Here is a 1,153,433-nt window from a genome sequence, read left to right as displayed (position 1 = left end):
AAGCAGGAGAATGAGGGGTGGGAAACAAAGTAAAGAGTCCGAAAGATCTCTGAGAGCCTTAGAGACTCCAAAGAGAAGGATGAGTTCAGGGAAACACGTTTCTTCACTCTCAGATTCTTTCCTCCTTTAATTCTCACCATTATGTACCATTCTCTCCATTTAAGGAATTTTAACTCCCTTCTCAGCACTAAGCTTGGTAAATAAACTTTAATGACTTGCAATGAATTCTACGTTGCTAGCTCTCCTGTTTCTTTCTAAAATGCAGCAGTATGTACATTTGATATTGATTTGGGTTTGCTATTTGAGTTGTTCTCATGTAGATATTTGTCAGAGAACAGATGTTTTCTCCATGTGTCTCTTGAGATGGTTTAAGCATGCCCAGTAGGGTGTGGTTCTGTAGAGGTCTCGCCCTGAGCAGACCCGTTAGTTATAAATTTCTCCGTGGTTTTTCTTTACCCTGTAGTGGCCGGGGAACAAAACCCTGAAACCTAGCAGCCGAACAGTTAAACCATTTGTTTATTTTGATTTTCCATTAAATTCTTGTGATTTATTTAAATCGGTTCTGAAATTCCAAATTGAAATGTGAAGTATTTGGCATACAAGGGGATTAAGAATCAAAATATGAATTGAATTAAATCCATTTTGCAAATCTCCAGACTTGTCAATAAATTACTTGGGAAACATGAACAGAATTACTCCTTAAGTGACTTTGCGCATCAATATTAAATCTGTGTTTCATAAAACATGGGTTTCAAGTAACTGCTTCTTTCTTGGGGCTGCACTTTAAAACTTCACAATTAAAGCCTGAAGCTCATTGAGGTAAAAATCCCAAAGTCTCCTCTAGAAAGTTCCACAATCTGTGCTCCAGAATCTGACACCAGATTCACCTGAAGGGGGACTTTCTCCATAACAGTTTCATCTCACCCTTCCTCTGAGGCAGCTGGCACTGACTGCCCCATTCTCTACACTGATCTTTCTCAGGCGCACATGTGAGCACTTGTTGGTTTCCCTCGTTAAGGTCCATTGTTTCCATCTAATCTCCCCACACTTCAGGCTGCCTTTTCCAAGGCCAGCCCCTCCCTTCCTGCACACCCCCTAAGCAGGAAATGGCATGACACGCTCACCTCCCCAGCCTTTTTAACTTCAGCCCTGTGTTTCCATAGAGGCAGGACTGAGCAGTGGTTAAGGCCAAGTGTCTGAAATCAGGGTGCCCTGGATTTAAAAACTGGCTCTGCTGTTTATTGACAGTGAGACCTTGGGCCTGTCATTTTAACATGATCTGTAAAATGAGGATGATGATAGTATCCACCTCACAATGTGGTTTTAAGAAAACACACAGGCTGGTATATGAAAAGCCCTCAGTTGCTGATCGCGGCTACTAACTAACATTCTTCCTTTGAATGTAATGCCCCTCACCCAGTCAGCAGAGATTTACTGAGTGCTGCCCATGTGCCATGCCTGGGCCTGATGCTGGAACTACAGTGGTGAAAAGATGCAGTTCTCATCCTTGAAGCTCTTACAGGCTCATGGGGAGAGCAGAAAATATGAAAGCAAGGAAACACTACCACAGGATTAACCTAAGGGTGCATTGGAGGTGCCCAAACCAAGCTTGGCCCAGGCCGAGGAAGACTTTGGAAGAAGTGAAGTCTCCTCTGAGACTTGGAGGATGAATTTGTGTTAGGAGACGAGCAGCCCAACACTGGGACTAACACATGCAAAGGTGCAGAGGTGGGAGATGCAAATCTAAGAACTGGAATCAACTTGCAGTTGTTGAGGCAGGTAAAATATGCAAGAGGAGAGAGAATGGGAGGCAAAGAAGGAAGAAGGGACCAGTCTATGAAGAACTTCAAACCAAAGGCAGTGAGTTTGGATCTTCCTGAAGCAAATAGGCAATGATAGAGTCATATTTCCTTTTCAAAAGCTCTCTATCTATAGAAAGGAAACAGGATTAGCAATAAGACCAGTGGCTGTCAGATAGTTATGCAAAGTCAGAAAGTGCCAGACTGAGATGGGAGTGGGGTGGAAACCGGCTCGGCTGTGCTCACCAAGCTGGGTGCTCTGCTGAGGAAGAAGTCTGAGGGGGCCAGCAGCTGTAGCCGAGGGACTCAAAATAAAATTAGAGCTATTTCTTGTGTTGTACATAAGAGTGATTGCCAAATGCATATGAGGCCTAGATACAAAATGAAATTGCATGAATACTACAAGAAAATATGGACAAAGATAATTTTGCAAAAAGTGTGTGAGAGATGAAGTGACTAAAACTAGGGTGGTGGCTATTGGGACAGTGAGAAGTAAGTAGAGTCCATATATTTAAAAAAAAGAAAGGAAGGAAGGAAGGAAGGAAAGAAGGAAGGAAGGAAGGAAGAAAAGAAGAAAGGAAGGAAGAAAAGCAACAGGATTTAATTAATGGTTGGTTGGATGTGGGTGGTGAGAGAAAGGGGTCAAGTATGAGACCCACTCTCTGGTTTGTGCAGCTGAGTGGATGATGTCATGGTATGTTAAAAAGCAAAATTCAACTGAGTAAATTTTAAAGATCTTACCAGTTTTATTCAATGATTCACAAATTAGACAGCACCCAATTTAGCAGACAGAAGCGAGCTCTGAGGAGCTATGCAAAATGAAAGGTTTTTATAGGCAGAAGGGAGCCAGAACAAGGAAGTTGTACATACTAGGTAAAAAAGTGGGTTGGTTCTTGCAGAGCTCTACCAGGCAGGTGACCTCACTAGTGCTGGTCATTCCTGATTGACTGGTTTAAGATTCCATATCTGGGAGAACTCAAACTATAATTAGGTCTGGGTTTGCTGATGTGGGACTTAGCATAAGTGACTCCATTTTGGGCCTGTTGTCTTGTTTTGAACAGGTGTGAGGCCTTAAATTATTACGTGCTGCCTTGACATCTGATCAAATCAGAAGGGCTTCATATGGTCTAAGTGCCAGTTCCTTTCCCAACTCTCCTCCTGCGGATAAGTTCCCCTAGCCTAGCAATCCTTCTTATCAAGGCGATCAAATGCATTTCTTTGAGTAGTGGGCTTCAGTTCCCTGCCAGCTGTGGAAGTATTCAAATAAGCCAATCGCGTCCTCTCCTGGGAACCAGGGGACACACTGCCTTCTGGGTACCGTCCAGCCAGTCAGCAGAGCCCCGTTGTTCATTGTCTTCCTGAGTGCAACCCCCAACATGGCCCTATAAGGTGTGCAGCGTCCTTGCCTGGGCTGTGAATACAGGTGATTAATAAACTGCCATCAATCTCATCTAGTCTTGGGTGTTGTGTGTTCAATCATCCCTGTAACCTAGGGTGGGAATTGCTCCTTCACCAATGGAGTGAAGAGGAGGTGATTTATATAGATGAAATCCTCTATTAAATCAGGGAACACAACAGGAAGAGCAGATGTTGAAAGGATAATGTTTATAATTTCCATTCTGGACAGGCCCAGCCCTTCACCTCTCCCTTGCTTTGTTCATCTGGTGAAATCCAAAGGCTCCTAACTCAAAGGCACTGCTTCAGTTCCCCCAGGCAGTAAAGTCCTACGTTGTTCAAACTTCGTACACAACTGTGTTACAGAGCTTGGGCTGCTGCTGATCAAAGAATGTGATTTCTCCCCTACCCAGCTCAAATCCTCAGAGGTAGGAACTGTAGGGATTTTAGGAACAAGGGTGTGCAGAAAATCATGGGTATTGTGAGTAGGAGATAAAAGAGATTGAGTTGTTCTGGCTCATTGTCAGAAAAGCAGGACGAGGGGCATGGGTGCGGGATGAGTGAGGACACACACGTGTTCTGTGCTAAACTGAGAGATAAGCTGCGGTATGCCGGATGTGCTGAGCCTGAGAGAGAAACTGATGGAGCAGTGCAGCTGGCAGTGTCTCACGGTGTCCGCTCTGTGTGTTGATGTTAGTGTAATGGAAAATACACAATCTGAAACCAGATTATCTCCTAGCTGCTGACGAGGCGGCTCTTAACATCACTTTTGGGGCCAAATGCCAGGCCCTGCAATGGGGCAATAGGTGGATTTTTTTAAAACTTACTTGTATGGATGGAGTATTTTTTTCAACTTACTCTGATACCCAGAAATGTGAAAGAGTTCTTGTAGGGTGTTATTAATAATAATAACACAAGCATTTGTTGAGTGCATGTTAAGTGCCAACACTATTCTAAGTGTTTTTTCATGTATTTGTTCATTTTTCCTTCCTTACAACATCTCTGAGAGGGAGAGTCTATTAAGTTCCTGACTTCATCAATTAAAACAAGATGCAAGAGACATCAAGTAACATGTCCATGTCACATAGCAGCCTGGTTCTAGAGCCCACATGCTTAAACACTTATGCTATGTTGCCTTTCAGAGCTTGGAGCCATACTTTTTTCATCTCAAACTCCCCCACGTCTGTGTCAGAGTACACTAACAGGATGTGTACAAAGCTTTTATTTCATTGAATGAACGAATGAATGAACGAATGAATGAACGAACAGACCTCATTAGCTAAGGCATCCACAGCCTCTGAGTGGCCCTTAGCCCCCCTTACACAAAGGTGTAATTTAAGAGGGTAGCAACAGAGCCATGGCCCCAAAACATCATGGCCCATCACCTATTGTTGTGCCATTACATCTGGGCTTTTGTTTTCTGTCTGTGCTGCAGGCTTTTCTTTCTTTAGGAACCACTTATTAAAATGAGAGAAGAGTTTGCTGTGCCACAGAAGGGTGAAGACTGATTTGCCCACTCCCTTCCCTCCCACCTTGGGCTAGAGTGCTAGAGAGCAAACAACACCCACTGTGGTCAGCAGGTGGTAGCAGCTGGGGCCATCCAGAGAGTTCCCTTCCAGCCCATTGCTCCCTGCAGGGAAGGCGAACCTAAGGGTAGGAGCCAGGCCTCTGAGTCTCTTTGTTCCTCCATCCTAGAAAGTTCTCCACCCAGAATCTGCTTTGGATATCTGGTATTTGCGGTTTTCCACAGAGATGAAAAGGTAATTTTTTAGGGTTGGGCCCTGGTAGGAGGAATATCAATTCCAAACTTTGCCCAGTGGTATCAATAAATATCCATTGGTATCAATTGATTCCCAATGGTATCAATAAATGTCCATGTTCGCTGGCATCCCCATTGGGTCATCCCACTGCAAACCGTGCTGATGGGGAGTGCTAATCAGAGCCCTTTTGAGGGCTGGGGAATGCGGTTACTCATAAAGGAAACAGATTTCAAGCTGAGGAAAAGAGAGGACCCAAATAACAAGCACCCAGGCAAAATGGATGGCTTGCTGTCCCCATCTTCCATTCTGTGTCCTTCCTCCACCCTATATTCGACTTCAGTGGGACTTCTTTGCCCAGCACGCTACCCATGCTGCTCATCCTCACCTGATTTTACCCAGGTGCATAGGAATGTGTGTGTGGTCGGTTGCGTTGTATAAAGTATTCATCCAAACTCCCATTTTCCAACCCAACTCCATGATCCTGGGCAGTATTTTTCACTCTAGGTTGCCCCCATCTTTTGGTCTCTCACAAGCCACTTAATGAAGGCTCCCTCATGGAGAGGATACCTGCTGCAACTGTCCCGTATTCTACAGTCCCTTGAATATATTTACCATGTTGCCAGTGGCTTTATTGGTGATTTCAAGAGGCAGTTGGAAAAATCCCTTCAAAATGTTCTTACCAATGACTCAGTAATGGTTTTATGATTTTTAAAGGGATTGTAGAAAATTCTAATCTCTGTCTACTGTCAGGTCTTAATCTCATTTACTTCCTTTTAGTCTTTGGTCTGGTGATCAATTATAATTACTATGATAACAATACTTAATATTTTTTAAAGACATTTTTTTGTTACTTCAAGTAATCCTTACAATAACTTTATGACATAGTATTTTTCTCTGAGGAACCAATTTCAGAGAAGTTAAGTGAGCTACCTACACTCACACAGCTGGCATGTAGAACTGAGACTCAGTTGGAACTTCCAAGGTCAGGTGCTCTTTTCCAACACCAAATTCCAGGATAAAATGAAAAGTAGAAATGTTAGCCAAGTTGTGTTCCTTTAAAAAAAAATTATGGACAATTTCACAAACAAAAATAGACAGAATGGAACAGTAATGTATGTGCTGGAGTCAGTTCCCACTACCAGCTCCCAAGACCTGGGTACACAATAGTCAGAAATTTTGCAAGCTGTCTGATAAACCATTGGTAGCTTGGAATCAGCCATGGTGGGAACATCACAGAAACTGGCAAATGCTTCAGATTAGGGCTCCCTGCTTCCCCAGTCAGTTCACCTCCCAGCTTCAAGACTGATCCTCAGCTGGCCAATCATGTTTCATCTACACATATACTCATTTCTCTTGCTCCTGATGACTTGTTGTATTGTTTTATGCATAGATACTTCAATATATATCTCTAAATAATAAGGATTCTTTTCAACTATATTTAAAATAACTACACCTAAAAGACCATATGATTTCTTAACATCATCAAATATTCAACAGAATATTTTCATACAGCTAGTTTGTTTGAATCAGTATCCAAACAAGAGTCACACAGTACTTTTTGTTAACATGTATTTGGAGTCTCCTTTAGTCAATAAGTTTTTATTTTAGTTTGCTGCAGGCTGCTGTAACAAAAATACCACAATGTGAGTGGCTTAAATCAGAGAAATTTATTTTCTCTTATAGTTTTGGAGGCTGGAAGTCCAAGATCAAGATTTCAGCAGGGTTGGGTTGATTCCTTATGAGAGCTGTAAAGGAGAATCTGTTCCATGCCTCTGTCCTAATTTCTGGTGGTTTATGGCAATCTTTGGCGCCCCTTGGCTTATAGAAGCATGCTCCTACTCTAATATCTTCCTTCTTCTTCACATCGCATTCTCTTGGTGTGCATGTCTGACTCCAGATTTCCTGTTTATAAGGACACTAGTCATACTGAAATAAGACAACGCCCTAATGACCTTAGTTAAATCTGATTATCTCTATAAAGACCCTTTCTCCAAATAAGGTCATATTCTGAGTAAAAGGGCTTGAGATTTCAACGTATGGATGGGGGGGCATAATTTAACCCGTAATAGTTTCCTTCTCTCCTCTTCTTTTTTCCCTTGTGAATTATTTAAGAATCCAGAACATTGTCCAGTTTCTTCTGGATTTTGCTGATTTCTTCCTCATTATCCCTTATAATGTGTGGGGACAGAGCCAGGAGTGCAGTTTCCAGGCTCTCGGCCTCACGTGGAAAGGTGCTAGCTCAGGTAGCAAATGTCCATCAACTGTGATTGGATGGCCATCAGCTGTGGCTAGTTGGCCATCAGCTGTAAAAAGTGAGCCATTGGCCACTAAAATAACGGCTGTGGCTACGCTAGCAGAAAATGGGGACTAGCAAGAAGATGGTGGCTGAGCTAGCAAGAGCCGATTGCAGTTAGCACGGCGGATTGCAGTTAGCAAGGGGAGTCGGTCGGTTGGCAGAAAAGAGGACAGCAGGTCGCACATCGTGTGAATCCAGCCTCCAGTGAGACTACAGTGGTATGACTCCCCTACCTATGGCTCCGTGGGTGTTCCTTTTTGGCCTCACTGTGTCCTGTGTTTTTATGTGGGGAGCGGGACCAGAGGCCCCGCAGGCAGCCCCGCACAACGAATGGCGCAGCGAGCAGTGTCTCCCGCATGACAACATGCTTCTCTGTCCCTCTGTATTTCTTGTAAACTGTCAGGCAGACCTAAACCTATGACCAGATTCAGGTATGGTTATTTTAGCAAGAATACACCAGGAGCCGTTAATGTCTGTCTCCTCTTTTGTAACACTGTGATTGATCACCAGTTTAGGGACTGGTAGCCCGGTCCATTCCATAGAAAGTTCTCCACCAGCCTTTCCTTTAATGAATTTAATAGCCATTGATGACCAGTGCTTAGAGCCATTATTTTTTTAAGGGTTGAAAAATGTAATTTTTAATTTTCTTAGTTCTTCTGCATTTATCATCTGAAACTGTCCATAAAGAACTTTCTGATATCAACGGATTGCTTATCCTAAAGCACCATTCATACAGGGAGGACAGAATAAATGTTTCAGTCATTCACTTTCCTTGTTGGTTTTCAAGATAAGTTGGTTGCCGAGCATCCTCCAAAAGGGAAAATTGGGGGCTTTTTTTAGCATTATAATTAATTCGTGGATTTTAGTCTATAATAACAGTAGTTATCTGTTATTCATTATACTTACCTGATCCACTGTAGTTATTATTTCCTTGACGCTCAAAGAGCTCTTTCAAATTGGCTCCAAATTCTTTTGACACCTCCAAAAGCCTTTGATATTCTCTTTGCTTTCTGGTAAATTAATGTGTTCTAGGTTCATTATGTATTTTTCTTGTTCCAGACTTAGAATCAGCCATTTCTCCAAGAAACACTGGCTCCTTTCAGTGGAAATCGGTACTTAGAGACCAATAACTGAGATCTAGGGAATGCTCATTAGTCGAGGTTATTTCTAGACTTTCAATGGGCAGTGGTAGGAAATACTTTCTAAGAGAAAATATATCATGAGATTACATCAATATTTTCTACTAAAATTTGGAAGTATAGTGTTTTTACTTATATTGTTTAATTTAATTTTTGAATCTGTTTTAAACTGAAAATCTTGGTTCCTAATAATGTTAATGTTAATTACCTATTTGTGCATACACACACATACACACACAAATATGTTTCAGATGAACAATACCTATTTTATTACCAAATAAATACATAATTGGAAAGAATTATTATTAATGCAATTTGAAATTTATTTGTAGTTGTTTAGTCCCTTAAGGTATAACCCACTAAAGATGTACAATTAAATCACTGTGCTTTAAATTCACATGAAAGAGTTCCTTTGGGTGTGGTTATGTCAGCTACTCAATACAAGGTCAAGTTAACTTGTTTCACTTTGCTTTTGATTTTTAAGGATTGCTTTCAATTTTGCTTTTGTAATTGTATAAAGCATGTACGTAATCCATAATCAAATCAGCAAAGCAAGGTAAATTCAGAGTCTGGCTTCCATTCCTACCTCTCCAACCTGTGCCTCTCCCACCACAAATAACCATTTTTGTTAGTTTTTATTTTATCCTACCATATAAAAAACTAAGCAAATAGGACCCGTGTGTGTGTGTGTGTGTGTGTGTGTGTGTTTCCCCTCTTTCTTATATATACAAAGTTTAGCACTTGATCTACTCTGAAACTTTTTTTCACTTAATATATCCTAGAGATCACTCTATAGAGAGAGGTAAAACACAAAAATGTGTTCCTATCATAACAACTCCAAAGTTAACAGAGACGTGAAATATTCCTATTGCTGTTAGAAGCTTTTTCATAAGTGAAAAAGCAACTGTCAGCTCAAGCTTCCTTAGGCAGCTTGTTAGAGCTCTCCGGGCCTCCTAAGTCATCCTGGAACTTTCTAAACCCCATGAGAACATTGTCTGATAACAATATCATGTGGTTGTATGGCACTTGAGTGTGTTTAAGACACAGCAGAGTTTATAGGAAGAAACTATGGAGAAGGCCAAGCTGGGGTCATTTCAGGTGTCACCTCTTCCTGGCACTGTGGCCTGAAAAGGGGTGAGTCAATTCCTCATCAAAGGATTAACGGGAGAACAAAATGAGATGAGGTCTGTTCAGGTTCTGGAAAAAAAGGCTGCACTTAAAATGTAATAGTCATTTTTCTTTACTTTTATTTTTTATTAAAAGATAGCTAACATACAATATTATATTAGTTTCAGGTGGACACCATAGTTATTCAACATTTGTATACCTAAAGAAGTGATCACCATGGTAAGTGCAGCAACCATCTGACACTGTACCACGTTATCACAATATTATTGACTATATTCCCCATGCTGTACATTACAACAGGTGTATGGCATAGTGGTTAGACATGTATGTAATTTAAGAAGTGATCCCCCTGACTAGTCTAGTACCCACCTGGCACCATACATAGTTATTACCATATTATTGACTATATTCCCTATGCTTTGCTGTACACCCCATTGACTATTTTTTAACTTCCCATTTGTATTTCTTAATCCCTTCACCTTTTCACCCTGCCCCCAACTCCTCTCCCATCTATTACTCAGAGATCTAGTACCCATCTGACACCATACATAGTTATGACAATATTATTGACTATATACCTTATGCTATACCCTACATGTCCATGACTACTGCGTAACAACTGATTTGTATTTCTTAATCCCGTCACCTTTTTTCACCCTGTGGCCCAACCACCTCCCATTTATCCCCCCAATAAATCTAGTACTTATCTAACACCATATATAGTTATTACAATATTATTGACTATATTCTTTATGCTATACCCTACATCCCCATGACAACTGTGTAACAACCAATTTGTACTTCTTAATCCCTTCCACTTTTTACCCATCTTTCCCATTCCCCTTCCAGCTGGCAATCATCAAAATGTTCTCTGTATCTATGAGTTTGTTTCTGTTGGTTTTCGTTTTTGTACTTTAGATTCCACATATAAGCAAAATCACATTGCATCTGTCTTTCTCTGTCTGGCACTCCACTCAGCACAGTACCCTCCAGGTCCATCCATGCTGCTGCAGATGGCAAAAGCCCATTCCCTCCCATGGTCAAGCAATATTCCCTTGGACATATGTACCACCTCCTCTTTATCCATTCTTCCATCGATAGACACCCAGGCTGCCTCCACATCTTGGCCATTGTAAACAATGCTGCAGTGAACATATGGCTGCACACATTCCCTTGAAATAGCATTTTGGGTTTCTTCAGATAAATACCCAGAAGTGGGATTACTGGGTCCTTCATTGTCTCTTGTTGTAGGCTTTGTTTTAATGTCTGTTTTGTCTGGTATAAGTACTGCTACACCAGCTTTTTTTTTTTCTTTTTTCTTTTTCTATTTTCATGAAATATCTTTTTCCATCCCTTTACTTTCAGTTTGTGTGTGTCTTTAGAACTAAAGTGAGTCACTTATGCAGCATATTTAAGGGTCTTGTTTTCTTCTCCATTCATCTACCCTATCTGTTGATCACAGCCCTTAATCCATTTAAAGTAATTGTTGGTAGATATGTAGTTTTTGGCATTTTATTCTTATCTTTTTTTTTTTTTTAATTCATTTTAAAGTAGTCTTTCTAACATTCCTTGTAACACTGGTTTGGTGGTGAGGAAATCCTTTAGCTTTTTCTTGTCTGGGAAGATCTTTATCTGTCTTTCAATTTTAAATGATAGCTTTGTTGTGTGCGGTAATCTTGGCTGTAGGTCCTTGCTTTTCATCACTTTGAATATTTCTTGCCAATTCCTCTGGCCTGCAAAGTTTCTGTTGAGAAATCAGCTGACAGTTTTATGGGAGCTCTCTTGTGGGTAAATAACTGCTTTTCTCTTGCTGCTTTTAAGATTCTCTCTTTAGCTTTAACCTTTAGCATTTTTTTTTTTATGATGTGTGTTGATGTGGGCCTGTTTGAGTTCATCTTGTTTGGGACTCTCTGCACTTCCTGGGCTTCTATGTCTATTTCCTTCACCAGGTTAGGGAAGTTTTCTGTCATTATTTCTTCAAATAGATTTTCAATTCCTTGTTCTCTCGCTTTTCTTTCTGGTACCCCTATAAACGAATGTTGGTATGCTTGAAGTTGTCCCAGAGACCACTTAAATAACCTCATTTTTTGGATTCCTTTTTTTTTTTTTCTTTGCTGTTTTGATTGGGTGTTTTCTGTTACCTGGTTTTCTAAATCGCTGATTCAATCCTCTGCTTCATCTAATCTACTGTTGACTCCCTCTAATGTATTCTTCATTTCAGTTATTGTTCTTTATCTCTGACTGGTTCTTTTTTATGTTTTCTATCTCCATTTTTGTTTTTTATCTCTTTGTTGAAATTCTCCCAGAGGTCACTGAGCATCCTTATAACCAGTATTTTGAACTCTGCATCTGGTAAGTTGCTTGTCTTCATTTTGTTTAGTTCTTTTTCTGGAGCTTTATTCTGTTCTTTTATTTGGTACATGTTTCTTTGTCTCTCTATTTTTTCTGCTTCCTTGTGTTTGTTTCTATGTATTAGGTAGGGGTGCTATGTCTCCTAGTCTTAGTAGAGTGGCCTTATGTAGTAGGTGTGCTGTGGGGCCCAGTGGCACAGTCTCCCTGATCACCTGAGCCAGGTGGTCCTGGTATGTTCCTTGTGTGGGTTATGTGTGCCCTCCTGTTATAGTTGAGCCTTCATTGTTGTTTGCACATCAATGGGAGGGACTGACCCTCAGGCTGATTGGTTGGGAGGACTGGCCATGACTACAGTGGAGGAGCTGTTGTGCAGGGGCTGATCCTATGGAGCAAAATTTATTTTAGCAGGGTTCTAGTGCCTCCCCAGTCTTCCCTTTGGGTGTGTTGTCTTTGGAGATGGTCAGGTAATGCTGTGGATCAGTCCGAAGCTAGCCACTGGGCCTAGCTAGCCACAGTCCCGGGGCCTCCTGGAAGAGGCCCTGCCACAGGCCAAGTTCAGCCACAGCCTGTGCCCAGCCTGGGGTCATCTGGCATGACCCACAAAGCAATCCACAGATGGTCACCACTCATGCTGAGCTTGGAGGTGCTTCGAGAGATAAAGCCTCAAACTGAGGCCAGCTGCCACTAGTGTGAGGCTTGGAGCTGCTCATCCAGAGGTACGGGACATGCTGAAGCCAGATGCTGCTTGTTTAGGTTTTGTGAAACTTTGAGAGATTTTAGGAAAGTTCACAGCCTGAGCCAAGACAGGCTGTTTGTATGGAAAAGCCACTGGAAGAGGGCGTGGGTTGGCCTGCAAGTTGGGTGGGGTGGGGATCTCATGCAGTTACCAGGGTGGGACAGAGAAACAGTGTTAGCTAGTTTGATGGAGACTCAGATGTGGCAGCCAAAGCTGGAAGTGGGGAGGATGCAAAAAAGAAGCAATGCACTCTGTCAGCACTTCTGTCTGGGAGAAAGCTGTTCTGCCAGCCCTCTCCCTGAAGTCAGACAACTCAGTTCCTCCCCATATGTTCCTGGCACCTTTCTAGCTGTTCTCCCAGTGTTGAACCTCAGAGAGAGGAGTCCATCAACAAGTAGGTCTATGTGTGGGTCCTTGAAGAGGAACACCTGGGACTCTAGCCACCCTCTGTCTCACCCAGCCACAATCTCTGCTGGCTTTTACAGCCAGAAGTTATGGGGACTTCTCTCCCTGACACCGTAAATCTGGGCTGGGGAGTCTGTTGTGGGGCTGGGACCCGTGGCTCTTCTGGGGGGAACCTCTGCAGCCAAGAAATCCCTCCCAATTTTTAACTGTCACATGAGAGTATGAGACCAACCCATTCCATATCTCTGCTCCTCCTCCCAATCTCGAGGTGGCTTCTTCTGTATGTCCTTAGTTGTAGGACTTTGAGTCAGCTAGATTTCAGGTGATTCTCAGTGACAGTTGTTCTGTAGTTCAGTTGTAGTTTGATGTGGTTGTGAGAGGAGGTGAGCACAACATTTACCTACTCTTCCATCTTGACCGGAAATCCTGTTATTTTTCAATAAGCTGTTTTCACATTCATTATCCTATCTTACTTTTCAAAACAATCTTTTGAGATAATTATCATAGCTGGCATCATTTAGTTTCAGATTAAATTTATATCACAGAGAGGTTGTATTTTTATGTACCACATCTTCATTTAATAGAAGTTTAGGTACCTAAAAATATACTCCATATACAACTCATTATGTTAATGTATTGGATTTAAATGGTGGTTTTACTATGTAAAACAAGAACATTTTAACCAAAAAATAGCTGCTTTTCTGAGAGACTGCTACTCGTAGCTTTAATTAATTTATGTGATGCTTAGTATTTAATCAAGACCATTGTTGGTTTTAACCAACAATTAAAGCAGGGTCCCTGGAGGAAAATATGGTCCCATTTGTGGCAATCTATTATTTGATTTATAAAGCAAGAAGGAACTGTGGGAAAAAGAGGGAGTATAAACTTCATTTATAAAGTAGACCTTGACTTTTGCTCTAGCTATTCCCTTTAAATTGATTGTTCCCATAATTCAGAAGTCATTTTCCTTTGAAGCAAATTTTTTCCCTGTGACCTTTTTATATAAGAGTTGAAATTATAAAATGGCATTTTTGAACGGACTCATTTTAAGACATTAAATCCAAAGTGTGTGTGCACACGTGCACATTTTACTGGTCTTCTCAACATATTTCCTTTAGCCCAGTGGTTCTCAAACTGGTCTGCCCAGTAGAATCCCAGGGGAGAGGGGATTTTAAAACCTCCCTGCACTGGACTCCAGTCCAATAAACCCAAACTGCCTTAGGTGGAACTCAGGCGTCATCATTTTTGTTACCCCCACTCCCGGTTATTCAAATATTTAGAACTGATTTAGTTGGTTAGCTTGTTTAAAATTTCAGGAAAAGATGAAGATGGTAAAATTTCCAATACTTTACTATTTTGTAACCCCAGAAACTCAGGGGCCTAAGACAATCGTACCCAATCTGGCAAATTCAGGCCTATTGGAGTTTAAAGATTTCAGTCCTTTAAAGAGGACTCTGCAGGAAATAGGGCTGAGAAAGCCACACCCACGAGATTAGATGAGGACTTTTGGGCCTTAAAATGTCAACATATTAAAAGCAACACCACCTAAGAAAACCCCCACTTGTGGCTGGAGGGCAAACTCTCCCCTATGGCTTCAGAAGAAAGACCAGGCAACAGCAGGCCAGGGCTGACTTCTGCCTGAAGGGCCAGCACCTCCCCTAGTGCTGCTCTGTCCCAGGCTCTGAGAGGTCACCGTGAGTAAAGGCACTGACTGGACTAGCCTGAGTGAGTGGCTTGGGTTGGTAGATGGTGACAAAAGTGATAAATTGCTTATTCAATCCACATCCTTCATAATGAAAAGAACCATGTCACCCTCCATTTTCTCACAGTCACAGAAGTTTAGAACCAGAAGGGACCTCAGTAGAGTCTATTCCTGTGGCTCGTCATGCTTTAAAGCTTGGAATTCTTTGTCAAAAGGAAGCTTCCACACATACCCAGTAAAGAGAAGCTGCTCAGGTTAAGATGGAGGGGGTTGGGGGGACCTAGAGCCCTGCCAACATCTTAATCCTTTCACCTCTGGTCCCCAGGGGATTTTGAAAGACCAGTTTGAAGAGCCTTGAGTCAACATAAGCTTGTATTTTTAAGGTGGAAAGTGAGGCTTTCAGAGGACTAAATTACTGGAGCATATTGCTATTCTGTATTCCTGAACGGCTTGGTGGGGACCAGAAAATAAGGTAAGGACTGAGCGGGACTAGAACCTAAGTTTGGGACTCTTTACCTGGTAGTCTTGCCTGCAGCCTTGTTTTCACAAAGAAATCAAGTCCGGCAAACTTGACATTACTACACGAGGCCAGTGGTCAGGAGAACGCTCATGTGAGGCCAGGTCAGCTGGACCCTCCAGAGTGTGGGACAGACCTAGGAGAACTGTTGCAGGATTGCTCCTTAGGTTGCTGGGTGGAGAGACTCCTGGTTGTACCAGCTCCCTGGATACCGGGCTGTCTCTTCTGGGCCTTCAGATCTGGCAATCTCTCCAGGAAATAAATGTCTGCCTTAGCTCTTCCCCCTTGTCCTCTCATCTCATAAAAGGAGCCATTCATGGAGCTTGCATGGTAGAAACCACAGAATCCTATTGAAACACCTCCCTGTTACTGAGGGGCAGTTATCCCTCGTGTACACCACATACCACAGAAAGCCTAGGCGACTCACGTGGGCCCATCTCGGACCCTTGAAGCAGAGGGAATCTCAAGTCCCACTTCTGAGCAGCCCTCTGGAGCAAGTTTTGTCCTAGTCCTGTGGCAGGTACCTTGAGGTCATGGGCTGAGTCTTTTCCACATTTTTAACCCAATAGGCCAGGGTGCAGAGGAACAGACTAAGAGTTTTTGGTTGTCAAATAAATGAATGAATGAATGAATGAATGAATGAATGCATGAATGAATGAATATAGTCCTAAACAATTACATAGCATCTTTACCATGCTGGGCACTGTTATGAGTATATTAATTCTCTCAGTAACCTATGAGATAAATATTATTATCATCTTTATTTGACAGAGGAGGAAATTAAGACCCAGAGAGAAGTAACTTGCCCAAGCTCAACTATTTGGCACCTTAGAGAGCCACGATTCAAATCCAGTCTGTGCTTCTCTCTGCTGGGCATTAACCGGTATCAGGTTCCTGGCTAGATGAGGCTAGAGATGAAGGAAGCCATAGCTTACTTCTATCGTGGGGTAGAGAGACTTGTGATGGAGCCAGGCAGGGCCTGTTCCTTCGGTTGGAGCAGAGTTGATAAATGCATTTGAAAAGGCAGCACTCTTTTTTTTTTTTTTTTTTTTTTTTTAGATATAATTCACATGCCATAAAATCCACCCTTTCAAAGTGCACAATTCGGGTTTTTGTTTTTGTTTTAGCATATTCACAGAGTTCTGCAATCATCACCATTATCTAATTCCAGAACACTTTTATTACCCCAAAAAAATCCATGCCCAGGAACAGTCACTCCCCATCGGCCCTCCCCATAGTGCCTGGTACTCGGACTGCTTTTCGTCTCTGTGAGTTGGCCCAGTCTGGATATTTCACATAAATGGAATCACGTGATATGAGGTCAAAGGCAACAAGCCTGCCTGTCTACTTTCTTTAAATGTCTCACACTCTTACTTTCTCCTTGTTTCTTCACAGGTTGTTTTGCCATAGTTTAAACAATCATCATAACAATTTACTATCTTAAAATTTTTCTTAAAAGGTGCTTAGGAAGAGCAGCTATTCCCATTGCCTCTGTTTCTCTAACCATGGATGTTCGCCCAAGGTTAAAACTAAGCTAAGGAAAAAAATCAAGGACTCAGAAGGCAGGGCTCTGACCACAGATAGAACAGGTGGCCACTAGGTGGTAGCGAGGCTGGGAGGCAGAAGTGGGATTGCCTCACCTAGACTGGCTTCTGCTGGTTTTTAACCTTCACTCAGCTGGTTCATTGCAGGCTCTGCCAACTGAGTTCTGGGTCAGAACAGTTTTAATGTCCCAAAGCCAAACTATAGCCCCAAGCAACAAAATAGAGAAATCAAAAGCAGACTGTAGTAGAGTAAGCTTTTCAAAATAAAAGTCAAAAGATGGATTTCCACCCCCATTGACTACCCACTCCCTTGACAATCATCCATCCCAGCAAGAGTCAGTAACTGACTCTTGAGTCAGTACCCATATTTTCTACCCTTATGGATTGCTTGGCATGCTCATTAAAATAAAGACCCTTGACCCCAACTCTATACATTTTTTAAAGTAAACTTATTTGAGAATAATTTTAGATTTATAGAAAAGATGCAAAGATAGCCCAGAGAGTTCCTATGTACACCTCGCCCAGCTTCCCCTAATGTTATTATCCTGGTGCTTTGTCAAAACAGAGAAATCAACATTGATGCAGTACTGTTAATTGGACTCAGACTTTATTTAGAATTCACCCGTTTTTGCATTAATGTCCTTATTCTGTTCCAGGATCCAATCCAGGACCCCCATTGATTTACTCGTCATGTCTCCTTAGTCTTCTCAGGTCTATGACAGTTTTTCAGTCTTTTCCTTGTTTTTCATGACCTTGACTGTCTTAAGGAGTGCTGGTCAGGTATTTGTACAATGTCCCTCAATTTCAGTTTGTCCAGTGCTTTCTTTCATAAAGGGTCTGGGACTACCTCAATAGATTTTTACTCAGTAAATCTAGGGAGTCCAGGAATCTAGGTTTTTAACATTACCCCAAGTGGTTCTGATGCAAGCGGTCAATATTTGAGAAATACCATTGGCCACCAAAACAAACTGCAGGAGGAGTAAAGGATTAAAATTTATAAATGTTAAAAATTGCTTTAAAAAACCAGGAATAGGGATGCAACATTTTAAACAAATGTGTGGTAATAATACTTTTCTAAGATTTGAAACATTAGTAGAAATCACAAATAAAAATATTGACACATTTGACCATGTAAAATAACTTATAATAAAAATAAAATTATTTGCCTCAAATATGATATATCTATAGAAAAGTCCTTCCAATGTAGTGGAAAAACATGAAGTACCCACTAGGTAAATTGGAAAAGATATGGACAGACAATTCCCAAAACAGAAAACATAAGGATGGAACATATTTTTGAGGAAATGCCCAATCTCATCTGTAAGCAGTTGTAAATTAAAAGAACTATTTCATACCCTCTAAATTACCAAGGTGTGTGTGTGTTTGTTTGTTTGTTTGTAGACAGGACCTTGTGCTGGTGAATTTGTGATGAAATTAGAATATCCATGGCTAGTGACATTGTCAATTTGTATAACTCTTGCGAAGCAAAATGATAATACGTATACAACCATGTACACAGCTAGTTAACAATTACAAAGACTGCAGGCCGTCATGAGAAAGTATACATATACATAAGGTACTATTGAAACAATATGAATTATTTTAAAAGGTTTGTTATGTTTAGATTTGCATTAAAATGTTCATGTTTAGACAAAAAAAAAGATATTTACCAAAATGAATTGTTTAAATTATAAAAAAATTTACACTCGCTGATCTATTCTTCATATAGTCAATCCAAATTATTTCATGTCTATCATTTCAAAAAATAAAGACCCTTAAAATAAAGGTCTTTTCATCAGCTACACTCCTACTTCATTCAGACAAATTTATAGTTTGTCTGTTGACATGAGTTGAAGGTTTGAAAGAGTTGAGCCCATGTCTGGTTTGTCCATGGCTCCTGTGCTTTTAAAAATCCCTTTGACTTTTCTTGGTAACAGAAATGGAAATAGAGAAATGAGTGGTGTGTCTGAGTCATATAAAGAATTTCCCTTTTCATAAAGAATCATTGGTATAAATAACTTTTTTAAAACTCCAAATGAATTCCAAGAGCTGCCCTTCTCTTCCTTCTTCCTTCTACCATCTGCTTACCCTGTGTTCTCCCTAAGTCCCCATTTCCCTCCTCTTCCACCACCTTACTGCCAGGCCTGGCTTGGAGAGTTGACCAAGGCAGACCAGCTTTCTGAGTTGGGCTGCAGCTAGGAGGCCGCCTTCCTCCCCCTGATATAGTCCTCCTCTGACTTGGAGCAGAAAAGCCATAGCATGGACAGCGGACCTCAGGTCTACCTAGATGGTAGGCCTTATATGAGCCTGCACTCATACGTTGAATAAGCACCAAGCACCAATAAGGCTATCACTTGGGAGGGAGCGGAAGCATCTAAATGAAGCAATGTGGGACATTTTCCTTACGATTAGAAAGTATAATTAAAATGCCTCCCTGGATGTTGTGATTACAGAATAGACCCGAAAGGAATAGTGTTAAAATATTTCCTCTAGAATTGGTCAGTGGTTTTCTAGAAGTGAGAGAAAGGGTATTTTGGTGCATCTTTCATGAGTTTAAACACTGCAACTATTCAAGAAAGTTTGCCTCTAGTTTACAAAGATATTTCTATTGAGATTTGACAATCTTCTAACTAATTTCACCTCTCCCTCCTTTTTAATTTTAACTTCTACTCTTCTTATGGCTTTGAACATTAGAAACACAAACTATTTCTCTAGGAAACGCAAATCTGTGGATTTCCTAATATTTCCCGGAAGTGTTAACCAAAAAAACAAAAAAAAATCTAAACAAAAAACAGGTTTAGGCTGTAACAAAGAATATAAAGCTTTTATTTGAACAAGAGGATTACAATCTGAGTCGCAGATTCAGTTAGCAACACAAACTGTGCCCTGGATAGAACAAAGAAAGGCAAGATTTATAAAGACAAAAACTGCAAAATGTAATTCTTTCGTGCAAATGAAGCATTGCTGGCTCAGTAAAGGGATGGTCAGTTCCAATATGCAAATGAGGGAGGTGAAAACTACAAGGAAGGAAGTAAAGTCCATCTGTGTCTATGCAGCAGTTGTTCCAGAATGTTATGCCTTCAGGAAGGCTCAGCCTGGAACTGCATTCAGCAACATGTTAGCAACTTAATAGCAGCTCTGAGAACTGCAGCGCAAGATGTGCACAGGCCCCACTTCCCTAATAGCCTCCTGACTTGAAGTTATTCCCTTAGCAATGATTATTCCATTTCCTTTCCTCCATTACCAGAAGGCAATGAAATAAAGCAGAGCTCCCCATCAGGGGTCAGAGATGTCTGGCTAGAAGGTCAACTCAACCTGTTCAGATTCTCATTGACTACATCACCCAAAGACACATAGATGAGGACCCTGAACTCAGGACAGACCCTACAGCTGACCCATGCCTTCCATTCTAGAGAGATGATAGGGTTAGGGGAGAGATGAACACTGGGGACAGTAGTGGCTGGTGTGGCAACCCTGCCCCAGGCATTCTCCCTGTGTACACAACCACAGTTGTTTCTCTGAGCACACTGGTAAAGGGCTGTTTCATTCAGCTAGTTACATAGTGTTCTTCAACCCTGTAGGCCAGTGACTATAAGCCAGAGAATTTGCTGAGATACTTTAAGGCAAATGTTTGTAAACTGAGGTCCATGGACAGAAAGTAGGCCTCTGTGAATGTGAGTGGGGAAAAAAATTACATACTTATTTTTAATAAGTATCTGTGGCTTTATAGCCAAGGGAAATCACCAATACTTTCATAGCACGTTTCACTGTTGCAGATATCTCAAAATACCAATTATGCTCATCACTTCTTCACGAGTATGGTGGTTTTAAGTCTACCACTGGAACTGGCTGTTTAATGCATCAATAAAAAAATCACCTCATTGTGGGCTGAATGTTTGTGTCTTCCCAAAATTCGTGTGTTGAAGCCCTAACCCCAGTGTGATAGTGGTAGGAGGTGAGGCCTTTGGGAGGTAATTAGGGTTAGATGAGGTCATCAGGGTGGAACCCCCGTGATGGGATTAGTGCCCTTATAAGAAAAGGAAGAGACATCAGAGCTCTGTCTCCACCATGTGAGGACACAGCAAAAAGACAGCCCACCATCTGTGAGCCCAGAAGCAGTCCCCCACCAAGAAATGAATCTGCCAATGTGTTAATCTTGGACTTCCATCTTCTAGAACAGTGAGAAATAAGTCTGTTGTTTAAGCCACCCAGTCTATGGTATCTTGTTATAGCAGTCCAAGCTAAGATACATATCTGATATGACATCACTCATTTTAAAATAATTTTATTATTTACACATAACTGGTATCTTTTATCATCTTTTGTATTCCCTTTCATGCATGTGAAAGCGCTATTCTAAGAATGGGTCCATGGACTTCACCAGAGGGGTCTGTGGTGCAAGAAACATCACAAACCCACATACGGAGACTCTCCTTTCTGTCAACCCATCCATCTTGTTCACATCTCCACTTAACAAAACCAGCTTCCTCCTGCCTCCCAGGCTGAGAAATGGTGGTTTAGAACATGGTATTCGTGAGGCCTTTTTCGGTCTTTTTTTCCCTTGTAGATCAGTGACTTCACCCACTTCTATCATCACAGACTTGTTGCTCTGAGCTCAGCCGCCAACTGACCAGTGTGTGCTTGCTATTGGAGGAGGGTGGGCTCAGAAAGCGTGAACCCAACACTCCTGAGGAAATAACCTCAGCCCCACCAGGTATTATCATTGGTGATCGCTGAGGAGAATAGCACGTGGCACACCCTTCCCAGGACTGTGGGTGAAGTGGGGGAGCATTTGAAAGGCCACTAACCATTTATTGGGAAGAAATTTTAGATTTCATCTTGATTCAATATGATTAGTTCATTTTAAAATAAAAGACCAGACAAATCCTGTTTTCAAAGTTTGTCAGCACCACTTACTAGCGATCAGACCTTGAGAAATGTATTACCTCTCCGAGCTTCAATTTCTTCATCTGTCAAATGATGAGGAAAGCTTCAGTTCTCAAAACATTCTCTCTCTCTCTCTCTCTCTCTCTCTCTCTCTCTCTCTCTCTCTCTCTCTCTCTCTCTCTCTCTCTCTCTCTCCCCCCCCCTCCTTTTTCTTCTTCTTTAGTTTGCGACCTGCCAAATTTGAGCTTTTAAATTTCAGTAATATTACTAGATGATAACACACTTCCGGAAATAGAAGTTGGGCATCTTGAGGAAAGGAATTGGAAAGTCTGTGATATTACTGATCTAAATTGTTCAGACTAAAACAGCCTGCTTTAGGACAAGATTAGGGTTACTTTTTGTTTTGCTTTTCTGTTTTTCTTTACCTAGAATCTGTGTTTCGATATGTCAGCTCTAGGTGGCAGTATTGTACCACGGAGATTTGCGGTGAACTAGGTAACACGCTCCAGGCACAGTTTCAAGTATGGAGGCTGAGGAGCCCCTTAAGGAAAATTTGAATGTGATTACTGGGTGCCAAGACTACCCTGACACTCTGTGCGCAGATCAGTTCACCAACACTGTCTCTTCTGGTTGACTGTGTTAGAGGAAGGAAAGAAAGAAGGCCACAGGCTCATCAAGACATTAAATGAAGGGAGCAATGGAATAAGTTGAGTTGATGGAGGTCTGTCCAAACTGTCATCTATACACACACAAACACACACACACACACACACTCACTCACTCACTCACTCACTCACTCACTCACAGCCTCTACAGAATATAGGCACATGTGGAGCCAGGTAAGAATGTCTCAAGTAGTTTAAAAGGGAAAAATGAAAGCCTAAAGGAGGTGTGGTAAGGTCTTAGCTCATTTACCTTACTTAGGAATGGATGAAGAGTAAACCTTTTTCCAGGGTGAAGGAAGAGAAAAGAAGAGGAGAGCATTCATGAGCTGATTAGGAGAACACATCTTGTTTTTAGGAAGTAGCTTCTTTTTCTCTAATATGTGAAATTGCTAGGATGTGTGTGCAGTATCGTACGATTGCACAGCCAGTTGCGCTCACACGGCCTGAGGCATATGTATCACTGTCCCTTCCCGGGGATGGATGGAGACGGGCTGTGTGGGGTCAGAACGGATTCGCTGTTTCAGAGCCTTGCTTATTGCTCACTTGCAGCTTTGCAGTCATATGTTGATTTGTCTCCTACTTTGAGGAAATCCAAACTTACAGATCGAAAGTGAATGGGAAATTCTTCAACAGGAAAAAAATTCCACACTTCACAAAATAGTTCACCACCAGACTCCTCCTTTACATTATTGTTGAGATTAGGAGTACATTTCCATAGCCTCTCTTAGAACTGTATTATGAGGTCATCATATCCAAAGATCTTCTTTTAAGTAGAGTCATTAGAAAGCAAAGAGGTGGGGTAGCCGGTTAGCTCAGTTGGTTAGAGCGTGATGCTGATAACATCAAGGTTGCCGGTTTGATCCCCGCATGGGCCACTGTGAACTGCACCCTCCTTAAAAAAAAAAGAAAGAAAAAGAAAGAAAGCAAAGAGGTTTATGAAAAGCAATAATTTCCATTAAGATTAGTTAGTTAGTATCACCAATGCAGATACGCCTTGGAAGTGTTTGTACAGCTGATGAATTGTCAACAGGATGAGAAACATTTCCAAGTATCCTCAGGTCTCTCCCACCTCTCTTCCTTTTTCATCCCCTACTCTTTCTCATTAGTATTAATATTATTAAGGTCGTTATTATTTCACAAAGGCTTTTACCTCTGTGTACAAGGAAAAGACAGAATTTTAACACCTATATTCCAGCAGATTGGTTTTGCTACAAAAGTAAGTGTGAGGTTGAGTGAGGAGCTAAAAGGAAAAGGCCTTTGCTCACAGGCAGCGCCCACACGCCCAGCTACCTGGAAGGTTTTACTAAAGGCAGACCCACAACTCAAGGGTCCAGACTGCTTCACAATTGCAAAAACGAGATCTGCAAAATGGTACCTTTACTCTTCCTAGGAATATTTTAATGTTAGCGACCATTTTTACTTAAATCAGTGATCGAATTCACAAATATTCCCCATCATAATCTCTTATGTTTGGCAGAAGTTGCAGACTCTGATGTCCGTTACCAATTTGAAAATCTTTTCCTTCCAAGACAATCAAAGAAGTTATAAGAAAAAAAATGCATCTCTGTTAAACTAACAAAAAGAATAAAAGCTTTTAAAACTCTGAATCTAATTTTTGTTTATTATTTTTCAGGAAAAAAAATGTCACAGAGGCCACCAACCTGGCTTTAGAGTTTGACCAATTAATGTGGAAAGCTAGAAATTTATTATCTCAAGATTGCTATGTAGTTCGTTAGCTGAGACATGGATTTATTTTTTGCTTTTTGGATAAAGTGAAGACAAGATTATGGCTTCTACTTATTTGTGTTCCTCACTGGTTCTAGCTGTGTGGAGGTCAGGGTAGGTAATTAAATGCTTGTTGATCTGATTTGTTGAACATCTAGAAGTCTTTTGCATGCGAGAACATCCTATTAGAAAGAATGCTAGACTGAGCCTTTAAAGATCCCAGTCTAATTCAAGTTCTGTGATCCTGTGACATTGTACAAATCATTTCATCTTTCTAAACCTCCAATAACCCAAAAGAAAGTTGACATTTTCCTCTCCTTTGACCTTATGAGAGAGCTATAAAATATATGAAGCAATAATATCATTACAGTATCTCATCTTTGTACAATCATTTATGATTTATAAAGTACTTACGGTATATACTCCCTACTGCATTTGGTCCCCATAGCCACAGTACAAGGGAAAGGCAACATATTATGAGTATGTATGGATGGGCTGAGAAGTTTCCAAATCTTCAAATTCTGGTTCCTTTTTGCTAAACAGTTCCTTCTTTAATTTCTGTCTCTCCTCTCACAATTTACTATAGTCAGGAAATACCAGGCCAGGCCTTCAACACTGCTTAGAAATTTCTTCAGCTAAATATCTGAGTTTATTACTTACAAGTTCTGCCTTCCACAAAACTCTAGAACACAGTTCAGCTAAGTTCTTTACCATTTTGCAAGCATTGCCTTCCCAATACCCAATAGTATGTTCTTTATTTCCATGACACCTCACTAGAGGCATCTGTAACATCCATATTTCTACCTATAGTCTCTTTAAGGCCATCTATGTTTTTCTAAATGTGCCTCAAAATTCCTCCAGCCTCTCCCCATTACCCAGTTCCAAAGCCACTTTCACACTTTTGGTATTTCTAATAGCAGCACCCAACAACCTAACCAATACCAAATCTGCATTACTTTCCCGTAACAGAGTAGCACAGACTAGGTGGCTTAAACAACAGAAATGTATTTCCTCTCAGTTCTGGAGGCTGGAAGTCCAAGATCAAGGTGTTGGCAGGGTTGGTTTCTTCTGAGGCCTCTCTCCTTGGATTGTAGATGTCGTCTTCTCCCTGTGTCCTCACATGGTCTTCCCTCTGTGCACGTCTGTGTTCAAATATCCTCTTTTTATAAGGACACTGTGTCCTTATCAGACTGGCGCATTGGGTTAAAGCCCACCCTAAAAACTTTATTTTAACTTGATTCCCTCTTTAAAGTGTTGATCTCCATAGATAGTACCTTGTGAGACACAGGGGGATTAAGACTTTAACATGTGAATGAGAAGGGAGGATACAATTTATCCCCAAATAGGCAGTAGACCCATAAATGAGAATGAAACCCACAGATGAGAATATCAATGTGCATAGAAACTTAAAGTCACACGGCTAGTATACCCAAGACCGAAATATTATGAGTTTTCTTATTCAGTCTGTTAAAGTAAAAAATATATATTGGAAGTATGCATCCCAAGTAAGTAGACCTATGAATGGTTGTTAGGGAACAAGACAAAAAGATAAGTTGTGGTTATGGGTAATGCCAATGATCCTGAAAGGACTACTACAAATTTGATGGATCAAAGCATTGCAGCATGCCTAACATTTTTTTGTAAATTGTTTGAAAAGTTAAATTCATAGCAATGCTATTATTTTAAGGCTTAATTATTTTTGTTGCATTTTTAGAATTCAGTGTTTTATCTGCCCCAGAATTGTAATCCCAGAACTTTTTAAGGGAAGCGATTATAATTTCATCTGTACACTTTGAATGATATAAATCGCTTCAAACAAAATTTGAAACTAAATCTCTGTACTCAGTGAATATAAGAATAGACACCATGAGCAGAATTGGAACTAGTTCAGTCATTATCAAGCCAACAAAATTAGTGATAAGAGCTCTGGTTAGGAGTGTATCATCTGGAGTCTGACCTGGAAATCACCCAACTCTAACTAGCTGCCTCATTGCCAAGGTCACTGGCTTTGTTTCCATGCTAGAATAAATCATCCTCTAATCATTCAGGTCGCTGCTTTGTAAACTGGGGATTAACTATCCCAGAGGCTTAGGATCACATGTGAAATGCACTTTACGAGTGAAACAGATATGTGTTTATCAAAGGTACGGGAGACATATCTTTAAATGTTGCTCTTCAAGTGTGAGTCTGTCCTTTAATTTGAAAATGTGTGTTTTAAGTATAGCACCATAGTGTATATTTATGTTTGAAAAGAATTACACAGTAGATTAAAACATCATTGTATAAACACAAAAGAGACATCAAATTGTCTTAGCTATGTCCTTGAGATCACGGGAGGGCTCCCAGAAGGAGAGAAGACCTGGATATAGGTCCTAGGAGTTGAGTTCGTCGTGAACATGTGATGCCAAATCATGATGAACAGAGCTCCTCCAACCTACATCCATGTCCTTTGATTGGGAAAGTATTTATGACTATTGGGGGCAAGGTCAGGGTAAAACAAAATTAATCAGCCTGTAAATTGTCACTCACTTGGTGGGTCCAGAAAAAAAAGGTGATTGGAATCATTCCTCACCAACATCCTTTGGGGGCCAAAGATCAGGCGTCAATGCACAGATTTCATCACTGGTCGGGACCACATCAAACCTCAAGACCCTTTTATTCAATGGCCTTCTGCACAGGACGAAAAGTACTTGTAGTTGTCAGGCGGTCCCAGTAAGGAAACAAGATCTCATGGTTACAATATTTCTCCTTGCGCTTGTCTTTGGTTCTACAATAATTAATTTAAAAGGCCACTTTAGCACTTGTGCCAAAGTATAGAAAAGTATAGAAAGTATAGAAAAATTAGATTAAAAATGCAACCAGCTGGTATCTCAACCTTCCTGGCAAATCATGATCAGAGCTGCCCTTCGGTAAGCAGCTTCAGTGCCCCACACAACTTGGCAGGCCTCCAAGGGCAGCTGGGCATTAGAGCCAGGAGAGTCAGACAGCTTTACTGCTTCTGGGGCTGAAGTGCTCTGTGCTTGTCAGTCAGTTCGTGGTTCTTCAAAGCCTCCCTAGAGGATTCTGCAGCCCAAATCTCCACCAGAGAGCCCAGTATTCCCACAGTCTCCCAATTGGTCTCCTTGCTTCCAATCTTGCTGCTCTATTCTCTATTTTCCACACAAAGGCCAGAGCAATCTTTGTAAAACCTAAGTAGGGTGATGCCACTCCTTTGCCAAGCGAACCCTCCAATGTCTCCCCAGCACAGAGAACAAAACCCCATATCCTTGATTTGGTCTGTACTACTTCCCTGACTTCATCAGCTACGACTTTCCCATTCTGTCATTCTGTGTCAAACTTATTGGCCTCCTATATCTTAAATGTCCCTCCTCAAAGACTTTGCACATTCTGTTTCATCTGCCTGGAATGCTTTTTCTTCAGATACCTCGTGGCTTGCTCCCCCATTTCATTCAGGTCTCTGGTCAAATGTCACCTTATTAGAGAGTTCCTTTTCTCCCAACTCTTTCATTTTGGAAACAATCTTAAACTTAATGATAAGTTGCAAAAAAAGAAAAAGAAAAAAGAAATACAAATAACTTTTTATTCCTGAACTATTTGAGAGTAAGTTGCCAACATGCTGCTCCATCACCCTTAGACATTTAAGTTTGGAAGACGTACAACAAGAACATTTTCCTGCATAACCACCACGCAGCCACCAGAATGGGGAAATTAACATTGCTGCATTACTGCTATCTAATCCTCAAACCCCATTCAAGTTTCACCAATTGTCCCAACAATGTCCAAAGGACTCTGCACAGAATCCTGCCTGGCAGTTACTTGTCATGGGTCTTTAGTCTCCTTCAACGCAAAACAGTTCCCCAGTCTTTCAGTGACTTTCATGACCTTCACACTTGAAGAACACAGGCAATAGAGTTTGTAGAATTCTCATCAAATTGGGTTTGTCTGGCGTTGCAAATTCAGGTTGTATACATCTTTGGCAGGAATATCACAAAAGTGATATTGTGCATTATTTGCAGGTCTCAGTGCAAAATGCGAATGCAAACCCTTGTTTAAAAATATTAATAATTTCAAGATGGAGACAGCAGAGCATTAAACCAAGAATGGGGCCCTGTGTGACAGCAAACACCAAACTCCTGCTTGCAGCCTGTGTACCCAAATGTCGAAGCTGGCCTTGTCGGCGTCCTTGACATTGCATCTGGTCAGATGGCAAACGATTCAGCTTCATCCATCACTGATGGTGTTAACTCTGATCACTCCATTAAGGTGGGTCAGCCAGGCTTCTCCGCCATAAAGTTAATCATTCTCCCTGTAGTTAGTAAGTGCTTGTGGGAAGACACATTCTGTTTACTTACTTATATCAATATGAACTCGTGGTTTCCCATTGTGGTCAATGACTCATATAATGCATGACTATCATTGTTTATTTATTTGCTATTATTTTTTTAATTTACATACAGTCCCCTTGACATTGTTTGGCGTATAATTCTATGAGTAGTAACCTGTATACAGACAAGTGTACCCTCCATCACAGTCAGGATACAGAGCACTTTCAACATCTCAAAAGAACTCCCTCAGGCTGCCCTTTTGTAGTCAAATCTCCCCCTCCTCCTAGCCCCTGGGAGCCACTTAACTTTGTCCCTAAGGTTTTGCATTTTTTAGAATATTATCAAAAAGTGATTCTACTGTATGTAACCTTTTGAGACCTGCGTCTTTCACTCAGCCTAGTGCCGTTATGATTCACTCATGTTGCTTCCTGAGTAGGTTTCCATGGTACAGAGGCACACAATTTATTTATCCATTCACCAATTTGTTATATTAAAATGTCCTTATTCAAATTAATGGTGCTTTCTGTCTTCAGACTGGATCCTCACTGGCAGAGAGTCTGCATTTTCAACAAGCTCCCAGGTGATGCAGGAGTTGCTGGCCCGGGGATGACACCAGCAAGAACAAGGCTATAGGGAGATCACTGTGCCAATGACATTCGAAAGGGGTAGGGCTGGGACCAGGGACATCAGTTGCAAAGGAGAGTATTGTGGCGATGCAGGTGAGCAATAGTGAGGGCCTGAACCAAGCCAGAGGCAGTGGGGAAGACAGAGAGGTACTGAGGAGACGACCCAGCAGGCTCGAGGGGCAGGGACACTGTTCCCAAGAACTCGGGAAGAGGAGCAGGAATGGGGGGAGGGTGCAAGGAAACAAGGAGTTCACTTGCAGTTGCTCAGTGTCCATATGCCAAGTGTGAAGGGGGTGGTGGGACATCAGGTAGAACTGTCCAGTAAGAAGCTGGCCATGCATGTCCAGACCTCGGGGAAGAGAGGTCTGGGCTGAAGCCAATGGTGAGTGTGGGTGAGATAGCCAGGGCATGAGAGGGGAGTGGAAAGCACAGAGATCAGGGAGGGCAGGCCTCGTCCTGATGCTGATTCTATCCAGCTGGCTCCGGTGAAGAGGTCCGGTGCCACTCACTTCCCCTACGCCACCCCCACTTCCCGCGACCTTCTTTCTTAGCATCTCAGGAACTTGCTCTGTGACTATAAGCCTCCAATATTAGAGGATAGTTGTTTGGATGGAAAAGTCTGGTCTTGGCTGCTTCTGTGTGGGTCCCAGGAGAACGCTGCTCCCTCTACTTTAGAGGCAAAGTGCAGTATGCACTGAAGCTCTTTTCTGTATTTCTTCTTAGCACAGGTAAGTCAAAGTCACATTTAAAAAGAGTATTTATTTATCACTGAGTAAGCTAAAGGAAATGATTACAGAAATATGCATTTATTAACAATAGTCTACATTTTCAAAGTTAAAGATTCTAATTCAAATGGCACCATAAAAAAAAAAAAAGTGACAAGCTTCCAAGACCTCAGATTCGCTTTCCCAGATGCAAGGGTTTGATGCAGATGCAGATTCTAGATGCAAGGCTTTGCGCCAGTCATTTGGTTTCTTCTGCTTCAGTCCTGCATTTCCTCGGGGTGGCCAGGAGTATAAGCATCACTTTATTTCCCTCCAGTACAGTTTTCCCCACCCCCACTCAAGGCAGTGCAAAAGCCTTATTAAAATGAAAACTTGTTCTTCACTATATAATTTAAGTAAAAGGCAATATATTAAGTATGATCTCAAATTTGCAAAAATCTCCTCAATTTTTTTCTGTAAGAAACGTCAAGGAAAATGTTTACATATTTGAAAATTCACACTGCTCCAATTCCAAGTAGGTACAAAGTACTAATTAATTAGATGAGCAGTGAGCGAAAATCAATGAAGATGAATGAATGCCAAAGGAACAGTCTGGGGCAGCGTGTCTGCTCATCTTATGATGGATGGCTGCCTACCTCTGGGCTTGCAAAGCAGTGACTTCAATTCAGCTCTAGGCTTGCCTTCTGTTGCTGCCTTCCTAAACCCTCCAACGGATCACTCACAGAAGAACATCTCAGAGGGGAATGGGCATGAGGGGGAAGTTGTTTGGCCTTTGTGAATCAAAAGCAAGACTTGGAAGGCCCCACTCCTAATTAATTGCAGGGATAAAGGTGAGTGTCTCCTAGCCTAAACTACCTGTGGGAGATGGTGAGTCAAATCCCTGAAAATCAGACCTCTGCTAGCCAATTAGCAGGTGCTCATCTGAGAAGACATGATATTTGGGGGGGGAGGGGCTGAGGAACCTGGTGGTATTTTAAAATTAGCTTTGTTCTGGGTTACATGTCCAAACTGAAGGATGTAGAAGCGAATTGTGGGGGCTGAGTTTTAAAATGCAAGCTGTGCCTTTAGAGGAAAGGTAGAAAATCAAATTGCAGCAGAGAAAAGGGACTGACTGCAGTAAGTACGGAATTTGCTAGTACAGATGTAGTTTTTCTGCATTTGGCTTTATGATCTTGTAAAAAATATTAAGAGCATGCTTCGATTATAGCAAATAGATGTTCTTCTAAATGTTTTCATTCAACATATGTGTACTGAGCATGTGTTTGTATGTTTCACTTTAGCTGCCAAGTGTCACAGCATTTATGATAAGAAACTGATATTTCCCTCGTAAATGGGAGCGATACAGGGAGATGGTGTGCTAGAGCCACTTTGTATCAGTCCTTGAGAGCCAATTTTTACATTTTCAGGATTTTTGCGAGCCAATTGTTAAATACAGCCATTATTAAAAACTAAATTGTATAAATTTACACTGAAATTATATTAAAAATAAAGGTAATAAATACTCAAAATTCATCCCTTTCTAATTATTTTACTGCATTTTGCTATCATCTATGCTCTTGAGGTTACTTTCTACTCTTACAGCTGTATCATGGAGATCGACATGACACGCTTCTGCACGCCTCTGTGTTCAGAGATGTCACGTTGGTAGCCAAATCAGGACTTGATTTATATTTTTGTTGCTTATCTGGCCTTAAGAAGATGATGAAGAAAATGTTAATCATACAAATTGAACTTAAAAGTGTGCCATATCTGTAGCGGCCTGACTCTGAGTAGCACAAAAAGTTGGGGAAATATTCTTCTAGTATTCAAAAACCATCATCTGATTCAGTGAAAAAGTCAGACATTAATAAAGAAATGAGGTTCCTCCATATGTCTTCTTTTTTTTCCTCTGTAAACAAAATCACACACCAACATTCATGTTTAAACTACACGTATTTGTCAATGCTTTGTGACTTTGCTGAATTGGATAGGAATAAACATTTTTTCATAGTCTGATTTATCAAGTCCTGGCCAAATTGCAACCATAGGTTGACTATGGAAATAAGAGTCCAGCAGAAAGCAATTAAAGCATTTTGTAAGAATCAATTGATTGGCTATGTGGAATTAACAATAAAGAGTATTGTATCTTTTATAATTATTTGTAATTGTGTGCTACACATCCTTTATAACAGTAAAATTTATTATATATATATATATATATATATATATATATATATATATATATATATTTGCACCCTTTTTTTGAAGAGCAAATTGTTGAATGTTTATCAGTGAACCCCTTTACATGGAGTTCCAATAAAGGCAAAATAAAGCCACCATCCCCACTTCACCTATATGTCAACCACCAAAATAAAAATGACTTAATATGTCCTGAAATTTTCTATAATTATTAAAAATACAAACAACCAAAATGTCCTTCGATAGATGAATGGATAAAGAAGTTGTGGTATATATACACAATGGAATACTATTCGGCAGTAAGAAAAGATGAAATAGGACCATTTGTAACAACATGGATGGATCTTGAGATTATAATGCTAAGTGAAATAAGTCTGACAGAAAAAGCAGAGAACCGTATGATTTCACTGATATGTAGTATATGAACCAAAAACAACAAAAGAACAAGACAAACAAATGAGAAACAAAAACTCATAGACACAGACAACAGTTTAGTGGTTACCAGAGGGTAAGGGGGGCGGGGGGGGGTAGATGAGGGTAAGGGGAACAAATATATGGTGATGGAAGCAGAACTGACTCTGCCTAGTGAACACAAAATGTGATTTATAGATGATGTAATACAGAATTGTACACCTGAAATCTATGTAACTTTACTAACAATTCACTTCAATTAAAATAAACTTCAATTAAAAAAAAATACGAGACAACAATCATAGATAGGCACAGGGCCCCTCGCAGAAGACGCTTGTCGCATAGATTGTGAGGCGAGACCCTGTAGGGGTGGAGTGTGGGGACAAAACCCCAAAAAACAGTTTCCAGGCTCTCGGCCTCACATAGAAAGGTGCTGGCTCGGGTAGTAAATGGCCATCCACTGTGATCAGATGCCAGCAGCTGTGGCTAGTTGGCCGTCAGCTGTAACCCGTAGGCTATTGGCCACTAATATAACTGCTGTGGCTACGCTAGCAGAAGGGAATGGGGGCTAGCAAGAGGATGGTGGCTGGCAAGCGCGGACTGCTGTTAGGCAGATTATGTAGATCCTGCTTCCTGTGTCTCCAGCCCAGCCAACAGCGAGAATATATTGGTTTGATTCCCCTAAAAAAAAAAAAAAAAAAAAAATACGAGACAACAATCATAGATAGAATGGGCCATAATATGGCACATTGTAGGCTGGTTAAATCAGTCACTTCCAAGACTGCAATATTAGGGTCTAAGAAGAAAGGTCCCCTTTTCTCCATGATGGCTAATTCCCCCACCTCTTTCACTCACAAAAGACAGTGTTCTGGAATCTGAAATCTTCCCTAGTTTAAGCACTGCTGAAAATCTCCCATCATTACATATCTAGTGACAACTGTTCATTGTTGTGGATGTTGTTGTAAATAGAACAACCAAAGTTATTTGGGGGATGCTGGAGGAGGTGACAGAGAATTGTGTCGTGGTTTGGTGGCTGAGTTATAAAATGGAAAAGCCAATAATCCAGAAGACAGGGTACTCGCTGCTGCCTCACTAGTGATCACGAGTAAGTCACAAGTGAGGATAACATGGCTGCCCATTAGATGGTAAGATGCACATGGACGGCTGATTTATTCATTGCTCTCCCCAGAGCTCTGCACAGGCTGGGCATTCGATGAATGTTTGCTGACCAAACTCGGAGATGATAAAAACAAATTCCACCTTTTGTAGATGTTGTGAGGATCACATCAGTTTGAGTATATGTAACTGTTGCATACTCAGGTTTTAAAATTATTATTTTACCAGTTTCCCCCATTAACGAACTGTTGTTTGGGTGCTTGCTCCGTGCTTTGATGTCTTCTCTCTGACCAGGAGTATCTCTGCAGACACGATCTCTGTCTTGAGCAGACCCTGAGCAAAGAAGGGTCGCACTCATAGCTGTTTTTACTCATGGACCTTTTTCACTAAAGGGTGGTGGGCTCCTTCAAGGCAGGAATCCAGGTTTTTCATCTTGGTATCCTCAGCTCTTGGGACAGTGGCTGCCATCAGGTGTATGCCCCAAGAAGAGTGAATGAAAGACTTATGAACTATATTTGATGTATTCAACTCATTTGCATCTAGACTGTGAGCCAGACCTATAGCGACAGATGAATTGTTTCACTTCCTCAGAGTTCAGAAGTTGCCGCCATTATGAGACAAGGAATATGGGCTGCATTTCCAGTAGACCAACAACCACCTCTGCGGTGCGGCACTGTGTAGGTTAAACTAACTTTTGTGAACTAGCCTAGGGATCTAACTACCATTTTTAACAGATTTTGGCCATTTAAAAAATAACCTGTGTGGACAAGACTGCTCATTCTACTACTAAAAAAAAAAAAAAAAAATGCTACCCCATCCTATCACCCAGACCCAAATTTGCCATCAGTGATGTTAGATGGCTTTGAGTGGTTTGAGTCCTGCTACCTCCAAAATGTACATCGTGCACTTCTCCAGGTGCTGGAGTTTGCACTGTGTTAATTAAATTGTAGCAGTACCACAGCAGAAAAAAGTCAATTTGAGTTCAGTGCAGCAGGGCTTGTAGGAATTGTTTTTCCCATTGTAATCACCATGCTCGTTAATATAAACACATTTAAGGCTCTGCTGATGTTTGGGGCAGGAGTCCCAAGTGCTCCAGCTGGGTTGGGGAGTGACACCCTTTCACCACACAGAGTCCTCGCCCCTCGTTCCACCCTCATTTTCTCCTGTCCTTTGTTGCTTCCTGGGCTCCCTCAGTGAAGTGTGTCTGTAGGGTGGGGAGCAGGACACTTGCTGGAGTGGCCCCCAAACAGAAGACGGTTGGCTTTCATTATCTGTATTAAGTTCTCAGAGCAACAGAGATGGCTGCAGAATGACAGAGCACGTAAAAGGCAGAGCCCATAATTAATCTTCACGGAGCGACCGATTCTTGGCAAGCTTAATAAGCGGGTGTTCACCCTGCACATCAAAACTCTCTAACTCCTCCACACATCAGGTAAATGGATATGAACCAAGGTAGAGGGAATTAGCATAGCCCACCGCTCAGAGCTGAGATCCTGCATACAAGATGGAAAGCTCCCGGGGTCTCCTGAACAGGGGTGGACACAGCAGGAAGGATGCTCACTGAACAGGAAATGGTTACATCTTTTTAATTGTGTGGCAGAGTCATTCCCTGCCTGACCAGCAGAGCAACTGCATAGAGACAGTTGTTGCTTTGCTTTAGCAAAGCGGTGTCTTTTCGCTTCCTGTCCTTTGTTTTATGTTTGTGTGGTCCTGTGTGGGAGATCACCCAGATCACTGGGCTATACGGGCTTCCTTGACTATCTTCCCCCCAAACCCAGGAGATCAGAGGATGGACAGGAAAGAGAAGGGGTTTTGCAGATGCTTGCCAACCCCCCAGGAATATATGTAAAGAAGGCTACATTTTGTGGTAGAAAGGAACAATGAACTCCCCAGAAATTGTGGGTGTGCCCACAGTCCTGCTAGGAAACAGATTGGTTGAATTAATTGAAGGGAGGTTCAAGTTCCCCAGGCTAGCTTCTTACTGGATAGTCTATTAGATTCATGTGCTTCCTGACACCTTTGGTCAAAAATAATCACACACTCCCCTCCTGTAAGCAACAAACAGATCAACATAACCTGCCACTGTCTCTCCCTTGCATTTAAAGGCGCCCCAGGAAAGCCATCCCAAGCCTGGCCTCGAAGTGTCCTTAAAGTGTTTCTTTGCCCCACGCACTGAGGCTGGGTTCATTTTAGCTCCTCTCTTTTATCTGCCCTGCCTTGCTCCTGTTTGGGAACCCAGCTGTTCTTTGCCCTCCATTCTCCATGCCCAGCAATTCAGCCAGGAAGCCAGCAGGCAGGAGAGGGAGAATAGGGGTCCTTCAAGTAGAACCCGTGTTGCTATTTAATAAGAATCACCCTCCCTTGTGTGTGCATATATAAATATGTAATGTGAACAGAGACAAAGATGGACCAGGCCTCCTGCTCCCTGTGTTAGCATTCCCAAGCTCCACACAGAGGCAAGTGGGGAATCATGGGCTCAGCAGTTGACCCTGGACTTCTGGGCCACGCCTGAAAGAAGACGAGGTTGGAGAGAGACCCCGAAGGCCGCACTCTTCCCCTCTCTGTATCTAGAAGGAATGATGCAGCATTGAGTTGGTACTGGATGTGGGGGGAAAGGTAGGAAGGTGCAAGGGAGTAGCTCAAAAGAAAATGAATGCTCTCTGCCTGAAATGCTCACTGACCCGTGTCAGCCTAACCAACTCCTACTCAACCTTCAAAGCACAGTTCCTTATTGCAGATGTCCCTCCCCCCATCCCGGGGCCCCTTCCACAGATTCCTGGCTCCATTCTGTGCTCCTAGAACAGCACTGCTCATGGTCTCCCCAGACTGTGATACAACATCATTACCAAGAATAGCTGAGTTTTACCAGCTTGTTATTCTACTCATCCGAGTCCTAAATTTGCCCTCACATTATTCCTGTGGGCTCCCAAGGCCTACTAGAAAGGCGCCCCGCAACCCCTCCCTGGGTGGACAGTCTTCACCTGGTGACGCTTTATCCCAAGTCTCCTCAAGGAAGACACCTCTCTTCTGCTCAGCAGATGTCCTTCTGAAAACTCATTCCTTCCGGGTCCCTCTGCCTCTCTGGGCTTCTCTGGTCTGTGGAGGAGCGCAGCGAAACAGCTCTCCCTCCACTCCGTGCCTTATTTCGTCATCTGAGCCTTGAAACATTCTGTGTGTGCCCCGAGTCTGTAGAGCCCCTTCACCTTCTGTTGTGCTCCCTGTCTGTAGACCCAGCCTCTCAGACCAGGTGGGAGAAGGGTGTCATGCATTTCTCTCCATGCTCCTGTGTTTCTCTTCATATCCTGGGACCAGGTCTAAGATATACTTGGTACTCATTCATTTAGTTAAGTAATATTTACACCCCACCTACTACGTGCCAGGCACTCTTCTAGGCCCAATGATACAGCCATAAGCCAAACAAAGTGCTCAATCTCATGAAGCTTACCTTCTAGTCAGAAAGCAAGCAAAAGGCAAATCAACAAATGGATATATGTAAGATAAGTGCTAAGAAGAGAAATTAAGCCAGGTAAGGAGATGAGGTGAGGAGGTGGGGGGTGCGCTTAATAAAAATGTGTTAATTTGAAACACAAATAGACCTTTATTTTTGTCCAGATGTACAAAATGTACCAGATGAATATTTGTGAACATGGGTCATTATTCCTCCATAATGGAATAATGGAGAAGTATTCCATTATTCCATCCCCTCCAGGGACGCCACTGTGGGAAAGAATAATCCATAATCCGACCAGTAGAGGGCAGCTCAATGCAAGACAATTTTCTGAGCTGAGCTAAGAGGAAAGCACCTCACGCCAGCAATGGGAAAACAATCCAGGTCATTGTCAAGTGAGTCAATTACCAAATAGCTCCCAACCAGGAAAAACTTCTTAATAGCTTTTTATTATTAAATTGTCACCAGGCCATAAGAATATTTCTACTATGTTGAGAATTTTCTTTCCTTACTTGTGCAAAACCGATAGTCCAGCCTAATAGGAGAGCACAGTTCAATTTTGGAACTGCAGGTGCTAGATACAAAGAATATGCATCCAACATTGAAGCGCGATAATAATTCTAGTAATCACTATCGTTTGTTGAGCACTTTCTTTGTACTATGCTCTATTATTCAAACATTATACTATTTACCACGCATCATGGCCACCACCAAATAATGATGTGGACATTCATACCCACTTTAATATGACAGACATTCCAAAAGTTTCAGTAAGTGGATGGGTAAATAGAAGAGCGGAGATTTCAGGCTATCCATCAAAAGCTGTAAAACCTAGACTTCAATCACTACCTAATTCTCACTTGGTAGAATTTTCAGGGCAAAAACTTTTTGAAATAAATAGCATCTACAGAAAAGAAAGGGCATTATATCCTGGAGAGAGTCATGACTCAGAGCCATGGAAGTGAAGCCCCAGTGGAGTGGCCCGGCAACCTGGAGAAGATGAGAAAGAATGAGTGAACTTTGATTTTCTTTTTCATGTTTTTATTCTACTTCATAGCGCGTCCATTACTAAAATGACACTTCACAAGAAGAACTGGCAATTCATGTAATGGTGGGGTATTTTATTTATTTCCCTTTCCTTTCCAAACATAAAACACCCGTTTTTGATCTGTATTTGTCCACAAAACCTTATATTTCTCAGACCCAACCGGAATATGCCATCAACAGTGGACTACGTGAGCACTTCGTGCGTTAGGAGGCCTCTTCAGGACAGGGAACTGAAAGTGTTTCAGTGGTACTCCATCTTATCTTCCCAGTGTCCTGCGTCCACGTTCTGCGCGCAGCCGGAGTCCCTGCAGGAGGTACACAGAGGGAGCATACACACTTGAGAAGGCTATTTTGGGTGAGTCACGGTAGACAGGAGCTTCTTTGGCTCCAGGGAAATCTCCAGTTCCACACAGGGCGTATCCAGGAGACACTGGGGGAGGCACCTGCATGGAGCACAGCGGCGCCCCCTCTGGCGGATAGGAGAAGGACCAGCTGACTACCCTGGCTTCCTCAAAAGGAATCATGAGTACACGGTGCAGAATCTAGTGTCGAGGGTGCGCACAGCCCTCCTCCCCGTGGTGACCAGCAGGTACTCTGATGTGCCCCTGTTCAAACTTTGTGAACAAAGTAGACGTTTCATCTACAGTAATAGGCCCGATCCCCCACAGTTTTATGAAACTCGGCACTTGAACAAACACTTGCACATCCATTATCATCTCATTTAAAGGAATGAATCAGTTGAGCAAAAGCAAGGTAATTCTTTCCTCAAATCTAACTGCGAATGAGCCCGTGGTTTCTGTTCATTAGGGCTTTGCCCTGCTCATTACATCTGTGTAATTAGCGTCACCTCTGCTGCCAGCCTCCTGTGGTCCTCATGCTTCCTTGGGGAGAAAGGAAACCATAAAGAAAATCAAGCTGGGGAACTGAGCCCAGCTTAGTGTCACTTGCATTGATGTGACTCAGATTCCTGGTGGATAAATGTGTGAATGTGTGTATCTGGGTCACCCACTTTTGGGTGAGTGCTTTTGGAGGTCTGTCCTCAACAAATGCCAGCCACGGGGCAAGACATGGAATCTGCCTTCGTTCCCGCAAACAAATACCTAGTTACATGGTATACGGAGAAACATATTTCAGAAGATTTGGTAAAGAAAAGGTTTTGTTGCCTGCTGCACGGCAAAACTTGGCCAAAGCACCCATGGGCATCTCCCTGGCTCACACGCCCTGTGGGTTGCCACCACCCTTCCTTACGCAGCATCTCCTGGCCTCTGGTCTCTTGGGTCCTTGGACTCTTTACATCTCATTCTTTTCTTGTCAGGGTCTTACACTGTTCCCCTCCCTTCGTCAGTCTTGTCTCCTCACCCCCACTCATTCATTCATATTTATTGAGCAGCTGCCCAGGTATCAGATACCATTCTATGTGCTGGAATAATAGTAGGAAATAAAACACAGTCCATACTCTTATGTACTTTACACTCTAGCCAGTGAGACAGACAGTAAACAGACACGTGTACAATAAATATACTATTATACTACGTAGTGAGCAGTGCTGGGAAGAGAAATGAAGTGGAAATAGGATAAGGCAAGATGGGAAGGGGAGTTTTGAGATAGGTCAGTGGTTTTCAACCAGGGGAGATTTTGCCTCCCATGGGATATTTCACAATGTCTGGAAACACTTTTTATTGTTACTACTGTAGGGGAGCTTCTGGCATCTGGTGGGTGCAGGCCAGGGACGTTGCTAATCCTACAATTCACAGGAAAAGGCCCACACAACAAAGAATGATCCGGCCCAAAATGTCACTGGGGATGAACTTGAGAAACCCCTAGATAGTATATTGTCCAATGAGGAGACAAAAGCCACAGAGTATCTTCAACACGGAACATTTAATGTAAAGAATTATGAACAGATGATTGACAGGGAGGGGAGCTGCCTGGTGAGAGTTACAGAGAATTCTGAAGAATACAGGAGCAGCGTCTGTAAGCTGAGACAGACCCCCCAAGGAAGAGCTCCGCCCCCGGAGCTGAGATCTGGACTCCCTTGGAGAGGCCAGGGCTGTGGTTCACTGACTGGCAGGGAAGTCACTGCTGGACATGCTGGAAATCTGCCCCCTGGGGAGCCAAGCGAAGCTGCTGGAAGTGGCTGAGCCCTGCTGGAAGGGGGCTGGAGAAGCACGCACTGAAGAAGCCCCCGGCTGGAGAAAGCTGCGCTGCTGCCAGAGTCAAATAGTAGGAAAGTGCACTGTGCAGGAGGCGGATGCTGGAGGACGCCATGCTGCTGCCCAGGTCAAGCAGTGGAGACAGTGTGCGCAGCCGGAGTCCCTGCAGGTGGTACAGAGGGAGCTCAGGAGACAGGACCTCAGGCGTGGGTAGGGTCTGGGGGGGGCACAGGGAGGTGGTTGGCCAGCCAGGGCTGGGGCTCGGGCTGCCAGCTCACCAAGGGTCTGCGTGCTCTGCCTGTGCTCTGCTGAATACGCTGTGCAGTAGGAGCCGGAAAAAGCAAAACCACAGCAGCACTAGAACCAGGAAAAGGAGTCCTCCAGCACCCCTTGCTGACAAAACTTACCATGAAAGCTTTTAGAGACCGTGCCATTGTTGCAGAGCAGGTACTGAAGGGTGAATTTGGAGCAGAGTGGCAATAAATTGGTAACTGCCACATGGCGGACTTCCAGACAGTTAGCACTGTTAAAAAAGTGGGGGAGGGGTATGTGGTCTCTCTGGCTTTGAAAAACTTAAAAATATCTACTCAAAAGAACACCATAACTCACATTTCTAGGTACTGAAAGAAGAAAGAAAAATCCACCTCTTTCACCATCCCATCCACCTCAGTTTCTCATAACCTGAAAACTGTAGAGGTGAGAAAGACTCAAGGCTAGCTCACCCATTTTATAGATGAGGAAAAAGAGGCCCAGAGAGCCTAAGCGATAGCAGAATTTGTAGGATTCTATGGACTGGGGCCTGGCTTTTTCTATGCATAGTGACAAGAATAGCTCGCAGGTAGAGGGCTACATTAGGTGGAGACCTGCTAGAAGGAGGAGAGTTGGAGATGAAGGATTCCAATCAATACACCTTCAAAGACTCAGGGAGATTCCTCCTGGTAGACTGCCTGATCATTTCTTATTCATGTGCTTGCTTATTTCTTTATTCTTGTCTTCTCCCACTGAAATCTACCTTCTATGAGCATGAGCTCTCTGTATATCTGGTTTAGCGCCATAGCGGTTGTCCCTAAGCCTTTCCAGGCACTCAGCAGGAGCTCAGTAACACTGAAGGAGAGCCCAAACCTCCATAGGCCAATGCTCCCTCACTAGGCAGAGGTCATGATAAAAACTCCACCTCTGCCTCTTAGCCTTGGTGCCTCTTATTCAGGTGGAAATCCCCACAACAGTTAAAGCACAAATACAGTTAAACATAGCAGCTACTTATTTTTATTGTTGCCTGAAATCAACAATAAATGAGGTGCTTTCCTATACATTATTGGATTCTTTCCAATGTATTATCAAACTCCTTTTTAATCATGAACATTCGATGGTTAATTGCTTTATTAGTTAGGCCTTTTGTCTCGTCCCAAAAGGTTGGGCTGAACCTGGTAGAATCAATGCTAGAGGGGACAGCGCTGGGTTGGGAAGGTCTTGGGATCAAATTTCATCAGAATGATGTACGTTCAGGTGACCTGAAGTTACAGCCAGGATAGCGCCAAGATTGTTATCAAGAGAACCCAAGTTCACAGCCAGCAACCACAAAGCACTTCACATCAAATCCAAAAATTGAAGAAGGAGGAGGAAGGATGTAAAGCAGAGAATGAGCAGCAGTGTCTTCATAAGGAGGGTCCAAGTAAGGTGTCGTGATTGACTGCAGGAGATGGGTTCAGCATGAACTTCTAAATGTGTTTTTTACTTGGTGCCTGTGCCAAATGTAGGGAGAACGGGAGCTTAAAGGAGCTTAAGGAGAAGGCACCCAGGGGGCCACCTCCCATTTCCTGGGCCCTGAGTGAATGAACATGGAAGAGACACATTTTGACAGGGGATTAAGTCTGACAGGAACACGCAGTCCTTTCCTCTGAAGGTTTGCCATCACTTGCTTTTAATCCCACAAGGAACTTTAATGTGGGGTGAGAAGCAGTGAAAACATTCCATAAATGGTGTGTCTTTGCCATGTTTAAATAATTATACAAAAACAAAAGCCTTTTTACTGGAGAAAATGGAAACTTTACATAAAATGGGCAGTTGAGATAATTCCCTAAATAGTTCAGAAAGAAACAGTCACACAGAAAAGGAAGCTCGGACTAAGCCTCAAGTGTATTGTCCAGTTTTAAATACCCCATCTTTCATTCAGCAAGTACTGATGTCTCTCTAAACACCTGACTTCACTAGATAATTCTGTCCTCTTCTCTGTGCTCCTGATACAGACACAATCCTTTCTCTCTCCTTAGAGAGAACCCATTGCAAGTTTCAACTACAGAGGCACCTGGACCTTTAGGAATTTCCCTTCTCTCTTGCTATTGGCAGTTTGTTTGGGTGAGCATTTCTAGCTCCTTATCAATGCAACTCAGGAGGCAGGATGTAGTGACTTCACGGGGCCTGGCGAAGAATCACTAATCAGGATGGTTCCCAAGCATGTCTTCAGATGCTTACTGTTAAATGCCTCTGTTGGCAGTGCCCTCCCCCCTGATTTTGACACAAGGAAAGATGAAAAAATCAAGGCTCCTACCCTGGCAACAGAGCTACTGCCCATGACCGCAGCTATATCAAGTAATTGGTTTTTATACAACCTGTTTGAAAGAGGACACATGACAAATCTCTCAAAGGTCAGTGGAAACAGGCTCAATCTGTTTTAAAATCTCAGTAAAGAAAAAAAAAACCCACAGAGTCAGAGAACATACAAGATTAATGATTCCCCACACTGCAGGGAGAAATCAACACCAGCTGGGGGATAGATCTGTCAGAGGGAAGAAATGCTATGGGCAAAGGCTGCAGGGAAGTTCGTTCGGTGCAGAATTTGAAATATGATATATAGATACACACAGCACCAGAGGATCATTCTTTGCAGAGTATAAATGCCCCCGAATTCATGGTCCAGCTATAGCATGTAATGTTGGGTGGTTTCTTATTTTGTCCTGACCCTGTACTTTTGTTGTCATACAATTCATATGATATGAAGTAGAAAAATTACAAATACTAGATCATGAAGGAAATGTGCTTGTATTATGCATTTTCATGGTAAACCCATCTAAAAGGTCAACTTCTTATTTACAAGGATACTTGTGTATTGAAATATTATAGAATTATAAATATACCAAGTACATATTATTCCCACGTAATGCCTAATATAGTCATTATATTAAAACTCAAGCTGGTGAGGGATTCGAGTTTAGCTTTTGTTGATATGTTGTATGACACATGTTCCCAGCTTTCCTACTGTGTAAGGCAAGAATTTCTCTAATGACAGCATGATTACCTGTTAGGAGAAAATACACTCAAACTATGTTAATGTGGTTCATTTTCGATGATATCATACCAATATAGCGGATTTTTAATTACTTTTACCAAACATTTGACTGAATTACTACCCTTAGAATTTAAACCCATGAATAATCTAATACCTAGAACTTGGGTTTGGATCCATAAGCCATAAAAAGGTACGGAGCATTTAACTTCCTTCACCAAACCTTTTACCAAAGGATGCCATACTCGTGCTATGGCCTTGGGCTTCCCCTCTCCCTGCACATCCTCATGATGGCATCCTTGGGATCACAAGTAGTCAAGCAGCAAAGGGGTCATTGCCTAAAAAGGAAAGTGAGTGAAATCATCTAATCTTATTAACCAATGTCACCCCAATAAATTTAATAATTAAAAAAGGAAAGTGAAAGAAAGCAAGAGGGCAGAGATTAACCACAAATTAAAGCAGCTATGCCCAGCTGAGGACCAGTCAGCGTTCCAGAATCTTTGACCATGAGAACTAGATAATCGCTTGGAGGTTCAGTGCAGAACAGCAGAACCAGGGGGTGCAAATCACTCACCTGGTTAATGGATTAGGATCCTGGGCAGCTAATTCCTCTCCTTAAACTCTACTGGAAGACGTCATATTTCAAAACAGAAACAAATAAAACCGTGGATAGGTAATCTCCAAATCATGAGTTAGCTCAGTCCCCAATTAAATTTCATCCAGCATAGACAGCATAAATCCAGGTAAATAAGAGGCTTTGTCAGTAACAACAAGTGAAAATACATTAATTCTCAAGTTTATGATTTTAGCCTGAAAAGTTTTTAGAAATGACAAAAAGAGGGCATACTTTATACTTAGAAATGAGGAGTGCCATGGCTCATTTATAGATAAAAGGGTCAGCTGAAAGCAGGTAGCTGGTTATTTTTAACCTGTAATTTTTTTCAGAAAATGAGAAAAAGAAAACTTTGCAGAAATGTAATTTCCAGAACTTAAAGTAAAATATTTTAGAGAAGTTTCAGATAATATTTTCTTATTGTATAACCCCTACGAGTTATAGGGGTATGTGTGTGTGTATTGGAAAGGGAGAGAGAGAGACAGAGACAGAGAGACAGAGAGAGGGAGAGAGAGAGAGCGTCTCTTGCCAGCATTTCTCATTTCTCTTTTCATCACTTTGGGTTTCTGTGTCCACCCTGCCAGCCATCACCCCCTCCCCTATACCACCAGGCCCACTTCTACTGCTCTTAGATTTCTATAAAATAGAAAAAAGAAAAAAAAAGAAATTTCTATAATTTTTGTATTTGGATAAGTTTTAAAAGAATCTTACGCTCCCTGATCTTTTTGTCTCCCTGTGGTTTCAGGAACCCTTCATAGAGATTTGGTTCTCCACCCCCCATTCTGCTGAGATTACATCATGAAACCCTTAGCATGGGGAAGAAATAAACGTCCCTCCCATAAAGAAAAGGAAAATAATCAAGTATCAAAACGTTAGCGTTTTGTTCACGTACACAACAGTTTTGATTTCTCCAGAGCTCCCTTTCATCTCAAGACATCCTAACTTTGAATGCCCACCATCTACACGTTGGCCCTTTAGATGGAAAGGAAAGATATGCTGAGCTGTCCCCTTGCTGACAGTGGTGAATACATGAGGCATAACAAAAAGTTGCTCCCCCCAAAAGGGAAGCACTGACACGGAGGAGGACTGTGGGCATGGGCCCGTGAAGTGTTATCGTCATACTTCCAATTTTAAAAATCATTACTGTACAGAAGCATGATGAGCTTTTTCTCTACTTCACTTTTCTTGCCTGTGGTCCAGTACATATGATTCTCCAAAACTTGTACCTGTCAGCGAGTGCGTGCTTCAAGAATTAGCTTTAGAAACAAAACTCCAGTATCTACCTGAGGTGCCAAAAAAATGTATACACGTGACTTGTACTCATCTTTTGTTATTGGTATATATTGAGTGTTACAATTTTAATACAGTTTTTTTTCCTTTCTTAAAATGTGTACACATTTTTTTTGGCACCCTCTGTATATATGTCCTATTTTCAAGGAGAGATTGATGTACTCTGCCATAGAAAGCCCTGGGGCCGTGCTGTCTGACAAAATGAGGCCCTAGCAGGTAAGCGTCAACATAGAAACCAGCAGAAGAGAAGTTTTACTCATGCTAGAAAACCTTGATGTGACGCTGCATTGGCATATTAGTCAGGATAAATAACCCTATAAAAACACCCCTCCCCAAAATTCAGCAGCTGGATTCAGTATAGGTTTATTCCTTGCTCGAGTCACATTCAAAGCAGATTGGTGGCTGTCTTCCAATAGGTGACTTGGGAATCTAAGTTCTTTCCATCTTATTTTGCCAGCATCTTAAACATGTGACCTTCCAAGTCATCACAGAAGGAGAAGAGAGAACATGGACCACTGCATACAGAGTTTCATGCCAGGCCCAAGGCAGGTTACCTCTCTTCTTGCCACATTTCATCGGCCAGAACCCAGTGATCCCACCCAGCTAATGACCAGGGGAGTCAGGCAATGCATTCTCCCAGTGCGCCCGGAAAAGAAAACAGTTGATGTGCAGCCAATCTCCATCTCAGGAGGTATTTTATTCAGTCTATTAAGTCATGAAACTTTGCTACATAAGCAAAGATAAGAAAGAAAGGAAAGAAAAAAAACGAAACAAGAACTTTTGTAAAATAAATAAATTTTTACAAAAACACCTGAAACTAATAAAAAAAATTAAACTAATAAAAAAAAACTTTTGTTGGTCTGATACAATCAGATCTTTGATTGGGCTCAATATCCCCAAGTGGCAAACCAAATGAGAGCTACCAAGGTGGAGACACCCAATATAGAGACCTAAAAAGTTACATTTGATTCCAAAATGCATGGAAGTCTCAGCCTACAGGAACTGTGGTACCCAAGGAGCATGCCAAGACAGGAAGCCACCTTTGCAACATTGTAATGACCAGACCTGGAGGGGAGTGTATCCATAGGGCCTTGGCTGAGAATGAAGGCAAAAGACAGTCTTGACAATTATTCCACAAACATCCTGTTCTCTAGTGAAACCAAGACCATGGCTTTAGGGAGACAATTAGATTAGACAGAGCTCTCAAGGGATTTGGAGGGACAGGAGCAGCCTTGTTGGGGTTGGGGGTCTCCAGCAGGAAGCAAATCTCACTATGTACCCCCACACACAACATGAGCCCCTCCTGTGTACCCCACCCTAGGGGATGGCACCAGTCCGTCCCACCCTGCCGACTCCACCTCTGGGCTCTGTCGGGAGTTCCTCCCCTTTACCCACCACTGCCTCAATCCAGGCTCATCATCACTCCTGGACTTCCACAACACCTTCGTCCCTGGTCTCCCTGCCTCCAGCTGGTTTCGTCTCCTCCCATCTATGCTTCCTGCTGCCATCACAGTATTCTTTCTAAAACGTAAAGCTGATCGCGTCAATCCCCTGCTTAAAACCTTGAAATAGTTTCCATCGCCTTCAGAAAGAAATTCAGAATCGTGGCTGTGACCGACAGACCTAACATAATTGGGTTCTTGCTTGGTGCTCCAGCCCTTCCCCTCACAGGGCCCCTTCTTTCTAACACCCCACTTGCGCACTACCCTCCAGCCAAGCGTTACCTCTCAAGGTTCCCAGAAGAACACAGGTGCCATCTTCTCACAGGAGGGGTTCATCTCCTTCTTCTGCCTCCAACTCCTGCCCTCTCGCCTCCCCACCCCCACATTTCTTCCCACTTGTATTTGAGAGGGTGAATGTAATGTTCCTCTGTGGCAAAGCAGCAAGAATTTATTTGAACAAGGTGCTGCCATTCATCCGGAAGTGAGAATATGACAAAACTTAAATCATAGCCCTAGGTTATTGTTTGGCAAGGATTGAGGTCAAAATGTTGTTATCAAGAGAAATATGCCTCCTTTCATGCAGACTAAACGGGCTCTGCCAGAGAAGCACTCCACAGAACAGCCTTCTAAGTTTTCTTTTATGTGCTTGGGGAGCACAGGTGGCCCTGGCATCACTGCTGGAGAGATGTCTCACTAAACCGGAGATACCCACAGGCTTTCTGCCCTTGTCCACCTTCCCAGGGCTCTGACCCTTTCCCAGCCCATTCTTCTAGAAGTCTTCAGGAGCTGGAGCAAATGCAGACACCACTGACATCCAGCTGTAAGTCTCAAGAAAGACTTAGGACTGGAACTCAATTATTCCATGGAGGGAAGCTCATCATGCCTGCCCTGAAGGAGAAGGCACGGAGGCCAAGCATTGAACAACCAAAAGAAGAGACTGAAGAAACAGGAACATCTGAAGGCATAATCAGTGAATCCTCTGCTGATGGTTCAAGGAGGGGACTAAAAGCTGACGAGTACATCCACACTCAATGAAAGGAGTTGTACCATCTATTCAGGACTTTCTAAGGGGTGCCCTGAGGTCATTTTGGTGACCTCAAGCTTATCATCATCTGCAGGCTATGCAAGAGGGGTGAGAATGATCAGGCACAAGAAGGAGGGGAGGATTTCTGGTTGCCCAAGGGACTCTGTGTTCCCTCTCCCTCAGCATGAAATGGGAGGAGGTTCTCTTTTCTTTCCTAAAACCAGATAAAGGGACTTTAAAGAAAACTGCTTAAAGAACTTGATATGACCCTAGACTCTGAAGGACCCAAACAGAGACTGGTGCCTGACCCCTGTCAATAGCACTCTGAAAAACTAAAGTCTGCCCAGCGGCCCCCCTGATGTGAGAACAAGGGGAAAAATTAGGCAATGGAGCAGCCTGTCTAAATAGAGCTTAGAGGAGTGAGTGAGCGTTTCCGGTGGACCAGAGGGGAACCTGCAGAAGGTCATGAGGCTTGAGCTGTCTTGAAAAGGGCCCTCCCCACAAGTCTGCCTAGAATAGAACATGACCACAAAAGAAGAGTCTATGAAGGGTGAACCTTCAGAAACAGAAGCTGAGAGGGGAAATCCAAATGAACGGTCAGGGGCCACCATCTGCACCACTGCACCAGTAAGCCATGCAGTGGGTAGAAGACCCCCACAGGGGGCCCCCCAGGGGGACATTTTCAAAAAGTCACAAAAATCAGAGCTCCCATTTGGGTATCTGGCCCTCCCGGAGGCAGGCAAGTATGATGGCTTCTACGCCGTGCTTCTCCTCTCTTCCTCTGCTTCCCCTTGGAGGCTGAGCCAGTCCAGGGAGGGGGAGGTGAGTGTAAGATGGAAGGTGAGGAAACACTGAAGAAGCAGGGCCCACTGCGATTCCCCCCGCTGTGGGCTTCCAAGCCAGAAACTCTACACCCGAGACACTAAAGCTTTCACAATAGATGTAGCTAGACTTTTTAAATCTATAAGGGAGTCTGTTCATTAGACCTAAAACTGACCGGGAAAGCTGTGGGATCAGACAGATACAACAGAAAGTTGGAGAAGGAAAGATGATAGGTGGTGAGAAAGCATCAGGTTCTTCCTGCTCATCCTGCCCCAAGTCCAACTCATTCAGTGAACTAGTTACAGGAGCTCCACTGGGGCAATATCCCCAATCATGTAAACCTTGGAGTTTACATGGATGAGGGAGCTTTCTGACGTCTTGGATCGCCACTCCCTTGGGTTTCAGGTGAGCCAGTAAACAAAGCTGCTCCATAACCTTAACTAACCTTTTTTAAAGTTTGTCCATGCCGAGCAAAGGGGACCACTCTGGTCTCGACTCTCCTGAAGCCACTAGGGCTGCTTAAGCAGAACTGATGATTGTGTTTGGAGACCATTCAGCCGTTAGCACAGAGCCCTGAGACACACTGTGTCTTCAGGGAAGGGAAAAGTCACATGCAGGCAGCCAAAGGAATTCTGCACTGACATCTTGGGGATTTGTTCTGTGTGCCTGGTGAAGGTTGTTGAATCCAGGCACAGGCCCAAGAACTGGAAAATGTCAGGCTTTGCTCAGCAAGTACCTTCTGTGATTGAGAGGAATGGATGAGTTTGGAGAGAATACAAATGGGACTACTGCTTAAAGCAGTTGAAAGAATCCACCAGCTTTTGTCTGACTCTTTAGAGTGAGCAGAAAATAAAAATAAAAGAGTGCTCACCTCCCATTGGTCTCTCCCTCAAGTAGTGGAGACATGACTTTTCTGTGCACATGAATTTTGCAAAATCTAAATCTCAAGAACTGGTGAAGAGCTATACCTCAGTATTCCTCCCTATGTACAGTACTTGTCTGCATATTTTTTTGCTCAGAAGTTGTGTATGTGTGTGTGTGTGTGTGTGGTTATGTGTGTGTCAGTGTACTAGTTTCTTAGGACTGCTCTAACAAATTACCACAAACTGGGTGGCTTAAAACAACAGAAATGTATTCACTCACAGTTCTGGGGGCTGCAAGTCCCAAATCAAGGTGTGAGCAGGGCCATGACCCTTCGGAAGGCTGGAGTGGAGGATCCTTCCTTGTCTTTTCCGGCCTCTAATGTTTCCGGCCCAAGTGTTCCTGGCTTGTGGCTGTCACTCCACTCTCTGCCTCTGTCTTCATATGGCCTTCTCTCCTCTTTGTGTCCATATCTTCTCCTATCTCTTATCAGGACACTTGTCATTGGATGTAGGGGCAATCTGGATAATCCAGAATGATCTTATCTTGAGATTCTTAACGTAATTACTTCTGAAAGACTCTTTTTTCCAAATAAGTTCACATTCACAGATCCGTGTTGGATGTGTCTTTTTGTGGAGGAAGGAGGGAAAAACCACATTCAACCCACTGAAGAAGGCAAAAAGATAGCAACAAAATAATAAAATATTTAGGGCCCAGGAATACAGAACTGGGGTTCATGGGAAAGTTCCTCCATTTTGGAGGTACAAGTCCGGCCCTCACCCTCACAGGGGACCCCCACACCACTGCCTCTCTTGGAATCTCTATCTCTGCATCAGTTGGAGGCATTAGGACTTAGGGGGTGCATTCCCCAGGGCCGTGCACTGGACCACACCGCTTATAACAGAACACCCTATTATAAGCAAAAAATGAAAGGATGGGGCGGAAAACAAGGGAGGGAGGGCGGGAGAAAAGCCTGCTTGATGAGTTTACAGCACTTGCTCATATATTTTACTTCTTTGTTTACTTAATTGTCTCTCTCACTACAGTAAGCAACCAAAGAGCAATAACTGTGACCTAACAAATTGTGTATCACCTGTGCTTAATATAGGGCCCAACTTAATCAAGAGAGGGAGGATTAAGTTGGAAGGGAGGGAGGAGGCTTCCTCCCTCCCTTCCGACTTGTGAAGATAAATAATGTGTTAAGATATGCAAACATTTTTTTCCCTTTCTTTTGACCACTTAAAGTACAACACAGTTCTCTCAGCCTTTACACTCTTGTTAGTGATTCTCATGGAGGGCGGGTGTGGTCAGAGTGTAAAACTTTCCAGGTAGCACTTAGGGCCTTTGTGTAGTTTGCAACCCACGCGTTCTCACCACCAGCATGAGTGACTGAGCTGCGAGCCCACGGAGGAGAAAGCGTGTGGGTTATTTTTTAACCCTCAGTGTCTGACATCTGCCTAAGCTTTTATGGAGTATAGAGCTCTCTCGTGTACATGATCTAAGTTTGATTCTCACAGCTGCTCTGCAAGGAGGTTATTATATCAGGTATCTCTATTTTGCACATGAAGAAACTGAGAGTAACCAAGTTATGGGAACCACCCAAACATCTGGAACTGGAACTGGAATCTAGGTTTTCTGACTCTCAGAGTAGAACTTATTCCATTTCACCACAAGTAGAAACACATTATTGGTTTGTGTCTTAGTGTCATAGAAAACAATGTTCTTTGTTAATACCTATAGTCTCAAGAGTCTATATTGCCAAAACAGACATCAGTTACTGATTTGATACATTGATAGGAAGAGAACAAGCTGTCACCTGCTCCCTGGGCAATAATTCTACTTAAGCTGTGTTTAATAGTACCCAACAGAGAGCTGACAAGTGATCCATTCAACTGGAAAAAGAGCAGAGTGTACTGGTACTGCCAACCCTGGAGAGACCCTTAGAAGATGGCCCTCTGAGTGTCAAGCTGGCGGAAGGAAAGAGCCCTGAACCAGGTGGCTGGGACCCCCACATTGTGCCTCGTCCCAGTCCACAGTGACAAGCTCATGTGACCAACCTTGGGAGGGTCAGTCTGTTAAGGTGCACAATTGAAAGAGCAAGATGAAGGAGACTCCTGGAGGTGGTGTGGGGAAGTGTGCTGGGCTGGCTGCCGTGCGACAGACACCAGGAGAGAAAGGGACAAAGGGCACATGTGGCTGCTCTGGGCTGAAAGGTACACCGCCGTGCTCGAGTGATGCCGTGCCTCAACCTGTTCCCTGAACCTGTGCATAATGTCACCAGGGCGTCGGCTTAGGGTGGAGATTTCTGTATACATAGTGGTGACAGCTAGAGAAATAAAAAACGGGCTAAAAGCAAATCAGGGCCAATATTGTCCATCTCCGTGCTGCCCCCCACTTGTCCCCCACCCCACCACACCCTGTACCCATAGAAGGCAATTTAGGTCACTTCTTTACTCTCTCGACTGTAAAATCCACTGGCCCCTTAATATTTGTGAAGAGGCAGCAGGATGAAGATGACATGGCAAAAAGAGAACATGTTTCAGAATCACACAAACCTAGTGAGATCCTGACTCTGCAAACCATGGGCGGTCAACTTAGTTCAGGATGTATAACTCCGCAGAGCACCACTTCCTCCATCTGCTTTGGGAAAGATGGAAAATTCCACCCCCGAGGGGGGCAAATCCCCCACGAGGCTTTTGAGGTATCTGAATAAGGTTAAAAGCTTCAGGTACTGACCTAAAGATTCCTTCATTCATCTAAGACGTGGAGTGTTCACTACACCAGGTGGCTGGTTGTACCTGACATGACAGCATAAGCCTCAGGTGTAAACCATCTCTCATCATGAGTAATAGAAAGAAGTAAGAAGATAAGGCATGCAATGACTCAATTGTGATTATTTTCTCTGAAAAATCATATCCCTTAAATGGTGTGACAAATTAAGAATCCATTTTGTAGCAAGATTTTAAAAAATCAAACTCCTACTCTCACAGTTAGCACCTCCTTGCATTAAACGAGCAAATATGACTCAGCTTAATTTGGGCCCAGGAACTTACATGCTTCCTTTCTTATTATCCCAAATCATTAGATCTGTGTTTTCTTAGTAGTCCCATTACATTGGGGCTCCATAGAGTTAGGTCTGCATGAGAGGGAGAGAGGGAGAGACGGAGAGAAGAAAGAGGAAGGAGGGAAGGAAGGAAGGAAGGAAGGAAGGAAGGAAGGAAGGAAGGAAGGAAGGAAGGAAGGAAGGAAGGAGAGAAGAGAAAGGAAAAGAAAAATCTCTTGGTTTAGTGGGGCGGCATGTTACTTCTGGTTTCAAGTTCTACCAATTAGCTAGCTCTAGCACATGGTTTTTCTTGGCAGCTTTCTGCTTCCCATCACAGATGGCATAGACGAGCCTGACTGTTGACTTTCTGGTTTTTCTTTGCTATTTCCTCTCCCACAGCTAATTTAAGAAAGTCCACAGGATACAGGCACAACTGCCAGCCCTGCCTCATTTCCCCTGCCTTTACCTTCTCCAGCCACCCACAGCCACATCTACTGCTGGTCTCCTCCAGCACCCAAGCCTGGTCACATGGCAACCGGAGAATATCAGCATCCTCAGCCACATGAACCAGTGTGGTGTGGAATTCCCATACCCAGTTCCCCCAGATGGGAACTGGTGACCGTCTGGGCTCCGGCAAGTGTGAGCACGGCCTGCCCTTGCACTTTGGATCCCCTCCACGGAGCTGGGCTTCTCCTTGGCCCTGCGTACCCTCCTCATGTACCAGTCCCTCGTCCACCCGAGGCAGAGAAGTCCTAAAGCCAGCAGTTCTTAAGCCATGTGCTGACTCTCCCCACCTCACCTCACCTCCTGGACAGCCACTCGTTTCTCAGCTCCTACCGGTGAGTAGGCAGGACTCACAGGTCCTGTGTGGACCTGCCGATGATTCCAGGCCCCACCCAGGCCAGCATCTCTGCCTGGATCACTCCTAACCCACACACCCACTTCCTTAGCTTCCAGAATGCTGTAGCTAGTCCCCTGGGGCAGGCAGGGCAGAGCAGAGCAGAACCGTCTGCTGGATGGGAGGGACAGGAGAGATGAGGCAAGACCCTGGCTAGCAGTTTCTGATGATGAATGCCAATCTGAGCCTGTGGGAATGGAAAAAAGGGAACAGCTTTCCAAACAGTGCAGATAATGGGACAAGAACGCATCACTGATGGCTGACATGACAGGACCCCTCTGCTGCCAAAGAGGGGCAGGGCACCCTAAGGGGGCTGGATACCCAAAACTAACAGCTGTAACTAGGCCAGGACTAGAACCTGCTCCTTTAAAAAAAGAGCCTTTATTAAATATAGCTCTGACCCATCACACCACTGCTTAATGACGTCTGATGGTTTCCTATTGCCTGTAAAACAGCTTGACCCACAACGTCCTTCACATTCCTGGATCAATACTGTATTAGTCAGGGCTTTCCAGAGAAACAGAACCAATAGGATGTGTGTGTGCGCGCATGCGCACATGCGCATATATATACAGCCGGTCCTCAAATAATGTCATTTTGTTCAACATAGTTTCATTATATTGATAAGGAAAAAAATTGATTCCTGGCCAGGGCCACTGTCTGTGTGGAGTTTGCACTTCTCCCCAGGTCTTTGTGGGTTTGCCCCCACATCCCAAAGATGTGCACATTAAGTGGACTGGTGTATCTAAATGGTTCCAGTGTGAGTGGGTGTGGGTGTGGGTGTGGGTGTGAGCAGCCCTCCAATGGAAAGGCCTACTGTTCTTAGTTACTATATGCAGACCCAGGGAAAAGCCCCGAGGCTGGACCTCTACTTCCATAAGCCCAGGGCAGGGAAAGACGCAAGAAAGAGGCAGGCCACTCCAGTGGGACAGCTAACAGGTTATTAAGGGAATTACATAGGAGGGCCATCTTGGGTGACCATAAGACGAAGTGGATATTCTCCATGCTTCTGGCCAGGCACCAAAGAATTATATAGGGTGAAAAGCGGCGTGGGGGCGGGGGGTAGTCACGGGTACTGGTTCAGGAATGCTAGCAGGTATGGGAAATTATTTATATGCTTGACCAGGTCAGGACAATGGCCTATTCCAGGAACCAGCACATAGTGGAAAGCATGGGAAAGGTACTGACTTTTGTCAGAATGAACAGTGATTTGTGGTAAGAAATCTCCATTCTGACCTGGGTCCAGCTAATGTGACAGACACTGGTCACATCATGACACTGTCTCTTCTGTACACCTGTCCAGGTGGTCTCCCGCCTTGTGCCCTGAGCTCCGGGAGAGGCTCCAACCATCCGCCATCTGGAATAAGTGGCTTGGAAAATAATTATCTTACTTGTTTTTATTAATCTTTCTTAAGTATATGTATAGCTCACATTTATTTTAGTGTTTAAGAGTAGAAGGGTTTTGAGTCTTTACATAGAAGTTTGGTGATGTTTTTGTGGCCAAAAATATGCGATAGGAACTTAACTCTTATTTCTATCACTTAGCCTGTGGTAAAATTGGTTTTCTTATACATCATTTCACTTAAAGTCACAGTTTCTAAGAACCTATTAACAACATTAAGTGAGGACTTACTGTATATCTATCTCAATATATCCATCAAGTATATGTATCTATATCTATATCTGGAGAAACAGAGAGATTTATTTTAAGGAACTGGTTTGTGTGATTTGGAGACTGGCAAGTTCAATATCTGCAGAGTAGGCCAGCAGGCTGGAGACCCAGAGAAGAAGTGACATTGCAGGAGTCCAAAAGCAGTCTGCTGGCAGAACTCCCTCTTCCTCAGGGAAGGTCAGTCTTTTTGCTATTAAAACCTTCAACTGATTGGATGAAGCCCACCCATATTATAGAGGGTAATCTGCTTTAAATGTCCATGGATTTAAATGTTAATCTCATCCAAAATAAACTTTCAGGAAAAAAAAATCTACACTAATATTTAATCAAATATCTGGGTACTCTGTTTGCAGCCAAAATGACACATAAAATTAATCATCACAAACATGGTTTTTCATCTTCTTTTTCAAACATGCTCCTACATGGGCCTTTCTTCTGGCCACTCAGAGACTAGTTCCTAGGACACAGCAGAACCTTCAGGAGCTCTGGGCCCTCGTTCATCCCCGTGTATTTCCAGAGCTATGTTCCTGTGTCTTAGCACATGTCATTGTCATTGGCTGTTTACCTGCCTGTTTCCCACTGGATGTTTTACCTCCTCAAAGGTCCATTTACTCTCTTATGCATCTCACACTGCCAGCATCTGACATACCGTGTTTCCTGGAAAATAAGACCTAGCCATACAAGCCAGACAATCAGCTCTAATGCGTCTTTTGGAGCAAAAATTAATATAAGACCAGGTATAATATAATATAATAAATATAATATAGTATAGTATAGTATCATATCATATCATATAATACTGCATCTTATATTAATTATTTTTCTCCAAAAGACTCATGAGAGCTGATTGTCTGGCTAGGTCTTATTTTTGGGGAAACACAGTAGTAGTTGGAAATCAAAGAACTTCAGTAGATGTTTGTGGAACAAAAATTGGTCCAGAAAGCTGAAGACTCACACCAGAGATGACGGCTGAGGGTATTGAGCATAGACTGGACCATAGACTGACAAGGAAATAAAAGTTCAGAAAGTCATAATGAAGTCCAGAATCACTCTGACTCCAGAAATCACAGAATGCTTTATCAGGGCAATGGCATTTGCATTCTGCCCCAAGGGACTTCAACAGGTAGAGATGTAGCAGGGCATTCCAGAGAAGGGAGTGCCTTTAGTTAAAGCACAGAAGCAGGGAATGTTCAGGAAAGAGTGTGTAGGTTTCCTAGAACATAGGCTACACGAAGGAGGTGTGGGGAAAGAGGCTGGAAAGGCAGGTGGGACCAGATTATTGCAGGTTGCAATGCCAGACTCTACACCCTGGGTGTACTCAGATTCAGTGGTATACCATCAAAGGTTGTCTGTCCATATCAAGCAAGGGTTAGGGGGTGACATAATGGTTCCAGCCTGGCTGTCACTTCTGCCTCTGCCCAGAAAGTTATTGGAGTGAGGTCGCTAATGTGCCAGTCCTGAAGGATGAATTCATTGATGCCTGAATGAATTAAACAGGCAGTGTCGTGTGGGGCGGCCCGCAGGGGCTCAGCTCCCGCTCCCCACACAAGAACACAGGATATGGCTAGGCCAAACAGGAACACCCATGGAGCCATAGGTAAGGGAGTCATACCACTATATTCTCTCTGACGGCTGGGTTGAAGACACAGGAGGCAGGAGCCACATTATCCACAACTACTTCTCTCTGCCAACCAACCCCACTTGCTAGCTGCAATCCACTGTGCTAACTGCAATCCAAGCTTGCTAGCTCAGCCACCATCTTCTTGCTAGCACCCATTTTGCTGCTAGCGTAGCCACAGCAGTTATATTAGTGGCCAATGGCTCACTGGTTACAGCTGACGGCCAACTAGCCACAGCTGATGGCCATCCACTCACAGTTGATGGCCATTTACTACCTGAGCCAGCACCTTTCCTTGTGAGGCCGAGAGCCCGGAAACTGCTCTCTGGGACTCTGTCCCCACACCTGTGCAAATGGGCTGTGGGCTACTTTGTAATTCCTCCACTTCTCCACTTCCCCACCCTCCATTTTGTTGCCCCTACGTCAGTCTCAGATATGATTATAAAGGAAGAGCTCCCCAAACACCTTGTGCAAGCGATTTCTGTTGCCTCTCAGCATCCAGGGAAGAGTGAATCCCCACCATACGGCTCAACTGCTCCTCTGCTTTCACCTGTCCCCCTCCTGACAGCTGTTAGGAATGCGTTTCCGGCAGCCTTTCAGGCCTGCACCTCCCCTGGGCCTGCTCTCCGTTCCTCACACCTCACTAACCTGGTCTGCAGCTGCGCTCCCAGCTCCTCAGCTACTGGTGGGCCAGTGTTGTGGGGTAGGACTGGACTCAGACACGAGTGTGCTGGCACTGGGCATAAAGCTCTGTGCATAAAATACTCAATGCCAATGTTTGGGAATACGGGGCAAAGGCTACCCTGTTGTGTGCAACTCCGGAGAGCGAGATGGCAGGGCGGGTGCTCCGATCCGGCCTTGTGTTATTCCTGCCTGGGTTTTAGCAGTTTGGCTGCCCCACTTTGCTGATTGAAGCAGAGCGTTAGGGAGGAGAAAGAAGGGCAGAGGACCAAATATCCCAGAATAGTGCTTCATTTAAGGTCTCTCAGTGAGGAAACTAGACCAAGTGATTTTTCCATTTAAAAAAAGAAAAAAGAAAAACCACCTACCCGGAGACAAAGCAAATGAATGAAAGGTGTGTTAAGCACAGAAGTGTTTTGGTAGGATAAATGATCTGCCATCAGCTTGCTTCATAAAGCTTTACTGAGGCAAACGTCTCAAGAAAGATCAGATCGTGGTAGTTTCATGGAACTCTGCTCCATCCAGTAAAACTGCAGGGGGCCAGTGATTCCAAATGCTGTGCTGGAGGTCTCCCCACTCCATATGATAGAGCATGTGGAATGTTACAAACTCCTCCTCCCCAAAAGAAGACTGAGCAACAAAACAAACACTGGATTTTGACCCCTAAGAGCCAGGAGGGAAGGGGACCCTGTAAGTAGTAAGGTCCCTCCAGCTCTGCCATTTTGTATTCGAGAGGGAGGTCCTGGCACTGTGAAAGGGGGTGACAGGTCTGTGAGGAGAGTTCACACTGGGAACAAGAAGAGTACCTTCTTCCTGAATTGTGCCATTCTCTGCATTGTCTAACTTAATCCTCACTGCAGCCTCTGGGTTAACAATGATTATCTCCATTTTTCCCATCAAAAACCCGAGGCCCAGAGAGGTTAAGTAACTTGTCTAACCTCACACAGCTGGCAGTATTTGAACCCAGTACTGTCTGAGCCTAGAGTCTGACACGCCAACCTTTTTTTAACTATCTGCCTCATGGGCTGGCCTGAGAGCTGCCATCAGCTCCTTTCTATACAAGTCCTGCCAATTGGCCACTCAGGGGCAGGGGAACAGGACAAGCAATATAGCTGAACAGAACAACCAGAACCTAAGTGTAAGGGGAAAAAAGAGGGACACAGACACGGGCAAACAATAACCCATTCATTTCCCCAGTGATGATCCCAACTCTAACCCCCACTTCTCCCAGTAGCCCCTGGGAAGGCCCATGACACATCCATAGGACCACTTCTGCTAGCCATAGATTACCATTTGCCCAAATGTTCTGGGTATTACAAATGTAAAACAAAAACAAGCCAAGTGAGACACATCATAAGACAACTAGTATCATATATAAGAACTTTTCCTTTCCCTCCCCTTTAGTTTGTGTTGCAATATGCAGGAGAACAGAGTATATTTACTCATTAATGATTGTGTTTTTCTTCACCTTTTCTACTCTCCTCTGTTCAGCTACCTGGAAAGTTAAAGGGGTAGGGATTGTCAGGTGCAAAATAAATATGGGGGAAATGTCATTTTCAAATGTCTAACCATTTTTGAAGGCCAGTTGCAAAGGCCAGTGCATAATCTGCCCCCTTTGCCAGGCTGCATGGTACACTCTGTTCCTGGGAACTCTACCCAGAGATCCGACAAATCCCAGGCTCAACGTGGTGATCTACTGAGCTGCCCCATGTCAGACATTTTCTCCCACATTGCACAAAATATTCACAAAATATGACAGGTGCCCAATTTGAAAGGCAGGATTTGTGTAGTCGAGTTTCAGTAACATGAGGTCTCGCACTCAGCACCTTTGTTTTCATTAGTTGAGAGTAAGAGAATGCAGTTGCTCCATGTGTGTGATTAAACTCTAGCAAAACTTCTTTTTAATCCATTTTCTGAGTCACTCGTTTTCTACATTTTTATTATTACTTTCCAAAATCTTTGGAGGAAGGCTCCAAAGAAGCCTAGTCTTGAATCAACTGTCTGGAGTTGTGGTTATGTGATGCCTGGCAGCCTTCTTACTGGCAGGGCGGTGGGAAGACAAATAGTGGTTTCCCATTACTGAGAGCAGTGGGGTGTAAGGATGGCTCAGTCGCTGGCAGTATTTCAGCTAAAGACCGAAGTCTCAAAACTCCCTGCCTCTGTTTGCCATTGCTCCCTAATGAGAAAACAGTACTGACTTATTCCACAAAGTCTCTGGGGAATACAACTAAAGAAAGTCTGTTCAAATGCACAGAATCAAAATACCTCCGTTTGAAAAGTCGTCTCGCATCTTAGAGTGGGTTCAGCTATCGCCTTTTCCTGGGATTGCTCTAGTCTTCTAGCATCCTTCCTCTTGCTAGTGGAAACATACTAGGATACAGTTAATACTTTCTCTCTGCTAGCAATCAAAATAAGTAAGTAAGTAAATAAACAAACAAACAAACAAATAAAATAACATCAAATGTCTAACGTTTGAAGAGAAAGTAAGCAGCTGTCAGAGCAATTTATATAAGAGACACACACTCAAATATTGGTCTACTCCCAAAATCTACAAAACCTATTTATAAAATCAGCAGTTGAATTGCTTGTGAATGCCATTCCATAGATAAATCCTGGCCAGGAATGTTGCTCCATAGTAGAAAAAGATTCTTAAGAGTCAAATGATGATCTACAAATAAAAATAAATAATTCATAGCACTATTTTCACTAGACCTGACTCCCTGTGCCTCCTTGAGTGAGTTGGTGACAAGATAATTTAAATATTCATGTGGCAGACACTTACTTTTTGTTTGTACTTCAACTTTCTTTTAGGAAATGCCTCCCCCCACCTGCCAATCCTGTGATTGCCTGGACCTGTCATTTCTGTAAATCTTGCCTTCCATGCACAGAAACGAGCATGATCTGTATCCTTGTTGTCTAAGAGAGGCAGCTTCCAAGATGCCCTCCAAACACCCTGCCTTCTGGTGCTCACACTCTGTGTAGCACCTGTCCACAGTGTACCAGAGTTAGTCTTCGTGACTGATAGAATACAACAGAATTGATGGCATGTCATTTCCAATATTACGCTATAAAAGAAGGTGGCTTCTGTATTGGCCTCTTCTCTTTTCTCCCCTCCTCTTTCACTCATGGATTAGTCACTCTCGGGGAAGCCAGCTGCTACATGGAAGGGACACTCAGGTAAGCCTATGGAGGGGCCACATGGTGAGTTATGCAACAACTAGAGAGAAACTGAGGCCTGGAAGCAACCATGAGTTTTAAAGGGGATTCTCCAGCCCCAGGAAGCTTTGAGAAGATGGCCACCCTGGCCAGAGCTTGACTGCAGCCTTGTGAGAGACCCTGAGCCAGAACCACTCAACGTAACTACACCCAGGTACCTGCCCCATGGAAATTATTTGAGATAATAAAGGTTTTTAACCTGTTAAATTTTAGAGAAATTTGATATGCAAATACAGATAACTAATACATTGGCCAGTCAGACTATGCCAAACTCCCAAACACATGGAACACAGTGATTGGTCCAGGGGTGGAAACACAATCAAGGCACAGCCAATCAGAATCCTTTGAACAATCAATATAGAGAATAGGTGACAGAAAGTCTGGCTGTTTTCTCTATGATTAAAGGAAGCCTAGAGCTGTGGCTCTAAACCACAGTGTATACTGCAAGTTTGGGGGACATATTTAATAATCACAATATATGGAAGCTCTATTGGCATTTGATGCCTAGAAGCCAGGGATGCTAAGTATCCTGTAATATACGGGGCAGTCCCACACAACAAAGAATTATTCATTCCAAATTGTCAATAGCACCCACAGTGAGAAACCCTAGGCTACAACCCTCATTGGCTTCTTTCCTTCCTTCCTCCTTTCCTTCCTTCCTTCCTTCCTTCCTTCCTTCCTTCCTTCCTTCCTTCCTTCCTTCCTTCCTTCCTTCCATATGGAATGATCTTTTATGAGAATAAAGCAAATCTAGGTGATAGTAAAAAAAACAATATATATTGAAAGAGATAAAGATAGAGTCCTGATTATAGAATTTGAATCCCTGAATTCATTCTTGCCTGAAGCTAGAAGCAGTTCCCTTTTTTTTTTATTTATTAATTTTTTTGTTGGGGAACATTGGGGAAGAGTGTGTTTCTTCAGGGCCCATCAGCTCCAAGTTGGAGTCCTTCAACCTAGTTGTGGAAGGCGCAGCTCAGCTCCAAGTCCAGTCACTGTTTTCAATCTTTAGTTGCAGGGGGCGCAGCCCACCATCCCATGTGGGAATTGAACCGGCAACCTTGTTGTTGAGAGCTCATGCTCTAACCAACTGAGCCATCCGGCCGCCCTAGAAGCAGTTCCCTTTGATCTTGTCAGCTATATGAGCCAATAAACTGTCTTCTATGTTTAAAAGAGGTTAAATTGGGTTATTGATCTTTTCCACCAAAAGAACCATGCCTGTTTCATCATTCAATCATCCATTCAAATAATATTTATTGAATGGATGTTACTATGTGACAGTCACTGGCTCAGATCCTGGGGCTACATAGTTAAAGATGGCACATTCCAGAATGACAAGGAGTTAACTAACAATCACAATTCAGAATGATATGAGGTTATTTACACACACACACAGTTTTTCTTACTGCAGTGGAGGAACATCAGTTCAGTCGAAGGGTAGGTGGAGGTAGTCAGAGAAGTCCTCACTTAGATAAAAAAGTGTCATGCGGGGTGTCCGGCGGGGCGGCCTGCGGGGTCTCTGCTCCCGCTCCCCACATAAGAATGTAGGACATGGTGAGGCCAAAAAGGAACACCCACGGAGCCATAGGGAGGGAAGTCATACCACTATGGTCTCACTGGAGGCTGGGTTTACACGACGTGCGACCTGCTGTCCACTTTGCTGCCAACCGACCAACTCTCCTCGACTCTCCTTACTCTCCTTCAGTCTCCTCCTTCACTCTCCTCGGCTCCCCTCTGTAGCCGCGGCAGTTATATCAGTGACCAATGGCTTAATGGCTACAGCTGATGGCCAACCTGCCACAGCTGACGGCCGTCCACTATCTGAGCCAGCACCTCTCCACACGAGGCCGAGAGCCTGGAAACTGCTTTCTGGGGCTCTGTCCCCACAAAAAGAAAATGGATAACTTGTAAAGGACTGTCTAGAAATGCCAAAAGAACAGGTAGAGGAGTCTTTCTTGATAAATACCAAAGTGACTCATTGCACAAGCCCTGGCTCTTAATATATTGTAGTCCTGGCTATTGAGGTTGAAATCACAGTGATTCAAGAATCACTTATAGGCCATTTGGGAAAACTCAGTGTAATAAGACAAAGCGGCATTGATCCAACAAACTGTGCCTTGTAAAGCACTCTGGTCATTTTCTTTCTCCACTTCTTTATGAGCTCTATTATTTCATCTCGAAAAATAAGACTCTATTATGAAAGTAACTCTGTTTTTTAAAAGCAACAAAGAGAGGAAGATATTCTTTCCCAACCAGACTCCTATCAAAGTAAGCAAAATCATTTTCATTATTCCTGACATTTTTACGTCTCCTTCACCCAGCACACAGAATTATGGGAGGGAGTTACATGCTATTAATTGGTGCCATTGCAATAACTCTGTTTTCTAATACCAGAAGGGAAATAAATAGTCCCACTTGTTACGGAGGCTCTCAATCTCTTGTGAGAACTTGGACTGGGTCTTGGGTATAAGTGGAGAATTTTTTTTCCACTGAATTTTTTTCCAGAGACTTCCAACTAGTTCCCCAACCCTGACCTTTCCAGGCCACCAATCAATCACGTCATAATATCTATTGGGGGTCAATGAGGGCAAGGCATTATTCCAGACACCACAAGAGAACATGGGGGAAAGAGCCACTGAACTTGATCTCAAAAAACTTACAATCTTTTTAGGGACACAATCATGAAATGATAAGAATCAGATGCGACAATGCTGGCGGAAGTACAAAGGGAGAGTAGTTAGGAGGCAGTCTGTAAATGCCCCCTGGGCTTAGAGCCACACCTACAGAACGGGTAGAATTTGATCAAGAGAGAAGGACACTCTCTCACCACCCAGCAGAACTTAGAGGAAGACAATTAGGCAGCCAAACTGAGAGGGTGTGTGCTGGAAAATAGAATCAGAGAGGCAGCGGGAGCCAGAAGGGGGGAGCAGGCAAAGGCCAGGTGCAACTATCAATCTATAGCTTCTCAGTCTCGAATCCATGCTTCTTCACCTACTCTGTGATAAGGGAGCTTTAAGCATTTCTCCTTTGCAGCAAATGCAATATTAAGCTTTGTCAGCAGAGAGCTGTGGGTCCATGCAAGAAGAAAGGGCTTCTCTCCCTGGTTCTGGTGTGCTGTTGTCTTCTCCCCACCTTGGGCTGCTTGGCTCCCAGTGGCTGTCCCCAGCCTGCTATCTAGCTCATCACTGATGGCAACCACCTGGCCATGCAGCTCCTATTGCAGACCCTGAGTGCCCCAGTTCTTGTACTGACCTGCTGGAGAGCAGGCCCCGGACACCTACTGCCCTCTGTGCACTCTCCGGGCACCTTCAGCCCACCTCTACTCCAGAGGGTGGTTTCCTCTTTCTCCCACATCCCTGGACAACACAGAGAACGTAGGCTGTGGTCACACCTTCTCAAATGCTGTCTGAACCTCAGCCTAGAAGAGTGACCCCCTTTTAACCTTGTCTTTCCATGGGTGCCATCCATCAGCTCTAGGGTATTCTTCAGGGTTTACTTTACTTCTTCATAGTTACTCCCTTGTTATTGTTCATAAATCTTTATACTAAACTTCCCATGTTCCAATTACTGTGTGGTTTCTGTTTCCCACTTGGACTCTGATTGACAGGCAGGCAGAAGAGTCTAGATGATGTGATTGGGGGGCCAGCCAGGTAGGGCTGGTGGATGTGTGTTCTAAAAGCAGGAGTGGGGGACCTGGGCCAGGAGAGCAACAGGTACTACTGCTGCTTCCTTCCTGTTCTAACTGATAATCTCAGAAAGTGAAGAGGAGAGAGTAGAGAAGCATAGAAGAGAGAGCAGAGTATGGGGGCAGAGCAAAGAAGCATGGTCTTGGAGATCTACTCATCAGGCTGTTCGGCTGCCCATCCATGCACCACCATCTCCAGGTAAGTGGCCTGGCCCTGCAGATCCAGCCTGAGAGTCACACAGTGATGTGTTTAAGAACGATGAGTCTTGGAAGTACTGGAGAATGGATTGGAGTGGATGTTGAAGGGAGTGGAGGGGAAAATAATGCAGAACCTGAGTTGACTAGCTATGGGACTGGGTAGTCCAAAAAAAGAATGCACAGCCGACTAAATGATGGCTGACAAGGTCTAAGCGACAGTGAAGGATTCATGGGGAGGGGTAGGGGAAGGAAGCAGTAGTTATTTCCAGGAAACCTCCCTTAAGAAAATAAGACATGAGGAAAGAAAGGATTGGCCTCTTTGGTGTGAGCAAGGCTTGGGCGAGCCATTGGCCTCTCTTACCTCAGCTTCCTTACTTACCCAGTAGGAACATTAATGCCTATTGCAGAGTGTGGTCTTAGGGATTGAATGCAACACACTGAGTGCCTTGTCTGGAATGCAGAAATGTTCATTACGCTGGAAAGTAGAGAGCAAGGGATGGTTGTCCTGATGGGCAAGCTTGGACCCAGGTAAGGGAGGGGAGGTGGAAGGGGCTACCCGCAAGGACAGGGCTCCTAGAATCCTGGAAAAAGAGGTCCTGGAGAAAGGAGGTACTCTGAGTAAAGAGAGACGTCAAAAAGAAGTCACACACAACTTTGCCTAGAGCTGGTGGGCTTTTGAAATTTCAGACTAATCATAGTAACATAGTTTTGGACGTTAGTGTTTTTTTCAGCAGGGAAGGTTCATGAATACATTTTCTTCATGGTAGTGTACTGCCTCATATGGGTGCATCAGAGGTCATTTCTGCTCTGTGGTCACATCCAAATGTCAGGAGATAAATGCACGTGGTACCTTTGTCAGGGAACTTCCTGCCTCTAATTTTTTTTCTTAAACCTATAATCTTAGAAAATTCCCCAAAGGTTAATTAAAAGCTTTACTTTTCAGCCTCTGGTGTATTGCGCTAAATATGTTTGTTGGTTTGGATGTCAACAGCAACTGATATTTGTGAATACCTTATGCAACATCAAAGAGGCGAGTAGAAGAGAAAAAACCCTTAGATACTGTATGCCACAGCTGAATAATTGTCTCACCTCCAGTGTTTATTAAAATAATATAATTCTACATAAGAAGCACTTTATATTTATTTACCTGAAGACTTTTAATATTCAAACAATGCAAACTTTTAAATTAAATAAAGCACTCCAGTATTCATATTTGTGTATTAGAATATAATTGATCATTGTTTGGGGTCAAGAGTAACTGACAAATATTATGTAATAAAAATAATTTTATCTGAAAGTCTTTGATGAAAACTTCTCTGTCTCTCCTCTCTGTCTCTCTCAAACATACTCACACACACTCACTCACACTCACACACTCACACACACACTGACACACACTCAAACTCACACACACACTCACACTCACACACACTCGCACTCTCACACACTCACACACACACACTCACACACACTACCACCACCCAGATGAGAAGCTGAGCAGACTCGTTCATCGCAATCTATTATATACATTAAAAAGAAGAATCAGGGTATTGGTCAAGACTTTTAACCTCTTGAACCAGGATTCTATCCTTTATTCAGATTCTAAAGATGATGATGACTTTCCCTTTGAAAGAGCTCTATTCAAACATATTCTTTTTTTTTTTTTAAAGATTTTATTGGGGAAGGGGAATAGGACTTTATTGGGGAACAGTGTGTACTTCCAGGCCTTTTTTCCAAGTCAAGTTGTTGTCCTTTCAATCTTAGTTGTGGAGGGTGCAGCTCAGCTCCAGGTCCAGTTGCCGTTTCTAGTTGCAGGGGGCACAGCCCACCATCCCTCGCGGGAGTTGAACTGGCAACCTTGTGGTTGAGAGGATGGACTCCAACCAACTGAGCTATCCGGGAGCTCAGCGGCAGCTCATCTCAAGGTGCCGTGTTCAATGTTAGTTGCAAGGGGTGCTGCCCACCATCCCTCGCGGGACTCGAGGAATTGAACTGGCAATCTTGTAGTTGAGAGAAGGCACTCCAACCACTGAGCCATCCAGGAGGCAGCTCGGCTCAAGGTGCCATGTTCAACCTTAGTTGCAGGGGGCAGAGCCCACCATCCCTTGCGGCGGGAGTCGAATCGGCAATCTTGTGGTTGAGAGGACATACTCCAACCAACTGAGCCATCCGGGAGCTCAGCAGCAGCTCAGCTCAAGGTGCCGTGCAACCTTGTGGTTGAGAGCCCGTGAGCCTTCTGGGAGGCAGCTCACTCAGCTCAAGGTGCCGTGTTCAATCTTAGTTTCAGGGGGCAGAGCCCACCATCCCTTGCGGGACTCGAGGAGTTGAACCGGCAACCTTGTGGTTGAGAGCCCACTGGCTCATGTGGGAATCAAATCGGAAGCCTTCGGAATTAGGAGCATGGAGCTCTAACCACCTGAGCCACCGGGCCGGCCCCAAACATATTCTAAAGCTATTATAACAGCTAATTTCTCAGGAAGAGGCTATGCTAATTAGGGTTGGTTCCCTTGGTTTATCAATAATTAGTTACCATTAAAAACACATTTCATTAAGTCCTTCAAATCTGAACCCTATGCTTCTATTAATGACAACACTTATGCTGAGTATTAGGGACCCACTTGGAAACACCAGAAGGAATGTTAGAGCCATTTAGCACTTGCGTTCTTGGCTTCTGCAGTGAGTCAATATGTGGGGAAATAGAACTCAGAGTTAGTGGAATCGGGGAAATCAGAGCCTGCCCATCTCCTGCAGGTAACTCTCAGCAGGCACCACGGTCCGTTGATTCCATCACCCTGCCCCATCTCCACTTTGAGCCCCGTAGTCTGCTCTGTCAAGCACCATGTTGTCACCACACTCGGGCTGTATTAGTTATTTCCTGCTAGGCTTTGCTCCATATATTCAGCCTATCCCCTTGACCCATGTGGCAACCACAGCAAGCTGAATGCCTGTCCACAAGGCATGTGTCGTGGAGGGTGTCAGGCGGGGTCTCTTCTCCCGCTCCACACACAAACTGATCCACCACTCTTGGAGAGCTTTGGCAAGCACTGTACCCTGCTCGCTGCGCCATGTGTTGTGCGGGGCGGCCTGCGGGGCCTCCTGTCCCGCTCCCCACATAAGAACGCAGGACACGGTGAGGCCAAAAAGGAACACCCATGGAGCCATAAGTAGGGGAGTCGTATCACTATATTCTCGCCGGCGGCATCCGCCTCTCTGCAATCCGCTCTTGCTATCCTCCATTTTTCTGCTAGCGTAGTCATGGCAGTTATATTAGTGGCCAATGGCTTACGGGTTACAGCTGACGGCCAACTAGCCACAGCTGATGGCCATCCAATCACAGTTGATGGCCATTTACTACCTGAGCCAGCACCTTTCTATGTGAGGCTAAGAGCCTGGAAACTGCTTTTTGGGGCTTTGTCCCCACAGCATGCTTGCTTTTGAGTCAGATAGCTGGATAGGTTAAACGCACATTAGCCATTTCCTTGTCCCTGAGTGAATCAAAAACCCTATAAAAATAACAAGAGGATGATGGAAATCCTGTGGAAAACCAGAATGAGAACAACAACAACAAAAAACCATAAAAAGAATCAACTACCAGTGGTGAGAAAGTCACAAGTAATCACGACTGAATCTTGTTTCAAGATTTAGAATCCTAGAATGCCAGGACTGGATGGAACCTTAAAGGTTATTGTACGAGGTAAGATAACTGCTAGCTGCCAAAACAAATAAACACAGCAATCTCAGTGACTTAACAAAATAAAGGTTTAAAAATGTAAGGGAGTTGGGAAAGGTAGTTTAGTCAACGTCCAGGAAGAAGAGAAAACAGGTTAGTTGGTTATCAACCAGCTAAGCTCTACCTTAGTTCCCTAGGACAATCCTTCATACCTCCCCTGTCTTAAAACACCTCATCCCCAGCTGGAAACCACGTGGCATACTCAGGACTTGATCAAACAAGCAATAGAAATTCTGGAGCTGTGGCCAGACGGCACTCCGCAACCTGTTTCAGAAAAGAAACACACCAAGTGGGTGTTAATTCTGAACTGACCCCAGTGTGGTTAGGAATGGAAGCTCTACAACCACGAGACAAATGGAAACTTGGAAAGCCAGCCCAATTTGCTTCCGGAAGGGTTGGCGCAACAGCGAGTCAACAGAGATAAAGGCCTAGAGCATGGTTTTGAGTATCTAAGGCTGAGTGACTAACAGCAGGTCAATGTGAAAAATCATTGCTAATCGATTCTTGCCTACTCATTTGGTTTATAGGAATGTTGGGACGTTTTGTAATCTGTAAAGCTTTAGACACAGGTAAAAATGTTGTCATTGCTGATTCAAATTGTTTGCATAATAGGTTTATTAGTGTATTCATTATTCCTTGGGAAAGATGGAAATAAAATGCAACACACACACACACACACATCCAACATGTCCCGTCCATTTCCACCTCTGCAGACATTTACTTCTGCTGCTCTAGGCTTATACGCTGTGCATCGGTCCTACACGCAATCCTGATTTTTCATGCTGGTTACTATAGTTCAATGTGATTCTATTGTGACACCTGTCACCTTGGTGAAAGTCAGGTTGATCTGTAGTACAGACTGTGCTAATTCCTGACAACAACGCTTGTAAACCACTCTTGTTGTTGTAAACAGCAAAACTCTGTGAAAGAGCACAGAGAGATTTCACCTATCGAAAACTGATTGTGAGCAGAGGGAAATAAAGATGGAGTCGAGGGCTTCAGAATAAAAAGAGAAGAGTGTACGGAGCGGGACCCACTCTCATGAGATGGATTTTCTTTTCTCTTTAAAGACTTTTATTAACATATAGGTAACATACAATATTATGTTAATTTCAGGTGTATATCATAGTTATTCAACAGTTCCCACCTAGCACTAATGTCAACTCTAATGAAAAATGAAGATGTCTTTTCTATCCTAAATTTGGGGAAGCCTGTAAACCTCACCCCGGCGAGCCCCATTTTGTAGAGGATATTCATAGACAGCCTTCATGTGTCAGAGGGCAACAGCAGTGCTTGTATTTAAGCAGACCCGTGTCTCTGAATTCCCTGCATGTTTCAAACACATGCACAAGCTTAACAGGTCAGGCACAGTGAGGGCTTTGGAAATACAGCTGATGACATCTGTCAGTGGAGGCAGTAAACCCACGAGAGCACTGGGGCAGGAGGGGGGTGGATTACAGAAAGGGCAGCCGTAGTGGGAGCCATCTGGGGTCTGTGACCGTTGTGGCAGGAGCAGTTGGGCGTGCTGCTGGACTGGGGCTGTGTTTCCTAGACGCAGCCAGTAGGAGTGAAGCTAGCACTGACAGCAGATGCAGAAAAAGATCTGAAGCGGTTCCACTCAAAATTAGCCTATGGTATTAATTCATTTCCTCTGATACTTAACCTCAGGTGCCATAATATAGAAAGGTAATGGAGGTAACAGTAATTTCATTGAAGTAACTTACTTTTCGTGATATGGACATGTCCATTTCCAGCATACAATGATAGATTTTTCTCTCCTTAAAAAAACAAAAACAAAAACAAAACAACAAACAAACTTGATTCCATCATTTATTTCTCTAGCTTGCAATGTGGTTGCGTTGATCCAACTAGAAGTATCTTTGGCATGCTATTTGAGGCTAATGGCTATTTCAAAGATTATGATAATGCCAGCATTTATATGATTAATACAGACATATATCATTTTATTGCGATTCACTTTATTGCATTTCACAAATGTTGTTTGTTTTTTAAAAAAAATTGAAGGCAAGCGCCTCCACCAGCAAAAAGATTATGACTCCCTTCATTGCAATACTGTCTTTATTGCAGTGGTTTGGGAGCAAACCCGCAATATCTCTGAGGTATGCCAGTACCACATACAAATGTCTAGGGGGATGCATTTTGGTTCTTATCCCGCCCACAAGAACTTATACAACAGGAAAACAGAAAAAGATTCTTGTTTTTCTAATGAAGTCAGAACATTTTAAGGCGTTCTACATAATCTAATAACTGCTTTCTGAAATAGCGGAAATCAATGTGCCCGTTTCACAAATAGAGGAAAAGAAACCTAGGAAAGAGTTGCTCAAAGTCTAGTGGCATACTGTGCAGACCACTGGGGTGGCAGGTCACCCAGGACCCATTCAGATGAGCACCTAACAAATATTTTCTGGTGATGACAGGAAGTTAACCTCTGACCCAAGGCTGAGAAACTTGTTGACGCCTCTAATTTTTACTGACTCTCTAGACTTTATTGGACTTTATGTCAGAGAGATGCTTGAAAGTACAAGAAAGGGCTTTCTAGTGTGTAAAAAATGAGCATGGAGCAAACATTCACTTTGAAAGGGACCTTTATGATTATTTTACAGAGAGGGAGATGGAGACAGAAAGCACATGGCTTCCTCTGAATACAGCAGTAGTAGTGGCAGAGCAGACGAGAATACAGACCTTCTGATTCGCCCCCCACCCTGTTCCCAGGTTGACAGACTCAAAGCTGAACCCATCTTTTAAGTCCCCCTTCAACAGAAAACAGACAGGCAGAACTAATCACTGTTTTGGTAAAGTCTGTGTGAGATCTGATCAAACGCTGCAAGGAGGTAATCTCACTGACGTTTTGATTTCTCAAATGTCAAAACATGTAAAGGATCATGAAGTTACAATTAAATCTCAGGTGAGTTGGAGAAAATTGTCAGGTATAAAAAAAAGACAGAATAAAGGAAACGAAAAAAAACCACTTTGTCTTTCTCACATCACAGCGGGAACCATAGTTGGCAGTGCCCTGTTTTCAGTGACAAGATCGAGGCAGCCACCCTGAAAACGCCTTGTCTGGCTTTCCAACTTTCACGAAACATTCCGTGAAGAAAGTTACCAGTGAAGGGCTCTGGAAAATATTTGTAGAGGAGGTAGAGAGAGGGCGAGTCCTTGAAATGAAACTTGTATATTGGGAAAATTCCAATAAAGGTGTAGGATAAGATAAGACTAACTCTCCTTATAGAATGTCATTCCTTCCACCCTAAGGAAGCCACGAATTCTAAGAAGCATTTATTCCTTGGAAGAAAGAAAGTAAAGAAGGGAAGGAGGGAGGGAAGCATATGAATCATTCATATCTGGGAAGAGACGAATGAAGGGGAGGCTGGAAGGGAGGAAAGGGAAGAGGAGGGAAGGGGACCCCAAACAATAAAGGCCATGCACTCAACAATGTGGAAACAGTGTTCCCAATGTACCCGCTTCACCTGTTTTGCCTGCCAGGCACGAGTTAGGCACAGAGAAAATGTGGTACAGTTTCTCTGAACAAATCAGTAAATCTTGTTGTATTGTAAGAAAAACAATAGATGAGCAAAATGAATTCTGAGAAACTGTAATCAGGGTGTATGTCTTAAGCTTTGTTTCTGTAGGCAGCATGACATGCTCACTTTCAAAAGAGCACAAAAGGCAGACTTGGCTGTCAAACTGCTGATGTCAAGTTGACAGCAGGACAAATCCAATAATATGACACATGGAGGTGTGCTACCAAAGGGAGAACAGGCACAGGAGGGGTCTCTTCTAAAACCATGTGTAATTTTTCATGTCAATTGGAAGATAAAAAGGGATATTTTCCTGTCTGGAAAAGAAAATATTTCTGAGTAAAATCTCTAAGAAATGCAGAGCTTCAGCAGGTATAAAGAGTCCCAACTCTGAGGTGTAAGTTTGTTCCTTGGCTCTGTGGCATCTCAGTGGGATAGGCTACTTCTTTGGGACAAAGAACAATTCCTGTAACGTTGTGTTAAAGGAGTCTTTAAGTCCCACAGATGAGTCCTTATTGGAGCAATGCAAGAGAAGAACCCGACTTTCTATTGGAAATGCTCCCCTTGAATTTAGAGAAGTCGATGTTTGTGTTCCTTATTATGCTACATAAAAGGAAGCGTCAGCTGGAGCAGGAAGCATGGCTCTATGCCCAAGAGCTTTAATGGAAACACCTGAGTACTTCTCTCAGCGCTGCCCTGAGAATTTACCACTAGAGAGCTCTGGGCTATTCTTCTACCCTCATTGTGGAAGCAGCCTGAAGCCCTCTGTTTAGGTCATAAAACAAGAATGTTAATAAGATTTTCCATTTTACTCATGTGCGGATCAGTTTACCACGGAGTTAGTCATTGGGGCAAGAATAGGAAGTGTTGCTGGGAAAAGTCATGGCAGCTGGGTAGTATGTTTCTTACAGCTGTCATGGCTCCTCATCATTCATACCTGGGAGGCCCATCTATGTCTGTTGCTATGGAGATTTGCATGGATTGAGGAAATGTGTTGACTTTTGTTTTCACCCTGGAATGTGAAATAGGAATATGCATTCTAACCTAGGCCTCAGTTATCCACCATATATATATTAAGTAAGAGAGCCAGTAAGTCAGACATCTAGGTTTACTTCTCAAATCTCTCCCCATCCATGTTCCCCCAGCTCATTGATTTCCAGCAACGAAACAACAAGTTTCTTTTATCAAGATACTTGGGCAGATAGCAGCTTGCAGAATTGGCCTCTACCACGCGCAGCTTATGGGGTCATTTCTGGCCTTCAATCTAAACTTCTATTTTCATCTAAACTTGGGCTCCCGAGCGTCCCTTCAGGTTGACTATATAGCATACGATATGCACTGGAAGTATAATGGGGAAGAAACTGAGAAAAATGGCCACTCTGCACTGTTTCTCAAACAAAACTCCACAGCCCAAACCATCTTCTATAGTTATTCAACAACACTGTGTGAACGTCTTCAACTGGAAGAGAGCTAAGTAGGTTATATTGTTACCGAACTCAGGTTCAGTGCCACTTGCTGCCCGAATTGTCCAAAACAGGAGAGTGATGAGGGTTGGTGAGGAGAAAAAGCGTCCTTTATTCGAGATGCTGACAGCTAGGAAAGATGGCAGACTCGAGTCTAAAAAACCACCTTCTCTGAGCCAAAATGATCAAGGAGTTTTAAAGGCAGGTAAATGGGAAAGAACAAAGCACAGCAGCAGGCCTCAGGGCTGATAGCTGAGAAGTCATCCCCTGGGTCTTCTAAGGCCTGAGGTCTGTCTCAATGTTATGACGTTAAATCTTACTGTCTACAGTGGAAAGTTATCACAACAACTGTTGGGAAGTTGAGTCCGGACACCTGGGAGACCAAAGATTAGGATGTTAATTAATATGGTGTGGGTAGCCTTGAGAAAGGGAATGGAATTAGTTCATCAGTGAGGGGAGAAACAAAGAGAAAATGGCTGCATATCAGGATAAATCAAATCATAAATTGGCGAAGTTTAAGTACATTGATCTACTGAGTTTCACCCTTACAATGACACACATCACAGCTGTTGAGGAGCAGGAACTTATAGCCTTGTGCCTTATTTAACAAAAGAAAGATAAGGGAGTAAAGAAACACAGGCTATTTGAATTACATTTAGAAAATACTGGTAAGTATAAAGAAAAAATGAAAATTCCCTGCACTCTGATCTATCGATACTTCTGGGAACCTGTTGCCTTCAGTCATTCCAGCTTTTTCTGCTTTTATGCCCTGCAGTTGAAATTGTATTGAATATATCAATTTATTTCCTGGTTATTTTTATTTGAACATATAAGGAGAATATTCCCACAATTACCAGAGAAACCCATTGAACAAGATTTTTTTCCCCAATAAGTTGTTTTGCCTTTGTCTTCCTATGACAGAATTATTCATCATATTTCAAACGCTTTGTGGGGACAAAGCCCCAAAAAACAGTTTCCAGGCTCTCGGCCTCACATAGAAAGGTGCTGGCTCGGGTAGTAAATGGCCATCAACTGTGATCAGATGGCCAGCAGCTGTGGCTAGTTGGCCGTCAGCTGTAACCCGTAAGCCATTGGCCACTAATATAACGGTTGTGGCTACGCTAGCAAAAAGAATGGGGGCTAGCAAGAAGATGGTGGCTGGCAAGCGCGGACTGCTGTTACGCAGATTATGTAGATCCTGCTTCACAGGAAGCAGCCCAGCCGCCAGCGAGAATATATTGGTTTGACTCCCCTATCTATGGCTCCGTGGGTGTTCATTTTTGGCCTCACCATGTCCTGCGTTCTTATGTTGGGAGCGGGACCAGAGACCCCGCCTGACACCCCGCACGACACGCTTTTATTTCAAAGTTTTGAGACCGGTTAGTTAGCATGTCGTTAGGTACACTGGAAGGTCTCTGGTGGACTACACAAAAAAGCAGCCATGTCCTGAAACTCCTGGTCCTGGAATGTCTCCTTCACTCCAGGACAGAGACATGAGAATATGCCTTGAGGTTAATAAATAATTTCAAGTCCCTTCTGGCAGACAAAGGAGCAGATTTTATAGACAGGGATGGGTCATTTCGTTAATCCCTTCAGGATGGGCAAACAGGACAAACCTGATAGATTAATTCAATTAGAAGTTTTCAGCCCCCTTCCCCAAACAGGCAAGGGAAGGTATAAAAGAGCTTTTGCCTCAGTCACTGGGCATTTGGGACCCTCTCCCGCTTGGGAGCTGCAACCTCTTCTCCTGCCTCTGATAAACTCTTCCTTTACAACTTTTTGCCTCTCTCTGGTCCGTGTGTCCATTCTTCGACTTCATGAGACATAATCCTGGCCCACACCCAGAAACTGTCAGCAGATCCAACATCACCTACATTATTTGGGCACTCAAATACTCTTACTTCAGTTTCACTGGGTTCTGATTAAGCAGGGGTTGTTAATGTGAGGATCTGGTGTTGCTGAGTTTTGTGGGAGTTTATTTGAAATCCTGAATATGAGCTGGGTGCTGGGGGACCATCCACACACACACTCAAGGTTTAAAGGGAAAACTGCTAATGTTGATGAGAAGATCTTCCCCTCAGATTGGAAAAAGACAGTGCCAGAACGTCAGGCTGACAAAAACAGAGACAAAGAGAGAGCAGAGGGATTACTGAGAAAATCAAATTAACTGCTGATCTAAATCCCAGATTATACTTCCATTAAGTACAATCAGGTTCAAGAAGCTTTTGATAGAGGGAAGCAAAGGTGGTTGGCAGTTAGTCCTCTGTGGAGCTAAAGAAACATGGGAAAGCTAATGGATTTCTAAGAGGAATTCAAGGTGAAAAGAAAGATGTGTTCTCTTTAAGCCCAGACATAGGGAATACCAAGGTTAGATGAACAATACCTAAAAAGGGTTAAGAAAGAGTGTAAATGACTATTCATTTTAATTAGACTTTTATATTTCTTGAGTTTTATATTAATTGCAGAGTTGGAAAGTGTTGGAGGTGAATTGTGTCCCCTCAAAATTCATATGTTGACATACTGGCCCCTAGTACCTAAAAATGTGACTTTCTTTGGAAACAGCGTTGTTGCATATGTAACTAGTTAAGGTGAAGTTCCACTGGAGTACGATAGGCCCTAATTCAATATAACTGGTATCCTTATGAAAAGGGAAAATTTGGACCCAGAGACTCAGGGAGAACACAATGTTAAGGTTGGAGTTATGCTGCCATGAGTCAAGGAACTGCTAGAAACTTGAAAAGAGGCCTGGAAACAAATGGCCCCTTCCCTGGTGCCTTTACAGGGAGCGTAGCCCTGCTGACACCTTGATCTTAGACTTCCAGCTTCCAGAACTGTGAGGCAATAATTTTCTGTTGCTTAAGTCATTCAGTTTGTAGTACTTTGCTACAACAGCCCCAGTAAACTAATACAGAGGAAATCCAAGAAGCTATTTCATCCAACTTCCTATTTAATGCAGAGCTCCTTCCAGGTGTGGATAGCTGTTCACCTCAGCCAGCCTCTGAGGGAAACTCCCAGGAATATGGCCATTGCCCTAGTGAGACAGGTTAGTTAGTATATTGCTAGGTAGACAGAGGGGTCCCTGGTGGAATAAACAAAAAACAGCTATATCCTGAAACTCCAGGTCCTGGAATGTCTCCTTCACTCCAGGACAGAGACATGAGAATTCGCCTTAAAGTTAATAAATAATCTCAAATCCCTTCTGGACGGACAAAGGAGCAGATCTGATAGATAGGAATGGCTAGGTTGGTTAATCCCTTCAGGATGAACAGGACAAACCTGATAGATGAATTCAATTAGAAGGCTCCAGCCCCCTTCCCCAAGCAGGCAAGAGAAGGTATAAAAGTAAGAGCTTTTGCCTCAGTCACTGGGCACCCCCATTCGGGACCCCCTCCCGCTTGGGAGCTGCAACCTCTTCTCCTGCCTCTAATAAAATGTCTTCCTTTACAACTCTGCCTCTCTCTGGTCCGTGTGTCCATTCTTCGGCTTCATGAGACACGATCCCGGCCCACACCCAGAAACTGCCGGCAGATCCAACATCATCTACATCATTTGGGGACTCACAGGAAAAATATTCCTACTTCACTAGGGGCAATGCAGTCAGGCACTTAGTAACTCCAATTATTTCTTCTGTGGGGTATCGTGTTTTTGTAATACAATTATTAGCAATATAAGCAAAGGTTAAGCTTTGTTTTTTAAAAAAATATAATGCTGTATTTCATATTCAATAAATGGATGCTGCATGGAAAACTATGTGTGCATCTGGAACTTAGCCACCTAACTAAGCCACATCACTGTCATCCACTCAGAGGCAGCAAAAGTACGGGATGGTTGGAGGGAATAACCAGACCCTGCGTTCTGGCCTCACTGACACAAACTGAAAAGCAAGAACACACTTCATATTCTCCTTTGTAGCTTGCAGAGCCTTTTGCACAACAGTGCCCACCAAGAACAAATCAATGTTAACAGGCTGGACGACTGAGTCATAAAAAGCACAATTCATGAGTCTAGCATAGTATCTTTCTTTCCTGCTACAAAAGGGCAGAGAAGGAAACAGAGCTGTGAGTCATAGGGTAATACTGGTAATGGGAAAATACCTCTGGGAGGTGAGAAACTTCTTCTTTGATACATTCCATTGCATTCTGTTTTCCAGCTGGTCACATTTCAGACTCGATTGAGAGGTAGATTGCTGCCATCTCCCCTTCAATCCCATTCAATAAGTATTTGTTGAATGAACACTGACCATTTGCCCCAGGGAGAAATAACTAGAGTGATGAGGCTAATTAATTCTTATGAACTAGCTACAAGGAGGTGCATGGGAACTAAATGACTCATGATCAGAGATCAATGCTTTAGGAAGATATGGGAAATGGATGTCATTTCCAGAATGCTTGGCTCTGGATTAAGGAGAAATTCTGTCCCTACTCCGTAACTGGAGGTCTCCCTCCAATCTCCAGTGATGAGATCAAGCCATCTCATTGTGGAAAGCAGGCTCTGTATTTTCACCCTCCAGGCCTGTTAAGAATGTTGAAGCCTCTCTGTACTGGGTGGATCCAGACTTTGTGTTTCAGTCACAATTTAACATTCACATTCAGATAAATTTAACAAATATTCCCTGAGTGGTGTTCACTCTGGGCAAGCCCCATGACAGGTGCTATAGTAGTTACAAAAATAAGGCCCAAAGTCCTTACGTGGGCCTTCAGGAGCTTGGGGAGAAAGCAAGACAATTACTCTGTCTTCACTTGCTGGCATCAGTTCGTAGGCTAACATCTCTATTTCTTTTTCATGTGGGAATCAGAGAGACCTAAGTTTATATTCTGGCACCAGTATTTACTTGCTGTGGAACACTAGACAAAATCCTAGGAGGAATTTCATAAAATTTGACAAACCAATTTAGAAATTCATAAGAAAAACAAAGGATTGGGACTAGCTGAAACAATTTTGAAGGTGATGACCAGGGTTAGGGGTCATTCACTGCAAGATATCAGAGTAAGAGCTGTGGAAGCAATTGTGATTAACACTGGTGGAATATCATGGTGGAACTGACAAAGTAGAACAATCATGCCCAAGAGAAAGCCAGAAACACACTCACATCAATGTGTGTCTGAGGTGGAGTGGAGGGACAGTGATCATGGAACCGTAGAGTGTCTTCAGACCAAAAAATGGAGCAGGCAAATTCATTGGCTATAACAGAACTTATTGTAGGGTAATTTACTTACAGGGAAGATTGGGTTGGAGTGGATAAGACAACCCAGCAGTCTGCATAGATTATTCTTCCCTACTAAACAGTGATTACACCAAATGTTTCCGTAAAATGTATGGCCAAAGTCCTAATGACTGACAAGACAAAGAAATAAAATGTAATCCGTGCCAGGCACCTCACCTCCCAGAGATCATTGTAGATGATTGCTTACTTAGCACTGATGCTAACATCAGTGCGATATTTGTCTCGGTTGTTACGCCTTTCTGGCCGTTACTGACAGGAATCTTTATGATTACATTGTGTAGGTTTATAGAACGCAGCTAATCATTAACTACAGGCCTGCGTATGCTGGCCAGGACCAGCTAGGCTAACGAAAGTTAAAGCAAGAATAGAGAAAGTGGGGGGTTTACAAAGATGCGAGTCTGTTTGCTCACATCAAACTCTACATAATGTGAAAACTTGGTATGAGAGAGGTGGCATTATAAATCAATCAGGAAAGCATGGCCTCTTCCAAAAATGGTGTTGCAAGAATTAATCCAATAAAAAATTATTTTCATTTACCAAATACTCCTCCTTCTGGGCCCAGGATGGGGCTGCACTTCCCTATCCCATCTGAAGAGAGACATGGTCACATGACTCACTTTGGCCACTGAAGATGTGCTCAGAAGATGTGTGTCACCTCCAAGCACAGCCCTAGGAGCCAGTGTGTGACTTGCCACATTCTCTTCCTTGCTGCAGGGCCCTTGGGTGCTTCTGTCTAGATAAGTGCCCATTAACCAGGGTCCCCGAGGGACTGTGATAAGCAGAGATCTTACACATGCACTGTGGACAGCAATACAAACAAGACATAAACTGGGGTTAAACTTCAGAGATTGGGGGTTCTTTCTATAATGTAACCCGGCCTCTCCTAATTAACACAGAAATAAACTCAAAGTTAAACTGCAGGTGATTAAAGACCTAGACATGGAAACTTTAAAATTTTTAGAAAAGGATACAGATAAATATCTTTATGACCTCAGAGTATAGCAGGACTTCTTTGAAAAGCTTTTAAAAATTATGAACCGTAAAGGTAAAGATCAACGTATTTGACCGCGTGCAGGTAACGTCTGCTGTTCACCAATAAATGCTATAAATTAAACAGATACGCCACAAATGAGAAAAGATACTTGCAGTGTGGATAAGTGACAAAAGATTAGTGTAGAGGATCCATAAAACACCCTGAAGATCAATAAAGAAAAAACACATAAGCCAAAATAAAAATGGAAAAAAGATATGAAAAGATAAAAAAATAGATGGAAGAACTGTTGAAATCATTTAACAATTGGCAAAACAAACATTAAAGCAATTGAAACCATTTCACACTAATCAACTTGGTAAAAATGTTAAATTTGATAATACGTAGTATTGTCACGGACATAAAGGAAAACTGCATTGAAAAGCAATTTGGCCAAATCTAGTGAAGTAGAGGACATGCATATCTTTCAACCCAATAATAATTCTTCTTCTCACTGTATTTCCTAAAGTACCCCTGCGCATTTGCAAAAGGAGATATGTAATCAGGAACATTCTTTGCAGGCTTCTTTTTAATAGAAAACAATTAGAAACAATTCAGATATCTATCACCATCAGAGTAGATTAGTAATAACCACTTGTGTCAACATGGGCAAGTCTCAAAAACATAACACTGAAAAACGACAAAAACACAATCTTTGTGGTTTTGCAGAAAGTTGTGTGGTATGTGTTCCATTTACACAAAGTTTGAAAACATGTACACTTGAATAGATACATACATACATAGTACAGTCACGTAACAGTGATGGGGATACATTCTGAGAAATGCATAGTTAGGCAATTTCATCGTTGGGAGAACATCACAGAGGCATTGACACAAACCTAGGTGTTACAGCCCCCTACACACCCAGGCTCTATAGGGAAGCCCATTGCTCCTAGGCTGCAAACCTGAACAGCATGTTACTGTATAGAATACTGTAGGCAATTATAACACAATAGTGAATATTTGTGTATCTAAACACATCTAAACATAAAAGGTACAGTAAAAATACAGCATAAAGGATAAAAAATAATACCCCTTTGCAGGGCACTTACTATGAACGGAGCCTGCAGGACTGGAAGTTGCTCTGGGTGAGTCAGTGAGTGAGTGGGGATTGAATGTGAAGGCTAGGACATGACTGTACACTACTGTAGATTTTATAAATACTGTACACCAGCATCACCACAAACATGTGAATAATGCATTGTGCTACAACATTACAACAGTACAATGTTACCAGGCAATAGGAATTTTTCAGTTCCATTATAATCTTACGGACCACCATCATATATGTGGTCCATCATTGATCAAAATACCGTTATGCAGCACATGACTATATATACAGTAAGAGTATGGAAGCTTGCACAGAAATGACCACACAATTGGAGAGAGGGGGTAATGGAGTCAGGAACACAGGAGGTTTCTAATGCAAATGTATCACTTTATGTATTAAGAAAAACGGAAACTAATATAGCACAATTTCAGATTGGACTGAGATTGGATATGTCTGGGATACAGATGATCATTATGCTGTTCTCCATACTTTTCCATTGATGAAACATTTCTCTCTCTTTTTTTTATATGACTTCCCAAAGCCTCATAATGAGCAAATGGCAGATGAACCCAGATCAGTATTTTATTCACCACCCCACACTTAGGTTAATAAATTTAAAATGAATACATCCTAACATTTCTGTACCTCTTTCTGCAAGCTCCAGCATCTTAAGACATTGGTTCTCAAATTTGGCTACAAGTGAGAATCAGTGGGGTCCCCGGCTCCCAACCCCAGCAATGCTGATTAAACTGGTCTGGGATGTGGCCGGGGTGGTAAAAGTGTTTAAAGCTTCCAGGTGATTCTAATGTGCAGCCAAAGTGGAAAACCACTGCTTTAGAAGAAATGTAGGGCAAGAACTCAGGTTTGAAAATCCGCCCACTGTGGGAAAGAACCTCAGGTCTGTCATTGCTTTATAACATTGGGTGACTGCACTATTAATTTCTCTCTTGGTACAATCAGGATAATAACATCTATTGCGTTGGATTGCTAAAAGAATTAAATAAGAAAGATGTGTATAATTACCCAGTATCTTATTTTATGGAAGTAAAAATTAGTTACTATTCTGGACGATCTTACAAGAAATAAATACGAACCAGATTGCTCAGATCCTAGGAGTGGGCTGAGCTTCTTAACTCCATCCCCACGCATGCCCCAGTCTTCCTTCTCTGTACTCTTCCATCCCACTACCTACACTGGGAAATGGCCTCTAATCCTGCTGCTGTCGCAGCCTATCTTATTTAAATGTGTGTTTGGAATTTTGAAAAGCCACAATTGCATGTGTACACCCAAAGTACAGCCCTTCAGCCAACAACTTGTTCTGTTGCATACTCAGTATTTCTTTTTAACTGGTATATTATCTCAGTGTGTCAAATAGCACCATCAAAATGATGAATGGAAATGCTTCTCATAAAAGGTTGTTACCACAGAGGGAAAGATGTCATGTTAAAAAGCCACAGTCTGTTAAACTACTTTGCTCATGAATGAGATTTCTCTTGACTTCAGAAGATTGCCTATATTTTCAAAGTCTACTGTTACTCATTCTGCATATCATGTATCACAAAAACAAATTTATGTATTTGTCATTTTCAAAACCTCTTATTTTCTCAAATCCTTCTTTCATTATGTGAGAAGAGGGGAAATGAGGAGTCTAGATACCCAAGACAATAAGTATGTAGTTTATCAGATGATTTTGCTGACCAATCTTTCTCATGAAACATAGAAGCAAAAACCCTCAACAAAATATTAGTAGGGCAAATCCAAAAATATATAAATATTATACACCAAGACTAAGTGGAATGTATTCTGACTATGCCAGTCTAGTTCAACATTTGAAAAAATTAATCAATGTAATCTACCATATTGATTAAAGAAGAAGAAATCTACCATATTGATTAGTTGAAGAAGAAAAAATATATGATCATAATAATTGATTCGGAAAAAGCATTTGACAAAATCCAATACCCATTTATGATTAAAAAAAAACTTCCAGCAAACTAGGAAAGAGGGAAGTTACCTAGACTTGGTGGAGAAAATCTATAAAACACTATGTAGCATCATACCTAATGTTGAAAGACTGAATGCTTTCTCCCAGAAGTGAAGAACCACAAATATAGTCAACTGATCTTTGACAAAGGAGCAAAGACAATTCAATGGCAAAAGGATAATCAAGAACAAATGGTTCTGGAATAACTAGACACCCACATTAAAAAAAAAAAGATCCTATATACAGACATTAAACTTTTCACAAAAATTAACGTAAAATAGATCATAGACCCAAATAGAAAACACAAAACTATAAAACTTTTGTATTTTTATTTTTAGGAGAAAACAATGGAGAAAATCTTGGTGTTCTTGGGTTTGGCAATGAACTTTATACACAATTCCAAAATCACAATCCATGAAAGAAAAAAAATCAATAAATTGGACTTCATTAAAATTAAAAACTTCTGCTCTGAAAGAGACACTGTTAAGAAAACAAAAAGACAAGTCACAGTCTGGGAGAAAAATATTTGCAAAATACATGTCTGATAAAGTGCATGTATCTAAACTATACAAAGAACACTTAAAACTCAACAATAAGAAAACAGTCTAATTTTAAAATGGACAAAAGATATGAACAGACAACTCACCAAAGGAGATATATAAATGCAAGTAAGCATATAAAAAGATATCCAAAATCATTTGTCATTAGGGAATTACAACTTAAAACAATGAGATACTACTGCCCACCTATTAGAATAGACAAAATCCAAAAAACTAATAAAGCCGATTGCTAGTGAGGATGCAGAGAAATAGGAACTCTCATTCATTGTTGGTGGGAATGCAAAAGGTACAGTCACTTTGAAAAACAGTTTAACAGTTTCTTACAAAGCCAAACATCATCTTACCATAAGATCCAACAATCATACTGCTAGATACTTACACAACTGATTTGAAAACTTACGCCTACACAAAAACTTGCATGTGACTTTTTATAGCAACTTTTTCGTAATCACCAACAATTGGAAGCAACCAAGATGTCCTTCAGTAGGTGAATGAATAAACAAAATGTGCTGCACTCATGCAATGGTATACTATTCTGCAAGAAGAAATGAGCTATCGAGGCATGGATGAATTTTAAATGCCTATTGCTGAGTGACATAAACCAGTCTGAAAAGAGTACATACTGTATGATCGTAATCATATGGCAATCAGGAAAAGGCAAAACTACAGAGATGGTAAAAAAAATCAATAGTTACCAGGAGTTTGTGGGGAGAAGGGAGAATGGAATAGGTGAAACAACAGGGACATGTTAGGGTGGTAAAATTATTCTGTATGACACAGTAATGATGGATACATAACATTATGTATTTGGCAAAACTCATAGAACTTTACAGCACAGACAGTGAACCTTAATGTATGCATATCAAAAAATCACTTAGGGCATTGTGGGAGCCCAGGATGGAATGCAGAATGTCACTAAATAATAAGTGTATTATAAATGCCTGAAACAACCTCACTCAAAAAGGCAGGGGGAAAAGGTGACTTATATAAGTAATTAGGAAATGAATGGAGTCTATAAGAACAAAAGCAAAAGGAACTATACAAAAACTCTGTACTTTAATTGATAAAGTTGTATCCCTTGAAGATATGAGTTAACAATTCGGAAATGGATGTACATGTGTACTGGAAATGAACAATTAAGTACACAGGTGGTGAATGCTGACAGCCAAATTTCTCACTGTGAGAGTGGGATTTTATAGATAAGCAAAGGGAGGAGGCTAGAATGCTCCATGTCCTAATGGAAGAGAGTTGGACACCATAGTAGGAATTCAGGTTTCATTTAACAAACAGATGGTCATACACAGAAATATTGATAGATTTGTGTATATCCAAGTCAGCGTACCCACCTGTGTGTCCTTGCTCTGCCAGCTGAAGGGACACCATCCCGTCGCAACAGCATCCTTAGTGCCTGCAGCTTGGTTTCTAATACCAGTCTCCAATGAAAAGAAGCAGGGCCCTCTGGGAAGTAGCTGATTTTAGGGCGGAGACAGGAAATATACAAGATGAGCCTGGAACATCTTGTAGTGCCACAAAGTAAGAATGTGCTCAAAAACCAAACCAAACCAAAACTCCACAATGAAGGGGCTATGTCAAAGGGAAATGAGCCATCTGAAAGAAGTCCCAGTGGCCAGACATGGAGCAATTTGAGCAACAAAATAAATAAAGTAACAGTAGGTTATAACTGGAAGTATAAAATACATATCCATGAGTCCATAGTGAAATAAGCAAATTATTGAATAAATAAATAAATGAGGGAGAAGAGACAAATCTTCCATAGAGAAAAATTCCAAATAATTGAGGTAGATCCTCTACCCTCAAAGAAATGGAGCGCAACTCCCTCTCTTTAAGTGTGGGCTGCCCACAGCGGTTTCTTTCCAAATAAGACAATATGGAAAAGGAGGCAAAAGAGTAATTTTGTAGGAGAGAAATCTGACAAACATCACCTCAGTATGTGATCAAGGTCAATACCGACCATGATATCATGTTGGCAGTACGTACTATAAGATGTGACGAAAATAGAGCTTATTTCTGTGGTCTTCCTTCCCAAACCCAGTCTGATCATGAGAGAAGCATCAGACAAATCCCAGTGGAGGGACATTATACAAAGTACCTCAAACTCTTAAAACTGTCAAGGTTTCCTTAAAATGACTTGCCAGGCTCCTTCAAACTGTCAAGACCATCAAAAACAAGGCAAGTCAGAGAAACTGCCTCAGGCGGCACACAGCTAAGGAGATATGACAAGTAAATACATGTGGTGTCCTGGATGGGATCCTGGAACAGAAAAAAAATTAGGGCAAAACTAAGGAAATTTAAATAAAGTATGAACTTGAGTTAACAACAATATATCACTATTGGTTCATTAATTGTAACAAGTGTACCATATTAATATTAGATATTAAGAGAGGAATCTGGGTCTGGGGTGTATGGGAACACTTTCTACTATCATCTAAATTTTTCTGTAAATCTAAAGATTTTCTAACATGTAAAGTTTCAGAAATGTTTATTTAATGCTGCTGGGAAGCATGACATTAAACCATTCCCAGAGTCTCCATCCCAAATCAACAAAAATCTGGGATCTTGGGAACCAGAGTTTAGGGAACAGGGAGAGGCAGCCAGTCGTAAAGAAATAAGCCGAGGAGATGAAGTATATTATTTAAATTATAAACACAATCCATGGAAAGATTACAAATAGCGTTAAGTAACAAAACTGGAGAAAAGAGTAAGTGGGAGGTCATGTGATTTAAATACTACCACTCTTAGAGAGAGGAATCCAGAAGTATTATGTAAAGTAGACATGTTAATTTTTTCCCCCACTAATTAAAAGGAAATACTTCCAGGGAATACTTCCAGCTCTACTTCCAGGGAGTAGAGCTGGGTTTGGAGAAGGAAAACTCGTATTTTTCATCCGGTAGTATCCTGAATTTAGCTCCTGAATGAGGACAATAGGATTGCTGTGATAAGGGACGACTGCACATGAGGCAGTTCACCTCAAGTGGGGCACTTGGTAAGTAAGTGCTCAGTTAAGTCCCAGACAGCAGTAAGTCCCAGCCCAGGCACTGCAGGGCTTCCATAAATGTATGCTGCAGGAAGAGGGAACAGGCTCAGATTTCTTAGGGGGTCTTCATTCATAAGCACAATGTAACTTAAAAAGTGTAGGAAATGACTTTATCGCTCAACCGAGTACTTCACTTTACTGCTTAATATATATATATATATATATATATATATATATATATATATATATATATATATATAGCATGTTATAATTTTGTAATCCAATATTAAGCAGTAATTGGCTGATGTACTAATGTCAGATACTTTTAGACAACAGACTCCAGTCTCACATTTACCTGCATAATTGAAAACAAATGATGCCTGACAAATGCTTAATTATTTCTGAATTTTATATTAGAACAATGTCAGCATCTTACAAAATAGGTTTTGATGAATAACTGGGCCATGGTAAACCTTTTCCAAGAAAAATACTGGCTTTGATGATCTGAGATTTTCAGTTTATGAGATCATTAATCATTGCAAGTGTTGTGTATCTCATTTGTGCTGGGGAGTTATTTTATACCCCTAGGACCGTGGTATGTTTATTAAACTTAAGTTAAAAAAGAAAATAATTTCTGCTCATGGCTATTCAAATTCTATTAAAAATAATTTCAAACCAGCAATCATGTTTCCATCTCTTTATTAAATATAGGACAGTAGGCTTTAAAAATAATCTACCAGGCTGCCTTGCACATTTTCAACAGCTTGATGAAGTGAGATGATACTCACACCCACTGATAAAGAATCTTTCTCTTGGGTGACATTGCTACTGAAAATGGGTGTCTCTCTTGGGATTCTGAACTCCAAGGAAGCCCATCCATGTCACAGGTAGAATCAGTACATGACACTTCATGGGCTTTTTGAACATTTTAAACCTTCATTATATTGTGTATGTATCTCAACCGTATTACAAGAAAAGTCCTAAAATTTCCGGAACCTGTGGGAGCTCGTTGGGAATCACCAACGCTAATAAATACTGTGAACATACATTTTACCAAAAGCCCCTAAGCCTGCAGTAGGAGTAAGTGGCAGAGGTGGCGAGGAGAGGAAGGGATGTCAAAAAAAAAAGCAAGCTGATTCATGCACCAGAACCTTGGAAAAGCTAGAGAATTAGAGACACCAGCTACCTCTGCAGATGTGGGTATGGAGTGGTTGGGAGGTGGCATACAGGGAATTAGCCTCCCAGATCTTCTTGCCTCCTCCGCTGGCCCAACAAAGACCAAAGCTTTCTTTCTAATGGGGTTGCATCCAAGAAGGCCTCTCCCTAGAGAGACCAGGAGCACCTAAGGGTGGAGGTGAGGAGTCCTCCTAAAAACAGAGGTATAGAATGACAGGCTCTATATTGAAAAGGGAATCCAATACCTTCCTCTCCTTGCTCGGCTTCCAAAACACTGGAATTTCCTCTGTGGAGAAATTAATCGACTCGAAAGACCTAGAGAGAGTGAGAATTGAGCATGTGCCAGTAAAACAGAGAGCCTTCCCCCGAGGCCCACTATTGAGAAGCCCCAGCCATACTTAGTTTCCAACCGGCTTGTTTAGCTCCTCACTGAACTGAAAAGACAGCTAAGAATCAGTGAGTTCAGAGATGGTTCCCCATAAAATACAAAGACCAAAATAAACAGACCAAATTAACTCAGAGGAAACAGAAAATGCAGGGAGCAAAAGAACACATAAAAACCATAGAATTAATATTCTCACTAAGGTGAAAGAAGGATACCGTGTTCATGAAATAAAAAGATAATACCATTTTTAAAAAGAACAGAAACACTCAGAGAACAAGGAAGCACTCCGGGAAATTAAAAATGACAAATAAAATTAAAGAGAAAGGTTAATAAATAAAATTGAGGAAACTTCTCGGGAATTAGATCAAAAATGAAAAAGATGAGAAATAGGAAAGATAAGAAAAATCAGAAACTCAATCAAAAAGCTTCAAAAGCTGATCAACAGGAGTTTTAGAAACTAGAAGAGAAGAATGGAGGGGAGGATAGTTTGTAAAAAAAAAGAAAGAAAGAAGAGAGAGAGAGAGAGAGAGAGAGAGAGAGAGAGAGAGAGAGAGAGAGAGAGAGAGAGAGAGAGAGAAAGAAAGAAAGAAAGAAAGAAAGAAAGAAAGAAAGAAAGAAAGAAAGAAAGAAAGAAAGAAAGAAAGAAAGAAAGAAAGAAAGAAAGGAAAAAAAATGCAAGAGCATTTCTAGAATTGAACTGAGACATGTGAATTTCCATATGGAGAGGACAAACTGAATAGCTAGCACAATAAATGGGGGAAAAGCCATATAACAGTTTTTCACTGTGAAATTTCAATAAACAAACAAAATGAAGACCCTAACAGTTTCCAAAATAGAAAAAAAAGAAAGATCACACACAAACTTAGGGTTGCAAAGCAAAGAAGCAATGAGGGAGAATCATTTCTAGTCAATTAAGCCTAAGGCTAGAATAAAGATATTTTCAGACATATAAAATCTTAAAATTTTTACCTGTTACACCTCTTTTTCCCCTCCTGCAAGCTGCTGGAGAATGTGCTTCATAAAAAGATGAATGAACAACAACAAAAAAGATGGCATGTGATTCAAGAACAGAGAATTCCCAGGATGAAAGGACATCCCTGGATGACAGTCACGCAGAAAGCAACTAATCTAGATCAGATCAGGACAGTGCAGAGCTCCGGGAGGGTAAACGGCAGATAAACTGTCATGTTTGACAGGAAGGAAAGGTTTCTGAGTAGTCAGAAACTCTGGAAATGATTCAGTTATACGTACAGAGCAATCTAGGTAAATTTTTTAATGAGGTAATAAATTCCATGGAAAATTAAAAATAGTATAAGAAGATACTGGTGGTTACAAGGGCTAAGGGATGGGATAAGTAGGGAGTTGTTGTTCAATGGTTATAAAGTTTCAGTTATACAAAATGAATAACTTCTAGAGATCTGCTGTACAATATAGGGCCACAGTTAACAATTCAATATTGTACACTTAATAATTTGTTAAGAGGGTAGAACTCATGTTAAGTGCTCCTACCTTGATTGTGATGATGGTTTCATAGGAGTATGTATATATATCCAAACTCATCATATTGTATACATTAAATATGTCCAGTTTGTATATTATGTATACCTCAATAAAGTTTTTTTTAAGAAAATGTAGAGAGATCCAAGAATGCAGAGTAGACTGTGCCTGCGTCCTTCTATGAACACATTTAAATTACAACTAAATTATAAAATAATCAACCTAGAGAACCATCTGAAATCTAGCCATACACAAGACCTATGACTGAAAATATAAAGAAGCCACATCGAGATTGGTAGGAGGGACAAGACATGAACGGGCCCCAAATCTCCGTGTGTCAGTTGAAAATCAGAAGGGATATCTTAGCTGTGGAGGTTCCCCCTGGAGGACCGAGGGACCCCAGCTCCCTACACCAAGTTCCCCAGCCTGTACTGGTGCCAGGGAGAGGAGCCCACACAACATCTGGCTGTGAAAAACAGTGGGGATTCCCCTGCTCAGGTGGGTCAGAAGGCTTTGGGAAGCACAGTTGTCCCCTTAAACTGCCCACACACAGACTCACTCACTCGCAGGCACTCACCGTGGGCTCCAGAGAAGAGATGGTGACTCAGGAGGCATCGGAGACATACGGGGAGGGGCAGGTGGCGGGGGGAGACAGAGTGTAGCTTCAGGCGGAGGACTGAAGGACATGGCATTTTCCCTGTGTGAGGTCCTCCTTCCATGCAGCTGGCAGTGGGCACCATCTTTCCTTTGTTGAGCCCACCCCCACCATGACCAAATCTGAATATGACTGGCCTGATGATCCATCCTGCTGCCTCGCTGGGACACTGCTCCACCTAACTCCCCCAATGCTGAGATACTTTCTCCATAAGCAACCAACCCCAGGTGAATTGCATTCTTTCTTGGAAAACGATTGGAGTCTGGCAGATCCTCAGCAGGCAGTGACTGGCCTTGGTGTGCTCTGAGACTTTTACTAAGTAGCTCCAGGCTCGGCACTGGCACCAAACCAGAATTTACATTAACCTGTTGACCACAACTCTTCCCACTCTGGTGATTCCCTGAAGCAAGGCCTCACTCAACTTTCATACCAAATGAGGCTCTATCAGCGGCTGAACCTTAAGGGAGCTGGCAGGTAGCACCAGGCCTCAGGGGTGTCGTGGCTTTTTGCAGAGCTACCCCAGGCCCAGTACTGGTGGCAGACATCGTTGGTTAGCAGCATGGCCTCTTCGATGTACCTCCAAGTGTAGCATAAGCAGAGACAACTGCAGATTACTTTATAGCTCCTACCAGGTAGTCCCCAAAGAGTCACAGGAATCTGGACCTGAACCGGACCCCTTCCAAGAGGCCCCAAAATCAAAATACTTGGAGATTGGCTTCAGAACACAGCAGAGCACTGCCCAATTAGCCCCACAAGTGGAACACCCAAAGGCTGGTCTCAACAAGCTTCAGAGCCCAATGGGGCAAATGTCACTTACTGTGCAAGACCCTGCACAGCAGCCTATAAGCTGTGGACATGGCCAAACCCCACAGCCAATCAGCCTGAGGGTCAATCCTACTCACTCATTCTCCAATAGCAATCAAGACTCAACTATAACAGGAAGGCACACACAACACACACAAGGGACGCTTCTGGAGCACCCAGAGCAGGCGACCATGGAGACTACCAGGGCCCCACAGGACACCTACTACATAAACCCACCCTGCCAAGGACTGGGAGACATAGCAGATCTACCTAATACATAGAAACAAACACAGAGAGGCAGCCAAAATGAGGAAACAAAGAAATGCATCCCAAATGAAAGAACAGGAGAGAACTCCAGAAAAAAGAACTAAATGAAATGGAGGCAAGCAACCTACCAGAGACAGAGTTCAAAACAATGGTTATAAGGATGCTCGAGGAACTTAGTGAGAACTTCAACAAAGAGACATAGACACCATAAAAAGGACATAGAAAACATAAAAAAAAAGTCAGAAGTGAAGAATACAATAACTGAAATGAAGAGTGCATTAGAAGGAAACACCAGCAGACCAGATGAAGCAGAGGATCAAATTAGTAATTTGGAAGACAAGGTAGCAGAAAACACTCAATTGGAACAGCAAAAAGAGAAAAGAAAGCACCAAAAAGTGAGGAAAGTTTAAGAGACTTGTGAGACAACATCAAGCATAACAACATTCGTGTCATAGGGTACCAGAAGGAGAGGAGAGAAAGCAAAGGATTGAGAACCTATTTGAAGAAATAATGACTGAAAAATTTCCTACCCTGGTGAAGGAAAAAGACATACAAGTTCAGAAAGCATAGAGAGTCCCAAACAGGATGAACCCAAATGGCCCACACCATGATAATATTTGTTTTATACATTATAATTAAAATGGCAAAGGTTAAAGACAAAGAGAATCCTAAAAGCCGCAAGAGAAAAGCAACTGGTAACTTATAAAGGAGCTCCCATAAAACTGTCAACCAATTTCTCAACAGAAACTTTGAGGGCCAAAGGGATTGGCATGAAATATCCAATGTGATAAAAATCAAAGACCTACAACCTTGCTATGTATTACAACTCTACATAGCAAGGCTAGCATTTAAAATTGAAGAACAGATAGTTTCCCAGACAAGAAAAAGTTAAGGAGTGCATCACCACCAAACCAGTACTACAAGGAATGTTAGAGGGGCTTTTTTAAGATGGAAAAAAGATCAGAATTATGAATAATAAAATAGCAAAAGCTACATATCTACCAACAATTACTTTCAATGTAAATGGATTAAATGCTCCAATGAAAAGGCATAGGAGGGTTGAATGGATAAGAAAATAAAACCCTTACATATGCTGCCTACAAGAGACTCACTTCAGATCAAAAGACACACACAGACAGAAAGTAAAGGGATGGAAAAAAACATTTCATGAAAATGGAAATGTAGGAAACAAAAAAAAGTGGGGTAGCAATATTTATACCAGACAAAATAGACTTTAAAACAAAGGCTATAACAAGAGACAATGAAGGACCCAGTAATCCCACTTCAGGATATTTATCCAAAGAAACCCAAAATACTGCTTCAAAGGGATGTCTGGATCCATATGTTTATTGCAGCATTGTTTACAATGGTCAAGATGTAGAGGCAGCCTGGGTGTCTGTCAATGGAAGAATGAACAAAGAGTAGGTGGTACATACATACAATGGGATATTGTTCGGCCAGGGAAGGAAATGGGTTCTTGCCATCTGCAGTGACATGGATGGACCTGGAGGGTATTGTGCTGAGTGGAGTATGTCAGACAGAGAAAGACAGATGCAATGTGATTTTGCTTATATGTAGAATCTAAAGAACAAAATTAACAACAAAAACAGAAACAAACTCATAGATACAGAAAACATTTTGATGGTTGACAGATGCGAGGGGGGTTGGGAGTGTGAGTGGAAAAAGGGGAAGGGATTAAGGAATACAAATTGGTTGTCAAAAAGTAGTTCTGGGGATATAGCATATAACAAAAGGAATATAGTCAATAACATTGTAATAACAATGTATGGTGTCATATGGTGTCTAGATTTGTTGGGGTGATAGAAAAGAGGGGTTTGAAGGGGAGGGTGAAAAAAGGTGAAGGGATTAAGAAGTACAAATTGGTAATTACAAAATAGTCATTGGGATGTAAAGTAAAGCACAGGGAATGTAGTCAATAATATGGTAATAACTATGTATAGTGCCAGGTGGGTACTAGTTAGGGACAATCCCTTCTTAAATTATATAAATGTTTAACCACTATGCTGTACACCTGAAATTAATATAAAATAACATTGAATATCAACTGTAATTGAAAAATGTAAAAGGGGCGGGGAAATAAAAGGGAAAAAGAGGTTCAAAGTTCTTGGTATAAAACAAGTAAGTCCTGGGGATGTAATGCACAGTATAGGGAATATCGTTAATAATATTGTGATAGCGTGGTATGGTGTCACACGGTTGTTGGACTTATGGTGATCACTTCTTTAGGTATATAAATGTTGAATAACTATGGTGTACCTCTGAAACCAATATAATACTGTATGTTAGCTATATTTTTAATAAAAATCTTTTTTTTAATCTGACAAGGTTCCCATATACTTTTATACTTGGCATATAAAAGTACAAAAGAGGATTAAGTAATCAGCAGTACAATCTTCCTCCCCTGTTCCAGAACAGAATTTAGTATTCTTTGATCTCCTGGTACCATTTCACTCTATCCTCCATTCTAGCAGCAGAAAAGTCTCACAAAGTTATGGTACATTTTGCTCTCTTTCAACTGGCGATCAGAGTTAGTCAAATTAGAGTCTGGAAATAATTTTACAATTTTTAAAACTCTAACCAGAAATAAATTTGTAATGACAATAAATTTAAACATAGAAATACATAGTTCTAGCTGAAATATCTTGAAAAATCACATCAAATTTAGTCAACAACTAATTCATCACATGACTAGGGATAATCTCCATTGCTCAGTAATGGTGAATCCTGTAAAACAGGAATAATTACCTCTAAGACAAGTAGCTTGACTTCATTATTCCATGAGAAGTCATAAATGTAGATGGTAGAGAACACAAAAAATATTTTAAATGGATAATTACCAATTTGCAGAAGACAAATATGGTTCTGTTTCATAAATCTGTGTTTCATAAATGTAAAGACTTGGGGGGGGGTGTGTCTGTGTGTGTGTGCGGGAGGTATGGAGGAGGATGGAAGTGAAAAGCACTGGGGTCTTCTATAAATGTTATTAAATCAGAAAATGGGGAAAAAAGGAAGTGTGTAAAAGGTTTGGGCTCAGCATATAACAAAAACAAATGTTCATTTATTGACTAATGGTTATTTAGCATAATAATATTTCATAGCTAAGTGTTATTTTTATTCATTTAAAATTCCATGTTAGAAGATGTTTCTTATTTATAGATATAAAACAATAAAAAGCTTTATTCTAACCTATTGAGAAGAAATTTGAAACATTAAGCCAGCTCTTAGAATTATCTGACTTAGCCTCCCATACATTTATTAACGAAGAGATAACTGATGATTGGCTCGACCAAAATGGAACTGTATTGGCAAGAATTAGGGGGAGACATTAAGTTTAGAATTATACAGCATATATTTTACTGAAGAATAATGCTTATTGATAATTTTAAAACATGTAAACTATAGATTTTATTACGTGAGCTGATTGCAGCTCTGCATACATTCGATTTGCAACTCAAAGGATTGAAAAACCTAAAAATGGGAGTGTACATAGAGAAAGTTCTGCAATAGTATGAAGACTAGGAACATATAGGGAACTATGTGGAAGAATCCACTGCCTGGAAGGGATTTTAAGAAAGGAGGGAATGGTCAGATGATGAACAAGAAATTATTCTGGCTAAACAGGATCACTCTGAAGAATAAACTGAGGAGTGAACTAATTACTAGAATAAGAAGAAAATGGAACTGCCTAAAGAGAAGAGTTCAAGAAGAAGATCTAAGAAAGATTGAAGCAAAAGAATATGAAGTCGTAAGAGAAATGACAAGTAGTCCAAACACGATTTGGAATATGATCAGAGAGCTCATTAAGCAATTTAAGCAAGAGAGTAAAAATGTGTTTCAGGTGAGTGGTAAAGAAACCCAACAGGTATTTGGAAAGTTTGAGGCCAGAGTCAAGTGCATTATTTGCAGGTTTGAAGTAATGTTATTGCACAGAAGATTTGGGATTCTGAGATTATAGAAATTGTCTCATGAGATAAAAGGTTGTTCTCCATTTAATTTTATTCCTTCAATAAAAGATGCATTCCAATATTAAGATTCACCAAAGCTTTAGACAGGTGTTGGCTTCCACGACTCTATGTCCTCCTTCACAACATACTATCTGGACCATACAACTGGACCACCTCTCTTGAAAACCTTCAGTGAGGGGGAAGTTAGTTCTCACAGAGTAACACATTACAAATCTTTGGAAAATGAAACAATTAATGCAGACAAGGATCATCCTTGGATGTTAAGACCATCAAGAAAAAATTGCTAGGGAAGATGATATTTGCATGATGCCAAAGTATCACCCCACAGATTACTTGCTAATTGCACAGGGGAAATGGAGAGACCTGGAAGTCATCATCCCAAGTGATGAGACAGTATTTCGAATGATGGGGCAACCTTTCATTTATGTCTCCTGATGTGATGCAGCACCAAGTACATAGCATCATCTAAGAAAAGGTCTTGCCCCAAATCTGAATCCAGTCATGCTTTTAGACCTACCTTTTAGTTTACAGGAAATACAAGTGATGGAAGAAGGAGTTAAACACTAACTTGAGGAAACAGTTGGACAAATCCAGAATGTGGGACATTGTACAAAATAATTAGTCTGCTTTCTTTTAAAAGTTAATGTCATGGGAAAAACAAGGTGTAGTGTCTATTCTAAAATAAAAAAGAATAAAGTACATAACGACCAAGTACAATATATGAAGCTTGACTAGATACTGGTTTGTGTTTTGGGTTTTAAAGTATAAAATATATTTTGGAAACAAGTAGAAAATTTTGAATAGATTGCACATTAAATGACATTAGGAAATGTTTTGATTGTCTTAGATATAATACCATAGTCAAATTAGAGGATGTCTCTTATTTTTAGGGGAGAGAAAAAGCAAATATAGCGAAACGTTAACAGCTGACTCTAAATGGTAACAGTACCAGTGATAATTATACAACTCTCAACTTTTCTGTGTATTTGAAAACCTTCATATAAAATCTTGAAAACCCTTGTTTTAAGTAAACTAATCTGAAATCTGCTTCCATTTGTGTTCACCGAATCATCCTAATACCGCCCCCGTCCTCTTGGCTCTGGTGACCGCATTCTCCAGTTTCCATTCCTCACTTTCCTCTGGCTCTGCTGACCCAACGCAATCCCTTTGCCCTCTCCTCTGCTTCCACGTTACAGCCTCAGAGAGTTCAGAGTGGCCATCCGTTCTCTCCCACTCTCCACTTCTCAACTCCCTTATCTTCAGGGGCTATTGAAACGGCAGAGATTCCCAAATGTTAAGTCTTCAAGCCAGACCATTTATGGGTCTGAACATAGAAACTTTCTTACCTAAATCATCGCATTTCATGGGCAAACCAAGATCGAAAATGACCTACTAAATCAGAGTTCATTCTTTTCTCTTATGAAATCCCAACCATATCATTTAAAGGGGAAAAGTTAATATGTTGCAAATCTAATGAACTCCTGATTAATTAAAATGCTTGCGGAATAACTGTTCCAGGTAATTGAATGTTTTAATTAAATTAAGTTTCAGCCACTTTTAAAAATACATTAGTCCATATCCCTACTTAGTATACACAATATTTAGTATAAAATTTAATTTTTGATTTATTCCTAAATTTAAAGCACCTTTATGTCAAAACCACAAATATTTGTACACTGAATGTACTTAGATTTGTATGATACCAAGATTTAAATGATATATATGAGCAATTGAGCTGAATCTGTATTGCCTAAGGATTCACTTGGAATTCACTGAAATTTCAAGGTTTATTCACATTCTTCTTTTTTTAATCTTTTTACACAAAAGTAAACTTACAAGGGAAGACTCAATACTAAGTTTCTAGTTTCTTAGAGGAGTAAAAATTCATAAAGTGTTTGTAGCAAAGAATAGTATACATCTAAGAAAAGGGCAGAGACGTGGAAAACATAAGACTGAAGCTTCAAGAGCAACTGCTTCAACTTTTTCAAGGACCATTAAGGTTTTGAGGAAAGCTCTAGAATATGTAGTGTTTTTGTGATGTTATCAAAAGAATCAAGGCAAGTACTTGTTTTTTTTTAATCAAGAAGAGTATGCAAAAAGAAAAAGTCTCAAAAAACGCAGAAATATGTAGAATTGTAGTTTACCTTATTGCACTGTCTCAAGTGAACTTATTTCGACTTGTTCTGTACCTCAATAGTCTCAGAGCTCATATATATAACTGTTAAATCAGTTTGCCTATCAACACAGGGTCCCATTGCCTTCCATGTCGACATGGTTGAAAATTTCTTCAAAACCAGGGTGCCTTTGAGGCCTCGTATCTGTTTTACTACCAGGCAAACGCTCATCACTCAAGGGTCTCTCAGCAGATTAGCTCAGTTCACACTCATATCATGACTAGCACGGGTAACTGCTTTCCTTAACCCGATTCTTTGCTCGTTTATGTAGAGATTTTGGAGTGAATGAAACCATAACTCTGGATTAACACATGGTACCAGTTCACTAATTAGCATAAGCATCTCACTGCTATATATTCCTAAATTATTCCTATTTTGCTTAACAATGGTCATATTTAGATATCAGGTAATTTAAAAATTTTTCTCCAACCACATAGTGATTGTGGTTAGTGATTCCCCAGCCCAAATGGATTCTATTTTGTTAAGCACCTTGGAAAAATCTGGAAAATGATTAAAACAAATTAAAATAGAAAAATGTATTAAAAGATAAAAACAACATTTTTGTTTCATTTTTCCTAATTTTTCTTCCCTGCCTTTTTTTTTTTTTTTTTAAAGCATGAAGGCTTTTTAGAAGTAGAATGGGTTAGATTAGACTTGGAAGGTTCTGAAAATCTTCAGGCACATGATAAAGGCATTAGCTGAATCAAGATTTATAGAAATTCATGTTTGCAATTATCTAAGTTAAACAAAGATCTAAAGTAATCATTAAATCTTAACAGTGAGTCAGAGAAATCAAAATTCTAGTTTGGAAATAATAACAATTTAATGGACAAACAAAACACCACAGTGAACAAAAAATTGAATCATGTCCTTTTTTCATTCAACAGCATGAAAAGCTTTTTTTGTTGTCATACATTTAAAATCTTTACAATCAAATCAACTTACTAGCAACTAAAAGAAAAAAAAAAAGACCATCACAGTACACAAAGAGATACAAGTTTAAAATTGCAGACATACAAATAAGCAAAATGCATAGTAACCATGTCCAGAGCTTTCTATAAATCTCATCATATGATAACTCACCAACTCGTCTGCCGTTACATTTCTAACATCAAATTTAACATCACCTTAGGTAGATAAAATGAGAATTTTAAAAAAAAACACAACCTCGTAAATATATAAACCCAAACCACAAAACATCTCCTAACCCTTGTATTTGCTCTAAGTACAAATGGATTTTTGGAAATTGTATTCACAATGCTATCTAAACTAGATTTTATGAAATCATAAATGTATGTAGATGTATCTTGGACTTAAATTCATTCGACCACATCCTACATATACTTTCCTGTCATACTTACCTTGGGCATCCATATTCTCAAAGTTAATAGTTATACGATTAAAATCAAACTGCTATTCTAGAAATAAATGTCAATTTTTCCTGAATTAGGAGATTGGAACTGGTCCACTGGTAACTAAATCACGCAACAAATGTTTCATCACAAACAAGTTAGAGTAGTCTGAGTAATGCCCCTTTCTAAGAGTTATAAATATTTTAATGTTGATCACCAGCAATAGGTTTTAGAGACTAAAAAGCTTTTTGTTGCCTAGTTTCCGTGGACACTCTATTCCCTCAAACCTAAAATATGCTAAACAATTTCTTCTCACAAATATATACATTCAACTGCTCCTACATCATGAAAACAAATTCATTAACTCAAGTCACATAGCTTATACTTTTATTTGAAATAAATTGTGTAAGATCTTGAAACCCTTCTAAAAAGGACTTCAACACAAGGGAAAGCACTCTGTGAAGTCGCACTCTCCATCTCCACTTTACTTCCTGGAAGGGTCTTTTCCAGTAGGGCGTCAGCTTTGTGTGTTTCTTGCCCAACCTTTTGCTTGGCCTGCTGCAACACAGTCTTGCACATAAATCTAAACCATTATATTTTGGTTTATACTCTCCTGTAACTCAGGAGAGTACAGCAAAATATTTAGGTTCTCTGCACATCAAACTGTGAGCCAGAACACCTCATTCATTGTTTCTGGGTTTCCACTGCCACAATTTACCCCCAAATTCTTATGGGATTAAGTTAAATAAGTCCACAATAGAATTTAAAATACAATGGGGGGAAAATGAAAAATCCTCATAAATTTTTAGTAACTAATTTAAATGGAACCTCATTCGGGAGAAGGGGTGGAGTTAATTGAACTATGTGGTTTAAAATTAAACTGTTTCAAGGAAAGACACAAACGAAGATTTCCATGAACAATAATTGTTCTGTGAGAATTTCAAAGAAAATGGAGGAGACTGGAAAATAAACATGGGGAAAGGCTGTGTCTCAAACACAAGTGGCCACATTCTGTCATGAAGTTTACTTTGACACAAATGGCTTAATGTTTTTAATTCTCTTTAGTAATATGGCAAAACAGATATTTAATTGATAACACATGAAGGAATGAGGCCGAGTTTCCTTTTGGCAAGGGAGCACGTGCAAAGCAATCAAATACCTCAGCCGGGGTAGCGCCCACAGAGAGCAGCATTAACCTAAGAGAAAAAACAGCTGAAGGGGGTTCTGGGGAGCACCACGAGCTGAGCTGTGGAAGGAGTCAACTCTTCAAATAGATGTGTCTCGGAACAGCCCTCCTCTGGAGTCCACCCTCCATTGTAGATTACTGATGACGATGAGAAGAGGAATCAGTTCATTCTGAACCTTCCACAAAGACCTCTCCTACAGCCTAAGCCTGCCCCCGCCACTGTCTGCCTAGCAGGACCGAGTGAAATCCTTAGTTTACACAGTTTTGCTTCTTTGCTAACACCTAAATAGATATGAACATTTGTACTTCCGGCATACAGGAAAACCAACTGTGTCAACATGTGATGGAAAACGGGCCTCAGCCATATGGCCAATGGCTTTGTTAAGGTCATGAATGCTAATCATTGAGAATATAAAGGAAAATAAATGATGAATTACCTAACTTGAAACATGGCAATGTGTGCCCCATTTCTTAGTTTGCTTATCAATTAAGAAGGTGCCATACAGTCTAGAAATTCATGACACACGCACTGGCAAAAACCATACACCATGAGAATAACAAGGCTCGAAGGGACGAGGCTGACAAATATAACCCCAAGGGTGACCTTCTTTGAGACCAGCAAGTAGATCCCCAAGGGTAAAGAGCTGAAGTACAGCAAACCAAGCAACCAAACCAACACCCGGATGGATGTCTGAAACAGCAGGGAGGTACAGTTCCACACAGTCCAGTTGTGTGACACAGTGGTGACAGAGTCGAAACTTGCAGGCCTATAAAATTCTACCACAGGAGTAGAGCTCAGAGATGGGGAGCTCTCTCTCTGCACCTCCATGATGGTTATAACCAGACAGTTGGAGGAAGTGTGAGAAGGACTGACGAGAGAGGCCAACCTCTTGGGGGTCAGCAGCAGCTCGGTGGGGTTCTCGGGCAGGCACTTTTTGCCTTTGCCTCCACAAGTCAAGTTCACGAGGATGTTGTTGTCATCGGGCAGGCTGCTGACTTCGTCATCTGGCAGGCATGTCTCAAATCTGCAGAAAGGACAGATGATGACACCTTGGGTGGAGTCGCCAAAGTCTATGATCTTATAGAGGCATTTGGCACAAACCCTGTGACAACACTCCAGCACTTTGGGTTTCCTCTGTTTCAGATTGTACCGATTATAACAGATCTTACACTCCAGCTCGTCAGAGACCTGCGACTCGGCAGTGTCTTCTGGCGGTTGACTAGCCATCTTGAATGATGCATACAATCTTTGGCCAGATGTGTCTCGTTGAAGAACTTCGATTAAGGTGTGCCTCTGAATATCACATCATCCAAACCAGGCACTGATGCAAAAAGGCAGGAAAGGTACTGACAGAAACCAGAAATCTTCCAGGCATTTTCAGCTTCTACGTATAAAGCTCTGTCTCCAATGCATATTTAAAAAGGCCATACGGGTCTGCAAAGGAAAAAAAAAGAGTGATATAGTGAAGAGTTCTAATGAAAAGTGCTTTATGGAATTTTCTGAGCTTTACCAAAAAGAAGCAATAGATTTAAAAGGTTAAATCCCTTTCATCTTTTCACACATTCCTGCCCCAGAACAGAAAATTGTTATCTTCATGCTTAGCCTTTTCAGTCCACATATATGATAGTAAAGAAGGACTTGAGAATCTTTCTTAATGGTGTAAAATACACTCCAGAGCACTGTAAGCGTGGCTAGATACAGAGATTTTTCTCTTTGAAACTTGTAACAAATTCTGGCTTCTTTGAAAATAGAATGGCACACAAATCAGAAATAGATACAGTGGTAATGAAATTCCATTCACTATAGACTAATGAAGAGTGTCATTGGTGTAAATACCAGTTGTCTAAATACCCTCATTAGTGCTTAGGAACACACAAAAGAAAGGAAATCTTAAGGATAAACGCTTACATTGTGTTTTCAGAAAGTACTTTGATAGAGATGAAAGCATATTTAAATACAGCAGACTGCTCTCACCTTCCCAGTGTAAAGGAATCTGCTATAAATGCCTTTATTATTTGACCATTCAATTTCAAACTTTTTGTTTCAATACTAGTCTTGAAACCCATAGCTGTACAAATACATTTGCTCAAGGAAGCGTGAAGCCTATGACACCTGACATAAGCATTATAAACAAGTCAAGTTCAATTCCCAAGCAAGAGAAGTAAACACAGATAACACATGCACAGTTATATCTGCAAACATGAAGAATCGTGCATGCATAACTATCAAGGAGTACTCAGCGTTCACCTACTTGCCTACTTTATTTCATATAAACTCTCTTTCTATAGTGAACAGAAAACGTAATACAGTCAATAGTCCCTAATGTTGACCTTTAGTTGCTATTACTGGCTTTGGACAAATGGCTGAAGGTTGATTTCATATGCTCATGTTAATTCTTAATTATTAGTACTAATGGAAGAGAGAAACAATATGGGAAATCTCCAAATAAATTTTATTTTGCTTTAATATATGTGGGGTTTTTTGGTAGTAATTTGCCTTAAATTATGCTTTTCTTGGAAAAAATATCAAAATGTGTTTGAATTTTTGAGCACACCCCTAAGCAATAATAGCAGAAGGCTGCTATAAGAGTCATGAGAAGGAGAATGCAACTATGCTAGAATCTAAAATTTTTCTGTGGATCATACTGCCTTCACAGAAAACAGGCAGCGGGTAGCTGAACTTGGATAATTTCTGAAATCATGAATAATTGGTAAATGAAAACATATTACCTTCCTTTTTGTTTATGACTTTAATTTTTAACTAACTTCATATAATACAAGAATGTATAATATAGTGTGTATAAGATATTCTTGGTGGAAAAAGGAAGTAATAAATCAAATCTCTGACATCAGCCAAAAAATGTAGATAGGATTTAACCAAAAAAAAAAAAAAAACAGTTTACTCTACATGAATGCATGTATTTCAAAATTGCCACCATCAGCCAATTTCTGTATCTCTCCTCTTACACAGAAAAAAGGATATAGAGACACAAACATCAACTCTCATTTTCCTTCTATGTGCCCTAAATACTTTCTCATTCCTGCTCCTGCTCCTGTTCAGCATACATGTGCCCACATCACCGCAAAACATGACTTTATCTTGCCTTTAATTCTACAAAGCTGGCTTTTGATTCTCCTGTGGGATGAACATCCTTAGGCTGATAGCCAAGGAACAAGAAGGTGTTCTGTCGCTGTCACCACACTCAGTCCTAGCTGCTTTCACAGAACGGTCCCTAGTCCTGGGCGTGTCATTTGTGATCCACTTACTGGACATCTCCCATTCATTCAGCCCTCTGGTAGCCACACGCAGACAAAGGCCCATCCAAAACGAACACGTTATAGTCTCCTTGCAGCTGCCTTCCCTCTCAGTCTTACTGCCCTCGAAACTCCAGACACGCTGAAGTAATGATAGAATTTGCAGCACTGATTCCCCTATCACCATCAAAAGGACTGATGTATGTGAAGTTGTGTGAAAAAAAAAAAGTATGTAAACATGTACATAAAGAAGAAAACAGAGAGTAAAATATTTAGTGAGGCTAAATAAGCAAAATTACATCTAAAAGCACAGAAAGCAAAAGCATACACATAGATATATATGTATATAGTTACAAGAAGCGGAGTACAGCATTAGGAATAGAGACAGTGGGAATGTAATGGCTGTGTGCGATGTCAGAGGGGTAGTGGATGGGGGGAAGAGAATTGTCACTGTGAGGGATATAAATGATAAATATCTATTACATTGTTTTGTACACCTGAAACTAATTTTAAAAAAAGAGCATGCATATAGAAACACCAACAAAAGGCCTACAATGTATGTGTAATGAAACTAGACACCTATCTTACACCACTCACAAAACTTAACTCGAAATGGATTAAAGACTTAAATGTAAGACTGGAAACCATAAAGTCCTATAAGAAAATATAGGAAAAAAGCTCCTAGACATAGTTCTTAGCAATGATTTTTTTTGGATATGACACCTAAAATACAAGCAACAAAACCAAAAATAAACAAGTGAACCTACATCAAACTAAAAAACTCCTGTACAGCAAAGGAAATGATCAGCAAAATAAAAAGATAACCTGTGGGGTGGAAAGAAATATTTGCAAACCATATATATTGTAATGACGAGCAGGGAAAAGAAGGAGGAGGGACACAGGCTAGAGTGGGGCTAATGAATTTATTTAGTAATATCTAATTAAGTTATTTAGCAATATGCAATAGCAAAAGACAGGCAATAGAATGTGTTGATGACAGGAAGTAAAGGTGATTAAGACTAAATTATATATATTGATAACAATGTCACTTCGAAGGAGTACACATACATATAAGTTTAAGAGATCCCAACATATGTTTACTATTGATCAAAAATCACTTGGCTAAATACACAAATAATACTAGTAAGGAGTATCCAAAAGCAGTCATAAGCTCTATAGGATAGTAACTATTACAGTAGATGCCCAAAGCTCACCAAACGGGGGAGAACAGCACTGGAAAAGTCATAAATCAAAACCTTGCCAGGTCTGCAGCTGAGAGAAACTCGGGCGTCTCCCACAGCGCTGCTTGCTGGTTCCCAAGAATGCTGCTGCTGCTGGCGTTGTTGTTGTTAGAAGTCAAGGAGTCTTCTGATGCTATAAGCTACAAGCTGCATATAAGTTTTCGAGGTGTTCACAATCTGAAGAATGTTGTCACTGTTGTCTTTGTTAGAAGTTAGGACATCTTCTGATGCTGTAAGCTGCAAGCTGCATATGTTTTCCAGGTGCTAATAAGTTCTCAAGAAGGCTAACCGTGGGGAACAACACTGGAGAGGTTGGAACCAGCCAGCCCTCACCAGGTTCGCGGCTGGAAGTCAGGACATCCCCTGGTGTAAGCTGCATTTTGCTGGAGGTCTTCAAAATGTTAGAATGATGAGAGATTTCTCACCAATGTCAATGACCAAATGATGAAATAATAATTATTATACTGTCAACTGAGGTCTGTCTTATATATTTTTCTCAGATGTAGCTTGGAGCCAAGTTTCTTGTTCCTGCCTCCCCCTCTGGGAATGGCCAGTTCCGGGAGGGTCCGGTAGTTACTGATATGAATGTTGTCCATCTGGCCAACGGGCCAATTCATCCGGACAAGCAACATCTACTGTTCTTGCTTGGGACCATCAGCCCAAGGTCTTCCAAAGCCTGGCAACGTGCCTGTCGCGTCGTCCTGATATAACTTAGCTACTTCTTTATTTCATCTGCTGATGAGGGCGAAACAGACAGAACAAAGAGGGAATTCTCCCAATTTTTGATCAAGAATTTCTTTAACCCTAAGCTAACCATCACCTCACAACATGGACAGAGAAACAGACAGAACAAAGAGGGAATTCTCCCAATTTTTGATCAAGAATTTCTTTAACCCTAAGCTAACCATCACCTCACAACATGGACAGAACAACAAACACCATCTCATATCTCCCTTACTCGAGAGAAAGAGACCAAACAGAAAACCTCATCTCATGTCTCCCCTGCTCAGGGAAAATGAGACCAAAGTGGGACAGAAAAGCAACCTCATCCTGTATCTCCCCAGCTCGGGAGAATGAGACCCAGAAAGCAACATCATCTCATATCTACCCTGCGTGGGAGAATGAGACCAAAGGGGGAATTTACTCAATCCCTGGTCACAGCACAGAAATCACCTCACATACAGGAACAGATCAAAGCTAATAGACAAAACCTCACACCAACCAATGAAGACAAATTTTCTTCAACATCTTCCCTACATATATGATCAGGGTTAATATCCAAAATATATAATGAACTCATACAACTCAATACCAAAAAACCCCACAAATAATCCAATTTTAAAATGAGCAAAGGACCTGAATAGACATTTTCCAAAGAAGATATATGAATAGCCAACAGGTACCTGAAAAGGGGTTCAACATCACTAATCATCAGGGAAATGCAAATCAAAGCCACAGTGAGATATCACCTCATACCTCTTAGAATGGTTATTATCAAAAAGACAAGAAATAACAATTGTTGGCGAGGATGTGGAGAAAAGGGAACCATTCTGCACTATTGGTGGGAATGTAAATGGTGTAGCCACTATAGAAAACAGTATGGAGGTTCCTCAAAAAATTAAAAATAGAATGACCATACGACCCAGCAATCCTACTTCTGGACAGATCATCCATCCAAAGAAAATGAAAACATAATGTCAACTTGATATCTGCACCCCAAGGTTCATAGCAGCATTCTTTATAATAACCAAGACACGAAAACAACGTTGGTGTCCACCAATAGATGAATGGATAAAGAACTTGTGATATATATACACATATACAAACACAACGGAATATTGTTCAGCCATAAAATGGACAACATGGATGGCCTTTGAAGGCATTATGCTAAAGTGAAATAAGTCAGGCAAGTACTGCTTGATCTCATATGTGGAACCTAAAGAAAACACACGTAGAAAAAGAGATCTAAATGTGAGGTTTCTGGTTAGCAGAGGTGGGGGAGCAGGGGGAGTAGCATGAAGGTGGTCCAAAACCAGTTATAAGATAAATAAGTACCAGGCATGTAACGTAAAACGTGATGGCTATAGTTAACACAGCTCTGCGGTACAGTCCCAAGTTAAAAGAGTAAATCCTACAAGTTCTCATCATGAGGAAAATTATTTATTTTCCTTGTTTTGTATCTATATGGGATGGTCAATGTTAACTAAACTTACTATGGTACGTCACGATATATGTAAGTCATTGTGCTGTACACCTTAAATTTACACAGTGCTGTATGTCAATTATATCTCAATGAAACTGGAAAAAATGGAAATTAAGAACGGCTTGTGTATATGAGAATACATTATATTGTCAGCATTCACAATCAACTGGTCACATTAGCACTTTCTGTAATAAGCTTCTCCCCGTTGGAAGAGTAGTAGGAATGTTCCATATCAGGCCTGTCACAGCTTCTAGTTCATAATTCAGTGAACGTACATTATTTGCTTAGACGATATTGGGTTATTATTTGAAACAAAGCTTTCTTTTTTCATAGAAACACTCAATCAGATCTTTCACCATGTGAAGATATAATGTCATGTGAGCCTACTGTTCATATTTATAAAAATTCATATGGGGGCTTAGTAAAATGCAAAGAAAATACTAAATATTGTAATAGACGATGAAAAAGATACCTGCTTTAATTGTAAGGCCGATTTTAGCAAATCCACGCTACCACCTTGAAATACTGCATCATATCCTGCCGGTGAGCGTGACACTTCTGGGCAGGACGGGCTGACAGCCCTGAGCTCTGGTAGCACCGCTGAAAACGCAGCCAGCCCAAACCTTTCTTCCTGCAATGGCATAAGACAGCATGGTGATTGTTTTTTTCTTGGGAAGTTGGGGTACCAACTGTTAGACTGCTCAATACATACTTCATCTGTTTCATTATGACGCTAAGATCCCTCAAAGAACTCGAACATATAATAACCTAAAATCTGTAACTTTATAGGGTTACAATTAGTTGGAGTTGTTATTTGGTCCTTGAAATGATATGCATTCCAGCCCGTTCCTACCCTGCCTTCACTCCATAACTGTGGACAACCATGATGATGTTCAGTGAAAGAAGCCAGACCCCAGCGAGCACATACTGTATGGTTCTATTTCGAGAAAGCTCAAAAAAACAGGCGACACTAATCTGTAGTAGGCATGCAAGTTTGGGTGGTAACACTAAAAAGAAAAGGCAGGAAGTAATCAGTATGAAAGTCCAAGCAACACATGCCTTTCAGGGGACCGAGCGTTGGGGGAGAGCATGGACCCAGGTGCCCGGAGGCTGACCTTGTTTCTCGACCTTGGTGGTACTTACGAGTGTTCCCTTTGTGTTACACCACCAGGCAGTACATTTTTCTGTACTAGTGTTTAAAAAAAAAAATTTGGCTAAACACTTTAGCTATTTTAATAGACCAGATTGTTCTGTCAGTGGGTATTTTGGATCAACTTATCCTTTTTGCCTCTGTGAGTTGCAAGCTCATTAATTTTTTTCACAACAATTGAAATGTCGGTCATTTATTTATCACCTAAATATCCAGGCATTATTGTAAATCAATGTTAAGATGGATGAAATCTTTAGGATGAGCAACTGTGGAGCATTCCTTGATGAGAACAACTGTTAAAAGTATGTCTCACCAAGTACACGGGAAAGAATCTGACATAGTAAAACTGCCTGAAAAATAAATACATGTAATTATGTGAGGTGATGAATTGTTAACTAACCTTATGGTGGTGATCATTTTGCAGTATATATGTGTATCAAATCGTCATATTGTACCCCTTAAACTCACCCAATATTACGTCAATTATATCTCAATAAAGCTGAAAAAAATAAATGCATAAGGTTTTCTTTTCCTAGAAAAATATATCACATATTCAATATATGAAACTAGTATTCCTTATTAATCACTTAAGTCTTTAATCCCTTTTATAAATCACCTGGGATAAGAATACACAAATAGATAATGACCAGCTCTAATTCTCCTAAGTCAACTTAAGCTCTTGGACGAATGACAATTTTCCCTGCCCTAACTGTATATATAGTGTTATCTGACTCAAATCTACTTCCTCCTCTGTTCAATTCCTTTGATACTGAAGATGCAAACTTGGTTTGTAGAGCGCTTTGAAGCGAAGGGCCCCAGTAGTCATCTGTTGTTTTGTTTACCTAGAATCCTTTGTCTACCTTCAGACCACACTGCTCCCTTCTCACCTGCCACTGCTTCTTTGGGGAAGTTCCCCACTGGCTCCTACTATGTGAGTGGGGTTGGGCTGTGCACACTAATCACAATACTGCACCTCCCTTCTCTCCAATGGTGTGGACTTGTGACGCAGGCCTGGCTAATGGCAATAGTCCGTTACCCTCCTGCTCGGGACCAGTCTGCGTGGGCATGTGACTCGAACCAGGCCTTTCAAAGCTCTTTCCTAGGACTTTTTCTATTTGAAGCTAGGGGAGGAGGGAATATGCTAGAAGCCAGGAGAGGGAGCACAGAACCAGGAAAAAAGATGTATGAAAGAACTGCCATGCCATCCAGACGGAGAATAAAGCCAAAAATAAAAAGAGAAGGAAAGCAGGAGGCAGAGCTACAGACTGCAGCAGAAGACAGACACCGGATGAGAGCTACACTGAGTTTTTGGCTCTAATTGCATGGGAAGGCTCCCGTGACCCATAAATCCCCTTTTTTTGCTTATGCTAGTTTTGTTGTTTGATTTCTGCGACTTATGACACAAAGAACCATGATACAATTACCATGCCATCTCTGACTGAGAATTTATTGTTTTCAGATCTAGGTTCCTACTTAGTATAGTACTCCAGAAATTATAAATAAATAATTGAATAAAACAACCCAGAGCCAATAGGAATTCTTTATTTTAAATTTTCATTTGCACATGTACACACATGCATGTGCCCAAGCATATACAAATTTATATACATAAATATAAAAAGTCATATTGTTATTTATTAGTGGTCTCTGTGTGTGTTTATGTTCTTTTTTTACTTGGTCAATTTCTTCTCTTCACTTCCCTCCACCCATATCAACCGGAATGTCACCCCAGTAACACATATTAACTACCTGGTATATTTTCTTCCATATCTATTTCCATGTACATATATTTATCCATGTACATACAATTTTAACGGCAGACATATGTACACTTTTTCCAACGCTTTTTTCTAACTACTATATTATACCCAGTTTCCTGCATCTTGCCTTTCCCATTCAATAATGGCTCATGAAAATCTCTCAATTCAACTGATAGATCTCTAAATTCCTATCTAAACAGCTGCAAAGTATTTCACCATTTGGATGTATTGTTATGGAGCCAACCATGCCTTTCCTGTTAAGCATTCATTTATCTCCATTTTTCCCCCAAAACATTACTGCAGAACACAACCTTGTAATACTTAGCCTTACATACAGATGTTAGTCTCGGGGTGTAAAGTACAGCCCAGGGAATATAGCCAGTGGTACTGTCATAGCTATGCATGGTGTCAGATGGGTAATAGACTAGTTGGGGTTATCCCTTTGTGAGGGGTGTAAATGTCTAATCACTATGTTGTTTTGTACACCTGAAACTAATAACAAAAAATAAGTAAGTAAAATAAAAAGAGATCCTGGGTCCTACAGATATACTTCTACCACATGCTGCCAGATTACTTTCGAAGACTGTAACACCTATGGCAACTAGAAATATGAGTACTCTTTCCCCCTAACAGCAAAAAATGTTTCTGAAGTTTTAAATTTTGCCAATTTGAAGGGTGACATATCATCATTTGAGTTTGAGTGTCTTATTTGCTGGCCTTCTGCATCTGCTTTTCTCTGTACTACGTCTTCATGTTTTTGGCTGATTTTTCTGTTGGGTTGTTGGGCCTTTGTAGTCAATTTGTAAATGCTTTTTGTCATTATAGATATTAAAGTCTGTCCTCTGTATTGCAAACACTTATCCAAATTTACGATTTATTGGCTTTGCTTAATATCCTTTGAAATACAAAATACTTAACTTTTCATGCAGTCATGTTTATCTTTTCTCTTGTAGCTCTGAGTCTCTAATCTTAGTTAATAGTGCTCCTAATATTGTACATGTACTAGTTATTTTCTTACAAAATTTGTCTTGCTTTATTTTTAATTTTTTTTTTCATTTTCATATATTGTATAACATAGGATTCTAATTTTATTTCCTTCCAGGTCAGCAGCTGTCTGTATCAATCCCATTTGTTGAATAATCCATTATTTGCTGATAACTAAAATATAATCTTTGTCATGCATGTATTAAATTCTCACGCATTCTGAGATCCATTTCAGACTCTCTATTATATTTCCCTGATTTATTCACCTAGCCATCGGTCTCGACTATAACAATTTGAATACCATGGTTTTTTAGTATAGTCTGATACCTAGTAAATCTCTCTTCAGTAGTCTTTTTTTATTAACTCATTCAACTATTTATTGTCAACTATATTCCAAACACAGTTATAGCGAATGAGAATTCAACAGGGAGCAAAATCCCTTCCATCATGGAGTTTACATTCCAGTGATTTGGAGGGGGGTGGTGGAAGGATTCTTTCCTCAGCTATTACTAGTGGCACTTAACCTTCTGTTACAAACTTTCAGATCATTTTATCAAATTGAAAAAACAAAAACTGTTGGGAATGGAATTGGAATTGCATCAAATGTATACTTCAATCCAAGAACATGGTATGTCTCTCATTTGTTCAAATCTTGCTTTATGTTCTTCATTAAGACATTTTCATTTTCTCCATGTTTCATGCCTTTCCTTTAAACTTATTCTTTATTATTTTTATGTGTTTTCCCTATTATAATTTTTCCCCAGTCCTCATTTCTAAGGACCTATTGCTATGATGGCAGGTGGAGGGATTTTGTTTATGTATTTTGAATCCAGCCACTTACCAAATTCTCTTATTCATTCTAATAAGTTCTACTGGGAGTCTCTTGGATTTGAAAGTTATACAATCATTAGGAAAAAGAGAGAGTTTAAGCTTGTCTTTTCTAATATTTATTCCACTTATTTCATTTTTCTTGTTGTAATGAATTCACTAGAAAATCTGAGACAATGTTAAATAATAATTCCCACAAGAACATAAGCTCCACAAATCATAGTTTTTTGTCTTCTTTATTCAGTTCTCAGAACATACAATAATAGCCAGGCCCAAAACAGTGCTGAAAAATATTTGTTAAATGAATGGGTGCATAGTAATAGCCAGACTGCTTAGTTCCTGATACTAATTGTAATTTTATTGTGTTTTGCTGTTTAGGATGACACTTACTGGTACTGTTGGTAAATGGTAGATTATATTAAAGTAGTTTTTTTCCATTCTTTTTGTTAATTTATACTTTTTATTAGTGTCTACATATTTTCTTAAATGCTTTTCCAGCATCTATTGATGTGACCATATGGTTTTTTACCTTTAATTTGATCATGTGAGGGATTGCACTGATAGATTTCCACTCTTACATTCTTGGAATAAACCTTACCTGGTCATAGCTGCATCTTCAAATAAGCTGATGGGTTTTATCTGCTAACATTTTATTTAGAATTTTCCCATCTATAGTCACCATTAAATAGGTCTCCAGACTTGCTTTATACTCTACTGAGTTTTGTATTTAAAATGTATGCTTACTTTACAAATGAATTAGGAGCTTTTCATAATCTTCTGGAACAGTTTAAATCATGGTAAAACTATTAGGTTTTGATAGATTCCATAACACTCAGCTATAATGCCGTATGATCCCACTGCCTTTATAAATGGTAGGCCTTTAATCACTTTTCCAATCTTCTTAATGGTACTGTCTCATTCAAATTTTCCACTTCTTCCTTAGTCAAATTCGGACATTTATATTGGCAGGAAATAATCCATTTCTTCTGGTATTTCAAATTCTTTGCCATAGAATTGAATTGTTATCTTTATTATCTTCTTTGAATCAGTCCTACATCTCTGATTATGTCCTTATTCTCATTTCTAGTCTTGAAAATATTTTACTCTTTATGAATTTTCTAATCAGACACATAAATCTTGTATCTATTTTATAGTTTCAAAGAACCAGCTATTATAGTTATCCTTTCTATAATTTTTTGCTTCATTAACTTCAGCTTTTATCTTTAATTATTCCCTCTTTCTAATGTAGTTTAGGCTTTTTTTGTCATTCTCTTCTCTCATTTCATAATAAGGGTGCACTTTGTCTTTATTCTTAAATAATGGAAACATCTAAAGGCTGCAAAATTTCCACTGGCCATTATGTTCATTCCATCCCACAGATTTTGGAATACACTGTGCTCCTTCTGTTGATTTCTAGATACCTTGTAAATTAACTCATTTTCACTTTTGATACAAAAGTTATAAAACATATTTTGAAATTTCCAAATAATAAAGTTTCTCTTCTATTTACTTTCGATTATTTATTTCTAACATTACAAGATTATGATCAGAGAACAAGGTCTATAAAAATCTCTTTTCCTTTGAATTTGTTAAGGTCTTCTTTGTGGTCTAGTATATGATTAAGTTTTGTAAGAAATGCAAAAAAGAGCATTCTGTATTGAAGGAACGTAAGGTTCTAGCATATCTATTAAATATAACTTTTTTATTTAGTCAATTTCTCTATCTTAGGAGTCTACACAAAGTTCAGGCAGGTTGATACAAGTGAAAGTCTTGTATAAAGTGTCTCACCATAACTATATTTGCATTTCTAATACTTTTGCTTCACACACTTAGTGGCTATGTTATTTTATATATGCAAGTTTATTTATCTCCATACTGTGCCTTTTAAAAATCATTATATAATGTCTTTCCTTATTGTATTTATGCCTTTAATTTAAATACTATCTGTCTAAACCTAATATTGCTAGCTCTGACTTTCTGTATTTGCCTGGGATCTTTGTCCGCCCTTTTATTTTCAACTTCCATCACTTTGTTTGAAGAGTTTCTTATAAACACCGTATGTCGGAGTTTTACTTTTTTAACTCAGTCTAACAGCATCAAATTTTTAATAGGAAAATTCAGTTCATTCACATTCAACGTAAAGACTTATATTTGAAATTATTCTTTCCTTCTTCAGTCAATTAATTTAGAAAAATTTCCTCTGCTACTGTCTCCCCTCATCTTGAGGTGTTTCTGATTAATTTTTTGTTTGGATGTTTTTTTGTTTGATACTCTTTTCCTGAGTATTTTTGTTAAAAATGGGTGATGGACATCTCTGGTTTCTTATATAACAGTCAATGTCATTTACTCTGACAGGGAAATGACATCTTAGCTATGTGCGTGATTTCAGGATTGCTGGCTTTTTGTCTCCACAATCTACAGAAGTTTCTCCACAATCTCTAGCTTCCTGTGCACAGATGAGAAATCTGCTGTTAGTCTGATACTTCTTAATGGTAGTTAATTTGTTCTCTCTGCCAGGAAGCTTCTAAGATTTTGCTTTTTATTCTTTTTTAATATATACAAAGATGTCTATTTTCATAAATCTTGCCTGGAACTTGATGAGCATTTGAATGTATAGACTCAAGTCTTGATTCTTAAGCTCAGAAAATAGTATTTAAGCTCAAAAAATTAATATCTTATATTAATTGAATTATTGTCTTTCCTCCATCTGTTAATTTTTCTCCTTCTGGCTCTTCTATTACTCGCCTGCTGTATTTCCTAGATCTATTTTCTCTTGTGAACTCCATTCCTTTATATTTTTGTTCTCTGCTCTAAGATTCTTCCACTTGACCAACCAAGCCACTAATTCAAGTCTCAGGAATGATCATCATCTCTTTCAATTCATTTACGGAAATGTTCGATTTGGAAAATCATGCATTTCGTCTTGAGGAAGTCTTTTTGTACTACATTTCAATCCCCTTATGTGCCTTACTGTTTTTTGTCAGGTTGTCATCTGTCTCCAGCTGTCGCTCTATCCCATTAACCATGTGTTCTATCTGTCCTCATGACTGTCTTCTCTTTGGCTGTGGTGCCATCATTTCCCTTTGTTTTATCACTGGGGTGAAGTGAGTGCCGTTCTATGAGTGGTGGGAGCGCAGAGGTCTCTCCTGCTGTGATCTAGCTGTGCGACACCAGGAAGGCGCCAGGGTCCTGCCAAGGGAAGACTTTCTGCTCCATCTCCTCACACTCTCCCAGCCTCCAAGACAGTGAGGACTCAGCTCAGGAGTTCATCTTCACCTGTGTCTCCTGTAGGAGACACACACACACACAGTCATGTACATACAATGGAGTGAAGGCGATTTTCAATTTTCTTCCCAGGGGCCCTCCAACCTTGGTAGGTCAAGCTCTTTATAGTATCCAGTGCATTCTGACCCTCCCCCAGAGCATCAGATGCCAGTCTTCAGTGCTAGCCCAGCCCAGGAAGAATGCCACCAGCTGCTCCCTTCACCCTCAGCTCCCACGGAGCTCAGGGCTTCACCTGCACACAGGGCTCTGTTGGCTCCAGAAATGCTCTGAGTCAGCAGAGGCAGACAGCAGAATTGAGAAAGGCAGAATAATGAGCCACGTTACCCTGCTATATCCCAGAATCCTTACCAACTATAATTCCTAGATTTTTCCCCCAAATATTTATCCAGATGGGAAATGTAAGAATTTGTGATTAAAGTTGTAATTTGGGGACAATATTGGCAGTTCTAATCATGTTCAGTGACTGTTACAAAAAGATACATATCAAACTGATACTCATCCCTAACTTCGTAACTATTTTTGAAAATCTTTTTATAAATTTTCCCTTCTGCACATTCTTTCGTTTTCCTTCTATAGCAAAATGACCCCAGGAATCCATAAATTTGACACACAAGGGGACAAGAATCCCTTTACTTTTCCCTTGCCTACCTTTCCTAAATAATACCATAAAAAATTGTACATTTTAATTCAGCGAGTTGGTATTAGCGCATACCAGTTATATAAAAAAGCCATTAAGTAAGAATTTTTCATATGTTTCTATTTCAAAACATTCACATATACTTCGTAAAACTATTTTGGGTCTCTCCATTGTTTTTGTCTTAGGCTGTTTTGGGTCTTCTACCTCAGTTTTTCATGATATAACTCTTCTATTTCAATTCTTAAATTTTCTTTTTCTTTTTTTTTTTTTACTATTAGGCAGTGTAGTTTATTATTTCACACAAAAGTTAGGGACCAAGGCCACAGTGCTGTTAGACACCTGCCTCCCCACCCACCCACTCCTATCCTGCTATAAAAACAGAACACAACACAACAAAATACCACGGTTCAGGCTGAGACTTCTATTTCAATTTTAAATTTATCAGTAGACCATTTTACCTAAATATCCTTTGCTCTTCCCTTATCATGGGTAGCTGATTGTTTGTAAATGGCTATAATAATTCTCCACAGTGTGTACAGCCTGTGAAATGTGACTTTCCATTCATCCCACCCACAGGTGGAAGAATCTGCTTCCCTTTCCCACCCCTTAAGTCAAGGCTGGCGTTGTGACTTGTTGTGACTAATAAAATAAAGCTGAAGTGACTCTGAGAGTGTTGAACCCTCACTTCAGGGTGCCTTGCAGCTTTTGCTCCTGCCCTCTTGGAACTTGTGTGAAGAAGCCCAGGATTGTCTCCCTGAAGATGACAAATGAGCGAGAGAGAGAGAGAGAGAGAGAGACCAACCAAACACTATCGTAGACCAACCAGCCTCGGTGAACCACTGTGATTATGACCATTGGAATGGGTGACCCCAAGAGACACCAGCAAAAGAATCATCCCTGCTGAGCCCAGCTGAAAATGCTGAGCCACAGAATCACGAGCAAATAAAATGGCTGTTGTTTTAAGCCACTAAGTTTTGAGGTGGTTTGTGTTGTAACAATAGATAACCAACACATCAAGTTCAAATATCCCTTTCCAAACAATTCCAATGCTCATCACTGTCAAGAGAAATTATTTTCTTCATTCATCAATGGCTATCATTCCTACCCAGAAGACTTTCTTATGTACTTGAAGCTGCCTGACCCGATAGTTCTTACCATTTTTGTTTGTGTTAGAAAATTCTTGGTCAGAATACAGTTTCTATACATTCTTCTGTATATGAACTTGTATCATTTCTATTATAATAATGTCTGTTAATTAAGGACAGTTTCTCTAAGGAGCTCTAAATTTTAGGGTTTCTCTAAAATTTTTAGAAACATTGCATAACCTTCACAATAGTGAAGGGCAATAAAATTCCTATTTAATAGATGTGCAAATGCCCAAAGAAGGTATGCGTTTTTTCCAAGATTACATAAGAAGTCAGGACAAAGGGAGTCCAAAAACTGAGCTGTCGCTATAATCCTATTTTATGCTTGTCCAGGGCTCTCTCCTGTGTATCACTCCACTGTCCATATAAATTACTTTTATATGTCTCAGAATGAGTTTAGTTTCTTCCAAGTAGTTCTCATACAGGTTTCATTTAGCCTGACTCATGCTTGCAGGGTCCATCAACCATTTTAATTTGGCATTAACGAGACAGGTTATATTTTTCCTTATGAAACAGCAACAACTGCCAAGTTTCAATTCTCATTTCCTGGATCCTCTTCCCATTCTCGAAAATAAACATTATTAACATTGCTCTCTATATGATGAGACAACATATTTCAAAGGGCTTTCTAACAAAAAACTGATACAAATTAAGGAATTGTCATTTTCATTATCTGTGGTTCCTGTTTTTAAGAGACGGTGTTAGATTGCTTCTGTGTTTGATTTTGTATGTGTGCAAAATGGAACATCACTCTTCAAACATTTTCATTTCTTGATCATCAGTTTTTATGACATCCTAAATTCTCTGACTAAGAACTCTATCCCCCAAAATACATGAGAGATTCTAGCACTTGCAGCAACATTCCTTTTTGTGAATAATGGAGGCAGAACATTGGTTTTTAAGCTCGGCTACTGATTAATGATACACGTTTGTCGTCACTCTAAGGTCAAGCCTCTCATTCACAAAACCCTATGCTCCAAACCTTAGAATTTATGGCATTTCCATCTCAAATGAAGTTTAAACCATACGTGTGGCATCTACCCTCAAGAAAGCCCAGTTTCTCTGTCTAGAGATTTGTAAGTTGGCTTCCAGTTAGAGTGCGAAAGACTCACATTCCTGTTAATAAGTACACCTGAAACCTATGTAACTTTACTAACAATTGTCACCCCAATAAACTTTAATTTAAAATAATAATAATCACTAATCACCAATAATATGCTGGTCTCAGTCCCAATTACCATAGTGTCCCTTAGGGAACATTAACAACATTTGTATTTTTGTATAGTGTGATAATCTCAGAATTGAGGTTTCTGCTATGTCTTTTCATTGAAAACAATCCTTCTTGCTATAAGAAAAGGCTCTAACTTAGGAAACACTATCCTAATAGGCTCAACTGGTACCAAGCACTCATTATTGAAGGATCAACAGCTGACTCTAAATGAACTTAACCTATGACACCAATAACCCTTAATGGTTGCTTAGCAGCGTGTTGAGTGCCTTCCAGAACACTTCCTTTAAAGATGAAAACTCTTACTTTACCACTCCTCTAAGACCAAACCACTTAATTTGGTGGGGAATCATACTCTATGTATTAGAATACAGTCAAGTTAATGATCGAGAATTCTAGGCTATTAATTTTGAATAAGAGGCCACTACCGACACATATGAAGGAGGGATTTATAAGGCATTGTTTGCCAGTGGTTTTAAACCAAGAAAGGTCAGCAACAAGGGAGGAAAAACAGGTACTCTTCATCCTACGTACAGTTATCCACACGTGCAACCTCAGGATCGGGATGTGCAGCCAGGGGCATGACCACACTTGCAGGCGGTCCCAAATGGAAGAACATAGCACCTGGAATCAGGAGACCTAGACTTGGAGCCTGGCGCCTAACATTGATGGTTACGTGATCCTGGACTCTGAATAACATCTGTCTCACAAGGTTATTGTGAGGATTCAATGAAATCATATAGGTATAAATATTTTTCAGAAATAAGCACTATATGGATGCTATTAGAAATTTAGAAATGAGGTACCCACTGATATTTTTACAGTACTTCAGCATTCTAAACTGGTACTAGTACTAGATATAAGAATATGCATTGAACACAATATCAAAAGGTCCATAGGTTTTCTGTCCATAGATAGAGGACAGGCCAAGTGAAGTATAATCTACCAGTTTTGCAAATAGTGATAATCTCCACTACTTGATGAGTTGAAAGGGAAACTTCATTATTTTTTCCTTGCTTATTCTTTGCTTTTACTATGTCTATGGGGCACTAACAGATGATGTATAAGTCTTGTAAGTTTAGATTGTTTGCTTGGTACCTTACACTTTACTTGGAAGAGGCGAAAATATAATTTAAGAAGAGCAAGGATTAATAAAAATACAGGCTGCAAATTACATTATTAAAAGTTACTGAGTCCTTTCTCACTAGACAAATCTCTTTGTTATTAACTCCTTCTTCCATAATTTCCCTTGGCCAAAGTTTAATAAAACTCTCTAAGCATATTAAGAAAGAATAAAATGTCTAAAGAAATTAACATAGGTGCTTTGCTCCATTTCTACAATTTCAGACTTAGGTAGAAGTAGGTTATTTTGCTGCCGATTTCTTTAAATAAAACTCTCTCTCTCTCTCTCTCTCTCTCTCTCTCTCTCTCTCTCTCTCTCTCTCTCTCTCTCTCTCTCTCTCTCTCCCCCCTTCCCCCCACCATATTCTTCTTCCAAACCAATGTAACCATCTTTCTTTTGGGAGACAGAAGTAATATACCTACTGATCAAAAAGTACACAATCATTCACCCGAAGCCATGACTGAAAATCACAGACTTTCCATGTATTTTCATCAATATATTAGTAATTGAGAGGAAAGTCATCTTCAACTGCTACAGAGACTCACTAAAAAGAGCAACAGTTGGATTTTAACTCTTGATAGACTCACGATGTAGCCTTATTTTGATACTATCTCTCATTTAACCATTCAACAAGTATTTACTCAACATCTACTATGTGTCAGGCAATGGGCTAGATGTCGGGCATGCAAAGACAAATAACACGGGATTTCTGAAAGCAGAAGCTGATTATAAAGGTAAATGGATCCTTTTCTGCCATTACCTTGTTTCACCTCTCAAAGATTTTCTACCCAATGACCATGCCCTTCCTCCTGAAACCTTCTTCTCCTTACTTCCGTGATGTCATACTTTTCCAGTTCTGTTCTTGACCACTCTTTCTCAGTGTTCTCTGCCAGCTCCTCTTATATCAACTGTCTAAATGTTGGAACACCCTTGCACTTGGTCTTGAGCCATTTTTCCTTCTCTAGCTGCACTCTTTCCTTTGGATTATCTCATTTACTCCAACAGCTTTAAATACCACCTTACTACTCCCGCAGTATTGTGTCTGCAGCTCATACCTTTCCTGTCATTTCCAGACTGCCTACTGGACACCTCCAATTGTATTCTTACAAACATTTCAAATTTAACTTAAGTCTAAGTCAAGTCTTAATCCTCTCCTCTAATCCCCACCCAACACAGTTTCCCCATCATAACTAAGGGCACCACCATTTTCTCAGTTTTTCAGGTCAAAAAGGAGGAGTCTTTGATTCTACACTGTATCTCACTGCTCACATCCAATCCATTGGCAAGTCAAGTCAATTCTACCTCCAAAATGTTTCTCCAACCTTCCAACTTCATTCAATCTTTGACCTTGCCCATTATAATACTGCCTCCCAACTGATCTTCTTGCTTCTCATCTTGCCCCACTACAAACTATTTTCTTTGCAACAGCCCAAGGTGACCTTCTAAAAATATAAATTAGATGATACTTATTGTCTATTCAATCGTTTTCCACAGAGATTAAAATCCAAATTCCATAGAGCAAGGTGTTATATAATCTGGCTGCTGCTGTCCCTATAGTCCTATCTTGAACCACTCTCCATGTTACCTTCCTGTCACAGAGACCCTTGTTAAGTTCCATAAACAGTCCAAATTCTTGCCTGCTTTAGGCTGTTTCCTTGATGGAAGATGTCCTTACTAGAAATGTCCTTACTGAGCTCATTCCTTCTCATAGACATAAACTTCAATATAAAATCCTCAAGACTGTCCTCCTGAATTACCTTATTTTAAAAATCCCTGACCTTTTATTTTTCTATGACGCTGTTAACTTTCTTCAACAAACTTCCACCCGCCCAATTTCACTAATTTGTTTGTTTGTTTGCTTTCAGTTTCTAATACTAGAAAACAACTTCTAAGAATACAAGAGCCATTGGTATGTTGTTTACCATAGTAGCACAGGCACCTATCAGAAGTCAGCACAGAGGAACGAATCATTAAACACATACCATGTGGATAACTATAGTAAACTGTCCCCCAAGGTTCCTCCTGCCTCCATCAGTTTTTGATGGTACACCACACCCTTCTAAGTGTGGGGAAGTTGGCACTTTGTCTTGATAAATATTCTTGAATGCTATGAATTTTTAATCTAGATTTTTAAATTATAAACCTAATACCCTATAATTTCCATAAATAAATGTTTGCTCTGATCAGCTAAACTTCCCAAGAAACCTTTAACCATAAAATAAAAACTGTAAATAGATTCATAAAGCATAGCATCTGGAAAGCCCTGGATATAGGTTGAAAAAATGAATGAATTCCTTTCTCTATCTTCATCATTGAAAATCCCAATTTTCATAAACACTTGTCCACATCAGCTTCAGGTTTAGGCTCATCAAACATATCCATTAATACAATTCACAGAATACAATCCCTATAGGATTGTTTCTCTGTAAATGTCTAGACATCAACCTGAAGAGGTATATTTTGTGCTTAACGCTTTTACATTTTTTCTGAATGTTCCCTTATATATTCAGCAAAACAATCACCACTTTTATATCTAAATACTCACAGCTTTCTCAAAATTATAAACACAGTAAGAGCTAGAAAGATGTTATTTTATAATATTATTCTAAAATATTTTTCATTTTCATCTCTCCCAAAAGTGTTTTGCTCACCTCCCATAATTCTCAAAAACATATCATTTCTTCTCCAGCATTAATAAAAATGGCTATAACATCTCCGGAAGTGGAGTATATTTATACTTACCAAAGTCCAACTGTACACTGACTTAGCAAAATATGACCAATCCAATTAATGAAATGTTTCAATTAATAATGGACGAAAAGCTTTTCAAAGGAAAAAAAATCACTTTCTAAATGCTACCATATTTACTAAATATCTTAATCCGCACTTGGCAAGGAGAAACAGAAATACAAATTAAATTTTTTTAATTCATTTGCCCTGAATGGCTTTTCTCAAAAGGGCTTTCAGACTCAATCTTAAAGTGCCATGTTGCAACACAGCTACATAATGTGGCACTACTGATTGACATACACTCAACTGTGAAGATTAGGAGAAAGTAAAAAGCTGCAATATTTTTTAATAAATAAAAATTATCTTTGTATAAGAAACGAAGCACACTTTTAGGAAAGATAATTCTATATTTACTACATATTAAGGTTAAGTGATTTCGTTGTGCGACAGACATACTAAACACTCCATCCTCAAAAGGCAAACCTAGAAGAGCTCTGCTTCCTTTCTTATCAGCCAAGAAAACATTGGGTCTCGGAAAGCTTTGAAGTTATGACAAAAATTGCTCCTCATTTTATCATTGAAAGAAAAACGGCTCAATTGCTGGTATCTCTGAAGATGGTCAGAATTCATCTGGAAAATCTGTAGGTGAAGAAGGGAGACTTGCAGTGGGACAAAGTATATTAAATAAAGAAAAAATGTCATAGAGTTGTCTAACACAAAGGACCGCCAGCAGACATTGGGTCAAAGCAGAGACACGGTACAGTAGAAGATAAAAATAGAAGACAACTTTTAAAGGCTTTAAACCCATCTTCAAAATCTTTCCATTATTCAGCTAGCAACCAGGGGGTCCATGAGTGACATGAATACATTTAAAAGGTACCTCAGGAACATGACGTACTCTCTTCTCTTAGATTTTATTTTCAGTTGTTAGGGAAAATAATCAAAGTTTAAACATCTTATACTTGGCAGTAAATATAGAAACATCAGATCTCAGAATTAGAGACAGAGTTCTAAATGTCACCTGCTTGTGGGGAACAACTGAAATCGTGAAAATAACACTGGCAATCTATGAGCTTCCCAAGGATGTTAGAGGAACTTAAAGAGAACGTGAGAAATGCTGAGGATACATAAAACAAGACTCAGGAACATTGTTCAGGATTGGGGAAAGAGAAGAAAGAAAAGGAATCAAGAGAATGAGAAGAAGAAAAAAGTGTAAGGAAAGTGTGAAAAGAAGGCGTCAAAACCAGCAAGTAGGTCAATGATAGGAACACTTCGAAGAAACTACAGGTAACCACAAATACCTAAGGGGCAAGCGGACCGCAGTGGGTTTAGGGTGAAAGTTTGGTTACGGCAGAGAGAAAACACAGACGATGAATCTGAACAACTAAAATAATAGAGAAAAGCAGCAAGGAGGTACATTAGAATAGTCAACTAATTAAAGTGAACTATAGACAACAATTCATGGGAGAGCATTTTGATATGTACAATAATGTTAAATTTGAGCTCTTTAAATATGTCCATATTTTTTCCACTTGGCACTAATGAAAAACCAAGGCTATTAAATCAAATTTCAGATTGTAGGCTAACTAAATAATATTGCATTACGAACATTTTAATGTCCATTTTGTTTAACAACAATGACCCAGTCATGATAAAAAGAAGTATGTTAACACAGATTTAAAAATATGTACAACTGTGAGAAAGAATCTAATCTCTGAATTTGAAAAACATTAAATGTTTCTCTCACCTAATAAAATGAATACTGCAGCATCATGTATTTTAGAGCTGCAGACAGAGACCACTGATTTATTTTATAACTACACCGAGACATTCTGCCACGGAGCTGACAATGCCTCAGGAGGGCCACAAGCTGCAGTGTGACTGTTAGCACACCAGCCATAGGCCCCTCCTGTGCGCCTGCGGGTCGTCTAGAAAAATGAAACATCAAATATGTTAAAAATCCATAATTTCATGATGATACTTTAGAAAGAAACTGATCGCCTTTGGAAGCTGCTAGGAAACCAACTCCTTATTCTGGAAATGGGTACTAATAAATAAAGGGAAAGACTTGAACATTTATCCTACTGTTCTTTTACAAACAGAGTCTTAAAGTAACCAAATAATTGATAAGGCAAAATTCTTCTTTATAGACTCATTTCGATTAATGAACAAAGGGTGATAGAATTACAATATTTTGCAAACCCTAAGGAAATAACTGATGTAGGTCAGGAGTTGGCAAATAACGGCCAGAGGGTCAAATCTGATCTGGTAAATAAAGTTCGATGGGAAAACAGCCATGTCCACTCATTTACATATTGCCTAAGGAGGCTGCCACACCAGTGAGAGAGACCATATGGCCAGCAAAGCCAAAAATATACTCACCATCCAGCCCTTTGCAGAAAAAGTTTGCCAACACCTGATCTAGACAATAATTACCAATGAGGCTAAAACCATGAAGCCAAAAGCAGATGGGGAAGTTTATAATGAATGGAACAGGCTGACAACACCTGTGCTCACTGCTGAAGTTTAATCTCACGAAGAGGGGGAGGCAAGGTATTATGTGCCCCCTGATGCCTTGCAATAGAAAGTACATAACCCACCTCTTGCCAAAAAATGGAAAATCTGATAAAAGCTCTGGCTCTAATTACCAGTTTACAGGAAATGCAGGGGATAGAAAACCAAATTAAACTACACCATGGGGACACAACTGGTAAAAATTTATATGTGGGAAACTCTATAGGCAAAGGTTCTGGTTTCTTCAATACAAAAGTTGCAAAACAAACAAACAAACAAAATGGTGAACCTATAGATTAAAAGAGGCCTAAGCGATTTATCAACTAAATACATGTGTGGTCCTTATTTGGATTCTGATTCTGATACACCAACTAGACAAAAAATTTACAAGACAATCAGGGAAATTTGAATACTGATCAGATATTTGATGACAGTAAAGAATTACCGTGCTATTTTCTGGTGTGCTAATAGTGTTGTGGTTATATTGTTTTAAAAGGCAAGTCTCTTTATTATTTTAAAGATACATACTGGCGTATTCATAGCTGAAATAAAATGACATCTGGGCTTAGTTGAAAATAATCCAGTGGGGAGAGGGGGGAGATATATGAAGCAAGATTGGCCAGATGTTGATCATCGTTAAGGCTGAGTGATTGGTAAAAAGAGATTCATTCTATCATTTTCTCTACTTTTGAATATATTTAAAGTTTTTCCATAATAAAAACATAAAAATGAAAACCACTGGCAAAGCTTTCTGTCTCAATTTTCCAACAATTGTGTTCATGGATGTTTTGTTTCTCCCCTGCCCATTGACCATGTATATCCATTTATTAACCAAATAGTTATTGAACACTTACTGGTGCTAGCAATAATCTTACCTTCAAGGAATGTACAAGCCAGAAGTGGAGCCCCACAGGTAACGCAGCTATTACAGCACTTGATAAATGCTGCAAGAGAAGGCTACTAGGAGCATGCTGTGAAGGGGAGATACAGCTTCCTGTGATCCTCATTCCCACCCCTTAATATTCTTTTGCAATATGTTTTCTATTTTCTATCTCCCAAGCAATAGAGTTCCTTTCTCTAAGTGGCCCTGACTTACCCTATCTTAGCTAGGCAATACCCTATCTATTGCCTATTCCGTGACTTGATGAAAGTGAGACACTGAATTCTGCTTCTACTCTGTTCCTCACAGGTCCTTTACTTCTATGGGGACTTACTCTGACAGACCCAAACTCCTACAATGCAATAGTATAAAATTAATAATCCCATTACAAAAATGGGCTAGGGATTTGAAAAGATATTTCACCAAAGACATACAGATGGCCAACTGGTACATGACAAAATGTCCAGTGCCACAAACCATCAGGGAAATAAAAACCACAATGAGATATTACCTCACAACCTATTAGGATGGCTACTATTAAAAAAAAAAAACGCAGAAAATATCAAGCGTTGGCAAGGAAGTGGAAAAACTGAAATCACTGCACACTGTTGGTGGGAATGCAAAATGGTACAGCTGCTATGGAAAACATGGAAGTTCCTCAGAGAATTAAGAATAGAACTACCATGTGATCCAGCAATACTACTTCTGGGTATTTAGCCAAAAGAATGGAAATCAAGATCTCGAAGCAATATTAGCACTCCTGTGTTCACTGCAGCACTACTCATAATGACCAAGATGTGAAATAACCTAAATGGCCTTCAGTGGATGAATGGACAAAGAAAATGTGGTATACACCACAGTGTACACCTGAAGCTAAAGCTGAGTAACAATGAATGTCAACTATAGTTTAATACATATATAGTCACAGGATGTGGAGTACAGCATAGGGAATAGAATCAGTGGAACTGTAACAGCTATATACAATGTCAGAGGGGTAGTAGATTGGGGGAGGGGGTTATCACTTTGTGAGGGGTATAAATGTCTATTGCATTGTTTTGTATACCTGAAACTAATAATAAAAAAAGAAAAAGGAAAATGTGGTATATACGAGGTGTGATCGCAAAATGTGATGAATGTTTCAATTAAAAAAAATTATTACACGGGCCGGCCCGGTGGCTCAGGTGGTTGGAGCTCCATGCTCCTAACTCCAAAGGCTGCCGGTTCGATTCCCACATGGGCCAATGGGCTCTCAACCACAAGGTTGCCAGTTTGATTAAAAAAAAAAAAATTATTACAGTAGAAGACACATTGCCATTAACCTCCCTCAAACTACTCCCCCTCGCTTTGAACACACTTATCCCATCATTCTTGCCACTTTCTGAAGCAGTTCTGGAAGTCCTCTTTCGTGAGTGGCTTTACTTTATCCTCCATCATGACAACGCTCCATGTCACACATCACTTCTGGTATACGGCAATTTTTGTCAAATAAAAACATTACGGTATGTCATCATCCATCTTATTCACTGTGCAACTTCTGGCTCTTCCCCAAAGTCAAAATGACCATGAAAGGAAAACGTTTTGAATCGATTCAGGACATTTAGGCAGCTACGACAGCGCAAATAAAGACACTCAGAAAAGAGGACTTCCAGAACTGCTTCAGAAAGTGGCAAAAACGATGGGATAAGTGTGTTCAAAGTAAGCAGGAGTAGTTTGAAGGGGACTAATGGCAATGTGTCTTTTACTGCAATAAATTTTTTTAATTTAAACATTCACCATATTTTTTTATCACATCACAAGATCACATCACACTATGGAACATTATTCAGCCATAAAAAGAAGGAAATCCTGCCATTTTCAACAATATGAATAAACCTTGAGAACATTATGCTAAATGAAATAAGCCAGTCACAGAAAGACACTGCAGGATTATTCCACTAATGTGAGGTATCTAAAGTAGTCAAATTCATAGAATCAGAGTAGAATGGTGGTTGCTAGGGGGAGGTTGGAGGGGAAATGAAGAGTTACTAATCAACAGGCATGAAGTTTCCATCGAGCAAGATGAATAAAGTCTAGAGATCTGCTTAACAACATTGAATCTATAGTTAACCATATGGTACTACACTTTTAAAACTTTGTTAGGAGGGTAAAGTTCATGTTAAGTGTTACTACAATATTTTAAATGGGTTATTTTATTACTAAAAAAAAAAAGGCAGAGAAAAACTGTCAACATGAAATTCAGGTATAGCAATAATAGAGGGAAACAACAAGGGGAAAAAAGCTCAGCTTATGGTTTAACACTTCCAAAACAGCATAAGAAAGAGAAGTGGTATACTTCAATCTTTGAAATTTTTAAAACACTGTAGTGATCACATTAAATCAAAAAATTTTTAAAGGTTTACTTTTTTTAGATTTGTGTTTGTTGTTTTGTTGTTGTTGTCACGTTGCTATTACTTTATTTTTGCTTAAACTGTAGTATGGGAGAAACTCAAAAGAGATTCGGCAGATTAAGAATGATGCGTTTGACAACAGAGAGCTCTGCTAAATCACCTGATGGGCCTAGCAGGGACAATCTGGAGTCACTGTCATCGCCACCTTTGCAATTTTACCTTTTAAAGTTATTCTTTAAAAAAATGTAACGGCAACACTGTGGCAGTTTGACTTTTGATAAATATATTCTGTGATAACAACATCTGAACGTAAACCCCCAAAGTGGGTCACAATCATTTTAGGTTAAACCAATCCCAGCTTTCTCTAATGAGCAGGCTGTGGGACCTTAAGTAAATCACTTGGGGAAATCACTTAACCTTTCTGGTCATGGCTGTTTTCAGTTAAGATTCTGGACTTGATGGTGGACTTGATTCTGGACTCCCTGTTCCAACATTATGGGGACCCATGATTAGGAGCAGAATTTCTATATGCATTATGATGTTTGCAGTAACTCAACTGACAACTGGGGGCATTTATATCCTAACAAAGCAAAGTATTAGTAACACTCTCATTTTCTCCTACTTAATGTTGATTAAGCCTTGCTAAATTTTCTTCTTAGGATTCGCCACAGGGTAAGCAGCTTATCTACATTAACTGTTACTAATGTAAATCACTTCTAAGAAAATCAAATTGCTATACAACAATATTAAAATGCAAGCTAATGATCAGAGGATGGCACTTTGAAGTAAAAAAAAAATCTGGGTTTAAAACCCAACTCCAAAAAAAAATAAAAATAAATAAATAAATAAAAAAATCCCAACTCCATCAATCACGAATTATATGACCTAGATCATGTTATTTAAACTGTCTGAGCCTCTGTCTCTTGATTAATATGGATATAGTACTAACCTCACAGGTTAGTCAGAAGGATAAAAAATAACAGAGGTAATGTGTCTGGTTAAACAAATATTAATTAGTTCCTTCTCCGCTATCCATGGACATTAAACTCTTCTAGTTATCCCTGGTCTCCACCCATTTCTGGTTTCATCCTAGATTTCCATTCATAAAACACCCTTGCTTGCCCTGTGTTAATGACAAAGACTCTCTCCTTGACCAACCTTTAGTCAGGGTCCTCTGAGCTCCCTACTCAACTAGGCCTCTCAACCTTGGCCTATAAGAACTACAACTTTTAGCACAATCGATTTCATCCACCTCCCACACTAAGAGAATTAAACAAACACTAGCATAGTTTCTATTAGCTCAAGGCCATGTTCCTAGAATGATGACCCAGCTCCCTGAAAAGCCTGCCTGAGAAAGCTCAATGCTGCCAAAAGAATTCACTGTTTGTTCCAGCCAAAACCTAACTATAGGCCACTGACCTCCGTTTTCTTAGAGCATTCACTTTAAAACGCTTGCAATGATAAAGCCTTTCCCTGCCCCTTTAAGATATAAATCATCTACCAACCAGAAATGTCTCCTCGAGGACCTCTTTAAAATGCAGACATCTGGGGAGCTATCTCTCCTATCTCCCATTTCTTGTGGGAGCGTAAGAGCATGATTCCAGTGGGCACCTTGCTCCAATATGCAAAACTACTTCCTGTCCTAAAGATATGAGAAGTTTGTTTCTCATCCAGGTAAGTGCCAATGAACAAACCCAGATTGCCGAACCACACAGACCAAATTCCTGGAAGGACCATCAGTATCTCTCCTGTAGCACACCTACCACAGGATCTAGAAGGCTTCCTGCCTTCTGTTTCAGTGGCACTGAGCTCAGTTTACAATAAGTCTCTCTCCCCTACCGCAGTAGTACTAAATAAAATCTGACTTGTCATTTTCTTAAAGTGTCTGGTGCAAAATTTTTCTTTAACATTAGTCACTTAGCCAACATTTACTGAATACCTCCCATGTGCCAGGTACCATACCTCTAACAATGAGCAAGATGCTGTCACCTTCCTCACAGAGCTCATACCTAGCCACAGGGACAGTGAAATACGCAAAATAAAGCAGTTAAAAGGCAGTGAGATAAGTGCTGGTGGTACACAGTTCTACTGGTATCTCAATATTCATTTGTCCAGTAGTATAACTTATTTACTGTAAAAAATCCTATTTCTCTAACTCCATCAAAAAACCATGGACTGCAAAGCAGAAACAAGCTCCATGGGCCTAATAGTGATGCCTTACACTGTATGGCATTTTGTAATTTTATCAAGGGTTGTGATATACATCTTTTATTGGATATATGCTCTTATTTAGATGAATGCAATTATATAGCACTTTATAATTCAAAAACAAATTTCACTATTTAGACATCTATAAGGTAGCCATTAGTGTCCCCTATGTGTGATTAAATATGTGTAACTCTATTAAGGCTTACTTTATATCTACTAACCTACCAAATAAGAATTTCAGAAAAAGACAAAGAACAGAAAATGGTTTCCTCTCATACATTCTCAGAAAATCATTGATTTTCTTTTTTCATTCTTCAGTGTATTATATTCATAAACTTAATACTTTGAACAACAAAAACTTTATTTTAGAATACTATAGGTTCAACTTTTAAGCTTATACTAATTCAAAATCAATGCCTATCAAACACACACACAAAGTCATTATAGTTCATCATAATCTTGGTGGTTCACTGCAGTGATACATAGAAAAACAGCTCCGAACATATTTAGGTAAGCAATTTAGAGATAATAATTTAAAAGTTTCTCAAACAATATATCAGGATAACACTGGTATATCAGAGTAGGTCAATGTAATTTCTGTGGATCTAATAATTTTTTTGAAGAGTTCATTTTTTTAAAGCAGTTTAAGATTCACAGAAAAGTTGAGAGGAAGGTACAGAGATTTTCCACATACTCTCCTACACATTCATAGCCCCTCACGTTGTCATCACTCACCAGAGTGGTACATTTGTTACAATTGATGAATAATTGTTAAAAGCTATTTTCAAGACTGATTTTTGTTTGCTTTCTATATTATAACAAAAGAATTAAATCTTAAAGAAACTAGCATAAAAAAATTAAGCATTATGTCATTTCACTAAAAAACTAAGCAAATCATTTCACGGTAATGAGTTAAATATTTGTGTTTTTCTAATAATAAATGCAAATGATGTTGGTCTTAATATTCTACAAATTAATAAAGATCTACACTACAAGTCATTATCAAATTTTTATAAAATTGCCTTATACAATTAGTTGATTTTATTGTAAGAAATAATAAAGAACTAAGTGGTTCAAAGAAACTATTCAAAAGACCTATAATATAGTAACACTGCAGGTCAGTTTATCCTTTTATACAAAACAGTCTCTTAGTTATAAACCAAGTAGAATTTCCCTAGTCCAAATTTTACAGGACAATTTTTTTTAACCTTTTCTGTCTTGAAGAGAGTCTTTGATTGTCTTTGCATCTTGAAGAGAGTCCTTGATGGTTTTAAGACAAGACCCTAATCTAGAGCAAAAAAATTGTATGATCACACATCTCTTTGTCAACTTAGGTAAAATAATGACACTAAAGAATGCTTTTGTGACATTTTGGTATTTTTCATCTGATCATCCATATCAAATGTTCCCATCTAAATATTATCCAAAATCATGGTTTATTATCAAAAACTCTGGTCCTTGTGTCTAGTGGTACTTTGAATCGTTTATATGGTAGTATTGAAGCAGTGCCTAGAGGATTTTATGGAAAATTGGGATAGTCTCCATAACCACAGCTAAATAAATAAAGCATAAACTACCTGCCTTAATCTTTTTTGAAAAAGTTATTATTAATCTTTTTTTTTCCACCCAGGGACTTTCTAGCAGTATAACTGTTACCTTACTTGAAAAGTAGTAGTACCCAAACACTTTTAGATTCTTTAGGTAGGGTTAATGTACTTTCTAAGTCAGTTCCCAGTTGTTTTATCTCCTTTACCTGCATTTATTTGGTGTTTGTCTAAAGAAAGGAAAGAGGAAAGCAAATACAATTTGTACTATTTTTGTTAAATCATTGGGTTTTAGTGGTAAACTTATTTCAGTGTCGAGTGTTAGAAAAAGAAAAACTTTGTGTCTTAGGCTGAAGAGCTAAGTGATTAAAACATTTGACTTGATGATGATGGTTTGTTCACTCTTTCAAATGAATTTTCTTTGGAAACAAATGAAGAGCAGCTCTCTTCCTTTCCTCCACTCAGTGTTCAGATGTGGCATGCTCAGGTGACCCTGCTGGATTCCAGCTGGAGCAGTATGCTACCCTTATATTTCGGTGGTTGGTTGTTCCATTCTTATATTCACCAAAGTGGGCGCAACGACATGATCCCAAAGACATACCTAGTTCATTCCAGCTGATAGCAGACCAGAAACTTTATAAATGGATGGCTTGGTGTTGCTGGAGACAAAAAACAAAGGGCCTGGTTGCGGGGAGAAAGAATGCTTTTGGAGTTCCACTTCCATAAAGAGTGAAATAATTTGTATCACACCAACTCTCCCCTGAAGAAAAGTTGGATAAAATTTACAGAAGCAATAAATTGTTAAAGGCCTTACCAACCAAAGCAATCGGGACTTGAGAGACCAACACCCTGGAGAAAAGGGAAATGCACTGAAGTGAGCCTGACATTCTCGGCTACTTTGTTTGTCAAGGCATTTGCCAATTTCTATGCATACTCGAGAGCCAAGAAACCAAGAAGAAAGCAGCAGTTCAAATTTTTGGCTTACTGCACCATGTGCTCAGAAATTAGAGTTCCGTTTACCTCCAGGAAGGACTGGAGGAGCCAAGATCCCAAAAATAAAAGGCGAGCAAAGAAGACAGACCAACATTCTGTGTAACTTTTCTCTTCAAGATTCCTAAGTGGAATAACACCAAAGCCAGGAAACCAAAGAGAAAGTGGCATATGTTAGGTTAAAATACTAAACAGAGCTTTTGGTAGAGTTCAGAAAAAAAGAAAGTGGAGTTCAGGTTCAGCAAGGAAGAAGGCCCCAGTAAACATCTCAGTTTGGGATCTCAAAAGGCTGTGCCCTAGGAATAAAGAAAAAAACAAAAGTAAAATACATGGATTCCTCAAAAAGAGTGAAAGTCAGAATCAAATGTTTTCAATCTTGACTGAATCAAAATAGGCTACCTTTACTTTGTCTTCCAGAGGAAAATTAAGTGTACTCTGAGGAAGGATAAGATTGTCCAGAGCTTCTACAATTTTTCAAATACACTGTCTGACATTCTATAAAAAAAAAAAAAGAGGAGGAGGAGGAGGAGGAGGAGGAGGAGGAGGAGGAGGAGGAGGAGGAAGAGGAAGAGGAAGAGGAAGAAGAAGAAGAAGAAGAAGAAGAAGAAGAAGAAGAAGAAGAAGAAGAAGAAGAAGAAGAAGAATTAGAATTAGAAGAAGAAGAAACACACATACTAGGGGACAAGAACAAATGAGTAAAATCCAGGGCAGAGGAGTGAGCGATGGACTAGAGAAAGTGAACCACTGGTGATCCAAATACTGAAGTTATCAGACATGGACATTAAAAGTACTATGATTAATATGTTCAAGAAAACAGATGACAAGGGAAGAGTATTACCAGAGAACTGGAATCTGTTTTAAAAAGAAAAAAAGTAAGCATCAAACAAAGATTATAAATCTCAAAAATACAATAACTAGAACAGATTTACTTCAGCATGATGGAGTGAGGAGACTGGCAAATCCTCTCCCCACAAAACAACTACAGAGTTGGTCAAAACTGGCAAAAACAATCACTTCAGCATTCTGGAAATCACAGAATAAAACAAACAGAGAAGCATATACTCATGAAAATGACTGAACTTTGGGTGAGATTAACATAATACTGTAGTATTCTTGCCTGGGGCTTCTCCCATCAACCCTGTGCCCTCCCTTCAGCATGGTAGTTCACCCAGGGCATAAGCTACTGGGAGAAACAGCAGCGTCATTGCCACTGTCAAGGAAGCTCACTGGATATAAAACGTCATTTACAGTGGTGATCTCAGTCACAAGCTAATAAGGAGAGACAACAGCTCCACTAGCCTAAGATAACAATTATGCTTGGGGGAGCCATGGACTGGCTAGTCAGGTATGTTGCTCCAGAAGTTAAGACAGCCAAAGGAGGTTTGAAAAACTTTCCACATAGCTTGGGTTGACCAGAGGCTGAGCACATACAGAGTAGAGAATAGAGTTTAACACACTTACCTATTCATGGCCAACAGAGCCTCAATACATTCACAGAGAACACGTAAGAGTGCCCAATGAAAGTAAAAACTGGAGCACACTTGAAAACAGTCTGAACTTTGACAGGACTCTGCAGCCCACATGCAGATATCTATCTGGAAAGAGTGGAAGCCTTACTAGCTTGAGATATTTGAGCACTAGTTCTAAGTAATCTTTGGCTGAACCTCTAGCTATAAAGACACAGGAAAGAGCCTTAGGAAGCCAGGTTTTAAAAATAAAAGATGAGAAAAAGAATTGAGCAGAAACATCAGCTGCACACTATGGGGAGATAGACTTCACAAATTTAAAACAGTTAAGTTGCTAATCACAAAAATAAACAAACAAACAAACCACCACCACTTTCAGGGGGAAATAAATCAGTCCATGGTTGCTATATTATCTAAAATGTCCAGTATTCAACAAAAAAAATTTACGATATGCAAAGAAACAAGAAAGGGTGACCCATACTCAGGGGAAAAAGAGCAGTCAAAAAAGTGTCTCTGAGTGACTCCGTATGTTAGATTTAGCAGAGATCTCATGCTGCAATTACAAGTATATTCACAGAACTTTTAAAAAGTTGAAAGAATTAAAAGAAAGTATAATAACAATGACTCAATCAACAGAGAATCTCAATTTAAAAAATTATTTTAAAAGAACCAAATAGAAACTTGGAAGTTGAAAATTATAACAACTGAAATGAAAATTCAGCACAGAGGCTCAATGACACATTTGACATTGAAAAACAAAGAATCAGTAATGTTAAAATAAAGATATGTTATCCAATTTGAAAAATAAAGAGAAAAACATTAAAAAAATAAATAGAGTCCTAGAGACCTGTTGGCCAACATTAAATATAATAATACTCAGATGGATAGGATAGAGAGAAAGGGGCAGAAAAAAAGTATGTGAAGATATACTGGCCACAAAATTCCAAATTTGATGTAAAAAAAAACCAATAATAATCTACAAACCTAAAAGCTCAATGAACCCAAAGTAAACACAGAGATCCACACAAATACACATCACAGTTAAACTGTTGACAGACAAAAAGCAAAATCTTAGAAGCATCAAGAGAAAAACGATTCATCATGTTCCAGCGAAAAATGAGATTAACAATTGAGTCTCTCAACAGAGACAACAGAGGCCAGAAGTCAGTGGATGATATATCCAAAGTGTCAGGTGCGGGTCAGGGGGTGGGATGGGTGGGGTTCTGGGACTGCCAACCAACTGAGCAAAACTATCTTTCAAAAATGAAGGTAGAAAAAAGGGATATTCCCAGATAAACAAAGACTGGGAGAATTTGTTCCTAGCAGACTTGCCTTGCAAGAAACACTAAAGGAAGTTCCGCAAGCTCAAAGAGAATGACTTCCAACATTAACCTGAACTGCCAAGAAGAAATGAAAAGTGTTTCAAATGCTAAATACGTAGGTTAATACAAAATATTTTATAAACATATTTTTCTAATTTCTTCCTTAAATCACATAAAATTGTACAAAGCAGTAATTATAATATTGTTGGGTTTGAAAAATTTAGAGATGCAATTGTTTAATTTTCAATATTTAGAGGTGTAATATACATGACAATAAGAATTCAAAGAAAGGGGGGATGAAAAGGAGATATATTGAAACAAAGTTTCTGTATTTTACTGCAGTTAAATTACTATTAATCCAAAGTGCACTGCTATAAATTAAGACATGTAATCCCTAAAACAATCACTAAGAAAATAACAGTACCAAACAAGCATATTTAAAAATCAATAGACAAATTAAAAAGGCCTACTAAAACTAGTTAACACAAAAGAGTAAAGTCAAGGAAGAATAGAGGTATAAAACACACATCAGACTGGCAGACATAAAACCACATCAATAATTACATTACATGTGAATAGACTAAACATTCCATTCAAAAAGCAGAGACTGTCTAACTGAATTTTCAAAAGCATTAAGAGAATTAGATGCCAGCTATAAAAGACACACTTCAGGTTCTAACATACAAATACATTGGAAGTCAAAATAGAGGAAAGATATAGCGTGTTAACAGTAAACACAAGTGAGCAGAAATGGCTATATCAATATCAAATAAAACAGACTCTAATGCAAAATATATTACTAGAGCTAAAAAGAGACATTTCATAATGATAAACCTGTTAACACATCAGGAAGACAAAACAATTATTAATGTATATACAGCTAATAATAGAAAGCAAAATCTGACAGTCATGAGAGGAGAAATAGATCATTCAACAATAACAGCTGGAGATTTCAATAACCAGCTCTCAACTGGTAGAACATCTAGACCAAAAATCAACAATGGAAGCCAACACTTAAATAAAACTATCAATCAATTTGACCTGATAGTAGAAAACTCTCTTCAATGACTACAAAATATACATTCTTTTCAAGCACACATGGAAAAGGAAATATTATAAACAATTATCTCTACAAATCAGACAATTTAGATGAAATGGACAAATTCCCCCCATCCCCAAAAAAAATACCCAAACTGCCAAAACAGACTTAAAAGAAATAGAAAATCTGAATAGACTTAAACAAGGGAAAAAAATTGAATTGGTGAGTAAAAATCTTCCCATACAGAAAAACCCAAGCCCAGATGGTTTCACTGGTGAACGCTATCTGTCGCGTCCAGCGCAACGCGGGCAGTGAGGGAACGAAAAGGGGCAGCTTTGGGTTAAGTTTTAAGAAAGAAAGAAGCAGAGACTTGATGCAGTTAAATCTCAGAAGGCCAGGGGCCTCGCAGTCAGGGTAGACAGGAGCCCAGAATCAAGCCGACTGGTGGCTTTTATTGATATTCACATAAGGCATTAGCATTATTTATTCCACGGTCTGTGAATCTCATACATCTTAATAGAAAACCTATTCGAGTCAATCACCCTTGCCTGCAGACAGGTGGACCATGAGTCTCAACTTCCCGAGGGACAAAAACATATGCATATGAATAGATGGAGAGCACCTCATTGAATCACTTCCCTTGCAGGTTTCGGGAAGGAATGCAGCCACAGAGGCTGAGGCTCTCCTTAGCCTAAGGAAGGTGGGGTCTTTGCCCACCTCTGTGAACCCCGTGGGTTCTCCTGTTGGTCCTCACGACTGCATCTGGCTTGAATTGTTCCTTCCGTGAGGAATCTTACTCATCATTGACTGTCCAATCATCTTTCTGGGACCAAACAGGGAGGCATAGGGTGCAAACACAAAGGTTAAGCAAAGTCCCTGAAAGAATCTTCTTACAGACTCTCCTTTCTATGGGGGCAGGTAGAAGGAAACAAAAGGTTAAGTTGTTGCGTGGCTACAACTATCAAAAACTTAAGGAACAAATAAAGCAAATTTTTCACAAACTCAGAAAATAAAGGGAACACTTGTCAACTCATTCTGTGAGGCCAGTATCGCCTTAATTCCAAAGCCAGATAAAGATACCACAAAAAAACTAAAAAGCAATGGTCCTCCTGAATATAAACACAAAAATGCTCTTTAAAAATACTAGCAGACTGAATTCAGCGATACAGGAAAAGGATTATACAGCTGGAACAAGTGAGATTTAACCCTGCAAAACAAGGTTGGTCTAAAATTCAAAAATCACTAAATGTAATAAACTATATTAGTAAAGATATTAATAAAAAGGAAGTTAATAAATATTAATAAAGCAGAAAAACACAATCATCTCAATACATAAAGAAAAACATTTAACAAAATTCAATACCACCTGATGATTTTTTTAAACTCTCAAACTAAGTATAGAATGGGTCTTCCTCAACCTAACAAAAGGGCGTCTATGAAAAAAACTACAACTAACATTATATAGAATGTTGAAGCACTAAGCACTTTTACCTCTAAGTTCAAGAACAAAGCAAGGGTGTCTGCAATTGCCACTAAACAAGGCAAGGTTGTCCACTTTTACTCAATCTTGTAGTGGAAGTTCTGGCTACTATGAAAAGAAGATAAGGAAGGAAGGAAACAGGGAAGGATAGAAAGTCGGAGCAAGTGAGGGAGGAAGGAAAGAAAGAAACGTATTCAGACTTGAAAGGTAGAAACAGAACTTTTTAATTTGCATGCTTTGTGATACTATACTCATATGTAGAACATAATATGGAATCCACAAACAACTAGAACTAATAAATGATTTAGCAAGGTTGCAAGACACAGGAACAAAAACAAGAATTAATGGTATTACTTCATACCAGCTATAAACTAGCTAGTAGCTACATACTAGCAACAATCTGAAAATGAAATTAACAAAGCAATTTCATTCATTATTGCATCAAAAAGAATAATGGGGGGTGAGCAAAATGGGTAAAGAAAGTCAAAAGGTGCAAACTTCTAGTTATAAAATAAATTAAGTCCTGGGGATGTAATGTACAGTATGGCAGCTATAGTTAATAATGCTGTATTGCATATTTCAAAGTCGCTAAGAGAGTAGAACTTAAAAATTCTCATAGCAAAGATAAATTTTTCTGTAACTATGTATGGTGACAAATGTTAACTAGATTTATTGTGGTGATCATTCCACAATGTGTACAAATATCAAATCATTATGTTGTACACCTGAAACCAAAATAATGTTGGATGTCAACTATACCTCAAAAAAAGAATGGGATACTTAAGAATAAGTGTAACAAAAGAAGTGCAAGATTTACACACTGAACACCACAAAATGTTACTAAAGGAAATTAAAGATATAAATAAATGGAGACATTCCCTATTCATAAATTGGGAGACTCAGTGTTGCTAAAATGGTAAGTTTCCCCAAACTGAGCTATAAATTCAACACAATCTCTATGAGAATCTCAGCAGGCATTTTTGTAGAAATTGGCAAAATTATCTTAAAATTGATATGGGAAAGTGCAGAACTTAGAATAACCAAAACAGTTTTCTAAAACAAGAACAAAGTTGTAAGATTTACACTGTTTGATTTCAAAATGTAATATAAGGCATGATATAAGGTAAGGATAGATAGATAAATAGGTAGGTAGGTAAGTAGATAGGTAGACAGACAGACAGACAGACAGACAGGAAGACAGAAAGACAGATCAGACAGAATTGAAAGTCCAGAAGTAAAACCTTACGTTTATTGTCAATTGATTTTTGACAAAGATACTAATTCAGTGAGGGAACTATAGTCTTTTCAGCAAATGGATGCTGGTAAGTGACTGGATACCAATATGCAAATAAATAAAGAGACAGACAAATAACCAAACAGACCTTTACCTCACACCATATGCAAAATTAATTCAAAATGGATCATAAGCCTAAATGTAATCATGAAAATTATCTCTTCTAAAAAATACATAGAAAATCACTGTATTTCATGGAAAATATAGAAAATCTCAGATTACACAAGTTCTTAGGTACACCAACAAAAGCATGCCATAGAAGAAAATATTGACAAGTTGGACTTCATCAAAATTAATTTTGTATTTCAAAAGAAGACACTATTTAGAAAATGAAAACACTAGTCACTGATTTGGGAAAAATATTTGTAAATCATATATATTTAATAAAGGGCCTATATCTAAAATACATAAAATACTCCTACAAATCAATAAGACAACCCAGTAAAAAAAAAAAATGGGCAAGAAAACCAAATACATTTCACCAAGAAAAACATACAAGTGGCTCAGAAACACTTAAGATACTCAACAATATTAAGCATTAAAAGAATGCAAATTAAATCACAAATTAAACTCTATATACCCACTAGAATTGCTGTAATCAATAATCGTTGACCAGGATGTGAACATTGCTGGTGGGACTATAAAATGTTACAGCCACTTCAGAAGATAGTTCCATGGTTACTTAAAACGTTAAACACACATCCACCACGTGACCCAGAAATTGGCCTCCACTTCTCTTACCTAAAAGAAATGAAAACATATGTCTACACCAAGACTTACATGAATTGTCATGGCAGCATTATCCATAGTAGCCAATAACTAGAAACAATCCAAATCTTCATTAACTGATGAATGAGCAGACTGAAGTATATCTATATAATATAATACTATTCAGCAACAAAAAAATAAAATACAAATGCATGCTACAATATAGACAAGCCATGTAAGCTTCAAAAACATTATGCTGGGTGAAAGAAGCCAGATACATAAGACTGCATATTGTATGATTCAATTAATATTAAATGAGTAGAAAAGGCAAATTTATGAAAACAGTGGCCATCTGGGGTTAGGGATGGAAGCACAGATTGCAAATAGGCTCAAGAGAATCTTAGGGTAGAGAAATGTTCTAAAACAGGACTCTATAAATTTAACTAACATCATTGAAATATATACTTACAATGGTTGAATCTTATCTCATGTAAATTATATCTCAATAAAGCTGTGACAAAATAGAAACTCAATAGATGCTTTTAAAAGCAGATTAAACATCAAGAAGCGAGCAATAACGCACTGTAAAATAAATCATTAGCAAAATTTCCAAACTAAAGCAAAGTGGATAAAAGACAATGGGAAATACAGAAAAGAGTTGAAGAGTCAAATAGGACATAGTGAAAGGGTCTAACATATATGTAAAGTTATACTTTGGGGAGCAGAGGAGAGAAACTAAACCAGAAGTAATATCTGATGCAATAATTGCCAAGAATATTTTAAAACTGATTGAAGAATCTCTATTATCCCCAAGCAGGATAAACTGTAAGAAAAATATTCCTAAGCACATTACAATAAAATTCCTCAATATCAAAGACAAAGAAAAAAATTTGGAAGCAGAGAAAAACAGCACATCATCTTCAAAGGCCCAACAATGAGACTGAGCTGGTATTTTAAACAAAAATAAACTACACAGAGAATGATATAATTAAATTACAACTTTAAAGCACTGAAAGACACTGACAACTTAGAACTCTACATGCAGTGAAAATACACTTCAAAAATTAAGAAAAAAATAAAGAAAATTTCAAACAAACAAAAATACAAAGGAACACTAAAGGGACTTTTTCCAGCACAAGGAAAATAATCCCAGAGGGAAACACAGAGTTGCATAAAGGAATGAAGAGAAATGGCAAATATAAATAAATACTAACTGCATAAAACAGCAATAATAATATATCATGTGGTTTACTCATATGTGAAATTAAAATAAATGACAGCAGCAGTACAAAAGAAAGCAGGGGCTTTTACAGAGTTAAAGTACTCTCAGAATCATGCATTGTGAGGAAAATGATTAAAGTACTAATTTAGAGTAAATGCATAAGAGAAGGATAGATGATGTAGGATAATGGCAAAAGAATAACAACAGGATATATAATTAACAAGCCAATAGAGAAGAAAATTGAATGTTAAATACTTGATTCATCAAAAAAAAAAAAGGCGAGGAAAAGGGAAGAACAGAAGGGATAATTAGAAAACAAATAGTAAAATGATAAATTTAAATCCAAGTATATTATCAATTACTTTAACTGTAAATGAACTATCAGATCTCCAAAAATTTTCAGGTGAGATAAAGAAGCAAAACCCAACCAAATGCCGCTGATAAAAGAAACAACTCAAAAATAAGAGTCCAAGAAGTTAAAGTATAGGAAAAGATACACCATGCAAACACTAACCAGAAGAAAGCTTGTATATACAGTACTAATATCAGACAAGAAGATTATAAGAACTACTACTAGCACTAAAGAGAGGCATTTAATAGCAATAAAAGGGTCCAATATAAAAAGAAAACATAAATTTGTGTGTATCCTCAAAATGTTTGAAAAAACTGATTGAATTAAAAAGATAAAAATTCATCAACACAATGAGAGATTTAGCTTATTTTTCTCAGTAACTGACAGAATAAGTAGACAAAAAACCGATAGTTTGATCAATACAATTAATAAATTTTATCCAATCTATCTGTACAGAACACTGCACCAATAACTGCAGCATATAATGTATAGTTTATTCAAGTTTACACATATCATTTACCAAAAGTGACAATATTCAGGCCATAAAACAAGTGTTAAAAATATCAAAAGACTAAAATCTTAACAAGTTATTTGATAATAATGGGATTAAGCTAGAAATCAATTTTAAAAATCATTAGAATATCCCAAATAATTGGAAATTAAGCAATAATTGTTTAAATAACCTATAGGTCAAAGCAAAAGGTACAATGGCCCTTTTAAAATACTTTAGCAGAGAACCTAAGATATGACATCAAAACTTGAGGATGCTATTAAAACTATGGCTTAAAGGAAAATGCAGAGCTTTGTCTGATATTAGTATAATCTAAGTATCGGTCTCACAAAGTTAGAAAAAGAGAAGCTAATTAAAGCCAAAAGTATTAGGAAGAAAAAAATAAGCCAAGAACAAAAATTAATGAATTAGAAAATAAGTATGTAATAGCAAAAAAAAAAAAGAAAAACCAAGTCAACATAGGCTCACAGACAGAATAAATTTGATAAACCCCAGGCAAGACTGATCAAGAAAACAAAAAGAAAGCCCAAACTGTCAACATCAGGAGTGAAAAAGGGGAACTACTCAGATCCCACAAATTTTAAAAAAAAATTAAGAGGATTTTATTATCAACTTTTACCTGTAAATTTGAAAATTTAGATAAAATAACCAAATTCCTTCAAAAACACGACCTACCAAAATTGACTCAAGAAGAAATGGAAAATCTCAGTAGGTCTATAGTTAATATAATTGTATCCATAATTAAAAACTTTCCTACAAAGAAAACTCCAGTCTTAAATAGCTTCACTGATGAATTTTCTATCAAGCATTTAAGGAAGAACTAACACCAATCTCTTTGAGAGGTGGACAAAAAAGGGGAACACTTCCCCTTTTATAAGACCAGCATATCCATGAAACCAAAACAAAACCAATTCATCACCCCAAAAATGAAATTACAAGCTACTCTGTCCCCTAAACATAGACACAGAATTCTTAAACAAAATATGCGCAAATTAAGCCCAACAAAACACAAAAATGATACCATATCTGTTGGGTTTATAAGACTACAAGATTGTTTGAATATTTTTTAATGTGATTACCACATTGACAAAATAAAGGACAAATAACTGATGATAATCCCAACAGATTCAGAAAAGCATTTGATAGAATTCAACACATGTTCATGATTAAAAATGCCTATCAAATTATAAATAAAAGAATTTTCTTAATCTGACAAAAAGTTTTCAACAATACTCCTCAGTAAGTAAACGCCATACTTTAAATATTGAAAGCTTTCCTCCTGAAACTGGGAATGAGAATGAGATAAACACATGCTATCAACACTACTATTCAAATTCATAACCAAGGTCCTAGTTAGTGTAAAGAGGCAATAAAAAAATATGAAAGTTATAAGAATTGAACAAGAAAAAATAAAACTCTTTATCACATAAAATGATTATGCACATGGAAAATCCAAATGATTCTACAAACTATTCAGACCAAGAAGTAAATGTAGCGAAATCTTTCCAATCAAGGTCAATATATCAAAATCTATTGCATTTATATATACAGACAACAAAAAATTAGAAAGTGAAACTTTAAAAGATGTAATTTACAATAACAAAAAGAATCAGCCTAATGAAAGATATGCAAGAATGCTACAGAGAGAACTTGAAAACTTTGCTTAGAGAAATTAAAGACAACTTAGAGTGGGGGCTACATTGTGTTCATTGGTTAGAAGACTCAATATTGTAAAGATGTCAACTCTCCCAAACTGATCTACAGATTCAATACAATACCAATAAAAATCTCAGCCAGTTGTTTGTGTGTGCAAATTGATGGGGTGATTCTAGAATTTATATGTAAATACTAAATAAACAATAAGAAAATGCCAAAAGAAAATCAAGAAAAACAAAATTGAAAGACTTACACTACAATAATTTAAGGCATTTCATAAGACAAATCTCCCAATAGCAACAAAATGCAGAGTCCAGAAACAAATTCACAAACATACAATTATTTAATTTACGAAAAAGGTGCCATCGCAATTCAGTGGAGAAAGGATGATCTTTACAATAAATAATGCTGGGTCAACAAGATATTTACAAAGATGAAAATCATCTTGAACTCTATCTCACATCATACACAAAATTCAATTCCAAGACGGCTGTAGACCTAAATGTAAAAGGTAAAACAAGACTTCTTGTTAGCACAGAATACCTTCGTGACACTGAGGCAAGCAATATTTTCTTAAACAAAACACAAAAAGCACTAACCTAAAGGAAAGATTTATAAATTGAAATTCATTCAAATTAAAAATTCCTGGTCATCAAAGAAACAACATTACAAGATTAAAAAGAAATCCACAGTGTAATCTGCAACGCATATATCTAACAAAGGACTTGCAGCTGGAAAAATACAAAGAACTCCATAAAAATCAGTAAGAAAAAGACAGACAAACCTTTTGATAATGGGCAAAAAACTTGAACCAGCATCTCAAAGAAGAGGCTATTCAAATGGACAATAAAATATACAAAAAGTGTTCAGCATCATTTATTAGAAAAGAAAAAATAAAACCACAATGATGTATCACTTTTCATCCACCAGTATGATTGCCAGTACCAAACGTGAGCAAGCAACTAGAACTTTCATACACTGATGTTGAGAATATAAACTGGTAACAAATACTTTGGGCAACTGTTTGACAGTATCAAAGGTAAATCATAGAGCTAACCTACCACCCATTTCAGTCCTGGGTATACACTAAACAGAAATGCCCACATATGTACTTATATAAGAATGTTCATGGCAGCACTATTTGTAATAGAGAATAAGTAGAAATGACCCAAATGTCTATGAATTGTAAATGGGTTTTAAGAAATGTCGTACATACAATAATGAAATATCAAAATGTGGGGGAAGAAAAACCAAGCTATTACTATACCTAGCAGCATGGATGAATATGGTTAGTAACAAAGAAATGGTTAGTGACCAAAAAAGTACATATTGTGTAATTCCCTTTATTTAATGTTTTAAAATAGGCAAAATTAATCAATAGTGATAGAGTTCAGACTAGTGATCACCTTTTGGTGCAGATAATGACTAAAAGAATGCAACAAATGGATTCTGGGGTAATGCTAATATTTTCTTTTCTGATGTGGGTAGTAGTTACACAGGTGGGTTACACAGTTGTTACATGGGTGTGAAAATGCATAGCAATTTTCACATAAGTCTATAACCTTATGACTTGTGCACTTTTCTGTATGCATGTTAACCTTCAGTAACAAAAACAAAACAATGCTTCCTTATGTCTATTCATGATACATACAACACAAAACAGGTAGAAGGATGTTATGATTTTGTTAAGTCTACACGAAGCACCCAGAAGGATTTTCTACAATTCAAATCTGATCATTTACTCCTCCTCTGCTGAAAATATTTTAATGTCTTCCTAATCCGGCCTCTACCTTCCTGAGCGGCCACATCTCACCCCTTACCACGCCCTCCTCCTCCCTCACCTCACTCCGTTCCCTCCCCAACTCTACCTACTCTCCAACAGAAGCCACACTATCTCTAGAATAGCCTCTGGGCTTTTAGTATGCAAAGTCCCCTCTTCCTAGCACTTTTACCTACTTGCACCATTCTAACCAGCCACATACCTGCCCCCTTGCCTGGAACACCTTTCATTCAGTGTAGATATTAATGATTCCCAAATCTGGTTTGAACACCTCTCCTACTGAGGCAGGATAGGTGGCCTAGGAAATTGACAAGCCCCCTCCAGGGTACAACTCCTCACTGGTTACACAATTAACAAGTGACTGTATCCAGCACCTGCAGCTAGAGAACAAGAACCAGTTTCATTCAGCAAGACTAATCCCTTTAACCTGACCTAGTATAGCTAATTATAATGTCATTATAATCTCATTTACATTGCGGTTACTATGACTCCCAGCATGCATCTGATGCCATGACTGTCTAAGGAGCCAAATAAGGAAGAAAGAGCAGGAAACGGAGGAACCCGCCTAATAGAAGAGGAAGACAGATATACACTTTTTGTTTGTGTATGTGATGTGCCAGGTGGTAATAGTGCTATGAAAAGAACAGGTAAGAGGGATAGAAAGTACAGGAGACGAAAAGATTATAATTTTTTACAGAGTGCTTCGGGAAGGCCATTCTGATAACATTAGAGTACAAACCTGGAAGAAAAGATGGAGTGAGCTTACAAATATTTGGAGAAAGAGCAGTCCCAGCAAAGGGAACAGCAGCGCTAAGGTCCGGCAGCCAGAGCAGGCTTGGTGTGTTTAGAGAACAGCAAGGCTGGAGTGCAATGAGCAAGGGGGAGATGCAGTGGGGGCTAGCAGGGGCCAGAGTGTGGAGGCCTCGTAGGCCCCTGAAGTGGCTCTGCCATTGATTCTGAGTCAGGAGGAACCAGTGCAGGGTGCTATTTTGTTTTCTTTTGGCGTCAGAGTCTTTTGAGCAGGGAAGTGGTAGGATCTGATTTCAAGTTCAAAAGGATTGTTCTTACTGCTACATAGGAAATAGACTGTATTCTGCCTTATAAGGGCAGAGGTTGGGAGACCCATTAGAAGATACCTGAAGTAAAACAAAAGGGAAATGGCAGTAGATTGTACTACAGTGGGAGAAATGATCAAGTTTAAAGGCAGAGTCAACAAATCTACTAAAGGACTCAATTTAAAATATTAAGGCAAAAAAGGAAAACTCAAATTATGAAGAAGTCAAGTCCCAAGTTATAGCCAAGGTACCTGAAGATGCTATTTATTAAACTGGGAAAACGGAAACAGCAGGTCAGGAGGGGACTGGTACAGGGAATCAGGAGTTCGTTTTTGAATATGTTGATGCCTATTTAGTCATGAGATGAGATCAACTACCTAAGAAATGAGGGAAGACAGAAAAGGAAAGAATCCAAAGTCTGGACTTGAAGGCACTGCAAGGTTTAGCGAGATCTGCAGAAGCCATCCAAGGACACTGAGCAGTAAAGCCAGTGATGGACAGAGCATCAAGAAAGAAAAGTGTCTTGGAGGCCACATGTGACGTGCTGGATTATTATTCGGCAAATACTCACTCCCCTTTCCTTCCCAATGGTGGTTGGCATACGCTTCGCTGCCCACTGATGTCAGGCCTGGCTATGTGAATTTCTTTAGCCAATAGGAGTGTTAGTGGCCAAGATGAAAGAAAAGGCCTTCAGTGTGCTTCTGTAGCTTGATTTTGCTCTTGGACTCCAATAACATGACACAACAAGAGCATACCCTGGATAGTCCCTTCACATAAGTCCCAGAACAAAAATGTGAGGAGTAGATCTAAATCCACTCCACAGCCAGGAGCAGGGCCACCCAACTCAGCTGATCCTAGATCAGCTCAAAAGCAACCAACCTAGGAGACCCATGAACAAAAAATTGGATGTGAGCTAATGAATTTTAGGGTGGTTTGTAATGCAGCATTACTAAAGCAACAGCTAACATATATACCAAGTGAAGAAAGTCTTTCAAGAAGAAGGGATGGATGGACTGTCAAATCTCACTGATAGGTTGGGTAAGAGGAAGATTGGGAACTGATCTTGGATTTGGCAAGGTCATTCTGAAGCACTTTCAGCAGAGTAATGGGTATGAGCCCCTAACTGAAATAGATTCAAGAATAAGAGGACAGAGAGGACAACCAAGATGGTGCAGTAGGTAAACACTGTGCTAACCTTCTCTTACAACCACATCAAAATTACAACTAATCTACAAAACAACCATCATTGAGAATCGCCTAAAATCAAGCTGAGCTGAAGCCTTTCAACTGAGGACATGCAGAAGAAGCCACCTCCAGACTGGTAAGAAGGGCAGAGACGCGGCACAGACTGGTCCCACACCTGTGTGTGACCATTAACGATCAGGAGGGCTATTTCAGCTGTGGGGGTCCTCTCATCCCCTAAAGGAGCGAGAGATACCAGCCCCACCCCAGCCCAGGGTTCCAGTGCTGGGCAGAGAAGTCCCCATAATTTTTGGTTGTGAAAAACAGCAGAGATTGTGACTGAAAGAGGCAGTTTGGCTGCACTCACAGGCGCTCCTCTTAAAGGGACTGTGCGTGGACTTCCCCACCAGTGGAATCACTGGCTCTGAGCTCCAGCGCTGGGGCAGCAGCTGGAAAGGCACAAGGGACAAATAGTGTGAATTGAGTTGTCCGGCTTGGGATGGGGTCTAGAGAGATGGCTTTCTCCTGCACTGGGGAGCGGGCAGAGGCCATTGTTTCTTTGTTGAGCCCTCACCCTCCCTGGCGCAAGAACACAGGTGGCCGCCATTTCTGAGTCTCCGCTATTCATTCGCCATGCCCTGGTGATTTGAGACCTGGCCCCACCCAACTTTTGGGCATACCCAGGCGCTTTCAATGTTTTTCTCATGCAGACCGCCTGCCTTGGCTCAAGCTGCACTCTCCTAGGGTCTCTTGAAGGTTCGTGGAACCCAGACAAACAGCATCTGGCTTGAGCATGTCCTGTACCTCTGGCTGAGCAGCCCTAAGCCGGCACTAGTGGGAGCCTGCCTTGGTTCGTGGCTTGGTCTCTCAAAGGCAGTTCCAAGCACAGCACGGGCGGGAGACATCAGCGGACTTCTTTCTGGCTCCCTCTAGGTGACACGAGATGAGGCACAGGCTGTGGCTGAAGTAGACTTACACTGGATCCCCTCCAAGGTGGTCCTGGGTCTAGTGCCCCCAGGGGCCAGCTTCAAAACGAGCTGGAGCATCACCTAGCCATCTCCAAGTATGACGCACCCAAGGGGCGGATTGGGCAGGCACCAGAGTCCTGCTGAGGCAGATCTGCTTTGTAGGGTCACAACAACACTTCCACTGTGGTCAAGGCCAGTCCTCACAACCAGTGAGCCCAAGGGTCAGTCCCTCACAGTGATGTGCAATTATCGACTAAGGCTCAACTACAAGAGAAGGGCACACACAACCCACACGAGGGACGCACCTGGAGTGCATGGCTCAGGTGACCATAAAGACTGTGCCACTGAACCCCACAGCTCACCTACTACATATGGCCACTTACTAAGACTGGAAGACATAGCAGCCCTACCTACTACAGGGAGGGAGCCAAAATGGGAAGACAAAGAAACGTGTCCCAAATGAAAAGAACAGAACAAAGCTCCAGAAAAAGAACTAAGTGAAACAGAGATAAACAATGTATCAGAAGCAGAGTTCCAAACACTGGTTATAAGAATGCTCAGTGATCTCATAAAAATGGAGATGGAAACCATGAAAAAGAACCAGTCAGAAATAAAGGATACAATCATGGAGACAAAGAATATATTACAGGGAATCAACAGATTAGATGAAGCATTTGAGGATCCAACCATGTAGAAGATAAGATAAGGTAGCAGGAAACACCTAACCAAGACAGCAAAAAGAAAAAAGAATCCAAAAAACTGAGGAGAGTTTAAGGGGCCTCCAGGACAATATCAAGTGTACCAACATTCCCATTGTAGGGATATCAGAAGGAGAAGAGAGAGAGCAAGGAATCGAAAACCTATTTGAAGAAATAATGACAGAAAACTTCCCTAACCTGGTGAAGGAAATGGGCATACAAGCCCAGGAAGCACAGAGTCCCAAACAAGATGAACCCAAAGAGGTCCACACCAAGACACATCGTAATTAAAATGCCAAAGGTTAAATACAAAGAGAGAATCTTAAAAGCAGCGAGAGAAAAAGCAGTTAGTTACCTATAAGGGAGCCCCATAAGACTGTCAGGTGATTTCTCAAAAGAAACTTTGCAGGCAACAAGGGAATGGCGGGAAATATTCCAAGTGATGAAAAGCAATGACATACAAACAAGATTGCTCTACCCAGCAAGGCTGTCATTTAGAATTGAAAGACAGATAAGGAGCTTCCCAGACAAGAAAAAGCTGAAGGAGTTCATCACCACCAAACCAGTATTACAAGGACTCTTAGAGAGACTTCTTTAAGATGGGAGGGGTTTTAAGGATGGGTGAAAGGGAAACAAATTAAGAAGAACAAATTGGGTGTTATGCAGTAGTCACAGGAATGTAGGTTATAGCATAAGGAATATAGTCAACAATATTGTAATAACTAGCTATGGCGCCAGATAGGTACCAGATCTGTCAGGGTGATAGAAGGGAATGGGGTTAGGGGTTAGTGAAAAAGATGAAGGCATTAAGAAATATAAATTCATAGTTAATGCAGTATGGGAAATATAATCAACAATGTTGTAAAGATCATGTAAGGCGCCAGAGGGACACTGGACTTATCAGGGGGGTCACGTCATAGACTGTGTAGGTGCCTGACCGATGAGCTACACACCTGAGGCTGAAGTAGAATAATATCAAATGTCAACTATAACTAAATATATAGCTATATATAGTCACAGGATGTGGAATATAACACAGGGAAGATAGTCGATGGTATTGTAATAGCTATATATGGTGTCAGATGGGTAGTAGCTTGGGGGGGGGTGGGTTATCACTTTATGAGGGGTTTAAACGTCTATTACATTGCTTTGTACACCTGAAACTTAAAAAAAAAAAAAGAATGAGAGGACAGAAATAGGGAAGAACAGTGTAAACAACTTTCAGAAAGTTTTGCTAAGACGAAGAGCAGAGAAATGCTGTAGAAGCTGAAGAAAAATGTAGGGGTTCAGTAAGTATTGTATTGTGTTTGTTTCGTGTTTTTTTTGTTTTTAGACGAGCTTAAATGACTTCAGTTTGTAACATTACAGTATGTAAACTGATTAAAACGATCCAATAGTGGGGGAAACTGATGACAGAGAAAGACCATCATCCGTGAGTGGGCAAGAGGGGATGACACACAATGCACAACAGAGGGGATGGCTGCTGAGAGGCGCCCAGTCACTTAGAGTCCCATTGGAGGTGGCAATGTGTATGGGTTCAGAAGGAGGCGAGGCCACACATGCAGTGGTGGAAAGCCCGTGGAAGTTCTCTAGAAGCAAGGTCATCTGCTTCTAGATGGATCAGGAAGGAGGAAGGGGGTACAGGTTTGAAGGGAGAAAAGAAGAGAATAAATGATTGTCTAGAAAAAGCAGGATAATGAGCAGATCAGGAAAAAGGAGGAGGGTTGCCAGGCAGCATTTGAGCTCACACCTGGATTACATTAAAGTCTTAGCATTTCCATCTAAATGGCAAACTACCTTGGATGAAACAGAGATGTCATAAGCTTACCCCACGGTACCTCCTTCAAAACTACTACTGCTGTCGTAAGCGAATTTTTTTAATTGTGTTAGAAGCCCCTCAGAAAGATAGAAAAAAGTTGGAACAGTTGAACTTAATGAAATGACATTAAAATGCCTGTCGAGCCAATCAGACACCATTAAAATTACTGTGAGCTAGAGAAATGAGGAATCCAGCTGAGTGAAAGAAGCCATCTGAAACAGTAGTGGGACATAACCCAAAGCAGATCAAAAAGAATTAGCTGAAGAATAGGTCTGAATCAGGCTTGCACTATCCACTATGGGAGCTACTAGCCACCTTTGGCTACTGAGCGCTTGGACGCAGCAAGTGCAACTAAGGAACTAAAATTTTAATTTAATTTAATTTTTATTCATTTTAATTTAAAAACTGAAGCAATGTAAAATATTTTTCTATCAGATACAACTTTACCATTTTGGCAGGACTATCATTCATTGTAACCGCTGAAAATTTAGCATACGAATTGAGATTACTCTGTAAGTGTATAGACTAGATTTCAAAGACTTCATGCAAAAAAATAAAAAGAATGTCAAATATATCATTAACAGTGTTTATATTGATTATATGTTGAAATCATGATGATATTTTGGATATGTTGGTTTTAATAAAGTTAAATTAAAATTTAAATTAAATTAAAATTAATTACTTTTTGCTTTTTTTATACTATGGCTACCTGAAACTTAACATTACATATTTTATTGGACAGCCCTGGTCTAAGAATTAAAATACTAATTCTATCTGAAAAGCATGGTTTGGAGTCACCTGTTGTCATAGTGACTATAAATGAAGGCCAAGCCTATCCACTGATGTCACGAGAAGAATTATCCAGGATCTATGCAGCCTGGGTGCAAGTATCTAAGCCTTAAATCTGTAATCAATAAGGATATTTTCATGAAAAATGGTCAAGCCATAACTTGAAATCAGAATGGAATGGTATGAAAACTAAAGCTCTTCTGAAATGGTACCTCCAGCTTATCTGAGATAATGAACTTCCTCCTAGTAGGTAAGTAACTTTCCAGTCCAGAGAAGGTCTAGAATTAAATTCAAACATGATGACGAAAATCAGACTCATATTAATACTTTTCAAAAAAGCTTAGAAATATGTTTTACATTAATTGGAACAGTTTGTGAACAATTGTTTTGTTTTTAGTGTTTAAAAGAATCTGATATAAACTCACAGATTAGCCTTATAATTCTAATCTAAAATGTGTGATAAATTTAGCCATATGATTTATTTAGATTGAAATGTTTAAGAGGATTTGGCTATGTCTATAAAATATTAATTTTATAAGTGATGGAACAGTCAAAGAAACTTAGGCTAAGTATTTGGAAAGGTTTTATTCATATGGGTCATAAATTTGCCCAATAAGCATCTGATTTGTTTAAATAGAAAGCCAAATTTATTAAATTTATATATGCAATTGAAAATATTTAAGGGTTTAAATTTAGCTAAGTTTATAAATGGGGCTGATAGTTAACGGAACTGAATCTGTTCCATCTGAACTAACGTTTCATCAAAGAAAAAGTAAAGGTGATTGCTCACATTTACCAGATTTATAAACAGAATAAGACAAATATATTGAATATGAAGGCCTAAAGAAATCTAGATTTTTATTTGTACCTGTGAAAAAATAAAATATTAGTTGTATTTCTGTACAAAAAGCTTACTTGTGATAGCTAATAATTAAGTAGCTTACAAATATTAATTTGTTTAATCCTCACAACCCAGAGAAGTAAGTAATGTTTTTCTCCCCATTTTACAGGTAATGAAATGAAGGCACAGCACAATTAAGTAGCTGCCCCAAGGTCATACAGCTGGAAGGTAGCCAAGCCAAGATTCAAATCCAGGTTGTCTGGCTTCAAAATTCATGCTATAAATCACAATGCTTTACTGACTTTCTTTCTTTTCTTTTTTTTAAATTAGTTTCAGGTGTACAAAACAATGTATAATAGTTAGACATTTATCATTTATATCCCACACAGTGATAACGCCCCTCTCTCCATCTACTACCCCTCTGACATCACATACAGCCATTACATTTCCACTGTCTCTGTCTCTATTCCTAATGCTGTACTCCACCTCTTTTAACTATATATATATACACATTATATATATATATATATATATATATATTTATATACACATTATGTACATATATATATATATATATATATAGTTGTAGTTGATATTCATTATTGTTCAGCTTCAGCTTGAGGTGTACAGTGCAGTGATCAGGCATCTACATCTTCCCTGAGGTTGTCTCCCTAATGAGACAAGTGTCCATCGGGTACCCTACAAAATCTTTACAACATTACTGATTACATTCCCCAAATTGACTTTCATATCCCCATGGTGATTTTGTGGTTACCAATTGTGCTTTCTAATGCCCTCACCTTCCCCTTTATCCCCCCTCCCCATCTAGCAACCCTCAGTTTTTCCTCTATGTCTCTGAGACTGTTTCTGATTAGTTCATTCATTTATTCTTTTCTTTAGATTCCACATATAAGTGAGATCATATGGTATTTGTCTTTCTCTGTCTGACTTATTTCACTTAGCGAAGACAAGGGAACCCTCATGCACTGTTGGTGGGATTACAGATTGGTACAGCCACTATGGAAAACAGTATGGAGGTATCTCAAAAATCTGGAAATGGAACTACCTTATGACCCAGCAATTCAACTCCTAGGTAGCTATCCGGAGAAATCCAAAACTCCAATTCAAAAATCTTTATGCACTCCTATGTTTATTGCAGCACTATATACAATAGCCAAGACATGGAAACAACCAAAATGCCCATCGGTAGACGACTGGATTAAGAAACTGTGGTACAGTTATACAACGGAGTATTACACAGACATAAAGAAGGAAATCTTAGTATCTGCAACAATATGGATGGACCTGTACTGCCTTTCATCCTGCCCTTAAATGTGGAAAAAAGCTCACATTGACAAAAAGTGTAACTAGTTGTTCATAAAAGAGAGCTTTTGCATGCTGTTGAGACTATAACTAAAAGTCCCTTGTTCCTTTTTTCTCAGTAGTTACCAAAAAAAGTTTGCACTAGGAATTCCAGGGAAAACTGAAGACGTACAGGAGAATGACCCAAAGGAGAAGAGTTTTCAAGCCTTCTACTTCATCCTGACCCTATACCCCAGACCTCTAGCATCGTAAGGGAAGGATCTCATGCAGTAACAAAGAGCCTCAGAGAAGTCCAGCCTAAGGTACACGACATTTATTGAGTTACTTCTCATTTCATTTCTTTTCATCCTATTCATCTCTATGGCCCTTTTCTGTGTTAATTCCCAATCCAGGTCACAGTATAAAATTAAATGAAATTCAGGAAAGAGAAGACAATTTCATTTAATTTTGTATTTTAGAATTCTAAAGATAGATTTAAAGGGAAGAGTTCTCCCCCTCCTTCTACCCCAAAAACCCACCTGGAGTCTGCAGCAATAAGCATAAACAAAAACTTACTTTTCTTGATTACCTCCTAGGAACCACCTCCCCTCTTTAAACTGACCACAACTCCCATTCTGAATCTGCCCCACCAGGCAGTCTGCAACTGCCACTTTTTCCAAAGCATACAAACCAGAAAGCATCTTCACTGAAGCGGGAAGTAGTTGTCTGCTGGTAATTAACAAAGCAATCACAGTCAACTTCAGATTGTGATTTATCCATACAAATCATGTTTTTAAATTTACCGACTCTGTGTGATCTTGGGTAAGGTATTTATTAGCATTTTATAGATAAGGAAACAAGAGTTATTGTGAAGATCAAAAGATAGTTTGTGTAGCATACTTAATAGAGTACTGGTACTAAATAAGTGCTCAACAAATTACATTTATGATTTAAAGAACTTACAGAACTATGCTTCATTATTTGTTTTTATGGACATCTGTCTCTCATTTATTTAATCTTACTTTTCATATAGCTTAAATGAGAAAGGCTCCCTGAAAATGTTAAATGACCCTTCTATGGAGACAGTGTAAATATGTGTTTATGAGGGGGATGAAAAGGGGGGAGAGGAGGTAAAAAACTGAAAGTATTATAAAGACAAATGTAAATGATTTCCGAAGATCCATTTTTTGCTGTCTTTAACTAGGATAATTAGAAGTTTATCCATAATTGCTAGTATAAAAATTAAGCTAGATAGTGTTCTTTATGCTTTTTATATATATCCTTTTATGACATGAACATCAGGAATCCAAATAATTGAAAATGGAATTGTGATATTTGATTTCTAATGCTGTATTTCAAATAACTAAAAGCTCAAATTAATTTTATAGTGCCCTAATTATACATTTTGAAACTTAGATAACTGAAGTACCACTACTACAAGAAAATTGAGTCCGTTTCCTATGCCCCTAAAATTGACTTTCTTCAGGCTCTCAATACTGACTTTGGAACTAGATTGAAAACACAATAATTTTATATCTCATAAAAAAGTATTCAATTAAGCAAAGCATACGTGTACCTACTTTGTCTTTGGAAATAAGTAGGACATAGTACCTTTTCTTAAGAAGCTTGAAAGTCCAGCACAAAAAAACACAGACAGACATATTTTCAAAGAACATGCTAAATTGCTTCAAAAAAAAAAAGGTACACACAGAGTTCTCGTGGACGAGAGAGAGTGACAGAGGAATATCACTTAATCCTTAGGACAGGTTAGAGTTAGCTAAGAAAAGAATAGGAGTAGTCCACATAAGGTAGTGAAAAATAGAGAAACATTTAAAAGATATATTTACATGTATATAGCAAGGCTAACACCATAGAAAACATATATTTTTAATGTATGAATACAAATAATAAGTGAAAGAACTATCTTCAGAAAGTATCTTCTCTTTGTACAGAAAATACTGGTACATGTCACAACATGCCATAAAGAAAGGCTTCTTGTTTTATGACTTTAGGTTTTGTTTCTTTTCATTAAAATAAGAAAAAAAGCCCAAGTGCCATAACAATTAGTGCCTTTAATTTCTCTACTTAAAACATATCAGTGAATTGAAAAGTAAAGCTTGCTGTATTCCTTGACATAAAGAAGTCAGGATTCTGGTACATTCTGTGTACCTTTGGGTTAATATGACAGAGAGAGCACATCAGTTTCCTCCTTAAATCTGGGGAGTATAATAGTACCTAATTCATAAGATTAAATAAATTAATATTTGTGACGTGCTCAGAAGTGCCTGGCCCAGAGGAAGCATTGGTAAGGGTCTGATTGATGGATAGAAAACAAGATGGAGCTGCAATCATATTAAACAGGGTCTGAAGAAACCATACATAACAAGAGGAAATGCCAGATAAGACCATACAGAAACATTTGATTGTAGATTCACAATTCAAGAGTTTGGTTAACATCTGTTCTTCAATACAACTATGCCTGACACATGACATAGTGATAAAACTGTGTAAAATGTCATGTCTCCCTTGAATGACTATGGTTATAAGAGAGGGAAGACGATTTATAATGTACTATCACTCAGAAACGCAATTTCTCATTTAAATATATCAAATATGTTCGGTAAACACATAGTTTTATTTCATAGTTCCCTTACTGTCCTGATTAACTAACTGGCCTACTTGACTGATTAGATTATACAATACACCCATGTGGAAAACCTTTCCTTTTCTGCCCTAATTTGTGGCGTATAATATTCAAAGTGCGCTGCACCACAATTCCAAGGAATCCCTTTTTAGTCAGTAAAGGTGGGGGAGTAAGCATCCAGAGCCAGCATCTATCTGTGTTGTAGGAGTGGCCAGCTTCTGGAAACCACGTAAACAGCCCTTGGGTAATTGCTTCAGGATTCTGGACCTTAAGGTGTTGAAGAGATTATTAGTGCCATCAGTCTTTTTTCCTCCCCGCCCCTTTACCACCAAGCCCTGCAGGCTCTCAGTGTATATTAATCTCTTTTTAAACTAACATTTTTTAACTCACTGAAGGCTCTACGTCAAGATCCTTGGGCTTTCACTTCCATTGATGATAAGGTAAAGAAGCAGGTATCTAATTCAAGACACTCGGGCAATGAGCAATCAATCACCTAACAGGATCCCGGATTTTCCTACCCATCATACAACCTCTATAAATGTCCAAAAAGTGAAATTAAGGATTAAAATATGTGTTTTTCTAAATGCACATCCTTATAAACTGAGGTTCCAATATTCTTCTGGTTGAATAACAAATTAACCAAATCATATTTTTTAAAAGCCCTGGGAATATAAAATCATTTTAAAAGCATTATGGATTGAACTGGTAAGTTTTCCCCTAAGAAAAGGAAAGCTGAAAACTAGGCCAGAAGAGACTATTTGGGTATTGTACATAATGAGTTATACATAAGATAAAACAAATACTCATAATAGTTGGAAAACAATTTCTCATCTATAAGAGCTCAGATAGCTTATATCAAGCAATATGGAGTATACAGAAGGAAACACTTGATAAATATTTGTTTGCTGATGTCCAAAACTATAGTATATGATTGCTACAAGTAAGTGACATGTAAGGAAATCAATCATTGACTTCAAACTATATTTACAACACTCCAATTATGTGCCAGACAGTATAAACGCATGCATTTTCCCCATGCACTGTGGTTTCCGAAATGGCTTAAGACATTTTATCTTCATTTTAATTGACAGCATAAAAAAAATGAAACACATACCCCAAAAGTTTTTCAACCACCATCAATCACTATTAATAATCCATATCACAAGCCACCACTTCCTATGTCTTCCCTGCTTTTCCTTAGCACAGTATTTGTAATCAATACCCACCATGCACAGCAGGTCAGGTTAACAATACCTTACATTTATTGCCCTTTTGCTACGAGGTCTCAGGGCTGGCTACGTTGTCCTCCCCAGCCACAAATCCAAACCTAAGTGTTTTGATAATGAAGAAATCATTAAAAAACTATCATCTTTCCCAAATGCGCTTTTATAAAATGTTACAGCACATTGTACTAGATGCTAAATTACCACCCAGTCATCATGTTATCACAGTGCAACGAGAAATTACAAGAGAATGTTGACCCAGAAACAGCCAATAAAGGCTTCAGTGGCCTTATGCTGCCCATGCGGGCTCATATGGTTACAAACAACAGACTTTCAACGGCAGAAGTATAATGTTAATCCTAAATTAAACATGAACATTTCTTGGCTTATTTTATGTCTTTGGGCATGCTTGATAAAGCTAAGTTAACAGAATTCTTCAGGTAAAACAATGGCTGTGGTTACAATTCTAGACCATATTTTACAATTTATACCAAAAATGGGAACCGGTTTTACTTCATAAAATTAAGACTCTTAAGCCTAGAAATGCAAACATGTTAAAGCACTGTGAATCAGTAAGAGTGACGAATGGTATTATACACCTGAGAATGTGCTGTGCTGTTCCCTACTTCCACCAGGTGGCTAATCTAAACCACGGACATAAAGCACACTTTCCATTTGTATTTCCTAAGGAGATAGATATTGTGGAATCACAGTATTTTTTTCTTTCATTATCAAGTTATGCATACATCTCTGAACAGTAGTAACATATATAAACACACCAAATTATTGTTTTTCACTGCACTGAAAAAGCTTCATTTCATGCTTCAGAGCTTGTGTAAATAAAACCACTACAACAAAGCAGTGCTTGCAATACAAGATTGTTTCTCATGTATATTGACTTTATTTTTTGGCAGAAAACGACACAGTTTTAAAGATGCCAAACTATATTAAATCTTGGGTCTTGTGTGAGCTAGCAGCAAAGGCAAAACGTAAGTCTTTATTGTGCTGAATTAACATTAGATATTTCCATTCTTCAGAAAACAAACTTGGGGCCACAGCATAAATGTTCGGGCTAGAACTCACCGTGAGAGTTCCATCTGGCTAGAAAAGTAGGTCCGGAGTCCTTGCACTTGAATGTTGGATTTGCTAACAAAGATCTGAATAAAGCTATATACTCTTCGTATTTCAGAAAGAACACAAAACATGAAATAGCATTCTATGCCTAAATAATAAGCCTAGGCTTTAATATTCTGATTGTCTTTCCTGCTTAAATGAGAAAATCCTTATTTTCTCACCTTTTTATCTTCTCAAAACAGATCTACCTCATTTTAGTCAATGTATCATTTCATTACCATTACCAAAGAGTATTTAGCAGAGCATCTGTGACTCACTCTACAAGTAAAATGCAGTTAAAAACAAAACCAATTGTGAAATAATCTCCAAACTGTTGTTGCAACTTCATCCTTTTAATGTCCAATACAATCGTCTACTGAAGTGACATTACTTAAAATTGGTAGCAAATAGGAACAGGCTTAGAAACCTAGTAATCAGCAGGCTAACAGGGGTTGAAATCCCAAAGGAGAGAAGAGGAATATTAGATAATCACTTTATGCCTGACACCTCAAGTAGCTTTAATATCCATAATTCTCATTAACTTAACTGCAATTCAAAATGATCCGTGCCATTTGGATCATTGGTTTCTTTTCATTAACTACCTTTTAGCAAAGATGTAATTTCTTGTATTCCATGTAATGTTCGCTAACTGACCAATTCCAATTTACAAATTATTTTACTAAATTGGGTATACAATTTAGTTAACTCATTTTCCAGTTATCAGTGTGACATCTCTCACCAATTAAAACAAATATTAACAAATAATTTCCTTCTGAATTGATGAGCCATATTTCTGAAAATGAGTAGTGTTCTGTCTTTCACATTAGTACACGTAAGATATTTAAGTAGCCACTAAACAGTCTTCACAATTTTAATACATTCTTTGCATCTGCAACAAACTAAATATCACGAAATGATGGCAGGCGTGGGGGCTCTCAGAAAGGCGAGGGTACATAACTTGAGCAATTCCCCAGCCAGTACCCCTATGCCCTTGGCGACGGCATCATAACCCTTATCACACTCATAAACACATGCAAACACCACCTAGCCACTTGCCTTCAGAGGTGCTTTAGATTGCTTCCTTACATATAAAAACGCAAAGCATTTTCCAGTTCTTAAAGCATGGACACAATACCTGCCAGAAACAATAGCAATGACACAGGTGCCAAGGACCTAATCTACAAAGTACTGGTCCTGCTATTAACTCTGGTATTGCTGGATGGGAAACCCGGGCTACCGTTCCCAGGTAGTTCCAGGGGCAACGACACCCTCCAGAGATAAAGGTCGTTATGTTTAAAATCCAAACGAACTTCAGAAGCACCTCAAAATGTTTCAGTCGCAGGCATAGAAAAATGAGCTCTGCTTTCAGAGATTGTAAAAAATGTCTTAAGTGTACCCCTTACAAGCCTCCCATCCCATCCCCAAAGAGAAGAAACTATGAAACATGAAACTCCAAAGATAAGATTTTCATTTTTTTTTTCTAAAAGCCTCGATAACGGGAGGGAGGGAGGGACGGACGGAGGGAGAGAGAGACAGAGAGAGAGAGAGAGAGAGAGAGAGGATGAACATGAATGTAGGTAGGTACCACCCACCGCCTCTGTAAAAGCACATCCCAGGAGAACACGGCCGGAGCTCCGAGCCCCGCGGGGCGCGGACCGTCGAGTGGCGCCAGGACGGTGGCCCGGCCGCCGTGCCCGGGAGGAGGCTCAGCCCGCCCGCGGCCCCTGGCGCGAAGTTTGCCGGCCGGTCGCTGCCGCGGTCCTCCGGCCTCAGCGCCCCGGCGGCCGGGCGGGAGGCTCCGCGACGCGGGGGAGGCCGTCTCCCAGCTGGGACGCGCCCCTCGGGGACTCGGTTGCAGCCGGCCCGGCGCCCGCTCCCCGCGGCGGGCGGACCCCCACCCCCCGGCGCGCCCCCGACCCTCCCCGGCCGCGGGCACGCTGGCCTTACCTGGCCCACGGCGGCGGCGGCGGCGGGCTCCGGGCCGAGAGCCGCTCCGGCGGCGGCGCCTGGGAGGGAGGGAGGTGCCCACGGAGGAGGAGCTCGGGCGAGAAGCGAGCGGGCTGGCGGGCGGCTTTGTTTCCACTGCGCGGAACCGCCGACCCTGCGTCGCCATGGCAACCGCGCGGGGCCCGGGGCCTAATGGGGACCCTTGGGCGCCCAAGGTCCGGGACCCACCGAGCCATCGCCGCCGGGACTCCCGCCCTTCTCCTCGGCAGTCTGAGAGCTCCAAGGGGACGAGGACCCCCAAGGAGCCGCCACCACTACAAACACACCCCTCTCTCAGTCTTCCTCGCCAAATCGTACGTCTTGCCCCAGCGAGAGGGGAGAGGGAGAAGGAGGAGGCCCAGGGTCAATCTTATTTCCTTCCTAGTAGGCACCCCCTTTGGCTTCCCACATGGGACCTTCCTAAAGCCCCCAGCACACCTTCCTTCTATGGAGCTGAACCCTCAAAATGGAAATACACTGAAGAGAGAAGAAAGAGCAGTGCAAACTGATAAAGTGTTGAGCAACTGGTATTTGGCGCTCCTGTTGCCACTGCCGCAGCGTGCACGGAGCTGCCAAGGGATAACGTACCTCCTCCTCCTTTCACCAGGCTTCTCCTCAAGTGGGTCTGGTCTCTCTTCACCCAAATCCTGTATCTATCTCGCCGAAAGCTCCAGGAGGAGAGAGGGAGAGGGGGCTTTAATTTTTAACTGTAAACACAGGATACACTTACAACCTCAACAGGCTAAAACACAACTTTCCTGGTGCATTGTGAATCTCAGCTGCTGCCACTGCTCAGCTGCTGGCTGTGATTGCTAAGCATTTACCATGAGCACTGACTTACTCTGTACCAAGGACCCGCAATGTACTGCAGGCCATGACGCTCCGAAGAAGGGAGGCAGACGCTAACCTTGGCACACGCTAGGCATCCCCTCCATGGAAATTCTTGGAGAGGGAAGGAAAAGTACTAGCAAACCTACAGCGAGGCTTCCTCTAAAGGACAGAGCTAGAGGATAGCTACCAAGGGTGAATGAGTCATCAACCTATACTATGTCTTCTTGAAAGATGGGTGACTGAGTCCAAAACCCACAGTGTCTTCATTTAGACCTCAGGGAGCATGGCATTTATTTTCTGGCATTTGTGAATCACCAAAGGAATGTCAAAAACATAATCAAACCCCAGGGTAGCTGGTGTTTTCTGTGTTTGCTACCTACCTGAGAAGCCATAAAGCAGAACAATGTTATTACCAATTGAAACCACACATATTAATTCAAGGAAATATAAGATCCATTTTATGGTGGAGAACAGAAAGCTTGTTCCTCAGAAAGAGTGGCCATTTTCCTGTAACAGGAACATTGGTATTTCCAGTTGAAGTCAAGAGACAAGGTCTTTCCTACAGGCTGATAAGCAGTTTGGCAGTGTTTGTCAAAATTTAAAATGTATATACCTTTCACCCAGCTATCTCGATTCTTAGAAATCTTTCAAGCAGGAATATACAAGTGTGCAATGATAGATGTACAAGGATGTGTGTTGCTGCAGTTTTTATAACAACAATAATGTGAAACATCTTGTATGTTCATCAACAGTGATGTAGTTAAATAAATTTAGTGCATTCATACCATATACTATGCAGCCATTAAAAAGAATAAAGTATATAAAACACACATAAAGATATTGATCTTTTATTAAATAAAAAGAGGGGATGTACAGCAATATACATGGGGTGATCTCATTTCTGTACAAAAAAGTTCTGGATAGATAGAAACACAGATATAGACACATTGATAAATCAGATATATATTCTCCGAGAATACATACCTAATTGTTAAGAGTGATTATCTCCCAAACTAGAGTAGGAATTGAAGGGATTATTATTACTTGTTACTATAAACAGCTCAGTATTGTTTGGTTTGTATGGTTTTTCTTTTCAATTAGCATATTTTAGTAATTTTTCAATGAAGAACCCAAAACAAAGATCCTTAATAAATGTTTGTTGATTTATATTTTAGTGCCTGGTTGGGGACTGAATACAGAACAATAAGGAGCTATTGAATTGTCCATCTCTGCTCTCAGATGCTGAACGTTTGCAAAATCCACACTGGGTCCACACTCAGTGATTTTCCTAGTGACCTGGTTCTGCATTATTCTGTGAGGTGGGTATTCTTGCAGACATTCATTTTGCCCAATGAGATTTAATTTTACCTTAAGGTCTGCTCCATTCTAGCTCTTAGACAAAATTACAAGATTATAAGGAAACCATCCTTCTAAAATTTGTGACCTTACCTGGTGGGGGATATTATTTAAACAGGTTAAGTGGCAGCTGTTAATCCAATTAGTTGAGTTGGAAATGAAGGAACTAAAGCTGAGAAATTATTGTATGGATGTATAACTATCCTTTCCTAGTCTCACCATTTTAAAATATGTAAAATAGTGAATTTTATTCCCTAAAAAGATCTTCTATAGTTGCACTGTCCAATTCAATAACCACTAGCCACATGTAGCTATTGAGCACTTAAAATAGGGCCACTCCAAAGTGACATGTTCCGTAAGTAAAAAATACACACCAGATTTTGAAGATTTGGAACAAAAGCCCTCAAAAAGTATATCTCATCAATAGTGTTTATATTGATTACATGTTGATATAATATTTTAATATATTGGGTTAAATGCTGTGCTCACCTCTTCCCATGACCACATCAAAATTACAACTAAATTACAAAACAACCATCATTGAGAACCACCTGAGGTCTAGCTGAACAGAAGTCCAATAACTAAAGGTATACAGAAGAAGCCATATGGAGATTGGTAGGAGGGTCAGAGATGTGAATCAGGCTAGTCCCACACACATACATGGTGGTTCAAAACTGAGAGGGATATCTCAGCTGCCGATGTACCCCTGAGGAGCAAGGGGTCTTAACCCCACACCAGAATTCCCAGTTCAGGGTTCTAATGCTGGAAAGAGAAGTTCCTATAACTTCTGGCTGTGAAAACCAGTGGAGATTGTGGCTCACTGAGACAGAGAGTGGCTAAAGTCCCAGATGTTCCTCTTACAGGATCCATGCGTAGACTCACTGTCTCTGAGCTCTAGCATTAGGACAACAGCTCAAAAGCCTCCAGGGACAAGTGGAGGAGAAACTGAATTATCTGGCTACAGGGGAAGCCTGGAGGGACAGCTTTCCCCCAGACAGAAGTGCAGACAGAGGCCACTGTTATTTTGTTGAGCTCTCCCCCCAACCAGCATGCAGATGTAGGTGACTGCCATATCTGAGTCTCCATCTACCTGGCCAACACCGTTCACCCACCTTGGTGATTCCCACCCAAATTGCCGGCCCACCCAAGCTGCTTCCAGTGGCTTTTCCATACAAATGGCCTGTCTTGGCTCATGCTGTGGACTTTCTTAAAATCTCACAAAGGTTCACAAAACCCAAACAAGTAACGTCTGGCTTTGGCATGTCCCATAACCTCTGGCTGAGCAGCTCCAAGCCTGGCACTAGTGGCAGCTGGCCTCAGTTTGTGGCTAGGCCTCTCAAGGCACCTCCAAGTTCAGCACAAGCAGTGGCCATCTGTGGATTGCTTTGTGGGTCATGCCAGATGGCCCCAGGCTGGGCACAGGCTGTGGCTGAACTTGACCTGTGACAGGGCCTTTTCCAGGAGTCCCTGAGACTGACATTCCCAGTGACTAGCTTTAGACTGAGACAGAGCGTTACCTGACCACCTCCAAGGACAACACACACAAAGGGCAAACTGGGCGGGCACCAGAGCCCTGCTAAAATAAATCCTACTCCATAGGTCAGTCCCTGATTAACAGCTCCTTCACTGCAGTCATGGCCAGTTCTCACTACCAGCCTGAGGGTCAATCCTTCCCACTAACATGTAAACAGCAACCAAGGCTCAACTACAACAGGAGGACACACACAACCCACACACGGGACATACTGGACCAACCAGCTCAGGTGGCCAGGGAGACTGTGCCACTGGGCCCCACCTACTACACAATGCCACTCTCAGACTGAAAACATAGCGGCTCTACCTAATACATAGAAATAAACACAGGGAGGCAGCCAAAATGGGGAGACAAAGAAACATGTCCCAAATGAAAGAAAGAACAAAGCTCTAGAAAAAGAGCTAAACAAAATAGAGACAAGCAATCGGCCAGATGCAGAGTTCAGAACACTAGATATAAGGACGCTCAATGAACTAAGGGAGAACTTCAACCACGAGACAGGAAACATGAAAAGGGAGAAAGAAAATATGAAAAAGAACCAGCCAGAAATGAAGAATACAATAACTGAAATGAAGAATACATTCCAGGGAATCAACAGTAGATTAGATGAAGCAGAGGATCGAGTCAGCGATTTAGAAAATATAGTAGCAGAAAACATCAATCAAGAATAGCAAAAAGAAAAAATAATCCAAATAATAATAATAATAATAATAATAATAATAATAATAATAATGAGAGTTTAAGGGGCTTCTGGGACAACATCAAACATAACAATATTCACATGATAGGGATACCAAAAGGAGAAGAGAGAGAGCAAGGAACTGAAAACCTATTTTAAGAAATAATGACAGAAAACTACTCTAATATGGTGAAGGAAATAGACATACAAACCAGAAAGTACATAGTGTCTCAAACAAGATGAACCCAAAGAGGCCCATACCAACACACATCATAATTAAAATGCCAAATGTTAAAGACAAAAAAAATAATCTTAAAAGCAGCAAGAGAAAAGCAGTTAGTTACCTAAAAGAGAGTCCTCATAAGACTGAGTTGATTTCTCAACAGAAACTTTGCAGGCCAGAAGGGATTGGCAGGAAATATTCAAAGTGATGAAAAGCAATGACATACAAACAAGATTAATCTACCCAGCAAAGCTATCATTTAGAATCGAAGGACAAATAACAAGCTTCCCAGACAAGAATAAGCTAAAGGAGTTCATCACCACCAAACCCATATTACAAGGAATGTTAAAGGGTCTTCTTTAAGACAAAAAAAATAATAATAAAAAATATGAATAATAAAATGGCAATAACTACATATCTATCAACAATCACTTTAAATGTAAATGGATTAAATGCTCCAATTAAAAGGTATAGGATGGCTGAATGGATAAGAAAACAGGACCCTAACATGCTGCTGACAAAAGACTCACTTCAGATCGAAAAACACACACAGACTGAAAGTTAAGGGATGGAAAAGATATTTCATGAAAATGGAAACAAACAAAAAAAGCTGGGGTAGCAATATGTATGCCAGAAAATTAGACTTTAAAACAAAGCCTATAACAGGAGACAAAGAAGGACACAGTAATCCGACTTCTGGGTATTTATCTAAAGAAACCCAAGACACTACTTCAAAGAGACATGTGCAAACATATGTTCATTGTGGCATTATTTACAATAGCCAAGATATGGAGGCAACTTGAGTTTCCATCAATGGATGAATGGATAAAGAAGAAATGGTACATATACACAGTGGAATATTACTTAGCCATATAAAAGAATGAAATCTTGCTAATATTGCCATCTGCAACAACATGGATTGACCTAGAGTGTATTATGCGAAGCAAAATAAGTCAGAGAAAGACAAACACCATAAGATTTCACTTATACAAAGGACAGACGATTAAGTTCACGAACTTGTTGCAACGATGTTTTTAACGTTTTTTGACATCAAAAGGACTATTCATTATGAATTTGTACCAACTGAACAAACAGTTAACCAAGTTTACTATTTGGAAGTGCTGAAAAGGCTGCATGAAAAAGTTAAATGACCTGAACTTTCCACCAACAATTCATGGCTCTTGTGTCACGACAATTGCACCAGCTCACACGGCACTGTCTGTGAGGGAGTTTTTAGCCAGTAAACAAATCACTGTATTGGAACACCCTCCCTACTCACCTGATCTGGCCCCCAATGACTTCTTTCTTTACCCAAAGATAAAGGAAATATTGAGAGGAAGACATTTTGATGACATTCGGGACATCAAGGGTAATATGACGACAGCTCTGATGGCCATTCCAGAAAAAGTTCCAAAATTGCTTTGAAGGGTGGATTAGATGCTGGCATCAGTGCATAGCTTCCCAAGGGGAGTACTTCAAAAATGACCACAGTGATATTCAGCAATGAGGTATGTAGCACTTTTTCTAGGATGAGTTCGTGAACTAAATTGTCCAACCTTGCACGTAGAATCTAAAATACAAAATAAATGAACAAACAAAACAGAAACAAACTCATAGATACACAGAACATTTTGACTGTTGCCAGATGGGAGAGGGTTGGGGGTGGATTATAAAGGGGAAAAGATTAAGAAGTACAAATTGGTATTTTCAAAATAGTCATAGGGATGTCAAGTACAGCATAATAATCTTGTAATAATTATGTATGGTGTCAGATGGGTACTAGATTTATCAGAGTGATCACTTCATAAGTAATGTAAATATCTAATCATTATAGTGTACACCTGAAGCAAACATAATAGTGTATGTCAACTGTAATTGAAAAATAAAAAGATATATTAAAAAAATGAAAAAAATATATAGTATTGGGTTAAATAAAATATATTATTAAAATTATGATACTTGTTTCTTTTCACTTTAACATGATTACTAGAAAATTTTAAATTACATATGTGGCATATTGGACAGCACTGTTTTAATTGGTGTTTATGTTAAACTAACATTAAGAAATCCAAAGTTAGCTATTCTTATTAGCTTTTCGTTAAAACAAAATATAGTTACCTGATTAATGCTTCCTAATTCATAGATATGCCATAATATAGCAATTTATGTTAAATAATTTCAACCTATTAGAAAAATGTCATATACAGACATTAGCTCATTTCTTTATGTTTTAGAAAGATTTTACTAAAGATGTTAAAGTTAGATTATCTGTTCCTAAGTCCCAGCTCTACTGTTTATCAGCAACATGACCTGGGCAAGCAGTTTAATACATCTGGTCCTCTGTTTCCACATCTGTAAAATGAGGATCGTAATGGTGCTTACCTCATTGAGTTGTGAGAATGAGAGCAATGAATGAATGAAAAACTCTAAACTACAATGCCTGATTTTATACAATGCTGAATAAATTGTAGGTATTACTATTATTATTTCACTTTGTCAGATCTGTCACTTATTCTATTAACCTTCAAGTCAGGATAGTCTATATAATAAATCTTTCATCTGCCTTTAAATAAGCTAATTGGAACTGTGAGTGAGCCATCAAAATTTAATTCTCCTCACCCCTGAACTGATTATAAAATTATTATCCAAATCAAAGAGACATTTTGATACATTTTAAGTTAGCAAAATAAATGAACAATTCCAATCACCAGATCAGCATTCATAATAATTTCATTTTGATAAATACTAAAATGTCCAGGTTTAATAAATGTAACAGATATCTAAAATGGTTTCTATTCTGTTTATTATTGTCAAATCCCTAATGTATAAAATAAATAAGTTATCCTTACTGAATTATTTGTATAAAAATTTTCTCATTCTATAATTTGGAATTTTCTTACCCAAATCCTTATTTTTTCGTCGATTATAAATCATAATAATAGCTAATATTTATTACCCACTGTGACAGAAGTCACACAGTTACTTAGTAGCAGAATTACTAGACTCTTAACCACTACGCTCTAAGAAATATCTTTAAATTATTTGAGAGCTTGAGTTCAAATATGTTTTATCCCATTAAGCTATGAGTTTTGAAACAGGCAGAGGAAAAAAAGCAAACTTCCATGTTTTCTCATTACAACCTCATTAAAGCAACAACTCCTTCTAGTCATGTTCTGACATTGTTGAATGAGTTTCAACACACTCAAAACCCATGAATAAAAATACTTCTGTTGTCTATGTCTTAAAGTTAGTTTTCCTTGTGGATAGTTTTAAAATTTGATTTGAAAAACCCAGCTCCAGACATTCAGAAGGCTTGAAAAAAGAAAAACAAACACCCCTCTGAGTCTATAGAAGGTGAAAATTGAGAACTCACAAATTCCTCTTCTCCCAATAGCTCCCCTAGGGCATTAGGTAAATATTGACTACCAACCACATCCCTGAAAGTAGAGAAAATGCCCTCCTTTAGACACTCTTCATAGTGGTGTGGATATCCTGGCTCAAAGAAGGTATATTTGTCCTTTGGACTAAAAAACTGGCCATGCAGGAGAGTTTAAGTCATATTTGTTTCAAAAGCTACAGAAGATGCCCAATTCACATGCTCAATTCTTTCCTTCATCATGGTTAATCTCTTACAGAAATAAAAGATGCAGCCAAATGACAAGATTGTTACCTAACCTGAAATGAGCTCTGTGTATAATGTCTTGGTTGACAATAGGCTGTGGACTGCCCTAATGGTCTTAGCAGTAAAGAAATAAAAAGACATCCAGCTTTCTTATCGATGCCAAACAGTTTCATAATTGCTTGTATAACTGAAGAAAACTAACTTCTCACTGCAATCCAGTCCATAAAGATAAGATGAATTTTGAAATTACCTTGCTACTTAACCAAGTATTATGAAAAATGTTGTGAATAATTGGTAGTGGTGATATATTTCACCACCTAGCTATCTGAGACATCAGTCGGTTTCTGTGTGAGAAAACATGTGCTAATTAGAGAAATGTATCTTCTAGGAATCCTGGAAAATACAGCATAAGTCGATGTGATTGAGAAGGTCTGTCTTATGCATCATTTCTTATTCTCTTGTGTTTGTTGTACAGCCCATTTAAAAATATATACATATTATTTACCAATGGGGAAAATGTCAGGGAAACAGAGAATTAAAGAAACAAATACATCACAGCTTTTTGCCAAAAGCTCCTTATGGAGAGATCCAACATGATATCTCAGCCAAAAGTATAATTTGATATTGATCAGATCTCAGCTTAAACTTTCAATGTGCTTTAATCTGATTTAAATAAGTTTTGTTTTAAATAAATTAACTTTTGGCTGTGTTCAAAAGAGTTGTATTCAGAGAGTGAGTGTAAATATGTTCCTTCCTATTCTTGGGCCATTAAGTAGAGGCTCACGCCTCTTTTTAGGGTTTCTGGCATCAGAACTTCTCCACACTCATAGCTTATCTCATTTCAGTGGCAAAAATATGTCAGAATATGAATTAGTTCCAATATTATTGGTTTTAAATTCATAGGTTATTGACTGATTGATTCCTGACACAACTGCAAATAAGCTCTTCGCCGACTAGAAATAATTTGTTTCTAGTTTCCTCATCTATAAAATGAAGTTATTGAAGACTTCTCTTATCCCCAGGTAAGTATTTCATAAGTTTGAATTAGATTGTTCAGTAAAGCTCGTTGATCAAAGGTTCTGTGAGACGCTAATGCCGTAATACTACTAGAGCGAGAGACTAGAAGAGATATCAAAGGGAAAGTATGGTGCTCTAGACTTCATTGTAACAGTAAAACTATTTTAAAGGCTCTCTTTGTGACTAGATCTTTTGAACGTTACAAATGAAGATTTCTACACCATCAAAGCCAGCCAAGGGTGTTGTGACCAGACAGGCTCTCCCTCACAGATGAGGTACACAATGTGTCCAAGGAAAGGTGCACGGCAGCATGTCCACTGATGCCTCCCCATCACTTTGAGAGCATACCTTGCTTTGCTAGATAGACACAGACCACAGGAAATGCCCCGATACGGCCTTGTTCACTGTCACCAGTGAACAGATTTAGGCAGCTGTCACCAGTGGCAGATGTAGGCAGGAGTGGAGATCTGGGACGAGTTCTGTTCAGTGGGGTGGGGAGGCCACTAGGCAAGAGTTGCCAGATACAACACAGGAGGTGCACTATTGGGGACAGACAGATACAAAACTTACTATCCTTTGTGTTTATTTGAAATTCAAATTTAACTCAGCATCCTCTATGTTTATTTTCTGTCAGGCAACCCTAGGCCGAGAGCGGAGGGAGGATTTCAACAGGTGCAGACGAGGCTCCTAGGAAGAACCTATTCTAGTGGGCAGAACAATATCTGGAGTCAACATGACCTAATCAATAGCTAGTAACGGCAGTGCAGGTAAGTGGTCAATAAAGGCAGCGAGGGCAGACGTGGGGAAGCTCGGGGAGAAGAGCACAATTAGTTATTAGAACTAGGGCACAAGGTCAAAGCCACACTAGCAGGAGCGAGCTGATGCTGAGTTCCAAAACACTGGGCTGGCGCGGTGGTTCTCAATGGTTCTGTATCCATACCACCCACAAAACCAAACACTTGAATTGGTAATGCCTTACTTTATATCTCCCCAGAGGCATTTCTCCCAACAAAGAGGTAAGGTCTGAAAAATCCACCCCAAAGCTTCTACCACATGTCACCACCACAAATGAGTTTATCCCTTCAATTAGCAATTTTGTGAAGATCATTCTTTTTTACTAAGAACGGATTTGAGGTGAGTAAGGTGAAAACAAGGAGACCCATGAATACACTAATTCAGTAGATCAGGGGAGAGATGATTTGAGTTGGACAGTGTGGGTGGTGGCAGTAGAGACAGAGAGATGTGAAAAGATTAAGGAGGCCTTTTGGAAGAAGAATGGAGAACTGTCAGTAAGGGGTTTCCTCCAGGACATAAGGGAAAGTGCCAAGAATGCCTCCTAGGTTTCTGGCCAGCCATGAAGGATTCTGTGTTAGGGGAGAAGAGCTGGGCCAATTAGATCATCTCTCCTGAAAGAAGAAACTGAGACCAGATGGTGGAAGTGGATATAGTTGAGATGTCATAATACACGGCTGGAGGTAACTGCCGTACTGATCTCAGAGCAGGAGGAAGATAAGCAACAGCAAAGAAGAAAACAGAGACAAGAATTCCATGGCCCCTCAGAGGTATAAAGGCTGGCCTTGCAGGCTTTCTTTCTGTTCTTTGAACACCTCGAGTGCATTTCTATCTGAGTCCCCTGCCCTTCTGTTTCCTAACTTGGAATGCTCTCCCCCACCCCATTTATCTCCTTTGTGTGTTTCATCTACCCACTCAAATGCCACACACTCAAAAAGAACTTTCCCCCACCACCCAATCTGAAATAGCACCCAGTTTTTTTATTATCACATTACTCTCTTCTATTGTTTTTCAAAACACCATCTTCTGAAATTGACCTACGTTTACAAGTGTCCTGTCCACCACCCCATCCTCTAGAATGCAAGCTCGCAGGCTGCAGGGACTTGTCTGTCCTTTCCACACTGACTCCCCAGCCCCTAGAACAGCACCTGGTACAGTGATCCTTCAGTAAACACCTGGTGAATGGCGTTCTGACAGATGGTTTCCCAGTTCCAGGTTCTGACCAAAGCTTGTTTTCTGCCCTTGCATACTGTAAAATAGTCATGTCCCTATAATAACCCTTTCTTTTCCTTGATCTCATTTAAATGGCTTCTTTTCCTTACCAGCAAAAGGGCTATCCCAGAACATACTTAGAAATCTAAATAAACAGAGAGGCTTGATGAAGCCTAGGGGATATGTCAACCCTTCATCAGGGGAAGAGCCACAGATTTTTAAAAATTAGAACAGATATATCAAGAGAAGGAAAATGCACTAAGTAAGATACTAGCCTACTACCTGTTAAAGAACATTAGCCAATGCAAAGATTTTATTCCTTTGCGTTGCCTCTCTTTCATGTGCAATCTGTGGGCTAGGTCAGAGATCTAGAGACGAAGAAGGGGCAGCCCCACCCCTGAAGGAAGGAAGTCTTCAGAGGGTAGATAAGGGTGACAGTGAAGGCAATACAGGTCATAAGCCCTCTGTAGCAGTCTGCAGATCGTGCTTGGGCCCCGAAGGCCACCAAGGAGGTAATTTTCCCACTGGCTCTTGAGGTAACAAAGGAAGGGAGGTCATTCCAGGTAGAGGAAACAACAGATGCTGAGATGCGGAGCCAGCATATCAAGTTCTGAGGGTTCAATTCAACATGGCCAGAATTCAGGGTATTTACAGTCTAGTGGCAAGCAATCGTATTGGAACAGTAGCAAGGGCCAGATTGTATGGGCCTGCGTAAGGAAAAGTAATTTTCTTTAGTAAAATTAAAACCCAGAATAGTAAAATCTATCCCCAGAAAAATGCTTTCCTGGTGAACAGGACATCACAGAGCCTAACTCTGTTCCCTCCCAGATTTTCTCCACCACTGGTAACTCTCAATGCTTAAGCCTCAGGGGTCTGTGGTCCTTCGAGCTGAAGAGCTGGGACTTTATTGCCTAGGTGACCACACACACACACACACACACACACACACACACACACACACACACACATCCTTTCTTGAAGGCTCTTTGAATTCTCTGTGAGTGCCTTAGAAAGAGCTTAGCAAATATTAAAGTTGACTGGGATTAATAATAAAGTGTGTTGGAAATTAAGAGGTCCGCTGGTCCCAGTCCAGGTTCCCATGGATGGATATCCCGTGTCGCCAAGACCAGCGCCATTGTTAGCTGCATCAATGACAGCTTGCCAGAGAGAGGCAGCGAGCCAGAAATCCTCCAAAGCTGCCTGTTGTGTAGGCTGCCGGAGACTGTAGAATCACAAGGGGCTTTAGTTAACTCATTTAACAGGAAAGACATTCATTGGAACTGCTTGATTTTAATGAAAACAAAACCTGTAGGCTGGGAGGTTACTCTGTCCTTTCAGAAACTCACATTAGAGATGAAAGCCTGAGTGAACTTTTTCCTCTGAGTTCTGGCCATGTGCCCCTCTCTAGCAACTCTTTATATTTAAGTTTTAAATCCACCTTCCTACTCACTTTCATTTCCACAACCTTATTAAGGCGTCTACTATACTTTATCTGAAGTATCATAATAACTTCTAACTGGCCACGTGGTCTTCAATCCCACCCCCTTCAGTCACCTCATTCATTGTTGCTGGCCCCACTTCTTAAAGCACAACTCTGAACATGTCATGCCCCCCTCCTGAACACTCTGTAACTCCCCATTGCCCCTAGAATGACAACTTTTCCAAACTCTTTTCCTCTCCATGATCTGACACTGACTTACTTTTCCCATCATAATGCCTACTACATTGTCTTAATACCACAGTTAAACTAAAATATAGTCATGGTTTATTCTACTTAGAATGCCTTTTTCTCCACTCTCCCCACATTCAAATATTACCCACCCTTCAAAGCTCACTCCAAATGCCCACACTTCCACAAAGCAATTTTGCATTTTGTTGGGGAGATGGAATCTCTCCCACCTGGTATCTCCTATAGTTCATGACCTTGTAGCTCTCTCATAGAGCTTACTACCTTACATTTTGTGCTACGGTGGTATTTGAATACGTCAGGAATAAAAATCCTAAACCACGAGGTTTGAGGTCTTATCTTTGATAATCCCATGGAGCATGGCATAGCATCTTCCCTAACATGGTGTCTTGCCCTCCACTGTAGTTTGTTTGTTGAATTAGTTAAGTATTTCATCCCACAGGACTCCCAGCCCAGGTGAAACTTTATTGGACTCATTGCTATGACATTTTATTTAGCTGTCAAATGAGAGTGCGCATCAAGTACGAGTATTTGTTTTGCCTTTCTATTTTTTGTGGAAGGTGGTGGATGGTTGTTTGGCATTTGGGGTGAAGGCAAGCTGAAGAGGTGCCAATTTGTAAAATGTGACCTGGAAATTAATTTGTCCCATTGCTCTGAAGGCACCCTTATTGGCACAAAGGCACAGCTTTGGAGTTGGAATCTGAGCTTCCTTGCCTATGTCCTTAATTACTTATGTAGGCTTCTTTTGTTGGAGGTTTTTTTTTCCATGCTTGGACTTTTGCCCTGCTTAACAGGCTTGACCATCCTAGCACTGGAGACACATTTGTCTCATCAGCTGTTACTCCTAAAGGATTTTATAGGATCAATTTGTTTAAGCAAACTTTTAATTTGGTTTTGTTTTCTCTTCAGGGAATTTATTTGTAAAACTGGAATGTGTATACACAAAATCAGATGATTACAGTGAATGAAATGCCAGAAAGAAGAAAGAGAGGGCAACCTCAAGGGACATTGGGACAAACGAATGGCAAATATCCCAGATGGTGTCTTGAATGTTTTCACATTTATAGCAGCAAATTGTTAAATTATTAAAGTACCTGTGTCTTAGTCTGTTCGTGCTGCTCTAAAACAAAACAAAACCTTATACTGGGTGGCTTAAACAACAGACTTATTTCTCACAGTTTTGGAGGCTGGAAGTCCAAGATGAAGGTGCTGGTAGATTCACCTTGATGAGGGCCCACTTCCTAGTTCATAGCTCATCTCTTTCTGTACCCTCACATGGTAGAAGGTGAAAGGCTTGCTGTGAGCTCTCTTTTATAAGAGCACTCATCGCATTCATGAGGGCTCTACCCTCCTGACATCAGTACCTCCCAAAGGCTTCACCTTCTAATCCCTTCTAATGCCCAATCCCCTTGGGCATTGGATTTCAATATATGAATTTTGGGAGGACACAAACATTCAGACAACAGCAACTTATATCAGGTAGGATGCTTTAAACTACAGGAAGGAAATAACTGACTAAAAGTAGTCCAAATAATAGGTGTTTATTTCACAAAACAAGATGTCTAGAGGAAGGCAATTCCTGCAGATCATAATATCAGCCAAAGGTGGGTTCTTGCCATGTCTCTGCCCTCCTCTCCCAGTAAGTCGGCAGTAGTCCTTCTTACAATCACAGAATGACTGGCATGGCTATAAACTTCATGTCTTCACACAACTATATCCAAACAGGGAGAAATGAGATCATTATCAAAAGGCCTCTCTCATCACGTTACTCCCTTTAATCAGAAAGGAACATTTTCCCCAGAATTCCTCAGCAGCTTAAGTCTTAGTGAATTGAACTGGGTCTCATCTCTTGGCCAATCACTGTCATAGAAAAATCGAAAAACGATGACTAGCGGAAGCCAATCACATTCCCTGGAGCGGGGCACAATGCCAGATGAAAAAAGAATTGGGGTTCTGAGAGGAAGAAAAACGGGAAATGGTTGTTGAGCTGATAAGCTACTGTACCTGCCAAATGCTACAGTATGTACTGGTTTCCATCTAGTTCCATACGGAGAAGGTACTTTGTAGGCAGTTAATCGGTACTGATAGGAGTGAATGAAGGACTTTCCATATACAGGCACACCTTGTTTTAGTGCACTTTGCTTTATTGCACTTCACAGATGTTGTGTTTTTTATCAATTGAAGACAATACCCTCCACCAGCAAAAAGATTATGATTTTCTCTATTGCAATACTCACCTTATTGTGGTGATCTGGAACTGAAACCATATCGCCAAGATATTCCCGGTAGATTAACCCAAACCCAACCAAATAATAATAATAAATTGTTATTATTGTTATTGTCATTATTATTATTATCAGAAGAAATGATGATGAAAGGCTGACTCTAAAAGACCAAAACTGTCTACCTGATTTAACCTGTTGCTTGTTTTATTGTCCTGAATATTATTATACAGGGTTACTGAAAACATTTCTCTTATGTTTACTTAAATTAAGCCGAAAGGCCATCATTATTTATTCTTTTCATGTTGGTAGCTAAATGAAATAGTGGCTTATGTGTAATTACTGGGCCTAGAGGCTTATCCTTACTTGTGAGAAAATTCCTCTCAATCTGTCCATCACCATAAGCTTTCATTCAAACTGAGTCACCCAACCTTTATCACTTCCTGCTAGCCTGACTACAGCTGTCATTTATCTTTTATTACTGCTTCACAATACGCTTCCTTCTATCCTTACTTTTTTTTATTGTTCTTTCTCACCTCAAATTTATTTTACTTACTTTTGCATGGATTGCTTGTCCCCTCGTGTCTTACATTCACATGTTCACGCAGGGTTCTTTGATCATGCTGCAATCTAACATTGCCCGCGGATGTATAAATTCCCCCTAGGGAAAGCTTCCAAGCTACAAATCAAATGTAAGACTCCAAATATCAGAGTGCTCTTTGAAGCTGTGCTTCATATTGAGCCATTGAAGAGACAGCAGTGGGGATGAACAGAGCAATTGAGCAATTCGAGGATGACTAAAATGCCAGGGAACAGAAAGATAGTTCGGCCTCAAAAAAAAACTCAGAAACCCATGGGCCAAACCGAGTGCCAATATTGTAAAGAGACAGGAGGAGCACAAAAGTTGTCAGAGGTCTGTTACAGGATGCTGATTTAGGTAAACAAGAGAATAATGAATGAAAGAGAGCTGTGAGGAGGAACAACCATAGAGAGTTTGATCAGATGCTAATTCAGAAGGCTTTCTTTGATACTCTATGACTTTAAGTCACTTGAACAGAATGTCAAGGGTTGTTCCTGCTTTCCCATCTTTCTCTTGCGTATTGCTATCCACCCACTTCCTCATTAGAGTTAACACTGAAGCAGACGTAGAATACAGAATACCTAATAGTTTCTCATATAAAAAGGAATCAATCTAACTTCAGGTGAGATCTTTCTGCAAATTTAGTTCCCTTGAAATCTTTTGATAATACATAATGAAGAATGAAATGGGCACTTCATTTCATGGACACGCTTGTATATTATTTCACTTTACCTCTCATAAATTCCCAAATCCCCAACCAATTTTGTTGCCTGCTCCTTCATTTTCTTCTTTTTAACACTCCTCTACCAGCATCTATGCATTCTGACCTACCTCTCCTCCCAGATTCAAAAACAATAACAATAAAGTTTAAGAAAAAAACTGTCTTCCTGTGTAAAGCAATGGTTCAGACTTTGTCCTTGCCAACCCTTTCAGAACTGGGTGTTATGATGCAATGGAGAGTCCCAGACAGGGAGCAGCAGACGAGGCTTCTGTGCCAGCTCCACCCTACCTGTGCCCTTCTGCCACATATATAAAATGAGAAAGGGTTTAAGTAGGTGATCATACACAAGGATTTCCTCTCTCACAGGCAGTATGGCCCATAGTTAAGAGCAGGGATTCATTCGGAGATTCTCTAGTTCTACCCAAGTGATTCTACCACAGACTCTCACAAGCTAAGTAACCATGGTCAAGATCCCTCATGCCCCCGTGTATTTCCCTAACTGTAAAATACGGAAGATTAAAGTACCAACCCACCAGATTGTTGTACAGATTCAAAGAGTTAACATACACTCAGTACTTAGAATAGTACCTGGCAAATAAATTCTACGTAAGCAGCTATAGCAGACTATGGATTCTGTCTCTTTTTTTAAAACCTTCACTGAGATATAATTCATATACATATAATTCACCCATTTCAAATGTATAATTCAGTATATTTACAGAATTGTGCAACTATCACAATTGATTTTAGAACATTTTTATCACCCCAAGAAGAAACCCTGTTCTCTTTAGCTATCAACACCTCAAGCCCCAACACCCCACTCCCCGTCCTAAGTAACCACTAATCTACTTTCTGTCTCTACAGATTTGCCTGTTCTGCACATCTCATATAAATGGAGCATACAATATGTGGTCTTTTGTGGCTGGCTTCTCTCACTCAGCATAGTGTTTTCAAGGTTCATCCATATTGTAATGCGTATCAGTACTTCATTCCTTGCTATTGCTAAATAATATTTCATTGTTTGGATCTATGCATTCATTGATTAATGAACATTTGGGTTGTGTTCATATTTTGGCTATTATGAACAAAGCTGCTATAAACACCCATGTAGAAGTTTTTGTGTTGACATAACACTTAGATTTATGCCTTGGTTATAAATCTAGAAGTGGAATTGCTAGGTCCTGTGCTAACTCCATGTTTAATCATCCAAGGGACCACAAGACTGTTTTCCAAAGCTGCTTCACCATTTTTCATCCCCTGCAGTAGTGTATGAGACTTCCAATTTCTCCACATCCTCACCAACATTTTTTGTTTTCTGACTTTTTGATTCTAGCCATCCTTATAGGTGGGAGGTGGTATCTCATTGTGGTTTTGATTTGTATTTCCTTAATAACTAAGGATGATGAGCATCTTTGCATGTTTACTGGTCCTTTGCAAGCTATGGATTCCTATAAAATACCTCTTGCTAATGCTTCAGGGGACCTTATATCACCAGAGATAGTCTGAGAGCAGATCCAGATCCTGCTTCCCATGAGTCTGGGAAAATCCAGTTTATACAATTTGGCCCCTGCAAGGTGCAGACACTAGCCATGTTCTTAGTGTTATTCCAATCAAGGGAAACTAGAAGAACAGGATGGTACATCTTGAGTTCAAGAAGGCTCCTCTTTAACTCCTGTTTCTACATAGGCCTCTTTCATTTCTATGAAAACTCTATATTCCCGTGTCTTCCAGAGACCCCAATTACCATAATTTGGGTTTTCTCAAATTCCGCTGCCTTGATGTCTTTTTCATGTGTGTTAGCCCTCCCAGTGCAAAGTCTTCAAGGATATGGAACAATTATACCTTTCTCATTGTACCTGGAAGTAATCTGTACATACTAACTGAGAAGGTCAAAGTCTTACCACATCTCAAGAAGGAGATTCTTCAACTAGCCAAAGCAGTTTAAATCAGATTTGTAAACTTGAACAAGTTGATTCACTTCCATTTTCTCATTGGTCAAATGAGATTCATAATCTCTAATTTATAGAGCTCTTGTGAGTAGTAAATGAGTTGTTGTATATAATGTATTTGGCACAGTGCTAGACAAATAATAAGCACCGAATAAAAAGCATAATATATGCCTTTTATTTTATGAGTATGTGTGTGTGTGTACAGAGGGTACAACAAAATGTATATACATTTTAAGAAAGGAAAACTGTATTAAAATTATAATACTCACTATATACCCACAATGAAAGATGAATACAAGTCACATTTGACTTCTGCAATTACAAGAGGTGCTCAAAGTGATTACCATCAACATCCAGACACTTCTGATTATGGTGAACTACTACTGCTTGAGCAACGCTGACCAAAGTGTCCACTTGTATATATTTTTTTGGCATCCCTGGTGTATATACATATGTGTGTATACGTGTGTATATATGTATATATATATTTTTTTTTTTTCATAACAAATATGTATATCAATTTATGCCTATTTTAAATCAGTCTCTCTAAAACTGTCTGTGGGTTGACTCTCCAACTTCATAGGGCCAGTGGTGCACATCAGGACTCGGATAGAGGCTGCCTCAGAATACAATTTGCCTGGCAGTTGGGAAATAAGAGAAAGGGATTCCAGACCCACAGGGACCAAATGACAAGGCTGAATTAGCAGAGGAACTTCCATTTTTTAAAGCTCAAGCTGAATGAGTAGAGGCAAAAGGCAGAAGGAACTGAGCACCCAGGGAAGCTCCAAGCCACCAGAAGAAGAATCAAAACAAAGTTTTCCTGCTCTGAAGAGAAGAGCCGCATCTCAGACAACGAACTGAAGCACCCTCCAGAGATGTAATCTGTCATCTTCCATATTCCTCACCACGGTTTTAGAACACAGGCGCCTGACAGCAACTGGCTCGAGGCCCAGAGATTCGGCAGAATGGTCACTTGCTGCCATCTATAGGTAGAACGTTAAAAGTGACGAAGCAGAAACGAAAATTTCTCACATCCATGACTTCAATTTAAATGTAATTCTACGGAAAGCACAAAATAAATTTTTTGTTTATTCATTGATATTCCTAATATGAATAAATATAAGAAGGAAGCTTTAGAATATCTGGCAACCCGATAATAAATATCATCAGATCTGCCTGAGAAGAGTGATTGGCAGATTAAGCTCTTGGTTTGAAAAATAAATGGATTGATTTGTGCAGCCCTCCACAGCCTTTAACTGGGAGAAAGCTAAAAAACAGAGATCAAATTAGACTGAGGGATTTTTAATAACAAAAATTGTAATTATTTTAACTAAAAATTAAGCTCATCAAACCTATTATAGCAAAGGTCTATTTGTCATGGTTACCATGTAATCAGGATTGTAACAATTATTTGAAAAATAGTAATTTCTCTCCACAGCTAAACACTTCTGCATACAGACAAAATAATGGACTTTAATGAGAGAAGCACAATTGTGTCCTGAAATATTTATACCAGCTTTGCAAATAAGTATAAAACATTTACCCGGTTTTCCCTCCAAACATATCTTTCAAAAGGAGAGAAAAATCTCTAACTCACCAAAAATACAAACAACAAAAGAAGTTGTTTTGCCTTATCTCGTCTGCCAATTTTAGGCAAATTGAAAATTCCAGGGTAGGGAAATAGAACAGGAAAATGGAAAGTGACAATTTTAGTTAGGGAGATGGAAGTAGACACACTTGTGCACAAAATTGTTAAAGTATTCATAATATTTCTTATTGATATTCCTATCTCCAAGCTAGATGTGAGATCTTTGAAAGCAGAAATAGTGTTTTATTTACCCTTGTATATTCCAAAGCTATTCCCAGTGCCTAAAGTTTAGACAATAAAATATTTGTGGCTATCTAAGCAACAAACATTTATTTTGCATCTACTGTGGACCATTCACTGTTCCAGGTGCTTATTCTAGGCACTGTTACAGGTGGAAGGAAGACAAAAAGGAAGGAATTATCGTGGGTTTTGAAAAGATGGGAGCTAACTTGAGCAAGGCAGTATAATATAAAGCAGGAGAAATAGAATCTTGTTGAGCAGATAAGCTGACAAGGTAGTTTTATTTGGCTAATATGTTTGCTATGGTGTGTAGCCTGCATTAATAAGAAGATGTAATGCACAAAGGCTGAATTTTGGTGGGGTATGTTGACTAAATTCAAGCGGATCAGTTGATTATTTCTAGCTGAGAAAGGCAACATCACATTTAGGGGTAAAAATAGATTCTCATCTATTTTGTTTATAACTGTATCTCTATTACTTACAACAGCTCTTGGCCAACAGGGCTCAATAAACATCTATGAATGAATACTAATATCACACTCTCCTATTAGAGGCCGTGTCTGGCATACTTGTGAAAATGAGGCCTTCAGAGAGATGGAATGATTGTCCCAAGGAGGACCATTGTTAATAGTTTAACAGAAACTATTTGAATTCCAATAGTTTAACAAGAAACTATTGGAATTCCAATAGTTTAACAAGAAACTATTTGAATTCCAACTGGTATACAAATGCTTGATTTCTGAGGTCCTAAGATTAGTCTTCCAGCCAGATCATGGTATAGTGCTCAGACCTCAGATTCCAGTCCTACTGACACTAGCAAATAAATCTACATTAAGAAACAAGTGTAGTGAATCCACAGCACCTTCACCAGCCTTTGCTGCAGAGCCTTACTCTGGCGACCTTCTGTCTGAGGCCATCTGAAGGGTTCCATGATAATCACTGAATTACATAACCTAACTATCCAAATGAGACTGCGCTTCCATCTGTTAAGGGCCACCAAAGCCCCCGTGCAAAGAATTTCAATTTAAGGAGCTTTATGTCCCAGCTGGAGCAAGAGGATTCATTCCTGTCTAAGAGGAATCATTGCGATTTTAACCTGGTTTTAATGGAAATGACTAAATTCAAATTTTAAAATGTAAATGATGTTTCAATATTGTATGCGTCAGCTCACTGAGAGAGAATGATCTTGCTAACAATTATTTTCAAAGTCACATTTTCACAGCAGTATAAGTGCATTAACAATAAACCATATAAACAAGAACTCTCATTGTAGCATTGTTTGTAAGAGGAGAAAACTTGAAACTAATCCAAATGTCTATCAAAGGAGATGAAATAAAGAAATTGTGTTATGTTCATACCGTTCAGCTTTGAAAAAGAATGAAGTAGATAGATCTACATGGGCGAATGTGACACAACATTGAACATTTACTAATAAATGAAAAAAAGATGCAAAATGTTACGCATGTTTGTAATACAACAATAACAGTAATAAATATCAGTATATGCGTGTCAAAAATCTGAAAGAATATACAACAAACTATAGGCAGTAACTCCTCTAGGAAATAGTGTTGTGCAGTAATTTTATTTTCAATCTTATTCATCTCTGCATCCTGTAAATTGTTTACCATCATCACATATTACTTCCATAATTTAAAAAAAAAGCTTCCATCTCATTTTAAATCTAAATAGGTGTAACAAATTTAAAATTAATAAACTGAAAGTTTAGAATTAGTTTATACGTAAACTGAATATATCCTTTTAGAAAGTTACCCTGTGCCACAAGCTTTGTGTATGTTTATATTATTTTGTCCAGTAATCTTTAATACAGAAAATCTTTATTCATGGAGGTGTTTATTACAGTTCTATCGTGAAAGCAGAAAACTGGAACCAACCCAAGTAGTTAACAGAGGAATAGTTAAATAAACTGCCATTCTCAATAAATATTATGCAGCCATTTAATAAGAAGTGTTAAGTAGACTATGAAATAGCATGAAATGGTTGTTATACTGTTAAGGGTAAGTGGCAAGATATAAAATTATATATTCAAATGTGTGCTGTAAGATCTCTCAAGGGAACATAAATGAAAGAAATTTACCAGAACTAAGAATAACATTGTTTAGACGGTAGCACTCTTGTTTACTTTTTTCCTTACACATTTTCATGTTTTCCCGTTTTCTAATTAACCATTCACTACGTTTGTAATGGAAAATAATGCAATCCCTGTTCTTGATGGGATATTAAAGATAGCCTGGCATTTAAATGTATTCACATTTTTTTATTTCATTCAGCTCTTGGGTTCATTTTAAGGAAAAGCAAGTTCTAATCCTACGCTGCCCCTAAATTGCTCAGTGCTCTGGAGCAAACCCCCAACCTCTTCACTCAATAACTGTAAAATTAGACTATTTCATTAGGGTAAGTGAGAAATTAAATAGCTTATGAAAAATGGAATTCCCACAAAAGGAGATCTGTTCTAGATTAAGCTCAACGTCACGGCTGAGCAACTAGATTGCTGGAGGGATCCACCATCCAACAGCAAAGTTGAGTTTCAGTCACAGTTCAGACACTTACTCAGTGAATATTCTTTCTGCCAGTTATTTAATCCCTCCATTTTTTAACTTTTTCACTGATGAAATAACTAGGTTGAACTAGAATCTGAATTTTAGACTTAGAATTTTCCTAAAATAGAGGGAACCGGAGCAGCTACTGTGTGCCAGAAAAATATTAGAGAGATGCTATTACATGTAATTGATGTGTAAAGAGATGAATAGACAAAAAGGATATAAAAGTTGACCAAGGTGACTGAGCTACCTAGGATTCAGTCCCAGTCTGTCTGAGTCTTTCTCTTTAAGATTTTGTAGGTTAGGGTGGTGTGGATGCCGAGGGCAGGACAATTTGTCCAAGGTGCATAGCACGTGAGGAGCTAGAGTTAGGGCCAGAACTCAGGGCTCTGGGTGCCAGTCATATATTTACTTTACTTTGTTTTCTATTTTTTTAAACTCAGACGCAGATCTGAGTTACTTATAGTCCTCTATTATGAATAGTTCATTATCATCAATTATCAGTATTGCCTGGTCTTTTTTAATTTAATTTTTCTCTTTTGTTGCCTATCCTCACTGTAAGTTGCCTTCTGGGAGTCTTTCTGAATCTGATATTGCAGTTCATTATTTTGTTCTTCAACTATATACTTTCTACTATGTATCCTATCTGTTGAGTTTAATGTTTTAAACCTTTTTAAAAAATATAATCAGGATATCCAATAGGTTCTCTTTTATACCTTCTTGTCCTGCATCATATTACAAATATCCTATCATTGAAGTTTTTTATTGTGCTTATTTGTAAATTCCTTTTCTATTTAATTATTTCAAATTCCTGCAGTGACATGAAAGTCAGGATAGGATAGGATGTGCTGCAGTAACAAGCAATCCTGGAAATTTCCGTGACTAACACAAACAAAACTTTATTTCTCACTCACAGGCAACTTTCCATGCTTTTCTCCAACCATGACCAGACTGCTTCCACATTGCAATATCACCATTTTGGAGTTCTTCACTCGAAGTCAAAAACAATAGGGGGGAAAAAAACATGGAGGACTCGTATTCATTAGCTAGAACTAGTCACTTGGCCTTAACCCAACTGCAAGGAAGGCTGGAACATGATAGATGAGAAACATAGACACTTGGTGAGCACCAGTTATTTCCACTACAAGGGTGGCTCGCTTAGTTTGCCATCTCTCTCTTTCATTGTGTTGTGTCCCTCAGGTGTCTTTGAGCTCACTTTCCCCTGGGAGTTCATTGTTCCCTGCCCCCATGTTGGCAAAAATGTATATCTGTGGGAGGGGCCAAGTCTAGGCCCTAACAGTTGTCATTCTTGTTAGATTTAATGAGAGGAAGTACGTGGCTCAGGACAGAGTACAACAAAGTCCCCTGCATCATAATCTGAGTTTGACCACCAGCCCCACACACACGGCCCTGCCCCTCAGGTAAGCTTTTAATTCTCTGCCCCAAGCATTGTTCAAAATAAATTTTCCCAAGAGTAATCACCTACTGTAGCTCAGGGTGTGGTGGGAAAGAAATAGAGGAAGGAATGTTGGTGGACTGGTGAGCTAGCTCCACTGCCTCCCTGATACTCTCCCTACCCCCTGTCCACAGCACAGGACAGATGCTGAAGCTGCTGTCGTCCCACAAGGCCATAGGACAAGGGTGAAAAAAGAAGAGTGTGCTCAAAGTCACAAACTGTTGAACGCAAACTTCCTTCCCCTGGCAGTTTACAACCTCCTTTTCTCTACCTGGGGATTTCCTGTTCTTCCCTTCTCAGATTCACATGCTGCTTTAATTTCTCAGGGATCCCCCAGGGTAAGGCTGGGGTGGGGAGGGAGCAGGGGTCCTTCCTAGGTCCCTGACTTGTCAGGCTCCACACTCCAGAGCATTTCTGCTGCAGCATTTCTAATGTCTCCTTGGAAATGGTTAAGATCCCTAAGATAGTGAGCTTTCCCAAAGAACACGGGACTTATTTTTTATTTCCTCTTGGAATAAGGGTACATAGTACTGGCACAGAGCAAGGCCTCAAAATATGTTGATGTGGCATGACTTGAATATCCCATTCCCCTTTGTGTGACGACAGAACCACTTCTTCCAAAATACCCAAGTCTCGTAAGTGTGGCCCAAAGTGCACATTATCATTCTTGCACGAAGCCTGAACTTGCACACCCTTTTCTCAAATTGTTGTTCATACCTGGACAGAACTTAGAAGAATCAGATAAAAGGTCAAACATGAAGGTCATAAAGTGGCTAGATTTTCTAATTTGCATCCTGCAGGGAAGTTGACTTTTATGAACATAATTAAATAGATGAGGTAGTACTGTCAGCATTTTTTGTTTCCAGGGGAAAATATGTATACTTTGCTTATAACGAGTGCTTAAAATATAATAAATATAAACATTTCAATCCTAAAAGTATAACCTAAAAGTGCAATTAAAAAGAAATCCTTATTGCTCCAACCACTTAATTGAAACACAATATATCATCAGAAAAGGGGAAAGGTAAAACTACTTTTTATTTCTTTGCCCAGTATCTCCACTGTAACAGATGCTTTGATTGCCTACTTCAAAATCATCCTCTACCTGTTTGTCCCTTACCTACCTCAAATTATAGAGGACGCAAACCTCAGACATTTGCTTTGCCAACATACCTTATAGCCCAGGTTGCTAAACAACCCAGTTCTGGCCTAAGACTTGTAAGAGAAACCTCCTTGGGGGAGTAAGTTTTATAAACCTAATAATGGACCACTCCTAAGAAGAAAGATCTTTTCCACCTTGCCCTTCCCCTCTCTTCCACTTCTTCCTACCTTCAAATGTAGTCACGATATCTGCGTTGTTGTATGATCTGGCAACCAAGAAGCAGCACAGTTTAGCAGGAAGAAGCCACACAATTAGGATACAGAGCAGAATAATGGAAGGGTGTTCTGAAAGTGTTCTTGAAGATGCTTGTCCCCAAACTTCCTGTTAATTAAGATAATGAAATGCTTTAGAGCTTGAGCACCTGTTTGTTAGTATTATGTTACTTGCAGTCAAAAATGTTCCTAAGAATTAGCATATCTTCTTTGGGAAAATGTCTTATTCAGGTCTTTTGCTCATTTTTTTATTAGATTATTTGGGTTTTTGTTAGAGTTGTATGAATTCATCATATATTTTGGGTATAAATCCCTTATCAGATTAATCCCTTATCATATCTTTGCAAATATTTTTTCTCATTCCATAGGGTGCTTTTTCATTTTGTTTATAGTTTCGCTGTGCAGAAGCTTTTTAGTTTGATGTAGTTCTACTTCTTTATGTTTGCTTTTGTTGCTTGTGCTTTTAGTGTCATGTTAAAAAAGAATATTTCCAAGACTAATATCAAGGAGCTTGTCATTTATGTTTTCTTCTAGGAGATTTATGGTTTCCAGTCTTACATGTAAGCCCTTAATCCATTTAGAGTTAATTTTTGTGAGTGGTGTAAAATAGTGGCCCAATTTCATTCCTTTGCATGTGAATATCCAGTTTATTACCAACATCATTTATTAAAGAGACTATCTTTTCCTCACTGAATACTCTTGGTTCCTTTGTCAAATATTAGTTGACTGAATATGCAGGGGTTTATTTCTGGGCTCTTGATTCTGTTTCATTGGTCTATATGTCTGTTTTTATTCTAGAACCATACTATTTTAAGTATGATAACTTTGTAGTATAGTTTGAAATCAGGAAATGTGATTCTTCCAGCTTTGTTCTTCTTTCTCAAAATTTCATTGGCTATTTGAGGTCTTTTGTGGTTCCGTACAGGTTGTTTTTTTCTATTTCTGTGAAAAATTCCTTTGGAATTTTGATAGGGATTACATTGAATCTGTGGATGGCTTTGTTTTATTTCTTTTTCATATAGTTCATTGTTGGTGCATAGAAATGCTATTGATTTTTTTTTTTTGGTTCATTTTGTAAACTTCAACTTTATTGAATTTGTTTTTTAGTTTTAATAGTTTTTGGTGGAATCTTTAAGGTATAATATATACAGTCATCCCTCATTATCCATGCGGGATTGGTCTCAGGACCCTCTGCAGAAACCAAAATCCACAGATGCTCATGTTCTTTATATAAAATGGTGTAGTATCTGCAGGTAACCTGAGTACATCCTCCCATATACTTTAAATTGCTATTTAGATTGCTATCTAGATTGCTTATAATACCTAATAAAATGTAAATGCTATGTAAACAGTTGTTACACCATATTGTCTAAAGAATAATGACAAGAAAAAGTCTGTACATATTCAATACAGACGCAACCATTGTAGGTCTAACTACATAATCCACATCAGCAACAACGTGACTTTTTTTTTTAATATTTTTATCTATGGTTGGTTGAATCCACAGATGTGGACCACATGAACAGAGGGCTGAGTGTAGAAGATCATGTCATCACCAAACAGAGGCAATTTTACTTCTTCCTTTCTGATTTGGGTGACTTTTATTTCTTTTTCTTACCTGATTGTCCTGGCTAGGACTTCCAGGACTATGTTGAATAGGAGTGGTGAGAGTGAGTATCCATGTCTAGCTTCTCCTTTGAGAAGAAAAGCTTTCAACTTTTCACCCTTAAGAATGATGTTAACTGCATCTGTCATAACTGGCCGGTATTATGTTGAAGTATGTTTTTCCATACCCAATTTGTTGAGAGTTTTTATCATAAAAGGATATTTTGTCAAATGCTTTCTCTGTGTCTATTGAAATAATTATATGATTTTTATCTTTCATTCTATTAATGTGATGTATTATATTTATTGATTTACATGTGTTGAACCATCCTTGAACCTCAGGGATAAATCCCACTAGATAATAGTGTATGATCCTTTTAATGTGCTATTGAATTTGGTTTGCTAGTATTTTGTTTAGGATTTTTGCGACTGTATTCATCAAAGATATTGTCCTGTACTTTACTTTTCTTGTAGTGTCTTTATCTAGCTTTGGTATCAAGGTAATGCTGGCCCCAGAAAATGAGTTTAGGAGTGCTCCTTCCTCTTCGATTTTTCAGAAGAATTTGAGAAGGATTTGTGTTAACTCTTCTTTACATGTTTGGAAGAATTCACCACTGAAACGATCTGGTCCTGGGCTTTTCTTTTTTGGGAAGAAGACAGCTCTATTATTTAGATGCTAGTTCATTATATGCTTCAGAGTGCTTTAACTCTAGTAATTGCTAAGTTTTCACAAATTTTTAACTTCACTAAGTATACTTTGGCTGAAGTCATATTTAACACAGTTTGTCAATCCAAAATTGAATTTATAATTTAAACGACCGCAAGGCTACACAAATTCCTGGCACAATGCATATAGGACCAGCTATTGTTAGCTAATGACTCATCCCTGAATAGCTAACAGCTCTCTAAGAACCAAATAATCGCCTGGAAAGAAAGCAAGGGAGGGCAGGTACTAGAGATGGTAGAGGCTTCCTTGACTACCTAAACAAACACTGGATCCATAGACCACCTGGGAACATGGTAAGAATTTTCATTTTGTTCAAACTTATTGTTTCTTGCCTTCTACTCATACTCATGGGAAAATCCTCAAGGAGGGGGATAAGTGTATGTTTTTAATTACCTAAATTATTTTCTAAGTACCCTGACCTATTCTTGCCACATACAATGCAAGCACTAGTCAGACATAATGTCTCGTGTCTTGAAAATGTTGCCAAATAACCTGAGATTTCAAAACCTGAGGCTTAAAAACATACCAACAGCAATGGACATATACAATGGTAAATATTTGTATTTTCATTCAGTTACTGGGTCTGTAATTAAAGTCAACAAAACAGGCAGCCTGTTGGCAAGGAAGCCGTAAAGTTAAAACAGGTTCCACATATTTTTAGCAATGTAGTAACTCTAAAAGGAATCTAAAGAAATAAACAATGGGTTTATAAAATGGGTCACAGGGTTGAAACATTATCTGATATTCTTTGTTTTGTGATTTTTCAACTACTAAGGATTGTACAAATATTCTTCAGATTAGTGATATAACTACATCTTTATTTATATATATATATATATATATATATATATATATATATATATATATATATATATATATAAATGGCGTTTATCCTCAGAGGATAAGTTCTTCAGTCACACTTATTTTGAGTAGTGCCAAAGCAAAGATGAGAACATGCAGCATATACAGATGAAATAAGTAGCTACATGTCCTATAACGTGAGGGTCATAGAAAAACTCTTTGGAAATAGAGTCTAAAACAGGGAGGCATGAAGTTGGTTCATTTGCAAGTACTCTCAGGAGATGCACCTGGAAAAAAATGATAAAGGCAGGAATTGGGCAGAGGGAGAAGCTGCTTTGCAGTGTGGCTGTGACAGAGGCCGTAGCCCATCCTTCAAAGAGCTCTGAAGCTGGCACGGCCCTTCAGATTGTCCCAAATTGAAGTAGAAGAATGTCACAGACTGAACTGTGTCCCCCAAATCCATATGTTGAAGTGCCAACCCCCATCACCTTAGAATGTAACTGTATTTGGAGACAGGGCCTTTAAACGGTTAATTAATGTTAGATGAGGTCATATGAATGGGTCCCTATCCAACAGGACTAATGTCCTTATATGAAGAGGAAGAGACACCAGAGATGTACACACAGAGAAGAAAGACAATGTGAGGACAAAGCAAGAAAGCATCTCTCTGCAAGTCAAGAGGTGCCTCAAAAGAAACCAAACCTGCTAACAGCTTGATCTTGGACTTTCAGCTTCCAGAGCTATGAGCAAATAAATTCTTGTTGTTTAAGTCATCCACTGAGATATAATCACCATGAGGACAAGGAAATAATTCACATTTCCCTTCACTGGGCACAACACCTATGGCAGCCTGAGCAGACTAATACAGAGAGCCAGGCTACTATTTGTCAAACTGGTCCTCCACTCCTGCCTGAAATTCCATCCTCATAAATTCCTTTATATAATCAGCAATTTAATTTACTCGTTCACCAAATCACCATCATCACCATCACCATCATCACCACCATCACCATTATCATCATAACCATCACCTTCTCTCTGTCAGGCACTAACAGTACAGTAGTGAGCATGTTAGCCATGGTTCCCGCCCCTTGAAGAATACAGGCAAAAAAGTAATTATGCTAAGGTGGAAAGGGCAATGATATAGGATGAACAGTGTACCGTGGAAGTGCTGATGTGGGGCACTTAATTAGACTTGGGTGGACACGGAGGGCTCCCAGATGAGTAGGCGAGCTTAGGCTGAGAGGCAGAAGGAATAATCTAGGAATAAAGAACAGTATGTACAAAGGAAGTGAGAACTGATGGCATATTAAGCAACAGAAGGGTGGAACTTAGGGTGAAAGGAGACAAAATGGTAAGAGAAGAAGCTGAGGGAGTATACAGTGCTTGGGCCATCCCAGGAGTTTGGATGTTACATGGAGAGCTATGGTGAGGCACTGAAGGGTCTAAAGCAAAGGGATGAAATAAAATCTTTTTGCAGAGAATCATCTGGCTGTCAAATGGATTAGATAGAAAATGGAGAAAAGATTAGATAGAAGATGGATTACAGATTGAGAATGAATTAGATGGAAGATGGATTGCAGGTGGAAAATGGATTTGAGAGTATGAGTGATGAAGCAAGGAGACCACCCCAGCACTTATGCAGTAAATCAGTTGAGAAAGCATGGTAGCCTCTCGTAGGGAAATCGTTGTGAGAACATAAAGAACCCTTCCAATCAGAGGCACAACTAGAGGCAGAAATCAAGAAGACTTTGTAATTGACTGACCATCAGTGGTAAAGCAAAGGAAAAGTTATTTGGAAAACTAGGAGGATGGTGGTACCCTTCCCAGAGAAAGGATTAAAATACAAAGTAAACTATTGCCCCATTAACTGCCATCATCACATTCAAACCCTGCACATTATATGTGAAAGTATTTGCAAATATGTCACCCCACTGAGATATAATCACCTTGAGGGCAAGGAAATAATTCGCATTTCTCTTCTCTGGGCACAACACCTCCTACTGCTTGATATACGTACTAGAGAAAATATAGACGCTGAGGTCAAGCAGACGTGGGTTCAAATTCCAATACCACAAATCGTTAACTACGTGAGTTTGGGGCAAGTGGTTTTATTAGGTTGGTGCAAAAGTAATTGCAGTTTTTGCAATTATTTTTAATCTTTTAAACTGCAATTACTTTTGCACCAACCTTTCTCTGAGCCTCAGTTTCCTCATCTGTGAAATGGAGACACTAACATCTACCCTACTGGGTTGCTGTGGGGATTAGTGATTATTACGGACTAGTGTATATGCTAAATTTAACATATGTATTCATTCATTCATTCATTCATTCACTCACTCACTTTTAAGCACTTGTTATGTGCCAGGTACTGTTCTAGGCTTGAGGATTCAGGAGGTACATTCCAGTAAGTGGGAGACAGACAATAAACAATAAGCCTATAAACAAGATAATTTCAGACGGTGATTAGTATTACGAAAACAACAAAACAGGTAGAGATAATATAAAGCAGGAGTCCGAATAGATGCTTCCTTAGATAAGATGATCATGGAAGGCTTCTCGGACCAAAGTACACTCAGCTGACACTGAATGATAAGCAGGAGAAAAAGCATTTTCAGGTAGAGGAAATAGCAAGTGCAAAGGTCCTGAAGTCTGCACTCACTAATTATTAATCCCCTTCTAACTTTCTTCCTCTTATTGAAGTGAATAAAATCACTCAATTTATTACGAATTCAATCTTAAGATTCCCTACAGCAATAGGCCCTTTGTCTTCAGCTATTTATATTTTGTGGCAGCAATTCTCAGACTTGCCTGGACACTATTAGGGAATAGATTCTAATTTAGCATGAGGTGGGCCTAGACTTTTACCTTATTCATAAGCTCCACACCTGATTCCAAAATTTGAGAAACACTGTGGTATACATAGGGCTGTGAACCCTAATTTAGAAATGTAGTATATTGCTCATAAATGTCCTTTTTGGAGTTTGAAATTTGATTCTTTGTTTCCTTTGTAGCTCTCCAGCCAAATTCAGAATTAGATAAGGACTTAATTATAAAGTGAGTTAGCTCTGCTCCAAGCTTGAGGAAGAAATGTGGCTGCGTTTTGGGCACCATTTCATTGGAGGTGAATATTAACATATTGGAGAAAATCCAAAGAGCAATTAAGGAGGGAAAAGAACTAGCAAAAATCATAAAACCAGGAAGTGCTATTTCCAAAAGCTGAACATACTCTGGTCCATAACGATAGGGAGAAAAATGAAATGTCCACAGGGGGATTTATAAATGCCAAGAAGAAATGCTTCAGAGGAGAAAAATGTTTCACTTATCAAGTATAAGCTTCTTGTTTTACACAGATAAAATTTGAAGTTACAAATGAAGGAACTACATCAGTCATGAAAACGTAATTTATAAAATAGAAACATAACTATTGGGCTAAGGAGACTACTCGTACATTATTTTCTGAAATAGATATGTTTTTGAAAAGATGTGATTATATTACTTCAAAACAGAGAGGAAGAGACCAGGAATGAGGGAGTGGAACATCTTCCTAAAGAGGCCAAACAAGAAGGGAAGGAGAGAGGAAGGAGGAGAAGGGAAATGATCAATGCCCTTTCCTAGGGATCCAGAAACAGGTAGCTGGGTGGGATTAGCAGCTCCCTGAAAAATGAGGTCCTGTTCCCCTTCCCCAATAAAATCTTTAAAAAAAAAAAAAATGAGGTCAATGGCACTGAGACGGGTAAAGTTAAAAGGAAGGGGCCGCGGTGGCCGCAGCAACACACAGGGTCATATGGAGTTAGCAGAAGGAGAAAGCCTCCAGAGCAGCGTCATGTGGCACTTGAGAGTAGTGGCTACAGAGGGACAGGGAGGCAGGGCAGACGGTCTTCACAGTGCCCTGAGCACCAGGGGCCACGTACTGCCAGGAAGGAGAGGCAGTCATGAGGTGTCCCAGAGATTCACACACACCCCCAACATGTGCACACACGTGCACACACACTCACACACACTTACACACCACTTGCTCACACACATACAACATACTCATACACACATGCCCCATATGCACATACATACACACTCTCACACGTGCTCACACATACTTTCTCATTTAGCCCAAAGGAAAAATTTCAAGGTGTTGCTAGCCGGAAGAAGCTGGACTACTCGGAGCCTCAAATTCGTTATTTGTCCCTTTTTTCTGTTACGACTATGAATATTCAAGTGGAAAACCAAAGAAACACCTATGATTGTAGAAACTATACTTTAAGGGAATAAATAGTGACCCAATCAGAAATGCATTACTATCTCAATTGTAATTAATCTCCAACTAGCAAGGATCCTGAAGTCTTTAAAAGACTCTCCCACAACAAGCCAAACCACAGCCTGTCCCTAGCGGAGAATAAATGGTAGTGATATTTGTGCTGGGGAAGTGGGCGTCCTCCTGTGGCTGTAATTAAAGGAGCAGAGCAGTCAGGACCAGAATTACCCTGTGAATCAGACACATCTGCAGGTTAGGAAGCTGGTCCTGTAATAACTTTGGATAACAGGAAGTTTTTTAAAAACAACGTATTTTTATTTTATCACTGTAAATCTTTCTGGGAAGTTAAGGCCCTTGTTATGATGTGAATAATACTGTCGTTCCCAGAAATATCTACTGAGGGACTCTATATATTATTCCCTGGGAATCTCTGCCCTTCTGGAGCTTATGTTATTATGGGGGTGGAGGAGAAGAGGGAGACAAAAATCAAATGGATAAGAAAAATACACAATATGTCAGATAGTGGTAAGCTCTGTGATTAAAAGAAAAATAATAATAAGTTAGAAAAAAGAATCCAGACAACCACCTCAGCTCTTCCTTCTGAGTGGTTTTCCATCTTCTTGAGGTATATCTTTTAGAAATTCCTTTAGTGGTGATGTGTTGGTGATAAACTTTCAGTGTTTATTTATCAGAACTGTCTATATGTCAGCCTTTTTGAGGAACAGTTTTGCTAAGTATGTAGTTCTAGGTTGATAATTACTTTCCTTCAGCACTTTAAATATATTGTTTCCCTCTTTTCTGGTTTCGGTTTTGCTCTTGATACTTCCACTATCAGTCTATTTTCGTTCTTTTTTGTGTAATTATTGTTTCCTCTCTACCTAGTTTAAGAATTTTGCATTGTCTTTGATGTCTTGCAATTTTATTACCATATGTCTAATTGCACATTTCCTTTTCTTTTTTTTAAGATTTTATTGGGGAAGGGGAACAGGACTTTATTGGGGGAACAGTGTACTTCCAGGACTTCTTTTTTTTTTTCCCAAGTCAAGTTGTTGTCCTTTGAATCTTAATTGTGGAGGGTGCCGTTCAGCTTCAAGTTGTTGTCTTAGTTGCAAGGGGTGCAGCCCACCATCGCTTGCGGGACTGGAGGAATTGAACCGGCAACCTTGTGGTTGAGAGCCCACTGGCCCATGTGGGAATTGAACCCGCAGCCTTCGGAGTTAGGAGCACGGAGCTCCAACGCCTGAGCCACCGGGCCGGCCCCTGCACATTTCCTTTTATTTATCATTCCCAGAAATTTGTCTTTTTGATGAAACAGGTTTTAACTTAGTTAATATTCTTTATTGTTTCATTTTCTGTTACATTGTTTTTCTCTCCTGAATTTTACCTCGCTAACTTTCCAGCTTTTCTTTTTGTCTAAAAATGTCATGTAATACCTTTGCAGCTGCATCCTTTAAGTTTAATATGTAATATTATTATCATTCTATTTTTAACATTTTTTTAATTTTCATTGTGCTTTTTTCTTTAATCCACAATGTCCTTAGAAATGTGTTTTTAAAATTTCTAAACACATGGAATTTTTAGTTTTTCTTGTTGATTTCTAACTTAACTGTGGTCAGAAAATGTGACCATTGAAATTTGTCGAGATGGACTTTATGGCCCATTCATGATCAATTTTTGTACATGTTCCATGTGTTCTTACAAAAAAAAAATCTATTCTCCAATTTTTTTGATGCAAGGGTTTATAATATGTCATAATGTGATATTGTTCGTAATATTTTTGAAATCTTCTATGTTCTTATTGAATTATCATCTTTTGACCTTCAGTAATTGAAAAGAGTGTGTTAAAATATCTCACTATGAAGTTAGATTTGTTTATTTCTTCTAATGTTTTTTTTTCTTTATGTATTAAAGGCTCTGTTATAAAGTGCACACAAGTTATTTCTTTCTGATAAATTTAATGTTTATCATGACGAAGTGACCCTCTTTATGTCTAGTAATGTTTTCTGCCTTAAGCTGTAGTTTTTCTGGTGTTAATATAGTTACAACAGCTTTCTTTGTGTTAGTCCTGGAATCCAGCCTCTAGAAGTATTGACTACACGATAATGATTGTCCAGCGGTGGTCCTTAAACAAACTCTTTAAGGATTCTCAGCTCACTCAGAACAAATGTGGAGAAGAATTATCCTTCTCAATAACTGACAATGACTTTGCGCCCACACCCCCCCACCCCACCCCCCACCCCGGTGCCCTAGGAGCGGGAGAAGAATTTGAAAGCTAGTAATTAACAGTGTTTCAGAACCTCAGGTAATTTCAGTCCAGGTGAGTAACCTGTAGTTTCATACAGCCATGAACATGTGTCATTTGGGGTCACTGTCCAGGTGGAGCCCCTCTCCCACAGCAGGGTGGGGTGTGGGCTGCCCACTCCTGCCATCACCAGTGACTCACCTGCGCTGCACCTCACGTGACCTGGTCTCACATCCCTTCCTAGGGTCCCAGCTGCTGGTGACCAGCGGCTGCTGCCAGCTTTGTCCTGTGAGACTTGGGTGGGTTTCGAGTGCCCATTGGCATTTACTCCACCAACTACGAAGGGGTGGGACCCCATGGGGTGACCTCAGCCTCCTTTCTGGTGCTCAAGTCTAACAGAGATTCTGGTCCACGCGAAATGCCAGAATTTCCACCCAGATGGCCGCTTCTCTGAGACAAGGGACCAGTACTCCCCCTGCCCTGCCCTTGATATGCCTCTGCGTGTGGCCAAGTCCCTCCCCACCCATGCAGCGTGCTAAGTTCTGTCCCACCTCAATTTTCAATTCTAGAGGGGGGTGCTCATTAACTTTTTGCATGGATGGAACAGACAGATGGATGTTCCCTTTGTCATACCAGGAAGGGCAAAGGGAAGGAAGAGTTGCCACCTCATCAATTCTGTTCTCAAAAAACAAGAAAAGAAAAAAGAAAATCCACCTGCTCTCTCCTCCACCATGCATTATCTCTTTCCCTCTAACTCTTTCCCTCAATCTCTCTCTCTCTCTCTCTCTCTCTCTCTCTCTCACACACACACACACACACACACACACACACACACACACACACAAACCGTTTTTTCCTGCAATTCTTTGCCTCACCAGGAAAAAGTCACTGTATTAGTCAGTTCTGGCTGCCAAAACAAAGTACCACAGACTGGGGGACTTAAAACAGCAAAAAATTGTGTTCTCACAGTTCTGAAGGCTGGAAGTCCCAGATCAACGTGTCACTAGAGTTGGTTCCTTCCGAGGCCTCTCTCCTTGGCTGCTTTCTTCCTGTGTCCTCTCGTGCTCTTTCCTCTGTGCATAAGCACCCCTTAGGTTGTCGCCAGAGCAAACACATCAAGCCCTAAGAGTCACAAATATTGGTGTGAAACTCCATCTTAGGGCACTCCAATGGGTGCCCTAAACTTGTCTCCAGTGCTTGTCTGTAAAACAAAATGTGGAGGTTTGGGTGGAAACAAACCTTTCCCTTACAACAGACATAACTTCCAGTCATGCAAAAAGAGTGAGCCACACATACAGACAGGAGGTTAAAAGGTGCCTGCAATCACTCACCAAAAGCAAAGAAAAAAATGAAAGCAGAAGTCAATGGTGCTCGAGCTAGGTTAGCCTCAAGATCTCACTTTGAATAACACTGCCTCGTTGGACATTTTTCTTTCACTGCCTGAAGGCTCCCTGGAAACTATTAATGAAAATTAGAGGTGGGGTTTGTTCCAGGAAGCATTCACCAAAGTAAAACTCAGAAACTTTAGCTGTCCCCCAGTCTGTTCCTCCTGAGTATCTCTTCACTACTTTTTACTTCTTGTTGAACTTCTGGAACAAAACAGAATTATAAGCTTCCCTTTATACCTACCAGAACACCATAACTTAGTAGGGTTTGTTTTCCCTTTATCCTGACTGAGACTATTAAAGCACAATAAATGGCTGCGATGAGCCCATTTTCTGTGATCCCAATTAACTTCTGCATGGTGATGCATTTTCTAGCTCAATATATCTTGTGCTCATTTCTTTAACCACTGCCAAGAGCTACTGCCTTCCTTTACCCAGAGTTCTCCCAGGCAACTGATCTCAAGTAATTGGAATCCTCACATCTTACCAGTTAAAAGGAAAGGAATGTCTCACAACCATTAGGATGGCTACTATTAAAAACACAGAAAATAACAAAGTGTTGGCAAGGATATGGAGAAATCAGAACCCTTGTACATTGTTGGTGGGAATGGAAAATGGAAAACAATATGGTGGTTCCTCAAAAAATTAAAAATAGAACTACCAGATGGTCCAGCAATTCCACTTTGGGTCTATACCCAAACAAACTTAAAGTAGGATCTCAAAGAGATATTTGTACACCCATGTTCATAACAGCATTATTCACAATAGCCAAAAGGTGAAAGCAACAAGCATCTAACAATAGATGAATTGATAAGCAAATGTGATATATACATATAATGGAATATTATTAGCCTTAAAAAGGAAGGAAATTCTGACTGGTGCTACTAGATAGTTGGTGAAAAAGTAATTATGGTTTAAAAGGTTAAAAATAAATGTGAAAACCACAATTACTTTTGCAACAACCTAATAGATACACCTCAAAGATATTATGCTGAGTGAAATAAGCCAGTCACAAAAGGACAAGTAGTACTGTGATTCCACTTACATGAGATACACACGAGTTTGGGCAATGAAGTTCACGAACTTTGTTGCAGTGATTTTGCTAACCTTTTTTAATATCAGAGAGATTATTCATTATGAATTTGTACCAATTGGCCAAACAGTTAACCAAGTTTACTATTTGGAAGTGCTGAAAAGGCTGTGTGAAAAGGTTAGACAACCTGAACTTCTCACCAACAATTCATGGCTCTTGCATCACAACAATGCGCCAGCTCACAGGGCACTGCCTGTGAGGAAGTTTTTAGCCAGTAAACAAATCACTGTATTGGAACACCCTCCCTACTCACCTGATCTGGCCCCCAATGACTTCTTTCTTTACCTGAAGATAAAGGAAATATTGAAAGGAAGACATTTTGATGACATTCAAGACATCAAGTGTAATACGAAGGCAGCTCTGATGGCCATTCTAGAAAAAGAGTTCTGAAATTGCTTTGAAGGGTGGACGAGGTGTTGGCATCGGTGCATAGCTTCCCAAGGGGAGTACTTCCCAAGGGGGGGGTGCAATATACATAGTGATATTCAGCAATGAGGTATGTAGCACTTTTTCTTGGATGAACTCGCGAACTTCATTGTTCGTAGAGTAACCAAATTCATACAGGCAGAAAGTAGAATGGTGGTTACCAGTCTAGAGGAATGGGAGAAATGGGGAGTTACTGTTTAATGGGTAAAGTTTCAGTTTTGCAAGATAGAAAAGAGCCCTGGAGATGGATGGTAAGGATTGCACAACAATGTTAATGTCACTGAATCATACACTTAAAAATGGTTAAGATGGTAAATTTTATATTACGTGTATTTGTAGCACAATTTTTTAAATTAGAAAAAATCCCTAAGTGAAGATGTAAATTTAAAAATAGAATATTTTTTTAAAGAGAAGGAATGAAGAATGAGAGTCAAGGTTAGGATGGGGGCCAGGAAAAGTGTCAGTATCTGTTAAGTATGTTATTGGTAATTTTTAAAAGTCAAAAGTCAAATGATTTTTTTCAGCATGCAACAAATTATCATTGTCAAAATATTGATCACCCCTTTCATAGTTATAAAGCAAAAATGACATGTCACCCAAATATGCCTCTCCTAAAGGCCTCAAAATGAGACCAACCCTATAGACACCTTCATCTTGGACTTCCAGCCTCTCAAACTGTGAGGAAATAAATTTCTATTGTTTCAGTCACCCAATCGGTGGTACTTTTTATGGCAGCTCTAGAAAACTAATACACAACCCTTCCTCAACAACCTTGAAGAGTTACCCAACTTTTCAACAGAGGGTTAGTTTGGTACCCTAAACAGAGTCTACTTACTAGTCTATGGCTGTACACAGTTATGGTCACTAGATTGCCAGCAGCTCTCTGGGGACTGTCTGCTGACGTTGTCTGCTCAGGAACTTTGGAGCCTGTCTATTCCACCCACATCTTCCCTGTCACTTACCATGTCAAAATGCAAGGCCTTATGGCCACATTATCTTCTCAAGTGGAAGCAGCTTATTGTACTTCACTTCTGTCTTCCCAGATAGTGGAGTAGCCACCAGGAAAGTAGAAAGCAAGAGATTCTTAACTGTCTTCTCTTTTTGCTTAATCATCAAAGTTATGGCTTTTCTGTATTTGTTTTTCTTCCTTATTTTTAAATTTGTGTTTTCTTTCTTTCCTGTTTTCCTTGTTTGGGAGCAGAGACTGTTGTTTATCAAAGACTTCTTTTGTATTAATTTGTATCCTCTTGAATCATCACTGAGTTCATGCATTTTCTAATAAATTGAGTAGAAACTAATATGTATATGTATATATATACATGTATATATGTATATATATACATGTATATATATACATATATATGTATATATGTATACATGCCTCTTCTAGTATCTCTGTCTTTTTAGTACAGACATTACATGAATATTAACTTCTCCAAAACCCACTTACATTTCAATTCTTTTATATGCAGCTAGATGGGATGCGCTTACACTGCTGATCAGAGCAGGCCATTTTAACATGGAGGGTGAGGGGAAGAGGTTTTGACCAGCTGTGTATCAATTGAGTCAAGACATTACATCAAAATGAAGAAATGCTAAGGTGGTCAAACATATGGTGATGGAAGGAGAACTGACTCTGGGTGGTGAACACACAATGTGCTATATAGATGATATACTACAGAATTGTACACTTGAAACCTACGTAATTTTACTAACCTTGTCACCCCAATAAATTTTAATTTAGAAAAATGAAATGCTATTTTTATTGCTTATTAATATTTCAAACAAACATCACTGACACTTAGCCCCCACTCTGGCCTTACCCCATCTCTGAACCTATCTCATTCCCTTACCCCACACCAAAAAAATGCATCCAAATTGTAAAAACAGTTTATTTTTCACTATCAGTTTTCATCATAGACATGCTGATATATTCCTGATCTTCATCCCAAACGCCCACTCTGTTCCATTCCCCAGACAATGATGGAAAGAAGCTCATAAAATTATGCGTCCAAACAAGGTGAGACATCAGGTGCCCACATTAACGAGAAATTGCAGCAGCCTCTTTTGGTGTCCCATGTCCCTTCTCCTGACTCACTTCTGATTTTGGTCACAACTGCAGTAGACAGTTCCTGCTAGCTTAGACTCGCACCTGCGAAGTCCACCTCAAGCCTTCACCTCCAGTCTCCATGTCCTCCTCAAGTATTTCTCTGAACTCTCAGGAGCCCGCTTGGCTCTCACAGAAACACAGCCTGGACACACAGGGCAAATAAGACTCCTAGGGTGCCCCGTAACCAATGGAGATCAGCAGAGCTGGTGGTGGATAATGCCCCACAGTCTCATCCTGCACAGACAATTTTGGGAGGTTGCCTGTACCCTGCTGGCCCAGGTGGAACTGAACCCCCATCACATGCATAACTCACCTTCCTGGCCTACCTCTTTCCACTCCTTTCTTATTGCCTAGAATCGCCCCTCCCCCAAGTCTTTGATTCAGGCTCACCTTTGAGAAGAACCCATACTAGGATGATTATTTTTTTTCAAACCTGTATGTTTCGTGTTAGCTTTTTATTTTAATGGGGCTAATTTTTTTAAATGGTGTTTTAAAAAAACACAAAACATACTAGTTATTTTCTGCAGTGCAGTGTCATTGTAACCTGAAAAAAAGTTCATACAATTTCTATTTTGCTCAATGGTTCTGCATCAGCCTACAGATGTGTAAAGTAAATCCCACAATAAGGTGTGTGTGTATGTGTGTGTGTGTGTGTATTTGTGAGTGTACATGTAGCTATTACTAATGTAGGTTCAGTACTAGGACAGGTTTTTTATTTTACTTTTTAAGCCATCTCTAAGTTCTTGCAGAATTCATAAAAAGATGCAAATAATATTTGTGTTCAAAGAGTACTTAGATATCATCTTATCCTATTTTATAGGTGGGGACGCTCAGGCCCAGAAAGTTAAGCAACGTGCTCAAGGCATCTCATAAGAATAATGGTAAAATTGGGATCAAACCCACTGATTCTGAATCCAGGTCCAGTGACCCTTCATTTATACCACATAATAAGATATTTCAAACACAATAAAGAAGCCCTTTATTTAAATGATGATAATAATAATAATAGCATTTAGTGGATACCTACTGTGTGCTCTGAAGGCTGTATCTACACAATTTCATTTACTTTACATAAACTTGAGATATGTGCAGTTACCATCCCCATGTTGCAGATGGGAAATCTGAGGCACAGAAGTATACGGTAACCTACCCAGTATCTCAGGACTAATAAGCAATGGAACCAGGGCCTCAAACTCAGGCAATCTGGCCATACAACTTAGAGTTTTCACCCATTTGCTCAAGTGAAAATGTGTCACATAATTCCTCAGCTTTATGAACATATATTTTCTTCATGTATAATCAAAGTCATGTCTTTGAGAGAACAGGAAAAAAAACATTTTAAAGTATCTTTTCTAGTTTCACAGGAACTGTGGCACTGGTTGCTTTCTTAGGAAAAGGCCAGCACTCAACTGCCACAACAGATGGCACTTTTCTTACTGCCAATGCAGTGACAGAGAGACTGGCCACAGTGATACCCTTCGTCTATAAAAAAACGTAGTCCTCTTTCTTCCTTCTCCCCACAGACTCCAGAATCCCTGAAGTTCTTTAGAATAGATGCTTCATTTAATACAGACCTAATGTCTGATGCCTGCAGTGGATATTTCACAGAGATGGCCTTTGATGAACAACTGCCAAAAAGGGCCTTCATCAAGATAAAACAGTTGAATTTGAAAGGAAATGTGTTTCCCAGGTTCACCAGTATCAAATAATTATAGATATGTGACTACCTTATGTCCATATGGATTATATTCTCAAAGCAAAAAATTATCTCAGATTCCATATCGTTCTTTAAATTATACATCTGAAATAGAAAAGACACATCTCTGGAGTCTATTATAAACTATGTTGATTAAGGAAAAAAAAGCACAAGCAAAGTAAAACCTATTCTTTTTCTAACCATATTACAAGCCATTATATATTAAAGAAGTTTCCTTAACTTGAGAAACACACTACTAAAGCAGTTAAAGGCACAAAATAACAAACGAGGCTTCATTATAGTTTTCAGTGAAAATTTCCTTGTGGATGAAATTCCTCACCTCCTTTTACAACAACATAGTAAGAAAGAATTATCAGCTTTGCTTAAAACAAACGAACAAACAAACAAACAAAAACTGATGGATGGGCAACACAGTTACTTTGAAGTATTTGTCATTTATCATAACATTGAGTGATAAATGTGAATCACACCACTGTTGATTAGAAATGTAACCCTATTGTATCCTGAGAACCCACATAATCCAGTTTTGGGAGAGCTACAAATTCCACACAAAAAATGTCCAGCAAACAAAAGTAATTGAAAATAATTCCGGGTCTTACTTTTACAGTTTCAAAAACAACAAAGAGGTTCCATTTTCTTTCATTTCTAATTCTTTGAAATTCCATAACTGCTTCCACACCTTTCATCTTCTTCTCACTCTCAATTCTCCCAAGAAACTCTGCCAACACCTTTACTTGTATCCTTTTCTTTCCTCCTTCTCTCTTTGCCTCAATGCTCCTCCCTCCTGATCAAACCCTGCTTCCCACCAAGTGGGAATATTGTTTGGTAAATAATATTCTTCTTGTATGAAAATTTTCTGTGGTATAAAATTATTCACCTCCTTATATAACATAGTAATAAAAAAATAACTTCTGATTAAAAAAAACTATTGAGGGAGCAATACAATTATATTACTTTCAACCGTGTTCTCTTTATAACATTGAGTAATAAATGTGAAAATTATGAGTAAGGAAAGTGCTCTTAATGATAGAATAATAGAAATAATAGGAAAATAAAAACTTTCTTTAAAGGAAAAACTAGATCTAGTCATATATTGTATTTGCTCAACAGTATTTTGGTTGTCCAGCTAGGCACTTATAACAAAAGCAATACCTTTACATTGAAATGTCCATAGGAAAAACAACTTTTTAAAATTGTTTTTCTGTAACTCTAATTCCTAACCTTCCCTTTCTCAGTAAAACAATTGTAATTGTGTGGGATTTGACCCTCCTCTGTTTCCCATCTTACAGCTTCGTAAAACAGAGATAATGGGGACATCACCTTGCTACCATATGGGACTATTAGATATGAGTGGTCATTCAGTCTGCTATTTTGGAAATATATTACTTCTCTACAATAAATCTGGATTTTAAAATGACAGACAATGGTTATGATCACCCACTGAGGTAAATTTTTGTATACTGGAACCCATCCAGGTGTTTCTTCCCCACCAAATGCACCTTTTACACCTTATCATTCCTCTTTTCAAACTTCTAAAACCTCCCTTCCAGATCCTTACTTTCTGAAACGACCTTGTTTCCCATTTCACTGAGAAATAGAAGAATGAGAGAACTTCCTCCTGATCCCACCACAAGTACCAACGTGCCTAAGTCACGAGGTCTGCACTCTGGTTCTCTCCGAGTTGTGAATGAACTTCAGAGGGTGCCCGTTCTCCCTGCACTCCAGGAGCATCCTCTCCTCTACCCAACAGCACTGGTTGTTGCCACGCAGCAGCCGACCCGTCTGTCTCCTCGCACCTGCCCCTAAAGAAAGGAGAGTCTGTGAGACAGATCCTTTCAGGGGCTTTGCTCACCTTTGTGCTCACACCTTGTGTCTCCCTGCTTGGCCCCAGAAAGATAGCTGGTTAGTCAATGATGGGTAAGATTCCCCATGGGGGGGCGACCCAAGCCAGACACAGCCGCGTGGGGACCAACAGGAGAACACACGGGGTTCATACATAGAGGTGGGCACAGCCCCGCACCTTCCCCTGGCTAAGGAGAGCCTCTGTCTTTGTGGCTGCATTCCTTCCCAAAACCTGCAGAGGAACTGACTCAATGATGTGCTCTCCATCTATTCATGTGCATAAAGGTTTTGTCCCTTGGGGATGTACTTATCCTGAGCCTTACGGTTCTGCTGCCTGCAGGCAAGGGTGGTTGGCTTTAATCAGTTTCCTATTGTAATGTATGGGATTCACAGATCTTGAGATTGACAAGCTTTACTTCTTTTACTTCCTCAGCTAACTAATAAAAGCCATGTGTTGGCCGGATTCGGGGCTCAGTGCTTGAGGCTGCAGTCCCTTGCCCCCACTTGCACTCTACTCTCGTCTACTGTTTTTTTTTTAACCTTGTGTTGCCCACCTCACTTCCCACAACACTTGTTGTGCTGGACACGACAACTGGTCCAGCATTTGTCTCATCTCACCCCTGCATCTGCAACTTTCCTCTCTAGAGGATCATTCTCATTAACATATAAACATACTGTAATTATTCACATTAAAAAAAATTTTAAGTTTCTCTTGATCCCACTAACCCCTCCAGCTGCCATCTCATTTCTCTGTGCTCTTCATAGTAGAACCCTTTAAAAGTGTTACTACTACAACTGCTGTCTCCAACTTTTCTTCTCCCATTCTTTTGAAACCCACTTCAATCTGGCTTTCCTCTGCCTTTCCACCAAAATGAGTTCTTGTCATTCTCACTAACAACTTTTGGGCTGCTAAAGTCAGTGGTTAATTCTCAGTCCTCATCTTCCTTGATTTGTTCAGATCTTTTGAACTAGTTGATCTCTCCCTCCTTGACACTTTCTAAACACGCCCGCCCTCCTGGTTATCCAGGTGCCTCAGGGGTTGCTTTCCACTTTCCTTTGTTAATTGGCAGGGCCCAGAGTTCAGACCTTTTTTCTTCTCTGTCTGCATTCACTCCTTTGGCCTTCTCATCCAGGCCTGCAGCTTTAAAAGACATGCTGACAGTCCAGGCCTTTCCCTTGAACACCAAGCTCAAACCCACCCGCTTGCACAGCATCTCCACTTGAATTCATCACAAACAACATAACCAGGAACAAATGCATATCCAGAAACAAACTGCGATCTACCCTCTTCCAAACCTGCTCCACTCACCATCAGCCCCATCTCCATCTGAAGCAATTCCATCCTAGTTTTTCTAGCCTTAAGGTCAACCTTGACTCATTTCTCTCACAGCATTCATCCAAACAAAGCCAATAGCAAATTTTGTTGCTTCTACCATCAAAATACAGCCAACATCTGACCATTTCTCACTACATCTACTGTTACCTGACTGGCTCTAGACACCGTCATCTTTCCTCTGGATTACTGCAGTATGCTCCAAGCTACTCTACCTGCTTCCCATTACAATCTATTTACCACACAACAGACAGGGAGCTACCTTTAAAGGTCAGTCAGATCATGTGACTCTTCTGCCCCAAACCATCCAGTGACTTCCCCTCTCACTCAGATAAAAGCCCTACTAGGGCCTCTGTAATCTCATCTTCTCCTAACTCTTCCCCCTTAATCTGTTCAATTCACACTGGCCTCCTTACTGTTCCCTACATAAGCTAAGCACACTCCTACCTCAGGGCCTTTGCACTTACTGTTATCTCAACTTGGAATTCTCTTCTGATATTTACTAGATTCTTTCCAACACTGATTTCAGGGCCCTGCTCAAAAGTCACCTCATCAGTGTTGCCTTCCCTGATTACTTCATATAAAATAGCAAACCTTGGGGACACAAAAAACCGAGAGTTGTTAGATGGGCGGGGGGGGGAGGGGGTTGTGGATGGGGGGAAGGGTGAAGGGATTGGGGGGTGGCTGGTGACCACAGGATGGCCTCAGGGTTTTTTGAGAATTACTTTGGGGAACTTATTCAATAGTGTTTGGGGATTTTGTTGGGTGTCCGATGGACATGCGTCCTATTTGGGAGACCACCTCAGGGATGCTGTGGATGCCTGGTCATGGCATTGTACACCAGAGGCTGGACATTAATGAATGCCAACTATAATTTTATGTGTATAATGTGATGGCTCGGTGTGAGGTCGGGGTGGTGGTGGATGGGGGGAGGGGAGTTCACGGTGTGAGGGATGTAAAAATAAAATAAAATAAAATAAAACTATATATAAAAAAAATAGCAAACCTATTCCAGCATTGTCTATTCCTTTTGCTCTTCTTTATTTTTTCTCTACAACATCTGTCATCATCTGTCTTATTTATTTATCCATGGCCTCTCTCTCTCTCAATTAGAATGTAAAATCCATGAAGGCAGGGTCATTGTCTGTTCCATTCACTGACAAATCATTAAGGTCTAGAACAGCTCCTGACTGATCATGACTAGTTGTTGAAAGAATAGACAAATTAATGGATGAGTGGAACACTTTTGTTATTATATTTTCCTAATGACATAGAGAAAAATTTTAAATTGTTCTAAACCAATAAAAATATCCACCACAGGGAAGTAGAACATGATTGGTAAAATACAATTTTTGGAGAAAACCTTTTGAGGAACTAATAAAAGTCATTTAAAGTTATCCAGAAATTCATTGGCTGTAAGAATGGTACAATAAAATACACAGCAATGAAATATAATGCATTAGAACAGTATATATTATTGACCTGAAGACTTGTCCATGATATAATGTTAAGTGAAAAAAATCAAACTACAAAGTAAGAAAATTAGCATCATTCCATTTTCTTTAAAGTTTCAATGACTACATTATATAAATAAATATATGGTATTTGACCATAGGAAACATAACTTCAAAAAGAATAGAATTAAAGTGGGAAATCTCAAACCTGAATTATAAACTCCTATATTGCTTACCTTATTGAAGTAAGCGTTTATTATTTTCATAACTTTTTTCAATCCAAAAAGGCTTTTAAAAGTGTGAAAGTGGAAAAGTGTTTGAGCACAAAACTATTAATGAAATGTGATGTAGATATTGAGCAGCTTTTGGATTTATGACATAGCTAAATCGAAAATGAAAAATTAAATTACCAAATGCTTGAGCCAAACTAAGGAAAATATTTAACTAGATCAATTAAAGAACCTCCATAGTTTTCTTTCATTGCTTATGCAACTCAAAATATTTTCAAATAGTTTACTTAAGTTTAGAATGCAAATATATCTAAACTGGAAAGAATCCAATTTATTTTTGAAGAAGGAAATAAAGAGATTATCAAGGAACCATTTCTTGATTTTGTTCCTATAGAGGATGATCCAATTGTTGCATTTATATTAATCTGGGGACTCTGTTAGTTTTAGTGATTTGGAACTTTCAAAGTATCATAGAGCTATGGTAGAATAAATATTATACAATAAATGGAACATATTCAAGCATAGAAGCATAAGAGAATGACGTTTAGAGAATGACAGTGCACACTACCCGGTCCAGAATCTCAATTTCTTTAGCAACAAGACAGTAAGCAGGTGCCAGAAGTACCTAATTGTTTTGACAATGTTTAAAATACACTTCTTTTACCTACAGTTTCAATCTTGATATTTGCTTCAAATTCAATTCCAAACAAATTGGATACTATATTAAACAATTAAATTCTGAACAAATTGGTGACCCCTTTATATAATATATATACATAAATATATGTATATTATTATACATATAAATACATAAATATTTTTATATATAAAATATTTATATAACATTTGCATATTATATACTTGATAATATAAAACTACAAAACTAAGTTTTTCACACTATTGGAAAAAGTGTGTTTTCACACCGTGAAAAATCTTCCTTGAATTAAAAGAAGGTAATAAAGGTTCTTGGCTGTTTGGATTAGCAATGATCCTCAAAATTTGTATTTTTTTATTATTCGCAATACTTCAAAACAAGGAATAAATAACATATTTCCACACAAAGACTTATAAGAATGTTCATAACAATCTTTTTCATAATAATAAGAAATTGGAAACAAACCAAATGCCATCAATAGGAGAATACATGACTAAGTTGTAGAATAATTATACAATGAAATATTACTCAACAATAAAAAGAAACAAATTCCTGAATTGAATTTTTAAAAAAAAGGAAATAAAGGAACTAATTTCTGATACAACCATGTGGATTAATCTCACAGATATTACACTGAAGATAGACACAAGGCAGGAGGAAGCCAAGCCCAAGGCAATCCTTACTGTATGATACCATTTGTATGAAGTTCAAGAACAGACAAAACTAATCTGTGGTGATTGAAATCAGAAAATGGTTGTTTCTTGGGAGGGGGTGGTTTATCTAAAAAACTGGAAAGAAACACAAAGGAACTTTTGTAGAGTGATGAAAATGTTCTATATTTTGTTTGGGTGATAATTACATTAGTGTATACAACTGTTAAAAGTCACCAAGTTGAAGTAAGATCTGTGGATTTTTATTATATGCAAATTATACCTCAACTTTAAAAAATTGCAAAGGACTATCGTTAAATAAAGTTTATGCCTTAGTTTATTTAACCATTCCTCTAATGTTGGACATTAATTATTTCCACTTTTTCACAATCATAAATTATAATAAACACCTTTGTGCATATATTACATTGATCCATCTGAGGTTACCAATCTTACATTTTCAACATATAAAAATGGCAAGTTCCAATGTAACAGATATTTAATATTTGGAGGATTCCCTTAGGTTAAATTTTCAGAGTTGGGTGACCTGAGCAAAATTTATGAACATAAAAGGTTATTGATATGAGGTCTGAGCAAACAATCTGGTGAATATTCAAATTTAAAAAAATTATTACAGTAAAAGACACATTGCCATCAATCCCCCTCAAAATACTCCCTCTCGCTTTGAACATACTTATCCCATCATTCTTGCCACTTTCTGAAGCAGTCTGGAAGTCCTTTTTCGTGTCTTTAATTGCGCTGTGATGGCTGCATCGATGTACTGAATCATTTTGACTTTGGGGAAGAGCCAGAAGTCACACAGTGCCAGATCTGGTGAATAAGGTGGATGAGGACACACCATAATGCTTTTATTTGACAGAAATTGTATATACCAGAAGCAATGTGTGATACGGAGCATTGTCATGATGGAGGATGATTTAAGGCACATATTTTTTTTAATTTTTATTGGGGAATATTGGGCAACAGTGTGTTTTCCCAGGGCCCATCAGTTCCAAGTCAAGTCATTGTTTTCAATCTACTTGTGGAGGGTGCAGCTCCCTGTAAGTCACACTTTAAAACACACCTTCTCTCAACCATAGCTCACATCCAACTGACAGCACCGAACAAGTTGAAACATGTCACACACTGTTACTAAGGTTTGACGTGCTGCTTCCAGTATTGAAGATCCCTGCCTTTCCATTGGATGGCACTCTGCTGCAGCATTCACAGTATTTGCTGATCACAACAGAAAGGCTCAATGTCATACATCACTTCTGGTATGGCAATTTCTGTCAAATAAAAACATTATGGTGTGTCCTCATCCACCTTATTCACTGGATTGTACCGTGCAACTTCTGGCTCTTCCCCAAAGTCAAAATGACCACAAAAGGATCAATTCAAGACATCAAGGTAGACGCAACAGCGCAACTAAAGACACTCACGAAAGAGGACTTCCAGAACTGCTTCAGAAAGTGGCAAGAATGATGGGATAAGTTTATTCAAAGCGAGGGGGAGTATTTTGAGGGGTGTTAATGGCAATGAGTCTTTTACTGTAACAAATTTTTTAAATTTAAACATTCACTTATATTTTTAATCATATCTCGTACATATTGCTAAATCATTTTCCCTAGCAGTTTTACAAATGTATAATTCCCACAAACCTTTTATGAAAGTTTCTACTTGCACCTTAATATTTTTTAATGTGATAGACACTTACATCTCTTCCACAATCATATGCACTCTCTTCTATCTTACCAGCGCTCTGTAGCTCTCTATGGCTCATATAGGAGACACATATTTGTCATGTGTGTACACATATGGGTGTGTAAGAAAACAACTGGAGGACAAGAACAATCTCATTTTTCTTTATCTCTTAGCCTGGTGCCTTGTGCATTTCATTCATTCATTCACGGAACATCTATTGCGTTCACACAATAACTGAGATACGTGCAATAGTCACTCAAAACGTTCGTGCAACTGAACACCACTAGTTTCAAATATCCTTTTATTGTACCAGTAGGTCTTAATCATTCATGCCCCAGGTTTTAAATTTCCAGATTGAGACTTCCTCATTTCTGTGCACTAATCCGGAAACAAAAACTCTGAAAGTTTAGCCTTTAAATGTGTTAACCACGTACACGCCGTTCCCTCTACCTTGTTAGTAATTCTTCCCAATGCACGCGAGCGCCATACTAAGGAGGGCTTCGGCCGAGGATAGCAACATTTTGGACAGCATGGTGAAGCAGGGATTTTCACCCAACTCTGAAAGTCGCGACGATAATTAATTTCTCTATAAAAACACCAGAGTAACGCATATGAAAACTTTGGCACGACGCACTCATTACCAACCGGGAGCAGCCGAAGCTCCCCGCGCTCCGCGAAGCCTGCAGAACCGGGCGCTGGCTCGCGCGGGGCGGGACTCGCTCCTTTCAAGGAACCTGAGACGCGCCGCGCCCCGCCCCGCCCCGCCCCGCCCCGCCCCGCCGCGCCCCGCCCCGCCCCGCCCCGCCCCGCCCCGCCCCGCCCCGCCCCTGCCGGAGCCCGGAGCCCCGCCCTCCCGGCAGGAAAGGGCGGGCCCGACGCGGCCGCCCACCCTCGCTCCTGCTTTCGGATTCGGGCCGGGCCGGGGCTGGGGGTGACCGCGCTACGGGCGAGCGCCCTGAGCGCGCGCCAGTGCCATTGACATCCTCGGGGATGGACTGTGGCCCCGTCGCCGGCGAGAGGCCGAAGCGCCCGCGGGACCGCCAGCGGCTTCTGCTCTTCCTCCTCGCCGGCCGCTGTGGGAGCCTGGGCGGCCGCGGCGTCCTGGCGCGCCGCTGCCTGTCTGCGCTTCCGGGCGGTCTCGGGGTACCGCGCCCCCGCGCCCGGGCGGCCCTCGGCAGCACGTCACGTGCCTCCGCACTGCTCCTCCTCGTGCTCGTGCCCTCCCCGCGCCTGGCGGCGGCGGCCCCGCGGCGGCCGCTGGGAGACTGGGAGCGCTCGCGCCCGGGCGCCTCGGCTCCCCTGGCCGGGCGCGGCGGCGCGCGGAGGAGTCAGCCGGGGCCCGGCCCGGGCGCCGCCTGTGCCGCCAGCGCCCTCCACCTGGGCCCCGGCCGGGTGGCCGCCCTCGCTGCCTCGAGGAGAGGTAGGGCCGGGCGGGCGGAGGAGAGGGGGCCGCGGGCCGGGACGAACTTTGGCTTTGACCTCCCTGGCGAAAGGCGGGGAGACCCAGCGGTCCGGTCACTTGAGGTCACCGCGCTCCTTCTGGGGCGTGGGGACGGAGGTCTGGGGGCCCCGCCCTTCTGGTGCGCGGTAGCCGGGGCTTCGCCCGCCAAGAGAATCAGAATTACGCGGGGTCCCGGGCGCGAAATTGGCATGGGAAGCGGGGAGGGCAGGAAGCGGAGGCACGCTCAGGTGCGGGTGGCTGTTTTGTCGGGGACTCGGCTTGTGGCTGCTGGAGTGAAGGATGTGCGCGAGGCTTGCAAGTGTGGGAAGCGGACCGCTGCGAAATGAAGGACTTGTTTACAGTTTCGTTTTAAGCCTTAATGGATTCGGTAATTCATTAAACACTAACGCCTACTCTGGCCCTTCCCTAAATACTTAGAATCTATCAGTCTGTTAACAAAGTATTTTTCTTCTTGGAACTTAATTATGGCAAAGGAGATGATACACATATATATTTAAATAGGTACATACAAATATAATTTATATATACATATACAATTTACATATGCATATATAATTATATATACATAATCTGATAAATACTATAGAAAAAACAGGTGGTAAGGGTTAGAAAATGAGGTGGGCCTCCAGTTACGAATTTAAATGACGTCACCAGAATAGGTTTCATTGAGAAGGTGACTTTTGACTAAATAGTTGAAGGGGGTGAGGGCGGTCCCTGACCTGCATGAGATTAAGGAAGTCTAAACAGGCTCAATTTACTAGATAGTAAATTGTTGACCAAAAAATCATTTTGGGTAATGTTAATGAGCAAACTTGGCAAAAATACCGATTTGGGTAGTCTATACTTTTCCATCAATAGCCATTTGTAACCCCTCTGATAGCCTTTTTTTTTTTTCCTCAACTGAACTGCCCAGTAAATGTTGGCTGCATCTAAAATTTAAGAATACCTTTGGCTGGGAGAGAAACTGATTGGTAGAGCAACAAAGTGAAGGAAGCTTTACATATTTCTGTACTTTGCCTTTTGGTGCTTTTTTTTTGACAAGCTGGAAACTTGTGATTTATTTTCCGTCGTAATTCAAAATTGTGGGGCAAAAGGAGGAGTGTTGTTCCTCATCAGTTTTCTAACGTATCAGTAAGGTGGTAATGTTGGATTAGTTTCAAATGCTGTCATTCTTCACAGAGTGTGGATGGATTCATAAGTACGGGAAACACAGCAAAACCAGTTAAGGAAACATGTAAGCCTATTATCAGCAGATGAGTTTTCTTCTTTGGTCCTCAGCCTACTGGTTTGTTTGGTGCCCAGGGTTCTCAGTAGGGCTACTTAGACTTACTGTGTTAGCAATAGGAAGTTTGTATTTAGTTCCTTCCTCTATTTAAGGCTAACTTGGGGCTTCTTTTGTAAGTATGTGTTTTTAGTATCCTTTTGATATGCAGAAGGTCCCCCAAAGGAGAATTACATATTACACTTTAACATAGCTCGGTTTTACTTGCTTCCTGGTTATTAGTGGGAATTCATGGTTCTTGGGCCTCATTTTGTTGTCACAATAAAGGAGGAAAAGTGAGTCAGAGGTGTTCTGAATGTTAGAATATTGCTGTGTTCTCAGGCATTGCCCTTTGACAAGCTGGCATTCACTTCCCTTCAGCAAGGGTTGGAGGGCCAAGTGGGAAGTGGCCAGCCCTTTCCTCCACTTTTCAGATAGCAGTGTCTTTCTTTGAAATAAGCTTGCAATTGAAATAAATTCCGATGGTTTTTGAAAAGAAAAGAAACCTACAGTATCTAAATTGGAATAGCTCTTGCTCAGAAAGTAGATGTGATACTTTGTTTGGGGGGGAGGTGTTTGTGTGTGTGTGTGTGTGTGTGTGTGTGTGTGTGTGTAAGATGTTTTGTTTTAAATTACACGAATTTTGTTTTTATGTTATTAAAAATAAGGAATTTTGGACGAGAATAATTCCATCATTCTTCACAAGCCAATTCTGGACTCACAATGTTTTCAAGCTCCCTACCCCCTGGCAGAGTCCAGCACAGTTCTAAGAGTAGTGTGGCCTGCAGAGGCAACTTGGAGACGTATATTCATTCATTCACCCATTACTTTTTCTAGAGCTAGGTCTGTTCTGTGTTAGGCAAACATTCAGGGTCTCTTCTCATGGAGGCCAATTTTTGTCTAGGACTGAAGATGAAGAATGAAGAAAGAGGTACTCATTTATGTGAAAAGAGAAGACCATAGGTGGAGAGCATCACTTGCTCCTGTGATTTTTGTGAATGTGAAATAAGATGTGCCTCCTTTAACACAATATCTGTCACCCAATAATTGGTGATACTCTTTCTATTTTAGCCGTTGTTATTGTGTCTTCTGATCATGATCCCAGGCCCTGTCCACACACATAATGGGCTCTCAGCTGCTGTGCCTGGACATTATGATTCTGCCCCCTGATCATAAGAGTCTGGGCCCATCAGGGCCTCTCAAAGATCAAGAGGTTGGGTGTGCCCGCTAACTGTCCGTGTAGCCTTGGACAGATATCTCAACCTCTCTGAGACTTAGTTTCCTTGTATGAAAAATTGTGTCATAATAGACTTACATCCCCGATAAGGATCAAATGAGTAGTATTTAGCATGGTGCCGGGCACATGGTTAGGACCTTTAGATATTAACTATTCATGTTACTGTTGATCCATTTGACTACAAGTTATTTGAGTGCCTGTTGTATACCAGGCAGTGTTCTAAGTGCCGCAAGCAGAGCAGTGAAAAAAACTAAGGACACCCTACCCCTGCAGAGCTTAGATTCTAGGAGAAGAAAGTAAACGATAAACAAGGAAATATAATGTCTGGATGGGAGCAGTGCAACAACAAGCATTACAGCAGGTTGGGTCTACTGATATAGGGTGTTTAGGAAAAGGGGTAACATTGAGCTGTTCACTGAATGTTTTGAGCTCACCTTCTAGACTTTTGTGACTTGCTTTGGCCAACAGAATGTGAATAGAAGTGATTGTTGTCACTTCTGAGTGGAACTGCAGAGCCACTGTGTGATTCGCCACATTCAAAAAAAAAAAAAAAGGCACCAACTTTGTAAAAAGGGAAGACTGTAGGTGAGGAGGGAAAGGAATTGATGTCAATTTTTCTTTCTAGACAGTTTCACGATCCAAATCTTAGAAATCATACTGTTGAATTTTTTGTTTTTAATTTTTTCTGGCCTGTAGGATGCCAGGCCCTCTGCTAGATGCTGACAATACAAAAATGGCTTAAGACTGGCTGCCCTTGGGACTCTTGGATTAATAGATGGTACAAATATGGAAATAATGTACTGAGTGTCATGATCGAGCCATCTGTACTGGGCTGAGAACACAGATAAGGGAGCAATAAAGGCTGCTCCCTGACCTGGGTGGAGTAAGCAGAGAGAAATGTAAATTTTATAACCAGAACCAGAATATAAGGGGTGCTTAGTAAATTGTCAAACGAAGAGGGGTAAAAGGGATACTTGAAATTTACCAGTTAAGAAAGGAGAGCAAGCCAAGCTTAAGGATGGAATACAGAGATATGAAAGTTCAGGAAACAGAATAGTTTACATAGATGGCTAAAAAGCAAGCTGAAAGAGTAAGTGTGGGCTAAATTGGGACACGCTTTGCATGCCTTGCCAAAGGACCTTATAGTATAGGCTAGCAGCTCTTTGAATCTAAAGGCCTCTTTTAACCATTAAATGCACACATACAGCAAAGAGTGTTGCATTTTATATTTTGTCAGTCTGCAAACAGTGAGTGGTATAGAGTGATTATTGGGTCTCATGGACTTATATTGATGCTAATTGACCACAGCAACCCTGCTCTTTCAGAGTCGCCAGAAGTTGGGGACCGCTGCTCTAAGCCTGCAGAGAAGAATCAGATCCGTGACCTGTCTGTGTCACGTTTTTGCTTACTCGCAATTTCTTTTAGAGTTTTTAGGGGTGAAGGATTGAGAATAGTTGATTAGCTGAAGTATCTTTCTGGTTATTTAGGAGACCTACTGAGAAAACCTTTGAACTTACAGTTAGTAGATGACTTATCTCTTCTACCACTCTTCTACAACACCTGGCATCGTTGAAAAGTAAGGACAAATATGTAGCAAGATTTTCATATAGCTATGTTAATTACATTTAAATGAAAGTTTTTTATATTGCTCATCTCTTTTTATTCCTTTACTGTCAAAATGTCTTTTTAAAATATGATTGTAATAGTAAGAAGCTATTACATTTAAATGTCCATCTTCACAAAATTACAAATTGGCACTGCAATTGTTCCATATTTTTTTAAAATTATTTTAGTGGTTCTTGAAATACAAAAGCCAGGAAACTATTACTATGCTACCTCCTTCAAATGAGCACCTTGAAATAAGTTTTAAAAATGGGTTGGAATCTGTGGTTAAGTGCATAGAAATTCATAAAAATGGTGATATACAAATTGTTAGGACATATCTCTCTAAACATAGGCTTTTGCAAAGACATCACCAGGAAAGAAAACTACAGGTCAACATCACTTATGAATAAGGATACAGAAATCCTCAACAAAATACTAGCAAGCCAAATCTTGCAATATATAAAAAGGAGTATACACCATAACCAGATGAGATTTTGTCCCACAAACACCAGGTTCATTGAACATCTGAAAAATCAATTTATATAATGCACCATATTAACAAAATAAAGGAGAGAGACTATATGATCATCTCAAAAGAAAGAAAATGTATTTGACAAAATTCAGTGCCCCTTCCTGATTACAAAAAAGAAAAAAAACAGTTGACAAATTAGGAATAGAAGGGAACTGCCTCACCTGATGAAGGGCATCTGTGGAAACCCATGGCTAACATCATACTTAATGGCAAAAGATGGAATGCTTTCCCTCTAAGGTCAGAAACAAGGATGTCTGCTCTCACCATTCCTCAACATTGTACTAGAAGTTCTAGCCAGGGCAGTTAGGCAAGAAAGTGAAAAGGCATCCAGATTGCAGAAATTGATAAAACTGATCCTAAAATTCATATGGAAATGCAAAGAACTCAGAATAAAAAAAAACAATCTTGAAAAAAAACCAAGTTAGAGGACACATTTCCTGACAATCTTGAAAAAGAACCAAGTTGGAGGACACATTTCCTGACGTCAAAACTTACTACAAAGTAATCAAGAAAATGTGGCACTAGCATAAGGACAGACATAAAAACCAATGGAATAGAATGGAGAACCCAGAGATAAACTCTTATATTTACAGTCAATTGATTCTGACAATAGTCACAAGACAACTGAAGGGAGAGAATAGTACTTGGACACCTGGACATCCTACCAAACAAAAGGATGAAGTTGAACCCCCATCTAACACATAACAAAACTTAACTCAAATGGATCATTGACCTAAATGTAAGAGCTAAAACTAAAATTATTGGAAGAAAACATAGGTGTAATTCTTTATGTACTGCAATTAGCCAACGATACCAAAAGCACAAGGAACAAAAGAAAAAATAAGTTGGACCTCATTAAAATTAAAAACTTTTGTGCTTCAACAGGCACTATCAAGAAAGTGAAAGATAACCCACAGAATGGGAGAGAATATTTGAAATCATATATAGGATAAGGAAGTCATCTCTAAAATATATGAAGAACTCTTACAACTCAGCAATAAAAAGATAAACCAATTTGTAAAAAATAGGCAAAGGGTCTCAATAGATATTTCTCCAAAGAAGATATTCAGACGTCCAATAAGCACACAGAAGGATACTCAGCATCATTAGACATCAGCGAAATGCAAATCAAAACCACAATGAGATACCCATTAAGATGGTTATAATAAAGATAATAACAAGTGTTGAAGATGTAGAGAAACTGGAACCCTCATATGCTGCTGTTGGAAATGTAAAATGATGTAGCCACTTTGGAAAGCAGTCTGACATAGACTTGTAAGGTTAAAGATAAAGTTATTATATTGCACAGCAATTCCACTTCTAGGTACGTATCTAAGAGAAACATGTCCCCACAAAATTTTACACCCAAGTGTTCATAGCATTATTCATAACAGCTCTTAATAACCAAGAAGTGGGAACAAGTGTCCCTCAACTGATGAATAAGTTAAAAAATTATTTTGTGTGTGTATTTATACAATGGAATAGTATTTGGCAATTAAAAGAAATGAGGTACTGACACATACTACAAGGTGAATCTTGAAAACATCATGGTAGGTGAAAGGAACCATTTACAGGATACCACATACCTTACAATTCAATTTATATGAGATGTCCAGAGTAGGCAAATCCATAAAGACAGAAAGATCAGTCAGTGGTTGTTGCCTGGGAATGGGGGACTAGGGAGATTGGGCATAATACCTAAAGAATGTAGAGTTTCCTTTGGGTTGATGACAATATTTTAAAGTTGATTGTGGGCATGCTTATACAATTCTGTAAATACACTAAAAACAATCAAATTATACACTTGAAATAGGTGAGTTGTATGGTATGTGAATCATAGCTCAAAAAAGCTACTATAATACAGATGGCCAATAGACGTATGAAAAGATGCTCAACATCCCTGATCATCAGAGAAATGCAAAAACAACCCACAATGAGATATCACCTCACACCTGTTAGAATGGCTGTCATCAACAAGACAAATAATAACAAGTGTTGGAGAGGCTGTGGAGAAAAAGGAACCCTCATACACTATTGGTGGGAATGCAGATTGGTGCAGCCGCTATGTAAGGCAGTGTGGAATTCCTCAAAAAGTGAAAAATAGAATTACCATATGACCCAGCAATCCCTCTGCTGGGTATCTACGCAGAAAATCTGAAAACACTGATCCATAAAGATATATGTGCTCTGATGTTCACTGCAGCATTATTTACAATGGCCAAGACATGGAAACAACCAAAGTGTCCTTTGATAAATGATTGGGTAAAGAAGATGTGGTATTTATACACAATGGAATACTACTCTGCCATAAGAAAAGGTGAAATAGTGCCATTTGCGACAACATGGATGGATCTTGAGATTATTATGCTAAGCGAAATAAGTCAGACAGAAAAAATCAAGAACCATATGACTTCACTGATATGTGAGATGTAAAACTGAAAGCAGCAAAGGAACAAGACAAAGAAATAAAAACTCTTAGACACAGACAACAGTTTAGTGGTTACCAGAAGATAAGGAGGGAGGAGGGATAATAGTAGAGAGTAAAGGGGGTCAAATATATGGTGATAGAAGGAGAACTGACTGGGTGGTAAACGCACTATGTGAGATATAGATGACTTATTACAGAATTGTACACTTGAAACCTATGTAATTTTACTAATCGTTGTCACCCCAATAAATTTTAATTAAAAAAAAGCAACCAGATAAGCTTTGAGGTATGTCTAATTTTATGTTGCTGAGTTGCTTTTGTTTACTGTAGGTCCTGTTTTGAACCCTGTTGTCCTTTTTTGTTCTAGAGCTAAGCCTCTCTGCTGGGTGCCTGCAGCTGGGGCGGAAAAACCAAGATTTCGCCTCTTTTGGGAATAAGAAGCTCTACTTTGACACCCATGCCTTGGTGTGTTTACTCGAAGAAAATGGTAATCCTTTCTCAATGGTCACTCAGTGCCATAGAAAAACGCTATAAATTATGACTTCTCTTATGATTTCATCTAATTTCTCATGTTTCTTTTAGGTCTACAAGTAATCTTTTGATCAGTCTTCATTTTTTTAAGTCCTCATTTTTGGTTGAAGGACATTTTTTTTTCCTCAATACAATTGAGATTTTTCTCACATATTTTGTCCAAGTGAAGTGTATTCTTGTAATGTCACTCTGGAAATACAGTATTATAGATAAAAATTTAGACACAAGTCAGCAAAACTCAGGAGTGGTTCCTATGCCAACTGTCTGAAGCACTAAAGTGATAGTTTTATTATTGTGCATCGTGTGTGGTTTTAAAATTTTTATGAAATTAAAATGTTACTGAACAGCAATTATTGGTAATATCAACTTATTATATTCTTTTTAACAAATATTCAGAGTAACATTTTCCTTTATTGCTATTGAGTTAATATAAAAGATTGCTCTGACATTTATGACATTTATTGAAAGTACACTTAATAGATAGGTAACATTCTCATATTTAATCTTATGTAGACAAATACACTAATTATAATTCTCTATACTGTGATATATATTCTCAAAATCAGAATCTTGAATATCGTAGATAATGGCTTCGAAACAAACCTACCTGTTTTTTACTTCATTATATAGTTGTTTATCCAGTTGTGCATGTTCTTATCTGCAAAGCTGCCCTTTGTAGATGTACTTCATGTGCACAGATCAAAGTGATGGAATGAATTCTGTGCTCATGTGGGGGAGTGAGAATCTCTGGGTTCAAACTCCTGTGTTCCAGCTGTATAGCCTCTGCTTCCCTTTCTTCCTTCTCAGTGTCCATTTCCTCATTGGTAACGTGGGCAGAATAAGAATCCTTTTGAGTATTAAATGAGATAATGTACTTGAATGAACGTTGGAAAAACTGTCAAATGCTGTATAGTAATTTTTATAGCTTTTCTTCTCAAACTTGAAATAGTAGGCCTTTTTTTTTTCTTTACCCAAAAACGTTTTTCATTAGTCAAAAAGAAAAGTGGAAGTGAGAAGAGGGGCATCTAAAATTATCTAGATAAGCAGAAGTCTTCCTACTTTTCTTTTTTGTGGACGTTGTGTGTTTATATTCAAGGTAACCAATTATAAAAAGAGATATTAGAGATAATGGGGGCATTTCAAGATACACTATGTGTTTGATGATATTAAGGAGCATCATTAATTTTGTGAAATGTGACAATGGCAAGGTAGCTGCAGTGGACTCAAGATAGCCACCAAACCTTCCCAATGAGAGGTGGGGTTTATTTCCCCTCCCTGCCTTTGAAAATTTATTTATTTGTTTGTTTTTGAGAAATAAAAATTGCAAATGTTTAAAATGTGATGTTTTCATATATGTACTTCCTGCTTTTCTTGATTTCAAACCTTGACCCATGAATATTTGCATATTTCAAGACCCATGATGTGAGGCACCCACTGAAGTGTAGGGTGTAAAGGTGCTGAGAGCATGATGGGATGTCAGAGTTGTCTGGGTTAGGATAAGGCCAGGAAGAACCTTTCAAGGAATATTCCATCCTTTATCATTTTCTCCAGAGTTAATGTCTCCTGATGAACAAAACTTTCTATGTATCTGTTATCTCACCAACCCTTATTGTGTTTTGTTCTCTCATTCCTACAAAAATTTAATTTGTATCTGATAACCCATTAGGTTTTCAGGTTTAACTTCTGCTTTTTCTTATCCCTTTCACATCCCATACCAGTGGTAATAAATTATAAGGCTTTGGAGTTTATTTGTTCTATTATCAGTATAAGTTCTCTTCTAGTCTCTGTTTTTCTTCATAATTGCAAAAAACCTCATGTTTAACTGTGAACTCTTAAAGTTTTAAAAACTACAAAACATACGTTCATTTTCAAAAAATTAGGAAGACAGAAAAGAAACAAGGAAAACTATTCTGAATCCCAATACCCCACAGCTAAACAATGTTAACATTTTGGAGGGTAACCTTTTGGTTGATTTTTCTAGATGTGGGTGACCCACATGTTAAAAATTAAAGGATTTTGAAAGAAATGAAGAGAGTGGGTCTTTGGAGGTCTTTTTGGTCTCCTTTAAATCTGTGTCTTTGTTGTTGTTTTTTACACTATAGTCCTATGCTTAATCTCATCTACATTGTATCAGTTATAACTTTATTCAAACTAATGTGCCATTAATTAATTACAAAAATCAACAGATTCTTCTGAAGTTCTTACAGATGGATGTATTTAATAGAGTTACTTTCCAGGGACTTGGTTTTAAGCATTTTATTAGAATTTCCAATGTGAAATATAAGTTACTATCCAAAGTTATTAAAAACAGTGATACTGCTTGAGTTGAATAGTTGTGTTAGGTTGGTGTAAAAGTAATTGCGGTTTAAAAGGTTAAAAATAATTGCAAAAACCGCAGTTACTTTTGCACCAACCTAATATAATTCAGTGCTGCATCATTTATTGAGTATCAATATTTTTTTTCCGGTTTTGGCCCCTGTCACTAGTGACTGACGAGAATTGAGGAGGAAAAATGAAAGAACTGATTTTAACATTCTGTCTTTTAACATTAAATTAACTGACAACTAAATTACTATTTGCATAGTCAATGATTTGACTGATTTATTCTAGATATAAAATAACTGAGCTTTTCTACTTAAGTAAATTATATCCTGCTAATATATACATTTTTAAATTAAGGAAGTCACATCCATTGTAGAAAATTCAGACAACACAGAAGAAAGGAAAAATTACCTCGAATCTTTGTTAAATTACAAAAGCAAATAATTGTATCTATAATTTTGAGCCTTGCTTTTTTTTTTCAGTTGACCTTGCATTGTAGGCATCTTCTGTGTAATTAGGCATTCTCTGAAAACGTGATTTTTGACAGCTAGGGAGGATGTTAAAGAACAGTTAGCCCAACCCCTCATTTTACATGAAACAGTCTCAGATGTGTTATACTCGTCCAGAGTGACGAACATATCATTGCCTGTGACTGTAGTTTCTTCATTCTTCTACCACACAGCTTTTTACCAGCTTCCAAATGTGTAAGTTTGCATTTTCTCCCTTCCTATGAAGGACTTTTGTGATTTTTTTTTTTGACGACTAGAGTCTCCTGAGTGTGATTGCCTTTGTGTGTTTGCTTAGGGTTTACTTCTCAGCAAGCAGAGATCATTGTGTCTGCATTGATCAAGATCACGGAGGCCAACATGGACATCGTCTACAAAGACATGGTCACCAAGATGCAACAGGTGAGCTTCGTCGGGGCACCTTAGCAAATTTAAAATCTATAGGGAGGATGTTATTTGTAACATACATTTTTGGATAATATGTTGAAAAGCATGTAGTAATTTTAACCATAGTTGAGAGGCAGATGGTTGCAGTGGCATAAAAAAATATGTATTCATAGTGAACTCTTGTAGAATGATACTTGAAAACTCACTGTTCCTGTCGACCGTACTTTAGTAAATGGAGACACAGCCTGAGTTACAGCGGCGTGTTCTCGAGCTACTGGTCGTCAGACTGCCACCTTTCAGCTGATTCTCTTGATGATAATACTGGACTTGAGTTTTTATTCCTTTCCTTTCCTCATTTTAACACAGAGGATGACCTTGCTGAACCTCTTTTCTTGTGTCCACATTCTTCTAGTTTCTCATTAAGATGACACCAGGTAAAAGGTGAATTTCCTAGATTAGACTGGGTTCTATGTTTTGTTCTTCTTTTCCTAGGAGATCACTCTTCAGCAAATAATGTCTCAAATTGCTAATGTGAGAAAAGACATGATTATTTTGGAGAAGAGTGAATTTTCAGCCCTCAGAGGAGAAAATGAGGTAAGACTACACAGCCACTGATAGTTATAAAATGCTTTATATTTGGACATTGAGACCTAATACACAGACACAGAAGTGCACAGGTAAGTGTACGTCTCGATGAGCTGCCATAGGGTGTACACTGCCAGTCAACAACATCACCGGTCCCCCAGAAGGCCTGCCTGTGTGTCCCCTTCCAGTTACTCCTCCCGCAGAGGAGACCACTGTCCTGGCTTTTGTTACCATTGACTGATTTTGCCTGTTCCAGAACTTCAGCTGATGGAATCTTACAGTGTGTCTGGCAGCACTAGATCCTTCTTTTCCATTGTCTACAGTGTTACATGAATATGCACATTATTCTACTGTGATGCATATTAGAATTGTTTCCAGTTTGGGGGTATTATGAATACATGCTGCTGTAAAGTATCTCTTAGTTTATAAAAATGTAGCATATGGGATCAGCATTTAAATAAGTGCTGTCTGTGCATCTTCCTTTTGTTCTCAGCCCTATTGAAGTCCCTTAAAGGAAGTTCATTTATTACCTGTTAGTCTTACAAGAAACCTTCTGGCAAGAGTCTTTCTTTTGCCAGAAAAAGGGAAAGTTTGAAACTCTCAGATGTGTCCTTGAAGTCAGCTGTTTGAAGGCAGTTAGAAAAAGTTAGAAAGAAAAATTAAAGGAGGTATTAAAGACAGCAAGGCCTCAGAAGGCAAATGTGCATGTTAAAAAAAGATTGTACCATCCTGGCATGACAAATAATCCCTTCTGGTATTGAGACTATTCAGTGATGCTATATTCTGAGTGTAGCCGACTTCGTGTTGAATGAGGGAAGAACTTGAAGTACTTGTGCATAAATACGTGTTCTACTATTTGTTTATTATCAAATTCTGTATTTTCCTTCTAGCCTCCTAAACATATCCTTGACTTGTTTCTTTTTAATGTGTTTTTAGAAAATAAAACTTGAACTCCATCGGTTAAAACAACTAGTAATGGTAAGATCCTCATTCCTGTTTGCTTGTTTATAATTAATAAACTAAGTAATAAATATGTCAAAAATAATATATATGTTCTTAAAAACTTAATTCTATGTTAAATAGTTGTGTAACATGTCTCCAAAGCACACATTGGAAGATTTATCTAAAAACAAGCCAATGAGTAAATTCCTGATGTCTGTAACCAAATTCATTGAGAACATTATGTTCTAGGAGAAATTAAATCATTTTTAAATAAAAAATTTTCTAAAATAGCCATGTGGGAACACTTAGTTTCTCTTAGAAGACACTGTCTTTAGAAAATCACATGTGATTTTAAAATGCTTGCTGTGCCAGTTTGATTTTGATTTTTAAGTGAAAATGACATTGATGTTAAAGAAGAAAAGATTTTGATGAGTGACAGAAAGAAGGCTTTATTTAAGCAATAATGTAATATTTTACTTCTTCGAGTCCATCTCTGCTTTCCAAAGTTGTCGGAGGAACAGCTTTAATCATAAATTCCACAAGGAGATTATCTTGGGAATCTTGAGATTAAAAGCAACAATGACCCACTCTGGGCTAATGTAAACATAGAAGGGGATTATTCGTATATGAAGGGGATCATTCGTATATATAACTGGGAAGTCCCAAGACAGGGCTGACTCCACACGAGGCTTGACATCACTAGTCCCCAGCTCCGTTTCACTGTGAGCCCCCTCCCGCCCCTTCCCTGGGCTGGCCCTTGAGGGTAGAAGCAGAGGAGGCAGCTTTCCCAGGCTTCACATTTTCAGAGGGTTTGGATTTCTTACTTTGGATTTGTTTCTTTGTTGTTTGCTTTCCTACTAGGATGAAGTGATCAAAGTCCGAACCGATACCAAATTAGACTTCAATCTAGAAAAGAGCAGAGTAAAAGAATTGGTACGTGTCTTTAATAAATTAATGAATTAATTTCTTTGCAGGATGGAATGCTTGGTCAAATCTAAGTTTATATACAGTTCACAAGTGCTGTTAAATAGTAACCTGTATATCATTGTCAGACAGTTTTTTAAAATTTTAATTGTGCTTTGGATTAGGGCTTAAATTTGATGCTTTCAAAAATAACATTAAAATTAAAGTCTTGGTCAAATAAAGTTTGAATCTTTTTTTTGTTTCAGAGATACTAAATGATGTGTCACTTCGGCATTAATAAAGAAATTCAATCTTGATCTATTTAAAACTGATTTAAACCTTCACAGATCCTAATTTTACAAAAGTTGATTATCTGACTTGAATAATATTAAATTATTAATATAAAATAATATTAAATTCTATGTCAAAATTCAAGATTAAAAAAATATTTCCATATTGTCTTTTTAAAATAGAGAAATCTTAATGACTTTCTTGCATTGTTTTGAAATGTAAATTCTAAATGATTATTTAAGTTATGTTAACTTGAAATTTTTAATTACAAAAAGTAGTGCTGTACATTTGTTACAATTTCTACAAGATTTGAGAAATCTTGATGACTTTCTTGCATTGTTTTGAAATGTAAATTCTAAATGATTATTTAAGTTATGTTAACTTGAAATTTTTAATTACAAAAAGTAGTGCTATACATTTGTTACAATCTACAAAATGTAGATTGTAAACAATTAAGCTGAAGGAAATACCTACCTGCGCAATAACTTGTGGGATCATTCGTAGGACTTAAGAAAACTGGAAATACAGCCCTGCTCTCCTTTGCTTTTTCAAAGATAATGCATATAAATACAATTTTTTCCCCTCAGAGTTTTCACATTAACACTTCTTTTTTTTAATGGAGATGTAATTGACATATATTAGTTTCGGGTGTACAGCATGACTCAGTTTTCATATACATTGCAAAATGATCACCACAGTTTAAGTCCAGTTAATATCCATCACTGTACATAATTACAAATTTTTTTCTTGTGATGAGAACTTTTAAGACTACTCTCTTAGCAACTTTCTAATATACCATACAGTATTATTAACTATAGTTGCCATTCTGTATATTACATCCCCATGACTTATTTTTGAACTGGAAGTTTGTACCTTTTGACCCACTTCACCCATTTTGTCCATCCCTCGACCCTGACAACCATCAGTCTGTTCTCAGTATCTGTGAGCTTGGGTTTTTTTCTGTTGTTTTAGATTCCGCATACAAGTGAGAACACACAGTATTTGTCTCTCTCTGACTTACTTCTCTTAGCATAATGCCCTCAAGTTCATCCATGTTGTCACAAATGGCAAGATTTCCTTTTTTATGGCAAAATAATGTTACGTTATTTATACATATATCACATTTGCACATATGTGTATATATATATTTACACATATGCGTGTGTGTATATACATATATATACACACTCATATATATATCACATTTTCTTTATCCATCTGTCAGTGGACACTTAGATGGCTTCCATATCTTGGCTATAATAAATGCTGCTATGAACATGGGGGTACAGTAAGTTGTATGTTTTAATAAAGATATGTGTTGGGTTTCCTCTAGTACTTTTTAACCCATCTATCTTCTTGTTTAGGCTTTATTTGAATTTGGTAACATTAGATAGATACCTGTTTGATTTTTAGGATAATGAGACGGGATATAAAGCATTTTTCACTAACACAGAACTGAATACACATGCAGAAATTGAGCACTCAAAATTGTTCACTGTCTTCTCATTTTTTTTTTTTACAATTTTCTTTTAATCAAAATATGCCAGAATGACAAATGAAGCTAATATTGAAACCGAAATAGGTACTTAACTGTATTTTGGAACTGCGTCTAGATTTCAAGAGTTAAGTTGAGCTTCGTTATACCACATAATTATGCCCATGTTACCTGTCTTTCTAGTCTTAAAACGCTTTTCAATCATGAAGATGAAATGACTTAGTATCACCAAAATATTTAATGATCACTAGCATATGACTAGTATCTGGAAGAGGAGAAACTCGTTTGGTTACCTATGTCCCCATGGGTTGTGTACTTAGCAAAAATTTTGAATTCACTTGATTTAGGAAGATGCCTATAGCTAATCAAGGTGGGAAGAAATATACCTATGTGAGATGTGAAGATGGATTAAAGCCAATGTTAATTTGTGATTTACTAACCTAGCTGAGAAGTTGTTCTTGGTAATCCTAAACTCAGGTTACTCTGAAATGCAGGAAAGTAGTATATTGTTATGAAGCTAGCATGTATTTGACATGTATTGATGAAGATAAGTTATTTGACCCTCTGATTCCTTTGTTTAATAAAGTTAATAGTGTCAATTACATTAACTGTGGTGATATTTACTGCCAGTTTCAAATGTAGTATGGCCTATGAACTGCTTTGGGATACAGGGAGATGGAGTCACATAGAACTTACTGTTAAAAATCACGGCAATGTCAAGATTTACCCTCTTCTGTCTTGTGGGAGACTTACTGAAGGCCAGAGTTTAAAGGTGTGCAGAAAATCCAGATCCACCCTGCCCTCTGGTGGTGATCTGATGCATAGTTCTCTCATCTAAAACCCTGGCATTTAAAGATGGAAATGAGCATTCTTTGATCCTATGACTGGCCCTTAGTTTGGGGTCCTGGGGTTTTTTCTAGTTTCCAAGTAATACTGTTTTTCACTTCCCCTGGTATACTTGGGGAAATTTTATACCTGGAAAGTTTCTAGATACTTCAAAAGCATTATTTTCCCCTTTAACAATATTAATGTATTAGATTTTCACTTGTTGAATTAAATCGTGATCCCCACTACTAAGGAGATATGTCTGATTTTGGTCTCAGTGTCAACAGAATTGCACTAAATCTTTGCACAGACATTAACAGCCAAAAGCAAGATAACATTTTATTATAATTCTGGGAAGAGCTATTAGTTTCTTTAGTAACACTAGGTTGTAACTATGCCTAAATGGCTTTGCTTGTTTATTTTTAATTAAAACCAACATGTGATGGTTTAGTGTATTTACTTGTATCTGTGTAGTCACATTGTGTTTTATAATCACAAAGCGACATCTATATCACAGAATAATGTTTCTTGAAACTATTTTTCCCAACAAAATATCTTTCCTGTCTTTTGTCTAAGCCTCAAGTAGTAACCAGTTTTGTGTGTAGTTATGATGGGATAGCTTGTAAAGTGAAATTATTTCCCACTTTTTTCAACTCTCTCAAAGCCAACAAGTATATGACTCAGAATCCATCTAAATTGGTCCCAGAGAATCCTTTTATAATAATGGGAGGAAACTAGAGACATCACAGCAAAGAGATGAAAAGAGAAAAGCAGCAGAGAGAGAGATGAAGGATGACAAAAGGGAATCCAGATATTGGAGTGATGAATGAACATAAATAAGAAACTTCAAAAAAAACAGATCTATAGGAGAGGGTTAGGTAGGCTACTTTATCCCAGAGGTGATTTCTAGTGTTACATATTCTTGGAAATAATTAGACCGGAATATTTAAGGTGCTAGAAAAGGAGGAGACAGAGAAAGGAATAAATCAGAATGTGACCTATGTGACATATTTGTTTCAGTATTCTTTAAACGAAAGGAAGCTGCTGGAAATGAGGACAGAAGTGGTGGCATTGGTAAGAAATGAGACTGACTTTTCTTGATCATTTTATTCATCTCTGCTTCAGCCCATGCATGGTTGCTATTGCTTGTAATGATGTGTTATTGGAAAACATGGAGGTTTAGTGTCCTAGGTTTTTTCAGTTGTGGTAAAATCCACATAAAAATTACCGTTTTAACCATTTTTCAGTGTACACTTTAGTGGCATTAAGTACTTTCCCATTGTTATGCAGCCATCACCACCATCCATCCATAGAACTATTTTCATCTTGCAGGATTGAAACTCTCCCCATTAAACACTAACTTCCCATTTCCTTCTCCCCCTAGCAACCACCACTCTACTGTCTGAATTTGACTATTCTAGACACCTCATACAAGTGGAATTATACAATATTTGTGCTGTTGTGACTGGCTTATGTCACTTAGCATAATGTCCTAAAGGTTCATCCATGTTTTAGCATCTGTCAGAACTTCCTTCATTTTTAAGGCTAAATAATAATTCCATTTTATTGCTATATGCCATTCTGATTATTCTGTCTGTGGACACTTGGGTGGCTTCCACCTTGTGGCCACTGTGAGTAATGCTGCTGTGAACGTGGGTAAGTAGCTGCTGGAGTCCCTGTTTTCAATTTTTTTGAGTATAAACTCAGAAGTGGATGGTCAGGATTTTTTTGCGCTTAACCAAATACTTGATTATCTTAATAAAAATTTAAATCTCAGTTATTGAAGAATAATAAGGAATGGAGATAGATTGCTTTATTGTATTTTTAACTCATGGCATGCATTACTTGTTTTCCATCCTCTGTTACCTTGGACCTCTGAAACCTACAAGAGACTTCCATGAGAGAATCCTGGGATGTTCCTCTGGAATAAGTTTTCTACTCATCCAGGCATTTATTTCCTTAATCATTACCTGAATTGTTAGCCATAGGGAACTATTTACTTGCCCTAGGATTTTTAGTGAAGCATTTCCAGTGCTTTTATGCATTAATGAAATATGACAACCCCTTTATAACACCCGCCAAACTCACTACCCTTTGTGGGTAATTATGTATTTAGTTTAACTGTATTATATTGGGCAAAGAACATTAGTAGGCCTTCGGTATAGCCAACCCTCATGATAATAAAACACTGGTATTTGAACATAAAAGAAGAAAACTTTTAAAAATGTGAATAGACATAGTGTCAAATCACGCACTGGTGATTTTAGATTATCCAAGACTCGATTCATTTTTGAAAAGCGTTTTTTGTATACCTTTCACTAAGAAGGATTTACAGGATGGGACCTATTCATTGCCACTGAGAACATACTGGCTTCATAATGTTAACCTTATTTGTGGAGCAATCTATAATGTACAAAAGCTTTTTTACATAGCTTACCACATTTGATTCTCTAAACAGCCTGTGTGAAGGCAGGGCTAATGGTATTTATGTTTCCTTTTTTCAAGCAGAAGGAAACAGCCCTACGTATGTTAAAGGCCCTGACCAACACAACATAGCATGAAGATAGTAGAACTAAAGACTACAGCCCAGTCTCTCTAATCTTACCCCAATTTCCCTTGACTGCACCCTATTGGGAAGGAACTCTCAGGACTGAGAGAGCAGAGGTCGTGGTATATCCCAAGACGTTTGATGCTATGAATCTCTTTGTTTTAAAAGCATGCCCAGCAAGATCGGGCCGTCACCCAGACAGACAGAAAGATAGACACTGAGGTTGCTGGCCTCAAAACCATGCTCGAGTCGCACAAGCTTGATAATATTAAATATTTAGCAGGTAAGCTGTTTTGTATCTAAGTAGTTAAAAGAAGCTGAAAAGAAAATAAATAACATTTATAAAATAAGTCAGTGACAGATAATGCATTTCACTGATTCTGACATATATTTTTTCATATTTTAATCTCTCTGAAATTGGAAGGTGTCTTATAATTTCCAGTAGATGGAGTATCATATTATAATTGGCATATTTTTTCTTTCTTAATAGTAAATAAGGAGATATTTTGCTTTTGTAATTTTTGAGCCAAAAGAGGAATAAAGATTTATGTACAAAAATATTAGCCATTATTTAAATTCAAATTTAATATTTTGGGTTGATCAATATTTTAGTAATAATAGTGTGTAGAAGTGAAATTTTGCTCATAAAGTTAAAGGGTGTGTGTGTGTGTGTGTGTGTGTGTGTGTGTATGTATACACATACATATAGTGACCACAGAATTTTTGTGATTCTGACCTTTATTAAAAAGTTTTCTTGACTACTGGATACATTTGTATTTTGAAGATAATGATTTCAAGACATGGAGATTTTTTAATGGGCAGGTGTTTCATAGAAACCAGTGAACAAGCTAGGTTTCTGGAGTTTTTTTCTTTTTTCTTTTGGTGGAAAAGTAGATAGGTGTCTGTATGTTTTCTTAATAAAATGATATTCTCTCCAGTAACTGCTAATATAACTAATACTATGCTCAATTATTTTTTTCTTACAGGGTCTGTATTTACGTGCCTAACAGTAGCTCTGGGATTTTATCGCCTATGGATATAATAAAGTGTCTATTTAAAGAGATTTCTATTGTTTTACCTTAATATCAAACTATTGTGCTTTTTTCCCCCCTTGTTTCAAATGTTAAACCTGATTTTTGTTTGATGCATATTATTTATTTTATGCAAATTATGGACATAACCAAGGCAAAGAAGTCAGGAATTGCATAATTGCTCCTTTTTTCTGTGTAGTTGACTTTATAACAGTGGGTGGTGGTGGACAAAGCATGGAAGATTCCACTCAACTGGATCAGTGAACTTGGTCTAACCTGTGGGACATACCAACAGTTAACATTTGTATAACTCTGCAATTTTAAATCCTTTGTCACATAGAGGATTTGGGTCTCCATTTAAAAGGCACGTTGGCTGTACCAAGTGCTGAAGAATCACTGAAACTAAACCTAGAGCACCACATCCTCCTTACTACTCACCCCGTCCTTAACATCATCCAACCCCTGTGTTGTTGTGTTTCAGCTCTAGTTGGTTGGTATGTTAATGATACAGCTGTACTTTACATCCACAAAAAAAAAAGAGTGTTTTCTTTTAATTCCATTTCTTAGTTACTGTTAGGGTTATTTTTTAGGTGCCTTCCAGCTGGACGATCTAGTTGCCTAATGAAGTGTTGTAATTGTAATGGGGACTCTTTGTACCTCTAGATTTATCTCCCTCCCTCTCATTTGCTCTTTCTTCCTCTCCCTCATGATTTGAGAGCTGTAATAATACTCCACTTGTGTCATTGCCTGCCTAGAAAACTTGCTAATTCTCAGCATGGGTGTCTGCTTCAGTTTGTGGGACAAGGTCTACTGGTTTTCTTCTGCTTTTTATACAAGGGAGACAGTTTTCCTTCTGTAACAATAGCTAGATGTTTAGTTAGTATATGCATTTGTTAGAAAGGCTTTTAATGAATGTGTCTTTGCTACACAGACCATAGGCTTTCAAAGTCAGAGAGCTGTCATACCAGATACCATCCAAATTTAGGTGGATTTCTTTGGTGGTTAAAGACATTCTCATACCCACCTTACCTCTATATTTAAAACAAGTAAATTTCTAGAAACAACTGGGCTTGTTTTGGAGAAGCACAGTTTCTTATTTGAATGACAGACATGTGGGACAAAATAAGCATTTTAGAAATTAAGGCACGGGTAGCACCTTTTCTGTCTTTCTCCACATGCACACGTATACATGTAGTCTGCCACAGTGGAGCAACCACTTAGAGACATCCTGATCAACCTGGTGGATTAGATACCCACCGTCACTGTTCAGCCACACTGGCAAAAAAGTTACCTTTTGTGCTTTGGATATCATTTCTAAACTTTGGAGAATATAAGTCGTTGCCTTTTTTAAAAAAAATAAATTTGTGCAGCACAAAGGTTCTAAACTCCAAATAAGTATGGAAATTAAGTACTTTTGCATTAATGGTATCAGTTTTAAAGTGAATAATACAATCTTTTTCAACTAGATTCAAAGTTACCTTAACTGCTTCATAAAATATTTTATCTACATATCCTTCCCCTTCCCAAGAAAGATCCCCAGAAAATACTGCACATTAAGCAATTGCCTTAAATTTTAAAGGCTGAAGTAAATGAGATCCTATTAAGATCCCATATTTGCAACTACTTAATGTAGTTATAACTTTGGTAAGTAAGAGTTTGAAGAAAGACACTCTTCCAAAATAAAGAATTCCTAAGAGGAGATGGTATTGTATATAATTATGTTTCAAAATAAACACTAACTTGTATAGGTTAAAAACTGAAGTGAGCTTACATCCTGATAAAATATTTTTTAGATAACATTCAATGTGGTGACATTCTTTCATCTGCCGAAAGTATTCCAAATGACAAGCCTACCGAAGATACTGGGCTGCATCAGTCCGTCACTTGATTTGGGCCACTGATTTAGCTGCAGAGTTCTTTACAAAACAGCCCCCCCACCCCGAACAATGAATTTTCCTTTGGATGGAATGGATTGTAGGTATCTGTGGAGGTTAGAAGGGTTAGGGACGATCTTCCCTGTATTTCGTCAAGTGTATTCTATTTGAAAGGTGTACGAGCCAAAAATACAAGTTTCCTCTTCCCACTGCTGGCCCAGATGTCTGAACAGTATAAGCACTGTGACGACACAGTATGACAACTTCCTGAGCTAGGAAACTTTCAGATCACCTGAGGAAATTAGGCATTAGCTCACAGAAGACGGATGATGCCTGGAAAAACTACCAGAAACCTGTGTCTAGCACATGGGGAAATTAACCATAGCTAGATCCTGAAAACACCCCTCTAGGCACAGATTCCTTAAGGACAAATGCCTAAAGCTGAAAGTCAAATGAACGGAAACTATTTCCTTTTCATGCACTAATTACTCCATTCTTAAGGGTTCCTCTGCATTCCTACTTTCTTCTCTCCCCTTGCCTGTCCTTTACTGTTTTAGAAGAACCTAAACTCTTAATTCCACTTCTTTCCTGGCCCATTAATAAGCAGAACCTGTTTGTGTGGACAGTTCTTTACAGGAAACACGAATTTTGTGCTTGTCTTATTCCTCAGCTGATTTTCTAGCTTACTACCTAACAAAACTAAATCTGAATGTATTCCTTTTTTTCCCCCTAACTATGCCAAGTACCTCAGTTGAGAAGTCACACATTCGAGAAGACAAATTTGACTCAAACCAGACATCTTGCTGAAGTTTGTCTGAACACTTTGAAAACCGAACTCCTGAGCCACCGTGGACATGACCCAGCCTGAATTGTCTCGGGCTCGGCTTGTGCTTTTCCCCCCTCTAGCCGCACTTAGTGCTGGGTTTTTCCCTCTCATGTTCTGGTCTCCTCCTTTCCAGCCATTCTGCCCGTGAATTAACCATGTAATATTAGCACGCATTTCTCTTCCCCCACCCTAATATGCTGTGTTCTAAGGATTTTGGCGTCATTTCTGAACAAATATCTGAGAGACAGCACTACAGAACTCACGTCTGGAAAACTGGCTTTAGCAGATGTTTATCAAATTGTTGTGATTTTTCTGACACTAAAGCAAAAATATGCTAACCAGAAATAATTTATTCTTTATGTATATAAAGTGTTTGAGAATGTTTAGCCTTTTATTGGAATTTTATTTTGAAAATGTCTTTCTACAGATTTATACTTACGTTCCTCTGATTATAACCAAAGCATTTCTTCATCCTTTTATTACTTACACAAATATTCAGTTTCACTTTACTCTGTATTAGAGTGAGTATAACATTTTTGTTATCTAAAATAAACTATTCAATTCTATGTGACTAATATACTTTTCTGTTTGTTCAAATTGACTATGACAGCTAGAACAACTTCTGCCTACACTGTATTTCAACTGTTATTCCATCCAATTGTATATAACACTGGTATATTATAAGAAAATATAGTACCTAAAAATTAAATTTACATAGAAGATAAATTTGAAAATAATTATTTGATTTACAAAATGTTTTTCAAAAGAATTCTTTTAGCTTGCTCGTGTAAAATGTTTGAAGGGAAGTGAGGTTTTTACACTAGTTTTTAAAAAGTGATAGAAACCCAAATCAAGCTAGCTTGAGCAAAAAGAAAGGAATTTGCTTTATTGGCTTTATATATATTATATTTATATAATATTTATATAATATTTATATTAATATATTCATATAATATTTATATTAATATATATTTATAATTTGGCTTCCATAATCAAAGTTCAGGAAGAGCAAAACGACACCATCGGAACTCATCTCTTAGGCAAACTTCAAGTGCGGAGAGCTGGAAACACCCAGCACATGCCCTACAACTCAGTGACTAGAGCGTTCCCACTTTGGAAAACCTAGAAGGAAGTATCCAAAGCAAGCAGCTGGGGCAACAGCCAGCGGAAGGGTCCCGAGAGCAGTTCATGTGGCGTGCTGCTTCCCTGAGGGCCTGTGAGCAGATCCCCCACCTAAGGGAAATCGAGCTCCCCTTGCATCAGCCTGTGCAGGCTGGTCTTGGGTGTCACAAACATCTGCTCAAGCGAAAAGCAAAGGAACACCTTAGGAAAAGGGGTACATGAAAGATAGCCCAGAAATTGTAGGTACATTTCGTTTTCTCCAACCAGAAATCTTTTACCAAAATTAGAGTCGAATTAAGTAGATTTAAGGGTGAGCCATGTTTCTGAAGGGCCCTAAATAATTTGAAAACGCAGCGTTTGTGTTTCAAATGGCGGCCATCGATGTTTCAGACGTCAGTTGTCCGCGTTCTCACCTCAATCCCACTCACCTCTGTGGTGTGCAGGCAAACTAAAACCCATTTTGTTGCCTTGGGCCTTTGATTTCTTTAAAAATAACATTTATAGCCATGGCTTTCTCTCTGGAATCTACCTCTGGCATTGCACAGCACAGCCTCGCCATTCCTTGTACAGCCAGTCATGGCTCTACCTTGATTTTGCAGTTTCCCCTTGAGAATCAGACCGTAGGGCCCTGGGGAGGGGTCGTATTGTCTGTCCACTGACAGCCAGAAGGTTCTGAGCATTGGCGTCCTTAAACAGAGCAAGCACCTCGGTCATCTTGTACATAGCAGAGGTATGTAGACAACTCTTTTTAGGCCAACACTCAGGAATAAAGTTGAAATACTGTGGGCCTTTTACGAGGTCCTAACTTTTCAGGTTTGTTTTGTTTTGTATATACTCTTTCAGTAAACCCTAATCAGTTGTTTTAAAGTCTCAGATCAGCTTAATATTAAAGCCCAGGAAACCGCACACACATTTGCAGCTTAGTGTGTCATTTCTGAAGTTACTGCCTTTAGTGTTTGTTTTTTTTTTTTCAAACTTTACTCCTCAGCCGTCTAGATTCGACAACACCCATTCTCCCAGGAGAAAAGAAATAACTGCTTAGTGGCAACTTGTCCCTTCCGACATGAAAGTCAGTGCCTAACACTGTGTATTTTTTACTATTTCTCTCTAATTTGACAGTACTTTGTGGTTTGGATGAACCTCACAGCATCCCAAGTGGTGCTGTAACAACAGGCAGTGTCTCTCAAACCTCAAGAATTGCTATCTGTGAAAACCTCTGGTTTAAGGCTTTGTGGGGAAAAGATGGAAGCCGGGAGATCAAGATACTCAGTGAACCCATGAGAGCACTTACACAATTTTTTTTTTTTAACATTTGTATCAGTTGGATGCTTTCAAGTGCAAGTAACATAAAACTAACAGTGGCTTATGCTTAATGAATTTTCTTACTTGAGTCTAGAAATAGACGATCCTCAGGGCTGGGTTGGCTGTTCAATGTTGCTTTCAATGACTCAACTCTTCTTACCTTCCTTTATGTGTTAGCTTTCAGCTTCAGCCTTGGTCACAAACCAGATCACAATATTGCTGCCCCAGCTCCAGGCATCACATCCTCACTTGGCAGCATCCAAAGCAAAAAGAGAGAGAGGTGGAAAAGAGAGGACGCTCTTCCCCTCCCACAGAAATCCCCTTATGTCTCATGGGGCAGGATTAGGTCACATGGCCACCTATGGAAAGACAGGTTGCAAAAGGGAATGTTTAGCTTTTTCAGCCTCTCTAGTAGGAGGTGGTCAAAGAAGAAGGAGGCTAGAAATAGTTGTTGGCTTGGCATGCAACAGTGTTGGTTATAGTGTTCATAAAAATAAAACAGGCCGCACACTAAAGAGAACCATACAATTAGCTTTAAGTTACCATCTTTTGGTGGCTAGAAACAGTTCAGAATGTCCCTTGACTTCTAGTAATGTGGGCAGTTTTATTCTATGTCACGAAATACTTTTACTGGCTCTCCAACCAAATCTTCAATTCCTTTTTTTTCTTTTATAAACTACTTTCCAGAATTCCACCATTGTTCTGGATTAATTTGCATGCTTGACGGGGGGAAGTCGTTCATTAACAAATTCACATTTACACTTGGGTATTTCTCAGAACTCCTCAGTATACAGGAGTATATGTCCTTAGCTTCGCCGTAGTATTTGAACCAAAGCACAGCATATCCCAAACACCACTCCCCTCACCTTCAAAGCAGCAGGGGAGCCTTCCCACAGATGCTGCACCCCTCAGTACCCACAGATTTATTTTTGCCTCAGTGGCCTTAAGCTGCATGGCACAAGCATGTCTCCTGCACGCCATCGCTCCTCTTGTTTTCCCATCTTCTGCTTTCCTCTTTTCTGTCTCTTACAAGAATAACTCAGAGATTATATCCTTATCTGAAATTCACATGGTTGCAGGAAATGTAAAAAGTAAGTCAACATTTGGTAGCATTCGAGCTTGGAGAGGGATGATGGCACAGCCGGTGGTCCTGGGGTTTGTCAGGGTGGTGGACCTAGAAAGCATTGTGTTCTGTGCCGGACAATGTGTTCTTTGCGGGACGCTGTAAATTACTGATGTATCCAATTCTTTCATGCAACCTAGGGCAGGAGTACCTGCAGAAATCTGCTTATGATGCATGTATGCAATTAAATCACAAGGTCAGGCGCTCGTGAAAACAAAAAGCTGTTGGTCGGTCAGTTCGGAATAGTCTCCATGAATATTTCTGTGACTGCCATCCATGGCTTGGTTACCGCACCAGGAAGTGCTATTAGACGAGCAGTAAAGGGTCCCCAGAGTTTAAGAAAACTCTGAGGGAAAAAGTGTAAGATTGAGATTAAGTCTATTAATATCTTCCTGCCAATTAATAAAATCATGATTATTTTGTTTTAGCAGCATAATATCTTGGTCTAGTTGCGAAACACGAGTTTTTACAAGCAGATAATTTCACAACCACTAATAACGATGAGATGGACGCCCGGGGTTCAGTTCCCAGCCTTGCCACTTTAAACAATTTAACCTTGCCAAGCCTTAGTTCCCTCTTTTCTAAAACAAAAACAATAATAATGGGAATAAGTATAGTGCTTTTGTTTACTATGTTCCAGGCACATTCCACAGCCTTTGCGTGCTCATTGACTCTTCATCACATCGCTATGAAGTAAGTTCCATAGTGATCTCTATTTCACACACGAGGAAATCAAAGCAGAGAGAGTTGAATTACCTGGCCCAAGAGCACCAGCCGCTAAGTGGTGACTCCAGATTCAACCCCAAGTATTCTGATTCCCAGGAACAGACCCTCCCCAGCTGATGGCACTTGGTAAGGCTCAAATGAGGTCAAATACGTGAAAATGTTTTGTAAACTATGAAACCATACATGCATAGGAAACAATGCAGTCTGTGTGCTATAACTGGAACTACTTAATAGTAACTACTGTAATATTATTTACACCACCACCCAAACAAGTCAGTTTCCCTTCGTATACTGCCCAGCAACCACCGCAGGGTACCAAGACAGATGAATTTAATGAGAAAGATGCAATATCCCAGCAAAAGAATATAATCCTTTGAACAGCTAGGATATAGATTGTAGTAGGTATGGAAGGAATAAGATAACCTGTAAGAAATCAGCATAGCTCACAAGTGTTATACCACAGCAGCCCTTCCTATAAATCCCAGGGTGAATGTTCCTAATTTTATTTGGAGGTCTTTATATAAAGGGATTGATGTTGACATGAAGCCCACTCTCTAAGCCTAAGATTCATCCAAAGTTGAGGCCTTAAATAATTCCTTATTGTTTAGTACCCTTTTCCTTGTGATGCTATAATTAACTAGGATATTTCATTCTTAATCAACAAACTCAACCGTGTGTAGCACTACATGAAAAAGTAAAACAAATTTCAGCTGCTTTTCAAGTTTCCCAGAAAGCTGGGCTACCAAATCCTGACCGTGCCCTTGGGGACATTCACATCTCATTCCCATCCTGTTTTATTTGTATAAAACCTTTCTTGCCTGCTTGCCGCTTTCCATGGAAACCACGTGTCTCCATCTCTTCTCAAGCAAAGCAGGACTTCAGATTTCAAGAAGGCGGGAGAAAGAGTGGCACACTGGTAGGGCACACTATGCTTTTCACCCCAATCTCTTGTGTGTTGAAAAAAAATGACATATATATACACAGACAACTTCACTAGAACAGGTGAATCCACAGAGATAAAGTAGATTGCTTGGGGCTGGGAGGTGGGGGAAATGGAGAGTGAGTGCTAATAGGACAGGGTTTCTTTTTGGAGCGATGAAAATGTTCTAAAAAATCGATTATGGTGATGGTTGCACAACTCTGTGAATATACTGAGAACCACTGAATGGCACACTTTAAAGTATGTAAATTGTATGTTGAACTATGTTTCCATAAAGCTTCTTTTTTAAATGTCCATTCTACACCTTCAATTTACAGATGAAAAACCAAAGCCAGAGCACCGTGCACTTGACTGCATGGGTCGCACGGCCAGTCCCCGGAGGCCCAGACTGGGATCCGGGAGGCGACCTCCTCCTTCAGGCCCCCTCCCTGCACGCCCACCGCGTGACTCCTGACTAGTCTCCCAGGATGACGCTTTGGTTGCTGTTAAATCCTAAATTACTTTTTATTAGGGCTCAGTGGTAACTACATGAAATAATCTAGTCATCAGCTCTATTTTTAAAATCTTTTATGAGAGGCCGAACCAAGTCCTGGTCCGCACAGGGAGAGAAACTGAACTCATCCATTTATGAGCTTGTCTCCCCAGCGGCACTGTAGGTGAACTCCCGCCACCCCATCCCCACCCTCCACTCCCCCACCCCACCCCCGCCTCCAGGCAGGGTCAGGACTTGCTGATCTCTCATCCCCAGTGGTCAGCGTGGTGCTTATGGCAACCAAGTGGGGCAGAGCCACGGATCCTGACCACAGGACCTCGTCTAGAGAGCAAGTCATTGAGGGGACAATAGGGGGCGCTGTGACACGCACGGAGGTGCACGGGTTACTCATCCAGGGCCACAGAAATGTCCGCTGTCAGGACCTCAGCCATTACCTCCCTCCACCTCCCCCACCCGCACTGGACGGACCCAGGCCAATGTAGGCAAGCCAAGCGTGCCTTAGAATTTCCCAACTGTGAGCGTCTTCTTAGACTTCCAGTGTCATCTGAGAAATGGCCATCGTTCTCTGCCCTTCCGGTCCCAGGCCCCGCCCATCTCAGGCTGCTGCAACCCTGAGGCCACTACCGTAGGACGTGTGGGATGATGGAAAGGCCCTAGACAGAATCCGGAGGCTGAACACGCTGATCTGGGCACCACAGAAGCTCTCTGAGCTTTAGCATTTCCCTGTCTATAAAACAAGGAGGTGAACCAGGTGATTTTATTGTACTTTCCAGACCCACAACTCTGATTCTAAAGCACTCAGCCTTGGAACTCAGGGCAAATAGGGCCCCCAGTACCCAATACTCATGGAATGGTAAAATTATGGAAGAGGCTTTCTGTTAAAGAATGTCCATCACTATCGTTAAAGGAATACAGGTTAGCACAAAAAGAACCTATTTTTTGAATCTAACTCATTCTCATTTACCCCCAACACTTTCCTGAATCCCCATCATTCTTTATCAAAACGTAACCCTTCCAGGAACCTGTCTAGATAACCCCATTCTGATCCATGTCCTTCCCCACCAGCTTGCTGTGGTGTGGTTAGGGGCGTGGCCTCCAGAGCCAGGCTTGAATCCTGTGTGACCTTGGGCAAATGACTTAACCTCTCAGTGCTTCAGTTTCCTCATCAGTAAAGTAGGCATAGTAACAGTACCTACGCCACAGTCATATGAGGATTAAATTAGTTTATATATGTGAACACCCAGTACCTAGAAACAATCTTGTGTTGTCTTATTATCTTGAGTGTGTTATTTCCTACTCATTGACGTATTTTATAGTTGTTTCTAAACATCATTGGGAGGACTGTCCCCTACCTGGTGTGCTTTCCCAGTGCTGACATAATGCGGTGTACACAGCAGAGACTTTAATAAATGCTTGTTTGTTTCCCAGAGCAATCTGTTTCAAATTGGGAGAAAGGCCTTCGTCTGAATTTTTACCAAGGATAATCTGCCCTTATTTTAAACTGGGTGAGTGTTGGAGGAAGAGTTGTCACTTTCTTGTTTACCTTGTTTCTCTGAAGCCTTGTTTCATGTTTTCCCTGAAAGTGGCCTTTAGCTATAGCCACTCTGGTACGGGCCCTCCCTGTACTGGGCTTCAGATTACAGGTTAAAATTAGCCACATCATCCTGTGAGGGGGGAACCAAAGAAGGCAGGAATGGGGTGGGAGTGGTACCTCCCACCTGCAGAGGAGATAGTGGTATAGCAGAATAGAGGCAAGAGCCCCCTCAAATGTTGGCATCCACTGAAGGGTCACAGAACCTACGGATCCCCAAGGTTACAACAATCCTGAATTCATACCACGGCGTATGTCTCTTGTGCAAGGTCTGCTGCTACAGTTTTGCTGCGTTGACAACTGGAATCTTCCAGATTGTTCCTTTTGTGATTACAAACTGTCTTTAGAGTAGCATGATGTGGGTGGATGCAGTTTATAGAACTACTTGGACCAAGCAGCCTACTCCTCAAAGGAACACTTGCTTTACACTCTTTCAGTGTCATTTTTGCAAAACAACATAATATGTCAATCTATTTGGGGGGGAAGAAGAGGAGAAGGACATCATTCAATTTAAATACATGAAGAATTACCAGAGCAGAGGTCAGCTCTGAATAAAATTCAGCAGGAATTACCTGTCTTTTATGCATCTTCCCTTCTCTCTCTGGACCTTTTCCTCATTTTATGGTACCCGTTCTTCTGTCAAATGTCCCCCTGCCTTCATGTATTCTCAGTATCCTAACCCACCCAAAACAAATACAAAATCCTTTACTCTCAGGAAAGGAGAAAATCTTACCTTTTTAGGCTTTATTATTAAGGTGGGCTCTGACAACAGAGAGACCTGATTCCAGTCCTAGCTCTTCTTTTTCCTAGTTGTCTGAACTACTGCAAATTACCTCACCTCTCCTATATAAAATGCAGGTCATAACGCTCACCATACCTAGTATGTGCTTTGAGCTTCAAGTAGCTAAAAAGCCAACTCAAATGGGTTTAACCATGAGGAAAGTTATTGACCCATATAATCAGAAGTTCAAAGGTGGGACAGGCTGATTGAACCCCCACTGGCTGTCTGGCACCCAGGTTCTTCCTGCATTTCTGCCTTTCATCTTCAGTGTCAGCTGCATCTTAAGGCTCTTTTCACAGTCAGAGTGGCTGTGAGCAGGACAAAGAGGGCCATTTCTGATTCAGTAGTTCCAGAGAAGAGCCTGAGAATTTGCCTTTCTAGCAAGTTCTGAGGTGACACTGACGCTGCTGGACCACACTTTGAGAACCAGTAGCAGAGACTAATCAGGAGTACCTCTGGACTGGGGTCAGTTCCCCAAGTTGCACAGTGAGGATGGGAGTGAAATGAATGTTGGAGGTCACTGTGACCTTCAAAACTTTGCAGAGTCAATGTGGAGATTGTTTCAGTAATCTATTGCTGTGCAACAAAACACTTCAAATCTTAGTGGCTTAAAACAGCAATTTATTACTATTTCTAACGGTTTGGGGTTGACAAGGCTCATCTGGACAATTTTAACTTAGGGCCTCACATGCAGTTGTAACCCGAGATTGGTTGGGGGCAGAATTATCCAAAGGCTACATTGAGCTGGACGTCCAAGATGGCCTCTCCATTCACAAGTCTGCTACCTGGTTTGGGAAGGCTGCAATCACTGAGAGTTGGCCAGGCATCTCTGTCTCCACCTCAGACCCTCCACATGGCTAGCTTGGGATTCCTCACAACATGGTGGTTTCAGGAGAACTAGATTTCTTATGTGACGATTGACTTTCCCCAGAATGACCATCCAAGAAGCCAAGGCAGAAGCTGTAAGGCTTCTCCTGATCAAGGCTTGGAAGCCAGCCAGACAGTGTCACTTCTGCCCCATTCTGCTAGTTACTCATGAGTCACAGGGCCAGCCTAGAGTCAACGGAAGGGCACCACACAAGCAGGCAGAGAGGCAAGGGTCATGGAGGAGCCGTCTTGAGGACTAACTACCACAGGGACCGAAGGTGCTCACTCATTAAAGGCCTCGGTATGAAGGTAAGTAAAGCATTTACCATACGTAAGTGCTCCGGAAACGAGCATTATTATTATTGCCGTTCTTTTCTGGGGGGAAAAGGGCCTTGCGTATTACAATTGATATGTTATTGAGGAGTTGAAAGCTTTCTCAACTAGCAAGGATTTTCAGGCACTAGCCAGAAGGTGAAGCAGTATTTTCTTGGAGTGTGATCTTTCCAGTGTCCCCCAAACCATGCTTGCAAGTAACTATTTTCTTAGCCGGGAGGAAGACCTGTACTCCTAAGTATATCTGCTATTCAATGCAAACGTTTCTTTTCCCTTGGCTTCCGTGGGGCTCCTACAGCACAATGTTGGCTTTTGATGAGAGATTTTCTTTTTTTACTCGGGCTCCTATCGATTGACTGGTTTTAATAATTATGACTGCTCTTTTATTCTGTATCAGTACTTACAGAAAAGCTAGTCCTCCAATGTCCTCATTCACGTTTCAGTTATGGAAAGTCTCTAGGACAACAACTTAACAAGTTACTCTGGATCACTCCCTTTCAGCCACCTCTATTCTGAAGACAAATATACCATCCCAATTGGAACACTACGCATCGCTTAGTTTCAGAATGGCCTCGTAGATAGGATGGTTTTTCTGTTTATCTCTGCCAAACATATATATCTTAGTTTCGTACTTACTGTTTTTCTCCTTTTCTTTAGAGTGAGAGTGAGTTGGGTTTTTAGTCAACTGCATGATCGAGAGAAGTTTGAGGAGCTTTCAGTTTTATGCGCATTGTTGGGGATGGGGGAGGAGAGGTACAATCTATAAGAGGAACCTACTGGCTCAGAGGGAAAAAGCAAGGAGAGCCTGAGGAACTAGAGTATTTGTTCTGTCAGCTAAGGTAACCATGTGGCCCTGCCAAGCTCTGATGTGTTTAGACTTGAGCTTCAAGGGGAAGATTGCACAAAGGCAAGTTCCTGGGATTTGTTCTGTGGTCTGAGTCGGCTGAGGTGTTCTCACTGGGCTATTTCTGTATAAAAAGCTGTCTGGAACCATCTGAGAACCCACTAACCACTGTGGTTTACTGCAATATATCTTCTAGTCACTCTCTGTTGCATCATTTCCCTTCCATTTTATGCTTAAGAGAATGACTGTGTGCACATGTGTCTGTCCATGTGATGTGTGTGTTCCGAAGTTATGTTACCATGGAGAATTGTTTGGAAAAGGCACCTTATGGACCATTTCAGCTGAAGATATAAAAATGCACTTCAAAAATCAAAGCTCCTCTTATATGCATAGATCCCGTCTGGAAGGACACATAAAACATTTGGTAACAGTAGTTGCCTCTGGGGAAGGGAACTGGGGGATTGATCAGTGGGCCGAGGGAGACTTACTCTTCACTGTGTACTGTTTCATTTTTTCTTTGTACCATGAGCATGTCATACTTTTTAAAAAATTAAGCCTGCAGTTGATATGCCAAGGCTGCTCTTGGAAAACATTTGCTGGCTCATATATCCTCTCTGACTCCTGCACTCTACTTCCCAGGAGGAAATTGGGGCTCTCTGAACAGTCACGGGCTGAATATGAAGAGGGAAACTGAGTGCCTTCTTGGACACTGTCCATTCCAACGGATAAAGTATGTTGATGGGTGACACCATGTCTGTCAGATTCAACTGACTTTAAACACGTTCCTATGGCAGTATGGCAGAGACAGCACAGCTCCAGGGAATACAGCGGTTCCCTGAGTGCAGGGAACTGGGCGTATATGTGATGCTGAAGTTGTCTGCCAAGCCCACAGGAAACAGGTCGTCCAGGTCGGACAGGGACGCTCCAGACTTGGTCATGGGAAAGAATATTAAACACTTTCGTAATGGGTCTCTGTGGGTTTTGATTCCCGAAGAGATGATGGCTCAGACTTCAGAAACTGTGGTGACTTTATTGTATATTCTTACACTCTCTTTGCTAAGCTTAGGACCCGCTTCCAAACCAAGAGTACAAATTATAAAGGAACAACACTCCCTTTTCCATCTTTACTATACTGGGAATTCATTAAAAGGGGGTCAACACAGAGCCTCTTGTACTCAGTATGGCCTAACTGATTGTACGGGACAGAGTTCTAGTCATTGGAAATGATTAGCCAACACAAGAGGGAAGAAAACAAAAGAAAAAAAGAAAAACACTGCCCATCACAAAAATAACTCTAGAATTGTGCAATCTGCCAACATTGGTGATTTGTGTTAAACTTGCTTTCAGCACTCTGTTAAATATACCACACCCTACCACTGAAGCCATTACGCCCTTCCTTTGAATAGCATAATAATGGGAATTAGAAAAGCGCCTGTGAATTTGGCAAGGTTTAAATGTTTCCATTAAATCTGGTAAAGGTGAAGATGGGAGAGGGAAATCTTTCCATTCATTATGCTTTGATACTGCCTGTTCATTCAAGGCTACCTTTTGGAGGTGAAGCCACGTCTTCCTGGATGAGAGAGAATGCCTGGACCTAGTATACTTGGCTGACAATATAATTTTGCTGCACAGGTTATTGTCGTGTTGTTCCAATATGTTTGAAATTATCATGCAACTTCATGTGATGCTGAATATTTTCCAATGGGAAATATTCTTATTTTGCACATAGAGCTACCCAGTCTCAAAGTTTCCTGCTAAGGACATTGTGTTACTCCATCAAACACGACAGAGCAGATGTTCCAGAGGATTTCAGTATAACTGGGAGAAATTTTCTGACTGCCAGACACTTTCGTACATCTTCATGTGTTTTTGACAGCAGCTCTGAGAGGCTGATGTCATTGATTGTGCTTTCTAAGGGAGGAAGCTAGAGCACGGGGAAGTAAGTGACTTGTATGCGCATGCCCTCTGTAAGTGACAGAGGTGGGGTGCACACCCGGCCCTTCCGGCCCAAATGCAAACTTCTTCCCTACAGCAGTGGCAATGCCTTTCAATGCTCTCTGAAGATCAAGGTGGGGCTCATAGTTTGGACATGGAGAGGGAGGCTGACCAGACCACGAGTGGCACATTGATGAGAATGAGGACCTGGATTAGGGGGCAAGGGGTCCACTAATTGACAATACGATGACATCTAGAGAGTGAGGGGTGAGATGCCTGCTAATCTAACAGCAGCTATATAGGGACTGTGTTACGGGGGGCAGGATTGCAATCTCTAGAAAAACTGAGGAAATAAAACCAAAGCGGACCCTTTGTCAAGGAGGATAGAAGCCATGAAGGCATTGACTCAGAATCAAAGTGATCAAAAGGGTCAACATCGAAACCCAAAGGCAGGACTTTTGTCACATGGAACATAACAATGGCCAATGAGGAGAATCACGTCAGAGCAAGACCAGCACCAGCCTGAATCTCTACTGTGTGTCAGGCGCTATTCTAGTTGCCATGGAAATAGCAGTGAACAAAATAAAGTCCCTATCTTTATGGAACTAGAGAGAAAATTAAGCTAGTGAGAGAAAATTAAACAAATAAACGAGGAAATATACATCAAATGATGATAAATACTGTAGAAAACAATTCAGCTGAGTGGGTGTAGTAATGTTGGTGATGGAGTGCCTGCTATTTTATGTGAGATAGTCAGGAAGGGCCACTCACTCTGGGACATTTGAGTAGAGACTTTGAAAGAAGTGAGGGAGTGAGCTATGCAAATATCTGGGAGAAGAGCCTCATAAGCAGAATGAACAGCAATTGCAAAAGCCCTGTGACAAAGGGTACTTGGGGCATTGGAGGATAAGCTAAGAGATGAGTTTCCCAGGTTGAGTTCCCCAGGAAGCAGTTTCTAAGGGGATGATGAATGCATAAAATGTTTAATAGGGTGTGCTCTTGGGATCAGCCTGTGGGAGGGATTGGAGGGGAAGGAAGCAAGATTGGGCAGAAGACAATAAGCTCTGATACAGTCCCAGCAAATGCCTCAGATAACTCAAGGAGACTTCTGAAGAGAGGATGAACCTGCAGGGCTGTCCCATTGGGGAGAGGGGGCTGGCCTCTTACGTCCCCTTGGCATTTAATTGTGGTTGCCATAGGAAAGGGGCAGAATGTGAGGCAGAGGCAACTCTCCTCAACCGAGCTCATCCTCTGTACCTGAGGGCTGTCAGCCAGCAGTACTCCGGTAGTATGTCCTCAATTCCTGAAGGGGGATCTGGGTGGCACTTCCCACCATCCACCGCATGCTGGTATGATTGGAGTAGTGACAAAATCGGCTCAAAGAGGTGTCCAGGGGCCAGATCATGCATGCCCTTGTAGTCTTATAGGTAAAGAAAGAGTGAAGATAGGGAATTTATAAAATAGGGTCACTTTAACCAAACTGCTAAAATTATTAACATTATGACGCTTAGGGCATGAGAAAAGGATTCCATTCTTGTCCTAACTAGCTTGGGAACTCAAACTTTTTTTTCAATTACAGTTGACATACAATATTATATAGTTTCAGGTGTACAACAGTGATTAGACATTTGTATAACGTATGCAGTGATCCCCCTGATAAGTCTAGTACCCATCTGACACCATCCATAGTAATTAGAATATTGCTAACTATGTTCCCTATGCTATACCATCCCCACGACTGTTTTCATAAATGTGTGCTTCTTAATCCCTTCACCTTTTCCTCACCCAATCCCCTTCCCATCTGGCAACCATCAATTTGTTCTCTGTATCTATGAGTTTCTGTTTTGTTTGTTTGTTTACTTTGTAGTTTTAGATGCCACTTCTGGATGTTTATCCAAAGAAATCCAAAACATTAATTTGAAAATATATGTGCATCTCCACGGTCATCGCAGCATTATTTACAATAGCCAAGATATAGAAGCATCCTAAGTGTCCATCAATAGAAAAATAGGTAAAAAAGATGTGGTACATATGTGTAATGAAATATTACCCAGCCATAAAAAAAGAATGAAATCTTACCATTTGTGACAACATGGATGGACCTAGAAGGTATTCTGCTAAATGAAATAAGTCAGACAGAGAAAGTTAAACTTTTGAACTTTGTAGTCCTGTGTCAATGCCAGGATATACATCACTACCTGGACATACACCAGACCTCCAGACAACCATCTGATTACCCTCTGAAGGACACATGTAGCTAAACCACCTGACATCTGTTATCAAGACTGCTATACATGACCAGACCTCCTGGCAGACATCTGACTAATAACCATGCTGGACCAATGTTAAGGTTAAAAATGCAGGACTGATAATTCTCAAGAATGTACTTTTTTTCACTATAAGAACTCTTAACTTTGTCTTCTTTGAAGCACCTCTGGGATTTTTGTCTAGCTATGTTCCCAGTTTGCAAACTCTAAGAACCTGAAGTAAATCTTTATCATTTATTCTAGCCAAAGCTTCCAAATTCTATTTGCGTTCACTTGACATAGGCCTTAGTAAAGACTTGGGCTTTTACTCCGCTTGAGGTGGGAAGCCATTGAAGGTTTTGAGAAAGGAATGTTAAGCTCTAACTTATGTTTGACCCTGATCACTCTGGCAGATAAGTGGACTAGATCGTAGATGAGGAAGGAGGGAGACATAATTCCAATAAAGAGGTGATGATGGTTTAGATCGGGGTGTCAAAACTGCGGCCCGCAATCCATTGTCAATTGGCCCGCAGCAAATTCCAAAAATATGTTTAGTTTACTTAAATCAACCAGGTGATGCAATACGTACTTCACCTTGAGTGAGTGGCCCGGCTGTTTGTGTATTTTACTGCACATGGCCCTTGGTGAAAAACGTTGAAAAAAGTTTTGACACCCCTGGTTTAGAGCAAGTGTTACTGGTAGTGATCAGGAAAAGTTGTTAGATTCTGGATATATTTTGAAGGTAGAGCCAATAGGATTTGCTGATGGATTGATTACATGTGGGATGTGAGAGAAAGGAAAAATAGGGACAACTCCATTGTCCCTCTGGAGCAACTGAAAGGATGGAGTCACCACTTACTGACTTGGAGAAACTTATGTGTGCTCATTTCCTGTTGCTCTTATGACAAATTACCAAAAGCTTAGTGGCTTAAAACGCTATGAATGTATTTTCTTACAGTTCTGGAGGTCGGAAGTCTAGTCAAGGTGTTGGCAACATTATGTTCCTTCTGGAGGCTTCAGGGGAGAATCCGTTTCCTTGTCTTTTCCAGCTTCTAGAGGCTGCCTGCATTCCTTGGCTCATGGGCCTTTCCTCCATCTTCAAAGGGCATCATCCCAACTTCTGGTTGTTGTCACATCTCCTTTTTCTCTCTCTAACTCTGATCCTCCTGCCTCCATGTTATAAGGACCCTTGGGATTGTATTGGGCACACCCACGTAATCCAGGATCTTCTCTCCATCTCAAGATCCTTAACTTAATCACGTCTGCAAAGTCCCTTTTGCCATGCAACGTATCATATGCACAGGTTCTGGGATTAGGACATGGATTTATTTGGGAGACTGGGTGGAATCAGAGCTGAAGTGTGCACATGTTAAATTGGAGCTATCTTGTTAAATATCCACGTGGCAGCGTCAAGTCAGCAGTTGGATAAATAAGCCTGGAATTCAGAGGAGAGCTCCCAACTGAAATATGAATTCGGTAGTTTTCATGATGTATATAAAGCCACGTGAGCAAACGTATCACCTAGGGAGTGAATGCAGAGAGAAGAGAGAAGAAATCTGAGGATTGAATCTCAGAATATTCCAGGCGTTGGGGGCTGGGGAGAGGAGGAGGAACCAGCAAAAAGTGACTAGTGGTGAGGTGGGAAGAGAAACATGAGCGAGTGCTGGTCGATCAAGTAAAGAAAGGGTTTCACAGCGGAGAGAATAGTCAGTAAGCTACTGAGAGGTCAAGTAAGATGAGTACCCATTAGATTTGGCTGGTGACCTCAACAAGAGCAGTTTCAGAGGAGTGGTAGGGTGAAAGCCTGGTTAAATTGAGTTCAAGAGATAATGGGAGGAGAGGAATCGGAGACGATCAGTATAAACAACTTTTGGAAGAGTTTTGTTGGAAAGAGGAGCACAGAAATGGGGCAATAGCTTGAGTGGGTTTGGGGTCAAGAGGCCAGTGAGTCGAGGATTTTCCAAGGACAATTCCAGTTCCATCCAGAGTCTGAGCTGGGTGGAGTCTATGTGCAAGCACAGAGGGAGCCCAACTGATGGTTAGAGATTACGGGGTTATAGGAAGAGGGGCCAAGAAAATCCTAGTGTGATAAGCGGAGGGAGGGAGAAAAGAGCAATAAGATATGCCTCTTTTTATACAAGGAATACCTTCCTACAGATACTGAAAAGTTGGCTATGGATTGAATTTTTTAAAAATGTGATCTCATTTTAACAATAGTGGGGATATTATTTAGAGGAAACTAGTGGTGATTTTGTGTGTGTGTGTGTGAAAAATCCTCTTCAAACATAACTGTAGTATGAGAATTTCCACGTATCAGTTTTTCCAAAAACTGGATACACCTATCATTACACTTTTGGTTCTCACTATATCTAGTATGAAACTAAATATAACTATATCATATTTTCTTTAAAGGATATTAAACGTTTCTTTAAAACCAAGGCTATCAAAATACGACTGTGAGATTATAGAATGGCATGTAGTTTTTTAAAAAGCTGACACATAGAACAGGGGAGTTATTTTCCAGATGTCACTGAATAAGCCTGGCCATGCCTGGCAATGAAGCAAGAGAACAGGAATTCAGGGCCAGAAGGCTGGTCACCCTCAGAGCCCAAGGGAGATAGATACATATCAGAGCCAGAAGGAGTGGTTTCAAGGCTTTGCGAAAGGCTTTGCAATTTAAAGGACTAGCGTCTATTATGGAGGGGAGCCTGGAGAGCAGCTCAGGGGCAGAGGGACAGAAGACGTGACCACTCTGGAAGGCTTCCATAGCAAATGGGGCTACCACCTTTGGCTTGCACTAAGAAGAAGGTGACCACCCTGTGCTTAGAGATGAGAGGCTGTAGAGGACGACCTTGGAAGTGACATCTTCAAGATGAGCAGGCCACCTCGGGGCCTTTGGCATGGTGTTCCCTCGGCTTGGACTACTCCTCCCTTCCCTCTGCCCCTGGCTCACTCTTACTCATTCTTCAGGTCTCATCCAAAATGTCACTTGGTCAGGAAAGCCTTTTCTGAATCCCCTGGCCAGCCTCATTTCACCTGAGTCCAGTTGTGGGGCCAATTAATTTGAAAGCTGCAAATACTTCTGACATAAACTTAGAATACCATGAAAAAATTTTAAAAAGAATGTCAGCCTCTCATTAAATGAGGTATCACTGAGTCCATTACAAATGCTTTGTAAGCTATACCAATTGCGTGGACGCTAAAGCCCACAGTAGTACAAGCTTCCGGCCCGTCCAGGTCTCCTGTGGGCAAGGCCCATAACGTTTCTGCCCACAGCACTCTTGCTACAGAGGTCTGCAGGGCCGGCTCTCCCTTCCTCTAGGTCTCTGCTATCCATCATCAGAGGCAGCATTCCTGAACACTCTATATAAATAGCAAGTCCACCCAGGCCACACTGTCTCCATCCTGCTTACCTTGCTTTATGGTTCGCCATAGTCTCTGATGACATCGTCACATGTTTATTTGCTTATTGGCTGACCTCCTCCTCCCGTGAGGACAGGGAGTCTGTCTTGTTCACTGCTGTATCCCCAGAGCCCGGAAGAATGCCTGGAGAATTGTCGCTGCTTGAATGAATCAGTGGCTCCATCAGTGTCATACAGCGGGGAGGGCGGGCTGCCATGGCACTGATGGGGCCCGTCACATGGGCACTGACCGGGCCCGTCACATGGGCCCTGACCGGGCCCGTCCATCCCCAGCCCCAGGCCCCCGGCCTCCCAGCCAGGAAAAGCCTCCCAACTGCCCCCGTCTCCTTTTGATTCTCTTTCTGCAGCACACGTGTGGTCACCTGGCTTCTGTTTCTTGGTTTTAGTGCATCTGCTGTCCCAGGTCTCCTCTCGCCTTGTGCTGGGTCTGATTTCCTGATTCTTCTTGGATCAACGCAAGCCCCTGACAAACAACCCATTCACTCACTGCAGTCTCCAGCTGCTCCCCTCTGCCTTAAGCTGCTCCTTTGAGGTCAGGCCCACCTGTTTTATGAGGTAGAGCATCTCAGCAGCACTATATCCAGTTCCTGAAAAGATGTCATCTGCTTGCTACTTATGCTGGGGGAAATGTCTTAAGGAAACATCTCACTCTCCTGACTGATTAGTAATTATCAGCGGTCTTCCTGAAGAAGAATATTCCAAATAATCACTGAGAAGCACTCTGGGGTTTTTGTTTGTTTGTTTATTGAGGTATAATTGACATACAGCATTATATTAGTTTCAAATGTACAACATAATGATTCAACAGTTGTATATATTGCAGAATGATCACCACAGTAAGTTTCGTTAACATCCGTTGCCAGACATATTTACAAATTATTTTTTCTTGTGATGAGAAGTACTTTGATTTGTGTAGAAGTTGCCCTTAAAACTTCCCGTTGTTTGTGGAGTCCTTCCTGTGTAAGATCTCAGGTGACATATTTTCATGAGGTTCTGACTAAAATACCAGCAGAAAATGAACATATGAGAAGACTTTACAAGGTCCTGCATCATTTGCTCTTTCAAATTTTCAGCTAGCAAGGGAAAGGACGAGAGAGAGAAACGGAGATTAGGGCATTACCTTCTGAGGCTGCCCCATCAGTGCTGTTGGTTTTCCCTCCCCATGACCAGGGCAAGACTCGGGCCATGTGCCTTCATGAGAATGCCCTACTCAGAAACAAAGCATGGGCACCCAACTTGCATAGGTCTGCTGAATTCTTACCATGTTTTCTTCTCCCAAAAGACACACATGGCTAAGACACTTCAGACCCTACTAGCCAAAGACTTTCTGTGGTTTGGATTTATGGTGTGAAAGCTGCTTCCTGGAATGCCAGGGACTACAGACAGACTGCCTTCACTCGCCACGGCCACAGCCACTGTTAGCTGCCACTTCAGGTGCAGAGCTCAGTTACGAAACACCAGCTGCCACCAAGCCATCCTTTGTTTACTTTTTGAGAGCAATGCCACCCACAGGTATAATAACAGGTGACGACGCCCCCGCAGTTAACGAGGTTTTAAGAGGTTTCACCCTGGCTTCTATGGTTGTCCCTTTACACTGGTAGGTGTCAGAAGCTTTCATCCCCAAGGCTTTCAATGCAGTATCATGGAGTCAGCACCAGATTTTTTCTGGGTGAGCTTCGTCTGAGGACACAAACTCTCTTTATGCATTGTTGTCCATCCAGGACATTCGAGGGTGCCAGGCACCGACAAATATTTGTTGAATGAATGAATAAATAAATGAACATTTTGAGATGGTCTTTGGGGACAAATAGGGCTGCAACTTACTAGCTCAGTGACTTTAGGAAATTTACAGAGCCTGTCCAAGCCTCAGTACCCCTGTATGTCTAATTGAGGATGAGAATACTACCTAGTATTTCAAGAGATTAAACATGGCTGGACAACATGGCATATAACAGTGTCTGGCTGTCATGCAGGGTGTCATGTGGGGGTCTCCTTTCCTGCTCCCCACATAAGAATGCAGGACATGGTGAGGCCAAAAAGGAACACCCACAGAGCCATAGATAGGGGAGTCATACCACTATAGTCTCACTGGTGGCTGGGTTGGAGACACAGGAAGCAGGAGCCACACTATTTGCAACCTGCCGTCCACTTCTCTCTGCCAGCCAACCTCACTTGCTAGCTGCAATCTGCCTCTCTGCAATCCGTAATCCACACTCCGCCACTTGCTAGCTCAGCCACCATCTTCTTGCTAGCCCCCATTTTTCTGCTAGTGTAGCCATGATAGTTATATTAGTGGCCAATGCCTCACTGGTTACAGCTGATGGCCAACTAGCCACAGCTGATGGCCATCCAATCACAGTTGATGGCCATTTACTACCTGAGCCAGCACCTTTCCACGTGAGGCCGAGAGCCTGGAAACTGCACTCCTGGCTCTGTCCCCACACTGGCACATCGTAAAAATCTCAGTACAATATCCTTCCTGGTTCCTGTTTCTTTTTCACCCTATTCTCCTCATAGGGCCTAAAATTCCTGGATCATAGTTTGGGAACCAAACAAGAGGAACTACTATCTTTTGTATGTCTGGGGCACTGTGGTTCAATATTATGTAAGTATTCCTTATCAGTTCCTGCAGGTATGAGCTTCTGTGATGTAAAATGGGATTTAGCCAATATAGTTTTTCCATAATAAAGTACTTTCCTATTGAAAATGATTCCTTGTTTGTAAATTATTGCTACCTAATCAACAAAGATCTGATGAACAAATTTGCATTCATATATTAATGTCTAATGATAGTATTTGCACTTTAGGAAGCATTGTTAGTGGCGGAATTTGGGGCAGCTAAGTGTAAACCAGGGTAAATATCTTTGTAAGGCATTACTGTTTAACATGTGGTCCTTGAACCAGCAGCACTGGGATCCCTTGGAGGGCTTCTTAGAAATGCAGAATCTCGGGCCCCACCAGACACACTGAATCAGAATCTGTATTTTAACGAGGTCTCCAGGTGGTTCACATGCACTGTAGTTTGAGAAGCACTGGTCTAGGGGGCCATGGGATATTGGCCGTTCTATGTATATGGAAAACATACTGTGTTAAAAACTGAAGCGGGCAGATGGATGCAGCAAAACTCCCACAGGTGACACCCATTTCCCACCTCTTTCTGTTGCCCCTCCTCCTTACCTCTACTAAAATCCACTTGTTATCATTATTAAGCTCCTCCCCCCACTCTACACACACATCTTCTCTAACAATGCCACACAAAAACATACCTCCACATACCATCAGTGGTGAATATTTGAACCTATGTATCTATTTTTACATTTTTGCCATTCATTTGTAAAAGAAAAATGGATTAAAATAAATCTGTTGTTAATTGGCTCCAATTTTCATAATAAAGGAAATAAACTCGGTTATTTTATCTTTCTAAATAAATCCCCATTTTAGTTCATTAGGAATGTCCTCTCTGAGTTGGCCTAATTTAACCAATTCTAAATCCTACATTTTTCACACATGTTTTATGCATACATTTGTCAATTCTCCTCACCCTGATATCTGTGGGAAAACTGAAAAAAGCAAAATTATCAGTTTGGGTTTCATCATGCTATAATGACAAAAAGAGAAACTCTTAAACATTTTTTTGGGTTTTGGTGTACATGCAAAATCTGGAGGATGGGAGGGCTCACTGCTTTTTCTGCATAGTAACAAAGGGGACTTATATTTCCTAAAAAATAAAACCAGGGCCACGCTCAATGGCGGAACATTCTTTCCTTGATATAGGATTCATCTGACCTTGGACCCCGAGGGAAATTGTCTCTGTAATGTAGCTACTTCATAGATAACTTAAGGAACAAGCCATCCATAGCTCTTCAGGTGGGAAAAGAAATTAAAATTAGGGGGCTCAGTATTCAGCTTCTACCATAGGGACTGTATTAGACAGGGTTCTCCAGAAAAATAGAACCAATAGGAGATCATTATATCTATATCTATATCTATTATATGTGTATATCTATCTATGTATCTATCTATCTATCTATCTATATACCGGGGGTGCCAAAAAATATATACAAGTGGACACTTTGGTCAATATTGCTTGAGCAGTAGTTCGTCATAATCAGAAGTTTCTGGACGCTGATGGTAACCACTTTGAGCACCTCTTGAAATTCCAGAAGTCAAACGTGACTTGTATTCATCTTTTGTTATCGGTATATATCGAGTATTACAATTTTAATAGGTTTTTTCTTTCTTAAAATGTGTGTACTTTTTTGGCACCCCTGATAGATATGCATATATACATATATATAGTGGATTTTATATATATATGTGTATACACACACACACACACACAAACACACACACAAAAATTGGTTCATAAGGTTATGGAGACTGAGAAGTCCCAAAATCTGCAATCAGCACTCTGGAGACTCAGGAAAGACAATGGTGTAAGTTCTAGTCAGAAGGCTGGCAGGCTCAAGACCCAGGAAGACTCAAAGTTTCAGTTTGAGTCCAGAGGCAAAGACAGATGTCTCAGCTCCAGGCAGTCAGACAGGAAGAGGTCTCTCTTACTGACAGAAGAGTCAGCCTTTTTGTTCTATGCAGGTGTTCAACTGATTAGATGAGACCCACCCATATTGGGGAGAGCAATCTGCTTTACTCAGCAGTCTACTGATTCAAACATTAATCTCATTAGAAACACCCTCACAGACACACACAGAATAATATTTGACTAAATATCAGGGCAACCTGTGGCCCAGTCAATTGGACACATGAAATTAACCATCACAGGAACACAGACTAACAATGAGGCAAAGAAGCATGTCAGTGTTGTAGTCAATACTTGAGTTTCCTGGGTGACAAGAAACCTAAGGGGGAAATCCCTTCTTGTAAAAGGGAGCATGACTTTTGAGTCATGCCAGTTTTCATTTGTTTTTTTCCCAACTAACTTTTACTAAGTGCTCCTGTTTTTTCTTTTCGTCCTGGCTTCTCTCCTCTCCTCTCTTCCCCTTCCATCCTCCCCGTCTCTTCCATCCTCTCCCCCCAACCCCGATGTGTTTTTATGTCACTTCCCTCCCCCAGCTCTCGTTCCCTTTTTCTGTTTTCCTCCCTCCCTTTCTCCATTTTTTTTTCTTTCCTGTGACTCAAAAGCTTGTGTATCAACACTCCCCCAAATCTGCTGTACCAAAGGTCACAGTGACCTACTATCTCATCGCCTATTCCAAAACACTCTTAAATATTCATCTTACCTGAACTGTTGGCCAAACTCAACACTGTTAATCCCTCCAATCTAATAGAATTTGCAGCTCTTTACTTGTGAGACACCAATCTATCTCTCTCATCCTGCCTCCAAGACTGCGTTGTTTCAGCCTCCTCTTTTTCTCTTCATCCCTTCGAGGGATCAGCAAACATTTTCTATAAAGGGCCAGATAGTAAATATTTTAGATTTCATGAGCCATATGGTACCCATCACATATTCTTTGTTTTTCGTTTGTTTGTTGTTGTATTAAACCCTTTTGAACGTAAAAGCTGTTCTTAGATGAGCACTCTGTTCTTTGTGGTTTTCCTTCTCAGTCTGTGGGTTCTTTTAGGGGCATTCCACCCACTGCCATCACTCCAACACCCCCCTGTAACCCAATAGCCTATATAGTGGTGTCCTTTAAGTTCCATCTTTCCATGAGACGGGTGTTAAGGATGCCCCACTTTCTGCATTCCAAGAAAAACTGTAGCTGTGCCAAAGAAAAAGGGCAAAGCATTTGAGCAGATGACTTCCAAAATAACAAATGTCAATGGCTTTTAAGCATATTAAGATTCTTAGCCTCACACACAATAAAAGAAAGACAAAGTAAAACCACAATGAGATGTGGTTTTGCAGTTTTGCAGAATAACAAAAATGAAAACATGATAACAGAAGACGCTGATGAGGTACTGGAGAAATAAACATCATCCTTGTAGGTGGACAATTTAGCAATACTGATCACAATATAAAATGCTCATATGTTCTGACCCAGCAGGTCCATTTATAGATAGTTATATGAGAAAGGTAGAATGGGGAATACAAGTTACTACTTGTGTTAATAAGGCATGAGGAAAATATATGCATATCCAATAGACGGTTAAGAGTGGTTAGGGTGGGGCAGAAACTAGAGTGCTGGGAGGCAAGGGTGAGGAGAAACTTGTTTTTTCACTGTGTATCTTTTTGTATTGTTAGGATATTTTTATCTTATGCATACTGTATTTTTACAAAAAAAATTAATATTAATAAATGAATGAATGGATAGATAGGTAGATAGATGATAGATATTAATAGATAGATGATAGATAGATAGATAATAGAAAGGAGAATCTTATAAACAAAAAGAGAGGAAGAGTTGAGATGGAAGAGGCCTTAAAGGTGTCTCATCCAATACCATCATTTGCTGATGAGGAAACTGAGTCCAGAGCAGCTCTGTGACTTTCCTAAGCCCTTACTGTTATTGACTAAGCTGAACTTGAGTCCAGGCTTCCTAATTCTCAGTCCAGCACCTGTCCCTCTACATCAAGTTACATCACATCTCTTAAACGACCCCCATGATGCAAGAAGTTCATCTACATATTTGAACTTGAAGAGGAAATCAAGGCAATTATAAAACTGAACATTTGCAATATATATATATATACATATATATACATATATATGTATATATACATATATATGTATATATATGTATATATATATGTATATATGTGTATATACATATATATGTTTTTAAAAAGGTCCATTTTTGTATTTTAAAATGACCAAGCATTAGATGCTTTGGTGTCTAGAGAATTGGTAGAAAATGTAAATAACGCAGAAGTGTATTGTAGTGTTGTTTCCTCAACAGACATTTCACCCTCCCCTATCATGATTGATTTGCATGGGCCCAACCCTGCTCCCAGCTCCAGAGGACACACTGATTGATCTAAACAGGCTTCCATGCCACAGTGATTTATTTAGAGTACATGTAATAGGTCCAAGCCAATCAGCACTTGCCGGTCTGCTGGTCACAGGGGTTCATTCAGAGTTGGTCCAATCAGTATTGAACCGGAAGACTTCTGCTGAGAATTATGAGACACAAACATGTCTCTGCTTTGGATACCATGGGTGTACAAATGTGAAGCCTGGAACTGCAGCAACCTTTTTGCCACCATGAGGGAATCTTGGTTAAGAATTCAACTGACACAACAAAAGGCAGAATACAGAGATGGAAAGAAGGCAACTTCTTGAAGACATTACTAAGTTGCCAAACCTGGTATTGTCAAGCTGCCAAATCACACCAGACCTCTGAACCTTCCAGTTATGTGAGCAAAAGTTCACATAAGTTCACATTGTATTTAAGCTAATTTGAGTTAGGCTTTCTGTTATATACTAGGTAGAGACCTAAATGATACATACTTAAAGTAAAAAAGTGAAAGTCTCCCCACTTCCACACCAAAGGAATAACCACTGTAAACTATCTGGTGTGTGTCCTCTTTTACATACACATGTATAGTTTGTTTTTTTTTAATGATCATCAGTTATACCACTCATGATTTTTACAACTTGTTTTGTCCCTACTCAACTATATGGCATGGATGGTTTCCTATCAGTACAAACAAAAGTACCTTCCTTGCTGCATAGTATTCCATGGTATGACTTTTACTTATCAAACCATTCTTCTAACTTTAGAATTTTAGACTTAGTCTCTATATTATAATAATGGTGTTTAATATATATAAGAATGTTTTATATATGTTATACATATATCTTCCTGCATGTATGTGAGATATGTTAAAGGGAGTGATTATATGTCTGGGCTCTGGAATCCGACTGCCTGGATTTAAATCCTGAATTCATTAATTACTAGCTGTGAAAACTCAACTTCCTTAAGCCTCAGTTTCTCCTTCTGGAAAATGGAGGTAATTATAGGCCCACACTCAACAGGCTATCTTGTGAAGGAAACTAGGTGGTCCATGTACTGCACCTGGCATGGGAACTGGTACATACCTATTTAGTGCTCAGTTAAGGTAAGCTGCTGTTATTATCATTGGAATCAATCCCTGGAATTGGCCTCTCTGGGGACAATCATGTTTACCTTTTACATGTTGATAGATGCAGCTAATTGCCCTTCAGAAATAAACCAAGTTACGCTTTCACCTCAGAGTGCTCTTTGACTCCCACTTGTACGAGCACTAGATTTTTGACAATCCAGTGGGCAAAAAAGTTATTCACTGCTGTTTTCATTTGCATTACTTGGCTCAGGAGCGGGTCCTTTGATTGTAAGCCATTTGTATCGCTAATCCACGAACTGTTTGTTCACCCTTTGCCTCTTTTCCTTTTGAGTTTTTCCTCTCTGGCTCTTTGTGTGCATTTAGGATACTAAACCTTAGTGTAATATATATGATGTAAATATTTTATTCTAGCCTGTCATATGTTTCTTAACTTTTTTAAATGTCTTTTGTTTTTTAGAAGTTTATATATTTTTTTAATGTAGTCAAATCTGTCCTTTTCTTTTTTCCTGTGGCTTCCAGATTCTGTCCTTTTAGGATAGTTTTTGTTCAGAATTTCTATGCACATTTGACTGTTCTATTTAGAGCAGGGTCTCTCCTGGGTTTAGGGCATACTATGAGATTTTTTTTTCTTTTCTGGAATAGTCTAGGCCTTCTGGACATTATTATAAGCTATTAACTGATTGGTCTGAAAAAGGTTTAGAGTGCCCAGCCTGGGTTGTTCAGACTGTGTCCACAGCGCCCTCTCCTGGGCACCACAGGAACCCAATGTAGAAAAGGCTTTGTGAGCAGAGGAAGGTAGTGGGCGGTCTCTGGTCCTCAGTTAGTTTAGTCTTTATGGAGGGCGGTATTTAGCAGTGGCATACAGGAATTATACCGGATATAGAAATGATATAATTCCCACCTGGAGGTGCCTGGAGGGAAACGAAAAAAACCGACACAGAAACAGATAACTTCATCTTTTCTGCTATGCCTGATGAACAGTCTACTCTATGTTCATAAAACATTTAAATGTAGGTAGTGATGTTGACTAGGTTACTTCATTTAGTATTACAGAATTCTACTTTCAAAAAAATGGATCCAAGGAGTTATGATCTAAGATTCCACAACAACCAAAAAATTACCTTCTAAATGAGACTAACAAAAATAGCCTGGTGTCGATGGAAGCCACTTGAACAAGAGTTAGTTTCTTGGATTCTCACTTGGGTTGTGCCCGGAGCAAGTCCTGTGATGCAAGATACACCTTAAACCTTTGAGCTTGGTGTTTTCCTAGTTGGCTCTCAGGATCTTGGGGTGAAGGGAGTTTGGGAGAGGAGGGCAAGTCAGGACAGAGATGCCTAGGGATTGTTTTGTTGTTTTGTTTCGATTGTTAAATATCACATTGAAAACTTCTGGCCTTTATATCAAACTCACGTGTGGTTTACAACGTACTTTGTAATCTGCCCTTGTGCCCACCCAGCTGCATCTTGCCCTCCTGTTTCTGTTCCCGGGAGGGACCTACATTCTCCGGTTTCTGGGAAGCCTGAGCAGGTGCTTCCCTGGCGTTCTGCTCTGCACTTCCTCCCAGCACTTCATCCACTGTTATGGGGTGAATTGTATCCCTCAAAATTCATATGTTGAAGTCCCAAACCCCAGCACCTCAGAACGTGACCTTATTTGGAAAAAGGGTGTTGCAAATGACATTAGTTAAATTCAGACGAGGTCATACTGACGTAGAGCGGGCCTTTGATCCAGGAGGACTGGTATCCTTAAGAAAGGAGGAAGTTTGGACACAGGGACACGAGGAGAGCACCACATAAAGATTGGAGTTATGCTGCCACACGTCAAGAAACGCCAAATTTGCCTGTAAACCACATGAAGCTCAGGGAGAGGCCTGGAACAGACTCACCCACACAGCCTGAGAAGGAAAAGCCCTGCCAATGCCTTGATTTTGGACTTCTGGCCTCCAGAATTTATAGACAATAAATTCCTGTTGTTTAAATCACTCAGATTGTGATCCTTTGTTACAGCAGCCCTCAGAAACTAATGCACCCATTTCGGGACTGCTATCAGGCATCAACTGGAGGCTTTTCTTGGTCCCAGTCTGGGTGACCCAACATTCCCAGGGACTCACACAGCATGCAAACCTTTTTTTGCCACCTTCCTTAGATGCTGCACCCCACATCCTAGTACACATTAAAATGCATCCACATCCCAAATTAAATATAATTTTATGGTGTGAAAGAATATGTTGTATAATGTTAATTAGAAAATGTATTATTTAAATTTATAGTTGTTTATATCGGCAATCATTGTGCATATCTGGGAATTGTAGGGAAGTGAAAAAAATCTAGCTTACAAATTGTTTTCAGATGTAATAACTTTTTATAAGTAACTAATTTGGATGTGGTCGACATAATGTTACATTTTGTAGACTTTCAATTACATATGTATTTGATATTGTCATGTTCTTTTCATATTTTGGATATTATATATATATATATTTTTTATTCAGGACTCAAACATTTTTATAATTTCTAGGAAAGCTTGCAGTCCTTAAGTTCCTATCTATGATACCTAATGAATCAAACACCCCTGAGCATCCTGAGCTTATTTCTGTTGCGGGACCTGACAGGCACTCAGGTATCACTGACATTTCCTTGTATTTCTCTCGCAAGCCTATAAATTCCTTGAAGACCAGTCTCTGCCTTATTTCTCTTCATATCTCACCCAGCATGTTGTCTAACATGCAGCTGGTTGTTCAGTAGACTCATTTAAGGAACAAATGTGCAATTTTTAACAAATTCTACCTTTTAAAGTTACTACCATGTTTCCCCGAAAATAAGACCTAGCCGGACTTATTGAAGACCAGTCTCTGCCTTATTTCTCTTCATATCTCACCCAGCATGTTGTCTAACATGCAGCTGGTTGTTCAGTAGACTCATTTAAGGAACAAATGTGCAATTTTTAACAAATTCTACCTTTTAAAGTTACTACCATCTTTCCCCGAAAATAAGACCTAGCCGGACCATCAGCTCTAATGCGTCTTTTGGAACAAAAATTAATATAAGATCCAGTCTTATTTTACTATAATATAACACCGGGTCTTATATAACATAACATAACATAACATAACATAACATAACATAACATAACATAACATAACATAACATAACACCGGGTCTTATATTAATTTTTGCTCCAAAAGATGCTTTAGAGCTGATGGTCTGGCTAGGTCTTATTTTGGGGGAAACAGGGTAAGTGTGGCAACAATTAATGTTTCTACTTTGAAGCTTAGAAGCAAGGAATAGCTAAACATGCAACAGAAAAACTCAGGACACATTTTTTACATATGAGTTCATTTATATTATGAGGACAAACCTACACTTTTACAGCATGAAGACAAAATCATTGTCATTTTGCTACTTCTAAAGAGTAGATGCTAAGTGTTGGTAAGTAATGTAAGAGGACTTCTACCTCTGTTGGCCTTTCCCCAAGGCCTTGGCTCAAGGAGGTGGTTCTGGCATTGAGTTCAGTTTAAGAGTTTAGAATAAATGCTAGAGAGAAAAGGCCCAGAGCAAAAAAACATCGACATGACAGAGGAGAGAATGAGTGGACTTTGGAAAGAAGTGGGCACGTGGGGAGGTGGAAGGCAAAGTGGGAAGAAGGCGGTTGCCTGTATAATAACAATGCTGCTGCTGATATCATAAGCAGGTGAGTGACAAAGCAGGAGCTGAGAGTTTACTGTTGCCTCAAATAACACCATGTTTCCCCAAATATAAGACCTACCCCGAAAATAAGCCCCCAATAAGATCATCAGCCAGAGGGACTCATTTAGTATGTTATGACAATGTTCCAGAAGAAGATGACATGGCTGTATTTGAATAAATGTAGCTTGTTGTACACGAAAAATAAGACATCCCTGAAAATATGCACTAAAGTATATTTTGGAGCAAAAATTAATATAAGACCCAGTCTTATTTTCGGGGAAACATGGTATAAGACCCGGTGTAATTTGGGGGGAAACACTGCATTAAATGCTGGTGTGTACTGTCTCCTTTCACCCTCCTGACAGCTCTGCAACGCACTTTTTGTTCTCCGTACTACACTCATGAAGAAACTTGGGTTTAAAGAGGGTAAGATGAGGTGGAGGTGAAGGTGAAGGTCTTACAACTGGGGATGGCAGAGCTGGGACTTGGAGTTTGTGTGGCCCCAGAGCCCACACACGTAGCTACCATCACCCTTCCAGCAATTTGTATGTGTGTGTCTGTCACTACAAGGTAGGCCCCTTGAAGGCAGAAATGTTATGTCCACAATGTGTTATAAGTAGGCTTTCTGATGTTTTTTAATGGAAGGATATCATAATTGCTTACTGAATCAATTGATTTTGACTGAGGAAAACACATCACACTCTCCAAATTCATTTCGCTCGTTGTTCATCACAATATTTATTTGAGGGCAATAATTATTTGAATCAAGACCTATTCTATAAAAATTATCAAGCACAAGCAGTGCTTAATCTTCACTAGCAGTTTCACTAGCTTTGTGTAATCCCCTCAGGAACCCTCCGGGCAGAGCAGCAGCCTACAGTCATGCAGGCTGTGACCAGTGTCCCCTAACATTGTGCAATTTTCAAAATCTGCAAACTGGATGTGATGACTCTGCCCGTAACCCTTATTGTGCCCATTTCACAGATGGAGAAACTGAGGCTTAGAGATGTTCAGGGAAACTTTCTTAGGTTCAGAGTTTAATCAAACTCATGTTAACTACATAAAACTGCAAAATGTGGTAAGATGAAGCATCATCAATTCAGTCCAGTTGCAAAGATGGGTGTAGAGAGGTGGTAGAATTTACACTACTTGTAAATTGTATGAATTATAGAGTTACTGTATTTCCCTGAAAATAGCCAGACCATCAGCTCTAATGCATCTTTTGGAGGAAAAATTAATATAGAACCTGGTCTTATATAAGACCCGGTCTTGTATTATATTATATAAGATCGGGTCTTATATTATATAAAAATAAGACCGGCTCTTATATTAATTTTTACTGCAAAAGACGCATTAGAGCTGATGGTCCAACTAGGTCTTATTTTCAGGGAAACACGGTATTTACAGAATTACAGAAGTATTTCTAAGGAAATTAGTTCTAGTACATTAAATTGCACTTAACCAATTGGTTAAGTACTATCAGAGTGTCTATCGTGAAGCACTGTCATGGTCCTTTAATGAACATTGATGTCCAATTTGCAGTCAGGAATAATTAATGTACAAAAATCCTTAAAATTACAAAGGGCTGGCTTTATTTAGTCAGCTAAATATGCCCCCTTACAATTCTATTAACTAGCTTGACAATTTATTTACTCAAAAATTTCTTCTTCGCTTACCCAAAAACTCTACCATATTTCAAATGAGTGTATTACAGTTCATAATTGAGTTTCACATAATAAGATTTTAGTATATTGTTAATGACTGAGTTAGAAAAGCCGTAGGCAGGTGCTTCAAGAGAAGAACATCTTTAAACTTTTGACAGAAGAACTCTTAACCCAACAATAAGATAGGATATAAACATGGTTTATGATCAATGTAATACAGATTTTTTTTGGTCTAATTTCTAGAATAAACTCCTCAGTTAAAAAAAAAAGTCCACAGAATTTCAAGTAAAGTTTTCCTATGCATATATTAATATTTGTTATTATTCTTATAAAACTGGTTTTAAGTGTTGCATAGGGGTTTGGACTTCAGTCTTCCCAGCCCTCAATGTGCACAAGATTCCCCGGGGGATTTTGTTACCCTGAAGGTTTGATTCAGTAGGTTTGAGATGAGGCCACAGAATTTGCGCATCTAAAATGCTCCCTGGTGAGCTGGCCAGTTACCTCAGTTGGTTAGAGCGTGGTGCTCTTAACAAGGTTGCCAGTTCGATCCCCGCATGGGCCAGTGTGAGCTGGGCCCTCCACAACTAGATTGAAACAACTGCTTGACCTGGAGCTGATGGGTCCCGGAAAAACACACTTAAAATAATAATAATAATAATAATAATAATAATAATAATAATAAAAATGCTCCCAGGTGAAGCCGATGCTGAACAGTTTAGAACTCAGGCTTGGGAAGCCACATAGCTGGAGCTGGATGAAAATTATGCCACTTATTAGATCAGTGTCCTTGGGCAAAGACCTTAACTTCTTAGTTTCCTCATCTGCGAAATGGGGTAATGCTAATAGTATGGACATCATAGGGGTGTTGTGAATATCAGATTCATTAATGAATGTAAAGCAATTCAAGCAGAAATAAAAAAAAAAACTGGCATTAGACTACACATATGGCTGTAACTTGCTCTTTTCACTTAGCAATACATTCTGGGCATCTTTCCACGTCAGTAGAATAAATCTACTCCATTCTTTTCACTTAGTAATACATCCCGGGCATCTTTCCATGTCAGTAGAAGAATATCTACACCATTCTTTCTAATAGATGCATAATATTCCACAATTGGATATATCTTGATTTGCTTCATTCCAATGGATTTTTTTTCTAAATTGTGGGAAAATACACATAACATAAAATTTACTCTTTCCACCATTTTAAAGTGTACCTTTCGGTGGCATTAAGTACATTAACATTGTTGTGCAACCATCACCACTCCCCAACTCAAGAACTTTATCCATCATTCTAAATTGAAACCCTATACCATTTAAATTATAACTCCCCATTATGCCCAGGCCCTGATAAACTCTATTCTCTGTTCTGTCTCTATGAATTTGCCTATTCTCGGTCGCTTGTATAAATGAAGTCATACAATATTTGTTCTTTTGTGTCTCCAGTAGTTTTTGAAGGACGTTTTCTCAACGGCCCTTCCTGCAGAATCCACACTCTAAATCCTGAAATCTCTGTGAAGTAGGTGGTTGACCCTATCTATGGCAGGGGCAGGAATTAGGTCTGATCGGCTGACCGTCTGTGATGTGTAACTTCCTCAGGCTTCTGACTCGATAATTAACAAAACCACCGTCACTTTCATTCCCTAAATACTTCAGGCTGTTCTGTGAGGGGGGAAAAATGACCCTCATTTTGCAGATGCAGAAACTGTGAATCAGAGACTCTAAATGACCCACCTGCTGTTAGTTAGTTAGGGACAGAAGTGGGTTATAGCTAGGTCCAACTCCAAATCTCAAGCCCTTTCTAATATCTATTAGTACAGCAAATGAAAAAGCAATCGTTTCCAGGATTTTTCAATGATATTCTGATTAATACAGGGGGAACTTAAATTAAGCAAGCCTGATAACTGAAGATTCAGCTACAGAGCCAAAATAATTGGGGTATTTACTAAACAAAAGAATTTATCACAGAACCTCTCTTGAGATAAAGCTTCTCATTTTTTACTCAGTTGTCCACATAGGGAACATTTTCACCTGCTTGTGTATTTGAGTAGATTTATACTGCCTGCTATGGTCCAGGCTACTTTTTCACAGAGTTTCTTCCTCATCATGAGTGTGTGTTGATTTAGAATGGTAGTTAAGCAAACAAAGGACTAGGAGAACCTCAAGAAACAGCTCCTTACAGAGTTAATCCTATTCTAAAACACTGCAGCCTTTCTCTTCAGTGCTGCAGAAGGAGAAAGAACACTCAGAGCCAACCACTCTGATCCCTGACATACATAACAAAAGTCAAAATGCTCGATTGGTATCTTCAGATGTATTCCCTGGCCAACCAAATGGGCAAGTGGTGTGTGTTGTGTACGCATGTGTATCTAATTACTTTATAGAACTAGACTCAAATGTTCTATTTTTTAAAAAGCAAAACATACTTTTAAATTCGTTGGGGGAAAAAATCCTCTAAAAATGGCTACAACCATCACATCTAAAAATTCCATTTCTTTCTCCTATGAGTTATCTTTTGTCTCTTGTTTTTGCCAAGAAGCAAGAGCCCTGTTTACGTTTTGCATCACTCTTCACGTGCTCGCGTTTGGGATCGTCTTCTCCAGGCTCACATGTTGTTTTGGCAGTCCGCACGCATTCTTTCCTGCTTCTGCCCCTTAAAGGAGCCATGTTCCGCTGAGTAGAACTGGGGCTGTCACCCCAGCAGTGGCAGGATGGGTGTACTGCATGTTGTGATTGCGTGATATTGTGCTTTGGGTCTGTTTTGACTAGCTGGCTTTTAGATCAGGGTGATTAGGGAAAGCTTGATAATATCGTTAAATATGATGTACAACCCCAAACCACTAAATTATCATTCATTATGAACACAAGAAGAAAGAAAAGAATGACAACACCCACAAGGACTTTTGGAAGGTGTACTGGTCAGAAGGTCAAGATTTTCCAGGTCTGATGCTTTTTAGTGACTTGGGTCAAACTCGTTAATATTTCTGTGATGATGACTCATATCCACCCCCCACACAGTTACTAAGGATTTTATTATAAGGCAAGCTTCTGATTTATTATAGGAAAGTCTGACATTCAAATCAGGTGTAGCTCTATCCACTGAATAGCTTTGAAGGATCCCAAAAAGCAACTCCCTTAAACTCCATGGCTGTGACACAATAAAAGGCTGAGGGTACATTTCACACTAGGACATTATTATTTTCTTCTTGCAGCAAAAATTGCTGCCTTTCTTAACTCACACTCTGTATCAGAAGATGATCATCATCTTTGATCCCACTTTTTCAGTGGTTTGTAAATATAATTCCATATCCATATGCAGCGAGACTCCTCTAAATTATGGGGCTTGTATTATGTACAGGGTCTAGAAAAACGGGGGTAAAATAAAGCTATCCCTCCAGTTTTATAAGCATGTCATTAACAATCCATTTGGGGTAGGTGAAATATGATGCATGTGGCTTCTGGGGTCTATGTATTCCTGAGAGACTGTGATTACTGTATATGCTAAATTATAATTCAGTACACATTTATGAAACATTTGAATGCCGTGCTTGCCTTCAGTCAAGAGACGGAACTAAACAAGAGAACAAGAGACTAAATAGCTAGTGGCAACCCTTCTGAAAAGGTTCCCATCTTTTCCTCTCCACCTCAGGATCATGTCCCCACACAGGGTGGCTGGTTTCAATCACTCAACAAGCATGTGAGAGACACAGTGAAGTATATCTAGTTCAGGAGAAAAGATGTGTGTACATAAAAGAGCTAGAGATCAATGCAAGGTCATAGAGAATCAAGCACTAGAATGTGGTAACAAAGACGTGAGTATGGATTGGAATTTTAAAAGGGGATAAAATGGTGTTTAAGGTTAGTGAGGGTCTTCTATGGAAGAAGGAACCTCATGAGCTGGCCCTGGAATGAAGGGAGGAATTGAACTCATGTAAATAACAGAAAAGTGGGAATTTCAGACTGGGAAACAGATGATCTCAAAGCAAAGCACTGAGGTAGAATGAAGACTGTGCATGCTTGTTTCTCTTTGTCCTTCCTTTATATTTGTTTCTGCTGCTTCACACATCAGAGTTCCTCCGACTCCAGCTAATAGGCTGCACATTTGTAGAATAACCACTGTACTTTACACCATCTGTTCAGGGACTGTTTTGTACCTACTCTCCTATCTTTGGGGGAGGGGAGAAGAATTGTATGTAACGAGAAAGAAATGGAATCATGAAAGAGAAATGTGCTCTTTTCCTTCATTTCCTTCCCTTTCTTCCCAAATGATTCATTCCTAAGGTATTCGACGGGGCAGAGTGAAGTGGACACCCAGGTGACTGCAGCCTGACTCCGGATACCAGAGCTCAAGCAGTGAGGAAAGCTTCTATAACAGGGGAGGGGTGACAATGGAAGATAAGAACTTGATCAAATAAATAAATATATGAAAGTTTCTCCCCATCAGAGAAGGGAGTTATGGAGATGGGAAAAAATTAATATGAACACTGTGGTGTTGTATTGGAATTATGATGTTCAAGATAGAAAAATAGCAGATAGATAGATAGATGATAGATAGATAAATAGATAGAGATAGATGGATTGATTAGATGGTAGAAATATAAACACAGAATTACATACGCATATATATTTTGTAGCAGGCAGACTTGAAGATGGTCCCCAATCATATACTTTGGTAGGTCTGGGTCTCCCCTGCCTCTTTCACGTGGAGAGGTGATGGCAGTAAGACTCTTAAGATGGCTCCCAATGATCCACACCTCCTGGTATCCATGTTTTTGTGTAATTCCCTCCCCTCAAGTGTGACAGGATGTATGACTTGCTTCTAATCAATTTAATACAAAGCAAAGTTAATAGGATGTCATGTCTGTATCATGTTACATAAGATTATAAGTCTCTCTTACTTAGAGAGTCTCTTCCATGCTGGCTTTGGAGAAGCAAGCTGCTAGGTTGTGAGTTGCCCTGTGTAGGGGCCCATGTGGCAAGGAACTGAGGGCAACCTCCAGCCAACAGCCAGTAAGAAGCCCTCGGTCCAACAAATCCACAAAGAACTGAATTCTGCCACCACATAAGCCTGGAAATAGGTCTTTCTTTAGGTGAGCCCGGAGATAAAACCACAGCCCCAGCTGATACCCTGAAACTGAGGAGCCAGCGGAGACACGCCAGGACTCCTGACCTCAAACCATAAGACAATAAATGTGTGTTGTCTTAAGCTGCTAAATTTGTGGTAATCTGTTGTGCAGCAATATATGTAGTATGTCTACCTTAGCTCTCACTGAGAAGGCCTAAGGGCAGCGATACTCCAAAAGCAATCAGCACACCTGGTACCCAGATTTGGGTTTCAAATGTCATTTTCAACTAAAAGGAACCATGGCTCCTTAGAGAAATGACTGATTCCAGGGCTGCAGCATGACAAGTACAAAATGAATCTGGAACATTTTGTTGTGCCAGAAAGTAAGGAAGTGCTCAAAGAATAATGGGGACATGTCGAAAGGACATAGATGCTGAGCTTGAAAGGGCTCCCACAGGCCAAATCAGGGATAATTTTGGCATCAAAATAAATGATAGTACTAGGATCATGAATTTATTGAATAAAACAGGAAGCCATGAGCCCATAGAGATATAAATAATCAAATGAATAAATTGAAAGTTTGATAAGAAATGAGACATTTAGATGATTTCAAATTACTTCTCCACAAACTATTGATTAATTACAAAGAGGAAAAGGACTAACCTTACAATGGATTAGCCTGGCAGATGTCACCTTTATTAGATGATCAAAGTTAACATTATCATTAATGGGAGAATTAAAATCACGCAGCACCTGTAGGACACACCGAGGGGAACACAGACATTTATACAATATTCCTGCCCGAAATACATACCTTGAATCTCCTATCAGACAAATTCAAATTGGGGGATTTGAAAATAACTGGCTTGTGATCCTCGCAAGTGTCAGGGTTGTGAAAGTCAAGGGGAGACTAGGAACTGTCATGGCTACAGAAACATGACAACTAAATGCAATGCATGGTTTTGAACTGGATCCTTTGGCTGTAAACAATGTTATGGGGGCAATTTGAAAACTCTGACTAGGGCGCAAAGATTAAATGGTGGCACTGCGTCAGCGTTCCTTTCCTGATCGTGACAGCCACGCACTGTGGCTGTGTAAAAGAATATCTTTGTAGGAATTCCACACTCAAGTATTCGAATGTGACGGGCATTATGTCGGCAACTTATTCTCAAATGCCTCAGTCAAATAAAAGAAAGTTCTTTGTACAATATTTCCAACTTTCCTGTAACTCTGTGATTGTTTCAAAGCACAAAAAAATAAGTTAAAAAAAAAGAAGAAATTCTAGTTCGGTGTTTGTCAGAGTGATCGCCAGCCTAGAAGCATCAGCGCTGCACTTGTGGAAATGCAAATCCTTGGGTCTGTTGGATCTATTCTTCAGGTGATTCTGCTGCACCCCTAAAGTCTGAGAACTACTTCATATATTCAAAACATAACATTCAAAAAGCCATTTCTTAGCTGAATGAAACTCCCACTATTGAACACACGTAACATTGGTTTTTTTGATTTGCTATCTCTACTTCCATTGATGATCCATTACGAGGCTGACAAAGTTGATACAAGTAAAGAAAGTGAGATAATAGATTTTAAAACTGTCTTTGAAAACAGAAAAAAAGGAACCGCTCTTTATTGAGAGCATGGCATACGCCAGGTTTCATGCTAGGTTCTTTCTGGTAGGAAAGAAAATCCATAGATTTTTAGGATATTCTCCAGAAATTTAAAAAGTTAAATTGAGCAGACTCCCCGACCTTACTAGCTTCACCTTCACTGAATATTTTAGTTTTTCAGCAATCTACTCAACATTCATTCAACAAAAATCTATTGATCACCTACTATGTGCCACACAGTAAGCAAAGCATCGAAAGTTGTACCATAGTAGATTCAAATACACAGTATTTGGGGGCTGTGACAAAAACCTTCATAGTACATATAATCTTTTTGTAAATAACAGCTTTATCGAGATATAATTCCCGTACCACATAATTCACCCATTTAAAGTGTACAATTCAATGGTTCTTAGTATATTCAAAAGTAGTGCAAACATCACCACAGTGAATTTTAGAATATTTTCATCACTTCAAAAAGAACCACTATACTATTAGCAATCACTCCCCACTCCCTCCTTCCCTTAGTTCCTGGCAACCCTAATCTACCTTCTGTCTCCATGGACTGGCCTACTCTGGACATTTCATATAAATGGAATCATAATATATTGATGTTTTGTGATTGGCTTCCTTCACTTCGCATAATGTTTTCAAGCTTCATCCATGTTGGAACAGGTACCAGTATTTCATTCCTTTATATTGTGAAAGGCTGTTCTATTATATAGATACACTACATTTTATTTATCCATTCATCCGTTGGTGGACATTTGGATTGTTTCTACCTTTTGACTACTATTAACAATGCTGCTACGAATATTTGTGTACAAGTTTTTATGTGGACATATATTCTCATGACGCTTGGGGACATACCTAGGAGTAGTATTGGTGGATCACGTGGTAACTCTAACTTTTTGAGGAACCACCATACTGTTTTTCATAATGGCTGCCCCATTTTGCATTCCCACCAGCAGTGTATGAGGTTTCCAATTTTTCCACAGCCTCGTCAACACACTATTCGTATATGTAATCTTGGCATCATAATGAAACTGTGAAAAAAACAACATTCTTAGAATGAAAACCATGAGGTGGGTTATAAAGACCTGGAATCAAGCTATATGAAACCAGCTTGGTCCTAGCATCAGGAAGTATTTAAGGAGTGCCTGCTTGATGTGGGGCATTCGAATAGGAAATGGGCTCTTTCAAGGTGTAGCTCTCTTGGTTGCATTAAGTAATGGGGCACCTATGACTCAGATTTCCCTGGCAAGCCAGGAAAATCTCAGGTCTGGTTCTACAGGCAGAGCAACGTGACTGAAAAATCTGGTGCTTTCAATCACCCACTGTGGGCACAGGCAAATAATAACAGTTTTGGGCTCCTCAGTGAGCCAAACAGAGATGTAAGAGAGGAGAGTACATTCAAGACATCTGTATTTGACCTAAAGGTCCAGCTCTAGGTTCAGACCCACCTTTAGGCCACTGACTGGTGACCCATTAGCCAGAGCTGACCCACAGCAGTGTTTTGTTTCACCTGTGCCATGCAGTGTTTCAAACATTCTGATTTGAATTCCTTTACACTCTCCAGTCTGTTACAGCTCCTATTGCTGTTTCATATGTAACCTGGTTCCCTCTTTTACACAATCTGTCTGGCTCCCAGAGGTATTTGAATGTGCGTGCCCTGCTTAGAATGATGCCTGAGTCATATGGTTAAAGCCTGGACAATTATTAAGTAGAACATTACTGACATCATCAAAAGGCAACTAGTCAGGTATTTACACTGCACCATCAACAAGCAGTTATTAAGCAGATAATTGTGCAACATGCTACAAAGAAAACAATAAGCAGATATGGCCCTATACCTACGAGGACCTTACAGACGAAAATAAACCACACCGACACAGACAGACATTCACAGGGCCAACAGAGAATGGAAACAGACATACAGACTGTGAAAATAAACAGGATGGAGGTCAGCTCTGAGCACGGCACCACAGCCAAACTCATGACTGTGCTTTTGCTTACACACGCATGCTGAAAATGGATTTCTTTACAAGACACTCTTCCCAGATTACTCCTATGAAAATTTGCAAGTATTTGCTGATTGTAATATGATTTGTAAGACTTGTGAAATTCCAACACTCTTCAGTAAGGCAAACATGTTTTTTGTTGTTGTTTTTTGTTTTTCTTTCAGAGAGCTCTCGTATGGCAGAGGTACTCACTGAAATGATCAGCTGTGTGCTTAGAAATGCTATTTGAAGCGGAGCCCATGCCTCCCTAAATGCTGTGGGTGCCCTGACCAGTTCCCATGACCTGCCAGTTTGCCCATCTTGGTCTGCTGTGTTAGTTGCCAATGGATCATGCCGCACCCTTCTCCAGAGAATTGCCTTGCCTGAAGGAAGCCTCCTTCCCCAGAGATGCCCAGGATGTTATGTTCCCCCAAGGAGGTAGGTGGTCTGCAGCTAATGAATTATTAATACAGGTTATAAAAGTCCTGGACTCTTGCCTAAGCTGAGGCAATTCTGCAGTGCCAGACACACTTCAGAGCTCCCTGTGGGGTCAGGCTGAAGCCAGACTTCACTGAACCCTCATTTTTACCTGGCTTTCCCCCGGCACTATCCTGCTTCCCTTATTCCCTTACAGATTTCACTTGAGAGCACTCCCTCAAAAAAATAAATCACTGGCATTAGAAACCCTATCTCAGGCTCTGCTGGTGGAAAACTGTATGTGAGATTGCTAACCTATCCTACAAAGTTATTCTTATGGGATCAGATTTTTAAATGGCTGTTAAAGCATAATACACATGATGTTAGGCATGTAATGGTTGAAAAGTAACACTCTTGAACTGGGGCAGCCAAGATGACCCTCCAATAATATGCTTAAGGCAGTTTTATGGCATTTATGCTTCTGCTCAATGGAAGAGCCATTTCAGTCATACCCCAATCATAAAATTATCTTTACATCAAACCAGAGTGCTTATAACCCCCTCTTTTACTAGAGAGAGATTGAGACAGAGAGAGAGAGAATCAATTATGAAGAGTAGTGAAACTAGATTTGCCTTATTGCGATATGCCATTTATATGACCCATGAACTCTGAAGTCTTACAAATAAAGTACATTCAAATAAAAAGCATTGCAATTTTTATGAGGGAGATATGTTATATATCACTCTGGCTTCCACAATACACAGTATACCTAATCTTAACAGCTTTGCACAACTTTTTTCCCCCTATAACCTAAAAAAGTTTCAAGTGTAAGTGAGTATGTGTGCATCGGTTTTTCTGTGGCTGCCATAACAAATTACCACAAACTTGGTGGCTGAAAACAACCAAAGTTTACTCTCTCACTGTTCTTGAGAAGTCTGAGGTCACGGGGTTGACAGGGCTGCACTCTTGCCACCTCTGTAGGGGAGAATCCATTCGTTGCCTCTTCCAGATGCTGGTGGCTATTGGCATTCCTTGGCTTGTGGCTGCAGCTCTCTCTGCCCCATTCTCACATGGTCTTCTTCTGTGTGAGTGCCTTCTCCTTCACTGTCTGTCTCAAATCTCCCTTTGCTTCTCTCTATTAGTACACTTGCCCCTGGCTTTAGGGCACATCGGGATAATCCAGGATTATCTCACTTTGAGATCCTCAGTTCAATCACATTTACAAAGACCTCTTTCCAAATAAGGTCACATGCACAGGTCCATAGGTGGATATTTGGGGAGCCATTTTGGGGTCTACCACAGCATTTACATGTGTTTGCTTCCACAACGACACCAAGATAAAGAGGGGTGTGCACATTTGAAGATTCTGACCAGGGCCATATTTGCACACTTATGCTCACATTGAACACCCAATCTTGACCCTTTAGAAGCAGGCCAGAAGGTTCTTGTCATAATTCTGGTTCATAATTTTGCCAGCACAAATTGTATCACGTGTGAGAACGTTAGTGCACTATACGGAAGGAAATATGCACTTGGTCATTGAGTAGCCTAGGCAACCACCCAATATCCACATGCCAGCGTGGCTTTGTTGTTCTCTAGTCACATAGATTATTTTCATTAAACTTATGAAATTTTATGGGGTGGCATAATATGCTATGGTGGGATTTGAAATTTAAGAATTAGAAAGGTTTTAGGCCTCTTAAGAATGGGGGCCTTAAGAATAGGGGCCTTAAGAATCAATTATCTATGAGAAGTTTTCATATGAATAGTGGCATAAGGGACATACGAGGGACTGAGAAGTTTGGTGGTATTAGGAGACAGACCAGCAATTCCACGGCTAACGCCACTCTGCTTTAATTGATATATTTGACTAAGTTAAATATTTGTAAGATAAACTAATTGCAGCTAAAGGCAGAAAAATACTAAAGAAGTCTTTGAAACAGTTTATGCTGCTTTTTAAAATACAGATGTTCTGAACCTCTTTGAAATACGACAATTTGAAAAAGACTCACATATTGCTGGGCATATTTTTCCTTGCATATATTTAAAGGCACTTAAGAAAAACAAACAAATGTTATAAAAAATTAATAAATTAATAACCAAGCATAAAGTAATATACAGCCATGATGAAAGAAATAATGAATTGTGAGAGGAATTGTGTCACTAAATTACTTTCTTTTGATATTTACTTAGATTGCAAATTAGGCCTTGCACCTTCTTTGAGGACCATCATGATAAAGGGGTGTGTGTGTGTGTGTGTGTGTGTGTGTGTGTGTGTGTGCTCGCGCGCGTTATCTCCACGCTGTAACCCAGGTACAAAGAAACTTAAATTTAGAAATTAATTCATTTTACTTATAACAATAGGTTAGCCTGGAGAATTACTTTTCCTAGAATATTAGAAAAATAGCCACAGTGTTTTTTGTCTCTATTATAGCACTTTTCATGCTCTACTCTGAAAAAAATTGGTTGTTAATAATATTCTTTCCTACAAAACTATAAACTCCTTGCAGCTAAGAACCTTAGGTTCCTTTTTTAAAAAAAATGTCCACCTGCTGCCTAGCACTGTGTATTGCGTGTAGCAGGTCCTCAAATGACTGAAGAGCATGTGACTGGAATGCAGCCCACATCTCAGTTAAATAGGGAGACGAACCCCCAGTGAAGAGGCAAGTTATAGCCCACAATGATGTCTAGCACTTCGGGGAATTATTTATCATTTATCATTTAAGGACACATCTTTTTTCTTTCCTTCTTCTATTTTTTTCTTTCTTTTTCCTGTCTCTTCCCTAACTTTGAAGTTATAGACTGAAAGTCTGTGTCCCCCCAAAATTCATATGTAGAAACTTAATCCCCAATGTGAAGGTATTTGGAGGTGGGGGCCTTTGGGAGGTGATTGGATCATGAGGGTAGAGACCTTGTAAAAGAGACTCCAGAGAGACCCCAGAAAGAAGATGGCCATCTATGAAACAGGAAGCAGGTTCTCACCTGCTGGTGCGAACGGAATCTGCTAGTTTCTTGATCATGGACTTCCCATGCCTCCAGATCCATGAGAAATAAATGATTGCTCTTTATAAGCCACCCAGTCCACGGCACTTTGTTCTAACAGCCGGAATATACGAAAACACCGTTCCTTTGGCTGCCTGCACCCTACAGAATCCACTGAATCCATGGCCATTTCACAGGCCAGTCGGTAGCAATGACTGGAAGTCAGGGAAATTTTGGGGCAGCCTTCCCATTCCATGACTCCATCAAGAACCTCATCATGCCTACTCGACAACATGGAGGGAGACATTGCAAAGGAAGTGAATTTCTCCTGTCTGCTTCTTGTTGTTACTCCATTTTGGATGGACTTTTCATATTGCTATAAGGAACAAGAAAGAGGGAATACGGAAATCAATATGTAAGAAAAAAATGTGAGTTTTGACAAATGAAAGCGTTACAGTGGACTAGAAAAAGCAGAAGGAAAAATTAAGAGGAAAATCAAGAGATTGTTAGATTAACTTGTAAAATAATTGTTAGCTCAGATTCTTTAAGACAAACTTGCAATTTTTGTTTAAATTCTTCTAGAACAGATTAATAGTTTTCTCTAAATTCAATAACTTTTCTTTTTCACATATATTTTATTAATGAACACTGAATTGTAATGATTATATTCACACATGGATATGTGTATTCCATGTGATTCTGCAGATCCTTTCACCCTGAACTCTAAGCCCCAGAAATACTATCTCTTGGTTTGTGGTTATAGCCAGCACCACCTTCCCAGTCTGGCCGAGACAGCACGCGAAGTTCTCCCTCATTAGACATTGTTACGTGGACTTGGACTCTTTGAAGCCTTTGTTTCTAAAAAGCATTAAGTGTTTCTCGAAGTCCTTGCTATTTAAAGGATGGTCCATGGACAAGAAGCAAAAGCATCACCTGGAAGCCTGTTAAAGATGCAGAATCGCAGGTCCCCCTTGGCAAATCCCCACATTCAGGTTTGAGAAGCTTACTGCTGTAATTCATGTATACCAATCTTGCCTCTCCAACTCTACTCTATTCACTGCGGGAACAGATTCAATACCGCCTCGTTCGTCTTTGTAATCCCTCTTTCCTCTTTTCCTTACTCCATGCCCAGAACTTAACACAGGGTTCCATACATAATAGTTGCTTAAATGCTGACAGAGCACTACTCCCAATTTAGACTCCATCTTGCTGTAGTTTCTTAGCATTGTTCAGCCACTTGCCACCCATTCCAATTTACCACACGTTAGCTGCCAAAAAATCCCGACTCCATTCACATATGGCATTAAGCTTGTCCAGGACAAGGGAGCAGCAGCATTGTTGGTAATAAAGTGAATTTATTAAGTCCTGGGATTTCATTGCCAGTGTCTTGGTCTTGTCATTTAGTGTTGAGAATAGTTTATAAAGAATATTGATAAAATGGTCTAGAACAGAGATCACAAAGTACAGCCTGCAGGTCAAAACCAGCCTGCTACATTTTTTTTTTGTAATAAAGTTTTATTGGAACACAGCCACATCCATTGGTTTATGGATTGTCTGTGGGTACTTTTCATTCACAATGGCAAAGTTCAGTAGTTGTGACAGGCATCATATAGCCCATACAGTCTAAAATATTTAGTATCTTAGCCATTACAGAAAAAGTTTGCCAATCTCCGGGCTAGAGTCATATTTGATGTGTATGGGGCAAGTGCAGTCCTCCTGGGTTCACCGGAAGTTGCAACGACCCTGTGATAAGCAGCTTTCAAAGATGGCCTGCAAGATCCCTGCCTTCTGGAATTCATGCCCTTGTATTATCCCCTCCCTTTGAATGTGGACTGGTTGTCCAGCCTTTTGGTCAATTCTGAGAAACACCCAGTATCTTTCCAGTAAGTTTCTGCTGCTTAAGAAAGCCAGAATTGTCTCCTATTGTTGGCTATGAGAACCTCCAGATAGATATACATCAAGATGATAGCAATACATGGTAAAGACTGAAAACACAGGGGCAAAAAGAGTGTGAAGTTAAAAGCTAATGGATTTTTAGCACTTATATCTCTATGTACAAGTTTAATATTTCATAATAAAAATTTACTTTTAATTATGTATTACAATTGTCCATTATAGAAATATTTTGGGATTTCCCTTCATGTCTTCTTGGTAACAATTTTGGCAATGTATAACTATTGCATAGCCTTGTTTCATTTAGCACATCTAAATCACTTTCCCATGTCTTCAGCCATTTTTAAGAGGCCACATAATATTTATTTTAGCTTGTTCCTGTGGAAGAGAAATGGAGAGAGTGGGTCTGAAATTGAGTCCAATATCCACTAAGTCAAGAGGGAGGAGAGTCTTTCTATTGGTTTGCCTCATTCTTTTGGCAATTCCTCTGCCCAAAGGGGGTGCATTAAAAAAAAAAATTGAACAGATGTGCTATATGTGCTCCTGCGGTCCTAATTCCATTGAGTGGGGCATACGATGCTTTCTTCAATTAGTCCCTCCATGTTGAGCATTTAGTTTGCTTCCTTATTTCATCTATTAGTACTTTCCTGTTGAACATTTGTAGGCCTCAATCTCTTCCACAGTTTAGATTTTGTTACTTGGTTTCGATTTTTTGGTGGAAATTAGTCAAAAGGCATGAACACCTTCATGTCTTTTTCTAACTATCATCAAATAGGTAGCTTTCTAAAATGACGTTATCAGTGTTCTCTGCCACCTTCAGTATTAGTGCCCATTTCACATCACCCTCCCCCAAATTAAAATCACTAATTTCTTTAGATTGCTTGTTTGGAGAACAACCAGTCACTCCTACAAAAGGCTTTTGACATAATGTCAGATATTTTTATTCTCTCAACCATTCCCAGGACATGTAAAGTTCTAAATAGTTTCAAAGTGTGCTAAAAGAAAAAAGTAACACCTTCATAATTAAAACCTTGGTGATGATTTCAAGAAAGTTTGTTGAAACCCATTTGGAACCCATTTCTTCTACCTTGGTTAGCCTTTTAAATAACATTTAAATAGAGACTGGCTTACACCTAACTCATTGTTGCTGAAATATAAATGAAAGTTTTAGAACAAGTTCAATACAAGGACATCTTGTGATTTAAAGGACATTTTGTGACTTGAAAAAGTCACAAAACAATAGGTTAGAATTGTTGGGTATTTCTATTAAAGAACAACAGGGCATCTAGCTGTCTGGGTAACTGAGGGAGAAATTAGACTAAAGGACTATTAGTTCTGGTCAGACATTGAGGGCCTTCAGTTAAATCACCACTTACCTACTCGCATCAAAACAAAGTAAATAATTCTCTACTCAGCAAATAGTTCTTTCTTATTTGGCCAAACGATTACCATCCTGACTTCTTTGGAAGCAAACAAAATACCAGAATTTATATCATGTAGTTTACACGTGTAAAGCTCAATTTTCCCAGTAAGGGAAAGGAGAATGCAAACAAAGGGACGTGGTGAAAACAAAACAGTAATGCTAGGATGGGTCAGAGAGCAACACTTGGCAAATTGTGCCAAATTAGTCGACCAAGGAAAGCACTTATTGGGAATTGCAAAGTAGGAAGTCCTATTTTTGACTCTGCTGACCTCAGTGAAGATTTCCTTGTTTTAAAAATGGCATAATTCTTTGCTACCTAACAAAGGAGCCTGTTATGAAAATTAACGAGTCTATAAAATGTTTTGACGTCTACAGAAGCCCTTCCTAACTACACATTATTACCTTGTCTCCATACAGATCATGTTCCTGTCTTTGAAGCTATGCCAGTGTTTTAGTATTCCTCTTAACACCTTCTACCACTACAAGTTCACTTTACGTCCTCATCCAATTAATTAACACCATGCTCACAATTTTAAGAGGGAGAGTTTGCGTTCAGAAATGGTTTCCATCCCCACCGTGATAATGTGAACGTGTTAAATACTGTGAAATACGAAGAGCAGTGGGCTCAGAAGGAGGGAGGCGGCCAGAAGGAGCCGGTCCTGGGGAACCCGGGGGCACTCTCCAGCGGCCGGGCTCGCGGCCGCCCCAGCGGGGCTCGATTACTTTCGCCTGGGCGACGAGCAGCACCGCCACTCCAGCGGGAACCCTACGGCGGGGAGGTGGGGCGACGACAACAAAAAGAAGTGAAGTAGGAGGAGATTCTCCCGGGGAGGGCCCGGCGGGCGGGGGAGGCGGCCGGGACTCCGCGGGGACCCCCGCACCGGGCGCCGCGCGTCTCCTCCGCCAGCGGCCTGCGGGCCGGGGACCAGACCGCGCCGCGCGGGCCGCGCGCCCCCCCACGCCGGCCCCGGGACCCCCGCGAGCCCGACCCCCCCCCGCCCGCTGCCCCGCCCCTCGCGCCGCCCGCGCGCGCCGTCCCCGCCTCCCCGCCCAGCGCCGCCCGCGCGCTGCGTCTCGCGCCGGTCCGGCCCGCCCGCCGGGAAACAGCCGCGAGAGCAGCGGCCGCGGCGGCCGCCACCGCGCTTCCTCCGCCCGCGCTGCCGCGTCTCCCCCGCCCTCGGCGCCTCGGCCCGGGCCCGCGCCGCGCGCCGGCAGCGTGCTCTGCAGGCCTCCCCGGGCCCGCCGCCCGCTCCCAGTCTCCGAGCCCCAACCGTCGCGCTCTCCCTCGGCGCGCGGCCCGCCGCCTGCTTCCGGGGCGGGCGGACTGGGCGCTCGGTGCCCGCGGCCGCAGCGACAGCGCCCCCGGGAAGCGGAGGAGGAAGGAGAGAAGAGGTAGAGGTGGCCGCAGGCTGAGTCGCGGCTGGGATGTCCGGGCAGCCGCCACCGACGCCGCAGCAGCCACAGCAGCAGCTGCCGCCGCCCCCGGCGGCCGTGGCCCCAGTCCCCGGAGTCGTGCTGCCGGCGCCGCCCGCCGTCAGTGCCGGCTCCTCTCCGGTCGGCTCGCCCGGCGGCGGCTCGGGGGGCGGCGGAGGCTTGGGGGCCGCGGCGGCCGCCCTGCTCCTCCACCCGCCGCCGCCGCCGCCGCCGCCCCCGGCCACCGCGGCCCCGCCGCCGCCCCCGCCGCCGCCGCCCCCCTCCGCGGTCGCCGCCCCCGCCAGCGCGCCGCCCGCGCCCCCGGGTCTCGCCGCGGGCCCCGGCCCGGCCGCAGGCGCCCCGGCCCTGGCGGCGGCCAGCAGTGCTGCGGCCCCCTTCCCGCACGGGGACTCGGCCCTGAACGAGCAGGAGAAGGAGCTGCAGCGGCGGCTGAAGCGCCTCTACCCGGCGGTGGACGAGCAGGAGACGCCGCTGCCTCGGTCCTGGAGCCCGAAGGACAAGTTCAGCTACATCGGTCTCTCTCAGAACAACCTGCGGGTGCACTACAAAGGTACTGGGCGTGTGTCCTGCGGTGGGAGTGGGGCCACTGACCCGGAGTGTCCCGCCGCCGCTGCCGACTCCCGACCCGCCCGCGACCCCCTCCCTCCCGGGGCTCGGTGCCCTCGGAGGAGACTCGCCGCCCGCGCTGCCGCTCCGAGGGAGGGACGGGGGTCGCGGTGAAAGGTGCGAGGGAAAGGGGCCAGGTGCTTGGAAAAGGAAGGTGAGTGCACTGCTCCTCGGCACAATGGAGCGGGGAAGCCTAGGCCAGGGCTAGGACACCTTGAGGGAATCCGGGATGACAGGACACAACTCGCTTTCTGATTTCCCTTGGAGATAAATCTTAGGGCTTGGATGGAGGAATCCATGGACCCGGTGTTGGGTTACATTGTTCTCCAGGTGGCGGTGGGTCAGGCGTTCTCCTCTTACGTGGTGGGGCGCGGGGGCGGGGGGACACGATTCTGAGGTGTAATTTCTAATTAAGGGAGAGCAGGGATGTGTAGGGGGAGGAGTAGTCAGTGGAGATTTCGTCCAGAATTAGGCTAGAGATTGTCTAGGGGGCACAAAAGGACAAGGGGCCCAAGTTAGCCATCAGTAGCTCTTATTAAAAGCAACTGGGAGGGTAAGAGAGGTGAAACCTCAGGAGTCCGCGTTTTCTTCGGGGAGCAGAAACCTACCACTGCTGATGGGAAATGCTCCGTATTTACGTGTTGGCATTATATGAAATGTGGTTGAAAACAAGGATCTTTTAAAAAACGTTATTTAGTATTTTTTTTTTTAAAAAAATTGGCTTGTGTTTTACACCTGCAGTTAAAAAAAAGCCTTAGTCTTCTGCTTGTCTCCCTCCTCCCTCATCTAGCTCAGCTATGTTAAAACAAAGCTTTAAGCAGATCAGCTGTATATAAAATTGTAAATTGCTATGGGAATTTTTGAAACGGAGCCCAAATTAATTGCATGAGTCAAGTTTACTTGTGTGGGGGGGAGGGGAAGGAACAATCCAACGTATCGGTCAGTCTGGAAACAAATCCAGTTTTTTAGGCCCCAAACCTGAATCAGGAGCTTTTACATTCAAAGCAGCCTCATTTTGATTGGCTACAAAGGGAGGGTCTTAATCAGATCGTAGTGACCAGGATATGGAGGGTATAAACAACCGTTGTGGTTAAATTCTTAAAGTATACCGGACTGAAATTTGAGAACAGCCTTGATAAATAAGTTACTGTTTAATCAGAAAGGAGAATGGCGACAGAAATTTACCAAATGATTTGGCTGCAAGGAATCACGCACAAAAATAGGCCTTGTTGAATATTTCTTCTTATCCATACCATAGATGGAGAGAAGAACTTTCAATTTTAAATATGCTCCTTAGTCTAAATGGCTGAAAATTTCAAAATATTGGACCTTTGATTTTCCTCGTTATGACATTTTGTTTATACCCTGTGAAAGCTATTATTTATTTAATTTTGTGTTTTAATTTGTGTGAACAGTGCTAGGTACGTTATAGTGTTTACCTCTGATCTGGCCATCAGAAAGGTTTTTGTTAGTCTTGACAAAACTTTTTAAATTTATGGTTGATGGTTAATAATTAGCTTATAAAACCAGAGGTAGAAGATACAGAAGATTATTGAACAAAGAATCCTAGCTTTCCTGGGTCCTGCAGTCATTTGTGATTTTAGACATGTTACAAAACAGGGCCTCAGTTTCTTCCTCTGAGTGATGAGGGAGTTGAGCTGGATAGTTGGGGAGGAAATTTCCAGCTTTGAATTTCCATGATAGCTAAGATTCATGATTACAGTTTATTTAGCATTGTAAAATGACTTGATTAGTTTTACCAACTCCTTTTACATGAAATTGATGATTTGGGTCAAAGCACATGCGTATGTGAAATTGGTTGAAATTTGGAATATTTATGACACTGCTGTCTCAATTATTTTTCCTGTTGGCTTCTTTATTAGTTTCTGTTGTGTAACACTAAGATTCATTTTCTGGAAACTTCACTTTTATAAACATAAACCATTATTTCCGGAAGAACAGATTTTGTTGTTTGTCATCCTTTTTCTTTTCTGTCCGTCTCTTCTATCTCCCCTTTGTCTCTCCCTTCCCCCTTGTCACAAATACAGTCTCTTTTTTCCCCCTTCTACTGCCTCTTCCTCTTGTCTTGTTATTTTAATGTATTGGGTGGTTTTTTTCCTGTTGTTTTTCTGTGTGCCTTCTGAGTGGACCACACCAAAAGTACTGAGCAACTCTGTCCCAGTAATAAGGGAAGGGAGCAAAGGGGAAGTGTCATAGGTAGTGGGTAATAAAACTTTGAAGTAATGAAATAAGAAGAGTGAATTTTATTTAACCTGTCATTGCACTGCATTGTTTTTATCCAAGCATTTTGAGACAATTTTAACAGTAAAACTACTGTTCACAAGGTATGCTTACATATTACAGAATTTCAAAGTATTGATGGTAATTATTTTCCAGAATGAAGGCTTTTCTTACCATTGAAATAGAAGTATCTTGGTTTCTTTTGCTCTGACCATTATTCTGATTTTAAGAGGTTATTCTAGTAAATTGGAAGCAGTATATTCCTTAAGTGATTTAAAGGGATTAATATTAAACAATGCCAGGCAAACAAAGTTGTTTGGAATGCAGAGGAATAGCAGGGTGTGTATACTATATGTTAAAATTTTTAAAAAGACCTTTTGCTTAGGAGTCGCACACTAGCTATTGATATACTCCGGGCATGTTTCTTTCCTTTTATTTTTAAAAATTTTTGTCAGCTTTGAATAAGTACAAATGTGACAAGTTTAGACTTAGTTACAATGATAACTTATTTCAACTTAAAGCATTTTAATGAATATGACAGTGGATTTGATTAGTCTAAATATTTCAGTTACAGATTGCATTTTTATATTTGTGAAGTTATCCCTACTTGGATATTTTACAAAGCATTTTGATACAAGTGAATTTGGACAAGGTGGTGGAATTCTCATTTCATATGTGAGAAGGAAAGTGGGAGCACCTGGAGGTTAGATTTTCCCAGTCACAAATAAGCCAGGATTGAAAACTAATTTTCACTGATTCTAAATTTAGTGTTCTTTCCACTATACTGTATTGCCTATTTCGATTTGTATGAGACTTAATTATCTCAAATATGTAAAATCAGTGATCACATTTAGAACTTTTGGAAGAATAGTTGACATTAAACTTACTTCTGGGGAAAAGTGTTGCCTGGAGCACACTAATGCCATGGAAAAGTCCAGACACCTTGATTGTACTGATTTAGGGCAGCTTAGAAGAAATGCAAGATAAGTGAACGTTTGAAATGATAGGAAGCAATGAAATAGGGAATTGCACTTTTTAATTGGACATTATTAACAGTATATAACCAAATAGGTTGACGTTTGGTGTGCTTAACTCCCCTCCCCTTCAATATTATCATCATTAGACTTTTAGCACTTCCTGAATTTAATTGCTTATCTGATTTATTGCACTTAAGGTTGAACAGATATCTCAACAAATATTAGCTTGTGTGCCTGCCGGTACAGATGTCTTATAACAATTATTTGCTTTATAAAGCAAAAGATATAAAAATGCTCCTCAAAATCAAGGAATTTAAAAACCAAGCTGAGCTTTTTCCAGGGATCCCTTTGCAAAATTTTGGGAAATTTAGCTTTAAAAATGCCAGTTGACAACTTCAAGACTCTGACGAGTCTAATAATCATATTTACAGAAAAATAGACAATAGTAGTGATACATTTATTGAGCAGTTGCTGAGGGCAGATGTTCTGCTGGACAATTTATGTTTACTTATTCATTCATTCATTTATTCAAGAAGCTTTTAGTGAAAGTTTATTTACTTTGTGCCAGGTTCTGGGCACTCCAAGATGCATGATACTGTCTTTGAATTCAGAGCGCAAAGGACATAAAACAGTGAGTGGAGTAAGGAAGTGTTTCAAGAGTAACATGGAGGACAGGAGGAGCATCTGCCCCAGACGGACACTGGAAGGGATGAAGTTGGTGGGTCAGGGACAGCTTTTGGAGGGGATGAGGCCAGTGGTCAGGCTCAGGGGAAGAGGAGGGGCTGGGCCTCACAATAGAAAAAGCATAGAGAATTGTTGTATATGTTTGTGTACAAGAATTATTGTAAGTGTTGTATGTGTAAGCAGTTTTGGGTTGTTGGGATTTAACTGTGACAAGGAGAAGCTGGAGAAAGATTGTGAGAGGCCTTATAGAATATTTTATTGAGCTTAGATCTTTTATATTTTAATTTTGTTCTTTTCTTTTTTTTTGGAGCTTAAATCTTATCCTGTAGGAGATGAGGAATCATCGAAGGATTTTAAATAGGAAGTGATTGGCTCGTATTTTCATTTTTGTTGAGTTTATACTACTAATTAGGAGATAGATTCAAATTGTACAAAACTGAAAAAAGCAAGCTCATTTGGAAGGCTGTTGCAGCAGACCATATAGAAATAAGGACCTGAACTTGGTCAGTGGTAGAGGTGGAGAAGAGCAGGTAATTTTTTGTGATGTTTTAAAGTAACATTGACGGGATGTGATGGAATGATGGAGAGAGAAATCAAGGCTGATGCTTGGGTTTCTAGCTCTGGTAGGTTCTTGCAGTGAACTAGGAACCAAATAATGATTGCAAAGAAATATTACAATATATTTGGAGATAAGTAAAAGTCGGAATCTTAACCATGTGGTCTGACTGTGAAAACCAGAAGAAGCCAAAGAAGCAAGCCGTACAGAAAGAACAGAAACAGGTCTTCTGGAGTTAAGGTGGCTCCAAGTTATCACAACAGATGGAATTCATGACTTTTCACTTTATTCTGCTGCTAGAGTGACTCAGCTACAGTCATTAATTCCTGGTTTTCTTTTTTCTTTCCCCCATCAACTGGCTTATTCTTTCCTTCCTGTTTCAAATTCCTGAGAGACTTACCAGATTGGCCTAGCTAACTGTCATCCTTCTTAGTTGGGTGGAGTTTTTCATTATATGTTGTGGTGTGAATTGGTGGCCTTCACTCAAGTGCAAACCTTTGTTGAATCAGCTGTAGAGGTGTGAGGGTAGTTATGAAATACAGAACATCCTCCTGGCCCAAGGATAGTCTGGGCTCCACTTCTATCAGTAGGGACAGTGTGTGAGGCAATTGCTCCTGGGAAGGTTGGCATGAACCATAATCGACCTGACTTGGGAGAGATCTAGGTCATGACTGATTTGGGAGTCACCTCTAGGTGGTAGTTGAAACTCAGAGAGTGTATGAGAGTAAGTGAAGTGAGAAGAGCAGGGGGCCATATATGGAACCCTGCATGACAGATGGAGCCCAAGAATGAATAGTTAAGAGGTACGTGGACAGAGGAGAGTGTAGTGTCACAGAAAGCTGAGCAGAGGAGTATCAGAAATGAGGAAGTGATCTTTAGTGTCAAATGCAACAGATAGGTTTAGTGAGATAGGCACAGAAAGTTTTCCACTGGATTTGGAAAGGAGATCATTGTGACCTTAGGTAGAAGGGTTTGAATTGAGTAATGGGGGCAAAAATCAGAATAAACGGAAGAGACCAAGCAGAGAGAATAGTGAATACAGATTACTCTTGAGAAGTACAGATGAGAGAGTAGGCAATACCTGGAGAAGGATGGAGGTTAAGGCAGGATTTTTTTTAATGGTTGGCTGATAGTGGAGTTCATATTGTACCTGGCGATTAGCTTCTAATGTCAGCATGTAAGATGAAAAGCCACATAATCAAAATTCTCTCTAAAACACATTTGGAAAGTACTCTTAGAGACTATTGTATCATTTCTAAGTCTCGTTTTAGTTTGATTGTGTGGGTAAAACTGAAGTGACAAGTTAGATGAGAGTATGTTAGTGCAAGGCATGGAGTCCTAATGTCTACAAAACTTAACATTTTAACATATGTAGTAAACCATACCTGTTTTTATTACCTGAAAGCTTTTAAAATTTTTCATTATGCTCACCACCAACCCCAGTGCATTACTAACAGTGATTTATAGCACAGCAGCATATATTTTATGAAAAGTGTAAACATTTTTGGGATACTGTGCCCTTATAGATTTAGGAGGAGAATATAGAGGGAAAGAATGAAAATATAAGCTTGGGAGGCTGACAGGGCTTGGAGAGAGGAAAGGGGTTCAGGAGCATAGGATGGTTAGTGTTGAAGAGAGAGTACAATGTTCCTCGGATAATAGCGGAAGAGGTGAAGACTGGTGTGGACACAGACCAGTTTGTGTAGGAAAGTGGAGAATAGAATGTGACCATATATGATGTCGGACAATTAAGTTTGCAACCTGTTGCAATGATGTTGGTAACCTTTTTTGATGTCAGAGGGGTTATTCATTATGAATTTGTACCAACTGGACGAACAGTTAACCAAGTTTACTCTTTGGAAGTGCTGAAAGGGCTGCTTGAAAAATTAGATGACCTGGAGGGTGGCCGGTTCCTCAGTTGGTTAAAGCGTGGTGCTGATAACACCAAGGTTGCTGGTTTGATCCCGTCATGGGCCACTGTGAGTGGCGCCCTCCTTAAAAAAACAAAAACAAAGAAAAACTTAGATGACCTGAACTTTTCGCCAACAATTCATGGCTCTTGTATCACGACAGTGCACCAGCTCACACGGCACTGTCTGTGAGGGAGTTTTTAGCCAGTAAACAAATAACTGTATTGGAACACTCTCCTTACTCACCTGATCTGGCCCCCAATGACTTCTTTCTTTACCCCCAAGATAAAGGAAATATTGAAAGGAAGACATTTTGATGACATTCAGGACATCAAGGGTAATGCAATGACAGCTCTGATGGCCATTCCAGAAAAAGAGTTCCACAATTGCTTTGAAGGGTGGAGTAGGCACTGGCATCAGTGCACAGCTTCCCAAGGGGAGGACTTGGAAGATGACTGTAGTCATAGTCAGCAATGAGGGATGTAGCACTTTTTCTAGGACGAATTCACGAACTTAGTTGTCTGACCTCGTATAATGGTGCACCCCATTTAAGTCTCGCGTTATGATAAAGTGGGCAGGGTAGTTTGCTCACTGAGTTCAAGCAGAGGACTTAAAATGTGAAGTGGACGAGCCACCGTGGGGAATGGGCAGTAAACGAAGGTTCCTGCGTATATTGTTGGTAGCAGTGGGGGAGCCCCGCTGACATCTTGAGTACATAGCAGTGGCTATTGGCAAGATCCTTAGACTTTATTCATCATAGGCCTAAGTGCAGGAGAAGAGAAGGTATTGATCTAAGGCTTTTGTTTTGCTGGTTGGGCATGATGGAAGGACAGGCATGTGAGGGAAGTCAAGGCTATTTGGGGGCTTTTAAGTGATTAGCATGTAGCCCCTCCTGGAAGAGGAAAAAGGAGAAAACAAACCCAGAAAGTGTCCAGGGAATTGGAATTCCCTTTTTTGGAGAGGAGTGAAGTGAAGAAGTGAAGTCATTAGAAAGGGGAGAGGAGAGGATGGTGCGTCCTAGAGGAGAGTATAGGTATTTCTGCTATAATGCCAAAAATGTGTTACTGGAAAAATCTCATGTTTTCCACAGAATTGCACTCTAAAAGTAGCAGGGCTTATGGGAAAAGTAGGTCTCGGGCAGACCACTTAAAACCTGTGGAACTTCGTAACCAGAGCCCTGCAAAAATAACAGTCTTAATAAAATACAAGCCCAGTTAAATTTCCACTGGCATTTGTGCCCAATATCCCAGGCTGCTGATCCTTCACATCCTTAAGCCCTGAGGTTTGGGCTTCATTCTTAGTGATGTGAGTGCTTGATGGGTCTACTCAAAAATAAAAGTCTGAGTCAGGGTTTAGCCCTTTTCACTTTTTTTTTAAAAGGGAGAAAATACATACCTTCAGCTATTAGAATGGCTAAAATCCAAAGAAAACCTGAAAATGCCCATTGCTGGTGAGGCTGCAGAGCAGCAGGAACTCTCAGACATTGCTGGTGGGAATGCAAAATGGTCCAGCCACTTTGGAAGATGCTTTGGCAGTTTCTAACAAAGCTAAACATAGTTTTACCATATGATCCAGTGATTGAGCTCCTCAGTGTTTATCCAACTAACTGGGAAATGAAACTGGGATGTGAAAATTTATGCCCACACAAACACCTGCACGTGGATGTTCATAGCAAGTTTTCTCATCATCACCCAAAACAAGCATCCAAGATGTCTTTCACTCAGTGAATAAACTGTGGTACATCCATGCAATAGAATGTTATTCTGTGACAAAAATAAATGAGCCATCCATCCATGCAAAGACAATGGAACTTAAATGCATACTGCTAAGTGAAAGAAGCCGGTCTAAAAAGATATTATATTGTATGATTTCAATTATATGACATTTTGGAAAAGGCAAAACTATAGAGATAGTAAAAAGATGAGTGGTTATCAAGGGCTTGAGGGGAGGGAGAAAGGGTAGAATTGACAGAGCACAGGATTTTTTTAGGGCAATGAAAGTATTTTCTGTATGATACTGTAATTGTCGAAAAATGACACTGTATCAAGCCCATAGACTTTTATAGCATGAAGAGTGAACTTTAATATATGCAAATTAAAAAATCCTTTAGAAGGGAGGGGGAAGTCCCAGGATAGAATGCAGAACTGATCACAAAAGCTTTTACAAATGTATAAAACAGCCTAAGAAAAGGGGAGGGGAAAGGTGCTGACCTAAGTAACTTTGGAAATCGGTAGAGTGTAAAACGAAAGGTATAAAAAATATATATATATATATAACTGAACTCATTGATAAAGTTGTATTCCATGGATATGAGTTTACAGTTCTGATACTGCTATACACTTATACTGGAACCGAACAATTAAAGAAATGGATGGCAGATGGTAGGAGCTAGGTTTCTCACCACTGGAGTAGAATTTTACAGATAAGGAAAGGGAGGAGGTTAGAGTGATCATGTGATGATAGATTAGAGTTGGAGACATCAGTATGAACTTAGGTTTAGTTCAATACCAGCACAGATGATTACCTATGGAAATACAGGTATGTGTACATACAGGGGTTTAGTATACACACGTATTTCTTTGCGCTTGTCAATGAGAGGACCTGTCAATTGTTACCCCAGTAACAATGAGTTTACGTAGTACCTTGAGCTTGTGTTCTAATGCCATTTGCCAGTGAAAAGAGCTAGGGCTCCTTGGAGAAATGGCTGATTCTTGGTTGGGGCAGGAAACATAGATGATGAGCCACTAGCATCTTGTAGAGCCATAAAGTAACAAACAAATGAAACGACAGGTGTTAGAATTATGTCAGAGTACCAGAGGAGCCAACTGCAAAGTCTCCCAATAGTTAAGGGGGGAACAGTTTGAGCAACAAAGTAATATTGAATTATAACCCAAGGTTTAAAATAAATATGCGTGAGTCCATACTGATACAAACAAAGAGGAAATATCTTAGCACTTTTTGACCTGTACTGCAGGTCAAAGTGCATTTCCCAAAATGGCTTAATATAATGGGAAGTGTAGCAGTTCCTGAAGCCACTAAACATTGGACATTATAGGAATGCACTTCTGTAGGATTCCCAGCCTTGTTGACGTAGGGCCTTTTGTATATTGCTAAATTTTTCTCTCTAATTCATTAATGTACCGTTTCCCCGAAAATAAGACCTAGCCAGACTATCTCTCTAATGCGTCTTTTGGAGCAAAAATTAATATAAGACCTGGTATTATATTATGCCTGGTCTTATAGTAAAATAAGACCGGGTCTTATATTAATTTTTGCTTCAAAGGACGCATTAGAATGATGGTTTGGCTAGGTCTTATTTTCGGGGAAACACGGTATTGGGAAAAGTTGCGTTATGAGCTCAATGACTTATGCCGACATCATTCCTGTATTTATCAAGTGCATATGAAGTAATTTGTATTCAAGAAGTGTGTTTTGTAGCACAACAGACTTCATGAGAATTTAATATTTTTGAGGTGGAATAGTTTCAGGTGATGTCAGAATCCAGAGTGTGGCTCCAGGAGGGAATGATGGAAGTTAGGGTGGATGTCAGTAGGAATTAAATGTAAAAATGTCCAGGAATCAAAATGCAAAAACAGTAAAATAATCACAAGTAAGTGTGAAGTGTGTTAATGTTATATGGGAAAGATACATATTGCTGTGAGGACATATAATAAAAAAGAGGTTAGACCAAGGCAGAGAGAGTAGAGAGAATAGTTGAGGAAGTAAAACTTGAGCTAAGATTTCAAGGATGAGTGGACCTAACCAGGCTGAGAGGGAAGGGTAGAGCTTTCCAGTCAGGGAATCGCTTGGGCAAGGCTGGCCTGGCAAGCATGGCTGGAGCAGAGGGAGGAGGTGGAAAAATTCAGGGGGAGGGCGAGATCAAACAAGGTTTTCAGGAAGTTTATCTTTTTCCTAGGCTAAATGGAAGGCTTTTAAGAAGGAATTTTAGTTGTGCTAAGGGATGGTGGTACATGGAAGGCTGATTTTTCTTCCCGGAAAGGCACTTGGCCACACGTCGGACCGTGGAGGGGGATGGGGATGGGCCTTCTTCACACCCTTTCCATTTCAATGAAATACATCTACAGCTTGTTGAAATAGAAAGAGCTAACCTTGCTAGCCTTAGAGTTTTGAAGCAATAAATGTATTTTTTTCCTGAACCATGTAGAAAACACTTAACATTGAAGACTGTGTTTTTGAAAAGTTTATACTTTGGTAGTGTGAGGTTTTTTGGTCACCACAGAATTTAAGGTAATAAACTTCCTGCTGATTAGCGTTATTAGAAATAGGCCCTTTACTCTGATAGTACTAGTCTCTTCCAAGAAATAGTACCGTATGAATCCTATTAACCTTACATCTAAACTTTTTCCTAGGTCTTTAAATATAAATTTAATTTAGAAATGAACCAGATCCTTTGAACATTTACAGAATTTTTTCTACAGTGTTTTAGTAGAGCATAATGAATGTAATGGAACTTGAAGAATTATGATTGTATAGTTTTTTACAGTTATTTTTGCATAACAGAAAAATGTAGGGGATCTTAATTTATACATAGATTTAACACATGATTCTACTAATTTGGGGCAAGTTATATAACCTCTAAAATTTTTCCATTTTTAAAAATGAGGTTAAATAATACCTACTGCACAGATGTTGAATGAGAAAAAATCTATACAAAAGCACCTATTATTTACAGATTGTTTATCCTAGATATTTCCTTTCTCTTTTCCCATAGAAGTAGCAAGGATAGGAGATAGGAACACATGTGAAGTGATCCCAGAATGCTCATTGTTATGAAATCCTTCCTGTGGGTTCAGAGCTGTGCTAGATCAGGCTTCTTGAATTTAAATCCCAGCACAAATCCTGGTTTGGAATTCTCACACAGCAGTATGACCTTGGGCGAGTTTCTTTATCTTTCCTTAGTTTTCTCAGCTGTGAAATAAAAATAATACCTACTTCATACATTGTTATGAACGTTAAATAAGTTAGTAAATATAGTGCTCTTAGAACGTAGTATTAAATGTATGCTAACTATCATTTTTTATTATTAAGTATACCTTGAAATTACTTTATCCCTAAAAATTTCGGTCACTTCCCTTCCAAAAAACCCAAAACCAAATATAAAAGCTAGTTGTCTTAGGATTCCAGGATTAATCAGGATTTTCTTTGGATTAGTTTTAACTGTCTAACTTTTAAAAATGCATTTAGTTTATATGACCTTTTCCCAGGCAACTCAATTATTTTAACATTTTTACTGAAAAAAGTTATTTGTTAAGAAAAAGATGTTTCGCTGAAACCATAATTTATTGAATGTCCATTTTTTAAAAAGTGAATGGTGTCCTTCAGATTTTTGCTATTGTTTTTTTCTGCTTAGCTTAGTGTAAATCTATTACCTACCTATGTTAAAGCAGTTTTAGCAGCATCTGTATATTGCTGCTTCGATTTTTATCTTCTTAGCCAAGTTTTTCCCCTCCCAGTGGTCAGTTACTTCTGCTCATGACACATTTACTTAAGGCATCTGTGAACACACGTTTTCATGGCTGAGTTCATTCACTTTCTTTTGGGCCATGTGAACATGTACTAATTTGCATTGCAAGTGTAAACTTAACTGTTTAATGATAGGGTACGCATTAGTAATTTCATGAAGTGTATGGTGAGGGAAGATATAATCTCATTAGTTTGTGATGGTTATTATATGGCTAAGATATAATTTTTAACTAAAAAGAAGATTTTTAGTTTTAAAACAATCATGGTAAATTTGAGGAGGGGAATTCTGCTACCCATGAAGGTATTGTTATAGTGTGACTGAAGGATTAATGATGTAAGTTTGTATTGGGTAAAGCATATCTAACTAAAACACCTGAGTAATGATTTAGAGTATTGTTTCTCATACAGCCTCTTTGGGAGTTGTGGAGACTTGTCTCACTCTCTTTGAGTACTTTCTGACCAGCTACTTCAGCTTTTGTCTTTATTCTTCTGTAGTTTATGGGCGTATTTTGTCTTGCTGACTTGATTGTGTTCACATGGTAGCTTTCCAGGTAATTTGTGTCTTGGACAAGGGACAAGGGAGATGATTGTCAGTAAAGGAAACCCTCTGGGATTAAAATTGTGTAATAGCTAGTTTAGAAAGTTTAAAAGTCATCATCTAACACTTCCTAACAATGTCAGCAATGGTATGGTGCTATGTTTCTTTCTTTAAAAAGAAACAACTAGAGATTAGATACAGTTCTCAGGCCGTAATTGACCAAAGAAATTTCATGGATCAGCCTTTTTTTGATGATATGTCAAAGATCAAAATTCTAAATTCTTAAAGTAAAAAGGCTGTTTTGCCAGTTCATTCTAATTGTATAAAATTTAAGTTAATGTACTCTATGATACAGATGCTTCTGGCTTAAAAAGCAGGCCATTTGGCAAGAGTGTTGTTTAGGAAACATTTTATAAATGATATGTAAATTTCGGTTAATAAAGTTAAGGTCATATTCTCATTATGTTCTTCAAATGCAGCCTTTTTTTTCCTCTTAAAAATATAGTCTACTCTGAAATACTTTAATTTTCACAAAGGACTGCTAGGTTCTGTGTGTTCAGATTCTGAAATTTTATTAAAATTGGTAATGTGTGAAGAGTTCCATGGCTAACTTTGGCTATTTTGCATATTGGATTAATTATGATAAATGTTTCATTAGGCTTTAATTATTTATGCTGATGGGAGCATAAATGTATATATCATTCTAAAAGCCATATTTGTTCCTGAATTATTTGTTACAATTTTCATTTGAATATCTCATTTGATTTTTTTTTTCCTTTCTGTTTTGTATGCAGGTCATGGCAAAACCCCAAAAGATGCAGCGTCAGTTCGTGCCACACATCCGATACCAGCAGCCTGTGGGATTTATTATTTTGAAGTAAAAATTGTCAGTAAGGGAAGAGATGGGTAAGTGTAAATTTTGATGGGAAAATTGTTTGGTATTCTTGGGTGATTATTTTTGTTTGGATTCATAATGTTTATGATGTAATTGGAATCTTGGAAATTTTGGTAACTGGAGAAGTGGAATCTGAATATTCCAGTATAGCAGGTTAGATCTTGTTTTGGTTAAATACTAGTTGAAGCTAACACTTGAATTCGTGAAATTAATCAAGTCTTTCTGGTACTTTTGTCCCTAAAATGGAGAATTGGAATTAAACAATAGACCGTGACTCATTTTCCGTGCCTTTCCTTACACCGTCTTTTTCTGAATTTTGAGAAGCTAGTTAACCAAAGTCAAAAAATTCATGGTGCTTTACAGGGGTTGGGGCTTAGAATTTCAGGTTTAGATCAGGGAAATGTATGTTTGTGTGTTCTCAGTAGGAGGCAATTCCCAGGGATTAGCATGTGGTTTAGAAGCTTACAGTTAGAGCTCCATGTAGATCCTGAAACCAACTTTTATGTCATTGCTTTACAACTTGGAATTGGGGGAGAGAGAGAGACAGAGACAGAGAGAGAGACACATCAGAGTCACTATGGGACTGTTAAAAAAAAATATAGTAGCTTGGGCTTTACCCCGAATGTTCCTGAATCAGGAATTTTAGAAGTAGAGCCTGAGCAAGACATGCATTTTGAGAAAGCTCCTTGGAGAATTTTGGTGCATATCTCTGGTTAAGAACTAATTACCTAGAATCATTGGCTGTATCCTATGGTATTTACTGATAACTTCATTGTGGTATCAGAGATCCTTTAAAGCATCCATGGAATCATTTGTTCACCTACCAAGATAAAGTTACTGGGCTGTATGAGTAAGTTGCCCTGTATTTGAAGTGGATCATTTAACCCCTCTTACTGCTTCTGTGTTTAACTGGCAAAGTAAGTATATTCAGTAGATTATTCCTCTTTATTTGCTGAATATTTTTAATGTCAATAATATGGAAAGTAGAAAGTGAAACCTTGGAATTCAGTGATAACTTTTTAACTGCCTCAGTTTTTCCAGGGTGATCAAGCCAAACATAAAATCAGAGAAGCCTAAAGTGGTTTAGAGATGTAGAGTAAAATAGGCACGTGATTGTAACCATTTCTAATTCTGCTGCATACTCAGTAAGCCAGTTCTTTCTATATTCAACGTTATATCATCAACCCCATAATGCTGGTGTTGTGCAGAATGATTCCCAGGGTTCTCTTTACCTTTCACTCTGCATATTCTACCTTTGCATGATCTTGACTTTATATTTTCATGGCTGCAAATACCCTGATGAATCTCAGATCTACACTACATCTTAGGCTATTCCCTTGAGCTCTGGACCAATATATCTAACCCGATGTTTGCATTTGAATGTCCCTTGGGCATTTAAATTTAGCTTGTTTAAAATCCTTTTCTCAATATTAGCTTGATTAGTTGTTCACGAGTGCTAGAAACTTGAGAATTTCCTGCTTTTATGTTCTTTGTCCATCTATACAATCTCTGCCCTGTTAGGTCTTGGTAATGTATCCCTAAATTACTGAGGTGGTTGTTTCATTGGTCTCCCAGTTGCTCCCCGTTTTCCTCTCACTCTGGTCTATAGTTATTGTCAGTGTTCTTTCTAATACAGAACTGAACTGTGACTGTCCCCTTCTTTAGATCATTTAGTACACCTGTGACTTCGAGGATAAAATCCTAAAACTTTGTTACCGAGCGTGGGCTCACTTCTTGACACACACAGGAGCCAATAGTATGGCACTGGCTTTTGAGAAAAGAAAAAAGCTTTATTGCAGGGAGACAGGAAGCAAAGCTCAAGTCTGTCTCCCTCATCCAGGGTTTGGGACCAGATTTAAGGGGAACAGGCTGGTATGTGGAAGTGCTGGCAGGGCAGGTTTCCATAGGAGGGCTTTGGAACTTGGCCATTTGTGGTAAGATAGGGTAAGGGATTTCAGCACCAGGTCTTCCTGGTTCTTTCTGGACAGTCAACACTTCGCATCTGAAAGGATTCTGGCATTTAAGTCCTGGTCATGTCCTGGTCCTTTGGTTCTGGGGTAGGGGAGAAACTGGTTCCAGGTATACTGGAGGTCAAAATTCTCTGTTCTGTGCATGCTTCGGCTGCATGACTTGTGGTTTTGCTCTGTTGTCTGAAAAAGAGGTCAGTATCTTGTTAGAAACAGGGTAGGGCCAGTTTGAGCTTGTTCTGTGATTACGACTTCTTAGCAGGCTCCTTCAAGAAGACTACCTCCTTTTAGTTTTTCTGTCTTATCTCTTGGTTTCCAGGATCCCTCATTCTTTTTTTCTTTTATTTTTAAAATTAGATATATTTTACATATAGTAAAATTGACCAATTTTAGCCTGCAGGTCTGTGAGCTTTGACAGATGTGCATGGTCATGTAACTACCAGTACAATCAATATATAGTACAGTTCCATAACTTCACCCCAAATTCCTCCATACCCGTTTGTAGACAAATCTTCCCTATTTCCAGCCCCTGGCAACCACTGATTGTTTTTTTGTCTCTAGTTTTGCCATTTCTGGAATGGTTTGTAAACGGAATCATATTATGTAGTAGCCTTTTAAGTCAGGCGTCTTTCACTTAGTACATCGCATTTGAGATTCATCCCAGTTGTTGCATGTATTGCGAGATCAGTCTTTTTACTGATGAGTGGATGCACCAACTGCAGTTTGCTTATCCACTCTTCATCTGAAGTGCATCTGGGTTGTTTCCAGTGTTTGGTAATTAGGAATATAGTCACTATAAACATTTATGAACAGGTTTTTGTGTAAGTGAGTTTTTATTTCACTTGGGTAAATATCTAGGAGTGGAATTGCTGGATGGGATGTTAAGTGCATTTTTAACTTTATAAGAAACTGCCAGATTGTTTTGCAAAATGGCTGTACTAGTTTGGATTCCCACCAGCAGTGTATGAAAGTTGTCTGCCTCCCCAGTAGTGCTTGGTATTGTCATGTTTTTTTATTTCAAATTTTTAGCCATTATAATAGGTATCTAGTGGTTTCTTGTGGTTTTCACTTACATTTCCCTACTGACTAATGATGTTAAAGAATTCTTAGTTCTTACTTGCCCCCCCCCCTTTCATTTTTAGAAAAACAAACTCAATAATTTCTTTATTTTGGTTTTAAATTTATCACTTGTTGATAACTGTGGAAATGGTTAAGAAATGACTTTAACAGGTAAAAATACTGAATTGAAAGCTAAATTGAACAGAATGTTTCACAGGATACTTCGCATTTTGTTACTTTAATTAAATTCCAGCTCTTTATACCTCATCTCTTTCCTGAGCTGTGGAAGCTCTAACTGGGGCATTTGGTTAATCTCCATTTCCACTTTTCTGAAAGCTTAGGCTTGGAGAAATAAGCCCCAGAAAATAGAAAGTAGGATGCTAAACAGAGTTCAATCAACATAAAGTGACCCCACAAGAGAAGGATGGAACAAACGTTTTAGGTGAGAAAATATTCCCATAGACCTGTTTCTAATCAGAATCCGCACCTGTGAAAAATGCACGGGGTAGATGACAGTTATGTGGTGCCATAAGATACTGTTTGTAGTTCTCTGACTGGACGTGCCAGCTCATAGTTCTAGTGTTACATGCAGGCTCTTTTCCTCCTTATAGCTTACCTTCTCTTGGTTGCTTTCTCTATCAGAGTAGCTTAACTAATTATTCTTCAAGCTCTAGTGCAGAGGTACCGTTTTGTGGCACTTTCTCCTCCCCAAAATAGGATGGTGCCTTTTTTATGCTTCCTTTACATTTGGGCAGAATTATTATAATAGTGATACGGTTTTTGATTGCTTATTGGTGGTGTATAACTACAGATTTAAGAGTAAGGGACTACTTTATATTTCTGTAACTCTAGTACTTAATTTTTAGCTAGTATTCATGTGAATGAATAAGTGAATGGATGAGAATTAGCACCTACCTCCCGTATATTCTTGGAGAAATCTTTTGTATGTCTTTGGTTAAATTTTATCTATCTCTCTGGTAACTTTTTGAACAAAGTTCTAGGTCCAACCTCATGCTTTTGGAAGGAAGAACAATTCATTTATGGAAGAAAAGCAAGTCATGTTGCTATTAATAATTTTTGGCCAGGTAATAATATCTTTCTGGAGACGTATTGAACTGTATCAAGAGATATTTTGTAAAGAAGGGACCAGAAAGAACAGCTGTTAGTCACCTTTCATTTGTGGTGTTACATGTTTATCTGAGAGTTTATTATACTTAATTTAAAATTGAATTTTCTTTTAAACACTGTTTATCCAAGATTAGGACAGATAAATAAATATTTGGAGCCAAGATCACAGTTTTTTAAAGAAAAATTGTCACTGCAGCAAGTTTTCTCATAAAATGGCAAGATTTAGGTATGAATTGCCTCTTAATTTATCTGTGATATGCGTTATTTCTAAGTTGGCCTTGGAAAATTCGAATATGACTATAATGATTGTTACTTGTATTTCTTGCCTGAGCAATAAGACTTGACAGAAGTTCCTTTTATTGAGTGAAAGAAATAATATGTTTTGTTCTCTGCCTTGGATTTTCATTTAAACTACACATAATTTTTGATATGTTCAGCAAAGTAAGTTTAATTTTTTAGGCTAAAGTAGTAGCCTGTTTAAATTTTGTGATTAATTTAAAAGTAAAATTCTCATGCATTTTGCATAACTTTTTTAGGAGACATATTTAAAGAATATATACAGAGGGTGCCAAAAATATATACACATTTTAAGAAAGAAAAACTATTAAAATTATAATACTCAATATATACCAATAATAAAAGATGGATACAAGTCATGTTTGACTTCTGCAATTAACAAGAGGTGACCAAAGTGGTTATCATCAGTGTCCAGACACTTCTGATTTAGGCGAACTGCTGCTTGAGTAATATTGACCAAATGTCCACTTGTGTACATGTTTTTGGCACCCCCGGTATTTACATTGTGTTCTTGTTAGTGATTGTTGACTGTCGGGATGAATTTCTAAAAGGAGTCTGTCTTATGAATGTACTTTCAGTTCAGGAATTTCATTCAAGTTTTAAATTATGCATTCTAAGAGAGGCAGTGGAGATATAGTTAATTCTAAATGTGAGAGAAAATAAATTTTTTATTTGAAAATTTTTAGAATTATAATTTTATTATGAGTGCAGTATTTTTAGCTCTTCAAACAAAATACTGATGCTATTCTGCCAGTAATTCAGGAAAAACCAGCAGTAATCCAGTCTCTCTGTTCAATTTCTAAATTCTTCTGCTGATAGAAATAGCATTCTATGCTTGCTAACTCTCTGGCTTATTTCTTAGGGGAGTGGAAAAAAATAAGCGACTTCTTCCCATCTAGCTTTACAAGGGTTTAAAAGGTCTTTCCTTCTGGTTTCAATTGGCGATAAGCAGCAAATGGAAACACAGATGGAAAAACGTGAACAAAGGCATCAAGGAAGCAATATATTTATTAACAAATATAACTGAACAGTAACTGTCACAGTTGAGTACGTATAAATAAGAAATTATTCATCTCTGTCTTATCCATAGTTCCTCGTAGAGGATCTGGCACTTAGTAGAAACTCAGTAAATTCATTGAGTGAGCTTAATGTGAGCCCTTGCCCTCAAGGTATATCTAGTCCAGTATTTGGAGGGTACAGTAGGGCAGGGTAGGGAGCAGACATATGCGGATACCTCTAGATTAAGACATACTAAGTACTTTAAGAATGAGAGAATATGTGGAAGATCTGAGGAGAGAATGATTAATTCTAGCTCGAGGTAACAGATTTAGAAAGGAGGTAGTATTTGATAGGCCTTATAAAAAGAGGAAGAATTTGAGAGGCTTTGTGGGGAAAATTATTTTAGACTGATAAATGGCCTGACTAGTTTCATGAGTGGAGTGGAACTATAATGTATAGTGTCTTTGGCTGAGGTGTATGGCTCAATACTGTTGGAGACTTGAGGGATTATATTGAAGAGTTTACAGGACAATGGAATCAAATATTAGAGAGTCCATGATAGTTCTAAGGTGGAATGCTCTACGTAGTAGGGAGGGAGCCTTTAGTCTTTTTGAGTAGGGCGGTGATATATCTGTTTTAGACAGTACTGGGTTGGGGGACATGCAGTTGTGAGGCAGTGTGAAAGATGGCTAGAGATAGGAGTTAGGCTATGAGGTTGTTGCTTAGGGATAGATTGTGATAGAAATTTTAAAAAAATAGAGGAGGAGGAGGTTTAATTTGTTGGGTACCTATGACGTGCTTGGTATTGCGCTAGGATCCTAGGATTTACAAGGATGGGTTGGCCAAGACAGGCTACCTATCATCCAGAAGTTTGCAGGTTAGAAGGGAAATGAGCATGTTAGCAACTAAATACAGTATGAAATGTATGTAGTAATAGATACATAGGCAAACTACAGAAGAAGTATGGCGGAGGAAGTGCCCAAGTCTTTTGGAAGACGGAGGGGTGATTTGGAAGCCTCCATAGAAAGCTTGCATAGCTCGTACAGCTATGGAAGAGGAAGAAAGTTAAACATAAGTCTCTCTCACTTCCCTGTCCTTCGGCCACCCATTACTGTCCTTACACTAATTTCCTAGGGATCCCTCCAGAGATAGTCTGTGAGCAGAGTTTGCAAAGATGAGGAGCCGTTTTAGGAGCTGATTAGTTGCTTTTGCTAAAAAAATATAATGAAGTATTTTGGGATTGATTAGATGGAGAGTTGAATATTGGCTCTGCCACCTATTAGTTCTGTGGCCTTGCACTTTTCCACAAACTTGTTTCCTTATCTGCTAAGTGGAAATAATAGTGTCAGCTTCATAAAATTAGATTAAATAATTCATGTTAAAGCACTTACTGGGTAGGCCTGCTGCACATACTTGGTGCTGTTGTTACTGAAGGAGAGAGCAGCACGGAGCTTTGTGGGTGCGCCAGAGATCACGCGGGACTGCGAATGCCAATGGCATTTTACCTTTTAGGTGCTAGTTTGAAGCCAGGGAATGATAACAATTGGCTTTGCGTTTTAGACAGGTTACCATGATGGCAGTACTACTATCACAGTAATAGAGAGGTTCCAGACTGACATCCAGAAGACCAGTTGGGCGAAAATGATTTTAGATTGAGGGCTTAATTTTTGTAGTGGAGTTCAGCAAGGAGACAGATTTGCTGTCTACTTGGGACGGTTAAAGAGAAAACAGCTTGATTAGGAAGGGGGAGTGGTGAGGGTAGCTGTTGAGAGAGAGTGAGTTAAGGATGGCTCCCAGATTTCTGGCTTTGACAGTTGATCAGATAGATGGGGTTGTGGCTGAACAGGACACTGGAGGGAAGTGGGACTTTGAAGTTGCAGATGATGGGAATAATGTTTGAACTGCTGTGGGACATTGAGATGATTAATTAATAGCAAACTTTGACTAAAAATAAGTGGCATTTAGGAGAGAGAGAGCAGAACTGTAGGTGAATTTTGGAGTTGTCAGAATCTAAGTTGTTGAAGCCATGGGAATTGATATGATCCCCCAAGTAAGTAGCGTAAAGAAAGGAGAGGGCCTACCATGGAACATGAGAACCATATTTATAGTATATTAGGAGGGAGAATCTAGCTAAAGATTCTGAGAAGGAATGGTCAGAGAGTTAGAAGGAAGATCCTGGAGTATTGTGTGTTGGAAGCCAAGGAAGTCAATTAAAAGGAGAGCTGAAGTGTCCACTGATTTGTCGCTTAGGGGTTGTTAATCCTTGTTATAGCAATTTCTTTTAAAGTTGGGATGGAAGCGGGTGCAGTGTGTAAAGAGTTAGATTAGGGTAAGGAATGGGGATAGATAGTGGAGCCAGTAGGCTTGTGTAGCTGTGTTGCTGTTGTGGAAAACAGTAATTCTTAATCCATTCAGAAAAATCTGCCATTTGAAAGATTCAGAGGGTAGTACAGAAAAATATAAGGAAGATGTTATAATCTTGTATCATCACTATTAATAATTCAACTTGTTTGCTTCTAGTTTTTATATATATACCTTTTAATATCTTAAGCATAGTTCTATTTTTCTTACAGTTTTTTACATCCTGTTTTTATTATTGACTTATTTATATGTATTTGTTACTAGGTATTTCTTAATGTAATTAAAACCATTTTCCAATAAGATGAAAAGCTCTGACTGTTTTTATTTTTTGGCTGCAACACATTCTGTTGTATGTATGTTAAGGCATATCCATTGCTATTCTCCTATTGTTAAGTTGATTCTAACTCTTTTTACTATTTATTATGCATGAGATCCACTCTATTTCTTTAGGAAAGATTTCTTGAAGTTGAATTATTGGATCAAAAGAAAGGGCATGCACTTTTTTTTTTTTTAAGATTTTATTGGGGAAGGGGAACAGGACTTTATTGGGGAACAGTGTGTACTTCCAGGACTTTTTTTTTTCAAGTCAAGTTGTTGTCTTTTCAATCTTAGTTGTGGAGGGTGCCGTTCAGCTTCAAGTTGTTGTCCTTTCAGTCTTAGTTGTGGAGGCGCAGCTCAGCTCCAGGTCCAGTTGCCGTTGCTAGTTGTAGGGGTCGCAGCCCATCATCCCTTGCGGGAGTTGAACCGGCAACCTTGTGGTTGAGAGGACGCGCTCCAACCAACGGAGCCATCTGGGAGCTCAGCAGCAGCTCAACTCAAGGTGCCGTGTTCTATCTTAGTTGCAGGGGGCACTTCCCACCATCCCTTGCGGGACTCGAGGAATTGAACTGACAACCTTGTGGTTGAGAGCCCACTGGCCCATGTGGGAATCGAACCGGCAGCCTTCGGAGTTAGGAGCATGGAGCTCTAATTGCCTGAGCCACCTTGCCGGCCCCGGCATGCACATTTTTAAGACTCATGATACAATGGCCATGATACTCTCCAGAAAGATGAGTCCAGTTTCCGTTGGGGTGGGAGAAACTTGGTCCTATGTATCAGTTGAGATGACTCACCTGTGAGTCCAAAGAAAGATTGAGGAGGTGAGTTCTTTTGCTGAGGGCAAGGAGTTGGGGACTTAAACATAAATTAGGAATATGGGATGGAATATGGAATTGATTGGAGCATAAATATTTCTACTTCAGGAAACCTGTCTTGATAACCTACCTTTACACCTCTATATTAAGTTAGGCTCCTCTGTTATCTGTTTTCTTAGCACTTTGTACTTCCCCTTCATAGCATTTCATCATATGTATAATTATTTAAGATCTGTCTTCCCTTTTAATGTCAGCTCCATGAGAGCATACACTTGTTTTTTTCACTGCTTAATCTGTTGTCTCACACGTACCTAATAAATATTCATTGATCATGGAAGTAAAAGTATTGAGGGACTATGAGGTTTAAAACCTTGAATTTGTTGTGATAGCAGTTTACATACATAATACCTTTTTTGTCTATATACTCAGCTGGTTAGGGAGGCAAGTTGAATTATATGATTGACGCAGGATAGGAAATTACAGGCTAGGTAAGTTGGAAGAACAATTGTAGTAGTTGAGGTAACTAGTGAGGGGATATTTAAATGGACAGTTTTAGTTCAGGCTGGTAAGGAAGAAATGAAATCAGTAAGGAGCTGATAAACTCAGACAAAATGGAGACATTTATAATATATAGTGTGGCTGTTTTTAGTGAGGTTTAAGAAGACACGTGGTGGGATTTCTGAGGTGGAATTGCTGAAGATGCCAGGTAGGGTATAGCAGTGAAAGACAGCTTCTGTGAAGAGAAGCCGAAGGAATTGGACGTCCTTTTTATTCAGTACTGTGTGTATCCTCAGTGCATAGAACAATGCAGGGCACAAAATAGGTGCTGGATAAGCATGTTGACTGAGTGGAGTTGGGTAGGCACAACATCTTCTCTAACCCCCAGCTCTGTGCTTGTACAGCATGTCGGTACTTGGTGTTTGTGGAAGTCACTAAGTGAGTCTTGGATTTTGGATACTTCTTTACCTACGTTCTGAAACCATGGTAGGAGTGGCATTTTTGGTGGTGAAAAAAAATGTTATTTAATAGTAGCCAGTGGATGTGGGAAAAGTGACCTAGACATATATATATAACCAGGACGTTTCTTAAATTATTCTTGGGTTGGTTATCTTCAGTGTGGTTGAAATTCCAAATCACCCTTACCCCTTAACTCTGTCAGTTATTTTTATACCCAGCAAATGCATGTGGATTTTTTTAAGAGAGTTTTTTTTCCAGTTACAAGGTATAATGCACTCTTAATGCAGAACGGGAAATCAGGGGTGGCCCGATATCTCAGTTGGTGAGAGCGCGAGCTCTGAACAATAGGGTTGTCGGTTCGATTCCCACATGGGCCAGTAAGCTGTGACCTCCACAACTAGATTGAAGGACAATGATTTGGAGCTGATGGGCCCTGGAAAAACACACTGTTCCCCAATAAAATCTATTTTAAAAAAGGGGGAAATCAGACAAATCATGTGAAATATTAAACAGCATAACTATTATATTTTTAAAAGCATTGGGAATCCTACCACTCATAGTAAACTACAGTTGACATTTTACGGTATATTTTCCCAGCCTTTTTTCTCTATTCAAACAAATTTTAAATTAGTCTAAAAAATAAAAATTGGTTTAAGGTGTATTTCAATCACATAAAATAGATTTTTAAAATGTATTAATCTCGTGTACTATTAGATACACTTTCAACTTAATATGAGTTTAATTAAAAATTCAGAGAAAAATCTCATTTTAATAAAGCTTTGAAGATACTCATAATCCTTCAATATGACTTTAAGGTTGTATAACTTTGTCAATAATAAATATATTAGTTGAAATCATATTTCAGCTTTTCAAAACCAGAAAAGCAGTTTTTAATCAGTCTATTTTTGTTTATCTCAGATATATTGTTTGCTATTTGCCTACTGTTGGAATCAGGTGAGAGTAAGTTTTACAGAATAAGGAAAAACGGTCTATTGGTCCTAGATCTTTTGATTTTTTGTGGGTGATTTGGCAGTTTGGGTAGATGTTTCTGGAGGAGTGGTCGAAATGTTCAAAATGATTACACAGTAGTAATGGTTTTTGGTTGGAAGCACAGGCTGGTTAAGAGCTGAGATTCATCCCAGCGTTTCTCTCTCGGTGATTTAGACAGTACAGAATGTAAACAGTTTTCCTCCTCAACGTTTTCAAATGTACATAAGACTTAATACAGTGAATACCCGTGTGTCTACCACCTGGATTTTACAGTTAGAATTTTGCCATGTTTGCTTTATCCCAAATCTGTTCATTAATCCATCTTTTTTTAACATTAAAAAATTTTTTTTAATTGGGGAATATTGGGAAATAGTGTGTTTTCCAGGACCCATCGCGTCCATGTCAAGTCATTGCTTTCCATCTAGCTGTTGGGCGGCGCTGCTCAGCTCCAAGTCAAATCGTTGTTTTCAATCTACTTGTGGACGGCGCAGCACACTGGCATATGTGGGAATTGAACCGGTGACCTTGGGGTTATGAGCAGTGCACTCTAACCACGGAACTAACTGGCCCCCCCTATTAATCCATCTTATTGTTTAATGCATTTCAAAGTAAGTTGCAGACTTTCCAAATCAGTTTTACTTAAATTTTGTAATTTTACACTTGGATCTCTTTTTTGCTCTGAAAATCTTTGTTTCTAATGCTATTGACATGATTTTTTAATTTGCTTTGTCCTACAACATAATTATACATTCTAAATTAAAATACCAAAATAATTATTAACAAGAATATTGATTGAATACTATAGGATTTCTTTACAGTTTTTCTTGTTGTTAGACTAAACCCCAGTAAGGGATAGATATGCAAAATACTGTGCTTTATAGTAATTCTTTTCTCTGTGTTTTGGCCCCCAATTGACATTAGTTTCACTTACTTAAATTTATCTTTCTTTTTCGGGATTGCTTTTTTCTTTTGTAAAGCATTTAAACATATTTACATTATTCTAAAATTAAAGCTGTACAAGAAGGTACTTCACAGAAGGCTCATTTCAATCCTTCTCGCACTCCCCCCCCCCATGCTGGCAGGTAACCATTTTTATTGATTCTTGCTTTATCTCTCATTATTTCCTTTTGAAAATATAAGCAAGTAATGCCTTAGAAAACTGCACATGCATCACAGGTAACTGGTGACACTAGTTGCTTTTAGATAGGGGAGGAAACTTGAAATGTTTGTCACTTTTGAGTTTTGTTTTTTTATAATGTTTATTTTCTTTGCTATGTTTTGGGGAGGCGGGGGAGGTTAGTATATTTTTATGTTTAGAAAATTACTTTTATACTAACACCAGCAGTTCCCATCCTTTTAAGATATTATCTATTGTGAGCAGTAATGGAATTAGCTGGTAACCTCTTCTTCAGCTTCCCTTCCCTCTTCTCTGGTAACTATTATTTTGGCATTTAAAAATTTATTACTTATTTGCATGCAGTAAAATTCACTTTTTTCAGGGGGATGGATATAGTTCTATGAGTTTTGACAAAAGCATACAATCATGTAACAGCCACCACAGTCACGATATTGAATACCTCCCCAAATTTTCTCTTACTGCACCTTTATAATCAAATCCTCTTCCCACACATAACTCCTGACAACTGATTTGTTTTCTGTTCCTATATGTAGATTTTCCTTTTGAAAAAAGAACGTCACATAAGTGGAAATGCCATATAAATGTAACCTTTCGAGTATGGTGTTTTTTCATTTAACGTGAGGCGTTTGAGATTTATTTAGGTAGACCAGTGTATCAGTAGTTCATTCCTTTTTTGGTAAACTCTCCCCTTTTCCATTTTGTTAATTGCATTATATCTATATGTTGTAGAAGCAAGTAACATTTGCATATACAACTCTGTTACTTCATCATTTAGTGTTAGTTCTAAATTCGGTATGTTTAATAATCACTACCACACCTTGTCGCAAAGCTTCTCTTAGGTTTTTTGGTTGTCTGATGCTCATTCTCAACTACAGAGCTCAGGAAGATCTCATGGGAACAATAGTTAAGTCTTTTCTGGTTCCTGACATATAATGGGTGTTAGACCCATTATATTTTGAAGATTAGACTGGATATAAAATCCATGGCTTACGTTTTCTTGTGAGCTCCAGGGTCTTGGATATGAAGTATTATTGTCAGTCTTAAGCCATTCTTTTTCCTTACAAGAACCTTGGCCTTTTCCTTAGATGCCCCAAAGATTTTTTTTTTTCTTTAAAGTAGCAATACATGAATCTTTCTTGATGTTAACCTTCCTGTGTGGCCTTAAATAATAGGTTCAAGTCTTCTTTTACTTCAGAAAAGTTTTCTTGTATGATCACTTTTAGTATTTGCCCTGTTCCTTTACATCATTTGCTCACAAAACCTTTTTCTTTCCTTTTTTGTTTATTTAAAAACATCTCCATTTTGTTCCTGTGGTGCCTGTTCACTCTTGTTCCATTTAGTTTGCCTTCCTTTCTGATAGAAGTTTTCTTTTTAAAAATTCTTAATATGATGCAAATAAAAACAATATTTTCCCACTTGTTTGTATTAAAACGTGGAGACATCTTATGAAAAAAGTCTTAAGATCCAATGTAAATTTTAAGTCATAACACTTGTGAAGAGAAATGTTACCACTGAAAATTCAAATAGTAAAATACACCCCAATATCTATAGTTTTATAGGTACACGTCACTTGGTATGATGGATATTACCTGTCAAGTTTATAAAATTCAAATGTGAGGTAGTTTCTTACTAACTTATTTGCATGATTTGGAATTGCTGCTTTTCATTGTTCATAAATTTTGTAGGGACGTGCTGAAAAATAAAGAGGATTTTACATATAAATTGCAATATAAATAATTAACTTTACTAACCCCAAATTTTACTTTACTATATTCATAAATAATTTAGTGCCTGTGAAGTGAAAAGTAGGATTTGTTTTATACATATAATGTGATAAATTATTTTCCTTTTTACCTACATTTAATACTATAACAGACTACTTTAAAAAGTCAGGAAGCCAGGTTATGTTTATTTGCTGTTCTTGTAATTACAGATGAAATTACTTGATAAAGTTTTTAGAGGAACTCGCTAACTAGTGGTATGCTTTTGTTGATCTTAGAGATTTATTGTCTTAATTATTAGTTAAGAGGCAAAACAAATGAATAAGTACTTGTAGGCCATTTTAGTACACATAGCCAGGCCTTAATTTAAGGTATTGTGTATATCTATAGCTCTTTGAGATGTAATGAGAGAATACAAAACCGAAGGAAGGGTTGATGTATATTATTGTGGACTTTCTAGAGGTAAGAAGTAGAGCCTATTAATAGTTGTTTTCCATGATCCTTCTGCTTTGGGAGGAATGAGTGAGGGGTAGACTATATAGAGAGATAAGTAGCTGCTTTGCTGTCAGTGTAGAATTAGAATTGGAGCAAAATTGTGCATCACAGATAAATAAGAATGCTCTAGGTTTTCTGTTACTTAAGCTGTAAAGTACCTCAATTCTGTTGGCTCAGATAATCATCTAGTGATTAGTATTTAATTTATAATATTTTAGATAGGCGTTCTTAAATTTCTTTTATATGTTAATAGTGGCTGTTCTATAGATGGATGTGTCGGATGTAGTATGGTAAAGTTGTAGCCACATAAGGAAACAAGAACAAGCCTTGGAAGGAAATTTATTATACTCTCAGGTCCCATAGAAGGGGTCTTACATGCCACTCAGGGTCACAGGGGAAGCGTCAGGTTTTGGTCAGGTGGCAGAAGATAGGAGTGAGGGGAAGTCCTAGGCCAGAGCTTTTATTGGGGTTTCTGAGGGAAAGACAAGGCAGGGCAGGGTAAACAGTTTAGGATTGGCATTTTTGAATAATTCCAGTGGGATTTGGGCTGTCGGAGTGGTCTCTAGTCGTCTGGTACCTGACCTTGGGATGATTTAGGGGAGGGGAAGTACTGGTTTGGGGGGGGTGGAGTTAGATAAGGAGATGGCTGGGCTGTCGACTCGAATTGGTTGGTTTGTGTGTGAGAGAGATGGTCTCGTTCAGGTCCTTCAGTAGGTCTACGGGCTGGCGTTGGGATGTGCCAGATAACTTTGTCCAAACATATAAGACACAGACATTAAAAAAACACACTAGTACAGTGGCCCAGTAAAGTTTAATCTGCTTACACTGTCTTATCATTTCTGATGTGTTCACAATCTTTCACTACCTTAGCTTTCTAAGGATCTCTTGTTTGTTAGCTTTTTTATAAGTTCTTAAACCTTTTTGGTTAGTGATAGCTTTTTTCTTTTAACCCTGAAATACACGTTTTAAAAACCTGATTGAAATATTTTCAGAGGAGCATCTGCAATTTTAAATGAAATATTTTTGGTTTAATTTTATAGCACTACTATATGAAACACCAGGTGGGTATATATCAGCAGTTCACTTCTTATGTTTGAAAGTAGTTATATGTTTCTTCTTCCACATGAAGAAATGGGTATATGTTCATATCTTTATTAAACGTTTAAGATTGGTAGTTTGTGAGTTACAAATGAGTATCTTGGTTCTAGTGATTTTCCCTGTAAGCATTTTTGTGGCTTTTTTATTGGATTATTTCCTTTTTTAAAATTTATTTTTAGGTAACATATAGTAATATTTACCTTTTTTTATTTGTTTGTGTGGTTCTATGAGTTTTGACTAATACAGAGTCCTGCAATAACCATCACAATCAAGATTCAAAATAATTCCATCACTACCCAGATTTCCCTAATAGGGAATGCCCCTTCATTAATCTTCCCTACACTGGTAACTTCTGACAACCACTGACCCATTCTTCCCTGTAGGTTTTCTTTTTCAAAACTGACATACAAAAGGAATTGTGTAGTGCGGAACCATTTGAGACCCACTTGCATTTAGCGTAATACATTTGAGATGAATCCGTGTTGATGCTTGTACCAGTAGTTCATTGCTCTTTATTACTGAGTAGTGTTCTATTGTAAGGATGTACCACAGCTTATTCATCCCTTCACCAGTTGAAGAACTTTCGGTTGTTTACAGTTTTTGTCAATTATGAGTTTAGATTTACAGAAAAATCAAACAAGTAGTACAGGGAGTTCCCATATGTACTGTTCTCCCTTACCACCCCCATTTCCCCGGTTGATATCCTTCATTACTGCGGTACATTTTTGTAATTGATGAACCAATATTGATGCATTATGATTAACTAAAGCCCACAGATTACATTAGGGTCACTCTGTGTTGTACAGTTCTATGGGTTTTGGCATATGCATAATGTCATGTATCGACTAGTATAGTACCATACAGAGTGATTTCACTACCCTAAAAATTCTCTCTGGTCCACTTGTTCCTCCTTCTTCCCCCCCCCCCCCCCCCCATCTTTAAACTCCTGGATCTTTTTACTGTCTCCATAATTTTACCTTTTCTAGAGTATCATAATTGGAATTATACAATTATGACTGGCTTCTTTCACTTAGCAATATGCATTTAAAATTTATGTCTTTTCATGGTTTGATAGGTCATTTCTTTTATCAGTGAATAATATTTTATTGTATGGATGTACCACTGTTTATCCATTTACCTATTGAGAAACACATCTTGGTTATTTCTAGTTTTTGACAGTTGTGAATAAAGCTGCCATAAACTTTCATGTGCAGGTTTTTGTGTGGACATAAATCTTCAGCTCATTTGGGTAAATGCGTAGGAGCATGATTGCTGGATCATATAGTAAGATTATGTTTAACTTTGTAAGAAACTGCCAGATGTCTTCTGAAGTGGCTGTACCATTTTATATTCCCACCCAACAAGGAGAGTTTCTGTTGCTCCACATCCTCACTAGCAGTTAATATGTCAGTTTTTTGGATTTTAACCATTGTAATAGGTATATAATGGTATCTCATCATTGTTTTAATTTGCAATTTTCCAATGTCATAGGATGTTGAACATCTTTTCAGAAGCCTGTTTGCCATTTTGTAGATCTGTAGATCTGTAGATCTGTTCAGGTCTTTTGCCCACTTTTTAATTGGGTTGTTTGTTTTCCTGTTGTTGAGTTTTAAGACAACTTTGTATATTTTGGATACAAGTCCTTTATCAGATGTGTGTTTTGCAGAAATTTTCTCCTGATATGTGGCTTGTCTTCGTTCTCTTAACACTATCTTTTGAAGAGCAGAAGTTTTTAATTTTAGTGAAGTCCAACTCATCCATTTTTCATTCACAGATCTTGCTCTTCATTTTGCATGTAAAAAGTCACTGCTGAACCCAAGGTTACCTACATTTTTTTCTGCCTTATATTGTAGACATTTTAAAGTTTTGTGTTTTATATTTAGGTCTATAATTCATTGTGAGTTAACTTTTGTGAAAGATGTAAGGTCTTTGTCTATATTCACTTTTGCAAGTGGATGTCCATTTGTTTAGTACCATTTGTTGAAAAGACTCCTTTCTCCATTGAATTGCCTTTGCTCCTTTGTCAAAAATCAGTTAACTATATTTTTGTGGGTCGATTTCTGGGCTTTCTCTTCTGTTACATTGATATATTTGTCTGTTCTTTTTGCCAATACCATGTGGTCTTCAATACTGGAGCTTTTTAGTGTGTCTTGAAGTTGGGTAGTGTCAGTTCTTTGGCTTTGTTTTCCTTTACTGTTGTGTTTGCTCTCCTGAGATCTTTTGCTTTTTCATATAAACTTTAAAATCACCTTGTTGATATTCATAAAATAACTTGCTTGGAATTCGATTGGGATTATGTTGTATCTGTAGATCAAACTGATATCTTAACAATATTAAGTCATCTTGTCCAGAACGTGGAATATCTTTCCATATGTTTAGTTTTTTGATTTTGTAGTCAGTTTTATAGTTTTGATCCTATAAATCTTGTACATGTTTTGTTAGATGTATACCTATTTCCTTTTTCTTGGTGCTAATGTAAATGGCACCATGTTTTAAATTTCAAATTCCAGTTGTTTATTATTGCTAGTATATAGTGATTGATTTTTGCATATTAACCTTGTATCTACAACTTTGCTATAATTGCTTATTAATTCCCAGAGTGTTTTGTCAATTCTTTGGGATTTTCTACATAGACATTCTTGTTAGCTGCAAATAAGGACAGTTTTATTCATTTGCAATATGTAACCCCTTTATATATTTTTATTTTCTCCTGGTCTACTATGACTTCTATTATGATGTTGAGTAGGAGTGGTGAGAGGTGACCACTTTGTTCCCAGTCTTAATGGGAAAGCATCTAGTTTCTCACCATTAAGTACGAGTTAACTGTAGCATTTTTTTGTAGGTGTTCTTTGTTGAGAAAGTTTCCTGCTCTTCCCGCTTTATTAGTTTACTCAGTTTTAATCATGAATAATTGTTAGATTTTGTCAGGTGCTTTTTCTGCCATCTATTGTTATGATCATAAAGTTTTTCCTTTTTAACCTGTTGATGAAATAGACTGTATTAACTGATTTTCAAATGTTGAACCAGTTTTGCATACCTGAAATGAATTCCACTTAGTTATAGTGTTTAATTGTTTTTTAATACATTTTGATACACTAATATTTTGTATATTCTTTACATCTGTGTTCGTGAGAGATACTGGTCTATAGGTTTCTTTTCTTGTAATATCTGTTGGTTTTAGTATTATAGTAATGCTTTCCTTGTGGAATAATTTAGGAACTACTTCCTCTGCTTGTGTGTTCTGGAAGGGATTATGGACAGTTTCATTTCTTCCTTAAATGTTCTGGATTCTCTTAATTAAACCTTCTGAGCCAGGTGTTTTCCTTTTTGGAAGATTGTTAATTACTGATACAGTTTCTTTAATATAGAGAGGCATATTCAGGCGAGATCGGGCGCGTTCAGGGTGGTATGGCCGTAGACTACAGAGGCATATTCAAATTATCTGTTTTCTCCTGTTTGTGAATCTTGGTAGATTATGTCTTTCAAGCAATTGGTCCATTTTATCTAAATTGTTAAATGTGTGGGCATAGAGTTCATAATACTCTTTTATTATCCTTTTAACGTCCATGGGATCAGTAGTGATACTATTACTGAAAATCATAATTGCTGATTTCTTTCTAATATTGATAATTTCTCTTTTCTCTTTTTTCTTGGTTAACTTGGCTAAAAGATTATCAATTTTATTGACCTTTACTAAGAACCAGCTTTTAGTTTTGTTGATTTTCTGTTTTTAATTTCATTGATTTCTGCTTCAATTATTATTTCTTGTGTTTACTCTAGGTTTGTATTTTTCGTATTTCCTAGTTTCCTAAGGTGGAAGCTTAAATGATTGATTTTAGATCATTATAACGTTCAGTGCTGTAAATTTCTCTCTACACACTTTTTTCGCTACATCCCACAAATTTTGATAAGTTGTGTTTCCATTTTCATTTAGTTCAAAATATTTTAAAATTTCCCTTGAAATCTTCTGTGATCTATTTGTTAGTTAGAAGTGTGATGTTTAATTTCCAAATATTTGAGATTTTCCAGCTATCTTTTATTGATGTCTAGTTTAATTCTATTGTGGTCTGAGAGCATACTTTGTATTATTTCAATTTTTAAAATTTGTTAAGGTTTGTCTTAGGACCCAGAATGTGGTCTGTCTTGGTGAATGTTTTTGTGAGCGTGAGAATAATGTATATACTGCTGATATTGGGTGAAGTATTCTATAAATGTCAATGAAGTCGAGTTGATTGATGGTGCTGTTGAGTTTTAGTGTATCCTTAGTGGTTTTCTACCTGCTTTGTCTACAAGATACTGATGCAGGTTTGCTGGTATATCCAGTTATAGTAGTGGATTTAACTGTTCTTTGAAATTCTATCAGCTTTTGCCTTACATCTTTTGATGCTGTTATTAGGCATATAAACAGTCAGCATTATCTTTGAGAATTGACACTTTATCATTATGTAAAACTCTTTATCCCTGATAATTTCCCTTGTGAAATCGGCTTTGTTTGAAATTAGTATAGCTAGTCCAGCTTTCTTTTGACTGGTGCTAGGATGGTATGCTTTTCTCCACACATTTACTTTTAATCTATCTGTGTGTTTGTATTTAAAGTTGGTTTTTTGTAGATAACATATAGTTGGACTTGTTTTTTATCCAGTTTCTCTTAAATGGTTTATTTAGACCATTGAAGTTGAAAGTGACTATTGTTATATTGGGTTGATATCAACCCTATCTATAACTATTTTATATTCATTGCATTCATTCCTCATTGCTTTTAAAAAAATCTTGTTTTCTTCCTCCTCTGGTTTTGAGCATTTTATAATTATATTTCTCTCCTATTTTAAGGTTATCATTTTTAAATTTTATTGGCCTTTGCCCTAGAGTTTGCAGTAGACCATGTCAACTAATATGTCCTTTTTCAAATGACACTTATCACTTTACAGGTAATACAGGTGCTTTATAACATGTTATAACCAATTATTTCCTCCTATCCCTTTAATATTGCTTTCACTCATTTCATTTATCCATAAGCTAAAATTACCCATCCATTGTTACTGTTTTTTTGAACAGTTACTTAAGATCAATTCAGAATAAGAAAATTAAAAAAATTTATTTTATCTTCATCTATTTCTTTCTGACCCTCTTCCTTGCTTTATGTAAATCTGAATTTCTCACATGTCTTTTCCTTCTCTCTGAGAAACTTCTACTATTTCCTGAAAGGCAGGTCTATTGGCAACAAATTCCCTTAGTTTTTGTTTGTTAGTATTTGTCCTTAACTTTTAAAGGAAAATTTCTCTAGGTATTAAAGTCTAGGTTGGTTTTTTTTTCTTTTTTGAAAATTTCAACACTCAGTTCACTCTAGTCTCTTTTTGCTTGCATGGTTTCTGAAGAGAAGTCGTATGATTCTTACTTGTCTTTCATGTAGAAATTTTTTTGTGTGTCATTTAGCTTATTTGAAGGTTTTCTGTTTGACTTTTGCAATTTGAATGTGATAAGCCTAGGTGTTCATATTTTGCTTTTTATCCTCTTTACTGTTCTCTGAGCTTTCTGGAATTTTGGTTTGGTGTCTGTCATCAATTTTGGAAAAAGTCTCAGTCATTCGTACTTAAAATACTTCAGTTTCTCTCTCTATTCTCCTCTAGCATCCCCATTTTATGCATGTTACATCTTTTATAGTTGTCCCACAGTTTTTGTATATTCTGTTCCTTTTTTTTTTTCCAATTTCTTTTTTTTTCCCCCTTGGCATTTCAGTTTGGGGTGTCTCCATTGACATATCTTCAACATCACTGATTGTTTCCTCAGTTGTGGTTAGCCCATCAAAAGCATTCTTGAGGGGCCGGGCCTGTGGCTCAGGTGGTTAGAGCTCCATGCTCCTAACTCCAAAGGCTGCCGGTTCGATTCCCACATGGGCCAGTGGGCTCTCAACCACAAGGTTGTCAGTTTGATTCCTCGAGTCCCCAAGGGATGGTGGGCAGCGCCCCCTGCAACTAAGATTGAACACGGCACCCTGAGCTGAGCTGCCTCCCCGATGGCTCAGTTGGTTGGAGCGTGTCCTCTCAACCACAAGGTTGCCGGTTCCAAGGGATGGTGGGCTGCGCCCCCTGCAACTAGCAACGGCAACTGGACCTGGAGCTGAGCTGTGCCCTCCACAACTAAGACTGAAAGGACAACAACTTGATTTGGAAAAAAAAGTCCTGGAAGTACACACTGTTCCCCAATAAAGTCCTGTTCCCCTTCCCTAATAAAATCTTTAGGGAAAAAAAAAAGTATTCTTGATTTGTGTTAGTGTTTTCAATTTTTAGCATTTTGCTTTCATTCTTTCTTATAGCCGATAGCATATTAATCAGTTATCTTAAATTCTTAGTGTTATAATTTCAAAATCTCTGCCATATCTGAGTTTGGCTGTGATGCTTGCTTTGTCTCTTTTGAATGTAATTTTCTTACTTTTTGGCATGTAGTGTAGTTTTTTTTTGTTGAAAACTGTGCATGATTTATTGCGTGATAGGAAATCAGGTCAATAGATATTTGCTGTCAGGTTTATAATTATTGGGCTAGGATTTATGCTGTGTTTAATGTTTGCTAAGTGTTTGTACTATTTGTACCGTGTTTCCCCCAAAATAAGACCTAGCCAGACAATCAGCTCTAATGTATCTTTTGAAACAAAAATTAATACAAGATGCGGTCTCATATAAGACCTGGTATTATATTGTATCATATATCACATGATATATCATGTCATATATCATATCATACCCGGTCTTATTTTACTATAAGATAAACTAATATAAAATTATTTATACCATAAAAATTTACCCCTAACAGCATACATTTTGGTAGTTTTTAGTGTATTCACAGAATGGCATAACCCTTAGCTCTGTTTAATTGTAGAACATCTTCATCACTTGGAAAAGAAATCCTATACCCATTAGCAGTCACTTCTCCCAGCCCTAGGCAACCTCCTACCTACTTTGTTTCTATGGATTTGCCTACACTGGACATTTTATATAAATGGAATATATAATAGGAGACCTTTTGTTCCTGACTTAACTTTACATGTTTCCAAGATTCATTCATGCTATAGCATTTATCAGTACTCTATTCCTTACTGTTGCCAAATAACATCCCATTGTAAGGATATTTCACATTTTAATCCAGTCATTGGTAGGTTGAAACACTTTTTTGGCCGTTATGAATAATGATGTTGCAAACATTTGTGTAAACATTTTTGGGTGGATGTATTTTCATTTCTACTGGATAGATACGTGAGAGTTGAATTGCTGGGTCATAAGGAAACTCATTTCAAGTTATGTTTTCTTAGTGGTTGCGCCGGAGAGTTACTCAGGTAATATCTTAATTTGGATTAATACCAACTTAATTTCAATAGTATGTTAAATTTTGCTCCATGATATCTCCATTTTCCCCTCTCCTTTTTGCTATTATTGTCATAAAATTACACACAGTTGAAGCCCAGAGAATTATAATTATTGCTTTATGTCTTTTAAATTAAGAAAAGAGTTACAAATAAAAGTACATTTGTACTGTTTTTAATGTTTACCAATGTAATTATCTTTGCTGATGGTCTTTATGTCCTTGTGTGTATTTGAGTTACTGCCTAGTGTCCTTTCTTTTCCATACTATTTCTTAATAACACAGTTCTGCTAGAGACAAATTCTCTATTTTTGTTTATTTGGGAATGTTTTAATCTCTTGATTTTCAAATTATAGTTTTGCCGGATATAGAATTCTTGGTTTACAGTTTTTTATTTCGGCACTTACACTTCGTCACGCCAGTGCCTTCTGGCTTCCATGGTTTCTAATGAGAAGTCCGTTGTTAATCCAGTTGCCTTGCATAGCATTAATAATATAAAGCAATAACAGTACCCTGTCTATAATAGGCATTAAACTAACCTACTCCTCTTAGTTTCTGTTATTTGATATTTGGCACAACCATTATTTACTTAACAATGCCATTAAGTTTATAATGTGAAATTATCTGTTTTGATACATTGTTCTGAAAAATATTCATTTCCATTTCCCTTTCTAAGCATGTATACCACAATAATAAATTTCTTGTCCATGTACTTAAATCTTACCACTCCCTCACTGCTGTTGAATTTGAGCTTGTGTTTGTGTGTCATGCAACACCTCAGACATCTAACCAGCTCTTTTGGTTCACTGTGCTCTATGAGCCACACCCACGCACGTCTGGTATTGCAAATTTTCCCGTCGAATAACTCCCTTTCCACCACTTTACAGTAACTAACAAGCTGCAATCTTTATGTCACCCACTTTCCCAAGTAAACTTTAGGTCTTTTCAGTGTAAATTTTCATGTTTATTGCAGTATTTCTTAACGTGTAAAACTTCTTATTTAATTTCAGCGTTTAAAGTTTGTTTTATTTCTTCCTTTGTAGTATTTATGCCTTGTATTTTTATCTATTGTTTTATTGAAATGTCTAGGATTTGCAATACAATTTTGAATATAAATAGTGGGAGATGGCATTCTTGCCTTGTTCTTGATATTAGGGAAACAGCATTCAATATTTTACTATTAAGTATGCTAGATGCCGGTTTTTTATATTTGTAGGTTGAGGAAGTTCCCTGTAATCCTAGTTTGCTAAGAGTTTTTATTGTGAGCAGTTGTTGAATTCTGTCATACATTTTTCTGCAGCTATTTAAATTATAATATGTGTTTTCTCCTAAGTTGGTAAAATGAGTTGATTGGTGTATGAATGTGAAACAAACCTTGTATTCCTGGGAAGACCTTATACCTGTTCTTCCTTTATTATCATTTTGATATATTACTGGAATTCCATCTTACCGTAATTTACCTGATGGCTTTTTAACTATATCTCTACAATTTTTAGTTACATCTACATATCTTACAAGCTGCATAATATGTGTTATTTTGCTTTGAAGAGTGATACAGTGTCAAAAAATTAAGAGTGAAAACAGTCTCATTACATACCATGTGCTTGCCATTTCTACTGCTCTTCATTCCTTCCTAGTAATCTAAGTATCTATTTGATGTCATTTCCTTTCCGTTTGGCAGACTTTCTGTAGCATTTTTCTTAGTGTAGGTTGGCTGACAACACATTATTTTTTATCTGACAGTGTTTTTTTAATTTTTATTTCACTCTTCTTCTTAAAGGATATTTCCCTGAATATAACAGCCTGTGTTGGCATGTTGGCATGGCATACTCCGTTTTCTGTACTTTTAAATATTTCATTCCACTGTCTTCTGACCGTCATATTTTCTTGTGAGAAGTCAGTGAAAATTCAGCGTGGTGTTCCTGTGAAAGTAATGTCAGTTTTTTCTGGCTGCTTTCAGTATTATCTTTTTGTTGTTGGTTTTCAGCAGCTTGACTGTGATTTGTGCCTAGGTGTGCTTTATTTTAAGCTGCTGAAGTTTGCCATCCTTGAATCTGTAAAAAAATTTTCCCCAAATTTGGGTAACTTTTCTCAATTTTTTTGCACATTTTCTTTTTTCCTCCTTGTGAGATTCTGGTTATGTGTCTGTTAGACCTTCTGATACTGCCCCAGGGACTCCCTTTTTATTCCCTGAATTTTTTTTCTCTGTTTTTCAGATTAATTCTGTCTTCATGTTTAGTTACTCATTTTGCCATTTCCAGTGTACCATTAAGTACATTAGTAAATATTTACTTCAGGTATTTTTCAGCTCCAAAATTACCATTTGGTCTTTTTTTTTAAGATTTAAAAAAATATAACTAACATACAATGTTATATTAGTTTCAGGTGTACACCATAGTTACTCGACATTTATACAACTAAAGAAGTGCTCACCACAAGCCCAGCAACCATCTGACACCGTACCACACTATCACAATATTATTGACGACATTTCCCAAGCTGTGTATTACATCCCCAAGACTTGCTTATTTTATGCCTGGAAATTTGAACCTCTTATTCCCCTTCACCTTTTTATCTCCTTTTTAAATTTTTCAGTTACATTTGGTCTTTTTTATTGTTTCTTTGTCTTTGTTGAAATTCCTATCATTTTATTCAATACAAGCATACATCCTGGTAGCGTTTACATCCTTGAACATTATAACAACAGCTGCTTTAAATTCCTTATCTGCTAATTCCAACCACTTGATCTTCTCAGGGTCATTCTCTTTTGTCTGTCTTTTCTCTTGAATATGGGTCATGTTATGCTCTGTCTTTATATGTCAAGTAATTTTGAATTGTATTCTAGAGTATTATATGTGGATTTTTTACTGTCTTCCTACTAAAGTATGTCCTCAAATAGTTCTTTTGTTGAGGGTCTCTGGATATTACAGTGTTGGCTTTTAATGTCTTAAGATATCTGATTTTGCCCTTAGTATTGAATGATGCTTTACCTGTGAGTTAAGTTCTAGATTGACAGTGCTTTACTTTCAATATTTTGAATATATTGTGCCATTGTTCACTGTCATCAGCTGCTGCTGGGGAGAAATTTGCTGTCAGTCTAATTGTCATTCCTTCAGAGGTAATCTGCCTTTTCTCTTTGGAAACTTTTAGGATTATGTCTGTTATTGATAATCTACAATGTGCCTACATGTGAATTTACTTTTATCTTCCCCAGTATCTGGTGTACACTTTGAATTCAACAACATTTTTCAATTCTGGAAAATAACGAGCTAAATTGTTTCAGCAACTATTGGTGCCCCTCTGTGTTTTTTAGTGATAGTGATTTCTTTTTCCTTTTAAACATCCTAAGTGAATTTAAAGGGTTTTTTGGTCACACTGTTCATTGATTGATGTCATCTAGAATGATTTCAGTTCAAGCTGTATATTTTATTGGTTTTATATATTTTTCGGTATATTTTAGAATTTTGTTTTTGTGGTCTCATTTTGATTGGTTTTAAATTTTTTCTTCATTTTGTTCATCTTTCTTTTTTTGCACTTATTTTTTCTTTGTTACAGTTTGTACTTGCCTTCTAACTCCTGGGCCTCTAGTCCAAAACCAGGTCTATGTTAGAGTTTTCAGGTTTTCTTCAAGGTGGTACTAGGATTATTGCAAATTTAGTGACTGATCCATTCAACAACTTTGTTCAGATCCTTGTCAGGAGGTTACTGCTTTACTTTTCCCCTTAATGTAGCTGTGTCTCTGCTCACAGCTTTGAATTTCTTCTCTTCAACGGTAATCTTGTACCTTAAATCTTTTTTTTTTTTTTAATTCTTACATTGTGTGTTGTATTTGGAACAAAGGGGCTGAATCAATACAAACTTAATGAGTCTTCTTGACTAGACATCTAAATGTTGTTTCTTAATGTTTTGTCGCTTCTGTCTCACTTGACACATGCTCTTATTAATAATACTGTGTTTGTGAATTCAGTTAACTGAGTTTTCATATCTAGTAGGGCAAAAGCTATGTTTTGTTTTAAATTCTTTTCTGATCTAAATTCTATATTTTTATATACGAATTTTTAAAATCCTATTTTCCCATTTTAAAAAATTAATTTGGACTCTATCTTGAATCCCATTACATGTATATGTTAACTTTAAAAAGATTGCCATTTTTGTGCTGTCAAGTTATCCAGACACATAGTATACCCATTTTTTGTTTTTTTAGAGTTTTTGATATATTATTTTTGAGCCTTATTTAGAGATCTGTATTCCTGCTTTATGGTTTCTGTAAATATTGTGACTGATATACTTACTAAAATACTCAAAACCTTGTTTAACCATTGTAGACATCTCCATGTTCCTTATTTTAATGGAAATGGCTTCAGTGTTTCACTGTTGAATATCTTGTTACGAGATTTGGAAAAAACTCATATTTAAGTAGTTCCCTTTTATTCTTATTTTACTTCAGGAGTGGTAGCTGAAGTTTGTCAAATGCCATTTTAAATTTTGATACAATTACAGTCATTTAGCTTTTTAACAAACTGAATTCAGTTTGCTCTTTTACTTAGTGTTATTTTTTTTTTGCATCAGTACTTATAAGTGTATTTATACTTTTCCCTTTTTGAACTATCATTATTGGGTTCTATTAATATTTTGTAACCTTTTAAAAATGAATTGCATACCTTTTCCTCTTGTATTTCTTTCGTGGAGATGATTTTGTTCTTCTAGTTTGATAAATTAATAATTGAGTCTCATGTTTAGGTCAGTTTTAACAATTTGCCAAAACACTTTCATAAAACCAATGTATAGATAGATACCCTTCAGTACACACTTTTTGGTATAATTTCATTAAATATTTGAGACATTTTTGTATGAATTTGACATATTTTCCAAATCTGTATCCATGTTCTTTTTTGTTGTTGTCATCTGGATTTTTACTGTGTCCTTTTGGAAACACATTTGTTTTTTATTTAACATTTCTTTTTTCTTCCACAGGTCCCTCTGTATTTTTTGTGTAGAAGTCTTAATCCTAAATGTTCATGTGTAGATAGGTTGGAAAAATTTTTATAGTTGTTAGTAGAATGCATAATTATTACCAATCTTTTGGGTGTATTTATGGATGATCATTATAGGAATTTGTTGTGGTCTGGGTTTTATTGTTGCTTAACATTGCCCTTTTTGCTGTTATTAAATTGCCCTAATTAATTGCAATAACCTTTTTTGTAGCTACCCTATGAATTTCAACTTGGGCTTGGTTCTGATAATGTTTGAGAGTGGTGATTTATATATACATAACCATTATATAACCATAATAACTTGCTTTTCTTCCCTTTTTTTTTTTTTTAACAGTTACATGGGAATTGGTCTTTCTGCTCAAGGTGTGAACATGAATAGACTACCAGGTACAGTTATAATTGAATTATAGTACAGTTTTATGGCTAACTCTTCGTGGCTAAATTTTCAAGTAATAACTTGAAATAGTTAAATGCAATGATTTTCTGTATTTTTAATCACTTATGAGTTCAAAATGGAAGCTGAGTTTTTAAAATAAATTTTATACTATCTAGTAAAACTTATATGCCAGTGTTTTGTTTTGTTTTGTTTTTTGTTTATTTTGGGGATTTTGCTTTTTGGTATTTTTAATTTCCAATGTATAGTCGTATCAACTACTTTACATATTTTAATGTGGTTGGTTCCATTTGCTACCCAACACATTTTTGCTTTTTAACCCGTTTTCAGTTGTCTAATATTCTGGGAATGTAGGCTGATATTAAAAGTAAACTAAGGAAGGTGTGAATTGAGATGGCAGAACTGTTTCTCAAAACCATTAATCAGATGGAAGTGAATATTGGATTATATTTTTCTGGTATTCTGTTTACTAATGTTAAAAATTAATTGGGGAGGTAGTTTTTGAAAATAGAAAGCAGAGAAATCTCTTATATTAAAGTGTGTGTGTGGGGGGTAGTGTTTAAACCAAATCAAAGCAAAATTCCTTTGGTATATTAGCAAAGGAAACATTCATGGAAAATGTATCTTGCTATGTGTTTTTTTTTCTGGTAGGAGTCCTGTGTGCTGGATTTTTCGTGTCCTGTGTGCTGGATTTAATTTCCTTAATGTTTTAAACAGTATTTTAATACAGAAATTATGTAATGTAATTGTTGAGATTTTAAATGTGCATTTGGGGGTTTTATCTCTGTACTACATCTGTTGTTCTCTTCTTGCTTAGCTTGTCATAATCTTAGTGAATAGCTCTAGTACAGAGGAACCTTGCTGATCATTGTAAATATACTGGAACTTTCTCTCTAGGCTGGGATAAGCATTCATATGGTTATCATGGGGATGATGGACATTCATTTTGTTCTTCTGGAACGGGACAACCTTATGGACCAACTTTTACGACTGGTGATGTCATTGGCTGTTGTGTTAACCTTATCAACAATACCTGCTTCTACACCAAGAATGGACATAGTTTAGGTACTAAGATAATGTATTGCATGTAAAATAACCAAATACTGTGATTATTGTACTTACAGCATGGTAGTCGTATTTATCATGTAATTCTTCTTTATTAAGTAGATGCGTCTGAAAATTATTTCTTTGTTCCAGGAAGAAGTTGAGGAAATGGTGAAAATTTACATTCTGTGAAAGACACATTTTATCACATATATAGGAATAACTGGAGAAATAATTCACATGCTCAGATATTTATTTTAGTAATAGAAATACTAAGTATTTTCTGTTTTGCTTTGAATAAAGCCCTTCACAGTATGACCTAATTCTCTAGGTAACAGGTGCTAAGAAAAAAGGGCTATCAGTTTTTAGTACAGCATGGGGGTAATAATGAAGGAAAAGGTTGATGCAGCCAACCAAATGAAAGGCATTCACACACTAAAAGGTCATGCCTGCTACAAAGATTGATAAAGGATGGTGACTATAAGTTAGTTAGGCAAAAGGGAGCAGAATTAAAAAATAATAGCAAAACTTCTAAGAATAAAAGACAAGTGACTAATAAATAGATTAATGAAAACATAAAGATACCTAGTCATTGTAAGACTAATAGAAAATTAAGGGTTTAGTTAAATATACACTCATTATACTTGAAATTTAAATTGTATATGGTTGTTATACTCCTTTTCCTTAGAAGTTTTTTTTTCTATTACAAAATTTTTGTTTTTGTATTACAGAAAGTACAAAGGATAGCAAGACTGATGCTTTAAAAATAAAAATGTTTCACGTTAATTTTACTGTTTGAAATGTCCTTATTTCATGGCAGATTATTTTGATGAGATAAAGTGAAAGGAGGCAAAACTAAGTAACCCCAGAAGGCAGAAATTTCAGTGTGCTAATAAATAGTGTTTGAAAATTAGACTGCAAATAGTACGCTTAGACATGTAATAGATGTTTTTTAATGTAACACAAAAACTATTCTTTCTGTCATTTCATGGTAGAAAATTCTAAATTTCTGGCTGCATTGGTAATAGTTTTTCTTTTGGAATGTCTCAACATACCCTAATATACAGTTAGTGTCTTCTTCATATTTATATTTGGTGTAAAAGTTTTCCTTCTGATTATTAATACTGATTCTGAAGTCCTGTTACCGACTTAAAGGTTGTCCCAAGTTCACAAAAGATTCTTATACAGCCATGTATAAGGATCTTTGAACAACACAGATTTGGACTGCGTGGGTCCACTTAATATAGATTTTTTAAAAATAAATACGTACGATACTGTAAGTGTATTTTGTCTTCCTTAACGATTTTTCTTAACATATTTTCTCTAGCTTAATTGTAAGAATACAAAATATTGTAAGAGTACAGAATAGAATACATATAACATGCAGAATATCTGTTGACTATGTTATCAGTAAAGCTTTGGTCAACAGTAGGCTGTTAGTACTTAAGCTTTTGGGGAATCAAAAGTTATATGAGGATTTTTTAACTGCATAGGGGGCAGCCCCTAACCCTTGCTTTGTTCAATGGTCAACTGTATTCTTATCGGTACAAGAATGTTAAGGATGCCATGCAAATTACACGTGTATTTGTAATTTGGTTGTGGCCAACTGGTTTTTAGAAGGATACAGGCCCTTCAATTTATTCACTACCATTCTGGCTTTGACTTATCAAGGAAGTTAATTAGGATAGTCTTAAGTTGGCATGGCTGCTTAAGATATTTAATTAATCTTGAATTAAACCAGGAGAAATCCTTTAGGAATGACCTTTGGTTCAAAAATTCAATAGACATGTTTTTAAAACCAAAATTATAGTCTTTTTACAGTTTTTCAAACTTTATTCCAGAGATTTTACTTAGGGAGATGGGAACATCATAGGCGATGTGCTTTTATTTTTTTCTGTTCACTTTTCCAGAGACATTTACATTGAAAATTTGTCTTGAATAAGAAAGCTATTTTTAAAATGTGAGATTTTGGGGTTGGGGGAGCGGCCACTTAGCTCAGTTGGTTAGAGCGTGGTGCTCTTAACAAGGTTGCCAGTTCGATCCCCACATGGGCCACTGTGAGCTGCTCCCTCCACAACTAGATTGAAACAACTACTTGACTTGGAGCTGATGGGCCCCGGAAAAACACACTTAAAATAAACGAAAAGTTAAAAAAAAAAAAAAAAGAGATTTTTTTTTTTTTTAAAGGAAAGAGTACCTAATGATGAAATTACATTCTAATTCTAAGTAAATTTGAAACATTTCGGTATTATTTATTGATAAGTTAATAAATATTAAGCACCTAGACAGTATAATAGTGGTTAATGTAGATGGGTTCTTTAGTTGCCTGGGCTTGTCTCCTGATTTAGGCCATGTGACCTTATGCAAGTTACTAAATATTTCTGTGTCTCAGTTTATAAAGTAGTGTCACTATAATACCTACCTTATTAAGGTTGTTAGAGTGAACTGAAATGATGCATGTGCAGTTCTCAGGTGCCTGGCACATAGTGAGTACTCACTAAGTGTTGTTCATTGTCTTTGTTTATCAGACTTTGGGCTAGATGCCAGGGATGCAGTGGTAAAACGGGTGAGCAAAATTCTTCCTTTAGAATAGAGGTCACCCTGGGCCAAATCGGTCTCCTGTTGGTTTTTTCACTCAAGTTTTATTGTAGTGCTGCCACCTCCATTTGTACTGGGTATGGCTGCTTTCTGCTACAACCGCAGAATTAAGTAGCTGTAACAGAGACCATATGGCCTTGAGAGCACAAAATATTTACTCTTGCCCTTTACAGGAGACGTGTGCTTGTCTCTGGTCCAGATTCTAGAAGATAAAATATTCAGTTACTATTTCCTTGTACTTCCCAAAGTGGATAATTTTTACCCCAAAGCTTTAGTTTCTGACTCATGAAGGTTTTCAAAATGTATATTTATATACCACATATGGACAAATGGAAATGTTTTTATTTGAGAAAATAATTAAAGGAGAAGCGTTTCAGTATCCAGGTTAACTTAATTTGAAATTTTTTGACTTTGTTTTATTGAATATGATTCATCAGTTGCAGATCACTTTTCAAAGAGCGTCTTGACAAATCAGGAAATTATAATAGAAATATTAAAAAATTGGTTTCAGTGTATTTAAATAATTCTACCAACTTGTTTAAGTCGCATCTTTTTGTGGTCTGACTGTAAAGGCTGTGGTAGCTGTATTTAGCAATGGTGAAAAATGTTAATCTGTAAAATTAAGTTAGAGTTTTCACTAGAGTTTTTATTAAAGAGTGAAGATTTTAGTAATTAATGACAAAAATGAATTTTTGTTAAAACAATAAATTTTGGCAGTCTTTGTTATAAATAGTCATCTTTGAAAAAATAATTGAGTAAGCTGTTAAAAAATGGTAAAGATATGTATAGTAATATTTTATTCTTTATTTTCTGTATCCTTTTTGGTCTTCTGAAATTTTTAGTATAAATTTTCATATTTGTCCCACAGTCAATTTGCTTTCTATTTATTAATGAAACTAAAAATAATTAGGATATTTTACCAGGGCTGGCGAAGGAAGGACCTCTATCTTTTCTTTTGACAAGAAGCATGAATTGACTATAATAATTTTTAAAGGGGCTTTAACTGCAGAGCACTATATTTACACATTTATTTGAAAACGTACAGTAGAGATTTACAGTCAGTATGTCTTTTAACTTTATTACTTTAATAGATAGTTTTCTGATGGTATAGCACAATTATAGAGCCACACTCTCAAGTGGGAAGAGACCTTAAAGATAATTGAATGCAAATGGCCTTATTTTTGGAAGACAATCAACACTGTAGCATAGTGCTGGTGTGGTTTATTGTTTTGTTATAATATGTGTTTAAACTGGAAGATTTGAGATTAACTAACTCACGAATACCACCCCTCATTATACTAGAACTCAAACTTTTTAAACATATGAATGAGGTCCTATAGAAATATTTGGTTTGTTTATTATTTTCAGATAAGCAATATATTTTAATATTTGAAGGGAGATTATTCAATTGTTCCTTTGGGATGCCAGTAGACTTACTCCAGTGACACTAATGTTCAAGTGTATTTGGAGCATGACTGTTGAAATTACTGTCAGAGGACATTCGAGAGAAATTCTCAACTGTGTAAATCTTCATGCTTTGAAGGAAGAATTATATTTTTCCCCAGAGTGGTTAAAAGTTACTCAAAAATATACTTAAAAAAATATTGTATTATTTTAAGAAATAAAAATACTGCATTTTCCATTGTTTACCTTTTTTTTGGTAATAGAAAATCTTTCTCTTCCCCCCTCAGATTATTTAAAAGCTAAGTCTAGGTGAGAAAGATTAAATGATAAAACTGGATAAAGCAGTTTGGATATCAGTCAAAAATAAAATGTGATTATTTTGCAACCAATTTTCTCACATGGTTCCTAACATAGCTTTAAAGATACATCTAAAATCATTTCAGAAATCCTGGAAGCAATAGCAGTACCTCCAAAATAAAATTGATGTGTGACTAATAAGGATGGGGTCAGGATTCACTCAGACCTATGTTAGTGTTATTGAGAAAAACATCACGCTGGTTATTTTATATTTAGATTTTTTCCTTTTCTGACTTTGCCATTTTTTTCTTCATTTTAGTTATAAATTTAGCTTGTCGCCATAGTCTGCCTTTGAAAAATAGCTTCTAATGCCACCTTTTTTTTTCCTAGGTATTGCCTTCACCGACCTACCGGTAAGACTTTTTGTTTTTAATGCAGTTTTGCATTTTTAGCTGAATGAAGTATAAAGAAACTAGTACTAAGCATGTTTAGAATACATTCTTTATAGAGCTCTTTCTCTAGCCACCATAGGTGTAGACCTTCAGAAATTACTGTGTTTTGCTGTGTATAATGTACATCCACATTTTTGGCCCAAATTTCAGGGGGAAAAAAATCTTTCCTAATTTTTTAATTCAAATTTTTATTTGTTTACATTTAGGTACTTGTTTTTTATATTATAAAGGAATTTTAGAATTTATTTTTAACATATTATGGTACAAGAAATTTTATGTACGGGTTACAAGTTTACGATATTTATGCATCATAGAAGGCCAAGGACTCTTCATTGCAAGTTCGTTGTAAGTTCAAAACCAGTTATCGTATTCCAGGGTATTATTTAGCATACAGATATCGTTATTGATTTCTAGAGTTTTAACTCATAAGAATAAATAAAAGAATTAAAAACATTTGTATAGATACGGAATTAGTATTACCCATGTATAATGCACATCCTTATTTTTCCCTCACAAATTTAGGCAAAAAATTGGAAACTATACACGGCAAAATACAGTATGTTCCAAATTGCAGGGCACACCATTGCACAAGTGAACTTCGTTGTAGCTAAAAAATAAATCAGAGTTGATTATTAAAATACCCTTTGTCACATGCATTCATTTGAAATATGTTTCTTTGGTATTGTTGGACTTTTCAGCAAATGATTGTACAGTAATGGTAGTCATTTATTAATTCAGTGTATATTCCATGCCTGCTGTGTGGCAGGTCCTGTGCCTGGGTACGTCATTCAAGAGAACAGGTGAAGGTCTCTGTCCTTTTGGAGTACTCAAGCTGGGGAAGTTAGAGAATAAACAGTACATTAAAAATAAGTAAATTATAACATTTTTAAAGGTTTTGAGTACTTTTCAAAGAAAGAAGAGCGTGGGAGTACCATCCACAGAAAACAGCACATACAGTTTGCTCACCTTTGCTCAAGGTAAGACTTGAGCAGAGACTTGAAGAAGTGAGAGAGTTAACTAAACAGATACGTAGATCAAGAATGTTCTAAGCAAAGGGAACAGTTAGGGGAATGAATGATACTAAAGCAGGAGCATGTCTCCTGTGTTTGAAGAATAACATGAACCGAGGTAGAGAAACATGAGGAAGGCAAACAGTAGGAGATGAGTCAGAGATAATGATGGGAGGGTGAGCTAGATCCTCTAGACCTGGAGGGCCATTGTAAGAACCTGGGCTTTGACTCTGAATGAAATACAAAAACATCGCAGAGTTTTAGTTATCAGGGGATAACTTCAGTTTTTAAAGTTATAAAAAAAAGTTGGCTGCTGGGTTGAAAAATAGACTATAGGGGAGTGTAAGGGTAGAGGCAAGCAGACCTGAGAGGGGCTATTGCAGAAATTCAGGCAAAAGATGATGGTGACTCACATCTCTAGAGATGTGAGAACTGGTATGATTCTAAATACCGTATTTACCAGATCTAAGGCTCTATTAATTATAATATGCATCACATGACATGGGGAGGAGTAGCTAGCAAACTGATATAATGCTTTTTTATTAGAATTTTTCTTTTATATTTACCCATTGATCTCTTAGGGTATTTAAATAGTAGATTTTAATCAATAGCACTTGTTGCACACCTAAAAATGGTGAAATATGCAATATAAATTGATTAAGGTGTTCCCGAAACCTCACGTTCAGAGTCCAACCTTTTAAACCACTTTTTTAGCGTTGATGTCTGTGTTTTCTATACGACAGTGTCTTGTATGCCATCAAGAATGTTTCTTAAGAGTTCTCCACTGTGCCCCTGATGTTTTCTTCCAAGCACCTGATTGCACTGTGTAGGTTTTCATGCTATCTATCACTTTCTTAACACTGCCAGAGGTATTATCAGAAGTTTTTTTTGACAATAACCAGGATTCTGATATTCCTTTCTCAGTTGGCTCACTGACTAAAATGTCTTAGGGGTTGCAATCATCCAGCTGTTTCACTTCGAAAATGAATCAAGTTCTGGAGTTTTTAGTGAGCTCATTCTTGAACAAATTCACACCTGTGTAGTTGGTGACAGCTGCCTGGTCAGATGTAAGGTGCCGTCGATTATAAGACATATTTCAGTTTCAGAGATGTTTTGAAATGACAGGAAATTCAGCCAGAGAATAGACATTCAATCTCTAGATTGTTAATATTCTTGAAGAAAATCCTAGAAAAACAAGAATCCGAAGTTGTAATAGAAAATAACTTTGCTAAACCAAAGAAAATTCAGAGTCCTCAGATCAAAATTGCTCACCAAGAAGTATTATTTAATAAGTAGTGATGGAATAAGTGTCTATCATTTTGAAAAAATTCGTAATCTTAGGATTTTGTCTTATATTTATACCAAAGTAAGTTCCAGATGGATTAAAGAGTTTAAATAAATAAATATTTTTTAAAAAATCCAACTGAGAGCCAAGAGAATTTTCTGATGAATTGGAAGTGAAAATGTGAGAAAGAGGATCTGACTTCAAGATTTTGGGCTTGAAGAATTGGATGGATAGAAATTCCACTTACTGATGTGGAGAAAGGAGGCTGTATGTATGTGGAGCAAGTTTCAAGGGGGGAGATCTGAAGTTTAATTTTGAATAAATTAAATAAAGTTGTCAGGTGTGCAGTTGGTAATACAAGCCTGGAATTCAAAAGAGTGATCTCAGCTGGAAATTAAAATTTCCAGTAAAGTCAATGGCATTTCAGTGTTTAAATTTAAAGTCATGAAACTGGATGAGATTGATGTGGCAGTGTGTATAGGCAGAAAAGAGATATGGACCAAGGATGAGTCCTGGGGCATGCCATATGTGGGAGAAGAGAAGGAACCTACACGGAGAAACTGAGAAGGAGCAGTCAGTGAGGTAGGAGGAAGACTAAGAATTGGGTGTCCTCAAAAACCAAGTGAAGAAAATGTATCAAGAAGGAAGGAGTAATTAGCTGTTGTCAGATGCCACTGTGATACATCACAGAAGGTAACGACCAAGACTCAACCAGTGGCTTTAGCAGAGTGGAGAAGTTTCAGCAGAGTGATGGAGAAATCCTGATTAAAAAGAGAAAAGAGGAAGAGGGACATTATAGAGTATGGACAACTTTGGAGGATTTTGACCACAGTGGGGAGTAAAGAAATGAGATGTTGTAACTAGTGGTAGAAGTGGGGGCAATAGAAGAGTTTTTGTTAGATTTAGCAGGATGTTTGTTTGCTGATGAGAATGATTCAATGGTGAGCAAAACAGTTGATGTGATATAGATAGAGAGGAAAGGTAACAGTGATCATACCCTTGGTAGACAGGGGATGTGATCCCTTGTGTAAGTGGAAAGGGGTAGGCTTTAGAGAAGCGCATCTGTGGGGGGTGGGGGCGGTGCTGAGGGTGGTCACAGCATGTAGGTGCCGGTGCTGGTGCTAGTGCCGGGCGCCGGGTGCTGGTAGGTGGGTTGATGTGGTTCGGAACCATAGCAGAGGCTTTGGTATGACTTGAGTTTCATTTGGAATTGGTTAAACGGCTTAATAGCTGTTTTTTTGTGTGTGTTTTCTCTTTTTGTGGCACTAAGCAACTTGCCAGTGGGAGCAAATTTTTTATTCATTTTTGTTCCTCGTTGATGGATAATGTGATCGTTTGGAAAAGGCTTCGCTTATTGTAGATACGTTGACTATTTTTGTAACCTTCTAATTATTTTTTATCCCACTTTTGAATCACGTTACGTTTTGCCTTGTCTGTAGTTAACCAGTGGTGATATTCAACTTTGTAACAGTGGGTGAAGTGGTGGTTATGGTGGTTGTTATAAGTTCCGTTTTAATATAGTGGTTCTGAGAGCTCTTTAGTTTTATGGCTGAGATATTCCTGGACTTCCACATGCAACATACCATTCTTCTACTTAAAAATGAGGGGAAAATTAATCTTCTCCCTAAAGGAACCATCAAACACGTGTTTGTACATTCTGTACCCGTGAGCTTTTACTCTCCTGTTGGAGCGTAAAATCCTGGTAGAGTGTATTTGCAGAACAAAACAGTTTACCTCGGCTGTACTGCACCTATCATGGAACATAGGGTGTTTCTGCAGCTTTGAACACCTTCGATTTTCTTCAGAATAATCTTTCTTCCCCACTCACATTACCAATTTAAGAAATGTTCCATCTATAAACTGACTAATTCAGTTTGGGGTTAGGAAATTCCTTTTGTTATAGAAGCTATTCTTACTTAAAATGATGCTGCTTTCTAGTTCCTTGGGCTGATTTGAAATCTACTTTTTATAGATACGTGCATTATTTGCATTCCTTTTCGTGGGAAAAAATCTTTTCAATGTTATATATATAATCTTTTCAATGCTATTGAAAATATGGTTTTATTGTGTATATTTAGCTTTTGAATAGTATTTTTTAATATTTAGCTTTGTTTTTTCATAGGGTAATAGAAATGAGATCTGTTTTTCTAGTCTTTTCATAGAGTTAAATTATTCTCACTTGTCTAATTCTACATAGGCAGGAGTGATACTGTGTGTGTGTGTAAGTGTGTGTGTGTGTGAGAGAGAGAGAGACAGAGAGAAAGAGAGAGAAAGAATGAGAATGTTAATATTTCCTGGGAAACATTGTTTTACATAAAACAGTAATCTAGATACATGCTACAACATGAATGAACCTTGAAAACGTTATGCTAAATGAAAGAAACCAGTCACAAAACACCATATATTGTGTAATTCCATTTATACAAAATATCCAGAATAGTCAAATCTGTAGAGTCAGAAAGTACATTGGTGGTTGTCAGAGGTTACAGTGATGGGGATATGGGAATGGGAAGTGACTGCTAATAGGTAGGGGGTTACTTCTTGGAGTGATGAAAATGAAAATTAGTGATGATGGCTGAACAACGGTGACTAACTTAAAAACCATTACCTTATTCTGCTGTTAGAAATCTATAATCTAACAAGTCAAAAATTCTGTTATATATTTTAAAATTTTTAGTTGAGACAGTTAAAGGCTATGTTCTTAATCCCCTTCCTTCAAATTCTTCAGTTTTTTAAGGTTAAATGGTATAAAAAGTATAGTTGTTTTCAGTTTTTTATCACTTTCTGATTACAGCAGTAATACATAGTGTTAAATATTCAAATAGTAAATGTTTATAAATACGGAAATGTTCAAAAGAGAAGTTCCTCAAAATCCCAGCCTCTTTAGTTATGATGACTGTGTTAAATCGAGTGTATATCCTTCCACATCTATTTCTAAACTTAGGCTAGCCAGTGCATCCATCATTTAAATGTTTACAGAAAAGATGGGATCGTAGTTGATGCACTATTCTATAGCTTGCTTTCTTCAATTAGTAATATATTGGACATCTTTGTACACATTGTTTTACTCTTCTTTTTGCTTATTATAATGTATGATGTACCTACCACAATTCTTAGGTGCACATTTTTTCATATTTTAATAGTTATGAAATGGGGATGCACCTTAGAATCTATGGTCTGTCAGAATTTAATGGACAGTATTTTTGTCTTAGACATAGAATAATGGCATATCTTATAATTACTGGAGTCTGAGCTTCGATGAATGTGGTATATAATAATACCACCAATAAATGGACATTTTAATTGCTGTTGCAGATAATGCTGCAGAACACATATCTTTGCATGTTTGTTTTTCTGTAGGATTAAATTCTTACAAGTGAAGTTGCTTAGTCTATTTTAATAGATTTTACCAAATTTCTTTCTTAAAAGATTATATAAGTTTACATTTCTGTGTATAGTGGATGAGAGGGCTTATTTTCTCAACCTTCATTAACACCGGGTATTGTCAGTCTTTTAAATCTTAACCTGATATGCAGAAAAAATCATCTTGTTTTTATTTGCATTTTAAAAAATTGAGTGAGGTTAAGTGTCTCTGTATTTTAATTGGACTAGTAATCTTTGTCCTTCTGTGTTGTGAGAGTAGTTTTTATATTTGGAATATTGATCTTTTCTTACATATGTGGCAGATTTTTGTCCTATGAAGTCCATTTGTCTTGACATTTATGGCATGTTTTGTCACAGTGAAGTTTTCAATTTTTTTATAGCACATTTTTGTCAGAGTATTCATAAATGGTGATTTTCTTTTATAGTGTTGATAGGAGTTATTTTCCTGAATTTGTCAAGAAAATTTAGCAAACGATTTTAAAAGCATCTCTGTTTGGACGTTTCTGAGTGTCAGGATTATAAACTCTGCTTAATGAAGATTGTCTTACTCTATTGATTTCTTTATGAAGAGTGTTTGGCTTTATAGACTTTGTTTTAAAGTATGTCATACTTTTGTAATGGGATTTAATGGAAAGTAGTAATGTACTAGAAGTAGAGAGACAGGATTTGTTTTTATCCTTTATTTGTGCCATTAATAAGCTGTGTGCTTTTGGATAAATCCCTTAAACTCTTGGTCTTAGTTTTCTCACTAGTAAAATGAGAAGGTTGTAATAAGTATCTCAGTTGTCTTTAGATTAAAATTCTATTAACTTGCTAGTTTCGTTGAGTATTAAAAATCAGTGTACATTTGTGTACCTTACAATGCCATTTTCCCCCCTAGTCTAGTGCAACTATATTTCTCAATATTTTAACACAGTACTCCTTTTGTTTCTGATGTTGGTTACTTGGGTTGATCTATTGTTTTTAAATATATCCTCTTAGGTTTTCGCTGTGAAAACTATGTAAGCATCTTACATTTACATACAAATTATCTTCTCTTCATCTTTACCTAATGTTGTACTGAAAATACTTGTGATAACCATTAAAGCATAGAAATAAGGCATAAATACTAAGAATGAAGACGAAGTAGGATTTGGAGTTCTGGGAAGAAAAAATGAACTTAGATTTTGTGTCAGACCACCCTCGGCAGTAGTGTAGGATGACCATGAGCAAGTTAATATGTCCCTAATACTCAATTTCTGTATTTTTGTGATGCAAATGATAATAATTACTTCACAGGGTTATGATAATGGTTAAAACCTGCCGTTGAGTACACATTCAGTAGCTCATTCTTCTTTTGGATGTAACAACTAGTGAGAGAGCCAAAAGAAAGAGTCTGGCATTTTTGGTATACTTGAAGCTATTAAATTTGATTGTTTAGCTTAGAAATATTGGAGTATATCTAAATGCATTTCTTTATGAATTTGAATACTTAAATCCATCCTTTTTCTCTCTTGAAATGTGTGCATTTGAGTCTTTCATTTTTATATGGAGAATCCCCACTCTCAGTGGCATTGTTCTACTTACTTATCCCCATCCCTTCATGAAGGCATCCCAAATGTGCAGATACTTCAAGTACTTGAAGTAGCACGTGCCCAGTGAGGATTGTACTTGTCTGGTAACTAACTTTGACATGCGGTTTCTAGAAATGTATCATATATATCATATATAAGGGGTAAACCTGTGTTACGTGTTTATACTTGAATCTCTGTGTACTGTATGGCATATTCTTAAGAGCAAGAGTTGTCTTCATTTATTAGTGTGTTTTCCACATGGTCTCTGAATAAATAAAAATAGGTGGCTGAAGTTGTTTCATATTTCGTCCTGGTGATTAGATTACATGAAGTGATGTTTTTCATCTAGGACACATTGTATTTAGATCATTTGCTTTAGTCTTCTCAACTAGTTTTGGATTGAGATTTTAAAATATTCATGAGGTAAATTTGTAGTTGTGTTACTTTAAAGGTAGCTTTTGGAAGAATGAATACATTTTTAACATAAAAGGGACAGACACTGAGTGAAATATGTTGTCTTACAGCCAAATTTATATCCTACTGTTGGGCTCCAGACACCAGGAGAAGTCGTCGATGCCAATTTTGGGCAGCATCCTTTTGTGTTTGACATAGAAGACTACATGCGGGAGTGGAGGACCAAAATACAGGCACAGATAGACCGGTTTCCTGTCGGGGATCGGGAAGGAGAATGGCAGACCATGATACAAAAGTAAGGAAAGAATTTGGAATTGACATTATTTAAAAATACATGTTTACAAAACACTTTATTGTAGTACAAAAGATTATTTGTTGAAGCCTTTTACAAAAGATTCTTTGTTGCAGCTTTTTAACCTACTCATTTATATCTTAATTTTAATGTCTTAATATTTTAATCTCTATAAAAGTAATTCACTATTTTTAAGCTATTAAAAATAATGTTTGATTTGGTGGCGCACATACAGAATTATATTTTAGTCTGGTTTATTAATTTGATGGAGGAAATAAAGTGACGCTAGATTGCTTAGGTTAGGATAATTCATTTGCTATCCTTAGTAATAGGATTTAATGATTTCCATAGATTACTCATTTATATCATTTATATTACTCATTTACATGATTCAGCTATTAATAGTGCCAATGCAAAAGATAAAGTCAGAAAGATAATTTAGATTGTATAATTCAGGATCGTGGTTTTAGACATGAACTTGACTATGTTGGTCAGCAATAGTTCAGATATTTATGGGGGCAAAGAATAATTGCTCAGTAAGAATAAGCATCAAAATAATGGTATAGTTTACATAACGGAATACAGACTTAATATATACACTTCACTTTTCAGGATTTGGCTAAATTTTTCCAGTGAATGGGTTACCTTATAAGAATAATATCAGCTATTTTTGCTTAGTAGTATCTCTTTTTTTTGCCAAATGTTTGTTATTTATCCTGTGGATTCAGGAAAGTTATAATTGCCCCTATTCTAAATAAGAAGGTCTGACCAAAAGCCTCCAGCTTAAGGAAAATTTTAAAATCTTACTAATTATTTTTGATGCCATTTATTGGTACTTGCTGTTAGACATTTAAGAGGAGGTAAAAGGAACGAAAACCAAGGAACAATGAAAATGGAGTTAGGATTCCTAAATGCGGGATAAACACTGAGGAGGCAGTAGTAACAGTGGAGGGGGATGGGCAGCAGCAGAGCATGCAGTGGGTGTCAGTACAAGTACCATAAGGTGAATAACCTTTATCTCAACTCATTCTTTACTAAAATTATTCAGTTTGTTTTATTAGGGAGCTTTTATGGAAAAGTAGAATTTCATTATGGAAGCATGAAAATATAATCCCTGTGGTAGTCAACTTTTTGGACTATACCTTTGCTGAAAGGCTAGAGGGGACACTTGGATGTCAGTAGTGCTGAATGGTAGCTCTTAAATCTGAAAATACAGACTTAAAAAATAAATACCGGTAAGTTTAAACAATCATTTTCACTACTTAATCTAACCCAAGAAAATAGCAAAGGCTTTCAGAGACCATCAGTCTGACACAATTCATCTTAAATGTCTGTAAATTGCTTTGAACAATCTTAAATTTATAAATCTAATGTCTTTTGTGTGTATTTTTTGGAGGAGATAATGACTGGAAGAAATGATAATTCTGAGAACATGCTTCTTTCCTAGAGATATCTGGTATTACGAGGCTCTACACTAGTGTTTTTTGTCTGGCACAGTTGGTAGAATAATGAACCCCCGACTCAGAATCCCATAGTTGTTAGCAGTGAGAGCTAGGATAGGTTGCTCTCTTGGGGTCACATCCTTTTGATTCTTTAAAAATGGTCACCACTGAGCATCATGGCAGGGTAGCAGTAGAGGAAACATTATTTATCTTAATCCTGTCACCAAAGTTCCATGAGGGTCCCCACTCCTACCCCATTCTTCACAAAATTGAAATTCATCATGACGTCCTGGAAAGTCCATTTTAAAAGGTTCTCCCCTACTCTCTTAAATTAATTTGAACAATTAGATGAAATAAAGTGAAAAAATCTGTTTCTTGGGGACTTTCCCCCCTGCCCTCTCAATCACACTTTTTTGAACCGTTGCTTCCCATTGTTTTCTAATAGTCCCTTAGTAGTGCCAGATAGAGGCAGGTTTAAGAGTTGAACATTTGGGTGATGGAAGGAGAACTGACTCTGGGTGGTGAACACACAATGGGATTTATAGACGATGGAATACAGAATTGTACACCTGAAATCTATGTAATTTTACTAACAATTGTCACCCCAATAAATTTAAAAAAAAAAGAGTTGAACATTTGGATATATTGGTCATTTGAGTTAATATTGCTGAACCAGTCAACAGTTTTTCTAACATTTTATGGTTAGATGTAAATCTGTATTTTGACCATTGGATGGCTTTTTAAAAAATAAACTTGTTCCTTGGAAGTGTGTCACTTACATGTAAATCATCTTTGAGTAACCTGTGCACAGTCATACTAGTTGATTTAGATTAGAAGGCCAACTTTTCATCAATTAGTGTTATCATTCTCAGACTTTCTTCTGGAAGACCTCTCTCCAGGTTCACTTTAGTACCATATTTTACTGTGTATAGTGCGCTTCCATGTAAAATGCGCATCCACGTTTTTGGTCTAAACTTTCAGGGAAAAAATCTTAAATTTTAATTTTTTAATTCAAATTTGTATTTGTTTATATTTAGGTACCTGTGTTTTGTATTATAAGGGAATTTTGGTATCTATGTATGTATTATTACACTTAACTCATTAGCATTAAAAATTAAAAGGTGGGGGTGGTAGATGAGAGTAAAGGGACTCAAATATATGGTGATGCAAAGAGAACTGACTCGGGTGGAGAACGCACAATGTCATGTATAGATGATGTGTTACAGAATTGTACACCTGACACCTATGGAACTTTACTAATAATTGTCACCCCAATAAACTTTAATTAAAAAATAATTTTAAACATTTATAGATAAGCCTGTATAATATGTATCCTTATTTTTCCCTCACAAATTTGGGCAAAAAAGTGCGCATTATACATGGCAAAATACGGTATTGTGTTCATACCTTGTGATCCCATCTAATGTAACTGATGGGTAAAGAAAGGGGTTGAACTCTAGATAGAACACAGAGTTAATTTGTTACTTTAAATGTGTTTTATTTTACAAAATGGCAATATTTCACTGGGATAAGTCCTATAAATGTGAAACAAACTGTAGTTAGTAGGACTGACTATAAGGATGGGAAATACTAGGAAGGAATACTAGGAAACTGGGGTGTTCTTGATTCTCTACTAATATTTATTTTTAGGGAGAGTAATGTCGACATCGCATTTGCAGTTGCCTTCTTAGAAATACATGAAAGAGCAAAATGATTTTTTTGAACTTACTTCAAAGTAGAGGTTATTAAAGCCTTATTTCAAGGGAATATGTGTTTTGTAACACCAGAGTAGAGCTTGTTTATGTAAATTGTAGTATGAAGCATATATTCTCTTAACTAAAAGTTGTGTGTTTCTTTTTATTTTAAGAATGGTTTCATCTTATTTAGTCCACCATGGGTACTGTGCCACAGCAGAGGCCTTTGCCAGATCTACAGACCAGACCGTTCTAGAAGAATTAGCTTCCATTAAAAATAGACAAAGTAAGGACACTATGGTACATGGCTAACACTTGTTTTCAGATTACAGGTTTGGTTGCATCGATTTTTAGAAATTTTCAAACTTAAAAATTTTCAAGTAGATTAATTTAAATCGATGCCTCTGAAATTTATTTGCATTGACATTTTTGAAGATTACCTTTAAAAAATTCACATAGGACTTGTTAATGTTCTGCATGTAGAAATAAGGAATTTTGGAGAATTTTTCTATAAGAAATGTTTACCATTTTTTCTTAAAATTGAAAAATGTTTTTGTGAGCTTTCAGAAAATAAACATTTAATAAAATTTTTTTTCAATACATAAACTATTGTCCCATGGTTAGATGTTAGTGAAGATAATATGTGAAAGAAATTTATTAATAAGTGTCTTTGTATTTAAATTGCTATCTAAATTTAAGATAGCATTGATCTTAAGTGTTTTATTGCTTAGGTCTTAGTGCTTGAGGCCAGAGCAGTAGGGCCTGTTCTGACAAGGGCAAGTCAGCATGATAACTATTCCACAGTTACTTCCTAAAATTGATGTGGTTAGTCCATCAAGGAGTGTATGACTCAGTGTGATTATAGGCATAAAAACGGAACATGATGGGTGAAATTATGACGAATGAAAACAATTGTTTTATGGGTCATGCTGCTATAATGACACTGACTATATTGTGTTGTGGCTATTATATGCTTGTCTGCTCACCGTGACAAACTGGTGAACAGATGATCACTTAACTCTTTGTATCCTCGTTATCTAATTTAATAAATATCTGACACAAGGAATGCTCAACGAGTGGCTGTTGAATTCAGATCCTAACTCAAAGTCCAGCATTCATTTAGTTATGGATTCAAAGGTTCTTATGTTTGATAAAACATTTTTAATATTGTTTCTTTAATGTTTCTTAGTTTCTTTTTTAAAAAACTACTTTAAAAGATATGATTGCCATATTAAAAGCTGTACATTTTTAGTGAATATAATTTGATGAGTTTGGAGATCAGTATATGTCGGAAGTATATATCGTGAAACCATCAACACCATGTATACCATAAATATAAATTAGTGTTTAATACTTCAATATTGCTTAAGAGGTGTTTTTCCTATATTACTTGTATGATAATTTGTGATTTTTTTTAATAGTTAAAGTACTGGTTTTTCTAATTTTTTAATTGTCTGAAAGTTTCTCTTCATCACCTAATAGAAACTATTTCCTTTCATCACTTAATGGAAATTAATCACAGTAACTTAAAAATATTGTAGTCTTTTTTTGTTGAGAGTCCACTAAGTTTATGTTTCTACTCTTAAAGATTAATCATTTGCTCTTTTTTTCTGAATAGGAATTCAGAAATTGGTGTTAGCAGGAAGAATGGGAGAAGCCATTGAAACAACACAACAGTTATACCCAAGTTTACTTGAAAGAAATCCTAATCTTCTTTTCACATTAAAGTGAGTTTATTTAATAAAATGTTATATTTATTATATGTGTGTGTATTGTGTGTAACCAAAATTATTCCCATGTTTTAATTTTTATTTTACCTTGTGTTATGTATTTACATATAATTTTGTAATACAGCACATTTAAGTAACAGGTTATAAAAAACACTTGTATTGAGGACTATAAGCAGATGGTATCTTTTGCTTGTGTTTGCTCTTCTGTCAGTCTATCTCTGTGTTTCAAAATGTGGAAAATCTTATTGAGAAGGTGAGAATCTTATGTTTTCTTCTGCAAAGTTTCTTATAAGTAAGTCACAGACATTTTTAAAAACTGTAGTAAATATACATAACATAAAACTTGGCATTTTTACATGTACGGTTCAGTAGTATTAAGTACATTCACATTGTTTTGCGGCCATCGCTAACCATCCATCTCCAGAACCTTTTTCATCTTTCCAAACCAAAACTTGGTATCGATTAAACACTAACTCCACATTTCTTCTCCTCCACCCCCCCACCCCCCCAGCTCCTGGCAACCACCATTCTATTTTCTCTTTGTGAACTCGAATTTAACTACGCTAGGTAGCTCACATAAGTGGAATCATAAAATATTTGTCCTTTGTAAATGTCTTATTTCCCTTAGCACATTGTCCTCAAAATTCATCATGTTATAGCACATGTCAGAATTTCCTTCCTTTAGAAGGCTGAATGATATTCCTTTGTACGTATAGACCACATTTTGTTTATCTACTCATCCATTAATACACGTTTGAGTTACTTCCACTTTTGAATATTGTGAATAATGCTGCTGTGGATAGAGGTGTAGAAATATCTGTTGGAGCCCCATCATATTCTTATGTACTACTTGATTTGCTACTACAAGTGCAAATATTATTTTGATTACATTATTCTTAGCTTAAAAGTCCATTTTGATTTTGCGTATTATATATAGCTTATGATAGATTTTCGTTTTCTTAATAAATCTTGATTAAAGGAGATAGCATTTTGCATTATAGTTTTCATTTTTCTGAAAAGTTTTAAATTCATTCTATGCAATACAGTATATGAAACCATATTTAGTATTTTTAGCATATTATCTAAAGGCCAAAGTTATTGATCAATACAAGTTCTTAAAATATCTCCTTTTAGAACTGTTGCTATTAAATAAACAAACAGTTATTTAAAGATTATCTAAGTAAATTTTTCTTTTCTTTTTTAGAGTTCGTCAGTTTATAGAAATGGTGAATGGTACAGATAGTGAAGTACGATGTTTGGGAGGCCGAAGTCCAAAATCGCAAGACAGTTATCCTGTTAGTCCTCGACCTTTTAGTAGTCCAAGTATGAGTCCCAGCCATGGAATGAATATCCACAATTTAGCATCAGGCAAAGGAAATACTGCACATTTTTCTGGTGAGAGTCAGTCTTACGCCATTATTTTTACATTTTTGCCCTTTATATTTTTGAACCAAAATAAAATTTTAAAAAATCTAGACATGTCTGGGCCAGCCCGGTGGCTCAGGTAGTTGGAGCGCTGTGTTCCTAATACCAGTCGCCTGTTCGATTCCCACATAGACCAGTGAGCTGCGCCCTCTACAGCTAAGATTGTGAACAACGGCTCTCCTTGGAGCTGGGCTGCCGTTTGCTACCAGGAGCAGCCGGTGGCCAGCGTGAGTCGCTGGCAGCCATCATGAGCCACTGTGGGCTACTGTGTGCTGCTGGGGGCTATTCTGTGCTGCCATGAGTGGCTGGCAGCCATCGTGAGTGGCCGGCAGCCATCGTGAGTGGCCGGCAGCCAGCGAGAGCTGCCGGGAGCTGCTATGAGTGGCCGACCAATGACTGGCGACTGACTGCCTCAGCCGGGGGGATGGGGGGAGCGCAAGGCTCATAATACCAGCATGGGCCAGGGAGCTGTGTCCTACACAACTAGACTGAGAAACAACAGCTTGAACCGGAGTGGGGGGCAGACAGAAGAAGGGGGGGGGAATCTAGACTCGTCCGTGTAGCTGTTTTGCACATTTGTATACTTGGTCTCAAGATGTTCTGGAAGAAAAATAGTGGCAGAAAAATAGTTACTAAAAATATGTTTTTAGTAACTTGAAGATCTGTTTCTGAGAATAGGTTATTATAGCAGATCGTCATACACGAAGGCCAATTTCTAGAATTGTCTCTAGAAATTAAGTCATAGATATTTGGTAATGAAAAGGCAGTTGTGTGTTTCAGTGAAGTTTAAATGTAAAGGTGGTGATGTGGCCGTGATGTCGTAAGCCACCAGTCGCCACATCCAGCTGGCTGCCCGCCATTTCTGTCTCTCTCAGCTGGCTTCTTGTAGGAGTCCACTCTGCCCCTTCATTTCCTCCTGTCCCTTTTTGGCTCACCAGTCTTATTATACTCTACAAGGCTTTTGGTATTCTATTAATTGGAATTCTCTCCTTTCTTGGCTTTTATGACATCATTTCTACAGGTTTATTTCTGACCCTTCCCTTCTTTGTCTTCTTTACTTGTCTTTTTCTTTGTTTTTCCCCAAGGTGTTGTGTTTCCTCTGTCCATTTAACATTCTAAAACAGAAGTCAAATACTGTTTCCTTTCATAGAGTAGAGTAACACCTTTGTTTTTTCTCAATCAGCATATAACTTTCTACATTACTATAATACCTCTGTATTTATGTCACCATCCCGTACAATGCAAATGATTCGTGTTTGTATCCTTAGCCACCACCCCTCTTGAGTATCATACAGTCACTTCAGACTTGGACAAATTCTCAAGCTGAGTGTATTCATATGTAAGGTGGGCGTGATGGTAACACTGCCCTCATGAGGGGTTGTGAGGATTAAATTAGATCCATAATGAAGCCTTCAGTAATGTTAGAGGAGGTGATCGTTACAGCCTTTCAAAGAAATTAATCGTTTGTTTGCTCTTTAAATAGTCTGTTGACTCTCCTATATTATATGAGTTTTAAATACAAAAATCAGAATATGGGTACATTATTTTACAACCTAATAAAATAGTGTGTGTTTGTGTTTTCATGAGCTATATTTTTCTTCTTTTTTTTCCCTCCAGGTTTTGAAAGTTGCAGTAATGGTGTAATATCAAATAAAGCACATCAGTCATATTGTCATAGTAAACACCAGTCATCCAATTTGAATGTACCAGAATTGAACAGTATAAATATGTCAAGATCACAGCAAGTTAATAACTTCACCAGGTAAGTGATTTCCCTATCTCTTGCATTACTATAAGCAACCTAAGTATAAGTGTCATTTTTAATAATTTGGAAAAGATCCAGTTAGATGGAGCATAATGGGGGTCTGGGCATTCCTAAGCCCCCAGAAAATAAAAGGATAAAGAATGAGTTCCCCAAAGCTTTTCAGTCTTCATGTGCACATAGTCTCTTTCCTTTGTTCCTTCCTCTTCCTCTCCATTCCCTTTTCCCTCTAGTGGGGTTATAAGGACAAATCCAATCTTCCTGCCACCACAAACCTATACAGATGATCACATAAATGCCATTTGTTATGTTTCCAAGTCACAGGAGCTTATTTAACATCTAGGATTAACATATGATATGTTCACAACTATTTTTCCCCGATGTGTGTGTTTTTGGTGTAAACATGTAGAACAGTATCCTGAGTTACAAATAACTAACTTTACAAAGACTTTTGCGAGCCAGTCTTTAAATAGCTTGTATATATAGCAGATGTGGTTAAGTCCTTTAGTAAACATAGAGCGTGAGGCTTAGTTTTGGGGATCTACTGGGTGTCAGACATTCTGCTAGACAGGAAGCACGCCTCTTCTGACACCAAAGTTAGAGGTAAGAAGTGTCTGTATCACTATACTATGACATACTCAGGTTCAATGTGCTTGAAACCTAAAGGCTCCTGAAATGTAATCACTTGAATTGGACACGAGTGTGTGAAAGCAAGTTCTTAGCAATTCAGCTTGCCCACGTCATCCAGCATCTGAATCTCAATTGGCTCAGGACTAGTGGAATGGTAATTTTTTCCCCATAAAAATAATGGTTAGATTTTATTAATTTGATCTTGGTTTGGTTATAACATGGATTGGTCACACTGCATTTCTCAGTGCAGCATTTTCTCATCGAAGTAGAAAGAACCTAACTTTTAGCATGGAATCTTAATGGAAATATTCTGGAGAGAGGAGTATATAAAAAGTCTATTTGCAAATTTGGAGATTCATCAGAATTTCAAGGTGATCTATCACCAGTGACAAAAACGTACTGAAGTAGTGGTATTGTGTGGTACAGTTTATAATGGAAGTCCACAGAAGTGGTGTGAGAACAGTAGAAAGAGTGATGGTCTTTTGTTGAGGTCCGGGTAGTCTTTCACAATAGAGATGACATACTAAAAATAGAAAAATTAGAATATTGTAGTAGAAATTATGTGTGGAAATTTAAAAAGTTAAGCCTTTAGTACTTTATCAGACTTTATGCTACTTTAGTACTTTATCGTTGATAGAGGGTTCTGCCATCTTTTGAGGGTAGGATTGCAGTCTCTTGGTGGGTTTTTCTCTTAAATACTATCCTAATGGTAGGAAATTGTTAAAGGGACCTGTTATTACCTAAGTTCAGGGAAGGAAGCGTAACAGAAGGAAGTGATGACATGGCATTCTCCTTTGCAGTAGTGAAGGAGAAGAAAGTAAGCTTTTAAATTCCTTAAACTGTTAAACAGTAATGGTTATTGTTTTATAGTTGGTAATGGCCTTACTTACAACAATATTGTGAAGTAGGCAAAGGTGGTATTAACTGTTAAAACCATTTTACAGATGTAGAGCTGAATACCAGAAAAGTAAATGACTTTTTTTAAGGTCAATAATCAGTAGCTAGTAAGTTGCAGAACTGAGACTACTTCCCGGGATTTCTGACTTCCAGACTTGTGCATTATACTTCCATCTGAAATCCTTTTCTCCCGACCCTCCCTCTTCTCCAGCCTAACTTCTGTTCAAGTTAGTTAAAACTCAGGTTCAGATGTTAACTTTTCCAGGATGTTTTCCTTGATTTACATCCCTGCCAAATGGTGTATCACTCCTTGTGATTAACTTTTATCAGTCCTGATCCTCTGTAATATAATAACTTTATTAGCTTTTAATAGGCTGTTTGCTCTTAGAGTGCAGAAGCTGTTTCATTATATCCTTGGCACCTGACATAGAACATGGCTCAGAGGCTCTTGAATGTGTGTTGAATGAAAGAATCTCTCTCAAATACTATATTGAATTGTCAAAAACATTGTTTTTGGTAGTATATTATTAAGATCACTAAAAGCTGTGATCTTAAGGATTTATATTAAACATTTTTGAAATTTGATTTTTCTTTTCAATTGTCAAAGTTCGTCAAGATGCTAAACAAGCTTTTCTGACTGATGAAGGAGCTCTAGGGCCATAGCCCCCGCATTTCCTAGGTGTCTCTCTGTCCTTTTAGGGAACAGGTTTCACTGGCAAAAGAGTATGTACACAGACACACACACACACACTCACACTCACTCTCAAACTCACACACAATACAAACTGACCACCAGTGGTAGGTAACCTCTGGTGACATTATGCTTAGAGTGCTTTTGTTCAACTGCATTCAATGTTCTTTTTCCTCAGTGCCTAAGGCTTCCGTTCTCCGCTCGGCAGTGAGGGCTTAAACCACCGTTTTCAGCCCTCTTCCCTCAGTCTCTGCCGTGAGCGTTGGGGTCAGCCGTGTTATATGCTGCCCCCTCAGCCCTGTGGGCCGTAAGCGGAGCCCTAGCAGTCCGAGTCCTTCCCTCTCCCGCAGCTGCGGAACATCCGGGAGCAGCGGGCTCCGAGCACTGAGCTAGGTCTGCGTCCTGCGCCCATTCGGCTCCGTCCCCGCACTTCTCCTCTCCCTCCTCCCCCGCTCGCGCGATTCACCCACCTGGAGGTGAATTCAGTAGTCGGCCTCTTTGTCTTGCCTGTCTGCTGTGCAAGGAGTCCTTTGTGGAGTTATTGTTGTCCGATTCGTTGTAACTTCCAGGGGAGCATTACAGAGGCTCACCTCACGCTGCCATTTTGATGACGTCTCCGATGTTCTTTTTCCTTACAAGTGAATATACATTGCTTTTTAAATGAGAAAAGCTGTTTTTCATTTAAGTATTTCCTAAATTTGCATCAAGCTTTTTCTTCTGGGCTGTATAATTGTTACCTGGTTCTTCATAGAAGAATCCTAATATTTATTGTAGCTTAGAATGTGGATGGATCGGAAGGAACAAGTTCATTATGTCCAGATACAGTTATTGGCACATAGGGATTCATTCAGTAAATGTGAAATGAGTGAAAATTGGAAACCCCCCAACTATCCAAATCAGCATTGTTAAAATTAAAATTTGGCAATACTTTAGAATCTTTAGCCAATAAGAAAGTCTGTGAGAGAGGTGACCGGTTGCTCAGTTGGTTAGAGCACAGGCTCGCTTAACAACAAGGTCGCTGGTTCGATCCCCACGTGGGCCACTGTGAGCTGCGCCCTCCGTATCTATTGGAACAACTACTTGACTTGGAGCTGATGGGTCCTGGAAAAATACACTTAACATAAAAGTAAAAAAAAGAAAAGAAAGCAAGCCTGTGAGAAAAAAATAGTTTTGGGCACTGGAAAGGAATGAGAGCGTGAGACTGAATAGTTTTAAAGATTATTTACCTTTGAGAGAGGGTATGTTTTTAAGTAGTGAGGACAAATGCCAAAATGTCAAGACTGTTAAAGAAAAAGCTGAGAAGCTAGTTGAATGTGAGGGCAGAAAGGAGGTGAAGTGGGCTCCAGGAATACTTTGTTTGGAGAGTGTAGTTTTCCCCTACATGCTGGAAATGAATGCTGGGGCAAGCGTGAGGCCCTGCTGCGCGACGGCTGCTGGTGCAAGAGTTAATTAACAAAGGATGATGAAGATGTCAGTTTGAAAATAGTGTGAAGTATGTGCTAAAGTATGATTTTTCAACATTGATACAAAGTCATGAACCAGTACATTTTAGTACATCTCCAGGAGTACAAATTTGTTTTTGGTTTTTTTAAAGCTACATATTTGGCTTTCAGTACATTCAAGATTTAACTAAATATTTTTTTTGCAGATTGCTGTTCCCTTATGAAGTCAGTTTATAAGTAGGCGATGTAGTTGAGTAGTAATTTATTTTAAACTAAGCTGCAAGTATGCGATTTCTAAAATTAGGTTTGTTTTTTCGTTTTCAGTAATGATGTAGACATGGAAACAGATCACTACTCCAATGGGGTTGGAGAAACTTCATCCAATGGTTTCCTAAACGGTAGCTCTAAACATGACCACGAAATGGAAGATTGTGACACCGAAATGGGTCTGCAGTGATATTTCTTACATTTTTAATAAAAAATGATGACTACAAGGTTATGTTTTCACTTGTACTGATTCACAGTGATGAGCATAAATCAAATTTAAAGATGTATGTGTCATTGGATCTGATAGAAATACGTATCACTTCTCTTTAACTTGTGAGAGTGGGTTGCTAAACTGAGTAGTTACATTTCAGTACTTTCTGAAGTTAAGTGCTAGAGATTTCTTTGCTGAACAGTCTGTTTTGGCTCATATTTAGTGCTGTCATTAATGCAGCAGTACCAACTTATTTGTGTTAAATATCCTTTAGGATATTTAAGGTTGGAAAAATTTTTACTTACTTCAATATAGCCAGTAAAGGCCAAATGAGTAGAGATGATTTTATACATTCTAGTCAAACAATTTCTTAAATTCATTTTATGTGAATTCATTTATATATGAGAATATATAAGCCATTTAATGGCTTTACATAGTTCACTGCCTGGCACGTAGTAGGTGCTTAAGTATGACTCCTTCCCCCCAAAAAAATAAGTGGCTGAAAGATACAGTAGCATGCTTAATTTTAGTTTGTTGACAACTTGTGTAGTAAATTGTACCATGAACTTAAACCATCAGCAAACTTCATCATCAGTTGCAAAATGAAAATTATTGAAACTTATAAATTATTATTTGTCAGAATTCCATGGCAACATTAGATTTCTTAATATTTTGAGGTTAAAAGGTATTTTTTCTGATCTCTAAGAGTATGTGTAAGAAACTACTTTATAAATGCAAAGTTATTCTTTTATTATTTGTACAACTACCTGTTGTTGAGGATTATATGTTCTAATATGTAATTCACTTTTTCAAGCAAGTAATGTGATTTAAAAAAGTCTAGATTTCTTAGATATCAGCAACCTCAATGTTCAAAGAGTAATTTAGGTATAGTGATTAAGAGCAAGAGTTCTAGAGCCGGATTATCTGCATTCAGATTCTGCAACTGTCACTTACTAGCTGTGTAACCTTGAACAAGTTACTTAAGAGCTCTGTGCCTCAGTTTCTTCATCTGTAAAATGGGTACTATAATAACTGCCTCATAGGTCATTGTGGACATTAAGTGAACTAATCTGTGAAAAGCTAATAGCCCAAAATAAGTGCTTAGTAAATATTAACTATCATCATTAACGAATTGTGTTATTAGTGATTTAAATGGTTACATTATTGATCAGTAATTATTGTCAACCAAGATACATACTATAAAATTCTGTTTTCTAAAAGTAGTGCAATTACCCTTTTTTATTAGTATAATATGGTGTCTTCTGTGTTTTTATTAAAATAATTTCTCCTCTCTTTAGATTCCAGGAATCATTTTATTCTGTCTATATTCTATGTCAGTTAAAGTAGTTTGAGAAGCAATTATTTCTTTCTTTATGTTGCTTAATGTAGTTTTAGAGAATTGTGCTTAACTTTTCATAAAATTTTCCCTGACATATAGGTACTTCCTAAAACTGTGAGAGGTTGTCACCTGAATTTCAACTGCATGCTAGATATTGGATCCTAGACTCTTGAGACCTAGATAAAGCATACGTTTTAGCTGCAAAATTCCATATTAAATTAAAAATAAATCTGCATATTTAGAGAAAATATTAGGTAATAGTTACTAAATGAAATGTACAAAATGTTATCAGCAATTTATGGTCATTGCCTTCCATTTGGTAAGGTGGTAAAACACTTGTTTTGCTTACAGAAGTTGATTCAAGTCAATTAAGACGCCAGTTGTGTGGAGGAAGTCAAGCCGCCATAGAAAGAATGATTCACTTTGGAAGAGAGTTACAAGCCATGAGTGAACAACTGAGGAGAGAATGTGGCAAGAACACAGCAAACAAAAAAATGTTGAAGGTAAATTTGTTTTCCCTTGATCAATTATAAATGCACCAAGGGAACTAAATTATAGTTTTGTAAAATATTGAGCAGTACTAGAAATTGTTGTGAAACTTGGACATGAACTCCCTGGCTTCCTGCCCATTTGAGAGTGAAAGTGTTCAGTGGAGCCGGGCAGCTCTGCTGTCCTGGAAAGAACACTGAATTTCAAGGAAAAAAATAGCGATTTAATCCCACTTCTGCCACCTGTCAGTGTTGTGTGCACTTTGTCAACTTACTTTCCTACTTTTCCCCACTGTATAATTGGCAGTTATTGTGAGTATGCTGATAAAACTATAAATTTGAGATATTTTTATTTAGTAAACATTGTTCAGGGTTGCAGCAGATTGAATATGTAATACATGGTTTTCATTTTGATGATAATTGGTGAAGGATTTGGGTCATCTTTGAAGCCAGAATAGTTAATACATTTTTAGGTCTTTTCTGGATTGACGTTTACAGTAGCTAGTAAGATGGATACAATTTAAAGAGTTTAGTAAGTAAGCCACAATTTTTATATCAGTTGAAGATGGAGTTTTCCCCTCCCTAAGTCAGCACTGCAATTAGTTGTAGGGATGTTACCACTCTTTAAAAGTTTGGTATTTTTTGTCCTACCAGCCCTGTAAGCCTATGAAACATTAACCTAGCAGTTGTTTTGGTTTTTTATCTTGCGTTAGGTTAATTTCAAAGGTCGTAAGTTATAAACATTTTTTCCTGAATGTTTTGAAAGAAATTCACAAAACAAAGGACAGATAGATACATGCATGTAGTGGCCTTGAGACTGATGTGTGTAACGTACACAGTAGGAAAGGGCAAGGCTCCTGCCATCCCTACCTGACCCAAACTGAGAGTTAGTGCATCAGGCTCCCACATCTAGTAGCATTGAGTATGGCATAAAATGAGCAAGAATCAAACAGCTACCTGCATATAGCCTCAGGACAGCATCTGTGTAGACAGAACATACCTGCCTAGCCTAGTTTGGGTGAGGGAGCCCCCTGTGTACACTTCCAGTTAAAGGCGTACAGTACAGTCTTGTATTTTCAGTAGCTGAGATGGGAAGAGAGGTGTATTCAACATATTCAGTGCTTCATCTACTGGATAGCACAACTGCTATTCTGTTGGTGACCCTCAACTATCAAAAAAAAATAACGGTTAAATTATGATTTTTCTGGTAAATAAAAGAAAATTGGTGGATTATGTGATTTGAATTGCTTTTCATTTAAAGAGTTCTTTGAGGTTGGACTAGGTCTTAATATTTAACTTCCTCCCCTTTTAAATATATCTAATGCATATAGCAGCTAGATATTCAATGAATGTTTATTAAATTGAGGTTGAATTAATTTGAAAAGAATAACTAAATAATTTTTCCAGATTGGGAATTTTCATCACAGTGCAGTGTTGTAGAACCTTTTAGGACATCAAGAGTGCTAAGAAGAAACTTATTTCTCAGCCTTTATTATTATTTATTATTAAGTGATTTTAGGTATCTAAAGTTATCCTTTTGGGAAACTGAGTAGTTCTCTGCTGGACACTGAAGATGTTTTAGGGCAATGGTTCTCCACCTTTTTGGCATCTAGACACTTTAAGAGACTATTAAAGATTCCCAAAGAGTTTATTGATTTTATACTATACTAAAAACTAGAACTAAAACTAAAATTAATTTAAAAATAGCAATAAATCCATTTAATAACACATTTTTATGAAAAATAATTATCTTCCTAAAATAAAATAAAAAAGTGAGAAGGGTGGCATTGCTTTACATTTCCACAAATCTCTTTAATGCTAGGTTTAATCAAGATAATCTGGATTCTCAGACCTACCTTTGCATTCAATCTATTGTGACATCACACATCAGGTTGCCTCTGGAAAACCCCGCTTTACAGTTATGAGAGAATGAGAAAAGTGAAAGTGGTATCTTAGTATTACTATGAAAATAGTTCTCACTTTACAAAACCCATGAATAGGTGTTGGACCCAGGTGTCCCTGGACTATATTTTGAGAATGGTTATTTAAGGGATATTTGGGAATATGAGATGTTTTTAAGAATATTAATCTTTTTTAAGTTTCAGGTGTACAAAACAACATTGTCATTAGACATTTATATACTTCATAAAGTAATAACTCCAGTAAATCTATTACCCATCTGACACTACATAGTTATTACAGTATTATTGACTATTCCCTATGCTCTGAATATCCCCATGACAATTTTTTTAATTACAGTTGACATTTAATATTATGTTTTTAAGAATTCATAGACTTTTTTTACAGCAGGTCATTTGACTTGTTAAAAGTTGATACTGATTGAGCAAGATGAAGGAGTGTGATTTATGTAGTGCCTGTGAAAATTTACGATTTCACTCAGTCAGCTTACAGTCTTTGATTCTAATTTGCATGAAGCTCAGAAGTGGTATTACATGGCCTATTCTCAAAGATATTTATTGATTATATATTGAATTATGTGAATATGTAATTCATCTTCATCTAAAGAATGTACATGGCTTTGATTTTGCACGTTTGACTTTTAAACAAATGGCAACTGCTTTAGAGACTTCCTTAGTATTCTGAGCTGCTTTCTTCCCATTCCCCAAGCTTTCCTTGGTCCAGATAAGCTGAGTGAGTGATCTAACTTATAAGTACCTAAAGAACAAGGCTGGAAGATTTGAGGGCAACGTGAAGAAGAAAGGTTTTTTTTGCCGTTGTTGAGAAGGTGTAGAAATTACTCTTTTTCCTTTTATTCTTCACATCAGATCCCATGTGATTGTAGTAGGGTATTTTTATTTTTTCTGGATTTGTATAAACTGAACTTCTGAATCATACATACATAAATATGGAGACAATGACTTGGTTAAATTTGAAGGTAAGGTTTACCTAAATCCTTTACCATAAGATACCAGATGTATTTTGCTTCCCTTGGGTGGTGGAGTAACTGCCATATTGCAGCCCTGTGGAGTAGCCCACCCATGGTAATCAGGTGTAAGGAGTTCCTGCAGCAGCCCTTTTTTCTAGTTCTCTCAGCCTTCCTTTCCTCTTTCCCTGTTGTCTTTTTGTTCCGTCTTTTTGTTCCTTACCTGCCTAAATCTGCCAGTGGCTCCCAAGAGAACTGCCTGACTTGGTTCAGCAGCTGTTTGTGGAACTTCAGCAGTGTGGCGAGGACTGCTGCAGGCCTGTGGGAGTCAGGTGTGGGTGATGGCCCAGCTGGCAAGGAGATTCAGGTAGTCAGTGAAGCAGGCCTGGAGCCATTTAGACTCCCCCTGTGTACACACTGCTCCAGATTTTAAGTCGAGTGTAAGTACAGTTTGAGAATCCTACCTAAATGATGTCACATTTCCCTCAGAAATTATTCCCATGGTGGTAATTTTTAAAAATAAACAGTAACCCATAATGCCATGCACTGTATTTCACAGATACTTTGTTTTGTGCTTTACATCTGATGTGCATATATTTTACCTAGTTAGTAATTTTAGTTGTCCTGTTTTGTATTGTTTTTATTGTCATAAAAATTTATTTCCAGTTTCTGTGCATTGTTTACAGTTATTTTTAAATGGCTACATGATAGTCTGTGTGTTGCTATATCAGTTTATATAAGCATTGCTCTCTTGATAGACTTTATTTGGTTTTATTCAAATGCTTTAGTGAACACCTTTATCATATATCCTTGTTTCTTCCTTAAAAATATTCCACTGGGATAAAGTCCTAATTATTGAATCCAAAGGATAGATTTATTGTGGCTCTTGGTACATACAAGTATTGCTATAGTATCACTTCCCAGAAACCTACCAATGTAGCAGCAGTAACAGAGGAATGTGCCAGTGGCACTGCCGCCTTAACTGCCTGTCTTCGGTTACTGTCACCAATTATATTTTACTGCAAGATTTAATCCATTAATGTTGCTTTGTTGTTGTCATTCCCTTTGAATAATAAAGTTCTAGGTGATGCTGTAAACGTTTTTTTTAGGGTTTTAGCAGTTTTGCTTACACCTTCACTCTACTTCCAAGCTATGTTTCATGGTGTTGCTGTGAGATTCTTCTGTAATCAAGTCTGATCCAGATCACTCCTATATTTAAAATTCCATTGCCTTATTGGCAAAAAATTCAAGCTTTTTAGTGTGATTTTGGAGGCATTGTAGGATCTAACCTCTTACCATGGTTCCACCCATGCCTTTTTCTCCGCCTTAGTATCCATGTAGCTTGAGCCTTTTTCTGTGATCGCATCATGTGACAGTATACTGTATGTTACTTACTTATGTGTCTGTCTTCCCCACAAAACTGTGAGTCCTTGAAACTAAGGCCTGGTGATCAGTCCTCAGTTGTGCAATAACTTATTTGTTGAATTGTACTGCAAATGCTTGAGCAGAATTTTAGCCTTTTTTCCTTTCAGTATTTAGATTCACAGTTAAGAGGAATTGCATCTAAAAGAAGTACAGTACTAGCTGTGTGATCCAACCTCTTACTGCCCCAGTTTGCATCTCTGAATGATGGGCGTAATAGTATCCACCTTGTAAGGTTATTGTGAGGATTCAATGAGAGGATTCACGTTAGTGCTCGAAACATTGCCCCTCACGGTATGAGTGCCCAGTAAATTACTGCCATCATTATCTATGTTTTAAATACTAGAAGGTGTAAATAGGAAAGTGGTCTTGATTTGACATTTGGGACATTTTACCTTTCTGGTAGCATGTCGGGATATGTAGACCCCAGAGGATAGTTTTGTGCTTCGTTTTTATGTACCAATTATTCCTTGGACAATTCTTCAGTATATCTTTTAAAATTAGCTGTAATATGGGGATGGTACCTCATTAGATAGATGGCTGTGGGATAATTAAGTCTTGAGCAAAGCTTAATTAGCCTTTTGAAATAATGATTGATTCAAGTTAGCTTTATAGGATATAGGATATTGATATTCTTTTCCATCAATGAATTTGCATTGGGGCAACCAGGAAATAGAACCTGCTAACATGTGGGATGCATAAAATACCTTAAAATCTGTAAGAAGCAGGTCTTGTGATCAGCAGCTGTACGAAGCTGCTTCCCTGCCCCCAGCACCTATGAGTAGCTGCAGGGAATTCAGCAGCTACTCAAAACAGTATAGTAAATAATTTTTTAGTTTTCAAGGAACTTTCGTTATGATAATTGGGGCAAGAAGTCTGATGTGCGTGAGATACTTAGTTAGCTCTGTCAGACGGGAGGAGCCGCATGGGTTACCCACCTCTGCTCTGAGAACACTAGTAAGATGAGAGGAATGCCGGAACAGCTGTACCGAGGAGATAGAATTCTTTAGGGACTTCAGTCTTCCACAGGTCCGTAATCAGCATTTTGAGTGTTGTTACTGAATTCACTGATCTGCGTTTTCCTCAGCACCTCTCCGTGTATGCCTTCTGTACCTAATTGTATCTGTAACTGGATTATAATGTCACTCTGGATTAGCGCATAGACTTTTGGCAAAGTATAGGACATTATTTATTGAAAGATTAGAATAAACCAACATTGCTAATTTCACTTAGCTCAGTTATTCCTTATGTGGATGTGAGATATGACCTGTGATAATCCCAAATGATGAAAGTGACACTTGGAGAGGCCGTTACTTGGCAGAGGCCACACTGGTGGTGCACACTGGTGACTGATGCCAGTGTCTGAAACCTCTGCAGGATGTGCCTCATAGAAAGAAGACAAAAGTCATTGGAAAAAGACTACTGTGTGCGTGTCAGCTACTTTAGGAGGGGTGGCTTGAGGATGCTTGGAACTATTAAATGTTCCTGAATCGGAGCCGGTTTACTTTTATTTTTTCATTAGTTTGAAAAGGTGACATCCAATGAAATGTGTCCAGTTCCCACATCTGTTTGAAAAATATATATAGGCAGGCCCTGTCCTTTTAATGTCAAATTCATATGAGTGCTAATAAATTGTGAAGTATCTGAATGTTTTGTGTTTCCCTCTACCTTAACCAGTGTTTGCCCATTTCACAGGAATTCATTTTTTCAATTTTTAATTATTTTTCTGCTGTGTATGTGTTGCAGGGATAGGAAGAAGATAGTAAGAATGGCTTTTTACCAAAAAAATGCAAATTAGCCTTTGCTGCATAATCTAGTTAAAATACATTCATAGGTAAAAGGGTGTAAATGTCACAGTAATCTAGTGCCTTAAAGCCATATTTTATCTGCCTCTCAACTTGTAACTGTGGTGAGCACAATAGTTGAACTATTTGAATTAAAAAACAAATTGCTGTTTTCAACAGGATGCATTCAGTTTACTAGCTTATTCAGATCCTTGGAACAGCCCAGTTGGAAATCAGCTTGACCCAATTCAGAGAGAACCTGTGTGTTCAGCTCTTAACAGTGCAATATTAGGTAAGTAAAGCCAAAAAGGCACAAGTCCAACTATATTCTCTCAATATTTGAGATGGTATTATTTCTGCTGGCATTTATATTTTGGTAAAATAAGGGAAAGGTTTTCTATGTTTTAAACATTAAAATTACCTTAAAATACCTTCCTCCATTTCAATTCCATGTTAAATGGATTCAAATGGAATAAAAACAGTACATTGGGTGCATCTGGGGAAGTTTGGAAATTAGAAGTGTGTGTGTGTGTGTGTGTGTGTGTGTGCGCGCGCGCACGCGCGTGCGTGCGTGCGTGTGCGTGCGCATTTCTGGCCCGAGCCACCCATATCACAGCTCCCACCATGCCTCACATACACAGGGGCCTCCAGGTGACTTGGAAATGCCCGTCAGTACCAGCCCTTAGAGTCAAATTATATTTGCATTAAAGTTAATCATATTCAGCTAGATATTTTTGTTGGGAAAGTTGGACAAGAACTCCCTAGCTTCCTGCCCTTTTGAGAGTGAAAGTGTTCAATGGGGCCAGGCAGCTCTGCTGTACTGGAAAGAACACTGAATTTCCAGGGGAAAAACAGGCATTTAATCCCACTTCTGCTACTTGTCAGTGTTGTGTGCACTTTGTCAACTTTCCTACTTTTCTCAGCTGTGTAATTGGCAATTAGGAAAAACGTGAGTACTGAGAAAACAAAAAGGGTAGGGGAGGGAGAGAACAGCAGTATAGTGAGGTCCGCGTGCAGGGAAGATTAGCACTGGCTGTTCCCTGGTTGTTGCCGTTCCTGTGAGCAGCGCACTAGTGTGAATATAGTGCTTATGTACTGAACAAGGACACTTTCTATATGAATCCTCTGTGGATTCTGTGCATTTACATATAAACTCTATAGGGTTGATTGACTACATAGAACTGTTTTAATTTCTGGATGATTCTTTTCAAAGGTAATTTAGATAAGTGATTTTTCACCTGACCTGAGAATCTTAATTCCCCAGGTAAAATGGGACTCCAGTTTAGAAGTCTTTTCTGTGCTGTTTGGCCCCATTAGTTTGGGGGGCTTTTAGCAACATGTTTCTAATTACTTTCGCTAGATTAGAGCAGTGGCAGAGTAGATTAGAGACTATTTAGCAGGGAGACTTGTAACGAGGGCCTGGGCTCATATGGCCAGAATGTAAAGGAAGCAATTAAAAGTATTCATGTTTGAGCCTTATCTGTTTCTTTGCCTTTATAAAATTCATTTTTGTGTGTTAAGGTCTCATACTGGAGTTTTGGAATAAGGGTAGTATCTTTGTGTTGTAGTTTTCTTCTTTAGATTTTGTATATAATAAATGTGAATTTTCTTTGTGGTGTTAATGTGTTGTATTTTCTTTGGCTATGCAAAATTCATTTAGCTCTATTGGTAAACATAAGAAAACTCAGTAGCAATGCTGGGATTGTGAGGTATATTATGGTTTTACTATAAATGTATTTTTGAAATTGCTACCTTATAGGTAATCATAAAGCCCTGATTGCTTTATATTTAAAGAACAGTCAGACTTGGAAAAAATTTTTGAAGACAAGTGACCAGTTTTCTTTATTATGACAGTGTTTTATATCTTGTGATCTTCAAGGGAAATAAATTTTTAAATACTAAATTGCTTGGGACCATTATCCAAGATATACATACTTTTACATATTGTGCTACATATTATGTAGGTTCAGCTATAAATAGTGCTTAAATTTATTAAATATATATAATTCCTACAAAATTACTAAATTGCTGTGGGAGGGATGTCTGTGTGCATATTTATAAATACTATATAATCTATAAATAGTGCTTAAAGTTATATTAATTGTATATAATTTCCTGCAAGTTTCGTATCCAAAAAAGAATTTTAAATGCTTATAACCAGATGCCTCCCGTGGCCAAAATAAAGCTGCAGTAAAGTACTTCTAGATACTTACCTTATAGCAAGGTTACGTACTTCCCTATAAACCTTCAGGAGACGATTCTGAAAGGATGTTTCCTTTTCAGTTAATTATGTTGATTTGTATAAAGCTTAAATTGATTTTGATTCAAGTTAAGGCAGGATTATTTTAAACTAGTCATTCCTGCTTAGTCAGCAAAAAAATGTTTATCACCATCAAAATTTAGCTAAATAGCATCTTGCCACAGAATAGCCAGTACTTTAATCTTAACCCACAGACCACTTTTCAAACCGAACATTTTCATCAATCCGAGTCTTGTCTTGCATATTTTTATTCTTCTACTCTTAATCCTATTTTTTTCTCTTCTACTTTAAATCCTGAACTTGCTTCCTTTTTATTTTTGCTTCATTCCTTCTGGAACTTTTCTTTCTCCCACCACTTTGCAACCTCAGAACCAATCATGGAATGAAATCATATGGAGCCTTACCAGTCATAAATCACTGCTTTTGCCCTTTGTCGTCAACTATGCCTAAGGACTGATTAGTAATTTTATTAATTGGAAGTCTACATAAACTTAAAATATGGACATCTCACAAGGAGAAATGACCAGCTTCTAAGAGTTTGGCCACTTTCACCATTAGTTCATTTTTTCATCTTTGGCAAATTTTGATAATTACTACACGTGTACAACTGTTGACAAATTTCTGGTATGAAGGATCCTGAAAACTTTTATTGGCAAATTTTAAAATGTTTGACCTATGAATTATCAATTACCCCTCCAAAATTGTGCTCGATCGTCTCTCATGGTCACCATCACCCCTACCATGGTGCTCCCTACCAACCCAAGTATCACTCACACTATGCCTTGGAGACAGTTAAGCAGCCTCAGTTGGGTCCTTCCCACAACACACACCCCCAAAGAGGAAGAATCCATTAGTAAAACTTTTACCGAAAACCTTGTGCCTTTTTTTGTTAATGTCAACTGACCTTGCTCAAATAGAAGAGAAATACTAAATATTCCTTATCCCCCTCCTGTAAATACCAGCTAAGAAATTATATCATAGTTAACATGGAAATACAAGATTTAGAGGATCTAACACTTTAAAAAGTCTAATTCTGAAAGAATTTTTCTTCTAGTTGAATACCCAGTACTCAACCGTATTACCTTATCAGAGTAGTACCTTCAAAGCGTCAAATCATTTGCTTAGAAACTGTCTTTGCTAGTTAGGTAGTTAAGAGTGACATATGCATTGGTAATGGTGTAAGTAATGCAAGTGTTTTCCTGATAATTTTTTTTTACTGTCTTGCTAATTGCTATTTCCATTTTTAATCATCTTTCCCCAGAAACTCACAATCTGCCAAAGCAACCTCCTCTTGCCCTAGCAATGGGACAGGCCACACAATGTCTAGGACTGATGGCTCGATCAGGAATTGGATCCTGTGCATTTGCCACAGTGGAAGACTACCTACATTAGCTATGCATTTAAGGAGCTCACTCTTATATTGTGGCATATAGTCAACATGGAAGTAGACCAGCTCTGCTGATTTGAAATTTAGATTTTTTTAATTATGTACTGGGGACAGGTTTTTGTCGCTTTACATTGCTTCCTAGTTTACAGCATGATGCAAATGATTTTCTAACTTAGTGTTAGGAGAAATTATTTTCCATCTTTAACCTCTTAGTTGTCTAAGAGTTAAATATTACTGAATCTCAGACGTTCAAATTGATCATCACAAATCCTATAAAACAATTACCTAAAAGAAACCAAAAAATCCTGCCTTCTTTGTCGGGGGGTTAGGGGGGAAGGAAATGGAGCAAGTTGTGTTGTGTTAGCATGTGGGTGATGTAAACTTCAAATTGGGCAATGTTCCGACCCCCGCTCCCATATAAGCATTCAATCAGTGTAACTTGCAAAATGCATAAACATCCGACAGTTTGAATTGATAGTGTTGATGGAAGAAATCATTTTTAATGTGTACTGTAAAACTTGAAATACTCAGGAGCTGAGTGAATACGTTTGTTGCTACTTACAATCCCAACCTGTTAGTCCCAGTAGTTTTGTTTTAACATGGTCTTTTCAACTTTGTTTCCTGTTTAACTACCAACTACTTCTGTTGTAGACTCACAGTTTAACTGTTGTATTATAACAGTATTACATGTCAACGGTGTGGTTATGACCTTTATTTATATAAAAACCAAATATTTAGTCAATTTACCGTGTCTTAATTTAATCTTTGTACACCTTCCATTTTTAAGTGCTTAAATGAGTACTATATTGCAATAAAAATGTAGTGATATAATTAACCAGCCATTAAAAATTTACTTCTCCAGATATTAGAGTGTCAGCTGAGTTTATATATTAGGTACTTGCATACTTATGATTAATATAAAATTAGAGCAATGTTTTAATTTTAGAGTGATTTTTACTATAAATCTGAGTTCTACAACTTAAGACTGCCTTCAGTTTACTGGTTTCTCTGTATTATGGTCAAACATGATATTGTGAGTGACACAGAAAGAAAAGAGGAAATTAATCTCCTTATTTTCATATTCGTAAGAGATGTTACTTGCTAGCAAAGCAAACCCTCAAACTAGTTAAAAGTAAACGTTAAACAAGCTGTTCAACAGTATAACCCTATCCTTTGGTTGACTATTATTTTGTACACTGAGGATTGAACCTTCATTAAGAACAGATATTTATCTACACTTGGATATTTCACTTTTTCAGTTATTTCTCTTGCTCATTCTGTATTTTGTGAAGCAAATTCTCATGAGTAGCACCGAGAAATTAAGGCACCTGAGAACTGCAGACAAAAAGACTTTTCATGGATGTCCATTTCTCCTTCTCCTCCCTGCCATTCCTGCCACCCAACTGCGGGTAGTGGGTGAGGGGGAGAAGAAGTGTCCTTACTGGTGTTGCTTATAGTCAATTAAATGGATAAACAAAAAGAAATGGAAACAATTCATTTTAAACTGCTGTTTCTTCCAGGACCCTCAAAGGCTAAAGGCGCACGCACCTGTACTCCAGAATGATGACATGTGACGGGGTACTTCCACAAATTATGATTTGTGTAATGACCCTTTACAGTGATTTATAAATGATTTATTAGATTTTTTTAAGACAAGTCAATCTTCTAAACTATTAGTTTTATACATACAAAGTTCTCATTCTTCATTTAGCTTTGATCTACTTCTTAGAAGTTTTTCATCTTTCTGACCATCCACCGTTTTTTAAACCTCTTAGCATTTTGTTTTTTCTGGGTTCCTAGAATAGAAAGTTTGTGCAGTAAGAATATTGGAGATACAAAATTTCCAACAAACAGTTCAAAAATTTTCAAGATACTCTATATGAGTAGAAATACTAAAATTAGGTCTATTAAATTAATTGTATATAGATGTATACATACTACACTGACCTATATTTTCAGACGCAATTAAACTATTAATATAGAAGCCATTGTAAGAAAAAAGATACTTTGTAATTATTTGAGTATTTATCTCATTAAAAAAGAACATCATTCAATATATAAAACAATCAGAGCAAAGACAATAAAGCTGGACCTTACCCCAACCATTATTCAAAAACTGGGCTGCAGCCTTTTTCATTGGTAACCTCTTGTTGTCAAGAGACAGGAACTTATTTACTAGAAAAGAGAATTATTATATTATTTCTTTGTTTATTTTCAGTAAAAAGTGAGAAAAACAGTCCATGAGGAAATTTACCAGTAGTTCTGTTGGTTCCAGGACCATATAAAGAATTTTGTATGAAGGCTTTGGCTGCTTGTTGCCTCGAATCTCTCAGATCTTGATCTTTTAGCCTTAGAGCCCAGTAGCTTTTATTCTGGCTGGTGATCAACACAAAAGTCAAAACGAATGAGGTTGATTGATAACATGCTTACTTCTCAATAAGGTATTTTTGTTCTCAAAAAGTGGGTGGAAAAACCAAAATCTTGATTTTGTAATATGCACAGGTAATGAATAAAACTAAATTACAGGGCTATTTTATAAGAAATCGACTAATATTCACATTTTGGTAGAGCAAATTATTTTGTTTTTATATAAATATAACAATTTGTTTTCCCACAGAGGATCCAATCTGAAATTGCTAATTAAAATATTTTTCCCAAATAAGCCAAAACTCTCAAAAGATCACCTTCATATCCTACAGGAAAAAAAGAAGACTCTTCTTACCCGACAGACTGAACTTTTTGTACTTTAGCTTTCTTGGAATCGCTTCCTTTTTCACATTCTTCATTTTTCTTCTGTAAATTAACTAAAAAATTGAGTTTTATTTCTAGTTAGCACTTATGTAAAAATAAATCAGGAGCATTTACTGGAGTTCACATTAAATACTTACTACACACCAATCTGATGCAGTTTTTATTTGTAAGAAATATAGGAAATAGGCCCAAGCTAAACTTGGCTAGCTTTGTTCCCATGCTCTCTAAGGGCCATTTGACTGCAAATATCTGCAAATGCACTTGACACATGAGAAATTATTTAAATTAGAATAGTTCATACCTTCTTTTAACTTTCCTGGTGATTTCTTTATGCTAAGAGGAGAACACAACACAAAAATTGACTGGTATGGCAGATAGCAAAGATTATTCAACTTGTTACACAATTTCATCTGGTTTTACAAATAAGATAACCCCCACCCCTTTCATTGCCACCATCCTCAGTTTTTACTCAGGATCTTGAATCAGTTTTAGAAAGCAAGTCACTCCCCAATGGACTACCAACTCCTACAAACTAGTATATTCTTGGATGGGAGTATCTTCTCAGAATTTGAAATTTGAAAGCATATTAGCAGGCTACCAAAGAAGGAGACTGCTATGGTTAAGGGGAATTAAGAAGGAGATATAACATGTCACTTGAAATACAAACTGAAATGTGATAGGCTTGCCTCACTTCATTTGGAGAAATCGCAAAGGATTAATGCAACAATTTAAACCCAAGACAAGGACTAGCCTTGAGGAGTCTGGTCTGAGAGACAAATGTAAACTGAGAAAACACTATTAGATGCCTGCACAAAAGGACTTGCCCAGTAGAAAAGCTATAAACGAGGTAATGGGGTGAGTGAAGTGAGAGAACACAGGTAACGTGGGCTTGGTTGTAAAAGATGAATGGGGAATTGGCCACCAAATGCATGTTAGGTTGGTGCAAAAGTAATTGCGGTTTTAAAAGGTTAGTAACTGCAAAAACCGCAATTACTTTTGCACCAACCTAATGTTTAATATATTCGAGATCTGAGTAACTTTCAAAAAGTTCTACAGAAAATCTGAGAACCACTGGCCTAGGTACAGAGATACAAGACTATGCTTCTGAATTTAAAAGCATTAAGGGGAGACAACGGGGGATAGAAAAATGACATATTTAGAAGTCTAAATTTACTGGGGGGTTTGATTCTGTGAGATGGATGAGAAAGAGGAAAACAACAGCGTTGGCTTTAAACACTGAGTGATGGCAAAGCGACTAAATGAAATGGGGAAAAGGCGGCAGGACAAGTTGGGCAGGTAAAGGCAAGGATGGGACAAGTTGCGTTTTAGGAGTCTGGGTAAGTGGCTGCTACTACACTAAATGATACATTTCAAGACGCTTGTTTTATTCACTGTCTTCCCTGCGCGAACGTAGCACAATGACAGTTGCTCAACCACTGGTTGAATAAACAGTCTGAGGTCAGGAACTCAGAAGCTGGAGTCAGCAGTGGGAATGGACAAAAAGAAATGGCAAAAGACTGTAAAGAAGTGAAATACTTCCCTCCACCTTTCCCATCAAATTCCACTATGTACGGCGTCGCTAATTTAGGCTTTCTTATTCAATTACATGGATTCAAATAAATGTCTACACCAGTATGGAATTCAAAGACGGGCGTACGTAGGCAGATACTGTAACAAGGTTCGTTACTTACTTAGTCTGTGAAACTGGAGTTAACTTCTCTAGAATGGAGTCTGGAAGGAGCTTCCTTTTCTTAAAGACACGTAAAGTCAAAAGGTGAGGGACGTGACCTCGTACCCGGGACGACACACACGGCCGCTTCTGAAGCGACGCGTCTTAAGGACAGCCTCGGCCGGGCGCCAGCGAGTGCACCGGGCTGAGCGCGGCCCCCGCTGCCTCGGGGCCGGGGGACAGCGGGGGTCGCAGGCCCTGGCCCGCGTTCTCTGGGGGACCCGGCGAGGCCGGGAAGGGGCCCCGCCGCCCGCCGACGTCCCGCAGTGCGTCCCGCGCCCGGAGTCGGCGCCCCGGCCGCCCGTCCCCACCACGCTGCGTTCCGCCCGCGCGGCCCTCCTAACAGCAACCCCGCCGCCGGTAGGACAGCGCCCCCCGCGGGGCGGATCGGCGGTGACACCGCCGGCTGAGTGGCAGTGACAGGAACCGCAAGATTTCAAACTCGCGATGCTTCTCACTCCCATTTTCAATCGGTGGACAGCCAAGACGACGCACATCTGTGGTTTCACCGATGTCAAGAGGAGTGTTAGCGACTGCTTCCCCAGCCCCGATCCTACCAGCTTGTGCATCAAACGTGGGAACTCCACCCTCGGCCGGGTGGTGAAAAGGGGATGCCGTCCTACATTCCCACCTTCTGTTCGATGAACAGCTCCTCGCGTCGCTTCCTCTTTTCTTTCAGAAGGGTTTTGTCCCTGAAAGGAAGGGTGACAAGTCAGTGCGGAGACAGACACACGGGGACGGCAGGGGACGGGGCCCGGCCGTAGGCTCCGAACCTGCGCGCTGTCTCCCGAACTCGCCGCTGCTCTGCCCTCGCTTCCGCCTGGGCGCTGGCGAAAGTCAGCTCCTCCGGGGCTTCGTCGTCGAATTCTTCATCCCCTTCGTCGTCCTCCTCCAGCGGCTCGGCCGCCGCGCCGCTGCTGGGCTGCCCGAGCAACAGGCCGTGCTCCGCCTCCTCCTCCGAGGCGGGCTGGCTCTCGTCCACCATCGCCGACGCCGACGCCGGGGTGCGGGACGCGCGCGGCCGGAGCTGCACCATGGCCCACGCCGCGCCGGGCCGTCTGACCTCTGACCTGGAAGCAGCCGCCCCAAGCGCAGTGTGAGGTGAGGGGTAAGCCGCGCTGGTTCCATCGCCCCCTGCAGGCTCGGAGGCCCCATTGAGAACGGGGACGTGAGAGACGGCCCAAGACTAGCGGAGGCCCGCGCACGCGCGGCGCGGCGCGGCGCGGGGCGGGGCGGGGCGGCGCACGCGCGGGGCGGGGCGGGGCGGGGCCTACGGGGAGGATGAGGGGTTTCCTGCCCGAGCCCGCTGGAGGCCTCCCGGCTCGCGCGGCGGGGCGCCGGCCCGGAGAGCTCGCGAGGGCGGGCTAGTTTCCTGGAGAGGCTTGGCCGGGTCCCCGCGCTCCTCGAGGCGGGCTGGCGCGGGTCACACCGTCCGGTGCCCAGAAACCCGGTGAGCGCTAGCCCCAGTCGCCCCATCGCCGCCTTTGTTTTGGCGCCGGATCCGCTCGGTGGATCCAGTTAATCTGTATTTGCAGACGTGGCTCCTCCCTTCGCTCCGCACTCCACGAAGTGGCGTTTCGAAGGGAAGACACACGCTATAGCGACAGGAGCCGGATGCCTTCAAGCCCGCGGTCGCCGGCGAGGACGAGGTGGCAGACAGGCTCGTCCACGCTCGGCACCCGACGGGGCTCGGCGGCGCGGTCGCCGTTTCCCGCCCCCCGGCCGCAGCCCGAGCGCTGCTCTTCGTCGCCGACACCCTCCCGCGGTTACTCGGACTCCGCGTGAGCGGAAGCTCTGGGAGCAGCCGCCGCTCCGGCTGCCGGCCGTAACCCCGGACCTTCCTGAATCTGGGAAAAGGACGGCGGCCCTGAGACGGGGCGAATGCAGCCCTAGTGCTGTTTATTTAGCCTCCCAGGATACTTCATTTGGGGGCACACAGGGCCCTTTGTGGGCTCCGTTGTCTTCTCCCACGAGAGTGACGATTCAGCCTTCTCTGAAGAAGCCAACCTGTTGCACACTCGCCAGGCATTGTTACCTGCGGCTCCCCCCCTGCTGAGCACCCCGGTGTGGCCTCCGGTTCTACCCCAGCCCCCACCCACCTGACTCCGGAGAAGCCCGTCAAACACGCTCGCGTCCGCCCCGTCCCCACCTGGCCCGTCTCTAACTGCGCTCTCCTCTGACTTGCACACTTTTCCATTCCTGTCGTCTGCATACAGCATAAGCGTTCACGGCAGCTGCCCCAACCACTCTGGGAACTCCTGGGGCCGAGAGCCATGCCTGCCTAATTTTATTTCTCATGTCTGTCCTATGGTAGATGTTCAATAATACTAAATCCAATTCAGTAATTCCTACTTCACATACACTTTGTATTTTCAGTTCTCCTTTCATCTTCTCTAAGAAAACCAAAACATGAAGAAAAATGTCAAAGCACGGACACAAAACAACAGCGGCTGGTGCCAAAGGCCCAGTATGAGAGGGGTGACAAAGGACAGTTCTAGAGTGTCTGGGCCTTGGTCAGAGAGAAATTGAAAATTAAAAATATAATCAGACCCTCTGAGACAGCGTGCTGACTTCCATTACTGCTAACACTAGAAAATGTATCAAGTCTTGAGAAACCCAACAACGAACCTATTAGAAATGAATACTGGCACTAGAAACTAATATAAAAAACTTTAAAAAATTTTTTAAGTGAATGATGGTATTTTACGTACAAAAACTACATTATAGTCATTACAAGTACCCTCAGCGTACATGCTTTGACCCACCCGTGTGAAATGTGAACCAAACCGTAAAGGTGCCTGGCTGGCCCTTCAGACTCCTTGTAGGTTATGGACATTGCTCTTGCCCATGCCAAGGACCTTTGGGATTTATTAAAAGGTATGACTTGCAAATGCAGTATAAAGTTTTATGTGACAGTGCCTTGTCGTCTGTTTCCACAAAAGCCAAAGTGGGTAACATTGAATGCAGTTTTGTAAGGGCTGACGTGATGTAATCACCCAAGGAGCACACCCGATCCAACGACCTTGTTATGTGTGACCTTCCTACACTGTTTACTAATGGGTTGCTCCTCCCAGTCAGGCCTCTGATGTTTGCGGGACAGCAGGCTTTCCAAGGGCCCTGGGTGTTGCATTAGGTGGTGGCGCTAGAGGCTAGAGGCGAGAACTGTAGTTTTTACTACTTTACTCCAAGGTTAAGTCCCATGGGAAACTCTCCCTTCAGAATTCAGAGTCTGGGAAAGACTGGCAGACCCCGTTGTATGTTTATATTTAGAAATAGTCAACCATCACCTCTCCCTTTCCTCCCTGGCTGCTAAGAAGTCTAGTGCTAAATTTTAGGCAGTTATGTTTATCCTTGGAGTCCACATACTTGCATCGTTTTTTTCATCCTGACTTTTTTCCTTTTTATTACTTTTCTCTTCCTTCCTTGCATGAGTTCTTATTGTATTCCACATACTTTGAGCTAAAACAGCCAATCAAGGTAAATACTGAAAACAAAAAGTCCCCCAAAAAGATATCTCTTGGGGTCACATCTTTATACAATAAATTACCTACCGTAGAGAGTGATTTAATTTTCCTTCAAAGCTTGTACAAAAATCAGAAATACCAAGGTTTTACCCCTCTACTTATATCATTGCCCAAATAGCAAAAATACAATTGAGATAACCACATTTTTAAGACACTCTAATTACAACTTTTTTCCCTCCCAATAACAAACCAAGCACATCAGAGGTATTTTATGCTTAAGATCAAACCAAATAACATGCGTTAACTTTACAGTTCTCTGATTTCTTGTAAATACGTTTGCTACTGTTACCTCTAAGACCATATCACTAATCAACAGGTTGGATCCCGCAAGGGAATCAGAGGATGTCTTTAGATCTTCCAGTATTCATCTCACCATCCACAGGATTGTATCTCCTGTTTGGCGCTTGGTACTTAAATGTACTATAATTTCTTCCGTCCCCAGGACAATTAAGAAACTGTTTCAGTTTCATGAGGAGCAAGGGCTTCAGGAAGAGTCTTACCACAGGGCCCCTGGAAATGAAACCTGAAACACGAGAACAGATACAGCAGTTAGGAGCAAAATCAACATACTACGTCAGCAAGTTACACATTTTTTTAAAAAAGATTTTTATTTAAAAATATAGCTAACATAACATATCATATATCACTTTCAGGTATACACAATAATTATTCAACATTTATATACCTGAAGAAGTGATCATCATGATAAGTCCAGCAACCATGTGACACCGTACCATGCCATCACATATTGACTATATTCTCCATGCTGTACATTACATCCCCATGACTTATTGTTTTACACCTGGAAATTTGAATTTCTTATTCCGCTTCACCTTCCCCCCCTTTTAAAATTTATCAATTACAGCTGACATTCAATGTTATATTAATTTCAGTTGTACAGCATAGTGGTTAGACATCTGTATAATTTAAGAAGTGATTCTCCCTGACTAGTCTAGTACCCACCTGGCACTATTCATAAGTTATTACCATATTACTGACTATATTCCCTGTGCTTTACTTTACGTCTCCATGACTATTTTGTAACTACCAGTTTGTATTTCTTAATTCCTTCCCTTTTTTCAACCTGCCCCCTAACCCATCTATAACCCCAACAAATCTAGTAGCCATCTGACACCATACACACTTACTACAACGATATTGACTGTAATTCTAATGTTATACCCTACATGCCCATAACTACTTTGTAACAACCAATTTGTACTGCTTAATCCCTTCCCCTTCTTTCACACACATCCCCAAACCCCCTCCCATCTGGCAACCATCAAAATGTTCTCTGTATGTATGAGTTTGTTTCTTTTTTGTTTGCTTATTTTGTTCTTAGATTCCACATGTAAGCGAAATCACATTGCATCTGTCTTGGTCTGTCTCATACTCCACTCAGCATAATGCCCTCCAGGTCCATCCATGCTGCTACAGATGACAAGAACCCATTACCCTTCCCTGGCCCAGCAATATCCCATTGTATGTATGTACCACCTCCTCTTTATCCATTCTTCCATCGACGGACCCCCAGGCTGCCTCCACATTTTGGCCATTGTAAACACGGCTGCAGTGAACATACGGATGCACACGTCCCCTCAAAGTAGCATTTTGGGTTTCTTCAAATAAATGCCCAGAAGTGGGATTACTGGGTCCTTCTTTGTCTCTTTTTATAGCATTTGTTTTGAAATCTATTTTGTCTGGCATAAGTATTGCTACCCCAGGTTTTTCAGTTTTTTTCCATTTCCATTTTCATAAAATACTTTTTTCCATCCCTTTACTTTCCATTTGTGTGTGTCTTTCAATCTGAAGCAAGTCTTGTAGGCAGTATATGGAAGGGTTTTGTTTTCTTATCCAATCAACCATGCTGTGATTTTTATTGAAGCATTTAATCCATTGAAAGTACTTGTGGATAGATATGTAACAACTGCCATTTTATTATTCATATTTTTTATCTCCCCTCCCCCCCAATCTTAAAGAAGTCCCTCTAACATTCCTTGTAATACTGGTTTGGTAGTGATGAACTGCTTTAATTTTTTCTGGTCTGGAAAGCTCTTTATCTGTCCTTTGATTCTAAATGAGCGCCTTACTGGGTAGTCTTGGTTGTAGATCCTTTCTTTTCATCACTTTGAATATTTCCTGCCAGTCTCTTCTGGCTTGCAAAGTTTTTGTTGAGAAATCAGCTGACAATCTTATGGGAGCTCCATTAAAAGTTGCTGTTAGGTTGGTGCAAAAGTAATTGCAGTTTTTGTGATTATTTTTAACCTTTTAAACCACAATTACTTTTGCACCAACCTAATAGTTGCCTTTCTCTTGCTGCTTTTGGGATTCTTTATCTTTAACCTTTGCCATTCTAATTATAATGTGTCTTGGTGTGGGCCTGTTTGGGTTCATCTTGTTTGGGACTCTCTACACTTCCTAGACTGGTATGTCTATTTTCTTTGCCAGGTTAAGAAAGTTTTCAGTCATTATTTTTTCAAATAGGTTCTCAATCCCTTGCTTTCTCTCTTCTCCTTCTGGTACCCTTATGATGCGAATGTTGTTACGTTTCATGTTGTCCCAGAAGTCTCTTAAACTATCCTCATTTTTTTTCATTATTTTTTCTTTTTGCTGTTCCCATTGGGTGTTTCCTGCTACCTTGTCTTCCAAATCATTGATTCCATCCTCTGCTTCATCTAGTCTGCTGCTGAGTCTTTCTAGTCCATTTTTCATTTCAATTATTGTATTCTTCACTTCAACGGATTCTTTTTTATGGATTCTATGTCTTTTTATGCTTGCTATCTCTTTGTTGAAGTTCTCACTGAATTCCTTGAGCATCCTTATAACCAGTGTTTTGAACTCTGTCTTTGGTAGGTTGCTTGCCTCCATTTCATTTAGTTCTTTTTCTGGAGTTTTCTCCTGTTCTTTCATTTGGGATGTTTGTCTCCTCGTTTTGGCTGCCTCTGTTTGTTTCGATGTATTAGGTAGGTCGGCTACATCTCTTGCCATGTGGCCCTATGTAGTATGTACCCTGTGGGGCCCAGTGGCACAGTCTCCCTGGTCACCTGCTCCAGGTGCTCCAGGGGTGTCCTTTGTGTGGGTTGCGTGTGCCCTCCTGTTATAGTTGAGCCTTGATTGCTATTGGCACATTAGTGGGTGCTATTGATCCACAGGCTGATTGGCTGTGGTGTTTGGCCATGTCCACAGCTTATGAGCTGCTATGTAGGGGGTCTTACCCCACAGATGGCGGAATTCACCCCAACGGGCTCTGGTGCCTGTTGAGACCGCCATTTGGGTGTACCACTTGTGGGGCTAATTGGACAGTGCTCTGCTGTGGTCAGAGGCCAACCTCCAAGTATGTTGGTTCTAGGGCCTATTGCGAGGGGTTCTGGTGCAGCCCCAGGTCACCCACTGCCTGTGACTGGCCAGGGACTAGCTGGTAGGAGCTACAAAGTGACCCATGGTTGGTCGCTGCCTGTACTGGACCTGAAGGTGTGTGGGAACTGAGGATAACTGCCACCATTAATGGGCCTGGGGTAGCTCCACAAAAAGCCAGGACACTCCAAGGCCTGCTGCCACCTGCTGCATGTTGCCAGCTCTGAAAAGGTTCAGTTGATAAAGCCTCCTGCATTACAGAGTTGGGTTTGACGGGGTCTCAGTGAGTCAGCATGGCACAGCTGTGGAGCTCACCAAGCCAATCAGACTCAGATTTGGCTTTAAGCTTAGGGGGCAGGCTCAACACGGGAAAGATGGCAGCCACCTGCTGGTTGCATGGGTAAAGGATCCCGCACAGGGAAAATGGCAACTATCTTCTAGCTCACACCCCAAAGTCAATCACCTCAGTCTGACCACCGTATGTCTCCAATGCCCCCTGAGTTACTATCCCTCCACCAGAGCCCTGGGTGAGTACCTGTGAGCGAGTGAATCTGTGTGCGGTCCCTTTAAGAGGACGCCAGGTTTTCCAGCCGCCTTCCGTCCCACCTAGATGGTTGGAGTCCCCACTGCTTTTCACAACCACATGTTGTGAGGGCTCCTCTTCCCAGCACCAATACTCCTGGCTGGGGAGCCTGGTATGAAGCTGAGGTTCCTTGCTTCTCTGTGGGGAACCTCTGTGGCCAAGATGTCCCTCCCAATTTTCCTCTGCCATACATAGATATGGGACCAGCCTGTTTGGCATTTTTGCCTCTCCCACCAGTCTCAATGCAGCTTCTTTATATCCTTAGTTATAAAACTTCTGTTCAGCTAGATTTCAGATGATTCTCCAGGTTGATTGTTCTATAATTTAGTTGTAATTTTGATGTGTTCACGAGATGAGGCAAGCAGTGTTTACCTACTGGACTATCTTCGATCATTCTCCCTCGTCCTCCATCTTGACCAGCTCAGTTACACATCTCTTAATTACATGCAGAGGAAAATCCAAATTCTCACAAATATAGTATTCGGGATTTTTGTGTCTTCTTTCATCTAGCTTCTGACATCTCAAAATGTAGACATTTCACTATGGGTTGGCCCTTGTGACCAAGGTAATATAGGAAACCAACTCCCTAGAATTTAGGGGCTATAAATAATAATTTTATTTTAAGGGGTAGAGAGAGACATAATTGTAAAGAGTATTTCATGATTGTATTGCCAAAGTTATAATTGAAGTTGTAAAGTTTTACAATATCTATATACTACATTAAAACAGCATTCAAATGTACTGAGGACAAGAGAAAAATAGCCTCATGCACCACGCAGACCATAAGGATTTTAGCTGAGTCAACAGAACTCTCAAACCATCCACTGGACTTCACAACTAGCTCTGACTTGTAGTCAGAAAAATAGAGAGGAGGGGGGGAGTGAGGAGGAGTAGGAGGTGGAAGAGGAGGAAAGAGGTTAAAGAAAAAGAAGAAAAAACAGTGATTTCTGCTTCCTTCAAGAGAAAATACTTAGGACAGGAAAACAAAAAAAACCTAACCCTGAATAAGAAATAAAAGCAGGGTTTCTAGTATATTATTAATAAGACAGCCAAGTGAGCACAATTAAAAATGAAAAAAGCATTTGCTCAATGTAATTCATCATCCATATTGATACAACACAAATTGTGAATACCTTAGCTCTTAAATACTCTCTTCTCTCCAGAGTGCCGCTAATGGACATCCCTTATGTCCACATCCCAAATGGCACTTCCGCTCCTTCTGCCACCTGCAGCTTGTTGAACACTGGCCACTAGAAAGCTCCTCAGCAGCACAGTGGTTACAGTCCCTTGAGGACTCTCCAAGAATTACAGTCAGGCATGGAGAGCTTTTAGGGAATTCCCAGCCCCTCAATCCCACGCGGTCTCTTCCCCAAGAAAGTGACTTTCCACATTCAGTCTTCAGTCTTCTCCCACTTCGCAAAGGCATGCTGTAACCCTCACCCACCCCAAACCTTACAACGGTGCCTTATCCCAGAATGTGAAAACCTATGGGGTGCCAAATAGAGATGTTTGAAATACCGACGTTGAGCAGAGGAAACAAATGGTTTCTAAAGACTGGGTAACACATCCTTATGCAAGTATAGCCATTCCATTCTTGCTTTCAATAAAACTGAAAGAGGGTCTGATAAAATTGTCAGTTAATAGCTAACTAAATGAGATATAAAATTACTATGGGTATTTTAGCGTATAACTTGAAAAGAGGTCCAAAATCTGAGTGGCAATGCCATATAGGGGTTTATGTGGCCCAGCTTTCTCAGTATTTCCATCTATAAAAAGCAGGGGTTTATGTGGCCCAGCTTTCTCAGTGCTTCCATCTATAAAAAGCAAAAACTAAGAATTATAATTGACATTGAAATGGTGAAATTGAGCTTGGCCAGTAAAAATCTGCCCTACCGTCCCTCAGACGGGAATAAGAGACAAGCTAAAGCCAGCTGCAGAGTTAAATAGGATACAATATTTTTTCCCAGGACTAGTTGTGAAGTGTCGTTAACAACTCCCTTCATTGAGTAACTATTAATACGTACTTTTCACTTTACACACTTTTTTTTAGAGGAAATTTATTCTCTAAAATAATAAAGTATCGGAAACCTCACTGTTTGAAATTAAAGCAGCAAAGAATGAACTATCCCCTTGTTCCTGGAGGAGCTATCACTTTGTCCTTGAGACTCGGCCTTGATTTCCAACCCAGGTGCAGAGCTTCAGATAAGGGGTGTCTGGGCACAACAGTTCCATCTACCTCCGCTTTGTCACTTCCAAGGACACGGAACCCTGAGTCCTCTTTGCCAGCCAGAGCAGACAGAATCCCTTTCCACAAAGTTCCGCCAGTTGCTGAGTCTATCAAAACCTGCTTCATTTAAGTTTCATGTAAATTCCACCCTCCCAACAAATCCTGTAATTCCATCTTCTCTTTTGTTTGGGGACATGCCCCCTCATTCCTGTGGCATGGAAGGAATCTCCCTCATTATGTTGAGTTAGTAAACCTGTCTTCCCAGACTACAGGTTCGTTTCTGGTGACTACAGGTTACAACATGAACTCCGTCTCCTAACAATACGTACATGGACACACAAACTAATTTAAACAAATTCAGGTCCCATGCATCTATTGAGAAATGCATTTCCAATAAAATTTTACTTTTATGGAAGTATTAATCAAAATTTATCATTTATTTGTTGTTTTCAACGACATACTACAAATTACTGTAGTGATAATTCAATCTAGCAGAATTTTTTAACAGACCTTTTTTTAAGTTTTAAGAAACTGAAAATAATTAAATAATTCATGATATTTTGTTGCAAAATATTGGGGTAGTCAACAGATTTTCCAGCATAAAAATACATTACATTAGTACAAATGTGGTGTGGTGGAAGTAGAACAGAAATACAAGTTCAAAGACGAAAAGAAAAACTGAGACAGCTCCACTTGTTAAAAGGGCGGATGTATTTATTTTGTGAATGGATGATGATGGCTATCAAGCATTTGTGCCATCCAAATTTGCCTGGATACATTTCCAACCACAAAAGTTTTATTTTAAAATGTATGTATTTTGTTTGCAATACTCTTAGAGTCAAATCTTCTTTAAGGATTTTAAAAGAATTTAGATGTCAAGTTTAAATATGTGACAGAGGTACATGAACAAAAATGTTTGAAGACCCCTGTTCTAGCACCCAGTGCACTTTCCCCACCCCCTCCTGTTGTGGAATAACCAAGGCGACTATGTTCCAGAATCTGTTCATGCCACTTTTAGTGGTTAATGTAATTATCCAATTTAAAATTATGTAATAAACGGCACAAATATAGCTGCTAAAAGAGGGTTGTTTCTAGGAAAATTAACTGAATACTTTGGAAAGACTCAGTGAGTCACTAAAAATAATTCTGTTAAATTTGCTGTAGGTGGAAAAGATTGCGTCACAAGTTTCTTTTTGTACGTTTTCTCCACTTAAAAAAAGAGAAGAAAAATCAACACCAGAAGTTGTAATCCAGTGTTTTCCAAGATTTCCTGATGATAAAAGTCGCCTGAGGCACTTGTTATATATACAGATAAACAGTCCTCTTGCCCTAGAAATTCTGACTCAGGAAATGTAGACTGGGGCCTTGGGATCTGATTTTCTTGGTTGTCTGTTTTGTTTTATAATAAGGGCTGGGGTGATTTTTATCTTCAGGGAAATCCGGGGAACACCCCGAGGCTCATGAGTATGATTTACGCAAGAAAGGTAAGCTCCAATCAGCAGATTCCTACTCAAAGAAAAGGCCCCTAGCTCTATTAAAGAAAAAAAGTGAATGAATGTACATTTATGCTTTTAAGTGAAAATAAAATATTTCAGGCATCTATGTGTCCTTTTCTTATTCTTCTTGCTTTAAGTGACGTTTTTTTTTTAAATCAACAGACCACTAGGGGTCCAAATGCAGGACTAAAAGGGCCCTTATTATTGATCCAGCTACGTAGGGCACTGGAACCTCCCTGTCAAATGTAGTCAACTGTAAATTAAAAGAAGTAACCTCTTTACACTTGATAAGTAAACACATAATTAAAGTAGTCTATAAAACCATTTTCTGGCTAACGATGTCTTCTAAGCTCCACCAGCAATGGTGGCACTTTCTCTGGGGGCACTTCTTCCCCCACACAAACATGGTACTTCCTTCCCTTCCTAACCATCTCTTCTGGGACTTCCCCCCTCCGCTCCAGCCACACTGACCTCTTTGCTGTCCCTCCAATCTCAGTCACGCTTCCCTTGGAGCCTTTGCTCCAGGTGGTCCCAGCGTCTGGAAAGGTCTCAGCCCAGATCATCTCTTTAGCTAATGCCTTCATCTCCTTCAAGTCTGCTCAAATCTCTTCTCAGTGAGGCTGGCCTTAACGACCCCACTGAATCCTGTAAGCTGTCTGCATCCCACCCCCCCAACTCTACCTTTGCTTTTTCCAGTAGCTTTATCACCCACCTCTTCACGTGCTGTAGAATTTGCACATTTATTATGCTTGCTGTTTACTATTTGCCTCTGCCACTAGAATGCATCTTCACGTGGTAGAGTTTCTATTTTGTTGACTGATACATCTTATCCTAAGCACCTAGAACAGTGTCTAGAATATAGTAGAGACTTAGTAAATAAATTCCAAAGTTTAGAGAAATAAAAAGATGAACAACGTGAAGGTCGCAGGGTGTGGGGGGGCCCATGGATCTTGGCAGGCCCTGCATACCAGCCTAGGAGGAATGCAAGTCCCATTTCTGCCTCAGCAAATGCACTGACCCTTCAATGCCAAGGACGCCTGGGGTTGATTAACAGTCAAAATCTTAAAGCCTAAATCTGAAAATGCGTAGTGTGTACACTAACAGCAATGATTTATCAGAAGTCATCCAACACAGCCATCGGGGATGGGGAAAATGACAAAAACAAAACTGGAACTCATTTATATATTTCAGTGAGGCAAATCCTATAACTGTCTCTCAGTTAGGGTTGGGACAAAGAATCGAAAGAACTTGTGCAAAATCTAAAGAGTCTTCTGAGATCCAAGTTTAAAATGTAGGTAGCATTCCGGCTACCTATTTAGGTAATAAAGAAAATCAGGTGAAAGCAAACGTTATTCCAATTTTTATTTTTCTTATTAACTGAGAGCAGAGGTTGGCAAACTTTTTTCTTTAGAGAGCCAGAGAATAAATATTTTAGGCTTTGCTGGCCAGACAGTCTCTGTTGCAACTACTCAATACTGTTGTTGATCAAAACACATGGCCATGGCCGAGTTCCAATAAAACTTTATTTATAAATACAGATGGTGGGTGACTTTGGCCTATAGGCAGTAATTTACTGGCCTCTGACAGAAAATTCAACCAAAATCTGTTACATGTTAGATGTAAGAGAAAATTCTGCTATTGTTAAGCTGTGGGTTTAAAAAAGCCACCCAGTGGCTCTAGGCTTGGTTCTCCACTTGAAAAACTGAGTAGGGTAAGATGGTCACCCTAGTCTCCTCTAAATGTCAGCTTTGATGAGACCCAGATAAAAGCATTGCTGGCTTCACTGGTAAGTTATATTCATCTGGGAAAATTCCCAGACTTAGTGGTACAGACATACTCAGCTCCCCAAAGAGGCCAAGAAACAGATGGTTGTTCTGTGGTTGGTGCTGGTCGATGGGTAACTTGTCAAATTTGATCAAAGTTTCTAACCAGCAAGCAGCCTGTTCTGGACATTTCATATAAAAGGAATCATACAATATGATTCCCTTGTCTAGTGTGTCTGGTTTCTTTCACTCGGTATAAAGTTTTCAACGGTCATCATTACGTGGCATGTATGAGCACTTCATTCTTTTTATGGCTTCATAATATTCTACTGTATATATACCAAATTCTGTTTATTCATTCATCAGTGGAAGGACATTTGGGTTGTCTCTACTTTTTGATTATTTTGAACAATGCTGCTATGAACATTCATGTATACATGTTTGTGTGCACGTTTTTCATTTCTCTTGGCTATCTACATAGGAATAGAACTGCTGGGTCATATGTTAACTCTGTATTTAACCTGAGCAGCTGCCAGACTGCTTTCCAAAGCAGCTGCGCCATTGTACGTTCCCACCAGCAATGTATGAGGGGTCCAATTTCTTTACCAACACTTATTTTCCTCTTTAAAAATTACAGTAGTCCCCCCATATCAGCAGTTTCACTTCCCACAGTTTCAGTTACCTGCAGTCCAAAAATATTACATGGAAAATTCCAGAAGTAAACAATTCATAAGATTTAAATTGCATGCTGTCTGAGTACCTCACTTCATCACATAGGCATTATATCATCTCATCACAAGAATATAGGACAATAAGCTTTGTTGAAAGAGACTTCATTCACATAACTTTTATTACAGTATATTGTTATAATCGTTCTATTTTATCAGTTATTGTTAATCTCTTACTGTGCCTACTTTATAAATTAAACATTACCATAGGTAGGTATGCACAGGAAACAAAACATAGTGCATATAGGGTCTGATACTATCTGTGATTACAAGTATCCACTGGGGGTCTTGGAACGTATGCCCTGTGGATAAGGAGGTCTACTGTATAGCCCTGCTAGTGGTTAAGTAGCACGGTGTTGTGGTTTTAATTTGCATTTCCCTAATGATTAATGATGATTAGCCTCTTTTCAATGTGCTTAATGATCATATGTATATATTTGGAGAACTGTCTATTTAAATGTTTGGCCCATTTTTTAATTGGGTTATTTGTCTTTTTATTATTAGGTTGTGAGAGTTCTTTATATATTATGAATACAAGTCCCTTATCAAATATTAGACTTGCAAACATTTTTTCCCATTCTGTCTTTTTCACTATATTGATGGTGTCCATTGAAGTAGTTTTTAATTTTGATGAAGTCTAATGTATCTATTTTCTTATGTTACCTGTGTTTTTTGATGTCCTATCAAGGAGGCTTTGACAAACTCAAGGTCACAAAGATTTATTCTTGTATTTTCTTTTCAGAAGTTTATATTTTTAGCTCTTATATTTAGGTCTGTGATCCAATTTGAGTTATTTTTTGTATATGGTGTGATGAAGGGGTCCAATTTTATTCTTTTACACATGGCTATCCAGCTGTTCTAGCACCATTTGTTAAAAAGACTATTCTTTCCCTCATTGATTTGTCTTTGTACCTTTTCAAAAATCAGTTGACCACAAATGTGAAGGCTTAATTCTTAACTCTCAGTTTGATTCCACTGATCTATATGTCTATCCTTATGTCAGTACCACACGGTAACTTTCTAGTAAGTTTTGAAATTGGGAAGTCTGAGTTCTCCAACTTCATTCTTCTTTTCACTTTGGCTATTCTGGGTCCCTTGCATTTTCATGTGAAATTTAGGATCACTTTCTCAATTTCAGCAAAGAAGCCAGCTACAATTTTGACAGGGACTGGGTGAATCTGCAAATCAACTTGAGGTATATTGCCATCTTAAACATATTAAGTTATCTCATCGATGAACATGAATGTGCTTCCATATGTTTAGATCTTCTTTATTTTTTTTCAAAAAACATTCTGTAGTTATCAGAGTATAAGTTTTACATAGAGGGCGATTTTTAAAAAGGGTGTCTTCCTAGTTCCCACACTTACACACAAATGAAGAACTATGGAGTGAGAACACAGGCTATCACTGATTACAAAGATCTGGAGAAGTCTAGGACCAACGCCAGCTAACTTGCCTGAAGAGGCTCATACTGAAGTGTTTCTACACAGCCTGTGGCACATTTTTTCCCAGTGAAGACTTAGAACAGAGGTTCTCATCCTTGCTGCACATTAGAATCACGTAGGGACCTTATAAAAGTCATGATACCCAGGCTACACCTCAGATCAATCATATCAGAATCTCATGAGTGGTGCCCAGTCTGAGGGTGAAAACCACTGATTAAAGAAATAATAAGAGTTTCAGTGAAATATATATATTCCATATATTTATGTATGTATGTATGTATGTATATGTGTGTGTGTATATATATTAGTTATTTATATATAATGTATATATTAGTTATTTATATTCTACCTTATTCTAGAAAGGAATTAAGCAGACTGACAATAACATATAAACCAAATTTTAAAAAAAGGCAAAAAAGCAGGGGTGAAAAAAGAAAGCAAAACAAAGGTAAAGCCGTACAATGGCACCTAAAATGAGATGAAAAATGCATACCATGATGATGTGCTCTTTCCACACAAACATGAGCCACAAGATCAATAATATGGTCACAAATACAAACATTCTTGGTAATTAGACCAAAGAGGAATTTGCCCAAGTAGCCTCACAATGAGAGCAGCGGGCAGTGGAATTCTGTCAGGCTAACCTGCTAAGCCTACATCTACATGCCATGACCAAATCTAGCTGAAAAAGACAAATGAAAGCAACATCTAAGGAATCAAGGAAGAACTCTCAAAATGTGAAAAAAAAAAAAAAAGTCCTGTGGCAAACCACCGTAAAAAGACAGTCACCATAATCTACAGTTAACGACATTCTGTTCTTCCATAAAAGCAACTATACAGACCAAATAAAACACAACTCTGTGTCTTTTTAAAAATTAGAACAGTACAGAATTGTACACCTGAAATTATGTAATTTCATTAACAATTGTCACCCCAATAAATAAATTAAAAAAAAATAGAACAGCAGGTAAAATCTCTTTAGCTGACCACGTTCAAACCTCAATACCTGCCATCTCCCACCTTGGAAATCCTTGTACCTGAATGTGTTGGTGGCTGGAGTGGTTTCCATGTTAAATTCGGCCACTGGCACACCCCTGGCTGACACCTGGGGGGCAAACATGGCGGCAGGATAAACCACAGAGGAAGTTCCCACCTACAAAGCAAACAGATGGAAATGGACAAATGAGCAAACTATGGGGAAAAGAAACATTTTTTCAGAAAACCTCACATAAACTCGTGATTGCAGGCGTGAGGAAAGCTAAGCTGGCTGGGATAAATGGACAGTGTTTCAGGGACAAATGGGAAGTTAGGCGGCGTCTTTTTGGCTGATCATTGGAATTCAGGAGGACACACACTATGAAAAGGAGAGTTGTGCAAAAAGAGAGTGGCCAAGAAATGACTCAATCATCACCTTTTGGGGATTAGTTTTATTTTTGTTTCTGCTCTTTGAAGTGATGCAAATAATCTATGTTCCATTTTTTTAAAGTTAGATAATTCAAAGAATAAACATCATGTCTTTCACAATCCTACTAACCCCAAGATAACCACTGTTGACATTTTGATGTATATTCTTTCAGGTTTTTCCCAATGAATATACGTTCCTCACAAAAATGGGAAGACTACAATATACTTTACAAGCCAGCTTTTCCCAGCCATCTATCATGAACACTGACACTACACTCAGCTGGGATGCACTCAGTAAATACTGGCTGAACGAATATTCACACATGAGCCAGGGCCTCTGCTTTTAAAGATGTGTTAAGGAAAAGGTGAAATATGTCTCCCCTTTGTCCAATTAAGTCCACTTCTAGGGAATTTGTCCTAAAGAAATAATTTGAAGAGCATGCTAAGAGTTATGTCTGAAGCTATTGACCACAGCATTGTTTAAAACATCAACATCTGAAACAGCCTAAATGTCCAACAATAGAGGATTGGTTAAATACATCATTTACATTCATGCACTAGAACACCATGCAGCCAATTAAAAGACGATGTGCATTTGGATGTATTGACATGGAATATGCTAAGTGAATGGCTACATGATTAAAGGAGTTTCAAAACAGAACATACAGTATGAATGTGTTTCTTAATTTTAATCAATATGTGTACATCTGCATAAAAAAAGGTTTAGACCAGGGGTGGGCAAACGTTTTCTGTAAAAAGCCAAATAGTACATCTTTTCAGGCTTTGCAACCCATATAGTCTCTGTCACAAACATTCAACTATGCCATATAGTGTGAAAGCAGCCATGGACTGTATGTAGAAGAACGTACTGTGCTCCAATAAAACTTTATTTACAAAAATAGGTGGCAGACCAGATGTGGCCCATAGGCCACTGTCTGCTCACCCTGGCCTAAAAGAAAACATACCAAAATGCTAACACTAACTATTTCTGGGTGGTAGAATTATCAGTGATTTCTAATTTACTCTTTTTGTATTTTCTCAACTATATTTAATAATGAGCATGTATTATTTTTAAAATCAGAGCCAATAACATGTTCTTTTTATGATTTTGTGGGGGGTAGGAAAGGCTTTGAGAAGCCCAAACCATGGTCTTCCATAGTTTCTTTCATATCTTAAGATCAGTTTTTATTTATTGTTTCTTGGGTTTTCTGTAGGACACAAGATCCTTCAAAATGCATCTTAAGAGAAGGAAGGGAGGTGGGGAGGAAGGGAGGGGAGGGGAAAAAAAAGGAGGGGAGGAGAGAAGAAGGGAGGGGAGGGAAGGAGAGGGAACAACAGCAAACTCCACCCCAGTCCTGGCGTTTCAGAGAAGGGTGTGACCTACCACTAGACATAAGTCACAGAGGGCCAGCTCTCTGTGAACCTCCTCCAGAATGGCAGGCTCCAGGTTTTCTCCAAACCAAACTACATGAGGTCGTAGCAGTCCTCCACATGCTGCCTCTTCACACCTGTAAGAATATATCCTTAACCCCACCCCAAGCCCTGCCCTGCTCAGTCTGCCCAAGGAAGGCCAGGGGCCGCCCCAAATCCAGTCTGTCCAGATCAGTCACCTCTGATCCTTCTTATCCCCATCCCTGCGCTCCCAGCTCACATGAGCTTGTCCTGAACATGAAGTACTAACTTGAACTGCCTTATCAAGCTTTTATTTGGTCTGGGTTGATTAGTGACAAATGCGTTTCAGCCAAGCTTGACCTTCTCTTTTGCAATTACTTCTTCACACTCATGGGCAGGACTGTGCTCAGTTACCGAGACCTGGGGGGAACACTGGACTCGGATCTGCCTCCAACACCCCAACCACCCCCTAATTTCATCAATGACCTCCTCTCATTTTCTCTAAGATTCACCTCTCTCTTGACCTGTGTTTAGCCAAGTTCTATAGCGTCGATCACTAAAATTCTCTCATTGTTGACTCCCTACTACCTCTTAGTCCTCTTATATGTACCTTCTAAAATAATCTCCCCCAAACATCATTTTCATCATATTAATCTCCTATTCAGGAACTCCCCAGGATTCCCTGTTCTTTCAGCTCCACACTTTAGTATTTAGTAAGGAAAACCCTTATTAAGAAAAATAGAAAGGGTTCTGTGGTTAAATAAACCAGTGAAATATTAACATATTATAACCACTTTTTAGAGAGTAACAATGTATTTTAGCATATGACATGCTCTGAGAAGTCCTGCAGTAAAGCAAACATACTTGAACTTTGTTTAGTCTTGTGTGATTTGAGCAGGTAACATCTTTTCTTCAAGCAATGCCTGTGAACATCACATGGATCTACTTTCAGAAGGGCTGTTTTAATGTCTGGTTTTGAAAATTTGACATAAAAATATTTCTAGGGTTCTTTTTATATTTTTTAATCTACGAAAATTATGTTTAGTCCTATAATTTCATCTTTGCAAGAACTTTTCCTGTCTCCATAACCCTAGATTAGTAACACTGATGACAATGGAGGGGATGAAGATGATAGTAACTAACGTTTATTGCCCAGCTACGAGACACCCACCGCTGTGCTTTCTATAGACTAGATAAGCCTTCACAGCATAACAGCTTCAGAAACTTTCCAGACCTCAAATTGTCCTGTCCTAACACAAAGCAAAAAGGGACGGAAAAGCAGCAGTTCTCTTGACCTTGGTTTGGTTCATCCTTTGTTCTTTAGCTCTTGGCCTCATAGCGCAGGGATGGTTTTTACATTTGTGCATTTAAGAGGCATCTCACCAAATGAACTTAGATTTTGATTCTTAATTTTCTTTTCCTTTTTTCAATCTGGAACACCAAATAGAGATCAAAGTTTTTTACCCACCGGGGAAGTTTCTCAACTGGGATTCTGGCATCATGCGTTTCGGGTTCTGGAGCACTGAAATAAGCAATATTAGAAAAAAGAGAATGTCATCAGTATAATCAAAGAACAAAGAAATAACATAACCCCATGAGTTAAATATATTTGCCTGGCAGGAGATGGCACAAAACTCCTAATTAATACATGCTGACTGAGAAGGGTATTCGAAGGATAGACACCAAAAAATTACACATGGTTTTACCTCAAGAGAGGGAATTTGTATGTGGGGAAAGCGGGGAGCAGCCAATGTGCTAACGGGGTGTTTCATGATTGCTATTGTATATGTTATAATTTGAATCTTATGCAATGATATTATATTAATATATTACTTGTATAATTTATACTAATGTAAAATGGTCAGGTACAATTTTTCTCAATGTTCTAAGTCTATTCTTAATTTCTTTCCCTAATAATAATAATAATACACGTTTATCATAGAAATGTAGGAAAATTCAAAAAGATATAAAGAAATCAAAATCAGCCATCCTCCTACCACTCATGATAATTACTGTTAACATTTTGTTTTATTTTCTTCAGGCCTATTGTCTATACACAGATACATTAACATGGGGAGTGAAAGAGAGAGGTGTGTGTGTTTAAATACAAAGTTGGGATCATTTAGAACCTGTGGTTTTCACTTAACTGTAAATTGTGAGCAAAATATTTCTTTCATCAAATGTATCTAGTTTTATTTCCAATAAATATCCATGGGACTCTTAAATTAATGTTCAATTTCCTCGTATTTGTATTCAACTTAAAGGAGAAAACAACATACACTTAGTCTGTAGTGCGGCATAATTACCCTTTTCCTGATAAAGCTGGACAAATCGGACTCTTGTGGTTCTCAGCCACAACTCCACAAGAGGTACATCGAGTTTTAAATATGCTACCTGGAAAAACACAAGTTAAGCAAGACCAGAAATAGTATAACCAAGACCAATTGTCTCCATGTCCAAAACAGTACAAAACCATTTAGCTTTTACGTGTACATTTTAGCAAATGGGCCTACCCTAGGTATCATGGGAAATGTAAAGGCATGCAGTGCTACTGAACAAGCCGAGAGCACCTGCCCAGACTTTATAATCTGGAGGGAAGAGAGACAGGTGAAATAACTTACTACATGACTAAGGCACTCTCGGATCACCTTGGAGTAATGTTTGGATGGAACTGAACTGGTCAGTGGGATAGAAGACGGCAACCAACACCTAAGGGCACAATTGACTCAGTCCATGATTGATGAAGCTTTAGTAGCTTGAGATGTGTTTACAGAATCTTAATTTCAACTCGAAGTTTGAATCTTTTGTCCAAAACCAGCTCAATGAATCAATAATCAACTAATAAATGAAGAGAATAATTGTTAAAACTAGCAACCATGTACTGAGCTAAACCAATAATGGTGACCACAATTCACTAACTATTCGCCACGTGCCCAGTGTTGTGCTGAGCGTGTCACACACTGTACTGGACGCATGTTGTTCCATTCTGTCCAGCGTTATTTCTTTGAGCAGCCACCTCTCCTCTATCCCACACCAAGCTGATGGAGCTGTCAATCACATCCCAAAATACAAGCTCGGGCACTAGTTCCAGACTGGTCAAATCATAGTACCCTATCCCTCCAGCGGTAGTGTTTGGTCAAAAAGGAGGTATGTGACCCAAGCCAGGCCATCCAGAGGTTTGTCTTCTGAGGAGAAAGCTATGCTCGAGTGAGCCTGAAGCCACCAGATGCTATCATCGCTGGCAGATCAACCGCAGAGGGAGAAGTAAGGTTAACTCCAAGAGTAAATGAAGCTGAGGGAAGGAGAGGGAGAGGCAGGGAGGAGAGCTGATGCTGACATCACCTCCACCCCAGGGCTCCTCAGTTTTGCGAGCGGATACACCTATTTTATCAGTTTTAATACAGCCGCTTTGCTCCCTGGTAACATCTCTGAAATTCAGATGGGCCCGACAGTTGTTACTGGCCCCAGGCCAGATGTGATGTGGTTGAGACAGCCAGCGCTCGCACACACTTGTTGAAGGATGACACCAGTGACTGAAACGTGTGGGGACTTGGCCGTTATGCTCAGTGGCCTGACTGGACAAAAGCGGCCCCTGCATATTTCAGCTGACAAACCATTTAAGGGCCATTGGAGGAAGAAAATGAGTCCTGATTAGAAAGGCCCAATATCAAAACTGCAGAATGTGTGTCAGCAGCTTGGAAGAGAACGCCCAGGATACCAGAGGAGCACCCTCCTAGGAAATGCTGCCTCACTGACCCCCTTGATGGCGCACAGCATGCCCCTGTGTGGAAAACAGTTATCGATGCCTCAGAGTCATTCAGGAGAAATATCTTGATCACTTTATTTCACTCATTTTGTTTGGATAGAGACAAGTGTCTTCACTTTATTTCACCCATATTTTGTTTTTTATATGAGAGTGATAGAGTTGCTAAAAATATGTATCTAAGTAAATTTTAACAAGCCCTTTCTATAAGTATAAAATAATTCTAAGGGATAACAAAATAAGATATCATGGTTTAGACAGATTATTTTCTTTCTAAGTATCACATTAAAAACATGATGCATCTTAAAACCGAGGGCATCTTCAATTTGATGAAAGGAAGGGCTTTCATTTTCACCTAATTTAGATGACAGTTCTTATCACTTGCAACCAAAAAAGTCCCACCTCATATGCATACATTATCTTATTTAATCCTTAAAATAATTAAGATAGGTATATCCGCACTTTATACATGGCAAGTGCTACAGCTTACATTCTGACACTGCAGAGAAATGAGAAGAGCCATGTGCAAATGGCCCAGACCCAGCAGAAGAAGGTGCCAAAAAGACACTCCATTAGTAGGTGGCTGACTGCTGCTGGGACAAAAGAGAAATGGGATTCAAACGGACAGTGCTCGGCTTTTATTATCAGGGTGACCACAGCCTAGGCAAAAATGGGCAACTTCACGACACACACACACACACACACACACACACACACAAGCAACATTCCCCACTGGGTCACTATTTCTGGAAAGCCCACTATTAGACAGCATTCCTTGGGACTGAAGTTTTCTAGACTGTTAAATGCAAATGCTTCGGGGAAGAAATCCTTACACACCCATTTATGCTCTGGTATGAATTAATGTATTAGGTTTTTGGTGACAACAAACGGGAAAGGATTAAAAAGACAAGAGGCAAAAAGAGGGTGTCATCAGGGCAGAGAAGGGAAGCCAAAGGGACCCAAGACAAAATGCATGTGTCACAAACTTGGTGGGCTTGATACAGTGAAGGCCCCTGAGCTGGCAGCTCCCTAAAGGCTTGAGGGTTTAGCAGAAGCACCTCAGTGGAGCATGCCAATTGCAGGACAAAGGTAAAGTAAACTGATACCCCCAGGAATGCAGAGGTCCTTCCGGACCAGCTCCTGCTAAAGCCACAGCTGCTCAATGGCCCAAACCTCCTGTTTCCTTCAGCCCAGCAGGGCAGTTGTCTCAGAGCGCAACACCATTCAACAGAACCCCACGGGAGGGGAACTGTGCAGACCAGCGCCTCCCCAGGGTAATGTGCACACCAGACACTGGGCATCTCGTCAAAATGCAGATTCTGATTCAACGGGTCCAGGTCTGAAACGGCAGTAGGGATGTTTCATAGTCTGGTTCCCCTCACCATTTCAGGCTTAGGGTGCTCACCATGGATTTCCAGAAGGTTCTTGGTGCCAGCCTTACGGTGCAGCTCATCAATGTTTTGGGTGATGACCGTGACCCTGCGGCCCTGCTTGTGCAGCCGGGCCTCACACTCGGCAATGGCAAGGTGCCCGGGGTTCGGCTTCGCGCTCTGCATCATTTCCCGCCGGTAGTGGTAGAACTCCCACACGCGTGACGGGTTGTAGGCAAAGGCCTCAGGAGTGGCCAGGTCCTGGAGGTTAGAGAGGGGGGTCAGAGAGGAGACAGGAGTCAGGGACGGAAAGAAGCACAAGGGTTCCGGAACACTGATGGGGGCGGGGCAAAGGGGGGCGCAGGCGGAAACTTAGGGTGACCGCCAATCATGGGAAACACCTGCAGGCCCATTTTACTCTAAAACGGAAGCAGGCAGCTTTGGGAGGGTGCAAGCTGGGACACGTCCACTGTAGGTACATGCAGTGTGGCAGACAGAGAGCAAGGGCCTGCGTCGAAATCTCTGTCCCAATTCTGGTACTAACAAGGGACCTTGGAGAAATCCGTTTTAATTCCCCCAATTATAAGGCAGGTTAAATGCAATCTGTCCCATTTACCACTTAAGTAAGTTATTATGAACAGGAAGTAAAGTAATATGCAGGAAGGTAATTTAGGCTGAATCTCCTTTTTCATGGTGTCCCAAAATATATGAAGTCAGTTTCATCTGTTCAGGAAAAAAGTGAAATTGCAAAATGCCCACACTTCCTGTTCTGGGAGAGACAAATCTCATCTATGGTGAACAGACAGAGCAGCACAGTAGCTGTCTAGGGCTGGAAGTCGACAGGAAAAAGGCACAAGGGAACCTTTGGCAATGACTCCAATTCTGTATCTTGATTGTGACGGTGGTGGTATTGTGCATTTTATTTTACTGTAAAGGTCCCTATCTACCTGGTAGTATTGCCAGCCTTCATCTGGGGAGTGGGTCGTCTACACTGTGGATTCTCTGCAGCGCTCCTGTACTTCCTTCCACCCTGCCCTCCACTTAGAACACAAGTGGCCTGAAGCAGTTTACAGGTGGGACACGTGAACCTGGATATATGTGTCCCTGGAACGCAGCTGGAGTCAGAACATACTCCAGGGCGGCCAGTTGGCTCAGTCGGTTAGAGCGCAGTGCTCATAGCACTAACATCGCCGGTTCGATTCCCACGTGGGCCAATGAGCTGCACTCTCCACAACTAGATTGAAAACGACTTGACTTAGAGCTGATGGGTCTTGGAAAAACACACCATTCCCCAATAAACATTCTTAACAAATCCAAAAACAAAAACCTACTCCATTTGCTTCCCCACAAGCTCTGAGCTGCTCTGACACCCCTCTGGCAGCTCCTCCTGACACCCGTTGACCCCTCACGCCCTTCATCTCTAATTCAGGGACTGCTTTCTGGGGCTCCTCCTTCTGATGGGACCCTAAGGGCCTCCACTCTTCCCTCTCCCCTCCTTCACCTTTAAGGTAAAGATCCCTTTGTCTGCATCATAGGCAGGGCAGTGGAGAGGTGACAAAACATCCTAAACATTTGCCATCCTGAGACATTAAATAGAGGAAGGAAGGGCAGATACATTAACCTTTCATTTGGAACTCATGTATGGAGTTGAATTATTGAATTATTTGATTGTCTTCATTCAACCAACAAAGAGCTATTAAGTACCACGTGCCAGAGTTCTGGGAGGAGTCACAGAGCAATGAATAAAAGACAAAATGTGCTGCCCTCCAAAACTAGGGATTTCCTGGGCCAGGGGAGGGGAGGAAGCCTACTACAAAGAGCCTTGAGGGAGTTTTCTGGGGCACAGAAATATTCCATGGTGACCACGGTAGTGGCTACATTATGTATACATTTTTAAAAGTCATCAAACTTACACTTAAAATTGGTGAATTTTATTGTATGGCTATTATACTTGAATAAAAACTGAATTTAAAACAATCCATACCCCCGTAGAACTTACATTTTTATGGCCTTCGTATAAAATTTTGAACATTAAGCCCTAAGACTTCAATAATCCAACTTTGGTTTTAATATGAAAAGTCCACAGAAGCTTTAAAAATTGTAAGATTTAATTTCAGTATGTATAATAAAGTAATGAATTAAGCTAACCAAGGTTTTCTGATTCCACTTTAATTAACCCTTCCCCAATAAAAATTCTTAACAAATCCAAAAACAAAACCTACTCCATTGACTTCTTAATTACTACAAGAAATCTGTTATCCGAATAAATGTAATCTATACATACCTGGACAGTAAGGAGAGTTAGCTGCTTTGCTTAAATCTCAGATTTTAATAATACGGATACTGTGTTGATGCCAAAAGGAACAGGACAAAAGAGTCATGATTTCAAAACTTTGCTCTCTGGGTTTCAGGCATGAGCATAGGTTCTGAGTCAAACTCTGTTATTGTTTCATTTAGAAGAGCCTTTGAATGTTCTGGAAACACTACTCACCTGAGCTTTCCACTTTCTCCAATAACCACCAGCTCCTCTGAAAGTTGGAAGCCCGCTTTCAGCACTAATGCCAGCCCCTGAAAGGACGACTATGTGCTTTGCTTTTGCAAAAACCTCCCGAAAACTGGCCATATCTAAAGGGAGAGAATAAAATCTTTATCACCATTTGGATATTTATATCCCACGTTAATTGTCCATACAGGATCCCCCGCTATCCAAAAGCAGAGCCTTCCTAAGAAACCTTGCATCAAGTGAAGAAGCCACTACCTTAGGACACACTTTGCTAACAGACGCACAGAATAAATGGAGATAGAGCCCAGATACCCACAGACAGTTCAAAGCTCTGGGGCTTAACGCTGAGGTGCCGAGTGTCCTGTCGTGCCTGAGAACGAGCTGGGAGGGGCCACTCTCCCTGCTCGGGGTGTGCGCTGTCTCTATAACTCACTGCAAAACAATTGCTGAACGATATTTTGTTTTTCACCTTTTTTTTGTAAAAGCAAAAATCCTCTTTGGATTTCCTTCGTTTAGTGAAAGCAGGTTCAAATGTGGGGTTTTTTTGTAATGGCGAAGTGGTATAAGGCAGACTTCAAAAGGCCCGGGGGATACCTGTATTTTGAAACTTGACCTTGTATGAAATTAAACTTTAAGACACCCAAATAAACGTTGTATCATGAAGACACGATCCGTGTGCCTCATGTGTGAGCGTACAGCATCTTAAGAAAGAAACTGGGCCTTCAGGTCCACAGCACTGGCTCTGAATCTCAGCCTCCTCTCCATCCATTCGTGTGGTCTTTTGAGAATCACTGACCCTCTGCTCTCCTGGGTTCCCTCGGCTGTTGGACATGCACAATTGTGTGTTCCTAGAGCCGGGCTGTTACAATGACTAAAAGAGCCTAATGCGGGCCGGCCCGGTGGCTCAGTCGGTTGGAGCTCCATGCTCCTAACTCCAAAGGCTGCCGGTTCGATTCCCACATGGGTCAGTGGGCTCTCAACCACAAGGATGCCAGTTCAACTCCTCCAGTCCAGCAAGGGATAGTGGGCTCTGCCCCCTGCAACTAAGGTTGAACACAGCACCTTGAGCTGAGCTGCCGCTGAGCTCCGGAATGGCTCAGTTGGTTGGAGCATGTCCTCTCAACCACAAGGTTGCCGGTTCGACTCCCGCAAGGGATGGTGGGCTGTGCCCCCTGCAGCTAGCAACGGCAACTAGACCTGGAGCTGAGCTGTGCCCTCCACAACTAAGACTGAAAGGACAACAACTTGACTTGAAAAAAAGGCCTGGAAGTACACACTGTTCCCCAATAAAGTCCTGTTCCCCTTCCCCAATAAAATCTTAATAATAAAAAAAAAGAGCCTAATGGATGGGAATGCATCTTCCTTCATAAAAGTAAAAGCAAGCTTTTGCGTGTGTGTGTGTGTGTGTGTGTGTGTGTGTGCACGCGCATGGACTGACCTCAGGCCCTTTGAACCCCGAAGCCTTCCTTCCTCCCCAAGTCCCCTTGCCTTTGGGGATCTTGCTGATTCTAGCTTCTCTCAGCATCACTACCAACCTCAGCTATGAACAAGTGCTCAGCCCCAAATCTGGACACATGACTTTCTCCTTATGGCTCAAATTAGAGTTGGACTTTACAACAAGATGGCACCAGACACCTGGGGTAACAGAAGGGAACTGAACACAGAGAATCACACGCAGAAAGTAATCATGGTTACTGTGCATGGCTTGCCCTCCAGCTCGCAGGCTTTGTTCTTCACGTCCAGGCACCTTCCCCCTGATCTCAGACCAACAGAGGCAGCAGCCACCATTAAGTGAGGGCTCACTGCACCCCAGGCTCTGTGCTAAGTGCTGTACGTGGTTCACAAGGTAGAGTTTGCCCCTAAACAAACATCCTCATCCCAGGATAGGAATGAGGAGTCCAACTCGGAACTGCCACTGTTTCTCCTGGGAGGCAGAGATTAGGTCAGGGCACAGCATATGGCTGAGAGCTACACCTTTCTCTCCCAGGCACTGTGGTGCTGCAAGCCCTCATATGAGGGATAAGTAAGTGAGGCTGTGCAAGCCCTCATACGTGGGATAAGTAAGTGAGGCTCTGCAAGCCCTCATACGTGGGATAAGCATGCAGGCCAGGCCTAAGCTGTACAGAGCTGAGCATAAGGGAGAAGAGAGACTCCCTGTTTGCCCTCCACCTGGAGAAGCAAGTCCCAGACCAGCACTGCCTGTGGCCGGCCCGGGCCACTGGAATGGACACCTTCTAGGAGTGGCCAACCTGTGCTAAAGATGAAGATTTCTGCAAAAGTGGAAGTGAGTCCCTCAGCTGATGGAGCAGGCTTTCTGGTCTTCCCCTTGGAGGCAACAGCAACCAAGGTTAACCCTTGGACTGAGTGAGCACACCCTAAGAGATAGAACCAGTGATAGACAGGATGGAGGAAAGAAAGAAAGATAGGGGGTGGGGGCTCAGAGACAATGAACTTGAATATTAAAGCGAACATGACTTCAATTTGTACCCCAAACTGGTACTTACTGAATGGCTCCCTCTAGGCAGGGATGGCACTTCCTCACCCTCCTACGCCAAGAGCCTCCTCTAACGCCCGCCTAGGATAGAGAATCTCAAAGAAGGCTCCATCTCTCCTCGCTTTCCCTTTCTATGTGACTAGTGGTAAGAATGACAGTCAAAGTAGACTCTCAGAAACAAAGAAGCTCTCGCTCCCACTCTGACCACTTTCCCAGAGCTCTCTGGGATCACTTTTCTGGCAGCATAAGGCTCAAAGGAATGAAGATGGTTCACGCACACTGTTCCCTTTGGGTATAAGCAGCCCAACTACCTGCCAGCCATGGGAACACTCTGCCTAAACTCACACCCTTTTCCGAGACAGACTGGTGTGAAAACTAAGGCCCACAAAAGCTGTCCAACCCAGAAGATTTCCAAAAAAAGAAACGCAGTCTGGGTAATTACAGAGTTTGTAGTCTGATCTAATCCCCTGAAAGAACAAGATGCTAATTACAAAAATGTACAAATACTTTCCTAGGAACTATTTAGACGACTCCTGGGTTCAAACCCTACAAACATCCTTAGGACTTGAAAGTTCACCCACGAAACTTGTCCCTGCTCTAAAGGTCATTTCTATCCCAAATGTAAACTCTGTCATCCTACTGACAAGTAGATTCCTAGATGACAGTGACTTCTGTGAAGGGACCACTTTAAGCAACTTCTAGAAACAAACAGAAAAGTCAACTCAGGTTTGGTTCTCGGAGAACAGGATGTAAGATATAATAATGTAAAAGTGGTGCAAAATCTCTCATTAAAAAAAAAAAAAAAGACATTTCCTAACAGCTAAAGGAAAACACAACAGGATGTTTTGCGGTTCCAAGCCCAGGCAGGCAACTTTTGGTCAAGTACACTCTTCTCGGTGCCGCCACAGCCTGTAACAGTCTGTCCTGAAGAGCTGTGCATATCAAGGCGTTGGGGCAGCTGAGTGGAACTGGGTTTAATATCACTCCTGACATTGGGCCAAATGGAAGGAGACATTATTATGTCTCAGCAGACTCGGTATCATAAAAAGTTATCCAAAAGTTGAAAACGAGGCAAAAAGAGGTCAGCTTGGCCTTTCAATGCCATATGGAAGCACTGTTTAATAGGCCCACCTAAGCACCATTTATTATATAAATCTGTCAGACTCTATACTCATTATAGACGAAAAGCCCAGATATGTTAACTTATGGGTTTACCTCAGGTAGAGATACAAATCATTTCTGTCTAGTAGAAAACTTAACCCCATATTAGCCTGTAGGACAATCACCAGGTTTCTTCTCCTGGAGAGAGATGAGGGGTTTAGAATACAAATCATGAGTGAAAGGTTTAAATGCAAATATTCTGGGAGAAGCAACAAAATGTCTTAAATGGATTGTGCTAATAAGAGATCATCTCTGACCTGTCCTGGAAGCGGCTTTCCTAAGGAGAAAAGGACAGAGTGGCTTTCTCCAAAATCTTGCCCCGTACCCAGACATCCCCCTCAAAGTGCAGGAACTTTCGGGTACTTCAAATTCCACTGGAGTTGAGGACATGGCAGACCTACTTGAACTTGGGCGAGCCATGGTTAGGCAAATCTTGGTTCCTTTGGCAGCAGGAGACTTCAGTCCACAATACAGCTGGGAAATTAATCTGCTGGGAACAACCTGGAATGGTCCCATCAGGTTTTCTTTGTAGTGTTAATTCTTAAGATAGGATCTAGAAAAATCACAAAAACAAATAGAAACAATCAGAAAATAATTGTATTTCTATACATATATACATGTATATGTATGTATGTATGTCTATGTCTATACAAGTTTGGACAATTAAGTTCGCGAATTTGTTGCAACGATGCTGCTAACCTTTTTTTTGGTATCGGAGGGATTATTCATTATGAATTTGTACCAACTGGACAAACAGTTAACCAACTTTACTTTGGAAGTGCTGAAAAGGCTGCATGAAAAAGTTAGACGACCTAAACTCTTCGCCAACAATTCATGGCTCTTGGTCCCGACAATGCACCAGCTCACACAGCACTGTCTGTGAGGGAGTTTTTAGCCAGTAAACAAATAACTGTATTGGAACACCCTCCCTACTCACCTGATCTGGCCCCCAATGACTTCTTTCTTTACCCGAAGATAAAGGAAATATTGAAAGGAAGACATTTTGATGACATTCAGGACACCAAGGGTAATATGAGGACGGCTGATGGCCATTCCAGAAAAAGAGTTCCAAAGTTGCTTTGAAGGATTCACTAGGTGCTGGCGTCAGTACATAGCTTCCCAAGAGGAGCACTTTGAAGGTGACCCTAGTGATATTCAGCAATGAGGTAGGTAGCACTTCTTCTAGGATGAGTTCGTGAACTTAATTGTGAGACCTCGTATATATGAATGCCCTTAACAAACATTTTCAGTAACAGATCTTGATGGTATTCAGCCTCTAAACCACTGTTTTCAATTTGTGTTCTCAGTCACACCTAGGTGACCTACAGCAGTCCTTCTCAAAGTGTGGTCCCCAGACCAGCAGCAACACCATCCCAGATCTTGTTAGAAATGCAAAGTCATGGGCTCCACCCCAGGCCCACAGAATCAGAAACTGTGGGGTGGGGGGGTCCACATCTGTCTCCAGGTGATTCTGATAAAGGTTAAAACTAAACATCTAGAAGATGAGGCTGGAGTTTCAGAACCATTGCCTTAAAGGTTTGGGAAAAGATTAGATGTGAGAATTCATTTGAAAAACAGGTTCTGCTGCTTTTAAAAAGGTATGAAAACCACTGGCCTCTCAACTTTTGCTTAAGATACAGTTTCTATGAGAATGTAAATTCTGAGAACTGAACTAGGCAGGAAAGATATGTGTTATGATAACAAATAGGATAAAGATGACATCACGTCGAAGAAACTCTGTCTTAAAGCACATTTAGTAAATCTTTATCTATCCATGAGGAATTTTATAAAAGAAAAACAGAGACAGAGAAAGACAACATTTGGATCAATGATACCAAAAGGGTAATTGGCAGCGCTGACTTCTATCTAGTGGATCAAACTGTTGGAAGAACTCAGGACTAAAGGTCTGTAGATCAGGAAAAATAGAAAAATAACGCATTTCCCAGAACTTTGCAGTCCCTCTGGAGGACAACTGATCAAAATTACAAATGCATTTTCCCTTTGACCTAGCAATCCCAAGTCTGAAAATTTTTACAACAGTGAGACTTGCACACATCCAAAATGACACATCTTTAGACCACTGTCATTAACAGCAAGAGACTAGAAACAACCTAAATGTCCATCTGCTGGGGATGAGTTCAATAAACAATGGCACATTCACAATATGCAACATGGCTGCTATAAAAAAGAATATACGTATGACTTTACTTACATGACATTCTGGAATAGACAAAACTATGGGGACAAAAACCATATGAGTGGTTGCCCAAGCAGTAAGGAATGAATATACAAAGGGGCATGAGGGGATTTGAGGGGTGATGAAAACGTCCTCCTACATCTTGATTATGTTGGTGGTTACATGATTGTGTCTGTCAAAGTCCAGAGTACTCTACATTAAAAAAGGGTTAATTTTACTGTATGTAAACTATAAAACAGTTTACAAATCAAAAATAATAGGTATAGGGTTTCAGTTTTGCAAGATAAAGAATTCTGGAGATTGCTTACACAACAATGTGAATGTACTTAACACTCCTGAACCATATCCTTAAAAATGGTTCAGATGTAAATTTTATGTATATCTCACTACAATTAAAAAAACAAACAAGCAAACCAAGTCTAATTAAATGTGATTTGCTGGTTGATTTCGTTTTTATAAGCAGACAGCTCGCTGGTTTCAGAAGTGAGTGTTGGTATCAGCAGAACAGAGGCTATTCAGAGAGGTTAAAAATAAACATCTGGAAGATGAAGCTCAAAAACCTGTTAGTGCCAAATCAGATTATTTAATTCCATAAATTATTCCGATATTCAGATTCCACATGTTAAAAAACAACAAAAACCAGCATGAAGACATTCTCCCTAACCTGACAGAGATCTCCATATTATAATGTTGAGGGGGGAAATCAGGTGCAAACAGTGTTGTGTACAGAAAGGGAAGGGATATGAGCATATACCACAGTACTGATTTGTACTTAAAAAAATAGAAGAATTTCCAAGAAATTAGTAAAAAAAAGTTGGGGGTGGAGTGGGAAATAGGATATATGGAGACAGAAGTGGAAGCAAGGGTTTTCAATATATGTGTTTGTATGTTGTTTGCATGGTCAGTGCCCCGCAGCGAAGACCAGGAACACACCTGTAGAGGAGCACATTGCAAAGAGAGAGAAGCAAGCCATGAAGAACTAACTGTAGGGTGCCTCAGTCACAGTGTTTGAAAGGATTACAGGATTTGGGCTTGTGTTAGAGAAGGTTGGCAGGGTTCCAGAGAGTGAGGCTTTATTCTGGATTGGATGCTGTCAGGAAACAGGATACCTTGATTGGATATGTTAGTGAATCTTATCTAAAACGTGGAAGAAATGAAATGAGGCGAGAGCTTTGATTAGTCAGGAAACAGCAAGCCCTGGTATTAAGCCAGGATAGGATGTTCTGTCATTTTTGTGATTTGGATATGTTCTTGTTTTTGTGTGGGTTCAGACCTGTGTCAGAGTTGTTATATTTTTGTCCCGATTCACCAAGGCCACAGGGTAGCTCTGTCTGATGTTAATGTTCTATGAAATTACTTAGGTTCAACAGAACACCAAGGCCTACTGGATAGTGGGAGGCCAAAAACTGGAAGCAAATCAAGTGTCACCAACTTATAAATGGGTAAACACACTGTCGTCCTTCCATACAATACAGTTCCGCAATTAAATAAAAAAAAAAAAACTGCTAACACGTATAACAACATGGATGACTTTCTAAAGTATTATGCAAAAGTAACGTGCAGTAGGAAAACCTGGCAGACACTACCTTAACCAAGTGATCAAGTTTAACACCCACAGTAATAAGACATACCGACTTCATCTACCTCCTGATAGGATGCAGTGAGAAGGGCAAAATATCCCTTGTGTGGTATTTCCCCCCAAAATGTATTAGCTCAATTTAAGAAAATCAGACAAACCCCAAGTGAGGGGGCATTCTATAGCAAAAATGGCGAGTACGCTTCAAAAAAGTTATTCAGGTTATGAAAGATCAAGACTGGGGACTTGTACCAGTTTAGAGTCTAAGAAGACAGGACAACTGAATACAACGTGAGATCCTGGATTGGATTCAAGACATGAAAAGGATCGTTAATGGAAGCACTGGCACAATTGGAATGAAGTCTGCTCATTAGTTAACAGGACTGTTATCAGTGCAAATGTGCTGGCTTGGATCATTGTACTTTAATTACACGTTAACCTTAGGGGAAATAGGGTAAACAGTATACGGGAACTCAGTGTACTATTTTTGCAACATTCTGTAAACCTAAAATTATTTCAAAATAAAGTTGCTTTCTTCAAAAAAAAAAAACAAAACAAAATCATTATGCTAAGTGAAAGAAGCCAGACCCAAAAGGCTACATACTGTTTGAGACCATGTGTACGATATTCTGAAAGGGCGAACCTATAGGTACAGAAATTACCTCCGTGGTTTCCAGGGACTAGGGAAAGGATGGCCAGAGAACTGTGTAAAAGCAATGAAAAATTCTATGTCTTCATTTTGTGGTGGTTTTTCAAACCTCATAGAACTTCATAATAAAAAAGGGTGAATTTTATACTATATAAATTGTATTTCAATAAACCTCATTTAAGAAGTATGTCAACAAAGTTTCATTGTAACCTGTCTCCACTATAATTAAAAAAACAAAACAAAACTGGACATGTGAAGAAGTTTGGAATACTGACAAAGACAAAAATGGTGTAGTATTGGTTTCCAGAACACCTCGGGGGACAAGAACCTCTGGCGGCCTGAAGTCATTTGTGCAGAGACCGCAGGTCAGAGCCAAAGAGAGTGCCAAAAAGGCCAATGGCGACTGGCTGCCATCAACCAGTCGCCAAAGGTGGGCAGACTCTGAAGGTGGGCAGACTCAGGTGCCACAGCAGCCCAGGAGGGCCACTCTGGTGAACAGCTTGCAGACACAACAATGGGGTTGCCCTACCATCATGAAAATCAACCCAGTGCTTTATTTAAAAGCATGGAGGAAAATGGGTTGGTATGATTTTCAACCAGCATGGGTATGATAAGCTTTTGACAATTTTAATTTGTTTGGAAAAATTAATTATTTGGAATATCTCAGTAAGGGATAAGTGAGGTATTACTATAGCTTGTTTTATTTTAAATTTGGGAAAATTTAAACATTGAAATAGTATGTGAAATAGAACAGTATGTTCCCATTGCTTAGTGTCAACAATTATCAAAAGGGAGTTTTCTCAGATCAATTTGTGGCTTTAAGATATTGTCACCGACAATATTCTCAAACCTGTGCACCTTGAAAACTGAACATTGAAATACCCAATACTGCCTACCTTTACTAAAAGCTCCTTACATACTGCATGAAGTTACTTATGCTATAATTTTGAGTTTAATATATATCTTTAGTTATTTCTCTCAAAGATGAAGATGTTTGATTCCACTGTTGCTTTCTATTATTTTAATTTGGAGACATCAATTTGATCCAGAAAATTCTTTTCTTCTTCTGCTGATATTAAATGTTAGCAAACATTCCCATTTATTGTCAAATTCTGGATGACACCTGAATAAAATGTCACATTGTTTCTCAGATGTGAAGGTAGGATTTTAAGTTCTTAAGAATTTAAAAGAACTTAAGAATTTAAAATCCAGAGGTGTGGACCAAAAAGAGGTTCTAGGAAAGTAACCTCACAGGGTGATCTGATCATAAATTCCTAACTGGGTGGGTAATCATTCCCCAGGAATATAAATTTTTATTAAAAGGGTTGGGGTTTTTTTGCCGGAAGCAAGCCCTGTCCATTGTTTTTATACATCTAGGTAAACACACCTTTGAAATAAGCCATAATCACCCTCAAGAGAGCAACATAATCGTGTTCATGTAATCTTTCTTATATTCCTTCTTTAATTTCAATACATAAAAAAAACAAAACTCATTCTCTGGAACATCTGAGATCTTGCTTTCCAACAATGTCGGCTGTTCCGGCTCAAATAAATTCTTATAAAAATTCCCTACAGGTTTGGACGTTCTTACATCGACAGAGGCATTAACATAAATCAGCTGACTGACTGCTGTACTCAGCTCTTCTGCCTGAGGTTCTAAAGGATGGGTCTTCTGCTGGGTAGCTGTAAATAAAGGCAAATCATCCTGTTCTGAACATGAGGGTTGAGTTTGTTGCTAATTATAAAGAGTTGCCAAAAATTTGAGACTATTAAGCAATTTTTAATTGTAGGACTGATAGATTAGGACTTGTTATTATTTGGTTAACATTTTTCATCTAAGTTTTTCTATTCAAATGGTTTCATTGTTGAGTAATAATAATTACTTTCACCATAACACTAAACCCAAAATAATAAAATAGAAAAAAGTTTTACTTGCTCATCTTTGAACATTTCCAGAAAACAACTAGTTTCTAGGTTCTTTGCCTAGGCAATGCAATCAGCAAGCGTTTTGGGAAGATAGCTTTAGTTCTCATTTTATGTGAATTATAATGCCTAGTGACATATATATTTTATACATATGTATGTATACACTCATGGATTGTATCCAGTTAAAATGTTCTTTCTAAACATTTATTTCTTTCCCAAATCTTTCATCATACTAATTTATTGGTGGAATCTAAGTTTTTCATGTCTGTTTGAAGTAATGAATCAGTGAGAAAATTTTTACAAAACTCCTGCTGCTGCCTGTTTTATTAGTCAACATTCACATTTTTTTAAAACGAATGTGGGAATTATTTTGCTAAATTTTCCATTAATTTACAAGATGTTCTGCAAGTCTCTAGTAAATGTGAAAACAAAGTAGAGATTGAAAACAAATTTTCACGTTTTTGTCAGTGCCACCTGAAATGTATTTCCAAGCTCGCAAATGCTCAGACCATAAAACTATTTTAAAGATGCTACCACAAGTATTTATTGGAAGCATTGTCTGTGCCAACATATATAGGAAGTGGGGTGTGGTAGGGTGGGGGGTGGAGGTGGTTAGTTCTACCTTCCACAGGCTTTCAATCCTGTTCAAGTGTTAAGTTTTTGAAGGGGGCTGAAAAACAAAAAGGCCCAAATGGTGCTGAAGAAAAGAGAACTCAGGGTATCAGGCCCAGAAGCCCCCAGGGGTGAAAGCTGCCCTGGGTGAAGCCACCCATTAGTCTGCCTTGAACTCATCTTCAGAGCGGGAAGACAAGCCTCAGGGGAGGAAATAAACTCATTCATCAAACAGTCTTTGGGAGCTTTCTGGGTGCAGAACAAATTCCCAAACAGACAATTACTCTGGCTGAATGGCAGTCCCCTGTTTAACCAGGCTTTCTTGCGAAATCTGAATTGGGGGGGAAAAAATACCTTTGAAAAAACGGGCAACGTACCAATTCTGAAAAATACAACAAACGAAAGGTTGTATCAGGAATTCGAGAAAAAAGCTTCAAAAAATCATTAATTTAAAATACATGATAAACATATTATAAAAGGAACTACAAAAACTTACACAGGTGTTCAGTAAATAATTTCTGAACACCTACCAGCTAAATTAATGCAATGCACCAGTCCCCAGCTATCAACATTCATTTCCCTCCCTGTTCTACCATCTGCTCTTGTCAAGGTCACCAGCAACCTTCACCTTGCTAAACCTTGATCACGTCCAGCTTCTGACCCATTTTATCACCTCTCGGGGAAACGCTTGCGTCTCCCGGTTTTATCTTAGCTCTCTGACCCCCCATCCTCCCAATGCTGGGCTGCAATCCCCCTTCACTGTTCCACAGCCGGCTCCCACCAAGCCTGAGCTGCGGAACTTTCCCCACACCTTCAATCCACAAAGCCTTAGGGCACCACTCCCCGTGGCCCTGGCTTCTCCCTTTCTCTCGCATTTCACACCCTACAGCCAGCGTGGTCAGGAGTCCACAAGGCTGCACCTTTAAACTACATCCCGAGTCAGACCCCTCCTCCCACGCCACAGCCACCACTCTGGCGCAGGTCCCCATCATCGGCCACTCGGGATGCTGCAATGGGCAGTGACTACTCAAAGGGGGTGCTCTACTCGGAGCCCTCCCGGGACTTCCCCTTCACAGCGGCCCGCCAGGCCCACCTGCTCCCGCTGCGTTCCTTTCCGACCGCGTTTCCTCCCCCCCAGTCTCTCCGGCTGCAGTGGCCCCCGCGTTGGGCCCAAAGACACTGAGCCTCGGGGCTCCGCACGTGCGGCCTCCAGCCCAGGGGGCTTCTGGGGTCCTCGCGCAGAGGCAGGGCCCGCTCCCCTCCTCCTCCTCCCCTCCCCCTCCGCCCGCCAAAGTCCCCAGAACCGAACACCCGCCAGCGGCTGGGCCGCGCAGGCGCGCCGCGCAGGGGCCCGCCCACCGCCAGGCCGGGGCCGGCACGGGGCTGTGCGCGCCGCCTCGGGGAGTGCGTGCGTGTCGGCCCGGACCCCGGGCGGGAGTCGGGGCCGCCGCGGGGCCCCCGGGCCTGGCGGAGACGCACCTGCAGGAGGCGGGAACGACGGCGGCGGCCCCGGCGCGGGGTGGCACATGGAGGGGGCGGGGCGGGGCGGGGCCGGGCGGGGCGGGGCGGGGCTGGGGGCGGGGCCGGGCGGGGGCGGGGCCGGGCGGGGCGGGGCGGAGCTGCTCGCCTGACCGGGCTGCAGCGGCCCCTGCCGGGGACCCAGACCTGCCCGGGCACCGGAGCGGTGTGGGCCATTCCCTGGTCTTGTTCGTCATTGGCGGTGGTTACTTTGCTTTTCTTGCTTCGCAGGGACCGCGGAGCGGGGAGGGGGCAGCGTCTTGCCGGGTCTTTGTGAGCTTCCCAGGTATGTCGTGTATCACTACGTACTTTCCTCCTGGAGTCTATCGCTGGATCACACAGCTTCAGGACAGAGCATTTCAAATGTTGGGGCTTTCCCTGAAACATCAATTTTCCAGTAGTGATTAACTGGGTTCCCAGGCTAGCTCTCCAAACCCGAGTGCTAGTGCTGATATCCTTACCCGTGTGTCCGAAGGAAAACGGTTCAGGGCCTCTAGGACTCAGTGACCCACGTGGCTCCACGTTTCTCATTTCCCTTAAAATCAGTCATCGTTCGTTTTCGTGTTTACCACAGCACTACTTTTTCTAGAATGTGATTGTTTATGAGCGTGCCAATGGATTCAAAAGGGAAGTGGTCTGCGAACTTTGGTGCAAAAAATGTTAACATTTGTTTCCCCTACTCAAACCTCAACCACTTCCCACAGTATGGCTGGTAATTCAGACCGCGTTGGAGCTCTTCCTGTTCCTGTAGACGGTATCAGCCTCTCAGGGGCTTATGGAGTCCAAGAAAATTGAAAGAGGGCTGGCTGCTGTTTTTCCCCTGACATGTATGTGGTACTTTGTGTCAGATACTTCTAAGAACTTCACATGTATGAACCAATTTAAATCTTCCCCGCCGCTTGATAAAATGGATTCTGTTATCCCCACTTTACAGGTGGGGAAACAGGTCCAGGGAGGTCCTGCAGTTGCCCCAGGCAGAAAAGCTGTTGAATAGTAGAGCTGGGATTTGTGCGCATATACTGCCTCTCTTTTGTGCTTATGACATGAGCCATGAAGTGTTAATCCTTTTCTTCATTCAGACATTGGGAGGCAGGGAGTGGGGGAGACTATAACCTTCTATGACCTGAAGGTCCAATATGTCGCCCTCTGCCACCAGCCACACGTTGGGCCACCTCTGAGGCATTGCATTCTGTCAAGGTCCAGGAGTCCACTACCCACAGCTACCCACCACACCACTCTTCAAACCCACCCCTTCTTCCAAGCTTGGAAAACTGAATCTTCCTCACAAGTCAGGCTACTTCCTCTTCTTGAAATATCAGCCACCATCCTTTCCATCTTTCAAGTAACTCCAGATTAATTTTTTGATATCTTTGTCCTTCCATAACAAAGGCTGTTCCCTCTTCCTGGAATGTCCTTTTCTCATTCCCTCCATAGGAACTCTTATCATTTTTCCAGTCTCAGCTCAACTGTCACTTCCTCAAGGAAGCCTTCTCTGACTCCAGCTCCCCCCTCCAACCCCCCATTAAATTAGGTCTTTTTGTCCCTCATACAGGCTCTTACAGCACCATAGCAGTTATTTCCATCAAGATTTCAAATGTATTTATGTTTATTTGATTAAATTTTCTTTCCTCCACCAGGCTATAAGCTCACTGAAGGTGACCCTTTTGCTTCTATTTCTCACCATGCTATTTCCATCCCTTACAGCGCCTGATAGTACATGTTCAATTTATTAATTAATATGTATTAAATGAATGAATGAACAACCTCACAGGAAAAGCAGCCCAGGACTCAGAGGATAATGGCTTAGCTATCTTCACTAGAATGAAGAAGAAGCAAATTACTTTTTCTTTCTTGTTGCTTATGAGCCCCTAGCAGCACAAAGCAACAAATAAACAAGCAAAAAACAGTTGCTTGATAACTCATGCTATTTACGGAGGTTTTTCTGAAATAACCAGGTAGGTGATAATAAGAGTTTAGCAGCGCGTACCCTGGAAGGCAGACTGCCTCCTTCCTTAAATGAAATTCAGACACACCACCCTTTACCTCTGGAAAGAATCTCCCCTCACCCTGACCTTTATAACATCTCAGGGTCACTAACTTTACTGATTATCATGCTGCCCCTCAGGGGTGGACTGTCCTCTCTAAACTTCTGGTACAAATGTAAACATGGACATAAACACCAACGCGTGCTGTCTTTCATTGAATGATTTATTTTCACACACTAAAATAGGAGAAGGCTGAAACTTCCTAAGGTTTTTACTTAAAACTGTTATTATCTTTTGGAATCCTCCCCATTGTAGTGGGGCTTTGATTATCTTCATTTCACAGATGAGGAAACTGAAGCATGGAAAGATTAACTAATCTGTCCACAGTAAGGCGCTGGTAAGGGCAGAGTCAAGATTTGGACCCAGACATTCTGGGCTCTGAAACCCAGCCTGTCGATCACCATGCCCCTCTATACATGAATGGCCTGGCACTTCTCTTTAAAAGGTGGAGTGTGTCACCTATTTTGTTCTCAACCTTCTGAACTAAAGCCAAAAGTTTGAGACAACCAGAAGCATTGCATATGATACCTTGATACTCATTTCTTGTGAAATTATTCCTGAGTGTTTTTTAATTGAAATTAAATTATTAAAGTCAACCAAAGAACCTGCTCATTTCAAAAAAAAAAAAGTCCTCTACATGAAGAATCCAACAAAACAAATAAGACAATAGGTCAAAAGCTAAGGAACATGGGAATAAAAAGGAAGTGTCTAAAATCCCTTCAGATGGGGCGGACTGGACCATCTCTAGCTTAGTCTCATCCATCCGTCCATCAACGCATCCATCCATTCATTCATGTATCAATTGTGCACCACGCACTAGCTATACCTTCAATTAGAGCTGTGGGTAAAGACTAACAATTTCAACAAGAATGGCTGTGCACCGATGAAGTAATAAAGTTCTGCCATCAAATACATTGTTTTATCTTTTTTCCTTAGCCTTCATCGAAAACTAAATTTAAACACTAAAATTGAGCCATTGGTGTTATTTTTGACTCCAGTAAACATCTATCGGGTACCTAGTATAAAAGTTAATATTCTCCCTAGGAGTACAAACTATTTTTTAATAATCTTCCATGAGAGTCTTCGAATTTAATATGTTCTGAGGAGATGTCAAGGCAACTGCCCCTAATTACCACATTGCACTAACCAGTAGGAACAAAAAACATCCTAAAGGAACAAACAGAAATGGTGCTCGTGGTTTCAATTGAATCCAACTGACATTTGTGTATTTTTATTATATATTTGGTATTGTCGACTGGTCAAAGTAACTCTCCAGGTAATTCACCATAAAGAGTTTATTCAGGAAAAGAAAAGAAAATCACCACAGCAGTGGGGACGCACATCTCCGCTGGGGCTCCAACCAGCTGCACACGTGCAAAACAAAAGAGAGCCCCCCACTTCCTAAGACGGCCTCTATATAAATAGATCCCTCCCCCAGGAAGTTACCACAAAGTTTTAACAGGAAGTCAGGACTAGAGAGTTAACAAGGCGCCCAGCTCCACCCATAGTCCTCCCAGCTCGATGGTTAGTCATCTTAAGATACCAGTTCACACTTAACAGTATATGTGTATTTTATAGACATATGGGATCATTTGCTCAACCCAGTTTGTGATAATCACTTGAGTTTGTACATAATATTTTTTTTTAAAGATTTTATTGGGGAACAGTGTACTTCCGTTAATTTACTACTTTCCAAAACTAGTTTATGGAATCATCATAGATTTCATTTTGAAAGAATATCCGAGTTATTATTTCCAAGTATCGACCCTCTTATCCTGTACTGTTTCATCAACCCCCTTGATACAGAGACAGTATATCAGTCCTCATAGAAAGGTATGAAACAAATATTAATTGGGTTCTGAATTTTGCTTGATGATAAGTACATGTGATTCTAGGACCAAAAACATCAGCAACACTTGGAAGCTTGTTAGAAATTCAGAATCTCAGGCTCCACCCTGGAAACTGTCAATCAGAATCTAGGGATTTCAAGAAGATCCCTAGGTGATTCCTACTAACTTTAAAGTTTGAGAAGTACTGCCATTGTTTACCTCCCAGTAGGTGTAAAGTTATAAACAGCTGCTGCAATCTGGTAGGGTATATCACAGTAGCATCTTGCCCAATGGAAAATTGCCCTGTTTGCAGCTGAATCCAAAAACTAGAAATTATATTTCTCATCAAAAAGAGCAAATAAAATACCTATTCTTTATTTCAGTGCTTGCAAGGGATGCAGAATGCCGATCCACAGAGCAAAGAGTGTTAAAGTTAGGGGGAAAACTGAGTACTGAGCAAACTGAGACACTTCCCTGACTGGTAAATAATTAGTGGCTGATGTTTATAAATTCCTTAGAAATATAACTGATAAAATCTCCAATTAAAAAGAGCTCTGCATTTTTTTTGCAAATGTCTGAACATTTTCTATTTCTTCCAGCAATATGTAAGAGTTTCATTTGCTCCGTATCCTTTCCAGCACTTTGTACTGTCAATATTTTTAAAGGCATTCTAATATGTGTAAGGTAGTATCTCATTGCAGTTTTTATTTACACTTCTGCAGTGAGTAACTATGTTGTGCATCTTTTCGTGGGCTTATTCACTATCTAAATCTGTTTGGTGAAGTGTCCATTTAAGTAGTTTGCCTATTTTTTTTCTTTTTTAAATTTAAATTTTTTTATTTTTATTTTTTAGTTTGCCTATTTTTAAACTCTAGGTTGTTTGTTTTCTTCTCATTGAATTGTGAGAGTTCTTTATCAGATATGTGTTTTGCAAATATTTTCTGTCTGTGGTTTGTCTTTTCATTTTTTTGAAGATTTTTATTAAAAATATAGCAAACAAACAATATTATGAGTTTCAGGGGTACACTATAGTTATTCAACATTTATATACCTAAAGAGTGATCACCATGGTAAGTCCAGCAACCATCTGACACCGTACCATACTGTCACGAAGTTATTGACTATATTCCCCATGTGTACATTACATCCCCATGACTTATTTGTTTTATACCTGATAATTTGGACCTCATATTCCCCTTCCCATCCCCCACTTTTTAAAATTTATCATTTACAGCTGACAATATTATATTAATTTCAGGTGTACAGCATAGTGGTTAGACATTTGTATAGTTTAAGAAGTGATGCCCTGACTAGTACCCACATGGCACTATACATAGTTATTACCATATCATTGACTATATTCCCTGTGCTTTATTTTACACCCCATGACTATTTTGTAAATACCAATTTGTACTTTTTAATCCTTTCACCTTCTTCACCCTGCCCCCCAAATCCCTCCCACTTACCACCCCAACAAATCCAGTATCCATCTATGGTTTCTATGTCCTTTTTTATGGTGCTCTGCTGTGGTCTGAAGCCAACCTCCAAGTATGTTGGTTCTAGGGCCCCTTGGGAGTGGCTCTGGTCTTGGCCCAGGTCACCTACTGCCTGTGACTGGCCAGGGGCTACCTGGTAGGAGCTACAAAGCCCTACACCATTGTTCACTGCCTGTGCTAAACCTGGAGGTGCATGGGGGAAGCCACGCTGTGAACTGAGGACAGCTGCCACCAGTACTGGGCCTGGGGTAGCTCCGCAAAAAGCCAGGATACCCTGAGGATACCTGTCAGCTTCCTTAAGGTTTAGCCATTGATAAATCCTCGTGCAGTACGTGAGTTGGGTGAGGCAGGGTCTCAGTGAGTCACTACAGTAGGAAGAGTTGTGGTTACCAGGTTAATGTAGACTCTGGTTTGGTGTCAGTGCTGAACCTGGAGTGACTTAGCAAAAGTCTCAGAGCACACGAAGGCCAGTCAACACCCGCCTGGGGCCCATGGACTTTGATAGTTTTCCAAGAGTGCAATGCCGGAGAGGTGACTGCTTGTGAAGAAAGTGCCTTCTGTGGTTCGCAAGTTTGTTGGGATGGGGTCCCAGCTGAGTCAGCAGGGCGGAGCAGTGGAGCTCACCAGGCCAATCAGATTCAGATTTGGCCTGTGGGGGCAGGCTCAACATAGGAAAGATGGCGCCCACCTGCTAGCTGCAGGAGAGGAGGACACCTCACCAGGAAAATGCTGACTGTCCTGCAGTCCTGCCCCTGCAGCCACACACCTCAGTCTGCCCCTTCCTCTGTATATCTCCAAGTTCCCCTGAGTCACCGAGTCACTGTCCTCCGCTGGAGCCCAAGGTGAGTGCCTGTGAGCGAGGGAGTGTATGCATGGGCTGTTTAAATGGACATTTGCATTTCTTGTGGCCTTCCATCCCACTTAGAATCCCCAGTGTTTTTCACAGTTTTTTAAAAAAGATAGAGGCAGAAAATGCAAATTCTGAGGGAGAGTAAAAGGGCAACTGAGGAAGAAGGCTGAATGAAGGAACTGAGACGCCTGAGTGACAGAGAGGGCTTGGCCTTAGGCCTCCTCACCGAAATCCTCCTCCTGTTCTGCGGTGGTGTCCTGGTACTGCTGGTACTCGGACACCAGGTCGTTCATGTTGCTCTCGGCCTCGGTGAACTGGCCCAGTGAGCCAGTTGTGGGGGTTCCTCTTCCTGGCACCAGTACTCTGGGCTGGTGAGCCTGGTGTGCGGGCCTAGGGACCCTTGCTCCTCCAGGGGGAAGCTGAGCAGCCAAGATATCCCTTCTGATTCTTGACCACCACTCGGAGATTTGGGGCCTGTTCCGTGTCTCCGCCCCTCCTTCCAGTCTTGACGTAGCTTCTTTTTATTTTCAGTTATAGGACTTCTCTTCAGCTATACTTCAGATAGTTCTCCAGGTTGATTGTTCTACAATTTAGTTGTAATTTGAATGTGTTCATGGAAGGATGCAGGCACAGTGTTTATCTATTCCACTATCTTGGACCTCCGTCTTTTCATTTTCTTATGAATATCTTTCAAAGAGAAGAGGATTTTTAATTTTGATGGAGTCCAATTTACAACTTTTTCTCTTATGGCTTGCAATTTGATTTTTGTATCCCGAGTAACCTTTGCCTAAAGCAAAATCACAAAGGTTTTATTCTGTGTTTTCTTCTAGAAGTGCATTTTCTAAACGGTAGCCACTAGTCACATGTGGCTACTTAAATTAGAATCTAATTAAATAAAATTAGAAATTCAGCTCTTTAATGATATTACTCACATTTCAAGTTTTCACTAGCCATATGTGGCTACTGGCTACTGTATTAAACAGCAATATAAAATTTTAAAAAGCAAGGTAATAAAACATTTCCATCATTACAGAAAATTCTATTGGAAAGTGTTGCTGCAGAAGTCTAATAGGTTTAGGCTTTACATTTAGATCTATGATCCATTTGATCCAGCAATCTCCTGAGTATTTCAATAAAAATGAAAACGTGCACAAAAACAACTCAAAGCCAATGTTTATAGCAGCTGTATTATTAATTGCCAAAACCTGGAAACAACCCAAATGTTCATCAATTATGAATATGTAAGGTACAGCCTTACAATGAAATATTATTCAGCAATAACAAGGGACAAATGAATAACATATACAACAATATGGCTGAATCTCAAAAGCATTATGTTGAGTGTAAAAAGTCAAACTCAAAAGGGTATATACTGTATGATTCTATTTATATCACATTCAAGAAAAAGCAAACTATAGGAATTAAAATCCTACAGTTTGCTAGGGATGTGGATAGAGTAAGGGATTGATTGCAAAAAGCATGAGAAAATTTGGGGGAGAGATAGAAATACTCTATGTCTTCATAGTAGAGGAGATTATATGACGGTGTGCATTCAAAACTCATAAAAGTATACATGTGAAAAAGATGAATTTTACTGTATATAAATTATGTCTCAATAAACCTGACTTAAAAAAATAAGAGCCCTGCATACTTTGTAACCAAAAATATGAGGGCACAGGTTTATAGTTATTTATTGCTGTGTAACAAATTATGACAAAATTTAGTAGCTCAAAACAACAAACATTTATTATCTCACTGTTTCTGTAGGCCAAACATTTCGGAGCAGTTTGCTGTGTGATTCTGGCTAAGGGTCTCTCAGGAAGTTGCAGCTAAGATATTAGCTGGAACTGCTCTCCTCTGAAGTCTTGACTGGGGATGATGGGTCTTCATGCTAAGTTGACCTACAGGAACTGTAAGATAATAAATGTTATTGTAAGCCGTTAAGTTTTGGGTTAATTTGTTACACAGAAATAGACAAATAATAACATATCAATGGCAGAGGGAAAATGGGAAGGGCCCAAAACAATAGAAATAACTTAGTGCCTGTAGGGATTTGGTAACAGAGGCAGCCTCTCGCCTCTGAGCTCAGCTGTGAATTTCCAAGACAAGGGACAAAATGCTCAACTAGACAAAGTTAAAGAAGTGTTCCCCCTAATATTTTTGGAAACAGAGGAGACTTAGACACAGTATGAGAAGAAAATAATGGGCACTCTTGAGACTTTCCACATGCTTTATGCTCAGGCTTTACCCAGGTTCAGGGTTCTTTAAACTTGCTCATCCATCTCATGCTGGATGTAGATGGTAGAAGGTAGCACTAAGAAAGTCATATCTGATGAACTGGCAGTTCAAAATGAAAATGCAATAACTACAGAGCCTCTGAGAGTGAATTCATCCTATGGGAAGAAAAAGTCAGGAATGCTGAGCAGGACCCAGCAATAAGCCTAAGGTTTGGAGGAGAGCAGCAGTTCCAGTTAGAACACAGTGATCATTATGCGAGCCTGCCCAAGGCCAGTACTCTTGACAACATATGAGCTCTAAAGAGGAAAGAGCCTGTGTAAAATTAAAGCACTCACCTCATTAAACTCTGTGATGCCTGGGGCTAAGGATCTCTCCTGGGGGGGCCTTTAAAAATGTAAGCAAAGAAGAGCAGTATTCACAAGTCATTACCTGTTACACAGGAGATGTGACATGTGAACAATGGCCCAAGTGGACTGTTGAGTGGTGGGTGGGGTTGAGTCATCTTGCTGAAATGAGCAGTGGTATGCGGGACTTGGATATGTCCACAAATATATGAAGGAAGAAAAACACCAACACTTGGAAAAAACAACAATCCTGAAATACTGTAGTTACATTGGTGTGGCCTATTGGACTAACAAAATAAGTGTCTAAGTAGTGAAGTGCCCTTATTTGTACCCTCAGCTGCTGAGGTCTGGGGACATTCCAGTTATAGAAGAATAGCAGTCTGATTCTTAATTGCAAGCAACAGAAACTAATTCTGGCTGGTTTAATTTAAAAAATGAATATATTTAAAAAGATATTGGATAAATTACCATAATTTGTTAATGGATAACGATGAAAAGATGTAAACTGTGACATCAAAAACATAAAACATGGGGAGGGGTTGAATAAAAATGTAGTTTTAGAATGCTTTTGAACAAGTTGTTATTAACTTAAATTACACTGTTATAAATATAAGTTGTCTTATATAAACTTCATGGTAACCACAAAGCAAAAACCTACAGTGGATACACAAAAGATAAAAAGAAAGGAATTTAAATATACAACTACAGAAAATCATCAGACCACAAAGGAAGAGATCAAGAGAAGAAGAAATGAACAAAGGAACCAGAAAACACTTAATAAAATCCATACCAATCAATAATTACTTTAAATGTAAATGAATTAAATTCTCCAATCAAAAGACAGAATGGATATAAAACAAGACCCAACTATTTGCTGCATATATGCAACTCACTTCAGTTTTAAGTACACACACAGATTGAAACTGAAGGGATGAAACGATATTCCATAAAAATGGAAACCAAAAGAAAGCTGGAGTAGCTGTATTTATATCAGACAAAATAGACTTTAAATCAAAGACTAATAAGAGACAAAGAAGAGTATTATATAATGGTAAAGGGATCAATCCAATAAGATAGAACATTTGTAAAGATTAATGCACCCAAAATAAGAGTACCTAAATACTTAAGGAAAATATTAATAGACCTAAAAGGAGAAATAGCACTACAATAATATGAGGGGACTTTAATACCCCACTTTCATCGATGGATAGATCATCCAGATAGAAAATCAATAGGAAGCATTAGACTTACACAACACATTAGACAAAATGGACTTAACAGATATATGCAGACATTCCATTCAAAAGAAGCAGAATACATATTCGTCTGAAGTGCACATGGCAGATTCTCCATGATAGATCTTATGACAGGCCCCCAAAGACTCTTAATAGATTTTAAAAGATTGAAATCATATCAAACGTTTCTTTCTGACCACAATGCTATGAAATTAGAAATCAGTTACAAGGAGAAAACTGGAAAATTTACAAACATGTAGTGATTAAACAACATACTGCTAACAATCAGTGAGTCAAAGAAGAAATCAAAAGAGAAATCAAAAACTACCTTGAGACAAATGAAGATGGAAACACAATACACAAACACTTATGGAATGCAGCAAAAGCATTCTAAGTGATGAATGCCTACATTATGAAACAAGAAAGATCTCAAACAATCTAACTTTTACAACAAAAGGAACTAGAAGAACAACAAACTAAGCCCAAACATAGTAGAAGAAAGGAAATACCAAATATCAGAGTGGAAATAAATGAAATAGAGACTAAGATGATAATAGAAAAGATCAATGAGGGCGGGCCCAGTGGCTCAGGTGGTTGGAGCTCTGTGCTCCTAAAGCCAAAGGCTGCCGGTTCAATTCCCACATGGGCCAGTGGGCTCTCAACCACAAAGTTTCCGGTTCAACTCCTCGAGTCCTGCAAGGGATGGTGTACTCTGCCCCCTGCAACTAAGATTGAACATGGCACCTTGAGCTGAGCTGCCACTGAGCTCCCAGATGGCTCAGTTGGTTGGAGCGTGACTCTCAACCACAAGGTTGCCAGTTTGATTCCTTGACTTCTGCAAGGGATGGTGGGCTGCACCCCCTGCAACTAACAATGGCAACTAGACCTGGAGCTGAGCTGTGCCCTCCACAATTAAGACTGAAAGAACAACTTGAAGCTGAACGGCGCCCTCCACAACTAAGAAAAAGTCCTAGAAGTACACACTGTTCCCCAATAAAGTCCTGTTCCCCTTCCCCAATAAAATCTTTTAAAAAAAGAAAGAAAATATCAATGAAACTAAGAGCTTGTTTTCTTGAAAAGATAAACAAATATAGATAAACCTTTAGTAGGACTCACCAAAAAATGAAGAGAGGATTCAAACAAGTAAAATCAAAAATGAAAGAGGAGATGTTACAACCAATGCCACAGAAATGCAAAAAAATCATGAGACTACTATAGACAATTATACACCAACAAACTGAACAACCTAAAAGAAGTGGATACATTTCTGGAAACATACAATTTACCAACGTACTGAATCATGAAGAAATAGAAAATCTGAACAGACCATACATTTAAAGAAGAATTAATACCAATCCTTCTCAAACTCTTCCAAAAAATTGAAGAGGAAGGAATGCTTTCAAATGCATTTTATGAGGCCAGCATTATTCTGATGCAAAAACAAGACTGGGACACTACAAGAAAAGAAAATTATAGGCCAATATCTCAGATGAACATAGATAAAAAATCCTAAAAATGAAAAAACAAAACCAAAACCCTAATTGAACAACACATTAAAAGGATCATACACCATGACCAAATGGGATTTATTCCAGGGATTCAAGGATGGTTCAACATCCACAAATCAATCAACTTTCAATGTGACGTACCACATTAAAAACAATGAAGGATAAAAATCATATGATTGGGGTGGCTGGTTAGCTCAGTTGATTAGAGTGTAGTCCTAATAACACCAAGGTTGCTGGTTCGATCCCCACATGGTCTTATGAGTGCTGTGCTCTCCTTAAAAAAAAAAAAAAAAAGAATCATATGATTTTTTCTATAAATGCAGAAAAAGCATTTGAAAAATTCAACATCCATTCATGATAAAAACTCTCAGTAAAGGGAGTATAGAGGGAATGTACCTCAACATAATGAAGCCCATAGCTAACATCATACTTACCAGTGAAAACTGAAAGATTTCTCTCTAAGTTCAGGAACAAGGAGCCCCTCTCACCACTTTTATTCAACATGGTATTAAAATTCTTAGAACAATTAAGCAAGAAAGAGAAATAAAAAGCATCCAAATCAGAGTGAAAAAAGTAAAATTGTCTCTATTTGAAGATGACATAATATTATATATTGAAAACCCTAAAGACTCCATCAAAAAACTATCAGAACTGATAACCAAATTCACTGAATATGCAGGATGCAAAATTAATATACAAAATTCAGTTGTGTTTGTATACACTAATAACAAACTATGAGAAACAGAAATTAAGAAAATAATTCCATTTACAATTGCATCAAAAAGGATAAAATACTGAGGAATAATTTTAACCAGAAGATGAAAGACCTATACACTGCTGAAAGAAATTGAGAAAAACACAAATAAATGGAAAGATATTCCATGCTCATGGATTTGAAGAATCAATGTTGTTAAAATGTCCATACTACCCAAAGCAATCTACAGAAACAATGCAATCCCTATCAAAATTTCAATGGCACTTTTCTGAGAAATAGATCAAATAATCCTAAAATTTGTATGGAACCACAAAAGACCCTGAGTAGCCAAACCAATCTTGAGAAAGAAGAATAAAGCTGAAGTTATCACACTTCCTGATTTCACTCTCTCTTATAAAGCTACAGTAATGAAAACAGTATGGCATTGGCATAAAAACAGACACATACATCAATGGAACAGAATACAAAGCCGAGAAATAAACTCATGCATGTGTCCTCAATTGTATATGACAAAGGAGTCAAGAATATACAATGGGAAGAGGATAATCTCTTTAGTAAATGGTGTTGGGAAAACTGGAAAGCTATATGCAAAAGAATGAAACTGGACTTCTATCTTATAGCTGTGAGTACATGCAGACCCACGGAAAGGTCCTGGGATTGAAAATCTACATCCATAAGCAGAGGGCAGGGAAAGACTGAAGAAAGAGCCTGGTCACCCCAGTCTGGTAATTAATATTTATTATGGGAAACTTATATACGAAGCATGTCTTGGGCAACTGCAAGATGAAATGGATCCCCACCCCACTTGGCAGATGCCAAAGAATTATATAGGGTAAAGGGAGGGGGGCGGACGTGCCATACTTGTAGGTACTACTACATGACTGCTACCAGGTAGAGGAAATGACTTTACATGCTTGACCAGGTCAAGACAACAGCTTGTTCCAGGAACCAGCACGTAGTGGGAGGCAGGAGAGGGGTACTGGTTTATGTCAGAACAAACTTTGATTACGATCAGTCTCCAAGGGAAATTTGTGGGAAGCAATCTCCCCCTTCTGGGCTGGGTCCAGTTTGTGAGTCAAATAGAGGTCACATCTTAGAGAAGTCTCTCTTTCATAACTGCACACACAAAAATCAACACAAAATGAATGAAGGACTTGAATGTAAGATCTGAAACCATAGAACTCCTAGATGAGAACCTAGGGGGTAAGCTCCTTGACATTGGTATTGGCAATCATTTTTTGGTTTGATACCAAAAATGAAGGCAACAAAAGCAAAAATAAACAGGTGGGACTACATCAAACTAAAAAGCTCCAGTACAGCAAAGGAAATTATCAACAAATGGAAAGGCAACCTATGGAATGAGAAAAAATACTTGCAAATCATATATGTGATAAGGAATTAATCTCTAAATTATATAAAGAATTTGTACAACTCAATAGCAGAAATACAATATGATTTAAAAATGGGCAGAGGAAGAGAATACATTTATCCAAAGAAGATTACAAATGGCCAACAGGAACATGTAAAGGTATTCCACATCACTAATCATCAGGGAAATGCAAATCAAAACCACAATGAAATACCACCTCACACCTGTTATAATGACTTATGAAAAAGACAAGAAATAACAAGTGTTGGTGAGGATGTAGACAAAAGGGAACCCTTGTGTACTGTTGGTGGAAATGTAAATGGTGCAGCCACTATGGAAAACAGTATGGAGTTTCCTTAAAAAATTAAAAATAGAATTACCACATTACTTGGCAATACTGTAAGCCATATTTCTCACTGTCAGTCAAAATAAAGGAGAAAAAACTGAAATAAACCCTGTAGTGTTGGTTTGAAATTGGAGGTATTGATGTAAACTTACAGTTTTCATTAGATAGATAGATATAGGTAGGTAGGTAGGTAGGCAGACAGACAGACAGATAGAAATGTAGATATAACATTAATATGTGTATATGCATATGCATATATATATATATATAGAGAGAGAGAGAGAGAGATAGATAGATAGATAGATAGATAGATAGATAGATAGATAGATATTCCCTAGTTCTATTCACTGAAAGCCTGGAAGCAGTAATACCCCAGTATCAATTTACATGCCTGGCACATGGAAAGAACAAAATGATGCTGAAACATCTTATACTGCCCGAAAGCAACAACATGCTCCAAGAATGATGGGGACATCAGAAGGACACAGAATCCAGTGTGAAGGGGCTCCCAACTGGTCAAATATGGAATGATTTGAGCATGAAAAGAAACAATGATAATAAAGGATTATAACTTATGAAATAAAATAGAAAATCATAAAAATATAGATACATGAAAAAAATATATATATATATGTACACACACATACTTTGGTGCAGAACAGGATATCTAGATATTTTCCAAGGACCACTCCACAAAATATTATTATTATTATTGTTATTATTATTATTATTATGGGTGGTGTATATCACCTAAATTTAAGGATCAAAATAAACATCATCAGTAATGGGACAAACAGAAATTATAGGATATAATCAATTCTGAAAATGATAACTTAAATTTTATAATGAGGAAACATCAGACAAACCCAACTGAAGAATATTCTACAAAATATCTGGGCTGTTTATCTTTGAAAGTGTCAAGGTCATGACAGCCACTGAAAGATAAGGAACTGTTCCACACAGAAGGAGACTAAAGAAACATGACAGCTAAATGCTCCGCGTGACTGTGACCTGGATGCTTTTGCTATAACATTCATTACTGGGTCAACTGAAGAAACTTGCATGAGTCCGAGGATTAGATGGTAGTGATGTATTAATTTCCTGATTTTAATTGTTGTACTGTGGGTATATAGGAGAATGTTCTTGTTTGTAGAAAAAACATACTAAAGTATTTGGGGATAATGGGACATCAGATCAGCAATTGCTCTCAAACGGTTCAGAAAGAAAGTCAATTGTATGGTAATCCCAACTTTTCTGTAAGTTTGTTATTGTTTCAAAATAAAAAAAAAATATTTTTAAACATAAATATATTGGATAGCAGTTCTATTCATAATGCTACTCTCTCCCCTTAAAAAACAAAAACAAAAAACCCCAGAAACAATGCAAATGTACATCAAGAGGTGAATGGTACAAACTTTGGTACATCTACACAGCATCATACTACTCAACAAAAAGGAATAGACTACTGACACATGCAAGAAGTTGGATGACTCTCAAAGGCATTACGCAAAGACACAAAAGGCTACCTACGGTACTGTCATTTATATGACATTCAAGAAAAACTCTAGGGACAGAGAACAGATCAGTAGTTGCCAGGGGGTAGAAGTGGGGAGGATATAACTATAAAGAGCAGGAGGGAGTTTTAGGGTGAAGAAAACTGTTCTGTGTCCTGATTGTGTTGTAGTGAAATGAATCTATACATGTGTCAAAATTCCTCAAACTGTACAATGCAACGAAACAAAAATGTGACTAGATTGTGGTGATGGTTATACAGCTCTCTACATTTACTAAAACTCATTGAGTTGTTCAACTACAATGTATGAATTTTATGGTGAGTAAATTATACCTGGAGGAGTGGAGGGTGGGGGGGATAGAGGATGGGTAAAGAGGGTTTGTTAGACTATTCCTTCTATTTTTGTATATGTTTGGAAATGTTCGTGTTAAAAAGTTAACCACAACAAAAGGGTACCGGTATCTCATAGAATCACTGGGACCAGGTCAGGGGCCTCCAGTCAAGAGCAATGCTCAAAACTCCACTGTGGAACTGCTGTAGAAAGAACCCGTCTGTGGACCCCACCACTGGGAATCCCGTCTGAGTTTGGTCTGTGGACTCTGCTCATTCATATGGGTGCTGCCATAGCATCTCTCTCTCTGCTGCCTAAAAGTTGAGCTTCTACATCCTTTGCCACTGTCAGAGTTCCTTCTAGTCTCTTCCTGGCACCACTAGTTCTGTCTGCAAAGTCTGGGGCACGCCTCTGTCCTAGGAAAGCAAGTATGTTGTGTTTTCACCTTCTAGAGTGGAAGACACACTCTGCTTCCCACCAAAACTCCCAAGGTGGGAGAATTCACAAACAGTGGAAGGGGGTACAGATGCTGAAAAGCCAGAAAAAAGAGGCGAGTGGGATAATATCCTTGGTGATGGTAAACACCATCTCTTTAAAGTGTTGTCTTAAATCGGCCTCTTTTGGTTTAGAAATACCTCACATTACAGTAGTACACCTACACATTTTCTAACAGTAAGATGGCTGACGGGATCTACTTGCCTGTTCCTCTCTTCTTCCACATACTGCACTACAGTTTTTAGACCCTACACGCTCCAAACCCACAAGCATTTTGTGTTCCAACTTGTTTAATAACACAAGCTTTGTACTCTGCATTTTTGGTCAAAAAAGGCCAAAGACAATGAGGAGACCCCAGACTTTTTGAGACATAAAGACAGCTTTGAATCACATCAAATTGTTACAATACAGCCATAGGGAAATAAATAGAAAGCAAGTTCCCAAGTGTCCACTTACTTTGATGTATTTGCCCTTTGGCTAAAACCTTGGGGTGGTGGAAAGGGATATCCTCCTTTGCTTAAATTTCACAGAACACCAGAATGCCACCTAAGTGGTTCACCTCCACTATAGCATTTGGCTATTGTGCTTCCTTTAATGCTATTTGTATATTATTGCAGAAGGGATTTTTATAGTGTTTTATAGGCCCTGAGTGCTTTCAAATCATTAATAAGTTATTCTTCCCTGAATCTTCAGGACAATGTCAACATCTTCTATTTTAAGTGCAACCACCGGGACATAGAGGTTAAGTGAATGGCCCAAGGTCAGCGGTGAGGCACTGTCAAACCTGGGATTGTATTCTTCAATAGAAAAGGAAGATTCCAACACTATATCATTCAGTGAAAGAAGGCTGCACCTGATCCAGGCCACTCAAAGGAAAGAGGACTCATTAGGTGCTGAGCTTGTTTGTGTAAAGCCTGGCTCAGGTGAAGAAGGGATTTTTGCAGAAGGGATTTTTATAGTGTTTGTAGAGGAGTGTTGGGTAGGGAAGGGCCAATAATTTTCTGTGATAGGACTTGTAAATCAATCCAGTTCAGCATCTTAACCACACACATGGAAACTGTCACTTGATATATTTTCCCTGTGTTTTTATATATCCACACTCATATTCTAAAATGACCTTCTGAAGGGTTAATGGAAGAAGTGATTGAGACCCTGGGTCACTAAAATTCATATTAAAAAGAATTTTAGCTTAAGGTAGTAGTCATTTCTTAAATGCTATTGGTAGCTAATATTCTATTATTCTTTTCTTAATAGTAGGGCCTGTTTAAAATCTATTTGGCAGAGTCCTATACGTTTTGTAGGACTCTCAAAGAAGGAAAGGTTAAAGGCACTGAAAAGCAACCCAGGGCCATGCTAAGCAGAATCAATACTTGCTTCCTCAGGCTTTAGCATCAGAATAGTGTTTGTCTTCCCGTTTTCCTTCTGATGCTCCTCAGAGAGGCTGAAGAAAACCTCCAGAAGGGAATTCAAACTGAGTTTCCTTTGCCTTTCACAGTACCCTGTAATTAAGCAATAGTGATTTAATGAGAATCTAAGAAAATGGATCATTCTTCAGTGTCAGTAGAAAAAGCTTTGGCCTAAATCCACTTCTTTGTTCCCTCTTACATTCTCTCATCTCAGCACCAATTAGTTTCTTAAGCTCTTCACTGTCAGTTGTTTATTTCTGAGGCAACAAAAAACAACATTATAGAGAAGGCAAGTAGTATAAGGTTATTTGACCCAGAACAGATGGGAATAGAGCCTGTTGAGTGTGGAGAAACAAAATCCATGAGCTAAACTATTGAAAAGTCATTTTCCAAGTCAACCGTCATGTAACTTGGTGGCTAGTGAAAAGAAAACAAATTGCTTTTGGGGGTTCTGCCCCATTGCAGTGTCCAGGTCATAGAAGGCAAGCAGGTATGGGTGTCAGAAAGAACACTTAACCGGAAGTCTGGGCTGAGCACCACCCAGCTCACTGACATATTTCCTGATTGGTTAAATTGGAGGATTGAATAGATAGCTTTCAAAGATTTTTAAGATGCAGAATCTTTACTTTAAGTGAAACCTTCACACAAATCTGACATGTAGGATGTTCCAGATGTAAAGGTGAATGTAGACAGAGATGATTACAAAATAGCAGCCACAGAATGTTAGTAGTGTAAGATGAAGATTCTCTTTTTTGGAAACTACATTTAGTGTCTAATGAAGGTGACACGAGGCATTTAATTAAGCCATGTAATTCCTTTCCCTCTGGCAAATATTAAACTGGGGGCAGGGAAGGAGATGGGAAATGTGTTTCTCTTTAGGCCAAATAAGTAAAACAAAACAAAAGGTTCTGTTTGATTTTATTTTTTAAATGTTGTATGTACTTTTGGGAAGATATCCTAAAGATAATAATTAACATTTGTTGAAGGTTTAATATGTGCCAGACACTATGCTAAGCATTTTACGTATACTTTAGTAGAAACTTCCATTGCAAAAGGCAGAGACTTGTTTCAAACTGGCGTAAGGAACAGAGAATTTTTGTCACATCTAGTTGTGTAAGAAATCTCAGATATTGTAAAGTGCAGAGACTTAAGCTCTTTTATTTTCTTTTTTGGTTTTATACCCATGCACGCTCTCTCTAGGTAATGGTAAAGATGGCTACCAAAAGTTCCAGGTTTACACCAGTAGGAGGAAGATGTCTCTTTCCCAGCGAGTCTGTCAAGTTGGAGTTGAAATTCATTGACTTAGCTTGGGTCATTTGACCAACCTAAAAGTAATCACTGGGGCCAGGAGGCTGGAAGGTGGTGATTGGCCAGACTTGGGTCACATGTCCTCTGATAGAGCAGAGAGGTAGGTCAGCTGCATCCGAGCCACATGTACTAAATAAGAATAGAAAAGGGTGGTCACTCAAGAGAAAATTAATGTACTATTAGAAGTCTAAGGGGAAATAGATGCTGGGCAGGTGAAAACAACAGATGGTACTGCAGAAGTCCATTTTATGTATGAGGAAACTAAAGCTCAGAGTGTTTAAGTAACTTAATTAAGATCACAGAACTGGTGGTTCAACTAGGTTTCAAACAGCTCTGAGTAGGGATTAAGAGCCTAAGCTTTGGAATCAAACAGATTTGAATTTAAATCATGGTCCCACTGCTTATTGGCTATGTGCACTTGGCCAAATGACTTAATTTCTCTGAGCCTTAGTTTCTTTATCTGTAAAATGGAAACAATAATACCTGTTTCATAGAATTGAATAAAATAACGTATGTAAAGCACATGTTAATGTGCTTGGCGCATAGTAAGCTGATGGTAACAGTAATAGTAGTAGTTATACTGTTATTATCTTTTCCCCTATTCGACTTTTAAACCTTTTTAAAAACTGGGATCTTCCCGTTCTTTCCGTAAGCAGCCCTAATCCCAGAGCAAAGGCACTGATTTCTTTTTGGCTTATATTGGGAATGGCTTTCACCTGTGAACAAGATTATTTGCACAGCATTTGAGCCCTCCTGTCACTCATTCTCAATTCAATTTTAGTAACAACTAAGGTTGTCAAACATTGGAAAGAGAAACTTCCTATGATTTCAAATTCAAACCACGTACAGTTTTGAAGTAAAACAACAGATATCAGTCAAGGTCCGTCCCTTCACCAGGCTGCAGCTCCTTTATTATTATTCCAAAGTAATAATGATGACTTCTGCCAACAGATTACGCAGATGTAAAGCGACACGGAAATAAGGCTTACAGCACTATTATACTATTATTTTTATTAGTCCTGTTTTTCCTGGGAATATTTTGTGTGTGTGTGTGTGTGGGGGGGATAAATGGTACTTTTCTAAAAATTATTTTTTAATTTTTTTCAATTATATTTGACGTATTAAGTCAATACAGTATGACAGTATTATATTTGTTTCAGGCGTACAGCATAGAATTAGATATTTATATAACTTACAGAATGATCACTCCAATAAACCTAGTACCCATCTGACACCATACATAGTTATTACAATATTATCAACTATATTCCCTATGCTATATTTTACATTCCCATAACTATTTTGTAACTACCAATTTGTACTTCTTAATCCTTTCTTCTTTTTCTTCCATGCTCCCAAACCTCATCCCGTCTGGCAACCATCAAAATGTTCTCTGTATCTATAAATTTTTTTTCTGTTTTGTTTATTTTGTTTTTTAGATTCCACATACCGTGTTTTCGTGAAAATGAGACCTAGTTGGACATCAGCTCTAATGCGTCTTGTAGAGCAAAAATTAATATAAGACCCAGTCTTATATTAAAATAAGACTGGGTCTTATATTAATTTTTGCTCCAAAAGGTGCATTAGAGCTGATGGTCTGGCTAGGTCTTATTTTCGGGGAAACACTGTATAGGTTAAATTATATTGTATTTGTCTTTCTCTGACTTATTTCACTCAGCATTATACCCTCTAGGTCCACTCACATTGTTGCAGATGGCAAGGTTTCATTCTTTTTTATGGCTGTGTAATATTCCATTGTATGTATGTACCATCTCCTCTTCATTCCATCCGCAGACCCCCAGGCTGCCTCCACATCTGGGCCATTGTAACCAACGCTGCAGTGAACATATGGATGCGCATGTCCCCTCGAAGTAGTGTTTTGGGGTTCTTCAAATAAATACCCCAAATGGGATGATTGGGTCCTTCTTTGTCTTTTGTTATAGCCTTTGTTTTAAAGCTTATTTTGTCTGGTATAAGTATTGCAGCTTTTTGTTGTTTCCATTTTCATGAAATATCTTTCTCCATTCCTTTACTTTCAGTCTGTGTGTGTCTTTTGATCTGAATTTCCTGAGACTATTTTGAGGACTGGGGGATGTGTGCTGTTCTCGCACAATATCCCAATCATTTTAAGAGTTACTTAAAGTGCATACAGAACTGTCTGTTGACGTTAATATATCATCATGTGTCCATGGAAAATATTTTCACTACTAATGACAACTTGTTATTGTGGAAATGAGTTAACCTTCCATGTAATGTCAGCTGCGAGCCACAATTAGTTATTATTGCCTGTGCCTGGCACTCCGGATCTGAGAGCTGTCCCCAGCCAGCCCTGTGTCTTCGGGCCTTATATCTTCATTTCAGCCCGCATCTATTCCAGGGAGAAAGCGGCCCTTACAGGCCATCTACACTACATTTCTGGCTGAGCCAAACGGGTGGTGAGGGTGCTTGTGATGTGGCCCACCCCTGAGAGTCCTGGGGCAGCGGTGCCCTAAGGACGCAGACCTCTCTGTCTCAGCCTGGAGACTATGCCTCAAGAGGACCGGGAGCTCCTGGAAATTAGTTAGAGAGAAACACAGAGACTATGCAAGAGGTTAAAAAAAAAACAAGTGTTAACTCATTTAACTTGGAGGAAGGAAGGCTGAGAATGGTTCTAATTAGAGATTTTAAATATCAGTTTTAATCAAGAAATATTTATTGAGAGCCCACTTTCACTGTGCACTGGGCAAGTGTTACCCATGAGGAATGATTGCCCGAGGAACAAAGCCTTGATGTTCTGTCTGCTGAGAATGGAACAAAGGCAACTAGATCTGCATGGCAGAAGAAGAGTTTCAGATTAGCGGTAATGGAGAATTTTCAACCTCACATAATGAGAGTGGTTAAATACTGGGATGGCTCGCCAGGGGAACGGAGGAGCCAGAAGTGTGCCTGAGGCTGGCTTGTACGAATCAATGCTGGTTGGTTTGAGATCCACAGCTTCCAGCAATCAATTTCTTGAGTAAAGCTGGGGTTGAGATAGGGTTATGCTGTTTTTCTCTGTGTGTTAGTTTGAACCTTAATTTTCATAAATACTTCTGAGAAATCTCTTAAAAGTGTTAAAAACAGTTCTAAGAGAAAAAACAGAAAAGAGAAGTATCTGAACTCTCTACGAGAGATAGCACAATGGAAAACATTGAGAGGTTTAAATAAATATTTTCCGCTGTTATGAAAAAGTAATCAAACATTAAAGGAAAATAGAAACCTGAAAACAATACTGAGACCATGAACAAATGACAAAATATTTACTATCTAATTATTCATTAAAATTGGTTAGAAAAACATGAAAGCGCCAACAGATTACTGGATTTTAAAAATTCAGAAAAGGAGATTTATATCTGACCAAAAAAAATGAGTGGAAAAAAATTTGGCCTGAATACTTATAAAGCAAAATCAAATTCAAACCACTTACTATAAATTCCTTTTTTAAAAAAATCAACTAAAATTTTTTTTCAATTTTAATTTCCATTGAAGATATAGAGAAAGAAGCCTACTGGGACATCAACGTGACTATATGTAAAACTCTTCAAAAACATTTTTAGCATTTCCACTTTCATTTTTGGAAATCGATCCTTAAAAAATATCTAAATCTAAAAATAATTTTGCTCAAAGATGTTCATTGTGTTTGGCAAATATTAGTTGTTCAATAAATGATAGTGCATATTTTAAAGGGAGCTATAATCTTGCATTTAAAGAGACATCATAAGATTTCAATCTAAAAACTGTTTTAGAGAAAATCCGGGAAAGAAATAACTCAAACGCAGGGATTGTCTTTGTGAGTGTTCAAATATAGGTTCAAATATGGTTCAACTATTATTTTCTCTTTTTATTTTCTATTTTCTACTTTTTTATTCTCTATTTTCTACTTTTTACTTTTTTGCATGTATTTTCTGAGCTTTTTTCCTCAGACATCTCTATTATCTTTATAATGCATGAAAAGGTCAGGTTCTTTTTTTATTATATGCATATATAATTTAGATTAGTTTACAATACTTTCCAAAGATGAGAGGAATAGATTAAGTAACTAAAGTTCAGATAGAAATTACAAACATTATTTGGCAATCCACTCAGTGACTTAACTCACAAATGTGGAATAGTCATTGAGGAGGGGGGTTGCCACCCCCCCACCCCCAGCCCCCAGCCCTCACTAACAGGGTTTTGTTATCTAAACCATGCTAGCTCACAGCTGAGCCTAAAAGGGGCTTGTCCAGTGTTTATAACGCAGTCTTCACTGCCCCTCTTTTTATTCATCTTGCATCCTTTTCTCCAGCAAGCAGACAGAGTTTCAAGAAAAAGCCAAGCTTTTACATAACCAAAAGCTTGAGTCATCTTGCTTGACTTAATGAATGCTCGAATGGATTTTTATTATTAAATTCTCAAAAAAAAACAAACAAAACCAAAACGAAAAAACCCTGTCCTTGAGTCAGCAGTTAGTGGTTTTTTAAAAAAGTTTTTATATTCCTTATTTTATGTATATAGGGGAAAACAAAGGGAAAATAAAGGGGAAAAAGCCTGTCAGTAATTTTTTCCCCAGGACCTCAAGGTCTACAAATTGGGTGAATAAGGGTCCATATTCAGTCTGTTTGCATATACACCAACATGTGTGAGACAAGGGGTCTGCTGGGAGGGAAGGAAATTGCAGAAAAGGATCAATTACCCCTGAATTCTAATGTTCTGGTAGTCATTTCAAGGACAACTGTGAATAGGGCTTGGGGTAAATATCCTCAAATAACCTCCCATGAATTTATACACATCTCATAACCAGGAAACCTTCCCCACCCCTTTGCTTCCTTCATCTCCTGTTCTTTTAAAAGTCCTTGTATTGACATCCACGTCATACCATCCCCACCTTCTGCTGCCTGCTCCCCTCCCACGCCTGCGCCTGCAGAGAAAGCCTCTCTTCACGAGAAGTGCAGCTGTGTGCAACCCACAGCCCTCTCCTCAGTCGGGAAGGTGGAATCCCCGTCTGAATGTGATGGGCGGGGCTCCCTCCAACCGCACCCCCCAGCTCTTCAGGGCTGCTTTGTGAGGCTGGCTCTGAATATGGGCCTTACCAAAAACAGGCTCAAAGGGCATCTGCAGGCTGGCCCTCATGCCCCTGGACTTAATATAGCTGCTGTCTTATCTTGGCCAGCGTTTTACTGGTCTGCTCATGAGCTAGCAGAAGAAAACTAAGAAGAATGTTTGAGTTTTTGCTGTGACCATGGAAAACAAACCATGCTGAGATTTAAAAAATAAATGAGTGTGCCCCACCCTGGGCACAAAATGTCAGGCAGGAGTTTGGAGGTTTATCCTTCAGAGAAGCTGAAAGGTAAAAGGCTTTGCCTTAGAGCAGGGTTTCTCACCTCAGCTCTATTGACATTTTGGATCAAGTAATTCTTTGTGGTGGGAGACTGTCCTGGGCACTGTAGGATGTTTAACAGCTTGCCTGGCCTCCACCCACTCCTGGAGTCCTGACAACCAAAAATGTCTCCAGATATTGCCAAATATCACCTGGGGCTGGGGTTGTCAGATAAAATATAGGATGCTAAATGTGAATTTCAGTTAAATATGCAATATTTGGAACGCATTTATACTAACAAATTATTCATTGTTTATTTGAAATTCACATTTAACTGGCATCCTGCGTATTTATTTGCTAAATTTGGCAACCTATCTGGGGAACAAAATCGTTCCCCATTGAAAACCACTGCCTTCAAGAGACAAGGAACAAGGAAGACAGTCTTGAGGTTTGGGGTTTGTTGTCAGGGAGTTGATTGCCTGATAACTCTGGAAGCCTGAGAATGGAATAATAGTCTGACCCCCGACCCCCTCTTTCTAGCACCTACCCCCAACCACCCCTGCTCCAAGGCAGACCTCTATAAGATTCTTTCCTGGAGGAACTGAATGGGGCCATAGAAAGCACCTCCCCAAACCAATATTTGGGATTCTGCAAAAGAAGGACAGGCTGTTTGGCTGATCATTCTAGTATGACCATCATGCCCCACAATAAGCCTCACTCAGTGTATGTTTACTTCCCACCAGCTCTTTTTGATACCTCACTCTCAGATAAAAATGGACAACCTGTGACTGAGGAGGAAAACCCCCCAAATGACAGAAATTATAGCCCACCCTGCCATTCTCTATTTCTTTCTTTTAATAGAACCCCAAATATATTCAAGGTGGTCATGTGCCCAGTTCTAAATGATGACTCATCATTGGTCCAAGCCAGTTATGAGAATCCTGTTCTCTTTGGGGAGCCAAATGACCCAGTTTAGGGGAGTCTGTCAGGAGGCTTCTGGAAAAGCTTTGCTCTGCCAAAAAAGGCATCAGAAATGGCTAGCACTAACCATTCTCTCCTTTTCTCTTGCTGTAAATACAGACGTGATAGTGGAAGTTGTGACAATACTCTTATGGTCATATGGCCAAAAGAACTATAGAGATACCAGCCCTAAACAATGCCCAGCATCTGCCTAACACGTATTTCTTGTTATATGACAAAAATAAACTGCTCTTCCTTTATTTGTGCTTTTTGTGACTTGCAGCTGAAAACATCCCTAACTGATACAGAGACCAAGTAAATAATCCAGGAAATAGAAAAACAAACAAAACCCTCACACTTCACTCAAATCTATTTAATATCTATAGATAAATTGAGTGTTGATTGTTTATTCCTCCCAAAGAGAATATATTTTTATAGTTTCTTATTTATCTTCTTCATTGTTTCTTTATGCAAATATAGATGAATACAATATATATTCTTATTCCAATGAAGGCAGCATATTTTATACATTCATATACACTGTGATAAATGATGAACTTCCTTTCATCACGTAATGATATAGCCTGTAGGTAGATCTCTTCACATCAGTAGGTGTCTTCCACATTCCTTTTTACAGCTGCCTAGTATTCCATCAAATGCGTATGCCTTCATTTATTTAATACTGATTTAACTGCTAAATATGTGGGTTGTTTATAATCTCTAAATTTTACAAATTATGCTACAATCAATCAACTTGTACTTATGTTTTTTCATACTTATGTAAAAGATAGTATAGGCTATATCCTCAGAAGAGCGACCACTGGATCAAAGGGAAAATATGTCTGTATTTTTGGTAGTTATTGCCAGATTCCCCTCAATAAGTAGTTGCATGATTTTGCACCAACAATATATGGGAGTGCCTGTTTCTCCTCAGCCTTGCCAACAAAATGCAATACCAAATTTTTAGGGTGTGTGTGTGTGTGTGTGTGTGTGTGTGTGTGGCCAATCTGATAGGTAAAAAGTGACATCCTGGTGTGGTTTACATTTATATTTTTCTTAAGTGAAGTTGTTTGTATTTTCATATGTGTAAGGGTAATTTATTGATCTTTCTTCTATGAACTCTCAATCTTTTTGCTCTTTGTTTTTGTCTTGATTTCTTATATATATATGTATTAGCCCTTTGTAGTATAATTTACAAATATTTTCCCCACTCCATCTTTTGATTTTTCTTTTGGTGTTTTTGCCATGTAAATGTTTTTGTTATTTATATAGTTAAATTTATCAATCTTTTCTGTGGAGACTTGTGAATTTTCAATCATAATTAGAAAAGCCTTTCTTCCTTAGTTAATAAGAATTCACCCTTATTTTCTTTTATTAGGTATTTGTACACTATACAGTTTCATTCCTTACATTTAAATCTGATCCATTTTGAGTCTATCCTGATATCTGGTGTAAAGTATGGATCCAACTCTAGCTTATTCCAAATGGCTACCCAGTTACTGCAATATCTTTTACTAAAGAGTTCATCTTTACTCCACTGACTGGAAAAGTTACCTTTGTCATATTAAATTTATCTATAAGATTGAATCTGTCTCTGGACTTTTTGTTCTGCTCCACGGTTCTATTTATCTTTTCACACATAATACCACATTGTTTTTACTATTAAGGCTTTGTATATGTTTTAATATCTAATAGGGCTTCTTCCCTTTCAGTGTACTTCGTCTTAGAATTTTTATGGGTTTTGTTGCTTGTTTATTTTCCCATATAAACATGAAAATCAGCTTGAATACTTCAAAAGAAATTGTTTTGTTCTGTTTATTGAAATAGCATTAAAAAGAAATTAAATATGTTGGTTAAAATAAGAAATTTGGTGATGAGGTTGGAAAATAGTCAAGGACATCTTTGGGGACAAAAATAGAAAATTTGACAGCAAACAAAAAACATCTAAGGGCTCAATTCAGGAGGTCAAATAATCAACTAGTAGGAGTCCCAAAAAAATAAACATAGAGAAAATGGAAGGAAATTATTAAGAAAATATTTCTTTAAAGATTTGACATGAGTCTCCTGACTGAAATGGCCCAGTATATTCCAACACAATATATAAACAAAATTTCTCTCCCCGTCTCTCTTTGTCTCTCTCCTTCCTGTCCCAGGCTTAATTTCTAAACACTAGAGATAAAGATTATTAAACCTTCCAGAGAAACAAATAGGTCCCAAATAACTGAAGGAGAATTAGAATGACATGAGGCTTCTTAATAGCTCTATAGGATTCTCTAAGAATCTCATAGGAAAACCCAGGATTCTTAAGCAATGCTTCAAAATTCTGAGGGATCACTGTTTTCAGCATAAACTTCTATGCACAGGCAAACTCTTAGTTCATTAGTTTATATAGTGAATTATTAGTGAAGGGTGAGAATCATATAAAGACATTTTAATGGTGTCAGACGGTACTAGATTTATCAGGGGTGATCACCTCATAAGTTATATAAATGTCTAATCAGTCTGTTGCACATCTGAAACTAATATAATATGTGTAATGTAATAGAAAATTTTTTTTAATATTAAAAAAATAAAAACACATCTCAGGTATTTCAAGACTCAGTAAATTTATGTCTTGTGCACCTTTCTTACGAGTCTACTGGAGGATATATTTCATCAAAATGAGAAAGTAAACCAAGGAATAGTGATGGGTAGAGTGGTCAATGGCTGCAGCAGGCCTCAGCAGGCGAAATGGTTCTTACCCCTGCCAGCACACTAAAATTGCCTGGGGAAACTTGTTAAAAGATGTTTATATCTTTCTACCTCTTCACCCCTCCTCATCCTCCAAATTTTGATTGATTTAATTTCTCTGGGGTGAAGCCCAGGTATTAGTTTTAATTTTAGTTTTTTAAAGTTTCCCTGGTGATTCTATTGTGCAACAAAGATGAAAAGCACTAAATTGTAAGAAAAAACTTTTAATCATTATGGTTGGAACAACCATTTGCTGCTTTCATTGTGTTTTCTAGCCGGAGCTGCAGGTCGGAACTTTAAACTACAGGTGAGTTCTATGTGTGGTACAGAGTATTTGTGTATTAGCTCCTAGCTTTAAATGATTTAGACTCAAAGGGAAAATTTTTTTAGAGGTCTTCAGTATGCCAGAAGGCAAACAAAAAAACAGGTAAGAATAAGATGTAAGGATTAGGCTGCTGCAAGTTTCTAAACTTTGCAAGAAAGTACAGATGTGTTTAATGCCAGTATGGGAGAGGAGCAAACTTTCCTCTCCTCTCAAGGTTCTTCCAGCTGGTCTAATAATCAAACAGACATGAGACAGAGTAACAGAGAAAATAACCAAATTTCATTACATACATATGTATGGGAACCTCACATACATGAGAGTCAGAGACCCCACATGCATGAGAGGTTCAGAGACAGAAGGGGAAGTTGAGGTGTAAGAGACATTCTGAGCTAAGGATGAGGTAAGGCGCCTGGGGCTTCAGAGGGTAATTGCACAGACAGCACATGTTCAGTAATCAGTTGTTTGCCCTGCCTTAAAGAGAGGTAAAAAGTCATTTCTGGTGATAACTCTTATCGTGGGTCAGGCTCCTAATTTAAATTCTTCTGGATGGTTAATTGGGGAGTAGACGTTTCTCTTGAGCCCGTAGGGTCTCAGTTGCCTTTAGGCCAAAATAATCCACATACCACTGAGGCACATCTTGGGGTAGCTTGTACTGAACCCCTGCACTACTCTTTGAAGGGAAACAGTGGACTTACAGTGGAACCCTCCACCCCTACCCTTACAATGGTAAACAGAATGATGTAATTAATTTCCAGGTAGCAATAATCTCTGAAAGAACCATAAGTACACAAATCATAAATTCTGGATAACTGAGATTGACTATTTTTTCCCTGCTGAGGCTGACACCAAAACTTTCTCTGTCCTCTCTCACTCTACTCAGCTATCACTGTCTTTGGAAACATCAAGTTATTGGTTTCTGGAACATAATTTTTGCCTGGATAACTGGTCTAAAAGCAAGAGTTTGGCTTGGCTTTTGCTTTGTTTTTGTTTTGCCAATGAATAGGCATGGGGCCAGGGCCATCTACAGCTTTGCCTCCTGTGAACACTTGGAACTTTCTGAAAGTGATGTGATGGATGACATTTTGGATATCATTAATATTCAGACTTATAGAAAAGTTTTGTAAAAGTTTATTTAAGCCAAAATTTTCAGGCCATGCCCAGAAGCAAAAAAGATCTTAACAGATTGAGAAAAGGCTCTGGAGAATGGCAGTCTTGCAGTTCCTTTTATACATTAGAATCAAAAGAGAAAACGTAAGGAAGGTACATGAAATCCATTGGTGGTAGATTAAGTAGGCAGGAGAAAGCATAGTGGGAAAATCTCTAGGATTGGATACAAAGCAAAATGGAGGAACACATACTTCTTTTCCACTGGTGGGTACAGGATAGATAGTAATTAACATTCACAGCACATAAAGATGGTGTGCAGAGAACAAGATAACAATGAGGGGCTCTGTGGTTTTGTGCCCTGGTGGTCTAGTGCTCTGGTGCCTGCAGTTGGGCCTTCGAGGGGTCTAGAAAAGAGAATTACTCCTACACTTCAAAAGTTATGTTATCCTAGATGCATATAAACAATGGATAGGGTTCATGTGAGATAAAGACTGACCTTTACTAAGGAAGCTATAGACCTGGGACGACTACCCACCATGGGTTGCCTAGTTAGGAATTTATGATCATATAACCCTGTGTGGTCACTTTTGGTCACTGAGGTTATCAGAGCCCCCCTGATCTTGTCAGGTTTATTACCTAGCCCCTTTATCATCACATCATGAAAGAACACAATTATTCCAGGCTGGACCTCCTAGAAGAGCTCCTCCATCTATCCAGTCACCAAGAACCCCTCTGGTTGGAACTGGGTAGGAGAAATTGGGGAAGATTGTAATTTCTTTTTATATTATCCTAAGGAATTTGGACATTAGACTTTAACTCACAAGGGCAAAAATATTTGATGAATTTCTTTGAACTTGAACTTACAAATTCTGGACTTCAACTTCTCTGGGATTTTAATCTTTGAGTTTTAAATCCATGGTAGACATCATGACAGGATGGGTGGGTTATTGGCATTTTGTTATCATCATGATGTTGCAAAATCTCTGGCAGGCTGTACTGAACAACGTGACTGACTTAATTTATCATGGGAAATAGTGTAGGAGTAGGTTGTAGCTTTCTGGTACCTTGGAGTTAATTTGAACCTAATGGATCTAAGGTTTTCTGATGTTTGATGCTTATACAGTATGAGGGACTCTTTAAGAAAAAAAGAAAATTATGAATACAAAATTTGATATGAAAGTAAATATTTAGAGTCAAAAAAAATCAAAACACATAACAATTTTCTAAAGCTGACAGTTTACCACAAATATCACAAATCCAGAAAGTAACATTGATTTTTAAATAAATCACTTAACACTCATCTGTGTTTTTTGTTGTTGTTGTCTACTCTTTGATTACCACTTCACAAAACAATGTTTTTTATAATGTCATTTTATGTAAATAGAATAATAATAAGGTAATCCAGTCTTTCTTTTAGCATGGTTAATTGGAATTTTCCTCAATTGCACAACATTTTTCCTTAGCAATGAAACTTCACTTGGAGATGGAAAGCTTGTTCTTAAACTTTATCTGAAAAGGACAGTGCTTTCTGCATAACTCAGTTTCCCAAGGAGAAGGCACAAAAGAATTACTTGTGCCAAAGTCACCAATCTGATAAGTGACTGCTACTCGCCTGAGGATGAATGAGTGGGTGTGGGAAGACAGTTTAGGGGGAAAAAAAATCCCCCTTCACAGAACTGGAAAAGTGGAGGATGGGCATTCTCTTCCCCGGCTTTTTGTTCACATAACCTATTGGGTTAATCCACGATCAAAAAGAGTGGAGTTGGCCCCCTTTGGGGAGAAGACTACAGTTGATTAGGGAAGTCCTGCTCCCACCTTCCTTCAAAGTCAATCTCTGCTTCTCTTGGCAACGTTAGTTGGCAGCATCTATTTTGTCCTCAGAAAATTTCCCAAGTGGCTCAGCAGCCCGGAGAGGGACTTACCTTGACAGTAATAACACTTACACTCCAGTGCTTGTCAGTTGTGCAGGCCTCTTCCGAGGCTGGCCATGTTCTGGGAGAAAGCGACTGGGTCTTTATTTGCTTTCTCAAAAACCAACAAAGATCTGGACTCTATTTACTCAAGCCATTTTCCTGCCTGGGAGAGAAAGGGAATTTATTACAGAAATGATGCGAAGAGAAAGATAACACTCTACTTCTGACCTGCAAACTAGGATTACGCAGCAAGATTTCTGTCTCACTAGGGTCTTAAGAGGAGGTTTAAAAATTCATTTATCCACAACCCTCTCCCTCACCCTGAGACCCGACCAGCATGTTTTTTCCTGCTAAATTCCTACTGCCTCCATAGCTCTTGAGGCTCACCTAGTTGGTACTCAATCGAAGTCCAATTGTGCATCAAAGGATACTATCAAGAGAGGGAAAAGACAACCCACACATTGGGAGAAAATATTTGTACATCACATATCTGATAAAATATTAATACCCCAAATATATAAAGAATTCTTACAAAACAATAGCCAAAACAAAAATAACAACAAAAAACACTCACAAATAATTAAATTCAAAAATGGGCAAAGAACTTGAATACACATTTCTGCAAAGAAGATATATGTACAAATGGCCAATAAGTACATGATAGGATGCTTTACATCTCTAGCCATTAGGGAAACACAAATCAAAACTATAGTGCGACACCACTTCACACCTATTTAGATGACTATTATCCAAAAACAAAATGATAAATGTTGACATGGATGTGGAGAAATTGGAACCTTCATACAGTGTTAGTAACAATGTAAAATGGTACAGCCACTGTGGAAAACAATTTAGCAGGTCCTTGAAATACTAACCACAGAATTACCATATGATCCAGCAATTCCACGCCTGGGTATATACCCAAAGGAATTGAAATCAGGGACTCAAACAGATATTTGTACACAAATGTTCACCGCAGCTTTCTTCTCAAAAACCAAAGGATGGAAACAACCCAGTGTCCATTGGCAGATGAATGGATAAACAATACAATGGAATATTATTTGGCCATAAAAGAGAAATTCTGACATACGCTACAATGTTGATGAACCGTGAAGGGATTACGTTAAGTGAAAGAAGCCAGACACCAAGGACAAACACTGTATAAACCAACTTATAGCGGTACCTTGAATGGGCAACTTCATAGAGACAGAAAGTAGAATAGAGATTATCAAGGGCTGGGAAGAGGAGGGCGTGAGGAGTTTTTGTTTAATGAGGACAGAGTTTCTCTTTGAGATGATGAAAAAGTTCTGGAGATGGACAGTGGTAATAGTTTCACAACAATCTGAATGTACTTAAATGCATAGAACTATACACTTAAAATGGTTACAATGGTAAATTGTATGATTCTGCTTGCACATCTCTCAAACAGATGTGCTTTTCCCCCCCTTTATCACTACTGGTCTAGTCCAACTCCCATCCCATTTACCTAGATTATTGATTGCCATGGCCTCCTCATCTGTCTCCAGGTGTTCATTTTTACTCTTTCTAATCTGTTTTGCATAGTACTGTCAAAGGGACCCTTCAAAACTATAAAGCCAATTGGGTCAGCCCTCTGCCTACTAAGTAAGCGCCATGGGGAATGTTAGAGGATTTCAAGCAAAGTATTGCCACGGCTAGATTTACACTATTAGAAAAACGCTGGTTTCTGTAGGGAAGTCAGATGTGTAAGAAGAGAAGTGGTTCTCAGACTTCAGTGCCATCAGCTGGAGGGTTTGTTAACACAGTGCTGGGCTCCACCCTCAGAATTTCTGATTCACTAGGTCAGGGGTGGGGTCTGGGAATTTGCATTTCTAACAAGCTCTCAGGTCTGGTGGTTGCTCTGGATCTGGGACCACAGTTTGGAAAGAGCTGGCCTAGAGCAGGGAGAACAAGGCTCTTTGCAGCCTGGCCCCACTATCTTACTATCTTAATTCTCATCCTTCTTTCCCTCTAAGAGATTATTTGCCAGTCATATCGAAATTCTTTTGTTTTCTTACATGCTTCTGGTTCTCCAGACCTTCATACAGGTAGTTCTGATGACCATTTCTGCTTCAATGTTGTGACAGTATTTCATCAAATGCATTTTGATTTTGTAGATTTTAAAGTGTGGGGGGGGAAAAGGTCAGCATTAATTGTATCCCAATTTTAGAGATGTGAAGGTCTTAGAATGATTCAATGTGCTGTATCTGGGACATCTCTGTCTCCACAGACTGCTCATCGCAGCACCTATACTATTGGGACCGCAGTCCTCTGGTGGTTGTCTAAGTAGGGTTCACCAGGCTAGCAGTATTACCATCACCCGAGAACTTGCACACTCTCAGAAATGCACGTTCTCAGGCCCCACCCCAGACCTACTGAATCAGAAACTCTGCGAATGGGGCCCAGCAACCTTTTCTTAACAAGTGCCCTGGGTGATTCTAATGCACACCAAGTTTGAGAGTCTCTCAATTTTTAAGGTATGTGAAGGCAGGAACCATACCTGTCTCCCTGGTATTGTATACCTTGCACTGGGAGAAGGGATGGTGTGCCTGGCATGGATCAACAATTAACGAATGCTTGTTGAATAAACAAATGAAGTGATGTGACTTGTCCAAAGTCACAGAGCCAGTAGGTGAAAATTCAGAGCTAAATTACCTCTCTCTGCCTTTCTTGCTTAATTTATGAGGTTGGTAGGAACATCTTAATTCATTCAACACACATTTGTTGAGGAATTACTATATTCTCAACATTTTACAAAATTTGGCCAAATGTTCTAGCTTTGTTAATAATTTGTGAGGCATCAACAGATAACTTTTTAGGATAATTAGAAGCACTTAGACTCCAAAAAGATTTTATTAAACATCAGGGGGAGCCTTATGAAGAAGTAGCAGACCACATTGTAGAGCAAGCCAACCCAGCATAAGGGCACTTTATTATTATTATTATTATTATTATTATTATTATTTTATTATTATTATTTTTTATTTTTTTAAGAATACAGTTTTTCAAAGTTGCCCATAGATTTTCCTATGGATAAACCCTTCTTCTCATTGGATTTTATTATCTGGTTATTTTTGTTCCCTAAGCATAATAAAATTACTCTTAAGTTTGCAACAAATCTTTAAAAAAAAACACACTTATGGAAAAACAATTTTCTGAAATAATAAAATTCAGTTAATCACAAAATAAATGCATAGTAGCTGGGGTTATTTATATATTATATATTATTTATATTTATATTATCTGCACAACAATTTTAAATCCTAAAGGGAAAAAATAAAAGATTAACAAAGCACATTGTTCTTTCAGAAATTTGAATGGTTGTGTGGAGTTCAAGACTTTCTATCTCAATATTATTAGAACATTGATGCGTTTCTGATAAATCTTTGTGAGTATTTAAAGTGCATTTTAAAAGATATTGGGCATAGCAGTAGGAAACCACTCCCATGAGTTTTGTTAGCTTACTTTAGGAAGGCAAAGGGCATCATTCCAGAGGACACTGAGTTAGACCGAGGGCAGAAGACACCATTCATGACCAAGTTCTGCCATCTACACATGGAGACTCATCATTAAGGAAAAACCTTCCTCAACCATCCCACTTTAATTTTACAATACTGCTTTATTAGTAGTTCACACACTGTTCTGCTTTATCAGAAGTGGATCTGATTCTGGTAACGTGCCAGTACTTTGTGGGTGTTCAACAAGCAGCAAATGAACAAATTGAGTCAACCATGGGTTTTCCCTTCAACCTCCTAAGACTTCTAACAGTGCTCCAAGGGGAGAACCTAAAATTGTTTTCTGTGGATTGGCTGCTGCTAAAGACAGATAATAAAAAGAGAATTTGAAAGCAAATTCAAAGCTCCAGAGGAAGGACTCTCAGATCAAAGCCCTGTACCCAGTACTCAGCCAGTGATTCTGGAAACATTCCATCGCTCAAAGAAAAAAAATTCTCTAAAAATTTTCAACTATAAGATTTTAATTTAAACTGAGGCAGAACAAATTAATGGACTTACTAATCAGGTGATTTAGGCAAGTTACTTAACCCATCCATCAAGGTAAGAACGTCCAAATCTATAATGAATTTTTATAAGATTTGATTTGAGCCAAACTGTTAACAATGGCTGGGAAGCAAGATCACAAATGCTCTAGAAAATGGCCGTGTGCAGCTTTGTTTATAAGTTTGGAATTAAGGATGTAAGGAAGATTACATGAAAGTGGGAGAAAGCAAGCCAGGGATTGGGTTATAGGATAGTTGTAGGATAGATTATGTGCTCCATTGAGGGTGGTTATGCTTCTTTCAAAGGTGTATTTAACCTAGATACACAAAAACAATGGACAGGTCTTGCTCAAGGCAAAGCGAAACTTTTTACTGAAGAAGTTATATGCCCGGGGCATGACTACCCACCATGATGTGCCCATTATTTATGATCTAATCACATTATAAGGTTACATTCAGTAGAACCCCTTTTTCATCCATACATCCATGCCTCAGTTTCCTGATTTTTAGAATGGGGATAGTAATAGTACTTATCTCCCAACATTATTGTGAAGGTTATGCCTGTCCAGAGCTTTGCAGAATGTCTGACAAATATTCACTGTCCCATGAATGTTTGTTCCTACGTACAACTCTGTCACCTAACCATGGCCCTCCAGAAGTACCTGGCAGGGCCCCCCACGATGACTCCTCCCCGGGTGAGTGAAGAAATGTGGTGGTAACCCAGATTGCAACAAGATGTTCCCGTCACTCAAAAGCCTTCCCGGGGACTCGCCAGGGCCAGCACACGTGGTTAGTAGCCTGCAAACACCCACGCCACCAGGATCCCCTGACCACATAGGCCACTCCCCCAGGTTGTATGACCTGTACTTGTTACAGGTATGACAGCAGACCAATAATAAGGCTCCACTCTTCCTCTTTTGAGGTTTCACAGCACGTTTAGTCATTATTTCATTTACTCTTTGAAATGAACAGCTAGATCAGACTTGTTTAATCCCCACTTTGCAGAGGACATGGAATAGCTAAGTGCAGAAATTTAAAGTCAGGCTGGTCTGACTCATATGCTTGGTTTTGGAACTTACTAGCAGGGGATCCTTGGTAAGTCCCTTCATCTCTTTAGGCTTTGGTTTCCTTGTCAGTGAAATAGAAACATAGTATATTTCTCACAGGTTGTCAGGAGGAGGAGATGTGTAGAATGTTTAGGAAAGCACATGGCATGTAGTAAGAGTCTGATGGATGCATTTATTGCCACTGGATGAGGGATCAGAGGCACAAAGTGTGCAGTTACTAACTTCACAGCCCCCACACACCTGTACGGGCTGCACTTCCTCTCTCTGTTACTCCTGAGGTGATGACCACTGTGCTGCATTCATGTGGCACCCTCCCCACCCCACCCCCAAATGCACTGGCTTTATTTTCTTTGGGACCAATAAAGAACACCAGTTATTGTAGCTTTTGGCGTAACAGGCAGGGCCTATTAACTCTCTTCATGTAAAACAACAGCAGTCATTGAAAAATGATGGAGTCAGTGTGCTCAGCCAGTTTCTAGAGAGAATAAATTACCTCCCAAAGAGATGAGCGGTTATGTCAAAGTGCCAATTTAAGAACCATTAGGGACTCCTCTGTGGTCATTTGTTAGGACCAGAAAGTATTTTTTGATAGAACTTGGTTTAGAAAAAATTCCCTACATACCTGTAGTGTTTTCCTGCCACCAAAAATGCAGATTGCCAGCACTGGGGCACCTTGGCAGCGGCGACAGTTGTTTAGGGAGACCCGAGACTTCTCTAGAATCTTTCAAATCACAAACTGGGGAAGTACCATCTACATCTAAGTCAGTCCTCTCTAAGCATTTCTAGTAACCAAGATTTCAGTGAATTCTCCTAACGTCCTTCAAAGCAGACCATTTCTTACCAGTTTTCTCAGGCTGGTATGCCCTAGCCAGGTAGCTGCCTTTCTAAGGAGGAGGAAACTTCTCCTGTCTTCGTGTGGTGGCTCCATCGTGTGGTCCTCATCTCTCCCATACTTTTTCGTTTTCCCTCTTTAATACCTTTCTCCATAGGTCAGGAGCATGAAAAAATGTCTCCCTCCACTGGAGACCCCTCCAGCCAGAGCACTCCTCTTTTCTTACAGCCAAACTTCTGAAAGGAAGCCCCCAGTTGTGTCTCCACTTCCTCACCGCCCATTCACTCATGGAGCCCTTCAATCTGACTCCGTTTTCACAACTCAGCTGAAAGTTCTGCCAAAGGTCACCAATGGCCTCTGGTTGCCGCATCCAGTGGGATTTTCTCAGCCCTTCTCTCTCTTGCCCTCTGTGAAGCATGTGACAAAATTGACTGCTGCTTTGACTGTTTTCTTCCTGTTTCCAAGACCTTGGATTCACTTGATTTTCCTTCCATGTTTAGGAGTGCTTCTTGGGCTGCTTTGCTATTTTCTTTTCTTCTCCCCCTTAAATGTTACCATTTTTGGTAGCCTCCTCTCTTGGTTATCAGAAAGCCTGCCAAACCCAGACCTCTAGACTGGATCCCTGCCCCAAACTCCAGGACCTCAAATAAGCCATGCATCTCCCCCGCCCTAACTTCCTCATCTGTAGAATGATGGGCTGAGCCCTCAGTGTTTTAAGGTGGTGTTTAAATAGCCATTGAACAATTTTTATGGGCACAGAGCTTCATATTGGTAGAAAAAAAAATCTAACCTTGGAAAATTGACCCTACTGTGCCACACTAAGGTTTTTGGCTTATCTTAGAGATGTGCCAATGGCGGGGTAAGCACTGCCAAAGTGTGTGCACACATGTGAGTCATTCACAGGTGCCAGTTCATACACACTAATATCTCTTTGGGGAAAACAAGAATTAAATCCCTTGGCCCTCTATTATTCAACAAAAGTGTACCTAGGTTTACTTAGGGAAGTCCTGTTTTATATCAACCTACGTTGGCATTTTAGCTTTCTTACAAACGGGAAAACAGGAGGGTTTTATATTTGTTTTATTTGATAAAAACATAGTTCAGAATATTAAGCAGGGCCTTTTATGAACCCCAACTGATTCAACTTGGTGGTAAATTACACAGTTGAAATAAATATGCCCTTTGGGTGAGAAGTCATTCTGCTTCTGTTCACAGGACTTAATTAACTAGAATTATAGCATAAAACTGCCCTTACATCTAACATTTCTTTCTATTTGGTGAAAATCATAATATTCAGTGGATGAGCATTGCAGGGAAGTTATTTAGAAGACACAGAATTGGCCTGACACCGACTGCTGGGCATAGTGTGGTGTGTGGCCTCCTGACTTCCAGTTTGGGGACACATCCTTTGAAATTAGCCCTCACCCCTTCTTCTACCCTCTCTTCTCCTAGACTTCATTTCTATCTGGGACCTGTCTGCCCACTAGGCCAAACTCCAAAACCTCCAAATACTGCTTTCTCTTAAAAATAAAACAACAGTTTTTTCATAGGAGCACATAGAGCTGAACCCAGTTTGGGTTCAAAACCTGGTTCTGGGACTTACCAGTTCTGTGACTGTGGCTATACATTTAATTAATTTTTGCCCCTATATGTATGTGTGTGTGTGTGTGTGTAGAGGCACGGGTGCATAATGTGGGCTTCAATCTCTAAGCTCCAATGACCTGGACATTCACAAGTCAGGGAGTGGTTAAAGGTTTGCCGGTCATCCTGTGCCTCATGCCCCTGTCCCTGAGAGATACAGCACAATCACATGCTCTTTTTTCAGTTTAGAACCCAGCTTCTGCTCTGAAACTCAGTGTCCTCGTTTCCTCTCCCACCTGGTGATTGAGCTGGAAAACTAGAGTAGCCAGAGAGGGTCACTTACCTGCTTCTTTCTCTAAGCCTCAAACTGATGGCTTTTGGTTCATGAAAGTATAAGGTATTCCACACCCCAAAATGTACCCCAACCCCAAAACAGATTTCAAAAGGCTACTGCCAAAAAGCCTCCTTCCCTAATATCTATTAGCTCTTACAATGATTTCTCTTCTTTCAAATGTCTTACTTTCAGCCGATTCATTTATTCAACCAACCAACCAACCAACCAACCAACCCACCCACCAACCAACCAACCAACCAACCAACCAACCATCCAACCAACTGGCTTTCCTGAGCTCCCTGCACTCTGTAGAAAGCTGGTTCGCATTGAGAGTTATAAGTGATAAGTGATATTTGAGTTATAAGTGATATTTGAGTAGTGAGCTCTGGTTCGTGGGAGTAGAGAAGGAGGGACATCCAGCCCAGCAGAGGGATCCAGGGGTAGAGAAGTAGGAGAAGAATGGTGTCATGGAAGGCTTTCCAAAAGAGATCACTCTGAGCTGGGTCCTAAGAATAAGTGGTTATTAGCCACATGAGGTGCTGGGGTACGCAGGAGAAGTTCCAGGTAGAAGACCAAATAACTAGGTTGGGAGGTAGAGCATGGCTTATTCTGGGAGTTGCGGAGCCTGAGTTCAAACCATGGTTTCACTACTTCCTTGCCATATGACCTTGGCCATGGTAGACAGAATAATGGCTCCCTAAGAATGTGCCTGTCCTATGTATCCTGTGCCTATATTACTTTACATGCCAAGAGGGACCTTGCAGATGTGATCAAGTTAAGGATTTTGAGATGGGAAAATTATCCTGGATTATCCAAGTGAGCTCTGTGTAATCATAAGGGTCCTTATAAGAGGAGTCAGGAAATCAGAAAGGAGAGAAGGAAATGTGATGATGGAAATATAGGTTGAGTGACACGGCCACGTGGCAAGGAATATAGGCAGCCTCTAGCAGGTGGAAGAGGCAAGAAAATGCAGAGCCTCCAGAAGGAAAACAACTCTGCAGACATCTTGATTTTGAAACTGATTTTGGGCTTTTTATCTCCAGAACTGTAAGATAATAAATTTGAGTTGTTTTAAGGCACGAAATTTGTGGTAATGTGTTACAATAGTAATAGGAAACTACTACAGAGACAAAATATCTAACATCCCACTGCCTGATTATCTTATCTATACAATGGGGCCATCATACAGCTATCCTGAGAGGTAAGTCAAAAAACACAATAGAAAGTGCTTAGAATAGTGCCTTGCATGTGGCAAGTAGTCATTCTAATGCGTAAAAGCTTGTGTTTTTATTCCACATGAAATAAAGAGCTACAGGAGCATTTTAAGTAAGAAACTGAAATGAGCAGAGTTGCATTTTTCAGTCTGTCCAATGGGGCAATGTGAAGAATGGGTTCATGGAGTGTGGGAGGGAGGCTGGCAGCTGGAAGACCAGACCAGTTAGGAGGCAACTGCCATAGCCCTAGGCAGTGACAATGGGAATGGGATCCAAGGCAGCCTTTCCTGACCCCTCTGTCTTGTTACCTCATCTTATTTTTAATGCCCTTTTAATAGTGTTGTCAGCATTGTTGGCTGCAAACCCAGAATTTGTTCCCCTTTTCTTCCTTCTTAAAAAAAAACCTTAATTTTGGTCAGATATCATCCCCCCTCATGCTCCCTTGGGGCAGAGACTCCATCCTATCTGATCTAAAGGTAATCCCAGTCCCAATTCTAGTTTTTGGTCCTGGAACGAGCAGGTGACCCAATTCTAGCTAATGAGACATGAGGGGAAGTCTGTGAAGGTTTTAGTGAAGGGTCTCTCTCTCCTGGGAGAGTCACAGGAAGAGAAGGCCTCTCTTCTTCCTCTGGCCTTGGTAATGTCTGAATGTGGTGTCAGGAGCTGCTGCAGCCATCTTGCTTCTCGCCTTAGGACAAAGCAAAAGATGGCAGAGCAGAGAGATGGAAAAAACCTGGGTCATTGAGGACTTTTTTAAACCACTGATCATAAACCTCTGAAGTCTTTCCCACAACTGCAATTAAGCCAGTTTCTTTACCTGATAAGACTGTAAGCTCCTTAACTGTGAGGTCCTTATGCCTATAATCCATGCTTGGCACATCATATGCACAATAAATATGCTTTAGTTGACTTTTCAGCCAGACCTGATGACCGTTGGGATATTGGATGTGGGGGGAAGGGAAGTGTCCAAAATGGCTTCCTAGTTTGGGGTCCGAGTGACCCCATTAATAGGCGTGCTATTAATAGAGCAATACTGGAAGTGGAAAGCCCAGACTATGATACCACTGGACATTTTTATAGTAACCTTTTTGGCCCCTACCTCTACTGTGTCCCTAGTGGCTGCTGTTAACCTAAAAATAAAAGATCTTTCAAAATAAGAAGCAAAAAACATTTATTTGAGAACGATAGGAATAGTTATTTGGGATGCACTGATTCAGGCGGAAACCCAAATAGTGTTCTAATTAGGCGACAAAGACAATGAGTATTTATGAGAAAGGGAAGGGGACCAATTACATCAAAAAAGGAAGGCATTTTTATTGGTGTAGATAACATAAAATAGTGATGCTAATTCTAAACAATTAAAAAAAAATTTCAGGGGTGGACGGTGGCATGGTTGGTTAGAGCTCGAGCTCTGGGCAACGGGTCTGCCGGTTCGATTCCCACATGGGCCAGCGAGCTGCACCCTCCTCAGCTAGAATGAAGTCAATGAGCTGCCACTCAGCTCCCGGGTGGCCAGATGGCTTAGTTGGTTGGAGCGTGGGCTCTCAACCACAAGGTTGCTGGTTCAAGACTCCCTCAAGGGATGGTGGGCTGTGCCCCCTGCAACTAACAACGGGAACTGGACCTGGAGCTGAGCTGTGCCCTCCACAACTAAGATTGAAAGGACAACAACTTGACTTGGATGGAGCTGATGAGTCCTGGGAAAAAACACACTACTGTTCCCCAATAAAAAGTTCTGTAAATACACACTCTTCCCCAATAAAGTCCTGTTCCCCTTCCCCAATAAAATCTTTAAAAAATATTTTTTTCCAGTCCGATAGTCATCAGTTTAGTCATAATAACTGTTTCCTTGTTGTCGCGTCCAGTGCAACACGGGCAGTGAGAGAACGAAAAGGGGCGGTGAAGGGTTAAGAAAGAAACAGAAATCAAGAAATTTGTGTAATAGGGGCCACGGGTCTCACCGCCTCAAAGGACTGAGAGCCCTGAATTGGGCCACCTTGTGGCTTTTATTGATGTACACACAAGGAAGTAGCATTGTTTTCTCCACGGTCTGTGAGTCTCATACCAGAAAACTGATTCAAACCAATTACCCTTGCCTGCAAACAGCCGGAATCGAAAGTCCCATGATGTCTTAATAATTGTGGTATGTGCCCCCCCAGGGACAAAATCTTTATGTTGAAACTTATTGATAAGAATAGAAGGAGAACTGATGTTATCACACCATTGAATTACTTCCCAAAAAGGTTGTGGGAAGGAATATAGCCACATAGGCAGAAGCTCCTCTTAGACAGGGGATGGTGGGGGGCTGTGCCCACCTCTGTCGACCCCGTGAGTTCTCCAGGTGGTCCCCATGTGACTGTGCCTGGCTTAGGTCATTCTCCCCCCACCCTTTGTAGAATCTTACCCGTCATTGACTAACCAGCCATCCACTGGGGCCAAATAGGCAGACATAAGGTGTAAGCACAAAGGTGAAGCAAAGTCCCTGAAAGGATCCGTCTCACAGACTCTTCATTCTTTAGGGACAGGCACGATGGGACAGATGGGTAGGCTGCTGCGTGACAGCACCTTGTTATCTTTGCAAACAGCTCTTTGGGGCACACGGTTGCTTTAGTCCCAATCAAAAGGTTATTTTGCCCTGTTTTAGCTCTCCAAAAGTTTGAAGAATAAGACATGCAAGGCAGTTCCTTTTGTATGGCAGCTGAGGCTCCATTTTGAAGTGGCTCCATTATTTTTTTAAAATGTTACCATGGAAGCTTTGTGAAAACAGTAAATAAGGAAAACATGTGGGACCCCAAAGACCCAGACTTGGACACATGGATTGGGCCATTCATAAGCCCACATCCCACCTTTCCCCACACCTCAGTGTATTTGTGACTTGCTTATCTTTCAATATGGGCCTCGTCCTAATTTGCCATTTTGTATAACTGTCCTCCGCTTGAGAGCAGTTCTTGTGAAACAATATCAGGATTCTGATCTTCCAGGTGCCATGGGAGATGAAGCTGAGTGACAGTTCTAACAGGGGGAGGAAAGTCCCCCTTCCTACAATTTAAATAAAATTAATTTTATTATTTTAAAAAAGATACCATATGAAAACTCCTTGTCCAGCCTGCCCCCTTCCCTTGTTCACCCAAAGGCTGTAGAGCAGTTGTCACTTGAGTTTTGAGATTCTGGTCCTTCTAAATGGCCCTGAGTGTTGGGAGGGCCGCTCTAGGCTTCTACGGGCCTTATGGTCTGACCTCAAGCCATCCACGTGGGTATTTTGTTTTCAGGCTTTGGAGGCTGCTTTTCATTTTGAAGTTTACTTCTTCCCTTCATGTTCTCCTGATTATCAGGAGAAAGCCCTTCCTCTCCTCTTTCCATGGTAACAGATTGAGCTCTGCCTGCGAATCCCACCTTTTCCTTTCCTCTTCCTCAGCTGAAATGCTTGGCAGGCACACGTGTCACTCCCTGCCACCTCTGCCTGCAGATACAACCATGGTTCTCTCCACCAGCCTCTCTACCAGGAAATTGATTTGCTCTTTGTTGCTGCCTTCCTCTTGAATTAAATTAAAAAAAGAAAAGAAAGAAAAGTGAGAGAAGCTCAGCGTTAAAAGACAGGTGCAGAGAAGAAAGACAGTTCTGGGATTTTGCTTCCACTCATCCTTGGTGAAGGTGGGAAAGAACTCTCCTCTCACGTTGCTAGGCTCTGCTGGTGCTGAGTGAACCCCCTGTGCATTCCCTGGGAAGGAAACAGATGAGCTGGGGTTGCTCCCTTTAATATTTGGGCTACTTAGAACAGTTGCATTTGGGGAGAAAGCCTGAGTCAGGGCACATTGGCTGTGTTAGAGTGGCAGTCAGTGCGCAAACACTACCTGGCTTTAGCTAAAGCCGTTTTGTGGACAGAGTCAGGACAAAAAGTATTAGTCATACCCTGGGTGCTCTCCATTTGCTTGCTTCGTCCCTCCATTCTCTGTCCCTCCTTGCCCTGATGGCCCCGGCGCTGCCTATGGACAACTTCCCCAAGGCCCGCTGGCTTCCTGGTGCTTTCTGTGAATGGAGAGCTCCTGAAGGAGGCAGAAGGGGGAGAGGGCAGTCCCACAGCTCCGGACGGACCATCCCCCGCCCAACTCCAGCAGTCACTGAGTTCTGGTAACATGTGCCCTCTCTACAGCCCTAGAGGTGGTGATACTCCAGCGTTTGGTGGTTCTGGGTGTCCCAGCACCCCCTGTGACTTCCTTTAAACCTGACCACCCTTCTGTAAATAGTCCCTTCATTAACTTTTTTTCAGTTGAACACTTTGGAGTGTGCCATCTGTTTCCTGCCAGGGCCCTGGTTGATAATGTCACTAAATCTGCTTTTCATTTAGGCTTGAAATAAGTTGGTGTTGTCTGTCTACCCAGAGTTAGTAGCAAACACAGCTTATGGCTAGTGAGCTGAGCTTCCGGATGGGCATACCTTGTCGGGTTACTAACTATTGACGCTGTATTTCCCAGACCTTTTATTTCGGTCCTTATGTTTATTACTTTGTTTCTTCCCCTGGGTTTGTGCTTTGTAGTGAAGTATTAGGTTAGTGCAAAAGTAATTGCAGTTTAAAAGGTTAAAAATAATTGCAAAAACCGCAATTACTTTTGCACCAACCCAACAGAAATAGTGAAATTTTAGGCAGCTACAGGATAGTGTGCCATAGCTACGTGACCTTGGACAATTCCTTAACTTCCTTGTGCCACAGTTTTCCTCATGCCTAAAATGGGTATAATAATAGCATGACCTTATCTTAGAGAGTTTTCATGAGAGCTAACTAAATTTAAGTGTGTAAGGCATATAGGATAGGGCATGACACAGTCAGTCTCAATAAATGGTAGCTATTATTATTATTTTATTGGAAAAAAGGATTTTACTTGGAATTAAGTGACAAGGTTTGAATTCCAGTTCTGCCACTGAGTAAGTGGGTGACATTGGAACTATCCACTTAAATTCTTCAACTCAAAGTTTCTACAGTCAGAGCATGGAATTAGTAATACTTGCCTCTGTGGTTGCCAGACCAAAATGTGACGATGTGTGGGAAAGGTCTTTGTAAACTCTAAAGCACTATACAAATATAAGGCAGTCTAACCCTGAGCCCCTGTGGAAGCCTAAAGCTGTCCCTTAATATTGGTGTTTGCATTTCCTCTTAAGTGGGCGTCTTTCCACCAACCGATATTTTGGATGCTACCTGATGGGTAGATCTTCCTCCTGCCACTCCCAAAGTGGCCCTTTGTTCACAGGCATTTCTGGCAAAAAGGTGCAAAATGATGATAGCTCCCACTTTGTCTCAGCTTATCTCAGGAACTCTGGACTCTGACCATCCGTATGTAATATGCCCAGTTCTCCTGTCTCTATCTAGGTGATGTCAGGAAAACCCTGCCTGCTCAGCATTGGCAGAGCCCATGGGGCTCCTCCGTGGACTTGCTGACCACTTATTGCATGGCCCGAGGCAGCCCGGACTGACTCCCAGAGCTCTCAGCCGGGCCTTGTTGACCTGACACAAATGCTGTTCCTGGAAATGAACCAAAGGCTATTTATGAGGCTCTGCCAGTCTGTCTCCTACGGGTTATCATGCCAGCATTGGAGTGACCCAAATACATATTTTCTCTGTCTCCAGGCTCTCCTCCCCTCTCCTGTTGCCCTCTTCTTTATCTGGCAAAAATACTCTTCTGGGACTTTCACTTGATCACCTAGGGGGATGGGCTGTTTCTCTGCCCCTCCCTGGGTATTTTTAGATGCTGACAGACTGACCCACACCCTTTCCCCAGACTGTTTTTTTTTTGTTTGTTTTTATTCAGTTGGCAGAGACTCTTGCAGGCACTGCGTGTTCTGTCTGCCTTGCCTGACACCATCTCCAGTTAGTCAACACTGTTTCAGACTCGCTGCTTTCAGGGCTGGAAGATGCAGAGCGCAGCAGCCATTTCCAGCAGCCGGGACAGGTTGACGTGGGACATGGCATCTCAGGGGAAGCTTGGCTCTCACCCTGCCAATTCCACGCCTCTCAAGGACGATCAGAAGACTGGAATCGTGGACTGAAGTGTCAAATCAGGGCATTGATCAGCAAGGCTCTTATTATACTGGTCAAGATTTCCCACCAAACAACTCCCCTAAAAAAACAATTTCCATTCTCACTCAGAAACAAGTATGCAGAGTCCCATTTTTCAAGCTTGCTTGGGCTGTACAATGAATTATTATGGGGACAGAGCAGATGGGAGACTCTTCTATTTTGTTCACTTCAACTGTTCTCTGTCCCAGTTCTGCCTGTGCTGAAAATTTTTAATGATTTTTTTAATTTGCAGATTTCAATATAGAGTATGAAGTTTCTGAAAATGCCTATTCTTAAAATAATAAAAATGCTTTAGCCTTCAAGAGTGCGTTTATTATTAGGTGAAAAAACTCCTGTTATCCTTAAGAAAAAAAAAAGTAAAGATCCTAAATAACAACTTTGTGTTTTCTTTGTTTGTTTGTTGTGTTTTTTGTTTTGTTTTGTTCTGTTTTTTACTGATGATACCTTTTAGCATTAACTTAGCTAATACAAACATGTAGTACTAGGAAGCTATATACAAGTATTCGCATTTATACATTTTATACACAGTGTTAGGAGAAATTATACTTTTACTGGGTAAAGTATGAGAACGACAGAAATGTAACAGTGGTATTGAATGCATTTTAAATCTTGTTACAGGGATTTATATGCTAATGAGGCACATTATCTAGATCTTTGGACAGCAAATCTCAGAAATACCTATTAGCTATTGTGATTTCAGTTGCAGAGAACGCTGAATGACACGCTCTGCAGTAGACAGGGAATTTTTTTTTTGACAGTGTTCTTCCCGCTTTGTGATACAATGATCATTTTAATGAACTCTATGTCCTTGAGTCATATCTTAATGAGAACTTGCTGGCTGAATAGGAAAAAGAAAGCTACAGATCAGAGCTGGACAAAAGTACTTAAATAATTTCATTATTAAAACATTCATCTCCCAAGTATATGAATTCTTCCTGTCATTATTGGGTTGGAACACGATAGTCTCCTGAATATTTCTTTTAAATGGTTTATGATAGAAAATTTCAGCTAATAATGTGATGAAACTCCATTTATTCATCACCCAGTCTTAACAATTATCAACATTTTGGCAATCGTGTTTCATCTACCCACCTTGGTTTTTTTGTTTGTTTTTTCAGTATTTGAAAGCAAATTCCAGGTAATATAAATGTTTGTGTGATGGTTAATTTTATATGTCAACTTGGCTGGGCCAGTGTATTAGTCTGCTCGGGCTATCATAACAAAATACCACAGACTGGCTTAAACAGCAGACCTTTATTTCTCAGCGTTCTGGAGGCTGAGAAGTCCGAGATCAAGGTACCAGCAAGGCAGGTTTTATTCTGAGGCCTCTTCTCTTGGCTTATAGGTGGCTGCCATCTTGCCATGTGCTCACATGACCTCTTCTTTGTGAGCACCTTAGAAGGCCAACAATCCTACTGGATCAGGGCCCCACCCTTATGACCTCATTTAATCTTATTATTTCCTAAAGGCCCTATCTCTAAATAGTCACACTGGGGATTAGAATTTCAACATACAAAAATTTTTTTAGAGGAGAACCACAATTAAGTTCATAGCAGCCACTGTGTCCACATACTTGTCAAAATATTGTTCTGGATGTTTCTGCAAAGGTGTTTTTTGGATGAAAATAACATCTAAATCTGCAGACTGAGTAGAGCAGATTACTCTACACAATGTGGGTGAGCCTCGCCCAATCAGTTGAAGGCTTTAATAGAACAAAGACTGAGCAAGAAGGAATTCTGCCAGCAGAAGGTCTTTGGACTCAAACTGCTGCTCCTCTCTAGGTCTCCAGCCTGCCAGCCTACCCTACAGATTTTGGGTTTACCAGCCTCCACAGTTATGTAAGCCAATTCCTTAAAATTACTCAATCTCAATTTCTTTCTCTCTCTCTCTCTCTCTCTCTCTCTCTCTCTCTCTCTCTCTCTCTCTCTATCTCTCTCTCTCTCTCTCTCTGTCTCTCTCTCTCAACATATATATATATATATATATATATATATATATATATATATATAATCTATCTATCTATCTATCTATCTATCTATCTATCTATCTATCCATCTATCATCTATCTATCTATCTGTCATCTATCTCTATGTCCTGTTGGCTCCATTTCTCTGGAGAACCCTGACTAATACAGCTTGTAAACGCTTCAGTATGTACCTCTAACAATGTGGACCTCAAAAACCAACCAACCAAACAAAAAAACCCCTCACAATCACACTCAACAAAATTAACAATAATTAATTTTATAACATCTGTGTAACATCTAACATACAGTTCATGGGCAATTTGCTTCAACTATCTAAAAAATGTCTTGGTGTGTCAGGATTTAACAAGGTCTACACATTTTGTGTGGTTAATGTGTTTCTTGAGTTTCTCTCTTCCCCTCTCTCTTTTGCATTAAAAATATTTTTTATTATCATGAAAAATTTCACACATACACAGACGTAGAGACAACAGTATGCTAAAGCCACAAGTGCACTCATCAGCTTCAATAATTATTGACCTATGGATGATATTGTTTCATCGATACCCCCTTCCCCACTTCCACTCATATCTCCATATATTATTTTTAAACAAGTGCCAGATGTTGCATAATTTCAAAGGTAAATGCTTCTGTATGTATCTCTAAGAGATCAGAAATATTTTTTAAAAATATAACTATAACATCTTTGTCAAGTCTACAAAAATTAATAGTAATTCCTTAACATCATTTAGTATCCAATAAGTGATACTTAGATTTCCCTGATTGTCCCATAAATATCTTTTGACAATTGGTTTGTTGGCAATCAGGATTCAATGAAGGTTCACACATGACATCTGGTTAATATGTGCTCATGTTGATATGGACGGAATTGTGTCACCTCCCCCCAAATCCATGTGTTGAAGCCGTAATCCCCTCTGTGACTTTGAAGAGGGATTTTGGGAGAAAATAAGGTTAAATGAGGTCATAAGGGTAGGGCTCCTAACCCAATAGGATTGGTAGCCTTATAAGAAGTGGAAGAGAGATCAATCTCTCTACCTATATGCAGACACTGAGGAAAGGCCAAGTGACTACGCAGAAAAAAGGTGGCCATCTGCAAACCCGGAAGAGTGTCCTCATGAGAACCTGACCATGTTGGCACCCTGATCTCAGACTTCCAGCTTCCAGAACTGTGAGAAAATAAATGTCTGTTGTTTAAGCCACCCAATCTATAGTATTTTGTTATGGCAGCCTGACTAATACAATATACTTCAGTTACTTACACACCCCATCATCCACCGCCTTTATATGCCATTCATTTGTCAAAGAAATTGGGTCATTTGTCCTGCACAAATTCTCACATTTCAGATTTGACTGATTGTATTCTCCTGGTGTCATCTCACATGTTCCTCTATCCCTGTGTTTTCTGTAAACAGGTAATTAAACCTAGAGTCTTGTTCAATTCAGGTTCATTTTGGCAAGACTTCTTTAAAGATCGTGCACTGTACATTCCTATTGTATCATATCAAAAAAATATGTGTTATGTACATAGCTTTAGTGATTGCAAGTTGGCTGCTGGTTCTAGACATAGTTGGCCTGACCTATCCATAATAAATGCCTCCATGAACCTTTCACCTAATGGTTTTAGCAGCCACTGGTGTCCATGGCCTTGATGTACTGATTGAATAAGGATATGAAAATGATGGTTTTCTGTCATTCTTTTTGATTTTATTAGTTGTGATCCTTCTATAAATAAATAATTTCCTATATAAATTACTCAGTTACCGTGAAATACAGTTTATACAGAAAAGGCAGGATAAAATCCTTCCCTTTTATTAACAGCTGTCAAGAGTCAGTACTCTAGAAACCTCCATATATCATCACTATTTTGCTTTTCAGTTATCATTATATAAGCTACTGGATTTTTACATTTTTGATGTGTTTCAACCCACTATGATTATTTTTTTTAGTGTTGAAAAGGACTCACCTATGGCCCGGGAGAGGCCCTGCAAGATAGTTCTGTATCCTTTTGCCATGACCCCAGGTGTCTTTGATAGTGGCTTTGATTTCAGACATAACAACATGTTCTAGCTGTATCTTGAACAATTCCTGCCCCAGATCTTGAATCAGTTGTTTCAACAAGGAGCTCTGGTTTCTATTAGCGAGAAATAGTATTTAGAAACCACATCTAGTGCTAAAGTTGCTTCTTGCCACTGAATTGTCAGTGTCTTGATCTGATGAATAATATTGAGGAAATGAAAATGTCTTCAATAATGAATGAAATTGTAAACATCTCTTAAATTACTCAAAGACATTTTAAGAAATGCTTTTTTTACTTACGAGAAAAAATAATAACTGAGGAAACTGGGTATTAGTAGAAAATAAGTGTTAGTAGACAATTAAACTCAACTTGGATAGATAAATGTTTTATAAAAATGGTAACAAATATTGAATTAAAAGTTATATATTTTGCTGAATATTATATTTCATATTATTTTATTGTTTCTAATAATGGTGGTTTATTCAATATAGAACAAAATATTATGTAATTTTATTACTATGATCATACAATAATATGGTGTAACAATTATATTATTATTCAATTATATTATTATATAATTATTAAATAATATTATTATGTATTAGTAAAGGCCCAATAAAGACAGCTAAATGACTGAATGACACTCACAAATCAGAGCACAGTTCTCTGTTAAGCCTTATGTTCTGATTTGGGGCTCAGAAAATACGCTTACCTCTGGTGGAAAATGGTGCGTCAAATGGTCGCATCTAGCATGTTCCAATTCCTGCTCACCCCTTAACCTTCTGATCAGCATTTGCCTTCCCTTGTGGACTGCTTTACAGGAAAGGGAGTTCATTTATGAACAGACATGAACATTTCAGTTTGCTTGGCAGCTGCATTTCTTATGGCGGATTTATACACAGGCATTTTGATTTATACATTTGTTTCCCATGACTTTGGTCAATGTGACTCAGTCCCCTGAATCTGGTTGCCTGTATGAAATGGAAAACGGAATTGCTGGACATTCCCAGATCAAACTCTGAATTGACAACCGCAGCAGCTTTCCACCATCAGGAGGGAGGCTCCGCCTGCCAAGCCAGCCTCCCTCTCTTTTTGAGGTTGTACATTTGTTTTTGTCCTCTTGAGAGGGGAACCGCTCACCATCTAGAACATGACATGGTGCATTAGCTTTATTTTCTTTGTTTTTAATCACTGTAAACTTCCTTTGGGGGCTCAACTGTATGTTCTCTGGCCTGGCATTCTTTACCTTCATTCCTCCATGGTTCTGTCTCCGAGTCTTTGCCCTGCTGTTTCTTCACCCCGGAGCCATCTACTACCTCAACCCATGAGCATAACTCCCTCCGATTCACCCTGCACGTCTCAGCTTAATCATTACCTCTCAGGGAAACCCTCCCCAGCCCTCAGACTGGGTGATGTCCTTCTCTTCTGTGCACTCCCAGCCTGCGGCACCTTCCCTTCCCAGCACCTGTCCTAGTTTAATGAAACATGTATTTGTATGATAATTAGTTATGGTTGAGAGGCAGAGACCACCTCTGTTGTGCTCACCTTTGCATCTTGGTGCCACCACAGGACCCATCACAGCAGGAGGTGCCAATTACCAACATCAGTGACTAAATAAATGACTGACATGTGCCTGAGGGAGGACAGGGAATGCAGCACACTAGGAAACCACCTCATTTGGGCCCACAAGTGGATAAGCTCTGCCTCATTCAGACTCCTCCTGCAGCCCAGCACCCCGCAAACCTGGGCCAAGGCCAGAGATTATTAGCCTCCCCAGATCCACCAGCTGGCTCATCCAGAGGACATAACCCTTCATCCTGAATTGGTCTCGTGCAGTAGGCTGGTATCGAGTGTGTTTTGGGGGTAACTTACCTCATGCTGTCTTCTACTCCCTCCGTATCGGCCTGTGGTTTCTGACCAACTTTCCTCCTAAAACTCCAGTTTTCTTCTGTGACAGGCTCTCTGCCCTAAATACCAGCCCATGTAATGCTGTGCAGTGTCCACTGTTCTGTCCTTCCAGAGGACTGTCTCACTATTGTGGGACAGGGGTTTTACGAGGTCTGACAATTAAATTTGTGAACTTGTTGCACCGATGTTGCTAACCTTTTTTGATATGAGAAGGATCATTCATTATAAATCTGTACCAACTGGACAAAGAGTTAACCAAGTTTACTATTTAGAAGTGATAAAAGGCTGTATGAAACAGTTAGATGACCTGAACTTTTCGCCAACAATTTATTACTCTTGCATCACAACAATGCACCAGCTCACATGGCACTGTCTGTGAGGGAGTTTTTAGCCAGGAAACAAATAACTGTATTGGAACACCCTTCCTACTCACCTGATCTGGCCCCAATGACTTCTTTCTTTACCCAAAGATAAAGGAAATATTGAAAGGAAGACATTTTGATGACATTCAGGACACCAAGGGTAATATGAGGACAGCTCTGATGGCCATTCCAGAAAGAGTTCCAAAATGGCTTTGAAGGGTGGACTAGGCACTGGCATCAGTGCATAGCTTCCCAAGGGGAGTACTTCGAAGGTGACTAGTGATATTCAGCAAAAAGGTATGTAGCACTTTTTCTAGGATGAGTCTGTGAACTTAATTGTCAGACCTCGTAGTCTGTCACTTCCTTGCTGTGTCATTTTGAACATAACCACATCAGCTCTCTGAGCCTTAGTTTCCTGAATTAAATTATAGGGCTTAGAGCAAGGGTGCTTGAGGAACAAATTAGAGAATACAGACAGCAGCACTTCACTGAAAGTAAAAATTAATAATAATAATAATAATAATAACAAAAATAAAAAAAGAGAGAGAACCTGACAAGTCTAGATTTGGGGAAAGCATCCTTAAAGAGGTTACATTTGAAGGACAAATAGCAGTTATTTAAAAAGTTGTGAGGTGGCTATGATGACAACTAAATTCATTTCAACGGGTATTTTATGGAGCAATTGCTATGCTTTCAGAATTGAGTTATTAATTTGAAGAACGTAAAGGGCATAATAATATGTTCTTGGCTTCATGCTGTTGACAAGTGAGTTATAAAGACCACATATAAACAAGTGGTTCTCAACCATGGGTGATTTTGCACCTCAAGGGAGGAAAATCTGGAGATGTTTTTGGTTGTCATAACTGGGAGAGAGGGGTCCGCTATTGGCACCTAGTGCGTAGAGGTCAAGGGTGCTAATCAACATTCTGTACTGCGCAGGACAGCCACCACCACACATGTTAATAGTGTTGGGGTTGAGAAATCCTGACACAGCCAAAGCAATTCGCCAAAAATCGCTATCAAGGTCAGCTCACCTTTTCTGTCAACAGTAAGCTTATTTTTTAAAAAAATACTGAAATAGAACAAATGTATCAGGAAAGTATCCAAATCATAAGTACACACCTTGTTAAATTTTTTCAAAATGAACACGCCCATGTAAGCAACGCTCAGAGGAAGAAGCAGAACCTGAGCAGCACACCGGAATCCTGCCAGTGCCCCTCCCCTTCAGGCCCCCACTGTCTGTCACTATAAATTAATGTGGGCTGTGTTTGAACCTTTGCGTCTGGTTTCTTTTCCTCCACATTATGTCTGTGAGACTTGCCTATGTAGTTCCTTGTAGTTGTAGTTCTTTCCTCCTCATTGCTACATAGTGTTCCATTGTGTGAATATACTGCAATTTATTTACACGTTTTGATTGCAAACGCTTAAAAACAATTTTTAATGTGGGGTATCTGGACAATTTTCTTTTCTTTTTTTTTTCTTATTTTATTTTATTTTTTATTTTATTTTATTTTATTTTATTTTATTTTATTTTATTTTATTTTATATTTTATTTTATTTTTACATCCCTCACACCGTGAACCCTCCTCCCCCCTGGACACTTTTCTTAACTGGCTAGTTACTTAATCTTTATATGCTTCTACATACAAAAATGTTAAGTTCTTGTACTGGGACTTTGTTAAATCTTGACACGAAATCAGTTAAAAAACCTAGGGGGACACTAGTGAGCCCATTCTCTCACAGTCCTGCCGGTGAATGAATTCCTAGCCGCTCTGGGGAATCAAGACAGCTCTGCACTGAGTTATTAAGTTGGTAGGGGATAGACCAATGCCCATTTTAATATCCTTTGAAAAGCTTCTTCCCCAAACTACAGTTTGTTTCTACCTGTCTTTCATATCAGGGAGAAGGAAACTTCCCACTTTAGAAACTCTTTGTTTTCGTTTTTAATCTTAAAACTTGTCCCACTTCTTGGTGGCCATATTGAAAATGTTTGCTTATTTGCTTAAGTTCACAGGAATGACATTGCTTTGATATTGAAACTCCTAGCTTCTCTTTGTATTTTGTTTGTTTATTTTATTGAAAATCCCAGGATGATATGAGGTCAGAGGTTGGCCAGCCCAGCTGTGGATTATTTGAGCTGAACAGCTGGAATTACTTTTCAGATATTTTGGCAACAAGGAAATCCCAAATGTATTTTGCCCCAAGCACTTTTACACTTAGGAAAAAAAAGTCTGTGGTTTAGAAAGAAATTTAATCGCTCCTCCCTTAATTACTTTAAACTATACTCATTCAAGTACTGTTTGTAAAAAGATATATTGTTCCAAGAAACCTGTAAGACATTAAAAATCCTACTCACTCTACTTTCCCTTGCCAGAAATACAAAAAGAATGACTGCCAAGAATAAAGGAAACTTCACAACCACTTTGTAAAACTGTTTGGCATTCTTTCTCAAAATCGAACATTCGTATAACCTATGACCCAGCAATTTCATTCCTGTGTATACACCCAACAGAAATCTGTGCAGAGCTATGCACTAAAAGACATGTATCAGAATGTTCATACCAGCACAATTTCTAGCAAGTCCAAATTGTAAGCAAACCCAAACATCCATGAACTGCAGGGTGCTTGGATAAATGTTGTATAGTCATACAATGGAATATTACATAGAAATCAAATGAGTGAACCGCAGCTATGCCTAACACCCTGATGAATCTCTGAAACATAATGTCAAATAAAGGAAGTCAAACAAAAAAGAATACATATTATATCATTTCATTTATACACATTTTTTAAAGAATAGCAAAACTAATCTTGGTTGTTAGAGGTAAAAAGAGTGGTTAAGTCTGGAGAGTGAAAAGGGGGTCGCAATAGAGGGGTCTAAGGGGTCTTGTGTGGTACTGCTAATGTTTACTTAGTGACCAGGGAGGCGGTACACAGATGTGAGAATTCATTATCTGCTTTTGATTAGTGAGCTTCTTGATAAACGAGTTTTTGAAAGTAAAAAAGAATGCATTCTAAACCTCAAAGGTTTTAATATTTTAGGAGAGCAATCTAAATCTGAGAAAATACACTCCTTTCCCTCAATTCTCATCCCCATTTGTCCATTTAATTCTAAGGCAGCCTCTATCATAAAGTACATGATTGAGTATTTGAATCATTTGAAATACCCAGAATGGACATCAGTATAACAATTTAGATTAGAACAAAAATAATTAATCAGTCGGTCTCCTGATATTAAAGATTCTTACAGCTCAGTTTACAGATAAACTGCAGTTTTCTGATAACTCATTAAAAATACCCACTTCTCTACGAGTTAAAGAGAAAAACAAAAAGAATTCACCTTTAGACAGCTCCACTCTTTTCTAGTGCAATTTGGTTTTCTGAATCTTGACGCAATCTTGACAGGGATTGAATCTCAAATATATGCATAGAAAATCTCCAAGCCTTCAAATGATAAAATGTTTTCCGTGTACTTCAATTTGCTTACTGATGAGTTACATGCTCTTGGTAAGAGTAACTCTTTATTGAGTTCTTGAAGAATCAAAGCTAGCCATCCAAGTGTTTCTTCCAAAGCCACTGTGTCTGTGGCATCTCATGAATGTTAATGAGGTTGGCATAGTGTCCAGTATGGGTGTGTTTGCGTAGTTAGGTCTCCATGCAGTGGATATAGTAATAAGTGCTTTCATTGTCCTCAGAGAAAAAAATGTGGTTACTGAGTTTCAGAGCCAGTTTTCAAGGAGCGTTCTTCTTAACCACAAAACCTTTCCACAGGTATAATAAAGAATGTTACTGGTAAAGGGAATCACAGGGGGGCGGAAAAAACTAAAGGCAGCCTTCTGCGTTTCAGTTCAAGGCTTGGACTGGTCTGTAGTTGCAGCACAGACCACTTTTTTGTGTGTACATTTACAAAAATCTATTGGATTAGTTACTCTTTTCATTTTCTCTTCTCTTTATCCCTATGCTATAGGCACTTCAGGATGGTTAATACCTGACAGGTATTAACTGTGTATGGAATGAATGGATACAAGACAATGGATACTGGTTTATAAAACCTGGATGGAACATTGGACATCTATTTACTGGCACAATCCTCTCATTTTTCAGGTAAAGAGCCTGAAGGCCAGAGCTGTCAACAGTAACTGACAGCAGAGGTGGAGAGAGGCTGCAGGTTCCCTTCCTCTTGTCTATTTCTCTCTCTGACCCTCTCTGACTGGTAGAATAGGGCTGCCAGCTATGGCTTTACTTGGCAGAACTTTGAGTAGAGAGAAGCTTCTACAAGAATCAGAGTCCACAATAGAGGATTTCTCAGTTCGTGTCAGCCCGCTGCCTACTCATACATGGTATGGCTGACTTTAGAAACCTCTTGCTTCATCCTTCCATCCCCGGGGCTCTACCCTGAGCCTCTGTTTCCAAAGCTTGGCTTTCAAGTTGCTGTCTCAGAAGCTTCCAATACAAGTCTTCACTCTTATCTCTCCTGAGTTCAAAATAATCTCTGTGATTTCCACTTCATTGCCCTCCTGTCTCCACTCCTGTGTTTGCCCCTCAGCATCGAACAGATCCTAAGATGATACTCTGAACTATTCTATTGACTCTTCTTACAACATAATATAAAAATGTGGCCCCACTTATGTCTCTGCAATGCAGGCAAGAAGAGACAGGTCACCGGCTTGGCACTGCACCCAAGAGAGTCCTTTGCAAGTTGAAAATGACTGAAAACAAAAGTTACCCATAGAAGGAAGCAGATGAACAGCAAATAAAAATGAAACTGGTGATTCTATCTCTGGAGATCTTTGAATAACAGGCAATGCCACCACTGGGATAAGCCCCTGCCTTCAATCTAGGTGCTCAGTGGTCACTGGTCCATGAACCAAGCAGGGGCACGCCCAGGAAATTTACATGCCTGCACTGATGCCTTGAACATCCTGGGACTTCCGTGAACCGAGCTCCTATTTCTGAGAGGAACCAGAATTTGGTTAGCAGTTCTAGGTGCCTTTGAAGAGTGTTTGAAATTAAAATATATCGCTCCTAAAACGAAAGGAAATTCAGTTAGTCTAAGTGGAAATGGGACCTTAGGACCACCTTAAATATACAGAGGGTGTCAAAAAAAAAATGTGTACACATTTTAAGAAAGGAAAAAAAACTATTAAAATTATAATACTCAATATATACCAATAACAAAAGATGAATACAAGTCATGTTTGACTTCTGCAATTACAAGAGGTGCTCAAAGTGGTTACCATCAGCGTCCAGACACTTCTGATTACGGCGAACTACTGCTTGAGCAACGTTGACCAAAGTGCCCACTTGTATATATTTTTTTGGCACCCTCGGTATATATACAAAAAGATATTAACTCAATAGACATACATCTATTCTTGAAACACACCCACACTCACACACACACATTAAATTTTCAATTTGGTGTTGATGCAAACAAAAACTCTATGTTATTGATCAAAGACTTTGGTATTTTATTAAGAATTCCTGAAAGCTAAAGCATTTTGGGAAGTAATAAATAAACCATAGAGAAGATGTTGATCAAGATAGTTTTAAACCGTCCAGGGTCTCAGCGTTAGCAAGGGCATGCAGAAATGTAAATTGGTGCAAACTTTCAGGAGGGGTGGGTAGGTTGGTAGTATGTTTCAAAAGTTGCTAAAATGTAGTTATCCTTTGATTGAGCAATTTCACTTCTAGGAATTTATGCTTAAGGAAATTAAAAAACAAATTAAAAAACAAGGCTTTTCATTACAACAATATTTGTTTAAAAATAAAAATCTGAAAATAACTTAAATATCTATGAATAAGGGATTGGTTAAAAAAATTAGACTTTGACTATTCTCTGACTGAAACATTATTCAGTCTTTAAAAGTATTGTTGTGGAAAAATGTCAATTAAAAATATTGAGGAAGAGGGGTGGCCGGGTAGCTCAGTTTGTTAGAGCGTGGTGTTAATAACACCAAGGTTGCCAGTTTCCTCTCCGCAAGGGCCACTGTGAGCTGTGCCCTCCTTAAAAAAAAAAAAAAAAAAGGAATTAAGAGTTGAAAGTGAGAAAAGCAGGGTATAAAATAGGATGGGGTTTTTTTGTAAAGTGGGAGGAGTATGTATATATGCCAGTGTGCTCCCATGTATATGTAGAGAAAAGGTCTAGAAATATATACACCAAAAAGCCAACAACTGTGGAATCATGAGTAATTTTTTACTTTATATTTTACTTTCTTTTTTCTATTATTTTTGTATAAGGGCAGTCTTTTAAATTTCTTGAGAACTTTCAAAAATAGAGAAAAATATAATATAGAAGTTAAAGTTACTATTCTCATTCTTCTTTCCTTATTTGAAGAAATAGCCACTATCAGGTATTAAGTGTTCCTTAACTTTGGTGACATATGTGGTTTAAATATACCATCTGTTATTTATCAAGTCTGTTAATGGACATTTAGCTTGTTTCAAATATTTCTCTACCACAACCAGTTAGTTCACCAACAGCTCTCCTAATACGGGTCTTCTTGTGAATGGTGCCAGAGATTCTCTCTGAAAATTCTAGAATTGCCAGTAGCGGAATTGCCAGATCACAGTGTATGTACATATGTGTTTTTACACACACTGCCAACTTGTTTCCACAACAGCTATAACAATTTGTACTCCCACAGCGATGTCTGAGAATTTCCATTTGCCCATTTCTTGGTCAACTCTTGATATTTTTAGATTTGTTAATTTTTTTGTCAGTCCGATGAATCAGGTATAGAATCTCAGCCTGGCTTAATTTGCATTGCTCTGGTTTCTAGGGAGATAGTTTAATGATCATTTAGGTTGCCTCTTCCATGAATTATCTATTTATTACCAAACAGCCTATTGGGCTGTTTGTCTTTTACTTAATTATTTGATGGGGTTCTTTGTATATTCTAGATACTATATATTGAACATATCTTCTCCCTATTTGTCATTTATTTTTTAAATCTTGATAAGGGTATCTTTTCTTTTATGGCATATGTCTGATTTAAGAAAATTTGTCTATAATCATATATTGTCCCATATAAATCTCCTGAAAAGTTCTAAAGTTTTATGTGTGAGGCATGCAAAGTGATCCAATTTTACTTCTTGGGGTGTAATATGGTATCAGTTATCTATTACTGTAAAACCAATTACCCCAAAATTTAGCAGCCGAGAACCACAGACATTTCTTATCTCACAGTCTCAGAGGGTTGGAAATCTGGAAGCAGCTTAGTTGGGTGGTTCTGCCTCAGGGTCTCTCCTGAGGTTGTAGTTAGATGTCAGTTCAATGTGCAGTCATCTGAAGGCTGAGCTTCCGAGATGGCTCACTTACATGGCTGTTGGCAGGAGGCCTCATTTTCTTCCCACGGAGGCTTCTCCTCAAGGCTGCCTAAGAGTGCTTAGGACATGGTCGCTAGCTAGCTTCTCCTAGAGTATGCGATCCATTCAAGAGAGAGAAAGCATGAGCAAGCAGGAAGTTGCAGTGCCTTTTATCACATACTTTCTAAAGTCACATACTGTCACCTCCCTGCGTTCTATTCATTTGAAGTGAGCCCACTTCAAGTCACCAAGTCTAGCCCACACTCAGTGGGAGGCAAGTTACACTGCACATCTTAAAAGGGAGGCGTATCAAAGAATGTATGGCAGCTGAAATCCACCATAAGTGTAAAGTTATTTGTCCAGTCCCTACTTACTTTTAAAGGTCTACCTTTCCTTACTATATGTTGATCTTGTATGCAGTAATCTTCCCGAACCCTCTTATTCTTTCTAATAGTTTGTCTGAAGATTCTCTTGGATTTTAAAGGAAAATCTGTAATGACATTTCTATCGTTTATCAGATCTCCAAGTAGATATCCATTTCTGAGCTCTCTGTTCTGATGCATTGATTTATTTATCTGGTCCTGCACCAATGCTGCACATTAACTTTACAAATCTCGATGTGTGATGGGTCTCCTGTGGTAGGTAGCCAATGAACCATATCTCTTGTACAGAGACCCTTGTAGTCTCCAAGTCTTAAATCTAGATTGGCTTGTAACTTACTTTATTCTCAGGATGAGATAGATGTAATACTATGTGAGTCCCTGGCCTAAACTTTAGGCCTGTAAGCTTTTGTTTTGTGCTCTTGAGAGCTCTGAACCACCACGTAAGGTAAGCCGTCTGGCTACTGTGTTGGAGAGACCCACGGGGAGAGATCATGTGGAGACAGAGAGGCCCTGAGACTCCCTGGAGAAGGAGAAGCCCAGCCGTCTGAGTGGGCTGGCTGAGTCCAGTCCTGAGTTGAGCCTCCAGCTGAGTGTAGCCACTTGAGTGAAAGGAAAGCAGAAATGCTCAGCACATCCCAGACTGCAGAGTCACAATGGTTGTTTTAAGCCATTAAGTTTTGGGGAGCTGTGTTATATATCAATACATAACTGAAACAGCTCTTTTCCCATCCTTGCACTTTTAAAAATTTACTTTATATTGAACTTATATATTCAATTGGGGAAAGAATAGTGAGTTTTTCCTTTTGTCCATGTATTCAACTTTGCTTTTCTCTTTTTCAACTACTTTTTATATTTTTCCTATACAGTCTTGAACATCATTTGCTTAACCTATTCTTAGATTCAATATAGTTTCTGTTGCTATTGTAAAGGAGGATTTTTTTCTACTACATTTTCCAATTGGTTATTGATTATATAAAGGAATGATTTTTATGTTGATCTTGTATACAACAATCTTGCTGAACCCTCTTATTCTTTCTAATAGTTTGTCTGAAGAGTCTCTTGGATTTTAAAGGAAAACAATTTGTAAATTATGAGCATTTTATCTCTTTCTCCCTGATTCTTTTGTCTCTTCTTCTCTTGTCTCATTTCCTTGGCAAGGACCTGCAGTCCAGTGTTGGGTAGTAGGGTTGATAACGGGCAACCTGATTTGTACCTGAACATAATAGGAATGTGTTTAAAGTGTTATCACTAAGTACGATTTTATAATAGGATTTTTGGGAAATATTTTATTGAGTTAAAGAAGTTACTGTCTATTCTAAGTGTGTTGAAAATTTTATTTTTTAAAATGAATTAGTATTGAATTTTATTGCCTACATTTTCCCATATTTTTGCGATAATCATATGGCTTTCTTTCCTTTAACATCTTCATATTTTATAGTAACTTGAATCATTTTTTTCTCATGTTGAATCATATACATTTTTACAGGATAAACCTTAGTTATGACTATTTTTATATGCTGCTAAATTAGATTTGCTAGCTTATTTGGAATTCTTGCATTCATATTCATAAATGATATTGGCCTATACTTTTCTTTTGTTGCTTTTCAAAAAAATATTATTCTTTTCTACTTACATTCACCTCACAAAATGAATTCAGTAGCTTTTTCTTTCTTTCTGCTTTTCTGGAACTGTTTGACTAAGATGGGAGTTATCTGTTCCTTGAAAGTTTGGTGAAACTTGCCTGAAAAGTTTTCTGACCCAGTTGCTTGGTTTGGACTCTCATAGAGAAGGCTTTCCTTCTTCAGCATGTGGCTGGACTCTTCAGTAGCCAGGGGCTCATTTGCTTTATCTTCCTTTTATTTCTTTGACTGTGATTTTGGACCTTCACGAATGCCACTCCACTGCTAGACGACATTCTTCTAGTTGGGGTAGAAAAAAGCTTTCCAAGCCATGGCCAGAGGGCCCAGCATCTGCCAGCAAGTTAGAGATCTGCTTGACCTATGGTCTCTCCTCCCTCAGGGGGCCCGAGGGCCCACAGTGGAGTTCACAGCTAGATGCCTGAGGCCTTCCTCGGTTTACCCCAGTGTGCTGTCAAATACTATTGTTCTTTGTGCCATATATGGTAAACGTAGGGAGCTCTGTGAAGGTTTCTAAACTGAAGATAAATATGCTTTAATTTGTAAGCCGCATTCTCAAGTTTCATGTTATACCTGATATTATTTTGCTGCCACTAGCTTCTAGCCCTCCGCAGTTTTGTTTAAAAGTTTTCACCATGTTTTGGCTGTGTGTGAAGGGAAAGAAAAAAGGTGTATGCATGTGGGAAGATAAGGGGTCGGGTAGGGGGATGGGGGATGACAGCCGATTATTGTGGTGGTAGCAATAGCTGGTAAGAGACTCCAAATGGTGGGAGAATTCCAGGAGAATCGGGGCTGTGGCTCCCGTGTGGGCTGTCCCTCCAGTGCTCATTCCTGAAGTTCTAAGTGTAATTTAATTGAGGTAAGGAGCACTTCCAATTCCCTTTTCATACCTTGCCTACCACCCCTCCTCGGCCCTCTCCCCTGTCGTGTGGTCTGTGTGTGTATAACTCCCACAGAACCCTAGTTTACCTCTATGATAATGCTTCTCACACATTACATTACAAGTGCTCTCTGTCTGCTTGTCTGCCTGACACACAAAGCCATGAGCTCCCTCAGGTGCACGACACAGTCTGGGAGCTCTGTGTTTCTCCTGATCACCTCAGGGACCCGGGCAGCACAGGCAGTGAATGAACGTACATTGAACGTAGGACAGCTGGTCAGCGGGCACACACATACCCACGGTTGTTCTGCTTGGTGAAAAGTCCAGCCTTGGCCTTGAGCTTTGAGTGCTGCTTTGCTACTACTCTGCCCAGACCTCTCCTTCAGGTCCCCCAGGCCTGACCACATGACCCAGCCACTAACATGTTGAAACGGGATCAAGCAAGGGCCTCCAACACCCTGCTTCAGGGGTACTGGCTTTTGTTTGGATTGTTTAGTGCCCATGCTAAACCGGATATTAAATATTTTTACAATCATCACTGGTTGAATGAATGACTGAATGAATGAATGAGTGGCCTTGGCTTCCTTCTGCTCCCATTCTGCCAAGTTGTGTAACAACCTCTCTGCCGTCATTCTTCCAGGCCACGCCTTGCCCGATTACCTCATCTGAGAACAAGGCCTGAGTTTCTCAGCTCTTTGAGGGACCCTCCTTCGGACCACAGCCCAGGTATCACTTTGTGGTATCACTGCCAACATGCTTAGAGTTCGAGTGATTGATTTTGGATTCCGTATGTTGCCTCAATTAATAAATAGGAGAGACGCGTTTAAAATAAATCACACACTGTTTTATGTGTCTACTCTTTAAACCATTAATTGAGGAAGTAGAATAATGCTCTGAATTTGAATTGCATGTCATTCTCTCTCCGTTGCAAATTAAAAATTTTAATAGCATTTACTTTCTGCCAGAGTGGTGTAAGGGTTATTTTCCCGGTGTGCTAATCTGTGTATGTTAGCAGTGTGTTAATGATTTGGAATGCTAAGTAGTTTCCCTACCTACTTATTGATTTGGCCAGAAAAAGCACCATACTTAGTTTATTTATAGAGCAATTATATCATCCGCCCCCATGCCTTAACACACTGAATGACGCAGCAGAAAGTTACACAGGAGAGCATTATCTCAGAGAAATTATGGGCAGGAAGAGGCCAAGTGCCCTGAGGATTGTCACACGTCAAGAAGGAAAGTTCTGAATTTTGCACACAAGCTTGTGAGGCCCAAGGTGCTGAGTATTTAGTTTAAACCCATTTCCTCCCTCTAAAAGCCACGGATTTAGTAGTGCTGCTTTAAAGAGCATCTGTGTTTCTCTTGGCCTGGCAAGTGACACAAATTAAGAAACGTTGCTATACAACCTGTTTGAGTCAACCATTATTTCTGGAGGTTCAGAGGACTCGGAACTAGCTAGATGCATGTAGGCACCCTCCTTCAATAAGTTCGTTTACTCAGAGTTGTAATCAGAGAAGAAAGTAACCAGAACTGTTAGTTCATTTAAATGTTTCTTTTTTCTTTATTTTAAATGTAGGGAAAATATAGAAAAGTAGAAAGAAGTGGCTTTCCTTTTCATTTCGTAGGTTATTTCTTTTAATAATATACAGGTGTATGCATAATGTGAATGTACTTATTGCCATTGAATTGTACACTTAACAATGGTTAAAATAGTAAATTTTATATAATGTATATTTAACACCAATAAAAAAAGACAAAAAATATATAGTTGCCATACTACTATATATACGTATATGCAATATTATTTTGGCTTTTTAAACATTATGCTATAAGCATTTTCCCATGCTATTACATGTATTAGAAAGTGTTTTAATGCCTATGTGGTTAATTTATTTATTCAGTAAGGATTTACTGTGTATCAGTGAGGTACCAAGGACTGTTTTAGCCTGTGGAGATATAGCGATAAATGAGACCAATATGACCCGTGGACCCAAGGAGCTTCCAGGCAGGGGTCAGGAAAGCAAAGTCAACAAGATTACGTAAAGACTACAAGCGGACTTAACAGGGTGGTGTTGGAAAGGGGGGTTGGAAAGAATACCATGGTAGGGTGGGGAGGATGAGACATGTCGGTTGAGCCCAAAAGGCTGAGGACAAGCCAGCAGGTGAATGAAGGGATGAGGAACAGCATTCCTAGCAGAGGGAACAGAAAGGGCAAATGTCTGGAGAGAACCAGATGGGACTGCAGAACCAAGAGGAAGCAAGTGACGCTGACACAGAAGGAGTGACAATTAGCTCAAGAGTGAGTGGTACAGACAAAGGGGTTGGGGGACAGAGCAGAGAGCCTCCTGGGTCACGTTGAGGGGTTTAGATTGCACTTCAAGTGGAGGAGGACAGCCGTGGAGAGTTTTAAACATGTCAGTGACTCAGCCAATGCTTTTCAAAGCTCTCTGATTACTTGTGGATCAGAGGGCACAAGAATGTGTCAGTCCGGTTAGGAGGCTACCGTAGGCATTCAGGGAGACAACATAGAAAAGAAACGCAAGTGTGCTCTCTTCTCTAGAGGGGCCAAGTACCCTGTTGCCAGGGGAAAAACAGGGCTGTGGTATCTAACACGACTTCGAGGACAGCAGGCTTAGTGCTTACAGAGTGTGATTTTGGAGTCAGCTGATTTCAGTCCAATGCTTGCCTCTATGACCAACCTCAGGCAAGTTACTTAACTTTTTTCTGTAGCAGTTTATTATTATTATGTGTAATTATGGGAATAATTGTCCGCATCTGAAAGAGCTGCGAAGAATAAATGCATATAAAGTGCTTAGCTTAGTGCCTCATATATAGCAAGCACTCAATACATGGTAGCTATTATTTACAACAAGGAAACCCAGGGTGTTAAAAGTATAATGATGAACGAGTTCTTTTTAAAACTCTACTAATGAAAACCAGTTCAGAATAAATTTCAGCACTATGCTTGTTAGACCTGTTTCGTAGAAGTGCTCTGGGATCTTCAGCAGTCATAACTATTCGAGTTTTTCAATTTGACAAAGCTGTATTTCTACAAAGAGCCAAAATATTTCATTTCACAAATATTAAGATTTATAAAGATGTTGGGTATTTATAGATACTCGGCTAAAAATAACTAAAGCCTGTTTCTACTTTGTATCAAAAAGACTAATAAACAAATCCAACTAAATAGCAAGACTTTCCCTTTTATTTTTCATTAAAATATTAAAATATTTCCAAAATCGTGGAAGCAAAAAAACCAAATTATTTACAGTGGCTATGTAAGGATAGAGAGATGAAGGTATGATTCATCTTATTTTCTGTCATATGTATAAGTGACTTTTACAATTAAAAACATTTTAAATGATCATTAAACTAAATTAATATGAAAAGAAATTCTATTTTATCATCATCCTAATGCTATGAATAAAAAATGAATCTTTTCTATTTTTATTTCTAAAAGAAGTTTTTTTTTTAAAAATTAATTAATTAGATTTATTGGGGTGACAATTGTTAGTAAAGTTACATAGATTTCAGGTGTACAATTCTGTATTATATCATCTATAAATCCCATTGTGTGTTCACCACCCAGAGTCAGTTCTCCTTCCATCACCATATATTTGATCCCCCTTTACCCTCATCACCCACCCCTCTAAAAGAAGTTTTTGAATGTTCTTTTTGGAGTCAGATGACAATTATGTTCAATGACATTAAAATGGGCCTAAAATCTTCACCCAAATGCAAATAGTAGAGGTTGGCAGCTAATTCATGGATTAAGGGGAAAGGAAATTTTAGGCTTATTTTCAGAACTGTTTTAAAATGTCAGAATGTTAGGTTGTGTTGGGATTCAGACTCCGGACTTATTAAGAGGATTTCACATGAAGACCGTGAATAACCACCAGGCACTTCTGAGGGTATCATGTACACAGCACTGGGGTGCAACGGTCTGTTAGCAGAAGCTTAGAATCAACGGGTAGGAGAGTCAGTCTCCCGTGCCCAGTACTGATGGAGCAAGACCTGCTAAACAAGTGAGACACAGCTGTTCACCCAATTTGTCTGCTAGCCCCATCCTGGGACGTCACCCCAACTCCTTCTCAGTCACCTCCCACATCCAATTATGAGTCCGGGGAGATTTCATGCCCTTGTTATAGAACAAAGTGCCCTGTTACCCGTCCCCACATCTTCATTCCCATGCCTGCACCTTTGTTCCATCTTCCCTTCACTCTGGGTTACTGTAGTGGCCTCCTTGCAGGCCTGGGTTGGGTGGGCGCCCCTGCAATCTGCCCTCTGCAATGGAGCCTGAGTGATGATGATTCTAACAGACCAGTCTGATTGTTCACTGTCTGCTTTAATTCTTCCAGTGATTCTGCATCACATTCGGGCCTCCTCCACATAGACCCCTCCACCTTGAGTGAGTCCATTTTTAGCCTCTTTCTGTCAAGAATATTCTCCCCTTTCTTCTAGCTAACTCCAGCGTCTTTCACAACCTCGGTCTAGCCCACTCCTCTCTCTGAAAATCTTTAAAGGCTTCCCATTCTGATTTCAAAGCCTTCCTCGCCTCCCAAGTCACCACTTGCAGGCCCCTACCATAGCGTGTGTCACAATGTATTGCCATTGTCAATTCATGTCCCCAAGCAACAGGGCACCAGGCATAAGCAACCTGAGGTCAGGGGCCTTGCCATACTCAGCCTTGCTTCCCTCGGGCCTAAACTGTTCTTGCACATGGCACTTGGCATAGTTCTAAGGAATTTATAAATATTAACTCACAATCCTTATAATAATACATGGTTATTAGAAGAACATATAAGCATGTGTCCAACCAATGTATAGTGAGTGTCCAGTGGGGGCTGGATACAATTTTAGGCAGTCAGGATTCAGAAGTGAACAGGACACACAAAATTTTGATCTCAGTAAGTTTATAACTTGTTGAGGCACATGGATGATATACAGATAAATAGCTATATAATGTGAGTTAGTGAGAGGAGCTATAAAGAAAAATAAAGCCAGACAAAGGGATGAAATGTGACAGAGATATGATTTTAGATGGGATGGTCAGGCCAGGGCAGATGAGGAGAGGACATCTGAGCAGAGACCTGAGTAAAGTGAGTGAGTGAGCCACATGGATAGGTGTGTGGAGGTGGAGGGGAGGGTAAGGCAGAGGAATCAGCAGACGCAAAGGCCCGGCCTGCACAAGGCACAGCGCTGAGGCCAGTGTGCTGGAATGCAGGGTGTGGGGCAGAGAGTAGTAAGCGACGAGATATTCGAGGCAGGGGCTTAGGTCAGTTAGAGGATTTCAGGCCATCCTGAGGACTTTGGGGTTTGTTCACTGCTAGGTGTGGAGTCTGATGGGATCTGATCTGACGTTACCTTTTAAAAGATCACTAGTTGTTGAGTAGAGAACGTGGACTAGAAGGAGCAAGTGAAAGCAGGTAGACGAGGGAAACGGTGAATGTTGTGATCCAGATAGTGATGATGGTGACTCAGAATCCCGCCATGGACACTGGACACATTTTGGAAGCACAGCAGACGGGATCTTCACTATAGAGTATATGACAGGGAGGAGTCCTGCATGGCTCCAAGGTTTTGGTCAGCTGGTGGGCTGCCAGTGGCATTTGCTGAGATGGGCACAACTGAAATAGAAACAATTTGAGGAGGGTTGGAAATGAAGTGTTCTGTTTTGAACCCATACGAGGCATGATCAAAAAATACAGTGAATGTTTAAATTTTAAAAAATTATTACAGTAAAAGACATTGTCATTAATCCCCCTCAAAATACTTCCCCTTGCTTCGAACATACTCATCCCATTGTTCTTGTCACTTTCTGAAGCAGTTCTGGCAGTCCTCTTTTATGAGAATCTTTAGTTGCGCTGTCGTGGCTGCGTTGACGTCCTGAATCAATTCAAAACGTTTACCTTCCATGGTCGTTTTGACTTTGGGGAAGAACCAGAAGTCGCACGCTACCAGATCCAGTGAATAAGGTGGATGAGGACACACCATAATGTTTTCATTTGACAGAAATTGCCGTACCAGAAGTGATGTGTGACACGGAGGCTTTCCGGTGTGATCATAAAATATGGTGAATGCTGCTGTGGAGTGCCATCCAACGGAAAGGCAGGGGTCTTCAACACGTGGAACCTTAGTAACAGTGTGTGACAAGTTTCAACTTGTTCAGTGTAGTGAGTTGGGTGTGAGCTATGGTTGAGAGGTGTGTTTTAAAGTGTGCCATAAATCATTCTCCATGACGACAACGCTTCCATCGCTTCTGGTATATGGTGATTTCTGTCAAGTAAAAACTTTACGGTGTGTCCTCATCCACTTTATTCACCAGATCTGGCACCGTGTGATTCTGGCTCTTCCCCAAAGCCAAAATGATTCAGGACATCGAGGCAGCCATGACAGCACAACTAAAGACACTCACAAAAGAGGACTTCCAGAACTGCTTCAGAAAGTGGCAAGAACGATGGGATGAGTGTGTTCGAAGTGAGGGGTGTATTTTGAGGGGGATTAATGGCCGTGTGTCTTTTACTGTAATACATTTTTTTAAAAGTTACACATTCACCGTACTGTTTGATCACACCTCGTAAGTTTGAGTTGCTGCTACGATTCAGTTTTGTCTTCTATGAAATGGGGATCATGTTTGTTTTATACATTTCTAATGAGAATCAAATGTGATCATTGTCTTTTGATATTATAGAGATGGAAGGTTTATTTTTAGTCACACTGAAGTTACGGGTAGAGTTCCCTTTAAAATAACACAAACAAATTCCCTCTTATTGGCTAGCTATTGCTGCACTTATACAATTGTCCTCATATCAAGAAATGATGTTGGGAACAGACCCACTGTTCATACTTATTTAACGTTTATATAGGGCTTACTATGTGCCAGACGCTATTCTAAGGACCTTATAGAAATTAACCCACATAATCGTCTAAAATCCTTTTGGGTGTATACCATTATCACCCCATTTTACAGATGAAACTGTGGCACAGAGAGGTGAAGTAATTTGCTTAAGGTCCCACGGCTAATAAATGGCAGAACCAGGAGTCACCCGCAGGTGCTCTGGCTGTGCCTCTGACCCCAATGCCAAGCTCCACATCCCCTGCTCTCTGTGAGCAGCGCCATCTCCGACATGAGATCCCACCTCTTGTGTACCGAGAACGTGCCTCATGTCTAACACCATTGCCTGAACCCTTGCCCCAGTCACAGTTTCTGCCTTGGTTCTTGCAAATTGCTCTCAAGAAACCTGTCAGTATTGGTGGCAATACCTCCTTTTGTCTCTGACCTTCCCAGGCTGGCGGCAGCCACCCAGAGCACTCTGTCCTCCGTGCCTTTCTTCTAATGCCCTGAGGTTAGCCTCCTCCCCTCATTGCCACACACAAGGTTTTTGGAGTCCTGCTCTCTCCAGGTATGGGTACTCTGTCTCATTGCAAGTTGTTACAAGTTGTTTAAACGCTTGCAAGTACACATCACATTTTCCACTCACATTTTGAAGCATGTGCCACATTGAGCTGAGTGGAGACAAGATGTGAATATGACAGGACCCCTAACCTCTCCAGAGATTTTGAGCTAGAGGCCAGGTCCCGTGCCCTTCCTCCCAGCACCAGGTGGACGCAAAGCAGGCATTCAATGAATATTCATTCATTTATTTAGCAAATGTTCAGCGAGAGCCTATTACATGGCAGGCAAGCAGGGAGATCCCTGCTGAGGAAATGGCGGGAAACCAGACATGCGCAGCATCCCCACAGCTCCAGGGACTCTGGGGGAGCCTCGCCCCCATTCCCCCGCCCCAGACACCACGGTGAGGGCTCAGGACCGAAGCAGGGGGTACAAGCAAGGGAGTAGAGAACGCAGGAAGCGGCGGTGAAAGAGGTCAAAGCGTCAGGCCCCGAGGCCGGCGTGGCACGTGGTCAGGGCGACCCCTCCGTCTCTAAACCTAGATGCGCACACACCTGCCGCATCCGCTTCCGCGACCCCCGTCTGGCTGCGGCCGCTGATCACCACAGCGTCTACGCGGGCGACAGCCTCTCGGGGAAAGCAGAGCTGGTCAAGGCAGCACCGTCCGGGAGGCCGGAGGCCGGACTGTGCCTGCGCGGAGGGCGGGGCGGTGCACGACCGGAGCAGGCTTTTTTTAGGACAACTCTCCAGTTCATCGATTACTTTGGAGCCTGGATTCCAATCCCAGGACAGTTGCTTACCTGTTGTGTGACCTTGCCCAAGTCACCTACCCTCCCTAGGACATCATCGGTTAAATGGGTTTCCAATAACCTGAGGGTTGGAGACAGGAGCAAGAGAGATGCCTAGAAAGCTTCCCTAGCACGATTCCGGGCAGGAAACTCTCCCGGAGCAGAGGTTTTAATGACCTGCTGCTCACGCCGAGTCGTCTGGCCTCCCCTGGGCCGGGGAGCCGGCTGCTTCTTGCCCGGGCCCTACGCCTCACCCGTAAGGGCGCGCCCAGCCTACATAGATCTATCAGCTTGCTTCGGGCGGGGTTTGGAAAGCGGCGCGGGGTGGAAAGAGGTGGCGGAGGGAGAGAAAGGGAAGAGCCGAGGGGCTGGAGGCGAGCGAGGCGGGGCCGGGGGCGAGCGAGGCGGGGCCGGGGAGGAGCCCGGCTGGGCCGGGGAGGAGCCCGGCTGGGCCGGGGAGGAGTCCGGCTGGGCCGGGGAGGAGTCCGGCTGGGCCGGGGAGGAGTCCGGCTGGGCCGGGGAGGAGCCCGGCTGGGCCGGGGAGGAGCCCGGCTGGGCCGGGGAGGAGCCCGGCTGGGCTGGGGAGGAGTCCGGCTGGGCTCCCGCGCCCCGCGCTGCGCGCACCCACGGCCGGCGGCGGCGGGCGGGGCGGTGCGCGGCGGCCAATGGCGCGCGGCGCTGCGGCGGGGGCGGGGCAGGAACCGCCGACCGCTGACAGCCAAACTCCCAACTCCGCCCTCGTCCCCGCGGGATCCCGGAGCCGAGCGGGCCCGGGCCGAGGCCGCCCGAGCCGCGCTGCGAGCGAACATGGCAGCAGAATGAGAAGGCTGGCGCCGGGTCGTGGCCGCTGCCACCGCCGCCACCGCCGCGCTGCAGCTGCAGAGCCGCGCCCGGCGCGCTCGGAGCCGCGTGTTTAGCCGACCTCTGGGTGGCGGCTGGATTATTTCATTCCAGGCGGAGGGCGGGGAAGAAGGGGGACCCCGCAGCCGAGCTCGGCCGGGCTCTGGGAGCGTGTCGGGGCTTGCGCGCCCTCCTCCTGGCTGCGGAAAAGACGCGGGAGAGAGCCGGTCCCGGGCTGCGGCGGCGCGGGAGCGGGGATGAGCCGGACATGGAGCGGCCTCCGCGGGGCGCACGGAGCCGGCCGGCGCTGCGGCGCGGGTACCGCCTGAGCAGGGGTTCCGCGGGGCTTCGGGGCCTCGGGCGTCCCGGTGAGATCCCTGCCACCGCCTCGGGGAAGGACGGCAGCCCCGCGGGGCGGACTCTGCAGCAGGCACCGTACTGAGGCGCCGGGAGGCTGCTCCGTCTGCAGCCCAGTGCGCTCTCGGCACCCGGGCGCCTTGCCCAGGGCACAGCGGCTGGCGCACCGGGCGAGCCGGCTGCAGGACTGGCTGGAGGGGTGTGCGCGTGTCGGACCGGAGAGCTGAGCTAAAGCAGAACGAGACGGACCCGAGCAGCCATGCTTCCCGGGGTGGGCGTGTTCGGCACCAGCCTCACGGCCCGGGTCATCATCCCGCTGCTGAAAGACGAGGGCTTCGCGGTGAAGGCGCTGTGGGGCCGCACCCCGGAGGAAGCCGAGGAGCTGGCCAAGGAGATGAGCGTCCCCTTCTACACGAGTCGCATTGACGAGGTGCTGCTGCATCAGGACGTGGACTTAGTGTGCATCAACCTGCCCCCGCCACTCACCAGGCAGATCGCAGTCAAAACCCTGGGTGAGCGACCCCCCCCACCCCCCACCTCTCCTCCTGCCTCCTCTCCTTGCCTCCCCTGCTGCTTTTCTCCTCTCGCCCCCTCTTCCTCCCAGAAGCTCACATGGCACCGACGCTGACCCGGGGACCCGAGACCCCACATCCCACTCGGAGCGCCCGCCCCCTCATCCCTGGCCCTCCCCACTGCGCTTCCCTCCTCCCTCCTGACACCACCTGGACGCGCTTCCCCACGTGTGTGGCGCGGAGGCTGGAGGAGGCGTGTGTTCCGGGGAGGCGGATGCAGCGGCTCAGATGCTGAGGACTGAGGATGCCTCTCTGAGGGCGAGAAAACTAAGTCTCCAGCTGTGGGTGTAGTGCCCGAGTGTGTGCGTGCGCGCCTGCGAGAGGCGGCTGCGCGCCCAAGAACACTTGCCCCGCGTACATCTCGGGTTGTCCTGGGGGCGACACACCATCTGAGGTCTAGCAGCCGTGACGCCCTGCTAGGATAGGTTGTTTCTTTCCGCTATGAGGTAGTTTAGTGTGAAATTAGACATGTGACAATCAGTCGGAATTATCTAGTTTTCTCTGAAAGCGAGAATGGCGGGAGTGGTTGCTTGACTCGGGTGGGGGAGTCTATTGGCTCGTCTTCAAGCTTCAGGGGGGTTCATAGGTTAGTAAAGGCTGGTTTGGTAAAACCAGAGGGATGCAACTTCCGAGTGCGGCTGCTCAGGAATTGTCTTCTGCACAGATCGGAAGTTATGTATCTTCAATTTTAGGGGATGGGTACAGTAGTTCCAGAGGCACAGATGCTTTGTGTGGAAAAAGGCCCAACGCTACCAGTTTCACATGGAAGCAAGCGATAGTTCCTCCTGAATTCCGTCAGGAATAGTTCCCAGGTCTGGTATTGACAAGTGTGTTGGGGATGAACTCACCACCCCACACCATCCGGTCCCCCCACCTAACCCAGGCAGTCTGAACAATCTCAGTACTGTGCCAGGGTCTCTGCCATGCCCAGAGGAAGAAGGCCATGTTTTGTCCATCAGCAGTTCTCACACGTACCTAAGACAATCCCAGGAAGATTGCTCACTCTTTACTCTCCCGACAAAAATGTTAGAATTTTGTTGGCGAGGAAAGAGACAAAGCACAGGATAGCACACTAGAGCAGAATTACGAGGGGAGAACTGGGAAGGAACAGGGACACCACCCAGAAACCAGTGGTAATTTATATAAACTTGGAAAGAATCTTTGATTTTTGAAAACAGGATTAGGGTAGGTGAAACTCACATGTATTTTAATTCTCTCTTCGGAGACCGATGGCCAGAATGTAGAAATCTTTCTCTCTAGAAAGCCATTCTTACCAGCCCGTTCTGCTATTGACTCAGATGGGACAGCTGATATAATCAGCTTCCCCAGGCTGTCAGTTTTCACATTAATTTTATTAAGCTTCTGACCTTTTTTGCCTGGTTTCTTTGGCCTTGAACTGAATGTCACTGGCTAGCATTTCTTTTCTGTTTGCTGTAACCTACGTGTTGGGTAGTTAACCTCTGTGCTTACAGTGGACCTATGCATATCAAACAGATCATAGCCATTTTATAGCATAAATCTATTAGGGTGACTTGTATAAAACATCCGTGTGGAGCACATGTCTCCTAGAAGGCATATGACTGATCTTATCAGAAGGACCTGGTAACACCGCTCCTCCCCTCTAGGGTGGCCCAGTCCTGCAGGTGGGCTCCAGAGCAACCTTAGAGCAGGTCTCCAGGAGAGTGGCAATTTGGGGAACAAGGATGTTCCTGTTTTCTGACCATTGTTGGTTCTTCAGCCATGAAAGTATTTACTGGCTTTGAGAGAAGGGCACAAATTATATTTTTCTGGATACTTCTTCTGTTCTTATTTTCAAACATCGTTGTGATTTTATTTTCCTTGACAAGACTAACGTGAGGTACCTCTTCAAAACCAAGTGTAAGAGGCATACGGAATAGACTTGGTTAAATGTTCACGGTTAAGGAATAGGGTTTGTTCGTGTTTTCATGGTAGGCCATGGACTTTTTTTTAATTCCTGATTTTGCAGGTAATTTGAGGTCATCTGTGATTATAGAAATTATAGGGTTATTAAATTTAGAGGTGGCTAGACTTTAGTCTTGTTCCAGACTTCATCTTCACTGGAAAATCGCCAGAGGTCATTCTCGTGCGAGTACACCTCAGGGTGGTCGTCTGGGTTTGCTTTGCTCTCATGGTGAGAGGTTCAACACACACAATACAGGAAGTGAAAAACCCCAAACAGTTATCCGGCTGGTCTGGCCTTTTGGGGGGTTATAGATGCTAGTGTTTGCCTGGCATTGAAGGAAGCCAGTCTTGACTAGTTCTGGTGAATTGTCCCTTTAGCAAAAGCCTGGGCTGTGAGTTGTTTGCCCAGCAATGGCGAGAGATGAGTGGCCCCGATCCATTCTTGTAACCGGTCACAGGACTGTCAAAGGGAGGGGTTGGTCTGGGGACCCTAGAGGAATGAAACTGAATCAATTGAATCACAACATCCTCCTTTAATTTCTAAAAATTTCCTTGAAATCCTTACCTTAGTGAACTAGGCATTTCTCTGTTGCAGAGACTTTTCTGTAATGTATGATTTCTAATGTCCAGGGCTACCTCTTGTTAAGTACCTAATATGTGCCAAGCAATGTGGCACAATGTTTTAATCATTTCATGATTAAAACAATCCTCTAATATAGATATTAGCTCCATTTTACAAATGAAGCAACTAAAATTCAGAGACCTGAGTCAAATCGCTCAAGAACATACACCTGGAGATGGGAACCCATCATTCTGCCTTCCCTGAAATCATTTCTTCCTCTCTCATTCCCACACTTGCTCCATTGCTTCAGTTTTTTCTCTCAGATAACGGCAGCCTAGGTGAGGTATTTGGAGTTGTCCTTTATTCCTGTTCACCTCACGCATGGAATCAGTTCCCAAATCTGGTTGATGCCAGCTCCTTAATCCCTGTCGTATCTGTTCTCCTTTTGCATCATTGCTTTCTCCATCGAAGGAACTAGTTCTACCTAGTTTCTGAATTAGGTTCCAGTCAGCTTCTCCCCATCCCTTCCTCTATCCACTTTCCATACTGCAGCCAGAATTACCTTGAAGAACCACAGACTTGATCATGTACTTCTCCCCCTAAGAAAAGCCCCAACTTCTTGGCATAACAGGCAAGAGCTGCTGGCCCTTCTGGAACTCCATGAGCTTTAGCTAAGTCAAAAATACTGGTGTTTCCTTCAATGGACCCTGTTGGATTATACGTCCATGCCTCTGTTAGGAACCCTTCTTCCTTGTGTTGGTGATGGATGCCTGTTCATTCTTCAACACTCAGTCCCAGTGGTACCTCCTCCTGAATTTCTCCCCCTTCCTCTGTCCCGTCCCCTGTGGTCTCAGCACCATGGGCCGCCATCTTTTCTTATACCTCTTTTAATGTATTTCTTTGAAATTTAAATTTTACTTAGTTATTTTAAATAGGTTATATATTTACATGGTACCAATTTCAAATGCTATAAAAGCACACAGCGAGAAGTACGTGCCCCTCAGTCTCTGTCCTTCAACAGGAGGCAGTCACTATTCCCTGTTTTTTGGTCTCGTTTTGAGGATTTTCCTAAGTGCGTGAGAATTTTAAAATCTTTTTTTTACACAATTGGTAACATCCCACTATATATACAGATTATATATATACATATATGTATATGTATATATATATATACATATATATATATACGCACATATACAAATATATGTATAAAAAACTCAAAATGTGAAAGTGTCCTTGTTTCTATTTTTGGTTGCATAGTATTTCATTGTATGGCTAAATCAAAATTTATTTAACCAGCTCCCTATTACTCAACATTCAGGTTGTTTCCAATCTTTTGCTTATACAAACATGTAATGAATAATCTAGGGCATATGTCATATTGCACACACGCCAGTCTGCTTATAGCATAAATATGTGAACTGCTGGTCAAAAAGTATGTGGTCATCATTTAACAAAGACACTGTCAAGTTAGCTGGTGCCTGAAATGACACTGCTGTTTGCTGATTTCCTCATGTGCCTCTCTTCACAAGCCCCTTCACTGCCTGGAGCCTCCTCTCCTTTGTTTCCAAAGCTGCGCGGCACACAAGGCCCAGCACAAGTCCCCAGCCTGCTTTTGCTGTCTCAGTTTGTCTTCCTGCAATGGGCCATTCCACCTGGACTGCGCAATGAGCCACATGACTGCCTCCTTAGGTCTACTCCTATTTCTTACCCAGTCTGTCCTCTAATACAACAGGTAAATGACATTATATGTAGGGCACCATGTCGTCCCCTGCTCAGCACCTTGCAGTGCCTTTCATGGCACTTGGAACGATATTCAAGCTCCTCGTCGTGACTTCCTTGATCTGAAATGGCCCTGCCTAGTAATCTCTCCCACCTCTCTGGCGATTGCGCACTCTCCTGGGCTCCCTAGCCTCCAGGTACTTGGTCCTCTTTTTTTTGTTCCTCAAACACCAGTCCTTTTCCCAGTCCTGGACCTTTCCAAACTGGCTCTTCCCTCTGCCTGGAAGGTTCTCCCTCACTCCTTTGAATGGCTGGCTCATTCTCACTTTCAAGTTTCAGCTCAAATGTTCTCTATTGGGAGAGCGGCCTTTCTGGATCCTCCCCTTTCTATTAAAAGTCTTCACCCCACACCTTTCAGTCGTACCTCTGTCATCCTCTTTATCTTCTGGGTGGTACTATGCCAGTTTGTTATGATCGCTTTCATTGGTTTGCTTGTTCTCTTATTTGCTGTATGTCTCCCCAAGTAGAACGTAAGTTCTGTGAGGTAGGGCCTTTGTCTGCTTTGCTCACGAGGGTGGCCTTATCTACCCTAGACAGTCAGTCACCTAGTAGGCGCACTATAAATATTCGTTGAATGATGAATGGATGTCTATTCATCGAATGAATGAATGCGTAGGGAAGGCAAAAGGTTATAAACAGAATGTATCAATCAATGCATAACATTTTTGTCCTACATGCAGTAGCCTAGTGCCTCTCACACATGAACTTGAATTACCTGGAGATCTTGTCAAAATGCAGATTCCAGGGTGGGACCTGAGATTCAGTAGAGGCTACAGCAGCCAGACACAAAGATGTGATGGCGCTCCGCCTGGGGGACAAGATGTCCCCTGCCATGCGTAATTAACTTGGTCGGGGAACCATGTTAAAATACCTGTTACCTTTGTGTGTAATGTGATGGCATCTGTTTTCGTGGTCTCTGCATGATTTTTGGGGACAGTAGGGCAGACGCTGTTGGGGAAGGCTCTCCATGGGATGGAAGGCTCCTTTGGGACGGTGAATAAGTGGTAGGGTTTCGTTGAGCTTTGATCTGGCTGTACGATGCTCTTGCCTCAACTTGTTTGGTATCATTAGCTAAGGACCTGGAGCAGTACGCCCTTTCCTGTCCGACTTCACAGTGTCAGCAATTGCTCAAGGTTGAGGAGGGCAAACAGGGGTGAGAGAGCAGGGAGGAAACGAGGTTGAGACAGGGCTCCGCTGCTCATGGTTACCACACTAGCAGAGATACAGCTGCAGGTAGTGAAACGGTGCATTTTGACTTGAGAGTAACCATTTTGAAATCCCAGCAAACCCTGCCTTTCCAGTTCTTCCTTGAAGTCTCTCCTTGAGCTCTTCCTATCTGAACACTGTGTGGGCAAGGTGACTGCATTTTGCTCTGTGAGTTTCCGCGCCTGAGCACTGAGTGGAATGATTTTGGTTTATCAGTTTGGTGTAGAGTTGAGGAAGCCTTGAGACTTTATGTAAATGAAGAAACGACTCTATTTACTGTTATAGGAAACGTCAAGCATCACCAACCTCATTGCATCTAACTGAAATTAGGCACAGTTGAATGATTATTTCATAGATGATATCTGGCCTTGAAAATGTGCGATTCTGCAGAAGTTTAAATTGGAGTGAGAAGAAGCCAAATGAAGAAGTTGGACATTTTGATACCTGAAACTGGAGAAGACCAAAAAGAAAAAGTGAAAGTAAATAGCATGTTTTAAGGGTTACACCAGGAAATAAATACACAAGCCATTAGTTAAGTATCTTGATTGAGGACGTCATGGCCTGGCAAAAAGAGTATCATTATATCTAAGATGTGGTGAGTCATAAAACTACCCAGTGGTAGGAAAGGTCAGCAGGTTACAGCTGTGTGACTTTGGGAGAGGTAACCCTTCTTCCTGAGCCTCAGTTTTCTCATCAATAAAATGGAGTGAAAGAGCCTATCCTATAGGTTTGATGTAACAAAATTAGAGGGGGTATGTAGAGACCTAGCCTATGCCCCCCCGCCCCCGCTTAGTTATCTGCATAAGCTCAATAAATGTTAGTTTTACTTTTCCCCAGTGTGATCATTGTTCTTTAACTCATTCCAAATGGCGCTTTTGAAGATATTTTTTTCTTATTTTCTGAAGAGATGATTCCCTCTGGCAAGATTCAGAAAATACGGTAAAAAGTGTTCTTATTTTTAAAAGGGAATGTGCCTAAGCCAAGAGTCAGAGGTCATCTTTGCTGAGAATCCAGTACTTGCTTCACAGATACACTAGAAGGTGCTGATGGTGTTACCAGGAGCTCACCATGCTCCTATGAAGATTTTTTGTTATTGTGAGAAGGATGCAGGGATGTCTCCTGGAACTCCGGGGCAGGGATGTCTTGGGCCTCAGTAGGTACCTGAAAACCATGAGCTGCAGGAATTTGACCATTTTGTGTTCGGCTCCTCATCCCTCTTTAGACCAGCCTCTTCTGCCTCAAGGGCCCATGGGGTGGATAGAACACTGTCTACACACAGCTCCCCAATACAACTGTTAACCTGTTCATCCACCTGAAAAGCACCGCCCTCCTCCTGTTCCTCCCTCCCAGTTCCAGATGCCTTCACCTGGCTGAGTCTTTTTGGAGGTTATCTCCTAATGTGGGGGATATATCATAAAATGCTTCAAGGCCTTGGGGTAGAGGCATTCAGAGTGGTCATTCTGAGCTGGGCCGCACTCCAAGAAGGTGCTAATTAGAAGAGCACAGACTTGGTTGAAGATTTCACAAATGTAGACATTTCTTGATTCTGTGGGTTCTTTATCCACTTTAGCATTTTTCTGCTCTTACAGTAAAACTGTAGAAAGAAAAAATATATATTTGATGATTAAATGATCATGTGATGATCATTGTAGTTAGGATGTATGTATTTTTAAAGTATGTGATGGGAAAGTAGAGAAACATGACCAATTCCACGGAGTTTTATGGTTGTCTGTGGACTTGCAAGCTTTTCCCGAGCACCTCCTGTGTGGCGTGTGCCAACAGAGGATTGCGCGGAGGCGTAGACCATTTGTGCTCAAGTGTCAGCATAGGGCCTCAAAGGAGTCAGGAAAAGGACTGGGCTCCCTGGAGGAAGCAGGATCTCTGTTTTCAGACTACCTCTGTGCTGGAAACTGCAACACCAACTCTTCCCTAGTCTTTAGTCTGCTGTCCTGCCCTGCAAATACTGGACTTCCCAGTCCTCATAACTGCGTGAGTCAATTCCTTCAAAGCAAACCTCACTTTGTCTGTATAAATATATATACACACATGTCTTCTTGGTTCGTTTCTTTGAAAAACACTGATGGATACAAATTTTGGCTGGATCAAGGCCACCTGGCCAGGCAAGTTGGGTGATGAGACACCGGGCAGATATATCACAAGTGTAGGTCTGGAAAGACTTGTCGGTGGAGAAGCTGCTCCAGTGAGTTCAGCCGATGGGTGTAGGCGCCTAGGAGAGCATCTTTGAGCATTGTCCTCTAAGCAGGAAGACCTGGAAGCCAAAATTCTTCTTGGTTCAGACTCGAGACAAGGGGATGTTGTGAAAAAGGCTTTCACACCCTCACTGCTGAGAGCTACAGTGACCTTTCACACTGGCCAGTTCTACCCCTGTCAGCAGGGCTTTGGGGAAGCTGGCCTCTCGGGTTTGGGCAAGTCTGGGATGCCTTGGGATTTAGACTTGATTTGAGAATCATTAATGACCTGTAGAGTATTTAAAAGTGCAAAAAATTACATTATAATGTTATGAATTATTAAATTTCTAATTTCCACATATAATAGCTTGTACGGTATTAAGATGCTGTTTTAGTTAGCATAATACCCATAAACTGAAACTACATAGTTTTGAAGCCCCAAATTAAGGTGGTTTGCAGCTTTAGTGTTGCTTTAAAAAAGTAGCTTGAGATATACTTTATATATTATAAAATTCACCCATTGTAAGTGATTCAATGATTTTTTAATAAATATATATAGTTGTGCAACTACACAGAAAGTTTTAGAACACTTCCAATATGCCAAAACATTTCCTCATGCCTGTTTGTGGCCAATTCCCATACCTACCCCTAGCCCCAGGTAACTACTGATCTGCTTCCTGTCTATTGTTTTGCCTTTCCTAGAAATGTCATATAAGTAGAATCATATAATGTGTAGTCCTTTGTGTCTGGCATCTTTCACCTATCATGTTTTTGATGTTCATCCACGTTGTTGCATCAGAAGTTCATTCCTTTTTAATTGCTGAGTAATATTCCATTGTATGAGCATACCACATTTGTTTATCCATTCACCATTTGATGGATGTTTGTATTGTTTCCAGTTCCTAGCTATTACGAATAATGCTGCTCTGAACATTTGCGTGCAAGTCTTTTGGAGACCTGTGTTTTCATTTCTCTTGGATAGATATCTAGGAGTGAAATTGCTGGGTTATATGGTATGCTTGTATATATATTCAACTGTTTAAGAAATTGCCAAACGGTTTTCCAAAGTAGCTGTACCATTTTGTATTCCTACCAGCTATGTAGGAGAATTCAAATTTCTCTGCATCATCACCAACACTTGGTTTTATCAATCTTTTTGATTATAGCCATTTGTAGTGGCATCTCATTATGATTTTGATTTGCATTTCCCTAATGACTAATGATGTCGAGCACCTTTTCATATGCTTAGTACCCAGTTGTATATCTTCTTTGGTGAACTGTGTATTCGGATATCTTGACCAATTAAAAATTGGGTTGTTTGTCTTATTGTTGAGTTGTAAGCATTGGTTTTGTGATTTTTGTTATGTTCTTAAGTTAGGGGTAGTAGTTTTGGGTTTTCAAATACTTCCCTTTATCTTTTATTTTGGAACTATATACAGCTGAAATAATTCTCCGTGCCAAGTGAAATGAGCTTTGCCAAATAGTCATTGAAATGATTCATTATTTAGAAGAGCGAGACAACCATGTGAGCGGATACTCATGACCGGCCTCCAGCATAGCCCTGGGCCCTGCCATGCACTGAACATTCTTTAAGGGACATTTCCAATTCGAAGATTATTTGAGATGCTCTAGGATCTTTTAATCACTCATTTTGCCCAGTGCCTGGAGAGTGTTTCTCTTGTTTTTCCCATTTATTTTTTATTTAATAAATACTTTTGAATACTTGTAGCTTGTGTTAGCTGTGGTGGAAATACCCCAGATAGTAAGATATGGTCTTTGTCCTTGAGAAAACATAGCATACACAAACACAACAGCAAAGCAACGAAGTATATGATTAAGTACAGAATGAATCGTTATATTGCAATGCCAGGAAGTGTTTGCTTAAGACAATTGAGTAACCCAAAAATATCAGTATTGAATTAAGGGTCAACCACCTGGATAGCTTCCCAGTGCCAATCTATAAAGGTTACTGAAACAAAGGGAAAATGATAGAGAAAAATATTTAAATAGAATTCCCCTCAAAAAAAAGTGCTATGTGTGTGAATGGTGGACTTGCAGCTGAGTGAGACCTGGAAGGGCTTCCTCCAATAGGTGGTGAATTATTAGATCAGAAGGGCTGGATCTAGTTCACGGTTGAGCTTTTGTCTCGCGGAGTGGGGAACTTGCGTTTGAGGTTAGAGATAAAATTGTAGAGGCCTGTGAGGAAAGGCCACACTGGTCCCTAGGGCCCTTCCCCTCAGGCAGTGTGGGTCCCCGAGGAGGTGGCCCTGCAGATAATAGATGCTGTCTGAAAGCTGAGGAAGAAGGAATTCCTGAGAGCTGGAATGGTCTGGGAAGACATTTTGGAGGAGGTGCGTTATACTGGATGAAGAAAGGGTAGGATTTAATAATTGGAAAAGAAGATGTAGAAGCCTCTATGATGTAAAATCCTCTTCAAGGAACCACTTGGTTATGTAGCAACACTCTGAGGAAAATTGTTTCCTACGGTTGACCACCAAGGACAAACTTAGAGTGGTTTAAGAATGTCCAAATGGAAAACAATGATCTTACCTAGAATTAATTTTTTGTTTTGCCATCAAATTCCCCCAATCCCCTTCATCAGCAGTAGTTCCACTTGCATCTTTTTCTCCCCTCAGATTCCAATGGTGACAGTCACAGATGACACAGCTCTGGGGTCGGCAAAGGAAACAGCTTGCAGGATTGTTGGAAAGAACCCCGTTGAGAGGAGCACAAATGGCTGCCTTAAAGGGTGTGAAAAGAGCTGCAAAAATGGATTCAGCAAGAAACCTTGTAAAGACAAAAGCTCCCTGTGTGGTGGCGTCGGGGCTGCTATGGTGGAAAGCAGGGTCAGCTGAGGAGAGGGTGAGCTGGCCATGCTCAGTTCCTGGTTTTGTGTTTGTGCCGGATGGTGGTGGAAACTCATGTCCCTTTGTTATACAGTTGAGCCCGTTTTACCCAAGGGTCAGTGGTCAGCTGGGGCTATGACTTACGGATGCGGAAAGATGAAAGACTCTCTTTGGAGATGGACACTCAGTGCATGATGCGAGGACATGCTTGTCAGTATTAGGAGGTGAGAGTTCATGGAGATTGTGAGCCTATTGCCAAGTACTCTGCTTCCTGGGAGGTGGTTCTAGGGAAAGGCCACCGTGGTGGAAGAAATAGTTAGTTCTTGACTTGGGGTCCAAGTCAGTCAACAGAGCCTTGCTGAGGCTCTGCTGAATGCACTGGCTAAGCTTCTAAAAGCTCCCCAGACATAACACACTGTGTATCTTCATTGCTCTGTTTCAAAAGGAAAAGCTCCTTGTGGAATTTGGTGTCACCCTGCAGAAAGTAAAGTGAAAGACTTTTTTCATCAGTAGAAAAGTTGCCCCATCACACTGCCTGGGGTTGATTCCTGGCCTGGCTACGTCCTGCATGGCTATGGGTTTCCTCCTTAACTCTTCTGAGCCTCAGTTTCTTCATCTTTAAACTAGACACAATAAAAGTTCCTAGCTCTGAAGGTTGTTGATTTAAACAGAGATTTGTTTAAAGTGAGTGCTCAACGAATGTGAGAATCGTGCTTAATCAGAAGTTGTGGTGATCAGCTACTGTCCATTCATTCTTCCCTTAAGCAAACATTTACTGAGCACCAGCTGTATACCAGGCACTCTGTAGATCTGTGCTTTGCAATATAGTAGCCATTAGCCATACGTGGCTCTTTGAATTTACATCAATTAAAACTAAATAATATAAAGAGCCCAGTTCCTCAGTTCCCCTAGTCACATTTCAAGTGCTCAAAGGTCACATGTGGCTGGCTGTCGCTACTGTATTGGACAGTGTAGCATATAAACATGGATTTTTGAGAAATGCAAACTCTTGGGTGTGCTTTGTTTTCTCCCAGGAATAGGATGATAGGACATCTACACAGTGGGTGACTGGAGTGTCATAAATAATTAGTAGAGGTTTAATGAGCTATGTGCCTGACTTTCTCTATTAGTAAGGACTCTCATTAATAAGAGGGATATGTGCTGTGGCAAGTTTCCTAAAATCCCCATTACGTGTTGAGAATGGGCAACCAGATAAATGACACTCCTGCCCACTTTGGGGTCATCACAGATACTTTAGGTAGCAGATGTTACAGATGGGGACGGAGCGATGCTGGGGCAAGAATGCAGCCTTCGCTCCTAGGAGACAGCAACCCTGCGGGGCTTTTCCTCCTTTTGCCCAGAGCACAGAGAAGCAAAGGAGGGCAGTGGTGGAAGGGACTAGATATAGGGCTCTTAGAGAACCCGAGAGAACACTCACAAACCAGTTCCTGCGGGAGGAAAACTGATTTCACAGGAAGGTTGCTTTCTACCCTACGGCCAACACACTGCGTGACTCTGGGAAATGAGGTTTCTGACTGAATTCCTCCTTCCTCCAATCTTCCTGTCCTTCTCTTCATCTGAAGGGAAAGGCTGAATAAGAACGAATGCACAAAGCGTCAAAGGATAGGTAATTACTATTCTGCTAGTTATTATTTCTTTTGTTCCCCTTCAAGTCCCATTTACTTTGTGAAAGCAATATCCATTGTGAACGTTCCTTAGGAAACTGGGACTTTGAAATTCCAGCTAGTCGGAGCTTGGAGGGAGAAGTGAGTGTGCATTTGTGAGGGTGTGAGCATGTGTGGGTGCACATGCCTGAGTGTGTCTCTGACAGAAGGTCTCTTGACTGAAGTTAAGGGCAAAGTAAGGATTTTAGATTACTCGTTATTTAAATGTGTCATTGTCAGCTCCTCTCATCTCCTCCATGAATATGAATGATCAAAAGTGGGCAGTGGAAAATGAGACTCTTTCCCTGGCTCTGTCTCTTCCCCTTTTCCAATAGAGCTGGGGTACCTGGAGGAGGGACAAGCAGCAGGTACCGTGTTTCCCTGAAAATAAGACCTAGCCGGACCATCAGCTCTAATGCGTCTTTTGGAGCAAAAATTAATATAAGACGTGGTCTTATTTTACTATAAGACTGGGTCTTATATACTATACTATACTATACTTAAGTCTTATTTTCGGGGAAACATGGTATAAACATCTAGGGGGAAAATCTGTCTGAACTTCTGCTCCTTCCAGCACCACCCACGTGGGACATTTGTTTATGCCGCACAGTAACCCTCTCAGAGACTCCAGGTTTAGAGCCTGTGGGGACATAGCCTGTCTGACTTGATATGCACAGCCTTTCACATTTAGGGCACAGAGGCAGCCTGGCTTCCCCCAGGAGGCCCAGGGATACCCCAATGCTGCATTTGTCTTGGAACTGGGACTTAGCTACTCGTGCTTACCCAAATGCAGTGGGCCGCCGTCCACAGCTTGTGTGCATGGGAAATTGCTCAGGGGATGTGCACCGAGCAGCTGACGTTTGCTTTTCTCTTTTGCAGCCTCCATGACCCAGGAAGGTACTGACAGGTGTGCTCATCACTTCCAGGGCTGGGGAAGCCTGTGGAATTGCACTGGCCACATACTCTGACAGGCGCGTCTCTGCTTGGGAATTTGTCAGTTTTCAACTAATTCATTTATATTCGCCATCCATTTATTAAGTATCTGTAATGTGCACGGCTATGTTTTAGGTCATGGGGAGTGAGAAGAGGTCAAAGATGTATAAAACCTGGTATCTGCTCTGAAAGAGCTTATAATCTATCCAGAACCTACCTCTCACTTTTGAAATGAGAAGAGGAGCTAACATTGTATTGAGCCCTTACTGTGGACCAGGTCCAGAGTATACATTGTGCCGTGTCATCTCGGATCCAACTTACACCCATCCTCCAAGGTGGGCATGTAACATCTCCATCTTACACCTGAGAAATATAACTGTAGGGAGGTTAAATCTCTCTTGTTGATTCTAAGACTTTTTTTTTTTTTTCACACTTTAGCATCTAAAATAGAGGTATGTCTTACAATCGATGCTATGTCACTGTTTAATTAGCAGAGACTTGTCTTTCTTGGTAGTAAGTAAAATAATCGTAGGTCTTTGCAATGGTGTCGTCGATTCTGTGAAATAGGGTGTTTTGGCAGGTTCACCCAGCTGAAAAGAAGTGGAATCAGAATTCGACATAGGTTTGCGTGATTCTGAAGCTTGTGTGTTTACCCTCACAGCATGCAGCAAAATCCGTGGTCCGGTTGTGCTTTCCTTTATAACTGTGCAAAGGCCGTGTGATTTTCACAGACGAAGTATGAAAAGGGGGAAATGACTGAACTGGAACTCACATCACTTGGTTCCATAACTGAGGAGACCGTAGCACAGGCAACTGCGTGTGGCAAACAGGACGTTGAAAGATTGAGAAAAAGTTAATTATCTTCTTTTCTCTGCTGATTATAATCTTTCTTTTAAAGAGGCCCACAACAAATGGCAAACTGTGGTACACATAAGACAGAAAGAAACAAGAGGAATGCATTCCTTCATTTGTTCTGGTGTACTCTGGGCTAAGTGTGGTGTTTTCCCCTGCAGGGATCCATTAGGGATGTGATAGTGGCCTTTCTACTGTCCTGGAGAACCATGAAAGGAGACACAGGCCAGCTCCCTCCCCCACACAACTGAATTCTGGGAAGTCCCCGTGCAGGCCTGTGTGTTTATCATTGTCACAATGTGCTATGGTCAACACGCCTAGGAATGAGGCAGGTTTGAATTCCATGGCTGACCTGGATTCAGAAGGCAGTGCCCAGGACTAGAGGGGGGAGAAACAGCCAAGACTGCTGCCACGGTTTGCACACCTAGACTTGACTATGCAGCCCCGCCTACTTAGGAAATCTCGTCCCACAATAGCCTTTGACTAAGGCGTTTGCCTGAGTAACTTAGGTCAAAAGCAGAGAAGTAGCAGGGAGATTGGCCAGGTGATTTGGCATCACCCAGGAGGTCGTGTGAAGAGCAGAAAGAGAGTACTCCTGGTGATCAGAACACCATGACCTGTCATCTAATGCCCGAGGGACACCGAGTCTCAGAGGAATTGAGTGGCTTGTCGGTATTCACACAGCTGATTGTTGACAGCCGAGTCAGGACCAAACCTGGGGCTCTAGAGAGTGTTTCTTTTTCCTTTTCAGGTATTTAATCACTCAGGGCTTATGTTTCTCCAACAATGAGGAAAATTGGGGAGGTTGACTTCTGGGAAGCTCTCAGAAATAATTCAGGAAATAAGCTCTGGGAAATAACGTCAAATAACTGAAAAAAATATACACAAGCGTGTTCAGTGAAGCCTTATTTATACTACCGAAGCCCTAGAAACAAACACAAATAGTCCACAGTAGGGAAATGGTTAGGTAAACATGGTAAATACAGTTGATTAATTAATAAATAGCCATTAGAATTATGTATAGGAAGACTATAGCAGCATAGAGATTTTTTAATGATATAATTATAGGTAAAGAAAAAGGATACAGAAATATTTGTGTATTATGATAGCCTTGTATAAAACATACATGCCCAGAAAATTAAAATCTGATAAGTAATAAGCCCACATCCAGTGGGCCTGCAGGATTTGGATTTTTATATTCTTCTCTAAATTTTCAATTTTTAAAAATATGGTTTTAATGGAAAAAAATAAATTTATTTTTCAAAAGAAAGAGACAATAACATGGGAAAAATTGTTTGGTTGGCATGACTCTCCAGTTCTTACATTCTGTGAGACTTTGAATCTGGAACAGCTGTCCCCAGGCACATGCACATGTTTATGGTGAAGCAAAAATCAGTCCAGCATTGGCCAAAGGGAAGAGGTGGTCTTCCAGGAAGTGGAAGTGGGTGTATAAAGGTCCAGGAGCTCTGCTATTGTTCAGGGGAATAATTGGATGTGACTCTGAAGTTGGGGAGAAGCCATACGCTCTTGGTTGTAGGGTACTTTGAATTATTTGTAATTCTAATGGTGTGTGGCCAGAACCCAAGTGCTGCTGGAAAAGGCTGGTGCAGTCCCATCATTTTCCTCTGCCTCCTGAACTTGCCCCAACGCCGGGAAGAGACGTTCTTGTTGGCTTCAGCCTTCCAAAGAAATATAGGAGTGGTGCAACTGCAACATTTCCAGTTTTCATTTCCCCTTTTGTTCACAGGGAGTTTTCTTTTTAGCCAAACCTGGGCTGGTGTAGGTGGTGAGCAGTGTCAGAACCCTTGTTCTGAGAACATTCATCACTACCTGCTGGCATTGCTTTCTGGGCTGTGTGTGGGGGGCGGAGGTGGGGGGCAATGTGCTGCCACCAAAAGGGTGTTGGCCTGGGCCTCTGGGCAGGTGGTTCTTGTGTAGATATCACAACTAATTAGCTGTGTGGCCTTGGGCACATGACCTCATCCCCTAGATTTCTGCTTCCTTACCCATAAAATGCAGGTGTCACAGTGGGTTTATGAGTCCCTGGCAGTTCCCACCTTGTGTATCTACCCCAATAACTCACTTTTAAGCTTGGCACTGACTGGGAAAAATTATTTGGTTTGGTAAATATTTTTAAGTGCTGTTTTATTACTACTGCTGTCAATTTTTTTTTTTATCTGTTACACAAATACACACAACTGTCCTTTATAATAGGAAGTACTTTTCCCTTTATCTGCAAAGGAGGAAATGCATGCATTCTAGGGGCAAAGGGGCACGGATGGTGTAGCTTAGTGGGAAGGCTGCTTGTCAACAGTATGTGTGTGTGCCCCTGTTGTATGTGTGTGTGCCCATGTGTGCATGTGTATACACGTGCATGTGTGTGTGTGTGTATGCCCGCCCGCCCACATACATTGTGCTCCTGAAGGTGTGGAGTTTTTTTCCTTTAACGTCACTGCTGAGAACACATCTGTACGGGTAGCTGCTACTACCGGCTGTCAAGCTAGCAGTTCAGTGGGGTTCGGTATAATTTCTGGGCACAAATTTATCAGCACAGTGGGCATTTGGGGTTAGCTTTTTCAGCAGGTGCCCCCTTAAGCAGATGGTGCTTCATTGCGCTAAGGAAAGATGTGGTTTGGCCCAGGAAGAACTACGGCACTGTCAGCAGCAGATCAAAGGAATATTCATTCCCAGCAACTCCGGGCCGGACATTGTAGTGGGGACTGTATGGGAGGCCGGAGGGAGGGAGACAATTACCCACACTTGAGTAATTGGCTGGGTGCAGCCACTTTTCATGCCTGTGTCCGCCCAAGATGGGCCCCCTCTGTATGTAGTCACCCTTCCCAAAAGGTGGAGCATGAGATATGAATCGAGGCTGTTGTTACTGATCATCCATCACCCTGGGAGAGGAGTGAGTGCAGCTCCCGGGTTGGCATAAAGACAGAGAGGGTCTTGAAAGGAAAACAACTCTGTTTACTTCTCCCATCTTTTCTTCCTGTTATCTCCTAACTCAGATGGAAAATCCATGCCATATGGCAACACTAAGAAGGCACAATAATGTCATCTTGCACCTTCCATAGAGTTGCACGAGCAAAGAATCAGGCACCAGCGGAGAATGACATTGCTGATTGAGGCAATATTTCTGCCTGTGTGGGACATTTTGGGGTCACCCTAGATTGGGGCAAAGGGTTGGCTCCTGTCTTTTCCAGCACTAATTTTACACTTGGTTTCAGTGTTTGACAGTGATGATAAATGGGAAGGGTTCCTGAGATCCCACCTAAACCGAGTAGTTCTTTGTATTTATAGAGAATCCTCTGGGTTCTTACCAAGGAGACACTTGGTGTGATGACAATATCCTGAATCAGATGGGTGTTGGATGACCCAGGTTTCATTTTACGTTTGCTGACGGTGCATACAGGTCTTTTTCTGTTTCCTTAACATTCTTAGGGCGACATGAAGCCATGGTGGAGTCCTGTTCCTGATGCTAACTCACTTTGTGGCCTGACACAGTCTTTTAATGTCACTAGTCTCACTTGCTCTTATAAAATGAGGGGTTCATTTACAATGGTTTTCACACTTGGCTACACATTAGGAATCCCTGGGAAGGTTTTGAACACCTGATGTCCAGGCTGCACCCCAATTACTTGAGACTCTCAATTACTTAAGAGTCTGAGGGTAGGAGCTAGGCATTTGGTATTTTTAAAAGCTCCTCAAAGTTAATGACCTTTGTTTAAAACAGTGCTTCTCAAACTTTAATGTGATCTGAATCACCTGAGCTTCTTGTTAAAATGATTCCATAGGTCTGGACGGGACCCGAGATTCTGCATTTCTAACATGTTTCCAGGGGTGTTAATGCTGCTGGTTCACAGACCAAGCTTTGAGTAACAAGGTTAAGGGTCAAAATATGACCCATGGTACAAGGCACAATAATTATGTTTGCAAAAATGTGCCACAGGCACTATACTACAGAAATGAGCACAGAAGAATCAGCGATTATTCTGGCAGAATAAATCAGGGGTTGTTTAATAGGAGAGGTAGCATTTGAGAGCCATTTGAGGAGCTTTCTTTGGGCAGAATATGAGTGTATGTTAGTCAGAAAAACTTCTAATTCTCCAGAGAAACACAACCAGTAGGGTGTGTGTGTTTGTGTGTGTGTGTGTATAGGTAGGTAGGTAGATAGATAGATGATAGATAGATACAGAATTCCCTCTTCTTTAGGGGAGGTGATCACTCTTTCTCTTAAGGTCTTCAACTGATTAGAAGAGGCCCATCCCCCATTATGGAGAATAATCTGCTTTACTAAGAGACTGGTAATTTGAATGTTAATCTCATCTAAAATATGCTTTCACAGAAACATCTAGAATATCGTTTGACCAAATATCTCAGTACCATGGCCTCGCCAAGTTGACACATACAATTAACTATCACAATGAGGGAAATGGTATTCCAGTTTCTTTTGGCCTTTGTGAGCCATAGGACTACAGCTGGAGAGGAAGGAGCTGGAGTCCAAGGGAGCAAGAATGATTTCTGGGCACTTCTTAATCATTGTTGCTGATGTTCCAACAAGTCGTTTGTTGTGCTATAAATGTAGAAGGTCCGGACTTCACAAGCCACAGAAGTGGCGTGAGCTCAGCTGTGGGTCTGTCTGCCCACCCTCTCCTCCGCCCCTGCCTGAGTAAATACTATAGCCCAGACAAGTGTCTGGGTCCTTCCAGGTTCCTGGCTCTGTGCCCAGGGGAAATGGATTACCATGGAAGAGCACACAGGGAAAATCCGGTCTGGAGGGAAACCTGCGTGTGGTTCTGTGCAGCACGCTGCCTTCCTGTCTCGTGATCTGAGTCATCTGGAAAAGCGGGAGAGGAGCAGGGGCAAAGCACCCAAAAATCTGTCACTAAGGACCAGGCTGTAGTGCAGGGGGTCGAACTTATTCTGACCCTGAGCCACAGGACTTAATACATTTTACCTTGTGGCCCAGTAGACATATAACTATAAATGTATAGATATAGGTAACACATAGGTGTGTATATGTGTGTAAATAAAATTGAATAAAATTGAAGAAGTTTTGTGACCTGCAACTTACTTTTATTTCATTGGCACATGATGTGCTATGATATTTTTCTCTTCTCTCTTATTTCATTAAGAAGGAAAGCTGGTACTGTCCCACTGAATTGATTTCTTAATGCTGAATGGATGGTTCCCTGCGGTAAAAATGACACCCAAACACTGGTGAAGAGGAAAGAATGTGGAGAGGCTGGTGATCTGAAGCAGCTCTGTTCTGCACAACTTCCTGTGGGGATGAAAATGTTCCGTTGTGAGCTGTCCAGCGTGGGAGCCGCTGGCCCCATGTGACTGTTGAGCGCGTGAGATGGAGCTAGTGCAAACGAAGAACTGAATTTTAAATCGTATTCCATTTTAATTAATTTAAATGTAAGTAGCCACATGTGGCTAATGAGGAACTGAATTTTGCATTTTATTCCATTTTAATTAATTTAAGTGTAAGTGGCCACATGCAATGAGTGGCTCCCTCGGTGAACAGCCGAAATCTGGGGTAGTGCCTTGCCTCTAAGGAGTGGGGTGGCAGTGAGCCCCACTGTCACCACACCCCCTGTCTCACACCCCCAGCCCTCCCGTGCAGCATCCATTAACTAGCAGGCTGGACTCAGCTCCACCTTTCTAGATTCCGGTGGTCAGGCCTAATGCTTACGTGGGACATATAGTTAATTAAGTGCCCGGGCAGTGTTACAGATAACATGCTTTGCATTTTTAAATGCTCCTTAAGAAACCTTTCCCGTCTTCCGTTTCAATGGCTTAATTGCTCACCTATGTGACTTGACAGTTTGAAAAGAGAGATGCTTTCTGCTTAATGAAATCTTAGCAGCCTATCTTGACCAACTTGCTGATCTCCGAGGATGGCATGTGCAACCTGAACTGCTCTCATCAGTGGCTTTCTTCTAGAGGAAAGGAAACCTCTTTCCAGGCAGGTGTAATGGCCCAGAGGAAGACAACACTACAAATTTGGGTGCATAGGTTACCACCAGGGTGGGTTTGTTTTGTTTTGTTGTGTGTGGTTTGCAAAGCTAGTGATTATGTTTGAGGTTTCGAGGACAGCATTTTGTTTAAATTCTAGCAGTTGGAATTGGCAAAGACCCATTTTTTACTGACCTCAGAGGCCTGATGGAAAAGTTAAGGATCCAGGAAAGGATCAGGGAAGAGGTGATTTCTTCCTCATTGTCCGGAAAGTTCTGGTAATCAGTCAGCCTTGAGTGAAATGGGCTTTGCCTGGGCACATAACTCAGCTTGTTTTGCTTTGCAGAAAGCGACTTCTTCCAGGCCCTCACAGATGAGCGTACTGAAGGTAAGCTGGGTGGGAAGTTCAGAACCTGTTGACTTTTGCTGAGCTGGGAAGGCATCTGAGGTGTTCTGCCAGTTCGTTTCAGCTCTGATGGAAGGGGTAAAAAGAGGGACCGAAATTCTAGGAAGAGCCCCAATTCGTGATATTCAGAAACCAGAAACAATATCACCAGCCCTCCTTGGAATTAAATAGTCCCAGGAAGCTCGGAGCATTTATCTTCTTGTTTTTTCCATGTCTATATCATGAGAGTAGTTGTAAAAATAGTGTCATGATAGCATTGCAGATGAGCTATGTCAGATCCCCCGATACGTAAACGCAACCCCTTTTGTTAAAAGCATAGTATTTGCCATGTGCCACACATCTCACTTAATTCTTACCACCACACTTTTGAGGAAGTAATTATCTTCATTTACGGATGGAGAAACGGAGAGGCTCCATAACTTGCTCAGTGTTACACAGCTAAGAACTGGTAGCGTTGGAATCGAACCTGCAGTTCAGGCTAATAAGCTGCCGTGCTGCCTCTCAACTTCTGGCCTGACAAGCAGAAGTGCCCCGTGGTATTGGTGACTCGTTGCAATATCTGTGGTACACGCAGGTGGTACATGAGGCACCTGATGCCATCGTCTGTGCCCAGCACTCCGAGAGGTGAGATGCAGGGCCTCCACTTTCTGGCTTCTGAGCCTGGCTTGTGTGTTTTTTGGGAAGAGCTGAGTCTGGGGTGAGGTGGAGTGATGGAGAAGGAACCTCCTTTCTCTCTGAAGGCAGAGGGAGGAATTCATGTGAGGGAGAGAGTCCCCCATACATACCAGATAAAGGAAAAAACCAACAGCACACCACTCAGATTCGACTGACAGACACCAGCTGCTGAAGGAGGAATGGGCAGTGTGAGGGCAGAGTGGTCCCGCCCTGCTCTGGAGGGTGGAAGGAGTGAGCAGACCATGGATGGAAAAACAAGGCGGGGAAGGAAGGCTGCTCTGGCTCATTAGCCGCCTGAGGCTGCAGTGGAGGAATCACAGCTGCAGTAGCTGACTCAGGAGACCCAGCGTGTTTGTTCCAGATGGCATCGTGGCAAGGGTCTACGCAGGGCTGGGCGTGGGAGGGCAGATGCCTTCATTGAAGCTCTGGCTCTGTGACACCACAAAGACTGAGCCTGTGGGGCCGAGGGCTGCCCATGGTGATCACGAGAGCAGCGATGATGGAGAGCCCGCCATGTACAAGGCACTCAGCCAGGGGCTGTAAAGGAGACTCAAAACATGATGAGAGGCACTCCCCGATTCCAAAGGGTCAAGTTGGGAGAGCTAAGGTATACATTGGACAAGAACAGAATAAACCAAAGGCTGTCAGAGTGGGAGTGTGGCGTCTGTCCTCTCACATTGCTTTGCTGCATGCCTCTCGACATCAAGCATGACCAGCTCAAGGTGACCCGCTGTGCTCAGGGTAATTGTGACTCACTGTGTGCCATTCACGTCCTTGGTACCTTGGAGCCATGGGAGCCATTGGTTCCCGTCACCCAAGAGGTGGGAAATGAAAACTAAGGCAGATTCTAGTACCAGCCAGATGATTGATGCAATTCCCTTTTTTCTCTTTCAAAAACTGTCCACCCAACACCACTAATTGGTGGCTCCTGGGAGTCCCACTGGGATTACTGAAGTTGGGCTCAGCAATGATTCAGCATTTTATTTTGAGTCTATTAGAAGCAGCGTGAGTTGGGGGTTCACAGTCCCTTGGGGAGGTGCTGCAATACAGAGTGACAGGGCTATGCCAGCCTGGGTCACTGCCACGGGGGGGGGGGGGGGTGAGAGGAGAGGACAGGTGTGGGGCACAAAGGGGGACTCTACAGAAGCGGTGGTATTTGAGTAGAGCGTTAGCAGGGAGAGCTCTCCTGGTGAGAAAGCAGCGTGAGCTGAATTCAGGCAGGGAGTGAAGCTGGAGATGCAGAACCGCAAAGGGCCCTGACACCAACCCAAGGGGCAGAATGTTCTCCTCTGGGCAGTGCGGATGAGGGACCTGCCGAGCCCTGTGTTTAGTAGACCCCTCGGGTGGCAGTGCGGGAGAGCCTGGAGGTGGTGGGCACGAGAAGCACGGAGCCAGCACAGGTGGTGGTTCCCACTGTGGCTCCTTAGCAGAGTGTAATATAATAAACACAGGCAACAGCAATGGAGACCCCCAGAAGGCAGAATCAGGGAGGTGGAAGGGGAGAGGAGAGGCTGAAGGGGGCGTGAGGTCCCTTCCACTGGGGACGACTGCGTGTGTCACTGATGGGCGAGAAATAAACATGAGTTTTGTGATGATCTAGGGCTGCTGACACACCACTCCAGGACAGTGGCTTTAAAACCTTCGTAATCACCTATTTTGCTGACCAATCTGGAGGTTGATTAGGCCCACTAGATGGCTGTCTCTCAGGAGTTTGCATGCTGTGGCAGGCAGATGACGGCTGGGCCTGGGATCTTCCCTATGGTGCGTCACTCATCTTTCTAGTACCTGGGCTCGGAAGATGAGATAACTGGGGGCTGGGACCGCTGGGGCTCCTCAGTTCCCCACCACCTTCTCTCTCATCTTTCCACATAGGATTTTAGGGGTGGCTGGACTTTTTACGTAGTGGCTGGAGGCTGCCAGAATGAGTGTCCCCAAAGAAACTGGCAGATGCTGCTGTGACTTTTTCTAACCAAGGCTCTGAAATTGTGCAGTCACTCCTGCCTCGTTTTGTGCATTGAGGCAGTTACAAAGGCCCCCAGTCAAGGGAAGGGGAATATATAATCCATCTTGATGATAGGAACATCAAGGAATTTCTGGATGTGTTTTCAACCTCCCCCTGCAAGTATATAATAACATTTATTGAGGCATTTTTTTTTTAGGGGGGATAAAATTGCGGTATGACAATTAGGAGCCTTGAGTGTATAAATTACCTGAATCTTCATCTAAGAAAGTAGAGAGGGGAACCTCTAAATTAGAAATGAAGGCTTATTCTTTAGAGATACGAGGGTCACTGCCAGAATCAATTGTTTTCCTAACTTGACTTTTTCCCTTAAAGGAGCACATTGTCTGGACTCCGTGTCTGAGTTCAGAGGGAACAGAATTTGTGGGACTATTGCTGACAAAGGTGGCACCAGGATGGGATTGTCCTGAGGCCCTGAGGGAAGCAAACGGGAAAAAGAGACAAGTCAGTGCTTTATAGAGTTGAGCGGGAGTGGAGGAGTGTTTCAGAATTGATGCTGTGAGTGGTGAGGAAGTGTGTGGGTCTATTACGTTGGTACCAAGTGTGAGCTCCAGGGTGGGGGAAGGGCACTGCTGTAAACGGGCTATGGAAATCTAGACAAGTGTCAGTATGGCAGTGATGAAGGCCTGAGTTTAGGGCATTGTTTCTCAGCATGGCTCTAGTGCCCAGAAGTGTTAAAATATAACAACAACAACAATGTATAATATAATAATAAAGGCCTCTTCTCGTTGATTGCTGTCGTAGTTTCCTGGGGCTGCTGTAACAAAGTACTACCAAAAGGGTGGCTTAAACAACAGAAAATTATTGTCTCGCAGTCCTAGAGACTGGAAGTCCAAAACCAAGGTGTCGTTACGGTTGGTACCTTCTGAGGGCTGTGAGGGGGAGTCTGTGCCAGGCTTCTCTCCTGCTTCTCGGGGTTTGCTGGCCATCTTGGGTTCTTCGGCTTGTAGCTGCATCACTCAGTCCCCTGACTTCGTCACCACGTGACATTCTCCCTGTGCATGTGTCAGGCTCCAAACTTCCGCTTTTTATAAGGATCAGTGATACGGATTAGGGCTCAACCCTAATGACCTCAGCTTGACTTGGTCATCAGTAAGTTAATCTATTTTCAAATTAGGTTCTATTCTGAGGTGCAGGGGTTAGGACTTCAACATCTTTTGCGGGGACACAGTTCCACCCATAACAATGGTTAAAGATGGGACAAAATCTCTGGATCATTTTTGCATGTCCCTTTCTTCCTCCTGTCCATCTTGTGTTTGATGAACAAAACACCGGTTTAATCTCTTGGTTACTATCATGGCTGTCTCTTGGGCTTTTCTTCTCACCAGTCTATGTCACTTCTTACAAGAAATCACATCAGAAATGCTCCCTCATCTCCCTCTCAAGTCACTTCTTTTGCCTAAGGTGCAATGGGATCTTTTTCTGGCTGCCTTAGTGCTGGCAATTAGGACAATGCTGCCCTGACAAAGCAGTTCCATGCCACCTCATTTTTATCCTCGTAACAACCCTGCAATGCAGGTATCAGCACCATTTTGTAGAGGTGGAAAATGGGCCTCAGAGAGTTTAGGTCGCTTGTTGAAGGTCATATCGCTAATCAGGATGGTCTGGGTTGAAGGTCATATCGCTAATCAGGATGATCTGGGACTGAGGTCCAGATCAGTCTGACTTCTCCATCAAATCAGAGCACCTTACGAGTTGAGTGGAGAACATTATTGGTTACATCTCTATTTCAAAGGAGTTTGGAAATGGTTTGTAAGATTGTATATAACACAAAGAGGATTTTTAAACATATGCATGAGGAAAACGGGCCAAGGGACTAGGAAACAATGAATTAGATTAGGATATTAATTGTCCTGAGTTCAAACATCCTTTGGGATGAGCTGAGATCTCTAGGCTTGTAGAATGGGAGAGGCTGATGCGAAGGAGTGAAATCATCTTTTTGAACCACTGATTCCAGTGTGAGCTCCAGGAATCGGATCTGAAACTTCTGTTGTGCCTGGATAGAAAATGCTTCTTGGTTTCAACTGAAGGCTGTCGCGGAAGGAGCCCAAGCGAGTGATTTAAGAGCTCTGAAAACTGAGCCAGTGAAAGCTCCATGTTCATTTTTCTTGCTAGAGCAAGGTGACAGCCACTTCCGAAGAACATAAGTTAAAGAATCCAGTTTAGAATGACACTGAGGATGTCTTGCTTACTCTGAATCACATCCAGCTGCCAAAATTTGTTAGAGATGGTTGCACACACTTAGAGAGAAATACCCGGTCTCCATCAATAATCAATAATGCTTCCAGCGCAGGGAAGTATCAAGTGTGGTATTCTCCAGACCCAGGCTCTCATCCCAGCCCCATCACAGCCTGGGCATGTGACTTTTTCTCTGCATCAACTTCTCAAAGAGTTTCTGAGGCCCTGGGGTTGGGGGTGGACAAGAGACTTGTTAAAAATTGAGACTCTTGGGCACTAGGCTGCAATATCGGGTGCTACTGGTGGATGGGAGAGCCTTACTAATTAGTAGGCTTATTAATCATCATCCCCAAGCATATATTGAGGACCTTTTATATACAGGGCACAGTTCTATATGCTGTAGAACTTTTTAGAGACCACTCCTCCACTTTAGACTCTGGAAAATTACAGCAAGCCCGAGTCACCTCCCAAATCCCTGGCAGGTGCCCATTTGCTTCTAGCAACTCTGACTCAGGAGCCACAGGGGGGAATGGGTCAGGGAAGGTTAAGTTCCCCTTGCAGTCTCGCACGTTCCACGTCAGGTAGATATGGCTTTGATCTGCATAGCTGTGCGGTGTCGTCCCTTTGCTCATGTTTATGATAGAAAGCCCCATTGTGGATTTTCCCATGTGGACCACTAAAGTCTCTATCAGTCATGGGAACAAGGAGAAGCGGGAATGTTCCCCATGTGTGTCAGCAGAATGAGTGCCCTTGCCAAGGGTTCCCCAAACTCCTCTGTTCAGGTACCCCAGAGTGGGGGTGGCGCCCAAGTCATCACCTACTGCAGGACAGTAAAGTCTCATTGAGTTCTCTCTCTCTCTCTCTCTCTCTCTCTCTCTCTCTCTCTCTCTCTCTCTTTTTTTTTTAACAAGACTTTGTTGGGGAACAGAGTGTACTTCCAGAACTTTTTTCCAAGTCAAGTTGTTGTCCTTTCAGTCTTAGTTGTGGAGGATGCCGTTCAGATTCAAGTTTTTGTCCTTTTAGTCTTAGTTGTGGAGGGCGCAGCTCAGCTCCAGGTTTAGTTGCCATTGCTAGTTGCAAGGGGCGGAGCCCACCATCCCTCAGTGGGACTCGAGGAATTGAACTGGCAACCTTGTGGTTGAGAGCCCACTGGCCCATGTGGGAATCGAACCGGCAGCCTTCGCAGTTAGGAGCACGGAGCTCTAACGGCCTGAGCCACCAGGCCTGCCTTCATTGAGGTCTCTTATTCTTATTTTAAAAATCCATGGTGGCCGATTAGCTCAGCTGGTTAGAGCGTGGTGCTGATAATACCAAGGTTACTGGTTCAATCCCCACATGGGCCACGGGGAGCTGCACTCTCCTTAAAAAAAAACAACAAAAACATGTGAACTTTTTATTCTTCTCAATAATGTCCCCATCTGATAGTTGAATATGAATGCTTTTATTCTTAGGAGGAAGCTGCCGTCCCTCCCGGTGTATGTGTGGGGAGGAGTTGCAGTGCCCCAGTCTGTGAAGCACAGCTCTGGGAGACTGGACATCATTAGGACCTAACTTCCTGATCAGGATCCATCATCTGCGGCAAGAGGGCCATTGAGATCTGTCCACATATTTATTTAGATTCTTCCTTTATTCTAGAAAGGGTTAGAGGTGGCTGCAATGTGAAATTTAAAAATTAACCTGTATTTAGTGGGCAAAAGAAAGTGGGATTAACCTGATTGGTTGTTATGACAACATGTATTACAAAGTTTTTATAGCTAAAACAATCTATAGAAAGCCTCACTTCTTCTTGACCCTTCGGGATGTTGGTTCGAGGTAGGGTGGTTGTGCTTTGGGCCACTTCTAAGACCCAGGTCCATTTAGGGGTGAGGGCTTCCCCAGGAATGAGTCAGACTGGACAGGAACGTCCTCAGCCTGTCAGGCCTGTGGTACCAAAATCGTGCCCAACAGTATTTTAAGAGTAATTAGCAGTAGTCATACTAGAGGAATGGTTCTACTAAACTCCCATACTGTCTATTTGAAAATGCTATCCACGGAGGGCTAGCCAGGCAGATGTTAAACTACAACCGCCTGGGCATTCAGGTGAGGGTGCTTCAGTTGGTCCGTCTTCCTCCCTTAGGAAGGTTCCAGTGGGTAGCTGTATGATCACAAAAGTGCGGAAGGGTATGGGCATTTTGAGCTTCTGCACTTTTCCTGATCTAACGTGGCTCTTTGTGTGGGTGTCTGTGCTGAATTTAGCTGAGGTATTTATTGCTCTTCTGCATGGGCTTCCTTGGTTCAAGCAGAATGTCAGGTGGCCTGTGCAGGGCACTGCAGATGGGCAGTAACAGCACTTCTGGTCTGCTCCTGTTTTGTCCCAATGATACCCTGTCGACTGCAGTTTCAGACATTTCCCTGCCAGTCTGTCATTCTTTGGTGAGCTATCATGAGGATTTTCTCTTTAGAATAACATGTGTTCACATCTCTGCTGTTTCTACAACCCAGTTCAGACCAGAGTCGGGGGCTTTCCCACTCATGGTGGCCTCCCTGCTTGGACGACTCTTCACGGCTTCTGTGAGCTGGGGTTGGCCTCGCTCTCAGGAAACAAAATCCCGATGCGTGTCTGGAATTACCAAGGTGATTTAGTGATAGGGACTTCTGAAAGAACTAACCCTGAGCGTAAAACTCAGTTCGGATCGGGTCAGAAACCTGAGCCACCGCACACCTCTCGGGGTGTAGTTGCTCACTGCCAAGCTTTCAGAATTTTTAAGGAGGAGTGTGCTTCTACTTCATACTTGCTGGGACAGGAGCCTGGGGTGGCAGGGCATGCGTGTGGGGGGGGAGGTAGTGGGGAAGTGGGGACTACTGTGACAGGCACACATGCAGAGAGATTTAGATCAGAGGGCCTCAGGTGACTCTAGCAGGAGCCACAGTATCCGATGGTATAAAATCTCATCCAAATACATTTCTAATCTATTTGTGGTTTTTCATTTCACAGCAGAGCAGCCAGAGGTTTGCTGTGAGTGACAGCCAGAGAGTGAAGCCAAGGTCCTGGGGTCTGAACCCCTGCCCCTCCTTTTGTCTCCCACATGGGGCCACCTCTGTGTCCCTCTTGCAGCCCACAGAAGGACTGGGAATTGCTGGTCTCCGTCTCGGCTGTCGGCTTTCATCTCTGAATCATAAACGGGCCTCGGTCTGTGGGAGGTGGAGAATGCCAGCTGTGGGCTCATGCATGGAGAGGGAAGTTTCTGTTCTGTGGGTGACGTGTGAGTGTGAGGACGCATGTGCTCACAGACAGGAGTTGTACTATTGCTCATTCTAAGGGGCCAGTGGGTAACATGGAAATGTGTCTTCTCTTGGTTCCTTGTTTTCTCGGTTTCTTTTTTGTTGGTTTTGAAAGAAGTAGTCACTGAAAGGCCAGGAAGTAGGATTTGGGGACGTGCCAGTGAGCAAGAAGCCCCATTAGTGCCCTGTATCTCTTGCTCCTCAGTCCAACAAGGGTGTGTTATTGTGTTCCATGTGTCTGCGTCTCTGCAGGGCTGTCTGTGAGAAGACACTGGCTGTGCTGCTTCTAGCCAATTCCTTGTATTAGCTTGATGGGCTTGTATAAGTCTGCTAGGGCTGCCATAACAAAGTACCACAGACTGGGGGACCTCAACAATAACAATTCATTTTCTCACCATTCTGGAGGCCAGAGGCTGAGAACAAGGTGTCAGCAGGGCTGGTTCCTTATGAGGCTGTGAGGGAGAATCTGTTCTAGGCCTCTCTCCCAGCTACTGGTGGTTTGCTGGCCGTCTTTGTCATTCGTTGGCTTTTAGAAGCTTCACCCACCCCCCATCTCTGCTTTCATGTTCGATGGTGCTCTACTTGTGTGCGTGTCTGCCTCTCTGTCTGAATGTCCCCTTTTTATAAGGATGCCAGTCATTGCATTAGAGCCCACCCAATCACCTCATTTTAAAGTAATCATCTGCAAAGACCTCATTTCCAAATAAAGTCACACGCAGGTCCTGGGGGTTAGGACTTGGACATCCTTTGTGGAGGAGGGGGGATAATTCAACCCCTAAGAGGGTAAGAGGGATTTTTGTGCTCACCTTGTGTGAGAGGCGATGGGAGCAGAGGCTATGGAGTCCAATGGCCTGGGATTGAAAACTGCCACTTACTAGGTGTGCGTCTTTGGGCAAGTTGCCTGCCTCACTTCCATATCAGTAAAATGGGAAAAATTTAAAAAAAATGGTTAACAGGGTCAAATAAATAAATGCATATAAAGTTCTTTAAACAATCCTTGGCACATGTGGTTCTCACTGAACGTAATTGCTGCCACTAATGCTTCTATCATTTCACTTGTTTGTTTAAAGTTATGAGAACATTGTGTTGAGGTCACTTCAAAAAGGAGTGAATTAAAAGGAGTAAGGATGTTACCGTCTGAATTTCTAGATATATACATACATCTTCAAATGACTAAATAATTCTTCCCCCCCTAGGGAATCTGCCAGGATCCGTTGTGTTCTGAATACTGAAAACTTTCTCTTTGAACCGAGATTTATTGATTTAACAACATTTATTTACAAGCCTTGCTGTGCACAAAACACTTCGCTAGGTGCGAACACTTCGCTAAGGTGGCTAAGAAAAACGACTAAGATAATATCTCTGGGGTTTAAGGAGCTTGCAGCCAGCCTGCTGAGAAACACAGACATGAAGTGATGCCATCAGAGGTCGTAATAGGCTTTGTCCACTGTGCTGCACCTGGATAAACCCGTGTAATCCTCAAAATCATCTGAGGAGAGAGATACAGGGCCATGGCCCCTAATCCTCAGTTGTGAATGCAAACAGAAACAAAAACAAAAAACCCACCCAACTCTGAAAATTGAATTTTTGTTTTGGTTTGGTGCAAACTCATTTGATTATAGAGACTGAACTGGACTGATATGAGTCAGTTTATTATTTATGTTTTCCCCCCAAATCACATGAACGTTCATACTTTTCTCTGCAGAAAAATGCTGGGGCTGATACGTCACATCTAGTAGGTGCACCATATTATTTTAATATAAGACCGGGTATAATATAAAATATAATATAATATAATGTAATGTAATGTAATGTAATGTAATATAATGTAATATAATATAATACCAGGTCTTATATTAATTTTTGCTCCAAAAGACACATTAGAGCTGATGGTCCGGCTAGGTCTTATTTTCGGGGAAACACGGTTTTATCTTTTTGAAATCTGGGAATTCTAGACTGTATCTGGTCCAGAGATTTTGGAAAAGGGATGATGGGCCTGCACCATTTACAGACAAAGAACACTGAGGTCCAGCGGAGTTAAAACACTTGCTCAGGTCTCAAAGCTTCGAAGGGATGGAATCTGCCTTCAGAGCCAGCAGCCTGGCTCTACGGCCCCCAGCTTAGTCAGTGCTGATTCTAAGGATCAGGACTGGGGACATGCTGAGAACAAACATCTTACCTGTTGGGCCCTGCCACCCCTGGCCTTAGTCTCTTTAGGCTCCTTTAATCTGGAACATTTCCACAGGCTTTCTTTGTCACAAAGAGTGAAGAAGCTAACTGTGCAAGCAGGGGCAGCCAATCCTGCTGGCATTCGTTAGGCCTGCTTTGCTTGTAAGTCACAGAAACCAGCTCCAGAAGGAGGCATGAAAGGGACGGGTGGGTATGACTAGGGTATAAATATCTCTTGAAGCCTCAGACAGAGTTGTGGCTTCGCCTTTGGAAGGATTAGAACCAGGAGTGTAGGTGAGCAGGGAGCTTTCTGAAGCCTTTCTCTCCCACCTGGGCTTCTTTCTTTGACCGCTGACTTTTTCTGCTTCCCAGTCCACATGGTAGAAAACGGCTACTACGACCGAAACCTGGCTTTCACCTCCTCAGTTTAAGACAGTAGCCAGACTGAGATAGAATCTTCACTGCAGTCCAAGTCCCCATGTATCTGCTTCTCCTCTGTGTGTGAGAGTGAAGAATCAGGGTGGGGCTGGGGGTCTGCTTAAAGAAAACACGGCGTGTAAGCGCCCTCCTTCCAGTGGAGAATCTGACCAGGATTTTTCGTCTTTCCGACCTTCACCTAGTATCCAGTGTGTGTTTGGAGTGAACATTTCCCCTACCTTGGTTCTTGCTGTGTGGGTCTGACGCCTTCTGTTTCCTTTGCTGACTGCAATTCCTGCTGCCCAGAGTGATGTGAAGCCCGTTTGCTTGGGGTCATGGCAAACTGCTTGCCCTTTCGCTGCCCCATCTCACAAGCTGCTGGCATCAAATCTGGGGGCCCCTGGAGCCACCACACCCCTACCGGCTTGACAATTATGTGGAGGGCTCTGCTGGTGAAGTGTCAGGACGCCTGCAGTGTGATGCGTGCTCTGTGACCTCTTGTCCATCTTGACTGAGTGGCCACACAGCTCAGGCCTCCATGTTACTGGTCCGTTCTTCTTCTCTCAGGCCCATGGGCCCTGGTTGAGGGCCATGGATTAGGGCCTGGTCATTGTCACAGGCCAGGGTAGAGGAAAAGAGGCCTTTAAATCCAGACTTAGTCTGGGCAAGTCACTTACCCTCCCTGTGGGGTCTCTTTCCTCATCTGTATCCCAAGAGAAACGAACAGATGTTTTCTCCGGGCCCTTCTGGTTCTGAGAAGTTCCGTGATGTCCACTGAGAATTCTGATACGACTTGCCAAGGGTGTACAAGGAATGAGCATCATAGCTGACAGAAAGGAAGGCATGTTGAATTGGGCCAGCCTCTAACGTCAACGCGTGGTAGGGAGGCTTCCCTACACTGCTGTAAAACTTTCCCTCAGTGATAAGCATTGTTCACTGTGCGTAAGCCTTTTCTTGTGCAGACAGTATGGTTTATACTGAACACCTTTCCTTCTGGGAGTCTGGAATTTTGGGACCCCACACTCATAGACTTTACAGTGACTGAGAGCGAGTGAAGATAAGCCCCACATCCTGTGCAACTCCCCAGTGCTAGCTCATGGCGCAAGGTTCTGCTTCTCTCCTGTTCTTAGTTAAAATCTGTGAACATTGCATCCTGAGCAACTTCCCCACCAGCCCAACATAAAATCCAAATGTTGCACTCTCCATGGAGAGGCCAGATCATTTGTAGTCCACGTGTAAAAAAATCAGCAAGGAACTGTTCTTGGCTGTGCTCAACGTGCCAGAATATGGAGGGAACTTTCTGGAACACTTTGGCTGGCATGGCTTCTCTGGCAGGGCGACTCTGGCAGCATGCGTCAGGGTTCTTCATCAAATGAGGTTATAGATCCTCCAGAGCCAAGTCAGAGAAGCCAGTTAGTCTTATATAAGTTAATAAAAAATTACTGGAGGAAAGATCATTGGAGAGGAAATGCAAGGTCTTAACTTGAGCGTATTTTGACTGTTTCCATGAACTTTGAATAGAAATCACATGTCTTTTCCTAAATGCATTAGGAAAGCATTCTGTGTAAAACAGAGTTCTCTTCTGGGAAGACAGAATCCTATGCCTTTAGTGGCGAGAACTGTGAGCTTATAAGAAAGGAGAGGAGAGCATGAACGACTGTGTTTGGCTGTCATGTATTTTACGGACCATGATAATGCAAATCACACTGTTTGATTCTCTGAGCAGTGCTCTTTCTGCTTGTAATTGGCCGGAGTTGCCCCGGTGGGTGAGTAGTTGGCTCTCCAAGGGCAGAAGGATCACTCTACCATGTTTTGTATTGTAGCATTTAAAATTGGCCCCTGCTTTAGAGACGCTTTTGGCTCTGTCTCTAGAGCCAGAGTTGGAAGTCAGCAGCTTTAAGAACAGAGCCTCTCGGGCGGCTCCAGACCTCCACTCCCTGGGTGGCAAGAAACGTGACGCTCAGAGGCTGTTCTGAGAGTCTCTAAATTCCACAGCAGTTTGGTGGCCTGAGACACTGACTTTATCTACATGCGGCTTAAGCACCTTTTCCTTTATCCTTGGAAGAATGGAGACAAGGCACTGAATCATACAGGAAGCCGCTGCCAATAATGGGCAAGGAGTAGGCAGATATTCTGCCCCTCTTGATGTTTTGTGACAAGGTCTGAGCGTTGTTGTGGCATTTGGATATTTTCATTTTCTTTTCAAAATTGTTCACAAGGTCCCTACTTGGTGGGACACCAATAAGAGTACCCTTTCCTTGGGACTAAAACGACGTAAAGGAAACCGTTGGTCAGTCGCTTTTGTTGAGCACTTCCTTTGAGCAGAGAAATTTCTGTGCTCCATGCCTTCTGGGGGCTGGAGGGTAGACACTTGGGAGAAGAGGTTTCTACTCTCCCTTTTTGAGCTTCCTTCTGGGCTTGGTGAGGGGGCAACACTGCCGCCCCAGCCATCACCTGGGAGAAATGACTGATAGGCACTTACAAAGCCAAAATGTAAGTTAATGGAAAATACCTGCGTACGGGAACATCCCCTTTGTAGGATGGATTGTAGCCAGAGTCTGGTGTGGCCAAGTGCAGACATTATTACGAAAGAGGTTTTTGAAGGAGCCATTAAAGCCAGCTTTTATTCAGAGTCATCTCCTTTTCTCCGGGAGGTCAGCTTGCTCTCCTTTCTTCCTTGCCTCCATTCAGGGCGCCACGAGTCCCCCACTCCACACCCTGGCATACACTAGAGACTTGGAAATTATTCTAGATGTTTCCCTCCTGCATCCCTCCCAGTCCTGCCAATCACCCCAGACTTTCCTCCCCCCATTCCGCATTGCTGCCAACACTGCCCCAGCTCAGGCCCTCAGCCTCATTGCTCTCCAACTGTTTTATTTTTTTATTTGGAATTAGTTTCAAGCATACAGAAAAGTTGCAAGAATAAGAATAATGCATCTATCCTTTATCCAAATTCCCGTTGTGAACATTGTATTGCTTTTGTGCACTCTCACTCTACGCCCGCGCATGCACGAGTGCGCACACACACACACACACACCCCTCTCTAATCTTTTTTTAACCATTTGAGGGTCAGTTGCATACATCATGGCCCGTAACTCCTAAGTACTTCCGTGTGTATTTCCTAAAAGTTAGCATGTTCTCTTATCGAACCACAGTATAGTTATCAACCTTAGTGAATTCAGCCATGGATAGAGTGCTTTGCTCCAGTCTGCCTTCCATATTCCAATTTGTCAGTTGACCTGACAATATCTTCTATCACATCGCCCCCTCTCAGTAGGATCCAGTTTAGGGTCAGGCATTGCATTCGGTTGTCATATCTCTTTCGTCAGTGTCAATGCCAAGTTCTGCAACATTGCGAGGCCTTTCTTTGCCTTTTATGATATGACATTTTTGAAGAGTACAGTTTCTTTAAAAAAAAAAAAGGATGTCCCTCATTTTGGGTTTGTCTGGGTTTCCTCGTGGTTAAATTCAGGTTACTCATTCTCAGCAGGATCACATCTGGAGAGGTACTATACCCATCTGCCCAGCACTGGTGGTGTCTTTTCTATTGAGATAGAATTGAAACATAACACTTATTAGTTTCAGGGGTACAACATAATGATTTGATATTTTACACATTGGGAAATGGGCACCATAATAAGTCTAGTTAACGTCTGTCCCCATACATAGAAAAAAAATTTTTTTCTTGTGATAAGGACTTTTAAGATCTATTCTTTTCATTTTCAAATATGTAACATAGTATTATTAACTATAGTTGACATGCTGTACATTACATCCTTAGGACTTATTTACTTTTTAACTGTAAGTTTGTACCTTTTGACCCTTTTCACCCATTTCACCTGCCTCCCACCCCCTGGTGGTGTTAATTTTGATCACCCAGTCAAGTTGTGCTCAATTTGTCCTTCTGTGTGTTACTATTTTTCCCCCGTTGCAACTAATAAGCCATCTGTGGGGAGACTTTTTAAGACTATTTCGTTCACCTTCAAAATTTCTCCCTGGATTTCGCATCCATTGATGGTGTGCGCCTCATCCAGTCTTTATTACGATGGCTGTAAAGTGGTGCTTTTTCAACTCCAGTCTCACCATGATTGTTTTTACTGGGTCATTGTACCGACCAGCCTCCTAATGGGCTTCTCTGCCGCTGTGCTTGCCTATCTACCCAAAATTTCTTCAGATACGGTTCTGATTCTGTCACCTCCATGCGCAAATGTGTCCAGTGGCTCGCTGTCACTCTCAGGATAAATTTCAGCCCTCTTCATCGTCACCTCCTACCCTGCTTTCCTTGTGCTCGGCCACCTAGGAGCACTCAGCTTGTAATGTTGCTTCAAATGCATGCTGTGTCGTACCTCAGTTCCCTTTACTTTCTTTACTGAAATGCCTTTTCCCTGATGACCTTGACTGGCAAACTCCTATGTACTCTTTAAAACCCAGCTAGGTTTCCCCTCTAGGAAGCCTTCTCTTATACCTTCTCTTACCCCTTCTCCAAGGCTTAGGTACATTTCTCTCTTCTGGGCTCCCAATGATCTGTGATCTGTCATACTACTTACATGCCTCTGTCATACTACTTACACATTACACTGAAATTTACTGCTCTGGACACTCTCACCCCCACCCTCCTCAAAAAGCCTAGTTCCTCAGCAGCAACCAGATCTTATTTATTTTTGGAGTCTCAGAGCTGAGCTCAGTGCATGACATAGAGGAAGTGCTTTATAAATTTGTGTTGTAATAATGAATCTCTAGGATAGAGTTGGAGTATTTCTCAAACATGATGGACCAAAGGTTTGATATTCTCTATCCCTCTGTCTCTCTACCTCTCTGTCTTTCTCTCTCTCTCACACACACAGATCTTTTATTTTTAAAAAACACTTTGTTGAGGTATGCTTGAGATATAAAAAGCTACACATATTTAAAGTGTACAACTTGACGAGTTTGGGGATAATATATACCTGTGGAAGGATTCTCTTTGTGTAGAGCATTTTTAAAAGCTGGTGTTCCATAAAACACAGTTTGAAAATCCCTGGATTGCTAAGACCCCTTCTGTTGAGTTGTGTTCAATTGTGTCTCTCCACCACCACAAAAAAGGTCATGTTAGAGTCCTAAACCCCCATACCTCCAAATGTGACCTTATTTGGAAATAGGGTCATCAAGTTAAAATGGGGTCATTGGGTGGACCCTAATGCCGTCTGACTAGTGTCCTTATAAAAAGGGGAAATTTGGAGACAGACACATACACGAGGGTGGGGGCTGAGGGTGGGGGTGGGCACCATAGGAATACAAAGGCAGAGAGTGGGGTGATGCATCTGCCAGCCACGGAAGACCCGAGACTGCCCGCAAACCACCAGAGGCCAGGAGAGAGGCCTGGAACAGAATATCCCTCACCGCCCTCAGAAGGAACCAGCCTATCAACATCTTGATCTCTGAATTCCAGCCTCCAGAACTGTGACACAATACATTTCTGTTGCTTGAGCCACCCAGTCTATGGTACTCTGTTATGGCAGCCCGCGCTGACTGACACACCTGCTAACTGGAATCTTTGATCTTTCGTAATGATGATGAAATAGGGATTTGTTCACTTTAACATCTAGGAGGGCACATATGCTCCAGAAATATCCCTTAAACACTCCCTTTCACAGTAGCAAATTTTTGCCCAAAATCTTTGGCACAGAGCTGGTGGGCCTAGAATTTGGAAAGCCACCTCTGCTTTGGGCACCAAGGAGGTAGGCAGAGTAGGGTCTGGTCAGGCTAAGGGACATGTTGCTGCCAGCTGGTAAAAGGAGGAAAGGCTCAAATGCATGCTTCCAGCCCCTAAAAGTCCTTTTCACCACCAGCAGGATGCATTAGTGGGATCCTGTCAACCTTCACCCTCTTTCTTAGGACCATCATTCATTGCAGGGCTTCCCTCGCTGTAACTGGCTGCCATGTTCTTGGATGTGTTTGGGGGAGTAGGTGAAGCCTGCACATGTGATTTGCTGCCAGTCTCGAGGTGGCGTCTGCTGACCAGCTTGAAAACGTCACTGTGGGATTAGCAGGTGGCCACAGCAGGCCTAGTGTGACTCGCAGCCTATCACCTGGACGCTCCTGGCTTCACCCTCCTCTCCTGGGGCTGCACATTCAGGCTCTTCCTGGGCTGAATGGCTTTTCCAGAAGGATGGTCCTCCCTACACTGTAGCCCACACTGTAGCTTAGCGATCAAGGCCACCAGGTGAGAGACGCTTCCACCCAACGCCCTGCTGTGGCCCAGTGTTCTAACTCGTGCAGGTCTCTACTTTGATGTTTCGGCTTTAGTCTCCTGGGAAGTTCTGAGGATTTGATTTTGGGATTTGCAGGTAAATAGTCCTGTGCTTGGGGGTTTTAAAGGTAAGATTTGAAATAAATTCCACTTAATGATATGGATATTTTAAAAGTCTATGCCCTGTGGTGTGACAGATACCAGAGTTGTAGCTCTGTTAACTTTCAGTTCTTGGCCTCATTGTGATGCTGGGAATGAGGCAATGCTTGTTAGCAAAATGGACAAAGTGATAGGTCCAACCAAACTCCAGCGTGATGGCTCTGTGGTCCCCTCTCCCTCTGCTAATATTTTGGTCCCTGCCAGCATCACTTTCCCCCTTTTGCAGTTGAACAAACAGACATTCTGCAAGCTTTCCTCTGCTATCCTTTGCATTTCTTTTGATGAAGGCGGCCACACTTGGCTGGCTCCTTGGCGTGATTCTCTATTAAGAGTTCGGATCTGCACTGTGATATCCAGCCTGAGGGGCTAACGATGGCCAAGGGTTGGATGTATGGATGGTGCAACCCAGCAGAACAGCCTGTGTCACACGTGGCCTGCGGCTACTGGCCTCTTAAATATTAGAGCTGCACTTTACTATGTTTGTGCATGTTCTAAGCTGCGGCATTAAGGTGTCTTCTTACAGAGAACATTTCTTGATTCTGCAAGAAAGAGGGAGAAGTGTTACCTTTCTCTTGAAAGCATGCTTCTTTGGAAGAAAGTGATGACAGACGCAGCTGTCACTACCTCTGCTTGTTGGGCAGTAGGGTCTTCTCTCCATTTCAGAACCATGGACCTGAGAGGAAAGCCAGTCATTGCCAAAGGACAAACTCTGACTCTGGAAAATGTGAAGCTTGTTTTCCTAAATCATACGAGTTCTATGGCTGTTCCAATAGAGGAAAGTGGGATTGGTTCTTGGATGAAGGGCCCAGTACAAGTGCAAGCGTTATTATTGTGATCAAATAGTTTATGGCCACAGCAGTCTCTAGACATTGTTGAGATGCACATTAGTTCCTGAATAGTCACCCATGAATATGAGAGTGGTGCCCAGTGGACATCAGTAAATCTGTCCTTCATGGAGACAAGTGTCGTGGAGCATGTGCAGACTGGAGCGTCCAGCCATCGCCTTTACCAAGATGCTAAGCCCTCCCTTCTCACTCTTCCTCCTCTTGCCTTCTGCGGAGGCTGAACTGTTCCTTTGGCATGTTTAGGCCCCTCCACTGTGTGCATAAGCTGGTACGTCACTGTTACTGATGATACGTGTGCTGTTATAGGAGGATCTGTGTTTGTATTATTAGTCACATTACCTTTGGAGGGGGGAAAATGCACTTAATAATTACAGGAAGTTGATTTTTATACTGGAGCTAAGAAGATTATGAGATAAATTCTTGGCACCAAGTATGAAATTGAATATTTTTTCCTTTACTCTTCTATAAGCATCGATATGTGGGATGTATCCGTTATGTGTGTTGCCTTTCATTTGAAAGAGATCTGTCATTTGAAATGGTCTCAGATCTGTTGTCTTCCAGGAAGCTTGTCACCAAAAGCACCACCAGAAATGAGGAAAGCCAAAGCCCGTTTGTCTGTGGTGGCAGAATGGTGTCAGATGTAGGATGAAGGAGGAGAGCGGACGTCCACACTGGTGATTAGGACCTGCAGCGTCGTGACCTCAAGCCAGCCCCAGGTTGCTTGCCTGAGGTCACAGCTAGTTAGAAACAGAAATACAATTGACCCTTGAATAGGGATTTGGGACATTGATCCCCCTGCAGTCAGAAATCTTCATATAACTTGACTCCCCCCCCCAAATGTAGCTTACTAATAGTTGACCAGAAGCCTTACTGATAACATAAACAGTCGATTAACACATATTTTGTATATTGCACGTATTACATGCTGTATTCTTATAATAAGTAAGCTAGAGAAAAAAAATGTTAAGTAAATCACAAGGAAGAGAAAATACATTTACAGTATTTATTGAAAAAATCTGCATATAAATGGACAGACGCAGTTCAAACCTGTGTTATTCGTGGGTCAACTGCAATTAGTGAGCTAAGACTGTTGGTTTCTCAGCTCGGTGGTCTCCGTGACACCACAGACTTGGCCTGTTCTTCATGTACAGGGCAAACCAGTGTCAGCTCAGGCTACAGATACACCCCCTTTCACCTTCCTGTCCTACGAGCTTACAGCAAAATGATTGTAACCCATTTTGCTCTGATTGTTGAGGGCACCGCTGTGTGCACAGAATTAACGTAGCCTCTGTAGGGAGGGCTGGGGAGGAGAACTTATTTTCAAATGCTTAATGTAATGAAATTATATTAACCCAGCACATGTAGGTCATGGAATGACTTTGCAATGGTCTGATTAATTTTAGATTAGCAAATGAAGTAATCAGTGTAACAGGCCACAGCCTATTCTTTTTATTCTTGTCCACATAATTGCGTGGTTCCTGTCTGTCACGTGGGGGATGAACTGTAGAGAAGAGAAGAGAGTAGAGAATGCGTGGAGAGCAGGACAGACGCACATTGGGGCAGTTTTGGCAAAGCTGAAGCATTGAAAGATAACAACATAAACGCTTATTTTAAAGTAAAGCATTTAAAGGGTTCTGCATTTCTTAAAGTGAACTAGGGATGTTTGGGTAATAGCCCAAGTACTGTTTATGTTGAAAGCTGTTCTTGGATTTAATAGGAAACATATCTGGTTTTGATTTCTGAAAACATTTGTTAGCAAAATTGCTGCCAGGAGACTAAGCCAGTCCTGGAATGCAAGGAAGTCTGAACTCTTGGTTTTCTAGAAATGAGGAGTGCTGCCCAGGGGCAGGTCACTGAGAGCAGTCATCTGAAGATTGATTGATTACAGTCCAGGTTCACGAAGAACTCCTGTTAACCCTTAAGTAGAAAGATGAACTGCATGGAAGACCTGGGAAGCCTGGAATGGAAGAACTGGCATAGCTTGGATTTTCTGTAATAATCATTATTGACTGCCAGCACCTAATGTTCTTAATTTCAGCACGGAGGGCACTATAGGTTAGCAGTTAAGGTCACAGGCTCTGCAATTAGAGAGACCTGGGTTCAAATCCTACCTCCTCCACTACTTGTCTTAGTGCAGTGGTTCTCAGTGTTGGCTGTACATTAGAATCACCCAAGGAGCTCTTAAAACTCCAGATGCCCAGGCTGTATCCTAGAGCAAGTATATAAGCATCTCTAGGAGTGGAACACAGGCGTGGATATTTTTTAAAGTATTTCACCTCTCCCCCAGCAAAAGATCACCATTTTGAGAACCACTGTTCCAGTGAGAGCATGGAGAAGTTGACTAGCTCATTAGCTGTGCTTCTTCACCTATAAAGCGAGGATAATGTTATCTGACTTATATGGTTCCTGTGAAGATACAACGAAACACTACGTGCCTGGTGCTTAGTCTCTGAGCACATAGTAATTGCTCAGTGAATGGCGCTGTACATCACTAGCTCAGCTTCTCTGCAAGGAAAGAAAACTGAAATGCAGATGGGTGTTCCTCACGTCCACCAAAGAAGGCTCTGGGTGGTAGTTCTTGCATTTGTTTGAGGCAGACAGACAGATAGACAGACAGACTGGCATCCTCGAAGCCTGCAGTGGTGTTGCCAAGGAGAGTTGAGAGATGGAGCCTTTCTGGGTTAGGCCTGCACAGGCCAGCCGTGCTGCTGTCGTTTGACTTTCTCAGACCTGCAGACACACCCAAACCCATTTGGGGTCACAGAGATGCACACTCTTTTGTTTTTCAATTGTTTATTCGCTGATCCTCCCTCTCCTCTGCCTGGGTAATGTGATAGCTGCTTAAAAACATCGGTCCTATTCTCTTCCCATAAGTGGCCTGAGGTGACCTCTGAAAATGGCTCCCTATTCACTTGACCCAAAACCCACAAAATCATGCAAACCAAGAGATTCAAATCTTCGTGATCACTTTACAAATACTTGTGAAACTGCCCAGGCCATCAAGGGTATGCACATCCAAAAAGCCAACAAATATCTGAAAGAAGTCACGTTCCAGAAGCAATGTGTGCCATTCTGTCATTACAATGGTGGAGGTGGGAGGCGTGCCCAGGCCAAACAGCGGGGCTGGACGCAAGGTCACAAGGTCGGTGGCCCAAAAAGAGTGCTGAGTTTTTGCTACACACCCTGAAAAAAGCAGAGAGTAATACTGACCTTGAGAGTTTAGATGCAGACTCTCTGGTCACTGAGAACAGCCAGTGAACAAAGCTCCCAATGCAGAGCAGAACTTGCAGAGCTCGTGGGTGGATGAACCCACACATGGGCTCCCCCTGCCATGTTGACATGGTGCCAACTGAGAAAGAGCAGGTTGGTCCTAAACCAGAAGAGGAGGCAGCGCAGAAGAAAAGGATCTCCCAGAAGAAACTGAAGAAACAAAAACTTATGGCCTGGGAGTAAATTCAGCATCAAATAAATGCTAATGAAAGTAAAAGAAGCCAAAAAAAAAAAAAAAAAGCAAAAAACCCCAAAGATTCTATGACAGTGTTTGACAAGGGGCAGTCTCCAGAAAATCAAATATGAGTAAAGTTTGGGTAATATATATCTTTAATCTTCTGCCTCGCACAATGGGAACAGTTAATTCCCAAGTACTGTGATGGCAGGGATGATGTCTCTAGAAGTCAAGAATGCCAACTGGCCTCCGTTTCTGTGACTCGTCTCATTCACTGATATAAATCATGTCTCCTTATGGAATATTAATCTGTGTCTGTATCACCTCCATAAATATTAATTATAACAAATTAATGCGTTGCATCTGGGTGAGCAGTTCTGCTCTCAGAACACGTCTCCTGCCCTCACCTCAGTACCAGCTCTGGCGCAGGGCTCCTGCTTCAGGCGGCTGTGCTGACTTGCGTGGGGCCAGATGTTTGCCACTGTGCTGGGGTGTGTATGGGACACCGCGATGTCAAAGGCTCACTCCCGGAGTAAAACAGAGTTCATAGCACTTCAGTGAGGCCATGAGACAGTGTGGAGAGCATGGGCTTCAGAGCTCAGCAGGTCGAGGAAGGATCCTAAGTCAGTACTGGGCCACTGAGCCTCAGTTTCTTCATTTGCACAATGGTGGCAGTGGTGGCCATTTTGCAGAATGGCGTGTGATAAAGAGAAATAAATAATACATATATCGGATCCATGATAAGTGCTCAGGAGTGTAAATTCATATATTAATATTATATATAATATATGCATACTATAGTTCATATACAATGTTATATATCATATTATTAATGTATAGTTGAGACAAATCATTCATGTTTTAAAATCAAAATTTGTTTTTTTTCTATTTGATTTTGACAAGGTATAATTTTAAACTCATAGATGACACTGAATTTTCTCTGAGGCGTAGGAACTGGTCTCGGGTAGTTACAAGCCATAGTAAAAGTCTATGTGGAGTTGCAAGCGGTTTTCTTTGTAAAGAAGGGAACTGCATCTTCGGTTCCTCGACCTTTTTGTTGCCTTTGCCTTCCATGTTGAAATTAACTTTCTTCTCGGCTCCTTCGTATGCCACCACTACACGCACAGGTTCTCGAGATTCTGGGTTTTAATAGAGCAGCACAACTGTGGACAGGATGGCAGGGGAGGGTGTGTCCAGGGCTGGAGTCATCGGTACCAAAGCTACGGGACGGCACTGTGCAATGCGATACAGGCTCAGCTCACTGCAGGCATGCCCTCGGAGGCTCCCTGAGTTCTCTGTGCACAGACTACTACCCCATTTATCATGTCACACTGGCATTTCCATGTCTCTTCCACTGAGCTAAATAGTAAATGAAATGCCATGCTGAAAAGCACCCATGGAGCGCCTCGCGTGTGGTTTGTGTTCTCTCCACATGCATCTATATTTTTTCATCCTTTCTCCTCCTTACTTGGTCCCTCAGCATCTCATACATCTGTAACCCCAGGGCCCAGCCCAGAACAGATGTAACAGATGCGTATTGAATAAAGGAGGAGCGAGAGTGTCTTTTCTTCCCAAACTCAAGCACACAGTAATGTGTTCCTGTCTGGTGTCTGGTGTGCAGCCGTATGCAGCCAGACATAAGCAGTGACTGTCAAAGGTCATGATCAGTAGTTTGGCCCATGTTGTGTTCGTTGCTGTATATCCATCTCTTGTGGGATAGCTGGAGACTTTGTCTTTTCAAATGGGCTGATTGAGAGAGGTTTGAACTAAAGGAGCAACTATTCTTTAAAACCATTACCGCTGCTCTGCCTAATTCAGTAGCCACCAGCCACCTGCGTCTGTTTGCATTTAAATTAATTAAAAGAAAATAAAATGAAAAATCCAGGTCCTCAGTTCCACCAGCCACATTTCCAGTACTCGGTGGCCATGTATGGCCAGTGGCTGTATATGGGACAGCGCAGATAGAGAGTGATGCCCTCTCTGTGGAAAGTTCTATTGGCCAACGCTGTGTTACGGGGTGGGGGAGGGAAGAGATTTAAAGGTGACTTTTAGAGGTTAGAGGGTCCTCTTCAAGCCTGCCTCCTCATTTTCTGTGGTTAGAGGAGGGAAGTTTTCCAAGGTAGAACTTCAGTGAGACGTGGTATGTCATCATGAGAACTCCCGATGGAGTAGGGTAAAGGGAAAAGCAGCAGAAATTCAGCTTTCTTGGATTTTCTTGGATTTTTCTAAAGCCCCTGTGTTTGGGGGATGGAACTTTTTTTTTACTTTTCATCACCGCCTTCACAGACACCCATTGCCTTGGGGTTGGCCTTCCCATTTCTCTCATAGCCTACTCATGACAGCAGCCTTTTCACTCTGAAAGTGATTTCAGGAGGAAAATACAAGGCCCTCCTGGACACGGCAAGCCTGTCACTTGGCTGCAGGACTTCTGGGGCCACTGAGGCAGAAGCGGTTAGAACAGCAGCCCATCTTGGTTTGGGGCTCCAGGCACAGCTCCAGGGTTGGAACTTTGCATGAACATAGTGCCTTTGAGGAGATGTCACCTAAAATGATCCTGCTTTGTATATCTCAGGCTAGCCAATCCTTTTACGGGAGCAACCTGGTAGCCCATCCATATTTCCTGATCTAGAAATGGAGAAAATAAAGCCACAGACTGATTATGTGCTCAGCAATTCACCAAGAGCAATTAAAGTGAAAATCACACCCATTCTTCACCTTTAAATAAATCCCCACCACATCTGGGGATTTATTTAGCTGTACTAGCACAACTGTTTAGTCATTGCAGCATTAGTTAAAATATTGAAGAACTGGAAACACCCGAAGCGTCTATGAGTGGGTTGTGAATTGTGCCATGATAACCTAGGTAATATTATACAGCCTGTAAAACCATAATTTAGATTTGCATATGCTGATATGGAAAGATATCCAAGATATGTTGTCAAGTGAAAAATTAAGATGTGAAATAGAATCTATAGCATGATCCCATTTGGATTAATTAGTGTAAAAAGATAGATATTCCGGGAAGGTATACAAGAAACTGTTCACAGTCATTTTATTCAGGGAAATGGACAGGGGGTGGAGAGGGAAAAACTCATTTTCATTTTATGTCCTACTGTAGTGTTAGATTTTTAAAAAAGAACATGGCCATATTTTGCTTTCATTTTAAAATTAAATTTTATTTCCATGCTTTCAAAATTTAAGTTTTAAAAACCTGTTTCATTTGTGTATTTTTTTGCACAAGGAATACATGCATGTGATTCAGAATTCAAAGGTACAAAAGAGTGAACCATGAAATGTGAATATCCCTTTCTCCATCGCTACTTACCCAGCTCTCCTCCACTGCTACCTGTATTGTGTATATTCCTTCAGACATGTTCCATGCATGTACAAAAAAGTTACTTGTAGTAACTTTCTAATTACACGTGTAAACATGCATGCATGCTAAATTCCCCTCTGATCATCACTCCCCTCCCTTCCCCCATTCCTGTATTTATAATATTAGGTTTTATAAAAGAAAGCTTGTTGGGGAAGAAACCCAACTTTTCCAAGTCTGTTAGTCATGGATAAAAGACAACAGTTCAAAATCCCAGGCTAGCCCATTACTTAGGGGGCTTGCCCTTTGTTCATAAGAGGTACAATGAAATCCTATTATAAAAAGTCATTGCCAAGTCTGGACTGCGTCTAGGTCCTGGGGAAAGCACTCAGTGGGTTGGCACAGTAGCTGTTTACCAACCAGTACAGAAGTAGCTCAACAGTTTAATAACCTGCTTGGTTGTACCTGGGCAGACCCACCTGGACATGTGCTGCCCGAGACAGCTGTAGGCTTGTTCATTTGGAGATTACTGTCTAGGGGAGGAAAACACACAATTGATAATTTAATTAAAATTATAGTAAGAGAGCTGAAGGGAAAGCAAGAGCGCCTATCGGGGTAGGTCATCAGTAAAGGGAGCGTTGTTTGTTTAAGAGGAGAGGATGAGTAGGAAATTAACTTGGAAAAGCCCTGAAGGTGGAGCAAACAGCATTCCAGGCAGAGGGAACAGCATGAGTAAAGGCTTCACACAGTAGGCTTCTCATGATGAAAGCAGAAGGTTTAGACACTCCTACCACAACCATCATTTTACAAATCAGGGGTACATTCTTCAAGGGCTCGCTGTTCCTCTGTATTTGAGTTTAGTTGCTTGGTTTTTCCTTGCAAGCCTCTCCTCCCAGGTAGGTAACTAGAGATAGCGGTTGTAGCTGAGGCTGCAGGCCACTAGCCCCTTACATGAAGGGCAGGGGGTGGGTCATGAGTGCAGCATGGCATGTGCTTGGAGGTGCCCAAAACAGAAAGCTCTGAAGTTGCCCTGGGGGATGTTTGGTGGGAGACACGTACCCCTCAGGATGTGTGAGTTGGTGCAGTGACCTTTTGCTGCTGTTGAAGTGAATCAGATGCCGACTGAGCATGTGGTGAATTCTCTGTGCCTCTGGCTTTCCAACCACATCTGCCTTGATGCTTGTTTCTGGTGCTTCTGCTGTGCAGTGGCCTCTGGCCTGCTCTTCTGACAACCCACTGGTCTTCCTTCCGCCCCGTCTTTAAGAAATGCCCTCCCTGCTCCATCTGCCTCACTGATTCCTTTAAGGTGTGGTTGAACATCACCTCTCTGGGGCGCATCTACTTCCTCATCTCCCCAAGCCCAGAGTCTGGCACTTGACTCCAGAAGTTTCATTGTGCCCTGCACTTGCCCCACACTGTGGGATGATACTGTCTTCCTGTGACGTCCATGCTCTCCTAGGACATGGTGCTTCTCAGATCTGTGCTTGCTTCTTGGTGTTTAAGGCCTGGCACGGCGGGACAAGAGGGCTCAGAAAATGATTGTTGAACAAATGGTCTACAGACAACCACCTTTAGGAGCTGGAACAGGTGATGCCGTGTGGACTGCAAGAACCCATAAAGCTTTAATGGAGGGTCTGTTCTCTGCTGACCCTCATGGGAGAGTGGGGAGGAAGCCATAGGCATCTGGGTAAAGGTGGTAGAAACATACTGAAGAGAGAGAGGATGAGCTGTGGGGTGATGTGGAGGTGGAGAGACATGGAGGACACCATGTAAAAACTGCCATGCAGCCTTTTCCCCATGGAAGCCATCCTGCAGGTCAACCCAGTGGTCTTCAGCTGGGAGATTTGTCTGGAGACATTATTGGTTGCCTGAACTGGGGAGGTGCTACCAACATCTAGTGAGTAGAGGTCAAGGATACTGCCAAATACCCCCAGTGCACAGGACAGTCAGCCCCCACAACAAAGAAGCGTCCTGCACAAAGTGCTGTTGAGAAACCCTGAGGTAAGTGGACCACCGCTTAGCCACATGTTGGTTACATAGACGAGGGCTGGGGGAGTCAATGATGCATGTTTCTAATTAACTTGGACATATGACCACCGACATTCAACAGGATGTTTCATGGCCAGAGATCCTGAGAGGAAGTGGGTTTGGGGCAGATTGTTGCTTTGTTCAGTGAAGCCTTTTGCCTTCTGTCACCACATGGACCCAGGTTTGGTGAGCTACTCTGTTAGGATGTGGGACAGGGAGAGACACAAGAGGCAGAGGCTGCAAAATCTTCTGTGCTGCCCATTCCTGGAACAGCCATGGTGGCTTGTTGAGATCATGCACAGACGGGCAGGGAACCACAAGGGAAACCATGTAGGAGGGTGTCCTGATAAGAGGAAGGTGCTGTAGACTGAATGTTGTGTCTCCCCCAGATTCTTATGTGGAAGCCCCAACCCCTGTTGTGATAGTATTTAGAGGTAGGACCTTTGGGGGGCTGATCAGCTTTAGATGAGGTCATGAGGGTGGGGTTCCCGTGATGGGATTAGTGCCCTTCTAAGAAGAGACAGGAGAAAGATGATTTCTCTCTCCCATGTGAAGGTATAGGGAGAGGGTGTCCGTCAGCAAACCAGGAGGAGGGCCCTCACTGAGAGCGTGATCACTCTGATCTCAGACTCCCAGCCTCCAAAACTGTGAAAAATGAATGTCCACTGGTTAAGCCACACCGTCTGTGGTATCCCAGTCTGAACTGACTGAGGCAGAAGGTGAAAGGGCTGGATGGGGAAACTTTATTTTCTGACTCTTCCTCCCCTAAGGTTGCACTTGAGCAGGAGTGTCCTCATAGACATGGAGACAGGAGTTCTTCCTTCCTCCCTCTTGTGTTTTCTTCCTGAGACTCCTCTCTTTAAAAAGCCATTTAGGGGGTGGCCGGTTAGCTCAGTTGGTTAGAGCGCAGTGCTCTTAACAACAAGGTTGCCAGCGCCCTCCACAACTAGATTGAAACAACTACTTGACTTGGAGCTGATGGGTCCTGGAAAAACACACTTATAATAAATAAAAGTTTTAAAAAAACTTTTACAAAAGAAAAAAGCCGTTTAGCCAGGATGAAATCTGGTTCCTGGTTGTTTGGCAATGGCTTTCTTCTGTTCCTTGACTGATCCATGCACACTTGTGGTTTGTTGTTTTGATATTTGGCTGCTCAGGGTGAATTTGAACGCCTTCTGGTGACCAGGGGACCAGGCTGGGGCTGAGTCAGTGAGGAGTGAGGCGCTCTTCCTCTTTGAGCTACACTGAGAGCAGAGCAAGGATACTACTGGGGGGAAATGGCCTTCGTTTCAGTGATTGTGAATATTGTTGGTGTAGAGCAGGGGTGTCCAAACTTTTTTCAAAGTTTTTCACCAAGGGCCATATGCAGTAAAATACAGAAACAGCCGGGCCGCTTACTCAAGGTGAAGTACGTATTGCCTCACCTGGTTTATTTAAGTAAACTAAATATATTTTTGGAATTTGCTGCAGGCCAATTAAAAATGGATTGCGGGCTGCAGTTGGCCCGCGGGCCGCAGTTTGGACACCCCTGGTGTAGAGAGTTGGCTTTTCCATGAAATATGCCATTGGAAGCACAGGCTGTAATCAATCATCTCTTTCTGCCAAGCTTTGTGTTCGAAGGCAGGTGAAAGCGAAGAGGGGCCTTGGGGAAAGGAGGTTTTTCGCTGGTGAGGTTTCACACTTGGTGGCAACCGGGGAATGAAATGTAAGGGGTCACTCAAGTTTGTTCTGAGGTGCTGGGTTAGTGCTTTGGGATTTTTCTTGTCATTATTGAAAAGCTTATTCTTAAGTTGAAATTGATATAATGCTATGTACAATAAGGTCATACAGAGAAGACAGTGGGTGCCGGGTCTTCTGGTTAGAAATGTGCCACCAACTGGTAGCTAGAAGGGAGCGTGGACCTCTTAGTGAGGGTAGGAACAGCTGGAGGGAGGGTTCTCTCAGGCTGGGACTGGGGTTCAGGAATTCTGGAGTTGGGCCTGGACATTCCCCTGTAATTTAGAAGTATGGCGGCTACAAGGGGAAACTCTGTTTTTCCTTCCTATGTGGAGAAAAATCCAGTTCTTCCCTCCTGTGTGTTTCTTCCCTGTGAGTCTCCTTTACTACTCATACAAAGCACTTTACTTCTGACACTTCTGGTGACGAAATGTGTGGAGGTTTTCCCCCCCACACTAAGCAATTCTGTGCAACACCATCTGGGTGTCCTATAATTTAACTCAATTCTGACATCATCTACCAGAGATAATGTCCGATTGCACAGATTAAGGGCTAGGTCCACAAGATTCCTCCCCTATACTTCAGGTGCCAGTCACAAGCCCAGGTCATTACATGTGCTTCTGACCAACTGGCTACAGAGCAGAGGTTCCAATGACGCCCTCCTTGGGTTTGATTAACTTGCTAGAGTGGCTCACAGAACTCATGGAAACACTTACGTAGGTTTAACAGTTTATTAGAGCATACGATAAACGATACAGATGAATAGCCGGATGGACAATACATTAGACGAGGTGCGGGAGAGTCCCAAGTACAGGATCTTTTGTCCCTGTGGAGTTGGGGAGTGTCACTCTCCCAGTATGGGTGTGTTTGCCCACCTGGAAGCTCTCCAAACCCATACTTTTGGGATTTTTGTGGGGGTGTCATCACATAAGTGTGATTGATCATTAACTGCATTTTCAGTCCTGCCTCCTTCTCAAAAATATGGGGGCAGAACTGAAAATTCCAAGCTTGCCCGGAGGCCAGAGGACACCTACCTAGGTTTCCGGCCAAGCTTTTTATATGAGCAGTGCCTGAGCGACTCCTAGTTCTTGGGTGGGGGAACCTCAAACCTCTCGCCTGAGAGGACCATGAAACACCCCTCACAGTTGCTGGCAGCCTCTTCCTTTGCATTAAATGGGCAGCCTGTTGACAGACTGTCCTGTGGCCAGCCAGGGCCTTTTCCAACAGGGAGATAACACCTGGTTTTCTCTCTTTCATGGAATTAACCTATCCCCACTCACCCTGATGTCTCCTGGGAGTGCATCTTTGTAGGTACAGCCTGGGCTCATGTTCTGAGAGGCGTGTCTGGATTTCTAGCAAGCTAGCATCATATGTTCAGGGACTTGGGTACTAATTAAGATATCTATTCCCACTTTTTGAATGGGCAAGAAGATGCATGTCTGAGATGGTACTTTTTAACCAGGCCAGAGTAAAAGCAGGCAGGAAGCTGTATATCATATGATGCATGGTAGACCTTGCTGTTAGAATAAGTGCCTAATCAGAAAGCCCTCTGCTCCTGAGGCAGCACCAATGGGCCGTCCTCCAGCGTATAGCTAGGCCCAGGTGTGGAGAGAGGAAAGCATGAAAATGCACGGCAGAAATGCAGATAATTGATCAGTACTCCCTTCCCCCTGCCCTGGGAGGGGCCTGCGCATCCCCTCAGAGAAGGCTCTCGGTGCTTTAGTGGGAGGACCTAGAAGAACTGTCTGCTGGGTCTCCTCGGTTTCATGATTTAAAAACTTGAGCCCTTTTCCCCCCTTTTAATGTGCTGGATGTAAAAGGCAGTGGAAATGAAACGCTGGCAGTCACCCTGCGTGCCTGAGATCAGAAGGCAGGAAAATGAAAACATCAAGTTTGCGTTTCCACTGCTGGCCACAGGGTTTTCGGTGGTACCTCCTCCTCGCCACTTACACACCCTTTCCACTTCCTCCCCAGCCCCCAGTTTTCACACCATGCAGTGACTTGTGTCACCCCGGGCTGAGTAAGGCTCACATTTTGTCAAAAGAGGTACTAGGACCAGAGCAAGGGAAGTTTGGCATGGGCTGAGAGCCATGGAAAGGACCTTCCATAGGCTTCCATAGACACAGGAAATGGGCTGAGTTTCTTTTTCTTTTCTAATGCTAGGAAGAAAAAGGAGCTCAGTATTCAAATATGGTTGATGGAAAAGGCAATCTGTTTCGACCTGGACTTTTCTATCTACATGATGCCGGGACTCCCAGACCTGTGTGTCTTTGGAGTTGGGCCAAATACCTTAACTGTGATGGTGGAGCTTCTCGGGCTGTCAGGCTGTGTTCTGCCCAGCTCTAGCTAGGCCACTGAAAAGGGAGCAGTCGGCAGTTTCCCATCAGGGTCTGGTCCTTTTTCTCTTTGGCATTGTTGAACTCAACGTGGAGTGGTCCCTTCCCATGACGGGGGCCACCGTGTCACCGAGCTCAGTCTGGAGTCCTGGGGCCTGCTAATGATAGAAAGGTGCCATCAGGGGCCCCAGGCATCCCGTAGTCCAAGGGAGCTCCAGGCCCTGCAGATGGTGGCATAAACATTTCTTTATTGTTGAATGTGATGGCGACACTTGTGAAATGTGGATATCTCACACTTCTGGAAATTGAAGGTCCCAAAGACATCAGAGAAGTTTACGATAAGCAGTACTTTCTGAAATTGTGATTTTGACTCTTCACAGTTCACTCATAGCTAGCTCCCTTGAGCCTCCCATTTTGTCATTTTGGATTTTTTCCAGTTATTGGATTTTCTGAAAGTCAAGCCTTCCTGCAAGTACATTCTCTCTTGAAAGACTTGAGGTGTACAGAAGACACGTGGCCCTGGGTTCTGATTTCAAGATGATTCACTCAAACTGGAAAAATTCAGTGTGTTGTGAGCCCTTGTTACCTCGAGTTTGTTCCATGGCTTCCCACAACACATGACATTGGGGCCATTTCCAGCTTCCTTGTGGTTTCCAAAAATGCTTTCCCATCGATCTATTCATGACAACGACCACGTAAGATAAATAGTGTTATATCCCTGCTTTGCAGAGTTAAAAGCTGAGGCCTGGACATGTTAAATAATCTGCCCCAAGACACAGGGAATCAGAGAAGAAGCTGAGATTCAAACCCCAGCCTTTTGGCACCAGGGCCACATTCTGTCCCCAGCAGACACTGCCAGCCATTCCAGAACCAGGAGAAAGCTGTGCAGAACTTGCAGCGTTTGGCGACAGGCTCTCTGTCCTCTGTTCTCGCTTAGTTCCCAGTCCCCATCCTGTTTATAAGGTCCTGAGCTGTCCCTTGCTTGGGGTCAATGTCATCCATCCACCCAAACCTCTATTCCTGGGACCCGCGGAGCTGCTTCTGTTTACCCCAGGCCCTTGTTGATGTGCCCTCCTTGGGTGCCTGCAGAATACCAGTGGTATATTCACTAGTATTATAGGGGCTTGAAGGCAAATTCCCAGGCTTTGAAGGGACAGTCAGCATACCTGGGGTCCCTGGCCAACTTTAGGAGGTCAGAGGAGCAGGTGTAGTTATTTTCCCGGAGCTCTGCAGGTCTGTGTCTCACCCCCAGCTGGAGCTTCTACTTTACCTTGTGACCCAGATGACACAATAAGGGCTGCAGTAGGGTAAACCTGGGGTTGGGTGGGACACCCGGCCTCATCGATGGCTGTTTCTGTGGCTTCCTGGCACTCAGGTCTTCTGTATTTTAGGAATGGGCAGGCTGGGCTTGCAGCCTGCCTTGTGTGCAGCCCTCTTGGCTAAGAACTCTCTTGTAGAAGGCACAGCAGAGCCAGGCGGGAGGGGAGAGAGCCCGAGACCCAGTCTCAGCCTCACTTCCCTGCTTCCCATGGTGGATGGTGCCCATCAAACTTGGTGCCATGTGTTTGAGCCTATAGCTATGTGAGGAGGACGACCCAGGCCTTTTCCTCTTTCTGGAAAGGACTTATGAACGTGGGATCATTTTTATTTTAATTTCTAGAAGTACAGACTACTGCTAGTTGGCTTTCCGGTGAGAATTGACAGGGGCCAAAGTGGGAGAGCTCAGGTTAGGTGTACGTGTCAGGAAGATGAATGGAATAGAGACCTTGAACTTTCCGACCTGAACGAGGACTCTGACTGGTTTATCTTTCTGAGCAACCCCACAGGGACTTTTATAAGCTCATAAGCTTCAGATTTTTTTCATTAAAAATTTTCCCCCAAATTTTTTTATTGTGATAAACTTTACATAATATAAAAATTATCGTTGTAACCCTTCTAAGTATATGGTTCAGTGGTATTAAATACATTCAGTAATGTTGTACAGCCATTACCACCATCCATCTCCAGAACCCTTTTCATCTTACGATAAAACTGACACTCTGTGCCCATTATACAGTAACTCCCCGTTTCCCTCTCTCTCCATCACCTGGTAGCCACCATTCTACTCTCTCTATGATTCTGACTACTGTCAGTTTCTCATATAAGTGGAATCATATAATATCTGTCCTTTTGTGAGAGTCTTATTTCACTTAGCATGAGGTGCTCAAGGTTCATCCATGAGGACGTCTCATATAGCATATATCAGAATTCCATTTCTTTTTAAGGCTGAATAATAGTCTGTCTGTCTGTCTGTCTATCTATCTAATCTATCTGTCTTTATCCATGTATCAGTTGATGAATATTTAGCTTGCTTCTACTTCTTGGGTCCTGTGAATCATGCTGCTATGAATATGGTGTACAAATGTCTGTTCAACATCTTGCTTTCAGTTCTTTTGGGTATATACTTAGAAGTGGATCTCTTGGGTTTTGAGCTATTTTCTGCTTTTCTGAATCATGTCTATCTTAGCTCAGGTCTGGAGTAGTGGCCCAGAGATGGCCCCTGGGGTCAGATTGCCTGAGCCCTGGCTCTACCTCTTACTAGTCTGGAGCCTTAGACAAGTGGTGTAATCTTTTGGACCTCAATGTTCTCATCTATAAAATGGTGACAAAGTGTTATGGTGAGGACTAAATGTGTTCATATGTATAAAGTCCTAAGAACACTGCTTGTCTATGGTAAGTGCAATAGATGTTTTTAGAGATGCTACAGTTATTATTATTGTTATTACTATTATAATCTTCAGATGAGATGTGCTTAAAGGTAGTTCTCTAGATTGGATGGATAAGTCCAAAAATATTCTTCAGCAAAACCTTTGTAAAATTTCAAAATGATGCAGAAATGTAAAAGGAAGATATTTTTAAAACCTGCTACATCAATCTTGGGTAATTATTATTATTATTATTATATTTCCTTCTATACATTTTTATATGTATACAGAGTTTTAAAAATTATATTGTTTTTACAATGTTCTCACTAACAGTATGTGCTAGGCATTTTCTTATGGTATAAAGTATTCTTTGAAACGTGATTTTAAGTTTCATGATATTCTATCATTCGGATGACATACTATATTAAATATTCTCTTTGTTTACATCCAGATATATTCAGTATCTACTTGATGGAGTGTTATGTTTGCAAGGGAACCCCTTGACCTCTGGCTTCTCTGTATAAAGAGGATTCAAGATGAACAGTGATGTCGCCATTGTTTCCATCATTGTCCATATCACCTTCTTTATGTTTGTAAAACCTGTTATGGAATTGAGCACGCCTAGGACCAATGGATCAAAGTTATGTGAGGGCAGCTTTCAGCCCTGTGTAGAGAAAGAATTTTTGGCTGTTAGATCACAGCTATCTGTGGAGTGGCAATTCTCTGAGCCATCATCCCTATAGCTGTTTAAACAAGGGGTGAACAATCAGCTGCTTGGGACATTCCTGTTTTGGGTGGGGCTGGGTAAAAAAGGATCTCTAAGGAAGGACCCATCTCTGAGATACTTTAAGAAGCTCCTTCGTAGGAGGGTAGTGTAGTGGGAATAAAATGCATTCTGTATCAAGGTGGGTTCTGTTCCCATGCCGCTACCGTGTTTCCCTGGAAATAAGACCTAGCCGGACAATCAGCTTTAGTGTGTCTTTTGGAGCAAAAATTAATATAAGGCCTAGTCTTATATTATAAGACCGGGTATACTATACTATACTATACTATACTATACTATACTATACTATAATACAATATAATATAATATATAAATAATATAATACCGGATCTTACATTAATTTTTGTTCCAAAAGACGCATTAGAGCTGATTGTCTGGCTAGGTCTTATTTTCGGGGAAACATGGTACTTAACTTGCTAAGTGACCTTGGCCCAACCTGGGCACCCTGAGAATCCTTCTCTGTATGGTAAAGTGGGTCTGACTGTGACATTTATGGAGAGCGCCAGCGTAGTTCTTTGCACATACCAAGTGCTCAATAAATGGAGCTATGCTTTTTCTCAGAAGTGTCCATATCAGTGTAACTGGGTATTAACTTTGACTCTTATTGGGAGTCTGGTCTCAACTGAACTCCGTGATGAGGAGTCTGGTATTTATGTTGTTTTCTATTTGCCAGGTGCTAGGCTGGGCACCTCAGATTTATTCTCAAGTGCAATGCTACCTGGAGTTTCATTCCATTCTTTTCCTTTAGAAGTGAAACAGACTTTCAAAGTCATTCACTTGGTTGGTTTTCCAGACAGTTTTTTTGTGCACCAACTGTAAAGGTATCTTGGCACCCTCAGACACGTGACACTTTGTGTGTGCCACATTCATTCCTGTACACCTTTTTCTCCCAGAGGATATGTATTTAAAATGGCATTAGATGTAGAAGAAATAGGCAATTAAAACAAGCTGGATTGAAAACAGTTCCTTGAATGGAACCCATAGTCACACACATTCACACAAAGTCTGTTCTGCAAGCTGAATTTGCAGAATTGTCAAACCAGGTTAAGGCATTTCCACCAGAGCACCTCCTGCTTTCACTAACAGAAAAATGCTTGCTGAGAATCCTTGCCCTCTGGTTCCCTGTGGCTTTCAGGAAAGCCTTTTGTTAAACAAAGGAACAGCCCACTGGTATCTGGGTGAACATGTGCTTCCTACTGAGATGGAAATGATCTGAATCAAACGGGACTGGGTTTCTTTTTTCTTTCTTTTTTTCTTCTTCTCATGCTCCTGAAGCAGCTAGTGATTATTTGCAAAGGGTCGAAGTGTAGACATGTGAGCATCTCTGCTTTTTTGGGAAGTGTCTGCTACTGTCCTGGGGAAGCATGAATTAAAATAAATCCCAAGTCAGTGGCCGTGGGAAGATGAAGAGGTGATGTGCTGGATGCTGAGTGGGGCTGGAGCTGGGGAGGGAATGTTCTGGGTAACATTTTGGGGACACTAAACACCACTTGGTAAACCTCAAAACCTCAGCGTCTTCCTCTGGGGGCTCAGTGGTCTCTCAAGCCCCTTCCAGCCACACTGGTCCTGCAAAGTCCGAGAATCTAGCTGAGCAGCATGTGTTCCGTGGGCCTCTGCTTCCACCCGGGGTTTACACAGCATTACAAACCATAAAAGTGAACTTCTTGTGGTTTTTTTTGTTGTCACTATCATTTAGAATTGAATTGCAATCTTAATTGGAGAAGGGGATGATTAGAGGAAAGGGAAATCAGGTATGTTTGTGTATGCGTATTTGTGTTTGTACCTGTTTATACATTGTGTTTGTGCATGTGTGTTTTGTATTATGTATTTACATGTTTTGTGTGTGTTTGTGCATGTATGTGTTTGGCACGTATGTGAGTGTGTGAGTAAGTCTGAGTGTACAGGTGTATGTGCCTATACACATGTGTATAGAGTGAAAAAGGAGAGGGGTCCCAATCAGTCCCTAATATTCTGAAAACCTATTGATTTCTTTTCCTCCTTCCTTGGACATATTTCTCTTCAAAGGAAATACAGGTCATAATTTTAGATTTTTACTCCTTGGTGCTCCCCAGGGGAAGAAACCAGTCATTGATCTATCCATCACAGGTTGCTGTCTCTGTTTGATTGACAACCCTTATGTGAGAAAGATCTCACTTGTGCGGCAAACCCTTATGGACCCTCACTAGAGACCCACGTTCCTTAGACAGAAGAGGCTTCCAGCCCACCAGTCTGAGCAGTCCCTCCTGTGACATTCATCCTGGCCAGGGTGATAGTTATTAAAAAATGCTGATTGAATTACAGAATGATTTTTTTTTTTCCATTGGCTCTCCGAGGGAAGACTAATAAAGACAGATAAAACAGTAGTTTGGGTGGAGAGAACAGCTCCAGTGCATGGCATATGCCTTTTGTGCAATTATCAAATACAGGGGTTGGGGTGGTAGAAAATGATTGATAGGCCTTTTCTGAAAATATGGGTGGATATACAGTCTCCTGCTGAAAGGTAATTGTTTTAAGTATTTATTTTACTCAGATTTTTATATGCATGTGGCAATCCCAATAGGGGAAAAAAGGTTTAAAAATAATCCATTATATAGATGCATCACACTATCTTTAATTATTCAAAATAACATTTTTATATTTATCACTTTATTGAACATTCACTGTGTGCCAGGCACTGGGCTAAGAATTTTACGTGCACTATCATTCTTATTTTTAGATATTTAGGTTGTTTCCAGCTTTTTCTGTACTATAAATCGTGCTTAGATGAATATCTTTGCCTATAACTTTTTGCCTGATTTATAGCAAACTGCTTAGCGTGGAGTCCTCTAAGCCCAATTACTGGGTATGGAATTAAAAAAGAAACACTCTTGAAACACTTTAGTGCCATGTTATACGCCCACGTGAAGGGGGCGCATACCTCTGCCAACTTCCTCCTAAAGATTTGGAAAAATCAGTGCTTTGCTGAAGTACAGGCATCAGACTGCTGCCTGAATGGAAGCCCTGAAAGCTAAGAGACACACCTGACAAAGTTTATTCTAGAGACTTAGGAAAGAAAACAGCAGGTTTGCCACTGAGTTTCCGTATGTTCCAGGTTAGAGGCCTTGTCCTGGAAAGGGAAAACAGCTGGAGCCGGGATGTTTCCGGGGGGAGCTCTGGGATGTCGTAGTGTATGACAGCTTTGCCTTTCATCTGCTCTTCTCTGCCACTCAACTTCCTTAGCAACTTGAGCTGGCTGTATCTCGAAAGGAGATGGGATGGGATCTTCCCCTGAGAGATGCCTGAGTCTCGGCCACACGGGATCTGAGCAGTAGGAGGCCCTCTCCCTCTGGAAGTTGACTGCTATGCCCTCTCCCACGGTCTCCCTTCCAGGCCTCCGTGTGGCATGCCCTGGGGCTTGGTTGTCACCCTTTAGAAGGATTCTGTGGACAGATGGGAGGATATATATTTAGAAACAAATTTGTGTATACGAAGAGACCAGAGGCCCAGCTGTGTTTTCTCCATCCAGACCTAGTTTAAAGATATAGGTTCAGTCCCACGCTAGCCAACAAGTATGTATTGAGTGTCTTCTGTCTGTGCCAAGCCCTGCCACGTAGAGCGCACACATCTTCCAGTGAGGGAAGAGAAACACTAAAGGAAGGACTGCAGCCCCCTCAGCTGGCAATACATACAATGTCCAGGAGTGGAACACAGAGGGGGTAAAGAGTGATGGGGCAGGTGGAGTGAGGGAGGTGCTGGCTTCCCTGGGGTTGTCGAGAAAGCCCTTGATATTTCAGTAGAGATTTGAAGGAAGTGAGGGAGCAAGACATGTGAATGTTTGGGGAGAGTCACAGGATGAATGCTCCAGGGAGCAGCAGCAAGCACCAAATGAGTGGGAGGGTGTTTGACGTGTCCTGTGACAGCGAGGAGGTCTTGGGCAGGACGGGAATGAAGAGGGAAAGAGTCAGAGGAGGGGGCCGTGGAGGAGGAAGCATCGTGGGTGGCCCTGGACACCACAGTAAGGACTCAGGGTTTTGTCAAATGGACTGTAAAACCCTTGGAGGGTTGATAGCAGGGGAACAACATGTCTGATGTCCTGTTTTAAGAGGCTGCCTCTGGCTCTGGTATAGCCATCGGCAGCGTTAGAAGCAGGGAGATGAGCTGCTACTGCCCTATCCAGGTGGGAGAAGGTGGCAGCAGCGGGCAGAGAGGAGTGGCCCGTTTGGGAGTACATGTTGGAGAGAGGTCAGCTGTCATTTCCTTCCTCAGTCCCTTAGCAGGAGAGCTCTGCTCGGTGGACGCCTGGGCAGCTCTCTGGCATCTTTCCCTCTCCTAGGGAAGACTGGGAACTTCTAAAATAGTCTGTTCCCTCTTTGGAATCTTGACTTCCAAGCCTCACAGTTTTTAATAATCCCTGTGTCCATGTCCTTTTGGAAAGAGGCTCACCTCTCAAATTGGCATGAATTTTTCTCTCCAAGTTGAAAATAAATCTTCAAAAGGAAATGCAGTGGCAGTCCAACATGGCAACCTGAACTTGAGCTAGAACCATCTGTTTCTTTTCCTCCACGCCAAGCCTTCTGCAGCGTGGGAACTGAAGGAAAAAACACGACACCAGGAACCACCTGCTGGAGCTCCCCTGCTACACGGTCCGACCAGGAAACATGGAACAGACAATCATCAGGATGCATTGTGAATGTCTGTCAGCTTTAACACCTGTTTGACTTCCTTCTAGGGCTTTGCATTATTGACAATATTAGTAAAAGAGACTGAGAAACATTTCCCAGTGTAACAGGAAGGCCCTTGCGAGACCAGTGCTCAGGAGACCGTGGTTTTTCATTCCATCTCTGCCAGATGTGTGCCTGCGAGCATTCATCCTTGCTGGAACTGCTTTTTAATCTTTAACGTGAGTCCTAGACAGCTTGATTTACAAAACGCCTCTCAGTTCTAACATCTTACAGCTCTGAATATGAATAGGAAACAAGGAGCAGAGGTGAACGATGAAACCAGTGCTCTGGGCTTTAGGAGAGAGGTTCCTTCACGTGGTGGCCCAGGTCTGAATGTAGGACAGGCTGCTGTGTGCCTCCCTTTAGGGCCTCCACATTTATTATTTTCAAGATATCAGAGGCTGTATGACTTGACTAGTTCTGTGAAAGGAAAGATAAGCAAAATTGAAGGCAGGGTTAAGGAAATAAATCTTCCTCCATGCAAGCAGAATCATTTCAGATGGCTGCATATTCTACAAAAGGACCCAAATTGATTAGCTGTGTGTCAACCAGACTGTGTGTCTGGCTTGGATTTTTGCATCTCAGAAGAGAAATGAATGAGAGTAGGACAACTACCCACCTAAGAGATGGCTGTTTTCTCTAGTTCCAGCCTCCTTTTCTTCACTATTACGTTTGTTTTGCTCCATTCCCTGTTTTGTTATGATTTATAACCTTGCCTGTCTCCTGCAGTGGCTTTGGTATAAGGTTTTACTGAGTAAGCAAGTGGCTGCCTTCCAAACATGACATGGCAACTTTAGTCCAGGCTGAATGAAGCCAGCTCAGGTAAGCCTGATACCTTTCTCTCTTCTTGCCTACGAGTTAACATGTTCTCCCAGGCATGGAGGATGGCAGAGCGGAGGATTCACCTTTAGAAACTCCCTTTCTGCTCTCACTTTGGTTTCCCTTTCTCTGTATGGCTACTGCATACTGTTGTGAAATTCATCTGTGTGTTATTTCCAGAATGCATTCCAGAATGCATTCTTACTGAAACGAGTGTGTGTGCTCTACACTGAGGGGTGGATTACACTCTTTCAGCTTAACCGTTTCCCAGCGGGTTCCCAATCCAGACATGCATTATTGTTTCAGTGATGATGTGGCAGCTGACAGTGCGATTCATGCTGCGGGTGAAAGAACCCATGTTCCGGCAATTCTTTTCCTGCTGCATTTGTGAAAAGCTGTCCCAGGCTCAGCTCTGTGGCTGTTTTGAGCCTGCCATTGTTCTGGGGCTTTGTCTGACCAGCTGTGTGACGCCATAGGAACCCCTCCATGCTGGGTGACACCTCTGTACTGCAGCACTGCTGCATGGGTAAACAGCACTAGTACTTTGGGTTTTGAGGTTAGTTCTCTGGCTTTGTTCTTGGAGCTGACAATTGGATCAGTCAGCAGTTGTCAGGTTCTTTTGGGAACTATTTCTAGACTCAGCCGTTGGAAGTAGGTAAAGACAGAGTACCCAAGCATGGAGTGCTAGAATACTTCAGAGCACCAAGCAACTTTCCTTGTGCTTGTGAGTACACTGTCTGTCAAAGTGCAGTGTTTACAGTAGGTTCTTTAAAAAGGAATTCACGAATTGATTTAATTTTGTTCTTCGTTTAAATGATAATTGTGACTTAGGGATGATGATATGGAATGGTTTGAGAAGCCAGTGACAGTGTCTAAGCTGCGTTCTTCCCTGGGCCCCATTTGTTCTATCATCAAAGCCTTACCACCGTCTAATCTCATATATGCTTCTCGAATCTGTCCACCTCTCTCTGGCCCCATTGCCATCACCCTAGCCCATCACTGCTATGTCACGCTTGGATAACGCGTGTAAAATTCTTAGTGCAGAGCCTGGCACATAGTGAGTGCTCAATAAGGGGTAGATAGAGGGTGTTCGTTGTGAATAATTGAAGAAAGCATGCTGCATGTATATGAGGTAACATTTCCTGATTTAAACATTTCAGAGACTCCCCATCACCCTTGGGATAGAAAGCAAATGCCCTCCCCGGGACCACAGTTCTAGCCCCTGCCCAACTCTCCCACGTCACCCAATGACACTTTCCCTTTTGAGATGGAACACCAGCCATGCTGACTTTCTTTTCTTGGACCCATGAAGCTTCTGCCCACCCCAGGGCCTTCACGCATGCTGTTCCTTCTCCTCAAAGTGCCCTGCCTCTCCTCTCCACCTGGTGAGTTTTTTCTCATCCTTAAGGTTTTAGCTTAAGTGTCACTTTTGTGAGTCCTTCCCTGACTACTCTATCTAGAGTAAGTTCACTGTTACTATTCTCTGTCACAAACTCTATTTGATTCCTTCATACCTCTTCCACAACCTGCAATGATGTCTCTCTTTGATGACTTATTTATTGGCTGTCTCTCTCACTAGACCCTAAATTGCATGAGGGCCGGGACTGTGGCTGTCTTTTACCATTGTGTGCCTGGCACATGGCTGATGCTAGAAAAACATGGTCAATGTTTGTTGAAGGAATGAACAGAAAACCGAATGCTAATCATAATAGCCATATAGATAATAATAGATAATAATGCTAATGATTGGTTAGCGGAGTGTCCATCGTGTGCCAAACACCACACTACATGCTTTGTGTTCATTATCTCATTTAGCCATCTCTACAGTTCAAAACAGATATTCATCTGATTGAGGAAATGAGCCATGAAATAGGTCAATTGGCCCAGCTATTGAATCCAAACCCACAGCGGGTTGCTCTGTTATTTGATGCCCTGTGGAGATTGAGCCAAATCCCCCTCGAATCTAGGACATGGACAGATGCCTCGCCTTGAAGAAAGAGGAGGTGTGGGAGAACATCTGAGATCTGCAGCTACACTTGGGGCTGCACCAAAGCCAGTAGCATCCACTTGCTGAGAACTTTGTTTTGTGCTCTGAGCTTCAGTGGATGTGGGTGACTCAACAGTACTGCTTTCATTTCAATAAAGATAATGCCCTCCCTCAGAGGGGTGTCAGTGTTGAAGGGGCTCAGTGGAGGAAGGGTGGCACACTGAAGAAAGGGCCTGTTTCCCAGAGTCAAGTATGTTCTAGAAGTGTCTCATGAGGAGACCTGTACATTCAAGGTCTGGAAAAGGTAGGAGAAGGGAGGGGACCGATTTTAAGAGAATGTGAGAGAAGTTGGGCCCTTGGGTCTAGCCTCTGAGGAATATTTTAAGTCTTCTCACCAAAAAGAGCGACGGTGCTGGGGAATAATCTGAATCTAAACAGTGAAGGGTGAAGAGTGATTCCTTTTAGCAGATAGCTGGGCTTGTTGCCTGCCGCTAGGTATTCTGGGACATCATCACTGATGCACTTTCTCTTTAATACCGATTTCTGTTCCCTGCTTGGGCGCTGCAGCTACTGATCATCTGCAGAACAGCTGGCCTCATTCTGTTCCTGGCTGCTGTAGTAGCTGGGGTTCCAATGGCCTTTCCTTTGAGTTACAGCCTCTTCTGACTAACACCATATTCACGGGAATCTAGGGCCTCCCCCTCCTTCACCCAAGAAAATCTTTTTTAAAATTAAAATTACTTTCTTCCGCCTCATCTGTCTTTTGACTCAGGCTGAATTTCCTAATTTCTGCTATTAACCGAGGGGAACCCTTTAGAAGCTCAGGCCCGTGGAAATAACAGCTAACATTCATCACGTACTTTCTATGTGCCAGGCACTGTGCCGAAGCTCTTTCCATAACAACCCAATGATGTTGGTACTCTTTAGGTCTCTTGTTTTCCAGATGGGGCTGAGGGTGCACAGAAACATCACATGAGGGGCTCAGCGTCACATACCTAGCAAGTGGTAGGGAATTGAACCCAGGAAGAGGGACTCTTGGACTTGCGCTCTTCACCTGTGTGCTAGGCAGCGTGTCTTGCCAGAGGCAGCTGTGAGAACCCCAAGCTCCCAGAAGCACCACCCTCCCTATTTAGGACAAGCAGCTCAGCTCTTGGCCTCTTAAGTCTTTGCTGGCTAGTTTTGTTCAGTGGGTTGGATTTGCTGGCTGACTCTGGCACCCTCGGAATTCTTACAGCACAGATACTTGAGTCGCACAATCTGGCATTCCATCCAGTGTGACCGTACTGCCATCTTGAGTCATTTCCAGATATGCATATCTTTTCACCCCATCTGGATTGCAAGATGTTTATGAACAGGGCCCATGCTTGTTTTTCTCCAGTTTCTCTGCAGTGGGTGCTCAGAAGTGGTCCGTGCCACATAGCCCAACTAGGGGACAGAGTAGCCTTCTTTAAAGTGGCAGCCTTCTACAGGTGGATAAAACTTGCATTAGACCGGTATCAACAATCCCTGATCACTACAGAACAAATGTGCTTTGATTTGGCAACTGTCAAGCAGAGAAAACCCACCTGTACACTCCAGAACCTGATTTCTGGGAGTGTTTCAGGGGCTTGGTCATCTTATACATTTTATATTGGCCTCTTTATATCATGCTTCTTTGTGCTGTATAATTTCTGATGTGAGGGTTATTCTCAGTAATCTGTTCAAAAAATAGAACCAAACTGAAGTCTGAGATTGAACCTGGTTTGCTTGGCAGAGCCTTGGGGTCTGATCTGCCAGGTTGTTTCCGTTTCGTTTTGCTGCGAGTTGATTTGCACACTTGCTGGTTTGAGAAAGAACACAGGCTGGGTCAGGGGGCGGTGGCTGGTGCAGCCTTGGAGGGAAGGGGGCAATTCCTGCTTCAGAGTGATGCTTTCTTTTTTATTTTTTCCCCATTTTGGACAAAGAATGCTCAGACATTCTTTCAACTTGCCTAACCCTTGGCTTACCTTGGATGAGGAGAGTGTAAAGAGCTAAATAACAGCCAGCTGGGAGCTCCCTGCCTTTCTGGAGCTGAATGCCACCTTCCATCGGAAAAGAATTTTTGTTTTTTCTTGGATCAGACCTCTTCTTTTGATTATCCTTGGACAAGGAATACACGCTTATTACTTGTCATGGTGTATGCCAACACTGGCTGTGCTAAGGTGCCTTTGTGTCAGGAGAGAGAATGGAGGCCATTGACAAGCTAAGCAACTTCTAGCAAGAGGTGACCGGTACCCCTCATGGTGCCTGTCCCCAGGCAGATTTTAAGACTGATAGGTCACCTCTGCTCCTTCCTCCCTTACCCAAGAGAGTGTGAAAGGGTCAGGGCACCACAGGCAAATGCTCTTCCACATCGTGTGGCCAGCAAACTTACAAAAGAGAGAACGTCAGGTAAAAGTGGCACACTTTTGGGTGCAGACATTCCGGGGAACACGTTGGCAAAGGCTAACTCAGTGACAGGGCCAAGGGGGTGGCCATTGGCCTGGGTCTCCTCGAGGTTCTTGTCCAACTTCTTTCCAAGTTCAGATTTCTCTGGGCTTCTTCTGTGGACAGTGGATGCCATGGAGACCCCTTGAAAAACTGAGCCGTGCTGAGCAAAGAGTGAGTACGCTTACTGTCAGAGCACCCTGTCAGCGTCCTCAGACGTATCCACTCTCTGAAGCAGACAGCATCCCAAAGGGCTTCTCGGATGAGGACCTTGTGATGGAGCCCCTTTACCCCTTGACTGTACTCGGTCATCGCAACTTTCATGCATTGAAGGAAGGAGGGGGTGGTGCTCAGACCACGCAGAACATGGAACCGTGTAGCCCGAAGAGAAGGCAAGATGAGGGGGGCAGAAAGCCGACACGTTCTTGCTGATGTCTGTAGCCAAAGGCTGATTCTCCCACCCAGGAGTTGGCACCACTGGGGATGAGACTAACAGTGTGGGCAGGGGGCAGATGTTAAAAATATTTGACTATTTTATAACTGATGTTAGCGGTTCGATGTGACACTGGCTCTGCTTCCACTCTGGTTCAAACTGTCTAAAATAAGCTCTGTTAACATAACAGTCAAGCTTTATGTGTATTAGTCTGCTAGGGCTGCCATAACGAAGTACCACAGCCTGGGGGACTCAAACAACAGAATTCATTGCCTCACAACCCTGGAGGCTGAAAGTCTGAGGGGAAGGTGTTGGCAGAGCTGGTTTCTTCTGAGGCCTCTCTCCGTGGCTTGTAGCTGGCTGTCTTCTCCCTCTGTCCTCACATGGTCTTCCTCCGTGCTTGTCTGTGTCCCAATGTCTTTTCTTATGGCCCACTCTCATGAATCCTTTTATCATAATTATCACTTTAAAGTCCCTGTCTCCAAATGCAGTCACGTTCTGAGGTATTGGGGGTCAGGACTTCAACGTATGAATTTGGGGGGACACAGTTCAGTGCATCAATGGGAGTAATGCCCATCATGGCTCTTACTATGTATTAGAACTGTTCTCAGCACTGTGTGGACCATCTCCTCTGATTCCTGCTAGTTCCTACTAGTTCTAAGGTAGCTACTAGTATTTTCCTCATTATACAGATAAGGAAACAGAGGCACAAAGAACTTGAGTTCTTTGACTCCAATAGCTAAAAAGCGGCAGGGCTAGAACTTGCATTGGGCATTCTGAGTCTACAACCCATGCTCTCAGCCTCTGAAGCAAAGGCTCTACCCAAGTTTCTCACTGAAAATTGTGTCACTGACCAGGCCGGGAAAAGGCATAATGTCAATTCCTTGAAGAGAAGAAAATATCGAGGTGCTGCCTCACACTCATGACTGGCTCGTATCACACTGGAATGAGACTCCTTCTTTCATCTGTGTGGCCAATCGCTGACCTTTCTGTGTGGGAAGGAGGTCCTCCAGGTGACGCTCTGTTAGTGCATCTGAGGAAAACAGGCCACAAATTAGAACGGGATGAAGATGGACAGCTGATGTTTTTGTGGGGCATCACTCAATAGTGGACAATCCCAGGAGCCATGGGTTTGATTCTGTCACACTTGAAACCACTGTTTTCACAGCTGGTTTCTCTGATCCAAGGTGTCCCTTTGCCTAGAGCCTTCCTTCTGTTGCACCTTCTTCCTTCTGACCATGGGGTGACACCCTGACAGTTTATGGGATTATCTACATACTTGGCTCTTTGTAGGTCCCTGGGCTCTTCCTACTGAGAGTTTAAGACTTTACCATGCAATTATGTAGGAGGTCCTGGTTACTTTGAAAGCATTTCCCACTGTCTCCTTGAAGTTAAACTGTTTTGCTATGTGGATAATTGATCATGTGGCCTTAGTTGGCTGAGGCAGAGGGTGAGGGGTGGGTTTGGGGGCTAGGTAAGGTTTTGGTTCTCAATGTCAAGACATGTGAAACATGTATTTTTCTCCCGCTTTCCTCCTTTTTCCTTGTTTCTCTCTTCTTGATCCAAACTGGTCAGACCTCCATTGGTTTATCCCGAGAGTGCACTGACCCTAATTATTCCCCACTTTCCTCCTGCCAGCACACCAGGTGATTCGCACCCTTCTTTCCACTTTCATTGTTGTCATCAGGATTTATCCACTGCTAGGTAGATGTCCCCTTCTTAAAAGGTCAGATACCGTGTTTCCCTGAAAATAAGACCTAACCAGAAAATAAGCCCTAGCTTGATTTTTTAGGATGACATCCCCTGAACATACTAAGCCCTAATGTGTCTTTTGGAGCAAAAATTAATATAAAACCTGGTCTTATTTTCGGGGAAACACGGTAATCTATCCAGACACAGGCAGAGTCAGGTTCATTGTCAGAGGCAGGGCCCTGAGCTCTTAGAACACGGAGTACAGCTAGCTACCCTTATCTCAACTGAAGGCATCTCTCCAGAGTGCCAAAGAAAACATTTTCAAATCACTTAGGGCTTGGGGTTTTATTTCCCTACGTTACCCGATTTTGTGATGTTATTTACCTCAGCTGGAGTTGGACGCTCACCCTGCCTGCAGAATCCTGCCAGAATGAAAATCTGTATCTTTTCAGAAATTCAGCAGATTCGTTTTATTTCAGTTTCTTATCTGCTAAGTTCAAATAATGGAATTCTTTTTATTAAAAATAGTATGTGGTAAACTCCCTTTGAAAACTCCCTATTTCTACGTAGAAATCAAATCTATCCATTGCCCTAGCTGTATATGTACATAAAGATGGAACTGGATTGTAGCCATCTAACTTGGTGAATGCTTCATGGGTGGTAGGATTCAGTTTCATTTTCCTCTTCTGGTTTTTCTGAGTTACTTAATTTAAAAAAAAAAAAAGAAAGAAAGAAAAGTAATATGTGTCATTTCTCCAAAAAACAATGAAGTCAGTTTAAAATATATAAGTAAACAAATATATCAGCCCAACTATTCTCTTAACAGAGCTGTTGACCAGGTGAGCATTGAGCATCATTGGCCACGAAAGCACTGAGGGTAGAGGGCCCAAGAACTGCGTGGCATCAGGTTATCTCCTATTTATTAAATCTTTTGTTTGCTTGTGGCTGGATTTTATTTCGACCCACTGGCCTACTTCCCTTTAGGTCCTAAATTGTTCACCTGAGCTCCTTTACACAGCTGCTTGTTTTTTTTTAATCCTTGCCAAGTCACATGGAGAGGTCTTCACAGGCAAATACAAATTTTTACTGGAAAAGCAGCCACCACTAGAAAAAGTACTTTCTCTTCCCAATTAATGCTGTTTTCTAAAACAAAATGTGCCCCTTATCAACCTTCCACTTCAAACCACAGGAGGAACAAGGGGAGGCTTTGGCCTCACTGCCCAAGATAAGGCACTTGATATATTGCGCAGAAAATTTAATTAGGCAAAGTGAGACAATTGGAACTGGGACTTGCCCTAAGAAGGAAAGGCAATTAACCTTTGCTAGCCATAGCCGAGGCCCAAGGTCATGTTCAATTGTGTTCTGATCAGGCGGCTACTTCCTGAGCTAGAAAGAGAATGTGTCAGTTCAAAAACATTTTCCACATGGAAGACAGATCCTGCTGGGACGGGCTCTTGACCATTCTCTCCTGCAGTATTTGGTAGAGAAGGGCACATTTCTCACATAACTTCTCCAGATCACAGTTTTTCAAGGAGCAGAGCCAAGTGCTCTCATCCTTTGGGAGCTGACCCAAGAAGAGATATTCTGCAAACTTTTGCTCTTTGGTTGAGCAATCTTGGAGAGTTGGTTGGGTGAGTATGAGAGAGGTGGTCGAGTTGGGTCAGACTATTTATTTCATCACCATTGACATTAAACAAAGCGTTTGTGTTTGCAGTTCTCTCCTGATGAAATAGAGTGACTCAGGAAAAAACCATCTGACTAAATCCTGTTGTAATAGCTGGTCCTCTGAGCCCCGTTAGATCTTAATTTTCCCCAAACCTTGCTATGTAGACCTTCATGGCTACGCAGAGGATATTTATATGAAAAATAAGCTCTGCTTTGAAGATGGTTTTGATTCCAAGATAAGCTCTTTTAACTTGGCCATCTTGGACAATTTCCTCAGCCCCTGTAACAGAGTGTTTCAAAGGCACTCCAAAGAGACATATCAAAAGGCTTTGTTTTCAGTATGATCCTTTATTCAAGTGGCAAAGTCAGTCTGGTCAAGGAGTGCTGCTCTTTGTCCACCCCTAGAGTAGGCAGCATATAGAGGGAGGTGGAGAAGATGAACCTGTGTGACCCAGGAGCATATAGTCAGGTTAGGGATGGAAGAGTCTTCATCAGTAACAGAGGCAGGAAGAATCGGAGGCTGGTTCTCCAGAATTAAATCCAAATAGTGGTTGTATTAGTCAGGGTTCTCCAGAGAAACAGAACCAATAGGAGATATGTATGAATATATATATCGGGGGTGCCAAAGAAAGTATACACATTTTAAGAAAGGAAAGAAAACTATTAAAATTGTAATACTCAATATGTACTGATAGCGAAAGATGAATACAAGTCACATTTGACATCTGCAATTACAAAAGGTGCTCAAAGTGGTTACCATCAGCGTCCAGACACTTCTGATTACGGCGAACTACTGCTTGAGTAACGGTGACCAGTGTTAACATCTCTTTAAATGTATATACAATTATTTGACACCCCTGGTGTTTGTGTGTGTGTATTATATATACATATATATATTTATAGTGTATATTATATATAATATATAAATTTTATATATGTCATCTTTATATATAATTTTATATATGTAAATTTCATATATAATATATAATGTTATATATATGAAATATTATATAAATGAAATATTACATATATGTTTTTATATATATATATATATATATATATATAATGGTATGATTACACACTGCCTTTTATCTATCTCCTCACTGACTGTCGGCAGGACTGCATCTTACACACCACCGTTTCTCTAGTGCCTAGTACAGGTCTTGGCAAATCACAGGTGTAGCACAGACCACGGGCTGTCCCTCTCCTCCCCCTAATCACTTCTCCCCTTCTTCTCCAGTAACAGAACCATTAACATTTAGCTGGACCTACAGTTGCCAAGAATAAAAGAGGAGATTTATTATAAGGAATTGGGTCACACAATTATAGAAACTGAGAAGTCCCAAGATCTGCAGTTGGCAAGTTGGAAACCCCCGGTAGCCAATGGTGTAGTTCCAGTCCAAGTCCAAAGGCTGAGAACCAGGAGAGCCAATGATGTAAGTTCTAGTGTGAAAGCCAGCAGGCTTGAAACTCAAGAAAAGTCGATATTTTAGAGTCCAAAGGTAGTCAAAGACTGATACCCCAGCTCAACAGTCAGGCAGGAGGAGTTCCCTTTTACTCAGCTTTTTGTTCTATTCAGGTCTTCGATTGATTAGATGAGGCCCAATCACATTCGGGAGACAAATCTGCTTTACTCAGTGTAACTATTCAAATGTTAATCCCACCCAGAAACACCCTCCCAGATGCATCCAGAATAGTGTTTGACCTCATGTCTGAGCACCTGGTGGCCCAGTCAAGTTGACACATAAAATAACCATTACAGTGGCATGATCTATTTTAAGGGGTCCTTTCTTCTCTTCAACAAATAAATCTTAAGCATATAATTTCAGCTACTATAACTTGGATCCAAAATAAGAATTTCTTTCTCGTATATCAGTCCCTCTGAAAGCAGTCTGGCAGCTCCACAGTGTCTCGGATCCAGGGTCCTCTGTCTTGTTGCTCCACCATCCCTAGGGTATTATCTTTGACTACATAGCCCAATATGGCCTCAGCCCCATCAGAATTCACACAAGAAGGGGGGAAGTGGAGAACTGCACCACGGGAAATTTATACATCACTTCCATCATCTTCTATTGGCCAGAACTTAGTCACATGGCCATATTTAATTGCAAGGGAGATTGGGAAACGTAGTTTTTATTCTTGGCAACCATGGGTCCAGCTAAAAATGAATGGTTCTTTTACTAGAACCAGTAGGGTGAGGGGTGGGATGGCCAGGGCTCTTTGCTGCACCTATGATTTGCTGAGACCTGTGCTAGATAGAGTGGTGTGTAAGATACAGTCCTGCCAATGGTCACCGGGGAGATAGACAAGGTACTTGCTACTACATTGTGTAATAAATCATAACACTGGGACAAACACAGGCAGCCAACTAGAATAACTGTCGAAGAAGGCTTCCCAGTGAGCTTCTGGAAATCATTCTACAGAACAACTATATTAGGCCCAAATGGGTTGAGAGTCCACTTTCTTAAACCCCAGTTTCAGCTGGACCTGTGTTTTCTCTTCTTTGGCAGTGAAACTGAATTTACAAGTAGAAGTTCAGATCTTTGTACTCAGTGTTAAGTAAGGAAATCCAAAATATTCCTAGAAGCATGAATTGAAAACAAATAGGATTCCTACCCTTTTCTGTCTCTCTTTCTCTCTTCTTTCTGCCTTCTCCCTCCATTTAGTCTGGGATTAAGGAGATCCGCAGCCCTAGCAGGAATGCAGGTGGCCTTTCTGAGCCTGGTTACCCTGTACGTGTGGAGACCTTGCAAACTTTATGCAAGATGTCCTTCAAAGCGTTTCAGGGTGGGGGCTTGGAGGGAGGAGTGGCATACAGAGAGCTCTTATGTAATGTGGTAAACAAACATCAAACGGCTGTTTCATTTTCCATCAGCTAGAGAGGCATTTTATTTCCACCAGAAATGGGAGCAGACGTGAAAGCAATTAGTGTTAGTCGGTTTACAGTGACATCCCTGGGGCCAGATGTCTGTACTTTACTGGTTCCTTGTTCAGAGAACATTTGTGAGTTATTTCCACTCCTGCCCATCCCATCTCCTGCCAAAAAGACCCAAAATATCACAGTTAAGAGAACATATTATTCCTTGAATAACAGGCAGAAGGCCTGTTCTTTGGAGATAGAGAAGGCTGCCTCAGAATTTGGGGAGGGGAGGTTAAGAGTGGCAGAAAAAATCCTTGCCACCATCTTCCTGGCCCCCTAACCCTTCAGGCCGCTGATCAGTTGGGGTAATGCAAGCCTGCTGTCTTTGCTGGTGTCTGAGAACTAACTTGGGCGGGGGTGGGAGTGGCTGGTGTTTATGCCAAGGAAGTTTTTTTTTGGTGGGAGGAGCAAAGACCAGGGAGTTCATGAAGCGTCCCCCTCTGGTGGTTTCTGGGCTCCTTATCTCGAGTGGAAGGGGCTAAGGTTGTGGGTGAGTACTGGCAGCTGGTCACTTTACAGAAGTTACCGTTACTCCCTCATCAGGATCTTACCGTCCACGTTTTACTGATGAGGCAGCTGGAGCCATGAGAGATGAACACGGTCACCTGAATTTGCACAGCTGCTAAGGAGCAGGCCTGCCATCTGTTCAACTCTTAAGCCAACCAGCCTGTGACTTGACAATATCAGAATTTCTGGATAATTCATTTATCTCTTGTATTACAAGAAGGGAAAATCAAGATTCCCCTATCAGAGACAAGGCCGTGATATATGAGTTTTGTCCAGTGATTGATAGGCTCGTTATCACATAGCCAGTGCCCCTTTGCAGAGGGCCATGGCCGTCATGCCGCTGGGTATGCCCATTCCTTGTTGAACCTCCCTCTCCCTCTGGAAACGCGGCCCCTACCTCCATCCAAAGGACATTCTGAGGGTTATTTTTTCCTTTTTGAATAAAAATTATCATTTAAATGATTCGTTTTTGAATTGGTAATGTAGTCACCTGGTTCAAAATCCAAAGACTACAAAAACAGATACACTGACACCCACCCCAAAGCCCCATCCCTCTCCCTAAGCCACTGACTTTCCTGCCTAGAAACAACAATGTCATTGGTTATCCCTTCCAGATATATTTTACATATATACAAGCAAATAAACTTTTGTGTTCTTCTTTCTATACCATGCATGTTGTCTGTACCTTGCCTTTTCTGTCTAACTTTCCATATTGTGTATAAAGAGCTTTCTCATGTATTGTGTGAAATACAAAATGTAGATAAAATCGTGAAAAAGATAGTACTTAATGACAATTAAAGAGAAACAGGCTACATATCTGTTTATCAGTTAGCTAGCTAGCAAAGTACATGTAAATTATTTCTTTAAGAAATTGCTCAGGAAAAGAAAAAAATTGGCCAGGGAAAATAATTAATGTACTATTTTGGAGAGTCCAAATTAATTGAATAAGTAATGACTTCCTCTTCCCCCAAAAGAAAGTTGTTTTGAAACAATGTTTTTTTCTAAGTTTCAAACTCAAGCACTGGTTGGCATTATAAAAAAAGAGAAATACTTCAATAAATTTTGGTGTCACCCTATTCCAGATAAATAAGAGAGGGAGGAGACTATTTTTGTAGGACCTCATTGCTCCACCTTGGATGAGCTGTGCTATTGCAGGGTCCCATGGGACTGACCCATGGAGGAAAGGCTTCCACAAGGATGGTGAGCCCCAGAGCATGACCACAGAAAGCCTCTGTCACTTCTCACTTCTTGTCTTCCCTGGAAAACTCCATGACTTCTTTGTTCTTATCTATCCCCCCCCATCTTCTACTTCTTTTCCCATAATATGAAATGGCAGGAGTCAATTATCTGAGAGGAGAGGCAAAACACATTGACTAGAAGGAGAAATCCTTAACAGAACAAGATGTGGGCTGCATACAGTGGCCAGCAGAGTTGTTTTGCCCCACCAGAGTGGTACCTGGTCGAACAAAGTTTAAGACCTTGAGTAGTTCCCTGACATGCCATGGGCAGACCTGTTCACTAACTATTAAAAGTAATTGTTTATCGACCATCTTAAAGAAACAAACTCCACAACGTCCATTGGTACAATAACATCATGACCATCATCAGTATTTATTGAGCACTTACTACATTCCAGACTCTGTTAAGCTCTTAATATGGTTCTCCCAACTCTCCAATGAAGTTGATTCTCTTATGATTCCATTTTACAGATGAAGAAACTGAGGTAGAGTACTTGTCCAAATAAGTGGTAGAGCTTTGATCAGCCCTTGTTTTGGCTATTCTATCTGTGTCCTTTGTCAGTATTCTCCACTGCAGCTCTCTTAGCTTCATCCGGAAGTTCCAGCTAACATTATTGGAATTCAAGTCCATTTCTCATCTTCTGCCTTCAAGGACACAAAAAATCTAATGTTCACCATTCTTTACAAAAATAACCCTTTATATGTATCCTTGAAAACCAGAATTAAGTGTTCTTTCATCTTTCCCTCCTCTGGACTCTTTCCTTTTTCCATTTTTGGGTTAATTTCAAGCAGCAAAAATTTATTGAAGATGGTCATTGTTCCAGGCCATTGGTGGACACCAAGAAATAGATAAGGTTCCTGACTGTCCTAAAGGGTTTCACCATCTGGTTAATGATAGCTAGCACTTATTAAGTACTTACTAGTCCAGGTACTGTACTAAGTAGCTCACATGAATAACCTCATTTAATTCTCATAACAACCTTTTGAGCTAGACACTGTTGTTATACCGATTTTTTATACACCAAAAATAAACAGAAGCCTAGAAAGTTTGGGGAAACTTGCTCACAGTTAAAGAGTTCACAGGTGGTTGGCAATATTACACATGAAAATATGACTAAGAATTCCAGATGTTATGTATAATAAAGGCTCAGAAAGTTATAACTGACTCAGGTAGCAAGTATTGGAGAAGGAGAGATACCCGAGGCTTGTGGTCCTCAGGAAAGATGTCTCAGAGGAGAGGAAACTTAAGCTGGACCTTGGGGTTGGGGGTTGACACAGTGGGGACTAGGGGGGAAGGGGAGCAAAAGTATGAGGGTGGGGAAGTGCCTGGTGAGGCTGAACGTGTTTGAACTTGAGGAATTCGCAGAGGGAAAGTAGAGAATCCCATGGGAGAGGTAAATCATGGCCGAGGCATGAAAGTGTCAAATGCCATACAATGGGCAATGGCAACGGAAGGGGTGTGTGTGTGTGTGTGTGTGTGTGTGTGTGTGTGTGTGTGAATGTTTGGAAAAGATTAATAGTAAGAGATTGTGAAAGAGCGTTAGACATTTATTTAGGCTTTTTTAAGGGTATTTTATCTATTTTTAATTTAAGTATAGTTGGTATACAATATTACATTAGTTATATTAGTTTCAGGTGTACAATATAGTAATTCAACATTTTTATACCTTACAATATAATCACTCCAATAATTCTAGTAATCATCTGTCACTATGCAAACTTATCACTACTATTGACAATATTCCCTTTCACCTTTTCCACCTATCCCCCATCCCCCCACCTCCGCTCTGGCAACCATCTTCTTGGTCATTTTTGAAAGACATAGTATTGACACAGTATGGACCTTAAGAAAATTGATTACATGTTAGCAGTTGGCAAAAGAACCTCTATTTGAATTTTGCAATGAGTTGTTTGCATGTCCAGTTGCTGAGATTCTTTTTTTCTGAGCAGTTTACTGTCCCTCTTTCTTTTCTATTCGTCAACTTAAAGATGTGTGTGCGATGGAGAGTAGGTAGCGTGCGCTCTCCAACACGTTCTTAATGCTTTCAGACCCTCACTTTCCCTTCCCGAGGGCTGCAGACGTATTCTCCTCCTTTGAGGCCATGTGGAGGGCCTGCTGGTGGCACCATAGATAGCCTGACTTAGCATCGGAAACCTTCTGGGCCCCTCATCCCTTCTATGCTCCTACACGCCCCAAATAAATGAGTATTGGCTGTTTAGATAGCAAGGCACTATATGAAGAATGTAAATAAATCCTGGGATGTTGTGCGTGGAGGCACCGCACAGAACTTCCAGTTCAAACACTCGCCGTCCCTCTTCTCACCAGCATGCTTTACTCTAAAAGGGAACGGTCAGGTAATTCCGGGCTTGTTCCATGTTGTCGATTCCTTGGAGATTCACATAAACATTCGTAGCGTAAGGAAGTACTGTATTAGAGAAACCTTTTTCTTATGGAGAGGGTGCTTGCAAATGCAATTCATTGTGTGTGTGCCTATGTAACTGAGTGCTTAAAATTGCCTTAAAAACCATCAAAACAGAAACTCAGAGAAGCATATGAGGCGAGGGTGGTCCCTGGCGCATCTAACCTCTCCCGAGACTGTGAGGAATGAGGTCTCGGCTGGGAATGGAGATGGAACACAGAACGGAAATTTCTTAACTTTTTTAACAAGCACTTCCCAAACTTCTCGACCCTAGAATCTTTTTCTCGGATGTGCACAGCAATGAACACCACGTAGGCTTACTGTTCCTCAGAAGAAGCTTGGGAAATGCTGTGTTAGCCCAATGCCCTCGCTTGGCAGATGAGACAAGTGGACAGTGGCAGTGTTGGGACTGGGACATGGGAACATGTCCTCATAAAGTCTCAACTCGTCACGTTCCTCATGCCCGTATATACTGGTTACTCAGCCTCTAAGAGTAGAGGTGTATGAGGAGGTGCATGCTGCCTGTGGGAAACCACCAGGAGAGCAGCAGAATCAGGGAGAAGAGCTTCGTGGGAGCCTGGTGCTCGCTGGTGGAGGAATGGGCAGTGGTTGCCGAGAGCAGTTTCTGCCAGTGAATGACACTTCTGCTGACTTTGGATGGTGGGGGACAGCCCTGTATTCCCCAAGGAGGACAAATTTTTCTGCAGTCAGGCCAGGGGCTCTACCTTGCGTCAGCTTTCCAACTGCCAATTCACTGGGTATGTGTCCAGCGCAAATGCGGCGTAGGTGTGTTTGCCTGTGTTGAAGAAGAGGGGGTTTGGGTGAACTGGAGCCATTCAATGGAATGATCCTTTAGGGTCTGGAAAAAAAGGAGATAGAGGACCATGAACACCAAAGCTGTTGTTTGAAAAAGTAAGGCTAATTGCCCAAACTCACTGGCCTAACGTAACTGCTAAGACAAGGTTAAAGATTTTTATACACTTGTGTTTGAAGGGGAAGGGGTGTGAGGAGAGCTGAGCTGCATAGACCTGCGTCCTTTTTCTTTGGAGCAGAGAGATGACTCAGGAAGGAACACTTAGCGACTTTATTCTTATGCATTAGTATTTATTGGTGTACTTTTTAATGTATTGCTATCTACTCTATGAATCCTTTAACTTTCACTGAGTACATTCTTTAGGTTTTAAGCCCTCGAAGAGGTTGAGTAGCTCTGTTTTAGGTGTTGTGCTTTACCCACCCCTCACCTATTCTACTCGATTTAATACTTAGATATCTTTCTCCCCATTCCAGCCCCAACAGAAATTAACCTGCATACGAAAGGCACTCAATGTTCAATGAGCTAACAGGATAATTTGGCTAGTTCTACTCACAAAACCTCAGTGATGCTTAATCTTAATGCACTGAAAGAACAGAAAAATGATCCCGTTGTTTCCCTTCCTAGCCTAGCGGAAATACAGAGTATGAGTTCTCTGGACCCCACATCTTTATCTTCCTGTCCCCAGCCCCAAGCCTGACAGCTCCCACTGCTTCTTGCAGAATGGTTGGTCTTTACAGAAGGTTCCCACCATCACCACTTGCCAGTTTTAGAAACATTTCTGTGAACGCTTTCACACGGTTTTCAGTGGCATTTTTGGGTTGCTGATATCATCTGCAGTTTCTTAGGACCAGAGGCACGTGGGAGCAGGTAACTGGGTGGATCCTCTCCTGCTGGTTCTATCTTGAGATACCCACACAGAAGACTGGTACATGCCTGAGATTAGAATGTTGGTTATCAACTGGTCACACACCTCCTCTGCTCTCCCCTGGCAGTGGGGGTACAGCTGTCGCTAAGTAACCAGTTGACCTGTGCCCCCTACCCCCACCCCTGTCAGCAGTACTGCAGCACCTGCTGGAGAGTTCCAGCTGGGAGATACCTGGGGGCTAGAACTTGAACTCTGCCGCTGCTCATCAGCTCTGACCCTCCCTGGCATGCTGAAAGCCCTGGCGGTGTGGGTCAGCCTTTTGAGTCTGGAAAGAATTATCTAGGTCAGTGACGTGTTAATAGATTCTGACTAAGTAAAACAGAATCTCAACCCCATGGTTGAAGAAGCCTCCTATTTTCAGAGGAGTTTGAAGTGATTTATACCTGTGTTCCATATCTTCATTTGTATCCAAAACCCTGAAGAGGCAATTCATTACATTACTTTGCATTAGAGAGCTCAGAAAAAGGTATTTATTCTCTAGGGTCAAGAAGGTGTGGTACACGTCAGCGACCCCCCGCTGGTGGGACCTGGGAGCTGGGGTGTGTGTCAGTAGTCCCCTGTAATCACCCACACCTTGCTGGACCTCTGTGGATCTTTAAGGGCTTCTCTTGGCCAGGGTCAGTCTTTTATCATAAATTGTGAACAAGTACTAAAAAGTAACTACAGCAAGCCAAGTACTATGTGGAGGGGAAACCAACATATTTACGAGTATAGTAAGACTCCTGCCTTTAAAGAACTTGTAATTATGGCTGAGGGTAGGAAGTACGCAGAACGTTGCAGAACAGAGATTCTCAAACATTCTCCATTCATGACGCCCTTAGTGTCTCCGTATTTTTCATGGAAGTCTTAGGACAAAAGAAAGACCTAGCAATTCCATTTAGTAAGTAATAAGTATTTAGGTCTTAACAACATAGCAGATACTTGAAAACAACAACACCTAAATTGAAAGAATAAAAATCTATTTCATTCTTAAATGAATCTATTTCATTCTTAAATAATCTATTTCATTCTTATAATGGGGTATGGCTGCCTGTTGGGCACTGCACAACTTCTCAAACCTTGGAATCAGATAGAACACAACCAGCCTCGTTTCCTATCCCACCTTGATTTTTGCCTGCAACTTGCGTTTGTTTGTTTTGTTTTTGTCACAGCGACTGACAAAAACCCTGACAAAAACCAAGCTTCACAGAGATAGGGTATTATTGAAAGGAATGTAGTGCAATCCAGTATTAAAACTGTAAATGTGGCTTGAGCTAGTAGTTCCTGCATCCAATAGCTGTCCAGCACCACCATGTTACCACAAAAGTTTAAAATACACAGTTGTGGCCCTGTGAGTTCGCTGTGGGACCCCTGGATGCCTTGGGTGCTGAGGCTTCAGGCTCGGGACCACGATTCTGAAACATGGAAACTAGTAGTGGAAAATACAAGATCAGGTGGAAGCTGGGGCACCCCCCCTCCCATTTCTTCCCCCTTAATCCCTTAAGGAGTGTTTGTGGATTGCATGAAAGGTTACAGGAAAATCCATGATTATACCTTTGCAGTCATGTTCTACTGCCTGTCAACTTGCATTTACAATCACATTGTATTGTTTCAGATGCGCCACAGATAACAGGAGCCAGAATGTGTGGGTTTCAATCCTGACTCTACCACTTCCTAGGGGGTGACCTTGGGCGTTGACTCTTGAGGGTTTGGCTTCATGGTTTGTGAAATGGGAATGAATGACCTCCCGACGTATTAGGAGGACTCAAACATGCAACTGCTTTTTGCCAGGTGCTTGGTACCATAAGCACTTCAATAAATGTTAGTTCTATTATTCTTACTCCTGTGGTGGGCATTTAGACTTCAGTGTGATGGGGCTGATGAGCTTATCTTAGGAAGAGGTGTTTATGTGAGGAGGGCTAAGGTGGAGGCACCCTGCCAAGAGGGAAGGGGACAAGCCACAGGGAGGCCCCTTGGCAGAGGCGCTGGCAGGCTGAAGAACTGCTCACTGAGGTGGGAGACCACTCCTGCTGCCTCAGGTGCCCCAACAGCCCTCCCCACGGTGGTAGACAGCAAACTATGCCTGAGTCTGATCCTTGTTCTGTCTGTGTCCTGCATCCCTTTAGGACATCCATGTGTCTAGGACATCTGGACAAACCCCCCACAGGCTCCACCCAAATGCTGTGCAAGCCCAGGTTTTCAGGGGACTTGTTCCAACGCTGTGCCCACGCAGAGCCCTCTCCTGGGAGTCAGTGAGGGTCCCTTCCCTGCAGGAGCATCCTCAGGATGAACAGGGAACCATTACAGCCCTGCTGGGGCTCTTTCCCAAGGGGCTGGTGCCCTTAGAGCCTTCATCACCTGTATGTCACTGTCTTGGTCTCCAGGGCCACCGTATTAAGTGGGAGAGAAAGTACTGAATCTTAACCCCTAGCCCATTTCCTCATCTGTAAAATGGAGCTGCTGCCACCTCACATCACCAGGCAGGTTTTCAACTGGTGCTGGCGCCACTGCAGACACCGTGTGCTCAGTTTTCTGGGAGTTCCTGCCAACTATGTTTCTTCCTTTAAAAAGAGTCTGCATTGATTGCACATTGTTGAAAACAAACAAACAAACAACAAAAGGAAAAGCTGCAAGACTCACCCCAGCCAGCGCCTGGGACAGTGACTGGGAAGCCCCTGCCTGGGATGTGTGCAGTGCCGGGTGCATCAGCACCCCGACTGGTACCTGTAGGCTCTGCAGTTTGTTTTTATTCATGAGAGCACTGAAGTAGGTTTGCTTTCTAGGCTTGTTTGTTTGTTTGTTTTTGCTGCTGCATCTCACTCACTTTGTTCTTGCACTAGGCTCGTTATGCCTTCCAGCACACTTTCTATATAATATTGATTTCATATTCTCAGTAGTCTTATAAAGCTGCAGGGCCTGAGATCAGCCCTGTGTCACAGATGGTCTTTACACACCGAGTAAGTGGCAAAGCCAGACTTAAACCCCATTTCGATGTCAAGTCTTGGTACCTTACCCTCCCCCTCCCCCTCCTCCAGGCCGCTAAGCACTTACCCTCCCTGCCCCACCCCTCCCCCTCTTGTTTTGAATTCTTGTAGCTCTGAGAGCTGATGTGAGCAGGTTTTATTTGGATTATTATTGACTTCAGCAGACATTCATGAGCACTTTTCATGTGTCAGGACAGTGGCTATATGTTATTTCATCCTCAAAGCAGCTTTTTAAGTAAGGCTTTATTCCAATTTTATAGATAAGTGATCTAAGCTTCCTCGAGGATGTCAAATAGCTTGGGTCACGCAGTTCTAAATGCTGGAATCAGAAATTCAATCCATGTCCTCCAGCTCCCATTCCACTTCCCTTTCCAATAAATCCTGCTGGGGCTTGGGCTGCTTTATTAATAGGCACTCAGTAGTTCCTCAGTGCCCAAATCAATCTTTTCAGACGGGGGTCCAGAAGCTTGTAAACCTCTTGTCCCTGAGAAGCATTTTAATTGCCAACAACAGAAACGACCTGGCTGATTTTAGCAGAATGGAATTTTTTGAAAGGATATTAGTGCTTCACTGAGATGTTCTGCAAGCTGGGGAAGTAGACTTGGATAGCGAGGAACAAAGAAGGCTTTGGCAGCAGGAATCACTCTCCACGTCTCACTGGGGAACCTGCCGACGTGGACAGACCCTGCCACTTTGTTGGTGCCATTGTTGGCATCGCTGCACCACAGCCGTGGGAAACGGGGTGTTGCCACCCCCACTGCCAGCATGGGTGCTCCAGCCTCCTCCTTCCTTGTTTACCACCTGCTGCCCCTAGTTGGCCAAACCCACGTGTGTGCCCATGCCTTTGCTGAAAAGGCTGCTGGGAAAGTAAGCTGCTGGCTTGGCTTCCATAGGGGCAAGAAGCCCTCCCTCCCACTAGGACTCACATGATGGGGAATTTCCCAGGTGTAACCACGAGGATTCAGCCCCTGAAAACACACACAAATGCCTAATTCTAGGTTTCTTCTCTGTTACTCACCATCACCGCCTTCCCAGCAGTCCTCACACCTTGTCACAGAATTGGTATGAATTGTGGAGATGATGTAGATGAAAGTGCTTTGGGAAATGGTTTGTTAGTGGTTGTTTATCCTGATAATCCAGGCATCTAGTTTGCCTCCTGGCGGTCGGAGGGGCTTATTGCTGTTGTCTGGCCACATCAGGAGGAACACTGCGCTTTTAAATTGAAGATCGTCTCACAGCTGATTTGTTTCCCCCTCTGCTTCTGGCTGAGGAGGAAGCTCCATGGCTTCATTGTGAGGAAACATGGCGCATCAGCCCGCTTTCCTTTCCTGGGCAAGTTTTGGCCACACCCAGGTATTTATTCCCCCAAGGATCTGCATTCCTGGGCTTCCCTGGGGTGGGGGTGGTCGTAGTGTGGCCCCACCTGCCAGGGTTTTGCTGCTGGCACACTTCTTAGAGGTGAAGCATGTGGCAAGCCCATTGCTGCCTGATTCCCTTTGACAAGATGGCAGGTGCCTGCGTGCAGAAGGCTGAAGCCCTTCCTTGCACAGCTTCTTTTATTCGTATGTGGGAACCCAGCCACCACAATGGCCTGTTTCTCTCCTTCCTCATAAGATTCTTTCAGTTGCTCCGGCCGGTTCACTGCCACAGATGTGGAACAACTGGATATCTGCCTTTTCAGGACAACAGCCGCTGTGGTTCTCCCACTTTGAGACTCCCACCTGCTCTTCTTGCTTTCCAGCTCTTCTTCCTTCAAGCACTAACGAACCTTGCCCTCCCACTCCTTTGCCTTCCCAAATCACTTCTCAACGCAAGGCTGGGGTCCAGTGGGGCCCAAAGCGTTTGGGACTTCTTTTATTAACATATCTGGCAGCTCTGAGGCTCAGTCATTTCATCCTGCTCCCACCCTTCCACGTGTAGCAATTCCCTAGACATCAAATGGAAAACACAGGGCTTTGGGATCACAGATTTGAATTTGCAGCCGGGACCTGCCACATATCTATGATGTTGGGCAATCATGATCTCTCTTAGCCTTGGCTTCCTATTCTGGAGAAATGGAGATAACGGTGCTGGTGTGATGCTTAACGGAGCCGATGGCCGGCCTGGGCACCTCCTGGATACATAACAGTTTCAACATCTCTTTCCTTCTTTGTACTCGTTTCTGCCCCTGCTCCCCAGGGTCCCGCACTGCCCTCCCACTACCACTGCCTACAGGGAATCCTGAATTGGGGACACAATTTCTGTGGTAACAAGAAGACTAATAATAGGTTTCTAAAAGCCTAGAGTACCTTACTGAGTCTTTCTTTTTGATGGAGTAAAAACTACTGAAAGAACATAGAAACAAAGGGAGGTTTGAAAGGAATGTCCACACATGCCACAACATAAAGAGGTACTTTATGTTGGGAGAGAACTTGAGAATTTCCCTTCTGGTGGGGCTTTCTAGAGCTGGTGGCAAATGAGTGGACTGGGCTGGAGTAATTTTACGATGACCTTCATCCCCGGTATCACTCTGGTAATTAGTCATACGGCAAGAGGGAGATGATCTGGGGAGGACCTAATCAAATCATAGAAGCCCTTTAAAGACAGCGTTCTCTCCAGCTTGTGACAAAAGAGAAAGTCAGACTGCAAAGCCCGAGAAGGATTGGCTTCCACATGCTGCTGCTGGCCTGAAGATGGCATGGCACACAAGGGGTGCAGGCGTCTCTAGAAGCTAGCCAGCCTGCAAGGAAACCAGGGGGGACCTCGGGCTGACAGCCCCAAGGAACGGAATTCAGCCAACAACCGTATAAACTTAGAAGCATTTTCTTCCCCAGAGTGGCTTGTGAAACCCTAAGCAGAGACCCCGCTGAGCCTGCCTGGACTTCTGATCTAGAGAACTAAAAGATAATAAATGGGTGTTAAGCTGCTACGTTTGTGGTAGTTGTAGCTGCCACAGAAAACTCATAGCCATGCAGTACGGACTGTTGGAAAGTATGACAACCTGGCAGTGCACTCACCGCCGAACTGTGGAAGCCACTGTTCAACTCCAGTGCATTGTTGTCACGTGGGAGGCTCTGGGGGAAGAGGCCCAATGTTTCTAGATGTTTCCATTTTTTGAGAGGCGTAATACTTAGACTGTGAAATATCCTGATTCTTAAGAAAACACTCCTGCTGGGTACCTATACCAGTGATCCCTTCTCTAAAGCATAACACCTCTTGAATGGAGAGTTGCCTACTTTTTTAAAGAAGTGACTTGGTTTGAATTCTGTTGTCTTTCATACTATATGCACAATGAGGATAGTTTTTCTATCCTCACTTGCGATTGACAATTGGATACTGAGGCTTTTTTGGGGACTGTGTGGAGGCTTTGGGAGATAACACGAGGCTCCCACCCGTTTGGATGTGTGATGAGAATTCACACGATACTTAGGGAGAGAAAGTATAGATTTCTATATTTTTCTGCAGCCAACCTGATCACCGTTCTAGGACCCCTTCTGTAGGTGGGTAGGTAGGGAATGGAATTATACGCCAATCTGGTCATCTCACCCAAGCCAATCATTTACATTTTCTTTTAAGTAGCTCAGTACTTTTAGATGACTCTGGTGGCCCAACCGTTCAGCATTTTGCCCTCCCCCCCTTACACACACACACACACACACACACACACACACACACACACACACGCTGCAGAAGGTGGCTGCTTCTATGGGGAAAGTGTGGCTTACTATGTTCCCTGGATCTAAGAGTGTCCTCTGAATCCTGGCTTGTCCAGGTGCAGAATAGTGGTGTAGGCTCAAGTTTCAGGTCACTTCGCAGAAGAATGATCGCTGAGGGCCCTTGGCGTTTGGGACTAACTCAGCAGGACTCACCTGATGAGGCCCACAGTGCTAGTTGTTTTCCTCTGTCCCCAAGTCCCAGACAGCGACCGCCACTGCACCCAACCCCAGGCCTCTGTTCTCCCATGGGCGCTCTCACCTCCTTACTGCCCCTCACACCTACATGCAGGGAAGGGCTGCCTCAGGCCACCTACCCGAGAAGCTGGCCACTGGTCTGGAAGATCTCTGGCTCCCACGTGGCTACCTGCTGTTTCTGAACCTCTATCCTTGGTTTTCCCTGAGCTGCAAATGAGAAGCCTTTCTTTGTCGCCTGGGGAATGCCCAGGCTGGAAGGAGCTGGCTAGTGACTTGCCAACATATCCTCATTCTCAGCATGTGTAAGTCACAGTGATGGAGATGTGTGCCATGTGCCAACTAGGAAACGGAAAATGAAGTGTTTCAGGAGCGCTGTCCGTGTTTCGGAGGCTCTAGGATCAATGATTAGATGATACTAAGCTGCATGGAACAATCTGAGAACACTTAACTACTGATAGGGATTCCTGGGCAAAAGGAAGACTCAGACAAAGTCCATAAAGAAGGGTTGGTGGGATAGGCGCTGGCCTTTACGGGCGGGTTGGCTATGGACAAGCACTTGAACCTCTTAATTCAGTATCAAGCCCCGTCAATGTCAGCATTCTGACTTCCTTTCTTTGGTTGTTCCCTTGTTTCAGAGCTCACTGACAGCATCACAGGCCTTGACAAAAGGAGCTGAATATGGGTCACCCTGACCCATTTCCATCTAAAGTTTGAAATTAGAATGAAAACTTAATCAAGCGGTTCTGAGACTTTTGGTGGTCAACCTCTGAGCACTAGGCACCCCCACCCCCACCTCCCGGTTTCTGATGCTCACCACAGTCAGTCATAATTCCCCTCCGAGCCATTGTGGTGCCATGTGTGGCCTGCATTGCACATATGTGCACAGGCACGTGTGGCCAGCAAGAATGGGAGCATGTATCAAAAAGGTGAATGTCATCTCTGGGTGTTGTATACAATTTAGATATGGGAACAAAATCTAACCTAGCCAGCCTTAAGATAATGGTGGCCAGAAGGCAGTAGGCATAGAGAAGTTAAGACCAGGCTTGCTCTGGAGCCACAGTTCAAATCTCATCTCTACTACTCCTTGCGTTGTGGAACCATGGGCAAGTGCTTACCCTCTCATAGGTTCAGTTTCCACATCTGTGAATTGGGAAGGATATTTGTGTCTGTCTCATGGGGTTTTGTACACTAAAAAAATAGAAGTGTGTATATAATTCTCAGCCTCTTCTGGCACAAAGTAAAGTGCTCAATAAATGGTTGTTGCTATTTTAAATTGTGTCATTATTATTGTGAACAGATCAGATTCGTGGTTTGAGTTGGGAAATTGTCAGGAACTCTCAGGATTAAAGATGAGGGGTTTCTCCAAAGGGGCTCTCCTTCCAATTTACAGGAAACAGGAATGGGGTGGGGGGTTGGGCACAGAGTGGGGTTTAGACAAGTCAACCCTGCTGATGCTGCCACTTCTCTTGCACTTTCTAACCCTAAAGAAAACATGCGTTAGTGGGGGAGGGGAAGAGATCCACACGCGGGCGGGGGTGGGGAGGAATAAAGGAAAAAAGAGGCAGAGCTGAACTACATGGAGTGTTGCAGTGAGTGAGTGAAACTGACCAAATGTACTGAGTCTCAGGCTGCAGGGAAGAAGTGTTATAAATAGTCCTGTCTGTTCAGATACTTAGTTTTGTTAAAACCAGAGATTTTTCTTTGGCCTGCTTTAGTTTTTTTTCTTCACATTAAACTCTAGTTCTGCTTGATCTCCTTTGGATCACAGATTCTTTTAAGACTCTAATAAACCTCTCTCTCAGAAAATTGAACATCAGGATACATACAGACAATTTTTGTAGATAGTCCAATTTTAGCAGTTTCTCAGAATCCAGGTTGAAAACACCCTTGTTTTAGACCATTTTTCCAAAAGGGACGTGAAGCTTCTGAATGAATGGGTAAATTCTTACATGCTTCAGAACCCTGCTCAAATGTCACCTGTCCAGCAAAACTTTCTAGCATGCCCAAATCAACTGGGCAGGCCTTCCTTTGTGCTGTCATTGACCATCCCTGTGTTAGATCCCGTAATCTATTAGACCTGGTATAATTTATTAGATCCCATAACCACTCATTTCCTGATTGGTCTGCTCTACTGGGCTGTGAGCTTCTAATCATCTTTCTTACTCATTTTTGATCCCCATGCCTAGCACAGAAACGTTGAAAGAATGGAATATAAATAAAGATAATGAGTTTCCTGCTTGAATTGCAATGAAAGCCTTTTTCCCGTTTGGTGAATGGCAGGAAAAAATAGGAAACTGTATTGGATGGGACTTCTTGTGGGGGTTCTGCCAGTTTGCCAGGACAGCTGCAAGCCAGCCTGCAGGACCAGCATCCATTTTGGCTTTCAGAAGATAAGGGACTGTCAACACAAGTAGAATAATCTGGAAGAACTGGTGGCAAAGTAGCATGGGCCTCATAGATTTTCATCATTGATTAGATAAGAGAGTGTGTCATTGGAAATATTTTGGCAGGGAGGGATGCTTTGAAGTTGCAGGCTGATTATGCTACTAGGGAAGGGCTCTGGTGTCTAGAAGGCCAGTGGCAGCCATTTTCCAGGTACCCAGGGATAACAACCTACCTGATCGAGAGCAAGAAAGGGCAGCTGCTCTGTGTCAGCAGAGAGCATGTGTCTTTCCCTAGAGGTGTCAATGGGAAGCTCCTTGTTCTGGCTCCTGAAGGGCCTCTTTGGATACTCCTATTATCCCCCACAAATGCCCTGGTCTCTGGGGAAAGGTATGAGTGGGTGCTCAGCCACAGCTTGGAGACCTTGAGCTTGGAGGGTGTGAGGGGAGCAGCTGCTGGAAGGTGTCTGGGGTCTGTTGGTTGGACAGTCCTTCCCGATAGCACTAAATCCTCATGAGGGACATGGATATTTTGGCCCTGTTACAGAGAACACACTCAGCGGGCTTTGGAGGAAGCCAAATTTCCATTTCCCCATGAGGGAGCTCAGCAGGACAGTAAAGCTCCTTCTGAAATTATTTAATTTAAAAGCTTCTGACAAAGAGCAGGCATACTTCCTTGCACATTGTACTTTCACCCTCCAGAGTTTCCCATCAATCTCACTTTCTCCCCAACTTCAGCTCCTTGACATAGGTGGGAAAGTATTAGTCCCATCATTTTATGGCAGAGAACCCCTGCTTTATTTGAGGCGTTCTCACCTTGAAAAACAAAGTTGGTTCCAGCTTAAAGGCACTCCCCCTAACCCACCCCCCAAAAAAGACCTAGCCTAAGGTCTTCTGGTTTGTCCTGGGGAAAAGAAGTAAATGGTCTCTGTGGAGGTGAGTTCTGGAGATTTCCCCAGAATGCCCAGGCCAGTCCTGACGTGTTCTCTGCCACCTACCATTAATGATTGCAAGGTAACTTTTCCTGGGTACGGGGACAGACCCCTCAGTGGATCTGGCTGAATGAGACATGATAGTGTAATGGCTGGCAGCAAGCAGGGTGACCTCCTGGGAGCCTCGGAGAGGAAATGTCCTGCTGTTCTCTGCATTATCATCAGTACCAGTGGGCTTTGCTGAAACTCTCCAAGTCCTCCGGAGCTGTTTGGGGCATTGCAAAACACAGAACACTTTTTCTCAGGCTCATAGTATTTTTTTCCTCCTTTTTTTTCCATTTTGCACTGCCTGTTTATTTGGCGTGAAATTGAATCCGTGTGATTCAAGTCCCTTTGCCTGATTCTCCACAGCATGATTTTCTCTGAGATTGTCTGAGGTCCCAAAGTTTTAGATCTTTTGCCTTAGAAGGACACAACATCTTGACACAAGAGAATCCGAACCCAAAACCTCAAGGGAGTGTGTTTTGGGTGACGCTCAGAAAGATGCGAAATGGTAGAGGTGGCCTTCCTATGGAAAGCACAGACTATCCTCTTGGGATATGCAGCGCAGAGGCCCAGGTTGTAGTTTTCCCCCTCATGATTCCCCATTAGGAATCAGCCAGAGCTGTTTTGGGGACAGGCTCATAAAGGGGCCTACTGCCTCTCCCTGAGTTTCTCTCCCTGGGAAACTGAGTCCTTTAGTTTCAGTCTTTCTGGTGGGATATATTTACCTTCATATCAAAGGGCTGTCAAAGCCATGTGCCTAGGGAGTAGTACAGGATTTTGCCCTATTTCCTTTCCAGCACAAAATGGAGAGAGAGGGCTTTTCTCTAAAGAGCCATTCCAGCACTTTCTCTGGTGGTGGCAAGAAAAGGATTGTGCTAAAACACATGAAAATCATGAAGGCATCAAAGACTGCTTGTATTTTCTGGACAGCTAAACCGAAAGCCCAGGCCGACTGAGGCAATTTGAAGGCAGGTATCTATCTATCTGCTTTCTTTGGGAGAAAGCCAGGATATATTCAATGGCATCTGACACACCCAGGATTGTGGGGTGTGTCAACCCTGTGCCCAGATAATGCAAGTTCCATTTACATTACGTATGATTTTAGAGGTGAGGGGAATGCTCTGTGCCACACTAATGCATTCACACACACACCTGCATATATGGACACACACACACACACACACACACAGTGTCTGATGACTGGAAGTCTACAGTTAGAATTGGATTTCTTTACATATACTTTCAGCTATAAGATGAATAAGGTGTGAGGTGATAAAACATGGCAAAACATGGTGATTGTAGTTGATAAAACTGTATTGTATAATTGAAATTTGCTAAGAGGTTAGAACTTATATGTTCACACACACACAAAAGATAAATGTGATGGACGTGTTAATTAAGTAGTAGGAGAATCCTTTCACAATGTATATGTATATCAAATCACCATAATGTACACTTTAAATATCTTACAACTTTACATGTCAATTACACATCAATAATGCAAAAATAAAACAAAAACAACAAAAAATAGAATTGCATTTCTTTAGCCTAAGCCCCTGATTCTTGTTAAACTGCGAGGAACGTTGGAATGTTAGGGTCTGGGCACTTTGGTAGAGCAGATCTTGGGGAAAAGCTGGGAACCAGAATCTACGGTCTTCAGGGTTCCAGAATGGTCTTTACAGTAGCTCCACCAAGAGGTAAGACTGTCCAGAGCAGGGAGAAAATAAGCTTTACTTTACAAATCTGTGAAAGGCCTGCTAGCTCTGCATTTTGGGCTCCTTGTAAAGCTGGAAGTATTATTTTATTTTTTACAATACGTCATAAACACTTCAAGAAGTGGTCCTATAATTTCCTCAGAACAGGCTACGTACGCGTGGGCTTGGGGTGTGGGTAAAGTTTTATGTGTATGTTTGAATTGCATCATGTGGAGAGAGACCATAGCTTTCACCAGGATCACAAAGAGGGCCTGAGGAATTGGAGCAAGAAGACCTGGCAACGTAGCCTGAGCCTCTGGAACATTCAAAGTTCAGGGTCAGCGGTTCTTTCACCAGCTTGGTGGGGCATGGGTACTGAGACAGGTCCATGGGCTCTGGGACCTGCCTGCTCATCTTCGACTTTGTAGGACCCTCCTTCCTACCATCAAGTGAACACTGTCCTTCAAAGGTCTTCATGTCTCCTTTGGCCTTAAAAAAGGAAAACTGTTTTTGTTTTTTTCTGACCATGAAAATAGAAACTTAGAAAATGTGGAAAAATATAGTAAAGAAAATAAAAATCAGTTATAATCTTACTAATCAATTAACCACTGTAAACATTTTGAGGAGGTCCTGTTCAGGTTTTTCCATTTTCTTTTGTCTTTTTAAGAGAGCGTTGAGATCATAGTATGTTTATGAATACAGCCTTTTTCAGTTAACATTACATCATAATCATCTTGCTTGCCATTAATAAGTCTTTATAAGCATCATTTTCAGTGGCTGCACAGTTATTCCATTATATGGCTGTACTATAGCTTGCTTACCCTTTCTTCTAGCGATGGGCATTTGCACTGTTCCCAGCTTTTTGCTTTAATAAATAATGCACGAGAAGCATCTCTGGGCAAGAAGCTGTGCTTACATTTTAGATGATTTCTTTATGATAGATTCCTAGAAGTCTCTTTTGACTTTTAAAGATATTGTGAGTTAAGATGTTGCTGAGACCCACCTGTAGAGTGTGGGTGTAACAAAAGACTGCAGGCACACAATTTCTAGGCACTGTGGATATAGTGAAGACTTAAGAAATTAGAAGACCCAGTCTTTATCCTTGAAGAACTTACTGTGTAGTGTGGAACCACAATGTAAAAATAGCCTAAAGGAAGAGATGCCCATTATCTCAGAAACTTGGGAGGGCCATGTTTGAGTTTCAGAATGGGGGAGTTGTGTGTGTATGTTCATATTACATTTTCTGCAGAGGGAGTCTATAGCTTTCATCAGAATCTTTTCATCTACAGAGCTGCAAAGCATTACTCATTCAATGATTCTTTTGGATGTGTGGAGGGAGAGTGAATTAGTTTCCCCAATTGATTTTTTCTTTTATTATTTCATTTTATAGCTTTTATAACAAAAAATAAGATAAACTTTTTTTCCTGTGCCGTTGATATGACCAATAGAGAATAACAAGAAGATGGCAGTCGGGGGTCCTGGTTTGGAGGACCTTGAGGTAGGGTATAGGAGAGCCTACAGCCTATATACCCAACAGGTGTGAAGCAGATTTTGCAGCATTTGTCACCTGTCCCTGCAGTGACCTACCAATCCGTTTACATGTAAATCTGCTTCTGCCAGCATGAGCAGGTGTTACATGACAGTAAACCTACAGGACCATGTAATCAGAACATTAGGTTAGGCAGGTGCATGGCACTTTTGGTAATACAAACCAATGTTACCTCACCCCTCTGCTGGAGCTTCAGCCCTCACCTGGTTGCTACTGTGTTTCCCCGAAAATAAGATCAGGTCTTATATTAATTTTTGCTCCAAAAGATGCATTAGCTCTTACGTTCAGGGGATGTCATCCTGAAAAATCATGCTAGGGCTTATTTTCCGGTTAGGTCTTATTTTCGAGGAAACATGGTAAGAGTTAAAGGTACTTCTTACTGCTCATTCATGGTCATCAGGAAAGCCAGCCAGCTTTCCTGATAAGCAGATGTGGAAAAGGCAAGGAGCTGTAGTCACTTTCTAACCTCCAGGCCTTTCACGGGGCCAGAATTAGATGTGCATATGGAAAGTGACAGCTGTCGATTGTATTTTCTGTAATCTGTTCTGACCATGTCTGTTGTTTGGCTTGTTCTTCCAATGGGTAAACGAGAGCCAAATTTCATGGATTTTGTCAAGTTGGATGCCCATAGCCAGGACAACTGGGATGGGTGTGTGTATCTCATCACGCCATTTGCCTTGTGGTGTCTCCCTCATCTGTGGCTGGAGTGTCCAGGTCCCCATTAGAGGGTCTATGTACAGAGTATGATTGGACAACAGAGCACTGCTAAGAAACTCCCTAAGACTTTTCACCTAGCATCCTTTAATCTGGTTTGCTAACAAAATTTGTCTAATTCTCTTTTTTTTTTCAGTTCCATTTTGCTGTTTCTCCAGGTTCAGCTGAGTTGTTTTTCTTCCCTGACTCTTGGCTTCTGCAGAATAAATCCCTTTCTTCTCCCCTGTTACTCTCCTTTCTTCTGATCCTTTCTTTTCTCCATAACAGGAACCACTTAGTCTCCTAAAGGGCTTGTGTCTATCTGTAATTTATGCACTCATTACAGTCATCACATAAGCCTCAGTTCCGTTGGACAAAAGTACCAAACCCCACCACGAGACAGAGGGAGGTTCGGGAGAAACGGGCCACTGCCCACCCCTCCAATACAGGGAATATTTGCTCTTCCCATAAGGAGCTGGAAAACACTAAACCAACACATCTGTGACCACTGCCCGTCCTAATTCATAATGCAAAGTAAACAAGCAAGATAACACTCAATATAATCCTTTATTGGTGGTTGTGGGGAGCCAGCTAAAAGCTTAGACCTTTGAAGGATATCATTAAGAAATTCCTCCTTATGCTTAATCAGACTCGCCTTGGCCATGATTTAAGCTTATGTATTCTGGTTCTGTAGAGACAGAGACACTGTTCTTTTCTCTACATGTGATATTTTTAATAATACATTTTAAATAAAAATTGTATTTTACATATAAAACATTTCATAAGTAAGATAATTTTGATAAGACATTTCATATTATATGTAAAAGATTATATTGTATGCTTTAATAGAACTGTTATATTTTATATTTAAATATTTTAAATATATAAATATTTTACAACGTATTTGTATATAAAATGTTATAGACTTATATACATAAAATATCAAATGAGGCATTTTATATTATATTTCAGGTATTTTTAAATATTTTAAAATATTTCTAAACTAGAACTATTTAAATTATATTTAATTATATTTAAATATAATATAAAGTAATATTTAAATTAAGGCCAATGGTTTAATACTAAAAGTAATTCGACTTTACTTAATCACTGAATATATAATATTGAAATATATAGAATCTATTGTTTTTGCATAAATAAAAGATGTTATAAAATATTTAAAATGTGATAAGTATAGCCGCTCAGGCCTGTTTCCGGGTCCAAGAATTAACGACTGGGGGCCACAGCGCCCCCTATCGCTCCCTGTCCTCCAGCGCCCTGATCCGCTGTTTTTCCTCCCGCTCACAGGCATTGGCAAGAACGTCATCTGCGACCGCACGGCCACGCCACTGGACGCCTTCCGCATGATGTCAGCCGCCCACTACTACCCCAAGCTCATGAGCATCATGGGCAACGTGCTGCGCTTCCTGCCGGCCTTCGTGCGCATGAAGCAGCTCATCGAGGAGGGCTACGTGGGCGAGCTGCTGGTGTGCGAGGTGCAGGTGCACAGCGGCAGCCTTCTGGGCAAGAAGTACAACTGGAGCTGCGACGACCTGATGGGCGGCGGCGGCCTGCACTCGGTGGGCACCTACATAATCGACCTGCTCACCTTCCTCACCGGCCAGAAAGCCGTCAAGGTCCACGGCCTGCTCAAGACCTTCGTGAAGCAGACCGACCACATCAAGGGCATCCGCCAGATCACCAGCGACGACTTCTGCACCTTCCAGATGGTGCTGGAGGGTGGGGTGTGCTGCACTGTCACCCTCAACTTCAACGTGCCGGGCGAGTTCAAGCAGGACGTGACCGTGGTGGGCTCGGCCGGGCGCCTCCTGGCAGTGGGCACAGACCTGTATGGGCAGCGCAACAGCGCCCCGGAGCAGGAGCTGCTGCTGCAGGACGCCACTCCTGTCAGCAACTCCCTGCTGCCCGAGAAGGCCTTCAGCGACATCCCCTCGCCCTACCTGCGCGGTACCATCAAGATGATGCAGGCCGTGCGCCAGGCTTTCCAGGACCAGGACGACCGGCGCACGTGGGACGGTCGGCCTCTCACCATGGCTGCCACCTTCGATGACTGCCTGTACGCCCTGTGCGTGGTGGACACCATCAAGAGGTCCAGCCAGACGGGCGAGTGGCAGAACATTGCCATTATGACGGAGGAGCCGGAGCTGAGCCCCGCCTACCTGATCAGCGAGGCCATGCGCAGGAGCAGGATGTCCCTGTACTGTTAGCACGGCCTGGGGACTTAGGGGCACGTAGGCCTTCTGTGTGAGAGAGAGGTGGCCGCGAGGAGTGTGGGGGTGGGGAGGTGGAGGGGCAATGAGAATAAATGGCGTCTGGGAAGGAGAGGCCCAGGTGAAGGGTCCCAAACAAGACTGTTGGGGGCTTGAGCAAATAGCCTAGGAGTGTCCAGAGGGCCTGTCCTTCCTGAGATCATCCCTGTTGGCCATTTGCATGAGAGAGAGGACGTTTAGCTCCCTGTGCTGCCCTTTTCTGTGAGAAACAAGGAGGGTGGCTTTCCTTCCTATCTCACCCACCCCCCACACCTTGGCCTCCTTTGCAAGCCAAATGCTCCTGCAAGGTCAAGTCTCCATATCTGATGGCAAGCTCAGTTGGTGTTTCACTTCCGGCACACACACCTGGCAGGGAAAAGCATGTCCTCACATGTCCACACATGTCTCTTAGTCTGGGATAGGTGTGGGTGCAGAGGGCTAATGAGAATGTTCACATTCCAGGAACGCTACTTTAAGTAAGTGTCTGAAGAGAAAAGGACTTGACAGCAAAGTGTACAGCTTTCTTGATTGATTGGTCTTCCTCCTAGGAACAATGAGGAAGTGGACCTAATTGGTTTCCCTCCCTTTCACCTGGCCTGAGACAGGCTAAGGGAGTACCAGGAATGGCCAGCAGAGAGACAGGTTCTTTCACTCAAAAGCAGAGAACAGGAACACACCCTGCATGGAAACAGATGAGGCAGAGAATAAAATTTCCCCTTGAATTTGTCAGTAATTATAAAATTATAAGGAGCCACCTTAAAACACTACTTCCGGTGGAGTGGAATTGAGTGTAAGAGGGATTCAGCACTGAAGTATTGAGGTTGTCCTTTCAACTGGTTCTTCAGGCAGGGCCAAGGAGACAGCAGGAGGTGTGGGTCTGACTACAAGCTCATATGTTGCCCTCGAGAACTGGGGGCAGCTGTGTGCCCCAGAGTTGCAGTGGGAGTTCCCCAGAAGAAGGGATGTCAGCCAGCCCTGGACTTGCTTTGTGCTCAAACACCCATCTCTCCTACCAAGCTGGGGAAGGGCCTTTAGGAGATTCACCGAGCTTTGTGGATTAAAAAGTGAAGTCTTTAGTTCCACTCAGATGTAATCCTCTTCCGTCCTCCCCCACACACAAAAATGTCAAGGCTCTTTTCCTTTGCTTTGGCCTTTGCTTTCACAATTCTAACATCTTAAAAAAAGTTTAATAGGTATTAACAAAACAAAACAAAACAAAAGGACAACAAGGAACATAATTTTCAGTGTTTCTAAAACGGTTTTAGAACCCTCTCAGGTGTATCTTCATATAGGGTTGAGAAGCTAATGTTGAAAAAAATATGTTATCCTTCTCTTTGGTCTGCTGTCTCTCATCACCCTCTGCTTACTGAGCTTTTGTTGAAGGTGGCACACTGCAGGCTCAGAGCGGCAGCGGCAAAAGGGAACAACCTGACACACACACAGACACACACACGCACACACACACACCACACACGAGTTTGTAAATGCTTACTACCACCAAATGTCATTAAAATCGCTTTTAAAAATTCAGACCTGGTCTTGAAAGAAAGACCAAGTCAAATACATTTTGAAAACAGGCCATCATCCTTTTGTTATCTTTTCTTAATCCCACAGAAGACTTGTCAAAGTTGGATGTGGCAACTAGTGCTTGTAAATCTACATAGCTTTTGTTCACAGCTCACAGAAATCTAACAGTTATCTTTGGCACACAACTGAGATTTTAACTTCTTTTCAGATAATTGGCAGTAGAACTAGATGGGAGTTTAAAGGGCCAAGAGTCCACCCCCAGGCTCTGGATAGGCAGAATCTGAAAATAAACAACATAATTAGTCGCATCCTCCATTCTCCTCCTAGGGTCAATATACTATGAAGCCCAGGCTGCCCATGGGTGCAGTGTGGGCGTGCCCAAATGCCATGGGAACAGTGGTCATTTTCTATCACAGAGGAGTAAGGATGGCCTTCCTAGAAAGAATTCTCCTACTTCCGGGAGCCTTACTGGTAAGGGTAGTCAGCTGAAACTCTCCGTGGTACGTTAGGTCCCTGGTCTGTTTTCTGACTTCATGATGGCATGCCAGCTTTCGTAGCTATCCGTTCAAAACCAGAGATTTCGTAGAGTGGAAGTCTCCCAATTATAATTTGAGCAGCGGGCCATGACATCAACTCTTTTGGTTCAGATTCTCCTAAATTGCCCTCTGGATAGCTTTTGTGGGAACTGAGTAGAATGAATTCCCCCCCCCCCCCAAGCTAGCCTGAAAGGCTGTAATTAAGAATGAAGTGAAAGGAAAGTAAATGACTCTATGGGTCTCATTTTTCTAATTCATTTATAACCTAAGTAGGGATTTTCCTGGGGTTTCAATTTTATGTTTCTGTGTTTAACCAAAATACTTGGGAGTCTTTTTGTTTGTTTGTTTGTTTTCTCCCAAAGGCCTCTGAGCTCTGTGATAAATATTCAGTGTCTGAAACAAAAATTTTTATTTGAGACTGGGGTATATAGAAAGAACATATATTCTTTAAAAGAAGCATGAACAATATTTTAGTAAGTGTACTCAGATGTTGTCTACTGAAATGCATGTCGTAGGTAGATGCAGGGATGAGAGGAAGAGGAGACTGAGATAGTTCATTTTTTGATACAAAAATGATAGGAAATGGGTTTAAGATACTTCTTTAGTGCTCCTTTTGCTCCTGTCTGATCACTTGCCAAGACTCGATTGGGAGCTGCAATATGAAGCTAATATCTCAAACTTTCAACAAAACCTGCTGGCACAAAATCCAGCACCTAATCCTGCCTCGGGGATCTGAGTACCATCAGCTGACTTTGACCTAGGACAAGTCCCAGCAATAATCCAGCTCTTTCCGCTTAGTTTAATGTGTTTCAAGGACCGGGTGTAAAGGAGGCACCACTTCAGGGCCATCACATTTAGTCTCCTTTGCCTGATTTGTTGCCATCCTCATGTGGATGCCTCTGGTACAGGAAATTGGGGCTCATGCTGCTCTTTGCCTCTGCAGATGTCCTGATTCCAAATTCTGAGACGGGTGGGGGGAGGCCAGGGGTCCTTAACAGTGACATCCACATGTGTTGGGCATGCTCTGGGCTTATTTGGAAAGTTTGGATTCTTCTGGAGAGAGAGTCTGACCACTGTTAGCTTCTCCAGGAGTTCTCCCTTCATTGAGAGGCATGGCAGGGGACCACAGGTACACCTTAGCCTACCTGGCAGCTAATACCTCTGTGTCAGGTAAATCTGGACCCTAGGGGCAGTTTTGGCCCACTCCAATTCAAGATGAACTTCTCCCAGAGCCTTTCCCTCTCTGCAGAAAGCCATCCATGTACTCCGTGCTCCAACATTTCTTGATATCCACTGTGTACAGAGTATTTTAAGTACATTACGTCATTCAATCCATAAAAACAACCCCATAATATTGTTAGTCCCATTTTACACAGGAGAAAATTGAAGCTCCGAGAGGAAGAGTGACTTGCCCAGAATCACACAATTATTAGCAGAAGTGGGGTCACCTGAATCCAAAATCTTTTTTTCTCCTCCAAACCACGTTGCCTCCCAAGAAGAAAGATTTGTGCCTCGGTGGTTTTTGCCAGGCAGGAAAGCACTGCTTGTTGGACCCTGTGGGGTCTGCTCTCATGCCCTGTGGGACATCTGTGATTAGAACAGAGTGTGACTTGCATGGGCCTCCCCTCTACTGCTGTGACAGCCTCCTGTGGAGCAGGATGCCATGTTTGTTGTTCTGCCAGGTTTAGTATAGAGCTATAAATGGAAGTCGTCATTTTTCCTCCCCTTCCAAAATGGAAACATCACTCAGCTTCTTTTAAAATTGACTTCCTACGTTGATTTTGATTGTAGGTGATGCAACAAACTGCAGGGTTGGGGATTTTCAAAGCATTGTTGGCCGATTATTATAGATGGCCTTGGCGTTTCCTCTCAGTGGTCCGAGTAGAACACAGGACAATGTCTTTTCTCAGGGAGTGAGCCTTTTTATTTTCAGTTGTTTGTGACTCAGATTTCAGCTGTGCATTGCATTTGTACCTTTCTACTCTCTCGATTCTCTTCATTTTGTCCCATAGCTGCAGCTGTTGAATTTGACCTGTGGTCATACATTAAGTTTCTGATTCCATTGCTTTTGTTCTGGTGGGTATGGGAGCATTCAGCATTGCTGATGATATCCTGGGGAGCAAGTAAATCCAGTTGCATCTGAAGGGACTTCAGTTCCTTTATTTCACATCCACCAACAGGTTAAGTGATGGCCAAGGTCACACCGCTTCTTAGTGGGAGAGCTAGGCTAGAAGCCCAGTTTTCTGACTCTAAGTCACATCCTGCCTTACACAGCAACTCCAGAGCTCTCAGATGGGAAGAGGGGGGCTTAGGAGAGATGACTGTCTGAGGTCCCATGACTAGTTGGTAGAAGAGTTGCAATTAGAAGTCAGACTTGCAACGGATTGTATTCCCTGAACTGTTGCAGCTGAATCAATTTCCTAGAAGCTCTTTTATGTCTTGAATGTACTCATAAAACTAGCTGTTTAAAATGCCCCATTGTGATTGTAATGTGAACCCTTATCTTTGATTTGTATTGTCTTTGGCAAGGATGGGGACATAAAATCAGATGTGCACCTCAGGATGTGTGAGGCCAGCTCTACTTACACTCCCTCACACCTCTCCTGGATGCACATCTACTAGCTTAGGACCCTGCTCCACCCGCCGCCAATGTTTCTGGCCATCTAAGCCCTGAAGTTGACCAGGCAGAGGCCGTGACATTGGGGAGCTCACTTAAAAAAACAGCTATAAGCGCCTCGCATCTCAATTCTTTTTTGGGGCCAAGGAGGAAGGCAAGGTGATAGAAAAGCTGTGTGTGTCAGTCTTTCCGAGCAGCTGGCTTGCCCCACCCTAGGCAGAGAAGCTGATAGATGAGGAATGCTTCATTTCAGGGGGCAGCCCTAACTGAGACAGACTTCCAGGACTTCTCCTAAGAGAAGTGAAGACCTCCTGTGCTGCCTTAAGGAGTGATGGGATTATGTGGTCTCATTGGAGTCTGGAGGTGAAGCCAGTACCAGATCTGAGTGAATATATAGGTTAACCATGGGAAGCGGTGGCCTACGGACCTTTTTCTTCCCCACATCGCAGCCCCTCTTTGCTGGGGCCCTTGGGAGGGCCACTGAAGTGTCTGTCTCTCAGGCTACTAAAGTGTTGCACTACTGAATACTCTTGAATCTGTTACACCCTTTTCTGTTCACACTAACAGCAACTAGAGGAATGACAAGACCATGTCATGCAGCTGGCTCTATGCTTAGTGCGGCAATCAAAAGCTTACCTGGGCGGGTGGCCAGGGTCTACAGAATAACCGTGGTGTCACACTGTCTCTGTTTCTCTCCTTCCCCATCCAGGCCTCTGCTGGCCTCTGCAGCCATCACAGTGGCCAAGTTGTTGAATGAGCCCCTTGGTTTCTCCTTATAAATGCAATAGCTTATTTGTGATGCTCGTCCAATTCCAGGTTAAGAAATAAAACAAAAACAAGTGACCTGCCCAGCTCCTTTGCTCCTTTTCCATCTTCTCTTTCAGGCATCCAGATGCATTCAGTATTCTGTCCCTGTGCCTTGCCCAGAGGAGGGAGAAGTTTCTAGCAATTGCAACTTTCTGTTTGCTGCCTGGTGCTTTTACAGTACTTCATTTTTTTTTTTAACCAAAATTGCATTTGTTTGGTTGTCATTGTCGAATATATATTTATTGTGTTTCACAAACATGAGTATATATATGTATGTATATGTATAAAACCAAACTTATGTATAAAAAGTCAAGGCATGTATACTAGATATTTTAAAGAATTATTTATCAAGGGAAAAAGATGTGTGTTATAAAGTAAACAGAGTCTATATTTTCTATATAATGTAGATAGCAAAAATAGCTTATAAATTATAGAAGGTTTTGGTTTTCTTTTTTTATTATGAAAGGGGAAAAAATAAAGGACAATGAATGCAACTGTTCTTCCTGTTGTAAAGGCCAGACTACTGTGGGAGGTGGCCTTCCCCACTGGGCTCTCAGGCCGAGCAGTCGGTGCTCCAGGCCCAGGAGCCAGTGCCCACCGTTACTTCTGTGATGCTCAGGGGCCATGGCTGGCATCACTCAGCCAGTTGGTATGTGCCCCTTCACATGTGGCTTCCTGCTGTTCTCTACAATTTGCATTAGTGGGATAAAGGAATGAAAGCAGCAAATAAAAATTGAACAAACAATTCTAGCTATTTTTGTGTTTATTAGACCCAGGTGCACTAGCTCACGAGTTAGGTACCTGGCCTGTCTATGGGCTCTGAAGCAAGAATGAGGGGTAGGGATGATGGTGGTGCATTGGTGTGTGTGTGTGTGTGTGTGTGTGTGTGTGTCTAGTGTGGGCAGTGTTCATGTGTCAGCATCCATGAAGCTGAACAATGGGAATTGATTGACCTTCTGCTTTTCGATTGTAAATATATTAAATGTTAGAACTGGAGACTCTTTGGAGCAATCTAGCTCAAACCCTCATTTTGGAATTGTGGAAATGGAGGGGAGATAACCTGTAAAAGGCCAGTTGGGTGGGAGGGGGAGTGTGTAAAAGCCAACTCAAGATAAACAAGAAGCGGGCAACATAAACTTTAGATTGGGGAGCAAAGTTTAGAATTCCCTATTATTTTACTATCTTAACCTAATACCTCACACCAATCTCTGAAAGACACTTTCTAACAGGCTCAGTTGACTGTTTACAAGAGCATCTTTACTTACCTTGTTCTTAGCAGCATTTAATGGCAACCGTCTTGAACCAAGCTGAGCCTAACTTCAAACCTTCATGACATGAGGTCTCTCCTGGATGGGTTTGCCTTTCCTTTCCACTCTGTGCTATCTTAGAGAAAGCACACAGGTAATTCTGGCTGTGCTTTTCTTTCATTTAAAAACTGAAGAATTAGAAAGGATACTATAAAAGCTGAGATCTCGTTATTCATTCCTTCATGAGCAGGTCCTGATAGTAAGAATGCAGTCCATCCCTGAGACAATAAATTGCAGCCAACCCCTGCATTCACATGGATTATTACAGTGCACACGTAATATTTTCACATCTTAAGATACTGTGGTAAATACCTTATGATACTATCATAAATCTAAGAGCGGTTCTGAAAAAGGAAGCAAGACAGAGTGCTTTGTCAAAACTGAGCATGCCATCTGTGCAAATAGAGAGTGCCAAAAAAAGGTATACACATTTTAAGAAAGGAAAAAATGGTATTAAAATTGTGAAACTCAATATATACCGATAAGAAAAGATGAATACAAGTCACATTTGACTTCTGCAATTATAAGAGGTGCTCACAGTGGTTACCATCAGCGTAATTTTAATACAGTTTTTTTTCTCCTTTCTTAAAATGTGTATACATTTTTTTGGCACCCTCTGTATAAGATATGGGGCCAACTCCTCTGAGGTTCTCCCACCAGAGGTGTCTGGGGACCAGTCCCTGATGGAAGATTCCACACTGCTTATGTACATTTTAACACTTATGTACAGTTTGGATCAATGAGCTTGTTTTTCCTTCACAGATTTGGAATCTCTTTGTAATGTTGGTTTCTCGCAGTTTAAATCCATTTCTTGTTTTGTAAGTCAGGGATTATACAGCTTCCTACTACAAATCACAGGATATGGTCAGTATTGTTCTCATAGTCTCTGAGTCATTGCTTAAAAAGAACAGATGCAATTATATCACAAGTCATTCAGGTTGTTGTTTACTGGTCAAACAAAGAAAACTCGGTGTATCTTCCTAGGCCCATCTACCTCTCCCCTCTACTCCCCACCACAGGTACACAGAACCATTTTCCAGTTTCTTTTATCTCCTACGTGTCATCTTGTGCATTTTTAGCACCTATTGTGACAAATCTGGGTGGTTCAATCTGAAGAACAAAATGACTGCTACAATTGTTATGACAATGGATTACACATATACAGAGTATGCAGAATTTTGTATAGACACGAAAAAAAATGATTTCACCTCACTTTAAGAAGTAGGCTCCCATTTCATTAGCCCACACTTAACCTTCCTCTTGCCTAGGCAGCCCCTACTCAGCAGTAGCAGTGCCCCCTGCTGGAAGGCTGTCCGAGAAGTATACACGACAAAAATGAAAAGGACACCACTTCATCGAGATTGAGCCAAGTCACAACCAACTAGACAGTGTTGCAACTTACTCGAGCCCAAACGTCTACAAAAAAGCTGATGCAAAACATTCAAAATCCTTTGCTTTGTTCATTCAAGTTCAGGCTTCCTCTTTAATCCTATCTCTGAATCTACATCTGCTGGGTAAATTCCTGAGATGACTTGAGCTATAACAGCCTTTACAGCATTGCTGGGATCCAACCACAGCTCGGCAAGATGAACTCACCATATCTAAGTTGGTTTTGGACTTCCGGTAAAATATTGTAATTATGGGAACATCTTTCTGTGCTAATTTTACACAGATTCTGATCATCTTGGATCAAACCAAATTACCTCCCTTTAGCCATGAGTGAAAATGAAGGATTAAATGCTTTTTAGGTGCCCTTCTTGGGCAATTAGAGGTTAGTTTATTTCCTGGTCAATGATTTGTACACTGATGGAGCCAAATTCCAGAATTACAATCTGGAATGTATATGCACGCGGTCAGACACTTAAGTTCAAGAACTCATCCTAGAAAAAGCGCTACATATCTCATTGCTGAATATCTCTACAGTCACATATGAAGTACTTCTCTTGGGAAGCTATGCACCAATGCCAGTGCCTAGTTCACCCTTCAAAGCAGTTTTCGGACTCTTTTTCTGGAATTGCCATCAGTGCTGTCATTGTATTACCCTTGATGTCCTGAATGTCATCAAAATGTCTTCCTTTCAACATTTCCTTTATCATTGGGTTGGGTAAAGAAAGAAGTCATCGGGGGCCAGGTCAGGTGAGTAGGGAAGATGTTCCAATACAGTTATTTGTTTCCTGGCTAAAAACTCCCTCACAGCCAGTGCCGTGTGAGCTGGTGCATTGTCGTGATGCAAGAGCCATGAATTGTTGGCGAAAAGTTCAGGTCGTCTAACTTTTTCACGCAGTCTTTTCAGCACTTCCAAATAGTAAACTTGGTTAACTCTTTGTCCAGTTTCTATTAATTCATAATTGATAATCCCTCTGATATCCAAAAAGGTGAGCAATATTGTTGCAATAAGTTCGAGAACTTAATTGTCACAACTTGTAGTAAGCCCCATTGTCTCTGACCCACTCATCACTGGCCACCAGTGCCTTGGAAGATGCCCTGGGAAGAAGGAACCCTAAGAGGGCCTTGAGTGGTTGCAGTGGAAGTAAACAGCATGTCCACAAAGCCCACAGGTTCCAGGCAGTCCTTAACCTGGAACTCCCCCAGATCACTAACTCCCCTTTAGAGAGTACTGAGGGGTCTAAATCAGATTGAAGTCAGATCAGGGCTGTTTGAGCCTGCCTTGGGAGTGATGAATCACTTCAGACTCCTCAAAATCAAAGACCAAGGAAATATAACAGCAGGTGAGACTAAAGGGAGGAGAGCAAGACCAGAGCCCCACTGTCTTTGTAGGCCTTCTGAGGCTGCTTGTCTGGGATTCGGCAGCTAACACGTGAGCCAGAAGAAGCCAGTCTCTCTTCAACGTGTTAGGCTAAGGGATCTGGACTGGACTTTCAGGTTCCTATCATGAAGCAAAAGAGAGAGTTAGCCTGAGAAGAACAGCTGAGTATCAATCAGCTGGGAAGTGCTAAAACTATATATGACACCAAGGAAGCAAGTAGGAGGAAAAAGATGGGGACAAAAAAGAGGGGAAGGACCTGGGGGTAATGAGGGGCAGCAAGGGGATAGAGGGCAAGAGTGAAAGTGCTAGGTTATGCCAAGGGTAAAAATAGATGAAGGGGGAGAAGTAGAGCTATGCATGTAAGATATGGAAGGTTCTGAAGCTAAGGAAATGTTACGTGAATTATCTGAAATATGGTTCCTCTGTGGCTGACAGGCTTAATCTGTGCTCTGGGAACAGCTTGTATGAGGAGGAGGTAAACAGATGAGAAGGAATGACGGAAGAAATCTTACAGGAACTTCAAAAAGTCTGGCAGATTCACTTGTAGAGCTGCTCAAAGCTATCAAACTATTGCCATTTGCTGGAGAAGTTTCAATACCAACCACCGTGTTAAATGAGCACCAGACCACGCGTTTTTCTTGCTGCTTTTTCTATTTGCAGTTCCCCCAAATCTGAAGTCTTCAAAGATTCAACACCTGCCATTTCACCCAGTCTATTAGTCCATTCCTGGGCCCCTTGAACAAACTCTTCACTCAAAAATCTGTTTCAGCCTCTTTTTTTGCACACACAGGGTCTCTCACTCCTGGAGATGCTTCCCGCCAGTCCATCACTATAAACTGCTTTCTTCTCTTGTACCACAGTATTTCTGAAGAAAATCCCAGGAGGAACAGGCCAGGCCTCGCAGGACTGTCATCAGCCCTGGGCTGTGCTGGCTTGACTCCCTGACTCAGTGCTCAGATTCGTCCTGGATCTTCTCTCTCTCTCTCTCTCTCTCTCTCTCTCTCTCTCTCTCTCTCTCTCTCTCTCTCTCTCTCTCAGCTCCCCAGATAATTGAGCTGCTATTCCCCATACCCCACCTGCTGTCCTCTCTTCAGCTCAGGTCAGCCAGCCTGACATTTGGGATACACCTCCTCTCATTTGCCTCTTAGCCACTATTCAGAGCCCTAAAAGCAAAATGACAGTTTGTGTTTCCACAGGTGGCTGTGAACACAGAGTGTAAGTGGCATAAAAGGGTTCTTTCCTAAGCCTGTCAGCAGTCGGCAGACAGACAGTCCAGCACTGGGTGACGATAGAATCCTTTTCAGCTCTGGAATGCCTTTCATCCTGTGTTGAAAGCATTGCAGAAATGAGGCCAGGGCTTGTGAAACAATTCAAGCCTGGTTACAAACAACCCCGAAAGTCTGAGCTAAAGCCTTCTTGTACTTTCTTTAGCTGGTGTTTCAGCGTCCTTGACCCAGCTGAAAGTCTTGGAAAAGGCTTTTTCACAAGTGACATGTTCAGATAAGTTAAATCCCCTGAAATTCAGCACCATGGAGTGTAGCTGTAAGGTTTGATATATTTCCATTGATCCACAGACTAAGGAGCAGTTCAGATCTGAGGGAACAAAAGCTGGTCCAGAGCACAGCATTGTGAACCTTCAACCCCAGGCAGGTTTTCCTAGCGCCTCGTCCATCCGTGTCATGTAGAGAAGAACTGCCTTTGCTGCAGGTAGACTGAGGACACTGACTCACCTTAGTGACCTGGAAAAGTTACAGTGGTACCCAAATTCTTGTCTCTCTTTATTAAGGAATCACTTATAATCTCAATTTTAAAAGTCTCAATGCCTCCCCTGTTCAAGTAGCTTGGGTCCCTGGGTTTGTCTGAGTCTCATCAATAGGGTCCTGCAGGTGAGGTTACTCTGCTGGGGAGTAGAATTTTCCCACTGTTTCGTCACTCTCTGAGGTGTTACGCCATGTCATTGTGAGACAGGTTAGTTAGTACGTTGCTAGCTGGACAGGGAGGTCCCTGGTGGAATAAACAAAGAGAACCATATCCTAAAACCCAAGTTTTGCAATCACTCCTTTACTCCGGGACAAAATGTAATAGCGCCTCGCAGTTAATCATAAATTCCTTTTGACCTGACAAACGGAGCAGATCTGATAGATAGGAGTGGGTTGTTTTGCTAATTCCTTCAGGATGGGCAAGGAGAACAGACCTGGGAGATGAATTTCATTAGAAGGCATCAGTCCCTTTCCCCAAACAGTCAAGGGAAGGTATAAAAGTAAGAACTTTTGTCTCAGTCACTGGAGCTCTGACCCTTTGCTTTCTGTAAACTATCCTCTTTTTAAAACTCTTTGCCTCTCCTGAGTCCATGTTTCCATTCTTCGGTCTCATGAGACATGATCCCGACCCTCACTCAAAAATCCCCTACATCATTTGGGGGTTCACAGAGAAATATTCCTACAATTCCAGACATCAACATTTCAGCATTCCATGGACGGAATCTTTGGTTTGGGGAGGCATGGCTCTGAATTTATCTCTTAAGTTCATTCTTGAGACTCTTTCTAATTTTCTACTTCCTGTGTAGTTACTAACAGCCACTTCTCTGGCACGTCTCATCACGTACCTCTGCACTACCGACACTGTCTGTCTATGCATTCGAGAACTCGATTCCGCTGTCCCCTATATTGGATTTTTACCTGCTCACACACTATTCCTTTGAGCCACGTGTCCTTGCCTCACCCAGGCTTGGTTCATCTCAAGACATGGACTCCAGGGAGCAGCAGAGCCCTGGCTGTTAGCCAAGGTGTGATCACAAAATACGGTGAATGTTTAAATTAAAAAAAAACAAAAACGATTACAGCAAAAGACACATTGTCATTAATTCCTCTCAAAATAGTCCCCCTCATTTTGAACACACTTATCCCATTGTTCTTGCCACTTTCTGAAGCAGTTCTGGAAGTCCTTTTTCATGAATGTCTTTACCTCATCCTCCGTCATGACAACATTCCATGTCACACATCGCTTCTGGTCTATGGCAATTTCTGTCAAATAAAAACATTACAGTGTGTCCTCATCCACGTTATTCACTGGATCTGGCACTGTGTGACTTCTGGCTCTTCCCCAAAGTCAGAATGACCATGAAAGGAAAACGTTTTGTATCGGTTCAAGACATGGAGGCGGCCACGACAGTGCAACTAAAGACACTCATGAAAGAGGACTCCCAGAGCTGCTTCAGAAAGTGACAAGAATGATGGGATAAGTGTGTTTGAAGTGAGGGGCATTATCTTGAGAGGGATTAATGGCCATGTGTCTTTTACTGTAATACATATATATTTTTTATTTAAACATTCACTGTATTATTCAGAGAACTATGGGGCTGCCACACCCACTGTGTTTTCAGTTCACTGCTGCTGTTCCTTTGTGATCAGGTTGCTCTCAGCCCTCATTCTGTGACTGGCATCCTGGCAATTACCCTAGAAGTAATGCAGTCATAACAAGCCCTGTGGAGGCCAAAACAGGCCTCAAATCTCCTGGCAAGCTGTTTTTCTGAAGATAAAGCTCTTGTTCTCCATTGCTGGCTTGTCATGGTGCCTGATAAGAGGCCATTTATAAAGCCTTTTTAGAGCAGTTTTCCAAATATTAACTAGTTCTAGTACAAGTTCCAAGAGATGTTACTTTCAGCTAAGAACAGAAATATAATCAACTTTCAATGCTGGTTTTTATGTTCTGAGTTGCTAGTCGGGGACGTCTTCCTTCTCCAGGACACCGGACAGATGGCACAAACTACAATGGGAGTTCCGTGCTCTGCAATCATTTTTGCTTGGGTTCTTAATCAGATCTACTCTCTTCCCCACCTGTGTTCCCCAAGTCCACTCTAGGGGACAACAGAGTCTTGGGCTGGGGACCAATCTGAAAAGTTGCCTCTAGATCAGCAGGCAGGTCTCCAAGTGTGGTCTCCGGCTCTGCAGCATCTGCACCACCTGAAAAGCTCCTTAGAAATCCAAGTCCTCAGTCCCAGCCCAGACCCACGAATCAGAAACTCCGGGGATGGGGCGGGGTCCGCCCAGCACCTAGATTAGTGTGATGCGTGCTCTTTGCGGGGAACGCGCTAGGTGGAGTCTTTGTTTGTCTTCTATCTATATCACACATCAAGAATCACTGTCCTGGAACAGAGGCTGTCAGCCCCAGCTGCATTTTAGAATCATCTGGGAAGCGGTCACAAAGTACCCGGATACCCTGGCTGCACCCCTGGAAGTTCTGATTTCACTCATCTGCCGGGGGACCCAATTCCAGCTGTTCAGACGATTCTAATGGAAGGCTAGGGTTCAAGAACCACTCATGTTCTCCTCTTTGCAGTTTTTGGCAGCCTTGTAAGTGACCACCTGTTTGTTCCCCACTGCCTCCTTCCAGCGCAGTAATTTATTCCTTGTAATTCATCATGATCGCTCATCAGCTAAACAGGCTACAGGATGTAGAACAGAGCACTGCCAGAGGGGGAGGGTTGGGTTTCTAACTCCCCGCCCCCTTACGGACTGCAGGACTTCGGGAAAATTAAATCTGTCATCTATCTAGGCCTCAGTTGCCTCATCTCTAAAGTGGAAATTATGTTAATAAATTCCTTCCTTTCTTCAAGTCAGAGAGCCAGTTGATAGTCTCTTAAAGTCTGTTGTAGCAGGCAAATAAATCTTAGATTCGAAGAGCTCTTAAAAGGTTGGAACTTCTCTTCAGTATAGAATTGCTAATATTGATTTTACTCCCTCCAGGGTGGACAGAAAGTATTATGAGCTGGTGTTTTTCCAGTATTTACAAATATGAGTCGAGTCTAACAGAAGTTGTTACTCAGGCAAACAGATACCAAAAAGGAAGCCATTGCAATTGTTTGTATTGTTACTCTGCCCTAAAATGTTCCAGTGGGCACTCAGCAGTCTCTCTGAGAGCAGCCCACTTCCATGTTCAACCTGTCGCCTGCATATCCAAGGACATCCACTACCTTTCACTTCCGCCCAGCTACCCACTTTTTCTCCTAACTCCTTTTTTGCTTTTCTTCCTGGCCCTGCAAAAATTGTACAAGAATCAGCCTGTGATGAGTCATCATGGAGCTCTTCCACTCCACTCCACCAATGTACAGACTCCCCCGAGAAACAAGTCAAATGGACCAGGAAGGAGAAAGTGAATCAGTTGATTGTGTCCTGAGTCAGTTGCTTCTTACTCTTGTTCTCTTATTCTTATTCTTACTATTAATTTTGGTATCCTTATTTTCTCCTCGGAAAACAAAATAGTTTGACATTCCTCACCCTCCCACCTCCCAACAGTAAATAATGAGATTAGAAGATTGAGAGAAGATAGTCATCTGTTTCAAGATGATATTGTATACTATGTAAGTAGCCAAATAAACCTGTCCTGCCTAGGAATCCTTCAGAAAGAAAAACTATCAAAGGAACTCAGGAACTTGGTCAGAGAAGCAGCCAGGCCTTCTCTGCTGTGGCCCAGGTCACCATGGGGACAATGGTATTGTGTTCCACATGCTGGCGTCCCACCTCAGTTCGTATGCCCACTCCCTTCTCCATTTCTATAATCAGAGAACTTCCCTTTTCTGGAGGAGATGTGCAGGAAATGGGCCTTCACAGCCAGTGAGCTGTGCAGGTTCTGAACCCTTTAGGGCTCTCTTAGCTTAGCTTTTCTACCCCCACTTCCAGCGACCACCCATTTTTTTACTTCTCTTTGCAACAAAACTTCTCAGAAGAGCTGCTGATGTGCCCTGTCTCTCCAGTTCTTCTCCCATTCTCTCCTAAAATCACTCCAATCAGGCTTTTGCCCTCATTGATGATGTCAGTGTCATCAATGGTACCTCGTTTCCCCCATCCATTCTCAATGTTATTTTTACTTGACCTATCAGCAATATTTAACACAACTGATCACCCCCTTCTTGGTAGACTTTTAAAACGTGGATTCCAGGAAAATCTCTTGATTTTCTTCTTACCTCAGTGGTTGCTCCTTCTTGGTCTTTTATGCAAAGGTCCTTTTGACCTTTAATGTTGGAGTGTCCTCTATTTTCTTTTCTCCTCCATCTTTCCCACTGCCTTGGCGATCTCATGACTCTAAGTAGCCTTAACACTGACACCTCCCAAGTTTCTATCTCCTGCCTGAACCTTTCTGCTGAACCATCAGGGCCCAGTCAGAAGACAGACAACATACAGTAATTTGAAACAAACTTGAAATAGGGGACCCCCATTCACACCCTACGGCTGAGATCCACACCTAATTGGAGAGGGTACAGCTAGCTACAGCTCACAGGACGGTGGAAAAGTCTGCTGAACTGCTGTATTAATGGGACTCGCTGAGAACTGGCCCTCTCAGGTGCTGAGGAAGCTTTCCGCTGGCTGGGGCTGCACCTTGGAACTTGCTGCAAAGCCACACAAGGGGATACTGGGGAAAGCGATCCATGAGGAGGTATCTTGTGCAGCTGGCTGCCAGGCACTGGCTGTGGCCGACTGCAGGAGCTGACAACTGCAGACACGGCACACTGCAGGCACCTGCCAAGAAGTGTTCATTGGAATCAGGAAGAGAACCCCTTTCCTTCTACAGTATCTCTCCAGTGCACTCTGCTGAGAAAACTTAATATCATGCAGAGGGCAAAGCAAAATTATTTAACTGGTTTGATCCATTATCACAGAATGGCTAATTAAAGGTAGATTTGGAGCTGAGAGGCAATTAATTGGTAACTGGTATACCCCAGACTGGTGATGAGCTATCTACTTGATGTTTCCACCAAGATGTCTGATGGGCATCTCAAACGTACTACGTCCAAAATTGAACAAGTATTCATTCTCCTCCGAAAGCTGCTCTCCCTGCACTCTTCTCCACTCGTCCAGCTGTTCAGGCCCAACACTCCAAGTCATTGTTGACTCTTATTTTCTCTTACTCTCTCTAGATAGTTGGCAAGGAAACCTCTTGGCTCTCCCTTTACAATCTATCTATAATCTGATCACTTGTCACTCTGTCCACTGTTACTTCCCTGTTCCAGTCATTATCATTATCCCTGTTCTAAAATGTGGTGTATTAATGGGAAAGTTGAGGTATTATAAAGCCAACAGGATCAGGAGATGACTGCCACCGAAAAGATAGTTTGTTAGACCCACAGACTCAAGAGAAGGGGCCGGCCTCCCTACGATCCTATGGGAGGCCAATAGAGAAGCACCAGGGTCCGTCAGGAAGCAGCAAGAGAGGAGAGAAATTGTGGGCAAGGTCTTTATTATGGGCTTCCATGGGAAGGAACGGACGAGGAGGAGTAAACAAACTTAGGACTGGCTAGTTTGAATAGTTTCAGTGGGCTTTGGCCATAGGGACTGTCCCTAGTTGTCTGGTACCAGGCCCTGGTATGATTGGAACAGGGAACAGTGGCCCAGAGTGTGAGAACCCAATAAGGGAGATGTTGGGGTGTGGGCTCCTGATTGGTTTGTTTATATCTGAAAAGCACGTCCCGGGAGGGAGAGTCTGCCTGAGGAGGTGGGGCAATGAGGGAGACAGGAGACATACACGTGGGTAAGTCAGGCATACTCAGGTTGTGCAGAATGAGGCGTGTGTGGCGTATATGTGTAGGGTAGATGTGAAAACATCAAACAGGAACCAGAAACATGGTTAATACAATCCCTTGTTTGAATTTCTGCAATGGCTCTTAATAGGTATCCATTTATATCCATGCCTTTCTGAATTCTGTTGTCTACATAGCAATAAATGTAAGTCAGATCATGTCATTCCTCCATTCAAAACTCCTCCTGTCACTCAGAGAAAAGGTCAAAATTCTCAGTCACCAGTGTGATCCAACCACGTCGCCGTTAACCTTTCTGACTGCTGGTATTCCTGCTGTGCCCCACTGTCACTCCACTCCAGTGGTACTGGCCTCCTTGTCATTCTTCGCATAGAGACATACATTCTCTCCCCCAGATACCCAACCAGCATTACCCTCATCTAATTTTTCTTCTTTCCAAAAAGTAGATGTACTATTTATTAGATATAGTTTATTGAACAGTTACCACATTACAATGTATGCTCCAAAACGGTAGGGATATTTTATTTTTTATATATTGTTTATTTATCTATTCATTCATATGGATATACCTCAAGCACTTAGAAAAGTGCTTGAAACATAGTAGGAGTTTAACAAACATTAGTTGGAAATTGATCATCTGGTATGTTTCCTCAGCAGAGGATGGTGTCCTATGGCCATCCCTCCTACCAGCTCATTACATGGCAGCAGAAAGTCACTTTTCTTTTCCTAGGAAAAGCTTGAACTTGTACCAAAGTCTCTTCTTATCTGCTAACCTGGGGAAGACCCCTGGTCCTGCCAATGGCTCAAACCTTTATGAGAACTCATTCAGGCGTCTACACACTACTCCTTACTCCCAACCCCTCTTTCCAAACCCTCAAACTATCTTATACACTATCTCATTCATAGACCCTCAGTGCATCAAACTACTGGATGTGGATATCACACATAAGTAATTATAAGCACTTTCCATATGTATTTTATTTAATCCTCATGCTAGTCCTATGGAGTAAATAGCTCCGTTACCTCCATTTTACAGAAGAGACAAACAAGGTATTGAAAAGTTAAATAATTTGCCTCACTAGCAAATTGAGGAACCAAAATGTGTCGATGCCCTGTTGCCAGAGGGTTCTGTGTTATGAAAATGACATTACTAATTTAGAGGGATCTAAACCCGACTTGAACTTGAACTAAAAATTGGTTTTGAGCTGAATTATAGAGATGGAAGTCAAATACGATTTTCCAAAGTAAACCACCCTTAATCAGTCTTAATAGGTTCACATGGAACCAAATCAGAGCAGCCTGACATCACTGAGCTCCGTGTACACAGCCCCAGGATTGGTGCACTAAGCTAAGCTGTACCCGTTGTGTCACCTCTAGGCATTGTCCTTCAATGCCTTCCCATTGATCTGAGAACAGATTCCCCAGTTCCTCACTTTCACTCCTCCCAGTCTGAAGGAATTCTCCTCTGCCTACGCATAACCTAGTACACGCATGAAAGCATCAGATATCTGCATGGTGTTCTGGATGCATTTGTGTCTCTTTCAGTAGACTGTAATAAGCTTCTTGAGGGTAAGGACATGTATTCCCAGTGTTTGGCACATGGGGACTCACAATGTTTGTGGAGGAAGCATGAATGCGTCCAGCCCTCTCCGGCCCCATCTATCCCCTCTATCCAATCAAGCTCTCTGAGGAGGATCTGATAAACTCATACCTACCAGGACACAAATGATCGACTTGGTTGAATGTATTGATCTTTCCAGGGCTCTTTGCTTTCTAATAGCAAAGAGTCTTAAGCCAAACAAATGGCTTTTAAATGCAGAGCAGAGCAGAAGAGGGAAGATTTGGAGGAAGCTGGGAAAATCTTCCTGGAAAATCATATTGTATGGATGGACATCTGCTCCATGGTTGTGTGGGGCTAAGAAGAGGCTCCGAAATGGAGACAGAGCTCGGCATTTCCCCTTTATTTCCTCAGAGAAGGAAAACACCTGAGAAGTGAACAAAGAATATTGCATTTTTTCCTCTTTTACTCTAACAAACTCCACCCCCATTTTTAAATTTTAATTATGCATTGACAAGTTCTTTTTTTGTTATTCTCTGAGAAATGCCATTTCTCCTAGAAGAACTCCCCCCCCCCCATATTCCTAAGTAGCAACTCTTTGATGTCAAAGCTCTTCGATCTTTTCCCTGAAAAACCGGGTGTTTTTCATGGTAAGTGACTAGGAATAAATCAGGGTGGATGCCGCTTTATTACATGGCTCTCAGCATTCCTTCACTGTATCAAATGCACATGCAAAAGGTGCGTCCGAATACTGAAGAGCAGGTTTCAGGCAAATTATTCCAAACGCCACCTGTTCTCCGTACTTTTGTGCTTTTTCTGTACTCACTGCAGTGATTTGGCCCAAGGCTGGGAAGTGAAGAGGGTCTATTCCGTAAGTTTTATCAAGATTTCTCTTCCCTTGTTCTCCCCTCTTCATACTCCTCCCATTTTCTCTTTTCCCACGTCCCTCCTCCCCTTTCACCATCTCCCTCTTCACTGTATTTCAGTCATGATCATCAGTGGAGCTGTTGGAGGAGTTAAAGGAGAAGTTCCTCCATGTTTTAGAAATTGTCCTGGATGTTTATTCTGCTGTAAAAGGAACGTATCTAAGATCCTACAGACATTAAGTTTGTCAGGAACTCTACTGCTCCTCAAGCAATCTTGTGACAAAGAACCCAATGTTTTGTTTTGTTTTGTTTTTTAATTCCAATCTGTTGTGTACTTAACTTTTCTCAAATATAGTAAATAGGAATTACTAGAAAAATGAAACAAAAACAACATACAAGCCCCCAGTTTTTATTATTCGATTCAATAGGTATAAAATTGCTCTGTCAAATTGCTATAACACTGTCTAAATGCTTGCTCTGAATTTCTGTATTTACCTCGTTGCAGACTCATAACAAATAGTTCATGGACCAGCACTAGTCAGAGGACCTCACTTTAAGTAACTCTGTTCCAGAAAACCAAAGTATCTTACAGTGTTTTGGTTTAGAAGAAAAGATCAAAATACCTATAAGTTCCGAATCTTACCCTAAATGTATACAAACTAACAAAATTCTCTATGCACCAAAGCAAATGCACAAGCATGCACACATGCTTGCACAAACACACACACACACTCACACACACACACTCAAACACTCCAATAACAATACCACTTCACAGGGAGGTAATAGAACATAATGATTAAGTATGTGGATTCTGAAGTCAGATAACAACCGTTTACAAGTTGTATCCACTTGAACCCTTTTCCTAGAAAACGTGGATGGTAATAAAAATACCAACTTCTTCAGATTGTTAAGACAATTAAATTGCATAGCATGCATACAGCTCATAGAACAGTAGGCACTCAATAAATGTAGCCATTATTATTCTTTTTAGTTGAGGGAGTAGAGATCCCTGTTGCCTTGCTCAGCATTTCCATCTGCAAGAAGATGGCTCTATGGTTTATCTGGCAAGCCAGGGCCCGTTGTCTCTTCCCCAGCACCTGGAAATACCTGTTATCCCTTGGTGGAGGCAGAATCCCAGTGCCCCTTAGGAATGAAATTCCTCTTAGCTCGGTTCCAGGGACATCCCAACCACCTACTTGTGCTGTCCTCTGCTGCCGCCATTGAGAATTACACCGAGCAGTGTTTCTACTGCTGGAAGGCTGACAAAACCTAACCCCACGTGGATGTAATTATCGCTATCTGCTTTGTTCAGGATGCGATTAAATATCCTAGAATTTGTTTTTCTCAGTGCCTTTAACATCACAGCTTTGCATTTTTATATGGGCGTACAACCTATAACTGCTTCTGGACATGGTCATCAAATGCAGAACCCCATGTCCCAGATGTTCAGACTTGAGTCCCTCTCACATTCTCTCAGCTGTCCAAACTCATCCCTCCCTCCCTCTGCAAGGACTTTTAGCACCTCCAGAGAGGCCTTCCTGCTTCCAAGTCTCTCCCCTTTCCAGGTCTCTGAGGTCCCTTGTCCTACAGTTCTGTCCTCTCTGTTCCCTTGTCCTCTCTGTTCTGAGTCATCACTTCACTGTCCATACATGGTCCAAGTTCCTTTGGCCTTCTACTACATGTGACCTTTCCCTCTCGTGACACCCACATGGCTGCCCCGGCTGGCTCCCACTCTCCATATACATATTATTATTTCCTTTGTGGTTTAATGGCTGCTGTTTCTTTAGTCAAAAATACCCCCTTTCTACAAAAATTCTTTACTACTCAGTTCAAATGCTATTTCCTCCATACTCCCTTCTCTTACTACTCTAGGAAACAGTGCCTCAATGTCTAAACATTTCTGATGTACTACTCAGAATGCCCTTATCGAATTCATTGTTACTTGGGTAAATTTCTTCTTGAATTTTTTTCTGACAAAATGTTTGGTTGAAATTAGGGAAATTAATAAAGAAAATGATAAGATTAAAAATAATTTTGGGTCCTCTGCTTCTAACCATGATGCAAAATAACAAGGATAGGTTTATCTCCCACCAAAACAAAAAAAAAACAAACAACTATAGAAAATATATGAAACAATGGTTTTTCAAGACACCAGATATCAGGCAACAAAGGACAGTGATTCCATGAAAGGGAAACAAATAAGGTATGCCCTGTGGTACTCTAGCTTACTGCCTTGACAGTTTCTAAGCTGTGGGGAGCCCATGTGGAACCTGGTGGATGCCTTGAGTTGAGGAGAACAGGCTGAGAGACCAGGGAAATGATGGCTAGTGTTCATCGTACAGAATATTGGAGAAGAGAGAACTGCACGGAGAGCGAACTCCAGAGATCTGCAGAGGATCCCCTAAAAGTTTTCAGCAGGGTACTGATCAGGGCATGCAAGAGAGAAAACAAAAAATTAGAGCGAACTGTGTCCACTGGGTTGGGGGGAAATAAGTGCCCTTCCGCACCAGCCAGACTGGGAAGCCTTATAAATCATGGAGCATCAGGTAGAGTACTCAGAAGGGTCTTACCTCAATAGTGGGGAATAATTAGCCCTGAAATAAACATGTCTCTGGTTTCACCTAAGACTGCCTAGGTCTTAGAAGCAAGACCCAAACTGATCAAACTGCTACCAAGTAACTGAACTGCATTCCAGAACAATGCTCAAGAATATTTACAAGGATACAACTATATTCAACACCTAAAAGGGTAAAGTTCACAAAGTCTGGCATCCAATAAAAAATTACCAAGCATGTAAAGAAGGAAGAAAATACAACCCATAATGAGAAGAAACATTGATTAATTGAAACTTGCCCAGAATTGACACAGAGGTTAAAGTTACCAGACAAGGACATTAAAATAATTATTATAACACTATTTCTCACATTAAAATTTTAGGTAGAGACATGTAAGATATAAAAAAGGACCACAATTGAAATTTCAGAGATGAAAACTACAAAATCTGAGACACGTTGCACACTTTAAATGGACACAATTTTATTTGTCAATTATACCTTAATAGAGGTGGAAAAAACAATTGATAAAGCAAGTAGACAGAAAATCAGTAAGGATATAGACGACTTGAACGACAGAATCAACCAACTAGACATAATTGACATCTATAACCCCATCCACCCCAGACAGCAGAACACATATTAATAGTATATGGAACACTTAACATTTAAGCAATTCTCAATAGTTTTAAAAGAATTCAGATCATAAGAAGTATATTCTCATCACAATGGAATTAAATTAAATATTAGAAACAGGAGGATCTCTGGAGAATTCATCAAATATTTAAAAACTAAATAACCCATTTCAAAATAATCCAAGGTCAATGAAGAGATCAAAGGGAAATTAGAAAGGAGTTTGAACTGAGTGAAAATGAAAACACAACACATTAAAATTTGTGGGAAGCTGTTAAAATAATACTGAGGGGAAATTTACATTACTAAATACATATATTAGAAAAGAAGAAAAGTCTCTAAGCAGTTTGCACTTTAAGAACCTAGGAAAGAAGAGCAAATTAAATTACAGAAAGCAGAAGAAAGGAAATAATAAAGATAAGAGTGGAAAAATGACATAGAAAGAAGAAAAAATATTAGAGAAAATCAATGAAACAAAAGCAAGTCTTTGAGAAGATCAATTAAATTGATATACTTCCTGCCAGACTGATCAGGAAAAAAAGAGAGAATACAAATGTCCAAGATCATGAATGAGAGCGGTGACATCACTGCAGGACTGCAAAACATACAACTGCAAAACCGCACAGCCACTAAAAGGAAAATAAGGTACATTTTGAAGAACTTTATGACAATACATTTAAAAACTTAAATATATGGGACATTTTCTTGAAAAACCTAAACCACCAAAGCTTAATCAAGAAGAAATAGAAGCCCTGCATAACCCTCTACTTATTAAAGACATTGCATATATAGTTTAAAACCTTCTCAAAAACAAAACTCTAGGCCCAAATGGTTTTTTTGGTGTATTCTACCCAACATTCAAGGAAGAAATAATACCAGCTCTGCACAGACCATTCCACAAAATAGAAATAGAGGTAACATTTCCCAATTTGTTCTATGAGGTCAGCATTAACCTGATGTTAAAACCAAATAAACACTTTACAAGATAAAGAAAACTACAAAACATTATCCCTCATGAAAATAGATGCAAAATTTATAAACAAAATTTTAGTAAATCAAATCCAACAATAAATAACAATATATCATGATTAACTGGACTTTATCCCAGGAATGCACAGTTTGTTTAATATTTGAAAAATCAATCAATGTAATTCATACTAACAAAGTACGTATGAAAAACCATGTGATTATCTCTGCATATGCAGAAAAAGCATTTGGCAAATTCCAACATTTTCTCCTGATAAAAATACTTTGGAGAAGTATGTTTTGCTGGCTCTTTCTGAGATCTGCAGCTTTGGATCCTTTTGCTGCTTTCTCCTACCTGTGCCCTGTGTCCACTGCTTTTGGAAATTTCTTCACCTATTTTATAATTTTTTTCACTGAAAATGGAGTTTCCATTTTACCCTTCTGACTTCAAATGCCATCTCGACACTGGACGAGTCAAAGATTCATGCAAAATATGAAACAGGGCTAAGGCCAAATGATTATCAGTGGTTAATGGATGATTTGTTCAATGACTCCATGTGCATGAGAAAACCTAAGGCTCTACCCAGAGCTTTCATGTACCAGGACAGTATTGGAAGTCTATAATCATATCTACAGAACACATGCTACCAGCTTTGACAGGTAAATGAATGTCTCCTTCCTCGAACAAAACATTTCTTACATAGCTATGCATGTACAGAAAAGGGTCATGAAAAAGGATCGAGAAAACACACTACTAGTGCCAAACGATGCAGGTGTAAAATAGGATTTATTAGAGGAAAAAGTTACAAGTAGAGGGTAGTTGAGTGCGTGCAATCCCTCAAACCAAATTATCCCCAAGCTTACGAGTTCTGACAATTACATTCGCGAACTTGTAATGCTGTTGCTAACCTTTTTTGATATCCAAGGGATTATTCATTATGAATTCGTTCCAACTAGACAAACAGTTAACCAAGTTTACTACTTAGCAGTGCTGAAAAGGTTGCGTGAAAAAGTTAGACGACCTGAACTTTTCACCAACAATTCATGGTTCTTGCATCACGACAATGCACCAGCTCACACGGCACTGTCTGTGAGGGAGTTTTTAGCCAGGAAACAAATAACTGTATTGGAACACCCTCCCTACTCACCTGATCTGGCCCCCAATGACTTCTTTCTTTACCCAAAGATAAAGGAAATATTGAAAGGAAGACATTTTGATGACATTCAGGACATCAAGGGTAATACGACGACAGCTCTGATGGCCATTCCAGAAAAAGAGTTCCACAATTGCTTTGAAGGGTGGACTGGGCACTGGTGTCAGTGCATAGCTTCCCAAGGGGAGTACTTGGAAGGTGACTGTAGTGATATTCAGCAATGAGGTATGTAGCACTTTTTCTAGGATGAGTGTGCTTTTTCTAGGATGAGTACGCGAACTTAATTGTCCGACCTCGTAGGCCATGCATAGAGGTTTCATGTGCACTGTGGCCAACATGCCAGTCCAACGAGGCCCCTACACCTTTAATCTTCATATTTACAGTGATGAGGTCATGGTAGGTTAAAGGAGAGAAATGCTGTGACACTAAGGAAAGCTCCCTGGTCAGAAAGGGGGAGCCTTCAGAATCCCATGGTGGGTAACTGCCTATTTGATGGAGGCATTTCAGACCTGCTGAGCCAGTTCTCTGCAAAATCACTAAAATGAAGGAGAAAATGGGCCTCCAGGACCACCCAGATTTGTGTCTCTTCAGATTTTTGGAGGTGATTTGATACATCAATTACCTGAATTTATATACATAGTCACCAATCATGCTGTAAAGAATTTTTTTTTGTGGGTTGAGAACATAGTTATATTTACTGATCACAAGGTAGAACTCCTTTGTCCTACATAAAACTTAAAAGAATTAATAATAATTTAACATATTGGCTTTGTATAGAGCTGATTCCCACCCCTGCTCCACCCCCAGCCTTTCACAAGTAATGCAGCTCTACAAGGCTCTGGTACCATGTGAAAATCTTGGTTCCTACTTCCCCTTTGATAAGGCATAATTCCTTTCCTAGAGTACCCACATGACCATAAAAATCCATGACTTTCAGTTTTGTAATCAGCAAATGTTCTCAGGGCAGCTCAGGATTAGCTCAGAAGAATTTTTTACTACATTAACCTAAGTTACTACTCAAAATGAAGACAGTTGTTTCCTTAGAACTATAACCTCACTGGGTCTTCATTTCCTTTAAAAAAAGGGGGCAAAGATTAAGGTTATGTTATTTGATAATTACTATCCTACCACAAGGGAATTTAATAGTTGAAAGCTATGATGCCATTCCTAAATATATCCTGCTGATTTAATACCCTGAAGTCTAGCTCTCTGCACCACGTTTAATGGGCCTGGCTAACCATTGAGACCCTTTCCATACTGAATTTGATTGACTAGCAATAGAATTATTTCCATAATTTAGTAAGGACAGTTAACCACCAGAGGGCAGTCAGGTCACAAGGCAGAGAGGCATGATGCTAGCTACAAATCCACAGCAAGGTCTACCGTGTTTCCCCGAAAATAAGACCTCACTGGAAAATAAGCCCTAGCATGATTTTTCAAGGTGCTCGTAATATAAGCCCTACCCCCAAAATAAGCCTTAGTTAAAATTGTCAGCCAGATGGATGCATTTAGTATGTCCGTTGCAACACACGATGGACGCATTGAATTATAAAATAATAATATTAATATATAATTAAATATAAATAAAAATATTATTGACATTAATACTTAAAATTAATATAAATTATAATTAAATATTTGTAAATACCCAAGCGGGACCCTTTGGACGAGAGGTAAACGCCTATGTAAACATATGAACTTGAGACTTATTGCTGAATGACCAATCGGAATAGACACAATGCACGAATAACGTGCACACTTGATAATGAATGGACGTGGTTGTGTCTAATATGAATCTTCATAATTCAATACATCGTGTGTTGTAACAGATGTACTTAATACACTCGTGTGAAATAAAGAAACGTTTTCTGAATTTTGGCACGTGCAATTTTTGTCACTTTTGTGTGGACCATCATTCTTCACTGTCATCATTTTTGTTGCCACTCCTGTCTCGTAAGTCTTCAATTCACACTTGATTTAATGGTAGATTTAACGTGAATAATATTTTGACCCCCAGACAAGATGAGTGCAAAAAGAAAGAGCTATTCCGTCGAGTACAAGAAAGGAATTACGGAAGACTCCTGGAGCAAGAATCTGACGGCTTTCTGCAAAGAAAAGAAGTTGGACTTCCGAGTGGTCTGAAAATCGCGAGCAGAGTACGATAACCTCAGTCAACAGGTGGACGAGGGAAATGCTAAGAAGCGCAAATGAGGATCAGGTCGGCAATCATTATTTCCTGAGCTGGAAGACATCATCTGTGAATGGATTACTGACAGGAGAGCAAAGGCTTTGGTGGTGCGCAGGGCTGATACTCAAGCATTTGCCCTTGCAATGACACCACAGTTAGAAATATCCCTAGAAGAATTCAAAGCATCACAACACTGGCTGGACGGCTTCCTCCAGCAAAATGAACTGTCTCTAAGAAGATCGACAACACTGTTCAAGCTGGAAGATACTGAAGTTATTAAATGTGCACTTCTATTCAAGTCGTTTGTTGATGGCATCGACTTTTCTAAATACCAGCTCTCCAACATGATTGCTATGGATGAAACTGCAGTGTTTATGGACCAAGGATCTCAAACGACAATTGATCAGACAGGTGCCTCGTCAATCTACATTCTGTCCACTGGTTATGGAAGTGCACGTGTTACCTGTATTTTGGCAATTCGTCTGGATGGAAAGAAAGCCCCACCTCCAATCATCACTAAAGGCAAGAAAGATAAGGTTGAACGTGTTTCAGGCATTAATGTTCTTGAAACTGAAAAAGCCTGGTGCACGCAAGCAGTCATAAGGAAGTGGGTCGATTTAATGCTGCCACTTGTTTTGCGAGGTGGCCAAAGAGGTCTGCTAGTCTGGGATTCAGCCAGCACTCACCTCACTAAAGACATGGAGAACTTCCTTGCAGAGAGAAGAATAGATCAAATAATGATTCTCACAGGAATGACTGCTTGTCTCCAGACTCTTGATATTGCAATAAACCAGCCACTCAAGGACCATTTACACATGGAAATCAATGATTACATTGAAAATAGAATGGAGAGAAATCAGCGTGGAAACTTTGTGAAGCCTAGCCTGCAAGAGGTCGTGACTTGGGTGAAGAATTCCTGGGATAAAATCACTGACGGCTGTGTTGCCAATGTACTACGAGTAGGCTACATGGACAAGAAGTGCTCATTTAAGGAGAGCTCTATTGCTGGACATGAGATTGGGGCCAATGGTTCTACAGGAAGTGGAGTCACAAGAAATTCAAGCCGGAATTCGGAGTTTGGAGAGTTATGACGATGTTCCAGAAGAAGATGACATGACTGTATTTGAATAAATGTAGATTGTTGTACATGAATAAATGTAGATTGTTGTACATGAATAAATGTAGATTGTTGTACATGAAAAAATAAAACATCCCCTGAAAATAAGCCCTAATGTGTCTTTTGGAGCAAAAAAAATCAGTATAAGATCTGGTCTTATATTCGGGGAAATACAGTACATACATTCACATAAAGTGCACCTGTGACTTTTAAAATTCTTATTTGAATTAAATTCCATGAAAATTTTATTGCTTGCTAAGATTATGTCACCCAGTTCTGATAAGTGCTTTGGGGGGTGGAGGGTTCCCCACAGCACAAAGTAATGCTTGGAACACCAGTTGGATGTCCTACAATTTAACTCAATTCTGACACCATCTATCACAGAGAGAGCCTCAGATTTTACGTATTAAGGGCTCTGTACTGTAAGACTGGTCTCTCCACCCCCACTTCAGATTCCCATTATTAATACACGTCCAGGTTGTCACCTGCACTTCTGACCGACCAGCTTTAGATTGTAGGTTCCAATGGCCTCCTACTTGGGTGTGATTAATTAGCTACAGTGGCTCACAGAACTCAGAGAAACATTTTACTTACTAGATTACTGGTTTATTATAAAAGGATATAATTCAGGAACGGCCAGATGAAAGAGATACATAGGGCAAGTTACGGGGAAGGGAGAGGCGCTTCCATGCTCTCTTTGTGTGCCACTCTCACAGCACCTTCGTGTGTTCCATCAGCATAATTGTAATAGTTTTTTCCATTCTTAAAATGTGTATACACTTTTTTGGCACCCTCTGTACATTTCTTTTTATAAATCACAATAGCTCACCAGCCCATTTTCACTCTATGTTCTGCGCTGTGCTCTAACAGCCCACAGCCCAAATACACCGCGTGAAGGAGGAAAGAATGGCCGCCCGTTCACAGTGTGTGGGATTTCTTTTCATTCATTCAGCAAGTCTCTATTAGGCACTTACTATGTGCCAGCCACTGTTCCATGAACTCGGGTGCATCAGGTAACAAAGTAAAGATTCCTGGCCTTGTGGAACTGACATTCTAGTAGTGGGATAGACCCAATAAAAACTAAAAGAAGTAAATTATGTAGTTTGTTAGGTATTCTGAAAAAGGAAAAGCAGAGTAGTGGGGTGGGGAAAATTGGGATTCAGGTAATGGGGTTTGCAATTCTAGGTAGGGTGGTTAGGATAAGCCTTTAGAGGGGACATTTGACCAAAATTGGCGTAGGGAATAGGTCATGTGGCTTTCTGGAGAAACAGCATCTCAGGCAGAGGGGACAAACATGAGAAGCTGCTAAGGCAGGAGTGTCCCTAGCAGTGTATGAGGTTAAGGTAAGAAGAAGCAGATAACGAAAAGACTTTGGTTTTTATTCTGAGTGAAATGGGGAGACATCACAGGATTTTGAGCAAAGGAGGGACGTTTTTAAAGGGTCATTCTGGCTGAAGTTTTAAGAATAGTCTCCAAGACTTACCTCTTTTAGACGCTTCCAAATATTCTGTTTATTGGATCAAAAAGCACAGAGAATGGCAGTTAAAGGCAACCATATTCTGTCATCATTTAGCTAATAGCAGCCAATTCACACATATCCTCACTGTGCCACACTCCATGTACCGTGCCAAGCACTTTACATACCTTCTTATTTAATCTTTCTAATACTTCTATGATATTGTCACCACTACTAGTTCTATTTTAAAGATAAGACAAAGGAGATTATAAAAGTCAGTAACTGGGTCTAGATTTAGATTAAGTAAACGGAATTCTTGAAAGCTATAACTTGAAGAACTCTGCTTACAAATGTGAAGAAACACAGTCTCAGCAAGGCTTAGTACCATAGTACTGAGTGATAGGTCAGCCGGTAAAGGAATGCACACGCTCAGGCAAGTTAAGAACGTTTTATTTTAAGACAGAAAAGTGTATCGGACTGAGCAAAGACAGTCCAGGCTGCACGCCTAGAGGAGACTTGCAGCCCCTAGGGAAGGGTGAGGAGGGTTTTGTAGGGGCTGTGCTGACAGGGTAGCGTTGTTTGAACAGAAAATGCTGACTGCCTGCAAGCCAGTAGCTGTTTTGTGGCGTTTTCTGTTATCGCAAGTTTGGCTCTGTCTGCTGGTGCAGGCCAACAGATGTTTTGTTGTTTTCTTGTAGACAGGGCTCTGTGTGTAAGTCAAGGTCTCTGAGACCTCACATTCAAAGACCTAAGACTGAGGAACTAAAGATGTGGTGGTAGGGGAGTTGGGAGGAACACGATGTTTGAGTTCAACCACCACCTGCTTCTTTATGCCACACACTTTATGCCACAAACTTACTGACACGGAAACTGGATTGACTGCTGTGCCGCTAACTTCTAAGTTTCCCTCTAAGAGATCAGCCCCTGTGTAGTGTGTTCTGTACAGGGATGGGCTTTGAAGGAGGCAGCACCATCGCTGCACCAAGTGTTCTGTAGGGGGTTCTTCTTACACCGCAGTAGTTTAAAAGCCCGCTCAGGCAGTGCTGCGCAGAGGGATGTGTCAGAACTGGCGCTGGTTTGTGACAAGGTCATCAGAGGGATTGAAAGTGTTTACAGACTTTAATAGCCACTTTAAACAGTGATGTTATGTCTGCTGAAGCTAATAAATGGGGGCTTGCATTTAGGACACCTTGTTTTAAAATTTCCTTTTTCATGTAACTGCTGTGTATAGTGTTTTATATGAGAGGCTGTAATGCGGAGGCAGAGGTCTGACTGTGTATAAAAATAGAACTCTGACCCACAACCTGCAGCAACAACCTGCCTAGGAAACACACCCGTATCGGTAACAATTAGCCTGGGAAGGCAGCCGCTACCAGGCAGGCTTGCAGGAATCCAGATTGCCAACGTGAGCCAACGACCCCGGAAGCTGCGCAGTAACTTCTGTAACCGTTGTGCCCAAAGGCCAGCTCGCGGACTAGGAGCTGACAGCTTCCCTCGTTTGTGTCCCCGCTTCCAATTTAGAGCCAAGCAGAGAAAGCCCAACAGGGCTCAGGCCGCCCGGCGCGCGGTGCTGCTCACCCGCCTGCCCACGGCCTCGTCGGGAGCACACGTGACGCCCCCTGCTCCCCGGCCACCCAGCCCCACGGCCCCGCCGGCCTTTGGATCGCTGCCAACACACAAGCCATGGGGCGGACTCCCTTGTGCAGCAAGCTCTGAACAAGCTGCGTTTCCATTGCTCATGTGCTTGGTCTTCATTTATTTCTACAAACTGGGGGGACAAAACCAAGTAAATTCAAAAAAGCAGGACGGGTCCTCCACCGCACACGGCTGCAGTAGCGCCGTCCTGGCGTCCCGAAGTCGCCTCCAGGCGGGGACCTCGAGGGCAGGGGGCGGGCGGCCTCCCCGTCACCGCTGGGACTGCAAGGGGAACGTGTCGCGGGATCCTCCGGGTCGGAGAGGGTGGGGGGATCGAGGGGACGGGTGTTGGGGGCGGGGAACACACGCCACCAGCCTACGGCGCCTGTCGGGCTTGCGCGCGCCTGGGACCCAGAGCCGGCAGCCCCGCGGCCGGGGGCGCTTCGGCGCATGCTCTCGACGCACGCGCACTCTCCACAGCGCCGCGCGGACTCCGTGACGTCACGTCCGCCGCCGGCGGCGGTGGCGGCTCGGGGCTGCCGCTTCCTGGGCGGGCCGCGCTCGGCGCTGGGGCCCCGCCGCGTCCCTCGGCCCCGCGGGCCCACGTCTGGGGCGCTCGCGCTCGGGGCCTGGACGGCTCCCAGGTCGCCTGCCTGCCCGCCGGCTGGTCGGCTCGCCTGGCCTGCTTTCCGCGGGCCCCCCCGGACCGCTTAGTCTCAACCCGGGTTTCCACTGCTGGAGGTGAAGCATCTTAGGGAGCTGGGACCTGGGGTCTTGCTTGGAACAGGGTCTTTTTTGTTTTTTGCTTTCCGCCAGGTGGGCGGTCATGGGCACGAATGTAATGTACCGTGTTCGCTCCAAGAGGACGCGTTTGCCGAGGTGCAGTCGGAGAACGGTGTCCTTAGCAGACACCGTATCACCGTCCAGCCGTGGGGATGCTGCTTTCAAATAACCCACCGAACTCCTGTAGCACGTTAAGGCTTTGGAATTTTGTGCTTAAAAAGTATTTGCCCCCCAAAGGTCGGAACCCTTTGGGATTTCTCATTTTAAACGAATCCTAGTCTTTCCGGTGACTGACTTGGCCCACAGCGCGGCTTCTCAATAAGGAGGACCGTGGCTGCCTGGCTCTCAGCCCTCCCCTGGTCACCGAGGACATCGCAGAATTTCTGAACCGTGAGGCTTCTCCTCCGTGTTGCGCCGACATTGCAAGCATTTGGATTGGGCAGCGCAGTACCTTTTGCAACGTGCATTACATCCGTTCTTAAAACACCAACTAATGTGATCTTTTCCTGGATGGCTTGCCCACCGTTGTATGAAAGTTCCTGTGATAAGACCCTAAGACCACAGCTTTTTGAGATCTGATGCCAGATTTTGAGTCATTATTCTTGTCTCCAACTTTGTGGCATCACTTGTCAACCGGCTACGTTCCTGCCCTCTTCTGGCTTTAATGCTGTTAAGCGTTGTGGGTTTTGAATTTGGATAATTACACTTGGTGGAATTGTGTTTAAAGGAAAACTAAGGAACTTGTGACTCGTTATTTATGTATAGCTTAGTTTTTCCTTTTACCAAATGCCTATTTTAGAAAACACAGCTAAGCAAAAGAATGAAAATTAAAATCATCTGGAATCTTACCTAAAGATAACCGCTACTAACATTTCAGAACATAGTCTTAATTTTCTTAATGCATAGTATATCAAACAAGAACAGAATCATAGCGTAACGATTTGGCAACCCCTTTTGCATGACACCTTGTCTGTCTTTCTATTTCACTCATTTTTTTCTTTGAAGATGTATTATGACTAGGTACTCTCATAAGTAAGGTGGGAGGGATCCTAGTGCATGAACCTTGTGCCATCTACCGGGCTGCCAAAAAAATGTGTACAAGTGGACACTTTGGTCAACATTGCTCAAGGAGTAGTTCTCTGTAATCAGAAGTGTCTGGATGCTGATGGTCACCACTTTGAGCACTTCTGGTAATTACAGAAGTCAAATGTGGCTTGTATTCATTTTTTTATTGGTATATATTGAGTATTACGATTGTATTAGGTTGGTGCAAAAGTAATTGCAGTTTTTGCAATTGTTTTTAACCTTTTAAACTGCAATTACTTTTGCACCAACCTAATACAGTTCTCTTAAAATGTGTATACATTTTTTTGGTACCTTCTGTATTTTAGCAGCTCAGAGGACTTGTTTCATGTGTTTGTTTTTGGCCAAGGTGCACAGGTGAGGTGATGTTAGAGTATATAAAGTCCTATGCAAGGGCAGACAGTTTATTATATCAGATTCATGAAAAAGTTGGAGAAAATCATTGAAAAAATTTCAATTCTTCATTCTTTGTTTCTAAACGCACTTTCTCTGCTCTTCCCAACCCCCACTCTCTGTATCTCTCTTCTCCAAGAATGAAACATGACTGAGGACTCTCAGAGAAATTTTCGTTCAGTGTATTATGAGAAAGTAGGGTTTCGTGGAGTTGAAGAAAAGAAATCATTAGAAATTCTCCTAAAAGATGACCGTCTGGGTGAGTTTTATAAGTTAAATTAAGCCTACTGGTTCCAGTCATCCCAAATGTTCTGAAATAAATGTTAGCTTAAAAGATATCTAGAGGTATTTGTTACCTGCTGTATTTTTTTGGGTGATAGGATGACAGCAGAATGGTATCTTTTGGGAGAAGTTATGGATTTTTGAAGTTTATATTTCACTGAGACAGTGTCCGATGTTTTTGAAAGGTCTCTTAAGAAGTCAGTAATATTTTTCTCATATTAGACCCATATATTAATATTTCCTTTTCTCAGTTTTCAGAGGTATCATCATAACTTCTGGGTACATTTACAGTAACTCTTGCCACGATTTTCTTTTGTGGAAATACTGAGACTATATTATGTATTGATGTTTTAGTTCTTCTAAGCCAGTAATAATAAGGTCTGTTCTGAGGTTGACTAAAGTAAAATAAACTGAGCCATAGGTAAAAATAGTACTTTATATGCATAGAGTGCTTTTAAAATTTCAAAAACATTTCCCTTCTGATCTTTGATCCTTGCTAGGCAGTCTGTGCTTTAAGTATGTCTGGTGTGATTTTCATTTGACAAGTAGGGAGATCTGGGTCCAGGACAGTCGAGTGTGGTTTATTGGAAATTGGGGGGATGTGAGGGCCGGCTATGCCACTCACTAGCTGTTAACTCAGTCAAGTCACTTAACTGCTTTGAGCTTCTATTTCTGCATCTTTATGGTGGGATTTTTATTTTTCATTTTTTTATTTTTTAAATTTTTTATTGGGGACTATTGGGGAACAGTGTGTTTCTCCAGGGCCCATCAGCTCCAAGTCATTGTCCTTTAATCTAGTTGTGAAGGGTGTGTTTCTGCATCTTTAAAACAACCACCCAACAAGCTTGCACTGTGCATGAAATGAAATAAATTCATTTAAATAAGTAGTAACTACTGCTAATAGTATAAGAAATGTAGTAATACATGCAAAATGTAACTCCTATGCTGTCAAACATTAAGTGCTTTTAAATAGCTGGTTGTTGGAACAGTTGGGCTAGAAATCAGACCAGAGTGGTCTTTTTCAGATTTACTGACTATATAGTAGACTTCCTCTGAAGAAATGTGTTATTGTACTTTATTTTGAACAGTGAAATGTACTTTTACATATTGTGACTAGCATGAAAAGCTTCTAACTCTTGTTTATTTTCTTCTAGATATTGAGAAACTTCGTACTTTTAGTCAGAGGTTCCCTCTCCCGTCCATGTACCGTGCATTGGTATGGAAGGTGCTTCTAGGTACGAGACCCAAGAGTTGGAAACCTAGTTTCCAAAATGTTCATTTGTTACGTATCAGGAAGAGGAAGATTTGGTTAGGCCCCTTACTGAATATTGGGTCTAACCTAGGAGACTGAGTTAGCACTCTATAATAGCCTTCAGGAAGGCACTTCAGTGGCAAAACATTAAATATTACTCTAAATAAGAGTGTCCATTTATTAATGACAGAAGAGAAAGTAATGTGTGTTCCTGAGACATGGTGTAGGAAGAGCATTGTACTGGGAGAAACACCTGGTCTAGGCTTTATTGTCCACTGGATAACCTTAAGAAAGCCCTTCCAGGCTTCATTTTTTACATCTGTAAAATGAGATTCCTGAGCTAAATTAACTTTTAGGGTTTAGCTCTCAATTTGTCATGTCTGTGATTCCTAACCCTAGAGGTAAACTTCCTGTTGAGTGCTATCAGAGTCAAAAAGGAATTGGAGAGGTTTTACTTCCAGAAAGCACAAATGGATAAATTCCAGTGATGAGTGGCTGAAGGAGAAGGAAAAATGATTTTGCTCAGTTTCTGAAGAAGAAAAAGTATATCAGGTGCCACAAATGACTGGCAGCATCCTTTCAGCCAAGGGTTTTTTCCCCTATCATTGCTGAGCTTGCTGATGCATATGATACCTATCCATTACCATTATCCTTTTCTTTCTTAAAAAAAAAAAAAGAAAAAAGAAAAAAAGGAAAAAGTTAGAGTAATCCTAGAGTGCCCCTGTGAGTGAGATTTCAGTATCCCAGTTTCACAGATGGGGAAAAGGACTGTGAGGCTAAATAACTTGCGGAAACCTTACAGCCTACAAGTGGCAGAGCTAGGCTTTGAGCTCAGGTTTGTAGAGCCCATTTGAAGGCAGGGTAGATTGTAGACCTCGTCTTCTTTTCAAAATGTACTGTATTTTCAGGAGTTGAGAAATCCGTAGTTCTCAGTCTGGTTAGAAACCATTCTAGAATCACTGCATGATGACTTTTGTGTGTGCATCTTGGCAGTCTTTGTACACATATGTTTCCTATAGCTCACCATGCAGTTAAAATCTAGAGATTGGATGACAACTATTTTAGTTTTTTCCTGAGCATTTTTCCTTAAATCTTAGCGTTTCCAGTGGCCATCAAAATAAATGCCTTGCAAGCACGCTTTTTAGGTGGTAATGTCAATACTATCCGTGTTTGCTGGGAGACACTATGTATCTTATTAATAATGCCAGTGGATTACTGGGAGGTGCTCACTGGTACTTTGTGGCGTTTCCTGAGCATCAAGGCTTATTTGGCTCTTTCATCACCTGTTTTCTCCACCTGTCTTTATCAGGAAAGTCTTTGTTGTTAGTTTTGAGGTTGTTAAAGGCACTGGAGTGTTAGAGCTGCCATGCTACGCAGGAGACGGGCTGACTCTTCCTAGCACAGGTTGTTGATTACCTGGGGACTTTGTTATGCCTACTTCCTAATACCACTTTAGGCAAATATCAGAAAGAGACTTGTTGGGACTGGGCCTTAGAAAACAAGTTTGAGGTTTAACATGGAAACACTGTGCCACCTCTAGCAGTATCATGGGGATTGGACTACAGCTATTTAATCTGTACTGTATTAGCCTAAATTTGGAGGACACTTGAATGTAGTACTTTGGCTTTTTCAGAAGCCTGGCACAGAGCCCCATAGCTGAGGTAAGTAAAGATGTCTGCAGGAAAAAGAACATTTAAGCAAGTTTGGTTATAACGTGAACATGGCATCATGTTAGCTAGAGTCCTTAGAGCTCATCCAATGTTTGTTTCCCAGAATGTTCTTTAGAATATTGGAGCTGTGGTGGTTTGCACCAAAGAGTGATCCAGAGTCAAATGTACTAACACACTCGCTTAGTTTGGGCCGTATGCCTTCTAAGTGCTTTATGTATAGTAATTTTTTATTCATCACAACAAGTGTTGGAGAGAGGTATTTTTATTCCCATTTTTCAGATGCAGAAGCTGAGACATGGGGAGATGAAGTAAGTTGCTGACGGTCACCCAGCCAGTTAGTTGTCAGCTAGAATTTAAACCCAGCAACTTTACTCCAGTGTCTGTGCTGCTGAGTTTAATGAGGCTGGAATAAATAAAGTGACATGTTTTTATTTATAGCAAAACTTAGAGCTGTATATTGTCACCATTTCCCAAATCTGTTTGACCACGGTCCCCTTTTTCTCATGAAGACTCTTGGGCTAGTGTTCTGCGAAGAACATTTGGGGAGACGCTTATCCCTCCTATTTCCCACCTTGGACAGACGAGGAACCAAGTGCCCAGAGAGATATTTGTGAGAGCCCTTGTGTTCTCAGATTTGGGGCTAGAGCCTAGGTATACTGGAGGCCCATCTCGTACTCTTCCCAATCTCTTTTCTCCATGCCATTTGTTTGTAAAAAAGATGTGCGGTTCTTGCTCCAAAGCCTCATTGATAGACATCATGTTTAAATGGGTTAATGAGCATACAATGGCATCAAAATGTAATGTAATGTGGCCTTGTCAGTGAATATGAGAGACTTTTGTGGTCCTGAAGATAGGATACTTTGTACACAAGTTTTAAGTGTTGGGAAAGAGAAGGATTTGATGGGTTGTTGGTGGTTCTGAGATGAAGGGGGCTGTGTTGTCAGTTAGGGCGGCCACAGCAAAATACTACAGAGTGGCTGAAACTGCAATTTATATTCTCATGGTTCTGGAGGCTGGGAAGTCCAGGATCAAGGTGCTGGCTGATTAGGTTCCTGGTGAAGCCTTACTTCCTGGCTTGCAGATGCTACCTTCTTCCTGTGTCCTCACAAGGCTAAGAGAGAGCTTTGGTATCTCTTCCTCTTCTTACAAAGTCGCCAGTCCTATTGGATTAGGGCCCCAGCCTTGTAACCTCATTTAACGTTAATTACCTCCGTATAGGCCCTACCTCCAAATAAAGTCACATTGGGGGTTAGGGCTTTAATGTATGAATTTTGAGGGGACACAGTTCAGTCCATAGCAGGGGCCAAGTGCAAAAACTGAAGATGGACCTGTAGGAGCAAAATGTGGCCCCAGGCTGAATTAAATAAATTGAATTAAATCATTATTGTAATTGGTATGGTTCGTGCCTTGATTTAGATGGCTCCCTTATCCAAGGGCTTTATGACACCATTCCATAGCTCTCTAATATCAGTGATGCAGTTGCCATTCAAGTGTTGATGGTATTTAAAATTTAAGTTGTTTTATGGTGAGAATTTCTTTTTTTTTTTAATTTTTTTAAAAATTTATTAGTTTCAGGTGTACAAGACAAGGTAATACTTAGACGTTCATCATTTATATCCCTCACACTGTGAACCCCCCTCCCCCCATCCACTATCCCTCCGACCTCACACTGAGCCATCACATTATATATATAAAATTATAGTTGGCATTCATTAATGTTTAGCTTCTGGTGTACAGAGCCATGATCAGGCATCCACAGTATCCCTGCGGTGGTCTCCCAAATAGGACGCATGTCCATCGGATACCCAACAAAATCTTTACAACATTATTGAATACCTTCCCCAAATTAATTTTCAAAATATCCTGAGGCCATCTTGTGGTTATATGGTGAGAATTTCGAAAAGAGAATATGTATGGTAATTAGATATTTGTGTGAATTCTAGTGTAATTGTGATGGGCAGCTCCTCCCAGACTTCTCTTCGGTAGAGCGGGGTTTGGATTGGCGCCTCTGTTTTGCCCTTTGTTTTCCTGGTCTCTGTATAGGGATCCTGCCTCCACACCATGAGTCCCACACCCAGGTGATGACGTATCGCAAGGAGCAGTACTCTGACGTCCTCCATGCCCTGAGAGTCGTTCGTTTCGTCAGTGATGCCACGCCTCAGGTGGAAGTCTATCTCCGCATGTATCAGCTGGAGTCTGGAAAGTTGCCTCGAAGCCCCTCCTTTCCACTGGTTAGTGGTGCTGTGGTTTCACACTTAGCACAGCCCTACACTGTCGCATCTTGCCAGCCTTTGATTGCATCATGCTTTGCCTTAGAAGCTTTCAATGGCTCTCCTTTGTCTGTAGAATAAAAGCAACACATGTTTCCCTGACACTCATGGCCCTGTACGTTCTGACCCCATCAGCCTAATTTTTCTTTAAATACTATGTTTTATTTTGAAGTAATTTCGAACTTACAGAAAAGCTACAAGAATTCCCATATACCCTTTACCAGGCTCCGCAGTTGTTAACATTCTAGCACATTTGCTTTGTCCTTTTTCCTGTATATGAATACGTATTTTTTTCCTAAACCGTTTGGAAATAAGACGCAGACATGATATCCCGTTACTTCAGATTCCTTCAGTGCATGCTTCCTAAAGATAAGAACACTCCCCCAGGTAACCATAGTACAATCATTGAAACCCAAAAGTTGGCATTGATACAATATTAACATCTAGTCTTCTGACTCCGTTCACATTTGACCGATTGTTCCAATAAGGCTTTTTATCAGAAACAATAAAAGTTTTGGTTCAGAACTTACCAAACTTTCACTCACTAGTTGTACCATTTGTTGATTTAAACATTTTAAAATATTTTAACTATTCATTTAGAAATCATTTTAGACATAGAAAAAGTTGCCATATACCTTCATTTAGCATCCTCAAATGTTACATCTTACATTCCATAGTATAATTATCAAAGCCAGAAGGTTAGCATTGATACAAAACTATGAACTACTCTATAGACCGTATTGAAATGTTGTTGATTGTCCCAATGATGTCCTTTTTCTGGCTCAGGATCCAATCTAGGATCCCACTTTACATTTATTTCCATGTCTTCTTAGTCTCCTTTAACCTGGGACAGTTCCTCAGTCTTTCTTTGTCTTTCATAAACCTGACATATTTTTTAGAGTACTGGGCAATAGAGCATTTCTTAGTTTGGGTTTGTTTGATGTTTCCTCATGATTAAAATCTGGTTATGCATTTTTGGCAGGAATGCCACAGAAGTATGATACTTAAGTACTGTTGCTGCTAGCTTTGATCACTTGGTTATGGTGGTGTCTGCCAGGTTTCTTCAATGTAAAGTTACTGTTTTTCCCCTTGTAATTAATAAGTAACTTGTGGGGAGAAACTTTGAGACTGTGTAAATATACATCCACTAATGATTCTGGCCTGGAACAGTTTTACTGTGCTGATCGCCAAATGGTGATTTTCTATCTCCTGCATGCCCTCTGCATTTATTAGTTGGCATTCTTTTATAAGGAAGTTTTCCCTTTCTCCCTCATTTATTTATTTGTATTAGCATACATATTATAGATTCCTTTTATTCAATGGCCTATAATCCATTACTGCCATTATTTGTTTTTGTGTTCAAAGTATCTCAAATTTGGCCAGTGGGAGCCCTTCAAGCGGACTTCTGTATCTTTTTGACCAACTCCCATCATTTTGAGTATTTCCTTATGTACTGGCACAAAAAAATATTCCAGCTCATCTTGTACTTTCCCTGCCTCAGGCCTGGAATCATCCTTTTTGGTTTTGGAATGGAGGGTGGTATTTAGCAACTAAGAACAGGACACTGGATGTACTAATTGTTCCTGGGGTGTCATTGCTTCTAAGGCCTCTCAGCAGAAGGAGCTAGGAAATATATGGACGCACACACACATTCACATACATATTCTCACACCCTTCTGTGTGTTTATGTATCTGTGTATCTATATTAAAAGCCCTCCGATTAAATCGGAGTTTACCTCCGATTCCAGTGCACTGTCACAAATTCCTTCTAACCATCACTCTTTCTACATTTGCAAGTTCCTTCTCTGACAGTTGCAAATATGAAAAGGCTCTCATTTTCCTCAGTCTGTTTACTTCTTTGCTCATTCCTCTGTTTGTAACCAGCACTGCCAGCCACCTCTTGGCCCCAGTGGGCAGGCTCCACGGGTCTTGCAGACCCTGGCCACGGCCTCAGCCTGACACCTCCTCAGCCTCTGCTCCCCGGGCCCCAAGCTGCTTTTTAAACTTCATCTTTGGTAAACTTACTCTAGTTACTTGGGCTACTTATTGTTTTTAAAGGGACGAGGTGGGAAGAGGAAGAGTTCGAGCAAAGGAATGATTATAGCTCTAGAGCTTTGAGTGTTTTAATGCAATTTGCAATTTACGCTAGGCATTTTAACAATTTTTTATTTTGGCCAAAACACAGTGAATTGTTCAAAATAGGGATTTGTCTGAAAGCTGCTTCTCTTACTGCAGATTGCAACCTGTCAGTATAGCATTTTGAGCTTTCACTTGTTCTTTCTTTTTGAAGTTAATGATGTGGTTCCCACTTTTATTAAGTTTAACAAGAGAGGATGGCCTTGAAAATAATTGGAACTCTTAACAAACGTCTTTAAATTTCACTTATCCTTGGCAAAGTGAAGTTGGTAGTACTATACAAGTTCTTAAATTATACATTAAATTAGGTTAGATTATCCGTTCAAGAAAACTAAATGATAGGTTATAGTTGTCACCTCATCCCTGCTCCACTTATCCATGTTCAAGGCCGGACACCTTTCCTGCAATCACAGGCAGACATGCTGTCAAAGTGTTTGTTTTGGGCTCTGACGCCACGTCTCCCTGATCACCAAGTCCTCAATCAGCCTCGTTTTCCTTATCCATTAATGAGCGTGTATGACGGTGCTTGACACAAGGCCAGGAACGTGGTCCATCAAGGACATCGCTCCTCTTCCCAGGCCACCCAGCGTGGCCAGGAGCAGCACTGAGGTGCCGCGTCGGGGAGCACCTCGCTCAGTGCCCGGTACCAGGGGGAGTCCAAGAAAGGAGCTTCCTTCCCTCCTCTTCTTTCTCTCCTACTTTGACATGTTAGTTAATGTTTAGAAAAATGCGTTTTCCATGATTCTGTTAACATTTTATAGAATATTAATAAGCTGAAAGGAGGCCTAAAATGAAATACTTTTATTAAAATCGGAATTTTGATTGAACTTGGGACTTTTTAGGGGAGTAGAAAGATACGTTTTAGCTTCTTTTAATATTAAAATCCCTCAGCTATTAAATCTTAGGTGAAAATGTATTTTTGTTTAAGATGTGGTGATTGAAAACAAAAAAGATTTTCAAGCAGATTCCAGTTTTAATAGGATTTCTTTTTTGAAATTTATTTGAGGGTTTACTTTTATGTTCTGAGTATTGACACAAAGTTTGAGGAATGCCATTCTTCTGATTCCTAAAATTCTGATTCTAGCAACATTTGAACTTTTTAGATACTTAAAGATAGAACAAAATTCTAAAGGTATGTGTGAATGCTTTGCAATAAAGAAAATGCTGCCTTGGTCCGTTTGGAGTCACTGAGTTTTTGCCAGTTATCGTATTGACAGATATCTCCAATTATTTGTGCTATGTAGCACATCATTTTGCAATACATTCTCTAGCCCTGAGAATATTTTTAGGTGAAGAAAATCAGCACTTTGCTTCTGATTTATGTTGATTCTTTTATAACCTTAATGTTAGAAGTTGGCAAGTGTCTGAGTGCTCAGCCTGAAACCTGGGTACTCATAAACAACAGTGATTCAAGTAGACTTCTCTGCCTATTCGCCTTACCTCCCCCTTGGTCTTCTCTTTAGTGATGGACCATGCTTTTTGGTTCCACTTTGATGTATTAATACAGCCTCTTCAAAATCTAGGGGATTACCCTTCATTTTTATTAAAGAAATATGTATTGCTCTCTTATGCTGTGCCTGCCTTTTGAGATTTATTATTAATCTTTCAGAAGCCAGAAGATGAAGTATTTGTTGCCATCGCAAAGGCCATGGAAGAAATGGTGGAAGATAGTGTCGACTGTTACTGGATCATCCGATGCTTTGTGAACCAGTTAAACAACAAGTACCGAGATTCTTTACCCCAGCTGGTGAGGGCTGTTTTTCTGGTTGTTGGCAGCGGGTGGGGGTGAGCAATGGTACTGGGGTCTTCAGAAAACACTCCTACCTCCTGGTGCTGCTGCAATTAGGCGTAGACCCCCTACAGTGGAGTCAGCAGATGTAAGTATTTCCAGCTTAGCTGGCCAGATGGGCTCTGTGTCTCTGTGTCCCTATCGCAGTCACTCAGCTCTGCTGTGGTTGCACAAAAGCAGCCGTCGACAATACAGGAAGGAACAGTTGTGGCTGGATTTGGCTGCTGTGGGCCACAGTTTGCACAGCCCTGCTCTGTGGTATTCCTTATTTTGGCCTAGAATCTCCAGATAAGGAATACTACATATCATGGCTTTATCTAGGATTTTCCCTCTGTATTAGCTAAGGTTTAAGTTTGGCTGCATATAACGGAAAGCCCTCTGAACAGAAGCCTTATTGTTGTGGGAAGTCCAGGAGTGAGAGCGTCCCGAGCTGGGGCCACAGCGCCAGGTGTCAGCAGGGACCCAGCTCCTCTCCCTCCTCTCCAGCCTCCTCAAGGTGTGATCCTGCCTCTTGTGCTCACAGGTGGGTGATGGAGAGGCAGCGTGACATCTGTGTTCTGCGCAGGGAGGAGGGGCTAGAAGAGATGAGCCAGCCAAGCCTGTCCCCCTTTTACAGACTTTCCTGCATCTGCATCTCTGTTAGTGGCAGGACTGTGTCACCTGGCCGCCCGTCTGCAGGGGAGCCTGGGAAACATGTTTTCATTTCAGCCAAACACATTGTGATCTCCCATTCAAACAGGATTCAGTGCGTGAAGGAGAGCTGAGTGGGTCTGAGGGAGGCAGTGGCTGCCTGCTGTGCCCTGATGGGGATCAGAGAACCGAATGGCACTTGTTTCATCAGCGTAAACCAGTGGTCCTCTGCCGTTCTCTTTTCCCAATTTCGTTCCCATTTATAAAAATGAATCTGTCTTTTATCTTAAAACATTGAGTTGTTTTCTTTGCAAATCCTATTGAGAATAGTTTCTGTGACATGGATTGCAGGACCCACTGGGGGGGGCCCTGCTGAAGGTTGGATGAGCCCTGAGGGTCTCCAACTACAGCAGTTACCAGGCTGTTGGCAAGGCCATTCCACTTTGTAGAGACTGGACAAGACTGGGTTTAGGTGTCAAAGGAGTAAAATTTGGTTTTTAGAATTTTAAAATATAATCCATTTAGTTGATTTCAATAAAAATAATTTAAGCATGGCATCAGAGCATCCATGGAGAAAATGCTAGTTGCCTAATTAAATCAATACAGTCAATTTACACCATGATTTAATTAGCTTTTCTTATCTAATATTGGCATAAATTTTAGCGTTTTGATAACTTATGTTTAAAAATTCATTCTTTATTTGTGATAACACATAGTAGATAAATACATTCTTCAAGTATTAAACAATCCAGGTGACTCGAGTGTTCCTATAGGGCTGTACCACTACCTCCCCACCCCCCACTTTTTAAGAAGTAAACACTGTCATCAGCTTGCTGTGTTTTCTTCTAGGTGTATGTGTGTGCTTGCACCCCCCCCACACACACACAATGATTTATATATATACGGTATCTGATTTTATATATATAATTATTTTTTAAAACATGTATTTTTAAAAACTGTATTATCACACTGTTCATGTGGCCCTACAGTTTCTTGTGTTTTTTTTTTAACTTCATGTTTTGGAGGCTTTACAAGCTAGTACAGTTTTCAGCCCTGAATCCCTATTAGTACTACCTGGGAGCATTTAAAAATTACCAGTCCTTCCTCCACCTGGACAAATTAAGCCAGACTCTCTGGGGCTGGGGCCCCAGAATTCTAATTTCTGGAAAGTTCCAGGTGATTCCGAAGTGTGGCTGGGGTTGAGACCTATTCGTTCAGAACCACCCCTTTTTTTTTCACTCGCTCACAATGTTGTAAAGAATGCGCCATGCTTTAACGTCACAGATCCGTGCGGACAGTCTCCAGGCCGTAAGTGTGTATGTGTGAATGTTTCTCTGGGTGGATACGGAAGGGGAGTGCTCGGTTGAAAGAGAGACATATTTAAAATTCTAACTGCCAGGTTGTTCACCCAAAGCCATGCCAGTTTTGCTTCCCCAAGGAGATTCTGAGATTTCCTGTTTTCCACTCCATTGCCAATACTCGATAGTATCTATCTCTTAAATTTTTGTCAATCTGATAGTGAAATGGTAACCCATTTAATTTACATATCCTCATTTTCTACTGAAGTGGAGCAGCTTTGCATATGTTTATTGGTCATTTACAATTACCCACCTTTCTGTTATTCGTCTGCTTTTTTCTTTTTTTTTGGTAAAAGTTATTGATAAACTCTGGATTTTTATCCTTTGTTATATATGTTGAAAATATTTTCTCCCTGTCTGTTGCATGTACTAAAATTTTAAGTTTTGATACAGTTGGATTTGTCAACACTTTTATTTTACTTGTTTGGATCTTATTTAGGAAGCTCTTTCTAACCCCAACATACAAAAAACAGGTTGTTGTTGTTTTTTTTTTTAAAACGTCTAGCTTATTAAAATGTTTAAACATTTGAAAATATAGTTTTTTCATTTCTGAGGGATTTATTGTTTTGGCTGGTGTAGACACAGATTGGGCTTTATTTCTTGCTGGTTAACTGCCACTCAACTTCAGCCAGCACACTCCATTCTCTTCCTCCTGACCTCTTCTTCTTCTTCCTCTTCCTCCTGCCCCCCTCTTCTTCCTCCTACCCTCTCTGGTTAACAGTTACTGAGAGTGTGCCTCATGCCAGGTAGTGCTAAATGTGCTTTATCAGTGAATTACTTCATTTAAACATATAGCTCTGTTTTTAAAGATGAGGAAACTGAAGCACAGAGCAGTTAAGTAACTTGCCCAAAGTTACACAGTCGTAAGCAGTAGGACCACCACTTACATTACTTATTTGTCAGTTCATCCTTTTTTTCATAGATTTAAAATGCCATTCTTATGATTTATCGTATATTAGATTTCCATATATACAGAGGGTGCCAAAAAAAGTATACACATTTCAAGAAAGGGTAACTGTATGAAAATTGTAATACTCAATATATACTGATAACAAAAGATGAATACAAGTCACGTTTGACTTCTGCAATTTTAAGAGGTGCTCAGAGTGGTTTCCATCGGTGTCCAGACACTTCTGATTAGAACGAACTATGGCTTGAGCAACGTGGACCAAAGTATCCACTTGTATACATTTTTTTGTACCCCTGGTATATATATTTGTCTCTTCCTGGGCTCTTTTTTCCCTCCATTGAGCTATTTGTCTATTCCTGGGCCAATATCATATGGTGTATTTAATACAGCTTCCTAGTATGTTTTGATAACTGGTAGGGTAAATTTCCTCTTATTGTTCTTTTTCAAAAATGTCTTAGCTATGTTTGAGCTGTCTTCTTTCTTTTTAGAAATGCATTTTAGAATCATCACGATACTGAATGTCTTCTAAACCTTAATTTCTTCATCTTCAAAAAAGAGCTTTCCTTTAATATGTACATTATAATACCTAGCACATAGATTCAAGTAGTTATGAATTTTTTTTAAAAAATTTTCAGAATGCATAAGAAAATCTAACTTTACTTTTTATTGCCATATGATTTAGGGATTAAATAGTTTACTTAAACTTTTCTCTTTAGTTAAGTTGTGTTTAGTCAGCCTTGAAATTTTTTATTACTGTTTTATGGCTGTCTTCTTCCTAGCTTCTTGTTAAAGTAGACTTTCTATAATCTTGTCTGTTATCTTTTCAAGTTGATGTGGTTTTACCAAATAAGTTGGGTGTCACAAAGCATAGATTGTTTTATAGTCCTAGGGAAGTGTGTATCTGACGGACAGTGATGGGCCTTTCACATCAAAGAATATATCTGGTGGTGACGTGTTTATTATGTTGTAGTGTTCTGATTTATTGGATTACATCACATCTTCTCTCCTTACACGCTTTTGGAAATTCTGCTCTTTGATGAGGCCCCTCATTGCCAAGGAGAATAGAGGCCAACTTCAATGGTGTGATGTGGAAGACCCCTGTGGTTAATCTCTTTTCAGAGCAGACTGTCCTTAAGCTATCTCAAACTTCCTTGTGTTCAGTCATTAAAGTAAACAGGCTTTCTTTCATTGCTATTGCTGCAATTTTTAAAAGCTATTCTAAGGGGAGGGTTTTTGATTTTTGTTCTAATAACATCAAGAGCAGCCTCTTCCTAAGTTTAATATAAATCCCTCTCAGGGTGGGTAAGTCCCTTTTTTGTACGATTTTGCCTTCTGTTAGTGAGCTATGCTATTTATTTTCTTCATAAAGTAACAATTTAGGGTCATGGAAACAATGGAAATAACCAAAATGTTTAACAGTAAAATATAATAATCACATCTATCAATTGCTGAGTACTAAAACTTCAGGTAATATAGATGTTATCTCCTACTGAAAAAAAAGTGTGTGTGTGTGTTTATTAGGTTGGTGCAAAAGTAATTACAGTTTAAAAGGCTAAAAATAATTGCAAAAACCGCTATTACTTTTGCACCAACCTAATATATCGGGGATGCCAAAAAGTATGCAAGGGGACACTTTGGTTAACGTTGCTCAAGCAGTAGTTCACTGGAATCAGAAGTGTCTGGACTCTGATGGTAACCACTTTCAGCTCCTCTTGTAATTGCAGAAGTCAAATGTGACTTGTATTCATCTTTTGTTATCGGTATATATTGAGTGTTACAATTTTAATAGTTTTTTTCCTTTCTTAAAATGTGTATACATTTTTTTGGTACCCTCTGTGTGTGTGTGTGTGTGTGTGTGTTTATATATATATTTGTGTGTGTGTATATGTACACACATACACACATATATATATTCACCCTCTTTCTTAGATTTAGCAGTAGCACATGATACACATTTTTCTCCACCCTCCTGTTTTTACCTGGAAGATGAAATGTACTGGAGATCATGCCCTAATAGTATAGAGGGACATTCCTTATTCCCTTTCATGGCTGCGTACTACTCCACTGTGTGTATATTCACTAGTTTATTTAACCCATCCTCTATGTTGGCCATTTGGGATTTTCCAGTCTTTTCCTATTATACAAAGTGTTATAGATAATAGCTTTGTGCATATATCTTTCATATACGTACTACTACATTTTGGGGATAGATGCCCTAGAAATGGATTGACTGGATCAAAGGGTAAATGTATATGTTACTTTGCTAGATATCTCCATATTCTTCTTCATTTAATTCACAATATTTATTCAGCAGTCATATATTGAGTGCTACTATGCCAAGTAATGTTCTAGGTCCTGGAGAACTAGCAGTGAACGAAACAGATGTGGTCCCTGCCCTCACTGAGCTTACAGTCTGATAAAGGAAGAAGACAAAATACTTTACAATTTTCACTCATCTGTATCTTGATTGTTATTTGTACTGTCTTTTGGATGAACTTTTCTTTGCTGTGAGGTATAATATATGTGTGTGTGTGTGTGTGTGTGTGTGTGTACCCATGTTACTTTGTGAGAAAAGTACATATATACCATTGGCAGAACTGACCAAAATTCAGAGGTGAAAGGCCAGAACAGGCGCCCTTTGCCAGTTTGTACTTTGGAGAGAAGCTCCTGGTTTGGGGAGTTGTCTGTAGTGTTGTTGAGAAGCTGTAGGAACTGTTAAGTAATGGAGGCAAGTTGGATAAACAGAAAAAAGTTAGAGAGCCTCTGCCTGAGAGAGGAGAAACTGGAGCAGATACTACTGTGTGGACCCACTTTGTCTGGGCGCCTCCTGCCCATCCTTCGTGAGCCAGCCCAAACGTCGCCTCCCTGGGAAACTGTCGGGCTCCTAAAGCCTAGGTTAGGATTCCCACCTGGTGAGCCCAGTGCCTTGTGCTTATGCCCATCAGAGATTTTTCGCAGTGTGTTCTAGTCACCTCTTTACTGGGCTCTGTTGGCCAGGCTGTAGGCCCTGAAGGAGGGACTTGATTTATGTGTTACCCTGTTCCCTGTGTGTTAACACGGGGTCTGGTTACAGGGGACATGGCGGGGTTATGAGTCACCGCTTTGGCAGCAGCACAGGGATGCAGCTGTGTAGTAAAATAAACATTTGCATGTGTTCAGGTGACAAGTGGTCTGGTTGTGCTCTTCTGTGTACGGGGTGCAGTCCTTAGGGTTAGACCCTCAGGGCCCATTCACAGTCCGTGAACCCTAAATAGAGCAGCCTGTGCACGGTGGACTGGGCCTGGTCTGGGCCGCGGGCTTCGTCAGCCTCCAGTTTTCTGGAGCTGCTTGCTGCTTTGTCTCCCGGGGGAGAGGCTAGCTGACGGAATCCAGGTTCTTGTTCACTTTGCATTATTCCTCTGCTGCCCGAGAATCGTCATGCACATTTATTGGGGACAGAGCTCGTCCTCTGGACATCCCTGTTGGGGGAACCTCCACGACGTGGTGCACTGTGCTGCTCCGTGTGGGTCAGCGTATGTTGGTCAGTGACTGACCGGCCCTTTTCATCCCCAAGTCTTTTGTCTCATTCTTCCTGCTCCCTCTCCCACTTTATCCCATTCCTTCTCCCTGGTCTTCCCCTTCTCTCTTTCCCTTTTTCCTGTCTATATAATCTGCCCTAGAGCAGCCAGGAATATCATGGGCCTTTCTAAGCTCCCCAGAACAATTGGATTTGGATTTGGGCTCTTGCCTCAGGCTGTTGAATCTGCTTAGTGCAGTTAACATTGGGGTGACCAACTGCTGCATTTTGCCTGGGACTGTCCTGGGAAACCCCTCAGTCCTGGCCGGTCGGTTGCCCTGGTTATGCTGACCTGGGAAACTGGCAACTTGGATGACTCTGAAGTTTTGTTTTCTAGCACTTCCCTGCATTCAGCATGTATATTTTTTCATCATAGGCTGTAAGATCAGGTAATGTTATGTCACAGGAAATGAATAATCTCTTCCTGTTTAATCATTAGCCAAAGGCTTTTGAACAATACTTGAATCTGGAAGACAGCAGGCTGCTGAGTCACCTGAAGACGTGTTCTGCAGTGTCCAAACTTCCTTACGACCTCTGGTTCAAGAGGTGCTTCGCCGGGTGCTTGCCTGAATCCAGCTTACAGAGGTGAGTATTTCTTTCAAAGACATACTGAAGGCTTGGAGTTGGAAAAGAATCCTAGGTTTTCATGTGATCACCCCTCAGAATATAAATTTGCTTTGGAACAATACAGTAATTTAAAGCTATCTTCTCCAGCCACTAACATAACACACAGGATTCTGCTTATTACGTATACAGTTATAAATATTAGAATATTAATTTAATCACCACAAGAATTAATACAAATCTTAGAATATACAATTTAAAAAATTGAGGGCTCTCAATTGGATGCTGTACAATGTTCAAATCTGAAACATTCTCCAGGAGTTTATATATAGGCATGGGCTTTTCTTTTCCAGACATGCGGTAGGTCCTAATCTGGAGAAAATCTTGGTATTTCTTAGTTTCATTATGACATCTTTAAAGTAGCTAAAGAGATTGGAGACTCAAAATCAGAGTCTTTAAGTTTAGTGAAAGCATTAGTATCAGACATGTATTATGGGTATTTCAGAATCCTGGACCTTCCCTCCAAGATATTGTGATGTAGTTGAGAAGAAAGACAATACACAGAGAATATTACGAGACAATACATATCTAAGCATATGGAGCATAATACCAACTTTAAGAGTTACAGAAGTTTTCAGAATAATTATTTTAGTATGGCTGCTGATTAATAATTAGCTCCTTACACCCTTGGAGAAGTTTAAGGAATTTGAACCACTGGAAAGTAAAATTTATCTCATTTCATATGTTTCTTTTGTTGCTCCTTAGCAAGCATAACAAAATATTAGTAAAATCTAAACTTTGGTTTAGGACTTTCCTTTCCTTCCCCAAACTGTCGGGTTTGAAACATTAGGAAATGGGCGTTTGGTACATTTTTAGCAGAGCAAGTACTTTTTAGTGATGATTCCTTTTTTCCTTCCAATGCTGATTGTGTCTGAAATAGATTTCAACTGGCTGATTTATTTGTGTTTTTTTTTTATGATTATTTCATTATAGCTCTTTTGTGAAGGTTAAAACAGAAGGAGTGATTTGATTCAGTTTTGTAATTTGAGATCTCTAGGTGAACAGATTTCAAACACTACTTGATTATGTATCTCTTCATTTTTGTAGGGTTTGGGATAAAGTTGTAAGTGGATCCTGTAAGATCCTAGTTTTTGTAGCTGTGGAAATTTTATTAACTTTCAAAATAAAAGTAATGGCACTGAACAGTGCAGAGAAGATAACCAAGTTTCTGGAAAATGTAAGTGTGCTTTATTTGATTTTGAATCTAGAAAGGAACTCAGCTTAACAAACCAGATTTTCCTATTGCATTAAACTATTTCAGAGAAATAACAGTGTATTTTTACATTATAAGAAACAATTTCTCCCTTGAAAAAAATTAGTTTATCGTTGATCTATGGATTTTAGTTTGCATCCTCTATTTGGAGGACGATGGTCTGAGCAAGGAGACTGTCACATGTCACCGTGACTGCGTGCACTTAGGGCCAGAGGCTTATCCCCTGACAAGACTATAGGAGACTTCTCAAGAAAAGGAAAAGGTGAGAGCTCTCACTTTAGGATGAGCAGTCCTGGTTAATGCAAGGGGAATCCTGGCGTTTGGGGGATTTTGTCAGCCCTTTCATTTCTGTTCCCATTGCTGTTGGAATCCCAGCTGGGTTGTGTTAATGTGCCTAGGTCTTAACTTATTATATGTTGAAGACATTCTGAATGAATCAGCCTTTCCTTCTCTGTGAATCTTAGAATACTCTTAACCATGCAGGAGGTAGAAATAAAGAGACTCATGCCTGAAGGAATTTCTCTGGATCCAAAATCTATTTTGTTTTTAAATCAGTCAATATTAATATTTGAACACTGGTCTGGTAAATAATAAGTACTAAGTGAATGTGTGTGTGACTCATCATCATTATAATAATTAGTGGCTAACGATGCCAGTGCCTGTGCCAAAAGTTTTTCGTGGAATATTTCAAGTAATCCTGTAACAGCTCTATGATGTGGGGCTATTGTTTGCCCCATTTTAGAGATGGGATCTGAACCCAGGTATAGCTTAGGTAACCTGAACCCCAGGTAGCTCAGGTAACCTGCCTAGGGGCATACAGTTAGTGGGCAATGCAGGATTTGAACCCAGGCAGTCTGACATTAGAGCTCCTGTGTGTGTCCTCAGGTGGCATGTGAATCAAAGATCCTGGCAGCAGCCATATATGCGATTACTTCCTGCAACAGTGGAAATTCCATCGGAAATAAGTTAGATGCCACAGTGAGGGAGATACTGATGTTTTTTACAGCTTCACTGAAATTTCACGAAAACTGGTTTGCTCGTTCACAGATCCCCCAGGACAGCTCGGATGCAATTGTGAGCAAGGCCATCGAATTATGGCATAAACACTGTGGGACACCTGTCCATTCAGCCTGACCGCTACTGCCGCTGTGGACAGCCTGCGGGGCCCACCCGGAGCGTTTTGTTCTGAGGACGCAATCTACTAAACTGATCAAAGCAGGGTTCTCGCTTTGGTGCTCCAAGTGCAATTTCTTTTCCAGCAAAAGTATTGAATGAAGATACCTGGTATCACCGCATTGTGGCGCGGCATGTTTCGGGTGCACGGAGTACCAGGTTCCACTATGAATACAGTTTAAAAGGGTGGTTGGAGTTGTGAAAGCAGTTCAGTCAGGGTCGAGGGTGCTTTAGAAAGCAGAGCAGAACCAAGCCTGCTCTACTTCTCTCTAATCGGGGCCAAGCTAGGGGCTCTCTAAGGCCTGTTTCTGGAATAAAGGTTAAATAACTTGCTTCTGTTGACAACTCAGATTCGGCTTTTGTTGTGCAGTTTTTATTTAAATCTAAGCCGACTGCGCTCTGAGGCTTCCTCTTGCTAAACAGGTTTAAATAAAGGCCTTACATTTTTTTCTTTGTACCAGTTGGAATGAAACAGTGACTGACCAAAATATGTCTAAATTTACCTACCAGGAGAGACAATATTTGTTAATATTTTGCTGGACTTTGCTTTTTCCTGATGGGTCATTGGATGCTGGGTGGGCTTCAGGGTGCCCTCTGCCACCCAGAATAGGAGTGGGAGAAATGGCAGGTTAAGGTGAGGACCCCTGAGCCGTATTGTGCCACGTTATGGTAACTGTTCATTGGAAAGTGGCAGGCTTTGAGCCCCTCGAGTAAGACGCGCCCCTTTGTTTGCTGCGGATGCAGCTGTCAGACCTACAGGAGCCTGAGTGGTGAGCTGGGTTCTCCCCACCCCCTACCTCCCCAAAAAAGCAGAAGGAGACCATGAAATGATGAAGTTAGAAATCTGAGAATTCAGTCCTTCCCTAAAGTGTAAAGTAACTGCCTAGAAAGAGTTCAGGAAACCTGAGTTGTGGAAACCAGCTGATACCTCTGTATAGTAGCATATCCAAAAGTATTTATTTTTTTTAAAAAAAAACAACAATACACTCAGAAGAAAACTCCTTCAAGTACACTTCTGCATACAGTTAAGACTGTATATTTATTCGGTGATTGCCTCTACCCCCGAAGAACTTTTAATCCATTTGGGGCTATAAGAAAAAAACACATGAGAGGGAATTCCTGCCCCAATCACCAAATGGTGACCATGATACGTGAGATTCACAGCGAAGTCATAAAACAATAATAATTTTACTGCTGTTTAATTTATTAGCCACATGTCATTTGTACAACTTTTTAGGAAAATAACAGATGATAAAGTTGTGATGTTTGAATCTCAATTCCAGAAAAAGAAGAATTAGCAATCTCTCAACAAGAGGATTGGAAGGTGTGCGTTGCTGTTCACTCATGCCTCATGCTCACTGGAGGAAGTGTGGGAGGCGGGAGACAGGGCACATGGGGCTGCTGGTGGGGGCTGCAGGACTCCTCTGCACAATGTGGGGGCCGGTCCCGGTTATCTGAAAGGGAAGACTTGCTGTGCTGGGGAAGGATCGGAAAGTACTATGTTCTGCTAGTACCTGCTGTCAAACCCCGGTGGTGAAACCTCTGGCTACGGGTGTGGGGCGGCCGTTTTTTTTCTTGAGGGAACCCATCTGATACCATTAGGAGTTTTCTTTATTAGAAAACTAAATGGCTCCATCTTAGTAGCGGGGTTTTGTAAGGCCCACTGTGAGGACAGTGACAGAGCCGATGAGGATCCCATTTCATTTAAATATCAGCATTTTCGTCTGCTGAGAGCTAAGCTTTCAGTGAGAAGCACAGCTCCTGATGAAAATAACCCCCCATTTCCCTTTATTCAAAACATTTTGTCAGGGCACCATGGAATTTCTGTAGGTTAAAGCCTAGGGTTTCTGTCGCAGCCAAAACTATTGTGGAATTCTCCTCCCTTGGAAAACCTGGCTTGAACAGTATTAATCTTAATTTCTAGTCCTTCCATTCTAGAGTGTCTTCTTAAACACAGGCGAGAGAAGCTCTAAATCCACTTTGCTAGGAAATATTGAGGGCCAAGGAAGGGTGTGTGTGTGTGTGTGTGTGTGTGTGTGTGTGTGTGTGTGTGTGTGTGTGTGTGTGTGTGTGTGTCATTTGCCTGATGATAGATGGAACTGGCATATTGTCTGTACACAGGCTTGTGTATGTCTCTGAGGTGATGTCAGGAAATGAGGACAGGGTTCCTTAGAATGAAGTGCTTTTTTTGTTAATGGAAAGTTTGCCTGAAAATCGTGGGGCAGCACCCAAATCCCATGAGGTGTGGAAGGCCTCCACCCTCTGTTGCTCTGTGAGACACGCCTGCCCTACCTTGAGTTGCTTAAGAATCCTCCTTTGGCTCCAGCCAGCCCCTGTCATGTGGTCAGCACTTCCCACCTTGACTTAAGGTTTATTTTTTCTCTCTGAAGGTGAAGAATCTGGAGGGCAATCTGTGTGGCTGCGGAGGGTAAAAATAGAGCATGTATGTCCAGGACTTGGTCGGAAGACTAGTCTCGCTCAAAGTGACAGCCTCTGCTGGCGCTATGAGAATTGAAGCAGCAGGGATGTCCTGACTTCTTCGGGCTGAGGCTCCTTTTGGGGGTGGGGGTTGCGGACGGCTGGCAGGGCATCTGGCTCCGCATTTTGCATCTGCCAGTGGTCACACAGGCTAACCAGCTTTGGTCTTCAGCTGCGTTTGGAAGGGCTAGAGGACGTTTTCTCTGCCTTGACAGAGAGGGCAGTATGGGAATTTTTGTAGCAGGAGTTGGTGGCATTCCCTCTGGTGGATGAAACAAAGGGCTGTTTCTCCATTCGAGTCTGTGCCAAATGAAACTGCTTGTGGCTCTTGGCACAAACTGTTTCTCTAGATCAGCTGTTGCTTATCCAGAGTCGGTGCCAGTTTGAGTAGGAGGAAGGGGGGTGAGGGAAGAGGGGGAATGAGAACAGAGGGAGGTAGGAATTTTCCTGGAGGGCCGAAGCAGTCGCTGGACTGCTTTCCCGGCCGCTCTTCCCTTTCCTTTTCAGTCTGTCCTTCAGCCTTATCTTATGGAGGTTAAAAAGTGAGGGGACAGTTGCTAGGTGAGCTGACAATTCCCGGCCTTACTCCTGGGGCTGGTTTTATTATAATGCAGCCACATGGGGAGACGGACATAGGAAAAAGCCTGTTCTGACTGAGCGGAACTCCAAATATAATATCACAGCAGGTGCTTAGTGTTCAGACTTCAAAATCACAGTTAAAATTTAGGTGTGACTTAGTAGTTTACCAGTAATTCACACACACACACACACACACACACACACACACACACACGTGCTTGAACCCTTAGAGCTCACTACTGACCCTGCTATTTAGTCTCTTCCTCGTTTTCTCCCATTACCCTCCTTTTCCTACAGGTTTAATGAGTAGCAACCTCGTCCCTGTTGGTGCCTTCAGCCTCTCTTTGCCCTCTCTGCCTGCCCACTGCACGTACCGAATGCTGTGAAGGTTTGTGACGGAGGCAGCAAGGAGGAGGAGAGCTTTCATGATTTCTTTCTGAATGTCAGATGGCCGCCGTCCATGCCGCGGGGAGCCTGCATCCCCACCTCCCATTTCCCCCTCTTCTGTGTGATTCTTTTGTTCTTTTATTCATTCTCATCCAGTCATGACATAAATTTGAACACACTCCTAATTATGGGCCAGGTACTGGGCTTAGTTGCTGAACAAGTCATATGGTCTCTGTCTTCTTGGAACTTATAATCATGCAGGGAAGACAAATATGAAATGAAACAAGTATGTATTTTGTTCTCTCAGTCACTAAGTAAATAAAGCACCTCCCGACTCCCGAGCTGCCAGATGAGGGAGAAGGTAATCTGTGCTGGCCCAGAGCTCTAGAGGGAGGTCACAATTACTCTGAAATGTGTGCTGCTTTGTCCCTGGCCCTCATTAACAGAAGAGGTTGCAGAAAGAGCCTTGGCTGGGGCGGGGCGTTGGGGTAGTGGAGTCTGAGGGGAAGGTCTGAGCCCCACTCCGTCTGTGCCTCAGTTTTCCCATCGTCAAACAGCAATTCTGTTACATGCCTTACCCCTCCAGGTGCTTGTGAGCCCCAATGAGTTTAATGTGAAAGCACCTTAAGAAACACGGAGCTCCACGGAATGTTGACTTTTTTTATTAGTTTCAGGTGTACAAAGCAGTGTACTAGTTAGACATTTACACCCCTCACAGTGATGACCCCCTCCCCCAATCTCCTACCCCTCTGACGTCATACGTAGCTGTTCCAGTTCCATGGACTCTATTCCCTATGCTGCACTCCACATCCTGTGACTATATGTGTATTGAATTATAGTTGACATTCATGTCTTATTAGGGAGACACTTCATGGACGGTGTAGATGCCTGACCACTGCACTGTACACCTGAAGCTGAGCTGAAGAACACTGAATGTTGACTATCTCTGATGGATGGTTTGCAAGAGTGTGACCAGGCACTGCCTTCAGCTCTCCTGGCTCTGAGAAGTCTCTTGTCCACTTCCAAGCTGAAAGCACGTTCTCCTTCCTCGGAGCTTCTGTAACATTTCAGGCACCAGTTATTTAGCAGGAAGTCTTTGGTGGTCTTGAACTTTTATCGAACTTTCCATGCGTTTTCCCTCTAACATGTAAGCCTCTGGAGGCCAGAGACTGTCTTGTTTCCTTTTGCACACTCCGGCTTTACCTAGTGCAGTTCCTCAGGTGTGTTTTCCCTGAAACCAGGATATCCCCCACCCGTCTTCGGGCACGCTGCCACCTTTGTCAGGGACATCCTCCCCACTGTGGGGCGATCGCCTCCTCTCTCTAAGATTCAGCGCAAGCATCCCCGCCTCCAGGAAGCTCTCCTGGCTCTCTGCCCTTTGCCGTGCTTCCGTCCATCCTTTCCACCATATTTAGTACATCGGTTTAGAATGACCTGTTTATGTCCCACACTGGCCTGTGAGCTCCTTGAGGGTACAGATCGTGTCTTTCTCTCCCTCAGAGCCAAGCACACCCCCCTGCCTGGGCCCTCCGTGAGTATTAGTAGAGTTCACGAATGCCTGGCTCAATGTGGACACTCCTCTGGGGACAAGTAATAGAATGGTTCTGGCACTAGCAAGCTTAAAGGAGATTTTATTATAGGACACGGGGTGGGGCTCGGAACCCGAAGCAGGTGGGGCTGGAATCTGGGCAGCACTGGAGAGACGCTGGACCCTCTTTGCCCTACTCTGTGTGTCTGCCTAGTTTTTTCTCTCTCTCTCTCATTGCAGTATGGATTGCTCCGGAGAAAGATGCCTTTCCCTAAGATCCTAAGCTTATGGGTACAGGTCCAGCTACTGGGGATAGTCTCTTGGCCCCAATTCTTGAATCTGGGGGACAGAGGCTGTGGTGCAGTGTGGGTCTGGTGCTGCCCATGGACCCGTCATCTGTAGCCATGGAGATGGAGGGCTCGGACAGCAGGCACATGGCTCCCCGGGGCGTCCCTTGTGTCCATGGCAGTGTCGAGTGATGAGGGAGGGACATTGTCACAGGGCCCGCTGTGAACTGGGAGGACACCCTCAGAAGCTTTCCACTCCATCTGTTCCCTGGATGGATATGTGCCCTGCAAAGGTGCAGGAGGGGCAACGGGCGCCTTCTGCCTGGAACTAAGTATGAGTAGCTTTTTCTTCACCACTGATTTCTGGTTTCTGCCAATCAGTGAGCCCTTTCAGATGGGAGCGGGGGCAGAGTGGGAATACCCTGTGGGCAGCTTCGGTAAACCGCGTCTCACATAGCCAGGTGTTTCCTTTGTGAACATTTCATATTGAGTCTAGTTTCTTCTGGAAGTCTATGGAAAGTTGGCTTTGCCCAGCTCTTTCCCCAACCTGGGTGGAGTGGGATGTGGAGAGTGGTTGGCAGCAGCTATGTTTATTTGCTTCTGTTAGCGTGGGAGGGTGTGTGGTTCCCTCAGCGAGCCCAACATCTGGGTCTCTAGCCTGAGTTAGGCTCCAGCCAGACCTGGTGGCAGTTGGATGAACCTGGATAAAGTTGGTCAGGGTGGGCAGTGGCTAAGGCCGACTGGTTTCATGATCACAGGGTGGCACACCTTGGCCTGAGGAATGTCCAAGCTGGACGAAGGCTTGCTGGTCCACGCCCCAACACACAGATAAGAAACGGGAGCTTCCGGGTGGCAGAGGGGGTTATATCAGGTCACCGTGGGTAGCAGAACAGCCTCTAGAATCCAGGTGCCCTCGCTCCCTGTCTAGACTGTACTTCCCAAACTACTCTCTCATCCTGACACACTGCCCTGTCTGTTCTCTGAGCCTTCGAATCCCATCATCTGGACAAAACATTGTCCAAATGTCCCCCAGTTGGCTTTCTGGCTGGATAACTTGGCCCCATGTCTTCATCTGTAAAATGGGAGGCATGGTAGTAACAATAGTCACCTCACAGAATTGCGAGGAGGATTAAATGCAGGAAGAGACACACAGCCCTTCGATCTGGCACAGAACAAGCACTCAGTAACCATTAAGTGTTACTGTGTCACATATAAAACAGTTAAAATGTGTGTTCTCCTACGAGAGGGGGCGTTGTGACTGACCGTCTCACTACAAACTCACCTCTTCCAGGACATTTCTTCCTGAGAAGAGGATTTGAGATGAGAGGCACATAATAGGTTCCTTAAGGCCTGCATTTGAACTGGGCTTCCTCCACTTGAATGTGCATAGGTGTCCCCTGGGGCCCTTGTTAAAATGCAGGTTCTGACTTAGTAGCTCTGGGGTGGGGCCTGGGGTTCTGCACCATCATATGCTCCCTGATGGTCCCAATGCTGCCGGTCCTTGGGGACCAGTCTGAGCAGCCAGGACATGGGGAATGGAGATTTCACCCAGTACAAGGTTCAACTCAGATTGCTAAAGAAAGAAATATGCCACAGAGAATGCCACCTGCCTGGGCCATTTTCTCATCTTTAGATGATTAGTCTGAGTTCATTTCTAGGCAGTGGTAGGGATATTGCTTAAAGTTTATAAAGCACTTCATCAAAACCTGAATATAATCTCAGTACTGACACGCTGACTGATGTTTTCTACAAATTGTTCTCTCTCCCTGCTGGGTCACTGGAAGTGGTTTCACTATTAACCTTACCAAAAGTCAGCTCATTTCCAAGGATAGCTTGGTGGCAGCTAACCAACCATGTTCACCCTCCCCTTCTTTCTAATAGGACCTCAATTTTATTTGAGGTAGAAATGTGTTAACAAAACTGTTTTCCAGCCTGTTGTGCAAAGAGGGATGGACGATAAGATGGAAGGCAAAGTCATTAGGTAGGACTTCTAGAAAAAGGTTTTATTTAAAGAGAATTTACTCAGCTGTCAGATAAGCTTACCTTTTACTTCCCGTCTGGAACACATAGATAATGACTGGAACTCCAGCAGCCATCTCGGAACATGAGGCAACCACAAGGGTGGAAGCCACATAATAAGGATGATGGGGCGAAAAAAAGCAAAAAACAAAAAACAGAGCTGTGGCACATTGATGGTGTCACAGCTCTTCCCTGCTTAAGCCTGGACTTCTTTACATTAAAAACACAACAAACCAACAAACAAACCCCAAGTTGTTTGAGTCACTATTTTTGGCTTCTTGTTACGTGAAGATTGATGAACCCAGTGCTAACTGATGCCCGTAGAGCAGGCACAGATTTAAATCTGTGTCTACAACTAGCATGTAGGGGCAAGGGAGTGGATTGAGAGTCAGAAGGCTGGGGTTCTGAGTTCAGCTCTGTCTTTTCATTGCTATGAGGCTTATCCATCTCATAGCTAAGCCTCAGTCCCCTCACCTGTAAAATGGGGATGATGGATGAAAGAGACCAGCACAAAGCTGGAGTGCAGAACTTATTATCCTGGTGGTGGTGGTGGTGGTGGTGGTGGTGGGGAGCCTCAGGATGAAGTATGAAGACGCAAAGACTAGCCAGTAGCAGTGACCAGTGCTGATGTGAGCAGGGAGGGGACGTGCAGGGACAAAGCTTAGGTAGAGTGCTTCCACTGGGGTGCCTACCTTCGTGTGCGGAGGGCAGCAGAGCACCACTGCCTCTGTCGTCACCAAAAGGGGTTGGACTAAGTGCTCCTGTTTTCATTACTGTTCTGTGAGTGTGGTTTTGTTTGGAGAGTGGAGCAGCACAAGCAGCTTTTAGCTGGGTCTTGAGAACCTGTCCCTGTGTCTACCTTCCACCAGCTCATGAGCTCTACGCTGAGGCCTGGGAGGTGGTAATATCTCAACCATCCCCATGGCTTTGCTGCTGAAACCCAATGACTCTACCCCAGCTACTTGCTCCAAGCCAGCCGGATGGGCTGAATGGTTGACTATTCGTGTTTACTCTGTCTTACTGATTAGCCACAGCAGAATGGGCCACACCTCGCCTGTTTGAATCAGACTTTTTGGCTTCAGTTTTCTCAGAACCATCCTCCAAACCTGGAGCCTTCTCTCTTTGTCCGTCACTTTGTCTCTACCCCAATTAATTACAGTCAGCACTAGCACTGTTTCCACTCGGGCAGAGCCAGTTGGTGCCTGGAGGGCAAAACCCATGTCTTCACAGTGAACTGAAACTCTCCAGAGGCACGGAGGGGGTGGGCAGACCGGAAATAGCACCGTTCACTGGGAACCTCTCAAAAATTGGCCCTGTGGGGCTCCATTTTTCTGATCAGCTGGTAGGTGGTCTGAAATATGGCTGCATTTCCTCACTGTGGCCCATTCCTAGATTTTTCAACTTGATATGATTGAAATAAGGGTTTTCTGAGTAGATGTGCTGCACTCAGGTAAGTGTTCTCCTTTGGTGAGACTAAAGGCATCCATCCAGCACTGTATGTACTTTGAAGTCTTCCTTTAAAAAAATCGTAACTAAAATTTTTAATGGGAAAGGGGTATGTGTATGTGGGACCAGGACAAGAGGGCATGCAACGAAGAGTGACCCCCCCACACACTGCACCCGAAGGGCCCTTCCTTCCTCAGCAGCACTTCTGTTAGCCTGTACACGAGCGTGGTGTTGTGTGTCCTTTTCTAGGAAGATGAAGGGACAGCATAGGTGTTTATCCTGCCCGCTTTGGGGCTATCGGAACCAAGTCAGTGAGAGAAAATTGAGGAGAACCCAAGATAGTTAAATTGCAACAGGGGGCTTTTGTTGCCACAGCTGGATGGGTGTTGAGCAGTGGGGTGAGGCTGAGGCTGGTGCAAGTGGCAGTATGCATTTTAACGCTGGCTTGGGAAAGCGGCCCCGCCGCCCCAACGAGGTGGCACATAGTGTGAATAAAGCCAGCCTCCTGCCAGATATTTTTGCTGTCTTCACCCCAGGGCTTTGTAGAGCCAGCACACTGGAGCTTTTGTGAGGTGGCCAAGGGCTTCAGGGTGACCCAGGTGCCAGGCAAACAGGTTCAGAAGCCCTCTTGCACACATGCTGCCCCAGGTGGCACAGCTGGCCAGGCCCGCGGGGACGCTGGGACCAAGGCCTTTACCCTGATCTAGTCCACGGGTGGAACTTGTGGAGATAATAAGCTCAACCATTGTGTGAATATTTTTACCTATGTAGCTGAAAAGATGGGCTTGCCCTCCTCTGGATGTGAGGTGGGGGCTCTGAAATCACAGGCCTTGTAAAGATGTAGCCTCTCATGGACCTGTGAGACCCCACTGGATACCGTGTCAGTGACAACAGACCCAATTTTTTCCCCCTGCCTTCCACCATTTTGTCAGTGGTTTTTTATTAAAGACAGAACAACAGCAGTGATATCACCGTGCAGGAACCACAGAACCTCAGCGATCATATGAGATGCAGTCTCGATCTCATTATGAAGGACAAGAGAAATCGGTGTCTGGAATTCCAGCTCGGTATAGCATGCATCTTAACTGGTGGTCAGGCCGGGAAGAATCAGTTCAGTTGTACTCTCATGGTTTACTCTTCCTGCCTCTCCTGCAGATTCATTAGTTCATCTAACAAGCGCTCTCTGCCATAACCTGGGGTGTTGCCCCGTGAAAATATTGGATGATCATGGCTTCCAGTTATGAAATAAGGAGAGCATTTTTGATTAATGGCACCTAAGAGCAGACATCCCCCCTTTCTTTTTTGTTTTTTTGTTTTTATTTAAGCCAAAGTAGCATTTAAGAAAGGGATCGGCGGCATGCCCACGATTGTGTCAGATGGTCTTCCTCTCTGGCATTCGGCAACATGCTGTTCTCTTCCTGCCTTTGCTGCACCTCTAGGTGGGCCCCATGCCGTGCAGGCGCCTCGTTGACATTATTTCCCTTGGAGGAAGTCATAAATATTGGCTGGCTGTCTCATGGTTGTGGGAGGTCGCCACTGGTGGGAGACTCAGCCCGCTCACAGACAGGCCGTGCATAGAGGGGAGGGAGGAACTGGGTTAAGGAAACTGCTTCTCCAGACCTGAAGGCTGCATGAGATTCGGGTCTCTTTCCTGACCTGTGGTTCTTAGTGTTAGAAGATGATGTTATCACTCAAATTGGGCAACTGGGATAATTGGATGGCAGCTGAGAAAGTGTGAACTCCAGAAAGTGGAGGCCTAGCAGGGAGATTAAGAACAATGCTTTAAAGTCAGACAGACCTGGGTTTGGAAGCCACAGGCGTTGTAAAGATGAAATAAAATCGTGCATGAAAATGGCATAGCACAGTGCCATGTATGTGGTGGTTAATATTTGGGAGCTGTGAGTGGTGGTATTGACTAATCTAATACCCAGAGCCAGAGCTGGAACTCGGGGGTGCCACACGTCAGGTACAGGGGACAACCATTTGTTCGTACTATTGAGTTTCTTTTGTGCTCATGAGTACGCTGGCTCCTCACAGCACTGCAGAGTACTCTCTTGGACTGATTTCAGGGACGCGTAGGTGCTCAGTTCCCAAAGGCCCTTGTCAGCCCTGGTTGTCGCTGAGGTGACCACTCCAGCAGAGCCACATCACAGCCCCCTCGCAGGGCTCCAGGGCCACACACACCACAGGGACCTGCTCCGGGACCCCAGAGTGGGAGGACATGGCTGGGGGTGGGCCACACTGGCACCGAGGCTGGCCCACTGGAGATGGGGATTTTGTCGGAAGGACAGGGGGGCCACTGCAGACACCAAGCAGCAGAGTGGTGTGATCACGTCTGTGTTTGGATAGAGGATCTGGCTGCAGGATCGGACTCGTGAAAGCACAGGCAAGGAGAGCGACCATGACTGCAATCATCCAGGCAAGAGAAGAGGGCATTAATGAAAGAGCCCGGGAATAGCTTCAAGAACTAATCGGCAGGTATTCACAATCAGCTGGAAGTGGAAAGGAGAAGGTGACTTCTACATAATGCCATTCCCTGGAAAGGGGACTAAGAGAGGAAGAATAGGATGGAGCAGAGGGGTAGGGGTTTGAAATATGGAAACAATCGTCTAGGTCATAGTTTGAAGTGTCTGTGAGACATATTTGTGAAGCGTAAGAGCTAACATTTAGGAAGGTAGGCCTTTCTAAATGTGAAGCACGTTACACAGTGTTTTATTTAATCCTCACAGACCTATAAAATAGATGCCATTATTCGCATTTTACAGATGAGGAAGTTGAGGCACAGTGAGATGAAATAGCTTGACCAAAGTTATAGGCGGGAAGGAGTGGGGCGACAAGGAGACCCCAGGGCGTGTGGGCTCACACCACATGCTCTTAACGCCTATCCTCCATGGTGACGTTTGGACACTTGGTCAGGAGCTCAGGGTAGCCCTGAGCTGCAGCTGTCACTATGGAGTCATTGGAGGCCAGGAGCGCTCTTAGTGGAGGGACAGCCTCAACTGTGTCCACTGGATTAACAATCAGGTGTAAGTACCCACATCACTGCCGTGCCCTCAAACCTGGGGTGCAGAAGACAACAGGCTGCATCTCAGGTATCACGGCTCAAGCCCCACAAGCCCCTCCAGGTGCTCTGGCCAGAGGAAGGGGAGGCAGGACAAAGTCAACTGGCTGACCACAGCTTTAGGAGAAGACCCCACCAAGGCCCAAGGGAGAGGGTAGATCCCTGTGCCACCAGGCCTCCAGGAGGCCAACCCAAGGCAGGGAGGGGTGGCACGCATGCAAGTCAGGCTTGCCGGGGGTCTGAAGGAGGGGAATCCAAACTGTTCTCCAAGAGACTGCCCCTGCAGATCTTGCCCACAGCTTACTCTGTTCCTGAGGATTACGTTTAGTACTTTAAAGATTCACATAAACCCAAATCTTAGAAAGCTGATGCCCTCTAGGACATCAGCCAGAGTGCATCCAATTCAATGCCCTCACTTTCCAGAAGAGGACATCGAGGCCCAGAGAAATTACGTGACTTGGCCAAAATTGTGCAGCTAGCATGGCAGGGCCACCACTTCTGTCATAGGACGGGTGTAACAGACCTGAGGGTGGACACAGCAGGCGCTTCCACCTACTGAGAATGTGGAGCCATGACCTTCGTTGACTTTGGAAAGGGCTCCCGGTTAGGATGGTGGCCAGTTTCCTTCCTTCCTTGCAAAGCAGAGCCTGTTGGGGGTTCTCCCAAAGTGTTCCTTTCCAGCCCTTTCACTCCCCTGGATAACTGCAGCCACGTTTTGCAGATTAGATTTATTAAGTCACAGAGCTCTGGAGATTGCCCTGGCAGGATTTGCCGAAAGCTTACTGGAGAGGGCAGAATCGGAGCAAGAAGCTCTTAGGCTGAACTCTGAAATCCTTTCTGTAAACCACCGGCCCTCTCTGCTGTGGCCAGTCCTGTCCCAGTGTCCCGCAGCCTGCACAGGCGACAGCGTGCAGACACTGATGCCATGCTGCAGGGTGCTGACGTCCCACGGGGGCTGTGCTGCTCTGCTCAGCAAAAAAATCAGCAGAGCAAGTGGTCACTCCGCTTTTCCGAGGCTGGACATCCCCAGGCAAAGGAAAAGCGGTTCCCTTTGGATTGTCCTCCCAAACCCTTGCTGCCCAGAGTGATTCCTAGACCAGCCAGTGGCATCAGCATGCCCTGGGGGCTAACGAGAAATGCAGACTCTCAGCCCCCACCCAGACCTACTGTGTCAGCGCCTGTACTTGATAAGGCTGCTGGATGATTCCTGGGGATGGTGCAGGAGGGCCGTGCTGGGCTGCGTTCCTCTTTCCCAGAGACACCCTCTTATGTTTCTGGACCAAAGATATGTTATCCAGCAATTTCACCCACCTAAAGTGCAGCGGCAAGCACTGCTTACTCCCCTCATCCCCACTCCCTGCCCCAAACCTTCAGAAAGACAAATGAGGATCAGAGGTTAAACAATAAAGCTCTTTGCTTTACAGGACAAATAGGCTTCTCAAGAAAGGAGACAGGCGTCAGTACTCAAACAGCAGGGTAGTCTGAGGCTCTTGCTTCTGGGCAGTGACACCCCAAAGCCCCCCAAGGCACTGCTGCCATAGAAGGCTGTCTGATATCTGATATTACCCAGATGACTTTGAGTGACTTATCCATCTAATTCACATTCATCATTCCTAGATTATTAAAGGACAGACAGTCGGGCAATACATTTTAGATATTCTTAAAAAAATGTTTGGAAGAAAAAAAGCACTAGCACAAAAACGTTATCTAGAAAGTTAATTTGTGTGCAACAGGCCTTCCTTCCCCCAATAATACCAGATACATGAGGTTGGCCTGTGTCTCCCTCCACAGCTCTTATGATTTTACTGATAAGCTGACCTACCCCTTCCCCCAACCCCTTTCCCCAGCCAAACTAAGTATTTTTGGTGGTTCCTGCTGGTGGTGGATAAAACACACAGGAGGAGGCAAGGAAATGTTTTTTTTTTTAGACTTTTTTTTGGTTTGTTTTTAAAGAAACTGCATACATCATCGGAGACAAACAATAATTTAAATACCATGCAGTTTCTGTATGTACAAAACGTAGGCCATAGAGATCCAGTTTCATTTGTAGTCTATTTACATTGTCTTCCTCATACAGCCGTCATCTGTTCAATTAGAACACGGGAGAGCTCCTATACAAAGACAAACTATGTACAGACACCTGGGAAGCAATTGGAAAAAGCAACCGGTTTGGGGATGAACAGACAAATGGGAAGAAAAAGTCATTCAAGGTGACCTTTGCACACTGGCTGCACACAGGAAGAGCCGGAAACTCCATTCATCGAAGCACACACCACAATGGTCATTCGGCAACTATAAATACACGTTCATAAGCAGGAGAAAAACTCAGGTTTTCACCACATCTACTGTCACGTCGTTTGGTTTCTCTAATCTGACATAAAGGCTAAAGTTTTTAAAGTTCTCCAGAGCTTTGAGGGCTTTTGGGAGGGGCACAGCGATTGAGTTCCAAAGAGCACACAGGGCGATGGACAGCAGTCTCTTCTGTCAGAGATGCAGTGGGGAGGTCGGGGCAATGTCTCGTTTTGAGTGGGAAATGCTTTGATCTGAGAAATCTCACCATTTTCCTGTCATGCTAATCCAAATGACAAAAGGCTCAACTGGGAATTTATACACACAAAATAAACCTTGACTCGAACACTGCAACTTTTTCAGAAAAGGGACACATTCTAAACCAGCTAGCCCCCCCTTCTCTCTCTCTCTCTCTCTCTCTCTCTCTCTCTCTCTGTTTCCTTAAAGTTAAACTGTCATCTTGGAAAATGACACACCTTCCAGTTGTCCTAACAATGTAGTGAAAAAGAAACTGGGATAGATTTCTATAAAGACCTCAAGATTTCAAGAAAAGAGACAGCAGAGCGGCCACCCTGTGGTCCAGAGGTTGTTGAGCCACTTACAATGGGCTGAAGATCGCCCACCTTCATGGTGGGCGAGCTTTCAGTGGCATGGAAGGTACACCCCTAACTCCTGCAAGTGAATTCTGGACAAAGGTGCGCTGCAAGAGAAGTGGAAAATGTGTTCGATTTCTTCCATGCACAAAGTGGACTGCAATAATAGGGCACTTTGGGCAGAAAACCGGGACTGCTGGCTGGCTGCAGGGAAATTGATTTGGGCTTCACGTCCCCAGGAAATGTGAAAGGCCCAAGAACCAAGGCCAGCAGAGAAGCCACTAGTCCTGGTGGGAGGAGTCCGAGTCATGTAATGAGTTCTTTTAGGACTCGCTCCTGGGCCCGGGGAAGGCCCGACCATCCTGCCAGGGCTCTGCAAGCTGCCTGAAACACAGCTGTGAGTTAGGGGAAGCTCAGACTCAACTCCTGGAAAGGCGGCCCCTCCGCCTGGAACACGTGCTCACCGGAGCGAAGTTCAACGAAAGAGCCCTACATCTTTCGTCATACCATTTGCACATTCAAATGTCAGTAAGCCTTTTGGGAAGACCTTGTTTACAGCCACACTATAATCTTGACCACATTTTCCCTGAACAATACCTCTACCCACGGCAGTAACTATTCAGAGTCAACATTCAAAGAAAAAAGGATCTGGTGACGGCACCCTCCTGGGGCCCGGCAGAGGCGCGCTCGCTCCAGGTGGTGCGAGGAAAGCACTTTGCTACGCTGGTGGGCACGGCCTGATGAACTGCCCTGAGCTCCCCCCAACAACGAGCGCAGCTCCCGGGTTAATGCTGGCCGCAGGAGCCAATAAAGCCCGCGGAAGAGTAACTGGCCTCACCAATGGGTGTGTCTCCCAAGAGTAACTTGCTTCCCACACAGGTCAGGGTGGGGACTAGGAAACTCTTTTTCGGGACGGCCAAGCTGGCATCTTTGTCACTCCTGGGCCTGTATGGTGGAGAGCGCACCATCTCCTAGAAAGACTATGGAGATTCTGAGACCACTAAGAAGGCCAGGCAGAGAGCTCTGCGAAGGAGGGCCCTACAAGCACGGTCAGGGAAGAAAACAAGAGGCCACAGTGGGCCTCATGGAGATCGTTGCTAGGATTTGGGACTTGTCCTTCTTGTCACTGCACATGCTACCCTCGGTGGCCCTCTTCCAACAGAGCACTGCTTTTCTGTGGTCCCAAGTGAGGAGGACAGTCAGAGATACATATCCAGTCACCCTCACCAGCATCATGAGGGCACGGAAAGGTTCTCTCTGGATAAACAGGAGCGGGAAAGTATAGCATGAGGCAGGCATGGCTGGTGTTTGCACAATTCTGCCATATGCCAAACCCTGGGGATTTTCCTTAGAAACTCGTCAGTGCAAAGAAAGGAGACTTGAAGGCCATCCAGCGGCTCCAGAGCCCTGTTGCCTCAGTGACTGGAGGACCAGACTTTTAGGCCTGGCTTCTGGCCCGCATGCATTGGTCCTAGACTCAGAGGCCATGGACTTCCAAGCCATCTAGTCACTGGCCCTGGGGCACGCAGAGAAAATAAAGACCATCAGCCAAGCAGAGTTTCTTACCCCAGCCTTTATGCCCTCAACATGGTCCTTATGCTCATTCGCATGCCACAGGCTACCTTAGCAATGGCTGTATGTTACCTGTGCACAAGGTTACCTGTGACATTTGGCTTTTTAATACAATGGGTCAATTCATTTGAACTGAGCAGATGGCAACTTTCCCCTTCTACACCAGAGCTTCCTGGAAGGCAGCTCAGCTCAGTCGGCGGGGGCAGGATGGGTGCTCAGTGCCAGCCTTTCACACCTGAGGCACACACTCGTAGGACCAACAGTCAACTGCAGACTCCCCCAGACCAAGGGCTCTTCCCTTTTGTTCACTGCATGGAGGGTGGCCGGAGGGGGAGAAAGGACAGGGCTACTGAAACAGTGATCCTTCTCAGTGTTGTCCCCCTGGGACCCCAGACCAGATGCCATGCCTGGAGCCAGTATGCTTGGCCAAGTCTAGAAGTCAGATCATTTGCTTTGCACAGTCCTTCCCAGGCCAAACCCACCTCCTCAGCTTTCTTTGGACTTAGATGACAGACACTTTCACGGAAGAGGTTCACTGGAGCCTAAATGAATGTGGTGCCTGCGGGCCTGGCCAGAGAGGACCCGGGCTACTCCGAGTGCTGGAAAGTCTTCTGTGAGGCTCTGCCTAGGATGGGTACAGCTTGGGATCAGCGGTGGTGCCAAGCGGCTCTGACCACGGAGCGGTCACCATCGTGTTTTCGCAAATAGAATCCTGATTGTGTTTCCTTTTATTTTTCTTCTTCTTCTTTTTAAAAAAGGCAGTTCAGAAGATTTACATTGTAATGGGGAAGTGAATAAATACCAGCACTTATGGTTCTGATAAATTTATGTTTTGAAGACAGCATAGCACTCAAGAGGAATTCGACTGTTAAGGTCGGTGAAACCTAGGAAAACAAATAATTAAATCAAGACAAGTGGCTGTCAAGGTGTCACGTTCCACAGTCTAAGCTTTCCCCCCTCAAAGCCCTTGATCCTGACAGGGAGAGGGAGGTTTACATCTCCAAGCAGAAACACATCCCCACAGAACTACTCAAGTACCCGAGGACAGCCGGATTCCCCTTTAGTTCTGGAATAGTAGTTTGATGTGAGGCTCCTTCGGACCAAATGGGACGGCCCAGGTGGCCCTCAGCCTGGACTCAGAAGCGAGGTGGAGAACCCAACCTTGTATCACCAAGTTCAGGCACCATTTCTCTAACTGCATCAAAGGAGAGTGTCCTAAAAATTGTCAATGGCTCTGTCACTGACAAGCCATGTGACCTTACATAAAGCCCCATAAATCGCGTCGTGCTTCAGTTTTCTCAAATATCATCATTAAAGACTGGGAGAATGACATGGAATCAGAGAAGCACCTCAGAAGCACCATGTGGATTTGGGGTCTGTCCCAGGTTTGGCTTCTGCTAACTGGCAATGATCTTTTCTCCTCAGCTTAAGCTTTCATAAAAACCCACTTTGGGCTCGGTCATGGTCTGGCACTTAGATCTTGAGTTTGAGTGAGTTAAAAAGTAGGCTTTCAGAAAGTGGCTTTTAGCCTGAACCTTGAATGCCCCTTCCTCCAGTTTCAGTAACCATAGTGGAACTTGACGCTAACCTTTCTTTTATCTTCTTCACTGTACGCACCACACCACTTGTGATCCAGGAGCAGATAGGATCGTTTAGTGTGCAAGGAAGTATTACAGTTGGAGGGAGAAAAACACACAAAAACACAACTCAATACTAACCTTGTTAGATGTCTACTTAATTCATGAACTTCCATTTCAGTGCTTTTAAATTCATTGAGCTCCTTTCGAATGGCAGCCTGAAACGTAGAGAAGCCCATGAATATTCAGAGGAGGCAGATGGGAAGTTGTTGACTTTTTATTTTATTTCTAACACTCTATATTTTTCTTTGACAAAACCATACAAAACGAATTCTTTCATTGGGAGAAAAAACAATCACCTGAGATATCCTTTAGTCCCCGCTAAGACTCCCCCTACCCTCAAATCTAAATTGCAAATGCACCTACATGGGACATTGCCCAGAGCCTGGTTTTCTTCCTCTATTCACAGAGCTGCATCAGCTCGGCATTGAGAATGCATGTACACTCCTGGGCTTCCGAGTGCACATGTAAATGTCAGCCTCCCATCTTCCTTAGGTAAACAATCTAAGCTGGTCACAGGTCCAGCAATGAACTCCTGATGGATACTCTGAGAGAAACGTGAATAGTCTCACCCTTATAGCTCTGCCCACCCATGCCATGTGGCTCTAGCCCACAGGGGAGGGCGGGGTAATCAGACTGCAAAGAGAGGCGAGGAAGGTCTGGAATAGAAGAATGACTGTGGTTGGAAAAAACCCCTTCTTCCTCAGGGGTTGAAATTTTTAAACACGTGCCTTTTTGCAGAACTCTTTCCAAGCTGGTATTTGCTTTGACGGGACTAGCAAGGCACCGAGAATTTGAGGATGGAAAAGTCATGTTTGGCGGGGGTCAGTGTGGCTCCCTCAGGTAAGGAAAGCACATTCGTGTTGACCCGCTGGGTTATAAGCTTCTGGAAGGCACCGCTTCCTGCCTTCCATCCCCAGCAGCTTGTGAGGGACTGGATGGGTTCCCCCTAACAGCCTTTCAGAATATGAACATGGGCATGTCGAGATGTCCTGCACATCCCCTTGACATTTGCAGATACCCTTACCCTCATAAGCAAGCCCACTGCACTGAAAGTGGGAACAAAAGAGAACAGGGCCAAGGCCCTCCCCTGTTGACATTTATGTACATGACACAACTGCCTGGGGCACTGGTTCTCTCTGTCTTGTGCATCTCGGTGCCACTCATGGGGTGGCTCACCATGAATTCCTGTACAGGGAAGAGATGACTGCCATGTTTAAGAGAAGGGCAGAGTTTTCCACTCATCAGGATCTGTGGGGTTGACCCACCATGTGGGAGGCCATTTCCGGGAGGTCTCTGCCTCTGGCCATGTCAGTCTCGCCCAAGTGCAGCATCTTCCTGGCAATTCCTTGATCCAGGCAGAGTCTGGGCTGTCGCTGATGTCCTCCTGTATTGCTTGTAAAGGAGCCACTGGCTCCGGGAATGTGTGGGGCAAAGGCAGGACTCTTTAGGAGACGGTCCTGATGTATTCCAGAGTCACTGTCACTTGCACATTGGAGATCGTCATTCTTTTAGACTATTTTTTAGAAAAGCCCTTTGCCCTCCAGTTCCTCATGCTGACTGGACTAGATTCACAAATGATTACCGAACACAGGTTCATTTTGATACATGGTCTAACGGACAGATAAGAGTGACTTATCGTTCGCATCTCTGCATTTCTCATGAAACAGAAATCTCAACTTCAGATTATGTTTATTCTTTGTTTTCCAAATCGGTGCGGGTTTAGTGTAGCGAGGCCTGTTTTTCTGTCCCTGTGATTTCCCATTAGGTTTCCCATTGTCATGTTTTTCCCACTAAGTTACAAGCACTGCAAAGCACAGCCACTTTGACCCCTTTCGGTTTTGCGACTCCCCTGTTGGGTGCTGAGGACAGTATCCTGTACACGGAAGGTCTGTGATAAGCATGCAGCCTCAGGCTTTTGAACTGTTCTAGGTCCCTATAATTCTAGTCTCTGGGCACAGCCTCCCACGCTACCTCCTGTAAAGCAGGCACGATATTCTGTGTTCATCTTGCGCCTTCTCCAGAGCAGTGAAGAATCAATTCAGTGACCTCCGCAGGTTATCTGGAGCCCTGAGGAAAGGTGTTGGGGACACGGCCCGCTCAGCCTGCCCAGTGGTCACGGAGGACTCCATTCCCGAGACCATGACCACAGCTTTGCTGTTGGTCTCAGTAGAGGATCCCAGGCAGCCAGAGAAGAATCCTGTGGAGGGACACACCCAGGCGCAGGACCCACCGCCCCACTCCTCGGCCCTGTGCTTACTTTGTCGGCAGCGGTGAGGCGGGTCCATGGCTTGTCGGCCCTGCGGTCATAGTCCTGAGCGTCGGCCACCTCCACGTAGTCACTGAAGCGGATGAGGATCTTTCTTTCCCGAAGTTCTTCCACTGTGGGCCTTTGGCTGAGCTGCAGGGAGGGAGAGATGGACACAGTCAGCCAGAGGACTTCAGCTCTCTTGGTCCTTCTGTGAATTTATAGGTGTGAAAAATGAGGTCCCAAGAGGCAGGTGATGCATGAAACAGGAATGGAGGGGAGGTGCAGGGCCCAGGCGGGGACCCGGGGCACCGGACTCCACACCAGGGACTTGTCCAGGACCGTTTTCATTTCTTGAGAGAGAGGCTTTCATCCCTTGAGCTACCTCCAGGCCTATCCAGATGGACAGCTAGGCTGTCTCTTTCTTAATAACACTGCAGTGTGTCGGACTTCACAAGCAGCTCGTCTGTTTGTGTGGTTCTGGGTGTCTGTTGTGGATTTCCCCACATCTGTCCTACCTCTCCCATCAGCTGACAGGAATATTCCACAAAGATTTTCTGTTATTTTAGATCTGTGAGTCCACATCTGTGTGCCAAATTTAGTGCTGTCTGCAAGAGAGGTTTGTAAATCATTTTGTATACGTGTGTTTTAGACACAGAGAAGTGTATGTGCAAACTTTGGGATATGCAGGAACGGGAACATGTTTATTTATGAGGTCAGGGGAGAGACCCTGCTCCTCAAGAAGTTCAAATAAGAGGTCAGCCCACAAATGCAGAGCTAGGTTAAGTGTATGCCAAGGGAAACTCGGGATGGACCTGGGATGGGTCTGTGGTGAGGGAATGAAACAAGTAAAAGGAGAAATCATATTTATTTAACCTTCTCCCCATGTCACCCACGTACCCTTTTTGTGTACTTTAACATCAGCAGGCTGACATTTCTATTCTCTCTTCCAGTCACTAGGCTTATCCTTCTGGAGCAACATAGTTGCTCTCTCTTTAGGATGCTATCAATTCATGTTTAACCAATATTATTTTCCTTCAACTCCTAGAGTGTAGTTAATTCTATTAATAGAAGATGTAGTCAGAATCTTACCACAAAGGCCTATAAAACACATACACAGAAGTCAATGAATCTAACCACCCTGGCTGTTTGACTCTGTATGATGCAGCTGTCATATACCTTTGCTGGTGCCAGAATGTTCCAACATGCTGCCAACTGGACTACAATAGGAAAGCATAATTAGATGGCTGCCTGGCTCCTATTAAATAGGATTGTGATGGGTGTTGCAAGGCTCTGGACTGGACAAAGGTAGCCTGCAGCTCCCTCCTGGCCGGGGGTGGAAAGATCCGGGGATCAGAGGCCCTTTGGGCTGTGGCCTAGGCCAACTTGCCAAGACTGCACGCAGCTCTCCCTCAGAGTGGTTCTAGTCTGCCCCGAGGCAGCCCTGGTTTTCCTGAGACAGGACATTTTGGTATCACTGCTGGCCTGTCACAGGAAACCACAGGTCTCCCAGGCTGTACAGCTGGGGTTGCTGGAAACAAAAATGGCAGTCCATCCAGACTCTAAAATGTTGAGTGCAGGGAGCTTTTGTGCTGTCATTAAAATACATAAAAACATTTAATGTTTACCATGTTTATCCCCAGATAAAGGATTCCTGCTCAAAATTTCCGCTTTGTGTTAATTAGGCCTAGCGAGGTTTACCCCAGAGTGTTGGACAAAATGGCATTATTTTCTAAGTACAGCATGACAGGAGAAAGGTTGGTAAGTGTGGAATGCCTTGTTTACATTTCTGGATGTAAACCATGATCTGGATTTTACTAATAGCCTGTCAAGGGCAGAATCTGGAGTGAACAGAAAGCTAAGTGTTAGCTCTGAAGGTCAGGGACTATTTTTCATGCCTGAATCCTGTGGGACTTTTGACACAAGCTGTCCAACTGAAAAAGGCACAGTGCCCATATGCTGAGGGAAGGAGTGAGGAGGGGACCGACTTCTGTTGGGAGAAGCTCAGGTGGTGTGTGGACTGACTAACCAATGGCCACCGGGACTCTCCACGAGAGTATGGGCTTGTGCCCCTGGCCGTGTGGGGCTCAGGAGATGGACCTTTAGCTTGTGACTGGTTGGAGCCATTGGGGCATGTGAACCCAAGGTCCTTCCTCAGATGCTGAGGAAACGATCTTTGTGGCCAAAGTTGGTTTTCTGGGTATGATGGAGGGATTGGTAACATTATGTTTCAATCTGTGGCAGCACTAACAGCATTTGCAACCAAATACTCAACAAGAGAGTAGCTAATTCAAATCCAAATACACCCTGACCCAAGTGCATTTCTTCCTTCTTTCCTTCCTTCCTCCCTCACTTCTTCATATCCATCTATCCATTTAGCTAGCTAGCATTTTTTTTGGAAGGGGGAGAGAGGCATTTACTAAAAGACAAAACATGTAAGTTTTAAGTGAGTCTCAATTTGGCTGAAGAAAATGGCTGGTTTGCTGCTACTAGTATCAGCTGCTGTGTTTTATTTTTCTTTCTAATACATTAAAATTAAACAGAACTGTATTGAGGAAATCCTCAGACTGAGGGTACATAACTGAAAAGCAGCCGCCATCGCTGGTGTCTGGTCTGGGTGTGCTAAAGGCCCCAGAGGAGAAGGACTCGCCCAGAGCCAGGAGGCGGTATGGACTCCCTCCCTGCTAGCAGGCTCATATCTCTGTCAACAAAAAGAGATGTGAACGCTTCTTCCAGCCTCTGCCTTATAAACAGTGATTCCTTCACCCAAGCTCATTATTTCTAATTCCCCAATCCAGTCTCTGGGGATGGAAATGCTGAAAATATGAGGCAGTGTTCCTGGGAGGAGGAAGGAGAGGAAACCAGGAATAGGAAGAGGCATTCATCTTGTTTTGGAAATGTGCAGAAACTATGGGCTATTTGGGGTACCTGTTCCTAGTGTGATCAACCCCAGTAGAGTTGGGTGTGGAGGGAACCTCCTTCCTTGCCCCCTTGCAAAATCATGCAGTTAGTCAAGTTTCTTTTCTACAAAATTGTATACTCTCTTTAAAGAGATAAGAATTAGATGAATGTTTAAGTATTTTCCTATTACTAGTTTTTACCACAAACCCTAAAGTTTAGGAGAATTTCCCGGTCCCAGCAATCAACTCCAATGAACTTGATGAAAATTGGATTTAAAACATTTTCTGAATGTCTAGACATTTCTGTATGAGAAATGAGCCTCACTTTGATGCCATAGTCATTTCAAGGTCACACTTAGAACCAGATAATGCATCTCCTCCGTCTCCCTCACATCTCAGTCTCAGGACATAGGGTGCCTGGCATCCAAAGACTGGGTGGTCTGAAGGAGGTAAAAAACCAGACTATGAGTGGCGTGAGGGCACCTGGATGAAGTGAGAGCACTTAGCTCTTGTTCTAGTCCCCACCAGGGGGATGCTGGCCTGTCATTAGCCTTTCAGGCACTTGTTGATCCTACTCCTTTTCATTAGCATGGCATTTGACTTGTCACCAGGTATTGGGGATGCTCTAAGGGGGGGAAAGTGTTGAGGAACAGAAGTCATCACTTTAATAACTCGTATGATATTTTAGGATCTCTGCATGTCTTCCTTTGCATAATATTTCTCGGGAGAAAAATCCATTAATAAGCCTTTCAAAAATTAATTTGAATGGGTCTCTTAACTGTCTCTAAGATTCAAGAATCTTTCTCTCAAGATGATCACCGTAGGAGGCTGATTAAAAACACTCTAGTCAGACAGAATATCATATTATATCTTATGTGTCATCAATTAATTAAACTTGTCAACATCATCCAAGAATAGCCTCAATTAAGAGTTTATTATGAAAGAGGCTGCTCATGGACAATTAAATCCATCTGTGTCTACATTGCATTGCTAAGCCATCTATTTCTGGGGTTAAAGATATATAAGAATTTTAGCTTTATGGCTCTTATTTAAGTGCTTTTCAAACATCGTCAATGAATCTATCAGTACTTTTGGCATTTTCCTAATTCAGTAATCCAAATTGGATTAGCATAATAAAATCAAATCGTACTTAGTTAATAGGCAAGCGCTAGTTATCAGGGGAGGCAAGGAAAATTCACCCTTTCCCAAGGTCACAGCAAATAACTGAGTTATATTTGAAGTGCTGATTTTGACAATGACTTTCCAATGGCTCAATGGGGTTATTGTGCATTTTTATAAATAAAATATTCACTGTCATTAAAAATATAATGCACCTGACATCAAGTTACTTGGGTGCAGGTGGGTGTCACAAAATCAAGCAACACAGTGTCTCCAGCCAAAAGGACAGAGGGTCATGAAGCTGAGTTGACCACGGTCCCCTGGAAAGGTCCTGTAGAGTCAAGAGAGCTGCCAGCTCTGACCGAAGAGATGTGGAACCATTACGTGGCTTTCAACGGGCCAGGCAGCTGCGAGGCCCTGAGGCCAGCGGAGGCCATAGGAGCGGAGGGCGGCCCACCCTCTCCTGTCCCAGTTCTTGGTGGAGAACCTGCTTACCTTTCGCGTCAGCCTCCTCTTGATCTCTCTTTTCTCCTCTTGTTCCTCTTGTTCATTCCGAGCTGAAAGAAACATTGAAGATGCTTTTGACTTTTGTAAACAGTGTCACACACAGGTGCATCTTCTGAACCTTTGAGGTCCCAGGCCCAGGACCTCAAAGTTTAAAAAGGGGAAGAGAGAGCTTCTGTCCCCTACCCTGGCCATGCCTCTGCCTATGGGGGCGCTTTCCAAACTGCCTGCATTGTTTCAAGTTGATGGTGAGCAGGTTGACCTTCGTAGTTTTTTTTTTTCTTTTTCTTTATGTCACCAGGGGTCTTGAGTCTCCAAGACTGGGGTGGGGTGAGATGTGTGGCTTACAAGACAAGTAAGTAGGTCCTAAAATGGGGTTACTGTTAGCAGTGACATGGGCATTTGGGGAGAGGTGAGGCTCCCTTCTTTGGACAAAACTTGGGCCTCACTCAACCCTACCTCAAGCTTCACAGCGACTACAGGGGCGCATTTGTGATGTGGCCCCCATGTCTGGTGCTCTGTGGGAGTAAAACAGAAGACCAGCCCCAAGGAAGTGCCTGTCCCCTGTGCAGAAACAAAATGAGGTGTGGCTAACACCAAATACAGTGCTGGCTGCATGAAGACATATTTCAAAATGCTCACCTTTTGCAAGCCCTGATTCCATTAATTCTTTGAATCTTCCAAGAAGTCCACAGAGCAAGTGTGCGGCCAGAGCGTGGGATACAATTGCCTGCATTTAGACTTTTAAGGACATTTTCAGCTTAATATGTGGGGTGACTTACTCGTCAGATGTTTACAGAGCCACAAGTAAGAGAGTCTGGGGTCAGAGAACTGGAGGGCAGAAAATGAGGGCTTATTTCTCCTTTCAAGCTAATTGAATGACTTTGGGTACATCAGTTTCCTTCTGGGCCTTCGAATGGAAGTGTGGTTATAAGCGGAATATTGTCCAGCTTGAGGAAAATCATGAAAGTCAACCTGTGTGAAAGACGGTCTCTGATTCTCACCCACTTACTTGAGAATGGCATCAGTGCAAGGCATCGCTTCAAGCTGATTTTGGCAAAGGACACACTAAGAGTGCCCTGGGCACCTACTCTCTCATTTTGAAATGACTGGTGTTAAACTATGTTTTAATAACTTAATGTATCGTATCAGTGCACACTGGAGATTCAGTTGTCTCACTATAGGACAGGTCTTTAAAAAAGGGAAGCCACTGCGCATAGAAGTGGGGTCCCACCCTGCCCCTCCTCGTCAGCAACCACAAGCACAGCCGACTCACACTGAGGACACCTCCCACTAGAAGGAACGATGGCCGTTCAGAGCAGAACTCAGGCACTTGCAGGACACCCACAGGGGCGTGACTTGGTTGCTGTGGGATCAGGACCTTGTCTGGGGGGGGGGGTGCCAGAAATACCCATGGCCCGCCAAGGGCCGAGGTCACCAGAGGACTCCACTGCGCTTGCCCCACAGTGCCCCCTAACTGCCCACACTGGAGTGCCTTCCTTTGGGTTTAAAGATCATATCTCACTCCTAGAGTTCCCTTTAAAAAAGCAATTTTGGAGGGAGATAAGCACCCATTAAACTAGTCAGTCATTAATACCTCAGTATGAACTAATCTATTGGAGATAAGTTTAGAGACAGCAAGACCCAGAAGAAAGGACCCCAGACAGCTACATGTGCAGGTGACAGAGAGGGAAGGAAAAGTCAAGTAGGAAAGGTGGGTATTCAGGAGGTAGCTTGAGGCACTTGGTTAAAATGTACAAACTCACAGAATATTAGGACCACGAGGGTCTAAGAGACCACCTAGTCTACCACTCTTAGTTTGTAAATGAGGATGTGAAAGTTCAGGGGAGTTAAATGACTGGTCAAATGCTACATGGCTAATTAGACAAACTGTCCAGCTCTTTTTTCTCAACAAGACACTGCCTCCTCCCTGTCACCTTTTGCTTGGGGCCGGCCCTCCGCCTTATTACTGGTTACTGGCTTCAGACTTCAGTCAGGGCTTCCTCACTCTACAGGCCTCTTTCCAAGCTGTGAATGTTGGCATTCTGTGACAGAGCATGAAACTGCCATCTCCTGTGTGCTTTTTCTGAGGTCACTTTCAAGGGCACGACCCCAAGAATCTATGGAATCTATACCTTTAGTTCAAAGCCCAGGGTCATGTTTTCTGAGGCCAAGGGTACCAAAGGCAATTGCATTAGGCAACTAAGAAGAGAGACCAGGAAAGGACCATGACGTCATCACCTGCTGCCACCATCAGAGTGTGCTGATTATGTGCTCAGATGTGCACAGTATCTCATTGGCTGCTGCTCAAAGCAAGCATTGCCTGTAGGGCTGGGCAGGGTGGGGCTGGAAGTCAGACCCAGACTCAAGCTTCACCACGGAGCCGTGATATCTCTGTGTACTTTCTTCAGTAGCCTCAGAGAGATGGTTCCTCAAATGATTTAAAGCTCAGAAAATAAGTTTTAGAACAATTTGTTCAAGGGTGTTTTCTAATTTGTTTCACTATCAGAAAAGAGAGAGAGAGAGAGAGAGAGAGAGAGAGAGAGAGAGAGACAGAGAGAGAGACAGAGAGAGAGACAGAGAGAGAGAGAGAGAGGGGAAGGAAGGAAGGAAGGAAGGAAGGAAAGAAGGAAGGAAGGAAGGAAGGAAGGAAGGAAGGAAGGAAGGAAGGAATGAAGGAAGGAAGGAAGAAAAAGACATTTAGGAAAACAAAGTCCCAGAATGCAGGGGGAAAAGAAGAATCAACGGGAAAAATAAGTTCATTTCTGAAAAGGTTTGGAATTGTGAGATGATCAAGCTGTTTGAATTTGGTCCAGTAGTTCTTTAATTTGCAGCTATTTGAACAGGACAAGAAGAAATAAAATAGAAGGGAACATGGGGACAATCTTTTAAGCTGCTTTGAATCTAAGCCCCTCAGGCTTGGCTTACTCGACATAAGTAACTATCTCTAAGATTTGAGTATCTTTCTGGATGGCAATAAAACCCCAAATGTAAGGCACTAGCCAGTAATCTCCCAGCGATCTGGGTCAGCGAGAGGTAGGCGCTGGTGCCTTTAGGAAGCCAAAGGTGAGGTGGGGATTTGACACCGTCTCTTTCCAAAACCCTTGCCTTTGCTGACAGAAGCACTATTTACTGAAACCTGAACAATCCCCCAGAAGTTCTTAGCTTCTTTCAGTCTAGGAGTCAGGACGGAGGTGACGAGTACAGTCTGGCCCCGTGACTCAGTGGTACAGACATTACTTCAGAAGACAACAGATCCGTGTTGGGCCTGTGTGTGGGGGTGAAGGGGCAGAGGAAGAAGGAAGCACGCTTACTGGATTTTTGATTTTAGAAATAAATGAACAACTTTCTGTCCTACAATGGAGAGTTTATCAAGTATCAGTTTATCAAGTATCAACCTGATCAAGTATCAGGTTGGGGCAAAAAGGGAGACCTCACACAGGCCAAGTGCTTCCTTGACCACAGAAATCACCTGAAAAAATTCCAATTCTGTTTTATAGCATATTAAGCTTAGAAACTTTACCGGGTACCCTTGGGTCAAAAACTGTACATACACATAAATTCTTAGAGACCTAGGCAATATGTAAGGTGTGCTCAAGCCTGAGGAAGGCCAATCCTGAAAATAACACCCCGACAGGTGGGGAAGTGGCTGCTGGCCTGGTGCCGTCAGGCAGGGTGTTGGTGAGGCAAACGTCACACTAGTGGGTGCTCTGGAAGGGCTGCCCACCAACACACCTCCCGCCACACTTCCCGGGGGAAATTCAACAGCTCACCCTCAGTAAACTATTCCATGGTGACCAGGCCACAACACCACAATGAAGATGGGTAGGAAAGTAAAACCAACATTTTAGTTTGGTCTAAGTGGAAATACCCACCCACACAGACTGAAGTTTCACATGACTGAGATGAGCGTGTGCATGTGCGCGTGCAAAGCCTAGCGCAGCATTTCTATGAAATTCTGCATAGCATGTTATTTCTCTTTTCTGGAGACAAATTAGAAGGGGATGTGTGTGTGGGAAGAAAGGGTTGTGAATTAACCTAAGAAATATTATTTGCTGACCATGTTGAGGAAAGTGCTGGTGAGAGTGGTAGTAATGATCAAGCAGAATGGTAGATGTTTTATTTTTAAAATTTTAAATATTTCCCACCAAACTGAGGCATACTGATGTCTGTGAGATGTTTGGTTTCCTTTAGTATTACATATCTATCTATCTATCTATCTATCTATCTATCTATCTATCTATCTATCTATATAGAATAAAGCACCAAGTGGATTCTCTGTACATATTCAAATATCTCTGTGTCCTAAATCAAACAAGGGACTCGTTTATATTTCCTGTCTACAGCCAGAGTGACAGCAAGTTTTTCTTGAATGAGAGCATCAGGCAAGCACACCATTGGCCAGTTGTGGGGTTCCTGAGAGATGAACATGAAGCATTTTCCCTCGGAAATACTCTCTTATACTTCAAAGTTAGTGTTCAAAGTAAGGCAGCAGCGTTTGATCAACTGCAGCCAGCTGCAATGGAAAGTCACATTTCTAGGCCCAGGGTTCATTTCAAATGGCTATTTGCCTTATTTGAGCCACCAATGTATTTGCCGTTTTTAAGCCAATTTTGATTTAAAGGTCACCCTCGCTCTCCTCAAAATCATTTAATAATAAGTTCTCTCACAATAAATCTCCAGCGTCTCTCTGACTTTACAGCCCACTGAAGGGAAGGTGGATATGGCGGTCTGTGAGCTTCTAATGAGCCAAGGGGATCAGAATTTGCCCCCTAGTGGGGAGGTTGCCTTGGATGTTCTAACACAGAAGGATGAAGTCTCAGCCATCAGAGACATTCTCAATCATTCCACACCGGCACAAGGGACAAACCTTGTGGCCTACGATTAAAGCATAACTGACGTTACCACAAAACATCAGGAATTGCCACGGGCTTAGTTAGTCACTTACGTTTCAAAATGTTCCTCTGCTCCAATTCCTCTGCAGTGGGCCTCTGGCTCAGCCGCCTACGGAAAAAATCCAGGAAAAGTTTTTGGACCATATCATATCCTCCTTGGGTCATTAATCTCCCCAGCCCTCGTAGATGCAGGAGTCAGAGCCAGTGGCTGGAGTTCTTGTTCCATCCTGGGCTCTGAAAGACTGACTTTCACCACCAACGCCTCCTCAGTTCCTCAATTTCAAGCCCTGGAAAGGTGCCATACGTCATGTCACGCTGAGCTGACCCTCCTCTTTCCTCCCTTCAGCGGCTCCTCCCCAGCCCTGTTCCTCTGGTGCCTCCAGGCAAGCGGACTCTTCTCTTCACAGAAGTCCCTTTCTTTCCTCGTGGCCTGCTAACTTTGGGACCTTGGCCTCCGTCTTTGTCTCCCAACCTTGAGGCTAGAGCTTGCATCTTGCCATTGTTTGTGTAGACCCAGTTAGAATATAGAGTCCCATGGCCCCGGGGAGACGCAAGAGAGCAAGTCTAGTCTGCAAAGAACAATAGCTGTTCTTCTTGTCCCCACCCGTCACCACCCAGCCTTATTAGATATGGAGTGACAAATGAACAGGAACAGCACAACACTCCTGTTATCCAGTATGTAATTTAGCCATAATAAGTGAAGCACAGCAAGGGCATGAACTTGCTATGATGCAGCAGAGGGGGTTGGGGGTGGGGACAGACATGGGTGGGCACCGCATAGTGACAAAAGTCGCCAGAGAATGGGAAGGGCACCAAAGAGAAGTACATGCTTGTATGCAGGTATAAAGTTCCAGGAATGGTCAACACGAACAGGGTGGGCCTCAGCATTCACAGAGTGTTTGTATTTTTGAAGCTCTGGGAAATTCTGTAATAACTGTGCAATTATTCAGCATCCCAATTATTCAGCATTGTGTGTGAGATGAGAAAATCACGGAAGGAGTTTGAGGCTTCTCGAAGTCCTCCACTAGGGCATATGGGGTCGAAAGGACCGTTCTTGTAGTAGAGGTTCTAGTACCTTCCCAAATATTGGCAACTAGTGTCTATAGTTGGTAAGATCTTTACATCATGGAATCTAAAGAGAGACAGAGTGAAAATATGAAGTTCATGCAGTCACCAAGGTAAATATTTTAAATTCAAGGCTTATTGTCACTTGCAGTTCTCTTTATTGTGCTGGGCCAGAAAACAATTGATTTTGTGATACCTCAATATCGTCACTACACTGTGCTGTAGACAGTTAGGAATGGGCTTCAATGTCAGAGAAAATTTTTGGTCAGATGCCTAAATTCTATATCGCCCTGGAAACTGCTGGAAATTGTATTCTAAAGAGTTTTAAGTTTATAAGAACATTTCCACATTCATTATTCATTTTTTTCCCCTCAAAAGATCCCTTTGAGGCATTATTTAGCCCCATTGATGAGAGCAAGCTGGGTATTTGGGAATTCACAATATCAGACGTTCTAAATTTGGACTCAGCAGTCTTGAAGTCCTTTCTAAACTAGCATTCTCATACTGCAGGAGAAAATTGGAGATCAATAACCGAGCAAACTGGTGTTATAGGTCCGGAATGCAGCCACTGACTCCACTTACAACAAGTTTCTTAGAGGCTCTGTCTCACCTTTCAATTTATGTTCCCCAGGAATGCTTGTTTCTTTTATGGGGATGCACAGTTACTTTGATGGGACTATTTGGTAAAACCCAGGCATCAAATGAAGCTCGGGTTTTGGGGGCAGTATGTTTTGAACAAGCCCTCCAGATTCAAGGTGGAGCTTGCATCTGGGAAGCTGGGCCAACGCTTTGGTCTTATAAGCTCAGAGTGTCTGCAGAACGTTCGCCCATTGGCTTGTGCCAAGCAGCCTATCCATTCCATTATCAGATGTGTTGCCTGCTTCTGTGCTGGCTTTTTGTTTCTGTTTTTCTTATGGGTCATGTTTGGAGGGAACAAAACAATGAGTGACTCAACTATAAGCAGAGAATATTCTGTTATTAAACAGGAAGCCTTTTAGTCAAACACACATGATTTCTAAGGAGGTCCTTTATGCTTCATTTCTCTTGAAAGGGTTCGAGAACCTCAAGGCTAATTATAGCTATAAAATGTAGTTAAGTCCTCCCAAAGGACATGTGCTATAATCAGTTGTTTTGACTTTAAAAATGAGATTTGGTAAAAAATGATATTGTGGCATTGTAATGACAAAGCACTAAACAACTCAGGAGTTAGGGGGGTCTGGGTTCTAGTTCTGGCTCTATTCTGAAACTACTTTCCATGGAAAATTTTTTTTTGGGGGGGCTGTCTTTTTTTCCTGCAAATAATAGTAATTTAATAAGCTAATGCTGATTTAATGCTTATAATGTGCAGGTGTGGTTCTATGCATGTATGTTAATTCATTCAATATTCATAGAAGCCCTTTGATTTAGTATGTATTATCACCATTTCCATTGTACAAATGGGAAAACTGAGGCACAGAAAGTCGCATACCTTGCCACAGGTGACACAGCTAGCACGTTACAGAGCCAGGACTTAACCCCAGGTATTCTGTCTCTATAGTCTGCATACTCTTAACCAGTGTATTAGCTTCCTATTGCTGCTGTGACAAATTAATGCAAATTTAGTGGCTTTAAACAACACACATTTATTATCTTACAGTTCTGGTGGTCAGAAGTCCCAAATGCATTTCATTGGGCTAAAATTAGGATGTTAACAGGAGTGTGTTCCTTCTAGAAGAAGGGGAGAATCTGTTACCTATATTCCTTTCATCTTCTAGAGGCTGCCTGCATTTCCTGTGCCTCTTCCAAAACAGCCATGTAGCACCTTCCCATCTCTCTCTCTGACTTTGACCCTCTTGCCTCCTCTTAAAAGGACTTGTGTGATTATTATTATATTGGGTCCATCCAGACAATCCAGAATAATCTCCTCATCTCAAAATCCTTAACTTAATCACAGCTGTTCTCAACCCACTCCAGCAAAAGTCTCTTTTGCCATGAAAGGTTACACGTTGCAGGTTTGGGGATCAGGATGTGGGTGTCTTTTGGGGTCTGCTATTCTGTCTACCATAACCATAAGACCTCACTAGGCAGAAGGTGCAAACTGACGTCTGTTGGGCTATGTTTGACTCTACAATTTCTCCTTGGTATGCTCTGAAGAGATCACACAGAGGATGGATTGGGGGATGAGTAGAGGCCTGAGAAGGCTATTGCCCATCTGGTGGAGGGTGATGGATCTGGTGGAGGCTATGGTGGTAGGCGTGCAAGTGCTTAGGAAGTCAAGTTGATAGACCCTAGAGACATAGCGTGTACTGACATAGGGGGAAGAAGAAGGTATGTAGGAGATCTCTTAGATTTCATAACTTATACAACACGATGGATAGTAGTGCCATTCAGTGAGACAGGGAACACTGGAAGGGAACCAGGGCATTTTGGGGGAGAACGAGGGAAGGTCAGATGGGAACCATGAGCTTGAGTTCAGTTGTGATCTGTTCAGTTGGATGCTTTTGCAACGTGCAAGTAGAGATGTCAAGCAGGCAGCTGGATAATTGGGCCGAGTGGAGAGAAGTCTAGGCCAATGTGTGACTAGTCTGCGAAAGAGATAATATTTGAAGCCAAGAATATGGAGAGAGCATAGAATGAGAAGAGGAGGGGGCTTAGGATGGAAACTTAAAGAATTCCAATATTGAATGCTCAGAGTAAGGAAAACGAACTCGCTAGGGAGTTAGAGGAGGGGCAGTGCATGGAGACAGATAAAAACTAGAAGGTCACATCATGGAAGCAAAGGAAGAAGAAAGGCATGGTTAACAGAGTGCTGCTGAAAGGTCAGAAGAGGACTGAGAAAACGTCCACTGGGCTCAGCAGCAGGTAGGTTATTAGCAATCTCTCCTAGAGCTCTTTCAGAGGTTGGTGGGGACAGAAGCCAGGCTGGAGTGGGCTGAGAACAGAGGTGAGAAAATGGACATAACAAGTATGCAGGACTTTTCCATGAAGACTGGCTTTGAAGGGGATGAGAGAGTTGGAGTTGAAGGAGGCTTTAACGAGGCTTATATTTTCAAAAGGGAGAAAACTGAACACGTTTAATGCAAAGAATCCAGATTAAGTGGTGGTTGAGGTAGTGAAAAACTAAACATATAAGGAGGGAGAAAGCTCGACTGATAATGCAGGAGTCCTGAGGAGGCAGGAGGGGTTGGGATCCGAGGGACAGAGAGGCCTTACCTTTCACATGGAGAAGGGACAGCTCCTGAACGTGACAGGAGGAAGTGGAATAGAGGGCGTCACTTTCACATGCAGGTTTATATGTTTGGGTGTTGGAATTAATAAGGGAGTTCCCAATTGATGGCTTTTACTTGCTCTTTCAAGTTGGACTATAATAAAGATGACCTATATTAGTTTAAAATATAACCTTTCCTTGAGGGATGTGTCTTTGAACAGAGCCAAATTCACAAACCAGAGGGATGAAGCTCTAGCCTCAGAATTCTAATCATCAGAATCTTTGGGGAGCACCCAGTGCAGCCCGCCATCTTCACCAAGGAAAGCAGCCATCTGCGTGGTTCCTTTTAAGACCTACCTTGTGCAGAAGTATTGGTTAATAGTAAGCTGATGAGAAGAGCATAATTACTGTATTAACGAAGCGGTCAACTTTATAATCCCAAGGAGCCAAGAGCTCCAAGAATAAAAGTAGGGATGCCTTTTGAATGTATTGTATCTCTTACACCACCTTGCTAATAGATTTAAGTAATTGTATCTGATTTAGACTAACATTACATAAAAAAATTTTTTTTCCTGACTATATATTTAGACATGACATTTATATGGCAGGTGGCAAAAAAAAACTTTTTAGGAGTTAAACATTTATATAAAATGAATTATCCAAAAGTAAACATTTAATGTACTTTCAAGTCATTTATTTAAAAAGGTTTGCTATTACATATGTGACCCTGGTTTAGAAGATACCTCTGAGGAGAAAAATTGTTTCCATGGCTCAAATGGTTTCTGCTTTCCCATGGACCACAGCTAAATGATTTCCATATACTGTGAACTGAAAAATCACCGAGTTCCCATTTAAATGCCACACGGCATCAATTGCTATATGTGAGCCTTCTATTTTCTTTCAACATTTGAGAATAGATCTTGCTTTTTATTAGTCTTAACAACTCTTATCTATACCAGTAACCATAAACAAGCAAGCAAACTAACTTGTTTATTTTATTTTTTGTAAAACAAAAGCCCAAACAAATAGCACTTCAGTTTTGGCCTTGGAAAAAGGAGAACGCTAGAGAATGGAGTGGTAAGATGCTTTAAATATATGCAGAAGAGGGAGTGCGGTCTTTCCACATTAGAGGATCTCCCCAGAGAAGTGACAAAACCCTTGTACGTTTTGCTGGTCTGACTCCACGAGGCCGACAAAGATGCCTTCTGCTGCACAAAACTAATGAGCCTTCTGCAGGCTTTAGAACAAGGTCACAGCTTTCATTAGCTTTTACAGCTGCTTATTGTTTTGAGGGCCCCGATTTTAAAGTTTGGATCTCTGAAGCCATATCTGCATTTCAGGAAACAGAAAAAGCAGAATTAACTTGGGGTTTTTGCTTCTCAGCCCCAGAGTGAGGTCACTAACTGCCTTTTCAGACAGATGGAAAGAGAAATGCAAAGGTACTTGGGGAGAATGATAGAAAACAAGATCTTCTCTCTTAAGGCAGAAGGAGACAGGGGTTTTCCATCACATGCCCTAGATGGGAAATGCAAGGGGAGGCAGGCATGGGGAGACGCACTGAATTGTGTCCCCTCCTCCCTCAGAATCTTTCCTGAGGAACTGTCAGTTCCATGAGGGCTGGAGCATTTCTGGCGTCCTTGGTCATCACTGCATCTCCAGTTCCTAGGAGACCACGGAGAACAAAACAGGTGCTCATTTAGTAATTATTTAACCCACATGCTACTGGTTCTGACGCCATACATACTCCTTGGATAATCTCATCAACAAGCATGACTACAGTTACCATCTAGACGCCAACGACTACAAAATCTGTACCTCCAGTCATATTTTTGAGTCCATACCATCTTTTCAACTGCTGCCTTATATTACGACAGGCTATCAGACTCAAAGCGTCCCAAATGAATGAATCCATCTTCTTCCCCTCCTGTCCACATAGATTTGGATCCCACCCCCAGTGAATTGCCTAAGCCAGGAAACTAGGAATCACCTCCTCTGTACTTCTACCTCAACAGCCAATCAACCACCAACTCCAGGCCATTTCTCATTCTATCTCACTACTGCCCCTTTGGGAAAGCAGGGCACCCGCATCTCTCCTGGTTGCTGCCAGCCTGCCCCACTCCGGCCCTACCTTACTTGAAACAGAATGGTCTTTCTGAGGGGCAAATCTAATTTTCCACTCCTTGCTTGAAAACTATGCATGCGTTCCCAGTGCCTGCAGGAGGAGGTCAAAAGACCCAATATCCTGTAAGAGTCTTCATGATTTGGCTGCTTGCCAAGAATTTCCCCTCTCCTGCCCTTTAGACATAAAACGCTCCTCTTAGTTCCTTTCAGATTTGCATACTCTTCCTTATATCTAAATATTCTTTCCCTTCCTCTTTGTCTGGCTAACAGATGATAATCCCCATTGCAGCTTAAACCTTAACTGTCATTTCCCCTGTTCACTAACCTTTTGGTTAAGGTGCCTCTACAGAGAGCGACAGTCACCCTGCATCCCCCGTATCTGGTGGTACTTGTGATACTGCCTGTAGTTGTCCATCTCGTCCACTGGACCCCAAGGCTGATGCTCTGGTGGCCACGTGTGCCCCATTCAGCACCAGGGCTGCTTCACAGGCATATACCTGGGCAGTTGTACAGGCTTCTGCTTAGAAGGGCCCCTCGTTTGGGGTTTAATGCTCTGTTGCCATTTTGGACTTTTCAATCGTTTTTGAACAAGGAACCCCTCGTTTACTCACTACGGCATCTGCAGGGCTTGGCACAGAATCTGGCAACTGGAGACAGTGTTTCTGAAGTAATTAAATGAATGTAGTCCCATGACTACCCCTGGTCTTTAACCTTTCCCTCTCTTCTAGTTCTTTCCCTAGGGCAAACAAACATGTTCTTCGTTAGAAATAAGACAAAACGAAACATCACCATGCTCTTCACCCCACCTCCTCCCATAACATATCCCCCTCTCCTGCCTGCTCTGGGATGCCAGACCTCTCAAAAAGGCCCATCGCAATTCGGCTTCTGTCCACACCGCTCTATGGCACTAGTTCTCAGCTGGGAATCATTTTGCCACTTTCCACCCCTACGTACATTCGGCAACATCTGGAGACATTTTTGGTTGTCACGATTGTAGAGGGAGCCACTGGCATCTAGTGGGTTGGAGGCCAGTGACGCTGCTAAATGTCCTACAGTACACAGGACAGTCCCCACAACAAAGAGGTATCGGCCCACAGCGTCATCAGTGTTGAGGTAAGAAAGCTTGCTGCACTGAATCAGTTCTTGTCAAGGTCATTGATGATTTAATTGGTAGATCCAGTGGCCTCTGTAGAGTCCTCATTTTACTTGAACTTTCTCTATCATATGACACCTTTGACTCATGGCCACTTCTTGAATCTTTTTCTTCTCTAGGTTTTCAGAGGTCTCACATCTTTTTCTACCTCTTTAGTTCCTGCTCACCAGGAGGAGTCATGTATGATGAGAGCCCCAGCTGCCCTTTCCTTCAGGGTGGCTTCAAGGACAGTACTATGAACGTCAGTGACTACTGTGGATCCCCCCTGCTTCACAGGTGTGAGATGTAGGATGAGCTGGTGTTCCTCGATAAGCCTCAGCCTTTTCATCTTGGGGCAAAGGGGCAAAGGGAATCCTCTAATGACCAGTCTCTGTCAGATTTCCTAGAATTTTGCTGCTGAGAAGGGTCAAAAGAGGAGGAGGGGAAGGAAGGCCATAGATTGATTGTTTCACTCCGCTGCCAATAGCCTTCAGGAGCTTGATATTGCCCTAAAACTAAAGTTCATTTTGCGACAACATGAACGGACCTAGAAGGTATCATGCTAAGTGAAATAAGCCAGACAATAAGACAGACAAAGAAAAAGAAATAAGACAAAGAAAAAAGAAATAAGAAAGACAAGTACAAAAAGGATATCACTTTTGTGTGAAATCTAAAGAACAAAATAAATGAAAAAAACAGAAACAGACTAGATAACAAACTGATGGTTGCCAGACAGGGCAGGGGGTTGGGGGGCTGAGTGAAAAAGGGGAAGGGATTAAGAAGTACAAACTGGCGGTTACAAAATAGCCATGGTGATGTACAGTACATCATAGGGTATATAGTCAATAATATTGTAATAACTATGGATGGTGCCAGGTGGGTCCTAGATTAATTGGGGGGATCACTTTGTAAATTATATAATATCTAACCACTATGCTGTACACCTGAAACTAATAAAAAATAATACTGAATGTCAACTATAATTGAAAAATAAAAAATAAATTTAAAAAAAGAATAAAGTTTAAACTCCACCCTTACCGTGCCGTACACCACCTGTGTAATGTGGACCCCATACTTTCTTCACCTTCACTCCCTTATTATTCACCTTGAGATAACCTGGTCACACTCCCTTCTCTGGTTCTACCAGATGTGACTAGAAGCTCTGTCTGCTGTGTTTCCCCACCTTGATCAGGGTCTCATCCATTACACTGATGCTACCCATTTACACAACGAGCTTCTCAATTAGACTGCCAATGTCTCAAAGGCACAAATTATAGCTTACTTATCTTTGTGTTTCTAGACTTAGTATAGCACCTGACACATAGGAAGGGCTCGATAGATTTTTGATGATTAAATAACTTAATAATCCTTTAACTCAGGAGTTGTGTCCCTCGGTTTGACCAGAACTCTTGCATAAAGGTGTCCCTGACACCAGAGAGGTTCCTCTGGGAAGGTTGAAGAGCAGTTTTGCTTTTATACCTCAATACTATGCCCGTCTACCTTTTCTTTCTGTAAACTAGGTAGCACAACTCTTAAAATTGTGGATCCATGCACCTAACTCTTTCCAAGAATTGCAGTCAATAATCTTCAATTTTTTCACTCATCATTATTCTCCTCAAGCTCTTAAAAATTGCCTGGCTATAGCATAGAAAACAGCACAGAGAGGGAAAATGGACTTGGACCCAGAGCCCAGTCTCTTGGCCTGCCTCCACCATGAATCAGAAGGTCGCTCTGGTACATGACATGGCTTTCCGGCTCTGCGCCCGAGTGTTGCTGTATGACAAATGTCCATAAAAACAGTCTAACTTGCCTGCTGCCTAAGAGTGTTGAGAGGACTGAATGAGAATAAGATGTGAAAGTCCCTTTTAAAAATAAGTATAAAACAGGAAATATTATTTTTGATAACTTGAAAAAAGTATCGTACCTCAACCAGAAAAACAGGTTACTCTTAAAGAGAGAAATGTTTTTGAATTTATTTACTGGAGGCTGTAGCCCCAATGTGAGGCCCCATGGTATTAAAAGATAAAATAATTGTAACAAGGGGTAGTAAGATTATAAGATAAGGTATTGTGAGGTAATGACTAGGGAAAGCATCGAGGTGAAGCTGCTTGTGTTGAGTTGAAATCAGTTTGGGAGCAACAATGGGATTGTGTGTGGCTAAGCTTGAAACCCATTCAAAAAAATAAACCAATAGTACAACAACTGAAAGGCTACATAGTGAATACTTTCAGTGTGATTAGGATTATCAGATGTAAACCAAATACTGGCAATCAGGAAGACTGCACTTTGAAAGAGTATCTGAGTCATTATAGTAGAAATGAAGATAGCTAATGAAGTTCACCAAAGAACATACTCATTTCAATAAGGCCATCTTTAATGAAGAATCAATCAAAACAAATACTAAAAAATGTGATGTCAGAAGATAAGGAATGTGGGAATTTAGAAAATGTCCACTATTCTACCACTTTAATTGATATTTGATCACCTTTAGCTTAATCTGTGTGAGGCTGTCGGACTATCCATCCATCCATCCATCCATCCATCCATCCATCCATCCATCCATCCATCCATCCCATACTAGACGTTCGTCTAGGCGTTCAGAGCTAAGTATAAGTACTAACAATATTAGCAAGAATAACTTTATCATAGGGATGATATGATAAAGTTCTGCCATCAAATGTATACCATGTTTGATCTTTTGTCATTAGCCTCTCCCCAAAACATGAAAACTAAAATTTAGCCTTTGCTTTCTTTCTTTTTTAAATCTTCCAATAGATAGCTTTACTGGGTTTCTATTGTAAAAGTTAACATTCTCCCTAGGAGCACAAAGCATTTTTAATAACCTTCCATCAGTATTCAACAAGTTTAATACGATTCGGTAAGAGGTCAAAAGTCTGAGATTGAGGCAGAGGTAGTGCATCAGTCCTGTGATGTGTGACACGGAGCCTTTCCGTTGTGATCACAAAATACGGTGAAGGCTGCTGCCGAGTGCCCTCCAACAGAAAGGCAGGGATCTTTAATATGGGAAGTGGCGCATCGAACCTTAGTAACAGTGTGTGACAAGTTTCAACTTGTTCGGTGCAGTCAGTCGGGTGTGAGCTACGGTTGAGAGAAGATGTGTTTTAAAGTGTGCCGTAAATCATCCTCCATCATGACAACGCTCCGTGTCACACATCACTTCTGGTACATAGCAATTTCTGTCAAATAAAAATATTATGGTGTGTCCTCATCCACCTTATTCACTGGGTCTGGCACTGTGCCACTTCTGGCTCTTCCCCAAAGTCAAAATGACCATGACAAGTAAATGTTTTGAATCGATTCAGGACATTGAAGCAGTTACGACAGCGCAACTACAGACACTCATGAAAGCAGACTTCCAAAACTGCTTGCCACTTTCTTTTCGGAAGAAAGTGGCAAGAACAATGGATAAGTGTGTTCGCAGTGAGGGGGAGTATTTTGAGGGGGATTAATGGCAATGTGTCTTTTACAGTAATAAGTTTTTTTTAAAGAAAATTTAAACATTCACCATATTTTTTGATCATACCTCGTATGCTTGGGCAGACCGTCTTTTCTTAACTTGAGCCTTACTTAGGTACCCCTGTACTTCCTGTCCTTACTTCTTTAAGAATATTGCTTCTGATGAACATAGATGTCTGGGGCAAGGACAAAGAGTGATTCAAAGGAGGAGAGGAAGCTCTGGGGGTCACTGCTGAGTAGTTGTCAAGGACAACATAACAGGCTGACGTGCATGGCCCAGACAACACCAAAATGTCAGAGAAGGTATGTTTAATTTATTCATCCAGTCATTCATTCACAAAACATGATAGTTCCAGATTTCCCCAGTGCCTTCTCTTTGTTGCGCCTCAACAAACAACATATACAGTCCTTGATTACTTTCCAAAGCAAGGCAAGGGATGAAAAGTAGGAAATAGGTCCCAGGGTGCTTCCTCTTCTGCCGGCTCTGCCTGTGTGATACCTAGACTCCTCTAGAAGCTGCAGAATATGTGTAGCTCGTTCTTTCTTAATGTTTACTCCCAAAGGGCCAATTTCTCACCCTGGTGCCATCGGGCACTTCCTAAGAACAGGGCAGAGGGTAGAAGGTGAAGCAGATGCTGGGAGACAGCTGGCAGGAATCTCCAGTCTCCTCCCCCCCTTCATTCAATGCGGCTGCAGCTAAGTTCCTCCAGCTGTCTCCCAGGGCCTCTTCTGAGCTCCTATTTATGGAAAAAATAACAGCTCAAGTTCCGATGAGATGCCCTGCTGTTTAGAAACCTGGAAACACAAAAACCCCAAAGAGTCTCAAATGCACGAGTGGATGGGTTTGGGTCACATTCTTTGGCAAAGTTTTCTGTAGTTCTCCTTTATTAAAAGTCTCATTTCCCTACTGTCTCCTGATCCACCACACCACAATTTTAAATGTAAAGCTTCATTTTAAACCAATAGCCCTGGAGCCCAAAGGAGTGGTGTAGTGTAGTTATTCTCATTAAACTTTAAGTGCTTTCCCATGCCTGATAATCTTCACAAAATATATTTTTCTACATATGTATGTAACAGAAAGAAAAAAACACCCATACCTTTTTTTTTAAAAAAACTTCTCTCAGCAGCATTATGGATTTTAGGAATGTCTAACTAGTCTGGATTTGCATTTTTGCATTCTTTGAAAATCTTTTCCTTAATTCTAAGAGGATCAGCAAAGATGGAGTTCTAATAATGGAAAGTGTTTATTTGTCCAGGAAAGGATCTATTCACATGGGAAAGGGAAAGAGGAAAAAAAAAAGGGAAAATTGGAGAATGATTTGGATGCTTCCAATAAACTTTATGTTGATGACACAGGAAACAAATACAAACCACTTGTCACTAATTCCTTATCTAAGAAGGCTCCGTTACTGGGTCTTATCTAACCAGTGCATTGGGAGATTCTTATAAGACACTGTCTCCCATCAAATATGTTCCCCAAAAAGGAGCACGAATTTATATCAGAAATCTACCACAGGACTGTTAGCTCCCAGCCTGGTGAATAGTACTCCAAATCCTCATCCCTCCCTTGTTTTTTGTTTTATCTCCTCACATTCTGGTCACAAAAGAGACACAGCACACACATAGATACCATACACACACACACTCACCCTCACTTTCCTGCATGACGTGCTCTTTGACACGAGGCCAGAGGGAAATCGAGGACCACAGCCACGTGGGTAAAGGCTGAAATGCCTCCATAGGAGGAGCTCAGGGAAAACTTAGGCAGCGTGCATTAGCAGCCTTGGGCTGTGACAATAATGTCCCTCACAGGAAGCACTAGCAAAAGCCACTCCTCAGCTGTAAAATAAGCACCCACTTCCATCCTGAGGGAACCAGCTGGCTATACAACATTCCCCTCACTCAGAAGCAATCTCCTCTTTCCAGGAGAGCCTGACCATGCGTGGCCAGCTTCCTGACTGACATGTCTGTAACAAGAGGTCATTGTGAGGCTGTGATTGTGTGAAAGCAGAATCCTACACAGTGGGCAGGAACACTGGGCCACTCAGCCCTGAAAGCACCCTTCTCAGCCAGGCCAGCGCTCATGGAGAAGCATGGGGGAGGGCCAGAGATGGTCAGCTGCTGCACAGCACAGAGACCCTTCTCAGTACCATCTGCTTCTCTAGGTAGAAGATGGACATTCCTGGTGTGTGTGTGTGTGTGTGTGTGTGTGTGTGTGTGTGTGTGTGTGTTTGCATAAAGTATGTTTTTTCTTCATGCAATAAGTGTTGTGTAGAAGTTTTGTCAGATTACCAAGTTTTACACATCTCTGTGGTTTGGAAATTGGCTAAAACTGTCACTGTGGTGATGAGACCATCTCTCCTCACATCTGTGTGACACTCGACTTAGGTGTCACCTGTCCTGAGGTTAGAGTTTTGAGGTTAGGCTCATTTTGCACCCAAGGAGTCACATGTTAGTATTTGATGCTTACATGTTCTGTTCCTCTCACTAGCCCACACCTTTTCCTGTGGGGTTTGGAATCCAGCTTCAGCAGCAAAAACAAAAAGACAGTCATCTTTCCTGTTGATATTTATTTTCAAGCTAGGCTCATCTGGCGTGGCACGTGGCATTCTTCTCTTGAAGAAAGATGCACATCTTCTGCTCCCATGGATTCCCTCTCTCATCCGCCTTTAGAGCCAGTCCCTTCTCAGCTGCCAACAGCTGAGTTGCACTGCTTTCAATGGTAACTGGTTGTCCTTAAAACAGCGTTCTAATTCCTTAGGTAATAAACTGAATTTAAAAGAATGGACTCTATTCCTACTATCATTTGTAAAGCAACATGGTGCTTCAGATTTGGACGTATAATAAAGAGTAAATGGAATCATTCTGAAGATGAGAGAAATTAGAACAAGGAAAACCTTATTTGTGTGAAGATGAACATAATGTATCTACTGGAGATATTTTCTGCTTATACACTTCCTAAATGAATCCCCTGTCAATACTGTGAGAGCAAGGCCACCTTCTGTAAATGCCCTCTAGATCCTTAAACCTCTTTCTTCTTCAAAAGGGTCAGATGTAAATACTTTAGGTTTAATGGGCCATATGGTCTCAGTCAGATCTATTCTATTCTGCCACTATCATGTGAAAGTAGCCATAGACAAAATATAAACAAGCATGTTTGTGTTCCAATAAAGCTTTATTTACAAAGATAGGCGGCACGCTGGATTGCTGGGTCCTGCCACAGAAAGTCATCAGTGCCTGAAAATCCTGTCCTCGAAGCATGAACCACTGGAGTGAAACCACAAGAATTGTCACAGCTTACTCAATGCGAATTATTTTGGTTCCTCAGTGCAAAATGAAAAGGGGTGCTTCTTTAGTCATGTGCTGCGTAGTTCTTAACCCCTTAAGAAGGAGGTAATATGCTGGGTGCTTCAACATATTAGACGGACTGTGGGTGGCAGTCAAGGAGGGCAGGCCTAAGATCTTACTCTCTTCTTCACCATCATGAATGAAACATCATCATGAATGGAAGATGTCTCTCATGAATGGGCTTTTCTTAGCTGGCACACTATTTTGATAACTGCCGAGTGTTTTTTTCATACCAACCCTCTCGATGCTGAGTTCTCAGCCTCCACTGTGGCTTCCTCCCGTCCCTTGCTTATGCTTTGGCCACATGAGGATTCGATTTTTAGTGGTTCTACGGTCAGAGTAGAGCTGTAGGAATTTGGCCGTAGCTGTGAGTTCCTCCACTTATGGCAGCTAAGATCATGATTCTCTTAACATGATTCATTACCCCATCTATTAATTGGCTTTATAGTGATGATTTATTTTCTCTAACAGGGTCCATGGCGTTAGGCGTTTGTTATCAACTCAACATGAGCTGAGCTGACGGCGGATGGGAGGATGACTGTGACGTAATAAAGGAGATCAGAATTTCCCCTTCAATCTAGTTTGATTGTCAAACTGGCAGTTTGAAAACGCTTATGGAAATGTTGAGTGTTTAAGAGACTGTTTCACATATTTTTACATATACCTTAGCATTCTATTATTAATAAATTAGAAAACAGGTATCATGTAACACATGATGTAAATTTATGACAAATTTTAACTAATTTGTTAGGTAGTCTAAACCTGATATTATAGATAGGCTTTTTTTTCTGTTTTGCTTTAAAGTCTTATTTTATTTTTGCCTGGACAAAGTGACATGAATTTACAGTTTCTTCATGGGAAATGCCCGAGCATATCTTGGTTGCACTATTTGTTGACTATGAAATGAGAATCAGAATTCACAGGCAATGGCCCCAAATGGCTCTGGTGCTCAAAGACTGTGAAGAGAAACAACAATGTGACCGAGAACTGCGATGGAGGAGAGCCTGTGCTGGGCAGGGGAGGTGCTCCAAGGTTGGTGTGTACTGACAGGGCAGGCTCCAGGCAGAAGCCGCCCACTCAGCTACCATGAATACAAAGGCAGAGTCAGGTCAGTCAAGGAGAGTGTGCTGGGGGCTTCTTTTGGCTGGAACATAGACTGGGCTTCTCGGGGTGAAACGCGCAGGTGCCAGATTCATTGGTTCAGTCAAATTGGGGGAAGGCAGCTCCTGCATAGTGTCATTTTAATACGCAGGAAAATGCAATTCGCTGTCTTAGCATCTTAAGAAGGAGCTTGATAAGTTACAATATGAAGATGAGCAAAACAAAGAAAATCATAACAGTCAAAAGGAGAGCTGGATTTACAGTAGATAAAACTCTTTTCAACACACCAATTACCTGTCAGCACCCACTATTTATTTGTCTGCCTATTTTTTCCCCCCAAAGAAACTAACAAGGCTGCGTCCTTTGAATAACTATCGTTTTAATGATTCAGTGGGCACAGAACATAAAATTTTCATGATCACACTTCCTAAAATAGAAATGTATTCACTTATATTTCAAAAGAATTGCCTTTAGAATCAGAGGGAAAAACAATTTCCCGGGTTTTGTCTTTGGATGATTTTTCCTGTTTACATCCTGTCTAAAAATTACTATTTAGTTAGCATATATGCCATTTTCATGGCTATTATAAACAGCTTTGCATTCTAACCAAGAAGAGTGAAATGAACATAATTAAGACAAATGACATGAATTACTCTTATTAACATTTTGCATGAGACTTGAGGTATTTTGCCAGTAATCAAAGATGTGTGGGGACATGTGAGAAACAAGTGCACTACAAATTTCTCAGTTGTAATCCAGTTCTGCTCCTTAAATATTCAGGACCATGTGCAAGGTCTACATAGGAGCTGCAGAAAAATCACATACAATCAAACCTGAAGCCGAATTTGGAGGGTTAGAAAGAAAGAGCACTACATACCACGGCAATTACTCTGCCAATGACACCAATGAGATGAAGAACAAAGAAATTTTAAGTGTAAATGATTAGAGCTTCGTTTGTCATTTGAATAGTAGAATCACTAGAATAGGCCAACTCCAAACTAAGGCACCCACCAAAGACTCTTCCAAAGGAACCTACTCGTTTTCAAAAGCATTAATGAGACTTTCTTAGCTGTGATGAACTATGAACTATTAAGATAGGGAAACATCTCTAGTTTGAGCATTTATGTAAATGTTCTCTTAGTTAAGTGGGATTGAGGAGGAAACAGCGACCATGAAAGAACTGACCTATGGGAGAATTCAAGGATTCCTTTTTCGTGGGCCATTTGGTTACTGAAAATGTTTCTTAAAGATTTGATTCAAAACTGCTTAAGTCATTTGTTTTTCTTTCAGACATGAGATGAGAAAATCAACTAAAATATATGACTTGTTATGCTTTCTAACTAATAACTGGCCTGTTCATCCAGTGAGAAATGAATACAAGTCTCCTTTTCTTTTAAGGAGGGTGCAGCTCACAGTGGCCCATGTGGGGATCGAACCGGCAACCTTGCTATTATCAACAGCACTCTCTAACCAACTGAGCTAACCAGCCACCCTTATTCTCCCTTTCTTGAGAGATGTTACTTTTTAGCACTGGCTGGGGGCAGGGGACCCAGTTTCAAATCCTAGTGTAGCCAGATAACTATATGACTTTGGCTAGCAGCTTAACCTTTTTTGGCCTCAGTTTGCTTATTTATAAAATTAAAGGTGTTAGAGGCAATGATAGTGAGTGTCACTGGAGCTCTAAAGTGCTCTAATTCTATTTTTCAGATCCAAAAGATGAAATGATGAAGTGGGTGAAGAAACTCACAGTCTCCTTGAGATATAGGCACAAAGCCAATAGAAAAAAAATATCTCTGAATAACCCAATCTGAAATCAGTAGACCAGATTTGAGGTAGTATTTCATGCAACAAAACTACCTTTCAACCAAAATTTGAAAGATACTTGGGTGCTTCATAAGATGGTTTAACTCATAGTTTATTCACTGCTTCCTGGTAAGTTCACAAATAGCTTTGAGAGATCCTTTCGTGGATAAAAGTATGATAGAAATGACACATCCCTGTAATGTTTGACTTTATGAGAAGATCAAAAGATTGTAGGAAAGCAAAGGAAAAGAATACCCTGCAAGAAACATGGTCTGGGAACTTAAGTTACAGTTGTTCATATTAATGTATAGGCTTAAGAGACATAAACTCTGAATCAAATGTTTAGATTATTCAATGTTCAAATTATTCAGAGCCCTGCTCCACCCCAATAGTTTTGGGGGACACTTTAAAGTAAATAAAAATGGAAAGGGAAATAGACTACAATAAATTCACACCGATAAAAAAATGTGTTCCAGAAGGAGCACTTTCTCGGCGGAACTTGCCATTATTAGTAGCATCGTTTCCTGAGTGAACAATGAGTATGCCTTGAGTAACTAGTCTTCATCCTCCGAGAGGGGTGATTGTCTAGTTACCTTTCAAATGACTCCCAGTATAGGGCTGTGCACACAGATTATTAATCAATATATTCCAATAGAATAAATTGGTTGAAGCTGAGGTTCTGTGGTCTTTCTCAGTAACTTGTTTCCTTAGAAACTTAACCTTAAACTCATACAAAACAAACTCATTCAGCTCAAGGTCCATCAATTCCTTTTGGGGATCTCCCGGTACTTTTCCTAGCTTTTATTTTTAAAGAGAAGCAACGTTTAGTTTAGGTCGCATTTTTCTCTAATTGGGATCGGTTTAATCTCAATGTTTCGCTTTACTAAACCAGACTCCAGGAGCAATTCATTCACTGATGCAGATCATGGAAATGTAGCGATAGTGGCCCCGACACAGACCCTTCCGACACTCCACAGGATCTGCTCCTCTCAGAGTAACCATGATTCTCTGCATAGCAACTGCCAATTGGCTGCCTCCTTCCTCCTGCCAACTGAGAGAAGTATTTATTTATTTATTTATTTATTTATTTATTTATTTATTTATTTATTTATTTATATTAGTTTCAGGTGTACAAACAACTGGGTCATCAGACATTTACATAACTCACAAAGTGATAAGCTCGACAAGTCTACTACCCATCCATCCAATAACTGTACAGCTATTAGAACATTATTGACTGTATTCCCCATGCTGCACTACACTTGGCGTATTTTTTTTCAATTACAGTTGACATTCAATATTATTTTATATTAATTTCAGGTGTATAGCATAGTGGTGAGACATTTATATAATTTGGGCAGTGATCCACCCACTAAGCCTACTACCCTTCTGACACTATAGTTTTTAGAATACTATTGACTACATTCCCATACTGTACTTTACATCCCCGTGACTCTCCTGTAATTATCAATTTGTACTTAATTCATTCATCTTTCTCATCCAGCCCCACAACCCCTTTCCCATCTAGTAAACCATCAGTTTGTTTTCTGTATCTATGGGTCTGTTTCTGTTCTGTTTGTTCATTTATTTTGTTCTTTAGATTCCACACATAAGTGAGATAATGTGGTATTTGTCTTTCTCAGTCTGACTTATTTCACTTAGCATAATACCCTGTAGTTCCATCCATGTTGTCGCAAATGGTAATATTTCATCCTTTTTTATGGCAGAGTAATAGTCTATTGCATACATGTACCACAATTTCTTCATCCAATCATCTATTGCTGGGCATTTCAGTTGTTTCCATACCTTGGCTATTGTAAATAGAACTGCAGTGAACATAGGGGTGCATATATCTATTCAAATTAGTGTTTTGGATTGCTTTGGATAAATACCTAGGAGTGGAATTGCTAGGTCATAAGGTAACTCAAGTTTCAATTTTTTAAGGAATCCCCATACTGTTAAGAAAAGTCTTTTATTTTTTAAATTTAAATTTTTATTCATTGACTTTTGACAAATTAAAATGATATATATTTAAGGTGTAAAACATGATGTTTTAATATATGTGTACACTGTGAAATGATTACTGCAATCAAACTAATTAACATTTCTATCATCTCCCATAGTTACCATTGTGTGTGTGCGTGTGTGTGGTGAGAACACTTGAGATCTATCTATTCTCTTAGCAAATTTCAAGTATACAATCATTATTAACTATCATCACCATGCTGTAAGTTTGTACCCTTTAATCAGTATCTCCTCTCACCTTTCCCTCCCCCATTCCCCAGCCTGTGGTAATCACCATTCTACTCTTACTGAGTTCAACTTTTTTTTTTAAGGTTCTACATATAAGTGAGAACATATGATCTTTGTTTTTTTGTGTCTGGCTTATTTCACTTGGCATAATGTCCTCCAGTTTCATCCACATTGTTGCAAATGGCAGAATTTCCTTTTTAAGGCTGAATAACAGTCGTATATATATGCCACAATTTCTGAAAAGTCTTTTAATCAAGTCTTTTTTGGATGTGTTGGTCCCCTGTACATGGAGTCACGACTGGAATAAATAAAGAAATCCTATAACAAATGCTGGCTCAGTGGAGCTGTGGCTAAGACACTCTGTGATCATCAAATACTCTAAATCCTCTACCTTTTCCAGCCTTCCCTGAAATGGACTGGGGTCATGAACCTAGTTCTGGTTAATGGATCATGAGCAGACGTGATTCCCCTTCCCTTGCTATGGAGATGTTGAAGCCATGTGTTCTAGAAGTATGAAATGGCTACATGCTAGATAAAGACGATCTCACCCATGATAGGCATTACTCTAGTGAAAAATAAACCTTGATTGCCTTAAGCCATTGGAATTTAGGATTTGTCTATTAGGGCAGCTAGCATTACTTATTTTGACTAATCAGAGTGTAGTATCTCTAATTCACAATGAGAAAGAAGGAACTAGTGTTCATGATCAATATTACAATTAGTGCTCTTGATAAACTTGGGTGGAGGTCCATTTTACAGATGTGGAAACTGAGACTTCACAAGAACCCAGCTAATAAATGGTAGATGGAGCTTCCAGTCTAAGATCCAGTTTCCAGTCCTTGATTGCTCTTTTTACTAGACTCAAACTTTAGTGTGCATCAGAACCACGTTTATTAAAATGCAGGTTTCTGGGTCTCACCCTCAGAATTTCTGAGTCAGAATGTGGGTGGATCCTGAAAATATGCATTTTTAAGAAGTTCTCAAGTGACACTGATGCCTCTGACCCAGGGAGCACATTGTGGGAACCACTGCACTGGACCACCCTGCTTCCCACATTGCATCAGGCATGAGTGTCTTGTGAGATCCAAACCTCAGTGTCAAGTGATGTAGATATTCTTACTTATTGTGAACGCTGTTACTAAATGCAATAAAAAGCCCAGTTAAGTCCAAGGTGGAAGACAATCTCCTATTCCCTCTTCTTTCCATGGCTTATCTGTCCCTGGAGCACGTTTGCACACACAAGCCTGAGCCACTGACCTAGAACTCAACCATCCCACACGATCCCTGTGCAACCATAGGTACCTGGGAGGAAAACTCTGTTCAATAGAAGAACTAAACAAAACCAAACATTTTTCTCAGCATGTTTCCTTGCAGTAGGAAAGTATTAGATTTGGAAGATGTGTTTCTTTTTGCCACTTATCTCTAAGATCATTAGCTCAGTTTCCTCACCTACAACATGGGATTCCCCATAGTAGCCACCTTGCAGGGTTATAGTGAAGATTATCAGATGAGGTGCTGATGGGAGAGCATTTTATTAACAGCACAAGGCTCTATAGTCTTAGATGATGTTATGTCCGGGGCCATCTCCCTGAGTGGTCATCTCTAAACGTAGATAGGCTGCTTTTTCTTTGATTTTTAGCCAAATATTCCAAGAAACGGCCTTTCTTCGTGCCATCTGCTAAGATGAGTGACAAACAATAATAATCATTGCAGATTACCCCACAAATGATCAGGAGATAAATCACTGGAGAACCAAAGCACTCCCCTTATCTATTCCAGGTTAAGATGAACCTCTTAAAAATGTGGCCATAGAGCCGCCTGGAGGATTCACCCATTCTCTGTTCAGTCTGTAGTTGAATATAGCTGTACCCCTGTGCCCCAAATTTGAAATGCTACTGGAATAATCAGCCATTTACAAAAGCTATGAAATGGAAAACAAAATAAGACTCCCTCCCTACCCCCCAATCATGGACGCTCTTTTCCCCCGAAACTTTTGCAAGTTTTAAATACTAAGGTCAATTCTGTTCCTGCTGTGTAAAAAGCAGCTCTTTTGTCCTCCACACTTACTATATCATTGAAAAATGCACAGCAGCTGGGCAGCTGCGAGTCACAAATATAGAGCATTGGAAGTGCCTGACAAGATGTGGCTTTGTTCCTTGACATCCAGTGTGGGGCTTGAAAACTGTGACTTCTCTCCTACACACACACACACACACACACACACACACACACACACACACACACACAGAGTCAGGCGCTCAGAAACTTCGTCTTGGTAACAGGATGTCAAAAACTCATTCTTTATTGCATTTGTTAACCGATGGAGGCAAGAGTCTACAAACATCTCTGTAAGCCTCCAAGACATGCTCAATGGCTGTGGGTCCGTCATGCGTGTGGCTCATGCCTCAATGCCAGAATCTCTACACATGTGGTTTTGAAGTTTTCTTCTATTTCCTCTCAATATGCCTCACTCAGATCTTATCAGGACAGCTTTCTCACTTTTCATTTAACAAACAGATGCACACAAAAACAATGAATGTGTTGGTGTCCTTAACCTTTCTATCAGACAGGTAGTGCTATAGCCTCGACTCAACTCAGCACCTTTCAGAAGATGTCAGCATTTCTGAAGGGCTTTTAAAAAGAATTTTCTATTTTGTGCAGTGAGGCGATGGGAGATGTCACATAATCTGCAAGCCGATGAGCTACCTGAAGAAGAGCTCATGTGTTTGTCATGCAAATGCTGTGGGACTCAATAACTACATTCAAGTCACATTTTGCTCTCATTTCGCTGGTTCCATCACTCAGTCTCAGCTTGGTGACTGCTGTCTAATGTCAGTTTTCTTTATGGGAGGTCTCAGAATCCACAGAAAAGCCCATCAATCTGAGCCACTTGGTGCTAAACCAAAGTGATGACGATGGTGAGTGATGGCGGAGCTCCAAGGGCCAGGTCTACAAGACAGCCACTTCCAAACTTCACTCAAGTCTATTCTCTTCCCTTCTTTCTTCCAGGTGATTCATAGTGACGCACGTCCAGGGCTCACTGAGTCAGTCAAAGTTGAATTGAATCCATAAAGCCTTTGACTGTTATGATTATTTTTAGAAAGTGCTTTGGTAGCAGAAGAAATTACCTAGCTTGGGGAGATGCCAGCTCACACTTAGCCTCCATCCTTAGACTTTCAGGGAAGATGCAATTTGTCACCTTGGATCTAGGCTCTGGTGTGTCAGATTCAGCACTAACCGTAAACAGTATGCCAGCTACAGTCAGGGGTCAGGATTACTGTGTTTTATTACCTGTACTATAAGCATAAAAAATGGATTTCAATTTTCACCCCTGAACGTTGTATTATGATTTAAAGCAGCACAAAATCCTCTGTCCATATTTCACATTCTGCCTATAGCGACTATAGTGTGGAGTACTTAGGAACATAAAATACAGATTTAATACCCTTTCTTTCTAGCATATTATTAATTTCTAAATAAGAAAGACGACCATAATAGGTTCCTGGGGATGATCAGGCTTATTGGTCCACCGTCTCTATCTCATTCACCACCCTTCTGCTTCTAAAGTGACGACAGCGATGAGCAGCAAGGAGAGCAGAGTGAGAATTTTGGTGTTCTTTGAAGGAGAGTCCTACCTATGATCTACCACATGCTGATTAATGCTGGTTTTTCATGCCTTAAGGATAGATTCATACTATCAGCAATCACCAAGTGCTTTAATCTGAAGTCCGTCTGATTCCCAGACTCATGGGCATTAAGGAAAAGAAAGCAGTTATGGCTATTTCAACCAACTTCATCCAACCTACTGTATTCTTCAGTTGAGTCATTTGTAATATTCGGAAAACTGTTTGACTAAATTTCTGAAACAGAGCGAGCTGGATCTCAAGTTCTTTTTAGGAATATGGTATATTGCGTTAATGATCAATCCACATAAATAACTATGTTCAAATTAATTTAGATCCTACAAGATGTTAATTCTAAATTGCTACAGACACACATTCTCACATTTACATTTATAACACACAGAATAGTTCTGTCTCATCAAAATGTACTGTGTGTTCACATGTGACGTATGAGCATACTGTAGACAGGAAAAATTATGGCTTCCAGGTCAGAAATTAAAATCAGGGGCCCCAGGCTGAGATGTGGTCCTTGGGTTGAATTTACTCCCTAGGTACATTCTGCTTAGTTTGTACAATGTTTTAAAAATTTGGAATTTTCATTTAAAAAATCCAGATTTTTCTTCAGGCCATCTGACAAGCTGGTCCTTCATTCCTGCAAAACCACAGGGGGCTAAAGTTGAATAGTGAGAGTCCCTATAGATAGGGGGTAGACTTGCCATCTCACCCCAATTCCCAACATTCCCTGTTAACAATCTTAGAACTTCCTGCTCCACTTATGTTCAATATCTCTCTGGTCCTGGCCTGCATTTGAGGCCACTTTCCTAGGTAGATTCATTTTATATGTCCTTAAAATATTACGAGTTTGTGTCTCCCCAAAATTCATATGTTGAAATCATAATTCCCAGTACCTCAGAAAGTGACCGTAGTTGGAGAAAGGGTCTTTACAAAAGTGAACAAGGCCATTATAGTGGGTTCTAATCCAATTTGATTGCTGTCCTTATAAGAAGGAGAAAATTGGACACAGAGGCACACACAAAGGTAGAAGCAAAGATGCAGAAAGAGATCAGGGTGATGCAGCTACAAGCTAAGGACCAACAAAGGGCAAGCAAACCACTAGAAGCTAGGGGCGAGGCATGGAACGTTCTCCTCCACAGCCCTCGGACATCAGAAGCCCTTCCAACACCTTGATCTCAAACTTCCAGCCTCTAGAACTGTGAGACGATACATTTTTGTTGTGTAAGCCACTCAGTCTTTGGTACTTTGTTGTGATAACCCTAGAAAACGAATACTCCAAGATGTTTAAATTAAGTATGTTCCTTTGAGTATCAGGAAAAATCGTGAGTGGCTTCAATCACTGACTACATCTCATCTAGAAAAAGGACATCACAAGGAGAAACATTCTAAAACCAAGTAACCAGGCTTCCAAGAGCTTCAAGAGCTCTCCCATAGAGATGTTTCAAGTATAAGTGGGGACCTATGCCTGCTGCAGCTCTCAGGAGGGTGCTGACAAACTTCTGGTCAATCATGACTTCAAAAGAGATGATGACAGTTTGCCCCTGACTGGGTGGGTGACATTTTAGCGGTGAAGAGATAATTTAGAGGCACAAGTACTCGTATGCCACGGAAGCAGAGTGCCTGAACCCTCATTTATTCCTGAGCTTAATTTAGATTACATACTCCTACATATATACTGCAAGGCACCTTCCGCTTTACTTTTCATTCAGGGCCTTTTCTCCCTCTCTGTGATCTAACCATTACAGAGGGTATTGGAGGGGACTGAGGGAGAGGATCTCAGCAGGAGAGGAGTGGGCCAGCTGGGGCTGAAGAGCTGGCTGTTCCCCAAGGGGCAGCCTAAGTGCACTGGCTGAGTAACAGGAAAGGTCATGTTTCAGAGTCTTCGTTCCTTTCTTTTAAAATAAGTAGTTCTGGTGACTTACAGGACGATTTACTTTCTGAAGGATGTTCCGGAAACTAAAGCATTACTTCTTTAGGGATCCCACTTCCCTGTAGCCCCTGACAAACCCCATTCCCAGTGGTCCTGAACTCCACCCTCTGGGGAGGAGGTTTCATTTCTTTGACAATCAATGTCCCAACCTGGACAGTGGAGAGGGCTAGAAGGCAATGCCCTGGGTGATCAAGAGATCACTCTGACAGGCTACGCTAACTCGGAACATCGAGAACCAAATCTCCACGTCTGAATTTTTAAATGATGATGTTTTGGGGGATGGGGGTGGTAAACTGGATTTCAAATAATTAAAATGAAATCATGTGGATGAAATAGGGTTTTGGGGGGAATAAAAGGCTTGGTAAATGAAGTGAACTAGAAGTGGACCTAATTGTTAAGATCACATAGTTGGGCAGACCACTTCCTAGGGTTCAGGTTGAAGGGACCTGAGAAGACACCCAGAGAGAAATCAGCATGGTATTGCATTTGGGGGGCCTTGGTAGGAGGAGGAATTGTCCTGAGGTCTCTGCATTTCCATGGACTAGAGGTCACTGGAGATGAAAACCCTGCTCACATTGCCCTGAGAAGGGACCCTCAGGCCTGTGGCCTCTAAGCTTTTGAGGACTCCATTAACACAACTAAGCACATATGACAATAGGTGCCATAGAAGTTATATAAAAGTACTACTGCACTAATATGCTATACACATTACAATACAGCCATATCAACTTAAAACGAATGATATAAAATAAAATAGAAGTTCTATAGGTTTCGTCCCTCCCATATCTGAGTAGATGGCCTTGTTTGTCCCTTGGCTCTTTGCACTTATCCTGAGTCTGTACAGTAGTCCCCCCTTGTCTATGGAGGATATGTACCAAGACCCCAGGTGGATGCCTGAAACTGTGGATAATACTAATCTGTATATACTATGTTTTTTCCTATACATACAACCTATGATAAAGTTTACTTTATAAATTAGGCACAGTAAGAGATTAACAACAACAACTAATGACAAAACAGTATAATTATAACAATATACTATAATAAATGTTATGTGAACGTGGTCTCTCAAAATATCTTGTACTGTACTCACCTTTTTACTTAAAGGAAACAATTTATGGCTTCTCTTCGGCATATCCAAATTGCCAGCATCACTCCTCTTGTGCTTTGTACCCATGAGTAAGTAAAACAAGGGTCACTTGAACACAAGCACTGTGATACTTTGATAGTCAATCTGATAACTAGATGGCTACTAAGTGACTAATGGGTGGATGGCGTATACAGTGTGGTGACACCAGACTAAGGGATTCACGGCCCACACAGGACAGAGCAGGACAGCCTGAGATTTCACCATGCTACTCAGCAGGGCGTACAATTGAAAACTTATGAATTACTTCTGGAATTTTCTATTTAATATTTTCTCACGATGGTTGACCATGGATAACTGAAACTGCAGAAAGCAAAACTGCACAGAAGGGAAGACAACTTTATACCTAAGAAGCAGAGCAAGAGGCATCCAGTTGATCACGTTCATGTGTCAAGGGCAGTCCACTCTTTTCAAGTGGTGGTTGATTGACATAGTTATTTATTATCAAAACCTCCAGATGACTTGTTGACTGAGGTTTAGGAGAGGCTGCTTAATAGCATCAATGAGAAAAACATTTTTCGAAGAACAGTGTTTACGTGTTCTTACATAGAAACTCTGTCTTAAAGTTTGACATCATTTTGCTTGATGTGTCTGCGCCCCACTTCCAATTTGGAATTACCGTTGGAGTGCTGAATTTTTTTTAATGCTATTAAAACTGTCAAGCTAAAATTATATTTTATATCTGGCTTACTCCATGAGGACTACAGATTTGGCCACATGCTTTTCACAGAATTTAAGATTTCCAGCACATTTTGCTACTTCGAAGAGCCAAAGAATGCCACAGCCTCGTAGCTTCAGAAATGCAAACTTTACAATAGATTCCTACAAACTTTTAGCTACTTTTTACAATAATGAAGCTCACATTTTGCATGTAGTGATCAGAAGACCTAATCTGACCCCTCTGGATTAGGGAAGGAAAGCCCAAGGAGGGCAAATGACTACTTAGGACACAGCAGAACCAGAGCTAGAGCCCGGGGTCCTGACTGCCGATTTGTTCTCTCTCCACCACTGTCACCTGGTTCTCAGATTTCTCCTTCATCATCCCCTGCTTCAGGACAAATGAGTGGCTGGAGGCATGAGGCTGGGTTCTTATTCTAAAGGGAATGGTCCTTAAAACTCCTTGGGTGTGACTCCATGGGTACACTTCTTCAGAGGAGACCCTGAGGTGCAGACTGGGCCTACCCACTGGATTTTCTGAACTCTGTACAATCTTGTCCACCTGCTACACACTCCTGATGGTGTCTCCTTTAGGTCTGGTTCCTGTCATCTGGCTAGAGATGCCAAGGGTCTTGCCACAAGGCAATAAACACTTACAAGAAAGAGGGCAAAGACTCAGAGTGCAAAGACTCAGCGCAAGGATGCAGACCAGCTCGACACCTAGATCACGCACACAACCCCTCTCTCCTTCTGTCTTCCTCTCCCTAGTCAGCCTGTCTCCTTCTAACGACCAGGGCGAGAAAGGGGTGGGGATGGATGCGTACTATGGTAAACCTTCAGTGGATTTTAGGAATTCTAAGCTGTATTCAAGTGCTGCTAGAACAGGAGGGGTTGATTTACAAGGATAAGGCTTCAAATGTAGAAACCTTTGTGCCGAGTATGGATGCTCTATGTCTCTTCCCACCTCTGAGTTTTGCCACCACTGCTGCCAGCTGGTCACAGTGGTCATGTGCGGCTATGGATTCAGGCATGAGAAGCTGGGGGCTGTCTCTCTTTCGGGAAGTCTATTCTGGGATAACAATGGACTTTTTGACTTTGTCAGTTACCTCCAGGTGGAATGGTTCTACAGCGGACAAGCAGAGTGGCCAGCTGTATACATCTGTACCAGCTGTTTTCTATATCTCCCATTTTTCTCTGTGTCTCCACAGGAGATACCACCCTGGGCATCCAGATGTGCTGGCATCTCACATCTGCAGAAGCTTCCACTTTCCCCACATACCTGGAGCTCTGCCTGTATTGTGGCAAAGCTGGGGAAACGGGAAGTGAGGGCAGAGAAATACGATAAGGATGCCGACACTCGGGAGGTGGAGCTGAACTTTGAGAAGAGGGGCTGGGGTCAAGGATCCGTTCGCTCTCTTTTTTCCAGTCCCCCACCCCCCTCAAACGGCCCTATTTATATTAGGTGTAAAATTAAACAAGCTGATTGGGAAGGAGTTCAGAACTGTATCCACCCACCTCATCTTCTCCCAGAGAGACCTGGCTATCTGTAGGACAGGAGACTTAGGGGAGCCAGGATCATTCTCCAAGAGCCCTAAAGCATGCATGTTAAGAAGAACGAAGCTTTGAATAGCCGTAGACAGAAGAGAGCAAGACCATGGGTGGGATTTGCATAGACAGAGATCAGTTCAGTAGAAGGAAGAATGCTTTAACTGTCAGGCTCTCCAACAGTGGGACAGCATCTCTAGAGTGCTGGGAGTAATTGTCACTGAGGTATTAAGAGGGATCTGGAAGACCAGAGTGTGGAAATGTACCGCATTCATTGACAGAGAGAGGGACGGGGTGACAGGGAGAGAGGCAGGTGGTTAGACATTTCCATTCTATGACCCTAAAGACCACATAATGCAAGGACAAATCACCCACCAGTGTTGACCATTTTACACAGCCCTGTACCATTAAAACAACATCCTCCAGGAGGAAAGCAAGTTAATTTTGAGAAAGAGGCAGCCTTAAGTAACCAAATAAAGCAGGTGGGAGGGGAGAATGCCAGTGCACTGTTGAAGACATCTACGTCTCCATAACCTCTTTAGGCAGTTTTCTCACTTGTATTTGTGCAGATGCTAAGGAAAGCTGCTTGTTGGGGTTGTTGGGAAAAGAAATAATGAAATAATAACAACAGATAACTGAATGTTTCCTACGGGCCAGGTACTGTTTCAAATGCTTTCCTTATATTGTTTAATTCTTGCAACTCCTAGTTTTACAAATGCAGAAACACAGCCAAAAAGAATGTGAGTTACTCAAGGCTATGCAGCTAGGAAGAGGGAGAGTAGGATGACCCGGGAGACATCCACACATTGCACCCAAACGCTTAGCACAGTGCTTGGGACAAAGGGAGGGCTCAGGTGGTAACTAATATTCAGAGAGGCAGAGCAATATAGTGGTCAAGAGGGGGCGCTCTGGAGCCATTCTGCGTAACGTACAAGGGCAACTGCAATTCTCCACGCCTGGAGTTCTTACCTGTAAAGTCTGCACAAAATGCCCATTTCATAGGGAGGCTCAAAGATGAAGTGATTTAACGCATGTAAAATGTTTAGAAGAATGCCTGGCAAATATAAGCGTTCCACAAATGTTAGCTAATACCATATAAACAAGCCCTAGCTTAAAAATACGCAGACAGGTGTTTAGTATATTAACATAACATACTCCATGCCTATGTCTGTAATATCCACACATAAAGGGCAATCACTCAAGAAGGGTCTCAGTTTGTAAGGAGGCATCATTAACACTCACTGATCTCTTCTGGTTGCACAATACAGCAGAAAGTGCATTTTTGTCACTGCTCTGTGCTTAGCCAAACCACAACTCCAATGTACAGGACCTTAATTCTATTGGATGGTGGTGATGTTTTCTAGAGCTGGTTCTTTCTGGAAATCGGCCTCTCAGGTTCTTCCTGAACCTCCAATCAAGTGACATTTCTCAGATTTGAATGAGTGAAGGGGAGGGGACTACAGAACCAAACCTGGAGAAGAAATGAAATATTTTCCACTAACTTTTTCTGTAAGCAAAGCTCTTCAAAAGACACCCAGGACTGATCTGGGGATGGAGACTGAATTCTTCTACCCAAATCTGTAGAGCTGGCGGTTTGGGTGTTTTACCTGGTGAGCTTGGTGCCAATCTGCTGCCTCAGCTCCAGTCTCTCCTCATCTGTCTGCCTGGGAAGGATGTTCTTTTCTTCTAGTTCTCGCTTGGAGGGCCTGTTGCTGAGTTTGATGGCTAAGGAGTCCTTCCTGCACACCTTCATGGCCAGGGAGCCTGCAGGAGGGAGAAATGAGTTAATAGAAAAATAAAGTTGGGTAAAGTGGGATCTGTTTGGAGTGGGAGTGGAAGTGAGGTCATTGACATAGGTTGCTTTTCCTTGTCAACATTAGAGGTTCTGAGCAACTAGCCAGGGCAGGGTTTCCTTCCATCTGGAATAAACCTGTGGTTCTCAATCAGGGGTGATCTTTACCCCCAGGAAACACTTGACAAAGTCTAGAGACATTTTTGGTTGTCCAAACTGGGGTGCGGTGGGGGGAAAGGGTGCTCCTGGCATCTACTGGGCAAAGGCCAAGGCCAACAGTGCACAGGGCAGCACCGCCCCCCCTCCCCACCACACACGACAAAGAATTACCTGCTCCAAAATGTCAACAGTGCTGAGGTTGAGAAAGACTGGTATAAAATATTTAATTATCTGAGCAGGAAACAGTGCTCAGAGGCTGAGCAGCTGCTTCTTCCACTCATGGATGATTTTGGCCTGTGGCTGCCCACCCCACCTCCGACTCTCTCCTTGACATTGTTTTGGTCATTTCATCACTCACCAGGCCTCCTATCAAGCGGGAGGAGACTGGGAAGTAGCAAGTCTGGGAGATCCCTCTGGATTTTATTTAGTAGTGCCAGTCTTTCTTCCTCCATTGGTTTTAGGACACAGGCTTTGGAATGAGACAAAGCTGGCATCAAACGTCAGCACAGCCACTTAGTAACGGAGAGGCTCTGGGCAAGCCACTTACCTCTCCCTTTCTTCCCTTCTCTGTAAAATGGAACAATAGTGTCTATGCCAGTGGGTGTTGTAAAATGTAGAAAAGCAAGTAAGATCTTAGCATGTGGTCTGGCACACGGTCTATATTCAGTGAAAGGTTGCTATTAACCTAAATTCATTTATCAAAAAGTTGATCAAATATTAGTCTCTAATCCCTTAACTAAACTTTATTTATGATTCATGGCCAAAGTGACATATTTTGAACTTTGCTTTCTTTATTTCTTCTCTTGTCTCAGCACATGTAAAGGACTTAAAGAAGAAATTTAAATTCAGGCCTTCTAGAGTTGCTGAGGTCTGCTTAGAATGACTCTGTTGCACACACAATGGTGAGTTTGTATATTATGCGGACTGAAACTGAACTTTAGGGTCCCCGTCCCTTTCCTAAGGGAAGCAGTCAAAGAAAGAAAGAGCCATCTAAGAAGTAGCCGGTGGTAGAATAGTGGTGCAAGTTTTAGAGCCATGAGGGTGTTTAGAGGACGTTTACACTTTGCGTTTGCTAATAAAGAAACTGAGGCCCTAGGAGTTCAGGGAGCTTCTTGTGACCCGGGGCCACTTGACACTGGCCCTGGATTAGAACCAGAGTATTGGGCAGCTCCGTTAGTACTCTGCCACGAGCCAAAGTCCCCCACCCTCCTCGAAGACTTTGGACACACGCACTGGTATACAGAGAGCTGTCATCGTCCTCGTCCTCTTCCTCTTCCTCCTCTCGTGTGTAGAGGCAAGAAGAGTCTTCATAGTCTGATTCATGAGGCACATTTTCTTTATTGTCATCACATTCAATCACAACAGTTGGCACTTGTCTTATTTCCGGAAGGCCCAAAGGTCCTGCTTTTGTGACACCGTCACTCGAGTGCAAACCAGAGCTGTGGTAAGAAGTGGAACAGGGGACCCGCTGCTCAGAGCTGTTTTAAGAGAAGGAAGAAAGAACACACTCATTCTGGCTAACATGTCATATAAGTGCGTCAGAACATTTTTAATACTCAATTGTCCAGTTTTAAGAGACAAAGGGTCTGCAGGGCAATGGAGATCTCATTTCTCATCTTCCAGCCAAACATTTTAGGACAGCAGAGTTTTCTGATGGTGGGAGCAGCATGGAATAGGAAATGAGAATTCTAATTCCCTGTGGGTGGATGGTGGTGATGCTAGCACAGCAATGTGAACATACTTAATGTCACTGAACTATGTACTTTAAAATGGCTAAAATGGTAATTTTTTTTGTCCTGTGTCTTTACCAAAATTAAAAAAAAAAAACACAAAATTACAAATAAAATGAACTTTCACTCCACAAATATTTCTGGATAAGATCCATATCTCCAAGTACCAAAGGAAAGTTCATTTGCCTACATATCTCATAGGAGGAGTCAAAGGATTAATTTGATGGTGAAGCTAGAGATCCAGGAAAGAAAAAGATAATGCATGGGATTCTAGCTTTGAAAGCTACATGCAGTGTGACTGCCAGGGACTGAGTGTGGTATAGACTGTTTGAAATGTCATGGATGGAGATGCCGGGGACCCATATGTGAACATCAGGATGGACACGTTCCAAGGATGACAGAGAAAGTTCTCTCCTAAGGATGGTACCAGACCCTCAGCAGCCACAGGTAATGACAGTCTGGTTTTTTTGTAGGTCAATTTTCCAGGAAGCAATGATGACGATATTCTTGGTTTCACCCCTTACGTCAAGTCAACTCAGGTAAAATATATTTCTTAATTAAAAATGATTTGCTCCATAAATAAAAGCCATATAAGTTCCTTGTAGGAAAATTAGGAAATGCAGAATATCAAAAAAAAAAGAAAATAAAAGTTGTTTTATTAATAGAGTCTAACCTAGGCTCCACGATCAATTTAGAATCCTTTTTTATGACAGGCTCTGTATGAAGTCCAGCAAGAATAATGGGCCAGAAACACATAGTTAAATTTTTATAATTCTTTTTCAGATTAACTGGAAGTAGAATTTATATCTTTCATTTAAGGCATTTCTAAATATAGCAAACTCAATGCATTTACCATCCAAAAGTACTTGACATTCATAAAATAACAGAATGTGAGGTTATACTATATATCGATAAATTTTACATTAGAATCTTTATCCAAAAGGAAACTCTTACTCATGACATATGAAAGCATGATAGTGTCCTCTGAAACTTTCAATTATGCTTTAAATTATTGCCGTTCTAATTTAAAGTCAATTAACTTTCTTCATTCCATTGTTTCCAAAGGGCTGCTTTGCTCTTTGTATTTTTCACATAACTCTTCAGTGACACAAATGGAAAATCTAGTTAACACATTATGAGCTCTGATTTTCAAGGTATTGAACTCAATCAACTTAAAAAAAACACCTCTTCAACTATGGAGTAAGATTAAATCAGTATTTATAAAAATATAGCATCTTATTAGACATTAGCAGTTGTAGGGGCCCATTTCCCACTGAGTTTAATACAAATGGCAGTGAGACCAGGAAAGGGGAGTCCATGATAGATAGTCTCTGGGGTGACAAATACAACAGTCGACTAAAAGGTGCCTGCTACTGCCCCACCTCGCAAGGCGGCCCTTCCACCAGGCAACAACATGCACTGTGTTCCAACTCTGCCTAGATTGGGTATTAAAGGAAGTAAGGATGGAAGAGGCAAAAATGTAATTCCATGGCTCATGTTTTGCCCCACCCCAGCCTTCACCTCTCGCTCATTTATTGATTAATTAGCAATGGTTCCTACAAAGGCAAATACAAAGGAGTATTAGGTGTGAGGAATAAAAAGTAGCCAATAGATAGATATTCATGTGTGGTAGCAAAAATTTTTGGAGGGAAAACAAAAGTTGGAAACCAGAAAGTTCCTTAAGGTAGAAGGCTCCAAACTCGCAGGAGGATGGCAAAAGGAGAAATATCATGCAAAGGAAAATTAAAAAAACAACATACAGGCAGTTTGTGATAAACAGGAGACTGGTTTCTCCTCCCTCAAGGACACATGGGAAGCGTGAAACTTTGAGTAGAATGGGATTCTAAGGCTGACCCCCCAGGTGCTTAGGCAGGTATTAGATATCATGCTACCAGCCTTATAAAATAGGGACCAGCCATGGTGATCATGGCTGCCTGTTGGGGGCGCTACAGAAACAGTTGGCAACCCCGCCTGGGCAATCAGGTTATCATCCTGAAGTGTGAATCTAGCAAGCGATAGGATGTCTAATTTCCCATAAGGATGAAGTTGTTTTCAAAGAAGCTAGGTGACTCCACCAAAAGGGGTTTACAATATTCTATTAATAAGTATCGATTGACTGCCAACTCTGTCAGGGAAGCTGATGAGAGGAAGAAAGACAAACACCCATATGATCCCATTCATCTGGTAACTCTGGAGAAGTACAGGAGAGCAAGAAAAGACAAATGAGAGTGAAGAGTTAGCTGAGGAGGCTAGGAAAGTTATTATGGGACCTCAGTTTGAGGAATCAACATATAAATTCGAGTCCAAGTTTTACCACTTACTATCTTTTGACATTTGTCAAATTATTTAACCTCTCTGAGCCTCAGCTTACTCGACTGCTCATTCGGGTAAACCTCACCTTTCTTGTAGGGCTGGTGCATGCGAAGTGTCCCATTGGCCGTACCCTCAAGTGAGACCCTCACTTGTTATTTATAGAACTGACCTTCCAAGTGGTTTCAAAACATTCAGTTGTCAGAGCAACTTTCTGAAACTCAGATCTAGTCGTCTCACCCATTAGAACTCTGAATGTCCTCACTATCTGCAAAACCAGTGCTCCAGGAGTGACACAAATGGAAAACCCAGTTAACACATCACGAGCTACACTATTCGAAGCAAAGAATTAAACCAACTTAAATGTAGAAACTTATTACATTTGGCCTCCACTCCGATGGTTGTGGGCAGGAAGGGGAACACACAGCTGCACATCAGTCTTAGTAACGCTGGTTTTACATAGTGGAGTTGTCACTTAGAAGACCGGCTCTACATAAAAGGTCTCACTACTAAAGAAAAGTGAAAACCATTAGCCTAGACACAGTCATTAAAACACAGCATGACAGGCAATGATTTGCACAATCTGACCCATATTATGAATCTGGCGTCTGTCTCCACATAACATACCCCTTGGTCATTCACTGCACGCTCTTGGCCTTGAATGTGCTCCCATCCCACCTTCACCTTCACCTTCACGGTTTCTATTTATCTTTTTATACTTGTCTCAGGGAACATGTTGCCTATGTTCTTGGGAGATCCCACAATTATGAAAACTGTGAACATCTGTTTACTTACTATTTTTTCTTTCCCAATGAAGCTGTAAGCTCCCTGAGGGACAGGGACCACATCTACTTCATGTTCGTAGCAGGTGCCAGGACCATGTCTGACACAAAGTGGACACTCAGTAATTGCTTATTGTTTTTGCCGAATGAAAGAAACATGGGCTGGAATCACTGACACTTAGGCGCATTTGTAAGTGGTTGACACATACTATTCGAAGGGTATTAAGAGATCTTTTTTTTAATTTTCAAGGAGGCATCTGGTGGTATGTTGCAAGGCTACGGGGGGCCCCTGACTTGGGTGGCACTTTTACCAATGACTTAATAACAAAATAGCATCCTCATCACATAGGTGGAAAAACTGAGGTAGAGAATGAGAGAGTGAACAAAGCAAACATGGATTGAATATGTCCTCTACTGTTCTAGAAACATTCACATCCAGTATCTCATTCCATCTTTACGACAACTCTGCAGGAGAGATGTCATTATCCTCATTTTATTAAGCAGGAAATAGAGCCTCCGAGAGGATAATAAGTAGGCCTATGAGAACACAGATAGCAAAGGAAGGAGGGAATTCAAAGCCACTCTGTTTCAATATGCTATATCCAAAAATCGAAGTGTGCTACCTGTAAGGTTGCGTACTTTGATGAAACGTAAGCCTCACTAACTATACACACGCAAAGTAGAGAGATCATGCCTTGTCAACATGTAAAAAAGGTGCGTTATTATTTTATAAATATTTTAAATCTTACTAACCAGGGTACGTAATAGTGTCCTTGCCTGCTATGGTCAGGCCAGAGCTGGGGCACTGAGTTTAAAGGACTCAGACAGTGGATTACCATGGTAAAAATGCTTAGAGGACTCACCTGTTTTATCTACTGTCATGGCGGCTTTTGACCCAAAATGCCAGAGTTCAGTAGTTGCAAGAGAGCCTCAAATATTTACTCTGTGGTTCTTTACAGAAAAAGTTTTCTGACTCCTAGCCTAAACCAGGAAATACTGGTTTAGGCTAGGAAATTATACTCACACTCCTTACTTTTTCTTTTTTTTGTCGGTGCCATATTTGAGGTCCATTACATTATCATTTACTTTGTATTTTTATATCAACACTTACAAAAACTTACATACTAATGTAGCTTCATCTTAAGCAATAGTATCTTAGTATCTCCTCTAGTTGTGACAACCCAAAATATCACCAGACATGTGCAAATGTTTTCCAGGGGGCAAAATTGCCCATTTGGAAACCATAGGCCTAGAGTATCCACAATGGCTTTGCCACGTGCTGCATTCTCAGAGTTGTACCACGTGAGTCTTTTCTAAAGCAACTTTGGTACTATCAGGAATCTGCAGGATTTGGGAATGATGAACTGTCCAGATTCAATCTCCCAAGTTCCCGACTTGTGTCTTAGGCTGTCACTTTGAGGGCTGTATCAACAATGTGATACTATTAGAGTTCCACTGAGTAAGTTATTTGCAGCCCTGCTCTCGTCCCAGAGTAGTTACCCCATTAACACAGGAGCTCCAAGCTGACTCTTGAGTGAAACAGCTTTTCTCATTATGTCGCCCAGATTAGTGATTTACAAAATGACACCCTAGTGGCCTGAAAGAGTCACCACATTTTCCACAGTACCTGTCAAACTCCCTGAGGAAAAGCTGACTCATGTAATCGGATCTATTCTAGACCATTTACGTCAAAACTCTTTGAAATTAGGCATTTAGTTTACTTGGAATTCAAGTGGCTCTCCTTGCACGTGGGTTGTGTTCACTTTCTCCTCCTGGTGGCTGACTAGGTACCAAAACGTGAGGTAAACATAAAGTCCCCCATCCTAACCTATATGGAGCTTTCCTTAACCTTTATAGGACTACTGTACGTAACGATGATAAAAGTTAACAATTTTACTCCTTGACTCATACTGGATTACTGTATACTCGAAAAATGATGATAAAAGTTAACATTTTTAAATGCTCACGCTGTGCCATGTATTGATTCATTTAGGCCTCACAACAACCCTATTAGAAGATACTACCTTGATCCCGCCATTTTAGAGAGGAAAAATGAGGCACGTGACCAAGGTCACAGCTGGAGGGATGAAGGCATTGTTGAACAGAGGCAGTAGGACTGTCGAACCTGATCTCTCAAGGATGTCACTATACCACAACTTGTGCAGTCCCGCAATGGCTCCAGACCTTTTCTAGAGTCTTCTCTTCTCCCCACCACCACTCAGCCTTCTCTTTACTGCTGTCAAATAGGTCTGATCATTCAATTCTCGCTATTAAGACCACTGAAGGGTCTCACTGTAAACTGGATAAATTCCATCCTCTTTGGCATGGAGTAGAGGGCACCTCACGATCTGTATGCCATTTTTTACTGTATGCCAAGTGTTTCAGCCACAGCCTGCCACCTGCCATTTCCCAAGCACACTGTGGACTTTCCTGCCTCTTCCCTCTGCTCCTGCCATCGTTCCGCCTCAGAGCTATGCCCTCAGAGTTTGGCCTGAAGCATTCTACTCACCCTTCAGGAATAGCTCAAATGCCATTTCTTTTGAGCAGCCTTTTCTGATTTTTCCAATGGAAATGAGCCCCTTCTCTGTGCTTCTACAGTCTCTGTTCTCACCTCTGTTCCAATACCTGTCACATTATGTTGTAATTATGTGTCTAAGCATTTACCCCCTGACCCTATTGTCTATAAACTTCTCAAAGACAGAGGCTGATTATTAATTATCTTCATATCCCAGTTCTATTTTTGTGAATGGTTTTGGAAATGATGGAAACGTCAACTCAATATTTGAACTGAAGTCTCTTGGAATCAGTATAGGTCATACTACATTTCCCATCATTTAAGTCACTAAAACAATGATCCCTGACCCTTGAGTCTTGCTGGTGCAGGGAAAAAAATCCTTGTGAAAGAGGAATTAAGGTTTTGGAAATAGTGATCTGGAGTTTTTTCCGAAGAAGGTAATCCAAAGAGCTGAGGCACAGAGATCTATGCAAGGAAGTATGCCGTGGGACCTACGTGAGCTGTGTGAGCACAGAAGATGTAACAGAGAGCGCGTTGAGGTTATTATTTTCCAATTCTACACTCACAGGCTGTCAGGCCACTCCAGTTAAGACTGTCCAGAGTTAGGCTGCTTTGTAAGGTGAAGCAGAAGAGAACTATAAGATTTCTTTCTTTATGACATTCCATAATGAATTTAAATAAACATTAAAGACCTTAAATTATTCTACAGGGGGAACAATGATGAGATTCTGCTCCCCGTCTAGGTAGCTCCAAATGATGTAATTTTCCTGACAAATTAAAGGGATGAGTGTGCAAATCCTAAGAGTATTCCATCACATTCACAAGATGTTGGACAGTTGCACCATTTTGGAAAATTTCCATTCTATTCAATATACAAGAGGGCTCCACAGCCCAGAATGAAGGAGCAGGCATCTTTCCAAACAACTACAATAGCTAACACACATGGTCCTTTACGGGTCCGAAAAAAGTGCTTTGTAAAATGTTCATTATCTCATTTAATCTCCACAAAAACTGGCAAAGTTAGGAAGGGCATTATTATTTTTATGAATGGCGATATTAAGTTTCCGAGAAAATAAGTGAAGTGATCCCAGCAAGGATGTGACTATGGGTCTTCTCATTCCCGGGCCTGCGCTCTTTCCATTAATTATGCCCTTCTCCCAGAGAATCCTCAGCATATTTTCTGGTGTATGTACTTACTGCCTATGAAATGCAATTCCCACCACAAATTCAAAAAAACATGGAATAATTATCTGTGTCATGGAAAGCAAGAACAGAACCCAACTCCTCTTCTGCTATAAATGTTGCTGTGAAGAGTCCCAAAATCAGAGACTATTATGGAACACAGAGGCAGGTTTGCATTCCAGACTTGAGTAGCACAACAGTTTTAGTGTGGATAGCATGTGGCTGGGGGTGAGTAGGGGTGCAGAGAGAACAGAATACAAGGAAGAGGAGAGAATAATTACCAAGCTGGATAATCCAGCCTTGGATGCTGAAGTGTTGTCAATAGAAGGAGAATGGAGTGGGTTTATTGTGGCCACATTGATGCTGTATTTCCTTGAGGAAAGAAAGGCATCGCCATTAGCTGCTCCTCGTCCCTTGCTTTATCTTTCTTCACTACCCTGTTCCCACCTTACAGTGTATAACATATTCATTGGTTGATCATCTGTCACTATCACTAAAAGGTAAGCTCGCCAGGGCGTGGATATTGGTTTGTCCTAGCTGTTTCCCTCAGAGGATGGAAAGCCCGAATAGCTTCCTCATGAAAAATGAATAAATGGGGAAGAATAAATAGAAGTTTACCTAAAACAGGAGGCCTGTTACTTAAAAGAGACACACTAAAGACGAAAGGGTTCAGAAAGCTTGAGAGCGAAATGGCTGTCCTACTAAATTGGTAAAAAGCATGCATTTCAAACTCTCTTCTTCATTATGACCCCAGGACGTCAGAGAAATAGAAAGCTTTATTCTCTCTGTCCAGTCTCCATCAAGGATAACATTTAATGAGTCTTCCGTTTGGAAAATTCAACTCTCTTCTCTGACTTTACTAACCCAAGTAGGAGACACATAGATTGAGACTACAATGGCACCTCTTAGGTCCCCATTCTGCCTCCCCCCATTTTCGACTGTTTAAATGGTCACATGTTTCTAAGGAATCCCTAGACTTTACCTTTCATGTCCGTTACTGGTGAGGGAGAAGCAGCTTATAATTCATAAAGACATGACTGCTGAGACATCTACAACATTTCAGGGTCATTATAACAGTTGGTCCCTTTTTAAGGGAGCTTTCTAACCATTGCTTATCTGCATTATGTGGTAATCAGCAGAAGCATGGTTGACATATGACTCAAAAATGGGTGGGAATTATAGGCTATCCAACACCTTTGACACTCTTGTGGGGAATCAAGGGCGGGTTTTGAAATTAAAAATCACTGTATATTTTAAATCCTTAATCTTCATTGAAAATACTTGGGAACCATTTCACCATCATTTTCAAAGAAGAGTGTGTAATAAAGGGATGTTGCTTTCTGGTATCTGATTTCAAATGCAACCATTGAATAGACATTAATTTCCTCAAAGGACAGAGAAAATTTATTACTTAGGTTTATTATCAAATATGACACTGAAAATGAAATTAAACTTCAAGAGGATCAGCTTTTGTAACTTAGTCTGCACGAGTTATGAACAGAGTTTTCAGAGAGGAAAGTGAACAATCAGATGTTTTCTTCTTGGAGATCCAAAACGTGTGAGAAATTATGCTACAAATTGTAGTGCCGGAGGCTGAAAAATGACAGAAATAACCACGGAAACCCAAGAAAATAGTTAATCAGCTTCATTTTAGGAATGCAGGCACCCATTGTGTTTTTTTATCATGGCCTAGGATTAGCCTCCTGAGATAAGACACTGGACATTAGAGTTTTTGTTTTTTTGTTGGACATTAGTCAGCAGGAAATGATGTCCTGCTATATATAGACCAGGGCAATGAGCTTCCCTAAGTAGAGAATGTGCTTTGAGCTTTTTTGTTTTTCCCCAGCAGTGGTAATGAATTTAAATTAATTCATTCACTACCCTTTCTGTCCTTGCAGGGACCAATGACCCACATTTCTGAAATATTGTCTGGGGTTTAGATGTGATGAATAAAACTGTACAGAGTCTGACCAACAGCTTCCCCTCCCCCCACTCCCCAGAATTCTTCATTTCTGATGGAGGAACCAAACAGTGGCGGCTTTTCCACATGACTTCACCCCAAGACATCAGCGAACGTGCTAGGTCCGCTTGGATGGATGGTGGTGCCAGGAGGGCAGGATGTGGAAGGAGGAGTTCTACGTTTGAGTCCCAACTGGGCCGTGCAGTCGTTATTCATCTAGGTCTTTGGTTCTTCATCATTTCAGTGGAGAAACCTACTTGCCCACCTCCTAGGCTCCTGCAGGATCAGAGGATAATGCTGGTTGTGTTGTGCTTTATAAATGTCAATGCTGGGGGTTGCTGTTTTACTTAGGGATGTACTTAAACACTGGCAATTCATCGTAAACCAGTTATTATGGATATTATTCACTAATTTATTAGAACACTTCCTTTAGGGTTTTTATACTTTGGGCCTACAAAATCTTCCTGGACAATGGTTTCCAAGAGGATCAAAGAATTAATATTTATGCATTGGGCAAGGCAGGGTTTATCTGATGTACCTATAGGAATTCAGGCACAGATTCTCTTTTTTGAAAACACGTTTTTTTAAAAAAATCCTCTTAAGACGTTAATGGTTTGTATAGTCACACCTTAACCTTCCTCTAACGAGTTTGCTCACCACCTTGCAGAGGAGAATCTGTCTTGCTCAGTGACAATACCTCGCACTGAAATCTCATCATGCCCCTTGGAATAGCAGTGAAACTACAAAATAGCATCTACAGGGAGCTACTTACAGATAGATGATAAATGCATGCTTTAAAATCTATGTGCTGACCTGAAGTAAAAGCCTGACAAAACTCTGACTTCAAAGGGTCAAGGACAAATGTCTAACCAGAATTGCATGAGATTTTAAAAAGACGGTCCTCAATATAAAAAAAAGAATCTTTCCCTGGAAACCCATTTCATTTAAAAATGTATGCCATTTGTATGACAATGAACAAAATTCTGAACTTCATAGAAATGCCACTTCACATTCAAAAACACTTAGGTACTCAGAGTTTTTATTCTTGCGGGGGTACTAATGCACCTCAGCTTATCACTAGGAAACACTCTTATTTGCAGGTAGAAACATTAGTAACATAAGCCAATGCAGTAATTATGTCAGTCTGTTACGGCTAAAAGAAACCCTCGGGAATCATCTAGTGTAGGGTCAGGGATTAGTCTTGAAAATTTCCTGTGACCCTTGAGGTCACATGACAAAAAGTAATTGTCACCATGATATGTATTCACACTAGGATAATGAATGAATTGTGCTCTTTGAAAGGCCTAAAAATAATTATGGAATAACAGACTTGTAAAGATTGAAGGGATTTGGGGGAGTACTGACGTCAATTTCTTCTGTCCAATGTTGAAATTATTATTGTTTTCAATATTCTTGAAGGTAGTAATTTAATCCTCAGCTAATAGAACTGATCAACTGAATTAAAATGGGAAAGGAAAATTAATGACTGATTCCAAGATTGATGCCAACCCGATCCCAGAGCTAACTGCAGACATTAAAAATAAAAATTGCATATTTGAAATGATACAACAAAATGTCACCTTCATAAAAGCTGTGAATCATCAGTGCAGAGAAAACAAATGAAAACAATCTAGTTTGAGGAAACTAACACAAACAAACAATATCTCCAACAAGAATGGATCAAATCTACTTGCAATATGCTTTTTAGGGGCACTGGAAATAAGTTTCGTGTGCCGAACAATTTTGTTTATTATTCACTGCCATTTATTGGACACGTACTATTATGCCATCCAATACGATGACTGACTTGGATGAAGTCATTTGTTCCTCACACACAACTCCAACGAGGTTGGTGGTGTTAATTATCATTCCTGTATTACAGATGAAGAATCAAAGGCAAAAAGAAGTGGTACCTCTGAGATTGAAACCCTAGCAATTAGATTCTGGAAGCCAAGCACTCAGCCATGACATGGGGGCTGCCTCGAGCTTGGCCACACAGCACGCTCGCTGCCCAGGGCAGCCCTGTGACTTTTGATAATTGTGGAGCTCATTCAGTTTGCTTCAGCTGGTCTCTAGTTCTCTCCTTCTGCACCCCTGACACCAAATCTGGAGAGCCAATGTTGTAACTAACTACATGTTATTTTTTAGTGTCATCTAGGGTAATGATTAAGAACGTCATACAAATTAGAACAGATTTAGAATAATCTTGGGAGAACAAAAACAAAATGGTAAAGGGTCTAAAAACCATCTCAATGAATGATTACATGAATTGGGGATGGCTAGCATAGAAGAGGGAAGCCCTTACATAAAGTAAATAGTAGCCATGTTCAAAGATTTAGAAGACTTTCACAGGAAAGGAAGATTAGAAATAAGACTGGAGCGGTTATAATAAGTAAAATTTTTAGCTTAATATAAGAAAGAACTTTGTAATAATGAGACCTCAACAACGGGGTGGGCTATCTTAGGACTTAGGGAGGTCCCCTTTCTTGCAGAGACTAAAGAACAAGTAGATAGGAACACTGCAGCGGACAGTAAGCTAGTTTCCTAGATGGTCCCTCTTATTTGTAAGATTCATTTATTCAAATTTATGGTTCAAAGTCGGACGTTAAAACTGTTTAATTCTTCATTCGGGTTTTCTGTTGCCTACAATGTATCTTCAGGATCAGACTGCAGGTCTGGGTTAATGCCCTACAGCTGACATTCTTTGAGAGCTCAGGGTCTTTCTGGGCAGAATGCCTAAGTGTTCAGTAATATTTCTTCCTTCTTGCAGGTTTTTCTTTTTTTTTGGGTGGCGGGGTGCGGTCACTAGAAATAGCCAGGAGAAGAGAGAAATAATTGTTTCCCTCTGTATTAAACTTGCTCAGAACAAGAATGAAATCGTGTTGACAGGCAACAGGAAGAAGTTTTTGAAAGTAAAAAGAAGGGTAACATCACTGGAGACAGCGGCAGTTCCCTCATTAAACTGACAGGTGACCTCGGTCAGCTCCCAGATGCTTCCAGGACTCCTGGAAGACGATGTGGATGATCAGAAAAATCTCTCAATCTTTGTTTGGAAAGAAGGCCTCCGTTTTTCTAGAGGGTGATCTGGTCCAAGTGATGTATGCATCAGTTCCCTATGTCCTGGGTGGGCTACCAGGACAACCTCGTGCCATGACCGTGGTGAGAGGGGAGGCAGCGAAAGGAGGTAACAAGAGCCTAGGGATGGCCTTGGCTCTGCTGCCAGGATCGTGCTGTCCTCCTGCCCATCCTGACGTCCCATACTATCACAATATCTCCCCTCCTGCCTCCCCACCTGCCATTCCACATTTGTTCTTTTTGATTCAGTTTGACAAAGAACCTGACCCAGTTTAGGTCAACAGACCTATCCATTGGTCTACACTCAACCGAAATGTTCTACAAATACACAGAAATTACTGCATCGAGGGAGAACCGTGTAATGTGTTGGTTAGTACTTTCACCTGAACCCTTTAAAATGGCACGCCTTCAGTGGCGATGTATTTAGCAACATCCTCCTAATAGACTGTGCCAAGTATCTGTTTCAATTGATTCAAGCTCCTGAGAGATATAAAAACTGACTGGATAGACAGTAGATGTGGGGATGGGAAATTATGTTGACTGTTAGCTGTCTTTAGGAAAGCAGTTGTACGGGAGTAGAAAGAGCTCTGGATTTGCAGCAGGAAGACCAGGTTTGAATGGCCTTGACCTCCGACTGAGGGCAGTGTTTTCCAAAAAGTCTACGGGGAAGGACCCGTTTTGTTGGTTGGTTGGTTGATTTTCACGTGTTAATTTTCAATCTATCAGAAATGGATACTTTTGTGAAATATAATAAATATATAAAAATGAAACTTTTTCATACTAAGATTCAATACATAAAGGGAGTCTGTCAAATTGCTATAAAAGTGTGTAAAGGCTTGCTCTCAATTTCTGTACCTATTTGGTTGCAGATGGCGAAACGCAGTTTGTGGACCACTCTTTGAGTAGCTGGCATTGGGGAACTCACGTAGCCTTCCTTGGTTTCTCCACTTACTCAGTCTCCCTAGGAAGTACGAGGATTAAGACAATAACAAAGGTGTGTAATTGACTAAAAAGTGCCATCCAAATTTTAAATGATTATTGTTCTCATTAACAATAATAGATGAAAATGATGGCAAGGGGCCAAATGCTTTTTTTTTTTTTTTTTTTTTAATGTGGCACAATCAAGTCCGAATTCCTAGTGACAGCAACTTCCCTTGGAGTGACCAACTTCCCAAACACAGAATACCTAGTTGAGAGGAGGAAGGGAGAAAGCCACTGAGTGTCAGGAAACAAAGATGGTGTCCATCTTGCCTCTGGCTCTCTGCCTGGTGATCAGCTAGGTCCCCCAGACTGCAATTTCCTCATCCACAGGACCCAGTTACAGCGGCCACTAACCTGGGACAGGCATTCCAGGTCCCAGCTCAGACACACCCTTCACACCAGATCGCCATTTTCTTCTTGTCAAGCCAGGAACTAGGTCAAGCAACATACCTTGGAATCACAGTAGGGAATCTCAGCCACCTCTTGGGCACAGGAGGCATGGTATTTGAACACACACGCGCGTGCGCGCGCGCGCACACACACACACACACACACACACACACACACACACACAGGAAAGGAAGGAAGAACCAGCATGAGCGCTCTCCCTAGGTGGTGGGGAGGCAGGGTCTTTGCAAAGATCCTAAGGTCTGTCCTTAGGGTCCTCTTAGCAGATCTCCCAGCAATGCTATTGGAAGCAGATTCAGGCAAAAGAGAGGGCTGCATCAGTTGTTGCTAAATATTAGAGGTTCATACACATCTAATCAGACTACGTCCTCCACTTCCTCCATCGGCAAGAACCGGGGTGCACCTTCCCACCTTCCCATCCCTCTGGTTTTCCACGACTGCCCTGCCAGCTCTCATCTTTTCTTGTTTTACATTCAAATTGGCTTTTTTATTTCATAAAAGTATTACCTATAAAATAAAAAATTAAGCAGTACAGAAAAATACGAAATAGAAACCAAAAATTTTTCTCCCTAGCTTCCTGCCCTAGGGGCAACTACTATTAATGATTATGTGTATATGCTTTCAAAAAATAATGGTAAGCCTTATGGAAACATAATACAGAGGGTGCCAAAAAATGTATACACATTTTAAGAAAGGAAAAAACTGCATTAAAATTGTAACACAATGAATGACGCTAGCATTCATTTGATGAACGCCATCTTTTGAGAGAACGTCACACTACACATTGCTACTGTAATTCAATTCAACTTCAAATAGTAATACACAGAGAACAGCGCTTAAAATGTGTACATTTTTTTGGCACCCCCGGTAAGTGCCACCATATATATGTTACTTTTCTTTCTGATAAATGTGATTGTTCTATAGTTTGGCAATTGGCAACAATTTTTTCTTCCATGTTTTTCATTCAGATTTTGGTCTGATTTGACTTTCGAACTTTCCCCCCCCCCCTTGTCCTGCATTCCTCCATCACGGTCAAATCCCCAACCCTTCTTCTACCCCCTCTCCAGCCAAACCCTGCCCTCCAGCCCTCACCGCCACCCCACTCACCTTTCCAGCCTCTGCATGGTCATGGCCAGCGTTCTGTTCAGCTCGTCTATCATCCTGCAGCCCGAGGGGTGCGTGGGGAGGGTCCCCGCGGTGGAGGGGAGGTGCGGGCCCAGGCTGCCATACTGCAGCTGCTGCATCTGGATCTGGGACGGTAGGACCGCGTGGTGGTGCTGGGCCCCGCCCTGCTGGCCACTCTTCTGGGCGGCGTAGGATGCCAGAGACAGGTCTGGCCCCCCTACAGGCATACATATCATGACTTTCTTTGGAGGTAGCGGAGGCGACAGTTTCACTGGCAGACAAGGCAATTTCACAGGGGCGCCAGGATCTGCGGCAGAAGGGGAGAGACAGATGTGAGTTTGGGGGGCACTGGAAGCAACTCAGAACACCGCATGTGGCCACGTTGGGACACTGGCCATTGAGGGGCCCTGTGAGAACATGCACCCAGTGGAGACAGCAGCAGGGTGAATGCTACTCGACAAGCCCCCACCGTCTCGTTTCCTACCTAAAGTATGCTGGCTTCTAGAGCCTGTAGGGCGTGTGTCTGTCACACGGCTGTCAGGCGGGGGCTCACCAGCAGCAGGAAGGGGGGATGAACTCAATGCTCTCTTCTGCTCGTGGAAACCCATGGACCTTCAGAGACCTCTTCCAGGATATGCCACGATGCCTACAATTTGGCCATTGTAATGTGAACATATCCTTTCAGTTGGCACTTCCTAACAGGCATGAGATTAGAAGCTAGCCCTAGACCCAAGTCCACTAAAAGCATATCCCTCCACAAGTGACTTTCATGCTGCCACCCTCGATTCCCCCATCTGTAACCTGGGGATGATCGGCCCCCGGGGAGGAAGCTTTGTGAGGATTCGCTGTCACAGAGAGGGCTCACATACCTCATGTGGGGGCGAGGTGCGAGCACAGTGGCTGCAGTGACCTGCCCACTCCTGTGGCACCCACGGTGGACTGTTCAAAACTGTAGGGAGGCTGTCATGGGCACAAGGGGGGGCTGACGAAAGGGGTACACAACCAACCCACTGATCTATGAGTGACAGTGAAGCTTCTGAGATGCTCCAAAATAAGGGGAGCTTGGTGTCAGACCAGCCCTCAGAGTATCTTTGGGATGACTTTGTAGTCTTCTGCTGCACCCCACATTCCTGGAAATCATCTAGCACTGGGGTGCACGCTGCCTGGGACAACAGAGCCAGGAAAGGCAGCAACGTCCTGGCAGGCGTGTGAGGTGGGCGAAGCGTCTCAACCTCACACCCGGTGCTCACGGGGCAGCACTGCAGTGTCCAACTCTTAGTCTTTGAGGCCTTAGATTTTTCTCCATGTGTCTGCTAAGTGGGCCTTTTTCCAGTTTAACTGCCACAGTCCTGCCCAAATGACATTCCTAGAGCGCAAATGCTTCCATGGTGTGTTGTTCAGTTTATCTCCTCCTGTCCACAACTCACTTCTGTGAAGTCTGCTCTGGTTCCTCCAATTGGAAACAACCTCTCCCATCTTACTTCTGATCAGAGTCTCTCCTGCTGCATGTAGTGCTTTTCTCCTGGGGATTCTACTTATTTGCTGCCCCACAAAACCGTCTTCACCTTCAGCTAACTCCTACCAGGCGGCCTTTGTCCCTCACATTCTCCATCAGGGCTGCTGCCATCTTCCCTGGCTTCCCACCCTCAGGGATCACCTCTTCTATTTCACAGAGAAACCTGAGGTGAGCACACAGGCCCCTCTTCCCTTTGGATCCAGCCTTTTTCTCACCATTTCCCACAGGCATCCAGCCTCATTTCTGCTGAGTTCCCCAAACCACCCGATGTTTCCTTACCCCTAGGCCTTTGTTACTTTCCCTTAATTTGGAATATTCTGTTTTGTCTTCCTGGTCAATCCCTACTCTTCCTTCAAAATCCAGCTCAAAAATGACCTCTCCTGAAAAACTTTCCTTGATGATTACATCACTCCTTCCATTCTGCACCCGTTGGACCTACTGTGCGCATGTGGTATGACAATGTCAGCATGACATCAGAGCTGACACTTACACCAGGCTTATCCTTGATGATTACATCACTCCTTCCATTCTGCACCCGTTGGACCTACTGTGCGCATGTGGTATGACAATGTCAGCATGACATCAGAGCTGACACTTACACCAGGCTTATTATGTGCCAGTTGTGCTAAGTGCTTTTCATGTCTAACCAATTTAATCTCCACAACAAGCCTGTGACGTAGACCCCATTATCTCACTTTTACTGATGATGGCACTGGACTCTGAAGACACAGAGCTGCGCTTCCGGTTTACACAGTTGTCTCCTCTGGAGAACAAGGACAGTGAATAACTTGCCATTATATCCTTAACGTCTCAAACAGTGCCGAGCTCACATAGCAAGAGGCTCAAAACACTGACAGAATGAGCTGAAACTATGACGCTCTGGTGTGGGATGAATCCACACCTTCCCCAGAAAGCAAGCGTCTAGGAGGTGGATAGGAGCATAAAATGGATCAGTTTTGGGATCATGCAGCTATGGGTGTATGGGCACCAAACTGCTGATCCACGACAGCTGAGATACAGAAAAGCCTAATAATCCCAGGCGGCCTGATAAGATTGCTTCCCAACACCAAAACGTGAACCAGTCATAACCACAAGGCTCCCTCATGCTCTCCCCCGAAGGCTTATCTGTTCGTCGCTCTCCCCACCCCACCCATGCACAGGATACAAGGCAACCACGTTCAGGAACATAACGAGTGGTGCTAATTCCAAAGTGACTGAGACCAGGAACTGACCACCTTGTCCCATTCCTGTTACTGAAGGGTGCACTCATGGCTCTTGGAAGCTTTAGCACAAACCTAGCCAATGCAATGTATCTGGAAGTGTTAACGTTTTTCATCCAGGAACACTTATCCCATGATTCTTTCATGTGTGGGTCTAGTTGTCTGTCTAAGGCAGGTCAGTGCTCATTTGCTTGCGCAGGAGAAGGTAGAGCCAGGAGGGCAGCACGGAACTGTCTGCCCAGGAAGGGACAGTGATTATATTGGGTTCCACCCACCTTGTTAAGTTCTAATTTCCTGCACATTCTCCTCCACAGTATTACCTGTCACTACTTCCACAGAACAACTTACTTGGTTTCATCACCAGAAAAACAGCCAAGTGTATGCCAGGAATTCCATCAACACAGACAAGGAAGAAATGACCAGCCGGATCAAATGAGTGGAAATGGTTACTTTCATTGCCCCAGGAAAGATAGGTGGGGGCTATGGAGAACCCGCTCTTCCCCTCTTCTGCCTGCATCTTCCTTCTGGTTGTTTCATTACACACAGTCATAAATTAAATAGGGACAGAGAATGAAAGTGAATCATTTAAAATAATTGTTGGCTCCATAGATTTGCTAAAAAGAGAGAACATTAAGAAAAGGGTAAAAATCAGGTGGAATTGCTGGCTTTCGGGACATTGGCCCATTTTTCTCCAGCTTTGTGGATAACCTAGGAGTGCTTAGACAGATCCATCTTCAGAAACTTGGCAGTGCTTATTTTTATACCTTTATGGCATCGTAATACTAAATCATTCCTTATAAGTGACCTGGAGGCATGATTCAGGGCCAGCTGTACAAGATCAGTCATTCTGAATTTCTGTCTATCTCTTTATCTTTCTGTCCCTGACAAGCTGTGTTTTGTTCCCTGTTGACCGGGACACCAGCCTGGGACCTCATCTCTTCCAATTGTGTAGATCACAGAGTTCCAGCCGTCTCATCCATCCCCACCCTGTCCAGACGTCTCCCTAAAGCACAGGTCATGCTTGAGGTCTCACAATGAATGGCTCTTTACTCCAGTCAATGCTGCAAGTCCAAGGGCAACTCTCTGGGTCATCCCTGTCATCTCTCTCAGGCGTCTACCACCCTACATCTCCCTGGCCTTTTATGGCCTCTCCAGTCAGGCCAGTTTCCACATTGGATCATTGCCTCTTCAGGGCCTCCATTGTCCTCACCCTCCCAAATGCTGTCCCTGCCTGATGATCAAAATCACATTCATCCTTCAAAGAACAAAGGAAGACTCAACTTCCCCCTTGTAGCCTTTCCTCCCCTGAGCTCGGGCAACGCTGATGGGCACTCCCACTTAATTCTGCTCAGCTTTTGGGGGCTCCCACTAGCTACTTGTTTTCTCTCCCAGCTCCTGGCTGGCTCCTCCCACGCTCACGTCAGCATTCCCCACAGAATGCCTCGCTTGGAGCAACAGTGAGGGCCGGGACCCCATGGCTGAGAGTTCTTGCAGCCCCGGGGTTCTCAGTCCCAGAGGTGAGTAAGGGGATGTGGACTGCTACGCCCCCTCTCAGGTATGCTGCATGGGGTGGGGATGTCCAGCTTTGCATTTTTCAAAAGCCATGTTTGAAAACTACTCTTAGCTCTTACTCTTATTCTTTTCTCTGAAAACAAACAAAAATGGCACTAATCCTTAGAGCAGAGTGCTTGGACCACCTGGAACCGTTCCCGAATGTTTGCTAACGTTTCTATTCATAGGCTTCATTCTGACCTACTGAGTCAGAATCTATGGGCCAGGTGTTTGGATTTTAAATGCTTCTTGGGTGCGTGCCATACACGGGTTGTTGAGAGTCACTGATTCAGGGTGCTAAACTGCGTGGAGCACGACGCTGCCCGAGGCTAGGATATTCCAGCACTCGCAGGCCAGCATGCATCAGTTCCATCCAGCACCTGGCCAATGTCCCTCCTGAGAGGTCGTTGGCATGGTCTCCAGGTTCTATTTCTATGCCCCCCACCATGTAAAAAGTAAAAGACCAACGTGCAGGAAACCAATTTACTGGAAGATAATTTGCCTAAAACCTATTCACCTCATGGCTAGCTTCCCTAAATCTAAAGTTCGCCATTAAAGGATTTGTTTGTAAACCAATTTGTTTAATGACACTTCCAATTAATTTTATATTTATAAAAATCATTACATTGAAAATTTTGCGAATGTAAGATTTCCTATATCCTTGTGGGTGGATTACTGTATTTGCTTTAGAATCCTTTAAGAACATTTTAGACAAGTTTGCCTAGAGAGCCTTTCTTCCAAATTTTTTCTCAAGCAATAAATACTTAATCAAAAATTTAGCATTTCCTACAGGTTACTTCAATGATTCAAGTTGATTTAAGATTCCTCTTGCTTCCTTCTTGCTGATTTTTGGTTTGCCCCATGTGTACTACGAGAATGTGAATTTGTTAGATGAATGAAGAAACATACCCCCAATACTAGGTTCTGTTTAGTGAGGCACTGACATTTCTATAGTAAGGATGACAGAGTGAGATGAATGGATGTATCCACACACTTTTTGCTTCCAAGATACCAAATTCTTAGGGTAGTGATTTCATTAACCTCATTTTAGGGGGGTTGGGGAGAGGCAAATTCCAGCCCTCCCTTTCAGAAATTCAGATTCAGTAGGTCTACAATGGGGCTCGGGCAGGGGTCTGCTTTGTAAATAAGCTCCCAGATCACTCTGACCTCAGTGGAGACCACACTTTGAGAAAGTGCCATAAGTGCTCACAGGACGAAGAAGCAGAAAATCATTATGAAAATGTGTCTTGCTAAAACCGAAGATAAACTGTAAAAACCACACACTCATCTAGCTCTGTTAGCATCAGCAAATTGCTTAATCTCTTTGATGTTTAGTTTTCCAATCTGTGAAATGGGGATGAATTAAGGTGTCACAGACTATTGTGAAAATTAAATAAGCTAAAGTACATAAACTGTTAGCATAGTGCCTGGCACTTGGTTAATAAATAGTAACTGATTCTTGTTGCTCTTATTATCTTTATTGAATTGCTCCCTCAGGAAGCCCGTCTGTCCTCCCCGAGGTTGGTTTAGGTGCCCACCACTGGGTTGTCACGGGCCCTGGGTTTCCCTTTGTCACAGCATTTCATACAGACTCCATTTAATCCATTTCACTTTTCTTGACTTGTTGCTGATTTTTTTTTTTTTTTGGCAGTAGATAGATGAGATGCATTAATTAAATAATACCGGGTTTGGCTGTTTCCTTACCTGTTCATTAGTAGGGGCTGGGCCTAGTGCATAGTAGGTGCTCAATAAACATTTGTTGGATTTCCTTCTCACTGTGTCTTTAGAGCAGTGGGCAAAGGTAGAACTTAGTGACTCAGTTCTCCTACACTAAGGCTCCGCTCCTCAAAGTGTGGTCCATGGACTAGCAGCAGCAGAGCCTCTTGGGACTGTGAGAGACACGCCGATTCTCAGGGCCCAGCCCAGACCTTCTGAATCAGAATCAGCATTTTGACAAGGCCCCAGGGAACTCTCCACAATCATGTCTGAGAAAGCCATCCTACATATAAGAGCCTGGGGGTGAAGAGGCTGCTCCCTCCATCGGCAAAATGACAAGAGCCCAGGGTCTTCTGGAGAAGGGAGGTACTTGCTGAGGGCTGGGCAGGGGCTCCAGGAAGCTTCTGCTGCAGGCTGAGGGTAGAATGGCCTGGTGAAATCAACACTGGATTTCAGCTCAGAAGAACTGGGGTTTCATCCCAGCTCTAAGACCAAGAAGCTTTGTTACTCTGCTGAAGACATTTAGCCTTCCTGAGCCTCAGTTTTCTCATCTGTAGAAAGGAGGGAGTATTATCCACTGTCATGTGGGGTGTCATGCGGGGTCTCAGCTCCCGCTCCCCACATAAGAACGCATGACATGGTGAGGCCAAAAAGGAACACCCACGGAGCCATAGGTAGGGGAGTCACACCACTATATTCTCGCTGGCAGCTGGGTTGGAGACACAGGAAACAGGAGACACACTATCCACAATCCGCTGTCTGCTTCTCTGCCAAGCAACCCCACTTGCTAACTGTAATCCGCCTCTCTGCAATCCTCAATCCACAATCCGTGCTTGCTACCTTAGCCACGACAGTTCTATCAGTGGCTAATGGCTAACCGGTAACAGCTGATGGCCAACTAGTTACAGGTGATGGCCATCTACTACCTGAGCCAGCACCTTTCCATATGAGGCGAACAGCCTGGAAACTGCTCTCCTGGCTCTGTCCCCACTCCCAACTTAAAGGTCTGTTATGAAAAGTAAATGGATTAACTCTACACAACCTCCATGTAAAGTGCTAAGGAGCCGAGTAGGCTGAAATCTAGCCTGATGTCTGTTCTGGCATGGGCTTGAGACACTCCAGAGGAAAGGGCAGTTTTTTTGTAATTCATTCCTCCAAAGGGCACATGTTTACAATTTTACAAAGCCCTCATACAGATTAGCAGAGAGCCTGCATATAAAATACCCCCAGTACAGTCCTTAATATGTAATAGTTCAACAGATAAGATCTTAATTGATTCTGAAAAAACTGATAACATATTCTCTGCCTCCCTGATAGGTTGACATGGTCATGTGGACATGCTTTATAAACTGCAAAGCACCACGTATACGTGCAGTGTTACTAACAGGACTCTTGCCACACCTGGGAGTTCACCTTGCCTAATGCTTTGCAGTCTGGGTTGGGAAAGTGCAAGCCAAGAAAGCAACAGAGAGTGTGGTGGCTCTATTGTAGGAAAGTAGGTGACAAAACCAGGTGAGAGTGAGTCAAGTTGTGGTGCAAAGAGGCTTCCAAAGGCCCGTCTTTGCCACACCGCAGGAAGAGAAGCAGGTGGAATCATCCAGGTTTCTGCATTGCATCAGTATTGAGAGCTAGTGGAAAAGAATGCAGAACTGGGAGTGAGAAAACCTGGATTCTCTCCCATTAATTACCTGGGAAACATATCTAAACCTTTTTGGGGACTCCGGCCCTTTTAATTCTAAAAGTCTAGGGATCAAAATGCCTGTAACACGTAACCGCCTCTCACTGAATATAATGCTTTGTGAGTGTCTCTGCTGTATGACACTGGATGGTTGGAGGACTCACTCTACCTCTTGCATTTATAAAGATGTTAGTGGTGGGTTCTGCTGGGACACACACAAAGCTCTCTGCTTGCTGACTTAGAAATGGATGAGTCTTCTGCAGCCAGACTGATCAAGATGTAGTGTATTCATAAAACTGTCTCTATTGACAGAGTGGAAAAAGCAAAAATGACCAATTCCAGAGAACAAGGAAAATAAACCCATAACTGTGAATGTCACAGAGTCATAAAACCCAAGAGGGCTGTATTTCTAAACATGACACGGCTCTGGCTTATGATTTCAGACAAGGAAATGAAGACCTCAGATTACTTCTGTAGTCGATTCTCAGGCCATAGGACTGTAGAACGACTCTGGGCTAAATGAATACACTTCTAGCCTCTCTTCTCTAACACCTGCTGTAGAAGCCATTTGTACCTGCTGACGTAACAGAAGTACTTGTTAATAATAGTAGCACTTAGTGTCTTAATGAACAAAGGTGTTGTAAGAACTGTCATTTGCCACCTGGTTCCAAAGGGTTAGAATCGCTGATTTCCTTTCCTAGCCACAGACATTCCACCCAAAGACATAAAGGGCCTACAGGAAGTGAACTTAGAACTTCAATAACCGTCCAGTATCACTGAACTACTGGATCAAACTCCCCGTGGCTGCAAGAAAGGTGCTCGAGCAACGCCACCCGTTCCTTCAGGCCACCCTCAGGCTTCTGGGGCCGACTGGTGTTTTCTTTCCTTGGTGAACTGCCAGCAAAGGCAAACTGCTGACTGACCCCTTGTGGTGAGAGGGATGGTGTGGAGGGAAACAAGAGCAACACGTTATCTGTGTTAGATGCCCCCCCGCCTGCAGGCTCTCCTAAGCCAGGCCAGCCCCAGGAGGCCACTGCAAGCACCTGAGGACTATGTCATGAGACCTTCCAGAATCTGAAACCTGAGGGCTCATAGAGCATATGCAGAACCAGCACCAGCAACCGACTTTGGTTCAGAGCTGCTTTCCACAGGGAAACACTTCTGTTTTTAAGTTGTCCCCTCCTGAGACCCTCTGGGAGGATAATGCTCGGTGGAGAGGAACGTGCCTCACTGAGAAGGAGAGGCTGGGCCGTGGACGGGGGTCACTCACCAACTGACTCACGTGGGCATGTCGCCTGGGCAGGGCAAGCCATTAAATTAGATTTTTAAAAGTAAAATTACACATTATTCATTGTCAGGAAACTGCTCTCCATGAGTCAAAGCTACAGACGTCCCTGTAATCGTGGGAACAGACACCTGTTGTCAAAAAGATGAGTGTTCTGTGAAGAAATTATAAATCACCCATCTGAAAACACATTATACTGTTTATTTTTGCAGCGACGACGTGTGCTGTTGCCTCCCAGGGAGAAGGAGTGAGGAGAGCGCGATTCAGTTGATAACTGAGGTCCTGAGGCTGAGCCTTCTGCAGGGCAGGCATGAAGGAAGGTGAAAAGGTCCCGCGACGAACAATGAAAGGAGCCCAGACCGACAGTGCCTGCTGGGGAGGACTGCTGTCTGAGACTATCCAGGCAAAACGGAGACGGAATCACGTGAAGCCCGGAGATCGTGAAGGCCAGCACAAACATGTTCATCGGGTCTTGCTACACTAGAACCAGCGCGATGGATCCATGCAGTTTGCAAGCAGTAAATGTAGATCATATAAAAGGAAATACTTCATAGAGCAGATGGAACTGTTACAAGGTAGAACATTCATGGTGACAGTACAGAGAAGTTCAACTTAGATCCATAAATATTATAAAGAAAAACTAAGGACGGCTGCAGCCTTGCACCTCTCTGATGTAGGATATTTAGGCATTGCTTGAGACCACGCTGACTTCTTGCATTTACAGTGATGGTGATGGCTGGTCTAACCATCTGCAGTTGGTTTCTACTATACAAGGTCATCCCAGGTCCCGCCTGAAATGCCCAGTGTGCTCCCTGACACCTAAGGCTGACCACAAGTCTGACTGATGGATGGCTGTCATGTTCCAACTGCTACTCTTTTAAGGGGTTGCTTTTCCATCTAGGTTATCATGGTTTCTTCAAACACAACAGGAAGCAAGAGAAGCAGACTTCACCTACGGCAGGACTCAGCCGGAGAACACGTATCCTGCCATGAACTCGGGGGCAAAAGAGCATCCAGCTCCTTCAATGTCTCAGTGAAGGGGGCCTCTCTGCCTCCCAAGGCCTCCTGCTCTGCTGCTAGCTAAGCACACAGCAGGGAACAAGGCCAACTAAATCTCCACCCTCAGGACAGGTACTCCTGGGACATTTAAACAATGTTCAAGAGGAAGAAACAAGAGCAGCAGCTTGATGGCCTTCGCAATTTCAGATGGACGCTGGCTACCCCCAATTCCATTTATACCTCCAGTTGTAATTATTATCCATCTCATCCACAGAACCTCAAGGATGTAGGCTTACGTGAAATCAGGTCATCATTGCTAAAAGTCCACAAAAGATGCCCACTTCCTCCTCCATAGTTAAACCCCTCATCACGGCTTTCAGAGTTCTCCCTAGTTTTGCTTCAGCCCACTTCTGACCTGATCTTTCATTACTTTCCTGTAAGAACCACGTCTCTGCCACACTGGGCTATCTACTAGTTCTATGCCTCATGCTCACGTGCCTCTGTGTACTCTGCCTCTCATTTCACAGCAACCTCCTCTCCCATCCCTTCCCATCAAACCGTGCTCATCTTTACGGCCTATCCCAAATACATTCCTCTTCATGATACTTTTTCTGATTCTTCCAAAACGACTGATGATCTCTTACCATTTGATTTTCTTTAGAGCCATATATACATCTTCATAGGAAACATTTTCTACAGTTTACAACTGCCTATAACCCTAGAGCAGATGATAGAACACTTTTTGTAAATGATATCAGATCTGGCAGAATGCCTTGCACACAGTAGGTACTCAAAACATAAGTGCCATTCAGCCTTACAAAGGAAGGAAATCCTGTCACGTGTTATCACATGAATGGTCCTTGAGGACATTATGCTAAGTGACATAAGCCAGTTACAAAAAAGACAAGCAGTATACGATTTACTTATATGAGGTAACTAGAAACAACAATTCATAGAAACAAGAATTAAAATAGTTACCAGGGACTAAAGGGAGAAGAAAGAAAAAGAGGAGTGTTTAATAGGTGTAAAGCTTCAATTTTGTAAGGTGAAAAAGTTTTGGAAATCTATTGCACAAACGTCAATATACTTAATATTACTGAACTATACACTTAAACGGGTTAAGAGAGTGAATTTTATGTTATGTTTTCACATTTAAAAAGAGTGCCACATGAGTTAAATCTCCAACCTAACAGTGCTATAAAAAAAAAAAAAAAGTATTTTGCTGCAATCTTCACCCTGATCATAGAGGTCAGAGCAGAAAGCATCCTTTTAAAAATGTTTTAATCAACAGATAGTCCTTCCACGCACTGAGAAAAGAATTTCTGTATTTTGAGAAGAGAAAAATCATGGCTGGAAAAATATGGAGACATGGATATAAAAAGTAAATTCAGGTAAATTTCCCATTCCTTCAAGGTATCAGTAATCAAGAGAGCGTGAACCTTAAACTTCTTCATGAGGTTTCTAGGTTACAATTCATTAACATTTAAAGGCACAGATAAGGTTCAAGCTCCCAGTGGTCAAATAATGAGTTTTCTTGCATTGTCAGAGTACAATACTGGGAGGGAAGGCAAGGACAGAGGCAAAAGTAGATGATTCTGAAGGGTTACAGAGGAGGCTGAAAGAGAAGAACAAAGAGGGGGGGTGGGATATTGGGGAAAATGGGGACAGAATCAGAAAGCAACAGAGAAACAAAATGCAATTACATATCAGAATGTCACTACAGTACAGTCCATTGTAGAAAGCGTCCACAAAACCAGAGAGACAGCTGTAAATAGGAATATTGGTTTTTGCAGACAAGAATTGGATAGAGGGATTCTCATTAGACACGTACTGGAGCTGAAAAATACCATAGGGCATGGATGCCATTTGCCAGGTAAATTTGTGGATACAAATAGTTTGTAATGTTGAAACGAGCAATCAACCAAATACCGCTATTACAGTAAGTTCCTTGTATGTCATGGGTTCTCAAGGTAGTGCAAATAAGCCCTGGGCCGGTTCACATTAGTAGGGCTTGTTTCTAAGGGTTAGCAACAGTTTCCTTTATTTTTTTTGGTGAATTGTGGTCAAATGCTTCCGATAGGATTTGCCCATTACTGATTCGTACAGACTGTCTCCTTCTAGCATGTTTCTTTGAAACCAAACCCAACTGCACTCAGGTCTTCTTTATAATCAAGTGCCTTCACAACATTACTTATTCAAAAATATTTTTTTTGGTCTTAAACAGAGTAAAACACTCAAGGCAAAAAAGAAACCCTAAGAAAGCTAATGATTTTGTATTTTTGAATTTAAGAACAGGTATCTTGGAAGACATGGAAGAAACTCATGGCTGTGAATGAGGGCTCTGAAGTCTGACGAAATGGGTCTCATCCACCTCTGCCATTTACTAGCTATGTAACCATGACCAGGTCTTTTAACTTCTCTAAATTGCATTTTCCTCCACTAGGCAAAGGATAGAATGATGAGAGTATCCACCTCACAGGACCACATGGTATGCAGTAAAGTTCTCAAAAAATGGCAGCTGCCAGCACTAATACCCAAGCGTGAGGTCAGACTGTGAAGTCCAGCACGGGTTGTCTATCCTTCACATGGCACTTGTGGGGTACCTAATCACAGGTACCTTATGCAGAAGGCATGGATCATTCATGTATTGTTTAACATTTGACTTCAGGACCCAGGATGGCTGGAGAATTGATGGACAAAGACTTAGAAAGGAGGGAAACAGTGTTTTCTGTTTTGTTTTGTTTTTTCTTGTCTCGGTCACCCTTTTCTTCTAGGGTTAGCCATCATCCCAAGAAAGATGCATTTTGAGAATCACTCATCTCAGACCATATTCACTATGCAATCAGCTCTGCTGGGCACTGTCCTTCCTGAATGGAAGGGAATCTGATGCTCAACAACCCCGACCCTGTATTACGTGCTATGGTGTATGCTGATGTGGAACAAAGTAAGATGGAAGAGGATGCCAGTCGGAGAAAAAGAAAAATAGTTTGGGAGAGCAGGATGGCTTCTCTCTACCTGGCTGAAGAACAGAGAAAAACTGGAAGACAGTCTCCTAGTTAATCATGGCTTTCCTGATAATGTGGAGGCAAATGCCAGAGCAGAGATATGTCTGCATCTTTTCCCCAATTGTGTACGTGGCCGTACCCCAGCTCAGGCTCATGCTTCCTCCAGCATTCTACCAGACCATTAACCATCACTCCCTATTAATCATACTTGGTGTCTTTCAAACTGTCCTGTGTTTCCTTTCAAATCTCTCAACAGATATTGAGAACAAGCTGAAACTTCTAAGTTTCAATTCAGAGTTCTAGAATTCTTAGTTTATTAGTTCCGTTTGACATCGCCCAGATGTCTCTAGGGTAATTAGTAAGAGACCAGGGTTAATGTAGCTGCCTCATGGTGGATTAATTATGATAGATAATGGTAGATTCATTATGAAAGATTATTCATTTACAAAAATTAAGCAAGTCTAATTGCGTTGAAACCTAAAAGGATAGCACCAGACTCACAGCCCATATACTTCTGCACCTGTCTTGGCTTCATATTTAAGAGGCAACCAGGTACAATATGGTAAGGATTGATTGCTTTTATGCATTTTTATTCATTTGATCCAAGGTATGTGGAGATGAGGTTTACAGATAATAGATAAAGTCCATGTTCCTTGGGAAAGGACAAGGGAAGCCAGAGTTTGGGTTAATTTAGATATCTTTCGTCCCTCAAAGATCAAGAGTACTCTGGATACCAGTTCAGGGCTAAGAGTTGAAGCTGTGAGTGAATGGAGTGTGCTTTCATGAATTAGATAACTAGATAAATTAGAGGGTGTTGCTGGCTAAGAAATACTGTCCATTCTTCTTTTAAAATGGCATCTATTGTTCTGTTGTCTCTCTTCCCAATGCTATCAGCCAGATGCTTGGTAGCTCATATTTCAACAACTGGAATAGCCTCTTAAGTAGGCGCAAAGTGTGCAGTTTAATTCAACTAGTGATTTTGGCCTCAGTGGCTTCTCTTCTTTCTGTTCATTCTACACAGTGACCCAGGAAAAATTTTTAAAGGCTAGTCTTCATCATATCACTCCCCTGCTCAAAGACCTCTAAAGACTTTCACTGCCACGGGAATCTAAGCTATATCCCTATGTGCCTCCCCGGGAACCTCTCTCATGACGTCCTGAGATGGGCCCCGCACCATGGCTCAGCCACCTCCTCACTGACTCGAATATTGCCACTTCTGAGTCTTTGTCCAGGGTCTTCTTTTCTGGAATGTTCTCTCTTTCTCTACAGATGCACTTCACGTGTTAAGGGTCAGCTCAAGCTTCAGCGTCTCCAATAACCTTTTATCAGACTGCACTGAACTACAAGTGTCACTCTTGATGGTCATCTGTTTTTTACAGATACAGTTGACCCTTGAACAACACAGGTTTGCACTGTGTGGGTCCACTTATACACAGATTTTTTTCAGTGGCTACCTGTATTTTTTTCGATCAGTGGTTGGGAAGCTGTTGCTGTGAAGGGCCAACTGTAGGCATTATTCTATGCCATGTTACACAGGGCTTTGAGCAGCCTTGGATTTTTGTATTCCTGGGAGTCCTGGACCAAACCCCACAGATGCTTATAGAGGGTTTTTAGGAAGTCAAAAGCAGATTTTCAATGGTGTGGGTATGGGTGGGTATCCCTAACCCCTGTGGTGTGCAAGAGTCCACTGTACATATAAATGTGCAATTCTAATTCTGGAAACAAATTAGACAAAACTCAGAGATGCTTATAAAAATAAAATGTATGCTGTTGAGGATGTTTGCTGTTGTTTATTTTTATTTTTATTTTTTTACCACAGAGAAGACGAAAAGCCCCTAAGAGGTCAGTCAAGTAAATCCTGGTCTACACCAAGCATCTCACAAAATCATGCTCTGGAATATTCACTAACATGAGAATCAGTTCACAAGATATCACTGAGTGCACAAAGGAGGTGATAAAAGACGGTGTTTAGCAGTATTTCATTTTTATTAACTAGGTGGATGGAGAGTGGTGCCGCTCTTAGAGGGAAGCTTATGAGGGCATTTTCCCCTTTGTGGTTTTCTATGCATTTAAATTTTGGGGCACTGACCTAAAGTGTTATTAATGTGTTGGACAGTTCCTTTAGATGGAGATTTGCTCTCCTGAACCACAAATATCTGACTTGGATGGATGCGCACATTGATAGAGAGGTTTGACACAACCCTATGTTTAAGTTGGACTCTAATAAAACTCAGCATCACATGACAGACATCCTGCTCTCCTAGCACAACAGGCACTGAACTAGGAGTTGGGAAACACAGGCTCTAATCATGGCTCTACTGCAGAATTCCTGCCGGCCCTGGAAAAGCCGCTTATTTTTCTTGAAACTCAGCTTTTCTACGGTAAAATCAGTGAATGTACTTCCTAATTTCTATCCCCGTTCCATCTTACAAAGTATGTACAGAGATCAATAGAAACTGTAAAAAGACCAAAGACATTGCAAAATGGCAGTCGCTCAGTATCAGACGGGATTACTATCAAGGTTGGAGAAATGACCCTCTGAAATCTTTCATCTCTGACACACCACAACCTTAAATCACAAAGTGGTATCCAATGCATGTGCTAATATGCAGGGAAGTGCAATTTACTAGATGCCCAATTTAATAGCTGTGAGTACATTCGTTAAGTAACAATGTAAAAATGAAAATATAAAAATCATTTTAGGACACCATGCCTAAGCTTATTCTTCTTTTAAAACTATTTCCCACAATATTTTGCAGATTATTGTCTTTGCTTTCTTTTTATTTTTAAGAGGACAGCACAGACATGAATTTTAAGAGAAGAAATATGCCGGGCTTCAGATCAATAATTTAAAAACAAAAATTTTAAAGCTTTGACAAACTCATTATGAAGGGAATAAGGTATTACTCTTTGTCTTTGCAAAGATTTTGACATCAAGTCTAATTCACTGAGATGGGCAAATAATCTTGAATTAGGCACATAGATACCAATGTACATATTTACAGATACATGTGGCTGAAGGCTCTTGGCACATGACTGGTAAGTGTATATTGAATGCTTCTTGACACAAACACACAAACCCAGGCCACAACTGCGTGTTCCAAGACACACACGGAAACACCCACGTGTCCTACAGAACAACCAAAGAGGTACATCAGGCTTCAGGTCAAAAGAGAAAGAGAGAAGAGTATCCCTTGAAGGGAAGGGAGGGCGGCACGCCCCCAGAGACTTCTTGACTCACCTGTTAAGTGGTTGGCAATCCTGGCAGTGGGTTTGGGAGGCAGGGCAGGGGGTTGCTTGAGAAGGGACAGCTGCTTCACTGGGGTCTCCTCATGGTCTCCAGAGAAAGCAGCAGGTTTTTTGGGGGGCAGTAGCAGGACTGGTTTGGCTGAAGGATCTTGGGACAGGAGGACTCCAGACTCACTGGCAGAGGGACTCTCTTCAGACACTGAGGGGACAACCACATGACACACAGAAGACATTACACAAATGCAGTGCAGGTGGGGCTGACAGGCGCACACAGGACAGAGACGTAGGTTAGCGACACAGCCAAGCACCAGTGATTCCAGGTTGTCACATATGCGTAGAGAGCTAAGGAGAGGACACCAGAAATCCAGTGAAGGGAGGGAGTAAGGGGGGGGCAGAGGCAGGAGAGGGCGAGGTGGAAGGAGCAAGAGGGAGAAAAAGGAAGAGGACATTTTCTCAAAACTACCCAAAGCTTGACCACTTTAATCTCAGTGTTTATAACATAAGTCCTATGGGTGCTCTAAAATGTGATCCATGGGACCACAGAAATAATCAACAGGGACAAGGAGCCCCGTCTGGCTGAAACCAGCACGAAACATCAGTACCCAAGGGCCTGTCTGCCTTTTGCTGGGGAGGAAGAGAGAGCGGATTCTTGTCTTCGCTTGCCGGGTCTCACGTGTCCCTGCTCCCAGGGACAGCAGGTACTGAAGACGGCCTGGAAGCTGACACCAGGTGGGCCATGCCACTGCTGGGGCGTTTGCTCCTCAGGCTCTGGAGCCATCCAAGTGGGCAGCAGCCTCCAGTGGGCACCCTGCAATTTGAGGGGTGCCTCCTGCCCCTGCAGCTCTTACGCACCTTGATGAGGTGACTGATGCTCTGATTCAACCCCTTTTTGTCTCCCCCCCGGCCTCTCTCCTCTCACTTGCCACAGTTACGGTTTTCTTGTTGCGAGTTGCCCCATTTTTTTTTGTTCTGCATTGGCCCTAACTCTTCCTTTCACGCATGCGGGGCTGCCACTGGTTCCAGTGATGAGCTGTCACGGCTGGTGGCCCAGGCCTGACCATGGTGGCCGTCTGGCTCATGACAGACTGAAACTGTGACTTCTCTGGGATGACAGCTCTCACTATGCCAATCAAACCCATCTGATTCAATGTCACAAGGAAGGTTGGATAAAAACCACAATTCACGGCTTTAGCTGGAAAAATCTCCCCAGCTGGGGGCTGGGGGGCTGTAACTCAGTTGCGTCTCTTCCTTCCTCCCATCACTGTCACAATAAGAATGCTTAGAAACGACTCCTCCCCACCCTCTTCTTCCTCTCCAATCGGGGTGTTCCCTGCAGCACCAAAGCCCTGCAAATAATCCTCATGAGTGCTAAACTCTCCCTGTGTCACAGGGGACTGTTCTTATCAGTGTTGGACACGGATGGAGCCATAACTCACCCAGACCCAAAGTGAAGCCTGGGAAGTGACTCTGTGAAACGTCATCTTTCCCATCCCCCCACCCGAACTTGGCAGATGTAGACTCCGCACGAGGTGTGGAGAAAGGATGTGGCTTTTCTACCCACTCCAGATATTCCAAGAGGTCCCTTCCCCCAGGCCTGTCTCCTGACAACAAGGACTTGTCCTTCCTGGTTGTCGGGAGGGTCCCATCTTCAGGCTAATGAGGACTATCCTGCAAACTTCCTGAAGGAATGGGTATTGGCCACTCAGAAGGCTTGGGGCCAAAGAGGGAGTGACAGTAGGATGGCATCAAAACCATCTGTGGGCGGGATACAAGTTAACCAGCAAACTGTATACAGTTTGATAGCCAATGACCACATTAATTGATTAGATACAGTAAACTGACACAATTTTCTAAATTGATATAACCATTAATTGGTATACTGGGACTAGGATTAAAAGGCATGTGGGGGCCTTACGAACAGGTGATTAGACGGGTACCATAGAGAAGTGTAGGATTTGTTAGCTTCATCTTAACAGAAATGAGTGTTAGAAAACAATACAACGACAGTTTAAATCATCAATATTATAAAAACAGGGCATGTCTTCTTTTCTAGTGATTATTTTTTTATTTATTAAATTTATTGGGGTGACAGTGGTAAGTAAAATTGTATAGGTTTCAAGTGTACAATTCTATAAAACATCATCTATAGATTGTATTGTGTGTGCACCACCCAAAGTCAAATCTCCTTCCATCACCCTATATTTGAACCCCTTTTCCTTCTTCTACCATGCCCACCCCACCGCGTTACCTTCATATCTTCTTTAAAGAGAGTAAGGTCATAAAAATACCTTTAAAAGCTATAGGACAAGAACTGCAAATATCCTCCATATTTTAATACTCAGTATGTACTAGTTGATCAGTTTCGTCCCCATTTCCAGGAGATTCTTGGGTTCAGATGGTTCACAATAGAACCCCAAGTCCAGTCAGGCCGAAGCTCCCTAACACCACATGCTGGGGACCTATGTGACAACTCTGCCAGGGGCATTACCTGTCCCATCCATGATGTCAGATGGTTGGAGCACCTCGTATGAGCAGGGATCCCTGGGCATTGGGACCGGCTCCATCTCGGACAGGGCAGGCAAAGACAGCTGGCTGGCACTCAGCGACTGTCCGTTTTCCAGGGAGTCATCCTCATTTGATATGGAGAGCTCCCCGTCTGTCAGAGCGAGAAGGAGAGTGCAGAGTTAGACAGCGCCTGCTTCCCAGGGAAGGGTGACATTTGTAGCCTGCTGACTGAGTTAAGATGCTTTTGAATAATCTTTATCAAGGTCAGTATGTAAAGTCTATACTTGTCCGTTTGCTTTTAAGACATTTATTTTATTGTTAGAGGTAATAACGTCTAACTACCAGGACAACAATTTCCTATGATCTTTAGCCAATTGCCTGTTTCCTCTCCATCTCTCTCACTGTAATCTATCAAATTTTGTCTGTTTTTCTTTTTTAATGAAAGTGAATTAAAATGAATTTTGTTTCAGAATGTTTGAAAACGGGAAAACTGAGCAGGCCTCAAAGATTAGAAAACCAGGATTAGGAATTCCTACAAGTAAAGAGTGCCATATCACCGAACAAGAGCCCAAAGCATGGTGGTTCGAGGCCATAGGCAAAAACTCATCCTGCCTTCTCTTTACCTCTGCCCAAATCCCAGCTGAAGGGCTGCAGGGCCCCAAGGATGCTAGGAAGTGCGTGAAATCTCCCAGTGCCCACCAGTGGTCACTCCACCATGTGGGCAGCAGGCTCTGATCAAGCTTAAGTCTCCACAAAACAAGGGGCAGCTAGTTAACACCATGGTGGAGGCTCAAAGGCTCCTGCTCAACGGCCATTTGTTGGATCAAAATCCCTCAGTGTGATTTCATCTTAGCCTAGGGGAGTCCTGGATAACTAGACATTAAAGTCAAATTAATTTTTAAAGAGGACTGAAAGCTGTTTCAGGAAGATGAGTAAATATCTGGATAAAAGACTAAGTAATGCTTAGTCAGAAACACAGAAACCAGCAAAGCAAATACCTGCCTTAAAACTGGAAGAAAGATGATTTGCTTGTAGAAATGACTCCAAGGTTAATTTTGGATATATAATCCTTGCCTTTTGCTATGCTCCTCCCAAGGCTTTAATATTATACTTAATATCTGGTGGCAAAGAGCCTCTGCCAGCCACCCTCCCCCCCCACCAGTTGGAATTGGCCCGATGAAATATATATTCAACAGAGTAACCTATAAACAGGCTTTAGATAACATATGGTTCAAGGACATATATTTGACCTGAACCTTCTAGAAACATAGAAAAAAAATATAATGAATACCAAAAAAACACATGAAGCAGATACTGTACATCACAGACATCTGAAGATTTTCATTCGGCCTGCTTGTATGCCCCAAATGGTAGCAGTAGTGCTTATAATTGTGATTAGCAATATGATCACTACTACTCATTAATAAGAGAAGAGCAGACTCTAAGGCCAATGCTATGGAGAGTACACAGCTGAACCCAGAGTCTTCATGACGTGAAAGGCTGCGGGTATGTGTCGCCACCCCATAAGGAATGGGCCCGATTCCTCTTAATGTGCTTTAATTTAGCGTGTTCAAACTGATGCTGTGGAAAGTAGCTCCGCTTCAAGTTCCCAGTTGGTGGAATAACGACACAGCTGCCATTCAGTTTAAAACATCTTTAGGAAACCACTTTGATTTTGGATGTTCCAAGTGTAATAAAAGTCTTGGGTGAGAGAACCAGAGGAGGAAGTGTTTCAGCACTATTGCTCCAGTTCTGCTTCTTTGGGGCAAACCTGCAATGGAATGATTGCTATACATTGTAACAGTTAGAAGTACCCTAGACGCAACATTGGGAATAAAGATACAACTGCAGTTGGATTACTTTAGACTCTCTCTGTGAACCTTGGTTTCACCGAGGCAGCTGGCTTAGTGCCACAGGCTCTGCTAGTAATAGCATAGCAACATTAATCTCTCTTCTTGGGACTGTTAACTGTCAAAAATGTAACTCCCTATGAATTAAAAGTACCTTTGCTAAGTGATAAAGGCCCAAACCACTGTGGAGACAAAATAATCTTGGGAATTCCACTGACATAATTTCTAAATTTACCTTTCTACTGAAAAAATAAATACAGGATAAAAAAAAAGAATAAGACATTGATCATATCGGCCACCCTAACAGATACAGTTTCTTTTTCTGTGCATATTTTTCATAGTTGTGATCTTACTATGTATCAAAGTTTGTGTCTTTTTTTTTACTATTATATAGCATTATAATTTGCAAAACTATTATCTTACTGATTATATTAGATGAATATACTAATGTTTATTTAGTTATCTCCCTGTGGTTGGTCATAAAGGAAAGTCAAATGTTTTATGCTATTATGAAAAAAGAAAGTTCTGCTGGCCATCTTCTTGTACAAAATCTTTTCTGCAGTTAGATTTCTCCCCCTTTAGAAGAGATGCCCGTGAATGAAATTTATATGTATTAATAATTTAATGTCTGCAACACATACCTGGACTTAGTGAAATTGTTTTTCTAAAGGGTTTTTCTATTTATACAGCAGCAATGTATAGATCACATAAATTTCTTAGCTTTTGGTCATTTCTACAACGTTAACATTGATAATCATGTTTTATCTATCTATGAGTTGTGAGCAAATATGGTGAATGTTCAAATAAAAAAAAATTATTACAATGAAAGACATTGCCATTAATCCCCTTCAAAATAACCCCCACCCCCACTGCCACTTCGAACACACTTATCCCATCGTTCTTGCCATTTTCTGAAGCAGTTCTGGAAGTCCTCTTTCATGAGTATCTTTAGTTGCGCGGTCATGGCTGCCTCGATGTCCTGAATCATTTTGACTTTGGGGAAGAGCCAGAAGTTGCACGTTGCTAGATCCAGTGGATGACGATACACCGTAATGTTTTTATTTGACAGAAATTGCCATATACCAGAAGAGATGCGTGACACGGAGCGTTGTCATGATGGAGGAGGATTTACTGCACACTTTAAAACACACCTTCTCTCAACCATAACTCACACCCGACTGACTGCACCGAACAAGTTGAAACTTGTCACACGCTGTTACTAAGGTTCAATGCACCACTTCCCCTATTGAAGATCCCTGCCTTTCTGTTGGAGGGCACTCGGTAGCAGCCTTCACCGTATTTTGTGATCACAACGGAAAGGCTCTGCTGTCACACATTGCTTCTGGTACAGCAATTTCTGTCAAATAAAAACATCACGGTGTGTCCTCATCCACTGTATTCACTGGATTTGGTATCGTGCAACTTCTGGCTCTTCCCCCAAATCAAAATGACCACGAAAGGAAAACATTTTGAATAGATTCAGGACAGGGAGGCAGCCACGAGAGCACAACTAAAGACACTCACGAAAGAGGACTTCCAGAACTGCTTCAGAAAATGGCAAGAATGGGGGGATCAGTGTGTTTGAAGTGAGGGGGAGTATTCTGAGAGGGACTAATGGCAATATGTCTTTTACTGTAATAAGTTTCTTTTTTAAGTTTAAACATTCACTGTATTGTTTGATCACATGTCACACATACATACCTAGAAGTAATTAAAACCATTCAATAGATACAAATTCATTATCAATATTATTTATGACCAAGCTTGGTAGTGACAAAAGTGAAAACCATTTGATTTGGATTCATATAAACATGGGGTAGAATGATGCTGTCATTGTTATTATATTTACAATTTTTATTATGATATTTTCAAATATACACAAAAGTAGAAACATTAATGTAATGGACTCCATATATACTCATCATCAAGTGAAGGAACTTGCTGGGAACTCCTAGTGCTTGGTAATTCTAAGTTTGATTAACTTGAAGACTACTGAGGGTCTTCATGCCTTTTACTATTTACTATTAAATTGGTAATTGTGGTTTTTGCAATTGTTTTTAACCTTTAAAACCGCAATGACTTTTGCACCAACCTAGAACAGTGTATCAACACCTTTACCAGCATAATTTTTGTAGCATTCGAAAAACATATTTTTCCAGGAAGAATTTAACCTCCCTGATCAACCTAAGTCTTATGGAGTATTTGTACCTTCATCTAGATCGTCTCCTTCTCTTGTTATCATGGCTGAGAAAGAGTTCCCTGAGTATGGTAAATTATTTTGATGTTTTAGGTGATCTTCCAAAATGATCTGTAATAATCATAATAATAATGGTTTTCCAAATGGCATACAACGATGTCCAACCATAAGATGTGCCCTACCGGCATTAGGAAAGTGTGAATAGGAGGAAGGGAGAAGGCAGGAGAAGAGAACAGATGGGTGGAGACAGTGGTTCTCAAACTTCAGTGGGCACCACAATTCCGTGAGGGGGCAGATGAGACACAGATTGCTGGGCCCCACCCTCAGAGTTTCCGACCCAGTAGGTCTGAGGTGACACCACGAGTGCACATATCTAACAAGTGCTTGGCTGATGCTAACACTGCTTTTGCTGGTTAGGGTTCCACACTTTGAGAACCACTGAGTTGGTGAGGCAAGAGAACCTGGAATGGCAACAGTGCCTTCTCATGATGAGGTTTGGGGCAGGAAATGCTGTTTACCTGGCTACATGAAACAAAGATGGCCGGTTTAAACCTCAGAGAGGACAAGAAACCAGGAGGCTGCATTGTTTAACCATAGATCATGAAGATGAACTTGTCACAAAAGACAATGGGACTGGAGAGAGCAGCAGGGTCGAGTGGAGAAATAAAATCTGAGTCAGCTGCACACATGTAGGACAAGGTAGCAGCAGGTCACAGAAGTGGGAGAGAAGGGAATGCAGAAGTGAATGCACGTCAGTGTCATGAGTATCAAATGGGTGCATGCAGACAGCAGTGGGTCTACGGTACAGACCCAGCCACGGACATCGCGCCAGCCTATTCTCCTCTTCTCATGAGGCATGAGAAATGAAGACGAGGGTAGAGTCAAGGTAACACCACAACAAGGAGAATGAAGGGAAAGGTGAGACTGAATTCAATCACTCAATTCATAAACACCTGTTGAGAGCCTATAATTAATGCATCACATACCAGAAACTGCCAACCCTCTCAACGACCTTGTGAGGAAGGCAGATGTTTTCTATTAGCTCCTAGGACACAGGTAGCGACTGCTGCCCACTCTGCTGCCTCGTCCCTGGAGCTCCACCACACCCTGTCTATGTCTCCTTCCCTAGGCCAGGCAGGCATCGGGCCAAATGCCAAGGAGGAAACAGGTGTGTCCTGGGGAAGACAGTGGACTGGCAAGATGTGATGAAGAAATGCAGAAAAGCAGACACACAGAGTAATTAGTGTGAGCTAGCTGGTTGTGAGAGTTGGGGAAAGAAGCCAGAGGAGTTAAACCCTGAGAAGTGGATGAAGAAAAATAAGGGGTGAAGGAAGACAGCAGGCTTGTGCTCAGAGTAGATGGAGACCACATATTAGAGGAGCATCTTGTCTTGCACAGAATTTTTTAAATATTCTAAAAGTATGATTTATGTAAAATTTGTGTTCCAGATGATTGGCCTAAAACATACATTAAACATGTCTTTGTTTTGTTTTAGTTTGTTTAGGAATTGTGTCCACTTATAACTGGATGTCACCTTTGTGACTACATTCAACGTGATTTTTTAAATTATTGTTTTGTTATTGTTTATTTTGCTTTAGACATACTCTAGTTTTAGGGTGACTGACATCAGTTTCTGATCAATTAAATTTTCTCAAAACTCACGGTTAGCCTAAGTTTTTTATATAGATGGACGTCACCATGGAAAATGGCGACTGGAATTCTTTCAGGTTCTCAATGGATACCTACGTAATAACAGTTTCTTTAAAAGTTGTATGAAAGATAGACATTTTGTTGTGAGTAAGCTCAGGGTTCATGATTCTTTGAAGGTTAAGATAAAAACATATTAATATTAATTCTGAAAAACAAAAAGTTCTATAATGTAAACTTAAGCTCAGCACTGAGTCTTATTTTCTAGGATATGTATCATGGATTATATAGAAACCTATGTTTAAAAGTGTATTTCTAGTCTTTCTTTGATAAATAATAGTTGAATATGAGTATAAAGAATTGCTCAAAAGAATTGTTCAATATCTATAATCATTACAGCAATAAATTTCACACAGATTAAAAAACTAAAAATAAAACTTCAACACTAGACTAAATAGTATAAACGTGTGTGTGTAGCACTCACATGTGAGCACATATATATTTATTTATTCAGTCTGTGCAAGAGGGAAGCAAGATGGACAGTTTTGACTTACTCATAAAGCTTTACTTTCATTTGCAAAATAAAATGCTATTCACCAAATATAAAAAGAACCCAGAAAAATGGGGACATCTGAGCTAACTATAGCTATTAAAAAATAACAATTTCAAGTATGAAGATTATTTGTACAAAGAAGTAAAAATCAATTCCCAGGTGCCACTTGTTAAATGCACAGCCTTGCTAAGAAGGAGAGAAATGAAAATGAAGTGACCATGTGGCTGCCGCAGATAAAAAAAATGTGTTTGAAACAGTGTCAAACACAAAAACCGGAACAGAAAACAACATGTACATGTTGATTATAAAAACATCAAAATGAAGAATGGATGCAGGTTGGCAAAGTTCTGAAGTGTATTTGGCAAGATATAAGTAGGGTTCAATGATTAACTGTTTTTCTGTAAAATTACTGACGTTTCTAAAAAAACAAAATCTGCAGGCCACTTTGTTAAACGAAAAAATAATAGTGTTTGTTAGGGGAAAACCCCTTCCTCATCCCTCATCCCGATTTCTTGAGGCATTTTCTAAGCCCTCATTTTTGCCCATCTCCTTACCCCTCTCCACAGTTACCTCACTGCGAGGGTGCAACCACTGCTCCCTGTTTCTCCACCAGGTGGAGCGAATCTACCCAAACGGTAAGCATAGGGGCTGCAGCGTAAGTTCTTCCCTCTCCACCTTGGACTACTGTTGATTCAGGACTCAGTTTTCTGTTTTGGGAGGCTGATTTTGAGATCTAGGCTTGTGGGGATGGCACGAGCAGAGAGTTAGCAGGCCCATCAATGACTTCATTCAAACTAGCCTTTATCAGTAATAAAGGTGATACCCTGCACTTTGATCTCCCACTTGTCTTCTCCCTAAAATGGTTCAGAAACTCAGGGAAGAAGAGTGCTAATATTGGGCCACTCAAATCCTTTACAGTCTGGGGACTCAAGGGAAGAGGATGCTTTTCCATCTCAGGTAAAAAGAAACTGAAGGAGCCACTGACAGGCGATAGAAAGGGATGCTGTTATTAAAGCACCATGCTCTCCTGGGAGGCCTGCTTCTCACTAAACAGCTGTGCTGCTGAGCACCCTTAAGTCATTCTCAGGAGAGCTGGGGGAGGGGAAGAGAGAAGCAGCAGGTACACTGGACAAGGGCAGATTCTGAACACAGGAAGAGCTGTATTCTTGTTTTTGCCATCAGTAGCTTTCAACAAGTCACTTAAGTTCTGGGACCTCAGTTTCTGTCCCTTGAAAACAAAAGGACTCTTAGATGAGACCCAATTTCCTTCCAGATCAAAGTATTATCTGTATGACAGTTGGAAGAAATAAGAAGTCTCCGCCCTCCAAACAAAACAAAACAACAAAATAAAAAAAACTTGCAAACAAGCCTGAAATAACAGATAAGCAAAAATAGCAAATCATTTTTTCATTTAGATTTTCTTTTTCTCGTATGACTTACTCTATTTGGGCCTATTACATCAGGAACTAGGAAGTGCATTGATGAATTTCAGGTTTATTTTTAGCTAAAGTTTTTTGTTTTTATTTTTAAAAAATTGGTATGTAAAGTTTTAGTAATAGCTAGAGGTTTGTACTCTACATAAAAAGCTTCTACACAGTAGAAAGACAAGGAAGAAGAAAGGAAAGGTGAAAGAGATGGTGAGAAAAACATTTTTGGAGTGTTCTGAAGCATTTGGCGCATCTTCAGTATCAAGAACTACGCTGGACATTTTATGTATAATAGTAATTATAACAACACCTGAAATGATGTTTTAGGAGTTTATCATGTACCGTGTTTCCCCGAAAATAAGACTTAGCCAGACAATCAGCTCTAATGCGTCTTTTGGAGCAAAAATTAATATAAGACCCGGTCTTTAATATAATATAATTTAATATATTATAAGACCCGGTCTTTATAATATAATATAATATAATATATTATAAGACCCGGTCTTTATAATATAATATAATATAATATAATATAATATAATATAATATAGTAATAATATAATATAATATATAATTAATACAATACAATATAATATATAACATAACATAACATAATGCAATACAATATAATATAATATAATACTAGATCTTATATTAATTTTTGCTCCAAAAGACGTATTAGAGCTGATTGTCCCGCCAGCGCTTGTTTTCAGGGAAACAGGGTATGTGAGAGCTCATTGAAAATGACTTATTTTGAAATTTTAATTCCTTAAGGATAGCAAAAGAACAATATCGCAATCCTTTATAAACAAGACTTAGTTGTCAGTTAAAAGTCAAATTCTGTGACTGTAGTACTTGTAGAGAAGCATAATAAAGGGCATTATGGCTATGTTTACGAGTCCATTGTAAAGAAAAATCACTATGTAACTCAAGTGTCACGTGACAATCTAAAGCTGAAAATATTAGGAAGTGTTAGCTAAACTGCATCCTTGTCATACGAATGTGTAGAATGTACACATGCTCGCTTGTCAAAATTCAAACACATTTTAATTTCCTGATGATTGTCAATGGCTATACAGTTGACCCGTGAACAATGTCAGGGGCATCGACCCTCCTGCAGTTGGAAATGCACATGTAACTTTTGACTCCCTCAAAACTTAGCTATTCATAACCTACTGTTGAACAGAAGCCTTATTGAAAACATAAACACATATATTTTGTATGGTATATGTATCATAAACTGTATTCTTACAAAAGTTAAGCTAGAGCAAAGAAAATGTTAAGAAAATTATAAGGAAGAGAAAATACATTTACAGTATTTATTGGAAAATAATCCATGTATAAGTGAATCCGCACAGTTCAAACCCATGCTGTTCACGGGTGAACTGTAATTAAAGCAAAATAGAAAAATGAAGTCACCTACATTAAGGCAAATAACTACCTTCGTGAAGACATGTATGAAGAGCTAGCTCATGCAAGTGTTTGCTAATTGGTTTTTCCCTTTGAAACAAGAGTGTTCAGACTATTCCGTGTTCTCATTTAGTTTCTCAGACATGCCCTTTAACCAAAAAGCACATCTTCACAAGTAACCGACAGAGCGGACGGTGCTTTCTGAAAACGTTCACTCTGGTGGTAGTGATCCCGAATTTTTGTGAGCCAAGAAACAGAGACGTCATCCAATGTTTTTCTGACATCGACCCACAAATGTGCCATTTTAGCAACAATATACTGTCATGGGCCACTTAACAATGGCAATACGTTCTGAGAAATGTGTTCTTGGGGGATTTCGTCGTTACAGGAACATCATGGAGTGCACTTACACAATCCCAGATGTTATAGCCCACTATACACCCAGGCTGTATGGCATGGCCTATTGCTCCTACGCTACATGTCTGTACACGTTACCGTACTGAATATTGCAGGCAATTGTAACGCAATGGTAATTAATATCTGTGTATTTAAACAAATCCAAACATAAAAAGGTATAGTAAAAATATGATATAAGATAAAAAATGGCAGAGATACAAAGAAAAAACTGATAATTGCTAGATGGAAGGGGGTGGGGATGGGGGAGAAGGTGAAGGGATTAGAAAGTACAAATTAGTAGTCATAATGTACTCATGGTGATATGAAATATAGTATAGGGAATATAGTCAATAATATTGTAAAGATTACCTAGGGTGCCAGATGGGTACTGGGCTTATCAGGCGGATAAGTACACCTGAAGCTGAAGTAGAATAATACTGAATGTCAACTATAATGAAATATATATTTATATAGCCACAGGATGTGGAGTACAGCATAGGGAGATAGTCAACGGTATTCTAAGAGCTATGTACGCTGTCAGATGGGTAGTAGATTGGGGGGGGTTATCACTTTACGAGGGGTGTAAATGTCTAACTATTACATTGCTTTGTACACCTAAAAAAATGAACATTGATTAAAAATAAAATAAAAAATGGCACATCTGTACCGGATTATTTACCATGAATGGAGCCTGCAGGATTGGAAGTTGCTCTGGGTGAGTCAGTGAGTGGGTGTGAAGGCATAAGACATGACGGCTCACTGCTGTAGACTTTATACACACTGTACACTTAGGTTACACTAAATTTATAAAACAACATGAGATTAAGTCAAGCACAAGTGAAAATGAGGCAATCAAGGAATGTAGTAAACAGGAGATACAAGAGGCTGCTGCCGACGTTAGCACAGCATACTGTTTTATAGAGAAATGTTTTTTATAAGGAGAAAGAAGACACTCTACAGTCATGACAAAAAGCATAGAAAGTGCATAAACCAATAACAGGTCACTTATTATCATTATCAAGTACTATGTACTGTCCATAATTGTATGTGCTATACTTTTACACAACTGGCAGCAGGTCTGCTCACACCGGCATCACCACAAACAAGTGAGCTACGATGTCACTAGGCAATAGGAAATTTTCAGCTACATTACAATCTTATGAAACCACTGTTGTATGTGTGGTTCCTTGTTGACCAAAATGTCAGTTATACAACACATCACGGTATTGAGAACAATAGAAAGTGTGTTCGCGGTCTCAGTAATGGAGTGCTCCGTGTCCGCTGGGCAGGCTGAGAGCGCTGCTTCCCCAACACCTTTCCCCAGGGCTCCAGAAAACCTGCAGAGGTCACTGAATTGATTTTTCAGTGCTCTGGAGAAAGTGTAAGGCAGACACAGAATATCGTGCCTGCTTTACAGTGGACGGGAAGGCAGCATGGGAGGTTGTGCCCAGAGAAAAGCGTATCTGGTCCACTGTTGACCAAAATGTCATTGTGCAGCATATGACTGTACAGAGCTTTGAAAAAGCTTCTGCTAATCCCAGTAGCTCTTTAAATCATTGCAATTAAAGCCACTAGCAGTTTTCACAGTCAGTAAAATCATGTGCCAAGCAATAGTTACCTAAGAAATAATTTATCTAAGGAGTTTATTAAAGATTAAAGAGCTTTAAACCTAAGAAGTTGGAAATGACTCCCTGGAATTTGTTGACTTTTGTTGGAGATATTTTCTTCAATTTGCCTGAGTTCAGGGAGTTGACGTGATTAAACAAAATGGTACTACATATTATTCTGTAGAATTTTAAACATACATATAAAGCAATACGTGCTTATTAAATATTGCCTATTTACTGAGAATATATTTGACTCTCAAGCATTTAAAAAGACTTGAATTGAAAAAGTCTTATTTATAAAACAAACAAATCCCTCACCCCCTATAAAAAAAACAAACAAAAAAACCCTACAGTCTCTTTCTCTGACTATTCTGGTGCATTTTTCTTTCCCAGTGAGGAAAAGTCATCGTGTGTGTGGGGGGGAGGGGGAGTACAAAGTGGGGGAGACAAAAAGAGAGAGAGAATGTGTGTGTGTTTAAAAGTATCGGTGCACCACCAAGATTTAAGGCAGACACTGCAGGATTCTGTAGGATCAGGGAACCCATATTTTCCGAATCCATGTCAGAGAACCTTATGGTTTATCTTTCATCTTTCTTTCCAGCCAGCAGTCTTTGGATTATCCTGACCAGCTTAGATGCAGGAGCAATTTTGCAGGAGCAATTTTGCAGGAGCCAGGAGGTTGCTTACTGTCTGATACAGGCATCTTTGTGACTCACAGAATCCTTTTGAACCTACCTTGAAAATCTATGTAAACTATTTAAATCTCAAAACTTAATTGATTCTGTGATACTCTGGATGATTTCATACATGCAATGGAATGGTACATGTTTTTGTGCTTTCATCTTGCTTTTTAAAATTTTATTGCTATTGTTCTGGATTTAATATCCTATTTGGATGTTAATAGTCTTTTCCCTCTGGTTTGGAGACTTTTGCCTAAAACATTAAATATGTGGATTGCAATGACTTACTATCACAAAAGTGGCAAAAGCATTGACCTTGCACAGGTTGTTTCAGTTGTATTTCCCTGTAACAGTTTCCTGCCAGACTTGTCAGCATTTGCTGCCTTTTCCTGGACCTCATGGTCAACAAACCACTGCTCATGTTAATTCTTAATGCATCCCCAGTTGCAAACAACTCATTGTTTCAAATTGTGGTGTTTGTTTCCTAGAGTGGTTTCTTTCATCGGCTCTGGGTACAGGTAAGCCTCACCAAATTCATATCAACCCCATCAGTTCTTCCATCATCTATGATGTAAATTTGATGTCTCTGACCACGATTTCCAAATAATGACGCTGGCCGCAAAGTTTGCAGCTGACACGGGATTTACCATCTTTCTATTCCTGGGCATTTGGATGTCAAAAATGCAACTGGGACAGGGAGTGAATACAAAATGAGTAGAATGTCACAGTTGCTCTCCCATGCTATCATATGAGAGTGTGAATCTCACAGAATCATCCATCGTTGTGCGGGGGGCCTTCCGTAGTTAATAGGGAAGCCCAGCCAAGACGGGAATCCACGATTTAAACAAATTCTTAGTGGCTAGAGTTGGGGCAGGAAAGTGTTATTTCAAAATTTAAACAGCTCTGTTTCTCTAGCTGAGATCTCTAGGAAGGGACCCACTAGCCACATGTGGCTGTTATTTAAGTTAGTAAAATTAAATAAACTTTAAAATGCAGCTCCTCAGTAAGGCTAGCCACATTTGAAGTGCTCAACAACTGCTTGTGGCTGGTGGCCGCTGCCCGGGCCAGCACCGCTGCAAGTTCCACTGGATGGCACGGCTGAAAGTGGACTTGGAAATCACAATAATGGGACTCATGTATATGCAAACGTGAATGCATTTCTGGCATTGAGTGGTTAAAATGTTGTTGTTAAACTTGTCTACATCGTAACGAATGGCCCATGTAGTGGATGATAATCCCTTTAGAGAAACTGCAGTGGTGGGAAGCCTGGAGCTTGGGGAGAGGTGACGTGCCCCACCTGGGAGCAGCAAGACAGAAATACGCAGGCAGACAGGGCCTTCGGAGAAGTCCAGTAGCCTCATAATTGGGTCTCAGCTCTCCTGGACGGAATCAGGGAGAGTCTAGGCTCAGGTGAAGGGGAACCAGGAAGGGAAGGCAGGCTGAGAAAAGGCAGGCATCTAAGAAGAGCAGAAAAGCAGTACAGACCAGATGTCTGGTGGAGACCATGGCTAACATTTAATGAGCATTTATTCTGGGCAACGGCCTAAAAGCCCAAACTGGATTATGTCCTTTGATCTCCAACAACCCTATGAGAGGACAAGCAAGGGCAGAATGGAGTTGAAGGGTCTGCCATTCCATGAGTCTTCCCACGGATACTAGGAGAACCACCTGGTTGGTTCTAGATGCCTTCAATCAAGCAGGGGGCTGGGAGTAGTAAGAAGATTAGAGAAAGCACAGCCTTGCTGGCGGAAGCAATCTAGGGTCCGGGAGTTACATTCAATATGAAAGCAGGTCCAGAGAGATGGAAAGCTGCGCTGTACCTTGTACAGACAGATAATGAGAAAGCTGGGACCAGAATCCTGGGATTAGGGCTTCCAGGAGAGTGCTCTCACCTTACAGCTATTTATACAGGGGTTAAGGCCCCTCTGACTTGTTCGACTCTACACAAATCCTAGGCAAAAGTATGAAGTCAGGAAAGTTTTTCTAAAACTTTAAAGCTAATAGCTTTCCTTCTATTAGCTACTAGCCTGCTGAAGTTTGGCTTGTTTTCTCATCACACAGGTCAGTGCGGGTCACCGGCTGTGGAGTGACCAAGTGTCAGAAGGCTGGGGGCATGTGAGGGCGGCAACGCCCCCCAGGCCCAGCGTGCCCTGCCCTGCCTTGATATCACAGGTGGGGTCCAGGATAGGCAGTTAGAAAGGGTGCTATTGGGGTGGGTCTTCCAAGGATACGTTGTAGCAGTCAGCAGCTCTCCAGAGTTGACTGTCTCTGCAACACTTAGTTTTATGGAAACAACTGTCAACATAGGGCATAAGATCTCTGGTGGTTATCTCCAAAAATTCTAATCAATGAGAAATGACAGTAATTCTGGAGAGGCTTTCAGGCAAGCTTTTTTTGCTCTTAGAAAGTGATGCCGAGAAGTGATAGCCCTCTCTTTCCTCTGGATGTTGTGTCTGTATGTAATGCTGGAATTATGGCAGCCACCCTGTTCCTAAGAGGGGTTGCAGCCTGAGGACTGCATTTCTTACCCATGGTTATGAGTTAACTAACCCTGGAGCTGAACTTTATTATGTAAGGTTCATTCATTCATTCACTCATGCATTCATGCAATAAATAGTAAATGAACACTGACAAACGCCAAGCATTGCTCAAAACATGTGGAACACTTTAGAGGACAAAATACACAAAGACCATTGGTCCAAATTGACTTACTGCTTCAGCCTCCTTGAATTAGGTTTTTTTTTTTGTTACCTGAAAGCAGAAGCATCTTAACTTACATGCTGCTGATTGCATACTGGCTTCACAGGTAACTAAAGAGGCTACAATTAAATAGCACAAAAATAATCGAAAGAATACTTCTTAGTCCTTATCTTACCTGTCATGTCTGCATTGTGCGCCCCCCCCCATGAACCACAGCCTTTTGTCTTGGCATCCACAGTGCTACACATTTCTGGTTTATTTCCTATTTTTGGGGGGCTACTTTTCAGTCTTTGAAGGTTCTTTTTACTCCCACACCATTTTTTATTTTATTTTTTATTCCTAGATCATTCAGTGCTGGGGTTCCATGGGGGTTTCTGTCGCTTGTTTTCTCATTCTACATCTCTGAGAAACGTCGCTAATTGATGAGTTCATGACCATTTATATACTAACAATTCCAAACCTGTATCTCCCTCTTGAGCTTCCAATCTGTACATAGTAGCCTGCTTAGACGTCTGGATATCTCAGATTCAATGTGGCCAAACCATTGCTATGGTTGGTGCTCTAAGCTCACTTCTCTTGGGTTCCCAGCTCAATCAGTGAATGTCCCCTGTATCTGTCTATGCAGTCACCCAAGCTGAATCCTGAGCATCAGCCATGCCTAAGCCCTTTCCTTCACTCCCCAAATATAAGCAGTCCCAGGGCCCTGCTGATGCCATCTTCTATAATTCTCCAATGAGTCGTCCCCAGCTCATACATCCCTTCCACCGTCCTTCCTGCCACCTACCATCATGTAACTGAATCCCAGCAACAGTCTGCTAACTCATCTCCCTGACTCACGTCTCGGTCTCCCTCCAAGTCCTTCTCTCCGTAGGCAGAATGATGAGGCTGCAAATCTGATCACGTAGAAAACCCTTCCAAAGCTCCTCACTGCTCTAAGGATAAAACATTCACACCTGGTAGAGATTTCCTGCCTGCACCACGCAGCCCGAGTCCCCTTCACCTGGCATGCTGGACATTCTCACTCTCTGTCTCTTTCACTTATCCCCAGCTCAGTGCCTCCACGGTACCAGTCCCTCTACTTGGAACATTCCACCTAGCCATCCTATCTCCTCTACGGCAATCCTGGTCACACTTCAGTGTCATACCACCCCTTCCAGGATGCGCATCTTCCCGAAGTCTCCAGGCCTGGGAGCGTGACTCTCCACCGTGCCCCTGAACGCCCTGTACCATCGCCAGCATCCTGTTGAGCACCTGAACCCATTCCAGCGCTGTAAGTTCCATTGGCCAGGGGAGCCTGGATTGTCCTGTCTGGTATTTCTGGTGCCCAGAATGGTGCCGGCAACATTACAGGCATTCTACAAACATACCAGCGGTGACTACATCTACTGAGGAGGGCTTGCGCATTGCTATAATAATTTCATTCATTTTTTTGGCTTGGGGGAGTGATTTTCCGAAAGAACAGTGTTGCTTACAAGAATTTTGATCACAATTTCTCTTTACTCTCTTTATTGTTTAAACCACCTTCCAGCTACCGCGGTAGGGACAAGCCACTGTGTCAGTGTTGAGGTGCTATGCAAATGATTCTATCTTGCCCATGCGGAAAGTGAATACTCTTTTCATTTTCACACAGTTACTCAAAATCACAGCTTTCATCAGATGCCACTTCTAGGTGAGACATCAGAAACAGCTACAAATGTGACAAAATAACAGTGCCCGGTACAGGTTGGGAAAAGCATTTCCCATAAATTTCTAAGACTTTGAAAAGTCTGCACACCTGGGACACCAGATAAACAACGCAATTTCAGAAGGCTCGTGCCCACTACATTTGTCTCTTCTTATACAGAGGAAAATTTTAAAAAGATGATGACCTTTTAATTTAAATATCAGGCTCGTTTCTCTTGAATGCCAGAGAGGGGGGAAAATGTAGCTTCTGCATAAGAGAGCTGTCCATTTCAGCAAGGTTCTGTTTGTGTTTATAATTAAAAATCACACTTTCTAAAATATTGGTCTAACTCAATTAAGGAAGAAAAGCACCCCTCATTGCACTTTATTATTTGCTGTGAAATGGTATCTCTAATTCCCAGCACACAGTGAAAAGTGCAATTGCTCACTGGCACAAAGTCAGGTCTATTCTCTGTGCCCCCCTGCAGCGGGGTTGTCTTCTCCCCCAGGTCTGGTGTAACTGGGGTGAGATGCAGTGGTCTCAGCTACACCACTGTGTATTCTGGCTTCATGCTCCCCTTTAGGGTGTGGACCTGTGTAGTCAGTAGGGGCGATGTCACATGAGTCCATGGTAGAGAGATGGTTTCCTGTCCCTCTCTTGCCTTCCTGATAAGTGATACACATAAATGTATGTGCATTAAACATACCCTTACTATAATGAAGCAAATGACACTGTGATAGAATTGAGGTAGACCAGAAAAACCCAATGATGCAATTGCCTTTGTTATCCCTAATATTCTTTATTTTTTAAAATCTTTATTAAATGTACTGCGGTGACTTTCGTTAGTAAAATTATATAGGTTTCAAGTGTACATTTCTATAATTTTTTACAGACAGCATTATGTTAATCTGTAGAGGTGATCTGTAATAACCACTAATAACAGTTTATTAAGATCTTCTGACTACCAATAGGCAACATATTACGAACTTTTCCTGTGTTCCTATAAATTCCAAGTGGAGGACATGGCCTGAGCAGGGTTTTTCAGAGTCCGCATTCACTGTCTCCAAACCCCCTGGCAAGTCCGTAACCTCACTGGGCTTCACCTGCTTCATCTCTATGTGGGAAAAAGTCATAGTAGCTAGGCTGGGTGACCTCTTAAAATCCTTGCCAAATCCAAGAAATGACATCACTATTTTACTAGTGGCCAAACAATTCACTGTTTTCAGGGTATCTTTCTCCATAACACTTAAAAAGCCACTATTTGAAAGTAGAGTATTTAACATACGTATACATAACATACATAATATAATATCGCCTATTTAAATAACTGGCAATAAAGTTTCATGGACCACAAAACTGAATAAACGAGGGGGATCAGAGTTCCTAGTATTCTGGATTTTGCCAATAAACCAAATCAGGCAAGCATGCAGAGAGAGCCTCAGGCTTGCATTTGTTCTTTCAAAGACGTTTACTGAGCATCAACTATGTCCCAGGCACTGCTGTAGGCTCTGGGACCATTCAGCGAACAAAGCAGACTAAGACCTTGCCCCGCCTAGTGGAGCTCACAGTTCAGTAATACTGGGAGGGACAGAGGAGAGAAAAGATTAACATAATAAATAAGTAATTTATGGAGTGTGTTTGAAGGTGATAATAGATAGGAAACAAAGGAACAACAACAACAAAACTAAGGACTTAGGGAAGGAGGTGGCAATTAAAAATCTGGTGGTCCCAGGGTAAGTTTCACAGGAACCGTGTGGATGGAGGACTGGCGGAGGGGGTCTGGGAAGAGGGAGTGGCTAACGCCAACATCAAAGGCTCGTAAGGTTTCACAGAGACAAAGTTACCTGGAGGTACAGCCAGGGCTTTGAAGCACCTTAGGGGTAGGAGGTCAAATCAAGGGAGGCTTTGTAGGTTGTAATAGGAACATGCAATTTCTCTGAGTGAAACACGGAGCCACTGCATGCTCTGAGCAGGGGGTGATGGGCTCTGACTTACGGAGAACTAAGAGAGAGACAACTGCACTACAGAGGTTTTAATTTAAAAGGAACGTACCGAGTCAATTTAAAGAACTTAAGAGCTCATGAATTAGGTTAGTTGTTTTGAAGTAGTAGTAGGCCCGATGCCCGTTTCAGCCACTGATCCTTCACTTAGGTCTCTGTGCAAGGATTACCTCTTCAGAGGTTCTCTGTGATTGTGTTTATCTAAAATCATTGCCATCCTGACTTTATCTCCTTACTCTGCTTTGTTTTCCTACATAGTACTTATCACTCCTTGACTATATGTCTTATGCTTATTAGATTACTTCCTATTGCCTGTAGTAGAATGTAAACTCTGAGAAGGTGGGGATTTTAGTTATCACTGACACCTAGAAGACCACCTGTCACAGAGGGAGTGCTCGCTACCAGTTTATTAAATGAACGAATGAATGTCCCAGGAGTCTAGGAGAACCCTTGAGTTTTAGTTCACAAACAAACAAACAGGTCACAAGATTGGAGTAATAACTGTCTATCAAAATAAAAATAGCTTGTCTATCAAATTATAATTATTTCCCACCAGTAGTTGGTTTAACATTTTTACTATTTAGAGTGATGATGGTTCATCTTAATGTTTATATTGTGTTCTTTACTAAACTGCTATATCTGTGTTGTGGAAAATTTAGAAAATGGGAGAAAAATAATTTATAATTTTATGTCCCTACTATATCACGATTAACATAATTAAAAAATTTCTTCTTATGTAGTTTGCATTCTTACGTGGCCTCGGTATCTCCAGAGATAAAATAATTTTTTCTGATTTTTAAACTTTTAGCTAGAGCTTCTTTTGGACTCTAAACTTTTGTGATTTTACCTGGAAACCAATAAAAACAATACGAGCTGCTGAGTAGCTTATGCTCTTCTAACATACTGCATTAAATGAGGGATTCCTGTGCTAGTTCTTATAGACATTTGCGATAATTTTCCTTCTTCAACCCAAGCTCTCACTTTGTCTGATTTGAATTTATTGACCAGTTTGGGATTTTAACCCACTAAAAAAAAAAAAAAAATCAAGAGTTTTGAGGAGCTCTGTCAGAATAATAAAACCACCTTAATTCTGAGTTCACCCTGCTGCCCCAAAAGTTACAAATCTCAAATTGATACGGTTTATTTTTATAGTTTCTATGAATGAACGGGGTATTATTAAGCAAAATCGATAACATAAAGAAATTGCAAGAGAAAAGCTTATCGACCAGAGATAAACTGTTTCCCACCACATTAGCAATATCATGCCCCAAACGGTATAACTGTCATGAAAAAAGGCCGGCCCTCCCAGGCTGCACTTGGGTGGATGGGCTGACACAGTAATTACAAATCAATGTGCAGCTGTCAGGGACCACGCATCTCTGGTGGAAACGATCTCACTGCCAAGTGACCAGAGTCAATGTGTGCTAACACAGGAGGTGGTACAAAATGAGGAATGACCATCCAGCCACTATGGAATGATAGCTCAAAATCGATGCAATGTATCTTTGAAAGGAACAACTTGAAAAATGATTAAAATCTCTTTGCCACTTGCTGTTCACTCAGGTTGTGGCAATAAAATTTTATTTGTTTTACCCACCAGAATTCCAGATACAGCAAAGTGAAGGATGTTGTAGAAAGAGAAGAATGAATGACAGGGAAATGACCCATTTGGAGGCTAAGGGAAGACAGAGCAGAGATATGAGAAGGAAATTGAATCAGGCCTCAGGGGGCTGGGTTCTCCTTGGCCACTCACATTGGTAAGACCATTCTGACGGGGTTATGGATCTTTGCACCTCAGATAAAAGGGGACCATGGTGTCCCTTAATTCCTGGGCCTGCTGACTAGCGTAAGGCATGTAAAGGGTTTCAAAAAACATAAAGGATGAGATGCTGGTGACACTACCACTGATAATGGTTAAATTAACAAGTTCTTGATAATTTATGGGATGATAGCCACTATTCTAACTTTACATGTTGCTATGGACTGAATTGTGTCACACCCTGACCAAATGCATATGCCAAAACCCAAATTCCCAATGTGACAACAGGTGGAGAACGGGCCTCTCAGGAGATAATTAAGGTTAAATGAGGTCCTAAGGGTGGGACCTAATGTAGTAGGACTGGTGTCCTCATAGGAAGAGGAAGTGTGTGTGCACAAAGACCAGGAGAGCACACAGTGGAATGGCAGCCATCTGCAAGCCAAAGAGAGAGGCCTCACCAGAAACCAATCCTGCTAGCAATTTGATCTTGGACTTCCGGCTTCCAGAACTGTGAGGAAATAAGTTTTTGTTCTTTAAGCCACTCAGTCAGCAGTATTTTTCTTATGGCAGCCCTAGCAGACTAAGACACATGGGTTATCTCATATAATCCTCATTACAAACTATCCATACTTTCAAATAAAAAACCAGGAGCACAGAGAAGTTATGCAACTGGACAAAAGTTGCACAGCTAGTCAGTAGTAAAACTGCAATTCAATCCAAGCAATCTGATTCCAAGGCCCATGTTCCTGACTGCTCATGTAATGTAATATAAAGTAACACGATTAATATCCACAGTGGTACAAAATGGACATTTTATCAGAAAAACCCACAGCAAATATAAATTTTTACAAGTACTATGCGCAACGGACTTCTAATTTTAGTCCCTTTCTTCTCCTCCTCTCTCCATCATCAAAATAATAAATACTTTTGTGAACCTTTTGCAGCTGAAGCATTATTTGAGGCTTGGGGACCTGGCAGTATGCCCATGAGGTCCATGTTCTCCTGGACTTTACATGTTAGTAAGGGAAGGCAGCCCGCAACCAATCTAAAAGCAGACAGAAATAAGTGCAAAAACAAAAATAACACAGGAAGTTGTGGTGACAGGTGGGGCTAGACTGCTGCTTTCCTTCACAGCCAGTTCTTGAGTGTGCACTGCGAAACAACTGCAAACAGGCCACAGCCCTGCTGTCAGGGCACTGCTAAGGCTGCCATGGCATTGGGAGCCCCAGCCGCCAGGCCCCCCGTTTCTCTGCAAAATGAGGCTTTTGTTCTAATAGTCTATGACTTCTTTGACTAAGTCACTTAGGCAATGCTTACCTTAACCCAGGTAGTAGGGTAATGGCAATAGTAAATGCTACAGTAAAATGTATTTTCTACTTTAGAATATTCCTGGTGTTTTACGGTGAGAGGTAGAAAGTTTGCAGGAAGAAAGGAGGGAGGGGACGGGATCTGAAAAGACTTTAGCTGTGACAGTAAATATATCTAAACACTTATTATATCATATTACACCTGTAGTCAGACACCGCCTATCTCTCCTGGGGAGTGAATATGAAGAAAGGAGCTTGGGATGAAGCATGACGATTTAAGGTCAATATAAGTAAGGGTTTGAGGGGTTGTACAGAAAGCAAGACACTGGAGAAAAGTGACAAAATTATGGATTCTTTTTCTCTGGAGTGCTTAATCAACCAGAGAAGTTGTGCTTGGTGTGGTCTTGCTCAGAAGTAGAAGGATAAGCTGGTCCCCATAGGGACTCCTTGGCTCCAGGAGGCTCTGATGATTACAGAAAGCACAACTTCACACCCTACTTCTGGCATCCCTTGCCACTTAGGGCAGGGCAAGAGCAGTGCCACTTCCTCTGTGTCCCATTTCAGGGCAATTTGTGCGAAGAAAAAAAACTTGAAAAGTGCCTCCAGGAAGCCCCATAACAGGAATGGATGGGTGAAAGGTACCAGAGGAAGAAGGACCAACTCACTGAAAACAGTGGAATCAGAGGGATGCACTGTAGGTAGAAACACAACCTGCTTTTTTGTGTTCGAACACAAACTGGGCACGCAGAAGACGTACAAAACCATGGTAAACTGACTATTGTCAGAATTACAAAATCAGGATGGATCTTTAAAGAAGAATACGTGATTTAATAATCTGGCCCACCAAATGACATCAGCCCCAAATAACAAGCAGGTCTGCAACAGACAATTCCTACTGATGACTGTGACAAGATTGGAATCAACAGCCTGTCATTTCACGTAAAGCCTTAAGTGAAGTATGGCCCTGGGAGAGAGGAGAGCAAACGCAACGCAAAAAAGGAGTGAAGAATATTTAATATACTGTGTAAACCACTGCATGCATTTGGTTTGAAGACAGTAATTCAATAAGCCAAAGACACACGATATTCATTGGCAAATACTTGTGGACACAGTCACAGAGCATTTGAGTCACTGTAACTATTAGCATTTGAAATATCTTATGTGGACAGTCATATTTAATAATTTTATCTGCTTTGATTTCTTCTATTGTGGGGAGGTGAACTGCCAAAAGAAATCTGTTTGGGAAATTCTAGACGCTTGTAGATTTTTAACATTTGTCTTGGGAACCCCACTGCCTGAAAGAGACTAAGCAATTAAATTCACCCCAGCTGTCTGTGCGCGAACACCAACAGGCTCACAACCGGCACCTACATCGTTCCTGGGGCCACCTCATTTTTCTTAGCATCCTGTGGTTTGATTTCAATGCTGAGAACAAGGGCGCTTTTTCCCCCTCCCCTAATATAATACTGAGAGCTTTAGCACTGTCTGCTACATTCTCTTTTCTCTCCAGAATTGTCTGCAGTTTTAAAGGTACAAATCCTGATGAAATGATGCAGAAAACCTGTATTCAAATCTGAGAAAAATATACACACAGATTCCATGCACAGCTTTCTGGCCCGTGGAGAATGGACCAGTTCCCTTACCTTTATCATAAATTTCCTTCAAGACCCCTCGTTTTATTAGCTCCTCTCTGCTTTGCCTCATTGATATTTTCCTTTCCAGGGCTATAAGCAAAACACAAACAGAGAAGCAGTTGTGAATAAGTAACAGATTTTTTTAATGAATCATATTTTAATATATTGAGATATATTGTATGGGAATCTTCTGTAAATTCCACTGTACAGTAATGATACCAGTTAACATTTTTGATGCTATGATAAGCATTTTAATCAGATATTTCATTTAGTCCTCACAACAATATTCAAATTACTTAAGAGATAAGCATTATTGTTTCATTTTATTTAGCCCTGATTTATGGTTGAGGAAACTGTAGCAGAGAGAAGCTCAACAACTTGTTAGAGTCACAAAGTCACTGAGGAAAGGAATCGGGATTCAAAGGCAAAAACACTACGTCCAATCTCGGTTTAACTTTTGTGTCATAGTGCGTTTTCCTGAGTGCCACATTTCCTCATAGGTGGGATTTCTGTTTTAATGATCTAGTTCATGCAGATCATGTCTCACTGAGGAATTTTTTGCTCCCCAGCTATTGAAAAATGGTATGAAAATATCTCCTAAAGAGCTCCCTGGATGGAGGGACAGAGAGGTGACAGGGAACCTCCAGGGGACAGCTACCACTGCTCTCCTCTCTTCACTCCAAGTTGGAGCAAGTCAAGTGAGGAATGGACGGCTCAGTTACCAAATGCACCTCCACCCGGACCCACCACTCAACTGAGTCAAATGCTCTGGCAGGTGGGGGCTCAGGAAGGAAAGAGGGAGCATTTCCTTTTGGATCTGTGGGCATGATGGAAGGTGATTCAAGTGGAAAAAGTGCCCAGGAGTGGAGCAGTAAGGGGCAGCACAGAGCAGGCCTGTGGCTCAAGGTAAGGTGAGGAAAAGGAGCAGAATTTGTGGAAGCAAGCAAGCTATTCCAGCAGCTGACATTGTAGTTTCTGTGTAAACACTGGGTGGAGGAGGAGAGAGGGTATTTTGGTTGCTTTTGTCAGTTTGAGAATCTCTACCTCCTTTCAATATAGTCATTCAGGGGAGTGGAAAACCAGTTATAAAGTAAGGAAAATATTTTATGAGGAGAAATTCAGATATAGATTAATCACATACACACACACACACACACACACACACACACACACACACACATCCCAGCATAACTTATAGTTCAAAGAACAATAAGAACTAGAAAGCAAGCAAACAGGAACTGTGACGCTACTCAGTTACCCACTAGCTGTGTGACCTTAATCAAGTCACTTGCCAACCTGGGAACACACGAAAGCCCCACCTACTTTGATTTATATGTCTAGGGTGGGACCTGTATATCTATATTGTAATAAAAAGCTCTCTGGGTTATTCTCAGCCATATATCAAGGCTGAAAATCACTGACACTATGTTTTGGGACTTAATATTTTAAAACTGGTATGTTCTAACTCTTTTTCTTAAATTATAATGAATTAAGTGGTATAAGACAGACAAGTAAATGTTAGGTTAGGTTGCACTTGCATATAGCTTACTAGAACATATTAATAACAAGACAGATACATATAAATATATACCCACAGAGGTGAGGGCAGGAGGGTTGTACGGAAAGACAAGCATGAATGGTGGGTGTAGGGACCACTGCAGCCTTGTTCGGTTTGGAGGGGTGAAGGAGTTTTATGACCTGTGTCAAATGACAGGATATGGTGGCAGGAGGGCAGAAAGATGTTCTCTCTGTCGAGGAGGAACTACCAGAGAAGGGAAAGAGAACTGCATACTAGCTAGGTTAGGAGTTTCTGCTTGATTTAGGAAAAGGATTTGCTTAGCAGCACAGTGGGAAAAGACTGGATAGGCAAAGAGAAGCAGGGGGTTTTAAGTAAGGAGTGTGTTCACGATATTTTGGGTGACATAAAGCCACCTGAAAAGCACACATAAAGAGGTGCTTTGCCGTCCTGCACTGAATCACATACATTGAACAGATTTCTCTAAAACAAAATGAGGTTTCCCAGGGGCTTTTCAAAATCACAGACTCAAGTGGATGGACCTGATGCGCAGTGCTAGAGAAGTACCTGCAGCAAGATGGGCAAAACCCTGGGCTTGCAGGTCCGCGACTGCGACTGCAAGTATCAGTAGAACACGGACTCTCTCTGGCCAACCACTTAGCCATTGGACCTCCGCTGTCTCACCACTGTCGTTAGACAACGAGGGACCTGCTGCCCAGGGAGAAAGGCCGTCTGTTAGGGGCTGGAGATGATGGTGTCTGAAGGGACAGTCCCTCCCCTCATAGTTTACAGACTACAGTGCCATTCAGACAGTCATGTAATAATGCTATTATCTAACATGTGATTACAAATTGAGATAGGGCCTCTTACAAGAAAGGGACATGGTTCTACCAGAACGTGGGATAAATAACCTCCCCTACAGGGGCATTAGAAAAGGTTTTTCTGAGGAAGAGATCCCCAAGCCAAGTTTGAAAGATGAATATACATGATCTCAGCAAAGGGCAGTCAGGTAGGGGCTTAGGGAACTTCTCCACACATAGCAAGCTGGGCAATGGTTCCTGAGGGAGAAATCATGTTATTGTGGACAAAGAGAAAGCAAGCTGGTGTGACTGTAGCCACCAGCGTTGGGTGGAGAATGGTTTGAGACGTGACCAGAGGGGCGGGAGCTGGGCCATGCAGGCCTCCTGGACCATGTTATTCTAAGGACGACGGGAATAAAGGACCAGAGTGCAGTACAGCAGTCTAGGCAGAAGATGAGGGAAGCTCAGACTAAGATGCTGGTGACAGAGATGGAGACAAAGGATGCATTCAAGACATACAAAGGTGGCCACATTGCTGCGACTTGAAGGGAAGGAACAGATGTGGGATGTGAAGGAAAGAGAGGGCGTCAAGGACGACTCCTCTGGTTCCTGACTTGCGTAGCTGAATGGATGGTGGTGTAAATTAGTAAGGTAGGAGACACGTGATGAGAATCAGGTTTGGAGGGATGATGGAGAGCTCAGTGTTAACCGTGCCTAAGAGGAGACATCAAGTCTGTGCTAGGGAACTGTAGTCAGATGCTTCATAAAACAATGATGGGAAGTTAGATGAGACTGTGGTGTGTGGCACTGACTATGCTAGGTTCTTTCATGTATCAGTGCCTCTCAGCGTCTCCATGGAAATACCCCCAACGGCAAAAGAGTAATGCCAGGGTTCTGAGGGCATGACTGAAGTTGCCTGTCCCAAGCACGCCATTTCTTTAATGTACTGAGCTTTTTTCCTTAAGAACTAAAGTGGACCTCACATAATATATCTGCCTTTGTTTAAACAAGAAAATATCCCCCCCCCCACTACTACCAATTTCCAAGTTTAACTGACATTCTTGGAAGAGACGGCTTATTTATTCTTTGGCTTTGTCCATTTCCTAGTACAAAACCCTGCGTCCACAGGGGATACACAGATCATGTTGAGAAGGGTGGAATGTCACGTACGTTAACTTAATGCTCACCACAATCCTGTGAAACATTCTCATCCGCATTTTACAGATGAGGTACCTGAAGCCCAGCAAAATTTACCTGCTCAGAGTCACATAGCAGTAAGTAGAAGAGCAGAAAGAGGTTTTAATGCCTGTTTTTCCCCCCCATGGTACCATTCTGTTGTGAAGATCATTATAATGACATAAGGCTCTAAATATAATCTAATGTATAAGGCTTTAAAAACTGGAAGGCAATAAATATCATTATTAGTTTATTTGGGGCTGGACGTCATTGTAGAATGACATAATTATACTTTATTTTTAGGAGCTTCCTTTTAAGGCACTCTTTACTTATATTTCTTTTAGCGAGGCTTATACATGCCTCCCTTCTAATCTTATTTTTAGCAGCCCTTCCAAAGTTAGAGTTAAGTTTAACTGGGGCCAAAGACAAGCTTATCACTGCTTTGGGAAGTGAAATACCGTGGGCTGTTTGGTGCAGAAAGACAACTCAAATCATTTGACCTTGTCTACTACTGAGCTGTAAAACACAGGGGGGAGAGAATTTAATATGGGGGAAAAGAAAATGCAATGATTTCCTTTTCACTAACCGAGGCTGGGTCCAATCCTCCTTCTCTACCAATTTTGGTAGAACAAAGATGAAAAAAGAAAAAAGGAGAAGACATTAAATAAAGCTAAAGACGTCAGAAGAAGAAGAGCAATGCATCGGGGAAGAGAGAAGGTGTAATGTGTACTGCATCTGCTCAAAGGATAGCAAGAATAAATCAGATAATTGAGAACCGAGCACAATGGTGAGCCAATCAACTGGGGAATGTGTGGGCTTTGGGAAGTGGGCAATAGAAGTAAACAGAACAAAACCATCCATATTTTTTTTTAGACAACATTGAGAAACTGTCTTGTTAGATGTGTGGGGAAAAGCACGCGAGTGGATAATTTTTCATATAAAAGAAAAAGAAAACCAATAAGGATTTATTTTAAAATAAGAAAATCTATTATAAAATATAAGGATCCTACCCTCTAATGTTATTCAGTTATTAAAGCACAGGGCAGTGTAAAATCTGAGTGACCATACACGTGAATGTTCTGGTGTAAATTTTTTGGTTATAAAATTGGATTGTAGTGATGGTGGCACAACTCTTTAAATTTACTTAAAATCATTGAGTTGTATATTGAAAATGAGACAATTTTATGTTATGTAAATTATATTCAATAAAACTGTTAAGAAGTGAACATGAACAAGAAAATAGTGACCACAAGGAAAAATTCCCATCATGGTAAAAACATCAGTAAGAATTTGTAAATCTAAGCAGGCAATTAAATTAATAAACTCTAGGCCATAGTAAGCAAGAGGACAACATGAAAATAATTAGAAATATAGCATATAATGGTAAATTTCTAAAACTAGTTTTTTAAATCTCTAATACAGTGGTACGAAATATAAAAAGCAGAACTCTGATCCCCCCAGCCCCATCCCAAAACGAAAATACAGTTCAGAGAGTGGCACTACAACTCCTTGGATATTCAGAAAAGAACCAAATTTCCAGGCTGCAGTAAATGCAGAACACTGTAATAGGCTTTCGAGAAGGTCCTACAAGTGAAATATGGAAACAAAAATGCACAGGCCAGCAAATGTGCAAAGACATTGCAGGAATATCCAGTCTAAAATTCTATGCTAATAATGAGATAGCCTGAAGAGGAAAAGGGGGAAAAATTGCTGATTTGCTTTTATAGACTGACAAAAATTAGTTGAATAGATCCAAACACATAAAGGAGCTTCACATACCCTTTTTGCCTGAATGAGTGGGAGAGGAATTCTTAATCACTGTACCAAAAATAGCTTAAAATGGCCCCTCTAAAAAAGAAAAAGACCATATTCAAAATTTGGCACATCCAAGGAAGACTCTAAGTTTGCCATCAAACTCCACCTTAACATAAAAACCACGCAGAAAACCTGGAAAGGCATAGTTATTTTTGCATCTTTATCACCATCCATTAATCGTGCCTTTTTATTTTCTGTATTTCTGGTGTGTTGGCACGTTGACATTTTGGTCCTTGCTGATCCCAGAGAGACTGTCCCTCCCAGGGATAGCCAATTCCTACAGATAGGAAATGACTTTCCTAGGAATGCACCTTTTATATGCAACTCAACCAATCTGAGTTGATCCCCTCAACCACCTCCCTTATCAGTTCTTACACTACAGGTCACTGTCCCCTGCCCTAATCACCCCAGGAACAGGTACCAGACCACTAGAGACTCTTCCTATGACCCAGAGGTCACTAAAATGAGTCAAACTAGCCAGGTACACCTGTTTACCCTGCCCTGCCCATTCCTTCCTGCGGAAACCACCATAAGGCTCCTGTTCACGTTATCCTCCCTCTCTCTCTGCCTCCTGACCAGCCCTGATGCTGCGCCATGTGGCCCTCCATGGTGTGGCGTGACCCTTTCTCTCAGGATTTGTGAACATAACAAACTATCTTTTCAATGGCAATTGTCTACTGATCTGTTGGCCTCACCATCCCAGAATAATGATAAGACCTACATTTTAAAAACATCTTTCCTTGCATTGGTTTGTAAACAAAGACAAAAACTAAGGGGATTTTCCACAGCTTTATGTTCCAATCTATTGTTTTAAAGTCAGTTTACATTTGAGCATGTGCTTTAGAAATGGGGAGATTGGTTTAGAACTGATCCTCAGCAGCAAATTCCACCAGAGTCCAGAGATTAACTCTAATAATGGAGTGACAGTTGTCCTAATCACTTTTAAAACTCTTCTTCGTAGACTGAGCCACTGCTGCAGTCTATGCCATATTTATTAAAAGCTAGTTCCTCATCATCTCTCCTTAGTTATTTTCCCAGTCTCCTTATCCACATGGGTTTGTGCTAAGCCAAGGAATCCTATGCTTCTTTGTCATCGATGAATTTAAAATAGACATGTTGGGTGGGCTCATTCTCCTTAGTAAATGCCTAGATTGGATGAATTTGTTAGAAATAACTACAAGCCGTTCTCTTTTTCACTTTTTGCAACCACACATGCTTTTATTTTTTATTTATGAAAGTAATACACAAAAAGATTTCCACTTTAAATAATTCAAAAAATATAGAGGAAACAATGTACTATTTCCCCTGCCTTCTTCCATTGACACAACTCACACAACTCACCAAATCACACTACTGCCCTCCTTTGATATTTTGATATTCTCTCTCTTTTCTTTCCTTCCCGTTTTTCTCCCTCTTTCCCACATACTCACACTCCTCCCCACTGCATATAAATATAGTTTTTTTAAAAACAGAAGTGGAATCATTCTGCTTATATTGTTCTGTAAGTCTTTTTCCCCCCTCTCATTTATCAATGTTTAAGAGATCTTCCCATCAGTACATACAAAAGCACCTCGTTCTTTCTGAGCGACTTATAAAAGATAAGCACCATACTTTATTTTACCATCTGCAACTAAAGGAAATTTAAGTCGTTTCAAATTTGGGACACACAAACATTGCCACTGTAAATATACTTTTCACCCATGTGAACAGGTATAAGAATTTTTCTAGAATATAACACTACAAAATAATTTCTGGGTGGGGCAGTACCGATGGGAGAAAATAACTCATATTTTATAATTTTAAGTATTGCATCTTTATTTTAAAAAAATGAGGAAATGTGGGGGAAAGCAATACTGATGCTAGAACAAGTCATTTGATTCTACTCAGAGTACCAGAGCAGCGACTTATTTAGATTTTTCTCTAGGATATTCTATCTCTATTGAATTCTCTGCTCAACTGCTTTTAAATTACATTCTGCAGGGGATAGAAGTTTGAAGGAGGTAAAACAATTGAAAAACAATGAAAGTTTTAGTAGCTTACTGCAGGGTCTTATACCTTCAGTCATTAAAATGGTCAACTTGTAAGTAAAATATGTAGCTTTTATCCCTTTAAAATTTTACAACTTCAGTTAAAGTGAATTTAGGCTACAAATCTATAAGTGACAAATGGAATGAGCCTTGAGAACCTAAGAAATTTATCCACTGTTCATCTGACTTCGTGAATAATGAGGGTTATTAATATGATGTCACAACTTTAGCCTAGAAGGACCCAGCACAAAACAACTCACATTTACACTATCTTTGGAGAAGATGCTTTCATTTTTTTAAGATGATGAGATTTTATTTCAAAATTAAATTTATACATACTATATATAAAAGAGGAGAAAAGGGAGCAAGGATTTGGAGGAGTGAGTAAACAAGGATTTGAAAGGTCAAATGGCAAATTCAAGTTGATCTTTTATAATATTTCTTAAGGAAATCAATGAAAAAAGCAACATGCTGTCAATCTAAATGCTATGCTGAAAAAAGAAGGGAAAGTGAAAAAGAATGCAACTCTAAATGTCTAGTTTCAGACAGCATGGTATGATAAACATATTCAAGAAGTTATGTTAGTCTAGAACCAGTCTGTATGAGCAGCAAATACAGTGCCTTTTACTAACTCTGAAGATGTTTGAGTCCTATGAATAGCTAAACATTTGCTAAATGTGGACTAACTAGGCGAGGTTTTCAATTACTTGATTATCCAAAGAAAACTTACTGAATTACTAACTAAAAGTGAATTTAACAAAATATTTGGCAATTAAGGCCAAATGATCTTCAAAATCAGGGAGGCTGAACAGTTTAGAACTTTCCTCCCACTAACAATCCAAGCCATGTGGAAATTCCATCTAACAGAAGCTAAGGCAGATGTGTCCTCATCACGTGATAATAAGCACAGCTCCTGATACCCCCAGTTACAGTATGAACTTCAGCGAAGGTCCAAGGGGAGAGAGCACAAGAATAAAGTTCCATATCTGCAACACGGCAACCCAGCCACTGTGCTTGTGTAATGCTGCCTGCTACCTTGGGTAAACTCTTCATGGCCCTCGAGGTAGAGATGAGATTATTTCCTGTTCTTTGTGATTATATGCAAGTTATCTAGATCAGCACTTTCTAAAGTCAGTAACCCCCAGAGATGCTCTGAGGAAAGGGTTCCGAGGACAATAGTTTTGGGAAATGCCACACACTACTAGAGTAGCACAGTGTATATGTGAGCACAAAAAGACCAAAGTGAAGAAACCAATTTAACTTAGTTTAACCCAGTGTTTCTCCCAAATTCACTGACAATATCACCCTTTTATGGAGTACCATGGGACTTTCACTCTGATAAAAGTCTCTGGGTGATGGTTATCTAAATGCCAGGTAGCGGAAAGCAGATGTGGTATTCTGTGGTAGAAAGGAACCAGGGGGTCAGTCCGTCTAACTCAGCAGGGACACAGAGGGGCCAAGATCTTTTGTCAATAGCTTTCCAGTAAACGAACCAAACACAACCAAACCCCCAAAGTCCAGCAATATCAAATGAGCAAGGAATGACTGGAAGATCCTAATAGAGCTAACTGACCAGCCCTCTATCTATCTATCTTTCTGTGGTCCTGGTAGAAACTTTGCTTGGTAAAGATTTGCATTCTAATGAGTTCCCCGATGGGCCAGCCTCCCCCAGATAAGTACAGATTAGACTTGTTTAACCCTGAGCAGCCCAGTACCACACAGTATCTGCCCAAAAGAACACTTTTGGTTTTGACATAATTGATATTAGGTACTTCCTTCTGACCGAAGTTCAGACAGTGTTATTCCTCTGGAGTCAGAGAGCACGACAGTAGGACCATGTCATTAGCACAGATGAGGTGATTTGTTCTCCTCCTGCCTGTGGGAGATGTGCTTAGAGCCAGGTCCCACAGGAGCAATCTCTATCTCCTGATTAAGTGTTTGGGAAAAAGGAAGGATCACAGACTCACTTTAAACTGTAAGTTGTGCTGTTAAAAGTATATTTTCCAAGGATCTTGATTGGATCTTGGTTTGAACAAACCAGCTGTAAAAGCGTTTTGGGGTCAGTTGGAAAAATATGAATACGGACTGGGTATAAGATACTATTAGGGAATTACTGCTAGTTTTGCTACATATTATAATGGTCTTGTGGTTCTACAGGACATTTTCCTTATTGTTTTAGAGATGTCAGTAATTTATTTTAAAACACGTCAGGGGAAAAAAAAGCAACAGACATGGCCAAATCTTAGTAACTGTTAGGTGATGGTTATAAACTTATACAATTATGCAATCTTATTGTTAGGCCATATTTAGGCCAGGAGCAGAAACATTCTTATCTTAAAAACCATCTTGTCTTGCTTGTACCTTGTACCTGCCAGCTTGTATTTGCCTTAGGGCTGGAGAAACCGCCTGGATTGTAGAAACCATCTTATCCTAAAGTCATCTTGTCTTGCTTTGTACTTTGTACCTGCAAGCCTGTGTTTGTCTCCTAGGGGCTTATGACCTGCAGGCCTGGGTGGTCCAGAAGGCAGCCTGGGGGTCAGGATGTGGGGTCATACCCCAAACCCTTTGTTGTGAGAGACAATGCAACGAGAACCCCCTGAAGCACAGAAGGGGGCACAGCCTCGGTTACCCCCTCCTATAAAACTCCATACCCCTTTTTGCTCGGGGAGGTTATGGTCTTTTCTAGCCCGATCTCCTGCAGCTCAAACATGCCAAATAAATTCTAATAGACCAATTTTGGTCTCCCGAGACTTGAGACTCATTCCTTTGGCCGTGCCTAACACTTATCACTATACAATTCTCTCAACTTCTCTTATGAGTGCAAATTTTCAAAATAAAAAGTAAACACAACAATGAATGAATGTTACACGTAATGTTGAGTGAACTGAGCAAGACAAGAACACATATACTACGATTCCACTTACATAACGTTAAAAAACTGGCAAAACTGAATTACGTGGTTTAGAGATGCATATCACTAAACTTCAAAACTCAAAGAAAAGAAAGGATATGATGACAATAAGAATGAGGTTAGTGGCTACCTGTGGTGGGAAGAGGACCTGCAATCAGAAAGTCACCTTAGGGGCTTCCAGGTGGTGTCGATGACTTCGGCAGTGGTTATGTGGTGTTCACTTCATAACCATCTGTTAAACTGTACATCGATGCCTAACGCATTTTCTCAATGGGTCCTATTTTCCAAAATAAAAACATTAAATGGGCATTCTTATTAACTTTGCTTCTCTTTGTACAGTTGCCATAGTCTCTGATGGGGAATAAAAACCTCAGCCACCATATAACGAAATTACGCAGTTGGCCAGCAGACGACTAACTCTTGTCAATGAAAGAAAGGGTGCTTATAAGGCAATAAAAGACACAAGTCTTTTCCTGGTCATTTCTTCAAATAGGTCAGACCCGAGTATAGAAGGGTTGCTCTTCACGCCTGTAAGTCTTTAGGTAGCAAGACAGAGACCTAGCATTTTGGGGGACAAATGTTGGCAGAAAGTTTTAGAGGCGAGTAATTTTGTAGAAGCAAGGATTCTGAATTTTGAAAATAAGATGGACGATTTTTGGAGCCCGTCCTTGAAGTAATAAGTAAGAAGCTACATAGGATAAGTAGTTTTGCAAGGATCAGGCTCATCAATCTTGGGAGTACATGAGGGAAATTTATGCTACAATGTGCAGATTCCACTTTCTTTAGCTCCCACCTCAATCTGCACAGGAAACTTCAAATCAAATTCTAATAGAGTAAGTATTAGTTTTCTCTTCTGAGATCTATGAGACACAAAAGAAATAATTCCTTCTCCATTTACTGGCCCCCTCTTACGGGAGCATGGTAGAACCTGATTTAAGATCTGAAAAATAATTTACGTTAAGCCCTGTTTACAACCTTCACTTTGTCCTTTCACCTATATACCATCTATTATGATAGACTTTTTCATTAAATGTGAAACAGATGGCCCTACAGTGACAGAGACTGCAATGTGATGAAAGTGATTATGCTAGACATAAAGGTTTAATGCTTTGGGGCTTGTTTCTATTACTTGTAGGAAAGGGTGTCATAACATCTAATTTTTTTTGTAATTGTGCACTGAGCCACACTCACATTTCTACCACGTTCTCTGCTGCCTCTAACATTCCCCTCCTCCCCCCCAGGAATAAAAAGGAAATTCATTGATTTAGAGCTAGTTAAGTGAGTTTCCCCTTCCAGATGTAGAAGCATAATGCTGTACTGTATTTCATTCCAGACACCTAATTATTATTGATCGCTTTATGATAGAAGTATAGAGCCTAAAGCACTGAAGAATGGAAATCTGAAATCCTGCCCAGAACAGCTTAATACCCCAGCTACCACCTGTTACCTAAAAGATAATAGGGCCCTTGTTCACAATGGTTTTGTGGTGCCAAGTTCATGGAAATAAGCTTGCTGCTTCACTGCTTGTTTTTCTACTCATGGTCAGATCAACCCCGCTACACTAAAGTCTTTAGATGGCAGTGTGAAGATATTTACGCTTTAAAATCTTACTTCTCGGACACTGTATGAGACAGAGAAAGACAGCAGCATTAGGCTGAGGGTTTTTATTCGTTCTTATTGTCTACAGTTATGACTAAAGTCCGCTAATCATTTTGAACAAAAATTTAAACCTTCATAACTATGCGTCGTTGTGTCAGATGTCCACGCAGACAACTATGTTGCCTGATAGGAACATTTTTGGTAAAGACTTGATTTCTCCCTTACGTTGCCATGGTAACACTTAAACTATGTATTAGGAGCTACTGTACGTGCTTTCCATGGAGTACTTTATGTAAGCCTCAAAACAACTCTCCAAGTTTGTTACTACCCATCTGCATGTTGCAGATAAAGAAGATGTTAAATAACTTGTCTAAGGTGCACTGTTGGACTTGAATCCAAACCGTGTAACTACAGTATATGGATGGTTAAACATGACATTGGACTGCCCATCGATGCCTTTAAAAGCTAGAAATAGGCCAAATATATCTGTGCAGCTTATCTGTAAACAAAAAAACTGGTATAGATAGGCTGTAGTCTACATATAAAAGAACTAAAGCTATCATTTTTGCTTTTTCCTGAGCAAAATGATGAGAATTTCTTAAGTCATTATATTATGTGCAGCAGTTATGTAATTTTCCTTGAAGGAGGTTTCTCAGTAAAACTCAACAAACTATGTGATTGTTATTACGACCATTGTCATTTGACCAGTCTTCACTTTAGGAACAAGTTCAACTGGCCAGAGCAAATACAGAGTCACACACAAATTGACAAATTCACTTTCTTTTATATGTACAGGCATGCCTCGGTCTATTACACTTCACTTTATTGCACTTCACTGGTGTTGCATTTTTGTTTTTTACAAATTGAAGGCAAGACTCTTTACCAGCAAAACTATTATGACTCAATTTACTGCAATACTTGCTTTATTACAGTGGCCTAGAACCGAACCCATAATATCTCTGAGGTATGCCTGCATGTGTAAGAAATGTCCATGTTTAGGAAGGTAAATATCTGCTCAGTTACTTCTCATCAGTCATCTCAAGGTGGAGAAAACTATACAGGAAAGGAATGTGTAGATTTACTATGCATTTCAATACCTATCCTTGAAACGTTGAGCTGCACCAAAGGAGAATACAAATGTTCTTGGAGAAGAAATGCATCATCTTTGCATGTAATTAAATAAAAAAAAACTATCCAAATCTAAGAGTCCAAGTTATTTAGGAGTGTTCCTTGCCATTCTGTACATCAAATATATTTTTTCATTTCTGTCTCAATCTTCTCCTCTTGTGTGAGAAGAGGTTTCGCCCAGAAAACGACTGTATTTGGCTGTACCAAGCATTCACCAAATAATGATAAAAACAGTATGGCCAAATATCCATTATCTTCAAATAGGAAAAATAAATTATTAATTTGTACTAGGAGGGAAAAAAGTCAACCTTTAGTACCTGGATACTTTCCTTAAAACAAAAAAAATCCCAGTATATTTGAATAGCAGGTTAGTACACCAAATATTTAGCCTAATAGCTATTGGAAAAATTGAAAAACATAACCACTGTGAAGAAGACAGAAGAAATCTCATAACACATGCAATAAAGAAGAAAGATCTAGAAGCACAGTGCTACTCAAAGCTTTCCTTGAAGCACTGCTTGTTCTCACAGAATGCCTTCAGCCCTCCCAGTTATGACAAGGCAGTGAGACGTGAAAAGCAGCGTGCTCCTCCCATCAATGAATGCTCAGCCTTCTCTGCTCATCTTTTGTGATTGCAACTTCTGGGTTTTGTTTTTTGATGGGCATTTCTGCACTTCTTTTGAAGTCACTGTCACATGCAGAGTAGAAGCTGACAAGTGTACACTCCTAATCCACAAATAAAAATAGCAGAATTCAATTGCTTTCATTTGCTTGAGACTGATTCTTTATGGAATCGTAAATAAAACTTTGTTGCATAATATTGTTCTGCAGTTTCTCAGTTCGAGGAATTAACTCCTAGTTATGGGTTGATCTGAGTAAATACCTGGGCCAAGGCAGCAATTCAGAATTCAAATTCTGCTTCTTAGTGCCATCTTGACTTGAGAGAGTGAGGGGATGAGATGTTTATTGGCCGTGGTACTGATGGGCATCCAGCTGATCTCAATGGTGTTCAAAGGCAAATGGAAGCCATGAACCTATTTCTGTATTTCTGGCAAACCCATCAAAGGGACTGTTCTGGCCTCATCATCAGGTTAATGGAGACTCTTGCCTGAGGTTGTATCTTCACAATATTACAGGAACAAGCAATGAAAATAGATCAATCAACTTGATTTAATTTCCCCCTATGAAAACATCCTGTCACCTGGCAGAGTTAACTAGATAAAGTAATTGCTGTGAAACCATGAACACAGAGCCTAAAGAGGAACTGACAGGACTCCGTCACATGTCGTGTTGACACTATTAAGCTCAGTGATGCCATAAGCTTAGCATTTTATTTTTATTGTGGTAAAATAACATAAAATTTACTATCTTAAGCACTCTAACTGTACAGTTTACTAATGTTAAGTGTATTCACATTGTTGTACAACCTATTTCCAGACCTTTTTCATCTTGCAAAACTGAAACTCCACACCCATCAAACAACTCCCCATACCTCTCTCCCCCAGCCCCTGGCAACCACCATTCTGCTTCTGTTTCTATGAATGTGACTACTCTGGTATTTCACAATGAGTGGAATCATACAGTATTTGTCTTTTTTGTGATTGGTTTATTTAATTTACCATAATGTCATCAAGATTCATCTATGTTGTAGTACTGACAAGGTTTCCTTCCTTTTCAAGGCTAACCTCCCATTGTATGTAGATACCATTTTGTTTATTCATCCCTAGATGAACACTTGGTTGCTTTTACCTCTTGGCTATTGTGAATAATGCTTCCATGAACGTAGGTGTGTAGATATCTCGTTGAGAGCCTACTTCAATTCTTTTGGAATTACTGGGTCATGGGGTAATTTTATTTTTAATTTTTTGAGGAACCTCCATACTGCTTTCCACAGTGGCTGCACCATTTTCCATTTCCACCAATAGTGCACAAGCGGTCTGATGTCTTGACATCCTTGCCAACACTTGTTATTTTCTGGGTTGTTTTGTTTTTGTTGTTTTTATAACAGCCAACCTAATGTTTGTGAGGTGATGATCTTAATTTTAAGATGTCAAAACTCAAGGAAAGGGAAATTATGAGAATCTAGAATTATATCTGGCTATGAGTTTAAATGCTTTTAAAAGTTGCCATTTCTTCGTCTCGGGTCGCAGAAATATATCACAAACTAAAGGCTTTTTTTGGTCATTTGGGATTATAAAACTTGATTTCTTTACAGAGGAAAAGTGGGAATGGATTTCATGAAAAAGATAAATAAGAGAAAAGGTTGTATTTTTCAGAGAAAGAAATAAAGGTTTTGTTATTGCAGTTATTTTTATTTTATATTCAAAATAAATACTTATCTTCATAGTTAAGGAAGGACAGCAGCTTCACTGGGAATTGTATTTCCCTTCATTTTGTGTGTGTGATAAAGGTTTTTAATTATCTGAATCAAAATTTCTGGTTTATGAGGAAACCTGGCTACCTGGTAAGCACTGGGTCTCTCTCTTTGAAGCTTCACTGGGGCTTAAAACAATGCTGTCCATTCAAATTGATTTCCTCAAATGAAAAATTTGGGGGGAATACAATTGAGTCCAAAACGGTCAGGATGGATTCTGTAAGCCTTCTAGCTCCTTGTTTCAAATAAATAGAAAATATATTTATAACGGAAAAAAATTAGTTTGTGAATATGTAGAGTAGGTGTTAGAAACCTTTTCTGTAAAGGGCTAGATAGCCACAGTCTCTGTGGAAACTACTGAACTCTGCCATAGCAGCTGTAGATAGTGTGCAAATGAATGAGCATGACTGTGTTCCAATTGAACTTTATTTACACTCATAGACACAGACAATAGTTTAGTGGTTACCAGAGGGTAAGGGGTGTGGGGGGTGGGAGATGAGGGTAAGGGGGATCAAATATATGGTGATGGAAGGAGAACTGACTCTGGGTGGTGAACACCCAGTGGGATTTATAGATGATGTAATACAGAATTGTACACCTGAAATCTATGTGATTTCACTAACAACTGTCACCCCAATAAATTGAAAAAAAACCCAAAACTTTATTTACAAAAACAGGCTGGAAGATGGATTTGGCTTGTGGGTCATAGTTTGCTAATCCCTGTTGTAGAAGACCAAAGGGAAAGAAATTTAAAAATTAGAGAGTTTTCTTATAAGTTGAAGGAGGAAGAACAAACCTTCAAATTCTGTAACACAAATGAAGAGAGAGAGAGAGAGAGAGAGAGAGAGAGAGAGAGAGAGAGAGAGAGAGAGAGAAATAAAAAAGACCAATGGCAAAATAAACACTCTTGACGCGATTTCTTTCAAAATGGAGTATAACACTGTAGCTTTCACGTACACAAAAATGCATTTCGTAGTTCCATGTCATTAACATGTTTAGATTCTTTATCTAAAACAGCCTACAATAAATAAAAATCAACACAATCTTGGATGTGGAACCTTGAAATCCTAACTTCCTCAAAGGCTAATGTTTGACTTTACAAAGAAGAAATTTTCAAGTAAAATCGCACCCTTAATCACAAGCTACTTCACAGATTCTTGTTGTCAGTATAAGGAGATGACATCTTCCTGATTAATCAGGCTCCCAGGTCACTGCAAGGACATGCGCCGATTCATAGGGTTGGCTGGGCCAGTGTCCCTCTAACATCCATCTCGTTTTCCCCTTGGAGTTTCTCCCAGAGAACTGACAAAGACTCTCTCCTTGATCAAACTCTAGTCAGGCTCCTCGGAATCCTCTTCTTGACCAGGCCTTAAACAACTCAGCCTACAGGAACTCAATTTTCAACACAAAAAATTTCATCTACCCCCACCTCCCTGACCCTCCACCCCCACCCCCCACACACTAACAGACTTGAAGAAACAGTAGCATATTTTCTAGCAGCTCAAGGTTGTGTCCCTTGGATGATGACTCTACCCCCTGAAAACCCTTACCACAGAAAGCTCAATGCTGCCAAAAGAACTTACTACTTGTTCTGGCCAGCACCTCTGGTCAGAGGCCTCTGACCACTCCATTCTTAAAGCATTTACTTTAGAAAATATACAATAATAAATCCTTTCTCTATCTCTTTGAGATGTGTATGCATCTTCTACAACCCAGGATTGTCTTTTTCAAGAACCTGGAAGCCATTTCTTTGAAATGAAATCATTTCATGAAAGACAGAGCCTCTGTCTCCCAGTCTCTGAGGGAGGGCAGAAGCCTAACTTCAATAGGAGCCAGTTAAAAGACACAGAGGGCCTAACACATCCCTTAATGCCCTTCAGCACTTTTCCTTTAGCGCACAGCCAGTGTTTCAAAGGCCTGCCTTTTGTTCCCATGGAGTTGAACTCAGGTTACACTGGGGTATTTCCTCTACTGCAATAGTAAGGAATTACATTTGTCTTACAGCCTTTCACTAGGGTCCAGCTTTGTTTCTCTTTGATAGTGGTTAGAGCTCCAGGTTGCCTTCAAGGGACACTGCCCCATCTGTAATGCTTGGGCACCAAGAGAGACAAAACTTTCTCCTGTTTTCCTCAGCTTTTCTTTGAGACACGTCACCTCTTCCAATCCCAGGAAGCCCAAGCAGATTTTCTGACTGATGCTTCATGGGTCAGTCCAAGAGACATATTTTCCTTTCCTACCACCTGGAGCCTTCATCTCAGACTTCTAGAGACACGGGCCTCTTTGTCTAGTTGAATGATACCAGGAACAGACTCACTCATCCCATTTCCAATCCACAAGAGCATGGGTCACCTGTGCAGTTTAACCACAGCTAAGTGGTTAACCATAATACAAGGCGAAAGGATTCAAAACAAAGGAATTGCTGAATACAGAAACCTGAGTGCTATTTTTATTTTGGACAAGAGAGGATGGTAAAAGATACCTGGATGACTTATTCCAAATAATTTAAACAAAGTAGTGAGGCAATTTTCTAAAGTACCATTTCATGTATTAATAGAAACTGAATTAGGGTGGCTTATGTTCAAACCTGGTTGACTCATTCAGTCATTCATTTATTCGGCCACTAAAACACTAAGTATCTTGATTGTTAGGAAACTGATCTGGCTTTAGGTAGTAGGCACATTCCATTAACTTGATTCCTGGGTACACCTGGAAAAATTACTTTTCATCTTCTGTATTTGCTAAATAAAAGGAAACACAGAACTGAACTAAACCAAACCAAAATATAATGTTTCATGTTTGCACATTTGAACACCAAAGATTGTTCAATGATTAAGTCAGCAGCTTTAACTCTTAATTGTACCAGAGTGCTTCCCAAAGATAGTTACCAACCCCCATAATAAATAGTTATTATGAATGTAATGTCATCGGCCACAACGTCATGAATAGACTAAGTATTTATTATGTGCAGGGTGCAGAGGATGGTAGATGGCTGTGATGTTTGCAGAATGTGCAGTTTAGGCGAGCACAGGTCTCTAGGTCTCTGGAGAAGGTTGATTAGCTAAGGGCTAACTGATGGCGAGAGAGAAAAGGGTCTGTGCGTTCAGAGGAGGGAAGAGTGACCCGGCAGAAGCAGCCAGCTGGGACTTGGGCTGGGACTGGAAGAGAAGGCAGAACTGAGCTCTGATAAACTGAGCTCCACCAGTTAATCAGAACTAGAACAAAGGCCTCCCCCAGTTCTGCCACCAAGTTATTGTAACTCCTTCTGAGTTCTGAATTCTGAAAGGTTCGTTTGAGAGGGTTAGTAGCTGAAGCTTTACATTAGTAGAAGATATTGATGCCTGGGACATGAGTCAATCTTCAAAGGTTCATGTCTATTTCAGCCACATGGTGAGGAGCCATTTGAATTTCTGTTCCTGAAGGGGGGGCATCTAATGCACTATTTTACTTACAATGGTGTTTGTAAAGGATTTGGAAGAAAGGAGACTAGGAAACGTCATGAAGATCAAATTTTGAATGACATATGAGTTCAGCTTCTTTTTCTAAACTTCTGGCTTTAGGAAAGCTCCTTTTTACATTATTAAAAGAACATGAAAGGATTTTATGTTTGTGTCTGAGGTTCAGTGAGATCACTGAAATGAATCCTTAACAATATTTAAGTGGTCCACCAAAAACAGGTCGAACAGGCTTAGGAAGCTTTTAAAATATTTTAATTATTATTTTAAAAGCAGAATGCCCCATGTTATTATCAAATTAAATGAAGGTAAAATTTCTCCAAAATTTAGATAGGCTTTTGAAACAAACGGGGAAACACAACCCTGAAGAAATTTAAAAATAAACCTTGCTCTTGATTTATTGATAATTATAAGAATGAAATGTAGCATCTACATCTCACATCTAAAATGATTTTTGGAGAAATACCAGGGATAGATCTTTCCTGACGTGCTATCTCAATGGAAGAGTCATCCCAACCAGAGGCTGATTCTACCTGGGCTCAGTGCCCTGAGTCGGCCAGGCAGCATTCACACTAACAGGAAGTACAACTGGACATCAACTGTCTGTTCTACTGCAAGCCAATGAGCAAATCTTGGATATTTTATCTGTGGATTCCATTCATTCCTCTTTCAACTTTATTTTTTATTTTTTTAGCACATCCTATGTTCGAGGCACCCAGCTAGGCATGGGAGATACCGTGGTGAATAAGACATTTAATCTGGTATTAAAAATCGGGGTTTATCCTGCTTTACAGAATCAGAATATTCTGATTCTGAAAGCCCAGTTTCAGTAACTGAGTCCTTTTCTCAGTTTCATCCTTTAACCTCTATTCTTAGGGACTAGGATTCTCCTATTTCTCACAATTTTGCTAGTGTTTTTTTTCCGCCTATGAATTTTTGTTAGGGAATTTTTGCATTCAAATCTTTAGACCTGTGTCTGAGTTTCTGCTGTTTACCTACCTGACCCTGATTACCCACCAGACAACTTTCCATTACTCATGATTACTTCCCATTACTAATTTCCTACATTAATTCCCTTTCTGCACTGAACTTGAGTAATACCCTAACCACGATGGGGAGGTAGGGAAGGGATCTACTTTGGCCTTGGGAGTGGGATAGAGGAGGTGGTATTATCTTTTGAATGAATTGGGCTATCCAAATAAAATGTCTTATGGTCAACTGAAAAAAAAATATATATACACATATATCTATATCTGGAGAACTGAGAAGAATCAGAAGCAATGAGACAACCAAACAGAGCTCAGTATAAAACCAAGGGAGGGAATAGGCTTCCTAGGGAAACAAAATTAGAGGAGAAACAACACAAGGGAAATCACTGAGCCTTAGAGACAGCCATAGTGAGGAGGCTGGAAGAAAAATATTCCCCAAAAGTTAGAGGGGAAAAATAAAGCTGTTGGGAAGTGAGATTTGACAAATTCTAGGCATTTTGAATACTTTATGTAAGGAGTACTACTACCCTATTTCATACAATGGCTGTTTAACTATTTTTTGAACACCTTTAATGGGACTTACTATGTCATTCATATTCAAAGTACAATTTTTACGTTTTTAAATGCTCATTTTAAAGTTATTGTCATGTCCTAATTTGCATAGCTGAGGAAAGGCATTTTAAGTTTCCAAATAAGGAAATTACACATTCAAAACTTGTATGAATCCTCCATTTATGGAAACTGCTGACAATTGACTTATTCAGATATAGAGAAAATCCAGACTCATTCTCCCACGAAGACCCCAAAGATAAGATATAGATTTGTAGAGAAAAAAACGGGTGAAAGAAATCGAAATCTCAGCTTACAAATTTGAGGTGGCAATTTTACAGGAACGGCTTCATTTAAAGCATGTCAGGCTTTGTTCATTAGAATACACCGAAAAGGTTATTTTAAAATGCACCTGTCTAAAACCATGGGTTGGATGAATTTGCTAATGAGGTCATTAAACTATTTTCAAGCCTCACATTGTTGGTTTATGAGAAAGTTCAGTTAAAATTTTAATTTGCCTCAATGGAATTGCAAAATTTATATTGGGCTGTGGTTGCTTAGGAAAAATATGCAAGGAAAAAAAGTCCTTCAGAGTGTGAGCTGAAGCTAATAGAAGAAAAACTCTTGCATATTGTGTCAATTTTTTCCCCAATTCAAAGAAACCAATGGAATAGCAGGTGAACCAATTAAATAAGAGTATGGTTTTGAAATTCAGTCAATATTTTTTTCTTTGTATTAGTGTATTTAAAATTACAGGGATTTCATCTTTATTAATGATTTGAAATAGATTCAACAAATTGTCTTCCTCTATATGAATCCAGTAATTACTTTCAAATACTTTCCAGATTTTTAAGTTACCATAGCATTCATTTATCTAAATCACAGTCAAGTTTCTAGTTAGAGAGAAGCCAAAAACGCAACGCAGCCAGCAGAATGGATGGCACAAATCCATGCATTAAAACTCATGTAGTTAAATCATTTTGATAGCTCCCCAAGCTCCCACTCCTAGCTAGTTTACTTTAATTTTAGCTACAATTTAAATGGGCTTGGTAGTCTGGTTCCCAAGCCCATACCAGATTAGAAACATAAATTAGAAAGCAGAGGCAGGATGATAGGAGAGGTAGCCCCTTACAGAAATGGAGATAGGGGAGATTTTAAAGCAAAAAGGACTAAATCGTCCTACACCTTTTATTAGCCCCTGTGAGTATCTGTTTTCAAGACACAGCATAGAAAGAAATATTTTAATAAGAACCCTAAAACATCAAGAAAATATAAAATTAGGTTTGCTTTACTCTAAGAAGAAATGGGAAAGTACATATTTTAAAGAGACTTCATTTGAAGATTGATTTAAAAAGTTCTTTCAGGCATTTAAGAGATAATCTTTTGGTAAAATTACTCATACAGAACACCTAATTTCCTAACGCTTAATGAAGCATTATATTTCCATAATGAGCTAAACTGACATAAATCACTCGAAGACATAATTATCTACAGAGCAATGTAACACTGTGTAGCTGTGCCTGATTAGAAACATCAAAGAAATTAACAATTTAATAAAGGTATATTGATGTTACTATTTTCTAAGCACTTCAACAATTTTAACATATATTTTCTGAAATTCAAGATAACTTTCAAAGTGATGAAGCCAGAAAACAGTTCTGATTCCACAACATAATGACCATCAAGCCTAGTTCATTTAACTCTAGATTTTTAAAGGCCAGAGACAGTTCAAATTTCTGGTAGCTGTCACTAAAACCATCTACCATTTGGAGAGTAAGAGGATACCTTGGGGGTCCCACTGGTCTCTTACTTCTGAGTAATATCTTCTTTGGTCAAACATGAAAGAATATAAAAATGACTTCAAATAAGCCCTAAACCACTGAATGGTTGTACAAACCGTTCAACTTACAGAAGAGTAAAGTCAAACACAGAAAAAAATACCATAGCCTTCAAACATAATGAATCATCTATACACAACAGAATATTATAGATACATTTGGGTTTATATCTTCATACACATGAGTCACTTTAAATTCTTTAAGTTATAGTGTATATATGTCTTCATATCATATGAATACATAGTAAACATCAAAGAGATATGGAATCAAACATCTTACGAATGGATGAGAAGTCAAGGATTTTCTATTTTAACCTTTTGAGAAATAGAGGCTGCAAGACGTTCCTATGATATATGTGCTAAAGGTTAAAACTTAGCAACTAAGACCGAAAGCAAAATTCTAGGATTCTTTCAATTATATTAAGAATCAATGTCCGAAAGGTCAGATGCATACTAGCATGTCATACAGAAAACTCTCTTACTTTGCATTTTCATTCTTCAAGGCCTCTTATCCCCCTCCAAATAACCTGACAGGCATTTCATACAGGCCTTATATTGAGAAGTCAGGTGGGAGAAATCGGAATGGAAGAAGGAACTTTCACGGTTAAGAATTAAAATTTCTCCAGGTAGTCAATATCTTCCAAAATGTAAAAAAAAACCAAAAAACTTCTTGTCGGACAGTTTACTTCTACAGCTGACTTCCATATGATTCTTTAGAAATAGCGTCAATTGTTTGCACTGTATAGAACATCTAAAAACTACATTGTTTTATGCCCCCCTACTACATGCAGTACCTATCACACACAGAAATGGCAAATAAGTACATTCAAGCATATCACTCGTGAATCAAATGGGGATCCCGAAAAATGGGTTGAAGCGTATGGTGAAGTTTTGACATTTGGTTAGGAACATAGATTTTAGAGTCCAATAGACCCGAGCTCAAATTCCATTTCCACCATTCACTAGCTGTGTGACCCTGGACAAGTTACTGAGCCTCTCAGGCCTCAGCTTCCTTGTTTGCATATTACAAATAATGATTTTTGCCACAGAAGATGGCTTTGATGTTTAAATGAGCACAGATAGACATTCAACACGTGGTGGACATTTTGCTTGGATACTGTGGTGGGCCACACTTTTTGGTTCTAATGCTAAGAGGTTTGTTCAAGGCCATTCCCATCTTTAGTGGGAGGGCCTCAGTCTCTTGTTTTAAACCAGTCACCTATTCTCCTAAAATAAAGTGGGTCTGTCCAGCATTTAACATGTTTCCATCAGCAAGCACTATTTTATGGGCATCTGTGGTTTCTTTCTTGCACATTTGGAGAATTAAGTAGCTAAATTCCTTCTCCTTCATTCTCTCCCTTTCCCTTTTTCCCTTCCCCCCAAAACATGTATTTGGTTCTTACTAGATTCTAGATACATTGATGTTTATTATTACTTAAACATAAAAGCAATAATGTATCTTCATGGATTACTAGATTAAGATAATTCCTAATTCATGCACACATACACATATAACTAATTCAGTCTTATCATTTGGGCTACTTTTCTGTCTTTTGCCTTCTTGCATGGTTATTTAGTGGACTGAATCCCAAGAAGGAAATCTTATTTGAATAAGAGAGCTGTTTCTAAACATTATTAAATACTTAATACTAAACATTCACTGGGCACAGATGCATAACCTGGCTATCTTCCATGTGGAAATATCTTCATACAAAAGGCATTTATTTAACCTGGACTATGTTCAACATAATATTTTTTAAAACACATGAACTATGCCTCTACATATTGGGATTTCTCATTTAAATCCTTCACCACAGAGTCGAATTTTTATGACTTTTTAAAAATGACATAGTTCTTCCTCTGTTGGAGGGAGACAGAAGACGAAGTCATAGCAGGAGCAATTATAAACTACTTTTCAGTGGGTTTCTTCCATGGAAGGTAATGTTAGCAATGACTGCAAGTTAACTAGAACAACCTCAAAAAGCTGTTGGCCTTGAAAACAAGATTACATCAAGTGCTTAAAAAGAATTGTCATAGAAAGACAGCCACTGGGTTTACTAGTTACGATCTAAGAACACAAATAAAAATTAGAGCAGAGCAAGTACACAAGAATTTTCAAGAAGATTCCTCCTGAAGATACCAACAACTAAACTCCAGCAGAAAGTCATTGCAGTCAAGCCTCATTATTTGTGGTGGTGATTATATGTTCTATCATGTCAGTATCAACACTGGATTAGTGACACTGAACCATTGAAATGTGGCTAGTATGACTGAGGAGCTGAATTTTCATTTTGTTTTAATTCACTTAAAATTTAAACAGCCACAGGTGGGCAGAGGCTATCGTATTGGACTGCACAAGTCCGACACGAGCAATGGCTTCTCGGGGAAACACGGGGCGAGCTTCCTGTTAGCCTCCGGTCACAACATTTCCGTCAACTGATCAACATGTGATTCTGGTGTTTTCTTCAGCTTTACGGAGGTATAACTGACAACTACAACTGTAAGAGTTTGTAAAGGGTATCACTTGATGACTTGATATACAAACGCACAGTGAAAGGATTCCCCCCATGAGATAACACACCCACCACCTCACATGTTTATTTGATGTATGTTGTTGACTCGTTAACCTTGAACTCAGCCGACAGCACGGTAACTCACGCCTGAACCAAGCTTATGGAACACATGCATTCCCTCCACGAGGCACATCACAGCCGTCTCGTGCTGAGGAACATGGGACGGCATGTCGGTACTATGCTCGGGGGCCATTTTGAACCGAACAACCTCCAACAGAAAGCTCTGAAAGACAAAACTGTGGCCCTAAGTAGATGGCAAAAAGGATACTTAACTAACCATATAAGAGCTGAAATAAGAGGCGGATTCTCGCTCTGTTTGACCTCAGCTGGAAAGGGGTACATTCGGGGACTCACATTTTTCGCTGCTCTGCGTATGACTACAAATCATCACAAAAGCGCCTTGAGTACTGTTTTGGGGGTTACAAATAAATTTTAGCAAGTAGGTGAATTTGCAAATATGAAATCTGTGAATAACGCTCAACTCTATTCTCGCTACAAGTAAAGCCACAATAGGGTGACAATCAAATTGCCCTAATACCTTTGAAATGCTACTTGATTACAGGAACATGACTGGAGAAGAATCGTACCTTTTTGTAAGATGAGGCCTGAACCTACATCCACATAAACATTAACACATTCGATCTCCAACTCTAGGCAGGTTGACTCACTCACAAACAGACATTACGACTTGTGTAAAACTAGGGAAGTCCTGCAGTGATGGAAAGGGTTTAAAGGGAGAAATGAGGATATCAACGACTTACACAGTTAAGTAGTGTGTTCAACTGGCAGAAGGAAAATTCCTCAGGAATAAAATTGCTTCAGTAAAATTTGGGGTTAGTGCATCTAGAAAAACAAAGTCAAACTCTCAGTGGTGTAGGACTGCGCTGTCCAATATGGTAGCCTCTGCCCACCTGTGGCTATTTAAATTTAACTAAAATAAAAATCCAACACTCCTAAGTCTTGCTAGTCACATTTTGAGGGCTCAGTAGTCACATGGGGCTAGGGGCCCCTGTACTGAATGGCATAGAGTAAGGTGAGGGGTTTGTCAGGTGAGGGGTTTGTCAGGTGAGGGGCTTTAGACAGAGACCCCTCTGTCTTGGGGAGGACCCCAGATTGTCCATATCTGGAAGTCGTTCCCATGGCCACACACACACCCTAGGGAAGTGTCCTTGAGTTGCCTGCTTAGAGAACACCGGCCTTGGCTGCCAGCATCCCTAGCACCTGGGGGAGAAGATATGGGTCCCATTGCAGGTCAACAGGCAGTCCGGCATCGTCCTTTCTGGTGCCTCTCAGCTCCAGTGGCCACAATCACTCGGGGTCAACCTCCACAGAAACTAAGTCCCATTTCTTTCTCTAGGGTTGGGGGGGCTGCTTCTCTGTATGGGGTAAATGAGGGGAAACAGGAATCTAACTGCTTCGTATACGAACTGCCAAAAATTCCACCCTTTCCAACCCTACCTGCACCATTGAATTGAGAGCTACCAGAGACGTCCAGCTCCTGAACCCTTCTGGGATCATGCAGCATGGACGGTCTGGCCCAAGGCTTCCCCACGGCCAGCAGTTAGTTTTCACCTTTCTCTGGTCTGCTCCGTGCATTCATCTGCTCTCCAGCTTGGAAAGTTTGATATTCTCTGTTATGTCTCCTCTGATGCTCTCTGTGTCCTTGTAGCTCTACGCCTCTACTCCCCTTTTATAGCATTTCCTAGTGTTTCCAAAGGGCCTGATGACAAAGTCCCATACGTATTCAGTTCACCATATTACCTTGAGGCCCTCAGCTCACATTTCAAGATTTAGGTTTGTTAGGAACTGAATGTTTGTGCCCCCCCCATCCAATGCATATGTTGAAGACCTAACCCCCCATTTTATGGTATTTGGAGATGTGCCCTTTGGGAGGTAATTAAGTTTAGGAGAAGTAATAGTTATGGCGTCCCCATGATGGGATTAATGTCCTTACACGAAGAGGCACCGCGAGCTTGCTATCTCCCTCTCCGCCATGTAAAGACACACGGAGAGAATGGCCATCTGCAAGCCAGGAAGACGGCTCTCCCCAGAACCCAGCCCTGCTGGCACCTTGATTGCAGACTTCCAGCCCCGAGGACTGTGGGAAATAAAGTTGTGTTGTTTATGCCACCCAGTCTGTGGTATTTTGTTATGGTAGACCAAACTAATACAAATTCCTGTGTTTAATTACAACACCTTTAAAGGTATACATGAAACAATATTCGACTCATAATAAAAACAGTTTTGAACTGTGTTAACTGGGCTACAATGAACACAGATAAGTGGGGTCCTACTGCACCACTGCAAACTGACTAAGCGATGGCGTTATAACGAGCCTGCACATTGGACTACCAGTGATTACTGCACACACGTACTTGAACGTTCTCAAATGGTTTCATTGTATAGAGAACACACTTATGTAATTATTTAATCGATTCATTTAAGAAAATAACTGGAAACAAAGGTTACAACTGCTTCTAATGATCTGAATCCAAGGAACACTCCTGGACAGGGAACCCCATGGTATGCTCTGTGGTTCTTGCAAGTTGGCTGGAGAGGCAGGCCTGCCCCAGTATCAATATCCTGAGGTCCCAGTGGTATGTGGGGGAGAAGAAGAGCAGCATAGATGTTGGTGCTCTGCTCATGAACCAGCTCTCTGTGGTTCAATACCCCTGGACCCCTTGCATCTTTTTAATGAGGGTCTTACTCAACCTTTTGGATACTGGGGGCATTCTGTGTCTTTGGGCCCTCTGAATACAGGAGGGGAGGGTCTGTTCCCTCCTGAGCTCCAGATGGCAAGTTTTGTTGCCTCTTTGATACTTGGGCTGTTGTCACCTCTGGGCAGGGTTTGCTGCCTTCATCTGCAAACCAGCAATTTGAATCACTGCCCCTCAGGAGTGTCTTCAGACCCACCACTGTGATGGCCTGAATGCAAGTGACGTCTACTTGGAGTGGGACACAGGTAGTGAAAGGGACGTGATGGGGCCAGCATGTGTAACAACATATACAAATGAAGTTCCTAATTGTTCTCTTGATTTCAACTTGCTATTCTTTTATGTGTTTTAGAGGAATGGTTAGAAACACTGGCACTTATCAAAATTTCAGAGATTAACAACAACAAAACATTCCACCCATCCTTAACCCCCTCTCAAATCAGCAAGAAGCGCAGATATCTGCCAGTTGGGTGGAGGATATTAATGACTTTCATTTTCCCCCATCAGAGCCGCCTGTAGGATCTAAATTTAAGTGGCCTTCCAGTTCTCATTTTAAGAAACACATACCCATTACAAGCCTTTAAATGTTTAATGCTTTGCACCTGGGTGAGAGAATGGGCCAAGCTGTAAGCTTCTGTCTCTTCTTCTTGTCCCTCATTTCTATTCCCGTGACAACCCCATTCAGTGCTCACTATTTTTCCAATTGTAAGACTATGCAGATTTGGATTCCCTCAACCTTTTAAAAATGTCCCCACTACTAAATCTGATCCCTCAGGAACTCATCTATAATCTGGTCACTCAGAGAGGAGAAAGGCAATAAAATTCTCTTCTAAATCATTTTCATATCCAGAAGCTGAATACAGCCTGAGCTGGCTTTCGGGTAAAATTAAATAAGAAACTTCATCTTCAGCATCTACTTATTTTTTCACTTTCTTAGGATCCCTTTCTCCTTCAAACTTCTGGAAGCCACACTCCTGGGAGGTTTACTAGGTTCCAGATCTTTATGTTACTTTAAAAATTCATCTTGTGAACCATTTCCTTAGAAGCCCAGACTTCATCTCTGGCTTCTAAGAAGCCTGCTCATTAAACAAAATGAAACAATCCATAGACACTGAATATGTGCTACTATCTAACGAATATTGCAGTGTGTGATTTTGTTCATTTTAATATTTAAAATGACTAGAGACCATGACCTTAACTGACAGAGTTAATCTAATGGTGGAGACATCAGGCCAGATGGTATAACTGATTCTTCCAGTGGCCCTAAATTCATACCATATCTGCTCTAGGGGATGGTTCCTAAAAGTATCTTCCAATTTCCAAAAGCTGAATTCTCCTTAAAAATTAAAGAAAAAGAAAGAAATATTTTAAATATTTAAAAGTAGAGAGATAAGTACAATGAAGCCCCATCTACTCATCCCCCGTGTTCAACAACTGTCACTATAATTCCTGTAAATTTGAAAAGTCCCATGTTGGCTGGAACGATATATAGATAGTATGAAATTGTCAGGATGTCTTAACCTGCAAGCTCCGTGCTTTTAAAGCTTTATTTCTTCTGACAATTACAAAGCTCTTGTCAGGCCAGGTGTGGAGGAAGCTGACCACACCTTTTCTTCCTTCAGGAAAGTTAAATTTTGTTTAATTACAGACAAGCTGTATATGTATTTGGGTATTTAATCAGTAATAGTTATTCAATCCCCATTAAAACTAATTCTTGAAAACATGGGACATCTAGATGTAAATACCAAAGTCCTTATGTACTGAAACTCTTAAAAATGACCTTGATTGTTATTGGATTGTTTACGACTTAGACGGTGCTGGCAAGTATTCCAGCACAGAGATGAGTCCTTACTGAAGAGAGGTGGCTTAGGGACGGCTTGCTCCTGTATCACACAGAGGCAAATGCAAAATCACGTCATCAATACATGGCATGTCACAGCGCTGCCTGTCATTTGTCGTACATATCTCTGTGTATGTGAATACATACATATATATATATATATATATACACATATACATCTATTTATATATGCACATACATATATGCATGCAAGCACGCGTGCACACACACACACACTCTTAAAGCCCAGAGTAGTCCTGAAATTCATGTTGCAATATAAGCTTTCTGAATCTAGTAAGTCCCTCTACTCCTGCTTCTCTCATCAATTCACCGCGAAATCTTGTTCACATGATCCATCATTTCTCACACAGCCCTGCTCCAAGCAGACTGCTGCAGCCCTGGTTATGGCCCTTTTTACACCCTGTCTTGATTGAAAGAGGCATTTGATGTATCTTTCTGTGCCAGTCTTATTCGTTTCCACCTGTCCTTCACACTGCTGCCAGAGTTATTTTGTAGAAACCATGTCAGACCAAATAAAATGTACCTCGGGCCCCTTTTCACTCTCCCCCATTGCTTACAGAATAAATTGGCATTCATTAAATTAGCATATTACACTCTATGCCACTATGTTCTATAATTTGAACCTCAAATTATAATAGCTATCTATTATAATGTAATATATAGTCTTCTATATAATAATTTTTACATATCGTGTGATATATAATATAATCTTATATACATAAAATCTTAAATATTATATTACAGTGTTTATTACACAACAACCGCATGAAGTGGGGGTACTATTATTTCAGTTTTACTGATGGGGAAACTGAAACATGGAGTGGTTAAGTAACTTTCCCAAGGTCACCCCGCTATTAAGTGATAGAATTGGGAATTGAACCCAGGTAGTCTGCGTCTGGAGTCTAACCATTTCTACTACACTGTCTCCCCTGCCAAACCTCCCTCTTGGCTCCTCCATCCCTAATCCCTCCAGCACTCGTTATTCCCTCTGAGCACACTGCGCTGCTTTGCTGGCATTCCTTCCCTCGTGGGGAACATTCATCTTGAGCTCGTCCAAATTCCTTCTCCATGCTGCCCAAAGCCCAAGCTAACATTACCCTCTCCCTACTCTCCCTACACATCTCCTCTATACTTATTTGGTTCTGCCTTGGGTTGCTGTCAGCTGCACACCTGTCTGATACCCCACAGACGGTACATTCTTTAGACTAGGGAGCATGACTTGTTCTTTATCATCTGGAGTGCTGGCATGATAATTCTCAACTACTGGCTACTAACTGAGATTATAAAAAGCTGAAGGAATACAGTAACTCCAGATGTCACATTGCTGGGTAAAAGTTTTCTCCATGCTTTAAAATGACAGCAATAACGAGGGCTGCATGAGTCCTTACAGATTAAGTCTGTCTTTCCTCAAACCCTAATTTTCCCACAAATGATTGGTTGGTGGCAGGAAGGAGATGAAGGGTGGTGTGTCTTTTGTAGCCGTCACCATCCCTGTCCTGCAAAATTAAATGAAAGCGGTGACTACAGGAGTGTGTAGAAGAAGAAATGAGGCCCCACATGCAATGGTTAGCATGAAGAAGAAAGGAAATCAGCTCTGCCTACCATCTGCCTCCTTCCAATTGCTCCCCTCCACCCACTGTTTCGCCATCTCCTTCTCCCCACCCGTGAGGACAGAAGCGGCCAGCAACATGCTTCAATGGTCAGACCTTCCTGACTCTGTGTTGAATTCATTTAAGGTCATCATTTTCCTATTAACTCTCTATGCCAAGAAGTCATATCTCAGCAGTGTGGGTTTAGGAAGCCACAGTGGGGCACCTCATCATTCAGTTGTGCTAAGTATTCTGTTTTTCTATTAATAGTTTGTTTAAATGTATTATTTTTCCTTTTAGGGAGGGCGGGAGGGAGAAGTTAGTTTAGAGCACTAGATTGCAGACCAAGAGAGAAGTTCTTTAGTATTATTTTTCCATTTACCCTTTCTGTGTGGTAATAATTCATAAAAAATTTGTACACACCTGACATACTGGTAAGGGAAAGTGCTTTCCCTATGAGGAACAGGAGAAACGCACTTCCTGAACCAAGTCTAATTAGAAATTAAGATTAGAGATGGGTTATGCGACCAGGAGCCCCTTCTCCAAGTATTTCACCAAGCAAGCCAGAGTTATGTGACAGGGGACATCTTCAGGGAGACAACTCTGTCATCAAACAGAGGGGAGGTTTGCCTTGGGTGCCACCGTGCAAGCAAAAACCTTTGGCACACTTTCTTATCACTCAGGGTTTCGCCCTGTAAGTTTAGACTTCTCAGAGATGGCCGAGGCAAAAAGGAGTGGAGAAAAGAAAAATACGGGTAAGCTTTTCATGGGAACATGTGTTCTGCTGGAAGTGTTCCTTTGGCTGAAGGTGTGCTACGTGAGATCAAAGGTGCTGATGGTTCACTACATGCAGGGGTCTGGAACTTCTCCCTGGTGGGAACGGAGATGGGATGGCTCCAAGCTGTAGCTGCAGGGGCTGGGAGCTGAGGCCTCCTGCCCAGGGCCTGGCCTAGGCCTAGAGTCCCACTGAGGCCTCCATGGGGGTCGGGGAGCCCTCAGCACTCTCTGTGCATCACAAAGCATCATCTAATTTGGGGAACATTCACTTCAGCACTAAAAAGGTCAATACCTGCCAATATGACTCTATAGTGGCCTTCCGATGTTAGGAGAAAAGTGACCGATGATCACGAAACTGGTCACATTTATCACTGAAAAATCTTCAGTCAATTCCAAAGGCAACTGGTGTTTTTCCAACAAGTGTTACAAGCTTTAAGTAATCTCACTGGGCTTTCACCAACACATTGCAGTGGAATTTCTCTGGAAGAGATGCTTTTCCTTCCACACACACAAGGTCTCCTTTGCTATCTCCTACCATTTGAAAAATACACTTGGGGAGAAAAAGAAGTGCTCTTAAAAAATACCCCTCACCCTGTTCCTTACAAGTTAGAAAAAAACCAAAGAGAAAGCCTGACAGGGGAAGACAAGGAGGGGAGGTTTCCTATAACTTCACCAAGGGGAGAAGAAAGATTTGTTCGGGGCCTCTTATGTGCTAGATGCATTTAACTCACAGGTGCCCTCACCACTACCTCGCATTGTCAGTGCTCTAGTTACATTTTACACATGAGGCAACTAAAGCTCAGTATTGTAGGAACAGTGCCAAAAGAATGTGTCTAGGTGCAAGCCCAGTGGTTCTAGCTCCAGTGCCTGGGTTCTTCCAACTCTACCAGACTGTCCCTCTTAGAAAGGGCCTTGGTGGGGCATGCCGTGATGTCCTGGAGGGGCTGACAAATGATGCCATTTAATAAGCCACTAGGACTTGGGTAAAAAAAATCACAGGCGAGTGGCTTCTTGATTCCTTGCTTCCCTGTGGCTAGGGCCTCAGTTCCAGCCTCTCTGGATGATATGAAAGGAGCCACAGTCCCTGAGCATAGTTGGGGGAGCACCTGTAATTCTTAATACGCATCCAGGCACTAAAAGTGGACGAAGCAGAAACATTCAGTTCAGTTTTATTTTCCATTTTAGAAAAGTTGAAAACATTTCTCTGAAGATTTAATGTATAGGTATAAACTGACTGAATATTGATTTGTTTGATTTCATCTAGCTCCTAGGACCATCACTGAGAATCTCATAATGGTGTAAGGAAAAGAGTAATATGAGATTTTACATACAACATGAATATTTCAAGTTATCCTCTTGCTCGTAAAAATCAGGGGTTGAGTGGAGAGGCTATGGTGTGCGATAATTTATTTGAGACAGCTGTGGAGGGCTTACCAGGTGCAGAGCTCTGCACTAGATGCTATAAAGGTGAGTAAAAAAGTTAGAAAAGAAGGTGGCTAAAAAAGGAGATTACAATACCCAGAGGGTGACTGAAAGATATAGTGCTATAATCACTAATGAACATAATGGAGAAAGAAAGCGATGTGATGTTTGTGGGCTAAGATTATAAGGTGAATTACTGAAAATTATGTTATATGTCTATTTAAAAGCCTAGCTCAGTCGGATTTAAAATATGTGCACATTTGCATATATCCCATCTTCCTGACCAAAGACACATTTTTGTGAAACTTACAACATGTACTAACTAGTTACAAAACAGATGTCAAATAAACGCTTGCTTGATTGAATCAAGCATGTCAGATGGGGACTGCGATTCAAATTTCAGACCTTTAAGAGCTAAGGATGTATTTTAATTTGATATTTACTGCCCTTTATCAACAGTCCCCTGAGATTACTCATAGACATCCATTTCACAAACAAATCCACATGACATCCGTATTGATGAGAACCCCAAAATGACCGGATCTGACAGGATATGTGAAGGATATTAACCGAAACCAAACCCCAAACCTATTAAACCTGGTGAGTTTCAAGTCTGCAAAAATTAGAATAAGTAGTCTTTTGTCTCTACTGCTATGATTAACTGTTCCCTTTAAATTTAAAGGAAAATCCAACAGCTTGAGGAAAGTGGCAGGTTTCTACAGAAAAATGTCAGCTGCTCTGAAACAACATGGCGGCCGACATCTTCCTGTGAATGAGGAACTTCCTCTTTTCATGTTGGGCTGGAAGGCTCTGAGAGACCAAGGCTCGGTCAGTGAGTGACTGAGCCAGCACAGGCTCTCTCAGGTTTTGAATAAACCAAGAGGCTGCTGAGCACCTCACTTCAATGGGCCAACCCTGACACTTTAAAGCTGAAAGCATCCTGTCTAAATAACAAAACTTACCACCTACTAGCAGTGTGACCCGGGACAAGTAATTTTAACCTCTGTGTGCCTCAGTTTCATCATCTGACAATGAATAATAACACTGTCATCTACTTCATAGGAGATTGTGAGGAAGAAATAGGATGCAAATAGAAGTCTTAAGAACTATTCTTCTCTCCTCAGAAGTTACAGTCTGTCTATCTAGTCTTTAAACAAATTTAATATTTAACTTTCTTTAAATTACCAAAAAAAAAATACGTACCAAAAAGTACAAAAGCATGATTGTATTGATTATTATAAAGAACACATGTCTGTAACCACCACTTGGAAATAAGACACAGAACACTGCCAACTTCATAGAGACCCTTACGTGGCTCTCCCCATCCCAATTCCTTCAATTCTCCCTAAAAGTAAGCACTGTTCTGTCTCCTGAAATACTTTTGTATTATCTCAGGGTGGCCTAAAAAGACTCAATGGATGGTAAACGCTTGACAAATGTTGGCTACTCTTTTTAAAGAAAATAAACAGTACTCTCAAGCAATTTTCCACTTCCTTTTATCACATTACTCTCATTTCATAATTGCACTCGTATGTAACCCCTCTCATTCTTGGCCTGCCTCAGGGCATAACCAGCTAGCATTTGTCATTCTGAATATGGTTGTCAGACTTCACAGCATGCTGGCTTTGTCAAACTGTATTGATTTCGTGCACATCTCTCCAATTTCAGTCTAGTTACCTGCTATCATTAGCTTCCTCGAGTATCAATGAGGAACTGTAACCTTAACGATTGCCTCTTGTTGACTGGATTTGTCCATAACTTTTACAGAAAATCCAGATAATTTCAGTAGCATTTTGAAAGAAACAAGTACAGAGCTAATGTGTAAGAAGAAAGTCTGTCTGCAGCACACCAACCATACCGGGTCCATCTGATCACACATCATGACAGCTCCATGTTACACTTGCAGATCTTCTGTTTATCTGAAGCAGAAGAATATTTAAAACTTGACTGAGAAATCAATGCACATCTGCTGTTTTCTCACTGCACTTGGGTTCCTATCCTTCGGGCCCCACTCTGAATTCAGCGGTTAGCTGTGGAGGCCCATTCCATGTGAGCTCAGACCCGACTTCACTGATGTCGCCCTTTCTCAAACATACAGCACTCAGTGACATCTTCCTACTATCTGCCCCAAGCCCTTGCACAGTCTGCCCAAGTACAAGTGCAGCACGGATTGAAAGCAATGGGGACGGGAGCTCCCAGTGCTCACATTGGCAACCTTACTAAGACACCTTTATGTGGCTTCTCTTCCTTCCTGACTTACTCAGCCTCATCCCTGGTTCTTGAGATCACTTCCCAGATAAACTCTCTGTACCAAAACCCTTGTCTCAGGCTCTGCTTTCAGGCTAACTCAAACTGAGACATGGAGAAAAGGGAGAAGAAGGTGCAGCTTAAAAAGATTCATTGGTGGGGGTGGGGGAGTGGAACAAAATCAAATGCCATAAAGAATGATACCTGGGAGAGTGCGGGGTAGTTGGGGCGGGGGTAATTTTCTCAGGTCCACAGTTAACCAGTTCTATGGCCTTAGGGAGGTCACTTTATATTGAGTCAAGTAGTAAGACAAGTAAGAGATACATAGGTTTTCAACCAAACAATTCTCTGGTAGTATAAAAATAATTCTGGCAAAACCTGTCCCACGTTATTATAGCATTTAACTATAAGACTGAAAGAGGAACAGGCCTTAAGATCCCACACAGTTCTCTCATCTATGAAAAAAGGGCATTGGCTCTAACTCAGAAGGCGGTTTAGCTTGGCTGAAAGTTCTGGTCCTGGAGTCAGACAGACCAGTTTAAATTCCAGCTTTATCACTTAGTTACGAGGTAATCTTATGTAATTTTTAAAACCTCTCTAAGCCTCAGTTTTCTCATGAGTAGAACAGGCATAAGAATAGAACCTTCCTTACAAAAGTAGCTATGGAGGGTCCTTGAGAGTATGTATGCAATTTATTTAGCACTGTGTCTGGGATATACTAAGTACTCAATAAATGTTAATTGCTATTACTGTGAGGATGATTTAGATTTATAATTTTTGGAGGGTGAGTTGTTGGTTTATAGATTTCTTAACCTTAGCACTATTGAAATTTTGAGCCAGACCACTCTTTGTTGTGGGGGCTGTGTATTGTAGGATGTTTAGCAAGATTCTTGGCTTCTACCCACTAAAAGCCAGTAACACCACCACCCACCACCACTATTCCCTCACATTGTGACAACCAACTGTGTCTCCAGACATTGCCAAATGTCCCTTGGGGACAAAAATGCCCCAGTGGAGAATACCTGAGCTAGAGAAATTAAGTTGTAACTCTAAAGATATTAATTACTAATTCTGAAATTTGTCATTTGATGAAATGTCTTCTTGCTGTATATGTGTATATTTGTTTCTTAATACTTTTGGTATCTTGATACTCTCATCCTCCGATAGCATAACATTTCCCAGGAGATTTAACTAGATGCCCCAGATCAAGTCAGAAAGGAATACCTGCAAGTCAGAAAGGAATACCTGAACCTGGAAAGACTAAGCAATTATTCCTGTGGATGTACCAATAACAAGAGCTCTGCCGATGAACTCAGACCAGATGCTCTCTTGGCTCTAGAGACTTCGATTCTGAGAGATCTCAAGGAAATACAGAGTTTTGGGAAAGTACAGAACTGTAGTTTTTTCTGCTCTCCATCCAACCCATGAGGGCAGCTGGAATAGCTCCTAGCATAGGGAAGACAGAGAAAGACAGCCACCTGAGTGGTACCAACCTGTGCCTGGCATTCAGCTACATTCAGGATCAGAAATCTGTGCTGTACATCACTGTTAGTGAAATGTTCTTGCAGATATTTTTGTTTCCATTTTGGATTTTCTTAGTATTTTATTTTTTCCAAGATTAACATCGTTGCACTGCTTTTTATCCAGTTGGAATCTGGTTTTTGATACTCATAGTTCATCTTGTGCAACACTTTTATTATTTCTAATAATTGGTCTTAGGGCTTTTTGTGGTTTTTTTTTTTTAAACCTAAACGCTCATATAATCTGCAAATAATGAGTTTGTTTCTTCCTTTCCAATCCTCAAAATAGCAATATAATTTTCTTGACTTACTACACTGGCTAGGGCCACTGGTACAGCGGTGAAACAGAAGTCTAAATAGTGGGCATTCTTGGCTTGCTCCTGATTTTAAATGCTTTTTAACATTTCAGCATTAAAGATAATGCTTGCTTCTGTTTTTTGTTTTATTTAGTTTTGTTTTGGCTGTTGTCAGCATGTTTTATTAAGGTAAGGAAACTCCCTTTTTATTTCTAGTGTTTCTGTTCTTATTAATTATAAGTGTTAACTTTCATAATATAATTTTTCTGTGTCTACTAAAACATCATATGTATTTTCTCTTATAGTTTTTAAAATATAGATTATGAACTGAGTCCAACAGAATAAGGTGCAGGGTGTATCCCCTTTTTTCCCTTTCTATGGAAGAGACTGGTTAAGATTGTAATGATCTGCTTCTTGAAAGTCTGGTAAAACTTGCGTTAAAACCTCTGATTTATTTTTTGTTGAAAGAATTTTATCTATTGATTAAATTTATTCCGTGGTTACAGACTTACTCATATTCTCATTTCTTAGATCAGATTTGATTATCTTTTCTAATAATTATTTTTATTTAAATTTAAAAAATTATCTACATAAAGTTGTATATTGTTTTATTACCTTTTATGTCTTATTACCTCTTTATTGTCTTATTACCTTTTTAAACTTTGTCCCCTTTTTCATTTCTAATATCATTTATGTACCCTTTCACTTTTTCTCTTGAACACCAGGTGTTTCTATTCACTGATCCTCTGTATTGTATATTTCTATTTCATTACTCTCCTGTCTCTGTATCTTCCAAATCTTCCTTCTACTTTCTTTAGAGTTATTCTTTTGTTCTTTGCTTAGTTTGGGTGTTATAATTTTTGTTTTTTTCTCTACGAACACTTAAGAATGTCCCTATATCCCACAAATTTACTATGTAGTTTTAAAATTATTTTGGTCTAAATATTGTAAATTTCCATTGTAATTTATTATTTCCCCCAGGAGCTGTTTAGATGTATGTTTTTAAGTTCCACATAAAACGGGAATTTTTAAATTTATTTTTTCATTGCTGCCTTTGATCAGTATTTACTTTCATGGAAACCTTACTTTGGCTTTTTCTTTCTGCTAAATAGGTTCTGCTCATGGGTCAGCAGAAGGCTTTCTGTTTTTGCCTTTTTATTGAAGTGGTTGCTTTAAATTTTGAGGGGAGCTCAAAATGTTTGTCACTCCCTGAATGCTCAAAAAAATGCATTATAATATGACTTATACCACACCTAATTTTTTGTAGCAGGAGAGCCCTTCAGAGAATCAAGTCCAAAAGACTGCTGGAAGTGGCAGTCTCAAGGCCTTGCTCTCACATATAAACTCACAGCAAATGGTCACTTGGAATTTGAGGGGAAACTCCTATATGAAAGAGCGATACCATGACAAATAGTACAAAACAAAAAATCGGTCTTAGGAGAAATAGATAATACAGAGAACAACAACAAAAATGCCATAAAAAGTCCTTTCATTACAGATGAACTGTATGCTATGGAAAAAGAACAGAGATTAAGAAAGAACTCTTGAAAATAAAAAAAACGAGTACCGAAATAAATAAAGCTATATGTATATGAGTTAGAAAAGGAAAGTGCAAAAAAATAAAAATCTCAGAAATTAGAATCACAAGACAGAAAATACAGAATAAAGAATCACTCAATGAAATCTACAACATCTGACTGACAAAATTTGCAGAATGAGACAGTAGAGAAAGTCAAAAAAAGTTTTGAAAGAAATAAGAAAACTTCTCAGAGCTAAAGGACAAGGACCTTTAAATTTAAAAGGTCAACAAGATGCCAGGCACAATCAATGACAGGGGATACAATTATAAGATTCTAGAACATCAAGGATAAAGAGGATGTTGCCAGATATTCCAAAATATAAAAGGTCAGATTCAAAGGAATAAGAATCATAAGCATTTGACTTCTCAAAACCACCCAGGACAACAATATTCTCAAATTTTTATGAGAATTATTTTAAGCCTGAAATTCTATATTCAATCAAACTACTTGAGAATATGCTGCAGCAAAATCATAGAAAAACAACGAGTAAAGATGTAGGATCTAGGGGAGAAAAAAGGTCTCATGCAGAGAACAGCTAAGGAAAAGTATGCCGATAACAAAACTGGAGGTCTGGAGCGTAAACAACTCACACTTAAACAGGAAGATGAAAGTGAGCCAATCATTTTCACAAACACACAAAAAAAGAGGAGCACTCGATAAATATAAATATTCTGGAGCTCAGAAATAAATTATTTTAAAGAAGATACTGCAGGCAGAAAAGAAGCAAAACAATTAAAAACAAACATTCTGGGAAGGAAAAAAAATGCAAAATGAAAAATGAGAACTATAATAATAGCATCAACTCTGCAGAGAACATCATTATACAAACACAATGATGTAAAAACTGCTTACTGATTTAACTATATCTATATGTATGTTGAGAGGATGAAGGAAAAGCGTGGATCATCATTGGAGAAACAATCTAATAATCTGAAAGAGTAGGAAGTGAAGAGTAAACATCTAAAATTAATAACTAAAGTAGTACCATTATAAGATCTAATTTAGAAATCTAAGAGAGTTAAAACTGGTTTTCTTCGAGCAACAGGACTGGAATGATAAGTTATTGAACAAAGGATGGCTGTTTTTATTGTAAGAACATCTCCTCTGTTTAGTATTTTAAAACATGTACATATTTTAAGTTGATAGCATTTAAATAAACACATGTAAATGACCAACAGGGTTATGCAAATTCAAGCACAGTAATAATAAAATAAATAAACTTCCAGATAAGTGATGTTCTAACAGTAAGATATCAATTTATACTTAAATTGAAGATTTAAAAAATATATTTTTATATCCAATTCTAGCAAAGCCATGGTGATATGTGTACTCTCATACAGTGATGCTGGGTTTAACCTCAGTCTTTCTGGATGGCAATTTGGTAATTTGTACAAAGAGCCATAAAAATGGCTACGTCCTTTCATTTCAGTAATTTCATTTTACCCTATGGAAATAATAAAAAAATGGACATTAATGTTAATGCACCACAACTGGGGTCTATGTTTTTAGGTAAATTATGGAGGATTCTAATGTATATGTTGGTATATCCATTCAAAAAACTGTTCTCCAGTCATTCAAAGAAGAATTTCTGAAGTTTACTGTTCGAAGACTCTTACCTTCCTTATACATAAAGTAGCATAATATTATATAAAGGGAGACTGTGATAAAGGTGAATATAGTAAATCACAGCGCAATCAAAAAATAAAACAAGGGAATGTAGCTAATAAGCCAATAAAATATTAAAAAAAGAAAACTCAATCCAAAAGAAGTTATGAAAAGTGGGACAGAGAAAAGATGGGACAAGTGGGAAGTAGCAAGAATGGTAGATTAAATCCAATCATATTGATAATTCCATTAAAATAACATCCTAATTAAAATACAGAGACCCATATGTGCTATCTACAACAAACAAAACACACTTTAAATATAAATACACAGATTGGTTGAAAGTAAAAGGATGGAAGAAAGATATACTATCCAGATACTAATGGTAGGAAGCTAGAATAGTTACATTAACATCAGACAAAATACCCTTCATGACAAGGAATAGTGCCAGGTATAAAGATTCTGTGACACTGATCTGAGTCAATTTTTTAAAGAAGACATATATAACAATTTTAAACAACAGTTTCAAAATACATTAATCAAAAACTGACATAAGGAAAACAGAAATAGACAAATTCATAAATATAATTGGAAATTTCAAAACTCCTTTTGCAGTATTTGCTAGAACAGTAGATAAAAACACAGTAAGAGTATGCAAACCTTGAACAACACCATCAACCAGCTTAACCTAATTGTCATTATGGAATACTTTAGCCAAAACTGCAAAATATAATTGTTTTCAAGAGCACTTGAAACATTTGCCAAGATATTCTTTATGCCGAGCTGTAAAATAAGTCTCAATAAATGTAAAACAGCTGAAATCCTACAGAATATGTTCTATGATTACAGTAAAATTAAATTAGAACTCAAAACAAAAGTATTTTTTAAGTAATTAAATATTACAAGATTAATACTAGTATACATAACTGACGGGTCCAAGAAGAAATCATAAGGGAAATTAGAAAATATTTGGAACTGAGGAATAATGAAAATATAGCCTATCAAGCTTGTGAAATGCAGCTGAAGTGCTTAAAGAGAAAAATCACTTTAGTTGCTTGTTAGAGGGAAATAAAATGATATAAGCTTCCAACTTGAAAGGAACTAAAGAAGCAAAATTGAATTGAGAAAGTTAGTGAAGAAAATGAAATAATAAAACTGGAAATCAATGAGAAAAAAGTGAACAAACAATTGGCAAAAATCAATGAAACTAAAAGCAGGTTCCTTTAAAAAGATCAGTAAAATTGATGACCCCCTAGCAAAGTGCCTCAGAAATAAAAGAGAATTTAAAACATCAATATTAGAAATCAAAGGAGAACTAAGGGATGTCACTACCGATACTATAGACATTAAAAAGAGAATAAGGGAATACTGTGAAAACATTAGGCCAATAAATTCAACAACTGACATGAAATGAATAGATTGCTTGATAGACAGATTACCATAAACTGAAAAAAAAAAAGGAAAATGCAAAAAGTCCTATATCTATTAAAAATAATTGAATTTTAAACTGAAACCTTTCCCAGAAAGGAAACTCCAGGTCCAAATGGCTTCCCTACTGAATTTTATAAAACATTTAAAGAGGAAATAATAATAATTTTACACAAAATCATTCAGAAAACAGAGGAAAGGGAAACTTTTGTCAATTCATTTTATAATGTCAGCTTTATCCTGATAATAAAACCAAAGAGACTGTAGGAAAATACCTACAAACCAATACCTCTCATGAATATAAACATAAAAATCCTTAACAAGTGCAGCAATATATAAAAAGTATAATACAGCATGACCAAATGATATTTATCCCAGGAAATTCAAGGCTGGTGTAACATTCAAAAGTCATTCAATTGCAATCCACCATATTAACAGAACAAAGGAGAAAAATCAAATAATCATCTCAAAAGATGAAAAAAGTATTAGACAATACGCATCATCCATTATGATTAAAAAACCAACAAACTAGGAATAGAAGGAAACTCCCTTAACTTAATAAAGGGCATCTATGAATAACCTCACAGCTAACAACATACTTAATGGTGAAAGACTGAACGTATCTCCTCTAAGATCAGGAACAAGACAAAAACGTACACTCTATTTCTATTTAACGTTCTAGTGTATTATAAAATGCACTTAAAATATCCTAGGTAGTCAGCACAATGAAGCAAGACAAAAACTTAAAAGGAATACAGATTGGAAAGGAACTTTTTTTATTCGCAGGCAACATTATCATATATTTGAAATAAGGACAATGTCAGTGTACAGAAATTATTTGAACTTTTATATACTAAAACTAAATAGTTGGGAAATGAAGTTTTTAAAATAACTATACACATCAAACCATTAAATACTTTGGGACAAATGTAACATATTATGAAAAGTTATCTATCAACTATACCCCAATATTGTTTAAAATGCAAACAAAAAATATTAAATAAAAATGTATGCCAGAACATTCACAGTGGTGTTGTCACTGTTTTTTATTTTCTTAATACTTTTTATATTTTGCAAACAGTTTGCAAAGTCACTTTTTTACTACCAGAAAAAAAATTTAAAGAAGAAAAATATTTAAAAAATATTTAAAGAAAAAAAGATTTTGGCCTTTGTCCTAGTAGGAAGACTGAATTCTAGTAATTTCCTGAGTGAGGGGAGTGTCTTTGTTATTTGTGGTTGACCTTGATAGTTTATGCTAATGAGGGGACTCATCATAACTCCTCTGGATAGTTTCAGAATGGTTATTCTAGAAAGACCATGTGATTAGACTGATTCGAGCCTTGATATCAGCCTGGGAAGTGATCTCAGGAACCAGGGATGAGGCTAAGTAAGTCAGGAAGGAAGAAAAGCCACATAAAGGTGTCTTAGTAAGGTTGCCAATGTGAGCACTGGGAGCTCCTGTCCCCATTGCTTTCAATCCGTGCTGCACTTGTACTTGGGCAGACTGTGCAAGGGCTTGGGGCAGATAGTAGGAAGATGTCACTGAGTGCTGTATGTTTGAGAAAGGGCGACATCAGTGAAGTTGGGTCTGAGCTCACGTGGAATGGGCCTCCACAGCTGGCCTGACATTATGACCTCTGGGGAAGGGAAAAGGGGTTAGAGATTGAATTCCTATCAAGTGGCCAATTTTCAGTGCGAATGAAACCCTAACAAAAATGTCACTCAGTGGAGCTTTCTGATTGGTGAACACATTGATGTGCTACCAGGGTGACATGCCCTAATTCCATGAGGAGAGGGCATGGGATCTCTGCCTTCAGGACCCTCCCATACGTTGCCCTCTGCTTCTCTTCATTTGGCTGTTCCAGATACGTATCCTTTATAACACAACTGTAGTCATGGTACCTTAGGCAGAAAGAATAGGGTTTCAGGGAGGGAGGGGGAAGAAAAGGAGGAAGTGTGGGAAACGAAGGAGGAGATGAGATCATTCTTAAGAAAAGGTGCAGCTACCACTAATTGTAATGGATTATAATACTAAGGTATTAGCATTGCGAGCAAGGAAAAATCTCCAGCCCCTGTGTCGCCATGAACAGTTTCAATAAGGGTCAAGTAAAAGCAAGGGAATTCCACCTCCTCAAAGGAAGGAGTGGTCATCCAGAACCTGCCTGGGAATGCCTACGACTCCACCCCTCAAACTTGAATATTTCCCGTCCTGATTCAAATAAAATCCTAAGCTTCTTTGTTCTTCAGTACAGTTGCTCTTCTGGGCTTGCATACTCTCACACCATCTTGACAGTAAACTATACTATTTCTTTCTTTCTTTTATTATTAGTATTTTTAAAAAATAAATCCACTGCTTGTTTGGCTTTGTTTTTGTGGCTTAATTCAGTACGTCCTTGAATTCATTCCGGTGACGATACAAGAACCCTTTTTTTCAGTAACAGTCCTAAGTACTTTTCTGAGTTCGCTGGGTGGTTAATGTCAGAATTGAATTGCAATATACCAGTTAGTCTCAGAATAGTTGAAACAGAATAGAAAAAACAAAAACAAAACAAAACAAAACACAACAAGACAAAACAACGTTTGTGAAACTGAGGCATGTGTGTATCTCCATTCAATAGTCATTCATAAGAAGAGATGAGGCATCAAGAATTCCTGCTATTTTTACTCATTGGACTATAGTCACAATTGTCATGTATACATGTGGCTGTGGTAGGAAAACTATCAACATACTAAGAAGAATAGAATAATTTATAAATGATTCAATGATTCTCCAAAGTCGTATTTTAGTAACAACTTTAAATTTCTCATACAATAAAAATCTATTAAACTGAATCACAGTAATTTGAAATTTGTACAATATGGGCAAGATTCTGGCTGTGGTTTATATTTGCTTAGCAAATGCTTTCTTGTAGTGGAAAACAAAAATCCTTCCTAGGGAGAATATTTAAGAAACAAAATTATTTTTTGAAATTGAAATAATCTACTACATACAAATAATACGTATGCTAATTATAAACCAGCCTTATATATTTAATAATAAGACTTCCTAGACCACAATTAGAATGAAAAATCTATATCAATTTAGTTTCATAAAAACTAATGGAATAAAACCTAATCTATTTTTTAAAAAATGTATTTTAAAATTAAAATTCAAACTTTGTTTAGCTTTTTCTATTAATGTGAATTAGTAAAGTTTATTGAGTAAGATTAAGTTGTCATATATCATTAATGTATTGTCAGGTTGGTGCAAAAATAAGTGTGGTTTAACAGGTTAAAAATAATTGCAAAAACTGCAATTACTTTTGCACCAACCTAACAGAAAACCTCTCATATTTCTCTTCAAGTAAACGAGGAGTTCAAACACATCCTTTTCAATTACCATACCAACCCCCCAAAACAAGGATGATCTTACGATATACATGAGGTGTGATCAAACAATATGGTGAATGTTTAAATAAAAAAAATTATTACACTGAAAGACACATTGACATTAATCCCCCTCACTTTGAACACACTTATCCCATCGTTCTTGCAACTTTCTGAAGCAGTTCTGGAAGTCCTCTTTCCTGAGTGTCTTTAGTTGCGTTGTCCGGCTACCTCGATGTACTGAATTTATTCAAAACATTTTCTTTTCATGGTCATTTTGATTTTGGGGAAGAGTTAGAAGTTGCACTGTGCGAGATCTGGTGAATAACGTGGATGAGGACACACCATAATGTTTTTATTTGACAGAAATTGCCATATACCAGAAGCGATGTGTAACATGGAGCATTGTCATGATGGAGGATGATTTACTGCACACCTTAAAACACACCTTGTCTCAACCATAGCTAACATCCGACTGATTGCACCAAACAAGTTGAAACTTGTCACACACTGTTTTACTAAGGTTCCACGTGCCGCTTCCCATATTGAAGATCCCTGCCTTTCTGTTGGATGGCACTCGGCAGCAGCATTCACCGTGTTTGCTTATGCCCACGGAAAGGCTCCATGTCACACATCGCTTCTGGTATGGTAATTTCTGTCAAATAAAAACATTACGGTGTGTCCTCATCTACTTTATTCACCGGATTTGGCACTGTGTGACGTCTGGTTCTTTCCCAAAGTCAAAATGACCATGAAAGGTAAACATTTTGAATTGACTCAGGACATCAAGGCAGCCAGCCACGACAGCACAACTAAAGACACTCACGAAAGAGGACTTCCAGAACTGCTTCAGAAAGTGGCAAGGACGATGGGATGAGTGTATTTGAAGCGAGGGGAGTATTTTGAGGAGGATTAATGGCAATGTGTTTTTCACTGTAATAAATTTTTTTTATTTAAACATTCACCATATTGTTTGATTATACCTTGTATATTTCACTAATATACAAAAATATTACTTTAAGAAACGTTTTTATTAACAAGAAAGACTAATTTTTATAGACTACAAGCGACTAAAGAGAAATAGCAACTCAATTCAACTTTAGGTCCCAGATAGGATTCAGAAAAGGAAAAAGGCATTAATGGGAAAACAGGTGAAAGTTGAATAAAGTGTGTAGTTTAGTTGACAATATAGTACCTATCGTTAATATCCTGTCCTTGATTATGTACCATGTTGTGAAAGATGTCAACACTGGGGAAGCAAGGTTGGATATAAGGGGGCTCTATGCTATTTTTGCAACTTTTCTGTAATTCTAAAATTAGTTCAGAATTTTAAGTTGAAAAAAAAAGAAAGATTTCTACCCCATATTAACATGGTTAAAAGTAGTTTGTTTTGAAAAAAGAAAAATTCATTTTAAGAAGCTACTACAGATACTGTGGTATCAGTGAAATAATGGAAATTGTACCAATTGTTATTTTCACTTATAATTTTTTATTGTAAAAGTAATACAGTCACCAAACACTGTGGAAAGTATTTGCAAATTCTCACAACAATTCACAAAACACTGCTAGGGTTTTGTTAGCATCGCTCTTGTTTTTCTTTGGATAAGAATTCAGATGCTACCTTGTACTCATAGGTAAAGCTGACAGCAGTAGTCGTCTCTAATTTATAATATGCGTCCAATTATACCTACTGCTTAATACTAATATGCTTGCCAGAAAAGCAATAAAATTAACAGTATGGAACTTTTTTCCAACAGGGCAAGGTAATTTATTGAGAATGTTTCCAAGCCATATTTGTGACAAACCTTAATAGGTGGGAAGTAAGTAGAAATTTATCTCTTTTGTTTTAATGATTTTGTAAAATGAATTCCAATTATATACGAGCCTGGGCAGGCTGAGCCTCTCCATAAAGAAAGAGTGAAGCAAATGAAGGCCATGAGCTCCTTTAACCAGCCACCTTCTTGGATAGAGGTCATAAAGGAGGCAGTGGGTGTCTGTCCATCTATCACTTCAGAGATTATTTTAAAAGGAATGAATTACACATGACTAATATAGAGAATGCAAGATCAATTACATTTTAATGGTAGTATATCCTGCTATGATAGTAGGATTTTTTGTGAGCTTTTCAAAATAAAAATAGTTTTTGCTGCTAAATGCAGATATGCACATGGCAACATTTTTTCTTTTTTCTCCCAATGCGATTGCGTTTATCCTTGAGGCTGCACACAGTCTACCTGGGCACCTACAACAGATATAGCAACAGCCTTGGTTGCTCTGCATGTTCCCAAGACGCCCCCCCCCCAAAAAAAAAACCTGACAAAAAAATGTACATAATTCATAGTGCAATTGTTGAAAACAAATAGGCTATGCTGATAAATGCTAACATTCTCCCTGCCTTTCATTTCTAATTACAGAACCTATTGAAGGGATATATAATTTTCTTCATTTCAGTCTTAATCTCTTGAGAGTAAGAAAATGTTCCAACTTCCCGAACCATGTTTTCTTCACACTATCGATGACCCTGTCCATCAAACCAAGAAACTCCCTTACTCCAAGCCAAGAAGAGGGGTTTTAATAAATCTCTGGAACAGTTCGGTCAATGTTGAGTTCGGACGATTAGTCTGAAACTTAATTGTACTTGTTTCTCCTGCAGCCCAATTGACAGCTCCTTCCACGGGGCTTGTTAGAAGCTGACTGTTAGATAGTTGGCAACTGCTTCACCCTCAGGGAAAACACAGAAAAGTGCTCCTCTAATTGCAGGGGTGCAACTGTGGGTCAGTGAGCAATATAAATGTTTTCCCAGTTAGCCAAGTTTTGACAAGCATCTTTTAGTTGGTGGGGAAAGCCTTTCAGAGGCTTCCCGGGGCATGTAGGGAGTGAATGTCCAGCAGGAACTCTTTGAAACTTGGTGGTATTAACCTGGGAGCAGCAAGAAACCCCCAGAGAATCCCAGAGTTCTAAGCATTCGACTTTAACCCAAGAAGGGTACTCCACTGGATGAAGAGCTTGTCTCTGATTTGGAGTGGCATCAGTGAGCTGTACCATTGAGTTTGAGTGGCATTCTCACTGTAAAAGTTAAGCTCCTGTTTTATCTTTTCACAGATGTCTTGTCCTTTCCTACCTATTCAGATTCTAGCAACATTCTTTTTGCATCTGGATATTCAGTGTAGTTTCCACAAGTTTCTGCCATGGTTGGCCCTGGTGCTGCTTGGATCCGTGGTGGAATACTGTCGCCACTCAATACATAGCTTTGAGTTCCACGCCCACCGTATTCTGACTGCAGAGTTCTGTGAGTTCCTTAACTGGAGGTTCTCCTGTATTCTCAGCTATTCTCCCCTCTCTTTTAACATGGATTTATTGCAAAAGTGGCAAAAGAGTGGGGAGAGACAAATTGTGTCAGGCGCTCCTGATGTTGGCTTAGACCAAACCAGTGCCACGTAAGATGTGGTCAGACCACCAGCAGTGGCATCACTTGGACGTGTGTAAAAATGACAACTCATGGGCCCTATCTAGGATCTAGTGAGTCAGAATCTCTGGAGGGGAAGGCGATGGAGCCCCTGAATATGAGTTTTAACAAGATCTTCAAAAGGTTCTGAATTAACACTGAAGTTTGTGAGGAACTCTATAAACAAGCTAGAATCCTTAAAACTGTAGTCTGGGACATGTCTTCACATCTTCTCTCTACCCTTTTGTTTATTCCAGTGACCTGCATCTTGTTAAGTTACTGGGGAGGTATGAACAGAACTCAAGCATCAATGTTTTTATCTTCTGCAGAATCCTTATAATTCATAGTTGCATAAGTGCTTGTGAATTGATTAGTTCAACTCCAGAGAGGATTTTCTGAAGCTGATAATCACAAAGCTTGGTGAAGGCAATTATGTTAAAATACCAACCAACTAGCCAATTCTGGACTTGGGATTTAAGAAGCTGAAAAGTAGAAATACCAAGAGTACCCTTATAGGGTGGAAGAGGAAGACATGAGTAAATATAACACGCATAATCATGGGGCTATGATATAGTGATAGAATTTTGGAAATAAATGGGTGGGGAGCCTGAAAAAAAACTGTTTTCTTCAATCATTTACAGGATAGTGTGACTCCACAGTTTTGTGACATTATCTACTACAGTCAGACAATTTATCAAGTTTGTATTGGGAGTTAAATTGTTGGCCAGGTCTTTGATCGAGGCTAGTAATCCTTTCCAAACCTTAGAAAGAATATTTTATTCCCAGAGCCTAAGGTTTCTAATGCGACTGTCCAGATGTTTGAAGACGAATCTTGGCTCAATTTTCTATATTAATATGAGTCAGGTGGAAAGGAACAAAAAAGGATTCAGAACAGAAACAATTTGAAATTTTCACAACATTGTTCAGTTAACCTAGAGAAAATGAAACATTTTGCTGGTGAGTGGCCTTGGGTTTAACAGTACTATATGGCTTAGGGTTTAATCTCTTGCAATAGTACGTAGCTTCCTCTCTTTAATTTTTTCATTCTCTCACCACAAGGGTTTCACAGCACACTCCTTTGCTTGTTTGAATGTTATTATGCAGCCGAACAGAGTAAAACTAGTCCTGCTTGTGACATTAAATCAGCCACCTACCTGATTTACCATCATCCTTGAGGCTTAGAAATAATAGAGGACTTTTATTGAAGCTGGCATTTCAAAGGTGCATTTTGTTTCTTTTCCCAATTTAGAAAAAACAACTATAAACTATCATGATAAAGCAAAAGCTGAAAAATGTGTTTATGCACGAATAGCTCTTGTTGAAACATTCCAAGTTAATGCCGTTTTACTGGGTCAATAGAACTATGTTTGGATGTTAGCAGAAAAATTAGCTTTCGTATCAATTTAGAAATTCTTAAAGATTAAACACTCATCAGAGGCAGAAGGTAAGTACATATACACAGGGTGCTAAAAAATGTATACACATTTTAAGATAGGAAAACTATATTAAAATTGCAATACTCAATATATACCGATAACAAAAGATGAATACAAGTCTCGTTTGACTTCTGTAATTACAAGAGGTGCTCAGAGTGGTTACCATCAGTGTCCAGACACTTCTGATTATGGCGAACTACTGCTTGAGCAACGCTGACCAAAGCGTGTACTTGTATACATTTTTTTTGGCACTCCCGGTATATACAGAAATATAAACAGAATATCTCCATTAGGAGTGACTTTTGATGGAAAGTAGGAGCATTTCATTACCACCTCAGAAACAGCTGCACACCATGGGAGTGGGGCCTGTCCCATCACCAGCAGCACCAGAGGTTTCAGCCTGAGCCACTGGAGTTCTAGGGCAGTTCCAGGAAGATTTTCCTATTCCTCATTCACTCACTGATTCATTCAACAACCATCACTGTGCACCTACCATTTGCCAGGAGATGAAGGACTAAATAGACAGAGGGCTCACAGTCTACTGCAGGTGACAAAAATAATCAGAAGAGGAGACAAATGACTGTGGACTGAGAAGACTTCTATGGAGACAAAAAGGCCTGATGAACAACTGTGACAGTGGTGCCTGATTCCAATTGGAGGATGTCTGACATTTAGACAAGACCGCAGGGATCAGTAAGAGTGAAGACTGGGAGGAATGTGGCACGGCCATACAGGGGACACAGAGAAGACCATGCAGCTGGAGCAATCAAGCAAGGGAGAGTGGAGATGCAGATGCCCGGCAGGCAAGGCTAGCTCGATCAGGGCCTCGCAGGTCACATCAGGACTCTGGACTTTATAAGTTTGTTGGAAGCTACTGTAATGTCTTAAAGAGGGAATATGACCACACGTTTGCTTTTAAACCATTGCTGCTGCTACAGGGCAGATGCTTGATTACAGGGAGCCAAAGTGGATATAGGGAGACCTAAGAACACTACTGCGATAGTCCAGACATGAGAAGTGAGAGGTTGGCCTAAGAAGGAGTCATGGGAACTGGAGAGAAGTGAATATGTCCTACAAATAAATAGGAGCTACAATCAACAGGATTTAGGGATGACTGAATGTGAGGTATTTCAGAATCACCCTCCATGTCTGTCCTGTGTAAGAGAGAGGATAAAGGAAGGAACCACAGAAAGATGACCAGGTATGGGGAGGATGAATGGTGAATCTGATTTTGGCCATCCTGAATTTGCGGTCCGTGAGAGACAGAGTGGAGATACCAAGTAGGAGTCTGGAGCTTAGAAGAAAATCTGGACAGAAGTGTAAACTTGGGTTTTACCAGCATGTAGATGATGCCTGAAGCCATGTGCATGATGGGAATCCTCTAGAAATGGAGTGCAGAAGAGAAGGGGCTCAGGACGAAACCCACGGGGACTGTAAGCGTTATTGATTAGGGAGAGGCTGAGGGGTGTTCAGGGAGAGAGACGGAAAAGCAGGAAAGGGCAATGAAACAGAAACCAAGAGAAGAGGGTGTTAAAAAGGAGGGACTGGTCAACTGGGCAAATGTCCTTGGGTTGTTAAGGAAGAGGCAACCTGGAAGCGGCAACAGGGAGGGCGTGGGACTATAAAGGAGCAGTTTCACTAAAGCAGAGAGGCTGGAGAAGTTCAGCCAGAAAGATAAAATGTCTCACCTGGTAGCTCCAGGGTCAAGGGAGGGTCTTCTAAAATGGGAGGTGCTTCAGCATCTTTAGGTAGTGGAAAGATCTAGTAATAAGCTAACACTAAACTCTAGGAGAGAAAGGGGATGAGTGAGATTCTGACTAGTTGAGATAATAGGATCCAGATGGCTCTTTAAAAGGTAGGAGGAGGCTTCCTCCATCACAATAGGTGGATGCAGAGAACAGGTAGAATAGATGGGGCGAAGCTGGGGGCATTCTTATCTGAGGGCTGCTGTTTTCTATAGTAGGCTCATTAGGTAAAATCATATTGTGGGGATGGAGACAGAGGATTGGGAGCAGGAAGAGAACATGAGGGGAGCTACTGAGCTACCAGAGGCTGTAAGAGGCTGTCAGAGACTGAGAATGATGGGAACATGAACATACTGGAGCAGTAAATGTAGGAGGACGGCCACAGTGATGTTGAGGCCCAGTGGAGGCTGCTGGGTTTACAGGAGGGCAGTCTGTCATGGGTGAAGGTGAATCTGGTCATCATCTACTCAGTATTCATTCCAGCCAGTTTGCCAGGGCAAAAGGGACACGCCTGAGCTTTAAACCAGCTTCCTTATAGAAAGGTACATGGTTTGTAGGGCTCAAAAGTGAAATAACTTTTCTGCTCTAACAATCAAGAAAATAAAAATCTCAGAATATTACTACAAATAACTCATGACTGAATGCAAAAACAACAATAAATTACCCCCGTGAGTTAGTTTATCCGTAGAATCATTTCTTTATACCCTTGCTGGTGGCAATCAGGGCAGGAGGTAGATGAGGGTGGGGGGAGTAGGGGAGAAGATAGTAGGGAGGGCAAGGCATAGATTAATTTGCATCATCCAGGATAATATTTTCTTAGACATAAATCCATCTTTAATAGGTACAATGCTTTTCATTCTTCAGGAAAACATATAAAGAAATCTGGAGATTTAGAAACAGGATTCCTTAGCTAAAATACCAGCAAAGCTCAAGGAAGCTCAAACTGACTCTATTTGCAACCTTGGGGGTTGCAAGCAGTTAACTTTGTTCTGTAAAAATAGTGTATGCCTGCCTTGTCTAAATTTGCATTTATGGGAAACAAAATTTCTAATTATCTTCCCTCTATTATATGAATGCTTATGGTAATGAAGAACCTGAGTTTTTCTCCTTTTAATATCAGATTAGTTCTTCCCTGTGCATCTAAAACTTATGCTATGCTGCCTTTCTATACCATCTTTGCTTTTTTTCCTTTCGAACACAGATGCAATAAAAGATCTTTTCAATATTCCAGAGGTCATGCATGATACTGTGCTTCCCCCAAAATAAGACCTAGCCAGATCATCAGCTCTAATGTGTCTTTTGGAGCAAAAATTAATATAAGACCCAGTCTTATTTTGATATAAGACTGGGTATAATATAATATACTACTGGGTATAATATAATATAATATAATATAATATAATATAATACCAGGTCTTACATTAATTTTTGCTCCAAACAATGCATTAGAGCTGATGGTGTGACTAGGTTTTATTTTCGGAAAAACACGATAGTGAAACTGGAGGCCAACTGAGTCCGGGGCTCGTGCTGCCTGCGCCGCTCAGCCAATAGACTGACAGAGGAGTTGGGCCATAGAATAAGCATTTGTTATTCTATGAGCACCGGTGGCCCTGCTTTAATAGCAGGGAGACACCACATTTAAACCATTGACAGACTACATCCAATCTTTGCTTCTTATTCTTCCTAGCATCTCTATATATGGAGACCTTCCCTAAAAGTAGTATTAACAAAAACTATGCTTAGTAAATAAATTTGTCACAATACTGGCTAACACCCCAAATCAGAATATTTTAGAAACAAGTGAAAAATGAAGACCACTGAAGTTTCTGCACAAACTTCCATTTCCTGGGGTCTGTCCTGTCCTCAGTCTCGGCACTTGCTTTTTCCGTGCAGTGCGTATCATTTTTTAATGTCCACAGTCTCACAAGTCTAATGACTAATATTAATCTGCACCCACAGTGTCACCAAAATTTAATTTTCTTTCCTAAGAAACTTCCCAACTATAATTTCTTCAAGTTTAAAGAGTGAAAAAGATGACATATATGTAAGCAGCCTTCCTCCTAAGACACTATGTCTCAGGGCCATCCACCTATTTCTAATTAGCCTGAGCTTTGAGGGATCCGAAGCATTAGTTTAATCTCTAATCAGAGGAGGAATTTCTCTTGTACCTTTAGAAAGTCTTATGAATGAGCCAATCACTTGTTTGCTCTTGGGATAACAGAATTAACGCCAGCAGAGTGGAAAAGATATGGTCAAAGTTAATTCCTTAACTTATCGAACTTGATTTCTATGCAGGACAGCATGATGGTAAAGAAGAAAAAAATATAAAAAGTGTGGGTTGGAAAGACTCTCATTTTAACCTCTGTAGGCTGCCTGAATACATTGGCTGGCTGTGGAATGGCATAAAACCTCAAAAGTTAGCATCATTTGTGGGGATGAGGTTTAAAAAAACAGGGAGCACAAAGGAAAAGAATGTCATCCCTGGTTGTGATTATTTCAGACTCGAGCAATTGGAAAGCACTCAGTTAAAAGAAATGAAACATAAATCAAAAGAGACCTCTCTTCTACCTTTTGGGTTTCAAAAGCTACAATTGTTCCTATCCACTTGATTTGTTGGACTTATGTGACTGGACACATAGCCATGAAAAGTGACAAGCCAATGGATCAAAACCCAGTTCTTCTTCTTAATAAGTTATCCAGTTAGTTTTATGAGTCTTTGAGCTAACAGAAAGCTTTAAAATAATCCCCTTCAGTTGTTAAAGTTTAGTATCAAGTACATTTCCAAATTATGTTCAAGGTCATTCCTTCCTCCACCCTTCGCTTTCATCCTCTATGCACTGAAATCTTTGGATGATCTTCCCGTTGTGGGTAGGTTTATTTTTTCAGTCTCCCTATTATGGCATAGGAATGCCACAGTAAAGTTAGGATATTGTGGAGATCCTACCGCATACATTTTCTTTGTTAAATCACTGAAATCTGCAAAAAAAACCCTGGAAGGCAAAGACATGCCTGCTTTACTTGTGTTCTGTAGACTCAGCAGAGCATCGCTAAAAGTGAGCCAGAGTGAGTGCTGAACATGTGAGAAAGACTACCATGGATACACAATTTAAATCATTTACACTGAAAGAGAATATGCTCTGCTCTTTGCTTATTTGATTATTTTATAAATTAATAGGCCGTTAAGAGTGCCACATCTCCACTGGGCTTCCTCTCTTAGGAATGATGTTGAAAATGGGGTAGGCATTCATTTGCTTGAGGTGCCATAAAAAAATATCACAGATTGGGTGACTTAAAAACAGGAATTTATTTCTCACAGTTCCAGAGCCTGGGAAGTCCAAGCTGAGGCCTCTTCTCTTGGCTTGTAGGTGGCCGTCTTCTTATTGGGATGTTCACACGACCTCTTTATGGGCAGAGAGGAAGAGCGAGTGAGCTCTCTGGTGTCTCTCCTTATAAGGATAGCAATCCTACTGGATCAGAGTCTCATTCTGATGACCTCATTTAACATTAATTATTTCCTCAGAGGCCCCATCTCCAATTTCAGTCATATTGGGGGTTAGGACTTTAACTTATATATTTTGTCGCGCCACAAACATTCAGCCCAAAACAGGGAGAAAGAAGGAGCGAACGATGAAATAAAGCTGCATTTTTTTCCTCCATAATATTGTAGTATATTGGTATGATTAGATGTACATAGTTTTATACTCCCATCTGGGTCAAAACTTTGTAGCATATTTGTGTTATCAACTATACATACCAATTTTATGCTTTTCTGTTATCTTCAGTCTCTTTCCAGGGCTCCTTACCTATATTCTGCTCCCTTCTCCAAAACCATAAATATATATTACCATTTAAAAAAAATAAAACCATGCAAAAAAGTATCACGCTGGTAATATATTTTAGTTTTAAATTGAAAAAACTTACTTAGCTAACTTTAACCTAAAATAAAAATGGCAGATCCTGTTGGAAGAATGTGTCTTCAAAATCAGATTCTGTCCAGCACCCATCTATTTATTTACGGGACAATTTTAATATCCATTTCAGTTTTTAGTCCATGCTTAGTATTTTTTGCTTTCGCCTAACAGAGGTGCTATTCATAAATATAAATATTAACAAAAGGAAGAACCTACCAAAAGCCCAATATAGATGATAGATACTGGTACACATTTTAGTCACAAGCTGAAATGAATTAATTTGGGGCCTGGAGGCCCCTTTTATCAGTCTGTTATCTTTGTGCTTTATCTGCACTAAGATAAATTAGTGCTGAACATACAGCTACTAACTAAATTGGCCAAAAATGAGTAACATGACTGCTATTTTCCTGTCATAGTGCTTGGTGTGACAAGCTGGCTAGAATAATAACAGTGATAAGGCATATGGTCATAGCAATTAGCTGTTGATTGTTTCTAGTAATTGGAAAAATAATTTGTACCGAATTTTTGGTTTAACTCTCAATTTATGGACTTGGATACATTTAATATTCTTCTGGCTAAATATAGCTGATTGCTGACACATTTTTAAGTTGTTGCAAAAATAATACACATGAAACTAAGTGCTGGCTCAGAAGATGCCTCTTCTTTGTGATTCAATATTATTCCACTAAAAAGCATGATTAAAAACAAGGTGCTTCGGAGTAACTTACATCTCATCCTTAGTTCACGAAACCTACCATCAGTTTTAAATATCTTTAATGCCAGTTTTAAATAACTAAGTGGATATGTACCGCGCAGTATCACTAAGCATTCTGTCTACCACATAAAGGCAAACTAAGCTTGAACTGACCCTGAGGGGTTTCCCAATTCATCACTCACAGACATAAACAAGATCATGGCTAAACAACCCTAGGCTTGTGGGTCTATTTTAAAGTCCATCAGACAAGAATATTCCATAATTTCCTCCAGATGTCAAATCCCTTTCCTAAACATTTTTAAAGTATGTTAATGTTATTTCCCCACCTGAATTCCTCAGGCTGCAATTCACTTTGTTCTCAATGAAGATGAAAAACAAAAATCAGTCCTCATCTCATTTCTGTTTAGCATTAAAGCAGGGGTGTCCAAACTGCGGCCCGCGGGTCAACTGCGGCCCACAATCCATTTTTAATTGGCCAGCAGCAAATTCCAAAAATATATTTAAATAAACCAGGTGAGGCAATATGTACTTCACCTCGAGTGAGTGGCCCGGCTGTTTGTGTATTTTACCGCATATGGCCCTTGGTGAAAAACGTTGAAAAAAGTTTGGACACCCCTGCATTAAAGCATCTAGCATCTCCACTATGGTTTGGTAACTGGTAGACTTTCTTTTCACCTGTTGTTCTATCAGGGCTTCCTTAAATTCCTGGTTTAGCTCTTTAACACACTTCTTTTCCCTCTTAAAGATCTCATATGATTCTCCCCATTAGACTGGAAGCTACTCAAGAGTAGGGACTATATGTGCCTTGTTTACCTCTATATTCCTCATACCCAGCACAGGACCTAATATATACCAAGCATTAAATAAATATTTATTAAAAAAATAATATAAAAATGAATGAAAAGAGCGAGACCCAAGCTATTTTTTTCCTTTCTCTTCTCACTTCACTAAAGAATAAACTCAGAGAATTACAGCTATTGCATTCAGGGCTGAGTGATAGCTGTTCTCTGATGCCATGTTGAATCCAGCATAGTTGTCTTGCATATATTACTCTGGAAAGACCTTTGAAGGGATAAAAACGGATAACTTTGATGGAAGCCAACAACGCAATGTTATTCCCTTCTGTTGCATTGCTTGGCACCTGGCATTTCAACTTATCTGGTAGTTCATTGATGTCTACTTCTGATTATAAATGACATACCCTATTCAACGCAGGGAATTTATTATTTCCCAATTTTGAGAAACCTAAGTTATTCATATAAGTCAGGGCATGTGACTACATTTTCCTCGGCCCTCCACCATGAGTGTGTTCCACTGTGCCTACAATTAGTCAATTTATTCAGTAACAACAGCGCTAGCAACATAGTTTGCCAAAGCATGTGGGAACATGAGAGACACGGAATCCATAGCTAGAAGAATGGGAATGAGAGGGATCATACGGAGTCTGGATACCTGGTTTTCTATTACTTGTCTAATGCTGACCGTGAGATATGGCCACGGGCAAGTCAGTTCATTTCTCTGGCCTTGGTTTTCTAAGTTAATAAAAAGTTTGGATTAGATTTTGAAGGTTTCTTTAAGTTCTTACATATTATGATTCCACCTAAAAACGATTGTATGTTGTCAGAGGTCTTTAGGAAATGTATTCCTGGTTGTACAGGAAGCAGAGAAAGCTTGCCCTGTACCTAGTACCTGAGGACCCCTCCCCTCTTCTGACCTTCCATACAGGATAAGATGTCTGAGTCAAGGGTGTACCCTGAAACCTGCACCTCTTTTAAAATCAAATTCTGGGTACTGGGCTCTTGAGACCACTGAATTCCTTACCCAGATGGCCAAGAGCTTCCAGAAGATGAAGCTTGAGATGGTGGACATCCATACCCATGTCCCAAAGGCCCCTTCTGGTTGGGGGGATGGGCCTCGGGTAGGAAGAGAAGAGGCCAAGCCAAGGTGGAGGGGGGGCATCTGCATTTACACTCTTGTTCAGTTCCGACAAATGTTAGTGGGGGACCCACTGGAGGTCACTTTATGACTGCACAGTGACAGAGAAGGTAAAGGAGATAGAGGGGATGGAACAGAAAATCTAAAATAAATTGCTCTGTTTTCTGACATTTGGGGTTTTGTGTAATCCATTTAAAACTATAATTGGCACCCTTTTTCGCAACTCTTTGTTAGGCTCAAAGGACACAAAGTTGAATAATAGCATGGGGTCCCTGCTCTGGAGATCACATGAGGAAATGTTTTATTGTGCAGTGCATTGTATCCTCTGTCCTCCTGCAGACAAGACAGTCATTTAAATGTTAAAGTTAACTTTAGAAGGCCTTTTTCAAGATTACTGTAGGGACAATTTTATGATATCCAAAGGGCTCAGAATCAAATGGGGGCAAAGTGAGAGAGAAAGCAATGTTATATATGAAACTGGTGTTTTGAGGGCTGTGGAGAGCATCTGTAGAGAGGAAATTTTTCTAGATCTAAAAAAAGAGGCTTGCTACATAGGTAATGGACAAAAGTAAGTGCCTGAAACATAGTAGTTGCTTTGTAATGGTTTGAGAATAAAATTAAATGTATCAATATATACATATTGAGGATAGAATCACCTCAAAAATCAATATTTGTAAAGAAGACAAAAGGTATAGGAAGAATCAAATATCTCCTCTTTCAATATAAAGAGTCAGGTCCTTTGGCGGTGGAATGGAGAATCAACCACAGAAACCGGAAGCGTAGCTGTGAGTGGTTATGGGGGCTGTCAGGAATAAAATATCTTAAAAAATTATCATTATGTTTTAGCTCTTATATAATACTTACGTTGATTTTTAAATACATGTTAATCTTGCGTTCAGCACTCTTGTATATAGATCTCTCACTCTATAGATTTCTTAGTAGAAATCCTCAAATCTCATTTTTCTGGGTAGGACCACCAGCCTATGTTAAATAGAAGTGGTGAGAGTGAACACTCTTCTTTTTTAGCTAACATCAGAAACAATGTTTCCAGTGTTTAACCCTTCAACACGGTATGTTTTGCAGGTAGGCTTTACCAGGTTAAAGATGTCTTCTTTTATTTGTAATTTGTTACATTTTTTGTTTAATATCATGAATGGATGTTAAATTTCATCAAATGCTTTTTCTTCTTGAGATAATTATAAGATTTTCTCCTTAATATAATCATGTGGTAAATTACATTAATACATTTTCTAATGTTAACCCATCCTTGGATGGATGAACCCTACTTGGACGTGATTTGTCCCCCATCCACAATGGCTAGATGTAGTTTGATACATTTAAACTATGTTTGCAAGTTAATTTGATCTACAAATTTTCCTTTTTTGTAATGTCTTTTTGGTACTGTGATTACACCACAAAATGATTGGGAGCTTTCTCTCATTTTCTGTGTTCTGGAATAATTTGTAGTTTTTCCTTGACAGTTTGGTAGAATTTGGCTAAATAACCACCTAGAACTATCTTTTTATTTTTAAAGAAGCATGATCTTAAACTATTGTATGTAATTTTTATCCATAATATATAGAGCAGTTTGAAAACTCAGTCAAAAGAAAAAAAATCCAATTTAAAAAAATGGTCAAAAGATTGTAACAAACATATGAAAATGGCAAATGAGCACATGGAAAAAAGGTCAACATCATTAATCAGTAGGGAAATGCAAATTTAAACCACAATGAGATACTACTCATACCTATTAGAATGGCTAAAACAAAAGAATGGACAAAATCAAATATTGATGAGAACGCAGAACAACTAGAACTCGGCTATACTGTAAAACAGTGTGGCAATTTCTTGTAAAGTTAAACATACCCTTACTATATGACCCAGCAATTTCACTCCCAGTTATTTACCCAGGTGAAACGAAAACATGTTTGTATATAATTACTAAAAACTAGGAACCCAAAAGGCCTTCCACTGGTCCAAGGATAAACTATGGTACATCCATACAATGGAATACTACTCACAAGGAAAAGGAGTGGATGACTGACGCACATCATAACATGGGTGGATCCGAAATGCAGTTTCAAAAGGCTACAAACTTTCTGATTCCACTTATTTAACATTCTGGAAAAGACAAAACTGTAGGGACAGAATACAGATCAATTGTTACTGGGGTGTGGGGTGGGAAAGAGTGTTGTCTACAAAAGGGCATGATGGATTGTTTTTTAGAGCAATAAAACTGCTCTACATCTTAACTGTGGTGGGGTTACATGTCTGTACACGATGCTCATTCTGTACACTGTACAGTCTGTACACTCACAGAATAGTACATAAATAAGAGTGAAGTTTAATGTGTATAAATTATACCTCAGTAAAAGAAGTTTTGGAAAAGATGGATGATTTTGAAACTACTGATTTAATTTGGATACTGGTTACAGTTTATTCAGGTTTTCTATTTCTACTAGCACTCGTTTTGGCAATTTTTTATCATGTTCTAGAAAGTTAGCTTTTTAACTTAGGTTTTTAAATTTTGGCATAAAATTGTTCAGTTTTTTCCTTTGGATTAAAAATATCTGTACTCGATCTGTACCTGTGTTCTTTTCATTTCTAGCATTTTTAAAATTAGTATCTTCTTTATTTTTATATCATTACTTTTGCTAAATTTTCATCTATTTTAGAGGTCTTTTCAAACAACTATGTTTAGGTTTTATGGAACTTATTATTTCATTGTTTTCTGATTCATTAACTTTGGCTTTTTTCAATCTTTCTTCTTTTCTAAGGTATATATTTAATGTTGTAAATATCCCTCTTACTGCTTTAGCTATATTTCACATTTGTGTGACATTTAACATATCTATTTTCAGTTAGTTCTAAATATTTAATATTGACCATAATTTATTCTTTAATCCATAAAACATTTAGGCATTTGTTTTTAAATTTCTAAACATCTGATGGGCTTTGGCTGACTCACAGCTTGTTAATTGTGTATTTTTGTTTTTTATATCCTTATTTTGTCTGCCTGACCTATCAACTACTGGGAGACAGACAGTAATAGATTCATTCACTTATCCTTGTGTTTGGCCAATTTTTGCTGTATATATTTGACACTATGAAGTCAGTTAGCTGCATACATTTTTGAATTGTTATATCTTCCTAATGAACAGCTCTTTTCATCACTACATAATGATCCAACTTAATAAATGCTTGACTTAAAATATATTTTGCCTGATATTAACGTAGATAAACTAGCATTCTTTTTTTAAACAAACAAACAAAAACCTCCCAAAGTTGGTTGGTGTATTTTTTATGCCCTTTTATTTTAAACTTTTCTATACCCTTATGTTTTAGGTATATTTCATAAACAGCTTATATCTGGATTTTGTTAATATACTTTTTAACAACTTCAATCTTTTAACTGGTACATGTAGATAAGTTATATTTATTGTAATTACTGATATATTTGGATTTATTTCTACTCTTATTCTTTGCTAATTATCATGACTTTCCTTCTTTATTACCTCCTTTTAGGTAATAAAGAATGAGATTTCGTTTCTTCTTCCTTTTCCTTCTTCACTGGTTTAAGTTTAGATTCTACTTTATTATCTTACTGGTTAGCCTTAAATATTTAAAACGCGTCCTTGACTTAGAAAGTTCAAAATGAATCTCTATCCCACTTCTGGAATAATAGTGAGTTCAAAATGTCTTTACTCGGATCATACAATCCTATTTTTTTACATTGTCAGCTAGTACACAGATTCTGCCCTTATTAATTAATCCCCCTATTTCTCTTAGTGGTTATGTTTATTATTTTTAAACAATCAGCACTCATTCATACTTATAAAATTTTATCAATTTCTTTGCTCATTATTGCCTTCTGCATTCTAATTCTTAACTGTGGGGGTTTTAATTTCTTCTTCCTGAATTACATTCTTTCTCATTTCTTTGTGGGACTATCTCTTCATGGTAAACTCATTTAGATTTTTATTGCTAAAAACATTTTCACTTCACCAGAACGATGGTTTACCCAGGCATCAAATGGTGGGTTAACAGTATTTCCTCTCAGTATTCTGAAGGTATAATTTTCATGGTCAGTCATCTCCAGTGTGTTGATTTTGAGCGAAGTGATGACTGTGACAGCCACTGGCGGCTCAGTGGAGAGGGCAGCAGATACTCATAAGAGAAGAAGAGAAAGTATGGTGAAACGATAAACACAGGTAGATTAGAATAATGTGGAGTGGCTGATAGAGGGCCATTAGCGGTATCCTCAAAAGTGTGCCTGGACCCAGTCATCCTCTTGTGGCCCATAATTGTTCTTTCCCTTTAAGTGTTAACATCTGTCTGGCTCACTAAGTTCCCTGAACTGCAAGTGTACTACTATAGCACTCAGAGGGGCAAACTTAACTTCCTTTGGCTTCTTATTTAAATAAGTTTTCAGATAACATTATACAGCCTTTTCAAACAGTTGTAACCTGGAGCAGTGGCTGGGGAGGTTGCTGTCCAAAAAGGGTATTTTGCTAACAGGTAAATATTGTGTCTATGATTTCCACGGTTACTATATATTTGGATGCAACTGAAAACAATAAAATATGAAGTTTTTCCCATATGTGTTGATTTAAAACCAAATAATATTAAGGCTGGCAGGGGCTTCAGAGGCCATCTATTCTGAACCCTTCACTTTGTTCATGAGAAACAGAGCTCTAGGGGAGCCAATCTAGGAGTAGAACCTGATTTGGCAAGGAAAATGGGGTTATGCAAGGACTTCAAATACTGGCAAAGCTTCACTCATCATAATTACTGCTATAACCCTCTACTTTATTTTCCAGCACTTTTTTGGGTACATGAAAAGAATGACACTCTTCGGGTTTTCTTTTTAACCCAGTGTATTAAATACTGCACTCAGTTCTACTCTCTGCTCATGTGAAGAAATAATCCATTGGCTATTCAACACATTCTGATTTAATGTTGATGTAACAAATTGTCTGTACTCCAAGTGCTTGTTGGATTTTTCTAAAAATATTCTCATTTTTAGCTCAGCCTGAAAATTCCTTCAGTTTTTCTGCTAGCTAGGGAAGCAAACCATTAAAACATTCTTTCTTTTCCAAAAAGTTCTAACCTACGATGACATAAAATTTAGGTAGAGAAAGTTCTAACATTACTATACCACGTTATCCTGAACACCTCTGTATTTTCTTTTCCACCAGGTTTTCTTTTCCTATTTTTGTCCTTGTGACATTGTTTACTGTCCTCAAGGACAATGTAAGGGAATTTAATTTTCCCTGACAGCATTCCTGGCTCCTGATCAAAAGAGCTCATTTCCCAGATAATTATTTCTAGACAACAGATATAGGCAGTACATGGAGATGAAAACCAGCTTTTATCTTGTTTTGTTCATTGAGCATTTGAATGATCAGTTCTTGGAAGACCATTTCTACATATTCAGAAGGTTATCTTATTTTAGAGGACTCTGCAGAAGGAAATCACGTGCACCACTGATTTAGTTTCGTATCCTGAAAGCCTTATCCATCTAGACCCGGCAGACACCCCAATTAAGCCAGCTGGGTAAAAATTTCAATGGGGTTAATTTTGCCAGCTGAGCAAGTTCATGCTTACTGGGATTACAGGCTCATTACAGAGAACTCTGGCCCATTCTTGGCCTATAGAACCCGCAACCACAGGTCTTGAAATAACTTTTTAAAAGGTCCCTAATGAAATGCGTTCAATCTTCTACAGCAGGAGTGATGGTTGTATGGGTCAGATGGGAAGGAGGGCAGCGAAGGTCAGGAGACAGCATCAGTGTCAAGACAGAGAGCCAGCAATGGAGGTGTCCTACCCGGAAGATTTCTATGTGGCGTATTTCTTACATAAAGCTGGATGCAGGTGAAGTTTTTAAAGCCTTCCAACATGTAATCCTGTCCTTGGCTATAGAAACAGTGACACTGAGGGAAGCTTGTCAAATGACTTTCCTTTAGACTTATAGAGAAGAATGCCCAGCTGCTGTCAAAACGAGAGGAGGGCAAGGCATAATAGAATCTTGGAGATGGTCTAGTCTTAAGCCTCACGTTTTGAAGATGAAGAGGTAAGGCTCAGAAAGGTGAACTCACTTGTCCCTGGTCATACAGCTACTAATAGCCAGACCAGTGATCTTGCTAGTATATCACACTGCTACTTTTAATTTAACATCCTCTTTTAAAAAGAGAGCAAAACACTACGCACCTTGATATTAGGATATAGTGCAACTTTCTGAAGGTCTAATGGGAACCCCATAATTAAAGTACAAGCAGGTACTGGGCATTTTGTTGTCAAATTCCCTGGAGGTATGTTTCTGAAACCTATTGTCGGTCAGGAGTGGCTTGCCAAGCATTCTTTGGCCTGCAATCCTAGTGCTGTGTATCTGTGTGTCTCCTGCAGGGAGAAGAGTGAAAAATTAATGAGGAGCTCAGAAAAGCTCATTTTCAGGGCTATAGAGATTGGGAGGGCAATAAAAATTGGAAGTGAAGGGAAAAGTTGAAGCTATCAGCCTCAAGCTCTGGCAAATCATACAAATGGGGTTTAATGTAACTATACCCACACAAAAATGGAAAACCAACAAAGAGCTTTTTAGGGAAGAACTGGATCTGAATTATAAACACCCAGGGCAGAGATCTTTGTGATTCATTCATGGGCATCCATTTATCTCTGGGATGCCCAAACCTACAGCCATCTGATATAAATAGCACAGTGCAGGTCTCCTTGAGTTGGCATTTCCTTTTCATGAGAAAGGACCACATATCTCGATTCAAATGTGTTTTTCTCTGATCCTGCTTGGGCATAACAGCCTATAAGCCTTATGGGGATGAATTTGAAAAAATCAGATAATTTTTAAAAAACTGGGGGGGATGATTTTTTTCCCCAACAAGGTGTTATAATTCATTCTCCAATCAAAAAATAAAATAAAATAAATAAATCAATTTGAGTTAAAAACTGCATTTTAATTGACAAAGCTTAATGTCCAACAAACAAAGTGGGCACAAGCCACTTCCCACTGAGAACTGAATGTGGGACTGTATTTGCACCTGAATATCCTGGGTTGTCCCAGCTCAGGCTCTGGTCTTCACCTGTTTTTTCTCTCAAGCAGCGTATTCCCCGAGCGAGAGTTCGCTAGCTATTAGAGCATGTGCCTCTGGCTATGGAATGACTTTTTCTGGAATATGGTATTTGGGAGAAGGATTATCATTGCTCAGAAGTACACTAGAGCTGGGAAACCGGAGGCATGCTGAACTTGGGAATAATTGGGATACTGACTTTTTGTGTGAATTAAAAATATTTGCAAGTCCAGTAAGTAGTTGTCAATAGACCTCAGCTCTTAATTGATGTGATATTTTTTAAGTCAGTAATGACTTGTTCACAAACTTCCAGAAGATGCTGAAGGAGAACAGAAACCTGGCATCTTTTGAGAGCAAGGCCTTCATCTCATTCACTGCTGTTACGGGTTGAACTGTATTCTCCCAAATTCACATATTGAAGCCCAAACCAGAATCTGATCTTATTTGAAAACAAGTCCATTAAAGATATAATTAGTTAGATTAGGATGAAGTCATGTTATAGGCAGAACGGGCCTCTAATCCGACACGACTAGAGTCCTTATAAAAAGGGGAAATTTGGACACAGGCACACATATGGGGAGATCAGCATGTGAAGATGAAGACAGAGATCAGGGTGATCAATCTACAAGCCAAGGGATAACAAAGGTCGGCAATCTGCTAGAAGCTAGGAGAGAGGCATCGAACAGATTCTCCTTCACAACCCTCAGAAGGAACCAACCCTGTTGATACTTGGTACCAGTCTTCCAACCTCCAGAATTGTGAGACAAGACATTTCTGTTATTTAAGACACTCAGTTTGTGGTTCTTTGTTATGGGAACCCAGGAAACAAACACAACTGTCTCATAGCGTTAAAACAGTTCCCTCTCTTGTCAAGACACAGCAGAACCCAGCCTGGGTGCCCTGGACTCCCACATGGCCTCTCCTTCGTTGTGTGACGGGGCCTTCTGGATCCTCTCTGGCCATGAGGATTCCTCATCAAAAAGACAATGTCTTTTCTCTTCTCATCTCCTAAATTCAACTCTTACCCATTCTTGCCTAAGGACCGTTTCCAGTCATGAGTCACCTGGGGTCAAAACCTCAGAGCTATCTTTGATTTCTCCTGTCTCACCCCCACACCTTGTCTCCCAAGTTCTGTCATTTCCCGTTCTTCCATGTCTCTCAAATCTCTCTTCTTTTCATTCCTGGTCCCCCCACCCATGCAGCTCCAATTATCTCTTGCCTAGACCATTACAGTGGTCTTCTAACCGAGCTTCCTTGGCCAGGTTCTCTATTGTTTCACTGGCAACTATGTCTGCAACGGCCAGTGAGTCACCCAAAGGCCAGCTGTGATGATGTCACCTCCTTGCTCAAAAGTCTCCAAGGGAGTAAAAGCCCTTAACTCTGCAGTCTTTACTACTTTCCATGATCTAATCTTAACATATCTGCCTGCACCTGCCTATGAGGAAGCCATGTTCCAACTAAGTCAAACTTCTAAAACACGCTTCTGATTTCCCACCTGTGCCTTTGTTTATCCCATTTGCTCTGTGTGGAATATCCTCTCCCCTAATTCTGTCAACATTCTAGCTGTTGTGTAAGAACTACAGCTGTGGTGCTGTGGTTCAGTTGGCAGGCGCTAACGTACAAAGGACCAGATTGGTTCCAGCTTCCCGACTCACTGAGATGTGACGCTGGCAAGTTGTTGAACTTCCCTGCGTTTGTTTCCACAAATGCAAAATGGGGATAATACCTCATGGGGCTACAGCGAGAATTAAAAAAGAAAATGCATGAACCACATTTAGAGTAGCACCTGGAATATGAAGTCTTCAGTAACTTTCACCTATGGTTCTTATTCACAAACACTTTAGGAGGTCGAAGGTAATAGCACTCTTCCATGACCTCTCATAGCACCCTCTCGAATCTGCTCTTATGTCACTTAGTTTCTTCGATAATTTCTTTTGGACATGCCTCTCCTGAAATCCGTACCTTTGCAGCATTGCTTCCTGTAGCTGCAATGTCTCCTCTCTCACAGACCTTAAATGCCAGTACCCAAGTCCCTGCAGGAGCTCGCTCTGTTGCTTTGCTTCTCAGTGTTCTATCGCCAGCTCTGCTCCTGCACCAGCGGGGCCACACTCAAGTTTCTGAGGGTCAGAACCAGACGCTTTCCTATTTGTGTCCAAGGGCCTCACCCAGTGCTTAACACTTAGCAAGCACAAAGTGACTGCTCACAAATTCATGGAAGACCAAATGTTGAACTACTGGCAGGTGTGAACATCTAGTAATGCTAGTGCGTTTTCTTCATACAGCTACCAGGGCTTGCATTGCTCTGTGCTGCGTAAGTGTTTGCTGCATGGATGCATGCACAGGTGAAAGGCTGAAATAACCCAAGGAACTAGTGTTTCCCAATTGTGACTTTAGGTCACTTCCCTGTGCAGTAATTCTCAACTGGGACTAAATTAAGACACTCAAGGAATCACTTCTTTTGTGCTTCCAGAGCACTCTGTGTGTACCTACCCCACGAGCACTAATCTCGCAGCCTTGTAATTACTGGTTGCCATCTCTGTGTCTCCCAATAATGTGTGTTCAGTGTGGGCAGACTCTGTCTTATTTAGCTCTCAATTTTCTGTGCCTGGCATGTAGGCGATCTTGGGGATGTATCTGCTGAACAAAGGAATTTGCAAGAGAAACCTGAGCTAAACAACCACGGGGCCCTGTGAGCTACTAAGTAGCATCAGACAGTCAGAAAAAGAAAGATGCTCCCTTACATTGTTTTTTCAAATACTCCATTGCTAGGAAGGTATATCTGATCAAAAACTATTGTTCTTTCCATGACATAATTCTGAAAAGGGTGACACTCTTAGCTGTATTCATCTAATCACCCTGGCCTCATTTCTAGCTAACTTACAGTATATTTTGTTTTCCAAGCTTGATGCTGTTAGTCAGAGAGCAAAAAGATCACTTGGCCTATGACCTGGAACTCTAAAGTCCTCTGCTATGGGTTCCTCCAGTGGTCCCACCTGGGAACCTGCAGCTTACAGAAGAAAGATGTCATTGTGTCCTGGCCAAATGCTTGCGAGGACACATAGCATGCTGGAAGGAAGGGCTAGCTCTGTGGATTTCCTTTTCAGAAAGCAAAACTAGGGTTGGTAAAGAGGAGGGAGGGGCTTCATGGAGCCGTTCCCGCCTTTATGTAATGGCCTGATCACGGGCAGATGAAGGCTGAACAAAGACTGCATCTGAAAAACAGGCATCTGTTGTAATAGAGGCCAGAAACAACTTTAGCTTTTAACTAAATAAAACTAGTAACTGAACAAAAGGAACTTCAAATCGGCAACAAGTAATGGTACACAAGCCGGTTGTTACCAAGACTTTACTATAGCAAACAGATCCCAGTTTTGATGCTGGCAAATCAAAATGTGGTACGAAAGTACAGGGCGGTGGGGTGCCAGGTTTCTAGGGTTCAAATCCGAGCTCTACTTTTTAACAACTGTGTGACCTTGAGGTAAGTTGCTTAACCTCTCTCTCTGTGTCTCCATTTCCTGATCTACAAAATGAAAACAAAAATAGTTCCCATCGTGTATGGGTTTGTGATGATTAACATGAGTCAATAAATGTAAAGAGCTTGAAAGAGTGAATGGCATATAAATAACATATATGTCGATGAACTAAGATTAATTCAGGCAAAGGTTATGTGTAGCTAAAACTCAGTGAGACTGTATCTTTTGTAATTATTTTGTATAAAAGTGACATATACCTATGGCAATTCTTCAAATGCAAAGAATGAATATAATGCAATATAGTGAATATAACGTAATATAAAGGAGGAGCTAAACCCTCCTCCTTTGCCTGATCTCAACATCCAGTTCTAATCCCCCAAAACCACTACACTCAAATGTTTTTGCAGAAAAACTCCATATTTTTGCAGAAAAAATTTTTATTCAGAAACCAACATGTATACATACAACCTATCCCTTAATTAACGATAGTGCGTTGAATACTAGAAATTTGCTGAGACAGCAGATTTCAAGTGTTCTCATCACACATGAAAACTGGTAACTATGTCAGGAGTTGACACGTTAATTAGATGGGCTGTAATAATTATCTCACTGTATGTACATTAATCCATCATGTGTACCTTAAATATGTACACATTTTGTTAAAAAAATAGAAAAGCTGGAATGCAGAAGTCAAAAACTAAAAAAAATGGACAAGAATAATATCGCAATACACATACTGGTCTGCACCTCATCTTGTTTTTTTTCCCCACCTAACTGTGCATCTTCAAGTTCTCTCCATATCTGAAGACATAACACCACCTCATATTTTTTTGTGGCTCAGTGGTACTCCGTTATGTACAAAGACCATGATTTATGTAACCAGTCCCCGTAGATGGTGTTTGTCTTGTTTCTAGTTTTCTGATAGTATAAATAATCTGAAATGAATAAACTTGAATACCCACCTTACTAGAATTCTGCAAGCATATATGTAGGTTAAATTCCTGGAAATTTACAACTCCTTCTGGGCATGCTCTTCTTCAAATTTGTTTTCAGGCAGCATTTTCTTTTCCTCTGTCTGGAATCTTCTTACTTGCCTTACCATCCTTTGCTAAATTTGATGAATTGCAGGTCAAGGGTAAGTGCATTTACCCTTGCCAAATTGCCGTCTTAAAAGTTTGCACTGATTCATCCTTCCACCCATGTTGTGTGAGAGTGGATACATCCCACTCTATACGCTGACACAATGTCGTTATTGATTTCTTTTTTCTTTGCCAACGTCATCAGTAAAAAACAGTATATCACTAGTTTCAGTTTGTGTTTCTTTAATTATGAGTGAGGGTGAGATCTTTTTAGATGTATGGGCCATTTGTATTTTTCTTTGATTTGCTAGTTCATATCCTTTGCCCAATTTGTTTTGAATTGAAAATATAAACTGTGCTACTTCCTTGCTTAAAATTTTTAATGGTCACTCATTGTCTATAGGATAAAGTCTGGAATCCCTCATATGACAAAAAGGAGCCTGTGATCTGGTCCCTTCTAAGCCTATCTCATGTCGTCAGTCCCCTTGCCTCAAAATTAATGGCCCAGTAATATCTTGCTACTGTGGTTCCTAGGCCTTCTTCAATAAACATTCATGGAGTGCTTGGTTAAAGGAATTTCAATTTTTATATAATTCATCTTAAATAAAGAACCATTAGGAAATATTCTGCTATTTCCTCAAGTATTTTTTTTTTCTTGTGAATCCTGTATCAGAGACCATTTGTAAATAATATGCCTTTATGCTTTCTGCTAGTTTATGCTGGTAATGATATCCAGATATCTTCCAGCTGGCTCTTACTTAAGTTCTCACTAAAGTTCAGTTATACTGATGGGGGAAAAAATGTTTTACTATAAGTGGATTGTAATATTCACACTTGGAGTTTAGAATAAACTACAAAAAAAGAAATTGGTCCGAACAGAGGCCAACGGTCACAGCTTCCTTGAAGAACGTTTCCTGTTCCCTGAGGTTGTTTAACACTGCAATAGCCTAGAAAACAGCTCACTCTTTTCCTGTTTGATTTCTCACTGACCACACTTACAACTTAACACTACTATACATCTCTATATTCCAACCCTTGCAGTGTGAAGTCGTTACTCACTACGTCACATCAGAACGTTTTTAGAAAGCAAGAGTCAAAAAAATATTCACACTCAATGTGCCCCAGAACCAGGTCTCTACCTTAAAGAAGAAAGTTCAAAAGAAAAAATTGTGATACACACAGATGTGTGGGGCAGGGTTATTTATAATAGCACACACCCAAGAGAATGATTGAGTCATTAGGAAGGTGACCTGGTTGACTATGAGTAAGAGTTCCACTACAGCATAACACTAAGTTAAAAAATTAAAATAAAAGAGCCAGATAAAATTACATTTACTGTGTTTCCCCAAAAATAAGACCTAGCCGGACCATCAGCTCTAATGCATCTTTGGGAGCAAAAATTAATATAAAAGCAGGTCTTATAGTATATTATATAAGACCCGGTCTTATTTTACTATATTTACCGGGTCTTATATTAATTTTTGCTCCAAAAGAAGCATTAGAGCTGATGGTCTGGCTAGGTCTTATTTTCGGGAAACACAGTATACTTTAAATTCAACTATGTGAAATTATTATGAGAGAATACAAGCAAATATGTATAAATGATCATAATTTGTAAGTGTCAGGAAGGGTGAATTTTCTATTTTCAAGTTTTAATGGAATCTATTATTTTTATTTTAAAAACTTCTTTCAAGTTTTCTATTTAGAATCTAAATACAAAATTATAACAGAAATTACATGGGGATCCAATTTTGATGACTTGTTAAATGATTTGTTTAGAGATATTTAGTTACATATATATGACTAGAATTCAGCACACCTGAGCTCACTGGTCTTTCCAGAACTACCAGAAACTGATGTCTCTGTGGCCATCAGGGAAGGATCATTATTATGAGTACCTGTAAATATCTACCTGACCCAGATCTATCAAGTGATGTTTCAATCATTCATGAGGCAAAGTTTCTGGTAATGAGTCTTTCCAGTTGTCCATGCATGAAATAGAGTTTCGTGTTACGATGGATAAATTGTATAACTTTTATTTTTACATAGGAATATGTTATTGTAAAATGATGTTGTGGAATGACAATTCATAGTTGCTTCGTATAATCTTCATAGAAACATATGGAAATGTAATTAGCATGATGCTCAAACTATCACATTAAACCATCCGTTCCTGCATGCTGGGAAGCATTTAAAGGCCCTTTTCACGGGCACCCTTGAAAACAACAAGCAGTGGTAGCAAGCAGCTTCCTACAATTCCAGAGCATCTCACGTCTCTTAAGAAACCAGGGAATATGAGGCCAGGCATCATGGAAAGGAACAGCCTTTTTAGAGGACACGAAGATGTTGCTATCCCATAGAAGAGAGTCATTCTCCTTAGAAACTCGCGTTTAATTTGGGGACAAAAGTAGACTAAATGCTACAACAGTCCTCTATGAATTATAGTCTATGAATTATAGTCCTTCAGAATTATATCTACATCTGAACACCATTAGCTCTCCTCTCTGACTTCTACTCCACAAAGACCTCTCACAGCATAACTGCTTAATTATAACATTGTGATTCAACAGGGAAGTCCTCTGAGGCATTGAGGTGATCAGCCAAGCCCCCTTCCCCGGGTCAGACGGCCACTCAAAGCAGGTTCTTGGTACACAATGTTTTCTTTCATTCATGTGAGTTCATTAATAACTCACACATTTTGTATTCACACATTGCCCTCACACCACCTGTCCCTTGGGCTAAGAAAAGGAAGTAGAAGACCTTTAAAACTGACCTTCACTGGAAACCTATGTACCGTTGTCACCCCAATAAATTTTAATGAAAGAAACAAAACCGACCTTCAGAAACTATTTGATTCATGTGTGGCCTCATGGTCTAGTTTAGGTTACTTGATATTTGTTCTAGTCAAATAAGCCCCAAATCATAACTAATTCACTCCTAAAGTCATTCCTATATCTCTAAGAATGTAACAAGGAAACCACCACCAACAAAATAAATCAACCAACCAACACACAAAGGAAATCCTTTTTTTTAAGAGACAAATTAATACACATTATATAGATATCTTTCTCTGCTTCAGGGATGCTAGCCTCAGTCACTGAAATCACCAAGTCCTAGCTTCCATATTACTTTGTTTTCTTAATGAGAGCGGCCTTCTGAACTCAGATGTTTAACACCAATCTATGTAGATACACATACGCCTTAACCTTTACACTCTTTATGCTTTCAGGTCGCGTGTGAAAAGAGTATTTCCAAGCCAAGCAGAGAAGCCTTTGGAGCGAGATCGGCCTGCATCCAATTCCTGTGGGGTGTCCCCATTCACCAGCCAAGGGGTACTGGGCAACTCACTGGCCCTCCCTAAGGCTCACTACCCTCAGCTGTAAAACAGTAACTATGAGCAAATGCCTCACAGGACGCTGAGAGGTACATCACAGCTAGTTCAGTATTTGTACTTAGTGGGCATGCAACTACTAGCTATTATCCTTGTTGGTAGCAGTGCTAATGTGATATTATTAAGTTTATAGTAAATGAAAAAAGTCAAAGGAAAAAGGTCACGGAATGCTGGGGAAACACAGATGAATGTCTATACAGAGGGTGCTAAAAAATGTATACGCATTTTAAGAAAGGAAAATTGTATTAAAATTGTAATACTCAATATACCGATAACAAGTGATAAATACAAGTCACATTTGACTTCTGCAATTACAAGAGGTGCTCAAAGTGGTTACCATCAGCATCCGGACACTTCTGATTATGGCGAACTGCTGCCTGAGCAACAGTGATCAAAGTGTCCCCTGGTAAACATTGTTTGGGCAAGCCCGTATTCAAGGGATAGTGGACAAAGGGAAAGCCATGTCTGTAACTGGGCTGCATAAGGAAGTAAAATAGAGACTTGATTCAAAGGTGTCCCAAAGTGAATGAGGACTCATTTCATAAAGTCAGGGTGCTTCTGGAGGGGAAGCCTGTTAGGGCAGAAAGGAGGCATTGGGGGTGCCCGTACTTATTTAGGATGATGGTGGAAAGGTCACGCAGAGGGCTGGCCTCAGGGCGGAGGGTGGACATGCCAATGGAGACGTGAGTCCAGAGCTGCCAGCAAGCGGCTGAGAATTTAATGAGCTTCAGAGACATCAGAGCTTTAGATGGGACAAATGAGAAGGACAGGGGAGCGAGAGTAGGAGATGGGAACTAGAGCTGGGGAAGAGGGATAAAGAAAGAAGAATGTGCTGAACATAGAGAAGTGCTCAAGGTGAATCAAACAAGATTTCCAGGCCTGGTCCAGTGGGAGGCAGCAGTAGAGTGTGTGGTGGGCACACCCACCCCCCGCCCAAAGGCCTGGACGTGGGGAAAGGCATCCTGGCCTGCTGGCATGGGAGCCAATGACAGGGGCAGTCGAGAACTTTGGCAAGTGAGAGGAGTGTTGAAGGAAGGGAGAATAAATTATTGGTGGAGGAAACTAGCACTGGGACAGAATTTCCAATCAAGACATCAGAGGAAGAAACGCAGGAGAGGAGGCAGAAACACAATGTAAAGGCTGGGAACAAAGAAATTTAATTCTGTAAAGAAGTGAAGGGAACTTCACTACCATTAATTAATTTAAGCAAAATGGCAGACAGTTGAAGCCCATTCTAATGTTTTTATGAGTCTTGGTTCCAATGGTCCCTTCTACTTTCTCTTAGAAGTTAACTGGCAGTTCTGTCCTATTTGTAAAACTGGCAGCTTTTGTGCAGGTGGCTTCGTATAGAGTGCCCAAACTCCCGTCCTTGCTGGGACAGGCCTGTGTCATGCTTATTTTACTCTCAAAGATGTCCAGGTTTAAAAATAAAGTATATGAGGTATACTGGCACCTTGCAAACTTGCCACCGTGCGCTTACATAGGCAGCGCTGTACAAACAGCTCGCTAAGGTTTCATAACCTTGGTATATCAGTGTCTCACAGCTGTGTCAGTGTCCACATATGGCGGTGTCTTGCTGAGTGGCGTTCATTATTGTTGTTGCATGTTTTTGTGTGCCATCGCAAGAATGTCTGAGCTTGAATTAGAGCAATGCACAAACATTAAATTTCTTGTTAAACTTGGTAAAAGTGGAAGTGAAATCTGGGACATAGTCCAAGTTTATGGGGATAATGCCATGTAGAAAATGGCAGTGTACAAATGGATTAAACATTTTTCTGAGGGGAGAGAACTTGTCACTGATGAAGAGAGGTCAGGGAGGCGAGTAACAAGCACAACTGAAGAAAACATTGCAAAAATTCATCAGATTGTGCTTCAAAATCATCGGTTGACTGTGAGAAGCATAGCAGACCAGGTAAAAATCAATAGAGAAACAGGAAAATTTTAACTGAAAATTTTGGCATGAGAAAGGTGTGTGCAAAAATGGTCCCGAAGGAGCTCTTGCATCACAACAATGCACCAGCTCACAGGGCACTGTCTATGAGGGACTTTTTAGCCAGTAAACAAATCACTGTATTGGAACACCCTCCCTACTCACCTGATCTGGCCTCCAGTGACTTCTTTCTTTACCCGAAGATAAAGGAAATATTGAAAGGAAAACATTTTGATGACATTCAGGACATCAAGGGTAATATGATGAGAGCTCTGATGGCCATTCCAGAAAGAGTTCCAAAATTACTTTCAAGGGTAGACTAGGTGCTGGTGTCGGTGCACAGCTTCCCAAGGGGAGTACTTCGAAAGTGACCATAATGATATTTAGCGATGAGGTATGTAGAACTTTTTCTAGGATGAGGCTGCAAACTTAATTGTCAGACCATGTATAAGCAGAGTGATGGATAAAGTTCACTTGAAGAGGAAACAACTATCACTTCACAACTCCAGTTCTAGGAAGGTGTTGATTTCCATAGTCTTCAGCCTGTACCATTTAATAAAAGTTTTTTGTTTGTTTTTTAATCAGAACCACTAGGTCTACTCTGCTTTGTAACCCCTAGATGTTCCCTTTGTGGGTCATGGTGGACACGCAGTTAAGAACATTCTTTGCCTGTCCGTGCTTGACCTCTTTTTTAAAGAAAAGAAATGCTCCAATCACCGAAAAGAATGTGTGATCCAGTTAGATGATGAAAGCTATACAGCTTGGTTTGATGATTTCTTATTAAACTCAGATGCTAAATAATGCTCCAATTATGTGCACGTTTGGTTTTCCTAATCATGAGAATTATCATTACTGAAAAATGTGTGTAAATATATTTATTTGGCTTAACAGCCATTCTGCTGATGCTTCTATTTTCCTTGGAATGCCAAAGTCATGTTAAGGCAAATTTTGCAGCTTGACACAATTCTACCAATCCTCAAAAAACACCTCCCTCAAGCTCATATCGCCTTTTGGTGATGACTACGTATTTCTCCTTCTCCCCCGCCAAGGCAAAATTCTTAAAAGAAGAAGTCTACTTCCTCTCTTCTCATTTACTCCTCAGTCATCGGCTATGTAAATCCCAGCTTTATGGTTACTCTGAGACTGTTCTCCCCAAGGACAGCAACGATGAGTTGTCACTGAACCCACCCGATACTTCTCAGTCCTTACCATCTTGTCAGGACCTGGCAGAGTGGACCCTCCTCCTTTCTTAAACTCTCTCCTGCTCTGGTCAGGTGATACCTCCGGCCCCTCCTGGCTTTCATCCTAACTCTCTAGTGGGCTTGGTCTGCCTGTTTTGCAGCCTGTGTTGTGTCTGCTGAGAGCTTACAACTTGCAGTCCTCAAGATGCTGCTGCAGCTCCCAGGCTCCCCACTTCAGCTTTTCTCTTAGAGTTCCACCACCTCCAGCTTCCACAATCATCCAGGTGGCCACAACCTCCAGATTTGCATTTCCAGCCAGACTTCTCCCGATCCCAGTTCTCTATGCCCAATGTCTCCTCCATCTTGGATGTCACAGAAGCACACCAAAGCCAGCACGCCCTTGAAATAAATGATCATTTCCCCCACAAACCCGCTCCTCTTCAGTGTTCTTGATGTAATGAATGGCGCCTCCACTTATCCAAATGCTCAGTGAGCAACAGAAGAGCAATTCTTTATTCTTCTCTCATCTTCCACATCCAATCCGTAACTGAGTCTTGCTCATTCTGTCTCCTTACTATCTTTGGCAACTGTTCACAGTCTTTAGTTCCTAATGTCACTATTTTTGTCTAGGCTATCTGCATTTCTCCCCAACATTCTAATCAACCACCTGCTAACCAGTTTCCCTGTTACTAGAATTAACAGGAACACTTAATATTCTGTTTGCAATGAGGTGTCTTCTGAATTCTGTTACCAGTCAATTTTCTCTCATTACAGACACAAACATATAGTAGTTATATTAAAAACTAGAAATAGCATTTGGCACCACTCCCAATGTTCCCCATACTATAGAGAATAATCTTGTAAAAGGCAAGTCCTCTGATAGCTTCATTAGGACACTGCATTAGTATAAAGTCCAGACTCCATAACACACCTCGTGAAGACCCTTTATGAGTAGACTCTTGCCCACGTCTTCATTGTCGTTCCTGTCCTACTTTCTGCTCCTCCACTCACAATCCTTTTTAAACCATAACCTCTTTTTAAGTTATAAATTGCCAATCTCTCCTTCTCTCTTCTCCAGGCTCTCTCACAGTCTGTTCTTTCCCCAAGGAGAGAAGACTCTCTCACATTCATTGCCTAACTCCTTGGTTAAACACCCATTTCTCCAGGAAAACTTTTCTGGTAGCTTGTAACTCAGCTGGGTTTGTCTCCTTGGAGTAATTGAAGACACTGTGCATCTCCTATCATAGCACTGATATTTTATTGTAGCTGCTGGCTGAAACGACCTGTTTTACCCTTAAGACCATAGTCTTTGGGGGGTAGGGGCCATATCACTGTTGCATTTTTAGGGACAACAGTAGTGTCTGGTACTAGCAGTGTCTAGATAAATGCAGTAAGCTAAGCTGGTATCCTTTCTGAACTTCCTGTAATTTATAGAAGTCTAAAAATCTAAGCTCTGACCAAGCAAAAAACATTACTTTGTTAGCTTGAAAAAAGGGAACTCCAAGGGAACATTACAGTTAGGGTGCAAAGGCCTAAATCAGCTCTCTTTCAAGCACCCATGTGCCTATTCATAATCATTAAAGTTATTAACCCACCAGTTTTATCTCATTGACTGAGTGGGAAGAACATTAACTTCCAACTAAAGAGGTCTGCCGTGATGGTCCATAGATCCTGCGTGGTGGACATACGAGTAGTTGGTCTTATGCTTGATAAGAGGTAAAAATTTCAGTGATTATTAACAGTGATCTTCAATCTTCTACTACAAAAGGAGGTCTAGAGAAGCCTTGATATAAAGCTCTCCCTCCAAGAATTGCAAAGACACTCCCCTAGTCACCTGGCACACTAGGAATTCCTAGCAGAGAAGAATTAGCAATGTGGGCAGCAAGAGGAACCAACCATCCTGCATACCAAGAACAGACGCTTCCTGAAGAGCCCACAAGCCCATCACACTAGGTCCAAAGGCAGAATCCAATTTAGACTGTCTTCATTATCCATGAAGCTTTATTTAAAGAGAAATAATTCTAGAGATGGTCTTCCCAGGAAGGGAATCTTGGAAACCTGTGGTGGCTAAAGTGATCAATTATTCTGGGTAAATTGATGGAAGAAATCAAGAAAGCAGTGGCTGGCCCTAAGGGAAAGAGGTAGCCAGAAACTAGGTGAAATAGTTAGCTAACAGGCCATGGGTAACAGTGGACTCTTGCTCCATTTGGGAGACTGTTGGGTAAGCAGAATCTACACCAGAAGGCCAGTGAGGCAGAAGAGCCAAATGAGAAGATTGGAGCTCCATGCTCATGGGACTACCTAAGAATCTCCTGCCCACTAACACTGTTGCATCAGTGTTGTATTGCACAGAAAACACTGGACAAAAGCAAGTCAGCTGATCCTGGACCCTACAGTGAGTACAAGGGGAGCTCCCAATATATTTCAGGCTTGGCTCTTCATCATTGCTGGCAGTTGGGTGGGGCTGGCACAAGCAAAAATTCCCAAATGTGTGGTATGGTAGAGGAACAGGCAACCAATTAATTACTCCCATTTGAAAGTTGCTGTTTTATTACAACACTATTTTACCTATATTAAGTGGGCTTGCGAATAGCTGGAACGCAATTTTAAAAAGCAACCTTTGAATTTCTAGGAATCAATGAAATTGCAGTACTTTGTTGGCCTAAAAGTATGATGGACTAAGACACTTCAATCTGTGAAAACACAGAGAATCTTCCAAGAAAATATCAGTTCAGCAATGAGTTGAATGTTAAACCAAAACCTTTTGTTTTTTGATTGAAAACGGCAAATTAAATCACAAAATTTTGCAAATAAGACATATAGGCATTTGTTTATTAGCAGATGGAATCATTTACTGCATTTTAAATAACTTCCTGATTTATTCCTCCACCTCAAGAACCTACTCTCATGGTTTTGGTCTGTATTTTGTGTCCACTTTGAAACTCACTAATTCAAGAATGCAGCTGTCCTGCCAGCTTGCGCCTGGCCACTGCTCTTACTGACTGTTTTAGAATTCTTTGACCCTATTCAAACATAAAGGCTATTGATTTTTCTAATTCCTCTCTACCCACAGGATTTTTCCTTTCTCATCTAATTTAAAGTCCAATACTGCAGTAGGTTGAATTGTGTCCCTCCAAACGATATGTCCAAGCCCTAACTCCCAATACCAGTGAATGTGATCTTACTTGGAAATAAGGTCTTTGCAGATATAATTCAGTTAAGGATCTCTGAATGAGATTATCCTGGTTTAGGGTGGATGCTGAATCCAATGTCTGGTGTCCTTGTAAGAGAATGGAGAAATTTCAGATGAGGGGTGAGGAGTGGTGGGGAGAGGCCTTGTGAAAACAGAAGCAGAGATTCGATTTATATGGCTACAAGCCAAGGAACATAAAGGACTGCCCTCCAGCCACTGGAAGCTAGGAAAGAGGCAGAGGACAGATTCTCCCTCAGAGTCTCCAGCCAGGAGGAACCAACCCTGCCAACACCTTGATTTGGGGCTTCTGGCCTGCAGAACTGTGAGAGAATAATCCTGTTATTCTAATTGACTAAGTCTGTGGTGATCTGTTGCCCCCTTTCCTTTCTTTTTACCCATCCGGCAAAACTCCAGCCCTGGATGGACCCAACTATCTACTTTACCCATAGCTGTACCTGGATAGCCAAAGCCACTGAAAAGAGTCACCAGTGCTGTATACCTGTAGATTCATGTCACAAATCTGAAATGGGATTAACTCTGCAGGCCCCTCTCCTCTCCTCCCTGTGAGAAGATGACCTCACTTATTACCTGGAGAAGCTCAGCTATCAGATAGGGTCAGTCCCAACTTCCTACCTACCTACCTCTGTAGCCAGTCCCTCTGCTCCCCTCCCATTTCAGTGGAGGAGGTGTTCATTACTTCTCTGATACTAACCCTTCTATCTGGGCTTTAAATCCCTCCCACTCCTAACTACTCAGCACCCTTACCCGAACTCTTTTGTCTCATATATTTTCTAACTCTTTCTCTCTCCTGAATCTTTTACATTGGCTTGTCACGCCTATGTCTCTTTCATCATAAAACGACAACAACATATCAGAAGGCACGCAGACAGCTCCCTCCTAGTCAAATCACACACATACAACTCCTTATAGACACACACACATTTCTTCCATCATCCATCCTTGTCCTATCTTTTTTCCCCACTTCACAGCCAGACTTCTGGAAAACGTATCCTGATTTTACCCCATTTCCTACTAATTTCTCATTTCACATGAATGTGGCATCTCTCCCCAAACAACCCACCCAGACAGCTTTGGCTAAGTCATCAACGACCTCCAGTGGATCAGAATCACTAAAATTCATGGGTATTTTCACTTGAGTTCATGGCACTAAACACAGTTAATTGTATCCTCCTGGAAACATTTTCTGACTCTGGCTACTGTCACACCATATTGTTCTGGTTTTCTTCCCACCTTTCTAGCCACTGCCCTTCTGTCTCCTTTCCAGGTTCACCCTCCTCTATCCAGTCACTAGAGATGATATTCCTCTTTAGTCTATCAGACTATCTGACATTTTGTATGTATTCTATACTTGTTCCATAGCCAATCTCATACATGGTCATCACTGTAATGAACACATATATACAAATGAGCCAACATTTACATATCCAGCCCAGACCTCTCCTTTGATCTCCATATATTCAACTGCCAACTTTGACTATCACAAAGTCAACACAAATTCATATGGAAACTTCTAATCTTACCTCCTCCTCACCCTGCCCTGCCCCTACTCCTCCAAACCTGTCACTATCCCAAAGTACTCATCCCAGAGAACTGTGACAGTTGTCTTTCTCCCTCCTACATCTGACCTGTCACTAAGTCCTGTCACGTGTTCCTTATGATAGCACCCAAATCCATCCATTTCCCCCACAAATATCAGTCCAAGCTACCATCATCTGCCAGTGGCCTCCTAACTGGTCTATCTGTAGCTGCTAATTCTCTTGTCTAATTTGTTCTACAGGATGCGGTTCAGTGAAGGTCCAATTTTTGGTGCTCTCTCCAGCCTCAGCCCATACCACACTCCCCGCTCTCCCTTCTCCAGCCACTGGTCTTGCCCGCTTTGCCAGACTGCTCCCCTGCTCCTTCTACCACAGGGACTCCACACATGCGGTTCTGCTGTCTGCTGTGCTCATTTTCTAAATTTCTCCCCTTCCTCAGATCCCAGATTACAGTTCTCTTCTTCAGGGAAGTTTCCCTACCCCTCAGACGGAGTCAAATCTCTCTCTCTCATTCTCCCAAGTACCTTTTCTTTCCTGCCCTTATCAAGCTGTGACCTCATCTTTCTTCTTGTGATTTGATCACCTACCTCTCCAGCTACACCTTACAGGCCCCGAGGTCCGGCCCCAACAAAGTCTGGTTTTGCTCAGTTACATTCCCAGAGCCAGGTACACTCTCAGCATGTGGTAGGTTCTTAGTAATTTTTTTGTTTGTTTCCCCCACCCCCACCCCCCAAGGCCCTCATGTGCAGGAAAGCTTAGAAGCACAAAGGGAATTGTGGCACACTGTCGATTTCCAGGGCCAACCCCTGCAGTTTATGATTCTGTTCAGAGGAAATAAAAGCATAACTCATCCTCACAGCTTATTCCTACCAGGTCTTTCTTTTTCTTTCTTTCTTTTTTGTTAATATAAATTTAGTCCTCATTTCCAAGGAATTTGGATAAGATGGCTACAGCTGACTATTTGGTGAGGCACTGCTTGTTCTATTTCGGAGGGGAATGTTATCATCTGTTTTTGTTCCTGGGGCACGTGTGGGGATGTGTTGTGGCCCCCCATTGCTGATTCCACAAAAGAAGTTGGGCACTGGGCTAACGGCTCCCCAGGGCCTGGGCAGAACCTCAGAGGACAGGCTGAAAAGCATGCTGAAATCATCTCCCGCAGGACCCATTATTTAGGGTCTATGCATTACTGCTTTTCTCCTACTGGCCCCGAGGCCAGATGCAGGGATGTTTCTGAGAGAAACTCTTTGTTTTGTAGTGCTTTCACCACCATCCAGAGCCCTGTCTCTGAGTCTTAATGCTGAAGGCCTTTGACTTGGAATAGCAAGGATATACGAGCTGCATGAGACATGGAGATCTATCTATGAAAAATTCTTATAGTAATTATTGATGCCAAAATTGGGAAAAATGCTGAGATCGTAATTTTCTAATCTTCTTATTGCTATACGACCGGCAAAGCAATACTTCTGGGTGTACCTTGGAAGATGTATACACAGACACATGCCCTGTAACGTGAGTTACAGTAAAACTACAGTATAGCTAATCATGGCAAATTATAAATGTGACTCACCGTGGCAATCATAATAACAGGCCAAGTATGCATTATGTTAATATCCTTTTGTGTGTTCAGAAAAGCATGCAATTTTAAATACAAATATATACATGCAATACATGGACGTATCCTTTATATTTAAAAGTGTGGACATTACTGTACATATGAAAGGACATTATGTACACACATATATAAGACAAATATATGCATACCAGCTAAAATCGGCCAACCAATGAATACTCTCACAATCAATCCTCTGTATACTTATTATTTGACTCTTATCTATGCATAGGAAAGTTTGTAATTCAAAGTACAGCTTGAACATATATACAATTTATGATGTTATACATCCTTATGTTATTAATATTTTTCTCCTTAACTCTAAAAACTAGCACAGAAAGTCTCTCCTTCCTCAAAATTAGAAATAAGTTTTCTGAATCCAGTTAAGTACAAAAGATACTACAGTGTAAACCATTCACTTTTTAAAAAACTAGAATGCCTTCAGTTATATTATGAACCCATCCATCTATTAAGATATAAAGATATTCCATAGTATATCCTCTAGCTTCTCTAATTCAGAAACTGAATGTCTCTTAAAAACAAAAAGCAAAGAAAAAAACAGAAAACAAAAAAGAACACTATATACACATATCACATTCAGCTACCAATTTAATCAGTTTGGCCACAGAGATCATAAACACTTGCTAAGAATAAAGATAAGAATGATTAAAATTTCAACTGGTTGGTACATGTTTTTAAATTCTTTCTCCCTGAAGAGTTCTAAATAAATTTTTTTTTAGACTTTTAATGATTCTTGAGTAACTTAATACCACTGTACTTGCATCTATCAAAGGACAAGTTTTCCAATATCTCAAAGAAGCCAGCATGATTGATCAAGTGCCTTTTCATGAGAAGCACCTCAGCTTTGCTGATGGCCTTGCCAAACAGACTAAACAAAGCTCTGGATTTGCCAAGAGGAAATGCATCTACCACACCATCATTCACGGATTCACGCTGAGAAGTGGCAATGGTTTAAATGTATGTTTCTATTATTATAAACCACTCTCCGTAGCAAAGTCAGGAAGAACAATGTAAGGGACCTTGTGGAATCTTTGCTATTATTTTTTCCAGTGCTTACAGAACACTCCCTTTTTCTTTCTTGTTCACATGTCTTATACCTCACTTTGCTTAAAGAATATACTTAATTAGATTCCTTTTCTCCAAAGCAATGATCTATGAGGTATGATAAAAAAATATAGTGAATGTTTAAATTTAAAAAAAATTTATTACAGTAAAAGACACATTGCCATTAATTCCCTCAAAATACTCCCCCTCATGTTGAACATACTTACCCCATCGTCCTTGCCACTTTCTGAAGCAGCTCTGGAAGTCCTCTTTCGTGAGTATCTTTAGTTGTGCTGTTGTGGCTGCCTTGATATCCTGAATCGATTTATAACGTTTACCTTTCATGGTCATTTTGACTTTGGGGGAGAGTCAGAAGTCACAGGGTGCCAGATTCGGTGAATAAGGTGGGTGAGGACACACTGTAATGTTTTTATTTGACAGAAATTGCCTTATACCAGAAGTGATGTATGACACGGAGCTTTTCTGTTGTGATTACAAAATATTGTGAATACTGCTGCCGAGTGCCATTCAACAGAAAGACAGGGATTTTCAATACAGGAAGTGGCATGTCAAACCTTAGTAACAGTGTGTGATAAGTTTCAATTTGTTCATGGCAGTCAGTTGGGTGTGAGCTACAGTTGAGAGAAGGTATGTTTTAAAGTGCGCCCTAAATCATCCTACCTCATGACAATGCTTCGTGTCACACATTGCTTCTGGCATAAGGCAATTTCTGTCAAATAAAAACATTACAGTGTGTCCTCATCCACCTTATTCACCGGATCTGGCACCATGTGACTTCTGGCTCTTCCCCAAAGTCAAAATGATTTAGGACATCGAGGCAGCCACAACAGTACAATTAAAGACACTCATGAAAGAGGACTTCCAGAACTGCTTCAGAAAGTGGCAAGAACGATGGGATTAAGTGTTTTTGAAGCAAGGGAGGGTATTTTGAGGGGGATTAACTGCAATGTGTCTTTTACTGTAATAAGTTTTTTAAAATTTTTATTTAAAATTCACTGCATTTTGTGATCATACCTCGTAAGTGTCCTTTTCTGTGTCACCCAGAGGCTGAGGGGATTCAGAGGAGTTATCCATTTAGAGTTTCATTTTCAGGTGAATCTCTCAGTAGCATTCAGGAATGCAAGAATGACACACATGTTCACTTTAACAGGTCTGTACCATGGCCAAGAGGCTGGAGAATGCAGTCAGGTGAAGGGGCTAAGTCAGCACGGTGATAATTTAAGAGATTCATGGAATTCAGAGGCTCATTCTAACCTTGGGAATTCAGAGGTGATAGCAACAGGGCACTGGGGCTTCCATCTAAGAAATAGTCAAAACATGAACTGGGGATGTTTACCAAGAGAACTACTTAAGATTTCAAGACTTTCTGCAGCATTCCTATGTTTGTTATTCTCTTTCCTACCCCAAAGCAATTAGCATTAAAATTATTGGATCTGTGAACTAGTGTTCAGGTACAAGAAGCAGATCATCTCCTATTTCACAGTTATTTTAGAGGTGAGGAAAAGGGGGAGGAGACCAAGAAACAGAGGAGGTGATAATTCTCAGGAGAGACAGCAGGCTGAGTTTTTGAGGATGTAGAACAAGAAGGAAATAAAAATGCTGGAGTAGGCCAGCAACACCTGGGCACATAATTAGCAAAAAAAAAAAAAAAAAAAAAAAATCCAAACAAAGAGAATTTGAATAGCTTTTCTATCATCTCATCTAAAACCAACAGGGTGAAATCAGAACTCTCACTATACATTTCCCTTATACACTCTTTCTAGCTTAAAAAATATCCACGTAGTGTGACATAAACCCTCTACAATTTTAAGTCATGCAAAGTACTATTCTTACCCCTATTTTATAGATGGGGAAACGGAGGTACAGAGTTAAATAAGTTGAATAAGGTCATATAACTACCACATGTCAGAGCTGGGGCTCGAAGCCAGGTACTCAGACTCCAGAGTCTCTGCTCTTTAACCCCTCAGTTAAACTGACTTGTCCTAACTTCCTTTGCTGTCCACTAGGCTACAAACTGTGTAATTATCTTTGTTATCACAAGGATGCTTTATTTCTATTCTACTGTGTCTTCCTGCCATTCTTTTCATGAATAAATAAAAAGAATTATTTATTCAAGATTATTCATCCATGAAATAACTTACTTCCAACATTTTTCTGCTGTATGTTGATTTTTACTGGAGCAGTAAAAATAAGGATGAAAAATAAGAAATGCATTGTGAATGCTAGAATGAAAGCATTAAATTATAGAAAAGGTAGAATTCTAAGTTCAGATATTTAAAGATCATATAAAAATGATAGTTCTTTAATTAAAAAACAACAACAAAAAAACCCGAGGCACAAGAAAACACATATGATCTAAAAGCTAGTCTCAATCATATTGAAGAATTATTAGAGACAAGAGCCATTGTAAGACTCGATATTTTTTCTTTGGTTCAGACAATCTTCAGTAATTAAATCCTACTAATTAATGTACACAGTCAATGTCAACAAAAGCCCAGTGAGAAATGAAGAAAAAAAAAATCTTACCTGCAGACGTGTGTTTGAACTTTTCACTTTTCTTCTTCCTCCATTTCCAAGGCTTGAAAATCCTTCCCAGGTTGGCAAATTTACTTCTCCTCCGGATGGGTGGGGTATGGGTACCTGGGACGAGGGAGTCAGAACGCATCGCCGCCAGCCTCTCCACTTCCTCAGCTTGTTTTTCCCGAGAAAAAGATGGAAATAAAGAGAGGAAAAAAAAGTGTTAAAATGGGAGCCTCACAGATGGCCAACATTTTCCATGGTTACAGATAACAGAAACCACATGACTGAAGTTCCGTTTTTCTTTCTGCCTATTGGAATGGAAGTCATACTACCGTGTGCTACAGGCTGGGGACAGACAGCCAAACAGGGATTTGGAAGACCCCAACCAAAATATTCCAATCTTAACTTAGACTTGAGAAGGCGGACAAGGAGGGGAAGAAGAAGGAACACAGCCCTCTTGACACCTCAGAGACTCCCCCACAGGCAGGGAGGGGACATCAGTATAACTACTGGCCAGCAATTTCTCAAATAAGGCTTGGCAGATGCAATCACTATAACACCGTCTGCTGAGGAAAGAGGGAGAAAACATTTATTAACTGTCTATTTCAGTGCCAAAGATTCCACTACCCACGACCCTCCTTCCTACTATCCTGCTTTACCCATATCCACAGAAGCACTTGAATCTGTCGAGAGAATGGCTCCACCTCAGGCTTAGTGACCAATTTTAGAATCACTCACCCTTTGTTGGATTTTAGAATTGCCTTAATTCTTCTCGGTCATTTTGTTTCTGGAGTTTTGCTTAATTAACAACAAAAAAAAGATTCTTAGAAATTGAGAGCTGAGAGGGACTTTAGGGGCCATCTAAACCACTGCCAATTACTTTACATTTGAGGACATTCAAACTCAGAATGCCTAGGGGGAGCTCTTCCTTAAAGGTCACAATCGCTGTGACCTCTTCTATCGCTTGGAATAAAATAAAGTCTTTTCCAACTTACAGGAGAATTTGCACATCCCACTGAGGTAAATATAAGTGACTTGAATTTTTAAGACAGGAATAATCAGAGAACATAACCTCTTTGGCAAAATCAAAGGGGTTGGACGGTTCGTCTGTCCAGAAGGTCAAATTACATCTAGGGCTGTGGCTGACCCCACACCACTCTGTTGGGCCTCTAATGCCATCTTTCAGAAAAATCATGTGGACTTTTGCAACATAGGCTGTCCTCGGAAGCTCGATCTTACAGCCTGGTAGTGCGCCTGCGGTCATCTGAAATGGTTTTTAACTCAACAAATATATATGGAACATCTACCATGTTTGGGTGACAGATGATGACAGGTTGGTAAAGATTCCTGGCAGCACAACTGAAAGGATGTAGATGGATTTGAGAAATGTCTGGGAAGCCAAGTCCAGAGGACTAAGTGACTGATCGGGTGGCCTGAGGGAAGGGAAGCGCATTGTTCCTGATGCCCAGATTGTGTCAGTGGAGTGGCATCTTCACTCATGGAAACAAGGAACACAGGTTTGCAGGTGAAAGTGGCAATAATTTGGACATCTTGCATGGTGATGGCACTTGAACCTTTGACTACATGGTTCAATGCACTCTTCTTCTCGATCATTGTAAGTTACCACTTAATAGTGTGCCAGACACTGTGATCGTTTCTGGGGTAGACACAAAAATGGGACACGGTTGAGCACAGAGCCTAGAGGAAGAGACAAAGGGCTCAGTGTGTAAATTGGCAAAACAGAAAACGCCATATAATTCAATGGAGGCAGAGGAGAGAGCGACTAATTCGACTTCGCAGTGTTGGAGAAGACCCCAGGGACATAATGTTTGGCTAGCTTTTAGAAGGGGAGGGACTCTCCCCACATGGGGAAGAGGGAGGAGTGGATCCCTGGAAGAAGAACAGACCCAAAAGGAACAGAGAGGGCTGACAGAGCATGGCATTCTAGGAACTGCAAGAAACCCAGTGAACCAGGAGTGTTGGTTAAGCTGGGAAGACGGGGAGAGGTGGTGGTTGGAGGAGTCTAGGGCAGGATCAGAGTCTAGAGCAAGGTTTGAAAGGTAATATTAGGCATTTGGGTTTCACCCTATAAGCAGATGAAAAAAGATGAGAATTTTTAAGTGGAAATTGATATTATTAAGTGCAACAAATATGTGTTGAGTGCTCACTATGTACCAGACGCTTAGGGTATGTCAGTAAACAGATAAAAATACCAGCTCATGGAGCTTACCTGGGAGGCAGGCAAGATGGGGAGCAGACTGTACACATTGAAACTAAGTAAACTGTAGAGTATGCTAGAAGATATGTGCTTTGGAAGAAAAATAAAAAGTAGAACACGGTAAAGGACAGCAAGAGTGTCTAGGTGGGGGAGGGGTTCAATGTTAATTAGCCTGATTGAGAAGTTACACAATCAGGACACAATTAGATTTATTTCTAGGACTATTACTGAAACAGCAATGGGAACCTGAACAGAAGTGTGAAGAAACAAGTGGCAGAGAGAGTAATAAGGAGGCCCCTGCAATAGTCTTGAGGGATAGTGACTAGAAGAAGCCAAGTAGGGCAGTGACAGAGGGGACACAGAGAGAAGATGACATTCAGCCAGGGGGTAGAATTGACAGACCTTGGTAACTTTCTGGATAAACATGAGGGAGGATAGGAAAGCAAAAATGGCTGAGGTGTTTGCTTTTCATGACTGGGTAGATAGTGAAGACTTTCCATTTTTAAAAGAACTTTGATTGTAAAAGAAAAAAGCAGAATAAGATGGTTAATCAATGACAAGGGCTTTGTAGTCAAATAATACAGTGGTTAGCCATGTCTCTTTAGGGGGTTGGATTTTATTGCTTAAGGTAAAGGAGAACTATTGAAGGGAAGGGAAATGTACCAGGATGGGGACGGGAAGACTTGGTCTGGTTAGCAGGCTGAGCTGCCAAAACCAGCGGAGTATAAGAGACTGAAGATGTAGAAAAGAGGTGGAGAAGTATATGAAACGGGGTTTTTTGAGAGGAGAAAAGGAGGTGGGATCAAAAGTACATACAGAACTGTTAGTCAGGGGAAGATTTTATTGCGTTATTGAAAATTTGAACTGGGGCCTCTGATCACAAATGGCAGAGATCAGATGTTGGGCTCGGGGAGATGAACCTAGCCCCAGTGCGTACAATGGATTATTGGATGCTGAGGGAAGAAAGTAACGAGTGAGGAGACTTTAAGTAAGTTTGGGTTGCAGGGAGACTGAGGAGAGTAGCTAAACAAACAAACAAAAAACAGCTACAATGAGGCAAGAGAAGGAAGCCAAGTGGAGCACGTAAACAGCCTCTGGACCAACACTGTAGATGTTGGAATTATTCTCAATAAATGGTATCAGCTGTTTGTGTTGGTGCTTTTTCAACAAAGCTCATAGGTAGTGACAACTGCGGGAAACCACACCAAGGAGGTTTTGAGTCCAGGACAGAAGCCAAGACAACAGTTTAGTGATCGGATGTCCACAAGATCACTTTCTTTCGTATCCATCCCCTTTTCCTCATTTCTTACCTTGGTTTATAACCTTATTGTTGTTGCTTGCCCAGATTGTGCAAGTCTCCAAACCTCCATTCCCAACCCCAGAGTCCTGCCTTCAAATCTCTATTTTATAGTGTTGCTGGGTTAATTCTTCCAGAAGCCTGCTTTTCTCAGAAACTTTGAATGGCTTCTCGCAATTTACAGTACAAAGTTCTCATTTCCTGTCTTGGCCTTCAGGTACCTCCACGGGAGCGACCTGCCCAGAATTACCTTCTAGTCCCTGTCTTCGCACACACCGCAGCCACGGTCCTGAGGTCTGCGGATCCCAGGGGGCTTCCAGGGGGCCATCAGACTACTGCAAGTATGTGCAAAATTCTGTGTATGTTTGGGTATCTGCATTGGGTTGGAAGCGTGCCCGCCTTTCATTTGTTTCTCCAAACAGTCTAAGACACAAACGGTAAAATGTTTAAAGTATCCAGGTTGAGGCTTCTTGGGTTGAGCCAACCTAAAACATCTTGAGCTAAAGTTTAAAGATTATGTATTAAATCCCCTCCCCCCATTTTTTAAATCAAGATACAGGTTATTCAAGACTGATATCAAGTTCACTCTCATAGTTGGCGATCAATAATGATTTGCTAACTAAGTACATGAATGATTCAGCTCATGAAAATCAGAATCACTATTTGTCTTAAAAAATGTATACCACTAGGACCAAAAAACTGTTTTATAATCACATCTTTAAGAAATGAATAAAGATTATTCTGAAATAACTGCATTAATATAATTATAAGAAATTAGGGATGCTTTTGAAAAACCTGGAGTGGCAAGAAGCTGATAGAGCATAATAAAAGCATAATTATAACGCCATAATTAAATGAATCCTTAATAAGTATACTATTAAAATCAAGATGTTTAGCCCTTAAGTACAGTAGACTATTTAGCAGACTGGATGACTTCAAGTTTAACTGATTTATATTTTAATCATCCACATTACTTTTTTCCCCAATTCATCTGACAGCAGGGGCTAGCTCTCAACCTGACTGCTTGGCCACCCAATAATGAAATTGAAAGGCTTAAGAGTGAGGAAAGAGGCCAATTGTGAATACAGTTTGAAGTGGAAGAAAGACAAAAGAAAACAAAACTGAGCTCAGAATAAAGTGGTTGCCGACTAACCGCAGGGACATAAAAGAGAATGGAATGGAGACAAGTGGGAGAGGAAAGGCGTATAGGCCAGGCATGTTTATAAAAACAGGCTTCTTTTGAAACAGATCATAAAAAGGCTGCTGTACCCAGGCCCAGTGCTCTCGGAGGTGGCGTCCTCATGCTGCTGAGAAAGGAGACAGCTGTCTGGAGAAAATGCTCACTGAGACATGAATCAGCCTGAATGTCAACTGCCAGGACTGAGAATGCTGAATCAAAATGTAGTAAGCTGGGCAGCCGAGTGAATTCTGAGAGCTGAGAGAGAAAGGGAGGCTTGGACCAGAATGATCTCCGGGGTCTTTCCCTTACCACCCTCCACGAAAAGACTCTTCTAAGAGACTAGATAGTCTGACTGGGATTTGCTTTATCTGTAGGGCAAGAAATGGTTGGGAGATGATTTTTCTTTCCCTTTAGAAAAGGAGAGGAAATAATTTATACATCATTTTAATTACTGAGAACACAAGTAGCAGTGTCTGTGGGCCTACAGACCCTCTTGTGTTTACAACCCAAGAGGGGCTGCTTCTAGTGGGCTCCTCAAGCATGCATGGAGGGGAGGTGGGGTGGGCCAGGAACACTTCAAATGGCACCCTTACCGTTACACAGAGGGTGCCAACAAAATGTATACACACTTTAAAAAAGGAAAAAGCTGTTAAAATTATAATAGTCAATATGTACCAATAACAAAAAATGAATACAAGTCACACTTGACTTCTGCAATTACAGGAGGAGCTCAAAGTGGTTTCTGTCAGCATCCGGACGCTTTTGATTATGGCGAACTACTGCTTGAGCAACGTTAACCAAAGTACCTACTTGTACACATTTTTTTGGCACCCCGGTATTTCTCACGGTTGCTTGGTTTTCAAAAGGCTTATCCAAAGAAAGCACCAACTTTGTTTGTTGTCCTGCTGGCCTAGAAAGTGTTAGTCATACACTGTCCCTCTGAGAAGTTTGGCAAGAAGGAAGCCGTGGTGTGCGTGCTCGCCGATGTCTAGTCAACAAGAGAGGCAGATCGGCCAGAACTTCTGGGGCCGCGATGCTAGATCTCTCCATGTGTCAAGTGCTCCTAGGATTTTGGAAGGACCGGAAATGCTCACAAATTGGATATCTGCTTCTCAACCCAGAGTGAACACACAAATAGAATACTTAGGTAGCAGGACCTGATTACATTCACTTTTCCTTCCAATTTCATTAGAAGGGGTTACGTTTTCACCATATTTCATCCAATTTAAGAGTGGGGGCCAAAGATGGGGGTGGAGGTGAAGTTAACTGTCAGTTCACTATACTGAGCTGCCCACGGCCTTGACCTCTCACCTTTCTGCAGCAAGCAGTGTTACCTGTTCTTACAGCAACAAAATGGTGTCATGCAGGTATCTAACCAGTTAGGAAAGTCTCAACAACTATGGCTTTCCCCTTTTAAAAACGCACTTTCAGTTTTACAGACATGCCTAATGGTAGGGAAATGAAAGAATGATTTGAATTCAGGCATAGAGGGCAGTATGTTCCCTTTTCACTCCACAAGCTACACTATACTCTTATGGAGGCAAGATCTCTTTGAAGATTTTCCGATCAATCTAGGGCTGAACTATATTACCTACGAGGTGTGTTTAACAAACCCAAACAAAAAAGAAGTGATGCTTTGTATTCTATAATTAGGAGCCTCTGCCTTGTCCCATGAGTTCAGGAGTGGGATGAGGAACCAGACGGGGGGTTCAGGAGAGGAGGACTGGGTATTAGAGGAGGTAGCCGTGGGGACAAAGGGAGGCTCTTCTGCCCAGAAAACTCTGACCGAGTGTGAGACCACATAGAAGCCTATGAGGAGCTAGGAGACAAAACAAAACTGCCACATTGACCACGGAGCTATGAAAAGGTTCAGTGCCAGCACAGACGTGATGCCTGGAAACTGACTGGTGCTAATATTGCTGAGTATGGGGACTGGTGAGGTCCTTACTGAACTTCTCCCTCGGTCCTTTCCTGACCTTCACCATGCTTACCTAGTCTTCCACCCTCAGTGTACCACCCTCTTCTTCCTCATCCCTTAGCATCGAGTCAAAGATGGATCTAATCTGCACGTTAGAACTGAGGTATGCATACCGAGACTGGCGAAGCATAGTGTTCATGAGAACACAACTGAACTTAACAAAAGGTTTATCCATCTTAATCCAAAGTCTGCTTAACTTGAGTATTGCAGGCCCCAGTGAGGTGGGGGAGAGAGTTCTGGTGTCTCTCCGTTTTCTGGACACATAGGTGGCTGCCTTCTCTATCTGAGAACCACCCGAGGAAATACCGATTACGTGCCACACAAAGCCACCTTCACACTCCAGACTCTATGATCGTGATGTTTGAGTCTTGCCCACTGTACCTCTGGAGGGATACATACATGTTTATATTGAGAAAGGTGTTAATGTTGTTACCAAAGAAAGGATATTCTTCGGGGTAGAAGAACCAACGGTGTGACTGTACAACACTGTCCTGTGGGTTGGGACACGGTGGGAGAGAGAGTGAGGCCGCAAATACCTAAGCCCACGCTCCTCAGCAGATTCGCTCAGGCAATTGGCCCACTTCCTTCCTCCTCTTTTTCTGGCTCCAGAGATTTTTGCCTGGTAGGAGGCAATTCTACCTGCTGCCAGGAGCAGGTCCCAAAGAATGCTTTCCTAGGCTTGCCACTGCCTTTGGCACTGTGAACAGGCTGGCACCTTGGCTAAAGGACACAAGGACATTATGCCAGCATGCAGTGGCAGGAAGAGAGAAGGGGAAGTCATGGACCCACGGGACCAAAGATGGCCCAAGTCATATTTCTGTTAATCTCTTAAAGTAGTAATTGAAACCCAAGAGGAATGTGAGAATGCCCCTAAGTGCCTTAAGATGTATGGATTTTTAAAGAGAGGAAAGGGGTCCGCTCTATTTGTCCTAGACCCATAGGCCATTGTAACAGAAAGAGGCTATATGACTAATATGGCCTATAGAACTCTGCATAGTGTTAACAGGGGTTCTGGTTACAACATAACAGGAAGGGAGGTTCTAACCAGGATAGTGCTTCCTTAGGCATTAATGTTGATGAAAATGATGATGGTAATAATAATAATAGTAGTAGTAGTATTAATAACAGCTATCACTTTTTAGTCACGAAGTCTGGGCCAGGCACTGACCAAAGCACTTAAAGTATTACCGTATGTAAACTCCTCATTAATCTTATAAGGAAGCTATTATTATCATCACCATTTAACATTTGGGAAAACTAAATAGGAACTAATGAAAAGAAAGGCATAATTCTCGGAAAAAGAGAAACACATGCTATTAAGACTTGTCTATTTTCAAGAATACCTCTCACTCTATGAAAGCCTGGCTTTTTGAATCTCCATATTACTGACTAAAATATAGGAGGGCTTTAGGGGTGACGGAAGAAAGAGCTTCTTTTTGAAAAGGCCACAAAATGGATACCAACTGATCCTACTCTAGCAAAGAAAAAAGGGGGTGTTATTTGCCTTATCCTAAGATATCATAAAATATATGCATACCTGTATGTCCGTGCCCTGGAGAATACCCACCCTAAGTCAGTAGGACCTGTGGACATTCTCAACTAGGCAGCCACATCACAGGCTACAATTAGGAACTCAGCAGGTACCAGTTTGATTTGCTTCACTCAGAAAATGCTATACATTGTGTCTAGTGGGCAGGATGTTAGTTTTGAAACCAGGAGGATCGATTTCAGATCCAGAATCTACAGTTTAATAGTTGACGGTGGCTGAGTACTTTTTGGCCTCTCAGCAGGTGGCATGGGCTCCCTAATTTCCCTTTGGAGAATCATCCATCCTCCACTCCAGTCTGAGTGGTTCTGGAGAGGAGGATCTCACTCTTGACTCCAGAGGTGGCCACATGACCCAGTGCAGACCAATCAGAACATTGCATTCTCTACCCTCCACCCCTAGCAATTCCTTCAGGAATGAGCAATTGAGCCTGGTCAGGCAATGAGACTCAGTTCTGGGTTGTGTTGGGGCTATTGATAGACACGCTCTTCCAACTGGGGCTGTAGGTTAGACAGGCTCTAGCTCAGCCTGATCAAAGCTGGGGCCATAAACTTAAAAACCTTCACTCAGACTTGGTTAATATTAAAAGAATGTCTAGGTCACACTGGTAATTCATATGCTTTGAGAGGAAACAATTCTATTATGTCAAATACTTCATATTTTCTAAGCACTGTGCTGAGAGGTTAAATTGTATATTCCATGACCAGAGTAGTCAATGAACAAATAGCATTGCTAATAGATCAGACAGGTAGGGGGAAAGTCTTATTTAAATTTAAATTTATCCTAGTCTGTGTTGTTACATTTACTGAGATAACAGAAGTTATCAGCAAAGTTCTTTCTGAGATATTGAATACAAAATTCCTGTTTCATCTCCTGGGAATGTAACCTTCAACCACAAAAGCATGTAATGACTACAAAAACTTAAAAAAAAACATTCTATTGTTCCTTTAATCCATAGTATACATTTGTGTTGGGAATGGAATTTGTTCATTTAAATTGTAAACGAACTCCCAAGTTTTGTGTTAATCCAAAGCAACAATCTTTAAATAATGTAGGTTCTTTGCTCATCTTAAAATCTCAGATCCTAAGGTCTGATACTCTTGGGGTAATTAATAGCGCCTCTCACAGATGCAAATCAAATCTCAACAAAACCTGGTTTCTCCTGCAGGGGTCAGTGAACTCTGTAAAGCCAAATCGTAACTACTTTGGGCTTTATGGGCCATTCAGCTCTGTTGCAAATACTCAACTCTGCTGCTGCAGCATGAAAGCAGCCACAGACAAATGTACACAAATGGGCAAGGCTGTGTTCAATAAAGTTTTATTTACAAAAACAAACAGCCAACTCTGGGGACCATACTTTGACAACTCTTGTCCTACAGCATGGAGATGCTGGAAATCTTTTTGTCACCATAAGGGGAAAGTATGCCTGGGAATTGAGCCATTAGAGAAGGGAAAAAAAAAAAAAGCTGAGGGAGGGATGGCTCAGGTGAGACTAAGACTTCATTACATCATTTGGGCCCCTGGATCGAGCCCTGCCTGAAACTATCAACACACTGGAGATTTTCTTTATATGAACCAATAAATTCTCTTTCTCTCTCTCTCTCTCTCTCTCTCTCTCTCTCTCTCTCTCTCTCTCTCTCTCTCTCTCTCTTGCTTAAGCCAAAGGGGGTTGGCTTCTCTCTCACTTGCAACCAAAAGGGTTCTAACAAATTCACTGGGTGACCTTAGGAAAGTCCCATCAGCTTGCTCTCCTATAAAATGGGGATAATACTGACTTGTAAGGATTAACACATATTTACTAAAAGCAGCCTGTTGGGGCATAGAACAGAAGCTCAATAAAGGTGATCTAAAAATGAAATGTCTCCTCTGGTACCTGGCCAATAGAGATCCTCTAGGGATGATGTTCCTTACCACTCCACCACTGGGACGTCCCTTAAGGAATTACACGAATGTTAAAAGTTCTGGAGACTGAACTGAGCCAAGACCCTTCAGGCTGGTGGATCTCACACTTTAGTGTGTATAAGAATCAACTAAAGTATCCGTTAAAAATTTTGATCCCTGATCTCCATCTTAGATCTGTTGAACCAAGAATGTGAATGCGTAATAAATAACCCATGTAATTTTAATGGGAACGTTCTGAGAATCGCACTCTGAGAAACATACTAGAGCATTCCTACAAAAGCCTAGAATCCTACTTTTCTCCCCAACCAAATTCACAGCCTTCCGGAGTAAGGAGTAAGACCCTTAGTATAAAAATTGTCATGCTGCAGGGGCCGGCCCGGTGGCTCAGGTGGTTAGAGCTCCAAGCTCCTAACTCCTAAGGCTGCCGGTTCGATTCCCACATGGGCCAGTGGGCTCTCAACCACAAGGTTGCCAGTTCAACTCCTCTAGGATCCCAAGGGATAGTGGGCTCCGCCCCCTGCAACTAAGATTAAACACGGCACCTTGAGCTGAGCTGCCTCCTGTATGGCTCAGTTGGTTGGAGCGTGTCCTCTCAATCACAAGGTTGCCAGTTTGATTCCTCGACTCCCGCAAAGGATGGTGGGCTGCGCCCCCTGCAACTAGCAACAGCAACTGGACCTGGAGCTGAGCTGCACCCTCCACAACTAAGACTGAAAGGACAACAACTTGAAGCTGAACGGCACCCTCCACAACCAAGATTGAAAGGACAACAACTTGACTTGGAAAAAAGTCCTGGAAGTACACACTTCCCCAATAAAGTCCTGTTCCTCTTCCCCAATAAAATCTTTTAAAATACACACACACATACGCGTACACACACACACACACATACACACAAACTGTCATGTTTCAGTGGTGTCGGCCAACCCCAAAACCTGCAACTCATTGGAGATTCTTTAAAGACGCCTACTGTTCATATAATGCTTTATTCTGTCCCAATGTTTTACATCTATTATCTCATTAGATCTTCATAACATCCCCATTATGTAGGCAGGGTATCAAATCTCCTGGGTTTCCCTATAATTATGATTAACATACTATTTTCTCAAAGAGTCACATCAAAATTTAGCCTTTTTAAGGCTCTGAGAAGGTCTGCAATAAACCCATAAACTTTGTTTAGCCCTGCATTTCCCAAACTTAATTTAATCACAAATATGGTTGGTTGGTATTTCCTGTGGGATGTCTTTGAGGTCTCATAATAGTGTTCTGTGGAACACAATTTGCAAAATGCCATGGTAGGGTCTTTTTTGTCCCCTTCTATGGATACAGGAAATTAGACACAAAGAGGTCAAATGACTTGCCCAGAACTGACACAGGGAGGTAAATTGGCCGAGGGCACCTGAGTCTAGAGATTGGTCAATCATCACTCATACTTCCCATATCATGACTGACTTGAGAAGGGTCTAGGCCCGGCAGTGTACATTGTTTGATTCAACACTTTTCAGTCTTTCCCTCCATAATACATATTGTGAAGGTTAATACCCTCCTCAGCATTTTTCCTACCTTGTGCTTACTCCAGGATCTCACAATAATAGCCACTCAGTTACCTTATTGAACACAGGATAATAGAGAACCTATGAAACCTCATATTCCATTGAAGAATCATCCGTTGAGTCTAATTCCTTTGAATCTCAGATATCTCATTTTCTCTCTCTGATGACATTACACAGGTTCCTTATTTACCTCCCATTAGTCCACAGACCAGTTTTTTAGTGTCAATTGTCATTTGTGTAGTGACTATGTGCAATCTAAAGAGTACTGGAAAATAATTTTTTAGCCGGAATGTTGGTCCTTGCTAAAACATCTTGTTTTCTTTCCCATGTGTGTATAATTTGCATGTGTGTATAATTACCACCAATGGCTCTAACGTGGGCCTGCCTTGACTATTACACAGGAAGTAAAGGGCTCTGCTTATATATATTTTTGTGACTTTCACAGGAATTCTTAATTTCCTTTGTTTCAGAACACAACAATGCCATTCCATTAGTCTTTTTGCAGAAGTAAATGTTCTCTTTGTCCTGTCAATAATTCCTTTGGGGACTTTTTATTATTCTGCATGAAGGACAGTCGATTTCCAAGGCAGTCTCAGCAGGGAAAGTCATGGGTTAGTTTTTCCCCATAAGAAGTTCAGAATTCACATTGAATTAGTTTATTTTTAAATCCTTATTGTTTTTCTAATGACTAAATATATTGACCCCAGAGCCTATGATTTGAAATCTGAATACCAAGGGTTAAGTGCCACTCATCAAGTAGCTCTGGGGCACGTTAACTAACCTCTCAGAACTGCACTTAACAGAGAGGCATAGGGATAATAACATCTACTTCTCTGATTGTACAATCATTATATTAACACATGACAACTTTACACTAATAACTGGCACTAGTATGTGCTCATTAAATATCTCCTGACTTCAAATCTAGGCTGTTGACTGATTGTGCCTGTTACTCTTTTAATTCACTCTTGGTTCCACTGGAACCACCTCTGAAGGTGTGGAAGGCTGGAGGTCTGCTGTGTCTTAGCTAGAGGGATCAGAAAGTACAATTAATGACTATCAAATAGGACTCATGTTGCAGAGTATCGGTGAAACTACTTGAACGTACCACTTCCAACCAGGAAACCTGCCTGGGTGGATGAAGTTGAATTGTTAGCATTTTGGCTTATAATACATCAACCATTATCCCCCATTTTACTTGCAGTATGGCATTTTAATTTATAAAGCATCTTTCCAGTTTTTCTTTGAGGTTACATAACAAAATTTGTCGTAACTAAATTAGCTCTAATTGCGCCAGTCTCCTTTTCCTTTGCAAAGTTTCCAGGCACTAAACAATAAAGTATCAGGGTCAAGAAAAGGAAAAAAGGGATGTCATGAGGAATAGGTTGATGTCAGGCTCTGTCATCATCTCTGTCCCTTTAGGCACTTTCGGTAAGTATCAAGCCCCACGAGCACATGGAGTTATAAGGCACTCACTCAGCAAACATCTGCTACACATTTATTGTACAACTCCAGTTATAGGTTATGAGCAAAGAGAAGACGAAGTTCCTATTCTTCAAAATCCTAAAATGAAAGCAAACATTATTCCACTTTTAGAGGAATTTGAAATTGATGTGGACATAGAAAGTACATTTATAATGAAAGATGATAAGAATTCTTTGTTCTGTGTGACAGAATAATCTTAGAGGTCATTATTTAATGCAAAAGCATCATCTTTCTGGAGCCAAACCCCAAATTTAAAAAGATATTAATATTCACAGATAACTCCTGACTACCCTAGATTTTAACAGGAAAAAGAACTTCATTTGCATTTACCCATGCCTGAGAATCTCCAGGCACAGTAAGTAGCTACAGTATCTAAAATGCCCTGCCAGCATTGCATTCCGTTTCTTAATGATCACTGCAACAGTTTCTGAACAATAGAGCTATTCCCTGAAACTTAGTTACCATGAGGGACCTTGGTTTGAAATCCTCATTATGTTACCAATAAGTCAAAACGGTGAGGACCAGGTGGGTTAATGACATGAGCTGCTGTCCCCACAGATAATTCTCCCACTGAAGCTACAAGAAAGCATTCCTTGGACAGTGTCTGAGTTCAGCAGACACTAGGCAATGTTGATTGCCTAGTGTACTGGACAATGTACCGCAGAGCTAATCAAATATCAACCTTAGCTATTCTGAAATTCGTTCTGAAAGCAAAAGAAGGCTTTGTCATTAAAATGCAAGATTTGCAGAAAAATATTCTCTCACCAATCTAAATTTCGTGCTTTTGAACCGAAAAAATTAGTGGAAACTCTTAAACGTTTATCAAGATTTGCCTACTGAAAATATAAATGCCTAGTGTGTGCAAGAGGAGTCAATGGTCATTCTCACAGCAACTATGTGACTAGTGTTTTATCATTTATCAAGCACTTGCCCAGTTATTATATCATCTGATCCCTGCAACAAACCAGCAAGAGAAGTAAAGTGAATATTCAAATCCCTATTTTACAAAAGAGCAAATTGACAGTGGCAGAGATGTTCTGTTGCCTGCCAATACCTACTTTTCCCGTCCTTTTTCGTGAAAGCTTCTTGGGGTTTTGCCCAGCTAACAGACTGTTTCGTAGCCTCCTCTTAAGCTAGGTGCGGCCATATTATCAAGCTTTGCCATTGAGCTGAGTTTTGCGAGCAACTTCTGGGAGGTCTTAAAGGGAATGGATGAGCCATTTCTTTAGTCTGCTTTCCCTTTCATCCATTTTTCTAAAGCAGAGATGTGCTGGCTGGAACTTGGCAACCATGATGAGCACAAGGGCCACCTCATAAGAGGTGGACCTTGGTCCTTAAGAATTCTGTGGAGCCATCATACATAGCAGATTTGAATTTGCTGCCTCTGCACTTTTCTGTGGGAAATAAACGCCTATCTCGTTTAAGTTATTTCTAGTTTCAGTTTATCTGTTTTATGCAGTTGAACCTAAACCTAATGCAAAGAAGCGACTTGCCTAAGTTTATACAAATGCTAATTTGTAAGTGGCAGAACATCAAGGGCTAATACACATGTACGTATTCAACGCACTGACTGGCAGAATTTTAGAACCTTTTATAACCTCTTTCTTAGCTATTAAAGGAACCAAATACTTTTGTGCTTTTAACACTTTAACATTCATTTTTAAAAAGCTAACCTATAGGAAGCCTTTCTTCCTCTTTTCCCCCTTCTCTCTCCTCTGTAGTACTTTGTGCCTCTCAGGTTTTGATTTAAATCATGGAATTTCCCAGAGCTCAGCTCTCCCTAAGAAATTTTGTTTATTCCCATGGATTTAATTAGCACTGATAAGCTGAGTATTTCTAAATTTATACTTCCAGCCTAGAGGGCTCTTCCAACTGATACAACACTTACTAGCTGTGTAACTCTGGTGAAGTTACTTAACATCTCTGGGCCTCAGTTACCACATCTATAAAATGGGGATAATAACAGCATCTACCTCATTGGGTTATTGTGAAAATTTGATTATTTCATAGAAAAAGAAGATTCTGAATGGTATCTGAACCACTACTACTATTATTACCACTCTTCATCTCCAAATAATATTTCATAGGTACCTCAAATTCATGTTATTTAAAGTGAATTATTTTTGCCCTTAATCTCATCACTCTTCGTAATGGCAATGCCAGTTGTCTAATTGCTCAGACAGAAATCCATGCGTCATATCCTTGGCACCACCCTTTCCCTCACCTCCTTCAGATCCAATTCATCACCAAGGTTGGTCAAAACCAACTCTTAAGTATTTCTCAACCCTCTCCATTTCTCTCCTCGGGTTGGACCAGCTGTGTGCATCACCAACGTCTGTGCTGTTCCTCTTGCCTCCAAGCCCTTCACACAGCAGCCTGGGAATCGCTCACAAACATGGATCAAAGCATGTCACTGCTCTGTGCTAAACCCCGCAATGAGTCATCCTGCTCTTAAAGACAAGGTCACAGAGTCTTCATATCAACTCAGAGGGAAAGGATCTGCCCCTGGTTCCAACACTGCTTATCTTTCTTTTTGTCAAATGCAACAAGAAGCACATCGTTGATGCCTCAAGGTCTTTACACCTGCGTTCCCTCTGCCTGGATGGTTATTTGTGTCACTTCCGAATGCCAGTTTCCGTTTTAGTAGAGAATGGCACGCCTCTATCTGCCCATCCTCCTTCCTAACAGAGCCCAGATCGTGCTCAGCTATCTAGCCCTTCTCCATAGGACCATGAGCTTCCCAGGGGCTGACTCCACCCCAGCACTAGTGGGTGGACCCCTGGTCAGTGATTGATCAAAGGGTGTGTAGGCTGCCCCGATCTGGCCTTGAGATCTGTAAAGGATGCCTGTAGGTGGCGGGGCTTTTAAGAATAGCTTCCGTGCTCTTAAAGCTAGACAACAGGAGACAGTCCCATTTCTCCCTCTGGTCACTGTGGTGTCTGCATGTAAGGCGTGAACCGTGGTAGCCACCAGCCTGAGGATGGAGTCCTGAAGCTAAGGAGGGCAGATCAGAGAATCATGGGGTGATGGAGTCAGGCTTGGAGCCTGCCCCACTTACAAACTTATGTTAGACCATAAGTGACCTTACTGTTTAAGGCCAGAATCTTACAGCAGCCAAGGGCATCCTAATTGACATGCCCCTACTAGACTGGTCACTGTGGAGTGCAAGGACCATTAATGACATGTAGAAAATGACCGCTGAATAGTTTTTGAATGAATAAATGAATTAATGTTCTTTAGAAAAAGACAGCATAGGTTCTGGCTCGGGTGTATACAATATTTCCCATCTCGTGAAATGTTCGTGGTTAGGACAAACAACTATAGTTAAGATTTATCCTTTATTTACTTCTAGGCGGAGCCATGGCTAGAGGTGGGGCTACAGAATAGTTGACAGTGTCTACCTCTAAGCCATAGGAAAGAAATGACACAGAGAGAATTTTCTCTCATGCAAGGGAAAGATGAGGAGCTATCATGTTTCATGAAAGACTTGTCTTTTATTATGTAAGTGTTAACCCAAATGTGACTGAACAGAGGCTTTGCTTCAATCTGATCACTGGCTTTTCTCAAAAGTGTGTCCCATAAGCCACAAGAGATTTGCTGACCTGGGTCAAGTTTGATATATTATTGAAGGGTGACATCACAAACTCAACTCCATTTATATTTTAATAGCGTAAAAATACAGTAACCCAAATGTCCAATCATGGGGGGTTGGTTAAATAAATTAAGGGACAACCATCAAATGCATGACTATGTGGCCATTAAAAATGATGATGGAGATCTCTCATTATTGACATGAAAAAACTGCTATGGTTTCTTGTTCAGTAGAAAATAAGCTGCCAAATAATATGCATAGTATAATTCATTTTTTTCTAAAAGAGGAGGTTATTTACGTATCTATATATCTACACATAGGCATAGGATCGGTAAGAAGAAACTCAGCAAAACAGTGGCTCTATTTGGATCATAGAGTCATAGATGATTTTGTATTTCTCTATAATTTTGTTTTCCGATTTCGGTGTAGGGAGAGGATTCGATTTAGTCCCATCTCTGCCATCTGCAAGTCATGGGCAAAGCCTCAGTACCTGTACGTTGATACAATAAGGAAAATAAGAGAACCTATCTCTTCAGTTATGAAGAATGAATATATGTAAAGCATTTAGAACTGTATTTAGCATATTAGTTACTGTAATTATTATATTATTGCCATTATTGTAATGTGACTATTACATTTGTGTGTAAGTCTAACAGAAAACTACAAATGGTACTAGTGGAGCTGTGGGTGAGTGTACAGGGCTAAAGGCATTACTGATAACTGAAATATTACCTCTCCTACCAGAGGCTATCACTCGGGTATGTGAGATGCAGCATTTAAAAGCATGGCTTTGGAGTGGATAGATATGAACTTCATAACCTAAGGCAAGCTTCTGCACCTTAAAATGGGAACAATAATATCTCCTTTATACGGCTGTTGCATTACAAAAGATAATATACTTAAATGACTAATACAGTTCCTAATCATAGTTAAGAGCCCAACAAATATTATTATAAATTCATCATAAAATATACTTTAAATAATTGCCTTAATATTCCACTACTGATAACTTTTACCCAGTGAATTTCTTGCATTTTTAAAATGGAGTTGTAGGAATTATTAAAACAGAAACTTCAACAGTGCACTAAAATGGTTTGCTGGGTTAAAAAAAAAAATCCATCACATACAACTTTTCTGGAATATTTGTACTTTGAAAGGAGATAAATTCCTATCTAAGTAATGGAGGGGAACATGGGGGGCTTGTTATAAGAGAAAATTATATAAGTTCAAATTTAGTTGGATGTAAATTCATCTTTATTCTATACCTTTAATTTACATGAAAATGGCACTGTAATGAAAACTGGAAGTGTAGTATTCTACAGACTAATAAGAACAACAGAGCCCACTAGCTGGCCTAATAAGATATAACTACAATTAATTTTTGTCTTGGGGAAAATAAAATAATTTGGATTTTAATCTTATAGCTAAGTTGACTAGAAAAGCAGAGTAATTCAAATATATTCACAATGTTATGATGCAGCATGCAAAGGAAACTCCATGAATACTCTGAAGGCTTTAGGGACATGTGTTTAAATGGAAATTGCCTGAGATCTGATGTAGATACACCAAGCAGAAAGAAATTAGATACCATGATGTCAATATATTCATAGGTTTTCTAACAGCATTTGATATTTGTTGGACTATCCTTCAAGAAACATTGCAGGTAATTTCTTGGTCTGTTTCCTAGCTTTTTGCTACCCAGAAAAGTAAACTTTTGCCATTCATACTGGCTCCAACGCAAATATAACTGTTCCCTTTGAAGTTTATTTAAAAATTAGATGCAGTTACAGAATCGAATGGATTTGAAAAAGATTCCACTCAGGAGGTCAAGCCAGGTTAAGGGAATTATCTGCAAATGGTCAGAAAATTTAAGTCAGACAAATAAGTCCTCTCTGTACCACTCAGATACAACCCCAACCCTGGAAGCCAACAATGGAATTTTTTTATTATTATCTGGAGAACTCAGCCACCAAGGGGTAAAACAGTAGGTGTCCATTTTGAGCTCTTTCTCAGCTCACCAACCGAGCAATAACTGACTTCTAAGATGAAATATGAGGTGAAGTGGTTTAGAGAGAAAAAAGTCTATATTAAGTCCATTAACAAAAATTGGCTTCCCCAACAAACCGCTTTTATGAATTCAATTCAACAAACATTTATTGAGCATCAGCTCTTTGTGTAGCTTTGTGAATGAGACAAAGATGAGTCTCTGCTCTTCAGAAGTCCTCACAACACTGGGAGACACACACACGTATGCACACACGCACGCACAGTCATCTAATGGCTTAGACAAGATATGGGAAAATATTTGAGTTTCTTAGATAGATCATGGAGAGATTTTAGTAGAAATATTCCTTGCACCTGTTTTTGTTCTATTATATTAAGTGTAATGTACAATTTTGTTAAAAACCATAAACAAGCACTTTGTTTAGTGCACTCTGTGGGACAGGAAGAAGGCAAATCAGCTCTATCCTAATAGCACCAAGAAGCTCTTTTCTAGAACAATTCATACTGTAGAAGTTGAAGCAACATTTATGCCTATAGTCAGGTTTGTATGAATTAAGCTTCAAAATTCTGACAGACTGAATCAATACTACATACAACATTTTCCTTTCTAGTTCTGAGGCCAAACAACTGGGATAAACAGCTGGAAACAAACATTATATGGTGATCTTAATTATTTTTTTTTTGTCCAATTGCCAATACTGATATATATGGCTGTTTATAGAGTCAATGACATAATGATGCATTTTAACAGAATGTGCCCATACAAGACAACATGTCCATAAAACTCTGGCAATAATACTTTTTGTATAGTACTATCATGATAATAATAGATAGATTAGGTCATGTATATGCGGTTATTAAATCCTTAAAATGAAAAATAACCTGAAATAATTACATGTCTACAATTTAGTTGGGGCTGGAAAGAGGAAGATATCCTTCCTTCATTCTTTCAAATCAGAAGATGTGTTACATATACACAATGGAGTGTTACTCAGCCATAAGAAAGATGAAATACTGCCATTGGCAACATAATGGGTAGATCTCGACATTATCACGCTAAGTGAAATAAGTCAGACAGAAAAAGTCGAGAACCATCATGTCTTCACTCATATGTGGAATATAAAACTGAAAGCAAAAACGAACTTGGGAAACAAATAAGCAAAAATTAATAGACACGGACAACAGTTTAGTGGTTACCAGAGTGTAAGGGGGGGGGTGAGGGGTCAAATATATGGTGAAAGACTTTGGACTTTGGGTGGTGAACACACAATGTAATATAACATATAGATGATATATTATAGGATTGTACACTTGAAACCTATAGAATTATATTAACCAATGTCACCCCAATAGATTTAATTTAAAAAATTGAAAAAAAACAATAGTAAAGATTTTGCTGACATTAAAAATCTAATGTTTCAGAGTTTAAAGATCATTTTGTGTTATTCCTAATTTTTTGGAATCTGGTGGGCTGGGGTGGGCTGGGGTGGGGGGCATTGAGGAATGGTGCCACAAGCCCTTTTGGTGACAAGAATATACACCAATTTTATAGTTATAGTATTTTGCAGAAACTTCAGCTAATTTGGTTGTTAATCAGTTGCTCTTCTCCACAGATCTTTCTCCTTATAAATTTAATTGCAAGTTAAGATTAATACCTTAGTACATTAAAGAAAAATGAAAGTATAGGAAAAGAGGAGGAAAAGGAGAAGTTAGGTTGATTTTCATGACATCCAGGAAAAAAAGTAAGCTTCACAAAATTGTGACTTCAACTGGAAATTTTGACTGAAACTCCAAAATAATAACATAAAACAACAACAACAACAACAACAACAAAATCTATCTCACATTATCATCCATGTTCTCAAACAGTATAAATATTCACCACAGGATCAGTAAATATTACATAAATATACAAGGCACAAGGGATATTCCGCACATATTAATAAGAATCTAGAAAGTACTGTTGCAAACACAGCAACAATAGGATTTATTCTACTACATAGCCATGACCTCACTAGGACTGAGAGCTCAAAATTAATAGATACTTTGTCATTTATTTATACAGTTCCCCTTTTCTAGTCACATGCTATGAAACAGGTGTGGGGAAGATACAAATTATTACATATACACAGATTCAGGATGAAAATAAATAGATTGTGCTTTAAAAAATTATGTTTTGGAAAAGTCAACATTTTAAAAATATTTAATATTATGGGCCATAATTATTCTTCAAGGTACTGACGTTCAATGTAAAATGTATCTCTTTCATAAATGGTAAATATAGAAGAGTCCAGGAATAATTTGGAAAAATTATTCCCAAGCTATATAAGACCAGAAAAATATCTCCATGGGTCATTATTCTACAGCATTAGGGAAATTTTATATTCCTGAATTCCTCCACCTTTTGCTGAAAATTTGGTATTTCATTAGAATACTAAATTCCGTGTCTCAGGATAGTGATATTGAAAATTATATAGGTGTTCTACCATAAATATTTTCAAGACACAATTTAAATACTGAAACCTTTCTCATTATCCCCTATAACTTATCATCTTCTTACAAACTTTGATTTCAGCTTTGTTGCTACCATTGTATTCCTTGGGCAAATGTGAGTTAAAAAAAATTGGTAATTTTTGATACTTGTTTTAAAGACATGAGTAGTATCAGCCTTATTTTACAAATGAAATGCACCCTAAAGATAAATGAACTTGCTTCAGGTAGTATAATCATTATGCCAAAATGTACATGGAAAGGTATCCTGGTAGACAGGTAAATAATACTTTCTCATGCATTCCAAAAGACCATGCTTTCCCAGCCACATAAAACGTGACATATTACCAAATCAATCAATGGTCATGTTACATGGAAAACCACCAAAAAAGCTTTACCTTAGCGCCAGTATGGAAAAAACCAGACCAAAAAATTACACTGCTCATTAAAGTTTTAAAAGAAATTTGTTTCAATTAAACTAATGGTAGACTTATGTCACATAGGATATAATTACATTAAATTTCAGTAACCGGTATGAAATGCATCAACCATTTGCCTAAGCAAAATACATACAGACTAAAAACAAACAGTGGTACAACAAATGTATTTGAACTTGAAGGCCTCTACAAGACAGATATTGCATAAAGATGTTCACCATATTTTAAAATTTAAGAAAATCAGCCTATGTGGGCTTCCAAGTCTAAGCATACATGTTGAGTCAGTGGGGCAGATTATTTGACTTAATATATTAAAGATGTTTTGAGAAATCTGGCATGTATTAGGTTGGTGCAAAAGTACTTGCGGTTTTTGCAATTATTTTTAACCTTTTAAACTGCAATTACTTTTGCACCAACCTAATATGTTTACACCAACCTAATATGTTTGTACAAGAATAAGTTGTTATTGCTTGGTTATACTGGAACACATTGTCTCCAGGGCAGTTTAATCTTCAGTCTATACCAGTGATTCTCCACCGGGGGGGAGACATTTATCAATATCTGGAGATATTTTTAGTGGTCACAATTGAGATGGGTGTAGGGGTTGTTACCGGCATCTGGTAGGTAGAGACCAGAAGGCTGCTAAACATCCCACAGTGCACAAGACAACCTCCTATAAGGACAAATTATCTGCCCCAAAATGTCAACAGTGCCAAGGCTGAGAAACCCTGATCAATGTACCTGAGAACACACGACGTGAAAGAAGCCAGGCCTAACTGGTAAGTTTGCTTTACCTCTTCTGTATATTACTGAATGATCATTGGCTAGGCACATATATGATCATTCATGAGTGTTCCCAATATGCGAAACAGAGACGATTCTTCCTGACCAACAGACAGCTGTTTCGCATGTGTGTTCTATCTTGTTTCGGCTACAAGATAAACAGATCATTTTGAAAAGCAAATTGCTTGACTGGTTTTAAAGTTCCTAGTTTATGAGCAATGAATTCCACTTTAGGAAATCATTGATTAACAAAGCCAAGCAATTAATTGATTCCAAATGTTAAAAACAACTAACTCATTTATGTACACCGAGTGCTAAAATCTGCCCATCGGAATTCCTGTTTAATTGAAATTCCACAAGACTTCTAAGTAATTAGTGAATTTCTTTACATTCTTCCTTTTAAAAACTTAACGTTTTTCAACTTCTTTTCTTCTTCCTTCTACAATATACTATGTTCCAGGCACTGTGTGAATTACTACACATGAATTTCATACTTACAACAATCCTAGTTGGTAGGATAATAATAAGAGATTAAAATACAATATTAAGATTATTAAAAATAAGATGCTATTCTCCTTGTTATTCTCAAACTTAAGAAGTCTAGAGAAAGAAAAAGAAGACTGCAAATAAAGCATTGGACTATAGCACTCATTAGCATGAATTCAGTCTGAATTAATTTACTACAAAAAAAAAACAAAAAGGAAAACAAAAGCCAGGAGGCAATAAACACTAGTTATAATAATAACAGTAATAGGCACCATTTATTGATTGCTTACTATATTCAGGGTTAGTGCCCAACGCTTTATGTTACATTCTCTCATTTAATCCTACCTCCAGCCTTATGTGTGGATGTTGTTAGAATCCCCATTTTCAAGGTGCAGAAACTGAGGCTTACTCTGATGAAAGCCCCATAGTTAGCAACTGACACCGCTGGGATCTGTTCCCCGTTCTGAGGCCAACTATGACCCTTAGTTCAAATCTGGCTTGCTTCCTATTTTGTAAATAAAATTTTATTGGAACACAACCATGCTCTTACGTGTATGTATTGCCGATGGCTGCTTTTGTGCTACAACAGCAGAACTGAGTAGTTGCATCAGAGACCATGTGGTGAAAGACTGAAATGTTTACTATCTGGCCCTTTAAAGCGAAAGTCTGCCAACATCTGTCTATAAACTCTTCAATAGCAAGTAATGTCAACTAGACCGTGTGCTCCACACTGGTAGGTGGGGGAAGAAGCCCTTTGCTCTCATACTTCCTAGCTAAGTAACTTCTCATCCTTTTAATATGACCCCCTGCTTCTACTTTTGTATCCATCCTGAGGGATACTACTGTCTTTTTCTTTAGCAAAGAGTTTATCTGAATGATGGTAATGTGAAACTTATTAATTCTGATTTCCTCACATTCTGAAATCATTAAAAAGCAAAAATGAAACTCAAATACAATTAATGATCTTCTACTGGGAACAAGGTATGTAACAGGGAATAGAAAAAAATGAATCAAACACAATCTTGCCCTCAAGGAGCTCAAAGATGAGCAGGGGAAACTGAGGTACACATACTGTGGTTTTCTAGGGACCCTGCTCAGGGCCCAAGATTCCAGGGAAGGAATTGCCTTTTCCCAAATCAATCCCAACATCCAGAAAAAGACATGTGAAAACCCATTTCTCTTTTTAAGAAACAAGTCTCCATTATCTTGAATTAAATAACAGAATCATGTTTGGTTTGTTCAGTAAGTAGAATTATTATTCTGATATAGAATGCCAGAGCTAGAAGGATTTCCAGGCTCAGCCTCTTCGTTTCATTGATGGGAAAATGAGGAAGTACGTAAGTGTACTGAATGGTGAGAGGAGATAAAGTTGCCCAAAGGGCCTAGTTGCTGAACATCAACAACATGCGCCACAGGCTACAGAGCTAAGTACTTAAGAGCGTGACTCCGGAGCCAGACTGGGGCAAATTTCTGAGCCTTGGTTCTTCATCTGCAAAATGGAGATCATATTTAGAGGTCATTGTGAGTAATAAGCGAGTTCTTCTATGTAAAGTGCAAAGAGCGGTGCCAGGCACATAGTAAGTGTAATATGAGTGCATGCTGTTATGAAAATTTAAAATGAGGTATGGAAATGAACTACACTCAAAGCTTTAAGTGAGCCCAGATTCCACCATGCCCCTAAGGCCCCACACCTGAGACCCTGGCAGGCCTGCCTCACTATTATAACTTACACCCTTTCCATTGGGGATGGGTCAGCGGGGATCACCCTTCTTCTAGGTCAGGGGTGTCCAAACTTTTTTCAATGTTTTTACCAAGGGCCATATGCGGTAAAATACACAAACAGCCAGGCCACTCACTCGAGGTGAAGTACGTATTGCTTCACCTGATTTATTTAAGTAAACTAAATATAGTTTTAGAATTTGCTGCGGGCCAGTTAACAATGGCTCATGGGCCGCAGTTGGCCCGGGGCCGCAGTTTGGACACCCCTGTCCTAGGCTTTTGTTTTAGACACAGTGGAGTAAGCTTTCCTTCTTCCTTTCTTCAGCCTTTCATTTCTTGTTGTCTGGAAACATCTCTCCGATACCCCTTTCTGCTCCAGTCCTAGTGTCACCTCCCTTGACCACACACTGATCGTCACACCTGGATCTTGCTCAGCTCCGCATCAGCCCAGCTCACCTCCCAACAATTCCCCGTGCTGGCTGCAGAGCTGATGCTGCGAGGTGAACCAAAGTCCCATTTTTACCATATCACTGGCCTACTGAAGAATCTGCCATCATTCTGAGTAGCACTACCCTTTACATCCATTACTTCTGCCTGTAATCTAACCTCCTTTAATCTTACCTGACATTATTTCTAATCATGTTAATACAGCCTTGTACTAAAAGAGACCTGATTTTACATCCTAACGCCAACACATACTACTGGTGATACCCAGCATGTGGCTTCATCCCTCGAGGCTCAGTTTCCTTTTCTGCCAAACTGAAATAAATAGGACCTATCTCATGGGGCTCTTGGGAAGATTAAGTACGTGATTTCCATCCTTGGCAACGGGCTTGGCACAGAGGGAGTGAATAAGAGTTACTGTTGTTATTCTCTGAAAAACAGTACATTCCCTATCTGTTTTCACGTGAATCCTCCCACTTCGGACGTCTTCCTTCCTGACTTCCACACACAAAGCCTTCTCCTGGAACTTTAGGACACATTGATCTCTTGCTTTGGTGAACTCATTCATAATTGGCACTATCCACCTTGACCCTTAATCAGTGGTTCTTAATCCAGGGGTGATTTTTGCCCCCGAGGGGGCACTTGGCAACATCTGGAGACATTTGTGGTTGTCATAACTGGGAGGTGGGTGTATTCATCATGATTTTTATATTTTCTGACACTTTGACATGCTGGAGCCTTCAGAGACTGTCCCTCTCAGGACTAGCTAATTCCTAGAGATAGTAATCAATGAGCCTGCTGGCAGCAGCATCCCATTCATAGGCAAGCCAACCAATCCAAAACCATTCCCCAACCACCTTTATCTGACTCTCACACACCAAGATAAAATGTCCTATGTCCTAAATCACCCCAGGGCTGGTACATGACAACTAGAGAGCCCTCTATAGTCCTGAGACAGTTGAAATTATTCAAACTATCCAATTCTAAACTTGCTCAAACTTGCCTACCATGACTTGCCCATTCCTTCCTGCAAAAACCACAATAAAGGCTCTGGGCTATGGTCTGCTGTTTATCCTTCTGCCTCCTGAGTGACCCTGATACTTCCCCTTATGGCCGGCCTGTGTGGTGTGCATGCCCCCTCCTCTTGGGACTGTCAGTAATAAACTCGTCTTTCAAAGGTACTGTCTCCATCTTTGCCCCTTCCCTGATTAAAAATCCCAGGTGCATTTTAAGATAGTAGATGCTACTGGCATTTAGTGGGTAGACGCCAGAGAAGCTCCTAAATATCCTACAAAGCACAGGATACCTCCCCCGAACAGAGTATCATCCATTCCAAAACAAAAATAGTCCTGAAGTTGAGAAACACGGACCTAAAATGTCCCACACATTGAGACCACAAGTTCTCTGGAAGCCCCAGCCCTACTATATAGGTCTACCGTTCAGCTTGACCAAGGAAAAAGAGGAAGTCCCTGATAACTGGATTGATTGGAGCACAGGTACAATCAATATAATAGTTTAATGTGCATGTATAGTTCTTTTAACCAAAAATCACCAAATAATCTATTTGGCAAAAATGGAAGTATTTCTTCTCAGTTACTATGTAAAGCTTAGTGCTACTAGCTCCTGGTTGGAAAGAAAAATCCATGTATGAACCTCATTGTTCTGTGTGATCCTGTATCTTTAACAAGTGGGAAACATAGTCAATCAATAGAGTATTTTCTATTGGAGGATTCTGAAACAGCACATTAATGTTCCTCTAGGGCGTTTGTCACTTGTGAGGCTCTGCCCCTGCCCTGCCCCCCAAACACAAAAGCACTATGTATGATACAATTAATTTGGAGAAAAAAGTATATATACCCCGTTCTTGAAGTTTCACAGTACACATAGGCATACCAGGGGCTCAGCGCTTGAAACAATCTACTTAACTTTGTTTAGCTCAGTTTTCCAAATCACTTTGATCTTGAAATTTTTCACATACCATCTATTACCATCCAGTGGAGCAAGTGTTATGTAGAACACACTTTGGAAAACATCTCATTAAAGTTGACAACGATCTCAACATTGAACTTTAGAACTTGATTTATAAAGTTTCTCACACTGTAATCAGAGCTGCTTTGGAACACAAAAGAGCAGAGAAGCATGACACAACCTCCCTTAATTTCAGAAGTCTTTGGCAGGAGAAGCGGGGCTTCTGCGCATCTCTGTTGGAATTTGGGCAGAACGGATTTCCAAATGGCACAGAAGACCTTGCCTTGTCCACCTTACTACCTTGGATCGGTGATAACAGTACAGACCTCAACTTACTTCGACACCAGGGTAAAAATTATTGTTTTTCCCAAGCAATAAGGCCAATTTAAACGTGTGTATGTGGAGAGGGAGTGAGAGGAACCGAAAAAATTAATGATCCTGAATATTCATCAGGAAGCAAAGCAAGGGAGCAAACTGAGACCAAAGGTTAAGGTGCAAAGTACCCCAATTTTCCCATCCACTTCCTGACTAGTTCCTAATCCATTAGAACATCTTCTATCGCTAAGTCATATATTTGTTCATTATCTATGGATTTAATTGGACAGCAGAGGACTGTGAATTCTGAAGAGGATCTGTGCTTCCTAGAGGGCCTCGGCCCATCCACCCTTGCTTAAGAGTGTACAGCCTTTGTCTTTTGGGCAGAACGGGCATCACCAGGGTACTCCAGTGTCTAGAACAGCCTTCAGGAGCTTGCTTTTCAGAGATCACCCCAGCTCTATGACCTGAACAGTCTGAAAAGGCTCGGCTGAGTACGGGGTGAGGACACGCACAGCCAGAAGCAGTGTAGCAGCAGTGATGCTGCCATCTGTTCACCTAGCTCAGGGGCTCCCTCTGCTCTTTCACCTTGAGATAAAACTACTATCGTTTTCCCAGTACTACAAGGCATACAGCCTGTTCAGTCCTCCATTCTTCCACCACTCAGATCCATGAACAGAGAGGAGATCACGAGGAGAGAAGAGAAACTCATTTCCTTCCTTTCTTTGAAATGTACAAGCCAGCACCACGGATAGAAAAGCACAACAGCCTCCCCAAGCCACCCCATGTTTTTCACTTTTGAAAACTTCCAGATACCTCCTGAATATTCTCAAGACCTTCTGGAAAAACAAGAATGATTCTCCTCCCGTCTTCACCCCCTTTCGCAAGAAGGAAAACAGAGGCCAGGCCTGAAAGGTTTGTTAGAGGCCCGTTTGTGCCTGATTCCCAAAGGAGCTCTTGAGGCTGCTAATTCCTCCCCTCTGGTAAACACTGCCAGGAATTGTACTCTTAGGATTTTGCAATAAAAATAAGTTGTGTTTGCTTTCTAAAACCCTGGTGGAAATCCTCCCACTTAAATCTTACTGTAATGTAGGCTATGATATTTTCAAAATAAATTTGTGCCATTTAATTCATGGTGAATTATGTACTTCGAGCTAGTAACACACACTGACCCATCTGTCATACTTATGGTTTAAATGCTAAATGTCATTCCTGTTTGGTCCTCAATACTTGCTTATAAATCCAATGGTGAGTTTCCAAACCATCAGCAAGTTAAAGGGAGCAAAGGGGTCTATACACCTGATGGAGTTTCATTTTAAGCAGTTGCCTTTAAGAGGTGATTATTAATGTTGGCACGAGCTTAAATATTCCCATTGAAATAACTTGATCCTAAAATGTTATATTCCTACTCATTTATAGATGATGTAATATAATATTTTTAGGCAATATATACATTTTTTGAAAATTATCCCAGGGTGTACCATATGCACACACACATGCTCACGCAAACTTATACCATATTTGTTATACTTTATGTCACAGGTTGCTCTAGTAGATGCTCCATCATCTTCACATAATAAAAATGTACGAGTATAATACCCCCTATTATGAGCAGATGTTTATATTTTAGAAATACAATAATTACAATATGTGTGGAGTGATAATAAATACAGCGATTGTTCCAATAAAAATTATTACAGTAAAGGACACATTACCATTAATCCCCCTCAAAACACTCCCCTTCGCTTCGAACACACTTACCCCATTGTTCTTGCCACTTTCTGAAGCAGTTCTGGAAGTCCTCTTTTGTGAGTATCTTTAGTCGCACTGTTGTGGCTGACTTGATGTCCTGAATCATTTTGACTTTGGGGACGAGACAGAAGTCACATGGTGCCAGATCCAATGAATAAGGTGGATGAGGACACACTGTAATGTTTTTATTTGACAGAAATGCTGTACAGAAGCGATGTGTGACACAGAGCCTTTCCACTGATTAGAAAATACGGTGAATGCTGCTGCCCAGTGCCATCAAACAGAAAGGCAGGGATCTTCAATACGGAAGCAGCTGTGGAAACTTAGTAACAGTGTATGACAAGTTTCAACTTGTTTGGTGCAGTCAGTCGGGTGTGAGCTACAGTTGAGAGAAGGTATGTTTTCAAGTGTGCCGTAAATCATCCTCCATCGTGACAATGCTCCGTGTCACACATCGCTTCTGGTATGACAATTTCTGTCAAATAAAAACATTACGGTGTGTTCTCATCTACCTTATTCACCGGATCTTGCACTGTGAGACTTCTGGCTCTTCCGGAAAGTTAAAATGATTCAGGGCATCGGGGCAGCCATGACAGCGCAACTAAAGACACTCATGAAAGAGGACTTCCAGAACTGCTTCAGAAAGTGGCAAGAACAATGAGATAAGTGTGTTCAAAGCAAGGGGGGGTATTTAGACGGGGATTAATGGAAAGGTGTCTTTTACTGTAATAATTTTTTTTTTATTTAAACATTCACCATATTGTTTGATCACACACCTTGTATTGTATTTCATCTCAATGGAGTATAGCAGAGAACAATTTTTAAACTGTGGTTCTGAAAAGCTCTAGGACTCTATGCCCTATGTAAGAGCAGGCCCACCACCCTGGACTAAACCAGAGAATGCCCTTTTATCTGGTTGGGATAGAGGGGTCTTCTAAGACACTGGTAAATTTTTTTCTTTCAAAGAATAACTCTTCTCTTAGGTTATATGTTTTTTGTTTTTACTTTTATTTCTTGACTATAGATGCACCCTTTTGTATATGTTCCCCTCTTCTGCCTTCTAGAAAACCTTGAAAATTAACCTAAGCATGCAGTTCAATGACTACCACATTCACCCAGTATTCCAAGGTATTTCTACTGTTTTAACACAAGAAATCTACATTTACGTTCATAATTCAATCTCAAAGACCAGGACAAGAATGGAAGGGACCCAGTAAATAGCTCATCATCTCTATTTCCACTGCAAAGGGCTCTTTCAGCTGCAAATATTGAAATCTCTCCTTTTGTATTCAGTTTTACTTTGGGTAATGGTTCTGACCATAGGCTGCTCAATAGTGCATGAATAATTCATATCATGGCTAGCAGGAAACTGCAGCACACTATTCAGTCTGGATAGGAAAACATTAGGGTGGTGTGTTGGGCAAGCAAAAAGGTTCACCGTGTGTTCATTTTGGGGATGATGAGCTCCTGTTTGTGGCTTGTTTGATTCTTTTAGTGGCTGGCAAAGGGTCTCATAAATCAGTGAGTTACTGAAATTTGGAGAGGGTGATTCTTGAACGTACAGCAGATCTGTAATGGTGTCTGCCACCAAGATCTGCTTCTCTATACATCCTTTCATCGTATAGAGTAGCCCACCTTATTTGACAAGTGATACTTTGCAAACATATAAATAAACGTTATCTATAGTATCTGTTGCATATGTCCAACACTCGCCATAAACAGACTTTAAGTCTCTCAAGACATAACCTAATTCTGGTATATGCCCCACCTGTCAGAGACGGATGGTTGCTAACTGTGCAGCAGATTTCATTCCTCCCTTTGTGCCAGGAAATATTGGTGCCAACTCTTACTGAGAACACCTTCGGAAACTGGAAGCTTCACTACAGTACAGCTCTCAATAATTCAAACCAACCAGTAACGTAGTCTGGCAGGCTGTTATTCCCTTTTTAAATTTTATTTCCTATTACCAGAAGAATTAAATCAGGCTTTGCTTTCCCCCTTTCTCACTTACTCCTCTGTCTTTCTACGCATAAACTTGGAGCAGTGCTACTGTTTTGAGTTGGTTACATCAAAAGAAGCTGGTGTTTCACTGTTGATTGCTATTGTACTTGAACTCACAGAAGAGCTGAGGTACGGGGGCAAGGCAAGCACCTTGTTACAGTCATACAACTGAAAATAAAAGAACAGGCACCCACTGCTGGGGTTATGGCTTGTTTAAAAGACCGTTATGTGATTTTAAAATTACTTCTGTGAGTTGCAAAATAATTACTATGAAGGCAAAACTCCGTGTGCCAAAATAGCTGAAGCGATTGTTGTAAAGTTCACACCAAAACAATAACAGAGGAAAGATGGTTAGTTCTTAGATGGGGATTAGAAATCCAGCTTCTTTGTCAGATGTGCCAGCCTGAAGCCCTGAAGCACCAGACATAAAGGTCTGGGGGTAGGAATAGCAACGATACTCCACAAACCCAATTTAGAGGAGTTGTTTCTTTTAAGTTGATTTTCATTTAAAATCTGTCTCTCTGAGTACACGAGGACATCAAGTAGTCTTTTAAAAAGACAAATTGCAATTCAGGTGAATGACACAAACATGTGACTGGGTCCCCTTCAATTCTAAGATCAGATGTGGTGCTAAGGTGCTTAGGAGTGGTTCTTTTAATTATAGGAGATTTGTTGTGGTGCAGGGTTGGCAAACATTTTTGATAAGGGCCAGAGAACATTTAATGGAATTTTATATAAATATTTTAGGCTGGGGGGTCTCTGTTGCAGCCCCTCAGCTCTGCAGCTGCAGTGCAAAAGCCACCATGCAAAGTATGGAAAACGATTGTACACACTGTGTTCCAATAAAACTTTAGCTATGGGCACTGACATTTGCATTTCATGTAAGTGTATGTCATGAAATATTCTTCTTTTTTAGATTTGTGTCAACCATCTGAAATTGGAAAAAAAAAATTCTCAACCTACAAAAACAGAGGGCTCTTGGGCCGCAGCTTATCAGCCCCTGATCTCGATGGGTTTTAGCCACCTCAGCAACCTCTTCAGGGAAGAGAAGTAAATTCATATTACAGGTAGAAGAACCTCAGGATAGAGGTGAGTCAAGAGCAGCTGGAAGGCAGCGGTGGTCGCCAAGGCTTTCTGCGCAATTCTAACCAAACACACTCTCCGCCAGATAATTTCTCTTTCACTTTTTAATGAATTGACCATTTGTTTGGTATTCAGTTTTGCCCAAAGTTTCCTAAAAGAATCATTTTCACATTTAATTCATTACTTGAAGTTAAACTTCATTGGCCAAAATAACTAGTCTTTCTTAGAAGTTCACTTCTCAAAAGCAGCCAACTGTGGCTGCGGAAGAGGAATCAGAGGGACAGCACAGGTACAACAGTATCAGCAGGTGACATAGAGGAAGCCATGATCACTCTGATTCTCTGTTCCCTCTTCTCTGCAATGGTCACGATAGTAATTCCAACCATAAGAGGTTGTTCTGATGATTACAAGGAAATAACATGTGTGTACGATAAAGTGTAATGTAAATACACTTATGTAAGGTGTATAGGTTTCCTACACTTACTGTCTTTCTTAAATAGACTGAATGAACTCTCTTCTTGACCACCAACACAGAACCTTCTCATTGTCTTTCTTAAAAATCCTCCAGGATGGCTATAATCCAAAACACAGATAATAACAAGGACTAGAAAGGACATAAAAAATAGGGCTTTCATATACTGATGGCTGGTGAGAATGTGCAATGGTGCAGCCACTTTGAAAAAGAATCTGGTAGTTCCTAAAATGGTTAAACATAGTGTTACCATTTGATCCAGTAATTCTACTACTAGGTATACATCCAAGAGAAATGAAAACATATATCCAGACTAAAACTTGCACATGAATGCTCATAGCAATATTATTCATGATAGCGAAAAAGTGGAAAGAATCCAAATGTCCATCAATTGAATAATGAACATGCGAAATGTGTCATATCCATACAGTGATTCAGCGATAAAATGAAATGAAGTACTGATTCACATTACAGCAAGGTGAGCCTTCAAAACCTTATGCTAAGTGAAAGAAGCCAGGCGCAGGACCATATATGGCATGATTCAATTTATATGAAATGTCCAGAACAGGGAAGTCTATGGGAACAAAAGTAGATTAGTGGTTGCCTTAGGCTAGCCCATATAGTAGGATTGAAGGCATAGGCTACAGGGAACAGGGTTTCATTTTGGGGTAATAAAAATGTTCTAACATTGATTGTAGTGATAAATGCACAACTCTGTGATTATACTAAAAGCCATTGAATTGTACATTTTAAATGGATGAATTGTGTGGCATGTGAATTATATTTCAATAAAGCAACTAAAACTCCAGTGACATTTTTCACAGACATAGAAAAGAATCCTAAAATTAGTATGGAACCACAAAAGATTCTAAATAGCCAAAGCAATCTAGAGAAAGAAGAGCAAAGCTGGAGTACTTCCTGATCTCAAACTACAGTACAAAGTTGTAAGAATCAAACCAACATGGTACTGGCATAAACACAGACACACAGATCAATGGAACAGAACAGAGAGTCCAGAAATAAACCCATGCATATATAGTTGATTAATTTCCAACAAAGGAGCTGAGACAGGATAGGTGTCTTCAATAAATGATGTTAGGAAAACTGGACAGCCACATGCAAAAGAATGAAACTGGACCCCTATCTTACAACACACAAAAATCAACTGAAAATAGATTAAAGACTTGACTGTAAGTCCTGAAACCACAAAAATTCTAGAAGAAAACATAGGGGGGCGGGGAAGCTCCTTGATAATGATTGGCAATGATGTTTTAGATTTGAAACCAAAAGCAAAGGCAACAAAAGCAAAAATAAATCAGTGGGACAACATCAAACTAAAAAGCTTCTGCACAGCAAAGGAAACTATCAACAAAATGAAAAGGCAACATATAGAATGGAATAAAATATCTGAAAATCATATATCTGATAAGGGGTTACTATCCAAAATATATAAAGAACTCATTCAACTCAATAGCAAAAAATGAGGAAACTGATTTAAAAATGGGCAGAGGAATTGAATAGACATTTCTCCAAAGAAGATATCCAAATGGCTAACAGGTACATGAAAAGGGGCTCGACTTCAGTAATCACCAGACAAATGCAAATCAAAATCACAATGAGATATCTCACACCTATTAGAAAAACTATTATCAAAAAGACAAAAAAAAAAAACAAACACAAAGATGTGGAGAAAAGACAACCCTTGTGCACTGTTGGTGGGAATGTAAATTGGTGCCACCACTATGGAAAATAGGATGGAGGTTCCTCAAAAAATTCAAAACAGAACTACCTTATGATGGCTATATACCTCCCTCTTCTAGGTATATAGACAAAGGAAATGAAAACAGGATCAAAGAGATATCTGCACTCCTCTGTTCATTGCTGCATTTTCACAATAGCCAAGACATGGAAACAACCTAAGTGTCCATAAATGGATGAATAGATTAAAAGATGTGGTATATATGTACAATGGAATATTACTCAGCTACGAGAGGAAGGAAATCCTGCCATATGCAACAACATGGATGGACCCTGCCCGAGGGCATTATATCAAGGGAAATAAGCCAGACAAAAAAAGACATTTCCCTTGATATAATGGTATTCCCTTGATATAATGGTATCACTTATATGTGGAATCTAAAAAAAAAAAAAAAGTCAAACTCATAGAAACAGGGTAGAAAAGTAGTTGCCAAGGTGGTGGTGAAAATAGGGAGAGGTTGGTGAAAAGGTACAAATTTTCAGCTATAAGATGAATAAGGTCTAAGGATGTAATGTAAAACATGGTGACTATGGTTGATAACATTGTGTTGTATAACTGAAATCTGCTTACAGAGTAGAACTTAAATGTTCTCACCGAAAAAATAAAAAGGTAAACATGAGAAGTGATAGATGTGTTAATTAACTACATGGAAGAAATCCTTTCATCATGCATACATAGATCAAATCACCATGATGTATACTTTAAATATCTTACATTTTTTGTAAATTATGTCTCAACAAAGCTGAAATTAAACAACAAAAACAATAAATAAATAGAAAACAATGTTTTTAAGCAACTTAAAAAAATCCTCCAGGGAATCTTGTATCCCATCATGAGTCCCATCCAACTCCTTAGCATGGTAGTAGATACCATTTATGGTATCTTTATGGCCCTTTATGGTCGACTTCTACCCTTTTCTGCAAGCTCCTTTCTCGTCATTCCCCAGCTTATACACTCTAGCCCAGTCCTATTAAACTACTGTCCTTGTAGTCACTCTGATAAATGGATACACATCTATTAAATAGATCAGTGATTAATAAATTAACATGTATATTCATATGTTGAACACATTTTTAAGTGCCTAATAGCTGTGTACTGAAAATATGGCAGTGAAGTGGAGAGACAAGAAAGACCCTTGCCTGGAATAGTTTATACCTGATGCGTTCCTCAGGCCAAGTAACCTTTCTTTGCACATGCTCTCTGCCCTTCAACTCTTTCCCTCAGGCATCTTTGCCAGCGCAACCCAATCCTATTCTCCCATCACAGTTCAGCTCAGGTGCCATAGCCTCCCCAGTGAGTTCCCCGGACTACTCTCTCAAGGAAACAGAGTCCCCACCTGTGTGTCCAAAGCATCCTGGGCCTACCTCTATATAGTCGTCCCCCCCTCTTATCTGCAGGAAATACAGATCCCAAGATCCCCACTGGATGCCTGAAACAGTGGAAAGTATCAAACCATAAATATACACACACACACACACACACACACACACACACACACACACACACACATATATACTATGTTTTTTCCTATACATATATGCCTGTGATAAAGTTTAATTCCTAAGTCAGCCACAGCAAGATATTAACAACAATAGTAAAACACAACAATACAGTAAACTGTAATAAAAGTTACGTGAATGTGGCTTCTCTCTCTCTTTCTCTCTCTCATAATTGAGCTGATAACCAAGACAGCTACTAAGTGACTAATAGGTGGGAAGCATACACAGTGTGGAGATGCTGGACAAAGAAATGATTCACATCTCTGGTGGGATGGAGTGGGAGTACACAAGATTTCATCACACTACTCAGAAGGGCACGCAATTTAAAACGTATGGATTGTTTATTTCTGGAGTTTTCCATTTAATAATTTCAGACTGCAGTTGACCATGGGTACTGAAACCTCAGATAAGGAGGACCACTATATAGCAATGTCCCTCACTAGACTGCAAGTTTCTCTAAGGACAGGAACTCATCTTTTATCTCTCTATTCCCACACCAAGGTCCCTATAGGCATCAATGCTTGTTCTGTGAATAAATGAATGACCATGTTCTGTCCTTCCTCTGGCCTTGGTCTGTACAACTGTGTACAACTGTGAAACCACCACCACATTATGTCTTCCATGTAGTCTACCACTAACATTCTGGTTGAGTTCTCCCCGGCAGAAAATTGCTGCTATTCATTTCTTCTTTTCCAAGCCAACTACCGGATTCTTGTTTAGCTCCTGGTTCTCTTACCCAGAGCTTTACAACGTTCACCTCTGTGGCCTTTTCTTTTCTTCCTTATCAACCTTTGGGTTGAAAGGAAGTGCATCCCTTCTGCTCCCCCTCACTTTCTGGCTTTCAAAAGGCACCCCTTCATCTCACTGCTTTCATCACAACTGCCCACTTGGCACTGACCGTGGACCATTGAAGGCAACTCCTCACTGGCTCATCATGGTCCTTCCTTTCAGCCACATCTTACAACTTTAAACACCTGATAGATTCAAAAGGTTCTTATTGTTCATATTAACCAGTAAACCACAACGAATGTGTGGGGCCAGCAAACAAGTATTCATCCCTCTCCTCCCAATTACATTTCATGTACAGATTTTATGTATTCATTTTTTTTACCTCCCTTAGACATACGGGTATATATTAAGCTGTAGATTTTACAAGCATTTTTAACATTTCCTCTACTAAACTACGTGAATATTTACAGATGTTGTTTCTAAAATGTCAGAACTATATTAGACTGGAAGGGAAAATTATTAGGAAAATTATAGAGGAGTTCAAAGTTAGTGAGGCAAACTAACTTTGAATAGCTGGTGCTTGAAAGTGTTGCTGGGCCTTTTCATGAGTGTGTAAAAGAAGTGCAGAATCCTGGCCTTTCGACACTTCTGCTCAACGTGTTGAAACACCCTTTCTTGAGCTATGAGTGGCTCTAGCCTCCAAGTCCTTTCTCTAGCCTGGCCCCTGCGAGATGCTGCCAGCGACACCGTCACAAAAACCCACGCACATGTGCTTCAATGTAATACCGGAGTGGCGGGATGAGGGTGATGAATCCATAGCGGTTCATTACCTTATTCTGTCCACTTTTGTATATGTGTACAATTTTCCATAATAAGAGTGTTGTTTTGTGTTTTAAAAGGTAACTTGATCATATCACCTCTGCTTAAAAACCCCTGTGCTACCTTTGGTATTCACGGGATGAAATCTGAACGCTTTGAAAAGTTATACCAGAATTTTTTTCTGACCCCTCTCTTGCCCAAGGTGGAACCAACCACTCTCTACTTTCTGTCTCTAAAACAACACCTTTTTTTCTCAAACACCTAAAACTTCTATGAACATATTTGTCTATCTGTCTACCTCCCTGTACAACAGTAGGAGGTCTTTGAGAGAAAACACTATACTATCTTGCTGATTTTTATATTCCCAATGCTTGGCACGGCTCATAACTAATGCTTCACAAATATATTACTGGGAACAAAGGATGGACTGCCCCCCATATATGTTTCCAGACTAATGCATGCCCACATTCTACAAACTCCACCTGCTGAACTTGTCCACTTTCCCGAGCAAGAAACGTGCTTTCACAGTTTATATTGTCTGTGTATTTTTTTGCCCCTACTGAAATGCCCTTCCCCCGCTCTCTGGGAAAACTCCTCTATTAGAAGTCCAAATATCACCTCCTCTGGGAAACCCTCCTGCCTCACTCACACCATTAAAGGCTTCCTTCAATAATTTAGCAGTTTACTTCCGTGCTACTCTCACTAAAATCCGAATTCTTCAAAGGCAACAACTGGTTGCTGTACCTTTTGCTATCTATCCTTAAGCTGAGAGGGCTCTGCACACGCAAGCTGCCAATTTTATAATGAGATAAATCAACCACTCAGTTGAGTACACGATGTTTTAATGAAACGGTAAGAGCACTACTTCATTGAAATCTTCCTGCTCTGTACACCCCTTTCTAACATCCAGCTAAGCCTTTGGTTACCTCTCTTCCCTACTGTCTGAGCAAATGTCTTTCTTTTCAGGGTTCCACACAACCTTTACACCCCGCCCAAGTTCAAGCTTTGCATAGGTTCTCCTGACCTTAACAAAACAGTTTCCTGCCTCTACCCTTTGCTTCAGGCCAAGTCCTCCATACGTTTGTTTGACTTTGACCCATATCTATTGGGCCCACGTCGATAAAATTCTCCAGTAACTACGGTACGTATACTTCCTTTAGCCAGTCACCTTTGCTCTTCCTCCCTGAGAAACAACTGGATCTCACCTTGCCTATTTGTTTCTTCATTACTCCACGGACGAAAAAATGCTTAGTCGTTGTAAATGTAGATATACATGAGTCCTCTTACCTAGACCATACTGGTCATGATTGTTAACATTTTAAATCATCAACAAACATATACATTTGACCTATTGCCATGTTGAAGGGACTCTCATCCCTAGTCTCACTTTTACTTCACTTGCCTTGCTAGAAATATATGTTTTAACTGTTAAATACAGAGTAGAACTGGGTGCTTTCACCGTGGATCCAATCCAAGGAAGTTTAATTACAGAAGAGGCTAAGAGTATAGCAGGAGGAAAAACCCAAGACAAAATTGGACTTGGCGGTAACAATACAAATGATAGTAATCACAGCTAATATTTCTCCAACACTTCCCTCTTGCCAGGCTAAGTGCTCTGTACAATTATCTCATTTAATCCTCACAGCTCCATGCGGTACATAATGCTATGGTGTCCTCATGTCACCCAGCCAGCAAGCGGATGAGCCATTATTTGAAAACGGGCAGTGAGGTTCCAGGATCCAGCTGTGGGCCACTACTAGAAAGTGCTTCCTTCGTCAAGGGACAGGTCCTGTGAGTGCCCTGACACCAAATGGCACTTGGCTCTTGGAGGACTGCTCATCTATTCTTTATGCCCCTCAGTTTTCTCATCTATAAAATGAGGGACTTGACCCACAGAAACTCAAAGTGTTCTCTTCCAAAGGCTGTCTCGCTGATGAATCCTACAGTCAGAGTAACAGAGAAACATCAATGACCAAGTGTTGTCATTCCAAAAGTTCACGTTGGAATCCATTAGGAAACGTGTTCAATGTTTCTAATCCCTAAAACAAAATTTGGCAATACATTAGTGAGTCAATGGATTACTGAATTTATATATGAATATTTGAAGAATAGAAACTATTCGTCCCTCTATTTCTCTCCCTCTCTTCCCACCAATGCTAGCTAGCCTCTGTATCTGTAGGTAAGGCAGGGGAAAAAAATCAAATGTGCTAAGAAATTCTGTAATTCATTCTAATCCAGTATGCTAATAAACCTGGGTTATCAAGACTGCATATGTATAGAACACATACACACAGACACACACACAATTTTCTACATTCTGAGTAGGTGCCATTTTTTTTTAAATATCAACTAGATGGCACGGTGGGAAGCACCTTGGTTTTGAAGATAGATAAGTTGTACCCTGTACTTGCTCTGTGTAGCCTTTAGCATAGAAGTGCTATACAAACTTGATTCATCATTTGAAAATGGCTCCAGTATTGAACCAAAACAGTAAAGATAAAGGAAACACAAACTATCTTTGGCCATTAATGGTGAATTGTATTCTACATTTTTTTTAAAAAAGAAAATTACTTAATATAAGGTCAGCAAAGCATCTTTAATGCTAGTTAGTGGATACCAGGAACTTTTTCTTTAATACTCTTAAGTAAAACGGCAATTGCTAAAATGTGATTGCACCTTTTATATCGCTCTCCCGGTCAGGAATATTTTCTCTTTTAAAGTTATTCTATATCAGCCAAATACTTTTAGTTATAAATTGTCCTTAAACTGAAAGTTACTCAAATATGTTTTAAATGTTTAAAATAACTGTGATTTTATATACAAAGAAATTAAGAACAAAATGTCTCTGTAAAATTTTACCTGTGTAAAATTTCAAGTGACAGCTTTCTTGCTGGACCAGAATTTTCACTGGTTGCCACTTACTGGCCTCCTTGGTGCTAAATGAGCAGCCAAACACATTTATGGTGCTGGACACAAGGCAGGGATACCCCACCAGACGAAACATGCTCCTCTGTGGTGCCCCCTAAACATGTTTGCATTACTACGGGCTCTCCTAACATACAGAAAAGACGACTCCAATTGAAAATAGCTTCTAGAGAACTTATCTAACAGAGCAGCCACTCATAACAAGCTATCATACAAGGTTAATCCTTGCAGAAAGTGAAATGTATTTGCCCATCCTTTCCTTTTCCAGTGGGCAGTGCTGCTTTGGGCTCTGGCATAAAAGCAGAAGGGTTAAACTCCTGACCTCATTCTATTTCAGTGACTAAATGAGTGAACCACACAGGAAAGCAGGATTCGCAGTGTGGAATTAGGCAAAAAATTAGGTGCCTCATCATGAGGTCTCCACTATAAGAGTCCTTTAAAATTAAATACTTTAGTCATATTAGATGATATGTGAACATCCATAAGTATGTTCTGGACTGTCTGGGACTGTAGAGATGATGCATGTTGTAAGCAGAAATATGTGCTGTAGCTAAACCTTATCCTGCCTCCATCGACAGTGTACACCAATTGTCTACCAGTGATCATGCTCCCAATTATATACGTAAACACACGTCCCTGAGTGTAGACACAGATCCTTCCCTATTTTAGCAACATTTAGAGATCTAATTTAAATAAACTCCTAAGGTTGTGGAAGCAGCCCATTTGGGAAGCAATTCAGTCAACAGAGTGATTCATTTAATAAATATTTTTACCAGCATCTCATGCTAATTTTATATTATATAGTAAAAGTCTGGCTTTGGATCATCCCATTAATCTATTTATATTCAATAGATGTCATCAGCTTATATCATATCCAAAGGATCAAACACACATCAGTAATGATGTGCTTCTCATAAGTGGATCTCCTCCCCCAAACCTAACAGGAGCAACGTTGGTGTATTTGGTGCACACCTGCCTTCCTCCAGAAAGGCCCAGTTTTCCTCTTGGATGCCTAAAAAAACTGCACAGCCTCTCTCGCAGTTTAATCAAAGAAAAGTATAATTACACTAGAAGGAGCCTAATTTTGAAAAGACATTAGCCAAGCCACAGTCACTTCATTACTCTGCACGCCAGAGGCCAACAATGATCCGAGGGATCCTAAGTATTATTTGTTCTTGCAAAGGAAACAAGCGATCCCGCCTGGTTGATCCGAAAATCTGCCTGCCCAAGCGGGTCCGAGTGTCACGCGAGGCGATGAGCTTCAGGCTGGCCAGTAGCTAACGCTTTCCCTGCAAAATCTGCTGCCTAAAACTTTTCGCCACCTTCCGTGGCTCTCCCGAGTCTGCTCGGTGAACCGCTTCGGAACCGCCTGGAGGCTCCTGCGAAACGCGCAGCCACAGAGGCGCGTCCACATCTGCAGAGGTTTCTGCCTGGTCCGCGCGGAGCTGTCTCTCTTGGTTCTTTCTGCCCAGAGTCGCTGGCAGCCCGGCACCCTTTCACCACCCCATTTCAGATCGGATTCCGGGGAGCTCTTTGGCTCGTACACACTCGGAAGAAGCCGCTGTACCTCCTCCCCCATCTCCCACATTGACCATTAAGCGTCATTCCAAGAGGGGCCAGCAGCGGCACTCCAAAAATCACGGCCATGTTACACTCCAAACAGACAGCATTCAACAACTCCACAAGTCCCCAGGGCGCTGGGCGCTGTCGCCAAGGCCGACCGTCCTCTCCAAAGTGAGCCCCCCCGAAGTCCACCGCTGGAACGCAGCCCAGGGTTAAATCGTACCATAATGCAAGGATGGAAGGGCATCTAAGAAGCCCAGGAAGCTAAGAAAGCAGGTCCAACAATCTTTTTAAAGCTAACGCTGCCCCTGACAAATACCCTAACTAAACCGCACCTTCCCAAGAGAAAACCCCCGAGTGGCCACTTTACCTGTTCCAAACCCCTCCTGTAGGGTTTATACGGTACATGCACCGATGCAGTCCGGGGTTGGTTCTGGGCGACACTCTGCGAAGTGCCGGGCGGGCGGGTGTCACGCCTGGGGACAGGGCTGACATCCCCGCAATTTCCCAGGCAACAGACGCCGGCGGGGCCGGTCAAGGGGACCCGCAAAGCCACCTCCCCGCCTCGCGCGCTCGCCGCCGCCCCGCCGGGCCCCAGCACTCACCGTCCCGGGAGTCCTCCCCCCGACTGCAGTTGCTGCAAATGTGTTTGATCTCCTTGCCTAGTTGACAATGGATCACAAAGGACACGTTGTTGTTGTTGGGGACCGGCTCCTTCAGGGGCTTCATCCTCAGCAAATAAAAAGCTTTCTTTTTGGGTCTCTGGGCGCTCGCGCCTGGCACCGCGCCCTCCCTGCAGCGCGGCAAGCGGAGCGCAAACCTCCCCGGCTCCGCGGCGCGCGTGGGCTCCGCCATCCGGCCCCCGGACGCCCCGGGCCGGGCGCTGCTCCGACCCCCGCGCGCTGCCACTCGCGCCCGGCCGCCGGGCCAGCATGCCCCCGCCCCGCCCCGCCCCGGCGTCTCCACAGCCACGCGACCAGGGCGGGGCGGGTCAGGGGAAGGCGCGGAGAGGGTCCCGACACCGCTGACCTCGCCGCCGGAGCCAATCCGAATCCCGCGGCCGGAGGAGGGGTTCCGGGAGGCTCTCGGCGGTCCTACCTGAGCAGCTCCGCTCCCACCTCTCGGGGGGCCTCACGTGCACATCCTCTCCGGGGAGCCCCACCCCTCCGCAAATCTCAGCACCAGCAACTGGCGCCTGCTGGGTTAGCAGCTACCTTCACTCCCTCTGGAGCTCCAGGGCAGAACGCCAGCCTCCTCCTCCCCCTTTTCTTCCATCTCACTCTGCCAAAAGAAAGCAGGACGTACCGCACTGAAGGCAGCTGCGCTGGGAGCCTTCGGGGTGCAAGCGCCTCTCTCGGACCAGGACAAATGATGGGTCCAACGGGCGGGTCCCACAGCCCTGGACTCTCAGTGGAGCCCACAATGTGTTACATCATAATTAATGTTTTCACCCTCAATAGAAATTCCCCAAACTGAAGAGGGCTTTTACACCAGTGTGATTAAAACTTTGAGTAAATGGAACAAGAGGCTGCTTTTATCAACCCTCAGAAACAACAGCTTGCAACTTTGGGATCCCAGCTAACCTGGATGAAGATTCCCCAGCTGTTTTAGCAAAGTGAACAAAACTTCGCAAGGCAGTGATATCCATGGCTCAGTAATACTAACAGCTCCAAGACATTGAGCCTTTTTTTGTTCTGCACTTAAAAAGAAAATCACACTGTGTCCATACAATAATCCTGACTCAGGTATTGTGACTCCTACATCACCTTTTCGACGCTAAAGTTGAGAGAAGCTTCATACCACAGTCACCTTGGGTGCCTATAAAAACCAAATAACTTTGGGGCCCCCAGCCCTGAGATTCTGGTTTAGTAGGTCAGCATAGGGGCCAGGAATGTGTAGCTTTAAGAAGCTCTCCAGTGATCTTACGCAAAGCATAAGGAGGGAAACAGTTGTTTGCAGCCAGGTGTGTCTGACTCCCAGCCCATAATCTGCCCACCACACCGGCTCCCTGGGATCTACAACCCCTGCCCTTCTTCTGGCCTACTGAAATTGTGTCAGTTAAAGGATGCACTATCACTACCAGTTGTTTCCAGAAACTTCCCCATAGTTAATTTTGTAAATACCCTGTGACTGACACTTCCACAAAAGGCATGTAGTCACTGCTAGTTTTTCCTCCTACAGGGCAAATTCTACGTGTACAGCTCACCTTCCAGGTAAAAGGTTTCAACTGTCCCCTGGGAATATTAAATCACTGTGTTATAATATGCTTTTGATCATTCCAATTCTACCAGTCTGTCATCTATGCTACTCATCTGCAAAATGTTCTGCCCCAACGAGCACATTCATAGTTTCCTTTTCATTCCGTCGTCAGGAATGTCAGGTGTCCATCAGCCATAGCCTGCTCTGGAAGGACAGGTCCGGGACTGAAGAGGAATTCAAGTATTGAAGCTGTGCTCTCTTTAAGTAGATCACAACCAAGTCTCTCCTGGTGCCCATGGGGGCCTCCAGGCACTCCTCCTTTCTCGCCCGGATTACTAGCCAAACCAGCCACAGGTAAATCTCACTGTGTCGGCTCATGTCAGATTCATGTCACTTGGCCAGTCTCTGGCTAATTATAAGACTTCTCTTAGGGACGGCCAAAGACCCATTTGTTACATGGGTGGAGTGTATGAGGGAATTTACTACATTGTGTTACAGGCAAGCCTTTATTATTCTCATTTTCTAATCCTCGGATCTTTCCTCCAAAGTGTAGCACCTCTTAACTCCCTTCCGAAAAGAAAAAAATGCTTTTCTTAAATGAGTTTTTAAAATTGCATGCCTTTTCCACCTTACCCTCCGCCCTGCAGGCCAGAATACTGGACCTGGATAAACCCTGTGTGGTCTTATTAAAACCACTGAGACTGACAACGTTTTACTCATTCACCAAATACTAAACTAGACCTAAGGGCTCTGGGTGTCTCTATCTGAATTGCCCAAGTGAAGTAGCATAAACACTGACACTACCACTAGCTTAGGCTCAAATATTCCAGGTGATGCCCCACAATTGTGGGGGCTCTTTATGCACGTGACGTATGTAAATAGACTAAGGTGTCCCTTCAGAGAGCTATGCCCTTGTTAGGCGATCCATCTTCCTAAAGTGTCTTCCCTGAGTTAACAGTTCCTAACTGTGCTGTCCAACATACTAATAGCCACTAGCTACATGTAGCTACTAACGCTTAAATTAAAATCAAATGAAATTAAATTTCAGTTCTTCAGTTGCACAGTTCAAGTGCCCAATAGTCACAGGTACCTAGTGGCTACTGTATTAGATTGGCCAGATCATAGAACATTTTAATAATCGTTGAAAGTCTCCTTGACCATGTCGCTCTTAGAAGATGTATGAATGTTAGTGTTGCAGGCTGAACTCGGAAGCAGAGAAGCTTTATCTCCTATTGTTAAAACAGAGGGTGGATGGGGAGGGGACATGGGTGGAATGAATATACCTTAGTGCTGGCAGCACGTTGGAAGATGGCGGCTGGGTCTGGTGGCTTTCTGCACCACCTTTCCTCTGACCCTCAGCAGGCAGCTGGGCAGATGTGAATACACATGGGGAGGGTGAAGATACACTACAATTCCCTATAACTTTTGATGCCAAGAGATGTCTCATATGGAGTGTTTTTGTCTTTTGTCTCATCCCATAAGATAAACCTATATTTAATTATGATCCCGGTATTATGGCTCAGCTCTATTGCTGCTGTTGTTAATTATCTCCCTGCATTGATAATGGAAGGAAATGATCATCCCACCGCATTCTAGAAAAACAGTGTGGATTTTTTTCTTTTTTTCACTTTTAAAAGGAAGTAGAGAAATAATGGAAGGAAGGACAATCCAGAACATTCTATCACTTATAACAGATTCTCAACACAGGGCCTATGTAGCTTGCATGAGATTTTTACTCAGATGATCTAAATGGGAAATAGTCCCCTGTGATGATTTTCAGTGTCACTTAGCTGCATGGCAAACTCATTCCCATCCCCTCTTCAGGACACATTTAACTTGTAGATTCCCTCCTTGAGACTTGTTTGGGGCCCGAATACCTTGCTACTCAAAGTGTGATTCCACAGACCAGGACATCTGGTTCCATGGGAGCTTGGAGGAAATGCAGCATCTCAGGCTCTACTCCAGGACCTGCACTTTAACAAGACCTCCAGGTGACTTGGAGTCACGTTAATGTTTGAGAAGTATCCTCTAGCCATCAGAGCAATCACAGTATTAAGTGCCTACCAGTGGAACGCACATGATTTTGGTTCCGAAGTAAAATAATGGATAGGATCCCTGGTCTCACTGAGTTTAAAATTCAATGGGAGAGAGGATACACTCAGTGAAAGGACATAGAATAACCAAACACACCCAGCTGAAAACACGTGTGCAAATTTGTAACTGGGAGCAGCCATGGAGAAATATGCACTTAATATTTGAATGGGAGCCATGTGTGAAAGTAGTTCTCCACGACTCTGCTCAATGTGAAAGAGATGGAGTTGATGAAGGAGGAGTTCACTGGGGACGATGGTCTGAAGCAGGTGGGGGCAGAGGGGTTGCGGTTGTGATGGTGAGGACACAAGCTCTTAGGCTAAAAGGAGTACAGGGTGGGGGGTGGTTAAGGATAGTCAGCCTGGCAGGACGGTTATATCCAGCAAGGCAGTGACTGAAAATTGAGCTTTCCAGAAGACACCACCATTATGACGATGGGAAGGCAACTGCAGACCTTGAATTTCCCCAGGTCTGAACGTGAGAAATAGTCTGTGATCAACTTGGAACTGAGATTTGGTTCTGTTTTCTGCTTATCCATGCCCCACCCTACTTTAAGTACCCAACAGTTATTAGGCTTAAAGGAAGTCCAAATCAAAGTTAAGGGTAGAAATTTGTAAATGCTCATATAGTGCTTTAACTTTCATGAAAAAAATTAGAGTAGAAATACAAAACATTAACGTCAATACAAGGCAAAGCAGTGGAACCACTCAAAGAGACGTACTTAGCTAAATAGCACCACGTATATTTGATGGAAGAAAAGATTTAAAACATTATTTTTCTGCACTAATATATTTTTTATTTGACTTAAACTCAAGTTATCCATTAAATTTCCTTCCTGCTTTTCCGTCTGTCTCCTTTCTTGTTTTGTCCTCCCTGTAGTGGGTTGAATGGTGGCCCCTCCATGTCAAATTCCTGGAACATGTGAATATGACATTATTTGGGAAAAGGTTCTTTGCAGATATAATTAAGAATCTTCTGATGAGGAGAGCCCCTGGACTATCAGGGTGGGCCCTAAATTTAGTGACAAGTGTCTTTATAAAAGATACACAGAACACAGACACAGAGGAAAAGACAGACAGGGGAGCAGAAGGCAACGTGAAGGTGGACGCAGAGACTGGGAAAATGCAGTCAGAGGAATGCCGACCATCACCGGAAGCTGGAAGAAGGCAAGGAATGGAATCTCCCCAAGAGCCTCTGGAGGGATCTTGGCCCTGCCAACACCATGAATTGGGAGTTCTTTTCTCCAGAACTGCGAGAAGATAAATATCTGTTGTTCTAAGCCACTGACTTTGTGATAATTTGTTGCAGCAGCCCTAGAAAACCGATACATTCCCTAAAGATTAACAATGTTATATTTCTAGTATAAGAATAGCATCTATTGTTTTTCTGTGTGATCTAAATGTGTAATGTGTTAAAACCAGAACTGCAGAGCTAATCTACAAAGTATAACTAACTGTAAGAACAGGGTTTTGAGTTACATCCAAATGGTTCATGAACACAGAATTGTGCCACACTGCTGCTACATGTGTGTCTGCTAGTTTGGTGTTTACAGGTGCCGGAATGGAAGTATGGGATGGAATGGAAGTGGACTGTCATTAAGAGGGGGATACAGCTTCCAGGCTTTAAAAAATATATATATTAGTATAATGTATTTATAGTCTGATCAAGGAGACATGAGCACAGCTTGCTACAGGAGGCCAGTGAACATTCGTTGGCAATTCAGTGATGTGTAAGTAGAGCTCATATTCAGTCCTTATGCACTGCTACCGCTATATAGATGGTTTATGACTGGCATCTGTTCTAATAGGTTGAGTATCCTTTCTGACTCTTGCAAGTCTAGTTATTAAATATTTTGAATGTCACTGCTGCAGATAAAGGTTAGATAGCAGCTGCACAATTGGTAAGCTTTTATTCTCCTAAAAGAAGAGCTTTCTATCGTGGTGTTTTTCTTCAAACTGTTTTGGAGCCTATAGCAAAGGTTCTTTTGGCTTTAGCTTAATCCAATCTGGCAGGTTTGGGGTATAAGAGCCAGGAAGAGGCCAGGGGGCAGTAGATTTGAAGAAAGTTTCATATCTCTGTTTTTAGAATTTGAGTTCTTAAACATATAGTTGAGATATTTAAATGATGTGAACATTTTCTTTTTCCTTTGCTAAGGGTTTGCTTTTTCCCGTAAAACTTTGAATAGAAAGCAATTGTACTCCTAGGCTTGTGATAATTATGCTTACTAAGGGATTGCTCTGCAAACACTTAGCAGATAGCGACCTGACAAGTAGGGAAGATTGGAGGCATTTAGATAATGCAAGTGGAGAAAGAGGTGATGGAGGGAAAACTGTCAGCAGTAAACTCCTGAAGTTTCTTGATTGCAGTGTTATTTTGGAATGTTTCTTTCTCTTCTTGCATTGCCAGGAGGAAGTGGTCTAGTTCTTACATCCAAACAAGAGGACCTTCTCCATACAGGCCATGCTGTCAGAGTGAATATAAATTTTGTGACTACAATGGAAAGACTATCAGGTCTGGAGGAAATTTCTGCAAAGTCTTGTTATGTCAGACATCTTTAAAGTCTGTGTTCCCAACATCCAAGGGAGGTTCTCAAGCTAAATTAAACATTTTGTAATCAGGCACTTCTGCTCACATCCTGGGAAAAATAGAGGATAGATTAGGTAGAGAGTGAGAACTGTTAAAGATTAGGAAGTGAGAAGTTTGTTGTTCTAAAGTATTTCATTTTTTTACATTTTGCTCCAAATTATATAATTCCATTTTTAATGAGATTTATAGCCTCATAAACATAGCCTTTGTTTTCTTTTTAAAAAACAGGTTAATTTTGGTAGATTTAGACCTTTCTGGCTATTTATCTTATGGAAATAAAAGCACCAGAACATAAAGATGTTATTGTGATTATACGGCAATAAAATAAAGGCCACCAACAAAGAAATGGCCTCAGAAATGATGGTATACTTTAAGCATGAGGCCACTAAAAATAATGAGTTACATGTAAACTCCTTGGCTTAGAAGAATTTCTATAATGTACTATTAATGAGACCAGTAACATTCAGAGAATGGACTATCATATGATTTCATTTTTGAAGATCAGATATTCTAAGAATTATATTGTTCTCCAGATATTTCTGACTCACTATATTCAGGTTCATGGTAGAATTGCAGTTTGTACATGCAAATGCCCTTGAGGGTGATGGAACCAGGTGACCAGTTCTGACACGTGAATGATGAGCTAAAATTCAATGTAGTGGCTGCTGTTTCCCTTTTGGTTCTGGAGCAAGTCGAATCTTCCTGCTGACCCACAAGGGACATGTAATATGAAAAGTGACCTTGTGTTGTTTTAGGCTTCTAAAATTTTGGAGTTGGTTTTCCTGAAGATTAATCTAGCCTATCAAGACTAACATACCAACGACAAATGTGCAGGTGTATGTATTTGTATATTATATATCACCGTATTTAGTCATCACACCAATACCATAAGAGGCAACTATCATTTCCATTTTATGCTTCAGGAATCAGAAGTTCAATAAGATTAAATAAATTCCCCAGGTAGCACAATTAGCATTTCATCAACCAGAAATCGGAGCCAATATATGTTTAACAGCAAAGCACACCTTTCCTTCTCCAACTGTCCCACTGACATGCACCAAGCTGCGAGGTCGTTTTTCTTCAGAAGACCCTCAGCACTATTTTAGGACAGAAGCATATGGCACCATAAAACACAACCAGGAAAGGTTATCAGACTACAGGCACAGGACATAGAAACCTGTCTGCCACGCAGAGCGGAGCTGCTGGCAGTAGAGAACAGGGGTAAAAATAGGATGTACAGGTTCTTATCTATCATCCATATTGGCAGATTCCTGCTCTTTCAATCCTGAAAATAGACTGCAGTTGATACTCACTGATGTTATCCTTTTAGGGCTAGGATTGTATCTACAGTGTGGTGAGCTCCCCGGGGCTGTTGAACAAAAGCTCATGATCTGCTAATGATAATTGGCCATTAGGACAGAACCACAATTGTGTTTGTACAGAGCAGGTGCAGGAACAAGGTAATAGGAAAATGTCACATTGGCAAGAAATGCAAATTGGCCATTTTTCCAAGTGTGAGAACTTCAGTTATACATGAAACATAACTGTGTGTGGGTGTGGGGGGACGGGGGTTAGTTGTGAGTAGCCAGCTCTGGGGAGATTTTAAGCGGGTATCACAGGTATATAAGTGAGTGACATGCAAATTATTCCTTCCAAGGAAAAAAGATGGTCTTATTCACTGAGGAACACATTGCAATTGCCCTAAGACTTGTAGAGTGAATGATCAAAGGAATATCTCTGCTTCTAACAAGCCAGGCTGTACTCTTCTCAACACTCCAGGATCCTGTGATCTGCTGTGCTTTTAAAACAGATTTGTACAGTAGAGAAGCTGTGCTGAAGAGGAATTATATTTATTTTTATACATTAAATGTCAATAAAGCTTCTCTTCTGAGATACATGTTATATCCACCCAAATTATTATAACAACAGTTTGTAGCCATCCGACATGTAAAAAGAATGTTATTTACAGAAATGGAAGGGTAAATTAAAAAACAAAGAGATGCCATATTCAAGAGTGCTATTGGAATTTAAGCATAGAAGAATAGTTATGCATGTATGTGTAGGTAAAGATATACTGTAAAAACCCATTTAGGGCTACAGAGATGAGTTTGCAAGGGAAAACAGTCCCTTGCAGGGGGAGGCAGGGAGAGGCAGAGCACTTGGTGAGCTTTCAGTATGTCAGAGAAACTCTGCTAGGTTTTTTTTTTTTTTTTTTTACCAATAATAGAGAAAATTTTAATTTATATATTTATTTAAAATATGTTTACATAATGAATATATTACATATTATATATTAAAATGAAATGTTATATAATATTGTATATTTTACATATATAGAAGATGCCAAAAATGTATACACTTTTTAAGAGAGGAAAAAACTATTAAAATTGTAATAATACATACCAACAACAAAAGATGAATACAAATCATGTTTGACTTCTGCAATTACAAGAGGTGCTCAAACAGTTACCATCAGAGTCCAGACACTTCTGATTACAGTGAACTACTGCTTGAGCAAAATTGACCAAAATGTCCACTTGTATACATTTTTTTGGCATCCCCGGTATTTTATATTTTTCAGTAACTAAAAAAGTTATCATTTAATCCTCACAACAATTCCAGGATTTGAGGTGTTCTGACCACCACCTGACAAGGAAGAAGCAGAGAGATGAAGGAAGTGGCTCAAAGCTGTATTATGTAGACAGGCAGGGCCCAGACCTGAAACAAATGCCATTCACCATTCAGAGACACGTTTGCTCTCACTATATCATGCTGTTTTCCTCTCACTATATCATGCTGTTGTCCAGAAATTTGCATATAGGAAAGAAGCACTAGTGACATAAAAGTATCTTTCCAAGCCAACTATAGAAAGAAATTCCTGGAACTTCCTAAAGGTGAACGGCAAACCTGTCATATGTGTTAGGTCTATCCATGTACACTGGTATATCTATTGAAATAAATATTCTTTCATTCCCAAATCTTTAAGTAATTTATTTTTTAAAAAAAATTTAAAACATGCCTTTTTCCTTGAAACTCAGCAGGTGAAAAAACAGAATTATTAACTCTTGAAAAAAAATCAGTTCTTAGAAAATGTGAGTTATGATTTAAAAAAAAAACACAAAGAAAACAATCAGAGTATGGACATTAAACCAATATACCTTTATATTTTACCAAACCTAATGAACAGAAATTATTATTTAAAGGAAATCTTGCAAAAACGTTAACTATGTGAAGGCCCTTTTCCAGACTCTCTTACTTTTCCTTTTTTAAAATTGGCAATATTTCATATCAGGAGACCTGGAGCCCCCAGGTTAGGATTCCCTGATTTCAAGGAAACACCCATACACCCAGGCTAGTACCCCCTAAATCTGTCAATACCTTAAAGGTAAAGACACCTTTTACTATTCTAAATCCTAATCTCAACTTTACCTTAAAAATAAACCAATACTGTTTTGCTTGCAAGAGAAAGTCAGACATTGCTTGGTAGCCTGCCTAAACTTGATGTTCCAAAGTTAAAATTTCTCAGACATGCTCAAAGGTATTAATGCATGGGAATTACAAGCATTACTCATAAAGCTTTCCTAATAATATGTTCATGAACCCATACAAGGCGTACCAGTGTGTTTGTATATTAGGATCCGCTAATTTTTCTTAAATGGTCCATATTAAGTCAACAGTGAGTTGTTCAGAACATTTTACATACAGTTTGGGAACTATTACGCATTAAATTCATTTAGAGTAACCTCTCAAGGCAGGCATTGGCAAAACTAAGCTTCGTTTTCGACAGCTGTACATGATCAACCAATAGCTAGCTGACATCGCTTCAATCTTAACATACTTCCAGAGACCGGCTTTGTCCTTGTGTGACTGTGCTTTTAAGCATAAGAGTGATACAGGAAACATGCAAGAATCATAGGGAATGCTTTCTGCTTAATTTTTTCCTCAGGTTTTTGTTAATGTGTAAAAAAGAGATAGAGATGTTTCCACATGTAGTATTTTCCTATAAACAATATTTGCAACTAACAATGAAAGCAAGCAGAAATGTGTACAATGCTTTCTAGGGTATGGTGGCATTTTGCCAGGTCTAGGGAAAAAAAGGCTGAATTAATATAGCAAGCATTGTTCCTTTACCTGAGATACTGTATTGTTTACTAAAAGAGATGAGCAATGTGCTACTGTGTTCTCCAAAATGACGTTAGCTCAGAACTGTATAAAACGGGGAGAAGATCAGCAGCCCAGGAAGGAAAGGGTCCATTACCTGCAAATGTATAGTTTTGGGTAACTATAAATACAAGCATAAGTTTGATAACTTGAAGAGACTGCCCAGAACTGTGTAGATCACTAATTATTGGACGAATGAATGAGTCCATAAAATCTTCATCTTCAAATCAGATTGATGCTACTATCTGTGCTAATCACTTGTCATTGTCACCTGGATCGAAATCTCCAGTGGTAGCAGTCTTATAAATGAGGGGAATTCTTCACGGACATTCTGATTTACCTTTGGCTCAAGCATAACCTGGAGGATCGGGAAACACAAAGGTTTCCAACTTAAGAGAGAAGGAGAGAAGAACACTTCTTCAAAGTGAGGGCACATTCTTTATTGGACTTCATTTCCCAGATTGCCAATATTTTTTTCTTCTGAGGTGGAGTTGAATCAAGAGAAGGAAGAAATTGTCCTTTGATGGTAGAAACAGTATTTCAGAACACTTCAGAGAATCCTTGAGAAAGCCTTGATTATGTGGATCTGAGCTATTGCAGGTGGTGGTGTTGGGGGAGGGGCATGAATCAAATTGATTTGGACTGTGTACTCATATTCTGAAATTCAACACTCTGGCCCCAAACCATTCTCATGGACTCCTTGTAAACACATGCTTCTTGCCAGGGTGCCAGTGCCTCGCTCTTACCTGGACTTAAATCCTCTGTGCTACATATCTATGATCACTCCTTCTTCTGTGTGTAGCGACCAAGCCTTATGAATACCTCCTCTTATTCTTTCTCTCACTTATGATAAAAATCCCCAAAGGTGGGAGTGAAATGAGATGGCACCCCATCTCATTCTTCAGGAAATGAATTAAAGAGACAACTTATGAATTGTCCTAATTAAGAATCCATCAAAATAATTTGTAATTAATTAGCACCTATCTTTATATATCACAGTATTACTTCTGCCAATGAACAACTTCTCTGAACAGTCTTTCCTCTGATTCCTTCATAAATCTTTCAGATTTGTTTGCCTTCGAAGTGATCAATACATTCTTTGGTGGATAAAATGAGGGTATCGGACTACTCAGTGATTGCTAAGGTCTTTCAAAAAATTCAATTCTTCACAGTGTGAGGGATATAAATGATGAACGTCTAAGCATTACCTTGTCTTGTACACCTGAAACTAATAAATTAAAAAAAAAAATTCAATTCTTTGGCGCTAATAGATGTTTAACTGCAACTATTGGAAGAGTGTCTCAAGAAAGAAAGGCACATGAAGAACTGATTGTGTTGGAAGAGGAAAATGGCACTCTAGAAGAAGCAAGAACTTTCAGAAATATCAAATCTTGGCCTGTTCTTCCTGCACCTGGCGTATGTCCTAGCACTTCACGGTTAGCTACTGCAGGTGACTCCTAATTCCCACAATGCCATGCCTTACCATGGCTTCCCACATGCTGTTTCCTCATCTGGAGGAACATCCTCTTCCCTCTCCCAGGATCCCCCTTCTCATTTTTCATATCACAGCATTGAGTGCCATTTTGGAAGGTGCCCTCTGCACATTTGGGCAGACAGAACTACCTGCTTAGCCCTCAGTGCCACCTTGGACAAGTTGAACATTTATTATAACATCCTGTAAATATTAAGTTTTGATTTCTGATGTTAATATATTTCAAAGGTACAGTAAAAGACGAAATACCGTACTACTCATGTGTGCATTTATTCAGGTTTTAAAATGTTAACATTGTGTCCTACTTGTTTTATTCTTTTAAATAGAATATAAAGGAATAAAAATTACAGATATAGCCAAATATCATCAATCCTCCCTTTCCCCACTCCCTTTCCCAGAAGCAACTACTATCCTGACGTTGAAGTTTATGTATCCCGTATGTATTTTTACACTTTTACCATATATGTATGCATTTGAAGCATTATATAGTATTGCTCTGTGGGTTTCGAAGGTACATAAGTGATATCACATTTTAAGAATTATTTTGTAATAGTCCACACTTAATTCAACATTATGTTTTAAGATTATTGTGTGTTTATTCTTGTAAAACTAGTCCATTCATATTTCCTGCTCTATTAGTATTCCAATAAAAGATTACATAACAACTTATTTATATATTCCGTCATGTATATTTAGTTGGTATCTAAGTTTTTGGCAATTACAAACAATCCTTCAGTGAGCATCCTGATAAATTCTCTTTTGTATTTTTGTGCGATAGTTTCTCTAAAGAATACAAGAATTGGAATAGCTGTGTCATAGGATATGCAAGTCTTTAGCTTAACTAGACAGTGACAGATAGCTTTCAAAGTGATTGTAACAATTACCAACTCATCAACAGTGTGTGAAAATTTCCCTTTCCACCTCATCATCACTTGGTATTACCAATATTTTAATTCGCTTTTCAGTATGCTGGGTGTGATTTAATTGCAATATCTTCATTTGGTAACTTAACAGTTTATCTAGAAAACCCCATTTTATCTACGTTTTCAAAGTTTCTTGCATAAAGTTGATCATAATATTCCCTTAAGATATTTTAAATTATCTGTTAATCATGCCCCTCTAATAGTCTTTATATGTGACTTTTCTTGTTTTGTTCTTGATGGATCTTGCCAGAGATTTGCTCATTTTATTACTATTTTCATAATACTAGCTTTTGTTTTGTTTGTTTCTTTTTGAGTCTTGTGTTGTATCTTGGTTTTCCTTTCCATTAAGTTCATCTTTTATTTCTATTTTACTTCTTAATTCTTTGGGATAGTCTGTTGTATCCTTTCTTACTTCTTGAGTTGAGTATGTGGCTCATTAACTTTAGATAGTATTTCCTAACATATGCATTTAGGGCTACAAATGTCTCTAAGAACACTTACAAATTCCATTTATTTCGTAAGTAGTTTTAAATTACTGTTTAGTTCTAAATATTTCATAATTTTGTTATGATTTATTTTTGACCTATGAATTTCTTAGATTTTTATTTAATTCCAAACGTGAGTAAATTTTAATATTGACATATACTTTTATTGCATTTTAGAGAAAATACTTCATATAATATTAACAGTTTGGAATTATTAATTTTTTGCTGATATAGGTTGTAACTAATTTTTTAAGTGGTTCATATGTTGTTTCAAAGAACATGTAGTCTCTAGTTGTTGAATGTGTACAATTAAATAAAAGATGTCAGATCTTCGCTATACTTACTAAGTTGACTAATAGTTACTGAGAAAAGTGTGTTTAAAAATCTCCATTTATAATTTTGGATTGGTGAATTTTTCCTTATAATTTTGATCATTTAACTTTTCTTTATTTGGAGGCTATTTTGTTAGCTTTTTTTATCATCCTATGAAATATTCCCTTTATCATTAAGCAACAAATTTCCTTATCATTAATAATGTTGGTATGCTAATTTTCTTTTAGTTAATATTTGCCTACTGTATCATTGTTGCATCATTTATTTCTCTGACTTTTAGTATGGACGTTTAATCTATTTACAAGTATTGTGACACTTTTGTATCATATTATTTTGTTTTTCTATTTGTCTTTGCTCTTCTTGGGCTCTGATTGATGGGGTTTCCTTTGTTTCTTTTCTTTCCCTCCTGCTGGCTTGGAAGTTAAATGTTTTATTTCTATTTTCTTTATAGTAACCATTAAAACTTTAACGTATTCTGGACTTATATATCTGTCCAGTATATTTTGAACAACCGTAGACTACTTACATATGATCACCTCTCTTCATCTTCTATATGATTATCGCCTTATTTTTAGATATCCCTTGTTTGTAATCCCCTTATTTATAAAACATCTATCATTTTTGTTTTGTTTTTGTTTTACTTTACAAACATATTTGTCAACTTCACATCTGCTTCTTGAATCTCACTCTTTTTTTCTTGGTTCAAGTTCTTTCTTTCTGAATATATGTGATTCATTCATTTAGTGAGGGTTTATGAATGATGAACTTAGGGTCTGTCTGAAAACATCTTTAGTTCAGAATCAACCTTAAGTATTTTGATTATTATTGTGTAAGAAATGCATGTAAGTAGTTTAAAATTTTAAATAGTGCTAAAAGTAGTTGTCTCACTTCCCCAGAGATAACAACTTTCAACTTTTAATGGGGGAGAAACCATTCCTGGTGATATTTACCCCCATGAATTTGAAGTGTGATTATAATACTCTTAATTAACTAATTTATAATACTATTTATTAATGATCTATTATAATAGACATCAATTAACTGATAATGATTTATCTCAGAGTTAAAAGGCCAGGGCTATAAGGTTGATAAAAGGGAAGAGTAAGGCAAGGAAGAATAGGAAATGATGCTAAGTAATGCATTACTGCACTGGCTACTGCTTCACAAGGAGCCAAAGAGAGAGACAGTGCATGTGGATCCCAAGTGAATACTGGGAAATGGGGCCTTGGCGCAGTTCATTGGGAAGAGGATGCCCAGTTTCCTCCTTGTTCCTATTTTTCATCATTAAAGTTCTCTCTGCATAAGTTTTCTTACCTGTAAAATTGGGGCTAGTATTAGTACCACCCCCAGAGCATCGTTATGAGGGTTGAATGAATTAATATAGAAAAGCACTGTGAACAGGTCTGGTATGCAGAAAGGGCTTAACAAGTGTTAGGCATCTTGTTGTTATTCTCTTCCATGTCTCTTAGTACTTATTAATAATTATTATTATATATAATTATTAAATAATTATATAATTATTACATATAATTATTAAATATATAATTATATAATTATTATATAATTATATACATACCATATAATGTAATATATAATATAATTATATAATATATAATTATTGTATATAATTATTATATATAATTATTAAATAATTATAAATAATTATTAAATAATAATAATTATTATTATTTCTCTAGGCTCCATTCTGAGTGATGTCCTTAGATCCTCCAGTTCTTTAATTCTCTCTTTGGCTGTATCCACTCTGCTATTTAATCCAAACACTTAGTGTTTAATTTCAAAGACTATATCTTCCATTTCTAGATGTTGTATTTGTTTCCTTTTCAGTCTGCATTTTGTTTGTTTGCTTTTCATTGTGGCCTCTTCTTTCACAATAACTTCTATTTCTTATTTAATTTTCTTATTGTAAGCATCTGTATTTTATAATAACCTTTAGATTTTTCCCTTATTTCTAGTTCTTCCTTTGTTGCATCTGCTGACTCGCCTTATTGTGGTCTATTTCCTCACGTGTTTTGAATTTTTTTTATTGTGAATTTATGTTCAAAGGATGATTTTTCATTCCATAGAGTCATTTTTCATTTGCTTCTATCAGTATCCCAGTGATTCCAATGGCACAGGAGAAAAAAATCATGATTGCTTTTAGCCTTGGGATTTCTGAATCCTGTGGGTAGTGTAAGTTTGAGTCCCGTATAAAGGGACTGCAGTTTCAATTTCTCCCAGGCGCCTTCCTCTCTCAATCCAGGTTCCCAGAGCTTAAGGATTCTTGCTCTTCCTTATGGGCAGAGTTTTTTAGTTTAGTTTTTATCTTCCTATTTCCAGGTCTCAGTATGGGCAGACGCTTCAGGAGCCTTCCCTTGAGAAGGATCTGAGCTCATTGCCCTAAGCAAGGCTGAGGTCACATCTCTCTTGCCCCTGAACCCGGCACTGAAACTCCAGCTCTCACTGTCTAGGATGCATATTCAGGTCAGGCACTCCACAGACACACCAGTTCTGTCCACCATGCTCCGCAGACTCCTTCTACTATGTCTCTACACGTTTGTCTCTCTCACGTGTCAGTAAGCATCTCTTAGGCAAGAACCACAATTTAATACCCGTCATTTTGCTCTTCTGTGCGCTCTCAGCCTCTAGCATATTCCTGGTACTTGGTAAATCAGGATCTCAGTAAATAAGGGATGAATGCGTAAATAAATGACTTTAATTTGGGTGAGTTTGACACGTACTGAAAAGTTCCTTATAGTATGTCACTTGCAGCATGATGCAGACTACTTCCAAGACACATATCAGAGATGTGTCAGAGAAACTGGAGGATTAGAGAGAGTTGGAGAAGTCTGTGGTACCTGATTGTTCTGACCTGATCCTTCAACTAGTTTTCTTCCTCACTGTTTGAAACATTGTTTAAATTAAATAATTAAAATGGTATTAAGAGCCAAGAATAGCACTCAGTTGCTATAGATAGCTTCAGGCTGCCTAGTTATTCAGTGCACTGAAATGAGGCTGGAAGCTTTTTGACAATTTAATTAACGTCTTTCTAGATCTTCAATTTCTTGAAAATTCTGGGGTGTTTCGTTTTCAAGTTGCTTACAACACAAGAGAGGAATGCTCTGATTTGTCCCACAACATCTGTCACTGGGGGATTTGGATGGGGAATTGGAGGAGGGACAAAGAGGGAAGAAAAGCCTTGTCTTTTATTAACATAGAACTTGTCCTGTTCCTCAACTGTAATTCAGTTATCTACCTTTTGGACATGGTAAATGATAGTGCATGCATTGTCAGGGGATTTTTGGATGTAAAAAAATAGCAGATAGGATCGAAAGACCTCTCATAATAGTAACACACACACACACACACACACACACATAGTTATGTCAATGCCACAATTGAATAAGGCCATGTATTCTGATATGAAATATGCAAAGCTTATTATTGCATTGAGTACCTGATATTTTCATTACTTGAGATCCTGCTTTTAATGAAGTGTGTTTAAAAAGTATTCTTCATTCCCCTCCCCCTGCCCCAACACGATAGTTTAATTAAACTAAGTCCATTTCCTTCCCAGTGCTCACCATATTGTACTGGCCATTTTAGAAAATGTGCCTCGTGATCCTAGTCTCAGCTTATTTCTCCAAGGCCTGCCAGCTCCACAAGGCAACAAACTGCTGACGAGGTCGTTTGAGTTCTTTAGTTATAGCTTTGTTTTGCTTTCTTTTTAAAGCAAAAGATATAGGAATCGGACTGTGTCAGAGAATAAAACAAAGAGCAGAAGCGAATATTTTTAATGAAATTAGAGAAATGGTAGAAGACTACTTTTCTGTTTTGCTGGCCTCTTTAGAAAGTGTTCTGTTGGGCAGGTATTTTTGCCGTAATAGAGTGAACTGTTATAATTATGGAGTGTTGACTTAGATGGTCAGCTCTGTAAGTGGAAAAATTTCCAACATGGGACAGTCCTGTGGAGACACACGATACTGTCCTGCAAACCACAGCCATCCCTAGAGTATGCAGGGTCCCTGTCTACTTACTCCAAATCAGCATGTCATCATTGATCTCTCCTTGTTTACAAAAGAAATGGCATGCTGACCAGTGGGATCATCTTCTAGGCAGGCCACGCTCCTGGAAAGAGGGATAGACTATAGGGCCCACACACAACCAACTCTTAGGTGGGAGTTCTGAACTCTTTGAGGCATCTGATCAATCTCACATGCCGAGTGTGAGGTGGGATGGAGTTAGAGGGTTGGCTCTCCCAAAAGATATTCTTATTCCCCCTAAAGAGAAACAGAGGTGTGAGGCCCAGAGGGGTTCTGGTCCAGGTCCAGGACTCCCCACTCAGACAGCTGCCATCCTGCAGCTCCAGGCACCTGATGAGGTCTTAGAAAACTTCAAGATAAATGCTTCAAAGTAGGGGTTGGAAGGGTGAGGGGCGGAGGAGAGTATCTTGAGAGGTAGACCTAACTCAGGAAACCCGAGGTTATATTGCTACAAATAACTCACAATTCCAGTAGTCTATCTAGCTGAGCTGCTATGACTTGCAACTCAGATGTCATCTCCTGGATGAGACTTTGTGCCTATGCAGGCAGAGTTAGTTCTTCACTCTTCCTTCTGGGCTCCCACAGCACTTTCTTCATGCCGCAGCTCTTATTTGGCTTTGTGAATATGTGGCAATCTGTCTCCCACCTCCTGTAGGCTTTGAGACTCTGTGGAGAGCAATTATATTTTGTGCTCCTTTGTGTTTGCACTGGAATAGCAGAGATGTTTGGGGAAAATAATGAATGAAAGGCTTTTCCACCTGGAAGTCACCTTGTGCAGTCCTGTTCCATATCCTGATTGCTAATTACCATGTATAGGACACAAAGCTCTATGACAGGCATTAGATACCGTGTTAAATATTCATACTGAGTGGTTAAAAACAGTAGTTCTCTTTTTAAAACTTTGTTGCAGCAGCAGGTAAGCAAGAAGCACATTGTTCTAGGGGACTGATATTCCCTAGTGGGCACTGCAAAGTTCAAAAATGTATGGAAGATTTGCATTCTAGTCTCACTGACCGTATCTTGTTTGAACCCTTCTTTCACATCCATTATTTCTTTGATCCTCTCAGAAACTCTGTGAGACGGGTTGGCTCTTTTATTTTATAGGAAATGAAAGCAAGACGGACTGATTAACTGATGCACTCTTAGTTCCCCAAATTCACACGAGTCTCTTGCCCAACTCAGAGTTCTGCCCACTCTACATTTGCCATCATGATGTTAGACAAATTGCTTAATTTCTCAGCAATCTTTTTAGATTTCTTATCTAAAAAGAGGAAAAAATGTACTTTATACACTGGGGAGGTGAGACCAATGATTTAAAATGATGCATAAATACTTTGCAAATATTATGGTTTTGCATCTTGGTGGTAGTTTTCCATGAGTGTCTGATGGCCATATCATTCACCTGCATTCATAATGCGTCATCCCTACCAATATTGTGGTTAATTTTGTGTCAAGGCTCAAAGTGGAAGCTTCTGCTTCAGTATTTCATGATGAATATTTAACTTGGCATCCAAGCACTTTTCACACCCTTTTCCTACCTACCCATGGTAATTGGTGATCTGTGTGATGTGACTTCATGGCACATAATACTTTGAGATGATTTCTAGGTCATCTACAGCAATCAGTCTGGATGAAGACTATTTAATTTGTAATTACTCATGACAATTCCTCCATCCTTTAAGATATAAAGGAAATGGTGTCTTTATTCCCTATGTCTTTTGCCTACCAGTACGCACTACAAATGGAGCTCAAACCATTTATTTCCAATATTAATTCACATTGATTACTTTTGTTGGCTGTCACATGGCATATACAAGATTAGAGTTGGAGGTGTGTCCATGTTATCCAACAGGTTTGCTTTTTCCCATGGCCATAAGCTGACCACCCCTTTTATAAATGCCACCCCCCCATGGGCCACAGAAGGACCTCAGCAGAATATGAGTGGCTAGTCCAATCCAGTAGAACTGCGGGAAAAATTCACAACATTCATGCCCTCATGATGAGGATTGGTGTTTACATTTGCATATGAATGAGATTCTACGGCAATTTATAGTTATCTTCAGGACCTAAGAATTCTGTTCTAACGTGGAAGCAGCATTAACTCTCCTCTCCTTCAGTTTCTAGACAGTCTTCACTCATTCAACTGATTTTTAAAATTTTGAAATGTGCTACCTCTGCTGCTCTTTACCTACTGCTTCTACTGTCATCACCCCACATGGAACATTTTAGTGATTGTCCCTGAACTCTGCTGCTGAATGAGCTTTATTTGCTCAAGCACTATTTTTATCCCATCATTCTCCTCCTTGAAAATCTCCCCTGGCATACACAATCAAATCCTAAACCTCCCTTCAGGAACAAGAAGCTGTCTTTATCTGCCATGATTTCACCTATGCATTCCCAGGTCTTATTATTTCCAAATAGAAACATTTGTCCTCATCACTTTGCTTTTGCTCATCACACATTGCTTCAGCCTAAAATGTCCTCTCCCCTGCCTTTTTCTCTATCTAAATATTACAGCTCTTTCCAAGATGAGCTCCAGTCCCATGTCTTTCCATAAAAGCCTATCATTAACATTCTGGTCCACAAAGCTATTTTCTTCTCTAACCTAACATATATTGATCTGAGTCAATGTATCCAATATACATTTTGGATCTGAGTCAAATATTGTTCTGAATTATTCTCCAGTCATTTCCATTGATAATGTTACTCTTCCATAAAAAGGCCTTTCTTATCTCCCATTTATCTATAGAATGAAATCCAAATCTTTAGGATTCTGTATCCTTTTTTTAACCTAGTCACAATACATTATTGGCTATGATTGTAATATCCCAAACGACATTCCTTTAAAAAAAAAAATATATATATATATATATACATACATACATACACACACACACACACACACACACACACACAGAGGGTGCCAAAAAAATGTATACACATTTTAAGAAAGGAAAAAAAACTGTATTAAAATTGTAATACTCAGTATATACCAATAACAAAAGATGAATACAAGTCATGTGTATACATTTTTTTGCACCCCCGGTGTGTGTGTATGTGTGTGTGTGTGTATGATGTATTTTCATATACATACACTGCATATAGTATATATATATATATATACTGTATTCACAATCATATAAATACATATATATTCACATATATACACATTGTAGAAAATTATTGTAGAAAATGTGTAAAGAAGTAGGGAAAAATGTACCACTCCTAAGCAGTCCACTTAGCATTTTGGTAGGTATTTTCAGATGTGTTTCCCACCAAACCATGCATGTTCCGTTCTCTTGGCCTTTATTCACATTGTTCCCTCTGAACTATATTGTCCTACTAAGTCCTCTCAAATGAGTTGTCCAAATAGTACCTCTCCTTTGAAGCGCTCCTTAAATCCCATGCTCACAGATAAGATGAACCTGGCTCTTCCACCCCAATCTTTCATGCGTTTCTAATATACTGGCATCATGATATCTGCCATACATGTGCATATGTCACATAGGCATTATGCACACATATCCATTGCCCAACAAGACTGGAAGCTCTCTGATGGCATGGAGTATTTTATTCATCCCTGTATCTTTAGCACACTGTACAACAGAGCTGGCATTAAAAAATGCTAGGTGAATAATGAATACATCCTCATTACTTATGGCCTCCCACTTAGTGAGTTGAAAATTGAAGCTATACTTATATGTCATTTTTTAGTTCCAAAGCATACAGCACTCCATGAATATTTGTCAATATTATTTATGTTTCTGGAATATCATGATTTATGGTAGAAATATTGCCGAATGAGGAATGACAGGTATGGAACAGATTCTAGCCAATCCAATATCCAGTTCTACAACATGCAACTGTGTACCTCATAATTGTGAAGTCCCAGGGATACCCATGCAGATATCACCTAGAACAAAATATCACACTTTGCCAGCACCTCAGATGACCCCACTAATGCTCCCTCTCAATCACTAACCACACCCTTCTCCTCAGTTCAGGGGAAATTGTTTCTAACAGTTTAATTTAATTGTGTACGGTTTTGAACTTAATATAAATTGAATCATACAATATGTATTCTAGCTTCTTTCACTTGATATTACATTTGTGAGATTCACCTATATAATTGTAGTTGGCTTTTATTGCTATGTAGAATACCATTATATGATTAATCATAATTTATTTATTCATTCTATTTTTGATGAACTTTGGGTTGTGTCTAGGTTTTAGCTTTTATGAAAAATGCTATTAGCCTCCATATTTATACACATACATACATATATACATATTGATATGTATAAAAATACTTAGAAACTAGTTTTCGCTAATATTCTATAAATGAAAGGTATAATCTGGTTAGTGTCTACAAAATGACAAAATCAAAAGTAGTTATCATATTGAAAGATACTCTTTGGAACACCAGGGGGGATAGCTTAGAAGTGAGCAATAATGTAAGTTCTTAAGCTTAGAATTTTATAAATATAAAATATAATATAATATAATATAAATGATATACGTAACAAACAGAAGTTAATAGCATTTTTCATAAAATATGAAACATTTTCATTCATTTCTTCATAAATGTACAAATATAATTGAATATGTAGCACTTTACAAACTTCTGATGAAGCAATATAAGTAGTTCAATATAAATAATAGCCACATTTAAATTTAAATAAAGTTCATTTTTCATTGGAATGAAAATTAAAGGGAGTCGCTTTATAGAATACTGGAAATCCAATTGTATCTACTCTCAATCAATTTTAGACCTATCTGCTGCTTTGAGCCCATGAAAAGTCAGATATCTAGTCTTTGCAAGTTAATTTGTCATTTGGAGATAAGATCTTAGGCTTAGCTTTTTACCTGTAGAGGAAATTTGAACCATAGAAAATTTGGATCATTGAGACAAGTAGATCAGGTGTGAATTAGAGAGATTATAAACAGAGTATTTTTTAAAAGGCTTCTTGAAATATCAATTTAGAATAACGATAATGCTGTAAAACAACAAACCTCGTGTTCTATGAATGAGATTTCTATTTTAGGTGATTTGACTTGGATGAAATTTCCATTGCACAGACCAGTGGAATATTGTGGTTTAGCTGACATTAACTTAAGTGACAACTTGGATTTTGCCAAGCATAGAACAAGCTCCAGAACTTGTAAATCAGAAATTTCAAAACCAAAATGACTATTTTAGTTATTTTCTCTGAGTCAACTTTTGTTCTTACATTTCCATGAATGTACTATTAAAATCTCCATGGGTTTCCTGTTTATTAAGCACAAGTTCTCCAACTATGATCAATGGATAGTCCAGTATTATAGATTTAGCATTGGAAGGTTTGCTTTTTCCATACGAAACAAGGTATTTACTTGTGTAAGCAGCATTATCCTATTCCCTCTCTGCAATAACACACACACACACAATTTAGAATCTAGTTTTAGCTAATATTCTATAAATGAAAGATGTAACCTGGTTAGAGTCAATGAGATGACAAAGTCATATTGAAAGATACTCTTTTTAGAAACACCAGAAAGGATAGCTGAGAGGAGAGAAATGACATAATTCCTAAGGTTAAAATTGTTGATTTATATTCAGTCCTGACATGGCATGCTTCTAGAATGTTTCCTCTTCTCTCCATTACCACTATCCATGCCCTTTTGGCCCTCCCCACGCAATCTAGACTTAATTTTTAACTGTTACTTTCTTAAAAGATAAAACTGTCTCACTACTCCTCCTTCCTCAGATACCTGCAATGGCTCTCCATTTACAAAAAAAAATGCCAAAGCGCTTGATGATATGGATCCAAAATATTTATTTTTTAAAATCTAAATTCTAAATACATCTCCTTAGAAACCCTACACTCTATTTAATGCTAGTCTCTGCTATATTCCCAGTACATACCATGTACTTTCAAGACTCTTGGTTTTACTTTTGTAATCTCCTCTGCGTGGGATGCACTTCCTACCCACTATTTCTCCATATTTTCAAATTTTTCATAACCATCAAGGTCCTGCTTAAATGCCATCTCCTCTTTGAATTAGAGAAATCACAAATATATTTTGACTTTATTTAGCATCTACTTCATTCTGTCTTGTATTAATTAGTTGATGACATATTTTTCCTTTACTTGTTCATAATTTTTTTGAGAGCAGAAACTAGGCTTTCTTTCCATATCTTCAGTACTTAACACAGTTCCTTGTAGCAAGCATTAAATTAATTTGCAATTATTTGAGTCTGTAAACTCAGAATGTTACACAGGAAAAAAACCCAATAGACTGGAAATCTTGGGGCATGAGTTTTTGTTCTCAACTTTGCTACTAACTATCTGATTGTGGGATCTTGGGACATCATTTTCCTGACTTGTAAAATCAAGAGATTGGTCTTCATATCTTTAGGGTGCTTAGCTTTAATGATCAATTAAAGCAATTAAAAAAATTAAAAATGCTCTCATTCATACTGACTGTAACACTCCAGTTACATAGTTATTGTGAATATATAACTCATTTATTGTATCTAGGAAAGAAGAACATCTTTTGAGGTTCAGGAACTGATCCACTGATGAGAAAATAGAGGTTCTAACAGTAATAGAGACTGGAGTTTAGATCCAAGTTGGTCGATTTCAAGTCTAGTGTTTTTTATGCAGGTAAACTGTCTCTTGAGAGGAAACCTAGAAAGGGAGCTTTAGATAGGTTAATCTTTATAATGAGTAAATAACTGACAAGCAGTAGAAAAGTCATCATTCATGTCTCAGAGAGAGAACTAAAAAGGATTTAAACAGTAGCTGGAAATTTTTGCATTGCAGAATGGGGCAGTTCCAGATAGAATAGTGTAAGGTGTGTGGGGTTGCAAAAACATCAGCCTATAGCAAAGAGAGGCCAATTTATTCAGGGCAAGTTGCATGAGGAAAGGCTTCAGAATAGGGATGTGGGACCTGCCACTTAGGTAAAATGCAATATTTCAGTTTATTTCAGTTTCAGTTCTGTAATTTCAAGTCAACATGCAAACATTTATTTCCCAAAGACAATCAAGAAAAGAGGCTTATTGAGATTTGGGGAGAAAGAGGAGAGGCAAAACAAGTGTAGCAAAGTGAATTCCATGGATACAAACAATTTGATACCAAGTCATTTTGACCTGAATAAGGCCTTAGGAATAAAAGATTGAAAACACATATGAAAAATATGTAAGTCAAGACACATTGAAGTTCCAATCAGGAGGGCAGAGGTGAACACTGTGCTTGCCTCTTTCTGAGACCACATTAAAATGACAACTAAATTACAGAACAATTTGAAGGCTAGCTGAACAGAAGTCCTTTAAATAAGGATATAAAGAAGAAGCCACCTGGAGACTTGTAGAGGGGCAGAAACACTAATCAGACTGGCCCCACACCCATGTGTGGCCGATGAGAATCGAGAGGGATATTTTGGCTGCAGATGTCCCCCATGAAGAGCGAAGGGTCCCAGCCCCACACTGAGCTCCCCAGCCCAGAGCACCAGTGCGGGGATAGGAGTCCCTGTGGCATTTGGCTGTGAAAATCAGTGGGTGTTCTGTCTACCCAAAGGAGACAGAAGGTGGCTGGAAACCCAGGTGCCCTCTTATAGGACCTGTGCCCAGACTCTGTCATTCCCAGGCACTCACCCTGGGTTCTGCTAGAGGGACTGTATTTTAGGAGGTGCAAGAGACATACAGGAAGAGACTAAGTTGTGTGGCTCCATGGCTAGGGCTGGAGGGAAAGCCACCATTGTGCCTGTGTTGAGCCACCCTCCCATGTAACTGACAGGCTGATGCCATCTTTCCTGTGTTGAGCCTTCCCCCCACATGACCAAATCAGAAATTTCACTGGCCTGGTGAGCTTTGCTCACCCTAGTGAATTCCTTGGGACTCTGCCACACCCAACTTGCACAGCACCACAGTCTTTTTTGTAGCTGATCTCAGTGTGATCTGAGACTTTTGCAGAGTGGACCCAGAACTGGGGCTCAGAACTGGGGTCAAATCTGAATCTGCATTAACCCACTGAACACCACTTGCCCCATGTTGGTGACTCCCTGAGACCTCACTCCACTCAACTCCGGTACCATCCGAAGTTCTTTCAGTGGCTGAACCTTATTGTGGTGGCAGGCCTTGAGGTGCCCTGGAACTTTTGCTGAGCTACTCAACGCCCAATATTAGTGATGGCCAGCTTTGGTTTCCAGTGTGGTATCTCCCACACACTTCCAGGTCCAGCACAGGGAATGACCAACTATAGATCACTTTGTAGCTGCTTACAGATAGCGTAGAACCAGTCACAGATGGTGGCTGGCCTTGGACTCCACATGATCCCCTCCCAAGAGGCCCCAGAACCAGCACACCTGTGGCCAGCTTTAAACCACAACAGAACACCACCCAATTAGCCCCACAAGTGGAACACCCAAAGGGTGGTCTCAGCAGGCACCAGAGCCTGCTGAAGCAAATTCTGTTTCTTGTAGTCATCCCCTACACAGCAGTTCATACACTGCAGTTGTGGCCAATTGTCACAGTCAGTAAGCCTGAGGGTCAATTCCACCCACTGACATGCCAGCATCAATCAAGCCTCAATTACAACAAGGGGTCACACAAGATTAACACAAGGTACACTCCTGCAGCACCTGGCACAGGTGACCAGTGCGACTGTGCCAATGGGACCCACAGGGCCAATGAAACACCCTGCCAAGACTGGGAGACAGCAGATCTACCTAATCCATAGAAACAAACACAAAGAGGCAGCCAAAATGAGGAAACAAAGAAATACATCCCAAATGAAAGAACAGCAGAAAAATCCAGAAAAATAACTAAACAACATGGAGGCAAGCAATCTACCTGATACAGAGTTCAAGACACTGGTTTTAGCATGCTTAAGGAACTTAGTGAGAAGTTCAACAAAGAGATAGTAAGGATAAAAAAGGACACAGAAACCATGAAAAAGAACCAGTCAGATATGGAAAATACAATGATCGAAATGAAGAATACACTAGAAGAAATCAATAGCAGATTAGATGAAGCAGATAATCAACTCAGCGATTTAGAAGGCAAGGTAGCAGAAAACACCCAATTGGAACAGCAAAAAGAAAAAAAAGTCTTTTAATGAGTACAGTTTAAGGGGCCTCTGGAACAACATCAAGTATACCCACATTCGTATTATAGGGGTTCCAGTAGGAGAAGAGAGAGAGAACAAGAGATTGAGAATCTACTAGAAGAAATAATGACCGAAAACTTTTCTAACTTGGTGAAGGAAATAGACATATGAGCCAAAGTAGCGCAGAGAATCCTAACAAAATAAACCCAAAGAGGCCCACACCAGATACACCATAATTAAAATGTGAAAGGTTAGAGACAAAGAGAATCTTAAAAGCAGCAAGAGACAGACAACTAGTTACTTACAAGGGAGCTCCCATAAGACTATTACATTATTTCTCAACAGAAACTTTGCAGCCCAGAAGGTATTGCCAGGAAATATTCAAAGTGATGAAAAGAGAAGGGGGGTGGGGGGAGGGAGATGAGGGTCAGGGGGATCAAATACATGGTGATGGAAGGAGAACTGACTCTGGGTGGTGAACACACAAAGGGATTTATAGATGATGTAATACAGAATTGTACACCTGAAATCTATATAATTTCACTAACAATTGTCATCCCAATAAATTAAAAAATAAAAAAAAAGAAAAGAAAGGAACTACAATCAAGACTATTCTATTCAGTAAGGCTATCATTTAAATCAAAGGAGAGATAGCTTCCTAGACAAGAAAAAGCTAAAGAAATTCATTACCACCAAACCAGTATTATGAAAAATGTTAAAGGAACTTCTGTCAGAAGAAGAAGTGGTGTGTGTGTGTGTGTGTGTGTGTGTGTGTGTGTGTGTGTGTGTGTGTGAAATATAAGTATGAATAAGAAAATGGCAATAACTATGCACCTCTCAATAATCACTTTAAATGTCAATGTATTAAATGCTCCAATCAAAAGATATACGGTAGCTATACGGATAAGAAAACAAGACCCATCCATATGCTGTCTATAAGAGACCCACTTCAGATAGAAAGACACACACAGACTGAAAGTAAAGAGACCAAAAAAAATATTTCATACAAATGGAAACAAACAAAAAAGCTGGGGTAACAATACTTATGAGGTTTGACAATTAAGTTCACGAATTTGTTGCAACGATGTTGCTAACATTTTTTGTTATCAGAGAGATTATTCATTATGAATTTGTACAAACTGGACAAATAATTTATATAGTAGCAACAAAAAGTTGGAAGTGGTGAAAGTCTGCGTGTAAAAGTTAGATGACCTGAACTTTTTGCCAACAGTTCATGGCTCTTGCATCATGACAATGCACCAGTTCACATGGCACTGTCTGTGAGGGAAATTTTAGCTAGTAAACAAATAACTCGAACACCCTTCCTACTGGAAACAAATAACTTGGAACACCCTTCCTACTCACCTGGACTGGCTGGCCCCCAATTACTTCTTTCTTTACCAGAAGATAAAGGAAATATTGAAAGAAAGCCATTTTGATAACATTCAGGACATTAAGGGTAATACGATGACAGCTTTGATGGCCATTCCAGAAAAAGAGTTCCAAAATTGCTTTGAAGGGTGGACTAGGTGCTGGCATTGGTGCATAGCTTCCCAAGGGGAGTATTTCAAAGGTGAACATAGTGATTTTCAGCAATGAGGTATGTAGCACTTTTTCTAGGATGAATTCATGAACTTAATTGTCTGATTGCATATATCAGACAATATAGACTTTAAAACAAAGGCTATAATAAGAGACAAAAAAGGACATTTCATAACAATAAATGGATCAATCCAACAAGAGGATATAATCCTTGTAAATATTCATGCACCCAACATAGGAGCACTTAAATACATAAAGCAAATATTAACTGATGTAAAGGGAGGGATTGACAGTAATACAGTCATAGTAGAGGATTTTTACACCCCATTGATATCGAGGGATAGATCTTCCAGACAGAAAATCAATAAGGAAACAGCAGCTTCAAATGACACATTAGATCAGATGGATTTGATTATTTTTAGAGCATTTCACCCCAAAGCAAGTTTTCTAAAATGCAGAATATACATTCTTTTCAAGAGCACATGGAACATTTTCCAAGGTAGACCACATGTTAGGCCACAAAATAAGTCTCAATATTGTTAAAAAGACTGAAATCATACCAAGCATCTTCTCTGATCACAATGGTATGAAACTAGAAATCAATTACAAGAAAACAACTGAAAAACACACAAACAAGTGGAGGCTAAATAACATGCTACTAAACAATGAATGGGTTAACAGTGAGATCAAGGAAAAAATTGAAAGATACATTGAGACAAATGAAAATGAAAACACAACAACCCAAAATCTGTGTGACACAGCGAAAGCAGTACTAAGAGAGAAATTCACAGCAATATAGGCCTATCTCAAGAAACAAAACAAAAAAAAATCTCAAATAAACAATCTAACCCTACACCCAAGGAACCAGGAAAAGAAAGAGTCCAAACTGAGTAGAAGAAAGAAAATAAACAGAGCAGAAATAAACAAAATAGAATCTAAAACACACACACACACACACACACACACACACACACACACACACAAAACCCAAAACCAATACAAAAGATCAATGAAACCAAGAGCTGGTTCTTTGAAAACATAAGCAAAATTGATAAACCTTTAATGAGAGTCATCAAGAAAAAAAGAGAGAGGACCCAAATAACATCAGAAATGAAGGAGAAGTGACAACTTACACCACAGAAGTACAAAGGATTATAAGAAAACACTACAGACAATTATATGTCAATAAATTGAACAATCTGGAAGAAATTGATAAATTCCTAGAAATAGAATCTTTGTGGACTGAATCAAGAAGAAACAGAAAATCTGAACAGACCAATTACTACTAACGGAATTGAATTAGTAATCAAAAAATTCCTCACAAACAAAAAGTCCCAGACCAGGTGCTTCATGGGTGAATTTTACCAAATATTTGAAGAAGAATTAAATCAACAAACAACAAGTGGTGGTGAGGATGTGGAGAAAGTAGACTCCTTGTGTACTGTTGGTGGGCTTGCAAATTGGTGCAACCACTATTGAAAACGGTTTGTAGGTTCCTCAAAAAATTAAAAATAGAACTACCTTATGACCCAGAAATTCCACTTCTGAGTATCCGAGGAAAGCCAAAACACTAATTTGAGAAGATATATGCACCCCTATGTTCACTGCAGCACTATTTACAATAGCCAACATATGGAAGCAACCCAAGTGCCCATCAATAGACGATTAGACAGATATATAATAGAATATTACTCAGCCATAAAAAGAATGAAATATTATCATTTGTGATAAAATAGTTGGACCTGGAAGTTATTATGCTAAGTGAAATAAGTCAGACTGAGAAAGACAAATACCATATGATCCCACTTATATGTGGAATCTATAGAAAATAAATGAACAAACAAAGCAGAAACAGACTCATAGATACAGGGAACAAGCTGATGGTTGCCACATGGAAGGGGGGTTGGGAGACAGGGTGGAAAAGATGATGGGATTAAGAAGTACAAATTGGTAGTTACAAAATAGTCATGGGGATGTAAAGTAAATCATAGGGAATATAGTCAGTGATATGGTAATAACTATGTATAGTGCCATGTGGGTACTAGACTGGTCAGGGGCATTGCTTCATAAATTATATAAATGTCTAACCACTATGCTGAACACCTGAAACCAATATAAAATAATACTGAATGTCAACTGTAATTGAAACATTTTTAAAAGGGGAGAAAAAACTGAAGGAGAATACGTGGCTCAAATCTCCAGGTATAACACAAATAAGTCATAGGGATGTAACATAAGCATAGAAATATAGTCAATAATATTGTGATAGCATGATACGGTATCAGATGGTTGCTGAATTTATCATGGTGATCACTTCTTTAGGCATATAAATGTTGAATAACCATGGTGTACACCTGAAACTAATATAATGTTGTATGTTAGCTATATTTTAATAAAATCTGTAAAAAAATAAAATAAAAAGACATGTTGAGGCCCACGCTTAAGCTACGTAGTACAACTATCTGCTTTTATATGGTTGGTACCCTGAAGTTTCCTTGCTTTGTAGTTCAGAAACTGTCCGGTTTAATTAGTTCAGTGGTCATGTGATGCCCAAGTGAACATTGGAAATGAACATGGGCCAAGAGAGCTATCTGACAACAAGATTATAAACTGGAAAAGCCCTAACCCTTTAACTAGGTTGAAAATGTCTAGCAGTTAAATAATATGTAAAGTGCCTACATTTGGGAATGCTTTGTGAAATTTTTCCTACAGAAACAGAATAGAAATCTTTTCAAGGTGAGTTTTTCTCAGATTGTTCACATTCTAACAGGAGAAAGAAGGGACATACATGTTATTTCTTGTATTCTAAAGGACTTTTTCCTATTTGCAGTAGGAATCAGAAAGTTCCAAGGCATGCAACAATAATGACGTCTGTCCGTACAACTCACATTAGTTTACTTTGCCAGGGAGGCAGAAATGGGGAATAGTTTTTCTGGTATCGTCCTGAGCATCTTCTTTCAGTTTACTTTTTGCACTAGTACTTTATACTTCATATTCACAAAACCTGCTCTGAAAAATCTCAAAGTTTTCGGTAATTCCAATATTAGTCACATTAACTCATTGAAAGGGCCAGTATTAGCACCATTTTGCGAAATGTGGCTCTTTTGCGGAAAAAAATCAAATGTAGTGTTGAACGAACAAGTCTGAGTGCCGCAGGCTTCATGGGTAAAGACTTCTGATTTGTAATCCTGTTTGGCGAGTGATCCCACAAGTAAACTTGGGGGAAGCTGGCCAGGTTTCTGTCAAGCAAATGGAAGCACAACCCCAGACATCTGTATAAACCTGCACACAGCTCAAAAATGCGAGGAAGAGGAGGTGGAGCTGTGAATACTGGTGCACAAACTTAATTTTAAAGAGATTGTGTAGGCAGATTCAGTCCTACATGGGAATTTCTGAAAAATTAAAATAAGACTAAGGGAAGAATTTATAGAGGCACATAAATACCAGCAAGGCTATCTCTCTGCCAGCTGTCTTTATCTTTGGTCTGCACTCATGTCTCTAGGAAACGGTAAACAGAATTGGGATAAGGCTTAGGAGCTGGGAGCCTCAAATAGACAGTTTTTAGAGATATGCAGTGGGCATTTTTTCTTTTCAACCTGCCCACTTCATCCTACCTTCCTCTCTACAACCACACCTAGAAGTCATTGCTTTTGTGACTCAGAAATGGTGGGCTGAAACTCACCACAATTTCAGTCTCTACCTCCCTATGCCTTCAGTCCAGTGTTTCCTGGGGTTACTACGTAAGTGCAGGCTGCGCTCTGTGCTGTGCTGCCAGGGCAGCTCACTCCCTTGAAGAGCTTACAGTATTAAAATGATAAGACCAACAGCAGAATAACAGCAATGCAAAGAATGACTAGGATTAGCGTGGTAAGAAAGACCCAAACCAAGTGTTCCTAGAGTGCAAAGCTTCCGGCCTGAGAATACACACGTGGTCCTGGGGAAGCTCATGCTTAGCCTTGGCCATGGGGAAGGGAACCAAGGGATATTCTAAGCAAGGAGACAATGTGAGCAAAGCAGGAGGGGGCCAGGCGCAGAGCACAGTCCCCTCTAGGGAGCTCGGAGACACACTTCCGTGGTACTTGTCTGACACTCCTGGCCTCGCTGGCCTGAGGTTCCAGAGGTGAGGGAAGGCTGAGGGTTGGGAGATAGTGAATTGTCCTCTCAGCCTGGTCACTTTAACGCCACTGGTGGGGGCCGGGGAGATGGATGTGCAGGAGTGAAGACAGTGAAAGAGGTAAAATAATAAACCCTTCTAGCATTTGTCATTTGTTGCGTGCACACACACACACGCATGCATGCACCCATACAATTTGTGGGGTTTTTTCTGTATGCTGTTAGCGTCACCAGCGTTTTCATACTTTTACATAAGAAACTCTGTTATAATGTTTTAAAACTGACTGCGGTGACCGATGCACAATTCTGTGAATATACTAAGAGCCATTGAATTGCACACTTTAAATGGATGAACTGTGTGATATGAGAATTATATCTCCATGAAGCTGTTTAAAAGAAGAAAAAGAAACTTGTTATATCAAGGACTCATTCCAGCTCTTCTTTTGCTATGACACAAAACGACTCTCCATACCCTGACCAGGATTGTGTTATCACGTTGCCAGTAGCAGACTGAACATTTCTATATATCATGAAGAGGTCTCTCTCTACTTGTGGCTAATAAATCATGCTAACGGTGAAAGTGATTTCATTCCTGTGCAAATAAACAGGAGCCCTTTGGAAAGCCATCCTCAGAATGAGAAACAAGTCAGCCATTCCAAGTCACAATTCCCCGAATACATTGCAGTTTTTGTGTGTGGGGGGAGTGGGGTGGGGGGGAGAGGATGGGGGTGGGATGGGGTCATTTAATTAAAAGGAAAACTCACTGGATTGGATCCCCTCCATGCACAAACATAGGAAGGGAATGCTTCTTGAAACACAAATGTGTGTGTGTGTGTGACGTTCACAATGCTATCAGATTATGCCTTACAACACAATGGAAGCAAACAATGCAGGTAGGTGTCCGCAAGCTGTATCCACTACCAATCTCCATGTCTGACCGCTGGGCAGAGCCAACAGCCAGGCCGAGCTCAGGAAGGCTCCCTGGACCTCGATGACCTCTCTTAGGTGTACTCCTAAAGGTGGGATTCACTAGCTGCTCTACGTCCTGAGTTTGGTGCCAAGCACAGCATCACTGCATATAGAGAGGCACTTAACGGATTCAGAAACACATTTAACGATGACAGTAATAATGAAAAGGAATCAGTGCAAACTAGGGGCCAGGTCGAATTCTTCAAGTACTAGAAAGCAGCACTCACCCTTTCTCCCCACCTGTCTGTCTTTTCGCCCACCAAGGCAACCCCTGGTCCCTCAGGAACAATGTGCTCAGTGGCTGGGTTGGAGGTGAGGAGGGGAGATGGCCATCTAGCCTCACTTTTCAGGTGAGAGGTCTCTGGGCCACTCTCTTCTTCAATTTCTTCCAGGTAACACTGCCTTTGATATCTTTTCCTGAACAAGCGCTATGTTTGGAAAATGGTGCTAGCTTTTTCAGCAGGTTATGTGAGTAATTTTGGAATTGCCAAGAACTTTGTGATATAGAATCAATAAATATTTGGAGCATATAAAGAACAAAACTATGCTCAGAGCATCCCTGCCTTCCTTACACTTCATTATCCCTGCTACAGAGATCTACAAAAGGGGTAGACAGGCCTGAGGATTGCTAGGAATATTCCTGTGAAAACCTACCATGATGATCCTGCAGGCATTCTGAGTTTCCTATCTTATTAGTGCCTTTATTTTATCCTGAAACGTTGTCAGACACACCTTTTCCTTCAGACCTGATACTGCTGTGGTAATTAAAGAGCTACTATGGCATGGACTTCATTGAGCAAACCCTTGTTCCACAACAACTATGTTCTGGCATTGGGAATACCAAGACATATAAAACTGTTCTCAAGCTTTGTAGAAAAAGCGATGAAGACCCTCATCAGAGCAATAAAGTTTCCCAGGAGTTAAGACACAGGTCTGAGTGCAGTGAGGGAAGGAGTGGCCATCTTTATTGGGGATCCTGGAGAGGCTTTACTATTGGATGATTTGGGAGCAGAGTGAAAACAGAGGGGTATGCCAGACAGATGACTGAGGAGTAGGAGCAGGACATGGCATGCACGTAGGCAGGGGAGCCCAACCTGCTTCAGAAACAGTGGACAGTGTGGATGGGTGGAGCATGGAGGTGGTCCTGAGGGCCTAGCAAAAGAAAGTATTGGAGGGGCAAAGATTAGCTCTTTCTAGAGGGCCCTGAGTGTCTTTGTAAGGATTTGGTTTACCCTTAAAATATGGGGGATCAGGGAGAAATTACGCAAGCTGGGTGACATGATTAGATTCAGACTTTGAACACTTAACTGGGGCAGCCAGTGAGAGATGGACCCGAGGAGTGGAGGTGACTTGAGGCAGGCAGGGGACCAGTGACCAGTGCTGCCATGAACCCCGCCAGACAGGATATGGGCCAGATTTCTTGGGATAACAGGAGACCTTGTGGAGGACACTGGGACACATGGTGGATCTGTTGTGAAGGCAAAGACGCTTCCATCAGGCACAGGCCCCTTCCAGGGACCTGGGAGGGGAACCTAGCAATAAGTTAACACGGACCTTAATTTGTCCTAGATTTCTAGTCATATATTTTTGTAGTTTTTCTTAGAAAGACCCCTCCCAAACAAGGTCTACCCCTGCCAAGAAGTACCCTCTTACTCAAACACAGGGAGAATGAGGTTTACAGATGTTAAATGACAACTACATTGGAGCAGGTCAGGCTGAGGAACAGAGAGAAGGACAGAACTCCCAGGAATGTTGCCCCCCTTCTTTTTTAACTAAATGATCTATGGTATGTTGCTCAAAATGGAGAATAAATAGAGACAAAGTCTGGGAAAAGACTTTCTGTGAAAACATCCCCTTTCTCCATTAGTGCATGCTCATTCCACTGCTGTCCTCACACAACAGCAAATTATTTTGCTCTTAGTGTTAAACAAATCACCATGACACAAATCCTTGCAGACTTTGTGTGACTGGAGGATTTCAATGTTTTACTTTTATCATTGTGTAACCTAGAGCAACTTTGTGACTTTTTGGGGTGTGTGTGTGTGTGTGTGTGTGTGTGTGTGTGTAGCTATGACATGCAGTGATAATCTAAAAGAAATGAATGCTAGATAGTTCTTTCAAGTTGAGTGTTTTGTTGTTTAAATGAAGAGAGAGAGAAGGGAGGGGAAGGAATAGAGCAATGAGATGGGGTAGGGAGAACACTAGACAGGGTGTTAGGATACTTGAAATCATAAGCTCTGTGACCCTGGTGGACAAATCACTGAAACTTCCAAGGTCATCGCTTCTTCTCAAGTCAAATGAGAGGGTCAAGTTAGTTGCTCTAGAAGCTTCCCTTCTTATTCTAAGATTCTAAGTTGCATGTAAGTCAAATTTTGTTTAAAATTCACCCAAGGAGTTTCACTTTTTTCCAGTCTGTTCCCAAAGGAGTTACACCTATACTTGGCTTTATGAGAATGTTCAATATTCTGTTCATGTACCACATCTCAAACAAAATCTAAAGTCAGCAATACTGCTCTCTTGTCCTGAAATACAAAATGATCAAAGCTTCGAGTTCCTTCACCAACTGTCTCCTTCCCCTTCCATCATCTCCTTCCCTAGTGATTGATTGCTAAGCCTCTTCTATATTGCATAGATGTTGGTAAGTTGGGTTCTCTGAAATAGAGTTCAGAAAGGGGAGAATGAATTGAATTATCCCATTTCTTCAACCTCACATATTTCTAAGAACATGTATGAATGTCAAACTTTTCAAGGAGCAAAGGATGATCATAAAACCAACTGGTCTATTTTACGTATAGCACTGGCTATGCGTTAGTGGAAAGACCCATAATACATAAGGGAATGCTTTCGGCCAAACTGAACCTTCCATACTAAGCAATTAAAAATGAGCTCCTTGTTAGTTAAAATGTCATGGCATTATAACATTTTAATGCCATTTTCTGAACTATGGGTAGTGACAGAAAATTCCATCACAGGTTGTTACAGAGTGGTGTTTTAAGAGTATTTCTAGGTAAATAATACAGAGCACCATAATTTATTAACATACCACTCTTTTCACTCCAGTCGGAATTTTTGTGAGCTCTTCTTTAATATTTAGCTACACATTAATTTTCTTGCCCACCATGGAGATATCATGTATACGCTGCTAAACCTTGCAGAAGAATGCCTTGTAATCTCTGGAACATTCATGGCAAGTTTAAAAGAAACTAAGAAAGATCAGACCACGCTCTATCATTTCCTAATTGGCCGTTCATTTCCCACGCCCCCCCCCCCACATTGCAGCAGATATACTCTGCATCCCACACATATCCCATTGGCGTTTACTTCCATAATTAGAAAGCTTCTGGGAACACCTGTAATACTATGCAGAGGTTTGTTTTTTGTTTGTCTGTTTTCCTTATTGGAGGTATAAAGGAGCAAGGAGTGCTGGAGAGACAATGTCACCCAATGCCTCATTTAAGCAATGATGGAGAAGTATCTGAATGAATACCGAGTTTCCACACCTCTAAATTGGAGTAACTTGGAATTGTGTTACATACAGTGGTAACCAGCTTCATACTACATTTATTACCTTCCTTCCCTTTTCTGTCCTATCTCCCCAAATCTCTGCCTGTATTTCCTTAGTGCACCTGCCAAAGAAACTACTTGTGCTCAAAATCTTATCTCTAGGTCCACTTCTTGGAAACCTAAGCCAAGATCCAACACATAGTTTCCATATTCACAAAATGTTCTGAGCTTGTGAGATATTAGAACAAAAAGGTCTCTTGCAGTCCCATTAGACAACCCTGATTGGTTTGATTTTCATCTGGAAAAACTGAGATCCAGGCAGACTGATCCCAAGGTCACATAAGCAGTTATGACAAGGAGCAAATACCCTGTGTCCCTGAGGATTCTACTCTGAGAGTGAGACTGTAACCTGGTTAAACACCCAGGACATTTTTGGACTAAAACACTACTTTTAGCAGTAGTCTGTCGTGGGATTTGAATTGAAGAATAGAAAAAAGTCCATGGTGATATGCTGAGTATAAAAGAACCAAAAATTAAGAGGATGTATTCTGTGAAGGTGACAGGAGTTTAAAAAGTATTATTATCATTAGTCAAGGAGAAACAAGAACATATAGGAAAATTCTGCATAAGAACTAAAGGAACATTCCATTCTCTTCAACTCCCAAACTCTTACTGTTCCACATTTTGAATGTATACTTTAAAAAAAATATTGTAAGTCTCCCACATTTGGAACAATGACCCTTCAGAACCCTGGACCATTGAGTAACAATAGATAAGCCCCTTTCTCTACATTGTGCTTTCAGTCAGAGGATTCTGGGTTGTCTCCTAGCCTCTAATTTTGTCCTGTATCTTCTGTTATCACTTGGTGCCTTGACTTTAACAATTAACATGTATTGCTGTAGGGAGTAAACCTAGAGCGAAATAGACTCCACAGAATCTTTACAAAACAAGACACTGGCCTATTTAAAAAAGTGCTTTATGAAGCTCATAGTTGTCCTAAATGACACTGTAGATGAGAAACGATGGCTCAAAACCGTTTATGAGAAGTGTAAATATTATTCTATGTGTGTGCTTGTTCTCATTTGTCCAAACTTCCACATTCCTTGGGCATGCGATCTTTCTGAGGGTTTGACATATTAAAGTAATCCTGCAATTTATCAACTAATAATAATACCTCCAAGGAAAATAATATTCCTAATGGCACGTCATCAAGTTTTTTATTCATTTTATTCTTCTAAAGTTTCAAAAGGAGGACATTTAAAATTGGAGACAAATGATACTATTATATGAGTCTAGTCTTCACTTTGGCTGTTATGAATAAAGAGAAGCTTTTGAGTTTGTGTGCAAGGTCAAAATATGGAAGACAGTGTTTATCCCCAGACTCCTTTCAAACACAGGTTTGAGCAGGGATATGGTAGGCAGAATATAATGCCACATTCTAATCCCCAAACCTGTGAATACTTTCCACAGCGCAAGGGACTTTGCAGATGTGATTTAAATTAAGGCTCATGAGATGAAGAGATTATTCTGGATGCTGTAGATGGGCCCAATGTAATCACAAGGCTCCTTAGAGAGAGGCCAGAGGGTCAAGTCAAAGAAGAAGGAGCTGTGATGACGGAGGCAGAAGTTGGAGTGGTACCATTGCAAAGAGGGAACCACAAACCAAGGAATGTAGGCAGCCTCTCGAAGCTGGAAAAGGCAAGGACACAGATTTTTCTCTAGAGCCTCCAAGAGGAACCAACTCTGTCTTTATCCCAGTGAGACTGATTTTGGCCTTCTGACATGCAGAACTGTGAAATACATTTGTGTTGCGTTAAGCCACCAAATTTGTGGTAATTCATTACAGCAGCAATAGGAAACTAATAGGAAACTAAACATATAAGGGGTATGTGTATGTATTATTGCTGAGTAACCTACCAAACAGCTCAACCCCATGCTGTGCATGCTAATTCACCCAGTCTCAGGGCAGTGGGTAGAGCAGAAAGCTAAGCCTTAGATCCAATATTCCTTGAGTTCCAATCCTGGCTCTGCCACTTACTCTCAGTGCTTTCCGGTGTTATATCACCTCTCTGAGCCTTAATTGCCTCATAGGTAAAAGGAATGGCTGTTCATATTTCAGATCCAATAGAATTACATCTCTATTGCAACAGCAATAAACTATCAGACAGGGTCAAGGTATCAGCAAGTTGTGGGATTTAAATGAGATGCCTTTTTTACCTTACCTCACCTCACCCTTACCCAGTAGGGCTTGTGTATGACGTCATAGGGAGCTTTCTAACATGCAGGCGCATGAACCTACATGATCAGTATCTTCCTGACTCAACTGGGAAAATATCAAAACTTCTCAGCAGAATTTATAAGATGAGCTTTAACATTATTGAGACATAAAATTTACTTGTTTGAAGTGTAACATTCAATGAATTTCAGTATATTTATCAATTTGTACAACCATCATCACAATCTAATTTTTCAACATTTCCAACATCCTAAAAAAAACCAAACAGCTACCCATTTATCATCAACGCTTATTTTCCCCCTAGTTCTACACAACCACTAATCCATAGATTTGCTCTTTCTGGCTTGTCATATAACCATACAATGTATGGGCTGATTTCTTGGCCCATGTCTACCTCCAGGCTCACCTTACCAATTCTCCATCCCCCCATCTGATATGACAGCAAAACGGAATTACTTTTAGTTCTCTGAGTTCTCCCCATTTACACTCTTCTGCCTCCAGCCCTATCTGTGCACATGACCCTCTATCTGGAACAACCTCTGCATTTTTCAGGTCTCAGCAGAGACTGCTCTTTCTAGGAAGTGTTTATTAGGTGCCTTTGCAACATGTGCTCTTAGCTTCTTATTCTACAACTCATCATGTTACATTATAATTGCCTGTCTGCAGTCCCTGTAAGCCTTGTGAAAGTAGGACCTGTACCTGTATATTTTTCATACTGTATCCTTAGCATCTTGCATGGTACTTGGTACTCTAGACTTTTATCAAGGAAATAGGTTAAATATATCTCCAGTATGTACAAGTTCAGACTTTTGCTACATTCAGAGAAGCTAAACTTAGGTTGACACTTCAGAGATTACCTGGGTCCATTTGTTACCTACATATTACTAATAGGTATTTAATTGGTGTGTGAGTGTGTGTACAAATGTATTATATATCAAGAAATATATAGCATTTTATAGCATTTCATTCTTCTCAACTAACTTCTGGACAAAACATGGCTAAATGGTTTACACAACAACATTCTACTTAATTTGAGAACTATTTCCACCTGGGGTAGGTTGGGAAGGACCTTTCATTCCTAAATCTCTACTGATGGATGTTTCAACTTTTGTGCAGAAGGTACCTAATTGAACTACAGAGAAAAAAATTAAAATTAATTTTAAACAAACGTTTCTTAATACAAACAAACCAAATAAGCAAATTCATATAAAAAAAAATTCCTTCATCCCTATGGTCTTCTCCTTGCTTCTTGTACTTCATAGAATGCAACTTTGCTGTTTTATTCACAGGATCTGGAATAGCACTGTCCAATAGAAATATAAAGTGGGCCACAAATGTAATTTAAAATATTCTAGTAGGTGCATTAAAAAAGTGAAAACAGGTGAAATTAATTTTTTAAATATATTTTCTCTAGCCTAGTATATCCAAGGTATTACTTAACATGTAATCAATATAATTATTGTAAATGAGGTGTTTTACATTTTTTTCCATGCTAAGTTTTCAAAATCCATTGTGTATTTAACACTTAGAACATTGCAATGGGCTAGGCATGTTGCAGTGCTCATTGGCCACATATGGCTGGTGGGTGCCATATTGGACAGAGCAGCTGAATTATGTCCGTCCCTAGAACTAACTCTTATCCCAACACAGAGCACCAGGGAAGGGTCCTGATCGGGTCTGTCCAGTGATTCTTGGTATGATTTCTGCCTGGTTCTGTATATGCCCATCCTTTGTTATTATTTGTTTTGTTTTTAATGTTTATAGCAATTTTCCATTCTCTTGTTATGGCCTATTTCATTACTGAAAACCCACCTACCTTAAAACATCTGATCAATAACCAAAAGCTGAGAACAATCTCTGGCTATAAGTATTATAGGACCCAACCCAATGATTGCTATGGATGGGATTTTAGGCATTATTTCCTCAGATGGATTCCAAATGTGGTTTATCCTTGCTTCAAGAAGAAAATTTTACTATTTAATCAGAGACCACGAGCTTATTGGCCATCACTTCAAAATTCTACACGAGCTTTTTATGGGCCTTCTTGGGTGAAAGAGAAGTTCAGATTCAACTAGGCTCAAGCTGAAAACTGGATCACAAATAAAAAACTAGATCTACCCTAAAATGACTCCTGAAGGGAACTGGGTTTTACTAGTAAGAACTTCCAGTATTACAGGGAGGTGAAATTTAAAGGGTACATTTTAAAAACATAATTTTTCAAGAATGTATAAATTTTAAAGCTCCCCTCCTCACTCCTGCTCCCAGGACCCAACTCTAACACTCTAGTCTCAGTGGTGAGAGAGCTTGGTATTTTAGGGATACATGTAAATGAACCCACAGTCCAAGGGATTACATCAGCAGCCTGGTTCATGGAGGATTGTTCCAGCTCCCTTCTTTCCCTTCTTTTTTCCCTTCTCTTCACCCCACATAGGTGTCTTCAGTAATCTAAGGGCCAGACCCATTTCATTTTGCTTGCCCCAGGCTTCTAGGAGGTCTGTTGTAATTATAGTTGGATAGGCCTGGCTAAAGTTGTCACAGTAGAAATGGGTTCCTGGGGGGATGAGGCAGGGCAGGAAGTTTCTAACTGGGGCAGGAGGGGATGTTGTAAGCCTGTGAGAAAATCTGAAGTCCGATACTGAAGAGAATACCGATAAAAGTACGATGTGCACAGAGGCCGACAGAGGAGTTCCAGGAGCTCCAGGCTAGTGTTGGGTGGAGAGAAAACCAGAGAAGAAACAAGCAAAAGGGACCCTAAGGTATTTCCTCCAGCACCAGCTGGTTTATGCTGCTCACCCTGGTACATGGGGGCGCGAAGCTAACTGTAAGGACCAGGGCAGAACACACAGGGGCTAAAATAGTGCACTGCACTAGAGAACAAGGACCATCTCTTCATGGCTGTTCTGGTCCTGGCTGTTCTATTACTGATCATTACTATGGAGTTCCAACTCATGGAGACCTCATTAAGAAGACAGACAACTTTTGCAATGATGTTTTTGTCAGTCTTAGATTCATGCCCAGGAACGGCCCATAGCATAAAATGGGAAACGTTTATATGGCATCAAAATAGTCAATTCTTCAAAGCCTGTCATTTTAATACTCTTGGCAAAAAGCGGGGGGTGGGGTGGTGGTGGTGGTGGAGAATGACTTTGGTGGATTAAATTTAACTTTTAAAATAGTGCTGTGCACTTAGGTCCCCTTCTGTTGTATGTGATATTAAAACAACTTGATACAGTTATTAGACAAAGTGGGTGTTCATCCATCTGTCAGAATAAACAAGGATACAGCCTTTTCTGTGTTGCTGTAGTTTAATTAGGGGTGACCTTAAGAAGTAACTGCAGTTGTTGGCTAATTATTGTGAGAAAGAGAAGTTCAGATTCAACTAGGCTAAAACTGAAATAATTGTATTTGGCAGGCATTCTCTACTGTTTAAGTGCACAATATTTAATTACCCCAGCCATGGATAACACTTTCAGCTACTTAAGGGGGCACTCTGCAGGTGACTCACCCAAGAAGACCCATCAGGGTGCAGTTAGAAGTACAACCGAATGTTCCACAGAAACAGTATTGCGTTTATTTTATGGTGGAGACAAGTGGATTATAACATCTGCTCTTAACATTTTTTTTAATTTATTGGGGTGACAATTGTTAATGAAATTACATAATTTCAGGTGTACAATTCTGTATTACATCATCTATAAATCCCATTGTGTGTTCACCACCCATAGTCAGTTCTCCTTCCATCACCATATATTTGATCCCCTTTACCCTCATCTCCCTCCCCCCACCCCCTTTAACCACTAAACTATTGTCTGTGTCTATGAGTTTCTGTTTCTCATTTGTTTGTCTTGTTCTTTTGTTGTTTTTGGTTTATATACCGCATATCAGTGAAATCATATGCTCTTAACATTTTTAAGACAAAATCTTCTCTATTTATGTGTGTGTGTGTGTGTGTGTGTAGGATTATGAGTTCTCAAATATGTGTCTCAGTACTTGAGCATATTAAACATTTTTGAATTGAGTATCAACATTGTACCCACAGCTATGGCTGTAGCTCACCTGTAGGAGTAAATAGGGAGACCCTCTACAGAGGTGAGAATGCAAGATGGGTTGCTGAAGTGTCATAGCTGAATGTCAACTCTGTGGTCACACTTCTGAAGTCCGAAGCATTTGGCTCTTTTACCAGCAACATAGAAATAGGTACTTATGGCTCTTATTAGAGAATTCAAGTAGGATTTCATTGCAATCTAAGAGTCATGCAGGTGATACATGTGATTTTGACAGGGGCCGCCTAGAAAGATTAACTCCATTTTTCCAGGTCAGAGGTCCTCGTTGCTGGCTGCACATGAGGAGGTGCCCCTGGCATGCTTTAAAAATACCTGCGCCCAAGTCCCACCCAGAACTTTTGATCTAGAATTTTTTCAAGGCTTCCCAGAATCCTGAACCTCTATTTTAGAACCTTGCTTCATGGACCAGCAGCATTAACATCACCTGGGAGATTGTCAGAAATGACCTTGAGCCCATTCCTGGCCTGCTGAATCAGAATCTACATATTAACAAGATTCTCAGGTGATTTTAATGCATTGAAGGTTTGCAAGCCACTTTTTTAAAAAAAGGAGTTTCTCTCAGCTCCTTTTTTCTTTTTTTATTGTCAGATCATCCAAAAGCAGCAGACCAGCAGAAATTCCTGCTGAAATCCCTTACTGAGCTCCAGTTTCATGATTTGCCTGAGGAGCAGCACGATTCTTTTGTGTCAGTTACACAGGGTCATGCGGGGGTCTCTGGTCCCGCTCCCTGCATAAGAATGCGGGATATGGTGAGGCCAAAAAGGAACACCAATGGATAGGGGGTTCATACCACTACAGTCTTGCTGGTGGCTGGGTTGGAGATATAGGAAGCAGGCTCCACATGATGCGCAGTCTGCCAGCCGCTTCTCTGCCAACCAATCAACCCCCTTGCCAGCATAGCCACGGCAGTTATATTAGTGGCTAATGGCTAACCAGTAACAGCTGATGGCCACCCAGCCACAGCTGATGGCCATCTAATATCCGAGCCAGCACCTTTCCACATGAGGCCGAGAGCCTGGAAACTGCTCTCTGGGACATTGTCCCACACACAGTTCTCATCAAAGACATTTTCCCATTGCGTACCCAATAATCCTTATGAAAGAATCCATGCAACAAAAGTCCTTTTACATTTTAATGATGAAAAAGCTTATGCCACCAGATGAATTTAGTTACTCCTTTTATATAATTGTAAAGTCTACAGATGGTCTAATTCATGAAAGTCTCTAAAAATTATAGGTGTTCTATATACATTGGCTTGGTGGTAAACTTCATAGACTAAATCTTTGTGGTGGCCTCAGATTTACGCAATCATTCCAATAATTATGTAAATGACATTTTCTTTGTCCATGAATAATGGTCCACAGGAATTTCAAGAGATGGCATCCTTGTGAAATCATAGAAACACACCCCCAAGTAACCATTAGTGGATGTACCTGGAATGGTTTTAACTTACACCCGTACTTTAGCACCCATCTCCCTGCCACTCAACTGCAAGCCTGTAGTGAGAACTGGGAAGGGTGTGGGTAGTCGTTTTCCAAGTGGGGGCCTGGGACCAGCCTCATCAGCTGGGAACTTGTTAGAAATACCAGTTCCCAGGTCACACGCAGCCCTGCTGAATCAGAAATCAGGAGTGAGGCCTGGCACTATGTGTTTTAAGGAGCCCTCGGTGATTCTGATGTAAGTTGGAATTTGAGAACCACTGGGAGCAGTAGTTGTGAGGAGGGCTCAGAGAATTTTCACTTCTAATGATTTCCCAGGTGAAGCTAATCAGGCAACTTTGAAAACTGCTGATGAAGAGCAATAAGAGAAAACGCAGCGTAAACATTATTATATTTAAAGCCATTTTAGAAGGCTTTGATTCTGAGAATTCTAGAAAACAAAACTCAAAAATAAACAGACATTTTTTTTTCCTATTCCTAGAATCCATGGCTTTTTTGAAGCTGCTGTTTTCCAAGCTCATTTATAAAATTCTATCTCAGGCTTTTAAGGGCTGAGACACCAACGTCATAATTTCAGTACAGAAGCTATCTCCTGAATTATCATTTAGCAAATGGAACATGGTGAATAGAGTATGAGATCCCATGAAATAAAATGAATTTAAGTGGAAATCATGGAAGCCAATGGTCATCTTCTCCTTGGTTTGTTTTCCCTGAAGCATTTCTATTATTTTCGGAGTGGAGACAGACACACAGCAGAGATTCCCCAAAGGGATTATAAAGTCGACTGCCAGATTTGGAAATCTCTGTATCCAGGGCTCTGCTCCCACAACCAAATCCAGAACTTCAGCATCTGTTAGCTCTTGGCAAAACAGGGCTTCCTGTTTTCAAGATAATGTATTAAAATGGCTCATAAAAGGTTTCTTGGACATAACTAGTCCTTGCAAAGCAATATTTTGATGATTAAACTATAAATGAATCAGAAACATATGGAATGAATTTCCCTTGGGTTTGGCAAAACACACTTCGGACTTAATTCCGTCCAGAATATTTGAAAGATGGTTTTGAGTGTTTGTTGAATCAAACATGGCTTCACTTTCCCCAGTTCCCTTTTCACTCTCTGGCAGTTTAGGAAGAGCACAAAGACTTCTTAAAGATTTTTGTGTGTGTCCTAGCCTTTGTTCCTAAGGTACCAGATCTCTACACCAATGCAGAATTTCTTCATCTAAGTTTCATTTGGCTGTGTATAGTATAGTTGTGAGCTGCACTGCAACTCTCTTTCTCTCTTTTGGTTTCTGAATAGTTCAAGAGGTTTCGTTTTAATTTATAAAGGAAGGGTTTCAAACTTGGGTTATTTCAAAGAATAGAAGCTCCCTTGTGAACTCTTTCCCACTTACCTACAGAGATTGACGCTAACTGGTACTGCAATCTCCAGTGTTTGAACTCTGTGGGAGGAGGTGTTTTGATGGAGTGCCACGGCTCTGCAGAGCATATTCTGTGTGGTCAGAAAGAATGCTCACCTCGGGACGTTTTGCAGGGACATTTTAGAAAGAAAGAAAAGAGCCCAAGAATCTGATAAAGGAGTTTTTTTCCGATTATATATTATTAACATGTTTTTGAATGAACAGCTCTGGCACATTTTAGATGAAATGCCCCCTGTTCACAGGCATGCCTACTACTGGGAGTGCAGTAGAAGTAACCCTTAATACCTAAGTGTCGGGGGAATATTTAATTTCTTAATCTCTCAGGGAAACAGGCAAATAAATCTCAGCAATACAGATTTGGGAAACTTAAAGAGAAACTTAAAAAATCTTCAAAGATACTTGATATCTGAGGTGAAAACAAAAAGGAAGACCATGTCGTCCACATCTAATACACAAATAGCATAATCCTATTTTCCTCTATTCCTGAGTGCATTTATCAATAAACCTTAGCTATATTCACGTGAAATTGAAGAGTAATTAGCAGAATAATTCTTCTTAAGTAACATGTATTACATTATAGGAAACAATGAAATGTTTAAGCTTTTTTAAAAAATTTATTAAACAGCACAGCATAACATGCCAATTTCTGTAGCTATCAAATAATTATAACCACCTCTTTGCCACATCAAAACAAAACAAAACAAAAACTAAAACCTAGAGGCGAAGAGCAACATTCTTGTGGGAGTGAACAAAAACATAGAGGCAGAAAAATATATGGTATAAAAAGAGAATACTGGAAAAATAATTAAAAACAAGAAACTAGAGAATAAGATAAGATAGGGTATCATTAACATGAATGCTTTTCTTCCTCCACGATCTCAAACTCCAGAGCTTCTCACTGTGATTGCAACCTCCAGGGTCACTATGCCTGAGTTTGAATTCCTTGTTCTGTTTTCTACAAGCAGGGTGTCCACGAGCAACTTTCTTTGCTTCCTTGAGCCTCATTCTCCTCATCTATGAAATGGGCATAACAGTCCCTGTCTCATAGGGTTGTTGTGAGGATTAAATGAGATCACTTAGCAAGAGCCTCTCAAGAGCACCTAGAATGCTTCCAGACACTTTGTTTCGTTTCTACTGTTGCTTCATTAACCTGGAACTCACAGCCAACAGTGCTACAACTCATGCCTAAATGAAGCTGTCACGTGGGGTATCAGGTGTGGTCTCTGGTCCCGCTCCCCACGTAAGAACACAGGACATGGTGAGGCCAAAAAGGAACACCCACGGAGCCATAGGTAGGGGAGTCATACCACTATAGTCTCACTGGAGGCTAGATTCACACGACGTGCGACCTGCTGTCTGCTTTTCTGCCAACCGACCAACTTGCTAGCTGCAATCGGCCTCTCTGCAATCCGCAATCCACATTCCGCCGCTTGCCAGCTCAGCCACCACCTTCTTGCTAGCCCCCATTTTCTGCTAGCGTAGCCACGACAGTTATATTAGTGGCCAATGGCTCACTGGTTACAGCTGATGGCCATCCAATCACAGTTGATGGCCATTTACTACCTGAGCCAGCACCTTTCTATGTGAGGCAGAGAGCCTGGAAACTGCTCTCTGGGGCTCTGTCCCACAGAAGCTTATCTCACGCACATATTTTCTCCATAAAGCACATCCCAGGCTTCTAGTGCTTGGGAACACTAGACAGCACCTCAGCACTACACCTGGGGACGATCTTAAACAGCAAAATCACCAACAAAAAGTGAAAAGCATGAGACGGAACAGACCACCAAAATGACACTTGTTTAAAATATGAGAGCTAAAACAAGAAGGCAGAGTGTCATCTATTCCAGTTTGAGCTGGGAATGTACATGTGGGGCAACTGAAATTTTTCACTGCTCGGCACATGTCTGCGGAAGCACCATGAGTATTGATTTCCGGGTTATAAATTTTAGCAAGTAAGCAAATTTGCAAATACAGAATTCATGAATAATGGGGATCGACTGTATTTGTACTTACCTTGCAGGTTTGCAGTACAGATGAAAGGAGATAATCTAAAGGAAATGATCAGCATCTACGAGGCATTCAACATTATGATTATGATTAATTATTATGATTATCATTATTAACCTTTATTCTGTTCTCTGCTACTGCAATAGCATTGTAACTGATCGGTGACTCACCATCTCACTCCATTCACCCCACCCTACACACAGTTTTATGCTCCGACCATGTCATTTTCGGCTTGATATTCAAGTTCATTCTAGTGTATCTACAATTGGTTACTTTCTTTTCACCCTCTCATCCAACAGAATTGGCCTGGTCACCATGCCTTGTGTATAATCCCAGAGTGCCTTCTTCTGTGATTTTACTTCCCATTGACTCTCTCTCCTCTGTTGGGAATGTCCCCTGCTGCCTCCTCTCCCTCCCTCCATACTGAAATACATCTATTCAGCCCTCAAGACTCTTGTTAAGAACATTTCTAAAGCCCTTCCTAGCTGGAATTAATATCTTCCTCTTTTCAACCTCAATAACAACTTTTTTGTTGTTATTGTTCTCATGAAGCTGTCATTTTCTATACTTTACTAAAACTTTTATGCACATATTTTGTTTCTCTATCTAGATATGGATAGATCTGTTTCATCTTTTCTTATCCTGCAAAACTCTTTGCACGAGAACTTGTCCTTGATTAAGTAGATAATAAGTGCTTACTGACTAAATACAGTAACAGTAACAACAACAAAACCCCAAGGTTTTGAGCAATTCTACATATGAACAAACCAACTTAAATAAGAGTCCCTAATTTACACATTTGGGAACCCATACTAGTTTTCTTAGGCTAATGGCTTGGTCCTGAGTATGTGCTCTTATGCTTTTCAGCCTCCTGGTTTTTTTCTGGGCAAGTCATGAACCTTAAAATCAGGGCAAAATAATACAGGCAGTGACATATTCCAAATTACGTCATAGTTTTTCATTCAACAGGCTCCTTCTAATAACCCAAACAAGAGACTTGATACTTGGAGAGGATATTGCATCCAAATAGTTTGAAGGTTGGGAAAATTAATTTAGCTCACTAACCCATTACATTCCCTGCTTCTGAAATGGATCCTGGTAAAGGGGGAATCTCTCTGCTAATAATGGAGTGTGTTCTTGTTTATGATGAAACCGTACCAGGAGAAAGATCAGGAAGTCCGAGCATGATGCTTGGGAAACTGAGTCTTTCCTCTTGTTCATTGGAGGCATACCTTATTTTTAATGAAAAAGGACATGACAGGGTGTTGTTTTCCAAATTCCTAAATGTGTACTTCTTTTTTCCTTCCAATATAATTCTTCACCACCATCAGATGATATAAAAAGAAAATCAAGCTACGGGTCTTGCTTGCGTGACATCCTCATGTTTCCTGTTGGGATCTAGCATCCAGACTGCCAACAAGGAGCTGGGATGTGCCCTACCAGAATTTCCAAATGGTTCACCTACAGGTGCAGCTGCATGTGGGGCGAGGGGCTAGGAAGGCAGGGAGCATGCTCACCCTTACGGGGGTACACCTGAGAGTCACCTGTTCCTGCTGTTATCACTTTCTCTTTCAAGCCTTCTCACGCCTGTGAATTTAATTGGTTTCTATTCCCCTCCACTTCCCATATTTGTGGGAACATTTCAGCCATGAACTGGGCCTTGTACCACTCTGAAATAAAAAATAGGAAGCCTTGTACCACTCTGAAATAAAAAATAGGAAATCTAGAAAGAAAGTGATATGTAAGTATCACAAATCATCTTCCTTCTCAAAAATTCTGTTTCAGGAATAAATGTGTGTGTCTTCACGTGTGTGTATATGTGTGTATATTTCAGGTAACCATGTCACTGAGCATCACTGCTTATACTGAATGGGAACAAGGAGAGCTGGGGGCCATCTGAAGAAATGGAGAAAAATGTATATGATCACATGAAACATGGCAGGAACTTGGATGATAGGATCAATCTTCCTTTAAGAGACAGAATTTTGAATTTTGAATGGAAATGGGAAATTAGCCAATGAAATGTCATTATCCTTTAGATCTCCAAGGAGCACCTAATTCCAAGCAATGTTAAATACATCCTCCAAGACATGCAACTTGCTAGGAACAATCTGCTAGTTCTTTGACAGAACACTGAGGTGGAAGTAAAAAAAAAAAACACACCAAACAACAACAAAAAACCATAAAAAACAAGATCCTCACTTTCCCTCTTAGTTGAAATATACCAGGAAGTCAAGCTTCTCTTGCATCTTGGGCCAGGTCTACCAGGCTACCTTCAGTAGTGTGTCCCAATGGCAATTTGGGGACATTGTTTTCCTTTATGGAGATACCATTTTTCCTTTCGGACCTGATACATTCCTAAAACACGAATACACCTTTTAATGAATTTTCTTAATTGATGGACTGAATCATGTCTCCCCAAATTCATATATTGAAACTCAAACACCCAGTACCTCAGAATAAAAAAAGGACTAGTGACCTTATTTGGAGACAGGGCCTAGAAGAAGGTAATCAAAGTTAAATGAGGTCATATGTATGGGGCCCTAATCCAAAAGGACTAGTGGCGCTTTACGAAGAGGAAGAGACACCAAGGATGTACACAGAGGAAAGACTTTAGAGGACAAAACAAGAAGGCCACCTGCAAGTCAAGGAGAGAGGCCTCAAGAGAAACCAACTAACCAGCTAACATCTTAATTTTCGACTTCCAACCTCCAGAGCTTTGAGAAAATAAAGTTCTGTTGTTTAAGGCACGCAGCTTGTGGTAATTTGTTATGGCAGCTCCAGCAAATTAATACAATAGTTAGTGGTTATTCATTAATTATGGATTAGCCAAAGTGATTTTATTCAGTATTGTTAAGAAGAAAACCCCATTGCTTAGCAACACACACAATTTTTTGTCTTTCTTTCTTCTTCTTTTTTACTTTTTGTCAATCTTCTTTTACCCTGTGTAGTTATTAATACCTGTTTGATAGGCCCAGATGGAGTTCAAGTTCCTAACTTTGTTGAGGAGAACACTCTAAGGGTCTTGTCGTCTCATCAGTTTTGACACAATATCTCATCTGTTTCTCTCAGTAACCCTGGGAGTGGAGTAGGAATTATTTTTATCATTTTATAAATGAGCAAGTAGACTCAACTGATTTACCCAGGGAATAGGACTGAATTTATAACGAAGTCTTTCAATCCCACTCTTTCTGCTATTTCTCCCACATTCCACTCCTTTTTCTTTTTCCTTAGCATTATAATATATATTTCAAAGTTTGAGGTGTTTTTGCATTTCAAAATTAGCTTCTTTACTTTTGAATCATGTGTCTTATTTGTCTGTAGTCCTATTGGCCTTTTTTTTTTCCTGTTTCTCTTAATTTTAGACTTTGGTGTTGACTTTGTGGTAGCTTTCTTAGAAGAAGACACTATTATTCACTCTGCCATTTGATGACCAATCCCAGGGAGGACTTTTAATCAGTTAGTTTTCTTGAGGAGCCCAGACTCTACCTGGAGACCTTTTATGAAATCCCTTCTCTTAGCTCCTGCCTTGTAACTGTGGATTTTGCATTTTACAGGAGGCTGAATACCCATGGATTGCAAAAGAAAAGTTCTTTTGACATCTTTGCCCTTTAGACTAATTATACAATTGTCTTTGACTTTATAGTACAGCAAGTCCTCAAATAACATGGTTTAGTTCAACATCGTTTCATTATAATGTTGAGATGACGTAAGAACATAGCTCTTGTTTATATCAACGAGCTGATGGTAAAATTGGCTAAGTTATATGTTTCTTTGCTTAAAGTCGCAGAACCAGTCAATGATGTCACGTGAGGACTTACTGTATATGGTCAGGAGTTTGCTCTGCAGGAGGCATGAAATCCCCATATTAGGGGGCTGGACACTGGACAAGCCTAGCAGATTCTGTGTTGTCCCCATGGAGGCTCGGAACTGGGTAGTCATGATCACCCTGACACCTGTCGTCTGAGACCAGCAGATTCAGAGCCACAACTCATAGCAGGGCTGAAGTGGGGAAAAACTAAGCCTGCCAAACCAAACTACATCCATGGAAGGTATTTGAGGCTCTCCAGAGACAAGGGCTCCTCTGCCTTTGTTGGCCCAACCCTAGTGTGATCCCCTAGTGGGGTCATCAGGGGCAGTATGATCCATGGGATATGGTGCAGGGAGTCTGCAGACAAATATCCCCCACCGGCTGCTGTCACTGATGTCTTGTGTGGCTTAAACCTGTTCAATTAACTCTTCTGTCCAAGATATAGGGACAATAATGCCTCCTCATAAAGAGAAATAGCCATGTTAATGACTTATTTCCAGAACAATTTGAGGATGATAGATGTTGACCAAGTTGTACAACATATTCTTTACCCTCTGGTACATTAAAAGGAAAAACATGACTGGGTTTTTCAAGTATTTTGTGGTCACTAGGTACCATAATAGCAGGTATGTTTATTAGGTGCTAATTATGCCAGACACTGTATTATGTGCTGTTCTCGTCATCTGTCATTTTATTTACTTCCCATACAATCTATGGGTAAGTACTGTTATTATCCAATTTTACAGATGTAGAAACTGAGTCTTAGAAAGGTCAGGAAACTTGTCCAATGCCCTGAATAGGTGGCAGAATTGGAATGCAAACCCAAGTCATTCTGAACACTTTTAGTCAAAGTACTTATATTTCTAGAAGGACTGGATTTCCAACAGCTGTCCTTCCTTTTTCACATTTTCTGACCAGTTGTCCCATGAACTATTGAACTGTCCCAGAAATGGACAGCCAAACAACTGCATTTCCCAGACTGCCCTTCAGACTGAAAGTAACACAGTAATCCTTTGTGAGACCACAGTTCTTGTTCTTGGAGTAAAAAATGTTGCACCACGATTTAGGCAGATTACCAAATCTCAGAGAATTAGACTACAAGGCAATGCACTCAAAACTATTATACATCGGCTACAATTTGGAAGGCACCAAGGAACCTTGCAGTGTATGGAGGTCGTTCTTATGCATCTCAGACCTCATATATTACTGAAGTACCGAAATGCAGGTTTCCAGCAAGTTTCAACTGATGGAAATCTGGAAAGGAACTCACTGTGCTGATGTTAATTATTTAAGCTTTCCTGAGGGATGGCCATGGCCTGCAAAAGGGGCTCCATAAGCTGTTCTCTTATATTATGGATATTTATAATATCACACTATCTATATTTCAAATGTGGGCTTTAATATAATCTCTTATATTATGGATATTTATAATATCACACTATCTATATTTCAAATGTGGGCTTTAATACTATGCCTTTTGGCTTTGTGGTCATTGTTTAGTTTTGTTTGTTGAGCAGCAGAAGAGATGGGGAAGATAGGACCTCAGCAGAGACAGGACTCTAGAAATTCATAATCAACAAAGTCCTTTTGATTCCCAAATGTGGTCCATAATCCCAAAGATTTAAGAACTACTGATTCAAGATCATTTTAATTCTAATATCTAAATACTCTCTGTCATGCAGGGTGTCAGGCGGGGTCTCTGCTCCCGCTCCCCAAATAAAAATGCAGGACATGGTGAGGCCAAAAAGGAACACTCATGGAGCCATAGATAGGGGAGTCATACCACTATAGTCTTGCTGGCAGCTGGGTTGGAGACACAGGAAGCAGGAGCCACACTGTCTGCAACCTGCTGTCCACTTCTCTGCAATCCTCAACACGCGCTCCGCCGTGCTAACTGCAGTCCGCACTTGCCAGCCACCATCTTCTTGCTAGCCCCCATTTTCCTGCTAGCGTAGCCACAGAAGTTATATTAGTGGCCAATGGCTCACTGGTTACAGCTGACGGCCAACTAGCCACAGCTGATGGCCACCCAATCACAGTTGATGGCCATTTACTACCTGAGCCAGTACCTTTCTATGTGAGGTCGAGAGCCTGGAAACTGCTCTTTGGGGCTCTGTCCCCACACCCTCTCGCAACAATAATTGCACCACTCGAAAGAATTGTTTATACCAGATGCATTCAAGTCGTATACTTTGCCTCAAACCAGGGGCAAGGTGGGGAAGGAGTGGGGAGCAGCAAAAACTTGAGTGTCTCTTTATAGGCATCATTCTAAACCCTTTTTCCCTTTCGTTCTAACATCACCATATTCTGTTAAGAGCACCTCATGTGGCCAGAAAGAATAGCAACTAGAAATGAACTCTTCTAAACGAAAGCCTTGCCTATTTCTCAGGTTGTCTAGGAGTCAGTGGAAAAAAGATCCACTGTAGTATTTCTTATTCATGCCAAGGGAGCTGTTATTAGTTCCCATATTGATTATTATCTCCATGCCGCATTTTTCTCTCAAAACGCCACAGCCAGAGATGGGGTCCCACCAAACCTATTTCTTTGCTTATCCTTTCATTTTCCCAGTTATCTTTATTTTTTCCAGTCACCTATAGCGTCTCCCTGTGCCCTCCCCCCCCCCACACACAACCCCATCACCAAATATCAATTGCTTATTTGGTTTTTCCTTTCCGGTCTCTTTAAGTCAGAAACTTCCTGAGGTTCCTAAGCTGCCTGCCTCAGCAGGCATGCAGGACTCCCAGCAAGTCCCTATTGCAGGGAGATTTGCAAGTGAATCTCCCTCATCTGAAAAACATCACCAGATCCCTAAGTATCCCTCCTCTGACTTGCAGGTATCTACACAGACACAGTGAGTTCCAACACATTTTAGGAACCCATCGGAGGATTGACAAAGGAAATCAATCGATGTTGGCAGCTCCAAAAAAGGAAAATTCCCTAAACCGAACAAAATATAAAACCCATACAGAATCCAACTAATAAACACACACAAAAGCAATAAAAGTATTTAAGACTCAGATGCCTACCTTACAGATTTCCCAAAGCTCTTTGCTCACCCATGGAGACTTCTCCCTGCCTGTTTTCTGGCTCTCCAATAGATGTGCTTTCTTACACTGAGCAACAGTCTCCCCAAGTGTCGGTCTCTGAAATACACATGCTACACACGCCCATACAGCCTCTCAGTACCAGGCAGCCCCTTTGCCTCCCTTCCCAGTCCCGGCTTGCCTGTGCCGATTCCCTGACCACTGCTAACTCCTACACAGGATGGAATGGGGAAGGAAAGGAAGCCAGCAGGAGTTGGGGACAGAGGCAACTCACCATGGATTGGGTGGCCACCCATCTAGGCAGGAAGGGTCCATTTTCTCCCTTCCCTAACCTGAAACCCCCTCCACAGATGGTTCAGGCTCATTCAGATCCCAGAGCAAGTTGGCAGACTCCTGCTAGCGTTCCCGGCAGGGACCCCGACCACTCGGAGGCAGCATTCCCCAGCCCGCAGACATGATCACCTCTTACCTTCACAAAGCCCCACTTCTTAAAAGCCTGGCTGGGGTCTCCAAGGAGTCATGCGTTTTACTTCACATTGCAGCCAACCCGTTTTAGAAGCAGGGAACATTTCAAAATGAAAGAGAAAGTAAGCCAGTGATCCATCCAAACCAGACCCCCAACCAGCAGTTGGCCCTCTGCAGCCTCTGGGAGTTCTCAGACTCCGTGCAGCCCACCCAACACTTTCGACAGGGAGATAGTTCAGAGGAAACTGCACTTTGGCTGTCCCTAACTCAAGGCCTGGGCTGCCTTTTTTTTTTTTTTTTTTTTGAGTATTTGTTGAGCTTTTTAACATGCAGGTTGTCTCCTTCTGCAGGGAATTACTCAGTGAGCCCGTCACCTGACTTACAGCAGCTCCATTATATAATTCAAACTGTGCTATTTGAGTTCTGATCAGAAAGTCACACTCCTCTCGTCTCTCCCTCACCCACCTCCCTCTCCCCTGAGAGTGGAGGGAGAGGCAGAAAGGGAAACACTCAAAACACCAAACAACAACAATGAACCTTTCTTGAAACTTGGGGCTGGGGGGCATGCTGCGTTTTTGCAGTGCATTTTTATTTCCCTCTGGTTTTATTCTTCTTGGGTCAGGACTTCCTCAATGCCAAGGCTGAGACAGCAGGGATTTCTCAAGATGTAACATCTCAAGATGGAACTGTAGCAGTTTCCTTGATTTTCTTCTAGGGGGGTCTGTCTGTAGATTAGAAAAATCACTGAATGAATGTTCAAATGATAGGGTCAATCATCAGTTGAAAACCCTCACATAGATGTATATCACACATGTGCAAATGAAATCTAACACCTACACTGTTGATTACTTTTGCCACATAGCTAAGGTCTGTGAAATGCCAAAGGGGTAGCTTGGGCTGAGGGGATCTTTAGCCAACCGTCTGGCCCTGACCTTGATCCTCATAAACCCTCTCCAGACACCTCAAACAAGCATAACATCTGACTGAAAACTGCATGCTTGCTATGCAAACACGTCTTCAAGGCCAAGCCCCCAGTCTCTACTTTCAACAACATTGAAACCCTGAAGGCCACGGATATTTGGAAGCCACCACTGTCTTGGGTGAAGAATCATTTTTAATTAGAATCACTTCAGTCTGTCCCACTTTCCTCTTCTTAGCATCTGTCATCTCTATCCAGGTGTTATATATGGAGGGGCAAGTATGTTAACACAGGATTGACCCATGAGTGACATCAGTTACTCACTAAGTTTCTCTTGGAGAAACTTAGATGACATAAATGAGCATAACACTTAAAGAATCATGAAACATGATGGGCAAAATAAAAAACTGCAACCTGTTCATTATTTTCATGTCAAAGCTGGGATGAAGAGGGGGCTCTGGGCTCCCAATCTTCTCCCAACCATTGGAGCCTTGCGGCTAAATATGGGAAGTACTTGAAAAAGACTGTTAATATGGAATACTACTCAGCAATAAAAAAAGATGAAATACAGGCATTTGCAACAGCATGGATGGATCTTGAGAATATCATGCTGAGTGAAATAAGTCAACGGAAAAAGTCAAGAACCATACAATTTCACTCATATGTGGGATATAAAACTAAAAGCAACAAATGAATAAGACAAACAAAAACTCATAGACACAGACAACAGTTTAGTGGTTACCAGAGGGGAAGTAAGGTGTGGGGAGGTAGAAGAGGGTAACGGGGGTCAAATATATGGTAATGAGTGGAGATTTGATTCTGATGAACAGATCATGCAATATACACATGATGTATTATAGAATTGCACACTTGAAACCCATACTATTTCATTAACTAATATCACCCCAATACATTTAATAAAAAAGAAAAAAGAAAAAGAGAGTTCAAGTCGGTGGGAACAAATGCTAACACTGATCAACCTTTGTTTTGTCCTAGGCTGACCTCTGCTCATCCTTCTGTGTCCCCCACGCGTATCCAACAAAGGAAACTATCTGGTCTTTCCCGCCTGTCTCCAGCACTGTACGTAATATTAGGTGTCATTACTATATTAAACTACGGGACATTAGAGTGATATGGTGCCCTAAAAATAACTTTCAAAATGCTTTGCAACTACCTATCCACTTATCCCCCTGAAAGGATTCGAGATAGTTACTATTCTCTTTAGACAGACCCAAGGGAGCTAATGACACAGGCAGAAATTAGAATTCAGTGCTCTATTTTGCAAAGGAAAACCATGATACACATGAAAAAATTATAAATGTGTAAACCTGAATGACAGATTGATGTCTGTTTATATCTCTCCCTCCAGTTTTAGTAAATACAATGTGGTGTGGCAGTTCCTATAATAACTACTTCTTTCTTAATGGGAATAGGGGAACACCGTAAGATATTACAAAGCATCAGTTTGCTGAGACCCTTCCCAGTTATGGGAAGAGAACCGATAATACAAAATATGCCGTTGGTCTGTATATCGTCATCAAATATTGACATTGCAAAACTTGAATTTCCTAGACCAACACTGTCCAATAAAAATATAACGTCAGCCACATACATAATTATAAATTCTCTACTAGTCACACTAAAAAGGAAAAGCATCCTGGTGAAATTAACTTGGGTAGTTAATATATTTTATTTAATCCAGTCTATCCAAAATATTATTTCAACATGTAATCAATATAAAAATTATTCACACGGTATTTTATGTTCTTTTTCTTATTCTAAATCTCAGCAACCTGATATGCATTATATGTCTTTTACACTACGTCACACCTCAGCTCCATTTCAAGTGCCCAATAGCCACGTGTGGTCAGTGATTACCACCTTACACAGCTCAGCCCCAGACTACATTTGATCACTTGGGTTTGGAAATTTTTCCTTGAGTACATGTACATTTGTCTATCCCTACTTAGAACTTTAAAAGGGAAACTGATTTTTTTTTAATTTGGTTTTAGCCTTATGGCATAATTTAAGCGGTATTTTCTTGAGTGGAGCAAAAAAAAAATCAAATAAGCTTGGAATGGAAATAGTATTAAAGGTTCCATTCTTTTCATGTCAGCAGAGGATCGTGAAGATTAAAAAGAAATCTCAGGTGTGTAACAAATCCCTTCCTTGCGTTACCCCCATCGCCAAAGTTATGCTTGACTGTAATTTCTGTCTACCCTCTCTCTATGCCCTCTCCTTGCAGTCCATCTCAGAGCCCACAAAGTCGTATTAAGTTTACCTGTCCCCTTTTCTCAAGTCCCAGGGCCTTGGCTATAACCCAGACGCTCCCCAGAACCCCTGCCTGGTCTTCCTGCCTCGACTGTCTACCCATTCAAATTCATTTTCTATTCTGCTTCAGTGTGAGCATGCTGAAAGTAGACATTTAATCATGTAGCTTCTCAGCTTAAAGCCTTTAATAACAACGTGGTACCTTTTAAATGAAATCCTTTGTCGTGATCCACTAGGCAATCATCAACTGGTCTCTGGGGAACTTTCTGGCCCATCTCCTGCTATACATTCTTTGATTTTACCCTGGCCTACATACTTGACTGTGCCAAGATTTCTTCCACGACTTCACGCCCTTCTGTAAAGTCTGTTTCGTCTTTCTGGAATGTCCTTCCTTAAAATGCCTACTCCTCACCAAACAGAAAAATCCTTTGAGCCACACTCAAGTCATTACTGTAGCTTTTCCTGGTCTTTCAGTCAAAATTAACAGTCCCTTCATCTGTGTTATCACACCCCTTTTATAAACTGATGTTACAACATTTATCACATTCTATTATAATTACATGATAAACAAGACAAGAACGGACTCAAAAAACAGGAACCTCATGCCATTTACCTTTGAAATCACTTTGGGACGTAGTGATTTCAATAAATGCCTGAGGAATTCCAATACATTTTCCTTTCATTCCCCCCACCCTTCCGAGTGTCTAACCACCTGGTACCTCATCACCATTAGCACCATTACACAGCAGCCAATATTTATTAGTGCTACTAGGTACCAGACACTGGGCTAAGCATTCTATATACATTTCACTTAATTCCAACAACAAACCTATAAGTTTGGGACTCCTCAGTGTTTAATAGCTGTGGCATCTCTAGTATAGTTTTGTTCTTTCAACAAGTGCTTAAAAGTCATTCTGATAACACCTGTTAGGACAAGCCGATATGCAGTTATGCCGCCAAAGAGTGTGGGATTTCATACTTGTCTGTTAACTTATTTGTTAAAAGACAAATAGAGGTGTCTTCTGTTTTATGTTTTTAGTGTCTCCATCTCTAACAGTTCCAATTCTTAGTGGTCCAGGAAAACAGAAAACCTAACTTAATAGTATTCTGTGCCGAATAAGAGTATGGTGGCCCTGCATAAGGGCACGAGAAACCCAGTCACGTGAACATCACAGGATGTGACATTTAGTTTTGCAGCTCAGAGTCATTTTTGGCTTTTACCTTTGGCTCTCTAGTTGTTTCCATATAATTCAGTCTAGGGGTGCTTTAGAAAGTGAAGGGATGAACCCCAAATGCTAGAGAGGCTATGGAGCTACAGGAACTCTCATTTATTGTTGGTGGGAAGGCAAAATGGGACAGCCACTTTGGAAGACAGTTTGGTGGTCTTACAAAACTAAGCATACTGTTGCCATACAATCCTGCAATTACATTCCTCGATATTTTCCCAAATGGACTGAAGACTTATGCCCACACAGAAATCTGCACATAGATAAATCAATTGTGGTACACCCATGCAGTGGAGTATTATGCAATGCTAAAAGAAATGAGCTATGAAGCTATGAAAAGACGGGGAGGAATCTTATGTGCTTATTATGAAGTGAAAGAAGCCAATCTGAAAAGGTTCCATCCTGTATGATTCCAGCTATATGACATGCTGGAAAAGGAAAAGCCATGGTGACAGTAAAAAGATCAGTGGTTTCAGGGGTTGGAGCAAAGGAGAGATGAATGGGTAGATCACAGAGGATGTTTAGGGCAGGAAACTACCCTGTATAATATTGTTATTAATGATGGGTACCTGTCATTATGCATCCAAACCTATAGAATGTACACCAAGAGCGAACCTTTATTCAAACTATGGACTTTGGGTGATAATGACATGTCAATATGGTCATTATAGCAATGTGTCAATGTAGATTCATAATTGTAACCAACATAACACTCTGGTGGCAGGAGCTGATAGTGGGGAAGGCTTGGGTGGGGTGAGGGGCAGGGGTATATGGGAACTCTTTGTACTTTCTGCTCAGTTTTGCTGTGACCCTAAACCTGCTCTGAAAAATGAAGTCTCTCTCTCTTTTTTTTTTTTAAAGTGGAGGGACCAGAGAAGGGCTTGCTCATGTGTGCCCGGGGATTATGTTCCACGGGTTGTCGTATTATGTACAAGTTGTTTTCCCAAGGTTGTCAACTGCTCAAGTTTATTAATTGTTTTCCCTGTTTTGTTTCCACAACACCACTAAACTAATGATAATACGTGTACTAAGGGATTAATAAATATTTGTTTAAATGAAATTAAAACCTTAATGCTTCATATAATAAATAAGTAGTTCCACCCACATAAACCCCATCATAGCCTTAGTGTCAACAGGAAAAACTATTACTGATGCGATTTCTGGAAACACTGGAGCCTGGGACAGCCTCAGATTGGAGGCAGGATTGCGTTAGGAGGCCAGACAAAGGGGCTGGAAGAACAGCAGTGTCCTGGGAAAGCTTAATTGCTTCGACTCAATCCTGAAAAGTTCTATGGCCATCCCTTGCTAGATTTACAATACACTGCACAGAGCAGGTCTGTCTCTGTCAGGCGAGGTACTCACCCCCTGTGAGACTCAGTTTCCTCATCTGTAAAACGGGGAAGAGGATATTGTGGACGTTACACAAGATCATGTCTACAAAATGCTCGGCAGAGTGATTGGCTCATGTCTGTGTCAATTAATGAAAAATGTTTATTCTTAATATTAAATAGTATTAGACATTACGTGATAATAATGACGTCTTAGACATGGCATTGAGGATCTCAAGAGATGCTGGTGCCTGTGTGAACCCCTCTTCTGCTCTCTCATGACACTTTTTTTCTGTTCGACTTGCTGTTGGCACATATTAAGATGGTAAAGTTTTGGACTTTCATAACCTCTGTCTTCCTTCCTTCTTTTTTCCATATTTCCCTTCTTCTTTATTTTCCTTCTTCCTCCCTCCCTCTACTCTTTTTTCTCTTCCTTTCCATTTATTATTTTTAAATCAGTTTATTTCATCCCCTGCTATTCTTGGCCAACTAACTGAGGCTCTTTGTATCAAGCTCTTCTTGCCAAAGCCATATTAAGCTCACCAGGTGGCTAACCTTAGACCAGCCAGTTACTGCTTTCTCTTGGAAGGCCTGCAATACACAGAACAAAAAAGGTATGAGGTCAAAGGATTCTTGTTCAGAGCAAAGGGGGCTGCTTCATCCAGAGCTTCCCAGAAGGCAGGCAGAGCCTGAGAAGAAAAAGGTCTGAGGCCTCCAGCATAATCCACAACAGAGCAGCCCAGACCTCACTCCCTGCCAAGTCAATGCCGCCGCCAATCTCAAAGGCCATTTTTCATATTGTATTTTGGTTAGCTCAGCATAATGTCTATGTGATAGCTTTACTTTGGGAGAACAATAGAAAAAGGCAGTTTCCTGGAGGGGTAGGCAGTTGAGTTGCTTCCTTTAATTCTCTTTAAAGCACCATGGGGAATTTATGTGACGATCTGTATCCAAACAGGACTAAAATCCAAGAAAGAGGAGAGAGGAGAGAGGAGATACACAGTGGCCCTTACATAGGCCAAAGGAGTGAGGTTTTAAAGGTGGAGAATGCAGTGGAGAGAGCTCTGGGAATGAATTCTAGTTCTGCCACCTTTTCACTGGGGGCAGGTTATTTTCCCTCTGTTTCTTTCTGTGTGAAATGCTGATAGTAACACACTGAGGCAGGGGGAGTCTGAGGTGACGTTTGTAAAGCCCTGGTGTACAGCAGGTACAGAATGACCTTGGCCAGGAAGGTTTTCTCATGTCTAAAATGGAAAGAAATTACAATGTTCTTTTTATAAAGTTCTTTGCTGGAAGTTCAATGAGACCTCCAACAAACGGTAAGTAAGTACCACATGTGTATGTCTTTCCTGTCCCCAAACCTCCATGTTTCAGATTAGGTTTTCCAAAGATGGACACAACTCTATCTTCTATCCCACCTACTCTTCTAGAATCTCGCCCCTCCCCTGGTAAGTGGTAGGATCTAATTTCTCTCCCTCTCAATCTGGATGAGCTTGGAACATGCTTGTGGCAATTCCGTGGGACTACAGAGGCTGAGTCATAAAAGGCAATGCCTTATTAGTTGGAATACTTGCTCTTGAAGCCTTCCGCTGGCAGGTAAGCAGTTGACCTTTAAGGCCGCCATGCACTGAAGAAGCCCAAATCAGCCCTCGTGGAGAGACCATAGAGAGGGTTCCCAGATCCTCCAGCCCAACTGACTGTGACCTCAGGACAGACAGCTGGAACCAGGATCACCCAGATGAGCCCTTCCAGAATTCTTGAACCATGTCAATGAAATGTAGATGATGAACACACAACGAAACTTAACTGGGAGAGAAATATGTCTTCGTTACACTCTCGTAGAGAACAATATATAGGGTTCAAAGCTTAGGCCCTGGTATCAGGGAGGACCAGAGTTAGACTGACCTTTAAGAAAGTCCTGTGTGACCTTCAAGAAGTCTGCATGTCTAAAAAGGTGATAAAAATAATGCCTAGGTAACAGAATTATTGTCAGGATAAATGAGGTGGTTCAGGTTAAGAACTTAGCATCATAACTGACACAGAGTACACATCTTAGATATCGTTTGCCATCATCGTCATCACCACCAATGCCACCAATGCCAACACCACCACCACCACCACCAAATCAATTCCATAATCATTATGATGGGTTTTGCTCCTAAGGCCTTACATCTGGCTGAAATATGACTCTTTCATTAATCACACTTTCTTCCATATAGACACTTTACCTTCAACTCATGGCTATAGGGCTGCCATTTCTCAGCCTTCATGCTAACGTCATAGTCATGAGGAATTGTTTCAAACAATCTAATCAATCTTAGCTGCTTTGTACAACTCACAATCAGCCATTACTTTACCCTCAATGCTCTCAATTGTCTCGGTCATCATTACATATTAATGGCCAAGTATTCTGGAGCAGAAAATCCATTTTGACTAAGGATACACACTGTCTCCTTCTAGGTCTGTTGGGCCATTCAGGTCAGCCTTTGAATACCTATGATGAGCCAACAGAGGAGAAAATTAAGGTTCAAAAAGATAAAGTATATTGGAAACAGCCTAATTGTTTGCTCACTTATTCATTCATATATCCATTTGGCTACTCAACAAATAGTTATTAACAGCTGACTATGTGCTGGGCTCTGGACATGCAAACATGAGCAGAACAGAGCAGATGTGATTTCTGTTCTCATGTTGTTTTCAGACTGGTGTCAAATAACTTGCTCTGTCAGCAAATAACCCTGGCTTTGAATATGACTCTGTCACTTACAATATATGTAAATCGCTTAAACATTTTTGAGCTTCCTCCTTTCCTTAGGGTCATCATGAGGAATGAATGAATTAATATAAAGGCAATGCTCACTGCAGTACGTGGTAATGTGTGTGTTTCTTTGCCCCAGTATCACATGACTAGTCGCTGCTAGAGTCGGGATACAAACCCAGGAGTGTCTGGCTCCCACGTTTGTGCTTTTAAAGGATTTTTCTAATTATTATAATTATTTTTAAGTCTCACTCCTTTTGATTTTGATGTTTCCCCTGTCATTAATTCAATTCATCACTCATTCAAAAATGAGAAAAAAATGTTTTTGCATGTGTTTTTTTATCCCTCTTCTGCAGAGCCTACTGCAGCAAGCATTAACAGATATGAAAATCATAAGGCCACTATATGGTCATCACAAAAAACAACAACAAAAACACCAGAATAGTTCTATTTCTTCAGGTGATACTTGGGAAACCACAGTGAAGTGTTGGGTTTTGCAGAATGTTCTATCAACTATAAATAGCACACCAGAAAGCACCATAGTTACTCAGAGCTTATCTAGCCATGTGGTAATTTATGGGAAATTATTCCTTTATTTAAAAATTGGAACTTTTATAAAATTATATTAATGATCTATGGGACTGCCGTTAAAAATCCACCAATTACTGCACTGTATGCAAAGTCTTTCTAGACCTCTGAGCCCTCTATCTGTTGGATACCACATTGCAATTCTCTTGCCTTCCAGGACACCACTTACTCTAAGCTACCTTGAAACAAACAAATCAATAAACAACTGTGCTTATCTCGTTTTCGTTTCCCCATTTGTCTACTTAGACGTTGGGTTCTCTCCTAAGTCCTCTCCTGTTCTTACTCTCCTGTTCTTACTCCTCACTGAATGATGCCATACCTGATCTTTTATTTTACTTTTCTGGAGCCTTCCCTTCTATAGTTATTTCTCTAATTCACATCCTTAGCCTCACTCACTACAACTATCATAACAACCGACTGCTCTCCATTTGCAAATTGCTTCTCTCTGAGCTTTGTTTTTCACACCACCACCAGAATGATTTTTCTAACACCAGGCTAGTATGCGACACTTCTAAAAGATTGACATTGCTTCCCTACCTCATAAAGTTCAAGTTGTTTAGCGTAGGGATTCAAGGTTCTTCCTGATGTTGCACTATATCCCTGTCTTCTCTTTCACTGCACTCCTCCCAGATGCCTAACTTTCTGCTATTATATACTTCTTGGTAGTCCATACATTTTTCAGCTCTCCCTACCTATCTTCTCATCAGAAAATGCGCTTCCTTTATTTTCTATCTTTTGTAACATTTCCTACAATATGCTTCTCAGAATACTGATCTTAAGAAATACTCTACTGAAGAAAAGGAGCTCTGGTCAATGGTTCTGGGAAATGCTGTATACCAGATTCCTCCCTCCCCTTGGAAGTTACATGCACATTAGCATTTCAGATGCTCTGAGAAGTCCTGCAACACATAAACCTAGTTAACTTTGATTAATCCAATATTTCCTAAACACTGGATTCCTTTTTTTTCTGGAAACCTTTAGAAACTAGAGTTTATCAACTATATTTTGGGAAACACTGAACTATTCAAGTCCTCTTCAATTCATTCATTCTTCATTTGTTCATTATTCATTTACTTGGCAAATATTTATCTAACATCATGCCAAGCATTGGAGAATGTACTGAGGGAAAAATAGAAGGCAAGAAGGACAGAGTCCCTGCTGTCTTAAAGCTTATAGTTTTGCTTGAAGGGGCTATAAATTCAACATGCAACAATCACAAAGTGTGCTAAGAGCTATCATAGGGGAAGGAGAGTTGTGGCAGTGCATAGTCATAGGACTTAGTCTGGGGGAATGGTTAGGGAGGGCTTCCTGTACGAAGTGGCTTTACATGGGGGCCTGAAGGAGAAGTGGGGGTTAGCAGGTGGAAGTGAGGGGCAAAAGGGGAAAGAGTTTAAGTAGGTAGGGTCAGCTATTTGTGTGAAGGTCTGGAACCAGAGAGCATGTGGATGACTGACAGACTCCGAGACATAATATCTTAACCCAAAGGTCACACTTTCATCCCCCGCTCCCAGAATCTCCTACCCTATCCAGCTTACTAACTGAATGTTCAATAAATATTTGCTGAATTGCTATTTCCCTGATAGTAATTTGATCACACTATTATTTTAGGGGGGCTGATATGATATGTTGAGGCACAGAGCTACACACACACACACACACACACACACACTCCATCCCCAACACTCTTAGTATAAAAGTCAAGTAAGATAATTATTTTTTAAAAGGTTTGTTGTTAAAAATGTATATGGATGGTGTCTTACTAATTTTATTTCTAATTTATTTTTTAATTAAAGAGTTAAATATAGATATGTAATTGTAAATGGTGGGGTAATTTTCTTAATTAACTCTATTGCTGGCTAATCCTCTTTAACATGTTTTCCATCGTTGGGTGGCTTATTTTTGTCATGTAGCAAATAGAGAAGTAACACTGTAATTGGATAGTTTGGACTAGACGCTCAGAATTGAGTGTACCTAAGGGCCTGAAAGTAGCAATCAGCTTCTCTCCCTGTAACCACCACACTGGGATTCCTGTCCTCATCGTTGCCTTCATTCTCAGACACACTGTAATTCCTGACCTTTTTTTCTGTGCCTGCCCTCTGGTAATATAAGAAGAACCATTCCTTTTGTCATCTGTACAACAGAGGGTAATGTCTCTTAATTAACGGAAGGAAGTAGTGCAATGTAGTGAGAACCCTGCAATTGTTTCCAGTTCATCCCACATGCAGTTTGGCCAAGTTAATAATCCATAAAATGACCTAGGATCTAAATATGGAGAATAATCATCTTTCATCAGACATTTTTCTATTGCTCTAGCAAAAGCAAGAAAATTCAAAGGTGAAATGCATACAAGGTCTACAGATTTACAGTATCATCAATTCAATCCCAAATATAATCTTAAATAGATAAGAACTGTATACATGCTATTCAGATCTTATGAACTCCCAAATGTTTTACAACCTCTATAAATCATCACAGGTTGGCAGGTGTCAATTCAACCACCAGTGGAGCAATTATTTGATTGGATACATCTTTTGTCACCAAAGTGAGGACACCTTCATGGTCATGGAAAAACAGGAAAGTCATGTACCTTTTAATTTTACCAGAGAGTGCATTTCTAAATTCTTTGAGGATATAGAATGTGTCTTGCACATCTCTGAACTCCTAAAAATGCTTCATGGAACATCTTACCCCAGATCTATAATACCTTTTGAAAAATTGGGATGAAATACAACACATAAAATACAATTTTAGTGGTCCTTCCTTCTCCTTCTCCTCCTCCTCCTCCTCCTCCTTTTTCTTCTTCTTTGTGTTGTTGTTGTTGTTGTTGCTTGTGTGTTAGAATATTTCACTTCCTGAAGGTGAGCCAGAGGTGGCATTTGGCATCAGAGAGCTAATGTCCATCCGTGTAGGCAGTGATTCCCCCCATGGCTGCTTTTCACTCAATCACTTTGTGGGTGATGTCGGTTGTGAACAGGATGGGTGAGTTTATGTTTCTGAATCTGATGTTTTCTGCTAAAAGTTGCTCATACTTTGGGGAGGAGCTTCTCTAAAAGGAAATACCTAAGGAGTCTCTGACTGTATTAGAAAATTTATTTTTACTAATTCAGGTCCACCTGTGATGTTTGGATTGCAAGTTCTATGTGCTAATATTTCTGTCTACTTTGCATAATTTTTTACATCAGTGCATGTCTTCAGCTCTACAAACATCAGGTTGTATAATGTATACCTTTGCTTGTATGCTTGTTCTTGGTTTATAATTTGCCCTGCGTTCTTATCATGTTGTGTCTCTGACTCACTTCTGCTGGTGACTCTCTCTTCCCAACAAAATTCACAACTCTGCAGCTTCCCAGAATCCCAGTGTTGTGTTTCAAGGATTTTTAGCTTCCACCCTCTTTAGGTGAGAGTCAGATTCAAGTGCAGAGACGGGAAGTGGTGGGATAGAGGGAATGGCTTCTAGTCCTGCACTCTGTGCTGAGGAAATGTCCTGGTGCAATGCATAGGGTGCTGAGAACCACCCCCTGAATCTCTTCTTTTATTTCAGCCAACCAACCGGTGCCATGGTTTTCTATTTGCTTCTGTTCACAGTTGTGATCTGTAAGAAAGACCTTTGAGCTATGTTACAGGGATGATTTATGCCATAACAAGTGGTCATTAAGAGTGCCACATGTAGTGGGCCAAGTGATCTACAGGACATAGGAGGTGGGTTACGTATCACGTACCTGTCATTGATTTGCTACCACTCTGGGGGTATTTCTAGAAGAGGCATTTACTGCTGGTCTGGTTTAGCTTTTCACCAGCTGAAGATTTATCTAAATGTCCTGGGACCCAAGGATTTTCTGTAGATGAACTGGCATGGTGAGTGGCCTTGGCCATAAATCTGGTCAGTAGCAAATGATTTCTCACATGGAATTGGTGCTGTAGGGAGCCCAATAAGCATAACGTGAAAATGAAAACTATATCCTTGCTATGCAAACATCTCTTAAAGTCCAAGCCCCTAACCTCCACTCTCACATTGAAATTCCTAAGGCTAATCTATATAGACATTTTAAAGCCACCACTGTCTTCGGTGAAGGTAGTAAGAATTATTCAAGTCTCTCCCAATTTTCTCTTAACACCTGCAAAGAAAAGACAGCAAATATCTCTGTCCAAATGATCTTGAGAGCCAAGCGTGTTAAAACACTAGAATTGATCTATTCATGAGAGGCTAAGAAACTCAGATGGCATTAATGAGTGTAACACTTAGAGCTTCATTAAACATGCCCACGAACATAAAATTCGAAACCCTGTTTGCTTTTTACATGGCAAAGCTAGGATGAGATGTATGCAGGACATGCCCCACGGAGGCTGGAAATGTGCATTTTAGTCACTTCTTGGCAACACATAGGTCCCAAACAACAAAGCTCTGTGAGATCTCATGCCTCCTTCCACTTAAGGTTTGATGGGTATTACGAATTTTAAACTGAGTTCTGGTCAGCCATCTATAAAGCAGTTTTATCTCCACTGAATATTTCACCATCCTAAATAGAAACTCCTCCAGCCTGTTACCTTTTATTTAAGTTGTTCTAAAGAAGAGACATTCTAAACCAATACATTGAGCGTCTCATTAGTTGAAGAAGCACAAACCTCTTATAACTGTGTTACGTACAAGAAATTCATCTTTTAGCACCTAAAGATGAAAAGCAGCTTTAAGGAGTCTGAATTCCATCCTACACTATGAGGTATTTAATTGTGGTAGGAATACATGTACCAGGAATCATCCCTTAATTAGTCTAAACCTAAAACATCAGTGGTTAAATGTGTGATTTGAGCTGATGCAATGAGGTGTGCTTTTGCTGTCATGCAGCGCAGACAACAATGCTGTTCAGATTTTATTTTTAAAATTTGGGTGATTATAACTTAAACTAACAGCAGGGGGAAGTGAATCATTTATTTGTCTCTCTCATAGCTTCTCTCTCCCCTAAGAGTGGTTCCATTCTTACAGCATTTACCTAGTTAGCGAGGTGTTACCCTGTGTCCTGAGGACGTAACATCATGGATTTGATCACAAATTGTATAGTAAACATTGGGGGACAGATGATTGCCACCCGCTCGTAACACAATGGAAACAATGTACTCATTTAATTCAGCACATTTGCTTGATGTAAAACTTGAACAATTGACAAGCAGCAGTTGGGTGTAGGAGGAAAGGTCTGGAGTAGACTAGGAAACATGGAGTTGAGCTCCCTTCTGCCAGGGATTAGCAGGCCACCTCGGCCACCCCCTCACTCTCTGGGCCTTGATTTTCTACATGCTTTCTTAGGTTGCATGCAGCTCTGAGATGCTAGGATCCTGGTGATCAGGAGGTTATAACAATACAGAAGAGTGGAGGGTCATGAATATACAACTTACGTGGCTGCTCAACTGCTTTCCTCCTCATGAGTCAGCCTGAGGACTGGCTGAGGTTTAGACTGATGAGGAAAGAGTTCTGGAGAGGAGAAGTGATTTGTCGACAGTCACACTGTTAGTACAGGTAGGAGAGAGAATGCAAACCAGGGATTTTCTAGTTTATCTAAGACAATCTGTCCTTAGGTTACGAAGATACTAAGAGACATCCATCTGAATTAAAGGCTTTACAATTGTACTTTCAATGGCTATTCATTATCCTTGGGCTAGTGAAGGATCATAGCTTTAGGAATATCGCGTGGTCTTGGATCTAGTTCTGCGTGATTCTGTCACACAATGAAGCTTCTATGCGTCCTATTTTTATCATTTTTATTTCTTATCCCCAGAAGTATTATGTAATGATTAAGAGTGTGGGCCAAATACAAAGATTTGTACACAGATGTTCAAGGCAGCTTAATTCGTAATAGCCCCAAACTGGCTATTAATAGCCCCAGTGTCCACTGACAAGTGAATGCATAGACCAACTGTGGAATAGCCACACAGGGGAACAGCACTCAGCAATAATAAGGAATGGGCTGTTGATACCCACAACAGGGTGAATGCATCTCAACATAATTATGCTGAGGGAAAGAAGCCAAACATAAGAGTCCACACTGTATGATTCCATTTATATGACATTGTGGAAAATGCAAGCTAATCTATACTGACGGAAAGCAGGGTGGTGGTTGCTTGGAGACAGGAGTGTGGAGAGGGATGGATGGGGGAGATGAGAAGGAGGCATGAGGAAGTTTTGGGAGTGCAGCATAGGTTTGTTATCTTGATTGTGATGATGGTTTCATGAGTATATACATATGTTAAACGTCGTCAAATTATACACTTCATGTAGAGTTTATTGCCTATGAATTATACCTCAATACAGCTGTTACAAAAAATAACACCCAAAAAACTGCAGGGGGCCTAGAGTTGAAACTCAGCCTCACTATACACTAACGGTGTAACATTTGGTGCACGTTATTCAGCTCATCGATAAAGGAGGTAATCATTCTTAGCTCAAAGTTGCTGTGAGGATTAAATGAGTTAATACTTACAGGGTGCTTAATAAGAATTAGCTCTTATGATTTTCCCAGAACCACTGAGGAAGGATTCTGCTTTATTGTTGGCATCTCATTCCTATAGGATTTGAGTTCATTAGTCTATTTAAGGAATGCGATAGTAAAGCCAGGCTCATTCACACAGATTTTCAGATCTCGCCTCAGCACCCTGTCTGGGAGCTCTTTCCTAGACACGATCCAAAATAGTACTCCTACCCAGTCACCCTTTAGACCATTCCTCTGATTTATTTTCTTTCCTAACACTTATCACATCTGACATGACACTACACATTGCCTTGTTGATTTGCTTCCTCTGTCTCCCTCCACTGGGACATAAGCTCCCGGAGACAAAGGACTCGGGTTTACTAATATAGAAGTCACGCAAGAGATATACGTTATGTGTTGAATACATGAATGACTGCATTATCTCCAAGATCTTTCCTTGGTGCTGGTGGCAGTGTGGTGGCAGCAAGCAGTCTTGTCTTTGCTGGTAGCATGTACGGGTTTATGTACCCTTATGATTTTGTGCAGCTCAGCTAACACACACAGGTAGCGAGGCAGAAAGAGCTCAAATTGGTTAAATCAGAGAATTCCCAGTTTTATTTTATTCTGGCTCTGGAGGATGAGGAGGTTGCATGGGTTGAATAAGGTATCTGAAACAATGAGGTCCCAAGACTAAAATGATGAAGAATAGAAATCTTAAGTTTTAGAAAGTTGCGAACATGACAGCTTTGCGGTGATCCACCCTTAAACTCTTTGCTTAATAGTCAACAAGAAGACAAAAAATCGGGTCCAAGGCACAAAGTCACACAGCCCTCCAGTGGCCCTTGAAAGTGCGGCCAATTTGTTCTGGTTTGGGTAACTCAAGATTTGCCTAGGTTGTCTCCTTTACTTTCTTTTTAATCCTGTGAATACAAAATACATATCTAAACTCAAAGGAGTTTTCTTGACTTGCTTCCATTTTCCTGTCTTATCCTCCTGCTGCCATGTTTCCTGTAGATGCTATGTTTTCAAGTTTGTAGTTTTAGGAGAAATGTGAAAATGGCATCAATGCCAGTTCAATGTTAACATCTTCTCTAAAGATGCATCTAAGCCATGCTCTATGGTGTGTATGCTTGGACCAGTCCTCAGGGGAGTACTTTTATTTGATATCTGTTTGTAAGCAGATCACTGAAATGTAGCTGCCTTGAACCTCTCCTTAGGAATCTGTAGATAATGCTTTATAAGTAACACAGTTTCAGTGCATACAAAAGACTTCCTGAGTTAGCATTTGTCATCATTTGTGTTTTAATTATCTCATTTGATCTCTTTATTGTTGCAATTACATTCTAATTTTGTGTGCAGACAGTTGAATGCCTCCAGGCTAGATTCATCAATTAATACTGCAATTATGATTATACCAATATAAATATAAGTGGATAGGTGGCTTGAGTAGCTCTAGATCCATTAGTTTAATTTTGAATAAAGAGAGCCTGGCTGTGGAAAATTCTTTCAGATTATTTTGAAGTGAAAGATGAAATTTTTCCTAAAATCCCAAAGGCACATAAAGGGTTTCCATGGGGTTTTTTGTTTGTTTGTTTTGTTTTGTTTTCTTTGGTACTATGTTAACACCCTTTCTTTGCTATAAACATGCATAGCTCTTCAAGGGGCAATGAGACTGTCTCTTTATCATATATTCTATGATGCTCAATCTGAAATCACAAGACACTGTATTGACCAAAGGCTCTTTGTGAATAGGGCAGTTGAGTAGGTTGTGAGGAGATTAGTGTCTAGGAATAAACCCTTTTCAGGCAAAATAAGCAGACGTATCTCACAGGCATGGGATGACCTCCCATCTCAGTGCACAGGTCAAACAGAATTTTCAGGAGCCTATTTCATGTCACACAAGGTACACAGGCTGGCAGCCACCATGGGTGCTGGGCCAAACAGAGAACAGAGTTTGTCCTTGGGGCTTTGCAAGACTCATGTTGTTAGATGGAAACAAAATGAGGAAGACAGTATCCTAAGTTCTTTTTCAGTCCCAGGAAAGAACCCATCCTCCACGTTACTGTTTCTCTATCAGACTACCCCCAAACCCAACCCCCCCCCCCCCACACACACACACTTGCCTACAGCTACACATTAACACACAAACACGTGCATGCTATAAATAATATATCAGTATCTGAGATGCTCCCTTTCCTAGGAACCTCTATATTGGGACATCAGTATTTATATCACATCATGCTTTGGGTTCTTATTCTCTAAACCACGGGTATATTTTGTTCAGACATTGGACTGCAGCCACTGGTAACATTTACTGAGCCTTTGCAAGCCAGGGTGCACAATCCCAGGCCTTTTGTGCTTTTGTGAATCTGTTTGTGTGGAATTTTGCTTTGTGAATATCGCCCTTATTTAACTGGAGTCTCTGGATGCTGACACGAGCATTTTCATTTCATTCATCCATCAATCCAGCCTTTAATTGTGCACTCCGTGTCTATAATGTGTGTAGCCTTACAGTATGGTCTTAGTCTTCACTTCCAGTCTTCTGCTGAATTATTTTGGGTCTCTGGACATTTATGTTAATTGCCATGGTACAGACTGACAACCCCCTTCTTTTAGGAAGAGACCCCCACCCTCTCTCCCCAGTTTAGCTAAACATATAACCATTGTATTCAAAACTAAATTCACCAAGCTTCCCTACAGCTAGGTTTGACCATGAAACTAAATCTAGACTAAAAGGAGATGAGCCAAAGGAATGTGTGCGGCTTTTGGATTACCTTCTTTAAAGAGAAAAGTGCTTCCCAAACTTCCTTTCTTCCATTCCCACTCTCTGAGAGGTGACAGTGGCTGGGACAATCTTGGAAGCCATGGTGAGGCCAGCCCAGGACCACTCTTTCTAGGCTATGTTAGAGAAAAACAAACTTCTGTCTTGTTTAAGCCATTGTATTCTGGGGCCTCTTTGTCCCCGGAGCTTACTCTTCACCTGAACTCATACAGTCACCTACATGGCTGTCCTTTGCGTCTGTTACCTTTCTGAACTCTAGATGCAGCTCAAACTTTTACAACCATGCTACTGATGTATCCTGTCTTGGACCTAGTTACTTGCCAACTGGCCTTGAATTGGCATTTGTTTCCACCCTTTCCAGCCAGTGAGAGCCCCAGGTCTCGTCCCTAGTGCCCTTCTCTGCAGTGACTCTCCACCTAAGGTACTCATCTGGGGGAAAAATAAATGCTGAAGGGATGGCATGGCTGGCAATGCTGAGATACAGGTGCTGTCCTAGCAACACGAGCAAAGACAGTGATTATCAAATACTAGAGTAATTGTTTGAGGACTGATACTCAGCTCTCTGGCACTTCTCTTTCTTTTTGTGTAGTCCCCAAAGAGATTCTCCAGACATATGTATAAGAAAACCTCTGTTTAAAGGGAGCCTTTGGAGGTTTAACCAACAGATTAGGAAGTCTCTTACTTGCAATATGTGGGGGATAAAATATTTTGTTTAAAAAAAGCAGTACAAGAAACTCAAAGGGAGACAAGTGAGGCTGGTGACTCAAAAGAAGTTGTCATTTGCATCAACATCTTAAAACAATGATTACTCAGCCAAGAAGCACCACAAAAGCACTTACAGAAAATTCAAATGATTACTTCTGAAAAGCTTGAATGAAGGAGCAATCTCGGCTGAGGCTGATCAGTTAGAAACTACTGAAGAATACCATCTGAGGATCCTGCGTATTTTTTTCCCCAAACTAAGGTAACGCTGCCCTGAAGAAGTTGCAGGCTTTGGCTGTGAAAAACAGTCCTCAAAAGAGGTGAGCTCGGCAGCTGTTTATGTGGTATGACTGAGGAACAATGACTCATTTGTTCTTCAGACTTGTTTTTCTCAAGTCTCAGAGTCACCTTGTTGCCTCAACTTCCTTGAATCAGACCACTGTCCTCCAAGCTCTTCCAATAATAGGCCAATATATCACTTGTGGATAACATTTTAGAGTCCTTACGTCCTCTGTCTGGGAAATTTTGTCACTATCACTACCAATAAATCCACACCGAGTGTCTGTAATGGACAGTTTGAAGGAATGGGAGACGTGGCGTCAGGTGCCCCAAAGCAGAGCCAAGGTGGAGATTCAGGGGCATGTGACTTGCTACGTGAATACTTTCAGGAGAAAGAGTGAGTAGAGAGAGGCAGGTTAGGGCAGGGAAGGGCTGAAGCAAGGATGTGATCTCAGCTGGATTCTAGCTCCAGCCTGACTCCATGGGACCCTCTGAAGCATGATCTATTCCACACAATTAGTCCCACCTTGAGGCAAGGGGGGCAGTCTTTTGTCCCTTTGTACCAGTCATGAATTCATTGGCTGCCAGCTGCCCTGGGTGAGGGAACTGTGTGTGTGTGTGTGTGTGTGTGTGTGTGTCTTGGGCGGAATGGGGGGTGAGTGGGTGGGGCATAATTTCCCACATGGAGCATGTCATGTTTTGGTTAGGGCAGATCTCCAGAGCAGTGCTTCTCAAACTCTGCTGCACATTGGAATTTTCTGGAGATGTTTAAAAAATACAGCTGTGTTGTTTCCACATGCAGACATTGCAATTTAAGGATCTTTTACTGAAACTCTTCTCCTTCAAGACGCCCGTGCCCTTCCTTTGTGCAGCCTTGCTTTAGTCTTGCCTTGGGGTGGTGAATACGTCAACTCTGCCCTCTTTGTCACCATTGCCTCTTTTTGTGTTAGAATCAATCACCCTCTATCGAAGTTGCCTTTCTACCCATCTATCTGCCTTGTCCATTGGACTGGCTCTCCTTTGGATTGTCCAATCTGGCCCTTACCACAGTGCCTAGCACAGAGGACACTGTCAGGATTTGTTACACAAATGAACGAACAGATGGAACTGCAAATTTTTAAATGAGTGATACAGATACAAATGATCCAGGATGTCTGAGCAGGAAGCGATCCTTCAGGGCTGGAGCAGGCTTTGAGGGAAAGGTGGAAATTAAACCAGAATTCTGAAGGATAAAGAACCACTCTAATGCCCTAGGTTTACCTGGAATCCTGGGGGTCAATTTCAAGCCCGTTTGGTGGTAGGTAAGTGGGACGGAAGCTGGATGAACCAGGCATTTTTAGCGTTGCTCTCAGCAGCCTTCCATAAGGGCTAACCGCGGTTTTGACCACACGTAGTGAAAACTGCTTTGGAAAGAGATCTTGCCCTTCTCCCACAGTCATTTGAAGATGATCGCTCATTTATCAGCAGGCCTTCCTCTCAGGAAGTGTCTATCTTTCTCCCATTCAATGTTACTAAATCCTGGGTGAGTCAGTGGGACATGTGGGGACAGACATCATCGTCCTGGTAGTGATGGATGTCTCGACTGTCCTCCCCCTCTGAGCATGACAGAGGGGCTGCAGAGCTAACACAGAGCCTGGCTGTGACTGAGACTTGAACAGAAGCCAATAACCTGGCTGAGGTTATTACCGGTGAGAGAGAGAGAGATGCTGGTGGCAAGAGACACCTGCAGGCAGCCTCAGAGGCCAGTCCTCCTAATTCTGAGGGGGGCTCCCCATAGGGAGGACCGTTCCTCTTAGACTCTAAGGAGACAGCAGGGGCTGAGCTCATCCCTTTTCTTGTGTGCAAAGGTTACCTCTATCTTCTTAGGAGTGGTCTTCTGGATAGCTCTGCATTTGCTCTTCATCAGACTGCTTTCTACAGAAACACTTGAGATTCTCCAAGGGTCCTGAGCCCTGGGCTTTACCGTCCTGGGCATGTGAGTGCCCTTGGGTGGTGTGCATGCATGGACCTCTTCTATTCACCAGAGCGTATCAGGGCGTGCCCCGGCTCTGGAATTAGGTTGGCCTGGATTCAAATCCTGCCTGTGTGACTTTAAGCAACTACCTGAGGTGTTTTGAGCCCCAGTTTTGTGATCTGTAAACTGGAAATAATAAAACCTTCTTCATCGGCTGACTATAATAACTAAGTAAGATTATCCATGTGAAAACGTTTAGAGTTGTTCCTACAACATAATAAGGGATTTAAAATGGTGATGTTATTATTCTTGTTGTTGCTATTTATTAATCTTCTAAAATTGGGACAATTCTTTTAAGCCTATGCAAGAGACTGCACTAGGCCTCGAAGAGAAAGAGACAAGGGAGGCCTGGCCCCCAAGAGTTCACTGTGTAGAGAGGGGTAGACTATGACAGGATGCATTTGAGAGCACTGAACTGAAGTCCAGTTGGATGCTGCGCCATCACTAGCCTACACTGCACCTTTATGTGACTTAGAAAAACAGATGCTCCCTTCTGCTAGTAGACTGGATTTTAAAGCCCTGCCCTCGTGCCCTGGTGTCCTTGCTCAGTGAACAATCTGAACAACTGTGCATAAGCCCACATGCGATATGTGCCACGCCAGCAGCATTAACAAAATTGTGATTATTATATTTGGGGTGGGAAAGGTAAATTAAATTTTCCCAGTACTTGTTGATTAATAGGTTGATGTGTTTACTCAAATACATTTGTAATCTAGAGGAAAATGAGAAAATTTCCCTTTCACCCTACAGCTGACATCACAACATAACGGTGTTCCTTATCAACAGGTCAGTGGAACCCTCACCAAAAGGGTGATAAAGTTGTTGGGAGTTATTAGGGCTTGAAATTTGCATCACAGATTTCCTATGAGATGTTTGATTGTATATAAAATACAAATGGCATCTGCCGTGTGTTCCGGTTAGCAGTTACTGCCAGGAAAGCATATGCCAGGGTAAATAAGCAAGTTGGGTGATGGGTCTGAGAGAGTCAAAACCAGAGAAACAATGCACGCTGGCATGATGGGCTTTGCACGGATGATTTCTATCATTAATGGTATGTATTGAAAGACAACACAAAAGCAAATGACTTGAAAATGTCTATTTACATTACGATTATCAATTTGTAATACAAATATAGAAGAAAAAACACATGCATTTTTAAGACGGGTTCAAATGCGTGTAAGCAACATCAAAATGTGATTAGTTACTATAACTTAAGAATTTTCATCTCACTTTATATCTCATTAAGAGTTCATGCAAAGTAGTGCATTGCCAAAAGCTTGGCAAATCAATCTTCCTGGGAAATTTAACATCTTTTTGCTGTGGTTGCTTATAGAAACATAAAAAACCAACAATAAAATTTGTATTTTTATTGGTATATAGTTTAAGTAACTTAAATGTAATTATGAATAAACACATGTTGATATATGTGTGTATACTCACACACGTTTACCTCTATGTATACCTACATACATATAAAAATACATGTTTATATATGTGTTTATATACATACATATTACCTAGAGGCACATATTTTTAACAATCTATAATGTAGGTCAATTTCACCTGAAATGCAAATCTTTTATATATTCTAAAATGCTACCACAAAAATTAAAAAAAAAAAAAATCACAATTTGTACTTGGTGGTTGTATCTTTCAAGATTGAATTAATAAGTTACAGTGTCTGATGTTCAGAGTTTACTTTAGAACATTACTTTATTACCATGAACAGAAATGCTTATTATCTAAATTTCCACATTTATGATGTTATTCAGAGAAAAGCAAAAATCATTATAATGCAAGCATGTCACGTGTAAACCGGCCACTTCTAACATAAGTCATCACTCATCTCACTTATTTACACTACTGCCCAGTCAGGGCCATCCTGTCTTTGATGATCAGTTTCTTGCTGCTGTTGGATGTTGTCTGACAACAGAATAAAAATAAATTATAAGGAGAAACAGCAAATCTTATGAAGAGTGTATGGTTTCATGAAACGAGTGAAAACGATGACGGAGAACTGCAAAGCCATTAAAACATGAACTTCCGAAAGGGTTAGATCAGTTAGCAACTGAAACAGGAAGAAAAGAATTGGCAAGGATAATGATACGGTAGATGCTTCACTGGGAATACTTTTAATATCAAGGACTTGATATTAGGAAAATGCAGGAGGTCTTCACATAATTTTGTAAATGTGGTTGTCTTATGGATCACCCTGCAGAAGTCAGATGTGATGTCCTGGGTGTTGCACTGTGCTCTCTAACATCTGTCCCCAAATTATTTTAAGTAACACATTCTTTTTGTGTGTTTGTTTGATGAATTGCAGCACAGTAATGTTTTATTTCAAATTTCGTGAACTATAGAATGAACTACCTTATATAGATTTCATCTTTCAAGGCAAAAATCTCAGTCACACACATTTTCCTCTATTTATTATTAAAAGATAGCCAATTTTGGAGTAGAGTCACTTTGATAAATACCTGTACATCCTATCTCAGTTCCCCTAGTCTCTTCATTTCTGAATCTCTTCTACTTTTGGCACACTCATAGTCACCTTTGCATGTTTTGAGCTATTGGAATTCTCTTTAAATATCCCTAACTGCAGAGGCAATAACATCTGTGAAGAAAGGCTTGGTTTCCAATTCTACCTTTGTAATCTCCCTTGGCCACAGTCTCCCAAGACACCGTGTCATGCTTGTAGAAAATATTCAGTAAATATTTGTGAAATGAATAAAGTTCTTTCAGTGTCTACCAGTGTCCAATGCAGACTCCTGGGACGAGGATTGGGCTGTGGGAGGAGGGGCTATTCCTTTTAATTACTGTGGGCCTGACTGTTAATGCAATGTCAGTCTTAACACATTTGCTCTCAATGAATACAGTGTACTGCATCAAAACTGCAGATAATTGCCAGGTTACTAACGTCAGGGTGTGAACTTCGCTTTATTCATCTACAATTCTACTCAGGTGAACTCCCATGCTCTGGCTTCATGTCTGCTGGGCACCAGTGCCGTATCCTAAAACAGGTCTTTATGTTTGTACCACCCTGTAGTTCTCACACTTTGCTAAGGAGGTGGAACAGGTATCATTACTCCCATTTTACAGATAAAAACACAAAACTCAAAGATTCAGGTCCTGGCCTTTGGGTTCCGAGTGTAAAACGTTTCCTTCCATGCTGTACTTAGTTCCTGCCTGGCTGAGCTGCAGAGGCAGAGTGCATATTAATGGGGTTTGGAAAGAGGGTCTGGTCTGACATACAAGGAGACACACCCAGGTAAGTGGAAATTCACACTTGAGAATGATGCATAGTTACCTCCTGCTTTTACATGAATGAAGCATCTGTATGAGGCTGTTTAGATCGGAGCCTTGTTCCACCTAAGAGTTCCACTAAATGTAGTTAAGACCGAGGACCGAATCTATAAATCTACCCTCGCACAGCAGTTCTCCAGGGTGTGGCTTTGGCTCTTATCACAGACTAGAGTTCTGGTGCTGGCTCACTCTGATGCTAGCTAGCTACCTACAGTTTATTGAGCACCTGCTCTGTGTAAGGATCTTTATTAGCACCATATAATTAAATCCTCAGGAAAACCTTCTGAAGCAGCATTAGCTCCATTTACACATTAGGCTATTGGGACTCAGAGAAGTTAAATACCCAGCAGCTTCCACAGGACTAGTCAGTAGCAGTCAAGATTGGAACCTAGGTCAGCTGTCTCCAAAGCCTCATGAAGTCTCTTTAGATTTGTCACTTATTAGCTTGGGAGATAATGTAACAAAGTAGAAAGAACAAGGGCCTTGGACTCTGGAGTATCATGGTGCTCCATAAATATTTCCTGAGTAACTGAATTTTAAGCCGCAATTAGTTTTGCACCAACCTAATCGTACCAAACTCAATGTCAAAATCAAAAGTTTGTTTTAAGGATAAATAAGATGCTTTGGGCAGTGTTTGATATAGCTAATTACTCAAATATAGTAGCAATTACTATTAGGGGTACTATTTTCATGTCCCTTGGACTTGAAGCCATATGTCTCAACCCCCTCCCAAAGTTACTTGACAGAATAATGCATATCTTCTTATAGCTTCTTTCTTTCCTCTATTTATTTTGTTCCTACTTCACCTTGGCCTGGCCTTGGCTGTGTTCTAAGGGACACTTTGATAATGACAGTCCCTTTTCTTTCACTATAATTCTGCAGCTTATTAATTATGATACAGATAAAAATTTACTTCATCATTGCATTCAGTCCCACGGCTCCCAGTGCCAGGCAGGGGAAATAGAAACAGGAAGAAAAGCAAAAAGTTGATAATGCATGGATTAACATTAATGAAAAAATTCATTAACATCTTTGCAAATTCAGACTCGTTGGCAGTTTATTTCAGGTGGCAGGCTTAGAAAAGTTTTCTATCTCCTCTGTTAACATGAGTGACTCAAACTGGGAAGAAGGGAACAGCTTAAGTTTAACAAATGCAAATGGTATGAATGTTCAAAGTAACCAGCCCTAATGTGGATTTTGAGTTTTCCACAATTTCTTGGGAATTTTTACTGGTTTATGAGTAGAAAAAGCTTTATGCTTCATTACATTTATTATCATGTAAACTGGGAGCAGGACAGAAACAAGTTTTGTTCTCTTTCTTTCTTTTTTTGTTCACCACCCATTCAGTTCATTTCGAAACTTGCAGCAAACACTCCAGCAGACATGTATTTGTTAACAAGAACAGTAGCAATAACAACGCCAGTGTTTCTTGAATGAATGTTGTGTCTCAAGCAAAATATTCACATATTAGCTTCTCTGTTTCTCTTTTTAACAATCATCCTTCAAGGCAGATGTTACTTATTACAATGCTTTGAAGATAGAAAAACTAACTGAGGCTGAGGTCAGGAAGTGATTTGTCATTGTCACATAGGCAGGAAAGTGTGGAGTGTGAACGGTATTCAGGTCTATATGACAATGGTCTTTCCATTGTTCCCCAGTGCTTCTACAGCACCAGGCACGGGGATGGGCTCCAATAATAAAAGCAAAAGATGCAAAAGGTGTAGGAGGCTGTCCATGAGGAGACCAAGTCCAGCAGAGATAAGACTGAAATTAAGCAGCGTGTATGCCTAAGGGCATTGCTGCTGCATTTCACTCTGCACACAGAACGATGGCTTAACTGCACTTTGGCATTTCTTGATGATTGCAGTGAGGAACACTGGATGAAACAGAGCCAGAAGCCACGGGAAGCATCATAATGGAAAAGTGACCCAGAACTTCGTGTGTGAGAAAGTTAAGTCTAAATTTTGTAAGGCACTTACGTAAAAAATAGTGAACATACGTATTTCCCTGAGTCTGAAGCACTACTTCTAGATTATAAACTTATCTTAGCCATGTACACATCTCGTGGGTTTTTTTCCCCCTTAAAAACCTTTCTAGTGTCAGTGGTGAGCCCTATAAATCGATGTCATTTTAGAATCTATGAAATTTTGAAATTCTTTTCTCACTCCTGCATGACCATTAAAAGGTAAAAGTTAGAGCTCAAGTGATCTGGAACAATGGTTGTATCCACCCTGAGAGTAAATTAAATTCAAAGGCTGTCCTTCGACAACAGACACGTGGCCCACTTCTAAGGCTCTGGTTAAGATGATGCATTTTGTTTTGATCTTTAGATTTAATAATACATCCAATATGTCACAACAGCTTTGAGCACTGGCCAGTGATTTTCTATAATACTATGAGTCAGGATTTCAGGAGCTCACTCACTTATGACATACAGCACATTGTTTTATACTCAGAATGACTTCCCATCAAATTAAGGAGTATTAAAAAATACAACCAGACAAGCTCTATACACAAATGAAATAATGATAGATAGCTGGGGCAGCTCTTATAAGACGCTAATTTTATATACAATAACAGAATTAACGTCAGCAAACACAACTCTAAATGCACTGTCAAAATCTGTGCTCAACTCCTTTCACTAAGTAGAGATGTAATTATGTACAAAACAAATTGTGTTTGCAATCTGAAATATGGATATGTATGTGCACGTGATTACAAATGGCTGCAGCATGAAAAGTCATTCTAGGCTGTTCAGAAGGGGAAATAGGAATTTGAAAACATCAGCCCCGTGTTTCCCTGGGGCTGTCTGACAGTGCCTAGATGAGGAGGAAAGTGTGGAGGAGATTTGCTGCTGGGCCAAATGGACAGCCGTCTCTCTCAGACTGTGAACACGTTTTGCCTGGTGGAAACAACTTTGTGGCTTCTGGTGGGGGTGATTTTCCTGGACCGATTTATAAAGGCGATCCCCTGTGCAATGCTTTTTTTTTTTTTTTTTTTTTGGCTAGCAGTGGTGTGGCACATAGGGAAAGCAGGGAGGAAAGCTCTAAGAGGATCTATGCTGTTCTTGTCATTGTAACTGTATCCTGTCACTACGGGTGGTGCTAAAGCTTCGTGTGCTAGAAGGCAGGAGAGTGTTTCTGTAGTTCTCTGCTTACCATGAAGTACCAACTGAGTTCTTTTTTCAGTGTTACCATCTGCATAGCGGTGCCCGGATTGCCGGTCCCCGCCGAACTCCTGTGTTCTGAGTTCCTGAGGACTCAAGCCCTCGAATTGAGTCGAATTGAGGATTCGTGTCGAATTGAGAGGCAACATCCACCTTGAGCTGCCTGAGCAGGCTTCAGCTGCTTTTCATTTGTGGCTTTCTCCTGGGAGTTGACCCCAGCTAGCAAGCTCCAAATGAACGAGGGGGGATTCTCGTATGGCATCCGTCCCTCCTGCTGGTCAGCCTGAAAAGCAGTAGGTCTGAAACTGGGCTCCCACCTGCCCCATGCGTCCTGTTCTGTTGACGAAAGAAACGCCCAGGCTGCACTACCAGTCTCCTCGAGACAAATCCATTCAACACTGTTAGCATGCTTACTCGTAGAGAGCCTGATTTGAAGAGAATAAACTGGTGCGCTACTCAAAGAACTGTCCCCAGTCATGGAAAAAGAAACTGAGTATGCCCACGTGAGCATTCAGTGAGAGAATTTATGGGCAACATTCAGCTAGAAGCCTGGCACAGTTACTCATTATTAATGGAACCTAAATTATGATCACAGGTGTGCCCTCCGCTGCTCATTTCTCTCCTTACCTTCACAAGGTAATAGTACCCTTCAACTAGAAGTATTGCTGAGTTGCCATGGGTGAAGTGCTACAGTGGCCGTGAATGCTGATATGTGGAAAGAAAAACATTATTTATGTATCACTTTGACGATTTATTCTCTTTAGAAGTCTAGGCCCAGGCCCAGGAGTATCCAGTTCTCCTGAGATTTATTAATTATTAATCATTTTGAGTTAGCAAATATAAATTTACTGATTGTCAACATTATACTTTAATTAATGGCGTGTATGTAGGAATGTCTGAGTTTTTATTTTGACCTATGATTTTCTCCGGCAGCCTAGGTATCCTGATTACCTAAATTGCTCTCTCAAGGATAGAGACATGGCAATAAATTTGTTACATAGCCTCTTGGTGCTCTTCTCATCATTCATTCACTCACCGTCCAACAAATATTTATTGAGCGCCTACTCTGTACCAGACACTATATTAGCTTATCTATGTCATATTATCTGGGGGTACTATGTTATATTACCCGGGGAGAAATACCTGAATAAGATACTGGAGGCCTCTGCCCTCTAGTTTATAAACAGATGAAAAAGCTTGATAGGTACATAGATAATTTAAAATATTGCTTGTTAGGAAATAAAGTGAGAGTAAAGGGAAATAAACAACTGGCTTGCCCTAGTTGTCTGGAAAGGTATTGCTGAATGTTGACATTTGATCTGGGATTTGAAGGATGAGTAGAAATTTAGGGTGAAGGAAAGCAAGGAAGGATACTCCACACAGGAGGAACGCCTTGTTTTGGAAAAGAGTGATGGAAATTCAGGGCTTGGGAGGTGAGGTTCAGTCTGAGGAGAACTGGAAGACGAGGCCTGCATAGATATGGAGGTTGGAAATGACCCGAAGCCAAGAGGAGTTTGGCAAAGGGGAGCCACAGAGATGGGTTTTTTCTTTTTTAAGTTAATAGATTTTACTTTTTTAGAGCAGTTTTAGGCTTACAGGAAACTGTTCAGACAGTACAGAAAATCCTCATAGTATCCTTTTCCTCCCACAGCTTTTTCTGCTATTAACATCTCGCATCAGCCAACTAGCCACCAGAGGTTCTTAAGCAAGGTTATAATAAGGATGATTTTGTTATTTTAGGAAGAATCCTGGTATTTGTGTGGTGATGGGACTGGAGCCAGGATATCCTGGTGGCAGGAAAACCAGTCACAAGGCTATGGCCAAAGATCACATGACAGCTGAGAAGAGGATGGTAGGGGTGACAGAGAAGATGGAGTCTATTCTAGAGACATTTACCTGATCAGTGGTTAGCAAGGTGTGGTAACTACATGTGAGGAAGTGAGTGGGTGGGAAGAGCTTAATTTGGACAACCATGCCAGTCATTAATATGTTACTGCGCAGCTCCAAATTCACCCATTTAATAGCTGTTCTGCCCTAATGCACTGGACTCTTTAAGTACTTCTCCTTTATGGATGTCAGTAGAGGGTGCTCTGGTGGGATGCTGCAGGAAGAAGGGAGCTGCTCTTCCTGGTTTTGGTGTGCTGAGTTTTGCTTTGTATTGCTCTTGTTCCATGGTCCTGTAGAGGTACAGATGTGTGGAGACATCCCATGGTTCCCTGTCTCAGATGCACACCCAAAAAGTGTGGTCCCCTGGTCATCTTGCAGCTCTGGCTGGGCCTAGTATCGTATTGCTGCAGCCCTCCCTGTGCACACACAGCATACTCCAGGCCCTATGTTCAGAGTGGTGCCCCAAATTACTCTGTGGCCCGCCCATAGCCTGGGCTCACCTGAACCCAGAGGGTCAGGTCCTGCTGCCCAGTTTCTGTCTATCAGCTCTGGCCTGGACACACAGCCAACTTCTCCATCACCCAGTGGGCTGCAACCACAGCTTTTCCAATGAGATCTGAATCCCAGAGCTGCGTGGGGAGGGTGCATTTCTAAATTTGTCCTTCCTTGTGCATTGTTCCTCAGCTGTACGTAGCCTGCTCTTGAAAATCCTCTTTTCCTCTTTGTAATTACTCCCCTATCAAGTTTAATCATTCACATATTCAACTTCTTTTTTTCAGTTACTATGAGGTTTCTGGCTCCTGACTGGACTCGGCTGATAAAGCAACCAAGTGATGGCGGCCCTAGTGGAGATGGAGAAAGAGCACCTTTGGTGGTAAAGGTGATGAATTCATATTTGCAGTTGCTGCATTTAAGGTGCTTGTTGGACCTCTAGGGGGAGAAATCAAGCAGGTGATTGGGTCAGGGATGTGGAACTCAGCCTGCTCATGCAGATGTCTTGAGCACATATATGGTAGTTGAAATGAAACCACCCAGGGGAGACTTGTAGCGTCTCACAGGTCAGAAGACCAAGAATGAAATCCTTAGGATTCCCAAAGTTTAAGGACTAGGCAGAGCGAAGGAGTCCGCAAAAGAGGTGAAAAGAGCAGTCCGCGAGGTAGGAGGAGGACTAGCAGAAGCTGAGGAAGGAAATAATAAGAAATAATAAGATATCTCAGACCATTCAACAGAAACAGGTTGTTCTTCAGAGTTTACTTTGGAGTTCAAGATATTCTCCAGAATAATATCCTCAAGAATGTCAAGATGTGTAGGATGAAAACGCGTCACCTCTGTGAACAGCTCCCATTTGCTGAGTGAAATGTCATTAACGATACCTGGTGTGTCACTGCCTTTTCTTCATTGTGAAATATGCCCACAGGTGTACAGGTCAGTTGATGGTGTCCCTGGACTATAGAAATCATTTAGATCCCTCGGGATTTGAGGCTCTGAGACCCTCTCACATGAGAGGGAGCTGGGATAAGTGTGCAATGCATTTTGTCACTCCAGAGGTGGAGTTTGACAAGGACGTAGGAAAACAATTCTACCTCTTAGGCTCGTTTGGACTCGAGGGCATCAAGAGTGGCGCTGGAGTCAGTTGGGAGGCCCTGGAAAGATCTGAGAACTATTGTATCTATTCAGACATTTCCTGTGGAGATAAATGATAAGAAATATGGAAGCTATTAGCGTTTGATCAATCCTCCAAGTTCTAAGCTACACAGTGCCTAATGGCATATGGCCCTTTGGATACGTAGCAAAAGAGTCTTGCAACTTTAGGTGCTAAAATTTGCATGCAGTTTTTGACCCTTTAGGCACCCTTGGGAGCTCATGGGTTTTTTTGCCTGGCAGCATTGCTGTGTAGACAAGTCATCTGACAGACCTATTGCTTCAGCATTGTTCTGTTTCCTGTGTGATGTCTTTCCTGAGACCTAGGAAACCGTCTCTGCTCTCACCAATGGGGCCATTTGACTATGTTTTGGTTGTATGTCTACATTGAGTTTTTCTGTAGGAAACTCAGTATCTAATCTGATATGCTAAACTGTGCTTCCTGGGCATTGGGGGGACACATATAAAGCCTTTTCAAGTGGGATGGATATATCCTTTAAAACATTTATGGTGTCCCTAAATGCAAGCTTTTTAGAATTGTCATTTCCTGTTACACAAGGATAAAACATAAACTGTTTATTATAAAAGGCATGCTATTGGGGTGGGGAAAGTGGAAGGTGTGGTTGAGATGGGCTCAACATGGACAATGTCTGCACCTCTTGAATATTCTTTCTTATCTGGGGCATATCCTAGCTTTAAACATACGTGCGAAATTACCAGGCGACAAACCTTTCAAAACCAAACGACTAACTTTCTCTTTGGGGAACACATTATCTGTGCACCAAAGACAATGAAATACAATCCCTAACATAGACCCTCTGATTAGCTTTAGAAATAGGGTCCCCTTAACTTGTCCTTGTCAACTCTTGTGATTAAGAGCCGTTAGGGAAGTACAACAATCATAAATGTTTCTTTGTTCTTGATAATGCATTTTCCTTCAACCTTCCCCTCTCAGGTGTTGGTTTTCAGGTATTTTGAGTTAACAGAGCTTGCACGTGAGGATTTTGCAATTGATGGTGGAAAAGATTAGCTGCCTTGAATCGCATTGAGATTATTTTGTGAATGTATTTGGAAAGGGGACAAAAGCAATAATAAAGGTGCCCACTATAAGTCCAATGAAAAACAGCAAAAACTCAAAGGCTCTTGTTTTCAGGTGAGAAGCCTATGGGTATTGTGGATTTATTTTTTTTTTAAACAAAAAACCATCTGGGTATCTCATTGGCTCTGGACCTTGAGGAAAAAAAAAAGTGTCATCCCTCAAAAAACATTATTATTTAACATATGTTGCCCTCTAGCAGACGACGTAGTATTGCAAGCCTTTTATTCAGAAAGTTTTTCCTGATCAGCTCTCCGGCATATTACAGAGCTGGTCTAGAAAGACGTGCAGAGGGGCACCTGCCCATGCCTCCCTCTTGGCCGGCCTGGGACTCCTTGGTGTTTGGTACCAAGGCCGGACTGGGCTCTCATCTACACAGAACTGAAGAGCAGGATGGACGCATAATATGGAGGTGGGCCACGTGAAATGAAGTAGCTTCACTGTGCAGAACTCGCTGCCATGACGAGCAGAAGGGCTGTACAGCTTGCTAGGACAGGGCTGCATGGACACTGAGGGATCTCAGGATGAGGGACTTGGGTAGACGGCAATGGTGGTTTTATTAGAAGTGAGGGACTCCTGGGAGGCGTGGCCATGGGCATGTCGGAGTGAGGTGGTGTCTGAGGGAAGGCCGCAGATCCCAAGCCTCCGCAGGACAACCAGGGTGCCCTCCTCTTGCTTTGGGCACTAGTCCATTTTCAAAGCGACTCTCATGAAGACTGCACATGGCAAATGTACTGAACAGTCACTGAACTTGAAAGGGATGCGTGGGTCATTGTAGCTACATTGCACTATTACAAAGGAGCAAGGTTCACCTCCAGCTACTGGTAATTGTCATTTCTTTTATCTACTTAGTATGAAGATATTTCATCAGGCTCAATGCCGTGCCCTTCATATTTTTTAATTCATTTCCATGATCAATGAATATAATTACAAAAATAAATCTAAAACAATTTACTCCTTCAAAATGAGCGTAAGTCTTTATTTCACAATTCAGCCTTTGCAGATGAAGAAAGCCATAGCCATTATGACAATTGTTCCTAGTAGCCTGGAACTGTGACTCAATTGGTAGAAGGGTCACCAGGTTCCATCAATGTCAAGACAGTAACCAAAATGGTGAGGAGATGGGAAACAGTATGATATGGAATGACTGGAAAAGTTGGAGTTTTTTTTTCCCTGACCATACATTTCACTGACGTCCAGTCAGGTACTGACTGGGTCCTGAGAACTTTACCTGCGTGATAATTTGGGCCCCCACCTTGCCTCTCCATTTCTATTGCCTAAATACCATTATACACCAATATTTTTGCCTTGCCCTTGTTCTATCATCTCTTCCTTTCCTCTCTACACAACCATCTGACATATTTTACTAAAATGCAAATGTGACAGTATCATTTCTCTGCTAAAAGTCATTGAGTGGCTCTTTATGACTAGTAAGATAAGCAGTTCTCATGTTGCCAAGCAAGCCTATAAGGACCGTAAAGATGCTGTTTCCTACCTATCATGTACCATCTCCTCCCTCTCTCTCCTCCTGGTTGCTCAGGTGTCCAGTACCTGGCTGACTTGCAGTTCCATGAATACACTGTTCTTACCCACCACCACCCCTCACCCCTCATTTGGAGAAGCAGCCAGGCTCTCTTCCCTGCCAACCCCCATCTCATAATCAGTTACCTGCTCAATTCTTATATCTGCCTTTCAAGACTCAGCTCAAACACCTCCTTTGTGCCTTGCTTGACTCCTCCAGGCAGAATTATCTCCTGCATCTTATGGGCCACACAGCATCTGGTTTTTAATCTCTACAACTACACTTATCACAGTTTTTCTATTCATACTGATTATGCATTGTCTCCTTCACTAAACTGTGAACTGTTAAAGACAGCCATCTTTCTATCCTATTGATTGCTAGAACTGAATTGCTAGATTGCTAGAACCAATTGATCTGGAATAGGCAATTTCTGTATGATTGTTAAATTCTATTTTTGAAAAACAAAAAGTTTGGTCTAAGGAAGAGAAGATGGAGGGGGACTGGATATCTGTCTTGGAGTATTTCAAGGATTGTCATATGGAAAAGGATTTGGACATGTTCTATCTGGGCCTAGGTGTGAAGCTTGGTCAATGTATGGATGATACAGTGAGACAAATAGTAGATCAATATTAAGGAGAATGCTCTAAATGTCAGCTGTTCAAAGAGAGAAACAGGGGGCCGGTCCAGTGGCTCAGGCGTTGGAGCTCCATGCTCCTAACTCTGAAGCCTGCCGGTTCGATTCCCACATGGGCCACTGGGCTCTCAACCACAAGGTTGCCAGTTCAATTCCTCGAGTCCCGCAAGGGATGGTGGGCTGCGCCCCCTGCAACTAGAAACGGCAACAGGACCTGGAGCTGAGCTGCGCCCGCCACAACTAAGACCGAAAGGACAACAACTTGCAGATGAACGGCACCCTCCACAAGTAAGATTGAAAGGACAACTTGACTTGGAAAAAAGTCCTGGAAGTACACACTGTTCCCCAATAAAGTCCTGTTCCCCTTCCCCAATAAAATCTTTAAAAAAAAAGAGAGAGAGAAACAGTTGTTTCTTAAGACAGGTAGTGAGTATCTGATAACTGAAGTATTTAGGATCAGCTGGAAATTTTGTACGAATTATTCAAACATTCCTGGTTACCTTTATATTTGGTGATATAATAATTAAAACATGACACTGATGTTTCATTACCTTAGCTCTCTATATCTCAAAGAAAATAAATCTATAAATGAAACTGTCAGGACCAAGATTTGTCTATGTCATTACCCTCACATGCCCGATCCTAATTAATGAATGTTAAAGGTATCAACACTTGTTTTATCAGGATAATTACTGAATATATGATGTAGTTCCAGAAAGGTCTGTAACATACTTTAACACTTAAGATTCGATGTGCCTGAAAATTCATATTGGCTGCAAATTAGGCAAAGTCCTTCAAATTAGGCACAGGGCAGAGAAACTCACTTTCTGAATGAAGTTTGTTGCATGGTTGAACATAGCAGTAATAGTGTTTGCCCATTCTTCTAGGCAGTCTGAAAATATACTACCACCATACTGGAAAAACACCTCTCAAGATACTGAATCTGCCAAGTCACGAAGTAGGCACCCAGCCAGGTGGTGGCATTTCATATTCATTTTATACCTATTCACACCTAGGAACGCATGGCCCCTTTGTACCATGTGTTGGCACCTATCAGTCTGACCACAGTCCCACCAGCCAAAGATGTTTCTAGTGTTAAGGGAAAGCACTCCACAGAAACTTCTATGGAAGTAACTGTAGTTAAAGGCTTATCTTTGGGAGCCATGAGCAAGATGGGTTAGGACAGCTCTTAGTTTGGTAGATATTTGAAATGTAAAGCCTTTTTTCCCTTGGTGCCTAATTTCTGCATGGTTCTATGTATTACAGTAAATATATTTTCTCACACAGTGAGTTGTAGTTGCTCATTCTTCCTTCTTCATTATATCATCAATAAATATTTATGCACGGCTGATGTAGCAGACTCCAGACACAGTACACTTTCTCCACCCTTGCAAACTGGTTGTGTGACCTCTGGCAAGTTAGCTAACCTCTTTCACCTGAGTTTCCTCAACTATAAAATGAGGCTAAGGAGAATTCACCTCAAAGTACCTTTTTTAGGACTGAATGAGGCAGATGTGTAAAGGGCTCAACCCAGTCGGCATATAGGTTGTTTTAAATAACTGCTAATCGTGTATTATGGTGTATAATGGTGTATTACGTAATGGTTTGCACAGGCTTTTTGTAGGTTAACTTTGGAGCTCTTCATGACGGTCAGAAAAGTGACTTAAAAATAAACAGTGCAAACATGCCTTCTTTGTAAGTTGGGGATTTCCTGCCGTTGATACACAGGTCAGGAATGATCACGACACTTTCACTACTTAACACGGGTTTCAATGTCTATAAGTCAGATGATTAGTTTTTCAGGTTATAGGAAAACAAGGTAGAGGGAACTATACAACACTCATCGGTAAAGTCTGTTTCTATAATACCCATTAGGTCATAGGAGTTATGTCAGTAAAACACGGAAGTTTCCTGTGTACCATATCCCTTCTGCTGGTGTATTCTTTCTTTAGAAATTCAAATAGCCATAACCATCTTTAAGAGGATGCTTTAAAACTAATGTGAGTCAAATTTCCTCTGGGGCTTTATTTATAATAGATAGTAGAAAATTGTACTTATGAGGTTGTATAATACAAAGGAGACTAATTTGGGGCTGTGCAAGGTTTGGCAGCTGCAGTAAAACCAGAATTTTTAAAGAGGAGAAATGATCAATTAACTTTGTGCTACCATAATGGTCCAGCATCTCAGTTTCACAATAATCATTTTATTCATCCCATATTACTGTAGAAAATAAAAAGCAGCATAAAATGATGTAATATATGAAATCTTAATAGTGATGGAACTGTAATGGAGTAGTTTAAAATTTCACATAGAAATTCTCATTTCTCAAAATGTACAGCTAATTCTTAGAAAAAACTAAAAGCCTCAATCAAACATTTGAATGAAATCAAACTACTAATTGGAAATATAAACCATAACAACAATCTTAATGACACCTTAGGATTAAATTGTTAAGTGAAAACTTTATTTTCAGTTCCAACATCAAGAATTATTAGGACACACCCCACTAAACATGAAACATCATTTGCAAAAATCAGAATCAAAAAATTCCACTAATTCAATAGAAGAGTGAAACAAGAGTAAACAAGAACAGGTTTTCAGTTCAGCTAGAGCGCTGATGTTTGAATATAAGGTCCTGACACACCCTCTCCCTAAAAGCTTCTTGTCTCTGGTGTGAACTTCCCCTCTACCATGTACAACTCATGACATAAAACCCCATGCACATCTGGCGGAAGTGCCATCTCCATAGGACACAGAGTTCTCCTGCAGATCACTCAAGTCAGCCATTCCCAGCAGTGGGCAGCACCTGCCCACCTCTGTCCTGTTCTCAGAAGGCCCCCCAGCCTCCAATGTAGCCTACCCTCAGGAGAAAGAGGCCAAGACAGCAAATTCACCCTTTGAGTTTGTAATTCAAACACATCCCTTCAAAATTCACTGCCCTAAGCATCCCCTAATTCTGTTACAAATGGTTGAAGGGCTTCCTTCCCATCAACTCTGCTCATCTGTATTGGTGTTTGTGCGTTACTATTTTCAGGATGACCATTTCTGCCTAAATCTACGGATGGACATTTTCACTTCACTGGACTGCCTCTCCCAGAGGCACCCCACACACACCTGTACCACTCTGGCTCTCAGCTGGTTTCACTTCCTCTGTGCCACCCTCAGGGCAGCCCCACTTGCTCACAGCTCCCTTTTCCTTCCCCTTGTCTCAGTGCCCTCCAGCCAGCATCGCCCTTCCTTGTCTTCTACATTGTACCACCTCCTGAGCAGCGTTTGGCTCTATTGAGCTGCTGTCTGTCCGGCTGTCCATGTTGTTGGCTTAGGTGCTAATTGTTCTGGTTACAAAGTCTCATTGAGTTATCTGCTTCTCACCTGATTTCTCCCCGTAAGCCCTGGTATTTTAGGCACAAAATATTGCTGAATGGGAGATTTTTTAAAGGAATATATGTATTATGTTTTAGCAGAAATGCCTGTATTCAACTCAGTATGATTTAATACTTACAGTGTGCTGGGCACTGAGTGATTGGTACAAAGATTTAAGAGAGCATGGAACAGGAATCTGACTCAGACTGGGCATCAAGGGTGGCTTTTAGGAGGAAGTGGCATTTGAGCTAAGTCCTGGAGGCTGCGTAGTGGGACTGAAGCAGACACAGTGTGTGCAAGGGTTGTGGGTAAGGTGGAGCACTGTGGGTCATGTTCCAAACACAGGGGCAAGCAGAGAAAAGCCCCCTTGTGATGGGAGGAAGCTGCGTGCACTGAAGACCTGAGTGTGGACAGAACACAGAATCCAAGGTAGACAGCAGTGAGCTGAGAAGAGATAGGTAGTTGTCAGTATCCCAGTTTATCATAAGAGGAGTGGAGGCTCAGAGAAGGTGAGTAATTTAACTAAACTCACACAGCAAATAAATGCTAGGTCCAAGTTTCAGACTCAAAGTTCCTTTAATAGCAAGATCAATAGGACAGTTACTAAAAATTTCTTTAGAAGTTATTTTGGAAGAAAATTACTGTTTTGGGATCACATGCATTTAACCAACTAACATATCAAACCTTACCAGGTCTGCAGCTGAGAGAAACTCAGGCGTCTCCCACAGCGCTGCTTGCTAGTTACCAAGAATGCTGCTGCTGCTGGCGTTGTTGTTAGAAGTCAAGGACTTCTAGGTACCTACTGTGCATTTGAGATAGTACATATTGGGATAATATGAGTTTAGAATATCCCTACAATATAACATCCCATTAATTAAATTCCCTGGGAAATATGTGTGACAATATCCTTACACAGTATGTTAAAGGAGTTGAATAAATGACTCCTGATATTGTTTCTAACTTTTTTCTTAAATTCTGAAGCACAGTGCAATGATTTTGCAAGCTCCCTTTTTCCCACTTTATTCCTGCTCTTCTGTTTATCTAATAGACTAATTAAGACAGATCTTGAATTAAAATTAGATAAAAATGACATTTCAGTTCCTCAGTCACACTAGCCATGTTTCAAATGTTCAACGGCCGCCTGTGCTGGTGGTTAATGTATTGGACAACATTTCTGTCATTGTAGAAACTTCTATTGAACAGATCTGATCTAGAGAGGGAACTTAAATTATATATACAGGCATACCTCAGGGATACTGTGGGTTCAGTTCAGACCTGCAAGAAAGCAGGTCACACAAATTTTTTTGGTTTCCCAGTGCATATAAAAGTTATATTTACTCTATACTACATTCTATTACATATGCAAAAATATCATGTCTAAAAAACAATGTACGCACCTTAATTAAAAAATATTGTAATTTTTATCATTTGGTCATTTGTCTTTGGTGATTCTTCATCATTTTAACATTCTGGAAACTTCCAGCAGCATGCAGCTTACAACACCAGGGGATGTCCTGATTTCCAGCCGCGGACCTGGTGAGGTCTGGCTGATTTCTGACCTCTCCACTGTTGTTCCCCACAGATAGCCTTCTTGAAAACTGTTAACATTTTAGAAGCTTGTATGCAGCTTGCAGCGTACAGCATCCGAAGGTGCCCTAACTTCCAGCAACAACCACCACAACAACCATGGCAATAGCAGCAACATTCTTGAGAGCTTGTTAGCATCTTAAAAACTTATATGCAGCTTGCAGCTTATAACATCAGAAGAGTCCTTGATAATCCCCTAAATTTTAAAATGGATGTAGGTATTCTGTTAAAGTAATAAGCAATTTTTTCCATTACAAATATTTTTGAAGGTTAAAAAAACAGGATTTTTTAAAAAAAGTTTTAAGGCAGTTACCTCCTTAAAAAGATGTTAAAGTATAAAACGTGTTATTATCAGGAAAAGAAGATGAAACCAAAAACAATAGATATTACAACTGAATTCTTGACTTAGTTAGAACTGTTTAGCAATGTGAATGGGCTGAAATCTTTCTTAACTTATCTCAAGCTTTTCACATATTTTAAAACTCGGCTGGTGGAAAAAATGTAACTATGGCTAATGATTTAAAACTATTTTGTTTTATATGACCTCAAGGATATAGCCATATTTCTTACCTTTAATAGAATAATTAAAATCCCATTTTGCTTGTGTTTAGTAATTATGTCCTGAGTTATAAGGGGGAAGGCCAGGAACTCCCCTGGGGCAAGGAGGGGCCCGTAGCTTGGAGAATTGTACTTGGTGTGCTCATTCAAAATAGCGAAGAGGCAACAGAACCAACGAGAAGTAGGACCAGTCCCGTTGTCCTTGTAAGGCAGTGAAACTCGTTTAGCTTTCCACTTGACCTTGGAGAAAGGTAACCTTTGGTCATGCTGACCATCGGGTTGATACATTTGTAATAATGCTATCTAAGGGCAGCATTAGCAGCGAGACCATTCACAAGTTCTGGGCTATTGAATCACTGCCAAGATTCTTGTCTCCCCTCTGATAGAATCTACCTTTCCCAGGCCGTCGTTGTGCCTGGCACTGTTCTAAGTGCTTTCCTTGTCCTCACTCATTTGATTCTCACAACAACCCTTCAAGATATCCCCACTTTCCATGTAAGGAAACTGAGCCACAGAGGGGCTATAGAACTTGATCGAGAGCTAGGGGCGGAATATATGTGTTTTGCCTCCGGAACCCACGTTCTTCACCAGCACACTCAATCTCCTGCCATGTAGACATCAGCTTCCCTTAGTCCATAGCTCCTCAGCCCCCCTTTGCCCCAAGCCTGTAAGCTGAATGGGTAGGAGCTATTGGGGTTATCCAGAGCTGTGGAGGAATGTAGTCACAGGGAATCTACTGGGTCTGGAAAAATGGAGCCACTGTCCTTAGGAAGCTGGCGGCTCTCTGGGGGCTGGGCTGCTGGTTAGTGACTTGTTGAGATGAGCTGTGCAGGTTTATTTGGCTCTAGTCAAAGCACGGATAGTGCATCTGTGTAGTGAGAGAAGCTGCTTGTTCCCCCGGCCAGATATGCCTTCTCAGTGAGAGCTGGTTCATTGAACAATGGCTGAAGAGAAAGAAACAGATGCTGGGAAGAGAAAATTGAGGTCTAAGCACCTCAGCCTGGGAAAGATTTGTGGAGAAGTAATTTGTAGAGAAATAAGAGATGGACTGGGACAGCTGGGGCATGGTTGTTTGATGGAGTTGATACTGTGTTCCGCTCCATCGTTTTTTGTGGGGGGGAATGGTCATCAAGTGGGAGTGAACAGAGGTCCTGTAAGGTGAGAGGAATGTTGTTAGGAAAACTGTCATTATAGCAAGGTTTCTCAACCTCAGCTCTACTGACGTTTTGGGCTGGGTAATTTTTGTTGTGTGGGGGGCGGTCCTGTGCATTGTAGGCTGTTTAGCAGCACCCTGGCTTCTACCCACTAGATGCCAGTAGCAGCCCCTCGTCCCGCCACACACACACAGGTTGTGACAACCAAAAATATCTCCAGACATGGCTGAATGTCCCCTGGGGGGCAAAATGCCCCCTACTCACTCCTTGTTGATAACCACTGAATTCAAGCATAGGGCTGGAATTTAATTTCCAGGGACGTGAGTCTATCTAAGGTGCTGACTCTTATTTCCCTCTTAGGTTGTACCATGAGAAGGTTGATACCAAAACCGAAATTTCATTTCTTTTTTCATTCCCTCCATCCTTCCCTTCCCTACATTTCAATAGCTGTTTGTCGTTTGTTTGTTTTAACATATTACCATCTTTCGGGGAGAATTATAAGAGGCGTCTTGTCTCTTGTTTGTATTCTCCTCCACTTTCTTCACTTCCTATAAAGACCAAGAAGCAGTTATCTATACCAAAAATTACCTTTGATAATGTTTTTGGATGCATAGATTCTGTTGCAAAATTACTCTTAAAAGCAGAAAACGGAATCCTCATTAGCCAGCAGCCCACCTGAGAGTCAGGGTTTCCAAGATGCCATTCTTGCCTCACTTCCTGACTCAGCGTTCTTGACTTCTATGCTCACTAAGAAACTAAGTGAAGAAGAGCAGCTGGCATGAGCTCCTGCCGGCCCCACCCCCTGCCCTAGGAACGAACAAGCACTGTGAGCTCTCTGTAGGGGTGCGTGTCATTTTTCCCATTGTTGCCTTTATCAGCAGGTTTCTCAAACTGCCTTTTTGTAAAACAAGAGGAAAAAAATAACAATTTAAAAATAAAAATAAAAGATAATACTTGTCAGAACAGTGTAAGAAAAATAAAGCCAAAGAGGCTTAAACAATACGTAAAATGTTTAAAAATGAAACACACACACACACAAGAATTAGGAATGACTAGTGAAAAGTAAAGTAAAAACGAGGCACGAAATACTTCATATATAGAGTCAAACACTGAAACTCGGATTCAACAGAAAAAAAAATTGATCAAATATTAAAATAAGCAAAGACAATGTGGAAGGGCAAATTATTTAAGAGACCAGGAAATTTAAAGCTTGAAAGCCTTTCAGTGTAAAGATGAGAAGGAGTGAAACTAAAGCGAAAATGACGAGTCACTACGTAAAATTATCAGCTTAGGGAAAAAAAGGAGTAGTCGAAAACAATTTATGGAAAGTAAAATAATGAACTAAAAACAAAGAATGAGGAAGGGATTAAGACAAGTAAAAAAAATTAAAGAAAATAAAATTTTAAAGTTTAACTAATTTAAGAGACTACTGAACACTAAGAGAAAAAATCAAGTGGGTTGTCAAAGTGAAGCAAGGTGGCATCAGGAGGCCAAAAGGTGGTAGAGCTGGGTATGTCAGAGACAGTGTTTCCAGATAAAGTATTTGCCAAGTATAGGTTGGTGCAAAAGTAACTGCGGTTTAAAAAGTTGAATACAATTGCAAAAACCGCAATTACTTTTGCACCAAACCGAATATTTGTTAAATCTGACAATTAGGCCTTAAAGGGGGTCAGCTGGGCAGAGGCAGTCCCCTGACTTGGCTTTCTGGCTGGCGGGGCAGAGGCCGCCGGTGGTGGAAGGGGCCGCAGCGTGTGCCCAGAGGCCAGGGCCCCATGTTGTCACCCGGAAGCCCATACCTCTCAGCTGGAGGGATACAAGGCCCAGTGCAGACAGGGGAGCCTGGGACTCCTGCAGAAGGAGCTCGCACGACGCTGCAGAGCATCGGTTTCCTGACCAAAGGTAATATCACAGAACCTTCCTCCCGGGTTTTCAACTACTCATTCTCGTCTACAAAGTCTGAGTTGATCTGAACCTCGAACCATACTGTTAGGTTGATCCTAAACAATCCTTCTGAAGGTCTGTTTCACACTGCAGCTATTCTCCGTCAATCCAGCAGAGGGCGCACGCAAACTCACGTCAATCTCTGGGAAATGTCAGCTTGGCCCTGTCACCGAGCTACCTAATTACTTTAGTGTCAGAGTTTTATCAACACTTGCAAGTATCTACATAGAGACGAACTTCTGATTGTAATTGCATTCACTTGGACAAATTAAACGGACCATGTTAGTTGGGCTATTTTAATAGTTGATGACATACAAACATGACTAAAATTACATTAACTAGGGTATCAGGTAAAGGGCTGATTTGTCCTCTTTCTTCTGGGTGTGCTTTTATTACTTTAATGCCTTTAAAATGATTGTTTCTCACTATTGTTCATACCATCCATGTACTAGAAAAGTAAAATCATTGATTTTTATCAATCACTTACTGTGTGTCAGGCAAGCGACAGACTTTGCGGACAAATGATGAGTTAGATTCAGACTCTACCTTCATGGAGTTTGTAGTCTTCTTAAAGCGAGAAGACACAAACAGGCTATTTCGGTCCGTGTAATAAGTGATGTGATAGAAGTTTACACCCCTGCTCTGGGCGGACACGGGCCAGCATCGCAGCCTCGGGGACTAAGGGAGGCTTTACTGGGGAGGCTGTACGTGAGGATACGTAGTCGGCGATACCCAGGTAAAGCAGTGGAGTGGGATGGGGAGCTCTGCTGGAGGGGGTATGTTTCAGGCCCAGGGAAGAGCATACACAAAGAGCTTGGGGTGAGACACAGTAAGCTAGCACCTCAGTCCTGTGCAAGTGCAGTGTGGCTGAGCTGGTTAACATCAAAGGCTGAAAAGACAAGTAGGTGGGAGGTCAGAGAGAACCTCAAGGGCATATGCCAAGGGGCTTGTATTTGAAAAGCAATGGGGAGGTCCTGGTAACTAGGACAAATTGCAGTGTTGAGAGAGTGTTCTGGCTGCAGTGTGGAGACTGCATTAGAAATGACAGAAGCAGTATGTGGTCAGGAGGCGGCTTCCATGATCCCAGCATGAGATGCTGGCTGCCTAGATTAACGTGGCAGTAGCTGCTATAGACTCAACGTTCGTCTCTTCCCCATCCCCCTTCATATGTTGAAACCTAATCTCCAGTATGATGGTGTTTGGAGGTAAGGCCTGTGAGGGGTGATCAGGTCATGAGGGTGGAGCCTTTATGAATGGGATTAGTGCCTTTATAAAAGGGACCCCCCAAGAGCTCCCTCATTCCTTTTTATCATGTGAGGTTATAGTGAAAAGGCCATCTATGAACCTGGAAGCAGGCTCTCACCAGACATGGAATCTGCCAGCACCTTGATCTTGGACTTGCCAGCCTCCAAAACTGTGAGAAATACATTTCTGCTGTTTTACAGGACACCAGTCTTGGTGTTCTGTTACAGTGGTCTGAATGGATTAAGACAGTAGCTAACATGGAAAGAGGTGATGTGTCTGTGACATTTAGAAAGTAGACTTGACAGGATATGGCGGGTTAGTCATCAGGTTTCTGGTTCGCCAAAGGGGCTCTTGGGGTTGCCACTCACTGAGACAGGCAACACAGAGACATGCTGTGATTGTGGTGTCTGATGGACACATGGTTTTAGGGCTCAGGAGAGCAATCACAGTTGAAATGGAGTTCTTAAAGTCATCAGCTCACAGCTGGTGTTTGGAGGCGGGAAACTGAATATATCCCAAGAAGCCACAGAGAGAAGTGACAAGGGAAGAGGCCAGAACAGTGTGTAACCACAAGACTCAGGGAAACTGAGGAGGAATAGGAGTCACAAAGGACCCCAGCAATGACCAGAGAAGTAGGAAAAATATTCCAACAGAATAGGAGAGAATATGGTGGCCTGAAGTCAAGGAAATGGTGTGTCAAGGACAGAGTGGCCCACAGTGCTAAACGGTGCCTGGAAAGTCAAGTAAGGTAAAGACCACAAAGTGCCTGTTATATTTGAGAACAAAGACATAATGGATCATTTTGGGTGGAGAGGATTTAATGAAGTGATAGAGGCTAAAGCCAGATTGAAGATATAAGTGAAGGTGGACACTATAAATTACTAGGAGGTGTGTGTGTGTGTGTGTGTGTGTGTGTGTGAGTGTGTGTGTGTGTGTGTGTGTGTGTGTTGGGGTGGGTGGAGTTAGGATGATAGGCTATGGCAATAATAAAAGGATGTGGGATTGAAGGGGGCTTTACTTTTCAGCATGGGAGGGATTGAGCATGTGTAATGCTAATGGAAATATTCTAGTAGAAGGCAGTAGGAGAGGTTGTGAAATATTTTCCGTGTCCACTAAGGAATGAAGGGACACAGAAACCAAGGCTGGCGAGGGCTCTCATTGATTACGCAGCTCAGTAAGATGCTGTTTTCAGAAATGGCTCCTTTAAGAAGAATGTTTGTGATATTCTCAATTTGAGAACTTGTATTTAAATTCAACTTTTCCACATCTGCCTCTGACCCAAGTGACAGGTTTTAGGTAGAATTCACTGTGACAGAACTGCTCAAGCAGGCCGACTGGGAACTTCAAATTTTAATGTCAAGAAGGCATCAGTAGAACTTTTGGCTACTTGGATTTTTACCCTCAGCACATTGAAGATAGGTACAAAACTGACCTTTCCAGTTCCCTAGAGAGACACTCCCACACCTTCAAAAATATAGGAGTGATACTTAAAAGATGAGAAATAACTAGGCAGATCAAAATCAATTACGTGGGAAGAAAAACATAAACTCAGTTCTCTGGAGCTTTAAAACTGAGATGCTTTATTCCCTGAAGAAGTATGGTTAGAACTGTTTTTTTTGGCACTGAAGACCTTCTCTGTTGTTTACTTTTATTTTTAACTGGCATCTCCTGGGAAACCGGACTACATCCAATGCCCTTGTCTCGTTTTGGTCCCAGGAGACTGTCTGGCATTTGGGTCCCAAGTTTAGCACTTAATTGTGCCTTGGGGTCAGGTGGGGGTAAGTGACTGGACATGCTCAGTTCAGAAAGCATTGGTTAAAAGTCTTGTTTGCATAAAATGTAATCCGGTAAGGGAATTATCAAAAGAATATGTGGTCTATATTTCTAAAAAAAATTGAAAGGAGACACTCCCTCATAAAACTACCAATTGGTGCTCATCCAATGGCAACACATGTATGTAGTTCCCAAGTTCATTTCCTTCTACCTTACAACTGAAGTCTATTTTAATAGTCATGTTGAGTTTCAAGGATAATGCCTGCTAATGGGTTTACTACATTCCAGTAGAGAGATGCAGTCTGTCTTTATGTACACAAGGGTTATGCCTGATGTACATAAAGTCGTTTTGGTATTGGCAAGCTCTCTAACAGATATTTAGTCTACTTGCATGAATTCTGTTATTACTTCCCTAAAATAGCTCCGAGGCATTCCAATTAGCATGAGGATACAGAACTTACAGCGTTGTATCCAAGAAGCTACGATGCCCATTGTTTTCTGTGTTCATCTTGAGTCTCATACTCAAGGAGGGCCCCTTCATTAGGGTCACTCAAGAGGTCTCCCTGACACGAAATCTGTTGGTGACTCCATTTAAAATAGAGTTTCTCTATTACCCAGGAGTTCTAGAAAATACAAGTGGGTGAGACCCACCTGAGACCAGACTCTCTGGGGGCTGGAACCCAGGCATCCCTAATTCCAGACAGAATTGAGGATTGTGGGTTAAAGTCCTAAGGAAAATGATGTCACTTTGGTTTCATTTTGACAAGTAAAATTGGCGGAAACATAGCCATCTTCTGCATCAGAACTTGTATTTTATTTAGAAAGCAGTCAACCACCATTGTTGCTGCTGGTCCCATAGTTATAAGGTGGACTGAGCGACCAACTCCTGTCCTATGTCCCTCTCTTGTAAAACTCATAACCTAGAGAATATAATGCTAAGTGAAATAAGTCAGACAGAGAAAGACAAAATACCAAATAATTTCACGTGTATGGGGAATCTAAAGAACAAAATAAATGAGCCTACAAAACAGAAATAGACTCAGAGACAGAAAAAAACAGATGGTTGCTAGATGGGAGGGGGTTGGGAATGGGGGAGAAGGTGAAGAGATTAGAAAGTACACATTAGTGGTCATAATATAGTCACGGGGATATGAAATACAGTATAGGGAATACAATCAATAATGTTGTAAAGATCATGTAAGGTGCCAGATGGGTACTGGACTTATCAGGGGGGTCGCTTCATAGACTGTGTAGATGCCTGACCACTGCTCTGTACACCTGAAGCTGAAGGAGAATAATATTGAATGTCAACTATAATTAAATAAATAAATAAATATAAATATATAAACACACACATAACACACACACCTGGTGCCAAAGAAATATACACACATTTTAAGAAAGGAAAACTGTATTAAAATTATAATACTCAATATATACCGATAACAAAAGATGAACACAAGTCACGTTTGACTTCTGCAATTACAAGAGTTGCTCAGAGTCTTTGGAATTATAACAGCTGTATACAATGTCAGAGGGGGAGTAGATTGGGGGAGGCGTGGTTATCACTTTGTGAGGGGTGTAGATGTCTATCTAGTGCATTGCTTTGTACATCTGAAACTAATAAAAAATAAAAGAAAAAGGACTCATAAAACTTCATCACCTTTGTGTATTATAGATTTGTTAATAATAAAAATAAAAAGAATCATACTATCAGATGAGAGTAGATTAGTTAAATAAATATGGAATAGCCCAAGAGTGGAATATTGATATTAAAAGCAATTATGCAAACTGTTTAATCACATTCAATTATTTAACAACTACTTTTAGAGAAGCCCTTGTGTGCCAAATATTATTCTAAGAATGTAGCAGCGAATAAGAAAGAGGCAATGACATTTTTAAAGTTTTAGTTTTAAAAGTTTAAAACAGCATACATATTATGATTCTACTTTGGTAACATACATGCAAAAATATGGAAGATATATATTAAAATGTTAATTGAAATCGCTGTGTGATGGCATTTTAGATTATTTTAATTTCCTTTCATTTTTTTTTTTTTTTGGAATCTTCTATGCGGGGTGTTTATTACTCATGCAATTTTGTGTATATAAGGCATATACCACTCTGTTGCTCAGATGTCCCACAACTCTAATGGGAACCTGTTCGATGACTCGTCATATAGAAGGACGTGGCTAGCTCTTCTAGGGGCGACAGCATGCCTGGGCTGAAAGGTCAGCTAGAGGCTGCAGAAGTTCAATGCCTCTTGAAACTTGGCAATGCCAGCCTGACTACTGAGGTCTAAAGCGTCTTAAATAATAATTACAATAATACTCCTAGGATTTCTTATTCTTTACTTTTATCAGTTGCTTTTTCTGCAAGTGACTGAGATATTAGGGGCTCAGAAAGTACTTGTGAAAAGATGAGTGAATGATTGCAAGGCAGATTACCTGTGTCGAATCATTCAGATGCAATGTCTGAACTAGCCACAAGATGGCGATAAAGTTTAAAAAGTGAAAGTAAAGGGACTTCAATAAAAATCCCACAGGTCCCAGTGGAAGATGTATGCATGTCCCTGCAAATTGCCAGTAAGGTGAGCTAATTGACAGCACACGTTATCGTCGCCCTGGGGCGTCTTCCCTCCCTTGCCCCGCTAGGGAGAGCGCACAGCTGGCCTCAAGTAACTACCCTGTTTCAAGAAAATAAGACCTACCCCAAAAATAAGCCCCAGTTGAGATCATCAGCCAGACGGACGCATTTAGTACATTATGACAATGTTCCAGAAGAAGATGACATGACTGTATTTGAATAAATGTAGATGGTTGTACATGAAAAATAAGACATCCCTGAAAATACGCCCTAATGTGTCTTTTGGAGCAAAAATTAATATAAGAGCCGGTCTTATTTTCAGGGAAATATGGTAGAAGTGAGGGTTCATGAATCTACTTTTCCTGGAAAAACAACAGGGCTGCTTTGCTAATTCTGGAGGCTCATGTGACTCCTTGGGTGAGCTGCCTGTGTGGAGAGAACCTCAGCTGTCTGTCCCTGAGGGAGAAGTAGTATCTGCAGTAATAGTGGAAGAAGAGAAAAAATAAAAGCAAATGGTTTCTTTGCCTGTGGTCAGTCTGAAGGCTGGAAAAGAGGGGTTGACAGGTTGATTGAAAGCTATGGCGTTATGCTCTCACAAGCTGCATAGGCCCAGAGGACATCAGGTCACAAGGAGGAGGGACAAGGGGGCGGCAAAACATAAGTTTTCAAAACCATGTTCAGTTGACCCTTGAACAACACGGGTTTGAACCATGCAGGTCCACATATATGTGGATTTTTTTCAAAAACATATTGGAAATTTTTTTGAGATTTGTGACAATTTGAAAAAACTCACAGATAAACTGCATAGCCTAGAAATATCAAAAAAAATATTGAAATATCAAAAACACTGTTTATGTATGTCATAACAGTCTATAACACATACAACATACAAAATATGTGTTAATCAACTGCTTATGTTGTTGGTAAGAATTCTGGTCAACAGTAGGCTATGCGTACTTAATTTTGGGGGGAGTCAAAACTTACACGTGGACGTTCAGCTGTGCAGGAGGTCAGTGCCCTTAACCCCTGAGTTTTTCAAGGGTCAACTGTATATAACAATTAAGAAGTCTCGGTGCCATCTTTCATATGTCTAGAACCTGCCAGGGATTAGCTAGCCCATTAGTTTATGATTTATCTTGCTGCTTACTAACTGTGAAGCCATTCTGTTGTTATTATCCAGGTAGCAATTCCTGTGGAGAATCTGGAGAGGTACGGAGAACCATAAGGCAGCGATTTGCCGTTGTTGACAGGTACAAGTTGATTGAGAAGTAACAGCAAAGTCTTGTTCCCCTTGACTCTATTTTTGGATTTCAATTTTCCAGCCTACAGAGCATCTGTGTATTTGATGCAAAGAGTAGAGACTCTGGAGTCAGCCAGCGTGAGTTTGGCTTTGCACCTGACTGATGACATGACCTTTTTTGACCTCTCAGAGTCCCAAGTTTTCTCGCTTGTACAATGGGGCTTACAGAAGGAGTCAGGGAATCATGTTTATTAAGTGCCAAGTATGGCCCAGCACATAGTAGGGGCTGGAATAATGGGATTTTCCTTCTTTCAAATCTCTTTTCCAGCTACATTACTGGCCTAAGAGTGTTGCCTGCACACTTTTAATAGGGGCATGTGTTGGACATATTGCAGGTTCAGTTCCAGACCACCACAATAAAATGAGTATCATAATAAAGTATCATAATAAAGGGACTTGTAATCTTTTTGCTGGTGGAAGGTATTGCCTTCAATTTGAAAAACAAACAAACAAAAACATAACATCTGTGAGGCACAATAAAGTGGAGTGCAATAAGACAAGGTATTTCTATACTGTCAAGACTGTATCCTTTTTGTCTCCCTCTTCCATCTCTGGAAGCCTCTATCTCCCTTCTTTGCCATAACAAATCCCAGGATTACTTTAAAGCCTGGTTCGGTTGGGCCTGCCTCTTCCTCCGAGCTCCATCACCCATGTCTGAACAGCCTTCTAATGCAACCTATTTTCCTCTACTGGCATCTTTCATATCACTTGTAGAACTTGCTCTACTCAATAGAAATGATAGTTTCATGTCTCCCACCCTCCATTACCCCACCTGTGCATTCCATGAAGATGGTGATAACGACAATGCCTTATAGGTCCTCCTATATCTTTGAATAAGTGGAAGATGAACTTCGGTTACTCATGCTAATCTGTCTTCCTGGAAAGGAAAACGGTGTATAGAAATGTGTCTGTAACAGCAACTGCCATTGCTTCTGCTCTGCTTTACCATTAGCTCAAGACATAGTCAAAAAAATTAAACATTTTAATAGGCCATATTATTTTAACAACCAAACTAGATCCTATCCTTGAACATTTTGCAACTAAGCCCCCCAAGTCCCCACACATGGATGTGTGTGCGTGTGTTTCACCATTTCCCTCTGACAGGCCCACGTGCAAGTATATCTTAATTTGATGCAAATATGAAGAGCCACCATCCAGGCAAAGAAAAAGTTGTGCATGTGTAGTGTATTATTTGCATAAGGTGAAGACCACATTAAATGCATTAAATCATAAATGAGCTGGACACTGTCCCGGGCTTTCCAGTTTTTACCAAGAGGACAATTTTCTCTCACGCACTTCTATGGCAAAGAATACTCATTTTGATAAGGAAGTTAAACTGAGTGAAACTGCTTACCTGCTTACATCATTAGGCCTAGCAACACAGGAGGAACTCAGTTTTTCAGTACTTTATTAGGGCAGGTTGAGGGTTCATGGGGAGCGCTGCTTTGCTCATGTATTCAGTATGGACTGTTAGCATGCGAGTTTAACAAGCAGTAGCTTCATAGAGAAAATGTGTCTCCCTCATGTAGACTCTCCATTTACTCGGGAGTAATTGTTGGGAAAGTTAATAGAAAACCCATTTGTGCTACCGTGTTTCCCCCAAAATAAGACCTAGCCGGACAATCAGCTCAAATGCATCTTTTGGAGCAAAAATTAATGTAAGAACCGGTTTTATTTTACTATAATATAATACCCGGTCTTATTGTGTCTTATATTAATTTTTGCTCCAAAAGACGCATTAGAGCTGATTAGGTCATATTTTCAGGGAAACACGGTATCTCATTCGATCCTCACCAAAACCCTGTAAAATAGATCCTATTCTTATGCCCATTGTACAGAAGAGGAAAACTGAGGCTTGGGAAGTTTAAGCGACCTGTTGAGAGAGTTACACAGCCAGCAGGTGGATGAAATTCAAGCCCAGTTTTATTTCAGAGTCAACTATTATGTGCAAAACATTGTAAGACTGAGTAAAACCAGGTCCTTTTCAGTTCATTGTTCATAATGCAATCAAGGGTGGGTTGTATGTTTATAAAATTCAGACTCTGATAAATGCTGCTGACAGGAGGCACAAGTACTCTAATAGAAGCAGCAAGCATTCTTGAACTTTGTAGGAAAAGTAGAGGGGTTAGGATGGCTTTAGACAGCCATATACGTTAGCTCACGAAAAATAGGAGTTATTAGAATAGCCGCTGGTAAGATCTACCCGTGGAAGGCTCTGAATTTAGGTGGCACCTTCAAATTTCAGCTCTTTTCTTTCCTCAGGATAAAATGTATACATTTCTCAAAGTATGTAGTGACAGCATCGTTTTTGTGATAAAGTCAAAGCATTAGGGAGGTCTCCATCTATTTGGCATTCAAGTCACATTTGAGTAACCTAGTAGAGAGAGTGCAACTAGAAAGATTAGGGTTAAGATATGGATTGAATTATGAGGAACATTAGAGCTACCCACTTGAGCTCATTGGCAAGATCTATATAATGGGGACAGTAATGCCTAGTTTTTCATATTGGTCTCCCAAATGCTACATGTTGAAAAATGCTGATTTTTCTCCCCCCAGCGGAAACTGATACCACTTTGGAAATTGCTCCTTTCCCAAACATGATGAATGAAAGCTTATAGAATATTTAAAGTGCAAAATAATTCTTAACAATTTTTGTTTGAAAATAAAGTTTTGATGAATAGGAGTCATTGAGTGATTAAAAAAATTCTTTGTTTTTATTTCAAGGAATGAAGATGATAGGGATTTACTTTGTGATGCAAGAAATAGTTATTGAACATTTGCTTTGGTCTGAAGCATGATTGTCAGAAATTGGGATATATCAGTGAGCAAAAGAGACCAAGCCACCTAGTCTCATCAAACTTACGAAACAGAGGGGAAGACAGATATTAAACAGTAAATATAATCAGCAAATTTAACCTTGTTAAGAAAGTTAAATTCTTAAGAAGAAGCGGCAGTTTTCATAAGCAAATGGTGACCGGCTTATGCTTCATTGGGCAGGCGAGATGTGAGTGAGGGGATTTACCAAGCAGAAGAGCCCGGGGAAGATCATTCCAGGTAAAAGGAAGAGCAACAGCGAGAGCAAACGCCCTAAGGTGGGGACATATTTGGTTCCAGGAAAGGAGGTCAATGAGGCTGGGGCAGAGTGTGGGGAAGAGGGAGAAGGAAATGGGGGTGTCAGGGCCCAGATCAGGTATGACCCGTAAATGACTGGAAGGGGTTAGCTTTTGCTCTGACTGAAATGGGGGCCATTTCAGGGTTTTGAACAGAGGAGGCACGGGATCTGACTGTCTATTTCAAAGGCTCACACCGGCTGTGGTGCTAAGAACTGTAGGGCAGTGAGAGCACAAGCAGGAGGGATGCCTGGCAAGGGAACAAGGCAGGAATCCAGGTGACCTGAAGTGTCTTAGGCCAGATACTAGCAGTGAAGGCAGAGAAACTGGCAAGAGGGACTTCAAAGGTGGGCCTATGTGTTTGTAATATCCTTGTATTGACTCCTTGACTCCAATCAAGCTAGGCCAGTTTGGGGATAGTTTAAAAAAGAAAAGAAAAAAGAAAAGCTGAACCACAAATTTTTGCTGTAATCAGGTTTGAAATCTACCTAAGTTATCTCCTTTATTAAATGAATGAACCTATGGAAATAAAATCTTTAAATGCATCAAAATGGCAATGCATAACACTGAAACACTGGCTAAAGGAAGACTGTTTTAGCTCATCAGCACAACTTTCTTGCTGCCATCTGCTCCCAAATGTCACAGAAATTTGAGAGAAGGCTGACAAAATCACTTCAGTTCCTTTCCAGGCCTCCAAAGTGCAAGGTGGAAGAGTGTTTGAAGCCTGGTGTCAGATTCGCTTACATTCTCAAGTATCGTGTGTGTGTGTGTGTGTGTGTGTGTGTGTGTGTGTGTGTGTGTGTGTGTATGTGTGTGTTTTGACATTTGTAATTCTTCCAGCATGCGTTGACTAGTACGTTGGATCATTATATGTCTTTGAGGTAGATATAGATAAACATATAGATACAGCCTCATCCAGCCAGCTGAATAGGCTTACTTAATGCCTTGGGATTCAGTAAATATTTGTTTTCCTCCGTCATCCCTTGTCTGTGGGATGAGTAATCCCTACCCCACTGATTTTGACCTTGATGTTGTGACCTGCTTTGGGCAATGAAATATGATTGAGCGTAACATACACCTCATGGAGGCAGAAGCTTGAAGAGGCATTGCATGTTTCCACCAGCTCTTTTATTCTTTTCCTCGCACAAGGTCAGTGTACTCCAGATACCTTCAGTATGGGTTCTGAAATCAGAGGACATGTGGAGCAGACCCACAGCTGGTAAGAGAGCCCACATGTACCATGAATGAGAAATAAACATTGCAAGTCACTGAGATTTATGGAGTTATTCCTGCATCAAAGCCATCTAATACAAAGTCATTCTGGATGCATGCGCTTTCCAGATAGCTAAAAGGTATGCGCAAATGTAATTAAACATGAACAGTTTATTTACCAAAATTATGTTACACAATCCATGGTCTTTAAAAAGAGCTAAATGGCTGAGTTAACTAAAACTCCTTTTTGATGACTTTCGTTTTTTAAAATTTATGGTTAATTATAAAGTGCCCACCTAGATATAGTTGATTAAAATTTGGATTTCTGTTGAAAACTTTTCTATGAAATGATATGCTTCTTGAGATTAGGAATACTGTTGTACTCAACAGCTAGAATAATGCCTGGCACCTACTGGACTCAATAAATATTTGTGGAAAGCATGTGGCAAACTAATGCAAGAATAATGACAAAGTGCTCAGGTCACGCTCTCAGTGCACGACAATTTCTGCTATGGGGATTCAAAAGGTGACATCCATGGATGGACTCTACTGAATGACAAGGCTCAGTACTGGAGTGGAGCAGGGAGACTCTGAGTGCTCAGCTCGGCTGGTGGGCTTTTGAGTTGTTCAGGAGGATTTGAGGGGAATGAAGAAGAGAAAAGCATGGGAGGTGCCTTCCACTCAGTAGAAAGCTGCAACCTGTTATGCTTATTATAATATTAAACCTCCCCTTTACTGTCTTCAGGCACTGGGCATTCCAGCATGAAAGTCCCTTCCTTCTTCCTGTTAGTGCATGTTCAAAGGAGCAGAGAAGTCCCAAAGGAGAGGGGCAGGTGGAGGCCAGCTTGGGGAGTTCAGGTGGGGTCTTGATTTCCCAAAACTCTGGAAGAACTGGCAAACTGCCCAGAGGAAAAGGAGGCCCGCCTTTTGTGCTGCCTAAATGAGTGGGCCAGCACATGGCTGATGGAAAGTCTTGAGCTCATTAAAAATAGAAGGAGGAGGGAGAAGGAGGAAAAGGAGCTATCTTGTCACATGGAGCTACACGCCAGTCTGAAACCAACTACCAGCTTCTGTTGGGATTCCGTGCTTTGAACCAAACTTTTTTTTTTTTCCTCATCATCTACATTTTCTTATCCCTCCCTCTATTATTTTTTGAAGTGGCAGCTAAAGCATTGTTGATCCGTGTTCCTGAAGTTTCTACTTGCCTCAGAAGTTTGACAGTCCCCGCAGAGAGGCAAGCACCAGACAGGAATGATGACACCAGTTCTCTGCCCTCTCTGGCTCCTTCCCTTTCTGCATCACACTCTGTCTTCATGAGCTGCTAATGGGTTTCTCCCAGTGGGTTCTCTGTTGGGGTCTCTGTTGTTTGGGATCTGTCCTAGTGACTGCAGCCCTAAATTGTTTATGACATTTGGTCCTAATGAATCACTTAGCTTTAAACCGAGGATTTAGGCTTATTTATCAAGCCTGGCTGGCCACCTTTTCTGCCTCTCCTTTCTTCCCCAGCAAAGCACTGATGTGGGAAAAGCAGACGTAGCGTCTGCTGCTGCTTTGGTTGCCTGGTTTTGGGGAACTTACCCAATCTCTCTACTCTCTGTTTACTCATTTGTAAAATGGGCATAATAATACTTCTCCAAAGAGTTGTTTTGAGCATTTAATATAAAAATGTATTTAAGGTGGTTAGTGCCAACAACTGTTCAGTGAGAATGTTTATAATAATAGAAATTATTGAGATGCTTGCCTCTAATATGGGAATCGCTAGCACTGAGAGTGACCTTTTAACCTGGAAAAATTCTTCAGTTTTTTAGGAATGTGTCAGTCTGTGACATTTGAATGTGTTTCTCAAGTTGCTTTTTTAGCAATAAGACAAAAATTTTAATGTGAGGATATACATTCTGTAGTTTGCTTTACCAAAATGCAACAAGAAGCCAATATCTTAAGGTCACAGTAGAATCATAACTCTTTTCCACTTCATTAAGCTTCTTTGGACAGGGTTTTAAATGGTCAAATGTGTTTCCATAACCTATTTCCTGTGTCACTGTCATCAGAGGACAGTCTCTCTGTTTTCCACATTATAAGGGTATCTGAGGTGTGATCAAACAATATGGTGAATATTTAAATAAAAAAAAATTGTCACAGTAAAAGACACATTGCCATTAATCCCCCTCAAAATACTCCCCTTTGCTTCAAGCACACTTGTCATTCTTGCCACTTTCTGAAGCAGTTCTGGAAGTCCTCTTTCATGAGTGTCTTTAGTTGCACTGTCGTGGCTGCCTCGATGTCCTGAAGTGATTCAAAATGTTTACCTTTCATGGTCATTTTGACTTTGGGGAAGAGCCAGAAGTCACACGGTGCCAAAGTTGGTGAATAAGGTGGATGAGGACACATCATAATGTTTTTATTTGACAGAAATTACTGTACCAGGAGCGACGAGTGACATGGAGCCTTTCCGTTGTGATCAAAATATGGTGAATGCTGCAGTCGAGTGCCATCCAACTAAAAGGCAGGGATCTTCAGTGTGGGAAGCAATGCGTCAAACCTCAGTAACAGTGTGTGACATGTTTCAACTTGTTTGGTGCAGTCAATCGGGTGTGAGCTACGGCTGGGAGAAGATGTGTTTTAAAGTGTGCCGTAAATCATCCTCCATCATGACAACGCTCCGTGTCACACATCACTTCTGGTATATGGCAATTTCTGTCAGATTAAAACATTACGGTGTGTCCTCATCCACCTTATTCACTGGATCTGGCACTATGAGACTTCTGGCTCTTCCCCAAAGTCAAAATGATTCAGGACATCGAGGCAGCCACGACAGCACAGCTAAATACACTCATGAAAGAGGGCTTCCAGAACTGCTTCAGAAAGTGGTAGGAACGACAGGATAAGTGTGTTCGAAGTGAAGGGGAGTATTTTGAGGGGGGTTAATGGCAATGTGTCTTTTACTGTAATAATTTTTTTTTAGTTTTACATTCACCATATTCTTTGGGCACACCTCATATATATATAAAAAAAAAAAAAACAGTACCTGCTCCAGGAATAAAGCCACCACAAGTGGCTGTGTCATTGTGATGGAAACTTTCAAATATTAATTCTAGTGAAATGATTCATGAAACAAGCCCTGTGAGGGGAGTGGCAAAGAGAGACAGAAAGAAAATGCATCTTTGCCATTTCTAAAGCCAGACTACAATTTAAAACTTCAAAGTGATATAAATAGGCAAAGCCTCAAATATCCCCTACCCCAGCTCACTAGAAAACCAATATTCCAGATAACAGGAATTCTCTGATCAAAGGCATGCAGGCATTTCCCTTTAAATGAGTCAAATGATAATTGCCTACATGAAACAACCAAGGTAATAAATTCTTCAGCATTCTGAGAGCCTTCAAGGGATTCGGACAGATGCTTGTGGGCTACCCTCCCCCCAAAACTTTCTCAAACAGCATCAGATAAACATGGAAAGGCCACTGTGGAGCCTGATGAAAAAGCATTTCTTTACCTGGGGCTGCCCGGGTATGATACAAGGAGAACCCTCCCTGTGCTCTACGGGGATGTGTGGTATCCTGACTCCAGTCTGTAGATATGAGCAAACAGCAGCTATGCCCTTAGATCTGCATTGGCCGCAGGGGAACTGAAGGGGGATGATGCTGGAAATACCAAGCATAAAGAAAGCTTTCCACAGGAAGGATGTTCTTACTCATCCTTCAGGACCCTATGCCCCTGTGACCACTGCTTAATTATCAAGACAACCCCAGTGGCTCCTTTATCTGGCACTTATATTAGAATACGTTAAGCCGTCCTGTAATTATTTATTTATGATTAGTATTCCTTTTACAGGAATAGTGACTGAGTGACTAGAGAGCAGGTGTGTGTGCGTGTGTGTACGCATGCACGGGTGTGCTTGCATGTATGCATGCTGCCTGGACATAATGTGTGCTCGATGCTGTTGGATGAATACATGAATGAGTGAATGATGTATTGGTGCCATGTTGAGGTGTGTGAAATTCCAAGAATTCAAAAATGGAATTCTGTAATTTTCTTGAATTTAAACATAATTCTTGTATATTATCCTTTTAATGAAAGTATATGCTAATTTACCAATGTATAAAAAGAAATGAAAATGGAAATAAAAGCCGTAAAGATTTACTGAGCACAGCATTCTAGGTATTGGAAGATAAAAATGTTTGGAGTAAGTCTCTACCCTTAAATGCTTATGTTCTGCAGTGATAATGTGTATACACAGGCGTGTGTGTGTGCAGATGAAAGCACACACACACACACACACACACACGAAAGAAAATGATGATATGCAGGAGGAAAGAAGGGGGATGATGTGAAAGAAGATATGAGACATGAGAGATAGAATGGACATGAAGGCCATCAAGATGGCATGACCCATGAGCCATAGGGCCCCAGCTTTATCAAACTGTCCCAGCTCTGACCACTGCAGCGGAGAAGGGAGCAGTGGGAATTGGACCATCCTCAGAGAGCATGGAACAGAGCGGTCTTGTTACCTCTTGGGTAATGAAACTACTCTCAAGTTTTACTACACCAGCCCGCATTCATTTAGAACATACTTCTAAGTGCCTTACAGCATGTTATTTTTCTATTGAACCTATGCGAAAACCTCACAAGTCAAGGAAGAGATGGGGCACCATCCCATTTTTCAGGGTACACAGCCGCCATTCCAGACGGGCAAGGGGCTTACTTCAACCAGGGAGCCAGTCGACATGGTGACAAGTCCTAACACTTATCTTTCCTTTCTCTATTTTGACTATCTTCTTCTTTCTCTAATGGTTTTTTTCATTTTGCTTTGGGTGCTCGTGTTGCCCCTAAGTTGATTTTAAGCAGATGAAAACACTTCTTTCCATACAACAAAGGCATTAGTTAGCATTTGTTTTATGCAATTTTATATTTCTCTTCACAGTTTGTTATGACTATGTAGTAATGGGACCCATTTCCACAAGTCATAAAAAAATCATTATGTGGATTTGGCAGTCGATTTAAATCATGGATCTGCTCAATCTGTCTGCCTCCCCTTATGGGCAGGTGTCCGCTTCTAGTTATCATTGTCCCCTTTTCGTTTTTTCTTTTTTAAAAAATTTTTTATTGGGGAACAGTGTGTTTTTCCAGGGCCCATCAGCTCCAAGTCGTTGCCCTCAATCTACCATGTTTACCTGAAAATAAGACCTAGCCGGACAATCAGCTCTAATGCGTTTTTTGGAGCAAAAATTAATATAAGACCCCATCTTATGTTAGAAAATACCCGGTCTTATATTATAGTAAAATAAAACCGGTCTTATATTAATTTTTGCTCCAAAAAACGCATTAGAGCTGATTGTCCGGCTAGGTCTTATTTTCGGGGAAACAAGGCTAGTTGTGGAGCGCGCAGCTCAGCTCCAAGTCCAGTTGCTGTTTCCAATCTTTAGTTGCAGGGGGCACAGCCCATCATCCCCTGTGGGAATTGAACTGGCAACCTTGTTTAAGAGCTCCGCTCTAACCAACGGAGCCATCCGGCCATCCCTCTGGAAGTGCAGCGGCAGCTCGTTGTTTTCAATCTAGTTGTGGAGGGCGCAGCTCACTAGGACTTGAACCATCAACCTGTTGTTTAGAGCTCATGCTCTAATCAACTGAGCCATCCAGCCATCCTGTCCCTTTTTCTTAAACATCTTCAATCTCTCCCTTTTCCGCCTAATTCTCTCCTCTGTAGGAGCTATTCTCTTACATTCTTCTCCTGGGAAAGTGCTGTCTTACTTTTCAGCCCTGTTTCCCATTCAGAGACCCCTAGAGATTGGTGGGTAGCAGCACCTACTCCTTCATCACACCTTCTCTCTCACCCCCAGGTGCTCACAGCCCAGTGGAGCCCCAGCCGCCAGCAGATGCCTTGTTCTTGTATTTCATTGTCTTTAAGGTCTCTGCGGCATTTTACCATGCTGAATTTTCTTCTTATTTATTTATTTATTTTTGTCATTATCTCCTGCCCTTGGTCTTCAGGATACTTCTGTGTCTTGCTTTTTTTTCCACCTCTCTGATCCCATATTTATTCATTCCTAGCTCCTGCAAAATGGATGTTTCCAAGGGGTTGAATTGTAACTTTCTGCTCTTCCCTCCTACACATTATAGCTTCATTTATTCAAATGTATTTATAGTTATTGAGTTTAACAGTGCTTAGTGCCATTGACTAGGAATGCTGAGTCCTGCTATGTCCCAAACACTTTTCTAGGCCCTGGATCCAGTAGGGGGACAGGACCAAGCCCCTGCTCTCCTGGGGAAGGCAGGCTGTGAACAAGTGAACAGACAAATATTACAACTCCAGAGAGTGTAAGAGTTATGAAGAAAAACGATGATGGGATAGAGACTGCAGGGACTGCTACTCTATCTTAAGGTGATCAGGGAAGGCTCCTCGTAAGAGGTGACATGAGAACTGAACCATGAGTGATAAGAAAGCCATGGACATCTCTGCAGGAAGAGTACTGAGGGAATGGAGCATAAATGACATCTAGACAGATGACTCCAAACTCATGGCCATAATTCATGACTTTTAAAGAGCTCTCAGTCCCTCTCTCCAGTTCCCTCCTAGCTATCACCATTGTCACTGCAGGTACAGCTTGTCTACAACCAAACAGAGTGCTCCCACACAAATCAGCTCTCTCTCTGCCTCACTTCTCCACCTCCTCTGTGAGTGCCAGTTAGGCTAGAAACTTAAGAGACACCCAGCACATATCATCGCCCTCTATCCTGATATTCAGTGCATCAAGAGTCCCCAGTGTCTTTTCTATTCCTACATCACCCGCCCTTTAATGCAGCTCCCTGCTGACAGGTTCTTACCTATACTATTCATCCTGTGACCTGCGATGAGATGAATAACTGTATTTATTGCAAACTTACAGTGCTACAGGCCGTGTGCTTGGCACTTTGCACACACTGGCTTACACTATCTGCAAGGTAGTATTAACAGCTCTGTTTTACAGATGGAGAAATTGAGGCTCGGTATTACCCCCCCAGATCATAGCTTTTACTCTGCCATTTCTTTTCTTGCTTTCCTTTCCTTTCCTTTTTCTGTGTTTTATTTTCAAAAAAATCTACATGAAAAAGAACGTATTTTCCCAGCCTGATAAACGAGGCCCCAAATTACCTTTTGAGCCCCAACTCACCCATTCCCTCCAACATGAAATCTCTGACCCTGCTAATCAATACATCTATTCTGTTTTTACCCTATTTCATATTTTGTCACACTGACCTCCATGTCTGGAATGCTTTGCCCTTTTCTTTTTGCTGGTTCAAATTTTCCTTAAGTTTGCTCCTCTCCTCAAGGACGTGCTCACCATTGATGGAGGCCATGAGAACCCACAGGACGTATTATATTACGTTGGGATACAATTTTTTTGACTTTTGATCATGCATAAATTTCCTCAACTTAACTACCAGCATACCTGTTTTGCAGCAAGCACTGTGGTTAAAAGTGTGAGCGCTGGAGACAATCTTAAAGTTTGAATTCCAGTTCTGTCCCTGAGTGGCTGTGTGATCTCTGTGGTTCCATTTCCTCATCTACGAACTAGAGTTGATGATAAGAGTACCTACCTCAAAGTGTCCAGAAGTTTAAATGAGCAAATGCACATAAGTGTGTGGTAAGTCCGGCACATAGTACACATTCAATAAATGTTAGCTATTTGCATCCCAGCCTTGAATGGTATTTTAGGACTAAAGTGGCCTTAGTGGATATCCTTTCAATATTGATCCATTCAGATCAATAAATATGTATACAAATAGTCTTCTAACTACTATGAAGACAGAGAAAAGTATCCATATAAGAATAGAGGAAGGGTACCAGATGGACACTGGACTTGACTTATCAGGGGGATCATTTCATATACCGTGTAGATGCCTGACCAATGCGCTGTACACCTGAAGCTGAAGCAGAATAATATTGAATGTTTTTAACTATAACTAACTACACACACACACACACACACACACACACACACACACACACGGTGCCAAAAAAATGTATACACATTTTAAGTGGTGTGATCTATGCTCAAGCAGTAGTTCGCCGTAATCAGAAGTGTCTGGACGCTGATGGTAACCACTGTGAGCACCTCTTGTAATTGCAGAAGTCAAATGTGACTTGTATTCATCTTTTGTTATCGGTATCTATTGAGTATTACAATTTTAATACAGTTTTCCTCTCTTAAAATGTGTATACATTTTTGTGGCACCCTCTGTATGTGTATATATATATTGTCACAGATGTAAAGTACAACATAGAGAATATAGTCAATGGTATTGTAATAACTATGTATGATGTCAGATGGGTAGTAGATTGGGGGGGTTATCACTTTGTAAGGGGTATAAATGCCTAATCATTATGTTGTTTTGTACACCTGAAACTAATATAATAATGATAATAATAATAATAATAATAATAATAATAATAAAAAGAATAGAGGAATTGCCACAATCGATCAGATTCATCACCTATTAATAGTGTGACCCTGGATGAGACTGTGGAGTCAAACAGCCTGGGCTCAGATCCTGACACTTTACCTGTGTTGCTTGGTTTCACCATCTGAAAAATGGGGATGATGGTATCATCTGCTTCAGAGAGTTCTTGTGAGGACAAAATAAAGACCACAAATGTAAAATACTTTGTACTAAATAAATGTCAGCCCTTGATATTACCATGTGTTTTTGCTGGTCTAGCCTGTGTAAATCTCTGACAAGGGTACATATGTCCCAAGGGAAGTGTTGCAGATCAGATTTGAGGGAAATAGGAGAAAGGAAATAATTAGAACATGAGGCTTGAAGATTCTAGAGGATTCCAGAGGTTTCTGGGCACCTGGGAAAAGCAGGAGGAGCCCAGAAGGCCTCCTCTCAGGGCCTCCTACTTGCCTGATTCACAAGGCTTTCCTGCATGGAGTTACATTTTAATTGGTTGATTGGCCCTGGACAATGACATTGTTCTCTATTCCACCTTCTTTCTCAGTTTCCACACACAACGGGGCAAAACAGACCTAGACTCTCTGCTTAGAGAGCTTAACTCTCTCTCAGGTCTCTCCTCACTCCATTTGCCCCACTGTTTCTGCCTTGTTTCAAACTCATAGCTCAAATTTCTTGCTCAGATGATTGTCAATCTTCAGTGCCTCCAGCCATTCCTCTGTAATCTGCTCTACACTTGAGCAAACCTAACCTTTGCTTGCAAAACATGACTGTAAGCAAGAACTGTATTAAAATAGTGAAACTGTGAGCCACTACACAGCACCTCCAGACTATTAACACCTCACTGCTGTTACATGTGTCATGTCAGTGCTGTTGACACCACAGGAGGCAGAGGTGAAATCTTCAGTGGATCAAAGACTGATTGCATGGAGCCATCAATTCCAAATGAGTCCATTGCAAACAGTGCCTCTCAGACGTCTTTACCCACCTCCTCCTGTTTTAGACAACAGTGGAGCAGTGCACAGGAGCTCAAAATATTTCAGAGGTGATTCGATTCTCAGAGCCCTACTCTAAACTCCCCAGAGCAACCGCATTGCCAGGCTGATCTCCAACTGTTCTTGCACTGCTCAACTGTTGTCTGAAACAGGAGCAGGTGGGTAAAGACGTCTGAGAGGCACTGTTTTCAATTGACTCATTTGAAATTATGACTCCATGCCATCAGTCTTTGATCCACTGAAGATTTCACCTCTGGTTGGCTCACCATGACGCCTTGGTTATATGCAGCGTTCAGTTTCTTTCAACTTGTTACATATTGTAAGTTAGTTAGGCTTCACTGTAAGATGGTAAGAACAGGGACCAGGGACTCAAGATGTTTAATTTCTTGTTCTGGCTGCACTGCCCAGAGGTTCTATGGCCTTGGAAATCCCTAATTGTGATCTCGATTTCCCTGCATCTCTCAAATATCGAGGTTGAATTATATGGTGAACAGCAGAGTTCTTTCAAAAGTTCATCCATAACAAAATTCATCCATCCATGCATTTGGATCCATAAATCCATAGCAGGTTATTATTTTTTCAATCCACGCAGATTTCAAATGCCTATAATTTTGATTTATAAAGGGGGTCCTTATACACGTGGCAAAACATTAGATAAGATCCCCACTGAGATCCTTTGCTGCCCTAATATTTATTCACATGACAAACGTTTCATAAGAATTCATGGATGGCCTCCTCCATAGGCACTTTGCTAAGTGCTCTGGAATCACAGGTAAAAAAATTTGATCTTGGCCTCGAGGAACAACGGATGTCAAAGAGACGACTACATACATTCCAACACGATACGAGCAGGAAACACACTGGAGAGTCTCTAACATTTGACATGAGTATATCTCCTGATCTTTCCTCACTGTAAGATCAGCACTCTGACCATCCCCTTTTGAGGAAGGGTCAGGTGATGTCGGACAGTGAATGAGCCTGGGTGGGAGAAAACCTTCTGACTTTAAAGCCTGAATTCTTGACACTAAATTGATATTGCTCTGATGAAGGGGAGCTGTGGTGCAGGGTGAGAGCTGTGGTGCAGAGGATGGGAGGTTTGGAGAGAAACAGGGAAAGCGTCACAGGGTGGCGATGTAAGAGTCATCTGAGGAATGCGGAGCAGTTTGCCAGATGGACGCTCAAGAAGCTCATGCCAAGAAGAAGTAAGAGTAAATGCAAAGCCACACAGAGCGAAACTCCAGGGCACACCCGGGGAATGTCCAGAGTTCTGTGAGCTAGAGAGGGGTGGTGGGCTATGGAGCAAGGCTGAGGAGTCCAGGGCCCGACTCTGCATCCAGTTCTTCAACTGCATGGTCTGGTATACAGCAGATGCTCTCTATTCCCAGCTGGGTGATTAGGACTGGATGGTGTTCACTGTTCCATTACCAGTATTTACCAGCATTTTCCTCCAGGTGATCTTGGATGGATCCTTGAAAACTGCTCTACCTTCAGCCTAAATTGACATCCAAGACTTTGAAACTCCTAAGGTGAACTTCCCAAGGAAAACAGCCTCATATACCCCCAGACACGACAAACCGCAGGTCTGACAATCATGCCGCAAGCACACATCAAGTCATTTTACTGCTGTCTGATGAGGGCTCTCAGTGTTTACACTGATCGCTTTGTTGTCAGCCTGGCCTATGGATGCTACAGGTTTGGGGCCTTTTTTTCTTGATATGAATTTTGGAACCACTGTTTTGACTCAGTAGGGTCTCCTTAGTCAGACTGTATAGATTAAGTGTCTACATGCTCTATCTTTCAGGGGAAGTCTACCCTGAGAAGACAGTGATGTGTCTGTGTTCCTAGAGGTAGCAATAAACTGAAGCCTAGAGGATCGTTTTCTCACCAGAGCAGAATTCTAACTCTGACGTTCACTAGCTGTGTGATCTTGGATAAGATTCTGACCTGCTCCTTGTCTTAGTTTCCTCATCTGTAAACTGGGAAGAATAATCATTTTGATATGAATATTGCTACTATTGTAAATACTACTCCCATCATTGGGTTATTATGAAGATTATAAGTAATATATGGTTTCGCTTAGAACAGAGACAAGCATACTGTAAGCAGCATTTAAACATTTGTTCCTTGTACAGCGAGGCCTTGTATGAAATCCAGGCTTTGCTCTGCTCACTAACCCCTGTGCCATGCAGAGGGGTACCTTGTCCTAATAGGCACGAAGGCACTGGATGGACCAGCAGTGGCCCTGTTTATAGTGGTGATGAATTTGCCCTTATCTGCTCACACCACTTGCCCTCCATATTTTGTGATCATTTGAGAAACAGATATACTGGAAAGCTTCACAGATTCGTTGTAAAGCATCCCCAATCTTTCCATTCACGTTTTGAACATCCCTAGCTTTTTAATAATATTTGGCCAAGAAACACACAGTGGAGCAGTCCTTCTTGATTAGTTTGTGCAGTGTCCCTGGTCCTGCTCTTTATGGACTTATAAATAGAATGATATCCCTTCACAAGCAACACGTAAGGCATCTGGCATCATGTGGCCCCATTTGGTTTCTTCAGTCCCTCTCAGAAAAGCATGAAACACACTGACAACGCAAGCCAACCTTGCCTAGTAATTTCTCCAATGATTTGTAGAAACTAAACATCTCCAGTGCTTCATGGGAGCTCACACAAATCTCCACAGTAGGGATTTCCAGTGTTAACCCAAAAAGCAGAACAGCAACTGACAACACTGGGGTCATACTAGTCGGTCCAATTGGACTGAGCGGCTTCTGTTCCTGTCCTGTCATGAACAAGGTGAGAAATGGATGATTTTTCTTTATAAGAGCAGCACAGAACATTGAAGGAGATCACAAGGCTCAGCTTGTCGCTTGTCTCTGGGTGACCCTGGACAAGTTCACCAAATTGTGCTCTAAGAGCAGACTGGGCCTTACCGGTAGGTCATGACGCAGATAGTGAGGTGGTGAGTTTCAGTGACTTGCCAAACAACCAAGTTAGTAGCAGAGTGAGGACTCTCATCCCCGGCTCCTGGCCCAACCAAGGACCCTACAGGATCTGAGGAGGGATAAATGGTTTTTGCAGATAAATTGTAACATGCACTCTATTGAGCACATTAAGTGTAAGGTTCATGTATAAATTTTCTGTGGTAATTCAATCCTTATGTTTCTGAGTCACGTGGCGTTAACTCGTCTAAATATTATTTTTTGGGGAGCTACTGATGTACAAAGCGCCCTTTAATCTCAATTCTTTACATAAGTCTTTTCTTTTTCTTTTTGGGGGGTACTGGTGGTGCAGAAAGAGGAAGTTCTTTGCTAGGCAAAACATATTTGAATGCCAGAATATTTTAAATTTTCTTTCAGATTCAATACTTACCAAATCTATGTTACTTTTAATCCTTTATTTAAAAATAAAGGGGAGGGAAGGGGTTGTTCCCACCTCTAATTCTCACAATTGCAAGCTGGAATAAGCAAAGGATATGTTAAATCATTCGGTGAGTGTCTGTATTTTAGTATAACATTACAAGAATTTTGGAATGGGGTAGGAAATCAGCATTATTATTACATTTGTTATGGGTCAGGGTAGAGACCCACTGGATTTTTTTTTTTATGTTTTATGAGAAGTCCTTTCAGTTTGATATTATGTTTGATCATGAAATTATTGCAGCTAAGAGTGAGGTGCAGCTGGTGGGTGGCTGAGTGGGGATGAAGTGTATGGGGGAGATCATGTCACCTGCCAACTAGAAGATCCTTAGCTAAAAGGAATAGAACGGGAGAGACTGGGAGAATGGATGCAGAGCATACTGTGATTATAGTATAAGCCTTGTTTTGAGGAAGAAGAACGACATGATTCATGGCCATTTGGCATTTATAAAGCTGTTCTTCTAAAAGCTCAAACTGTAATTACAGAAACAGGGCTTTCTATCTCAATGCGATTTAATAAGTCAGGTTGTGTCCAGAAATAAGTTCTGTTCTCTCCATATCCTCAATGCTCAGATGCTTTCTCAGGTGCAACTCTTTGATGCCATTCTGGAAGAACCAAGCGTGAGAATCCAGAGTTTCTCTAGAGCACAGGCAGCAGATTTGGCATCACATGGAAGCTTCTTAGAAGTTCAGAATTTTAGGCCCACTCAGAACCTGCCTTTAAACAAGATTCCCGAGTGATTTATACATACATTAAAGTTTGAGAAATAATATTGGTCAAGAGCAGAGGTGGGAAAACTTTTTCTGCAAAGGTTCAGATAGTAAAGATCTCAGGCTTTACATACCCGAAGGTCTCTGTCACAACTACTCAACCCTGCCACAGTAGTTCAAAAGCAGCCACTGGTGCTCCAATAAATATTATGTACACCACCAAGTGGAGGCTGGATTTGGTGTGTGGGGCTGAGAGTCACGCGTATGTTGTTATGATGACAAAGCAGAAAACCAAGCCCCTTCCCCGCCTTCTCTGCCCTTTCATACTTCTCTGCCTTTAGACATTCACTCCCCTCTCCCTAAACATCTCCTCTTCTTCCCCTGATTTCAAGCCCTTCATTGTCTGGGGAATCCGTCCTCGTGTTTAATGGCTCATTTCTCATACCACCTCTTCTCCAGGCATCCTATTCTGTGTTTCCTCAGAATTAATTGGTTCTTCGTTCTGTTTCAAAAGCTCTTTACATGAACATCTAATGCAGTGCTTGTACTTAACACTGAAGCTCTTTTTTTTCTTCCACTAACTTCAATCTACTTAAAGGCTCTGTATGCACTTACCTGTTTACATGTCTTTCTTACTCATGAAAATGAAATCTCCTTGAGAGCAGGTACTGTGTTTTATTTATGTTTGCATATCTGGTGCCCAGCAGTCACATAGTATATACTGAATAAATATTCATTACTTTGTTCAACTCTGATCTAATCTGGTCTTACTTTAAGAAACGTATTTAAAATAAAAGAGAAAAATTGACCTACAAGCGCTGCACAACCCTGGGAGGACCAGGTACTGAAGATACAGAGAGTTGGTCCCTGTTCACCTGGAGGAGGATGTACCTGGCTCCATCATGCCTAAAGAACTGCCGGGAAGGACAAGAGCGATGAAGAACTTCCAGGGCATCTTCATGACGTGGGGGCAAGAAGCGGGACTACAGGAGTCACAGAACTGAAGCAAAGTGGGCTCCAATTCATAAATGTTTAATAGGGGGTTCTCCTCATTAGGGACTAAAATACTCACATCCTGTATCCCCTAAGTTTCCTCCTTATATCAGGCTACTGGGAGAATGGAGTAATTAAGAGATTGTTCCATGTACATGAAATCAGACAGAGAAGTGGAAAGGTAGGTGTGTGTGTGATCACCCTCTTCTTAAACTTTTTATTATGGAGATTTTCAAACATCCGGTAAAAGTGGAGTTCATAGTACAAAAAATACCCACATATCCATTACCCACTTTTAACAGCGTTTTCCAAGTTTCTGTGTCTATCCCTCTACTTTTTAAAAAACTTAGGATATTGAAAAACAAATCCAAGCTATCTTGTCATACATCACTAATAGTATATACTGCAGTATCCAACTTTAACAGATAAAAAAATTTGCTTTTAATGTACCACAACACCTTATGTGTCCTGGGGTTGTATGTGTTATGAGGATGGGGTTATGAAGCTCTGATGTACTCAGAAGGGCAGATTTAATGTGCTGTAGCATTCAAAGAAAGAAAAAGAGAAGAATGCACGTGGGTGTATGTTCGTGTACGATTATGGAAGTACCTGCTGCAGACCCTTCAAATAAAATTCTCAAGGAATCAGGCTCCAGTGTGTTTTCTGAATGACTGTAATGTTAAACTTTTCAGAGGCTGACATTTTCTAATAAAAATCATTTTACTAAATTCCTCTCCAAAAAGGGGTTTGATAAAATCTTGATGAAACATGTAATCATGCATTAATGAATCTTCCATTTTAGATGAATTGAATCAGGTTGTGCAGCAACAGTCTGTAAAAAAGGGGGAAAAAGGAAAGCATTCCAAACAAGATACACATGTCCCTGAAATGAGTGCGTCAAAGCATTTCTTCGAGTTGACAGAGCAATGTGTTATTACATGTACCGCCACAGTTTCAGACATCCTATTGAAGAAGATGTGCATGTTTTCTTTGAGCCAATTAGGGATGTTGTTGATGCATAGAAGCTCTGGAGTCTTGTTTTACCGTGCTTCTTTTTAGCTACACTGATCACTCAGCCAGCTGATTTGCTTTCCCCCTTTCATTCTATCCAACAAAATGTACCTGTCACGGCACTTTGCCAGGTGCTATGCAGGCATAGACATTAGCAGACTATAAAAGAAGGTCATAAAAGGCCATGTGTTAGTTATCTTATAACCTTGGCTCCTTGGACAGTGCCTGGCACAGAGGAGGAGCTCAGGGACTGTTTGTTAAGAGGACCTAGGCATTGAACCCAAGTTCATCACCCTTGTAACCTGTAGGTGGAAACAAGATAAAACAAATACATAACTCTAAAAACAGTATGTGCTAAGTACTCCAAGTAAGGTAAATAAAACATGCATAGAGTGAAAAGATGGAAGGAGAAATTCCGATCCAAAGGGATTTCATGCAAGTGGTAAAATTTCAAGACTAAAGAGTAAGAAGGACATTTAGGCAGGGTAAATGCTATAAACAAAGGCATCACGGTTGACAGGAAGGAGGAGGATGGGTTTGTTACACAGTGAGAAATCCAGTTTATTTGGAATGTAGGGCAAAGGGCTGAAACTCAGGTAGAGTTTTACGGGGTGGGAGATAGGGCTGGGCCATTGGGTAGAACTGCAGATCAGCATTGTGGTACAAAAGTGGGAGGTAGAGCTAAAAAAGAAGGTAGAGGTTCAAGGGATGGGAATAGGGCTGGACCATCAGGGAGAGGTACATGGGGTCGAGATAGGGCTGGACTATATGATACAGATGTAGGGAATAAGAAATAGGACTGAATTATTAGGTACATGATGCAGGGGGCTGCACCTATTGGGTACCTATTAGGTACATAGGGCTGCGCTATCAGGTGGAGATAAATGATGGAAGGACCTGAACGTCATACTGAATTTGCTCCTCATTCTGCATGCCCTAGGGAAACAATATCAGCTCCAGGCTGGGAATCTTTCAATGCTCTATGAGTCTCTCTCATGGCTCAGAGTCTTTCTCCTTGAAGCACAGTCAAAACCCTAAGGTATGTGTAGATTAGAAGAAGGATGTGGTTGGCAATGGGAAGGTGCTTGAATGAAGAGCGGAGTATGCTGGACCCTTGCTACTGATGATAAAGTGAATTCATGAGGACAAGTTACTCAAGACCTGCCATTTAAGAGTGGGCGAATTTTAGGTTACTCATCTATAAGAGTTTCAATAAAGTGGATCTATGAACAGAATTGAGGTTCTGGTTTGGGGGAAGGAACTATTAGAAGATATTAATTTCTTATTGTTCTAAATGAATCAAATGCCTTCCTGGGGTCTGGATCCTGGACACGTCTTATACTATCCTTCAGTTTGCATCAGCTGTTCCTAATTCTGAGTGATCCTCTGGGAAAAGGCAGCTCGTAGACTTTTTGCTATTTCAGGGGGCTATGAAAGAATTTGACAGCTTTCTTCTCTTTCCCCTCCCCTCACCATTTTCCTCCCCACTTTCTTCCTCTCTTCCATTTGTGCTTTTATTCAGTGTATCTGTTATCTGTCCCAGGGGCCATTTTGGTGAAAACTGATGAGAAGGTCTTGACCTACATGTCTTAATAGTGTCTGAACAGTGTCTGCCACCTGCTCTGTGCTTCACATATTCTGTCCCCCACTTCTGCGTTGAGCTGGCCATCTTCAGAAATGTCTTTTGATACAAAATACATTTTTAGAGTGTAGGTTCAAATAGCATCCATCATGAAAAAAACGAAAAGAAAAAAAAAAAGATGGTTATCGTTCTTTAAGGAATTGTAGAAAAACAGTAGTGTTAGAGAGGTCCACTCATGCACTGGCCAGTACAAACTTCTTATTCTCATCAAATCTGTCAGTTGAGATGGGAACATTAATTGGTGTGGATGTGTGGCAGTGTTAGTCTGAAAATAAAGAGGCCTTGGCATACAGACTGTCCCATACCTTCACTCATACATTAGTCGTGGACCAGCTCCTCCCTCTCCCTTCCTTCATTCCTCCAATAATCTAGTTAAATCAAGCAAGAAACAAAAGGAGGGGGGGGAAAACAATCTGGAGATCTGTCTTTCCCCACTTGCAATCCAGGTTACTATGACTCCCAAACTTTCACTGTTGATAATGACAGTGAGTTCACCTATTGCGAAGAGCGGCTTACGCCAGGTGTTCGGATAGGGCTGTGGAGATGGCTGGGCCTCTTGAGTCAGGTTGCTGGGGTGACTCCTATGTTTACTAGTAACTTGTTTCACATCTAATTCATTAACCTCTGGGGCCAATCATTTGCCCTCTCTGTACCTCAATCTCTTCATCTATGAAAGGACCCGGGATGTTATTGTCACTCTGAAGGTAAATGAATTAATGCAAGTTAAGCACTCAGAAAAAATCATGGCAAATAGGAAGGGCTCAGCAAGTATTTGCTGTGTTCTCATTTAATCCTTGGAAGAACCTGACCAGTAGGTATTGTTATTTCCAGTTTGCAATGAGTCTACTGGCATTTCGCTCCCCTCTAGACCCTTGAAGCAGCTGGCAGGTAGACTGCTTCAGATACTAAAGCACTCCAGCAGATACAGGAAGTAGAGCCTGCCATTACAGTCAGAGAACAGTCAGGGGTCACGTGACCTGGGTTTGGGTCTTGACCTCCAAGCTGAAGAGACCAGGGATTCTCCCGCACAAATACTAGGCTGGTGGTCGAGAAGGAGCCTTGCCCAAAAATCTAGCAAAACCTCCTTTGATAGGGGCCTGATATTTTTCTTTCTTTCTTTTCTTTTTTTTTTTTTAATACCAGTTCTTTTTTTTTTTTTTTATTAGTTTCAGGTGTACAAGACAAGGTAATACTTAGACGTTCATCATTTATATCCCTCACACTGTGAACCCCCCTCCCCCCATCCATTATCCCTCCGACCTCACACCCAGCCATCACATTATATATATAAAATTATAGTTGGCATTCATTAATGTTTAGCTTCTGGTGTACAATGCCATGATCAGTTCTTGAAGCAGTTTAGTAGTTTTGCAGATTGCACTGTTCGTAATTAACTATGTGAGCCCCGAGAAGCCATGAACGATTCAGCGCCTCCTTCCGGTTTATATGCTGTCTACTCTGCCCAGAAGGTCTACCCCCATAGAAGTCACTATCGTTCTCAGAATAGAGGACATTTAGGTCCAGTTCTCGCTCTGTCTCTGTCTCTCTTCCTTACTTTTTATCTCTCTCTGTACAGTCATGCACCATTTAAGGACAGGGTTTCATTCTGAGAAATGTGTCGTTAAGCAATTTCATCATTGTGTGGACATCACAGAGGCACTGACACAAACCCAGATGGGACAGCCCCCTACACACCCAGGTTCTGTGGGGTAGCCCATTGCTCCTGGGCTGCAAACCTGTATAGCACATTACTGCACTGAATACTGTAGGCAAGTGTAACACAGTGGTATTTATGTATCTGAACACAGAAAAGGTACAGTAAAAATATGGTCAAAAGATTTAAAAAATGGCACACCTGGGTAGGACACTTAAAACGAATGGAGCCTGCAGGACTGGAAGTTGCTCTGGGTGAGTCAGTGAGTGGGTGTGAAGGCGTAAGACATGACGGCACACTGCTGTAGACTTTATAAACACTGTACACTTAGGCTACACTAATTTATAAAACAACATGAGATTAAGTCAAGCACAAGTGAAAATGAGGCACTCAAGAGACATAAACACAAGAGATGAGCGGCTGCCAGCAAAACACAGCACATTGTTTTACAGCAAACTGTATTTTTACAAGTAGAAAGAATACACTCTACGATAATGATAAAAAGTACAGTATAGTAAATATGTAAAGCAGTAACACAGTCATTTATCATCATTAACAAGTATTATATACTGTCCACAATTGTAGGTGCTGTACTTTTATACAGCTGGCAGCATAGTAGGTTTGTTTACACCTGCATCACCACAGACACATGAGTAATGCTTTGCCCTATGACGCTGTGATGGCTATGACGTCACTAGGTGACAGACATTTTTCAGTTCCATTATAATCTTATGGGACAACCGTTGTATTTGTGGTCTGTCCTTGATCAAAACTTCATTACACGGCACATGGCTGTATCTTTACCTAGTTTCCTCTGTCTCCCTGTTTCTCTCTCTCTCTTCCCCTCTCTGCATTTCTATCTCTCTCTATTTATACCTGTCTTTCTCTTTTCTCTCTTCTCTCTCTGTATCTTTACGTTTCTCTCTTCTCTCTCCTCTCTATCTCTGTATTTATGTCTTAAGTCTCTCTTTTTCTTTCTCTCTCTCCACCAGCAGCTCCTAACCTTTAGCTAAGCTCAAGACTTAGGAAACACAACAGGCAGTTGGGGAGTGGAGAGGAGAGGAGGCGACATAAAAGCATTCTGCAAAGTGGGACTCTAGCCCAGGAACCTTTAAGCGACCATGTGTTTCTTTTCAAAGCTTTATTTCAGCTCAACAACAGTGAAAAACAGAGACTAGTTTGACACCTACGGGCCACTTGACTCCCCAGCACACACAACCCTGCAGAAATACCTCTCATCTATTGTTGGTATTTCTTTTCTGTCTCCAAAGCACAGTCTCTTTTCAGTAAGGCAACTTGTATAAATGTTTTATTTGCAGAGGGAAGTTAGGCGCCCTGCGGAGGCTCCCTAACCTTTGTAAACATAAGGGGAACATTTTGAATATGCCTACTTGATTACCCCATCTCAACCTGCAAAAAAATGTGGCATGTGTGTGGGAGGAAAGAGGATTGAGCAGGCTGAGCCTTTTAGGCACCAGTTCTTTCTGACATAAAGAATAGCAGTGGTGTGGGCTGTAGGGGGACAATTCTTGAAACTTTTCCATTCTCTTTTGGGTAGAGAGGGAGTGAGGAGAGAATTTCAGAGTTGCATGGAATGGGTCCTTCATGGAGGATGTCGGTGGAAAGGTGGGGAGAGAGGAAGAGATTAGAATAGTCCATGAGTGAAGTTTAAAATGGAACCAAAATATTTTTTGAACTTCTTTCCTTTCCCAGGAAAAGCTCAGGTCCTATAATCCAGGAAATTTGCTTGCTTGATATCCCGTTTGTTCTGGCTAAGAGGACGTGCAAAGCTGTAAATCTGCAATCACAAACACCACCATCAGCTTGACCTACTCAGGTGCAGTGAAAGGGTAAACTGCTTGATCTTATTTATCGTAATTGTTCTTCACCAAAACTGTTGCTGAAATTTGCTAGTACCGTGCCTATTCACAGATGATAGACGCCTAAAACATAATTGAAGGGTTGTGTATCCTTCTGGAATCTTTCAATGAGAAACCGAGTAACTGGAGTCCCTCCAGCTGTTCCTGTCAGAGGGGAGTGAGTGCCTTTCTTAGAAGGAGGGGAGAAGAAAGAGCGAAAAGTACAGGGTGGAACTAAGGGCCAAAGTGCTCCATTGAACTTCATTTTGGGGTTATTTGCATTCCTTATGGAATAGAATCCTAAGGTTTTATAGCTGGACGAAAACATAGTCTCCAACTTCTCACACCCAAAATTGATCTCCCAAATCCAACAAGGCCAAGGATATTTGTGGGGACAATATAACAAGCTCTCTGAAAGTGAGAGTGTCCTAGAAAACCAAGAAATTAAAACCTTTAATTTTGTAGGTTTGCGCACTATAATATTTGAGTGGTACTGATAGGCAGCGAATGGGGAAGCTTTCACAGTGCCACTTTATGCCAGCTTTAGGCTTCTGAGCAATTAGCACATGGCTTATAGGAGTAGTGTACAAAGGTGCTCACTAGGGAGAGCGAAAAGACTAGGGAACTGAAGATGAAGAGAGCTGGGGCAAAAGGAATCGTCTCTACGCATGTGCAGCCATTAAACAACTTCATGGTGTTTCATAGCATCACACTGGAATCTAGATGGAAGGGAGCAGGCATGACCTGGTTGGTATTCGTCAAATCAATTCATTAGTATTGAAGGATATTTGTCTGCTCCCATGACACCATCACTATTAAAGGGTTTCATCAGTCTGAAGCAGCAATGTTAATATAAATTACATGATCAGTAGTCATTACCCTCCTTTCTCCCCATCCTCCCTCAAGGTCATTGGCAAGCTGCCCTTCTATTAGAGTGACCAATTATCCTGGTTTGCCTGGGCTGAAGGGTTTCCTGGGATGTGAAAATTTCAGTTGAAAAACAGGAGTGTACTGGGACAGAATCTGGGCGAATTGGGATGAGTTGTTCACCTGACTTTCCATCTATTCTCCCCACCCTCTATTTCTTGCCCTTGGCTAGCTTTTACTAGCACTAACATACTAGCACCACCACACTACACTTACTTGTGAAGATAGGCGTGAAAACATCCAGTCAATGACACAAAGTAGAAAATCAAGAACGAAGAATGCCGTTGATTATAAAAAGCTGGACTGTACCACGTTTCCCTGAAAATATGACCTAGCTGGACAATCAGCTCTAATGTGTCTTTTGTAGCAAAAATTAATGTAAGACCTGGTATTATATGACATTATATAGACCGGGTATTATATTATAGTAAAATAAGACTAGGTCTTAATTTTTGCTCCAAAAGACGCATTAAAGCTGATTGTCCAGCTAGGTCTTATTTGGGGGGAAACATAGTATAAATCAAACCTGAAATCCTTTAAGCTATGGAGGAAACCCACAGTGGAAACTAAGTCCTTGGGTCTACTCTGGAGAGCTCTGTGTTTATCTTATGATTTTTTCATCGGATCTTTTTGAAAGGAACAAATTAGTTGAAAGAACTATTACTTAGACTTTTAAGACTCAGTGTTGGAGTGCAATTTCTCTCATAATTACATGGAATTAGAAAGAGCATCACCCTTTGGAACCAGCAGCATTGCTATCATCTGGGCACATAGGGGGAAAATTCTCAAGCCGCACCTCAGACCAACTGAATCAGATACTCTGGGGATGGGACTCAGCAATCTGTGTTTGCATGATCCTTTCAGAATTCTCATGCACGCAGCAAAAATTTGAAAAACACTGAATTAAGATACCTGCGCCTTATCTTAGGTACTTACTTGTGATTGACACTCAGTGTATTCGTAAGACATCTGAAGAATTCAAGTGTTGAATCTAGCTGTCATATTGCCTGTCTATGTCAAGGACAGGCAATTAAGGATCTTGGATTTCACCACCATTAGTAAATATTTCACATGGTGCCAGATTCACGTCACCTTAGTATCATGCATGAAACTCAAACAATGCTAGCCTCTCTGTTCCTCACTCACCTTTCCTGTTTGCTCACAAATTAATCTCATAAATCATGAATTGCTATAGAATCAGCCTTTGCTGAGCTGCCGCTTAATACTTGGTTGTTCCTGGAAATTATGCAAAGAGTCTGCTGGGCTTTTTATTTCCTTTAGCATCACACTGAAGATATTTTATTATTTTTAAAGCTGGGAAAACATAAGAAATATATTTTATAAAGAAGAGAAGCACCAAATCAATTACCATCCTATACTGTAAGATGAAATCGTGATTCCCAAACCCAATTCTCTTAACATTATTTAAGACACATTTATTTCCTAAGAGTGCCTTACAAAGCTGTCCTACTATGGTCAGATCATGCCTGAGCTCATAGCTTTTGAATAGGAACCTCATTCCAGACATTTATAATCTCAAGCCATTACCTTTTTTCTTTTGGGCTAATAAAACAATGGTTATCTCCATATGACAGTGCTATATATTAAATGTTTGTATCCCTCCTAAATTCATATGTTGAAGCCCTAACCCTCAATGTGATTGTATTTGAAGTGGGGGCCTATTAGAGGTAAACAGTCTTAGGATGGGACTCTTATGATGTGATTAGTACCTTCTAAAGAGAGGAAGAAAGACCAGAGGTCAATTTATGCACCATGTGAGAACATAATGAGAAGGTGGCCGTCTGCAAGCCAAGAAGAGAGTTCTCACCAGGAACCGAATCTGCCAGCACCTTGATCTTAGACTTCCTAGCCTCCAGAAATGTAAGAACTAAATATCTGTTGTTTAAGCTACCAGTTTGTGGTATTTTGTTATAGCAGCCTGAGATTACTAATACACAGAGTAAAGATTTCAACTTTATAACTTCTCTACCTACACTGGTAAAGGATGCTGACAATTAGAATTCATAAAGCCCTTCCATGGATTATTGGGAAGTCCCCATTTGATGGTGAAAAACTCGGGTTCTGGGAGCTCATATGACTTGCTCAAGGACTCAGCTGGGAAGGGCTTGTACTAGGGTAGAACCCATGTTTTCTGAAGCAGAGATCATTGTTCTGCCCACTATAATAATTTGTTTTTAGTTTGCACAGGGATCTCCCTAGTCACCTCTAGACTTGTCTGTATAGAATCTGGTACAAGCTCATTTATAATATATCCTAGTGTGTTCTAATTTGTTGGTAATAGAAAGTGCACAGAGATACTCTCGGTCCTTAGAAGCCCTCAGTTGTCCTGATACATCAGACAAACTGGGACCTTCTTAATTTTCTTTCTTCCTTGTCCCAGACTCTACTGACTGCAAGGAATATGGTGCATTGTGACCTTGTGGTGGGTGATAATACAGGAGAAGTGTTAGCCTAGACACTGTTGGCCTTCTCAACAGCCGAGCAATAATGAAGCACTAACCACTCTCCTGTCCTGGGCTTGAAAAGGAGTGAGATGTGTCTCTGCAACAGTGAGCACCACTGTGATAAGAATCATTACTTAGTGTGTGCCAGCAACCCTGATAAGGACAGCAGAGACGCATTCCTCCTTTTCTCAGTCTCCCTGTTCTAGTGCTTTCCATCTAACCTGGGCTGTGTGACTCCAACGGTATTATTTCTTTCTGATATCTCAGTAGGATACCCCATGCTCAAGGCCACCCCATTCTGGCTCCATATCTCCACAGGGCTCACCAACGTTGTGCAACCTGGACTGAATTTACAGGCATTCTCTCTGCCTGTACCCTAATACTGGTGTTTTCATCTGGAATACTGAGGTTGGCTGTTTTATACTCAGTCCAAACATGAGTCTTTTTCCTTCCATCTGCTCTCTTTCTTTCACTCACACCTTAATACTGCATTGGGATTTTTGTTGGTGTCTCTTATAATATAAGCTTCTTTAAAGGTGTAAACAATATCTGATTCATCTGTAGATACCTCTCATTTTCACTTCCTCCAACACATAAATAATACTTGGCATAATACTTTAGTATACATTATACATGTATACTAATGTATATTTTATACCAGTATATAATATATATCAGAATGTGTAAAGAATTATATATATATATATATATATGTGCAAAGTTCATGTACATATATACATAGTTCTTTATACATCCTGATATATATATATATATTTACAATATGTGTTTATATGTACATATATATCTCATATTCATTTCAAATATTAAATAAACACTGATTTAATCAAAATTAACTAATAGTGGTATAGGGCCAGTTTTTGGCTCTGGTCAAAATGTGAATGTCTAGCTGGCCAGAAATGATGAGGTTAGAATCTCACAACTATTTGCACATTGGAGAGTATGGTTACTTGTGAATGCAAACAAAAGGGCTGAGAAGGAAGACTTGTGCAAATGCATTTTTTTCATAACTGACTTAAATAAAACAAAGAGGACAACTGTCTCCCCTTTGCTTATAGCTCAGAGCCCCTATCGTCTTTTAATATGTTTATTCCTCTAACAGTTGATAACTCACTTGTCTAGAAGAACAGTGCAGTAATGGACGGTCATTGGGTAAAGTGCTTGCTTGGCTTCTCTGTTTCTTCTTTTCAGATCGATATATATATAATTACAGTACATGGCTAAATTATTTGTTTTCACTTGAGGTTCATGCATCAGCTGTCCTAGTGTAAGGAATACTGGGAGTTGGTATTATTATTATTTGCACATGTTTGTTTAACAGGACCTGTGTGTAGTCTAAATGAGATTCAGATTGCCAGATCTCAGAGTACACTGCCTTTCATCTTTTGAACAATAGTGTTGGGTGACCATATTTCAGCCTCTTCCTGGAACTCTCAAGAAATCAGAGCCACAACATCTGTCTAATAGGCATGTCCCTGAAGCTCAAGAGGTTCAATGTGAGACAGAGTATGTCCACTGACTATATTTTTAAATGCCTACACAACCAAAAATGTTTACATTTTGGAAATGCATTTCTAATCTTTTGAGAAAATAGTTTTCAGTAAACCAGCATATCAAAAATGTGTGCAATGTTTTGGGAAGGAAGACATGGCCCATGTGATGACATTTGTCTGTGGATTACATGTCCCGGACAACGACATTTCCAGAGTGGTCTTAAATTGTAAATTTACTTTATAACATTGCTTTTCTTCTCCAACAAAATTGGAACAGTTTATGTAATACACCAGAAATTAATCTTGCAATTTTCAAGCAATCTGTTACCATAACCTTGGAAGGACGGTGCACTTAAGATACCATTTTAAACCCAGGGTTAAGAATTTTTATAGAAAACTCAGTGGTGCTTTAGTGATGTTGATGTCTCCTAGCTCTACAAGCCCTGTTTCTAATAACATCAGCATCTTTTAAAAGGTTCTCTTTGGAGAATTTCTTGTACATTTGAAATTAACATCTGTTGTCCACATGTGTTAGAGCCCGTGTTAGTTAATGATGGCGAACACACTGGTTCTGAACAAGGGTACAAAGAAATGGTTGATGAGGCACCATCCATAACCAAGAGGAGAGCTCAGTCAGCATTTGTGAGACAAGTCGGCTACTTGGGTGATAGTCTAATTCATACACCTGCCCCCTAAGATGGAACACTGCACACATGGCTCTTGAAGTATGTTTGCTGCTACTATAAAAAACAACAATGAGAAGAAAACCCAAATCCTAGACTGCTATCTTCTCTTATTGCCTGTGGACTTTTGCCTTCATAAAACCCACCGTAGTATCAGATTTAGATAACACTTAGCACAACATCACTGGTACAATATTGAATTCATAAAGTATACTTGAAATATATAAGCCATGGCAAAGATTCACCAATATATATATAGAACAGGAAGGAAAAGCTCTAAATTACTATATGTACAGTAGAGATATACTATATATAATACACATATTGGCTGTGAATACCATACACAGAGTGGGTTTGGGTCAGCTTTTTCAGTTATATTCCAAGTGCTATATATTTCCATAGGCAAAAGCTATGTGCAGAGGGTAAAAAAAGAATAGCCAGTATCTTGTGGTGGTAGTGTGTAAAGCCAGCAATTATTTTCATTAGCTTTCCCTTGTTTCATTAAGTCATTCTTGTAAAAGTATTTACAGTTAATAAAGTTTTTGCAGATTTATTATTATTATTATAGCACTATCATTATTGTATACTTAGTGTCTGACACCACAGGTTTTGGAATAAGCCAGCTATAAAACTTGGCTGTGAGGCTTATTATTTGTGTGATCTTGAATGAGTTATTTAAATTCCTTAGTCTCAGTTTCTCCCTTTATAAAATTGGCATGATAATATCTATATATTAATGCTTAGGACGGACTACATAAAAGAATGCACATAAAACACTTAGCACAGTGCCTGGTTAAATACTAAATGAATGGTAGATATTTTGATTGTTAAGACTTTGATCTCCAAACAGTCTCATAGTGATGAAATATATAGGGAAAATATCGTCATTATCATTACTGCCATGTTAATAAATGAGAAATTAAGGCATCAGGGGTGATAATTCTCTGGCAGTTACATGTTTACCTGTAAATTGTAAGAAAATTAATAACGAAGACCTCAGTCAAGATTGGAATCCAGAGGGCCTTTACGGGGGAGCTGTCACACGTAGGTCAATCACAAAGCCCGACAGGAAGAACACTTTTGTTTTAATGGCCCTCCTAACTTCCTCTGCCCTTCTGTAAAATAACTTCCTTTTCTTTGTTTGGTGGACTTGCACGTGGCTCACGTTGGCCACATGTACTGGATTGTAATTCTCTCATTTTCCTGAATAAACCCTTTTGTTGGAGGAATATCTAGCTTACTTCGTATTTAAGGTGAACAAAATTAACAAATTAGTTTTATGATTTATATATTTCAGCCTTTTCAGAGTACGATCATCATGGGTTGGCCTCCCCAAGCCTGATTGGCGCTGTGACTCTGACCAAAGAGAATTTCTGAGCCTGTAATGGTAAGGGTGGCATGCGTAATACTGTTGGAGAGCTTATCAATATTTCTGTCACCTTGTGAGGTCACTTTTAAAGGCCTTCCTAGTCTTTTCTCAAACTCATTGTGTGCTTTCCATGGCAACTTTTATTACCTCTATTATTTAACTCTCGTATTGCAGGGTAATTGCATATTTATTTCTCCACTCTACAGTAAATTTATTGAGAACAGGCTATATCTTTTAATCTTTACCTCCCAAATGCCTAGAACAGTAGCTAGCATGGAAGAAACTTTCAGTACTTGTGTGATGAATGATTGAAATGACCTGAGCAAGATTACAATGAAAAAAAAAATCGTGAATTCAAGACTTAAATCCAGATTTTATGACTACAAATCCCTTGCTTTGTTTCCATAGACTTTGGCTGAAGCAGGATGATTGAATCTCATGTCTTAAGAGTGAGACAATCATAACTAGTTCTGTGAGGTAAAGAGCTAAAAGACATAGCCTAAGGCCTTGGTGATATAAAAAATAAAAACCCTAAACCCCAAACTCATACTGTTAGTTGATTCAGCATGATTATTTTTATCACCAATTGAGTACTACGCTGCCTAGGATAATTTTATTTTATTTTATTTTTTTATGAGCATGTAACTATATTAATCAGGCTTTAAGTGCTTTACGTGTAATTTACAGATCCTTTTTTCACACTTGCCCTAATTTTTATCTAAGCAATGAATTCCTACCTAATTGTGGCCCATAGGCAGGAAATAGCTATATGAAAAATGAACAGAAATAAATATCCCGTGAATAAAATCAGTCTTTGATGTACTTCATATACAGAGCTACTTGCTGTGAATAGGATATTATTTTCCAGGTTCTATGTTTGGAAATCATACTTTTCTCGGTTGGCTGGTTGGGTCTGTTTGGAACACAACATTTCTCAAACAGGATAATCCCCCATTTCAACAGCAAATGAAAATGACTGAGGCTTCCATTTTCATAGGCTCAGAAGGATTCTGAGATTTCATTACTACTGCAAGGCCCTTGTCTGTGGTCCATTGCTCAGGAGTGCAAGTTCTCTGTCTCAGCTCGTTACTGAAGATGAGGGTGCTCAAGGTGCTCCTGGCTTATTTTTCAAATAAACACCAGTGTTTTGTTGATTGTCCAATAGCACAGTACTGCCCTTTCCCCGGGTCTTCTAAGAATTGGTCAAGGCAAACAGCCAAAGTGGGAGGAATTTAGGATCCTCATAGCCCTCAGTCCTGGTGATCCTTATGATTGAAATGCGTCAGGAAGTGGAATTCTCTGTAACCACAGGGACTGATCAGAAAGAACGGTTTGCATTTGATCATGCAGTTTATTTTGTAGATAATTCAAGAAAGAGTGAACTTTTGGAATTCAACTTAAATTGACAGTGACTTAATGAATTAAAGAGACTAAACAATTCTACTCCCCTTGGGGAGTAGTTACATTGAGATTGGCTGAGCTTTCCCACTGGCAGCCTCACTTAAAACCATCATCATTAAAAATACATATTACCTTTAGTCACACTTTTATTCCAGTTTAGCAGCTCTTGATTATGACTATTAATTTCAAAGTTTAATATGCCCTGGGCTATAGGGCTCCAAAATGAAGAGAAATCAGGAAACTATCATAAACCACTCTGCCAGGAAGTATCCTAAGTGATACATTCTTAACTGGTATTCCCATTCTCATGTTAGATGGTTCTCATGTCATTTTCAGATTCTGAGCCAAAGTTTTAAAAATCAGGTATTCAGGAAGTCCCTAGACAAAAGCAATCCACCACACAGTGACGCTTCCATAGGTACACAACACAGCATTCTATCAGGATTTGCTGGAAATGAAGAAAATGCGAGCAAGTTGCAAATATCCTGTGAGATAAACAGGTCAACCAAAAATATATCCTATTAGCCTGGCCTACTACCCTACATCTGAGGAAATGAAGTGAAAAATAAAGATACACATTTCCATGACAAAACTTTAAATGGATTTTGGAAGACTTTTGCACTTGGCAGCTCTTTGGAGAGTTGGGTACTTCTGTTTATGGTTGTCTTTTTAACGATTTGATTAAAGTGATATGTTCTTATTTTACCCCCAAAACACTTTCATTATCAGAAAAACAATTTTCTAAGACACTGAATGTCTTCAATGGCACGACTTGTTACTTTTTGTCCTCACTCTATCCTTATATACACCCCATAACCCAGTAATAAGGAGTTGTCAATACATACAGCTCCACGGACATGGCCTATTGCCTTTGCTCCTGGTGTAGCCCCAGTCAGGAATATTCATGCTCAAAACATCTACCCACGGGCATCATACTCATTCTGTAGAGTCTTATTTAAATACTTTCTCCTCCATGAAGCCTTCTCTGTTTCAGCCATTCAGAATAAATTGTCTTTTCTCCTCACTCTCTGAGCATATTATTTGAATCTCTGCTTAGCATTAAAAAAAATTATCTTGAGTCAGTGCTGGTGACATGCCAACCACGGTTAATAAACAGATCTTATCTCCTATGCCAAAGCTGATCAATGTCTTTTGCCTGCCTAGAAGTTGTGTTGAGGATTCTGAAACTCTGTCCACTGATCAGAGAAAAATGTAGTGGTCCATTAATGATGTCTGCAAGGGACACTGAGCAGGGCAGTGCTGGCACACTTGCAACGCGTTTGCCATTTCTACAGTAGACTAAACTTGGTGATTCTGGAATTGTCTTTATTTGACTTTATACATTAGACAATGCCTTGTTTCTTTACATTTAGAAAGTGCTTAATATAGGTCCTTTGAGAACGCGAATTGCAATGAGCCGTGCTGAAGACTTAGGTTAGAAGTAAGGATGGATTATTGATAATTCAGGTTAGGATATGATAGAAAAGGGTTCTGAGAGAAGCCAAGGATTTCCTGCCTAGAGATTTTAGGGCACAGGCTACAACCCCTTCCTCTAAGATGCTTTATGCCTAGTGCTGTTAAAACAAGGCAGTGCATTTAGTCTCTTTGGGTTCTCTTCAGATCCCAAAGTCAATGACTTCTAGAGATTGTTGCTCTTTGAACATGGATTGATAAGGAGTTTTTATTCCAAAAGCAAGTCCCATAAACTTTGCATAGCCTATGTTTCTTAAGTCAGATTTTTCTATTTGAATTTATGACTTTCCTTTGCAAGATTTTTGTTGTTTCCTTTTGTTAGTTTTGTTTGTCCAGGTTAAGGTGGAAGAAATGGAGAGAGGCATGAGTCATTCCAGCTCTGGGCGATTGCTTGGCCATAGGTGGGTCACTGACACTTAAAATTTGCTTCTCAAAATTTCTCTTTAGGATCTCAATAGTCCTCACCACATATTAGAACATACTAATAAATGTTGTTCTCAAGTGGTAGGACCAACGCTCACAATATACATGGAAAGGGAGAAAAACATGTAGCACAGCCGTGTATAATTACTTAAGATTTTTCTTTTTTTAAAGCAAATCCTATTTTTTAAAGAAAATTCAGAGTTTAAAGTTAAAAATGCTTTAGAATAAGTATGTGGAATCTGTCCGATTATAAAGGTGATCTGGAAAATAAAAGTGCATATATGTGAAACATGTGTTCTTACTCAGATGCTGGACTCTGTTTCAACTCAGCTTTACCATCGCTCTGCATTATAAATTATTGGGCATTTGTGTAACGGATGATAAAATCACACTTTGTATTGCATTAGACTATTATTACTTAGATCTGTTTTCAGGAAACTTGCAGTGGGGGTTGACTAATTGAAAGGGCAAGATTTGAGTATTCATGGACTCCCTTGCAATTATGTCTTTTAATGCCATCACAACACACTGCTATTCTCAACAGAACTGTATTTCATTGTATTACCTGTAATGGGCTAAACTGTTATTGAAATTTTCATCTACGTATCGTCTCCCAAGCATTCTTTGAAGCAGGCTATTTCAAGTCCAAAGCTTCATCTTATACTCATTGCATCTCCTGCTTAGCACCCACACCCTGTTTCATGGTAAGTATTCTTGTTGATGAGTCCATTCAGGGGCATGTTCGGTTTACATGAATCTGTTGCCTGTGTATAAGATGGAATGATCTACACAGTTTATGGAATCTGGGGGGGGTAGAATTTTTTAGATGTGTGAATATACATACTTCCATAAAATTGGGAAGAATAATACATACTATATGGATATATTATATACCATATATTCCATAGTATATATTGAGTAATATATACTATAAAGCAGGACATTGGAATATTGTTCTGGGTATAATTATGTCCCCCAAATGAAGACATGTTGAAGTCCTAAATTCTAGCACCTCAGAATGTGACTTTATTTGGAAACAGAATCTTGCAGATTTAAGGAATTTAACATCAGGTCATTAGAGTGGACCCTGATCCAATGTGACTGGTGTCTTTATAAGAAGGGGAAATTGGGACACAGACCTGCACAGAGGGAAGATCACCCTGTGACTGGAGTGATGTATCTGTAAGCCAAGGAACACCAAGGATTTCTGGCAAACACCAGAAGCTAAAAGAGGCAAGGAAGGACCCTCCCTTACAACTGTCAGGGACTATGGCCCGGTTGACCCCATGGTTTATAGCCTCCAGGACTGTGAGACAGTAAATTTCCATTATTTTAAGCCACTTGGTTTTTGGTACCTTGTTACAGCTACTCATGGAAATTAATACAAATACTGAATGAGGCACAAGACCCCTGGGAGACCCAATGGGGATAGTAAGTGATTTTCTGCTAAAGTGAGGACAAATGATGAAGTAAATTTCCCTTCTCCAGACAATGCCATGTAGGCAAAATGGTAAATTTATTTCATCTGTGTACAAAGTCGATTTACTAGTGGGGCTTCTGGGCACAGGTTGAGAGGAATTTGTCCCTGCACTTGGGCTTGGTGGGAAAGAGTGTAGGCATCTATTAGCAGTAATTGCAGTGAATGCCAAGGCAGGAGACATTGGCATTAGGCTAGAGCAGCAGCAACTACAGTTGACACTTGAACGAGGGGGTTAGGGACACTGAATCCCGCCCTATTCAAGCAAAAATCCACATATAACTTTTGACTCCCCAAAAGCTCAACTACTAATAGCTGACTGTTGACCAGAAGCCTTACCAAGAACATAAACAGTTGTATTTTGTATATGCATTATATTCTGTATTCTTACAATAAAGTAAGCTAGAGAAAAGAAAATGTTATTATGAAAATCATAAGGAAGACAAAATATTAGTTTGGTGCAAAAGTAATTGTGGTTATTGCAGTTATTTTTAACCTTAAACCGCAATTACTTTAGCACCAACCTAATGCATTTACAGTACTGTACAGATTTATTGAAAAACATTTGCGTATAAGTGAATCTGAGCAGTTCAAAGCTGTGTTGTTCAAGGGTCCACCATATTGTTATTCTAGTAACTTCCTGGGAGTTGTGAAAGAAGGAGGAAATCCAGTATGGGGTAGGCTTGGGGATAAGAATTGGGAGTAGAGATGAAGAGATAACATTTGACTGAGGCAAAAGGAAAAAGGGATCCTTGACTGTTCCAAGTTTCAGTCAAATCCTGTGACATTCTGGGAGAAGAGGCATTGAGGACAAGAAACCTTCTAGATCTCAAAAGCCAGTCCGGGAAAAAGAAGCAGGAACTGATTTTTATAGAATGAAATCACAAGGAATCTCAGTGACTCTGAGCAGTCCCCTTACTTCTTTTTTGAATAAATATGTCTTTATTTTCTGGAAATCTAAGCCTCTTAACATATCTTTGTGGTCAGGAATTGTGTATTTTTGTTTTGTATTTCAACGATTCCTAGGAGTCTTGGAGACAGAGGAAGGAAGACTTTTATACCGTTATTGTCTGATTACCTGGAAAATGGGAAAATGATTAAATATTGCACAGAATATTATATTTATGAACATAACTGTTGGTGTCACAGCTGGTGAAATCTGAAAGGTCCCAGGCCTCACTGGCTCAGGACCAGCAATGGAATCACAGGCCCAGCAAAATCTCAGAATTCACCTGCTCTTGCCCTTCCTGCTCACGTGGAGTCTCTGGCCTTCTCCTAAGCTTCACCTGTTATTTCCAGGAGTCTGCACACTACCTCTCCTATATGCTCACAGTCCAGTGTGTCAGCTGCAATTACGTGTACTGTCTAATACATTCTTTCTCCTCAGATCTGATCTATAATCCATATCTTCATTGGATTTTGCCTGCAGCCACTCTTCACTAGAGGTTACAGACCAGCCATCATCCTCTTCACCTTCCCTCCCCAAATCTCAGGGCACCTCCTCTTTCCAGCAGGTACATGTGTTCTTACAGGGAAGTAATTGTAAGTCTGGCTGGCTGGATCAGCTACATGGCACCTCAGCACAGCTAATCGTAAGTGCTTTCTATGGGGGTTCTGTTGTTAAGTCTCCCAGAAATACCAATAATGGGGTAAGGCCTTGCTTCATTCTTTCACACACTCCCAAAGAGCTTCTGTTATTGTACATAAGCTGGGGAAACTGTCATATCTAACTCAGCAGTTTGCTCACTGCCACACCAAGGACTTCTTGCCACACTGGGGACTTCCTGCTGGGGAGAAATGACATCCTCATCACCTTTAAAGGGACTTGCATTGTGAAAAATGAAGTAAGCACCAGCTGCAAAGTAATTGAAGTTGTAGCAAAGAAGAATATTGCCTGTCTTGGATATCCTAGCAAGAACAATCATTGATAATTAGAGGTAGTCAGATTAAATGGGCTTTGAAAAATGCCAAATAAATAAATAAATAAATAAATCTCCATTTCCTTGGCATTTTAGTGGTTCTAGTGAATTTCAATTTTTTGGCTGGTAATCCAAAATCTTAAAGCACCTTCTAAAAAAAAAATGATTTGCTTCCTTTAAAATGAAGTGGATTTCTCTCCCAGGGGAGTTCATTTAGTGTTCTCTGACAGTGGAAAGCCATTGGAAAATAAGTGCAGAACCAGAAATCTAGCTATTTTCTTCATTTCTGTTTAAGTTCACATGCTTTGTTTTCAAAGTGATCAGTTACACTAAAATGTTTATCAGGATGTGGAAGAGAAAGCTATTAAATGTTATTTAAAGTGAGATAATTGTCAGCCATGTTGCAAACCAATTGTCTTGAGAAACCTTTTATCAAATTCCACCACAATCCCCCTTTCTAAATGAACTGCTATTAAATTTCCAAATGAATGACTCTACCAGTTGCATTAGATTTTTAATAGAAATGTTTTGGCACCCTGATTCAGTCCAATGGAACCTAAAGAAGGTTGTGAAAAGAAGACAATAGAAAAAAACAAAAATGAGATAACAGCCCATATTTAAATTTATGTAAAATCTTGGATATTTAATATTTGTGCACATACATATATGTATATTTGTAAGAGTATAAACATAGGAAATGGACATATCTTGATCTTCCATCAGTAGGTAGTCATTTCTGATGGTTAAAGGTAAAGATGGGCCTAATCTCTGTGCAGGTTGGTTAGCTCTACTCTTTTCATAACCAATACCTGGGATTGGTCCAGTTTACAGTATGGATGGATTAATGAAAACCCAGCTTCATTGTTGTAAGGATAATGTTTAATTATTATGGATTATAACTTTCTTCCTTATACATGTAAAATGTTCAATTCTAGCATCACCTAATGACCATCTGTTGTTCCCAGGAAATGTTCCCTGAACCATATCTGGGTGAGGAGATATATCAAAGTTCAAATAAAAGGTAATATATATATATGAAATATATATATATATATATATATATATATATATATATATATGAAATAGTGAATATTTTTAAAACTGCAGTTAAATGGTATCAGTGAAGAATAAATTTGTTCTAAAGAGGTAAATTTTGAGGAATGTTGTTTTGTTCCTTTAAACCCTCACTTTAATTTTTTTAAATCATTTTTGGATGGAAACATCTTCAAAAATATTTGCTATTTCCTTGACTTAGGACATAGAGTGAACTGAATATAAAGTAACACTTTTAAAATAGTTTATTGCCATGATACTGTGCCACTAAAACATCTTGGGATGTGTTTTGTAATTTTCTCTTATACGAGATGGCTTCAGTTTGCTGTTCTCGCTGAGGTTTCATGCTTGTTTTCATAGTTTTACTGTTTCATTCCCTTTGGGCTAATAGATCCTAGACATTATTGATATCAATATTAATACTAACATCAATACCAATAGCAAGTGTGTTAGAATTCACATTAAAGAAGAGTAATAATTCTCAATAAGTGCTGAAAAATACTTAATATCATTGAGCTTTGTGTCATCCAGTTAGGCTACTGAAAGATCTTTTTTGTTTGTTTTCTGCTTGTTTTTTGACTCATCTATTTTGTCGTAGATGAGGTTGCTGACTGTTTGATTTACAAATAGTTGAGGGGCTATTATTTATTCAAATCTACCTAGATCTGCATATGTATGCATATTTTGTGTGTATATATAATATATATATGTTTCATATATATTATACATATATATATATATATCTGATGTTGAAAATGACACCGCTGAATGTTATTATACCAGGTGTTATAGAATTACCCACAACTGTGAAGACTATACAACAACATAAAATGTTTCTGATAGACCTTTACCTATATATGGTGGTGTATAAACTATAATTACAATTATCACAAATTCTCTAAAGCTATGAAAAAAAGGCCAAAGAGATAGGCAAAAAGAGGCATTCATCATTGCGTTAAGGTGATAACATTATAAATTTCTACACTTCCAAAATTTTTGCAGTGTGACCAGTTTGAAATTAATTAAAGGAGGAGGCCATTAGATTGAGGTGGTTCTGATACTGTGTTTTCCTGAAAATAAGACCAGGCCAGACAACCAGTTCTAATGCATCTTTTGGAGCAAAAATTAATATAAGACCCAGTCTTATTTTACTATAAGACCGAGTCTTACGATATGATATGATATGATATGATATGGTATGATATGATATGATATGATATGATACTGGGTCTTATGTTAATTTTTGCTCCAAAAGATGCATTAGAGCTGACTGTCTGGCCAGGTCTTATTTTCGGGAAGCACAGTACCTCAGCATTCTATGGAAGCAAACCCAAACCTAAGACTGTAAATGCCTCAAGTTTAGGAAATCAAAATCTAAGGACAAAATCTAATCGATTACGAACAGCCAACGAGGCTTTTCCACATGAAGCAACCTCTTAAGCTACAGCCAATTAATGAATTTTCTTGTTTTACTTCTGCTTTTTCTCTGTAAAAGTCTCGTGCCTAGCTCATGTCCGTTGAGTGCACCTATCTACTTCTGTTTTGGTGTTGCCCAGTTTGAATGGATTTTTGCTCTAATAAACTCTTAACATTTGTGATATGCCTGAGTTTATCTTTTAACAACATCATTTCAAAAGTAAGAAGCAAACATAAAACTGAGAAGCCTAATAAAGAGCCCAAAGTTCTTGCCACATTTTACACAGAAGAAACCTGCTTTTGATTAATAGGCAACATCAGTACATGCCTTGCAGCTCAGAATCTGAGACACAAGGCCTACCCAAAGCTTCGTTGGAAAAAGAGCACCCACCCATTAAGTTCTCTTCCCTAGCTGGGGGGATCCTTAACATGTGAAAGAAAATTGGACTTATTAGAGCAGAGTCCTAAGAACTGTCACTATTTTGAAGGAAATCTGCAATATAATCTCAGAAGAGTATCTGAAATGTGGCATTAAATTTAAAATGTCCATTTCTATAACATTTAAGATTATACTTAACATTTAATATCTTAACATTTAAGATCTCTATCTCAGCTGAGAACATCTACCAATCCATGCCCTCAGCAAATACTCATTAAGCTCTCACCATGTGCCAAGCAGTACACCGGGCACACTGAACAATAGGCAAATATCAACATGGGGCCAAAATCATACTTCTGAATTCAAGTCTTCTTCCCAGTGTTTAGACCTCAGGTTTTTGTTGTCATTGTTTGTTTTGTTTATGAAATGGCTTCAGAATGGCTATCAAAATGGCTCTCCTTTCCACAGGTCTCACTTTTGCTGTCTGCAAACAAATTACATTTAAGTTATTCACCTCGTTGGCTTGATTTAGGAATATGGTAGGGAAGAGAGACACATACTTTTAGTTGGTTCGTGAGGTCTGCTCACGATTAATTGCTTACTTTGTCAGATGAAATTTTCAGGACAATACAAGAGCTCTTTCAAAATAGAGACGTCAAAGTTACTTTGGCAGAATCTAAGAGAATGCTGCCTTCTGGTGAAACAAATATCCTTTTACAAAGAATAAGATAATGAGCATTGCAGGGAATCATGTGAGCAATTCCGTATGAGAGCCCACAGAAGGAACTTAATAAAGCACAGAGATCTGGTACTCAGACGTTCGGGGAGAAGGCTAAATAGATGCATTAACCTCAGTCATTATCTTTCTTTCAGGAGTAGTTTTTTGTAAACCACACACAAAGCCATATATATGATAATAATCTCAGTACATTAGACTGTCTCCCTGCCGAACAGAAATAGTAATCCCCGAGGTGAGACCCTGCAGTGCCACAGATGACAATTCTGCCCTTGATGCTACAAAGCAGCAGAAGGAATGCTCCACATTAAGAGGTGTATTTCACCATGACATCTTGGCACTCCACTTCTTTTTCCCCTTCAAAAGAATGAGCAAGCACCTGGCAGCAGAGACTACAATTCGAAGGAGAGAGTGAGGAAGGATTTACAAAAGATGTGGTAGCACATGTGATGGGTAACACGTAGGCATCATAAGAGCAGGTGAAGAAGAAAAGAGTCCAAAATAACTTAGGGCCTTTCTTCACTTTCCCTCACAGTTTGTACAAAGGTTTATAAGCACACCAAACCCATAATCACACTGGAAATAAAAATACCACAGTCTTGGAAAATATAGACTCTGACACCCAGTTGGAGCTGTACATAAATATGCACACAAACACGCACACACCACACATACACATTTATGGTTTGATTTAGTTTTTTTTTTTTTCTTCAAACTCTTATAGAGGATTGAAACAAAGTGACCCTTTGTGCAACCAGTCCATTCCGGATTGCCTGCTGGTTCTCAGGTCTTGATTGTATTAATTGTTACTTGTTTCCACCAATAGAGAGCATGAACATGGGGGAGAGTTTCTCTTCTAGACCTACAGATGCCTTCACTGAGGTCCTAATTTCACCCCCAAGACTCTTCTTCCCTGATTTCTCCAGTAGTAGCTTCTGCTACTCTTTTTTCCCCTCTCTCACATATATTTCTTTACTCAAGTACTTCTTGAATCACTGAAGGCTATAAAAGGCCGATGTCCCGTCTAGTATTTCTCTTCAGTCTATAGCACAGTGTATTGCATATATTAATAAGTTCTATCATTTACTGAAGCTGCTGAGCAGCATATAAACTGCTAAGAGCAAGATCTGGTCCATATACTTCAGCTCAGTGTCTCCAGTGCTTAGAACAAAGCCTAGAGCATCGCAAAATGGATCAAGACCTGTGCCCTCACCTATCTGATTGCTAATCCTTATGGCTGGATAGTTCATTCTTATTGTTGGATATTTAATCTCATTTTACATACAGGGAGCTGGGATTCAGAGACATCAGCCACTTTGCCCAAATTCAGACCCATATCTATTTAACTTTAAAATATATTTGGTTTCTACTACTACATATTTATTCAAAGAAAGGCTTTCGTGACCCTATAAAACATTTTATGCAAATACAAATATTAAATTGACCTGTTCTCAATGAAGGGCAAAGGGAACTCTATTTATTGATTGCCTACCAGGCATCATACCCAGTATGTAGCCTGCTGCCTATATTTTTTCCTTTGATTAATGTCAGATCTTTAGTAACCATCTTTTGAATATCTGCAAAGCTCAGTTGCTCATTTAGGACTGAAATTCTTGATCTTATTCTCACTGGCATTGGAAAGAAGTAGTCAATTTATGATGCATGATTAAACACATCACTTATAAAGAATCATAGTTTCCAAGCAACCGGTTTGCTCCTCAGCTTTTATATATATATATATATATATATATATATATATATATATATATATATATATATATATACACACACACACACACACACACACACACACACACACAGTGGTACCTCAGTTTTCGAACGAATCTGTTCCAAAAGACCGTTCAAGTTCTGAAACATTTGAAAACAGCCGACAGCTAGGCCTCAGGATCTTGCACTCAGCGGAAGTCACATGACATGTTCGACTTCCGAGGCAATTTTGAGAACCGAAGCATTTATTTCCGGGTTTACGGCGTTTGTTAACCAAAATGTTCGTCAATGGAGATATTCGAAAACCGAGGTACTACTGTATACTTGTATTTCTAGGTAAATCCCCCCACCCCCAGTATAACTGCTTTACTCTTGCTTTCCCCACCTGCCGCCTCCTCAACCTTTTAGCATCTTCACCAGATTTTATGCCTCCCCATTTGTGTTTCCTCTTGTCTTCTAGACTCCCATAAAATTGTCATTGAAATGGAAATAACAAAAGGAAGATGAATCAAAAGACTAGATATATGAAGTCCCTGCTGTCCAAACTCCCAGAGCTAAAGTCCTTCGTAGAGCTACAGAAATGACTTTCAGTGTCTTCAAAGATTCACTCAAGTTGATCACTATTCTTAGCTAATAACAGAAGAGTTGTGAATATTCTTCTTTCTATAGGGGATTTTAACAAGAGTAAAGGGTGCCACCATTTCTAACTTCAAGATACGTGGATCATCAATACATCATCTCAAAGTCGTTCTATATTCCAATGACCAAAAGCAACTTTGTTAAGAAAATGTTTATTTTAGATAACATATAAAGGGGAGATAAATCAAATTGTGACCCAAGAGATATAGTATATATGAGGTGTTATCAAACAATATAGAGAATGTTTAAATTAAACAAAAAAATTATTACAGTAAAAGATACATTGCCATCAATCCCCCTCAAAATACTCCCTCTCACATCGAACACACTTATCCCATCATTCTTGCCACTTACTGAAGCAGTTCTGGAAGGCCTCTTTCATGAGTGTCTTTAGTTTTGCTGTCATGGCTTCCTCGATTCCTGAATCATTTTAACTTTGGGGAAGAGCCAGAAGTCACACTGTGCCAGATCTGGTGAATAAGGTGGATGAGGACACACCGTAATGTTTTTATTTCACAGAAATTGCCTTATGCCAGAAGCGATGTGTGACACGGAGCCTTTCCGTTGTGATGGCAAAATATGGTGAATGCTGCTGCCGAGTGCCATCCAACAAAAAGGTAGGGATCTTCAATACGGAAAGCGGCGTGTGGAACCTTAGTAACAGTGTGTGACAAGTTTCACCTTGTTCTGTGCAGTCAGTCGGGTTTGAGCTACGATTGAGAGGTGTGTTTTAAAGTGTGCCACAAATCATCCTCCATCGTGAAAACTCTCCGTGTCACACATCGCTTCTGGTATAGGACAATTTCTGTCAAATAAAAACATTACAGTGTGTTCTCATCCACCGTATTCACCAGATCTGGCACAGTGTGACTTCTGGCTCTTCCCCAAAGTCAAAATGATTCAGGACATCAAGGCAGCCATGACAACAGAACTAAAGACACTCATGAAAGAGGACTTCCAGAACTGCTTCAGAAAGTGGCAAGAACTATGGGATAAGTGTGTTCGAAGCAAGGGGAAGTATTTGAGGGGGATTAATGGCAATGTGTCTTTTACTGTAATAATCGTTTTTTATTTAAACATTCACTGTATTTTTTTATTGCACCTCGTAATTATGTGCTAGACGTACAACTTATGGTATATTTAAACTCCTTGAACAATAGGTAGAGTACATTAATGTTGAATTTTGCAAAATTTAGGGAAAAAGCCTTTATCGTTTAAATGCATTTATCAAAATGTGTTTTACTTTTCAAAATCATTTCAAAGATTTTAAATTATATTCCTTCCTTTTAACAGATCATCAGTAATTTATGACATTAGGCCATTGGTCAAGAACACATGGTGCCCTCGAGGCAACTTTGTCCTTATCGGAAAATATGACACACTTCTTATAATCTATTTTTCTCAGCAACATAGGAAAAGTTGAAGATTGTCTATGTAGTATATAATACTGAGAAAAGTGACACTAATATGTCATGAAATTATTAACTTACCTAATTGTTAACTTACCTCATAATGCAAATTATCATGTGTTTATTTTTTAGAAATTATTCAATTAAATTTTTAAGGGTAGAACACTGAATAAGCAGCATTTTTCCTAATCAAATACATTTTTTCTCAGTTATTTTACATATGTATTTTTATTTATTTCGTTTTTAACTCTTATTAAACGTTAGACAAACAGAGCTGTATGGTTATTGTAGAACAAAACTCCTTATCTCTAATGGCATAAAGATAACCACTCATGATTACTTTATATAATGCCAGAAACCTGAATTAGACTGTCAAGACAATAACAAAAGGTTCTAAAGAATACTTTTTAATTTTTAAAATAAAGGTGTAAGAAGCCCTCAGGTAACTCAAATAAGTTGCGTAATTAAGTGATAATGCATTGTCAAAGCCTAATGATTCCCACAAGAGATACACCGGATTAAGCAGGATAATTAACAAAATAAATTTTGGTATAAAATTGAAATGTTTACAGCATTCCTTCTTGGCCAGCTCTATTTAATTATTTATAGTACTTTTTAAAACAAAAACAAAAACAACTATCATTTCTAGTCTCCCTTTATGATAGCCAGATGGCTACAGTAAACATTGAAATATTAAATTATTCTGTTTGACTAACATTTCTTCCTGAGCATAATGAAAATTTAATTTTCCTCTAGCCATTAGCATCTCAAAAATTGTTCTCATTTTCCTAGCGATAGAACCAAAATGAAAATCATGATATCTGATGCTCTATTCATATATATCACGCCCTTCTCCTCACAACTAAAAGTGTATAGAACTGGGAAACTGTGAAGTCCCACCATTTTAATCTTAATGATAGATTCCCAGAACTTAGGAGGTTCAAGGTAGTGGACTCTCATATTACCCTGGTGAGATTATTGTAGGTGCATAATCATTATTTTTAGAAGAATGACATAACTGTGCAGCAAAGAATAAAAGGAAGGAAGCAACTTACTGGTGTCATGGAAAGAGCATGACCTTGGGGTCAGAGCCCATCTGACAACAGTAAATATCTCTCCTTGATTGTGGCACTTAACTTCTCCAAATCTTAGTTTTCTTATTTCACACATTAAGAATTAAGGTACTTGTGATGATCAAATGAAGTAACTAAATGCAAAGAATGCCTATTATGCAGCAGACAGTAAAACCTCAAAGTCAGTTCTTATCATGTTCGTCACTATAATTCACTCAGTCAGGGTACCCTCTCCTATAGACTGTCCCCATCTGTCTTGTCTGAACATTGCTGAAAGAGGGACCATCTCATCCACTAAGTCAGCTTTCCTTACCACCTCAATGCTTCCTTCATGCATTTGAAAGGAGCACCCTTTCTTTACAGCATTGATAACATTCTTGGAAACTTTTTTTTAAAGGCAAGAATAAATGGTCACTACCTTTGAAGATACATAAATTTGGAGTGGAGGGTATAGACCTATGTACGTTTTTTTCTTTTTGGCAGAAATAGTGATAAGTGTGCTGAGATAGAAAATACAGGTGTGGGTATAGAAAATTCATGCATAAATGACCCATTAATACATAGGATGTCACTGAGAGCTGCATTCGGAGGTAGTGCCAGAAAGCTCCCCTTTTGTGATGCATTGGTGTTTCTCTATGCAGATGTACAAGCAGGTCTAAGCAGCAGTGTAGAGAAGGTCTCCTTGCATGTTCAAGTGTCAGGAAGTCTGCTTCTACAAGGCAGTCCCTGGACAGAGGCTCCACTAGCCCCTTTCTCATGGATAAAAGCTTTTTCTCTGTTATGTTTAGATTGTGTGCATGATGGAGCATGTTAATGGAATGAATGGATGGCCAGTGTTAAAAGAAAACAGATTAGACATGCCAAAACATTGGCTTGACTAAAATCAGCTGTTCTGCATTTTTAGAGAAGTGTCTATAGAAATCTATACCATGCATTCTTGGAAGAGTTAACATCACAAAAGAGCAGAATATAAATGTTTGAAAATAATTTTTAATTAGTGAGATATAGTTGGGTCTTCTTGAAGTCTCCTACAGGACACCTACATACAAACTCTGCTCGTGACTTCTCATCGATATGTAACTCCTCTCCATCACGACGGGGAGTAATCGCTGATGACAGAAGAATAAGGTAATGATCCTTTGTTCTTACTTTGTAGCTGTGTTACACCTACATTCTTGCCTTCTTTCTACAGACATTAATTTCTCCTTTCGCACAGACTACCTTCCCCACATGTGACTAAGGTGAAGCTCCTGGAATACTGTCCACTGGTCTTGGTCCTTTCTCTAAGTTAGAGAAGTGTAGCATGTGAAATGGATGGACACACTGTCCATCAAAATGTGTACATTTTGATGTTTTCGTGACTGATGTTCTGTTTCTATTAACTGCATCAGACTTTGGGTTAAGTTGAGAGGCTGAAGCCCGAGGGGACAGAGGTAATCTTGGTACCCATATTATGGGCCAGTGGGACCAGGTAAGGGATCAACCTACAGACACATGGAGTATAGAGTAGGGGCAGCCTGCCTCAGATGTGCCCTGGCTACACTGCTCATTGGCCTAGTACATGCCTGTCTCTTACCAAATCCCACTGAGGACTCAGTGTGGGGTGGAGGGGGCTATAGATATCCTATCTCAATCCCCCACTGATTTGCTCTGAGAGAAGGGGTAACAGCTTGCTGGTACCTGGGTGTACACCCACAGCAGCCAGGATTGGATGGGTGTCAGAACAAGGGCTAACACCATTCCTTGGCCACAGGTGCAACTCGTATCCATCTTTAACAAGATAGCCCTCTAACATTTTGAGGAGAATATTTAGATCCATCTTAAGTCTTCTGGTTTGTGCCTTAAAGTTCCTGGTTTTTCACAGCTATTGCTGAAGTTCTGAGATTGAACCTCTCTAAGGTTAGTATCCAGGCCCTGTCACTTCCTAGCCATATGGCCTTAATCTCTCTAAGGCCCAGTTTCTGCATTTGTGAATAAGGATACTAACAGTTCTTTTCTCACAGAGTTGTATTAGAATGCATATATGAAGCATTTCAGAATAATGGCATGTAATAAATATAGTAAATGTTATCTATCACCATCATCATCATCAGCAGCAGCAGCAGCAGCAGTAGCAGCAGCAACTGCCTCAGAATCATTAAAATCCCTACCATCTTTGGAAGACCCTAGTTCCCATTGATTCCAGGACTGGAGCTGCTGGTAAGGCACGCCAAACACGGCCAAACTACCAAGGATGAAGAATACCTGCACAGATACCATTCTGCCTCATGTTGGGGTTGTGGCTATTTTAAACCACCCTAAGGGGACCAAAATCCACCACCATTTCTAGGCTCTTTAGTGAAATGATTTTGTAGTGCCTGCGTTTCATGAGTGCTTTTGTACTCATTAATTTAGATCCACATTCATTTTTCTGAACACACTCCAACAAAATGGCATTCAAAGCATAAACAAACAGGAGAAAACAAAAAGCCTTTTATTTGTGAAATTTTACTTAACTATTAATTTTACTGAACATAATTTAACTTGTTTATAAAACACTAATTTTAATATTTTTCACCGAGGGTTGTCTGTTTCTATTGTATGTCTATGAAATTCTAAAGTACTGTCTTTAATTGCCTAGACAAGGAAGATTCTGAAGGGGAGCAGGGTTCATCATTTTTTGCCCTATAAATTAAAAAAAGAAAGGGGCGGTAAGATAGGAAAGGAGGAATTGGGTACTGGCCACTGTGGAGCACAGACTCTAGAGTGGACCCATGAGCCCTTCCTTCTTGTTTTCACACCCTTGTGTGATCCCTTCCCCTTGAGTGTGGGCAGGAAGTGTGACTTGCTTTTACTCAGTAAGCTATATTGAGTAAAAGAGCCAGGGTGATGGGATGTCACTTCTGTGGTTACGTAACATAGGGAGACTCTCCCCTTGCTGGTTTAATAAACAAGAGGCCTTATTGGGCTCACAAGACAAAGAAATGAGGGTGGCCTCTAGGAACTGAGGGTCCCCCAGCCAACCGCCAGTAAACATCCAAGTTCTTCAATCCTGTAACTGCAAGGACCTGAATTCTGCCGACAACCACATGAACTTGAATATGGATCCTTCCCCAGTCCACCTTCAGATGAGACTGCGACCCTCACCAACACCTTGGTTGCAGCTTTATGAGGCCCTGCAGCAGAGGACCCAGCTAAGCCATACCTACACTCCTGAGCACAGAAACTGTAAAACAATAAATGTGTGTGGTTTTAAGCCACTAAGTTTGAGGTAATATTGTCATGTAGCTCCAAATAACTATACAGATACCTATTATTTCCAGTCACTGCATTAGTATTTTCACATGTATAGTTCTACAATACTCCCAATAATTCTGTAAAGAAAGTTTTGTGTACATTTTATAGAGAGAAAACTGATGCTTGGGGATGTTACGAAACTTGCCTTGGCCATTCAATTACCTTGAGGTAGGGTTGTACATTATAGAGACAGAGAGATCTCTGTGGTTTCTTTGTCTCATCTCTTGTTTTGGTCAAAAGGTGCTAATTTGAATAAATGGTGTCTCTTGCTTATCTTCTATTTTTCATAATTTGAGTGAAATAGAGTTTAACCATCTCTTCCATTTCTTCATCACATTAGAACTAATAGGAGCGATGAGACAATGCCTTTTAGAAATGCCTTGTTCCCTGGAGAAACTTGTAAATGCAGTTAATATTTGAAATAATTTTGATATTTTAAATTATAAGTAAATTACTGAGTAGGAACTTGGTTTCTTAGAACAATTCTTACCTCTTTGTAACTAAAAGACAGTGATTTAAAAAGTACATAATTTAAACTCTAGCAATACTACACAGAAAGTATTTCAACTATCTTTTCTAGAAATGGACGACAAAGCTAAATGCGTCCCTCTCTGGGGTATACAGTATTTCTTTTTACCATTCTTTATTGCATTTGTTCTGGAATATTTGCCAAGATGATAGCTCAATTAGTACTTGATGCCTATCCACCTTTCAGTCCTCTAAATATTGCTGGACACTTTCCACTCTTCACTCTTATCTTCAGCCTAAAATCCTTCATGCTGGACCTATGCTATTGGCTTTCAGAAAAGGGATAGAAGAAAGGGATAAAATGCTGACAACGAAAACTCAAGAGAAATTAAGATTTTGACTTTACTAGTTTAAATTCACCAATCTATGCCTCCAGAAGAATTCAGACAAATTGCCTGGCCAATAGAAGAAAGAATATCTTGTTCCATCAGTTATCCTGAAACTGAAACTGAAACTGAATAAAGAAGCAGAGTTGCCAGGTGATAGAAAGAGAAAGACAGAAGTTGAATTTCAGAGCCAGGTTTTAACTAAATATTTTAAGTTGCTGTGGGTGCACTTTCTGATGCCTTAAGAAGTCATGTGAGGTTGATGGTTTCTGATGAGTTTCAGAAAAGTGATTCAAGCTGAAACAAAAGCCAGGGTATTTAATTCACAAGCATCACAACTATTATTATTGTTGCTTTTGCGGTATTAAATAAAAGGACACTGTGGTTTGTAGGATTTTATAAAGAAACAATGTAGACACACTAATGATCTAATTTTTTTTTTTGCCTCAAAAGGCATCCAGAACTTTCTGCTTTGTAGCTATTCAGACAACCAAGATGAAGTTAGTATATGTGAAATTTCATTTACAGTTATCGTTAACTCTTTTCTTACCAATGTGCAGAAATTGCAACTTATAAAACCAGATTTCACTAGCTCAGGCCTCTCCAGGGAAAAAGGTTGAGACATTTCTACTAATATCTGTGGACTTATTATGCCAATAAGGTTTCAAAGTTGACTACACTAAATTATTTCAGCCAATGGGAACATATTGTTATTCACTTCTAAAGTCTTCTAAGAAATAGCTATTGAGCACCTACCAGGTCGTAGGCACTATTCTAGTGATACATTGATGGAAAGAATAGGTAAAATCTCTTGAAAATTTTTTGGTTGGGTAAAAATAAAAGCAGTGAACATGTGGACACATACAAAAACAATATGATTTCAGATAAAGGTCAGTACGATGGTGGAACTGAAGCGGGACAAATAATTGGAGAGTGACCAGGGGATACTGTCAGGATCGGGATTCAGGAAAGGCTGTCCAAGGGGGGCAGCATAGAAACTGTGACCTGGATTACAAGAAGGACCCGGTCATGTGTCATGTGATGATCAGGGAAGACTATTCCAGATAGAAGAAGCCATTAATGCAAAAGCCCTAAGATGGTGTTAGTTTGTTGTGTGTGAGATGTAGAAACAAAAGCTAGAGCAACTCGACGTGGTGAATAAAGACAGGAATAGGATGGGAGACAGGCAGGGGCCAGATCAGGCAGGGTTTTCTCAGGCAAGCTAAAGTGTTGAGATTTCATTTTAAGTGAGTAAAAGGCCATTAGAAGATTTATACATAAAAATACTCATTGTTGGAATAGAATTGAGAACCCAGAAATTAAACCACATAAATATGGACAGATAATTTTTGACAAAGAAGCTAAAAACATACAATGGAGGAAAGACAGCCTCTTCAATAAATGGTGCTGGCAGAATTGGATAGCTACGTGCAAAAGAATGAAACTGGACTGCTATCTGTCACCATGTACCAAAATTAATTCAAAATGGATCAAAGACTTAAGCATAAGACCTGACACAATAAACTGCATTGAAGAAAACATAGGTACTAAACTTATGGACCTTGGGTTCAAAGAGCATTTTATGAATTTGACTCCAAAGGCAATGGAAGTAAAAACTAAAATAAACGAATGGGATTATATGAAACTGAAAAGCTTCTGCACAGCAAAAGAAACTATTGACAATATAATGAGGCAACCAACTGAATGGGAGAAGATTTTCGCAAACAGTTCCTCTGATAAGGGGCTAATATCCAAAATATACAAGGAACTCATGAAACTCAACAACAAAAAAACAAACAACCCAATTGAAAAATGGACAGAGGACCTGAAGAGACATTTCTCCAAAGAGGATATACAAATGGCAAATAGACATATGAGAAAATGCTCAACATCGCTAATCACCAGAGAAATGCAAATGAAAACCACAATGAGATATCACCTCACCCCAGTCAGAATGGCTTTCATCAACAAGACAAATAGTAACAAGTGTTGGAGAGGCTGTGGAGAAAAAGGAACTCTCATACACTGTTGGTGGGAATGCAGACTGGTGCAGCCGCTATGGAAGGCAGTGTGGAGGTTCCTCAAGAAATTACGAATAGAAAAATACTCATTGTAGCTGCCAGATAGAGAATAGATTGTGCATGAAGTTGTGTGTGTATTTGCAAGAGTGGCAACAGTAGACCAGTAAATAATTCAGATGACAGAGATGGTTTTATTTATATATGATGGTAGTGGTGAAGGTGGAGAGATGTAGACAGATTCAGGTTATGTTATTTAAGTAACAGAGGTTCCTGGAATAGTGATTGTCTGGTATGTCAAAATATACCTTATATGTGCCCAGCTCTACCACAGAAAGGAAAGCAACAAACCAAATAGCGCATGGATAGTTACTTTACATCATAGAATTTTTGAGGTAGAAGGGCTTTTCGAGTTTCACTTAATGGATGAGAAGACAGTGAACCTTAGGAAAACAACTTTCTCAAGGACATACAATTAATTGGCTCCAGAACCAAGACTATGTTTCCTCATATCCTGTCTTCCTCGTCATATTTAGGTTCATTGCTAATTTGGAATGTGCCCTTTGCGTCACATTAGAATTGATAGTCTAAAGCTTTTAGTTACTTAAAGCAAATCTCAGAAAGGCTGCTTAGATGTAAACAGTGCATATTGTCTTAGACTTTGGTTGGTTGTGATTGAAGCCAAGTGTCCTGGCTCAGAGGGAAAAGGTATTTTAGTGTTTAGCATGGATAGAGATTTTACTATCTTTCTATATCACTGTGTCTATTATTGGTAGTTCTGTGTGCCTGATAACATAAGGGGAACGAAAACTGGGGGAATTTTTCTTTTCCTGCTAATAGTTTAAAGATCTGAAACTAAATTATTTCATGAGGCAGAGAACTTTGAAGCATGCGATAAGTGAAATTTTAAGCATTACACTAAATTTAATCAAAGCATTTCAATTTTGCTTGCTTTAGGAGTTCAAACATTCATGTGAGAAGCTCTTGACTTCCTAAAGTCTATTTGCATGCTAACTACCGGGACCAGATTGAAAGAGCCCAGAAGTACTTCCTATTGGCAATTGTCTATTTGAGACATGCTACAGCCATAAATTATTTTCTAGTGTTTGCTGTTCTACATCCATCACTAGACTATGATCAACTTTCTTTATTTTTATACCAGAATGTGACAAATGTGTTGACCTGGCAAGGAGACCATTTGTCTAAAACTAAATGTATGCAAGCATACAAATCAGTTATAGCTTATACAGTGTGGTTTCTATTTCAGAATTCGGGTTCATAAAACATGTTCTTTCCAAGTGCTCTTTCCATAACAAATGTAATCTTGATATTTCAAAGAGTGTGGGGAGAGAACCCCTAGGTTTCACCACAGTTCTGACAGAAATTACCTTAATGAACTCACTAATCTTTTCAAGGTTTATTGCTTCCTCCTTTGTAAAATGAGGATTGTGTTTAGATTAGATGGTCTAAGATCACTTTATTCCCCCAAATTAAAAGACAGCAGCTATTTTAAGAAATCATTAAACATTGTGTATGCCACAAATGACCAAAACCATATTTATGCGTAGCAAGTTTTCCAACCCTTATACCTAACCTCATCTTATCTTTTTTTCCCCTCCAAATAACCAAGAGGATTTGCATATGTTGCACCCCAAGGATAACTGTCACTTGGTCATGGTGTATGATCCTTTAATGTGCTATTGAATTTGGTTTGCAAGTAGTTGAGAATTTTTGCATCTGTATTAATCAGGGATATTGGCCCGTACTTTTCTTGTAGTGTCCTTATCTGGCTTTGTTATCAGGGTAATGCTGGCCCCAAAAATGAGTTTGAGAGTGCTCATTCCGTTTCAATTTTTTGGAAGAGTTTGAGAAATATTGGCATTAATTCTCCTTTAAATGCTTGATAGAAATCACGAGTGAAACTATCTGGTCTTGGGTTTTTCCTTGTTGGGAGATTTATGATTATTTAGTCAATCTTCTTATCCATTATTGGTTTAGTCAGATTTTCTATTTCTTTCTGACTCAGTCTTGATAGGTTGCATGTTTCTAGGAATTTACGCATTTTTTTCTAGGTTGTCCAATTTGCCAAATGGATTTATTGTAATGACTGTGTGAGCATTAAAATAATAGTTTTTAAATTATGTCATTATGTCATGGCTGCTATTTTTGTTACATCTATCAAGAAATGTGACAGAACATAGAATGATTGCAGGTTGGCCAAGGTCTCCTATGTGGCAAGAAATACTTCAAAATAGCCACACTGGGAGTGTGCAATGTAAATTTAAATAAGGGGGCAGACATCTGATTTATGTTTTATGTCTTTGTATCCAAGTAGGGCCTACATATCAATTATTCAGTTATGAAATTATAAATGAAATTTCTTCCTATTTAAGGATGTCACCCCTTTCTGTTAGGTCGCTGAAGTACAAACCACAATAAATATGTATCTGGGGTCCTGGGTGCAGAGGTTCTTTTGTGGATAATTTTCTTTATTTTGGTACTATGATACTTACTCCCTATTTCCTGACAAACCTAATGTCTATGAACTACAATGATTATATCCCCAAGCATTCACAGTTTTTTTTTTTAAAAAAGGTACTATAATTTCAATGTTTATTCATTTATTTGCTCATTTATCTAGTTATTCAATAGATTGTTGTTAAGCACCTACTATGCGCACTACAGTAGATTTTTAGTCAGAAAACATGGAGAAACATTTCAACTTTATTTTATTTTTCTGGGGGAACTAAAATATAACAGTTCTTTTAACTTTGTATGTTTAGGTTTATATAATTCAACTTTTAAAAATGTTGTTTATTAATGTCTAAAAGGAAGTGAATCTTCAGTTAGTATGTACCGCCGTTAGGTAATAACAGACTGGTGCTCTCAACTCCATGGTCTTCAGTATTTCGCTCTCTCCCACACCCGCCCCCCGCATATCGCATATCTCCATCAATTCATCACTTTTATTTACATGTTCAATATAGAAATTGTCAATGTGAGCTTTCAATATGTTGATTCCATAAAGAGAATTTCAAGAAACAACTATTTTAGTATCAGTGCCTTTATTTACAGATTCTCTTTTGCAGAAATTCTTGAATCCTATTTTGAGGGCAATCTATCAAGAGAATAGAGTAAGATTCTGGAAAATCAGGTCAACTGGATATCAAACCTCATTAGCGTGTTTAGTTGATTTTCAGTTTTTAGATTTCAGTCAGTTATAAATTAAATAAATTGCGTGTCTTAGATAAAGGGAGCTAAAGAAAACCTTTCATTTTCTTTTGCAATCTTTTATTCACCTTATCCATTCTAGCTAGCCCAATTCAAGATCTCATTTGGGCCATGTAAGAAAGTCTCAACAGCTTAAACTCATTCTACTATTACTCCACTCTCCAAGCCATTTACCCAGGGTTGCAGATTAATTTTTCTAAAGCATAACACCAATCTTATCACCCATATGCTCAAATGCTTTCAAAGAATCCCCATCACCTCCTAAATCAAACACAAATCTCCTTAGTCTTTTACTTAAGGCTATAACATGGTTCCCAACTCTTCTATTAAGCTGACTGAGAGTCCCTTAAGGCTGTATTAGGCTGAGATACAACTTCATGTAAATAGTTCTTTCCACTCATGGATTCTAAATGTGTGTTTTTTTAATCCTTTTTCCTTTTGAGAAACCCCAATCATGCTCCTTAAAATAAGTCATTTCCTTGCCTTGCCTCTGTAATAACTCTCATTGGCTAAGGGCTGCAATGTATGTCTTGCCTCTATTCCAAATTGCTTTTTCAAGGGCCAGCATCTTTTACAACAGAGCATTATGCCCTCTCCCAAATGAAGTTTCTTTTGTTGCTTTGCTCATTACAAAAGCAATACATTGTCATTACAAAAAAATTAGAAAACAAAGTTGAAGAAACATTGGGCAATAAAAATCATCCATAATTCTACCCATGCAGAGAAAACTACAGTTGAATTCTCATGTACTTCCTTCTTTTTTTACAAGAACATTGCACCTTAAAAAGTTCTCAAATGTACATTTAAAGTAATACTAAGACACCAATTATTACAAAAGAAACAAAAATAGAAACCCCACTATAGAACACTCTTGATTAATTACTCCTCAGTTATTTTCTTAGAAAAAGAATATATTCACATAATTTTACATCCTTTATACAATCTGAATTATTTCACTGTCTGGGTTCTCATGTGTAATTCTTTTGTGCTGAATACATATCAGTAAGCTATAGAAAATGTACAGTTCCAATAATATTTAAGTAGGTAACTGCAAAAATCAGTGGAAATCCCTAATTAATAAAAGAATAGAGAAGAATAATGTTTCAATTTAATCTGATAATTTCATCATGTTCTATATATAAATCTTTTTGGCTCATTGGCACTGTATATAGCAAAATCACAGAATGACAACTCTATTGCCTACCCACTCAGCCAACTGTGATTGGTTAAGGTTAAGGAGGCAATCAAAGCCCACAGATACTTCTTTGAATAGATAATTCTAGCTCCGATTAACCTGACAATCACATTCCAAAATTAAGTTTTCTGCTAGAAAAGAGTGTCATTAAACAATTGATGAAAACCAAAGTGACTAATGAGTATGAAAAAGGCCCAACTATCAAGTCATAACAGCTCCTAAATACTCTATTTATTGCAAGTCCCCCTCCCTTACATAAGACAGAAAATAAAGGTCTTTTCATTTTTGTGTTGTTATATAATGTGGTTGGAAGATTATATTAGAATCCACTTCAGTCTTTTTAAAAAAATCACTGGGGGCGGCTGGTTGGATCAGTTGGTAAGAGAGCAGTGCTCATAACACCCAGGTTGCCGGTTTGATTCCCACATGGGCCAGTGAGCTGCACCCTCCACAACTAGAAGACAACGAGCTGCCTCTGAGCTTCCTGAGGGGCAGCCAGATGGCTCCCTTAGTTAGAACGTGAGCTCTGAACAATAATGTTGCCAGTTCAATTCCCACATGGGATGGTGGGCTGCGTCCCCTGCAACTAAGATTGAAAACAGCGACTGGACTTGGAGCTGAGCTGCGCTCTCCACAACTAGAGTGAAGGACAACAACTTGGAGCTGATGGGTCCTGGAAAAACACACTGTTCCCCAATAAAAAAAATTTTAAAAACGAATCACTTTCCAAGGGCTAATCTTAGCAAGAAGCTTGGACAATTTTAAGCTGGCTTTTGTGTCCATAAAAAAATATTAAATTTTGGCAGTTCCAGGAATATCTCAGTCATAAACATCAGGTACTGTTAATCTTAGTAAATTCGGTCTGCATCTATGTGGAGATTTATATTACTTTTTACATGAATGAAAACAACTTCAACGTCTGTTAACACTGATGTTGTGGTCAATTTCCAGTCAGATCTCAGAATGAGATTTTCCATACAGGCTTTTATTTATGTGTATATATCTTAAAACAACCAGAGTCAACTCATTTAAGTTAGAAGGAATGGCATCTTTGGATTAGAGGGCCTTTGTGTAGGCAATAGGAAGCCTATAATAAGGAGGATGGGGGGAGGGAGATGAGGGTAAGGGGGATCAAATATATGGTGATGGAAGGAGAACTGACTCTGGGTGGTGAACACACAATGAGATTTATAGATGATGTAATACAGAATTGTACACCTGAAATTATGTAATTTCATTAACAATTGTCACCCCAATAAATAAAATAAAATGATTAAAAAAAAAGATCTGAAATGATATATAAAATTTAATATTATGCATCTTTGCGCATTGTTCTGGGGAAGGGGGCCTGCAGCTTTCATCATTCTCTCAAGGGTTTGTGACCGCAAAATGCCTAAGAACTCTTGCCTTACATTAATTACAGTTGAACAAATTTGCTTTCATGTTTATGCTGTAAAGTTATAGCAGCTTTTTGGAGAGCCCTTATATCTAAAGCGATTAAGCGAAAGACAGGAAACACCCTTTTAAGAAAACGGTTGGAATTTTAGCCAATAACATTACTTCAAAATGGGCTGTTTTCCTAAATAAAGAATGGCTTAATGATAATCAGCTTTATAGCCATACACAACTACCTATGACCCAGCAATTCTACTCCTGGGTATTTATCCAAAGAAATTCAAAACACTATTTCGAAAACATATATGCACCCCTATGTTTATTGCAGCACTATTCACAATAGCCAAGATATGGAAACAACTGAAATGCCCATCAAAAGACGATTGGATAAAGAAATTGTGCTACATTTATACAATGGAGTATAATTCTGCTATAAAAAAGAATGAAATCTTACCATTTGCAACAACATGGATGGACCTAGAGAATATTATGCTAAGTAATAAATCAGACTGTAAAATACAAATACCATATGATCTCACTTATATGTGGAATCTAAAGAACAATAAACAAGCAAACAAAACAGAAATAGACTCAGAGATATAGGGAAAAAACTGATGGTTACTAGATGGGAGGGGGCATCAGGGAATTGGGGAGAAGGTGAAGGGATTAGAAAGTACAAATTGGTAGTCATAATATAGTCAAATACAGTATGGGGAATATAATCAATAATGTTGTAAAGATTATGTAGGGTGCCAGATGGGTACTGGACTTATTGGGGGGTTCACTCATAGCTTTGTAGATGCCTGACCACTGCTCTGTACACCTGAAGTTCAAGTAGAATAATACTGAATATCAACTGTAATTAAATATATGTATATGTATAGGTATACGTATATGTATATCTATATATGTTCATGGATGTGGAATACAGCATAGGGAATCTAGTCAATGGTATTGTAATATCTATATACGATGTCAGAGGTGTAGTAGATTGGGGGGTTATCACTTTGTGAGGAGTGTAAATATCTAATCATTATGTTGTTTTGTACACCTGAAACTAATTTTAAAAAAATGCAAAAAAAATGATGCCAAATGATGAAATGTAGCTATCCCAGAGAAATGCCTTTATTTAGGTGCTTCTGAGACTGTTATTAGCAGCCAATTTTTAAGGCTGTAAAAGTAATTAGTCCAGTGGAATTTCTTGATACTTCTGTTAAGATGTCACGGGGAAAGGCATTCGTTGCATTAAAGTGTGCTCATCTTCATGGGAAGTCCCAGCAGATATCCCCACTTGACTTTTATTTCAAGATTAATTGTCCTTAACCTGAGTAATTATTTCTTTTATATTGATTTATGGACTTTGAGATTTGTGCAAACCTGGTTGTTCTCTAGCTCAGGGTCTGTAAGACGGATTGCAAGTGGTTTTCATTATTAATATTAAGGTGATGAAGTTTATAAGTTATGTACTTCAGAAATAAATTAGAGAAGATTCAAGGATATCCTATAACTATGTCACAGTCATTCGAATTCCCATATACTTTCTTCCTGAGTGGCACTGAGAATGAATAACAGGGAGCAAACTGTCTATAATTCTGTCCCCACAGAGGACGATATCTCACAGATAAGAGTCATCTGTCCTACAAGCGGAAGTGGAGAAAATATTGGGAATTGTTACTGAATTGGTCAGGTTTCCATGTTTCTACTCAGCTATGTAAAGTTATTCAAAGAGGAGATTTATGTCATCGTGATACATCTGCTTAGCCTCTCTGGCTCTGTATTGTCTCCAACTTCATTTTTAATTTTTTCTTGTTCTCTTTTTTGGGGGGGAAGAGGTGCTACAACTTTAAACTCAGCTTATCTTGTTAGAGAGTATATATCTTTGTAAGCTGCTCAATTCCTTTCCAGAGAAAAATGGTAAATGCATAAATGAAAAAACTGTAATAAATGTAGCTGCAATCTATCAGCTTTCTTATTTCTAAGTCAATCAGTGAAATGCTTGGATTTGGGGAGTTAGCCATCAGGAAAAATTACTTTCATTCTCAACATTACAGAGCACTGTGACCTAAGTGAATGGACAGAACCACAGTGCGAAACACTCCCAATCTATTAAAATTATTAATTAAAATTCAAAGAAAATTAAATCTAGAAAAAAGTCTCATTCATACTGTAAACTTCATGTGTCATCTCTTACAATTATTTCTTTCCTTTTTGTTTATTTTTAATGCTTATATCCTTATGAATGGAGAAGTTGTCAAGAGTAATGGTGAGTTTAGGAAACTTTAATTTCAGATAAAATGAGATGAAGATTTTAAAAAAAAGCAAAGCTCTGCAGATGAGAATGATACAGCTCAACATATAAAGGAACCTATAATGAAGGATGGAGCAAAAATAGAGACAAAAGGAAACTCTAGATATAAATTAGGAAGCGGAAAGCATGATGAGTAGATGGAGCCAGGAAGAAGTAGCCAGAGGGACACAAAATAACCAGGAGTCTCTCTGCAGATGATCCAGGGCTGGAACGCCAAGTTCACGTGAAGCTTCTACTGTTGTAATTTAGCTTCCTGCCTGGTTGGAGTTAATAGTCCCAAATGGCCATAACTGAAGGAAAGCAGTTCTTTGTACCTGGACTAATTGATTAAGAGGGATTTTATAATATTTATATCCTCAGTGGGTGACGTCTCTCAGAGAAGTGAAAAGGACCTTTCCTAGTGGCTCAGTTATGGTGTTGAGCCACAGTGGCTCAGATGGCAGGGCATGGGGACTTTTTATTTCTGGTGGCTATTTGCCCCTAAAGTGCCTCTCCCTTGTTAAGTCCGATCCTTTTCCACAATTAATTGTTTAACTTGGACATTCATTGTAATAGAGAGGTTAAGTTATCCTTTTACTATTAATAAGCATGTGAGTCTGAGGCTGAGTCTGGGTAGTTTCCTGAAAAAGGATTAAGATGTGAGATGAAGCACATGCCCATCTTTGTTTTCAAAGCAGCAACATAATAATGCAAAGGAGAATGAGACAGAAGGAAAGTGACAGTGGGAGGAGGAAAGCAGCAAACCGGCCACTGAGGTTCATTGCTTCTTTTTTTTTTTTAATTTTATTTTATTAAATTTATTGGGGTGACAATTGTTAGTAAATTTACATAGATTTCAGGTGTACAAGTCTGTATTACATCATCTATAAATCCCATTGTGTGTTCACCACCCAGAGTCAGTTCTCCTTCCATCACCATATATTTGATCCCCCTTACCCTCATCTCCCACCGCCCACCCCCTTACCCTCTGGTAACCACTAAACTATTGTCTGTGCCTATGAGTTTTTCTTTCTCATTTGTTTGTCTTGTTCTTTTGTTTTTGGTTTGTATACCACATGTCAGTGAAATCATATGGTTCTCTGCTTTCTCTGTCTGACTTATTTCACTTAGCATTATACTCTCAAGATCAAATATAGGAACATTTGTGACAACATGGATGGATTATTGCTTCTTTTGAATGCAACTTTTATCATCAAAATGCAAAAGCAAGAATGATGGGATTTATCGCTTCTAGCACATGAATTCAAAACTTCTTAAAAGTACAGGTAGGCTGTGTTAATACAAACTGATGTTTTTCAATCATCTTATTCTATTTCATTTGTAATGTGCTGGTATGTTTCTAAATAAAACAGAGAAACAACACTAAATAACTAGTTATTTAGTTCAGAAATAAGCGCAGAGAAATAACTAGTAATAACAATGCCATTCACTCTTCTGAACACTTTAAATATAATAACTTAATTTCCTCTGCCCTCATTTTACAGTTATAGAATCCCAAACACAGAGCAAAATTACCTGCCCTAGGTCACAGGGGCTGTGAGTAATGATGGAGCCCAGATTCAAGCCCAGTACTCTAGTTCCAGAACCAGTGCTCTCTTAACCACTACACTATACGCTAGATTGAAACACATATTGTCAGACCATGTATATTAATGTTAATTTTCTGAAACTCCAGGACCCATGTATATTAATAGATCCCATTATTACATGGTTGAGAAGGAATTAAGTGTGCAATGAAAACAGAGCTGGGAAAAAGGACAGCATTGTCTATTTCCTTTCCAGCCTCCAAGCGTGCCTTCACTACCCCTTCCAAACTTCCTGAATTCCACCCTTCAACTCTCTTCTTCCAGAGAAATAGATTGAAAATGGAAAGTATTTATTTGGTTTCTCTCTTCTTTCACAGTGTGCAGATATATAATCCCATTAGGACGATCAGGCAGGTGACAGAATTTTCCTTCCGTTGGGAGGAAAAATTAGTAGCCTTTGCTCTAATTACCTTGGGCAGGTAACTTTTTCCTTCCTTTTCCTTGGATAAAGGTAATTCAGGAATGCATGAAATCAATATGTAGTCACACCCCAGTGAAGCAGCAAATGACTCCTCAAAGCTAATAAATATAAGCTTTTATTTGTCTGCAAAATAAGAAAAGAAAATGGCTGTGATGAATGAACCCTAAGTAGAAGTGTCTAAAATGGTAGGACTCTCCTTCTGCCGTAATATACCAACAGAGGAAACCACAGACAGAATGGAAATAGAGAATGAACCTGAAGCTCCAACTGAAAAAGCGGTTTTGTAAAAATCAATTCGTGTAATTCAATACAACACTGTTCTGAACATGAAAGTGGGTCAGCTGGCTTCCAGGACTTTCACTTTGCGTGCAGGTTTTCAATTGGCACAAAAATGAACAGGATAGATCTGTCTAGATCTAGAGGCAGGCTTGCTGTGTGTATAATAGCCAAACAAGTACAGGTAACACTTTTTTTTTTTTTTTACCTTCACTCAAAAAAGTCCATGCATCTTATTGGTATTGGAACTATTGGAACATTTTTTGTATTGTATTGTTTTTAAACTCACCATTCACTTAATAAATGGATGCTTTCAAATTAACTTCTTGGATTCGCTGTGTTGATTTTAATAAAGTTCATTCAAAATACCAAGTTAAGTGTTCCCGAGGTGTCATCCACTCCTCTAAACACTTTCAGTATATGAACTTATTTATTCTCCTCCCAGAATCTTATGAAAAAGTGACATTATTCCTCTCACTTTGCTGAATTAGAAATCTAAGCATGAGTCACTTGCCCAAGGTGATCTGGGTGACAGTGGATGGCAGGGCCTCCGCAATTAGGTGATGTCTGCAGATGGTCAGGTTTTCGACTGTGCCTTGATGTACAAGCCTTCTGATCAGACACTGAGATGCCCATTACCACAGTATTGTTCAGAAAATCTATTAACAAGGCACCATGAGGTTTACTTGTAGTCACTTCTAAGACACTCGTGTCCCTCACCCAAATGCTATTGTTAAAGGCGGATGTAAAGGGTAAAATCAAAAGGCATTTCCCCCCACAACCTCTGTTGGAAACCCTCTCTGTGGCCTCATGCTCATGTACCTTCTCAGAGATAACAAAACAACCCAAAAAATCCTTTTCTTACTTCAGAATCCTTTTCTTACTTGAAACCATCTCAATCTCATAATTCCTGTGTCCAGTTTGGTTCATTATCCACAGGCTGCACATGAGTGGAAGTCAAAGCTGTCAGTCAGAACTGATGCCGACTAGAAGCCTATCGTGGGAAAGAGAGGCCATCTGGTACTTTTTTTCTTCCCTGATTGAAGCTTCTGCCCCTCTTACTGCCCTTGCCATGACCTCCTGCTGCACACTCACTAGATAGCACTGCTCCTCCAGGGCTTGGCAAAGGCAGGGAAAGAATATAGAGAGGAGCAGGAAACATCTTCGGTGTTCAGTACCGCTGTGGGCTGGCACTGGTTTTTCTGGCTGTGGCAGTTTTAAAGTCAACTCTCACTCATGGAGAGCTTTGTGCATTATTAGAAGGCCTTTATCCCCTGGCTGTCCCCCAGCTCTCATTCACTTGGTATCTCTCCCTATTGCTCCATGTCCAGGGCGTCTGGCTGGCTCCATGTGGCTGCCCATGACGACTTGGGTTCTCAGAAGCCCATCATCTGCCAGCTTTTCCCTGTTGGGGTCTCCATGTCCCTCCGAGGGCCCTCTATGGCAAAGTCCATTTAGGAGAGCTCCAGGTCGTGTCTTGTCCCCTGTAAATACCCATCTCTGACCTTTACTTGACATGAGTCCAGTGACTTTCAGAGCTATAGAGCTTTATTCAGCTGCCATAGCCAAGTTCTTGTCCTTTACATTCTCAGGCCTGAGTCCTACAGCAGCCCACTGCGTTCCCCCAGCACCACAGGACATAGGACAAACTCTCATGATTTTCTTAAAGCTTCTCTTATTTGGCCTGAGTGCAGGGGAATGCACACCAAGTATAATATCCTCATGTGGCTGACAATTAAAATTAGTTTCTTCAAAAGTTTCTTTCAAGGAATTTTCTGATTACTAAACACTGTTTACAAAGACATAGTAAAACTGATCATTGAATTAATTTACTCACAGTTCTAGGTTCAGATAAAACATATATAAATTACGTAATCCAATATCCTGGCACATAGAAGGCAGTCAATAAATTATAGGTATTATCATTTAAAAAGATTTTTCTTTTTGTAAAATATCCTTTGAGTCATCTCCATTTATAGATAGTCATTGAAAGATTAAATGATTGTACACAGGTTGGAGACTAGGAGGGTTACAGGTAAGAAATGCCTTGGGATTTCTGGCCCGTTGTTTGGGGTCTGAGCCACATTCATTGAGACCCAACTTCTCATGCACTTGTCTTCCTTCATTTGAGTATTCAAGACACAATTACATTGATTCACTGCATTAGCAGACCTCAGAAACACTGTCTAATTTATACAAATGGTCACAAATTAAATCTTTCCTGAAAATTCTAAATCTCCATATTAGGCTTTCCAAGAAAATATTTGGAAGTGATTAAAAAGGTGGAAGGGACAAACAAAATGAGGCATTATCATGATCTCTCAAGAGAAGAGAGGGCAGGTTTCTTTTGGTATGTCTTTTCCCTTTTTCTGGCTTGGTTTTTGGTGACGATAATGGTGCTTTTTTATAGAGACTTTATACAGACAGTTCTCATATTTTAGCATTTCAGTTTCTATTCTTAACCAGAAGAAGTACATCGGAATATAGTTTTCAGCTTGAAAAACTAAAGAATTCAAATTTTAAATTTTGCTCTTTGGTTTCAAATGAATTTCTATTTTCTATCGCCAAAGGGAAAGCTATGCCTTTGCAAATCTCTCTGGAGAGTTAATTCTTCCATAAGGACATAGTACTCAACTATACGCGATCAAAGGAGAGGTAGAGAAGGGAGTGGAAGAGAGGGAAACATACAGGTGAGCACAAGAGGGAGATTGTAGAAAGCATCTCTTTGCTCTGACACAAGTTTCATTGTCTTTAGAAACATTAAAAATACTTGTTCGCTGATGATGTGACAGATTAGCATACACAATCATGCATGCAAAAAGGTTAGGGAGATAATAGGTAATTTACCCTCATATGAAATATTCACTCCTTCTTCATCCCCTCAAATATTGGACTTCTCAGTGTTTACTTTCTTTCCCATGTCTGAATCAAATACTGCTAATGTGTAGAGTGGTTACCTAAGAAAAAAGTTGCTACAAATCTAGGTGGCAACAGAAAGCAAGTAATTCATAATTTGAATAACTGGTCTCTAAATAACTGAAAGTTCTTGCACTCTGATAATCCCAAGAATTAAGTAGAGTGAGGATGATTACTCAGCTGAAATTGAGGACACTTGACCTATAGAAATGGCTTTCCTATTCCTCACTTGATATTAGATTTATTATTTACCTTATCTGAAAATGGTAAAATGGACTTAGGGCTTACTGAGTCAGTCCCTTACTGATTTGAATGATTATAGATGTGGCCTTTTTTAGGCTGACAATAATGATAATAATAATGCCCTCTCTCTCTCAATATTTATTTATATTGATAAATCACTTTACCATACATGGTTTCATCGATCATGACAACAATACCTCATCGGGGTAGGCAACATTTTATAGAAGAAGCAATTAAGACAGTACAGTTGTTAATATTGCCCAAATTCACATAGCTAAGAAGGGGTGAATTTAAAATTAGATCCCAAGTTTTTTCCAGACTCCTATCTTATTACATAAGTGTTAAGTTATCATCTATATCAAGTACTCCATAGTGTGTGGTTGAAATACATGAGGAACCCGGAGACTGGCTGTTTGAACTGCTCTGGTATTCACCACAAGAGCCACTGTAGAACACAAAAGCAAAACCAGCAACTCTATGGAATATTTTGTTTGCAGAAAGTATAGTTATCAGCTGTAACTGCAGAGAATACTCCATTCATATGACATACACATATGTCTCTGTTCTCATCACTACTCTCAAATATTAAATGATGAGCCATAAATATCTATAAAAATCCAAATAATCTAATAAAAGAAAACATCCTGATTTGGAAATAGAGCTGTAGACAAGACAAACTGATTGATCTGAAGATGCCAATTTTTTTTTAATGGAGTCCTTGACGTTCATATTCTTCAAGCGACCATGATTTAATGTTTTGCTTGAGAAGTTATGAAAGGTGCAGTTGCAGAGTTGTTTGGTGCAAATGTTTTCCAGACTCTGCTTTTTCTAGCTAATATCTCCTGTAAAGACATCTCTGGCATTTCCTATGCCTGCATTTTCTTGAATGAATGTGGAAATAAAGAGCTGCTTCACTTTTCAACGTGTTCTCCAAAGAGTAAAGAGGAGTCTGATTTGTATACAGAGTTACAGGCCAATTTTTTTGGCTATGTTTACCTGGAGAAATTTATACCTGCTTTGGTAGTGGTCAAAAGGCTCAGAGTTAGATATAGGTATTGACTCTGTATTCTAGGAAATGTTGCTGGAAGCATCACACATGCTGATTTCAAACTATATTACAAAGCTATAGTAATCAAAATAGTATGGTATTGGTATAAAAACAGACACATACAATGTAGATCAATGGAACAGAAAAGAGCACCCTGAAACAAACATATGAATATATGGCCAATTAATTCACAAAAAAGGAGGCAAGAATATACAATGGGAAAAGGATAGTCTCTTAAATAAATGGTGTCGGAAAAACAGGACAGGCACATGACAAATAAAATGAAACTGGACCAGTATCTCACACCATGCACAAAAATCAACTCAAAATGGATTAAAGACTTGAATATAAGACCAGAACCACTAAAACTCCTAGAAGAAAACAGTAAACTCCTTGACATGGGTCTTGGCAATGATTTTTTTTAGATTTCACACCAAAAGTAAAGGCAATGAAAGCAAAAATAAACAAGTGGGATATATCAAACTAAAAAACTTCTGCACAGCAAAGGAAACCATTAACAAAATGAAAAGACAACCTACTGAATGGGAGAAAATATTTGTAAATCCTATATTTCATAACAGGTTTATATCCCAAATATATAAAAAACTCATATAGCTCAACTGCAAAAAACCACAAATAATCCAATTTAAAAATGAGCAAAGGAACTGAATAGACGGTTTTCTAAAGAAGACATACAATTGGCTAACAGGTACAGCAGGTCCTCACATAATGCCATTTTGTACCGTGTTGCTTTGTTATAACGTATATAAGATGCTATAGGAATTTTACTCTGAGTTCATAGAAATTGGCCTGTGGTGAAATTGGTTTTATTATACGTTGTTTTGCTTAAAGTCACAGAACCTATTGATGATGTTCAGTGAGGACTTAACGGTACATGAAAAGGTGCTCAACATCACTAATCATCAGAAAAATACAAATCAAAACCACAACGAAATATCATCTTATACCTGTTAAAATCATCATCATTCAAAAAATAAGAGATAACAAATGTTAGTGAGGATGTGGACAAAAGGGAACCCTTGTGCACTGTTGGTGGAAATATAAATTGGTGCAGCCACTATGGAAATTAATGTGGAGGTTGTTCAAAAATTTACAAATAGAACTACCATATGATCCAGCAATTCCACTTCTGGATATATACCCAAAGGAATTGAAAATAGGATATTGAAGAGACATCTGCATTCCCATGTTCACTGCAGTATCATTCACAATAACCAAGATATGGAAAAGTCCTAAGTGCCCATCAACATGAATGGATAAAGAAGACACGGTATACTTATATAATGCAATATTGTTCAGCCATGAGAAAGAATGAAATCCTGCCATTTGTGACAACAAGATGGACCTCGAGGGCATTATGCTGAGTGAAATAAGCCATATAAAGAAAGACAAAGACTGCATGGTATCATTTATACATGGAATCTAAAAAAAAATAAATAAAAAAGTCAAACTCACAGAACCAGAGTAGAAATGCGGTTGCAGGGCCTGGAGGGGGAGAGATCTAGGGAGAGGATGGTAAAAGGGTACCAAATTTCAGGTATAAGATGAGTAAGGTCTGAGAACCTAACGTAAAACACAGTGACCATGGTTGATTACACTGTGTTATATAATTGAAATTTGCTAAGAGAGAACTTAAATGCTCTCACCAAAAATAAATAAATAGATAAATAAATAAATAAGATAAATATGTGGGGTGATGGGTATGATAATTAACTAGATGGTAGAAATCCTTTCACAATGTATGTGATATATCAAATCACCACGATGTATCTTACAATTTTATTTGTCAATTATACATCAATAAAACTGAAAAAATAAACATTTGCTTATTTTTAGTTAATGGTGTTCTTATGCAATATAGAGTCCACTTTAGTTATAGAAGGTAGTTTGATTTTAGGACTCATCTTTTCTAAGAAATATACCCAAAGTCTTCCAACTTACTGCTAGGAACATTCTAAAGATTCGAAATCTCTTTTCTGAGTTCAGGGAGATGTGATGTAACAATAACAAAAGCTACCATTTATTAGACACTGACCGTAACCCAGCTATGGCGCTCAGTGCTTTAGGTGCACTACCTCACTCAGCTGTAGCAACAGCACCAGGAAGATTTTATCCTTTCCATTTAATTCCTTAAGAAACTAAGGCTCAGAAAGGCAAACTTGTCTAAGATCCCACAGTATGTGTCAGAGCCAGGATTCAAACTCAGATCTTTCTGACTCTTAACCATTTTAATTCATGGCTTACCAAGCCATTCAGTATTGCTATGAATAAGTATAAAAACACTTATCCCTGGTTTACTAGGTATAAATGTCTAGAAAAGATACAGAGCGCAGTAAAAAGTTTGCAGAAAAGAGATAGAAGATGTGATGACAAACTTCATTGGCTTTGTCATTTTGCTTTCTAACACTGTTTCTGTAAAGTCCCCTTTATAAACAAGTCTATTCTCCCTCTTTGCTGGAAAAACTAAAAGGCAGTAAGAATTTTTGAATAATCATCATCTTTTTTTAAAATTTATTTATTGGGGTGACAATTGTTAATGAAATTACATAATTTCAGGTGTACAATTCTGTATTACGTCATCTATAAATCACATTGTGTGTTCACCACCCAGAGTCAGTTCTCCTTCCATCACCATATATTTGATCCCCCTTACCCTCATCTCCCACCCCCCCACACCCCTTACCCTCTGGTAACCACTAAACTGTTGTCTGTGTCTATGAGTTTTTGTTTCTCATTTGTTTGTCTTGTTCTTTTGTTGTTTTTGGTTTATATACCACATATCAGTGAAATCATAGGGTTCTCTGCTTTTTCTGTCTGACTTATTTCGATCTTGAGAGTATAATCATCATCTTTATATCACCATACAAGTATGACCAAACTCGTACTTCCCTGCCAATCAAGAAAGCCACAGTAAAAATCCTGTCATTTCACGCAAACACACACACACACACACACACACACACACACACACACACACACACACACGAACGCACACATATGCATGCACACACACAGCTTTATTTCTCCTTTCTCTCCCCTTTCCTGTATAAATTATGAGTGTCCTTCGCAGTCGCCACTGTGTTTTTTTCCTTTTTCATAGCTAAACACAGTGGGGACTCACAAAGTTAAGATAAATGATAACTCCATTGCACATCCTGCTACATTCTAAATATTGTTCCAATAGTTTGGTCTTCTTTCTTGTAAGAGGAATCCTGAAGACTTTTGACACTTGTTAACACATGCTTCTGACCACCCTGATTTGTTAATAGGATCGGGAAGAGTTTTAAGAGCAAAAAAACAAAACAAAAAAGCCAAAGCCTCTTTTTAGGCTGTGGCTGATTAATATAGACCAAAACAAGATTTACCACTTCTGAAAAACTGTATGACACTCTAAAGTTGTGAGGATAGAAAAAAGGTGCCAGACGTGATTTCACTGGGCAAAGACACACTGACAGATGTCTCCAAATCATGATGTAATATAATGCAAGGCCCTCAAAAAGAAAAAGGGACCTATCTCAGAGGAATGATTTTTCCCCTGGGGAATGAGCCTAATCAGGCTTTCTCTCTCCCTGATGTGAAACTCAAGACACACACCCACAGAGTTTAATTATGTAAGTCTAAAAGACTAAAGGGAATGACTGAATTTACCTTAGAGAGAATCTGAGATTAAGAAAGGGGTAAAATGTTTAAGAGACAACACCCATTTTTTTGAAACTCAAAAAGAACGGGCCTGATAAAATATCTCTCATAAGAAGGCAGTGGCTCATACCTGTTTTGAATATATCAGGTATATTAAGGAGGTAAGTTGACAGCTTCTTCATGTTAATGCCAATGTTCATGAATCACTAGATTAAGAATCCTTTTCTCAGTTCCAATTCTGAGTCATTCAAGGTAGCATTGGTGGAAGATTCTAGAATACAATATTTATGTACAACTGTTGTTCACATATCCAATATAATCCACCTCTAAGGAGGAAGAGACGTGCTCAGTTAGCTTTCTTTTGTCCTATCCATATTGGAAAGATTCTTCCCTTTGGAAACAGCATAAGCCTATGACAACCTGCTCAGATCCTCTGGAAGATGGACATACACAAGGAGACGGGAACTAACTTTACTCCAGAGAAAAGTTTAGTTTCTTGTGGAAAGGCTCTACACACTGTTTTGTGTTTAGTGAAGTCATGAAAGTAGGCTAGGTCAGAAAAGAGACAAAGGGACAAAAAGAGACAAAAAGACAACAGAGAGAAGAAAAAGCTAATTGAAGGACAATTAAATGGATCCCTCTTCCACTGCCTTCCTCCCAAACCTGTATTTGGCTTCCTGTTTTGGATGTGAGCTGGAGTTTCTGGAATTTGACTTAACTTGGGAGAAGGTGGAGTTAAGTAACTATTTCTGCATCACTCCGTCACCCCTCACGAAGCTGCCAACCTACACTCAGTAAAAATGGGAGGATGATTATTTTCTTCCTTTACCATTTCTAAGCACAAAGAAGTTAACAGTAACTTTACTAGCATCCACTGAAAACTTGGGAACAGATCATAATCACTGTGTCATAATCACTGTTTAGTAGCAATGATTTGGCTTCAGAGGTAATGATCACAACAGGTAAATTCAGTGTAGGGGATTCAAATAGAGAAAACTCCAAAGTGTGAGGCTTTCAATACAGAAGGAAATCTTGGATAGCCTGGGGTGGGGGATAGCCCTGGGGCCTAGGAATAGAGGGGTGACGGATTCTAGGCATTTCCCTGGCTTTGGGCTTCTCGTAGAGATGTTTTGGACAGAAAAAGCATATTTACAGGTTGTTAAAGAATTTCAGAAACTGCAAACAATGCATGTGGCCCACCACTTGCATGCGTAATGTTTCTACATTGAATTATAATTCAAAGCAAAGCAATTAGAACAGATTCCTTGAGCATAATTTTTAATTGTCTGCATGGGAGACTGTATTATTACAATGACAGTTGGAGCCATGATGAATAAACACAAAGTACTGAAGCTCAAAATTAATCTTTTCATTTTGTCACAGAGGAATTTGAAACTGTGCTCTATGCATGTGAAGTGTGTTGTCTTTTGAGGCAAACTTAATGGAGGATATCTCACAAAGGACCAAAGATTTGGTCTCTGGGCTACAGAAACCAGTCATAGCAACTCAGAATCTCCAATGGAGGGGGATTAAGGTCTGTGGAAGTGGAACAATGAAAACATATTTGTCTCAAAGGATAACATTCAAGCCTTTGACTAATTCTATACAGTATAGCTTTTGTCACCATATGTAGAACAGCTGGTGGGTGATGGCTTCCTCTGGGAGGCCAGACATAACATGACAGAGTTTGGAAGAATTGCAGAGAGTATTGTGTTCAAAGCCTGGTAAGTGGGAAACTGAGGCAGAAGGGACTTGCCCAAATTCACACAAAACTAGTCAAAGCTTGATTAGGAACAAGAAAACCAGATCCACTAGCTCCCAATTCAGTGCCTTTTCTGAGAGTTGAATAATATAAAATTTCACATTTGCAAGATAAATAAATTCTGGAAATCTGTACAGAGTAGTACCTACAGCTGACAATACTATATTGCATACATAAAAATTGCAAGGAAGATAGATCTTATATTAAGTGCTCTTATCACAAAATAACAACAACAACAACAATAATAATAATAATAATGTTAAGAGGAAACAGGGAGGTGGTAGTTATGTTTATAACCTTCATGGTGGTGATGTTTCACAGTTGAATACTTACCCTCAAACTCATTGAATTGTATGCGTTAAATATGTACAGTGTATACATGTCAATCAAACCTCAATAAAGTGGTTTAAAAAGAAAGAAAAAAAGTCATTTTTGGAACATGTACTCTGTGCCAGGCACAAAGTTACTTATCATAACATGGCAGTGGACCATCAGGGACTTGGGGATGGTAGAGGTCCCCTCATACACTGCAGAGGGTGTTACGTCCCGAAACTTTTAGGCTACTGTTGAATGATGCCTCAGAGTCAGAGAGAAAGCTGTGAAGTAAGTAGCAGCTCCTAACCTATGACAATCAGACAAAAGCTCTGCCTCCTCACCCCAGGGAAATGCAAACACGTAACATTGTCCAGATAATTCCAACGTATTCATAGACCCCTGGAGTTGGCTCATGAACCCCAGGTGAAGAACGTCTCTCTTCAACTCCAAGTGGGCACTCAGAATGTGTGTTTAGAACTATTATCCCAGCACAAAGAGACAGCTCACATCCAATAAGAATAAAAGTGATTTTCATTGGAATGCAATTTGTAAATATTTAAACACTTATTTAAGAAATAATTAGGACCTCCTGTCTGTTTTCATCTCTCTGTGTATTGTTAATATCCAAATCCCACCAAGTTTTTTTTTTAAAAATTAATTTTTAATTCTTTTTACTATCTCCTAGCTGACACAGCTTCACAACCAATTAGAGAAATAATTGGCCTAATGAATTAATTATTAAAACCCAGCTCTGCTGGTGCTACCTCAGTGATACCCATGCATATTCAAAGCATCCTCCGCCCCGTTTTTGCAATAATTTAAACAGAAACGGGTTCCTTCCCTGATGGTCACCTGGTGATGAAGGAGAATTGCTTTTAGGTGTCAATTGGATTAAATGTCAATTACACACTACTGAAGTGTAATGGAAATTTCTGTAGTGTTTTCAGTATCTATTTTGAAACCTAATACACATGATTCCAAACAAGAGAAGCCATAGCAAGAGCCTGGTTGGCCCACTCTGAAACGTCCAGTCACATCACTAATCTGTCAGCAGCTAATGGAGACACAGATGAGTATGTGAGGTAAGGATCTTACAGAAACTGTGCCTGAAGCATTGATACATTCTACCTTGCAGAGGAACCTTGAAAACATTATGCAAAAGGGCAGATATTATATGATTCCATTTAAATGAAATGTCCAGAATAGGCAGACAGAAAACAGATTAGCTGCCGAGATGGAGGAGAGCTTTCATGGGGGAAAGTTTTCATCTGGGGAGGTGAAAATGTTTTGGCACTAGACAGAGGTGGTGGTCACACAACACTATGAATGTATTAAATGCTACTGAATTGTATACTTTAAAATGGTTAATTTTATTTTATGTGCATAAATAATAAAAATTATAACATTTTTATTGATATAAAAATAGTGCTTGCCCATTTTCCTCTCCTCTCCCCACACTCTGTGAATCAGCTTTCTCTTTCAGAAAAAATAAAAGATCATGGATCTCTAAAGTTCCTTCCAGTTTGGACTTCTCTGATTCATTATGTTTTAATGAAATCCTACTACGTATGAGTTAAGTAAGTCCTGTGCTGGCTGCCATAGAAACATACAGGGGGAAAAAAAAAAAAACAAAGGATGGTGCTTGCCTTCAGAAAGCGTACTGCTAAGCAGGCAGTAAGAGACAGACACATGAATTATTTAAACAAGGATACCTGATGAAGACAGATCCAGCCCAGGGCTGCTTCAGAGGAGGTGTTTGGTATAGGACAGAATAATAGCAAGAGAAGGGAGTGCACTGTTGGGCATATTCAGGCTAGAAAAGCCTCCAACTGAAGAAGATTTGGTTAAGATAGGGGTGGGAAGTAAGAAAGAAATCATGTAATATCCTTCAAATTGAAGGATAGCAAACATAAAATAAAATGCATCAGTATATTAATGTTTAAGTGTACAATGCAATGATTTTTTACGTTTGTATTATACCTCTGTAACCACCACCCATGTCAAAATGTAGAACATTTCATAAGTCTAATTATTTAAACCCACCAGTTACTTTCAGAAATTAAACTATATTGTCTAGTATAGCTTTATATAATCAGGGATGCAGTTTATGTCATGGTTTTAAATAAACCCAGGTTTAGATCGTGTCTTGAACTTATTTTGAAGGTTTATGTGACCAGGAAAATTGTAATCCACTACATTTTTCAACATTCTCTCAAGCTATTACACTTCCACCTATGAGTTCCTATTAATCTATGTCCCTATTAATCTATGATTGACAGTAAAATGAGCAACGAGGCATCTTCCTATCATGCCAAATCCCATGTCATCTTACAGCTCACAAATTAATCTAGGAAATCAATATTTTACTGAACATACTACGGAAGGATCCATAGTCATTTCTGAGGTGTTTCTTAGACAAAGAAACACTTAATAGGCATGAAGACGGACAACCGACACAAAGGCAGCCATTGACAGTGTGGGCAGCAGCCTAAGAAGCCTGCTGCTTCATGGGGTGCTCTGCCTGCTACTAGGGGATGACTGGATGGCCGAACATGCTCTTTCTTGAGGAGTTTGAATGAGACACAGAGAGAGACGACATATCAGGTCAGACAATTAAGTTCACAAACTCATCCTAGAAAAAGTGCTACATACCTCATTGCTGAATATCACTACGGTCACCTTTGAAGTACTCCCCTTGGGAAGCTATACACTGACACCAGTGCTTAGTCCACACCTCAAAGCAATTTTGGAACTTTTTCTGGAATGACCATCACAGCTGTTGTCATATTACCCTGGATGTCCTGAATGTCAGCATAATATCTTCCTTTCAACATTTCCTTTATCTTCGGGTAAAGAAAGAAGTCATTGGGGGCCAGATCAGGTGAGTAGGGAGAGTGTTCCAATACAGTTATTTGTTTACTGGCTAAAAACTCCCTCACAGACAGTGCCGTGTGAGCTGGTGCATTGTCGTGATGCAAGAGCCATGCATTGTTGGCAAAAAGTTCAGGTCATCTAACTTTTTCACACAGTCTTTTCAGCACTTGCAAATAGTAAACTTGGTTAACTGTTTGTCCATCTGGTACAAATTCATAATGAATAATCCCTCTGATATCAAAAAAGTTTAGCAACATAGTTGCAACAAGTTCACGGACTTAATTGTCAGACTTCATACAGTAGAGTAGGACAGGAGCAAAGAAGCACAGAGAGAGAAGGAAGCCAGCGGAAGCCATGACAGGAAAATGAGGCAGCCAGGTGGTAGTTGGTGATAGAGGAGGAGGCAGGTAGTGAGCTGACGACACCAAGGTAGGGACAGGGCCCTCCAGGGCAGTTACTCTTGAGTCACTATGAAGATGTTGGAACACAGCCATTGACACCTCCTGACAGAAGAAACAGCCTTCCAGTGCTACAGCTGTGAGACCTCACAGGCATCTTACCAGAAACCCCACCCAGTGAAAGAACCCACGTGCATCTCCATTTCTTGAAACCTGAAGGAGCTTCACACAAATCCTGCCTTATAGGAAATGCAGTGATATCATTTTAATAAAAACCTGGGGATATGGAGGGGGTACCCGGTCTTCAGAAAGAAATATAAATTATTTTAGGGAAAATAAAACATGAAGGAACAAGATAAATTGTCATAAAATAGGGAATAATTTTGGCCCTCCTATAAAAAACGAATTATCAGTGAGAAAAAATGAGTTTAAAAATATCTAGATTTTGAAATGTGTGTACCTTATGAAGAGAGAAATAATCTGAGGAAAGATTTTGTTTTTAACCCAGACAGATTTCATTTGATTAGTTTTATTCCTTACCCATCCAAACTGAATATATATAAGACTTAATTAAGACTTCTTGAGAAGCAAATGTGACTAGCCAGGCAATGAAGGAAGCCTTTTCAGCACTTCCGAATAGTAAACTTAGTTAATTGTTCGTCCATTGGTTCAAATTCATAATGAATAATCATTGTGGTTTATTCAGGTTTTAAGTAAATTCTGATAATTTATTTCATATTTTCATCTTCTAGTATTAGGGTTTTAGACCATTTTCCTTCCAAGGGTGAGGCCTTGGGCTTTAATACCAAGAAGAATTATTTTAAAATATATTTATTCTGTTAGTCAGAAAGATAATCAAATCATAAGGTTTGCTATTCACAAAAGGCAATGTTTGATGTACTTTATTTATTTATTTTTGGATGGAGGGAATATTCTAATACAGGGATCTTTCCACTTTCCAAATGTATTTCATCTTGTAAGAACAACTGAACTATCAAGCTTTATTTAAAGCATCATTTCTTTTTTCTTCAAGAAACACATCTGTCTTCACATCTACCATTTTTTCACTCTACATTTACTTCCCTGGAAGTAAAGAGAAGTTTTTACAAATGGAGAAATTAAAAGAGTATTGTACAAAAAGCGGAATGCAAGAAGAGACACATATCTCAATCCCTGGGAACAGGGTTTTGTTTTGTTCTGTTTAGATACAGTAAAGCTGCAAAGGGGTTTCATCTCTCATGCCAATTTGGATTAATGGATAAATGCTGCCAAGAGCATTGTGCTGAGAAACACTGAGGTTTCATCAAGGTTGCTGAGGGCCAAGTGGCCGAGACTGGTGAGTGGTGTCTGCCTGATATGGAGCGTCTGCTCATCCCACGTTAGGGGGGTTTGATTCTTTCAATGCCATAGTGAAAGAATCTATGTAAATATCAATGTTAGCTCTTATTTTTCTTATTGAAAAGCGATCGTGTTCAAGGTAGAACGTTAGAAAAAATAATACAGGTAGCTACAAATATGACAGCAGAAATCATTACCCTTCTATCACCTAAACATGTGGCAACATCGATAGATATTCTCTCCCTTATCCCCTTCTAGGTATTGTTTTCTAAAAAAGGAGTTGTGCTCATGTAATTTTGCAGCCTGATATTTTAACCTTGACTGTATCTCATGAAAATCTGCCTATCTCATTTAAAATCTTTCTTGTATTCCCCCGTATCAGTTTTATGCAGTTTAACAGCTATGCTAGTGTATTATAGTTTCTAATTTTTACTATTTTAATAACCCAAATATCATGGAATTTTTGTAGCTATGACTTTTAGCACCTACATGATTATTATATCAGAATAAACTTTCATGTGTGGAATTACTGGAACAAAGTGAATGCACGTTACTTTTGATGTATATTTATGAATAGCCCTCTGAAAATATTACAAAAATTTTTTTCTCCACCAACGTTTTAAAAGTTGGAAGTATATTTTAAAATGTGCCCAGGACTGAATAATAGTCTAAGATTTAAAGACTAACAAAGAATTCTATTGTATAGATCAGCAATTAGCTCTCCAAAAACTGTTTTCTGCAGACGTGATGACAATGAATCATGTTAATGTCATATTTGGAACCAGGTGGGTGACAAAATACTTTTTTAAAACACAAAGGTATAATGGAAAAGTTACCTGCTTGTCATGAATATCTTGACTCATTAGATGGGTCAGGATGTGATACTGAACTCTACTTTGAGACGTGTGAGAGAAAATGAGAAAAAGTTCCTACAAATAAGAAGGGCAGAGTGCTACACTCTGATCCCCGTTTCCCATCTGAACTGTATATAAATTAAAACCAAACTTATTAAACTTATGAAAATGGTCTTGGAAAATTATGGAAATTTTCCTCACTGGAAAATTCAATCTCTGAAGATTATACCTGTAGACTGTAAATCTGCTTCCAATACCTGCAAGTGAGGTGTGAATATGTAATCCATTTACCGACCCCAAATCAAATTCAACAAACTTCATCAGACAACCAAATTACGCCAGACACAGTGGATGCGAAGGCTATTAAAACCTGGTTTTCCTATTAAAGCCATCACAAGGTTATTGGGAGAACATCAAGATAAATATTTGGGGATCAGGGTAACAAGTGCTAGAACAGATGGAAGGAAGTGCAATACACTGAGACAAGTGGAAGCAACAAGCTATGCCTGTGATCATTCGTGAGGGTTTTATAAAGGAAGAATATTTTAAGATGGATTCACTAGGAAGACTGGGCTGAGATTTTTGATCAGAATTTCTGCCTGCTCTTGATAAGAATTTCACATGTCTGTATTCTAACAAATACAGTCTTCAGGGAAACTAAAATATCTGAAATGAGTACTGATTAGCAGCATTTGTCTATCCATTATCCATCCTATCTGTCTCAATCCCTTGTACTTCCTTGAGTTGACATAGTAATTAACATGGAGAATCAGACTCTCCAATGCACACGAGCATCTCTCAATTTGAAATTATCCACAGAAACACTATCTACCTCTTTAATATCATTATCCTGTCAGGGAAGAGAAGAAACTGGCATCAATAAATATTTCAATTTTTTTTCCAGTTGCTATCACACGCAAACAAAATTGCTTTCAGAAAGATATGGTTAAATAATCCAAATATTACTCATTAACTCATACTTCCATGAACTTCTCATCATACTATTGTGTTTCCCCGAAAATAAGACTTAGCCAGACAATCAGCTCTAATGCATCCTTTGGAGCAAAAATTAATATAAGTCCTGGTACCATATCATATATCATATCATATCACATCATATCATATCATATCATATCATATATCATACCAGGTCTTATATTATAGTAAAATAAGACAGCGTCTTATATTAATTTTTGCTCCAAAAGATGCATTAGAGCTGATGGTCTGGCTAGGGCTTATTTTGGGGGAAACACGGTATGTGAGATTGAAAAAAAAGCCCATCTCCACAAGTAAAAAAATAAGTACTAGAAAATCTATGAAAGCACACGTGTTACAACATCATCTTTCAGAATCAGACTCTTTATGTTTTGAGACATAGAGATTTGTTTGCCAAAATACTGTAGCATGAAAAGAAAAAGTAAGAATCTTTGTGCTTTTAACCACAACAGCTGCTTTGAGAAAAAAAAAGTCATCATAAAAATAGTTAAGCATGGAATGGTAATTACTCAACTTGTCATCTGATTGCTAGATAAAAACCTCCAGATTTGTAATTGCAATTAGCATGCAAACAAATTCACAATTCTGAAAAATATATGTCCTACTGGCTCTGTTTTTCAAAGACAATAATTTTGCCCAGAGATTTCGATGCATGATAAGTACTTTAATCATCCTAAAGATTGAATTTATAATAATTACTAGTAAAAATGTATGATGCAGATCGGATTTATAAAAATTTCATTGTTTGGCTAAAATTACATTCTAAAAGATCATTTCTAGTATTAAATCATGCTATGAATGGCAGACATGTTTTTTTAAAAACCCAATTAACACCATTTAAAATTTTTCATTAGCCACATTTCTGTTCTCTAACAGACCAAACCTCTCTATTTCATTACATACTTATTCAAAAGATGTAAGATGAGATGTAAGGGTCCTCAGTGTATTGCAATCCTACCACACACCTGTTACCAAATTTTGATCAATGTGTAAAGCTGAGTTGTGTTGTAACTGAATATACAATAACGGTCAGATGGCCTGTTGAGTTGAGAGGATCTGCAACAAAGTAGCTAACTTCAAACAGCATCAAAGAAAAATGCACTCACTGGCGTGCTGAGACTAGCCTTCTGGATCTGTGAGAGTGCAGTGGGAGCCACACACAGCTCTACTCACTGTCCATGGGACACAGAGCAGAGCACCTCATGAGTAACAACTGGGCAGCTGAGGATGCTTGCATGGACACCCAGTGGCTGGTTACTGGAAAAGGGTTTACACTGTGGGTTGTGCTGCCTTGAGTTATTCTGTCTTAATTCCTTTAAAGGCACTGCCCAAATGCCTAAAATTCAGAAGAACTGTCAGCACAGAAATGTTGAGCACCATTACTCCTTTAAGGGACCACAGTAGTGGTTAGGTGGAAGTCTGGCTGAATTTCATCAGAGCAGCCTGTAGACCTTACACAAGTGTCTCAACTTCCGCTTGCCTGGGCATCTTCATTTGTTTAGTGGGGGTCTTGTATCTCCCTTCTGGGAGCTTTTAAGAATCAGAGTGCCATTTTGGAAGTGCTAGATAGAGAGTAGACACTCTGATTTTCCTAATTTAGAGATCGTTACCTGGAATTTTTTTTGGTCAATCATTAGAAGAGTGACATAGCCACTACTTTATCACCCACCCAATTGCAAATAAACAAAAAATTAAAGCAAGGTTTTCAGCAGCTTATGGCTACATTTGAAATTGTAGATTGGGTTACCACCACCCATGTGACACTACTAGACTCTTCTCTCTTCTGCCTTCCTTTTCTCTGCTCTTCCCTCCCCTCCCCAATTCTGCTCCCTACCTGAGAAAATTGGGCATGTGAATATTATTTCATATTAAACATACACACATAGTCATAGTGACTCAATCTTATATTGCAACTGAATAATACCTTAAATAAATCAATAAATACTAACAGCACAAAATGGAATAACTGTAGTTCAAATCATAGATGTAGGTAGGACAATCGGGTGAATTTAGATGTGTTGGTTTTAATACTTAAATTTATATCCATCTTGGAAAACTCTCTTCTTTGACCTAGAACCCCTTTGGATAAAACAATTGTGCAAACCGCAGCAGTAGCCATATGCTTCCTATGAAATAAGGCACATTCTGACAATACAACTTCCTGTCTCCGTGATACTACTGTGTGGTAGAATTTTTTTCCAGAGAACAGTCAAAATGTTCTGACGTCAACACTACACTACCAAGCAGGCCTTTCATAACTGAATAAGCATGTGAGAATAAAGAGTGGATGTATTTTATTAGAAGACTAAAGCCACTCTGTCAAATTTTAAGTACTATTTCATTTCTCAGGATAAGCTTCCAGATTCTGATAAATTATATCACTCACAAGTTAGAAAGTTTTATTCATTGCTTTCAATTCTTTTTTTTTAATAGAAAACAAATGACAAAATACCATGACAAGGTATAAAGTAAAATAAAACAACCCCCCCCCCCACACACACACACACAGAAACGCACTCCTTACCCTTGAGCTTAAAATCTCCCAGGGGAGATCCAACATGTTCATATAGCTGAGAAACAAGGCAGGACTTTGCAAACGATGTGATAAAGATACAAAAGACGGCTGGGGAAACAGAGAAACGGAGACTACCTTATAGAAGAAGTCATATTGAATAATTTTTCAAAAGGCAGAAAATTTTAACAGGGAAAAATAGGAAACGGCATTTCATGTTAAAAAATGTTAGTATGCATTGTAATCACCTGGAGGGCTTATTAAAAGAGATTGCTTGGCCTTCTGTTTTAGCAGGTCTGAGGTTGCCCTGAGAATCTGACTTTCTAACAAGTTCAACACTTTGAGTCACACTGTAAATAGAAACACAGTGATGGAACAGGTGGAATAAATTCAGGGAATGGTGAGTTGTCTGGGTTAGCTAGAGCAGGGGACTTCGTAGATACAGGTAGGTTAAGGTCAGAAAGCAAAAGGCATTGAAGAAAATGAAGGACCAGTGAAGGTTTCTGAGTGTGACAAAGGCGTGGCCATTCTGGGGGAGACAGTCATTCTTTATAAAGATGTAGGCTCCAGCAACAGCTTGTAGGATGATCTAGAAAGGAGAACATCCGAGAGGTGCTTACTCCCTAGCAGAGGAAACAAGGGCCTGAACTAGAATGGCGAGACTGTAAAAAAAGGGAGGGGGTATCAGAGACCTCACAAGAGTGTCTCCGACCAATTTGCTATGGATACAATCAATATCATGAAAGAAAAAGGAAAATTAAGCTTTCTTCCAGATCTGAAGTCTGAGTGATGGCAAAGAAGACGACAGTGGTCCTGTCATGAGACAGGAATAGGAACAGTTATGCGAGTAAATGATGGACTTAAAGATACAGGTGTTGAAAATTGAGGACCACCTAGGTGATAAAATGCCGATCGGGAACTCAAAAGATGTGTATTTTGGAGGCAGGTACTAAAGCTTTGAAATTGGAAAGGATTTCTAATAGAAAGACTATGGAGGGAGAATTGGGCCAAATATACAACACTGAGATCTATGTCATAGGGAGGGATAGGAGACAGGGAAATTGGGATTTAGGAAAAGAAAGAGAAGAAGGCAGCATTATGAAGTCAAGGGATTGAAGTTACATACTGGAAGTGTAGTTGACAGTGGCAAATGCTACTAAAAATCTGAGGAAGCAAATAAGAGGTCATTCCAATTGACAATTTCTAAGTCTTTAGTGTCTTTAGAGAGTATCATTCTAGGAGGCTGCGAGGCAGAAGTTGGGGACTGAGGTGTTAACAGGAAGTTGCTGGAGTCTGAGGAGGATTGTTTCAGACTGAGAGAATGTGACCCAGCATCCCACATGTTTCATATAAAAAATGGAATTGATAAACCATTTTTTACAAAAAAAAAAAGTGACAAAAATATTTTGAGCCTTCAGAAAAGGGAAATATTTGAAGCACTATGGCCTCCAGTAAACCAGACCATTTTAAAAAGAACTTGAAGAGTTTGACACCAAAAAAAGCATTGTTAAGTAAATTCCATACAGTGTGTTAATTGATGAATTCCAAGTGTGATATTTTTAAGGGCACAGATGAATCATTTCCTTTGTGGTAAAATTTTCTGACTTAACTAACAAGACAGATTGATAGATTTTTTTGCCCTGAACTTTACAAAAAAATGTTAAAAAGCCAAATTGCAAACAACCCACATATAACGAAAAATGAAAATTATTTTGTAATATATATGTATATATATATATATTTCTTTCTTAGGATTGTTTTGTTATATATATATATATATATATATATATATATATATATATATATATATATATATTTCTTTTCTTAGAGGATAAGAAGCATGGGATTTTGAATAGCATATGAAGTAGTGATTGTTACGGTACAATCTTTTAGTGATAACCATGTAAATTGGATACAGTTTTTGAATAAATTTCTATGGATTAAATATTATGCATTTCAAATAGTTATTTTCACTCCTGTAGGATACTAGTATGCTCAATCAATATCAACTATAAGTTTGACTAAAATGATTTTAATAAAATTCATATAAGGAATTATTTTGTACAGCAAAGGATAATTTTGTAATGGGGCCAATTATCTTTCAAATAAATCTCATTTCAGAGAATTGTTCCTTTTTTAGGAAGGTAAACACATGCACAGTGCTTCATCATTCCTTAGGATATGATCCCTGGGCCATTCCAAGCAAGACAGAGCTTATGGGAAGAACTTGGAAATTTTTATGGGACAAAATATTTTAAAAGATAAATGAGGAGTGCCAAAAAAATGTATACAAATGGACACTTTGGTCAATGTTGCTCAAGTTGTAGTTCACCATAATCAGACGTGTCTGGACACCGATGATAACCACTTTGAGCACACCTCTTGTAATTGCAGAAGTCAAACATGTATTCATTTTTTGTATTCATTTTTTTGTTATCGGTACATATTTAGTATTACAATTTTAATACAGTTTTCCTTTCTTAAAATGTGTATATACACTTCAAATGTGAAGCACACTTCAGTAGAGCACAGATAAGATGGTGCAGCTTATCAACAGATTACAATTTAATATATAACCTTTGAAGGGACAGCCTGATACTTTAACGTGTATGCTCACTGTCATAATATTATGGACTGTGTCTCTTCCTTCCTGAAAAACCACATATATAAGCTATCTTCACATAAGATTTTTATTTTCCCACTCTTGTCATCCAAGAGCAGGAATGAATTGAATTCATTTTCTTTCTTTTTTTAAAAAAAAAAAAAGAAGACAAACCCCCAAACTTATGGTGACTTAAGAAATTTCTCCTCTCAGAATAAAATGATAGGATATCAAATATCAAGGGCTACCATTGGAAAGATTGTAAACATTGAGCTTAGAGGTAATCAGTCCTATGCGTTTAAGCTTAAGACAGCATATTTCATCAACTTTACTATGCACATTTAAAAAAGACAATAGTTTAGTGGATACCAGAGGGTAAGGGAGGGAGATGAGGGTAAGGGGGATCAAATATATGGTGATGGAAGGAGAACTGACTCGGGGTGGTGAACACACAACGGGATTTATAGATGATGTAATACAGAATTCTACACCTGAAATCTATGTAATTTCACTAACAATTGTCACCCCAATAAATTTAAAAAAACATAAACATTTTCATATTTAAGAAAGCAGTATGCATTTTTTAATTAATGACATAAGAAAGCATGTGTCAAGCTTGGTTTTCTCTTTTTTGGTGGCAGATAAAATAATGGTGCATCCTACAAATGATGGCATTTTAGATTCAGTAAAATAAAATACATGTTTTCTAAATTTCTTAGAATTACTTGGATCAGGCAGGTCATCTCCACAATTGCTCCTTTTTTAATGCTTACATATACATATCTTTTCCTTTTAAAAGTTGCTTCATGTTTAGCTTCTATTATTGCCTAGTTACATATTCCATTTGTCAGCACACAGAAATGATTAATGTTGTGTGTAGCTTTTTATAACCAAGACTGTTCTTTTTTTCTCTTATCATACATTTCTAATGAGGATTACAAATTAATTAGGACTAAATAATATTTATTTTCTTCAATAAATAAGATGGAAATAGAAGAGCATAGGTAGAAGTTAGTATCTATTCATCATCTTTGGCACTACCTCACAATATAAGTTTCACTTTAATTATGTAAAATAATATATAGCTCATTTTTCCTATGACTTAAGGGGTATATGAATTCAAAAGGTTGTGTGAGGTTAAATTATCACACCAGAACCTAGACATTACATTTCCTCCATGCAATTCCATACATTTGAATGAGATAAGGCTACCAATATGGTATAAGTAATGCTAACCTAGATATCAAAAGATTGAATCTGACAATTTATTAAGTCAATTCTCAGTGGCTTAATTCTTGATTCATAAAGGTATTGGTTTAAATGGTGCAGAAGGATCTCATATTCTAGGATTCTAGGATATTAGGAAAGAACTGAGGTCGAGTTTCTACTTTCCTCAATAAAGTTTTATTAAATAGTTCTCATTTGCAGAAGGTTTTTCTTGCTTTTTATCTCCAGGTTCCCCAGCTTAATTTAGCCTCATTAATTCCAACCAAATCTCCAGATGATCTTTAACATGACTTACAGCTTTAAAATTCCAAGATTCTGCTAAATGCTTCCTTCCTAAACTTCTACAGACTTCTTAGTTCCTTCCTTGCAATTAATTCCTCCCCCCTTCTGCCATCCGAGCCCTGGCATAGCTGTCAGCCAAGCAGTGAGGACAGTCTGTTCCTTTTTATTTTTATTCTTATGTGTGAACCCCTATAATTATTTTTGTGGCCCCTGTCTGAACTCGTTTTTCATTGCCTACATTCTTTATGAGAATGAGATGCCCCTGTCACACATGGTGGCATAAGGGAAGTCTGCCAATGTCTGCTCCAGGGGGCATGTGGTGCCAACACAGTTGACCAGACCATGAGGCAGGCCTGTGGTCCTAAGGACCATCTCACTAAGGTGACACACACAATTGAGCTGTATCAGCAAATTAGACTGCTTTCCCATGATTCATGTGTACCAATCTTTTCAGTCTTTTGTAGATTCTCCCCTTCTAGACAATTAGTAAAATATATTAACATGCTCAAAATCTTTCTCCAAATACTCTGCCAATACAAATTATTAACTTAAGGCACACCTTTGCATTTGTCTTTAGCTTCAGTATCTGTAATACAAAAATCAAAGACCCTAATGAACCCTAGTACATAATTACTGCATATTACCTTCCCAGTAACTTTACCTTATTTTTAAAAATATTATACTCAAAACTTTATTGGCATAATACACTTAGAAACGGAGACAAGGAAAGCTCCCTAGGAAATGAACTACTCAAATTGACTTTTAAATTTCTTTAACTCAATATTTTCTAGATCATATAACTCCCTCCTCTCTTTGTTATGACTTCCCTAATGAACTACACACATTAAAATTAGGAATCACTCTGCTGACTTTAAGAGAAAAAAAACAGTAGCATGCAATGAGACATAAAATCAATTCGTTCAACTTAAGGCTAGGAAAAGTGTGTTAACAGGCACAAAATATCAAGAAAGTCAAGTCAGTCTCTTTGTATGTGTTACCCACTCGCTATTTTCTTCTTGGGTTGTAGCTTTTTGGTAAAATGCTCAGATTGAGATTTTTCTCTTGCACATATGGAATGATAATCCCCGGACTAAAAAAATTAACTCCAGGGGTTTATGTCCCCTGAAACTCATTTTAACCAAGAATGAAATAAACATCCACCCTGGAGATGGTAAAGTTAAGGAGTTTTAAGTTTTTCTTTACCACTGCTTCTTGCTTATAGAACAGCTCTTTGTTCCTTTTTGATGGAACAATGGAATGAACTTGGGGTTGGAGGTCAGCAGACCTGGGTTCTATTGTTATGTCATTTATTTATTTTGGCATCAATGTTTTCATTAATAAAATGGAAATAATAAGAATATTTTAAAACTTGCACACAGTTTTAATGGAAAGATTAAAGTAAATAGTGCATATGAAATTTTTTTGTCAACTGCAAAATTGTATAACATGCTATAACATTAGAAGATAATGAGTTCTGAGTTATTACTATATTTTTTCTTGTATAATGTGCATTTTATTGCCCAAATTTGTGAGGGAAAAATAAGGATGTGCATTATACCTGGGCAGTACTAATTCCGTATCTATATAAATGTTATTCTTTCATTTATATTTATGAGCTAAAAGTGTAACTCTAGAAATCAATAACAATATCTGTATGCAAAATAATACCCTGGAATACGATAATCGGTTTTGTTGAACTTAACGACAAGGAGTTCTTGGCCTTCTATGAGGCATATGAATCATAAATTTGTTCCCGGTACATAAAATTTATTGTACCTTGTGTCTGTTGTCGTGTTTTGTAATTATTTGTTACATAAAATTTCTTATATCATGATATGTTAAAAATAAATGCTAAAATTCCTTTATAATACAAAAAACAAATACCTAAATATAAGCAAATAAATATTTAAATTAAAACATCAAAATGAAAGATTTTTTCCCCTGGAAGTTTGGGCCAAAAAGGTGGGTGCGCACTATACATGGCAAAATACGGTATGGCTATTATTACCAGCATTTTTAGCTACCTTTCTTCTATGTCTTTCAGTATAAATGACCACTTGGATAAACTTTTGCCTATGAAAAATTCTATCAAAATCCCCTTTCCTTTATTGTTTTCAAGGTCCTATTAAACTCAGGTTACCCCATGATGAAAATATGAGTGACACTAGATGATCATAAAGTCTAACCTACAGCTGTACAGCTTGGCAAGGACCATCAAGATTACTGACACATAAGGGGGAAGGAGGGCGGTGGATGAGGGTAAAGGGGATCCAATATATGGTGATGGAAAGAGAATTGACTCTGGGTGGTGAACACACAATGTGATATATAGATGATGTAATACAGAATTGTACACCTGAAACCTATGTAACTTGACTAACAATTGTCATCCCAATAAACTTTAATTAAAAAAAAAGATTATTGACAAATAAGACATTTGCAATATGTCAGTTCCAGTAATGATCTGAGTTAGGGATATAGATGCTTTGTTCGTGGGTCTCGTGTTCACTCCCAGAAGAAATGTAATTAGATTTTTCATTTCCTGTGGAATCTTTTTGAATGTTGGTATTAGAGCACTTAGTATTATGAGATGCTTTTCTTATTGTAACAAGACAACATAGTTATATTTCACCCAGAAAATAATGAAAAAAGAACTAATATTTTGAAGACCTAACAACTAGTTTTAGGACTGACAGCTAACAATGCCTCATTTACATACGCATTTTGATTTTGATGGTATTACGTGAGTATTAAATAAAAAGATGTGAAGTTAAATCCTCTCCAAATGAGTGTCATCTCTAGGGTGACTCGGCTTGATACATGGCCTCACCTTTCATCACACTCCAGCATTTGTAAAACATTTTTCCCATGTATCATGATAAAATATCACACTGGTGGAGATCCTTTTTATAAATATTTTATATAGAGTACTCGAGGAAAACTGAAGTAAATCACATGGACCAAACTTGCTCCGAATAAAGGTAAAATTAAAACCAAAAAGGACAGTCCTTTTTTCCCAAAAGTGGCCATGGTAGAATATGACATTTAGAAGGCATCACTCAGTCTTGCCACAACTTGACATAATCTTAAATCAATGAAATGTTTCAAGTTGCTACCTGGAGATCTTCCCAAAGGAAAGAAAAGAGAACAATTTTAGAGTGGAAAAAAATCTGATTCGTTTTTTGAGTGGAACTGGTGGAATTTTTGGGGGGAAAGAGCCACCAAGTAGAATAAAAGAACAGAGAGCATCAACTGCCACTGTACAGATTCAGGAAAGGGCCATAAACTGTTGACACTTTGAAACCCTGTGCATTTGTGCTAAACACTGTGCCTGGTGCACTGATCATGCACCAAAAACGACAAGACAATAGAAAAGTGTGCTCTGCAGATTAGCCCAGCATTAGAAAGAGCTTCATTTGCGACCTCTTAGGTGACCATCCAAAGTATATAGGACGAGTCACCCCTCCCATAATTAGAAATCAGCACGTGCACGCGTATGAAAAACCGCTAAGGAAGCAGTGGGTGTTGTCACCTAAACCCTGACTTTAAATTGGTCATCTGTGACTCAGCTGTGCTATAATGCTTTATTTACTTAAGAGATGGGGAATGACGTCCAGGCCGTGCCTGAGCCTAGAATGCCCTTCCAATATTCACCGCCTTTTTGGATATTAATCTTTTGGAATCCCAAATCACTTCTTACATCTTTCCCTAGATTTTCCTACCATCTCATGCTGTGGTACTTTATCTACATCATTATGTCACTGGCATCCCTAATATATGGCAGCCCTCCCTCCCCCTTGCTTGTCTTATTAAAAACAAAACAAACAAAGAAAAAACACCCACGAAAACCTCTCAGGTATCTTCAGTGAAACCTCCCTTCTGTTGTCTTCTTCCTTCCTTCCCTCTCTTCTCACCCATTCAGTGAATATTTATTGACAAGTGACTCTGTGATAAGCACAGTTCCAGGCACAGCCGATAGGTGCAGCAATTAATCCAAATCCCTTCCTTTATGGAGCTTATACAGTTGTGTGTGTGCACGTTGTTTGGGAGAGGGATGAATGGGCAGCCCAAGAAACTAATCATGGAAACAAATCAAAATGATATTAAATAGTGGTGTCACAAAGATGTAATAAAGACTTAGGATAGGGAGAGGTTACTTTAAATATGGTTATCTGGGATGTCTTTTGATGAAATGACCTGTGACCATCACAGGAGGGAATGTTCTAAGTGGAGAGAAGAGGCGGTGCAAAGTCCCAATGTAAGGATGAGCTTGATGTGTTGATAGACACAAAGGTCAGTGAGACAGGAGTGACGGGAGGGGTCTAAAGAGAGGTTGGTGCAATAGGTGGGCTCAGACAGGTCAGAATCTCCAGTGGCCACAGGGCAGGTAAGGCTCGCATCTGCTTTCCCCTGTACCCCCACTGTACTTGATATCTCCTCCATCAAGGCATTCAATTCTTCTCTTGCATTATTATTGTTTCTTCTCATTTCCTACAAGTTTGTAAGCTCCAAATCAAGGCAATTAAATTGTTCTCTTGCATTATTATTGTTCTCATTTCCTACAAGTTTGTAAGCTCTAAATATTATGGAGATGATGCTCAAAGAACTTATTGAAAGAAGACATGAATGAGTTACGTTTCACTGGCATGTGCCATGGTTAGAGGCACTGTAGTTATCTAACTGTGAAGGGCCAGTGGATAACAAATGCACTGATTAGCAGATTGAAAATTCAATGAAGGTACTTGTCCCTGAATCACTATACAACAGCATTCCACGAATGTATGTGTTTTGGTTGTTGATCTCTGCTATAACACCCTTTGCCAGGGCTTATTGGAAGTGCCTGGTTGCTCCTTAGCCGTTTGCAAGCTGGATGCTACAGAAGTTTCAGTGGGTTTCAAGCCACCAATCTGTTTTACTGCCTCTATTGTGCACACACTCGCTTACTAATCTCCATTACTCCTAGACCTCAGGTATTCCCAGGTCATTTCTCTCCTCCTCAACTGGAGCTTTTCTGTCATTAGTCATCTCTGTCTCTCTCTCTTTCTCTCTCTCTCTCACACACACTGCTAGGCTTTTTCTCGGCTTTCCTGAGTTTGACATATCAGGTCGAACGTCTGGCTCTTACATTGAAATGCTTTGTGCCCTCGAGTCAGTTAGTTAAAATTTCTGAGTCTCAATTTTTCTCTTCTGTAAAATGGAAGTGATAATAACTGCTCTTTGGTGGTGGTGTGCAGAGTACATGAGAATTTTTCAGAAGTGTCTAGCCCAGCATCCGGAACACAAGAGGCAAAGATAGATGTTCATTGCCTGGTTTTGCTGCTGCTTAAACCTTGCCCATGGACTCCAGCCTTGGAGCGTCCCACTGTTCGCTTGCCATGAAGCCCAGTCAGAGTTATTTTCTAGGATGCTAACTTCATTTACCCTAAACTACTACTCCCACCTCACTTCTCTCCCTAGGTGTTTGTGAAAACTCTGGGCACCAATGCCTAGCACATATGCTAGGAATCTGATCTAGAAATCAAAGATCATAAGAAAATTGAATACCACATGTCTGATAATCAAAGCATCCAAACGCTACAGTTCATTGAGCAGAATCACCATAGAGATCTACCTTCCATTAAATAACATAACTATTAAGGAACTGTGCTAGTACTCAGTTAGTGGGCTGGCTAGATAGTGCTGCCACTTCAAAATCTGTTTTGGGCACTAGGTCTCATGCAACAGCAACACTACAGACCGTCCAAGGGATTAAGCCACCTTCCATGTAGCATGCCTTGGGAAAACTTTCTTGCACAAATTATTTCAATCCAAATTGGGTTTTATAGATAATTATTGAAAACCAAAAAGTATACACATCCTTACTTAAGAGGACTCAAAATATATAAAAGACAGCAATTAAATCTTCCCACCCATTCATCTCCTCAATGCTGTTCTTTTTTCTTCTTCCCCAAGTTCTTTCAACGTAATCGAGAAAAATAAAAATCAGCTTTGTTGGCCTTGCCAAAGTTTAAGTAAGCTATACAGTTTAAATCAGGGGTGTCCAAACTGCGGCCCGCGGGCCAACTGCAGCCCATGATCCATTGTTAATTGGCCCGCAGCAAATTCTAAAAATATATTTAGTTTACTTAAATAAACCAGGTGAGGCAATACGTACTTCACCTCTAGTGAGAGGACAGGCTGGTTGTGTATTTTACCGCATATGGCCCTTGGTGAAAAACGCTGAAAAAAGTTTGGACACCCCTGGTCTAAATCTTAGGATTCCCAAGGAACATAGATGTATGTGTTGAAATTCTTCTAATTTAAAAATATTCTTTATTTACTTAAATTTACTGAATGGCCAAGAATCATTTGGGAAGCTTTAATTGATTTTGAGAACAATAATTTGTTTCTTCATAGACTTGAAAATTCATTTTCCTAAAATATAAATTCTGGTTAGGGGAAGACAAGTTTTCTATCAAGAATTTTCCCTGAAAAAAGTCATACTCTTTGACAAGAAGAATAAAGAAGAGGAGGAGGAGGGTGGGGGGGAGGGGGAGGAGGAGAAAAAGAGGAAGGAGAAAAAGAAGGGAGAAGGAGAAGAAGGAAGAAAGGAAGGAAAAGTCAACACAATGGACTAACTTGCATTGCCCTTTAAAAAGTGGAGAAATAAAAAGGTATATAAAATAAACTTCAAAAACCATGATGTTACTCTCCATATAGATCAACTGACCTCTCCCAAATTATTCAATCTATGTAGACACAATGAAAATATACCAGTGATATTGCCATCCTTCTTTGTCCTTTTCCCCAGCACTTGGTTGCATGTTACCTATGTCAAACACTAAGTTGCATTAATCAAGTATCCACGCTGTGCATGGGCAATTTTGTTACAGTCCTGTGGTTTCCAACTTATTTGTGAATCAAAACGTTCTTCCCAGGAACATTAAATCATAGGCAGTCTGTGCTCAAAATGTCTTTATCCTTTTAACAGGAATAAATGAGTTTTCTGGAAAGGTTAAAAAAACTGAAATGCAGGATAATGGATGTCGTGCACGTTCTTAATTGACAGCCAGTTATGAGAGCAAGGTGGCTCCAAAAGTGATAAGTAGGTAGTTCTGGACAATAAAGTACTTGTGTCATTTGTTTACATTTTGATAATTATTACATTTCTTCCTTCTCTCTATGTAAAATAATCCTTCACTTTGTAGCTTTTATTCTAGAGCCTTGCTATTCAAAGGACCAACCAGAAGCATCAGAGTCACTAGGGAGCTTGTTTGAGATGCAAAATCTCAGGCGCCACCCACAACTAGAAAATCAGAATCTGCAGTTTAACAAGATCCTCAGATTATCCATGTACACTTTGAAGTTTGAAAAGCAATGGACTATCTCCATCATTTGTTACAGTCTCCTAAGTGATAGCCCTTCTTGTAAATCCTCCCTCCTCTAGAGTGATCTTTGTAAATTACAGACCTGGTTATATAATTCTCCCACTTAAAAATGTCAAGGCCACTTTCATAACTCATCCTATAACTCAGGGCCCTCTGGCACTGGTTCCTGCCTTCGTCTCTAATCTCCATGCTCTCTAATCCTCACGTTTCTTCACACCCACACACCCACTATTCTGTGTCTATGCTGTCCCCTGCAATAGCCACCAGCCATGTATAGCTACTGAGCATTTTAAATGTGGCTCATGTGAATTGAGATATATTATGAGTGGGAAATAAACACCAGAATTCAAAAGCTTAGAATGGGGAAAAGAATGAAAACTATCTCATTGATTTTTGATACTGATGCTGTTGACATGATGCTTTTTTAGATATATATCTGGCTAAGTAAAAATACAGTGTCAAAATTATTTTCCACTGTTCCCTTTATTTTAAAAAATCTGGCTACTAGAAAATTGAAAGAAAATTTCTGTTGAACAGCACTGCTCTATACCCAACACATTCAGACTTTGGAATTTTCCTCCTTACCCTGTTGCGGGGCAAATGTCTTCCACACTCAAATACCAACTCTGCTTTCCCTCACACTTCCTACCAGGATAAAGCAAGGATGCGTTCAGCACTTCAGAAGTACCTCACTGTAGGTTTGTCAAATCGTATCATTGTTTATTTTTTTTTTTATTTTTTATTTTTTTTTATTTTTTTAATTTATTTATTTATTTATTAGTTTCAGGTGTACAAGACAAGGTAATACTTAGACGTTCATCATTTACGTATCATTGTTTAGTTTGGTCTCTTACTAGATTGATTAAGCTGTGCTTTAAAGGAGTTGGGGGTGGGGTGCCTCATATTAAAAGGTCTATTATCTGTGAAGTGCACCAGGCATTCTACAAAGTGTCATGTTCCATTTTGTCCTCACAAGTAGGCCAAATGGAGTGAGGCTCAGAGAGGTTAGCCTATTTTTCTAAGGCCACACATCTGCTAAGTGGCTGAACCAGGATTCAAACCCAAGGCTGTCTGATTTCAAACTCGGCTCTTTATATTTCCAGGACTTAGCATGGTGTCCAGCATTCTGTTGGTGCACAGTAAATGTTTTCTGGATTAAATTTATTTATAGTTCACATAAATTCATACTTCATATTCTCACGCAAATTACTAACTGTCATAGGGTAATGTGGAAGGAAGCTTTGGAAAAGTGACATCGATTACATAGGAAATTTGATGACTCCTTAAAGAGAACAAAAATGTGAGTATATCTCAGAAATGCTGATTTACATTAAAATATTTTTTCCCTTGTCTTTCAAAAATAGAATGTTATGGTTGAAACACCACTAAGCTAGTAATCACAAATCCCGGATTCTGATATGGCTTCTACCATTAAATTAACCTTTAAAAGCCATTCCATTTTTTTCTGGGTTTGGTTTCTTAATCAATACAATCAGAATTTGGAACAGTAGGTATCTTCCACCCCAAAGATTCATACAAATATTGTTTTCTCTGTAATATTGCATTTCCTTTCAAATCTTGAAGCCCAGGGAATGACATTATATTAAATTTCACTTATGTCCACTCGATATACAACAAAAAGATGGAGGAAAAGATAAAGGAGACGAATCCTCCAATACCCCATCCAGCTAAGCTGTGTCCCTTGTCAAATATCTTTCTTTAAAAGTGCCAATCATAAGTCCCCAAAATAACAAATCTGAATAAAGGAAAAATTATATACAAAGCTTTGCAAGCTATAAAATTCTATAATCCTATAAAACTCTAGTATTAGTACTGGTGGGAATGGTTGCCAACTCATGAATAAGGAAACAGTTGACATATGTTCAACTTTGATTCTAAAACACTCGTGAAATACTGACTTAATAATCTCATGTCAGAGCACTTGAGAAATAGTGCAGCAAAGATTGAAACGCCTAATGTGAATCATCCTTAATTGTCCTTTTCTTTTTAACATGGGGAAAAAGTTGATAATGACCTTGGGGGGTGAGAGGGAATACTACTTTGAAAATAAAATTAAAATTACAAATCCCACGAACTTGACTGGAAGCAAAAAAAATCTAAAGTCTAAGCAATATCTTTGCCTAAGAGGGAGCTTGCTGAAAATAGCAAACATGTAGGTGTAGTCAAGTTAAATCTTCAGAATTCCTCTGATTGCTCCTTGACAAAAGATTATATTTAAAATACAAATATAGTGGGACTATCAAGCTCAAGAATGCATACCATGTTTATCCAAAAATAAGACCTGGCTGGACAGTCAGCTCTAATGCATCTTTTGGAGCAAAAATTAATATAAGACCGGTCTTATTTTACTATAAGAGCTGGTCTTTATTAGGATAGAATAGAATAGAACAGAACAGAACAGAACAGAACAGAACAGAACAGAACAGAACAGAATAGAATAGAATAGAATAGAATAGAATAGAATACCGGGTCTTATATTAATTTTTGCTCCAAAAGACGCATTAGAGCTGATTGTCTGGCTAGGTCTTATTTTCAGGGAAACACAGTAGCTCTGTTTAATATCCCTAAAACTTGAATTCCATTTTAATGGGGTCTCAAAACCTCAGTGTCCAAAAGTATCCTAGCTATAGTTAAATATTCAGGGTTCTGAACAATTGGAGTAATATGATCATAATAGACTAATTTCTAAGATACAAAACAATGAAATTTTCACAACTGGAGATAACTTGGAAATATATGGGCATGAGTGTGATGTCTGCAGCTTTTGCGTATTTGAGTTTGAATTTGAGTTTTGTCAGTAATAAAAATTCCGTAGATTTAAATTTTTTCAGGATGATGTCAGCACTGTTCATTCTCTGATCACAGGTTAGAATCATAACCTATGATGCAAATACATGAATATGTAAGTATATACATGTATAAATATACACATTTATACATATGCCTATGCCTACTTTCATATATATACATACATATACATGTGTATATAAATAGACTCCTTTGGGTCTCTGTTCAAACGTCACATTATCAGACCTCTCTTGACCACCCTTTATTAACTATTACTCATTTCTACTCCATTACTTTTTATCCCTCTTCCCTTGCTTTATTTTTCTTCATGACACTTATCACCACCAGCACAGTGGGAAACACCATGTATTTACTGTATTTCCTACTATGGTGTAACTCCCAGGAGAGAGGCAACTTTTTTCTGTCTTGGTTATTGCTATACCTAGAACAGAAGGTGGACACACATGTTCAGCAAATATTCATTGAAAGAGTGAACATTTAATAGCTGCTTATTTGGTGCGGGGCACTAGCTAGTTGTTCTATATACAGCAACTCATGTTCTCATTTAACCTTCTGAATAAAGGTTATGACTTTTGTGCATTACTTTCCCCTTTTATAGCTGAGTTTTAGAGAAGTAAAGAAACTCCCAAGCAGGCAGCTTCAAGCCTCTCCTGCCAGTGCATTAACTACTCAGTTCTGCTGCCCCCTCCTCTGTCTCTTTCACAAGGTTACTTGTCATGAACCTTCTTTTGCCAAAGATCTGGTCTCTTCACTTCTGCCTTAGGATACCACGTTCATACTTCACCGTAAAGCTTCACTCAGGTCATTTCATTTGTGGAGAAACTGAGATCAGTGACAAAGTTCCTGGGGTCTTATTTGTGGATATTTGGACTGATCTAATTCCTTAAATATATCCCTCCATTCCTGGAAGAGAACAAGAGCAAATACCTCAAACTGCCAGGAGAGGGGTTTAATTAAACATCACTTCAGCAACTGGAAGTGATGAGATTGCTGAGATCCACTTTAATGCAACATTTCCAAGCCCTCTAAAAAACTTTCACCTGGGGCCAGATGGCACAGTTGGTTAGAGCGCAAGCTCTCAACAACAAGGTTGCCGGTTCAATTCCCGCATGGAATGATGGGCTGAGCCCCCCCACAACTAGATTGAAAACAGTGACTGGACTTGGAGCTGAGCTGCGCCCTCCACAACTAGATTGAGGGACAATGACTTGGCTTGGAGCTGATGGGTCCTGGAGAAAACACACTGTTCCCCAATATAAAAACATAATAGTAATAAAAAAATAAAACACTTTCACCTACATCTGTTTTCCCTCTCTGCAGAAAGAAGCAGTCACTCCCTTTTCTATGTCCCCCTAGAAGGTTAGACGACTATATTACACATAGTAATTGCTTACAAGACTGTCAGTCCCATGCCCCCTGCTCTGTGCAGCCCAGTGCGTGACATACAGTTTGCACTCAGTGTTGGTTGAATGACTACTGAGTAGGCTGTCTATTGTGTTTGCCTGCTCATTATTCATCGCCTTTTTTAAAAAAAAAAAAAATCTCATTGATTTTAAAGGGAGGAATTGGTCCTTCCTCATTTGATCCAGTTATTCCACTGTCCCCTGGCTAAGAGTCAGGAAGGGGACCAATCGAGGTTAATCAGAAGTTCTCTTTCTGGAATTTGAACCTAAATCCAAACGGAGCTCGTGGTTTAGCCTGATTGTGGGGACACGGGAAGATGGGTTACAGTGTTTTTCAAAGCCTAGTTCATCACTTTCCTTTAGCTTCTTTGACCTATGCCATGTGCTTCCAATAATATCCTATTTTCCATAAGTTAGCCAGGCTCAGTATCCATTTATTTATTCACAAAATATTTACTGAGCACATGCTATGCAGCATTTATCATTGAACAAAACAGTCAAGGATCACTGGTCTTATGGAGCTTGCATTTTATCAGGGAGACAGATGAACAATGTAAAAGTGCTAGGAGTCAGCCCGTAGTTAGCAATTTAAAAGAGTGTTCAGAGGAGGCCTCCCTGAGATAGATGTCACCAGAGTGAGAACGTGAAGGTGGTGAGAGAATGAGCCATGTGATGTCCAGGGGAGAGCATTCAGGGCACAGGGGACAGCCAGCAAAATGTCTGTGAGGGAGGAGCTCCTCAGTGGATTTGGAAAAAGAAGGAGGTGGTTGTGGTTGAATCAGAATGAGAGAGAAGAATGATTCTAAGGAATGCAAACAGAGGTAACAGGATCCCAGATCATCAAAGGCCTTGAAGGTCATTGTAGGGATTTTAGCTTTTTTTTTAAGTGAGACTAGGAACCAGTAGAGAGTTTTGAACAGAGGCGTGACAAGGCCTTTCATTTTAAAAGATCACCCTGACTTTTGTTTTGAGGATAGATTTCAAGTGGGAAAAAGTAAAATCAGACTTATTTGGAGGCCATTAGAATAAACCAGACAAGAAATGATGGTGGAGCGAGCCCAGGTAGTAGCAGTGAAAGTGGCAAAATGTGATCAGATACTGGAAATATTTTTAAGGAAGAGCCAACAGGATCTCTAGATGGAGGTGATGAGAGAAAAAAAAAGAGAGTCAAGAATGATTCCAAGGGTTTTTAGGCTAAACAAGGAAGACGAAGCAGCTTTCCACTGGGATGGAAAGGCTGAGGGTAGAGCAAGTTTTAGTGGGTAGAAAACAGTTCAATGTTGGACTGTTGGGTATTTAGGTAAAAATATCAAAAAGCAGATAAGTGAGTAGAGTTTGGGAGAGTGGTCTAGGCTCAGAAAATAAATTTAGAATTTATCTCTACATATATGATATTTAAAATCATGAAACCAGATAAGATCACTGAGGGAGCTGGTGTAGGTGGGGAAGAGAGGACCAAAGCCCTAGCTCTGAAGCAGTCCAATATTCAAAGATCAGGGTAGGATGAGGGCTGTGAAAGGAGACTGGGAGTAAGTCACCAGTGACTTTGGAGGGAAGCCAGGGGAAGGGGCTGTCCTGGAAACTAGGGACACAAGGAAAGTCTGCCAGTGGGAAAAGGGTGCGGGGAGAGGGGTTGTCCTATGATGCCAGATGATGTTGAGAGGTCTAGAAAGAGGAGATGTAAGAATTGACGTTTAGATTCAATAAGATGGAAGGTGTCAGTGGTCTCAGCAAAAGTGGTACCAGCAAAGTGTGAACCTAGGTGATTTACAAGGAAATGAGAACAGAGGAATTGGGGATAGTGAATGTTAACAAAAAACAAAGAAAGATACCTCAACAGATAGAAAAGTACTGTGTTTCCCCGAAAATAAGACCTAGCCGGACAATCAATTTTAATGCGTCTTTTGGAGCAAAAATTAATATAAGACCCAGTCTTATTTTACTGTATTATAAGACCCGGTCTTATATAATATATAAGTAAAATATATAAGACCAGGTCTTATATTAATTTTTGCTCCAAAAGACGCATTAGAGCTGATTGTCCAGGTAGGTCTTATTTTCGAGGAAACACGGTAATACAGCTATTCAGGTCTTCAATGACTTCTTCCTTTTTTCTCCAAATACTCTTGCTTCTCCAATTCCTATCTTCCTTTCAAAATCCAGCTCCTTTTATCCCTCTTGACCCTGAAGATATGCTTTAGCATTTATAGCCTATGCCTTCATTCAGTATTTAATTAAATTCTGCTTCTAATTGTTACTCCACTCTTCTCCTGTATGTCTTATCTATCCCTAAAATTACTATCTCCTGGAAAGGAGAGACAATGTTTTAGATAATTTTAGTGTTCTTATAACTGAGTACTAGACTATTATAAACACAATGGATACCCATTAAGGCCTTGGTCACTATTCTCTGTCAGATTAATTTATATTCTCAGATAAGTTAACTTTATTAATATTTTGATAGGTAAGAATATTAACAATAAATACAAAATTAATATTGGTATCTTATTCCATCTGACAATCAGAACAGTGTATCAATGTGTAATAAAATTTCATAGAAAATTAGAGCCCAACATATCATCAATGTCCTGATAAAACCCTCTCATTTGTTATATTTCCTTCCTCTGTATCACCTCACAGGCTCCTCATTAAAAATATGTGATTTTTGTACATCATTGCTAGTTCATTCAAAACCTCTAAAACTAACTCTGACAAGATAATATTCTTCTCTTGCTCGTGGTTTCTAGATTTTTGTTTCTGCAAACAAGAGAAGGGGTTTCATTTCTGCAAAGCCCACATCTTGCAAGAGAGTGCAAATTGAAAATATTACGACTAGCTACATCAGCTGATTGTAGTGGGGAACTTGGGGAGGGAAGCTGTGGCTTTAGCAGCATTAAGTTTCTCTTATTTAGCTTGCCTGAGTTTGCTGTTAATGGACCCAAAAGCCCTGTTGAATCCCAGGGTTAGGCGAGGGCAGAGGTGGCAACCATGGTCTCCAGTTTACTCCCTTACTCATCCTGAGATGTTGGCTCTAGTCGAGGAAGGTCACTCTGGGTAGAGCAGTGCAACTGATAAAGGCCCTGGGACCCCACAGGCAGACACACACCAGCCTCATTCATTCCTACCAGAATCCTTTGAGCAGTGCTATGAGTTAGTATTTGACCCTGCCTGACATGTGATTAATTCAGAGCAGCTTCTGGCAGCCTATTAGGGGAGCCTGACTATAAATTAGGACCAAACTGACTTTTCCTCACTGCCTTCGTAACCTTTGTGTAAAGGCAAATTGGAATAAACTCCCAACATATATCTTTGGCTTTTCTTTTTATCAGTATTCTGTTTGCTCAGCATATATTAGAATTTTTCCAGTCTTGGCCTTGAATATGTAAGATTTGCCCCACAAAAGACCCTTCTGCCTTTCACATTCAAGTCATGGGAGGGGATTGGTGTTTTTTGTCAAAGGAAATATTTCTTTCTATAGAGAAAGTTTAATTGTGCAGAGTTTTAAGGAAACATTAAAACGTGCATGCTTTCCACATGCTTTAATCTCATACCTGAGGATTGCTAACCTATAACAATAGTAATAATAGGTTCTCACATAAAAGGGCAGCATTCTCAGTAGAAGGAAACCTGACAAATTGTTCTGGCCCTGCATCAACGCTCCATTCAGTCTCATGCTTCTTCCTGTCAGAATTTCCTCAACTGTAGAATGAAGGGTGATCTCTGAGCTTTCTTCTACTCTAATATTCTATCATGTACCTGTTTGCAAGACCTTAGAAGTTATTACAAAAGAACTGTCCACTCAAATCATCTCTTTTTCAGTCAATTGGGAAAAAGTCCTGATTTTCAATTGCTCACTAATATAAATATTTTCCTTGGTAGTACTTCACTCATATCTTAACTTATTTCCTAACCTCTCTGAATTTATATAAAACTTATAATTTTCCTTTAGTTATAGAAGTAGGGCATGATATCTATCCCACCCTCTGTTTCCCAAAACTCACTACCATAGGTGATTTAACTTGGGAGTTATAAAACATGCAATTTTATAGATGGGATTTTTTTATACATAACCATAATTTCAAGTATGCCTTTTTCTGTCACTAGGGCTTAGCTAAGTGCTTATAAAATAGGAGAGGAAACAAACAAAATGACTACCTTTATCAAGACTGATGATGGTGGGCATTGAAGGACTTTGCTCTTGTACTACGGAAAGAGGTGTCATTTTGAACTCCACTTCAGAACAGCAATTTCCAGATCTCTAGCTTCAAATAAATAAATACTCCAAATGTGTACAACCACTAACAACTGACAATTTCCAGAAACATAGAGTTCAATTTTTTTCCCTTCTATTCTCTTACGTGAGTGCTGATTTCTGAACCTTAGGCCCAATCATATTGCAAACATCACACTCTCAGCTATATCGATCCCTATGTTTGATGCTTTGAAAATGATTGTTAACAAAATATCAGATTTGTACTGAAAATTATGTTTGTATTCAAAAGAATTACCTTAGGATGAATTTATGATGCTGGCATTGCTCAAATACACACACACACACACACACACACACACACACAAACACACACACACCCCCCAAAGGAAAAATTAGAAGCTGGTGGTTTGGGATCACCATCAGTTCCTGAATAGCATAAGAAAACCAGACACATTCCTTTGTAATTAAACCTGTGTTATAGTTAAGACACTAAAGGTTATGTAGCCAGACTAGTTATAATGAAGCTCCCATTTACTGGGGAAGAACATGCAATTTTCTTATTTCCATGTTGATATTTTTGAGTACCCAAAGGCAGAGTGAGAAATTGCATTAAGAAGAAAACTTTTTATTTCCCTTGACTACCGGTTTTAAAAATCTCAAAACTATATGCTATTATCAGCACAGTATAACCCTGGCGCTTTGAAGGGTTGTCTTGTCAAGAATGAATTCCCTTCAGGAAGGTCAGAATAAACATTAGCAATAGGGTGATCAGTGAAATAATACCATTACCTTACGCTCAAGGAAGACAATAAGTATTTGTTGAATGAATAAATAAATAAAAGAAGTCATGGTGAATGAGGAATGAATAATATAAATGATTATAGTATAAATAATATAATATATATAATATATAAAAACAATATAAGTAAATGAATAGAGCCATATTGGCAAAGGAAAAAGTGTTCTATGAAAATGAAGTATACAAGGCATGTCAAATAATACGATAAATGTTTAAATAAAAAACGATTATTATAGTAAAAGGCACATTGCCATTAATCTCCCTGCGAATACTCTTCCTTGCTTCGAACACACGTATCCCATCATTCTTGCCACTTTATGAAGCAGTTCTGGAAGTCTTCTTTCATTAGTATCTTTAGTTGTTCTGTCGTGGCTGCCTCGATGTCCTGAATCATTCTGACTTTGGGGAAGAGCCAGAAGTCGTACAGTGCCAGATCTAGTGAATAAGGTGGGTGAGGACACACGGTAATATTTTTCTTTGACAGAAATTGCCATATACCAGAAGTGATGTGTGACACGGAGCGTTGTCATGATGGAGGATGATTTACGGCACACTTTAAAATACACCGTCTCTCAGCCATAGTTCACACGTGACTCACTGTACCAAACAAGTTGAAACTATTACTAAGGTTCAACACGCCATTTCCCATATTGAAGATCCCTGCCTTTCTGTTGGGTGGCACTTGGCTGCAGCATTCACCGTATTTTGTGATCACAATGGAAAGGCTCTGTGTCACACATCGCTTCTGATATGGCAATTTCTGTCAAATAAAACATGACGGTGTATCCTCATCCACATTATTCACTGGATCAGGCACCGTGGGACCTCTGGCTCTTCCCCAAAATCAAAATAACCATGAAAGGTAAACATTTTGAATCCATTCAGGACATCGAGGCAGCCTTGACAGCGCAACTAAAGACATTCACAAAAGAGGACTACCAGAACTGCTTCAGAAAGTGGCAAGAATGATGGGATGAGTGTGTTTGAAGAAAGGGGGAGTATTTTGAGGGGGATTAATGGCAACGTGCCTTTTACTGTAATTTTTTTTTAATTTAAACATTCACTGTATTTTTTGATCATGTCTCATGCAGAGGGTGCCAAAAAATGTGTACACATTTAAAAAAAGGAAAAATGTATTAAAATTGTAATATATATATTGATAACAAAACTCAATATATACCGATAACAAAGGATGAATACAAGTCACGTTTGACTTCTGCAATTACAAGAGACGCTCAACAAGAGATGCTCAACGTGGTTGCCATCAGCATCCAGACACTTCTGATTACAGCGAACTACTGGTTGAGCTACGTTGACCAAAGTGTCCACTTGTATACATTATTTTGGCATCCCCAGTGTTATCACTTATATGTATGTATGTACATATGTGTGTGTATGTATGTGTATAGGTAAATATATGTGTATTTATCACCGTGTGTGTGTGTGTGTGTGTGTGTGTGTGTGTGTGCATTCCAGCGCGAAGTCCTATAAAGGTTATCAAGCAAGTATTGGACTAATTGACTTCTTGTGTTGACCTTTCTCTGAATTTCTAGATTACTCATATAACTGTTATTTATTATTTTATCATTTTGTTTATTTAACATGCTATAGTAGAATAATGTGGATTTAGACTCAGATAACCTGAATTTGAATTCTATATCTGGTTACTTAAGCTTGTCACATAACCTCCTGACTCTTAATTTCTTCTTTGTGAAAATGAGATGATAATGTATAATATTTTTGTATAGTGGTTAGAAATATACGTGACGCATCTAACGTAGTAAACATTCATCACTATGGTAATTGTGATTTTATAATTGCCTTTCTCCACAATTTGATGAAATGCCCCTGCAGGCTAAAAAATGTTCGTTTGGGATCCACCATGCAGCAAATACATAATGGAATTTTATAAGTGTTTATTACATAATCCATGTGGTTTGGAATATAAGAAAATAGAGTTATCTCACTGTCTGAAGAACATAGGTGAAGCCCATTCACATTCTCTATGCCTTTCATACCTAATCATTGCACCTCAGGTCTCATGGCACCCCATATACTGCCGAGCACAAAGAGAGCAGAGAAATATGTCTTTAAATGAGCACGTTAAAAATTAATGTTATTCCATACAATTCTTATATGTTGAACCAACACTAACCCAAAGTGGATTTGGTTTTTGTAAATGTGAGGCATTTGAGACCCACACAGATTCTAATCAGTATATTTTTCCTACTTACCTGCCAAGACGCACAACACAAAAGAATCTGTGTATTTGGTGCAACCCACCCAGGCAATGGATGCAGGGAGACGAAAGATAAAAGGATAACTTACAACCAGTATTCCTGACATTACACAAATAATACATAAGCAAAGCAAGAGGCTGTTGAGAGCCTTTCCTTTTCAGTCCACAGCTCAGAGGTTCTCATAACACATGTAAGCTGGAAGTGTTTCATTTGTCTTGCTTAAAAAATGGCGAAACTAAGGACGTGAGGCCATAGTTCATAAGGAACATTCATAGCTGAGCACTCCAAATATTTGCCTCCAAAAGTGATATAGGTTTAACACAAATATTGCTTTTTTTCCCCCTCTCTATTTGCCAACTGAAGTTCCAGCTGGCTATATATTCATAAAAGGATAGGCACTAAGGTAATTACTATGTCTACTGAATAATTTTTTTTTTGGTAGCTACATGGTTCCTCTTTTTCTATCATCAGGGTGCCACCCAGAATCATTGTCGGTTTCTCTGTTCTGTCTAATTAATAGTAGTCCTCTTTTTAAATTCTACTTCTGGCCACTATCCAGCCTTATCTAACATTCCCTCAAGACTAAGCACATCTCCTTTCAGTTCTTGTAAATTGTTATTACTATTTTTCCTATTATTATCCCATGTGCCACCACCATCTAGGCTCATGAAAAGTAAAATACTAGATTTAAAGACTTAGGTCAAAAAATTTTATGTTTTACAGTCAATATTTTTGTGAAAACCTTTAGTCATAGCCTCAATATTATAAGTCTATATGCAAACATTAGAAACAGTCTTATAAACTGAATTAAAAACACGAGCTGATTACATTTTGCCCTTGTGAATAGTCTCCTGATGGCCTGATATTATACTGGGAGGGTCAGTCATGATAGTTGCTACATCTAATGTGCTCTCTGAGGACATTGGTCTTGCCCACACGCCCTGCTGAAGGAAGCAGCCACAGGCAGTGCCCTGTGCAAGGGCTCACGTTCTGTACCATGTTTTAAACCTCCAGATCTAATGGGCTGGTCAAAGAAGGAGCACCTGACTACCAACCTTACATAGACCACAGACTTGGTACAAAAGCTCAGCCCCATCAGCGTCAATATTCACTGGTTAGGACAAACGCATTCTTTCACTTGGGATTTTGAAAGGAAAATGTTGAAATAAACAGTCAGTTGATAATAGGGAAAGAATAAGAATTAACTGCCTCATCTCCCTTCAGGAAGAAGCAGACTCGGCCAGAAGCAGAACACCAGAGACAAGATGTACACATACTCTGGCTGCTGAAGTGGCAGTGGGTTGGGAAAGGAGTGCCGGGGGTCCTGGAGGGCCCACCACAAAGTAGTGTAGACAGTGACTGATGTCACACTGCCATGAAATGTCTGTCCTGCTACAGCAGGGCTTTTCATTAAAATAATCTCCTATGAATTGAGCTTTCCTCTTCCTTCCAAAAGAAAATACTGCTAACAGTGGACATGCCTGATAAAAATGTTCTTTTGAACAAGGCAACAGAAATCTTTGTGGGCCTGTCTGGAAAATAGCTTGGCCAACATTTAAAATCAGCAAATACATTTTTACTTGAGTGAGCATTGATTTGAAAATGGTTTCATCACTAGAGGCTCATGTGCTGGATGGAATGAGTATTGACTAGTGTAGGAACGATTATGAACTTGATCATCAACAGTAGGTGCATGAGGGGTCTGGATTCTCCTCACTAAAGTTATCAGAGAACAGGAGCCTCACAGTGAAACCGGGATCATCCCAGATGCAAACATGGGAGACGAGGAGAAGACACAGCACCACTAGCTTCCAAGTCCATGCACAGAACATAGTAAGGACTCCAACATATGTAAGGCATTCCTTAATTTCCATTCTTTAAGTTCCTCAGTCTCTCCCAGGAGAATGACAGAAATGGGAGGCTTCTACATTCCTCGTTGAAATGAAGAATTGTAGTTTTTTTCTGAGTGACTTCCAGCAACTTGCCTGAGAATAGTGTGGGTGCAAAATTGTGTAAGGGTCCTTCCACAGCCTCCTGCAGCTGAGGGGGAAGGAGACAGAGCAGAAATATGTCTCTCCCTATCTGTTCCCCATTTCATCTGTTCTGTAAAAACCATCTATCACATTGGGGGGTGGGGGTTCACAGGAATGAAGTGTGGGGTTGGTTTGCACTCTAGTATTTCAGAAATTATCCATTTAAGATTTGTATACATTTTTAGAGTTTAGGGGATAATTTTCCATAGCTTTCGTGTTGATATACTTAGTTGACTTTAAGGCAGCTTGAATGAATGTATGTAAATACCAGGAGGCAGCACATAAAAGTAACTGCCTTGAGCACCCACTTGTTCATTGGCTTGCCTAGAGGAGGTCATGATACACGCAAACAGGGCTATTAAGGGTGTACTCTTTGGCTTAAATTCTTTAGGTAGAAAGCAGAGCCTAGTGCTCTATTCCTTCTGTGGGGATCTGGAAAAGATGTATTCTGTGATAAATGGCCATAATACACTAAATAAAATTGCCTCTGCATGATTCTGCTGGGTATGACTCTTAGTGAAGAGGATTTACTATATAAGCTCACAATTGCATAACGGCAATTATCTGTTTCTGTAAATCAGGCCCTGATGCTTATACATAAAGTTGCCCCTGCAGAATGCTTAGGTATGTGCATGAACACAGACAAAATGGAATGGCCTCTCTCTCTCTCTCTCCATATATATACATATATATACATACATATATATACATGTTTCCCCAAAAATAAGACCTAGCCAGGCAATCAGCTCTAATGCGTCTTTTGTAGCAAAAATTAATATGAGACCTGGTATTATATTATATTAATCATATATATTATATATCATATATAATATATATGTTATATATAATATATTATATCTGGTCTTATATTATAGTAAAATATAAGTATATATATCCCTCAGAGACCTAGCCTTTACCCCAGATAATCAGCAACACCAAGACAGTAGAAGACAACAGTGGAACTGACTAATGGATCCCTGGCAGGCTAAAGATAACGTCTTGACCTAAGTTAAGTTTCAGTTCCTGAACCCTAAAGTGGAAAGATCCCTTGGCTACTTTCCCATGAAACCCATGAGACAGAGGGACACTGGAGAAGACCTCAGAGCTGTCCTTGGGACCTGAAGAAATGATTTATTACCCTTACCTCACCTGTGATTAATCAGCTCCCAGCATAACCCTGAACCCCCTAACCCAGAGTATTTTATGATTCTGCCCTATGTAATCTGTAATCTCCTTACCTGGGCCAAAGGAGTTTCTTAGCTCCCTAGTTCCTGATCTTAATCACCTTTCAAATCAGTTTTTTTAATCTTAAACAGAAGAGTGTTCCTAGCCTGAATCATAGGAAGTCCCCTGCCCCTGCTCCAGGCCATTCCAGGCCCAGCTCCTGGGTGAACACCTGAATAACTGGATTAACCAGAGGAGAAGACCACAGGCTCCAAGAAGCTAAGTGGAATTTGTATCACACAGCCACCCTGCGTTGACGGCTTTGAGTTCTGCTTCGAGTTCTTCTTGGGCCAAACTTTTTTTTTTTTTAATTAAATTTATTGGGGTGACAATTGTTAGTAAATTTACATAGATTTCAGGTGTACAACTCTGTACCACATCGTCCATAAATCCCATTGTGTGTTCACCACCCAGAGTCAGTTCTCCTTCCATCACCATATATTTGATCCCCTTTACCCTCATCACCCACCCCCCCACCCCCTTACCCTCTGGTAACCACTAAATTATTGTCTGTGTCTATGAGTTTTTGTTTCTCATTTGTTTGTCTTGTTCTTTTTGGTTTATATACCACATATCAGTGAAATCATAGGGTTCTCTGCTTTTTCTGTCTGACTTATTTCACTTAGCATTATACTCTCAAGATCCATCCATGTTGTCACAAATGCTCCTATATCATCTTTCCTTAACGCCGAATAGTATTCCATTGTGTATATGTACCACAACTTCTTTATCCATTCATCTATCGAAGGACATTTTGGTTGTTTCCATGTCTTGGCCACCGTAAACAAAGCTGCAATGAACATTGGGGTACACGTGTCTCTATAGAGAAATGCTTTTATATTTTTGGGGTAGATACCCAGAAGAGCGATTGCTGGGTTATATGGCAATTCTATTCGTAATTTCTTGAGGAACCTCCACACTGCCTTCCATAGCGGCTGCACCAGTCTGCATTCCCACCAACAGTGTATGAGAGTTCCTTTTTCTCCACAGCCTCTCCAACACTTGTTACTATTTGTCTTGTTGATGAAAGCCAAACTTTTAACTGTTTAACCAAAATCTATTTTTCCTTATTCAGGAGCCTTGGGGATACAGATGATACCCCAGCAAGATTACCAGTCCCAACCAGTTCCAACACTGTCTTCCAGGCGGATCTTGAGACCTCTTCCTCTCATCTGAGATCAGATAGGGCGAGAGTTCAGTGAATCCCCCAATAGGTAAGGACAGTTCTATGCCCCTGCCCTGCAGGAAGCAGATACAGAAGAAAAGATCTCCTGTCCCTCAACTTCCCATAGTAATTTTATGGGGATCACATCTCTCAAGGGGAAAACAAGGCAGGCAGTTAGAGATAGGCATTGGGTCTCTGCATTCCTGCATGTCCAACACAACCCACAGAATGCGACCACCCAAAAGACCTCCCCTCTCTACCCAAAACTTACCCTTCTCACTGTAATTATCTACCTCTATGAGGAAACAAATGAGTACAAAATACCCAACTAGATTAAACGGGCCACTCACACCTGCGCAGTAAAGGCCACAAAGACCTTCATTTCACCTGGGGCTCATTATACCATCATTATGCATATGCCCAGAAGTTCATTAAATGATTATAACAGACTGAATTCTGGGAAGGAACATGCGCAGTTTAAAAAGATGAGGTAATAGCCTCTTATCAATCACAGGTGTGAATCAAGTGGTCTCACAAAGGAAAGGAACAGCCAATTCTAGAAAAAAAAAGGATAAAAACTCCAAGTCCTAGCCAGTCAGCACCTTTGAGCCTTTGAGCTTTCTGAGCCCCTTCTTTTGCTCAGCCCGCTCCAAACTCTTTGGAGTGTATTTTCTCTTCTAATAATGGCCCTTGAGCCACTGCCTTCCGTTTGGCCCACTTCTGCCTCTTTGAAGTGTACTTTTTGTTCTAATATGCTCTTTTCACTACACCTCGGTATCTCATTCAGTTCTTTGCTTGAGATGCCAAGAACCTGGACATGGTGCAAGAAGCGCCCACTCTCCAGTAACACCATCAGAGAGTCAGGCATGAAGCAGTAGCTCTCCATCTCTGGATTGACTGATTCAGTAATAAGCTATTTTTATTTCTATGCTGCGAACTCCTGCTCGTGCATTTCTTTGGGCCAGTGCACTCAGGCAGGCAGACTCACAAACATTAGGGTCCTGGTAACAGGAACACAAGTGGATTTTTTCAAGGACTTGCACATTGAGAAATAACCTGTAAATTGCATTTAATAGTTTAGTGAGTAATAGTCAAGATAAGAGTATTACATAATTATCCATGATGTAGTCCTACTTGAAATGCTCTATCTATGAGTATAAAAAGGACGCTTTATTTAAACTAAGCCGTATATATAGTGAGTAAAAGAGAAAGAAACATATATATGTATGCGTATATATATTCTTGTGTTGCTGCTGAGAAACATGCCACAGAATATAGTAAAAATATTTTTTCTAGTCCCAATCATATAGCAAATTTTAGGTTTTGATGACCAATTTTAGTGTGGGGGAGGGGCTCCCCCACACCAACAAGCAATGCTAGGACAACAGCTGGAAGTCCTACAATTCAACTATGACATTACAATTCAATTTTGACACTATTTACCCAGATATAGCAGCAGATTCTACAGGTTAAGGGCTCAGTCCTATTAGACTGCCCCCCTCCCCACCTTCAGACACCAGTCCAAGCCCCAGGTTGTCACTTGTACTTCTTATCAACTGGCTATAATAACTTCTATAAATCAGAAGTTCCCATCAGCTCCTTCTCGGGTTTGATTAAGTTACCAGAGTGGCTCACAGAGCTCACAGAAACATTTTACTTACTGGAATACTAGTTTATTATAAAAAAATATGATAAAGAATGCAGAGGAACATCTAGATGGAGAAGACGCATAGAGTAAGATACGTAGGAAGGGTCGTGGAGCTTCCACGCTGTCTTTGAACGTGCCACTCTCCCCAGATCTCCACCGGTTCACCAATCTGGAAGCTCTCCAATGCCCGTCCTTTTTAGTTTTCATGGATGCCTCACTACATAGACATGACTGATTAAACCACTGGCTATGCAATGATTCCATCTCCAGTTCCTCTCCCCTCCCAGGAGGCAGGACTGAAAGTTCCAACTCTCTATTCATTAGATTGGTTCTCCTGGTAACCAACCCCCATACTTAGGTTACTTAAGGCTTTCCAAAAGTCACCTCTTTAACATAACAAAAGACAACTTTATAGCTCTTATTGCAGGAAATTCAAAGGGTTTTAGAAGCTGTGAGCCAGGAATCCTGGATGAAGAGCAAATACTATATATGAGTAACACATCTTGGTCATCTGAATGCCCCAATATATATATTTTATAAATCACAATATCACATATATCAAGAAAATAGTATTTCCAATAAATAAAAAGTAATAAAAGTTTTGGTGGCATTGAAATTAGGGTTTGCTGCATGATCAATAATGTCAAACAGAAAAAAAATGGGAAGAATGAAATGAAATTAGGGAAATGAGTGGAAATGGAACTTCTGGGCAGAAGGTATCTTTTATTTAAGATGAGGTCAACAGGAATGATTTCCAGAGGAAAACTGCATGAACTATCTCCCAGTGCATTTGCTTTAATTAACTGAAGTAAATATGATATTACAAAAAGGTTTAACTTAGCTAATGAGTCAATTTGAGCATCAGGATTTCTTTCTTTGGAAAATGAAGAAGAAGAAACTTGCTTCCTTAACTTTTAAATAGATTGGGTCTGTCATGTACAGTTGTGCAGGTTGTTAGTGCATGAAGGCAAAAAGCCAGGGCTGAAATCCTGCCTGGCCCCTGTGGCTAAACCATGGGCATCAGCTTGGGGCAGTGTCTACTGGGAAGGGCACCATTTTCTAATTTGCACAAAAGACCAATATAGGTTAGTAGTGAACCTTCAATAAATTATGTAGGAAAATAAAACTCTGCATTTAAATATTTTATAGTATAACACTGAATTCCAAACCTTTATGCTTTCATATTTGGGTTCAGAACAAGTTTTACTATCTTCGAGGACACTCAGTTTCCAAACTGGTGGCCATGACTATTGGGAATAGGTGTGGGGGAGTGCTTGGACATGTTTTTAAGATTCTGCAAATTCTCTATAGAAATGGATTTGATTTGATAATTTTATTCAGAGGATAATCTAAAACAATACCCTCTTTTGCAATAGCAACAGTCATACTAATGAGAACAATAGGATGGACTTAAATAAATGGTTTATTTGCACCACGTAAATCTAAAGAAGAAATGAAGTCTTTACTGTCTTGATAAAAATGAACTGGCATCTTAAGATAATTAACCATAAAACTGGGAGGAGCATGGGGGGAGCTGGGCCCCTTGTTAACTCTCTAGTCCTGACTTCCTGTTAAACTTTGTGGTATCTTCCAGAGGAAGGAGGCTAATAAATAGAGAAGCAATCTTGGAATCAGGCTTTTTGCATTAGGGGGTTGGTTGGAGGGCCAGTCAGAAGTGTGCATTCACAAACTACTGGGGTAACTTCGTTTCTTTTTCTTTTCCCGAATAAACCGTTCTTTTGTTGGATTTTCTGGAGAGTTATTTTCGGCCAGTCAACAATGTCCTACCAGAAAACTATCATCTGGAATTTGAAATATATAGGCGTGCTGAAATCAAATGGCCTGTTGCAATAGCAGTCAATACCATATTCATATTTTGAGTGGTATTTTAATTTCAGCCAAACAACATGTTTTGCCACATTAAATTAGTTTTGTTAATTTCATTTTAATTGATTTTGTAGCCTGCATTTGATTGTCAATTTATTTCGATTTTATGTTGTACAAGGGCTCTGAGTGTAAGGAATTTATAACCAGGTTTGCATATGTACAGGTTCAATATGTTTATTATGTTGCATTTGTATATTTCAAAAAAAATAATAATAATTTAAGACAATTTCAGGGATCCGGTAATTTTTTTTATTTTAAAAGGATCCATATATTAATCAACCTTGAGAAACCCCATTATACCTTCCATACCACATCCATGGCTTTTGAACTGCCGTGGGACCACAGCTATTACCAAAAGTCATCCAATTCATGATATATTATTAACTGCAGTCTGAATAAATCTCAGACATGTCACGCTATTATTCTTCAGATGTATGCAAATACTGTTGTATTGAATAAACAAAAAATGTCTGAGTATAACTCAATTCATCCTTTCCACCAATCAATGGATAGTAAACACAAATGTTATGTGTACACGATGCACATCTTTATGGGGGGGTGTTTGAAAATTTCTAAAATCATTTGCATAAAAATTATGTTTTACTAAAAAATGAATGGCAATTACTATTGTGGGAAACTACTGGCTATTTTGTGGGAAAAGTATGTGTCAACTTATTGTCAATGTATTTAAAACGATATTGTGCAACATATCCTATGAAGGACTCTACCTAGTTTTCTTTCTTTTCTAAGGAATCTAAGAATCTTCAGTATTATTCTAAATTAGTCCAACATCTTATTTTCTCCATCTGTGAGTAAGCATGAAGAAGACAGTGAAAACCAATTTGGTTACATAACTAGTATTTAAGGTTTCTTATGTTCTTAAGTTAGTGAAGACAGTATGATTGATTAATAAAATAAAACATACTTTAAAATAGTACGTCCATTTTTAAATATATCTGTGTAATAATTGGGTGGGATTTTTACTCAGAATATGTGAAATTCCAAACGTGAAAACTGATTATAATATATACAAGGCATTTCTGAGTTTCCCTGGAATCTGAATCCACATCTGCCCAGTAACGGCCCTCACAGTTCTCAAAGCTGAATGGAAACCTTTGCAGGATGGGAATGCATGTTGCCAGCACCACTACTGGTGGACGTGATCAAGCACCTGGCTTACCAGAGGGTGCTCGAAGTACTGACTCAATCTTTACAGAGTCAGCTTTTCCGGCAGAAGTAAAACGATTGTTTTCTTATTTTGGATTAACTTAAATTTGTAAATGGTAATGAGGAGCGTGTTAAGACAACAGAAGAATATCTCACTTTTTTTCTTCAATCTATATGTAAACAGGAAAAAGAAAATAAAGACAGTTTGGCTATATAACCAATGCTTTCTACACAGGGATAAGTGTAGAGAATAAAATGAACCTTTATAGACAAATGATGCAGAAAAAACAAAACAAAAAACCCCTTAAGTTTGCTTGGTTAAAATATTGTATATGCATTTTAAGGACAAAAATGTCTTTAGTTTTTTGTTTGTTTGTTTGTTTCAAACATCACTTGCATGTTCAGACTAAGGTGACCTTTAAGACTCTAAGATCTATTAGAACAGGGAATATGACTATGACGTTCGTTGTCATCTTTCCACCTCCTAGCATAACGCCTGGCACAGAGTGAGCATTTAGTAGGTCATTGTTGAATGAAGTAATCAGTTTTAATTATTTTGTTTTAATTGATTTTAACATAAATAAGTCTTCGGGTGACCTGCCCCCAAGAATCGATGAAAATGGTTGAGAATCTCTTGTCTTCTATCAAATCTGGAGGAAGGTTAGCCTGGTAGTGCAGTATGTCCCTGTTAAAACTATTGGCAGAAGAAAATCTTGGACTCTGAATTCTTCAAATACCAAGCTTTTAAAAAATGTGCTAGAGTTTGAACAAAAGAACCACCTGCTCCTGGATTCCCATATGTACAAATTGTATTTCATCCCATTTTGTGTCTCACATGAATTTATGTATTGTCTCTTCCACAATGGATTAAAAAAAAAAACAACAACCCACAACATTACATTTTATTTTAACGTGTCACTTAACAATCAAAAATAAATGAAGTGTCCCGGGATTAGCCTTTCCCATCACAATACAAATTGAAAGTGTGAGTGGTACTATGCAGCCACAGTAGACCACGTGATTAATGAGTAGAATGAATGGAAATAGATTTATGTCCTCATATTTACTACATTAATTACACAACTTCCTCTAAATAAATGCTTTTTTAAAAAAATTAAGACATTTGCTTTAACTTTTTAAAAACTGGAGATGTCATTTCATTAGGGGTGTTTTTCAGGAGCAGAACATTGATTTATCGCCCAGGTTTACAAATATTAGGAAACTAATTATTTGAAAAACTGAATAAGATGAGATGAGATATAGTGTGCAAGTCCTTTAGTACTTAATGTGTCAACAAGACTGAGAGAGATGAGGTTAGTCTTGCAGAGAGAAAGCAGTGAGGTCCCTGAAAATCCGCTTGCTCATCCTTTTAATGGGCTACTCTGGCTACGAGGCCAGAAGGTTCCTGCCTGGGATCCTCTTTGTTTCAGCACTTCCCAAGGGGGATGTCTCCTTGGAAAGTCAATAGAAAGTCATGGGACCTTCAGCTCTAGACACACTCTACAAGTGACTTGGGACCTCTTAGAAATATCTTCCCTTTCTTTATTTGGAAAAAGCTTTGCTTTTTTGGCAACTAAACTGGATCTGATGCCAAGCCCTGTACCTATGTCCTATAGCCCCGACTGAAAAGCACCAGGTGTGATATTTCTGTGCCTGTGGGTGTGATAATTGCATTTAAAAAATCCTACAGATACGTAAAGGCTCAAAGAACTATTGGTTTGAACATATTCAAACCTCTGTGAAGGATCAGGAAAATACAAACATGCCTCCGGGTCTCAAGGAGTTTACCTTGCCTTTGAGATGATAAGAACTGAGAGAACTTTGTAAAGTGTAGGGAGTTATGCAAACGTTAATCATGAATATTACGTACAAAAATAGCTAATATCAAAAATATATGTAAGTATACAAATACAGAATATTTTCAATACAAGGTACGTATCTGTCTCATCTTGAAGAAACATTATTGCCACATATTTTAAATTTTATTAGCTTTCTCACCTTCCAGTTGAACACCTTTCTTTTCACCCACCATCACTTTCTCTGGTCCTTTACTTTTCTCTCTATACTTTTTAATTTCCCAGAGTGAAAGTCTTAAGAAAAAATTCTAAAAGAAAAATGGTTTTTGTATTTAGAATGGATTTTCTAGACAGTAAATTTGACTACCTAATCAATTAACTAATCAATACAAAATGGATGACAATTATCTTCTAGTCCAGAAATGGAAAGAAGGAAAGATGAATTCACCAACACCCCCCTCCCCCCAAAAAAAGATTTTTATCACTTGGAATGTGATAAAATTGCATGTTTTAGTTAACGTTTGATATTTTGAAGATTATACGAGAAGTAGATATTCTGACAAAGTGAAATGTCCATGTGGTTTAAGAAAATTTTTTTAAATGTCAAGTTGATGCCTGAAGCAAATATTCACAGCTCAAATATTATAAGATCTGTGATATCTGAGGTTTTATGTTAAATTGATACCTGACTTTAACTGACAGCATTCTGGTTCTTTTGCACATGATTCTTGCGGCTGGTTTGGAATGTGGTGTTTTTCAAGTAAAAACAAGGTAAAACAAGGTAATTGAATTAATAAAATTGCATTTCCTATCCCTCTCTAAAGGTCACAGGTCACAAATTGTGTAAGTCTAAAAAAATAGTGAATTGGGTAAGGTTAGAAGGTACAAGTTATATAACTGGAAGTTAGTTGGAGAAACTAGAACCATTTGTCCTGGCATTCTTAAAATACCGAGCTGATACAGAGGTGTACATCCATTCCCACATATACATACACAAAGCACAATGCCCAGATGTAAAACTTCAGTTGCGGCAGACTGCTGAAACATCCTGACATGAAATGGAATTTAGCTGAGATAAGCAGTCTTTTTATTTGGAGATCTAAACATCTTTAAATATTTACCCCCAATTTCACTTCAAAAAATGCAAACAGAAACTAGTGCACACTTATGATTACTTTCAAACTTCTACTAAAGGGAGGCTTCTGCTATGTGTTCAATCACCAGATTGTTCTAGTCTTCATTATTTTAAAGAACATATTTTCTTAAAGGTTTCTTTCTTATCGTATCCATATGGTATCTTTATAGTAATGTCTGGAAATCCTACTGGATTTGGTCCAAGTTTAAATTTAAAATGGGAGTTGAAAATAGAGTCCATTGGCTATGATCAGAAATCAGTTCTAAAACTTTGAATTTCAACATTGCATTCCGGTGCATATAGAAACTTTAAACATGGACTATCATGGTTTTTTGGGGGTGGGAGTGGGGCATGCTTTAACCCATGTACCAACATATACCTTTCAACTTAAGAGCCAAGGTAGGATGTTATTTTTGACCAACAAGTTGTTGCCCAGAAAGAGTTGATGTGCTGCTTAAGCCTAATTAGTATATTTGCTTAGTATATGAGAATGAGACCCATCCCTAAGAACCACTTATCCCACCAAAAAAAGTCAAAAACTCTACAGAAGGGAAACGCAGGATTCAAACATTATGGTGGAGAAAATGTTATTTAACAGATGAATGTAGGAGAAAGGCCACTGAGCAGAGGAAAGTGGGCACAAAATATCTTGTCACATTCTAAAATAAGTGTAGATAAAAAGAAAACCTCCCGAGAAATAGAATAATTGTCAATTGAATCACAATATTTTTAATAGATTCGTCATTGTTAGTTAACTTCACAAAACCTGCTTTCTCCCCTTACGAAATGTGTATATACATATATTTGCAAACGTATTAAGAAATGACATTTTAAATTGGTACGCATAAATTAACATTTGAATAATGCTGTGACAAAAATTAGTATGTGAATGCTCATATCCTGGGTCAGCATTTGGACTGTGTCCAGTGCTACAAGCTACGTGATCACTTCTCAAGGGAGTTTGAAACCTAACTAGGGATTTCAGATTAGGCCACACTTTGGTGCACATCTGAAAAACAGAACAAAGCCTCTTTTGATGTTTGTCCCACTCTAGCTAGCCAGGGGGCTTGTTCTCACCTTTCATTCGTAGCCAAAGGATACCCCTGAAAGAGGAATCAACGTTTAGTGCCTTCATTGTCTCTATTCATTCTCTACCCACTGCCACTGAGTTTCTACGACTTGATGAATAAGCTTTGGCAAAGCACCAATACAGGGACCATGTTTGGTCCTCCCTGGATCTCTCTGCTGCCTGTGAGCTGCTGGCTATTGGATTTCCCTAGAAAAGCCCTACTCCTGTATCTTGCTCTTGCTTCTCCTCTTTCCTTCTGTTCCTCCTCAGCTGCTAGTGCGGGCTCCTTGTCTCTGCACCCCTTTAAAATGGATGCTTCTTGAGGGCCATTCCAAATTCTCTACTATCTCTCACCATGGTTTCCCTAGCACATGATTTCCCTTTCTAATGCTCAGTCAGGTAATAACACATAACAGAAAAGAATGGTGACGGAGCTTAACTTATTGTGGTGATCATTTTACAACATATACATATAACAAATCATTATGTTGTACACCTAAAAATAATAAATTGTTGAAGGTATCCATACTGTGGCCTAATGCAATCACTGATGAAACATTGAACAAGAATCTTTAAACGAGGAAATCTTACCCACCTATGCTTTTAGGAAATATGAACTCCTCTCCCTAGTTCCTGACCCAGGCATTCACATCTTCATGGATCCTCCACTAGGATGTCACACACGCACCCCAAAGCCCACCTGTCTATGTATAATCTCATTAACCTGTCTTGTAAGGATGGGCCCCATCCTCTGTTCCCTGAATGGTAAATAGAACTTAGTTGGCCAAGAAACAAACTTAGAGGTCCTCCATCCCGCTCCCTAACCACTCATAGTTAAATAGTTACTAGGTTCTGGCTTGCCCACCTTTTAAAACATCTCAATTCTAAATCAATTTTCTATCCCTGCTATTTTTGCCCCAGCTCAGGCCTATATGACATCTTGCCAAATGCTTATGATACTAAGCACCTCCAGTATTGGCCTTTTGCAATCCATCTTCCTCACTGTTGCTGCATACCATAGGAAGCTCTGCATTCTCCTATTCTCTCCCCAGCTTCCTCTCTGCAATTCTCTGCACACATACTGACCCGTTCCACCAGTGTTCCTGCTCCTTGTATTGTGTGCTTGCGATCTGCCTTCATGCCCTCACACACACCCCTTCCTCTGCCTTTCTGGGGGACACCACTCATTCCCTAAGCCCAATGGAGCACTGCCTTCCTGGGAGCCCCACCAGATCCCGAGGCTCTGCGGGGGTGAGATGGGGGTGGGGGGGTGATTGGGGGTGAGGGGCGGGGAGATCCTTATTTTCTGCTGACTGTTAGAGCACTTATGTTACCTCACAGTCAGCTTTCACAGCTATCTTCTCTCTAGTCTGTGCTCCTTCATGGCAGAGAGATGTTCATAGCCAGTTCAATGCATTGCAGATCATACATGCATGTTTTTTAGGACAACATATAAAACCTTTGTGAACCAGAGTAACCTAAATGTCAAACGCATTTTGTGCAGATTCTTTCCTCTGATTAGAATGCCCTTTAATTTCTAAAACCTTTCCCCGCCATCCCTGGGAAAACCCTACTAATCCTCTGAGGATCGGCCCACGTGCCCTTCTCAGTAGAGTCCCCGACTCCCAGGCAGGGCAGGTCCCTTGGCTGTGTCCAGTGATGCCTTGTCTGTCCCGTGTTTGTGCCTTGATTGTAACATTACTTTTCATTGGGAAAATCTGTTTACTATCCTACTAGTCAAGCCAACCCAGGCTTCTAAGAACTAGGGGCTTATCTACCTATCTTTGTGTCACTAGTGCCTGGGTCACTAGCACAGGGTCTGGGTAGAAGGGATGCTAAAGAGAGGCATGAGGTAAAATAGCTGTATCAATATCTGGCACTCTGGTTATCCCACTGTCACTCCCCTGGGATACTTGTGAAAACAGGGGTAAGAGGCCCCACAGTGGGAGGACACACCAAGGAGGCTTTCCAAATGACAGGGCAAGGGGACCTGATGCTTCTCTGACTCATACCCTGCTTCCCACCTCCTGTGACATTTCAAATTGCATAAGCATCTCCAGCAGTCAGAATCATAAGTGACTAAACACTGCTAGGTCACATCTTTTACCTGCCTGTTGAGTCACACACTTAACCCCTAAACTGAGTGACCTAAAAGAGGTTTGGATCTCGAATCTGCTTAGTTACAGTCTGAACGATAATTTGGGACAGGTTGCTTCAGCCAAGACTGAACATAGGGGGTTAAAGAGGTTTCCTTCTGAGCCTCGAAGCAAATCTGTGCAGAAGGGGGAGTAAAGCAAAAGCATCAACTTGCTGAGGGAGCTCACTGCTGAGCCCCCTGGCTCTGCTCTTGACCCAGCAGGTGCTGAGTCTCCAAAGCTTATTAGCGTTCTGGGCTGACTGCGCCAGCGGTTCCCACTAATAATACCAGTGAATGTTTGCTGAGTGCTTATTATATACCAGAAGCTCTTTAGCAATGTCACACATATTGCCTTATCTTATCCTCACAACTGTGAAATAGGTGCGATTATTATTCCTGATTTATTGAAAAGGAAGAAAAACACAGAAGAGTTGAGCAACTAACGCACGTTTCGGTATGTAGTGCAGGCTGGAGGTAGGATGCAAATCCAAGGGCTGAATTCCACAGTCCGTGGTCTAATCCACAGACACCCCCAACCCAAACCAAGATCAGCACACAAGGAGAGAAAGAAATGGAAAATAAATTTTCTGGCCCTCCATACTCATTCATCCTACCAGGACCTTAAATGAGGTAAAAATCCAATCTTTTCTCAGGATCTTTGGTCCAGCAGGGGTTTGACAGTGATAATCATTTTTCCCCAGATTTATTCCCTAAAAGGGATGTGATAGCATTCTAGGTACTAATTGTCCATATAGAAAGAGACGATTTGTACCTAGTCACATCGAACTAGTCAAAATCAGGAAATTCCAGTTCCCAACTGACAAATCGATTGAACCAATGCACTAGGTATCACTTTCTACATCAAAGAAAATGCCAAGCCCATTATGCAATGATGTATAAGCCCCATACAATAACACTTTCTGCTTGATTCATGTATTCAGCTAGAATATGTTCAAGTAATTCGAACAGGATTTATTAATGCCTTTTAATTTTGTCTTGTCATTTTTCCTAGAATTCTCCATCCTTAGGCCATTTTCTTAATTAATAACCTCTCATTCTCAATCCCTTTATACATTTTCTTCTATATATCAGAATGCCCAGAAGTGAACTGCAGAGCTTTAAAAACCACCAAGAGAGAAAATATTCTCATTTATTACCCTATACCACCCTTACGCATAAATGCAAAATTCCAATTTGGTTTCTTAGTGTATGCACATGTACTTCTTGATGATTGTCAGTTGAATCACATTTTAAAAAGAAAGAAAAGAGTGCAAAGGAGGTTGTTCAAATTCCCTACAACAAGTCAGGCGCTCCTATGGGAGCCACATTTCATCTACAGCTTCATTTACGGTAAGTTAACAATTATTCAGAAAACAACAACAGCAACAACAACAATAAAAACCTCCTCTCCACTGCTTGAAAAATACATGTGAACTGCAGCAACTGAAATGTAATTTTAAAAGGCTCTCTTTGGAAGGCCTACATGTGATGACTTTTTTTTCTATTCTAGTGTAGGTAAGCAATTGTGCTAGAGACAAACAGGCTGAGAGAATTCTAAATAGCTCTTAACTTGCTTCAGGATGCAGCCTTCCAGCTGGCAAAACTGGTATAGAGACGTTGCAACTGAATCACCATTTATTTGATTGAAACTGAATTCCAAACAGAGTTAATGTATTACAGGAGCAGTAGCTGGGAAATGTGGAAATGCTGCATAATATGTTGGAAAGCTGACCAACTTATCCTACTATTGGATGAACAGCAAAAACAAATCTACTTTCATCTTCGTAAGGGTCCAAAATACAATGTAAGGTGGTAAAATATTTTTTATGAAAACATGTTAAAGTGTATCATACATATTTATATTTATTCTAAAGATGAAAGCATACTTTCAATAGACATGTTTATAACCCTCACCTTAGTCATACTGATTTTTCCATATTAAAGTAACAGTAAGGCAATGATAAAGTAATTTTACCTATCAACATGTTCCTAGATCCTTTGAAGTAAATAAATATTTGAATGTTAAGTTGTCAAATTGGTCAAGTAAAACCATTCTGATATTTTTCTTTGATATTTTTAACATCTAATAAAACATACCTAAACCACCCCCCGCACACACACACACTCATACCTAACTGGTGCTTACAGTATGTCTAATAAACTTCAGGCTCAACTCTGTGAACTGAGCAGCTGTATGCGGCTAAATGTTTAACAACCAGCTTTTAAAAAAAAGTTCTAATTTATAGTAGTGTTTGCTGACTTCCATGGTGTAAATAATCTCCCCATGGCCAATTTCAAGCTACTGATGTGATGTCACGGAACACATAGTTTGGAAGAGATGTGCCTCGTTTGCTCTCACAAACCTATGTGAGCTGGGTCCAGCACATCTTTGAAACTGAGCTACTTTTAAATGTCTAGATTCTGGGGAATTTCCCTTTTACTTTCTTTTTTTCTCGTCTTGGGGACCACAGAGCTCTCTATAACACAATTTCTTCATTTCAAGATGTGTTAATTAAAATAGGTGATCTCTAAACTTTCTTTAAGATCAATTCTTTAAATATTCAAATAATTTTCCTACTCTGAATTTTAAGGCAGCCTGAATATGACACCAGCATTTTAAAAAAATTCCATTGAATCCAAGTTTACTCCAAGGACCTGGAGATGAAGGGCAACCTCCATCACAAAGCACATTATTCCTTCTTCAGTAAGGTTTATTTTATAAAAGTTAGGTATAGCTTTCAGAAATACATAAAACAGGAGGGTCCTATCCTCTTGTAACAATGATGCCAGTTCTTGTAATTCAAAAAGAAAAGACAATTCGGAGGGGATAAGTTTGTCACTTTGCTCTAAAGCCTGTGCTTACAGAAATTATTAGAAGGAAATAAGGACTAGATATATAAATATGTATATAGATGTTACTAAAAAATGCAGAGAAGGACTCTCATTCATTGCTGGTGGGAATGCAAAATGGTGCAGCCACTTTGGAAGATGCTTTGGCAGTTTCTCACAAAGCTAAACATAGTTTTACCATATGATCCAATGATTGAGCTCCTTGGTGTTTACTCAAAAGAATTGAAAACTTATGTCTACACAAAAATCTGCACACAGATGTTTTGTAGCAGCTTAATACATAATTGCCAAAACTTGGACGCAACCAAGATGTCCTTCAGTAGGTGAATGGATAAATAAATTTGATATAGAGAGAATGGAATGCTATTCAGCACTAAAAAGAAAGTTATCAAGGCATGAAAAGACATGGAGGAACCTTCAATGCATATTACCTTAAATGCATATAAGTGAAAGAAGCCAATCTGAAAAGGTACATACTGTGTGATTCCAATTACAAGACATTCTGTAAAAGGCAAAACTATAAGGACAGTAAAAAGTTCAGTGGTTGCAGGGCTTAGAGGGAGGGAGAGATCAATAAGCGAATCACAGAGGATTTTTTTTTTTGAGGGGGGCGCAGCTCCCAGTGGCCCATGCGGGGATTGAACCGGCAACCTTGGTGTTACCAGCATCACGCTCTAACCTACTGAGCTAACCGGCCACCCAGATCAAAGAGGTTTTTTTAGGGCAGTGAAAATACTCCGTATGAAACTATAATGGTGGGTCCATGTCGTTATACCTTTGACCCTACCCATAAAAAGTACAATACCAAGAATGAAGCCCAAGGTCAACTATGGACTTTGGGTGATAATGACATGTCAATGGAGGTTGGACAGTTGTAACAAATGCACCGCTCTGGTGGGGCTGTTGATAATAGGAGTGCTATGCACGCATGGAGCAAGGGGTACATGGGAAATCTCTGTACCTTCCTCTCAATTTTGCTATGAACCTCAAATTGCTATTAAAATTAAAGTCCTTTTCTCAACACGTTGTACACCCTAAACTTACTCAAGGTTATATGTCAATTATATCTCAATAAAAATATCAGAATGCAAAAACTAAAAGTAAAGTCCTTTTTTAAAACTATGAAGAACTCCAACAAGTTTGGTTATAAAGATGGACTGACAGGAAAGCAGCTGTTGCTCGGATACATTTCTTTACATGACAAGTACTTTCTGAGCTCCTCTTATGGGCCATGCCCTATGCCAGGCACTATGATTCAGGGGTGGATAAGGCAGACATGGCCCCTTCCCCCATGGAGCTTGGAGTCCAGGGGCTGCTGATGTGCCCACTGATGGCTTTAGTTGTTGATGAAACTGTTAAATCCACGTTTAGCATATAACAGGAAGCCTTGGGTGAATGTTTATTATATTGATATTTAATGAAAGAAGTCACAATAAACAATATCAATGTCATCCCTTCTTTTCCTAAAATTTTGTCCAGGTTTTATAAGAGGCTTTGGTAATCTAATAATCGTCACTGTGATACAATATCAAGATCTTACATAATAAACTAAGCTGAGCATGTTTTTCTTTTTCATGTTTTGAAAGGTGCTGATTGAGCAGCTACTGTGCTAGGTACTTTGCTTTATATCCCCCTTTCATGTAATTCTCACAACAACTCTGTCAAATGAGTATTCCCATGTTACAGGTAAGCAAGCTAAAGTTCATAAAGATAATAAACTTACCCTGAAATTGACCAACTGAGTTAGAATTCATCCCCAGGTTTGTCTGAAACACGTCCGTGCTTATCCCTCTAGGAGCAACGCTTCGAGAGTGGTCAGAGGGTCCTTACAGCTTTGCCTCACCAGAGATCCTCATGTAGACAAATAATCCTGAGACAGTTTTCTTCTTCTATGTATCATTATAAATACTACAAATCAGGGGGACCTTCAGGCAATTTATCCCTAGGAAGATTAGGGTTCCACCATTTACTTGCCACTGTACTTTCTTTATCTGCTTGTAACTGTATGGCCTCTAGACCTTCATCACAGTGAGGCATTTAATTCCCACACTAGGCAGAGCCAGGAATGTAATGGGAGAAATTATGTGAACCTAAGGCTTAAAACTGTTCTCCCACTCAGGGGAGGAAAATAATTGAACCTCAGCAACAGATTTATGGAAGCTGAGGACTTATGGAAAAAATTTATGTTTTTATGAATCCACATAAATAACACAATTGTTCCTTAGGTCACTAAAGAGCAAGCACGAGAGAGATGAAACCAGTAATAATTTAGAAAAGACACGAGAATGCACTCAAGATTCATTGTGGTTATTGGACCATATTTGAGGTTTCTAGAGATTGACAGAGAATAAAGTCCACTAAGAACCAGCAACTAGAAAATTACGTTAGCGTTAATACACACCAGTGCAGCTGAGTATTTGCCCAATTGCAGTGAATGCACTAAATATTTGAATCATTGCACTGGTAGCCAGAACACGCTTTTCATTTTCCCGCAGTTCTGAAGGATGAGTCCAAGCTACAGCAAAGCTTACATTTGAACATTAACATCTACTTCTCTACTTTATCCTTTTCAAGCATTTAAAAAAAATTCTTATTATAACATGTGATTTCTTTTCAGTATCACCATTTCCACTGTGTGTGGGATAACACATTTAATATCAATACCTCTGACCTTGGTGTAAGGTTAAAAGGATGGACTATTTCTCCCCAAGAATATATTTTTTATTAATTAACAGTGAATTTATTAATTGTTATTCATATTTTCCTTTCTGCCACTTGCCACCAAAGGTCTTGGTTATCAAAGTACTATGATGATTGAATTTTTAAGTAGCCAACTACTACTTTTGTGAATGAATCACGTACAATTCTATACAAATATGTCAGTGATATACTGAAAACAAATTTGTATTTGTGTATAAAAGTCCTGACTATAGTTTTTCTTTGAACAAACCACCTCTAACAAATGAAGCCAGTGCCAGAGCAATAAGAGAATTAAAGTTCAAATTGTGTCTGACTGAGTGAGTACACAAGCCTCTTCCGTGATGGCTAAATTCAGTCATTTTTTTCTTTCTACTTCAATGTTGCCACTTCACGTCTTTAATAGGTTGAACCAAGGAGGAGATAGAACACAGATCCTAGTAGCTATAACTCTGCTGAATTGTTCCTATAATTGAGTTTATGAAAGGACTCTGTAGATGATATGTTTCTTTATGAGGTAACTTTATAGCAGAAATTGTTCATACAGATCATATTACACGAGCGAGCTATAACGAGAGGCGAATGAAATGGGTTTAAGGCTGGTTTAAGCTTACTTTGGGTTTACCTGGTATTATTTTTATGGATGGTTCTAGCTGTCTTAGACTCAACACACATTTCCATTTATATGGCTGCCATTCTAACGAGACAAGTGGTGACAGGATTTGATTCAGATTTTGGTGGACAATAAAAATAAGAACAAATCTCTTCTCTCTAGAAACATAAATGTTCTTAAGATATCTCTAAATATAAGACTGCACAACAGATGCAAACACGTGAAAAAACTTAGAAAAATAAAGTGAATTTTCGAGTCAACTAAACAGCAAACCAAGCATCATGTACAGTGATCGCTGACCATGCTGTCTGGTTGCTTCATAAAACAGGGAGGATTTTTGTGGTAAGAATTGAGTGGTATATGGACTATAGGTACCACCTTGGGCTAAAATGTCAGAAGCCACACTAATGATTTATTCCTGCGTATTTAAAATGAACTTCTTACATGAGAGGATAAAGGAACACTACCTCCGGCATTTTACAACTTGAAAAAAGATTTAGTCATTGTGAAGTTTTATAAAATTGTAATAATGTATCAAGCATTTAATTTGCTTAAAATCTATTAACCAAATATCACTTTTATGTCAAGATGGAATAAAACACACTCTGAAAACTATGTGGTATCATAAATCGTGTATAATGGGGAATCTGTGATTAATCAAAATTTGGTATGGTCTGCATGACGCATCATATCTCCAAACCCAGATATTGGCTGAAAACTTTTGCATGTGAATAAAATCCATAGCATAGGAGGAGCCTCCGAACTGTAAAAGTGTAAGACAAAATAATAAAAATAAACTAAAATCCCAGTCACTCATAATTTTGTTTCTGCCTATTCTATTTTAGTTGAACAAATTGAACATGAAGAAATTGCTTCTAGGACTGAGAAGTTTTTTTCACATGTAAGGCAGCTCTGAATCCTATGCCCAAACTGGTAGAAGCCACTTTTCTTGTTGAAAGAGTTGCTTCTTAGCAGATTACAGCCAGAGTCATGAGCGGATATAGCCAGGATGTTGCTAGAAGGCAACATGGTACGAGGTCTGGAGTGAACGAATGGAGGGCAGCTGGCTCCACAGCTGTGCAAACTGTGTAATTCTATGGTTTGAATGGGAAGCAATGAACAGCCCTAAACTTCCGCAGATACACATGGGACGTTTAAGCCTCTCTCTCTCTCAGAAATGAAGGTTTTGCCTGAAATCTCTGGTTGTTTTCTTAAGGTCAAAACAAATAAGGAGGGCATTTAGTTGGAGAAGTGGGAGAAGGTGAAGAAATGGGAAGAGGAGATTGTGAAAGAAGGCTGCACCTGGTTATTTGGCTGAGTGTCTGTCTAAGGCCAAGTTGGACTAATGCCCCACATGACACTGGCTAGTAATTCTAGTGTGCAGTGCAGTTACTTTAGCTTAAAAATGACAAGTACCTTCTCGAGGACTATTATCAAGTGGAAAGTTGAAGTGAGGCAGAGACTGCACTAAGCAGTTAAAAATTTATGCAATTCCTAAACACTCATAAAAATTCAAGCCCTCTGTCTCTTATGGACGGATAACAACATCCTGAGGTGACTGCATTTCATACAATGCTGAGAGTTGCCAGTGGAAGCATAAACAAACCCCAAATTATAAATTGGTAGATGCTGTATTCAGTCTTTCTGGACTATTGAGCTGTGTGGAATTTCTGGCCATGGCAAAGGCAACATTTTAGGTAGAATCAGTCTATTTTTTCACATTTTCATTCTTGTGCTTTATGTGTGCCAGAGCGAGCCATTTAAAGCTATCCCATTCACCTAGACCACATCTGTTTCTTGCCTTTGAGTAATACTTGACTGTTGGCAAAGCATTTTCACATTTGGTCCTCACAATCATAATGAAAATTAGGCAGAGAGTGTTATGCCCACGGTACAGGTTTCAAACATTCAGCAAGATGATTCAACTCATTAGTACCAGACTCAGATTTGGAAACAGCCAATCTCCGAAACCATCGCAGAGCCCTTGTGCTCATTATTCAAACAAGAGAAACGTTCCTCTTGACTCTCAAAAGCCAAGAGTCTGTGCTTTTTTTTTTTTTTAATGTACTGTCCTGACCATGTGGATGGCTTCTCAGACTGAAATGCTGTGTTCTCTCTTTTTCCCTTCCCTTTTTGCCTCTGTCCTTTCTTCTCTCTGTGTCTCTTCCTGTACTCTTCTTTTTATTCCCACCCTTCACAATGCTTCCTCCAAGTTCAGAGGATTATTACAAAGTCCAGTAGGTTATTCTTCTCCATGTGGCCGTTTGCAAAAAAAAAAAATTTGAAGGTTGATTCATTCAACTCTAGACAGAGGACAAACTATTCTTAATGTAAATTTCCTTAACTTTCAGAGTCTGAGGGTGACTTTCTGTCTCATTTTGGGCTGGTCATATTCACTCTGTAGCATAGGCAAGACGGATTGAATGGGGGTAAAACTTAGCAAAGAAAATTTGTTCCTTATGTGATAGCTTCTGAATTTGTAGCTCATTTGGTCTTGTTAGATGTGGTAATGAGAAGGCACCTATTTTTTTTTTCTTTATGGTAGCATCTTGGAAGAATTGAGGAAAGGTGAGGTAGACCAGAGGAACACAATGGCGCTTATTTCTCCACTTTGTGTAATGAGTACTCACTATATGCCAGGCATTATTCTAAGTTTTTCACATTTAATTAATTATTTGCCCTTCAAAACAAACCTCCAAACCATTATTAGTCCCATTTTACAAGTGAGAAAACTGAGGCAGGGAGAGGTTAAATGACTTGCCCAAGGTCGTACAGCTAGTAAGTGAAAAAGTAGGGATTCAAACCCAGAAAGTCTGGCTCCAGAGTTTATCCTCATAGTCACTATACTACCTCAGAAAAGAGAGAATTCTTTCCCACAGCTCCTCTTTCTACTCTTTGCAGGGCTGCATTATGACTTTTGTGGGTCCTCAGTGCTTTTGCTCTTGTAGACTACTTTTACCCCCCCAAAAATATTAAATACCATATTTTATGACAGTGTTGGCATGAAAACAAATATAAACCAACCTGGACTATATTTAATTTTTTTCTGAGTTTAAAAGAAATTAAAACATTTTCGTGGGCCTCTAAATGTACTGTGAGTCTAGACTCTGGGCTCTGGCCCTGGGCTTTTTCTCTTTCACTTTGAGTCATATCCAGGTAAGAGAATGAATTTCAATTAGGGGGATAGAAGTACTAAAATGGGTTTCCTTGCAAACACTTTTTCTGAATTCAGAAATAGCCCTTAGAAACTACCAATTAAATAATTTTTTTTAAACCATGGGTTATAAAATCATTTAGATGGGTCATAATTAGCATTTTTACAACTAAAATATGTTAGAATGGAATGGAGTTGGAGGAGATGAAGTAGGATAATACAGAAAACATCAGAGTACATTCAAACCTTATAAAGGTATTTTGAGGAATACAGTTGACCTTCAAACAACACAGGTTTGATCTGCACGAATCTACTTATACGCAGATTTTTTCAATAAATATGTACAGTACTGTAAATGTATCTTCTCTTCCTTATGATTTTCTTTTCTCTAGCTTACCTTATTGTAAAAATACAGTATATAATACATATAACCAACAAAATATGTGTTAATCTACATTATCAATAAGGCTTTTGGTCAACAGTAGGCTATTAGTAGCAGTAAAGTTTTGAGGGAGTCAAAAGTTATACGTACATTTTAGATGGTGTGGGGGTTCGGTGCCTCTAATGCCATGTTGTTCAAGGGTCAACTGTATTTTATTCCACTTATAAGCATGTATGTGTATTATGCGAAGTGATATAAAGTGCATTTCTTACAGTGAATCCTAGGCAAATATTTTTTAAAATACTGAGCTAGAATGCATTCTGAGTTCTATCTCTCTTTCCCTTAGCCATGTTCATTTTAAAATTTGATTTCATAGGAAAGCTGATATGTTTGCTCTCTTGTAATAAATCATGGCCATTAAAAATGTAGATTTTTGAAGTTATATAAAACATGATCCAAATTCCAATTCTTCTTCTTATTCCTTTTATTAGCTTTATTACCCTTGCTAAGTTATTGAACCTCTTTGTGACTTAGTTTCCACATGGATAAAATAAGAACAGTATAAATAATGCCCACAACTAGAATAGGGTCATTATGAGAAATAAATGAGCAAATGCTTTATAAGCCCTGGATACAGTATACTAAATGCTCTATACATGCTGACAACTCAATTACTTGTTTCTGGGCCAGATCTCATTTTTAATCTTACATGTGTATAACTGCTCATTTGCTACTTCCACGTGACATGTCTGCACTTGAACTTCTGACCTTTTCCACATACCCCCAAATGGCCCTTCTATCCTTCCGATTGTGCAGGCCAAACCTTTGACATACTCTTTGCTCCTCTCCTTCCTGCACAACCCACATTCAATCCATCATGAAAGCCTGGCCATACCATCCAATGAATCCAGAACCTGACCACTCCTACCTACTCCTGCTGTACCATGCTGCCGAGCCACCATTTCTCTGGATTATTCTCACAGCTTCCCTGCTTCCACGCTGCCCCACCATAGTCTGTTCTGAATATTGCAGCCCCAGTGATCTTTTCAAAATCTATTTCAGATCATGTTACTCTTCTGCTCACATCCCTGCATTGTTCCGCATTTACTAAGTGCAGTCAAAGTCTTGGCAGTGGCCCGCCAAGCTCTATGTAATCTGGTCCCCATTCCCTCATTAATCTCCTCTCCTCCCACTCTCCCCTTCACTCACTCTTCAGCCACACTGGGCTCCCTGCCAGGTCTTGAACATACTGGAACTCTTGATTTAAGTCCTTTCCACTCCCCTTCCCTCAGTTTTCTCCTGTTCTGACCTCCATCTCATATTGGCATTGCTAGTTCCCTTGCCTACTTTGGAGAATTTTGTTCAAATGCCCTCTCAGTGTTACCTCTTTTGCAATCCACCCCTTTCCTTGCCCCCATATGCCTTATACTCTTAGCTTTCTTTATTTTTGCCTTAATGCTTAACTTATAAAATACTATCCCACATACTTAGATATCATGTTATTTATTGTCCACAACCCACTTTTAGAAGTTAAAATTCATGAGGGTAAAATATTTGTTTTGATCACCAATGTATTCCAAGTCTAAAAATGGTCCAATACATGTTTAACGTCTTAATATTCATTGAGGGAATATTATTATACTATTATTTCTTCTTATCTTCCTCCACCCCCCCAAAGAAAAACAGGGCTCAGATGGAATAAGGGATACATTCAAGCATAACAAAGCTCTTTCTACACTTTTGATTAAACCACGATTAAATATTAAACCAACTTGTCGTCACTTGATTGGTAGAGATCCAGAAATAATGGGCTCTCTAAGTCTTTAAATGGCAAATGATCATATTGATAAAGTTCAGCATAGTTTCAAAACCACAATATATATTGAATTCTCAACTCTACCATTATAGCTCAAGTATTTACTATTCAAAGATTCTGCTGCTGAATCATTAGTTTTGAGTATACAAATGTGGCAGAAAAGATCAATAGGAAACCTACACAACACTTGCCGACATAAATGTTAAATAACCACTAGCAAAAGATTATTTCTATTGTCCTTTGCTAACCTGTGTAGAAAGTGATGTGAATCCACCATCATTCAAGAAGGCCATACAATGGCTTTGTCTTTTATTGAACTATCCTTCTTTATATTAAATACTTGTAAATTAGAGTAAGTGTCAATATGGCCCAAATATGGTCAATATTTTCCCCCCCTCTGAAATCATATCCACATTATCACCCACCAGAGTGGGTGGGGAGAGTGATGAAAAAAAATATGAAAATGCTAGAGTTCTTCTTTTACCATACAATGAGGAAAATGTTATATCCATTAACAGTTCCTTCAGGCTCTTTTTTATTTACATAACATAAAACACTGGCTATCATGTGTGTCTCTCTTTTTACCTTACTGAGTCAAGGAGAAAAAAATTGAAGTTGCATATATCAAAGAGTAACTCCATAAGTAATTTTTAAATATTTTGCCTAGTACTAAATGTAATGTAAACATGTATCAATATGTCCAGTTCTGACCAATAGTTTATTTGCTCTCGTCAGCTTATATGCCTGTGAAGAAAAGGAAAGAATAGTTCTTTGTAGTTCATGGCCAAGTGTTACAGTCAGTGCCTAGATGTAAGGATTATTCTACCTTCAGATTCCAAAGGGGTCATGGCAGCTTGGTTGAATGCAGCCTTTTAGCTAGTTGGCATACATGTTTACCTTCCTTGGTAATTTAAAAGACTAAAGGGAAAATACAAATCTTATATTCCCATTTCATTTTAATTATATAAAAGAGAACAGGCTCACATACTTAAAACGGCAATTGGGAACTGTATTAATATTTTGTTTCTTCACTCTCCATTTATTGCTAAGATTTCCCTAACACCTTATTCAGTCAATATTTATAGAACATCAACTGTGTTAAAGATGCTATAATCCCTGAATATTCTATTAAAAATATTTTAATTAATATTGTATATATAAATGTGTCTTGTAATATATATTAATTCTCTTTTAATTCAACTTATTTTTACAATTTAGCTATGATCTAATGTTTTAATTCTTATTATAATTATGCTATTTTATATGTTTTATACCATAAATAAGACTATTTGTAAAATCAGATTATTGTATGTATCCAATAATACAGCTAGAGCTAGAATTATCAGCTATTAATACAAACTTTTTATTAGATGGAATTTTAGAGATTTTAAATTCCAAATCCCTCCTCTTGAGCTGAGAAAATCAAGCCCAGAAAAGTTAAATGACATGTCCACTATCCTAATAGAAGAGATGCATTAGAATCAAGTTCTTCTGATTCTTGCCTCACATTTTTCATATAAAACTCATCTCTGTGGTCTTTCATGGAATTAAATTATATGGACATTTACAGACAGAACAAATAAGTAATGTATCCTCTAATCATAAGATAATAGTAAATACAGTTCTTCGATGTTAAAAAAAAATTTCCTGGCAAAATATTCTAAATAAATTTAACCACTCAACATAGATTTTCTGTTTGAGTTATCTCATAAATATATAAATTTTTGTCGAAATAATGACATGGTTTATATATTATATATTTATGGTTATATATTTGCAGCAAAAGGATTTCTATTTCCTCATAACATTAATTACTTTCCTGTACCTTCTTTATATTATTTTATATGTTACCTGGAGTGGTCTTCACTAGTACCACCTTAATGTATGAAATAATGAGATTATTGATTAGCTAGCTTTGACAAAGGCACAAAAGGAGTGCACACTTCAGAAAGCCCCACAGTAGAGACTCCTGGCCATCTATGTGGTCAGCCACTTGATTTCTGGCTACTGAATGTGAAAAGCAATACTAAAAAAGAGCTTGGGCCCACCAAATAAATCCCAGGCCCATATGATCTGCTTTCAATTTAAAATCAGTAATAAATAAATATATATATATATATATATATATATATATATATATATATATATATATATATAGAGAGAGAGAGAGAGAGAGAGAGAGAGAGAGAGAGAGAGAGAGAGAGAGACCGCGCACTATATTGGCATTCTTCAGTGAAACGGTGAAAGAGCATGCTTACAAAGACCTTCAGTCTGGTGAAAACCTTGGTTTAGCATGACGATATTCACAATGTTGCCCAGCAACAGTTCTCATTACAAGTAATGATAGCACATTATGGGCTGTCACTTCTCAATACATTGGGCCTTCATAATTAGCTAAGGAATAAAAGTCTTCCATCTCAAGAAAGGTAGGAAAGAGATTTCCTGAGACCCAGTTTATAACTTAATCTGGCTGACCCATCCATTCTTATAGGTAGCCAGAGCAAGCCAATTTTCACTCTCACTATCCTCTGGGCCTGAAAGAGTAGAAGAGACCAACAGAAGTCAGAAATAGCTATTCTTGGGTAACATCAGGAACTAAAACAAATCTTAGCCTTCCAAGGAGAATAAGTATGCGGGGGTTAAACATGCTATTATTTTAAAATCTCCTCCATACAAAGCAATTCTTAAATGTCAACAAAGTCAAACCTCCTTATAATTAGAAAATTCCTTATCTTCTCAAAAGTGTCCAATGTGGATTTTGTGTTTTAAATAATCCTAAATCATCAGTGTGACTCACCTTCCTTCTTTTGGCATCCCTTTAAGAAATTTAAGATATGCTTAAATCCTCCGTTTATCATAATACTTTCATTCATTTTAGTGTGTAATCACAGAAAACTTTTCAGTTTCAGCATCTTCTATGAATCGAATATTCTTCTATATATTGTCAATATATAAAAATAGCATACACTAGCCCGTAGGAAAATATTGCAGGTGAGCAGCAACTCTTCACTGCTTTCACTTCAGTGTAGTGAATGAATGACCTCACACGGCACGGTACGTTCTTACAAACTAAATGTCACTGATGTTCTTTGCTAAGTGAGAACACAATTAAAAACACTTGCTACTAAGAGTGTGAGCATACTCTTCTGATATATCTTTTTAATACATTTGAAATTCTCGGGGGGAAAAAGAACCTCTTCCAAAGTTTTAAATGAAGTCTGATGTGTCTGGGTAACTTTAAGCAAATACATTGGCTTGGTTTTCTCTGGCATTTATACTATCTTCAGCAAACAATCTATCAATATTTGCATAATACGCTAAATGTTAAATAGAAGTTAAAAACCTACAAAAGGGGCTCTTTTAGAAACAAGTCATGGTTCAGAAAATTTCTGTTCTCTATTTCTCAATTTAGGCTAAACCTTAAAATTAACATCTTCATAAAGTTATGAAAGACCCACATTTTGGTGCTATTCTTTGACTGACTTGGGACTGCAGCTGAAGGAGTATCTCCTTCACTCAAGCTGTGGAATTATTTCTGAAATGATATTATTAAGTACCATCAGGGACTGGATATAGTTGAAGAAATGCTTCAGTATTTAATTAGCATTCAAAATGCCCAGTCCACTTTATTTGGCAACTGTAAAAATTAGTTTAAGGGAGTTGGTACACAAAATGATTTCATGATATCCAAGTAAAATTATACATATATATGATATTCTTGAAGGATTATCAAACCTCTAAAGCATTACACATGGACTTATATGTAATGAGTGGGTATGACAAAACAAATATTAAACATAAATAGTTTAAACCAATAAAGAATTTCTTTGGAAAGAATAAACAACAAGTGACTGTTTGGGGGTGGGAGAAGAGTGGAAAGAAAAGGCAGATGAGAGCTGCCTTGTTTAATATTTTATAAATTGTTGTTAAGAGACAAACAAAATTCTCTCTATGCCCAAATTATGTAGTTTATTCAGAGTGTGTAGGCTCCTCTGTTCAGCAACACTGATAACGACACTAATAGTTTAATTACAACTTGCTGCTTAAGGAGATAAACAAGGCTGTTTGCTTTTTAAACCAGGGGTTACAATTACTTTTAAACGCCGGGAAAGACACATCTGCAAGTAGATCTTACTATGTCAGGGAAGCAACCAAAAACCAGCTGGGAAATAAACAAAGCCCCAGGAGTGAGCAGCCGGCGCAAAATTAGAGCAAACCACCAGATTGGAGCAGTGGAGCAGTAGGCGTGAGGCATAGTAAACAGGCAACAAATCTAAGTGGGCAAGGATAGAAAAGTTTTCGGTGGCCAGATCTTCCGCGTTCTCCTTGGGATTCCATCACAGAGACACTGAGCACCCCTCCTTCCGCTGTCCGCCTTACAGTCACGTCCCTGTCACACAGTCCTTCACTTCAGCACCACCGAGAAGGACAGCTCCCCTAACTGCAGAACGCAGCCTGTGCGACGGCCCTCCCTCCTCTACCAGTGTCCTCTCCACAGCATTCTCTGTCTTGCTGGCGTCTTTCTGGACACTTTGCTTTTAGGGGTATTCTAAGGGAGATATGGAAAGGACTGAGAGCTTGTTTGGCTTGTTATTTCCAGATGAAAGGGAGACACATTCTTTCTGAAAAGTCTAATAGTTTAATTGGCCTCTAGAGCAATTTAACCAGAATAAAAGATTGCAAATCGCTGGGTGGCAAAATAGTTCAATGTAAGTCAGTGGTAGCTGAAACTCTTTTTAGTGCTCTAGCCTATTGTTTTGTTGTAAAAGTACTAGTAGGAGGTAAATAGCCTTTACTAACTGCAGCTTTAGACCCTTTCCTCTCATGTTAGCCAAAGACACTATAGGAATATACCAGAGTTTGATAGCAAAGGGCTCAAGAGAATACATCCTAATATCACTGGGTGGGAAAACAGTCTTGGTCCTAAAAGAGACTTTCTCAGTCCTTTCCAAGATCCCTCACAACCTTATCCTGAATCTGGAACATACAAGAGTAGGATTAACAGTTCCAAAGTGAGACCACAGGTTACTACAGCATGCCACAAAAACTGCCAAAGCTTCCCCCAATAAAGTCTTCTTTCCCCAGCCCCAAATCCAGAAACAAACTTCTAGGAGTGATGAGAAAACATAATTAGAAAACCCAAATCACCAAGACAGGAAAATTACTCTCCAAGGAACTTGACACTTTGGCACATCCAGTTGCCATTCTTTCAGTCATAAAGACATGGTTGCTTAGTGAACATTTTGTCCATTCTTCACCATAGTGTATAAAATACTCATCATTTGAAGGTTCTCTTTGCTATAGCACACGTACACACACACACACACACACACACACACACACACTTTGTTTGATTTAGTTCCATTTTCAAAGGTTTAGTATCCTAAAGAAAATAGTATCATCTGCTTTTTTAACTTACTTTGAAAGAGGGTCTTCAGGAAAATGCCCTCACTCTGTTTGTGTTAGAGTTGCTAGGATACTAAGGGACTCTAGAAAGGCAGAAACACAAGCTAGGGTGGAGGCTTAGGAGCCATTCAGAGAAGGCAGCACTGTGAAGTTAGTGGGGAGCAACTTTCTCCCAGTGGTCGTTACCATCCACTCGTAATGAGGGGTGAGGTCTGCCTGTGAATCTGGAGCAGTAGCAGCAGTGGAGACATCACACACTGGGTACTTATCAGGTCATCTTGAGAGGTCTTAACTCAAGCAATTTGACTCTGAATCCCTCAGTCTGCTCTATTGCTCTTTCCTTTCTTCCTTCTCCCCTATCCTCTCATCTTCTTCCCTCCCTCCTCTACCTCAGTTACTCTTTTCACTTAACACCATCTGGGCCACTTTGGGCACCAGTTCCAGTGACACCATCAAATCACCTAACACGTGTCGTATAGACCATTTTATTACTATTATCATCACCATGGTTGCTTGCCAACTGCTTGGTGCAGGGAAAAGGTCCTGTTCCCAGCTGTCAACCCCACCCCCTCTCCACTTCAGCACCACAGCGGTCGTATTAATCAGGCAAAATCACCAGAGTCTGAATGTCACCAACAAGTTCCACCCACTCTATAGTAGCCCCACCAGCAAACCTTGCCAGCAGAGCCTGTCCAGACCCTCCTCCCACAGCCAGCGCATTCTCAACGTCCTGACCCAGCTCTTGGTTATTCCTATGATCATTGTTTTATCAGTGGCAACACTTTCTTCTCTTCATGGAAGAGGAAAGCCCGTGTGTGACTCCTGGGCGAATGTACGGCTCCTTGTACTACCCTCCCCCACCTCCCCAACACACACACACACACACACACACACACACACACACACACACACACACCCTCTTTACACAGGAGACACAAAGAGAGCGAGTGAGCGAGCGCACCCCGGCAGCGCAGGGCTGGGTAGGAAGGGGGGCAGGAGGGGAGGGCACAGCCGGGCGGGGGAGACCAGAGGAGGGGCTGGGGGCTGAGCTAGCCGGCGAGGAGCAAAGGTAGGGAAGGAAGCCAGGTGGGGGAGAGAGCAGGGCAGGAGGGTCGTCCTTACCTGCCCCTAGATTAAAGGAGATCCTGGCCTCTGCGAGGTACGGCGTGTCGCTCTTGGAGCGGACTCTTCTGATGGGCCGCCGGTCTATATCATCCTCCGAAGATGCCGCCATTAATGTGGGAGGCAGAAGCAGGGTCGCCCGGCGAGCTGAGAGGGAGAAGGAGATGGAGAGAGGGAGACAGGCGGAAAAGGGGAGGAGGGGAAAGGAAGAGGCTCACACACATGGAAAGGGGGAGGGGAGAGGGGGATGGGAGAGGAAGGGTAAAGGGATGGGAAGGGAGGGGGGGAAAGAGAGGGAAAAAGGAAGAAAGAGAAAGAGAGAAAGAAAGAGACCGAAGGAGAGAAAAGGGTGAGGGGAGAGAAAGAAAATCCGTTAAGGATTTGTGGACTGGAGCAGAGATCAGGCAGGCTATCCCTGGCTGGCGCTCAGGGCTCCCCCTAACTCCTCTCCCAGTCACAGGGCCAACAACCGGTCAGTGCTTCGGACTGACACCCTCCCTCCTGCCCGCAGACCCGGTTTTCAGCTCTTGGCACAGATAGGCTAATGCGAAGGAAAAGACTCCAGAGCAAAGATGCCCAGTCAGCACTGTGCCCTCTCCCGCCAAATGTACTTACTCTGCTCTTCAAGTGTACACTAGGGTATCCTTAGCTCACAGGATTCTCTAGCCCAGCCAGATACACCTGCTTCAGCTTTCCCTGCATAAATGATACTCCTGGGCTGCAAGCCTAGCCCCAGCTGGTCATTGAGGAGGGCACTGCACCCAAAGTACCCCTCTGTTCCCTTTTGACCAACCAGAGCTCAGACAGAGGCAGAGCCAGATGTGAAATGCTCAGAAGCAAACTTACCAGCCCCTTTGAGCCCTGGAGCTGGAGGGTAGAGGAAAAGTGTATGCACGTTTAAGAGCAGTTTGGCAGTAACTTTTCTAGAGTTGGTATTTTGAATGTAGACTAGGCATACTCACACAGAAGTGAGTGGCTCTCTTTTACAACCACTAACTTCTATGATGAGTTTATCTCTACATAAATGCCCATCCATTTAACCTTCAACTTTTTATTTGGTGCCTTTGGATTGGACTTGTAGTCTCTATAACTCTGTACCATTGTTTCTGAAAAAGAGGTGAAGATCAAGGGCACTTTACATTTCTTTGAATGTGTGTCCTGCAACCTTCCATGTTACACAGCAGAAGGACCTAGAAAGGTTTCTGGAGTGTGGATCAGAATGGTTTGATGCTCCTACTGGAACTATTGACAGACTAACCCTCTTTTATGTTTGTCTTTCTGCAGCTTCAGTCACTTGGTCTTTTTGTGGCCTGATGTTGCCTCTGTTCTTTCTAATAAGAGCCCACCTGGAGTACACAGATAAATGTTACCTTGATTCCCTCCCTCCTACAAAGAAAATCTGTGTCAAGTCATGCCCTTCAGTTTCAGATGAGGAAGTCCTGCTCTGACTGCAAGACTTCCCTCTCCACCAGCTGTCAATTCTAACTCTCATCTTGTATTCTTGAACCACAGAATTTTCAGTCTCTCTACATTGGTCTCCTAACTTCACACATAGGTAGTAATTCTTGATCTTAGGAAAAATATATCTGTCCTTTGCCTTACTGCTTCCTCCCTCTCTACCATACTATTTCCTTCCCATTCGGTTTAACTTTCCTGTGGAACTTTTGCCCCCATAAGCTCTATTTTTTCTTCAATTCCCTCTTTTCATCCCTACAACTAATTTCTATCCCTACCACCGAGCCAAAGTTATTTTAAAGGTCATCAACATCCTGCTAACAGTTAAATCCACTTCTTCCTTGGCTTCTTTAAAGTATGTAGTAATCTATTCTTTTTGAAATCTTCCGCTTTGGCTTTTCTGTACTAGACTATCTCCCTAACCACTATATTTCTAATTGTTAGTCCATTTTCTGCAGGTTAATTTGAAATTGCTTATCCTGGTATTCAAAGCCCTTTACAACCTGATTTCCACCTGTCTTTCCAAATTCATCTCCTATTGTTTACCTTCAGTCTGCTTGGAGTTGTCCCAACAGCCTGGCTCCTTTCTGCATCTGGACCTTCGCTCGTGCTGCACATCACAAATTTCTTTCCTATAAACTTTCCATGTTCTCCCTCAGGAATGTGAGCCAACTGGCCCACCAGTCTATGGCATGAACCCAGTACACAATAAATGTTCAATAGATACTTTTGAATAAAGGAAGTGAGAAGAGGGAGAGAGGGAGGGAGGGAAGGAGAAAGAAGAGAAAAAAGGAGTGAATGAGGGTTACATACTAATGAGTACCTCAACTGGGGACCAAATCCATGTCTGCCTGATTCCAAATCCAGTGTCCTTAACCAGTATCTTGATTTGCTAAGTATGTATACTTGGTTGACTAGCCACATTTTAAATTCACTTTTCCATGATACTTGCCTCACTATTCAGTCCCATTTATGTCTGTTAAACACAGATTAAAAATGGATGCCTCCTATCCCAGGGAGGTATTTGGCTCTCCAAATGAACCATGACTAATCAGGCTGCAAAGCAATATTATGACTATAACATTTAGGTTCAGGCTTTTAAGGAAGTGCAAAAGTAAGGAAATAAACTCAAACAATTCTGAGCACTGTATAAACTATACCTCTCTTTGAATGAATGCAGTGCTGTTTGATTATTTGAAATGTTGAAATGTTTGGGATTCCCTACACCCTTGTATGTTCCCTCATCAGCCATGTCTCTAAAATAAATAAATAAATAAATAAATAAATAAATAAATAAATAAATAAATAAATTTGAAAGAATACCTAGTCTTAATGTTCCCTGGGTTTCTTTGATTTTACATATTAATAATTCTTGATATAGAGAGGTACATCTCTGAATTTCTGTTTCTTATTCACTCAACATTTTCCAGGATTAGGAAATTAAAATTACTACAATTTACATTTACCTTTCTTCAAAAGAATTTAAATGCACTTTCATATTATTTCATTATGGATATAATTCTATATAGATACATTTTACAAAAATAACAAAATACTATATATATGTTCATGTTCTTGAATTATTTCCTCACATTTTCATTTCTGACTATGATTTTCCATATGTTTTTGGCTTCTCTAATTTATTTTCATCTTTGTTTCTCTCATCTATTTTTTCCCATTCTCTTTTCACTTTGTCTCTTTTCTTATATCTTTCTTAGTTCTAACAATTCCCTTACAAAATCAGTCCCATTTCATGTATCTCCCTCTTATGTTGTATAAGGATTCACTTTTGTGAGCTTGTATCAATATTTCCATATTTTTTATTCTCTGGGATACCTTTCACATAAATGACCTCTCATTATAAAATATCTGACCGAGTGACAACAAGGGAAGAGCCCTAGAGTGGGATCAATGACAGTGGGTGCTGCTCCCAGTACTACCACTACCATTAATTAACACTGGACAAACCACTTACGCTACAAGAATGGCTCTCAAACACTTCGGCTATAAAAATGCAAGTGGGTGATGAGGGTAAGGGGGATCAAATATATGGTGATGGAAGGAGAACTGACTCTGGGTGGTGAACACAATGGGATTTATAGATGATATAATACAGAATTGTACACCTGAAATCTATGTAAATTTACTAACAATTGTCACCCCAATAAATTTAATTAATTTAAAAAAAATGCAAGTGCAGATAAGTTGGGCTTAAGACACTGCCTACTTCTAATACTCCATGAATATTTGCAGCTATTCTTGTGTCTCTATTCTTTCTATAAGTATCCATGGCATATATTATCTCTTCATCCAAAAAACTACATTGCTCCTTTGATTTATAACTAATATTGAGGAAACCACGTGGTATCCATACTTCATTCAAATAATTTCATAGTCTTAAATCTATTATGTAACAATACATCCTCCAGAATCTATTTTTTTCCCCTCATATTACTTCTATCATGAGGCAAAACCCATATGATTGTTTGTGCGTGTACATGTGTGACTATGGGTGTATGTCTAGAAAGGACTGAATTCAACTGTGATCTCAACAACTTCAAAATGTAGTGGGGTTATTTGTGTGTGTGTGTGTGTGTGTGTGTGTGTGTGTTTACAATTACTTCCTTTTGAATATGACTACTAGCTCAGGGTGAGGGCTGCTTTCTTTTTTTCTTTTCTAAAGTCAGTCAACATTTTAACACTGAAGACCCTTTCATGCATTGTTATATCCAGAGCTAAAGCCAGAGGAAGATACAGCACAATAGGTATATTCACCCCTACTCTTCATTTATTTTGTTCGTCTTAATTTCTTTCTGGAATGTTTTGTAGTTTTTCATGTAGAAGTCTTGCAGCTCTTTTCTTATATTTATTCATTGATATTTGATAGTTTTGATTCTATTGTAAATGATCCTTTTCAATTACATTTTCTAATTGTGCTGGTATATAGAAACAAAATTTCTCCCTTTATTTCTGTTAGTAGTTGCTTGGTATATTTCGGTGCTCCCTGATTGGGGGCATAAATATTGATGACTGTTATGTCTTTTTGTTGTATAGTCCCCTTTACCATTATGAAATGTCCATCTTTGTATCTTGTTACCTTTTTCACCGTGAAGTCTGTTTCATCTGATATCATTATGGCTACACCTGATTTTCTCTGGGTACCATTTGCTTGGAGTGTCGATTTCCACCCTTTCACTTTGAGTCTATGCTTGTCCTTGTAGCTGAGATGTGTCTCTTGGAGACAGCATATGGTTGGGTTTAATTTTTTGATCCAATCTGCTACTCTGTGACTTTTTATTGGTGAGTTCAGTCCATTTACATTTAGGGTGATTATTGATACATGAGGATTTCCTGTCATTCTATCTTTAGTAGTCTGGTAAGGCTGTGTCTCCATTGTTTCTTTGCCTTTTTGTTGTTGTCTATTATTTCTATGTGGTGGTATTCTATGATATTTCCCTCTGTTTCTTCTTTTCTTACAGTATATATTTCAGTTCTGGATTTTTTTTTTGAGTGGTTACCCTTAAATTTATGTAAAAGAAAGTTTGATATTTAGAGTATTCCATTCTCTTCAGCATGCTTACTTTCTCCATTCCCATATTCTGGAACAGGACTTTACTCTCCCCCTTTTTATGTTTTGGTTGCCACAAATTGTCCCTGTTGATGGTGATCGAATAGCCTCCTTTAGTATTTCTTGTAGTGCAGGTCGTGTATTGGAAAATTTCCTCAGCTTCTGTACGTCTGGAAAGGTCTTTATTCCTTCTTCATATCTAAAGGGTATCTTGGCTGGATATATTATTCTTGGCTCATAATTTCTCTCTTTATTTTTTTTTTTATTTATTTTTTTTTTTAACAGGGGAGAGCGCGAACGCAGTCCCCCACTACCACAAATTATGCAGTCGAGTTTCCCACATTTGGGGAAATCGCAGGGGTCAGCACATCCGGAGTGCAATGGATAAGCCTCGCCCTGGGAAAACCACCTTCGTGATCATGGTATCTCCCCTGCCAGGTAAGTATAATAATTTCTCTCTTTAAAAGTTTGAATATTTGGTTCCACTCCCTCCTGGCTTGTAGAGTTTCTGCTGAAAAATCTGATGATAATCTAATGGGCTTTCCTTTGTAGGTTACCATCTTTTTTTCCCTGGCTGCCTTGAGGATTCTTTCTTTGTCATTGATTTTAGACAGCTTCAATACAATGTGCCTTAGAGAAGGCCTGTTGGGATTCAGGTAATTAGGTGTTCTATTTGCTTCTTGGATTCGAGGATCCAGTTCTGTCCACAAGTTTGGGAAGTTCTCATCAGCAATTTGTTTGAATATATTCTCTGAGAAGACCTTTCTTCTCCTGTTATGCACATTATTCTTATATTGCTCTTTCTGATGGAGTCAGAAAATTCTTGTAGAGTTCTTTTATTTTTTTTAAGTCTCTAGTTTCTTCTTCCATCTGTGTAATTTACAGGTTTCTATCTTTGATGTCACTGATTCTTTCCTCCATCTGGTCAACTCTACTACCTAAGCTGGTTATTTCATTCTTGATTTCTTCTATTGAGTTCTTAATCTTCAAAAATTCTATTTGGTCCTTTTTTAAAATTTCAATCTCTTTCATAAAATGCTCATGTTTTTCTTTGATTGCCTTTCTGAGTTCATTAAACTGCCTTTCTGTGTTTTCTTGCATCTTGTTGAGTTTCTTCAGAACTGCAATCTTGAATTGTCTGTCATTTAAGTTACATATTTCCATGTTTTTAAGTTCCTTTTCTGGAGAGTTTTCACTTTCTTTCTGAGCTGTCTTGTTGCCTTAGTTATTCATGGCAATTACTGATTTATTATTTCTCTTCCTAGACATCTACAGGAATGGCTTCTGCAACAGATTGATAGGAAGAAGTCTTTCTTTTGTTTTTAAGTACTTGTTGGAAGAATGTTTTATTTTCTCTCTGACTGCATCCTTTTTTTCCTCTCTCACACAGTAGTGCTATGTTTTCTCTGCACTATTCCAGCTTCTCACACAATGAGGATTCCCTGGGAGATCGGTTTCTCCTCTGTTAATAGTTCATCTGGGTCACAGGGCACAGTTTCCTTGTGGGTATGCCGAGAGCTTTTGAAGTTCCAAAGCTCTTCCTGCACCAGATTCAGAACCCGTATGTTTCAGCAGTTCTGTTTACTCCTGCAGGGATCCACCCAGATAGGTGGGGCCAGGGGCTGGGTGAGTTGTGAGAGATGGCCCAGAGCAACATCGGCGACCACCACCACAGCCGATCCCACTTCCACAGCTCCCTCCCCTTTGCCAGAACTAGTTGGGCTGTGAATCTGTGTCTGCGGTCCACAGTTCTTAGAACAGCAGATATTCTGTTCTTTTGATCTGACACTGCTGTTGTTCCGCTTCTAGCACCGGGCAGGTGGGGACGGGGAGAGCTCTGGGAGTGTAGGGAGGGGGCAGCTAGTCTCAGTGCCTAAGGCTTCCGTTCTCTGTTCAGCAGTGAGGGCTGAAACCACTGTTTTCAGCCTTCTTCCCTCAGTCTTTTCTCCGAGGTCTCTGCCGTGAGTGTTGGGTTCAGCCGTGTTATATGCTGCCCCCTCAGCCCTGTGGGCCATAAGCGGAGCCCTAGCAGTCCAAGTTCTTCCCTCTCCCGCAGCTGCGGTAGTTCTGGGATGCAGCGAGCTCGGAGCACTGAGCTAGGTCTGCGTCCTGCGCCCCCGCGGCTCCGTCTCTGCACTTCTCCCTTCCTTCCTCCCCCACTCGCGAGATTCATCCACCCCTAGGTGAATTCAGTAGTGGGCCTCTTCGTCTTGCCTGTCTGCTGTGCAGGGAGTCCTTTGTGGAGTTATTGTTGTTCGATTAGTTGTAAATTCCTCACGCCACCATTTTGATGATTTCTCCAATTTTTAATTTTAACGAGATTGGTGTGTGCGTAATATCTCATTGAGGTTTTCATTTGAATTTATCTTTTAGTAATCATGCTGAGCATCTTTTCTTATGCTTATTAAACATTTGCATATCTTCTTTTATAAAGAGCCTATTCAAGTATTTTGTCCACTTTTTTTTATAAATCGAGTTGTTTGTCTTTTCATTATCGTTTTAGAAGTTCTTTATATATTCTGATTACTAGTTCTTTTTCATTGTATATGTTCCATTTATATTAGTTTAAGAAAAAGCAAAACTAATATACACTGATAGAAGGTTTATTAGAGAGATATTGTCTTTGAGGGGGCACAAAGGATCTATCTGTGATGTAGGAAATATTCTGTATATTGGCCTGAATAGTGGTTATACTTTTCAGAAAAGGTGCTTACTTTAGTAAAAGTTCATCAAGTTATACATTTTATATTTGTGCACATCACTCTACATAAGTTATATACCACTACAAAACAAAATTATATCATACTTACTTTAATAAAAATTGCTAGCTACCATTAGCTACACATTTAGAAATAAACTATTACATCATTTTTGTAAATGAGTATATCCTGGAGAATATCATAGTATGTGAAGTATCATAGTAATTTGATACCAGCCATTGTTAATTTAAAAATAAATGCACAACCTCTTTTTAAATAATAGAAAAATCTTTCAGCTTAAGATGTACAAATAAATTGGAGAATTATTGCTTTTAAGTGCCAAATATTTACAAAACCTCACTATTAATAATTAATGTAATTAGCTTTGATTTAATTAACTAAAATAATTTCTTAATAGCTTTGACCATCTTCATGAATATTAATATTCCACTATTCCACTATGCTAAAATTCTATACTTTTTTTTCTGTCTCAGATTAGTTTTAGGCTATCATCATATCTATGGCTTGACATTTTAAATATTCTGCTCCTAGCATTCTGTGCTGCATTAATAAGAACAACAAATAACTAGGTTGGAAATGTAAATAAGGAAGAAAGAAAGAATGATGAGAATGGGCTTCTTTTTATGCCAGGAGCAAGGCAGCATTCCCCCACAGAAAGGTGCATGTCACAAGAACAGAGGAGATAGCTTGAAGGGGCTTGTATTGGCCAATATGCAACAATTTGAGCACAAAACAATTAACTCTACTAATAAATGATAAACCATCAATAATAGGTATTTGTGAGTCCTAATAATAAATAATAAATGGATAAAAATGATAATAAGTGGGTAAATAACTAAATAAGTAAATTCAGGAGAGGGGAGGGCTAGTGCTTACAGTAAAATGTTGAGGGCTGACACAGCATAGAGAGGGATATGGAGTTACTAAGTCATCATTTTGCAAATATCATAGTTAAGATCAAGTAAGAACTAATAAAGGATGCTAAGTTTGCGGAATATTTTGATGATGAGCAGGGTATGTTAATGATCTTAAAATTCCTCTCTGGAGTATTCCAGCCTAGAATGCATAACCTGAGTCTCACTATGAGAAATGTCAGACCACCTCAAAAGTAAGAATGGTCTGTTAAAATAGGGGAAGGGAACCGCAGTCTTAAAAATATGCCAGTGTCCTAAAAGACAAATTAAGACTGTGGAATATACATACAAGAGAAAATAAAAAATATCTGAACCTAGACTGGACTTTGTACTGAAGTGTGATTTTAGACTTAAGATCAGGAACAAGACAAGGCTGTCCACCTTTACCACTTTTATTCAACATAGTATTGGAAGTCCTAGCCACAGCAATTAGATAAGAAAAATAAATAAAAGACATCCAAATTGGAAAGGAAGAAGTGAAACTGTCATTATTTGCAGTCATTACTTTAGCTCTTTTGACATCTAAACAGTTTGGAGGGTCTTCAAAAACATAAAAATAGAATTACTGTAAGACCCAGCAATTCTACTCCTGTATATTTATCCAAAGAAACCCAAAACACTAATTCAAAACAATATATGAGGCATGATGAAACAATAAGGTGAATGTTTAAATAAAAAAAAAATATTACAGTAAAACACATTGCCATTAATACCACTCAAAATACTCCCCCTTGCTTCTAATACACTTATTCTATCATTTTTGCCCCTTTCTGAAGTAGTTCTGAATGTCCTCTTTCGTGAGTGACTTTAGTTGTGCTGTCATGGATTCTTCAATGTCCTGAAACATTCTGACTTTGGGGAAGAGCCAGAAGTTGCATGGTACCAGATCCAGTGAATAAGGTGGATGAGGACACACCATAATGTTTTATTTAACAGAAATTGCCATATACTAGAAGCGATGTGTCACATGGAGCATTGTCATGATGGAGCATGATTTATGGCACACTTTAAACCACACCTTCTCTCAATCGTAGCTCATACCCAGCAGACTGCACAGAACAAGTTGAAACTTGTCACACACTGTTACTAAGGTTCAGCGCACCACTTCCCACATTGAAGACCCCTGCCTTTCCATTGGATGGAATTTGGCAGCAGCATTCACCGTATTTTGTGATCACAACATAAAGGATCTGTGTCACACATCGCTTCTGGTATGCAATTTCTGTCAAATAAAAACATTACGGTGTGTCCTCATCCACCTTATTTACCAGATCTGGTGCTGTGTGACTTCTGGCTCTTCCCCAAAGTCAAAATGACCATGAAAGGTAAATGTTTTGAACTGAGTCAGGACACCACAGCAGCAACGACAGCACAACTAAAGACACTCACAAAAGAGGACTTCCAGAACTGCTTCAGAAAGTGGCAAGAATGATGGGATAAGTGTGTTCGAAGCAAGGGGGAGTATTGTGAGGGGCATTAATGGTAATGTGTCTTTCACTGTAATCAATTTTTTTTTAGATCATACCTCGTATGTATCCCTACGTTCACTGCAGCGCTATTTACAATAGACAATATATGGAAGCAACCTAAGTGCCCATCAATAGACAATTCAATAAAGAAGTGATATATATAAATATAAATATATATGAATATATATTTATATATAAACATATATATTTAAATATAATATAATATATATAGTATTACATATATGTATATAAAATAGAATATTACTCAACTGTAAAACAAATAAAATTTTACCATTTGCAACAACATAGATGGACTTAGAATGTATCATACTAAGTGAAATGAATCAGAGAAGGACAAATAGTATATGCTCTCACTTATATGTGGAATCTAAAGAACAAATAAACAAACAAACAAAATAGAAACAGACCCATAGATACAGAGGGCAAACTGATGGTTGCCATATGGGAAGGGGGTTGAGGGGCTGGGGGAAAATGGTGAAGGGATTAAGAAGTACAAATTGGTAGTTACAAAACAGTCAGGGGGCAGTAAAGTACAGCATAGTCAGTAATATTATGATAACTATGTATAGTGTCAGGCCGGTACTAGACTAATCAGGGAAATCACTTCATAAATTATAGACACCTGAAACCTATGTAACTTTACAAACAACTGTCACCCCAATAAACTTTAATTAAAAAAATAATAAAAAAAGAAAAAAAATTATAGAAATATCTAACCATTATACTACTCACCTGGAACTAATATAATATTGAATGTCAACTCTAATTGAAAAATAAAAAATAAAATAAAAAACTGTGCATACCAAAAACAACAACAAAAATGATGGATGTAAGACTATTTAATAGCTACCCTAAAATTAGCATAGTGGCTTCTCCTTCACAGGGACTACATGTTGGTTTATGTAAAATTGTGCCTAATTTAAAAACCACTTCAAGATATGAAATATAATAGCAAAACCTGTTCAAGTATCAGAGCCATGTTCTCTCTTTCTTTAAACAAATTATCTGCTCCCACAAAAACTTGTGTGGTGTGGTAGCCGGCCTCCAAAGTGGTCCCCAATGATCCCAAACTGTTGGTATTTTTGCCTTCGTGAAGCCCCCTCCCCCAGTGAATCATGGTTGGTCTCTGCAACCATAGACTATGGTAGAAGTAATGGTGTATCCCTTCCAAAGGTAGGTCATAAAATGCACTGTGGCATCTAACACGCTTTCTCTTTGGGTCTCTTGCTCTGGGGGAAGCCAGCTGCAATGACATGAGCACACCTAGGAAGCCGATGGAGAGGCTCATGTGGCAAGGAACAGAGGCCTCAGGCCAAGCACCACATGTGTGAGCCCCCTTAAGTCCCAGTCAAGCATTTGACAGCAACCTAGGCCAACATCCTTACTGCCTCCTCAGACCCTGAGCCAGAATCACCAATGTAAGATACCCAAATTCTTGACCTACAGAAACTGTGAGATAATGTTTGTTGTTGTAAGCCACTAATTTGGGGCTAATTTGATATGCAGCACAAGTAATACACATGGGTTCTCAATGGCCTCAGAGCACCAATCATGAATGCTTAGATACCATCTATTTATCAGAAAACCCGAATCGTAACCAGTTTGATAGATCAGTTAGCAAATTTTAAGATAGAAGATTCAAACAAAAATTAAACAAGCATTATCAAATGATAGTACAAATCTTTGCACAGGAAAATCTTTCTTCTTCTCCTCCCATCTTTGCACGTCTAAACTCTGCCCATCCTCTGGCTGAAATGTGTTTATTCCCAGCCCCAATCCAGCAAACTGTGACAATATAGTATCTTCCTTTTTCTTTATCTGTCCACCTGTGGCAGTTTCTAATTTTCACCTATATGAACATATAAGCTATAATGTGGATATCATTTTCCTTGCAGAAAATATGAAAAAAGGCTTCCTGAGTTTGTACCCAAATTCTATACATAATAGTTGTATGATTTTATGCGAGTGACCAACTTCTTGTGCTTCTATAAGATGGACCTTACATAGCACTTATGTCTTAGGGCTACCATGAGGATTCAAACATGCAATCCATGTTGTCTTTTGAAAAGGAAAGTCCCAAAAAATGTTTATTATTTTAAAACTATTATTACTGGCCAGCTCCAAGTAAGGCTGTCACAGTGAAATTAAACCTTGGCATTATTCCCAAGCTTAATACTTATTAGATCTTGGGAAAAAGTGGGCGCTCCTAGTTTTAGTTTTCTTATATGTAAACTAGAAATAAAATCAACTCTCTCACTGGGCCTTGGGAGGATAAAACATTACATAATAAATGTAAAACTCCTAACACACAGCCTGACAAATGGTAGGCGGGCAACACATGTTCGTTGCTTCCTTTCTTCTCAGCTTCTTAAAGTAGACACTTTGCAAAGTTGCTGAGGCTGGCTGCTAAAGAATGCTAGATGCAAAAAGGAAAATGTGTTTCAGGCTTTTTATGTGGAACTGACTTGGACAGAAACCCAATGGCTATTATTTAAATGGTGAACACGTCTCGTTAAGAGACACAGTCACTTTTCCAACCTTGTTTAATAGTACAGGTAATGTTAACCCTATTTATTTTAATTTTGTATTTTCTACATGGCTGATTTCCAGTATAGTTGCTGTGATTAATGCCATTCTTTGAAATTAGAAGGCTCCAATATTTCTAACTTATGTGCAGTGTACAAAAGGGTGACATATATTTGAACATACCTTCGTGTGGCAAACTGCAGGGATGGTCACTTGCAAAGCGATCTAAGAGGCAAAGACTATGGGCTTGAATTCCATTGGGGCCCTGGGTACAACAGGATGTACTGATATGGGCATCAGACTAGGCAACAGGAGATGGAATTTTAGCTCTTGGTCTGCCACCATCCAGCTATCTGGTTTAGATAAGTCACCTCTTTCTCGAAAAGCAGGATGGTGTAGGGGAAAGCTGAGTCAGAAAGACTCATGGTTGATTTCTGGGTCCACCTCTTCATAGTTGTGCGATCCTGCTGAGTTTTAATTTCCTATAAATTGGGAGCAATCATATCTAACTCATAAGTTTGTGATTTTGAATGAAATAAACCTGGATAGCTTCTGGTATATGTGAAGTATTTAATGAACAAATTTCTGCTTCTTCTGTCTCCTGAGTCTCAGTTTTATCATCTATAAAATGAGCCAGTTGAATGAAGACCCTTCTGATTCTAATATTATTATAGATATTATACTGTTAAATGTAACATTAAAAAGATGTGGGCACTTGCTCTTGATATGTAATAAAGTATTGCATCTACTTATATAATAAGAATAAAAACATATTGTGATGGTGAATGGGAGGAAAACACATTAATTCCTAAATGTATGTATCTAAGAGGAAGGCCTGTCCAATATAGATTTGGTAGATATTTTATTTGCATTGTATTGTGTCTACAGATTGCCTGATGACAGTAATCAGATCACAGGTGATTAGACAGAGAGTCTCTCTAGTAAATAATGGCAGAACAGATCCAGGACCATCAACCCAGCTGGCAAAGTCACCCTTTGGGCCAAAACAAAGAATGGTTCACCTCTTTCTCTTAGCCCAAACTATGTTTGATTATTTCCTACATCAGTTAAAATTGATGACTCCAACATATGAAGATTTTATTTATTTTAAATTGAGACAGCAAATTGAAGATAATAAATCTGAGGAGCTTGATTAGGGTAAAAAAATATGTATGTGTGTGTATATATATATATATATATATATATATAAAGAATGTAAGAATATACACCGGGTTGTAAAGAGTACTTAGTTTTAGATGATGGATCTAGTTGAGTTTTGTTGTGTTGTTTGTCTATATTTTCTAAATTTTCTGTAATTGTTATGTGTTTACATTAGTAAGGAGAGAAAAAAATGAGCTACAAGTATAAGAAGCTCCCATAAGGACTCATGTGGATTGCCTCTCTTCACCCTGCAATTCAACCAAAAGGACAGTGACCCACCATTCCGTAGTGATAGTTTCGCCAAATAGGTAAAGAGAAGTTGAACCTAGAGGTTAAATTACACAAAGTAACTCAGTTGCCACATTTATATCTTATAATATTGAGACATTCTATCTACCTTTGAGAATGTGTGGAAATACATGAACCATGTATGCCCACACATCTTTCCTTCTGTGGCTCTAGTTGCCCATATGATGTAGTGGAAAGAATCAAAAGGTTGAAGATTATCATTCTGGCTCCATTTCTAATAGCTGTGTGAACTTGGGAAGTTACTTAATTATTGGAAACATGGATTACTTCATCTGTACAATGGGGATAATAAGTACTTCACACATTTTCTTTTCCAGAACTAAATGAGGTAACAAATACCAAGCCCCTGGCACATAAAATGTGAATGCTCTTCTCATTCTCATTTCCTTCTGAACATTTACACATGTCCAAATTACTGAGGTAGCATAGGATATGGGACTAACATAAAAATCAGTCTTGCAGTATGATGTTCGCAGTGTGGTCTTACTTATCAGAGACAAGGGTTAAAATGGACTCAGCCATATATGTCACCTATCAAGTTTAATCATGGTAACTAATGCTCCTCAAAAAACTCCCCCTTGCTTCTAACACACTTATCCATAACATCATTTTTGCCACTTTATGGAGCAGTTCTGGAAGTCCTTTTTCGTGAGTGTCTTTAGCTGTGTTGTCGTGGCGGCCTCGATGTCCTGAATCATTCTGACTTTGGGGAAGAGCCAGAAGTCGCACGGTGCCAGATCTGGTGAATAGGTGGATGAGGACACACCATAATGTTTTTATTTAACAGAAATTGCCGTACCAGAAGTGATGTGTGACACAGAGCATTGTCATGAAGTAGGATGATTTACAGCACACTTTAAAACACACCTTCTCTCAATTGTAGCTCATACTCAGCAGACTGCACAGAGCAAGTTGAAACTTGTCACACACTGTTACTAAGGTTCAGTGTGCCACTTTCCGTATTGAAGATCTCTGCCTTTCCATTGGATGGCACTCGGCTGCAGCATTCACCATATTTTGTGATCACAACAGAAAGGCTCTGTGTCACACATTGCTTCTGGTACGTCAATTTCTGTCAAATAAAAACATTATACTGTGTCCTCATCCATCTTATTCACTTGATCTGGCACCGTGTGACTTCTGGCTCTTCCCCAAAGTCAAAATGACGATGAAAGGTAAACGTTTTGAATCAATTCAGGATATTAGGCAGCCAGGACTGCACAACTAAAGACACTCACGAAACAGGACTTCCAGAACTGCTTCAGAAAGTGGCAAGAATGATGGGATGAGTGTGTTTGAAGCAAGGGGGAATATTTTGAGGGGGATTAATGGCAAGGTCTTTTACTGTAATAATTTTTTAAATTAAACATTCACCATATTTTTTTTTATCACACCTTATAAACGCTCACTCACCAGGCATCCATATTCTGATAGAGTTTGTTGTAAATTCAGAGGAAATCAATACAGTTTAACTACTGTTTTAAGAGTTTGAAGAAAGAAAATTTCTAGCCAAACTATGAAGAAGATTCTTTTGGGAGTTGTTAATTTTATTTTTAAAATCAAAGTTTTGTTGCTTTATCTTGGTCCTGTGTGTAAAGACTGTCACATTTACAAAGGGCTTAGAAATTTGAATTAGGAATAAATGGTCCTAGAAGAGATGAGAAATGGTAGGAGGGGTGGTGGGGTTCTCTCTTGGGGAAGCTGAGACTCTGCCATTTTCCTTTGTGGCTTAACAAAATTAAAACATGATTAACATAAGTGTTAACATTTATTAAGTGCATATTAGATACTTGATATTTTGCTTAGTGTTTTATACTTATTTGGTCAGTGTTTCCAAACTTTAGTCATTCCTGTATCACTTTTATGGATTTTGCTACATCTAAATATCATCCACATTATTATTTACTTCATGTTTTTCCTTAAATGGACTTTAGTCAGCCTGTTTTTTCCCTTGTTTTAAGCAGTAGCCTTGTTACATATACGAGGCCTAGTTACATATTTTTATATTTCAATGAAATATTTTTGATTTACATTTCTCTAGAACACAATCAGACAAATACATTATTATTACAAAAGAATATCACCTGAAAATTATATATTTTATCACAGTTTGTGAAATGCTATTTGGTTTTATTTAATCCACAACATAAACCTTAGGGCTAAGAATTCTTACTATCATAATTTGCATTCAAAAGGGAAAAATGAGGCAAAGTGAGATGAAATAGCTTGCATCATATCATAAGCTGAGAAGGGGAAATCATAGTTTGACCTCAGATCTGGTGTTACTCTCAAGTCCAAGCCCGAAAATACTATGACATTCTTCAGCCAGTCCTGGAAAAGATTTCCTTCATACATCCCAATTTTGTATATGCGATAATTGCAACTTTGTAAAAACACGAATATGTATGAAAGTGACTAAAAGTATAAAAGAATTAAAAGAATTGTGTAAGGTTGATTTTCTTTTCAATTTTTTTTTGGCCATAGGCTTTTATTTTACCATTTTGGTTTTGTAACTGAAAAAGGATACCTAGATCTGTAAAATAATCTCTCTGTGCATTCCTAGAATTTCAGAAGTCTAACTTAACACCATACTCATTCAGTGGTGTTGTATGACTGTGGGACTGATTTTTTACTGAAATATTCTTAAAAATATTAAAGATGGTGTTGGCCATGAGCTGATTTTGCTGTGCTAGACGTCCTATTCTTGCCTCTGCCAGCTCAGTCAGAGGTTGGTACTGAACGTTTCTTGGGGGGAAAACAGATTTGTTTGGGCAAATGTGGAGTGAGAATTCTTTTCCAAGCAGCTGAGAATTGTTTATGGTAACTGGGTCATGGCTGATGTTAGCTGTATGCAGGCTGTATCTTTACTCTCTTATACGCCTTATGTGAATGTAGGAGTTATTAATTGATTGGAATTATTTCATTGTATTTTCGTATGCTTTTCTTCCTGGCTGTTTCTCCTCCTCTCTCTCTTCCTTTTATCCTCATGCCCTACTTTACTTATGAGCTCTGAATCACAATACATGGCAAAGTAGATGCTTGCTGGGATCAAAGGCGCGGAGAACATTAGAAGACCACGTGCAGGTAAATTGTCCACACCAAGAAGGCAAATTTATATACGTTTCCAAGGGCACACTCCAGAAAGCAAAGGTTGGAGTTCATGGTTACCTGCATATGGATGGAATTGGCAGGCTGGCTATCTCCATAATATTTTTCCTTTTGATCTGCTTTCATGCTCTTTTTCACAGAAAATGTTCCCTGTATTAAACACAGGTTTGGAGAGCCTGGGTGTGAGCAATTAGAGGTCTAAAATGGAGTATGTGGGAGGTTAGGAAGGAAGGCTTGGTAGTTAACTTGTCATCCAGGAGTGAAGCACAGCGTGCTACTTCCTGTCTAGAGTTACAGAGCAAAAACCAAAACCCGAAAAACAAGTATCTACTGAGGATGATGCCTTGAGCACGGTAAAAACAAGGCTGTGAACTACATAAGTGTCATCTGAAGCACTTCTCAGAGACAAGGGCCCGCCCGGGGAACACAATCATTACAATCATTACACGTAAACTGCTTGGTGAGGACATCACAATGAGGAGACAGAGATGTGGCAGGTTTTGCTGTGCTGAGCAGGACTCTGAGGGCCAAGGGGGAGGATAATAGAGTGGTGAATGGGAAAGATGATGATCCAATTGTTAATCATGCCCCAAACAAGGATCCAGTTGCCTTGCGTCACTGTTCCTGCCTCCGTCATTACGGAGCAAATTAGACCTGCAAGGGCAGATATAAGACACATCTATGGCCATGATATTAAAGTCTCGGGGACAGACATAGGAAAGGAAGACAACCCACTCAGCAAGACTGCTAGAGACACCATGACAAGGCCTGCAGAGTGGTTCTCAAAGTGCAAGAATTTGGGGCGGGATGGGTGGTGGGTTAAGTGGATATCTATAGACACCTTCCATTGAGTCTGGCCGGAAGAAGGAGTGTTAATGGTAGTTGGTTTGAGGTTTAATCAGCCAAAAATTATAAGGACTGGACTAGGCACTAAAGACCTAAAGAAGGAAAGGAAAAGGGATCTCATCTAAGGTACAGCTCAGAGCTACTTTCCGGAATGTATTCAGAGCTTTTCAGTTGATCTCAATTAAGTTCATCAGAGTAAAGGTTGAGTGGTCACCATTTTCATAATTCTACTTGTAGGCAGAATAAATATCAGTGTTCACAGACTACTGTATATTTAAAAACCCTTCTAAAAAGGGGACTATTTAGGGACCCCGGGAAATCTATTTTAAAAGGTTAGTAATTCTCTTCACTAGTATACTAGTTCCCTCCTGCTGCATTTTCTTTTTGCTTTTGCCTTTTAAATTTCTTCTGTTTTATAGGAGCTGCTGCAGAGTTGATGACTCTGTGCTACTTCCTGCACGTCTCTGTATTTGAAAATTATTTGTACCTGCCCCTCCCTTCAGCCTTAAGCAGGATCTCTATTTTCAACTAAAGATGTTAGTCCTTTAAAGGTCTTAGGAGATTCTAGTTTCCAAATCTTTAATTGTCAAAAGTCCTTTCCCTGAATCCCAAGTTTTTCTTTGTAATGCAGATTTAAGCAGTTTCATTCCTTCAGTTCAACAGAGACATCTGATAAATCTTAACGCTTCTGCTGTGTACCAAGGATGGAACTAGGCACTCAGAAAATATTTAAGGAGATCACCATGATCTAAGTAGGTAACAGACACCTAAGGAATAATAAAACAATAGCATCGATAACTAACCAATAATAGTAACAATGTACTAAACACTTTATAGGCATAACTCTCTTAATTCTCAAAAAACTCCTAGGAATTCAAAGCTAGCATTACATCCATTTTGATCAGAACCCTGAGGCTTAGCAAACTGAAGCCATTTATGGGAGCTCACGCATCTAGTAAGCAGTGAAAGCAGACCAATACAATATGACAATGGCTATTATATAGGCTGAATAGAATGCTAGAGGAGAGAGGCCTGGAAAAGTCTTGTTCAGAGGTGGTGACATTGGGGCTGGGTCTTGCATTAAGCACAGGAAAGGAAATAGCATGAACACATTCTGTGCAGATGACTGTTATCAATGATTTGCAAATCAGTGAGTGCTACCACATGTCTTTTTCTCTTGGGGTCATGTTAAGAAGTCCCAGAGGTTTAGAATTAGGTTTAGAGTACATTGAACTCAAAGCTAAAGATTTAAAAGGCAGCTGTTTTGACAGATTTCACAAGATGGGTTAAAGGTGGAGCTGGGAAGCAGTTGTGTGTGTGTGTGTATGTGTGTGTGTGTGTGTGTGTGTGTGTGTGCGCGCGCGTGTGTGTAGCAGGGGTGGGGGGGGAGAATGACTGAGAGGGGGGATTCAGATGAATTCCTCTCTTTTTCCAAATACAACTTGCGAGACTCTTAGCTGCTCACTGTGGCATCCATCAGTTGTCAAAATTGACATTTATCTTTGTTGAACAAGATAATGTAGATGGCAGAAAGGATGCATTATGATGAAGCGACAATGATTATAGCACCTGGTTCCAATGCTAAGAGTTATTTTAGAAATGATAAAAGGAGGGAAATTGTGAGCAGGAGTCATACATTTGATTCCTAGTGACTTCAGTCAATTGGCTCCCTTCTAATGTATTTTCCCTTTTGGAGGTAATTTAGATGTCCAAGAATATTGATGGTCTTTGTGAAAAGAAACCTAGCACAGCAGAAGGGGTACTTTCCACACACTTTATGTGTGGTAAGAAGAGATCTGATTCTAGTTTTTACTTTCTGACTATAGGCTGTGTGATTTGGACATGTGGCTGAACCACTCTGAGCTTCAGAATCTCTGGAAGTGTGATGTGGTCATGAATATGACCTTCACTACCTGTGGGGTAGTTAGAGTCTGATATGCTTTACTTCAAATCCTGGCTATGCTGCTATCTAAATGTGTAGTCTTTTCTAATCTGTGAAATGAACATAATTCCTCTTCCTCAAGTTTCTTTCAGGATTAATGGATACAGTGAATATGCAAAGTGCAGCATCAGATACAGAGTCCAGTCCTTTTTAAAAAAAGTCCATTTGCACCTTTCCAATGGTTTGGATTCATTTAAAAGGAAAAGACCTAGACAGAGAAAGATACTCGGCAAGAACAGCTGCACGACACGCTAAAGCCTCCTTGTCTATAAAATGACAGGTGAGAAGTTCTCAGCCCCAGTTGAACACTTGAATCACTAGGGACAATTAAAGAGATTCCTCAGTGTGGGGCTCACCTCCAAAGACTCTGATTTAATTGGTCCTGCTGTGCGAGTCCAGCCTTGAGGTCATCAACGCTCACTAGGAGTTTCTAATGTGCACTGGATTCAATCATCGAGTCTCAAATTTTAACATAAATTACCTAGCATATTGTTAAAATGCAGATAATGCTTCTCTAGATCTGGGATGAGGACTGAGGTTCTGCATTTCTAACAAGCTCCCAGATGAAGCTGATGCTCCCAGATTTGGACCAGCAAGTGATGAATGATCCATACGTGGTTCTCAACATTTAGTGCTCGTCAGAATAACCCACTGGCTTGTCCAAAATGTAGCATTGGGACCTGCGCCTGGCCCTCACAAATTTTGTTTCACTTGTTTTAGGGACTCTCTGATCTATAAATGTCCATCTCAACCTCAAAATTCCATGATCCTAATTTTGTAATTTTATAGTACGACTTCCCTCCTATGTCAACCATTCAGCAAAATAAACTAGAGTCTGAAGTTGAGTATACAACCTATCATTGTCAGAAACCTGGACAATGAGTGAACTCAAGTTATGTGATGTCAAGACATGCCTGATCTTTTTGCCACGTGTATCTTCAACCTCTAGAGTTCAACTGAGTTAATGGGGACCTTCAAAGAACTCCCTCTGTGTGAGCAGGATTTATTGTTGACAAAGCACTCACAGATTAATCGGGAAAGCATCCTTCACCACCGGGAGATGAACAAATGACCTTGGGCTTTGGTCTGCTCTCTGCAGCACATTACACTTTCTAAAGCAAAATCCCCAGAGATGTGGGCTCATCTTCCCTACCTTGAGATCAAACCAAAGAAAAATGGAGATGGGAGAAAAAAAAACAAGCTGCTATTTCAGCAGAGAAAACTACTGACTTTTGAAAATTTCCAGGACTTCCAGACAAATCTGTTCCATGATAGATTGGATAGCTTTTTTCCTTCTTTTTCTTCTCACCCTCTGAATTCTTCTTGCTTTCACTAGCTAGAAACATCCTCTTCTTAGGGACAGGCTTTTTACCACTTTACAAGAAAATTTGAAACACAACTATGATGGGTCAAAACCATTGTAATTCTCATATAGTTGCTTTGGATAACCATTTTTCATGTCATTCATATAGAAAGGGTTGGTCTCCAAGAAGTTCATGGATTTGTAAATAAATTAATGCAAGAATGGTAATGGCGAAAATGAGATACTCAGACTTTATTGCTTTCCCCTGTACAAGTATCTATACCTGTAAGAACATTTGATCAGTCTGTAGAACTCCATAATGGACAACTCAAAAAGGCAATAATCACACACCAGTTAAGCTGACCAAGTTGTAGGTCACCCATCTTCCAGGTACTCTACTCCATACTGTGTTCCCGATCGGACCTTCTTGCTACAATGTTTTCCCGAAAGTAAGACCGGGTCTTACATTAATTTTTGCTCCAAAAGACGCATTAGGGCTTATGTTCAGGGGATGTCATCCTGAAAAATCATGCTAGGGCTTCTTTTCCAGTTAAGTCTTATTTTCAGGGAAGCACGGCAGAAGAGAGTACCAAAACAGGGCTACTTGATCTTCCTAATCCCTCTATACCTACGCTGGGTTGGCCACGTAGAGAGCTGACCTGTGCTGTGATTCAGCAGCAGCACAAGGCTCTCACTGCCGCAGATGCCACCGTGCTACCCTCCCACTGGTCCTCAGAGCCTTGCCACCAGTAAGATGTGGGCTTTGGTCATCCACTCTAAAACATGTGCATTTGGTTCAGAAAGGGATGGGTACAAGCCATTCTCCATGGCCTTTGTTCATTCATCTGGAGGCCTTTATCGGATGGAGGGGCTTGTTATATAGGAAAGACTGTGGAGTCTGTGCCGAGTGGAAGGAAGCTGCTGTAGGAGCCAGGGCAATGCAGTGACTAGCCCCACAGCACAGTGGCAGCAGAGCTCCAGAGAGCAGACGCTGGGGAGCGACTGGCCTAGGTGGTGGGGCTCTGGATAAGGTATTGGAAGGAAGGTGGCTCTCAACTTTCAAGTGAAATGAAGGACTAACGAAATAGGGAGTACCAAGACAAACTTACTAGTTTTCAGTTTTGCCCTGAGGTAGGTTTTGATGGGGCAAGAAAAATGATTGCCATGTTGCCATGTTTTAACATTTATTTAATTTTTCCCCCCAAAAATAGGAGGTTAAACTCCTGTAGCCACATTTCTTGTTTGCAATGCAATGGCTTCTTTATGAAATCTCAGAGGAGAGATGGACTTTTGCAGGGATGTTTATTTTATTGATTTGCTTATGTACAGCATTTCTACGTGGCAGATACTGTTTGAAGCATTTTAAAATCTTACCTCATTAATGCACTTAACAACTTATGAATTAGCCACTGGTATTTGCAGAGGGAATGGATTACAAAGGTTACTTTGCTTGGAATCACTGTATTAGACATAGGATTTGAATGTAGGCAGCCAGGGGCCACAGTCCGTAACCCCTGTGAATCCTGCCTCTAATGCTGAGGCAAAGGTTCCTGTTCGAGGGTAGAAAGACAGAAATTGGACTGTATCAGACTGGCTCTTAAATGTGGGGCCAGAGACTGCTGTGCTGCCTCGGCCATCATCATGGGAACTCTTGCTTACATGCAAACTCCTATGCCGTACACATGGACTTCTGATTCCGGAAGCCTGGGGGTTTTGGAAATCGACCTAGATGATGTTTAGGGAAACTTCCACCCTTACTGCAAATCCAACATTCTTTGATTGGAACATCATTCTGATTACCCTAAAATGAATGTGACATCAGGAAGCAGCAGTAGCTTATGCTACCACCACCTATACACTTTCTGACTTCCAGCTCTGGAGTCTAAACCAGTCACTGATGGCGACAGTTCTGACCACACCACCCCCAGCTCCATCTGCCAACAACCATTCAGCTGCCTTGAGTCCTCTGAGCCTCCCACAGCCTGCCTGCTTTCCTTCCATAAAAGCCCGAAGCCCACAGTCTTCTCATATGGTTAAACTGTCTCTACTGCAAGGCCAAATGGACCTCTTTATTACCTATAATTAACTGCACTCCTCTTCTCTGCTCTGCCAACAGTTATGCAGCTCAGGTGGGTGAGTCCACCACCGAACATTATTCTCCCATTCACACTGAATGGACAAGACCCAGCAATGTTTAAACATGGGAGTGGAGATGGGATCAAGCCCTGCCTCAGCCCCGTTTCTCTTCCAGCCTCCGTTTTCCATGTACTTCTAGTATCTTCTTCCTTGCAGACCCAGAGGAGACTAAGGGTTCTGGCCAGTCTCTTACCCTTCTCCTATTTCAGTAACATTTTCATGTCTTATGAAGTGGCTGAGAGTAGCAATGCTGACTACATGCAGCCAGAGGTATGAGAAGAATTAGCTATTACATCACTTTTGTGAATTTAAGCTCTGCTGATGAGTGCACTGATCCAAAGAAATCAACCATCCCCTCTTGGGATCATGCCCAGGAAACTGGAAACAGCGAAGGAGGCGGCTTGCAAGCCCTCAGGATTGCCATGAGAAATTGGTTTGAGAGCGAAGTAAAGCCAATTTAGAAGAGACTGTGCAGAAAGCCAAGGTAGAATATTATCAGTGCTCTGTGTGAAGTTCTATCACCACCTACCAGTGAAAGAAGCCAGCATTATCAAAACAGCATTTCCCTCTCCTGTGACTTGCAAGAATTCGACTACTTTTCTATTTAAGAATACAGGTATTGCCCTTCGCCTCAGTGCATCACTTGTACCATTTGGAATATACTGATTATCAGGTTGCTTTGACTGACTACCCCAACTATTCCATGAAGAGAAAATAAGAAATATGCTTTGAATTTCTCCTGCCTATCAAGAGATCCCATAAAACACTCCAGCTTCTTTCTGTGCTTTAATGTGGTGGCTAAACATTCTAAATACACCCTTGAACAGAAGAACAAGCAAACTGCAGCTTAATTTGCCATCTTAAAATATGTCATTATAATGTACACAGCAGAAACACTTCATCACAGTCATGTCCCTTACTGCTCTCTGAGTGCACTGTTAATTCCTTGAAGCAATAACAGCATTCATCTAAAACAGATAATACAGCATAGAAGAAGCTCAAAGCTGATATCAGGAGCTCCTCATCTGGCTGGATTTCAGTGAGATGGTCAGGGTGCCCGAGATCTCCTCAAGTGCAGAGCCTGCAAACCCAGCCTTTCCCGGGGGGCCGAAAGCATCCCTGATGTCTTTCAAAAGTATGCTTTGGGTGCAAGGAGGTCAGGGACTCATTTTCTACCATAGCTTTATAAGAGGCTTTTGTACCCAAAGTTGGGTAGGTTGCCTGTTCAACCTTCCTCAAGAAATTTGGAATTATTCATTCTATTATATGCCTGCCTTAATTTCAGCAACAGTCCGATAGAGGTTATTAGTTTAGAAATCCCAGTTATTGAAGTGCAGTAGAGCTCAAACTGCAATAGCCCACACTGCATTAATATAAAACCAACATACAAAGGAGAGGAGTTTCCTCTCTTTCTCCCATTTTATTACCTTGTGCTCCTTGACTGTAGAAGAATCGTTGAGCTGATTCAACATCCAAGAGTCTATGAGCAGACTCGACATCCAGAAAATAATCCATTTTGGGATAATCCATCCTTGATGTGCCAAAACCAGAGTTTTAAGACAAATCAGTCACTTGTATGCCTATGAAAGAGGAAAACAAACCTCACAATATTTTAGACTGTCAAATAGATTTTTAAGCTCCAAACATGTGTGTATATATATAAATTTTGGAATAAGAAATACCTCATTATAATATCCCATTATTTGACTGACACTTCCAATTCTAAAGACACCCATCAACATAGCTTTCCTATTGTGTGAGAAAATGCAAAATTTAACCTACGTTCATTTGCAGTAATATATTACACTCAAAAAAAAAACCACACAAACAAACAAACAGATGGTCCAGACTAAAGAGAGAGAACATACCAGTCTTTCCTTGCTGTATAATAACTGAAAAATATACTATTCAAATCCTTTGCTACCAGTTTTCAAAAGGTCTATCTGATAAATGACATCATTAAGTGTTAGTGTTTCTGAGTAGCTGATCCTCAATTGATCCAATGAATTCGGATTTCCCTTGAGCAGCAAGAGGGGCCTGGGAATCAGAGGCTCCACTCATATATGTTTTGCATTTATGACACATGCCGACATGTTTGCTCTAAAATGTCTTGAATTTCTTCCTTTCTAGTGATTCCCTCCAGCACATTTTGTAAAGTGCTACAGGATCATCACCTGCTTGCCCCTGACCTCGGCTGCTTTTAAGAAAGAATTCTGGTTTCTAGAGCAGTGACAATTATTTCAGAATTGCAAGGATCCCCACAGTATTATCATGTACTAGTCTGTTAGGCAGCTAATACACTTTATTAAAAAAACATTCAGTCTGTTGGGTTCTACTGAGCATATGTAGCCTTTCCCTGACACTTGCACAAATGAAATATCTCTCTGCAGGATGCTTTTGGAAAGAATTAATTAAGACAAAGTCATTGAAATCAAGCCTAGAAGCCTAATCCAGCTATTTCTCTTTCGAACAGTGCACATTTTAATTTAAGAAACCACACCTGGTAAGAGGAAACTTTTAACTATAACCAAAGTTACCCCAAGAGCAAATCATACTTACTGTCAAAAAAGAAAAAAAAAACAAGAAAAAAAAAATCAAGGGCTAACCGCAGGCAACAAAAGCAAGAGCAGTTTCAGCCAGTGTCCTTGATCTTACTAAATATTCCCTATGAAAGTAAACAATTTTGATTCTTTGATGAGAACGACGATAAAACATATACCATCCACTGGACTTGCTTTATCCGATAAAATGGTCAGAACACGTTACCTTAGCAACGGAAGGTGACGCCAACCTCAGCCTCTTTGTATCCTGCAGTGTAAAGGAAGAAAATGACCAGTTTCCTGTGTAAAACTTTGGCAGAAAATCATCACCATCAAAATCTACATGTAACTATCACGTGGGTCCATTCTCCACCTCCCTCCCAACCCCCACCCCCGCCCCATTTCTTATTCAGAGAAGTGTCATAGTCATTAAGAAATGGAGTTTAGTGTAATGATTTATTTTTCTGGTCCCCAGTCTCAGTTTGATTCGCAATTATAACAGAATTACACGATTAAATAGTTAATATGATAGGAAAGTTGTCTAGAAATTGTTGGGGGCACCAGTTCTTACCCTAATGCTGGGTAAGGGTGGTAGGAAAAAGTCATTTTAGCTAGCATATGTTAAACATCCCCTTGTTATAATTAATACAAAGATCAGCCATCGGCATCTAGGCTGAAAATAACTCTCTTGCCTTCTGTGAATCAGTCACTGGAAGGAGCTTAAAAAGCTGTCTGAAATTTCCCAGCTTTTAAAAGATGCCTTATAGCATATATCTTTTGTGAAATTGCCCCCTCCCCTCTTTAAAAGAAAGGTAGCCAAAAAGAGATACAAGAAAGGAAGTCTTCAAGTTAGTAGATACTCACCAGCACTTGTTGGCCCCTTTGAAGAGGACACCGTAGAGCATGAAACGAAGCTGTGCACGATGCTGAGCCCAGGAGCCCAAATGAACAGCCTCTAATTTTCCCTTCAATCTCAATTCAAGAGCACTGAGCAGAGGAAACTGATGGATTTGCCCATTTTATATTGTGATGAAACGCAACCCCTAAGAAGAGATCTGAGTGGAGCTGCTCTTTAGAACACATTAGACTGCTAATTTAAGAAAATTGAAAGGTTTTGTTTTACTGTCTTTTATGTGTTCTCCCCGCTACCCCCTCAATTTAATTTGCATTTAAAATTATGCTCATGTCTCCTCGGTTCTCTAAGGTGTGGAGTGCTTTCTAATCACGACGGCTGCTGGGGTAGGGTTTAGTGCAACGCCACTTTTATCCTGAGCTGCAAAACAAGGTGGGTAATTATAAACCGTGAGCTGTTTTCTGGAGTGAAATACAGAGCCAACATTTGATTTCACCCCCTCCCTTTTCCCTGGCCATTCTTCCTCTTCCTGCCTCTGATTGCTTGGTCAAATCTCCAGCCCAAATCATGCCAATCTGTCTAAATGCATTCCTCTCTGTCTGAATGTAACAAAATAATCCCAACAGCAAAAGGAAACTTTGGTTAGATACCTGAGTTTATTCTAGTTGGATATCCTCTTTACTCAACCTCAGTAAGGACTTTTAGGCATACTACTTTGTATCTGCTCACAAAAGGCATAATGATAGCCAAATACAAGCGCAATAGTGGGTTTTCCAAAACCCTCTTGCACCCTTTGTTGACCTAGCAGAATTGTTAATAAGTACCACGTGATGTGTGGTGTGTTTGTTCAGAAAAGAGAAGCTACATTTGAGAAGCCTTGGAAGGAAGACCACCCACCAGACTCCCCACTCCGGACTCCCCCCTCCCGTGTACAATAGCTGTGCTCACTGCTGGAGACAAAACTGAAAATCTGCTGTTTGTCTTGTGAGTTTTCCTACCCGGTCAGAACAAATCAGACACCAAGTTGGTGTTGCAGAGAGTTAAGCCTGATGAAAGAGGGAGCTAAGACCATGGATTATACGCCCTTGCAGGGAAAATCAACTTTGGACTCAGGATACAGGCATATCTTGGGCATATTGTGAGTTTGATTCCAGACCACCACAGTAAAGCAAGTTGTAATCTTTTTTGCTGGTGGAGGGTCTTGCCTTCAATTGGTAAAAATACGCAACACCTGTGAAGTGCAATAAAGTGAAGCAAAAGAAAATGAAGTATGCCTATGCTCAAAGCTTTGCCCAACCCAGGGACTTACTTTTCTAAGTTTACATTTCTATTCAGCCGCCAATGGAGACATGCCGAACACTTGACATTTTACAAGAGAAAGCTGTCTTCTCTTCTGATTCCTTTAGCTTACAGTAAGGTGTGGGCGACAGGTTCTGAACTCTCTATTGTGATTCTGCTGAATTGTGATGACTCACGAGAGAGAGAGAGAGAGAGAGAGAGAGAGAGAGAGAGAGAGAGAGAGAGAGAGAGAGAGAGAAAACAATCTACTGCTGCTGACAAATACCAATCATTTAGGTGAGCACAAATGAATGTGTAATTGAAGACAGACATTCTAAATTGGAAATTTGAAAAATAGAGTTGATTCCCAGGGGTTGGGGTGTGGGTTTAGAAGTCAGTCATTTCTGCAGAGTTGATCAAGAAAGGGAAATAATTTGGGGCCGTCCTGGTGGCTCAGGCGGTTGGAGCTCCAGATTCCTAACTCCGAAGGCTGCCGGTTCGATTCCCACATGGGCCAGTGGGCTCTCAACCACAAGGTTGCCAGTTCAATTCCTCAACTCCCACAAGGGATGGTGGGCTGTGCCCCCTGCAACTAGCCACGGCAACTGGACCTGGAGCTGAGCTGCACCCTCCACAACTAAGACTGAAAGGACAACAACTTGACTTGGAAAAAAAAAAAAAGGCCTGGAAGTACACACTGTTCCCCAATAAAGTCCTGTTTCTCTTCCCCAATAAAATCTTAAAAAAAAAAAAAAAAAGAAAGGGAAATTTGAAGTGTCTTACATGTAATATGAAAGGGCCATGATTTAAGAAAACTCAGAAAGGAAATTTTCAACTTAGAGAATAGAAAATGTATTTGGGAAGGGGATTATTCACTTGCGAAAAGAGACTTCATTTTACTAAGTATTAATGACTAGGTTCTTTAAAATAAATTGGCCAGTTTCTGAAATAGACATACAAAAAATTATTTTACTCTCTGGGGAGCATATCTATAGGTTAAATGTAGGAATATCTGAGTGAGGAATTACTTTTAAAGGCGAAGAAGCATTGTGATATTCAAAAGCCAATGTCAAAACCTGATCTGTTCAGCTCTGTTCTATAACTTTAATCTTCTCAAGTGCAACATTTATAATGGCCCATTGTTCAGAGGTATAATAGAACCAGACATAGAATACAAGGTTAGAGCTAGTATTCAGACTAACACATATGCAGCACTGAACAATTCAACCCCAAACGTCCCTGAGACATCGACTTTAAAAGTAAAATTAACTCAGTATTAGCATATCTTAGTGAGCCAGAAATAAATAATATATATGTATATATTTTTAAAAGGTCAAAGTAGAGTTATACTTTTAATTACAATATGAAAGTTTAGAACTATAAGGCTGAAAAAATAACCTATGATTATTAAAAATACATGACATGGCAGAGAGGTGTATACTTTTGTGTTCAGTTCGGTAATAAGAGGAAACGTGTGTGAGTGTTCTATATACAAAGGGAAGAAGTATTTGATTAATTCAAAATCAAGGTGTCATGCAGGGACTCATGCGGGGTCTCTGGTGCCGCTCCCCACACAAGAACTCAGGACATGGTGAGGCCAAAAAGGAACACCCACAGAACCATAGATAGGGGAGTCACACCACTATAGTCTCACTGGAGGCTGGGTTGGAGACACAGGAAGCAGCAGCTACACAATTCTGAACCCTCACTGCACTGCTTGCAGGCTCAACCACCAATCTTCTTGCTAGCCACCATTCACTGCTAGCGTAGCCACAGCAGTTATATTAGTGGCCAATGGCTCACTGGTTACAGCCGACGGCCAACTAGCCACAGCTGATGGCCATCCAATCACAGTTGATGGCCATTTACTACCTGAGCCAGCATCTTTCCACATGAGGCTGGGAGCCTGGAAACTGCACTTCTGGCTCTATCCCACACTCCACCCCTACAGAGTCTCCTCTCACAAGTTATGCGACAAGCGACTTCCACGAGGTGCCCTGTGTGAGGAGCCTGGAGGTGAATGCAATATCCTGGACACAGCCAGGCTCTCTGGGAACAGCCAGGGTTTCTCAAGGCACCACCAGTCCTCCTGGGCACAGCCAGACTTCTTGGGCTTCTTAGGGTACCATCAATCTCTCCCGGCACAGCCAAGGCCTCTCAGGGCACCGCCATTCTCTCTGGGCACAGCCAGACTTCCTGGACTCAGCCAGGGCTCTCAGGGCACTGACACTCTCACTGGGCTTCTCAGGGTACCGTGCTGGAACAACAGCGACTCACAGTCAAAGTGCTTACATATTCTCGATGGCTGCTGGTCAAGACTCAAAACCAAACATCTGCCAGTTCCACTACATGGTGGTATGTTCCCAAACAGTCAAGTGGTCCATTAAATTAGAGATGGAGCCCATTCCCCATTGTCCATAGTCATTCGCGAGGACTGTGAGCCTCACAATGTGTGCCCTCTCCACAAGGCGAGGGCTCCAAGTCCTCCCCAACCTGGGGGTGAGGGCCTCAGCAAGCACTTCCCAGCCCACAGGGCCACAATGACCTTCTCTTTCTCTGGCCTCTGCTGGTTGGGGAACCGTCCATGTCTTCCCACCCCTCCACGGGTGGGAAGCTCTCCGGCAGCTGCTCCTCCTGGTCTTCCTGAGACTGAGTGTTCATACGCACAAACTGCTCCACTGCCCTTCGGGGAGCTTTGGCCCTCACCGTACTCTGCTCGCTGCGCCATGAGTCATGCAGGGTGTCACGCGGGGTCTCTGGTCCTGCTCCCCACATGAGAAGGCCGGACATAGTGAGGCCAAAATGGAACACCAATGGAGCCATTGGTAGGGGAGTCATACCACTATACTCTCACTGGCGGCTGGGTTGGAGACACAGGAAGCAGGAGCCACACTGTCCGCAACCCGCACTCCGCCATTCTAACTACAGTCCGCACTTGCCAGCAACCATCTTCTTGCTAGCCCCCATTTTCTGCTAGCCTAGCCATAGCAGTTATATTAGTGGCCAATGGCTCACTGGTTACAGCTGACGGCCAACTAGCCACAGCTGATGGCCATCCAATCACAGTTGATGGCCATTTACTACCTGAGCCAGCACCTTTCTATGTGAGGCCGAGAGCCTGGAAACTGCACTCCTGGCTCTGTCCGCACACGAGGCATATTTCAAGATGGAATCAAGAGACCAGTAAAGATATCAGTTTGTGTTAATTTATCTTTTGGGTGTACATATTTATTTTATTGGCCAGCACAAGACCCCAACATTCACATGATTTGTAAGTAGACGACTCTTTTTAGACCATCTGATTGACTTCCATCAGAGTCAGAATGGGTTTTTTCTGTTTGCTAAATGATAAAGAGATTTGTGTTACTGACAATTTGACAGTTTTACTTACTTCATTGTCTTAATGGCCTTGTGTAATTCCACAGCTCTCTAAAAAATCATGTTTTTGTATTTGTGTTGGATTACATGAAATTCTGCCTTTAGCCTGCATAAAATCTTTGGGAAGTTTCTCTTTTAGCAACAAACCCAACTAATTTATCTTTAAAATATTAGAAGCTGTCTTAAAGTGGGGGAACATTATGTATCCCTTGGTGGGGTGAATAGATTGAAGATCTTTGGTTAAGTGCTAGCTTGCTAAACACGTATATTTATTTATTTATTTTGCAATTCATTAAACTCAAAATTATGTTTCAATAACAGTGGTTTCTCCTTCTACTCAAGTCACTCTCTTCTCTGTCAACCCATCCCCCCAAAGAAATCTCTATTTCCTTGCTCATTAAACTCTGTCATTAAATGGTAGGGGTATTTTAAACATTTTACTTGAGGCTTTATTCATATTGAAATCTCCCTGGGAGAGGAAACACTTTAAGCAACCATCAGTTACTTTTTCTTTAGAGTAAAGGAATTTCCAGACCTTGGTTGTGAGAAGTATTTGGTGATAGTTGGAAAGCTAAAGAAGGCTGCAAGGGTTGGGAAGGTAGACTGAGAAAGAAAAAAAAAAAAAGTCTCACAAAGAGGAGAAGCCTAATTTTATTCCACGTAAACATGTAGTCATGTTTTGAGGGCTTACTTATGTTTAAGATGCCAGGTACTCAGCTGGGAGAGAAAGGCATTAAATTCATAAATATCTTCATTTGGCTAGGGCCTGAAGCTGCCCTGCAGGACCAGAGGCAGAATCCGAAATCTTATTCAAGAACATTATGTCTAAGGAATGAGTTTCCCTCAGTCTATCCTCAGTTAGCAGGACGATTCTTCAAAACAAAATCAGGCTGCCCTCTGATTTTGAAACTGCCCTGGCGAGAGCCACACTGGAAGCGAGGTGGCACTGGCCAATAGGGCAGAGGCCAGACCCAAGAGGAGGGATGCATTTGGCTCTACTTGCTGCCCACTTCCGAAAACTTTCTTTCCCTTTTCATCGAAGGTCCAGTTCACAGAGAGAGGAACAAGAGCTCAGAATGTCATTTTACCCTTCTGCCAACTGGATTCTAGTAAGTTGATCTTGCTTGTAATATGGAAATTTCTTTGCTTGGCAGAAAGACTACTCATAAGTTATATCTCTATCTCAGTGTTTATCTAGTTGATCTGGAAATCGGGAAATGAACAAATGTGGAATAAGAAATGAGGAATTCTCAAGCAACTTTCTATTTACTATAACTCTCAAATCCCTAAATAGAAAAACATGTAGTAGCTTTTTAAAACACACATTTGAGGATATATAATAATGATATTTGACTTATTTCCTCTGGCAAGAAAATCTCAGTTCTTGTTTCTTTATGTGTTTTGTATAATTTGTTTTCTATTATCCTGGAAGGGGCTGAAAAAGTTAATCACAAGTTCAATTGTATTTTCATAGTCCTTCTAAAAATCCAGATAGCAACCTGAAAATATCCAAAGAAATGTTGAAGAAAGAGGGAATAATGATCTCTGAGGGCCACAAGTATAATAGATGCCCCTGAACTTCCAAAGCATGTTAGGAAAATGGGATTGGATATAGCAGTGAGAACCCACAAGGAGTGAGTGTGAATTGTATCAAAGCAATATAAATTTTTTTTAGGTCATTACAATGTCACTTTTACAATCCCACACTCTTATGCAAAATGAGGATTGCTAATAGATGGATTAGATAGATAGGTAGGTAGAAAGATAGATAGATAGATAGATAGATAGATAGATAGACGTAGGAGGTAGAAGTAGACATTAGAAACAGATAGAAATAAAGGAAATGATCAGAATGAACTTAGACATAGTGGTAATCTTGAACGACCTATTTTTGTGTTCCCAAGAGCCAATAAAAACAAATAAACAAAACAATATAAGTCAAAGGAATTTTGGTAACTGTTTCATTCCTTTTAGGTTTTGAACATACTACCAAATTCTACAGCAAGGTCTATGTGCTAAAATATTAATATTAAATGTTATGCATGTCTGCAAGTCTATTTGATGCGTATCTTTTAATTGATGACACAATCTTGGATTTGATTTCAGAGTTAAATGTCGGTATGATCTATCACCTGAAGGCACTGAGGGGTATCATTTTATAGGTATCAGCTTTCCAAATCAGCATTCTCTCCTAGTGGATTAAAGGTAACAGAAGACCTGCCCCCTCCATGATGTACATAAAGGGGAGTGATGGTAGGTGGGAACTCGCTTCTGAAACAAAGAGGACCTTATTGGAGCCACTGAGTTTTAATTTCTCATGGCTTTATTAGTACACCCCAAAAAAGTATTTTTTTTTGTCATATTTGACCTCAGAATACTCATTGCTGTGTAATAAACACCAAAGAGATGTTATCCGTTCATTCAGGAGATAATGGCAGTCAAGTAGTTACTGATTTGGGAACTCAGGTTCTGATGCTTCCTAGCTGAGCAAGCTCACCTCGTTAGGCCTCATTTTCCATCTCTGTAGCATAGGAGTAAAAATAAAAATCGAATCAGATAATCTATGTAGACAACATAGAACTTGATACACAGGAAGTATTTAGGTTAGGTACTAGGTAGTTATAAATATTTTTGGATAGCTTACAAATACAAGGAATTGTGAGAATAAGACACCCCATCCCATGCACCCCAACTGTATCTGTCTCATATATCAGTTGAAATATTACCTCCTGGTCATGTAAAATCCTGTAGTGTTTTGTCTGTATTTCTAACTTGCATATATACTATGTTACATGAGTTACGTATTCATAATTGAAAGAGTTAATATGTGTAATGCATCTAGAATGGTGCCTGGTCCACGGTAAGTACCCCCAGAGTGTTAGTTACTATAATTTTCTTTTTCCTCACAGAGAGCTGGTGGACTTTAGTGAGCTCTTCAATGCATGTTCTTTTTCTGGAGAGACATGCAAAGTAGGGGAGCGTCAAGGATGCATGCCAAGATGTCCTCACCAAAAGGGCATCTGTTATTGCTTTTACCACTCTACTTTCCTGAGAGAAGTTTGCAACAGGGAGTTACTAACTATAGTAAAATTTTGGCCACAGTTTTTCATAAGCTCATCTTCTCTTCCTTCAGCCAAATGAAATGGCATAATGTATGTAGATGCTTCGCCTAGAGTAGGCACTTAATCCATTGGGTAATGAACGGCTCAACAGCAGAAGTTGCTATTCTTCCAGGGATATGCCCACAGATGTCCAATCTAAATGTTCAGTCACTAATCATGTATTAATAATTATTTGATTGGTAGATCATTGTTTATCTTTCACTATGTGCTTGGCATTGTGTACATTGCTGGGAATATATAATAAACTAGACTGATTCCTTTTCTTTAGGAAATTCCAAGTTAGCTGAACTTAGATTTCTCCCAACTTTTTTCATATTAAGGCAGACATCAAAATGATTATATTTGTAAATGAGTGTCCAGAGGAAGTCATCTTCAGGGAATCAGCTGTCCAGGGCTGAGTGGGCAACATGCCAGTTGAGAAACTTTATGTAAGGTGCTCAACTTTTAATGTGTTTATTTTTTCTATAGTTCTTCAAGTTAGATGAAAAATACAGTGTCTAGTTGGCGGTGGGGGAAGGGAGTAGACACTAATTAAACTCTGTGCGGTGTTTAACGCTGAATTTGCAGATGGTACTTGATGTCAGGACTTTGACTTAGCAATGAAAATGATTAGAGAGCTGACCGATAGGAGAAACACATACAGACAGGGTGCCACCATGTTTCAAATGAATACTCTTTAAAACAGTTTCAAGAGCTATTGGTTTAAGACCAAATGGTTTTCAGATAGTCTCCCACAATAACTTAATGATAATGGCCTTAGGGGAGTTACAACTTGTCACAGGATTTTTGTGTATTTCACAAATCCCTTCTGGGGAAGGAAATAACGGAATGACATTATGTTTCACTGGTTTGGAAGTTGTGAAGCCCAAGGGGATTGGGAGAAGTTCGTGTTCTTTAGTAGTTAGGGCCTTGGGAGTGATGTTTTTTCAAGTTAGTGTAACCTCCTTTGGCACAGTAAACATTTCAGATGCATTTTTAAAAGAGCCCTGATTTAAAAAGCTGGTAGCGGTAAACAGCAAGAATCCACTGTCACAATTTTAACATAGCTCCAGAGGAGATAGGATTTAAACTCAAAAGTCTTCTCATTCCTATGGCAACCAATAGAAGTATTCAACAAATGCTACATGCTGTGTACATTAAACCTCCCCCACTTCCTACTTCCTCTATCCCTAGGATTCAACCAAATCTCAAGAAACTGTACACCTTGAAAAAGCCTCTTTCCAGACACAGAATTAGTTGGTTTCCAACAAGCAAGCGATGAAATGCAGGAATGTAAAAGGGAGAAGTCCTTTCAGAGGAAAGCTTTACAAGCCCAGAGGGAAAATGTACCCCTAAATAGAGACACCGTCTGCTTTCCTGATTTGACAGGTTTGAAAGCTCCTTATTTTAAAGCCAGACATGAATCTGTGAAGCAATTCCCTTGAGTAACAACCCTTTTTGGGACCAGCTACCATGAAGATAACATATGTGGTGAGGCAGAGCCAAAAAGCACCCACTGGGCTGCATTGCAGCTCTGGGAACATTTATAACACATCCTCAGGAAGCTGGAGTGGTTAGTCATGGGTCTGGAGAAAGACCCTCTCTGCGCTGTCTCATAAGCGTGGGGGGTTGGCTGTCACCATTACTACCTGTTCTTCAAGGACGACTCCAGTGGTTTTGTTCTCCTGGACGGCTTGTTCTTTTAAAGAGTGAGAAACTGTAGCCTAAGATTCAAAGATCCAAAGGCCAAGTAAAGACACCCTGAATCCTACTGAGGGTTTTTAAAAATTTCCAAGGGGACAAAAATCATTTTCAGCTTGGGGTGTTTTGCACAAAATGCTGCTTAGATTTCAAGATATTGGTGAAATATGGACAACTCATTTACTGCTTCTTTGGAAAGGTTCAGAAGGATATTCTGGACGAGAATGAAGCATGCTTCCCCTTTTGGCTTCTCTCCAGAGACCAACCGTTGTCCCTCAGTTCCCCAGGCTTCTCAGATAGGATGTATGTTTGGGGAGGGTGTTGTGTCGCATCCAGTGCAATACAGGCAGTGAGTGAACGAGAAGGGGCAGTGCAAGGTTAAGAAAGTAAGAAACAGACATCAAGAAAGTTATGAAACAGGGGCCAAGGCTCACAGCCTCTCACATTTTCAAAGGACTGAGAGCCCCGAATCGTGCCACCTTGTGGCTTTTATTGATGCACACACAAGACAGCAACATTGTTTTCTCCAAGATCTGTGAATTTCACACATTATACCAAGAAACTGATTGGAACTAATTACTCTTGCCTGCAAGCCACTGAACCGTCAATTTCAAGAGACAAAATCTTTATGCTAAAACTTACTGAAATGGATAGATGGAGAACTGATGTTATTACACCATTCAATCTCTTCCCAAGCAGGTTGTGGGAAGGAATGCAACCACAAAGGCAGAAGCTCTCCTAAACCGGGAGAAGGTGGGGGTCTATGCCTACCTCTATCAACCCCGTGGGTTCTCCCGTTGGTCCCCATTTGACTGTGCCTGGCTTGAGTTGTCTCCCCCGTGGTGAATCTTACCTGTCATTGGCTAAACAGCCATCCTCTGGGGCCAAACAGGGAGACATAAGGTGTAAGCACAAAGGTGAAACAAAGTTCCTGAAAGGATTTGTCTCACAGACTCTCCTTTTTTTATGGGTAGGTACGAGGAGACAGAGACAGATGGGTAAGCTGCTGCATGGCAACATCTCCCCTTTTTTGTTTTTGAAATATGAAAAACACAGACCCTGCAGATTTTTCATTCATTGCCCATCGGAGGGCTGTTTGTCCACTTCCGAGGACTAAACAAAATAAACATAAAACGATAAACAGAATAGCAATAGCACCAACAAACCCTCCACCCAAAGTCTATCCAGTTGCCAGGGTTTAAAGTAGAAAGTCCTGCAGCCACAGAAAGTGTCTCCTCTCCAAGGAGGAGTTGAAGTTTGGTGTTAGACATCTGACCAACTTCTTGTTGTAGTAGTTGTAAAATGTCCACAGTGAGATTGGGCATATGTCCCAGATGATGGGCTCGTACCTCAGACCAAGGGGTACGAGTTTGATTATAAGACAAAGGGGTTACACAATAGGTAGATATATTCCAATCATATTTTAAAGTAATTATAGTATGGAGATTTTCCAATTGATCACCAAGAAATACAACAGTAGTTTCTAAATTAGCTAATCTAACATTAATTTTCTGATCTACCTTAACTAGTTGATTCCAAGATTTACTAGCATTTTCATGTCATTTTTGTACAAATTCAGTGGTCTGTACCGTTTGGTGTAGAGCTACTCCCGAAACGGCAGCTACAGTGGCTGTAGCATTTATTCCCATAATAGATGCAATTAAAAGTCCAATAAATCTTTTGGTTCTTCCCGTGGTTGACTGTCAGGCGTTGTTCGGTGTTTCGGTGCGTTGTTCATGATATGGTTTAATACACCGACTGAGCACCCACAAAGGACATTCTTTTGTTCCTGGAGAAACACAAGCATAACCCTGCCCCCAGGTTAACAAGGTTCCTAACTGCCATTGATTAGTTTAGATATCTTTCCACCAAATGGGCACATTCTCCAAAGCGTTAGGACTATGGAGATTGTGAAAATGTCTTTCTGCAGCTGTGCATTCAAGATTTGGTTCTGCACTAGAGCCAGAAGAATTCAAAAAATCTAAAGTAAACATGGCTTTAGCTTGCTGTGCTTGTGGAGGATCCTTGCTGTCTAGAGCTGTTCCTGGAGGAACTTAAAACAATCAGCTAAAATCTCTGTAGACGATGCAGCACAGAGAATGTAATCCATATATGGAAGGATATAACAATCTGGAAATTTTTCTCTAACTGGCAAAACAGCTCAAGCTACAAAAAACTGGCAAATTGTGGGACTATTAAACATTCCCTGTGGAAGAACTTTCCATTGATATCTTGTGATAGGTTCTTTGTTATTTATAGAAGGTACTGAAAATGCAAATCTAGGGCAGTCTTGAGGATGTAAGGGGATAGTATAAAAACAATCTTGTAAATCTATTACTACTAATGGCCAATTTTTAGGAATCATGGACGGTTGTGGGAGTCCAGGTTGTAAAGGACCCATAGGTTCAATTAGAGCATTAATAGCTTGCAAATCAGTGAGTATTCACTATTTTTCTGATTTTTTCTTTATTACAAACATTGGTAAATTCCATGGACTAGTTGAGGGTTCTATATGGTCTTGGTCTAATTGGATCTGTACTAATTCTGTCAAAGCCTCTCATTTTTCTTTTGAGAGGGGCCAGACAGGTTTTTGCTAATGCATTCCAATCTATAGGAATCAACCAATTGCCATCAGCAATGCCTCTAAGAAGGCATATAGTATAAGGTGAAGTATGTCGAAATTGCAAAACTGCCTGTTTTAATTCTTTGAGTAATTTAAACGAAAAAGGTTCATGGACTGCCTCATGAATCCCATCGGGGTGTTCTGAAGTAGGGGCTTTGCATTCCCTAATGACTACAGGGAAGGCCAAAGCATGCACATCCCCTTCTAACCTGGTCTGGCGTACACCATGCTCTATAGCTGATAATGAAGAGCAAGTGCCCTTCCTCAGCGTGGGAGGTACACTTTTGCAAAGAAAAGAATTGTTATTTCTTTTTACTGATCTTGAAGGCCCCCACGCCTGTTCCCTAAAGAAAGGTGGTGTTGAAGGTAAATGAGACAAGCGAGTGGGAGGGGAACAAGAATCCTTTAAACAGTCTCCCAAGTTTGGATATAATGATTTTGGGACTACTGTTGGTGTTGTCTCAGACTCTTTATCTTCATCTTCTCTATCCTCCCTTTCCCCCATCTGGTCTTCTATATCTCCCTCTGTCTCCTCCTCCCAGTCTGTCTGAAGAGTTTCCAAAACTAAACGAACTAGTTCCCATGTTCCCAGATTGAACTGGGCAAAGAGACCCCATTGGAAGGTAACTTACAGAGGTCTCGTCCAACTTCCTCCCATTTATCGAAATCAAATGTTCCAAGGTCTGGAAACCACGAACAATGAATTTCAATCACCTTAAGAAGTTCCTCTACTTTCTTTTCTGAGGTTTTATGTTTTCCCTTCTTAAGAAGTTGTTTAAGCAGGCAAATATAAGGTCTATACTTACTCTCAGCATTGCCCATGTTAGTAAAAGAAAAAAGAAAAGAGAAAAGAGCTTTCACTTCAAGTTCACTCTGATGCTCTTCTGGCCGTGTCCCTTGTGGGACTTTAAGGTCGGTCTTGGCTAAGGTGCACCTGTATAAACCCCGGGCCTTGTTAACGCCATAAGGTGCTGTCACCGTTTTGCCTTATAAGCCTGACCGTGGAACTGCAGATTAGAGCCCACACAAGCTCCGTAGCAGAGGCTGTGGAGCTAAGATCAATCATTCACACAATCACACTCTTACATACAAAAGTGTTTAGTATGGTTTTATCCAATTCCCCTTTTCCTTGATTAAATTCTTCGGGACCTTCCCTACTTTCTTACCAGGTAGTTGTCATGCGATGATTACTCAGAGCCCTTGCTGTTGCTCCACCAGTTAATTTCAATGTAGTCATCCTTCCCTCCTCGAGCCCCACTAGTGAGTCCCAAAATCAGGGGCCCCAGAATTGAGCCCCAGAATCGTGCCCCACATTGGGCACCAGATGTCGTGTCCAGCGCAACACAGGAAGTGATTGAACGAGAAGGGGCGGTGAAGGGTTAAGAAAGTAAGAAACAGAAATCAAGAAAGTTATGAAACAGGGGCCAAGGCTCTCACAGCCTTAAAGGACTGAGAGCCCCGAATCGGGCCACCTTGTGGCTTTTATTGATGCACACACAAGAAAGCAACATTGTTTTCTCCAAGATCTGTGAATTTCACACATTATACCAAGAAACTGATTGAAACTAATAATTACTCTTGCCTGCAAGCTGCTGAACTGTCAATTTCAGGATGTACCTCCACAAGAGACAAAATCTTTATGCTGAAACTTACTGAATGGATAGATGGAGAACTGATGTTATTACACCATTGAATCTCTTCCCAAGCAGGTTGTGGGAAGGAATGCAGCCACAAAGGCA

The 1,153,433-nt window shown here is 40.5% G+C and overlaps 9 protein-coding genes and 1 long non-coding RNA gene across 32 annotated transcripts; 5 read left to right on the top strand and 5 right to left on the bottom strand.

The window, feature by feature from the left end:
* Window positions 1-97,749: 97,749 nt before the first annotated feature.
* Window positions 97,750-160,672, bottom strand: RNF182 (ring finger protein 182). 5 transcript variants are annotated; one of them, XM_081056400.1, is made up of 3 exons: window positions 159,984-160,206; window positions 106,652-106,810; window positions 97,750-100,915 (listed from the first exon to the last, which is right to left on the bottom strand). In XM_081056400.1, exon 3 carries the CDS (start codon window positions 100,706-100,708, stop codon window positions 99,968-99,970), a length of 741 nt encoding a protein of 246 aa, XP_080912526.1. In that variant the 5' UTR covers window positions 100,709-100,915; window positions 106,652-106,810; window positions 159,984-160,206; the 3' UTR covers window positions 97,750-99,967. The 5 variants fall into 5 exon arrangements, with proteins under 5 accessions (XP_080912526.1, XP_080912527.1, XP_080912529.1 ...); XM_081056401.1 differs by lacking the exon at window positions 159,984-160,206 and adding an exon at window positions 159,629-159,652; XM_081056403.1 differs by lacking the exons at window positions 106,652-106,810; window positions 159,984-160,206 and adding an exon at window positions 160,611-160,672.
* Window positions 160,673-210,753: 50,081 nt separating this feature from the next.
* On the top strand, window positions 210,754-240,634 carry MCUR1 (mitochondrial calcium uniporter regulator 1). Of its 2 annotated transcripts, XM_081055746.1 has the most exons (10): window positions 210,770-211,309; window positions 218,782-218,901; window positions 222,072-222,175; window positions 222,653-222,754; window positions 223,682-223,723; window positions 224,549-224,620; window positions 228,222-228,275; window positions 229,918-230,032; window positions 237,668-237,879; window positions 239,011-240,634. In XM_081055746.1, exons 1-9 carry the CDS (start codon window positions 210,880-210,882, stop codon window positions 237,868-237,870), a joined length of 1,242 nt encoding a protein of 413 aa, XP_080911872.1. In that variant the 5' UTR covers window positions 210,770-210,879; the 3' UTR covers window positions 237,871-237,879; window positions 239,011-240,634. The 2 variants fall into 2 exon arrangements, with proteins under 2 accessions (XP_080911873.1, XP_080911872.1); XM_081055747.1 differs by lacking the exons at window positions 237,668-237,879; window positions 239,011-240,634 and adding an exon at window positions 230,736-234,051 and having other exon boundaries at window positions 210,754-211,309.
* A 40,599-nt stretch (window positions 240,635-281,233) lies between these two features.
* RANBP9 (RAN binding protein 9) lies at window positions 281,234-363,095 on the top strand. Its single transcript, XM_081055036.1, has 14 exons — window positions 281,234-281,921; window positions 295,162-295,273; window positions 323,287-323,339; window positions 324,244-324,411; window positions 329,080-329,102; window positions 336,898-337,082; window positions 340,389-340,501; window positions 341,834-341,942; window positions 343,150-343,340; window positions 344,988-345,132; window positions 349,117-349,238; window positions 350,961-351,112; window positions 357,368-357,479; window positions 360,709-363,095. Exons 1-14 carry the CDS (start codon window positions 281,363-281,365, stop codon window positions 360,837-360,839), a joined length of 2,175 nt encoding a protein of 724 aa, XP_080911162.1. The 5' UTR covers window positions 281,234-281,362; the 3' UTR covers window positions 360,840-363,095.
* On the bottom strand, window positions 362,453-366,371 carry NOL7 (nucleolar protein 7). Its single transcript, XM_081055037.1, is given in 9 exon segments — window positions 362,453-362,570; window positions 362,572-362,630; window positions 362,932-363,009; window positions 363,089-363,210; window positions 363,557-363,638; window positions 363,887-363,918; window positions 365,277-365,335; window positions 365,946-366,006; window positions 366,088-366,371. Coding segments are annotated over 9 exon segments (774 nt in total). The 5' UTR covers window positions 366,351-366,371; the 3' UTR covers window positions 362,453-362,552.
* Window positions 366,349-367,987, top strand: LOC308500961 (uncharacterized protein; the record flags this gene model as incomplete). The annotated part of the gene is made up of 3 exons (XM_081056447.1): window positions 366,349-366,408; window positions 366,505-366,764; window positions 366,850-367,987. 3 exons carry the CDS (start codon window positions 366,349-366,351, stop codon window positions 367,097-367,099), a joined length of 570 nt encoding a protein of 189 aa, XP_080912573.1. The 3' UTR covers window positions 367,100-367,987.
* On the bottom strand, window positions 367,665-403,018 carry SIRT5 (sirtuin 5). Of its 3 annotated transcripts, none has more exons than XM_081057118.1 (9): window positions 402,961-403,018; window positions 394,923-395,074; window positions 390,855-390,988; window positions 388,399-388,624; window positions 385,537-385,624; window positions 384,699-384,752; window positions 383,223-383,346; window positions 381,472-381,587; window positions 367,665-369,361 (listed from the first exon to the last, which is right to left on the bottom strand). In XM_081057118.1, exons 2-9 carry the CDS (start codon window positions 395,035-395,037, stop codon window positions 369,286-369,288), a joined length of 933 nt encoding a protein of 310 aa, XP_080913244.1. In that variant the 5' UTR covers window positions 395,038-395,074; window positions 402,961-403,018; the 3' UTR covers window positions 367,665-369,285. The 3 variants fall into 3 exon arrangements, with proteins under 3 accessions (XP_080913244.1, XP_080913243.1, XP_080913245.1); XM_081057117.1 differs by lacking the exon at window positions 402,961-403,018 and adding an exon at window positions 402,575-402,910; XM_081057119.1 differs by lacking the exons at window positions 383,223-383,346; window positions 402,961-403,018 and adding an exon at window positions 402,575-402,778 and having other exon boundaries at window positions 367,980-369,361.
* A 46,765-nt stretch (window positions 403,019-449,783) lies between these two features.
* On the bottom strand, window positions 449,784-455,655 carry LOC308500889. Its single transcript, XR_013993800.1, has 3 exons — window positions 454,203-455,655; window positions 453,437-453,604; window positions 449,784-450,327 (listed from the first exon to the last, which is right to left on the bottom strand). It is a non-coding gene; the product is annotated as an uncharacterized lncRNA (long non-coding RNA).
* A 19,242-nt stretch (window positions 455,656-474,897) lies between these two features.
* On the top strand, window positions 474,898-575,717 carry GFOD1 (Gfo/Idh/MocA-like oxidoreductase domain containing 1). Its single transcript, XM_081055996.1, has 2 exons — window positions 474,898-475,858; window positions 568,526-575,717. The coding sequence occupies exons 1-2, from the start codon at window positions 475,606-475,608 to the stop codon at window positions 569,443-569,445; spliced, it is 1,173 nt and encodes a 390-aa protein (XP_080912122.1). The 5' UTR covers window positions 474,898-475,605; the 3' UTR covers window positions 569,446-575,717.
* Window positions 575,718-601,195: 25,478 nt separating this feature from the next.
* On the top strand, window positions 601,196-623,156 carry TBC1D7 (TBC1 domain family member 7). Of its 2 annotated transcripts, XM_081057675.1 has the most exons (8): window positions 601,196-601,448; window positions 603,106-603,225; window positions 604,403-604,483; window positions 608,214-608,401; window positions 612,186-612,323; window positions 619,259-619,404; window positions 620,491-620,620; window positions 621,704-623,156. In XM_081057675.1, exons 2-8 carry the CDS (start codon window positions 603,114-603,116, stop codon window positions 621,788-621,790), a joined length of 882 nt encoding a protein of 293 aa, XP_080913801.1. In that variant the 5' UTR covers window positions 601,196-601,448; window positions 603,106-603,113; the 3' UTR covers window positions 621,791-623,156. The 2 variants fall into 2 exon arrangements, with proteins under 2 accessions (XP_080913801.1, XP_080913802.1); XM_081057676.1 differs by lacking the exon at window positions 604,403-604,483 and having other exon boundaries at window positions 601,220-601,448.
* Window positions 623,157-635,534: 12,378 nt separating this feature from the next.
* PHACTR1 (phosphatase and actin regulator 1) lies at window positions 635,535-1,139,923 on the bottom strand. Of its 15 annotated transcripts, XM_081056322.1 has the most exons (16): window positions 1,139,625-1,139,920; window positions 1,138,987-1,139,028; window positions 1,137,648-1,137,800; window positions 1,112,743-1,112,889; window positions 825,790-825,954; window positions 739,358-739,438; window positions 716,502-716,669; window positions 714,006-714,212; window positions 697,777-698,101; window positions 682,960-683,204; window positions 681,383-681,539; window positions 651,425-651,480; window positions 646,468-646,529; window positions 641,966-642,106; window positions 639,787-639,863; window positions 635,535-638,952 (listed from the first exon to the last, which is right to left on the bottom strand). In XM_081056322.1, exons 3-16 carry the CDS (start codon window positions 1,137,748-1,137,750, stop codon window positions 638,937-638,939), a joined length of 1,950 nt encoding a protein of 649 aa, XP_080912448.1. In that variant the 5' UTR covers window positions 1,137,751-1,137,800; window positions 1,138,987-1,139,028; window positions 1,139,625-1,139,920; the 3' UTR covers window positions 635,535-638,936. The 15 variants fall into 15 exon arrangements, with proteins under 15 accessions (XP_080912448.1, XP_080912459.1, XP_080912460.1 ...); XM_081056333.1 differs by lacking the exon at window positions 739,358-739,438 and having other exon boundaries at window positions 1,139,625-1,139,923; XM_081056334.1 differs by lacking the exon at window positions 714,006-714,212 and having other exon boundaries at window positions 1,139,625-1,139,915.
* Window positions 1,139,924-1,153,433: the final 13,510 nt, after the last annotated feature.

Source organism: Rhinolophus hipposideros (genome assembly GCF_964194185.1).
Source record: "Rhinolophus hipposideros genome assembly, chromosome: 8".
Taxonomy (NCBI): domain Eukaryota; kingdom Metazoa; phylum Chordata; class Mammalia; order Chiroptera; family Rhinolophidae; genus Rhinolophus; species Rhinolophus hipposideros.
This window is presented reverse-complemented; position numbering and strand designations above follow the sequence as displayed.

Bases quoted from the DNA above. Each gene is read 5' to 3' on its own strand.
- SIRT5 (XM_081057118.1), bottom strand. From the start codon at position 395,037: ATGGGACCATTCCAGGTTGTTCCCAGCAGATTAATTTCCCAGCTGTAT. The intron at 388,625-390,854 runs GTGAGTAGTGTT...TCTAACCTCCAG, and splicing joins GGAGAAAGTGGAAAGCTCAG to GACCTGGCCACTCCTGAGGC. The intron at 384,753-385,536 runs GTAATTATGCCG...TGCTTATTTCAG, and splicing joins CCAGCTTTATCAGGAAAAGG to TGCTCCAGAACCCGAAACGC.
- RNF182 (XM_081056403.1), bottom strand. From the start codon at position 100,708: ATGGCTAGTCAACCGCCAGAAGACACTGCCGAGTCGCAGGTCTCTGAC.
- GFOD1 (XM_081055996.1), top strand. From the start codon at position 475,606: ATGCTTCCCGGGGTGGGCGTGTTCGGCACCAGCCTCACGGCCCGGGTC. The intron at 475,859-568,525 runs GTGAGCGACCCC...TCCCGCTCACAG, and splicing joins GATCGCAGTCAAAACCCTGG to GCATTGGCAAGAACGTCATC.
- RANBP9 (XM_081055036.1), top strand. From the start codon at position 281,363: ATGTCCGGGCAGCCGCCACCGACGCCGCAGCAGCCACAGCAGCAGCTG. The intron at 324,412-329,079 runs GTACTAAGATAA...TTTTTTTCCTAG, and splicing joins CAAGAATGGACATAGTTTAG to GTATTGCCTTCACCGACCTA. The intron at 351,113-357,367 runs GTAAATTTGTTT...TGTTTTCAACAG, and splicing joins CAAACAAAAAAATGTTGAAG to GATGCATTCAGTTTACTAGC.
- PHACTR1 (XM_081056322.1), bottom strand. From the start codon at position 1,137,750: ATGGATTATCCCAAAATGGATTATTTTCTGGATGTCGAGTCTGCTCAT. The intron at 825,955-1,112,742 runs GTAAGGACGACC...GGGAAAAACAAG, and splicing joins CTCCTTTAATCTAGGGGCAG to CTGAGGAAGTGGAGAGGCTG. The intron at 646,530-651,424 runs GTAAGTGACTAA...TGTTTCTTTCAG, and splicing joins GCAGAGGAACATTTTGAAAC to CTCGGAATGAACAAGAGGAA.
- MCUR1 (XM_081055746.1), top strand. From the start codon at position 210,880: ATGGACTGTGGCCCCGTCGCCGGCGAGAGGCCGAAGCGCCCGCGGGAC. The intron at 223,724-224,548 runs GTAAGATCCTCA...CTTTCCTACTAG, and splicing joins GGTTAAAACAACTAGTAATG to GATGAAGTGATCAAAGTCCG. The intron at 230,033-237,667 runs GTAAGCTGTTTT...ACTATGTTCCAG, and splicing joins TAATATTAAATATTTAGCAG to GCACATTCCACAGCCTTTGC.
- TBC1D7 (XM_081057675.1), top strand. From the start codon at position 603,114: ATGACTGAGGACTCTCAGAGAAATTTTCGTTCAGTGTATTATGAGAAA. The intron at 604,484-608,213 runs GTACGAGACCCA...GTCTCTGTATAG, and splicing joins GGTATGGAAGGTGCTTCTAG to GGATCCTGCCTCCACACCAT. The intron at 612,324-619,258 runs GTGAGGGCTGTT...TTTAATCATTAG, and splicing joins GAGATTCTTTACCCCAGCTG to CCAAAGGCTTTTGAACAATA.